The following is a 1153433-nucleotide window of genomic DNA, read 5'->3' on the forward strand; positions in this document are numbered from 1 at the left end:
TTACAAATATTTCTATTAGGGATCCCTGGGTGGCTCGGCGGTTTGGCGCCTGCCTTTGGCCCAGGGCGCGATCCTGGAGTCCCGGGATTGAGTCCCACATCAGGCTCCTGGCATGGAGCCTGCTTCTCCCTCTGCCTGTGTCTCTGCCTCTCTCTCTATCATAAATAAATAAAATCTTAAAAAAAAGATTAAAAAAATAAATATTTCTATTAAAAGGTAAGCTGGGTAGTATAATACTAGAGGCAGAGAATAGGCAATGTAGAGAGAAGGTACCTCTTATTTTGTGGCTTACTTCCAAAGAGCACAGAGTATATACAAGACATGACAATCGTCCTTATTAATCTCCCTGTTGCAAGTCTTTAAAAAACTGGACCAACTACTGTATAGTTCTTACTGGGCATCCAGATTGAATCTTTAAAAAATACTGGTTTAGGTGTAGCTCTTTCTTGAATTTACCAGCTTTTTAATATTCTTTGCCAAAGTAGATCAGGAAAAATGCTGCCTCCTACAGATTTAACTTCATCCCTTTTATTCTATTTAGCTTATACCTTAAATTCTTAATTCAAGTTTGCATTCTCAAAACACAAAACCCAACGAGTTTCAGAAGTATAGTGATTATTTAAAAGAAGCAAGCTTGGAATTTACAGGTAACCATAACCCTTAGTCTTCAGTGGAAGCCAAGTTTCTGATGTATCCCAGTAAGTTTGGACTTAAAAAAAAGTCAAGATGCCTAAAAAATTAAATGTTTTGCTTTACTTACACAGGACAATGAAGATGGGACTCAAATCCCTTACCTTTAAAGCTTTATAAAGTATTCAGCAAAACTGAAACCATTCTAAGTACAACCAAGTAATAAAAACAAACTACTAATTTGAAAAATTAGTGACAGCCTTTTTGAAAAAGGAAGTCTGCAGCAATATTTTTGTAATAATGCTCCTCTTAAGGTCTTTTTAAATATACTTTATTAATCAATTTTAAAAAATATTTGACCATTACAAGGAATTAAATCTTTATACCCCTATCTTATGATTACAAGTCCACTACTAATTCAGACCAGAATTGTGTACTTGCTGCTCTACTTGGACAGTTTTTCATTAGAAAAATACTTTTCATTGCTTTACTGTGATGCTGACATTGCTTTTGTGGTGCTGGACATTGAGTACTAATTCCTCTCCCATTTCCACCTGGATGGGATTATCTAAAACAACTGCAGCTTGTTTCCAGTGGGAGGCTTCACTTGAAGTATCCAACCTAATCTCGTCATCAAGGTACATATGATACCAAAAGGGAATGGCAGTCACTTGTCCAGATTTACAAATGTGCACCTATGAAAATTAAGAAATCATGAAAATTTCATCAGAGTAAATAGCCTTGGATAAGTAAGTCTGTCTTTTTTGTCAATTTAAGCTGCAAATTTTATAAAGATTTAATCACCCAATTCAAATTAATACCAATCTTTGTATTCATTAGTATTTGCCCAAGCTCATTTTTGGATATTGTTTAGAAAAAAACATAACATTTAAATCGTCAAAGAAAGTGGCCAATACAATTTTGTGTAAAGTACTTAGCTTAAGATAATTCTGCATATGATAACAATAATCATTTTGCATTACCTTTACTTCTCTGTTAGAGGTGTTCAAATACGGAGTCATTAAATCTAGTCTTAAGAGTTCCACTGGCTTGCTTAAAGGTACACAGGACAATGAGGATAGATCCAAAAATACACGTATAGGTACCTAGAGAAAGTACAAATTTTTCACTTTTACTCCATTCTTTTTATGGCCCACTGCCATCAAGTGCTTACTTCCGTACTTGCATCAGTATGATACAATACTTTTTATATCTAATACCTCAACTTAATTCCCATGTCAACCTTAAGACATAAGGACTTTCATGATTCCAGTTTTATAAGAAGGATGAACAAACTAAGGTTTAGGTAGGTTAAATAATTTGCTATGATTTCAATTATCTACAAATTCTTTTCTTGGATGAACACAGATTAAATTTTTACTTAAGCCTAAAAGCTTCAAAAAGTTTAAATTCAGGATATGCTTACAGGTGGGTGAAAGATGAACTAATAAGCAAATAGTACAATATTAATTATTGTTCTGTTTTGAGAAAATATGCCAAATTCAACCAAATAATACTGAATTTCATCTGGAAACTGAAGTTCATTTCTAGAGAGCAATGGTTCTCAATTTTGGCTGCAAGTTAAAATCACCTGGAGAGCTTTTTGAAAACCCCAACGGCTCAGGCCCCACCTCAGATCAATCTGGAGTTGGGAGCCTAGTATCAGTAGTTCTGAAAGTCTGGTCAAGTTTGAGAACCACCACTATAATGTGTTCCATCAATTTTAGTAGCAATGGAACCTACCTACTAGTTAACTTTTAGCCTTTTAATGTGACATAAAAAGGAAACTTGTTTTTTTTTTTTTTTTTTTTTTTTTTTATTTATGATAGTCACACACACAGAGAGAGAGAGGCAGAGACACAGGCAGAGGGAGAAGCAGGCTCCATGCACCGGGAGCCCGACGTGGGACTCGATCCCGGGTCTCCAGGATCGTGCCCTGGGCCAAAGGCAGGCACTAAACCGCTGCGCCACCCAGGGATCCCAGGAAACTTGTTTTTAAAGTGCCCTCCTTCCTTTGAGTAAAATATTAGAGCAAATATGGTGAGAGTGGACACAGACCTATCAACCTCTCCCTAGGCATCCTTAAAGACATCCAACCTTCCTTGCCATAAAAACAGCAGTTCCAGGGCACCTGGATGGCTCAGTGGTTGAGCATCTGCCTTTGGCTCAAGTCGTGATCTTAGGGTTTTGGGATCAAGTCACATGTCAGGCTCTTCGCAGAAGCCTACTTCTCTCTCTGCCTGTGTCTCTGCCTCTCTCTGTGTCTCTCATGAATAAATAAATAAAAATCTTAAAAGCAAAAAAAAAAAACCCAGCAGTTCCATGACATCTCCAGGACTCATTATGCCCTTTATCCTCATTTATATCAGTTACCAGAAGCCCTAGCTTCCGGTCACCTCTCACTACATGCCCTCTAATCCCTCATAGACTGTCTTCACTCCTGTTTTTCAACCCAGCCTTCTGGCTACTCCTGACATCTGTGCTAATTCTTCTTACATTTCCCATCTAGAGCTCATTATTTCATGAGTTCTCTAGAGTTCAATTCTTTCTCTATACCTTCAAGGTGATTTCACACAAAGCTTTAGATATCATCCACCAAATCTGAGTTCCAAATTTTATCTCTAGCCTCAATCTTTCTCTGGATTCTTATCCAACTGTTCAATGATCCCCCAAACACAAAGACAACCTGATCCTCCTGCTATTTTCCCCATTTCAGTAGATAACTTTCCTTCCAGGTGCTCTAGTACCCCACATCCAATCTATCACAGCCTACCTGCAAATGTTATCTACAATCAGAGCACTCTGCACCACCTCCACACTGCTACCATTCACTCAGAGTCTAAGTTGCTACCCTCCTCACCTGAGTTACTGCAATACACCTTTGCCTGCTCTCACAAGTGGTTTACTAACACAGCAACATTGTAACCCTTTCAAAACAAGATACACCAAGTCATTTCTCTGTTCAACATCTTCCAGGTGTTTTCTACTCCTTTCATAGTAAAAGTCTTCATATAACCAAAAGGCTCTACAAGATCCGGCTCCTAATACTTTCCAGACTGCATCTTTCATCTCTCATGGTTTCTTCCTCCTGTTTCTAAACACTCCAATCATGCTCTTGCCTCAGGCCACTGTACTTTATGATCCTTTCACTTGTTTATGGTTTGCTTCCTTATTTCTTCAGTTCCCTGCTTAAAGATCACTTACCCATGAGTCCTTTCCTTATTAGTCATCACCTATATGAAATAGTATATCACATACCCCCAGTTCCCTATATCTTAACCTGCTTTATGTCCACAGACTTCTAACCATCATCATTCTAATCTTTTTACTTATTATCTATCTCGTTTGTCAATTTGAATGTAGCTCCATGAGCGCAGGAACTTATCTCTTAGTTTCACAGCTATATTCCCAAAACCTAAAGTAGCATATATATATGTGGTAGACATTTGTTGAATGAATAAATTTCTGTTGTTTTCTGTACAGTAGTCCTGTGATTTCACTTTCCATGGTTTCAGTTACCAGCAGTCAACCAAAGTCAGGAAGCAGAAGATCCTCCTCCTGATAAACTGTCAGATCAACAGTAACCTAATGCCTATAGCATTCCATCCACATAATCCCATTATGTAGGCATTTTATCATCTCATGTATTCACAAGATGGGTGAATATGGTACAATAAGTTATTTTGAAAGAGAGACCATATCCACATAAATTTTATTATAGTACATTATAATTATTCTTAGTTCTCTTACTCTACCTTATTTATAAATTAAGCTTTATCATAGGTATATTTAGATAAAAACAGTACATAGAGATTAGAGATTCAGTACTATTGGTGTTTTTCCGCTGCAAGTCTTAGAAAGTATCCCCCATAGATATGGGAGGATTCTTGTATAGTTTTGCTTTTTTACAACCTCTCATTTTGATTCATTGGTTCATTCAGTTGTCTAACAGATAATTATCATATTAGAAGAGGGGAGACAATATCATCTAAGAAAATGGCTAAGTGGACCAGGAAATGTAAAAGCTACCAGGCAAGTTGCCTCTTAAGATGAATAGTCACAAGCTGAAGTGAGACCAAAGTCTGCATATGCAGCTGTAGGAGTACTGGTGTAGAGAAGGAAGAGAGCTGGATTTAACCATGCTGGGATTTTCCAGGACCAGTAGAAAGACTGAAGAGAAGGGATATATGAAAAGTATACAGAGGCACCTGGGTGGCTCAGTCAGTTAAACATCTGCCTTGGGCTCAGGTCATGGTCCTGGGGTCCTGGGATGGAGCCCCCACTGGACTCCCTGCTCACTGGAGAGTCTGCTCTTCCCTCTGCCCTGTGCTCCACTACCCCAGCTCATGGTTGCTCTGTTCAATAAATAAATAAAATCTTTTTTAAAAAGAAAAGTATATGGACCATGGAATACAAACTATTTTAAGATTTTATTTATTCATTCATGAGAGACACAGAGAGAGAGGCAGAGACACAGACAGAGGGAGAAGCAGGACTCGATCCCAGGACTCCAGGATCACACCCTGAGCCAAAGGCAGATGCTCAACCGCTGAGTCACCCAGGCATACCTGGAATACAAACTATTAAGGAGGGAAGGATAGAAAATGGGAAATACAGTGAAAAGATAGCAGGATCAAAATATCATAAATTCTGATGGAATCAAAGAATTGCTGATGCCAAGATCAAGAGGGAAAAAACTAAAAAGAAGATGGTGGTATTTTTGAACCAAACAACTGAAACTTGTTCTTTTTTTTTAAGTTTATTTATTTTTTAGTAATCTCTACACCCAACATGCAGACTCTGAGATTAAGAGTCACACACTCCTCTGACTGACACAGCCAGGTGCCCTTAAAATTCTTTCTTCTGATGTGTATTCTCCTTATTAAACTCTCCAAAAATCTGAGATTAAACAGACCACAATCTCAGCCAGCCCCAAATTTATATTTGTTGAGCAAGTACTGTTCACAGATCTAACTGGATATTCAAGAGCTTACTATGCATGGCCTTTAGATAAAAGTTTTAGCTATCACTTCTTTAATTCTGTACCCAAATCCTACTTCCCAAAATTCTGCTTTGGCTTACACATCAGTACCCCACCTACTTCCTACCTCTGTCTTCAACCCCAAACCTCTTCCTTTAGACATTCCATCCACTCACAGAATTTTAAACTCACAAATTTGTATTATGCTGCTAATGCCTTTGCCAACAGTAAATCTTGAGTCCTTGTTTCCCAAATAGCAACATTATAACCTCTTTGCCTTGATCTCCAGTTTCCTAGGCTCCTGCATTCCTGCTCACAGCAATCTGTCTAGACATTAACTGCTATCACCTGCCAGTCTGAGGTTTCAATGTAATTTAAGGGTTCAAGTTTAGAACATAGGTCTTTTTCTGGATGCTTTTGTTTTAGACAAAACACTAAAGCTAGGACCCTATTTTTCACTTGTAACAATAGTTCAGAGGAATATCTATAGACTTTTGTCAGCAGGAACAGAATTCCTTGGCTATTCTAATCCCTAGATTGATTTTCATGCATAATTCCTTTGCTCTAGGAAACTGATTACCATCCTAATCAAGCTAAACACAGTGATAAAACTACAGAGAAAGATAAGGTAGATGGTGGGTAACAGCCACCTAGCTGAACTTGTAAACACTTACCTGAAACTGATTAATAAAAGGTGCTATATTTAATCCAAGAGTGCGCTCTGTTCCTTGAACAGCACTCTCTTCTACCAGTGTCTGTGATTCCACAAGCAACCCAAACATCAGCACATACTGAGGAAAGATCTTGCCTCCAGATTGTAGCAAACACCTAGAGAAGGAAAAATGTTTCATTTTTTTTTTAGTATTTTTTATTTTTTGGAGATTATGCTGTGCTCTTTATTGCCAAAAATAAAAAATTTTAAAAACACAACTCCTGTTAATAAATATCCCTTCCTTTCTGTACCCGATCTCTGGTTTGCTCCTGGCTTCCTCCAACAGACTAATTAACTGCTTTAGGCTAAGGAGTCAAGGCCAGACCTTCAGTAAGGGCCTTGTTCCTCAGCCCTCAAACTTAAATCATTAGGCCACTGGCAGTGAAGTTCCTAACTGATGGGTAGAGAATGAAATACAGGGTTTATCTGGGGTGGGGGGCAGCCAGAGTCTAACGCTATTCTTTAAGGGTAAACGAGGGATACTCAGGGGTCTGAACAATGTATCAGTATGCTGGCTCTGGGCAAAGACTGGAAGGATTTGTAGGGAACCACTAGGTTCTATGACTCAATCCTAACACCAGAAGCCCAACACACAAATGTGAAAACTCCCAACATTTGGACAGAAAGGGTTTAAAGACCCCTAATGACCAAAAGAGGAGTCTAGCTCTGTGGTTCTCAGCAGAAGACTGCCCCATTAGGGCACATTAGGAAATGTGCTGGAAGGAATGTCTGGAGTGCTACTGGCAATTAGTGGGCAGAACCAGGGAAGCTAGATGTCTAGTAAAACCTGTACTGCCTCAGATACCAGTGGCACCCCTGGCCATCTGTGCAAAGGCTGGGAGAGGACTCCTTTTCCCCTTGGCTACCTTTCTAGTGGGTACCGATGGCTTGCCAAGCAGCCTGAGCAACAGCTGTCCAGACTCCAGAAGCTAGGAGAATCTCTGGAGAGACCAGAGAACCAGCTACTGGCTTAGATCCCCCCTTTTTGCAGAAACAGGTGAGCTGCTGCTAGTTTATGGTTAGTACATCACTCTGGATCTCGTGGTTTAACTCGGCCTGTAGATCATCACTTAGTTTTTTCTTTAATCCAAAGAGGGCTGAGAAGACAACTGTTTTAGGACGCAGAGAGCCACAGAACTCCAGGTTGTAATAAAACCTTTCTGGCTTGCGGTTGGGGTCGTAGGGAGCCTGTGACTCATCTTCATCCAGCTCCGAGTATTCATTCTTGGGCCATTCCTCAGGCTTGGGGGTACAAGGCATTGTCAGGATCATATTCAAAAGCTACCCCTGCAGGAGGGTTCCACTTGGCATGCTCCTTGCCAAAGCTCTTTTTGGCATAGGCTCGAAGTCTTAGCTCTTGACCTTCCTCATCTTGACAATGAGGATGTCGTCCTGCTCCACATAGTCACTGGGGTCATTATCTCAGTTCCGGACGTCACCGGAATGACCCGCGGGCTGTTGGAGATGAGGTCTCAAGATGTGACACGCCAAGTCTGGTCTTCATTGCACCACACGTCAAGGGTGAACTCCACCGAGTACTTGGGGCAGAACTCCTCACACGTACAGTCCTGGGAATACTGCAGTTTATCCACAATGTCATCACTAGTGAGGGGGATTTAGTCCAAGTCTGTGAGCAATGAACTCATCATGAAGGACTGAGGAACTGGCATCAATTTGGACCCAGTCAATGGCTATTATGGGCACCTCAGTGATGAAGATCCTCTGTATAGAGTTGGCCACTGCCAGGTCTGTGTTCTCAATGATGAACCTGACATTCTCATCGGTAACTTCCGTGATCCACACAGTGGGCTGGTTGGCATACAGCATTGCACCCCACAGCCCACCATCTCCTGGGATTCAGCTCCGTGGTGCCACCGCCACCACCCAGGAAAAATGTTTTAAAAAGCATCTTGATTCCTTATGTTTTATAAATACCAATAACTAAATCATTATGCATTGGTGAGCTACAGATTGTACATAATCTAATAGACTTTATGTTATTGGCTGGTAGTTGAGAGTGGTAAACCCTGGAAATAATTTCCCAACAAATTAAAGTGGCCGCTGATCCATGAAAGAGAAAAATAAACAGTTGGCTTGGATGGATATGAGTCTTTAGATTTAGGAAGAATCATCAATGGATATTAAAACTAGTGGGTGAAAGTTCTATTAAGAAAAAGATATTTACACAGTCTCAAAATATTGATCCCACAAATGACTAACTCATTACAAAGGGAAACATAGCAATTTATTGTGGAAAAACCTGGTGGATACAATTTAAGCCAAATGATCTAAATTAACATCAACAAGAATGGGATACAGCAAAACTATGTGCTTCCTAATGTGACAAAACTTCGGTGAAGATTCCTCTCGAAAATGGGCGATCCAAATCTAATAAAAAAAAAAAATAAGGAACATTCTACAAAATAAATGGCCTATACTCACCAAAACTATTAATGTCATGAAAGACTTAGGAACTATTCCAGAATAAAGGAGACTAAAAAGAAGGGATAATTAAATGCAATGTGTGACCCTCAATTGGATTCCAAACCAGGAATAAAAAAGCTATAAAGGATATTATTGCAGGGCAGCCTGGGTGGCTCAGCAGTTTAGCCCAGCCTTCAGCCCAGGGCGTGATCCTGGAGACCCAGGATCAAATCCCACATCAGGCTCCCTGCATGGAGCCTGCTTCTCCCTCTGCCTGTGTCTCTGCCTCTCTCTCTCTCACTCTCTCTGTGTGTTCTCATGAACAAATAAATAAAATCTTTAAAAAAAAAAAAAAAGGATATTATTTCAACAAATGGTGAGATCTGAGTAAGGCTGTACACTACATATAGGTATTGTAACCATCCTTCCTGATTTTGACAGCTCTATGACGGTTATATAAATGAATATCCTTGTTCTTAAATATATGAAAGTATTTAAGGGTAAAAGAACAAAGTAACTGGAACTTACTCTAAATGGTACAGAGATAATAATAAAGCAAATGTAGCAAAATATTAACAATTTGTGTATCTGGGTATAAGGTATATGTTAAAAGTTCTTTTTTTGTTGTTGTTAAAAGTTCTTTGTACTAGGGGCACCCGGATGGCTCAGTGGTTGAGCATCTCTGCCTTTGGCTCAGGTCCTGATCCCGGGGTCCTGGAATCAAGTCCCACATCAGGCTCCCCTCAAGCAGCCTGCTTCTTCTTCTGCCTATGTCTCTGCCTCTCTTTGTGTGTGTCTCATGAATAAATAAAATCCAAAAAAAAAAAAAAATTCTTTGTACTATTTAACTTCTATTTAAGACTGAAATTATTTCAAAATAAAAGTTACAGACACCTGGGTGGCTCAGTGGTTGAGCATCTGCCTTGGGCTCAGGGCATGTTCCCTGAGTCTATGAGGAGCCTGCTTCTCTCTCTGCCTATGTCTCTGCCTCTCTCTCTGTGTCTCTCATGAATGAATGAATGAATGAATGAATGAATGAATGAATAAATAAATAAATAAATAAATAAATAAATAAATAAAGACTTAAACACTGAAAGAAAAAATGTAATTAAAAATCCAATGTTCTAGTAAAGAATGTGAGGAAGAGTATATAAAGGGAACAAAACCTATTCTCCTCTTAAAACTGATCTTGGGGGAATGTCTGGGTGGCTCAGTGGTTGAGTATCTGTCTTTGGCTCAGGGCATAATCCTGGAGTCCCAGGATGGAGTCTCGACATCCAGCTCCCTGCAGGGAGCCTGCTTCTCCCGCTGCCTGTGTCTCTGCCTCTCTCTGTGTGTCTCTCATGAATAAATAAAATCTTAAGAAAAAAAAAATGATCTTGGGTTCACCTTTTGTTTTTCTGGAAATCCCGTAAAGGTGGAATGTCAGCTATCTTAGTGTGATCAGCAACACTGTTTAGGATGAACATTTTTTTTAAACTGCTTCTTAATAGGAAAAGTGCATCCAGACTGATGGAATTAGGAACAAACTATAAGCACTGGGAAACTATATCATCTTGGGCTTCCCTGAGTGTGGTGTCTCGTAACCAAGTGTTCCTGTTGCTACACCAATGGGAGATATTAGTTCCTATGTGAAATTTAGATCTTAAGCCAAGGCAACTCCCATGCCCACCACTACAGTCTTATTTCCTCACACCTCAGCTATGAGAATCATGAGGGGGTGAGTGGGTCATCTATTGCCATCACATGAAGCAGAATTGGAGAATATTTTAAGATACTTTAAACCAAGTCATTATTTTCATTTGCCGCATTTACAATCACACATTAAATCCCTTAATTTTACTTGAATATTCTAGGCTGGATTCCATCTGAACTAGGACAGGCTATTTATAGACAATGGAGTTCATATTGTATCTTTCTTTTTTTTTTTTAAAGATTTTATTTATTTATTCATGAGAGACAGGGAGAGAGAGAGAGAGAGAGAGAGAGGCAGAGACACAGGCAGAGGGAGAAGCAGGCTCCATGCAGGGATCCTGATGTGGGACTCAATCCCGGTCTCCAGGATCACACCCTGGGCTGAAGGCGGCGCTAAACCGCTGAGCCACCAGGGCTGCTCAAATTACACAACTCTTAACAAAACTCCTATGTCTTTACCAAACCAGATAATTTATCTTCTAAAAAAAAACTGAAGAAATCTACCTTTTTCCTCAAATGGATCAGGTTTAATTCTGAAAATTTATGTTATTAAATTTTTCTGAACAAATGAATTTATCTGTTAATTGTGATCCATTTAAGTGGAATCAGATCTAATTTTCCTTAAGATCTCAAGCGACAGATTAGCCACAGAGCTTTATGCTACTTGACTAATTCCCTCCACCTCAATAACCACAAGAGGGTACTGTTCTATGAAATTTACAAGCTGAAAAAGCACATAAGTTAAAAGTCTTCCTTCTAACCATAAAAATCTATGGGAAAGAGGAAGAGAAGGCAATATATCCAATCATTTCAGAAAGTCAGACTAAACAAAATATCAAAATTTTATCTGCTGAACCTTAAGTCAGAAAAGGCTGAATCAAATACAAACAACCATGCCAGAGATAAATACTACACAAAGGCAGTATATGAAAATTGTTTTAAAAGGCCATGGTCATACTATTTTAATCTAAAATCTTTACAAATCCTTAATTCAATATTATTGTCACTAACAGGAATGCTTCTTAGTCATGTTTAGATAAAACAGTGATTGCCTTGAAACTTTGCTTAGCTTTACTGACATTGTTTTGTTGTCACTTATACCACTGGAGCTGCCAGACGACTCAATGGAATCCTCTGCAAAGCCAAATAATACTTCTGAACCATCTGTGCCTTCAGCAGTGAAAAAATACATTCCAACTCAAAAGTCTAACCATAAATGGCAAAAATTCTGATGAGAAGAAATTCTTCAGTTTCCTTGTGACCCAACACAAGATGTTTTTAAATGGGTTTAAATTTTTCAAAAAGTAACAAGCTTTTAAACTTTCTCCTTTATTTCAATTTAGTATAACTGAATAAAAGCCTAAGAATGAACATTTTAAAACAACTACAAAAGTAACTAGAAACGAAATATTTAAGTCTGTGAAATGACTCATTTTCCCACATTTGGGGGGGGGTGGTTCTGGGAGGAGTTCCACTGAGATAGAAGCCTTTATCCCAGATATAATCTATTCTCCCAATCACTAATTTCACCCTCTTTCACCAATCATGAGACCTCCCTTCTTTAGAGGCTAAAGATAGTAACAGGAGGCCTATGTGAGAGTATTTACATACCTCTGTCCCCAGAATCATGAGATACCTACCCATCCAGGCAAACAGATTGTACAATAGCTTGGGCTAAACGAAAGAACCACTGGTTCCCCATAGTAACTCAGGAGGTATTTGGAGAAGAAAGAATACTGGTTAAACACTAGTTACAGGCACTATTAGCATTTAGTGCCTAGAGATACCAAACATCCTGCAATCCATAGGACAATCCTATGTAAGAACTGTAAACAAACAAAAACAAAAAACAACAACAAAAAACTATCCCACTCAAACTGCCAATAGGACTCCTCCCCCTAAGAAACACAGGGAAGAAGAGTTGTAGCTTTACACAAGTTGTTTCTCACCAACTAACCCTTCATACAGAACACGTTTTCTGCTAAATTGTTTTTATAACCAAAAATGCTTTTTAAAAAATCCTTTATAGGTTCTATTTAAATAAAATGTGACTAAAAACTTCTCTACTAAAATTAGGAACAAGACAAGGACACCCATTTTCACTACCTCCATTAGACAGTCAGTGGAAATCCTACGTGAAGCAATCAGGAAAGAAAAATAAAGGGCATCGAAACTGGGAATGAAGTAAAAGTGCCTCTGTCCACAGAATAACATCATTATATATGTAGAAGCCCCTAAAGATTCCACATAAAAATGTTACAACTAATAAATTCAGCAAAGTTGCAGGATATAGAATCAATACACACAAATTAGCTGTATTTAAATAACATGAACAATCCAAAAAGAAAATAAGAAAACAATTCCACTTAACAATAGTATCAAAAATAATAAAATACTTAGGAATAAACTTAGCAGATGAAAAACTTGTAAACTGAAAACTACAAACATTGCTGAAAGAAATTTAAAAAGACACAAACTAAAAGACATCTGACATGCATGGACTAAAAGAAAAGGCTACTAAAATGTAAATGCTACCCAAAGTAAGCTATACACATTTAATGCAATCCCTATCAAATCCCAACAGCATTTTTTACCAAAATAGAAAAATCCATCCTAAAACTCATATGGAATTTCAAGGGATCCAGAATAGCCAAGACAATCTTTAAAAAAAAACAAAGCTGGAAGTCACACTTCTCAATTTCAAAACTTATTACAAAGTACGGGGAAAATGACCATCCAAGCAAAACGGTGGATGAGGAAGCCTCAAACTCACCTCTCCCCACAGAGACACATACTAAACTGTTTCTGTGAGATACTCGGAAACCAGGTAAGAAGTTCCTATACCCCAGGCCAATGCATGGCCAGAAAGAACTGCATGGAAAATGGTAGGCACAGGCACAACACAGCACAGATCAAAAAAGAACTTCCAATTCCCAGCTTCTTGTTGGAGATAAAAAGAGAAGAATGGTACATTTAACTTTCTGGCTTTTGAGGGTGCTGCCCAAAGGACTGGTTTCTGCCTTGCATGAGCCTAAGCAGTGACAGACCTCTCTGATAAAGGATGTGGTTGGTTAAGGACCAGAGTGTGCAGTACCACAGACAGACATTAGAGAGAGCTCTAGTACCATGACTTACCATAGCACCAAGGAAGCTGCAGCACTTGAGACAGAATTACCACAGGGCTCAGTAACTGCACCTCTGGATATATATCAAAAGAACTGAAAGCAGAATCTCAGAGTGACATATGCATACTCATGTTCACTGCAGCATTACTCACAGTAGCTAAAAGGCAGAATAACTAAAATGTCCATCAACAGATGAATAGCAAATGAAACCAGCATATTTACACAGCGGAATATTATGCAATTTAAAAAAGAAGGAAATCCTGCTACATGCTACAACATGGATGAACTTCAAGGACATTATGGCAAGTGAAATTTATCAGTCACATAAGACAAATACCACATGATTCCATGTATAAAGTAGCTAAAGTACTCAAAATAATAGAAACAAATTGGAAAGGTGGTTGCCAAGGGCTCCGGGCAATGGGAATTATTTTGTGGCTATAGTTTCAGTTCTGCAAGATGAAAGTTCTAGAGATCTATTGTGCAACAATGTGAATACACCTTAATATTACTAAACCGTATACTTAAAAATGGTTAAGATGAGGGGCACCTGGGTGACTCAGGTCATGATCTCAGGGTCCTGAGATGGAGCCCCACGTCTGGATCCCTGCTCGGCCAGATAGCCTACTTCTCCCTTTCCCTCCCCTCACTCCCCCACAACCTCCCCCCACTTCTGTTCTCTCTCTGTTGAATAAAATCTTTATTTAAAAAATGGTTAAGGTGGTAAATTTAATATTGTTTACCATAACAAAAAAAAAAGTAGTTGTTTAAAAATACTTAGGAAACTAGTAATCAAAATAGGATGGCAATGGCATAAAGACAGACATGTAGGTTAACAAAATAGAACTAAAGAGCTCAGAAATAAACTTTGACATATATGGTGAAATGATTTTTGCCAAGGGTGTCAAGACCATTCAATGTGGAATGGACAATCTTTTCTACTAACAGTTGGGAAAACTGGATATCCACATTCAGAAGACTGAAGCTGGGCCCTACCTGTATGCCATATACAAAAATTAAATCAAAATGGATCAAAGACCTAAATATATGATCTAAAATTATAAACACTCTTAAAAGAAAACATAAGAAAATAGCGTTAGGCCATAGAATCTGATAATGAGGAACGCCTGGGTGGCTCAGTGGTTGAGCATCTGCCTTTGGCTCAGGGCATGATCCTGCAGTCCTGGGATCAAGTTCCACATTGGGCTTCCTGCATGGAGCCTGCTTCTCCCTCTGCCTGTGTCTCTGCCTCTTTCTCTGTGTCTCTCATGAATAAATAAATAAAATCTTAAAAAAAAAAATAAACTGACAATGATTTATTGGATAGGACACCAAAAGCACAGACAACAAAAGTAAAAACAAATAAAGTGGACTGTATCAAAAATTTAAATTTCTGCACATCAAAAGATACTATCAATAAAGTAAAAAGGTAACCAATGCACAGAATGAAAGAATATATTTATCAATTATCTAATAAAGAATTAATATCCAGATACATAGAGAATTCCTAAAACTCATTTAAAAAAACAATCTAACTCAAAAATTGGCAAAGAACTTGAAAAGACATTTTTCCAAAGAGGATATACAAATGGCCAGCAGGCACTTATTTTAAAAAGCTCAACAACACTAATTAATAGGGAAATGCAAATCAAAACCTTGAGATACGATCTCACACCAAGTAGGATAGCTATTACCAAAAAAAAACACAGAAAAACCATCCCAGGGGCGCCCAAGTGGCTAAGGCAGTTAAGGAGCCCACTCTTGATTTTTGATTCAGGTCAAGATCTCAGGTTCACAGCATCAGGCTCCACACTCAGGATGGAATCTATTTCTCTCCTTCTCCCTCTGCCTCTTCCTCTCCCCATCGTGCTCTCTCTCTAAAAAAAATAAATAAATCCTAAACAAAAACACAAAAACCAGAAAATAACAAGTGTTGGTGAGGATTTAGAGACCCTAGGATTCTTGTGTACTGCTAATGGGAATATAAAATGGTACAGCAACTGTGGAAAACAGGATGGTGGTTTCTCAAAAAATTAAAACTAAATTGCCATATGATCTAGCAATTCTACTTCTGGGCATATACTTAAAAGAACTGCAAGCAGGGTCTGAAAGAGATATTTGCATTCCCATGTTCATTATTAGTAGTATTCACAATAGCTAAAAGGTGGAAAGAACCCAAGTATCCATCAAGAAATGAATAATAAGATATGTAATATACATACAATGGAATATTATTCAACCTTAAAAAGAAGAGAAATTCTGAAATATGCCAAAATATGGAGGAACCTAGAGAACATTATGCCAAGCAAAATAGAGACAGTAACATATAACAAATATTGTATGATTCTGGTCATATGAGATACTTAGAGTAGTCAAATTCATATAAGCAGAGACCAGAACAGTGGTTGTTAGCAGCTAGGGACAGGATGGAGTGGGGACTTATTGTTTAATGGGTATAAGGTTTCGGTTTTACAAGATAAAAAGAATTATAGGGATAGTTGAAGGTGTTGGTTGTGTAACATCATGAAATATTTAATACCACCAAACTGTACATTTAAAGATGGTTAAAGATGGTAAATTTTGTAATGTGCATTTTACCACAATAAAAAAATAAATAAATAAAAATAAAAAAAATAAAAAAAAAATAAAAAAAAAATGAAAAAATCATTAAAACTAAAACTAAAACAAATCAATAGGTAAAAGTGTCTTTCCAAAGTGATTCTACCAAGTAAGTCAAACTTCATTTGTGTTAAAATTCATAGAGCTGAAATGCCTTCAAAGGCATTTAATGCAGTATCCCTCATTCACCGATAAGGAAAACGGAGGATGACAGATATTATGTGACTTACAGAAAATTTCACTACCTCAGGAATTCACTGACAAATCTAAGACTAGCTCTGAACCATTTACACTCCACTTCTACACTCTATCAAGTACATCTGCTTAAAATTTTATGTGTATGTATGTTTCTACTTACGTCACATCTCTGTGTCTCCATAATTTATGATATGTAAAGATTGTTTAAAAGAAAAAAAAAAACTAGTGGTGATTTCTATTTGTTACCCCTTAAGAAGAGTTCAGTTAACAAAGGAAAATGTATATAAAACCTAAAATGAGGATGCCTGGGTGGCTCATGGGACGCCTGGGTGGCTCAGTGGTTGAGCACCTGTCTTTGGCCCAAGGCATGATCCTGGAGTCCTGGGATCAAGTCCCACATCGGGCTCCCTGCATGGAGCCTGCTTCTCCCTCTGCCTGTGTCTCTACCTCTCTCTGTGTGTGGGTCTCTCATGAATAAATAAAATCTTTAAAAAAATAAAGTTGATTATAAAGAAGGGAAGGAAAGGAAAGGAAAGGAAAGGAAAGGAAAGGAAAGGAAAGGAAAGGAAAGGAAAGGAAAGGAAAGGAAGAAAAAGAAAGAAAGAAAGAAACTAAAATGTCATCAACCATATAATCCAACACTTTTCCTGGTTTTGTAAAACTTTTTTCCTTCAATAGATAAAGTGCCTTTGCTGTTGCAATCTGGTCTGCATTCCCACCACTGTTCCTATGCTACAAAACAACCTGTTTGTATACCACAATATTCAAAATCTGTAACATTCACTTTACCCAAATATAGGTCCCCAAATGTTAAACACTGCCATCTTTTCAGATCTAAGCAGCACAACTCAAGGACTTTGAAGCTTAATCAAACTTACTTTCAATATTAAATACTAGGGTCAAGTCTGCCTCCAGCAACTAACACTGAGGAGAAAATACCTCAGGGAGAGAACTATGTTATAAAATAAAGATTTTAAGACCTAAAGGACTGGGACTTGTTTATAAGAAGTACTCTGCTCTCTCAATATACCATCAAATATGTACTATATGTTTCTTAAAGATATTTCTTATATCATAAAAATGAGATTTGATTTTTTCCTTATTTACCCTGAATATCTTATCTGTTCTTACAGACCTCTACTTAAGTCTCTCTATTATATATAGGCAGTCCAATTCCAAAGCAAGCTTTCTTCTTCACACCTTACAGAGCAGGGGTTCTTTTAGATGAAAAAAAATGAGTAATGACATGCACACCAAGAGAAAGAGATAAAGTCACATGTCCTGAAAAGCAATGTTTAAGGAACATACATGATCATGATTCATTTATACAGTTTTATCATTAAAGAATTAAGAGTTTACATTAATTTAAGCTTAAAAATCAAGAGTTGTATTTTGCATTTTACCTGGATATTGCTGCTTTTTCCATTATTTCCTGCTGAATGAGTCCAGATGGCTCAATGACATCCAATATAATTATACTCCACAACTTGTCTGATTTTGGCCTTTGCAACACAGCAGATTCATCTTCCACATGTCTCAACCAAAATTCAAGTGTTTCTTTAGGAAAGTGATTGGCTTCAGATATGAGGTCCAGAGTGATACGATGCTGGTCTTTCTCCACAGAACTATAAGGTTTAACCTGCCCAAGTGTGCCAGCAATTATGGGCAGAATAGAGAAGCCTTCAGACACATCTAACACATAGAAAGGTTCAGGGATGCTCTCTTCAGAAACATTCTCTCTACTTCCACAGCTCATCTCATTATTCTGACAGTGAGTATCCATGGCCTGACACAGTTTCTCTGGTGCCAATGAAGACAACACTTTTCTCATTGCCATTTTAAAGCCTTCATGATAGAGGTTGTTATTAAGCAAAGCAATTTCTGTGGATTCCAATATACATGTCTGCTCCACAGCATCTGGTTTACTGGTCTGAAGGTTAGCCAGGGCACTACAGAGTTCAGCCTCACTTCCTAAAGAGAGCAAGTCTTTATCCTTGGTAAAATTTTTTCCAGCATCAACTTCACACTCTGAACCAAAAACACTGATATTTTGGATTCTTAAGTAACAATCTTGACAAGACACTTCCATCATCACATGGTCCCCAGGTTTTATCCAGTAGTCTCCATAAAACAGTAAGAAAGAAAAACATTGTAATTGGTGAATGTGTCTGAGGATCATACAAACACCTTGACCATTTTGAAATCATTACAGTAAAGATTACACCTATTAATTGAATTAAGTAAATTAATTTATTCATTTCCATAAAAAACTGGGAAAGATTCAATTAACTCATGGCATAATAGAGTGACTGAAGAGCTCCATTACTGGACCCCAACTGTTCATATTATAGTGCTTCTAGTGTACTCACTAGGTATCAACCTCACTTAGGGAGTGAGGGAAGGGCTACAGGGGAATTTCAATCTTCTTCAGTAATGAAGCCAACAATAACAAAGATAAATGAAAGTTAGGAATCAATACCAAAGTTCACCTTAACTTAAAGGGACATTTTTTTTTTCTCTAAGAGAAATTTCCAAAAGAATAAGGCAGCATTCAATAGAATTTTACCAGTAATATTTCTAACTGTAAGTATTTAGACACTCTTGCATGTTTAGGAATTTGACAATGTAAGGAAAGATTAAGACCTACAATAAAGATTATATCATGCTCTTATCCATGAGCTTTCAAACTCCAAAAAACTTTAAAATGTAATGTATAATTACAATTCCTTATTAGCTTTAGAAGCAGTTAAAAAAAAACAGGTTATTCTTGTGTTTACATATTTAAAATGTCCTTTCTCTAAGAAGGATTAAAAAAAAACCCATCTAACTATAAGAAAGTTAGAATAAACAAAATAACACATGAAAAGATATTCAACATCACTAATCATCAGGGAAAAGCAAATCAAACCACAGTGAGATATAATCACACATCTGTCAAAATGGCTAAAATCAAAAACACAAGAAACAACAAGTGTTGGCTACAATGTGGAAAAAAACGAACCCCTGTGCACTATTGGTAGTAATACTGTGGAAAATAGTATGGAGATCTTCAATAAATTAAAAATAGAACTACCACATGATCCAGTAATTCCACGATTGGGTATTTACCCAAAGAATATGAAAACACGAATTCAAAAGAATACATGTACCCCTATGCTTATAGCGTCATTATTTACAATAGGCAAGGTAAAGAAGCAGCCCAAATGTCCATTGATAGATGAATGAATAAAGATGTAGTACAGAAGGGAGGGATGAGTTAAACAGGTGATGGGGATTGAAGAGTACACTTGTGATAAACAACAGGTGATGTACAGAAGTGCTGAATCACTATACTGTACACCTGAAACTAATATTATACTATATGTTAACTAACTAGAACTTAAATAAAAAAAATTAAAGGGACGCCTGGGTGGTTCAGGCAGTTAAGTATCTGCCTTTGGCTCAGGTCATGATCCCAGGGTCCTGGGATGAAGCCTCATGTCAGGCTCCTGGCTCAGTGGGAAGCCTGCTTCTCCCTCTCCCTCTCTCTGCCCCTTCCTCTGCTTGTGTTCATGCTCTCTCAAATAAATATATAAAATCTTTTAAAAAGTCTTTTTAAAGATGCAGCATATAGATACAACAATAAAATACTACTTAATCATAAAAAAGAATGAAATCTTGGCAAGTACAACAGTATGGATGGATCTAGAGAGAGTACAATGCTAAGTGAAATAAGTCAGAGACTGACAAATAGCATATGATTTCATTCATATTTGGAATTTACAAACAAAATGAAAAGAGACTTAACTACAGACAACTGGTGGTTACTAGAGGGGAAGGGAGTAGACAGATGGGTAAAACAGGAGAAGGGGATTAAAAGTATATTTATGAGGAGCATTGAGTAATATAGAGAATTACTACAAGAATTATCTGAAACACTATGTTACCTATACTGTAATTAAAATATTAAAAATAAAATAAATAAACTGAATTAAAAATGCCACTTACTGAGTGCAAGTTGCTAGGATAGGCATTTTACATCCATTATCTCTTAAAATCCCTACAATCCTGCAAGGTAGGCAGCATCATCCCATTTTTGTACATCACATAATAAAAGCTCTGAGACAGCAAGACCAGCCAGGGAGTCAGTAAGTAGCAGTGCCAAGACCTGAACCCAAATCTACCTGACTGACTCTAAAAACATCACACTAGCCACAACACTACACTCATACCATGACTTAATGACCTTGCCAAATTAGATCCTTGTCTAGGAAACTACACAGAGATAGAAAACTTAAGTCCCTGTTTAAAAAGGTAGAATTTTTCTGTGTAATACAACTTATGTGAACTACACTGAAACCCATCAAATTGCTGGTAAAAAAAAAATTCTATATAAAAAAAAATCTTTAATATAGAACTTACCTAGGGAAGTCCATGAATTTATAAGCCCTCTAAAACTGCAAACTTTTGTTTTATATGTGTGTGTGCATTTCTATGACCTAGGGCTCCACAGATACCATCAGACTCTGTAAGAAGTAAGAACTCTTGTACTAGTGCTTTTCCACTATGTTCTATAAAAAAAAAAATGGACTAGCATGTCTCTTATTACTGATAATTAATCAGAGCTGAAAAAATTATATTTTTCAAACGTATTTATTTTAAAGAAAGAAAGAGAGCAAGCAAGCACAAACAGGGGAAGAGGAGAGAATCCCAAGCAGACTCCTCAATGAATACAGAGCCCAACTCAGGGCTCAATCTCATGACCTCAAGACCATGACCCAAGCAGAAATTAAGAATAGGACACTCAACCAACTGAGCCACCCAGGCACCCCAATGATAGGTATTTTTGAGTGGATGTAGCAATTATGTTTTACTTTCTTAACTACATATATTAATTATTTAAGACTACTTTTTTTTTCTAAAGATTTTATTTATTTACTCATGAGAGACAGAGAGAGAGAGAGGCAGAGACACAGGCAGAGGGATAAGCAAGGTCTTTACAGGGAGCCCCATGTGGGACTTGATCCTAGGACCCTGGGATCACGACCTGAGCCAAAGGCAGACGCTCAACCACTGAGCCATCCAGGCGCCCCTTAAAACGACTTTTTAAACAACAAAGTTCTGAAAAATTTAACCAATTTTCCTTGACTAGAAACTTCATATTCAAAGTAAATTTTTTACACTAATTCAAATGTTTAAAGAACTAAAGCAACAAGAATAAAAAAACAAATAACAAAAATTAGACAAGATATACCTGCAAGGTCATGTACCGGGTAGATGGCCTGTTCCCAGCATGTTTCCTCACTAGGACTTGTGGATAAACTGTGTTCATCATCAAGCTGGAGTACAAACCAAACCACAACAGCATCTAGTATGCCTTCTTTAACAACAGGAATACCAATTTTATCGGGTTTTTTCTTTGCAAGACTTTTTAATTCCTGACAAAATGTAAAAGAAAGCATATTATGTATTTAATATATACACGCCCTAATATCACATCACTTTCCATTTTTTCCATTTCTGTAAGTTCTCAGATCTGCCCAGCATCTTGGGAAAATCAGTAACTTGACACACCTATAGCCATTTAAGGCATACTGGATGAGAAGCTTCCATTTATCTTAGTGAATCCCTGGGTGGCGCAGCGGTTTGGCGCCTGCCTTTGGCCCAGGGCGCGATCCTGGAGACCCGGGATCGAATCCCACATCAGGCTCCCGGTGCATGGAGCCTGCTTCTCCCTCGGCCTATGTCTCTGCCTCTCTCTCTCTCTCTCTCTCTCTGTGACTATCATAAATAAATAAAAATTTAAAAAAAAAACAACATAAAAACAAACAAAAACACATAAAACTATTGAAAACATTAAAAAAAAAAACAACAACGAGACAGATACATAATAGTGATGTAGAAAGAAGTCCATGATAATATTGTTGGATGAAGGCTGCGAGTGGCTAACAAATAGGGATTTTATTTTTTAAAAAGTGTGTGTGTGTGTGTACAGAACAGAAAAGCAAGTCTGAAAAGATATACTTCAAACTGATGATCTGGGGAAAGTAGGACCTAGGTTTTAAAAAGGAAGATATAGGGCAGCCCGGGTGGCTCAGCGGTTTAGTGCTGCCTTCGGCCGTGATCCTGGAAACCCAGGATGGAGTCCCACTTTGGGCTCCCTGCATGAAGCCTGCTTCTCCCTCTGCCTGTGCCCCCCCCCCCCGCCCTGTCTCTCTCATGAATAAATAAGTAGAATCTTTAAAAAATAATAAATAAATAAATAAATAAATAAATAAATAAATAAATAAAGGAATATAATTTTTCTTTTCCATTATTACTTGAAAGTGTTAAGCAAGCAGATACTACTTCCAAATTAAAGCCTTATGATGGTGGGTTTTATTTTTAACTGTGGCAAAGATAAATTTACATAAGAAAAGCTCAAAATAAGAAAAGGACAGCTTTGGGGTTTTTAGCAACTATAACTGTGTTGTTCCTATGGCACTGTAATATCAGAAATGAATGTTCTTGAAACTCAGCCCTGGCAAGTAATGTCAAATGTAGTTCTAAACCACCTCAAAAAAATCCTAGTAACAATTAATAGGGGATTAAATTAAATTTATTACACTATAAAGAACTTAGGCTAAAATGACTCTCACAAAGTCTTCTGTCCGCAGGCACATCTCATCTAACCTTAAAGATCTTCAGAGCAGGACTCTATATAACCTTTCTCAATTTCCTTGGGCACTTTCTTTGTGCAGTACATTCCCCCACCACCCACCAATACACATACAGTTAGATACATAGGGTCATCAACTTGTCCTGGTTTGTTCAAGACTGTCCTAATTTAATATGAAAGTCCCATGTCCTGGGAGTCTCTCATTTCTGGGCAGACTCTAATACAGATACAATCTAGAGATCTGGATTACTGTTCATTTCAAAGAATACTGTTAACTTGAAATGGCAGCATGACATTGAGAAAGTCAGAAAGCTCTAGGTTATAACTCTCGCATTCATGTCTGCATAATTTGGGAAAAATTAAAGCAACAGTTCCCTCATCTATATAGCACAAAGATAATTATAATTGCAACACTGTTGTAAAAGCAATCTAAGAATACATGTGAGAGTACCTGGCACATTATACATTCCCAACAAAACTGAGGGTTTTTTTTTTTCTTATGTATTTAAAGTAAGTATATAATTTAAGAAAATACTGGTTACTATTTTTTTTTTTTTTTACCATCTGGTTACTATTTAATCATTTTCCTTACATATAGTGAGTACTGTCCTATGCAAATCCATAAGATAAGACTATGTATTACTTTAAACAATGCTTGAAATTTAATGCTCAAAAATTGTAATTGAATTTTTTTTTTTCTTTTTTACCTGAAGATTGTTGAAATCCACTGTCATAATTTCAAAGCACTCTGTCAAAGCCAAATATCCCCCAGGAACTCGACTCATCTTTTCAGTTGTATATGGTTCAACTGTCTCTTCAGTATCTACAGAAGAACAAGCTGGACTCTGAAATTTCACATTTGCTGGTAAACAGATGCCAGCAACATCCTTAGTACCCACCCTGGTAGGAGGGAAAATGAGAAGGGAGAAAGACGCAGTTATTTTTTTTTTATCTTTATTGTTTTAAAGAATCAAGTAACACCATCTAATATTGAGTCCAGAAAAAATAAACATAAAAATGAAATAAAACTTCACTGACAAAGGTTTAAACACAATTACATACACAATCACTAACTATAAAGGAGAACAAATGACAAATAGGTCTACATTAAAATTAAAAACTCTTGGGTGTCTGGGTAGCTCAGTTAAGCATCTGCCTTCCACTCAGGTCATGATCTTGGGGTCCTGGGATCAAGCCCTGCATCCGGCTCCCTGCTCAGCAGGAATCTGCTTCTTCCTCTGCCTCTCTCCCCAGGTTATGCTCTCTCTCAAATAAATAAAATCTTAAAAAAAAATTTTAAAACTCTCTTCATCAAAAGATACTCAGGTTTAAGAAAGTAACAAAGCACAATGAGAATTTATAATACAACTATTCAAAAAAGGGCTCATATCCAATATGTATTTTTAAATTTCTATGAAGAAAAAAATGGGCAAAAGACACAGACATTTCACAAAAGAGCATATCCAGATGGTCAATAAGCATACAAAAAGTTGCTCAGCTTCATTAGCCACCAGAGAAATGAAGTTAACATCTACACAACCACCAGAACTGGGAAAATGAAACAGTCAATAGAAGTGTTAGTGAAGACACAGTCTCATACACCATTAGCAGGAATATAAAATAAGACTACTTTAGAAGACTTTTCGTAGTACCTACTCAAAAGCTGAACATACCCATTCTAGATTCACTCTTAATATGGGAACCTCAAAGTATTTGGCTTTTCTACTTCTGGGAATATACCCAACAGAAATTCATATACACAATCACCAAAAGAATGCTCAAGAATCTTTATAGTTGTACTATTTCCCATAAACAAAGAGCTGGATATAACAAATATCCATCATCAATAACATTGGTGAATGTATTGGTATATCTGTACACTGGCATACTATATATCAATCAGAATGAATAAACTACACACCAGTGAATGTGGATGTTGAAAAAAAGAAGCCAGGCACAAAAAAACTTTCAGTAATACCATTTTATGAAAAAGAAATACTCCAATCTTAATCATCTCAGAGGTATTCACTTATTAGTCTATCTGTCCTTATAGTGTTTTAGAAGTTGGAAGGGTCTACTTCTAGAAATTATTTTATTATACTCTCAAAAAATGAATCAACAAATGATCTTCATAACTGAAAAGTGGCAAGTTACAGAAACAAAGAGGATATGACAAGTTCCTTTTAATTTCTTATAAAATATACAAATATAAACTTATCAAAACTCCAAACTAGTAAAAAGTAAAAGTCCCTTTCACAGTGTACCTTATCTCCATTTCTCCACTGTTAAGTCTGATCCTTTCATATCTTTTTCTTTATGTAATAATATGTATGTACACTGTTCGGATATATTATACATATTTTCCTCTGCTCTTTTTATTTTGAAAATGATTACAAATTTGTAGAAAAGTTTCTGGACAGTCTCAAGAACTCCACACATCCTTTATCCAGATTCATCAAACTTTTAAATACTATGCCACATTTGCTTTATCATATTCTACCTCTCTCCACATCTATCATTTAAGAGTAGGTTGCATTTATCATGCCTATTTAACCCTTAATAGATACTTTAGTGCATATTACAAATGAGGATAATTTCTTAACCACCATACAGTGACCAATTTCACTATTAACTAATTTTCAGTTCATATTCTGTATTTGTCAACTGAATCAATAAATCAAAGATGTCCTGTAGTCTTTCTCCCTGATACAACATCATGACTCAATTGACCTTTTTTTAATCTCCTTTAATCTACAACAGTTCCTCACCCTTTTTGCTTTGTCTCTCATGACACTGACACTTTTGAAGAAGGCAGGCTAGTTATTTCATAGAGTGGCTCCCAATGCATTTGTCTGACGCTTTTTCATAATAACATACACATTGTATACATTTTGGGTGTAATTTATGTAAGTGAGAGATTCCCCAAAGTATCATATTTGGAGGGATTTTACAATGCCATGTGGTTTCTTCCCTATACAATTAACATTTTTCCTTTTGTAATAAGTAATTTGTGAGAAGATACTTTTAAACTTACAAATACCTTGACCTTCATTAAATTTTTATTTAATCTATTCATTTGATTTGATCTATTCATAATTTTTGCTTACATCTTTATATGGGGATTGCAAACAATAATTCTGCAACATTTGTTTTATGTTATTAGTCAACATTCTAGTGCTGGAAAGAACTGTCTTTTTATCCCCATTTATGAACTTATTTATTTATTATAAGTAGGAACTCATGGATTCTTATTTTATTCAATGGATTTTAATCTATAACTCCCTTTAGTTATGTATTTGGTGCTTAAATGATCTCAAATTTGGCCAGTGGGAGACCCTTCCATGCATGCTTCTATGTTCTTTTAACAGTCTGTATTTTTTGAGCACTTCCTTAATTTCTGATGCAAAAGGTTTCAGAGATGGGGGATGGGGGTGACTGGGTGACAGGCACTGAGGGGGGCACTTGATGGGATGAACACTGGGTGTTATTCTATATGTTGGCAAATTGAACACTAATAAAAACTAAATTTATATTTAAAAAATGTTTTATGTACTTTTAAAAAAAAAATGTTTCAGAATTATCTTGAATCTGTCTATCCCAGTCCTGTTCTCCAAGTAGCTATAGTTCCTTTTGTTGAGGAATAGAATTTAGAAACCCAGACCTGAGTGCTAGATATGCTCATTGCTACTAAGATTATACTTTGTCTTTTTCACCTAATAGCGTATCATGAAATTCTTTCCATGTCAGGACACTTGCACATTACTGCACAGAGACGTTCTATCAAAAATTATTTTCTTATTAATAAACCGTCACGCAGTTTGTTTTTCCAATTATAGTATTATAGCAAACACCCCTGTACATAGATCACTGCACACGTTTGTGTACATTTATCAGAAAACATTACGAAAAGTGGAAATACCAGGTCAAGAACTATATACATCTTTAGTTTTATTAGATAATGCCAAATTGAGCTATAAAATGTTGTACCAACATAACAGTGTATAAATTTCCCCTACACCTATGAGAAGACAGAATATTATCAGTCATTTTTAATGCTTGCTAATATAAATATTCAAAAAATGTTATCCCATGGACTTAATTTCTATTTCTCTGATTAATAAACAATTGCAAGTATGTTAATGCTTTGCTGTAAAGGTTGCTAATTTTTATCTCAGTCTGCCAACTGTCCTTTAACTTTTTTATACCATCTCTCACGAGATATATTAAAATTTTTTCAATGTGGTCAAATTTGTCATTTTTTTTTTTAAGATTTTATTTAAATAAATAATAAATAATTCATAAGAGACACAGAGAGAGAGAGAGGCAGAGACACAGGCAAACGGAGAAGCAGGCTCCACGCAAGGAGCCCAACGTGGGACTCAATCCCAGGTCTCCAGGATCACGCTCTGGGCTAAAGGTGGCGTTAAACCACTGAGCCACTGGGGCTGCCCAAATTTGTCTTTTTATAGCTTCTACACTCTACCCTGTGTTTTCCTTTGGCAAAATGGATCTTCTACACTTAGATATTTAATTCATCTTGAATTAAAATTAAATTAAAGTAAGAATCTAATGTTTTTCCCCAAATGAAAAATATCATCTCCATCACCATTCATCCTTTCTCTGATATGAAATACCATACTTGTATCATATGTTAAATCCAAAGTCTGTATCTAGATTCTTTATTGTGTTCCACTGATCTACTTTCCTATTTATGCATCAATGTTTATTTCTAGAGTTTTATATCTATTATTAGATAGAATATTATTTAATAGAATATACCTATTATTAGAAAAGTTTCTCACTTTTTTTTAGCTATTCTTAAAACATCTGCTTGGTCATATAAACATAAGATTCAACTAATTAGGCTCCAAACAGTAATTTTTATAATAATAGTTAAAATTGTTTCTACCAGGGTGCCTAGGCAGCTTAATCAATTGAACATCCAACTCTTGGTTTCAGCTCAGGTCATGGTCTCAGGATTGTGGGATGGAGCCCCACTCTGGGCTCCATACTCAGAGTAAAGTCATCTTGAGATTCTCTCTCCCTCTTCTTCTATCCCTACCACCAGGCTCACGATTGTCTAGTTCTCTCTCTCAAATGAATAAATAAAATCTTTTAAAAAAATTGTTTGTCCCAGATAAAACAGTAGCACTCATCTCTATATTTTTCAGCACCTTTCTTCATGGTTCTCAACCCACAACTGCAGCTTCATAAAAAATAAATACCAGGCCTCACTCATTCAGATCTACTCAAACAAAACATGTCATTTTTAATTTTATAAAAGCTGCCCCGATGTTTCTATTGTATAGTTAGACCTTTATTTGCTATATAAATCAATGATGAAGGAATCCTTTCGATATGGTAGATACTGGGCCACCTGGATGGTTCAGTCAACTAAGCGTCCATCTTCAGCTCATGACATGATCCCAGGGTCCTGGGATTGAGTCTCCCCCAAGTCAGGCTCCCTGCTCAGCGGGGAGCCTCCTTCTCCCTCTTCCCCTACCCTCTGCTCGTGATCTCTCTCTCTCATTTTCTCTCTCTCAAATAAATAGAAGCTTAAAAAAAAAAAAAAAGAAAATCAATGTTCTATTCTGAGTAGTGACTGATGACACAGAAGTTTGAAAAAAACAAGAACAAAAACAAAAATGGTTAAGATACCAATTTCTATTTTGTTTAGGCAAACAATTTAGTGATTTTCCTATAAAATATAAGAGAAACTACTAATGGCAAAGAATCTAGAATCGTGTTAGAGCAAGAAATCTCAGCAAGACACAACCCAGCTTTTCTGGTTGGCAATTCAGCAATATGTCTCCATAAACTGAAAAATGTACATACCTTTTAACTCAATTCTTTTTTAAAAGAATTCTATTTAATGCAATTCTTTATTAAGAAATTTATCCCAAGAAATAATAAAGACAAGTCCACACAGACCTAAGTACAAAGATATTTATCCTTGTTCCTAAAAGCAAAACAGTAGAAGCAAACTAAAAATTTTAAACACTGAGAACTATAAGAAATTGGTTTTAAAAAATCATGAAGCATATCTATTAACATGAAAAAGCTCACAAAGAAAAAGCAAATATATTTACCAATACTTTTGAAATACAATTCAATTTATACACACATTTACTTATATAGAGCTGACACTCAACCAGCATACTAATTCAGACAATCTATTAATTAAGGCCACTGTTTGGTTGGTGTCCTATGCCCTACCAATTACTAAATATTTTACTTATCACCCTGTAACATGCATAGAATATACAACAAAGATCAACAGTAGCTACCTAATGGTGAGGAGTTTAGGATAATTTTTATATTCTTCTTTTACTCTTCACTACTTCTTAAAATATTTATATGTTACATTTACTACTATTAAGTTATTGAAGGGGGTCTCTTTATCACACACCAAAAAAATGCTAGGCTGTATCAAAATTAATTTTCCACTAAAAAACTTGAAGCTGGTTTTAATTCTAGAGTCCCACTTTATTAATTATTAAAAATTTTTTTATTTATTTATTTGAGAGAGAGTACAAGCAGGGGAGGGGCAGAGAGAGAGAGAGAGAAGCAGGCTCCTGGCTGAGTAGGGAGCTGGGCACAGGACTTGATCCCAGGACCCTGGGATCATGACATACACTTAACCACCTGAGCCACCCAGGTGCCCCTAGAGTTTCACTTTAAAAGAAAGTAAAAAAAAGGTGAAAAGGGAATTAAGACTGAAATAAGCATCACGAACTTAAAAAGTCACAAAAACTACAAATTCTCATCCAAATAAATATTCATTAAATAACCTTTCAAGAACAGTCTAATCTTTAAAATTATTGTTTTCCAATATTTACTATTTAAATAATCACTTACCTATGATGTCTTCTTATCTCTGCACATTCTACTGCCATCCCAAATATAACAGCACTTGCTGGTATAACTTTCCCATACTTTTCACAATTACCATTTTCACCTCTGGTCTAAAATATAACAATAAAAATTATATTTAGTTTCATGTATGCAAAAATATGTGTGCATGATTACAAGAAAAAAAAAGTTTAATGGCAATAGGTAAGGACAAACAAATTAAGGTGTTTTTTTTTAAGTTTTTTTTTTGGGGGGGGGGAGGGCGGCACCTGGGTGGTTCAGTGAGTTAAGCATCTGACTCTTGGATCTCAGCTCAGGTCGTGATCTCAGGGTCATCAGATCAAGCCCGGTATCTGGCTCCAAATGATTACCTCCTTCTCCTTCTGCCTCTCCCTCCTACACACACATGCTATCTCTCTGACTCTCAAATAAGTAAACAAAATATTTAAAAAGTTTCTTTGGGGGCACACTTCCGTAGCTCAGTTAAGTGTCCGACTCTTGGTTTTGGTTTAGGTCATGATCTCAGGGTCATGAGATCGAGCCTTCCATTGGGCTCCATGCTGAGCATTAAGTCTGCTTAAAATTCTCTCTCCTCAAAAAAAAAAAAAATTCTCTCTCCTCCCTCTGCCACTCCCCCCACACTTACTTCCCCCCTCCTCTCTAAAATAAAATAAATAAGATCTTGTTAAAAAAAATTTAAATAAAAAGTTTCTTTGTAGGGGCCTGACTGGCTCAGTTTAGTAAAGCATTCAACTCTTGATCTCAGGGTTGCTAAGTTCAAGCCCCATATTGGATGTAGAGATTGCTTAAAAATGAAATCTTTAAAAATATGCGATTGCTTAAAAATGAAATCTTTAAAAATATGCAATTGAGAAGTTTCTTTTGTTAACTAGACTTATTGTGGTTATCATTTCACAATATATACAAATTTTGAATCATTACATGCTTTGCCTGAAACTAACATAATGTTATATGGCAATCATACCTCAATAAAAAAATCTGAATATTACTCTGCCATAAAAGAGAATGAAATCTTGCCATTAACAACACCATGGATGGATCTAGGGTATCGTGCTAAGTGAAATAAGTCTGAAAAGATAAATACCATATGATTTCACTCATATGTGGAATTTAAGAAACAAATGAACAACAATAAAAAAGAGATAAACAAAAGACACTCTTAAATACAGAGAACAAACTGGTGATTGTGGGGGGATGGGTGTAATAGGTGATGGAGATTAAGAGTACACTTATCATGATGAACAGTGAGTAATGTACATTTATGTTATACACATGAAACTAATATACACTGTATGTTCATTATACTTGAATAAAAACATAATAAAAAATGAAAAAACAATGAATGTGATGCCATGTTAATACTAATTTTATTTTTTTTAAAGTTTATTTCACTTTCATTGCTCTATATGCATGTGTGTATATACATATTTTTTTTCAACAGTACAAACAGGAAGAGGAGGGTAGCTATAAGTCTGTATGCAACAAAAAACTGTTGGGTAAGACTCAACTGAGAAGCCAAAATCACTATTACCTACTTGAAAAACAAACTGCTCTTCTTTTCAGCCTTTAATTATGTATTTTAAGTTCAAGTATTTTCTGTAAATAGTAAGTTCTCATGACATATTAAAAGACTTTCAAAAAAAATCAAAAAAATTAAAAAAGGCTTTCATTCACATCACATATTAAAAAAAACTAAACCCATAGTTCATGAGCCATATTAGAGGACTTCATTACAAAACACAATCTGGCAATTTTAAGAGTTAGCTCTGTCCAATCAATCAGTACCTTAAAACCATACCAAGCCAGTTATCACTACACTCCTTTTTTGATAGTTTACCAAAAATCCAAGCAGTAAGGGCTACTGAGGCTCAAATTCCTTTCTCAACCCTACTCAAGAATTCCACAATATCCATCCCACAATGTAACCTCACTTACTATAAATTCCTTCCTGGAGTTATTTGGTCTCTATACCCCATAGATGAACACAAGTATACATATTACATGATTAAATGGTGTTTTGCATGTATTTCTTTCCAACTACACAGTATGTATACCCTGTCAGGAGGATGTATTTCATACTGCTTTGCAAATACACGAGGGGATCAATAAATACCTGCTGAAATAATGAATTCTTAATCAAATTTAAGTGTTTTCATGCTGCTTACCTTTGGCTGCAAAAGTAAATGCTCCCATGCATGAATTAAACTCTCCACAATTCCTTCTCCAAATAAACCTGCATCGACAGTTTCTGTTACAACTAGGGATACTCTATAGAATGATTTTTTAAAGATATATGTGAGTACGATATCATGCTATTTAATAAAGATGTTAAAGCTGAGAGAATAAAGGAAGAGTATATTATAGAAACATATAAAATTTTCTAAAACATTTCATTTTTTAAATATCTACCCTCAAATCTTAAGGAATTTGACTCTACTGTTCCACAGGCTCCTCTGTTCTCCACTGGCACCCTGTGGGGTAGGGAGACACAAAAACTTCACTTGACCCTGCTGCTTCTTCAGGCCATTCTTTCATTACCTAAATCCTTAAGAGTGCTTCATTCATAGCCATTACCTTTACCAGTCCCCTCCTTAATGCTGAGTAAATGAATTTCTGTCCCCAATGCTCTATAAAAATATTCTCTATCATAAATAACTCCCCTACTTATCAAGATCAATAATTGTTCTTAGTTCTCATTTTCTTTAACCTACAAATAACATATAATGGACTGGAGAAGGCCTCCCTCTCAAAATCCTTTCTTCTCCTTTCATTATCCAGGTTTACCTCTTACACATTCATCGTAGTTCTCTTGTTGCTCCTTACTTTACCTACTACCTGTGAGTTTTCACAAAAGCTTGGTCCACAGAGCTGTGATCTGCTGAGCATTCTTTCTAGAAAATTTCATTCAAAGACCTACCAAAACAATTTCTCCCTTCTCTGAACTTCTTCAGCACTTATTACCAGTATCATTAATTTATGTAGTTAGAAGATAAAGTTTCAAAAAAAAAAAAAAGATAAAGTTCAATGAATACTCCTTATCTTCCTCTCTAGATTGCAGGTGCCTTGAAGACAGAAACAACTTTGATATGCTCCACAAGCAACCCAACACTATATAAATACACAAAATTTTCAGTATTTACGATTGTATACATTTAGAATGTATCATCTAGTCCAACATCTTGTAGTCTCTAGATTTGCTTAAGGTCAAAATAAATTAAAACAGTTAGTATGGAATCCTTATCTACTAATTCAAAATCCATAGGTCCTTCCTACAATACTATCTGTGAAAGAAATGAAGGTTAAGTTAAGGTAACTGATTCATGCCATGGACTGAATTTTGTACCACCAAAATTCATAAGTAGAAGCCCTAACTCCCAAAGTGACATTTGGAAGTAGGGTCTTTAGGAAGTAATTAAAGTTAAACGAGGTCACAAGGGAAGGGCAAGGCCTTAATCTGACCGGGCTGGTATCCTTATAAAAGTGGAAGAGACACAGGTGATCTCTCTTTCTCTTCACATGCACAAAAGAAAGGGAAGGAATTCAGCTATCTGTAAGTTAGGAAAAGAGCTCTCACCAGAAACCAAATTTGCCAGCACCCTCAGATCATGCACTTACAGCCTCCAGAACTGTGAGAAAATAAATGTCTGTTTTTTAAGCCACCTAGTCTGCGCTATTTTGTCATGACAGCCTGAGCAGATTAAGATAATTCAGGACACTGTTTATTTCTATAAAATGTGTCTATCTGCCTCAACAATCTAATAAGACTTCTTTCACAAAAATCAATGTAGAGCCTACTGAAAAGCATAAGTATTATGTAAACATATATATCATTATACATATGGAAGAAAACTAAAAAATCACAGTCCAAATGACAAGAATATAAAAGTCCTCTTTCAATATAAACTGAATTTAAATAAGATGAGAAAAAAAACAGCCAAGTAGTGAAATAAGTGTGCTACATAAAGAAAGCTGTCTATAAAATGACCGTGTTGGACCAGATGATTCGTAAACCCATTCTAGCTCTAAAATGCCATCACCTTTGTGATACAGATTAAAGCCAGATGATATACTGAAAAGCCAACATTTATGAGATAATATTCAAAACATCTGAAGAACTCGGCCCAAAATACTTTGACAGCTGACATTTCCAAAGCTTTCATGCTAAGGATAACACAAAATATGACAAGTCCATTAAGCCTAATCTACTAATGTATTATTTCTTACTACAATTTTTAAATAGTTAGTGACCACACAGGAGGTAGTATTTATTTTCAATCCAGAATACTGAAAATAACAAAAGTAAAGTAACTTGCTAAAGGTCAAATTTATTTATTGAATCTCTTAGCACGAGTTTTTCTCAAGATCCTTAAATATTTATCAAGAATATGACCTTATTATGAAAATCCATCTTATGCTAAATGATCCTATATTCCTATCTTTACAGTATAAGGGTTGTGGCATTTTTATTTGGGCTAGAAGCTCTAAACATGAGTATCTTAATTTTAAAAAACTAGTGGATTATTAAAAACTAAAATTATAATTTATATATACATGTATATATACATTATATAGTACCTTTCAGGAATGTGTTTTGGAATTTCTATGTCAAATGACTTCATGTGTAAGAGTTTGATTCCTGCTTCCATCTTGTTTGCTGCCACTACATCACAGGCAAGTTCATACATGGTCTTGGATAACTCACAAGCATATACTGAGTGTGCTCCAGCTTTCTTAGCAAACATGCTGCAAGGTGAAAAAGCGATCCATCAAGAAAAAATAATCCACTGTAGTTATTCAAATTTTAGTGGAATTATGATGCTTAAACATGGGGTTTTTCCTTTTATTCTTTAACACAAACATTATTCATTCCACATAAAAAAGTGAACCAATATTCTTATTAAGAAACAAATCATACAATAAATCATGACATTCATGTCTTTAAGAAGACACAACTGGAATGAAAAATGTTGATAAGCTTTCACTTGGACAACTAGATTCAACCAGAATGTTAATATAAAAAGTACTCTTAAAAGGCATTATTCAAAATTTCAAGAGTAACCCCAAATTCTTAGTAATGTCCAGTTCTTGATAATGCTACAGTAAAAAATACAATAATAGTGGTTATATGAATAATCATAAGACTATGAGAAATAAACTTTATTTTTGAATCCCACTTAAATTTTCTATATTTGGTAAAAGCTTTAATTTACCTTAGTGTGTGTGTGTGTGTGTGTGTGTATATATATATATACACACACACACACATATATATAATTAAAGCACAATTACAACAAACCTTAGTATTCCAGTTCCTGCTCCAATGTCCAAAACGCTCTTGGATCCCAAACAAACTGCATTTTGGATTGCTGCATTGTAAATCGTATTCCTTTTAGTATCATTAAGCATGATAAAGTGCCAGCGTTCCACCAACCAGTTTGCAACACGATAAAAATTCTCCTTTGCATCATTGAAATCAGGGTTTAGTTTCACTGCTTTATGAAAATATCCAGCTGCTTCATCTCTAAAGCCCATTCTATAGTAAAAAATGACAGACAAAATATTCAATTATTACGTTATCAATTACTATGCCTTTGTTCATGCCACTCATCAGGCCTGAGAATCCCTCTCCAGCACCCAAATTCTCAACCCAAGCACCATCACCTTTGAAAAGCCTTTTGTGAGGATTACAATCTTTTATCATTTTTTCCCTTTCTGAACCCTTACTGTATTTATGCATTCTAGGAAACTGACTATAAATTACTATTGTACGAAAGTATAGTAGAAGCTCTCAGAGTCATCCTCCATTTAACCAACCCACTAGAACACCAGTGCTTTCTAAAAACCATTCCCTGTATATAACATACTAATGTCTAAGACTACTAGGCTTCTCTGTAGTATGCCTGTATACCTTTTCTTTCAGCCTTTGAGTGAATTATCCAGAGTCAATTGTGTTTGCTGCCAGACCAGCTTATAAAAGTTATACTTGTCATTATAATTACATATTTTAATTAATGTTATAGAAATTAAATAGGAGCACTTGGGTGGCTCACTCAGTTAAGTGTCTGCCTTTGGCTCAGGTCATGATCCACAATCCTGGGATCAAGTACCACATCAGGCTCCCTGCTCAGTGGGGAGCCTGCTTCTCCCTCTCCTCCTGTCCCTCCCTGCCCCCACCCCACTCACGCACATGTGCACACGCTCTCTCTCGCAAATAAATATTTTTGAAAAGAAAAAAATAAACTAAATAAATATAACTGCAAAAAGAGAGTCATTATTTCTGAGGACACTAAGCTAAATGCTTTGGAAAAAATCAAAGGCAAGTCACCCAAAAAATTGCTACTGAATAAGATGTGAGCAAATCAACAATAAAAGGGGGAAACTATCAAACTATCTAGAACAGTGCTTCTTGAAATTTCTGTGATGAAGAACTCATCTCCCCTTGTTAAAATATTTGTAGACCAATACAATTGTCACTAACTGATAATAAGTGGACTTGTACCAGGGTATGCTCCACAAATTAAAAAGAAGTAAGCTAGTAAAACCCTTTTACACTCCTACTTCTTCACAAGGACCTTTAAGCATTCTGTCAATTAAAAAAAAAAAAAAAAATCAGACTATTCATTCTAGGTATGGTTAAAAAAAAAAAAAAAAAAAAAAAGACATTTTGGAATGCCAAACAAGGAACTACACTCGTTAACAAAAGGTGTTGGCCCTATCTCAAATGATAGGCACTCATGTTTAAGATTTGTATCCGTTATTTTTAAATATCTTGAAGACAGGGTTATCTTTTCTTACTCTGCAACTGACACTGCACACAATACAAAATACATTTTATGTAATCATTACTTGATGAAACAAACCTAGCAACAGCTATTTTAAAATTTTTAACTATCAACAGTCTGCTGAATCAAAACCAAGCCTGTCCCTAATAATTTCCTGCAGTTTGTGCTTCCCTTAAGTTTGAATCTTATTATTCAGTTTTCTTAAACCGTAACTGAAAGATGTATGGTCCACTCAATTAAAGTACAATTCATATTGATAGACTCAACATGTGTGTCAGTATCAATAAACTATAAAACCACCTTTTTTCTTTTAACTAGAAAAAAAAATTACCTTCCCAATTAGTAACTTAAAAAATATGTTTTGTTTAAGTCTGATACTATTGGACAAGATTGAGAAGTTAAGGCTTTCCAGACACAAATTATATTTCATAAATAAAAGGAAGGAAGAAGCTGAGTGAAGTCAATCGGAGAAGGACAAACATTATATGTTCTCATTCATTTGGGGAATATAAATAATAGTGAAAGGGAATATAAGGGAAGGGAGAAGAAATGTGTGGGAAATATCAGAAAGGGAGACAACGTAAAGACTACTAACTCTGGGAAACGAACTAGGGGTGGTAGAAGGGGAGGAGGGCGGGGGGTGGGAGTGAATGGGTGACGGGCACTGGGGTTTATTCTGTATGTTAGTAAATTGAACACCAATAAAAAATAAATTAAAAAAAAAATCTTTACCTAAAAAAATAAAATTAAATAAAAATTAAAAAAAAAAAAAAAGGAAGGAAGAAGGGGAAGCTATGGTTTACTCCGGAAACCTTTTTCTCCTGGAGCAGTGATTCTTTTAGTGGGAACTGAGTGACCCACTCTCTTTGATGAGGAAAGTAGAGGACAATAACTAAGAAACACTGTTGTAGAGAACAAAGACAAACTGTATAGCAAAAGTTACATTCACCCTATCACAAGTTCTGAATTCTCTTTGTCTAAAATAGAAATTTTGCATAATTAGAGCAGCCTGGGTGGCTCAGCAGTTAAGCGCCGCCTTTAGCCCAGGGCACGATCCTAGGAGCCCCGGATGGAGTCCCATGTCGGGCTCCCCGCATGGAGCCTGCTTTTCCCTCTACTTGTGTTCTGCCTCTCTCTTCTACGTCTCTCATGAATAAATAAAATCTTAAAAAAAAAAAAATTTTTTTTGCATAATTATATCTCCTTAAGCAAACAAGCATTTTTTTGTCTCAATAAATGGTAACTGCTCAAACTAATATCCTACAATAGGTCACCAAGTTACAATCCATCAAAAGTATGTAGAGCTCCAATTTTCTGTTAAATTGAGTATATCCTTAAACGTAAGTTTCAGAATGATATGATCGTTACATGCATATTATTTGGAAATATAATTGAATGCTATAGACTAAGTCCCCTTATGTGGACTGAAGAACTAAAGAAAACTTTGAAATTTAAATGTAGATTTTTAACTAATGTGACAAGTTATTTAAAAATCTTTTAAATCTAAATTTCCCTTTAAGGGAAAGTGGTTGCTGATTAGTAGGGATGGAATCTGTGTATCAGGATCAGGTTAGCTGCCAGGGTGAACAAGCAAGCCTTGGTTGACAATCTGCCTCATTTTCCTGTTTATTATCATACTCTACAATTAGAAATTATCAAATATTTGTCTCAAGGGAGTACTCACTGCACTCCCCAGGCCATGCTGATTAAGACTATTAAACTATATAGTGGGATCCCTGGGTGGCTCAGCGGTTTAGCCCCTGCCTTTGGCCCAGGGCATGATCCTGGAGACCCGGGATCAAGTCCCACATCGTGCTCCCTGCATGGAGCCTGCTTCTCCCTCTGCCTGTGTCTCTGCCTCTCTCCCTGTGTCTCTCATGAATAAATAAATAAAAATCTTTAAAAAAAAAAAAAAAAAGACTATTAAACCGTATAGTAGCTCCATCACTGAAACTAATACATTTTGATAAAGGTATTTCTTATATAGAATTTTTCATTGAATAAAACTTAGTATGACTGGATGAACAAAGCAATAATACTCAAGGGCAACTGCTGGAACAGGTAAAAGGATCTCACTATATAGAACAGGACATTATCACAGTGTTTCCTAAACAAGAAGGCTCCTTCTCCTTTGTACAAAGAAGTGAAACCAGATATAGTAAAACAAGTTTAAAACAAAAATTTGGGGTTTTCATGTTTTCCTAATTATATAGTTTCTGTGGAGAATAGACAGAAATTAATTTCCAATGGCAGGTTTCCAGCCAGATCCAGAGAAGAGATTTACAAATCCCTGGCAAGAACCACAGTGACTTACTTCACTGCCATCCTGCAATCCCACACCTATGTCCTCTCCAACAAGGTCTGGATCTTAGCCCAGTGAAGGGAACCCTTCCTTAGATGCTCTATCTCAGCTCTCGGGGCAGTGGCTATTACATAGTATACAATATAATACTAAAATTGATCTGTTATTACATATTATATCTATTTTTATATTCTTTGGGTTCTTTTTTACTTCTTACTAGCCAATCCTTCACAGTTCCCCTTCACAGTTAATAATTCTTTATATTAAACTTGTCCTTTCAAATTACTGTGTGATTGATCCCTGATCAAGACTGATACAGAATAATTCTTAACAAGTAATACTGAAATCACTACAAACCTGAAGAGATGCTCCCCCATACTATTGCAAATTACTTCATCATCAGGAAACAGTTCCAAAGCTTGCTCATAACAACCAAGTAAGTCTTGTGTTCGACTGAGAGCATCAAGCTCTTCAGCCCATCTGAACAGTGTATACTGAAAAGTTTCCTGTGTGAAAGAGAAAACAGTAATTTAGTCAATAACATAAATGAAGAACATACAACAATGGTCGATGAATCCACAAAGAACAGAAGCTATTATTAACTGATCACCTTAGTAATTAGTGTGCAAAGAACTGGAGCTAAAACACAGCAATGAACAACATAAATCCTGTTCCTATCCTCACAGAAGACTTGTTGGGAGAAATTTAACATACAATTTTGAAAAATTTCAAAATGATCTAAAGTGAACCTATTACATTTCTCTCACACAGGATATAAGGTTAAGGTACCACTCAACCTCAAACCACTAAAGTCATTTTACTTTTTTTTAATTTTATTTATTTATTCAAGATAAACACAGAGAGAAAGAGAGAGACAGGCAGAGGGAGAAGCAGGCTCCATGTTGGGAGCCCCACGTGGGACTTGATCCCAGGACTCCAGGATCATGCCCTGGGCCAAAGGCAGGCGCCAAACTGTTGAGCCACCTGGGGATCCCCACTAAGTCATTTTATAATGCTACCTTAACTCCAATACAATTAGTTTATAACCCAGCCAATTCTGTGTCAGTATCTTTAAATCTGTCACTTCTTCATCCCCACTGTTACAACATAGTCTGGCCCTTGTAATACTTGCTGGACCATAATAACAGCATTCCCACTGTCACCCTAGCTCCAATCTCACTTCCCTGTAGCCAATCTCCAGACCACAGCACCATAGGAAGAGGGAAGGCTTTAGTCATTCCAGTCTCATCCTGAACACATTTTACATCATCTTCACAGATTTATACAGAGGAATTGATACTTGTAACTGAATCTTGATGGAGTTTACTACAGAGAAAAGAATACAGGGCAGCCCAGGGGGGCTCAGCGGTTTAGCACCGCCTTCAGCCCAGGGCCTGATCCTGGGGACCCGGGATCGAGTCCCACGTCGGGCTTCCTGCATGGAGCCTGCTTTTCCCTCTGCCTGTGTCTCTGCCTCGCTCTTTCTCTATCTTTCTGTGTGTCTCTCGTGAATAAATAAAATCTTAAAAAATAAAAAGAATACAGAAGAAGATTCTACAATATTGGGGGGTAGGGGGAGGAAACACATATGATATGAAATAGGCCAGGAAATCTATAGGTAACCAGCTTGGTGTGGCTGAAGTGTGGGCATGGGGAACAGAGTAGCAGGAAATAAGACTAAAGAGATCGTTTGCTAAGGTCCACACAAAGATATATGGGCTTTGGATCCGCAGGAACCCTATTGAACAAGAGGAACAAAGAATTAAAGAAACCACACTTGGGTTGAACCATTATTCTGCGGCTGACTCCCTTTAAGAGCTAACTGTATCTCAACATAGCACCATCTCTTCCTTGAGGCCAGCTGCTCCCGAAATTTACACTGAATTTATATTAACTACAAACATCTATATGTTACACCTAGCAGGTAGAGACCGACAATGCTGCTAAACATTCCACAATGAGAAGAATCATCCCATCCAAAAAGTCAACAGCGCTAATGTTGAGAAATGCTGGGTGAAATAAAGCAAGTTGCTTAAGGATGAAAACTGAATGCAAAAAAAAAAAAAGAAAAGAAAAGAAAAGAAAAAAAAACTGAATGCAAAATTAAGTGAAATCATTTTTTTTTAAATTTGGATTCTAAAATAACTTGAAAAAATTTAGAGCACTTAAATAGAATAACCATCACAGTCCAGTCACTGAAGCTTAAAGAACGCATCATTAAATGATTACTTTAGGCTAAATCCAAACTTTATTCAAATGCAGACACCCATAACATTCCTTCTGCATGTAAGTGGGACAAGTGCAAAGGTCCTGAGGCAGGGATATGCTAGAATTAGATATGGTGAAGAGAGAGAGAATCACCTGTGGCCTCATTTGCAATACAGCCTTTATAGGAAGATGTAAGTTTTGGAAAAAGAGAAGTGACATCGTTTCCCTTGTTATGAAACGCTCACGCAGGCGGCGGCGAGACAGGCTACAGGAGAAAGCCTAGTTAGGAGCCTACTGCAACAGCTAACAGATGCCTGAGGCTTTAACCAGGGTCGTAAAGGGCAAGGTGGCGAGGAGTGGTAAAATTGTGGATGTATTTCAAAGATGGAGCCGAAAGGATTTTCTGACGGGCTGACTGTGGGTGCGGACAAAAGCGAAGTCAAGAACGCGCGGTCAATATCAACAGCAACCGCCAGCCACTCCTCTTGACCCCCGTCTGCCCCAGGTATTCCTTCGACGCGAAGAACACAGGATCTGCCGGCAAGTGAACGAAGGGACGTCCTCCTCACCTTCACGTCGTCCTTCAGCTCCGGTGCCAGGCTGAGGACGAGGAGGTAGTGCGCGTAGGCGGTGCCGAAGTCCTGGGCGCTCAGGCAGTGCTCGGCGCTCCGCAGGGACCGCGACACCAGCTCGTCCCGCCCGGCGGCCCCCGCGCCGCTCCGGGCGCCCCGACGGGGCCTGGGCCGCGAGTTCGGCATGACAGAGCCACCGCCCTGACACCCCGTCCGTGGGACCAGAGGGAAGATGTCTGACTCAGAGGAACGACAAGACCGTCGCGCTGGCCACACTTCGGAGAGCCGGTACACGGAAGTCAGCCCTCCGCGGCGCGTGTGCGCGCGCACCCCCGCCAGGCGGAAGCCCCGCCCCTCCCTGCGAGCGGGCTCCGCGCGGCGCGACCCCCAGCCCCGCGGCTACCGACTCTGGCCGGCGGCGCACGCCGAGCGAGCGAGCGAGCGAGCGTCAGGGCGCCCGACGTGGGCACGTCGCGGCCCGCCCCGTCGCGTGGGGAGGGAGGTGCAGGGCGTCCCGTGCGCGTGCGCGTGCGCGTGCGCGGTGGGCGGCTTTGCCGCTGGTCTCTCCTAGTGTCGCCTGCGTCTCGGCGGTGCTCTCCGCCCTGAAACAGCTTTTCTGTCCGCCTGTCCTGGCCGTCAGGAGTGTGTGACTTCCACTGCGGCCCGCACGGTGCAGACCCCCTCAGCGCGAAGCTCCACCCGGCCGTGAGGGGCTGAGTGGCTGTGAGGAGAGGGCGGGTGCCTGTGGTGATGCTGAAGACTTGGATCGTGATTCACTAGAGCTCAAAATGGCGACACGGGAAAGAAGTCGGAGGTGACGAACGTACCTCAGATGTGGTAGAGCAGATGCTTTCACAGGCGTTGTTTCAAGTCACCCTCGCAAAACCCCGGGAGGCGGGCCTTTAAATCACCATCCTAAAGACGGAAAAGACACCCTGACAAGAGGCTTGCCCAATATCACACAGCCGGTTGATGGAAGAGGCGTGACTCGAACCCAAGTTCCCTGTTCTTTTTTTAAAACGAGTTTAGGGTTTAGGGTTTATTTCTCTGATGGGTCACTACTATAGAGGAACCATGTTAATACGTAGGAAAAGCTTTTCTGCCTTCAAGAGTGGCCCCTGAAAAGATGGATTGAAAACTTTAAAAGTGGAGAGGGAAAGCATTTTTGTCCTCATTTTCAAACATGTCCATGGTGAATATTTAACTTAACAAATAAGAGCATTTGTATATCAAGCTAACAAACATTGAGGCCTCCTCCACTTCTCTGCCTACTCTGTTGACCCGATCATCTGGACCACCCTTACTCTTGAGCATCTACCAATGTAAGTCCTTCGGAGGCCGAATCACTAGATTGCTGACCTGCTTCCCTAGTCAGAAAGTTCTTCAAAGGCAGTGACTCTTCGTAACCATTTTTGTGACTTTGCCTCTAGCAGAGTCTAGCTCAAAGTAAGGACTCAAATTTTTAACGGAACGTACATTCCCCACTAGCAGGCTCTGCTTGTAGATTTTCCCAACCAATGAGGTCCTTCTGTCTCTCCCCTTCTGCATTGCTACTTTTTGTAGTAGACAATTTGAGATAGGACTATATGGTATTTCCCTACCAAGACTGCATTGCTAGGCCTAGTAGGATGTAGTAAAACATGAAAAGGCCACTGAACTTTAAAAAAAAAAAAAAAAAAAAATGCATTCTGGCCCAAACTCGACCTTTTCTGCATGTCCAATTACCTATCTTTAAGAAGCATTATTTATAAAAAGGCTTAACAAAGCTACATTTCCTACTTTGGACAGAAGATTGATATAACCATCAAGTGAGACAATGAGATGTATAAAAGCATTTTATATGTAAAATAAATTTAATGGTAGGCATGTATGTTACTATTATCTAGAGTTATTTAAAACTAATCTGGATGATTAAAAATTAGGTCCCTAACACCTTCAAGCACTTGATCAGAAACAATGCAACTCACATCATAGAAGAGCCTAAAGTAATTGGCTGGAATCTCCCTTCAGAAAGCAAAGGGAGACCTCCCAAGCTTTCTCTGCAGAGATTCAGGTTAATGGAGAATCGTTCTAGTCACTTCTGTGAGTCCCTGCTTCAGCTGAATTAACTTCACAGATTACGTAATAGTCCAGGACATCCTTTCCTATTCCACATGGGCAAGATTTCTTTTTTTTTTTTTTTTTTAAGATTTTGTTTATTTATTCATGAGAGACACAGAGAGACAGAGGGAGAAGCAGTCTCCCTGCAGGGATCCTGATGTGGGACTTGATCCCGGAACTGGGATCACTGGGATCACGCCCTGAGCCTAAGGCAGGCCCTCGACCACTGAGCTACCCAGGCATCCCACACAGGCAAGATTTCTTTTGTCTTGTTTTATTTTATTTTGTTATTTTTATCTGTTGGTTTATTGACGTAACCTACATCCTTCAACCCAAACACCTAGACCATACAAAGCTTAATTTGGGTGTATATTACCAGTATAGGCTAAGTGATAAAGGAGGGACTTGGCAGATAGTGGAGGGTAGGCAGAGAAGAAAGGAAAGGAGCCAACTTGCCTTGTTTCACCATCTACAGTCTCATCCTGTAGGCAGTGACTACTGCTAAAAAAGTGCAAGGGATGCCTCCTGCCATTTGTGAAATACATCAGGTACCATTGTGAGCTACCAAGTGTCACTGAATTAAAATGTGATTAGTCTTCATAGAGAAAGGGTAAGTTACCTGCATTTCTTTATAGCTTAGACACTACATAGAGTAAGCCATTTGGAAAAAAAAAAAAAAAAAAAAACTGATACAAATAACATGGAACATCTGGTTACCTTAACAAAATGGAATAAAAATATATTTTGACTATTTTCCTTTATTACCTCATTCCAAATTAAGACTTAGAATTACTCAGATTGTTCATATTTATTGAAGGCTAACTGCATTTATTATAGTTCTCTTTCAGAACTTTTGAAAGAGTATTCCATTGCAAAGAACCCAAAAGCATGTTGCAAAACAAATGCAGAATGTAGGTTTTACTTCTTGATCCTTAATCAAAGTTTTCTTTAAAAACATCGAAAGCATCACTGCTTTATTCAGTCACCCTCCCACTCTACAACCAAAACTATAATTTTTAATTTCTTTGAGATGCTATTTGATTCCTTCACTTATGTGTTCTAGTTCACCGTCTTTTAGGGTTCCAAGAAAAACCACACTGATTAGAAAACCACTGCTGACTCAGAGGCAGGTTTAACTGTGGCTGTATTTTACCAGGTTCTGGGCAGCTTGTCAACAAACCACACATGTCAAACAAGGAAGCAAAGCCAACTGAAAGGCTCTGAATCAATCAACTTTCCAATGTGCAAAAGTTGAGGGTTAACAGTAAAGAAAAAAAAAAAAGCTTAACATGAAGTTAGCAAGGGATAAATAGCTTGCTGGGCACAAGTATCTTGTGTTTATATTTCTGTGGAGATTCATACCTTTTTGTGTGATCTCTTTTGTTTTCTTTTGTGGTTTGGAGCCTTGTTCTGAACTCTGCATTTTAGGGTCATCTGGGAAGTTTTTAAGCGATATCAATGTCAGTCCTTATAGCTGGAGATACTGATTTAATTGGCTTGGATCAGGGGAAGGTCTAGACATGAATACTTTTAAAAAGCTCTTTGAGTTTAAAATGTGTGGAGGGGTGGGAAATATGATGCAGGCTTCTATTATATCTGATATATTTGAAGTATTTAGGGTATTGTAGTATAAAGTGTAAGGGCAATGTAGGGAGTAGAAACATAATTTGCTTATGGCTTAACAAAAATTGTGAAGATTGTCTGAACTAAATTCTTTAGAAGTGATTCGTATATGATAAAGAGTAGAATGTTCATCATATTATTTGTTGGAGAAAAAAATGATAACTGAATCAACAAAACCACCACCACCATGGACCAACTGCTTGGGCACTGAAATTTGCATTGATACATTCCCAATGCAAAGCATTTAATTTTCCCAGTTTCTTCAATATTTTTTATTTTACTACAGTTAGGATTATTTTTGTTGTTTTTTAATAGCCCTTTCTGATGTTCTGTGTGCATTTCAAAATCTGGAACTCAACGTTAAATACAAAATAATAGACCAGTGCTAAGTTCAGGATCTGTGTGTATAAAGGGCCTGTAATAATGTGACAATAGTTTCTGAGTTTCAGAGACCATATAAGAGGAGATTCATTTGTTGAGTACTACTGTGCACTAAGCACCATACTTGGTTCTGGAGAACCTGCCTGAATCCCCTGCTAGAGATGCATACCAAGGTGCTGGTGCTGGGACAGACTCCAAGTAGTCTGAACAGAGCATGTCCTAACAAAGCATTCAGGAAAATGCTAAAATCCATTAGGAAGCAAAAGAATCTAAACCCAGGAGTCACTTAAATTCTCTGACTAGTCAGGTCTCTGCAAGAAAAAGATTCAAAGGGCTTAACTGAAGAGAGTTTAACCAAAAGACATTTTATAGAGGTGAAGGAAGTTAAGGGATTAAATGTGGTTTGTGAGGTACCCAGAGAACAGCAATAGCTGGAAGGTATTACCATCACCTGTCCCTAGGAAGCAAAATAAGAGCCCCGTATTACTAGAACCCAGAAGGAACTGTAGCTATGGAAGAGGGGCCACTGAAATGAAGATGTACTGTAAGCAGAGGAGAGAATTCCTTGACCTTTTTATCCCACTGCTCTCCAGCCCTCAGTAAGATACCATCCATTAAGGGAGCTTGGATGATACGGCCCATAGAATCACGCCCTCCAGAGCACAGAACAAAGAAAAGAAAGGTCAAAAATGATTCAGTAGATCAAAGGGAAAGTAAGCATCATAATTCACCAAGTTTTACCTCTTTTACTCAGTAAAGTTTTTCCTAATCTGCCCTCTCCTCTCAATGCTTATTACCGTTCTCTGTGTCCATGTTATTTTCATCTTTCACCTCCTCTGTTATAAAGGCCTTTTCATCATCCAGCCTTCAGTTATACACTCCTTAAATTCATCTTTTGTGCTGTAACTAGAATGATCTAAAATGCAAATTTCCCATTCAGTGGCTCCCCAAAACCTATAGCTATGTTTTACAAACTGTTTTCTTAGTTTTTATCAAAAAATCCCTAAATCCGAATTAAAAATATAACAGTCTTTCCTTAGGAAAGGGCCATTGTTGAATTGTAGGTTTACACCCTGAGATGATTTGGCTTAGAATGTATTACTTGAGTAAATCAATTAAAGATCATCTGGTGTTCCTTAAAGACTAAAAGCCATAAGAATGTTTAGTTATATTGTCCTCCCGGGGCAAAATAAAATAGTTGAGCCACTTAGAATTGAGCCTTAGAGGTAAATGAACTCATAAGGACACAGCCAACTTCTTTTGTAGCAATCTTGGAGGAACTGGACCATCAAGGTGCAAGGCTTTCCTATCAAAGGTAGAAATAAAACAAATTGACTTTAAAAAAATCTAAGCCCTGGTATAGGCTACGCTTTTTGGGATTAGCCTTTTACATCCTCTGCCTTAAAAGAAGGACTCTCCTTAAGACCCACCTAAAAATACACTATAGCTCAGTGATTGTGAGATCAAATACTGAAGCCAGACTGTCTGGTTTTAAATTCTAGCCCTGCCACATACCATCTAGGTATTGTGAATAAGTTAAATTCCTTAATTTCTGTACCTCAACTTCCTCATACATAAAATGAGGATCACACAGTACCTGTATCTTAGCTTTATTGTAAGGATCAAGTAAGTTAACACATTTAAAGTGCCTGAAACATAGGAAGCCCTCAGTTAAGTATTATTAATTGTTGCTGTTATTACTCCAGCTTTCACTGGAGAACTCTAGTTGTTCTCAGAGGAGCCAGGTTTCCACTCAAGAGGAGCCAGTAACTATCTCTGGCCAGTCATGTAAGTCTTTACACAATGCTGGGATTTTGAGAACTTTAATGAGGGTAAGAAGACAAGTTCTTCCTCTTCTTCCTACTGCCTCTCAAATAAACTGATACATGTCTCAGAACTGAACAATAAGTACTTAATTTGATTTTTTTTCTCACAGTTAAGGAAAGGGAGCAAAAAGAGTGCTTTTCATGGTAAAATAGACCTTAAAGGATAGATCGTAAGCTGTGATCACAAGTCCTTTGAAGGTTCTTTGAACTTGATGGAAAGCAAGTGTTCACAGTAGATTCCTATGACCTATTTTTTTGTGCACAGTACCAATCAGATGTGAACCATGAAAAGGCCATAAAAAACAATACAGAAATAATAACAATGTCTTATCTTGTGCTTTCTCTTCAGAGCAAGTTCTTAAACTGTTCAGTCCTCATGCTTTCCAAAGCCAAAGATATCTTCTCTAACCTCTATTTGTGTGGTTTTGATAAGCAAACAATACCCATAGGTAAGGGAAGTATTTGCAAATGATGGTGTGAAAGTTAGCTGAGCTGCTCTAATTAAAAGTAGGTATCAGAATCAAAGCCATGAGGGGAAGCTGGCCTGCTCCTCCCTCCCCCAACCATTCACTGAATTCCGAGGGGCTTTGTTTATCCCAGTTTGAAACTGCTATCTTCTAAGATTGAGTCTAAGTTCCTTAATTAAGTCCAGCAAAATGATTCGGTTTCCACTTAACCTTTCTAGCTTCAATCTTTAACATTTCCTACATTACTACCACCATTCACACCTTTGCTAAGGCAGTTTTTTCTCCCTAAATGTTTTCCACCTTAGTTTTCTCTGTTACTCTATATCACCCTTACTCAGTTCAAGATTCTCCCTTCTAGAAATTGCTAGTTTAAGGAGCATTCTTTCTTTGATTTCTCATGGTCCTCTATATATAGCTCTATCTCAGCATTTATCCAATTATGTAAGTGAAATGATGTTTATCTTCCTGACTAGAAAGTGAGTTCTAAGCCTTAGGAGGTGTACCTTTATTCATTTCTTATCTCCAGCATCCAGACTAGTGACTGGAACTTAAAAAGTAATGAAATGTGTGGTGACCTATGCTAAAGGCTGTGGCAGGAAGATCAGATAAAGGAAGATTTGGAAGATGCATAGAGAACAGAATCTACAAGACTTGAAAGAATTACATTATAGGAGTACCAGGGACATAAGCAAAGGGGAAAAAGTTAAGGTGATGACAAAACTTAGCTCTAGCAACTAGGTACATGGTAGTGCTGCTAACCAAGAGAGACAATTCAGGCAACAACAAAGATTTGAAAAGAAAGACAATGAGTTAAACAACGATGTTTGAGATATCAATGGGATTTCAAGTAAAGATGTCCAGTGAGAAGGTAAGAAAGTGTGCCTAGAGCTAACAAGCAAGATTTGGTCAAGAAATATATTTGGAAGTTTTCATTGTGTTGGTAGGTTGAGGTTGTGTAAATTGTTATTATCCTCCAGGGAAAGTATGCAGAGAGTGGAAATGCTCAAACAAAATGTAGAATGAGGGGGATCCCTGGGTGGCTCGGCGGGTTAAGGGCCTGCCTTCTGCCCGGGGCGTGATGCTGGAGACCTGGGATCAAGTCCCACGTCGGGCACACGGCTTGGAGCCTGCTTCTCTCTCTGCCTCTCTCTCTCTCTCTGTGTCTCTCGTGAATAAACAAATAAAACCTTAAAAGAAAATGTAGAATGAGGAGAGAACAACAAAGCCTCTGACTGGGAGAATCCTCTGAAATTAATAGTGGAGGAAAGTAAAATCCTGAATTAGATGGATCATTTTGTAGAAATGCACTATTCTAAGGAATGAATTGCCAGTTGGACCAGGGTCTTTCCCAAATCCAAACAGGGTAGAATAGAATAGATAGACTAGAATAGATAACTATAAGGAATATAAATGTTATCTTTTTCTCAATATACAAGTATAAATGCCTCTTCAAATTTCTTTTGGTGGGACGCCTGGGTGGCTCAGCAATTGAGCACCTGCCTTCGACCCAGAGTAGGTCTCCTGGAGACCTGGGACTGAGTACCGCATCAGGCTCCCCTCTGGGAGCCTGCTTCTCTCTCTGCCTGTGTCTCTGTCTCTCTCTCTCTCTCTGTCTCTCATGAATAAGTAAATAAAGTCTTTTTTAAAAAATTTCTTTTCGTTAGTGAAAACAGGTATTAATGTAGGGCTTTTGTAAAAGCAAAGTAATGGAAAATGGAGGATACTCTTCAGTTTATGCCATTTCAGCTTACAAAGGTTTCATAGGAACATTCTACTTTCAGAGAGGAGGAGGAAGCTATCTTATAACTCATCTTTATGAGGATTTTTTTTTTGTGGCTTACTAAAAGTGACAGTTGGAAAGTTGGAGTTTATTGATATTTCTCCAGGGAAGTCTGTATTTTTTTAAAGATTATTTATTTATTTATTTATGATAGAGAGAGAGAGAAAGAGCGAGAGAGAGGCAGAGGCAGAGACACAGGCAGAGGAAGAGCAGGCTCCGTGCCGGGAGCCTGACGTGGGACTCAATCCCGGGACTCCAGGATTGCGCCCTGGGCCAAAGGCAGGCGATAAACCGCTGAGCCACCCAGGGATCCCCCAGGGAAGTCTATATTGAATGCATTAAGTATCTTAATGTTTAAGTAATTTAATATTTCACCAGCCAGCATCTCCCCTCTCTTTCTGAGAACTGCTTACACTTGTCAACTTTCACTGGGCTATGCTACATAACGAACAACTCTGAGAGTTCAGTGGCTTACAAAACAAAGTACTTTCTTGCTTATGTTACATATATACTTCACGTAGCCTACAATGGTGCTTCAGGCTTTGAGAAGGCTCTGCTGTGCACCGTGTCTTGTCTCATCCTGGATTCCAGATTTGAGAGGCAGGTCCTAATGTGAGACATGCCTTTCTCATGGTGGGGATGGGGTAAAACTGTTAGAAAAAAAATCATGATGTCCTTTTTATTTTTTTCTAAGCTAGCTAGCTTGCTTGCTTGCTTTTTTTCATCTCTACATCCAAGGTAGGACTCAACTTACAACCCCAAGGTCAAGAGTCATATATCCTTCTGACTGAGCCAGCCAAGTACCCCAAAAATCATGACATGTCTTAAAGCTTCTACAAAAGGGTATTGTATGTCATGGCCTTTCACTCCATTGGCTAAAACATGTCATATAACTAAGCTCAACCTTGATGGGCAGAGGATATATACTCTTCACAAGGAAAGGGACACTTCAAATCACATATACATGGAAAGGATGGAATAAGTTAATAATACAACTTAACACAGTATTCCTCTGTCAGCTCCATCGCTCTTGTGGGACAATTCCCATGTTCTTAAGTGTTCCCAATTTTTTGGCCACAATTGATTTCTTCAGGGTTGAGCACATAACTCAAACAGACCTCTTGTATTTTCTAACAGGAATTGAAAGAGAGAGAAAAAAAAAAAAAAAGGACTCTCCAGTAGCCAAATTGAAAAATGTAGTGCCTGGGAGTTATCAGTGACCACATTCCTCAACATATAGAGGAACCAGGCTGTAGTGGTAGAGAACAGAACTGACACACAGAGTAAAGTCAAACAAGGACAGGAAGTTATGGCATTTCTGGTTTTTTATGGTTTGGTATTCAGCCATTCCTTGGATTCTGTGAATAATGAAGCTTTAATTTTTGTCTAAGCCAAAGTTGTATTGGTTTTTGTCTTTTGTGATGATATCAAGGTAATAGACGTGTAATTTCATTTAATCATAACACAAATACTTTTAGGCAGTCACTGTAATTGACGTTTCACAAATGAGGATTAGAACTAGAGATAGAAGTTCTCTCTGATATTCTGGCTAGAAGAAATATTTTACGAGAACACCCAGCTACATTATCTTCACTATACTCACCAGTGATTCTTTGTACTGATCCTTCCCAGGGCACTAACAAACTGGGAAACAGTGACCCCAAAAAATGGACTGATGTTGGTTTTCTTGCCAGAAATAGTTTGCATTATGAAATAACTAATTGATATTATGATTTATAAATTAGTTTTTTAGGGAGTTGGGTTAGTGTGAATCATTTCTGAGAATTTGAGTTAATTTAGAATATAAGAACCTGTAACTTGAGGATCATATTAGACGTAAAACCTATCCAGGGCTAACCTTGCATCAAGCACATGCACTACCTAATTTTGGGCATCTGCTTAGCTGAACAACTGTCATATACTTGGATTTTTCAAGATATAAATATTTTATTATTCATGAGGGACAGAGAGAGGCAGAGAGAGAAGCAGGCTCCCTGTAGGGAGCCCTATGCAGGACTTGATCCCTGACCAGGGATCATGACCTGATCTAAAGGCAGACGCTCAACCACTGAGCCCCCCAGGCATCCCGGAAGATAGAATTTCTATAAAGAGCTGACTTCTGGGATCCCTGGGTGGCGCAGCGGTTTAGTGCCTGCCTTTGGCCCGGGCGCGATCCTGGAGACCCGGGATCGAATCCCACGTCGGGCTCCCGGTGCATGGAGCCTGCTTCTCCCTCTGCCTATGTCTCTGCCTCTCTCTCTCTGTGTGTGTGTGTGTGTGTGACTATCATAAATAAATAAAAATTAAAAAAAAAAAAAAAGGAACTGACTTCTGCAGTCAAATGCTCTACCACTGAGCTATACCCCCAAGAACTGACTTCTGGACACAAAATTCAACATCCTGATCATTTATATCTCACAAAGATCTAAAAGATATATTAGTTACCTAGTGTTTTTAGCTCTAGACTAGCCAATATCAATGTTAAAAACAACCTAAGGTGATATCAGTGAAAATAGCAGAATAAAGTACTCCAAATTTCATCCCCCCTATAAAAGCAAATGAAAAATGGGTAAATGAAAAATTATCAGAATCAACTTTTTGTGACTTTGGAAACTAGTCAAAGGCCTGTAGCAAACCATCAAATAATTATTCAGGGGAAAGGGGCTGATTTTTAAAACAAACAGTAAAATGTGTGGTGTTTTAACGTACGCCAGCCCCATCCTCTGCTCCTCAGATCAATGGTGGTTGTAAAAATAACCTGCATTCCTTGTACCAAAGGGAGCAAAACATACTTCATAAGCAAAGAATTGTAATTAGTTGCAGTTGACCCTTAAATAGTATGGGTTGGAACTGCATGGGTCCACTTACAGATTTTTTTCAATAAATACAGTACTATAAATGTATTTTTGTTATGATTGTCTTGGTATTTTCTTTTCATTGTAAGAATACAGTATATAATACATATACAAAGTATGGGTTAATTGATTATGTTATTTGTAAGGCTTCTGATCAACAGTAGGTTATTAGTGTTTAAGTTTCTGGGAAACCAAAAGTTATAACTGGATTTTCAGCTGTATCAGGGGATAATGAGGGAGCTCACTACTCAAATCCCCTTGTTGGTCAAGGGTCAACTATATTTGTTCTAACTATGTCTAGTGGCTCCCTGGAATCTTGGGTCAAAGGTTTGTCTTTATTTTGCCTAACTCCAAACTAGCCTAGTGCTAAAGCTTCTTCCCACAGGGCATTTGTTGAAAACACTTAAAATATAACGTCTTGGGTTGCTGCTGCCTGCTATGATAGATAACAGCTGGAATAAACAATAGGCTAATTAGAAAGGCTGGGCTATAAGTGTCTTGTAAGGGTTTACAAAGCTCCTAACAATCTAGGCCAGATGCATGCTCAGGAAAGACCCAGGCAAGCCCTAAATTCTCACCCCCTGCTGACTTTGAGGCTCTAAAAAAAAAAAGGAAGTGAAGGAATATGGCAGAGTTGTAAAGTACCTGGTGAATGTGGAAAGGATGCCATAACGAACACCTAGGCTCTTTGCAAACACTGGAACATTTTTTTGGTTCCAAGTATTTAAGGAAATCTCTGACCAATCATTAGCTAATCACTATGCCACTGTAGCAGATACTTCAAGAGCTACATACAACAGAGAATAGACTGCAGAATTAGTTCAAGGAAGGTCATGAAACGGGCGCCTGGCTGGCTTAGTCAGTAAAGCATGCAACTCTTGATCTCAGGGTTGTGGATTTGAGCTCCCTGTTGGGTGTAGAGATTACTTAAAAATAAAATCTTTTCAAAAAGTCACTAAACAGGGCAGCCCAGGTGGCTCAGCGGTTTAGTGCTGCCTTCATCCCAGGGCGTGATCCTGGAGACCTGGGATCGAGTCCCACATCGGGCTCCCTGCATGGAGCCTGCTTCTCCCTCTGCCTGTGTCTCTGCCTCTCTCTCTTTCTCTCTGTGTCTCTCATGAATGGATGAATAAAGTCTTTAAAAAAAAAAGTCACTAAACAGTAAAAACTACAGTAAGCAGTTAACATCAATAATTCCTAGGGAATGGAGAGTTAATATAATCTTATCACCCAAAGTCTATATTTACATTAAGGTCCACTCCTAGTGTACATTCTATGACTTTTGACAAAAGTATAATGACATGTAGCTTCTATTATAATATCATACAGAATAGCTCCACTGCCCTAAAAATTTTCCGTGCTCAAAAAAAAAAAAAAATTTTCTGTGCTCTGTCTATTCATCTCTTCTTCCCCCTCTAACCTATGATAACCACTCTTCTTTTTAATGTATCTGTAGTTTTGCCTTTTCCAGAATGTCATGTATGTGGAATCATATAGTATGTAGCCATTTCAGATTAACTTCTTCCACTTACAAATATGTATCAAAAGTTCCCCTATATCTTTTCATGGATTAATAACTCATTTCTTTTTAGCACTAAATAATATTCCATTTTCTGGATGTACCACAGTTTATTTATTCACCTCCTAAAGGAAATCTTGGTTGCTTCCAATTTTTGGCAATTATGAATAAAGCTGATATAAACATTTCTATGCAAATTCTTGTGTGAACATAGCTTTCCTTTTTCCTTTTTTAAAAGATTTATTTATTTTAGAGAGAGAGAAAATTGGGGAGGAGGGGCAGAGAGAGAGGGAAAAAGAGAATCCCAAGCAGATTCCCCACTGTGGAGGGAGCCCAATGCAAGGCTTGATTCCATGAACCTGAGATCATGACCTGAGCTAAAATCAAGAGTCCAACACTTAAATGACTGAGACAGCCAGGTGCCCCAACACAGGCTTTCGACTCATTTGGATAAAACCAAAGAGCATAATTGCTAGATTGTATGTTAAGACTGCATTGTGGGGGCAGCTGGGTGGCTCAGTTGGTTAAGCAGCTGACTCTTGGTTTCAGCTCAGGTCATGATCTCAGGGTCCTGGGATTGAGCCCCACATTGGAGTCTTTGGAGCTCTCTAAACTGTTCCATTGATCTATTTGTTATTTTGCCAATACCACCCTGTGTTGATTACTACAGTTTTATAGCAAGTCTTTATGTCAGACAATGTCAGTCTTTTGACTTTTTCTCCTCAATATTGTATTGGCTATTCTGAGTCACTTAACTCTCCATATGAACTTTACAATCAGTTCATTGATACTTACTCTCAAAATACCTCAGTAGGATTTTTATTGGGATTGCATTGCATCGATGCATCAAATTGTGAAGAACTGACATCTTGATAATATTGAGCCTTTCTATCCATAAATATGTAATATCTGTCCATTTATTTCATTTTTAAATTTCTTTCACCTGAGATTAGTTTTCTTCAAATAGGTCTTGTACATATTATGTTGGATTTATGCCTAATTATTTCATTTGGGGGGATGCTGATGTAAATGGTAATGCATTTAATTTCAAATTGTACTTGTACATTATTGTTATATAAGAAGGTGATTTACTTTTGTATATTAATGTTGTATTCCATAGCTTTGCTATAATTGCTTTTTCATTCCAGAAGGTGTTTTTGTCTGTTCTTTCTAATTTTCTACATAAGTAATCACATAGTCTGTGAACAAAGACAGTTTTATTTCTTTAATCTGTATACCTTTTACTTCCTTTTCTTGTCTTAATGCATTAGGTAGGCCTTTCATTATGAGGTTGAAAAGGAGTAGTGAGAAAGAATATCTTTACCTTGTTCATGATCTTAGCAGGAAAGCTTCTAGTTTTTCACCATTAAATATGACATTAGCTTAGGTGTTCTGTAGATTTCTTAACCAAGTTGAAGGTGTTCCCCTTTATTCTTAGTTTGCTGAGAGTTTTTGTCATGAATGGATGTTGTATTTTGTCAAATGCTGTATCTATGATATGATCGTATGATTTTTCCTCTTAGCCTATTGACATGATAGATTACATTAATTGGTTTTCAAAGGTGAGTCAATCAGCCTTGCATATCTGGAGTAGATTTCACTTTAGTTGTGGCATATCATTTTTTGATGCATTGTTGAATTTGATTTGCTAATATCTTATTGAAAATTTTTATATCTATGCTCATGAGATATTTTAGCCTGTAATTTTCTTTTCTTGTGATATCTTTGTCTGGTTTTGGTATTAGAGTAGTTCTGACCTCATAGAAGGATATAAGTATTCTCTCTGATTCTGTACTTTGAAAGAGATTGTAGAGAATTGGTATAACTTTTTTTCTTAGGTGTTAGGATTCACTACAAAGTCCATCTGGGCATGGGCAGGTAATGGTTTTTCAAAGATTATACCAAAAGCAAAATAATGAAAAAATAGACAAATTGGACTATTTTGTGTCAAAGGACACTATCAAGAATGAGATAAAATATTTATAAATCATATATTGGATAAGTATCTAATATGCAGAATATATAAAGGACTCTTATAACTCAGCTAAGAAAGATAAATAACCCAATTTTTTAAAAAGGCAAAAGATCTAAGTAGACATCTATCCAAAGAAGATATAAACAAATGACCAACAAGCAGGGAACCTGGGTGGCTCAGTGGTTGAGCATCTGCCTTTGGCTCAGGTCATGATCCTGGGGTCCTGGGATCGAGTCCCACATCAGGCTCCCCACAAGGAGTCTGCTTCTCCCTCTGCCTATGTCTCTGCCTCTCTCTGAGTGTCTCTCATGAATAAATAAATAAAATCTTTAAAAACATGACCAACAAGCATAAGAAAATTTGCTCAGCATCATTATTCATCAGGGAAATGCAAATCAAAACTATAATGAGATACTACTTTGTACCCACTAGGACAGCTATAAAAAAAAGTAACAAACTCAAAATTAAGAATGAAACTACCCTATGATCCAGAAAATGCACTCCTGAGTATTTACCTAAAGAATACCAGAACAGTCATTCAAAGGGATATATACACCCCTATATTTATTCCATATTATTTATAATAACCAGACTATGGAAGCAGCCCAAATATCCATCGACAGATAAATGGATAAAGAAGATGTGGTGTGTATATATGCAATGGAATATTATTCAGCTATAAAAAGAACAAATTCTTGCCATTTGTAACAACATGGCAGGATCTAGAGAGCAGAATTTTTTTTTAAGATTGATTGATTGATTGATTGATTTATGATAGAGAGAGACAGAGACACAGGAGGAGGGAGAGGCAGGTTCTATGCCGGGAGCCCGACTCAGGACTCCAGGATCCCGCTCTGGGCCAAAGGCAGGCGCTAAACTGCTCCCTGATCCTCTAGGGATCCCCTAGAGAGCTGAATGTTAAGCAAATTAAGGCAGAGAAAGACAATTACCCTATGATTTCACTCATGTGGAATTTAAGAAACAAAACAAATGAACAAAGGAAAAAAACAAATCAAAAAACAGATCCTTAAATATAGTGAACAGATGATTTTCAGAAGGGTAGGTGTGGGGGGGATGGGTAAAATTGGAGGGGATTGACTACACTTACCGTAATGAACACTGATAACTATATGGAACTGTTCTGTCAATGTTTGGAACCTGAAACTAATATAACACTGTATGTTAACTACACTAGAATTAAAATTAAAAATTAAAAAGACACTTTAACAAGTGTTGGTGAGGATATGGAGAAATTGGATATGTCATACATAGTTGGAATGCAAAATTGTGGTGCCTCTTTGAAAAACCATTTAGCAGTTCTTCAAAATGTTAAACAGAGACAATTACCATATGACCCAACAATTCCACACCTAGTATGTATCTGAGGGAACTGAAATGTTCACAGTAAAATTTGTACATGAATTTTCACAATGGCACTATTAATAATAGCCAAAAAATGGAAACAAACCATATGTACTTTAGCTGATGAATCAATAAGATGCAGTATAGCCATACAATGGAATATTATTCAGCCAAAAAAGGAATGAAGTACTACATACATGCTACTACTTGAATGAGCTTTGAAAACATATACTGAGTGAAGGAAGCCAGTAATGAAATTCCTCATATCGTATGATTCTATTTACATGAAATGTCCAGAATAGACAATAGAGAAAAAAGGAGATGAGTAGTTTCCTAATAATGGGGTAACTGTTAATGGGAATAGGGTTTCTTTTTGGGATGATGAAAATGTTCAGAAATGAGATTGTGATGATGGTCCCACAACATAGTGAAAATACTAAAAACCATGAAAATGTATACTTTAAAAAGGTAAATTTGGGATGCCTGGGTAGCTTAGTCAGTTAAGCATCTGACTCTTGCTTTTTGGCTCAGGTCATGATCTCATGAGTTGTGGGATCAAGCCATGAATCAGGCTCCATGCTCAGTGGGGAGTCTGCTTAAAGATTCACTCCCTCTGTCTCTCCCCACCACTTTTTCTCTAAACTAAATAAATTTTAGGGCACTTGGATGGCAGAGTTGGTTAAGCATCGAACTCTTTGTTTTAGTTCTGCTCATGATCTCAGGGTCATGAGATTGAGCCCTGCATCAGGCTCTGCACTTGGAAGAGTCTGCTTAAGACGTTTCTCCCTCTCCCTCTGCCCCTCCTGATTGTGCTCTCTCTCTCTAAAAATAAATAAATCTTTAAAAATAAAATAAATAAATCTTTGAAAAAATCAAATAAAATGATGAATTTTATGTCACATGAAGTATATCTCAATTTTTTAAGTGTTGTAAGGGAGAAAAATAGCCTGGCAGGGGTTACAATTTCTGGAGAAGAAGCTAACATATGAAAAATTAGAAAGTATAAGCCTCTATTCAATTCTTGTTGTTTTCTTTAATATTTTGAAAACTTTGTAGTTGTTTCAGATATACAACATAGTGATTTGACATTTATATACATTACAGTGTCTTCACATGATTAGTTGTATTATCTGTCACCATAAAAAGTTATTACAATTTTATTGACTTTATTTCCTATGCTGTACTTCTTATTTCCATGATTTACTTATTTTATAATTGGAATTTTATAGATTTCATAACTGTAAATTTTGAAATTTTATAACTGGAATCCTCATCACCTATTTCACCCATCCTCCTCTATTATCTTCCCCTTTGGCAACCACCAGTTTGTTCTCTATGTTTATGAGTCTGCTTCTGTTTTTTTTGTTGTTGTTGTTTCTTTATTCATTTGTTTGTTTTGTTTTTAGATTCCCTACATAATTGAAATCACACAGTATTGGTCTTTCTCTGACTTACTTCACTTAGCAGAATACTCTCTATGTCTTTCCATGTTGTTGTGAATGGCAACATTTCACTGTTTTTCATGGCTGAGTAATTCCACTGCATGTGTTTTGTGTGTGTGTGTGTGTGTGTGTGTGTGTGTGTGTGTGTGTGCATGCTCTAGGCTTTCTATTGTTTCTGTTGATCTCTCTGTCCGTTTTTGTGCCAGTACCATAGTGCTTTATTATAGTTTTGTAGTGTATCTTGAAATCTGGGATTATGATAACCCCAGCTTTGTTCTCTCTCAAGATTGCTTTGGCTTTTCAGGGTCTTTTGTGGTTCCATACAAATTGTAGGATTCTTTGCCTTGTTCTATGAAAAATGCTATTGGTATTTAATTAAGGACTCCACTGAATCTGTAGATTGCTTGTGGTAGTATGGACATTTTAACAATATTAGTTATTGCAATCCATGGCATGTATATCTTTCTATTTGTTTTTATTGCCTTCAATTTTTTTTATCATTGTCTTCTAGTTTTCAGAGTACAGATCTTTTACCTCTTTGTTTAAATTTATTGCTAGGTATTTAATTCTTTTTGATGTAATTGCAAGTGTAAATAGTTTTTAATTTCTTTTTCTGCTGCTTTGTTAGTGTATACAGAAACATAACTAATTTCTGTATATTAATTTTGTGTCCTACAATTTTATTGAATTCATTTATTACTTCTAATAGTTTTTTGGTGGGGTGTTTAGGATTTTCTACACCAATAACACAAATCTTATTGTGCATGATGTTGCCCCAAAGGTCCCTTAACCCACCCTACTTTAAAATATATATGACATATGTAAATATAAATATAAATATATATTTAAGAAAGAGAGAGAACATCAGCACAAGCAGGGGGAGGCAGAGGGAGAAGCAGACTCCCCACTGAGTAGGAAGCCCAATGTGGGGTTCTATCCGAGGATCCTGGAATCATGACCTGAACTGAAGGCAGATGCCTAACTGACTAAGCCACCCAGGTGCCCCAACCTACCCTACATTTTAAATTCTTTTTAAATTTTTTTACTCCTTAGCTTGAGTGTTTCCACTTCTGTGTTGTCCAGATCGTATTCTTTTGCATCCTCTAATCTGCTATTGATTTTCTGTAGTGTATTTTTCATTTCAGTTATTGTATTATTCATCTCTGAATGTTTCTTTTTAATGTTTTCTATCTCTGTTGAACTTCTCACTGAGCTCATCTACTCTCAAATCCAGTGAGCATTTTTATGACCATTACTTTGAACTCTTTATCAAATAAATTGCTTATCTCCATTTTATTTAGTTGTTTTTCAGAGTCTTTTCTTGTTCTTTCATTTGGAACATATTCCTTCAATTCCTCATTTTCTCTGACTCTCTGTGATTTTTCTGTGTATTAAGTTGGTCAGCAATGTTTACTGGTTTTGAAAGTGGTGGCCTTCTGTAGAAGGCATTCTGTTGTGCCCAGTAGCTCAATCCCCCAGGTCACCAGAACCCAGGATTCCATGGGTATCCCCTCTGTGGGCTATGTGCACCCTCCTGTTGTGACTGGGCCATGAATACTGTGAGCACAGTGGTGGGCAGGGCTGCCCCAGCCCAGTTGACTGCAATGACCACTTGTGACTACTGTGGGTGCACTGGTGAGCAGGGCTGGCTCCTGGCATGGCTGGCTGAGAAGCCTGGCTGTAGCTGTTGCATTTGTGCTGGTGGGTAGGTCTGCTTCTCCAGCCCAGGGCGAGTAGTGCTTTGGATGACCATTGGTCCTGGCCGGGGCTGTTTGCTAGGTATGGCAGGGGGGTAATTGCTTTTGGTGGACACCAGTTCTGACCAAAGCTGTCTGCCATGTGTAGTATGGTAGGAGCTGCTTTGGAGGGGAGGCTGCCAGGTTTGGATGTGACTAGTTCACAGGGAAACACCCAGGACAGGGTGAGTGGTGTTCTCAAGGTAAATGGAGAATGTCAGAACTGACCAGCTAGCTGAAGAAGAGTAGTAAAAATGGTGCCTACCAGCACTTCTTTCCTGGAAAGTTTGCACAGATTTCTGCCCCTTCACCACAAGCCTTAAAATTAGTCCATAAATCTCCTTCACATAAAACCCCAGTATTTTTTTTTTAATGTATTTATTTATTTATTTATTTTTTAATTATGATAGTCACAGAGAGAGAAAGAGGGAGAGGCAGAGACATAGGCAGAAGGAGAAGCAGGCTCCATGCACCGAGAGCCCGATGTGGGATTCGATCCCGGGTCTCCAGGATCGCGCCCTGGGCCAAAGGCAGGCGCCAAACCGCTGCGCCACCCAGGGATCCCGAAAAACCCCAGTATTTTTAAAAGGATTTTATTTATTTATTTGAGAGAGAGAATGAGAGAAAGCACAAGTGTGGGAAAGGATAAAGGGAGAGAGAACCAGACTGCCTGCTGAGCAGGGAGTCCAATGTGGGGCTCAACCCCAGGACCCTGGGATCATGAAACCCAGGCAGTTTTCAAACTGCTGCCTTTGTGCTAGATCTCAGACCAAGCAATATAGTGTATTGGCCCTTTAATAAGAATAGAGTCTCAGCTTTCTGTAGCTCCCCAGGTCTCCTGGACATATGCCCTACTGATTTTCAAAGCCAGATACTGTGGGACCTTGTCTTCCCAGTGCAGATTCCCCAGGATGGGGAGGTGCCCAATTTGGGGTTTGATCCCCTGGCTCCTCTTGGAGGACCTCTGTATCTATGATATCCCTCTCATTTGGGGGTCACTGGACTTCCAGGAGGTGTGGGTCCTGACCCCATCTCCACCCCTGCTACCTTTCTTGATGTGGCTTTTTCTTTATTTTTAGCTGTAAAAGAGCTGTTCTACCAATCTTAAGGTTGTTTTCAGAGTGAATTGCATTTTATGTAGTTGTAGCATCAATGTTTCTGTGGGAGGATATAAGCTCAGGATCCTCGTACTCTGCCATCTTCCTCATCCTCTGATTTCTATTCTTAATTGTGGTTTCCTCTAAAAATTGCATTTTAAGTTCATTTAAATGGCTACAATGAATGGGTAGATATTCAGAAGGTGATAAGACTTGAGCCAGGTCTTGAAGAATGGGTAGTATTTGGGATGTGCTGAGATAAGGGGAATGGTATTTTTCCAGGAAAAGACACTAGCAAAGCAGATGAAGCAAGTTGAGAATGGATGCTGGAGACAGTGAAGAAAGCTGTCTCTACAGAAAACTACTAATTATTTGAGTAGCAGTGACAAAATCAAGAGTATAGAATGGGTCTAAATCATGGGAAACTGGAGAATAAGAGGGAAACTCTCTTGAGTCTGAAAGTAATAGAAAGTGTGTGTATTTATTTTCTAAAGAAAAAGACAGGTGTACCTGAGTAGAACAATTAATTAAGCCACTGACTCTTAGTTTTGGCTCAGGTCCTGGTCTTGGGGTCTTGAGATCAGTGCAGAGTCTACTTGAGATTCTCTCTCCCTCTCCTGCCCCTCCCATTCTCTCTTTCGTAAGTAAATAAATCTTTTAAAAAAACAAAAAAACAATTCATATTTCTGGAACACTGGAAAATTAGTCTGACATCAGTTACAAGATAAATTTAAAAAGAATTCAGGCATGAGATAATTCAAGCCTGAACTAGAAAAACAGTCATAGGAATAGGAATAGGGAGATGTAAAAGCTTTTTGTTTCCAAGATAGAAAGAAAGAATATTTGGAAATAAATTGTTAGTGATGAAGAAAAGAACCAAGTGAAAATGAATCATCAGACAATTAGGTACATTGAGAGAAAAATGGAAATTGAAAAAAATGGCAACTTACAGACATAGGATGATATTGAGATAACCACAGTTAGTAAATAAAATTCCAGTTGGATAGTAGAGCTAGAGAAGCATAATCAGGAGATCTTCAGTTTAAAATTCTTCAGTACTGGGTGCCTGGGTGTCTCCTTAGGTTAAGTATCTGCCTTCAGATCAGATCATGATCCCACAGTCCTGGGATAGAGCCACGCCCACATAGAGCCTGAGCTGAACCCCCCCATGTGGCTCACTGCCCGGTAGGGAGCCTGCTTCTCCCTCTCCCTCTGCCACTCCCCCTGCTTGTGCTCTCTCACTTTCTCTCTCATAAGTAAATAAATAAACAAACAAATATATATATATTTTTAAAGTCTTCAGTATTATTGGAGCAATGATTTTTTTTTTCCCCAAAATGAACATATAATGCTATCAAAGGACTTTCATTAACCTGGGGACATTCTCCAATGTAAGAAAAGGAGGAATAGGGCAGCCCCGGTGCCTCAGCAGTTTAGCGCCACCTTCAGCCCAGGGCGTGATCCTGGAGACCTGGAATGGAGTCCCACGTCGGGCTCCCTGCATGGAGTCTGCTTCTCCCTCTGCCTGTGTCTCTGCCTCTCTCTCTCTCTCTCTCTCTCTCTCTTTCTAATAAATAAATAAAATATTTTTTAAAAAAGAAAGAAAGAAAAGGAGGAATAAATATGGTCTTTGGGAAAATTTGTCAATCTCTTCATGCTTCACTTTCTCATTTTATAAAATGGGGATAATAAAAGGGCTGATATAATAACAGCGCAATAGCTATTGATTTGGGGTGGGGAGGTTAAAGAACAAGTTTATTTTCTCACAGTTGTGGAGGCTAGCAGTCCAAAATCAAGGCATCATCTCATTTAATTTCTGGTGAAGGGTCTCTTTCTGGCTTGCAGGTGGCTACCTTGTGGCTATGTTTTCATATGTGCACATAGAGAGTTCTTTGTCACCTCATTCTGTCTCTCTTTTTTCCAAATATTTTTATTGTGTTAAAATACACACAACATAGGGTTGCCTGGGTGGCTCAGCAGTTGAGTAGATGTCTGCCTTTGGCTCAGGTCGTGATCCTGGAGTCCCAGCACGGAGTCCTGCACCAGGCTCCCTGAATGAATCCTGCTTCTCCCTCTGCTTATGTCTCTGCCTCTCTCTGTGTGTCTTTCATGAATAAATAAATAAAATCTTTAAAAATAATACACATAACATTAAATTTACCATCTTAACCATCTTTTAAGTTTACAGCTCAGCAATATTAAATACTTTTATAGTGTCACACAACCATCACTTCCATCTAACCCCATGATTCTTTTCATCTTATAAAACTGAAACTCTATGCACATTGTCTAGTAACTCCTCATTCCATCTTCTCCCCCTAGCTGCTGGCAACCACCATTCTACTTTGTTCTACTCTGCTGTTCTACTGTTTGTGTGTGCGTGTGTGTGTGTGTGACTGTCTTATTTTACTTAGTGTAATACCCTCCATGCTCATCCATGTGGTAGCATATGCCAGAATTTCCTTCCTGTTTAAGACTGAATAATATTCCACTGTATATATGTATCACATTTTGTTTATCCATTCATCTGTCATTAAACACAAGTTGCTTCCACATTTTGGCTGTTTTGAGTAATGCTACTATGAACATGGGTATGCAAATATCTGCTTGAGAACCTGTTTGCAATTATTTTGGGTATACACCTAGAAATGGAATTACTGGATCATATGATAATTCTAGTTTAATTTTTTGAGAAACCATCATACTGTTTTGCACAGTAGCTGTACTATTTTACATTTTTGCCAACAATGCCCACGGGTCCCAGTTTCTCTAAATCTTTACCAGCACTTGTTTTCTCTCTTTCTCTTTTTTTATAGTAGCTGTCTTACTAGGTAGGAGGTGATATCTCATTGTCGTTTTGATTTGCATTTCCCTAAGGATTAGTGATGTTGAGCATCTTTTGATATGCTTATGACCATTGGTATATCTTCTTTGAAGAAATGTCTGTTCAAGTTCTTTGCTAATTTTTTTAATTTTTATTTATTCATGAGAGACACAGAGAGTCAGAGACACAGGCAGAGGGAGAAGCAGGCTCCCCACGGGAAGCCTGAGGCAGGACTTGATCCCAGGATCCTGGATCATGACCTGAGCTGAAAGCAGATGATCAACCACTGAGCCACCCAGGCGTCCCTCTGCCAATTTTTGAGCCAAGTACTTTTGGGTTTTTGTTATTGAGTTTTAGGAGTTTTCTACATACTCTGGATATTAATTCCTTATCAAATATATAACTTGCAAATATTTCCTCCCATTCTGCGAGGTGCCTTTTTTGTTGAAAATGTCTTTTGATGTGGAGTTTTTAATTTTGAATATAGTCCAATTTCTATTTTTTCACATTTGTTGCCTTTGCTTTTGGTGTCATATCCAAGAAATCATGTGAAATCCTATGTCATAAAGCTTTTCTCCTGTGTTTGTTATATCATTATAACAAACTCTCTTTACAACCTTCTTTAGTGAACTATGATAATCAAGCATTCATTCAATATTTGCACAAGTCACAAAATATTTCACTAATTATTAGTAGTTACCCTTAGTAGTGGCTTTATCACAGATGTTATGTCAATGATCATACAAAGGCACATTAGGCTTAAGAGCTTTTCCTAGAACAGTAATTCTCAACTTTTTGGCCTCTGGATCCCTTTACACTCCCCCAAATTATTGAGGGCACCAAAGGGCTTTTGTTATGTGGATCATAGCTATCTTATTTACCTTATTAGAAGTTAAAACGTGTTTTTAAAATGCTTGTTTGGGGGCAGCTCAGGTGGCTCAGTGGTTTAGTGCCACCTTCAGCCCAGGGCCTGATCCTGGGGACCTGGGATCGATTGCCACATTGGGCTCCCTGCATGGAGCTTGCTTCTCCCTCTGCCTGTGTCTTTGCCCCCCCACCCCTCTCTCTCTCTCTCTCCTCTCTCTCTCTCTCTCTCTCTCTCTCTCGTTTGTTTGGGATGCCTGGGTGACTCAGCGGTTGGGCATCTGCCTTCAGCTCAGGGAGTGATCCTGGGGTCCTGGGATCAAGTCCCACATCAGGCTCTCTCTGTGGAGCCTACTTATCCCTCTGCCTATGTCTCTGCCATTCTCTCTCTGTGTCTTTCATGAATAAATAAATAAAATCTCTTAAAAAATAAAATAAAATGTTTATTTAAAACAACAGTGATACATTCATTACATATTACCATACATAACATTTTATTAAAAATATTATATTTTCCAAAACACAAAAATGTAGTGAGAAGAGGGGCATTGTTTTATATTTTCAAGTCTCTTTAATATCTAACTTAATAAAAGATAGCTGGATCCCCATATCTGTTTCCCATTCTATCAGTGCAATATGTTGTTTAAGCTGAAGTTTATAAAGAAAATCCAGCCTGACATAGATATGTTGTTGTAAAAGTGAAGAGCATTTTAATAACATTTTGGGATAATTGAGGATATTTTTCTTTGTTACAATACTCAACAGTAATAGTTTTTTTTAAGGATTTTATTTATTTATTTATTTACTTATTTGAGAGAGAGAGAGAGAGAGAGAGAGAGAGTGTCTAGGGGCAGGGGAGGAGCACAGGAAGAGGGAAAAGCAGACTCCATGCCAAGTGTGCTCCATGTGGAGCTTAATTCCAAGATCCTGAGATCATAACCTGAGCTGAAATCAAGAGTCAGATGCTTAACTGACTGAGCCACCCAGGTGCCCAATAAGTGATAGTTTCTTAAAAGCTAGTTACAATATGGTATATATTTAGTGGTTTATCTTACCCTTTAATAGATCTTTAACCCAGGCATGATTTTGTAACATTATGCTTTAGGCATTTGGAAAGTAGTTCATTGAGTTATGTAGATCTTCCTAATGTTGGCACATTTCATCACACTTTATTTAAAATATCATATTTGTTAACATACCACCAATCTCATCAGAAATTCTCTATGTTTTGGGAAGCTTGCAGTCTGACAATGGTGGCTACAAATTTCCCAAAATTCTAATTTTTGTCTGAAAGTTGAATTTTATCATTGGTAACAAATACTGTAAATTATTTTCTTAGAAGTTGCAGGCTTACTTTACATTTTCAGAAAAATGTCTGCCAAATTTTCAAGTCTAAAAAACCATAGTTTGTTTTTAACTTGTTCTTTCAATGCAAGATGAGGTTTCATTTTTAAAAGTGGCTAGTTCACGGGCACCTGAGTGGCTCATTCATTTAGGCGTCTTTCTTAGGCTCAGGTCATGATACCAGGGTCCTGGGATCAAGCCCTGCATCAGGCTCCCTGCTTGCTGAGGAACCTGCTTCTCCCTTTCCCTCTGCCACTCCCACTGCTTGTACACGCGCATGCTCTCTCTCTCAAACAAAAATTTTTTTAAAAAGTGGCTTCTTCAGCATACAATTCTTTTTTTTAAGATTTTATTTACTTATTCATGAGATACACACACACACAGAGAGAGAGAGAGAGGGAGAGAGAGAGAGAGGGAGAGACACAGGCAGAGGGAGAAGCAGGCTCCATGCAGGGAACCCAATGCAGGACTTGATCCTAAGGTCTTCAGGATCGTGCTCTGGGCTGAAAGCGGCGCTAAACTGCTGAGCCACCCAGGCTGACCTCAGCATACAATTCAAACAATCACATATGCTTTTCCTCAATACAACCATTATAGTTCTGTATGCAGAAGTGCTTTATGTATATTTCCTATTTTTGTCACACAAAACATTAAAAATATGTGTATTCAAGGGATGAAATTTAATATAAAAGTTAATTTTTACTGTTTCATTAAAGACTTTTTAAAAAAGATTTTATTTATTTATTCATGAGAGACACACAGAGAGAGAGAGAGAGAGGCAGAGACACAGGCAGAGGGAGAAGCAGGCTCCATGCAGGGAGCTGGATGTGGGACTCATCCCAGGTCTCCAGGATCACACCCTGGGCTGAAGGTGGCGCTAAACCACTGAGCCATCTGGGCTGCCCTCATCAAAGACTTCTTAAATAAAACTTTTTTTTTTTTCCTGCAAATGTGTGGTGGTGGAGGATATAGTAACTACTAGCAATTTGGTACAACGGCCTTGATTCATGCTAAAGCACTTACAATTTAGCCCATCATTGATTTTGTATGATCAGTGCAAATGTGAACATACTGGGAAAGTCAGATAAGGCTATAATATTATTAAGAGAATGTTTTTGACTTCCTGGACCCTCTGAGGTATTTTGGGTGGATCTGAGGACCACACTTTGAGAACTGATGATCTAGAATGTGAGCAGTATAAAAGCAGTGTTTCTTTTGTTTACTCTTATATTTTCAACACTGTTCTATCTAGAACAGTGCCTAGCACACAGTAGGTAATTAACAAATATTTCCTAAATGGATTAATAAAACAAAAATAAATGGGAAATGCTTTATAGAAAGCAGAATAATAATTTAGGATGTATTGCTAACATGTGCCACAAAATAGTATAAAAATCTAGTTTCATTATTACCATTTTCTTTCATAAAGAGCCCATTGACTACTAAATTATGAGCAAAAAGACTAAAGGATGTATGTGAAGGAAGAGGTGTGAAATGTACCAGAATCAGAATAAATGCAAATTTTTTCCCTCAGAAACCCAGAGCCTTCCGAGATCTTCTAGCCTAATTCCTTCATTTTTGCAATGAGAAAACATAGCAGCCTGGGAGGCTCAATGACTAGCCCAAAGTCTTAGAGTTAGCGACAGGACTAAAATACAGGACTTTTACTTTTTTTCTTATGTATAGAAATGCTGGCCAAAATAATAGCTTCTGGTGGAGTACCTTGCTCCTCCTCCAAACAGCTCAGGCTGGAGACAGGCAAAGACTGCCTGGGGAGTCAGGCTAACCCCAGGTAACTGTGAAGAGGAAAAGATTCAGGCTCTGAGAAGTAAGCCAGGGGAGCCTGATCCCTAAACGGAGGGCCTTGGAGCCATACTGGATAGTAACATGGGTTGGGCCAGAGACTGAAAAGGCCCCAACAGAGAAGAATGGCTTTGGTATTTTCCAGCAGGGAGCTATTGGCGTTTTCTATGAACTGTCCTGCACTTTTCAAGCTGTTTACCATCCCTGCCCTCCACCCACCAAATGCCAGTGAATTCCAACTCACTGTGACAACTGAAAATGCCCTGCTCATTTTCAAATGCCCACTAGAGGGCTTGTATCACCCCTGATTACCCTGACTATCATTTATCACATATGTACTAATAAACACTTCCAGATGGATATGATGGGACACAGTTTAGAGATGTTTCTCTTCCTCACAGGCTTTTTGGTTCTCCTCCCCCACCACCAGTCCTCCCCCCTACACCCACTGAATCAATAGCATTCATGCCTCCAGGACGAAGGTAAACAGCTAAGAACAAACAAGACAACTAAATTTCTGAATGGGGATTTTTGTTGTTGTTTAGTTTTCAAAGTGAGTGACTTTTATTTTTCTCTGACATTATACAATCAGTTTCTACAAAATTTTAAGATCTCCAGAGAAAATTGGAATGGAATTTTAAAATCAAAGCTGAAACAGTAGGCTTTTTATTATAACAGAGGTTTCTTAAAGGAGGAAACATAGGATTTTTTTTTTTTTTTTAAGTTTTAAATCAGTTTGAGGTTGGAGAACTCAGGGGAGATTGTTTACACCATAAGCCGATGAGTTAGGAGGTATGACGTTGTCCATGAGAAGAAAACAAAAGTTCAATCTGCTGGACGGAGCAGAGAATGTGAAGGTATGAGGCAGACGGTGCCTCAGAAAGGATCGTACCTCCCATTTGTTCTGAGTCAGCTGAGAGGACAGGAAATTTCCTAGAGGGAGACAGGAAGGACTTCAAAGCAGAGAGGATCTTCACCTTGCTTCCAGCAGGCCTCACCGAGAGGGCCCCTGCTCACCATCCAGCTGAGGCAGAGTGACCGAGGCACTCTATCCACCCTCCAGGATGCTGAGCATCCAACAGTTGTCTCCTGTTGGAGATACAGCACATGAGCAGCACATAAGTGGCAGGATGGGAGGGGCCTTGAGGCCAGGAAGGGGATGCAGACATGGGGTAGGGGAGAAAGGAGCTGACAACCAAAGACTAGAGGCCACTGCTTATCCTGGCAGATCCTGGTCCAGGTGACTCTGAGGTCAGTACAACAAACAAATTTCCAGAAAAGGAGAAAAGGAAGAGAGAGGGGCAAATTCCTGGACTGACCAAGTTTAAAAGTAAAAATTGCAAAGTTTATGGAAAAAGGTCAAGTTCTGGGCTCCTAAGTGAAAGAGGGCTTAGGAACTAAGTACAGTAATAAAGACTTCAAGATTGCAGGAAATTCATCCTTAATGCAATAGTGAATACTTACACCTTCTTTGCTTAAGCCCTTTAAATTTGCAGAAGGCACTTAGATGCCAAATATCAGCTATTTGTTTAGGGTTTGTTGTTTGTGTGGCTTTGATGACTTGGCAAACAAGTGCTCATTTTATTCTCTGTGATTGGAAATACCACTGAGGTAGCTCCTAACTATATAAAAGAGGCTGAAGATTGGTTAATTTTGTTGTTATCAATGGATGAGATATTTCAGCTGGAATCTGTCCTTTTTAAAAATCAGTGGAATATTTGCCCTCTTATACAAACTAGTTTTAAAATCAGCTGTCACTCAAAATAGACTTTAAAACAAAGACTAACAAGAGACAGAAAGGCATTACATAATGATAAAGGGATCAATTCAACACAAGTACAAGATACAGGGGCGCCTGGGTGTATCAGTGGGTTAAGCCTCTACCTAAATGTGTGATCTGAAGACATACAGCATCTAGAAGAAAACATATGTAGTAATCTCTTTGACATTAGCCTTAGCAACATTCTTCTAAAGATGTCTCTTTAGGCAAGGGAAACAAAAGCAAAAACAACAATAATAACAACAACAAACTATGGGGACTACACCAAAATAAAAAGCTTTAGCAGAGTAAGGAAACCATCAGAAAAATGAAAAGGTAACCTACTAAATGACAGAAGATACTCACAAATGAAATCTTTGATAAGGGGTTTATATACAAAGTATTTAAAGAACTTATATAGCTCAACACCAAAACAAAATAACCCCAAAATCAATCTAAAAAAATGGGCAAACGAGGGCACCTGAGCGGCTCAGTCTATTAAGTGACTGCCTTCAGCTCAGGTCATGATCTCAGAGTCCAGGGATCCAGCCTCGTGTTCAGCTCCCTGCTCAACAGAGTTTGTTTTCCTTTCTTCCTCCCCACCCCACCTTCCTCCCCTGCTTGTGCATACTCTCTCTCTCTCAAATAAATAAAATATTTTTTTAAATGGCAGAGGACCTGAATAGACTTTTCCCAAAGAAGACATATAGATGGTTACCAGGTACATAAAAAGATGCTCAATATCAGTAATCGTTAGGTAAATGCAGGGGAAAAAATGTGAGATATCACCTTACACCTGTCAGAATGGCTAGTATCAAAAAGAGAAAAAATAACAGTTTTGATGAGGATGTGGAAAAAAGAGAACTCTCATGCATTGTTGATGGGAATGTAAATACAGTGGTTTCACTGTAGAAAACAGTATGGAGGTTGCTTGATATAAAAAATAGAAATACCGGGCAGCCCCGGTGGCACAGCAGTTTAGCGCCGCCTGCAGCCCAGGGCGTCATCCTGGAGACCCTGGATCGAGTCCCACGTCAGGCTCTCTGCCTGGAGCCTGCTTCTCCCTCTGCCTGTGTCTCTGCCTCTCTCTCTCTCTCTCTCTCTCTCTCTGTGTGTCTCTATGAATAAATAAATAAAATCTTTAAAAAAATAGAAATACCATATGATCCAGTAATTCCACTACTGGCCACCTATCCAAAGAAACAAACACTAATTTGAGAAGATATATACATCCTTATGTTTATTGCAGCATTATTTACAATGGCCAAGATATGGAAGCAACCCAAGTGTCCAACAGTAGTTGAATGGATAAAGAAGAGGTGGTATATACACGCAATGGAATATTACTCAGTCATTAAAAAAAAAGAGTGAAATCTTGGGGCACCTGGGTGGTGTAGTTAGTTGAGCATCTGACTCTTGGTTTCAGGTCAGATCGTGATCTCAGGGTTATGAGATCAAGCCCTAAATCAGGCTCTGACTCAGCGTGGAGTCCCCTTGAGTTTCTCTGCCTCTCTCCCTCACAAGTGCATGTGCTCTCTCTCAAATAAATCTAAAAAAAGAGTGAAATCTTCCCATTCACAACAACATGAATGGGTCTAGAGGGTATGATGTTAAGTAAAGTAAATCAGTTAGAGAAAGACAAATACCACAAGATTTCATTATATGTGGAATCTAAAACACAAAACAAATGAATAAGCAAAGCAGAAAAGACCCATAAATGCAGAGATAAATTGGTTATTGCCAGAGGCGAGAAGGGTAGGAGGATAGGCAAAATCCTAGGTGAGGGGGATTTGGCAAAATCCTAGGTGAAGGGGATTTGGAAGTACAGGTTTCCAGTTATGGAGTAAATAAGTCACGGGAATGAAAAGTACAGCATAGAGAATATAGTCTCAATGGTATTGTAATAGTACTGTATGGTGACAGAGGGTAGTTGCCCTCGTAAGCATAGCAAATAGGGTTGTAGAATCAATATGTTGTACACCTGAAACTTATGTAATACTATATGTCAACAATACTTCAATAAAAAATAGAATTTAAAAATAAGAAAAATAAATATTAACTATCACTAAGAAAACAAGGTTTCACACCTTGTAGAGGTTTTTACATTTAGATGTCATTAACATTCAGATGTTAAATTTGGTATACATATCCAGTGTACAGACTCAGCTTGCCTGTGGAGATGACCAAAATGGGCATTTTAAAAAAAATTATTTATTTATTTATTTATTTATTTATTTATTTATTTATTTATTTATTTATTTATGATAGTCACAGAGAGAGAGAGAGAGAAGCAGAGACATAGGCAGAGGGAGAAGCAGGCTCCATGCACCAGGAGCCCGATGTGGGATTCGATCCCGGGTCTCCAGGATCGCGCCCTAGGCCAAAGGTAGGCGCCAAACCACTGCACCACCCAGGGATCCCCAAAATGGGCATTTTTATCTTACTGCATGCACTCATTCCAAGTAAACCTCAAGTTGATTTCCTTGTTTTGATACTGGTAAGAAGCTTATGTTTTACATTAGTAAATTTTGCCTTTCTCTCTTTCTCTCTCCAGAAAAGAAGAGAATTTCAGCTTGTTCTCAAAGAATACCAAAATAGTCTAAGAAAGAAAAAAAAAAAGTCTTAAGCTCTCATAAGCACATAATCAGATCTTACCATCTTTCATGGGGCCTATTGTTTGGTAAGTTGTATTTTATGTTCCAAAAGAGCAAAGTGGCAGTATTCTAATACACTTCAAGTTTTGCAACAAAGTCCTGTAAAATTTCATGTTCTCATCATTAAATACGTGGTTTTTTTAAGTGCAGCCTTATGTCTAAGTGATAAAACAAAGAAATGTGCTGAAGTTAGTCTATTTTATTACATACCTGACACCTTTTGTGGTTGAATTTGATTACTTGATTCATGAAAAAAATTTGCAAGCTTGGCTTTCTGGTCATTTTTGATAGCCTGTGGTTCATTCTGTTGCTTAGGAGCTTTGCATTCTGCTTTTTGTTTGTTGATTTGTTTTACTTTTCAATGAAAAGAAGTTGGTATCTCTAATGCTATCTATGCTTTAGTTAAGCAAAGAATCAAGAGAACATTTCTTAGTCTTCTTAATCATATTAATGTTCTCTCTGGTGAAGATGACTGAGGCCTGAATGGAGAGAGAGTTGTGAATTTAGAATTTCTTTTCCTCTTTTGATCACTCCGTTCTGTAAGTAACATATGAAACATAAAAACAAAATTCTGAGAACTAACTTCTAAAGCTCAACCTTTAGAAACCAAGAAAAAACATGACTTAAAAACTGAATATTAGTCACTGAGCATGCCAAGCAACGTATTTCTTACTCTTGTAACTACTTTTTCAAACAGGTTAAAAACTGATAAGGAGCTCTTGGGAAACTCTCATCAGTCATTGCAAAAAATAGGTTAACCCATACTAATCTGGCAAAGACTTAAAAGGCCTAAATTCCTAAAAGCATTAGGGGATATATATATATTTTTCTATTTGCTAGTATTCTGAGTAAGAGTCATTTTTGTTACAACAAATTCAGAGTTAAAATATCTTTTTATTCATGTGATATGTTCTGTGAGCATATTTGCAGCCTATAAAAGAGAAGGTTACTTAAGCTGACACTGCAGAACATTGCAGGAAGTGTTGATTAGAATTTGCACATTTGTTCTGAGTTTGTGAATTCCAAACAGGTTTGCTAAGAGAGAAGCAGTGGCTTTTTCACAACTGCTCAGCTCTAGATTATGGCTACCTTTGTGTGTTTCCTATGTAGTGAGAGCTGAAATATTTCACATAAGCTTTTTCTGCATAGGCTTTATCCATCATGTCTCAAAAATCTTAGTAGTTATACATTCCAGTTATACTTTAATGAATCAGCATGACTAATCTGTTCAAAGGTGCTTTTCTTTTCAGCTGACAACACATTCTAGAAAAAAATATTGAGGGGGTGCCTGGATGGCTCAGTCAGTTGTGCACGGGCTCTTGGTTCCGGCTCAGGTCATGATCTCAGGGTCATGATTTCAGGAGTGAGATCAAGTCCCAGGCCTGGGTCCACACTCAGTGGGGATTCCGAAGATTCTCTTCTTTTTGCCCCTGCTCACACATGCTTTCTCTCCTTCTCTCTCTCCAAATAAACAAATCTTTAAAAAAAAAAAAAAAAGAAAAGAAAAAGAATATTGAGGAGAGACTGAAAGAGGAAGACAGTTTATTTTAAAAAAGGAGATGGGGGGAGAAAAAAAGGAGATAGGGGATCCCTGGGTGGCTCAGTGGTTCAGCGCCTGCCTTCGGCCCAGGGCCTGATCCTGGAGTCCCAGGATTGAGTCCCACATCAGGCTCCCTGCTTCTCCCTCTGCCTGTGTTTCTGCTTCTGTCTCTGTGTCTCTTATTAATAAATAAATAAAATCTTTTTAAAAAATAAAATAAAATAATTAAAAAGGAGATAAAGAGCGCCATTTATAGGGTTCAGTGTTTCTTAAAGACCTTGAGTTTATTTGCTTTCATGAGTCTCTTCCTTAAGAACTGTGTATTCTTGGGCTTAGTGATTTAGTGTCGCCTTCAGCCCAGAGCATGATCCTGGAGACCCAGGATCGAGTCCCACATCAGGCTCCCTGCATGGGGCCTGCTTCTCCCTCTGTGTGTGTGTGTGTGTGTGTGTGTGTGTGTGTGTGTCTAATTTAAAAAAAAAAGAACTGTGTATTCTTTAGTTATATTTAAGGATGGGAGAGGCAAGTTAATAAAGGGAAATTGTCATCACTCCTACCAACTCACTCTATACCATATTCAGAATATCTCAGTGGGATGGTTTCTAAGGCTATACCTCACCTTTAACAGAAATATGCATAAGACAGGGAAAGACAAAAATCACTATGGTGGCTTAATCATTACAGAAGGCTTCCAGAAATAATATTTCAAATTGTCCCCTTGGTACCCTTGAGATTTTACATCTTGGGACAAGGTTGCAGATGACCCTTCCTTGAGAGAAGGGTCACTGTGAAAGGGGAGGTGGGTAGGAGAACTTGCAAAATGTTTTTTTGGATAGACCAGTTTTAGGAAAAAGGACAAATGAAAGTTGAGGATCTGGAAATAAAATTTCCCCTGACAACAGTGCTCCTTGGAAAGTATTCACATACTTGTGAGTGTTTCTATAACTCAGATTAAAGACTATTATCTTTTTTTTTTTTTTTTAGATTTTATTTATTTGAGAGTGAGAGAGAGCACGAGCAGGGGAGGGGCAGAGAGAGAAGGAGAAGCAGGCACCTCTCTGAGCAGGGAGCCTGATGTGGGACTCTATCCCAGGACCCTAGGATCATGACCTGAGCCGATGGCTGATGCTTAACCAATTGAACCACCCAGGCACCCAAAGACTACTGTCCTAAATAATCCCAGTAGGGAAGAAAAAGGTATTTTAAAACACCAAGAGTGACTGCAGAGGCACTCCCTTACAGAGCCCAAAATATGAAATGATGGATAGATGTGTACATTTACATAAATACTAGAGAGCAGCATGACCCTTGAATAATAAAACTGGGAAAAGCAGAATCCATGATGAACTTAGAAATGTGAAAAATACTTTTAAAAAGAGGAGGGTGGGTGATGATGGAGGGCCCTTGTAAGGTCATGTTCATAGCAAGAACAAAACCATAAAGCCTGAGGAAAGATGATGTAATGTTAAAAGATAATAGAGAAAGCAGAACTAACCAATGTCTCTTTTTCTCCATTCTTCTCTCAGTAATTATCTTCATATGAAAAGGGTAAAAAAGTAATGGTAGGAGGGACCATAAATGCAACGAAGGTAAGAAACAGTTAAGTTAATTGAATTATTTTAATGAGTTTGTTTTTATGCCCAGATAAATTGTGTCCTGAGATATTTAGAGAACTTGTAGTTGTAATCATGTAACCACAGTTAACAATATTAGAAAATAATTTTAGAAATAGAAAGTCAGCATAGATTCACTAAGAATCAATGCTGTCAGGGACGCCTGGGTGGCTTAGTGGTTGTGCATCTGCCTTTGGCTGAGGACGTGATTCCAGAGTCCCAGGATTCAGTCTCACTTTGGGCTTCTCCTTCTGCCTGTGTCTCTGCCTCTCTCTCTCTCTGTGTCTCTCACGAATAAATAAATTGTAAAAAAAAATCAATACTGTCAAACAAATCTTACATCTAAGAACTTATTACTCAACTTAAGACCTAGTCTTTGTATCTTTTTCATTTAACATTATATTTGAGCATTTCTTTAAAATTTCTTATTAAATATTCTTCTATACTATAATTTTAGATAGCTACATACGTAGCTCAATTGTTTGAATATATCCTAAATTGCTTAACCAGCCCACCATGGTCAAGTTTTGACTATTTCACATTTTTGGCTTTTAAAACCCATGCTAGAATTAAGATCATTTAACATAAAGCTTTATAAATTACTATTTTTAAATTTTTAGGTAAAATTCCCAGAAGGGAAATAAATGAATCAATGGTATCATATATCTTTTTTTTATATAAAATGGCATTATATTTCAAAGGCCATTTAATAAGTATCACCAAAATTGCTTCCAGAAAGAAGTACCTATTTATATTATCAACAACAATATATGAATAACTATTTTTCCAACCCTTATAATTACTGGGAGATTTTGGTAGAAAAACTTCATATTGGTGATTTTTTTTTATTGTGGTAAAATATACACACCATATAATTTACTATCTTAATCACTTTTTAAAAAAGATTTTATTTATTTATTCATGATAGACATAGAGAGAAAGAGAGAGAAAGAGGCAGAGACACAGGCACAGGGAGAAGCAGGCTCCATCCCTGGAGCCTGACGTGGGACTTAATCCCGGGACTCCAGGATCACGTCCTGGGCCAAAGGCAGGTGCTAAACCTCTGAGCCACCCAGGGATCCCCCCTTAATCACTTTTAAGTATATAATTCAGTAGCATTGAGTATATTCATAATATACAACCGATACCACTACTTCCGGAACTCTTTCATCATCCCAGACAGAAACTCAGTATCCATTAAACAAAGAAAAATTTAAAAGTAATATTAAAAAATATTGCCATTATCTTGCTCTGTTATTCAATCCCATCAGCAATACTCTTCCCCCTTCCTAATATCTTAGAATTCTTCTGTATTAGAATAGGACAGGCTGTACCATGGTAGCAAATCCAAAATCCTGTGGCTTACACAACAAGAATTTATTCTTCACTCAAGTTACATATTTGATGCCAGTCAGCAAGTATACCTGCTTCTCAGTCTTTCAGAGGTTCAGGCTAATGGAGACCCGATCATGTAATTGCTTAATAGTTTGCATGATTGCTGAGGCAGGGCAAGAAAGTGTGAGCTTTGAGGCAGCAGTCAAATGCTTAATGGCACATGCCACTTAATAAGAACTTGGTTACGACTAATAACACAGTGGAGGGTGACAATACATTCCTCCCATGCTACCTAAAAGAAAATTATGTATGGGTGACCACTAGAAGTTCTACATCTTTCTTTGTACCCTTATTGATATATTTAAATTTTTGCACTTATTATCCCATAAGTGAAGCCCGCACATTGATGTTTCATCTTTTTTTTTTTTTTTTTTTTTTTTTTTTTTTTTTTTTTTTTTAATTTTTATTTATTTATGATAGTTACACACACACAGAGAGAGAGAGAGGCGCAGAGACACAGGCAGAGGGAGAAGCAGGCTCCATGCACCGGGAGCCCGACGTGGGATTCGATCCCGGGTCTCCAGGATCGCGCCCTGGGCCAAAGGCAGGCGCCAAACCGCTGCGCCACCCAGGGATCCCTGATGTTTCATCTTATGTAATGCCATAAGAAATCCTAGAATAAGTAGGGACTCCTGGGTACCTCAGCGGTTGAGCATCTGCCTTTGGCTCAGGGTGTGATCCCAGAGTCCTGGGACTGAGTTCCACACATGGCTTCCTGCAGGGAGCCTGCTTCTCCCTCTGCCTGTGTCTCTGCCTCTCTCTCTGTGTCTCTCATGAATAAATAAATAAAATCTTTTAAAAATATCCTAGAATAAGTGAAACAATTAATTTAGAAGAATAGTAATTTGGTCTAAGGGAAAAGTCCATGTCATGGAGTAATATTTAAATGCTCTGCTATGGCTAACATATTAAATTACCATCTTTGGGCCCAGGTTTCTTCATAAATTCTAACTTTTGAAGTAGATGCTAAACTTTTTAGTGGCATTGGGCCCTCTGGTTTTCATGTGGTTAGGCATGTCACTGTGCATACCCCTTGGAAGATAAGAAATACTGACAAACATTTGACAAGTTCATTAGCAACGTTTTTGAGAAATGGGAAATCAGAATTTAATGTTTCACTAGACATGCACTCTTTTAGCTCATTTCTGCCAATTTTTTTTTATACAAAAAAATAGTTAGCAAACAGTAGAGTATTAGGTTATGTAACTATAGCCATAGAGTTCAGACCACTGTCTATATGCTCTAGGGCAGCTCTAGTAAATCCTCATTTCCTTATTTATTTATTTATTTAAAGATTTTATTTGTTCATTCATGAGAGACACAGAGAGAGGCAGAGACACAAGCAGAGGGAGAAGCAGGCTCCACAAAGGGAGCCCAGTGTGGGATCTGCAGGGCTTGATCCTGGGACTCTAGAATAATGCCCAGGCCGAAGGCAGATGCCAAACCACTGAACCATCCAGGAATCTCCCCTCATTTCCTTTTATATATTATATTTAACCTGAAGTTTTCATGCATCATGTTGACCCTGATGACCTGGCAACTTCATTTATCTTGTAGGTTCCCGCATTGGTCATTCTAAAATTGGCTGATACATCAAACAGCAAGAGTAGCAGTGTAAACTACTCTGATGGCCACTGGAAAGAGTAACTGTCCCTACCTGATCATATCCCAGGGAGCTTCATTGTCCTGATAAGTGCCCTTCTTGAAAGTGTGTTGGTTACATTGCTTCTGCAAAGGTCAAAGAGAGATAGGTTATCCTTGGTCACCTTTCAGATTTTCTACTTGTCAAAGTAAGAACTCTGTTCACTGTACGTGTGTCTCATGCACTTCTAGGTGAGACTATGGCAGGAGATCACATGCAGGGTAGATCCAGGAACTCATGTTGGCTTAATTTGAAAAAAAATCTTTTCAGTTGTTAGGGTGCCTGAGTGGCTCATTTGGTTGAGCATCTGACTCTTGACTTCAGTTCAGGTCTTGATCTAGGGTTGTGTGAGTTCAAGCCCTCCACTGGGTTCTGTGCTGGGTGTGGAGCCTACAAAAACAAACAAACAAAAACTTTTGAATGCAATTATTTATCGTAAAATTCTATTTAAAAAGTGACACATCCAGGAGAAAATTGTGAAAGGACAACAGCTTGCATGCCAGCCTTGGAACAAGAAGCTGGATAGCCTGCCAGGCAGCAGGTCTCTTTTGACACTCTTGGCTGGAACAGATGAACTCTGTTTCTTCTGTCAGTGCTTTGCTATGCTTTAGAGTCAAAGTCCTGGGAAAAAGAGTCTGGTTAGCTGAGCTTAGGGCATGTGCCCTGCCCTTGGCAGTGGCAGATCTGAGAGGAAGGATTAGCAGAAGGAATCTCCAGGGATCTCTTTGGATTCCCTAGTGTGAGGCAGGCACATGAATTTTACCAAGACTTTGTGCTATGTGGGAAAATAATTACCCAGGTGAAAATCAGGGTGCTTTTGGGAAGTGGGAATGAAGGCCAAGCATCCAAAAATGCCATTATCTACCACTAAGAGCAAAAAAAGTGATCATGGGATGCCTGAGTGGCTCAGTGGTTGAGCATCTGACTTTGGCTCAGGGCATGATCCCAGGGTCCAGGATCGAGTCCCACATCAGGCTTCCTGGAAGGAGCCCACTTCTCCCTCTGCTGTGTCTCTGCCTCCCTCTCTGTGTCTCTCATGAATAAATAAATAAATAAAATATTTTAAAAAGTGATCATTTTAATGGCATTAAAACCCATGTACTCATGAATCTGTTGAGTTGATATGTACTGATTTATTTTACGATTTTCCAGTTGTTAGATTGCTTCCTTTTGTTTTCTATCCTTCAATAAATAGTCCTAAGCACATACATTAAAAACAAATATTTTCTTAGGACAAATTACCAGGTCTGGAATTATTGGGTCAAAAGATAACATGAGTATTTAAACTTTTTCATTTTCTATTTTACTGAAGTGCTGATGGACTCAGAAAGTGTAGCTCTGATCATTGTAGATTGGCTTTCCAGTGACTGGATAATTGCCCAGTTGAGGTTCACCCTGTGAAACTTCTCTCTGGGTAGTAGCAGGGGCATTTGCAGTCCTGGGAAAAATACATTCTTTAGAGATCTCCTTTTTCCTTCTACTAACACTTTTAAAAAAATATTCATTGCTATCTGGATCAAATGAAGTACAAGGTCTCTACTTTGGTCAATTGATTCACATGTTATAGAAAGGAGGGCAGTGTTTGTCTGAGAGATCTGTGGGCAGTGGGGAGTGCCTACTGATATACGTCAGCATATAAAACATAATTATATATATTATAATTATAATGTTATTATATAATATATAATATACCTAGCTCCCTCTTCTCCATGCCAAGTCTCTCCGAATCTAGGGGCAGGAAAAGCAGTGGATTTCGCTGACAGGGCATTCTACCCAAGGAAGGTACTGGTTTTGTGTCTTGACCCACATCTTTTTGAGCCAGGTTCTTCTAACTCCAAAGCTAGAAGAGTCCTAGATTTCTTCAGAAGATTTTAACTTATATGTAAGGGAATTGGAAAAATCCCTCCTATAGCCCCCCTGCCATATTCATTTCCCATTTCTCCACCCTGACTTTCCTGGGGATGTCCACTTTTTAGCCAGGCTCCCAGGGTGCCCGGACCAGGCAGCAATGTGTTTTGTTTATAATTCTCCCTATGCCACTTATTCTCCATGGCTAGTGTACACCAGATTGTAGAGGCCTGGAGACTAGGAATGGTCTCACCTTGGTATTTCTTGCAGCACTTTCCACAGTGTCTTGCTCATTCCAGGTACTTAATATTTGCTCTTTTTTTTTTTTTAGATTTTATTTATTTATATGAGAGAGAGAGAGCAAGTCAGCATGGGAGGGGCAGAGCGAGAGCAAGAGTGAGAGGGAGAGAGAGAGCGAGAGGGAGAGGGAGAGGGAGAAACAGATTCCCCGCTGAGGAGGGAGCCCAACACAAGGCAGGATCCCAGGACCCTGAGATCATGACCTGAGCCTAAGTCAGATGCTTTAAGTGAATGAGCCACCCAGGCATCCCAATATTTGTTGTCTTAAGTGGAATAGTTCTGGTACTTTCTTGAGGTCTAAATTCTTCCAAGTTGTGTCTCAAGGTGCTAGAAAAGGTGAACATCCCCTAAAAACAATCAGGAAATCCTAGAGGGTTTCTGAACCCCATGCTGAGTGTTCTGGAAGAAAAGAGCTAAGCCTGGTGCAGTTGCAGATGGATGGGTACTTATTCCCTTTTCAGGGGTCAGCCCATGATGCTTGAGCCAGACAGCCTTTTTCAATTTCTTTCTCTTTCTTCTCTTTCTTCTCTTTCTTTTCTTTCTTTCTTTCTTTCTTTCTTTCTTTCTTTCTTTCTTTCTTTCTTTCTTTCTTTCTTTTTCTTCTTCTTCTTTCTTTCTTTCTTTCTTTCTTTCTTTCTTTCTCTCTCTCTCTCTCTCTTTCTCTCTCTCTCTCTCTTTCTTTCTTTCTTTCTCTTTCTTTCTTTAAAGATTTTATTTATTGGGGCACCTGGATGGCTCAGTGGATGGGTGTCTGCCTTTGGCTTGGGTTGTGATCCCAGGATCCTGGGATTGAGTTCTGCATGGAGCTCCCCGCAGGGAGCCTGCTTCTCCCCCTGCCTATGTCTCTGCCTCTCTCATGAATAAAATAAAATATTTTTAAAAAGATTTTATTTATTTACTCATAAGAAACACAGAGACATCCCAGCCTTTTTCAGTTTCTTGTACTCGGTCTCTGACCAAAGTTTCACTGGGCATGTTTCTCCCTTCTCTAGATCATATCCTCTTCACCTGTACCCATTAACTCCTCATCCATCAGCTGTCACTCAGCTCTATGGTTAATTCCTCACTTACATCTCAGAAAAGGCCAAATTCATTTTGTATATAGTATCATGTACAGCTCTTTCCTAACACTTATCAGTGATTTTGTTTAATATTTATATTTGTAATTATTTGATATGTTCTCTCTCTCTGACTGGAGAATATTAATCCATGAGGGCATGAATTATTTCCTTCACAAAAGTGCTTGTTTTGTTTACTGTTGTCTTCTTAGTTCTAGGGTCCTCCCTGGCATATAGTGGGTACTCTCAATATTAGAGGCATGAGTAATAGTTTCCCCACAGCACACACATGTATCCACAGCACCCCTGGAAAATACAGAGTATATTCAGGGTTGTCCAGAAAAACAGAACCAACCAATGGAATACATAAATATATATGTTTTTATTGTGGTATAAATATATGTATTATTTCTGTTGTAGTATATCACACATAATGTAAAGTCTACCATTTTAGCCATTCTAAGCGTACAGGTAAGTGGGATTAAGTATATTTACATTGTTGTACAACTTTTACCATTATATTTTATAGATCATTAGTTTGCATACTTATTGTATAGCATCTTCATATCTTGGATATGAAGCTTGAAGGATATATATACACAATACTGAGAAGTCCCACAGTCTTCTTCTTCTTGCAAGCTGAAGAACCAGGAAAGCTGGTGGTATAATCCCAGGCCATGTCTGAAGCAGGAGAACCAGGAGCACCAATATCTGAGGGTAGGAGAGGATGGACATGTCAACTCAAAAAGAAAGAAGGCATTTGCTCTTTCTCTGCCTTTTTCTTTATTTTGGCCCTCAATGGATTGTAAGATGCCTACCTGCATTGGTCACCCCCACTCAAAGGGTGGCCCACAACCTGGGCTACTTGGCATTTCCCCCACCTCTGCCTTAGTTGATCATTTGAGGGAGAAGCCTCTAGGTTTAACCGGGATAGAGCATGGCAGTCTCTTAAACTGGTTTGATGCCCAGATTGAAGTAGATGTGATAGGGGAGCATCTTTTAGTGCAGGAAGTGACATTGTTTATAGATAAATCTGGAAATGGTGAAGCCATTCAATTCTCACAAAGGAAGCTTCCAAGAAGCTAAAGTCAATACTTGGCTGATGCAGAGCTGAGAAAAATCACAGAAAAATGAAGTCGTAATAAGTCTACAGAAGACTGTCCTCTCTCTTCAGGGAGGATTTTAGTGATATGACCAATAATTTCTTGTTTACATTATTTTGGCATTTCCCCCCTTAATACTTGTGAGGAAAAGCAGCCTGATACAGTCTGAAAGACACCCAAAGATTTATCTTTGCTTTTCTTCTCTCTCTTTTTTTTTTTTTTTTGCTTTTCTTCTCTTTATATCATTTACATTTTGCCATAGCTGTAACTTATATACCTCACTCATAAGGTGTCAGCCTGCAGCAGAGATTGCTAAGTTCCTGCTCAAAATCTATATTGTCCTTTTTCTCTTTGTAAGAAAATTCAAGTTTCATTTAGGTGGCAGTGTCCTTGGATAAAATACCACATTTTCCATTTTCCCTTGCAGTGAAGTATGGCCATGTGACTAAGTTCTGGCTAATGAGATGAAAAGCAGAAATGTCTAAGACCTGCAGGAAGGCGAACAAAATGCTGACTCAGCTGGTGGGGGGCGGGGGAACAATGCACACTTTTATCCTTTCCGGTCCTCCTTCACAGAGGAAGCTCTGGGAGCCACCATGTATTATGAGGTGAAACTGAGGATGGAGCCCAGTGCTTCCCTGGCAACTGTAGAATCATATCAGACTATTTACTTCTGGACTTTTACATGAGAGAGTAATTTAAACTATGTTATTTTGGATTTTCTGTTACAGTGTGTCTGAACCTAATTCTAACTGACTCAGCCTGAAACATATCCAAAGATTGAGTAGAACCCACATTTGACTTTATAGGTGGGAACATTGTTACTCATCAGGGAAGACAACATTGTACATAGCAGAACCAACATAAAGAGGTTCATCTGTATTAACCTCTACTTTACCTAGACTGGAACCTGACCAATTTGCATTGTTTCAAATACTTAACTAATCCAAGCACTCAGCAAAGCATGACAATGCTTACCTGACATACATACTTGAATGTCTCCCAGGCACCTAAAACTTAATGAGTCTGAAACTGCAACTCATCTTGTCCATCCCAGTCAACATCAATTAGCACCACCACATCGACTTCTTATCCCATGTTTTCCTTTCCATTCCTTTGCTGAATGTTTAGTAAAGTTCATATCCACCCACATTACTTATCATGATAATAGCCTGGGGGGCCATCTTTGACACCTTCATCATTTCTAATATCCAGGCCATTGTCAACTCCCAGAATCTCCCTCTACAATATATTTTGATCTGTTTCTGTCTCCATTGCTGCTTAGAGGGTAAAGCTATACCATTTCTTGCCCAGATGACTCCAAAAGTTGTCCCTCTAGACTCCCATTCTCCACACACCAGCTAGAGAGAAAACACAAACCAGATCACATCACCATCATGCTGAATATTCTTCAAAGGCTCCCAATAGCATTACAATACAATCCAAAATCCTAAATATGGTCTATGAGGCTCTGTGCCATCTGGCCCCTGCCTGCCCTCTTACCACCCTGTGCTGCCTTGAGCCAGTTTCTCTCACCTAGGTATGCTTCAGTCACCTGACCTCTCTCTCCAACCCCCCCTTTTTTTAAAAAAATATTTATTTATTTGTGAGACATGCAGAGAGGCAGAGATATAGGCAGAGGGAGAAGCAGGCTCCCTGTGCAGAGCCTGATGTGGGACTCAATTCTAGGACCCCAGGATGGCGACCTAAGCCAAAGGCAGATGCTCAACCCCTGAGCCACCCAGGTGCCCCACCCACCTGACCTCTTTTGTCTCTCGAATATACCAGACTCTCTCCCATTCCAGAGGCTTGCACAGGCTGCTTCTCTGCCTGGACTACTCTGCTCTCAAAGCCCCCTATGTAATGATTAATTCTTACTGATTCTTCTGGTCACTGATTAAATGACACTTCTCATTAAATCTTCCTGACTCTGCTCTAGATTTACATCAGGTCCTCAATTATAATTTCTCATGCACTCTTTAACTGTATGGCAATTTCACTTTAAATTAGATATATATTTGTGTGTATGTGTTTTTTTCCTTTTTGTTATTGTTGTTGTTTGCTTGTTTTTTGGGGGGGGAGGGGGGAGGGGTACTGTGTCAATTTCCCTCCAGAGAACAAAAGCACAGTAAGGATAGATACTGTTTGTTTAGTGTCTTGCTGTATCACCAACCTAGCATAGTACATAGTTCATATAGAAACTTTACAAATATTTGTGGGAAGAATGAATGAACAAAAATGAGACCTAGGAACTCAGTAGTATCTGCTTTTGTAATCATTTTCCTTGAATTCTGTCTTATGTGATTTTAGTAGAGTAGACCCCCCCTGCCTCCCCATCCCCCACTTTTCCAGTACTGATGGAATGTAATCTTCATCTCCTCTTCCTCCTCTCTCTTTTCAGCCTACCCTCCCAACCCCCTCCTTCTCCTGATCATCAGTATTACAACTTTCAGCAGTGACTTTACAAAAACAATTTTATTAAATCTTCTCAACCAACTTGCAGTTGCAAAGTCATCATCTATCTCCATGCTATGGATGGCAAGCCTGAGATTTAGAGAAAATTTACCTTTGCTAAGCTGGTACAACTACTAAGTAGTGAAGGTGACTAGGAGTCCCTAAATTTCTAACTTTCCATTTTACCATAAGGTTTCCCTTCACTTGGCCATACTTCTAATGCATTTCACAGTTACTGATAATCTCTACCAAGCATAGTACAAGATGTAATTGAATAAACTAAACTAGGCCCTTCCACGTTTGGTGATCACAGTAGACCTTTGAGTATTGAATTAAGCCTACTTCTCCCTCTGCGTGTGTCTCTGCCTCTCTCTCTCTGTGTCTCTATGAATAAACAAAATCTTTAAAAAAAATTAAAATTCATATTCACTGGCTCTTTAACACCGTGTGTGTGTATAAAGACAGAAATAACAATGTTTTTGTGATGTTGTAAAATTATTTTAAACAACTCATTTTGCTCCAAATATCTAAATATCTTCAGAACTGGCCACAGTGAATGAACCAGAGGTTTTTTTTTTAATTTTTTAAGACTTTATTTATTTATTCATGAGAGATAGAGAGAGAGAGAGGCAAAGACACAGGCAGAGAGAGAAGCAGGCTCCACACAGGGAGCCCGATGTGGGACTCCATCCCAGGTCTCCAGGATCACACCCTGGGCTGAAGACGGTGCTAAACCACTGAGCCACCTGGGCTGCCCTGAACCAGAGTTTTTGTGGCTGGGTGTAGAAAGTGGAAAGAGAGGCACTTCTGGAGCAGCCCCGCCCCCTTTTAAAATCTTTGTCATTGAGACGTTTCACATATCAAAAGAAAATCACCCATTTAAAGTGAACAGCTTCATAATTTTCAGTATAGAGTTGTGCAATCATTACCAAAATCTAAGTTTAAATTACTTTCACCATCCCCAAAGGAAACCCTTACTCTATCTCCCACACCAACCATCCAGCCTCTGGCAACAACTAATTACTTTCTGTCTCTATAGAGACAGATTTCTGGCCATCTGACATGAATTGAATAATATATGTGGTCTTTTGTGACTGTCTTCTTTCACTCAGCACAGTGTTTTCAAGGTTCCTTGTGTTGTAGGATGCATCAGTATTCAATTTTTTTCTATTAATATTCCATTAGTAGATTAATATTCTGCTGTATGGATACAGACATTGTCTTTAGCCACTCCTCACCACTTGATTGACATTAGGGTTGATTCCACTTTTTGGCTATTATGAACATTTGTGCATACCTATGATTTCCTTTGTCTTGGGGTACACCTAGGGAGTGGAGTTGCTGGCTCACATGTTAACTTTATGATTAACACATTTAGGTGTGTCAGCAGCCCCTCTTTAGGAGGATAACTTCAGGGTTTTGTCCAGAGGATTGCCTGTCGGTCTGTTTGTTTTGACAGGTCCTTACTGTTTGTTAACATCCCTTCTATTCTTGTGTCTTTCCGTCTTTATTTGCCTCTTCTGTTCTCTTCTCTGTAGAATCCAGCCCCCTGCTGATTTTAGCAGGAACACAAAGCCTCAAACTTTAGCCTCAAAGTTATCTGTAAAACATTTTGAACTGTCTGGCAGATGGACATTAAAGCAATAATGTTTATCTGTTTTTCTGTGGGTCCCCTGCACGCGGTGCTATTTTGTAACAAAAGAAGTCATTGAGTAGGAGGCTTATTTAACTTGTTCCTGAGGGTTACACTCCTACAACATGCTGTCCAAACAGACCTGTAATTACCCAGAGCTGAGTCTGAACGTTTTAAAGAGTCTGTTTGAAGTTTCTTGGTGTATATTAACATCTTTAGTAAACCTGTATATATAAACATACGTTGTGGGCTTGTAAAAAAAAATGCATGTAGAGTTCCTGGTGTGTGCCTGCCACATAAGAATTGCTTACTAAATTGTTAGTTGCCATTATAAAAAGTTACTGCAGTGAACTGATTTCTTTTAGGTATAAATTCAGTTACTTAAAAAGTCTTAACTTTTCTGGAGACCTATCTGAGTTCTGTTTCAGAACACACAGAATGCTTTTCCATGTGTGCTGACATAAATTCTCCTCTGATCGTCACCCCCACCTCGTGAAACCTGGCATTTGTTTTCCAGGGGTTATTTTGAGAACAGTAAGGATCCTCTCCACCTACCCAAGCAAATTTAATCTGAATACAACAGAGACAACTTTTTCAGTAGTTTATCCACCGTGTCCCTCCGTCCAAATTGATCGATGTGGATGCGCAGAAGTGTAATAAGAGCTCTCGGCCCCCAAACTCTTCCTGCCCGTGCAAAGCTTTCGATGAAAGCAGAGATTTAGCCCGCATTTTCCTTGACACGGGGAACCGGAATGGGGAAAAGCGAGCCCGGCGTGCGGAACGTTCGCAGCTCCCAGGATAAAGGAGATCAAGGAGTCAGTCGTTTCCCCGGGCAAGTCAGACCGGTGAGTTGCCGTCTCCCGGGGGCTACAGGGCGGCCCTTCCCGGTCCGGGTCGAGCTCCCGGCCTCGCGGAGCCGACCCCGAGTCACCCCAGGAGGGGAGCAGGGGGGCGCGCACCCCGGGGGTGGGGAGAGCCGCGGGACGGAGTTCTAGCCCGAGTCTGGCGCGAAAGGAAGAGGAGGGGCATCTGCGCCCGGGGGAGAGAAGGGAGGGAGGGAGGGAGGGAGGGAGGGAGAAGGAAGGCGGGGTGCGGGGGGGCGAGCGGGGGCCGCGGCGCGGGCGGGGCGGGGCGGGGCGGGGCGGCTCGCGCCTCGGGGAGGGTCTGCGGCGCGGGGGCGGGGCGGGGCGGGGCGGGGCGGGGCCGCGGGCGCCCGGGAGCGGCGGGGAGCGGCGGGGAGCGGCGGGGGCTGCCGGGATCGGGGCGCCGCCGTGCACGCTCGCTCGGGCTCCCTCGGACACGTCCGCGCCGCGCGCCTCCCCGGGTCTCCCTGCGCGCGCCCCGCACCTGCCCGCGGCCGCGGAGCCCGGCTCCGGCTGTGGCGCGCGGCGGGGGCGGCGGCGGAGCGCGGCCGTCATGGGGCTGCAGCCTCTGGAGTTCAGCGACTGCTACCTCGACAGCCCGTGGTTCAGGGAGAGGATCCGCGCCCACGAAGCGGAGCTGGAGAGGACCAACAAGTTCATAAAAGAGCTCATCAAGGACGGGAAGAACCTCATCGCCGCGACCAAAAGTAAGCGGGGACCCGGCGCGGGCAGCCTGCGGCGCGGCGAGGCCGCGAGGGACACGGGCGGGCGCGTGGCCGGGTCAGCCGCCCGCGGAGCCGGGGAGGCAGGACCGGAGCCCGGCCCCCCCCCAGCCCCGGCGGGGCCCCCTGCGCGACCCGCCCGCTCACGGCGGATTGCGCCCTAGAGCTGTTTCCCGGGTTCCCCGCCCCCCGCCCCCTTGGGAGCTCTCCCGAGGACTTTCCTGGGCATTCTTTGAAAACCTGCTGGGTGCTGAGTTAGTCAGAAGTCCCTTCGGCTGCACCCTTACCGTGTCACTTGCTGGTGATTTCGGATACCGCCGTCCCGGGCCCTTCCCGGTACCAGAGCCGAGGGTCCCCCGGCGCTGTGCTGCTTTCCCGCCCGGCTGCGGAGGGTTCAGAGACTGGGGCTTGGCAGCCCGGGCAGCCGCCTGCCTTCTGGCCGGAGCCGGCGTGGCCTGCACCTGGGGAATGCCACCCGGGCAGGCTCGGCGCCTTCCTCCCCGTTGGAAGTGGCCGCCGCAGAAAGAGGTCTGTCTAGACCTTTCTGCGTCCGAGGAGGGTCTCCGGGAGGCAAGGGCTAAAATACGGGCCGAACCACCGAGTCGGGGATGCTGTTGGGTACGGGAGGCCGTAGCTCCCGCGAGGGGCCGCGCTGCCCAGCGCACCTGTGGCCCCACCGCCCCTCAGAGGGCCCCTGTGAGTGTCCTGTTTTCTTCTCAAGAACACAGCAGGCAGGGGACAGGGCAGTCTCCAGCCTCTCGAGTCTGTGTTGTTTGCGTTTTTATCTTTTCTTGACTTTCTCAATTCAGTAATTCCCAGCTTTGGGAGTTAGTCCCTTGTACACTTGTCTGTAGACACCACCTCTGGGAAAAAATACCCCCGTCACTCTCCCCCACTACCACCATTTTGCATTGAGGGAGAGTAAAACATACTGAACAAACCGTCTCAGGAACCCAGCACAGTGCCTGGAACAATAAATATTCATTTAATGAATGAGTTGAAATAAGTTTTAGAGGGGAGAATTTCGTGAGCCATCCCCTGCAATTTTGGAAGCAAGTCACTCAACTTCTCTGGGGGATGTCCGAGGTTCCTTTTGGTTCTGTGATCTTGTTGGTGTTGCAAGATGAGGATTGGGAATCACTTTGGGATCTGGGACTAATGGGCTCATTTGGTTGACGGCTGTCCAGTGCCTTGGCATTAGGTATGTGTGTTGCGTGGGAATTAGGGAGGGATTATCCACATATGTAGGCAGAAGTGAGGAGAAGGCGGGAGAGAGAATGTGTGTGTGTGTGTGTGTGTGTGTGTGTGTAAGAGAGAGAGAACTTGAGGGAGAGGACTCCTTCCTTCTGCAGCTTGGTATTAACCAGTGTCACTGGCTGAGGGAGTGTACCTCCTCTCTCACTGATTGTAGCAGCTCCCTCTGGAGCTAGGATGATGAGGAGGGAGGCTTTGGTATGGGGAGAGGCAGATGGCAAAGCTAGTTTGGCCACTGGTAGAAAGCTATTTATGTGACTGCATGTTAGCTCTTCTGCCAACAGGACACATGCCTGGTGTCCCAGCAGCAGCTGGTACATCTGGGGGGCCAGCTGTCAGCTTTCCTCTCCAGAATGCAGACTTTCTTGAATTTGTGAACTGTTGTCTTATTCCTTTTGATTCTTGTCCTTTACCATAAGAAACATAATTTATGATCATGATTAAGAGACCAAGCAGAAAGTATCTTTTTACTTACTATGTTTGATGAACTTAACGTCTTTCCCACAAGGCAGCAAAAACACTTTAGCTTACATGCTTTAGGAAAGTTAAGGAGACCCTGTGTTTGCCCAGCTTGCCCCTTGAAGTTTTTAGCTCTAGTTCCTATCAAAAGACTATGAGCACCTAACTTAAAGTCAGGGCGCCTGCATTTAATTTGCCCTTCCTGTTAGGGCCCATCCACACTACAGTTGGGTAGGTCACTTAATTCTTTTGTGTTAAATTTCTCTTGTCCTACTTCTTAGAGGCACTGGAACGATCCTGCCGTGTTTGGAAATTGCAGTGTAGGTCAGTTGTTCAGTTGTTCGCCCAACCAGTTGAGCCTTTCTTTTTTTTTTTTTTTTTAATTTATTTATGATAGTCACACAGAGAGAGAGGAAGAGACACAGGCAGAGGGAGAAGCAGGCTCCATGCACCGGGAGCCCGACGTGGGATTCGATCCTGGGTCTCCAGGATCGCGCCCTGGACCAAAGGCAGGCGCCAAACCGCTGCGCCACCCAGGGATCCCCAGTTGAGCCTTTCTATATGACATCTGCGAGTTAAGAAGTCAGAGAAGGACGTGAGGTGGGGGGAGGAGCTGCAGAAAGACTAGCAATCAACTAGGTCAGACTGCTTATATTTTCAGATGTTTGACACTTCATTGTGCAAAAATGGCACTTGGTGCACTTTCAGAATTGTGAGTTTAAGTGAGTTCTGTTTTTAATTGCCCTGTAAGATGCCCTCTTGCATGTACTACATACTTGTTGGACTTACGTAGTTTTGATGTCTTATGCTTTGAATATTCATAAATATTTAAAGAAGTTGGAGGCAGCTCTGTGGGACTTAAAGGCTTATTGCTAAGTTCAGTGATGCAGCAATCAGAAATGTTTAGCATCTATGACTCATTAAATATTGGGATTGAGATACAAAGAGGTAATAAGGCAGGGGTCCTTCTCCTGATTTTATTGTCCTGTAGTTGAATGTGGTCCAATCTAGGGAATGTGTTTGAAGAAACACATTGTGCTAAATTCTTGAAGAAACGAAGGAGACACAGACACATGCATATTAAAAGGTTAAGGGGCCCCTGGGTGGCTCAGTCAGTTAAGTGACTGACTCTTGGTTTTGACTCAGGTCATGGTCTCAGGATCCTGGGATCTAGCCCAGAGTTGGGCTCTGCTCTCAGTGCAGAGTTTCCTGGGGATTCTCTCCCTCTCCTCCCCAATCCCTGCATGTGTGTGCATTCACTCACTCTCTCTCTCTTTCAAATACATAAATTTAAAAAAAAATAAGTAAAAGTTAAAAAATTTAGTGATTCCCTCTCTGTGTCTCTCATGAATAAATAAATAAAATCTTAAAAAAAATAAAATAGAAAAAAAATTAGTGACAAGCAAGTATTTTAACTTTACCAGAAATGAGTTTGTCGTAGGTTAGAATGAGAACATGTGACTGGAAGTTCTGGAAATTGTTGTTTTAAGTAAGGAATAGAACCTTGTAGAACTTGTCAGATTGAAAACAGCTGAGAAGAAACCAGAACACCACAGTGTCTGAGAACCATGAGGAGACTAGTTAGGAATGGGATGAAGGGAGAGGTCAGTTTCAGATTATGGAGGGTCATAAAAGCGAGGTTAGGAATGTGGACTTTATCCTGTGGAGAATCAGTGAGGGTTTGTCAGCAGAAGGCTGACATAATGGGAAAGAGTTAGTTTTGAGACAGGATTTGACATCTGTGTGTAGGGTGGATTTGGACAGAGCAGTGGGGGTAGGCGGGAGCTCCAGAGAGAAGCCTGGGATCATTGACTTATGTGGTACATTTGGAGATCATTCACTCAATTCAATGGAGTCTTTGTTTAAATGGATTTTTTCGTCCTTTTTCTTTTTCATGTCTTTCTTTTCCTAGAATAACCAGTGTCCTCTTTTAATACAGTCTCTCCTTTTGTGAGCCTTTCATGTGCTGTCTGTATAGTTTCAGAAGCTTATGATTCATAGAAATGTTTAGCATATTTGCCAGAAACAGAAATAAGCCATATATGCTTTTCTCACAAATTTTACATTAGGCAATCTTGAGAGAATTTGTTCTGTTTTAGAAGAAAAAAAATTTTTTTAAACAAATTATTCTTAAAGTTACTAAGCACTTACACAGTTACATAATGCTCTTTAGTAAGCTTAGATTGTCTAGCTTTCTTGGTGTGTGTTAAGCTGGATAGCCCCTCATAAGAGAGCCTGCTCTTATCACGGACCTGAAGAAGGATGTTAGTGGCAGCCAGGACTAGAATTGGAGTCTTCCAAGTCTTGGAATTAGTACTTTTTTTTTTTTAGGTCTTGCTATTTTAATATTTGCTTTGCTTTTTCCTTTAATATTTCCTTGATTTTTGCTTTGTTTTCTTCAGGACAACATAAATGTTCCTTTTTGCTTTCTTTATTTAATGTTTCAGAGAAATGGTTCATGTGATAATTCCTTTTGGGGAAATTCCCCAAATTCCAATTGCATTGAAATATACAGAAGTCTGGAAGACTTAAAAGAATTTCACATTGTAAACTTGAGCCTCAGTTTCCTCATTTGTAAAATGGGCTGTTGCCAAAAGCCCAGTCTGGGGATTGAATAAAATGGGGTGAAAGTGTTTTTGCAAACATACAGGTACAGTGTATGGACTCTACTGTTTGCTGAGCTAACTTTATTTTTCTCTGATTCTCCAAATTTTGTTCAAGTGTCTATACTTTTTCCCAGGAGATTCGGGACAGGTGATTAGGGAGTAATTCTGATTAGTTTATTTTTATTTATTTATTTATTCATGATAGACAGAGAGAGAGAGAGAGGCGCAGAGACACAGGCAGAGGGAGAAGCAGGCTCCATGTCGGGAGCCCGACGCGGGACTCGATCCAGGGTCTCCAGGATCACGCCCTGGGCTGAAGGCAGGCGCTGAACTGCTGAGCCACCCAGGGATTCCCTATTTCTGATTAGTTTAACTTGGTTTTTCAAGCCTGGCTGACCTTTAGAATTACTTGGACAGTTAGAAAAAACATGAAGTCAGGGTCAAGAGTCCCAGAACTTGAACTCAGTTCTGGTGAACTTGTTTTCTGAGAACTGGTTCAAAAATGAGGATGTATCTCAGTTCTGGCCTGTGAGACATGATAGGAACACTGCTGGAGACTTTGGAAAAGATTTCCTTTTGTTTGAGGAGACTCAAAAAGGGTGTAGTCAGTTGAGTGTCCGACTCTTGGTTTCAGCTCAGGTCATTATCTTTGGGTTGTGGAATCGAGCCTCAAGTTGGACTCCGTGCTTAGCCCAGAGCCTGCTTTGGATTCTCTCTCCCTCTCCCATGGTCCCTCCCACTCGTGCTCTTTCAAATGAATGAATGAATGAATGAATGAATGAATGTTTTACTCTTCTGTGATATTTGATTATACTGCCTGGAGCTGCAGCCACCATCTTGAGACCGTTGAGTGGATAAGGACTGTGGAGCAGAGAGGGGACTGTATCTGGGTTTCTAGTATCGTTGTGGGAGCCACAGATTGTTCTATGCCAAAAGCCCAGCTCTGGGTAAATTGGTAAATAACCTAAGCCAGTTTGGGTTGTGTTTTCTGCCATTTCACACCCCTGTGTTGATGGAATAGTGTAATTGTAAATTTCATACTGATGCTATTATTTTATTTATTTATTTATTTATTTATTTATTTATTTATTTATTTATTTATTATAGTCACAGAGAGAGAGAGAGAGAGAGAGATGCAGAGACATAGACAGAGGGAGAAGCAGGCTCCATGCACCGGGAGCCTGACGTGGGATTTGATCCCGGGTCTCCAGGATCGCGCCCTGGGCCAAAGGCAGGCGCTAAACCGCTGCGCCACCCAAGGATCCCTGATGCTGTTATTGAGTAGAATTTAGGGAGGTATAGAAATAAAATGTTACTTAAAAAGTTGATAAATTAAAAAAATATAATTTTTTCCCTGAATGGAAGGAACACTCATATGTATTTTTTTTGTCCCAAAGGAATCACCATGGACCACCAACAATTCAGGGCATTGCCTGGGATAAGTCTTTTTTTTTTTTTTTTGCCTGGGATAAGTCTTAAACTCTCACTTTGGGGTTTTACTGCAGTGGGCTGGTCTCCAGTGTGAATGTAGACTTGCTGTAAAAATAACTACTATCAGACTGGAGCGAGGGTATAGACCCAGACAGGTTTTAAAACCTTGAAGTGCTTTACTAACTGCAGGTGGTCCTTGACTCCATATAGAATAGTTTCTGTTTAGAGCTCTCCACTGGCCAACCATGTTCATTTAGAATGTTTTATGAGTCAGTCATCTGGTATTCTCCGTTTCTTGCTGACACATTGCCTTTTCCCTGTCCTCCATCAGTTGGGGCCCTTTGACCACTTCCTTTCTACTTAATTTATTTGGTGGGGTCTAGGGAGCTTTGTTGACTTTTGGAAGAGAAGACGACAGGAGGATATTTTTGTGTTTTAATTTTTTTTAAGATTTTATTTCTTTAGTCATGAGAGAGACAGAGAGAGAGAGAGAGAGAGAGAGAGAAGAGAGGCAGAGACACAGGCAGAGGTAGAAGTAGGCTCCATGCAGGGAGCCTGACGTGGGACTCGATCCCGGGACTCCAGGATCACGCCCCAGGCCAAAGGCAGGCGCCAAACCACTGAGCCATCCAGGCATCCCATTTGTGTTAATTTTTAAAGTAGTTGATGATACAGTACAGTGTAGAAGATTAAGAGCACAGGTTGAGGGTACTGGTCTGTCTGGGTCCATATCCTAGCTCAACCACTCATTGGACCCCTGGTCAAGTTGCTTAGCTTTTCTCTGTGTTGTCATCTATACAATGGAGATTATAATACTATCCATGGGTAGGGTTGCTAGTTGGATTAAATGAGTTAATACTTGTAAAACGTTTAGAATAAGCATTCAGTTGTGAAGTATTAACACTTATGATGTATTACCTAAATTGCAGGTACATGTTTTAATATCAGGGTCCTTTTCTTGTCTGAAAAATGGCTGCTCTGGCTCAGTGACTAATACGTAATCTTTTGGTGCTTATTACCCTTAAGAATAGCAGTGACCAAGAAGAGAGACAAATTTGACAATCTGGGAAGGCTTCCAAAGTTTGAATGTAGTACAGGATGCTGAAAAATCTTGAAAATCTTGAAAGTAAGTTGATGAATCAAAGCTATATGGCGTCTTGGGAAAATATTCTCCAGAATTTATTGCTGGTTCACAAAGACTTGAAAATGAAGTAGAAGGTGTCAATAAGGCTGCTGTAAATCTAGCAAGCTCCCTGCAGCTGGGGCTCAAGCAGTCCACAGCAGGCCTCTGTCTAGAGGACCAATAAGGAGGGGTTGCAGGTGAGAGAGCTGTGTTCAGGGTACTGAGATAACATCAGTGACTGGAGCCTTCAGATACTTAAAAATTATAGTGATACTTTTATTTATTTATTTTATTTTTTAAAGATTTTGTATTCCTGAGAGACACGCACAGAGAGGCAGAGACACAGGCAGTGGGAGAAGCAGGCTCCTCATGGGGAACCCCATGCAAGACTCGATCCCAGGACTCCGGGATCACGCCCTGAGCCAAAGGCAGATGCTCAACCGCTGAGCCACCCAGACATCCCTATAGTGATATTTTTAGAGGATACTAATATTAGTGTATAATCTGCAGGAAACCCTAACTAAATGGGTGATGCTTGTGTCTGCTCTGGGAAATTCACAATGAGAAAAGGCAGCCAGAGACATCTCTAAGAGGGCTGTATCTAAGAGCTGGTAGGTAATCCTCCTCTCTATGAAAGAGTCCTCAAGAGTTCCCTTGACAAATTCCCAAAGAAGCCATTTTGAGTCTGTGACTCCAGTAGCTGTTTATCACCTTATTTTGTTTTTGGGGTCATAAGAGAAGCAAGATGAAGGATGTAAAAATGGTGGGTAGTCTGCTAGGTTACAATAAATCATGCTCTAAGTGATTGCTGACTGCATGGGGCATTGAATAGGTACAGTGTGAAAGCTTGCCCAAATCACACAATTTGTCAGTGGAGGAGCTGGAATGTGAACCCACTTTAGTCTGACTCTGAAATCCTTAACCGCAATCATTAGCTGTCTCCATACAGGGGTGTAACTGCGGTCTTGTGTTAAGGGAAATTATTCTGATAAATCTTGGTTATTTGGGATGTGTGTACACTTCATGATCTAGTTGGGAGACTGTTTTTATTAGCTCAGCACAATGACCAAGATTTAAAATGTAAGGTCCTCCAGGATGATTATTGTAAATACAACTGGCTGCTAGTTTGTATAAGTATAGACATTCAGAGATTGGTTGACTTGAAATCAATTAGATTCAGATCTCTACTTAAAACATTATCATTTCCTTCCCCTTAGTGTCTGTCTTTTAATCTCCATCTCCCCATCCTTCCTTTGCTTCCTATTCCTTGTCCCACCCATTAGTAGAATAATTTTTCATTTTGTTCTCCTATTTTGGCATTAGGCTTTTTGCTTACCAAAATTATGAGATAGTTTAGAAATATAAACGATACAGAGAATCTCATAATAACTACAGGTGTATATTGTGTCCTTCAGCTAACATCTTGTTTCATTAAGATGCAAGTTTTGGTAAACATATGTGTAGAAGCATATAGGAATAACTGTGTCCTTAACTCACTGAAAGCACATTGCATATAAATCGTCTTTCAAGTAACATCTTCTTTCATTAAGATATAAGTGGTTGTAAATGTTAGTGGAGAAGCATATGGCAATAACCCTGTTAACTCATTAAAACTATACTGTGTGTGTGTGTGTATGTCTATATATAAAGAATCTCATAATAAACATTTCTGTATTTGCATCTCACTTTAGAAAAAAGCTTGCTGTCTGCCTCTCCCCGGTAGCAACTTCTTCTTCTCCCCAAGCAGTAGCAACTACCTCAAGTCTGGTGTTTATTATTTCTAGACATTTTAATATATCTGTACACATTCCTAGATAATAGCATGTTTTTAGACCTTATATAATGGTTCTCATACTATATGTGCAACTTCTTTTTTTCCCTCAATTTCCAATTCATGAAATTTATCCATATGGATACATGTAGTGGCTCTATTTCATTTAGTTCAACCTCTTTTTTCCCACAAGTGGTGTTTAAAAAGACTTTAATTGATGTTTTGTAGATGTTCTATAAAAACATAAGATGTTCTATGATGTATCATACATTCATTTATTCTTTTGATTGCCAAACAATTCCCTAGAGAATTTTTGCAGCATGAAAGCCTTATTGTAATTAATTTTATAAACTTTAGAACAGTAGCTTTGACAATAATCTGTAAATAATGTACCCATGAGTTTTGAAGTTCTTTAGTAAAAAAAAAATTTTTTTTAAAGAGTTTATTTAGTCATGAGAGACAGAGAGGCAGAGACATTCGCAAAGGGAGAAGCAGGCTCCTCCAGGTTGCCTTCAAGGAGCCTGATGTGGGACACGATCCCAGGACCCCAGGATCATGACCTGGTCCAAAGACAGACTCTCAACCACTGAGCCACTCAAGTGCCCCAGTAAAATTTCTTTTTGATAAATTATCAGCTCATTGTGGATAATCAGAGCAAACTAGTTTAAGTTTCAGTCACTGGTCTGAATCACAGGATTTAAAGCCTTATCACTTCATTGAATTTAGACTTCCGATGCTAGTATCTAGAGAAAAAAATGATACTTTTATTCATAAACACAGCATGCATTAAGAACTCTGGTAGCTGTCAATCTAGTTAGGTCAGATGAACATGATTTTTAGGCAGGGACTGGTTGGTATTTTGTGATAGGCCCCAAAGCAAACAGGAACCACAGCCTGCTTTATTTGATTATCCTAATATAGGAACATAATTTATAGACTTGCCAAGGGGATGCCTTTGTAATTAGGAAGCCTTGACATCCTTCTCTTTTAAACAAACACACACACACACTGAAAAACCCCTGACACTTTACATTCTAAGGGTAGGTATCTTTAGACCCAAGCTCCACAAATATCACACCCTTGTGGCTGCTGCTGGAGGCCTGCCTCCCTGGTTGAACTAGAATTTCCTCCCTGTGCTTCCTGAGGAAGATGTTAATCCTGTGCCACTTAATATTTCAATGGTGAGTGTGATTTCTCCTTCCTTGTTGACTTGCTCCCCCGTGGGCACTGTCTGCCATTGGATGTCAAGGTATGCGTTGTTCTATCACTATCTGGTAGCGAGCCATGGGGTGAGGTGTGTGGCTGGAGGAAATAAATTTGGCCAGAGTAATGTCACTTCAGGTCTGAGTACAGGATGTTTAATACTCACTAAAAAGGTGAATTTTTTTTTTTTTTTTAAATCTCTGACTATAAAGTTGGCTCTCCTACTTATTAGCAGTGTAGACTGCTAAGCTTTGGGCAAATGAAATTTTGGGCAAATTACTTAAACCTTCCGTGTCTCACTTTCTGTTTATTAGTAAAATGGAGATAATAAGAACTGTATCTAATGGGATGGTTTTGTTTAATCGTAATGTTATATAGTAAAGGATCTCAGAACTATGCCTGGCCCCTGGTAGGTATGTTCATCATTACTATCATCAAAAGAGCACCATTCTGACTTCCTTTGGTTGAAGTTGGACACAGTTGTGACCAGTAGAGAGAGTAGAAATATTCTATGAATACATGTTGTTTTCTCTTTCAGGCTAACAGTATTTGGAAGCATAGGGCTGAATATAGGCCTTGCATTTATTAGAGAGAAGAAACCAGCTGTAATAGCATGTTGAAGTCCAGTGTATTACTGAAGGTCTTTGCTTGAAAGTTTCGGGGACAAAGCCAAAGAAGTACAAGGGAGTTGAGTGTCATTGACATGAACTTGCTTTTATTGCAGAATCTTGCAGATAGTACTTCTGTCACTGTGGCAGGTAGTTTTGTTTTTGTTTTGTGAAATGCAGGTCAAAGGCAGCACAGCAAAAATATTGAAGAGCATGGTCTTTGATGTCAGATTTACTTTTTTAAAAAATATTTTATTTATTTATTCAGGAGAGACACACAGAGAGAGAAAGAGGCAGAGACGCAGGCAGAGGGAGAAGCAGGCTCCATGCAGGGAGCCCGACGTGGGACTTGATCCGGGGTCTCCAGGATCAGGCCCTGGGCTGAAGGTGGTGCTAAACCGCTGAGCCACCCAGGTTGCCCTCATGTCAGATTCATTATGTGAACTTGGGCAACTTGTTTAATTCCTCTGTTCCGTGATTTTGTCTCCTGTAGAATGTGGATAGTAGTTTTGTCTCCTTAAATGTTGCTGGAATTAAACGAGTGAATCATTTCCAAAGCACTTAGAAAACTGACTCATAGTGACCCTTGAATGTCACTTTTTTTTGCTAAGCATAGAAAAAAATTAAAAATCTGTTTACAGTCATCACTATCATAACCCCATATATGACAGTGAAGACAAAGTGTTATCCCAAGTCATGAAACTCTACCTATTGTGGGCAAGTTGCTAGAGGTTTAACAGTGAACAGAGACTCTGTTTCTGTGCAGAAGTCAGAGTTCTAGTGAGGGAGATGGAAGATTAATGAAATGTTGTCATTCACTTTGTTGAGTAAGATTGGGATGCTATGGCCCTAGGTAGCAGGATTAACCAGGGAGTCAATGAAGAATTCAAGAAATAGTGACTTCTAAGCTGAGGCCACAGGGAAGGCTGGGAGGAGCTTCCACGCTGAGGGTGGGGAAGAAGGATTCTCCAAGCATGGGCAATTGCACACAAGAGGAATGGAGGTCAGAGAAAGTGTATGCTACATGGCTGGAGGAACAGCTCTGGTGGGCTGGGAGTGAGGCAGGAGCTCTCGCAGAGTGAGAACAGTGGGGTTGAAGAGTGAACAGGTGTGGGGTGGGGAAGGGCCTGGTGAAGCAGGGTCAGGACTTCAGACTTCATCTGAAGCACAGTAGGAAGTGATGGAAACATTTCTAGCAGGGGACTGGTATCATCGGAATTACATTTTTAGGGCAGTTTCTCGGGCAGTTGTTGTGCGAATAAATTTGTGCAAGGGGGACCTGGAGGCTGGGAGGTCACTCATCTGGCCAGAGACTTTGGCAGCAGAAGAGGAGGATGCTTGAGGAGGAGTCTGGAGACAGAGACTGTGGTGGATGATGGGGTTTGGGGGTTGAGGAAAGAGGTATCCGGGATGATTCCTCAGTTCTTGCCCTGGGCAGTTGGGTGCTTTTCACCGAGGTATCCCAGCTAGAGGCACAGGTTTTGTGGGAGAGAGGACATGTTTTGGGAGTAGGTATGTTGAGGCTGAGGTGCTTCTGAGCTACCTAGGGGACACATTCAGTAGTTTGCTTCTTTTATAAGTCTGTATGTCAGGAACACAGAATAATGCTAGAGGTAAAGATTCTGGAGACACAGCATATATATAGGGAATGACACCATGTAACTGAGTAGCAAATCTGCCAGGAGGAGGAATGTAAAGGGAGAAGGCAGGGAGGCTGAGCAAATCCTGAGGAAGACAACTTTTAAAGGGTGGGTAGAAGAAGAGTTTGAGAAGGAGATTTGAAGTAACCATGGGAATTGGAGGTGGGGGCAAAGGGAGGGAGGAGATGGAAGATCTGGTGAGGGTTGCACATGTCAAGGAGAAAATAAGAGGGAGGAGACAAGTTCATGTTACAAAGAGCACCAGTACCAGCAGTACAGGTGACATTGCATTAAGGCAGTCATTGGTCAAACAAAAGGACTCTTAATTATAGGGAACAAATTGATGGTCACTAGAGGGGAGGTTGATGGTGGGGGGAAGGGGGAAATAGGTGATGGGGATGGAGAGTACATTTGTCCTTGAAAGGCAGTAATGTGTGGAAGTGGTGAGTCACTATATTGTACACCTGAACTAATATGACACTGTATGTTATACTGGAGGTGTGGGGGAGAAAGAAGACAGAGAAAAACTGGTAAAAGCTGGGAAATTAGTTTATGGTACAACAGGGATGAGGCCCTGACTGCAGAGGGTTGCAAGGGAGGGTATAAGGGAAATAAATGAGCCTGTGATATAGATAGCTCTCCAGTACTATTGGTTAATGGGTGAGATTTGAACATGTTGATGATGATCTCTAACAGAGAGAAGGAGACTGAAGATTCCGGGAATATTCCAGAGTACAAAGTACTTCTGAGTATAGGAGATGGGATTCAGAGTCCAGGTGAAGGGGGGCGACACCTTCATCTACTTCAATACTAGAAGGGATGCAACAGATGGGTGCACACTCAGATCAATTTGTTGGTTTGAGTCAGAACTTTGAGGAAATTACCAGTAGATTTATTTTCTCTGTGAGGTAGATGGCAAGATAGTTTTTAGTAATTAATTGTGTTTTAATTTCTCCCCCACCACATTCTTTTTCTGGTTAATAAATAATACAGGACTTGTAAGACTTCCATTTCAGAGCTTGTTTGAAATGGGGGTGGTGGTGGATGGAATCTGGATGTTAAACTGGGAATAGGTAATAGGAAGTGGGTGGGGAGAAAAGGTAGGAATAAAATATCTGGATAACCAATCATTAAGACATTGACACAATTCCAGAGTTTATTCTGCTGGCACTTAAAGTTGAATATTTATTCAAAGAGTCTTTAAACTTTTTTTTTTTTTAAAGTGTTAAATGAAAGAACCTTTTTCTTTTTCACAAGTGATGTTGCTGGTTTTTCTGTTTTATCTCTGTGGAATTATGCTGGTTCTCTTTGGATGCCTACAGAGCAGAAAATACCTCTGGTAATGTCTGGGAAGAGACTCTAGGACAGTAGATTTTTGCCTTTTTGTCCAAGAGAGGAGGAGGAATAGAACCTGTAAGAGTTTAAAATGTAGTAGTTATCAGCGATCTAAAAAGATCTTTTCTTTATCTTTTTTGCTAATTACTTAGGTTCTAATAAATTTAAGTACTGATTTCTAGAAGAAAGAAATCTTTATGATGACTGTAACTCTCCAGATAGAGTGAAGGCGGCAACCCTCTTTCCTTTAGCCCTGGGTGCACTGACTGTAGACATACCAAGCACTTAGATGATGGGTACGGAAGCTTTCAGGCTCTTCAAAAGGAAGGACTCTAGGACTTCAGTGGAGAAATTCATTGCTTGTGTCCCTAGAACTAGAGTGCGTGGCCTCTTTTTGTGGAAAGCTTAGGATAGAGTTCAGAATTAATCTGAATCCTTTTTCTTTTTTCTTTTTTAACATTTTATTTATTTGAGAGAGAGAGTGTGTGTGTGCACATGAGCTGAGGGGAGAGGGAGAGGGACAACCAGACTCCCCACTGAGTACAGCGCCCAACTTGGGACTCTATCAGAGGACCCTGAGATCATGACCTGAGCTGAAGTCAGATGCTTAACTGACTGAGCCACCCATGTGCCCCACGAGCCCTTTTTCTCTCTTGACAGCTCAAATTTTTGACATAAAACATGATGGATATCCTCATTTGTTTTCTTCAGTTGCAAGCAAGAGATACCCAACTGAAACTAGTGGAAGCAAAAAAAAGGTTTCTTGGCTCACATGAGTGGAGTCCGAGGAGTTGGGCTTGCTTTAGGTACACCTGAATCCAAGGGTTCCAACAATGTCATCAGGTCACTGTATCTTGGGTCCTTTCCCCTCAGCTTGACCCTGATTGGCACTCTTGCATGGTAGTGACAGCTTAAAGCTTGCATCTTCCTTATTGCTCTGGGAATTCCAGAGAACAGTGACTCCTTTGCCTTAGAGGACTCATTCTCAAATGGATTAATTTGACCCCCTTGGAGACATGTTTGATTGTCATAATTGGGAGGTGCTACTGACATCTAGTGGGTGGGGGCCGATGATGTTGTGGTGCTGAATGTCCTGCAGTGCTCAAGGTAGCCCTCCTGCAAAGAATGATCCAGCTTAAATAAGTTAATTGTTCTGGGGCAGAGATATCCTGCCTGAGAGGTAAGGAGACCATATGGTCTATATCAAGATACTTCTGAGAGTAAAATTATGCCAAAAAAATAAAAATAAAAATAAAATAAAGTAAAATAAAATTATGCCAGACAACAGATAAACTGAGATCGTCCTGGGTAAACCTGGACATGTGGTTGCCTTCCCTAAAGGCCGTATCAGTTCTGTGTCACTTGCCTAGCCTGGACCAGTCGCTGTGTATGGCAGATGGTATACTTGGGCCAACTGAATCGTGTGCCCCTCACTTCAGTGAAGAAGTGGCAGTGAGTAATTGTGTGCTTTACCAGAGTGCTAAGGTTCACAGCAAAGGAATTTTGTAGAGTGTAGAAAAAGGAGTAGACAGCTAATATGTAAGAGAACTTACATTTTTGGAAGTGCCGTTTAGGCCTGTTTTGATCTGGGCCTAGGGGCTTCATGTGGCAAATGAAGACTGTGTGAAGATGGTAAGTCAGAATGAGGGCATCCTCAGGGCCCACTAAGGGTGGCTTAGTTGGTTAGGCATTCGACTCTTGGTTTCTTTCTTTCTTTCTTTTCTTTCTTTCCTTTCTTTCCTTTCTTTTTCCTTAAAGCTTTTATTTATTTACTCATGAGAGATACAGGCAGAGGGAGAACCAAGCTCCCTGTGGGGAACCTGATGCAGGACTCCATCCCAGGATCCCAGGATCACAGCCTGAGCTGAAGGCAGATGATCAATCACTGAGCCACCCAGGCATGGCATGATTTCTGTTTTCCATTTAGGTCATGATCTCAGGGTCCTGGGATCGAGTCCTACCTCAGGCTCTGCATTCAGGAATGGGATTGTCTCCATCTTCCTCTGCCCCAACCCCTGCTCTCTCTCTCTCTCTGTCTCAAAAAAAAAAAAACTTTGCCCTTGATTTTCCCCATTGCTTGGTTGATTCCTTTTAACCAAAATTGAGAAGGGCTGGAGAGATGAGATGGTAGAAAGGAAATGTAACTTGCCTAGATACAAGATTAAGGTTGTTGATACAGTGAAGTAATAAGTGTCTGTGCCTTCCTAACCTCTAAAGTACTGAGTCACTGTGACACTTTTTCTGTTCATAGTGGAAAAAGCTTAGATTAACATAGCTAACTTTTCTAATATTTTAGCTTGTGATAGTCCAAGAGAGTATTTTAAAAATTAAATAGTGATTTGCTGGCTTAATTTAAATGTCTGATACTGATATAGCGCTTCTGTTTAGTTTTGGAGAAATAAGGTATCGTTAAGAAAAACTGATGTTTGTGAGTATAATTCATCTCAATGAGTGGATTGAGTGATTTTGCATTTATTTTTCCTTTTAAGGAAAGACATTTTTTCTTTGAACAGAAATTAGAGCAGGTCATTTTTCTTTCTGTTTTTATGTGTTCCTGCCTTAATTTTAAATTTTAAATCGATTGAGATGATCCTGTAGGCATCTGGAAAATTTGCCCAAATAAGTTTATCTTCTTCTGAATTGTATGATAGTCTCTGGAAGTATTTCCCTTGTCTCCATTTTATTGTGAATGCTGGATAGTATTTAAAACAAAGATTTGAAAGTAGGTAAGTGATCTATTTGGACAATTTTCTTTTCATTGCTAGTCTAGGAGAATTGTGATGGTTAAATTAAACATTTATGGTGTGAACTCTGAAATCTTTGAGAAATGACTGCTATGTCTTAATTGATATTGTCTAAAAGGCTTATATGGCTATGCAAAATTGTTGATGAACAGTCCTACATCCAGAAACCGGATGTATCACTTAACCACAGTTAACAGTTTTTTGTTTGCTGTAAGATGGTTCACTGCCTTTTGGCAGCGTCTACCAGAGTGTCTGCAGTACTGATTTATCTTGACAATCATGGAACAAAAGGGTTTAAAAAGTGCTTCTTTGTCCAGAGAACAAAGAGACAACTTTGTAGAGACCTTTAAGTTTTGGGACTTTGAGGTTTTCATTTTAAAAGCTTTAAAGCTGAATGTGTAGTTTTGAGTAAAGATACTTCCTCAGTTTAACATATGCAGCAAGAACAAAATAGAAAGGAACAGAGAAGGAGTAGGTCCATGGCGGAAGCCAGTGCACCAGTGAGCATCTAACCTCTGGAAGGTGTTGGAGGGCACCTTAGAATGGTGTGTGACAGATTGTGATGTGTTTAATGAATGTGTACCAAAACTCAGAATTTACATTAGGAGGAAATTTGGAAAGGAATGGAATTAATACGTAATCAGTTCTGTGGGCTTCCATTATGTGTGTGTATATAATCTAATCATAGTTTAGATGTCACTAAACCATGTTTATTATTTAGGAAGGATCGATGATGATTCCTTTAAAATGAATAGTCACCTCCCAACCTATTTTTGGTATGTGTATGTGAATATCCATTTTTATCTGTTGGGTTTGTTTAAATGAAGGTGCATATAAAATATCTTCAATTTAATACAGCAGTGAGTAGATTACTGTTGTTTTAAGTTGGAGAAACTAGATTTTGTTTTAATTTGCCTCATATTTTAAGTTGAGCTGTTAGAAAAACAATATCTGAAAAAAAATAAAAAAAAATATCTGAGATGTACTAAAACATATAAGTTTACTAAGAGTAATTATAATGATGGTGGTTGTGGTAGTAGCAGATAATAGGTATGTATTTTTAGTACTTACTGTGTAAGTATGTAAGCCTTTCACATGAATTATTATATACTTTTCATTATTATTTGGTGCCCATTCTTATAGTGAATACCATTTTGCAACTTAGGAACCTGGGTTTAGATGGGTTGAGTTACTCACCCAAGGGCATTTACCCAGAAAGCTGTGAGGCCCCTGCCAATTACACAGTGTTTCTGAAGCCCTTAGTTTTCAGAACATGCATTATTGCCACTGATACAGGATTTCGCAAGTCTGATTTATAGTATCTTGTATATAGGCATGGCGGGGGAGGGGGGCGGCGGGGCAGTTATGTCTGCAAAGCACACTTTAGGAAATTTAAAAGACTTCCATGAAAGTGATAGAAACTTCCTTTAAGCTATTAAAAGACAGGAAAGGAGATCATTTTCAGATGCTCTGGAATAGTGGCTGTACTATTCTACTTGTATTACAAAAAATGAAAGAGCTTGCTGTTGTTTGCTTTTTAACCAAAGCAGAATTGAAAAAGTAATGTTATGGTTAATGATCCAAAGGGTGTGTGGGTTTGATGTATACTGACAGCGTGATGCTGTTGACATTTTTATGTTCCCTGTCTTATCATGATAGGCCTGTAGGATTTCTTCCCTTAGAGGGAAAGAACTACTTTGTTTTGTGAAATGGATGCTTTACTGTTAATACTAGTCTAGACCCATGCTTAAAGTTTTTGCTATTTCATGCCCCAAATTGTATTGGCATCTTATTTTTTTCACAAGTAATGGCCATTTCTTTTCTTTCTGGATGTAGTTTCATTCTTTTTGGTGATGTACTTTGAATGTATTTACCCTGAAATAGGTTTCTCCTGGTTCATCTGTGAGGAACTTGCTACCTAAATGTTTAAGAATTTTGTCCAGAGTCATAGACAGTAATAAGAAGAAATTGTAGTTAATTTAAAAATATTTTGGAACTTTTTAATAAATCTTGAGTTTAGTATATTTCAATTTCCATATAGAAAACTAGAATTAAAGTCTTGGTCTTCTAGTACCTGCCACAGAGCTGGAAGGAATGCTTAACCCTTGTACTCTATAGAGGTGAAAACATGTTCTGAGTGGCCCCTTAGATATCTGCTTTGTCCATCTATTGGTTCCTTGAAGTTCACTTATAGTGTTGAGCTTTCATGGTAGTCATTTTTTATTTGCAGTATTAATGAATAAGTAAATGTGGAAATTATATTTAAAGGGTAATTTTTTCCCTTTTGAAACTATTTTCATGATGCTTACATCATATTCATGGATGTTGAAAATTTAGCTGTGGATGAGAGTGAGCAAATTCTGAGGCTTAACAATTTAATTTACATGAGTGAAAGCCCTTCCTCCTGATGCTTCATTTAAAATTGAAGTGGAGAAATTAATGAATTGAATAAAGATGATGTGACATTGTTTTGTGGCTGGGGTTTCCACTTATCTGCTACCGTTGGTCCTTATAAAGGCTGAACATTCCTAAAAACTTTGCCCCTCACCTTGCTCACATTCTAGATTCTAGTAGACTCTCAGCCTCTTGTGGGTGGTATCTCCTTTTGGTCCTTGACTAGTGCCTAGAACAGTGCCTGGTTCTTAGGTTTTGGATAAATACTTGCTTGAGTAAATATCTGTCTGGCTCCTGCCATGTTGGAAGTCTTGGAAGTCTGGAAAGGTTTGGTGGCACCAGTGAAGACACAGATAAGGATGTGAGAATCCAGGGCCTCTCATTCCTGTCTTGTTCCTGAACCACTGATGTGAGGCAGAAGTACATTTTTTAGCTGTGTTCTATATTGCTATCCCAGCTCCTTTACAAATTCCCATTGAGTACTTTGCATCTTAGGAGAACAGTAAAATCATAATGCTCAGGAGTGAAAGCTGTTACATTCTGGTTAGAAAATTGTTTTGGCTTTCAGTTGATAAATGTTTGAAGCATAAAGATGGACCTAGGAGGAGTTAGGGCACAGTTGGGATAGCATTCAAATCCTTCTGAGGGCCCAAACTGCTTCCAGATGCTGAGAAAGCTCAGGGTGGTTATTGCCAGAAGTGTATTTCTTTTGGTTGACTTTTCTCTTGTCACTTCTTAGCAATTGCTTCTATTTAATATGTTGAAAGTTGTCTACAATTTTTTTGTTGCTATTTTAGTCTGTTTCTATATATAGATATATAGTATGGGTGAATTTTCATTGTTATATGTGAGGGTATTAGTGTTTCATATAATGAAAAGTTACAGGAAAGAAACAATAGCAATTTTGCTGCACTGTAAAGTTTTCATCCTTTTATTAGATTTATAATAGACCCAGATTCCTGAAGAAATATTAAAATCCTTTCAAAATGATAGCTTTATGAAATTGCCAGGAAGTCCCACAATTATGTAGTCAATCAATCTTTGACCAAGCAGAAAAGAATATCCAATGGGAGGGATGTCTGGGTGGTTCAGTTGGTTGAGCATCTGACTCTTGATTTCAGCTCAGGTCATGATATTAGGGTTGTGAGATCAAGTCCCCCCATCAGGCTCTGTGCTCATTGTGGAGTCTGCTTGTCCCTTTCTTCTTGGCTCCTCTCCCTACTCATGCTCTCTCTCAAATAAATCTTAAAAAAAAAAAAAAAAGAAAGAAAGAATATCCAATGGGAAAAGACAATCTCTTCAGCAAATGGTGTTGGGAAAACTGACTGGACAGCCACATGCAGAAGAGTGAAATTGGACCAATTTCTTACCGTACACAAAAGTAAAATCAAAATGGATTAAAGACCTAAATGTGAGACCTGAAACCATAAAAACTCTAGAAGAGAGCACAGACAGTAATATCTCTGATATCAGTTGTAGCAACTTTTTTTTTTCCTAGCTATGTCCCCTGATGCAAGGGAAATAAAACCAAAAATAAACTACTGGGACTATATCAAAATAAAACGTTTCTGCACTGCAAAGGAAACAATCCACAATCCACAAAAGTAAAAGGCAACCTGCTGAGTGAGAGAAGATATTTGCAAATAACATATCTGACAAAAGTATCCAAAATATATAAAGAACTTCTAAAACTCAACACCCCAGGGATCCCTGGGTGGCTCAGCGGTTTAGTGCCTGCCTTTGGCCCAAGGCCTGATCCTGGTGTCCTGGGATCGAGTCCCACATCAGGCTCCCTGCATGGAGCCTGCTTCTCCCTCTGCCTGTGTCTCTGCCTCTCTCTCTCTCTCTCTCTGTCTCTCATGAATAAATAAATAAAATCTTAAAAAAATAAAAATAAAACTCAACACCCCAAGCCAATCCAATTTAAAGAATTTGCAGAAGAAATGAAGAGATTTCTCCAAAGAAGATACCCAGATGGCCAACAGACACACAAAAAGATGTTCAGCATCACTGCTCATTAGGGAAATGCAAATCAAAACCACAATGAGATATCACCTCATACCTGTCAGAATGGCTAAAATAAAAAACACAAGAAACAACAAGTGTTGCAAGGCTGTGGAGAAAAAGGCACCTTAGTGCACTGTTGGTGGGAATGCAAACTGGTTGCAACGGGCCTGGAAAACTGTGGAGTTTCCTCAAAAAGTTAAAAATAGAGCTACCATACCACCGAGCAATCACACCACTTGGTATTTACCCAAAGAATACGAAAACACTCATTCAGTGGGATGCATGTTCCCTGATGTTCATAGCAGCATTATTTACAGTGGCCAAATTACGGAAGCAGCCCACGTGTCCATGATAGATGGGTAAAGAAGGTGTGTGTGTGTGTGTGTGTGTGTGTATATATATACAGACACACAATGTATATATTGTATATATCTATATTGTATAGATGTGGTGTATGTATATACATTGTATATACATTGTGTATGTATGTGTATGTGTGTATATATATATATACACACACACACACAATGGAATATTAATCAGCCACAAAAAAGAATGAAATCTTGCCATTTGCAACGACATGGCTGGAGTGAGAAAGTATTATGCTAAGTGAAGTAAGTCAGAAAGACAAATACCATATGATTTGACTCACATGTGGAATTTAAGAAACAAAACAAATAAAGGGAAAAGAAAGAGGCAAACCAAAAAACAGACTCTTAATTATAGAGAACACACTGATGGGTACCAGAGGGGGAGGTGAAGAAGGGGGATGGGTGAAGTAGGTGATGGAGATTAAGGAGTGCACTTGTGATGAGTACTAAGCGATTAAAAGAAAATCTTAAAAAATTCCCAAACAGTAATAATAAAATGCAAGCAAACATATTAAGCAAAACCCAAACTGTGATATTAGAAGTACTTGTTATTTTAAGAAGAACAGACTGTCACATTTTTCCTAGTTAAAATATTTTCTTACATAACCAGTTCTTGTGAAACTTAGTCTGGACATTCTGTGTTCACAGTTATCACTTCTCATATAATTTCTTCTAGCGAATTGTAAGGCATTCTATACCATTTGACTGTAAACAAGAAGGGGCCCTGGCTCTAGGGAGATCACTGCCATGTTATCAAGAAAGAAGGAGATGGCTCTTTTTGAAGACATTAACAACATTGACCTTTTCTTTGGCAAGCTGCTGATAAGATACTTGAAGGAGTAGCTTTACTTTTGGTCTTATAAATACAGTAAATAGAAACTGTCCTCTTGGCCTTCTCTTGCCCTTATATAGTGTGGGTGATACTTTTCTGTTTGTTTCTTTTAGAAGCTAGACTATCACTAAAGAAGGTAGGGATGTGTGTGTAGTGCATTGTGAGTCAGCCTCTGTGGCTGTTTGCTGTGGATTTTTGTCTTTGGCTTATTTGACTGTATTTATTCTGCTTGTGTCTTGAGGAGCAATACATTAGTAACAACTGGTTGCATGTAACAGTAGGCAGACCTTGACCAAATTGGTGATTATTTTCCTCACATAGTAAGTCAATAGTAGGTGGTTGCTGGCTGATTGTCAAGGCTGAGGGCTCTATAGATTTCTTGACCTTTCCCTCATGGTTTTAATAGGGCGCAGCCATTACTCTTTCCTTCCTTCCTTCCTTCCTTCCTTCCTTCCTTCCTTCCTTCCTTCCTTCCTTCCTTCCTCCCTCCCTCCCTCCCTCCCTCCCTCCCTCCCTCCCTCCCTTCCCTCCTTCCCTTTCCTCCCTCCCTTTCCTCCCTCCCTTCCCTCCCTCTCTTCTTCCCTCCCTCCCTCCCAGACTGAGAGAGAGGCAGAGACACAGGCAGAGGGAGAAGTGCGGGGACTCCATCCCGGATCCTGGGATCACGACCTGAGCTGAAGGTAGGCGCCCAACTGCTGAGCCACCCAGGCGTCCCCATTACACTACACCCTCCTTCTAGGCGAACAGGAAGAGGAAAGAGTAGTAAGGAGGAAGTCTGTATCAAAGGCTTTTCCAGGAGTCTTCCATCAGCTTCTGCTTGTATCCCATTTGCCACAGTTTTCATGTGGCTTCCCCTCGCCGCAGGAGGTCTGGGAAAGAGTTGCTTATGGCCCAGCCATAAGAGGGACCTTCGTGGGTATGTGGTATGATTAAAAATGCTCCACAGAGAAGGTAGATTTGGCTGTGGATGGGTTGATGGGAGGGATAGGAATTTCTGGAAGGGTGAAAAGCTTGAGTACCCAAGGTTATTTAGGATATAGAGGAAAATATTAGGGCCTATAGGAAGGATGAGTGTGGAAATAAGTTCTGCCTTAAAATAGAACTGGGAAGTCGCTGTGGTTTGGGAATAGGAAATAGGAGATATGCTGTTTCAAGGGAAAATAATCAGGTACTCTTGTGGAGCAGGGTCAGCCTGAGGCCAGAGAAGCCTGTGGAGGGCTGTCCTGCTTACTTTGAGGACAGGGGCTGTAGTCCAGGTTGGTGGCAGAGCAATTGGAGGGAGAGAGAGAGCCAAAGGGAAATGAGTGATGCCTGAGGAAAGTTAGCAGGACTCCGTGGCTTCTTAGATATGCTGACAAAGCTAAATCAAAGATCAGGTTTTCAGCTTGGAACACGAGGAGAAAATCAGAGACCAGAACCATAAAGTCTGCTGGGAGCACAGGGCAGTCCAGTTTGAGCTAAAGGCTCTGTGACCCCACTGGTCTCTGCAGTCGAGGCTGCTCTGCCTCCCTTTACCAGCCTTCATGAGTGGAGCACCCACAGCTTTTGTGTCCTCATAGTTCCTGCTTCCTTCCAATTTTGGCCTACCCGTGGGCTGCTTCTCTGTGTTCAGCAGCCTTGCCGTCCTCGGCTATGCCTCTGGCTAATTTCCATATTCTTAAGTCAGCTTCCTAAGAGAAGCTGGTTGGCCCAGTTAATTACCACTGCCCTCATTTGGGGGGAGGTTTTCTGGCTCAGCTCTTGGGAGGTCACTGACCCACCTGTCGGTTGTCTGCTCTTGGATCTGGTGCCATCCCTGTCCAGGCAGCTGTAACCTGTGGCACAGGACAGGTTTGCCCAAGATTGCCGACCTCACCAGGGCCTGGAAGAGAAGGGGTGATTGAGGGGTAGCTGAGATTATTTAGTTACCTGTATGACTAGTACACGTGCTGCAGCTTGCTTTGTGTTTTATAATCATTTCTTTATGGACAGGAGCTATTTTCTGTTTCACTCTATAAAGGATGTGGTTGGAGTTACATATTCATAAACCTTTGGCTAATACTTTTTATTTAGTATTTTGTAGCCACTTTATTGAGATCTAATCTATATACCATGTGAGTCACGTATTTAAAGTGCACAATTCAGTGGCTTTTAAAATGTTCACATATAGGTGTAACCAACCTATCAGTTTTAGAACATTTCATCACCCCCAGAAAGAAGCCCTGGACCCCACAGGCTATGGTATTTTGTGGCTGATAATGTGTAACATGCCGGCACTTTAGAAGGTGAGACCTTTCTGACCATCTTTCATCCAGTACCACTTCCTCCTCCTTTCTCCTCCTTACCTATTACCTACCACTGCCCTTATCACCTGATGTTTTATATTTTTGTATCTCTGTCTTAAAGTCTGCTTTTTGCAGAATGTAAGTTTTGCAGCCCTGTCTTTTGTCTGACTTAAAATATCTAGGATGTAGTAGGTATTTAGATATTGGCTGAATGAATTTGTTAGGCTTCCAGATACCAGTGTGGTAGTATCAGCTCCTTAGTTTCACAAGAACCCGAGGAGGTGGGCAGCCCCGATGGTCCAGCGGTTTGGCACTGCCTTCAGTCCGGGGTATGATACTGGAGTCCCAGGATCGAGTCCCACGTCAGGCTCCCTGCATGGAGTGTGTGTCTGCCTCTCTCTCGCTCTGTGTGTCTGTCTTGAAAAAATAAATAAAATCTTAAAAAAAAAAGAACCTGAGGAGGTAATTATATATAATTCCTTGTATCTGTCCAGTTGGCACACAGAAGGTTTACAGACGATGGTATGGAGAGCTGGAGAGCCTGATAAACGTGTCCAAATTCACAGGCTTTCTACTTGGTAGGCTCAGGGGTAGAATCCAGCTCACTTGAGGGTCAGGCTAGTCCTTGAGCATAAAGGGTTTGTTTGTTTAGCTTCCTGGTCCATCTTTGGCCTTCTGAGGGACTCAGTGTGTCAGAGAAACCCAGAGGTTCTTTGTTGCTGATCTCAGTCTTGGCTCATTTTGACTCCTCCCACGATCCTCTTGTTTTGCGTGACTGGCCCTCCTTCCCTACCCTAATTCATTTGTATTCTCTCTCTCACTCTTTTTTTTTCCCCCAGGCTGGGTTCTTTTTGAGACTTTCTTATTTTCCCTAAGTTCTCCCCTGGAAGTTCCTTGTTCTGTCCCTTTCATGAAAAAGGCCTTCAGAAGGCAAACAAATAATGTAAGAAAAAGATCTATTAATTTGCTGACTTGGTTAGATGGGGGCCAGTTAATTAATTGGTGGCACAGAACTAGGTGAAGAAAGATATTCTCATTCATGACTGGTTTCCCGAGGTCCCAGTTGAAGGGGGGCTGTGTTAGTCTCTTCCTAGGGTGATAGGAGCGCCCGCCCCACTGCTGTGCAAGTGGTGGGTAGGACTCAGGGCTGGGAGTTGGGACCCTTGGATACAAACCGTGGATAGAAACAAAAGCGTGGGCATAAAGTTGAGGACCTTCTCTGAGAACCGGAAAGGAGCTGTTAGTGGGCAATGATTTTTGAGAGGCAGTTTATTTGGTAAGGTTACCCTCTTTACAGGGGCCTGGGGTTAAAATTGTTTGAAACTGGCGAAGCCTTCTCTAGGGCTTCCACCTTGCCATAGTAATTTTTTCCCCCTGGCCACAAGTACGTCTCTTGTGTGTTTTGCATTTGTGGGTGGCTTCTTTGGAACTTTTTAGTTGGGTGTGGCAACAGCATTCAATTCAAACCACATGAGTCTGTCGCAATACCTAGTGGTTCCTCACTGATTAAAAACTTGGTGTTGGGATTTGTTCCCTCTCTTCCCAGAGGAATAGCAGCACATCTTTCATGAATGGATGGGAGGCTTTTATTGGGGACCTAGCCATTACATGAGGCCTTTACATTTATCTGCTGTAAAATGTCATGGATTCTGCCACCAAATAAGAGCAAACAGTATGAACTGGAAGATCCATCCATTCATAATATTTGGGCTAGTTAATCTTGCATGGTACTGGACTCTTTAAGGTTTTGTGCTGACTGGTACCAAGCAACTTTCAAGGTGATTTTTAAGAAAGCTTTGCTAGGACAAAAGAAAAAAAGGCTAAATGGATTGAATTATGAGTGACCCTTGGCTTTAGCTGTTTTGAGCAGCAGCAGTATGTTGTGCTCTTTCTCTTGACCCTGGTTTTCATGCTCACACCTAGATCAGAAACAGATTCTCCACCATCAGAAACATTTCTTTTGAAATATGGATATGATACTAATCAATATGTTGTTATCTCCTAACAGATTACAGTCTTTAACATTGGTATTTTTTCTTTCGGCATAATTGACAAAATTGTAAGATACTTTATATATATATAAAGATTTTATTATTTATTCATGAGAAACAGAGAGAGAGAGAGAGAGAGAGAGAGAGAGAGGTAGAGACACAGGCAGAGGGAGAAGCAGGCTCCATGCAGGGACCCTGACGCGGGACTCGATCTCAGGTCTCCAGGATCATGCCCTGGGCCAAAGGCGGTGCTAAACTGCTGAGCCACCCAGACTGCCCCAATTGTAAGATATTTAAAGTGTACAGTGTGATTGGATATATGTGTACATTATTCCCCCCAGCGCTGATGTTCTTTATAAGGACTAGTTGAAGCAGATACAGGATGGTAGTCTGGTAGGGACATGGGAAAGGGAAATGAGTATTGATGGGGTTAGTGAGATAGCCAAACAAATGATTTATTTTTTCATGACCAAGTGGACTGGGGTAGGGCAGATTGTTACTAATCAAAGATTAGTTGTTGCTACTTACTCTCTGCCCTGTTTGCTGGGAATTATGAATATTAACAACAAATTTTAACAATTGAGACAAGACATAAACTGTGACTGTTCATTGGGAGTAATTAAAAAATATATTTTCAGTGACGGAAACCTTTGAATATCTAGTACAAGCAAGAGTTGTCTTTCCACAAAAATGTACAGATACATATAATCTTGCTTATAATTTAGGGCTTTTAAATGCTGTGAAGTCAGTTTATAACCCCTGGAGGTATTTACAGACTCCAAGTTAACATTTAGAATAGATTGGAATAACTTTGTCAAGTACATTTAGAGGGAGTGGGGAAATACAGGTGTTCATGAGGTTTTCTGTTCAAGGTTTCAAGTGTTTGCCATTAACACTTCATGATGTGTGAGTAATTCAGCATCTGTCTAGTAAATAGTTTTTTTTTTTTTTAATTTTTTTTAAATTTTTATTTGTTTATGATAGTCACAGAGAGAGAGAGAGAGGCAGAGACACAGGCAGAGGGAGAAGCAGGCTCCATGCACCGGGAGCCCGACGTGGGATTCGATCCCGGGTCTCCAGGATCGTGCCCCGGGCCAAAGGCAGGCGCCAAACTGCTGCGCCACCCAGGGATCCCTAGTAAATAGTTTTTGAATGAAATTTACCTGAATTATTACAGGTACAACCAAAGTATTCCCATATCTTAATACTATAAGTACACTTTGGTACGGGGGTTTGTGTATATGTGTGCGTGCATTTCAGTGTGCCACTTGCATTTGCACTTCTGACAGGCTGCAGAGTACTGGATATGTGTATTGTTGTTAGGTCTTCTGAAATAAAACACAAGATAGGATTTAATCCAGCAGTCCCCAGTGTGTTTTTTTGGGGAATGCTATTTCTGATAGAAAGAAGCTCCATGAAAACGGTCTCAAAAGACAAAGTCCTTCTGTAACGCATGACATGTTCTAGCCTGTCTTGGAGATATACTATACATGTGATTATATTAAAGGAAGTCTGGCATTAAAGGAACCTGTTTAGCTTTGCTTAAACCCATTGATTCTTAGGTTTATTTAGCCAGGAATTTTCTTCTCAAAACACTCTTTAACTTCTCAAAGAGAAGTATTGTGAAATTTTTTTTTTTTTAGTATTGTGAAATATTAATTTGATTTAACTATCATCAGAGTTGGCTGTGTGAAATATAAGCAAAGCCTTAATGTGTGGGAACTGCAGAATTTGCTTTTTTAGAAAACCCACGTGGAAAGAATTATGTCAGCACTCTGAGAATTCAGTCTTCCTGGAGATTTGGGGTCAGAATTTTTTTTGTAAGCTTTAATTTATTTACTCATGAGAGACACAGAGGGAGAGACAGAGACACAGGCAGAGGGAGAAGCAGGCTCCATGCAGGGAGCCCGACGTGGGACTTGATCCCAGGACTCCAGGATCAGGACCTTAAACCAAAGGGAGATGCTCAATTGCTGAGCCACCCAAGGATCCTGGGGTCAGAATTTTGAAAGGCATTCTGCCTAGACAGTACTTTTAAAAATGGCCGTGTTTGCTTGGGTGATTTAGCTGGTTAGGTGTTTGCCTCTTGATTTCGGCTCAGGTCATGATGTCAGGGTTGTAAGATCAAGCTCTGTGTCAGGCTCCACACTCAGTGGGGAGTCTGCTTGAGATTCTTTCTCCCTCTCCCACTTCTCCTGCTTGTGTACACATGGTCTCTCTCTCAATAAATAAGATCTTTAAACAAAAAGAATGGTCATATTTATTCTTGTAAAAAGACAGAATTTATGAAGAGATAATTGAGAATCATGCTGAAAAGAAAACAGAAAACTTTTACAGTTTTCCTCCTAACCCATGCCTTTTGCTCAACTGAAGTCCTTTCCACAGTATAAATTGCAAATTTGAAAATAATAACTGATAGGGGTAGAGAATCAGGGAATACTGTATTTGAATGATCAGGGGAACAGTTATTAAATAACAGGGCAGGTAAATTAGAGTGTTTTATGTATGAAGGAGCAAAGATAAAAGATAATAGAATCCTGAAGGATATTATGTATGAGTATACTGGGGAGTAACCACCCCCACAAGCCCCTGGCTTAAGTCTTAAGGCATGAAAATTATAGTGTATTTAATGGATTGCTCCTTCTTCATGGTTTATTGATGAACTATTTTAGGATGATTTTCAAATATTTAATTGATTTAGATCATGTATCAAACACTAAATAAACAGCTGTAATTGACTAGCCAGTATCCTAGCTGTCAAATATTCAGGAATGATAAGGATATGGCTCCTGCCCTTAAGAAGCTCATAATTTTGGTGGGTATTGCTTACTCACCAATGTATTTTTCCTCTGGGTACCATCTTTTTTTTCTCTGGGCTTTCTCTCCTTTCCTCCCCCATTATTGCTACCTACTATTGCTAGTCTAATCTCAGGCTGAATGAATCACAGAACTGAGCATGGTAGTGCTTATGTTGCTTTATCATATTGTGAAACACTTCCTGATAAGAACATATAAGTGGTTTTGAGTGCCTGAAAACATTGTAAATCTACTGCCAAATAATCCTAAAGAATCCACTATTAATGTCAGTGCAAAGATTTGTTAGTGACTTATTTGCCAATTCCTTATTCCTATCGCAGCTGTCTCCTTAGTTAAGAAAAAGTCATCGAAGTTTTGGATTTAGTGAATTTTATTTAATTTTCTCAGGAATAAGAGACTGTAGCATATTCTTATAATATTACTCATTCTAAGACTCTTCTCTGCCAAAATTTTTCTCTTCTTTTCAAAACACATATTTGCCAACTACTAAGTAGAAACAAATGATAGAAACGTAGAAATTGTGAGAGTTTGATACCACCTTTGCTATTTTTGAAAGTTTTGATTTAAATACTTAGCTACCTAAAAATTGGGGAGGAGATGAATTACAAAGTGGTGATAGCCATATCTGTTTCTTCAGGTAGCACCAATCTGTTTCACTCATGAGGTGTTTTACCATGTATAGTAGAGTAGTTCTGGTCTTTAGGGAATATTTACTCAGTAAATATTCTTGAGGAAGGAGGGAAAAATGAAAGTTATCCATTCTGGCCATAATTTTAAACTTAAGATAAACCTCTAATTAGAAATAAGTGTAAATTTCATAGGCATTTAGGTTATACGTCCCTGTTCTGTATTATTTTCTTCATAATATGGACATTAAAAATAATGCATCAAAACTTTATTTCAAATAGGCGTCACAGTGCTTTTCTTTATGTACATCGCAAATTGTTTATCAGCCAACATTCTGCTACCTTGGAATTTCCATATATTAAGAGGTTCTTTCTATAGTGATGATTAGTACTTGTAATGATTACCCTGAGGATCCACAAAATTCTCTTGAGTCATCAAAAATTATATTCAGTATAACTTTAATATCATATACTTATTGTCTTCTAATTGTTTGAAAATTGAGAATCTATTTGTGATTCCCCCCCCTGCCCTGGTTGAATGTCCCATTTTATGATCATTTCACATAAGAAACTGTAGTATACTATCATGGAACCTGTTTTCTTTGCTACCCTTGTTTGAAAACCAGTGGCTGGAATTAAGAAATGTGTTGTGGAATTTTAGAGAAGAGCTTGAAGTGACTTCTACTTTCCCAAACTATGGAATATGGAATATAGCTTTGGGGTAAGAATAAATAAAAAGAGGGGTATTGAAGAGTCATCCTACCATTTATGCACGTTTTCCAGATAACAACAAAAGGGCCCAGGAAAGCAGGGGCAAAAGAGTGTTATGAACCCATACCCTTTGATCACAGAGAGGTAGGGTGCATTCATAGACCAGCTGCTCCTTCTTATCCTTGTTACCACTTCCTTGGTCCAGTCATTAGCAGGTATCACCTGTGTTACTTCATCAGTCATATAATTGGGGCATTTACCTCAATTCTGAACGTAACTCCTATCCACTGAATCGCTGATGTAGTAGTGTTTGTCTGTTATGGCACTTAGGAATTAACAGTCCTCATCATATTATATTACGGCTGTATCTGTGGATCCTGTATTCCAGTTAATAGTCACTTGGTGTAACTAAAGAGTAGTCAGTATGTATTGAGCACTTACTTTGTGCCAGTCTACGTATTCAACTTGTAGAAGGTAGTTTGTTTTGGCCTAGATTCAACATCTAACTATGCTACATGCTAACTGTGTGCCCTCAATCAAGTTAGCCTCTCTAGGCTTCAGTGTCTTTTTCTGCTATAGCAGTTATATTGATTTGCTAGGGTTGCTGCAGCAAAATATCATGGATTGGGTGGCTGAGACAACATAAGTTTATTTTCTCACCAGTCTGGAGGTAAGAAGTCTGAGATCAAGGTATCTGCATGTTTTCCTCTGATGCTGCCTTCTCCCTGTGTCTTCATGTGGTCCTCTTTTGTGAATGTCTGTCTGTCCTAATCTTCTAAGGACACCAGTCAAATTGGATTAGGGCCCACCCTAGGGACCTCATTTTAACCCAGTTACTTTTTAAAAGACCTTATCTCCAACCAAATACACATTCTGAAATACTGGGAAATAAGACATCAATGTACGAATTTTGGGGGACACGATTCAGCCTGTAATAGCAGTGAACATAATATGTGCTCAAATATTGTCATATTTCATATTGAAATGAAATAATATATACAAAGGCCTGGCATGAGCACGAGCTTAGTGCATGCTCAGTGTTAATTAACCTACTCTGTGCTAGAGGTGGGATAGAATCTTGTTTTATGTTCCTGCCAAGTGTGAAAGTAAACATTGGCGGAACTGTGCTTTGAACATCTGGGTGTCTCTTTTTGTAGGCTTCTTATCTTCTTTACCCCCCATTCATGCAACCAAGTGAGTGATTTGTGTTCTCCTCTGGGAAGTTCTCTCTGCTTCTACTCCCTGTCCATCAGGGCATCATCTCTGCTTTTAAAGTCAGTAGGACTTTTCCTTCCAGTTGGCAGGAATGTCAGGCTACTCTTGAGAACAGCAGTGCACTTTTGGCTTCCTTTCTCCCTTGATTCTTTCAGTGTTTCCACCCAGCAATACTGTGTTTCTGCCATTTGACACTAAAAATGTCATGGTTTATGTTAATTTAGACCTGCTCTTCCTCATCCTATCCCCTTCCCTTAGCAGTACCCCCTCCCCGCCGCAACCACATTTCAACACACAGACCAGAGGTTTAAGGTGGGGTGGGATAGGTAAATGAGGAAGCAGTGTGGAAGGAAGATGAGCACAGGCTTGGAATGACTTACTGTTTTTGTTCAGATTGGTACCATGTGGCCTGTGCCTCATGGTCAATGAGCGGTAATTCCTCTGAGAACGTTCTCTTGAAGGATCATGTTTGACAAGCATTAGCCAGCGTTTATCATCCAGAGAATTCCAAATAAACAGGAGTTTAAAATCCTAGGGTGTAATTGATCACAAAATCATTTCGCTTGTTAATTTGCAGGAGAAACTCACTTGTTAGGTGTTATTTAAAAATCTTTTACAGGCCTTGTCATTATGAACTATGGAGAAGTTTCCTCACAGCATTCTCTCAAGTTGAGAAGGTTTACTCAGTGTCATTTTCCAACTGGAGCTTGGTTTCCTGAAAGCTATTCTTGGTGTGGTGGATGAGTGCAGCTGTTCATATCTTAATATTTCAGTTTGAGTCACTGGGTGGGCGGAACTGATTAGAATTCCAAATGCAGTCCATACAGGCGGTTAGGTGCAACTCTTTTGGAATTTACTAGGAGAGGTTTTGACAGAAGTCCTACATTCTGGAGTTAAGTGGTAAAAAGAACACTTTAAGTACAAAGTATCTGAATAAATGTCTTCTACATTTCGTTTTAGTTTTCTTTTTTTGGTTGGTGGAAGGGACATTTTTCTTCATATTAAGAAACAGTTAAAATACGTTGTCAACACAAGATTGTTGAAATATTAAAAATATTAATTTTTTAATTAATAACTTTGAAATATTAAAAATAATGTGCTTCCCTTCCGAAGAGATGCTTATTTACTGTGGGTTAGCATGACCTTATTTTCATGGGTGTTCATTTATGTGTTCAAGACATCATTTTTTTCATTTAAACACTTTATGAATCTTTATCATAATTCCACTCAGTTTACCATAAGTTTGAATTTTGCTGTATCCCATACACCACTTGGGAAGAGAAATTACATTTATTGAATGGAAAGTGACTTTTGGGCTGGCTAATATAAACATCCCTTGGAATGTAACAAAGAGAGGCAGTGGAAAGCTTCATATTTTAGGATTCCAGCTGCCCAGTGACAGCTTGGGAAGTAGTGTTGATGGTTTAGAGTTTGTGTTAGGAATCAGCCCCAGTCCATATGTAGGCTTGAATGTTACATTCTGAGTTATGACATAAACTGACATTGTAATGTTTTCTAGGATATGATTTTCAGTGTTGTCATGATGTCATAAGTAAGGCTTGAAAAACAATGATTCATGGGTGAAGCTTAAAAGAGTGTATTAAAAATCATGTGCTCTATGTAAAACAAGCCATAAATCAAAGTGGAACGACAGGGAATCCCTACGGGGTAGAGAGGGAAAGAGGGTTCTTGGTTCTCCACCTCAGGTCTTCAGAATGTGAATCAACACAAGTAAGAAAGTGGACAGCTTTGAAGCGTAGGCACCTTTAAAGGGCCCTGGAGCCCATTTAAAGGGTTATTTCCTTTTTTTTAGCCATTGAGTCCTTGATCTATTCCAGAGTATAGCCTGAAATGTTTATTGAAGCTGCCTGTGAAGCAGAATATCAGGTGAGGTGCAGAGACATGAGAACCTGACTGCCTGGGTGGTGTACACCTCCTCCTGCCATTCAGGTTGTGTGATCTCGGGCGAGTTACATACCTCTCTGAGCCCGTTTCCTCGACTGTAGTATTCATAGGGTTGTTGTGAGAATGAAATGCATTACCATGTGTAAGGCCTTTAGGCTAGTGCCTGGCACCGAGCCAGCCATGTCTAAGCGTTGACTGCTGTGGTTAGCTTAGCGCATATTTAAAGCCTGTACATGACCCTGAGCACACCAGGTTGATACCTAGCGGCATTATTGTCACTTCCTGACCTAATTTGTCCTAAGTTCTCCAGCTAACCTCTACAATACCCAAGCTAGATAAGTACCAACTCTCATTCTTAGTGGAGTGTTCATGAAAGAATTTGTTTCTGCAGGTATTTGATGTTGCTTGACAGGTTTGGTTTGTGTGTAGGAGTGTAGGTGGTGCACATGATCTGGACTTGTGTCTGTAGGGTTTAAAGAATATCTTTAGGTGAGAGTTAGAAGGGCAGTTTTGAGATCAGAGTTTTCCTTATCTTTTTCTCTCGTTAGTGTTCTCCATTCTGTGACATATTTCATTTTTTTAAAGCCTTAAATCCTCTTTATTTCACGTGACTTTATTTTGTGGAACGGTGACCGCCCAGGAGTTCAAGAGTGTGTTGCTCGTATGTGTTGTGGGAGATTGTATAACATTGACATAATGCTTTTACTCAGGCGCCTGTGTGTGTTTTATTTTTTTTTCCTTGGGCTTGAAGAGGCAGAGATAAGATAAACATTTTGGTGTTTACTGAGTGCTGTGGGACTCAGAGTTGATGTAAGCAGCATTTGCTCTTTGTCTTCTCCATGCTAATACTTTGCTGGAGCTCTTTCCCTCTTGATGGTCCTTACCTGCTCTCCACATCCTCACCTGTGGAGTCTAGGTGTAAAGCTTGCATCCCACCTGCTGGCCAGTCTGGAGCCCTATAGAAATAAAGGGGGCTTTAGGTGGGCTCATGCTGTTTGCTGCTTCACCTTTGTCTCAGGTGGATGGAGGAGGCCTCTCTGCAAGGGCTGAGCTGTGGAGATAGGAGGCTGCTGGAGGAAGGCAGTGCCTGTTGTCCCAGGGGCTGGCCAGAAGGCCAAGTGATGGTGAAGGGTTTTTCTCCGAGTTGCATCAGGGTCCTGGTCTAAACCTCGTTCTCACATGCAGTTGTGGCCAACTGGTATATTGTAATAAGGCCTGGTCAGACAGAAATTGGTGATTATTGCTAGTACCCTTGGCTTTTGTCTTTTTTGGGTTTACTCAGAAGGCAGTGGGGATATGGAAAGAGCATAGACTTTGCAGTCAGGCTGGCCTGGGTTTGAGTTCTGCTCTATTGCTCACTGTGTTATTACAAATAAATAGCTCACACTGAACTTCAGTTTCCTCCTCTGGAGCATGGAGGTTCTCCTTCTTGCTTAGGGATATGGAGTAAAAAAAAAAAACAAAGTGCAGCCCACCAGGATAATGGCAGACAATGATGGTATTTGTTAACGTTGGTTGAGTGCTTGCTGTGCACCAGGTATTGTCCTAAGATGTGACAAATAATAAGTCCCTCAATCCTCACCATGGCAGGGTCTCCATTTTGTGTGCTAGGAAACTGAGGCACAGAAAGGCTAAGTATGTTGAACATGTGGTATTGAAATTTAGATTTGAATCTGGGAACTCAAAAGTTTGTTTCCACAGTTAATCCCGATGTATGACTTCCTGATAATTTCTAAGATTTGATATTACAAAATATAGTTCCTCCTAAATTTGTAGTCTCTGCATAGCAGTTTGTTGGCTGGTACTTATACTTTCTGTAGACCTACCAGTGGGCAACAGATACAACCTACTAAATGAGAAAATTATCGTTTTGTAGATGTTATGAAGTTAGAGTGGTTGTTCTGGTTCAGTGTGAAGCATATTTCTCCCCTCAGACACCACCTGTGGTACCAGCACAGACAGCAAGCAGGCTAGGTGGGTGTTATTGTTCTAGAACTTTTGATACATTTGTGAAAAGGAAGTCTCCCATCCCTAATTGCTTCCTTGTGCGTTGTTGCTTATGCCAGGTTGATGGGGAGTTATGCTGCTATTGAGGTAAGGTTTGATAGGGAGCAGCTGCCCTGGTCATTGGGTAGCAACAAAAGCTCATGCATTGGGACTTGGAGTGGAGCATAGACTGTCCCCTTAGCTGCTGTGAGGCTCAGATGACATAATGTGGCTCATTCTGATCCTGTTAGAGTTTTGGGGACTTTTGCCAGGGTATGATGAAAGCTTTAGGATAGGTCCTCTGCTATGGGAGAGCACGTCTGCTGTCTTCCCTAGTGGCCTGCAGTCACATGGAGGCTTTGGGGGTAGATGTTTGGCTATATTCGTCACTGACTAGTCCAGAAAAACTCTGGCTGGGCTTGACCTGGCAGTGGAAAGTATTGTGATGTGCTGGTAGCTGTCACGATCAGTTTTCTTCATTTGCACTTGAGTATATATTAATGTTAAGCTGTTTTAAGATGGATGTGCCAGATTGGAGTTTCCACTGCATATCTGTGGTCTGTTTACCATTAAGAGATTTGGTCTTCTTGCTTTGCCAACTGAATGATGGTCTGTGTGGCCGGATAGAATTGTCTGCTTAGGGTGTGTTTTTCGAACTTGGCCTCCTGTTGAACCTAAGTCTTGAAGATATAACCATTCTGTTAGGCAGATCTGTGAATCACACTGGGCTTCAAGGGTGATTCACGTGTGTGTCATTTCTGACTGTGTCTTTAGTATACCTCTGGTGGGGACACAATGTGTCTCTAAATAGTAACATGCAACACCGGAGTTTACCTTGCTTTTTATTACCTTGGGTAACACCCTTGAGATTATACATCTGGGCTCTGATTGTACTGTAAATGTTGTGTTTTTAATGATTTAAGTTTCTAAAAACTAGATTCTGTGTCCTATACATGGGGAGACATCTTGAGCAATTGGAGCCTTAAAACTAGAAAGGAGTTTGTAGGTCCCACCAGTGTGTGGTCACCTTTCATTATAACCTATGTGTGGCACTAAACTACATAGAGTAGGAATCAAAATAAGCCCTGCTTCCTGTTCTTAAGTTGCTTGCTGCTTAGGTGGAGATATAAGCGAGATTTAACGCTACATAGGTTTGCAAAAGGGAAGATCCTGTTAGAAATGTCTGTTCAGGGACACCTGGGTGGCTCAGTGGTTGAGCGGCTGCCTTTGGCTCAGGTCGTGACCCTGGGGTCCTGGGATCAAGTCCCACATAGGGTTCCCTGCATGGAGCCTGCTTCCTCCTCTGCCTGTGTCTGCCTCTCTCTGTGTCCCTCGTGAATAAATTAATAAAATCTTAAAAAAAAAAAGAAAAAGAAATGTCTGTTCATATTGGCACCGAGGAGAACAAAATGATTTGAAATTGATGGATCCCTATTCTCTGGGTCTGGTTTAGATGTGATTTTTTTTTTTTTTTTTGGTGAATTTCTTAATTAGAGATAGAGAAAAGTTGGTGTTGTCTGTCATATGGCAGATATTACCATTCTTTTTTTTTTAAGCTTTTATTTATTCATGAGAGATATACAGAGAGAGGCAGAGACACAGGCAGAGGAAGAAGAGGCGCCATGCAGGGAGCCCGATGTGGGACTTGATCCCAGGACCCCAGGATCATGCTCTGAGCCAAAGGCAGATGCTCAACTGCTGAGCCACCCAGGCATCCCAGATATTACCATTATTTTTTTTAAGATTTTATTTATTTATTTATACATGAGGGAGAGAGAGAGGCAGAGACAGAGGCAGAGGGAGAAGCAGGCTCCATGCAGGGAGCCTGACTGGGACTAAATCCCAGGTCTCCAGGACCACGCCCTGGGCAGAAGATGGCGCTAAACCACTGAGCCACTGGGGCTGCCCAGATATTACCATTCTTGACAGGAGGTGGGTCCTTTTGTCTCTCGTGTCATCCACTATAGTGTAACTGTGGAATTCTGGAAAAACGTGAGATACACATTGTGTTTTAACCTGGGGCGTAGCACACTGCGGCCTGCCCTGCCCTGAGCAGCTCTCTCAGACATGTTGGAGACCTGCCTGCAGGTAAGATGGTGCTCAGAAAGTCATGCTTCCTGGGGTTTGTTTTGTCTATGGGACTTTGAGAGCCTTTTCCTTCTATTTCCTTTTGGGTTAAAACCCTAGAGCAGGAAAGAGACATTTATGGCAAGTGTGCTATGGCACTGTCCCCACTCTCCCAAGGAAACTGCTCAGAAGGGATATTGCTAATTGAAGTGCCCTTTTTTGGAACACCTGGTTGGCTCAGTTGGTTAAGCATCTTCCTTCAGCTCCCGTCATGATCCTGGGGTCCTGGGATCCTGGGATCAAGCCCTGAGTCGGGCTCCCTGCTCAGTGGGGGGTTGGTTTCTTCCTCTCCCTTTGCCCCATCTCAAGCTTGTGCTCCCACTCTTGCACTCTATCTCAAACAAACAAATAAATAAATAAAATCTTTTTAAAACATGAGATTTTCTTTTCCTACCTGGGTAAAGCTGTAGAATCTTTCTTCACCACATGGTTCCTGGCTGTCACTACTGTTTGCTCAAAGTTGGCACAGTTTATAAAGCTTGTAATTCCTGCCCAAAAACCCTGAGGTATTGTCATCATTCTCTGTTGCATTTTAATAGGAATTCAGTGAGTGGTAGAGACAGTAAGTTCTGTTGGCCTTCAAAAGGCAAGAACGCACTAGAGTAGTGATCTGTAAAGATTTTAGGGTAGAAGAAGGACTGGATCTGTGCTTTGAAGGGTGGCCAGGATTTAGATGGATGGAAGCTATCCTGTGAATAAGGGGCAGGAGGGGAGAGTACAAACATACCCTGGGGCTGGTGGCTTTGGAGGTTTCAGCGGGGCAATGGTTCTCAATTTTACTTTATCAGTCACCTGTTGGGCCCCATCCCTGAGTTCCTGGTTTAGTTGGTCTGCCATAGGTCCCTATAATTTGCATTTCTAACAAGTTCCCTGGGGATGTTGATGCTCCTGGGCTGCCCTTGAGAACACTGGCTGTAGGGGAATGGGTACAGTGCTGCTGATGGAGGTCTAGGAAAGTGGAGGTGATAGCTAGGGCACCCCTGTGTGCTCTTTTCTGAGGTGGTGCAGAGCAACAGTCCTGCTAGGCCTGTAGCGCCAGCCTGAGGAGCTGGCGCTTTATCGTGTCTGCCGAGAAGCCATGGGGGAATTTTATCAGGATAGTATTATTGGCATCTTCCTTCACAGTTGATTGGGTAGCAGAGAGAGAAGTGGCCAGAGATGCTGAGACAAGTGTGAGGGTAGTGCAGTGTCCAGGGGATGGATTATTTTAGGAGTGGATTTTAGAGAAAGATCTGGAAGGAAAGAGGAAGAATACAAAAGTGACCCAACATTTCCTTCAGCTTGGGAGCCTGGGGAGTAGTGGTCACATTGTCATAAAGGGGAAATCAGAGCGGTGGCTGCTTTGGGGAAACTTCTCAGTTATTCTTAAACAGAGTTTAAATTGTTTATCTCTTCTTCCAAGAATATTATTGTCTGTCCTGTTTTCACTTTTTTTTTTTTTACAGATTTTATTTATTTTTTAATGAGAGACACACAGAGAGAGAGGCAGGCAGAGACACAGGCAGAGGGAGAAGCAGGCTCCATGCAGGGAGCCTGATGTGGGACTCGATCCCGGGACTCCAGGATCACACCCTGGGCTGAAGGCAGGTGCTAAACCACTGAGCCACCCAGGGATCCCTTCTGTCCTGTTTTCAAAGTGAAGAGTCTATGTAATTTTCCATGCCTCCCCATTGTAATTTTTTCTTTAATGTCTAAGCTTTTTGTGAGTCTAAACACGTGGTCACCCGTCTCTCAAAATTTCTTCTTATCCTCAAGTTTAAATGGAAAAATCTTATTTGAAATTCTCTTAGCCATCTCACTGTAATTTTCTCTAGACTCTTCCATCCTTATGGTCCTAAGTGAAATGGCATCGTTATCAGTCACTTGTGTTTTTTAGCAATATAACATTAATAATATTGGGTTGTGGTATATCTCTAATTTTTCTGTTACTTTTTTTTTTTAATTTTTTACTTACTTATGATAGTCACAGAGAGAGAGAGAGAGAGGCAGAGACATAGGCAGAGGGAGAAGCAGGCTCCATGCACCGGAGCCTGATGTGGGATTCAGTCCCGGGTCTCCAGGATCGCGCCCTGGGCCAAAGGCAGGCGCCAAACCGCTGCGCCACCCAGGGATCCCTCTGTTACTTTTTATAGTCATTTGGTCATTATGAATACCCACAAATTGGTTTCTATTTCATTTCCCTCCCCCTCAATTTTTAAAGAAATACATTCTCATTATAGGAAATTTGGAAAAGGACCACCTGGCTAGCTCATTTGGTAGAACACATGACTCTTGATTTTGGGGTTGTGAGTTTGAGCCCCACATTGGGTGTAGAGATTACTTAAAAGTAAAAAATGAAGAATATAAGAAGTAGGACTCAGCTGTGAACTACTCACAAATTAGGTCCTTAACATTGCCATTTATTTTTTTTATTTTTACTTAGTTTTTCTTTTTTTTTTTTAAGATTTTATTTGTTTATTCATGAGAGACACAGAGAGATAGGCAGAGACATAGGCAGAGGGAGAAGCAGGTTCCCTGTGGGGAGCCTGATGTGTGACTCCATCCCAGGACCCTGGGATCACACCCTGAGCCGAAGGCAGATGCACAACCACTGAGCAGTTGCCCCAACACTGTCATTTATTTCACTCCGTCTTTGCATGACTGCATGTGTATTAAGCAGTAGAGTTGGGCCTATCTGGGTCAGAGCTGAGGCTCAGTATGCCACTGTGTGGAGCTGAATGACAGATTTTCTCCTATCTCCCCTCTGCTTTAGTATTTGGTACACCCCCCAACCCCCGCCCCGGCCCGCCACATATTTTGGAAGTCAGATTACTGGGAGTGACAGCAGCTCCCCTGAGAATGAAACAAAATGCCAACATCGATGAAGGAGTCCGGCAAGCAGAGTCTGAGGTGAAGAGGGCAATGCTTGTATCTCTGATGAGATGATATTGTGCTCATCTCAGTTTCTTTTGGATCTGTTCTCCTGAGGCTTTGGGGGCCTTGGGAAGGAGACTGGGAACAACAGACTGAATTAACTATGTCACAGCAGGGACCACACAGCTCTGTTGTGGGATTTCCCTCGCCTCATCCTCAGAGAGGGACTGGAGAAGGGGAGTTCCTTGCTTATCATGCAGAGAGAGAAGGAAACGTTTGAGGTCAGTGATGGGTCAGCCTCATCCTGTGGGTGACCCAAGCAGGACAGTGACCACAGAGTGGGGGCAGTGCAGGTGACAACGAATGCAGGTAGTGACAGAATGTAAGGAACAGCCGGGCGAGGAGATGCCTCAGGGTGTGTGGCTAGAGTGTAATCCTCTGAGCTGATGTCGGTCCAGTGACCATGGAATGGGCTAAGGGAAAAAGTACCTGGAGCCTAGAAAGGCAGAGGCACAGAGAGGCACCCGACTTTTGTGTGGGGGTTCGGCCCTTTCTCCTCCACCTCTCACCTTTGGGAACTCCAGAGAGAGGAGGAACGAAGAGAATGGGCTCAAGTCTGGACCTTGGCAGCTGGAGCCACTGATCCTGCAGACTTAGGAAGTGACTGTTAGTGACCTTACCTGGGACCTGGAAACCATGGGGGTGTAGGTGTGGTGCCATTTGGCTTGTTTACCAAACTGGATACTTGTTAATATTTGCATTGGGCCCGGACCTGGCAAACCTGGAGGTAGGGTCACCCTAGATAATGGAGATATGCAAGTTATATATATACATATTAAAAAATAAAATCTGGGAACTGCTTTTTATATCTTAAGTAGCTCCAGCCAAGGCTCTAAACTTTAGCATATTTTGACATTTTTATTCCTTAAAAAAAAAAAAAGATAACAGTCCCTTTAGTATTAGGAATATGTTGGTATACTAAATATTGTACTGAAAATATTGCTAATGCATAGTTGTGTTTCATCTCATAAATGCACCACAATTTCATTAATTGCATAATGTTCCTAACGTAGGTTCCTTTCCAGCTATTTACTGACACAAATGATAGCAAAATAAACAAATCTCTGTGTATGTCTCAGTACTTTCATGAAAGTCAAATTCTTAGAAATAGCTGGACCAGACTGTATAGTTCCTAATATGTATTACCAAATTGTAGGCATTTGTTTTATTTAAAAAAAATTTTTTTTAAAGATTTCATTTATTTATTCATGAGTAAGAGACAGAGAGAGGCAGAGACACAGGCAGAGGGAGAAGCAGGCTCCATGCAGGGAGCCCAACGTGGGACTCCATCCCCGGTCTCCAGGATCACGCCCTGGGCTGCAGGCAGCGCTAAACTACTGCGCCACTGGGGCTGCCCTAGGCATTTGTTTTAAATCTGAATTTCTACATTGAAAAACTCTGATAATCGAGTTGGTCTGTTTTGGAAGCACTGTGAAATAAATGATTTTTTTTAAAGGCATTAAGTAGTTTTTACCACTATTTCTCTTCTGGCCTTGGACGACAAAATGCAATACAGTGAAGTAACACTTGAATAGAGAAACTACGTTTACTGCCAATGCAGTATGTTTCATGTTGCTGTAGAGGGAATGTCTTGTAGAGACTGGGTTTACTGAATTTAACTGTGGTGGGTGTGTGGGGTGTGGGCATAGAAATATTTGACCATGGGGATCCCTGGGTGGCGCAGCGGTTTGGCGCCTGCCTTTGGCCCAGGGCGCGATCCTGGAGACCCGGGATCGAGTCCCGCGTCGGGCTCCCGGTGCATGGAGCCTGCTTCTCTCTCTGCCTGTGTCTCTGCCTCTCTCTCTCTCTCTCTCTGTGTGACTATCATAAATAAATAAAAAAAAACATTAAAAAAATATTTGACCATGAAAATCCTTAATGTATGTATGTATGTATGTATTTATTTATTTATTTATTTATTTATTTTTAAAAAGATTTTATTTGTTTATTCATGAGAGACACAGAGAGAGAGGCAGAGACACAGGCAGAGGGAGAAGCGGGCTCCCCTCGGGGAGTCCTGTCCCAGGACCCCAGGATCATGCCCTGAGCCAAAGGCAGATGCTCAACCACTGAGCCACCTATATGTCCCCTTAATGTTTTTATTGATAGTTCACATTGTATGGTTGAAAGATCAAATATTGGACATGTTTAGCTATTTGTAGTTTTCATGAGGAGCATGATTATGTTTGCGATGACAGTTGTGGGACATAATGCAGTGCCCATGGCATTTTTCACGTGGCTCATGCATTTTATCACCAGCATGAAACTAGCACATTTTCAGGAGTGGGTTCTTCTAGTGTGAGTCAGCTCTGCAGCTGACCAGTCAGCTACTAGTTATAGAATGCTACTTTGTTGAATGGTCGTCAGCAAAAAAGAAAAAGAAAATAGTCTTCCTTACCTCAGCAAGAATTAGAGCTGAGAAATCAGCTTTGAGAGAACTGCATGTGTACATCAGTGGGTCAAATGAAGTGAAGGTGTTTTGTTGTAAAGCCCGGGTGGTAATTGGCTCAGTCACTGCCAGTGTCTGAGATGCTGATTACTGGTTATGTTACAACTTGCTCAGAGGGGCCAGACCAGTTTGCAAACAGGAAAGAAGAAACTTCTGGAAAGTTAACATATAAGGACTTCCTGGTCAGAGAGCATTTCTCAATTGTTTCCAGTTCAACTTGTCTTTAAAGATTCAGAAGGCCTGGGAAGGATTTCCTGATATTTTAAATATGATAGACTACAGTCAATGCTGAAGTATATGAGTGATTGATTATGTTCTAACAGGAGAATAAAAATGTTATTATGACTGCTCAGATAATAACACCTAAACTAAAAGGCAAGAGTAATTTTGGATATTGACTTGTTTGTTTATGCTTCAGACTTAACGATTGAGGCATGAGAGTTTATGCATTTGGGAGTATCATGAAACCTCACAATAAAATCACAGTGCTGGAGTTCTGCTTTCTGAGATTTCCCAGTTTTCTAATGATGGCTTGTGGTGTTTCGTATCTTTTCCTGTGTCTGTAATGCAGTGCCCTATTTTGCTTTTCTCCATTTTCTGGCCCCAGGTTTAATATTCATTGAGTCAGGTTCTCAGTTGTTTTTGAAAGATGACTTGACAGTGCTAGGCATAAGTGGAAACGGTTACGACCTTCACACTAATAACCTGTAAGTTTTAGAATGTGGGTATTGCAGAGATAGGGCTTTTGATATCTTAAGCACCTCCTTGAATTCCTTGGACGTCCCTGAAATCGATGTATGTGCGTGATATCCAGGACACACATAACATGCCGTTTATGCTTTAGAAAAAGTCACCCAGGAAGTCTCCCTTCCTCCTGCCACATTGTCGTATCGAAGCTCTTTATTGTTAAAATGCAATACTGAATCTGTTGAAGATAGTTACTAGGAATGTTTTCCCTCTGTCATCGTTAGCCATGACTCTGGCCAGTTCTTGTGGATTTTCAGCATTTCATTTAAGGAAGGTTATCCTCTATGAGATTTTATTATTATAGTGGGTTTAAAAATAACTATAAAGGCTTGGCTCATAGATGACTCTTAAATGACACTCATTTTCTTAATCCTTTAGGTATGCAGACCACTCCCTCTTTTCATAATTTATCACTGAGTACATGTTACTTATATCCCAAGTTAGTAATGAAAGACTGAACCCATGAATGCCTTTTACAGGATAAACTTGTTTCTGTTTTTAGGAAAATTCAGATTGGTGTGTTCCTGTTTATGGACAAGAATTTTTCTGAGGTGGATCATTTATAAGCTCTTGGTTTCTTAGCTTTCCATGGGCAAGGTTGCTTTTTTGGCTAAAGATAGATGGAGATCCTAGGCTAAGGAGCTGTGAATGTTTTAAATGGAACCTGCAAGTCGGTTGCTCAGTGGAGCTGCTCTGCGACAAGGCAGCTGAAGAGCCTGCAAGCCTCTCTTAAGCAGCTGCATCATATCAAATAACTGATTTGCATTAACATTACAAGTCGTGTCACTGAATGTATTTGTTTTGTGGATCTGGCAATACCAGCATTCTAGTTGTGTGACCCCCTGAGTAATTCCCTGGGAATGGGGAGTGTATGACCATATAGAGGGATCTATTGTAATGAAGCCCAGTTCCTACCAATGTCAGGGAAAAGTAGTGACTTAAAATGTGTAGGAAGTACTTTCTTCTTCTTTCCCATTCATTCATTCCCTTAACCTAGATACTTTCCTATCTGTAGGAGCAAAAGAGGCAAAAAAAAAAAAAAAAAAAAAAATCCATACAACATTTGATTTGCAGTGTGCAAGGAGAAAAGTTGTCATATGTCAAAGGATAACTGAGGATAAAATGGCAACTTAAAGTAATTATCGGTAGATAGAATGCAGGTCATGTATACTGAATGGCACAACTTGGTTTTTGTGTTTGATTTAATTTATTCGACAATAACAATTGCTATCTTGGACACATAAGACCTGTTAGTTATTTGGGGATATGGATGGAGGAAGAGTGGGTACAAACAGGAATCTGTGTTCAGTCTCCATTTCCTTATTTTCCACTCTTTCATGACTCAAATCATTGTCTTTTCTGTCTAGTGACAGCTGTTCTCACCAGGTTCACACTTCTATTCCCTTTCTATTCATTGTAGTGGATGCATTTTTTTTTTTTAATGTCCTAACTCCTTGGCAGCGTGTGACCATTGTAAGTCACTCCTTTGTTCTTGAAGCACTACCTTCCCCATCCTGAAGGGGCCTGCAATGCTCAGTTCTTAGGCTGAAGAAAGTTGGTCTCTTCTTCACTACTTTTATCTCCTCAGCAAATAACTAAGATGGAGGCTAGAAGATCTGGGTTGTAACACATGTAAGGTGCTGTGGGCCTCTAGAAGACAGGAGGGACACTGGGCGGTTGGGTGTGATTTCCTGGTAGACAGTGGTACCGAATTTTTTCTTTTGTTAAGTGGCATTTGAGATGCACTTGGCACAGTGGGGGCTCAGCGTTCGAATGAGTAAAGGCAGGTTTTAAGCAGAATTGAGGGGGGATGAATAGGTTTATTTATTTATTTTTATTATTATTACTATTTTTTTGGATGAATAGGTTTAATTTAGAAATCAGTACAGGCAAAACGTCAGCAGAGGGGGAAGGTGGAGCTCATGAAGGTAAAAATGAATCACTCTCTTGGCTGCAGTGGATTGATGGCAGGAGGTGGGGCAGGAGGACACCAAGCGTGTGTTCTTGCCAGACTCTGGAAGTCTGCGAATATCAGCCAAGGAATTTGGGGTTGTGTTTGTTAGGCAGTGAGTGGACTGAAAGGATTCTGAGCAGAAGCTTTTGGAATTGGGAAGACTGATTTCAGCAGCAGTTTGTCAGATGGGATTAGACTGAGAAACATTTCATTCTGGTCTCACTTCTGGACTCCTTGCAGCCATTTCACCCCCACCCCCCCGCTGGAGGGGCCAGTTACTAGCCTTCATGCTGCAATGGCTCATTCCTTGTGACCATTGCCCTAAAGTCCTTTGGTCACTTTACTTGAGCCACTTGGTCCCATGACCAGTGACCACTGAATTCCTATCAATTTGTGTGCACAGTGTATCAAGTAACAGCCGTAACTTTGGTCTCCTGATACGGTAACCTTAGCAGAAGTCATGGTACACGTGGACGCACAGCAGCAGTGTGGTCGGAGTTCATGTGAAGCACCAGGTCTGTAGGGGTGAGAAGGCTTGAAATTTAGAACATGAGTGAGGAGGGCATGGAGGGTGTGAAGTGAGTGCCTTGGATAAGTTCAGGAGTAAGGGCTTAGGGCAAAATCAGGGCTTAACTATTTGTCATAAAATCTAAATAGTTTCCAGATTAAAAAAATATCATGAGAATTAATTTCAAAGTTAATTTTAAAGTTAATCAAACTCTTCTTGTCTAGGCTTCCTTTTTCCCCCATATCCACAAACCAAACACTCCCAGGGCCCCATATTGACACGATAATAGCTTTCTCCCCCCCCCCCTTTTTTTTTCTTTAAGAGTAAGTACTTCTGAAGTCAAGTGAAAGTATGAGGGGAAAATTCTGAAAGGGCTTCTCTTTGTATCTCTGTAAGCTTGGGGGTGAGGCCCAGGGTGGAGGGGCATTAGCACACTGGGCAGGGAAGGGTAGCACCCTCCATGTCACCTCTGCCAACCTACATACTTGGGAATGTTCTAAGAGTATGATTTGAGCAGTAGTAGTAGTCTGCATTATCACTAAGTGATTTCTTTTTTTTTTTTTTAATTTTTATTTATTTATGATAGTCACAGAGAGAGAGAGAGAGAGGCAGAGACACAGGCAGAGGGAGAAGCAGGCTCCATGCACTGGGAGCCCGACGTGGGATTCGATCCCAGGTCTCCAGGATCGCGCCCTGGGCCAAAGGCAGGCGCCAAACCGCTGCGCCACCCAGGGATCCCCACTAAGTGATTTCTATGCTAGGTCTTTCTTGTTGGTAAAAATGGGGAAAATAGTATTATGAAATATTTGTAGAGAATTCTAATTCTAAGGGCTTTGGTAGACTCCTGTGAAAGCTAGATAGTTTTGTATGCTTGAGAGCATATTCATGCTTCACTATTTATAAGCTGAAAACATCTATAAAGTCACTGAAATGGAATAAAAGGTCTAAGTTAGAATGTCAGTGATATTTATTAAATAATCATAAATGTGATGCTGGTGCCGTAAATCCATTCGGTTTTTGCCACAGCAAAATAAAAAGTGGCAGCTTCCTCAGCCAGTGCTATTTTCTCTGGACCGAGGATGTCACTGAAAACTGATGGCAAGGTGGTGGCTGCTTATTTGGAAAGTGGCCTCCCTTCTTAGCTGTTCCAACCACCTTTGGGAGGGAGAGCGGGAAAGAGGCTCTTACAAGCATTATTTGCTTTCCTTTCAATCTTGTGGAAGTCAGGTTTCAATCTTGTGGAAGTCAGTTTAACTATAATCTTAAATTCAGCTGGGCATGATCTGAGCAATATTTTGTCAAGGTATAATTCTGTGGAAGTGGGCTGAATCCATTGGGACTCAGTGTCCAGGGACTTTAAGTGAGAGGTGCAGAAATGGCCTAAGTAGTGTGATACTGAATTCTTTTTTTTAAAGATTTTATTTTTTTTATGACAGACACACACACACAGAGGCAGAGACACAGGCAGAGGGAGAAGCAGGCTCCATGCAGGGATGCCTAACATGGGACTTGATCCTGGGACTCCAGGATCACACCCCGGGCTGAAGGCAGCACTAAACCGCTGAGCCACCGGGGCTGCCCCTGATACCGAATTCTGAAGCTTAAGGGCCTTTGGTCCCCTGGAGCAGTCTCATGTTTTAGATAAGATTGTCCACTGACTAGAGATTAACTGGCCTGCCAGTGTCACACAGGTGTGTCAGACCTCAGACATTTTTAGTTAGGGCTTTCCTCAATAAACTACGGCTGTTCTGTGTAAAACAATGATGGAAGTCATTTAAAATCAGGGGAGTCTGCTTCTCCCTCTGCCTGTCACTCTGCCTACTTCAGCTTGTGCTCTCTCTCTGTCAAATGAATGAATGAATGAATGCTCTTAATTAGCAGAAATATTTTTTGTTTTGTTTTTAATTCTAGTGTCTTAGCTTGGGTTGCTGACAAAATACCACAGACTGAGTGCCTTAAACAACAGACACTTATTTCCCACAGTTCTGGAGGCTGAGAACTCAGTCCACGATCAAGGTGCCATCAGGTTCATTCCTGGTATGAGCCCTCTTCCTGGTGTGCACACCTTCTCGCTGTGTCCTGACATAGGGTAGGGAGGGGAGCTCTGGTCTTCCCCATCTTATAAGGGCACTGATCCCATCATGGGTCCTACCCTCACAAACATATCTGCCTCCCAAACACCATTACACTGGGGAGGGGGGGTAGAGCTTCAGCATATGAATTTTAGGGGGACGTAAATATTCAGTCCATAACACATAGTGATGCTGGGGTTTTTTTGTTGTTGTTGTTTCTTTTTTTAATAGGCTATTTGGTAGAAAGTATGTTTTCAATTTAAGAGATATTCCAGTGTATCAGTAGTTATTATTCATGTCACAAATACTCAGAGATGTGGTTAAATGTTTTTGAAAATATCCAGAGTTGGCTAGATTAATAATTTGACTTTTTTCCACCTACTTGTCCAGTTTATTCTGCAAATGCTTATTTGAGCACCTCTTATGAGTTGGGTGGGCCCTGTGCTGGTTTCTAGGCCAAAGGAATAATAAGATAAAGCTATTTATCTTTTTTTTTTTTTAAGATTTTATTTATTTATTCATGAGACACACACAGAGAGAGGCAGAAACATAGGCAGAGGGAGAAGACAGCCTCCCTGCAGGGAGCCTGAAGTGGGACTCTATCCCAGGACGTGCTCGGGATCACACCCTGAGCCAAAGGCAGAGGCTCAACCACTGAGCCATCCAGGCGCCCCAAGGTTATTTATCTTATTTGAGCTATTTGGTAGCCAGTATTAAGGTATACAGTTATTTTCCTCCAGTCTTCTTTCAAATACATTTTATCAAGTTTTAGTCTTGTGCTGTTTACCTTTTACGTGAAATACTGTAAAAATACTTAATATATAAATAATATGAATTTTTTTTAATAATATGAATATTTAAGTACTCCTACCTGGCTTTATCAAATCTTAGTATTTGAAAGAAACACATCAAAATATTTTTTAGTATAAGAAGTAAACATCACATGGGAATGAAAGGTTCCTATATGCCCCTCCCTGTCCTGTGTCTCTCTCTCCGTTTCTAGAAGTAAATATTGTCTTGAATTTGAGGCAGATCATTGGCCATTGCATGTTTTTATATTTTATTATGTGTGTATGAGTTTATGAGCAATAGAGTAGATACCATTTTTAAAACTCTATGAAAAAAATAGCAAACTTTATGTTCTCCTGTATCTTGAGAGAAAAAAACAGCCATGTTATTTGAGATTTATTCCCCTTGATACATAGCTCTAGTTCTTTTTAAAAATCTGATGTATATAGTATTCTATTGCATGATTATTCTACATTATTAGTCTATTCTCTTGTCAGATAGTTTTGGAATGTTTCCAGATTTTCATTATTGTAAATAGCACTGCTGTGGACATTCCTGTACCTGTCTCTTGCATGTATGTGAATTTCTTTGGGGACATAGATAAGTGTGTAATTGCTGGGTCATAGGATTTGAGTGTCTTCAAGCCCAGGCTTATCTCCAGCTTTATTAGATAGTGCCCTGTTATTCTGCACAGTAGACGTTTTGCATTCCCCCTACAATATATCCGTGATCTCATTGATCTACATCTTTTACACTTGGTATATCAAACGTTTGAGGTTTTGTCCATCTGTTGGGTGTAAACTGATATGTTATTGTTTCTAGCTTTAATGCTGCATTTCCCTGATTACAGTGAGGTTGAATATCTTCTCACACATCTCTTGGCCTTTTGGGCTGTTTCTTCTGTGAATTGCCTGTTTGTCATGTAGTCCCACTTCTTTACTGGTGGTGGCAGTGGGACTCCTGTGCAGAGAAGTAGATCAGTCATAATCCTTAATGCATTTAATGCATGACACACTATCATCATTTGGTTGTGTATGACCCTTTTCTTTTTTTTTTAAATTTTTTTTTAAAATTTTTATTTATTTATGATAGTCACAGAGAGAGAGAGAGGCGCAGAGACACAGGCAGAGGGAGAAGCAGGCTCCATGCACCGGGAGCCCGACGTGGGACTCGATCCCGGGTCTCCAGGATCGCGCCCTGGGCCAAAGGCAGGCGCCAAACCGCTGCGCCACCCAGGGATCCCGACCCTTTTCTTTATTCATATTTTTAATGTAATGTATACTGAGAACTCATAAGGGTCTGAAACACTGCCAACAGCTCACATCTGCCCATGCTTCTCTTTCTTCCATCCCTCTGCCTCTTGCCCCCATAATACTATCCTGAACTTCAACATTCCTTGTCATCTGGTTCTACATGTAGTCTTCCTTCTGGGCCTCGCTTTTCTCAGTTCCCCATTACTAGCCTGATTTTTATCCCAGTTGTTGCATTGGCTTTAGTCTGTTAATTTTCATTGATGTGTGACGTTCTCCCATGTTATTATTTTTCTACTATTTCACCTTTGAATAGGCATTTGGATTGTTTTCAGTTTTTTGTAATTATGAATCATTCTTTTAGAAGCATTCGTATACATGAATCTTGCTGGCCATGGTCAAGATGGTCTCTTGAGTTTTACATGGGATTGAAAATGCTCAATTAGGTATTCTGATGTTTAAGTTCATTAGCTAATGCCATTTATATTCCCACACACAGTGAGTCTGGTTGCTCTAGAGCTTCTGCACAATTTGTGGTTCTTTTTGTGTCTGTGATTCTCATCAGTAAGCAGTTGTTGGTTTGGTGGAATTGGGTAGGAAAGTCTGATTTCCTTGTAATATGCCTGTTGGTTTGAAAGGAGTGCAAGAGGAACACATAAGCCTGCGCTGCCAGCTGTTGGAGGCTCTCAGCGCTTATGAGAACCCGACATTTGCTGGATCACTAAGTGGGTCAGTTTGCGACATTTCTCTTTTATGCCTATAATAATTTTAAATTTATAGTGTATCTCATAGGTCTGTTATTTAAAATTCATAGTGGATTTAATCCCTGCTCTTCTGTAGTGTCTACTCTGTTTTGTCCATAGTTTCCCCCTCACACCCCATGTGCTTTTTAGTTTTGGATTGTGTGCTCCTTTTCAATTGAGTATTATTTGTGGGAGTCCTGGTATATTAAAAAATACAGAGTAGGAGCTTCAGTTTACCAAATACTTAGCAGTGTTGGGTAAAATACAACAAATATCCTTTAAATGGAAAACTGTGATTATAAAAAGAAAGTATAGAAACTCCCCAGAGTTGGACAATGAAGAGTAGATGTAATTCCTGAGCAGTGCACTAGGAGTTGAGCGTTCTGCAGGGTCAGAAACGAGGGTCTTAACACCAAGGTAGGGAGAGAGAATGAAGCCTTGAACAAAAAGTTGGACCCAGGATTTTCCCTCATATCTAGTTAGCTAGAACCCTCCAAAGGCTGTACTCTTGGTGAAGGAGGAGATCAGAAAAAGTCTGCCCACCAGCACAGAAATACAAAGCTGGGCTCTGGGTAGAGGATAAAAGTTTTCTGATCACATCTTAAAATTAGAAAGCACAGGTGTTCCCTTACTTCTTAGGGTTTAAATATATACTACCCAAATTTTCCAGGAGTCACCAAGTCAAGAAATGAGCTTAAAAACCAGTATAGAGTTAATGATACTTTTCTGCTGAGGATGTATGCTTTATAGAAACAAATCTGTGCTATTTGTCTTCTGTATTAGTAGTGAGCTTCTTGGAACATAGCAGTGTAGGTGATCTTATGCACCTTTGCATGTCAATGTATTTTTGGAATGAATGAACAAATAACAAGTAGAAACACCTGGGCATTTTTAATGGAATATAAAGTTCATCTACAAGATAGGTTTTCAACATGTTAAAAAATAAAGCTTAGAAGAGATATTATTTTGCAATTAATTTTTTCCACAATTTTCTTTTTTTTAAAAATTTTTTTAAATTTTTATTTATTTATGATAGTCAGAGAGAGAGAGAGAGAGAGAGAGAGGCAGAGACATAGGCAGAGGGAGAAGCAGGCTCCATGCACCGGGAGCCCGACGTGGGATTCGATCCTGGGTCTCCAGGATCGCGCCCTGTGCCAAAGGCAGGCGCTAAACCGCTGCGCCATCCAGGGATCCCTCCACAATTTTCAAATTGTTCTTCCGTTAGCACTTTCTGCAAATTACAGAATGAGCAGATATTTATTGAGCATCTTTGCTGTTCCATATGTTGTGAAGGATACAAAGACTACCATGTGCTTTGTTCTTAGGGAATTGTAAGTGTAGGGGAGTGCCTGGCTTAAACACAAATAGTTATGGGTGAAAAGTGCACAGTAAGTGCTTTAGTAAATTTTCAAGGTAGTTTCGGGATTGTAGAGGTTGGCACTGATTCATTTTACCTGAGGAATTTATTCATTCAGTGAACTTTTAATAGAGCTTCTCATGTGGTCAGTATTGGGAAGATTACAAGAGAACCTAATATTTATTGTATGATCGCCCATGTATTAAGTGGCAAACATTTTATGTGCGGTTAATCTCTACAACATAATTTTAATTCTCGCATCATCCCTATGAAGAGGATCCTATAATTATCCTCATTCTTTAAACTATTTATTGGAATTTAGTATATATATAGAGAAGTATACTTTAGTATGTGTACAACTGGATGGACTTTCATGAATTGTACACACCTTTGTAACCAGCACCCAGAGCAAGGATAGACTGAACATTACAGGCATTCTGAAAGTCCCTCTTTTGCCCCCTTGACTTCCAGAAACAATGTTTCTTTTCCTGTTTCTATATTTTCTAGAAACAGAATCACATAATATGTGTATAGTTGTGGATTGCTTATTCTGGTTCTTGTCTAGTATTCCATTATCCCCATTTTACGGATGAAGCAGCTGAGACTGACTGTTCAGAGTAACCCAACATCATGCAACTAGTAATGAACATAATACAATGCCACTAAGTGTTTTTGAAAAACATTATTTTTAATATTCTTATGTCATGTTCTGTCATGTACATATAGCACAGTTAATTTAACCAATCCTCTTCTTTTTATTTTATTTTTTATTTTTTAAAAATATTTTATTTATTTATTCATGAGAGACACACAGAGAGAGAGGCAGACACACAGGCAGAGGGAGAAGTAGGCTCCATGCAGGGAGCCTGATGTGGGATTCAATCCCAGGACCCCAGGATCACGGCCCAAGCTGAAGGCAGATGCTCAACCGCTGAGCCACCCAGGTGCTCCTAACTAATCCCCTTCTGATGGATATTTGAGTTGTTTACAACAAGTAATAATTTATACTTTACCATAAAATAAAAACGTCACTTTTCAATATTTAAAGTGTGTTTCTAAGTTTCCAGCTACTTTGCCATTGACTATAATCAGTTCCATATAAGTATAGCAGCTCATGAACGTTAATTTCCCCTGTGGCAAAGATAGTGGCTGCTGGTCAAGGGTGACTTTTGTAGTTTCTATGTAGTCTACTTGCCTTTTGAAAGTACCTTGGAAGAGTGCAGTGTCCTTGCTGTTTTCCTCTTCCCGTGTGTATCCCTTCTTCCTCCTCCTTTTTTCCCCTTGAAAACTCTTTGTTGGATTATCCTTTGTTCTGCTGTAGTCTGGAATTGCATCCCTTTACCTGAGGGACAGCTCTCCCTCTGGCCTGCTCTTGAATTCTGCAGCAAGTTTTGTGTGATCAGTCCTTCAGAGGACTTCATGAAACGTTCTTCTCTAGTGCAGCGATTCACAAAGGGAACCTCCGGAGTGTGAACCTCTGGAAGGTAGGAGCTGTGTGTCCTTCACCATGTTACCTGACAGGTAGTTGGTACTCACTAAATGTGAGGTGGCCAAGTGAAGATCTGCTAAAGCCTCAGATTGTCTTCTTTTGTTTTTTTTTTTTTTTTTTTAAATTTTTATTTATTTATGATAGAGAGAGAGGCAGAGACACAGGCAGAGGGAGAAGCAGGCTCCATGCACCGGGAGCCCGATGTGAGACTCGATCCCGGGTCTCCAGGATCGCGCCCTGGGCCAAAGGCAGGCGCCAAACAGCTGCGCCACCCAGGGATCCCAGATTGTCTTCTTTTGATTGACCTATTATAATGTTATGATTTATGCTTTTGGGGATTATGGATTAATTTTCTTAGGCTCTTTAAACAGAACTAGGATACTTAGAGTTGTTTGTTTAAACTTTTTTCCCCTTGTTCTGATAGTAGAAGAAGAGTGATTTAGGAATGCAATAGAAAATAAGTTTGTGATGATTTTGTTACAGCATAAAGTTTCTTATATTTTCTCCATTTATTGAACATTTGTTAAAACCCTACTGAGTGTCATGCAGTAGAGATACAAGGATGAATATAATAATCCTTACCCTTGAGGAATCTAGTGGGAGAGATACATACATTTTGCCACAATGCATTATACTTAGACATGTATCTACATGGCTATGAGCTATTTTTTGTTTGTTGGTTTGTTTTGAACACAATGGAGAGGCTGCCAGGAGGGTCCTCTGGGAAGATCTGACACCAGCACTGAATCTTAAGGTGGGTGCATAAATCTCTACTCAATCTTCCATCCAAATACTGCTTCACTTCTCTTTCTCCTCATTTCTAGAATGGGAGTGCTGCCTATAGTTACACCATTTTACCCTATTCTAAAAACCCCACTCTTGTCTTTTTCAGAACACGACACAGCTGTTTTCTCAGAGTCCTGTTGATTCTAGCTCTGAAATTTCTCTGTTTCCTCTTCATTTCCATCCTCATGTTGATAACCTCCTTGATTTGAGAGAACAGGCATAGAAATCATTCATCTTTCTGTTTTAAACATCTGACCCATGACACATAATAGGTTCAGATTTTTGTTGAATCAAAGTGAACTGAGTGATCTGTAACTGGCCTTCCTTCCTCTAATCCCTTTTAGTTTCCTTTGATTCTATATAGGGTTTTACTCCTCTGGTTAAAATTCTTCCATAATTGATTATTACTTTCAAGATGGAAATACAGCTTCTTAGCTCAGGTCCTTATCATTGACTTCAGTCTGCCTCAAGTGCTTCTCATCCATCCACTGCCCCCATGCTACTGTGTGTCAGAGTACATCTGGAGTTCTTTATGTCATTCTCACGGCCTTGTGTACCTTCCCCTTTGTTGATGTGCCACCTCTGTCTCATGTGTTAAGATCCACCGGCAGCTGTCACCAACCCTGTGAAACCTTCCCTACCTTTCCCAAGAAGAATTAGTGGTACCCTTCACGGGTTCCCTGAAGTCTGTCCATTTCATTCTCTGGTTGCATTTCTACATTCAGTTACAATCCTCTTTTCTTTTGCATTTCTCCCATTAAACTGAGGGCTAGAATTGTGTCTGATTCTCTTTGTCCCCTGGTCAGATGCTTGTTACCTGTCAGATGAATAGGTCCTATTTGCATGGTCCCTTAAATACACCTTCTGTTTTCACATCTTTTCAGTTTTGCTTGCATGATTTTCATAATGGACATGCCCTTTCAGCAGCTCTGTTTAAATGAGTGCATTCATTATTCAAGGGCCAATGCATGTCATGCCTTATTTATGACATTGTCTTTGATCATGGCAGCCCAAAATATTGGTACCTATCTCTAAACCATTTTTGTTAGCCCTTGGCTGTGGCACTTGCACAATATTTGCTATTATTATTTGTATTTTTGTTGTGTATGTATCATCTCTCCCTAGTTAGATTATAAACTCTGAAGTTAGAGGTTTCTCATAGACAATTGTGAATCTTCTCTGTTGAAATATATAATTCCTTACTTAATAGTCATCTGTGATTTAAAGGTAGGTCTGTTAGTGACATATTCTTTCAGTTCCCTTTGTTTGAGGATGCCTATTTGCCATTCATTCCTGAAGGGTACTTTTGCTGGGTATAGAATTTGCAGTTGACAGTTCTTTCAGCACCTGAAGAATCTATTTCCTTTAGTCTCCATGGTTTCAGATGAGGAATACACTATCATTTTTCTCTTGCTGATATCAAGTTGTTGTTGTTGTTGTTTTTTTTTGGTTTTCAAATGTTTAGTTATGTTTTGTTCCTTTACCATTGACCCCAGCCTTGGCATGCTTTTCTTTGAATTTATTCTGAGACCGGAATTTGCTCAGCTTCTTAAATCTGTTCGTGACCAAATTTAGGAAGTTTTCAGCCATTGTTCCTTTGAATACACTTCTAGCCTTACTCTATTTCTTCCCTCCCTCTCGGATTCTGAGGGTACAAATGTTGGATCTTTTGTTCTTAGGTCCTTGAAGCTCTGTTCACTTTTTCAGCCTGTTTTCTCTCTGTTGTTCTGATTGAGTGAATTCTCTTGTTCTTTCCTCAAGTTCACTGATTCTGTTCTCTGGCCTCTCCAGTCTATTATTGAGCCCATCAAGTGAGTTTCACTTTCTATTACTATACTTTTCAGTTGTAGAATTTTTATGTGGTTCTTTTTTGTAACTTCTATTAATCTGCTAAGAATTTCTGTTTTTTTTCCTTTGTTCAGAATTTATACTTGATTATTGAAGTACTTCTCTTTTATGCTTTAAAGTCTTTTCTAAAAAAATTTATTTATTTATTTATTTATTTATTTATTTATTTATTTATTTATTTATTTATGATAGTCACAGAGAGAGAGAGAGAGAGGCAGAGACACAGGCAGAGGGAGAAGCAGGCTCCATGCGCTGGGAGCCCGACGTGGGATTTGATCCCGGGTCTCCAGGATCGCGCCCTGGGCCAAAGGCAGGCGCCAAACCGCTGCGCCACCCAGGGATCCCTGCTTTAAAGTCTTTATCAGGGGGTGCCTGGGTGGCTCAGTGGTTAAGCCTTTGGCTCAGGGTGTGATCCTGGAGTCCTGGGATCTAGTGCCACTTCGGGCTCCCAGCATGGAGCCTACCTTCTCCCTCTACCTATGTCTCTGCCTCTCTCTCATGAATAAATAAATAAAATATTTTTTTTTTAAAAAGTCTTTATCCAGTAATTCCAGTATTTATGTCAGGGTTAGCATCAATTGATTGACTTTTCTTGTTCAAGCTGTAGTTTTCCTGGTTCTTGGTATGATGGATGCTTTTTTTTTTTAAGATTTCTTTTAGAATTAGAGTGTGAGCAAAGGGAGGGGCAAAGGGAGAGGGAAAGAATCTCAAACAGACTCTCCACTGAGCACAGAGCTGTTTTGAGGGTTGACCTCATAACCCTGAAATCATGACCTAAGCCAAAATCAAGAGTTGGACACTTAACTGAATGAGCCACCCCAGTGCCCCTGATGGATGATTTTTGATTATATCTGTTTTGCCTAGTCCTGTTAGGATATTCAGGGTCCCATTTAAATATTTTATTTTAGCAGTCAGCCAGTTTTAGTTTTAGCATTCAAGACCTGGCCTACATTTTTGGGGTCAGATTCTGATGGCATTTAATTTTTAGAGCCTCTGTGGTGGTATTTTATTTTTTTTTAAAGATTTTATTTATTTATTCATGAGAGACACAGAGAGAGAGAGAGAGTGGCAGAAACAGAGAGAGAAGCAGAGAAAGAAGCAGGCTCCATGCAGGGAGCCTGATGTGGGATTCAATCCTGGGTCTTCAGGATCACGTCCTGAGCCAAAGGCAGACGCTCAACCGCTGAGCCACCCAGGTCACCCTGTGGTAGTGTTTTAATTTGCTTGATTGACCAGATGTTGTTAGAGTTACCATAGCCCCCTGCTCACACTGGCTATGGGGGCACAGGTTTTCCTGGGCTGGGGCACTATGTGTCCTGGGAGGGGGGTAGGTAGATGCAGTCTCCTGGGGACTTGGAGCTTCCCTGACTGTGGTAGAATTCCTGCTGCCTGTATGGGACAGAGGGTCACCTTGATCCTGTCACTTGTTGAAGTGAGATCTTTTTACTGGTGTCCCATGGATTTCCCAAGGTTTTCTGGACAAGGGAAAGGAAGAAGTCTCAGGCTTGTGGGACCAAAGAGATTTCTTGGACCATGAGTAACTGGGTTCTGTTGGGTTGGCTTATCTTTGGGCTTATGTCTTGGTTCCCTTAGTTGCTTATTGTTGATTGGGCTTAAGATAGGTCTTTCTTTTGGGTGGTGTAGGGCTTGCCTTGTTTCCAGAGGGACTCTCCTTCCATTTGGGTAAGAATAGTCCACATGGTCTACCTGCTGTTGTTAGGACAGGGGCTGGAAATGGTGGGTCTTAGTGGCTGCCTTTTTTTGTGTGGCAGGAATGTGTGCTTTCTCAAGGTCTTCTGGACAAGGGAAAGGAGGGATTCCTTTCCTGTGCTGTGCTGCTTCTCTAGGCTTGTAGTCACAGACTAGTTTGTTTCTTTCTTACCAGCTTTCAGAGGTTTTTGGTTGTCTCATTATTATAGCAATGAGTGGAAAGGGTTTATAGTGCTTAGTCGAAAGGAGCAGGGAGAAACAAGTCTATGCTATCTTGTCTCTTGTCATTCATTCTTAAATGTTGGGTTTTTAAAAACAATTGAAAATGTTAAGAATTTCAGCATTTATTTTCTACCTTTAGCAAATCATGTCATTGACCTCTCTTACTTTATAAGTAAGGAAACTTGAAACTCAGTCAGGTTCAGTGACTGGTCTAGGGCTCCCACTAGTAGTTAACTGCAGAATTCAAACTAGAACTAGGCTCCTGGTGAGGAATCCAGTATTTGTATTATTGTAGAAAACTAAGTCAGTTAACTAGAAGAGAAAACAAGAGAACCTTGCATTTCAGTAGTGTTTTGGCTTTTATAACATTAGCATACTGAAGAATTAATACCCCGAATGGAAAACTTACCAGAATATGAGAGTAAAACAATCCAGTTTTAAATTATATTGACTGAAATTGAATGACATGCTATTTGTCCCCATTTTAATACTAAACATTTTTTATAAAGTCTAAAATAACATACCTTCTGTTCTTGCTATAAAATATCGAAGTGATCTTATAAAATGGTCCTCCTTAAAAAAAAATAAAAAAATAAAATGGTCCTCCTTAGAAAAAAATTCTATCACTGATCATCATCACCATTCATGTTCTACTTCAAAGAGTGTAAAAAAAGTAATTAAGATTGGTGGTACTACCCAAACAAATTAATGTCATAGCTTAGCATTCCCTGTGGCTTTTTATCAGATACTCCATAGACTGTAGATGTTTCTCACAGTATTTCCCCATGAAGCTTTTTCCTGTATCTCAGAATTAGAGAAATGGAGAAACCCAGATGTTAACTATTTGGTTGTTTATAATTTTTTTGAAGTCTCCAGGGTTTTACAGAAAATAAAGTCAGAACTGAACTATTGCCAAAACTCTTTGGAGATCTGAGTTGGGAAGCATTTACTTCTTCCCCTGGGACCTTCCCTCAGGCACAGCAAGAACTAGGTACAATGAGGAGGACTAAACACTGTCTCTTTCAAATGTCATTTGAGTACTGATGACTGACCAAAGGGGCCTGGGGAGGTGTCACTGCCTCCCTTCCCCCTTTGTGTACTAGTTCCTCTCTTTCTGCTTTGTTTTTTTCTCCTCTTTCCTACTTATGTAGTCTTTCTGGAAAGTAGAGTCTCTGTACTGAAGAGATGGATTTACCATTAGGCTTTGGATTACTTTTCCTGTCATCTGTGATAAAACTCTAGCATAGGGAATTCCTATGCTAAAATCAGCTCTTTAGAATATGGTGTCAAGTTTCATAAAAATCCTGTCCAGTATGGTGGTTAAATTTTCAAACCTGTCTTATATAATCCATTATTTCTGTACTTGCACCAAGTGCTATAAAGGTAAGAAAGTATTAGTGCCAGTAATTCACCAGCTATTGGTGGGCAGGACCTTTGTGGACTATTGCTCTGAGGTCCCACCCTCAGCAGGGTGTCCCTAGCATACAAGTAGGGGGGATGTCTCATGATTGCCTGTCCAGTGAGACTGCCCATTGTATTACAGTTAGCAAGTTATGCTTTACTTTAAACCGAATTTGTTCCCTTTAGCGTCTACCTATATTGGCTTTTGGATGAGTCTGTTAAGACCATATGGGGTGAATCTAAGAACTGGTCTAATTAATGTCCCTCAAAATTCAGAAACCTTCCCAAAATTCTGTCTTCCTTGGTAGGGTTTTGGGAATCCTCACTATCCTGATGACTTTTCTTAGATGTTTGGTTTTGTCAGTATCCCTTTATAACGTAGTCCAAACTAAACACCGTGCCCCCAAGCTTTCTTATTCATGCTGGAAATGTCATTTTTTATTTCTTAAAAGATTTTATCTATTTATTCTTGGCACACAGAGAGAGACAGAGACATAGAAGGGAGAAGCAGGCTCCTTGCAGGGAGCCCAATGTGGGGCTTGACCTGGGGATCACACCCTGAGCCAAAGGCAGATGCTAACCACTGAGCTACCCAGGAGTCCCTGGAAATTGTATTTCTTAAAAAAAAAAAAAAAAAAAAAAAAAAAGCCTAAAAAATAAAAACATAAAAGAAAGCTTGTAAAAAAAATAACTATTTCGTATGCTCCATATAATATCATACATGGAAAGGGGACATTTCTGAACTTGAATCTTCACTTACCCTTGCTGTGTCTGTTCCCTCACTTGTAGAGTAGAAAGCGCAACAACTGTCTTATGGAGCCGTTACTGTGGTAGAGCCCATGTGTGTCAGCGATCCAAAGTTGGATGCCTGGAGGAGCATGGAAGGTCAATCTATGGCCAGCTTGCTATAGGAAATGGAAGCTCCTAAATCACTGTACTATGTATCCATTTCCCTATTAACTCTGGGTATCTGTTTTTCCTTCTCAGGGATGTCTCTGATTGCCTAGATTCTATAGTTTGGGGCTTCTCCTTTGCTGTATGGAGACATGAATGTGATGAAGTTGGGTATCTCTAAACTCCATTTATCAACTTCTCTTCATTTTTATGAAAACCTAGTTCTTAGGGAATGCTTGGGTGGCTCATTTGGTTGGGCATCTGACTTGATTTTGGCTTGAGTCATGATCTTGAGGTTGTGGGATCAGGCTCTGCACTGGGCATGGAGCCTACTTGACACTTTCTCTCCCTCTCCTTGCTGCCCCTCCCTCTGCTCATCTCTCTCTCGCTCTTAAAAAAAAAAAAGGCTAGTTCTTAAGAAACCAAAGAAAAGAGTAATCTGGAAGCTAGAATTAATGATCTTACTTATATGGTATTGCTTATAGAGTGGATAATAAGGCTGGTAAATCTTATGCTAATACAAAGTACCTATCTAAGAGTTATCCCAGTCCAGCTCAGTATGCTTAAAAATATGTACTTTTGTACATATACAATATTTTCCACTCAATGAGCTCTTATTATAATAAAATGTATATTTGCTTATTTTTTAAAGATTTTATTTATTCATGCGAGACAGAGACAGAGAGAGAGAGAGAGAGACAGAGACACGGGCAGAGGGAGAAGCAGGCTTTTCCCTCCTCTGTCCATGCAGGGAGCCCGACGTGGGATTCGATCCTGGGTCTCCAGATCATGCCCTGGGCTGAAGGCGGCACTGAACCACTGAGCCACCCGGGCTGCCCTGTATATTCACTTATAAAGTTGTACTTCCACCCAGTGAGCTTTTTATTTATATTTATCTCACAAGAGTTACCGTTTTGTTTAAAACAAAGATTCAGATTACAGTACCTGGTACAAATGCCTGTCTTCAACTCTTATACCAGAGGACTCTCTTTTCTTTTTCTATTATTAAAAAAAAATGCTGGTGTAGCTCAATGTACTGATTATATCACCCACTAAATCACAGATGGCTCACTGAAGAATGCTGCTCTGAGGACTTTGTAAAAGGTTGCTGTAGGTCAGTGCTACTCAAAGTGAAGGCTGTGGACCTGTGTCAGACTCTGCAGACTGCTGGTTACGTTAAGTTGACTTCCTTTATCAAGAAGTCTTGCTGTAAAATAGTGTCAGCCAAACTAAACGGGTACTCAGTTAATTTACATCTTGTACAAATTCCTTGTCTTTCAGGGACCCTGTTACCAATCGTTCAGGGGCTGGCATCCTAAGTAGCATTGCCTGCAGGCACCACATACCTTCCTTTGCCACCTAGTTCTTAGCCGAGTGGCTCTCAGGTTTCCAAGCTTCTGGTAGATTTGAAAGGTGAGGCAATGCTACACTAATTTGGTATGTCAGTTAAACCCCCATTACCCAGTACTACTTAGTGTGTGAGCAAGTCATTCTACCAGAGTTGAGAAATGAACAGACCACAAGTTGGGAATCACAGTGACCTGGGCTTACTTCTGGTGTTACTCTGTAATCCATTTTACTTGTCTGTTTCCCCACCCGCCTCTGTCTATAAAATGAAGACAAATATATTTACCTTTGTAATATGATTCTAAGGATTAGGGGTAAAGTTTATATAACACACCGCACACAATAACAGATGCTTATTGCTTTTGGAGCTAATTCTGAAATGATAGATAAAGTTCTGAAAAAGAAGAATAATAGGGATGATTGATTGTATTAAGTAAAAAGTGTGGCATGAAGACCATTGTTTGATATGTGGTACAAAAAGAGAGACAAAGGAGCAGAGAACTCAGAATTAAGTTTTTTAAAAAAGAAGTTTAGGGCAGTTGGGAATATTCAGTTTAATTTTCTTCTAAAATGTTCAGGGTTGTAAAATGGTGGGTGCTTTTTAAGCATGCAAATGATGGAAGGGGAAAAATTTGACTACCTAAGAGGATACAAAATTCAAAATCATAATCCAAAAAAAAAAAGGTCACACAAGTAAAAGGGGAAGAATATTTAAAACAAAATTATGTGTCAAATTCATTGGAGTAAAGAAAATACAGTTCATTAATGGCAATTTACACCATAGAAATACTTGCAGTCAAGGAAGTAAAGATTAAAATTAGAAAGTACAAAAAAATTAACTTTGAAAAAAGTTGGGCAAATGGAATGATGAACCCATGTACCTGCAACCTTCTTCCAGAAATTATGAAGTCATGGTCCAGTGCTGAGGTACAATTTAGGCTTGATTGGAAGATATCTATCAGTCAGTTTATAACTTAGAGATTTGATTCTTGGGTTTCTAGGTTGTTTGAATTTTTTTAGTTATATTATGTCTTTGCTTTATCAGTTTGTGGAAAATAAAATCCAATATTTCCTTTTAGAAGCTTTCCATTTCTTTTTTTTAATTATTATTATTTTTAAAATTTTTATTTATTTTATGATAGTCACACAGAGAGAGAGAGAGAGAGAGAGAGGCAGAGACATAGGCAGAGGGAGAAGCAAGCTCCACGCACCGGGAGCCCGACGTGGGATTCGATCCGGGGTCTGCAGGATTGCACCCTGGGCCAAAGGCAGGCGCTAAACCACTGCGCCACCCAGGGATCCCGAAGCTTTCCATTTCTAATTCCAACTTTTTCTTTGTGCTAACTATCCCTGTGACAAATTTACATTCTGTGATATAGCTTGGGAATAAAGGATGTTAGCTGATCTTCTGCTAAGAGTCCTTTGAACTGGAGCCTGGATGCCTGGATGTTATTAATGGACCAGAAGGGTTCATGAAGGTCTTTAGCCCTCTTTTGCTTGTATGTGTGTGTAGTTTTGATTGGGGAAGGGTGAATCAATAATGTAACTAAATTTAGAGTGATAACAATAAAAAACTTACCTGGAAGATATGCTTTAAGGGCCTGTGGATCTTTGATCAATAGGTAGCTGATTATTTCCCATACATTTTATTTTTTTTAAATTTCTTACACATTTTAGTGTTTCCTTTTCAGTTATCTCCTGATAAAAACCATTTGAAATCAGAAGCTGTGGGTTACATATACTACAACTACATGCATCTAGTGTATATAGTTTGTCTGATAGCTGTGGAGCCTGGTTAGAAGATCAGGCAAATGTGGGCCCACTGGAGCTTTGGAGGAGTCCTGGGGGGGCGTGCGGGTGGCTTTGAATGTAGGTTGTACTTGAGTTTTGGAGGAAGTGGGAGAAGAGCATTCCAGATAGAAAGAAGGCAAGGCATGTTCAAAGACCCCCAGGAAGGAGAGAGCTGAGCAGAGACCAAATCACTCAGGGTATTTCATTTCATTTCATTTCATTTCATTTCATTTCATTTCATTTCATTTCATTTCATTTCATTTATTTCATTTCTTTATTGGTTGGTTGATTGATTGTATATTCTTTTACTGGAGTTCAATTTGCCAACATATAGCATAGCACCCAGTGCTCATCCCGTCAAGTGGCCCCTTAGTGCCCATCACCCAGTCACCCCAACCCCCTCCTACCTCCCCTTCCACTACCCCTTGTTCTTTTCCCAGAGTTAGGAGTTTCTCATGTTCTGTCACCCTCACTGGTATTTCCCACTCTTTTTCTCTCCTTTCCCCTTTATTCCCTTTCACTATTTTTTGTATTCCCCAAATGAATGAGACCATATAATGTTTGTCCTTCTCCAATTGACTTACTTCACTCAGCATAATACCCTCCAGTTCCATCTACATAGAAGCAAATGGTGGGTATTTGTTGTTTCTAATCATTGAGTAATATTCCATTGTATACATAGACCACAGCTTCTTTATCCATTCACCTTTCAATGGATGCCGAGGCTCCTTCCACAGTTTGGCTATTGTGGACATTGCTGCTAGAAACATCGGGGTGCAGGTGTCTCGGTGTTTCACTGTATGTTTCTTTGGGGCAAATCCCCAGCAGTGCAATTGCTGGGTCGTAGGGTAGCTCTATTTTTAACTCTTTGAGGAACCTCCACACAGTTTTCCAGAGTGGCTGCACCAGTTCACATTCCCACCAACAGTGCAAGAGGGTTCCCCTTTCTCCACATTCTCTCCAACATTTGTTGCTTCCTGTCTTGTTAATTTTCCCCATTCTCACTGGTGTGAGGTGGTATCTCATTGTAGTTTGATTTGTATTTCCTTGATGGCAAGGGATGCGGAACATTTTCTCATGTGCTTGTTGGCCATGTCTATGTCTTCCTCTGTGAAATTTCTGTTCATGTCTTTGCCCATTTCATGATTGGATTGTTTGTTTCTTGGGTGTTGAGTTTGAGAAGTTCTTTATAGATCTTAGAAACTAGCCCTTTATATGATAGGTCATTTGCAAATATCTTCTCCCATTCTGTAGGTTGTCTTTTAGTTTTGCTGACTGTTTCTTTTACTGTGCAGAAGCTTTTTATCTTGATAAAGTCTCAATAATTCATTTTTGCTTTTGTTTCCCTTGCCTTCATAGATGTATCTTGCAAGAAGTTGCTGTGGCCAGGTTCACAAAGGGTGTTGCCTGTGTTCTCCTCTAGGATTTTGATGGATTCTTGTCTCACATTTAGATCTTTCATCCATTTTGAGTTTATGTTTGTGTCTGGTATAAGAGAATGGTCTAGTTTCATTCTTCTGCACGTGGCTGTCCAATTTTCCCAGCACCATTTATTGAAGAGACTGTTCTTTTTCCAATGGATAGTCTTTCTTGCTTTGTCAAATATTAGTTGACCATAGAGTTGAGGGCCCATTTCTGGGTTCTCTATTCTGTTCCATTGATCTATGTGTTTGTTTTTGTGTCAGTACCACACTGTCTTGATGACCACAGCTTTGTAGTACAACCTAAAATCTGGCATTGTGATGCCCCCAGCTTTGGTTTTCTTTTTCAATATTCCCCTGGCTATTCAGGGTCTTTTCTGATTCCACACAAATCTTAAGATGATTTGTTCCAACTCTCTGAAGAAAGTCCATGGTATTTTGATAGGGATTGCATTAAATGTGTAAATTGCCCTGGGTAACATTGACATTTTCACAGTATTAATTCTTCCAATCCATGAGCATGGAGTATTTTTCCATCTCTTTATGTCTTCCTCAATTTCTTTCAGAAGTGTTCTCTAGTTTTTAGGGTATAGATTCTTACCTCTTTGGTTAGGTTTATTCATAGTTATATTATGCTTTTGGGTGCAATTGTAAATGGGATTGACTCCTTAATTTCTCTTTCTTCAGTTTCAGTGTTAGAGTATAGAAATGCCACTGATATCTGTGCTTTGATTTTGTGTCCTGCCACATCGCTGAATTGCTGTATGAGTTCTAGCAATCTTGGGGTGGAGTTTTTTCGGTTTTCTATGTACAGTATCATGTCATCTGCGAAGAAGGAGAGTTTGACTTCTTCTTTGCCAATTTGAATGCCTTTTATTTCTTTTGTTGCCTGATTGCTGAGGCTAAGACTTCTAGTACTATGTTGAATAGCAGTGGTGAGAGTGGACATCCCTGTCATGTTCCTGATCTTAGGGGAAAGGCTCCCAGTGTTTTGCCATTGAGAATGATATTTGCTGTGGGCTTTTGGTAGATGGCTTTTAAGATGCTGAGGAATGTTCCTTCTATCCCTACACTCTGAATGAGTTTTGATCGAGAATGGATGCTGTATTTTGTCAAATGCTTTCTCTGCATCTATTGAGAGGATCATATGGTTCTTGTTTTTTCTCTTGTTGGTATGATCTATCACATCGATTGCTTTACAAGTGCTGAACTAGCCTTGCATCCTGGCTAGGATGACCCACTTGGTCATGGTGAATAATCTTCTTAATGTACTGTTGGATCCTATTGGCTAGTATCTTGTTGAGAATTTTTGCATCTGTGTTCATCAGGGATATTGGTCTGTAATTCTCCTTTTTAGTGGGGTCTTTGTCTGGTTTTGGAATTAAGGTGATGCTGGCCTCATAGAACAAGTTTGGAAGTATTCCATCCCTTTCTATCTTTTGGAACAGCTTTAGTAGAATAGGTATTGTTTCTTCTTTAAACGTTTGATAGAATTCCCCTGGAAAGCCATCTGACCCTGGACTTTTGTGTTTTGGGAGGTTTTTGATGACTGCTTCAATGTCCTCCCTGGTTATTGGCCTGTTCAGGTTTTGTATTTCTTCCTGTTGCAGTTTTGGTAGTTTGTGTTTTTCCAGAAATGCGTCCATTTCTTCTAGATTGCTTAATTTATTGACGTATAGCTGCTCATAATGTTTATTTTTCGTAATATGTCTTTTTTTCTTTTTCATAATATGTTTTTAAAATCGTTTGTATTTCCTTGGTATTGGTTGTGATCTCTCCTTTTTCATTTGTGATTTTATTAATTAGAGACTTTTTTGTTTTTAATCAGGCTAACAAATGGTTTATCTGATTAATTCTTTCAAAGAACCAACTCCTGGTTTTGTTATGTGTTCTACAGTTTTCTGGTCTGTATTTCATTGAGTTCTTGAATCTTTATTAACTCTCTTCTTCTGCTTGGTGTAGATTTTATTTGCTGTTCTTTCTCCAGTTCCTTTATGTGCAAGGTTAGCTTGTGTATTTGAGTTTTTTCCAAATTTTGAGGGATGCTTGTATTGCGATGTATTTCCCTCTTAGGACTGCTTTTGCTATATCCCAAATATTTTGAACAGTTGTATCTTCATTCTCATTAGTTTCCATGACTCTTTTTAATTCTTCTCTAATTTCCTGGTTGACCCTTTCATCTTTTAGCAGGATGTTCTTTAACCTCCACGTGTTTGAGTTTCTTCCAAATTTCTTCTTGTGATTGAGTTCAAGTTTCAAAGTATTATGGTCTGAAAATATGCAAGGGACAATCCCAGTCTTTTGGTATCGCTTAAGACCTGATTTGTGACCCAGTATGTGGTCTGTTTTGGAGAAAGTTCCATGTGCACTTGAGAAGAATGTGTATTCAGTTGCGTTTGGATGTAAAGTTTTGTAAATATATGTGAAATCCATCTGGTCCAGTGTAACATTTAAAGCTCTTGTTTCTTTGGAGATGTTGTGCTTAGAAGATCTGTCATTTTGCAGAAAGTGCCGTGTTGAAGTCTCCCAGTATTAGTGTATTATTATCTAAGTATGTCTTAACTTTGGTTATTAATTGATTGATATACTTGGCAGCTCCCACATTAGGGGCATAAATATTCATGATTGTTAGATCCTCTTGTTGGATAGTTCCTTTAAGTATAATATAGTGTCCCTCTTCATCTCTTAGTACAGTTTTTGGGATAAACTTTAATTTATCTGATATGAGGATTGCTACCCCTGCTTTCTTTTGAAGACCATTTGAATGGTAAATGGTTCTCCAGCCTTTCATTTTCAGGCTGTAGGTGTCCTTAGGTCTAAAATGAGTGTCCTGTAGACAGCAAATAGATGGGTCTTGCTTTTTTATCTAGTCTGAAACCCTGCATCTTTTGATGGGATCATTAAGCCTGTTCATGTTCAGAGTTACTATTGAAAGATAGTGGATTTAGTGTCATCATAATACCTATTCAGTCCCTGTTTTTGTGGCTTATTTCTTTGGGCGTCCTCTTTCTTTTACAGAGTCCCCCTTAGTATTTCTTGTAGAGCTGGTTTGGTGGTCACATATTCTTTCAGTTTCTGCCTATCTTGGAAGATCTTTATTTCTCTTTCTATTCTGAATGAGAGCCTTGCTGGATAGAGTAATCTTGGCTGCATGTTCTTCTCATTTAGGACCCACTCAAGGTATTTTAGACCTTTGGTGAGGAGTTTGGGTTTTATCCTAAATACAACAGAATGCTACTGAAGATTTAAGCTGGGGAGTAAAGAAATCCACTCATATTTTCACGTGGCTTTTGCTGCTGTGTAGGGATTGGGCTGAAGGAGAGTGAGTGGCAGCAGAGTGACCAGTGAGCATTTTGTTAACAGGATTAAATGTGTTAACATTGGAGACACAGACATGAGCAGATCCCGGGATATTTTGAATGTGAGTTGGATATGTAGTAGGTTAAGGGAAAGGGAGAAATCAGGATGATTTGTCGAAGAACTGCTTCTGGCCAAATCCCCAGCCTTGCAAAACATTTGGCACTTTCTGAGCATCCTCAGTTTTGTGTCTTCTCTGATTCTGCACACCCCTCGTACCTCATTTTGGCTCTATCTTTACTCTGTCTTGTCTTTTTCTGCCTCCCCCTGCTCCATTGTGAGTATCCTTCATGTTTTGCCTCTGTATTTTCAGCTCTACATTTTCTCTACTTTTTCCTTCTAACAAGGAAAATTCACTTCAATTACTTTTCTGCACGTAATTGACAGTTGGGATCTCTGGGCTTGACCTTTGTCTTCAGCTGCTTGCAGAATTTCTATGTAGTTCATCTGCTACTTCATGAAATATCTGAAATGCAGTTGTTTCCTTACCTTACTTGGCTTCCTCTCTTGACTTCCCCTGAAAAAACAACAACAACAACAACAACAACAAAACAAAACCGGTGCCACCATTCTGTCACCCAGACAGGACAACTTAGTAATCTTTTGATTCATTATTTTCCTTTACAACAATTTGTTATATAAAACCCTGTATTATTCCCAAGTTGTTGGAGCTTGGAAGGGCTGCCACCTGCTCAGGGCCACCCAGCTGGTCACCAGAGACGCTAGTGTGTGAGCCCCAGTGTGTCTGACGTGGTCAATCACTATGCTCTGTTACAGGCCAGGGAGCTTTGTGATGAGGCTTTTCTGAGGGACAACGAACCTTACTTTGTAAAGTAAGTCAAATATTCAGAGATTGGGACCTCAGTTATTAACAGTAGTTGTGCTCGCTATCTGAGTGTTTTCTCTGGAAATCTTGCACCTATATTGTCCATTTTTAGAGATAAAAAGGAAATTGGTTGGCTGCCATGGCAGGTTGTTTGCATTCTTCCCTCTTTTGAGGGTGAGGAGGAGTAACAATGAACAGTGGTTGCAGATTCTTTATTTTTTTCTCCCTTACTGATACATGAAAGGGCTTATTTACCCATATGCTTGCAAATACTGAATTTCCTTAAAATAGTATTGCCCATCAGGTGAAAAACTACTTAAATTTTCTATAATTATTAGTGAATTTGAATTCTTTTTCAAGATTTTATTTATTTATTCGTGAGGGACATGCAGGGAGGCAGAGACATAGGCAGAGGGAGAAGCAGACTCCCTGTAAGGAGCCTGATGCGGGACTCGATCCCAGGTTCACACCCTGAGCTAAAGGGAGATGCTCAACCACTGAGTCACTCAGGCATCCTGAGTTTGAATTTTTTATGTTTATTAGTGGTTGGATGATGTCAGTTAACATTGGGAGAGCCATCTGCTTTGCTCAGTCTCCCAATTGAAATGCTAGTGTCTTCTGGAAACACCTCCCAGACACAGTTAGAAGTCATATTTGATATGACATCCAGGCATCCTGTGGCTCAGTCAAGTTCATACACAAAATTTACCGTTACAGCCACATTGTCCTATACCCTGCCAGTCTATCCTGATGATCACGTATCATCCATTCTTCTGTTTTGTTTTGGCTTTATTTTTCCCCCTGATTCTAAAAGTAATTTATGCTAAATGGGGAACATTTTGAAAATACAGAAAAATGAAACATAAAAACATTGGTTAAGATTGGGAGGGGGGTGCTTAGCTTTCAAACTGTTTTATGTGCACTTCTATGCTTTTCTCATGCTTTTAGTGAATTTATAAGTTGACCATGTGTCTTATTTATTTAAATAACACCTCTTTCCTCTTTGAACATGGCTAGTTTTCAGGAGGCCCATATTTGTGTCTGGCTGGCCGAAGAGGCTTGGATTGTGTTGATCTGCTGTCTGGGACCCTGGTGTTTGTTGACCTTGCCCTTAAGGAAGCATGAAACCAAGAAGCAGACCTCACAGTTCTCATCGCCCAGCTGGCGCTTGTTTTCTAGGAGCGGCTTTTCCAATTGCTCTTTCCTTCTTCCTGTTGGCTGTGAGTTCCCCTGCATAGCTTTCTTATCCTGCCCTCCTTCTTGGGCTACTTTCCTTTCCTAGGGGCTGTTCACAAAACTTTTGTTTTCCCCAGAACTAAAAAAAAGACAGAACTTTGGGAAATCCTAAAAATGATGTCATCACGATGGCAAAATTTCACAGTAATCATTGCACAGAGTGTGGGGACCAAATCCCGGGTCCCAACAAGCTCTGAAGGCTGCCTATCTGGGGAGAGGCATGAGGGGGTGGTGTTCTGGGTGGGCCAGACACAGGTAGTGGCTATGCCCCTGTGATAAGCCCTGCTGGGTGCCCTGGTCCCAGGGCAGCCTCCAGCTACCACCACAGGACTGCAGTGGTGGACTCCCAGGGACTGGGAAGGATCGCCTTATCTTCAGGGTCCCTCCGTGTGGGAGCCTCTCCAGCTGCCTGTGCCCCACATTGCCAGCTTGCAGTGGTGTGGGTAGAAATTCTATAGTCAGAGCAGCTCCATTTCTAGCCCTGCTTGCAGGACAATGTCCAGGAGCTCCCAATTCTTGCCTCCCCACTCGTCACAGAGCTCCTCAGCGTTCAGGCCTCTGATGTGGTCAGAGTCTGACCTGTCAATCCCAGAGAGGTCAAAGTGGTTCACCTGCATGTAACCCTGCAGGTCCCCTGGGAGCTCCCGCAGTCTAGACTCCTGACTGCAGGCGCAAAGGCCAGCTCGGCCGTCACACAGTGCTTGCGGATGCCCACAAACCGTTTTAAAAAAAATTCGTGACCCCTCCTCCAACACTCCAGCAAAATCAAGACATTTGGATGATTTACATATGTCTCATAAGGGCATTGTAAGGAAAGGATCTTGTAGTTTTCCCTATGGGGAGGCAGCATATTGTGACTGTTTAGATGGAAAGCTGTCTCCAGTGTTCAAATTCTTGCTCTACCATCTAAGCCAGCGTGACCCCTTTGTGTCTGCTGGTGCTGGTCTCTAAAATACAGTGCAAGAAAAGCTTACCTAACTGGGCGTAGTGAGGATGAAATGAACTCTAATGTATGCAAAGTACTTCCCTGGAGCGACCAGCACATAGGAGGTGCTACATAACTGTTAGAAGGTTGTTGCACACATTTAAGCTGTTTGGAAGCACTGGATTTGAACCCATTTTCTAGTCCATTAGGAGTGTTAAAACTGCTTTATATCGAACATAATTCCTTATGTTAAAATGGCCTATCTCAGGCTCCCACCCTGCTACTGCAGTTTTTCAGATGGACTGGTTTCTGCCTCTAGGGGCATTTTGTGGAATTTTATGGTTAACATAGTAAAGTCTTCAGAAGTAAGTTTGGCCTTTAAAGGATGTATTTTGTCTTCTTTGGCTTTGTATCCACATTGTCACTCTTGGCATTTGCTAACTACTTCACAGCTCCTATAGGGAAAAAATAGCTTTGCTCACAGCCGCTGGTGAGGACAAAGGTCCCTGAGGACTGTGTGACCTCCCTCCTTGTCCCTAAGCTGCTGACTTGGTTGGTGTGGGACACTACTTCTGTCATGGCCTTCTGTGGGGGAAAAATGAGCCAGACCTGTTTGATTCTCTTGAGAATTTTAGTTTGGGAAATAAGGGAAAAGCGGTTAAGAGTTCTAGTTCAAAGAATGCCATCTGCTAACGCAAAGGCAGTGAAGGCCCCCCCACCCCCACCCCTCCCCAGTCAGGGACATGGCAGCAGCAAACCTGAGGACGCAGCAGTTTCGACAGCAAGAATTGATATGAAATAAAAGAAAACAGAGCCACTGAAAGTGAGAGAGAGAACAGGTAAAACACTCAGAAGCCACATGGTGTTGATGGCAGCAGCCCCGAGAGGAGATCCCACGGCAGGCTGTGCTGCAAGTGCCGTCGGGATGTGTTGTTTACTTTTTTCCCTAGGTTCTTTTCTATTGTATTCTCATTATTTGAGTGTATTTCTTGTATTCAGAAGGCCCTAATGTACATAGGTTGTGCAGTCTAGATCCCCTTTCTCGTCCCCTTCTGAAGGAGTCCCCTCATTTTTTCCTACTCAAACGTCTCCTCTGTGGTTCACAGCGATATAATTTTTTTTTTTTACAGTGATATAAATTTAACCCACTTTCTTGGACCCTGTTCAAGCTGCCCATTCCATGCTGTGTTTTCCTGATGACTTTCACATTTTTTCAAGTGTGTTTTCCATTGAACTCTTGTAGGGTGTGTGACCTGGACTCCTCAGTGTCAGTGTGGTATGTGATGTCATGGCAGTCTCTCCCTGATGGAGGTCATGGACTCCCTAGGGCAACTATCACATCTTCTCGAAGTTTGTATGACATCTTGGGCTGTGCCAAGTGACTGCTGCAAGTCATGGGGCATTTCTTGTGGCATTCCTTTTAGATTTTGTGATCCTGGTTCATCCTGGGACACAATGGAAGAGATTTTAGCTGTCCCCCCTTATATTGAGTCATATTTTACGTAAATATTATTTTAAAGCAAATAACTGGCTAAAGCATTTGAGAGAAATGAGAGTTACGTAGTAACACTGGGCTTTGGTTGGCAACTGAGTTTCTCTTTCGTGCTGTGACATGGTGATGCTCCAATGGCAGAAGGGCGGGAAAGCTCACGTTCATCAACCAGATCAACACCCAACACGTCGGTCCCTGCTAGTATTTACTTTGGGCCTTACTGTGGTTAACACGGTAGCGTGTCTTGACATTATCCCCATATGTGGTTTTGTTTTTCTTTTTGTCTCCCCTTTCTTAGGACATTTTGGAAGTCACTTTGTTTGCTGAGTTACTGTATTCAGTACCAGAATGTTTGAGTAATATTGTCTGTCACAGAGCTTAAGTCCCTGGTCTATAAAACAATACTTGCCAGTGATGTTCTTATGTCTATATTACTTTTAACCTCCAGGTTACCTTATTTTTCTAAAAAGAGAAAAAAATAATCTTGATGTATTAGTTTGCTAGGGCTGCCATAGCAAAGTACCCCCGACTGGGTGGCTGACATAACCAAAATTTCTTGTCTCACTGCCCTGAAGTCTGGAAGTCCCCAGCTGAGGCGTCAGCAGAGCTGGTTCTTTCTGAGGCCTGTGAGGGAAGCTTCTGATCCAGGCCACTCTCTTTAGCTTATAGATGGCCATCTTCCTTTGTCTCTCCACCTTGTCTTCCCTCTATGTGTGTTTCTGTGACCACATTTCCCCTTTTTATAAGGACACTAGTCCTTTTGGATGAGAGCCTACCCCAATGATCCCACTTCAACTTGATTATACCTAAGAACCTCTCCCCAAATAAGGTCACATTCGGAGATGCTGAGGGTTAGGACTCTATTACGGGAATGGGTGCAAGGGGCACAATTGAACCCATTATACAGGGGAACAAGAACATTTTACTAATTTTAAGCATTTAGAAAGCAGGCTATCTTGGCTTTGAAGCCAAGAGGTTTCAAAGATGATTGCTATCCTTGGGGAAGTTTTTGCTTGTAAACCCCTCAACTCATTAGGTTGAGATTCCAGAATCTTACCAGTTGTTGGCAGTTTCCAGAAATTCTTTAAAGAGGTACTGTCCTCTCTGGCCTGGATCAGGACAGTAGCCTCCTAACTTGTTTTCCTGCTGTGCGCCTCTTGTTCTCAGCACAGCAACCAGAGTGATGCTGCTAATTGTTCGATCCTACCCCTCTTCCCTAACTCAGAACCTTCCAGAAGCTCCCCATCTTATAATAGAAGTTCAAGTCCTTTCTGAACTGGCTTCAATTGTCTTTCTCCTTCTTGCCTGTTGCATTCTTTGTCCCTCCCTCCATCGGCTTCAGCCACACCAGCCTTTTGCTGTCCTACAGCAGATCTCTGTGTGGAAAGTGATCTGTGTGGCTTGCTCCTTGCATCATTCAAGTCTTTGCTTTGGTACTATCTTTTCTATACCATCCACTGAGATCTGCCCAGCCTCCCTCCCCAAGCATTCCCATTTCCTTAACCATTCTTCAGTTTTCTCCATGGCACTTATCTGCTCCCAGTAATTTATGTTTTATTATCTGTCTTCTCTACTCCCTTTCTACTCCCCCATCTCACCTTGGCCTGTACCCACTCTCACCCGGGTTGGTGTGATTTATTTGTTGCAGTAACCTCTGTGTCTAGAATACTGCCTGGCAAATATTTGGATAAATAAACAACACGAGTAGAATGTGGATGCGTAGAATAAGGAATGAGATGCTGAGAAAAGAACACTGGAATTCTGGCTGCTTGGGTTCCTGCAAGTATAGGAATAAGATGAGGGCAGATGGGACAAAGGAGAACAAAATGGTTCATTGATTCAGGGATGTGTGTGGGTGTACTTGTTTCTTTCATTTTAATACATTATGATCATTGTATTCTTTTCTGCTAATTGTTTTATGAATATGTATTACAAAAGTTGCAAGGATAGACTAATGAGCATCCTACGTGTCCTTTCATCTTTCGTAGACTGACCAATTGTTTAATACTTTGTGGCTTGTACTTCATTTCTTTCTTTCTGTATATACACATTCCATGTGTCTGTGTCTCTGGCTGACCTATGGGGGTTGCTCTTGGGTCACCTCTCTGTCCCTATTAATTTAGCCCTGAAAAAGTTTGGGTTGGGTCACGTGCTACAACACCTGCCAGTGTAGGAAGCGAAGGCTCTGGCTCAAGCATATTGCTCTAGAAGGGAAAGTGAGAGGTCACGTGTTAGTTAGATGTGACATTCTGGGTATTTACAGTTTATAGACAGGAAGTCTGATACATACTACGTGTCTTGCCCAGAGCCACACCGGGGGTACGGCAGAGCTAATATTTCAAGCCAGGCCTGCTTGTCTCCTTTTCATAAACCACACGGCCTCTAGCGTATTGTGCCTTTAGTTCCTCATCTGTAAAATAGGATCATTAGTCTAGATTGTCTCTAAAATTATGTTCCCTGCTGATGTTCTTTAATTTAGGCCAGGACTTGAAATCCCAATGGCTCCAGGGGCCAGGAAGATATTTTTTTATGTATGTGAGGCAAATGTAGGCAGTCGTGGGACCAATTATAACTGCAGGATTTGAGAGATTCGAATTAAAATTGTAACGAAAGGGGTGGCCAAATAAATAAGTTCATGGGGCCATTGGTTTCTGATGCTCAGATTTATGTACTTACCTAAAAATGTTAAGCTATCCAAACAGTAGCATGCAGCCCTGTCATTATGATGTTTGTCAGCCCATCAGCCGTTCTTATTTTCTATGAATTGTAATTAGAGAAGGTGGAGCTTGGGAGTGTGTTGGTCTTAGTATTCTTTTTCATACTTAAAAAGTATGAAAGTATCAAGGGGATCACCTTGATCCCCTTCCCCATGTATGCATGCATGCACTCCGCTTTGCAGCCTTTCTCAGTGGGCATACTGTCCAACTGCTGGACCATGTATTCCTCCCTAACAGGTGTGCCTACAGGTTATGCTAAAACTAGATTCTGTACTAACAGGTGTGCCTACAGGTTATGCTAAAACTAGATTCTGTACTAAAACTTGGATTCTAGTTAGTGTTCTCCTTGAACTAGGTGTGTGACATTGAGCTAGTTGTTTAGAGTCATGCTTTCATTTCCTGACAGTATAGTGAAGGTGAGAGACTCTGTCAGTGATTTTCACATTGGGTTTTCTGCAGGGTGCACTCTCACTGGACAGCACGCTGTGGGAGAGGGGGACCAGCTGAAAGGGATCTTCATCCTACCTTTACCTGAGCAGCTTTGATTATCTCTTGGTTCAACTACTTACCAGTTGTATAATCTTGGGCAAGTTGCTTAACCTCTCTGTGACTTAGTTTTCTCTTCTGCAAAGTGGCATGATAATAGTACCTGTCTCTCAGAGTGGTTGGGATACTTAAAGGAATCAATAAATGTAAAGTGGTTAGGAAAGTACCTGATATTATAAGGTATGGTAGGTAGAGTAATGGCCCTTTCTATTCCTGGAATCTGCGACTATGTTATTTAACTTGGCAAAGGGGCTTTGCAGATGGGATTAAGTTAAAGGGCTAGAGGTAGGGGGATTATTTTGGGTTTGGATTGTGAGCCCACTGTAATCACAGTAGTCATTAAAAGAGTCAGAGATGTATGACAGAGGTGGAGGTGATGTGACAGGGGGCTGAGGGCTCTGAGCCAAGGAATTTGGACATCCTCCAGAACCTGGAGAAGGCAAAGAAATGGATTTTCCCCTAGAGCCTCCAGAAGGAATGCATTCCAGTAACACCAGTCTTGGCCTTCTGACCTACAGGATTAGAAGAATCAATCTGTGTTGCTGTAAGCCACTAAATTTGTGGTGATTCGTTACAGCAGCAGTAGAAAACTAATACGTGAAGTGTAGGCTAATTTTTCTTTTCTCTCTGTAAATAAGATTTTCTTTGAATAGCTCAATCTGTGGCCAAAGACAGTTTGAAAGCTGGTAGGCTAGGTGATTGCCAGCATGTCCTGCTCATCTTATAGCCTGTAGTGACAGGTATTTTCTCTGTACACAGAACCTAGCCTGCGTAGACTCTTTGCATTGAGTGAATGTGTGCGGAACAGTTGAAGCTTGGAATAAGGCATAGCAAAAGTAAGGTAATGGTTTCCAGTGTGGACCTGCCTATAGGATTCTCTGTAGTGTTCAGATCACTCCCTTCTTAAGCGTTGTTCCTAATTATTTTGGTTAACAGAATCTGGTTGTCTGTTATGTGCCCTATTACATCTTGGGACTTGTACTCCAGGTTTATGCATTTGTTCTGAGGCATTGCATCTTTGTGGACTCGTCTTATTTTCTTCTACCCCGTTGATTTGTCAATTCAGGGCTAGAATACTCTAGGGCCTTTAGAAGCTGCTTTCTTCTATGATGAAGATGACCTTACTATAACAGACACTCCAGTTGGGGTGGAATTGGAGAGCTAGGGCCAGGAATGCCTTTAATGCAAGAGTTCCAGAGATGGGGCTGGCCCTAGAGCTATTCCTAGAACTGCCTGTGATTTGGCTTTCAGGCCTCAATTAGTCCAGTAATGCATTTTGGGCTCATAAGATGTTTGCATCGTTTAAACAATCTATAAAGTGAGTTATTTACTTTCTTCTTTAACTCGTACAGAGAGGCCATACTGCTGTTCTTGTATATAGTGCTGCTGCCAGTTTTGTGAATCTGGAAAACATGAAGGAAAATCTGAAGCCAGTTTATAGGCCGAGAGGAATTTTGTTTCATTTCCAAGTTAAGTTGGATTAACTTCAGCATTATTTCCTTGGCATGAATCTGGCATGAAAGATATTAAGTTCTTAGAATCTGTACCCTGTTCCCCTCTAAATAAAACACTGAAGAATTTTGCTACATGTTTTGATGTGCAGAATGGGTGGCAGAGCTTCCCTTGGCAGAACTTTTGCATACTTGATGAACTAGTTACTTGGGTCTCTACATGCAAAGGAATGTGAACACCTAGGTGCAATTTGCCTCTTTGAAAAAAGGTTTTAGAAGTCCATATGGTTTGTGCAGAGTCTTGTATTTCAAATTTAACAAGTAAGAAAGACACATTTATTTGTGATTTCATTTTTCTTCTCAAGCCCAGAATTATAGAACATGCCACATTTCCTCAAGCAGCCCCATTCGCGCTTTGATTGATGGTGCGAGGAGTTGCTGCAGACAGTAGTTGAACCTTGTTACCAGAGCCAGGCTTGAAACTTGAGCAGCTCCACTGCATGCAGAGGGCTGCCTTGAGGCACAGTCAGACTACAGCCACCCTAGCAGAGAGGCTTCCCATTCACTCCTTCCGAGTGCCTATATGTGATTCAGAGTTCATGGTCAGAACTGAAAACTCTTAATAGGTGGATATTCTGCAAACAATAATTTCCTCATCTGTGAAATCAGCAAGCGTGAGTTTGTCAATTTGGGCCCGTGTCTGGAGGCTCTCTGAACCTGGATTTAAACTGTGGTTACATCTCTCCACATGCTGCCCTACATCTTGAACTCACCAGGTCTCAAATAGAACTACTCTCTCACACTGCTCTTAACCCTGGGAAGGGTTATGTTGCCTGTGCTTTCTCCCATTTGTCTGCGGATTGAAGACCTGCAAATTCTAGTCTGGGTGACTCTGGAAGTGGCAAGTTCATTTGAAAGGATGCAAATCACATTAATTCTTTTAGGTTAGTTGTGCTTTCTTTGTGTACCTTGAAGGTACTTCATTCACGGTGGTCAGGAATTAGTCAGGAGGAGAAGGTGGGGGCATGGAGCCACATATATGTGATTTTTCTGTTTAGTTAGAAATCTTCATTAGAGGGAATCCCTGGGTGGCTCACCGGTTTTACGCCTGCCTTTGGCCCAGGGCATGATCCTGGAGTCTTGGGATTAAGTCCCACGTCGGGCTCCTTGCATGGAGCCTGCTTCTCTCTCTGTGTCTCTGCCTCTCTCTCTGTCTCTCACATGAATAAATAAATAAAATCTTTGAAAAAAAAATCTTCATTAGAGCCATTCGGATAACTGGGTGAGATCCTGGCAAGGGAAGAATGTTGTCTTCTGAAAGTTGGAATGCTGTAGTGGAAAGGACATTGACAGAAGCTTAAAAGACCAGAGAGTTGATATTTGCCTCTAGGACTTATTACCAGTACTCTGAAGAGGTCTGTGACTTTGATCAAGTCACTAATCTATCTCTGAACTTAACCCATTTGTAAAATAAGGTGACACCAAAGGAGTAAATGAAGTAGTATTTGTCAGTCAGCATAGAGTAGGTGCTCAATAAAGGTATTCCCATCCAGCGGCCACTCTTCCCTCCAGTAGAGGAATGTTGCCAGCTTTTGTAACTTGAGAACTAAAGACTGCTTGAGGTTCATATGTGGTAATATTGGAAAGAGAAAACATTATCCTTTCCACAGAGCATCTTTGTGCTTGATTGATGAACTGTATGAAATGTGGTGAACTGTCTTATGGGTTTTATGTTATGTTTGAAAAGGCAGAAGATAGCTATGAAAGTATAAACTACATGGGAGAAAAAAATTGAAATATACTAAATGATGGAAACATGATAAATTTGTGATTTTTTTTTTTTACAGATTTTATTTATTTGACAGAGAGAGAAAGGAAGAGCACAAGCAGGTGGAACAGTAGACAGAGGGAGAGGGAGAAGAAGACTCCAGGGAGCCCGATGTGGGGCTCCATCCCAGGGACCTGGGATCATGACCTGAGCCAAAGGCAGACACTTAACCAACTGAGCTACCTAGGTGCCTCAACTTTGTGATTCCTAAAAGGAATGGGGTTTGGTGTGGCCAAATTTTTAAACAACAAAAATTTTGCATAATGAACTCCAGTAACACCAGAAGAAAGTCAATAGAAAGGAAGAATGATTTATTTTAAAGTGAAGTATTAATGTGACCATAATATTTGGTACTTAAGAGAGAAAAGGCTGAGTGAAGTAAGTCAGTCAGAGAAGGACAAACATTATATGTTCTCATTCATTTGGGGAATATAAATAATAGTGAAAGGGAAAAGAAGGGAAGGGGGAAGAAATGTGTGGGAAATATCAGAAAGGGAGACAGAACGTAAAGACTGCTAACTCTGGGAAACGAACTAGGGGTGGTAGAAGGGGAGGAGGGCGGGGGGTGGGAGTGAATGGGTGACGGGCACTGGGTGTTATTCTGTATGTTAGTAAATTGAATACCAATAAAAAAATAAAAAATAAAAAAAAAAAAGAGAGAAAAGCATGCTATTTACATAGGGAGAAATATATTAGCTGTGCAAATAAACCCAAGTTTAATCTGCATTAAAAACATTTTAAACTGGGGTGCCTGGGTGGCTCAGTGGTTAAGCATCTGTGTTTAGCTCAGGTCATGATTCCGGAGTCCCAGGATCAAGTCCCTTGTCAGGCTCCCTCTGTGGAGCCTGCTTCTCCATCCGCCTATATCTCTGCCTCTCTCTCTGTGTCTCTCATGAATAAATAAATAAAATCTTTAACAGAAAAATAAGGAAACTATTAAATTTTAACTTTCTAGAGAGCATCCTGCCCAGCCATATGAAATATGGACTTTTTTCCCTTTTTTAAAAAAATTTTATCTATTTATTTATTTATTTATTTATTTATTTATTTATTTATTTATTTATTTTACTTTTTTTTTTTAATATTTTATTTTTTATTCATGAGAGACACAGAGAGAGGCAGAGACATAGGTAGAGAGAGAAGCAGGCTCTCCGTGGGGAGCCCGATGCGAAACTCGATCCCAGGACCCCAGGATCATGCCCTGAGCCAAAGGCAGATGCTCAACCACTGAGTTACCCAGGCGTCCCAAAATATGGACTTTAAAGTATACTTCAATCTGGTGATTTGGATAAAATACTGCAGGAAATAGCTCCCGAGGGGAAAAGTATAATCTATGTCAGTGTTTATATATTATGTAAATATTATATATAAAATGTGTATAATATATATATAAGTAAATATACATATGTAAGCACATATGTACACATAAATGGAACCAATGTACCTGCCTCTCTTGAGAACCGAAAAGCAAACATTAGCAAAATGGAATAATATAAGTTACTAAAAATGATAAGCCCACACACTATTAATACCTTGAAATAGGTGCATGAAATGCAAAAGAAAAATCTTATTGTGGTCCCTGTTTTAGGGATATAATAAAGTACAAGACTATCAGTTGTTGCCTCAGGGACATGACATGATATTGTAGAGCGGGGAAAATAGATGACTCTGAGTAAGTTTTGGCTAAATAAGGTAGTTTCAGATAGTGCTATGAAGATAAATAAAGTGGCAAAGGCTAGAGAGAGACTTAGGGCTGCAGGGGACCTTGCTTTGGAGGGGATGGTAGGGAGGAGGACTGTATGGGCTAAGCCATCAGGATTAAGAAGGAGCAGCCCGGTGTGGGTGGGGAAAGAGTGTTTTAGGTGGAGGGAGCAGCAGGTTTAAGGGTGTGACATTGGAATGAGTGTGGCATTTGTGACCAAGAGCACACCAGTGTGGCTAAACCTTAAAGAATAATTATAAGTTTGCTTGGATTACAATAGAAACTAAGTTGCTTTGGAATTGTCTAAATAGCCAGGTTTTTACTCTTCTATGGTTTAAAAAATTTTATTTTTTGATTGTGAAATTATGGCAAAAAGTACAGAAGCATACACAACGAATGTACATTTTATTTTATAAAGTTTATCTATTTTTAAAGATTTTATTTACTTAATAGAGAGAGAGAACACACGGGAGAGCATGGGAGTGGGACAGAAGGGGAGGGGTAGAGGGAGAAGCAGACTTCTCGCTGAGCAAGGACCCTGATGCAGGATTCAATCCCCGAACCCTGTGATCATGGCCTGAGCTGAAGGCAGACACTTAAGTGATTAAGCCACCCAGGCACACAACAAATGTATATTTTAAACAACCATAAAGGAAATATTTACAGCCTCACCACTAGCTTACAAACTAAAATACTTTTAATCCCTTTGTCACCTTCTGTTTACTTTCCTCAGCCCCCAGCATTGTGTGGCCTTTGAGGTAATGATTCACTTGCTTTTCTATAATTTCATGACCTATATATGCAACCCCAAATATAGTGTAGCTTGGTTTGAACTTTATATGGGAGAACGATACAGTGTATTTTTTGTATGTGACTTGCTTCTTTCTGTCCAACTTGTGAAACTCATCTGTGTTGACATGTGAATTTATAGTTATTTTCACTCTACAGTGTATGAATGTATTGTAATTTTCAGTTCTCTTGTTGATTGGTATTTGTTTTTTTCCAGTGTTTGGCTATTATTGTGATTGTTCTGTTATGGGTTTTCTAGTATATGTTCTACAAGTGCACATGTGTAAGAGTTTATCTTGGGAATTTACTTAGAAGGTTGTAGGATGTCACCTAATTTATTAGAAAATACCAAAGTACATAAGTAAGTATACCAATTTTTACTCTTACCCGACAGTGTATGAAGATTTCTGTTGCTCCTCGTAAGGAATTATACTAACACCTGGGCTTGCCAGACTAATTTTTGCCAGTCTGGTGAGCATATTGATGTATGTTAAGATTTTGCATTTTCACTAATTACCACTAATGAGTTTGAGCATCTTTTTCATGTGGTTCTAGGCCATTTAGATTTCCTTTAGTTCCTTTTGTGAAGGGCCTATTCAAGTGTTTTGTTTGATTTTTAATTGGAATTTATGCCTCACTAATTTATAGCTGTTATTTATACCTCCCAGGTGTGTGCTTATCTTCACGTTTTTATGTCTTAAAATTTTTTTAAAATTTAACACAAATTCTGTTCATCTTTCTATTAATTTATCTATTGCTTTGTAACAAATCATCCTAAAACCTAACAGCTTGAACAGCAGCCATTTATTTATTTCAGTCTGGACTTCGCTTGTCTGGGTGAGCTTCTGCATAGAGGGCAGGAAAGCTCTGCTTCTGCCGGTGGCTATCTGACCAGTGGGGTGTGAGTTGGGGGACCGGGCCACAAGTCTTTGACCAACCAAGGGGTAGTTTGGGCTTGTACACATGGAAGCCAGAGAGTTCCAAGAGAGTTGAACAGAGGTGTACAAAGTTTCAGGAGATGGAGGCTCTTAATTAACACAGTGTCACTTTCACTACATCATGTGGCCATAAGACCTAGATTCAGGGGTTGGAAGAGAGACTCCACCAATTACTAGAGGAGCTACAGAGTCGCATGAAAAAGAGAGGCACCTATAAGAAGGGATGGAGAATTGTCACTGTGCTTGTAGTCCATCACATTTTACATTATGGCATGTAGTTTTGTTCTGTACGCCAAGGGTAAGAAATTACGATCCTCTGAAAGTCTTAATGATTTAGCTTTTCACATTTACATCTTTCAATTTTTTTTTAAAGATTTATTTATTTATTCATGAGAGACATACGCAGAGAGAGGCAGAGACACAGGCAGAGAGAGAAACAGGCTTCTCGCAGGGAGCCCGATATGGGACTCAATCCCAGACCCTGGGATCACACCCTGAGCCAAAGGCAGACGCTCAACCCCTGAGCCATTCAGAAGTCCCAATCTTTTCTTTATTTTAAAGAGAAAGAGGATTTGAGAAGAACAAGCTAAACATGAATTAGATAGAGGAAGAATGAAGTTTCAAAAACCATGATAGCAAGGGATGTTGATAATAGGGGGAGGTTATGCTGTGTGGGGGCAGGGGAATCTTTGTGCCTTCTGCCCTATTTTACTGGGAACTTAAAATTGTTCTAAAAATAGGGCAGCCGGGGTGGCTCAGTGGTTTAGCGCCGCCTTCCGCCCAGAGCCTGATCCTGGAGATCCGGGATCGAGTCCCACGTCAGGCTCCCTGCATGGAGCCTGCTTCTCTCCCTGCCTGTGTCTCTGCCTCTCTCTCTCTCTCTCTCTCTCTCTCTCTCTCCCCCTTCCTCTCTCTGTCTCTCATGAATAAATAAATAAAATCTTTAAAAAAAAAAGTTGTTCTAAAAATATAGTCTGTTAAGAAAAAAATTTAAGAGAGAAAACCAAGCCATGACAGTAGCTGAAAGAGCTGGTGAGCATTATTAGAGAGTTTGAGAAGTGAGAGAAAGCTTGTCCAGGAAGTCACTGGGGAGCCTTTGTACTTAATGATCTGAGGTAAAAAATTGGCAAAAGTAAAAAATAAATAAATAAAAAAAATCAGGTAGCGTTTTCTAATGTAAAAGTAAGAATCTTTTGCTTTTATTCCTTGTTTAGTCAATGACTAAAATAAAAAAGAGAGGTACCTGGGTTGTTCAGTGGTTGAATGTCTACCTTTGGCTCAGGTCATGATCCTGGGGTCTTGGGATGGAGTCCCACATTAGGCTCCCTGCAGGGAGCCTGCTTCTCCTTCTGCGTATGTCTCTGCCTCTCTCTCCATCTCTCATGAATAAATAAATAAGATCTTTAAAAAGTAAAAAAGAGAAAATTTCTTCTACTATCACATTAATAACAGCCCTCATTTTTTACATTGTTAGCCTCCCTTTCTTGTCCATATTTCTTTTTTGCATGAGTACTCTGACCAGCAGTTATGATTGCATTTTATTTTTTTCAACTTTTCAGTGTGCTTGACGTGGAACTTCAACACGGTCTGCCAGTATTCATGGTACTGAGACAAGTAGTGTGGGGAGTACAGGAGTCAGTGAGCAGCTTCTTAGAAAGTGCTTTAGACCAGTGGTAGGATTATATCTGGGCTGGGGCATGTCTTTGTGCAAATAGCATTGGAATAGAATCAAGCCTTTGCTGTTGTAGTAACTGTGCTACTATGTATAAATTATTTAACATCTCTGAGCTTTAGCACCCCATTGTAAAATGAAGATAATCTTTATTTATTGTATATATGAGTATTGAATGAGATAAACAAGAATCACCTAGCATGGTCTATGGCCCATAAGATAAATGTTGCCCTATTTTAGAAGTAGGGTTTTCCATTATTATTTTTTTCTTTCTATCTTTGTATATACTTCTCTTTAAATTTTTATTGAGGAATAATTGTATTAGTATCAACATAGTGATTCAATATTTATATACACTATGATATGATTGCCATGCCACAATAAGTCTAGTTACCATCTGTCACCAAAGTGATTACAATATTACTGACTATATTCCTTATGCTATACATTCCTGTGTCTATTTATTTTATAATTGGAAGATTGCATCTCTCAATTCCTTTCACCTATTTCATCCATCCTCCCTATCCCCTTACCCTCAGGCAACCATCAGTGGTTCTCTGTATCTGTGAGTCATTTTGTTTTGTTTTTTTGTTTGATTTCTTTTTAGATTCCACATATAAATAATATCATGTGGTGTTTGTCTTTCTCTGACTTACTTCACTTAACGTAATGCCCTCTAAGTCCCTCTCTTGCAAATGGCAAGATTTCATTTTTTTATGGCTGAGTAATATTCTTTTTTTTAAAAATTAATCAATTAATTAATTTTTTTGGCTGAGTAATATTCTATTGTACATATAAATCACATCTTTATTCACTCAGCTATCTATGTATCTATGTACATTAAGGCTGCTTCCATGTCTTGGCTATGGTAAATGAAACTATAATGTAGTTTTCTGCTATTTTCTATTAATCTGCAGTAAAAAAAAAAACGAGAACCTATAAGTCTTTTGCAGAATGAATTCTTTCTACCATTTAAGCTTGTCTTTTAGTTACCTCCATGCTGCTGTTTTCTATGAAAACTCTTTGATCCTTCTGGGTTTCTCTGGCTGGAGTTTGCCAGTCAGTTAAGGGCATCTGATTGGCTGACTTTGAGCTTTGATACTTTTATATTTGAAACCTTGGCATCTAGCCAGTTCTCATCCAGTCCTGGGAGATAACATCATGTGTGTGTGTTTCCTAATCATAGTGTGAACTTTTGAATTGGGCAAGTTCTGACCTGAGTGAGCAGAGAAAGGGAAAGATCTTTGGGGAATGGGAACAATGTGAGGTAGTCACATCTCTGAGGAAGATGGTGGGGGAGGGAGTAAACATTTCTTCAGCACCTGTTCTGTGCCAGAGTATAGAAGCGAAGACAGAAGCATCCCAGAGAGGGCCAAGTTGAGGGCAGTGGACCCCTTGGCAAAGGAGTTGGGTTGTGCTTTCTCATAAATTGAGTGGGGAGCACTACAGCTCTAGCAACCTTAGGAGGAATACATTTCTTCTAAGCCTGGACTTAAAGCATCAGGTAATCATTAAATCATTCTTTCTAGGTCTTTCAGCAGCCCAGAGGAAGTTTGCACATTCACTCAGAGATTTTAAATTTGAGTTTATCGGTGATGCAGAGACAGATGACGAACGCTGCATAGGTATGTAAAGGTGACGTTTTGATTTGCCTTCCTTCGCTTTGGCTACTAAGTAATCATACCTTTCTCTTTGTAGATGCTTCCTTACGTGAATTTTCTAATTTTTTGAAGAATCTGGAAGAACAGAGAGAAATTATGGTGAGTTGTGGAATGTAAATTAGTAAGTTCAACTTTAAGCAGGGAAAATCTGTGTTTTGAAGATGGTTTTGGTAGAGTTTTTTCTTTTTTAAAGATTTTATATATATATATATATATATATATATATATTTTTTTTTTTTTTTTTTTTTTTTTTTTTGAGAGAGTAGTGGGGAGGGGCAAAGGGAGAAACAGAACTCCCTGCTGAGTGTGGAGCCTGATGTGGGGGCTCAATCCCAGGGCCCTGAGATTATGACCAGAGCTGAAGTCAAGTCAGATGCTTAATCGACTGAGCCACTCAGGCACCCCTCTGGTAGAAGTTTTGATGCATTTATCTGCAGATGAAGTAATGCTTAGTAGTGGATAAGGTTTCAGGAATCTAGGTGTCTAGTTCCACAGTGGTGCTGACTACGGTAAGATCTTGGACAAGTTGCTGGACCTCTGGACCAAGGCCCTGTTTCTTTTTTCTCCTTCTCCTTCTGTGTTTTTTTTTTTTTTTTTTTAAACATTTTAGTCATTTATTCATGAGAGACACACAGAGAGAGAGAGGCAGAGACACAGGCAGAGGGAGAAGCAGGCTCCTCGCAAGGAGCCTGATTGATGTAGGACTCAATCCCGGATCCCAGGATCACACCCTGAGCCAAAGGCAGATGCTCAACCACTGAGCCACCCAGGTGTCCCAAGGCCCTGTTTCTTTCACACAATAGTGGGTTGAACTATAGCAGTGCTTTCTAGATTTTTGTTAGCAGTAGAGCATTTTCGTTTAAATTGAGTCTCAGAACATTAATGTACCGAAGATAAAGGCAGAAAAGCTAATGTAGTGGTAGAGGGACAACAGAGCAATGTGAGAGCCTGACTCATACTTCTGAAGGTTTTGAGGTTGTGAAGGGGAGACTTTGGGCCTTGGAAGCCTTTAGAATCTCACTTTGCCTTGAGATTTGTGATCACAACAGTAATGGTAATGGCTGCTTTCCACATGCCTCATGCTATGCTGGGTGTATTGAGGGGATGATTTTATTTAACAAATACTCAGCAATGGATTTTGAGTGAATTGAGTAATATTTTCTCACCTTTCTTAAAAGCTTCCCTCTTAATGTCTGTTATTCATTCATTCAACAAAGATTTACAGTAGAATTGCCCCCAGGTTATTATATACTATCTATTCTCAGCAGTTTTTACAGGCTTTACAAAACTGACAAAACTATTTTTTCTATGTCCTTGAGAATGAGTACCACCTAGAATTATGCTAAAGTCTAAGTGTACAAGTAGGTTCAGATGTTGTTATACCAGTAATAATAATAATAATAATAATAATAATAACAATAATAATAATAATAGATCATGATAGCTAAGGTAGGTGTCACTCTGTGACTGGTACTATTTTAAGTTGTTAGTCTAATATTTCATCTAATTCTCGAGTCAACCGATATAGATTCTGTTACTGGCTCCCATTTTACAATTGAAACTGAGGGATAGTTCCTTGCCCAAGATCACATAGCAGTTGAGAGGTAGAGCCAGAACCGGGCACTCTGAAGCTCCAACCATTTTGGCCAGCTTCCTGGATGTTACTGTAATCTCTTGGGTGGTGGCAGTGGTGGGATTTCTGTTTCGTGGAGTTGCAGTAGAGGAAGAAGTAGTGGGAGAGCCCTGATTTTTATTTAAAAGTGCACTGTAACTTATTTCGTGAGATAATTTGTATATATTGTTAATATCGTAGCAGGCAGGTGAAGGTACTGTGGTCCCATTAGATTTTACTGGCATAGATGACACGTTCAATGATTATTTGTGTGATCCAAGTCACTGATTTTTCAGCAGTTTAGGAATGTCTAAATGTGATAAAAAATAGTGCTGTGACACTACCTTTCTACTATACAAAGTGGGTCTGAATGCTTTCTTAGTTTATGTTTATAGAATCAACTTTTTTGTTCTCAGACCTCTTTGATATTTAGTTGTGCTTCTGGGATCCTGAGCATTCAGCAAATACACATTTGATCTTATTGTGTGTTCTAGGTACTGTTTAGAATCTGAGCACACAGAGGCAAACCAAGCAAGGTCCCTCATGGAAGTTGTGTTCTAGGAAGGGGAGATGATAAATAAACATATGATATAGGTCAGGCAGTGATAGGTCCTACAAAATAAAATAAGGTATGTTTAGTAGCCAGAGTCAGAGAGTAGCGAAGGGTGCTATTGAGATGGTGAGTAGAGGTCTTTACTGCTGAGAACTATGTGAGACATCTTGGCATTTTGAGGAAGAGGGTTCTGGGCAGACTGGTGCTGGATTTTAGCTCCACTGAAATACTGTGTGACTACTTACTATCTTGATGTTCTGTTTGCATTCCATGTTCCTTGAGATGAACTGACTAGGTAAAAAAATGAACATGGTCTTAGCTCCAGGCTATCTGATGATAGAGATAGTGTGGTTCTCAGAGCTATTAGTAGCTGGCATCTTGACTTAATCTTCAGGGTCTTTTACCCTGAGGGTGGTGCTGAGTTTGGTGGGGCTGAGTTTCCAGTACAGGGTAGAAGTAGGAATAGGATGTTGTCTGTATAAGGTCATGAACCTCAGGGAGGAATGGGACAGTATGTTACAACCCATTTGTGGGAATAGCAACTCCTGCTGCATAGCAGGAAACTGTCCAAAGACAGAAAGCAGTTTGGGGTCGAAGTGGGAGGGAGTGGCTATGACCAACCATAGAATTAAAGGGATATCTAATGCTATTTTGTTTCTTAAACTTTTTAGTTTGAAAAATTTTGAGTGTGTATGAAGAGTAGAGAGAAAAATAATTAAACTATGTGTACTCAGTATCCAGCTTTAATTGGTTGCCACACAGCCAATCTTGTTTCTCTGTACTTCTCACTCCCTACTCCAATTAGTTTGACAGCCCATTCTCGTATTGTTTTATCTATAAATACCCTACTACAGAGCTGTAAAAGGTAACTCTCTTTTTGATCTGTAGCATCCTTGACATACTTAAAGACAAGCAATTAGTAATTTCTTTCTTTTAAAAGATTTTATTTATTTATTCATGAGAGAGGCAGAGGCATATAGACAAAGGCAGAGACACAGGCAGAGGGAAAAGGAAGCTCCCCACAAGGAGCCGGATGTGGGACTTGATCCTAGGACCCTCAGATCATGACCTAAGCCAAAGGCAGATACTCAACCACTGAGCCACTCAGGTGTCCCAAGTAGTACTGTTTCTTAATATTACAAAGAATTAGGCTATATTCAAAATAATCTGATACTCATTTAAACAGTTCTTTATTTGAATCTGTATCCAAACATGTTGCATTCAATTCTTTTTTAAAAGATTTTATTTATTGATTGATTTGAGAGAGAGAGACCATGTGTGAGTAGGGGGGGGAAGGGCAGAGGGAGAGGGGCTCGATTCCAGGACCCTCAGCTCATGACCTGAGCCAAAGGCAGATGCTTAACCACCCAGGTACCCCTTGATTGGTAAATTTCTAAGTCCTTTTTAACCTGTAGGTTTTTCTTTTTCCTTTTTTCCATCAATAAGAATTCCTGATACTTTCCTATTTGCTTTAAAGGACCTTTAAAATAGTACTTCTTGGTATGCTTGGGTGGCTCAGTGGTTGAGCATCTGCCTTTGGCCTGGGGCATGATCCTGGAGTCCTGGGATCAAGTCTCACATCGAGCTCCCTGTATGGAGCCTGCTTCTCCCTCTGCCTGTGTCTCTGCCTCTCTCTATGTGTCTCTCATGAATAAATAAATAAAATATTTTTTAAAAAATAGTACTTCTTCCTGAGTTATGAGTTATAATAATAAAATAACAAAATAATAGAAGTGAAAATGTTTGGTATTTAACCCATATTAATGTTTTTTCAGTGTTTCTGTCTAATCTTGATCAGGGGTTACTTATTTTAACTACGAAAATTGCATAGAATAATGGCTACCTTTGTTTTGTTTTAAATAGTTTAGAATACTTAATAAAGAAAACTTTGATGCTTTATTAGGCACTAACCTTAAACTTTTGAAGAAGAAAAGATACCTCTCTTAGGAAGTGCTCAGTATGGCCCTGGAGAATAAGTGGTAAAAAAGTGAATTAAAATGTATTCTGCTAAGGGGCACCTGGGTGATTCAGCAGGTTAAGCATCTGAGGACTCTTGGTTTCTGCTTAGGTTGTGGCCTCAGGGTCCTGAGATTGAGCCCTGCATCAGGTTCTGCTTTCAATGCGAAATCTGCTTAAGACTTTCTCTCCCTCCCTCTGTCCCTCTTTCCCATGCTTGCTCGCTCTCTCTCTCTTTCTAAAATAAATGCATCCTTAAAAATATATATATTCTACTAAGTGTAATAACACAGGTATAGGTGGAGTTGCATGAAGTGCGAAGCAGCTAAATCTTTACTTGTTAGGAAGGACTTTGTGGAAGGAGTTGTATTTGAGCTGGAGTTTGTGGAGCAGAGACACAGAGGAGGGCCTTTTATATGGCTTAACAAGTTCATACATCCCTAACACGTGACAAAGAGATGAAGGAGGTTTTAAGTAGCTAAAATGGGAGCCAGTGCATTCTGGGAACTTTTAAAAACTCTTGTTTTACTTGAAATTATTACACATTGGGGTGCCTGGGTGGCTCATTTGGTTAGGTGTCAGACCCTTGATATCAGCTCAGGTCTTAATCTCTGGGATCGTGAGTTTAAGCCCCATGTTAGGCTCCATGCTGGGTGTGGAGGCTACTTAAAAAAAATAAGAGTACTATGGTTATCAGTATTATCATTAAAGTAACCCCTTATCATCTTTATGTAACATAATGAAAAACATACATTGCAGAGCCACATACTAAAAAGGGAATGCAAAACGACAATTATAAAATAGAGGTAGAAATATTCTAAAGTTGGTTCCAGGAATTTAACAAAATCTTAGGAGTCGCTTAATCTTTAAAAGGTGTTATACTCAACTGATAAATTATTGAACACTATATCTGAAACTAAGTATGTACTATTGGCTAATTGAATTTAAATAAAAAAAAAAAAGCAATTGGGGCACCTGGATGGCTCAATTGGTTAAGTGTCTGACTCTTGATCTCAGCTCAGGTCTTGGTTTCAGGGTAGTGAGTTCAGGCCCCACATTGGGTTCCATGCTAGACATGGAGCCTACTTTAAAAACAAAACCAAAAACAATTAGTGTTTTCTGAAGTCCTAAATTAAATTATGTTGCGTCATATAGATATTCATCATTAAGACTCAGTCATTAAACTGTGAAAAAAATTTTAATCTGTTTCAGAAGGCAAAGACCAATGTCAAAAAACTTAAAAAGCTAAAAAAAAAAAAAAAAACTTAAAAAGCTTTCCCTCCCTCCCTCCTCCCTTCCCTTCCCTTCCCTTCCCTTCCCTTCCCTTCCCTTCCCTTCCCTTCCCTTCCCTTCCTTTCCTTTCCTTTCCTTTCCTTTCCTTTCCTTTCCTTTCCTTTCCTTTCCTTTCCTTTCCTTTCCTTTCCTTTCCTTCCTTTCCTTTCTTTTCCTTTCCTTTTTCCTTTCCTTTCCTTTCCTTTCCTTTCCTTTCCTTTCCTTTCCTTTCCTTTCCTTTCCTTTCTTTCCTTCCTTTTTCCTTTCCTTTTTCCTTTCCTTTCCTTTCCTTTCCTTTCCTTTCCTTTCCTTTCCTTTCCTTTCCTTTCCTTTCTTTCCTTCCTTTTTTCCTTTCCTTTCCTTTCCTTTCCTTTCCTTTCCTTTCCTTTCCTTTCCTTTCCTTTCCTTTCCTTTCCTTTCCTTTCGATTTTATTTATTTACTTGAGAAAGAGAACAAGCTGGAGGCAGATCCTTAACTGACTGAGCCACTCAGGCACCCTGAAAGCTTTCCATTTCTTAAATGAATGTTAAAATAGGAAACTGGGCTTTAAGAATGTCTTCAGACTGGAAGCTCAACAATAAGGAACAAGTTCTTCTTTGGTTTTGAGCTCCAGGTGTATATATACACACACATGACTGATCTGTGTACTTCAACAGGCTTAGATATAAATAGTTCAGCAAATGCTGTGTGTGTGTCTATTACATGCCAAACACTATGCCAGGTGCTTTAAAGACAAAGGCATAGTTCCTGCCTTTGCATAATTAGCCGTCCATTGGGAGAAATTGCCCAAAGCATGCTTTGTGGTAACAGAGTTCTTAGGGAATTCAGGGAGGGCATGTTGAAATGATGTTGGAGACATCATTTCAGACCTGAGTTGACAGATGAATCAGAGTTATCCAAGTAAGGAAAGATAGAAGTGAAGCACTAGTTTCTTCCCTATGAGGAAAAATGATAGAATTTTGGAAAGAGGGAGGGATCTGTTTGCATATTTCCCATCAGTGTCTGTCTCAGTAGCTCTTAAAGCCAATTGTTGGGGAGGGAACTGGAAAGAAGGCTAGTCAGGAAGTCTCAAAGTGTTTCCCCCCCAACACCTGCACTGGAGTCCAATTTCTGTGCATGGATGTATCATGCCCTTTGAAAGGCCAATATTGACTTTTTCAGGGTAGTTCTCTTTTCTTTTTTCTTTTCTTCTCTTCTTTTTAAAAGATTTTATTTATTCATGAGAGACAGAGAGAGAGGCAGAGACATAGGCAGAGGGAGAAGCAGGCCCCCCGCAGAGAGCCCCATGTGGTACCATATCCCAGGACCCTGGGATCACGACCTGAGCCAAAGGCTAATACTTAACCACTGAGCCACCCAGGTGCCTCCAGGGGGTAGTTGTTTTCAAGTGAGCAGTTCTTACTGATTATTTTGCCAGCCTTGACTGTGAAAGTAAGTCGTGTTGGGGAGCTGGGTGCTGTTTGTGGCCAGAATTGCTGAGCTCACTTCTGTGTATCTTCTCCCAGGCAAGTACTATGTGATATTTCACTGCCAGAATTCTGGAGATGCTCTCTCTGGCATGGCAGGACATGGTGTTCTTCTCTGAGGTGGGCAGCTGTCCAAGAATTTAAGGACTTTTGAAATACTGCTGTTGCGTTTATAATGTTCTTTTAAAAGCCCTTCATATTGTATTTACTTGTCTACATGTGTTGTTTTATCGTAACTTTATGTTTCTGTACTTTTCCTAAATGTTACTGCTCAGTTTCTAGGGATTATAGGAAATCAGGACAGTTGTGTAAGGCCCAGGGGCTGAGGAAATCTTCAGGGAAGAGGGAATGTCTGGAGAGAGAAGGTAGAGCTTGCCAGATGGTACATAGTAGGCACTTGCCTCTCATGCCAAGGTGCTGGGGGCCCACTGGACTGCCGAGCAGGGCGAGATGCCAACAGCATCTTATCTACCAGCCACATCCCTTTCCCTGCTTGAGCAAGATGACCCTGTTCTGCTGTTAGGAATTCCAGTGTTTCTTAATTTGTGTTTAGCATTATTTATGAGTTCTTGAAATGTGATAAGTATCCAAGGCATTACATGCCATTGGGAAGATTGTGCCTTTAGTTTCATCTTACTGTAATAACATTTTTATGGTATATCAAATATATTTTAATCAGTTTTTTTTTTAACATACTCTTTAGGCTTTTGAGATCTTCTTTTTTTTTTATCTTCCATAGATTTTACTCTTGTGAAAACACTGGGGTAGGGAACACTTTCTGGGTGATTTCCCTTGAGCTCATGCCCCAAGAAAGAAGATACTGGGCTTTTCAGTACCAAAGGCTTTTTGTTAACAGTTTAGATGGTTCTGGGCCAGATAGGATGGGTGTTTTCTTAACACTTGCCTATTTGTTTCACTCCTTTCTCGTTATTTTTTCATTGTTTCAAGTATCTTACAGAATCATGTAGTTATTTATCTTTTGGGGTTTTTGATACTGATTTTTACTCCAAACTTCCTTTTTTTTTTCAAAAGTATTTCATAATGTTAAGATGATGTATGTTGCTTAAAATGAACTAAATATCCTTTATGTTTTGGGAGAAATTTTCTTGCAGTTCTTTCTTTAGTACACTCTAGGGCAGTGGTTCTCAAGGCTTGGTCTTTGGTCTGGTAGCATCAGCATCACCTGGGAACATGCTAGAAATGCTCTCTTGGGCTCTACCCTAGAGCTACTGAATCAGAAATTCTGGGGGTGCAGCCCATCAGTGTGTATTTTAATAAACCCTCCAGGTTATTGTGAAGCATGCTTAAATTGGAATCCTGGCCTAGGGTGCCAGTGAAACCTCCAGGTCCTAACCTTGGACCTAGAGATGTCTGAAAGTTGGAAACGCTGTAAATTGATTTTTAAGGACTTTATTTACCAGGAGGTTAAAATGGACTTTAAAAACTAAGCTTTCATCTGTCATTTCCAAAGGATTTTGAACTATACCTAGTTTATTTTCATAGAATGGGTTTCTGCTGTTAGGAATTTTAGTGTTACTTAATTTGTGCTTAGCATTACTGATGAGTTCTTGTAATGTGATAAGTACCTAAGGGATCACATGCCATTAGAAAGATTGTGCCTTTAGTTTCATCTTATTATAAATATTATATTATTATAATATAATATAATTATAATATTATAATATTATAAATATTATATTTTAGGGCAGCCTGGCTGGTTCAGCGGTTTAGCACCACCTTCGGCCCACAGTGTGATCCTAGAGAGTGGGGATTGAGTCCCACATCGGGCTCCCTACATGGAGCCTGCTTCTCCCTCTGCCTTTGTCTCTGTCTCTCTCTCTGTGTCTCTCATGAATAAATAAATAGAATCTTTAAAAAAATTATATTTTTATATATATGAAGCCTGTTTTAATCAGTTCTTTTACAATAAAGTGACATTATTTTGTGTGAAGTTCTCTTGGAAAGTGCATTCAGATGGGGAAAGACCCATCTTGAACTTATTTGTGAAAACAGTTTCTCAGTTTAGTTTAAAAGTTGTCAGTGACCTAACTTTATGAAGAATTTTCCTCCTTGGAACTGACTCTTACAATTTGACAACATCATTTTTTTCATATAAATCCCTTTTCCCCCTTGTAAACTCACTATAAGTCAGTCAGATGCAGAAGTCACTGTGAAACCTGTTTGCTAGGAGAGTATCTTTTGCAAGTTGGATTTTTACTGACCTAGAATCCAATAGAGGTTACAGTCTGGACTAACTCAAATCAGAATTCTAAAATGAGTGAGGGGCAGCCCTGGTGGCTCAGTGGTTTAGCGCCGCCTTCAGCCCAGGGTGTGATCCTGGAGACCCCAGATCGAGTCCCACGTCAGGCTCCTTGCATGGAGCCTGCTTGTCCCTCTGCCTGTGTCTCTGCCTCTCTCTCTCTGTGTGTCTCTCATGAATAAATTAAAAAAAAAAAAAAGTGAGTTGAGGATATTTTAGGCGAGAGAATTGGGCTCCTTGGTGGGCCCTTCTGTGGAAGGCTTGCTCATGACTCAGTGTCCTCCCTTGGTGACTCATAGTCATCTGTGGTCTTGAAGACTTGTCATCATCAGATTCTACTTCCCTGCTGAAACTGATGTTTCCTATATTTCATGTCCTTGGGCTTGTTCTCTGTTTCTGAGGAATCGACTCTTCTGATAAACCAGTTATTACTGTCATGAAAGAGCGGACAGACGGACTCCCTTTCACATCACCTCCAGAGGTGTGGTTCCATTAGTGGGAATTAAGTTTAGCTGAATCTACAGTTTCATGAGAAAAATATTTTTGTCTGATCCAGTCACGAAGTATTCAAAGATATGCCCTTGGCTCCTAAAACAAAGAACTGAGAGAGAACTTAGGGAAACTTTTAACAATTACTGAAACCAAAAAAAGAGGGGAAACTGGAACTCAGTGAGATGGAGTGATTTTGATCCACATCGCTTCACCAAGTAAGTTGGTGGTAGTAATGAAAAGACAATCTTCTGGGTAGCCCTGGTGGCTCAGTGGTTTAGTGCTGCCTTCAGCCCAGGGTGTGATCCTGGAGACCTGGGATTGAGTCCCATGTTGGGCTCCCTGCGTGGAGCCTGCTTCTCCCTCTGCCTGTGTCTCTGCCTCTCTTTCTCTCTCTGTGTCTCTCATGAATAAGTAAATAAAATCTCAAAAAAAAAAAAAAAAAAAAAAAGACAATCTTCTATCTCCTGGTAGCCTAAGGACATTATTCTTTGCCTTTAGCTCCTTGTAAGATTTTATCAACCTTTCTTCCACCTTTGAACATGGGTTAAATGGAAATGTATCCTTATAGCTGTCATCTACAAGGTGGCAGTCTTGAAGAAATGTGAATTTTTTTATTTCTCCGGGCCTGATTGGACATGTGTAGTCCCCCAACATTTCAGTCAACAAACCATTTACCCACCTAAGGAATGATATTCATATAATTCACTATATGAATACTGCTGGATGTTTGAAAACCTGTCTTTGAGGCCTTCTAGTAGATCCAAGAAGTGCCAGCATCAATAAATACCTAAAGAGTGGGTGTATCACCTTGGAAGAAGATCCTAGGTAACAAAGTGGAGCACCCCCTTTTAAAAAATATTTTATTTATTTATTCATGAAAGACACAGGTAGAGAGAGAGGCAGAGACACAGGCAGAGCGAGAAGCAGGCTCCATGCAGGGAGCCCAATGTGGGACTTGATCCCAATCCCGGGTCTCCAGGATCACGCCCTGGGCTGAAGGCAGCGCTAAACCGCTGAGCCACCTGGGCTGCCCAGTGGAGCACCCCTTAAATATTGGTACATCTCCAATATTCTTGATGACACAGAGGAGGAAAAAAATATGTGGACAAAACTAGATACTGGTGGCTGAGATGAAAAGTGATTGATAAGAGCTGGACTCTGAAGAAGTTTTAGAAATATTTTCAATGTTATTTATGTATGCACAGGAGGGATACATAATAAAAATCTGTCAAAGAGCTTTTTAATAAGTGTGAAAGTTCTAAGTATTAAGTTTAAATCAAGATTTTATTAGCAATATATAAAAGAGTGAAATGTGTCTTCTTCTTGTTCTTGTTCGTTCTTGTTCTTGTTCTTGTTCTTGTTCTTGTTCTTGTTCTTGTTCTTCTTGTTCTTCTTCGAGAAAGTGTATGTGAGTGGGGGGAGGTGCAGAGGGACAAGAAAAGAGAGAATCTTAAGCAGACTCCATGCCCAATGTAGAGCCCAACATGGGGCTCAATTTCACAACCCTGAGATCATGACCTCAGCCAAAATCAAGAGTTGGACACTTAACCAGCTAGGTGCCAACTAGATGCCCCTGGAGTGTCTTATTATTAGTGGCATGTTAGATTGAATGAAATACAGAACTTTAGTGGTGGTGGGGATTACTAGAGGTCCAGAGGTATACCAGTGGCCATGATAGTAGTGGAAAGAATATGGACTTTGCTAGCAGTGGCAGTCAGGCACCTCTCAGATCTCCCACTGCAGGGAGTAGAATGGACCATTGGGCCCGGCTGCTATATGGTTCTATCACTGCATTAGAGTGAAGGCCATGCCTCCTACAGGCTGCCCCCAGCCAGTGACTGAGACAGCAGGGGTGCTAAAGCAGCTCATTCCTGGGGACTCTAGAGTCCTCTGACAGGCAGCCTTGGCTCACAGAGTCCCCGATGTCCTTGCTGAACTTTTCCTAGAACTGCCTTGTAGTCAAACGCGTGTCTACTCAACCTTCTCACCTTCCTTTCCTCCCTATCTCCTTCCCCGGGGGTTAGACCTGCATTGCTGTCTTACAGCTCTTCTAGCCTCCCCGGCTCCCTCTCCATGTCCTCATGGGCATTTTTCCTAATAAATTTCTGGCATTTCTGATCTTGTCATGGTGTCTGCTTCTTAGAGGACCCAGTATAATACAGAAAGAGACTGTTTTGAATGAAGATGATGTGTACAGGAGACTTCTCATAGGCATTCATGGTTACTATTACCACTATCAGCAGGGAATGTTGAATTTATATAGAAATTATATTTTTTACATTAGCTAACTTTGTAGGAGAATCCTACCTCATTCATAAAATAAGTATTTTTGAATGCCTGTTAGTTGCTGGGCAGTTTCTAGCACCTGAGGATGCAGTAAGGTCTTAGGCCCTTGTCAGGATGAGGTCCTCAAGCTGCTGGCTGTGTAGTCGAGAATGAGAGCCTTTCTGTCCCACACCCTCCTTTTCTCTCTCAGCCACTCAGATAAGCCAAGGCACAGAAGGGCTGGAGATTAGTGTCTTTGCCATCAACCAAAGGTATAGATGTTCTTTTCTGACCAGGTCTCTCCACCCCCCTCTCTCTGTCTCATATTTTCTTGATCAACCACTTATTGCCTGATTGATGAGGTTCCATTAGTAGCTATGCTACTGACTCACACCATTCACTTCAGAAATTAAAATTTTCAAAAAAAAATTAAAATTTTCTCTTATTTAAAGGTAAAAAGTAAAATTTCAGATTTTCTTGTGATACTTTTGCAGCTTTCTCTCAGGCTCCTCTTTCACCTTTGTGGAGTTTTATTCCTTCTCGTAATGTTTTGCCTGGGTGTTTACTTTAAAAAAAGTAGGAGCTAGATCCTTATTGTCCCTCATGCACAGAGGGAAAGAAGATCAAGGTTAAACCTCTTACTTAATATCCTTATTAGGTTAATTTATTCCTACTATATCCAATCTTTGTTTGAAGATTCTTTTTCCAGTTTTTCCAAAGAATAACTAAAAAAAATCTTTATTCGTAGAGTCTGATTTAAAAAATTGGAGTAAAATTACTACCTTTAACCAATGGCCTTCAAAATTGATGCAAGCTTCTTTTTTTCCCCCTTCAAATAAATGCTAAGATATCTGTTTGTAGAAAATAGACATTAAAGGAAGCTTAAACTTTTGTGAGTCAGGGACTTTTTAAAATTTTTTTTTTGAGAGCCAGTTTATGACCTAATATTTAGGGAATTAAACTAGAGAGAAGAAATTGTCAGAACTTCAGCTCAAATCCTCTTGTTTTGTTAGGCTCTGTTGAGAGTTCAGGAATGAAAGTTGACAAAAACTCCTCACTGGGGACGTTTTATTCTTGGACTTTCAGAAGAAAGCAAAAGTGTGGTGGCTATCTGGTGAAATTAGGATGTATATTTTACTAATTATAATTTCTAGCCTGTTAAATGGGACTGCTGTGTTCTGAAAGAATCAGATATTCAAGAAACTGTTTCATATCAATTGGCTCTTAATTTTCAGGTTTAAACTCTATAGAATTAACAACACCTCTGTATCTATGTCCCAGTTAGACCTTTGTATATGAATTCATTAAGATTCTCACCAGTTTTTAGCTGGAAAGTTTGAGCTATTACTGCTCTAAAATTTAATTTTGTTTTTACAATAATTTTTTCTACCAGAAGGATTAGCTTAGCTTGAGCTGTGCTGACAAATAAAATAATATCCAGGGATTTATTTGGAAGTTAAAATTACTTCTAGTATGGCATTCCCTTCCTTTTTTTTTATTTGATTTGTGTTGAGTAGGTAGAGAGAGCAAGCATTATTCCTTTTTTTTTTTTTTAAGATTTAATTTATTTGAGAGAGAAAGGATAACAAGCAGTGGGAGTGGCAGAGGGAGAGGGAGAGGCAGCCTTCCCGCTGAGCAGAGTCCAGTGTGCTTATCATGACCTGAGCCAAAGGCAGACACTTAACCGACTGAGCCACCCAGGCGCCCCACATTATTCCTTTTTTAAGGTTGAAAATACTCAGATAACAAAAAATAATTGTTTTTTCTATAGTCTAAAAACAGAACTGGTTAGGGCTGAACGCAAAAGAGATAGTGTTGGCTTCTTACTTATCACTGTGGCAGGATGCTTTTAACATAACCAGTTAAATGTTTTCATGTATTCTCAGCATCAGTCTTTTGACTTCTTTCTCTCATTATTTTAGCTATTAAAAATGGGAGGACTTTAATTTTAAAATGGGTGCATTTTAATTTTCCTGTTAGGACCTGAGTCTAGGTTGATGGGGGAAGGGCACAGTCCAGGGAGAGTGGCTAGATTGGGGAAAAAGAGAGATTGTAAAGGATGAGTGTAGATGAGGAGTAATCTAATTAATCAAAAACCGATTTGATTTAATCAGGAGAAAAAAAAACTTGTTTAGGAATTGAGATGGATAGTACTGAAAGCATTTTGACAAGACTGTTTAAAGTTTTTTTTTTTTAAAGATTTTATTTTTTATTCATGACACACACACACACACACACAGAGGCAGAGACATAGGCAGAGGGAGAAGCAGGCTCCCTGCAGGGAGCCCAGTGCAGGACTCGATCCCAGGACTCTGGGATCAGGACCTGAGCCAAAGGCAGACAGACGCTCAACCACTGAGCCACCAAAGTGCCCCTAAAGTTCTGCAGTTTAAACAAAACTAGGAAGATATTTTAAAGTGTGTATCCCAAAGGGCAGATATGCTCTACCTGTAATGTTTATGCCTGATTGTATGGCAACACTGTTTTCGTATGAGAAAATTAAGCAAAGATATTTTGGGATGGCTTGAATGTACACACCTGTAGGTATGTGTGGGTATGTCTACTAGATAATCACATGCCTACTTTCATCTAGTTGATTAAATATGTGGCTGTATTGTAAAATCAAATTATTGATGTATACTTTAGAAATCCCCCCTCCACTTATTTCATAAAAAGTTATTCTAAGTCTTGACCCCTTTTATGTTAGTATATTTATCTCTGACACACTCTGAATTTTTCAGCACAGCTTTCCAGAGTATTTCATGGCCGCATCTGTCTGAGTTCTTTGAGATATGGCTCCTTTTAAAAATCTCTTTCTGATGCTTTCCTTGGATATCTTATCTTGAAGTACTGTATTCATTTGCAAACATTTGGACAGCCTCATACAAATTTTATAATACAGATACATTTTCATCACTTAATCAGTTACCTTGTTTCTTTCAAAGTGATATTTATAAAAGCACCAAACACAATTTGAGGTTTTCTCCAATTTCTTAGCTTCCTCTTGCTTTTGTAACCTAGACTTCTTTGTGATCTGCAGCATCTGAAACAAGTTGCGATTTGGGCCATTTCAGGCTAAGATGCCTCAAACAGTTCTATGTTGATCAAAATAATGGAAAGCACACTCCTTAAGGAGACTGTGAGAATTCTTACGTAGGATTAAGTCTTTTTTTTCCTGAGAGATAGTTTTGGGAAAAATATTTATGTTCGGATATATATAATAGTTCCTTTCTTGAGGTTCTGTTTCAAGAAAAAAAATAAGAAACATGTCTTTGATGCATGATTTCTTTGCTGTTATTCGTGATATTGAAGTTGAAAAGTAGAGTTTTCCCTTTAGTCTAATGAAATGGGAATTATCCAGAAGGTCATGGGAGAAAATAGTGGAAATTCTCCTTTGCTCTCAGATTATGCATTCCTCTGGGGTCAAGAACACTTGGAATCCAGGCTTAAAATAACAAGGGCCATGGGGAACAGACATAATTCCTTCTGTTTCATTAGGCTCAGTCTATCCTTGTTAGTACTGAGTGATTAGAAAGGCATGGTTTAGTACTCACATGTACTTATTCACTGTTTTATCTAGATTGAGACTTTAAAGAATAGTTATTAAAGATCTTAGAGGGTGTAGTTTTGGCTTTTACCTGAATATGGATTTCTAGCGCCATGCCAAATTCTGTTTAGATTTAGAACATCAGAACTTAGCCTTTGATCTAAATGGGGAAACTTAAAGTGGCAGCAGAGATTCGTCTCCAGAGTAGAGTCTGATTCTCTGCTGGTTAGCTGTTGTCAACAGATTTCTCAGTTACTGCTTGAGCTGCGGAGACAGGCAGAGATACCACCCTACTGGGTCTTTTCTTTGTAGACATTTAAGTTTTCACATCCAGGTATCTAACAAAAGGGATTTCAGACTTGCCCAGTTGGAATACTTTTAATCCCCCAGGCTGTTATAAAATAATCTTGTTCTTTAACCTTGAATTGTGAAGTTTAAATGGATTTTGTGATTTGCCATTTCAGCATTGAAATGTAGCCTACAGCGACACCTGGGTGGCTCAGCGGTTTAGCGTCTGCCTTCGGCCCAGGGCGTGATCCTGGAGTCCCGGGATCGAGTCCCACATCCGGCTCCTTGCATGGAACCTGCTTCCCTCTGCCTGTGTCTCTGCTTCTCTTCCTCTGTGTCTCTCATGAACAAATAAAAAAAATTAAAAAAAAAAAAAGAAATGTAGCCTATATTTCTGCTTCTCTCAACTCATGTAGAATCCTAGAGTTGGATAGGACTCCAGAGGTCTCCTGGGCCAGCTGTCTCTCAGTGCAGGCCTCTGGTAGAGTATCCCTAGATGTCAGTCATTTAGATTGTACTTGATGTGAAAAGTTAGAGGTCCTACTCCCTGGTCCATGCCTGGTCCATGCAGGTCTTCTTCTTCTTTTTTTTTTTTTTATATCAATCTTCTTTTTTAAAGATTTATTTATTCATGAGAGACACACAGAGAGAGAGGCAGAGACACAGGCAGAGGGAGAAGCAGGCTCCATGCAGGGAGCCTGATATGGGACTCAATCCTGGATCCTGGGATCACGCCCTGATCTGAAGGCAGATGCTCTACGGCTGAGCCACCCAGGCGTCCCAGTCCACGCGGGTCTTTTTTTTTTTTAATATTATATTATTATATTATATTATATTATATTATATTATATTATATTATATTATATTTATTTATTTATTTATTTATTTATTGGCAGAGACACAGGCAGAGGGAGAAGCAGACTCTATGCAGGGAGCCTGACATGGGACTTGATCCTGGGTCTCCTGGATCACACCCCGGGCTGCAGGCGGCGCTAAACCTCTGCGCCCCTGGAGCTGCACCCGTGCAGGTCTTATTGAGCTTTTCTTGATAGCGAACTCAGAATCTGCTCTTCAGCTTCTCACCATTAGACCTGGGTTTTCTCTTTTCTAAGCAAATCAGAATGATTTCTTCTTTCATGTAGCATCTATTTAAATATTTATGGACACCTTTCATGTTCCCTTTAAATGTTCTTTTCCTCTTCAATTCCATTGAATACCTCTGATTTTCTTACTCTTCCTAAACTGTTTTAGCATTCTGGGCATATTCCTGCTTTGCTCCAGTTAGAAAATGTCTCTCTTAAAGCTCAGTATCCATACTACTTAGATAGGTTCTGATCTTATAGGACACAGTTGAATGATTGTTTGGTTTGACCATAGCCAATATATGTGTTCATTCTTGTTTAGGGTATTCTTGTTCAGTGTTTATTGTTCACTCATGCCGAACCTTCATTTAACTCATTTTTAGAGACTAAAGCCCTTATTAAAGCATGCTATTAAATTCACGTAAATTGTCGTCAAGATAGTTTTATACTTGAACAATTGCCTTTCAGTGTTGAAACCTGAGTGATTGCTTATCCCAGCCAAATTCTACAGCATCACTTTTGAATCCCTCTTTTCAGCTGGACAGCTACATGAACTGTTTCTCTCATTCAGCATTCAACTTCTCATCCCAAACTTTGGTCTTCTGAAAATATGGTAAACAAATATTAAAAAATATATACAGTTGGTTAAGAGTAAGTAGAACGTCTTTGGCCATGATACTTGAGATTATCCTCTCAGGGTTCAGCCAGCTGTGGCCCAAGCCTACCTTGCCTCCTGTATTTGTAAATAAGATTTTATTGGAATCTAGCTATGCTTATTCACTTATCTACCATTTATGACTGCTTTTGTGCAAATGGCAGAGATGAGTAGTTGCCACCCAGCCTTTTATAGAAAAAGTTAGCTGACTCTTGCCCTACAGTGAAAGCAACTAGTAAATTAACACATTTTACGTTCATGTAGATGCATCCTGTTTCTAAGCAAGACTATCCAAAATCCTTTCCAAGGCTCATTAGTCATGGCTTTTTATGACTTCTTTTTGTGGCTGTTCAAGTGTTTTATGGGGAAAAATATGGTTATGCAATCTTATATGTGTATTCTAAAATCACATTCTATATTTGCTTTTTCTCTTTAAATTACCTGATTGATTTCTAATGTACTAGTATTTGAAAGCTTTTATCCGTATTATTACTTCAGCTGTCTCTTTCAAATTGAGGGACTGTTATCACCAGAAATTTACTTCAGGGTTTTAGGGGCAGTCCTTGATTTGATACTCATTTGTTACTGGAGAAGAAGAATCCTGTTTTGGCACTAGAACATTTTAGTAATACTTATTACTAACAAGTATTATATAATACTAATGTGAAATTTATAAAAGGAACTGAGAGATTCCATGGAGTCTCCAGTCTATTTTGAGAAAAAGAGGAAAACAATCCTCTTTGCTCAACCAACAATTGCCTTACTGAAGCATTTTGTAGCCACTCTGTTACTTTGTTTTAAATGCTTAAGGTTCAGTTCAGAAGTTACAAAACAGATTTTTTTAAAGAAAAAGATAATTTTAAATTAAAAAAAATTTTAATCAAAAAATTTTCTGAAAAAATTGGATGTAGTGGCATCATAACTACTCCTTTTCTCATTCTGGAAATTTGCTTGTTAACCTACAAACAGTAGGACAGAAATCCATTATATTCTTTTCTTATACTAGTGCTAGATCTTGGGAGTCAGAAAGATATTGCATCAGATTGGTTCTCCAAGTGAAGAACACTCTTAATAATGACCTAAAATTGTTCGTGTGTAATCTCTGTGGACTGGTCCTTTTGTAAAGAACAATGTTTACTCCACAGTGTGGTGTTTCAGGGCTCGCATTCTAAAGGCTTTCATATGTCTGTGTTATGAATGCCTATATATTTAGCATTTATGGAGCATTTCCTAGGTCCCACTCTGGTGGCTAATGGAGCCCATTGGATCTCTTCAGCATCTTCTGCTTATTTTTGTTGTCTTCAGCTGTGTTAGTGACACTGAATTGCTTTTGTAGTTCTGTGCCTTGAAATTGCACCCCTCCCCACCCACCACTCCCTTACTCTTATTCTTTGCCTGAGGAGCTCTGATGCCCTGTTTCGGGCCAGGTCTATTTTATCCCCTTCCAGAAGTCTCCTCTTACCCATTCAGCTTCCTCTTCTGAGCAGAGAGCCTGATGTGGGTCTCCATCCAAGGACTCCGGGATCATGACCTGAGCCAAAGGCAGATGGTTACCTGACTGAGTGCCCCTCACCCCCACCCATGGCCAAACTCTCTCATAAGTAACCTTGCCTTGTACTTCACAGAAAAAATAACCATCAGGTAGCAAGTCCCCGTGGCCTCTCTTCATGAAAGCTGCACACCCTTTTGTACTGATCCTTGTGTTCTTACTTCCTGTTACAAGGGAGGAAAGGATGACTACTTCTGTGACAGGTCCAAACCCATGCATGGGCAGCAGATCATCTCCTCCCACATTAGAGATTTTGAACCATCTTTTATGGATACTTCATGTGGGCATTTAGATGTTTTACTATCTTCTGGGTGTCTTCTACAATCTCCGATTTAACACAGCCCCTTAGTGCTTGCTTCCAGCTGCTTTTCCTCAAAATTGTCCTACTTCAGTAAATAATATTCTTACGTATACATTTGCTCATGCCAGAAATCTGGGAGTGATCCTAGAAATGCCCCCTTTTCCCACATTCAGTCTCTCACCAGGTACTTTGAGTCTACCTGACAATATCTCTGAAAATGGTCCTCTTTCTATTTTTTGTTATCATGACCTTATTCCAACCTCCCCATCCTCTCTTGCATATGCCATTCTAGAAGCCTCCTAGCGAGTCTTTCTCTTTCCAATTTTCCTCACCTCTAATCTCTTTTTCTCAGAGAGGCCAGGGAAATCTTTAAAAGATATAAATAATCATTGTATTAGTGCCCTGCTTAAAACCCTCCTGTGGCTTTCATCATGCCCCAAATAAAAGAACTCTCCCTAGGTGCACAGGGCCTTGACTGTTCTGCTGGTTTTTACTCCTCCCTTTCCATTCACTTCTTTGTTCTTTATGCCCCCAGCCACATTGGACTTTTGCTAGTTACTGTCAAACACAAATTCCTTACCTTAGGCCTTTTCCTCTGCTGATTTCAGGCTGGAAACCATTTCCCTTGCTCTCTGCACCCCTGTTTTCTTCATAACTTTCAGATCTGAGCTTAAATGTCATTTCTTTGATGGAGGTCTCCCTAGAAGTTTTTTTCCTTATAAATCCTCCAATAAATTCTTCACCTTAGCCCTACTTTTCTCCACTTGATGGGATTACTAGAATTTGCAGTTACACATTTACTTACGTGTTCATGTGAGTATCCTATATCTCCCATGCTAGACAGTAGGTTCCAGGAGGGCAGGGACTGTACTAATTTTGTTCGTAATTATGTCTCCAGCCCCTGGTGCTGAATACTCAGCAAATATTTGTCTCGTGAAATAGAAGTTTATTGAGATGGCTGCTTGGAATGGGGAAGTCCCTGTTTGGTACATTTATTGCAGTGTTGTGTGTTGGTTAAAGTTGGGCTCATGCATAATTGTGAATCTCTGCTCTTGTCTTTTGTGAACAGTTATTAGCCTCTGTGTTCTCAGCATGTCATCCTGGGTTAACTTTTTGTCTTGAGTGGACCAGCCACTCAAGACAACATGGAGGGTGTGTGTGTGTGTGTATGTGTATTTATATGTAGGTGTATTCAGGACAGTAAGCAGGCTAATCCAGATGTGGAAGCCTGGGCAGTGACACTGATGCTAATAGAAGTATGCCTTAAATTATTTTGAGATGTTGTGTTGGGAGTTGGGATCACTTTAAAAATGTATGGTGGAACCCCTCCTATCTGCTGGAGGCATTCCAAATTGTTCTGAGTGATTGGGCTTCCTGGAATGTGCTTTGTCCTGGCTCTGTTCTTTAGCACAAAAAATTTTCTGGTTTGCCATTTTGGTAGGTCACATGGTCAACAATGTAGAGAGGATAAAATTAACACATTTTGAAAATGATCCCTTTCCCTTGACTAGTTGTTGCTCTTAATTCTTTTAGTTCCCTGTTGCCCCAGCATCTTGAAACTTAAGTGACAAATTGTCAGGGTGAGAGTGACTAAAACCTAGTTTCTGGTCCAGGGAGCAGAGTTCAACCTTTAGGCATCTCAAGTAGGTATAGTCACTTTTCTGAGGATTCCCTACCTCTCAGTATGAATGGTCTCTTTGTAAGAGACCATTGCAAAGGGGCCTTTGGTTAAATTCAGAATCCTTTCTTTTCCTTTTATTTTTTTTTAGAAATTTTTTAAAAGATTTTATTTGTTTGAGAGAGCTCTTTCCTCCTTTTTTCAAGAATTTTTAAAAAAGATTTTATTTATTTACTTATATGAAAGAGAGCAAGAGAGCATGAGGGAGATGAGGGGCAGAGGGAGAGGGAGAAGCAGATGCCCTGAGCCAGACTCAGGAGGACCCTGAGATCTTGACCTGGGCTGAAGGCAGATGCTTAACCAACTGAGCCACCCAGGTGCCCCAGAGTCCTTTCCTTTTTTTTTTTTTTTTTTTAATTTAAAAAAAATTGTTTTTATTTATTTATGATAGTCACAGAGAGAGAGAGAGAGAGAGGCAGAGATATAGGCAGAGGGAGAAGCAGGCTCCATGCACCAGGAGCCTGATGTGGGATTCGATCCCGGGTCTCCAGGATCGCGCCCTGGGCCAAAGGCAGGCGCCAAACCGCTACGCCACCCAGGGATCCCTCCTTTCCTTTTTTAAGTCACTTACTTTCTATAACTTAAAGCGGAATGACACATTGTTGTAAGGTATTTTGAAGTTTCCTTTTCCATTCTGGATATTTCTGATCTCCTGGAAATAAACAGTGAGAAAACCATACTCACCTGCATATTAGTAAGTGCATTTTCCTTGGGTAATTGTTCCCTTTTGTTTGTATTTTCTTTTTTAAAGATTTTATATACTTATTCATGAGTGACACAGAGAAAGAGAGGCAGAGACACAGGCAGAGGGAGAAGCAGGCTCCATGCAGGGAGCCCGATGTGGGACTCCACCGATCCTGGTACTCCGGGATCATGCCCTGAGCCAAAGGCAGACTCTCAACCACTGAGCCACCCAGGCGTCCCTTGTTTGTATTTTCAACATTGTTTGTTGTATATTCTGTCTTAAAACGAAAAGCCCCAAATCAGCCGTTATAAGAATGAGTGCAGTTGTGGTTGAAGTCTGTGTGTGGCTCCTGTCCTGTTGACCTTCCCCATCTGTACTGTTTGCCAGCATGCCCAGTATTTACTTTCTTGTGAGCTCCAGTGACTCTGCTGATAGACCTTAAATCCTCACAAGGAATTTTCAGTAAGATTGAATGTATTTAAACTCGCAGCCACAAACCTAGCTCTTTGCATAATGTAGTCTGATAACTAATAAAGGAATGTAATTGACTTGTAAATTTCTGAGGAGGGGGAGGGAAAAAAATCTCAAACAGAAGTGTTCTGTTAATGAATATGATAGGACCGCTTTGTTGTTTAAAGACAACCCGCATGCTATTTCCCTGAAGAAAGAGCTGCACATTTCACTGGCAGTTTGCCCCACCTCCTCTTCCCTGAAAATATTTATGGAGATGTAGTGTGTTAATAAATTTAGAAGTGATTTAATGGTTGCATTGGCAGGGTGAGATAAGGTAGTTAAAATATGTTGTTTATTTTATTTCTGGGTGGGGTGGAAGAGGGAAATGAAATACTGGTTTTTTTTTTTCCTTTTGGGAAACCTAATACCGTGTTCTTTTGTTATCATTCTTGATCTCTAGGCATTAAGTGTAACTGAAACCCTGATTAAACCCTTGGAAAAATTCAGAAAAGAACAACTTGGAGCCGTAAAGGTTTGTGCCTAATTTGCATGTCCTTGTAAATGGAAGATGGAGGTGCCTCTGCTACTTCAGTGTATACTGTGTTCACATTTGGCAGCTCTGTAGGAGATGCTGGAGTAAACCATCTGTTGTTTTATGTTTTAAATGTGCTTTTTTCCCCTTTTGGGCACTACGAAATTGTAAACAAAACAAAAAACACCTGGGCAGGTAGTAAAAGCTTTAGTAATCTTTGGCTATACCTTCCCACATAGAGTCTTGAAAATCTCCTTAACCAAACAGCCCATTCCCTCAAAAAAGACGAAAAAGGCACAGCTTACCTCTGTAGGGAGTACAGTTATGTCATTGTATGCCTCAATTTTGTGGAGGAGGGTAGTGTTATGTGAAGGGTTAAGATTAGAAACACTGCTACACCATGATGCCATTGAAACTAAGAAGAGAATATTGTGAGGTTTTTGGGACGAAATTTCCTTCAATTGAACACAAATTTATTGAGCTGCTGTCATGTGCCAGTATTGTTATAGGTGTTGAGGCGTCAAAGATGAGTGACCCACAACCTGCACTCAACGATCTGGGATATGGGAGTTAGCCAGGATTTCTGGGAATAATGTGGTGACTTGACCACAGGGAGCCTGGGATATATTTAACAACTTCTAAAGTTTGTGAATGGAGCTTTGAAATTATCCCAGAGAAATAATTTCCACCAACCTTTCCTGAATTTTGTGCATTCTCTTTAGGGACAAAAAGTAACATTCATGTGTTGACTATTTTTGGGTTGGCCCAGAAGAGAATAACAACAATTTTAGGTAGAGAAGAGAGTTTTTATATTTGTATTTTTCCCCCAACGTGGCTTGGGGAGATAATTTTTTTTTCCTTATCTTCCTAAACAAAATACTAAAATCCTTTTGTACAAATAAATATTGTGGCTTAAATGGCTATAGCTATACCGATGGACTCAAGGAATGCCAGCTTTTTAGTTGCTATTTATAGAATCATTTCTCCTTTAAGTGACTTGTTAAAATACTAGATGCTTCCTTTTGGCATAGTATTTTACCATTTTTAATGAAGGGCTGTGTTTTGAGATGGGTTACGGGGAGGGGGTAAACTCCAGGTCCTCTTCCTGGGATTGTTTGCTGACTGCATGAAGCTGACTGTGTCTTCTGGGTTTGCAGCAGGGCACTGAAGGTCTGCTTTCACACCTGTGACCCTGGGCAAGTAATTGGCTTTAGTTCCTTATCCGTAAAATGAGAGATTTGGGGATCTGGCTGCTTGACTTTGTAGTTTATGATTCTGTTTTAAATCTTGAACATCTTGCTTGGTTCTTTCTTTTTTTTTTTATACTTCATTGGCAGGTATGGAATTTAAACAGTGTCCATTACTTATTTTTCTTATTTTGATTGGATAAAGGTGTTGGGGGGGGCCGTGAGGATATATTATGGGAATGAAAAATGAATAAGAATTCATATATTGTATTTTTATTTGCCATCTGCCTTTTTTGTTTTTGTTTATTTATTTATTTACTTAAGTGGGCTCCATGCCCAACGTGGGGCTTGAATTCCAGACCCTTCAAGATTTTGCTCTACCAGTTGAGTAAGCCAGGAGGCCCCCTACTGGGTTTTTAAAAAATTTCTGACCTCGAATTTTCTATTGATTGACTCCTCCCTCTGAAACTTAATTTCTTTCTTTTTAAAGATTTTATTTATTTATTCATGAGAGACACAGAAAGAGAGAGGCAGAGACAGAGGCAGAGGGAGAACCAGGCTCCCTGAGAGGAGCCCCATGCGGAACTCGATCCGGGGCCCCGGGATCACACCCTGAGCCAAAGGCAGACGCTCAACCACTGAGCCACCCAGGCGTCCCTTTACTGACAGTTTTATGTATTCTGATAAAGAGTAGAGAAAGGTAATTTTCCAGGTGATCTAGTGCTACATAAGCACCTGTCTCTTTCATTAGATAATTCAGTGTTTCAGAGACAAGGCTGTGCTTTTCTTTATTTTTTGCTAGCCTCTACACTGTGTTAATATATAAGGGTATCTAATAAATAACCTATTCTACTGATAATTCTAGAAGAACCTAGGGAGGGTTTGTAACCTGGATACTTGATTTTCTATATCTGTGTTTCCTAAGTATGTAATAACGTTTTGACAAACATATTTTTGTTTCACTGGTTAACTGGGATACTTAAGAAGAAGTTTATTCTCTTAGGTTAAAGGTCTTTTAAAAAGAAAAAAAAAGAAGACAAAACCAGAATAAAATAGTTTTCATGTGGGGATTTTAAAAACAAATGCCCTTGAAAGTTGACCAAAGCAGACTGTTTAATACATCCTTGTCAGAATGTCGATCTTTTCTTTCTCTTGTTTTTCCCCACCTGGCAGGTCCTGCTGTCTACCTTTCCACTAGACCTCTTTCCGTTCTTTTCAGTTTTGGTTTCTCCGGTTTCCAGAATCCCAGCAACACATTTAAGTTGTTGTTTTCATGTGATCTGAACTGCGAGGTGGTTTTTGCAAGTTGGGCTTTTTAAAAGCCCTGAGGTATTCTTTTCTACTGTTTGCCTCTGGATTTGTTCTCCTTCCATCCTTATTTGTCTGGTTTGGGCTTATTCCTCTGTTCTTGGAGGTTCTGCTGATTTTTTCCATGCTTGCCAGCTTCTCCTCTGTATTGGAAAAATTCCATTTCCTGTGGCAGGACACCGATCCTTCTGTGCTGTGTCACATGAGGTGGCTACTCAGAGTTCCCTTCAGGGCCTAGCTCAGCTGTTACTTCCTCTGCACTCTTTCTCCTACCCTGGGGCTTGTCACTTATTCCCAGAGTGTGCACAACACTTTATCCATAGCCACTGCCCATTACATGTCGAAATAGCCACAGGAGACTAGTACAGGTCCCAAACAAAGTAGGAACTTAGTCTGTTGCATAAAATCTCCAAGAAATGCCACAACTTGCTAAGATGTACAGCAGGAGAATTTAAAATTGCCCTTTTAGATATATTTGAGCAATCCAGTAATGAAAATGTGGCTTCAAGCAGGTGGCAGCCTGCAGATACAAATAGAGGCAACTACACTATATTGATAATAGAGTCTATTCAAATGCTAGTTTAGAAAGAGCCAATTACCATTTTATTCCACAGAATAAAAAATTGAACCAGAAGGGTTGAAAAAGATGTTAGTTTCATGTATTACAATTTCGTGCCTCAGCCATTCGCTCAACCTCATGCCAAACATCTTTTATATTTCTAAGACTGTATCTGATGACTAAATATTTAATAAAACCTGATTTCCCAGGAATCCATAAATGACTACAAAATGTGGATAAAAAGCAAATCTTTTAAAATAATTTCTCAAATTATGTTTGATAAAGTAGAAAAAAATTATATTTCCTTCATTTTAGCTATAAAACATTTACTAGTGCCTGTCATATGGCAAGAGGTGCAACTGTGAATTAAAACACTGGCTGGTGGGCCTTCGAGAAGTCTGCAACTCTGGAGGAGGGGAGGATGTCAAGTAAAAAAAGCCATAAAAATACACTAGAAAGTGTATAATTGGGGGTAGGCTTAGGTGCTCTGGAACATTCCCTATTATCTCAATTCTGGACTATCAGGCAAGTCTTTCTGGAAGAACTGATTCTTTCTGGTTTGAATCCCAATTCTGCCCCTCAGCTAGCTCCGTGATTCAGGGCAAGTTACTTATGGCCTCTAGCTCTCAATTTCTTGGTCTTTAAAGTGAGACGAATGACCCCTGCCTCAGAAGGTTTTTGGGAGGAGTCAATGAGCTTGATGGTGTGTTTCCCATGTCTAGAGTAGGGCCCAACATACCTAGTTGCAATTTATTTTATTATCCCATTTATGGCTTGTGCTGCATCAACTTGCCAAATGAAAATTGTTCAGATTTTGGTCCACTCTCTGAATGTAAGCTTCAGAGATAATGTGCCACAGTACTGTGGCTTATGACCCTTCTGGCCAAGTAGTGCTGAGGCAGTAATGGATAGGTGACTCTGAATGAAGCAAGTGCACAGGACCCCAGGGTGCCTGTCACCTTTGTCCTTGTTGGTGGCATTGCAACCGTGGGCTTCTCCTTTCTCTCATCCTCTGATGGATGTCTCTTGGGTGTGGTGTCTGTTGCTAGATTCTGAGGGGAGAAAGCTGAATTCTCATGTCTTTGGATAAGCAGAAGGGACTTTATGGAAAGGGAGACAGTGGAGTTGAATAAGGCAAATGAATTGTCGGGCAGGGATAGGTGACACTTGGTGTGAGAATTAAGAGAGGGTGCTGCTTTTATGCCACCGAGTGGTAGGGGGTACTTCATGGAAGAGGTGGTGTTTCACCTGGACTTGTAGGATGTGTTGGTAGACAGGGGAGGGTAAGAACAGGGCTCTCAAAACCCTGATTGGCTTGGACAACAGGATTGCATTTGCTAGCAGGTGTCCTGCTAGCATTTTACACGTGTAGGCATCTTGTTTCTTGAATGTGTGAGATTACACTCTTCTTATTATTTAAATAAAGGAGGAAGATTTGGAATCTCCAAGAAAGTATCTAGTTCTCCAGACTTGTCATGCCTGTTATTTAATGTTTATAGTTGTAAAAGAAGCCTTTTCATTTCCTCATCCCAGGAGATTTGTAAAATAACCAAAACATTAAAAAAAATCATCTGGGAACTTTAAAAACTACTCCCCCAACTTCTTCCAAAACAAAACAAAAAAATTCTAGTATCCTAAAGAAATGTGGACAATTCACAGTAATGTTCAAGTTTTTGTGAATTCTGTATATGTTCCTTATCATTTTTAACAGAAATACTAATATGTCATTTTTAGCAAAAAAAAAATTGCTTAATCTTAAGAATGTTTTACGCATTAGGAATATTTCCTTTTTTCTTATACATTAACTCTATGTTCTCCCTGCTTTGTTTTTGGCCTTTTTGCTTATTTATTTATTTATTTATTTATTTATTTATTTATTTGATATCTAGATGTTCTTATGGTTTCTCTTGTTTCTTTTTTGCTCAAAAAGCATGCCTCTGTTCTGAGATCTGATGAAACTTTTTTTTTCTTAATGGCTTCATTTTTTACTGGTGACTTGTCAAATCCATCTCGAATTAATTTTGATATGAGCAATGGGTCTCTGTTTCCAAGTAGTTAACTAATTATATCAACACCATTGGCTGAATAATATTTTTTAACCCAGTGATTTATGGTAAGACCTTAAAAAATATATATGTATTATATGTAGAATATATATATTACTATATATTCTATATATGTTAGAATATATACATATATATACACACACATATATATATATATATACACACACATATTCTAATGTATTCAAAAGACCTCATTACTTAAGTTTTGTTTCTTAGGTTTCTGAACTTCCTTTATCATTTATATAGCATACATCTTATTTGGTTACAATATTTTATTTCATTTCATTTCTTTTATTTCTTTATTTATTTATTTTATTTTATTTCTTTTATTTAATTTTATTTATTTTATTTTTTATTTTAAAGATTTTATTTATTTACTTATGCATGAAAGACAGAGAGAGAGAGAGAGAGAAGAGAGAGAGGCAGAGACACAGGCAGAGGGAGAAGCAGGCTCCAGGCAGGAAGCCCGACGTGGGACTCGATCCCTGGGCTCCAGGATCATGCCCTGAACTGTAGGTGGCGCTAAACTGCTGAGCTACCGGTGCTGCCCTACACTATTTTAAATAGTAGCTATTCTTTACCTTTTTTGGGGGTGGGGTATGGGTGGTTTTGTAACAGATTAGGAGCTGACTTTCAGTGAATCATATGTAACCTATAAACATAGTTTTGTTTGGCTTCCATATAAAAATCATTGGATTTTTCAGCTGTTCTAGAAAAATCAGAGGACATGGCTTGTATACTGGCCTATATTACCACATAGTAAAAATCTGCGGGAGCCATGATGTGGCCACCTTACCCTCTAGAATAGATGGACTGTCTGGTTTACCATTGCCCCTATCTCTACTTAATGAGTTCTACTTCTCTCTTGCTTATTCATTATATTACTATCTGGCTCAGACTTATGTGAATTTGTACTGCTGTTTAATAAAAGAACTTTTCATTGTATTTAATTTGATGTTTCTTAGAACCTTTTGTTATAAGTCACTCAATTTGTGTGTGTGTGTGGATATATATATATGTATATATATGTATGTGTGTGTGTGTGTATATATATATATATATATATATATATATATATATATATATCCGATAGACCAGTGTTGGAGAAAAACCACTGTTCTTTATCGGATGCTACTTGAACACAGTCCGTTTTAAAATTCACATTATTTCTGCAAAAAAGCCATATGAGCACAAAGAAACAGAATTATATTCTATAATGGCATTGAGAACAAATGCAAGAAGAAATAATAATTTAAGTCTTCAGGTTTAAAAACAAAACAGCATTTGTATAATGCCATACCATGTGTAAACTAATGCATTTCCACTCTGTTGGTGGGTGGAATGTTGTTTCTTGGCTGAATTCCTTCTTCACAGAACCTTTTGGTACCCTGCTTTCTTTCATTCTCAACTTTACCCACATGTTAACTTACAAATCTCATGGAACTGCTGAGTGTGCTGGGTGTTTTGACTGCTGATTTTAGCATCACTGCTTCCTTTGTCCCATTCTGTGATTCAGATGAAATCAAATGAGTAAAAATATATTCAGTATTCCTGGTAAGTACGAATCTGCAAGGATAGGGAATGTTTTTTTACTATATTATCCTGCTTTGTGGTCTTGTGGTGAATGCAGCGGTGGGACTTCTCTTCCTGTATTGTTTGAACCCGAGATGCAGATGCTCAGAAAACCCTGTGATGCTGGTGCAGAGTCACAGTAGAAAGAAAGTGTGGCAGGGACCAAAACCTGTCTTCTCACACCTAACCCAGTATGCATGCCACCATACTGACTTTTTAAAATAGTGGAGATTCTGAAATGGTGGCTATATGTTTGTTTTATGTTATTTTTTTGTTAGCCACCAAAATAGTTGATGAAGAATGTAGTAGTAAAAACGGAAGAGAGAGTAATCACATATAAATGCCTTAAACTTTTTTTTTTAATAGTTGTAAATTAAGAGCATAAAGAAAAAGTGCTTCTGTTTCAACAAAAATGTGCCTGTTGTCACACGTAGGTGAACCATAGGATCATAGAATTTTAGGACTGGATCAAAGAAGGATCTAGTACAAAAAAAATCCCTGATCTTTTCTGTAATTGAACATACTTAGGTTGTGTTGTTAAATTTTTGTTTTTTTCTAAGTTGTGCAGCTAGTTTGTAATTAAACTTGGAATAGAAATGGGAAGAAATGTCCATTCCTGAGACTGCCTATCCTCCCTCACTGTGGGATGATTTCAGGGTCTTTAGAAGAGTCGATGAAGGCTCTGTCCTAGATTCCCATAAAGCAGCGGTTTATAGTCCCATGTTGTGAAAAAACTAATGATAAATGTGAAGAAAAGATTTTACATGCTCTGTTCAGTCTCTTTGCCTAATAGGAAAAAGATTGTATCAGAAAAGATTATTTTTGCTTTAGAAGGTAGAAGTTGAAAAATAGGGAAGAGAATGTTCCTTTCTAGGAGCCCTTGGAGAGTTAGGGAGAATTTGAAGTAAATGGAAACATTTTGACAGTATGAGGACATAGTGTGCTCTCATTGGTGCTCAGAAATGTTTATTAAAAATCCACTTAAATTGGCAGGCAGTGTTAGGGGAGATAGTCTGTCTTTTCTGTATTTAACAGTTAGGATACTTGTTTTCTCAAAAAGCTTCTATAGCAAAAGAAAAGCAAATGCTAGTGCTAGGCAGTACCTGAGAAATAAATGTTTGTAATGCTCACCAAAGAGTTTCAGTACAAAGATGTCAGTGGCTTTAGGCCCTGTTGACCTATTGAGAACTTATTTTCAATAGCATTACAGAAATCATGGTGAAGGTTTGGGAAAGGAGATGATGTTTCTGATCAGAGGGTCTTATTGTTAAATTCCCACTGGACAATTAAGGAAGATCATTCTCATTGTTTCTCCCGCCCTCCCAGTTGTGATGATGATGGTGATGATGATGATTTTTTTTTTATCTAGACCAAAATTTACTCAGTTTTAAAAGAATCCCGTTTCTTTGCCAAAATCTGCACAAGTTTGCTGTTTTAAGCCTGTGTTCTTTTTATTATTTCTTTCAATGAGGGACAAGTGACATGGCATTCCTTCTAAATACTAAGTGTAAGTATTGACAAATACTGTGCTTCATAAAAAGCCCATGAAAGGAAAAAAAGAAATATGACCTTTCTGTCCTGTTTTGATGATTAATACGCAGTGGCCTGGGTACAGATAGATTTTTCAGATAACTTTATTACACTTAGTAGTACTTTATTTTTACATATTAATCCTCTTTTGAGCTTCCCAGTAGATAAACTGTATAAATGCATCTTCCCCCTGTTTAATCATAGTTTTCTGTGTTTTTTTTTGTCTTGTAGGAAGAAAAAAAGAAGTTTGACAAAGAGACAGAAAAGAACTATAGTCTAATTGATAAACACTTGAATTTATCAGCCAAAAAGAAAGACTCCCATTTACAAGAGGTATTTTTACTTTTCTGTTTGTTTCTAAAATTCAATAAACAGTGCATGCGTTTTCTTTTTAAAATGTGCTTTCCTATTGTGAACTTTTCATCTAAGATTATTAGGGATGAAAAAAATGAACAGTATCATAATGAACAAGACACGAAATAATGAATTCATCTTATGGTGATTAATTCAGTATAGATTCATAGCATTAACATTTTTGGTTCTGAGTATATTTTCACAGGAACAGTTTTATCCAGTATTATCAAAGAACAGATATATTATTTTCAGGAAAAGATTCATTAATTGGCTTTCAAGATTTTTTTGAAGAAATGAATTGAATTTAATAAGCTCATCTACGATTTTGCTTTTATGTGAAGACAGCATTAATCTTATTTAACACTGAAGATTCAGGAGGTTCAGATTCATTGGAAAGAGATCTATTTTACTTGTGTTAATAGACTCATTTTTTTTTTTTTCTTTTTGAGGGAGCAGTGTGTTAGGAGAAAGGAATTTATATCTTATCTCTCATTTTGTCTTTTCTTTTCTAAATTCCCTAGTACTTGTGTTTTCTCACTCACACACTTGAGTGGAAATTCAGTGATTTCCAATTTGGAACATATGTTTTCATTAAAAACAATGCTGTTTTGCAGCTGTTGACTTGTTCCACAAAGTGTGATGTTTTTCTCATTTGTTTATCTTTAAACTGATAAAGGATCTGAGTGTAATATACCACTATAATATACATATACTAAAGTATCATCAAAATGACACTAACAACTTTGGCTCCAATATATTTAAATGCCGGATATGTAGTTGCACGCCCTGTTGTGTGTGGGGTCATTTTGACATTCCTCCCATGTCACATTTGCTTTTTCCTCTTTACAAAGTTTGACTGACATTTGGAAGGCATTTGACAGTTTATAAAAGAGAAGGGAGCTTTTATACCACTTAATCTTCAAGACAATACAGTAGGGGTCCCCTTTCTTCTTGTTCCATATTATGTAGAAAACCATCATTGTTCCATATTATGTAGAAAACCATCGTTGTTCCACATGCTCCCCATCTCCTCCCCTCTCTCCATTTTGAAATGACAGCTGTTGTTTTTACTCTTTCTTTATGCCAGCGGCTTTCTACCTGTCTTCTCCCCTTATCTCCCTTTTCAGGTATTCTGAAAAGAGTTTTCATGCTGCAAGTAAATTTCCATCTCCACTTGACTATCTAATTATGTTTTTTGTTCGAGCTGTTACTCAGGCAAAATCTTCACGGCCATCCTTGGCCCTTTTCCTGCCCCACACCTAGTTTGTCTGCATGTCTTCCTTAGCTTCAGAATATTCTCATGGTATCGCAACTTCTGACCCCCACCACCATCACCCTGGCCCATGCTGTGGGCCACTGTCAGACTGATTGCCATTAAGGACTCTTAATTGGTTTCCCTGCTCCCACCAATGTATTCCTGGTTTGTTTATTTATGTATTTATGTATTTATGTATGTATGTATGTATGTATGTATGTATTTATTTATTTATTTAGTATTCCTGGTTTATATTCTGTACAGCAAGCAGAAGGAGCCTTTATGTTGCTTCTCTTCCCCAGACCCTCCCTAATAGCTGCATCCAGAGGCTCAGGGCCCACCCTCCTGTCCTCACACCCACACGGGCTGCTGCTGTGCTCTAACTGGCCTGGGACAGGCATACTCTGCTCTGAGCCTTTGCTTTTGTTGTCCTTCCTGCCTGGTACTTTTCCAGCCCAGACCCACATGCCTCACTCCTCCAAGTACCTCAGATACTCTCCACTCAGAGTTTACCTTACCATCTTATTTAAAGTGTCCCCCTTATGCTGCTTTGATTTTTTCATACTCTTACGAACATTTGACATACTATATATTTGGTTGTTACATGGCTTCTTGCACTAGCATGTGAGCTCCTTGAAGGCAACAACGTTATTTTATTCAGTATTCAGTCTTTTTTTACATCTAGAACAGAGCTAGTCAGGGAGTAGGCCCTTAATAACTGTTTACTGAATGAAGACGTGTGAAGATGCTTGCACAGTGAGCTAGGGCTTCATTAATTCATCATTCCCAGAGATAATCAAACTTTAGATCAAGGAATTTGAAGAGACCCTCGAGATGAATGATTTTAGTTTCATTTAAATTGTATATTCTGTCCTTCCTTGCTGTTTGCTCTTTACAAACATACACACTCCTGCTCGAAACCTCTTTCTTTTTTTAAAAAAATATTTTAGGGGATCCCTGGGTGGCTCAGCGGTTTGGTGCCTGCCTTCGGCCCAGGGCACGATCTGGGAGTCCCGGGATTGAGTCCCGCGTCGGGCTCCTGGCATGGAGCCTGCTTCTCCCTCCACCTGTGTCTCTGCCTCTCTCTTTCGCTCTGTGTCTATCATAAATAAAAATAAATAAATCTTTAAAAAATATTTTATTTATTCACAAGAGACACAGAGCGAGAGAGAGAGGCAGAGACACAGGCAGAGGGAGAAGCAGGCTCCATGCAGGGAGCCCGACGTGGGACTCGATCCCAGGTCTCCAGGATCACGACTTGGGCCGAAGGCAGGTGCTCAACCCTGAGCCACCCGGGCGTCCCTTGAAACAGTTCTCTATTACAAGTGTGACGGCCTTCACTGGGGGGGGGGGGGGGGGGGGGGGACACTCTAAAAGGAAAACGTTAGGTTTAGATCTTCATTGATGTTGGCATTGGCTTATGTATTTCTCATCTTCAGTAAACTGAATTGAAGTATTTAAGAGGTTTATAAAGGTTGCTGAGAAGGTGCTGAACAAAGGCATAGAAACTTGTATCATTCCTTTTCCTTGTTTCTAATGAAAATAGCAAGAAACGACTGTGGCAGACAACCAAGTTGGCTATTTGGTACTTCTGGTAGGACCATTAGATACAGCTCTACATTTATTGGGCACAATAGCTTCTACTTCCATCCACATCCCTAAGTTCTAATTAATATTTTCACTAGAACAAGTATTAGACCTTTGAGAAAAATCTATTTCTTTAATTTTTAAAGTATATTTTTGCTTTTTGAGTAATCGAATGATTATATTTTAGTACCTATGACTAGAGAAGTAGATTGTTTGAATAACTTTGCCTGAGAATTGTCTATTCTTATTTTACGTGTTTATAGCAAGAATGGCCAGAAATCAGATGATGATCAAATAGAAATTTGTTAAAAAAAAAAAGTCACTTTGTGGGCAGCCCAGATGGCTCAGTGGTTTAGCGCCACCTTCAGCCCAGGGCCTGATCCTGGAGGCCCGGGATCGAGTCCCACATCAGGCTCCCTGCATGGAGCCTGCTTCTCCCTCTGCCTGTGTCTCTGCCTCTCTCTCTGTGTCTCTCATGAATAAATAAATAAAATCTTTAAAAAACAAAAGAAGTCACTTTGGTATAGTATAAAAATACAGTCTTAATGTTATTTCACAGAACTGTGATAAAACATTTAGTTGTGTTTACTAATTTATCATAAAGAATAATATAAAAGATACAGATGAGTAGCCACATAGGGTGGGGTCTGGAAGGGTCCCAAGCACAGAAACTTCATCCCTGTGTCATTCTCTGGGCACTGGCATGTGGTCACCCATGTGGAAGTTCAAGAGTTTTTACAGAGCTTAGTTTGAAATGCCCCTCCCTCTACCCACTGCCAGAGGTCAGTGGGCAGTACAGAAAGTTCCAGCCCTCTAATCACTTGGGCTTTATGGTGCTATCTGGAGGCCCCACCCTAAATCCCTCAGTAACATAAACTCCAGTTTGCTCCAGGGGGGCTCTTTATGTAGATAAGAAAGATACTCCCCGTCACTCAGGAAATTCTGAGGGATTTAGAAACGTTGCACTTTATTCCATGTATCATACATTCACACTGTTGTGCAACCACCATGACATTTGGCATTCCATACCTAGACCTCTTTTCATTTCCAAATACTGAAACTCTGTATCCATTGAATACTCCTTCCCCAGCTCCCTACCCCCAGCTCGTGATAAACCCCACTTCTGCTTTATGTTTCTATGAATTTATTCTGGGAACCTTATAAAAGTGGAATCATACAGTATTTGTCCTTTTGTGACTTACTTATTTCCATTGAGTGTAATGTTCTCAGGGTTCATCCATGTTATAGCATGTGTTTGAATTTCCTTCCTTTTTGAGGCTATGTAATATTATTTATATATATCACATTTTGTTTATCCATTTATCTGTTAGTAGGCACTTTGGTTGCTGCTGTCTTTTAGCTGTTATAAATAATACGGCTATGAACATAGTTATATAAATCTTTTTGAGTCCCTGTTTTTAATTTTTAGGTGTATATATCCAGAAATGGAATTATTGTATCGTGATAATTCTGTTTTTAATTTTTTTGGAGAACTGCCATGCTGTTTCCCCTAGCAGCTGCATCATTTTGCATTCCCACCAACATTGCACAGGGTTCCAATTTCTTCACATCCTCAGCAACACTTATTTTCTGTTTTTTAAATAGTTTTGTTGTAATTTATTTATTTTTGATAGGTGCGAGATGGTATCTTGTATTTGTTTTTCCATAATGATTAGTGATTTTGAGCAGCTTTTCAGGTGCTTATTACCATTTATATATACTCTTTGGAGAAATGTCTGGATAAATACTTTTAAAAGTAAAATTGGCCGAGTTAAGAAATATGTGATGCCTTGTAAGAATGGTTTCTAGGATGACAGTTCTTTTTCTACCGTACCTCTTTGGAACCCTGCTTCTTCCCTAGTTCCCGTCTAGTTAGACAAGATAAACTGGAACCTATTTTTTTTGGAACAGTCTCCTGACCATCTGGTGCCTGTTTACTCTCAGCAGATGAGACATTTTCAGGGCTTAAGAGCATGATTACCTATAGATGGGCTTCAAGCCCTGGACCACCTTTTGAGAATCAGGTTCTTTTCTTCTCTTTTTTCTTTAATTGAAATATAGTTAACACACAGTGTTACATTACTTTCAAGTACAACATAGTGATTTGACAACTCTACACATTATGCTGTGCTCACCACAGGTGTAGTAGCTACCATCTGTTACTATACAACACTGTTATAATACTATCAACTATATTCCCTAGGCTGACCTTTCATCCCCATGGCTTATTCATTCCATAACCAGAAGCATACACCTCCTCTCCCCTTCACCCACTTTGCCCATCCCCCCACTCCAGCCCCTCTGGCAACCATCAGTTCTCTGTTTCAGTGGGTCTGTTTCTGCTTTTTTGTTTGTTTTGTTTTTTTTTTAGATTCTACATATATGTGAAATCATGTGGTATTTGTCTTTTACTTCACCTAGCAATAACAGCCTCTAAGTCCATCCATGTTGTTGCCAATGAACCCCCCCAAAAAAAATAATCTGATCTTTTTTATGGCTGAGTAATAATCCAATGTATGTATATGTACCACATCTTCTTTATCCATTGATCTATCAGTGGACACTTGGGGTGTTTCCAGACCCTGGCTACTGTAAATAATGCTGCAGTAGCATAGGGGTACATATGTCTTCGCAAAGCAGTGTTTTTTATTTCCTTTGGGTTAATACCCAGAAGTGGAATTACTGGATCATATGGTATTTGAGAGCCAAATTCTTGGGGTGGTACCATAACTGCCACTTCCTCACCTGCTGCTGTCAGTCATGAGTCCTGAGGTGACTAGATTTCCCAGGCCAGCTGCATTCTTAGAGGATTTGTCAATGGAAATAATATTTATGTGATTTTGATTCTATGTGTATGGTTCAACCTTGGGTGTCTGTTGTGGTTGGGGTGAGTTTTTCATGAAGAGCCATACAGTTTAATGCTCAAACCTCAGGGTCAAGGGTCAATCTCATCATAAAGTGCAGGGGTTGGCAGACTTTTTCTGCAGAGTCAAATAGTAAAACTTATGTTTTTATAGACTGTAAGGTCCCTAAACTAAGTTTGGCTGCTGTAGCAGGAAAGTGGCACAGAAGACACATAAACCAGTAGCCATGACTATGTTCCAGTACAACTTTATGTAGAGACAGGCTGGGGGCCATATATGGCATAGAGCTTGTAGTGTTGCCAACCTACGATCAAGAGTTTTTCTCCTCACCATATCTGATTTAACCAGCCTTTATTACTTTAACATAGGCAGATATCCAAGTGGAGCAAAACCGGCAGCACTTTTATGAACTGTCTCTTGAATATGTATGTAAGCTTCAGGAAATCCAGGAAAGAAAGAAGTTTGAATTTGTGGAACCTGTAAGTATCCTAGAAGGTCATTCTGCTATGAGATTTTTGTGGTGTAATAGAAATGCTTTTCCTTCTAGATCGAATTTACTATTGATGGGGGGCCATGGTGCATATATGTGAAACACAAGACATCATAAATTGTAAAGGGTGGACACATCACCACGAAGTCAAGGAATCACCTACAAATTAGTGGTTCTCAGCCTTCCTTGCACAGCAACATGTAGTGAATAGTATTTTTCAAGCACTCCACAATCACGTGCAATTTCTGCCACCCTATTGTAGGCCCACTCTTTAAGGAAAACCCCTGTGAAAGAAATGTTAGGATGGGAGAGACAGTGGTACTGTTGATAGATAATCTTACCTCTACTCGAGTTTGTTCTGCAGCAAGTATACCAATCCAAATTTTGATACTTTGAACAATTATTTGTAACAAATTATTTCTAACGCAACTCAGTGCTTATGACCACCAAAGTTAAGAACCAGCATGTGGAGCATTTGAAACTATTTTGTGAGTTACTCTGGCAGTTCTTTAAACTTATTTTAGAGACCTGTGATTTGTGTTGGTGTTTGTATAGATGTATTCTAACAGTTTTAGTTCTTTATATATTTTATATAAAGATATTATATATTATTATATATATAATATATTATATATTATATATAAATATATAAATATAAAAAATATTATATATACATAAATACACACACACATATATATGTGCATATATATATAACATATACAGACACGTGAATATATGTAAAGGTAATTTATACTGTGGGTTTCAGTGAAAAAAAACAAGAAATACTGGAATTCATGATTCTCAAGATTAATTTTGATGTAGGTGTTTTTGCATGTGCTTTCTTAAGAAAACAGTTTTACTGAGATAGAATTTACATCCCATACCATTATCCATTCTATGTGTGATTGAGAAACAAAAAAAATACCCAAGTAATGATTAAATTAAAATCGGCATTCATAGAAGCAATGGTCTACTTAGAGTGATAGAATTAACCTAATTTAAACAATTAGAGAAAAATTCATCTCCATAAAGCTTTCTTTTATGTGAAATACTCATAATGACCTGCATTTACTGAGTATTTACAATGCTCATTGTTCAAGTCATTGTTTTAATATTTCACCATGCTCATGTGTTTATTCCACACACTAACTCCATAAGGAGATATTTTCAGTATCCCACTAAGCAAATAAGGAAATAGAAATACAGAAAGTTTCAGTAATTTGTCCAAGGTCTCGTAACATAGCTGAAGTTGGGGATTGACCCCTGCTGGCCACTTGATGTTAGAATCCCAGATTCCTAACCATTAAGCTGTGTTGACATAAAGAAAATGAATTTCAGGATTTCCATAATTCCTACCCCAAATCACTTTTACTCACTTTAAATTTATTCACATGTTGGGCAGAAGTAGGTGCCCTGTAATCAAGAGGGGCATGTTGAGATAGGCAGAGGGAGAAGCAGGCTTCTTGTGGGGAGCCCGATGTGGGATTCAGTCGGGACTCCACCCTGGGCTGAAAGCAGGTGCTCAATTGCTGAGCCACCCAAGAGTCCCAAGAATTCAGAGCTAATTTTCACCCTGTCTCAGCCCATCTCTGCCCCAGTCACTGAACATCTGTAGACAAAAGAGAGAAATTGTACTGTGTTGGGCGCCATTGGAGAGAGCTATTAGCTCTTTGATTCTGTGATTTCACTTTCATTATAGATTCTGTTGACCTATGGTGGTAAGATTTCAATAATAAATGAATATAGAGATTCTCTTGACTATAAAAAGAACAAATAGGTGATGTAGAATTCTATTTCTCCAGTGTAGTGTACTTTAAAACCTATTTAATGGCTCTGATATTTAAGGAAAAAATCACAAACCTTTCATCTTGTAAAAGGACAAATTAATAAATAATATGTAGTTAGATTTAGTTAAATTCTGATGACTTTTAATTATTTTACTTCAGTAGAATCACAGTGGGATGGGATGGGATGGGATGGGGGGGAATACATAGCTGTTTTTATTCTTTTTTTTCCTCCTACTTTTTTTTTTTTTTTTTTTTGTGTGTGTGTATGCTAATGTCATTTTTTCCCCCTTTGTCTTAGATGCTGTCGTTTTTTCAGGGAATGTTTACTTTCTATCATCAGGGCCATGAACTTGCCAAAGACTTCAATCACTACAAAATGGAACTACAGATCAACATTCAGAATGTAAGGAAATGAAAGCTTTCTGATATAAGAAGATGTTTGAGATGTGTATTTTCATTTTGTTATATAAAAAGCCTTAAACCGGGGGGGTGCCTGGGTGGCTCAGTTGGTTAAGCATCTGCCTTCAGCTCAGGTCATGATCTCAGGGTCCTGGGATGGAGCCCCAGGTTGGGCTCCCTGCTCAGCGGGGAATCTGTTCCTCCCTCTGCCCCTCTGCCCCTCTCCATCCTCCTCCTTAAAAAAAAGAAAAAAGAATAAAAGAAAAGGCTTAAACTGAGCTGTGGCTGAGCTGTTGGTGTTGAGAAACTGAGGCTACGTTGCCACCTTCTGGTCGGTTCTCAGTGTAACAAACTGCTCTTCAATTAGGTGAGGCTCAGGAACTCTGCCACCTGGTGGCTCTTTTTTTTGGATGACGAATATGTTTTAAGAACTTATTTTTCTTTCAGAAAAGTCACTAGGTATATGTTTCTAATCAAGAGTCACATGATTTATTTTTATTATTTTTTCCAGTTTTATTGAGATTTAATTGATACGCAGTCCTGTAGGAGTTTGAGCTGTACGGCGTATTGACTTGACACACATAGTGCAAAATGATTACTGCAGTGAGTTTAGTTAATGTCTGTCACTGCATATAGTTACAGAAAATGTTTTTTCTCACGATGAGAACTTTTAGGATATACTCTTAGTAACTTTTATATGTCCTATAGCAGTGTTAATTGGGACATATGCTGCACTTGTAGGGATGGTTGTGAGGAGAGACTTTGTCACATGACTTTCAGTTTTCATGTAGAGAACGAACAAAAGAACACTCTGCTTTAGATTTAAGCCATTTTGATTTTAACCTCAATTTCTTTTACATTTTACCTAAAAGTCTTACTTGATTTTTAATCCCAGCTAGGCTTATGGTTCAAGAGGAGTTTCTTCCCTGTGTTTATGCATACTTATTAATGTATTAATTTCACAGTTGCTGTGGGTCTATATTATTTTCCTGGAAAATTATGCTTTCAAAGAGGTCTTGGATAAAGAGATTTAGGAGAGCTTTATTAAATAGTGTAATGTAGATGATTTTGATCAGAAGGTGATGGATGTTTTTCCTCTCAACCCTTAAGTTGACTTTGGAAGTATACTCATTGAAACTCTTTTTATGTTTAGTATAATCTTAGGCCTTATTAGAAAAAGAGTGAGTGAGTTTTGAGACAAATGCATTCTAGCTCATACTGCAAGAAGTACAAAGGATGGGACTCTGTGCTGTTGGCTGCCTGACTTTCAATTTGATATCATCTTAGAGGTTGAGGAGAAATGGTTTTTGTGTAGATTTTATTTCTCCGTTTGTTGTATAGTTCCCTACATTTGGAAATGTAGGTAATGAAATCTCTCTCTCTCTCTCTCTCTCTCTCAGTGATTCAAGTGTCAATTTGTATTTGTAGGTTATTTGGATGTTGAGCTGGTTTAAATAACTAAAAGAGTAACTATCCCCACTCACACATCCTACTACCAGTGACTATAATGTAACAATTTTTAAAAAATATTAATGTTTGTATATGTATAGATTTGTTCTAATTTAAAAAATGTCTCTGTAGGTAGTACAATAGTCTAATGTTGCTATGATTTTTCAGAATACTTTTGCAGATGGCAGAACAGGTTTGTAAAAAGAACACTATATAGTTAGTTTAGAAGATTAATTATACTCTTGATTTTTTCCTCTACCAACTGGCTGTATAACTTGTGGAAATTTACTTCTGTCTGGATATCATCTGTCAACTGCAGAGCTGGCCTGGATGAGAACTTTCAGGCAGAACTGGTTCCATAATTTGTGGGGCCAGTGTAAGATGGAGAGGCAGGGCCCTTATTTAAATATGAAGAATTTCAAGACCATGACAGTAGATCATTAAACCAAGTGCATGACCTTTTGAGCACAAGGTCCTTTGTGGTTGTGCAGGCTACGTGCCTGTGAAGCTGGCTGTGCCTCGGTGTTTGGGGTGAGGGTAGGGATTCATCAGAGTCTTCTGGGAGCTTAAGCGAAGCAATCCCTGCGTAGCTTGCTTGTGGATGGAAGTGCTTTTGTAACACACCTGTGTGATAAAAGGGATATAGTTACCGTATATACACCCAAATGATTCCGAGAGATTGAATATTTCAATGTAAATGAGCAGTGCTCAGTCATGAAATATTATAAGCAAAACCTAAAAACAAGCTATCGCTTAAAATGGTCCATAAAGTAACTTGGTTAATATCCTTACTGCATTCAGAAGTTAACCTATGCTTTTGCTAATAAGAGTCATTTCCCATAGAAAAATGGGCAAAGAACAGTTGGTGGAAAATTTTTCTGTATCCTATGGAACTCAAGGATTGTCACCAGTAAACTGCCCTAAAATCTCTTCTCTAAATATTCATCTCTTCATTTTGTTGTTTCTGAGGTTGCTCCAGAACCTCCTCTTTCCACCCATCTGCAGTTTTGAGAACGCCTGATCAAGGTGTCTTTGCTATTCCTTTTTGCTCTTAGCTAATTCTTTTCCCTTCAAAAAATGCCAGCACCTTTGAAACACATGCCACTCACTCTGTGGTACCTGCTGTACTTGAGTGTTGCTGTACTTTGCTCATTTCTTGGCCATTTCTCTAATTCCCTGATATCAGCTTTTATAAGGGAAAATGCTGGCTATGTAAAACTACAAATTACAAAAATCCCAGTTATGTGTTATTTTTATGTGATGTATATTTATATATTTAAGGAAACAGACCCAAATATTAAAACCAAATCTTAGCGTTAACTATCTGTGTACTATAATGCTATGGATAATTTTGGTCAGCTTTTAAGTATTTGTAGTAAAAATCCCAGCAAGATCATTTTGTAATCAGAAAAAAGGTAAAAGTTATTTAAAAATAAAAACAACCTATTTTTCTCCATCTGGTTTCACCTTTTTTGTTGTAAAAATGGTAACACCTCTTTTCTTTTTTTGAAAGCAATTTATTCCTCATCTACTTTCCATAATCCAGAGTAATGCATGGAAAGCAAAACAGAGCAAGATGGCTTTTAGAAAATAGATTTTCAAGAAAAATATAAATTGCTTCAAAATTGAAGGATATTTTAAAAAACTAAATTTAAACTTTTGTTATCTTTATCCCCAGAGAAATGTGGGGAAAGAGAGACTAGAATAGAATTCTTCCTAGAAGGAAATATAATGTGAGAAATCTTAGAATTCATGAAGAATCCCCGAAAATCTTAAGAATAGTTAAAATTTTTTTTTTTAAATTTTTTTTCTTTTTTTTTTTAATTTATGATAGTCATACAGAGAGAGAGAGAGAGGCAGAGACACAGGCAGAGAGAGAAGCAGGCTCCATGCACCGGGAGCCTGACGTGGGATTCGATCCCGGGTCTCCAGGATCACGCCCTGGGCCAAAGGCAGGCGCCAAACCGCTGCGCCACCCAGGGATCCCGAATAGTTAAAATTTTAAGAATATGCCCAAATATTTTTGTTACAGTGTTGTGAGAAAAGTAGAACACTAAAACAATAAACTATGTTTTTTTTAAGGGATTGGAAGTGATTGTGTAAAAATGCATAAGTCCTTATTTATGAGGTATAGATTTAATGTCACTTTTCATCACTTTTAAACCTTTTCCTGGGACGCCTGGGTGGCTAAGCGGTTGAGCGTCTGCCTTCAGCTCAGGGCATGATCCCGTGGTCCCGGGATCGAGTTCCACGTTGGGCTCCCTGCATGGAGCCTGCTTCTCCTTCTGCCTATGTCTCTGCCAATCTCTCTCTGTGTCTCTCATAAGTAAATAAATAAAATCTTAAAAAAAAATAAACCTTTTCCTTCTGCCCCCAAAACAAGACTGTACTTTTCCCCCTTTCTGTTTTATAATGTTGTGGGTTAGTTTTTATATTCTGAAAAAAAAATTAAAAATATACTTTCTCTTCCAATCAGATTTAAGACAATGAGCTATTAGTTTGGTATTGAAGACTTTCCTTTATCCTTTGATACGGAATGACTGTGACTTTTCAGTGACTTAATTGTCATAGTAGTTGTAGTGGTAATGTCACCTAAATTTATTTTCTTATCATTTGTCAGGGATTACTTGTGTGCTTTATTTGGATTATGCACATGTAGTTTTCATAAGTCCTATGATGTAGATTTTTTATTCCTGTTTTACAGATGAGGTCAATGAGGAGAGTAACTTCTTTTTGTCATACTGCTTTAAGATCAGGGCCAGGATGGGAACTTGGGCAGACTCCCTCCAAAGGACCATGGTGTTGGTTTCAGATTCTGTGCTGGGATATAAGTGGGTCATCTACGGTGTGTCTGGGGTCAGTAAATATAGCAGCTGGAGAACATCTTGATAGGGCCATCTGCTTGCCTAGACCTTAGCTACATGTGGGTGACATGGGAGTCTCTTTAATGGTAAGAACTCAGATTGAGACCTTCAGTTCACCTCCACCTCTCAACAGTTCTAAATTGAGTTTCCCTCATCCCCATGGAAAGTACCTGATACAGGATTTAGACTTACCATCTATTCACCTGGGGTCCGTTGCCTACCATTCCTTTTCCTGCCACCTTGCTCTGTGTGGGGCACTTGAAGGGCAATATAGGGATTATAGTGAGGGTGTGTGTGTGTGCGTGTGTGTGTCTAGGGCCTTACCCCTTTTCTGTTACATTATTTTTGCAAGGTTACTAAAGCAGGGCTGCATGGGGCCCACCCTGATGTTTTACAGCTGTTTTATAAAACCTTTTTCATATTTTTGATTATACTTTGCCTGTCTTTTCTCTCTGAATGACGTCATGGGGCCAGGATGGGAGAACTTAGAATGGCTATCTGTACTTGGAATCAGCCTTTGCCCTCTGCCTTTAAGGCTTTATTTCTGGCTATGACATTGTGAAAAGCTCCTTCTCTCTCTCTTCTTCCTTTTTCCCTTAATATGGGAGTGAGCCTGTGCTAATAATCCTGACCCACCGGTTTCCAGACAAAGTCAAATGTGTCTGAATTCCGGCTAAGTCCCCGAATTGAATCCTCCTTCTCCCAAATAGGTGATACAATAAAATATTTAATTTGTAAGGCTTAATTTAAAATTGGTTTATTTGGAAATTTATTTAGGAAAGCATGCAACTAAAGGAATTTCCTTTTCTTTCCTTTTTTTTTTTTTTTTTTAAACTGGTAATGGATGGCACTATACTATCTCAGAGGTTATTTTGAGGATTAAAGCACCAAAAATGTTTTCAGTAGTGCCAGCCACAGTGTAAACACTCTAATGGTCACTTATTGTAGCATTTACAGTCTAACATTATTATTAGTTGATGGTATCTTAATATACACCTGGAATTTAGAATTAGAGATTGCTAGGCTCTAGCCATTCTATTATTTATGTTCAAATTTAAAAATATGTGATTTTCACTTGTATTCATAATTTACCTAAAATGATAAAATCTTCCCCCTCCCTTCCAGGTTCAGAGTTAGACACATCTGAGGAAGTTAGACAGTGAGGGCAGGTGGTACTCCATGGAGGTGGTTGGTATTCCATGGAGGGGTCTGCAGCAGAAAAAGTAGGGGTGGGGGTGGGGGTGGGGAGGGTATAAAAGTAGCCTGCAGAAGAGGTGGCTGAGTATTTGGAAGGTTGGTTACATTGAGCAGATGCATTAATTTGAAGGAATAAGTAAATTGAGAATAACAGGAGCTATATTTCTCACTATATGGAAAGAAATGTACGATATTGGGAAAGGAGGAGTGCCCGGGGGGCTCATTTGGTTAGGTGACTGACTCCTGATTTTAGCTTAGGCCATGGTTTCAGGGTTGTGAGATTGAACACTGTGTCAGGCTCCCTGCTGAGTGAGGAGTCTACATGAAATCTCTCTCTTCCTCTCCTTCTACCCCTCCTCCTGTTTGTGCTCTCTTGCTCTCTGTCTCTCTTAAATAAATCAATAAATCTTCAAAATCAGTAAGAAAGAAACTGAAAGTATAGAAAGAAACTGAAAGTATTGGATTGGGAATAGATTTACTGGTATGAACATGTGGATTTTTCAATATGGAGAGATATAGAAGTGTATATGTATGTGTGTTCAAAAATATGAATGTGAACATATACATACATCCATGTGGTTTTTCTGTCTCCCAAGAACACTCAAGAATATGCCCAAATATTTTTGTATGCTTCTGTATGTCAGAAGCAGTGGCATCCCTTTAACTGTGACACATTGTGTTCAGGTTTTGGTTTCTAAATACTACACTCCACTAGAAGGAATAAGGGCTTCTTAAGGGAGAATGGTTGATTCTAGTACTGGGACAGAGAAAGTATAAGATGAACCCAGGACTCCTTTTTATATCAGAAAGTAAGGGATTACTCAATTAGGGGGCATGTCAAAAGATACCAGATTCAGCCAGAAGGGGCCCCTGCTGCTCAAATAGGACAGTTTGAGCATTAATATAAATAATGAGAGTATTGAGTACAAGGCATCAGATTAACAGGAATATATTTGTGTGTGCAGGCATGTGTTCCTGTGCGTTGCTGGCATCTCTACATACAGGGCATGCACATATATATATATATATGTGTGTGTGTGTGTGTGTGTATATGTACACATATACCTCGCTCTATTGTGCTTTGCTTTTTTGAGCTTTATGGATACTGTGTTTTTTACAAATTGAAGGTTTATGGCAATCTATGTCACAGAAGTCTCTTGGTATTATTTTTAGAATAGCAGTTACTTACTTTATGTCCCTGTCTCACATTTTGGTAATTCTTGTGATATTTCAAACTTTTTCTTATTGTTACATTTGCAATTGTGATCAGTGATCTTTGATGTTATATCATAATTGTTTCGGCGTGCCACAAACTGTGCCCATATGTGATAGTGAACTTAATCGGTAAATGTGTGTGTTCTGACTGCTTCACTGACCAGCTATCCCACACCCCCATCTTTGTCCCTCTCCTTGGGCCTCCCTAGTCTCTGAGACACAGCGGTACTGAGATTAGGGCAGTGAATAGCCCTATCATGGCCTTTAAGTGGTCATGTGAGAATAATAAGAGTCACACAGTAAATCAAAAGCTAGAAATGAATAAGCTTAATGAGGAAGACATACCAAAATCCAGATAGGCTGAAACCTAGGCCTTTTGCACAACAGTTGTGAGTGCAAAGAAAAAGTTCTTGAAGGAGATGAGAAGTGCTACTCCAGTGAATACACGAATTATAAGAAAGCAAAACAGCCTTATTGGTAATATGAGCAGAGTTTGAGTGATCTGCATAGAAGATCACACCAGCCACAACATTCCCTTAAGCCAAAGCCTAATCTAGAGCAAGGCCCTAGGTCTCTTCAGTTCTGTGAAGGCTGAGAGAGGTGAAAAAGCTCCAGAAGAAGAGTTGGCAGCTGGTAGAGGTTGGTTTATGAGGTTTTAAGGAAGAATCTGTCTCCGTAAAAGAAGAGTGTAAGATAAAGTAGCACATGCTGATGGAGAAGCTGCAGCAAGTTCTCCAGAAGGCCCAGCTAAGATAATTCATGAAGGTGGCCTCAGTACAGAGCAGATTTCCAATGTGGATAATGTCTGGTTTCAAAGGACAGGCTGACTCTCTTGTTAGGGGCTAACACAGGAAGTGACTTGAAGTTGCAGCTAGTGCTCATCTACCATTCTAAAAATCTTAGGACCCTTAAGAATTAGGCTAAATCTACTTTACCTGTGCTCTGTAAATAGAACAACAAAGCCTGGATGGCAGCATATCTATATACAGCATGGTTTACTGAATATTTTAGGCCTGTTGAGACCTAGATGCCACTGAGAACATTTGTGATTCATGGGAAGAGGTGAAAATATCAACCTAAGCAGGAGATCAGAAGGAGCTGATTCTGCTCTCAAGGATGACTTTGAAGAGGTTCAAGACTTCAGTGGAGGAAATAATTGGAGATGGGGTGGAGATAGCGAAAGAACCAGAATTAGACATGGAGACTAAAGCTGGGCCTGAATTGCTGCAATCTCATGATAAAATTTGAATAGATGAGTTGCTTTTTATGCATGAGCAAAGAAAGTGGTTTCTTCAGAGAGAAACTACTCCTAGTGAAGATGCTGTGAAGATTGGTGAAAATGTCAACAAAGAAGTTAGAATATTCCATAAATTTATTTTTTTTTAATATTTTTTTAAATTTTTATTTATTTATGATAGTCACAGAGAGAGAGAGAGAGACGCAGAGACACAGGCAGAGGGAGAAGCAGGCTCCATGCACCGGGAGCCCGACGTGGGATTCGATCCCGGGTCTCCAGGATCGCGCCCTGGGCCAAAGGCAGGCACCAAACCTCTGCGCCATCCAGGGATCCCATTATTCCATAAATTTAATTGATAAAACAGCAGCAGGGTTTGGGAAGATTGAGTCCAGTTTGAAAATAAGTGCTATTGTAAGTAAAATGCTACCAGATATCATTGTTGTCTTATTTCAAGTCGCTGCCGCAGCCACCTTGAGCAGTCAGCAGCTACTAGCATCAAATCAAGACCCTCTACCAGAAAGTGATTATGACTGGAAGCTCAGATGATGTTAGGATTTTTTTTTAGCAATATAATATTTCTTGAAGTATGTACATTTTTAAGACATAATTCTATTGTGCCTTTAATAGACCACAGTATAGTGTAGATGTAACTTTTTTAAAAAAGATTTTATTTATTTATTCATGAGAGACAGACGGGGTGGGTGCAGAGACACAGGCAGAGGGAGAAGCAGGCTCCATGTAGCCTGCTTGTGGGACTGATGCGGGACTCGATCCCAGGACTCCAGGATCATGCCCTGGGCTGAAGGCAGGCACTCAACCACTGAGCCACCCAGGGATCCCAGACATAACTTTTATGTACACTAGGAAGCCCAAAAATTCGCTTGACTTGCTTAATTGCAATATTTATTTTATTGCAGTGGCCTGGAACTGAACCCACACTCTCTCTGAAGTATTTGTAAAACTATTATACAGACACACACAGACACACATTCAGAAAGACGTGAGGGTTGGGAGGAATCTAAGCAAAGTGACAAAGGTGAATAAATAAAATCAGTATAATCAGTATTAAAATGGGGACAAGAAATCCTGGAGGCATGAGAAACAGGCAGGCAAAAGGGAACTGGCTATTAACAAATGAGTTCCATCCTCCTTGCAATCCTGCATTTTGTTCTAGTACATAAATTTTTTAACTCTCAGCTTGTGCTTAAAATACGCTTCTGCAGTTAAGTTTTCCCCTTTGCAATCCACATTTATCAGACTCTCGTTCCCCTAAAAAATGTATACATTCTACCATTTTTCTGTTCTAGACCCTTGGTAACCCCTTTCATTGTAGGGAGGAGAGGAGAGGGATTTCAATAAAATTTTTTTTTATCTCCGCTTCTGCACAGTTTCACATCAGCAGTTTTTTGGTGTTAATACAATTATTTTAGAGTGTGGATAAGAGAAATGTCCAGAAGCTGGGTGGTGCTGACTCATCATGTTGGCCTTGGTAATTTCGTCACTTTACCTTACATATATGTTTCCAGGGTAGCCGTTTGACAGAGATACTGGCATGCTAAGTCTCCTGGGTTTCAGAAATGTGATTTGTTTCTTCAGTATCAAAGATATTATTTGTACATGAGATTCTTATTCCTCTCTTTATCTGAGAAGAAATGTCATTCCAAGTGCAATTGCCATGACCTGCACAAAATGACCTCATATTACTAGTTGGCAGAGAAGAATTAAGTTTTTCGGGTTCTGAGTACTTAATACTGCTGGTATAATAATACTGAGTCAGGTTTGTGCAAAAGAAAGACTTCCCAGATATTTTATGACCTACTTTTTTTTAAAATCTAAGATTTAGTATTATTGTGAGACGAGGTAGGAGTTCTTATGTTGATTAACACAAGCATTCTTGGTGTTCAAAAGCTTTGAGAGTAAATAATCTCCAGTTATCTAAGCTTAGACTCTTCTGTTAGCTATTTTACCACTATTTTTTTTCTTTGAACGGGAATCTTAAAGAGACAAACTGGAAAGGAGGGTATATTTCAAGAAGTTTATAGAAAAATGCTACAAATTTAATTATAGTTATCCAGAAACTTACAAATGGACATGAAAAAACTCATATGAGAACTTAAAACTTAGATGTGTTTATAATCTATTTCAGACACGAAATCGTTTTGAAGGAACGAGGTCAGAAGTGGAAGAGCTTATGAACAAAATCAGACAGAACCCCAAGGACCACAAACGAGCAAGTCAGTTCACGGCAGAAGGCTACCTGTATGTACAGGAAAAAAGTAAGAGGATCTCCAGCAGTGATGAATGACTAATGAAACGTCATTTTAAAACTCGTACTGTAATTACTCTATTTTCAGAATAATTATTTCTACCACTTCTTTTGCCCCCTCCTGTCCTAGAAGGTCAGTTTTGTATTGTGGGGGAAAACACATTCCTGCTCTAGGGAGGGGCCAGTGAAATTAGGAACTCAGGGAGCACCCTACTTTTCAGATGTACCTCGGAATTCTGCATCACACTTTGCTAAAACTTGTTTATGAGGATGCCAGAACTTGGTGTAAGGCTGAAAGTGAGGCAAAGTATTTTTCCTCCTTTCCCTTCATCCCTCCCATCCTTATCACCTACACACACACATATGCACATTCATATACATATGCACACCCTCCCCCTCCCACCGCCCTCCTTCCCATGTTAACGTCAGGAGGGCACATACTCCTCCTATTCCTTCATATCATTTCTTTCCACACCAATCTGAGATCATTTGTTCTTGCTAAAATTATCAGGGTGATTGCAGATGGCTATAAAAAATATTCCTAGGTGGCATTCTAACTTCTCTCAGAATTTTTAGTATTGCACTCAGTGAATACGTGGTGTATAGAGTGTCCTGGTTTTGAAAATTAAGGTACCTAAAGATTCTTTAAAACTTTTGACAATTTGTTATTATATTAACTGTTCAACTCTTAAACTTTAGTTCGTCAACTGTAGAACCTGAGTTACTATTTAGTAGAAAGGAGAATGTGAAAATGTTTATGTGTTTACTGTTTTCCTGCCTTGCCACCCTTGACTGTAGTCAGAGCACTTCACAATTTTTATTAGTGTGGCTGACTTACAGGATTTTCAAACTGACTACTTTAGTTGGAGAGAGTACTTGTGGAATAGCTGTGGGATATCTGTGCTTCAGAATGAAGTTAATGCATATACAGTTGGCAGAATGGTGGTTCTATTTCCATTTGCCATTATTCAGTCTGGGCTACCATAGTCTTCATGTCTCATGAAGAGGAATTACATGGCAAGCGGAACTCTGAATTTTTCCGATGCTTTAGCTTTTTTATCTCAGTTTGTTCATTGAACTTGAAAGAACTGAATTAACATGTAGGGTAGAGACATAGGAAGGATAGAATTTTTGTATTATATGCCCAGTGAAAATCAAAGGAAACTTTAATTTGTAGATTCATAACGTTTCTCAACTTACTGTCTTTGAAAGGAATTGGGCTGAAAGTAGTTGGAAAAATAGAATGAAAACAGTAGTGGCAAAATTCTCCTCTTGTTAACTGTATGCCAGACACTGTGCTAAGCTTTTTATACACCTTGCCTCATTTAATCCTTTAAAAAACTTTCTGAAGTGTATAGTACTATTATTACCCCATTTACCATTGAGAAAATGGAAGCACCATTGAGAAAATGGGGAGAAATAATGTCCTCTAGATCACGCAGGTCCTGAATGCTGAGATTGTCCATCTATGTCATGCTCTCTAGGCTATTATCTGGAGCATGGATGGCTGTGAAAAGCCTATGTATTTGGGTCAGGTGGGATCTGGGAAATGATGGTGGCTTAATGAGTGGGAAGACTTTGATATTTGGAACCAGAAACTCAAACTTGAGGTTAGGCTTTGTCATTTCTTGGGCATTTGGTCTAAGCTTAAGTTTTCTTAAACTGAAGAGATGGTAATGCACCATCCCCCCACCTCAAAGTTTTTTCTTAGTGTTGAATGAAATATCTGCACAATACGTTTTGAACCATAGAATAGGATACAAGTGCTAGCTATTCATAACACACACACCAGTGGTCCCTGAATTCTGGTCTTCGCACTCCTGGTGGCCTGAGCTGAGATTTACTGTGGTCTAGTAACACCTTTCATCTCCCACTGGCCCCAAGACAATGTGCGAAGCTTTTCTTAAAGCTCGGTGGATCCTTTTGAATGAGCCCTTTTCTCCCTCCTAAGCTTGTCCTTCTTGAATTTTAGGTATAGAAGGTTTGTTTGTTTACAGGTAAAATGATGGTGATAAAAGATGCTAGTTGCTTTCTTCTTCTTCTTCTTCTTCTTCTTCTTCTTCTTCTTCTTCTTCTTCTTCTTCTTCTTCTTCTTCTTTTTAAGTCTTGGTAAAAGACAACATTGTCAGCCTCTGTTGGGAGTAACTTTTGTTATGATTGGATTTTACTGGCATATGAAACTAGATTGCTAGGTACTCCTGACATGGACCATTCTCTTCTAAGAGCTCTGGTGCTGACAATACTGACTTTATATGAAGTAAAAAGAAGTTCTTCTTCTTCTTTTTTTAAAGATTTATTTATTTATTTATTCATGATAGACATAGAGAGAGAGAGAGGCAAAGACACAGAAGAAGCAGGCTCCATGCTGGGAGCCTGACGCAGGACTCGATTCCGGGACTCCAGGATCATGCCCTGGGCTAAAGGCAGACGCTAAACCACTGAGCCACCCAGGAATCCCCCCGTAAAAAGAAGTTCTGAGAATGTTCTGGTCACTGTGAATAGCTCACCTCTCTATTCTTCATCTTGCATTTTAAAGTTCAGCTTTACCATCATTAGTAAGGGCAGCTGCCTACCAAAGTGCTATAGTGGACTTAATGCTCTCTTAGATGCTAGACTAGATGCTTTTTCTCAGCATTGTGATTCTATGATTGTATTGTTTTTGAGAGGCCAGAACTGAATCCAAAACCAACATATACATTGAATGGAATTCTTGAAACCCTTGTGAGCTCTTACTACCTGGAAATAAAAAATATAGCTCATAATTAAGAGATTTTTTTTAGGTGTGAGATAGCAGTCCAGCAAACCATTTGAAAAGTATGTCTTCAGCTCTTTGCTTTGCTGCTGAAAAGTATTGAATCTTCTCTGAAATGATCTCTCTGAGCCTACTTATTTTTTTTTTTAAATTGGAATCAACAATGCTGGTCGTTTGTTTCCTTGAGCAGTATTAGTTGCTGTTTATTGGGCTTTTCCTCTTTAGTAATATATTTGAAACTCTGCATATCTGCTTATTTATGAGGAAAAACATAAAGTTCTATTTCTTGTTCAAGGGCCCGCTCCGTTTGGTTCCAGTTGGGTCAAACACTACTGCATGTATCGGAAAGCAGCCAAGAAGTTCAACATAATCCCATTTGAGCATAGATCTGGGGGAAAACTTGTAAGTATTTGATTATATATTATGTATTCTATGTGAGGCAGTTTTTGAGGCTGACATCTTAATGGTGTTTTTATTCACTAATGATAAACACATTATATTTTGGTTTTAGGATTAAGGTCTTTGTTTTCTTTTATTTCTAAATAAAATAGGCCACTAAACAACAATGTTTGTGGTTTTTGAATTGTATGTATGGATTTTAATGGTCAGGACTAGAATCCTTTTATTTCACCATTATTGGAGGATAAAGTGAACCCCTACAATGAGCTCACAACTCAGTGTTCAGTCAGATCGATATTTGCGTGGATCTGATGTGCACACATGTGTTCACAGTCTGAAAACATGATACATGACAATCTGTAATGAATTTTACTGTTTTCCATTTAGACTTACAAAGTTCTCACTTAGGCAGTTGCTAGTTAGTTAACTACTCCTCCCACAGAAATAAATAGCAAAACAACACGATAGCAAGAAGATTTCAGGAATTGGCTGTGTAGGAAAAATGATCGCTCTTTGGGTTTTAAATAGAAACTGTAGCTCATAGCAATAATCAGTAGTCTGGAGGAGGCAAAACTCTTCCACCAATATTGAACATAATGGGTAACACATTAAAAAAAAGCGGAAGTCATTGCTTGCTGGGTGGATGGGCATGATTTTGCCTAGGTGAGTACAGAATTAACTCAAGTTCACTTCTATTTATATATACTTTGCATCTTCCTGAAAAATATTTAAAGCAACTTATAATACAAACATAGATTTATAATGATGAAAATAGACATGGAAAATCAAGGCCATGGAAAAGAGGAGTAAGTGAGGAGGATATCAATCTTAAAGGCTGTTGGGGATAAGATTGAGCATGAGATTTGCATGTGAGATTCCTGTCAGGACTAACTCAAATGCTAAGACGTGTCTGCTTAGTGATGTCTCTCTATTTAACCACCGCATAATAAAAACATTTCAGAATATAATGACTGTGACATTTTGAATATTGGCATGTTTGAATGTTTGTTTAGTATTACTTGGAGATTCTCCTGTTTTAGTAAATATAAGAATGTTCTAAAAGTAGGTACTCAAAGTTCTTATAGTTCTTTACTCAGAACTATAACTATAACTATAACTATATTGCATCTATTTCCATTGGATGGTTTAGTGAGGTAAAATAGTACTGTATTAAAACAAATAAAGTAAATATAAATTCAGGGTGATCCACTCCAGAAACAAAATCCACATTGATTGACTGGTTCTAACTTTCGATGATCACAATAGCTACTCTAGGGCCTTATGATATACCTTTTAGGTAGATTCATATGGAATTAAAGTTTTTATAGGTAAAGAAGGTCACATATTGCCTTTTACATATGGTTTAACAATATGAATTAAACAAAACTATTCGTTCAAAAAGAGCGCAATAAGAGAATAACATGTTCTGGCATGTGGAAACTATATTGTTAATCTACCTTTTAAAATTAGTGCTTATGAGGTCTGGTTTAATGTTACTGTAATCAAAGCAAGATCCAGAAAACCTTAAGGAAAAGAGCATGACAAAAATGATTAAGATTATAAATAGGGGTGCCTGGGTGCCTCAGTCAGTTAAGCATCGGCCTTTGGCTCAGGTCTTGATCTCAGGGTCCTGGGATGGTGCTCTGCATCAGGCTCCCTGATTAGTGAGGAGTCTGCTTCTCCTTTTGCCCCTCATCCTGCTCCTGCTTTCTCTTTCTTTCTCTCAAACAAATAAATAAAATCTTTTTTTTTTTAAAGATTTTATTTATTTATTCATGAAAGACACAAAGAGAGAGAGAGGTGGAGACACAGGCAGAGGAAGAAGCAGGCTCCATGCAGGGAGCCTGATGTGGGACTCGATCCCAGATCTCCAGGATCACGCCCTGGGCCGAAGGCGGTGCTAAACCACTGAGCCACCAGGGCTGCTGTAAATAAAATCTTTTAAAAAAAGATTGTAAGTAGTGTTTAAACAAACTTGTTTGAAAGAGAATAAAATAAGGGGACTTAAAATCTTGAACCTTGGCCCCACCCTCCCCAATATAGGGTTCTTTGGTGTGTCTATGCTTATATTGTAGTTTTTGAGAATATTTAAAATGATTGTTTGCAGGGGGATGGAGAGGTGTTCTTTTTGAAAGAATGTACCAAGAGGCATACTGACTCCATTGACAGAAGGTTCTGTTTTGATGTAGAAGCTGCTGACCGGTAAGTTATTAGAATTATTGCGCTTAATGAAAGAGTCTTATAAAAATTATTTTAAAAAGTGGAAGTTAATTGAAACTTGAAAAAGAGATTTCCTTGGCCTGAAAGAATGTTATCTTGTTACATTTCCAGGCTTTGTATTCACTTTGACCGGTTTAGGCTTTGTCTCTGTGTTTAGCTATAGAGTAATAGCTTGATCTTGGCTGGAGTTTGGAGTCCTTCTAATGAGTAATTAAAAAATTACCTTGGAGCATTTCATTGTTGACATAGGCCTAATTGTGGCATTGAAAGAATAATGAGTGAAAATGAGGAAGTAGGTGACAAAGCTGACAAGAGCTGGTGGGTTGTTAATACAGAACAATATTCGTTTTCATGTGTGGGAATTTTCTGTGTGTATTCTGTGTATGATGGAGGGCTATAGGCAAACTGTTTACTCAAAGACTGCTTATCTTTTGCCTTGTTGTATGACTTTCAGTAATTATAAAAGACTCTTTGCCAGAGAGGAGGAAGTTAAAAACAGAAAAAAGTTCGTCTGATAATACTACTACTTCTCTGGCATTTATTTCTAGGTCCTTCTGTCACACTAAGGAAAATCTTGGTACTCGTAGAATATTTCTTTTGTACTGTCTGACAGTATGGTGGTTCCTTGCCAGTTCTGGTTTTGGCAATATTGGTCTTTAGATAAGGCTGTTTCATAGTTATATAACAGAAGTTTACAGTATGAGATTTTTGTAACAGAAGTTCATTTCAGGTCAGGACCAACAAATACACATGAGTCTTTTTTTTAAATTTTTATTTATTTATGATAGTCACATCAGAGAGAGAGAGAGAGAGGCAGAGACACAGGCAGAGGGAGAAGCAGGCAGGCTCCATGCACCGGGAGCCCGACGTGGGATTCGATCCTGGGTCTCCAGGATCGCGCCCTGGGCCAAAGGCAGGCGCCAAACCGCTGCGCCACCCAGGGATCCCGGACCCACAAATACAAAAATAATTAATGCTTCCTCTTCCCTCAGATGATATAACCAAGGCTATGGGATGGATGCTGAGAGGGAAAAACTATGCTTTACTTTACAATAAATGAATTGAAGACCACATACCTAGAAGTGTGCCATTAGGCATCACGATAAATTTGGCACTACCATGAGAAAATTAGTTTAATGAGCATATTGCCAGGACTGGAAAAAAGTGACAGAGAATGTCATTGTAGAAGAGGCTAACTTTTAGGCCAGTGAGAACTGGTTCAGATACCTCAAGAAGAGATTCAGTCTGTGTAGTACAACTTGAGTATTTGTATGTGTCTACCTATAGTGGGTATCTACTGAATCCTAAGTGTCAGACAGTGCTAAGTGCTCTAAATTTTTCTGTGCTTTATCTTATTTAATCCTGTGAGGCAGGTATTATCCTTTCCATTTTATGATGGGAATCTGGGCCATAAATAGTTTAAGTGATTTTTCCAAGGGAATATAGCTGAGATTTAAACTCCTGCATTTTGCCTCTAGAGCCTATTCTGCCTCTTGGCCACTACATCATAAGTCTGAGTATTACTGTGTAGTTGTGACATTCCCTAAATAATTGACAAAGGTGAGCCAGCAGTGATGTATACCAGATAGTGTGCTTAATGTGGTTAATATGGTTTGCTAGACTTGATCATGCCAAATGCACTTGGTCAATGATGATCTTTATTATGATTGTAACCACTGTCCACCCCTCACAAAGATTGACCAGGGATTACCGTGGAATTATTTTCACCTATATAGAGTAACATTTTATAAATAGACTCTGAGGATGGGGAAAAACTTTAGAGGTGATCTATTCTAGTGGTTTTTAAATTGCTTTATAGGGAAACCCTCTTCTCAAATAAAATTTTACATTTATGCATATATGAAACAATAAAAAAGAGAGTTCCCATATTAAAGTAGGGTAAGGGGCCTGCATCCCTACTTTTTCAGTTTCCTTCTTCTTATAGACATCTTTAATCTACGTCTGCTGACACCAGAGCTGCTTTCTGGGAAATCATGACAGGGGGACCACTCATCTAGTCTAGATGGATGGTTGAAGAAAGGCATATGGAGGATTTGACATCTCGTTGATGATTGATGGGTTATTTGGAGTCAGCTGGGATTGAGACTCCTATTCCAGGTAGAGAAAATGGTATGTGTGAAGGCCTGGAGTCAAGGAGGATGTGGCCCATTTGAGGTCCCTAGAGATACCAGCAACTTTAGAGCAGTCAAGAAGAGGAGGAGAAAGGCTTGAGAAGGGGAGCAAGGGCCTGACATTGAGGTTTCTCAGCTTAATCCATTACATGGCTTTAAGTTAAGTAGTAGGTAATACAGTTATATTTTTCAAAACTCACTCTGGCAGAGTAGAGAAAGGTCTGCAGATGGCAAGAGTAGATGAAAAGGGTCCTGGATTAGTGTTGGTAGCAGTGGGAGTGGAAGCTAAGGGATCCATTTGAGGGAGATGTTTAGAACTAAATTTAGAGACCAATTGGATCTTGGAATATAGAATGAAGGAGGGGATTGTTTCTGGCTTAAGCAACTAGATAGTGCCATTTACTGAGAGGGACAGCCAAGGAGGCTCAAGGATGGAGGATGATGAATATAGCCATGGTCATGTTGAGTTAGATTGCTGTGGATCATTCAGTAAAAAACCCAGTGTGTGTGTGTGTGTGGGGGGTGGTGGTGGTGGAACAATAACAACAAAAAAACCAGTGGGAATTTGGATGCAGCACTTGGCAGCTTTGGCAGCATCCATCACTGAATCATGCTTGTTGCCACAAGATTTCTTGGACTTCTCTATTTTCAGCCATTGCTTTTTTAAATTTAATTTAATTTATTTTTTCATGAGAGAGACACACACACAGAGAGAGAGAGAGAGAGAGAGAGAGAGAGGCAGAGACACAGGCAGAGGGAGAAGCAGGCTCCATGCAGGGAGCCCAACGTGGGACTTGATCCCAGGTCTCCAGGATCAGGCCCTGGGCTGAAGGTGGTGCTAAACCACTGAGCCACCGGGGCTGCCCTCAGCCATTGCTTTTTAAATGTCATTTCCTGTGGCTATCTTTTCTTTCTTTCTTTGTCCATTCACATGATTTCATCGCTCTGCAGTCTGTATTTTTCTTTTTTTCTGTGTTTTGAGCTGCTTTTAGAGTCTTTCCAATTCTAATGCTCCTATAATTTTTGGTGATTTCCATACTGCTTAAGATGAACCTTTTTAGCACCTTGCTTCCTGACTCCTTGAACTTCTCTCTTTTGGTCTTCTTGTTCTTTACTCTGCCTCAGCCATCCACTCTCACAGTTGTTGCTTAGATCTTGTCATTACAGGGACTGACAACTGCTCTAGAATCTCCACTGCAAGCCTTTCTCTTTCTGACATCACCTTCTATCCTTCTCTGCTTTTTTCCTGGTAAGTAACCTTAGATTCTCTCTAATCAGTTGAGCCTATTGTTACTCAATTTCTTACATCCTCGCTTCCTTCCTGATCTAGTTTAATTTCAATCATAATAGTCATTATTTTAAATATGCTCTTTTGTGTTTCTCTTCCTTTATTAGACTTGCTGGTACAACCTCAACTTAAGTAAGGTTCACCTCTGCCTCCTTTCTTTCTAGAGAGACATAGTTAGGCATGTTCACCAGGATCACTTCAGGTTCATGAGCACTAGCCTCAAGTAAGCCATTAATTCTAGCCACTAATTGTGTTGCATTTTCTAATTCTTTCATTCTCCTAATGATGAATATTTCATATTTTTCTCCTTATAAGCCTTTTTCCTAATAATTCTGTGTCCTGTTTTGCTATGAAAGTAGAAGCAATGAGAAGAGATCATCCACTGCCATAAACACCCACTCCATCCTGGTACCCAGACACCTTGCTCTTCCTCCGTCTCTGTGTGAGCTGTGTTCCTGAGCCTCTCTGTTCACTTGTCTCTCATCCTGTCCGTGTTACTCTACAATATCACTTTCTTGTTAACATGAGGGTTGCCCTTTCTACTGGATTATTCTCATCAGCACACAAAATACTCTTTTTCCTCCATTTTGAAAAAAAAAATGCCACCAGTGTCACCAGTGAAACACCCGTGTCTTGACCAGCCTTCCCTTTTGTCTGCTGCCCATTTCTCTCCTCTAATAAACAACAAAACTTCTTCAAAAGCTGTTATATTAAGATCTCAAATGTTCTTCCTCTCATTCTCTTTTGAGCCTTCTCCTGTCTGGCCTTTGTCTCTCCTCTGCACTGAGGTTGTGTTTGTCAAGCTATCATGATCTCCATGTGCTACATCAAGTTGTCAACTCTCCTGTCCTTCCTCCTCTTTGCTGGCAGCAGCATCTGATATGGCCAGTCACACTCCCCTCCATGACATACTTGCTTTACTTCTAAAACAATACACCTGCCTGTTTGTTTTCTGATACCCCATTGACTTTTCGATTTCTAGACTCATTTACAACTTCTCATTTCCCAGACCTTTTGATGTTGAAGTCCTCTGATGTTCATCTTTGAGCTCTTCTCATCCTAACCCTCAAGAGCTTGTCCAGCCTCATGGCTTTAAGTGCCATCCTTACATTGGTAACTCTGAGACTTATTATCTCTACCTGGATCTTTTCCCTGAGCTTCAGGTTCTTACCCAGCTGCCTACTCAGTATTGCTTCTGTGATGCATTTTGAACAGTGCAGAGGTGGGAGATAGTTTGTTTTTTGTAAATTTCCCCAGAATTCTTGGAACAAAAATGATCCCTTTATAGGATTTAACATTTTATGTAAGTATATTCAATCTTATGTAAATACTAATATCACAGAAATAGTTTTTCAAAAGTGATACATGTTTATTGTGAGTCTTTTTCTAAAGGTTTTTGGTTAACTTGGAAAATAACTTTATGTTATGTGTCTTCTTGAGTCTTTAGGGTTATGTTACTTTTGCATTATTGATTCCTCTTATTTTGCTTATTTCTTCATTTCTAATCAGGGAAACATCTATTCAGGTTTGATATTACTGAAGGATAGTGTTTGTGGGGCTGTTAGATTCCTGCTACCAACCCCGTCGTCATTGTGTTTCCCACTTTTGGAGCAAAATCTGGAGGGAGCGTGAGTGTACTCTGAGGTACTTCTGGCATTTCAGAAAGCTTATTTAGTGGAGAGATTGAATGAGGTAGGTTCTTCTCTTGTCTATTTCTCCGATTCCTGGCCAAATGGATGACTGGGAATTGTAAGTAATTTGTTCCTTGTCTATTAGATTATGAATTCCACGAGGGTAGAAACCCTGGTTTAGGATTACTTGGTACTGCGATACTAAACGCAAGACTTTCTATATGGTGGGCATTCACCAAATTTGTATTGAATTAAATGAAATTGAATTGTTGCTTAGAAGTGACAGAACTGGGATTAGATTCAATCAAGCAACTGTCAGTTAGCTATCCTTTTCTTCTGTACCACACAGCAGTGCTGTGAACTCCAGTGGTTTTTTTGTTTTTTGTTATTTTGCTTAAAGAAAATAAACTTAACCCATTATGGAGCAGATGGGTATTGTAAGTGGGTTTCTGATGGAATTTGTAGAGCATTCCTATCGGTACCTTCATATAGTAATTTCACAGTTGATTGAATGTGCTTAACATATAAACATATTTTGTCTTCTTTTCTGGTATCAGTTTTTGCTATTTTTTTTATTCCTTGGGTTGGAAAAGCAGTCAGATAACATTGTGACAACAGGCAAAATACTTCATAAACAGCAGCATGGAGCCTGGGCTAGCATTTGATTTATGTAGATATAAATCAAGAGCTTTCACTTAATTGTTGCATGAGTTTAGGTCAGGTTTGATTGCATGTAACAGAAAAACTCAAAATAAGATTGCTTAAATAATGCAAAGTTTCTTTTTTTTCTCTGATTTGGGAGAGCCTAGAGGAGATCAGACCAGGGTGAGTATAAGTAGCATGCTTCTTGGTGCCAGGTCTTATTCCCCCTTGTGCATGGCTTACTTTCCCAATCACCTTAAGTGCACCATGCCCCATCCCACTTAAATAGCACTGTCTCTTGTTGTAGGCACACTTTCCAGAAGTTGAACATAACACTTCTGATCCCATAATGATGTGAATGGAATTATATGGTTATAACCAGCTGCAAGGGAGGCTGGGAAATGCCAAGGCAGGGCAGTTGCTGTCTTTTGTTTCAAGACATCCCTGTGCTATTCTGATTCTTCTGGAATCTGTCACTGATAATGAAAGAGAGAATGGTTGAGGGTAGGGGCCCAACTAGCCGTTACTACTTCGATTATCAATGTTAAATGGACCTGTGCTTCATTTTCCTCCTCTCAGTTCACCAGAAGTATACTTTGACTATTTCAGCTAAGAACATTTAGGAACACATGTGCTGAGAATACCATCCAAAAAGTGAAAGGACAGCCCACAGAATGGGAGAAAATACTTGCAAATGGTATATCTGTTAAGGGACTTGTATCCAGGATACATAAATGACTCTTATAACTCAATAATAAAAAGACAAATAATCCAATTAAAAATGGGTAGAAGATTTGAATTAGACATTTTTTTTCAATGAAAATATGCAAGTGGCTAGTAAGTACATCAAAAGATGTTTAACAACATTAGCCATTAGGGAAATCAAAACCACAATGAGGGACTCCTGGCTGGCTCCCTCAGTAGAGCATGTGACTCCTGATCTTGGGGTCATGAGTTCAAGCCCCACAGCCCCACATTGGGCAAGGAACCTACTCAAAAAATTAAATAGGTTTTTAATTAAAAAATTAGATAAACAAACAAACAAACATATTTAAAATGAACCCACAATGTGATACCACTTCGTACTCACTAGGATGGCTGTAATTAAAAAATCATAATAACTAGTATTGGTGAGGATGTGGAGAAATTGGAACTTTCTCATATACTGATGATAGAAATTTAAAAAGGTATAACTGTTTTGGGAAGCAGTTTGGCAGTTCTTCAAAAACTTAAGCACAAAGGCATCTGGCTGGCTCATTTGGTAGGGCACGCAACTCTTCATCTCAGGGTTTTGAGTTTGAGCCCCATGTTGGGTGTAGACATTACTTAAAAATAAAATCTTTAAACAAAAAAAGTTAAGCATCAAGTTATCATGTGACCCAGAAATTCTGCTTCTAGTTATATATGCAAGAGAAATGAAAACCTACATCAGCATAAAAAGCTTGCACACGCCTGATCCCAGATTTCTGGGATCGAGTCCCACATCCAGCTCCTTGCATGGAGCCTGCTTCTCCCTCTGCCTGTGTCTCTGCCTCTCTCTCTCTGTGTGTCTCTCATGAATAAATAAATAAAATCTTTAAAAAAAAATCTTGCACACGTATGTCCACAGCAACATTATTCATAATGGCCAAAATGTAGAAACTACTGAAATGTCTGTCAGCTGATGAATGGATGGATAAAATGTGCTACATTCATACAAGGAAGTGTGACTTGGCAGTATAAAGGAATGAAGAGCTAATGTGTGCTATAATGTGGATGAATCTTGGAAACTGCATGCTTAGTGAAATAAGCGAGTCACAAGAGACTATGTATATGATTATATGACACATCCAGAGCAGGCAAATTGTTATAGGCAGAAAGGAGATTAGTGGCTGCCTAGGGCTGGGAGTTTCAAGGGAAATGGACACTAACTGCTAATTGATATGGAGTATTTTGGGGAGGTGATGAAAATGTTCTAAAATTGATTTTGGTTATGGTTCTACAACTCTTTGAATATATTAAAAGCTGTTGAATTATATACTCTGAGTAAATTTTATAGTGTGAATTTCAATAAAGCTTTAAAAAAATGCAGCTGCAAATAAGGAGCATAATTAAAATGACGTAAACATTCAGTACTTCATGCCAGCCACACACTGATACTGTGGGCTATGAAATGATCCTGTCACTCATTTCAAGTGGGGGAAGAGGATTTTGTGTGGTTAGTTGCTCCTTGGCAAGCTGTAGTATGTCAGAAGATGCAGCGTTATTCTCCAAAGGATTAAACATCATCTCCTTCCTCCTGTCCCAACCATTTTGTTATATAATGTGCTTTTAGCTTCCTTCGTATGCTTATCACATGCCACATTGTGCTGTGACCCCCACACATTTGCTTGATAAATAATTACCATTGTGTGAGGTTCTCCCACACATCACATTCAGGCACTGCTTAAAGAAAATGCTTCCCATTTTGCTCTCATTAATCTGACATTTCAGATGTTCTGTTTGGTTTGATTTTTGCCTGATTCCTGGTATATTAGTCTTGAAGGATGGCAAGATACTTCTTACTTTCATAATTCCCTCATTTATATTTTCACGATGACAGTGGGTGGAGGCAGTTGACTAGGTATCTGGAGCAGTAAACATTTTCAAGTACTGCGACACCAAAGACTTTATTTAGCAGCTATGTGCATGCTACTTTCTTGTTTGTCACTTGAAAAGTAAGTTAAGAACATGTTGCTTCCAGAAGCCCATGCAGTTAGGCTGAATAATAATGTTTCTGTAGCACATTAACTACGGTATATTTGTAAGTATCTTACAGAGCATGCCATTCAGGCACTTAAACAGTCATGGACTGTGTTTGGCACTAAGGATGCAAGAATGAGAAGCTAAAAGGTCTGGCTTTGAGGGGACTCACAGACTAAGAGTGTTTTCAGAGGTCTGAGGTGCTTTAGGAGCTGTGAAGCAATGAGTGGGGCTGGCTGGGAAAGCTCGCTAGAAAAATTGTTAAATTGGATCTTGAAGATTTGGTAACGGTTTGGAAACTCAGAGGCAGGGTTGCCTAAGGCAGAAAGAATGATAGGAAGTCTTGAGAAAACATATTGAGATAATCTTTTAAGTCTTGTTCTCAACTGTGAGTGATTGTGTCTGGAGACACTGTGATTGTCATACTAACCCGGCGTGGATGGAGACCAGCCCTGATGCTAAATATCCAGCACAAGACAGTCCTCTGCAACGAAGCATCATCTGGTTTAGTATAACAGCTTAATTGGTTATAGTTCAGGGGATGAATAAAACCAGAATGTGAAGGGATCTGTAAGGGCTGATGCATCATTCAAGAATTCTTAGATTCCAGAGTGGAGAGACTAGGAAAAAAATCATTTTAAAAGAGTTTAGGTGGAACTGGTAGAAAATGGATTACGCAGAATTAGAGACAGCATTTCTTGCATATAAGCTTCTGTGTTTTTCATAATATGTAAGATTTTGCCCTAAAGATGGTAGTTGATAGAGGCATACTGAAAGACACATTTTATTTTTTAAATTTTATTTAAAATTAAATTAACATATAGTATATTATTAGTTTCAAAGGTAGAGTTCAGTGAGTGACTCATCAGTCTTCTATAACACCCAATTCTCATTACACACATGCCCTCCTTAATGCCCATCACCCACATGCCCCATCCCTGCATCCCCATCCCCTCCAGCAACCCTCAGTTTGTTTCCTATATTAAGAGTTTCTTTGATTTGTCTCCTTCTCTGACTTTGTCTTGTTTTATTTTTCCTCCTTCCTCTACCCTACTGTTTTGTTTCTTAAATTCCACATATGAGTGAAATCATATAATTGTTGAAAGACACATTTTATATGGTTCCATTATTTAAATGGAAATCTAAATTGGCATTAATATGAATTTATTCTTAAAATGCATGTTGAAGGACATTGTAATGTGGATCATAGAACCATTCTTAGCTTTTGTGAATAAAGTTGTAATGAACAATTGTATAGAAGGGTTTTTGTGGACACATACTTTCATTTCTCTTGGATAAATACCTTGAGTGGGATTGCTGGTGTGTGCATGTGTGTGTGTGTGTGTGTATATATATATATATATATATATACACACACACACATATGTTTTTATATATATGTTTATGTATATTTGGCTTTTTATGAAATTGACAGTTTTCCAGAGTAGTTTTAATCCTCCTACCAGCAATATATGGGAGTTCCAGTTGCTCTACCCTCTTACCGATCTTTGATCATGGCAGTCTTTTTCTTTTTAGCCACTTATGGTTAGTGATGTTGAATAATTTTTCATGTGCTTTTTAGCCATTTATATTTCTTCTGTTGTGAAGTGTTTATTCAAATCCTTTGCTCATTTAAAAAAGTATGTTTTTTTTTGTTGTTGTTGTTGTTATTGGATTGTAGGAATTATTCTAAGTATTCTGGTTACAAATCTTTCATCCAATATATTAGTTGTAAATATTTAATTTGTGGCTTGGCTACTCATTTTTTTTTTAAGATTTTATTTATTTATTCATGAGAGAGACGGGGAGCGGGGGCAGAGACACAGGCAGAGAGAGAAGCAGGCTCCATGCAGGGAGCCTGACATGGGACTCGATCCCGGGTCTCCAGAATCAGGCCCTGGGCTGAAGGCAGCGCTAAACTGCTGAGCTACCCGGGCTGCCCGGCTACTCATTTTCTTAACAGTGTTTTTGATGAGAAGAACATCCTAATTTTGATAAAGTTGTATTTATCAATTATTTTTAAAGATTTAATTTATTTATTTGAGAGAGAGAGTGAGTGAGTGCATGCCACATGCAAGTTGAAGGTAGGAACAGATGGGGAAAGAGAGGGAGAATCTGAAGCAGACTCCTTGCTGAACAGGGAGCCTGTCTCTGGGCTCGATCTCACCTCTGCAAGATCATGACCTGAGCTGAAACCAAGAGTCGGAGACTGAACTGACTGAGCCACTCAGGCACCCCTCAATTTATCAGTTTTTAAAAATTTTATTGCTAGAGCTCTTTGCTTTAAGAAATCTTTATCCCAGTTTTGTTAAGATATTTTCCCATATTTTCTTATAAAAGTTTTATAATTGGTTTGTGACCTGAGAAGATTTTGGAGGATGAGGTGGGAGGGTATATGGTATGATGTGTAGAGATTGTTGTTTTTTTCTTATGTAGGTATCCAGTATTTCTAGCACCATTCATTGAAAAGAACTTTCCTGCTATTGAATTGTTTTGGCAAATTTGTTGTAAATTATTTGACTGTGTGTGTAGGTCTCTTTCTAGATTTCCTATTCTATTCCATTAATCTATTTGTCCTTTTGCCAGTTTTATACCACCATTATTGCTATAGCTGTATAGTAAGTCTTGAAGCCAGACGTGATTTCTCTGTTCTTTTTCAAAATTAGTTGTTTATTGTAGATCCTTTGCATTTTACTGCAAAGGATCTACAATAACCAACCAGTTTATTTCTACAAAAAACCTGCAGTCTAATATCGTCAATACAGAACTTTAATAATTCTTGAGTAATTACCATTTATTTAGTCTTTAATTTCTCTCAGTAATGTTTTATAGTGTTCAATATAGTGGTTATGGATAGCTTTCATTAAATTTCTCTAAGTATTTTACATTTCTAAATGTTATTTTTTTACATTTCATTTTCCAATAAACTGTTAATATACAGAAATGCACTTGGTTTTTGTGTCCTACAATATTGCTGAGTTGACTTCTTAAAATTTCCTTATGATTTTTTTATGTACATAATGGTATCATGTGTGAATATAAACAGATTTCTTTGAGTTTGAATATATAGGTCTTTTATTTCTTTTACCTGTCTTATTGCGGTGCCAAGACCTCTAATAAAATATTAAATAGAAGTGGGGATATTGGAAATCTTACCTTATTCCCGATCTCAGGGGAAAAGAATTTATTATTTCACTGTAAAGTATGATGATAGCTGAAGATTATAGATGCCTTTGACATGTTGAGGAAGCTTTTATCTATTCCCAGTTTTTTTTTTTTTTAAAGATTTTATTTATTTTTTCATGAGAGACACACAGAGGCAGGACACAGGCAGAGGGAGAAGCAGGCTCCCTGCAGGGAGCCTCATGTGGGACTTAATCCCTGGATCATGCCCTGAGCTTAACCACTGAGCCTTCCAGGAGTCCCTCTATTCCCAGTTTTAATGATGAAAGATACTGACTTTAACATAGTGTTATTATCTATCAAAATGGTCTTTAAATATTTTTATTAGATCTTTTATGGGTAAATTGTATTGAATTTTCTAAGTTAAACTAATATTACATTCCCGAGTTAATAACTCTACCTGGTCATGGTTTATTAACCTCTCTATCTGTTGTTATATTCATTTTGCTAATATTTGATTAAGGATACTTATATTTATGTTCATGAGAGAAATTGTGAGTTATCTTCTTTTTTTGTAACGTCTGTCTGATTTTGATATCAGGGTTATGGTGGCTTTAGGAAAGTTAGGAGGTTTTCCATTCTCCTCTGCTTTTTGAAAATGTCTGCATAATACTGGTATTATTTCTCCCTTAAGTGTTTCAGAGAATTCACCTTTGAAGTCCTCTTGGTCTGGTATTTTCTTGGTGGGGAATTTAAAATTATAGATTTAGTGAGTAATTTAGTGAGTAAAGAGAAATTCAGATTTTCTCTTTTTCTTGTTAGTTTTTATAAATTGAGTTTTCAAAGCATTTGTTTCCTTTAAACTGTTGTCTCTGTTAGCATACCTTTCTTCATAATATCCATTTCTTACTACTTCATGTCTGTAGGATCTGTAGTGATACTTCATTTTTTATTCCTGCTGTGGGAATTGTTGTTTCATTTTTTTGTGATATCTTGCCTAGAGCTTTATCAGTTAATTTTTTTTCAGATAACCCATATTGTTCATTTTATATTTTATTGGTTTCTGCTTTTATTTTTATTATTTCATTTTACTTACTTTGGATTTAATCTGTTTTTCTTTTAATTGCTTCTTAAGCAAGAAGTGTTGATTTTTCATTTTACTTTTGAATGTAGACTTTTTTTTTTGAGAGAGAGAGTGCATGTAGGGGGGATGGGTAGAGGAAGAGGGAGAGAATCTTAAGCATGCTTCATGCCTAGCATGGAGCCCAAAGTGGGGCTTGATCTCATGACCCTGAGATCATGACCTAAGCCAAAATCAAGAATTGGACACTTAACTGACTGAGCTGCCCAGGTTCCTCTGAATATAGACATTTAAATATATAATTTTCCTTAAAAGGACTACTTTAGTTTGTATCCTACAATTTTGTTTCCATCCTACAAATTTTTATGTATAATGTTTTCATTGTAATTCACTTCCAAATATCTTTATTTTTCATATGTGATTGGGACAAAAGTGTTGAATAATACTCAGGTATTATTTAGAAATATGTTTTGAAAGTTCCAAATGTGTTGGGGGTTTTTCTATGTGTATTATTATTATTTGTCTATTTTCTATTTTGTTTTTCTCTTTTCTAATTATTACCTTTTGCCCTCTGTGCCCCATTATATATTTAATTCTATGTACACTATGAACCCAATATACATTACTACTTTTATTTTATAAAATCAATAATTACTAATCTTTTAAAGAAATTTTGCTTTATTTATGTGATTTTCCTGTCTTTTAAAAATATCAATATGTTTATCCATTTTGGTTTTCTTCATTTTTTTTCTGCAGAACTGAATTTTTGTCTTGTGCCATTTCCCTTAAGTTCCTTTAGGCTAATTTAATCTTAGCATTTCATGTAATGCAGATATGCTGGAGAAGAATTCTTTCATGTTTCATCTGTCTGAAGATGTCTTTATTTTGCCTTCATTTTTGATAGATGTAGATTTCTATATTAATAGTTTTTCCCCCAAGGACTTCAAAGAAGTCATTCTATTTTCTATAGGCCTCCCATTTTTTTATAATGATAATAAGTCATCCATCTTTCTTATTATTACCCTGTATGTCATCTTTTTCTTTTGCTACTCTTCAGATTTTCTTTTCTTTTCTTTTTTTTTTTGATGTGTATAGGTGTGGCTTTCTTTGTTTTATCTTGCTTTGGGTTCATTGAAGTTCTTGGATATGTAAGTTGATATTTCATAGCAGGTTTAGAAAATCGAAGTCATTATTTCTTCAAATACTTCTTCTGCCCCATTTTCTCTTTCTTCACTTTCTGGGATTCCAGTTATGTTATGTCCGACCATTTGGTATTTGTTTTTGTTGTTCCTGGATTTTAATTTTAAGGATTTTAATTTATGGAAGTGACTGAGTGATGACATGGACAGACTAATGGGACTGGAAGACCATTTTATTAATTATAGTTTCCAAGAGAAGAGGGCATGCCATGCCACATAGGACCACATGTGGAATGCCAGGTTTTGGTCAAGAGTCAGGAAAGAGTGAGAGAAAATCCTAGACCAGTCTTTATTGGGGTTTCTGTAAAAAGAAAAAAAGGCAAGGCAGAGAAGGGAAGCAATTTAGGATTGGCTAGTTTGAATAGTTTTGGTGGTCTTTTTTTTGGTGGTCTATTTTTCCAAATAGATTTGGAAAAATCCTGTAGGGGTGGTTGTCCTGGGGTGCTTTAGGGCAGATGAAATACACCTTCCTAAGTGATGAGAGGTAGATAAAGGGGATGGTTGCCTGATACAGACTCCTGATTGGTTGGTTTGCATATAAAATGTGCTCTCCTCAATTCTTCATCATTGTTCTTTTATCTTTCATTTCTTGAATATCCATTTGTCTCTTTTTAAATAGTTTTTCATCTCTTTGCTGAAATTCCCATCAGTTTACACATATTGGCTACCTTTTGTACTGGATCCTTTCACATATGTATAGTTGTTCATAAGTGCTGTCTGATTTTTTTCCTCCTCTACTATCTGGCCTATTTCTGAGTCTGGTTCTCCTAACTGCTTTGTCTCTGTATGTTGAGTGATATTTTCTTGCTTCTTTGCATACTTCATAATCTTTTGGTTGAAAGCCAAATATTGTGAGAGAGCAGTAGAAAGAAAGTAATATTTTTTTGCCTGGGAAAGGGCATGCCCTGTCTTCCACGAGGCTGCTAATATGTAGGGCTGTCACTTTAGTTGGCAGTTGAGCTGAGGTTCTGTGTTGTTGCTACTTTATTTAGATTCTATCAAGGGTCTATGTGATTTTGAGAACACCATCAGAACCTCTGGAGGTTCTCTTGCTTTGCCTCTCATACTTGGCACACACACCTTGATGGGGGGGCCCATGGATGGAGGGGTCTCAGCCCTGCTCTCACATTTCCTTTTGAGCACTTGGTGAGGTCCCAGGGGAAGGAGTTAGAGAATTGATTCAGACTCCCTTTGTGTCTTCATTTTTAGGGATTTGTACCCCCTCCCCCCAATACTATGCCTTTAAAAGTTCAATTCTACTGTTGTCCTCCTCTTTGTCCTGTTGCTTCTCAAGGTGAAAGTAGCTGTGTGTGCATGTGTTATTTGCTCTTTAAGAAAGGGCTTCTTTTCGTCTACATTTTAGTTCATTAGGGTTTTTGTTTGTTTTCTTGTTTTGCTTTTTGCATCTTCAGTTCTCCAGTTGTTATTTAAACAATGATTTTATAGGTTTTCCATCCTGTTGTGGTTAGGGTTGAACTCTGTTCTCTTAAAACTTTCTACATTCTAAAGTAGCAGTTCTCTAATGATTAATGGTTTGAATTCACTTTTATTAGGGGAAATAATCATACTTTGACTATATCAATGCTTACTTGCTCTATTTTATTTTATTTTGTTGTTGTTTAACAGAAGAAAGAAGTTATTATAAAGTCTTTATCCTTTACCCCTAGTAAAATCATGCACCTTGCTTTTGATCATTTCTGGAAAAATGTTAGATTCATAGATTTGTACTTAAAACTTTTTTCCAGCAATTCTTATGTGAATCTGATTATGACAACTACATTTATATAACTTTACAAAGTGTTTGGTTTGGCTTTGGCACTTTCCCCTTCTTATAGTAAAATTTAGTGCAGGACTTTACAACATGCTGGTTTGGTTTTTTCCTTTTTCCTTTTTCCTTTTCAACATCCCTCTTAGAAAAACATTAGAATATTCCTGATTGTTTGCATTGTAAGTTTTGATGGCTGGTTCTTAGTTTTCTTTTCTCTTAACTCTCTATTTATAAAATCTCATTAATTGGCATCTCACAAATGTGAATGTTTCTGTTTTTATATTTTCTTAATTTACAGGCTCATTGAACTATCGTGTAGGATATAAGGAAGACACAGGTCTTCCACATGCTTTGATCGAACTGTAAAATATGCAGTTGAAAGAGAATTAATAGATATGGGGTCAAATGTAGAGCACAGATAATAGCTCTCTAGACTGCTGCTCATGTGCAGGCCTTTGTGGTGCTTCATAATACGTATTTTCTTAATGAGTGAGTGAAAAAAGGTGAATTGCTGATTTAAGAACAAGAGCTTGCTTAACCCAAGTGTTTTTCTTCAGATTTCAATTCTCTACCTTTTGCTCTACAGTCAACAGTTATGGTTTTAACAAAAGAAAGATAGACTATCCGGGCAAATTGCTCTTTTCCCTTGTCCATTTTTTTCTTTAGGAAGTTCATACTGTCGCATTTGTATTTGCTAAGAATTAGTTTTACTTACTGTGTGTGGGAAATTAATCCGAGCTTAGCACGATGCCTGGCACGTATTAGGTACTTAGATGTTAGTTTGGTTGAAATGAATTATCAAAAAAAAAATCAATTATCAGATGGAGAAAAGGATGTTGTGTCCTCAGTGGACGAGTATAGTACCTGGCAGCGGTATTGGCTTCAAGTACCAAAAATTAGAACTTTGTCAACCTAGTTCCAGTTCCAGTGGAGTGACTGATGTTACTGTAGCTTCTTCATGAAATGAAGATGTGATTGTGAATAATCTAGCACACTGTTAAATCTTTTGTTTTTTTGCTATCCATATATTTACTCAGTCATTCTTTTTTTAAAAAATGTTATTTATTTATTCATGAGAGAAACAGAGATTGAGAGAGAGAGAGAGAGGCAGAGACACAGGCAGAGGGTGAAGCAGGCTCCATGCAGAGTCTGCTGTGGGACTCCATCCTGGGTCTCCAGGATCACACCCTGGGCTGAAGGCGGGGCTAAACCGCTGAGCCACCCGGGCTGCCCCTACTGAGTCATTCTGTATATCTTTTAAATTTCATGAGTAAAATGGCTTTGTTTCAAAAACTAAAGACTTTTTATGGTTTGGTTTAACAGTGAGATGCTGTTAATACTATAGTTTAAATTGTATCCACTGCTTCCTGAAGTCTCATATTTGCAAAATGATTTCCTAGCAATTTATTAAAAAAAGGAACTTGAGAAATTGAAAATACTTAAAACATGTTTTAATGCACAGTTTTTTTTACTTTTCCTGTACTAATGTTTTGGAAATGGGGGCTAAGCAAATGGGGGATGAATGTGAGCCATCTGTGTGATAGGATGGGAACTCAGCTTTATGTAATATTAGTGACTGACCCCTGTGTGTAATAAGTGTGAATTGTTCTGAAAATGTGTACCATGATGAATTAATTCTCAAAGGGGGAATTGTTTTGAGTCTCATGATATTATTCGTCAAAATGCAAACAAATAGAATCCTTTCCTTGTAGGTGATATATTTCTACTTAATCTCTCATCTTTCGATCAGTTTGTTTTTTCTCTGCTGTACTCCATAAAGGGCTATAGGTGGCTCAAATCTGAGTCATTGTGCTTGGAGACAAGGCATATAGTAATTCTTTAGTTTTTATGCCACATTGGAGTATTATCCAAGTGTGCTCTATTTCGTTGGAAGCCGGACAATTGTTTTTTTTCCCCCTACTGTGCTATCTTAATTCTAGTTCATAACTCTTTAGACTCTTCATTATTCAACACTTTTTTTCTTGTGTTTCAAGTTATCAGGACCAGTCATTGTTTCTCTTATCCACCATCTGTTTGCCACTCTATGTGAATATCCACCTATCTATAAGTAGTAAATATTATTTCCCCTCACATATCAGTGGAGAACCTTAGGGGAAAGCAAAAAAAAAAAAAAAAAAAAAAAACCACTAGAAAGCGCAGGAATCTCATCAGGCTCAGTGGCTGACTTTTTGAATGTAAGCCTATTAAGTCCTTATTTACTGCAATCATTTTTGGCTTTCATGGAATCCCTTTACTAGTTATTGATGAAGCATTGTAATTGACCTTTCCTTTCCTTTTGATTCTTGGAGTGGCTACTTTCTTACTTATTGTTTTGTTGCCTATGGCACCAAGAAGCAAACTCCTATTTCCAAGTTCCTGCATTTTTTCCCCTTCATTTGGCCCTTTGATCTCATCCTCTCAGTCTGCTAACAAGTCTCTGCAGCCAGCTCTTGCCTGTCTCCAGTCCATTTCCACCCAGCAGCCAGGGTTCATGTACACCTTTAGTCATGTTATTCCCTTACTAAAAACCTAAAAACCTTCAGTGACGTTTAGGATAAATCAGTCTTCACACAGCCAAGGATCCCTTTCTGGCTGGATCCCTAGGCTGCCTCTGTAGCTTTCCATTGTATTGCTCTCTGGCTGGCTGGGAGGATGGTTGATGAGGTTGAGCCAGCCCCTCCTTTCTCTTCTGTGAGCCTTCTCGGTTTAGGGGGTAATCTCTGGCCCTGATGCTCTGACGTGGCTCCTGTATCCTGAAGGCCTTAGGTTAAATTTCCTTTCCCAAGGAAACCTAATTTCCTTGACTAGGTGAGATCTTTCTCTTTCTTACACCCCCTCCCGCGCCCCCCCCCCCCCCCCCCACGTAGCACCTTGAATGTTGAAATGTCTTCTGAGACTGGCAGCTGAATTAGCCACAGACAAGTCTTCCTGACAACAATTTAACATATTTGAAGTTGAATGCTTTTGTATTTAGCCATACATCTTCTGATGTCTTTATTATGCTTTCTCTCTTTGGTAGCTGACTTTTTGCAGGACTCTGTACGATTATAATTAATAGATTGTGTGATTTTTGTTTTTGTTTTTGTTCTTTACCTTCTTGTTTGATAGACAATAAGCCCTTTGTGGGTGGGATGCCTAGCTCAGTGCCTAGGACATGGTAGTAAAGTATTCGATAAATAATTCCTGGCCCTCTGGCACAAAATCTAAAGGAGAGTAAGCAATCACTCAATGTTTATTGAACTGAATGTTTGTAAACTCTGTTTGTCTTCTTGTGATAGAAGTTGCCGTGTTTGGCCTCCAGTCCCATTTTCTCTGCTAGTTTTTCCATTCCTGGATGAGAGAAGCTGTCAACTTTCTATTATGTATTTGCTACCACATCTTCTTTTACATTTTATACTTTTGTTCACTTAATTGCATACTAAATGTTTGAATAAATAGATGTCTAACTTAGGTATCCAGATATTTTTTTCTTCTCGACAAGAACGGAGCATTTTTGCAGACGTGAGACCCCCATATGTAAATATTGTTTTATCACTTAAAGAATGTAAAGAAAAACATTTGTGCCATCTGAAGTTTTCCCTCACAATTTTAATTAACTCCCTTGAGCCCAGTGTGGGTTACTAAGAATAAGGGCCAAAATCTTCACGTCCCAGTAAAGGAACTTCTTAAAACAGACTGGTTGTCTGGGCATCTTGCCTTGATTCTTGCTCCAAAAAGATGCTGTGTGTAGTAGAGCGGGAGGAGGTGGGACCTTGGGTCTGTACTGTGTAGTGCCAAGGTGATGCAACAGTGGAGCTAATACCCCCCCCCCCCCAAAAAAAAGTAGGGTAGACAATAGAGAACCATTTTGCTATTTAAGGATGAGGGTTGGGGATTATTGGTGATTTATTCCACCCCTACAAGTTTCGTTCTGGAGAAAATGGTTGTAGGCTAGAGCCCATCAATTGTAACTATAGTTACTTTGTAGTGAACCTTAAACAACTTGTGCTTTATAACTATCATGTGGGGAGAAGACATAATGCCTGTAGGAGTGACTGTTCAGAGCACTACTTATTCACGTTTGGCTCTTGCTTTTGGAGGACTTTTTACTTTATAGTACTTTATTAAAATTGCAGTTATTATTGAATTATAGTTGAATATTACTGAGAAAGATTATCCATTAGTAAAAATGAGATGAAATACTACCACAGGAGTGATAACTTTAAAAAGTATGTTACTATTGAATAGGAATTAATATTTACTTTTCGTTACAGCCATCTACTTTCATTTCTAGTTTTCTGTGTTTTGCCTTTTAATTCCTTGCCAGAAAAGTTCTTTTTGAATGCTAATTTATAATATTTGGATCAAATGTTCAAAATTTGTTTCATTTGAGAAACTGCCCTCAGGTTAGAGGCATTATTAATGGCTTTTCTATCTAGTGTTCCTTCCTGGTGTAAAGAGTTTTCTGGCTGAATCTCTGAATATCTGAATAAACTGAACTGAGAAAGATTGTTTGGCCCAGAGGACCGACATAGGGCTCTAAGAAAATAAGAAGGAAACACCAAATGGTTAACAGTCTGCCTTCTTGAACACAGAATTGGGAACAGCTGGAAAATGATTTTCTGGTTTTACTCTGTCCATGCCTGGGTGATAATAAGCATGTATCTCTTTTATAAATAAAAATTTAATCATCACTAGCACCTTACACCCATTAAGATGGCTACTTTAATAAAAAAAAGAGAGACTAATATAACAAGTTTTGGTGAGGATAAATTGGAACCCCTTTGCACTGTTGGTGGGAATACACAGCAGCTGCTGTGGGGAAGGTGTGGCAATTTCTCAAAAAATTAAAAATAGAATTACTATTGCCCCAGTGTGACACAGAACGACTTTTCCCTACTCACACAGTACTTCTGCACTCCAAGTGTATGGGTTTTTCCATACCCAGCAGGTCTCTAAATCTCTGCAGAGACTGAGTATCCTACAATTTAACCAAATTTTGACACTAACTAAAGTTAGTGGGGATGTTTCAGATTAACGGCTCACTCCCACGAGACTGCCCTCCACCACTTCAGATGCCAGTCACAAGTCCAGATTGTCACCTGTGCTATAAATTGGGGGTTCCTATGATCCTTTCCTTGGTTTGGTAATTTGCCAGAATAGCTCATAGAACTCAGGAAGCCTGTTTACCTACCATTGCCAATTTATGACAAAGGATATTTTGATGGAAATAAATGAACAGCCAGATGAAGAGATATCTAGGGCAGTGTACAGGGAAAGGGGCTTGGAGCTTGCATGTCCTCTCTGCTACCCTCCATGTTTTCACTAACCTGGAAGCTTTCTGATACCTAGGGTATTTTATAGAATCTTCATTGTGTAGGAATGACTGATTTCTCATTGGCCATTGGTGATTCAACTCCATCGCCCTTCCCCCTTCTGGAAGTGGTGTGAGGGGGTGGGAATGAAAGTTCCAATCTCTTCGTCACACATTTTCCCTGGCAACCAGCCCCATCTGGAGGCTATCCTGCAGTTCCCAGCCCTGTTATCTCATTAGTATATAAAATGACATTTCTTTCGGAGATTCCAAGGGTAATAGGAGCTTTGTGCCAGGAAACAGGGTCAGACACTGAATGCATTATTTCTTATTATGCCACATCCAGTATTTCCACTTCTGGCTATATACTTAAAATAATTGAAAGCCGCTGTTGAGATATTTGTACACCTATGTTAATAACAGCATTATTTAGAATAGCCAAAAGGTAGAAGCAACCCAGGTGTCCATTGATAAATAGATAAGCAAAATGTAGTGCATAGACACAGTGGAATATCATTCAGCCTTAAAGAGGAAGGGAATTCTGACACATGGTACAACATGGATGAAAATGGAGGATATTCTGGTAAGTGAAATAAGCAAGTTACAAAAAGAAAAAAAATACTATATGATTCCACTTATAAGAGTTACCAAGGAGTAATTAAATTCATAGGGATAGAAAGTAGAAGGGAGATTGTCAGGGGCTGGGCAGGAAGGGATGGGGAGTTGTTTATAGGTACAGAGTTTTAGTTTTACAAGGTGAAGAGTTCTGGAGATTGCTTGCCTGAAAATGTGAACATATTCAACAGAGCTGAACTGTACAGTTAAAAATGGTTAAGATGGTAAATTTTATATTACATGTCTTTTGTCACAATTGAAAATTTAAAAACCCAATTTCAGCACCACACTATAACATTAGAAAGTAGAAAAGCAGGTTTGTCTTACCAGCCAAAGGATCACTTTATCCATTCCTGGTGTCTTTCAGGCCTGGCGTTGCCCTGACCATGCAGGCGTTCTCTGAAGAGGAAAGGAAGCAGTGGTTGGAAGCTCTGGGTGGAAAAGAAGCTGTAAGAATAATCACTGGTTTAGTTATATTTCAAGTCCTTTAGTGTTGACTTGTATTCCTTTTTATGTTATTTCAGCCACACATATAAGACTGGTGTCTCATTAGTTTTTATTCTTGATTTTTCTTGACTTTGCCACTCAAATTTGCTTTGCTTAAGGAAGTCATCTAAATTCTCAATTTTTTCTTTCCTACCTGACAGTTCTTTGGGTGATGAACACAATAAATGCTTGCAATTCATTTTGATCTCAGTGGAGATGGGACAGTATATATGAGGCAGTACAGGCAATATTATAAGCGACTGCTGTAGTTAGTTTGCTTGATTTAACAATTTATGATTTAGACTAATGGTTTATGGTACGCAGTATCAGGGAGCTGTAGTGAATGGGCCTCTGTATGATTGGTTTGAGGAATAAATTAAAGGTAGTGGTATAGATCCAGAGACACACGAACTCAGTCTGTTTGCTACTTTATTCAAGCACAGCTTTCATTTCAGTGGACTGGTGGCCTTTGGGAATTGAGAATTTTGCAGATCGTGTATTGAGCTAGGGACTTAGGATAATTATAGAAAACACCATAGAACCAATTTAAATAAACTCCGCTGAAAGTATCATGACTCTAAATAAACTGCCTGTGCAGCTACCAGGTGGGCTTAACTGGAAAGTATTTGTCATTTTAATAGGGTTTAAAAAAAGGGAAAGAGAGTGGTTTGCAAAGTGAAAGAGTGGTCATATATAGTAAAAGAGGTATCAGAATAGAGTTGTGAAACTAGCAAAAGGTAATGTTATCTTATGGTAGCATAGAAGACTAGAATATGAGAGCTGGGGAGCTGGGGCATAGTGTGCTTGGCAGTCTTGGTTCAGTGTTTGAAAAATGAAATCCTGAAGTATGTATGTTAAAAATAGATGCTTTGGAGGGGAATATATCCCACTTGGGGGAAAAAAAAAAGAGTAGTAATCAGATTTGTGTATTATTTTATTGTATTTGACCTACATTGAGCCTCCATAGTTTTTATTTCTGTCTGTTCTTAATTTGTCCTTGAAATTTTTAGCTGGGAATCAGGAGTATTTACAGCATTTATGGTTACTGAGATCCAAAACATATACTAATCCTCTCTAGCAGAGGCAATGCAGTGACTAGGACTTCTCTTCCCAGGGATTCAAGAAGTGCTCTGGAAAGTGAGGTGGCGGAGTAAAAAAAAAAAAAAAAAAAATCACATGACTAAGTCTTTGAGGAATAAATCTGTTGTCAAAGGCAATGTAACCTTGCAGACACATATAACCTCTCCTTTAGAACAAAGAGCCAAGTAATTAATTTGAGGTACATAGACAAAGGCAAATCTGCACAAAGAAAATATTTAGCTGTATATTTACATGAAGACATTTAAGGTTGTGTATTTTTTTATTCAGGTGCTGTATATACCTTGCAAATAATGGGTCAGAGCTGAAGTTCTTAGAGGCAGCCAGGAATGATCATCTAGCTATTTCAGATGTCGTTATTTAAATTATGAGCAGGAGTCATCTCTTTCTTAAGTAAATACAAGATTTTAGAAACAGGTGAAAAAAAATGAGCTTCATCTTATTGCCTAGAATGCAGCAATTTCTTTGTCATTCTGTACTTACAAGGCTGAACATTGCATATTTACATAAACTTCCAGTGAGTTCCTAAAGAATCATAGCTCCTTCATCTTATTTTTGTTATACTGCAGCAGACCTCTCTTTAAGAGACAAAGTAGACTCAGAGATGCCCCTTATTGTTATTTTAGTATTTGAGCACGTTAGTATATAATAAACCAGTATCGATGTATTTTTTTTTTGCATAGTGCTAGGTATGCCTACTTGAGTCCTTTATTAAAAACATTGAGTGTATATATATATATATATTGAGTTATTGAGTCCTGTATTAAAAACATTGTTTTCCCTTTTTCTCTTTTACAGCTGCTACATAGTTTTAATAGAGCCATCATCCCAAGACCAGAAGGAAGTAAGTGTTAATTTCATAAAAAGGACTATTTCCCCCCGTTTTTCATGAGTTAGTTTAATTTCATTACTGATGTCAAATTGTTGCTGGGTGATCTGCACCCTCCTTAAGCTAGTCTTCCAAATAATGTATGTATTCTGTTTTATCTACTGGGGACCAACTCAGATTTTCCTGGACTACTGTAATCCTCATTCATCTTTTCCATCTCTGAGCTTTTTGTTTGTTTGTTTTTCTCTATAATTACTTTCTCTACAAATCCCAGAATGCTTCCTTTACAACTTATTTTGGTATTTATTCTTATAGCCTTAAATAAACACATAAGAGTTTAAGGATTGCATTTTTCAGCTTCCTAAATTGTAAGCTTCTGTGGGTATGAACTGTTTATCACTTTCCCTGTTTGCAACTCCCTCACCCCCACCCTTGATATTTTTTTATCCTTAAAGTCTGAGTATGGACTGTATAAGTAGTAAATCATTGCACGTTAGAAAATAAAAACGATCAAATGTATTTGGATATTCTAGGACATTGATCTTCATGTGCATTGTATGCACTTGAGGAACATATAGCCTAGCTCTGTAATCTTGATTTTTACTGAGATAAAACAAAAATATGATCAGAGTTGCTAGATTCTGTGTAAATTTACTTTTGATATCTTTGGAGAAATCACGGCTATATTTATCAAATGTGTACAATTTGGAAACTTTATGTTCCCTAACATATGATTTCAAAATTATCATTATGTGTGTTTACCTTGAGCCAGTGCTTGAGTAAAAGACATTGCTACCTTCCCATTGAAAATTAGGAGTTGTTGGGACGCCTGGGTGGCTCAGCGGTTTGGTGCCTGCCTTCCGCCCAGGGCATGATCCTAGAGACCTGGGATCGAGTCCCATGTCAGGCTACCTGCATGGAGCCTGCTTCTGTCTCTCTGCCTCTCTCTCTGCCTGTGTCTCTGCCTCTCTCTCTATCTCTCATGATTAAATAAATAAAATCTTAAAAAAAAAAAGAGAAAATTATGGGTTGTAAACCTGCTTGAAGCACCTTCTTAGCCTCTTCTTGTCTCTCCTTCCTCCTTCTTCCCTTCCTTTCTCTTTTTATTTTAAAATTTTTATTATTTTTAAAATTTTATGTCTTTATTCATGAGAGACACACAGAGAGAGGCAGAGACATAGGCAGAGGGAGAAGCAGGCTCCATGCAGGAAGCCCAATGTGGAACTCGATCCCGGGAATCCAGGATCACAACCTGAGCCAGGGGCAGATGCTCAACCACTGAGCCACCCAGGCATCCCTCTCTTATTATTTTTATAGAGAAATAAAAACATGCCACTTTTTTGACAAACAGTTCTGCTCAACATTTTATAAGATGTTGTGAATAGTGGATCCTTAAACAGTAAACCTCCACCCGATTTTCTTCCTTAAAGTTCTCTTCAAGCTTAGCACTAAACCCACATGGTTTATATTCATGGATTGTCCATGCTGTCCCTTCTGAAGGACAAGTGTTAATATTAGTTTTCCCTCATTCTAAATACAAACTGAAGTATCCACTTCCCTGATTTCATTTTTGAAACAAGAATCATCTTTTAAGGTACTCAAATGTGCCAGCCTAATTGTAGGCAAGCATCTATATTAGGGGGAAAAAAAGAAAAATTTTGAAATAATCTTTTCTGCTACTTGAATCATCTGTCTTAAATTCATTATGAAAATACTAAAAAATTAAATACTTAGAGTATGGTATGAAATGTGAAATTCTTTTTCAAGCTCATGGCCCAAATAATGACACCCCCCCCCCCCCCCAACAATACTTTTAGAAATGTTTTAAAAACATTTTTCTATAGGTCATAAAAAAAGAAAAAAAAAGGTATGTGTTATTTCTCCAACTGTCAAATAATTTACTTCATTCATATACATAACTAAAAAAAATACCTGAGATGTTGTTAGAATTTTGGCAAAATGTATCTTAACTATTTTTAGATAGATTCCCCTAAAGATTTATATCACTTTCTTTTCCACTGTTTAAAATAAGTGACATTTATTAATATAAAAATTATATTTATAAATTATAAATTTATAAATTATTGGTAATAGATGTCCTAATATTCTAGTAAGTACTTTTCTAAATATATGAAATTCTCACTTATGTTATTTAAACAGGGAATACAGGGCCTTTAGCTTTCTTTTAATAGTGAAATAGAAACTAAATTGGATTTTAAGTAATTTTTTCTATTTTTGTAAAGAAGAGAAATGTAAATAATTCATTGTGCCCTTAATATTTTATAACTGTATTTCTTTTAGGTGCACAGTTGGATAAGATGGGATTCACAATTCTCAGAAAATGCATCAGTGCTGTTGAAACACGAGGTAACATGATTGAATCATTTTATTCATGAAAGACTATAGGTATGTAAAATCTAAGAGTCATTTAAAATACCTGTTGCATGGTTAAGTGTTGTAGAATGGAATATGTCAATGCAAAATGTACATTCTGGGTGTCAGAGATTGAGTTGTTCATTTATGATCACACGGTGGAATTTTCATTTCTGTTTACATTTATATTCCTCCCCCACCCTGCCCCACATTGAGACTTGAAGTAAGACCTGAAATGAGAAGGATTTGAAAAATCAGCAGTGTTGGACAGCCAATCTGAATCACTTTTTGTTCACTATTAAGATCTTCTCACCTTCTATTGTCTTGTTGGCCTTCCTTTAAAAAGTCCGTTTCATCGAGGTATCATTTACATACAAAGAATTCACTGACTTTGTAGAAATTGATGAGTTTTGACAAATGTGTACTGTTGTGTGACTGCCATAACAGAAGTAACAATCATGGAAGCTTTCTGGCTTTTCTCACCCCATTCCTTTTGAAGTCATCCCCTACTCCGTCTGGCCCTTGGCAACTACTTGAGCTGCTTTCTTTCACGTTGTTTCTTTCCTTCTAAAAAAGCATTTTATATAAGTGGAACCAGTGCATTATAGTCTTTTGAGTCTGGCTTCTTTTTTTTTTTTTTTCTTTTAAAGATTTTATTTATTTATTCATGAGAGACAGACAGAGAGGGGTGGGGGGCAGAGACACAGGCAGAGGGAGAAGAAGCTCCATGCAAGGAGCCTGCTGTGGGACTCCATCCCGGGACTCCCGGATCACGCTCTGGCCGACTGTAGGCTCTAAACCACTGAACCACCTGGGCTGCCCTTGAGTCTGGCTTCTTGATGTATCATAATGCTTTTGAAATTGATCTCATTGGGTATAGCCCTAGCTCATTTCTTTTTAATGCTAGGCACTATTTCATTACATGGATAGATAAACCATAGTTTGTTTATTCATTCACCTATTCTTAAGTATTTGTGTTGTTTCCATTTTAAATTTAAGGAAAGCTAATCCCTCCCCTGACTGAAAGTTTTTCTTTATAGTCCCTAAAACAGACAAGGCCCTTGCACTTTGCAGCCATGCCCACAGACTCTGGAGAAACAAAATATTGAACGTTACAATATGGGCTCCTTGTGGAGGTCGAGATTCTCTTTGTTTAGAGACCCTAGTGGAGTATAGATACATGGATATTTAATTCACTCTCACATATTGCGGATCCTGGTCTCGCTTTGGATGACTTTGTGGATGAAGCGTTGCATTCATACTTTTCATCAAAATGAGGTCTTTTTTTTGTGGAGCCGGGTGCCTGCTGTGTCTGAAGTGAGAGTGTCAGATATCAGAGGAATACCGGCGTTTTGTCATTTGGGGATTTGCCCACTGACAGTAAAAACCCAAGCCACAGAAAGCCTTTTCTCCTGCACTCTCTTATAGTGGCAACCTGGGCTGTAACAGATTTTCCGTCGTTTCAGCCTGCCCTCAGTTGAGCTGACAAATTTCTTCATTTTCCTAGTGCTTCACACATTTCCAAAATTTCGAAAAAATACTGTGATTTTCATATCTCTCACTTCATCATTCATGTTTCTGTTTCTCATGAGCTCCGGAAGTGAAGTGCCTGAATTGTATCACTTGTGTGCTTATTATTTTGATAAATTATGTTCTTTCCCCAAAGGGTATGTTTTATACATAAATTTGCTTCTGCCTGAACAGATTAAAATCTATCTATAACATTTTCTGATTGGTATGTGTAGTTTTATGGAGTGTTATATACATTGAATGGAATATATATATACTAGAGTCTGCATGTATTGAATGTGTTTTTATTATAAATATATAATTATTGGATATTTTTAACAGAAGAATAAATCTACACAATTTTTAAAAAATATTTTATTTATTTGAGGGGGGGGGCACTTCAGCGCACAGTGAGGGGGAACAGGCAGAGAAGCCTGATTAGACTCGGGGCTGGATCCCAGGATCCTGAGATATGACCTGAGCCAAAGTCAGATGCTTAACCAACTGAGCCACCCAGGTTCCCCGAGTCTACACAGTTTAAGTTAGATTTTCTCATTTAAAAATAACAAAAAGCATGTTTTTCTTTTTCAAATCTTTTGTTCTTAAAGGTCTTCCATTACTGAATGGAGCCTTTTACTTTTGATGGAATAATAGACTAATAACAGTGTTAAAAGAATCAATGGTCATATTATATTTTTAAAAATGATGAGAAACATTATAGAATCTCTGAGGCTTTTATTCTAAATTTGTAAATTCCTTCAAGGAATATTACTCTTAATGGTTTCCTCTAAATCAGCTATCATGGCTCTTGATTTTTTTTTGTGTGTGTGTGTGTGCTATAGGTATGGTTGCCTTACTTTTTTATCCATCAGGATAAAGCAGCTGTCTCTGTCCTGTAATAAAAAATGCACAAGTCCCTGTGGCTTAAAACAACAAGACTTATTTCTCACTCAGGCACTGATAGGAGGGCTTTGCTTATTACCAGTACTTAGGCTTACAGGTTCCTTGTTGCCTTTGCAAACTAAATTAAAGGTTTCTGGTTGCCTTGTCAGAGGGAAACAGTTCTGGAGGGCTTTGGACCAGCAAGTAGAATGGTCTGGCCTTGAAGTGAGTTAACATTTGCTTACAACAAAATAGTCAATAGAAGCCTCATGGCCCATCTCGACCCCAAAGAGTATGGATTGAACAACATTTCCAGGAGACTGGAAAACACACAGAGAGCTGGAAATATTTGATGAAGAGCATTAGTGACTACTGTGTATTTTGTGGATCTATATGCCTAAAGACTAGGGGCATTTAATGACATCTGATTGAAAAATTATTTCTAATCACTACTTTTATTGTTTTAAACATGATTATCATTGTCTGAAAAACTATGATTCATGTCATGTGCTTGGATTAAAATCATTAGTATGCCTTGTCCCCTAGTATGTTCTTCTAAAAATGACTTATGGCATTTTTTATTATTATCAACCTTATTTATGACATCACTGGAATATTGGATAGCATCAGACAAATGTCTAAAATTTACTGTGGTCCTCAGTATCCTAAGAAAAGGTAACATATTTTTAGTGTACTAACATGTCTTTGACAGCATATATAATATATATTACATTAAGATAATATATATGATGTGAATATATGATACTAATATAGGATAGCAATATACTATATGACACTAATAAAATATATAATCTATGTTAACACATACAATGTATGTTGACATAGACAGACACTAACATCTTGACCTGAGTGGGACTATTTAGCAGTTACTCTACTTTTGAGATAAGAAATCTGTTTCACTATAATATCGGCATCAGTTAACAAATCATACTCATCATTTCCACAGAGTTGTTTGCTCTTGAAGTTAAAGGGTGTGTGGGAGTTAGATCAACTGATCTTTCAACCATTTACCAAATATTCATAAGTGCTATAGAGTGGCTCTTAATGGATTCAGGTCAACTGACTACCACTAGGAAATTATTGCTTATGTATACTGTATACAAAATATTGTTGAAGGCCTTCCCAAAGCCATTATTCTCAAATATTGCTGCACATTGGAATCATCTGGGATCTTCAAAAAAATATGACCCAGCCCCAACCCCCGCCCCACCAGTCAGTTTTTCATTGCTATTTGGTGTGAAATGGGAAGTGGGATTAAAAAAATAAATGTTCTCTAGGTGATTTTACTATGTAGCAAAGTTTGGGAACCACAGTCCTGATGGAAGGATTGCTTGTGTGTTGGAGAAATAGGGTGCACCAATTATTATCTTTATGATTATGGTATCCTATGTAGGGAGCTTTTCTTTTAACTTCTTTTAAAAAATAACCCAACCTAAACCCAAATAAACAAAACAAAACAGAGAAGTTCTGAAAAAATAGTGCAGTGTTTGTTCTTTTCCTTCCCTCAGTAACAGGTGACTTATCACAATGAAATCCTAATTCTAAGGTGAAGCCAGTCAGCTAGCCAGTATTTATTTATTGAGCAACCATAGTGTGTACGTAGTAGCTTTGTTCTAGTCCTTTGGGACACATATTAAAGCTTAGTTAACATATAATGCTGGATACATTAATAGCATATATAGAGATCTGTCATGTAAATATACCACATGATAAAATAAAAGTGTTATAAGTTTGAAAAATTAAGAGAATTTGAATGCATGTTGATAGATTGCAGTGTATGCGATGTTAATTGAAGATTATGTTTAGGAATAGGCTACTTTAGAGTTAAAGGATAGGAAGATAAATTTTGGCATTGAGAGACACCTCTGCAGATGTGGAGATAGATAGAGTGTGATAGAGGCAAATTTGAAAGAAAGTGTGAAGAAACAGCGTAAAAGCAGGTACTCGGGCAATTACATTTAATTGTGAAGGGACTGGCTAAGTACTAGAGGGTGGTGGAAAGCAGCCTGGGAGGCTTAGGAAGATAAATATGAAAACTAGTGTTGGTAGCCATGTGTGGCATGACTGAGTGCAAAAGAGCCCCATAATTCTGCCTAGGTTGGAGGATTTGGTGGGGAGGTAGGGATGGGAGATTTGGCAGTGGGGTCAGATAGTATGGATGCATCCAAGTGGTTGAGCAGATGAAGCAGTAGTCACGTTTAGCAGTTGGTAGTACATGGAGGATCAGAGTCCTGCAAGGAATTTCACCTTCAGATTTTAGTTTGGAAAACAAAGGTATAAAGGAAAGTTAAGGGTCTGTGGCAGACTTGTTGATATATCAGGATCACAGAGTGTGCTTCTTGTAAATGCAGATTACTGGGCTCGATCAGTTCTGTTAAACCAGAATCATTGGTAGCTGGGCCTCTGCTGTAGACAATGTGAGTTCCAATTAAGAATAGTCGGTGGAGACAGGAATTTTCTCATCTACTGCTTTTAGAGGGTAGAAGAAGCCATGATGGTTTCCTGAGAGTAAAGTTTAAGAGGGTCCTGGGTCATGGATCCATGTAGCTTTTGGGATTATAAATTCAGTGAATGTAGCAGATGTAGGATAGAACCTTTATTCTAAAAAGTACAGTTGAGAGAAGAAATAAGAAAATGGCTTAAAGTGGCCAGGTCTTAGAAGCCAAGGGCATTTCAGATTTCAGACACCTTGTAGATGGATCCAGGGCAAATTCTGAAGTGTTTATGGCACCTGTTATCCAATGGATCCTGTGCTTCACTTCCAGCCCCACTACCTGGTATTTCATATGACGCCTAGTTTCTGGTGCCCTGTAGTAGTTTGTTCCTTTGTGGGAAAACACCTGACTATTCTTAAGCAGTTTTACACAATCTTTCCTCCATTGCCTAGGCTGAAAACCATGCAGCTACCATGTCTCTCATTGTCTTATGATGGTGGATATGATGGGCTCGTTCTTCTCCTTTGTCTCTCCCAGGTCTCTTGAGTCACCACTGACTCAGAGCTTTCCTGAGGACCTGACATGCAAGCTATGTTCTGAAGGACAAGGAAGAATTGGCCAGGTGCACAAGTGTAGGTGTCAGGAATGATTTTGACAAAGGAAGGGATGCGATCAAAGAGTAGATGTTTGAGTGAGCATAATGCATCTGGGAGCTGGGAGTCACTGGTGAGGCTGGAAGAATAGAGGCCCTGGGATTACTCTACAGAAGGTACACCTCTCTGTTGGCTGATAGGAGTTGTCAGGTTTACACTCCGAAATGATTCACTAAGGTAGACATTTTGGAAAGATTCTTAATTCCTCGGAACCTTAGTTTCTAAAAGAATGTGACTAGGAGGTGCATTCATGCTGTCTACCTGCACCCATGTTTGTGAGGATTAGAGCTAATTTTTGTATATAGTAGATATTTGTTAAATGTGTGTGGTTTTTTTAAAGATTTTATTTATTAGAGAAAGTGAGAGAGCACAGGTAGGGGGAGGGGCAAAGGGAGAGGGAGAAGCAGACTCCCCCCTGAGCATGGAGCTCGGCATTGGGTTTGATGCCAGGATCTTGGGATCATGACCTGAGCTGAAAGCAGATGCTTTGAGCCACTCAGGTGCCACTCATTAAATGTATTTTTAAATCATTTTATTTATGATGTCACAGAGAGAGAGAGAGAGAGGCAGAGACATAGGCAGAGGGAGAAGCAGGCTCCATGCACCGGGAGCCTGATGTGGGATTTGATCCCGGGTCTCCAGGATCGTGCCCTGGGCCAAAGGCAGGCGCCAAACCACTGCGCCACCCAGGGATCCCTAAATGTATTTTTAAACTTCCTCTTTCCATCCTCCCTTGAAGTGCTTTCCTTGTGAAAAGGAAGTTCCTCATTTGGCAGTTATATTGTCTGATACTGTTAATTATATTTGATATATTTATTTTGTTTCTGGAACTTTATGGTTTCCTTGGAGTGAAGAAAATGTCTTATTTGTCCTCTGCTTGCCTCCTCTCATCTCTACATATAGTCTATGGTGTACGTACATAGAACTCAGTAAGCAATTGTGTTTTCTTGTGTATTCAGAGACTTGACTATGTAAGATTGGCTTCATTCATTTATGAATTATGTCAGCATCTTCTGGAATTATGGGTAATAGTTTAGACATAAAAAGATACATCATGTTACATGTTGAAGCATTTTATGGTTTCAGAGCTTGGAGAGTAATTACACGATTTCCTTAAGTAAATTACTCCCATCCCTATAAAGGGACCGACTTCTATGACCAGTATGTTGATTTTCTCTGGAAGTGCGTGACATCTAGTTTTTCAGGTGCATGGACTATGAAATACACACAAACAAAGTAAGACCCTTGCTTAAAAACTTCTTCTGGTTGCTGTTTTTTAAATAGTCATCATGATTTAAGACTAAATTTGCAAGCCACTTTTGTTTATGAAGTTTCTTTTAAAAAATCTTCCATATGTGAATAATTTGAATATTCACTTTAATTTCTAGAGTGTGGCATTAAAATGTCGGTCTAGGCAAGCTGTCAGTTATCCAGTTCAGCACTCTAACAAGCTGTGAATTCATGGGATAGAAGTAGGAAGCCACATCTAAGATGTGTCAGTCTTTGATTTGTTGTATGTAAAAGTGAATTTCTCTTTCTTTGGAAAGCAGAGCTTTAAATTTTGGGGGAATTTTTTTGAAGTTGGCTTGAGGATTTTTCCACTTCTGGAGCACCTCTGGAATTGTATGGGGTCTCGAGATGGGCCTGGTGGAAGATGGTACTGTATAGCTTCAGTATTAGTCTTTGTGGGAGGGAAGATGCCCAAAGTGAACTTGCAACATATTTTACCATGATTGCACATTAATCTTAAATTGCCAAGGGCAAATTATATGCAAAATGAAGAAAATAAAGAACAGCTGTCCCCAGAAAATTTACAGCAAGTAAACTTGAGTTTCTCGCTCACTGTCTCTTTTTTAATCATAATGGGTGTGAGATGGGAGTGGGTGGATAACAGAGGACAGTCTTATGTGGGAGGGAATCAGAGTCTTGTGGTGTCTGCAGAAATGCAAATGCAAAACTGAAATACTAAATTCAGGCGAGTCAGGATTATTCATTTTCTTAATTAGTAATCTTATTTGTCTTAAGAACAAATAAGCATCCAAAGCTATTAGTTTCCAAATGAGTAGTTGAATAAAGTTAATAGGGAAAAATGGTAAGCTGTCTTGCTACAGAGTAGGTGGGCTAGGTTCTGTGTGTCTTGTTCAGATTCTGATGAGATCCGTGGCGTTTTGTTGTAAGGCTCTGTCGACACTTTTAGCGTAGTGGTGAAGTTCATGAGCTCAAAGGTCAGTCTTGATTGGAATCTCTTTTATCACTTATTAGCTCTGCAATTTTATCATGTGTTGTGTAGGATGATGGTGGCATCTCCTTTGTAGCAGGGTGTGAGAATGAAAAGAGAAGGCTTGGGATGTTGGCACATGTGGAGTGCTCAATAAATGTGAATCAGTCACTTAGAGATACATCTGTTAATTGAGGACAATCACGGTTAAGTAGTTCTGTTATTGATTCGAGGCTCTGGGAGCACTGAGAAACTTAGTTTAGTTTTTTTTTAAATAGTAATTCACATAGGGAAATAAATCCCTTGAGTTCACTTTAGTAATTTAATGTGGTGCTTGTAACAAGCTGCAATAGTAACTGCTTTGGCTTTCAATCTTCTGTTCCTCAGTGTCTTGTGGGCGCTTGAGCAGGAATGTGGCTGGCAGGTGGTGAAGAAAGGAAAGAGCCTTAGGAAGAAGACCATGGCTTTTAGATAACTTCAAGCTACCCCCACCCCTCTCGCCCCCCTCAAAAAAAAACAGAGATTGCCTAGAGTTGCCCAGAATTGGTTTAGTCTCTGATGCTGCAGCTGCTCTGAGGTAGAGAGGCAGGTGGCAGCAGTGAGACACCTTTAGGCCTTTCCTGATGTTCTGATCTCTGCAGAGAAGGGAGGAAAAGGAGTCTTACAAAAAACAGCAGCCAACTTCTACCTTGAGTTTGAGTCTCTTTTCTGATTTATGTAAGTAAAATTTTGTGACTAAAGCTTGAGCTGCATGGGTGAGTTTGAAAATGAAGTGTACTTTTATTTAAACTGTCCCATCCATTCCAGCTTATTTAATACCTACATATTCCTGGGCATGTACATGTTAGAAGGGCTTTAGTCAATTCTTTTTGAGTGTTTCCTACAGGAAAGATATTGGAGAAAAAAATGGTGGAGATATGGTTCCTTTTCTTGAAGATTAGCTTCAACCTAGTTTCAAGGCCTTCTGGTGAAGGGCCTGATTTTATGCTTTCATGTGACCGAGTTATTTTGTAGTTTCATAGATTCTAGTAGAAGACTTAAGGCTCCTGGATCAGAGATGAAGGACAGTTTATTACTCTCAGTAGCCAGAGTATTAGATTTTGTGTTGATCACTCATCCCTGTTTCCCAAGGGCACTGCAGAGAGGGTCAGGTGATATCTGCACACATAGTGGGCTATATTATAAGAGGAAAAACTCTGAACTTAGGAAACTTGAGTCTTTATTATGGCCAGCAAGCATGCCTACCTTTTTTTTTTTCTAGATGAAGATACTCTCTCTATATTCTAAGGCTGCAAGTAAACCTGTTCTTTGCTCCAGAGGGAGATACTGGAACAGATCTTGCCCTTGGGGTATTGCTCGCAGAGGGGGTGGGCATGTGACAAGATGCTCTGTGAGCAGTCGAGGCCCAGGTGTGGCCGATCCCAGGCACTGAGCTGCATGCACATTTGCTTCAGTTCAATAGGTAGTGGTGACATGTGGACAGATTTGAGCAGAAGTGTGTTCACATTTTTTAATGGGAGGAAGTAAATTTAATGGGATCAGGTGGGATGGGGGGATGGCAGGCAGGATGGCTGGTTAGATTTTAGAAATAATTCACTTAAGAGCCGATAGAGGTTTAAACTAGGGCATCGGCAATGGAAAGAAGGAGTTGATACGATGAGAAACTTGGCAGAAAACCAGAATCTGATGACATGTTGGATGTAGAAGGTGGGGAAAAGGGAAGGTAAACTGTAAGCTTTCCAGCCAAGGTAGATGAAGAAGACATCTTTAGTTAAGACAGAGAATGAAGGATGAACAGTAGGTTTGGGAGGAATATAGGCATTGGGATTGGTTTTTGATATGAATTCAAGGTGCCTATGACATTTCTGTCAGAAATAAAATGAAGGCAACATCCCTGTCTTGTTCCTGATCTTAGGGGAAAGGCTCCCAGTGCTTCCCCATTGAGAATGATATTTGCTGTGGGCTTTTCGTAGATGGCTTTTAAGATGTTGAGGAATGTTCCCTCTATCCCTACACTCTGAAGAGTTTTGATCAGGAATGGATGCTGTATTTTGTCAAATGCTTTCTCTGCATCTATTGAGAGGATCATATCGTTCTTGGTTTTTCTCTTGCTGATATGATGAATCACATTGATTGTTTTACGAGTGTTGAACCAGCCTTGTGTCCCGGGAATAAATCCTACTTGATCATGGTGAGTAATTTTCTTAATGTATTGTTGGATCCTATTGGCTAGTATCTTGTTGATAATTTTTGCATCCATGTTCATCAGGGATATTGGTCTTTCTTCAGTGAGTTAGAACAAATTATTTTAAGATTTGTGTGGAATCAGAAAAGACCCCAAATAGCCAGGGGAATTTAAAAAAAGAAAACCATAGCTGGGGGCATCACAATGCCAGATTTCAGATTGTACTACAAAGCTGTGGTCATCAAGACAGTGTGGTACTGGCACAAAAACAGACACATAGATCATTGGAACAGAATAGAGAACCCAGAAGTGGACCCTCAACTTTATGGTCAACTAATATTTGATAAAGGAGGAAAGACTATCCACTGGAAGAAAGACAATCTCTTCAATAAATGGTGCTGGGAAAATTGGACATCCACATGCAGAAGAATGAAACTAGACCACTCTCTTTCACCATACACAAAGATAAACTCAAAATGAATGAAAGATCTAAATGTGAGACAAGATTCCATCAAAATCCTAGAGGAGAACACAGGCAACACCCTTTTTGAACTTGGCCACATTAACTTCTTGCAAGATACATCCACGAAGGCAAAAGAAACAAAAGCAAAAATGAACTATTGAGACTTCATCAAGATAAGAAGCTTTTGCACAGCAAAGGATACAGTCAACAAAACTAAAAGACAACCTACAGAATGGGAGAAGATATTTGCAAATGACGTATCAGATTAAGGGCTAGTTTCCAAGATCTATAAAGAACTTATTAAACTCAACACCAAAGAAACAAACAATCCAATCATGAAATGGGCAAAAGACATGAAGAGAAATCTCACAGAGGAAGACATAGACATGGCCAACACGCACATGAGAAAATGCTCTGCATCACTTACCATCAGGGAAATACAAATCAAAACCACAATGAGATACCACCTCACACCAGTGAGAATGGGGAAAATTAACAAGGCAGGAAACCACAAATGTTGGAGAGGATGCAGAGGAAAGGGAACCCTCCTGCACTGTCGGTGGGAATGTGAACTGGTGCAGCCACTCTGGAAATCTGTGTGGAGGTTCCTCAAAAAGTTAAAAATAGACCTGCCCTACGACCTAGCAATTGCACTGTTGGGGATTTACCCCAAAGATACAGATGCAATGAAATGCTGGGACACCTGCACCCCGATGTTTCTAGCAGCAATGTCCACAATAGCCAAACTGTGGAAGTAGCCTCGGTGTCCATCGAAAGATGAATGGATAAAGAAGATGTGGTTTATGTATACAATGGAATATTACTCAGCTATTAGAAATGACAAATACCCACCATTTGCTTCAACGTGGATGGAACTGGAGGGTATTATGCTGAGTGAAGTAAGTCAATCGGAGAAGGACAAACATTATGTCTGTCCATTATGTTCTCATTCATTTGGGGAATATAAATAATAGTGAAAGGGAATAGAAGGGAAGGGAGAAGAAATGGGTAGGAAATATCAGAAAGGGAGACAGAACATAAAAACTCCATATCTGGGAAACAACTAGGGGTGGTGAAAGGGGAGGAGGGTGGGGGGTGGGAGTGAATGGGTGATGAGCACTGAAGGGGGCACTTGACGGGATGAGCACTGGGTGTTATTCTGTATGTTGGCAAATTGAACACCAATAAAAAATAAATTTATTATTAAAAAAATAAAATGAAGGTAACAGAAGAGATGGTGAGCATGATTTTTGGAGAGGCGAAGTTTTGAGTATCAGAAAGTCATGCCAGGTGGATGGTGAGGCAAGAATATAATGGGCAAAGGGCAGAATCTTCGGGGATCTTTGGGCTTAGAGAATATGAGGAAAAAGAATAATTAAAGAGACATAGCATAGTCATGGGGTTAGAGGAGAACCCAAGAGAATGTGGTATAAAGGAATCCAGAGGAGATGTGATTCCAAAGAGGAGAAAGTCATACCTGTGACAACTGCTCTAGCAAGTTCAGGCAGGAGGAGGACCAAGTAAAAAAGCATTGGGTTAAGAGTGGAAGCAAGAAGCTAGAGAATAGTCAGGCTGTACAGGTTGTACTTCTTCAAGAACCCTATGAGACAATATTTCTTCATTTTACATGAGCAACTGGAAGCCAAGAGACATGATTTGACATGTGTAAGTCCCAGCTAGAAAGCATTGGACTACAACACAAATTCAAGGCTAAGTTTTTAATGCTGGTGTTCTCAGCATCAGTGAACATGAAGAGATGGACACTCTGTAGGTTGATTTCCATTTTTTTTAAGATTTTATTTATTTATTTGAGAGAGAGCCAGAGAGAACATGAGTAGAGGGGAGGGGCCAAGGAAGGGGGAGAAGCAGACTCTCCACTGAACATGGAGCCTGATGAGGGGCTGTATCTCAGGACCTGGGATCATGACCTGAGCCAAAGGCAGACTCTTAACACATTGAGCTACCCAGGTGTCACCTGTAGGCTGATTTCCTAAGGATGCTGGAGATAAATGAAAGGATATAGACAAATTTTTATTTTTGATTTTATTGATTTTTAAAAAAGATTTTATTTATTTGACAGAGAGAGCACAAGCAGGGGGAGTGGCAGGCAGAGGGAGGGGGAGAAGCTGGCTCCCTACTAAGGAGGGAGCCTAATGTGGAGCTCAATCCCAGGACTCTGGGATCATGACCTGAGCTGAAGGCAGATGCTTAACCAACTGAGCCACCCAGACACCCCAGGACAAATTTTTAAAGAATAGAGGAAGTTTGAAACTCTAGACAGTAGAAAAGGGAAGCAAGGAGGGAAGATTTAAGTGTCACTCTCTGAAGTGCTCATCCAGATTTGAGATGAAACCATTCTAAAGTCATACCTTCTTTTCTTACAAGCTCCGTCATGGACTTCTGAAGGGGCACCATCAGCCCCAAAAAGATTTATTCTCCTTGTTGAGAATCTCTGCAACACCTTGGAAAGTCTCTTAGTGGAAGATATAGTATCATTATGGAATCTGCATCTGAAAATATTTAAAACCCTAATAATAAATGGCATATGATTTTTATTGTTTTTTATTATTTTTGTTATTTTTTATTTCCAAATATTTTATGTACTTTAGCTCACTCAGTCCCTACAGAACTCAGTACATGGTTGAGGAGATTGATCTTGTTTATTAGGCTTAGGTACATATGAGGATCTGAGGCTTGGAACGAGTTAAGGGTAAACTTGCAACAGTTCACACAACTGGAAAGTGGCAGAGCTGGGATTTGGATCCTCATTTCCTTACTTGAGGGCAGAATTATCCCATGGCAGTAGAGTAAGGTGAGAGGAAGTGTTGGTTGACAACTCAGCTTAGTGGTAATAGGGGAGCTGAATTCTACTGGGAGCCCAGGGACTGTGAGATGCTTCTTTCCCCAGGGTATTTACACTATGAGGAGAAATAGAAGGGCCTGTTGAATGAGTTGTACCTAGATCTGTCAGATTTGGGACAGCAGGATATCAGACCTCTCTGGAGTTTGAGACCTCAAGTATTACTAGTGAGAGAGGAAACTTCTTGTTAGTTTGTAGTTTCTCACCAGCCCTGCTGGAGGCGCCCTGCCCACTGACTGGGTGTTTGTGCACAGAGTAGCCCCAAGTCTAGGGGTTGTCTGGTTGAAGCAAAAATGCTTTTTCTCCTGTGGGCGGGCTAGAAACTGGAAATGAGGACAGCCACATGGAATGAATGCTAGGAATATAGATTCTGTGCTGACCCTAATACCAAGGTAGCAGCTAATAAACCCTTTGTATTTGAGACTTGGATTTGAGAGGATGAGTCTTAGAGTCAAGCCTAGATGTGTCTGCGGAGTCCTGAAGTAATCAGTGCTTTCAAAAATAATTGGCTTAGACCTGAATTAGATATTTCCCTTGTGCTTTGTCCACATTGTTACACTGGGGTAGGATGCAGTAACAGAAGTGGATGTGACAGCCAGACTCAGTGGGCACAGCTGCCCTCGTGCACCAAGTTGTCGGGTTTCTGAGCTTAGACTCTGGTTTGTTTGGGCGTGGAAAGACCATGTAAATGGAGTCATGAGACCTTTCCTCAAAGTCCCTGCTTGTGGGGAGGCTATTCATCATAGTACAGAGCCTGCGGAGGCCAACTGAAAGTGAAACCAAGACTCATAGGAAGGAAAAGTGCCGAGTAGTTCCTGGCAGATAGTAGCTGTCTATAATGGTTTTCTGTCTGCTTCCCAAATAATCCTCATTTAGGGAGGAATTCCAAATGTGATTGGTGAATAGGAATTTCATATTTTCCATGAGCCATTCATATTGAATAAACTTTGACTCTCTTCTTAACATGTGCTTTATGGTATAAAGGTAGGCTGTAGACTACACACCTCATTTAGGGCAACTTGTGTATGTGTTGTGTATTGTACCTAGCTGTTTTGATACTGATTTTGAATTTTGTGCTCAACTAAAGCTTGTAATGAATGCTTGGTATGTAAGGCTGCTCATGCACATGCTTTTCACATGTTGTCTCCTTTAATTTTTGTGACAACCCCATGCCATCATTAACCTCATTTTTCAGGTAAAGAAGCTGAGACACACACACACACACACACAAAACAAAAAGAAAAAAAAAAAAGAAGCTGAGACACAGAGAGATTGAGCAGCTTGCCAAGCTGTACACTGGGTGGTGGTAGAGTTGGAAGTTTCTAGGGTATCAGTAACCTTAATTCATAATAATTTTTATCTCACAAGCTTAAACTTAACAAACTTGTGTTTCCTGATTATACTTTTTTTTTTTTTAACTGAGACTAAGATCTAGAAAGATTAAAATATTGCCATCAGCTGTAGCTGTAGTTAATCTTCTGTTTCAGGACTGAAGATTTGTTTCTTACCTTTTTGGTAGTATTGAATTCATTGTAAGGGTTGAAAACAATGCATTCTTCTTCCAAAGTTTTAGAATTCTATATGTCTATAAACCTAGTATCTTAAATTTGTGATGTTGAATGTTGTGTCCCCTTGATGGACTAGAGCAAATGATTCTTGGTTCTGCCTACTTATACTTAAAAATAATTTAGTATAAATGTGTGTTTTTGACAGAAACCTTAAAGTATTATGAATTGTCCAGTATCTGGGAAGGGTGTCTTTGTGTATGAACCTGTTTATTTTTAAAATGTGACTCAGCTCAATGAATAGCCTGGAAAGTGCTTATTGTATTTTCATAGACATGTAAATTGTGTGTTTATTGGGGATTAGTTATAAATAGATGTAAGGGACACATTATCAAATTTTTGTAATTTACTGATGACCTGAAGCAATATTCATGAGCCTCATCGTTGCTATTTTTGGAGTCACCTTTATAGCGTCATCCTTAGCCTTCTTGCTGGGTCATTTCTTCACAAGTTTTTTCTAATCATTTTACCTGTAGTGCTTTTTCCCTTTTATTTTCTAGACTCCTTCAAGTTTAGTTAATATTTATAATATATATATATAATTATAAAACATACTTTCAACAATGATTAATATTTATAGGTGCATAAAATTGTATGTTCATCACATGGCCAAAGGGAGAATTCATCTTTGCAGTGCTGGTGGAATATGTAAACCTGATTTGTTTTTGTGCATGTGTGTGTGTGTGTGCGTGAGTGTGTGTGTGTATGCCTTATTAATGATGACATGCAGCAGACTTTTGATGTAAATCTGTGAATGTGAACCTGAATACTAATGACCTTTCACCCCTGTTGTCAGCTTGCCCAAGTGCAAATAAATGATTCCATCCTTCCACACGTACTGATCAGTTACCTTATTCCATGCCAAGCACTCTGCTGGTTACAAGATGAGAAGTGAATGAATGGTAGTTGATGGTCCATAGCATATGGTCATTTATTTCTGTAGAATCATACACCTGGAAAATTCTTTTTAATAATTTTGTGCCTGTTATTATCAAAAACATTTACGTTCCTCTTTGAGTCTTACTCTTTTATATTGTTATATCTGTCTTTTCTACTAATAAATAATGCTTTCGTCTCTTTTTATTTTCTGTCCGTATCTCTATTAATCAGTCATCAACTTATTCATCATTTATTCAGTTTATCCATTAAATCATCCATTTCATTTGTTAAATGTATACCATGTACTGAGAATCATGCAAATTATTAAGAATCCTGAGTTATCAGGTATGAAATCTGCTCCTGAAGCCAGAAAGGAGAGAAAAGACAAGATTTTATGGCTGGGTTGGTCCCACGTTCTCTCTTTTAATTTTAATTCTCTTTAAAATTTTACCTTATCTTCACTATATTCTACTTCAGTGCTTAAAATATAGTAAGTACACAATATTTTATGAAGTTAATAGGAATTTAAATGTCATATAATTCCTAGTCCATAATCTTTTCATTTATTTCCAATTTCTCCTTCCTTTTATTCTGTTCTTTGTTGATCTTTCCTCTGTGTGCATATGTGTTTTCATTACCTGTCTTCTCTCTTCTGCTTCCTTTACTCTCAATGCCACTTCCTGTTTTCTTCTTACTCAACCCATTAATGTGCCCATTGTAGACACTCCAGCCTTTGCCCCCACCTCCGTTGTTTAACTGAAATTATCCACCCTTTTTTGACTTTCTTTTCCTTTTGCATCGGATTCTTCTTTGTCCCAGAGCATCTTATTTTCCCCTTTGCTTCTCCGGCCCACCTCTGAGGGCCTCTGAGGGTCTGCTGGTGTTCGTTACTTCTGTGCAAGTGTTTATGAAGTGGAAGAGACTCTGGTTGTGACACATCATCTGGGTTCTGAGAAGGAAGCAGAGATGGGCAGAGATGATGATGAAACTTGACTCATTCCCACTTTTTGACTTTCTCCTCAAGAAAGATGTGGCTAGTGCTCCATGACAGGACTGTGTGAGATTGGAGGAGACAAGTGGTAGGAAGTAAGACACATTTGATTTCACCTTGTTCACTTTGCCCAGGGACAGCTGTCAGCAGCTGCTCATCACGATAATGGAGAGCACTTACCTTTACCTTACTACTTAACAGAAACAATCTTATTTATTAAAAGAGAAAAAAATCTATAGCACTTTGATCAGATGACAAATTTTTGTTAAAAGTTAGAAAGTCTTATAATAACCTCAGGGAATGTTGATAACCTGAAAGAATTGTAATAACTTGGATATGTTAAGTTTTTAGTTCCTAATTGTAATGTTTGTTTTGGACCAGGTCCAATCTGTGTCTGTGGTTCCAAGTTCATTTCAAGTCAAATCACCCTGGCCATGCCTTCTGTACTTAACTATTCTACGCAAGGTACCATGAAAGCTATTAAAAACAGAAACCAAGATTGACCTAGTAATCTTTCCGTGTCTCTATGTATTTGGGGAGAGAAGGTAGGACACAGGTCTGAAAATCATGAGATTGGATGTGTTTTGGAAAGGTAAAATATACAATATAGGTTGTGTGTGGAAATTACTTTTAACATGGTTAATTAGGAATATTCACACTGGGGAAACATACAGACATAGATAATCTGATGTCAGGTCAAGCATTCAGCTTTTGATTTTGGGAATTGTGAATAAAAGACTCTTGGCTTGTTTTAAAATGTAGTCAAGTGTTAAGAGGAAATAATTATGAGTCACATTCAGAGAAAGGGAATGTCACTGTGGGCTGGTGGTAGAAAAGGTGGGATTTTATCTGGTTTTGTAGTCTGGATGAACTTCATTTTGCTCACTGTTGAATCTTGGGCAGCTAGAACAGTACCTGACACATGTTTGATGAATAAATATTTGACAGATGAGTAATTTGTGAGGAGAAAAGGAGGAATATTTCTGTCAGATGAGACCTCTGCCTCAGAATGAATTTGGTTACTTGCAGATGATAGTCTGGCGTCTGTTCTGATGCAAGTGAATACTCCACAATTAATGTGGGGAAGTGAGGTAGGGCTTACTGTGGATATTTAGGTATTTATGCCTTACCTACTTGTTCTGGAATCTAGACTTGATCTGATGGCTTATTCTTAAATGGGGATGGAAGAGAATTTAGATAATCCAAGTGATTTGGAAAATAAAAGGAACAAGTGATGATGTTCAGAATGATTTATGGTTGTGTGTGCTTCCCTGGAGGGATGCCTTAATAAATGTGAGTGTATAAAATTCAAGACTGTGTTGAAGGACAAGAGATTAGTCTGAAGTTTGAAGAAGCTATGCACATTGACCTATTGAATTTGGGAAATGACAGAGAGGAGGTCAAAGAAAATTTCAAAATTCTAATACTTGGCAATTAGAAACAGTGACTCCTTTGGCTGAAAGGGGAAAATGTGGAAGAGAAGCCAGAGAGACTGTGATAAGCCCACTCATGTGACTTGGCATATTGATTGGTTTATATTCTTCAAATGTATTTATTTGTTGTCCTTTATAGGACATGTGTGTGTTCATAAAGTATGTTCTAGTTTTCTTAATTCAGAGCTTTTAAGGACATTGTAACAAGAAACAAAATCCTACATGACGTGTGTGTGTGTGTGTGTGTGTGTGTGTGTATTACATGCTGTTTCCAACCTGCTTTTCTATGAGGTTTATTTAAATTTTATCTTGAAAAAGTAGAACCTGCATTGAGTAGCATCCATTCCCCCCTTGCACCTTCCATTATGCATTAGCAATTAACTCAGCTTCTCTCAGGTTGATGAATTTGAACTTGATCAATTATCTGATAGTAATTACCAGCACAGAGTGATTATTATTGCTGAAGTAACATTCTTATTTCATTTCTCTATGTATTTCAGGCCCTCCTCAAAGATGCACATTTGTTTGACTGCAGAATATGACTTGCTTTTTTGGCTTCTGGCACCGAGGTCAAACTATTTTAGATTTCTTAAATAGAGGAGTATTGAGAAAAAAATCCTCTGGTATTTTAAACTCTCCGTAAACTCTCCGGACATGGCCTTCTGGCCTTTAGGAGAAGGAAGAAATGGGGCCCAGTCTTTTCTCCTTGTAACAGGCTCAAACTCTGATTTTTGTGTTTCTTGACAATTTTCTTTTTATCAAGTCCTGGCAGGGCTGACCTGAATTTTTTTTCTCTCTCTTGGAGTCTGTGAGCTTCCCCATCAGGAAGGTGCCTCTCTGCTGCTTTGATTCTTTAGCATTCATAGAATGGTCTTTAGAACAGACGCGTGTAGACTGAAGGGCTAGCCTTTGCTCTTCTGGTTCTTTGAGCTCTTTGGAGGTAATTGAGAGAGAAGGTATGTGTTTGCTTGGACTGCAATAGTAAAATACCATAGACTGAGTGGATTAAACAATAGAAATTTGTTTTCTCAGAATTCTTGGGGTCAGAAATCTGAGGTCCATGTATCAGCAGGTTTCGTTTCTTCTGAGGGCCCCTCTCCTTGGTTTGTGGGTGATTGTCTTCTCTCTGTGCCTCTACATCATCTTCTCTGTGTGTGTGTCCCAACTTTTTATAAGAATATTAGTCGTATTGGCTTAGGGTCTACACTGATGACCTAATTTTAACTCAGTTACCTCTTTTAAAGACCTTATTTCTAAAGACAGTCAAATTCTGAGATAGGGTTATGGATTTTGGGGGGACACAATTTAGCATCTAATAGACAAATAGGACATTTGAAAAGCTTAAAAAATGATTAGGGAGAACCAAATGAAAGGCAAAATAGAGAAGAGGAAAGTAAATATTTATTTTTGCAAGGAAAAACAGGAGCTTTTATGTGTGCGGTGTGTTAGAATTGACAGTACATATGTTAATTTCATCTCCATGTCCTCCCACTGTAACACAAGGTGCAAGGTACTGTCCTTGATCTCAGATACCTCATCAAGGCTCAGAGAAGTCTCCTGTCCTGCCCAAGGTCTCAGAGCTCAAGAGTGACTGAGCCTGGACCTGAATCCAGCCCTTCTCAATCTGTCTGGTATTCTTTTCATCGCCCACACAGGGAGCAAAAAGACCGTAAACCCCCTTGGGCAAATTTCATAGCCTTTTTGGTGGTGTTTTGTTTTGGAAACTTTTGGGGTTTAGAGGCATCATCTTCCTTTCAGCCAGTTGTGTTCTTAATAGCTTTAACATTGGTAGTGCAGAAAAGAAGCATGGGCAGCAAGCTATAACTCTTTTGAGAAATAAAGATAAGCATGTTTTTTCAAAGGTCATCATTTTATTATAGAAGATTTCAAGCATGAAAAGAGTAGAGAGTGTGGTATTGTGAACTCTTGTATTCTTATTGCTCAGGCTCAACAATTATGAAGATGTTACTAAAATTGCTCCATCTATCCCTTCTTTGCTCTTAAAGCAAATCTCAGATAGGTTCCTTTCACTCTTTTCAGTATGTACCTTAAAAAAATAGAGACATTTTCTGACCTAATCTTAATGTCACTCAGAGTTTCCTGATTGCCTCAAAAATGCCCTTGTGCAGTTTGTTTATTCAAATCAGAATCCAAACTTGCCATGTATTCAATATGCTGGATTATATTCGACTATATTTTCTTGCCTTTTTTCTTGTCTGTTGTGCTCAGAGGTATTTTGTTTCCCCAGCTCTGCAGAGAGGGAATGCTATGATTTGGTTCATTTTGATGTATACTTTGTAGTAATGTTCCTTGGAAGTTTCAGAGCTCCTCACTGGACAGAGCATATAACAGCTTTTAAAAACAGAAACAAAAACAGTTCTGCCTTAGTTTTGAATGTATTTCTGTGGTCTTAAAGAATCATCCAAATAATGATTTCTTTCTGTGTACTAATTAACACCACGTTATTTTTTAAGAGGCTAAAACTTTTCAAGAAAAGCGTCAAGAATAAGTAAACATAACAAACATGAAAAAGTTATAATGCATCTCTACAGAATACATTGGTATACATGAGTACTACTTAAGGAACTTATTTCATTAACATTGACTCATTACATTTTGTCCACATGGAACATTGTTTTTATAGATTATTTTCCAACCATAACTCATGAATACCAAGCTGCTAAAACAAGTTGGTAAACACTTGCTTTTGTCGAACGTTATTTTTAAAGTCAACAGGAATGCTGCTAATGTGAGTTAGCAAAGATTCTGAATGCAATTGTTTGTTGCCAGCTTTTAAATATGACAGTCTTGTATTTTGCTAACTCTTTGTCTCTTCCAATAGGTATAAATGATCAAGGACTGTACAGAGTTGTGGGGGTGAGTTCAAAGGTCCAGAGACTTCTGAGTATGTTGCTGGGTATGCCTCTTTTCTAATCATTTTCCGTGCATTATTTGTTTATGTTCATTGACTTTACAACTTAATATTTCATAGTAATGTACAGCCTACTTGTAAATCCATTCTGTTCATCTACTGCCTAGATGAGCTTTCTCCTAACAGAGATAGTTGATGCAGAGAAGTAGATTAGTGTTTGCCTTAGCACAGATTATCCACTCCCTCTTTACTTAATAAGAAATGAGGGGAGACAAAAAAGAATGTGCAGGCTCATGGGCGAATGTCTTCTTGCGCTTGCTTCTCACAGGAAAGTAGCAGCCAGGCCTCTGTGATTTGCATGGCTTCCAAATTGCCTGTCCAGAGTCTTGACAGTACATTTGGTTGGACAAGACCACTGGGACTCACTCATTTTTATGTTGCTTCCAAAACTGTCACTTGACAGCAAGGATCTGATTCTCCAGGATTCATTGGTATTCACAGTGGCTTGTTTGTAGTTTGCACCAGGCTCTTCTCCAGAACCATGCATGCTCCATCTGTGCTGATAACACAGTGTTCTTTGGCATCGCAGACTGGAGGAAGTCAGAAAGTGAATTCATTTCATTACCCCAGACATTACATGAATGACAAAGCGCTTTTACATTACACACTGCTCTCAGGTTAGTGCCACCTGTAAGGCACCTCACTTCTCTCCCCACCCCAAAGCAGGCTGCCTCTTGAGGAGTGATGATAACTCATCAGGCTTGCAGGCCTATATGTCAAACCAATCTGTCATTTTGACCTTGCTAAATATTAATTAACTTGATATCTCACTTTAATTAATCAATATTAACAATGCCCTCAGGTATGCTGTTAATGCATTTAAACCTGCCTACATGTTAAAGTGTGGTGGGAAGAACTCATTTTTAGGAAGCATAAACCAAGATGAATAAAATCAACTGACGTGTTGCAGGTAGGATTGCTTGTTTGGCTGTATTTGAATTAAGGATTTAATAAGCAGTAACCTTTTTTTAGAGATTAACCGCAGGAAAATTTGCCCGTCATCAGTTGGAGAGCTGTCTTAGAATACATTCACTTTCATGAGATGTTTTCATTTTCAGCCTCTCTGGTTTAACTTGGGTGTGCAATTTTGGCAGTCAGATTTTCCTTTTTACCATTAGTGGTCTCCAAATTAAATAGACTCAGGTTGCCAGTGGTTCAGTAGCAGCTGGAAGAGTTTAATGGGACTACAGCATCTGCTTTTAGTTAATTTTAAAATTAGAAACACTTCTCTCATTTCCAAGATGGTGTAATAATGATTAGAATTGGAAGACGCTATTGGTATCAAAAGAGGATATTTTGGCTGAAAGGCACACTTTGGCAGTAAATTGGTCATAAGGATCTTAGCATTATTTTTATTATCTTCTTGTTCATGTTCAAGGGAAGTTCAAAAAAGGGTGTCTCTGGCCACACTGAAGTGTTAAGCTGTCTCAAAAGTTGTTTTTAATCTCATAAAATCCCACTTGATCTGCATCCCTGAACTAAAATGGTAGTTTCCTCTGCTCATGGGAAATGTCTCAAGATAATCTGAACTGGCAAGGTGTTTTAAAATACCCAAGCCCTCAAAAATTCATGACTTAGAAGATGGTTTTCACTTTCCATGAGACTCCGAGCAGAGAAGTTGGGGATACGAGTATGACAAAACCTGATTTCAGTTGTTGCCAAAAGAAATGCTGTGTTTTCCCAAGAAGTATTTCTTCAGGAAGTTGAAGAATTGATGAAAGGGAAATATACTGGTTTGTTATTTCCTTATTAAGGGGGTGGGTGCTATACAGTAGAAATGATTTTACTTAATCCACAATAATTCCTAGGATGAATTTAAGATTGCTAATCACAAACTTTGGGGTTTTTTTGGATTAATACCACTTTCTTGTTACTTTGTTACTCAGACTCTTAACAAAATAGATTTGTTCACTGTATCCTAATTTAAAATTCCCTTAATATACCTCTTTCCATCAAAGAAAAAGATATCTCATTCCATCTATCCTGATTCATGAAGCATTCAAAACAATTTATACCTCTTCCAAAAAAAGGATTTTAGAGTTTCTGTGTATTTGTATATACCCTCTCCCCTGGACATTTTTGTTTCCATTTTTTCTCACTTCCCTATGTTGTTGTTCCAGGGTTCTGTATCTTTATTTACTCATGAGAGACACAGAGACATAGGTAGAGGGAGAAGCAGGCTCCCTGTAAGGAGCCTGATGCGGGACTTGATCCCAGGACTCCTGAGCCCAAGGCAGACGCTCAACCACTGAGCCATCTGAGCATCCCTAGAGTTCTATATCTTAAAGGGAAAAAAAAAATTGGATGAATCTGCTGGATTTTTAGCTTTGTTCTTTTATTTTTTAAGGATTTTATTTATTTACTTGAGAGAGAGAGATAGCAAGAGAGAGAACATGAGCAGTGGGGAGAGGGAGAAGCAGGCTCCCCACTGAGCCCAGAGCCCAATGTGGGACTGGATCCCAGGACCCTGAGATCATGACCTGAGCTGAGGGCAGATGGTTAACCAACTGAACCACCCAGGTGCCCTAGCTTTACTCTTTTAAACCAATCCATGTTTTCTCCCCTCTAGAGGAGTGAGTTCTGATGATTTTGCCCATTGTACTAGGCAGTTATTTTTTTTAAGTTACCATTTCTTTAGGTAATGTTTATTTCAAATTTCAATTCTTCAAAGTACAATTTGTGTGTAATGCTTTTTTTCTTTATAGAGATGAGAAATAATCTAAGCATTTAATATCTGAAGGAAAATTCCAAGGCATTTAATATTTTTTGACCAGAACTTCCATTTACTTGATTTCTTTAGTTCTTGAGGGTTGTTTACTTGGATGTTTTTCTATTATTGCCATTTTTATGTAACATATTTGTATATTGTTCGTTTGAAATGTCTTAAGTATTTGAGTACACTGTGTAAATGTGATAATTTCTAAAGAAAAGATGCATGCTTAGTATCTTGCATGTCTTTTTCTTCCCCCATCTCATTTTTTGGTGTGTTTTCACCCCTCGTATTTAAGATTAAAATAAAAATACTTCTTTCCATTCTTCCCCCCTTCCATCTTCTCCCTTTTCCTCTGCCAACAAGAAATACTAATGCCAGTTGACCAAAGAAAGTTCTCTAAATAGACGTGTCATCCCTACTCCTCCAGGTCAGGTCATGGTGATGGGAGTTGTCTTCTTAGTTGTCTTCCATCCTGGATGCAGAAGGTAGAGGTCTGCTAGCTTTTCCTGGACCGAGCTTCTTAAGTTTTTTTTTTTTTTTTAAAGCCCAAGTGAGCAATTGTCTTCGTTCTCTTTTCAGGTGTTTTTCTTTCCTTCCCCTTTTGCTCTAACAGAGGGCATGCATTGACACATAGTTTTGTAAAAGTTGTTTATTTGTTTAAATAGAGACTTGGAGCACTTGGGGAAGGAAGGGAGAAATATCAGATGAGGTGTCTTTGGGTGAGTCATGGATTTTTAGTAAGTGGGGTGAGAATGTAACAGATTAATGACAACAATTATTGGTAGGTTAGAACTAAAATGAGTTAGACTTGTCGGTATTCTTCTTCTCCCTCCCCACCAAGAATGAAAACATCAGAGCAGGGAGGGGGAATTGTGAGAAAATGTGGTAGTAGCTTCTGTGTGTTGGTGAATTTGGTAGTTATTTCCAAATTTAACTTGTAAAACAGGCTGGGTGATTTTATTTTTAGACAGAAACATAGAAAACAAGAAATAAAACTGAGTTAGCAGTTTAACTTTAAAAAATAATTACCTTGTTTATTTGCAGGACAGCTTTTTAAATATAGATGGGGGGAAAAGTAATGTAGGTGAAAAAATTCTGATTTTGGATTATAAAGCATATTCTCAAAATGCATTCAATCAGTGTTCTCTGGCAAGTATTTTTAGTCAATATTCAGAAGGGTGTCAGCACTTTGTGTTTAGGTGGGGCTGAAAATGTCCAGTTTCAAAAAAAAGAACACTGGTTACATAATTATGAAACATTAACCCAAATAAAAAGTCAGCTGTTTGTATCTGTGCTTGTTAGAGTGTTAACTAATCTGTAAGGGTGTTATCCCTTGGTCAGAAAGGAAGCAAAATTCCTTCCTCATTTACAGTAGAACCTATATTCTGATTGAACTCAGATATGTTTTTAAGTTTGAATCCCAAATAAGTTATTAGCAAATTTACCTGGTCCCAGTACATCCACTGATTGTAAAGAACTGCTAGGGATGATTGAGTTATTTGAAAACAGTGAAAAATTTAATAGAGGATTAGTACCATAGGCGCTATGTAGTCATTAGCTTCTGATATGACAGCTACTTTTTATTTCATGAATTCAAAGGATGGCTTATTTTTTTCCATAGAACGAATATTATTCTCAAAATATAGACTGATTATTTGGTAGAAAGATGAAAATAAAAGATTTCCTTCAGAAGCCTCCTGATTTTAAAATGCTGATTTGCCAGTAGCAAGTTGATTGAAAATGTTATCTGACTTGTATGTTAAAATGAGATTTAAATAATTGATTTAATGAGAGGGAGAATATTCAGTTACTGAAGTAATTGGTTGGCAAAGCCTTTAGAACAGAATTATTTAGTCCTAGTTATAAAGGATTGCACCTTTAATCAGGGTGCTTAATTTGATTTCTTGAATGTATCTGTGGCTTGTCTGACAAGCTCAGTAACAAATGAGTTCTGAATTGTAGGAACTGATCAAAATGTAATCAGTGTCAATTGCCATTGTTGTAGTTTATTGCATGTTGCTGTCAGTTGCTGTAATCAAGAACTGTTGAAGTGCTTTAAAAAGTCTCCAGACTTTTGAGTAATTGACTTCATATGTATGATGTTATGGCTGTGGAACATCACTTCCTGTTTTTCCTTTATTTTCAGAAAGTTTGAGAATAACATTGAGTTGCCATCTCTCCTTCCTCATGCCCAAGCCCAAAGCTTTTTAAGTGGCGTGCCTGACTGCATGCAGTGGTCGTGTGTTGACAGGCTTTTCTTTTTAGTGCCTTTCAAGAGAAAATACTAACAAGATGTTTCCTCCCCTGTATAGACAAATACAGTGTAAGGGAGGGGAAAAGTCTGAAATGAGTAGTTGTCTTGGGTCTTAGTTGAAACATCATTCTGGAGTGAGGAAGAAATAAGATCTCTTCCAGGGATGTCCGAATTTTTTTTTTCCCCCCTTTGGATGATGAGAGTACAGAAAACCAGGCAGGCTTCTATTGATTGTTTAATATCCTTCATCATAACCCATTTGCTACCTTTAAGTAGGAACCACGTCTGCACACTTATACTTTTAGTGACTGAGCAGTGGTAATTACCTACTCATTTAAACAACTTATGGGAATCTGAACACATTCCTGATTTGCTTTGATGCTCTTCAGGGTTCTGTGAGAGCCTCTACATGATCTTTATTGTACAGGTGAAAACCTGAAGTTCAGACAGATTTGGGATGGACTTGTTTTGGGTGGTGTAGCTGCTCAGGGTGGTGGTGGAAATCTAAGCCCAGGTTTGTGATAACACGCTGCCCTCCTCCTGGGTGCTGGTGCTGAGCCACAGTTGGCTACAGTAGCCCTGCCTTAGAAAGATTAAAGGTGCCACCATACCCAGAGTGCTTGACTTTTCCTTTCCCATCATCCTTTACTTTGGTTTCAACCAACACTCACTTTTCCCTTCTCAGAATTTGCTACCTCCCTTCTTCTCCAGTTTGTTTAACCACACATATTTTTCTTTCTTTTTTTAAAAAAGATTTTGTTTATTTATTTATTGAAGAGAGAGTGAGAGCATGAGCAGAAGAAGCAGAGAGAGAGGGACAAGCAGACTCCCCGCTTAGTGCAAAGCCCTACATGGGCTGGATGTGGGGCTTGATCTCATGACCCTGAGATCATGACCTGAGCCAACATCAAGAGTTGGGCACTCAACTGACTGAGCCACCCAGGCACCCCATATGTATTTTTCTGTAAAGCTTATTAGCTATCTGAAAGGACATTTGGAAGAAACACATCAGTAATACTTCCAGGACAAAGAAAACTAGTTTTATTTAGAAAGAATGTCAGAAGTGTTGCACAGAGGCTTCCAATAAATATTTATTAGATGAGTGTATAAATTGTGATGTTGATGTGAAAGTTGAATTTAAATTTATGTATCACCATATTATATTTTGGTTGATAATGCATTAATCTTCAGAAATATAATATGTTGAGTAGAGATCTTGGAAGTGTGGAAACATTTATCGTCCTTTCTTCCTACTGACTTGTTGCCATTTTGCCATTAACAGTGTTGACTATTTCCCTTGTCATAATGCAATGTGATGACAGTAATGCCACCTGAGACATGGCAAAATATGTAGGCACTGCAAATGCCATATGCTCCAGGCCATAGCTCCTGAGTAGTGTCTTTAATAATAGTAATAAGTATCAGCATTATAGTCATCATGGCTGTATGTGCTCTGAGTTGTGAATATTGAAATGCTCTATTATGTCCAGAGCTTCCCTCCTCCCAGCCCCATCTTATCCTCTTCCTTTGATCTCTACTACAGATCTTCTGAAGTTGCTTAGGCATGTCTAATAATAGAAAACAGCTTATACTAGAAGAAACGGTGTATGTTTTTATAAGAAATCCCAGAATTAATTATTTGTGGTTTGGCCATTTAAAAATGGAAGCTTTGTGAGCCAGTCAAGAGGGACGTTGAGTGTTCTGGGTTTTAATCACTGTTTTCTTGCTTGCTTGCTCACTAGATGTAAAAACATGCAATGAGGTGGACCTGGAGAATTCCATAGAGTGGGAAGTGAAGACAATAACAAGTGCCCTGAAACAGTACTTGAGGTAAGCTCCTCTCAGTGATAGGAAGGAAGCATGGGCTCTTGGGCATCTAAGAAGTGAACACCAACTCTGCCCAGAGATCTCAATCATTGAGTTAAACCTTATGAAAAAGGGGACTTTTTACTTATTTTATGTTTTTTAAAGATATTTATTTATTCATGAGAGACACACAGAGAGAGGCAGAGACATAGGCAGGGGGAGAAGCAAGCTCCCTGTGGGGACCCTGATGGGGCACTCGATCCTAGGACCCTGGGATCACGACCTGAGCCGATGGCAGACCCTCAATTACTGAGCTACCCAGACGCCCCCAAAAGGTGGACGTTTATGAGGGATCTGAGTCTTCAAAAGTGTGGCAAGTAGTAGTTAAATGTGATTTGTTTGGTAAATTGCAAGGAATAGACTTGGTTTTTGAAATAGATGTCTATTGTTGATGTGAGTTTTAGGAATTAAGTGTTATGAAGCAGTGAGGAAGAAGGCTATTTGTTGACTTCATTGAATCTTGTTTATGTTTTGGGCTAAAATGAAGATTTTTGTTTTAGTTTAAATTTAAACCATTGAACCTAGCAGCTTATGATGATAACACATAAATACAAAGCTATTTGAAAAGAAGTTTACTTGATATTTTAAGATAAACTTAAGTTTTGCATTTATTATAGAAGATATTTAGGACCAGAGTTAGAATAGGGATCAGCATCTCTATGGGTCATTACCCTTTTTATAAAAAATAAAGGAGTTTAATGATAAAAAGCTTGAGGCTAGATGAAGAACAATAGAGAGTGAAAAAAGGAAAAAAAAAAAGGAAAAAAATCATGACTGTAATTCTTATGCTGTGGTGCTCTGGAGGACTTTTGATTTTTGTATGGCAGACAAATGGCATTTGCTTCCCAGGATCGATTCTTTTTAACCAACACATAGGATTGTGTTTCAGGTATATATTATTTGGGTTTGAATGAGCACATAAAATGAACTGCTATTATATATTTTATATTTTAAGCAGTTCATCTCTTTGAAAAATTCCAAGTCTGTAAAACCAGAGAGCTTAGTATACTGACTCCTCTGGCCCCATTATCCTATTTCTACAGTCATCAACATTCTACTCTTCTTATTTCTTCAGTCCCCCTACCTGCTACTTGTCTTGGATAATATTTGAAAGATTTTCTAAAACATCATATTGCTGTACCCATAAATATTTAAGCATATGTTACAAAAAGGACTTTAAAAAAAGACAATATAGAAAGATGAAAAGAATATAATTATCATACCCAACAAAATTAATATGATCCAGGACTCAGTCTATGTTTTATTTTTTACTGATTTTTTTTCAAAAGGTTTTTCATATTTATTTAAATTCCTACAGGGTTTGAATAATGTCAACACATTTCATTTGATTGATATGTTTTAAGACACTTTTAATCTGCACAGTACCCTGCCTCTGCAAAGCTTTCCTTTCCCTCGGCATTTTTATTTGTTTGTTTATGAACCTGAGTCATTTATATTTATTTTTTATTTTTTAAAGATTTATTTATTTATGAGAGCGAGAGAGAGAGAGAGAGAGGAGGGAGGCAGAGGGAGAGGGAGAAAGAATCTTTTAAGCAGATTCTGCATTGAGCATGGAGCTCAGTGAGGGGCTTTGGCTTGATCTCATGACTCTGAGATCATGACCAGAGCCAAAACCAAGAGTTGGACACTCAACCAACTGTGCCACCCACGTGCTCCAACCTGGGTCATTCTTACATAGAAATTTCTGTGTTTTAGATGTGGCAGATTGTGTCATGGTGTCGTTTAACATGTTTCTCTAGCCATCATATTTCCTTTAAACTAGCAGTTAAATCTGTAGACTTTATTATATTCAGGTTAGGTTTTTTTTTTTTTTTAATTGATTTATTTGAAGAATACATTGTTGTGGTGTTATATTCTTTCTGTATTATGTAAGGAGGCCTGTGTTACCTGGTAGTCTCACTTTTTCATTTCTTTGTTTTTAAAGATTTATTTTAGAGAGTGTGTGCAAGTTGGGGGAGGGGCAGAGGGAGAAGGGGAATCTCAAACAGATTCCTTGCTGAATGTGAGCCCCACATGGGACTCAACCTCAACCCAGAGATCATGACCTGAGCTGAACTTCAGAGTCAGAAGCCTAACCAACTGAAGCACCCCAGTGCCCCTGGTTGTCCCACTTTTTTAATGAGATTAAAATTTATCAGTGAGTTTAGATGTGTATTACCTATTTTTGAGTATTTAAACAAGATAATTTTAATAAGTATTGAATATTTTATTTAAACAAACAATTTTAACCATTGTTTACATTTTTTATTGAACTACGAAGTGCATTATTGTTGTCCCTAGTTGATAAGGGGATAAAATTAATGCTAAAGCTATATGTTAATGTCTATCTCCTTATCTGCCACTAATAGTGACTAATAGTGAATTATGGACAAAATGAATCTCCTTAGCTCGCACTTGGGGATTAGAATCTAAGCTTCCTGAAGATAGGTATCTTAAATGTCTTGTTCACTGTAGTATCTCTAACATTTAGAACTGTATGTCACTCAGATACAGGGAAATTTTGCATCCCCCAGGTGATATTTGGCAACATTTGGAAATATTGTTGGTTATCACAGTTGCTGGAAAGGAGGTGCTACTGGCATGTGATGAGTGGAGGCCAGTGATGGGCTGCTGAACATCCTACAGTGCAGGAGGCAACCTACCATTGCCCCCAAATGAATGGAATGTCAGTAGTGTTGAGATTGGGAAATCCTGTAATAGTGGATGAAGGAAAGAATGGCAGAGAGATGTAAAAAATATAATGACTTGCATATATTAACTTGATGAACAAGGGGTGCTGCCACTCCAGGAGGTAGCTTTAAACCCATTTTACTGTTTGGTAAACTCATGGCTAGTACAATTAAAGGGATTGATCAAGGTGGGAAACTAAAGGCAAAAATCCAATTCTTTTGTAACAGTCGCGGGTTTTTTTCCCCACCCTGTTCTACATAGTCCTTTTTTTCCTGATGGGGTAAATAGTTTAATAAACTTAGAGGATCTTTTTATTGACTACCATACATAAAATTTCTTTTTGGTTCTTGATACTTTTTGAAGCTAGTTCCTTATCACTACTGGTCTTGTGTGCTTTTTCTGCCTTTTTCTCTCATTACGTTGCTTTATCTTTTGAATTCTGCTTTTAAGCAAACATTGCCTACAGAACAACATTATGAGATGCTATTATTATATAACTTCACTCCTAACAATATACACAGTCTGCCTAAATGTGATAAAGTGATTATCATAAAATGGCAGATGCCTTGGGAGATTTTGAAAGTTAGGTTGCTGTTCTCTCCGCTGTGTTATTTTTAGCAACAAAAATTCAGTAATTAGGGTTTTAAGTAATACTTTTTCTGGTGATGCACCAAATGAGAGAAAACTGAATTTTTATTTTGGCTATCTGGTTATGGCCTGAGCATGTGCATTTCTCTCAGTACAAGAAGTAATATGGTGTGATGGTCAAGAGCATGATTGGAGGAAGCCTGTGTGGGTTGGAATCCTAGCTTTGTCACTTAGGGTACCATAGCACAAAGTTGAATATAGTTTTTCTCACCCAAAAAGCTGTTGCTCCTGAATTCTTCTCACTGCAAATAATCCAGCCATCTTACTGGTTGGGAGGTTGGAGGTGTAAGAAGGGAAATAGCCAAATCCCTAAAACATTAAGAGAAAGATAAAGAAAAGATGAGCATCAAATACATGTATGGCCTCTTCCTTTTTTTTCTACTAACTTGAGGCAAAGATTCTTTACTTTAGTGTTTTAGAGGGCTGGATACCAACTCTCTGATTGATTGCCTATCGATTCAGACCATAATTTTGATTTCCAGCGATGTGTTCATTACGATGGTTTCCCATCATGAGGGGGCAAATGAGCTATTTTTGAGGTTTTTAGTAAACTGATTTTACCTAGAGGAAACTTTAAAGCCTGCAAATTGGAATGGAACTTTTCAGGAGGAAAATGCTAGCTTAGATAAATATTAGGATTTATATTCATAGACAGATCCCAAGGGGTGGCACAGAGAGGTAGCTCGAAACATGTTGGATGGCAAGTTAAGAGTCACAGTGACTCAGTATAATACATTTTGTGTGGGGAACTTGTCATGTTTATTACTGCTTCCCTATCATCAACAATATTTAATACTTATTATTTATGCTGTTTTGAGTAGCCGACATATGGCAATGGTAGAAGTAGCTTGTAGAAGGTATTTCGATGCAAATTCATTTTTACTAGAAAAGAAATGCTCTCTATGGCTTTTCTAGGTTGTTCTCTTCCACACACACACCCCCGCCTACCCCCCACCTTTTTTTCAGTACTGCTTAGTTTTCCTTCTGTGCTAAGTCCTCATTTTCCTTCCTTGCCATTTTCCATTTATCCATATTTTGAAACAAAAAACCCCGAAAGTTTACTTCTTTTTATTTAGGCTGTGGTATAATTGATTTTATTTTTCTTCTTTAAATGAGAGCGTAGGAGATGGAGGGGAGGGAGAGAGGAAATAAGGAACAGCTTTTCTTCACTAGGGCTTTAAGTTTTAGTTGATGTGTCTACGGTTGTCTTTGTGTCTGTGTGTGTGTGTTCTGTAGTATCCTAAGTTGTATGTACAGAATATGACCTGTAAATATATTTTTCCATCTGTTTTATTTTTTAAACAGCTTTATTGAAGTGAAATGGACCTGTAATAAACAACATATTTTTATAGTGTACATTGTGATAAGATTGACTTGTGCATACACACCTGTAAAGCAGTTACTGTAATCAAGATAGTGAACCTAACCACTACCCCCCAAAGTGTCCTCATACCCCTTGGGAATCCCTCTCTCCTACCCTTTTCTTCCCACTCTCTTATTCCTAGGCAACCACTGGTCTGCTTTCTGTCCCTGTACATTGATTTTTGTTTCTTATAATTTCATATAAATGGAAGGAAAATTTTTTTTAAAATTAAAAAAAAACTGGGTGCTTTCATTTAGCATAATTAGAGGCTCGTTTGTTTTGTAGCATGTACAGTAGTTCACTCCTTGTTGCTAACCAGTGTTCCATTGTATGGATACACCACAGACTTTTTTTTTAAAGATTTATTTATGTGAGAGAGAGAGTACATGTAGTGGGGGGTGGGGGGACAAGAAAAGAGGGAGAGAATCTCAAGCTGACTCCCCACTGAACACTGAGCCTGATGTAGAGCTTGATCTCACGACTCTGAGATCATGACCTGAGCCCAAATCAAGAGTTGGATGCTTAACTGAGTCAGTCACCCAAGTGCCTCTACACTACAGATTTTTTAAAATATCTGTTCAGCTCTTGATGGATATTTGGGTTGTTTGTAGCTTCTGGCTATTACAGATAAAGCTACCAAAAATTCTTTGAGTGAACAAGCTCATATTTCTCTTGAGTCAAGCCCTAAGAGTGGAATGTCTGTCGAGATTGTATATTGGATATATGTTTAACATTTTGGGAAACTGATGAACTGTTTTTTTTTTTTTAAAGATTTTATTTATTTATTCATAGAGACAGAGCAGAGACACAGGCAGAGGGAGAAGCAGGCACCATACAGAGAGCCTGTCGTGGGACTCGATCCCGGGTCTCCAGGATCACGCCCTTGGCTGCAGGCAGCGCTAAACCGCTGCACCACCAGGGCTGCCCACGAAATGTTTTTTTTTTTTCCCCAGAGTGGTTATATTTTTTTACATTCTCCCCAGGAATGTGCAAGAGTTTTTGTGAACTCTTGATATGGTCAGTTGTCTTCATCTTAGCCATTCAGACAGGTGTGTAGTGGTATCTCGTGCTTTTAATTTTCACTTCCATAAATACTGATAATCTTAAACATTTTATGTGCATATTTGCTATCTGTGTGTCTTCTTGGGTGAAATGTCTGTGTCTTTCATGCAATTAAAAAAAATAACTATTTGTTTCCTTATTATATTTTGATAATTTTAAAATGTATTTTGGATACATCCTTTCTCAGATACGTGTTTTGCAAATGTTTTATTCAGTCTGTGGCTTGTCTTTTCCTTCTTTTACTAGTATCTTTTAAATAGCATCAATTTTGATGAAGTCCCAGTTTATCATTCTTTCTTTTTTTTAACTGTACTTTTGGTGATGTACCAAAAATCTTTGCCTAACCCAAAGTCACAAAGGTTTTCTTTTATATTTTCTTCTAGAAGTTTTATGGTTTTAGGTTATACTTTTAGATCTGTGATCTGTTTTGAATTCATTTTTATGTAAGATATGAGATTAGGATCCAAGTTTGCTTTGGAATATGAATGCCTAATTATTCGAGTACCACTTGTAGGAAAAAGGAAAAGCTCTCTTTTCTCCTCTAAATTGTCTATTGAGTGGACTATACAGTTTTTCTATTTTAGTTTTCTAGTGTGGCAAATTACATTGATTTTGTTTTAATATTAAGGCAGTACCACATTTCTGTGATAAACCCAGCTAGGGCATGATGTATTATTTGTTTATTTATCTTGTTGAATTTGAATCTTGTTGATTTTATTTCTGTTCCCTTGCTTATTTGGGGTTTAATTTATTCTTTTTTTCTCTGACTCTTCAATATAGAAAGTGAAGTCTTTGGTTTAAGGCCTGTCTTTTTATATAGGTGTTGAATGATACAAATTTACCACTGAATACTACTTTACTAGTAACATCCCTTAAAGTCTGTTGTGTTTTCCTTTTCATTTGGTTCAAAATACTTTCTAGTTTCTCTTTCTTTGGGGTTTTCCAGATATCTTTCTGTTATTGATTTTTACTTCAGTTTCTTTTAAAACATTTTATTTATTTATTCGTGAGAAATAAAGGGAGAGAAAGAGGCAGAGACACAGGAAGAGGGAGAAGCAGGCTCCATGCAGGGAGCCTGATGTGGGACTTGATCCCAAGACTCCAGGATCATGCCCTGGGCCGAAGGCAGGCACTAAACTGCTGAGCCACCCAGAGATTCCCCCTTCAGTTTTTATTGTAATAAGAGAAATAGCTGGTATACATTAAACCCTTTTAAATTGAGATTTGTTCAATGGCCTAAAATATGGCTTATCTTGATAAATGTTCCATATGCACTGGGAAAGAATATGTTTTCTATTCCTGTTGGATGGAGTGTCATTTAGGTGAGGGACATATCAATTAGGTAAAATTAGTTGATAGCTTTATTCAGATCCTCTGTATCCTGATTTTTTTGTTTACTTGTTCCATCAGTTACTCCAACAGAGAAGTATTTAAATCTCCAGCCATGGTTGTGGATTTGTCTGTTTCTTCTTATAGTTCCATCAATATTTGCTTCATGTATTTTGAAACTCCTGTTATTATTAAATACATTAACATTTAGGATTATTATGTCTTGTTGATTAATTGTCCTCTTTATGAATAGGAAATAAACTCCTTTATCCCCACATTTCTTCTTGGCTTTTATATATGCCTTAATTTTTTTGTGTCTTTGATTTTTTTTTTCTTAAGCATTTGAAGAGGAATTCTGGGTTACACAATATAAACCTCTTAACAATTTTTAATATCTTGCCAGATTGCCCTCCAGAAAGACTGTGCAGATTGATACTTGTCTAAGTGTTCTTTAAGTGTTTTTACAGAGATTGGAGATCTGGTCTTTTAAAATTTAAGATACGTATAAAGATTGACTGAAATGTAGTATTCTGTTGACCACAGGATAAAATACACTACCATTTGTGTAATCTGCTTGGTAGAAGATTAAAATTATGTGGATATTTTTTACATTATTATCAATTTTATTTCATATCTCTTTTAATGTTTCATAGGCATAAACCAAAAATGGATATCATATTTCTATAGTAGAGATATGTAAGCAGAGAGGATATTTGTTTAAAGTTTTTAATTTTTTTGTAGCATCTTCAATTAATATACTAGAGATGATTTTCAAAACTATATACTTATGTTTGGTTAGATAGAATGTTTGACTTTAAATAAGTTAGTATAGAAGGAAGTTTTATATATAAAATCAGATGTTTGTAAAGGTACTTTCCAAGATTATGAAATATGTGATTAGATCTGATAGGGATTTGTGGCTGCTTAAGCTTTGGTAGTGCCTGGTACAGATAGTAAAGTAATCCATTTGATTTATAGATCTTTTTGATATGTAAAAGATTTCCTAGGGAAAGTTTTACACATCAGCCTAGAATTGCACATTATATTTATAATCTCTTATAAAAATTGAGCGCAAAGAGCAGTGATGTGTTTGGTAATTCTGAACTGTCCTTTTCATACAGGAGTCTTCCAGAACCTCTTATGACCTATGAGTTACATGGAGATTTCATTGTTCCAGCCAGTAAGTATTATGTAGAGGCACAGAGACAGTTGGGTCATTGACAGTGTGTTTACACTAAAATTTCCTCTTGAAAAATCTAACTTAATGCTCTTGTAATCTGTGTTAAAGATAGAAGTCACTTTAGAAGATGTTTGATTTCTTTCCTCTTTTAGAGACTATTAATATATTCATTCATTCATTCACATTTTTTATTGCCTACTGTCTGCTAGTCACTGGTAGATTACTGGGTACATGGAGCTGTGAGGGATTTCTGCCCTCTGGAGTCCATTTTTCAGAAAGTATTGGGGCTCATACACCTCCCATTATCCCATAAAACATATAATAATGGCATGAGCAAGATGCTTTGGGAACACAGAAGTATTTAACTTGCCGAAGGTTGGGACGATTCACAGATTTGGAGAGATTAACAGGTTGGAAATGGCTTCACATAGATATTTAGTTGGAAATTACAGGCAGAAGGATGATATTGAGATAATGCCAGAAGCCCACACAGTATCTGATAGTGAATTATATGTGATAAAATATTAAATAAAAAAGGCTTAAAAACAAAAGGCCTATAGTTGGTAGAATTTTAATTTGTGATTAAATTTTTCGTGAGTCCTACTCATTTGAAGCTGTCTGTTTTCTCTCTATTATTCATACACCTCAGTTTCTGTGTTTGACACATGGTGTTTGATCATCAGTCTTCTGAAATACATGGGTGTGAGGTATTTAATAGTTAAGGATATGAAAGTTGAGACATGTTAAGTAACTTGCCAGGTTATAGGGATCTTTATTTAAAATTCAAAACCCTAGCTCCACTGGCTAAAACCTGAGGGATTGGTTTTCACAGGTGCACTGACAGTAGCTATAATTGTATTTTCATTTCCTTTTTTTTTTTTTTTTTAATTCTTCCCCCTTGGATGTATTCCATAGTTTAATCTCCTGAAAAATTTAGAGCAATCCCTTTGGGTCCTATGGTACTGCTGCCCGAACATTGCTTTAAATGTTATCTTCTTGTGAGGTCTTTGCTGCAGCCAGTGTGTTACAGAGAAAAGCAATGTGTAGGCCCAACTAGACTGTACCTATAAAATAGGCTTTTGGAAAAGGCAAAAAATATGGTTCTACTCACTCCTGTTTTTGTGTGGAAGAGGATTTTTTTTTTTTTTTTGAGAGTTTATGTGATCAAGGAAGTGGGGGAAAATTTTCTTGGCAAAAACTCAAGCAAAGGCTTAGTTGTTTTGATTCCTTCCCTGTGGCATTTTTGGCAAACTAGGGAAAGAGAAATTGAACTCTCTTTGGAGGACAGTTGTTTCATGTTGTTCGCCTTAGAGACTGGAAAAAGCAGAAGAATGCCAGTTTTAATCTAGAATCATTTGAGAGTTGGAGAAAGATAAAGTGATTATGGAGTGAGGTTTTAAGTGATCACAAGTTCGTGTCATTATGATTATCACGCCTTACAATGGAAGTCCTTGTGTTTGAAATTCTAACGTCAATGTTTTTTACCAGATAAAGTCTTTGTAAGAGGTAGGAACTTATTAATGAAGTCTGTGGTGGTAGGAAGTGAGTTTAAAGAGTTTGTTGTGGCTGTCCTTGCAATGTAGTAGAAGAGATTGCGTAAATATAAACAGTATCATCACCTGCTAGACTGGGGCCTTTTGTGTTTTGCCTCCCAGCTTTCTGGGGATGTTGTAATAGAGTCTCCAACAATGATTTGAATAACAGGCCTGTTCCAAAGAAATACTATAGCTACTGTAATCATTGGCATGTATTTGCACCCAAGTGGAGCTGCTGTTAGAACGGGACCTGTAGTTACCTTATTTAATGAGAAAAAGTACATCTGTTAAGCTGGTGTATCCAGTATTCCCAATGTGGACTTTAATTTTTTATTTGAATCTCTGTGAGCACCCCTCTCGGTACTCACTGTGCCTCTCTTAGGAAAGAGTGTAGAAGCAAATTCTCTAATCTCTTGCACATGTACTTGCAAGTATTGCATAAAAACAGTTACAGAAGTCAGGTGGCCAAAATTAGTCTTCCCTTTTCAATATTGTTGGGAAATTGGAATTGTGGTCAGGCTATCATTTTCCATTAACAGCGGCATAGATGGCCTTGTTGTGCGAAAATGTCTGTTAGCAGAACTGCCTGCTAAAATTATCAAGCATCGCCAATCTTTGTTACTGCCTCTCATATGAGCATGGATAAGAATTTTTGATTCCTTTTGGTCATGTTGCGAAGGTTTCCATCTGTTCTGGGCTGTTGAGATGGTCTCTTTTGCTCCCCCTGCTGAGAGTTCTGAAGGTTACTCCTGGGTCCCTTTATTTTCTCTCCTTGGTTTCTTCTCCAGTGGCTTCTGTTGAGAACCCATGGGTTAATTTCCGGACTGCCTAATATAAATATGAATTTTATTTTTTTGATACCACAAAAGACAAATATTTTTTGCTCTTAATTCTTAAAAAATACTGACTATTCAGTGTTAAATGCATTGGGAAATTATTATTATTATAATTTTTTTTGAAAATTAAGAGAGTTAACTTAAACCCTCTCAGCTGAGAGAGTTAACTAAAATTGCTGAAGGGAAGTAGAGTCCATCTGTCTAGGAAAACCATTCCTTTGTTTCTCCTTTACTCTCACACACAATACTTGATTTCTGACACCTTTGGTCACCAGCTGTGTGGGTTTTTCCCCCCACACTAACCAATTCTGCGACGCCAGCCAGGTGTCATACAATTCAATTCAGTTCTGATTCTACCTGCGTGAAGTTAGCATCAGGTCCCGCAGGGCAAAAGCTCAGTCCTACAAGATGGCCCTCACTCCAGACACCAGTTGTGGGGTCCAGGTTGTCTTCAGGACTTCTGCCTAACCCACTAGAAATCAGTTTCACAACTCCCACCTTAGGTATGATAAATGGCTCACAGAACTCAGGGAAACACAAAGTTGTATTTCCCAGCTTATTCTATGATGAAGGATGTGATAGAGGATACAGATGAAGAGCCAGATAGAGAGATACATACATTAGGTGAGATCCAGAAGTGTCTTGAGTATAGAAGCTTCTGTCCCTGTGGAGTTGGGTGCCACCACCTTGGCATGTAGATGTGTTCACCCTCTTTGAAGTTCACCGGACTCTACTATTTTTATGGAGGTGTCATTATGAAGGCATGATGGATTATGAATTCTCTCTCCCTCTCTAGAGAATGGGAGGTGGGGCTGAAAATTCTGAACTTCTAATTATGGCTTGGTCTGTCTGGTGATCAGCCCCATTTAGGAGTCCACCAGAAATCACCTCATTAGAACAAAAGATGTTCAAGAAATTATCACCCAGGAAATTCCAAAGGACTTAGGAGATCAGTGTCAGACACTCTGACCACTCACAAAATTATGGAGGTTGTTGGAGCTTTGTGTCAGGATCTAGGATCAAAGACTAAATATTAGAATAGAAGATTCTCTGGTACTCCTATGGCTCTAAAGGCTTTTAGGTTCTCTCTGCCAAGAACCAGAAGCAGAGACCAATATATGTTTCTTATTACTTCACACCATCCATCTTGTGAGAAAATAAAATGAGCTTTTATTTAATTTTTAAAGACATTTTATTTATTTGAGAGAGCAAGAGTGCACAAGTGGGGGGGGGGCAGAGGGAGAGGGAAAAGCAAACTCCCCACTGAGCAGGGAGCTGGACATGGGGCTCGATCCAAGAACTCTGGGATCATGACCTGAGCTGAAGGCAGATGCTTAGCCCACTGAACCACCTATGTAACCCTATAATGATCTTTTAGTATAAAAATTCCTAAGATGAAAACACGGTTTACTTGGCCTGTGCAGGAATGCAAAAGATTGTGCCCATCTGGAGAAGGCTATTAGGTGTCTACCTGGATGTGTTTTTCTATGGCATTTATTACCTCTGAGAATGTTGCAGTTCAAGGTCAGAGCCCTTGATAGATCATATTGATAAAAATTGGACCCATTCAGGATTGGACTCCCATTAAGCTTAGTTTGAGAATGACTGCCAAAGCCTGGATGCCTCTTATGGCATCTTAAAAAATATTTTTCTTCTGAACAAGGACACTTGCTTGCTATGTTCTGTATGTTTCTTTCTGTAGTCAAGTTACCTGGGAAGCAAAATCATAATCACGACGTTCTTAAGTCATGATGAAAAATAAAACTATCAGGGGATACAGGGCACAGCTGGATATATTCATTTCCCATTGGGTAGGATCTCCCACAGAAGAACTTGAACTTGTGCTCCCGCAGAAGCACCTGAGTGGCTCAGTCAGTTAAGCGTCTGCCTTTAGCTGGGGTCAAGATCTCAGGATCCTGGGATTGAGTCCCACATCAGGCTCCCTGCTCTTTGGGGAGCCTACCTCTCCCTCTGCCTCTGCCGTCCTCTCTCTTTTCCTCTCATGAATAAATAAATAAAAAAAGAAGAAGAACTCGAATATTTAATGTCTGTTGGGTGAAGCACCTTGGGAAGTGTTTGGGTATTTATTGCTAATGCTTTTCTAAAATTAGAGTACTAATGGCTTATGACATTTAAATATTGAAATAATTTAATATTTATCTGTACAAGTATCTCTGATAAGCTCCAGTAAGCCACAATCATATCTTTTTCAGTCTCCGTTAGTTGGCGCAGCATCATAAGCACATACATTAAGCGTTGTGGTTGCTGATTTCTAGTTTCACAATAAAAAATGCTTTTTCTCTTTTATGGTAAACTCCTAATTCCCTAGTGTATGTTAGGAACTTGGCATCATGATTAATTCAGCATCCTAGATTTTAAGTTATGCTTTTAATTATATAATTTATATAAATTAAAACAATGAAATGCATATAGCAGAAGCAACTGAAGATAATTTATCTCATTATGTAATTTATCATTTAGAAAGTTTTTTTTTGAGTAACTTAAAGTTACTATTATGTTGCAGCTACATGGAAATGACTATTTAGTAGAGATTTATGATTAATGTCAAAACAAAATGGAGAAAAAAGTAGCTTTACTTTAAAAGCCTTACTTCCAGGGGTGCCTGGGTTGCTCATTGGTTACATGCCCGACTCTTGATTTGGGCTCAGATCATGATCTCAGGGTCCTGGGATCAAGCCCTGAGTCTGACTCTGTGCTAGGTGGGGAGCCTACTGGAGATTTTCTCTCTCTCCCTCCCTCTGACCATCTGCCCCTGCTCTCTCTCTTTCTCAAATAAATAAATAAATAAATCTTAAAAAAGAAAAAAAATCTTATTTCCAAATATTCTTCTTTTTGAAAGAGGGAAGAAGCAGGCTTCAAAAAAATGCCTGTGTGATTTCAAATGAAGATAGGTGTCGTAGGGGCACTCAGAGAAGGAAGTGGAAGGCTTTGACTCTGTTTTTCAAAACTGATTCTACTATTTTTAGAAATGAAGAACTTTAACCTTAGAGGGTGGGAAATGATTTCTCTGGCTTGTGTTTCTGAAAAATTAATAAATCCCCAAATATTAAAATTAGGTTTTCTTTGGAGAAAGATCCTACTAATGACAAGATAGATAACATGAGTTAGAACTAGCTTTTTAGTGCAAAGTTTTAGAAAATTTTCAGTTTTTGAATGTATGTAATTCTTATCATAGGCAGTTATCCTTTTATTCCTTTGGAATTTTTCAGAGTCCTGACTTTAATTTTTTCCTCTAATTTTATTTTTAAAATTAAAGCTGTGAATTGAAAATGTTAGTTTTTAAAAATTACTTTCATTTTTCTCCAGCTTTGATATAATGAGGTATTATCTTGGTTTTAACTCCAGATAAAAAACTTGATTACAATTTATCACCTAATTTGTGAGACTTTTTGAAGTATTGTATTTGAAGTATTGACACACAATGTTACATTAGTTTCAAATTTACAACATAGTGATTTGACAAGTCTATTTGTTATGCTATATTCATCACAAGTGTAGCCACCGTCTATCACCATATAGTGTTATTATGATATCATGGCCTATATTCCTTATGCTGTGCCTTTCATCCCTGTGACTTACTCATTCTATAACGGAAAGCTTGTACCTTCCACACCCCTTCACCCACTAAACCCTACCCTCACCCTTCCCTCTATAACCACCTGCTTTTTTTCTGTATTTATGAGTCTGAGTTTTTTGTTTGTTTGTTTTTGTTTTTTAGATTACACATTTAAGTGAAATCATACAGTATTTGTTTTTTTCTGACTTCTTTCACCCCTCTAGGTCCATCTGTGTTCTTGCAAATGGCGGGATCTCATCTATTTTATGGCTGAGTGATATTCCTCACCTAACTCTTTAGATAGTTGTACTTTTGTTTTCAGTGACAAAATTAGTCTGTATCTAAGAGTTTTTTTTAAAAAAGATTTTGTTAGAGAGAGAGAACAAGCACGAGTTGGGGGAGAGGCAGAGAGGGAGAGGGAGAAGCAGGCTTCCTGCTGAGCAGGGAGTGCACTGTGGGGCTCAATCCCAGGACCTTGGGATCATGACCTGAGCTGAAAGCAGATGCTTAACCAACTGAGCCACCCAGGTGCCCCCAATCTAAGAATTTTTATTATGTAATATGATTTGATTATTTATATTCTGCTTTATCAGGTTCCTTTTCATTTCTTAGCCTTTTTGCTTTCTTTTTTCTTTAGCAACAGCTGTGTCCTGTGTTGTAAGATCTCATTCCTCACTCTAAAACATTACTATTGGAAGTGTAAACTGGAACAGATTTATCTGTACAGTCACTGAAAGCAACTTAAATGTTCATAGAATCGATGCTGTGGTGTTCCTTTTAATGACATGGAGAGATATCCATAGTATATTAAATGAGATAGTCTTGTTTGCACATTTCATTATGAAAAAAGGAAGCAAAATTCTGAAAAGATTAAATCTAAAATTTACTAGCCTCAGGGTGAGATTTATTATAGGTAACTTAATGTAAGTGAACTTTTTGTTGAAACATAATAGAAATGTGCACCAATAATAAGCATACAGCTTTATGAATATTCACAACTTAAAGATAACCTTGGAATCAAAAAATGTCAGATGTATCTTCCCCAAATTTAACTCTGTTCATATCTCTTCCCAGCCTTTTTTTACCATGACTGATTTCAAAGCCAACAGTAAGGACAGATTCTTCCATTTAGCTCTTACAAACTAGAGTTTGGCCTCGGACTTCCCATATGCTTGAGGTGTTCTCTCTGCCTAGGCCGTGCATTTTCTCCTACTGTTTGCAGAATCTGGAGTGTGCCCCTTCCTCCCCAGTTCTCCCTTTCTTCTTTGAATTATCTGTTCTTCAAGACCCAACTCAAATGCCCTCCCTTACATGAAACTCATCTTCAGCTTCTCCTTCCAGCTCTCCATGAGCCTCCAAGCAGTCTCTACCGTTCCTTCCACTGCCTTAACTGATCACAGGATTCTCATTAGTCGCTTCTTTGACACTACTGAAAACTTTAATGGAATTCTCAATAGCAAGCATTTTATTGATGTGTTTGATATTTTCTGTCGAGAACATGAGAAAGGGAATTTGGGCACATCGTTTGTTAATAAGAGCCATGGAGAATTTATTCCAGAGTCTAAGGGGGAAAGTGAATGTATTCATTCCCTAGGGTGGCTGGATGGCTTTCATCAATTAATCAATCTACCAATCAGTCAATAAATAAATAAGTAAATAAATTAGTAAATTCATTCCTTCATTTACTCACTCACAGTTCTAGAGAATGGAAGTCCAAAATCAAGGTGTAGGTTGGCAGGGCCGACCTCTAAGTTCCAGGGAAGGCTTTTCCATACTCCTTCCAGCATATGGTGGTTCCCGGCAGTCCTTGGCATTTCCTGGTTTGTAAACACACCACTCCGATCTCTGCCTCCATTGTCACATGATATATTCTCCTGTGTCTATATTCACATTCACATGGCCATTTTCTCTTTGTGTCTTTGTTTTCTTATAAGGGCACCAGACATACTAGATTAAGGGACCACCCTACTCCAGTATGATCTCATCTTAACTGATGGCTTCAGCAATGACCTTATTCCCAAGTAAGGTCATTATGTTAAGCATGGCTTTTTATTCTGATGTTTTGACATCTGGAGCCTTACTGACCCTGGGGAGACTGCCCTTCCTGGGGTTAACCAAGTCCTTGAGGTAGTAAACTGAATATACTTTCCATGTGCCAACCAATCCAGAGCCCATTTTCTCACTTTTACTCTGTCTTTTGGGCTCTTCCACTCCATGTCAATATTCATTCTTCTGCCCTGATCACCTCAGGGCCAGGTACCTGATGCCTGACACAGCCCCTGTGCCCCAGAGCCTGCTAAAATAATTCAAACCAACCAATCCTAAGCCGGCTTACTCTGCCTCGCCTGTTTTTTCACATGGAAGGCACAATAAAGCCTCTTGCCCACATTTTTCTCCTCTTTTCTCTGCCTCTTGACTGACCCTGGCATACCATGCCTCCTGTTTCTAAGGACTGTGAGTATAAACCTCTTCCTTCCACTCAGTCATTTCCATGTCTGCGTGTCTTACCATACCTGATTCAAACAAATCCTAGGTACATTTTAAAACAGTCATGTTCTGAGACACTCAGGGATTAGAACTTCAGTGTGTCCTTTTGGGGGAATAAAACTCAACCCTAAGAGGGAAGAACCTATTTGCCCATATTTTATTTGCATTCCATCATAGGGCAGTGACAGTGATGCGACTCTGCAAATGATGAGCAGACTTGAACTGTAGTGTGCAGGAAGGAGAAGCTGTAGTAGCCCTCTGTTGTTAAATATCATCCTAGGGGAAGGCACTTGTTGCATTCACACTGAAAGTATCTCATAGGAGAGGTACAGAGGACTAAGGAATACAGCAAAAGATAGGTCCCCCACCTTTTTTTTTTGAAAAGTGACAAAATACATTTAAATTCTCTGTTTAAAGATATTGAACAGATGAACTGTTGTAATGGTTGATTTTTAGGACTGTATTTGATTCTGAGTAATCTATTTTTTTTCTTTTTTCTTTAAAGAAAGTGGAAGCCCAGAATCTCGTGTTAATGCTATCCATTTCTTGGTACACAAACTGCCAGAGAAAAATAAAGAAATGTTGGATATTTTGGTGAAACATTTAACAAAGTAAGCCTCTTTCTCTCCTACTTTCTTTGCTTCGCTCTGGGTGCCATGCAGGGTTCTTGGATTTGTAACGGTTGGAAGTGGGGCTCTCTACACAATACCAGGACCACGCCTGGAAAGCCAGGCTGGACAGTTGACTCACTGTGTATGTTTTGGACAAGAGCATTGAAATATGATGCTTTCGTGAAGTAGTATAATTATTTGCTTAACATCACTGCCAGCAACTTGGGGTTTGATTGGAAGTAAAAGAAGAGAATATTATCCACTTCCCTGTACACAGATTCTGGAAATGTGATTATAAGTCTGTTAGTGAATTTAGTCTAGTTTCACACCTACCTAACTCTAAATTTGAACATGGCCTTTAAATTAGTTTAATCCAGTAATAGGTAGTTATTTCATAGGATCCATTCTAGTCTTTTTACTCCTTTAAAAAGCAAGCAAAATGTAATCATTTCATGGAGAAATTAGCCCCCTCTTCAAATATAAATGACTCTTAAATCACTGTAATTGCAGAATTTTAGAGGTAAGAGGAAGCTGAGGAATGCTGTTTTAGAATGCTTTAAATTCAGTTATATTATTTATTATGTTTTTGTTTTACATAAAAAGAAACGGAAAGTCAGACGATATTACATCCTCCAAAATGTCCTACTGCTAGTGTAGCCATTCATTCATTTAGCCAACACATATTTACAGAATGCCTTTTTTAGGTGCTAGTGGATACATAGTCAAACAAGATAGATGAATTCCTTACTTTCATGAAGTCCCTTCTTTCTAAGAGAGAAAAGATCATAAACAGATTACAAATAAAAATACAAAATACTTTCAGGTAATAAGTGGTTAAAAAAAACAAGCTACAATGAGGGGTTAGAGAATGTATATCGGCTATGGGACTACGAAGAGGGTTATTATGGAAGGTATCTTAAGGGTGAGACCTTTGAACTGAGACCTGAATTAAGTGTCAGGGCTTCTGAGAACAGTTGTATAGGTTGATCACTGCACAGTGAATTGGGCCAAAGAGGTGAATATGGGTGCTCTGACCAAGTTCTATGTAGCTAATTCTAACAGAGGTACCATACAGTCTGGTCATTACTGGAAGCCAGGGATATAATAGTCTAGGGAAAAAGAGGATACTAAAAATAGAGGGAAATGGTAAAAGAAGATCTTCGAGGGGCACAAACCTAGCATAAACATGGAATTATTAAGGAAGCCATTGTGGTTACAGCCAAGCATCAAGAACAGAGGAATAGTAGGAAGGTAGGCAGGGGCTTCATCACTTCCTAGGGTCTTGTCAGATCCTATTATTTCAGAAGCAGACATTGAGGACAGTTGAATATCTTGACTCCTTGTTTTTAAGGAAATAAAGAGTTAGCAGAAGATTGTATATTCCCCAGCTATTGGCTCTCTTTTGACTGGAGACTTTCTCTCCCCACCTCTTCCATATCAGTGTTTCAAATCACTCCAAGCAGAACCTCATGACTGTGGCAAATCTAGGAGTGGTGTTTGGACCAACTCTGATGAGGCCACAGGAAGAAACTGTCGCTGCCATCATGGATTTGAAGTTTCAGAACATCGTGGTGGAAATCTTAATTGAAAACCATGAAAAGGTAAACTTCCTTTGTTTTTCCTTTCCCGTTTTTTGGCTTTATCTCCATACGAAACTATAAGATTCCCCACTACCTTTAAATGGTTTTGTTATTATTATAATAAAGAGTTTGGTTCTGAGATGTTCCCATTGAGCTTCAGTCTTCCACTGGATTTCCGTAAATCTGAAGTTTACCTGGTCGTCTGTTATCTCATTGGTTTAAGCATTTACCCAGATGCAAATGATTATCTACAATATAATATTGGACTGTTTAGATTCTTTGCAACCTTCAGTCCTATCCTTGGATTTCTCAAATTCTATTTTTGTAACACAGGGAAAATATTTTTGCCAATCTGTGTCACACTCTCCCTAGAAAAACACACTTGTAACTCCCCCTTATGTCCCATATGGTGCTAACAGTTTCCGGGGAGTCACATGCATCCCTGAATCTGGGAACCCCAGGTTAAGAATTTTGGTTTATAATGAATAATCTCTTTAGTGACACAGCTTTTTACTTGTTTCTCTATGATCTGGGGACTATAAGAGTCTTCAAAATACAATAGATTCTTTCAAGAACTTTTATGTAGTTTTTTTCTCATTATCATTATAGTTCAGGACCTTGCTTATAATTTTACTCACTTCTTTTAAGATAGGAAATTTGAGAACTGTTAAAATGCTTGGTTACTCATTTGTTTATTAGAGGTTTGTTTGTTTGTTTGTTTGCTTGTTTTCAACTGAGATTGCACTATATGCCAAGCGTGTATGAGGTACTAGGCTGCGAAGATGAACAATACAGTCCCCGATGGAAAGCAGCTCACAGTCTGGGAGGTGGAGCCCTATTTTGGGAGTTGCATCCCATAGTATTTGTCCCTGTCTAGCATGCTATATAACTTATTTATTGTCATAGTTATCTATTTTTCCCTGCCAGATACTTGAGGACAGAGATAGTTTTTTATACTTAGAATAATACCTGGTACATATTAAGCATTGAGTTAATGTTTATTGGATGAATTGATGAACTCAGTAAATTTTAAGGAGGGTCAGAGGAGTGGGAAAGAAAGAAACAACAGAGGTATAGTCTCTATGAGCAAGGCAGAGCAAGAGCCTTGTTGCATTTGCTGTTTGCTAGAGCAATTCTAGCTTGTGTGAAGAGTGGTTCCCACTGAAGAGTTCAGTATGAGATCTGGTCAGAGATTTTCTTGTCCATTATAGTGAAAGTAGCTTGCTCATTGTTATAAGAAGGTTTTTTTTTTTTTTTTTTGCTTGTTTTTAGATAGGAAGTGGTGCCCTAAGCTATCCAGATAATTTTAAGGAAAGATGGCTAATAAACATTTTTAGATGAAGAAATAATTAGGGGCACCTGGGTGGCACAGCTGGTTAAGTGTCCAACCTTTGGTGTTGGCTCAGGTCATGATCTCAGGATCATGGGATCTAGCCCCACATTGTGCTCTGTGCTCAGTGTGGAGTCTGCTTCAGATTCTCTCTCCCTTTGCCCCCCACCCTCAACCTGCTCACTTGCTTTCTCTCTCTCTCTTTCTCCAATAAATAAAGAAATCTTTAAGAAGAAAAAAGTAAATAGACCCACAAGCTTTGGAACAATGTTTAGTGGTATGGCTATCATTAGATTAAATCCCAATTAGGGAACTTCTATGCAGTTTATTTGTGAAAATACTAGCTCTGGGTCTTGCTCTTGGATGAAAGGATTGCCATCAAATGCTGCAGCTTTCTGTTTTCTTATTTGAAGCTGAGAAGATAAGTCCATGATTTTTCTACTCGGGACGTAGATAGTGCTGCTTTCACCTTGTTAACAAATCCTATAGGAATTTCCAAGTGGCATTGCTGAGGCAATTATAATAGTGATGGCAGATGAAACCAAACCCTCTCTCACAGATGAAGCTTTATAGAGCTAAGGAGAGGGCTTTCTGTTTTCCCCTCTGCCTTTCTGTGACTATGCTAGATAATGCTGTGAATGCATAGCCAATGTGAATTAAAGCACTGACTTTCCTATCAAGGAGGAGGCAAGTGAGATATTGAGTTTCAGATTCTTCATTAAGTGCGTGGGTTTAGATTTGGAAGCACAGGGTTGCTGGGGGTGGGGAGCTGTTAGCTTGGATTAGTTCATATTTCTGAGAACTTAATTTCCCCATTTCCTCTTCTTTTCTCTCCAATTTCATCCTTGTCTACTTTCACTCCCAGCTCTTTATTCCTGCTCAGCTGGACTCCACTTCAGAGTCCAGGCTCTGCTATGAGGAAGGATATTTCTGCTGATGAGAGTGGTTGGGCAGAGAAACTTCACATGGATGCATGTACCCATAGGAGCCTCAAGTTTCCTTGGCAACTGATCCATGTTTACCACCCAAAGATCTCGTGTTTGACTTGAATGTGGTGAGGGAGGGATATGGTTCCTCTTAGGAAATGTTTGAGAACAAAATGAGAAAGAGAGGAAGGAGGATAGAAGGGCTAAAAAGAAGAGTCTTCTGGGGGAAGAAAGAATTATAAGAGATAGGGGAGCAAAAAGCAGGGGCAGTGAGAGAGGGAATGAAGAGGCCTAGATAGTATCTACAAAGGAGAGCTGACGGAAGGGAGAGTGACAATAGAAGGAAGGCCTTTTCTTTCCCTCAGTTACTTATTTTTTCATCCTAGGAATGTGAAAAATGTTGACTCTGACCAGGAAAGTCACTAAAGCAGAAGAGGAAACTTTCAGCATATAATTAAAGCAAGAAAGCTCTAGATTAATTTTAGAGTTAGAAAAAGACCCAAGTTAATCTGCCTTGGAGATCACATTTTATCCTAGCCTCTTTGCTGTTTACGTAAGACCCGTATGTACTCTATAGGAAACTTAATCCACATGTTTTGGCCTCATTCCCACACAATACATTAAGATGTTGTTTTAAAAGAAGTGTTCATGGGCCAAAAATATTATCAAGGTCTTTCTTCCCGTGCAAACCAGAAAATTGCATTTCCCAGGTGGAAAAGGGTGCTGAGAAATTCCCATGGATTTTCAAATTGGGATTGTACCTTAGAATTTATGTATGAATTTTTCATAAGTTTGTTCTTTTTTGCTTTTTAAAAAAGATTTTATTTATTTATTTGAGAGAGAGCACAAGTGAGCACGAGCTGCGGGGGAGGAGTTTAGGGAGATGGAGAAGCAGACTCCCCATTGAGCAGGGAGCCTAGTGCAGGGCTCAGTCCCACAACCCTGGGATCATGACCTGAGCGGAAGGCAGACGCTTAACCAACTGAGCTACCCAGGAGCCCCCATATGTTTTGTTCTTGACAAAATATACTTCTTATGGATTGATGCACTACATTTGTGATGAGCACCTGCATGGAGTCAGATGTGGTGTGAGATTTGAGGGAAGTGAAGGCAATGAGTGCAGCAGGGAAAAGATCTGTCCGGCAGTAACTGCAGGATGTCATGGAGAATAAGCTCTCTCAGATGCAGATAAAACTGCCAAGACTTTAGAGGAGAATTTATGTCTGACTGTGAGGAATCTGGAACGTTTCCTGACTATGTGGTTTGCATAGGTTTTAATGGAGTTTGAACAGGTGGAAATGTTTTAAGAGGACATTTCAGGTATGGGGAAATCATGTAATCAGAGAAGCACAGAGAGTAGGTGTGTGTTCTGGGAATGCAGCTTCGGTTGGAACACGGGCAAGTGACATGAGATGTGATTGGAAAGAGATTTGGGCCAGGTGTGGGGAAGTTGGGAATGTCACCATAGGACTTGTGGATATCATTTTATGGGTACCAGGGCCTCTCATGGTTTTTAGGTAAACTGCTTCAGGAAGGTTAATCTGGCAGCAGGTTAGCAAGTAGAAAGTAGAGGGATAACAGACCAGGTGAGAGGTCACACAGCACATAGTTGAGGATATGGTAGTGAGAATGGGAGTTCAAGGGGAGCAGGAGTCATCTCCTGAGGTACAGTGGACACAGTCCAGGGATTGGATCTGTGGGCCATCTCAGAGGGTTATGTTATAAATGATGGTCAGTAGGTCATGACTGAGGACCCAATCCTGGGAGAATCTTGGTGTCATTAATAAAAAGAAGGAAAAATGGGTTTCGGACAAGAGTTCAGTTTATAAAATGCTGAATTGAATTGTTTGGATGTGTAACAAACAGTTGGAGATGTGGGACTCAAATTTGTGAGAGAATTTAGTGGTAGAAAGTATAAGATAGAAAGGCATGAGATTGGCATAGATAAGTATGCTCATTGTTTTATTATGCACTTTTGGTCTACTACATGGGGCACTTGTCTCCTGTAACTCTGGTGTCTACATCTGTGAATGTAAAATAGGTATTAGATATTTAAAATAGATATTATAGATATAATTAGGTACTTAAAATAGACATAAAGTAAAATATACATTGCATGCATATGGAATAGTATCCCTGTATATATACAGAACTCTTAGTACATATACTATCCCTTTATATCATGTGAGAAAACTGAAGGGTGAGAAATTAGCTTGTTTATGGGCACACTGCTGGTGAGTGGCAGGCAACACTTGGGTTGAACTAAGTAAGGATTGTTTGACTCCCATACTTTTGCTTCTCATAACTAGGAGAAGGTTAAGAGCAATATCCTTGAGAAACACCAAGATTTTTTGGTTAGTGGTAAAACAGGAGCCAGAAGAAACGCAGCCAAGTTTCAGTGTTGGGTTGTGAAGGGGCATTGTCAGTGATGCCGGACACTGTCACTTTGGGTGAGTATGAGTACTTACTCCAAGGGTAGATGTCTCTTGGAAACAAGAGCTGAAGACTTAAATGAGTGAGTGTTCAGCCATGGGTAGTAGCAGATATGCTCTACCTTGTATTTTTCCTGCACAACAGAATACACAGGTGGAAAAAGTCAGCACAGACAGGACAGGGAAGGGAAGGAGGAGGGTAGGACTGCTAGCACCTGAATTATATACAGTTTGCTATTCAGTTTCAATTCTAATGTTCTGTTAGCTAATTTCTGGGGTTGGGGGCTCATTAGGGGAACTGTGAAAGGTATGTTAAAGAACCCTCTTGGGACTTAATAGAGTTTATTGAAATGGAGCTCATTCTGCTATTGTACACATTTTTAGTGTTATAAGAGAAATTTGTGTTTATAATGTGACCCTTGCCTAGTCTCTCCCCTAGTCCCTGAGGGGCCCTAGTCGATTATGAAGAGCCTTTGAGAATCATCAAAGAAAACATTAATATCAATGTGGTTTTCTTTTATTATCTGTCTTATTTCATGTTAATACTTATATTGGCAATTCATATGAAGTAAGATATGCAATGTGACTCTCAACTAAATCACTTTACACAATTTATATAATTTTAATCCAGGTTATAGGCATGCCTTATTTTATTGCTTTTCACTTTACTGCCCTTTACAGATATTGAGTTCTCTACAGATCAGAAGTTTGTGGCAACCCTGCAGGGAGCAACCATCTATCAGTGCCATTTCACTTTGTGTCTCTGTCACATTTCACTTTTTGGTCATTCTTGGAATATTTCAATCTTTTTCATTATTATATTTGTCATGGTGATCAGTGATTACAACTTGCCGAAAGCTCAGATAGTGGTTAGCATTTTTTAGCAATAAAGTATTTTTTATTGAATGTGCATTGTTTTAAAATTTTTTTTAGACACAATGCAACTACACACTTCATACCCTACAGTACAGTGTAAACATAGCACTGGGAAACCAGAAAATTCATTTGACTCGCTTTATTACAATATTCGCTTCATTGCAGTGGTTTGGAACCAAACCCGCAATATCTTTGAGGTATGCCCATATATTTATCTTGTTAAGGATTATAATTGAATCTTCAGTGTGATATGCCAGATGTGGTGCTCTAGTTGCCTTTAGCTTTGTGTGGTGCTTCAGGTTGCCGTGGTGTTCACGGATTCTGTGATACGCAGTAGGTCATGAAGGTTTTTTCTAGTGTCAGCCTTTATATACTTCAGTTTCTGTGGACCACAGGGTACCGAGAGATAATCACATTTACATAAGAATTTTCCTTGATAAGAATTCTTAAAACTTAAAAAAAATAAACAATGTAGTCTTTGAAACGGTATGCTGGCAGCCTTTGTCTCATTTTTTCCTGGTGAGAAAATGGAGGGCCATTTGTGGCTCATGCTTTGTGGAAAAGGCTGATGTTCTGTTCTTGTTCTGAGGTATCTTCAGTAACCCTGCCTGTAACGTATGTTACAAAATCCTTGCGAAGGGCCAGTGTACCTCCAGTCACAGAGGAGTCAAGATGAGAAGGGCATACATGTTTCCTATCAGGCATGCACCACAGTCAGAATATTAAATTACATGCACACGTGAAGTACACCAAATGGCATGTTGCATTCCTCTTGTTAACCTTGGGACCAACTTTCTGACCTACATCCTTGTCTTTGCCAAAAGCTAGAAGATCATGTCCTAAGTTCAGTGGTGGGATGGGTTCCCTAGTCGATCTCAACCTGCAGTCCAGCAACAGCCGCATGTAGACTGGTTTTGGTTTGGGGCATCCCACGCCTTGGCTCCTGTGGCTGCAAAGGCGAGGCACATCTAACTTTCCTCTGTTGAAGATGTGCCTCGCGTACTACTTGCATACTACTCACTTGGTCTCTGTCATCCTTGACTATGAAAGAGGCCCAAGTGAGTAGTATGCAAACCATTTTCCTTGAGGTGCAAGGAACCTTTTTAGTCTTAGAGTGTGCCTGTCATTCAGGGGAAAAAGAAATCTCTTTTTTAAAAAAATGCAGCCTAAAATGCTTCTTGATTTAGCTTTGCTGGCACTGGGTTGCTAGGCAGCACCAGTTTTCATGTGAGAGAAAAATAAATATCTTAAACAACAGCAATGGTAATAAAACTCCAAAGCTTCTAAAAGCTTTGTTTGCCTGAGTAGTGATGGTTCAGTTTAGAAGTCAAAATCCCGTGGCAAGAAGAGTTGACAAATTGCAGGAGGGGTGGTTTTTTCCCCTTCTCCCAATTTTTTGAATGTTGGCATCTTGACATAGCCATGGACACTTACTTTACTGTTAGTTTTTTTTTTTTTTTCCCCTCAGTAGGGCCTTGCATTCTCTGGATTGTTTAAGAAGCAGCTTTAAAACCACAGAAAACTTTCTCTGTGCCTTTCTCCTTCCTCAAAGGAGAGTCAGAAGATAATAATGACATTGTCTTCTCAGTTCTGCTCTCTGTTTAGCTATGCTGCAGGAAGTCCCTTCTCTGAGCCTAGGTGTGGATAGGAGGGGATAGGTAGTGTTTTCCCATGGTACTAGCATCGTGTGATAAGAGAAAATTTGGGAGACAAGGTTCTTTCATTCTGCAGCATTTTAGTGTCCAGTATAGACAAAGCACTGGGGCTGTCTCAAAAAAATCAAAGAGCTGCATATCAGAAGGTGAGGGGATAGATTTATTTTCTGTTATCTAAGAAAGCATAGTCAGTACAGGCGAGCGGAACTTGCTAGGAGGTGAATTTTTGATTCAATAGAAGGAAGGACTCTTAATATTTTTAATAATGAGAATGTGTTCATGTTAGAGATGAAGATTGAGAAGCTGGAGAAAGAAAGCATGCCTAGGAGAGCTGGCCCACTCAGAAATTCTCTGCCAAGGTCCTTGGAGACACAGAGCTGCAAAGACAGGTCGTTAGAGCCTAGCTCTGGGCTTGGAACTTGGTACTCAGTCAGTATTTGTAGAATTAAGGATGATGAGGAACAAGATTCTTTTGTTCATCTCTCTTTTTTGAACAACACCAAGAGTTCTTGGAAAGGAAAATAAGAAATCAGGAGTGAGGGATTGGTAGAGGATGGGTAGGTGAGCAATGGTGAAGGTACCATCAGATGCCTTTCCTTAGGGGACAGTGTGGGGTTGGGGTGCTTATGGGCTTGACCATTTGCATGGATGTGCCCACTTTTATTTTCTTTTATAAAACAAAAACCCCAGCTTTCAGAGCTGTCTCTTTCACTTCTCTCAATGTAAAATTAAGAACAATAATAATTATAATAGCCAATATTGGCAGAGGGATGACTGTGTGCTGGGCACTAGGCTTAGCTTTTTCTATGACATTTTATTGAAATACTCTATATAGGATCACATAATGTAGCACAGTGAGCTCTAAAGTGAGATTCCTTGGGTTGACAGCTCCACCAGGTATGTGACTTCTGTGTGATTTGGTCACCCTGTTGATTCTCACTGTCAGTTTCCTCCTCTGTGAAATAGAAATAACAAAAGTACCTCTTCAACAGAGCTGTTGCAGAGATGAGGTGAGCTGATCCACACGAGGTAGTCATCTCACTGCTGTTGCACAAGTGAGGAAGATGAGGCTCAGGGAGGCTTAATCACTTGCTCAAGGCCATCATCCTAGAAAGTGACCAAGCTGGGATTTGAGCCCAGTCTGTCTCCAAAGCCTATCCCTTAACCTTACACTGTCACTGTCTGATAATGTGTGTATAAATATACACATTTTTTATATTAAACAACTTTAATGACTTATGTGTATCTTTTAAAAGACTTCATGTTTATTGCTGTTTTTTTTTTTTATAGCAGTGTTAGTTTACAACAAAATTGAGAAGGAATTGCAGAGGTGTCCCTTATATCCCCTGCTCTTCCTTCCCCGCCCACAGAGCCTCCCCATTCTCGGTATCCCGCACCAGAGTGTTATATTTGGTGCAGTTGATGAAACTATACTGACATATCATTATTGTCCCAAGTCCAGAGTTTCTTTGGTTCCCTCTTGGTGTTGTACATTCCATGGGTTTGGCCAAAGGTGTTAATATGTATTTATCACTAATGATGTTTCAGGCCTCCCCAGTTACCTTTGCCAACTCTAGCGAAGAAACTCTGCTTATCATCTCTTTCCTTGTGTTCATCAGCATAAGGATAATTAACAGATAATAAGAAAGCTTAATATTTATTAAGTGCTCATACTGTAAAGAATTTTACATTGGGGCACCTGGCTGGCTCAGCGGTTGAGCATCTGCCTTCAGCTCAGGTTGTGATCCTAGGGTCCTGGCATCAAGTCCTGCATCTGGCTCCTGATGGGAGCCTGCTTCTCCCTCTGCCTATGTCTCTGTCAATCTCTGTGTCTCTCATGAGTAAATAAATAAAATCTTAAAAAAAAAAGAATTCTACATCATAAATTCATTTAATACCCTGCTCAACAGCTCTGTGCGGTAGATATCCTCCTCATCTTACAAATGAAGAAACGGGCTTAGGGTAAGAATTTCCCCAAGTTCACACAGCTGGTAAATGGTGTGCTGGGATTTAAACCCAGGACTGTCTGGCTCTGGAGGTGGGACCATTAAACCCTAGACTATACTGCTGCTCTGTCCGTTCTAAGTGGCTGTAAATAGAAGGCTTTATTTATGTGATCACTGTCCAATAGACGGGACAGCTATGTTCTGATCCTTAGAAATAGCAGATCTAGAGTATATGTAGATTGAACTAAATCACTAAAAATAGAATGTTTCAAGGTCTCAATAAATTTTCAGAAATCCAAAAGTACACCAAATAGTGTCAGTGGGAAAATATAAAGTATCACTTCAATAATACATAAAGAACTGATTTTTCAAAACTTCAAATAAGGGAATTGAGAATAGGCTATATGTTTTTAGCAAAAACTTTGGGATGAACAGAAGTTTATATTAATAAAGTATGTATACTGTTGAAGCCTATGCAATGACAATATGGTCACTTGCATCAGATTAGGATGCTTGCAGAGGAAATGTTTTTATTTTCTTTCTTTCTTTTTCTGGAAAGATGTCCTGCTACTATCTAGATAACCAGGGCAAGGAGAAGAGTATTTTTCTAGACTCTGAACTCTGTCTCATCCTCTTTTACCTCTCTCTGATCCCCCTCATCTGTACCGACCCCCAGCCACTTAGTACAAATATGTCCTGGCAGACAGCCCAGTGCCTCTGAGAGCTGCTTGCTGTGGAGCTCATCCCTCCTATAGGTTTATAAGACATGGTACCTCTCTAACCTAGATCTGCTGGTGAGAGCTGGCTAGATGTTCAAGAGGAGTTTCATTGGAGTCTGGGCTGAGTCAGGTTCTCTCCTCCAGAGATCTGGAATTGGGATGTGGAAACTCAGCCAGTTACTGTGAGATTACCCCTGGGCTCGAGGCTCAAGAGACCCTAGTGGTGGGTCAGGTGCCCAGGAGAAAAAGGCAGAGAGGGCTGGGAAGGATGGGAAATCTCATTAGAAGAGGGTGCAGAGCTGAGAAATGGAAAGTTGTTGGTTGACTCTTGATGGCCTCAGGTACTGATTCAGAGCAGTCTTGAGTTCCAGCTCTTTCCACTTCCTGCTGATTCCTTTTAATAAATCCCTCCTTACTTCTGTCAGTTTAGTACTGTTTTGGTTGCAATTAAATCATCTTTGGACAGTGTGAGAAAGTTTACAACACAATGTACTTGCAGTTTGATAAATTTATGGATACATGAATTATTCATCAACTTTGATTTAATTCAACTTAAATTTTGGTGCCATCAGGTAGCTCCAGCATGTCCTTAAAACCGGCTGCTAATTAGGCCTAGTCCTTAGGGAAACAGATCAAGTGAGTCTGGTCAACAGAGTTTTTGGTAGAAAGTGGCATTTTGAGGTCACCCAAATCTGAATTTGTTGTTCTGTTCCCATGATTTTGGCTAGAGCTTCTTTAACTTTCTTCTTAAGTGTTCTCAGACCAGTATTTAGACTATTTTCTCAACTCTAACATAATTTATTTTTTTTTCTAGGTAATTGTGTTCCCAGCTGTTGGTCTCCAACCTGATATCCCCATTCCATCCCCGACTGTGCTCTTACCCATTTCCTGGTGGGGTGGGCCTCTGGTCTGCCACTTAGTTATTTAGCATTTTAAATTCTACTTGGCACCTGACATACTCTTCCTCGGTCTAGAGCAATAGTTTTGATGTTTTATTATATTAGGACCCAGTCTAAAAATTTAATGGAAGCTTGGGGCCCTCTTCCCAGAGGATCCCAAAATGGCTAAATTAAGGGTTGACAGTTTTAGCTCACGCACAGTGGGGCATGGCTGTTCTGTTTCTGCTAGGCTTCTATGAATTCGCCAATTTCCTTTTCTCAAATAATGCTATTAGATATACACAGAAGAGGGCAGTCCGGGTAGCTCAGCGGTTTAGTGCCACCTTCAGCCCAGGGCCTGATCCTGGAGACCCGGGATCAAGTCCCATGTCAGGCTCCCTGCACGGAGCCTGCTTTTCCCTCTGCCTGTGTCTCTGCCTCTCTCTCTCTCTCTGTGTGTTTCATGAATAAATAAATAAAATCTTTAAAAAAAAGATATACACAGAAGAAATGTAGGTGCAATTTTAAGAATTTCTGGTCAAGAACCTAGAACCATAGGGAAACCAAGAGCTGCCATACATTCATGAGAAGTTAGGGTCTAGACCATGTCTTCAGGCTTAGCCTTTCTTGTTTTGCTGTTGACTTATTTTCCCTGTTTCTTCTCAGGGGGGAATAGATAAGGATATCACTCATCTCAGATTCCAACTTTATTTCATCAGTGACACTTCATTGTTTCTGTTGCCTACTTGGGGCCAGCCACCAAGGAAACCCTTTATTAAAATACTGATTGCTCAGTTTGGCCATGGAAAGAATGAGCCCACATTGAAAGGCATGGCCCTTAAACAATGAAAGGCAGCCATTTCCCATTTTTTTGAGATGTGTTAATATTCAGACTTCTGCCTGGGTGAGAAGCAGAAAGAAATTGACTTGAGGCAGACTGAAGAAGGCACCTCTGTCCTGGCCAGGTTTTCATGGTGCACTTTTGTTGTCTCATCTGAATTCTTCTGAATTTGCCTGAAATTAAAGCCATTGGGAAACACCATTGCTGCACTTAGTGATAACAGAGCTGACCATGTGCTAGTATTTTGGTTCCTGCATCCTTAGCATGGCAAACACTAGTGTCCTACCTAACTAAATGTTTTGACTAATGAATGGTAGCTGGAAAATGGCTAAATTAAGGGTTGGCAGTTTTAGCTCATACACAGTGGGGCATGGCAGTTCTATTTCTGTTAGGCTTCTACGAATTCTCCAATTTCCACTGTAGCTAAAAGAGTAGATTAAATGTTTACTTGATGAAGCAGGCCACTACATAGTATCCTCCAAATAGAAGTCTTCCCAGTAAGTGTAGTCTTGGGTCCTCAAGACCACTGCCATATTTGGGGATGTGCTGGGAGGGGCTTAGCCTATACTTGTACTCCTAGCTAGATTCATCACAGCAATGAAGTAAAGGCACACAGAGAGAAGGCAACCTGAGTAGAATGTGGAGGAATCCACATGTAGTTTTGCTCATGCTCTTCCTTCCCAGGAGAGGTCACACAGAGCGGACTTCCCACAGCACTGAAAATACAATAACATATGTTTGATACTTCTGTTCAGGAAAGCCCATTGGAGACCAGTGCCTATTGGAAGGTACTCACAGGGGCATCTTTTGCCCACCATATACCAGACTTCCAGACTCCCAGATGGAAAGCAGGTGTTCCACATAACCCCCAAATATGCATATTTATGTACAAACAGTTTAAGCATGGCGGGCCATCCTAACCTTAGAGGGGATGATTTATAACAGTTTAAAGAACTGTTTGCCAGCCTGGTTCCCGGACACCAACTGAGGGCCAGCTTTGCAAGCAGGCCTTCCTGCCAGGATGTTCTCTGTCTTTCGGATGTTTAACCTTTTCTCTTTTGCTTTGGAAGTGTCTTCTCCATTCTGTTGGGGAAGTTGGTGTTGCCAGCCCTATTAGGAAGTACAGGATTAACTTCACTGAGGAGCATGGGAATCTACATGAATGTGGTCAGTGCAGGTCAAGTGAGTTTCAAGCCATGCAGCCTTATGTTGCTGGACTAATTTGGCACAGGATGAAAAGTCCCTTAAAAGCCCTCCTTGTTTTAACTTTCCAGTTGGTTGATTTCTCCTTGAGAATGACCCCAGAGGGCAGGAATCAGTTTTGCCAGCTTTATTTCTGTTCTTCAGCTTTACCGAGTACTGTCACTGGGATCCCACATTTTCTCAAGGATCAAGGTGGTGCCATGTCTATCCCGCTCTCCCTTTTTGGCGTCTGGTCAAATCCCCCCTTTTCTTCTTGGCCTAAGCTTTGTAGTGTCTGGCTGACACTGACCCTCCTCAGACTGGCATCCTCCTCTGTTTAATCTTCTGGATTTTTCTCTAAAAAATATTTTTGTTAAAAAGGTAAAAAAGCTAAAAAACAAAACAAAACAAAAAAAAAACAAAACAACAACAACAACAAAAAAACCCTCCAGCCTTCAATGAGGATTTGTTAGGTGAATTAATACTGTCTTCCTCCTCCCAAGCCATTATTTTTTCTCATGCAGATATTTGTAGAATTGTTGTGTCTCTCTTTTTTTTCTTTTTACCACCAGTACCATCTCATCCATAGTGATTTGGGGGAAAGGTTTGGTTTCCTTTTATTTGTGTCCCCGCTCTTCTCTTGACCAAATGATGATGACTTCTATTGATCTGTATGTAGTATTGTGTGTTTCTTGTTACTATAGAGATACAAATATCTAGAATTTTAGAGTAAAATCTCATTACTTAAAGGTTCTTAAACCTGTACTAAGTCTTGAAACTGCTTCAGAATAATTGAAGAATATCAATGAATTAAGCTGGCCACCAGTTAGTGATTGATGTAGTTAGATGATATGCACATAGGAGTTTATTATATCATTTTTTACTTGTATATATATCTCAGATTATTCATGATAGAAATCAAATGATCTGATATTTGATGTTGGCATCATTTCTTTTATGCACTTATTAATTCATTCACCAAACATCTATTAAGCTGCTTCTTCATGCCTTATATTCTATGGACAGGCACAAAAGATTAAGAAAAAGAAAAAAAAAAAAGCAGATCTTGCCTTCTGGAAGTCCAGTGTGTAACAAACTGACACAATGGAGATCTAGTGACCTGGCCTGAGGATTGTGTGAGTTTGGATCTACAGGAAGCTGGTAGCTTTCTTTATCCAAAGCCAGGTTAAGATCATTTCTATACTTTGAAGACTTAGTGTACTAGGCATTCTTTTGTGAATCAACTCAGTTGTGTCTTCAGAAGGTATTTACCCATTCCACTCACAGCAGTGAGCTAGGCCTGCAGGAGATCTAGCAGACGTGATTATAAAATTCAGAATTCCTTTTCCTAAGCATTTTAGTCCACCTAGGGAAGAGGGTCGACATGAAGGGCTTCTTGAGTGCTAGGTGTTCCAGCCACCGGCTAGCTCTCATTTATATGACTCAAAAATCAACTAGCCAACCCAAGATGGTAGGCAGTATTGGTTGTGTGTCTTGTTTTTTTGTTTTCTTTTAGGTGATACTGTTTTCTTTGTAGTTGACAGACTAATGCAAGAAATGGAAGTTTGGAGAGTTGAAATTAACTTACCCAAGGTCACACAGCTCTGGTTTATTCATTTACAATCTGCCTTGTTCCAAAAAGGGTTTCAGGCAGTTAAACCACACAGTTAGAAAATTCCTTGTGGTCTTTCTACTGTCCCAAAAAAAACAAGACCATATTTTTTTTCTTTTTCAGCTTAAATGATGCATAGTGTTTCAGTTGATATTACCACTCAGATCGCTCCAAGTTTAAATTGTACAAAAGTGCTTACGTATGTCTCTGTTGGAATGTGTAGGAGTAAGAAAGGAAATCTCTGTATTTGATTTCATAAAGTCATGAGCTTTCTATAGTTACTTGGGCCACACATGCCAGTACTTGGTTCTATGCACAAGACAGTTCTTATAAATCATTGTACAGCTGGTGGGTTGTTTGTCATCATTATTACTTATTCTTAATTACCAAAAGTGCACATGAGCTGCAGACTGTAGATTGTGCCAAACCAAACCTCTAAAGTGGTTGGACTAATAGGTTTTGAGGAAGATTTGTAATCCTTTGTAAATGATAGCAGTGCCGTCTATATTCATATAAAGAAACAGTGTACATCAGAAACTCACACAAAATCAGGATCATAATCTCAAGTATATGATTCTGAGGATCTGCCTCCTGTTTTCTTATTTGTTGCTGAATCAATTTTGCTTGTTTTGTATATTGAGAATAGAACTTATTTATAGGCTGTGCCTTTTTTAAGGTAATTGTTTCTCTTTCCCTAACTCAGCAATAAGTAGAAGTGGAGACATTCTTTCTCTAGGAAAGCCTTTAGACCCTTGATTTCTCTAGAATGTCATTTCTGTTTAGATGGAAATGTGGGACATGTCCACTAAGAGGATTAGTCAGCCTTTTCAAAATTTAATGAAGGTATTAGGTCATTTGTGCTTAATGTGCTAATAAGCTCAGAGTAAGCTGTCCTTACTGATGGATTGATGTGGAAGGATCCTCAGAATGGTGATTGTTTAGTGTGTATACTCCTTTTATTCCATCTTTTCTGTTGGACTGTGTTACCTGCAATGCTCAGGGTCACAAACACCCATGGTTCAACTTTTTTGGAAGTCCTCTCAGCTTTTTCCAAATTCCATGTAATTTAAAAGAAAACTCTTTCACTTGACTTTATTATTCGAATGAATCCAAACTCTTGTAAATGGTTTCTAATTCTCCATTGTTCTCCATTCTTGGCAGCTTTCCTGCTCATTACTGTAGCCAGTTTTTATGTTTCATACCTCTTTGAGAATTTGATGAAAAATAACAGTCTCATTTTCAAAAGAAAAAATACAAATGCATATATACCATTTACGTACAATTTGAGGGTATACACTACTACTGAAGTCTATAAGAGACCTCAGGAACCCCTGCTTTGGTGAAATAAACTTAGGTGATATTAATACAAACAATGTGGCCCATTTATAGAGTGTGGCAGTGAAGGAAGTAGTGAAGTATAACAAATTTCCTTACTTATGTCTTTACCAATAGTATTTATTATCCATTTATTATCTAAAATAGATATCCCAAACACATGCTTTAAGATGGTAGGTAAACTCAGATCTCAAAATCTTAAAATATTAACCAAAGATAGGTTAAATGGAAAAAAATAACACCATAGTTTCAGTCAATTGGAGGAAAAGGCTAGAGATTAGCCAATGACATTTAAAAAAAATTGGCATGGGCCCTATCTGTTTTACTCCTAACTCAACCTTCCACAGATGTGATATGGAACAGATGCATATGTAATCCTCAAAATTCCTTTTTGGATGAAGATATAGAGATGGTTTGGGCAGCCTTGGGTAAGACTTAAAACTTCCACAAAGGTAGAGACTCCTCCAGACCACCCTGTTCTCCTACCAGGGAGAGTGGGTAGGATGTGATGTACCATGGACTCTCTCTCAGACATTCCAGAGGCAGTGATCTCCAGCAATAAACAAAGTCAGAAAGAAAACCTCAGAATCAAAACTAAGTAAAAAAAAAAAAAAAAAGAACTTTGGTAAGAGAAGAAGATGGGAAAAATGAACCCCAAGAGCAGAGAGGGGAATGCCATTTCCTAGCCTGATAACTTGTAACATGAATGTCTAGAAGTCATGTCTCTTACCTGGTCCATCTTCTGCCTGGATAATGATAGGAAATGGGGATAAACCAGCCACCAGGTCAGAGACTGCTGGGCAGGGGGTGAAGGGCCAGGGCCTCTGCTGGAATTGTGTACAGCCCAGGCAGGAGGAGTGAATGCAGACACAGGCATTTTGGCAAAAACCGCAGAGATGATGTGAAAGACCAGGTTGCTGCATCCTTGTCCTCCTCATCCCCATTAGTTATGGACTGATTGTGTCCTCTCAAAATGTTGAAGCCCTAACACCAATAGCATGGCCCTGATTGGAGATGGGGTCTCCACAAAAGGGAATTTAGATTAAAAGAGGTCATAAGGATGTGGTCTTCCAACAGGACTGCTGTCCTTATAAGAAGGGGAATAGACACCAGGGATATGCATGCACAGAGGAAAGGCCGTGTGAGGGCACAGCAAGAAGGCAGCCATCTGCAAGCCCAAGAGAGAGGCCTCAGGAGCAGCAACCCCTGCAACCCCTGCTGGCACCTTGATCTTAGATTCCCAGTCTCTAGAACTGTGAGAAAATTAGATTTTTGTTATATGAGCCATCCAGTTTGTGGTGTTTTGTTGTGGCAGCCCAAGCAGATGAACACACCATTCTCCAGCTACAGAACACTGGGCAGGCAAAACTGTAGTGTATAGAAGAAGAAAACAGACCTTCACAACATGGGAAGAGATTCAAGGACATGTCACCCATGGTGTAGTGATATGACTAAAGTGTTCACAAAGCTGCCCATTTAAAACACAAGTATAGTTGAAATCAACCAACCAAAAATATTCAGTGTGCAGTCTATGTGACTGTATTGCAGGAGGAGAGGAGAAAATGTACACTGTAGTAGAAGAATCTGTTTTGGAAGAAATACCAATCCAAGGAAGAGAAGAAATGAACTTACTAAAATTTATCTCTGTAGAAGAATATTTAATGAAATGGGAGTTGAAAATAAAATGATTAAGGAGGATTTCTTTAAAGGTACTGTCTGAGCTAAGGAAACAGACTGACGTGTATAAATTTAAAAAAATCAAAATACGTAGAATCAAAAATTAAATTATCCTCACTGATGACACTATCACAGTCAGTGGAAGGAGAGACAGATAAGAGAAGTCATAGAAACAGACATAGAGCAAAAATGGCCCATCACAAGTCACCACGGCAGTACAGAATGAAATGCATGGAACAGAAATAATTTTAATGATAAAATAGATGAAAGCATTTTTCTGAATCAAGGTGAGACCCTAATCTGATGAAAACATTCACTGAATTTCAGGAAGCCTCAATTTTGAATTTTAAGTCCTTCAGAATTATCCGTTATAGGTATGAAACTATGATTCAGTAATTAGATTTTTTTATTTTTATTTTTTTTAGATTTTGAAGAAAAAAATCCACTAGGAGAATACATCTGGTTGTCTCATATTTTCCTACAGCAACTCAGAAGACAATAAAGCAGTGTTTATAGGTTTTGAGTATTTATTTTTGGCCACAAACAAAAATTCCAAATTTCAAAAGACAGAAATAGTACAGATCATTTTTTTCCTGATCTGTAATACTCTAAATCTAGAAATTAAAAGCAAAAAAGAAAAAAAAAGTCCCTGGTCATCTGGAAGTTTAAAAACTTCCATGATTCATGGATTAAAATAGAAATTAAAAAATTTTATAATACCTAGAAAAATATTATGAAAACAAGAGTATCAATACTTAAAGAATCATGCAAAAATTATGTTCTGAGGAAAATGTATATATAATCAACCTAGAAAGAATGAAATAAGTTACACTTCCACCCACCTCCCCCCAGGTTTGAAGAAATTAAGAATTATGAAAGATGAAATTAATTAATTTAGGAAAGAAAAAAAGTGTTTTTTATAAAACCTCTTGCATTTTTGGTGGAGTGGGGAGCATAAAATAAAACAGATTTTCTTGGCTAAGCTCGTCAAGAAAAACGAGTGGGAGAGAAGGCTCACAAATATAAATAGAAACAAATGTAGAAATAACCATAGATACACGGTACACAGAATTTTGAAAATCTGAATAAAATTAGCGAACTAATAAAGAAACCAAAAACTTTAAAAGAGCTGTCATCTCCCCAAAAAGCACCAGGCACAGATATTTTCACAGGTGAATTTTAAACTGGGAAGAAGTCATTTAATCTGTTAATGTTTAAACTAGTCCACACCATAATACAGGAGAGTTTCAAATTCCTTTTATGATGCTGGTAGGGTACCAATGCCAAAGTCTGTCAAAGATAAAGTTGTAGATCAATTTTACTTAAGCATATTGTGCAGAGACCTTAAATAATACATCAGCAAATAATAGCGGTACTTTAACAGTATAATATTTCAAGCTAAGTTGATTTTATCCCTGAAATACAAGGGTGGCTCAATATTAGGAAATACATTAATATAATACACCATATTATTAAGTCAGAGGAGAAAAGCTTAAGCAGATGCCTAAAAGCATGTGATAAACTCTCCATAATTCCTAGTGAAATATTTTAATAAAGCAGAAATTGTGGATACTTAAAGATCATTTAAAATGTGTATTTTAACCCATAAGTTAATATTCTTTTTAATTATTGAAATGCTTAGAATATTGAAATTGTGACTTGGCTCACTGTTACTAAGTAACTGTTGTCCTAGAATTATTAGACAAGAAAATCAAGAAAGCAATAAGAGGTCGTTTGAAAACTGGAAGGGAGAAAGTTCGCATTATTTACGAGTGTGATTTAGCCCCAGAGCTCTTACATACACTAAAATGATTCACTGGGATTAAGGATTAAAAGTAATTACCACAATCGATAGCTTCCTTATAGACTGCAAGGCATCAAAAAATACAGTGGGAGAGTAAGCCCTATTATCAGTGTTTTCCAGAAAGATGAATTGCCTGCGTGTAAGCCCAAATCAAGAAGAGATAAATCACTGGTGTGTAAGCTTAAATGAAGAGATGAAGAACACCTATTTGAAGAAAGCTGTAAAGTTCCACTGAGAGTGGAGGAAAGTCTCCAGGAGGAAAGGAGTGTGTGTGAGCTGAAACAGACTCTCTGTGATGGTTTGCAGTATCCAGCAAGGCTTAGAAGGCCCCTCCTGCTTTGAAGCCATCTCTCTGTTACAAAGTACTCACAGATAACTGTCAAGATTTTGCAAAAATGTAGAGCATATGCCTTGCTACTGCAAGTCTACTGTATCTCAGAGCAAAAATCAGACACAGCCTTCAGTGGCAGGGAAGTGGGTTAAATAAATTATGTGGTGGCCATAAGAGAAAATACTTGGCAGCCTGTTAACAAAAATGAAGTAGACTTGTAAGCACTGGAACCAGGCGTGGTAGACATATGCTAAGGTGGCCCAGTGGTGTAAGCCCTTGGATGCCTGATGCCTGTGGGACCTGTGGCTTGATTCTCACCAGTAGAATCTAAGGTGATGGGATGTTTTACCCATGATGGTTTTGTTATACAAGGCTCCATGGGAGCAGACTGGAGACAGAGGTTTTCGTGGGCCTGGAAGAAGCAGATAGCCATGTTGTGAACTGCCTTCAGAGAGCACCACGTGGCAGGGAACTGGGGGAGGGGGGCTCCTGCCCATGCCAGTCAAAAAGTCAGAATCCTCAGTCCTGTGACTGCAAGGAAATGAATTCTGCCAACAACCCAGATGAACTGGAAAGCAGTTCAGCCTCTGTAATGCTGGCTGGCTGATACTTTGACTATGGCCTCATGAGCCAAGGACCCTAGCAGAGGGACCCAGTTAAGATGTGCCTGGACTCCTGATACTTGGAAACTATGAAATAAACAATAGCTTTCTTTTAAAAAAAAAATATTCATGAGAGACAGAGACAGAGAGAGAGAGAGGCAGAGACACAGGCAGATGGAGAAGCAGGCTTCATGCAGGGAGCCTGATGTGGGACTCAATCCCAGGACCCCAGGATCTCGCCCTGGACTGAAGGCAGGTGCTAAACCGCTGAGCCACCAAGGCGCCCCAAACAATAGCTGTTTTATATACAGCAAGAATCAGAAAGCATAGTAAATGTGTTGTTTTTAGGCTTTGAGTTTGTGGTAATTTGCTACACAGTGATAGTAAATGAACACACTGAAACTGAATGAGATCTAAAGCACACCAGTGCTTTCCATTCTAAGCACTGGTGTGCTTTAGATCTCATGCTACTTACTGACTCAACTTTTCTTTCATACCCTCATGACTGCAGTTCTCCTGGCCTCCTTGGCATTCCTGGAACATGCAAGGCACATTTCCTTCTCAGGGCCTTTGCACTTATTTACTTCCAGTGTCCAGAACGGTGCATGTTCCATAAAGGAACATTCAGTTAATAGTTGAATAATTAAAAATCGAGGCTTGGATCCTTTGTATGTGCCTAGAAATTATGTGTGTGTGTGTGTGTGTGTGTGTGGTGTGTGTGTGTGTGTGTGTGTATGCAGGCATTGGCAACTTTTAAAATTTTCTTAGAAGGAATCAAAGGAGCTATTGTCAGTGATGACCTTGGGGGGTAGAGGAGGGGACTTAGTATATTTCTGGTATTCCATGTGTCAGTACCCTCATCAACAGTGGTATTAAGATAGGGAGATTATGACTCATTTATAGTTTCCTTCTTTGACTTAAAGCCAACTACCACATGCTGAAATTTACATTACAGAATAAACAAATACTCTGCTTCTGTATCTCAGAGCGTAAAAATATCTGTCCATTGGACTCATCTATTGGATGAAACTGGGAATTGCTGGAGAGATCAGGCTTCAGTTTGAAGAAACTTAACAATGAGTCTGATTCTCTTTTGAGTTTGAGTTCCTTACATTCTTCTACGTCCTTCCTTTCTGATGAATGAGCCCTTGTATGGCCGTCTTGTCCTCAGATGACAAAAACTTGAAGCAGTGGTGAGAGAAGGATTGTGTGATCTGTTGAGCATATTTACTGTGAAGTGCTTACATTTTGAAGTCACTTTGGTACGATTACTTTGTTCATATCCAAACCATCATCTGGTTGTACGGATGGCAGATGAAGACATGGAATAAATGTGTCTCTTGGTGGCAGACTACATAAAGATGGTCACAGATTCTTTCACACTCCTTCTGTAGAGATAAGAGGATCTCTCTCCTTCCCTTAGATTTGGTGGACCAGATGGGCTTGCTTTGGTCTTTAGATTGTGGCAGAAGTCACTCTGAACTATGGTTTAAAGAGCTGACCATTTCCATCCCCTTCTTCTTGGAGTTCTCCTTTTGGGGGAAGTTGGCCGCTATGGAGAGGTCCAGCTACCCAGAGAATGCCAAGCTGTGAGGAAGCCTGTGCTTGCCGTGTAGGGAGGTTGTGGGGGAGAGAGGACAAGACATGCACAGCTAGTCTCAGTTCTCCCAGTCTCTCATCCCAGGCATCAGATATTGGTCGTCCATCTGACCAACCAAAGCAGGTTGGTCGTCCCAGACTCTAGTGGGCAAAACTGAGGAATCCATCTGACAGCCAAAAGTGGGATATCACTGTCCCTAGTGCCTGTCTCAGCCATCTCCAGCCATCTGAGTTGACTTTGGCTGAGGCTGATCATTCCTGCTTGCCATGCCCAAATACCTGAGCCAGAAAATTATGAGCGAAATAGAATGGTGGTGGTTTGAGATTACAATGCTTTGGAGACGTCTGTTGCAGCAGTCACCAGAAGGAACATTCCACCATTTCACTGAAAATGAATTTTGGTTTAGTGGAATCAGTGTTTCTTTGACTTCCAGAAGAATGTTCTTTTAGGTAGAAAAGGAAATATTTTTAAAGTTTACACATTTAAAGAGCAACATGTTATCTGCATATTTTCGTATAATAATAATTCATAAAATGAAAATACAGTGCAGGATTTGCAGGTAATGAGTTAATTTCTCATCTTATCCTCCCCAAGTTGATAGCAGTTTGAGAGATTAAGCAAGTTTTAGCCAGCTGCCTAAGATTTCCACCTACTGTGCCTTCCCCCTCCTCGGCCCCCATGTTTCTTCCCCAGCACACAGACTTTACTTATCAGTGGGACTCTCTGGTGTCTTTTGGAGCAGGGCTCAGTGTTACTACTACAGTACCTGTATAGTTTTTTTGTTCTGTTTTGTTTACATATTTTGACATAGTAGCATAAAGGAAAATAAGGCTAAAATGCATATAGGTGCTGTGACTCTTAGGAAACTCCAAGGGGCTTATTTGCTATACTCTTTGATGAACACTTCTCCATCCATGGCTGTGGGACTCTAAGATCACTATTTCAGGAGCCATATAAGGATGACTTTTATCTATAATGAACATATTTATGAAATGGCAACAGTTCACAAAGCTTTTTCGTATACTAATATCTGACATGTTCTTCCACTGGAATGGGAAAACCAGAATAGAAGGAATGGTAAGATGAGATTATTCTGTAACAGGGCCACCCCTGTGTCATGTTAACCGTGCATCTGTGAGGTAAGGAGAACTCAGAGCATGGCCAACTTGCAGCAGGAAATGAGGGAGCTCAGGCCTCAGCATGGTACAGTGTGTATTTATCAGGGGTTGGGGGAAGGCTACCTTGTCTTGCAGGAAAGGGTGACAGGTCAGCTTGACAGGCTTGTTTCTATATTGAGGTGTCGGTCACTTGGCTCAAATAGCTTGGCGAGTGAGACTGTCTTTGGGGAGGGGCAGATGTTTTCTCATTCTTAGATTTATAGGCCAACTATTCAAGCCCTGCCTACATGTAGTGTTGGAGCCTCTTTTGGAATGCTCCTTGCCTTACCTTTTTAAGACTTTGTGAAACTTTGGTGACATAGAACTCATGGTCTCCCAAATTAACTGCTCAAGAGTTGTGTAACTTCACTTGTTCAGAAGGTTTTTTTCCCTGTATCTTCAGTTGACATATGCCTTCTTATATTTTTAACCCATTAGCCCTGGTTTTAATCTCTGGGCCAAATACAAGGTGAACCCCTCTTTTACATGATAGTGTTTTTAGAATCAGATAATAGGTAAGTTGCATGACTTTGCTTTGAATTTCCCACCTTCCTGGTCACATTGTGCTGTGGTTTATAGTGAGAAATATATATTTGGTCTTTGTCCATAGTTCCTGGCCCCATTTCCCAGAAACCTTGGGATTTCCTTAGCCATAAGAGTGATGGGAGTATCTTTGTTGTATTTGGTCTCTTGTCCTTCCTGAATTGCTTTGGGTGAAATGGAAGTCTTATTATTCATGAAAAGGTTTCTCTACTACAACTGGGCTTATGTAAGTGAAGTGATTTCTGGAAAGTACCTAAGGATGGGGGCTGGTTGCCAGAGGAACCAACAGTGAATAGAGGATTGAAACTTACAGTCCTTCCCCCTGCTTTAGGGGGAGAAGGGAGAGATTGGAGGTTGAATCAGTCACTAGTGGCTGCTAGTGGTCTAATCAAGGATACCCATGTCATGAAGCCTTCATAATGAACCCAAAAGCAGTGGTTTCAGAGAGCCGGTTTGGGGAACCAGAAAGATTGCCAGTCATGATGTGGTGGCCTCACGCTGGCCTTACTGTCCACATTGACTACTTGCTGTGGCTGAGGCATATGTTCTCATACTGTACTTGTGTGGTTCCTTTTTACACAGGTTCAAGTACTGCCCCAATTGTTTTTTCTTTTGAATCCTGTATTGCTAGTCTGCCTGTTTCCAACCTGCTAAAAGCTGCTTGAGCGCACTTCTTACTCAGGAAATTGTTCAATCTCTCTCCAATTTTGTATCCTCTGTCTACGAAGACCAAGTCGTTGCTAACAAATATTGAGCTCTGAGGCGTAACACTAGAAATATTTCTCTAGATTTATAGTGGTGAATCTCAGTCCCCAGGGACATTTGATAATCATAACTCTATGATAATGTATAACAACCAGTTTTGGTTGTTAGAACTGAGTGAGGTTGCTCTAGGTCTCTAGTGAGTAGAGGCCAGAGATGCTGCTAACCATGCACAGGATGGTGCCTCCAACCAGAATGATCAGACCCAAAATGTCAAGGGTGCTGAGGTTGAGAAGTCCTTGTCCATATTAATTTAGTTCTCCTAAACAGTGTCTGGTAAATATGATTTTTAAATTTTGTTAATCAGGTTTATTAGCACCCAAGACAGGGATTCTCAAAGTGTAAACGGAGGTCCCCTGAGACCGTTTTAGGTGTCTCCAAGGTCATAGCTGTTTTTATGATAATTACCTTTCCCACACTTTTTTTTTTTTTTTATAATTGTAGAGTGCAACTTTCCAGAGGTGATGTGATATCTAATATGGAAACACATTGAATGCAGAAGCAGATATGAGAATCCAGCTGCCTTCTTTTAAATCTGACATTAAAGAGATTTTCAAAATGGAAAACAATGCCATTTTTCTCATAAAATTATTTTTGTTTTAGAAAACCATTATTTTTTCATAACACATGTTAATATATAATTAATTTATCATTTTCAATAAACTAATAGTGCATTTAAACATTTTTTTTTTAATTTTGGGTTTTATTTCTGTCACTAAGAATGTCAGTAGACATAAGCCACACAAACATCCATGTTGTTCTTTGGGATCCAAATAATTTTTACTAGTATAAAAGATCCTGAGATGAATTTTAAGAACTTCTGACTAGGCTACATTTCTTCATTTTATATGCAAGGATATCATATCATGATTGACAATTTTAAAGGCCTTGTTAGAATCTGGCTATAGATTGTTGGTATTTTCCTGCTTGAAAGGAAATTGATTGGCAGGTTCCTAATTGACCTGCGGTAGCTTCTGGTTATCCTTTTCTGCTCTTCAAGTGATCGTGATTCTGTTAGTAATAAATCTGAGTGCAATTTGGGATCTCCCATTTGTTGGAAGGATTTCCTTTGCTTCAATTTCTTTCCTTCATTCACAGGTACCTTTTATTATTGTTGTTTCAGAGTTAAGATTAAATTTTTGAAAATGTCTTTGGCACATTGAGAAGGCTTTCTTTTCAGGACCTCAAACGATGTAAGTGTACATTGCTTTATGCAGAACATTTTGAAGTCTGCTTTCATGAAACCTTCGTCTGGTATCCAGATAAAGGACAGTGCTATTCCTTGGAGAGAATATGTGGCCTAACTCCTGAACTTTTTTAATTTTTGAAATTACATTTCATATGGTTAACCAATTCAAAACATTATAGATGTTCGTGATTGAGTGTTGGTCATATGGATACGTTATTTAAGTATGTTTGCTCTTTCATTCTGTCATGAAAATAGAAAATAAATATCTGTCCAGATGAAGTGTGTGAAAGATACAGTGATTGCAGAGTACATTGACTTATGGGAAGAGCATGGTGTTTGAGATGCTAGACATCATCTAGGTCTGAAGCAACCCTTCCAGCTGGGTCAGGAAACTGAGGCCTAGCCAGGCTGTTACTTTCCCAGGGTCACAGCATATTTAATAGCAAGGAACATTATTACTTTATGATCTTGTGGCCCTTTACTAGTAATATGATTGTGCACAAGTTATTTGGTCTCTTCAGGCATCTGTTTCCTCATCTGTATCAGCGAAATAAAAATAACAGTCTTGTAAGGTTGTTGATATTAATTTACATAATACCCTTTCCATTGAAAAATTTCAGATCCACAGAAAGATTGCAACATAATACAATAAATATTTGTATTTCCTGTACCCTATAAGTTACATTATTATAATTTTTGTTGAATCATTTGAGATGAAGTTCCATTTCTTCATGACCCACTTCATTTCTAAATACTGCAGCATGTGTCTTCTAAAACTAAGGACAAATTCAGGAAGCTTGACATTGACACTGTGTTGTTATTTAGTGTATTGCAACACTAAGTGTGACCCCTGGTCCAACACATTGACACTAAACTGGGAATTTGTTAGAATTGAGAAATTGGGGCCCCACTCCAGGCCTGCTGAATCAGAATCTGCATTATAACAAACCCCTGATTTGTATCTATATGGATATTTGAGAAGCTCTGGACTGAGTAGTCCATTTTCGTATTTCATTAGTTACGTGATACCTTTTTTAAAAAGTAATTTCTGTGTCCAGTGTGGGTCTTGAACTCATGATCTTGTGATCAAGAATCACATGCTCCATTGAATGAGCCAGCCAGGCACCCCACATGACATATTTTATAGAAAAATTTCCCCCATGCAGGATCCAGTTCAGTGTAATGAATTGTGTCTAATAATTGCATGTCTTTTTGATTTCCTTTAATTTAGAGTAGTTCTCTGTCTTTGTCTTTCATGACACTGATACTTTTGAAGACTACAGACCAGTTGTTTTTAAAATTTTAAAATTTCAATTCTAGAATAGTTAACTTCCAGTGTTATATTAGTTTTAGGTATACAAAATAGTGATCCAACAATCCTATACATTACTCAGTGCTCATCATGGTAAGTGTACTCTTTAATCCCCATCACCTATTTTACCCATCCCCTATCCACTTGCCCTCTGGCAACCACCACTTTGCTCTCTATAGTTAAAAATCTAATTTTTGGTTTGTCTCTATTGTTTTTTTTGTTCATTTGTTTGGTTTCTTAAATTCCACATGAGTGAAATCATATAATATTTGTCTTCCTCTGACTTATTTTGCTTAGCATTATACCTTCTAGATCCAGATGTTCTTTTTTATGGCTGATTAGTATTTCATTTTGTATATATAAACCACTGCTTTCTTATCCATTCATCTATTGATGGACACTTGGGTGGCTTCCATAATTTGGCTATTGTAAGTAATGCTGCAGTAAACATAGGGGTGTGTGTGTGTTTATGTTTGTATTTATTTATTTAATTTTAAAGATTTTATTTATTTATTTGAAAGAGTGAGAGAGAGTGAGCATGAGTGTGGGGCAGAGGGTAGCAGACTCTTTGCTGAGCAAGAAGCCTAATGCAGGGCTTGATGCCGTGACCCCAAGATCATGACCTAAGCCAAAGGCAGACGCCACCAAAGGCTGACTGAGCCACCAAGGCACACCAGGGGTGCATATATTTTTTTCAAATTAATGTTTTCTTGTTCTTTGGGTAAATACCGAGTAATGAAATTATTGGCTCATATGATAGCTCTATTTTTAATCTTTTGATGAAACCTCCTTACTGTTTTCCACAGTAGCCCCACCAAATTGCATTCCCACCAGCAGTACACTAAGGTTCCTCACCATCACTTGTTATTTTTTGTTTTTTGATTTTAGCTCTTCTGACAGGTATGAAGTGATAGCTCATTGCAATTTCGGTTGACATTTCCCTGATAATTAGTGATGTTGAGCATCATTTCATGTGCCTGTTGGCTATCAGGATGTCTTTGGAGAAATGTCTGTTCATGTTTTCTGCACATTTTTAATTGGAATATTTTAATGTTTGTATGTATTGAGTTGTATACATTAATTTTTTTTCTTTTTCTTTTTTTCTTTTTCTTCTTTTCTGTATATATTTATTTTTTATTGGTGTTCAATTTGCCAACATATAGAATAACACCCAGTGCTCATCCCATCAAGTGCCCCCCTGAGGGCCCGTCACCCAGTCACCCCCCCCCCCGCCCACCTACCTTTCTACCACCCCTAGTTCGTTTCCCAGAGTTAGGAGTCTCTCATGTTCTGTCTCCCTTTCTGATATTTCCCACTCATTTTTTCTCCTTTCCCCTTTATTCCCTTTCACTATCTTTTATATTCCCCAAATGAATGAGACTGTATAATGTTTGTCCTTCTCCGATTGACTTATTGTATACATTCTTTATATATTTTGGATACTAACCCTTTATGATATATGTCATTTGCAAATATCTTCTCTCATTCAGTAGGTTTTCTTTTAGTTTTGTGGATTATTTCCTTTACTGTGCAGAAGCTTTTTATTTTGACATTCCAATAGTTAATTTTTTGCTTTTGTTTCTCTTGCCTTAGGATACATTTTTAGAAAAATATTGCTATGGGTGGTGTCAGAGAAATTCCTGCCTGTGCTCTCTTCTAGGATTTTTATATTTTCACGTCTCACATTTAGATATTCAATTTATTTTGAGTTTGTTTTTGTGTATGGTGTAAGAAAGTGGTCCATTTTCATTATTTTGCATGCAATTTTCCAGTTTTCCCAACATTATATGTTGAGGGGACTTTTAACCATTGCATATTCTTGCCTCTTTTGTCATATATTAATTGACCATATAAGTGTGAGTTTATTTCTGGGCTCTCTATCTGTTCCATTGATCTATGTGCCTAGCTTTGTAGTATATCTTGATATCTGGAATTGCCATATTTCCAGTTTTGTTCTCCTTTTTCAAGATTGCTTTGGCTACTTGGGGTCTTTTGTAGTTCCATACAAATTTTAGGATTACTTATCATAGTTCTGTGAAAAGTGCTGTTGGTATTTTAATATGGATTGTATTAAATGTGTAGTTTGCTTTGGGTGGTATAGACATTTTAACAATATTTGTCCTCCCAATCTGTAAGGATGGATATCTTTCCATTAGTATCATTTTCGTTTTCTTTCAACAGTGTTTTATAGTTTTCAGAGTACAGGTCTTTCACCTCCTTGGTGGAGTTTATTCCTAGATATTTTATTATTTTTGGAGCAATTATAAATGGAATTGTTCTCTTAATTTCTCTTTTTGTGGCTTCATTATCAGTGTATAGAAATGCAGTGAATTTCTGTGTATTGATTTTGTATCCCATGACTATACTGAATTCATTTATCAGTTCTAGTATCTTTTTGGTGGAATCTTTTGGGTTTTTTACATATAGTATCACATCATCTGCAAATAGTGAAAATTTTGCTTCTTCCTTACCATTTTGGATGCCTTTTATTTCTTTTTCTTCTCTGATTGCTATGGCTAGGACTTCCAATACTGTGTTGAATTAAAGAAGTGAGGATAGACATCCTTGTCTTGTTCTGATCTTAGGGGAAAAGCTCTCAGTTTTTCATCACTGAGGATGATGTTAACTGTGAGTTTTTCATATATGGTATATTCCCTCTAAACCTGCTTTTTGAGGGTCTTTATCAGGGAGGGATATTGTGCTTGTCAAATGCTTTTTTTTGTATCTTTTTTTTTTTTGTATCTATGGAAATGATGATATGGTTTTTATCCTTTCTCTTGTTGATGTGATGTATCACGTTGATTGATTTGTGATTATTGAACCACTCTAGCATCCTAGACATAAATCCTACTTGATCATGACAAATGACTTTTATTTTTTTGTGAATGATTTTTTCAATGTATTGTTGGATCAATTTACTAATATTTTGTTGAGGCTTTTTGCATCTGTATTCACCAGAGATACTATATAGTTCTCTTTTTTTAGTAATGTCTTTATTTGGTTTTGGTATCATGGTAATGCTGGCCTCAGAAAGAATTTGGAAGCTCTCCTTCATCGTCTATTGTTTGGAATAGTTTGAGAACAGTAAGTATTAACTTTTCTTTAAACGTGTGGTAGCATTCACCTGTGAAACTGTCATGTTCTGGACTTGTTTGTTGGAAGTTTTTTGATTACTGATTCAGTTTCATAGCTGCTAATCAGTCTGTTCAAATTTTCTTCTTCCTGATTCAGTTTTGAGAGGTTATTTGTTTCTAGGAATTTATCCACTTCTAGGTTATCCAATTTGTCGGCATATAATTTTTCATAATATTCTCTTGTAATCCTTTGTATTTTTGTGGCATCAGTAATTATTTCTTCTCTTTCATTTCTGATTTAATTTATTTTAATCTCCCCTCTCTCTCTCTCCGAATCTGGCTAAAGCTTGATAAGTTTTGCTGATTTTTTTCAAGAATCAGCTCCTGGTTTCATTGATCTGTTCTATTGTTTTTTCAGTTTCTGTTTTGCTTATTTTTGCTTTAGTATTTATTACTTCTTTCCTACTACTGGTTTTGGGTTTTGTTTGTTCTTTTTCTAGCTCCCTTAGGTGTAATGCTAGGTTTTTTTTTTTTTATATTTGAGATTTTTCTTGCTTCTTGAGGTAGGCCTGTATTGCTATAAACTTCCCTCTTGAAGAGATTTTGTTGCATCCCAAAGATTTTGGCCTGCTGTTTTCATTTTCATTTGTCTCCTTGTGTTTTTTGATTTCCTCTTTGATTTCTTGGTTGATTTATTCATTGTTTAGTGGCATGTTATTTAACTTCCATATATTTGCTTTTTTCCCAGTTTTTTTCTTATTAATTTCTAGTTTCATAGCATTGTGGTCAGACAAAAAAAAATGCATAGTGTGACTTTAGTCTTTGTGAATTTGTTAAGACTTGTTTTGTGGCCTAATATATGGTCTGTTCTGTAGAATGTTCTGTGTGCATTTGAAAAGAATGTGTATTCTGCTGTTTTAGGATGGGATGTTCTGAATATATCTGTTAGATCCATATGGCCCAACGTGTCATCTGAAGCTACTGTTTCCTTGTTGATTTTCTATCTGGATGATCAGTCTTTCCATTGAAATAAGTGGGGTGTTAAAGTCCCCTATGACTACTAATTACTATGGATTATTTCCTTTATGATTGTCATTAGGTGCTTTATGTATTTGGGTGCTCCCATTGTTATATTTGGATTGTTCACTTTATGATTATATAATGTCCTTTTTTCTCTCTTATTATACTCTTTGTTTTAAAGCCTATTTTGTCTGATACAAGTATTGCTACCCTGGCTTTCTTTTCACTTCCATTTGCATAACAACTGCTTTTCCATTCCTTAATTTTCAACCAACATGTGTTTTTAGGTCTGAAGTGAGTCTGTTGTAGACAGTATGGGTCTTGCTTTTTTTTTTTTTTTTTTTAAAGATTTTATTTATTTATTCATGATAGTCACAGAGAGAGAGAGAGAGAGAGAGAGAGAGAGAGAGAGAGGCAGAGACACAGGCAGAGGGAGAAGAGGGAGAAGCGGGCTCCATGCAGGGAGCCCGATGTGGGATTCGATCCCGGGTCTCCAGGATCGCGCCCTAGGCCAAAGGCAGGCGCCAAACCGCTGCGCCACCCAGGGATCCCGGTCTTGCTTTTTTATTTATTCTATCAGTCTGTGTCTTTTGATTGGTACATTTAGTCCATTTACATTTAAAGTAATTATTGATAGGTATTTATTTATTGCCATTATGTTACTTGTTTTATGGTTGTTTTTGTAGTTCTTCTCTGTTACTTGGTTCTCTTGCTCTCTTCTCTCAGAGTTTGTTGGGTTTTTTAGTGATATACTTGGATTTCTTTGTCTTTGTTTTTTGCATATCACTGGTTTTTGATTTGTGGTTACCATTAGGTTTGTGTATAACCACTTCTGCATATAGTAGTCTTTTTTAAGTTCATGGTTGCTGGGATACCAGGGTGGCTCAGCAGTTGAGCGTCTGCCTTCAGCTCAGGGCATGATCCCAAGGTCTGTGATCAAGTCCCACATTGGGCTCCTTGCATGGAGCCTACTTCTCCCTCTGCCTGTGTCTCTGCCTCTCTCTCTCTGTGTCTCTCATGAATAAATAAATAAAATCTTAAAAAAAAATGTTCATGGTTGCTAAGTTTGAACCCATTCTTTACTCTTCTTCCCCCATGCTTTAGGTGCATGATCATTCTTTACATTTTCTTGTTTTGAGAATCCCATGACTAATTTTTATTTTATTTTTTTCTAAAGATTCATTTATTTGAGAGAGAGAGAGCATAAGCACATACTAGAGGGGAGGGGCAGAGGGAGAGAAGCAGACTTGCCATTGAGCATGGAGCCCAATGTGTGGCTCATTCCCATGACCCTGAGATCATCACTTGAGCTGAAATCAATAGTCAGATGCTCAACTGAATGAGCCACCCAAGTTCCCCAGCCTTGACTAATTTTTATAAATATATTTAATTTTACTGCTTTTGTGTATCCTACTTTTCTTACTCCTACTTATGGTGTTTCCTTTCCACTCAGAGAGTCCCCTAAAGGGGACATTTCTTGAAGAGCCTGGTTTAGTGGCCATAAATTCCTTTAACTTTTGTTTGGGAAACTTTCTCTCTCCTTCTATCTTTTTTTTTTTTTTTTAGATTTTTTAAAAATTTATTTATTCATGAGAGAGAGAGAGAGAGAGAGAGAGAGAGAGAGAGGGGCAGAGACACAGGCAGAGAGAGAAGCAGGCTTCATGCAGGGAGCCTGATGTGGGACTCAATCCCGGGTCTCCAGGACCAGGCCCTGGGCTGAAGGCGGCTCTAAACCGCTGAGCCACCTGGGCTACCCTCTCTCCTTCTATTCTGAATGATAACCTAGTTGGATAGAATATTCTTGGTTGCAGGTTTTTTCCTTTTAGTACTTTGAATATATTATGCCACTACCATTTGACCTGCAGAGTTTCTGCTGAAAAATCAACTAACAGCCAGTGTACATAACTAATTACTATATGTATTGGTGTAGATCTCCTTGGGCTGATTTTGTTGGGTGCTCTCTGTGTCTCCTGGATCTAGATTTCTATTTCCTTCCCCAGATTTGGGAAGTTTTCAGCTGTTATTTCTTCAAAAAAATTTTCTGTCCCCTTTTCCCTTTCTTTTTTTCTAGGATCCCTATTATATGAATGCTATTACCTTTGATGGTATTGCTGAGTTCCCTTGTCTATTTTCATTTTTATTATTTTTTCTCTCTGCTGTTCACCTGGATTGCTTTCTATTACCCTGTCCCCCAGGTTGCTGATCCATTCTTCTGCTTACTCTAGTTTACCATTTATTCTCTCTAGTGTGTTTTTAATTTCAGCTGTTGAGTTCTTCATCTCTGATTGATTCTTATATGTTTTCCGTCTCTTTGTTGATGATTTCACTGATATCCTCTACTATTTTTTCAAGTACTACGAGTATCTTTATTACCATTATTTTAATTTCTTAGGCATATTATCTCCATTTTGCTTAGGTCTCTTGCTGTGATTTTCCTGTTCATTCATTTGGGACATATTCCCTTGTCTCCTCATTTTTTCTAGCTCTCTATGTTAGTTTCTATGTGTTGGGCAATTCAGTTATATCTCTTGGTCTTAAAAATAGTGGCTTATGAATGAGAGGTCCTGTAGTGCCCTGCAGTGCAATGTCTCCTGTTCACTAGGACCTGGCATTTCATGGGTATCTTCTATGTGTTACTTACATGCTACTGTTGTTGCTGATCTGGCTTTGTTCAATCCAGTCATGTGCCATGGCTCTCTTTGCCTGTTGTTGGCCAGGTTTGGTCCCTGTGTTGTTAGGGAGCCAGTCTGGGGCCATTTTAGGCTTGAATTGAGTCAGAGCATGTATTTGCCAGAGAAACAGTAGCACAGAACTGTAGAGTGCTTTTTCTGAGTTGTCCCCTGTAAAGCTTTTTTGGGTGGGTATCTTCTGCAGTTAGACCTAATGTCTGCCCCTCAACCACTACTGGGGCTGCAGTTAGAATGATGTATCTGGTTATCCTCCCCTCTCCCTGGGGCAGGAGTCACTTTGGAGTGGTGCTGGCCACTGTTGGGGCTGTTTGCACAGTGTCAAAATCTTGGATGGGCTGTGGCCAATGATTTATTGGAGAGGGTAGGGGCCTGATGACAGCAAGGTCCACACTGGTGTGCTATGGGGGAGGATCTACAGCAGTTTGGGAAAATTCCTGCTGAGGCTGGCTGGGTTGTGGGGGAACGTATCCACAGAAGTGTGGTGAGACAGGGGTGCTTTTAGCAAGCTAGGTAGAGAATGTTTGCCCTGCGCTGGTTCCTGCAGGTGTCTGTATAGCTAGGTTGGGAAGCAGGTTGGGTAAATGGTGCCATAAGCTCTTTTTTTTCTTGGAGATATCTTCCTAAGGATCCCTGCCCCCTCCAGCCTGTGCTCTGAGATTAGTAAATAAGTCACCTTCCTGTATACCCCAGGTGTTTTTCAGACTGCTGTTTCTATGCTGTATCTCAGCAGGGCTGTTTGTTGTGCTGTTTAATGATGGGAATTCGGTTTCTTCTCCCTCTTTAGCTCCCCAAGCCAAGCCCACTGATTTTTAAAGTGCCAGATGCTAAGCCCCATCAGGAACTTGTGAAGAAGCCCAGCCCTCTTCAAAGCCAAATGTTATAGAGAGTCCGCTTCCCAGTGTGTGTTTCCCATGCCTGAGGTGTCTGGTGTGGGGTCTGGTTCTCTCCCTTCTCTGTGCCCACTGTGTCTCTTCCTGCAGACAGTCCTACGGGTCCATTTGCTCTTCGTTCCCTCTTTTTTTTTTTTTTTTGGTGTAGCATCTTCTGTGCATTTAATTGTGGGGAGTCTACTCTGCCAGTCTTTTGAGAATTTTCTGGGTTATTTGCACTGATGGTGGGTGCTATTGAGTTGTAACCATGAGATGAAGTGAATTGATCCTATTACACCATCTTCCCTGGAAATTGAGACCAGTTGTTTTATAAAATTATCTTTATTTTAAATCTTTATTCATGATTAGATTCAGGTTATGTATCTTTGGGAGGTAAATGATGTTGATAATTGTAAGCAAATCAGCTGGGAAGTTTGAATGGCTGGGGGCTGGAATCCTCTGGAGGCTTCCATATTCACATCTGGTGCCTAGGCTGGGGTGATTCAGAGGCAGGGCTCCTCTGGGACTACTGAAGCATAGTTTCCTGCAGCACAGGGTTCATCACCTAGCTTGTGTTTTCTCACAGAGCATGGCAGCCTAAGGGAGTGTCCTAGCCACCAAGAAAGGGACTGTAGAGCCTTTCATAATCTAGCATCCACAATCCTATTACATCATTAATGCATATGCTATTGGTTGGCATGCTCAGGAACCTGCCCAGATTCAAGGGGAAGGGATATTGATGCCACTCTTGATAGAAGAGTGTCAACAAATTTATGATCATGTTTTATTTTATTTTTATTTTTATTTTTTTTATGATCATGTTTTAAAACTGTAGGGGTGACATCTGTCAGATTTTTAAATCATAAAAACAGCTTTATTCCCTTTGTAATTAATGGTTATCCATTAGGAAATAGCCCAAGAATATTTAGAATCCTATTCCACAGTAGACTTTTATCCTTTAGTGATAGCATGTATTGATCGCTCTTCAACATTTATGATTTGGGATTTATTTATTTATTTCGCAAAGTTTATTGAGCCATAGTTATAGAGCAATAGTACAAAGCATCTGAAGAGGGAGGGGATCTGAGAGGTTTGCCTTCTGATATGGGATTTAAATTACATAAAAATCTTAAACATAATATGCTCATCTCCCAGTAAATAAACATATAATGATGATAGACCCTGTTGGATTCTTGAATAATTCCTGTAACAAAGATAAGCATGACCCAATTTGATGGGTACTAAACAATTTGTACAGATATAAGTTACAAGCACTCACTTATTAGAATGTCAACAGAAATACAGATGAAGAAGTTCTGCTGTGTGTGGTTCTGTGGCTATTTTATCCTGATTGTTCTTTCCTTTCACTTAAAGGAATGCGCTTAAGGCACAACTCATCATTCATCATATTTGGAAATATTTGTGTCAAAGCTGGTCCTAGGAGAAGTGAAATCAGTTGAGGGAGAGTCCTTTTGCACTTCAGACAGAGCTATAATAACTGACATGTAATCCAAGAATATAAGCATTAACCTTTTGAGCCTTATATTCAAAGGTGCAGGAACTAGGTAAAGATTATGCTTTCATCATATTTAAGTCTTATTAAAATGAATTGTGCAGTATATACTGAAGAAGACAGTAACAGGTGCCAGTATGTGTGACTTCCACAGAGACTTGAGTTGGCAGGGTGAAGGTCTAAACACAGGGCTTCTTGGAATATTCTTAAAATTATGCAGGAGTATTTTCTAAATTCCTAATTAGAAACATTTCAAGGAGGTGAAATCTAGCTATATCCTAATGTGTTTAGAAATCAAATGTCGCCCAAGGCTTATTCCTAACAAACGTGAATGGCAGAGGTCACCCCTCACATGTAATTAAGGACTGAATACTGAAAAATTTTAGAAGACTGAGATTTATACATTTTTGTAGTCATGTATTGATTTCTTTAGAATGAGACAAATGTTACATGGGAGAAAATATCTCTGAAGAATTGTCATTAAAATTTTAACGGAAATGTTTCTGTGTTTGAGATGATAGGTGGGTTTTATCTTCTTTAAAGAGTTGTTTCTTTTTAATTTTGCAGAATTTCTATAAGGAATATGTGTGTTATCACTTTTGTAACATGAATAAATTGTACAGTTGACATTTGAGCAATAGGAGTTTGAACTGTACAGGTCCACTTACAGATTTTTTTTAAGCTAAATACAGTACTATAAATGTATTTTCTCAAAATTTTCTTTAGCTTACTTTATTGTAAGAATACAGTGTATAACATGTACAACACACTAAATATGTGCTAATCAACTGTTTATGTTAGTAAAGACTCATGGTCAACAGTAGGCTATTAGCACTTAAGGATTTGGAAAGTCAAAAGTTTTATGTGGATTTTTGATTGCATGGGGAAGGGGAGGCCAAGCTTAAGGGTTGGCCTCCCCAGGGTGCCTCCCTAACCCTCAAATTATTCAAGGGCCAACTCTAATTTAAATAAAAAAATTACCAATAAATGAAACCAAACTATTCTTATAAATTTAAAAACTGATGATTTAATATGAAGGCTAGTAAACATCCCCTGACCATACCCTGCAGCTTCTCATAAAGGACCCCATTGGCCACCTTCAAAACATGGTTTTGTTTTAGGCATTTAATTTTTATGAAAGTTAAAGTGGAGGGAAAATAAAAAGTCTGTTGCACTATTTCCTAAATATGTAGGCCATGCCTGGGGGCATACATACTTGAAAAAGGTTTCAGATGATTCTGATAAATATAGTCATATATATGTGCCTTCAGGAGATATTTTCTTCACTGTGATTAAAATTCACACATTTCCTTTTAGGGAACAAATAGATCTATGGCTTATTTTCTCTTTCTAGGGAATGGTCATTGTGGCCTACTCAAGTGACTATGGGTCATGGCTTGTATTCCAAAAAAAGTTTCATTCACCTTGAAAATATCATAAAATGATGAGGCAGTCCATTCTGAATGTGTTTACTTGTATTCAGTTTAAAGTGTCATAACTATCATTGAAGGAGGGTCCTGCTTTTCATCATGGCTAGAGCTAGTGCTGGGTTAGGGAGGCCTCTTCTTGTGGATTCCCAGAATGACCTTTGGGGACTGCAAGTGGTATACTTCCTGTGTTCTGATCCTCTGTGCTGCTGTTCAGATCAAGTGATTTCTACGGGAGCATTGAGTCCTACAAAGGTAAGGGGTAAAAAGGAACAAAAAAATTGGGGGCGAAGTGGTACACCAGAATTGGAGGAGGAGGAGAAAGAGAAAAAAGAAAGGAATATCCTGTATAAAGTATGCTTCATTGTTGATGTGGAGTATCTCTATTTCTTTAATGTTATTCTAGGCTTTTATTGCTGAAATGAAAACTTTTTTATTTGTATATGAGCAAAGGATACATTGATTGCAAAAAATAAAATTCTAGGTAGGCATCGGGTTTTTATTTAGTGAAGAACATTTGTTGACGGGTTTTGAAAGTCAAAGTTACAGCTGTGTTTGGGAAAGTGTATTCTTCTGACTTGGGAAGGTGTATGCTTACGTCTCCCAGATGTTTGCAGGTGCAAATTGATAAAACTGCACCTGGAGTGTTTTTAAAGGTTTGCAAACCAGAAAACAACATTTTATAACTGGGAATATATGTTCACACCGTAAGTGTAAGAGTAGTGTAGCTTTGGCTTAGCCAGGAAAAGTTTACCTTATGAATTGATAGGGGAGATAGTTATTTAGTGAACCTATGAACATTTTCTTAATGCCATTTAGTTCCCAATATATCAGAGTTGTTATTTTTCCCCCCAGAGTTATCTCTGTCAGTTCTTGTTGAATGCTCAAAAAACCAGGGCACTGATGTTGCTTCACAGTTAATACCACTAAAAATACCCATGGTGTAGGATAGGTAGTTCTGGGGTATGTGGGTATGTTTCATGATATAAAGTCTGGTAAATAAAAGTTGTCATTTACTGAAATCTTTTTTTTTTTTCTTCTCATTTACTGAAATCTTGAAGTTAAAAAACCAGTCAGTTATGTATTACTGTAGTGCATGGAGTGCTACCGACATCAATGAGGTATTCTCCATTAGGACTTGGGAAGGGGTCTGAAAATGTCTCTAGAATCTAAAGCTAAAAGCTTAGAAAGAATGAAACACAGCAACTCTAGCAATTTGAAAAATTCCAAAAAGTACACTCTTTTTCTTCTTTCTTTCTTTCTTTCTTTCTTTCTTTCTTTCTTTCTTTCTTTCCTTCCTTCCTTCCTTCCTTCCTTCCTTCCTTCCTTCCTTCCTTCCTTCCTTCCTTCATTGATTTAGAGTTTTAAATTTATTTTTTTTGAGAGAGAGAGGGAGAAAGAATCTGAAGTGGACTCCACAGTGAGCACAGAGCCCGACTCCGGGCTTAATCCCACAACCACGAGACCATGACCTGAGCCGAAACCAAGAGTCAGATGCTTAACCGACTGAGCCATCCAGATGCCCCAGTCTTTTTTTTTTCTTTTTTGGGAGTGGGTGGGTGTTGTAAACCAAAATTGAAGTTGTTTTTCAAAAAGCTCATGGTAAGTCAGAGCCACAGTGAAAGCCTAGGGCTGCAGTGAAAGCTGGAGCCTATAGGATGAATGGACTGGGACTGGGAATGTCTCCTAACCCCCGCCCCCTCTTACCCTCTCATTCTTCCTGGCTGCCTTTCCCTCTCTCCTCTGAGACATAGTAGAAGGGGCCTCATGCTGACAGGTAGCTGTGGGACTGTAAACAAAATCGTACAACATGGTCCAATGTCAGCCTCACACATCTTCCTGTTGAGGCTTGCATCAGATAATGCATGTGAAAGCACTTGGAGGAACTGTGGCTATTATGGAAAATCTCCCCTGATGAGGAAGCACATGCATAAAGAGCAGTCTGTTGGAAAGAAAGGATAAGAGCCAGCAAGATGGCATTGCGGTCTTGGTCTGGGAATAAAGCTTGAGTTTACCACTAACTAGTGGTATAAATATGAGCAAATCTTTAACCACAGGGGCCTCAGTTTTTTCAACTGTGAGATAAAGGTCTTTGGCTAAGTGATAAGTAGGATACTTTTCAGCTCTGAAATTCTGGGTGTTATTGAACCAGAACAAATGTGAAGCCTTAGAATATTTCCAGCATCAAATCTAAACCCAACTGGTATTTCACTGTCAAGTCTCTATTGTCAATTCTAGTTACATTTTCTGTAAAAGACCTGTATTTAGTCATGGGGTCAAGCTGATTCAAGGACAGACTGCTGGAAAATTTTCAGAGTTCTCTGTGTATCGCTCACAGTAGCTAAATTCTGAAGTTATGTTGTAGACAAAAGATTTATGCTACCTTGGTGCCAACTTAGAGTCATACAACCTTAAGGTGATGAATGTTTGTCTCAACACACTATGGACTCTGAAGCTGAAAGCAATAGTTGGCCATTCTGTAGTTAAATATTGTGGAAAGAAGATTGGAAGTTTTATTTCTGTCCCTCTTTGTATGTTAAATGTTGACCAAGGGGAGTAGGCACTGATTTCCAACCTCCTTCTGGCTGTACCTCTCTGTTTATGAGTAGTATAGTTAGGTGAGATATGCCATCATCAAAGGGGACATAGTGTGAATGGGGCTTAATGTGATTGGCTAATACTGGAGACTGGGCAGCAGAGTGACTGACACATTCACACTGGAGTCAGGAAATCTGGGTTCAAATCATTGTAGGTCAGGCACTTATGTCAGACATATTTCAACTACCCAATCATTGCAACTATTATTATTCAAGATAATAGGAATATGCACACATATGGGTAATCTTCCTATTGCAGTTAAAGAATAGTGAATTCTTCTTTAGAAACATGTAAAAAAAAATGGTCTCATCCCCCTTAATTTCCTTTAACCATATTACTAATTAATTTAGTTGAATCAAATGCTTTGGGTTCAAGTTGGGTATTAAAGAAAAATTTTCAGAGACCATTTTGGTTTCCTGTTATCTTCAAAGCATTTCTAGCAGACATAGTCCGATCATTTCCATGTGTGGCCCCTGGTAGCAGAGCAGGAAGGACTTGGGGAGGTATTTATCTGTACGGCTAAGTCCCATGGGCATAAACACGCAGTTTGTTGAGTCTGAGGAATCTGTGGCTGAAAGATGGTGCTAGACTTGTGTTTGTGCTGACACCCAGGAGACCTGAATACTCACTTACTTACCTGACACACTTACGTGCAGAGTTTTGTTTTTTGTCGTTGGATTGTCTGGTTTGAGTTTTTCTGTGTTGTAAAATACGTAGGTGCAGTGAAGAAACTTTCTACCCTGAAAAACTTTTGAGTAAACTTGATCTTTTAGTATTGTCTCAGATGACTTCACCTGCCCTACAGTGAAGGTAGCCTGATGCCAGGGAAGTTAGAAGCATCCAAAGATTTTGGAAAGAGACCCAGGCAGTAAAGGAATTTGCCTCCATGCTGTGGTTCTAAATTGGGAAGTCAGTGTTACAGTTAAAGATGACACACAACTTGGCCACATAGAACAAGATAAGCAGAATTGTAACTTCTCAAAACAGATGGCCAGAAAACAGGTCAAAACTTTCAAAGTAAACAGTTTACTGTTTCTTCTTCTCCTAAGTTTAAAAAAGAATATTTTAAAAAAGTTGTTTCTGGTGTTTCAGAGAGAACCATGAAAGCATAGCTTTGTAGTTTAAAAAACAAAAAAACTTTGAGTACTTGAGGCTAGTGCCTTGGCAAACAAGATAGATACACATGAAAGGTAATGTGTTCTTGTAACATCTTGGAGGATGTAGCACTATGATAGTGAGTCTTAGGTAGATAACCTCTTATATAGGTAATCTGAGATTATACAATATCCTGTTTTACTCTTTTTAAACAGATATAGAACAGTATAGTTGGTGATTCCCCCCCCCCCAAATTAAATTTTGTTTGTTTTTTAAACTGATGACAGGGTCTTTGGAATCAGAGCTGAGAGGGGAGATACCAACTCTACCAGTTTCAAACTTGAGACTTGGATTAATTATTTAATCTTTGAGTGTTTATCATTTTAAAATGTGGGGAACAATGCTTCCCTCAAAAGTTGTGAGAATATTAAAGAGAAAGCCTACTACCTAGTAGGTGTTTTTTAAATGTGAAATGTATTCAATGAAAAAGGAAGTAATTTAAATCCCAGATTTTAGTGCTGAAGTGCACAAATAATTATGTGATTCTAGCTGACTTGGAAATTTTAATAATGGGCTCTATTTGTTTCTTCTGCCCATTGCTTGACGAGATTTTTCCATAAATATTTTAGAATCCTAGTGTTTAAGAATAACTAAACAGTGAATTTGAGGAATATTCAAGACCTGAAGAAATTAGTGCCATCTCAAAATGGTGGTTGAGCCCGGTAGTGAGGGTCTCAATCTATTTTTATTGTCATTACTTACTATATGTGATCGTATTACAAATATCATCAGCTCTCATTTATTTCTGATTACTATGGGCCAACTGCTGTAGTAAATGCTTATAAACATCTTCTCATTTAATCCCTGTAATGACATGAGATCTAGTTGTTATAGCCCTTATACAGATGAGAAAGTGAGGTACCTTGTTTTAAGGAATAGCTCTAAACTTCCACAGCTGAGAAGACTTAAAAGCTAGGGTAATGTCTTTGCAAGTTAGCAAATGTGCTTTGGTACTCCCTAATTCAGATAGTAGGTTAATTCTTTGAATTGTTAATAATACAACATGGAGTTTATTGAGGGAGTGGATTGTATTTAGAATCTTTGAGATATTTTACTCTAATTAGGATTTGGGCAGGTCCAAGGAAATGATTGTATATGTTCAGTGCCAGTTTTTCTGAAATAATTTTTCTGGTATTTTTGTTTTGACTTGGTTTATCCAACAAAATTATAGAGTGCTGTATAATGATTGTCCGAACGGGCATTTTTCAGCCTTGGCTACACAGAAGAATCACCTGGAACCTTTAAAATGAATATCACGGCAGCCCAGGTGGTTCAGTGGTTTAGTTTAGTGTTGCCTTCGCCTTCAGCCCAGGGCATGATCCTGGAGACCCAGGATCAAGTCCCACGTCAGGCTCCCTGCATGGAGCCTGTATCTCTGCCTCTCTTTCTTTCTGTATCTCTCATGAATAAATAAATAAAATCTTAAAAAAATAAAATGCAAATCAAAGAAAAACAAAACAAACCTGAAGCCCAGTCCCCAGTCCCAGATGTAATTTCTCCCCAGTTTTATTCAGATTTAACTGGCATACACTATTTATATTAGTTTAAGGTATATAGTATAATAATTTGGTATATATATATGCATAGAAATGATTACCACGGTAAGCTTGGTTAACACCCATCACCTCCCATACTTAAAATTTTTTTGTTTCTTGTGATGAGAACTTTTAAGGATTACTCTCTTAATAGCTTTCAAATATGCAGTACAGTGTTGTTAACTATAGTTACTGTGCTGTACATTATATCCCCCGAACTTTATTTATCTTATACCTGGAAGAAATTTGTACCTTTTGATCACTTTCATCCATTTTCTCTCTATCCCCATCCCCCTGTCTCTGGCAACCACCAATCTGTTCTATTTCTAGGAGTTAGGTTTTTGTTTTTTTGTTTTTTTGTTTTGATTCCTCATATAAATGAGATCATAAAGTATTTGTGTTCTCTGTCAGATTTCACTTAGCATAAAGCCTTCAGTGTCTATCCATGTTGCCACATGTGGCAAGATATCCTTGCCTTTTTATGGCTGAATAATATTCTCTCAGGTATTCTGATGTAAACTAAACATTGTCATAAATTATTCTGGAGCCTTCTGGAGGCTCAGCCCTGGGATGTCTCAGCTCATTCCCCCGAGAGCATTGGAGTCACACTCCCAGGTCCCATCTTGCTTGGTGGTTGGGCTTTGTAGACTCCTGGCTGCTCCCACAACTCACCATCCCCCACACACCTACCCATCCTCTTACCCTGAGGTGTGTGGAGGGAACAACAGTGTGGCTCTCTTTTTTTTTTTTTTTTAATGTGGCTCTTAAAGAAAAATCTGTTCAGAAGGTTATCAGCTGTCCAGCATCAGTTCTGGGTATGTAACTTTACCATTGTTTATTTAGGCTTTGGAATATATTGGCCCTGTGTATTGTTTGGTTTCCTATTTCAGTACCGTCCCAGAGGCATTTCCTATATTTGTAAAGATCAAACATAGGTAAATCAAGAGGCTATTCCAAAAGTTGGTCACACACGTGTGCTCTTTTTTTTCAGTGGGAGAAAGTTTTCCATCTTTTCTTCTCTCCTTCACATTGCATTACTCTTCTCAGCCTAACTTCTCTCATGTTCCCACTGCCCCACAACCTTCTTTCATTTGTACAGCGACAGATGGTAATAAATCCAGCTGTGGACAGTAGTTTAGGCAGCAGAGGATTTTTTTTTTTTTTTGAGGCAGATAAGCAGTTTGCTATTTGCCAGAGTGTACTGTTTGGAACACAGAGTCTATGGAAATATGGTATTAGCAGGTTACCAGTTGGAGCACTAAATTAAATTTTCCCCAGCAAATATTTGTCCAGAGTAATTTAAATCATTTTGTATTCCATTTACACATGAGGGGGCAGTATGATACTATAAAGCAAAGGCTCTGTTGAAATTGTCTATTTTTATTGGTATATAATAGTTTTTTAGGTGACAACTTTTAGACTCTGTGATGATAACTCTGACATGGTTGTTAGTTGTTAATGTGATACGTGTATGTGATACCCTCACTCGTATACTCAGGTCACACGCCTGGTTTTATTTAAATGCGTAAATAGTCATTTCCTTGTGGCAGTGGGGCTTTCCCACAGTGCCTTTTACTGTGAATTGTATATTCATGTTTTGTTTAATGCTAGCTAGCTTTCTTCTTGTTTTCCTGCTTTTACTTGGGGCACATCAGCCCTCTTGGAGATGCAGTGTTTATTAGGTGGATGTGTCTAAATATTTTATTTTATGACCTCATCGAAGACTGAAGTGTCTGCTTCTGAACTCAGGCCTTGGCAGCTGTGGAAGGTCTATTTTAAATCACCTCTGCATGACATGCTTCCCTTTATGGCATAGATTACTTTTCTCAAAAGAAAAAATTGCTAAGCAAAGAAGCAGCACATTTTAATTAATGTTATTATTGTTGATGTATGAGCGACATGGTAGGTAATCAAGGTGCTAGTATTCTATGTCTCCTAAATGGAAGGGAAGGGAAATTATTAAAAGAAGTTGGAGGGTATTAATAGATAAAATCTATAAAGCAGATTTATGGAAAACGTACATGGGAATCTGAAAGGTAATTTCATAAGCATAAGCTATTTTTAAATGTGTAAAGAATATTTGCAGTCATATGTTTCTGTTTATGTAGCTTGAAAAAAATTGAGACCAGCATTTGGCATAAATATAACCCTGTACAAAATTTAATGGGATATTTACTTTTAATGTTTTATCCTGGCTACTTTCTTTGTGGAGGAATAGCTGTGGCATTGTTTACACCTGGTAAAGATAATTATATGTATTTAGTTTGGAAATGAATTTATTTTGAAATGTAATGATTGGATGTTGCTTTTACTTAATTTTAATGGGAAATTTTATTTTGAAATCTTCTGTTAAAAAAATAAATGAAAGGCTTATGACCTGTACCCAAAATTTGAAGGAATGGATTTTTGGCTCCAGCCTGTTTTGGATGAACTCCAAATCAAATGTTGTTTGATACTGGTTCACTATTGCAACACACAGGTTTCTGTTCATGGGAAATGATTAATGTCCTTTATGCTTTGATGGCAGATTTTTAGGACCCTGCCTGATGCCACATTCCCGGAGCCAATCCCCCTATCAACATCACCCCCAAATGCTCCACCAAGGCAATCGAAGAGACAAGGCCAGAGGACTAAGAGACCCGTGGCTGTATATAATCTTTGTCTTGAGCTAGAGGATGGTAAGATGTTAATTATGTTTTTCTGCTTCACAGCATGCCGAGAGTATGGTATATCATATGTCCGCAAGGGAGGGCCATGGTTTTCCTTTCCTTTGTGTTTCGATTTTTTTAAAGATGATAACTCTTAAAATTAACAAGGAGGGTAAAGCTTTCTTGTCAGAGAGAGAATGCAAGTTTCAGGTTTGTGTTTGTATCTGTTATGCATGTTTCTTTTTTTATTTTTAAAAGACAGCTTAAATTTCTTTTTTTGGGAGACTTGTGTGACCTCCTGTGAGGTTATATAACTCTGAGACAAATGGAAGGGGAACTAAAATTAAAGCAGATCTTTTGAGAGGAGCTGATAGTCTAATGTTAAATGCACCTAGATTAGAGGCATGGTTTTCTGTTGCACTAGAGTTTAGAGCTCCTGCATTTCACTTGGCCCATTTTTCTGACTTCTTTGTGAGGTCAGCATCACCTCATACAGCAGGGGTGGCAAAGCGGACCTGCCATTTTGGTGAGGGGCAGGCCACAGTGGAACTCTGGCAAATGGAAGATCTCCTCTCCCATGCTGGCTGCCATGTTCCAGTTACTTGTTGTCTTGCGGCCACATTGTCTCCATATTGCCAGATTGCCTCGTTTTTTAAAGAGAGCTTGGAAATTTGAAATTTAAACACTGATCTCTACAAAACAAGACTGTGCCTGTAGAAGTCACTGGTTGTCAGTTTGTAATCACATACTTATTGGTGTGAAGAGTAAGATGATCCTGGTGTCAGAATCTCCCTTTTTAGTAGGCATGTCTGAAATTTTGACTCTCTCACTGTTAGACTCATACTTGTTGAGGACATTTCCTGAATTTGAAATTCATCTTCATTCTTCTTATCCTTCCCCTGCTCCTTCTTTTTTTTTTTTTTTTTTTTTTTTTTTGTATCTTCCCTCTATTATCCTTTCAGACTACCAAAGTTATTTTGGTTTGAACTATGAGGCAATTGTCAGAGGGAGGAAGGGAATGCAGATAGAAACAAATATAGTACCTTCATCATAAGGAGCTATATAGTCAAATGTTCAGCTAGTTAATATCCAGAGATCCATTTAAGTGAGTGACAACTGACTTGGGAGTCTCTACAAGAAGACTCAGAATGCTTCCTGTAATAACATGGGGGTCTAAGGTGTGCTGGTATTCTTTTACATTGTTTAAGACATGCATCATATGACACAACTATTAGTTTTACAGTCAGATCCTTATTTTCCAGAGGAAGAGCATGAATCATTAAAATCAACATAATTTCAGAGCTTCCTTTTAGACATCAGTTTCAACTTTTGATCCCACCTAACTTTTTTGTTCTCTTTTTTTCTCACCTTCACTCTCTCAACAGAGTTGCTAATAAGGAGTAAAACTGACTGGTTTGAATTGCACCTTTTCTTGTATCTCACTTGTCCTCTGGTGGAAGTGTTAATAAATAGTGAAAGAGGCTAATGTTGGGAAGTAGGAAGAGAAAAAGAAGTCAGGGAGATACAGAATAATATCTACATTGGATCATTGGCCCTTGACAAAACTGAATTGGCTATATTTCATAAAGGAAATGACCAAAGAGGGACTGTTTGTCTCAGAATCACATCTACTTTTTTGGTATTTTTAAGGAATTAAATCATAATATCCAATCTATATACATGGCATACTGATCTTTTGATCATTGGGTTACTAAGTGATTATTAATGGGTAAGAAGTTGCTGAAGTGGTGTTTGGCACATCTTTTATGGGAATGCTCAAGATGATACATAATCATGGCTTTCCTCGTTTTTAGGTCATATAATAATTCTTAATTATTTGATTATAAGGGAAAACATTGTGAAATATTCAATTCCTTTAGTCTGTTTTTATATTCATTATTTATATGAGGTTTTATTCTACCTTTTGTATTTTATAACTTTACATTAATCTTTCTTGATTGCAGCCTTGGAATTTGTTGTTGGTGTTGCAAGTTGTCAGAATCAGGAAAGTCCATGATTTTGTTGCAGAGTGATTTTATTTTATCTTAGAGGTCATAAGATAAAACAATTGAAAACTATTATTTATCCCTCCACCCCCCATTATTTGTAGCTAAGCTTTAGTGAAACTCAAGTCATGTTAAAAAGAATTATTTCAGAGAGAACAAAATTGGGTCTACGTACTGCATTTTCCCAAAAAAAATGTAAGTAGGAGATAAATAAAGAGAACATCTTTTGAAAGGAAGCATATAGGGAAGGGTTACTGAAAAACTGTGTTATTGACCATCACTTAGCATATTGAAAACTCTGCCCTCTTCCAGGAAAAAAAGTCTATTCTTGCCATTAAGACTTAAATGTTATTTTTTTTTTCAGTAGCCTGAGTTCTGTAATTTTCAACTCAAGGATTTTTAAAAGTTTAGTCTTTTTTTTTTTTTTTTTTTGTATTTTTCTTATCAATGTTAGTCGTCACCTGCTATGTTTCTCTAGGTTTAGTTAAGGTATGCATTACAGCCAACTTTGGTGGATTATTTTTCCCCATATTGTAGCTTATATGAATCTGATAGAAAATTTAAATGCAAAAACACTCTCTCTCCCATTTATGCACTGTAGTATATATTAATTTTGACTTAATGAAACCCAGGGCAGATAGTTTTTGTTTAAATTTAGGTGTATTATCTGCCAAGATTCAAGGAACTAGATTGGATAACGAGATTTTCTTCAGACCTATGATTTGGTCACAGATTTGGTGTTTGAGTTAAGTCATTTGTAGTATGTTATTTCTTCTTCTGCATTGAGTAGGGTATGAAACTGTGTGATATACCAAATAGCCAACCCTGGAAAATGGCCAGAATTGGCTTCAATTTAACATCAGGCAGATCAAAAGGTCATTATTAACCAAGAGTCAGCAAGCCTGTTACATGAGCTGAAGTAGGATAGGTCTGGAAGCAGAGAATCCAAGCTGGCATAAAATGAGAGCGAAACCCTCTGCTATTAGACATGATTTTTATTATGGTATGTTCAACCCCACCCCCATCCCAATTGAGAGATGACCAGTTTAATTAAAGACGCCTAGTATCTTTGTTAAAGACTTTAATTGGCTTTGGCACATTTAGCCATACTGTATACACAATGCTCATTATTTTTCTTTGTAATATATGATTAAATGATATTAAACTTACTATTTGCAAAAGACTTTAAAATTCCAGCTAGTTGCTTAAGAATCTTTGTTGTTGGTTAATATGAACTGAAATGCATATAGTTTCTGGCTAGATTTCTTTAAATAGAGCAGCTATTAAATCTTTACTAGAATTCTTATCTTTATTTTGTAGAAACCATATTGTTCATTTTCATATAGCATTTAATAATCTCACAAACTTCAAAGTTGAGTAGATTTGGCTAAGTCTGTTGTGAAATAGCAAAATATGAGGTAGGCTGGAAAGTGCTAAAAGGAAAACTAAAAATCAGAGATCTGCGTTCATTCTCCAATTATCTGTGTGTTTTTATTTTCTTAGAATTAGTAATAAGGTAACTCCATACAAGTTCAGTATATAATGTATGTTCCTTTTCTCTTGCCAGCTCTGTATTTATGTTCTTACTTCCTCTTATATAAAGAGAGACTGTTGTCTTTTTTCTTTCTTTTCTTTTTCTTCTTCTTTTTCTTTCCTTTTTTTTTTTTTTTTTTTGGTGAGAGAGAGAGAGAGAGAGAGAATCCCAGGCAGACTCCCCTCTGAGTGCTGAGCCTGATGTGATGTGAGGCTTGATCTCACGACCCTGAGATCACTGCCTGAGCAGAAATCAGTAGTCAGACTTTCAACCAACTGAGCTACTGTTGTTTTTGTTGGAATTCTCCCCAATACAAGGAAGGTTCATGAAGCTATATGAGATATATTCTTTGTTATTTTTACTCAAGGCAAAAGACAAATTTTAAAGGTTTGGGGAGTGGGAGAGAAGATGATTGTCATTTAATTTTGACTAATCTCTCTCTTTATGTTACTTGTAAACAGAACTAGGCATTCACAGGACAAGTTTTTATTTGTATCTTCTTGGGTAGTTAGGTATGCTGTGCCCATCTTCTTTTGTATATGATATAGCAGTTGACTTGTTTAGGCAACTTAAAAAATACAATTTATAGCAAGTTGAAAACAGAATCATCTTGCAAGCCAGTTGGTAAGATTTAATATTATAGAGTAGGTCTTACTTGAGTATCGTTGGGTTGGCACTTTCACACTTGGATCCCGGATGTGCTAAGTGCAGCACATTTTGTTGAACATGTGTTATTGTAGTCCTACAGTGTGACAAGGATGCAGAGCCTTCTAAGCAAAAAGTGAAAATGTAACTGTTGAAAGGGAGAAAGATAAACAGTGAAGCATGAATATTTCCCTTCTGTTCTAAGGAGGAACATACTGTGACATGGATCAGTCTCTAAAATCGGAGTAGACAAATATGTCATATATAGATGTCCTTTCAGCCTAAATGATACCAAGTTAGATTTTTAAATGATTACCTGACATTTAAATGTCCCCTATCAGAGTAATGCTGATGAGATAAATTAGCCACCTTAGTTAGGTATGTCAAAAAAATCTTATTGAATAATGGAGCAGAAGCAAGAGAATAGAACTAAAAAGTAGGCTAGTGTAGGGTCTTTTGAAATGTAGATTTTTAGACCTAAAATATGGAATGCTTCTGGCAGTTTGGAGTTTTTCTGCCTCTATCATTTATTTATTAGTGATTTTTCTCTTACTGGATACCAAAATCAGAATTATACTGCATATTTATTTTTTTAAGATTTTATTTATTTATTTGAGAGAGAGAGAGAGAGAGAGAGAGAGAGCGAGAGCACAAGAGTGTGCATGCATGAGTGGAGAGGAAAGGCAGAGAGTTTGGGAGAAGCAGGCTCCCCTGCTCATGATGTGGGGCTTGATCCCCTGGGATCATGACCTGAGCTAAAGACAGGTGCTTAACCAACTGAGTCACCCATGTGCCCCTATACTTTATATCTATTGAAGAGCTTTTATAGACTCCTCATGTCACACATGGTTTTTATTTCAAGGAGTTGATATTCTACTCTCCTTCTGTCACTAGTGAAATAATGAAACAGCATGTCAGAAAGTATCCATTGTTGGGCTGTTGGCTGTGCGGGCTCTGGGGATGGCAACTCCAGGGCTGCAGGAGGTGGGGAGGGTTTGTTGGTTTCCTTGAATGGAGCCATTTTGGCAGTTGGATGGGGAATGTTTTCAGGTGAGGGGAATGGCTTGAATGAAGGCATGGCAGCAAAACTGAGCAAAATCAAGGCAGGAGGTAAGGAGGAGGCTATCTTGATCAGAAGAGGGCACGAATGAGGGGCAGTGATAGGTGGCCCTGATGAGATGCTGCCAACCCTGGCAAAGTCAGCCTAAGGAATGAACAGGTAGTTAGAAGTCTGGGCTGAGGAATTTGTATTCTGACTCCACTCGTGGGCAAATAGCTTACCCTCTCTAAATCTGTTTTATTAACTACAAAATAGGAGTTATAATGTCTACTACTGAGGATGGTTGAGAAGGTTTAGGTGGTTAATATACTTAATATAGTGTCTGGCATATGGTAAACACTCAAATATTAGCTTCTGCTGTTCAGTGTTATTATTAAAGGCAGAGAAAGGTGCCTTATATTTAGAATGATAAGAGAAATTACTGTTTTTTCAGCAAGGGAGAAGAGTTGTAACATGGAAAATAATATTAAAAGAGGTTTAACATGACTTAATCTGTCTATAGGAATCAGGAAGGCCGTGGCAAAGGCTGGTTAAGTAGTTTAGGCTTAGGTTGATGTGGTCTTGAACCAGCACTAGGAATGAAGATAGATCTGGGAGAGATGTTCAAGCACCTTGTAGGAACTTCTTAACAGACTCCATGTGGAGAATGAAGGCAGATAATCAAAATGAGGTCTTCAGCCACATTTTAGGCTCATAGATAAATGTATCATTGCATTTATGTCTTAGTTTTTGCCTTGAGGGTCTTTTTATTTTTAATATTTAGGCCACCATTCCATCATGAGGAAGGAAATATCTCATTTTGTTAGCGTCTTCAGTACACATTGCTGTATGTAACTGCTTTGGGAAGTAGGTTTGGTAAAAATAGTGTAAAATGTATTAGTATAAATAGTGTATATGTTAAATCAGTTTCCATATTGACTATGGAAAGTCATTATGAAGAAAATATTAAAATTTTCTTAAGATTTTCAGAAAAAATATATTTTAAAGATTTTATTTATTTGAGAGACAAAGCGAGCAAGAGAGCACAAGCAGGGGGAACAGCAGAGGGAGAGGGAGAAGCAGACTCTCCACCGAGCAGGGAGCTGGATATAGGGCTCCATCCCAGGACCTTGGGATCATGACCTGAGCCGAAGGCAGATGCTCAATCGACTGAGCCATCTAGGCACCCCAAGAAAAAATACTAAATAATACTCAGTATGATGTCTTCTTAGAGAAAGAATAATCTTTAATTGTGAATGATAGTTCATTTTCTCCCTACTTTACCTCACAGACAAATATCCCCATTCATTCATAGGCTCGGAGGGTAAAGAATGGGAGGCAACCACTCTACTAAAAGACACTCGTTTCAGTAGATGTCAAGGGGAGATAGCTGACAGTCATGGCAGCTATGTACTCTCTAATCTCAGTTCCTAAGGAACTGAGAAATTCCTTTATGAAAATCTTTAGAAATTGCGTTCATGAAAACATGCTTTTGTGATTTATAACTGCTCTGTCCTCCCCAAAATGTTAAGAAGAACCACTGTAAAACCATTGTTGATGTGAATTTTCAGTGACATTCTACAGCTATTGACGTTTTCTTGCAGAGTATCTGATCCGCTTGACACAGAATTATAACCAACCTTAGTAACTGAGCACAAACAGATCTTTGGCTCAAGCTTGGCAATCTTCTCCTGATTCTTATCATCTTTTGGGCATGACATTTCATGGATAGATTCTGGATAATAACTTCCTGAGTGCCAGGGCCTCTTGCCATCTCTCCAGAGCAATGTTATGATTCCCTGACATGGAATTACTATATTGTGAAGTTAAATCTAAGACCAGGCTCGAATCAGTGACAGTATATGTAGACAGATTATTTCTTAACTCACTTTTACAATGATGAGATCAATGGGTTGGAAAAGGGAGCCAGAAATTTCAGGGCTGTAATTGAGTTGTGGTGTGCCCATAAATCATGCAAGCTGCCTCCCCTGCATTGGCGTCTCCCCAGAAACCTCCCAGAAGCTCAGCCCCCCTAATGTTAGTGACAAAGCACACGGCAACTTCTTATATGACTTCCTATATAATCTTAACTATGCTTGTGTGTGGGATGAACATTTCCCCTTTTCTCTGGAGGGAAAAAGCTTATTTAATGCCTTCAAAAAATACATAGCCGCTTCTGTGGTGAAAATAAGTTCATGGCAGGTAACTAGAATTTATAGAAGGGAGAAAAATTCTTTAAAACTGTCTCCCCGTGGTGTGGGGTTTTTTTTTTCCACTTCTAATAGCTTTTATTTTAATTTCTAGTTCTGAATTCAAGCAGCTGTCATTCTCTTTATAGCCCTTTTTGAAACTCCTACAGCGTAGGAGGTAGCCGGGCTGTCTAAGAAACATCTTTTCAAACCAACCAAAGTATTGTTTATCCTGAATGAAATAGAATTTTTAAGGCTGTCAAGAGTGAGTGATTTGAAACGTTTTCTTTGATAGCCAGGAAGATGAGCATAAATCTTGAAGGGGGGAAGGTATTATCTCAATGTGGCCAATTCCAAGTAACTTCTCTTACTCAGAAAACTCTTTTGGACCATGATAAAAATTACCACCAAGTAAGGGCATTGTGTACAATTAATATAACAAAACAAACCTGTGACAGCTCAGTTTTACCTACTGAATCCTTACCAGCTATTGAGGAAAGAAAAAGAATGTGAGATTGAGTCAACAGTGGAGAATATTTCTATAACTAATCATCTCTAGTTGCCTTTCTGAACTTTGAGTTGCAGCTCTGCAGTGTTGTTTCCTCTGAGGGCTCATTCTGCTTTCCATGGCATTGCTGTGTACTTTCTGTGCAATATCTGGAAGGAGTCCAGTGTCACCCTTGGGTGAAAAAAAAATCTTCAAACCTATTAAAATGAATTCTTGGGCTGACATTTTGCATATACTAATATTCGCTTTCTAAAATCAGCAGCATGACTTTTTGAGCTTCGAATGTGATTATGGTCATGATTTTATTTTTCTTTTCAGGTTAGAAGAGAATAGTGTTTATTTAAGTCCTTGTTTATTATCTTAGTTATTTTTAAGGTATGCTCTTTTTCTTAAAAATTTTAATAGCTAATTCAAGGACAAGAAACAGAATTTGGAGGATGATAATGGTGAAGTTACATAAACCATATTATATCCCAGACACTGTTTTTTGCGATGTTTCTTAGATAATAGATAACCCTCAGAACCATCTGAGGGGTAAGATTATTGTCCCTATTTTAAGGTCCAAGAAACTGAGGCCCAGAGGTTAGTAAGTCAACCAAGACTTACAGCTGGCCAGTGCAAACCCAGGACTGAAGCAGTGAGATCCCAGTCTGGCCCCTTCGCATCCTGCTGGCATGCTGAACACAAGTGCCCAGGGCGAGCTTCTCTTCCCCTGAGTCAACACACATGGTCTTTTCCCCTTTGAGTCTTTTTAGAGATACTCTGTGCATTTCAAACAGTCAATTTATACTTTTTTTAATTTTAGGAATGATTCTTAGTTTTTCCATTAAAAAAAAAGTGCGTAGTTTTCTTGTACTGGATTTAGAGTAAAGGTCTTGATGAAGGAGATAAAGGAGAAGAAAGATCCAGAGATGTGTATGGTTTTATTTATTTATTTATTTATTTATTTATTTATTTATTTATTTTTTATTTATGATTTTATTTATGAGAGAGAGAGAGAGAGAGAGAGAGAGAGAGGCAGAGACACAGGCAGAGGGAGAAGCAGGCTCCATGCAGGGAGCCCAATGTGGGACTCGATCTTGGTCTCCAGGATCATACCCTGGGCTGAAGGTGGCGCTAAACCACTGAGCCACCCAGGCTGCCCATGTGTATGGTTTTAAATCTTGCACAATGCACTGTGGCAGAAATGGGCTTTCCAAAAATTAAATGAAATAAAATGAAATGAAAGAGAGAAAAAGGTTGAGGAGGGGGACACCTAGGTGGTTCAGTTGGTTATGCATCTACTCTTGATTTCGGCTCAGGGTTGTGAGATCAGGCCCTGTGTTGGGCTCTGCACTGGGTGTGGAGTCTACTTAAGATTTTCTGTCTCCCTCTGCCCCCTACCGCCAGCTTGCTTACTTGCTCACTCACTCTCTCCAAAAATAGGGGAAAGAATTAGGCTCTTGAAAGGAAAGGCGATGTTCTTTTTTTTTTTTATGGGAAAGAGGGAGGGAGAAACACTTATTTTATTTCAGTGATATATTTGTTTTATTGTGGCTTATGCAACCATTTATGTAAATGGACAAACACCTGATCTTATGTTAGCTGTAATGCGGATATCTCAGGTACCCTATGCTTCAGCAGGTTGTCAGAGATGTGGAAAGGGAGTGTAATCAGCAATGTGATGTTGCCTGAATATACTGGATTTTGCTGGTATTTTTTTTCCTTCCTTTTATTAAAAAAAATAAAAAATAAATAGATAATATGTTCCTTAGTTGGAAACATGAAAAAGTCTACAGTGATGTAGTGAGAAACCTCCATTCCGCCCTATCAGCTCGGTTCCCATACCCTGTAGCTTCTGCACAGTTGACCTGTAATCACTGATGGTAATGGCTTGAGTCATATGAAAGTGCCATCTTTTGGTTTCAAAGTTATCTAATATCAGCAATTTCAAAATAATTTTTTTCATTTAGTAGGTCAAAAATATGAAAGCCATCAGAAATTTCATGTAGTTCAACCTAGAGTTCTTAAATCATTTCAGAGTGAGATCCAAATTGGATTGCTAACCACTATTGTTAGAATGAGCCATACCATTTGAAACTGGTGTTTGTGTGCATCAAAAATGATCGAAGAGGGACACCTGGGTGGCTCAGCGGTTGAGCATCTGCCTTAGTCTCAGGGCGTGATCCCAGTCCAGGGATCAAGTCCCGTGTCGGGCTCCCTGCGAGAAGCCTGCTTCTCTCTCTGCCTGTGTCTCTGCCTCTCTCTGTGTGTCTCTCATGAATAAATAAATAAGTAAAATCTTAAAAAAAATGATCGAGGAATAGCAGTTTCCAATAGTTTAACCTGTGGTTTCTCATTTATCTTTCCAGAATTCTTTATGTATTTATAAACAAATATGAATATAGATTCTTTCTTACCTCCTTAGGCACCCAACAGCCAGTTGTGCCTAATTAAAAACAAATTTGTAATATACTCACTGTTGCTGCAGAGAGCTGTCCTTCCCTGTTTTTCACTGCTGTGTAGTATTCTTTGTGTTCTCTTGTAGGCATGTACTCCTAAGAGGGCCTTGTGTTCTACAGCCCAACCGAAGTGAATAGTGCAAGCCCCTTACTAACCACACACAGGCTTCTAGCCTTCCCATGACAATAAAAATGTTTCCACAGAAATAATATATATGATATCCTTTTGAGTGAATAAAGCAAGCTATAAACAGAATTTTCAGAATAATCTCACTTCTAAAGGAAAAACTGTATAAAGAAATGTATAAGGTGAGAAATAAATCTGGAAGGATATTTATCAGTCTGACACTGGTTATAGTTTTTCCTATATTGTTAAATACACACACATTATTTATTATACACAAGCATCATTTGTTAAATACGTATGTACATATTATTCTCATACACAGTATTGTTACATGGACACGTACTTACTTATGAACACAAATGAATACACGTACGTCACATGAATATCTGTGTATTTAAGTTACAAAAGTTTCAGCTTAACACAGATGCAAGCTGTGCTTGGTGTTTGGTGTGTTGAGTGTAAATTTAAGATTCAACATGGGAAGAATGAAGCAGATCCCTACCTAGCAAGAAGCGTCTTCAGCCCCTCGGGTGTGAGTTGGCTTGGACAGACTTCACTGGTGCCTTATTGAGAGTGGTTAGTGGTTTCCTGTTTGATTTAACATATCTTTCACCTTCTACCTGGGCTGGTCTCTCAGAGCCACGCTGTGAGCCAAGCATTTTGGGGATCACCATCACTGGGAAGACTTAGGTAGTGAAGAGTTTTATTGACTGGTGGAATTGTTTGTGGTCAAGTTTGGATTTAAAGTGATCTGAATTTTAAGCCTTGTGCTTTTCCTTTTATGATCATGGCAAGTTCTCCTCTAAGCCTAGAGTTTGGGGCAGTAAAATTTGATGATAAAATTTACCAAGAACAAATGAGTGAATAGTTGTAAATCACCCAATATTTTGTAAACACTCAACAGTTTTAGCTTATTTTTTTTTTGAGGGTCTGATGTATGAAGTAGAGGGCTTCAAATATATTTTCATATAAGGCATACTTTCAAAGAAAGCGTAACTCAGTCTTTTATTTCTGTCAAGCTTAATACCTAGGCATATTGGTTTCTAGTATCTTAATCCGGCATTTGATGATAATTAACATTCCTTAGGTGAGAATGGCAGGGGAGGAGGACAGGTAAATAGCTAGGAGTCCAGAAGCCCTCATTGTCTCAGCTGGACTGGAGTTTGTGTTCTGAGCAGTGATCTAAATCTCCTGAGCTGTCAAAGTGTCAGCCTTCCTCAGAAGTTTATGGAAGACAGTTTGATTCAGTTTCTGATTACTTTTTGGTTCTAAGGATAATAGTACACGGTTGTTATATTTTTTATTTGTTTATGCAGGCAGAAAACTGAGTCTGTAAATAATACTTCAGGACTGTGATGATGGTGTAAAAATGCTCTTTGTTTTACAGAGTAAAGCAATTTGCTTTGACTTCTATTGACATTGCAACTGAACCGGTCTTACTCACTTTATAATTGAATTGCTACAGACTTCCATCGACCTTTGCAAGTAGTAGAGGTGGTTCCCGGAGTTGTAACCTAATGCCTATTAGCTGTGCTATAATGTTATAATGGGGTTTTATGTTTTATGTCGTGTGATATTAACACCACGGATTCCTTCATCAACTTCTCCTGGCATACACATCTAGGTACATCTAGGCTGTGTAGTAGGTTTTGGGGCAAGCATCATCCTTAAGTTTTTAAATCTTGAGGCAATAGAAAATAAAATTTGCTTAATAATTTTATGGCAACTTCATTACATCTTCTTGTGCCTAAATGTGATGCTTTAATTGGTAGTTGGGGAATTGCCTTTTTCCCTCTTATACAAGTGTTTTGGCAGATGCATATCTATATGTACTTTTGTTTTGTTGTGCTTTTGGGATTGGGAGTAGGAGGCTATTCTATTGAGATAACCTTTCGTAGACAGGATTTCAGATAAAGAAATTGTAATACCCAAGTGGATTATTCTCATTTAGCCACTGACTGTCATTAATCTGCATGTTATTTAGCTTCATTAAGGTTCCCATTATCGTTTGTCTTGTTAGATGAGGGCAAAATGAAATAGAGGAACTGGGACATCTTGCCCCCTACCCAGCATGACGTTGCTTTAACTTGTAGCAGAACTGAGAATTGAGTAAGTGGGACTTTAGGAACCTTTCCTTCCACTTGGTAATTATAACCTGTCTCACTGTACCTCCCACCGCTGAGAAACACAATTAGCTTTCTTTCCTTAATGGGCATTTGGCAGGGTTAATTTCTTATGCCTCCTTCCCTTTTTTTCCCTAATGTAAGACTAGGGAAGATTTTCTGATCAAAGAATCTAGACTGTTTTCCAACAGTAATCATTTACCACCTACTACTCTATGGACAGTTAAGAAGAAATCCCTTTGAGTGGTAGGGTTGGATTTGCTTTTTTAAAAAAAGATATCCAATTACCTTAGGAATTTTACAAGTTCAATTTGAAAGTCAAACTTTGAGTTTTCCTAGCCTATCTTGATTATTCTAATTTTTTAAAAAAGGAACTCTGTGTGTGTGTGTGTTTCTGTGTGTCTACTTTTCCAGTTAAGGAAAGCTAATGTATAAGATGGTATGATGTAATTATCCTGTCTGATGTTTCGAGGAGAGGATAAGAATAAATATCTGGCCTGAAAAAGATTATCAACTTTAATTTTTGTCTCGCTTAGTGCTTTTTCTTTCTGTAGCTCTTGCCTATTTAATGCCACTATTGATAGTGCTTCATAAAGCAAATTGTCTCAGTTCTTTGGCTGTTTTGGGTGCAGGAGACTGGCATATGGGAAGATGTGAAGGGAGTGCCAGGTTTTCTTTGGCTTGTTAGTTGTTAATTGGGTGTTGAATCTGACCATGACCCTTCCCAGCCATGCTTCTCACGGACTGCTCTGCTTTGCGTCAGTCCTGTTTGTATACCACAGCTTCCAGTTAGAGAAGGTCATAGAAATCCTTGAAGTTCTGGCCCAGCCAGGCATCTGAGTAGGTTGTGAAGAAACAAGGCTGTTCACTTTTCTTTGGCAACCAAAGTGTGGGCTACTTGGATGAAACCACCGTTAGGCAATCCACCTAGGCAAGACTGGCTGTTCTCTGTTGTTTGAGTGAATGGCCTTTTTCCATTTTCTTCATTCTCATGGTAAATTTGGCTGTCTGGCCATTGTCACGTCAGTAAGTCAATAATTATGGGAATGCTAGTGCTGAGGATAAGAAATGCAAAAACGAAACACTGGATGAAACTGTAATCCTGCCTTTGGAAAAGTCACGAGTAGTCAGCTGTTCTGGAAGTCATGCTCCTTACTCAGAGGTGGAACTCTTGAGTATTTCACTGTCTGCAGTAATCTCACCCTATAGTCTGAAAGCAAATAGGCATTATGATGTACATCTAAGAATTGGAAAGTGTTAGGCCATGGACAACTGCGTTGTCCTTGGATGTCCTTGTGAAAAGTAGAATTCTATCCTAGATGGGTTATTGTTGTGATCCAGCATGATAATTCTAGGATGTCTCCTTTTCTCATGAGTTAAGTAGCAGAGTTTAAACCTGTATTAAACACATTTCCGGGAATAGCCCTGCTTAATGCACGTTACTATTCCTGTGCACTGGATCCTTAATGAATTCTTTGATCTCTGTTTGCCTTCAAATTCCATTGTTGGTCCCCTTCTCATCTTTATGGAAATCAGTGGAAAAATATTTTCTTCCTACTGTTTCATATATCTGAAGTTTGTCACCAGTTCCTGAACATATTTAGCTTTATTTAAACCAGTCACTTCCATATTTGTTGTCTGGTTTTTGATGTGGTAAAATATAGTGACTCAGACTTGACTTTCACGAAGTAGAAGTTATGTCAGAAACTATAGGAAATGAATTTGAGAGTACTGTATTTGATATGGGGCACCCCTCTCCTTTTCAGTACACTTGACGTCTTGGGTAACATGAGGAAAAATGGCTATGGCTCAGAAGAGATTTTATTGATGTCATAATATCTGCCACATGGTGGAAACTAGGGCAGCATGAGTATTTCCTGCTTTGTTCAAAGGTTGTGTTTTGAACAGGCTTATATAAGTTAGCAAAACAAACAAATGAAACTCTCTTCCTACTGCAGCATTTCATTATTTGCTCCGACTTGCAGTCTCACCCCATCTTCATTCCCAGAGCTCTCATCTGTCTGCTACTGTGACAGATGTTGATTCTTGAGGATAACCTTTCTCTCTTTCCCACCTGCCCAGCCCTCTGTGGCTTTAGTCAGGTCATTAAAGCCTCAGTGTTTGGTGCACAAGTCTTTCTTGGGTACAGTGTCATTAGAGAAGACACACCAGTTGGGCAAAGAAGTCAAAATACTCTCAGCAAGACTATAGTGGTGATTATTGGGTAGCCCTATTATAAAAGATGGAGAACACAGAAAGGCAGGAGGATGGACCCAGGGTAATCCTACAGCTTTGTTCACTCCCTGCTGCTGAAAGAATCCACCTAGTTTTCGTTGAAATCACCCTTTAAAAGTATAATAGATCATGTTTAGTCTTGAGACCTTTTTCCTCTGTACTTAGGGTGAGATTTTATTTGTCAAATCACATTTTCTCATGAGTTTCTACTGTGATTTCGGAGATCCCCCCGCCACCCTGACACACTTAATGCCAATAAATATTAATAATAATAGTTATGAATATTAACATTTTACTTTATGATGTAGTTTGTGTTTACTAATTATAATATACAAGCAGTTCCCCTTGAGTCATGTACCAAAATAAAAAAAATACATCAAATATATTTCAGTAAATTCTAGTTTTATTGAGAGTTTACCCTAACTAAATTTAATTTGATCATTTAAACAGTCATGGTGACTATTGTTTGACTATCAGTATTTTGGATAATTGTCTATTTAAATATGGCATAAAAATATTCATAACCTTTTTTGTTTTCCAATAAATATTTTAGAGCTGTAAAGTTCTCTTTGGTATTGTCTTGCTGAGTTTCACAAATTTTGACATGAAATATTTTTATTAATCTTTTGAAATTTCCATTATGATTTTCTTTTTAACCATATTTAGTGTGCCAGCATATGGAAATTGTAAAATCTGTACTTTTTAAATGAAGTTATAGTTTGTGATTTTGCTCTTAGTAGACAGTATGTATTCTTTGATATTCAAGATTTTAATCTTCCTTCAAGAATATTGTGTTCTTTTTTTTTTATTGAAGTGTCATTGACACACAATATTACATTAGTTTCAGATGTATAACTTAGTAATTCCACAGGTCTCTACATTATGCTACTTACCACAAGTGTAGCTCCCATTTGTCACCATACAATGTTATCACAATATCATGGACTATATTCCCTATGCTGTGCCTTTCATCCTTGTGACTTATTCATTCCATAACCAGAAGCCTGAGCCCCCAACTCCCCTTCACTCATTTTGTCCTCTTACCCTTCTCTCTTCTGGCAACCATCAGTTTGTTCTCTGTATTCATGGGTCTGTTTCTGCCTTGTTGTTATTGTTTTTATTCTATGTGTTCTTTTTTTTTTTATTCTATGTGTTCTTGAAAAATATGTATCTTATTGCAAAATTTGTGTGTGTGTGTGTGTGTGTGAGAGAGAGAGAGAGAGGGAGAGAGAGAGATCACCTTTGTATTGTTGACGATAGATATCTGTGTGTGTGTATGTGTGTTTTGGCCTGCCTGATAGTATCTGAGAGGAGTGTGTTTAAGTCTCCAATTACAGATGTTGATTTTTCTATTTTTTCCTTAACAGTTCTACTTGTTGCTTGAGGCTGTATCATTAGGTGCTTATCTTCTCATTAGATCATCTTTATCAGTATAAAATGACCGTCTCTCAGTTTGTTAAGATCATAATCTTAATTATCTGCTGATTTTCTTTTACCTTCAGCCTTTTTTAAAGCTTTTTTGGTAGTAAACATATTGTTGGATTTAAGAAATACATATGGAAAGTCACTGCCTTTTGACTGTTGAGTTTAAGACATTTATAATATTGTATTTATCATTATGTTAGGACATCTGTCATTTTATATTTTTTATTTAATAAACTTTGGTAGGTTTTGTTCTTGCTTTTTCTTCAAAAATCAAATGTTCTTGTGTTTCCAATATTCCATTTTTGTTCCTAAGGTGATTACTCTTATATTGGAATGTATAATCTTATTTATTTCTTGATTTCTTAAACTTAATTATATGTTTCTCTCCCCCCTTTAATAAGACAAATAATTTAATGCACTCTCCTCTGCCTCTGGGCTACCTTCCCCCACCATGTTGATATTTCCCAGAATTTTGGTTCTGGATCATTTTCATTATGTTTTTACCTTTCCTTTTGTTCTAGAGTTTTTAGAAGATAACAATAGACATTATAAAGTTTGTTGAACATTCCATGTTCTTTTATTTAAACACTTGATTATTTTCTTTGAGAGTGTTATCATTGTAGTTCTTTGTATGGCAAACCGCATGTATTTTTACGTCTAATAATATTAATATGGTTTCACATTTGAATGGCAGTTTGGAATTTTGAATATATAATTCTTTGCTCAAAATTCTTTAATACTTTAAAATATTACTTCATTATTATGCATTCAGAGTTGCTGTTGAGAACTCTGATGTCAGTCTAGTTTTTTTTTTTTTTTTTTTTGTATGGTCTGCTCTATCAGGAGGCTTTTTGTTTTTCTCTTTATATTGGATATTCTCAAATTTTGCATAATGTATTTTATATGCAATATTTTTTCTTTCTTTCTTACTATTTTTAAGTTCTTATTTTAATTCCAGTTAACATGCAGTGTTATATTAGTTTCAGGTGTACAGTACAGTGATTCAGGAATTCCATACATCACCAGGTGCTTATCATAGGTGCCCTCCTTAATCCCCATCACTTATTTCACCCATACCCCCATCTCCCACCTGGTAATTATCAGTTTGTTTGCTATAGTTAAGAGTCCATTTCTTGGTTTGTCCCTCCACCCCACCCCCCAGTGTAACCACTGTACACACACACACACACACACACACACACACCTCTTTATCCATTCATCAGTCCGTGGACCCTTGGACTGCTTCCATATCTTGCCTATTGTAAATACTGTTACTATGAATATAGGAATATACATGTATCCCTTTAAATTAGTGTTTTTGTGTTCTTTGGGTAACTACAGAGTAGTGTGATTGGTGGATCATGGGGTAGTTCAGTTTTTAACTTTTTGAGGAATCTCCATACTATTTTCCACAGCTACCCCAGTTTACATTCATACCAGCAGTTCAGGAGTATTCCCCCTTTCTTCACATCCTCACCAACACCTGTTGTTTTTTGTCTTGTTGAGTTTAGCCATTCTGACAAGTATGAGGTGATATCTTATTGTAGCTTTGATTTGCATCTCCCTGATGAGTAGTGATGATGAACATCTATTCATGTATCTGTTGGCCATCTGGGTATCTTCTTTGGAGAAATGTCTGTTTAATGTTCTCTGCTCATTTTAAAATATATTATTTGTTTTTTGGGTGTTGAATTTTAAAAGTTCTTTATATATTTTAGATACTAAGCCTTTACTGGATATGTCATTTGCAAATATCTTCTCCCATTCTGTAGGGTGCCTTTTAGTTTTGTTGATTATTTCCTTCACTGTGCAGAAACTTTTTATTTTTATGTAGTCCCAATAGTTTATTTTTGCTTTTGTTTCCCTTGCCTCAGGAGACATAATTAGAAAAAAGTTGCTCTGACCAATGTCAAAAAAGTTACTGCCTGTGTTTTCTTCTAGGATTTTTATGTTTTCAGGTCTCACATTTAGGTCTTTAATCCATTTTGAATTTATTTTTGTGTATGGTGTAAGAAAGTGGTCTAGTTTCTTTCTTTTGCATGTTGCTGTCCAGGGTTCCAGCACCATTTGTTGAAGAGATTGTCTTTTACCCTTTGGATATTCTTTCCTGCTTTGTCAAAGATTAATTGACTATATAATTGTGGGCTTATTTCTGGCTTTTCTATATCATTGTATTGATCTATGTGCCTATTTCTGTGCCAGTACCGTACTTTTTGGTTATTACAGTTTTGTAATGTAACTTAAAGTCTGGAATTGTGATGCCTCCAGCTTTTTATTTTCCTTTTCAAGACTGCTTTGTCTATTTGGGATCTTTTATGGTTCCATACAAATTTTAGGATTGTTATAGTTCTGTGGTATTTTTTTAAAAAGATTTTATTTATTTATGAGGGGGGTGGTGGGGCAGAGATGCAGAGGGAGAAGCAGGCTCCATGCAGGAAGCCCGATGTGGGACTCAATCCTGGGACTTGATCCCGGGACTCCAGGATCACTCCCTGAGCTGAAGGCAGGCGCATAACCGCTAAGCCACCCAGGCATCCCAGTTTTGTGGTATTTTGATAGGGATTGCATTGAATCTATAGATTGGTTTGGTTAAGTATAGACATTTTAACAATATTTGTTCTTCCAATCCGTAAGCATGTCTTTCCATTGTAGAATATTTCTTTATTCCCTTGTTTGGCACTCTGAGTTCTTTGGATTGAGGTCTCTGAAGTTCTTTAATTTTAAGAAGCTAGCTGTTATTTCTTTAAATTTTTCTCAGTTTATTTCTTCTTTTGGGACTTGGATATTGGCAATTTCACTTTCATTCTATCTTAAAAATCTCTAAATATATGAATTTTTTATTTGTTGAGTTTGCTATCTTAGTTTTCTTTGTGTTTAGAAATTGTTTAATTCTATCATGAAGGAGGGTTTTATGTGTGTACTCATGGCTATGGTGAGTTGGAACCTCCTCTCTCTACCTTTTTTCTACTGCCTCTTTGGCTCTTGCCTCAACCTAAGTGCTTTAGTTCAGACCCAGGTCTTATTATTCCGGCTCATAAATCACATACTGGGGATAGGAGGAGTAGGCATGTCAAATCTAGTTTCCCAGGCAATTGGGGAACTCAGTCATAGACTTTTAGCTTTCATTTCATGTGGAGAGCATCTCCCAACCCCCAGTTCCACATGGAGAGCCTAGCTCTAGCCCCCTGCTCTCCGCCTGGTATATTATAGATATGTTGTACTTGAGATACCACAGTATTTAAATGTCTGTCTGGTTCTGCTGATTTCTATAGGTCCTGGAGTTGGTAGTCCTTTGGCTTATGCTCCCACTGAGCTCTGAAACTATGTTCCCTTTCTGTTTCACAGATAGGTTTAACAAAATTTTGAGTGCAGCTGTATCTTTTTATTTTTAAAATGTCATTTTATCATTTTGTTGGTGGTACTGGTGGCAGCATATGTGGGATGGGACAGGTTTCCACTTAAAATTTCATTCCCCACTTAATTGGAAATCTTTGTCTGGCCTTTATTGTAAAAGTGTTACTATGGTGTTTTAAGTGTAGTTACATTATTGTCAGTAAATGCTTCTTTGATTCTATTGATGAACTGTTTGATATTTAGGAGTACCTATGATTATGCTGACCTGTGCCATAGGAGCTGCACTAGTGGTCTGCAGTTGCCTTCCAGTGAACCCAAATGAGCAACTGTGAGGCTCACTAGAATGAAGTTCAGTTAGTACAATGGATCTTTTAAAGAAGAGCATTCTTTATATGCTCTTTTCTTTCCTTTTTTTGCCTCCTTTTCCTTTTCTTCTTTACTTCTGCTAATACATAAACCAGGATGTTTAAGAAAGAAAAACATGGAATCTTCTTGCTGCTGTAGAGACAGTTCATTTCTGAAGAATAACCGAAAACTTCTGTGGTTCCCTAATTGAATGCAAACATTTTAGGCTAATGTGGAAAACAGCAGGTAAGAAATTTAGAGGGGACTATCCCTGATATCTTAACAATTAGGAAGTATATTCAATAGGAAGATGAGAGGAAATGAATGAAAGGGAAGGGCAAACTCAACGCCTGTTCCCTCCAACAATTAAGAAGCACTACTACTTATGTGAAATGACCAGAGATGAATAGAGTCATTTGTCATCATCAGAACAAGAAAGTTCAACTATTAGTGTAAAAGCCTATCTGTCTGTTAAAATTAAGGAGACGAACATCTTCAGATTATCAGATATGGTAGACCTATCAAGTTCTTGTTTCCTCTTCTTGCCCTAATTTTCTGCCAGCCTTTGAAGTTTTAGTCTATCATGAAAATAAAACACTTGTTCAGGTACTCAGTCATAAAAAAAAAAAGCATCAATCTAAATAGTGAATGTAGTAGTCATCATTGAAAGGCATGTCCTCCTGCATGGTATTTGCCCAATTTTTTTATGAAAATATGTGCCTTTGTGGGAATCCTAAATATTTGCAAAATTTACTTTTTCATATTTATCGTTAGTAACAAGAGCAACAATCCCCGCCCCCACCACCAAGAATCTTGCCTTAAGTAGAAGCCTGCTCCTTACATCTGAGGTTCCTCCAAGGTTCTTTTACATTTCTCTATCTTTTCCTTTGTTTTCTCCATCCAGTGCAATGATTTCTACCTACATGACTGTCAAACCAAAAAAAACTGTTCCTGACTTCTTTCCTGAGCTCAGGGTTTGTATAACCAGCTCTCCTCTGGGTATTTTCACCAGACTTTCTTGACACCTGTAGCCTAAGATGTCTACCCTTGGTCTTATTATCTCCCATGCTCGATTTGTTCCTTGCTTTTTATTCCCTATTTCAATTAATAATTCTACCATTTGCCTAGTTGCCTGAGCCAAGAACTTAAGGGTCATCTTAGGTTCCTCTCTCACCGTTCATCTTTATTCACGGAGTTCTAGTGACTGTGTTAATGAATATCTCTTGAATTCATTCTCTGGATCATGTCACTTTAGTGCTTCATCCCTGCAATAATGTCCCAATGCCTGTCGAACAAAGTCAGATACCATAATGTTTTATATATCACCCCACTTTGTACTCTTATTTCCCACCTTATTTTCTAGCCACATCCAGCTACCCATGGCTCTGGAAACTGCCACATTCTCTCTTGTTTCTGTGTTTTCAACCATCATATTTACTCTATTGGGGTGCAAGTTTGACAATAATTTCTTCCTTTTCCTGTTGACTGACTCCCACATCTTTCTCCCTCCACCAGTGGCAGGTTTGAAAACTTCCTTCTCTGGGTCTCAAAGCTGCTTTATACTATCGTGGTATGGCTGACAGCACCTTCTGCTGTGTTTGTCTTTATCTTCCTTATCCTCTGTGCTGTCCTGTGAGCACCTTCGAGTTAGGGACTAATTCTTCATCTTTAGAACTCAGCAGCTGTGATGTGCCTTGTTCATAAATAGAGTCTTAGTAAATCTTTGTTGATTGAATAAAGAGGGTGAAAGATACTTGTGGCTCGAAAGGGGAGAGGATGATAATCGGAAACTGCATGCAGATTTTGTAACAATACTTTTGAGGTTTGTAGATTTTTTTCCTCTGCCTTAGTTCCTAGAGGCAGTGGCTTTCCATATTCATATTTCACGTGGCAGTTAGTCCACAGTACTTCTTGAAGATTCCTTGTTTGCCTGGCTCTGCATTATGTTCTCCAAGGATTACCAAGACGGAGGCCTGGTCTCCGCCCTCAAAAAATGCATAATGGAAACGAGGAAATTCAAACCAGGTCATGAAACCATTAGATGATAGTGAATACAATCTTGCTTGCTGCTTCTCGTTGTGGGAGAAAAGAGGAAGAACAGACAGCTGGCAGGTACTTTGTGGAGAAGGTGGGAAATTAAGCTGGATGCTGTGAAGAAATCATTTTCTCTTCTAGGTGGTGGTAGTTCTATTTCTAGTGAGTTTCTTCTCTGGGAGTCTGTTCATAATGAAAGTCCTTCAGCACCATTTCTGCTCTCTTACCGGAACAGCCTTGTTACTCACAGGTGATCTTCTGTAGGTGCCTGTGAAAGGGTAGCGCCTACGGGGAGGTTGTGTGACGCTCTAAAGAAATGGAAGGTGAGAAATGGTGAGAGTATCCGACTTTAATTCTCAGGCACAAATCAGTTTCATAGGATTTAAAATCTTATGTCCAGAAATCACTGGACATAGAGTTTTTTTGGAAAAAGTTTTATTATTTTCATACTAGTTAAAACGTTTGATTTGGGGGAACTAACATTTCAGAAATGGTCATAAGTATTTAATGTTTATGTGCCTGAGATGTTCTGTGCCGGTTTCCTCGAATTCAGTGATTCTCAAGTAGATAAGCTCATTCCGGAACAGGGAAAGAGAAAGGAAATCTGTGTGCACAGAAAGTAGGGTGAGGTATCTCTTCATTTGATCAGTTTGTGTAAACTTGTTCCCTTCTGCCAATATTCTTTTCTCTTTTCACTTGAGGGTTCACATCGCTACTGTTTGGCAGGAGAGGAGAGAGTTGTTCTCGTAATAGAATGTGATTTAATATGCTGAATGACCGTTTGTGCTGTGTCAGTCTGCTTGGGAAAAGGATTTGAGGCAATGTGGATGAGCTAGTGTATCTGGTGGTAAAAACATTTCAAGCATCTTTTGGAAGTAACATTAGACCTTTGCTTTCCACTTCCCCAAAGTTGCTTCTCATTGAAAGGTTTCTCCTTGTAGGAATGAGTCAGGGAATAACTGGTCCCAGACTCTCATTTGCTGTTTTTGCTATGTCATGCCCTGCCCTAGAGACAGGGCATGAGGCCCAGAGAGCAGAGGGCTGGGATCCAGCCTCCTGAAGCCAGGAAGCTGCTTGCGTCTGACTCACTGTTGAGGTTCTGCTTCAGAGCTGATCATATTTTGCTACTTCTAGCCAAGCCCCAATTTGACAGCTGTTATACAGGTACATGTTCAGGAGTTCCTGGGGAAGCTGGAGCTCCAGCCTCCTATTCTTGAGCATATTTACAGAACAGAACTGGATGTATCTGAATTATCCAGACACAGGAGGAGAAGTAGCCTCAGTTTCAAAGTGGACTGTGTCCCGGATGAAAACAAATCAAAAGGAAATCATAGTGGTCTATCAATGGTTTATGGTTTATTTGTCTGAAACCTGGCCCAGGTATTTGAGGCTGAGTTACTCCAATTAGCTAAACACTTTTGTGGTGAAGGGCTGTGGAAAAAGTGACTTCACCAAAAGAGGAATCATACAGTATTCTAGATTGCACATTTGCAAATGGGCACCAAGCAGGGCTTTACAGGGACACTTAGATCAGCCCACAGAAGTTGCATTCATCTCTTGTTCCAACTTATCTCTCACCTTCCCCAACGACACACTTAAGGAAAGAAAAAGCTCAGAAAACTCTCCTCTACCAGAATCTTCTGCCCACGATCATCCTGGTAGTTCCTCCTAACTATCCCCATAAAGAATTCCTTTTTCCAGCCATCACCACCATCTGTAACTCCTACTTTCCTGAATTGAACTTCTCTAGATCTCCATTTCTAAGATTCTCTCTTTTAGCCTGAATTGTAAGCTGGGTCAGAGTTAAATAAGAATTGTCTCATACAATCAATTTTCAAGGTTAGCATCTTGGGATCTAGCTTAATCAGAGCCCAGAATTCCTCTTGTGCTTCATTATTAGTAGAATTGAAATCCATCTCATATGGTTTTCTGAGAGCAAGTTTCTTGCTATTCCTGGCGTTCATGCATATCTTTTTCTAGGACCTTGGACTCAGAAAAAAATGAAGGTTTCATCAGCTAGAAGCTGTTTGTGGCTGGGGTATAGGGAAGTTTCTCTATGTCTGGGATTTTAATAAATTGGGCTATTATGTTATAATCCAAGACACTGGTTCAGAAGACAAGGTCCCTTTAGAGTTGTTGAATTTATTACGCACTAAGTGGTGACTGGCAATGTCTTAAAGAAGTGAGATGTTGATCACTTAGGGGGCTGGTGTACTGCTCTGAATTGTTCTTGGAGTTATCACTGATTTATAGCTGCACTCCTTAGAGATTAGGAAGTCATTGTGGCTGCCATTAAGGTTCTTATCTTCCATCAGATCTGATTTGGATTATTGTGTTTTCTTGTGGGGAAAACCACCCCTCACTGTGTATTATCTATTATTTAGTTTAAGCATCTTTGGTTCAAAACAAAAACAAAAGCTTTGGAGAGAAGACTCCCAAATAATCTCAGGGTGAATTATAAAGGTAATTTTGGATTTAATTTGATTTGAGTGATCAAATGATGCCATATAATTATTAGTGAAGTTGTTTTCACTCTTTTGAGTATGTGCTTGGAAGTTCATGCTGTTTTTTCCTCCCTAGGTGACAGTCCTAACCTTACTAAGGAGGACACCCCTACCAGTAATCTAGATTCACTTTCCTCCCCATCACCCATGACTGCAGCTGTCCACAGGCCTCCTGGACCAGACAAAAACCACCTTCTCGCAGATGGGGGCAGTTTTGGCGACTGGGCATCCCCTGGGTAAGTAGCTGTGCTTCTGTTTGGTGCTGTGGAAAGGAGGGCCGTGGCCTTCATTTTGAAGTTCACATGGCGAGTGGCTACTAAAATGTGAGGTCTAAGGACGTCTGTTCCCTAATCAGTGGGATAGCTTCAGGGAGGATGGTCCGTAAGAAAGGTCTTTCTTGAAAGTGTCTCTTTGTTCCCAATGTGGCGATGTGGATGGGTGCTACTGTAAATCTGTTTTAAGTTTAATTTGTGGCAATTTTGTGTTGCACAAAGGAAATGCATTATTTTCCTACTCGGATACTCAGAGTGTTTTCTCACTGTAATGCAAACTTTTAGACATAGGAGAAGGCATGCGTTGTGATCCATGTGACTCTTGAAACTAGCTGTAGAATGAGATTTTAGTTGTTTGAATTTTCAAGAGCTTTATGCTAGTATTCTCTATCTTCTCCATAGCACCCTGCATACTTGACAACTGATGGACGAAATATCTGATTTTTATCTTCTCAGTTTGGTTTAGTGACAGGCGTGTGTGGATCAGCTCAGGTATATCAGGACAAATAATCCTAATATAAACAATATCATGGATCTGGTCTGACTACATGGTTTGGCTTTCTGGGCTGACCAAGCTGTGGAATAAATGCAGATTGGTGGTGGTTTGGGACATCAAAAGAGCTCAAATTTCAAACAAATGCTCAGAAAACCAAAAAAAAAACAACAACAACAAAAAACCCCTACTAATAATTACATGCCATTACTTGATTAGTCAATCAAATTATATCCAAAAATACATTTATAATTCAGCCTGCGAGTATTTGGGCGTCTTGTCTTCAAAGTTAAAAATATATAATTTTTAAATGAAAGTTGCCTAAAATAAGTCATAGATAATGATGTCATCTGACCCTAGCCGGGCATTCTTGGGACTTTAAATGGAATTGGAAAGTGTTCCTCACATTACTTGGCTTTTTATAGTTACTGCTGGATTCACATGAAATCATTATGAACTTATTAAGTATTAAAAGAGGCTGAGAGAAATTTGGTATTCTAAAATTTGGGGGTGACCTAAAGACTCTGAAAATCTAACTGAAACTCTAAATGAAACTGAAAATATGGAAACATTCTCCAGATGAGATTTTTCCCCCCAAGATTGTCATATATGTATATTTCTATGCTGAAGACTGTGTATTATGGACTTAAATTGCATATTACTCAAACATGCTTGTCATTTTTACTGTTCTTTTTACAGAATAGAAATTCTCTTTTCACTTTAGTACTCCAAGCACCCGTGACAGTGGTCACATAGGAACCTAGAATCTAATCCTGTGCACTCTGGGGGTAAAATTTGCATGGGTGTGTGTGGGCACGTGTGCATGTGTTTAAGCAAAAACCAGATTTCTAATTATTTCTTTCAGTAAGCATGTATCAGAGTGGAGAGCAGCTTAGTTAGTCCTACTTCTTTTAGAGTGGTTCTGTAGGAAAGTGACATTATAGGCCATGATATAGCCACTGCTCAATTCATAGCACGTTCATGCCTGAAACATGAAGAGCTTGATATTTTTGGTCATAAATCAAATGAGGAGTGAATTCCCCAGTTTCCTATTCATACAAAATTTAAAATGTCATGAAGGCACTCCAACACTGAGAGGCCAAAAAGGGAGGGGAAAAAATAAGTAGTTGAAGCAAGTCTGGAAAGGAGATTTGTGTCATAATGTAGACTTTCTCCTACTTCAAGAATTTGTTTTTTTTCTTTGTGCAATGGGTAAAATGCATGTATATTTCTCTTAATTATATATAGAATGTTTCTTGAGTATTCTTTGAAGGATTTCCTTGTAAGCATATTTCTGTCCAGGTTTATCATGTGAGTATATCTCAAGCTTGAGCATAGACCAAGATTGCTTGGTATATGATGGGCTTATGATGCCCCCCACTGCAGGGCCCTATCCTAGAGTGACCCTGAGGCTTGAGGAGCGGCCTCCAAGTACACATTTCTAACAGAAGGCTACTGATACAGACAAATGACCCTCTCATCCCCTGGTTCCAGGCATGTGTGGATGGATTGTAAACAGCTTCCCTGAGGAGTGTAATTAGAATAGATGATATCTCTTCTTGCTTTTTTTTTTTTTTAAACTCTTCTGAAATGCTATATTTGCTGTCTCGAAGTCCCCCTGTGTGACTCTTCTATACTTCGATTTACTCTGCCTGAAATTCTTCCCTCTTTCTTTGCTCAAGGCAATCTGACCTATCTTTAGGGTCTAATTTAGTTTCCACTTTCAGGAAGTTTTCTCTGGTGCTGTTGTCTGCAGGAAAATTCTAAATGTCTCTCTGTCTGTACCCAATGCTGGACATAGGGGAAATATTGCCTTCTACTATTAGGTAATATTTACCTTTTAGTGTTAGCTGATATTAAAGTGATATATGTGTATGTATATCTATCTGCCTGTCTGCCTATCTGTGTATTTTAGTCCATTCAGGCTGTGATAACAGAAATACTTTGAGTGGCATTTAAATGACAGAAATTTATTTCCTACAGTTCTGGAGGTTAGATATGCAAGACCAAGGTGTCCTCATGCTGGGTTCTGGAGAGAGCCTGCTTCTGATATGTGGAGTGCTGACTTTGTGAGTCTTATAAGGACACCTAATTCCATTCATGAGGATTCTACTCTCATGACATCATTGAATCCTAATTACTTTCCAAAGGCCCCACTTCCTAATAGCATCACATGGGAGGAGGTAGGGTTTCAACTATAAATTTTGGAGGGACACAGACATTCAGTCCATAACACTATTTTTCCCTCTAAGATATATTATAAAATTATTAATGATAGAAATTGAGTTTTATAACTCTGAACTTTTTAGTGATCTTGGCATAGTTACTAAAATGGGAAATATTTGGCAGCTCCCACATTCGGGGCATATATATTGAGGATTGTTAAGTCCTCTTGTTGGATAGATCCTTTAAGTATGATATGGAATATTACTCAGCCATTAGAAATGACAAATACCCACCATTTGCTTCAACGTGGATGGAACTGGAGGGTATTATGCTGAGTGAAATAAGTCAATCGGAGAAGGACAAACATTATATGGTCTCATTTATTTGGGGAATATAAATAATAGTGAAAGGGAATAGAAGGGAAGGGAGAAGAAATGGGTAGGAAATATCAGAAAGGGAGACAGAACATAAAGACTCCTAACTCTGGGAAACGAACTAGGGGTGGTGGAAGGGGAGGAGGGCGGGGGGTGGGGTTGAATAGGTGACAGGCACTGAGGGGGGCACTTGATGGGATGAGCACTGGGTGTTACTCTGTATGTTGGCAAATTGAACACCAATAAAAAATAAATTTATTATTAAAAAAATGGGAAATAAAATATGTATTTATAAAAATGCTTTTCTTTTGGAAATCTCATTTATTTCTGTATGTCATTGAATGTCTGTTAAGCAACTGTGTTTTGTTTCTGGTCCATCTTAATCCTTATAAAGATTAACGACTCTTCCTCCAGGAATTTTACAGAATTAATCTCACCATTTTCTCTTTATAACATTTTTCTTTGTTTCCTTAACATTTGTAAATGTAGTTTTCATTGTGTGGTGTTTTTGTTTCTTTTTTTAACCCATGATCTCTGCTCACAAGCTGTACGGTATTATTGTATGCTTTGCATAAAAACTGATTAAGATTTCTTTTAATGAAACCAAAATTGCTGTGGAGTCATTTAAACTCTACCTAGGGCTTTAAAAAAGTGCCTGGGCTGTCCTAATCTAGGGTAGTGATTCTTCATTTCAAAAGTTACACTTGCCTTATTTCATGTCCTGAAACATGGGTGAATGTGTGCGGATCACCTAGGACCCCAGTGCTCTGCTGTACAGAAATGCCATGCCCAAGCCACTAGAAAGCAAATTTGCAGAAGAAACTATAGCAGCCGAGATTCTGATTCTGATATAGGCAGTGTGTAAATACAGCTGTAGTCTCTGACAGGTAGAAAACAATACAGCAGATTGGATTTCTTGGGTTTCTGCTGATGTTTATGACTTGTGAGTATTATTCATTGCAGTCAATCAATCTGGAGCTATTACTTACCTGTACACTCAGTAAGGTGATGGGTGACTTCATTGCCAGTGGAGAATTGCTAGCTCAATCTCCTTGGAGGACATTACATCATAGGTCAAGGTATTTCAGATGTTCCAAAGTCATTTTTTTTTTCAATAAAGTAGTTTTCTCTAAACAGATTTCTTCAATTGTAAATGATGGAGCAGGTTCTTGACAAGTAATCCTTTTAGGTTCCCTGCCACAAAAGGAAATATCTTTTAAGAAATATCTGCCATTGCTATCTGCTTCCCCTGTAGATTTCAAATGAAAAGAAACACCTCCTTTTCAGCCAGCACATTCCCACCTTCAAGGTGGCAGCATCATAGAATAGCTCTTCATAGTTGGGAATGTTGGTATCCCAAGGTACGACTCACTCTGCTCTGGCAGGCCAGGAGGGCAGTCAGCCTTGTGTCCCATCTGATGAGAAGCTTGGCTTAATTTATCCTGAATATTGAGAAAATCCTAACCTGTATCTTTCCCAGTTGCTGCCCAGAGCTGCTTTTGTGGAATAGATTGCTGCCTATCCAGACTTGATGCTAATTGCTTGAAATCGTTAGACAGTAGACTCGCACTCTCATTTACAGCCTTGTGCTGCATATAATCCATAGATGTTGTGTACACTCACTGGTAAACATGTGTATTCTCACCAATGAAAGAAATTGCTTCCTTTAAATTGTGTGAACAATTTGAGGTTTCCCATAGACAACTACTTGGCGTTTTAAATTACTCGACTGTTGATTCCATGATTGCTTTTTAGGAAGTTGATGAAAACATTTTGCTGGGGGTTATCACAGTACCCTTTAAGTTTGATTTGTGGCTTCGTATACCACAACAAACCATGAGTGATTTGTGTGAAGTTCAGAAAATTAATCATCTTAAAAATTTTAACAAATCTCTGTGAAATTTGGCACACACCTAGAAATTACAGGATAGCAGCCATAGGGAAGCTTTGTCTTCACCTCCTCCTTCATCTCATTTTCTTTACTTTTTGCCTCTTCACCACCACCCCTTCAGGGAGGGCTTCCTCAACCCTATCACTTCTTGATTTTACTGTTCCCATCTCTTCTTGGGCCATGGGCAATCAGTTCACCCTAGAAATTGGTATCTTACATCTCTTGTTATGATTGTTGTTTAAAAAGAAAAGGGAATTTATCTTTTAAAAGTTCTTTTTCCCCCCACACCTGTTTTTTTTTGGCTAACTTGACTAAAACCAACACCTCATGCCTTTGTAGCAAGGGGAGGAAAGCTACATAAATTTAAAAAGAGATCCCATCATAGGGATTTTCAGCATCTTTAGTGGCTTGTGGGGAGATTGTATCCTAACAAGTGTAGCACTTTTCTCTGCTTACCTGTAGGCTGGCCATGGTTACAGAATGTGGTGGATTTCATGGATTGAGGTCTCTAGTTGAGTTAGTGCCTTCATATGGAAGGATGTCCTTTCTGGTGATGGCTTCTATGAAGAGTGAGTTGGAAGCCATTCCTTGCCCTCCATCCCCACTACCAAGGTGAGCAGCAAAGTCCCCGGGTGGATTCAGAAAATTAAAGTCTAAGCCCAAGGGAAGGAAGAATAGGGCCAGTGACCAGGAAGAGCATGTTGCCTTGCTGTGAGCCCATAGCAGCCTTTTAAATCATGCTCAGAGGATGGCTCCTTTCTGGACCTTCTTTTGGAAGATTGGGGACTTATAAGGAATAGAACCTTTTGCTTTATCAGTGGCTGGTTTATTGGGGGCCACCAGGCTGTGTTTTAGCTGCTTTATAAATGCTATTTCTTCTTAATCCTTACAGGAACCCAGTGGGTAGCTATATCATGTAAGTAGTTATAGCTTCATTTTTAAAGATCAGGAAACCAAAGCACACAGAGGGTAGGAAAATTGCCCCAAACCTCAAGACTAATAAGGGACAGAGGTAGAGTTTGTCCCTGATCCGTCTGTTCCAGTGATCATGGGCCCTTAGAGGTACTGTACTTAGAAGGATTGACATTATCTAGCTGCATATGAGAACATTGTTTGAAGTGCACGTTTCCCTCAAATCTGAAACCCAGTGAGATAACAGTGGCTGTCAGCCACTCATTGCCCTAGTTCTGAAGAGGGAGCACTGCCCTTACCGTAGGTCATGTGGCTTGGGTTTATAATTATCTGTGTGGGTAAACACTTGAATCTGGTTGGTGTGTAGTCATCATCCAACACCTTTGGCTGAGATTTGAGGAGGAGGGCAACAACAGAGCCTCCCCAACAACACAGCTGAGAGACTTGGAAATTTGAAATTTTGCAACAGAGCAGCATACATAATTTTTTTAATGAGTAACATGATATCCGATCATCTCTCTGTAACTTTAGTAAAGCACTTGAAGCTAATCATAGGGCCCACAGACTTGGCCATTGACCATAAATGTCTACTCACATCCTTTTTTGGGGTACGGTTTTGGGTCCTGGCTGTTTCCTTGAATCTTTTCTCCAACTCCATATAGAAATTATGCTGTACTAGCTGCCTAGCATCCTCACAGCCTTGCGTACATGTCCCATGTGTCTTGCTAGGGCATTTTTGGTATTTGTATTGTGTACTCAGATTTGCATGTGGCCTGATTCATATCTTCCTTTGTGCTGTAACTATAAGTTCTGAAATTTGAAGGTTTTATTTTCAGTTCAGAATGTTGATTGCCCATGTAACTTTAAGTCCCATAATGAAAAGTTGACTTTCTAAAATAAAGACACAAGTCAGAATTTTGTTGTAGCTTTTCTACTGCTTAATTCAAAGAACCAATTACATCTTCTCATCTTTATTATGTTTCATTTGTTTTTGTTGTTGTAATTTATCATTTTCTATGGATGGAATGGTTGGCAGTGTCTTGATATCGAAACGATGGCAAGGACCTCCTGAGTTCTTTGTAAAGTGGGAGATAGTTTAGACTGGTAAAGCATTGATTTTAGAGTCAGACAGACTCGGCTTTGTATTCACATTCTGCTTCTTAAAACCTTGGAGACCTTATATAAATTATTTAAACAAACTAAGGCTTAGTAAGATTATCTGTAAAAGGGAAATAACATCTGACCTCTGGATTGGGAGGTTTCAAGGTAACACATATGATTAAACCCAGTTGCTGCTCTCCTGGTTGGTCTAGGAGGACTCAGCTGGAGCTCCTCCTTGCCTGTCTGTGTAGGAACCTCCTTTGTAGAATCCTCTGAGAATTGGGCCTTTGGATATTACATGACCAAGGCATTGGGTACCCACTGGGACCCAGCCACTCTCTAAATTGTTCTGAGCAGCATGGAGAGCTTACCTATTAGAACTGGTAACCCCAAAAATGAGCTTGGTAAGTAACTGGAGGATTTTTCTTAGAGTAATATTGTACCCTTTTTGAGCTGTGCTTGGTAGCCCTTGTTTTATATATTCAGGCCTTACATCAGGTGGCAGCTGTTTTCCACATAAGAATTGAGCTGGTAGAAACATTTCTTACAGTTATCCCACAGGACCTCAATGCTGACACCTCCAGTGCCCCATAATTTTCTGAAATGAAGCTTTAGTTCATTTTCTGTTCCACTAGCAAGCTAAAGTTCAACCCTCTTACCTGATTCCAGTGATCATCTGGAAGGAAGAAAAATGGGATTCACTCTTTGAGTGAAAGATGGGTCAGAGACATAATTCTAAGATAGTTCTTTTATAGCAAAACACAGGAAAATAATCACCCTTGGAGTGAATGAATCTTGTAAGCTGTAGGATGACTAGGCGGTGGCATCCTTTCTCCTTAAGGAAGGCATGCCCAGGAGCCTCAAGGAGTGGGAGGGGAGAACCAAGTGTTGTTCACTGTGGCTGGGCCCCACTTGGAAAGGCTTTTTGTCTTAACTGTGCTTGAGTGGTTTCCTATAGGGCTCTTTCTGGCCACAACCCTAGACCCCTACACCCCTCTTGCAAAAGACTTTTTCCAAGAGTGACTGAGTTACTGCTTTTATGTTCTGGCTTGATAGATTCTTGTCTCCCTTGTACATGGAGGTGCTCCTAAGCAGCTGATGAGGAGTGCTTCTGCTGCAGACAGGCCCTAGGCATTTGCAGATGGGCTTCTGGCACATGGTGGGAGCCCCATGTCACAAACCCAGTGCAGATGTGGCGGGGTGGTGGTGGTGGTAGCAGGGACTTCTCAGACCCAGGGGAATTTGCCATTATTATCATCTCCCCCAGCTCTCCACTCTGAAATGGATTCTCATCTGGTCCCTCTGATGCAGGGTTAGCACACTGTGGCCCACCTCTGCCTATTGTCATACATAAAGTTTTATTGGAACACGGCTACCCAGTCATTCACATTCTGCCTGTGACTGCTCTTATGTAGCACTGATGGCACAGTGGAGTGGCTCTGTGGCTTGCAGACACTGAAGTATTTACTGTCTGGCCCTTTACAGACAAGGTTTGCTGGCCTCGGTCTAATCCATAAATAAAACAAATCTTTTTGGAAAAGGCAGCTTTCTTAAAACTCAGTTTCAATAAGGTTAGTTGCCTTAAGAGAGGCAATGTAGATGATTTTGAAATGTAGCCTTTATGAATCTTCTTGTCATTGAACCAGGCAAAAGGCTTCCTTGGGGCTTTTGGATGTCTCCAAGTGGTGTGATCCTAATTTCAAAAGGTCTTTAGTGTTTGAGTGAATAAATAGTTTATATGCAGCTGTTTTGTTTTTTTAATAAAGTTTTTATTTGAAATAGTTGAAGATTCACAGGAAAGCTACAAAGACACTACAAAGGGTTCCTCTAGACCCTTCATCCGGTTTTTCCTGCTATTAGCATCTTACACAGAACCATGGTAGTTTTGTTAAAAATAAGAAATTCACATTGGTACAATACTGTTAATTATAGACTTGATTTGGATTTTACTAGTTCTTCCACTCATGCCTTTTTCTTCCAGGACCATTCCAGGATACCATATGGCATTCAGCAACTTTTTTTTTAAGGATGACATCCACTTAATTTCTGGAGTTATTCTTCTTTGATATAGTTTATATGTTGTCTTTGGGTAAAGAAAATGATTTGGGGGCTCCTGGGTGGCTCAGCAGTTGAGTGTCTGCTTTCAGCTCAGTTTGTGATCCCGGGGTCCTGGGATTAAGTCCCACACGGGCTCCCTGCAGGGAGCCTGCTTCTCCCTCTGCCTATGTCTCTGCCTCTCTCTCTTTGTGTCTCTCATGAATAAATAAATACAATCTTTAAAAAAAAATATTTCTTCGTGATGATGTAACCCTTGAAAACAGAGATGATTTCTGGCTCCAGAGCACATACTGCTCATAACTGGGGCTTTGTTTATCGAGTGTTGAGTGTGCCCCGTCACTGCGAGGTGCCTCACACCTGGCACCCAACTGACATCGTACAGCCACTTTACCTGTTCATGATTCCTGTCATTTTCCTTAAGGAAACTGAGGGAGTTTGATACTCACGCAGGTGTCAGTTGTGGATGACCCTCAGCCAAGGCTAACCGGCATGGTGCACCAGCCTCCAGCGGGCTCTCTGAAGTCATTCTCTTACTCCTTACCCGGTCTCTAGCTAGTGAGAAGTGTCCTCTCTTTATAAAAAGGGCAAAAACAGGGAGGTTAGCTGTAGCTGGCTTTGGAGCTCACTCCTCAGAATGCGGAGCTTGTACTTGGTGTGGTCACAGTCCTTCAGTAGCCACCCGGCCCTCAGCACATGGCCCTGCCCCCTGGGTGGGTCCCACTGCCACCCCTCTCGGTTCCCCTCTGCGTGTTCTGCTCCAGCCACCCAGAGGGACGTGAGGCCGTGAGCTCCCGCATGGCCTTCAGTAGATCCCAGCTTTCTGAGACGCTCTTGTCATATGTCCTGTGAAATGGCAGCACAGCTGGCAGCCAGTGAATCGGCATCTGTGGGTTGTGTGTGGCCCGGTTGTGCCTAGCGGGAGCCAGGGTGTGGAGGCCTCATCTCCCAACCCTGGGTTGTGGCGACTCTCTTGTCACAGGCATTTGCCCTCTGCTGCTGCTGTCCTCCTCAGGATGTGCATTTGCAACCAACAGTGTGTTGGCTGTGGAATTCTCCCTCTCTGGCACTTAAGGAGTAACTGTGGCATTTATTTGAACAGAGATTTCCCATAATATACAGATCTACAATATTTCCTTCTGTCTTTATTAACATTTTCAAACACTTTAGCCCAGGACAGCTGTTCGAGACTTATGCTGTACGTTTCCCAGGCTGGAATGAAAGATCATTTCACTAATGTGTTAGCTTCTGCTCGGAGACCTTGCAAATGAGGTTTTAAAATCTTTCATTCCAACGCAAACTTCTGATGTGCTTCTGACATCATATAATCATAGTCAAATATCTTGGTAGTGGGGGGATTTAATCACTTCATATAAGCAGTCGTTTCTTTTCTTGGTATGTATCCTCCCTATGCTATGTCCTTTGAATTTTAAATTAAGCTCCTTGCTCCAAGAGCCCAGAATTGGGCACTTGGGTCGCCAGCACTGCCCAGAGCCTGACCCATCTATGTTATGCAAGAAATGTTCACTAGATGCAGAGGTTCTCTGGTGACTGGTGCAGCTGTTGTCGAATTTTAACAGTTAAGGCCCTAACTCCCCTCCCCCATCGCTGAAATGCTTGTGCTCTTCTGCTGCCAAAAAGTTTTTAATATGCATGGAGCGTAGAGTCTGGTATTGGAAAAGATTGGGTCACAGTTTGAATCAGAAGCAGCATATACTGCTGATTTGTTACATTTTATAAATATAAACTGTAAAATATATACATACACAGCTACTGTCACAGTTTTATGTGTCTGAGGGTTTATTCCTCCTCACCAGGAAAGCTACAGTCTTCCCTAAAATACAGACTCCAATGCAAGAGTGTGGATTTTTTTATTATTATTATTATTTATAGAATCTCTCAGCACTTTCAAAAATGCACATTCTATTCCCTGCTTCTGTATTCCCAACCCTCCATCTGCCCCGCTGGAGCACAGGAGACTTCTCTGTTGCCGTAGGAATAGCCAGATAGACTTTCAGTGTAAGTATTTTCGAGAATGAGTTTCTGAGTTAACAGTATAAAATCTTTATGTGTTTTTAGTGAAACCCTCTTGTTGCCATTCATTCCTTTTCTTTGAGAAGGAAACATTCCTCCTCAGAGGAAGGCAGTGATACTGGCTCTTGTGCACTGAAAATGGAGAGGGGTCCATTCAAAAGAAGGTTCTTTCAGTTTAGTGTGTAAAACTGGGAAGATAGCAAACAAACAGATATTAGTACTTCTCTTTCATTTATTTCTGTTTTGGTAAATGTGGTTTCTGAGCTTTTCAGGAAGAGTGGACTTCTGCCTCCATTTTTGCAAACCACAAGTTGGCTTTCAGGAAATATGTGGCACTTGGGTACTTTGTTGTAATGGGTTGCAGCTCATCATTAAATAAAATTGGTGGTTTGTGATCATGCCAGTTCGACTCATCAAAAATTTGTAAAGGGGCAGCAGGAAGAAGGATATGATTTTTTTTTTTAATACTTAAATTTGGGAAGTGGTAGGAGAGGACACTCAAAATATTTCATTATGTTTTAGCAGGTAGTAAGCTTCTTATTCTTAGATTACCCATCATTTATGGTTTCCAAAGACTTTTTTTTTAAAACTAGGATTCTCCTCTGAACCACAGACCAAAAAAAAAAAAAAAAAAAAAAAAAAAAAGAAAGAAAAGAAAGAAAGAAAGAAAGAAAGAAAGAAAGAAAGAAAGAAAGAAAGAAATGGCCTGAGTATTTTACCAAAGATGATCATGTCAAGAACTTTGAAGTCTGAAATCTTTCTCTACTTACAAGCTACCAAATTTGTCTGTTGTAGTTTCATGGGTACTGGTAGAAGATGCGGGAGTCCTGGTCAAAAGACTCCTAATCATAGCAGTAGTAGTCAGAGTATCAGTTCCCTGACACCTGGTTCCTACACGGTAATGCCCCATGGGCCAGACGATGCATGCATGTGAAGTGTTACAAGAGAGGAACCTGGAGTTTAGGAAACCCAGATCTTTTTTTAAAAAAATTATATATATACACACACACACACACACACACATATATATGATATGTGTTATATATATAATATATGATATGTAAATGATATATATGATATATAAAATATATGATATATAAAAATAAAAGATTTTATTTATTTATTCATGAGAGACACAGAGAGAGGCAGAGACGCAGGCAGAGGGAGAAGCAGGCTCCATGCAGGGAGCCAGACATGGTACTAGATCCCGGGACTCCAGGATCACACCCTGAGCCGAAGGAGGATACTCAACCGCTGAGCCACCCAGGCATCCCAGGAAACCCAAATCTTGCATGATGGGCAGTAAAGCTTGCTTTTTTTCTCCAGGGGGAGACTCAGTCTCTATCTTCCCAAGGCTGTTTGCTTTACAGACATCCTTGGAAAGATAGTTTAGGACAAAGGCCTCTCTGCTCATTAGAAATGCGGAACCTGAGAAACCCATCACGAATTGTCTCCCACCACATAGATAGCTGCAACTATTGTAGATATATAGGCAAGATGTTAATTTTATGTACCTGGTTGCCTTAGGACTTACTTCTCCCCCAGGGCTCAGGCTAAGAAAACCTGAGATCTTTGCTGGGGGCTGCCATTTCCAAAATTCTCAGTGTTTTGAATCAAAGAAGAGAGAGAGACTATTAGAAATAATATTTTCCTTTGCTATTTTTTGGGGAAAATATAAGTAATATATTTGAAGCAGGGGCAGCCCAGGTGGCTCAGCGGTTTAGTACTGCCTTCAGCCTGGGGTGTGATCCTGGAGACCGGGATCGAGTCCCACATTGGGCTCCCTGCACGGAGCCTGCTCCTCCCTCTGCCTGTGTCTCTGCATCTCTCTCTCTCTCTCTCTCTCTCTCTGTGTCCCTGATGAATAAGTAAATAAAATCTTAAAAAAATTTTATATATATATATATATATATATATATATATATATATATATATTTGAAGCAATAAATACAGTGGACCCTCAAACACTCAGGTTTGAACTGCAGAGGTCCACTTAGCTGTGGATTTTATCTATACAGTAGTGAAAGCGTGCTTTCTCTTCATTATGATTTTCTTAGAAACATCTTTTCTTTAGCTTACTTTATTGTTAAGGATACAGTATGTAAGAAGTAACCACTTCTTACATAATGTAAATGTAATATACAAAATATAGGTGAATTGACAGTTATAGATAAGGGTTCCAAAGATCAACAGTAGGAAATCAGCGAGGGCTAAATTTTTTTGGGGGGGAATCAGAGTTGTATGTGGATTTTTTACTGCATGGGGGACAGTGACCCTAATCTGTGCATTGTTCAAGGGTCGGCTGTGGTTAAAAAAATTTCTGATCTTCATTACAAAAACAAAACAAAACAAAAACAAAAATAAAGAACCCTGCCAAATTCTGTAAAGGAGGAGGTGGTTTATGTAAAGAAGCTCATGCTTTCAATTTGTTGTCTTCAAAAAAAAAAAAAAAATACGAGCAGTTTGCTTGTGGGAGACACCTATGAAACGTGTCATTACCTGACCTCTGTTGGTGGAGGTGAGAACTCATTTTGGGACTTTGTATTTCCTTAACCACTTCTTGCCTCACCCTCACTCCTTCCCAGTGGAGAAGCCTGTGAAAAGTTTCTAATATCCAACCAAGCAGCTGTTCTGTTAGTTCCCCAGACTTTGTTTTGCTATGAAGGTCTCTTCTTTCATAGGACTTTCGATTCTGCATGTGACTTCTGATGCCTCCTCTCCACAAAGACTGTTTCCAGACTTGTGTTTTGCTACCTCTTCTGAATATTCCACCTCACAAAGTTTGTGCCAGTGTGGGATTCTGAAACCAAGGAGAAGTAACTGGCTCAGGCTTCTGAGATACTATGGGGAAAACTCAGGAAACTGAATACAGAAATTGACATCTCAGGGGGAAGTCTGAATGGTTATTTTGGTGAACTGGTGAGTGCTAGATCACACAGCACATCTATCCATTGAAGGACATCAAAAAGGTCACAGAAAACAAACGAAAACGGCTAATGTTGAGAACTTGATCCTGGACAAGGATTGCTGATTCTGAGTCTGTGTTTTGGGACAGGATGGAGAAGGCCAAGCTAAGGGATAGGCCTATACCTATAGCACCTATTATTCCAACAGTTCTTTCACTTTCTGAAAGGAGTGTTTTTCTTTTACAAAAAAAGCAAACCACTTAAAAAGATGTGAGGATTAAGTAGATAATAGCTATAAAATTTATGGTCTTTATTTTTAAAGAGCCTTATAAACATAGTCATTGTTACTTTATCTTCATCCTGTAGCTGTCCTCCCTCTCTGCAGATGGATGGCCATCATCTAATCACTAGGCTATTTATGACCTGAAAGAGTTGAGGGGGGTGTGGTAAAACATCTCATCTGCCACCACCACCACCCTCTAAACACCTTGAATAATTGCTGGGAGATGAAATGGCAATTGTTTGACTAAGTGCAGTCTTAAATTCTCTGTCAGAGCTTCACTCACCCCTTCCTCTCCCGTCCTGATTAGACACCACGGTAAGGTTCATTTTCTGATAAGGCATTGAGTGACTTTTGCTGCTGGAAATACAGATCATTTAAGATTTATAGGTTTCTTTGCTTGGTGTGAAATAGGTTTTATGACTTCCAAATGAATTGGCTGGATAGAGAGATTGTAAATAAATTGTTCAAAAATAATGTTTTTTAAATGTGAGCCCCTCTCTCCTTTTCTGGTCAAAGGATAGGAAACCTTCTAGTGTACTAAATATCTATTAAGTCAGTAATGCAGTATTTCATGTATTCTATTAGTAAAAACCAATTTTCACTGTAGAATGGTTGTTCAGAAGCTCGTGCAAGACTTCACATGCCTTAGCACTGTGCCTGGCTCTGTGAGGTCTACAGAAAGAGTTCAAGACCTGATTATACCCTAAAGGCAAGAGGAATATCTAAAACCATCACAGAACAACTCCTGCCAACCTGCCCTCTGTTTCTTACTGGGATGGGCCTTCAGAGATCTGTGACTTAGACCAAAGGAGGAGCATTTGGGGAGGCAGGCCTGGAGCTGAGCCTAGGCAGGGAAGATTGGGGTGGGCAGAGGGGTTGGGGAGCCTGAGAGGTGAGGAGAGACCTGAGGCAGAGGGCAGGACCGTCAGGGAAACAGGCCCTGGTGACGCAGGTCGGCGGGGAGCACACTTGTTCTTGGGGAGGCACATGGGGCAGACTGGGTCTCAGGTGGCTGAGGGTGGCTGGTGGAGCCAGCTGAGTCAGAGGAATTGGACTGGGGGCTGAGCCAGGAGACCAGAGTGGTGACACAGGCATAAGCAACATGATGAGAAGGTAGAGGAGGGAATAGCGTGGGAGCTATTGGAAGTAAAAATGGACAGAATTTGATGTTTGTTCTGCTACAGAAGAAAGAACCAAAGGTAATGCTCAGGAATGTGGAAAGAGAACAAAGCTGCTAATGGAAACTGGTTTTAGCTGAAGAGGGTGAATTTGAGGCAAAGAGCATCTGGGCATCGCGGGCGTTGAATGTATGTGTGTTGAAAATGTAATTGAAACGAACAACTTTCATCACTGTGCTTTTAAAGTAAGAATCATATACTATAGTCACAGGCCTCCAGTTTTGAGATAACTGACGAATAATTTAGTTCAGATCAACATATATTTATTGCATGTTTTTTCATGTTTAGAGGCTCCTCTGTGAGTCTGTTCACTGAACTTTTTATGCTAGGTTTTTTTTTTTAATCTGCAAATATTAGGGAGTGTTAAGGTCACCAAAGATATTTGCTGTTCATAGGTTTCTTTGTTTGTTTGTTTTAAAGATTTAATTTATTTACTCATGAGAGATACAGAGAGAAGGGCAGAGACACAGGCAGAAAGAGAAGCAGGCTCCATGCAGGGAGCCTGATGTGGGACTCTATCCTAGGATCACCGGGATCACGACCTGAGCCAAAGGAAGATGTTCAACCACTGAGCCACCCAGGTGCCCCCGTTCATGGGTTTCTCTCCTAAATGCTGTGTTTAGTTTGCTCTAGAGGAATCTTGATTGCTAACTACATTTTTTTTTTTTCTGAGTTGCCCCATGTATATGTCCAGATGAAAGGGCTTTAAACATTAAAAGGCCATGTGTTGAGTGTTTGGAGCTATTGAGCATGAGTTTGACTATAGATCTGACACTTTCCTTATAAGCAGAAAACACGAACATCTCAAAAGTCCAAGCAGCTGGTCATGGAAGTTGGCTTCTGGTGTCCTAATTAGTGAACTGATGTGGTGCTAGTTTGGACAAGACTTGATCTTCTCCACAAATCTGGAGAACTACAAGGCATCTCTCCTTTGGATTGTGGCTCTTGGGGCTACAGACCAGGGAGGATGCAGCAGGAACTCGGTCTTTCTCTCATCATCGGGAGAGATAAGGAAGCTGTCGTTTTAGCCACTTAAGAATGGGGTGTCATGCATTTGGTGTCCTGTGGCCTTTAGACTATTAATCCTGTCCTTCAAACTTCCACCCGCAGCCCCTGCCAGATGCGATCACCCATGGTCCAGTGGCTTAACATGCAGTCCCCAGCCAGCCCGAGCTGCAGCCCAGCTGTTACACCACCTTCACCCAAGCCACCGCCTTCTCCTCTCTCTCTATCTGCCACCGTAGTGGACAAGCCACCAGAAAGGTATGGGGGTGTGGAAAATGATGTCGAAGCTAGGGATTGCTCAACCTGAGGAGCATTTCCACCCTTGTCTTAGTATGTGTCTTAGCTCAAGAGCAAGTGCATTCTCAGGAGGAATTTGCCTTAGGTGAGAGCTGCTTGAACCTATCACCCTACTGTGTCTTTTTGGTGCCTGTTGTGCATTCCTGAAACTACTTCTATCAAAAGAACTTCTTACACATGAATATATAGCGCATACTTTTTTATTTTTTTGAAAAGATTTTATTTATTTATTCATGAGAAACAGAGAAAGGCAGAGGGAGAAACAGGCTCCTTGTAGGAAGCCCGATGCAAGACTCGATCCCAGGACCTAGGGATCATGACCTGAGCCGAAGGCTAACGCTCAACCCCTGAGCCTCCCAACTGGCCCACATGTTTGTTTGTTTGTTTATTTTTTTTGTAAAGGAAAGTGAACTGGAATTAACACGGGCATTTAATGAGCCCGTTGTTCAGAAGCTGGAGGTGCTGGCTAGCACAGCCTTGGTCCTGGGCAGTGGGCTGGAGTTCCTGTGGTCACTGGCTTCCCCCCTCCAGTGAGGTGGGACCCTTCCTTCTGCTTCCATCTGTCTGTCTGGCTGACAGCGTGGTTTCCATCATCCCCCAGCACACTCGTTCCCTAGAATAAGGCAGAGGGCGCTTTGACAAGTGATGAGAAGCTGAGCCTGAAATGCCTTTTGGAGGCAGGAGTGAGGGGATCAACTAGAGAAGACCCAACTCAGGGCACCAGACTCCTTCCAGAGAGGTGTGGGGAGCGGCTGGCAGTGAGGACAGGTGGATGTCCACCACGCCGCCCAAGTCACTGTGCGCGCCCCTGCCCTCACCGCCTTGCCTTCCATCTCATGACACTGGTGCTTTTCCTAGCAGATGAACACAGCACTTAGGAGTAAACATACCCTGTGGCTCCGATAAAGCTGAACGATGGGAAAGGGCATCCCACCAGGCAGAGAGGACAATTAGGTGATGAGGTTCAGTGGAAGCTCCCCCAAGAAGCTCCCTGAAGAAAGATTTAAATTTGAAACCCATCGTTTACTTGAGAATCAAGTACTGTAGATGTGCCTGATGTTCACTCCTCTGCTACTTGGCATGTGTGTGTTTTTTTGTTTTTTGTTTCTGTTTTTGTTTTGAAAGAGTTGTCCCACTGGTGATCTACAAATGAGATTTGGGAGGGGATCAGGGTCAGGGGGAGGTGAGGCCCCCCCTCTCCGTGTCTCATGTTTTAATCTGTGTCTTTCTCGTTCCCTTCTCAGCATTGTCAATCGGAAGGCTCGAGCAGTGTATCCATGTGAAGCAGAACACAGCTCAGAATTATCTTTTGAAATAGGAGCGATTTTTGAGGATGGTAAGTGTTAGTGGGAGCTTTGTGGTAGCATATATTCTGTCCCCCTCTGGATGTCTACAGTCAGCAGTCTCTGGTTGTGGGGTTGTCAGGAGCACACGTCCGTCCCTTAACACTTTGGACAGGAGAGAGTGGCCCCATTGGCTGCCAGGCACTAAACACCAGGGGGCTATGGAATTCCACCTCTGCTTTCAAAGTGATTATTCTCCAAACCTATTAACTCTTATGAATCTTCGTTCAGGACGTCTCTCTGCTGACGTAAAGAGAAGCTAGTGCGACTTGGAATTAAGAAATACTTCTGATTTGCATCCTTTGTTTTTCTCTCCCCGAGTCCCCAGCCAAGCCTCCTAAATGTGTCAGTTTTGCCAAATCTGAGTTACAGAAGAGTACTCTTGTCAAGGAATTTTGCTTTCTAGTTCCCTTACCATGCCTAGGCTTTACATGATTTTTGCTTATCTGAATAGTGTGTGAATCTCTAGACCTGGGCATTGACTTTGCATATTGAAACAAGGGTGTGTATTTTATCTGAGTCTTTAATATTCACACACAGGCATCTAGGAGCTCTGCTTGGCTTAATATTTCGCAGATTTCTCCTATGGTTCATTGCTTATCTCTTTTCCCCCTCTCCTGATTTCTTCCTTAACAGTCTTGTTCATTATGAAATTCACTGGTTGCTATGGAAATGGTGATGCGTGTGGGTGGAGCTGCCCAAAAGAGTTCTGGGAAGGCCCTGAGGATCTTAGATGCCTGGAATGGAATGGTCAGTTAGCCCAGAATGTTTGGAATATATGGAGTATGTCAACACAACACCTAGTGGTATATTGTCAGTAATGCAGTGCTTGTTGTGTTTGTTTTTTAGAAAGTAAGTTGCCTGTTTATTTTTTTATCTATTTATTTGGAGGGGAGGGGTAGAGAGAGAGGGAGAATCTTAAGCAGGCTCTATGCCCAGTGCAGACCCTGAGGTGGGGCTTGATCTCACAACCCTGAGATCATGACCTGAGCCAAAAATCAAGAACTAAATTAAGCATCAGACACTTAACTGATTAAAAAAAAAAAAAAAAGACACTTAACTGATTGAGCCACCTGGATGCCCTGCAATTTGCATCATTTAGAATAGATTTATATGTGTGTGATATGTACTGTCGAGAGCCAAGGACTCCTCATAGTGTCGGAAAACAAATAACACTCCCACCAAAACCCCCACATCTGAGACAATTGTACTTTATGGAGCAACTTTGTTCTTGGAGTAGAGGCAAGATCATTCCTTGTCACCGTAACATACATACATGTGATTTTTGCCAGGTGAGCATGGAAATTGCTGCCCTGCTCCAGGCCTGTCACATACTGGCCCACCACATGGCATGAGGGAACACTGAGACAGTAGTGTTGAAACCCACTCATTTGAGAAATGATGGTGAATTTTTGCATCATGTGATTAGATCTGATTGGGAGCCTCTGAAATCCCTTAGGCTGTGTTGTTTGTGAATTATTTACCTTGGTGGAAGGCTTCTCTATTAGAATGCCTTTGGCTGCAAGTAACAGAAACTGATACAGCTGGCTATCAATCATGAAAATGGATTAGCTCTTGCAATGATTAAGTCTGGAAGGGTTGGTTAATTCACATTCTCAGAGATAGTAGTAGATCCATCCCTGCTGAACTGTTTACAGCGGGCACAGTGGAATGCATTCAGAACCTCCACCCCGAGACTCGCTGTGTCTTAGGGCTAGGTCTTAAAGAGTACAGAAAATCAAAGACCCTTAAATAGGATTTATTCTTTTTCCTTTGCACCTTCATGTCTGTGCACAATTGATCTCTTAGCCGAAAATTTCATTAAAACTGTGCTTGCTTAGGAACCATCTAGTGAAGCTCTTCCTTGAATGGTTTAGGGTCTTGCCTGCTGAAGACTGACACAGAGTAGGACACACAGGTGGCTCGTCCGGCCTCCGCTTGTGCGAAGCCAGGCAGAGCTCTAGGTGGCCACCGTTACAGCACAGCCCTCAGGAATGTGACCAGGACCACATTCTTTTTGCACACCAGCAATATTTCGGCCTCTAAAGCATCCAGGACCTTTTTCCTGTGTTCACTTGTCCACTGGAGTCTTAGCAGCTATCATAAATGCTCTTGCAGTATAATCCCCTTTTGTACCACATATGGGCAGCAAAGGAAATTGGTTTATGGCATTCAGTGGCCTTTGGTAAAGACAAAATCCAGGTCAAAGAGGCCCCTGGGCCGCATTGTCAGTAGTTACATGTGGTTTGTAATATATACAACAGCGAGAAACCCTAAACCAGACTGTGGAAGAGATAGGGATCTTTAGTAATGAAGTAGCTTGATAGCTGTTCCTTGCTCGTTAGCTCTTACTGTGTGGACCTGGACTGAAGTTATGAGTTTACATCCCAGGCTGAAGATTGATCTGCATCGTAGACACATGACTGCTTAAACATCGTTCATGGGAAATGCCTCCCATAGCTCCCAGGGAGGGCAATGTATGTAAAGTCTCAGGGCGGCCTATATTCTTGTGACTGCCATATGGACCTTACCTTCTCTCTGGGCCTGGGGAATCCCAGAAACACATTTGTCTGGTGACCAGTCAGTCCTGATCTCTTACCAGATGGGCGGCTCTTCAGCTGGCAGACTTCCAGTCCAAGTGGAGAGTGTATAGACACTAATCCTTGCAACAGTTTAGCATTATCTTGATAGGTTGGATGTGTACAGACCCCACAACCCAACAGTTGTACTCCTGGGTATATTCCTGACCTTTGGGAATCCTGACATCGTTGAGTTAAAAAGAAAAAGTGAGTGCCAGAAGACTCTATATAACATGGTTCTGGCTAAGCTCTGAAAGAAGCAAACTAAGTAGCATATTATTTGGAGACGTGTACATGTGCGATGAAACTGTGTTTTAACCACAGCTGGAGTAAGAGAATGAGAAATACAACATTCAAGCCTTGGGGTCGGGGTAGGGATCTAGGGGAGGGGCTGGCAGAGGAACAAACCCACGATGAGGCCTTCGTATCAGTCCCGCGTTGCATGGGTTGTTGGTGTTCACTGTGTTACGATGATGCTTCAGTGACTTAAATATTTGTCATATATATTGTTTTTATTATGCTAAAAAAAAATAACAAACTGCCACACCAGAACTGAGTCCATATTCTGTTCTGGAGAAAGTTTCTTGCAAATGATCCTTGTCACCAGCTCCAGTGTCCCTGTTGTTACGGGATGGTAAATGAGGACATGGAACAGCCACAGTGAGATTTCACCTCAGACCCATTAGGATGACTGTTATCAAAAACACAGAACATAACAAGCATCGGCAAGGATATGGAGAAACCAGAACCCTTGTGCGTTGCTGGTAGGAATGTAAGATGGTGCATGTAGTAGCTGCTAGAAAACAGTATGGAAGTTCCTTTAAAAAAATGAATCATAATTACCATCCAGTCCAACAATTCCACTTTTGGATATATACACACAAGAATTGAAAGCAGGGCCTCAAACAGGTGTTTGTACACTCATGTCCACAGCTGCATTTTCACAGTAGCCCAAAGGGGGAAATACCCAAATGTTCCTTCACGGATGAGTGGATAAACATATCATGGAATATTTAGCCATAAAACGAATGAAATTCTGAGACATGCTCCAACATGGGTGAACCTTGAAGATAGTATGTTAAGGGAAATGAGCCAGTCACAAAAGGACAAACTGTCTATAATTCCACTAATATGCAGTATCTATAATAGGCAAATTCATAGGGACAGTGGCATCGAGGTTTCCAGGAGCCCAGGGAGGGGGATGGGGAGTTAGTGTTTAACGGACACAGAGCTTCAGTTTGGGAAGGTGTAAAAGTTCTGGGAATGGATGGTGCTGGTGTTTATACAGCATTGTGACTGTTCTTAATACCACTGAATTGCATACTTCAAAATTATTACAATGGTAAATTTTAGGTTATATATATTTTATAACAATGAAAAATCTGTGCTAGGGAGCAGCATCAGTATAATTGTCATCACATACTGATAGGGTTCTTAAGGATGTGTGCCTCGCCCAGGGCCATGTAGCTCATGAATAGCAGGATGGGGTGTGCAACTTAGGCCCTTTCAAGGCAACTGGCACATGGTTAGCGTCCCCCAGTGCTCGGTGACTGCCATGATGTCTACCTCTGGGTCGTGGGAGTCTTTAAGGAGCAGCTGCCTCTCCACAGCCTCTTGGGTGAATAGCGGAGCTATTGACCTGTCCCCCCAGTGGGAGATTATGGCTGATGGCAGCCCAATGTCAGGGAATTTGGAAGAACTATCTTTAGTCCACGTCCCCCATTCCATGCCCATGCCCACTTTCTTTGGGAGCAGTCTGAGGAAGGTATTTACTGCTCTTTAGTGCTAGCTGGGGTCCCTGGCCTCATACCCGTTGTCTTTGTTCAGGCTACTGTAACAGACACCATAGACTCGGTGGCTTAAGCAGCAAAAATTTATTTCCCACGGTTTTGGAGGCTGGGGATTCCAAGAGGGCATCCACAGGGTCAGGCCCTGGTGGGAGCTCTCTCCCTGGTTTCCTCACATGGTGGGAGGAGTGGTAAGTGGGTTGGGAGGAGAGGAAGTAATCACTCTCCAGTCCTTTCTCACAAGGATGCTAATCCTATCATGGGACCCCACCCTCATGACCTTATCTAACTTTCATTACCTCCCAAAGGCCCCACCTCCTACTACCATCCCCCTGGGAGTCAGGGTTTCAATGTATAGTTTGTGGGAGGACACAAATGTGCAGTTCATAACACCTGCCTTGCTGCATGCCCTGGCCTTCTCCCAGCGTGAGGCTGGCCAGGGTCCCATGGCTGAAGGAGGGCAAGGCTCTGGGCTGAGACTGACAGGCAGGGTACAGTCCACAGGGATGGAGACCTGTACACAGTTGCTTCCCTGCATCAGACAAGGTGTGGACATGGTGTGTGCCTGGCATCACACTTGATGTAAATGGTCTTACTTTAATCTTTCCAGCAACTTCAGGTGAGTTATTGCTTCCTCTCTTTTAGAAATGAGGAGCATGGAGGTCAGGGGAGATGAAGTCAATCATCCAGGGTCACCCAGTCATTAGGGAGTCAGAGTTCCAGCCAAGATCTCATTTCTCTTATACTCACTGCCTCTTGGAGTCCAAGTCTTCTCCCAAATGAGGCTCCTATTTCTGAAACTGCCTGTAGTTGGGTTCTCCAGAGACACAGAACACATAGAGCATGAGTGTGTCTGTGAATGTGTGAATTGCTTTCGATAGATAGGTGTTGACTCATGTAGTTGTGGAGAGGGTAGGCTAGAAGGCTGAGAACCAGGAGATGGATGCAGTCTGTGTCCAAACTCTGAGGGCGGGGTCCTCTCTTCTTGGAGGGAGGCCAGTCTTTGTTCCATTAAGGCCTTCAGCTTATTAGGTGAGGCCCACTTGTATTATTTTAGGTGATCTGCTTTACTCACAGTCTACTGATTTCCCTGTTCATCACATCTCAACTTCTAGAATAACATGTAGGTACCCTGGCCTCTCCAAGTTGATAGGTGAAACCATCACACTGACATTGGAGGAAGTGGTTTGATCAACCAAGTATAGCAAGGAGCCCAGGATGGGTATTTTGGGATTTGATGTTCCCAGGAGAGGCTAGGTCTTCCTTCAAAGAGATGGTGAGACTCTCACAGGCCTCATCTGTAACCTCTGAGTCCCTTTCCCCATGACTGGGGAAGCAAGAACTCCTGCATCCCATTCCCAGGCCTTGGCCGTGTCCAAGCTCTTGGGTACTGCAGGGTCTTCTCAGTCCCCTAAGTTGGTGACATTTCTCTCCTGCCCTCTGGGGAGATGAGGGCTGCAGAGGAAGCTGATGAGGTGTGGATAAGCTGCCCAGTCTGTGGTAGGATTGGTGTGGGATTCCCGACCTAGCCTGGTTTCCCACATTCAGGCCTCCTTCACCCCCAGCTTTATGGGAAATTACCTTTCTTTCTCTCCTGTTCAGCCTGAGTCTATTAATTCCTTCTCTGGGTGAGATTGGGCGTTTGCGGTGTATAGGAGAAGAAACGATGAGCACGTCCAAGGCGTTCTTCCATAAACTATTTTCCAGACTCCTTGGAGCAGTCCTACAGGCTAAGTGCTGCTAAGCCCCGTCTTGCAGGTGAGGGGGCTGAGGGGTGCCTGAGGATTGAGTAGTTGCCCGGGTGCACCTGGCTGGCACTGTCAGCTGCGGGTCTCCCCTGCAGGCTCTGTCCTGAGCCCGCAGCCCTTTCCACTGAGCGCCCCCCCCCCACGTTGCACGACCCCTGGGGGCCTTTCCCATGGAGCTTAGTCCCCTCCCCTGACAGAGACTGTTCTGGGGGTATTGCCAGCTGGGGGGAGGGGTTGGAATAAGTGAGAGCCATTTTTTTTTTAAGATTTTATGTATTTATTCCTGAGAGACACAGGCAGAGGGAGAAGCAGGCTCCCTGCGGGGGGCTCGACGCGGGACTCGATCCCGGGACCCCGGGATCCTGCCCTGAGCTGAGGGCAGCCGCTCAGCCGCTGAGCCCCCTGGGCATCCCGAGTGAGAACCTTTAAAATCTGTGCCCTGAGGAACAGCTTCAGGCTGGAATCTGTGCGGGAGCCAAGGAGGTGGCTGGCTGCCGGGCCCCGGAAAGCCCGTACCCGTACCCAGTTCATTGGTTGTTGGTTCTTTAAACAAACCCTCGGCTCCGGGCAGGGAGCTGGGGATGCTGTCGCCGCCCCCGTCGGGGAGTCGCAGGCGGGGAGCGAGGCCAGTGTGTCCCGGCGCTGCCCGGCCTGGAGTGCGCCAGCCGGGGGGGTCCACTGCGGGGCAGGTGGGGGGCGTTAGACGCTCTGTATTGGACTCCCAAGCCCCAGTGACAAGAGCTTGGACCCTGTGCATGTGCTGCCCAGCCAGCAGTCACTCTCTCAGGCATCTGGCCGGGTATTTGTGCCCAGGGGTGTGCGGCCTAGGCCCTGCCCTCAGGAGCACCCATCCTGTGGTAGACAGGAGCCCATATGACGCCCGAGGCCTGAGAATGCTGAGAATTCATGGAAGAGGGAGCCTCCCCCGAGGACAGGGCATTTAGAGGCCCCTGAAGGGGAGGGGTCACCCCGTGAAGGGTTTGGGGAGGCACTGGAGGGGAGCATGAGGGGAGCCAGGAGGCCTGGGCAGGACCAGGTGCCTGGCACCAGACAGCGGAAGCCTGGGTCTGTTCCTGTACCTCGCTGCCTTTAAGCAGGGGAAAGTGATCAGCTCCATGTTCTAGAGAGTTCAGTGAGCTCCTTTGTGCACAGCAGATTGGAAGGAACCAGACTGGAAGCCGGGGGTTCGGTCAGGAGGCTGCTCAGGGCCGCAGTGGCCGACGGGCAGATCCTGTAAAGAACCCAGATCTGCAACCTCACATCCCAGATGGGGGCCCCTTGGCTCCTGGTTGAGCTTTCAACACACACGGCCGTGCAGTGAGTTCCGCAGGAAGCAAGAACTTGGGGGCGTTCGGGTAGAAAGTGATTCCTCTTTCTTTTCAGTGCAAACCTCGAGGGAACCTGGCTGGCTGGAAGGGACCCTGAATGGCAAGAGGGGGCTGATTCCACAGAACTACGTCAAGCTGCTGTAGTGCCTGGCCGGGGAGGCCCCACGTAGACCTTGGCATCTGGGAACCTGCCTTCATCCTCCAGGGCGGAACCCACAGCCTCCGGACGTGGGAACTGCAGATCACGGCTTGGCACTCCAGGGGCAGGTGGGGGGACAGGACGGACCCCACAGAGCTGCCTAGGTCTGTGGAGCAGGAGGAGAGTAGCAGGATTAACGGGACGGACCTTTCATTTGTCAGGCCTCTGGACTGAGAGTTAATAATGCAGTCAGGCCTCCCCGCTGGTGATCACTCCTCCAGGCGCCTCCCTGCACACCTGCTGCTGAGATTTTAAAGGGAACTGTCCTCACTCGTGGTGGTGTCCACAGGATGTGCTCTTGGCCTCGGTTGATGTGTGGAGAGGGCTGCTGCGGGCGGGGCGGGGGGGGGGGTTCCGTCCAAACCCAGAGAGATGGCAGCACAGAGATGCTCCTTCCTAGATGGCCACCCCGGGACCCACATTCACTCCACTTAGAGCACACTGGCGTATTTATAACAGGCTTCTCGTTGGTGCTTCTCACCTGTGTGCTGTTTCCCAAACACCACCTTTTGGCCCCAAGTTCTCTGTAAATGAAATAAAATGTAATTTACTATTTGATTTGTGTGTCATAATGTGGGGAAGAGATCGTGGAATTCGTTCCCTTTGTGATGTTTCATGATTTGGCACCCAGGGCATAGAAATGCATCTTCCTCTGAGGTTGGTGCACGCTCCGAGGTAGGATTTATTAACAAGGAGCCTTGCTTATTCACAGCATGGCATGTTCCTGGGGACAGCAGCCTTCTCTGATGTCTGACATCCTGGAGGGCCACCCCCAGCCACCTGAACAGGCTGTCCCGGTGGTCTGTGTGACTCCTGAGGGGGGTGGGGCTGGGGTGGTGCCCCCGAGCAGTGTGTGCATGAGCAACGTCAGCGCTGTGGGGCCCCACTCCCTCCCCTGACTAACTTCACTGGACTACTCTGTCCCCACCCCACCCCCATATTCCCTCTGTTTTCCAGGAGGAGCCTCGTCTGTGACCCTGCACATCACGGCACCCTAGCTGTGGGCCGGCCCCACTGTGATGCTTCCTCATTCTTCCTGGGCACAGACTAAACCAACCTCTCCTTTGTCCCCTGAGCTGGAGTCCTTGAAGTATGGAGCTCGTTTTTAGGAGCCTCATGATTCTGAAGCCAGCCCCACACAGGGCCTGCTCCGGAGGCCTGGCGTGTCTCCTTCCCCACGGGATGGAGGCTCCTCAGGCCTGTCAGACTTTGCTCCTAAGAATTTGTCATAGGAAAGATGTGTCTGCTGCCTCTTCCCCAGATGAGTCGGTTCAAGAGCTTGCTGGTTATCAAGTTTGAAGTCACCTATGTGGACCATGTAGGGTGTCAAGTTTGTGGGTATACGGGGGAATGGGCCTGTTGGAAAGGATCTTTGTTTTACTGACAAATACAGCCTGAGTGCAAATCCTGCCCTGTGGGCGCAGCAGAGAGACCGGGACTGCGGGTGGCCCGGCGGCCTGTGTTCTGAGTTACCACTTCTGCTCATGCCCACTGCTTAAGGACGTGGAAGGGGAACTTGGTTTATGAGAGTAACTGATGTTTCCCACTTTAAGCCCTCTGCGGGGAAAATGCATATGTATGGGCCCCTCGGGTGGGCTCACGATAGCCCGGGGAGTGATCTCCTGGCAGTCATCCTAATAGGTGTATGCCCATGGGGCGTTTCAAGGAAGCCCTGCTGCACCAAGACCTGACTTATTTGCTTGCTTATGGAAGCCTGCCATCATCCACAGTGAGGTGCGCCTACCTGCTGGTCCCCGCCAAAGTGCTGAAACTCCCGAAGCGTGTTTACCGCCACTTACTCGGTCAAGGAAATTGCTCCTGTGTCTGACTACCTGTGTGATTAGGGCTAAATTAAATTGACTCAGTGATGCCGTTTCTGCCTCCTAAAAAGAAAATGATAGCCAGAGGTTTGGACTGAAATGATGTAATACAAGTGGCATGCCCAGAATGTAGTATAGGGTTAGATAATGCGGCCTGCTGTTCCCTGTATTCTTACCACTAAGAAAGCCACTGGCACCTTCGTCATCAGGGCCATCTGTGTTCTGTAGGACAGGACGACGATGTGGTGGGCGCAAAGCCTCAGAACACGTGGGGCGCGAGGACTCCAACAGCCTCCAGCCCCGCAGGCCACTCCTGTGGCTGGCTGGGGAGGAGTGCCAGAGGGGACCCAGGGGGTGTTTGCCTCTGCGAACAGGACCTGTGTGGCCAGGCTTGCCAAGGCCTCTGGGGAGGGAGCGTCCCTCGGTCTGCCCCACAGTATACTTAGGATCGTGAGACATTCTCTTATGTTGGTAGATCATCTTCATTTCCCCAGCTGCGAAATAGGGTCTATTTGTTTCTGCTGCGTGGGTGTGGCCATCCCCTGAGCATCTGCCGGCCGCTGGCCTCTCAGCCCACTTCATTCTGCACCAGTTGCAGCTGGGCTCAGACCAGGGCTCCAGCCTGTGTTCATTCAAAGTCACCAAGGGCGTTTTGGCAAAAGCAGACACTCGGATTCTGTTTCTGCTTGCTATGGGGCTGGCTGTGGGGCTTGCATCTGATTGCATCACCCGAGGGTCTGCTCTGGAGACCTCCGTGCCTATAAAGAAGATACCACGTGAGATTAGAACCAGAGAGTTTGCGGGGCTTTCCTCCCCTCTTCTTTGTAGTAGCAGAAACATCTGCAGTTGGGGGTGGGGAGTGGAGGGTGGGGGTGGGGAAAGCAGTGGGTTGTCTGCCAGAGATAGATGTTTAACTCCTTCTTTCCACAGAGTGACTGAATGAGCCAGGAGAATTTATCCCATTTTATAGGTGGGCAGATGGAGGCCCTCAAGGACCAAGAGCCTCACTCAGGTTCAGTCCTCTACTCTATGTTCTTTCTGCCGTACCATCTTGCCTCTGGGGGCCAGTAGGGGATGTTGGCTGTTTTGGGTTGATTTGAGCTCCTCCCAAATTCATATGCTGAAACCCTATGGCCCATTATCTCAGAATGTGACCTCATTTGGAAATAGGATTGTTACAGGTGTATGTAGTTAAGATGAGGTCAGTACCATGGGGCCCTAATCCGATAGGACTGGTGTCCTTATAAAAGGGAAATTTGAAAAAAATAAAAAATAAAAGGGAAATTTGGAGACAGAGACAGATGCACATAGAGGGAAGACAATGTGAAGAGACACAGGGAGAAGACAGCCATCCGTGATGAGGCAAAAAGGGAAGTCTGGAAGAGATCCCTCCCTCACGGCCTCAGAAGGAACCAGCTCTGCCAAGACCTCGATCTCAGACTTCCAGCCAACTGGTGGTAGGTTGTTACAGCTGTCCTAGGGAACGAATACAGTGGCTACAGGATGAGTTAAAAACAACATATTTGGAGTCTTTTTTCACGATTTTATACCTTGGTGACCTTGGGCAAGTGAACTTGACCTCTTTATACTTCTGTGGAGAGAGCACTGCCAACCTCACTGGGATGTTGTGACCAATGGTAGCATTGAGGGCCTGACGGGTGCGTGGTGGGAAGCACAGTTTGATAAGTGGAGATGGGAGAAGGCAGCTGGCAGGGTGCCCCGGTGGTGGGGATCCGTCTCTGTCCCCCTCCTCATCTCCCGGCCAGCCGTTGCTTTTCTCCAGGTCCTTCTCCAAAGGCCACTTCTTGGTCTTTCCCTCTACATTGGCCTTTCCCCGCCTTCCCCGAGGGCATACTCGGCCTCTGTAATCCTGGCCTCGTCTTTGTTCCCTGTTCAGCTCGGTGCTGGGCCCCTTCTCACCTTCTTATGTGCTCCCCTCCAATATGTCCAAGCCAGGGTGGTGACTTCTTTTCTCAGCCAGATGTTTTCTGTGACTTTTTGAGTCGCCTTGAGCCACGCAACTTCCCTTCCTCCCTCTTGTCCAAAGATGTTTTCCCAAGAGCGTGTCCTCTACTGGCTTTCCCGTGCTTAGCACTGGGCTGTCTTCTCAGAAGCTCGTCAGCACTCCTCCTTCACTGGCCTGGGCACTAATTCATCGGTACCCGACCTGGGTAGCCTGGCGTAATCTCCTAATGTTCACGTCTGCAAAAAAGCTTCTCAAGCTACTGGTTAGAGGAATGAATACCTTGGAGAATTCTTTGCTATCAGAAGATCGACGTGATCGGAGAGCAGACCTCTGCATTTCGTCCAACGAGAGACCTGCGCTCTGGACTTTGGCAGTTAATGCACCAGATTCATGTAGGCGGCTCAGTGCCGTGTGCTGGCGTCTCGATTTCTCCCTCCTTGGGGGATTCAGCAAATGAGGAAACACTGCAGACGAATAACTCAAAGAGTAGGAGGAACGTGATCCAACACAGCTCAGGAAGTCTTTATAGGACCTGTGACCCTATCTGGGCCAGGCTGGCCCAGAGCGTGAAGAGCCGAAGAAATGGGTTTTTCAGACTACGGATAAGCCTGAGAACTGCTGTCCTGGCCACAGGAATCCAATGAAAGAGCATCAGAGTCATTGCTAGTGATAGATTGATTTAATGATCCTAAATTTCACTGCTCTCTGAATCCATGTCTTTTCTGTGGCGCCTTCCTGTGCTGCCTTGAGGCTAGACCTTGTAACCGGTTTTGGCCGATGGAACAGGAGCAAGCTTGAGGCAGTCAGAGGCTTGGAAAGGGTTACAGCTTTTCACTGTCCTTATTAGAGCCTAGCCTTGCCTTCACCATGAAAATGTGCCTGGGCTAGCCTGCTGGAGGGTGGGAGCCACACGAAGCAAAACCATCCGAGACCACTGGACCGCTGGCTGGCTGGCCTGACTCTGCCCAGCCGGGTCTGGCTCAGCAGGACCTCCCAGCTGATTCATAAACTCATGAGAAATAATAAAAGGTGGTGGATTTAAACCGCTACATTTTGGGGTGCTTTGCACCTAACTGCCTGCTACTCTGCCCCATAGTTCCCTTGGTTTTGGGTATAGTCTTGGATATAGTCTCGGTCGGTGCTGACCATTCAGATCACATTCTAATCTTCTTGAATGTTCCACGGGAAGCCACCATTTGATTTCCAAGAAAGCTGCTGCACTAACAATTGGATGACTTGAAATTAAAGTGCCAGAGATACTCGTAATCAAGTCATTTTAGTCTGTGTACACTTACAGTTTATAAAAAGTATGTTAGAGCTGACTTTAACATAAAGGGACAATGTTTTCTATTTGCTTGAGGGGCATTCAACATACAGAAGCAAACAAACCCCTAATTATATATGCATCACCATGCATAATTTCTACTGCTCTGCCGTACAGTGGCTGGCTGTCTCAGTGGCAGAGACTTCGTTCTTAGCTAATGATTCCTAAATGTGCAGCTGGATTCTTTGGGTCTGAGAGCACTTTTAGAAATTCTTAGAAATAGAGTCACCCTTGTCCCAAGAATGAGTCTGCTCTGATCAGAAAGGACACCCACTTTAATTAAGGGTGCACATCGGTGTGGCCTCCTGCTAGCCTCACATAGCTCACAGCCTGAGATGGCTTTTATTTAAAGTTAGGGGCTTATCGGTGAAAAGCCTTGGCCCTTAGTAGGTCAAATTCCATAAACTTTAAGAGAAAAAATTAACCACAGTTATGGATGTTTTATAAGCAAATTTGTGCACGTGATTCCAATGTTTGAAACGTTTTTTTTTTTTTTCCTGTACTGTGTTTAATGGCCATGTTGTGTTCTAGAAATCTATAATGTTAAAGAGAAGTTGAATTTGTTTAATGCTCAGATAGTCGTCTCTTTCTGGAAGCAAATAGTTTGAATGATCATCAGTTAAATGACATGTTAAAAATGTACTTGAGTTTATCTTTACATGTCTTCTAGTTTTAAGATGAGCTGATAATTGCTTCCTGCTCTTCTGTGGTCCATATTAATGAGTGAGATCAAGGGGACCAGCCTATAGGGAGCATGAGAAGCATTACAGCCAATGGGGAGCTGAGTCTCTCATCGGCCCAAGAGGACAGGGTGGAGGAGCAAGAGAACACTGCATGGAGGGAGAATGCTAGAGTCAGATGGGGCGTCTGGTCTACCCAGGTCAGTCTCAAAGCCTGAAAACTGATCAAGCTTTTCTGTGGCCGTGGAGAGAAAGGGGGCAATGCGCACAGACGGTCTGGCAGCTACATGGCAGGCAGTTCTTGTTGTGAAACTGTTACAGGTTGTTTTAGTGACCCACATATTAGCAGGAAGAAACAAGGCATCGAATTGGTCCCAGAAGAGTATAATTAACATGTAGCTAAGGGGGCGGGAGGTGGAGTTTTAACATAGGAGGAAAATGTTATTCTAACTCAGATGTAGGCAGAAGTGCAGGTTCTCAAGATGTAGAGGGACACAAAATCCAGGTGTTCCCACAGACATTCAAATGAAATGTTTCCAAAACAACAGGTGATTAAAGTAAAGGATTTATTGTAATCTGCTTACAGTCCTTTGCAAAGACAGACATATGTTTTTGCATAAAGATATAAATTGCTTCATTTTAAACTAATTTAGTGTTTTTTAATTATATGAAGAAGTTTTGGTGAAATATGAATTGTACCAAACCAAGATTTTTAAGAGCAATATGGTACAAAAATAAGAGCAGACAGACAATTTGGACTGGGACAGGCATTCAACAGTGAATTTAGAATATGGCTTTGCTGTTTAATCAAGCAAAGTTACCTGGAGACACATAAAGAGCCAGTAACTTTGTTAATACAAAAAAGCTGATGCAGACTGTCTCCATCCCAAACCTGGTTACACTGAAATTCCAATTTCAAAAAACGTAAGTCTGAGCTAAAAGCTGCTCTTGTAAGCCATTTCTTTTCTAGAAGCTCCCAGTCTGCATGCTGTGTATTTATCACCTTCCTAGTGTGGCTTTCATATTGCTGTGCATGTAAGTTGACTGTATTTAAAGATCTGCCTATAAATTAAATTACTGAAATTGCAAATTATGTAAGAAAAACTCCTCCCTCTGAATGCAGCTTTCACAGGTTCGCCCTTGCATAAGGCAGGTGTCTTCTGAGAGACAAGGTAATGTTGCCTGCATGGTGAACCCTGGAGAAAAGTGTGGATCCCAACGCTGCCTTCTCTTGGCCTTGGGCTTCTCCAGCTACAGCTTTTAGGTTCTGGAAAATAATATGATTTCACTGAGTACCTGATGATTATCATCACTTTTAAAAGATTAATTTGGCCTCTATTCAAAGTAGTTTATTTAGTGCAATCATATCGTTAAGTTTCCCCAAAGATATATAGGTTTGTGATCTGGGGCAAGAGAAAAGCCATAAATTGCATCAGTGCCAAACAGATTAATGAATTAAAAATTTTAGTGCCACTGTCTTGCTTATATGATCTGTAGTTTTTTTTTTCTCCAAAACTGTTTATGTATAAAATTTTTAAAACCTACCTTTTAAAAATCTAAAAACCCTCTAATTATCGTGCGGTCTCCACGCCCTTCTGACCGAACAGTGCCACAAGGCATCTTCCCAGTGCGTCCTGCAATGGCCTACGTGTCCCCACGACCGGTTACAGGAGTGCACAACTCTTTCCCAGACCAGCCTCTTACAGGTGTAGAAAGTGCACGGAGTTTCTTTCCCAAAGGAGGAAATGTGATTTTTCTAAGAAGGGAGGAGACTATGCTCTCTGGCCCATCGCATTCCAGCCTTGCGCTCCGGGAGCGGATTCTCTGCTCCGGGAGGAAAGGGCGGGGGGGCAGCTTTCCTAAAGCCGCAGCACTCCTGGGACACTGTCTCACATGCGTGTTGTCACGTGACACCTGCGAGATGCTGCAGACACCACAGCATGTCGATCCCGACGACGGAAGCAGGATGGAGCAGGAGCCGGAGGCGGGCCCTCGTCCCACGAACACCCCGGCGGGAGACCAAAGACAAAACAGAAGTACAGAAAAAGTAGAAAGGCTTAGAGACAACCAAAGAGGTTTAAGTGTGGTTATTTACAACAGAGACTGTAAAATGGTAAATCAGATATGAAGCTAAAAAAGGCACAGCTTTCCCTTTCTTAAATACACTGTAAACGGTTCATTATGCATGCAGAACATTTCACTTTACAAAAAAAAGTTTTACCTTGTTTAGACAAAGATAGTACTTAAATAGTCTCCAGCAAAATAGAATTCTTTCAAAAATACTTTCCCCTTCATCCTATCAACCATTAAAGTTTTTTTTTTTTGTTTTGTTTTGTTTTTTTTTTGTTTTTGTGTCTCATTTACAAAAGTTCCTTACACCTATGTCAGGTCCTTCACAATTTATACATACAGTAATGTACAGCACAGCAAAAGACTGCAAAAAATTATTGGTAAAGCCAACACAATAGATACTAGAAATTGGAACCAAGGCATTTTGTTTAACATCTTACCCATTCTAGTTAAATAATAAACGGATGCTAAGGGCGTGTCTACCGGTGATGCAGCAGCACGTGGGCGGCGGGGGCGGGGCCTCGGAGGGCGGGGCCTCGGGGCGGGGCCGGGGAGGGGCGGGGCGGGGCGGGGGGGCGGGGCTACTCCGCGCCACGGGCTCTGTTATTACACAACAGGAATCTAGGTTTTTTTCTTTTTGTGTGTTTTTTTTTAAATAAGAAAAGAATATTAATGCCCCATATTGATTATACGTTTTATGTGCAACCAAGGGTAAGCTCTAAAAAGTCCGTTAGTCCTTGAACCCTTTTAAAACAAGCTAACGATACCAGAAACTACATGGCGTAGGTAAAACTTCCATCTGTTAAAATATCAAAATCAGAGTTATTGACTAGATATGGCTTTTCATCCAGAGGAACAGGAACGCGTTTCCAAGCGCGGGGATCGGAGGGGGAGACGCCTTCCGACTGCTCGGCTCTCGCCAAACCCACGTCGCGCTGCTTTCCCGGCTCCAAACCCTTGACGTGATTTCTAAACTCGAGAAACTGCTCGGGTGGGAATCAACCAGCACGTGCTAAAAACCGGATTGCTCGGGTCCTTCGTGGGGTGTGGACGAGCAGGGGAAACTTAAGGCAAAGCTCTCCGGGCCGTGGCCCGTCACTTCCTGTGGAAGTACAGGGGCTTGGCGTTGCCGGACTCCACCTTCGGCAGCTGGTCGCTGATGATCTCCACCAGCATGGCGGGGAACTCCACCTTCAGGGCCTGCGACTCCCGGAAGGTGTAGAAGCAGAACTCCAGCAGGTCGCTCACCAGCTGCAACACAGAGCCCGCACGTGAGCCGCCGCCCCGCGCCCCGCCCACACCCCGCTGGCCCCGCCCACACCACAACCCACTGGCCCCGCCCCGACCACACCCAGATGGCCACGCCCACACCAGGCCCCGCCCTCCCGCTGGCCCCGCCCCGCCCACCCCCGCTAGCCACGCCCCGACCACACCCCCTGCTGGCCACGCCCCATACCAGGCCCCGCCCCGCGCCCCGCCCACCCCGCTAGCCACGCCCCGACCACACCCCCTGCTGGCCACGCCCCATACCAGGCCCCGCCCCGCGCCCCGCCCACCCCGCTAGCCACGCCCGACCACACCCCTGCTGCCACGCCCCATACCAGGCCCCGCCCTCCGCTGGCCGCGCCCGTGCCCCAGCTACACCCCCATTGGCCCCGCCCCATGCCCCGGCCACACCCCCGCTGGCCCCGCCCCACGCCCCGGCCGCACCCATTGGCCCCGCCCCTGGCCCCGCCCCACGCCCTGGCCACACCCCCGCTGGCCCCGCCCCACGTCCCGGCCACACCCCATTGGCCCCGCCCCACGCCCCGGCCACACACCCGCCTCCCCACCCCCCACCCCGCGCCCCGGCCACACCCCCGCTGGCCCCGCCCCACGCCCCGGCCGCACCCATTGGCCCCGCCCCACGCCCTGGCCACACCCCCGCTGGCCCCGCCCCACGCCCCGGCCACACACACCCGCCTCCCCACCCCCCACCCCGCGCCCCGGCCACACCCCCGCTGGCCCCGCCCCGGGAGGTCGGGGACCCGGCCCCGCAGGGTCACGGAGCGCCCTGTCCCCGCAAGAGCCAGAGCGCGACCGGGCGGCGGCAGCGTGGGTTCGGCGGGGCAGCTGCTGGCCCCGCGTGCAGGGCGCGCCCCGGACAGGCAGGGGTCCAGCCCCGCAGCCGCTGCGCCGCGGGCTCCCCTCCGCCCTCAGGGGACTCTCCAGGGCCCGCCCGGAGCTCTACTACCCTGAAGGGTCCGCAGCCGGGTGTGCGGTTAAGGTGTGCCCAGTCGGTGGATTTGGTAACGTCCGCAGGGCCCGGCGACTAACATCCTCCCGTGTCACAGCGTTCCTCGGCAGCTTCCATCGCCCGGCCGTGGCCGTGATCACTGCCCCGCCTTCCCCACCCGCTCCGCAGGGCCGGAGCTCTGTGCCCCTCCATCAGCATCTCCTAACGTCCCTGTCTCCTCTCCCCTGGTGACCACCGTTCTACTGTTTCTGTGAGTCTGGGCTTCTTTTTTTTGTTTTAAGGCTTATGAAATGCACAGTGTTATAGTCTTTCTCTGACTTCACGTAGCAAAACACCGGCAAGTCCCAGCCGTGTTACTGCAAACAGCGGGACTTCCACCCTTCTCGTGGCTGACTGCTGTCCCAGCCCGCTGTGTGTTTCTTACCCATTCTCAAGCACTTTCTATTTCAGGCTGACGGTGAGAGTGTGTGCAGGCAGCAGGGACAACCTCCAGGTCTACTTGCCTGTCCGGTCACTTCCCCTACTCGGTGGCCCACGGACCTGACCCACTCCCCATTCTGTAAGTGAGAAAACCAACCCTCCACCAAGCACTATACCCATTAATTCCACACCCCGTTGTGGGAAAAATGAGTCTTGGCCATTCCCCACTGTATTAAAGCAGGCAATATGACATGCTATAAAATCACCGTAGTCTTAATAAAATGATTCTGATGAAAATACATCGGTGACTTTCCCTCAAGGTCGTTTTCTTTTTTAAACTTAATTAAGCAACCCTAAGGACAGTAAATAACTGCATGGTAAAGGTCTTTAATGCAAACCAGAAGTCAAAAAGTGTCACCAGGAAAAATACCGAGTGCTTCTGCGTGTGCCTGTGTGTGCCCTCCGTCTGAAGAGGGACAATGCCCTGTGCGTTCCCAGGACTACGAGAACTTTGGTAAGTGGTTTTCGCTCAGGGAAGGTTGGGGCCGCCCAAGCGACTGTCCACTCTGGGCACGCTCACACCTCTGTGCGTGCTTTGTGAATGCAGAGTCTCGGCTTCCACATCTGTACAACGGGGTACCTGCCTCACAGGGCTCTCTAAGAGGACTCAGCGAGTGAGCTGGCACACAGGCTGCCAGTTCTTAATCAGGACTGAGAGGTATTGCTGGTAAAACCTTCTGATTCTGTCCTCCCAAGTGGTCCCAAACTCCTTCAAACATAAAACATCATTTTCCTCTGTGGAACACAGTTTGCAAAATCTGCTCTGGGTTGTCCTTGTGTCATTTGGTGTTCTTGGGTCCCCTTCTATAAATTGAGAGACAGGAGAATTCTTGTGTTTCACCTTTCCAGGAGTGAGATTCTTAGAACTGGGGCAGCAAATATCTTAATTTCTTTTTTAGGAGGTGTGCTAGCGGCTATGAAAGCTAAAAGCCATGCTGGGCCCCACTCTCCAGATGTGGTGCCACAAAAGAGTTGGCAGTTTCAATTACAGGGCACATCTTTCAGTGGGCAACCGCAGAGCTCTGTGTACCAGCCGTGAGCACAAAGAACCAAGTTTAAGTTCACTCCAATCTCCCCCTCTCTGTCCCCAAGGTCCCTCTCTGCGAGGTGTCTGCAGGGCTGTGGAGGAGGTTGGTCTCCCCTTAAAAAATGTTAACCTCAGGATGCCTGGGGGGCTCAGTAGGTGAGTGTCTGCCTTCAGCTCAGGGTGTGATCCTAGGGTCCTGGGATCGAGTCCTGCATCGGGTTCCCCGCAGGGATCCTGCATCTCCCTCTGCCTGTGTTTCTGCCTGTCTCTTGGTGTGTCTCATGAATAAATAAAATATTTAAAAAAAAGAGCAGCCTGGGTGGCTCAGCAGTTTAGCGCCGGCCTTCAGCCCAGGGCATGATCCTGGAGACCCGGGATTGAGTCCCACATGGGGCTCCCTGCATGGAGCCTGCTTCTCCCTCTGCCTGTGTCTCTGCCTCTCTCTCTCTCTCTCTCTCTGTGTGTCTCTGTCTCTCACAAATAAATAAATAAAATCTTAAAAAATATTTAAAAAAATTTTAACCTCTATTTAAAATTGGACCAAAAAAATAAAGTACCTAGAGATCAAGTTAACCAAGGAGGCAAAAGACCTATACTGTGAAAACTATACAACACTGATGAAAAAAAGTAAAAATGACACAAACAAATGGAAAGATATTCCCTGCTCATGGACTGGAATAACAAATACTGTCAAAATGTCTATACCACACAAAGCGATCTACAGAGTTAATGCAATCCCTATCAAAATACCATCAGCATTTTCCGCAGAACTATAATAATCCCAGAATTCTATGGAACCACAAAAGACACCAAGTAGCCAAGCAATCTTGAAAAAGAACAAAGCTGGAGGCATAAACAATTCTGAATTTTAAGATATCCTACAAAGCTGTAACAATCCAAACAGTATGCTACTGGCACAAAAATAGACACACACCTCAATGTAATAGAATAAAGAGCCAATAAACCACGTTTCTATGGTCAATTAACCTGTAATGAAGGAGGCAAAAATATACAGCAGGGAAAGAGTCTGCTTAGTAAGTAGTGCTGGGAAAACTGGACCCTTCTTATACTATACAGAAAAATGAACTCCAAATGGATTTAAGACTTAAAGGTAAGACCTGAAAACCTAAAACTCCTAGAAGAAAACAGTAGTTACTTTGTCACTGGCCTTCACAACATTTTCCTACATATGTCTCCCAAGGCAAGGAAAATAAAAGCAAAAATAAACTCTTGGGACATCAAAATAAAAAGCTTTTGGACACAGAAGAAAACAATCAACAAAACTGAAAGTCAACCTATAATTTGCAATGATAGATTGGATAATGGGTTAATATCCAAAATATATAAAGAACTCCTACAACCCCCTCCCTAAACCAAATAACTCAATTTAAAAGGGGGCACCAAACCTGAATAAACATTTCTCCAAAGAAGACCTACAGATGGCCAACAGACATGAGAAGATGCTCAACGACACTCATCATCCGGGAGATACAAATCAAAACCACAGTGAGAGATTGATCACCTTACACCTGTCAGAATGGCTAGAATCAAGAAGACAAGAAATAACAAGTGTTGCGGAGGATGTAGAAAAAGAGGAACCCTCTTGCACTATCGGTGGGAAGCAAACTGGTACAGCCACTGTGGAAAACCATGTGGAGTTTCCTCAAAAACAATTTAAAGATAAGAATGCCATAAGATCCAGTAGTTCCATTTCTTGGTATTCATCTTCCCCGAATGAAAACACTAATTTGAAAAGATATGTGCACCCCTGTGTTTACTGCAGCGTTATTTACAGTAGCCAGGATATGGAAGCAGCCCAAGTGTCCACGGACTGATGAGTGGATGAAGATGGGATGTGTGTGTGAACACACACACACACACACACACACACACACTCACACACATGAATATTAGCCATAGAGGATAAGATCTGGCCTTTTGCAACAACACGGATGGACCTAGAGGGTCTTATGCCGAGGGAAATACCAGTCAGCGGAAGACAAATACCATATGATTTCACTCATATGTGGATTCTAAAAAACAAAACAAATGAATAAGCAAAGAGCAGAAACAGAACCATAAATACGGGGAACTAACGACTGCCGGCGGGGAGAGGGGCAACACGCGGGGGGGGGGGGGGGGGAGCTACAGGCACCCCGGGAAGGCGGGCGACGGAAGCGAAGAGCGGAGCGAAGGCAGCAGTGGCGCGGTCACCAGCGCGGGCGCTCGGCCTTGCTGACTCACCTGCTGCACCCCCGAGACCGCAGCTACCACTGTGGCAACGACCTCAATACAGTTCTAAGCTGGGGGGGTCTCCCCTCGGCTCAGTTTCTAGGCGATGTCAACCGCGAGGCCAACTCTTCGTGGCTGCCCCGTCTTTTACTTCTCTGGGGTCGGCCCAGTTCATGTCCAGAGACGAAGGCTCCCTGTCCTTGGGCCACAGGCTGCTGGGGGAGGGCAGAGGTCCTCATGCGCAATCGTCCTCCGCGCCCACCCATCCAGGTCCCGGAGCACTTGCTCTGAGCCAGGAACTGGGACACGGTGACAAACACGACAAGGCCTGCTCTCAGGGCATCCACATTCTGCTCTGCCGAGAGGACACGAACGTGGTCAGGGGCTGACAGAGCGAGGAGGGACAGAGGAGGTGCTGTCTTCGTGACAAGGTGGCTCCCGGCTTTGACCCGCCGGAGATGCAGGGCAGCTGTTCAGCTGTCAGGGCGGGTGTGGGGTCACTCAGAGGGTTCAGAGCGGCACGGAGCTCGGGAAGGGGCCCCTGTTAACCGACCAGCCGACGTCTGAAACAAGTTACCTGGCAGGGCCAGGGCCACTTAGGGTTCACGTGTTGTGTGTGATAAGAGGTAAGGAGCAGAGTAAGTCAGCTCTTGAGCATGAGGCGGCCTACACAGGAGCACCCCGTGAGCCTGGTGATGGGGACGGGTCCAGGCCTTCTCACGGCTCTGCGCCTACCTGTAACACCTCCATGAGCATCACCTAGGAGATGCTCAGGAGACAGACCAGAGCCAAGGGCTCAGCTGTTTTCCCTGGCAGGTTGGCTGAGGACAGGTGTCCTCAGACTCTACTCACTCATGCATATTAACCTGCGGTTGGCGTTTCACACCAGCCTCTGTTCCATGTCCCACAGACTGAGAAAGCAGTTCCTTTCAGGTCACGAGCAGACACCCGGGGCTTCTGTTGACAGTAAATACCCTGGCCGGCTGCAGAGGCACCAGGGCTTTCCCGGGGCATGTACCTAGGGAGGCCTGGCAGCTTGGGACTGGACACGTGACCCTGCAAACACCTGGGGGTTAGGGCACTCCATCCCCAGCAACCACACTCAGGAAAGGGCTCGCCCCTGGGAGGTGGCTGGGACGCCAATAGTCTGGGAGCCCAAAGGGCCTCAGCAGCTACCAGAAAGTGCTGGCAGCTTCGGGAGTGTGCCTGGCCCATGCTTCCCTGGGACAAGGCTGTGAAAACCTCCCCAGGCCCTAACCCAGCAGGACCTGAGCCAGTGACTGTGGCTGGTGAGGTGAAGGATCATTTGAGAGAATCGAACCAGGTGCCCCTGGCCACTGGGCAGGGAGAACATGGGCCACTTGGGTCCGGGCTGCAGGTTCTGCTTGCCCAGAGCCCTTGCACCACCCTCATCGGCCTTGGCTTGCTGCAACCAGTGGGTCGGGGCTCCAGGACAGGACCCTCGCATCCCTGGCTCTTGGTGGACGTCTGGGAGGGGCTGCTGCAGGACCAGGGCGCCCAAGGCGCGGGAAGGGCAGAGCTGCAGGTGCTCAGAGCCTGAGGAGCAGGGACCAGGCTTTGGCAGCTTAGCCAGAGTCACGTATCGAAAAACCAGGTGGGCAGGGGTTCCGACCGGTCAGAACAGACACCAGCTCACGAGCCAAACTGCTGCGTCATGGCAAAGCGTGTGCTGTCATGCCGCTCACCTGCACAGCATCTCGTAGGTGTCGCCCTGGTGCGCCGCAGGGTGCACACCTGAGGAGCACAGCAGGCTGGGCCCCTGCCTAGGCCTAGAGGACGCAGGAAACAAGGGTACAGACAAGTACACTGCACATGCCCTCCCCAGGCACCGTCCACTGTCCCAGGTAGGGGACAGGCCACAGTCATTCTTTACAAAACCTATCTGTTGGGGTCACAGAGGTTTAGCGAGATGACCGGCATGATTTATCAGCCTGAGGAGCTACAGCCAGAGCGGCGGCAGATGGGCCTGGTGAGGTCTTCAGCCTGATGGCACTTGAACCCAACATGAAGCCATCAGGGTCCGTGAGTGCCCTCCTCCCACTGAGTCATCACCAGTGGCATGGCCGCTCCGACCACGAGCAACAGAACGGTCTCCCGGGCACCATGTGGGGAGGGTCTGGGGAGGGCCTGGCACCTCTGTTCTAAGATTACACAGTCACTAAGTGGTGACAGAGCACTTGAGTGAAAAAAGCCTCTCAGAAACTGGGTCCCACATATTTTCAACAGCATGTTCATTTCCTGTAAGTTATCTGCTGACTCCAGAACTTTCCCCGGTTAGGATCAAAATTTTATCCTGAAATGAGCACTGGGCGAGGGTGGCAGGGGTAGGCTTAAAGGGTTATTTTCAAAGATCGGAATTTTAGCCAGCTATGTTACTAGGGTTAGAGGCCGAGGATACATGGCTTCAACTCTAAATACCGTGACACTAATAGAAATGGCCAGCAACCATTTACTTCAGGTGTTCCTGCCGCAGCTTCGTGAATACTGGAAAATGTTGCTCAGTGATTGTATAAGGAGTGTGGCTTTCAAAGCCCCAGGCTCCACCCAGCACAAGCCAGGGTGGACAATGGGTGCACGTATGCAGCTGGGCACCCTATGGCCATGCAGGGCTAGTGATGCCTCAGTGAAATACGATGGTAACATGGTACAAGAGTAACAACAGCCACCCAATTTTGGGAGCATTGGCTTCTATACCCAGAAGACAATTTTAGCAACACAGACCACTATTTACTCATAGATTTCCTTAGAAAACCCAAGCCCCACAGTGCCACTGCTTGGTTGAGTGCTCCTGGCAGGTCTGCCGTCAGGATACATTTCAAGAAGATACCATGAGGGAGTGATGTTAGCACCACGGTGGTGAAAGGCATTCCTCCTTTTTGTCCCTCTTTTTCAATGAAGCATTAGTCATCTGTCCATGAACAAAAGCGTCTTTGTGGGAGCTGCAGGATCTGGCACCATATGCCAGGAACCTGAGAGGAGTGTTGCTCACTTGTGCATCTGGTTATGGGCCTGCCCCAACCTCTCTTGCCATAGTAAGAAAAAACCTAAAGGGTGCTGAGCTGGGCTAATGCCCATGGACAACAGACAAATTGCCTAAGCCTAGGCACAAGGCGAGATTCCAGCATGCAAATGGAGCAACAAGTCTGGACACAGCAGGGATGATAAAAAGAACTTTATCAGTGTTGTCCTCACCACCACCAAGTCAATACTGCACTGGGCTGAACTATCAAGTGGCAGTGATCTCTCTCACAGAGGAAAAGAAGAGCAGCAGTGAGCGTCCAGCTACCTCAGTGGTGTGGAATGCTGCTGGAGAAACCCGTTTCTCTCCACCAGCACCTCCAGTACTTAGGCAGGATCTACATGACTGGGAGGAAAGAGGAGATAAGAATGCCAAAGGGAATTAAAGAGACTCGGGGGCCTACTGACTGCACTCAGCAGGAAGTCCAATCATGAGCCGCTGGGAGTACTACCCTTGAGGATCTCCCTATGGGGCCTCTGGGCAACTCTAACGCCCCAAGGGCTAAATCTATACCTCCTCCCTCCACTCTGTGGATGGCTCCTTGTGCACACTCCTGAGTGTGGTGGCAAGTGCAAGCTCCTTGAGAGTGTGCTCAAAAAAACAGGCCAGGGTCTGTGGGCAAGGGAGAAACCACAATCTTGAGCTGTCTTCTGGAAAACAAAAGAAAGGTTTCCAATAGCCAGCCTGGTGAGTTTTAAGAACCAAAGATGTAAAAGCTTAAGAATTTTGCCACAAGAGGGAGCAAGAACAGTGGAACAGGTACCCATACAAAGACAGAGAAAATCCTAGATGGTAAAGGCATTAATGAACCAAATACCCAACCTGAAGGCAACAAGCCAAGATTTAAGGAGGTGGCTGCTAGTTCAAGGGTGAAAACAGCAATGCAAAACTACAAACAAACAAACATGAAAAATCAAAGAAACCTGTCATTACCCAAAAATGATAATTCTTCAATAACAGAGCTGGGAGGCATGGGATTTTGGATAAAGAATTCAAAAATCAGTACTGAAGAAACTCAATGAGCTACCAAAAAACACTAACAACAGGTTTAGACCTGTCTTTTCACACACACACACACACACACACACACACACACACATGTTCAAGATGAGATAATTACCAAGGAAATGGAAATCATAAAAAGGAAACCAGCAGACATTCTGGAGCTGAAGAACTCAAATAAATGAAATGTAGAGCAAATAGAAGATGGTATAAGTGAATTAGAAGATAGGAATTTTGGAGTAACCAAGTTAGGGGAAAACAAAGACAAAAGAATGAAAAACTGTGAAGAAAGCCTACATGATGTATGGGGTTTCATCAAAAGAACATATATAAAAATAATCAGGACTCCAAAAAGAAAACAGAGGAGAAAGGGACAGAAATTTTACTTAAAGAAATAATAGCTGAGAAATTCCCAAACATGCAGAGAGAACTGGACATCCAAGTTCACAGAGCTATGGAAGGCCAACCTATTATCTCAATGCAAAAAGACCTTCTGTAAGACATGGTATAATGTAACTAAAAAAAATAAAGATTAAAGAATTTAAAAAGTGTCCAGGGAAAAATAATGTAACTTACAAAGGAACCACCATTTAGCTGTCAGCAGATTTCTCAATAGAAATGCAACAGGCTAGGTGAGAGTGGAATGACATATTCAAAGTATTGAAAGAAAAGAAAATTGTCAGCCAACAGTACTATGTCCAGCACAGTTATCCTTCAGGTATGAAGGAGAAGTAAAGACTTTCCTAGACAAACAAAAGCTGAAGGAGTTCTTTACCACTAAACTTGTTTTGTAAGAAATGCTGAAAGTTCTTCAGGCTAAAATAAACTGATACTAATCAGTAATATGAAAATACACAAAAGTATCCAACACACTGGTAAAGGTAAATAGACTTCGGATGGTATGTTAATCACTTAACTATAGTATAAATGTCAAAGGAAAAAAATATTAAAAATAATTATAGCTACTATCATTTAACAATATAAAAAGAGGTAAGAAATGACATCAGAAATATATAAGGGAGGGGGTAAAGGGTGAAGCATTTATAGACAACTGAAGTTAAGTTGCTGTCAGTTTAACATGGCCCGTTTTATCTATGAGATGGCTTATGTAAGCCTCATGGTAATCACAAAGCAAAAACTTAGAGTAGATGCACAAAAGATAGAAAAGGGGGAAACAGAGCATACTACCACAGAAAATCATGAATTTACAAAGGTAGGCAGAAATAGAAGGAGACAATGCAAAAACAAAATAATCAGAAAACAGTGAGATGGTACTCTAAGATCTTACACAGCAATAACAACTCTAAATGTAAATGGATTGAATGAACCAATCAGAAGGTATAGTGGCTGGATGAATAAAAAATGACACAACTATCTGCTACCCATAAGAGATGCATTTCAGTTATCAAGGACACACATAGGCTCAGAGTAAAGAGACAGAAAAAGATATTCCATGACAGTGAACATCAAAGGAAACTGACGTTAGCTATCTTACATTGGACAAAACAGTCTTGAAGCCAAAACGGTAACAAGAGACAGAGGTCAATATACAATGATAAAGGGGTCAATCCATCATGAAGATATAACAATCATACATACATACACACCCAATATTGGAACACCTAAATATATTAAGCAAATATTAATAGATCTGAAGGAAGAAACAGACAATAATACGGCACTTCCAATACTCTAATTTCAGCAATAGATAGATCATCCAGACAGAAAACCAACAAGTAAACATTGAGCTTGAGCCACACATTAGGCCAAATGTAGAACATTCCATCCAACAGAAGAATACACATTCTTTTCATGTGCACTTGGAACATTTTCCAGGATAGGCCACATGACAGAACACAAGTCAAGTCTTTTGAATTTAAGATGACTAAAATCATACCAAATATTCTTTCTGACTACAATGGTATAAAGTCATAATAACAAGATGAAAGCTAAACTATGTGAAAAGAAGCTACAACTACCTGAAAATTAAATAACACACTCTTGAAAAACCAATGGGTCAAAGAAGGAATCAAAAGGAAATAAAATATCTCAAAACAAATGAAAATGAAACACAATATACCAAAACCTATGGGATGCTGCCAAAGCAATTCTGAGAGGGAAGTTTATAGTAATAAATGCATACATTAAAATAAATTTTAAACAACCTCACTTTATATCAAGTCAGCAAAAGGAAATAAATAACAAAGATTAGAATGGAAATAAATAAAATAGAGACCAGAAAAATAATAGGAAAAATATCAGTGAAACCAAGAGCTGGTTTTTCAAAAGATAAAATTGACAAACCTCTAGCTGGTTTGTCAGAAAGAAAAAAAGAAGACTCAAAAAAAAAATCAGGAATGGAAGAGGTGACATTACAAATGATACTACAGAAATACAAAGGATCATAAACTATGAACAGACAATATGCTAGCAAATTGGATAATCTGGAAGAAATAATAAATTCTTGGAAACCTACAATCTGCCAAGAATGAATGAGGAAGAAATAGAAAATATGAACAGACCAATAATACACAAAGTGATTTAATCAGTAATTAAAAAGCTCTAAACACTGGAAACTCTAGGACCCAATGTCTTTACTGGAGAATTTCGCCCAACATTTAAAGAAGATTTAATGTCAACCTGTCTCAAACCTTCTCAAACTCTTCTCAAATTGAAGAAGGAACACTTCTAAACTCATTTTATGAGAGCATTACCCTGATAAATATAGATACAAAATTCTCAACAAAATAAAAGCAAGCCAAATTCAGCAATGCAGTAAGAGGACTGCACACCATGACCAAGTGAGATTTATTCTAGGAATGCAAGGATGGTTCAGAAATACATAAATCAATAAATGTGATATGCTACATTAATAGAATGAAAGATGAACATCATAATCACTTAAATAGCTCCAGAATAAACATTTGACAAAACACAACATACTTTCATGATAAAAAGCCCTTAACAAATTGGTTATACAAAGAATACACCTCAACATAATGAAGTCCACATATGACAAATTCACAGCTAACCTACTTAGTAGGAAAAACTTGAAAGCTTTTTCTCTAAGATAAGAAATAAGACAAGGGTGCTCTCTTTTATTCAAGACAGTACTGGAGGTCCTAGCTATAGAAATAAAGAAATAAAAGGCATCCAAACATAGAGGAAGAAGTAAAATTGTTATTTGCAGATGATATGATCTTATACAGAGAAAACCCCAAAGACTCACATCCAAACCGAATCAATGGATTTAGCAAAGTTGCAGGAGATAAAATCAACATATAGAAGTTAGTTGCATATCTATATACTAAACAACAAAACATTTGAAAAAAATAAAACTATCCCATTCACAATAGCATTCCAACAATAGAATAATTAAGACTAAATTTAACCAAAGAAATGAGAGATCTGTACAATGAAAACTATAAGACATTGATGAAAATAACTGAAGAAAATACAAACAAATGGAAAGATGTCCTGTGTTCATGGATTGGAAGATTTAACATTATTAAAATGTCCTTGCTACTCAAAGCCATTTTTTAGATTCAACACAACTCCTATAAAAATTTTAACAGCGTTTTTCACAGAAATTTAAAAAAACCCTAAAATTTGTATGAAACCATAAAAGACGCAGACTACCCAAAGCAATCATGAGAAAAAAAGAAATCTGGAAGCATTATGCTTCCTGATTTCAAACTATACAATAGAGCTACATAGTATTTTAAATACATGGTTGTTATAAAAACAGACACACAGAGCAATGGAACAAGGAAGCGCAGAAGTAAACCCCAACAGTAAACTAGTATTTGACAAGAGGGCCAAAGACACTCAATAGGGAAAGGATGGTCTCTATAATAGATGGTGTTGAGAAAATGGAACCGCTATCTTACACCATACACAAAAGTTAACTTGAAATGGGCTGAGGACTTAAACATACAACCTGATACCATAAAACTCCAAAAACAGGAAAAAAAAAAAAACAGGAAAGAACCTCCATTGCAGATGGGAAAAGGGACCAGGTCCTCTAGCCAGCCCACTGCCTCAGTAAGCCCTGAACCTGCCAGCCCACACCAGCTCCAGCTACTCCATCAAGTAACATGGCACACACTGGGAAACCTGTGGCCTATCTCTGCTTCAGCTCCAACCATCCCACCAGGGCAGCTCTGGCACCCTGGAGATGACTCCCTGTGCAAAATGCCCTGGTCCATGCCCACCCCAGCTGAAGCCATCCACCAGGGTGACCCTGGCATGGAGCAACCTGGGACCTCCTGGTCCATGTCCTCTTCATCCACATCCCAGTTGTCCAGTGCCAGCTCTGGCATGAAGTACTCACTTCATCTCCAGCTATCCCTCCAGTGTGCCCTCTGTGCAGAGCACCCTGGCCCACACTCACTTCAGCTCCAGCCATTCTGCTCACATGGCTCTGGTGTGGATCATCCCAGGATCCCCTGGCCTGCACTGACTATAGCTCCAGCTGTCTCACCAAGGTAGCCCAGGCACAAAGCAGCCTGGGACACCCCCTGTACAGAGTGCCTTGGTCTGTGTCCACCCCAGCTCAAACCATCAAAGCAGGGTGGCTCCAGCATGGAGCACCCTTGGACTTACCAGCCTGTGCCTGCTTCAGCTACAGTCTAAGCCACCAGGATACATCCCCCTATGTGGATAGGGGACATCCCTATACAAGGCCAGTCCATCAAGACTGGGAGAGATAGCTGTTTCACCTAATAAACACAGAAAGTCACAAAAAAAAAAAAAAAAAAAAGAGGAGACAGAGGAATATGCTCCAAACAGAAGAATAAGACAAAACTTCAAAAAAAGAACGAAATGAAATAGAGATAAACAATCTACCTAATGAACAGATCAAAGTAATGGTCATAAAGATGCTCATCGGACTTGAGATAAGAGTGGATGAATTTAGTGAGAACTTCAATCGAGATAGAAAAAAAACAACAACAAGCAGAGTTGAATAATACAATTAACTTTTAAAAAAGATTTTATTTATTTATTTATGAGAGATACACACAGAGAGAGAGAGAGAGGCAGAGACACACAGGCAGAGGGAGAAGCAGGCTCCATGCAGGGATCCCAATGTGGGACTCAATCCCAGATCCCGGGATTACTCCCTGAGCCAAAGGCAGATGCTCAACCAGTGAGCCACCCAGGCATCCCAAAGAATACAATAACTGAAGTGAAAAATACATCAGAGGGAATCAACAGCAAATTAGCTGATGTAGAAGATTAGCATGTGGAAGAAAGGGTAATGGAGAGCACCCAAGTCAAACAGCAAAAAGAAAAAAAAAGTGAGGATAGGTTATGGGACCTCTAAAACAACATCAAGCATACTAACATTTGCATTATAGGGATCCCAGAAGGAAGAAAGAGAGAGAAAGGGGTAGAAAACATATTTGAAGAAATAATAGCTGAGACCCTTCTTAATCTGGAGAAGGAAATAGATATCCAGGTCTAGGAAGCACAGAGAGCACCGAACAAGATGAACCCAAAGAGGTCAATACCAAGATATAGAATTAAAATAGCAAAAACTTGGGGCACTTGGGTGGCTCAGTTAGTTGAATGCCTGACTCCTGATTTCAGCTCAGAAGTGGTCTTAAGGTCCTTAGGATCAAGCCTGTGTTGAGCTCTGCACTCAGTGAAGTCTGCTTGAGGATTCTCTCTCTTCCTCTCCCTCTACCCCTCCCCCTGCTTGCATGCTCTCTCTAAAATAAATAAATAAATCTTTTAAAAGGTAAAATAGCAAAAATTAAAGAGGGAATCTTAAAAGGAACAAGAGATAAGCACTAGTTACATACTAGGGAAACCCCAAAAGCCATCAGTGGATTTACTAGCAGAAACTTGACAGGTCAGAAGAGAGTGGCCTTGAAGTGCTGGAGTGTATTTGAAGTGCTGAAAGGAAAAAGCCAAAAATTCTCTACCCAGCAAGATTATCCTTCAGAGTTGATGGAGAGAAAAAGAGTTTCTCGAAAAAAACACAGGTTAAAGGAGTTCTTCACCACTAACTGATGTTAAAAGGACTTCTTAAAGCAGAAAAGGAAAGCATGTAAGTAGAAGAAAATTATGGAAGGAAAATATTTCCCTGGTAAAAGCAAATATGTTAAAAGTAGTAGATCAATCACTTACAAAGCTAGTATGAAGGTATAAAAAATAGTAAATCAATTATATTTAAAAATTCAGTGAAGGGATTCACAAGAAAAAGATGTAAGATATGACATACATAAAACATGGAGGGCAGGAGTGAAAATGTAGTGCTCAACTGTGTTCAAATTAAAGCAACCCTCAACTTAACACAGACTGCTTTATAACTGGGAGGTTATATATGAACCTCATGGCAACCACAAACCTATAATAGATACACAAAAATAAAGAGAAAGGAATATAAGCTTAACATTAAGGGAAGTCATCAATCACAAGGGAAGGGAGCAAGAGAAGAAAAAAGGAGCAGAGAACTATAAAAACAAAACCACAAGAAAAGCCCAACTCATAAAACCAGAGCCTAGAATGGTTACCAGGGGGTGGGAGAGTTGAGATGTTTGAGGGCGCCAAATTGCAACCCGTAAATAAGTCCTAGAGATCCAATGCATGGGATCCATGTGTGTCCCTGAAGCAGGAGACGAGGCTCATGGGGCTGTTTACTCTCATGTGAGCTCTGCCTGCAAATTCTAGGTAACAGACAACACCACCCCCCCTCGCCTCCCAGAGGGTGGCCAAAGCCAGGGCTCCGGGCTCCGCCTCTAGGGAGGTCTGGCTGCCTCAAGAAGTGGGGGAGGAAGTGGCCTCACAGAGATAGTTCCAGAGTCTAGGCTCCTGCAGGCTTGGGCATTCTGGGCCAGACCAAGTACCCAGGAGGGATGGGCTGGCTTCTGGGGTGGGAAGCAGAAGCTGCTCCACATCTTATGAAAAATGAAGAGCATTTCTGAAACTCTATTATTAGAGGCTACTTTTTAATTTGTCTTCATTACCATTTTTATATTAAATTCAGTAGTAGTCCTTGATCTCTGGTCAGTGATGAATATTAAATCTTCCAAGTATGTTGTTTGGATGCTGTGGTAAGCAAGATGGGTTCAATTTCCTTTCCTTCCTTTTTTTTTTTTTTTTTTTTTGTACTTAGATTTATTTAATTTCCACCCTGTTTAAGTTTCCTTGTGTTACAAGCCTCGTTCTGGATCGCAGCTCCGCCTTCTCGTGAATAAGGTCTATTGTACATGTGAAAAACACAAAGAAAAATGACACAATGGAAAGAGAAAGTAGAGCTTAACGATAAAGGGGTAATTAGAACATTGCCGAACAAAGGGAATCTAAAGGGAAGGGTTGTGTTTGAAACGCACTGGCATGTTACTGTATATAGAAGTATGAACTTCTCTTAATTTTGTCTGCAATATTTCCTAGATTCTTCTTGCCAGTGTACCCTGTTCTGAGCAATGTAAAATCCTAAACCGATTCATGCTGGTAAGTTACCAACTTTAATATCATGTTAACTCAAGATAGAAGCTGTTAAAATCCTTGTATTATTTCTGAAGGAAAAGGAACACTGTTCAAAGCAGCAAGGGCCAGACCCCATTGGTCAGGGGCAGCCTCTTTTGATCCAACTAAGGACACTTGAGACCAAGGGTCTATTCCTTTGTTTCTATTATGCCACTGAATGGATCAGGGGTTGGCAAACTATGGCCTGCAGGCCAAATCTGGCCTTATAAGTGTTTTCACATGTTTTTGTTTTTGTTTTTTTCCTTTTCATTTGGTTTTTTATACTTTTAAAAGATTGGACAAAAAAATCAAAAGAAGAGTATTTTCTGTCTTACGAAAATTATATAAATAGCAACTTCACTATTTTTACTAGAACACAGCCGGGCTTATTCGTTTATGTAATATCTATGGCTACTCTCCTGTTACAGTGGCAGAGCCAGGTAGTTATAGCAGGACTCTGGGGCCTGCAGAGCCTACAGTATTTACTATCTGGCCCTTTATGGAAAAAGTCTCCCGGCCCTGGACTGGAAGGCATGCTAGGGATTTAGTAACAGTTTATGGGAGAACAGGTTTTGGTCGGTTGTTAAAATATATAAATCAAGTATAAGATGTCTCCTGATTTCAGAAATACTAAAATGTGAAAAAAAAAAAAAAAAGTCTGTGCACCAAGCAATCTGGTTGGTAGCTAGAGCTGGCTTTCCAAACATTATACAGATTCTCTGAGCCTTTAGGAAATGCTTTCCAAAGAGTCCTTGAACATCATCATCCAGCTTAAGGGCTCCGGAATTTGTCATTCGAATGGAGAACCACTGTCACCCTTGTCTTCCATTTCTGGCTGTTCTTTCAGGAGTTATTTCCCTTTGGGCCTATAGTCCCTGTAGGTTACATACATTTACAGTTGTCATTGTTCATGGTAGTTACATCCTATTGTGTCATGGAGAACAGGATTAGCAAATACTGCACCCTTGTTCTGGGGTAAAATACACCGTTCGGTTTCCATGAACTGCTGGTCACACTGTCAGCAATCAATACACAACCTTGTTTTATGTGTTTCTGTTTCAAGACGCCTTATTTAATGTATATTGTTGACTCTTTAACATTGAACTCAGCCAACAGCACTATAACTCATGCCTGCATGAGGTTGACTGAACTCAATTATTTTCTCCATAAGGCACATCACAGCCTTTTTTCCGCCTGGGAACATGAGATAGTGTGTGAGCACATTTGGGGACCATTTTAAACAGAAGAATCACCAACAAAAATGCAAAGAACTGAGTCACTAAACAGATCATGAAAAGGACACTTATTTACTACACGAGAGCTGAAACAAGAAAGCAGAATGGCACCCAGTTTGACCTTAGCTGGGAACCTGCACATTTTTACTGCTTGTACATGTCTGTGAATGGCTGCAAAAGGGCAACATTGATTCTGGGGTTACAAATACATTTTAACCAATGCGAGAATTTGTAAAAACAGAATCTGCAAATAATGAGAATCAACTGTGTGTGAAACCATATTCACTTTCCAGTTCCTTTAACCATGACCTTGATAAACACAATTGATCAACCGGCATCTTCTGGGTCTCTGCATTCACAGTCATTTAAAATGATCTTCTCGAGTCTAAAACGGCCCTGATAATAACATTCCTCTCTTCTGCTTTGCGGCATCTCTCTCCCTTATGAAATTTCTTCACTCGTTCTTCTCATGTCAAGTTAGGCCTTAGTTTTCAAGGCTCCTTTCCAGTGTAGTGATGAGTCTCTTATTTCCTTCAATTCTCCTACCCTGCTTGACTTAGCTTTCTGCCTTTCATAACCTCCACTGCGCCCTTTTTTCTTTCTTTTTTTTTTTTTTTTAAGATTTTATTTATTTATTCATAAGAGACACAGGCAGAGGGAGAAGCAGGCTCCATGCTGGGAGCCCCATGTGGGACTCAATCTCGGGACTCCAGGATCACACCCTGGGCCAAAGGTGGGCACCAAACTGCTGAGCCACCCAGGGTTCCCCCACTTCGCTGCACCCCTTCAAACACGCATGTGCCCGGTGCCCTGCAAGCTGCAAAGTGCTCCCCACACTCATCATCTCTGACCAACACCATCTTAGATGGGTAATATTGAGCCCAGGACAGGTGGCATTAGTTGTGCGGCTTCTTGTTCAATGTTTGCTACAGACTTCAAGATGGTGAGAGCAAAATATGAAGCCAAGAGTGGGACCCTCCTATGTGTGGGGTCCAGAGGGGACCCCCAACCTACCAGAGGCAACAGAATTTAACCGGGTACAGGGATGGCTCTGCATTGATGTGTCTCACAGGTGCTTCCTTCCCTGTGCCCTTGCCTTCTGGTCCTGCCTCACTTAGGAACCTGGGAAAGTGTACTTAATCAGTCTCAGCTTTAATTTTTTTTCTCTGTAAAAAGGTAAAAAAAAAAAAAAAAAAAAAAAAAAAGTAAATATTACTTTTATTCCCTTTCTATAGAGAAAGGAATCAAGATGAGGTGATTAAATGTAAACAGTAGTATTTACTTATCCTTGCCTCACGGAGTTATTAGAAGGATTTAATGACAGGACTTAAGGAAGAAAGGCAGTAGGTAAATCCCAGGTATTATATAGTTATTTTACATTATAAGAAGAGGGATTTAGGCTGCATAAGAGGGGGTTTTTATTGACACAGGTGTTAGACAATGAGATAGTTTTCCAAAATCTTCCCTAGATATATTTTCGATTAAGTAAAGATTCCTACGTGTCTGGTTAGATCCTAATGTGATTTTCTCTGAGCATGGCTTCAGGACCCTCAGTGGTTCTTTCTACCTGATATTTTGTTTCTGTTTTTTTTTTTTTTAATTTTTTTTTCCCAGAAAGCCCATCCTATAGCATCATAACTCTTGAAGAGTCGGGTGGGAATGGAATGCATAATTCTTTTATACCTCCCCCACAAAGGCAAGGTCCAAGTTTCCCCGAAGCATCCTTTCAAAACGAGCTGTGAACAATGGTGTGTATTCTGTGGGTATGCAATGTTTAAAATGCTAATGAAGCCAAAGAAGTAGTTATTACAAGAAAATATGCCTTTGCCTTTTTCTTTAAATAAATTAGGATCAGATACAACTTTTAATTTTTCCAGTTAAGGATTAAAAGAAACAAGCTACTGTCCATTATCATTATAAGTTCAGAAAGGAAAGATTCTGACACCAAGACAAATAAACAAAACCCATGGAATAAGAGAAAATACTTGCAAGTCATGTATCTGATAGGGGGCTATTATACAGAATGTATAAAGAACTTGTACAACCCAACGACTAGAACAAAACAACTGGTTAAAAAATGGGCAAAAGGAGGCGCCCGGGTGGCTCAGTCGGTGAAGCATTTGACTTGATTTTGGCTCAGGTCATGATCTCAGGGTTGAGCCCCGTGTCGGGGCTCTGCACTCATCAGGGAGTCTGCTTGCATTCTCTCTGTTCCTCTCCTTCTCCCTCTGCCCCTTCCCTCTCTTTCTCTCTAAAATAAATAGATAAATCTTTTAAAAAAATGGGCAAAGGACTTGAATAGATAATTCTCCAAGGAAGAAATACAAATGACCAATAAACGTATGAAAGATGCTCAGCATCACTGATTATTAGGGAAATGCAAATCAAGTATACTACCGTCACACCAGTTAGAAGGGCCACTGTCCAAGTCAAACTAAACCAAACCAAACAAAAACTCAGTAACAGCAAATAGCAAGTGTTGGTGAGGATGCAGAAAAACTGGAACCCTGGTGCTCTGTGGGTGGGAATGTAAAAAACTGTGAAAAATAGTGTGGTGGTTCCTCAATAAATTAAACATAGAATTATCACATGATCTAGCAATTCTACTTCTAGGAACATACCCAAAGAATTGAAAGTAGGGTCCTGAAGAGAGGTCTGCACACTCATGTCCATAGTAGCCTTATCTACAATAGCAACTCAAGTGTCCATCCGCAGATGGAGAGATACAGAAAACGTGGTATACACATACAATGGGATATTACCCAGCCTCAAAATGCCAGGACATTCTGACACATGCTACAACATGGATAAACCTGGAGGATAATGTGCTGAGTGAAATGCATCAGTCACGAAAAGACAAATACGGTGAGTCCATATATTTGAGGTACTTAGAGAAGTCAAATTCAGAGACAGAAAGAAGAATGGTGGTTGCCAGGGCTGGGGAAGAGGTAATGAGTTGTTTAATAGCATATACAGAGTTTTGGTTTTATAAGCTGAAGAGTTCTGAAGATTGTATGACAATGTGAATATACTTAACACAAGTGAGCTTGTACAGTTAAAAATGGAGGAAGTGGCAACTTTCATGTTTGTATATGTCATTGCAATTAAAATAAGGGAATGACAAACTCCTATATCGAAGTTTCTTCCTCATTTCTCAGAATATGACCTAGGTACCGACCAGCAGTTGGTAAGCACTGTCACAGTCTACACATTAGCCACTGAAAATATCCAATGCTTTAAATTAATCTTTTGCGAAGAGGTAAGGAAGTAACCCAGATTTGGCATCAAGTCACCCACAGAAAACCATGACCAGCCTCAAAAGACTGAAGTAGATAAAGTTCTGGGCTGCATGTGGAAATTAACTGTTAACTGTCAGGGTTTCATATGAACCTGATGGGTGAGAAAGAACTCAGGACCAGTTTTATCGATAAAATCGTGACTTGAAATGTGCGATCAGCCCTGATACACCCCAGCTTGCCTTCTGCACCCGCCTTCTGTCTCTGTCTAGATTGACAGATGCATGCATGTGTATACATGTATTTAGTATATGGAACACACAGATATGTATAGAGCATATAATAAAGCTTTCACTAATTCAAAATTACTCATACGTGACTGGACTGAGGTCTGTAATAGTTTGTTTTGGGGTTATTCACAAAGACAGAGTTTGCTAAGCCACTGTGATTTCTCAGCTGTACTCAAACACAAAAACTGCAGGTATTTTCATCCACGTATAAAATACTCATTTATATACATGCCCTCACTTGACAGAAAGATTCATACTTCTATTTATTAAAGCAATTTTTTCAAGGAGCTTTACTGGAAAACACCTCAATGTTTTTTGTTTGTTTGTTTGTTTGTTTTTTTAAAAAACCTCTTTACCCAGTTTGCTTTGTGGCTTCTGATACAGTTATTGGAAACTACTGAACATTCACACAATTTGAATCAGTCAGTGATTTTTCACAATAACCTTTTCCGTTGCTATGGCTGTAGAAGTTTTCAGACTGTTTGCTGATTGACCTTTCTGCAGCTTCTGTCCCTCTGACCCCTCATTTGCACAGTGGGAGACACTCTCTTTTCTAGCTTGTCCCCTATGTCCCTGCTTTTTTTTTTTTTTTTTTTTTTTTTTAAAGCTCAGCAGCAGCTCCTTTGTAGCCTCCTAGGAATCTTCCTGTTTGGGATCCACTGGCCGTTTCTCCCTCTGGGTTTGGTTTTAGGCCCTCTGCTCCACACCAATGCCTGGGCAGTTCCATCTGACAGGCTTCATGACCACCATGTGCCACCACCTCCCCTATTGGCATCAGCACTTCATGCTTCTCACCTTCTTCTCCACAGAGCCTCATGCCTGCCTGACATTTCTCCTGGGATGTCCCAAGGGCTCCTTAGATCAGTACATCCAAAACCTGCTCATCATATCCCCTCCCAAAGCTCCTCCCCTCAGCCCCCTTGTCAGTGCTGGTTCCACCCCATCCAGCCATTTAAGTCCAAATCCCAGGGGTCATCTTTGACCTCTTCCCTCCTCCCTCCTCCCTCAATCTCCATGCTCTATTCATCACACCAAGAGACATCCATTCTACTACATGAGTGTCTCCTCAGTTCTGCCTTTCCCTACCTGTGACTTAGTCTCCCATCTCTTACCTGGATCATCATGCCAGCACCCCAACTGGCCCTCTGTTTCTCATGCCCCTCCCCTAAAAGGTCCTCTAGATCAGCACTCTCCAATAACAGACAATTGTCAGACTTTCTGCATTGCCCCAAATGGTGACAACTAATTACATGTGGCCACTGAGCACTTGAAATGTGGCTACTATGATTGAAGAACTCAACTTAAAACTTTACTAAATTTTAATTAACTTCCATGTGAATAGCTGCATGTGGCTAATGGTTACTGTACTGCACAGAGCAAGTCTAGATTCTCCACAGATGTGCTCAAAATCCCTTAATAGCTCCCTTGAGGTGGTTCACAGATTCCTTCATTGTCTCCATTCTCATTTCTCTCAGTTCCTCCCCGACACCCTTGGATGCAATGAAATTCTCCATTTCTCAAAATCACCATGTTTTCTCTCTCTCTTGGGATATTAACTCCTTTGGCTTGGAACAGCTTCCCTCCATCTGTCTGGCAAACTCCAACTTTGCCTTTGGGGCTCAGCTTAGCTTTTGCTTCCCCACCTCATGCCATGGGCCATCTCTACCCCATCTCTTTCTCTTCCAGATACACTACCCATGGGCCTTACAGCCGATAATGAGCACCTGTCACACTGGATTTTAATCCCTGGTTTGCTTGTCTATATGCCTGATCAGACTTCACTGTGAGGTCAAGGACCGAGTCTCCTTTGCTGCTGCTGTATCCTCAGTACCAGCACGGTACCCAGCCTGGTGAAGGTGTGCCTATCCTGCCAGGAGCTCGGGTCCCAGCAGCAGAGTCCCTCAGCAGCACTTCCTCTGCACACCCCTGGTTAACAGAAAGTGTAACTGACATAGGGGTGTCTCATCCTACACGCCCTAAAACAATGAGGCACAGAAAGGTATCTTCTCTTATGTAGTATCCTGGTTACTCAGATCCTCTTTCCAACAGGTTTAGGAAGGCAGTAATTCAGCTCTTCTCCTGCCTCTCACAGTATGAACTGATTACAAACCCTAGGGGAGCTTGGAGACTAACAATCTCGACCACTGCCTGACACTGCCCTTAAATTCACATGGGAACAAAGAAGGAACAACAGGTAAGGATGTCCTTTATGACTGTGGGGAGTTACATCTACCTGGGTTTCATGGCCAAACCTTGAACAGCCCAGACCTCTCCAAAAACCACACCCAAGGTCATGAATTCCCTATTTATCCACAATATCAAAATACTAGAACATTCTTATTTCTCTCCATTTCCCCGATCCTATTTTTTTTAAATCTGACGCATCTTTTTCAGCTATACAAAGATAAAAATATTTTGAATGGAAATAAACACTCATTGGCACAATTTACCCAGGGCAATGCATTCAGAACTATTCTATACCCTTGGGATGAGAAATCTGTAAGGGCAAATGTCAGTGCTTAGGTATTATACAGAAATGCTGTGAACCATAGTAACTGTTCCACTGGTTTCATCAACTAGACAAAAAATAAAAATCTGCCATGTCAATTGTTAATGTAATTTAATGAATTTTAGTTAATTTAATTTTCAAAAGGAGAGGGTCTTTTGTGTAATTTGTGTCCTCCCCTCCACTGGGTCCCTGGAAGATAAGGCTCTGCTCCCTTAGCTAACTCTGGAACAAACAACTCTTCCTTTATTTAGAATGGTTCTAGCCATGGTCTTGTCAAAGAAGAAGGCAGTATAATGCTGCTAATAACTATACTGAATAGTTGCTTTGCTCAGTGAAGTAGAACGTAGCTTTGAACTTGATCACTCTTAAACGCACACACACACACACACTCACATACACACACACAGGTGTGCTACTGCCGGTGCTGTATTACAAATAGAGAATCAAATAGTGTCACTTCCTTGTCACTTGAGCAACGAGACGAGAGGGAGATTTCTCTCCTCGTGCTGAAGCAGCATGGCCAGCCTTTTCATTGTTAGCAATGATCTGATAACACCTGGGGCAAGGGTTTATGGTTCGCCAGCATCAGTCCTCCTGATGGTCACCTCATGGCAATCTGCCATCATTGCATCATCAATCACCTTTAATCCAGCAAATTAGAAAGTGGCTCAAGCACACCCCAACATGTTTGTAACAACACCGATCTCCCCTGGTAAATATGTTCAGCTGACTTGGTGTGCACTGGGACCTGAAGCATCATGGAAATGCTTTAGGATTGATTTAATTCTGGTGACTCACTCCCAGACAACGTATTATGCTTCCTGCCTTACTCTGTGGAATGGTCCTTACAGCCTTTTTTTTTTTTTTTTTTTGAAACTTTCTTCATGTATATTTGAAGAAATTTTCAAGGAAGTGCTTATACATATCTCATTAAAAATCTTAAAAATAAAAATAACATTCTCCAATAAACATAATAAAAAGGAAAATATAAAGCATTTTTAATTAAGGTAAAATTAAAACCCTTTAAATATCAGTGAACTCATCCAATCAGTTTTAAATTCATTCTCACACACACACATGCACATACACACACACCATGCATCACTGGCTAATAAAATTCTAACAGTGAAATGAAGGGTTGATTTCACATTAGAAAATACATTAATGTAAGGTAGCATGTTATTAAAGGAGGAAACTATATGAGCACATGAATAAACATCTGTATATTTGAAGCAAAATGGCTATCAAGGCTGAGTGAAGTAAGTCAGTCGGAGAAGGACAAACATTGTATATTGTATGTTCTCATTCATTTGGGGAATATAAATAATAGTGAAAGGGAATATAAGGGAAGGGAGAAGAAATGTGTGGGAAATATCAGAAAGGGAGACAGAACGTAAAGACTGCTAACTCTGGGAAACGAACTAGGGGTGGTAGAAGGGGAGGAGGGCGGGGGTGGGAGTGAATGGGTGACGGGCACTGGGGGTTATTCTGTATGTTGGTAAATTGAACATCAATTAAAAAAATTAAAATAAATAAATAAATAAATAAATAAATAAATAAATAAATAAATAAAAAAAATGGCTATCAAGGATATATTTGACTTATTCCCAAGCTTGGAGGTAAACTTTTCAATTCTTCAGAGCTATTTGTTGGCCCTTACAGCCTATCTTGTCAAATGTAGACTGTTGTTTCCTTGAAGGTCCATGCTATGCCTCAAGGGTTTGGGGGTCTCTGTATTTATTTATTATTATCTTTAAAAATATTTATTTATTTACGTATTTATTTATTTATATATTTATATTTATATTTATATTTATTTATTTATTTATTTGACTGAGCGAACATGAGCAGGGAGGAAAGGCAGAAGCAGGCTCCCCACTAAGCAGAGAACATGATGGGTGGCTCAATCCCAGGCCCCTGGGATGGTGACCTGAGCCGAAGGCAGATGCCTAACTGACTGAGCCACCCAGGTGCCCCTTGGGGGTCTCTGTATTTAAAAGCAAATTAAAACTGCTTGATAGGAGTTTTTTGGTGGTATGGAGATACAGTTTTGGGGAAACTCTAACATGGTCTGGGAAAAGGGGATGTAGAGAAGTGAGTATCTGTTCTGTGCTCTGTGGCAGAGGCCTCACTCAGGACTCATGTTATTTCATTCGCTCCTAAAAATTCCCTAAGATGGACATTATTCCCATTCTATAGGTGAAGAGACTGAGAGTGGAAAATTTAAGTGAAATGCCCAAGTTTACTGGGACAAATGGTGGTACAGCACCGCAGGCCATTCTCTGGGGTAACGTTTCTGCAGTGGGCTCCTATTTTGGTCTCACAATGTTTTCTAAGGAGAAGCTGACTGGGAAGACATAAACCAGAATCAAATGTGAAAGAAAGCGGGCTGCCCAAACAGTGGACGGAGCCAAACTTGTGGTTTGCATTCTTCAGTGTGTGGTGAGAAATGCTGAAAATAGGTTTGCATCGATCTCAAAGCCACCGATAGTGTAACCACGATGGAAATTACACTACCACGGCCCAGATGCAAAAGCACCCACTGATTAAATGATCAATAAGAATCTCAAAATAATTTGCTAATAGTCTCGACTGCTTGCAGCAATACCTCTTTTGTTGGTGATCGTGTCACTGAAACTTAACGCCCTCTTCACGCAGAGAATGAAATCTCCCGAGTGTGCACGTGGAGCACTTACTGTCCCAGCAGATGTTCTGCTCCCCCCTGCCCCAGCTCATGGAAGGAAGACCTTGGCTCTGAGAGAAGAGCCACTTCAGTTGTGAACATTCCCTCTGGAACCACAGAAAGCAATTCTTCAGCAACATGACCCTTAGAGTGTTTCCTTTTGTCACGCAGAGAACAGCATACAAGCAACACACCAGTGCCTGCCCAGGCAACACGTAGGTTCTTACCTGGGTTTAATGATCAGATGCAAAGACAAAAGCCTCTGCACCAAAGCCTGCTCAGTTTATGCTGAGGGAGACCTAACATTTTGTTTTGGGAACTTCCCAACGTGTATGACATTTTACTATAACGCCAGGTTCGTTGCCTTCAAGATGTAACCCCGTGCCTCACAAAAACAATGCATTCCAGAAGATGCCAGGGAAGATCTAAACGAGTCTGGAGAGCTGGAGAGCAGCGCAGCTGTTTTTAATGTTCCTAGATGCTAGTTTTCTGATCTGCAAAGATGCAGACCAGCCTAAAACTGAACAGCTGCTATTTGCCTGAAGCTCTCCTCATCGTGACAGTGGTTCAGGAGCACTAGACAGCGAGTCAAGAGGGTTCAGCTGCCATTGGCTACACATGGACCCTGCAAAATCACTCTCTGGGCCTCTGTCTCTTTTCCTATTAAATAAAGATTCTCTGAAACCCTCCTGGAAGCCTTCCAGGACCCCTGCCCAGCACAGCTGGCTCCTATGCCTTTTCAATCAGGCTTTCTATCAATTCAGAATAAACATCAGTGAGCCCGCAACTCATGGCATGCTCACCTGGTCAGAACTCCCAAGCCCCCTGCCTGTACAGTGGTGTGTGTGGGGGGGGGCCTGAGCAGACTACAAGCTTCTGGAGGCCAGGCTTTGGGTTTCTCCTCCCCCAGACACTGCCTTGCGCCTTCAGACATTAAAGCATCTGCTAAATGAGATGAACATCTTCCTCCAACAGACAAGCAGGATCCCCTAAGGACAGGTATTCTATTCACACTTGCACCTTTGGTCCAGAACATGGTGGGGGCATGTTGGCACGAGAAAGAATGAGACCCATGTGCTCTCAAACGTTCTACTGCCCCAGTAGCCACCCGATTCTCTTCTGCTGTGCGTTGTTCTCCAGCCACCTATCTAGAATTCAAGCTATTTGAGGACTGGGTTGGTGTCATACACTTATTTTGTATCCTATGTAGCCTTGTCAATAGTGCTATGCACGAGGCACATTTCTTGCTAGAGTGTATGAAATAAAGATGATTATAAAAGTATGACCTTGAAACCAATTAATAGAAAAAGGGCAATTTTTCTCTAAAAAGTATTATTAATATCATTTAATATTTACTAACAGTTCTACACAGTGATCATAACATAATCCTTGATCTCTATGAATGAACAGAAGTTACCAATAATTTCATTAGAAATGTGCTTTTTACATGTGGAAAATTAGTTGCCTGCCTTAGCAATAGCTAGAGAATGACTATTAAATTATCAATTTTCTTTAGAAGAATAAGAACTCTATCTGCTCTGCATATAATACTCAAACATTTACAATGCAAAAATACATCTATTCCTAGCAGCCTGACCACAGCTGCTTTCTTTGAAACATTCTTTGGGGGAAAGATTGATGTTCAGGGGGATTATGATTCATTAAAGTTGCTGACCGATTCAAATACTTAACTGGCCAATCTATTTTTTCAGAGAATGTTCCTTTCACACACCTTGGCAGCATTCTGCCAACACATGTGTGCACCATGTGGGAGAAATCCACATGTCCTGAGATCTATGGACATGTGTCCCGAGGGGTGGCATACTACGAATGCTATTTAAGCAGAACTTTGATTTGACTCATAGGGTTCGTATTTGTGTGAACCTTAGGAACAAATGCTCTTTTTCCACAAGGTGACCAAACTAGGCTTGAGGATAGAGCCAGCCATTGTGGAGTTCTTTGTTCCCTGGAAGAAAATTCCACAAATGTTGATTCACTAATTTACTCTAATGAAAAAGCTGTAAGCAGTCTTGAGTCTGAGTAAGTGCGGATGTTAGAAAGGTCCCTCTAGACTTACGATGCATTTTTCAATATTCTGTCTACAATAGAAATATAAATAGAGCATTCAAGATGCTTCTGTTAGGCTACTTCGAAGCACAAACATTTTTGATAATTTAAAACAAGGGTTTCAGAATTAAAATGACTTTAGTGATTCCCCCAAAGAATGTTCTCCTTCTAGCCTTCTACTCTGGTGAAGTAAGGCGGATTGGATTTACCCTCCCATAAGGAAAAACCAAAAATGCCCTAAAAAAAAACCAATAACAAAACAACGCATAGAAAGTGTTTTTCAATATACTCCATAGCGGTCAATGAAGGACAGTGATCTCTAGAAGAAAAGAGGACAAAAGATTTGTGACATTGGCTTCAGCAAGGATTTCTTAGATACAACTCTAAAAACAGGATTCATAAAAGGAAAAAACAATTGGATTTTATAAAATAATAAAAACTATTGCTTTTCAAAAGACATTGTTAAGAAAATGAAGATAATCCACAGACTGGGAGGAAATACTTGCAAATCATAAATCTGATAGAGGCTCTGTATCTAGAATATCTGAAGAACTTTTAAAATTCAACAATCAGAAAATCAAACTTTTAAGAATGAAATAGTTGAATAGACACTTCATAGAAGATGACATAAAGATAGCAAATAAGCACACAAAAAGATTAGGGAAATGTAAATGAAAACCACTATGAGACACCAGAACATAGCTGTTAGAATGGCTAAAACTAGAAAGACTAGCCATAACCAAGAGCTAGCAAGGATGTGGAGCAATCTGAACTCATACACGCTTCTCAAGGGAAGGTACAACTGGACAACCACTTTGGACAAGAGTTTGGCAATATCACAAAAAATGAAAACACACCTACCATGTGACCCAGGCATGCCACTACTGGCTAGCTATGCACCCAAGGAAAAGAAAGTGATGTCCATACGAAGACTGGTATACAAACTTTAGTGCAGCTTTATCTGTATTAGTCCCTACTCTGGAAACAACCCAACTGTCCATTAGCATGTGTGTGGACTACCAAGTTGTGGAATATCCACATGTGTAGGATTCTACTCAGCAAAGGGCAGGGATGAACCAGTGATCCATGCAGTAGCATGGATAAATCTCAAAATAATTATGCTAAGTGAAGAAAGCTGGACAAAAGTACTACATACTGCATGATTCCATGTATATGAGACACTGGGATATATTAACAAAACTCTATTGCTAGAAAGTAACTGGGGAGCAGGAGGTAGCAGGAAAGGTTAAAAAAGGGGGACAAGGAAACATTTTGGGTCATAAATATGTCTGTCATCTCAATGGTGATGATAGTTTCACAGGTATATATGTGTGTCAAACTTCCTAAAGGTACGCTTAAGGAATGTTCAATTTACTGTGTGTCAATTATACTTGGATTACAAAAAATACTAAAAAGACTGATTTGCCTGGGGGAATTTTGCAGAACATCACCACCTATGATCTAGCCATATGGGTCAATGACTCAGTGAGTCCCAATCTTGTGCTAAGTATGGCACTAAAAAACAGGCTGGCTGAGGACAGAGACATTGACCACTGGCGTGGACTCCGAGTGTTTCCCAGCTTAAGGCACCAAGATTCTGAGAGGCTGTGGAAAAACAAGTCTTCACTTCTGCTGCCAGTCTCATTACACACAAATTGCCTCAAAGTGTTATCATCTATTATCACATGTTGCAGTGATGACAATCACATACTAATTCTGACATTGCACTTAAGCCTGTCCAGATCTTTGAACCAATAAGAAAACCCATCAAGAAAGAAACCAAGAGTCTGTTCTGAGTCCACAATAAAGGGTTTTCAACAAAGTTGACAGAAGAAAGTACATCTACTACCTGTTCTCCTATAGGTGGCCTATGCTCCAGGCTCTGGTTTCTTTTGTTCTCTGTGTGAGTTGTGCAAAACAGAGTTGCGGTCTCTCTACAGCTGCATTTGCCATCATCTTAGTCCTAAGATTTTCCATTAAATCATACTCTTTAGGCCACTAATAATTAGCAAAATTATCAATGAATTCACCTTGTGGGAATATGACTTAACAATGTATGAAAAGTTGAGAGAAAGCAAAATCAATGTGGTATGCTCAGAGTCCTCAGTGTAAAACACTGGAAAGTGACGTTCTTTATCAATCAGACCACAGAGACATCATATCATTTCACTGGCATAAACAAAATTTTAAAGGATGAGTCATGATTTCAATAGGAGTACTATTATAATACTAGCCATGGAGCCTGGCAACATTTTTCTGAAAAGCAGGAAAGTATTTGAGAAAGAATTTCTTAAACAAATCATATGGGCTGAAACTGGTGCAGCCACTCTGGAAAACTGTGTGGAGGCTCCTCAAAGAGTTAAAAATAGACCTGCCCTACGACCCAGCAATTGCACTGCTGGGGATTTACCCCAAAGATACAGATGCAGTGAAACGTCGGGACACCTGCACCCCAATGTTTCTAGCAGCAATGTCCACAATAGCCAAACTGTGGAAGGAGCCTTGGTGTCCATCGAAAGATGAATGGATAAAGAAGATGTGGTCTATGTACACAATGGAATATTCCTCAGCCATTAGAAACGACAAATACCCACTATTTGCTTTGATGTGGAGGGACTTGGAGGGTATTATGCTGAGTGAAATAAGTCAATCGGGAAGGACAAACATTATATGGTCTCATTCATTTGGGGAATATAAAAATTAGTGAAAGGGAATAAAATAAAGGGAAAGGAGAGAAAATGAGTGAAAATATCAGTGAGGGTGACAAAACATGAGAGACACCTAACTCTGGGAAATGAACAAGGGGTAGTGGAAGGGGAAGTGGGCAGGGGGTTGGGGTGACTGGGTGATGGGCAATGAGGGGGGCACTTGGCAGGATGAGCACTGGGTGTTATGCTATATGTTGGCAAATTGAACTCCAATTAAAAAATTTTTTAAATAAAAAAAACAAAAAATCCAAATTATATGGCAATAAATTTTCCAAAAGAAAGTATGAAAACCTCACAAACATAAGAAACTAAAGCAGCATGATTGCGTACAACTTTTTTTTTTGAGCCAGAACTACAGAAAACTGCTTGCAAAGTGAAAAAAGCATATTTCAAATAACATAACAAAGCAAATTAACCAAATCAATATTTTGTAGAAACTAACAAACACCTAGACTACATCTAAAATTGATTAATTTAGAAACAAGCTCAAAATTTACTTTCTATATTTACAGAAGGCAAGAAAGGTGTCTCCTGTGAAGAATGAATATAGGATTCAAAATTTGGCAAAGACTGAGATGATCCAAGTTGGCCCTGGACCACTAATAATATTTTGGAAAGATTGTGTTATTAGATTAACAGTTGTAGAAGATGAACACTATTTATGCAATGTTAAAGCAAACATTTTTAGTAACCAAACATCTCCTAAATTGTAAGCAGAAATGTGAAACTTGATCTGACACCTGTAGCAAATATGAGGGCCTTCCCTGGCCCAGGACCCTGGGGTTTAGCCATTATGGTACCCGGCACCTCTCATCCTGCTCAGAATGGAAGAGAGTCACACCCTTTACTCCACATGAGGTGATCTGAAGAAAATCTCCTTCCTAATCAATTCTCAAGTCTTGCTGCCTCCTACTGGATAATCTGTCCCTATTTTTCTTGAATCCCTTAGAACTCTCTCTCACCTCTCCAGTTTTGTTGGGTCAATACGGTGTGACTGTTGATCCTTCATTTAACAGGCATGAAGGCTCTACTTACATCATGCATGGAGTCCAGAAGCTTGGTCAGTTGGTAGAACCTTTGCCAGCTCTGCCCAGAGTTGCTGGGACACTTAGTTACCATCTTCCTCAGTTCTTTGATGTAATTTGTCCTCATTTCTTCAAATGCAGCCTGGCTTTTGAGGCCGTCCTTTGGAACTGTGTTTAAGGAATACAGACATGTAAGTCCCCAGAATGGAAAACAGCAGCATTGCAGCAGTTAAATGGTGTAGAATATTTTGAGGTTTTTAGGCTCACACTTTTAGATTGATACTGAATCTCAATTAGTTACATTTGTGAACAAATATGGCAGTTATCTATTGGTAAATTCTTGTGCCCATCCATATACAAAAGAACAATAACTGCTATTTATTGGGTGTATATTAACCTTGCATATAGTAACTTGATCTTTACCTCAGTTTTATGACATAATCGTTATGGTATCCTCATTTTACAGATGACAAAAGTGAAGACTGGAGGTTTAATCCTGCCCAAAGACACAATAAATGTGTGGCAGAGAAGGGGGTAGAAACCTAGGTCTATTTCCAAAGCCTGTCTCTCAGTCACAATGCTACAATGCCTTGTGGCCTGCCATTGAAGTGTTTTATGATCCTAACTTGCCAATACTTCAGAGGTAAGAAAATATACTTTGATTTTCCAGGACAACTAGAAGAGCCACAGATGATCTAAACTGGGGCTAGAATTAGCAAGCGACATCTCTATATTCAAAGTCAGATATCAAAGACACTTGGGGAGACTGGCCATCTACCAGGGGGGAAGGAAGGCATGCTGAGAAGCACTTTGCATTTTCTTTGGGCCCGGATCACATGATCAGTGGGGTTGCTGTCATGTGGCCTCCCAGGAGACCAAGGGGTGGGTGTGCACACTGGTTTGTGTGTGCAAAGGAGTAACATCACAGTGGCTGTGCATGTAAGGCAAAATCTATAACTTTCAAAGAGAATAAACCATGTTCCTCCTTTTCTTTGAGAAAGTAAAAAATCAAGGATCATGTTTTCTTTTATGTAGTGGTTGGCTTTTAATTTTAAATAAGAAAAAGTCTCACTTAGAAACAGTATTTTGGAATTTAGAGCTTGGAAACATATCAAGTGTTTCTGTGACCTGCTGAAAGGAGATGCTTTTTCCCAGGATACATGTGAAAGCAGTTATGGACAGAAGGTGCTCCTGTGCTGGGAATCGTTCTGGAAAGAAGTATAGGGCAGAGTGTAAACTAAGGTATCCCCTCAGAAAATCTACCTTACATGTTTGCTTTTATCTACTAGAGCTAATAAATAGTTATGTGATAGTTATGTGCATGCTTTAACTTTGAAAAATAAAATCACTTAAGAACTTTATTTTTAGGAGATGAAGACCTCAAGAAAATTCATCTTGTGAAATTAATGTTCAGAGTTTGAAACTGCTTTTACTTTCACTTCTTAATTATACAGCATGTTGCTAATTTGTCATAGGTGGGATAGATAATAATTTACTTGGGTTGTCAGCCTTTTAGAATGGCTAAGTACATTTTTGACTATTATGAGAATCCTGGAAGCTGAGAATACCACTGTTTCCAAATTAAACCCTGTTGTCTTGTATAAAAATATGGATTATCTAAGGACTATATTACAAATTAAATTCACATATTATGGTAATAGTCTCCTTGAATTTAATTGTTGAGGCTTTTGATTTGTGGTTTATCTAAGTCTATTTCTGTGGGGAAAAAATAAACCCCTAATAGCAACTGCACGCATTCCTGAGGCTGCCACAATATTAGCTGTGGTTTCAAATATTTGACATTCACATTAAAAGTTAAATGCCATCCATTATATAACAAATAGTTTGTTTTCTTTAAAAATAAAGCCATGTTTTTAAAGTATAAAAAATATGAAGGATGGTAATAACCAGGATGTTAATAGTAAAACTATAGCTCTACCTTCTACCAAGATTTTAATGTTAACTTAAAACTTTCTGAAAGAAACTGCAAGTTTGCAAATACTTTGCAAATAGTGTCTACACACAGGTTAATATTTATTTCTGTTAAGTTATAAAATATCATGGAGTACATCTTTTGGTTTTCAATATGGATATTTAGGGATATCATCCTATACATTAAAAAATTACCTAAAATTAGACTGGGGTGAATAAATTTCACTACTATAGTTCACTACTATTTGATATATCTACTAAGAATAATCAAAGATCTTCATATGGATAGTTCTGTATCAGAAATTCTCAAGATTACAAACAATTTGTGTCAAATATTACTTATATATTATTGCTGTAACTGAAAATATATTATACCAATTTCCAAGCCAGATTTTTTAGAAGTTGAAACAAACCCACAAATAAAGAGAATTTAAGCAAAACCTCAAATTCTGGAGGTTTGCCCAGATTTTCTGAATTTACTTATTAAATGCAGCAGGGCTGCTGGAAACTATCCAAAATCTATCGGCTGGAGAAGAGCAAAGAGACAACTAGGGTAGAGGTTTGTCTGTTTTCCTCCATAAGCATTAAGAACATGAGATTCTCTCAGTGTCATTGCTAAAAACTTTCTTGATACACTGGAATCAGATGTGCCATTTAACATCCTAAAGAAAAATCTTAACACATTCTCTCATAGATCAGCAAAATAAGCTTACTAAAGCCTGCAGCTCTATAACTCATACAATTCTTATGTTTTCCTGCCTTTTTATTTTGCTTTTCCTGCATTTACAAAAATCAGAATTGAAAATACCGAGCTATTTGGAAGCTAATAAATTAAATCGGGTAGCTTCAAAACGGTATCAGGATTGATTACAGGCTGATTAAATGGCATAAAAGGATAAGACACCAATTAAGATTGAGTAGTCAAAATGTATAGAGAATCAGTATCACACGCATTTTTCATTTCAATTCTATCACCCATCTGATCTATCTACGTCTAGATCTATACTTTACACATTTTTCAAGGCAGTGATGGGTAATGACATAGCTTGGACAGGGGAATAAAATCACTGTCACCGAATTTAAAGATTCTATTTCCAAGGTTATATTCCACAAAGGACAAATCAGGAGCATCAGAGACCCTGAGGAAGAGCTGAGTAGGGAGAAAGAGCCTGGCTCCGGGCCTGTAGATGAGGGGCTGCGAACACAACCCTACCGGACCTCGGACCTCGGCTGAGTGTGATTAGTGAGGAATGGCAGGGCCTGTGGCAAACTGGAGAGAACATGCCCTGCCTTGGGCAGTCGAAGTCAATGAAAATAAAACAAGACAAAAGGCCAAAAGCAACCTAAAATACCTGTGCTGGCCAAACAAAACACAGCTGCGAGTGGGCCGCACCTGGCCCAGGCTGCCCGCTGCCCCCTGCTGGCCTCCTGCGGGGGGAGCCGGGACCACGCTGGCGGGAAGGGTCCGAGTTCGAACTCACACAGGCCACTCTAGTAGGCTTCTTTCTGCGCTCTCAACTTTTCCTCGGGAAGCTCTGCTGTTGGTCATGCCCCTTTTGGAAAACAGCCCTTGGCTCCCAGTTTCCCTGCCTCTCTGGAGTCCCATCTCTGCCTCTTCAGCCCTGCCATCCTCCACTCATGTACTCGACTGGACCGTTCCTTGTCTTTCTGTGCCCTGGCAACCCCACTCACCATTTTAGTTTTGATGACAGTTTGCCATAGGCATAATTTCATGATTATTTCTCAATACTCAGATCTGTCTTCTGAGTGCCAGTCCCAAATTCTCCCCATCTTCTGGCCTATCAGGATGCATCTGAAAATTAACCCATCTAAAATGGAACTCATTCTGTAAAACTCCCACCAAATCTTCTCCAAGTCGCAACATTAACATATTCCTTTTAATGGTAACACTGCCATCCTAGTCATTTCTCTGTGCTCAAAAACCTATTACCTCTGACCCCAACCCGTTTTCTCATCAGTTGCCAGTCTTGGCATGTTCCTTGAATGCATTTGTTCCTGTCCATCATACCACTGACCACCATCATTATGGCCATTATTTCAAAAGCCTCATAGCAGTTCTCTGGGCTTCTAATCCAGCTAAATTCTCCATCTTTGCCTCTCTGCCTCTCCCTCTCTTTCCCATATAATCCAGTCTACTACCAGGTACATTTTCATAGAGGCACAAAACACAGCTTCGGTCATGTCACCCCACTGCTCAAAGCCTGCCGTGCTGCAATCCTCTGCCCACCCAGTGAAGGTCAAGTGTTTTAACAGACATTGAATATCCTGGCCCACCCAACCTCCATCCCAACCTTATTCCCCACTCCTCTCCAACCCAACATCACCTTGTGCACCTTGAAAAATTAAATGAATACATACATAAGAAAAAAAAATTAAAGGGCAAAACACTTCTCCCAGAAACAAATTCTAATGTCTGGATATGCTTTCCCGCACTCCCTCACATCGCCGCGTCCCTTGATAGGAATGCCATCTCAGACCTCATATCCCATCTATAACCCTTGCAAAGCTCCCCCAAGATTCAGCTTCACTGTGAATCCCTTCCTGACTCCCAGAACCAAACATGCTCTTCCCTTTTTTGAGCCACCAGGACACTCTTTATCTTCTATCATGACTGGATAATCCCTTTCAACAACATATTAAAAGTATCTTTGAATTTATCTTATAGTGAAACTCCATGAGGGCAGAACCTGCACCTCATTCACCCTTGTAGTAGATGAATTGCCTAATCCTACCGTATGTATAAGATGCTTAACAAATATTTAGTGGTCAGATGGATGAAGAAATAAAGGAATATGCCCTTTCTTTGCCCAAAGCCTCATGTTCTCCAAGTAACTTAGTTCACCAAAGACCAAAGCCTCTCTCCCATCTCCTGAATTTTTTTTAAAAGATTTTATTTATTTACTCATGAGAGACATAGAGAGAGAGAGGCAGAGACATAGGCAGAGGGAGAAGCAGGCTCCCTGCAGGAAGCCCGATGTGAGACTCGATCCCAGAATTGAAACTAGTGAGCTACTAGGATCATACCCTGAGCCACCCAAGCATCCTATCTCCTCAATTTTTTTTTATACCAACAACCCAACACTGTAAATAGGCTAATCTCCTAAGAGGTAAGATTATCTGACAATAAAAAGTACCCAAGTGGACATCATCTTACTTGTGCTTAGCAGCAGCAGAACTTTCATTATAGTGTACTCTTCAAAGGTGAGCTGCAGTCGAACGAACTGAAGGCTGATTTGGTGCATCCCCTGGCATAGTTCATACATGGCAGACTGATGCATCTTCTCTCTGCAAAGGAAATGAAAAAAAAAATCTGAGAATACAGGGCTCATTATCAAACCCAGACTGGTGGCCCAAGGCACCTTAATAAGGGATCTGAGTCAGAGTTTCCCTTTTGCTTCAACATGGAGCAAATAGGTATCCAAAGACAAATTAAATGCCTTTTACACTGACTGGTAAATTGCTTCTAGACCAACACTGCCATGCTATTTCCTAGTACCCTGCAACACTGTGTCAGAAGCACAGAAACCAAACTTTTTCAAAGGGTGCCATTATTTCATTTTATGTCAAGAGTAATGATGTCTGATCTTGTTGTGTTATATAGTGAGATCATTCACGGAGCAGAGAGGCTGCCATGATGTGGGGGAAGCCCGCAAACGTCTATTCCTTTTCCGCTAGAGATACCAAGCCTTTACTATTCTTTTTTTTTCTAAGATTTTATTTACTTATTCATGAGAAACAGAGAGAGAGAGAGAGAGGCAGAGACACAGGCAGAGGGAGAAGCAGGCTCCTTGTGGGAAGCCTAATGTGGGACTCGATCCTGGAACCCCGGGATCACGCCCAGAGCCAAAGGCAGACACTCAACCACTGAGCCATCCCAGGTGTCCCCAAGCCCTTAGTATTCTGACAAACTGTACTAGATGCTGTGAACACAGGATAGTGATGCCACTTTTATTTCCATAGGGACCCCCCTTAGAGAGGTCATAAAACATGAACAACTATTTGCAGCAGCACATTTAAAAAGGAAATTGAACAAAATTTTGCAATTGGAGAACCTTGAATAGAATATTTCTGATAAAGGGAAAAAGCAGTGTGGGAAACAAAGGCAAAAGAAAAAATTAAATTTCCTTATTACCTACAGCCCACTGACAAGTCCTTGAAACAGGCAAAGTGACATTCCTCTAGGGAGTCAACTGCCTCGATGTTAATACTTTGTTAAGGGCAAAAGGCAATCTTAGCTTAACATTATCCTGAAGCCCCAGGATCCTGTAAGTCTATTTTAATATAAAAAATTCCTTTGGAAACTTCCTTTATCTCTACCCACCCCAAGATACATGTTGGCAATCATCCCCCAAGCACATGGCCCACTGATATACATCTGAAGGATCTCACAATGAAGGTTTTACTAGACGGTAATAAATGACATTTTCCCAACAATAGTTAGCCCCCTCAAGGTTCTGGAAACCTCCCCTCCAAAATTCCTTAGAGACTTATGCTATGCCTAACCCCCTCCCAACTTGAAAGTATGTAACGGGCCACTCCTCATGACCACGGTGCAACTCTTTCTGCCCACAGATCCTGTCCCTATGCTTTAATAAAACCACCTTTTTGTACTGAAGATGTCTCAAGGATTCCTTCTTGGCTCTCAGCTTTGAACCCCAACATTTCCACTGTCAGGAGTTTGGGGCAATATAAGCATGTTTCCACTTGGACAATCAACTAATCCTTTCCTCCCACCAAATCCAAATTTGGTTTCTTTTTCTTTTGTTTTTAAAGATTTATTTATTTGAGAGAGAGAGAGAGTGCAAACGAGCATGCATATTAGTGGGGGATAGGGGTCAGAGGGAGAGAATCTTCCAGCAGACCCCCCCACTGAGCACAAAGCCCAACCCAGGGCTCGATCCCACAACCCATGAGCTCATGACCTGTGCCAAAACCAAGATTCAGACGCTCAACCGATTGAGCCACCCAGGTGCCCCCAAATGTTTCCATAAAAACTACATTATATAACAGAAGTCATCGTCTCTTTCCATGAGAAGTAAGCAAAACATCAGTCAGTTTTTAAGATTTTCTTTCTCAAAGTAATAAATCTTTTGGGAGGTCTTGGGTAACTACTGCTTTATGATGGCCAGAATTTAGTAAGTGAAATGGACTTTGGACTTGATAAAGGCCAAAGAAACAGAAAAAGAAGTCATGACGGTTGATATATTTCCAAGGGTGACTGATAGCAGGTGGGAGTCTGTAGGACAGCAGTACTGGGCCTCTCTCAGGATGCATTTTCGGGTTCCCCTCATTGTCAGAAATCCCTTTCATCTCAGCTCTGAAAGCCACCTGTATAAAGCCCATTAACAGAACACGGAACATTTTCTCTGCATTATTATTGTATGTCTTTTGTCTTCCATAACTGAGAAGATACTTTTAATTATGTAAATGTTTTAAACACATATACACACAGAATAATAGCAGGAGTGTCTGCATCTGAAATGTAAATAAATGCCTAGTATTTTTGTTATATTTATTTCAGATCTTCAAAAATTAAACATGGCAGAGATACGCTCTGCTCTCTCTTCCTCCCGGTTCCCATCCATCTTCATTCAAGAAGGGAACCGCCCACTTTGGGGAAACTACCATTTCCTCTCAGGTGTATGTATTTTACTACCACATCTATGTATCTATAAAACCAGCATATAGTACCTGCTTTATGTAAATTTAAAATAAGATATGCACATCCTCCTGCAATTTACTTTTATTCAATGTTGTAATTCTGAGATGTAACCATTTTAGTACAAGTAACTGTAAATTAATTCATTTTCACTGATGCAAGTTTCATTTGTTTGAATATATCACCACCTACTTATCCATCCCACTACCGATGGCCACTTGGATTGTTTTCTCTTATCGTTATTACGAATGATGCCCAAGGAACATCCTAGTGCATTAATCTAGGATACAGAATGAGAGCGGAATTGCTGAGTCACCGATCAGTGCACATCTGCTGCTTTCATTCCAACCAGTAAGAAATAAGAATTTCCTTTTTATTCCACACCCCTACCAGTACTTGTCATTATCCAATTTAAAATTTGTTGCCAGCTGATGGGGGTTGAAAGGATAGCTCCACTGGTGCTTTTATTTGCATTTCCATTCACACCAGTAGGCTGAACATTTTTCAAATGTTTTAGGACCATTTGGGTTTCTTCTTTGGTGATTTGTCTCTTCATATCTTTACAACCAATTTACTGTAAGCCTTCCATCACTAAGTTAACACCATCTTTAATCCTAGTATTTTTTTGCCTTCAAAATTTTGTCTGATATTAATTTTTTCTTCCTTTCTTCCTTCCTGTCTTACTTTCTTCTGCTCTTTCCTTAGAATTTGCCTGGTATGCCTTTTTTTAAAAAAATCCTTTATTTTCAAATTTCCCAAATAATTATATTTCACACATCTCTTATAAGCAGCAAAAAATTGGATTTAAAAAATAGGAGTCTGTGTATTTTAAAAACTGTTTAATCTGTTTTCCTTGATCATGATTACTGAGGGTAATGAATTTTTCTACCATTTTAACTTTCTTTCTTTCTTTCTTTTCTCTTTCTTTCTTTCTTCTTTCTTTCTTTCTTTCTTTCTTTCTTCTTTCTTCTTCTTCTTCCTTTCCTTCCTTCCTTCCTTCCTTCCTTCCTTCCTTCCTTCCTTCCTTTCCTTCCTTCCTTCCTTTTCTTTCTTTCCAGCTTCCTTCCTTTTACTGGCTTAATTCAGCTTTTAAAAAATCCCCTTCTTTGCTCCAGTTCTGGATTACATTTTTACTCTTTAAATAATTATCAAGTTGTAAATTTGCATATTTAAAAGTCAAAAGTTAATCAAAAGCTTTTCCATGAGAAACAAGCAAACAAAAAAATAGAATGTCTTTGGTCTACTGCTTCTAGTTCTCCTTGTTAGAACTCTTTAGAATTTAAATATCTGTTTTCACATCTTCCCTGAAATCAGCCCTTCTCTCTTCATACCCATACATCTCATCTGTCACAGTATCCATGTGTTTCTTCAGTCCCCATTGTTTCTTGTATTTTACTCCATACTTCTGGGTTCGATGTCTTACATATTAAAGAATATGTTTACATAATTCTTTCAACAGTGGTCAGTCATTGAAAGCTCAAGTCTTTCAGTCTTGATTTGTCTGAAAATCTTTTTACCTTCATTCTTTACAAAGTTATCGATTTGCAGCTTGATAGATAATTGCCTTCAGTACTTTGAAGAGACTGTTCCAGTACAGTGGGCCTTCATAGCTGCTTATGGAAAAGTTCTTGTTAGTCTAGTTGTCATTCTTTTACAGGTAACCCGCAGTTTTCTCTTCGGTAGCTTACCCCAAATTCCCTGTTTATTTGATGTCTGCAGTTTCATTCTGAAGTACCTGAGTGCAGAATAATCTTTTTCTCCTGCTCAGGACCTAATATCCCTATTTGATTTGAAGGCACAGGTATTTGTTCGGTTCTGAAATGTCCTTACACATTGTTTCTTCAAGTATCACCCCCATCCCATCCCTGTTATTCTTTCTTTTTGAACTCCTGTCAGCAGCACATTGTACCTTCTTGCTAGGTCTTTCACATCAACCTTCCTTTCAAAGTTCTATCATTTATCTCTCTGGACTATATTCTAGGTGATTTTCTCAGATCTCTAACTATATATATATATATATATATATATTTCTGTGTCTAATATGTTTAATGTCTACAGTGTTTTAATGACAATATTTTTCATGTCTAGGTGCCTAGAAATACTCTATTTAGTTTTATTCTCAGATACCTCTTATTTTCCATAAGGTATTCCTTACTTTCTAGCTATTGTATCTTTGTTTTCTAAATTATGTCTTTACTTATTATATCTCTAAGTACTTTTAACATGTTTATTTCCAAGTTTCTTTCAGATTCTTTTGTTTGTTTAACTTTTTGGGATGCTAATCTGCATGCCTAACATGTACTGTTTGGCCTGGCTGAGTCCCAGGGGCACTGCCCTATGGAAGGGACTCTATAGGAAGTTTCAGCATTCATAACTGTCAGGGGTATAAGCACTTCACTTGTTTCGGACCAGTTTTTATGCTAATTTCTAAGCTTAAATGCTTTTTGCAAGACTTGTGTAGTTTAAATTTAGACTCCACATTTGATGTGATATAGGCTTGTTTCTTATTTCTTTCAGCTTCCCTGTCATGTCCCTGGGCTGGCTGGCACGTTGAGTTTTACTGTCCGTGTTAGGAGAAAATGAAATCATTGCAGAGCCATGGTTTTATGCAAGAGGCTCCATTTCAGGCCCAGCCTTGCTGGAGTTACGTTCTTGGTTCTTATCTCTTGTTGCCATTTGTGTTCTAATATCCATCCCTAAGGTATTTACCTACATTCACTAGTCAATGGGCCAACTATATAGCTTTAGCTCCAAGTTAAACCACTCTGGCTGTGAATTCCCTCTTCTTGCACCTGTTTTTTTATTTTATTTATTTATTTTTTTGTTTTTCGTTTTTTTTTTTCCCTCCTTTTAGGCTTCCCTATATATTTAAGCCTTTCTTTTTTAAATGCAGAATTTCTATGTGCTTAGAGGGGAAAAAAGGGCTCAGTTCATTTTTACCTCTCTGATTGCTAACTATACACTTCTTAAGGATAGGATCCATGTCTGGGTAACTTTTTTGAATGGTCAAATAGAATATGATAGCCAAGAATCATGTGTCAATCTTTGCTCAATAAATATTTCATGAATGAATGAGAAGAAAAAAGTGAAGACAACAAAATGAAGGTTTGCATATGATGATGATAATGATTAGAGCAAGAGAATATTGTAAAGTTATGTAAGATCAAATGTCTAATAAAATAGATATGGCATTTGTTAATTTCTTCAAAACTTATCAAAAAAAGGAGAGATTTAGGTTGTAAAGTGGGGTGGGGCAGATTACAAATCAGAGTATATCGTGGCATATATCACAACATGCATTTCACACTAGACAAGTTAAAAAGTGGACTCCTATGCCTTTGATTCCTTAGATCACTTGGTGCTGGAGCAGCATATGCACACTTGGCTTCACCCCAGCACGGTCTGGAGATGCACAGGGTGCTGGCTTTGTGAGTCTGTTGATCGTGCTGCTTCTGAGACCCAGACTTCCTGCATGTAAAAGTGGTATACTAATAATAATTCCAACCTTGCAGAAATGTAGGAACCAATTCTATAGAAATCTTAAATTATAAAGTACTATTATCTTTTTGGGTTAAATACTTGGTATTTACTTTGGGTAAAATACTTCTTGTGAGACCATTAATCATTTTGGTTAAAACAAAGCAAGGAATAATCAAATTCTGAAGATGACTTGTAGGAAAACAGTATTATATTATCACTATTATTTCTATACGTCAGCTGATAAGGCAGGAGAAAAACCAGAGACAGCATGGATTTTCAGTGGAAGGAACTTGCCTGGAGTAGAACATAAATAAGGACTAAGCATCTCTGTGTCAAAGTGTTTCTGTTCTCAGATGTGTTGACAAAACATCCACACACAGATTAAAAGGTGACTTAAAGAAGAGACCTCAGATTCTACTTGAAGACAAATGAGCATGATAGTGTGTGACAACACGCCCAAAGGAAGCATGTTTTACCCCTTCAGTATGAACAGCATCTCTTGACCTCTTTCTTGAGGTATTATTACCTGAGTAACCTCCATGGTCTTCAGAGTTATCACTTACGGGATGCCTACCATCCACCAACGCTAAATTTAGTCTTGCTAATAAAAATGCTTTGTGAAGTATTATCCTCATGGTCACAGTAAGGAAATGAGGGTGCATTTCCTTCAGCTGGGAGCAGACCTCAGGTTCTCCACTTTGTACCTCATGCTGTTTCCTCTCTCCATGCCTGCCAGTGGCCCAGCACTTTCTACCTGTTTTCTCCAGAGTATCTCTTTACAACTATGAAGAGATGTTTGGTATCTCATATGTTTTGTTATTATATTCACTCATTTGTTTATCCTTTGCTCCCCATTACGTGGTAAGATTTTATGTTTTCAAGTTCTACTCTTGTTTCTACTGCAGGAAAGTGAGTTCCCCAAATGAAGAATACTGGATACTTAATATAGCTTGAGTTCTCAAGAAAATAGGCCATCTTAAAAACACATTTTACATCACATCATTTTTGCACAATTGGATTAAATGCACGGAAATGTACATCCATAGAAGTTGAAACAAGGACAATCTTTTTGGCATGATACTGGTATTAATTTTGTAATATTACTTCACAGAAATACTCTTTGCTACATGCTTTTATTCATTTTATAATTCTTACCTCATTTTCAGTAGAATAATGTAAAATCAGTAGAATAATGTAAAAATACATGAACAATTTTAGGGAAAAAGACGAAATTTGTATAATGCTTCTAAAAAAAAAAAGTAAATGCAGAAGTCATCCTTGAATGCTAAACTAATATAAAGGCAGTAGGAGATTACTGAAGTAGGAAATACCCCCTCTATTAAAGTGAACAGCAGACCTGAAGAACTGATGGCCTTCTGAACAGTGGGCACATGTCATCCATTTGTAAACATCTCGTTTGCAAGAACAGAATGAACTCTATTTTTGGATAAGTGCAACAATCAAAATGGGCATAGAGACCCAGTTCTAATTCCAAAGGCCTTGGGATAAAATCTACAAGAATGATAGTTCTAAATTTTTTTTTTAAAGAAAAAAATAAATGTTTCAATAGTTTTGTAAACTTGTCATTTTTCCACACTAAGAAACAAATTTTATTCATAGCTATAAAACTTCATCTGTTTCTCTCTTAGAACACCTATTATACTAAACTACAATCATATGGTCATTTGGAAATAGTTTTAAAATATTAAAATAATCTAATGTCTCCAGGCCTGATTAACTTGGAACAAAAGTGAATAATTGAAGAGTTGGAAAATATATTTTTCCTGGCTTTTGAGAGAATTTGGGGTTGAAAATGGAATTCACTTTCATGACAACTGTGGGAATTAGAAAAAGCCCCTTCATAATCAGAGTAGGAAGGATGTTCAGTTTAATTTCTACTTTTTTTAAAAAGATTTTATTTATTAGAGAGAGAGAGATAGAACGCACATGCACAGGGGAAGGGGAAGAGGCAGAGGGAAAGAGAATCTCAAGTAGATTCCCTGCTGAATGTGGGGCTCCATCTCACAAGCCTGAGATCATGACCGGAGCCGAAATCAAGAAATGAAAATATTTGACTGAGCCATCCAAGAGCTTTAGGAGGTTCACAATTTAAATGACTTGTATACTAACTGCTTGCTTTTAATTTATCTAAATAGCTGAACAACTTTTGTATCTGTAAGGCCCATGTCATCTTGCCTTTATTACATTAACAGTGTTGCCCTACTTTACATTTGGAGGACAGTCCTTTGAACCTATGAGTCAATGGCTGTCAGAAGGAACACTTCTGTTTTGGCATTCAAATACTAGCTTACCAAGACACTACTAAAAAGTATTTGAAAAGCTTAATCATTCAGTTATCTGGAGGTTCATCTCGAAGCAGCTGATTTGGGAAATTACCCAAACTAAATGCAATCCAGGAATATTTATGTTCTATTCTGTTAGAAGTAAATATTCGATAAGCCCAAACAATAAAACATTCCAACTATGGGTAGCTGCCGAACTCAAGAGCTCTAAGTATTGGTATTAGTATCATATGAACCTTGATGATAGTCTGTCAAGTAAATAAACCAGTCACAAAAAGCCAAATATTACATGATTCCACTTCTCTGAGGTGCGTGGTCCTCAATTCCTGCTGACAGAAAGTAGAGCTGCTACCCCTGGGGGCTGGGGAAGGGGAGGAATGAGCACTTATCTACATAACACTGTGAATGCACTTAGCATTATTGAACTGCATGGTTAAAAATGGTCAAGTTGGTAAATTTTATGTTATGGGTATTTTATCACAATTGAAAAATAAATTAATTAGAAATAAAGAAGAATCTCTGTAACTCATGATCATACCTGCTATACTTTGATAGAGATTAGGAGACTAGGATTTATGTTTAATTAAGTAACTTCTCTTAAGAGTTCAGGCTTTCTATTCATTCTTCTTCTTTTATAATATATAAACTATTTCTTTTCTGTTTTTACTACTAGCTTTTTGCCTTTTTGTGTCTTGATGCATTTTTAGTCTTCACTGTATGTACTTTTACTGCAGGCTGTGCTAAATGCCTTTTAAAAGCAGGAAGAGTAAAAATTCTTTAATAACTATAATTTCAAAAAGGCAGTCAGAAACACTTCCTCAAAGGCTTGTCTGTTGTAGTTCTGGTACCCTAAAGGAGAAGGGAAAATAGAACTACCTTTATCACTCTTTTCTCTAAGAATTCACATTTAAGAAACATAATCCTTTCACATTGGCTGATTTTATAAATGCCAAAGCACAAAAGGTTCCTGGCTCTTCCACTTATGGAAGCCCATGAAAGGTACCGTGACATTTTTTTTTCAACTGAGGATATTTTAGCCATATTGCACTAAACTGTACCTTGGTCACCTACACACCTTTTAGAAGTGGAAGACATCACTTTACTTAGGAAGAACTACAAAAATAAACTTTTGAAACATTTCTCATTAACTCATGGATTAAACAATAGGCAACTCCCATACTTTGAAGGTCTGTGTCCGCCTTCTGGAGAATCATCTGTGGTTGATTTTTTTGTGTGCAGAGGTCCCAAATTAGACTAGTACTAAATAAATATCTGGTAGCCACTGAGAACGGGTAAATCCAGTGGATTTCAAAGACGCTGAGTTGCTCTGAAAAAATATATATTTATAGAGAGAGGCACCTGGATGGTTGAGTTGGTGGAGCATGTGATTTTTGATTTCGGGGTTGTGAGTTTAAGTCCCACATTGGTTGTAGAGATTACTTTAAAATACAATCTTCAAATAGTAATAATAAAAGAACATATAAACAAAACACAGCAAAACTCATTCAGGGCTGGAATCCTTGAAGTCCCTGTCATCTGAGGAAGACCCTTCAAAAACACATTTGCTAACATGCCACTACTTTCATAAATCACCCTAGGAATGTGCATGTGTATTACATTGTTGGAATGCATACAGCAGTAGTATCAATCTTACAACAGAGAAAATAACTTGAGTGGTATGGTGCACACGCAATCACAGCTGATCTCCAAGACCAAACCTTACCTCTGATGCTGCAAACCACATCATTATGTCCGAATAAATGTAACATCTTGTTAAGTGGTCAGTAGTATAACAGATGGTCCCTGTCTTAGGCTTGTTATTTTTCTAAAAAATAATATGCAGAAACAGTTTTTTTTTCCTAAACCTTATTTAGAATAAAAATGACCTCAGTGTGAACATTCAAATTATTCCAGTGTATGGTATACATTTTTTCTCATAATCTTACCAGATTTTTCCTTATCTGACAAGCAAAATCTCTCTGTAGTTGGGCCATTATGCTAGCTATAGTTTTGATTTTGTTATAGCATTTACATCCTTTTTTTATAGCCAGAGCAGAACTCAGCCACTTTGGTCTAGGAATTGCTGGACAACGTTTGTGGTTGCTTTACTGGACTACCATACCAGAGGGTTGTATCCCAATGGTCTCTATGACATTCCTCAATTCCCTGTTAATTTTACATGGTCAGCTTTAGTAAGAGTTAAACGCTAATTCAGTGTTTTGTCACCTTAATTGATGTTCCAAAAGGGATGTGTTTTTGTAGAAGTGCCTTTGAACCTAAGCATCACAGTTGCCACTGACTTTAGAAGATGTTACACATATCAAAATGCTATCTGATAATTTAAAAATGTAGAAGGAGCTTGACTACCTGGCAGCCATAATGTGCCACTGACAGTCCTAAGAAGTTATGAAAAAAAATTCTTTTAACCATATATTTTATATATAGTTTTTTGTGAAACATTCTTTCATACCTTAGATTTTTAAATATTTATTACAGTTAGCATAATTTCTCTTGGATATAAGGACAGATGTTTCTGGTAGAGGGGAGAAAACATGAAGTCATAATCCACTGTGAAAATTTCATCTTAACTGCTATACTAAGGTTAAAATACACATCAGCATGCTTAGAACTTCATGAGCACTTAATAAAATGCAAGCCATGTTAAGACTTAACACCTGAATTGCTCTACACATAGAAAGGATACAAAAAACCAACATCCTCTGGTGAAAGAATTTAAAAAAAAATCAAAGCCTCATTTTTGTAGGATGGAGACTTTACTACTAAATTTCTGCAGATTTAATGGTATGCAGACCACAGATGTTTCAATAGGAGACAGAAAACCTTCAGTGAGCTATTATCACTTCAAATGGGGACTTTTTGGGTATATACTTAAAGACATTGCTTAATTTCAATAAATGACCACAGTTTCCTCACTTGTAAAAAAGCAGCCATATAAAGGTAAGATTCCTACTTGATAACTACTGAATTTCAGGAGTGCAAAGGTAATCACTGAATTCAGGAGTGTGGCTAGACTACTGTGTGGGTAAAGGGTGACAGCAAATCACTTTTCCTAGTACAATAAAAGATTTGTATTAGATTGCAATTTATGGAGTCATAGTCTTGAAGCAAAAGTCACATTAGCCTAGCAACAGACCTGACACAGGTTATAAAGGACATTTATTCTGATAAAGCCCAGGTGTACAGTTATGCTTCTAAGGCAACAGCAGAGCATGGCTGACCCTTGCAGAGGTGCCTTTACCAGTGTGTGCACAGGTTCAGGTGGGGATGTGGAAGTAGAAAGCAGGCAAGTTTACTTTACATGGTCACCGACTTCTACCTGCAACATCTTGCTTTGGAAGAAGAAAACAGCGAAACCCCTAGAGACTATTATCACAGACACTATTTCATTCATTAATCGGACTCGGTCCTAGACAACATTTTCAGGTGCCATAGTTTTGGATGAAAGCTAGTTTATTTTGTTTGTTTGAATCATTCTAAAAGCTGATAAATCATCTGCCTAAATAATAAGATGATGTTCAACTCAATTAATTTATTAGAGATTAGCCACATGTCCTTTCTTATTATTCTGAACATCTGTCACAAAGCAGATTTTGTTCAGGACATTATGAACAACTGCATCATTCATGACTAGATGAAGCAAGTATAATACTACCAGGTCACTACACTTGTAGTGACATCTGTTTCCCGTAAAACAGCAGCACTGAAACACATACTCCACATGCACATGGACATGAACACATTCCTTATTACTTCTCACCTTCTTTATCCACTTGTAGAAAATCGCTAGTCAATAGTGCTGAGGAGTTTAGCTGATGCTCCTAACCTTCTCTTCTACTTGGAAATGCTGTGAGCTTCTGAACGTTCTTAATCAGAACAGAATGGCCATGTGATCTTTAATGACAAACAAATGATTCCTTCAGTTTTTGTTTCATCCACTAGAAGCAATGCACAGTTGGAAGGCCAATGCTTCAAAAGAATTAGCTCCCCGGCGCCTGGGTGGCTCAGTCGGTTAAGTGCCCGACTCTTGATTTCAGCTCAGGTCATGATCTAGGGCTTGTGGGATGGAGCCCTGCATCTGTCTGGCTCTGTGCTAGGCGTAGTCTGCTTGTCCTTCTCCCTCTGCTCGTCCTCTCACTTGCACTCTCACTCAGAATAGAATAGAATAGAATAGAATAGAATAGAATAGAATAGAATAGAATAGAATAGAACAAATAAAATATTGAAAAAAAAGTGTCAGCTCCCTGCACTTTCTCAAGCATACAAGACCCCAGGCCCAGCCAGACACTGGGTCTGGGACCCTGGTAAGAGAATGTGATTTGAGCTGCTCCCTCATGGTGTTGCTTAGCACTAAGAACTGGGGAGTGGGTTGGGCAGCCAGATGATAGCAGTGCTTTTCTGCAACAAGTACAAAGAACAGCAGTCAGGAAAGATAGAAAATATAATAAAGAGCAAAGAAGCAAAATCCCTCCTCTGAGTAGCTTCTGGAACAGAATCTCAGTAATTGTAAGACTAAGAGCAAGATGGGTGGGCTGTGAGTGAAAAGGTTTCCCACTTCGGATTGCTGTGAGTGAAAAGGTTTCCCACTTCGGATTGCCACCTCAAAGAAAAGAGTACAATCGGTCATACTACAGTGAAATAGCAACTTTGTGTTTTCTGTTTTTCTTCCCCCTGCAAAGGTATATGACAGCCCTAACACAATTTCAAAACTAAGACAATATGTACAGCATGGTGACGGTGGTTAATAACACTGTATTTCCTATTTGGAAGTTGCTCAGATTTTAAAAACTCTCATCATGAGAAAAGATCTCGTAACTATGATGATAGATGTTAACTACGCTTACCATGGCAATCATTCTGCAATATGTGCAAATATCTGAATCAGCAGGCTGTACCCCTGAAACTCATACAACGTTATAGGACAATTCTGTCTCAATTTACAAGCTCAGCTGATAATGGGATGTAACATTTTTGTTTGATAAATGAGAGATGGTGAAGGCCTGTGGATCATCCACAGAGGGAAGAGGATGGAGGAGAAAAAAAGGGAAAAGAGAAACTCAGAAAATGGAGGGAAGGAGAAAGGGTCAAGCAGAAGTGGAGGGATGAGACAAGAAAGAAAAAAAAAAGTCAGTTGTGGAGAGAAGGAGGTTAGGGAAAGGAGAACTAGTGAGAGGAAAAGGAGGGTAGGAAAGAAACAGTCACTTCCATTCTGAGGTTTGAGCCCACAGTTTTTCATGTTTCACGTACAGTTGGGTAACTTCAACTCTGAATTTCAGAGACTCATCCCTTTGCCTGCTCAGGTACAATTCCGCATGCCTGGACCATACAGCATCGTGTTCACTGTGCCCATCCAAATTCTAACCCTCCTTTGGAGGCTAACACAATTTTCTTTCTTCTTTCTTTTCTTTTCTTTTCTTTTCTTTTCTTTTCTTTTCTTTTCTTTTCTTTTCTTTCTTTCTTTCTTTCTTTCTTTCTTTCTTTCTTTCTTTCTTTCTTTCTTTCTTTCTTTCTTTCTTCTTTCTTTCTCCTTCCTTCCTTCCTTCCTTCCTTCCTTCCTTCCTTCCTTCCTTCCTTCCTTCCTTCCTTCCTTCCTTTCTTTCTTTCTTTCTTTCTTTCTTTCTTTCTTTCTTTCTTTCTTTCTTTCTTTCTTTCTTTTTTTAACACAAGTTTTCAAGCTAGATAATTCCTTCCAAGCAGTTTTCTTTGATCACTTCAGCCCAGGGGAATCACCTTCTCTTTAAACTTCTGAAAGACTCATCTTAAATAAAACTTATTCGTCACACTGGTCATGTGGACTTTATCCTGTTGGGTCACCACTCTTGGGTCTAGGTCTTAATTTACCAAGCACATGATAGAATTCTGGAGGATGGAAATTGTGTCTACACAACTTTGGGTTCCTTACAACAGCCACCATGTAAATGTTCTCAATATTTATTAATGATCAGTGAAATGCTAGTCATTGTTTACAGTTTTTCTATCTAATTAATAAAGGATTTAAATTTCACTTTAGGTGGTGCCTAGATGGCTCAGTGGTTGAGTGTCTGCCTTTGGCTTGGATCATGATCCCAGGGTTCTTGGATTCGAGTCTCGCATTGGGATCCCCGCAGGGAGCCTACTTATCCCTCTGTCTATGTCTCTGCTTCTCTCCCTGTGTCTCTCATGAATAAATAAATGGGATCTTTGAAAAAAAAATTTCATGTTAGGGGAAGTGATTAGGATATTTAGTTATGATACTGTCCTCCCTTTTAATTGGCCTCATTTTAGTCACAGATTCTCATAGCTATAAGAATTAGTCAACTTGTTGGTTAAATAAAATCATAAATTATAGATGGTTGGAAGGGACCTGAAGACCCTTCCATTTCCATTGATTTGTAGATGCATGGAGACATATGATATAATGAGAACACCATAAGCTCCAGGGAAATCCTGGACTCAACCTGAGATCCACCTCTCAACAGCTACGCCAGCTTGAATAACCCTCTTGAACTTCTCTGTCTGAGGCAACCAAATCATTTATAAAGTAGTGCCTGAAAACATGACTGTCTATAAACAAGACAGTTCATATAAAAGCAGCAACTTTAGAAAATGGCACAGAGTAGGCTCCATTACGTGTTCTGCTACTAGACTGAGAAGCCTTTAAATACGGGGACCACATTGTATTTAGGTGTGATTCTCTGATATCTTAAATAGAGACTAAGTCTTTCCTGAATGAGGAAACAGAGATCTGGATCACAAGTGAGGCTTCCCCAAAGCCTTGCAGAATGACAAGTCTGGGTTGGGTTTTATTGATCATCTCATCTAGTGTTTCTCAAAGTGTGGTCTGGGGACTCTGGAATATCCCCAAGACCCTTTCCTGGAGTCTGTGAAGTACTCCTTTTTCCAACTACCTGGATGAAACTGATTTTTTTTCATATACTTCAACTGAAACAACCTATCACCACAGACTGAATATAAGAAGCAGACAAGGGAATCGAACTGTCTTTATTTAAGTCACATTGAAAGGATTTACAATAAAAGTAAAAGAGTAGCACTCTTTTAATACTTTTCTTTTGTTAAAAAAGTTTTTTTCATAAAATATTTATGCTATGCTGTTTATGTTTTTATATACCATGTAATTGCTATTTTAAAGCAAATGATAAATCCATATTTTAAAAATTTGTTTTAATTTCTAAAATGGGCAAATACCAATGGATACAACTTAGATAACCAACAGCTCTAAAAGCTCATCATCCTTTAAATTCCTCCTCTAAACCACTTGATTGTATCCTATTATCCAAGTAAATGGAGATACTACAGACTGAATGTGTGTCCCCCAAAAGTCATATGTTGAAGCCCTAACTCCCAAGGTGATAACAGCAGGAAGTGAGGCTTTTGGAAGTAAATAGGTTTAGATGAGCACAACCTCCATGATGGGCTTAAAGAAAAAAGAAGTAGAGACACCAGAGTTTTTTCTCTTCCCCATAGGAGGGTAGAGTGAGAAGGCAGCTGCTTGCAAGCCAGATGAGGGCCCTTACTGAACATGGCCATACGGACACGGACCTCAGACTTTCAGCCCCCAGAACTGTGAGAAATGAATGTTGCTGTTTAAGCCACTCAGCCTGTGGTATTTTATTATAGCAGCCCAAGGTGACTAAGAGAGTGAGCATACCTCTAGCAAAAGGGAAATTAGGAGTATATAAACTAGCAATTCCATTGAGGCAATGGTTATTTCAAGGTGGAGGAGCACAGACAAAGGGTCATTAGACAAAGGTTGTCACATCGGTGAATATGGACCCTGGCTGGGGCAGTACTCATACTGTAGATATACAGATAAGCTTTTTTTTTTTTAAGATAAAGAGAGCGCACAACGGGTAGTGGGGAAGATGGAATCTTAAGAAGACTTTGCGTGGAGTGTAGAGCCCGATGTCGGGCTTAATCCCAAGGATCCTGAGATCATGACCTAAGAGTGGATGCTTAACCAACGGAGCTACTCAGGCGCCCACAGATGAGCTTTAATAAGTAGGCTGAAGGTCACTTTTTTCCTTCTCCTTCTCTACTTATTTCTTTCAGAAAAATATTAATACCAGAACCCCCATTCAAAAATTAACCTGTACAGAGCTCTCCAGATATACAACTCTATTAATTTAAGTTTCATGGCTGGAAGTGAGGGATTAAAATCCAAATAATCTCTCACGTATGATACAAAAAAATGTGTAACAATGTGGTTTTGGTTCTAGCAATGTTTAGAGATGCAAGTTCACTGAATACTTTATATATCAAGACATATAAAGTGTGTTCTCTTCCTTCAATCTATAGGAGCATGACCAAAGACATCATCTATGTGTCTGATGATGACCTGTGTCAAGGGAGGAAGCCTAGCACTTTCCTTAGTTCTGTAACTGACTAATCCATTCCTCAACCACCTGCCCCAATTTTGCAATATAATCACTGCACCAAAATTAATTTGTCTGTTTATAAATTTTTCAAAAAAACATTAATTCCAGTAATTTTATTTTGTATTGAAAAAAAGAGTATTTTTAGCTCAAGAGACCAAAGTCTCTGGGCATGCTAATTGAAATAAAAAGCAACATGCTAATATTAGCCACACTAAGGCTTTTAGAGGTAACATGTGACCTTAAACAGGTTTTGACTTCTATTCAAAATAAAAAATAGCTCCCTCTAGTTATTCAGAGTAGAGCTTGGACCTATTTCTTGGATCATTATGACTTGATACAATCTTCGGGCACCTGGGTGGCTCACTCTGTTAAGTATCTGACTTTTAGTTTTGGCTCAGGTCATGATCTCTGGGTCATGAGATAGAGCCCTGGGTGGGGCTCCGCACTCAGTGGGGAGTCTGCCTAAGGATTCTCTCTCCCTTTGCTCCTTCCCCCACTCAAGTTCTCTCTCTCTCTCTCTCAAATATATAAATCAGTCTTAAAAAAAAAAAAAAAAGAATGCCAGTGTCTTCAACAGAGGACTGGTTATAAAAAAACAAAACAAAAACAACAGCAATAACAACAACAACAACAACAAAAAACTCAAAAAACCTCCCAAGACCCACCCCTCCCCAAAACTGTGCAATCTCTATATAGTTCTATATAGCTAAAACAGTGCATTTCATTTGCAGTCTTCTATTTGTTTTAATTTCATACTATACTGGCAATTATCCAGCTTCATTAACTACTTAGGAAATTTCTCAAGTATGCTACAAGAAGCAATATGTAAGAAATATTAACATATAGCAATGTTCCTGAACTAAAATTTAAAAGAACCCTACAAAAAATGAATCCTTTTCATTAAGGTCACATGCCATACCCTAAAAGCACTTTGAGCAAACTCATAGCAGGAATCTTGCATCTGACCCTTGTACTAGAAAGAGCACTCATCAACAGACCAAAAACAGCCACTGAGTACCAATTATGTAAAAAGCATTTTGCTAAACATTAAGGAAAATTTTTTCAGGTATATTTTCTGTGCTCTAAAGTTTACTGTATATCTGGAGTGAAAACATATATAAAACACAAAAAGCAGCAAATAATTGATATAGAAAAAAGAGTTTTGGGGGCAAAAAATTCCTCTTGATTTTGAAGGTAATGGGAGTCACCAGAGAGGAGGCATCTTTTGGTTTGGGTGAGGGAGAGAAAAGGAAAATGTTAGGAGCAAAGGCACAGCAGTGGAAAGATAGGGCTAAGGGAAGAGAAAGGTTAATTTGACTTGCACAAAGTTTATGCAGAGAAGCAGCAGGAAATAATGCCTAAAATAGCATTTTAAAATTAATTAGTTCATCAAGCACTTACTAATGCCAGACAGTATTCTAGGTTCTGGGTATGCAAAGATAAAACAAGCCAGGTTTTTGCCCTCTCTGAGACTATGTTATGACAGCAAGAGACCCACCGCAAAGAAAATAAACGTGATATAATGAGGAGGGACTGAACAGAGTGGTCTCTCTAGATCTGGTGGTCAGGCTTCTAAATAAGGATTAGTTTCAACTGAGACAAGGGGGTGAGAAAGGACCATCTCCTGCACAAAGCAAATAGCAGGTATAAAATGTCTGAGAAAAGGATGAGCTTAGATCCTTCAAAGCACCACGAGGACGTCAATGTGGTTAATCAAGGGCGCTAGTAAATCCCCTGAGAGGATCCACACTGCACCTTATTATTTTATTTTTTAAATATTTTATTTATTTATTCATGAGAGACACACACAGAGAGGCAGAGACACAGGCAGAGGGAGAAGTAGGCTCTATGCAGGGAGCCCGATGTGGGACTTGATCCTGGGACCCCAGGATCACGCCCTGAGCCGAAAGCAGATGCTCAACTGCAGAGCCACCCAGGCATCCCTGCACCTTATCATGTTAAATACCACTTTTTCATGGCTGTACACAAGGATGATGTTATGTTCCCTGTGCCAGAGTCCTTGGAGACACAGGAGGTGGGATTTCTTCACCACCTGCCTCCACCTTTCCTGCTCTCCTGTTCTCATGCCGCTGGAGTGTGAACTCCATTTTTCCCCTGTTGTATTCCCAGGTCCTAGAACAGTGCCAGGTATATTGAACAGTGTTCAATATTTTGTTGAATGAGTGGACTGAATAAATACCACTTATCTCCTTCTTCCAAGAACAGTTCAAAATGAGAAGGCAGGGTTTGGTGAACAAGAAGACAAGTGGAGGAATGAGTTAGAAAGTCGACCTACAATTCTAGTCTTAATACTACTCTCTTCAGGGTTCTCACCTTTCTCAGGTCCAAGGGCAGCCCCCGACCCTAACATGATCATTTCAAGAACTTTCCTTAATGTGAGCAGTAACCCAGAAGCATCCTCCACAGCCAAGTTACTCATTTATTTTAGAACTTCTCTCAACTATTTTGCTGGAAATGTCTAGAAGTAACTTTTTGCTCTGACTCTACTTATCACTATGCTAGCTGGTTAAGGGGAAGAACAATGTTTTCAAAGAATAGGAGGAAAAAGAAGGGAAGAAATACTTTTTGTGTTGAGTTCTGTACCTATCTTTCCTCTGCCCCTATATGTGATGGAGTGATTAGTTCTCATTTGTAGCTTATAAAAATCCCCTCAGGTTTCACTGCGCCTACCCTGCAACTCCCTCCACCTCATCTCCCTCAGGGGGCAAGGTGTCTTCCACACCCCATCTCTATGCAAAAGAAAGGTAATTCCATTCTGCAATGTTTCTGCTACTTTCAGGCAAGGACTGACCATTTTCTACCCTGTGACATTGTTTTCCTTTATTCGGGAGTGTCAAACTCCACAGTCTGGGGGCATAAGGGGTAGAAGAGGGCCAGGTGCAAACAGCAGGCAGCGGTGGGAACCATGGGGAGCAGGGCAGCAGATGCACCATCTAAAGGGCGAGCTGTGGCTCCTGTCCAATGCACAGAATGGCCACACCATTCTGCTGCAGCCTGTGGCCCTCCAGCTGGTAGAACAGGGCCTGGGTTTCCATAGGGTCTCATGGAAAGATAAGGCACAAACGGGCGATTTTTTTTTGTTGTTGTTCTTTCTTATCTCTTCATACTGACCCAGAAGAAAAAAACACAGAAGAAATCTCAGAAGGCTGCTGGTTTTCAGACAGGAGGTAGGTGTAGGTGTGTGTGTGTGTGTAAGACACAGAGACCGAAAGGGACGGAGATGGAGAGGGAGGAAGGAAGGAGGGGGAGCAGAAGGAGGAGGAGGGAAAGGAGGAAAGGGTGGAGGCCAGATACTTGAAACTACACAGAACAGTGTCCCAGTGAGCAGAGGGGAAGTAAGAAACCCTGTTTGAGTGCTGCAGAGAGCGAACTGAGGAGGAGAGAGCAGTTGGGGACAAAGAAGAAAAAGTAAATGAAGCCAGTGAAGGGGAAGCTGACCCAGGCTCAGCCTACTTCCTTGGCTCCTCTCCTCAGAACTCCTGCTGCCCATCCATCACTGGCTCTTACCCTGCTGCAGCGAGGGTCCAGGCACAGAAGGCACCTCTAGTGGCTCAGGAATAGCAAGCACGCGGCCTTGGGAAGGGAGGTTGAGGCATGCCAGGTTCTGACTCCATCCCCTCCTGGCCTTCATGGGGACACCCTGATTCTGGCCAGAACAACAGTGACACGGCCTTGGGACACACAGCCTGAGGATGAGCCAGGCCTACTAGAGCTTGAGGCCCTTAGGTGTAGAGGGTCCTTACGGGCACTGCCCTATTTGCAGAGTGGCCGAGGGAGGGCCCCCCACTAAGACAAGTGGCCTCTGGCAGCAGTGATCCCCCACTGGGGACACAGCAGGGACAGGTAGCACTCCATGAAATAGGAAATGACCAATAACTGTGTAGACTTCTCTCCTGGTGCTGCCATCACACAGCCAATGGTGGCAGGGCAGGCACGGGGTGGGGCAGGGGGAGGGCTAACCTTCCACCATGAGGAGTGGAGCCTAACGAGTCTGGGTCAGACACACTCACAGCGCTCACCCAGAGGGGCTCAGAAAGTGACACCAAGACTTAAACTCTTGCTCCTACCGTCTCTGAACCAAAATCAATCAATCAATCAGTCAAAGGTTCAGAACTACAAAGACCATGAAAGGTCATTCAAAAAACATTTTTTGTTGGGTTACCACCTGAGACAACATAAGCATGCTTTAAAATACAGAAGAGAATTAAAATAGTTTTAATTCTAAAATACTGGCCAAGACTTAAAAAGAGAGTGTTAACACTGAACCTGCCTTTCAGAAATTAAAAAAAAAAAAAAAATGGAAGAAATTTCATTACAGGCTTAAATGGGAGTTTTAATATGTGTACTGAATTGATAAGAAATTTGAATACTTGCAGCGATCTGTAGCAATATACGATAAGCTGTTTCAAGGTACAATTGAATAATTAATCATTTAATATATATTTGAAAAGTTTCACATTTATAATAAGAAAAGTTCTATGCTAATTTAAAGTATTAACTCATATCTTCACCCCAATGTTTAATAAAAAAAGATTGGAAAGAATGTTTTCCTTACTTATTACCTGCTCCCCACCTTTCCTCCAACTCCAATAAAGCCAGTACACAGTGGAAGGATAAGATCTTTGGAAACTTCCAGATCTGTTTCACAGGAGAAGGCAAACCCAAAGGATCAACTATGGAAGTTTTGGTCACGGTTTTAAATATAGCAAAGGTTCAGTGCATGAAAATTGCATCCTCTATCACACTTCTTTATCAGAAATGTCATCCTCATAATTAGCAGTGATCACTTAGAAAGCATCTTTTAGACTAGTTAATAGATTGGTTCCTTTGTTCAACAATTCGTATATTTGGCAAATATTTATAGAGTTCCTACTTTGCCTTGGATACCATGCCAGGTGCTGGAAATTAAAAACTGATGAAGACAGAACTCATGATTTCAATGAGGAGGTGTCGGGGAAACAAAGGAGGGCTACAGACATGGGAGAAAGAGCTGGGTGCAGGTGAGAGGGCCTGAGCCAGGGGAGGGTTAGTGGGAGATCCAGGGGGGAACCCATGAGAGCTGATCTACCTCTAGCTGGATGGCATGTGCTATTCCCTTGCACAAAATGCCAACCCTTCCTTGACCTGGTAGAAGGGTATGGAGGTTCAGGCACTGGCCGAAGGAAAGTACAGGGACATGGTCAACAGATAAGAATGTGCAAGGTGTTGGCAGGCTGGTGGTGAGGCGTGCTTCCGGTTTTCCAGTTCACTGCTCACTGGGATCCCATGGTGTTTAATGTCGGTACTGTATTTTCTTTCTGGAAGCCCTCTTTTTCCTTGGGACCTGTGATGTAGCACTCTCCTGTCTTGTGTCCTTTACCACCTCCAAAATCAGTCCAAAATTTATATCTTCACTAGGACCTCTCTTTAAGCTTCAGATGTGTATAACTGCTTATTTAATTATCTTTCCTTGAATGATATTTGAAAGGCAATTCAATCTTATGTTTAAAACTGGCCTCACACTCTCCCTTCCTCTTCCCTTTCAAACTCTGGTCCTCTACCCTCGTTCCCTCATCCCAAGTCCTACCTGGCATTTAAGGCAGAGGCCTGGAAGTCATCTGAGGCACCCACTTTCCCTCTGCTCTATTCTCTACCTGAATCTGACCACAATAATTCCTGCCGATTTTGCCTTTTGACACCTTTGCACTTCTCTCCGTGTCCCATCACTGTACAGTTCTGCATGGAGTTCCTTCCTTGTCACTGGGTTTGCACATGCTGGGCCCTCAGCCTAGATCAACTTCCCTCCTCCTGTACTCCTTCCACCTGGTTGACACTAGTTTTATCAATACCAGGGAAGCTTTCCTGACTAGATTAGTCCCTCCCATTAACTGCCCCCAAAGTACTTTTCCCGTTCAATACTTAGAATAAAAATTTTAGGATTCTCTGATCAATATTTGTCTCCCTGATTATATGTTCCATGAAACAGGTACTATATATACATTTTCCCCCGTTCCAAAAGCACTGTTCAGAACACTGACAATAGTTAGTAAATATTCCTTGAATAAATGCAGGATGAATCACGCATAGGAGTTCAGAGTCTAGTTGCAGGCCATCCTCCCTAACTTAGTAGTTTCCCTAAAAAGTACAGAGTCTATGATAGCATCCTGTGATAGAGCTACTACTGGTCAAGCTCTCCTCATTGGTGTGATGTCATCAAAAGGCTTTATGTTATTTCCAAATGTTTTCTGGAAGTAGGTTCTCCCATTTCTCAACTTTGAAAAATAAAGCTCTGCCCTATTCTTTCTAGTTGAGAGAAACCTACACAATTATAGGATGGGGCTAAGGTCAATGTTTTAAGAAGAGAGACAAAATTTTCATTCTAATAATTATATAATATCATAACATTGAACTATATTTATAATATTAGAAAGCAATTTTTGTGTTTGCATTTTATCTCTATTAGTATTTTTTACAACAGGCAAATGCACATGAAGTATATACAGCCTTTTCTATTTTTGGTTTCTTATTTATTTCTCAAACCTTTCAATTACATTAATTTAGACTTCAAATATAAGCTGCTTTCCCCCAAATCTCATTTTTAAAAGGATTCTTAAAATTTTGTCTTTTTCAGAAAGTGTATAGATATGTGTATACCATTAAAAATTAATAGAGTACACCAAAAGCACAGGCAACACAAGAAAAAAATAGATAAACAGCACTTCATTAAAATTATAAGCTAATTTTAAATGCCTCCCGGGATACTATCAAGAGTGAATAGAAAACCCGCAAAATGGGAAAAATATACAAATCACATCTCTGATAAGGTTTAATATCCAGAGTATATAAAGAACTCCTATAACTCACGAACATAAAGACAAACCATCAAATTAAAAATGATCAAAGGACTTGAACAGATACTTCTCTGAAGAAGATCTACAAAATGACCAATAAACTTACGAACAGAGGCCCAACATCATTAGTCATTAGAATAATGCAAATCAAAACCACAATGAGATAGGACTTCACAACTGCTAAAAGATAAGTCAGACAGAGAAACACAAATGCTGTAAGATATCACTTATAGGTGGAATCTAAAAAAAGGCTGACTTGTAAAAGCTCAGCACAATAGTGGTTACTAGGGGGTGGAAGAAGGGGGATAGAAGAGATGTTGTTTTAAGGATACAAACTAGCAACTAGTAGACAAGGTTCTGCAGATTTAATGTACAGTATAGTAAATGTATAAAATACAGTATCATCAACCTTGCTAATGGACTAGATCTTAATTACTCTTACCAAAACAAAGAAATGACAATATATATAAATGACATTATTTAATTATATCAAATATATTTCAAATCCCAGACCTCCTCAAAAAAATCCCATCCCCAAACATTCTATATACCGCTAGTTACCTGGGTGGCTCAGTTGGTTAAGCGTCCAACTCTTGATTTCAGTTCAGGTCAAGATCTCAGGGTGCTAGGATCGAGCTCATGGCAAGCTCTGTACCCAGCAGGGAGTCTGCTTGAGATTGTCTCTCTCCCCCTCCCTCTATCCCTCCCCTCATTCTTGTTCTCTCTCTCTCTCTCTCTCTCTCTCTCTCTCAAATAAATAGAAATAAATCTTAAAAAAAAAAAAAAAGCCCCAAACAGAAAATAAGTGTTAGCAAGGATGTGGTGAAATTGGAACTCTTGTAACTATCCTTACTTTTTTAGATTCCTGGGATCAGGTCCCTTACTTTGCTGGTGGGAACATAATATGGTACAACTATGTGTGGAAAACAGTATGGTGGTTTCTCAAAAGTTTAACACAGAATTACAATATGTTCCAGAGATTCCACTCCTAGATACATATCAAAAAGAAATGAAAGCAGGGACTCAAGCAGACACTAATGTACAAATGCTTTTCACTTGGTAAAATAAATAAGGCAGTTATATTTTATAAAGTTGCAGCAAATACTGAATCAGTGAATACTGATTTCCTAAGGGAAATACAGGGTTAGGTTCTGGAGAGCCATTGGTCACTTCCACCAACTGATCTATACATAAACCTATTTTACGTGTATTTCTGTTTAAGGGCACCTTATTAATAGATATGTAGCTGATTCTGTAACGTTGAACTTACAGCCAACAATACTTAACTCATGCCCAAAAGAAGCTTATCTAAGACCTGTATTTTTTTCCCCTAAGGAACATCAGAATTCTTGCTTTAGGAACATCAGAAAGCACTCAGAACCACGCTTAGAGGTCATTTTAAATGGTGAAATCCCCCAGAAAAAGCACAAAAATGCAAAAAACATGGTACTAAATAGGCCATGAAAAGGCCACTTGTTCACAGTATGAGAGCTGAAACAAAAAAGCAGAGTCTCAGCTGAAATGTACACACTGGGCGATGCAAATATATTGCTGCTCTGGGTACATCTGTGAAGAACTGTGGAAGTGCTGTGAGTATTGACTCTGGGGTTAGAGATAGATGCAGCCAGAAGGTCAATTCACAAAATAGAATCTGCAAACAATGAGGATCGATCCTATGTACATACATTAGAATATCACTCAGCCATAAAATGAAATCCTGATACAGGGTACAATAAGGATGAGCCTTGAAAACATTATGCTTAAGTGAAATAAGCCAAACACAAAAGGATTCATATTGCATGATTCTACTTGTATGAATTACCTAGAATAGGCAAAGTCATAGACTAGGGGGTATCAGACGTTTGCAGGAGGAGTCTGTAGAGTTATTAAGGAGTTCAAAGTTTCTGTCTGGAATGATGAAAAAGTCCCGAAGATGGACGGTGGTGATGGTTGCACAGCAATGTGAATGCAATTAACGCCACTGAATTGTACACTTACAAACGGCCAAAAAGGGAAATTTTTATGTTATATGTATTTTATGGGGAAAAGTTAATAGATGTACTAAACAAGATTGAACTTATCTTTTAAATCTCCTGTTAAAATCAGATGGAGGGGGGATCCCTGGGTGGCTTAGCAGTTTAGTGTCTGCCTTTGGCCCAGGGCATGATCCCAGAGTCCTGGGAGCTCCCTGCATGGAGCCTGCTTCTCCCTCTGCCTGTGTCTCTGCCTTTCTCTCTCTCTCTCTGTGTGTGTCTCTCATGAATAAATAAATAAAATCTTTAAAAAAATATCAAATCAAATCAAATGGAGACATGCTAGATGGCACGGAGTAGAGATTTTTATTTACCCACACTTGTAAAACACGGAATGTTTTTTCTTTTGGTTTATAGACCAGGTTTGAAAACAGGCTTACTACTTAATAACATCAGCGATTAATGAGGAAAATAAGTAAATGAAAGTGGGCATGTCAGTTGTTTGGCCTCATTGAGTGCTTTTGGTGAAAAATTATGCAGTAGAATTATTCTTTCTGACTACTAGCCAAAAGAAGGGTCACCTTGAGAACCAACATCTGATGTTCCTAATTTATATTGGAATAAAGTGGCCTTTGTGGCACACCATTTTGGGGTGACCCGGCTGTGTAGGTAAACTGCTATGGTACCATATAGGTATCTTGGCACTATGGATCCACTTTTAACCTTCTGCACTGCTTTTCTTTCTTTTATCACCAATCTATTTCTTATCTGCTTCCTTCCTTACTTGAAAACCCCTATTTTCATATCTAGGGAGAGCCATCTGTTAGAATATGGCTGTGGTTACTATCATAATTCAAATGTTCCTTTTTTATTTTAGGTATTTCTTGACCCCACAATTACAAAGAAGCCCTGCTGGAAATAAACATAAATGAAATGTGCTAATGTGGAATGCAAATGGTACTGAAATGTAAACTTAACATAGGAAGGAATTCATGGCCAACGAAACATCTCTTACAATTCTTTTGATCTTTTAAAATGCATCATAAAACCAAAGTTGTTTCACTACAGAGAAAGATTTTGGCTTTTTTTTTTTATGATTGCAAAGAAGGGTAATTATGAGTGTCATGAAAACACATTGAGCAGCTGTATACTGTTAACAATAGAACCACTATATGAAAGCGTGCAAAAACTGGCACTTCATGCATTCGCATTTCCTAGAAATTAGTCTTCTCAACCGGAGTAGATACCAAACGAGACTGTTTTCTATTAATCGTGGCTTTGTACCAGTCAAGTTTTTAGAGCCAACTGGATCATCTTTCTGTTGGGACAATTCCCACATACTATTCTGTGAGATCCATATATACTGATTTATATATACTCAGACATGTGCATTATAAATCTGTAGAAAGTAATTTTTAAATTCTTAAATGATAGGATTTTTTTACTCTTAAAATGCTAGTGTCAGTGGATTCTTTCACAAATATACATATGATTTATGTTTAGAAATGCTAAAAAAGCTTAACAAATAACTCTGCAGTTTATTTTATGAAGGCTAATTAATAGGTACTTACTCATTAAAGACTAGGTCTGGCGCAAAATAGAGAAATTGGCTGTTTGTATGTTTGTACGATCTCCAGCTCAAGGCAAATGATGATAGACACATCCAAGAATACTGGATTAGGGTAATTTGGTCCTCAAGAGGCAAGTTTCGAAATCCTGAGGAACAGAACAATTAATCACAGAAATACACTTAGCATTTAAGTACATTCCAGGAAGAAGCTTCTTAAGGCAACCCCAAACAGTCACCTGTCTCTAAGAGACTCAAATTAATTCAACAGTCATTTAAGGAGCACCCACTGTGGGCATGGCCCCGTTCAACTTACCCTTTTAAATTCACCCTAAATTTTCAATGAGGGTGAACTGCCAGGACAAATAAAAGCAGGGAGTTCGGGCAGTTTCATCGTGGATTTTACTTTTTGTGTTATAAAGTGTCATTCTTGTCTTATACAATACTTATTTGTCCTGAATCCAACTTGTCTGAAATTAAGGTCAAACTCCTGGTTTTTTTTTTTTTATTATTATTATTTCTTTATGTTTGTGTGTGTGTGGATGGGGCATTAATTATTCAGCTAAGACTTTGATTTTCTCTTTTGTTATCAACCATTCTGAATCTTTTTAACATATCTGTCTAGAGTATAAAGTTTTTAGAGTATCTACAGTTTACAACCCTTGGTTAGACTGAAATAATTCATTATCAACCTATAAAACTTGCTTCATCCTACTCACGATAACGTTAAAGAAAGAATATTTTAATAACTCATTGCCAACTCCTGCACATCTGCAATAATGTGGAAGGTCTTAATTTTCATGAATTCGTGGTGGTTGAAAAAGTATTATTCCTTGTTTCCTTTCTTCTGGGCTAATACTGGACTCCAACAAAATTGTGAAGCCGAATAAGCGTCCTTGGCACCCGTCCTCCCCTCTCCCGCAGTCTTCCTGTCTGGGCCCAAGTTAGCCCTTCTTTTGTTCCTCTTCTCATCCCCTGTGTCCCCAGGGGCACCACCACGGTGTTCTTCGCTTGTAGGGTTCACCTGGGCAAGCTCGTCTTCAAAGAAGCCAGCAAAGGAGCCTTCCCCAGTGTTCTGTCTTAGGGCCCCGGCTGACCGCAATCCAAGACAGTGCTCTGATTAATGGACTGGGACATTGGGCTGCCCATCCCTAGTGAGGTTTCTGTAGATTAACAGGGGCCTTGTTAATAAAATTCTATAGCATAAAAAAAATGACTAAAGTAGGAACTTCCAGGGACAGCTTAAAGGGTGCTGGAGGTAACGACGCTGTTTTCAGAAAGAACAGGCTTTCAGGGTCTCCTGCAACTTACTTGCTAGGTCGTGGTGGCCTTGGCGCTTCCACCGGCCCCGGTTTGCAGGCCGCTGCCACCCGGGCTCGTGTTCTGGCAAACAGGGCAGTTCGCCTTACTAGTATTTTGGGTCTGAGATGTCCCCTCTCAATCCGCAGCACAAGAAGGGGGTATTCACATGGAACCCTCGGCCCTAGCATCCGCGGGGACATGAGCTTCCCTGCACCGCGCCCTTCCTGGGGTACCGCCGGGAGGACGCGGGGCGGGGCGGGGCGGGGCGGGGCGTCCTACCTGGAAGTACCTTCGCCCACTTCACCACTTGGATCATCTGCTTGCCCGCCAGGCGGTTCAGCGTGGAGAGGAGGTTTTCGGCCGTGTCGGGCTTGGAGCTGTCGTAGCCCGCGTACACGACCTCGGGCTCGATGCTCTCCAGGATGGTGACCGGGGAGGGCGCGAGCGCGCGGGACACGGCGGCGAGCTGCGGCACCAGCGCGGCGGGCACGGGCGGCTCCTGCGCGGGCGCGAGGTACGGCGCCCCCTCCTCGGGGCTCTGCGGCGGCGCGGGCGGCGGCTCCTCGTGCGCGCCCTTGAGCTTGCCCAGCTTCTTGGACTTGCGGGCTGTGAAGAGGCACAGACGGGAGGGTTGGGCGGGGGGGCGGGCGGGCGGCCGGGGCCACGCGCCTGCCACCAGGGGACCACGCCGACGACCTCGCGAGCAGGTGCCCCGAAGGCCCCACTGTGTGACGAGGCGGCGGGCCGGAGCGGCCACGAGCCTGTGGCAGGAGAGAGGGGAGTTCGGAGGCCAGCGGGTGGCGGACGCGGCGGGGACATCCCCAAGGAGCCGGGGATGCCCCCCCCCCCCTGCCCCGGGCACCGCTCACAGGTGCGCACGGCCCGGCTGCTGGTGCATCCGCAGCATCCGCGGCCACGAGACCGACCCGAGACCCGGCTGCTCCTCACTTGCAGCCCCCGCGGCGCCTCGGTCAGTGCGATGCCTGGACAAACTGACGTGTGGATTTCCGCCGCGTTATGGGGAGAGCGATCGACCCCAGAGCAAAGGCAACAAAAGGGAATAAATTAAATATCTAGGGGATTTCAAACTGCAGAGCTAAGTACTACATGTACAGGAATCAACGCTACAAAAAAATCAGGCGCAAGTTCCACCAGGACACACATATGAAATCTTTAAACATCTGCCTCGCTCTCTGTTTTTAATATGAACGAACAATACACGTATCATATAATCTAGAGCTAAAAATGTACTGATGCTATATCAGAATCCCACCCTAGATTTTTAGGACAACATACCCTGTACGAGTGACCCGATGTTCTCACTTACCCAGAACAGTCCTGGTTTATGCCGGTTTTCCCAGGATGATCACCAATAAGGCCCTGTTTACTCTTAGAAGTGCCACATTTTCGATAATAAACATAATACAGTCATTTAAGTGAAAACCAAAGGGTCAGTATTAAGGTTGATAGCAACTGTTTTTCTTTCTCATTTCTCTCAAGGGCTCTTGAAATAGAAAATGAGAAATCAAAGACTGGGGAGGTAGAAGAGAGACCGGAAGGTGGATAGGAGGACTGGGTGGGGGTGGGAAGCACATGCATGGGGTGGACAAGTAGACAGACAGATAACTGGGAGGATGGATGGATGGATGGATGGATGGATGGGTGGATGGATGGATGGATGGATGGAAGGACGACTGAATGGATAAAAAGGAAAGAAAGCTTAGAAATGCCAAACTGAGCTTCGAGCTATGATAATAACTTCCTTAGCAAATGCAAGGTTTTCAATTTTACTGAAGATTTTATTTTAAAATCTTGAAGGACCTTCTCCTTAGTTCTAACATGTAAGGGACTTCTAGAACACAAATTTCACGTCAAGTCAAAATATGCCACACCAATAAACTTGATTTTTAAAAACAACCATTCATGATTACAATTATGGGCATCAATATTTACCACATTCATCACAGAAACACCAATTCAGATACAAGGCAAGCCACTAGCCAACAATAGATCTATCTGCCACACATCCCTTAAATATTGGAATTGGGCTTAAAAGATATAAGTTCTGTCTTTCAGGAGTTTGACCTTAGCAGAAAAATTTTAAAAGTCATTTCAAATCATTTCATTTCTTTATAGGCTACCTCCTTCAAGAAAAGATTTGTGGCAGAAAAACCTGATTTCTGGGGTTGTTTCAATGAAAAGCAAATGTATCATATTCATATATGCTAACAGGAAGCTGAGAACAAATCCTGGCCAGGAGTGCTGAGCTTACAGTAGAGAACTAAGGTGTTTCTGATGAATTGGATGAGTGAGCAAACCACCAAGGAGAAAAAAAATCAGCAAAGTGCCTCACAAATAGCATCTACTGATTATTTGGGGAATCAGATACTTGGAACTGCCTGTGTCACATAAACTTTTCTCTAAGCCTCAAATGATTTGTCTGAAAAATGGAGATGACAGGGCTTCCCTCTCCTATCTCACAGTGGGCTAACTGGGTAAGAAAGATAAAAACATTTTGAAAATCATTAGTAACATCTGAAATAATATTTCAGTAAGTGCTACTGAAAGTGCTACCAGTCTTTCCATAATTTTGCAAATATTTAAAATATTCCAGTTCATTAAAATGTCCCTATTCATTGTAAGACTACATCTGATGATAACCATAATTTGATTGACTAGAAGTAGCCAAGGGTTATATTTTCAAATTTTATTAAAAGTGGTATTTGCTTGCAAATTAATTATAAAATTCATATTTGTTTTAGGCCTTAGGTCTATAATGCTGTGTTTATTCTCATGGCTGATTTAAGGTCAATGCTATGAAATATCTTGAAGAAGAAAGCTTAACGTTTTCTCTAGCACTTATCCACAAGGCTACGGCCTGTAGCATAGCCTATTGAGCAGCTTATCAACATTATGTTTAGTGTTTCAGTTACATTTAACTTTACCCTGTGATTTTGTGAATATATGTGGGACACACTTGGAATTGAGTAATAATCTGTATTTATTTAAATAGCTCAAGGTAATATTTTCAGTGTGCAGATTCTGCAGCCATGTGTATTCACCCAGTATCTTTTCTAAAAGCACAGGGAGTTACATAATTAATTTACTTTTATTACTCAAAGTAGCCTTTCTAAACCGCTTGAAAATTTTATGCCGCTCTTCTAATACATGCTGTATTATAAAATGAAAGCTCCTAGAAGTTGGTAATAGTGTCTTATGTGTTCCTATAACATCCTTTCCATGAGGCTTATGGGTACTCAATAAGTGTTGAATTTATTTCAAATTCCAATTTTAATAAACTTTAATAAATTATCATACTCTATTAATGAAGTTATACTATGGGGCTTCCCTTCTAATCTTTTTGTCTTTATCTAATTTGTATCATTTTTTATACTTTAACTCAAGCTTCAAATCCAGGTGTGTAATTAAGATGCTTGCTAATTACACAGGAAAATCTTTGGCCAAAGATCCTTAATAAGCATGATTCCACTATCCAAAGCATCAGTTAACATATATTTGGGGTCTTATCGCTGCCTACTCACCACCTTACTAAATAAACATGGAGTTAATAGGCATTGGGCTTGGGAACTCATGCTCCCAGATGGCCAGAGCCACACTTCATTTCTTAAGTGCCAACAACACCTGTGTGTGCACACGCACGGTTGGGGGTGTGTGTGTGTACATTAATGTTACTGGAAACATGTCCCAGTCCCACTCAAACCTAAAGGAGTTTCACTTGTTCTATCTGGATGTTATGGTTAACTAGTACGTGCTTCCTGGCTGCCCTCAGCTGCCAAATCCTTAATTACTAGCAGCATCTTGGCAGCCACTTTTTCCTGGCACCACTAGGAGATAGAACTCTATAGATTCTCCAAGAATTGTTTCCCCCCAGGAGCTGTGCAACGGGGAGACCCTGCTTCCCATCCTGACCAATATGCAGAAGCAAGCAGGGAGCATCAGGTTGGACCTTAGGGAAAGTGTGAAAAATTCTCAGTGAGCTCTCACGATTTGCAAAGGCCTTGAACGTAGCATGGCAAGACTTCCCTTTTTGGTTTACTCCTTCTTCTGAGGTGGATAGTCCTTTCTGACAAACTACTGGTGGGCAAGAACGATGGCTGGCTAGGCCTTACATCACTCTTGCATCTTGCAGTAAAACGATGGGATAAACAAGATTCTCATAGTACTTTCATCGTGATCTTTCTCAAGTATGTCCAATGAAAGATATTTTAGCTCTAGAAATGGGTAATTAGGACAGCTTTTTTTTTCTTCTTCTCCTGGAGTAGAAGAAAAGGCTGGTATGGATTCTTTTTCAATCATGATGTCTCACTGTAAAGTGAGAATTCTTTCATTTCATTTCAGAGATGTCTCATACCATGTCTTGAAATGTTAAGTGTGGGCAGGATATATTCAGGTCATGCGAAAACATGTATTTTCTGTTCACAGGCCAAATATAATTTCTGGCTTGAATCCACCGGATAAGAACAGTACCCACCCCACCATCCTTATTCTAACAGACCATTTTTTTTTTTTTTTTGCCACCCTCGACTTGCTTATGTTTTCCTAGCCTCCTCATCCTCGTCATTTGCATGACTGCTCTTTGTCTTTCTACTGCCCAGAGAAGACACACTCAGAGAGCTGGGGGCGGGGGGGGGGGGGGGGGGGAGGACAGCCACGTATTTTTGTGTCGTAAAACCAAAAGAAGAAATGTCATCTTTCTACAGGTTTAATTGGTTTTGTAGCGAAACTTCTCTCTTTGGTACTAATATGTAAAAGAGCATCTGTAGTTCCCAAGGCAATACACACCCCTGGAACTGGGGTGAGCATCCCTTGGCACACTGCTTTATGAATAAATGATTAGCTTCTCAAATGATAATTAAAAGTGGCATTTCAATTGTTTATAAATACTCCTTGAGTGGTTACAGAACTTGAAAACAGGGTATTTTAAAAAATATCCCTAAACATTCTCACATTAATGTACATAATTTAATAAATTAATAGGCATTATTGATGTTAGTAGTACAGAAAATATGCTAAGGCAAACTCAAACTCAACTTCTGACTACTTTAAAAGACATTACAGGGATCCCTGGGTGGCGCAGCGGTTTGGCGCCTGCCTTTGGCCCAGGGCTGCGATCCTGGAGACCCGGGATCGAATCCCACATCGGGCTCCCGGTGCATGGAGCCTGCTTCTCCCTCTGCCTGTGTCTCTGCCCCTCTCTCTCTCTGTAACTATCATAAATAAATAAAAAAATTAAAAAAAAAAGACATTACACACACACACACACACACACACAATGGTAACTGTATGGGGTGATGAATATATTAGCTTGTGGTAATAATTACACAGGTATATTTATATCACAATACCACACAGTACATGTTAAATATACATAATCTTTTATTTTTTAATCATAACCTCAGTAAACCTGGGGGGAAAAGACATTCCAAATTAGTGAATCACCATATATTAAATTTTAATGTGTATACAAATATGTCCATAGACATCATCACATCTATAATAAATATAATTTTGTTGCTATTGCGGAATACGTTTCTTCACGACTTAACCAATAACCAATATCTACCCCTGTGTAGAAGGTGTCCTGTGCAATGTTGAATAACAAGATCTGAGCCTGAACGAGAGATTACAATCTTGGGAAAATTGGATAAAAAAATAAGAGAGTGATTAGGTTTGTAAAGCAGGCTACGGTAAGTGTGGGATCAGTGGTACTGACAAATATGTAGAGAGTCAGACAATGGGAGGGAGACGTTGAGAGGTCACATTTTCCTGTATCCCTCTGCATTATTCCCACCATGCTCTGGGATTTGCTTCTGGTGTGATTCAGATTACACTGAAGACCCACATGGACCAGGCCACCTTCCTATGTGGGGATCCACCCAAAGTTAAGCACCACTGACCCCTCTAACAGGAGACCAGAAGCCAAATCTCATCAGACCAGATGCCAAATCTCATCAGAGATACTCAAGGGAATCTGAGGCAGTCAGAATAGAAGTCTTCTAATTTCGTGGAGATAATAACAAGGTTCTGGAAGATAACCCCCTGATGACATTCTGATGCTTTTGCTGCTAGGGATAGGGCAGAAAGGTGCAGAGTGAGCATCTACCTACAAGGTATTTCTGAGGCTAGACAGATGATTAATATGGTGGTTCTTTTTTATAGCATTTATATTTTTTGTAGTCACATATATTATTTTTTCCTCTAATACTTTGCAACACTTTTTTCCTCTCTTTTTTCTTTTAATGCCAGTCAGACTCAGGAATGTGTGTACAATGAGGATGTGTGTGGAGAGGGTTCCATCTTGGGCCAGAGTTTTGAAGGTGAAGCAGCAGGTCTAGGTCTGGCCAGGCTGGGACTGCCTTAAACTAATTTTATTAGTGGGGAAACAGTGGTAGTAAAGAGCTGCCATTCATTGAGAATCTGTATGTTAAGTGCTAGGACAGTGTCCTGGAAAAATATCCCATTTAATCCTCATAAGCACCTTGTGAGGTAGGTATACCTTGTCATCACCATCATATAGACCGGTGCAGTGATTTGCACAGGGTCACAAGGATGGCACTGATGACGGGGGCAGAGTGATTAGGTGCTGAGCTATTGAATGACAATGGAAAAACAGAAGACAGAAGCCTCATTACATGTACAGATGACATCAAATCAGGAGGTCAAAGGGAGGTGAGAAGGGCCTAGCCCTCCAGTGACTTTCTACATGGTCACTAAGGTTACCATTAGGTCGCTTTGATTGCAGATATTGGTCTTTTCAGTAGGAGGCATATTATGACCTGTACCGGCACACAAGATATTTCCTCTCCCCATTCCTTGGGCAGAATGGTCACTTTCTGTGTATTCAGGGGCTGCTGCTGCTACAGCAGGTATCCCAGGCTTTATGCTTTTTTGCTCATATGAGAATACCTTCATTCTGATGGAAGGAGATATCAAAAGATGCAAATTCAAACTAGTCTGTATAAAAAATAGTATTCAATGGGGGGGGGGGGAGAACTACTTCTGAGCAAAATAAAGTTCCTAAGATCTGTTGCAATTGAGACTTGAGTTCTTTGGACAAATCGATCTTTGAAATCAGATGAAAATTCTTGATAAAATACATATTATTTATTAGCTTTTATAAATTTGTATTCTTTAGGAACAGCTATGCTACACTCAAGATCGATATATCTGTGTACACAAAACAAAATACAAACAAAGGAAAAAAGGAGAGAAAACTTCCATCCAGCTTTATAATGCACTTCAAATAAGAAAACCAGTGCCACAATAGCTGTGGCTGCCAAGCGAGAGGCCCCTCCCTCAGTTAAAAAGTTAATTCTTTAACAGCTGCAAGGGTTGCCTTCTTGGCATATGTTTGAGTACAGAATTTATTACACGAAGCCTGATCTCATTGGGCATGCAAGGTAAATAGTCTCATTAAGAATGTTTTATGAAGAAACATTACTGTTCTAACAAGGTCAAAGGGTGAACAAGGTATAAGAAAGAGGCAGAAGGCAGTGACCTGGAAACAGACTACAGTGCCCAGCTTAATTTACTGTGCCTTCCTGCACCCTAGCATGATCCTCCATTGGCTCAGGCCAAAAAGAAATAGTCACATGCTAGAACACATGTCGGGGAGAAAACCCACAGAAAGGGCCCCACGCATACCTTCTCAAACCAGCAAGTCTGCTCAGTGGGATCTACCTCAAGCAATATTATACACACAGATGCAAAAATGTTTACTTATTTATATTTATAAATATATAAACAAAAGTTTACCCATAGATATATTAGAGGTTATTTACCTTAGGTTAATGGCATTTTTCTTTTATAACATTTTCAGCAAAAGACTCTGTAAATAAGCCCTAAGAGAATGTATAAAATATAATGCTTTAACATTTGTCTGCACATCACTTTTTAGGCATGGTTCAATTATTCTGTTTTTCCCTCTTAGCATTTGTTCCTACTTTGCTGCAATGGCTTCTTCATCCTGGTCCCTTAGATTGTACCCAGTGACCTTACAACTTGCAAGTATTCAAGAATTCTAATGCCATGAGGAAAGTTGCCTAAATTCACTTTCAGATTTTTTTTTTAAGACTACTATTTATGTACCTAAGAAACAAAAACTATGGAGAACAGAAAAATATGCAAACTAGAATAGTTTTATCTCCAATATCAGTTTCCTTCAAAATATTTTATCCTGAGCTCAATATTCTTTCTGTCAAATAATTACTTAGAGCCACATCATTATAGTTTTAATGATCTTTTAAGAAATATTACTTAACAGCATATTTAATATAAAATCATCTCATTTTTGATCAAATTATAAGTAATAACTTATACATTACTTACATGAAAAATAAACTGACTAGGTTTTAGTTGAGACTACCAATGTTGAAATTATAATTGAATGATTAAAAATTATTAGAATTCTTAGCAAGAAAAAGAATTGGTGATCTAGATAACCAAACAGAATAATAACCCAATGAAATGATATAAATGTGTATTTTTCAAAATTGGCATAATACAGAAAACAATTCTGCACTTCTGAGTACTATCACTCTAGTATTTCAACATTTAAAAAATGCAAGACAGAGAAGCCGAGCAGGATTTTAAAAAATCTTCACATTAGAAGCTAACACTAATATAAAAAAAAAAGAATGAGTATAGTAAGTACATGTTAATGGGTTAACAGGACGCCACTCAAGTTGGGGGAGGGGAGAAATTAAATAGGCCTGAGGAAAGAGAAAACAAATGTCAATGTTTGTAGCTTTTATACATTTTAAATAAATATTACTCTACATTTTATTCCACTGACATTATCAGAATAAGTCTAAATTAAGAATTAATAGTAGCCAATGATGCATGTACTTGAAAAAAAATTATTTTTCTAGGCTGGGATCTCTTCAGGATACAGGCTGAATTGGTCTGGAAACTCCCAGATAAAGCTGAGCCAAACCAAATGGTCTTTTCTGAATAAGTGATTCTCTTGAATTTGCTTCTCATGTTTTCCTTCCAGCTTTTTCTCTGAAACACAGGGTTAGCACTAAAACATTCTGAGGCCCTCTGATGATGTCTTGTGTTGGCAGGTCTCAGGTCACTGCTGAGGTGGAGTCTTCTCAGCTGCCTGGTGGTGAGCAGAGCTGTGCCAGGGGTGGGGGTGGGGGTGCGGACACACACGCCTGACCTCTCTGCTCTGTTTAGAAGACGAACAGCTATTTTTTTTCATCTGGTATACTGCCACAGTGTAAATTCCAGAGCTTTGGTGGCTCTCTCAGAACCTAATTCGGCACAGCAGGCTGGGCGAAAGCATCTTTAAAAGAATATGCTTTCCATTTAAGTTTCAAAAGTATTCTTCAAATTTAGCTACTTTAAAAAAAAAAAAAGGTCTAAGAAAGAATTTATGAATTTTTTTTTTTCGGTGCAAAAAAGGTGGTTTTATTAAAGCACAGGGACAAGACCCGTGGGCAGAAAGAACTCAAGAAAGTTCTTAATAAATGCGATGCTAACCCATAAAAAGAAACTTTTAGGAGAAGTAGACATTAAATCCCTTTTTATATTCAGTGATTCCTTATAATCTATTTTTCCTTCACATAGGAGATTGAACCATAGATTTAGATAAAAACAAGTCAGCCCTTCTCCATCAAAGCTGGAAGATGAGCTGCCCTGAGGAGGTCTTCTGGAGACTCTTTAAGTAGTTCAGGAAGGATAATTGGGCCATTCGGAAAGTTTTTCTTTCAGGCTGTAATTCAGATTTATGTCACTGTTAGTAATTTTAAAAGTAATGTCACATTTATAATAAGGAGATTAAACAAAAACAGTTATGGTTTCTTATCACAAATTGCCTACCATTTTCCTGTTAGATTCTGCTTATATTCCAAAGATAGGGTTCCCTTCATTTAAAACATAGTCTGCTAGCATATTCTAATTTTTAACAGCCCTCTACATAGCTCTGAAGAATGGATGGTACTTTTGATGATAAATATCACTGATGGCTTTGCTAGTGTTAGAACGAGCCTCTTCTAAGTGTCACAGGGTGGCCCATGGCTGTCATACCAGGGCAGGGGTCTTGGCTAGGAGTCAGTTCTTTGTTGCTGATTTGGGTTAGGGCCAATTGCGTGCTATAATTTTCAAATGGACAATGTGGTTCTAAGTCACATACCACGGAAAACACCATTTTTAGCACCCATAATAGTTTTTAACTTCCATAATTGAATTGGGGATGCTACAAGCCTTCTCTAAAGGTTTTCCTATTAGAGAATTTGTATGCTTTCATGGGAATTTCCTTGGGCTCAGAGTTAGGATTTGAAATGTTTTTTTAGATTCAACTATTCTCCCTTTACAGATATGATCATAGAGAATAATGATCACAAGACATGCCCAATATACAGATGTACTCAATATTCATTTATTGGATTTCTGTATTCTAATACTTAGAACTTATTGGAGCATTTTATTGCACAGCACACAGTAGGCGTTAAATAAGTACTTACTGAACAAAGAGGAAAAAAGTACAAATAAATGAGTGAATGTTTTGGTGACATCCTACAACTGGTCGCATTTCTTAATGTGATGACTAGTCACCATTCTGTAACAAAGCTGTTGAGGAAAATAGGAAGTATGTTAAGTCTCACCCCAAACCCCAATGAGCTAGGCCAGTCTATCCAGAAAACAGCTCCAGCCAAGGCTCAAGTTAGCCTTAGTGTGATAATAAGGACAGGTCAGGTGTCCTCCAGAAAGAAGCCAAGTATAGTAGTAGAGGGCAGGCAGCCCTACCATTTCTGTGAGAGAGTCTAATGAGAGAAGAAAAGGGAAAAGCCAAAAATAAGTTTTTTTTCTTTTCTTTTTTTTTTCTTTTACCTCTTTAACCTCATAGAAGAACTTATTCTATCTAGAGATAGAAACCAGGAAAGAGGTACTCTACATCCCTAATCTTAGGGCCCACTTAGTATCAGTGAGTTAGCAGCATGGATTCCTTTTTTGTGGGTGCAGTGATAGGAAACGGTTCTGCCCTTAACACTGACCCATTGTTGGGGTAGAGGCGGAGATACAGAGAAAAGCTATGATCTTCTCCTGCCCAAATGGCCCTCATTAATTCAGTATCTGATATCCAAACTGTGAGCACTCTAACAGAATCATAACCTTCTAGAACTAGAAGGGGCATCACAAAACAGCCAGTTTAATATCTGCATTTTAAATCAGAGGAAATAAAGTGCCTTAAGGATGAATTTGCTGAGATTCCAGCTGGTTAAGGTGACATATACACTCAGCCTCATCATTTCAAGTTCAGTGGCCTGTTAGCAGTGTTGGCATCAGAATTTTTATAGAGGAGGGGCTTAGACAAAACTGTGAAAACCCATTTGCTCAGTGAGACATTATCTGTATTTATTTATAGTAGGTGGGAAGACATTTGATGAAAATTATGAGGGAGTATCTAAAGACCTCTCCCCAGGCCATCTGATAACTACTTCAATATCTGCTAATTTGGCATGAACACAAAGCCATCCAAACAGAATTCTGGCTTTCTTAAAAATAGTTTCTTCATGATTACCATGAGAAAGTGACCAAAGTTGGATCACAAAGTTACTCCTAACTCTGGTGGAAAGCTGGTTAGTAGACCAACACTGTTTGCATGATTGTAAGCTGTCTTATCTGTGTAGAAGGACATCTGTTTTGGTAATGACATCCCAGAGGATATGCCTTATTAATGACCCAATAATTGCCATATATAATTCTAATGATAAATTTCAAGACACTGAATAATTGCTGTGGACCTATCAAAGCCCTGTGATTTGAACTGAACTGTTATAATACGCAGAATGCCAAACATGAGTTGAAGCTCCGGAAGGCAGGTGCCTAAATAAGCCTGCAGCTTTCCTAAGTGTCAGGCAGCATTGGGAGAAATAGCTCTTATGTAGTTATTGCTGCCCTCACCTTTTTGCTTCCATGGAACAAGTGCATGGCATAAACTACAATCCTCAGGGGGTCAATTTTTTGTAACATTTCATATGCATCAGTTTGGTTAAGGAATCACTTACATGGATTATTCCCAATATTTTCAGCTGTTACAGTACATGCTTTTTTTTTTTTTTTTTTTTGATTGGTTCATACATTTAAAAGACAAGTTTTAAATCTTGTATTTTCAGGGACCCTCTATCAACCAGTGAGAAGACATACAGTATATTACCAAAAAAAAAAAAAAAAAAAAAAAAAAAAAAGTAGGGACAAGAGACCAGAAATTTTGGGAAGAAACTCTGTAAGATGTATTATCCAGCTACTTGGTTGATGTGCCCATAAATACATTTATTTCCCAAAGTATAAATAATTATTAAAAGCTATGTATATTTTAAAGGCTTAATCAAGATAACAACATAATTGATTAGTTCAACTAATAAAGGATCTAAACAAATGAAGAAAAGCAAACGTTATGAAAACAAAGATTATCCTACCACTCTAACTGCGGTCTATGCATGGTCTTCCTCAGGATCACCTGGAGCCCTTTCAAGATGTAATCTTGGGCCACTCCAGATCTATGGGTCAGAATACCTACAAGGGCAGGCTGAGAGTCTTCATTTTTCAAGAACTCCTGTGTGATTTTTTTCCCTGTATTTTGAAATTAAGAACCACCAACCTAAAGGTTCTAAGTGAGATGACAGAGAGGAGAAACAGAGGGGACCTAGGAAAAGAGTCTAAAGACAGGAAGGAAGGGAAGGGATATACAGGAAGAAAAATAGATTCTATAACAGGGTTTCTCAATCTTATCACTATTGATATTTTAGGCCAGGTAATTCTTATTGTTGGGTTCTGTCCTATGCAATGTAAAGTATTTAGCAGCATTCCTGGCCCTCTACTCCCTAAAAGCCAGTAGTATCCTCCTACTCCAAGTTGTAACAACCAAAAATATTTCCAGATTTTGCCAAAAATCCCCCTGGGGATTATTTATTATATTATATTAATTATATTATATTATATTATATTATATTATATTATATTATATTATATCCCCCCTGGGGATATAAGTACCCCTGACTGAGAACCACTGCTTTACACCACAGAAATTGATAAAAACAGCAATAAAAAAAAAGCCAGAAAGATAATTAATTTCTTAGACTATATAAAAAACAATCAAATGAGAACTGAAATAAGCAGCATACTAATTTATTATGATCCTAAAATTAGTTTCCTTGATCGTAGAAGTCATAAATTGGAAGTGAGCTTAAGTAATATTTAAAACTTTCATTTTCAGAATTTGGCATATTTCACAAAAAATTTTATAATTCTGGTATCTCAAAAAGAAATCTTAAATTCTGGCAAGATCTGCCTATTTTCCCCCGTGGCAACAAATGCCTGGAGCTGAGAGCTGGCCATTCCCCTCCAATGGAGCACTGAAGGTATTCCCTTGTGCTTTATAGAGAGGTGAATTCTATACAAAATATCCTGTATGCATCACTTGTGCTGTAAAAGATTAGAACCCACCCGTATTTTAAAAATTTACATTTAGTCTTCAAACTAAATCCAAATCTTATTATCTGTGCCACACTACAAACAATTTACAAGCACACTAGAGAATTACACACTAGTGTAATCACAGCAGTCAGGTTTACAGTTCAAAAGCCATGGCCAAGGACCTACCATGCCCAAAGGGTGTGTGTACTGAGTGACAAGTGCATATCCTGTATGTCATTACACTCATAAAGAAAAATGAGTAATGACTGGCTGACTTCGACATTTTCACATTAAAATTCAAGCTGGGCTTGATAAAATAGGCTTCCTTACTAACCGTCCATTAAAAGAGTATTTGTTCCTGCAATGAAACAAAACATAATCTTCCTTCAGTTGTGTTGCTGGCACTGCTCCCCATGGTCAACTTCCTGCTGACACCACCTGGAGGTAAAAAGGTCCACACCCCTAGGTTTATAGGTTTCTCATCTTCGGAAGTTGTGCCTTTCCCCCATTCTATGAATGGCACCCCTGCATGCAGCCGAATTAAGTGTACAATTAAACGTGACGACAACGTTAAGGAATTTCCGACTATGAGCTGCACAGAGTTGCTTCAATCACGAGTCTAGTTTCACGCTGTTCATGTAGGTAGGCACGTTTTTCTTGTGGCTGAAGGCCTTATAGATCCTCCCTGATAACATTCTCCTCCTTTAGCTGGCAGGCTTCTCTATTTCCCAGAAATAGGACTAGAAGACTGTCTTCATGTTCATGGTCACGGACACAGCACTGCTTATTTCTGCTTCACTCATCTGGCCACCCAAACACGTGCTGGGCGCTTCTGTCAATCTTGGTGAAGTTCTTGGGAAGACAGGTTCTTCCCTCACTTGAAATCAGCACACACACCTGACTTTGACCTTGACTTACAACTGTTCTGGAGACCATAGATTCCACTGATTTACTTAACGATCCTTGGGATTGGGATCCAACTAAGCTGCTCCACCAACCCTTCCATCCTAAGCTACTCATCTGATTTACTTAATGATCCTTGGGATTGGGATCCAACTAAGCTGCTCCACCAACCCTTCATCCTAACCTACTCATGCCTCACTCCTGTATTTTCTTTCCTTTCCATTACTTCCTCCCCTGTCTTTTTGCACTTATTTTGGAGGCTCCTTTCTCCAGCACTTTCACTCTAGGCCAACTCACACTAGCCTTGCTTGAACTTGAACTTAAAGCTTCACTACCAATCATCAGACCAGGGCTAAATGACAGCTACCCCAAAATGCCATTCTCCCATGCTGGTGACAAAAAATGCAGTTACATAAGCATAATTAAGACGTTCAAACATCACATAAAATTCCTCATTGACGAACAAAGAAATACATAAAAGCTTTTTTGCAATATGTTATCATTTAAGAAGTTGCCAAATTATACTATATAAGTCAACATTATGATCAAGACTTATCATATGTTTTTTGGAAACTGCACCTTCCTGGTAAAAGGATGGAAACAATAATATTTATAGTAGAACTTTCTTAAAATATCATCCTTGGAATCTTTGTTATGGGACTGGTTTCAAAATGAGAATACTGTGCCTTAAATAACTGTATAACCAAACTCATAGTTTTTTGCTAAGGTCAGCTTAGTTATATTTGTGCAAGGTTTAACTGCATGTTCACTCACTCATTCATTCACTCATTCATTCATTCATTCATTCATTTATTCCATAAGCATTTATTAAACACTGACTCAGTTCTAAGTGCTCTAAATATAAAGACAAAGAGACAACTCTGTTCCTGAGAAATTCAAAGACTATTTGGCAAGAAATACCTATAAACAAATAATTGTAATAAAATCTGGTAAGTGTTCCAACAGAGGCTTTGGAAGTACAGAGGAGGTACTAATTAACTTCATCTAAGGAAGTCATAAAAGCTTTCTGCAAGAAGTCTTAATAAATTATATACATACATAACATCCTGGAACTGTCTAAAAAGGAATGAAAGTTCTCCCCACTGGGTAAAAGACTGATCTGTGAGGGGTGCACTTAATGTGGAGGTGATGAGTTTTTTGAAGGAGGTTTGGAGTGGGTAAGAGAGACTTATTAGCATAGGGGAGGAATATGTAAGCCTTTTAAGAACTGTGTGTACAAAGGCACGACCAGAAGCCTGTGAACAAGAAATCAAGGTGGCTTTAGGAAAAGAAGGGGTGGTGCCAGAAGGTAAGGAGACAGGGGGATGAGCTGGGCGAGTGTGTAGAAGGCCAAAATCAGGAAGCCATCTGGAAACCCCACAGTGGCAACTGTGTTTTATCAGATATAGGTTGTTAATAGTGTGATGGCAAAATAATGGTTCCCCAAAGAGTTCTACCTCCCAATCCCCAGAACCTGTGGAGGCGTTACCTTACAGGGCAAAAGGTACTCTGCAGATTTAATTACATTAAGGTAGGGAAGATGCATTCAATTTGGGTCTGAAGATGGAAGGAGGTCATGAGCCAAGGAATGCAGGCAGCCTCCAGAAGCTAGAAAAGGCAAGGAAATGAATTGTCTCCTTGAGCCTCTATGAAGGAACACAGTCTGTGGACACGCTGATTGTATTTTAGGTTGGTGAGACCCCTCTGGGATTTCTGACCTCTAGAACTATAAGATGACAAATCTGTGTTGTTCTAATCTTGTGGGACTTTGTTACAGCACCAACAGAAGCTCCTAGGCCTGGGAATACAGGGGGCTCCCTTGGCCTACCTACCTCTGTTGCCAGTGAGAGGCTTTTGCTGTGTCTGACAAGGGGCCCTGTCACTCAGACCAGTGAGGCTGACGTGGCCGGAACTTTCCCACAGCCGTGGGCAGGGGACAGCCCTGATTGTGTGGAGGGCACGCAGGAGCGCTGGCAGGACTAGTTACACCACCTGCGCCTAGGGGTGGAGCAGAACTGTCCCGGGGGCAGGGTGAGCAGGTGAAGGTGAAGGGCTGCGTGTGTGAACACAAACCAGCACTGTGTTCACTGCTTTATGTTCAGTCACAGGATCCCATTTATTTCAGATAACCTAAGGGGAGGCTTCAGATTTTGTTTCTTAAGGAAGAAAATGAATCAAATATTTTGGAAAAAAAACCCCAACCTGTCGGATAGGAAAGCCTGCTGGGAACAGGGCAGTTAGTGGACCTTAGGGTAAATAAATCAAATAGAGCTAAGTCTTTTAAGTTTTATTTTGAATCTGTTTTTGACTCCAGAGTATTTTAATCAAATCTCTTATATAATATTTAAAGTCTGATAAGGGTTTTTGTTTAACCATGAAACAACTGGAAAGCCAGCAATAAATATGTCATCACCATTATCTGAAAAAAGTTTAATGATGTGACCCAAACCATCTCTCTTGGGCAAGGGTGGAGAAGTAGGGCAGGAGGTCCTTTACGCTAAAGAAAAAACAGTCCGGAGAATAGACTCACTTGAGGGCTTGGAGACAGTGCTCATATGGACACCTTCGGACCCAGTGATGACCAGCTGGAAGGAGGGCCGCCGTGGAGGGGCCTGGGGCACTGTGAGTGCGGGGGTCCCGGAACTCTGCTCCCTCTGCTCTCCTCGGGGTTGCAAATGTCTACACATGTCCAGGGTATGAGGTGGGAGCAAAGGAACAAAAGTGACCCGAAACCATTTCTAAATCTGCTTCCTCTCTTACAACAGATCACAATCCTTTCCACCATCTCCTCTTTCCCCACTCAACTTTTCTTCCTGAGATCATTCTCTGCCTTCTCCTCTCTTTCTCCACCCATGGCTCCTCAGAAGAGAACTGTAGGGCCATTCTTTCAGACTTGTCCTCTCTTAGGATAAGAAACCGACCTTCATTTTTGCATTTTGAACACTCTCCCTCAATATTTGTAGCATTTAAATGTATAATTTATAAAGTTAGTGCTTTGAAAAGCACAAATCAGTAAAGTCAGTGGACTAAAGGCTAACAGGGCCCTTAATAAGGCTATGTGGAGGGTTAACAAGGAAAATACAAATACATTAACTTAAAATATCATTTTTAGGGGACTTCTGATAAAGAAATATTTTCCAAATGCTTAATGATTTCCTTGTGGAAAAAAAAAGTAACACTATATAGAAAAAAAATGAAAACTACTGTGCTTTAAACAAATAATAAAAGGGTTTTATCCTAAGAAAATTGCTACCAAAGTTCTAGTAATCCCTAGAACAGTTGTTCTCAGCTCTATGAACTGATGCAGAATGCATAGTTTTGTTTTTAAAGTAAAAACGCCCATGCTTGGGACACCTTCAGCTCAGGGTATGATCCCAGGTCCTGGGATCGAGTTCTGCATTGGGTTCCCTGCGGGGAGCCTGCTTCTCCTTCTCCCTGTGTCTCTGCCTCTCTGTCTCTCTCATGAATAAATAAAATCTTAAAAAAAAAAAAAAAGATGCTCATGCTTCTCTAGATGTATTCCATGAGGGCCTCTGGGAGCAGGGAGTGGGTAAGTGTGCTTAAAAGATCTGATGGCTGAATCTGATATGCAGGCAGAACCAAGAATGAGTGTCCTAAAGTATTACTTAATTGAGTGTCCTCCTGGGTTCCTTTCTTTTGCATGATCTTTTGAATTTTATTTTATTATCTAAAAATATGAACATATACAGCATGGAAAGATGTTTTTATTCTACAGGATTTAAGTTTCTGATTTAAAACAAACAAACAAACAAAAAACAACCTGGGGCACCTGGGTGGCTTAGGTGGTTAAGTGTCTGATTTTTGGCTCAGGTCATGATCTCAGGGTTGTGAGATTCAGCCCTGCACTGGGCTCCATGGCGGGTATGAAGCCTGCTTAAGATTCTCTCTCCTGGGATGCCTGAGTGGCTCAGCACTTGAGCATCTGCCTTCGGCTCAGGGCGTGATTCTGGGGTCCCGAGATCGAGTTCTGTGTCGGGCTCCCTGCATGGAGCCTGCTTCTCCCTCTGCATGTGTCTCTGCCTCTCTCTCTCTCTCTCTGTTTCTCTCGTGAATAAATAAATAAAATCTTAAAAAAAAAAAAAAAGATTTTCTTTCCCTCTGGCCCCCTCACCCCTCCCTTAAGAAACAAGTGAGCTAATTAACATATGTAAATGTTTTAAACTAATTATCATGAGCTGCCAAATAAACATGAAGCTGAATTTTCACTAGTGAACTACTCTAATTTCAGAATCAAGAGTGGCTAGGGGCACCTGGGTAGCTCAATCAGTTAAGTGGCCTACTCTTGGTTTCTGCTCAGGTCACGATGTAGAGGATCTTGGGGTTGTGGGATCTAGCCCCATGTCAGGCTCTGCGCTCTGCAGAGTCTCCTTCAGATTCTCTTGCCCTCTTTCTCCAGCTCATGCTCTCTCCTCCTCTCAAATAAATAAAATCTTTAAAAAGAGGAATGATTTGGTTTGACTATTTCCAGATTAAGAAAACTGTGTGTGGAAAGACATCTTCGAGAATTAAAAACATTAAAAAAAACTCTTCATAAAAGTTTGTTTCCTGGCTTCTCTGGCAGTTGTTGAAGGTGAGTTCTGAAGTTTCTGGGGGAATCAGTAACATGCTGGGGTGGTTCAAGACCTGAAGGGAGCGGAAAGTCGGTGGCTAGGAAGTGGCTCCCAAAGTTCCAGCCTTTCTTTACAGATGTTTCCTCTTATCCATTACAAGAGCTACAAGACAGACGTGGCATGTGTGCCCAGGAGACTAATCAGAGATGCCTCAGTTGTCCTCAGACTAGAAATGACTTAAAAACTTCTGAGATGGCTAGAAGTCTTCATAGGAAAGTTAGTTTATTTTTATTTTTGGCAAGAATGTGAAGAGCCTAGTCCCATTTCAGGGAGCAACACCAAGTGAAGATAGATGCTGAAGTTTGAACTGGGGTGGTCTGTGGTTGGGAAGGAGCTGGGTCTGTCTTTACGACTTCACGATGCAGAGCTGCACCTTTCCAGACAATGTTTCACACAAGTATGGGAAGATGCTATACGGCTATTTGGTTGGGATTGATGCACAAAGGAAGCAACCAGGATGAACGAACCAAATATCAAGGGACAGAGTCAAGGGAAGCCATCCTGAGGTGCCACCACCTTGATCAATAAATACAAATCAAGATGTTATGGATACCACTCTAAGACAAAGACAAAGAAGTCTAGGGATTTGAGCCACCATCAACACTAATGGTGCTCTTAAGTGCTCTGCTGCAATTTTTAATGCTTATCTGGTCCATAATAAATTTCTTCATTCTTAAAGATTAGGTCTTTGAAAGCAAGGCCAGTGCCTGCCTTCTCATGCTATCCTGGCAACATCGCATGGGATATACAGAATTTTAGAGGCATGTGATACTTATTTGCTGAACAAATCAATGAATAGATTCAGCAGAGATGCATTTTTTAAATAGTATGATCCCCTCCTATATAAACTAATCTTAATATAAAAAATTATATTGTAACAGAACAGAGTAGTAACCGCTTATCTTTACCACTGTTTAAACATATTTCACATTATTATCCTCTCAAAACAAATACTGTACAAAACACTGAGGGAGAAATATAGAACAATTACATTTTGGAGTGTCTTATTTTTATGACAGATCTTCTTTTCAAAATAAAGAAGCAGCACATTCTGAAGAAACCATTTTTATTAGCTCTGCTAGTTCAGCTTTTAAGAGCCTCTCTGTCAAAATGTAAATCATTATTTTTTAATCAGTAAATAAAGTGCTCGGCAAACAACTTGACTTTTCTTCCATCTTTATTCTCTCAATATATTACAGAGAATTATTACTTTCCCTTATTAATCACTATAGTGAGTATGTATTTTATAATTCCATAAATCAATAAAAATATTTTAAAAATCTGTTAAAATTGGGTTAGCCTTTAAAAGGTATATTATCTGCCCCCAAAAATCATCTTAAGAGATACTAATGATATCAAATATCATACTATTTACTAGCAAAGGCTGAAAAACTGTTAGCAAGTTAGCTGGATGGTTTTTTGTACATTCTAGAAGTGAGGACAGAAGACTTTATTGTAACATAAAAAGCTTCCTCTCCCCATCTTCCCAATCACAACATTTTCCTGTGAAAATGGGGAGAAGGTGTTTATGCAGAAAGCCAATGAGCAGATGATCATTAGTCTCTAGGTTTTCAAATGAAAAAAAGATTAAGTTATATGCCTTTAGTGGACATACTGGTTAATTGAAAGTAAATGAATTCAATAATTTTTAACTTTGTGAAATCAGAATTTGAGGTAGATGGAAAAATGAATCCCAGAGAACAGGCAGGGACTTTATCTAGAAACACTGATCACCCCTTTCTAAGTTGACTAAGTATGGTAAACCTATGATGCTTGGTTTTAAAAGCAGTTTGATCCTCTCTAATATTTCTTTAGTCCTCATTCCCTACCTCCCCTAACCCCAGAGCTCATTCTCTCTCCTAGAACCTGGCATTTAGGATGAGAGAACATTTTGAGTACAGAGAGATGTTTTACAAGAGAATGTCCACCTTACACATTGGTTTTTTAAAATTAAAATTTGCTTTATTTATGTTTGTGTGTGTGATTTTTGGTCTGTTTTCAAAGTAGCTATATCAAAAAGTCTTGAATTCCAAAATAAAGCCTTAGCAGTTCTGCTCCAAGAAGCATGAAAAGTTACTTTCCTTTGTTAATTTGTTTACTGAAAACAAATGATTTTTAATTCTAAATATATGGATAACTTATATAACGTGAACAAAAATCTGGGTGTTGAAAAATTACTATGATTTAAGGGATGCTCTACAATTAACAGATGATTGTAATTGTTACGAGTCTGTATTGAATCTATTACACTCTGATTGCTATCTATACTTACAGTTCCTTTCTGAAAAATGAGATCAAAATGTTTCTTGTCAGAGATTATCAAGCTTTGTGCCCCAGGGATCTATAACCTGCCACACCAGCCTGGGTAAGGAAGGGGCAGTAGAGGCAAGGGCAGCCATTTGTCTATATCCTCTGGAGGACTCCAACCAACCAGAAGCTCCATTCTGATAGTCAACCCAGGCCCTCTCTTGGTAAGTTTGAGTACAGGATACTCAGCTGATGATGAGCCTAAGAGACCGAGAAGGCAATGCATAGAGACAAGTGTACTGAAAACCATGAGTAAGCAAAACACCAAGGGAGGGAAGGGAGAGATTGTTGCTTGAAAAGAAATAAAATCAAAGAGAAAGTCCTAGAAATTGAAAACCTGATGTGTCCCAAATAACATTCCAGTATTTTCCAGAGACTAAAAGTGAAATTATCAATTTTCTTAAAATTAAACTCTATCTATCGCCATGAGGTAACTTCAAAGAATATAACAATATGAAGCACCATAAACAAAACAATCTCCCCCCTCCCAAAAAAAAACCCTCCCCATAGTGTACCCAAGAGTTAGAAAACAATTGTGTATTACAGAAAACATCACTGAGTGTGTGGAACTGGAAGGCTGCTGTGGTCCACCCAAAGGAGAAACTGTATCTGTGAGGTGCTTCTCAGAAAGACAAAGGGCGGCTCTGATGCCAGGTCTCTGGAGATCACCAGGGCCCATGACAAGCTATCCTGGCCGCAAAGGTCAGAAAGGCTAAGCTCTCCAGCCCCTTAAATAAAGAAGGGATGACAGTCTACCAGGACAGACTGCAAATGAAAAAGTTAAAGGAAACATGGAAGTAATGGGCCTCTGCATACCAAGCAGAATTTTTCCAACACCTCTGGGTTATATATCTAAAAAGACCCAAGGGGGATGCCTGGATGGCTCAGCGGTTAAGCGCCTGCCTTCAGATCAAGGCATGATCCTGGAGACCTGGGATGGAGTCCCACATCAGGCTGCCTGCATGGAGCCTGCTTGTCCCTCTGCCTGTGTCTTTGCCTCTCTCTCTCTCTCTCTGTGCCTCTTATGAGAGACATGAATAAATAAATAAAATCTTAAAAAAAAAAGAGTTTAAAAAGACCCAAGGGAAGCATCATAGTTTAGTAAGCTCACCAAGGCCTGAGTATGTGCCTAGAAATGTGTCTATTTTTGGGATGGACTGAACCTTTGAATTGAATGCTTCCACTGCTTCCGTTCTGTCATCAGTCAAAAGTAAGACCCCAAAAAGAGTTTTAGAGGAAACCAATACAATTACATGTATATACTAATCGCAAATTATATAATCATAATAGCTAAAATTTGAAAGAAAAAAATGCCTTGGGATTGAGGAAATATAGTAAACCTTTAAATTCTGTTGGCTTTGGGACCAATGCTGAACTTTCCTCTATGAAATTTTGCAGGATAAAAATACCAGTTGTTTAATTCAAGTTATGTTCCTAGGCAATTAATATGGCTTAACTTATACGTGAAGATTGAAAAAAAAAACCCATACTTTCACTGATTCATAAAAATGTGTTATTTCCCCCTTCACTTTACTGTTCAACAGTCCTACTGAAATTCTTATTGTCTAAAAGCAAGAGGAATTAGACAGAAAAAAAATCCAAGGAATGGTATTTCTTCATAAAACTCAGTACACAAGGGCTTTCTAAACTTCTACAGACTACTGCATATCCTCCCTCAGGGGACCCTTAAAGATATAAAAATTGTTTTTCTTATTGGATTTCAGATATTAAACCTACTCTTCACTGGCATTGATCCTGTAATTTCTCTCACCGGACCTTTGCTGCATGGGAGTTATGCAGGTGACCATGCCAACTTGTTGCAGTAAGTTGCTGGCAGGTACAGCCAATTTTCCTCAAGTAAGGAGATCCCTCTCCTTGGGCTTGGTGTGTCAGTTATGATTCTATCATTCTCTGATCTTTGGGTCTTTTGTTTTTCACTCACTTCTCTGTTTTGGTTTTTAAAACATTTCACAGCAGGAGATTGGTTTACTGAGGTCTCTAACCTCCTCTTTTGTCCTCCGTCCTGTCAAGCAAAAACTCCTTTGGTTATATCTGTAGGTCTCGTTCTTTACCTCTTCTGCTCAACAGCAGTATTATTTTTAGGTTTCCCTTCTTAGTTCAAGACCACGAACTCTATTTTCTTTAAGTTTTATTATAAAACATGTTCATATTACTAAAAAAAACTAGAAAAGGTAAAAGAAAAACTTTGTCTATATCCCTACCCTCACTGACACAGCCATTTGGGGTATTATAAAACTTCCTCCTTGTCTGACTCCTGCAAGTCTTGTCCCATATAGCTGTAATCATAGAATAAGTAACCTAAATAATTTTGCATACTAATTTTTCATTATTCCTTTTTTTAGAAAGTTTCTATGTTGCTATGAATTTTCATCGCCATAATGTTATTGGCTGATTAATACTGCATTATGTGGATGAATTTTAATTTACAGATTTTCCTCTCTGGTTCCATTCTCATCAGTAACGTACAAGAGTATCTGTTTCTTTGAACACTGCTAGCTTAGTGTTGTGTTTCATTCCTTTTCCACCGACCTGCCTTTCTGTCTCCAGAAAGCAACCATGATGTCTACTGTTGCTGCTGCTTCCTGTGTCTGACATCCTTCTCTCTCATCATATGACATGTTCTATTCCAAGAAGAGAAGATAGACCTGCCTGGTATGGCCACTGGTTAAAGAAGGCTCCTGCTAAACTGAGTGAAAGTGACTGCTGGCATTAAGGAAAGCTGCAGATACGCAGTGGAAGTAAATTGGAACCCAAATTAGGAATATCCTGTGGTTTGTAAAGTCTACATTTCTAAAGCTACAGGAAGCAAGTTTTAATATTTTAGAGTCCTCATTAAAGGAATGTGAAAGTGGACTAAGCCTATATAATGAAAAATGAAATGGGGGGGGTGTGCTTTGTCAAAGAAGAAAGACAACGGAATTAGAATCCTTACGTTGCATTTTTTAAGTCTCTAATGATATGATCTTGGATTCCAAGTTCCTCATCTGTAAACGGGAGGACTGGAATAGAAAAATCTTGATGATCCCCTCTATCTTCTATGGCCAGAGCACAGTCAATAGGAAATACACCCCCCCACCAAACTCATTCTTGGTCTGAGGGCAACTTGGCTTTAATGCTATGTTTTATATATTTTAGGAGAAGCTCTAAAAGGCATGTATAGATCATCCTCTTCAGAACACTGGCATGTAAAAGTGATTAATTCCTCTGGAGAAAGCTATGCAAAGCAGTAAATTCTCATGCATATGGAACCACGACTTTTTTAGATCTACTGATAGGGGCTAGAGCAAGAGTGGCAGGCCCAGCTTGGGGCCAGGAAAGCTGTTATTTTCCTTTCAATTTCTCTGTTGACATTCTCACATCTTCTGCTATATTTTCCTTTGCATGCAGCCTAAAGCTCAGCAGGATTTTAAAGAAAAGGAATAGTACTTGTGGTAGGAAGGAGGGAGTGGGTCTAGAGAAAAGGAAAGAGGCACATTTTACGGCTCTAATTTTTAAGAAGTAAAAATCTACTTGCTCTTCTCTCTCCCTCCACTTTCTAAGGTAGAGGCTAGCATGGGGACAACAGTTAGAATGACATGCTGGCCAGCTGATAAGATAGGAAAAAAATTATTCTGAAGTATTTTGGATTCCTGAAGTCTTTAGAATGGGAAGGCTAATTTTGTTCCCAGAGTCATGATCACTCATCAACAGAAAATGCCTTCCAAATATTACATTGGGTTGGCAGCTGCCTTATCCCCCAAGAGAGGCAGCAGGGAAGAGAAGTGGATCAAAAGAAACTGGACAGCCCTGCTCTGTTAAGAAAATTTGGGGGGTGATCGCAACATGTATAGATAGGCTTTAATATGACTCGTTGTAAAACTGCTTCACACTAAAAGGTTAAAATTCATGTTATCATTTTTGAATATAATAGAACTGCTTGCGTTTCTTATTGCCCAAACTGAAACTAAAAGCGAGGCTTCGGGGCAGTCCCAGTGGCTCAGTGGTTTAGCGCTGCCTTCGGCCCAGGGCGTGATCCTGGAGACCCGGGATCTCTCCTTCTCCCTCTGCCTGTGTCTCTGCTCCTCTCTCTCCTCTCTGTGCTTCTCATGAATAAATAAATAAAATCTTAAAAAAAAAAAAAAAGCGAGGCTTCAAAATAAATTACAAAAGAAAAAGAAAAACTTACAAAGTACATGGCTGCAACTGGATAATTAGTAAAAGTTAAGGATTTATTTTATTTTATTTTTTAAAGATTTTATTTATTTATTTATTCGAGAGAGAGAGAGAGAGAGAGAGAGACAGGGAGGGAGAGGCAGAGACACAGGCAGAGGGAGAAGCAGGCTCCACGCAGGGAGCCCGACATGGGACTCGATTCTGGGACTCCAGGATCACGCCCTAGGCCGAAGGCAGGTGCTAAAAACCACTGAGCCACCCAAGGATCCCCAAAACTTAAGGATTTAATAATCTATGAGCCAGAAGTGGTTAAATTATAACTTGTGCCTGAAGAAAATAGTATTTTCATAAATATTATTTTCCACTCTGCCTGTTTTTGACTCAGTGCTTCAAAACTCACAGCATGCCTTCGCTCTAGGTAAAATGTTTCACCCAAACCCACAGGACCTGTGTTGCATATGCAGAAACCAATGACAGACTATGTGAACTGTATTGGGTCCTGTGCCAAATCTCACTTACAGGTCATTATAGACACAAATGAAAAAGCAGGCTGTCGTGGCTGCCATTAATGGACAGTCTGGATTATTTTAAAAACGCCAATCTACAAATAGCAGACCTATGTCATACTGCAGAGTGACGTTGGACACAGGGTCTAGTGCCAGGGCCAAGGTCTGAGTTTTGGCTCCGCCGTCCCTTGGCTCTGTGGCCTTAGGCTACTTCTTTAACCTCTCTGCATCTCCGTGAACTCACTTCCAAGATCGACAGATTTAACAGTATGTATCGCATATTGTTACATGAGGTTTGCCAAGGATGACACATCTAAAGGCCTAGCAAAATGCTTAGAATGCAGAAGCCCTCAAAAATGCCAGTTAGTCATTCATTCATCCAACGAATAGCTACTGAACACCTACTTTGTGCCAGCCACTGTTCTAGTCACTGGGGAAAAAAAGCAATGAACAAAACAGACAAAAATTCTTACCCTGATGGAATTTATATCGTAGCAGAAAATATCTCACTGAAAAGTGCTTATAATGATTTAGTATTATAGCTAAGCCAGTGGGTTTGATGCCACCCAGGGTCCATTTAGCAGAGCCTGGGAACATCTTTAGTTGTCACAACCTGGGGAGAAGGGCTTGCTATCAGCATTTTAAGTAGAGACCAGGGATGCTGATACACAAACTACACTGCATGCAATGGTCCCCTGGAACAAAGAACTATCTGGCCCAAAATGTCAACAATGCAAATGTTAAGAAATCCCATTTTAAGGGTTATGTAAGGGCTTGGGTACTCCTTAACAAAACCCAATGAGGTAGGAATTATACGTATGGTTACTTTGTTATTTTATAATAACCAATAGTACTTATATTTATAGAATATAATAATGTAACATTTATAGTAATATTTATGTATTCAAATTTTACAGTATTTGTAAAGTTAAATAAAATTTACATATAGACGCTTTAAAAGGTACCTCCAGTAGTGTGTATGTATACTTAAATTCAGGTTTTGGATTTTACAAAACTGATTTAGGGTTTATTTCACAATCAATGGCAGTACCCTTGTGCCATCTAGATTTTAAATGATTTCTCCTGACCCTCCCTCACATATTTAAGAAGATGATCTTTGTGCCACATTTGCACTGATTCAGATAACAGAACAAGAGAACAGTGTGCTATACTAGAAACACCAGACCAAGAGTCTTGAGCCCTAACACCTAGCATTGTTATTTCGCTGGCTGTGGCATCTCTGGGCAAGTCAGCCTCTCTAGGCTGAGGTTCACCATCATCAAAACATAGAGCAATAATGTCTTTCAGATCGCGTGTGAAAGGGCTATGGAAATCACAGTGAGCATTGCAACCACCCACCAAACCACTGACATGTACTGAGTGATCACTTTCTTCTCACTGCACAGGGACTCATTCAATCCTCATCCCAGCCCCTGTGGTAAGCATCTGATTACTGCAAGCTGAAGGTAAGGGAATGCGGCACGGAAAGGTGGTAACTTGCTTGAGGTTACAGGGTCAGGAAGTGCAGGAACAAGGGTTCCCACCTGGGCAGTCTGGCTCTGGAGTCCATCCTCTTAACCAGCACCAGCCTCTCTGGCTGAGCTATAATGTGACATCTTCCGGCCACACTCTGACAAGAGCAGGCTCAGCTGGCGACAGCCCACTCCTGATTTCATGCAGATGCTCTGCTCTGCATGCTGCCTTGTTTACCTCCTCATCCTGACTAGCCAGCCAGTTGGTACATTTATCAAAGCAAAGAAGGATGAAGTCTCATTTCTTTTTCAAATTACTTTATTTCTTTTAAATATTAGGTAACATGTATACACAATACATGCACTAAACACAATACAAAATTCAAAGGCATGGCAGAGAACACAGTGACAATAATTCTCCTGCCTGTCCTTGTCTCCCAGCCACCTCAGTCCTTTCTACTGAGACAACCAACATTACTAGTTCCTTGTAAACTATTCCAGAAATGTTCTATACAATATAAATTCTTTTCCTAAAACAGGTCACTTGTAGGAGACAAAACACCCTATTTTGCAACCTGCTTTTTTTTTTCACTAAATAATATTTTGAAGATCGGTCCATATACAGCTTCCCTTATTGTCTGAAAATTATCTGTAATTTATTGAACCAATCCTGAACATATGAATACTGAATGTATTTCTGATAGTCAACAATGTTATAATGACTATCTTATTATTGTATCATTTCTTACATTGCAAAAATAGACTTAGGATAAATTCTTAGAAGTGGAATCATTGAGTCAAAGGGTATGTGCCCCTTACCATTTTACTGAAATAGCTACATTGCTCTCTATAGGGCAACTAAATCACCTTATCCTTTCACCTAAAATGCACGAGATCACCATTGACTTTTACTTTACTTCTATATAATCAAACAATATATCATAAAAATGTTTTATTTTTGCCATTTGTAAAAAATATATATCATATTTTTAATTTGCATTTCTCTTATGATTAGATTGAAAATCTTTTCATGTGTTTCAAGAACCAACTGTATCTCTTTTGTCTATAAAAGTTCTGTTCAATTTTTTTTGGGGGCGGGGGAGAGAGAGAGAGAGAGAGAGAGAGAGAGAGAGAGAGAGAGAATTTTAAGCAGGCTCCATGCCTAGTGTGGAGCCTTATGGAGGGCTCAATCTCACTACCCTGAGATCATGACCTGAGCCGAAATCAAGAGCTGGATGCTTAACCAACTGAGCCACCCAGGTGCCCCTCAATCTCATTTTTATAGTAAGCTGGTTTCTTTTTCTATGGAATTACAGGAGCTTTTTATGGAAGAAATAAACCCGTTGTCTATAAGTGGCAAGTACTTTTCCCCAGTTTCTTATTTGCCTTTGCAGTATTATTTGATTTGTAAATACTGTTAATTTCCTCAGTTCTTTTCTTTCAAAGCTTCTGAGTTTTATACCTAAAAAGGTCTTCTCCACTTGGAGAGTGTTAAAAAAATCCATGTTTTCTTTTAGTGCGTCTGTGGTTTTATTTCCAAGTTTAAAACTTTGAAAGACTACAATTTATTTGGGTGGATAGTATGAATTTGGATTCAATTTTTGTGTTTTCCAGATGGCTTCCCAGTTGTCACAACAATTTCTGTTGAATAATCTATCCTTTTACTACTGATCTGGAATGAAAACTTTATCACATAAAAAATTCTCATATTATTTTTATTTATTTCTTTAATTTCTGTTGGTCTCACAATCAATAAACAAACAGATCTGTAAATTTACTGTAGTTGTATTATATGTTTTGCTATCTGGTAGAGCTAGTTGCCCTCATTATTTGTCTTTTCCAGAAGTTTGCTGGCTGCTCTTTAGGAACTTTGAATCACCCACTGGTATTTTTTTTTTCTTTTAGATTTTATTTATTTATTCATGACAGAGAGAGATAGAGAGAGAGAGAGAAAAAGAAAGAGAGAGAGAGAGAGAGAGAGAGAGGGGCAGGCAGAGGGAGAAGCAGGCTCCATGCAGAGAGCCAGAGATGGGACACGATCCTAAGTCTCCAGGATCACACCCTGGGCTGAAGGTGGTGCTAAACTGCTGAGCCACCGGGCTGCCCTCCATTGGTAATTTTGTAGGATTGTGTTATATTTATAAATTAATTCAGGGAAAACTAATACTTTTAGTATGCTGAATCCTCCCATCCATAGATATTGTATACTTCTGTGTTTGGTTCAATGCTTCTAACCACCACTCACCTCCACCCCACCTTCCCTCACAACCCCTTGTCTTTTGGTGGGCTCCTATGACATTTTTAAGTGTTTTTCATATAGGTCTTCCTTTAGTACATTTATTCCTAGAGTTAGGAATGTATTCCTATCTGGTTAATGTTATCACATGTAGGGCTTATTTCTAAACAGACATTACAATAAAAACTGTTAGTTACAGCTTTATATAAAAAGTCATTCATTTTTATTTTGGTTTTGGATATGTTCCCAGTTCTCAAAACCTTAGCAAACTCAAGGTTGAAAAATTTTCCTAGGACCATAGTCACGTAACATACTTCTTTTAAACTCCTGCTAAGAAAGAAATACTGAAATGTTTTAGAACAAGTATAGAACTTATGAGATTTTCAGAAATCTGCTCCATGTTAGCTTCATCTTAAATTTTGGGAGTATAGAGAACTTAGTGGTGTTATGTGACATATTAACAATTTTTATTGAACTAAAAACCCAAAACTTACCTCCTAAATTCATTCCAGCTTGAAGACATTTCTGAAGTCTGCAGGCAGGACAATTCTTCCGTCGAATCTTATCAATGATGCAATCATTTCTTCCAGCACATAAATAGTTATGTTGCCCTGAATAATAATTTAAAAAAAACTGTTAAAGACTATTACAATAATATAAAGTATTAATAAGTATAATCAGATTATGAGACTTCATCTTTCCTGCCCTGAAATTTCTTCTACAAAAAAATAGAAGACAAAAAAGATTTACCAATAACATAGGCACAGGAATAGTCAGTTTAACGTATGTGGGATTTTAGATTACAGATAAGATTAATACTGCATATATTGACTTTCTTATACATAGAGCCACATTCCTCTAAACTGAAAGTTTTGGTAGCTACCCAAGCCCTCTCAGGCAATGGCCCAACATTCATTTAGACATCACAGCAGCAACAAAGTGGATTGTTCAAAGGCTTTCCTGCAGTTGTTTAAGCTGCTATGCCTGTTCACCATCTATACACGTGATTTTAGTGGGAAGACTTTCAATTATACAAATGTTAATGTTTAACTATTTCACATTGTAGACCAAACTGTAACTTAAAATATTCAGATGTGGGAATATGCTTAGAGAGAGGCATCTACTGGCAAAATGTGAAATTGTAGCCTAGCTCTATTATTCATTTATTTAAAAAATTTACAGAACATCCACTAGGTACCAGGCACTGTGGATATAGCAATGAATGAGATAGTCAAAAGTCCAGGCTATCATTAATTTTCATTCAATTGGGAGGAAACAGTTAACAGACAAGGTAATTAGGTAAAATATACAAATGCTGGACAGTAGTAAGTGCTAGGGAAGGAGCATATAACATGGTGAAGGTGTGGGAGGATGTTGACATTTTAAAAAGAGTACAGAAGATGCTTACTCAAAGATACTTTAACTAATGGTCTGAAGGAAATGAAGGCACTGTGTTGATATCTTGGGGAGAAAATACACTACATAGAAGGAAAAGCAAATGAGATAGGGACAGGGTTGGGGAGGTTACTTGGCAGGTTTAAGGAATAGCCAAGTATGAAAGAACAGAAAGAATGAGTAGAAAATAGGAGATAATGAAAAAGAGTTAATATGAGTCAGATCATACTGGGCCTTAGTAAAGATTGTATTTAAGACTTGGACTTTAAGTGCGATGGAAAGCTTTGAGAAGAGAAATGACTTGATGTGATTTACATTTAGCGAGATCACCCTGGCTGCTATGTTGACAACCGACTCAACAGACTAAGACAGATGCAGGGAGGCCAGGTCACTGTGGCAGCAAGTGGCAGTGGTGAGAAGTGGTCAGAGTCTAGATGCATTTTAAAGGTAGAACTGCTAGCATTTGCTGATAGATCAAAGAGAAAGGGGAGTTAGAGGCATTAAAATTCTTGGGTTGAACCCTTAAGAAAAATGGAACTGCCATAAATTGAAATGACAAAGACAGTAGGAGCATGTGGTTTATGGAAAACTACCCCAGTTCAGTTTTGGACATGTTAAGTTTGAGATGCCTGAGAAGCATCTAAGGCATTAGATACACAGGTCTGGAGTCAGGGAGAGGTCTGGGCTGGAGATGTAATCAGCTTGTAGTCATTATTTTAAGCCATGAGACTGGATGAGATCATACGGAGTGAACAGAGACTGGAATGAGAAGAGGTCTGAGGACTGGGTCATGGGTCACTGAAAACATGTAGACAAAGGAGAGAGGGAGTTTCATCGATTACTGTAAAGCAGTGAACAGGCTCTAAAGCACTCCCTTCAGCTTAGGACTATCATGCTCCCTTGGTTGAGGCTTACTAAGTAAATTACAGTAAATACTCAATAAAAATAATGTGTTGCTTAATGTAATTAAAATAATTTAATCTAGAGCACATTCTCAGGAACATTATGGTAAATCTTAGTAATAATAACAATAAACAGTACTAGAATAGGGAAATCTATCAAAGTAAAGAAATGAAAACCCATCATTATAATAATCTAATGATTTTTTTAAAAAAAATTGGAGCTCTTAGTGAATATAAGTAGGTACAGATAATTACACAAAGGCAATCAATACCCTTGGTAAAGACTGTAACCGATTCATATAACATTTCATGATGCTGCATGGTATCTTAAATAGTTGGTTATCACTTTTAAAATAAAAATTTAAGGCCCTACTACAGAACTATCTTATTTAAGCCTTATTAACAGCCCTATGATATAGAAGGCAATTATTGTTATTATTGTTATTAGCTTACAAGAAAAACCTCATGCTAGCACTGGTAAAATGGGTTCCCAAAATGGTGGAATTGGAAGAATTCAGGAAGGCTGACAGTATCCGTGTGCCTTAAGGCCAGAGTCTTTCAAACATCAATTTGCAATATAATTTACTGGTGGTCCAACAGGATGCTAAAAGTGCTCTTTGGAACCAATAAGCAAAGGAACATTATTTGAATGAGGAACATTCTACTTTAACAGCCAGTATTTCCATTGGCAACCAGCATTCTGTGCCTTTTGCATGGTGTGAAACTGAACACAAAACTATAGATTTATCTATAACTCACACTGAATTGAACATACTTGAAAGTCCAACAAGAAAACTAAATGTAATTTTAATTGGTTTTAATTCAGCAAGTATTCATTGGGAACCTACTATGTGTACAAGGCTGCCAAACAATTGCATAAGGAGTTGGGGTAATCTAAGGTTCTTTCCACTTCTGTGAATGTGCAGTAAAATGTGACTAAGTCTCTTAGATTGCAGGCATACGGGAATGCATAAGAAATGACCACTGCCTTACATACACACTAGAGGATTTTCTTCTTTGGGTGTTCAAAAACAGAAACTTCCAAAGGCTGGGATATTTCCATATGGATTTTAAAAAATGAACACATCTTAAAAATCCATGTTACTGTAATAGCTACAGGATAACTTCCTTCCTACAGCAATATTTGAAATTGTGTACCTGATTTCTACCAACCAGTGTGGTCGCTGCCCCCAATTCATCTTCCAAAAATAGGATGGGAGCATTGTAAAAGACTGCTGCAGGAATGGCCTTAAGAGTTTTCAGATAGTTCCTCATCATTTATATTTTTAATTGTGCAAACATTAAAGATTTTAAATTGTACGTACAAAAATATATAATGTGTGTCCCATTCCTCAATCTATATTAAAACATCAAAGTAACAACAACAAACCCACAATGAAAACAGGAGAATGGGGATCCCTGGGTGGCGCAGCGGTTTAGCGCCTGCCTTTGGCCCAGGGCGCGATCCTGGAGACCCGGGATCGAATCCCACGTCGGGCTCCCGGTGCATGGAGCCTGCTTCTCCCTCTGCCTGTGTCTCTACCTCTCTCTTTCTCTCTCTGTGACTATCATAAATTTAAAAAAAAATTAGAAAACAGGAGAATGCATCTAAAAGATCTAAAAACTTTAATCATGTCTTATTTAAACTCTGTGTTGTCCTAGTATTAAGACTGCTAATCCTGAGTAAGTCACATCCCAGGCATTTTTAGGTAAATGATTTTCTATGATGCTAACTTAGGGAAGACAACCAGAATGTTGGGGACCAGATAGTGGAAGCTTTGGATGATAAGCTAAGGAACTCAGATTTTATTCAGCAGGTGATGGGGTGTCACTGAAGATTCTATTTTACATTATGTTGAGTACAGAGCTATGTTTTAGAAACATTAATCTGAAGGTGATACTAAGTAGATAGAAAGGAAGTAGGACTCCATTAATAGTCCTCTTGAAATTTCTCAAAAATGATCTCTGGGCAAATTAGTAGCTATATATTTGTCAGACTATATAGCAATAGGAATAATCCCATGGTTAAAAAAAAATCTTGGTGATAAAGGAACAAAGATTTCTCATTTAAATTATATGTCCATTATGGGGAGAATTCCAGTTCTGGTAGTGGCAGAGCAGCTGGATTCAGATAGATCTCTCACAGATAACAATGATAAACTGTCCACAAAAGGAGTGAAAGATTTGAAGGCACTGGGGAGCAATCAAAAGCAGCCAGAAACTGGAAGAAAATGGACTCTTGAAAAAAGAAAAAAATCACCCTAGACAAGATTCACCTTTGAACAGCTCTTTCCTTGAGGGCCTTGTACACCACTCAGTGTAGGATAAATAGAAACCAAGTAAAATTCTCAGTCTCATTAGTTTCAGAAGCAGAGAACAGACTTGGGGGCTGCCGGAGTAGCTAGGACTTGAAGAAGGATATTCTGGAAAGGGTGTCATGGGGGATGGAGGTAGATAAAATGTACATATTAAAACCCCCTCAACTTTTTGGCTGAGCCCTAAACTGAATATGAAACTCCATAGAGTCCAGGGGTGAAACAATTTAATGTTGAAAGGGCTGAGCAGATTATTTCAGCTGCTGGCCATCACAAAAAGTTTGAATCCCACTTAATCAGAAGGACTCATTAAATATCTCTAGCTTTCCATTGTAATACTAGAAGGTCCCTGCCTAGGAGGAAATATGGTATTCTGGAACTGAGACATTTACTCTAGGGTTAAAGGCACAATCGAAATAGACCTATCCTAAAAAAGTTTGAAGCAAAGGCTCGACAAGTTCACGGTGATTTGTCAGATGATTTTAATGCACTACGAAAACAAAACTCAATACTCTTTGGAAAAATGTAACAGGATCTGGATTCTCCAGAGTTTAGAATACAATAATGATCAATAGAAATATTTAAAAACAGAAAAATATAAACCAAAGACAATTGAAAAATTTATCAGTAGTAATAGACCCAGAAGTTGGAATTAACAGATAAGGGTTTAAAAATTGATATGTTAGGTTGTATAACAAAATATGATTAATAGGAATTAAGAACTACCAAAAGAGGTTTAGAAACTATAAAAACAAACAAAACCAAATGGATATCCAAGAACTGAAAAATATAGTATCTAAAATAAAATATTTATTGGTTAGAATTAACAATATATTGGGCACTAAACAAAAATGGATTATTGAAATTAAATAAATATAAGTAGAAATCATCCAAACTGAAGCACAGAGAAAATAAATCATAGTACAAATGAACAAGGCACTAATAGTCTGTAGTACGGCATTAAGTAATTTAATATGTGTGCAGTTGGAATTCCAGAAGCAGAGAGAAAATAGGGCAGAAAACTATGAAAATTTTAAAATTTGATTAAAGCAACAACTTGAAAATCTAGAAAGCTTAGCAAATGCCCCCTTTAAAAGATAAATTCAAAGAAAAGCACTATAGCACAATATAGTAAGGTTGCTGAAAAACAAATATAAAAATAATTTATAAGCAGCCAGAGCCAAAAAATTACACTACATTAAAGAGAACAAGGAAAAGAATATCTGATTTCATATCAAAGCAATTGTGGCCAGAAGACAACATGCAATATCTTTAAAGGTCAAAAATCCAGAATAACCAATGAAAATATTTCTCAAAATGAAGGTGAAATAAAGAAATTTTTGGATAAACTAAAGCTAAGGCAATTTGTTGCTTGTAGAATCACATTATAAGATATGAAAAAGGAAGTTCTCTTTGCTGAAAGAAAATGATACCAGATAAAAATCTGGATGTACTGAGAGAAAGGCAAGGACTGGAAATGATAGATGGTAAAATGTAAAAAAAAAATTTTCTTTCCCTCTAAAAATTCTTTAAAAGTCAAATGATTGTTTAAAGAAAGAAAAGAATAAAAATGTATTATGGGATTTATTAAATATGTACGAATGAAACACCCAAGAACATAGCACAGAGAAGAAGGGATATAAATGAAATTCTACTGCTGTAAGTTTCTTACATTAACTTAAAATGGTATACTTGGAATTAATTCAAGGTAGACAGTGAGAAATTAAGAGTACATCCTAAAATCCCTAGAGCAATAGTTCTCAAAGTATGGTCCTTGGACAAGCAACATCAACATAATGTAAGAATTAATCAGAAATTTAAATTCACAGGTCCACTCCAGACCTACTAACTCAGGAACTCTAGGGTGAGACCTAGAAATCCGTGTTTTATATAATCCTGCAGGTGATTCTGATGCACATTAACGTTTGAGAGACTGCCATGAAGCAGCCACTAGAATAGTAACACTATGAAGCATAGCTCAAGAGACAATAGAGGTATAAAAATGGCATACTAAAAAGTACTTAACCCAAAAAAATAGAAAAAGGAAAAACAAGTGAACAATTAAGAGGGAACAAAAGGAAAATAAACACCAAGATAACAGATAAAAATCTAATATAGCAATAATTACATTAAATGTAAATGGTCTAAACACTTTGATTAGAAGTCAAAGATGGTAGACTAGATAAAAAGAAGACCGATGTATGGGTTAAGGTGCATTTTAAATATAAGACACAGACAGGCTGAAGATTAAAAGATGGGAAAATATACACAATGTAAAATGTAACACAAGAAAGCTGGTGCAGCTATATTAAAATCAGACAAAGTAGACTTCAAGACAAAGAGTATCACCAAAGAAACAATGTCATTTCATGATGATTAAATTGACATATAATAATCCTAAATATAAGATGCATCTAATAGGACTTCAAAATTCATCAAGCAAAAATTGACAGAACTAAAAGGAAAAAAAAAGATAAATCCAAAATCACAGTTGGAGATTTAAGAACCCTTCTCTCCATAACAATTTCTCAGAACAATCATTATCTATCTAGAGAGACACTAAAGATATAGAAGGTTTGAACAGTAGTAGCAAACACTTTGACTCAATTAACACGTAGGTCATGCAATTACACAATATACATGTTCAAGTGCTCGTGGAATGTTCACTGAAATAGAGCATATCCTGAGCTATGAAACAAGTGTCAAACTCTAAAAGGCTTAAATTAATGCACAGTATAGTTTCTCACCACAAAGGAACTAAATTAGAAATCAATAACAAAATATCTAAAAAAAAACACATATATGTGAAAATTAAGCAACATCCATCTAAATAATTTATGGATCAAAAAAGATCAAAATGGAAACACTGAATATTTCAAACTGAATAATGAAAATTCAACATATCAAAATTTGTTGGATACAGCTAAAGCAGTACTCCCAAAAGAACTTTTGGCTTTATATACTTATATTAGAAAAAAAACGGTTTAAAATTGATGATCTAGGATTCTAATTTAAGATGCTAGAAAAAAGTAGAAACTAAACCCAAAGCAAATAGAAGGAATGAAATATGGTGCAGAAATCAACGACAAAGAAAAATACAAGCAATAAAGAAAAATCAACAAAGCCAAAAGGTAGTTCTTTGTAAAGCCTAATTAATCAGGCAACAGCAGATAGGCTGGGAATTCTGCCCACATCTTCTCACTTTGGGCCCCAGGCTGATGCAGTGAATACTTCAGTCTCATGGCACAGGGGCTGGTGAATCTACTTAGGAAATCTAAAACTCCAGCCCAGAAAGGACAATTCACTATTCATTGCTCAGATCTAGCCCAATGATCCCACTCAAGCACAAGGAAGGCAGGAATTGGAATCCTACCTTGTGCCCAGAAGGCAAAGATCTAGAAATATATGGAGAACCTCACTGAAGACTATCTCCATGAAGGGGAAAGGAGAACATAAAATTCGGCCTCTATATTAGTTCTTCCTGAAGTATTAGAAGACTTACATTATTGCTTTTTTTTTGGAAAAATGAATTTTAATAGATACTGTTGAGACCTCTCTTTCCATAAATAGCCGAACTTTTAGAAATGTTAGTAAGAAGCTACTGATGTGTAACACATTTCCTTTTAAATGAAAATAAGCCTCTATGGACTGTTTTAATAAAGAACGTAATTCAGTGACCACCCCCAAGTCCCCAAACCCCCAGCTATTTTATCAATGGTGGTACACTAATATACACATGTATTCAAGAATTTGTACTGAAAGAAAAAAGAAACTAAATTAAAAGCTTATAGGGGAAATGCAAATGTCCCACAACTTTCAAAGAGATTATAATTATTTTTCCTCATAAAAATTTAGAGAAAGTTCCATCTGGCTAGTTGGTAGCAAGCATGGTAATAGATACTCCAAAGGAAAAAAAAAAGTACAGTTCCACAACATGAAAGGAAATAAAAGCTTAAAGTAAATAGGATATGCTTTGGAGATTCCAAAAGATTTCTTTAGATGAAAACTTTTGTACAAAATTGCTGAACATCCATCCATTAGGCACTATGAAAAACAACACAGCACAAACAGCATACTTTCCGGCCCACGGTTGCTACTGAATAGAAGAATGAAGAAATGAATGTAAGCATAGTGATACATTCAATCATATACAACATACAGAACTTAAATGTTCATACAGTACGCTGTATATAGACAAACCGACAGGAACGGATGTTCACAGAAGGCCTTCTGACTCCCAGGTAATTGACTTACAAAAGATCCATGCATACAAATCTTTTCTGCTCATCTCCAGCATTGTACCTTTCAGACTCTCCTACACACACTGACACATACACACAACAATGGAAAAGAAGAGCTCTCCGAATTGGCTAGTTCCTTGAGAGGCAAAGCTTAAACCAGGGTCAGAATCCCACGGGGGATGAGTGTACCTTCCTAAGTAATTCTAAGTAATTCCCTGATGCAGCCCACATCATGCTCCACTGAAGTGGGTTAGGTAGCCATTCCAGAGTCACTTGCATTTAAAAGCATCTTGTTTTAAGAATGAAAATCTGTTCAGTAGAGCTCAGGGAACTTTAGTCACTCATCCATCTGTGTGTACTAGTTCAATGTACCTCCCGCCTGAGGAAGTGGCAGCTTTTGGGAGAAAAGGCAGTAATTCTAGAAAACAGAAAGCCACCACGGTTAGAGTAAATCTGGATGGGATACCAGGAAACTTAGTTAGTACATGTGTAATATAAATTCACCGGCTTGCGGACAAACCAGAAGTACTTCAATCAAAGAGAAAATGTCCATGGACTTTAAAAAACTTTAAAACTGAGTTCAAAAATTTAAAAAACAAATCAACAATATCATTTTTTCCTTACTGTTCTCAACTATATATAGCATTGCTTTTTAACTGTAGAATAATTCAGAGAATGACTAAAAATTAACATCATTGTTTTAAAAGTTACTGAACTAAAAAAATGCCTTTTAAAATTTTCAATTACTTTGAAATCAAGAACCAAGTTTTTGTTGTACTTGGGCTGGTCCCAAATGAGAAAATACAGATTGGATGACATATGGGTCTTGCCTTAAAGCATCAATAATGCTAGAACGGAAAGAGTGGAAACATGGAAGGCAGCGGGGAGGAGATACAGTGGGAAGGGCACAGCTTTGTCACCAGAACCGCACCTGGGTCCCAACTCTACCTCAGTCAATAGGGAGCTGTGAGATTCTTGGCCAATTTGCTTAACTTGTTCTGAGCCTCAGCTTTCTGATCTATAAAACGGACACAGTAATGCCTGCTTTGTAGGTTGTCAGATGGATTCAAATTAATATATATAAAGCAAGAAGCACAAAGCCAGGCCGGAGGAAAGAACTAAAAAAAAAAAAAAAATGATGATAGTGATGTTACCCATCTTTTTCTTTTTTTTATTACTAGCTCGGTCTGAAAAAAAAAAAAAAGTAAAATGAGAAAATCCAAGGAACAAACATAGCCAAACTCTTAATGAAATATGTCAGTGAGGAACTTCCTGTGGGAAGAGACTATCACCACTGAGTGAGCAACACCCACTTGAGATGATACAAATACCATTCAGCTCCGATCTCATCTTCAAACCTTAACTTCTTCAACAAGATGGCAAGGGTGTAAGAGTGGAAAGCGATATCCTTGGGGTAAACACAGGACAAATTGCCAGGATTTGGATCTGTCTTTAGTTCACCTAAGAATCCTAGACAAGGACCCAGGATCCTGAGTGGTAGGACTCTGGAAAGTTAAACCTTCCTGGTCCTGTTGCTCCTCATACATTTTATCTGTTTTCTAGTGTTACTTAACATCGAAATTCTTAAAAGTAAGTAGGCACATGTTTTAAAGGCAAAACATGGTCCAATCCCTCCACAACCTTTCTAGAGGGTGGACGAGGCTGGGGAAATGACTAACATAATAACATGTTAAATGACTAACATAAATCATGTGGGATTGAAGTTGTATGACTTTAAAGGAAGTGATTATATTGGGAAGAGAGGGAAGAGGAAGGCTTTGTGCAGAAAGCAAGCATCTGAAGTAAGCCTCAAAAAATGCTGTGGATTTGAGACAGGGAGAAGATAGGCACACAGGCATCCCAGGCAAAGGATGGGGGCAGGGAACAGCAGAGACATAGTTAGATGGGGTGGTGAGCAACTGGTCTGGTCAGTTGAGGGCCAAGGAAGACACAAGCACAGAGCAGGAACATGTTACATCTATACATCCTGCTGGCCAGAGGACCTCCAGGGAGCTGTTAACACTGGGGTGGCTGCTGAGCCCTCTCTTTCATGTTGTAGACGCACTCATCCACCTAACTCAGTGGACATCCCCACCTGAAGGTCTCTGACATGTCAAATCCTCCACGTTTACAAATCAGGCATAATGTGCCCACCCCACAGACAACCCTCTTCCAGGTGCTTACATTCCCCTACCCTTAAAGCTATAAGCAGTTATTGGAACTAGAAGCTTCAGCCTTACTCTTGATTTACACCTCACCTATCTCCCTGCAAACTCCTGCAATTGTCAATATTTAACTGGCCATCAGGTCCTGATGATTCTCTGCCCCGAGTTTCTCTTGAATCCTACCTATGTCCGCCAGTGTTTTCTCCCGATTTCAGACTCTGTTGGTTACATTTCTGAATTACAGTGTTTGAATCCCTGCTCACTATCTGTGTGACCTGAGACAAGTACACTGGTTTCCTCATTTGTTAAATAGGAATTATCAAAGTGCCTAGCTCATGAGTTACTGGGAAGACGAATATGCCATATAAAGTACTCAGAATACTCCCGGGCATCTGGAAAGGACCCTGTGAATGGTAGCTGTTATTATGGTATCATTGCTATTAGCATGCATTATTGCATATTATTATTATCGTAACTAGTTGACCTTGCCTCTACCATGTCCTCACTTCTAAATCAGATGATCCTTAAACTTTAATTTGAAAGCTTAGTCTAAAAGAAATGAACTCTAACCTAGACTTCACTATCTTAGAACACAAAGAGAAGAGCTCCTCTGGTTGAAATGGCCCAGAGGGCCCTCCCTAGTGTTGCTCCCCATTCGGCACCTGCCAGTGACCCGGAGGCTGCGAACCCAGCACTCCCGTGAGCACACACGCAGAGCCATGAGCCTCCGTCTTCCGGACAGCTGTGCAGTGATCCTGCAGAATCACACATCTGATCGTTTCATCCTTCCGATTAAAGGCCTTCTCGGGTCTTTCACTACCTAAACTTCCAAGTCCAAACTCTTCTGCATCTTATTCAAAGTGACATGGAGCCACTGGGGCACAGAGAGAGGAGGCGGGCTGGCTGGCAGAGCTCAAAGACCTGCTCAGTGCAACTTACTGCTATTTCAGGAAAAGTAAGCAAAGCTGGGGTCAGAGGCATCTGATACTGTAACACTGGACTGTTATTTCTACTGGTGTTTTAGTTCTGGTGTTTTTTTTTTTTATTGTCATTTGATTGATATTATGATCGGTATGAAAGGCATTGTATCTGGTGGCTTATTTTAAGAAAATGGGAAAATGCAGAGGATTGGTCACCTTGTAGATTTCCTCTCTCTTCACAGGTACAGGCATGTAGGTCAGTCTGGAATTACAAACCATCCTTAAGAGACATCCTAAAAAACTGCAGATGGGTAGCTTGGGGTGCAGCAAGCATCCTCTGCCTGTCTGCCCCTGGCTGTGTCCAGCCCTAGGCTGTGGCCACACCTGTGGTACATCTTCCCCTTTACCTCTTTGTTTTGACCTTAGGAAGGAGTGCTTTTTCTGCTTCTCTCTGGCTCGACTACCTTCATATTCAGTGATATCTAAGGACAAATAAAAATACTTATTTTTCCAGATGTAGTTAGAGGAGAACAAGAACTCCTCTCTTGTTCCACCTGGAAGGTAGGCCATAAGCATGACTGATACCGAATCAAACACCAAAGTTCTCAGGTAAAATTAGACATAGAAAGAATCGGGTTCTAGAAGCCCCAGTAACATGCTGAACATCTACAAATACTTATCTGAATTTTTTTTAAAAGGATGCACAAAGGAGAAGAGGTAGTTGAACTCAATCTGATGAGCAGGCATTTAATGTGACGGGATTAAAGTGATTCTAGACTGAACAGAATACCCCAAGTTCTGCATTTTGAAAAACTGACTTATCCTAACACTTTGGGAGCACGTCCCTTTACAAATGGGGGACAGACTGAAGAAAGTAAGGACACACCAAACAGGACATTTGCCCCTGCCCAGGCATCTAGATCTTTCCACCTCCCTAAAGAAGCTGTGCCTAGGGCCTCAGGTTGGGCCTTCCAGACAAGAACACTTCGCCCACCCCCTAGCTCCTCCATTACTATTTTCCCCTGGGGGAGACAGCTCCATGGATGCCACACTTCAGGTCTATATTGCCTTTACTTACTCCGCCTTGATTAGGAAGTCTGACAAGAATAAAGCTGACTTGTTTGGCTAAGCATCTTCCTCTTGGGGGGAAAGTGCAGCCTCCAGTATCAGGAGGCCTGTCCTGCTCGAGCACTGCCTGTACCTGTACATCTAATTCTGGGGCTCAGGTGGCAGCACCCCCTTTTTGCTCTTACCGCTCAGCCACATCTAACAACTTATTTAACCCCTCCCTCCAAAAGCTGATATTTCATCTACCACCAGCTACTGCTTTATTTCTTAATTTGTTCACCACCCAGGTGGGGAAATGTGGTGCTAGTTCACAGGTTTTTTAGAGATAAAGGGAGAACCCAACACCAGAGTCCCTGAGACTCAGACCTCAACAACAGAGACTCAGTACCTAGTGGGTTTCCCCTACGTGAATTCTGCGACTAGGTCCTATGGTCCTTCTCCATCTTCTTCCATGGAATCCTGCTCCCTGATTCCTGACTCCTCAGATCTGCAGCATGGTACAAGGCAGGATGCCCAGAGCATATGGACACGTGAGAATCCAAATGTTGGGGTGCAAACCTCTTGATGACAGTTAAGACATATTTTATATCCTTTTCTTTTATTGTTTTCATTTTCCTTTTAAAAAACAACCTGTCAAAGAGATTTCACCAAAGGATTTCATTTTCCTTTAAAATTTTATTTCACACTTACCATGCTACGTGAAATGCAATTTTCTTTTTCATGCCTTGAAACTACAAATTTTAACTAAAAGGGGGCAGAAACAAATGACAGTTTAATATTTATCACTATTTGAAACATATTTCTTAATAATTTGCTATATGCCCAAAACCATGAACAAATCTAATGGTTTTGTTGTTGTTGCTGTTATTAAAACCTGGGAATTCTGTGCTTCAGCAGAAAACCAAACTTTCTGAGTCCTCTTTATGTACCTACCCCTGATGGGTAGTCTAGAGTATCTAGACTTCATGTATAATGCAGTTTCCCTTTTTCTGAAAAAGGCATTCATTTTCAGAAAGATAATTTCACTTTTTAGAATTAACTTTTTACTTAAATTTCCTTCTCATTTTTAAAGGTCCATTTGTTATCCTGCTAGAGGATTTTTTTTTTAAAGGCAGTTGACAACTGCCCAGCAACAGCAGCCTGTGTTTGCAGTCACTATTTTGGGCTACATCACATGTCACTTACATAACCTTGTTTAACTGCTCTTGAACTGGTTTGAACAACCTGGGAAACAGATTAGGGCAGTCCCTGCAAATTCCCTCGTTGCAGATCCTGATGGGTGATTTCCCATCCCCCTGCCCCCATCTTATAATGCTGCACAGTGAATAAGACGGTGTCCTACAAGAACTGGTTATTCATTGTTAGAGCCAGCTAAAACATTTGATAATTAACTTCCTCTGCTCAGTTTAAACCAGTCTGGTCTGCCCATAATAAACCAATGAACAATGATCCCCTGCTGCTGGCATTTATGAGTGAGCCTGGATTAACATGCTTTAAAATGCCAGGGTTGGGGGGGGGGGACTCACTTGAGAAGTAAGTATAGGTTGCCTCTGCCACCTTTAAACACAAATCTTTTGAAGTTATATTTTGAGGATTTTAATATTTTAGTTTAGAAGTCAGATTGGACTTATTTTTTTTTCCCTGAAGTGTTTCAAGAGTTCTTCCCATGTGGGTAAGCATGAAATTCCCAGATAAACATTCTTCTTGGTGTGAAAGGTGTTAGTTTTTCACTTAAACAAATATAACTTCTAATTATCATGACTTACATTTTAAGGCACTCTGTATATTTTGGTGAAAGATAATCAAAGAAAATACATGACAAAAGCCAAGTGCAATAAGCTTTTAACCTTGAGAAACATTTATTACGATGTGCAATAAGAAAAGACAAGTACATTATTGACAAGGAACAAGGAACATTTCTTTTAGGAGTGACTTACATCCTATACACATTCAGCAGTAGGAATTTAACATAGTTGTACTTCACTATGCAAAAACATCTGTTATCTACATAAACTTTCTTTTAAATAAGTTATTCAGGGCACTGGGCAGGGAATTAACATCTGTTGAATTCCTATTATGTGACAGGTGCTTTACCAATCATATAATTTAATCCTTGATTTAAAAATGCTATGGGATTTGGGAATGAATCCTATGAGATTTTCTCCACTTTGTCAATGAAGCCACACAAGGAGGTTAAATCACGCACTGGCTTAGCTGGGCTTTTCTACTTGGTGCTCTTTCATGACAGCATTTACTCTTTCTATGGCTCCATACATATTAGAAGTATCCATAAGATATTTGCACCTAGGGGGTAAAATGGAACAGAAAGAATCTTTGCACCAAAAGACATTTGGGCTACCATATAAAGGATAACTTGGATACTAAAATATTAACTACTCTGACACCTGGGAAGGGAAATGGCATGAATTCAGGAATATCTACAAGCCTAAGCCTCAAGTGATATTATATAGGGTGGCAAACTTACATACTGTCCAATCCACCATTTTTTCCTAGTCCAAATGTATCTGTAAACCCCCAGATCCTTAGGCCAACATGTTCACAGTTGTGCAGAATTGAATCCTGTATGCTGGGTTCTTAATGATCAGATTTCATTCACTTTTGCCCAAACAGCAAATTCCCTAAGATCTTAAAAGTAGAAATGAGGTCTGGCAGAAAGAAGGGGTCTTGTTCAGCCACCCTGGCCTCAAACTATTTGTTAAGATTTGAAGGTCTCAACACAGCTCAGTGGGTCCTTATTTGCCATCTGAGGCATAGCCTGGTTTCTAAACACCCTTCCAGCTCTAAAACCAAATGAAATGCAGATGAGAACTGTCTTGGTAACAGAGAACAACTGGATCATAAACTTATACTGACTGTCTAAAGGTTTGCTTAAAAAGAAATTATGAAACTATTTGATAAGAAGTGTTTTTGCTCACACACATTAGACTAATTTGTGTATATAGTGATGTAATGGCATGTGCGTGGTACAGAATTCAAGCAACATCATGGATCATATGATGTAAGGTTCCGTCACCACTATCCTCTGGCCACCCAGTTCCCTTCCCCAGAGGCAATCACTATTATCAATGCCTTTGTAGCATTCCAAAGGCTCTCTAGGACATGTGTTTTTTAAGCACAGTGAGCATGTTCTGTTTGTTAAGCACTATTAATTCAATATGTCTGCTTGTTATTTTACTAATTGACACAACAAAATAGTTATTGGATGGCTATTATATGCCAGTTATTATGATGAGCACAGGGGCTGAGACATAAATAAGGCAAGGCCCCTGTCCTCAAGGGACTCATACATGGTCCAGTGTGCGAGACAGGGTGCTGAGCAAATCAAACTCCGGAACAAGACTAGCATGTGGGCAGAGTGCTATAGGGACATGGAAGAAGAATGGCTGTGGTTTCAGAAGTCAGAGAGGGCTTCCAAAAAAAACACCACCAGGCCAACTTCCTGAGGAATATTCCTTGGATGGAAAGAGAGAGTTTTCTAACAGAGAAACAACATATTTCAAAGTGAACGCTGTCAAAGGGTATCAGGTATCATATATAGGGGTGGTTAAGCTTGGTGTGGCTGGAGCACAGAGAGTGTGTGTGGAGGTGGTAAAAAATAAGACTGTGAGGATGTGCCATGCCATGTTATGTTATCTGGATATGGATCTTTAGGCAATGGGGAAGCCAGTCCAGGTCTAATTTGTGTTTTAGGAAGTTCACAGGACAGCTCAGCGGGAAATATCCAGAGTAATGGCAAAGGGATTGGCTAAGCTCAGAATTCACATGACTTTTTAAGAGGGTCGTCAGGGGGTATAATTTCCAATTAGTCATCCTCATCTCTGTTACTCCCTAGCTCCAAATGTGTTTTTCTTTATCTTAATTGCTTCAACATCCACTCAATATCCAGTGAGAACAGTTGAAACCATCCTAAATTATTTCTTCCTGGTCCTCCATGCAAATATTCCACACCTTTCTGATTTTATAACCCAAAGTCATTGACTTCTGCCTCCTGGGTCTCATCATTGTCTCAAAGCAGCAGATAATGTGTATGCTTGAGATAAAAAAGGTAGCCTATGAGTTATCTTCTTACCTTGCCAAAGCAGAGTAGATATTTTCTTTTTTAGCATTCTAAATTGGGAAGTCCTCCTTTATCCAATTATTCCCAATAGAAATTACTCACAAATTTTAGGATGTTTGAAGCAAAATTTTTGTGCTTATGAGGAAAAAGTGGTACGGGATGTAGATCTGCATACACTAGGACTTTATGTAAGATTGTTTTTACTACTCGGAGCTGAAGATTAGAATTAGAGGAGAGAGGGCAGAGGAACTGCGGGAAACTGTCCTGTGAAATAAGACAAGCTGTTCGCTGAGAAAGAGAAGGGCAAGGACGAATGAGAGAGCAGACTGTAAGTACGTGGAACCGTCATGAGAATACGACAGACAGCATGAGCTGGGAATGCAGAGGACTAATGTTTGGTGAGTAGCTACTAGGCTCTCAGCTACCAGGCTGGAAAAGTTATATTCTCATCATCTTCAATGTTCATAGGTAATATGATCCTTATGTCCTGGACAAGAAACATAAGTTAAGCAGCTGTCCATGGTGCTTCTCATGGCCAGTGGTGATGTGAGGATTTGAACCTAGATCTGATAAAGCCCATGCTTGCCTGGTGAGTCACTCACAAGCAGTCCTGAAATCTTAATACGCACGACAATATCTCATTCTTGCTTTGTACTCACACATTTTAACCTTGCACATTTGATCATTTGACTAAACTGCTTAAAATCAAAGGGCTTCCCTTTTAGAAAATAGCTTAGCTCTTATTCGCAGCTGAAACTCAGGACAAGAAAAGTTGCTAATGTGGTTCATAATGTAGTGATGGGTTTTGGATCAGACACGTGTGGGTGATATCCAGACTCTTATCACTTCTCAGCTATGTAATACCAAGCAAAACTTACATTATATTCTCTTGTCCATAGAGTAACCAAACTTATCTCATAGGGGATTATAAAGAATAAATGCAATAGTATGCTTAAAATTCCTAGCTCCATGACTGGAACACATGGATGCTCCATTAACCTTCTCCCCGCAAGGTCATACCATTGGGGTTCGGATCAGGGAGTGGAACACTGTTCCTGGACCAAATGCCTGTCTCCCACCATGTTTCACCAAGCCCCGACTGTGACAGTTAGTTACTTGGCCTCATGAAGCCTTCATAGCTCCATCTGTAAAATGGGGAGAGTAATAGTACCTCTCCCTCAGGGCAGCCCTGTCCAGCCCAATCCTGACTTTGAGCAGGAAGGAATGAGATTCTCTATTCTAAACCTGGAATCTCTGCATTAAGACTAATATAATCTCTAATTATGCTTGTATTCTGGGTTCACTTTCTGTTCACTGGGCTTGTGCCCCATTGTCTATTCTGCAGCTTGTATAGCACCCCTAATTCTCAGAGGACAAAGTTCCTAACACCCTGGTTCCCTCTGAAGTCCAGCTCCAAGATGGTTTGACACTTGTTTCTTGAGAGCCCACCTGGCTCCTCTTGCACTCAAAGACTCTCCTGATGCCCTGTGCAGACCACAGGGGTTTCAGGGATCTGCCTTCTGAACTCTTTTTTCCTTCAGCACAAATGTCCATGCTCCAGTTATTGTCCCATTTTGGTGAGCAGGTCTGGTTTCATACACCAGGCCTTTCTAGCTTATCCCATCATTATTTATTCTACAAAGGTAAGTTTTCTTTCCCTAATTCTTGTCACCATTTCTTTTACACAGAAGAGATAAGACACATAGAGAAATAAACATTTAGCTTGTTGTGAACTGTATTGTACTTTTTATCCTCTCTCGAAAAAAAAAGTCTGTCATGAGGAACATATAAAACTTATGTTACTGGATTATTAAGTACACAGGTTTACAGATTGATTGCCTAATGATTATTGTGGTCACTTTTAAATCAGAGATAACACATTTACGTTAGTGGCCTATGGAACTGGAAAACGGCCAGTTGATTTTTAGCTCATCTGGAAATCTACTTAGACCTGGGATGGTTGTTCCTAGCCCTTAGAGATCTGGGCCCTTCCTGCTCTTCCAAGTCTCCCATCTTAAGGCCCCATCTAGCCATAGGTCCGGGGTTGATACTGCTTCAGGCTAGCTGTTCACAGAACATTCCAGCCCTTCTCTACTCCTGCTCTCCTTCATGATGCTGGCCTCTCACGTTTGCTCAGAGCTGCACTGCTGCATAATGTTCTCTCACTGGGTAAGAGCTTCCCAGGCCTAAATTTCCCTACTGGACCCCAGGTCACAAGTCACAAGAACTTCTGTGCAGTGTCCTCTTCTCCTTGAAGGGTCAGCTTCTAGAGGATGACTCCTTTTTGGTAACAGAAAATGAAAGTGGACAGAGGCCTGTTTTAGTGTGATACTTGACTGAGCTTCTAATATCCTCTCTTGTGGGGTCTAGACCAAGCCCACTGCACTATTGCAAGGCAGGTCGCTTCCCTACTTTCCAGTGTTCCTTACGCACACTCCTCAAGAGAGAAAAAAACCTGGGATTCGAGGCATGGTTGGGCCTTGGTCTTGGCCTCCCTTCTAAGTCGCTTCACCAGGCACCTGTCAGACATTGCTGGTGTGCCCTTACCCGTCCCCATCCTTTGTCCTTATACTCTACCACATGGTTTAAACTCCACGAACCACGGGTAAAACTCTGACATGCCAACTGTCTACCTGGATTCTTATTCTCATGCCCCATCATCTGCTACATGATCCTGGAGACCCCATACCAACCATATGCCCGGACTGTGGCTGGGAATGGCTGTGCCCCTTCAACTGTAGGCACAGTACCATGCTATGAGGATGAAGAATTCCTGAGACATAGCACAAGCAAACAATCATAATGTGGTTTTTAAGTCTCATGTAGCCACAAGTGCCAATAAATTACTTAATTTTAAAAAAATATATTTTATTTATTTATTCATGAGACACACACAGAGAGAGGGGCAGAGACATAGGCAGAGGAAGAAGCAGGCTCCATACAGGGAGCTCGATGTAGGACTTGATCCTGGGACTCTGGAATCACGCCCTGAGCGAGAGGCAGATGCTCAACTGCTGAGTCACCCGGCATCCAAAATTATTACTTTAATAAGTTAAACAATTTTATATAGAAGTACCTCAGTAATGTTTAAAAATCCCTAATTGGCTGGTCATCCTGGTCAAGTCATAGCCTTTCTAAATCCTTTCTCTTATCTACAAAATGTAGAGATGGGGCTAGGTTGTCTCCCCTATCTCTGTGGCTCTATCTCTTTGCTTCTATGGTCCTGAAAAGGAGAATGATTGAGGGAAAGTTACAAAGTCATCATTAGAATGAGCAGGCAGTAAATAGGGCAATGTAGCCTTACCCTGTGGCCTATGTAAATACACAGTGTAATTGGCAAAGCCAAACTAAGAGCAAATTGTTAAAGACAGGAGAGGGAGCTGTAATCAATGTCCTTATCCCACACAAGAGTCTTAGAATTGCAAATTAGTTAAAAGAATTTAAAAGTAGTCACTATGGCCTTTGATGAGAAAGGAAAAGATAACGGAAATTACTTTTTTGAAATATTTCTAAAGAAAGTGCTCCAGGATAGAAAAAACAAAATCATAAGACTGTATATATGTGTATAGATACCTATCCATACAGACATTTTTTTTAATTTTTATTTATTTATGATAGTCACACACACACACACACAGAGAGAGAGAGAGAGAGGCAGAGACACAGGCAGAGGGAGAAGCAGGCTCCATGCACTGGGAGCCCGACGTGGGATTCGATCCCGGGTCTCCAGGATCGCGCCCTGGGCCAAAGGCAGGCGCCAAACCGCTGCGCCACCCAGGGATCCCCATACAGACATTTTAAAGAACCGTAACGCTGATGAAAGTTAAAAAGCAATCACATTACAATCTTGAAGCTACGGTAAAAAAAAAAAAATCTAGATTTTTTTGCTGGTATTCCAAGATTAAAAAATGCAGAAACCTAAGGTTCGATCCTCCCCTCCCCATTTTCCATGCTCACTCCTACAAGTTTCTAAGGAGGCTACTTGTTTATATATTTACCTTTATGTTGCAATTATAAAATTGGGAAAAATCTAGAAGTAATATTGTAGTCAAAGAAAAATCAGAGATTATTATAATTGAGAAGCTGTGGCTTCCCTGGAAGAGTATTAAAGAAAGAGGTACTCTGTGGTTAACACCTAAGACCAAGTAATGTGAGATAATATGCCTGTATGAAGCAGGATGGTGATAAACAAAATACAGCTTGTAGGCCAAAAATAGCCTAGTTTTTCCCAGCTCTGAATTCCATCTGTCAGAATAAGGTGGATGGCATTCATCAGATACCAGCATTGCATATATAGCTGGACTGATTTAATCCTCTGGGGGACTTAAATTTTATTACCCATAAAAATAATCAACCATCAATTAATAGAATTTGTGTAAATTCTTATGTAATGGAGGCTTTGGACATTATCCATTATCATCAGCCCATTCTTTCTCCTTTTTTTTTTTACCCTTTTTATTTTTATTTTTTTATTTTTTATTTTTTCTTTCTCCCTTTTTAGAGACTAAGGTCAGAACACGTTCAAGTCCTTTCTATACTGGTCCAACTAAGGTCTTGACTAAACCTCAAAGTTCTCTGCAAACTTAACTGATTTTGGACACACACATCTCTCTAACACCCTCACACTTCATTTGAACCTCAGGGATCTAGCTTAAGAACTATTATGAGCTGTGCCCCATAGTGCTGCATTATTTTAATTAAGATTTGTAAGAATAGCATACACTATTAAAATTACTCCCATTTCATGTTGTTCTTATTGCTCTGGCAAATTCTCCTTGGCAATTACTCCTTTCTTCCCTGTGTGAAGGGTGGGTGTTTGTGAGCCATTTTTTTTTCATATCTGTATCAGAACACCTTCAAGTGAGGGAGCATGTCTTACATATCAATAGAACCCCATGGCACATATCACATGGTAAGTGTGAGATATGCATTTATACCATTCTCAGAAGCAAAGAGCACAGTCTTCTTGTTTAGCACCAGGCTACTGCCTGGGGCAGGGAGGCTTTGTCTTCTCAGCTGGTGCACCAGCCTTATGCTAATGGCAGTTTCCTCCCAAACTTCTCAATGCCATGGCTGGCAGAGTCATAGGAGTTAACATTTAAAGTCTTGTACCAGAGGAGTCAATAGCTATGGTATCATCATATCATAAAACAAATATACACGGGGGGCAAGCAAGAAAATATCTGAAAGTCAATGAGTTCATTTGAATGAAATGAAAATGTAAACCAAAAGTACGTTTTGGAGATTTTGAGTGGTCAGCAACAAGATTTTGAAAAATAGATTCTTGTTTAGTCAAACTTTAATCTTATGATACAAAATGATTTGTGATAAAATGAAAGTATTTTCTGATTATATGGTTTCAATCTCTGTCCCTTTATAATCACTTACTGTGTGACAGGCCTTGTGTTTATTGACATGATGAGTGTAAGAAAAGAAGCTTACAAAGTTCTTCACAGAGCTACACAGAAAACTACATACAGGTATAAAAAGTGTTACAAGCCACTATGGAAAACAGTTCTACAAGAGATTAAATAAAACTACTATGTGATCTAAAAATAAAAAATAAAAAATAAATAAAAAAAAAACTACTATGTGATCTAGCAATCCTATTTCTGACTATATATCCAAGGGAAGTAAGATCAGTAACTCAAAGAGTTATCTATACTTCCATGTTCACTACAGCATTATTCACAAACCAAGGTACAGACACAATCTAAGTGCCTGCTGATGGGTGAATGGATAAAGGTAGCACACACACACACACACACACTGTTAATATTATTCATCTTTAAAAAAAAGTCTCTTTCAACAACATGGATGAAACTGTTGGGCATTATGCTAAGTAAAACAAGCCAGAGAGAGAAAGACAAATACTGCATGGTATCACTTAGATGTAGAATCTTAAAAAAAAAAGAAAAGAAAAAAGTCAGACTCACAGAAAGAAAGTAGAATGGTTGTTGGCAGAGGCTAGGAAGTGGGAAAATAGGGAGCAACTGATAAAAGGGCACAACCTTCCAGTTACAAAGATTAATCAGGTCTGAAGATCTAATACATAATATGGTGACCGTAGTTGATAATATTGTATTGGACAGAAGAAATTTGCTAAGAGAGTAAAACTTAAGTGTTCTCACCAAAAAGAAAAAAAAATTTTAAAGATAAATATATGAGGTAGTGTATTTGTTAATTCGACAATGGGTATTCTTTCATGAGATATACACACATCAAATCATCTTTAGAATATTATAAGTTTATCTGTCAGTTATACCTCAATAAATCGGAGGGGGAGGGGGAAGTATTACAAAATCATACAAAAAAAAAAAGAAGATTAATGAAGGAAGGGGGACAGATAGTCAGTGGTGATTAGTGAGGCTTGATGAAGAGGTCATCTTGATCTGGATCTCAAAAGAAAAATGCAATTTCTCCAAGCTGAGTTGGAAGGTGGAAGGATGCTGATACTTTCTTTCAGACAAAACCACACCTGCCCATGTGGGGCCAACAGCTGCCATAACATGGTCCCACAGCACACTCAGTGCCTTCCACACAGGACTCAAGGGAGCGGTTGAATCGCTGTATGGTAAAATTCAATGAAGTAACAGAATTAATTTTAAAATCAGTATAATAAAGATAGTAAAAAAATTAATAAAGACAATCATATTGCCAAACTCAAGGAAAAACAGAAATCAACAGCCATGATTCTAAAACCCATGAAATGCCAGATAAGAGGTGAGAAACTGCCCCCCAAAACTGACGGAATGCTAATGCAGGTTTGGAGTTACACGATAACTTACTAAATCAGTTTTCTGACATGATAACTTACTAAAGAATCAGTTTTCTGCGTTAATATTTATAGCATTCTGAACTGAGTATGTTCATCTTGTATGAAATTAAAGCTGAGTATTATTAGGCAGCATTTCCAAAGGATATGGTCTTCCACATGTACTCAACCCTTAAGTCAATATGATCTGATTGCTTAAGAAACAGAGACATTACATCTCAGACAGTCTTTCTGCCTAAAAACACTCTAAATTATTTAAATTGAATTCTGATTAAAGTTAAAATAAAATCTTCTTCAATAGGGCATGCAAGGTTCTTAGAACTTTTGTAAATGAGATCTTTGTAATCTGATTCTGTTTCATCCAGTAAAACCATATAATGAAAATGCCATGGAACTGCAGTCACTGTGGCTGTCTACAGAGTACTTTTCAACTTACACAGCCCTCTCGTTCTGCTTGAGCTCTAAAAAGGCAGGGGGACGCGGTACGAATGCTCCTCCTGAAGTCTGAACACGAGGCACTACCTCCGGTGACTGAGTTGAGAATTTTCTTCTAGAGGACAGTAGTCTTTTGTTTGTTTTAGAAAATTATATAATTTTAGAGCTGGAGGGAAAGAGTTCATTCCCACCCAGGGGTTAACCAAGGTCACAGAGATAATAGAGAGACGCCAGACTTTAACTCAGAAGAGACGGGCTTGAAATCAAACACTTTTAGTCACTAGCTGTGGGGCAGGTTACTTTACTTCCTAGGGGTCAGTTTCTTCATCTGTACACCTGTAAAAACATAACCTGCCCTGCTAGATGGTTGTACAGGATGGGGGAGGGGCGGATCCTGAAGGTGTGAAGTATAGTGCTTAGCAGAATCAGTGCGTAACCAGCTTAGTTTCTAATATGGATTACAAAGTTGAGCCCTGCATGCAGACAGGTCTCCTGGTTGCCAGTCCACCATACCCTCTGGGCTGTTTGTATTTTGCTCTGCTTTAAACACACACACACACACACACACACACAGAGAAAACTACAGAGCAATATAATAACCATGTACCCACTTTCTATAATTTGAGTTGTTTTTCAACCATGAAACAAAATAAGACAAAACAGAAAGATCTCCCAAATCACAGGCTAGGTCAAAAAATGAATGCATTTGGTTTTGTGACCACTTAGCGTTTTGGGTGGACAACTGGAAATCGCCTGTAACTCAGGAAGCAGGAAGAGTGGACGGTACCCCGCAGAACTACCTGAGCCACGCCGAGGATGAGGGGGCCGGCGGGGGCCTGAGGCTGAGGCGAGACCCTGCACTGCGGGCGGCAGCGGGAGGCAGCAGGCCCGGCTCAAGGCGAGAGCAGCTGCTACAGCTGCTACAGCTGCTTCGCGGGGCTTGCCAAACGCTGGCATGTGGGAGCGCAGGGGCTGCCGTGCCAGATCTTCCCCTGCTTCAAGGGAAGCTGGGCATCCAGATTTTATGTGAAACCTCCTGATTCCTAAATGCTGGCAACTAATGCACAAATTCAAAAAGAAAAATTGCACAGGCCAAATACAACCCTTCAGCAGCAAGCTGGATTCCAATCTTGGGCAACGAGTGGAAGACCCTTAGGAGCACAGGAGCACCCAGGTGTGGGGGCTGTGGTTGCACGCGGCCTTCTATAACCTGCTGGGGCTTGGAGTGGGGAGCACATGGAGCGCTGCTAGGGAGGAACCTGGCCTTCCACATTTGAATTTTTATGTTGATGTCTAAGAATTCACAACAAATCCTGGAAACATCAGAACAGATAATATCAACCCGATTCAGGGCAGGAGAAGGAAAACAGGGTATCTAGAATAAGAGGCATGCCCCTGAATTTCGTTACCCTTATTGTCCTTGGGATTCACTGCTATATGCCTCTGGTGTTTCACAGAGTATTGGGAAAAACATTCACATCGACTCGCAGTTCTCTGGAAAACCATTCCAGTTCACTAAGCTGCAAATGTTATTAAATGCCCTTGAGGCGTTTATCCACGAACTGCTGTATGCTGGTGGAGACTGTGCTCAGCAAGCTTACAGAAGCTGATCCAGGCCTTCCTTGTGAGGAAGCAAATGCTGTGGATAAACAATATGGAGAAAGTGGAGGTCATTTATTAACTCAAATTACAGTAAGGCCACACATGACCAAAGATATGCATTTGTAGCATCAGGATTAAAACAGCTATTAAGTTTATTTATGCTTCCTTCGAATACCCTGGGAGGTCATACTGGGCATCAGGAACAAGAATATCAAGGCAAAAAGGTTTCCTCATTCTATATCCCATTGGAGAAAAGGTATGATTATCCTGCCAAGCTCTGAGTACTGCAAGGATCCATCTAGAGCAGGGGTAAACAAATTTTCTGTAAATGGGCTGAACTGTAAGTATTTTAGGCTTTGTGAGACATATAGTTTCTGTCCCAACTATGCCATTGTAGTGTGACTGCAACCACAGAAGATATGTAAATGAATGAGTATGGCTAGTATTCCAATAAAATTTTATTTGTGAACACCGATGTGTAAATTTCTTATATTTTTAATGTACCATAGATTTTTATTATCCTTTTGATTTTTTTCTCATCCATTCTTAGCTCAAAGACCATACAAAACCAGTCAGTGGGCTAGATCTGTCCCCTGATCCAGACAAATAGTCAAACAAGAGGAAACAGTATTTCCTAATCAATTACCATAATCCATTTAAACTGGGACAACAACCCTATGAAATATTTTTATCTCCATTTTAAATATGAAGATGCTAAGGCTTGCCTAAGTATATACAGGCAGGCAGTGAGAAGCCAAGATTTGAACCCAAGCATACAGACTGTGAGCTCCATGCTGGGGGCCACATATACACATAGTGGTTCTCAACCCTGACTATGCATCAGGACCTTATAGGAGAGTTTTCAAAACTATAGATACCTAGATCCGCCCCCCACTTCAGTTGACCACATCCGAATCACTGGACATAGGACCCAGGCATCTGGAGGTAAAAAACAAAACAAAACAAAACACCCCCCAAACTACACACACACAGTTTCCCACTAGCTCTGGAGTATAATGGGGACCTACTTACTATATACATAGACCCATTGCAGAAACAAAGCCTATCAGACATGGTTCTCCTAATAAAGGGCCTACATATCCTGAACGTAAACCACTCTGCTATTTGGACTTGTTACTTAGCTCATAATCATAGGCAAATTCTTTAAAAGCATCAAATTACAGATGAGGCTTAAAAGAAGCTAAGTCCCAGTTGGTGCCCAGAGTCTTATTACCAAAGCCATATTTGCTCAAAAGTACTGCCACACACTGGGGATGAGCCAAAGTTGAACTGAAACTGCATGCCTAAATCATATCAAGAGCAAAAAGTGGCAAGACTGCTAGAAAAGGCAATACGAGTCACATAAGAACTTTACATTTAAACAGCATAAGCATCAGTAAGTCAATCTGATTTGGGGCAAACCATTTACTTGCTGATTGCAATGGGTTCCCAGGGGTCAGACTTCTCCCTTAGAGCTCTGAGAAGTCAGTCAGTCTCTGCCTTAGTGAAAAACAGCCTAGGAAGCTCCTGTGATCTCCCCTGCTAGATTTAACCCAATGGCAAATATGCAAGGCGGCAACCTGCCCAGGGAATGTGCTTCTACTTTAGGACAAAAATTATGGAATGCTCCTAGGACATGCGCAGGACAAATTCTCATGGTGCTCCGGGTTCAACCTTTACGCCTCGAAGATTTTCAACCTGGGGACAGGGCCAGTCATGTCTTCCTGAATTTCCTCTTGTCAGAGGTCATCAGTGCAACAGATTATATGGAACTCGCTTGAATGATGTGACTGTCCCTACTAATGTCATCTTGGGTAGTTTCATTCTCCTCCTATGACTTTGCCCTTGCAATAGGGTTTCTCCCTCCTTCCATCTTTTCTTTTTGATGACCCATGCTGATACACTTGCCACTATATCCTGACACTAGCCATCTTCTTTTATCTACTTGCCTGTGACACCAAAAGTGGGTCAGGGTCCTGGAATCCAGGCTACTCTATAGGTTTTCCCTCGTTCACTGGGATTGAGTGCTTGCTGCTTATCAAGCACTCACGAAGCTTAGAGCTATAAACAGAGAAGACAGAGAAAGAGAAGAACTGTATTATCTAAAGGGGCACACAGAATGTGTATGTAATGAACGGTAGCCCTTGTAACAATGTCTGTTGCCACTGGCAGGAAACTTCAACAATGCCACCTTTGAATATAAAGGACAATGAAAACCTCTTAAAACCTGGGCAAATCTACTGCAGCTACATGCCTTTTACTTGCTGAGAGGTTTACTCAATCAAATGAATAGTTTTGTTGTCTTGTTTTAATTTTTTTACGGGGTATGCTATAACTTCAGCAGAGAAGTACAAAAGAAAAAGTTACCAACATTTGATCTTAATGTTTTAGGACACGTGAAGCCAGTGTCTGGAGTATGTTAAGACTTAGGAATTTGCTATAAGCTTAAGCTGTGTTTCTCATGAATGAATAAAATAGAATCTTAAAAAAAAAAAAAGGCTTTAGTAATAAGAATGCAGGGATACCATTGAAAATATATCTAAAAAATAGAATGGCAAAAACAGAGTAATACTTTGAGAGGGGGCCCCAGAGAGAGACTTAGGCAAAAAAATTATGTCACAGTTGAGTAGTCCTCATACAAATGAGGCAGGATTCTGCAGAATCCTAGGGAAGTGCTATGTTCTGCTCACGCTCTCATAGGTAACAAGACTTCAATATTAGTCTCGTGGTTTTGTTTTGTTTTGGTTGATATTTTGATGTATTTCCCTTATTTTTCAGGTATACAATCTTTAAAATACAAAAATATATATTTTTCTCACCCATTTTAAGTGTACAACTCAGCGATTATTAGTTGTTTTATAGACTTGTGTGACTGTCATCACAGTCCAGTGTTAGGGCATTCCCACCACCCCAAATCCATCTGCATTAAGCTCCAGGTGCAGATACTTCTCATCTTCACCCTGATCAACCATTCATCTAGTTTCTGTCTCTTTTGATTTGTCTTACTGGACATTTTATATAAACGGAAAAATGACATGAGAATTTGCTTCTGGTGTATTCCAGCCAGCACAATGCTTTTGAGGCTCATCCATGTCGTGGCATATACTTGGTATATCAAGTATATCAGTTCTTGTTTATTGCTGAAGAATGCTCCATTAGGTGGATATACCACATTGTTTATTCCTTCACCAAAGGATTGGCATTGGATGCTTTCTCTATTTTTGTTATACTGAATAATATTCACGTGGACATTTGTATATAAATCTTTGGGTGGGCATATATTTTCATTTTTCCTGGGTGGATACCTAGGAGTGGAATTCCTGGATCTTAAGGTAAATTTATTTTTATTTTTTTTAAGATTTTATTTATTTATTCATGAGAGACAGAGATAGATAGATAGATAGAGAGAGAGAGAGAGAGAGAGAGAGAGGCAGAGACACAGGCAGAGGGAGAAGCAGGCTCCATGCAGGGAGCCCGACGTGGGACTTGATCCCAGGTCTCCAGGATCATGCCCTGGGCTAAAGGCAGCACTAAACCACTGAGCCACCCGGGCTGCCCAGTAAATTTCTTTTTAAAAGATTTATTTATTTAAGACAGATTGAGCGAGCATGTGGTGAGGAGAGAGGGGCAAAGGGAGAGGGAATCTTAAGCAGACTCCCCAGTGAGCTCAGAATCCGACTTGAGGTTCAATGCCATGACCCTGAGGATCATGACCTGAGCCAAAATCAAGGGTCAGACACTTGGCCGACTGAGCCACTCAGGAACCCCTGAGTTCTTCCACATCCTAACACTTAATATTATCTCTTTTATTTTATGTTTTCAATAAAGCCATTATAGTGAGTTTGAGGTGGAATCTCTCTACGGCTTCAACTTTCATTTCCTTAATGATTAATGGTGTGAAACATATTTTCATGTAATTATTAGCTATTCATATATCTTTTTTGGTGAATGTCTACTCACATTTTTTGTTCATTTTTCAAAGAGTTGTCATCGTATTATTGGGTCCTATAGGTTCTTTATATATTCTGGATACAAGTGCCCAACTAGTCTTTAACTTTGCATGGAACTCTAAACTTTCATTTGATGAGCTAGAACAGGGGATCTCAAATTGTAGACCAGGATTTCTAGAACTGTTTTAGAGATTCCAAGAGGTCAAAATTATCACCATAATTATACCAAGACAATTTTGCTTTTTTCATTCTCATTGTTTCATGAGTATACAATGAGTCTTCCAGAGACTAGAACTATACACAATTATCTGAGAAGGCTCCTAAAATGCTCTTCCCCCTTTTCAATTATTTATCTATGAAAAGCCAGATTTTCTTCACACACCTCAAACAAAACATGAGAATCTAGCTGTTTTCCATTAAACCAGATATTAAAGAGATTTGCAAAAAATATACACCAGTGCCATTCTTGTTTAATTCAGAAAACAGTTATTTTTCTAAAAGTATGTAATTTAGGTTAATATGTAATCAGTTTGTTATTCTTAATGAAATAAATTGAAATGTCTATTCTAATTTCTAACATGAAAAATAGAGATATAACACATAAACAAAAGGTTTGAGAGATCTTTAATATTTTTAAGTGTATCAAGGAATCCTGCAACAAAGTCTTGAAACCACTGAGATAGAGAAACCATAAATTAAGAAAATACTGGAGTGACTTGTGATTATAGAGGTCACTAGAAAGCATCTTCATATGCCAGAGTCCAGCAAACAAAAATCTATAATTAAAAGAAAACTTCCTCATGGAAACCAGCTCAAGGTGCAACAAACAAGAAAGTGGTTGAGTGGGCTCCTGGGTGGGGTCTGGTGGCAGGATCTCTGCTCCTCATTAGAACTGGGGTAGAAGGAACTGAGAGCATGGGGAGAGAGCATGGTGTTGATGTAAAAGAATATACAGAGTGAACTCTGATTAATCCCAGGTTTTTAACATCTGCTTATTCACTTCAGATCCAACAAACATTTCTGAAGGCTTTGAGGCCTTTGCCATCATGTGCTGAAAGCAAAATAAAGATGCTAGCAAATAAGAAAATGTGTGCAAAGAATATCTGAAGGTGAGACCAAATTTCTGATGAGATTATTGCTGAAACCTGCTAAACTCTATGCATTATCTGAGTCTAAAACAGATGGCCTCTGGGATGATATTAATGCAATGGTAAACTGACCATCTACCTCCTGGGATACTTGTGAGAAGAGAGTGGCTGAGAGTTTGCAAGGTAAATCCTAAATCCTTATTATGTAAACCTACCAATCATTTTCATTGGAATATATATGCTAAATCTCAAACAAGATTTCCAGAGTCGTCACACTAAAAAGTCAAATGAAGAAGATGTTCAATTCATGGAATAATTTTTTCTTGATCACTGTATTTCTTTCAGACATCCTGCAGTATGAAGGGGGGCTATTGGTTTAATTACTAGTCATAATATGTCATGAAATGCTACAAACGAAAAAGAAGATGGATGAAAAAAATTAGAAGAGAGAATAATCAAGTTAGATAAGCTTCTTCAAAACAAATCAAAATTTGCTTATGTTTTTCCTATTTTATTGAGACTAGACATGAATGAAACCTTCAATAACTGGAAGATTTAAATCAAAAGTAAAACATATCTTTATTACATTTCAAAGTCAGTTTAGAAATAGCACTATGATCTTAATATTTTAGTATGGAATAATTATAAAAATGTAACAGATTTATGTGTATGTGTGTGTATTAAATGAATTAATATAATCTATAAAGAGCTAAAACTGTGTCTATCAATCACTCAGCTTATTTGCTTACTTGATCACTAGTTGAGAAAGCAATCAGTAAGGGTTAGCTATTATTATGATCGTTACTGATGCAAAAGAACACTCACTGGTACCAAAAAGGACTTCTGTCTATTTAATCCATGGAACATCATCATTATATTATCTTGGGACTAATTGAAATATCCTTGGAATGAGAACATACCTTAGGAAAAGTCATAATACATCATCTAAAATGGTGAGTTTCCCATTATTTGCAATTACAGGAATAAGGAGGCATAACAATTAAAATTCCTCAATGGATTCTGATTTCTTAGGGGTCAGGTGCTAAGTACACAAAAGCTTGCTGATCTAGTAGATGAGCCCAAAGCCCATTTTATCCTACAATGTTTGCCTGAAAGAAATTCCTCTTGGTTACCCAATACTACTCAGGAAAAGCTGGATGAATTCATATATATTTTACAACACCAATTCTGCCACTCGACAACTGAAAATTTTCAGTATACTTTGTTACAAATGGTAGCATCTAGGAAATTAATGAAATATAATAAAAATGACATAATTTAAAATACAGGTTATATACTGTTTAAGATTCCTTAATTAATTCAGCTAAATTTTATAGTTTGTCATGTGAAATGTTCACTAGGAAGAGCAGAGATACATAAAAAAAAAAAGGAAGAGCAGAGAATATAGAAGTTTGCCATTTATTTTACTGCAATTCAGTAAGAGGAGTTTTTATTGGTCATATACTATGCACCCACTAGCTTCTTAGATGCTAGGGGAAAACAAAGACATTTCAGGTAACATTTTTTGTCCTTGGGACTTCACGACATAGATGGAATGTGATGGGATCTAATACATAGATGTGTGGGAGAGGAAGGAGAAAGTATCAAGGGTAAAAATGTGTAGAAAAGATAAATGTAGGCAATTGGGTAAAGGAAATTGTGAACTATAATTCTTTAGAAATACTTCAGGAAGAATATTAAATAGAAGCTAGAAATTGAGTAGCTAGAGAAGTAAAAGGTATTTTGGTTCCCTCCCCACTTTTCAACCTCATCCATCCACTCTGCCCTACACTGGCACTCCCTTTCAGCAATATTTATTTTTATTTTTTTTTTAAATGATTTTACTTATTTGAGAGAGAGAGAGTGGGTGAGAGGCAAAGGGGGAAGGAGAGGAACAAGCAGACTCCCTACCAAGCAGGGAGCCCAACACAAAGCTCATTCTCACAACTCTGAGATCATGACCTGGGCCGAAATCAAGAGTTCAATTCTTAACCCACTGAGCCACCCAAGCTATATTTTTGAACTATGCATTAAGCTCCAAATATTCCCTATGTCTCCTTCAAATCTCCACTTATTCCTTCTCCCCAGTCTCAAATGTATTCCTACTCCCTGACTCTGTAACTCTTGGTATTCTCCAAGATTCAGCTTAAGACCCATAAGGAAGCACTCATTTGGTCCTCATTAAGCATTACCATGTATTGTTAGTGTTGTTTTCACACATATGCTTTAATTTTCTAACTAGACCATAAACTGCTTGAGCACATGGACTGTGTGTTATACAAATCTGCATATTCTCCACAGTGCCTGGCAGGCTTTCAATAAATATTTGGTAGTTGATTAAGGTAGAATCTGATTTAAGAACAAAGTCAGACTGTTATTGAGTTATGATAAGCTCTTATTAAAGAAAGGCACAAAAAATAAGCACCAGAGAAATACCAGCTGAGCAGTAGTATGGTTAGTTTAGGGAAAGGAAAGAGCCCACTGACAGAAAATCAAGAGAGGACTGAAGAGGAGAGAAAGCATAGATACTTTGAAGAAAGAGTTAATAAGAATTAGAGACTGATTTTACAAAAGGAAGAAAGACAAGAAATAAATCTAAATGACTTTAGGGTTATAAACAGTGCCTGAAATAATAATGGTGTCATCATTAATAGTAATGCAGACGTTAGAAAGAACTGCCAAGTTTGCAGGAGGCTGGGAAGTTAAAGTTTCATCTTGTTATGTCTTAGGTGTCTACAAAATCTATGCATAGAAAGATCCTATAGGCAAATGAACAGATAGAACATGACTAAGAAAGCTGAATTTGGGAGTTGTTCACAAAGGTATGTTGATTGAATATATCAAAGGGATTAAGCCAAGAAAGGAAAAGACCAGAGAGTCAAGGACCTCAAGTGACATAGGAAGAATACAAATGAAAGAAAGGACAAAAAAAACAAAACAAAACAAAACAAAAAACAAATGGAGGAACTGCCTAATCTTAGGAAGAAGTAGATTATCTTGCAATAAATTTAATGAGCTGGATAGTCAAGAATTTCTGATTAAGGGACACACTGAATTTTAGTCTAAGGATTTTATTTTTATTTTTATTTATTTATTTATTTTTATTTATGATAGGCACACAGTGAGAGAGAGAGGCAGAGACACAGGCAGAGGGAGAAGCAGGCTCCATGCACCGGGAGCCCAACGTGGGATTCGATCCCGGGTCTCCAGGATCGCGCCCTGGGCCAAAGGCAGGTGCTAAACCGCTGCGCCACCCAGGGATCCCTAAGGATTTTATAAAAGACTATACACACACATAGACACACACAAGTCAAAATGGAATGTATTAGCATGACATTCAAAGCACAATGATTTTATCTCTCACCTCCTCAGCCCTCACAGTACATACAGCTCAAAGCAAACAGTGAAAAAATGCTTGTCATATAAACGTCTAACTTAAAAACTGTGAGGTAGCATTACGTTGTGGATTACAAAGGCAATGGAAAATGAGATTCAACCCTATGGTGAGTCTTGTAAACAGTGAGTCCATTCCGTAGCTGGCAATTATTCCAAAGTTTTATGCTTTTTATGGATTTCAACAGATTCTAAATTTCAAGAGATTATGTGACATGTGGGACAATGTTTGGGCTTTGGAGGTGAACAAAATGGGTTAGAATCCCAACTTGGCCACTTATTTTAAAACTCTGAAGCTTCTCGAAGTAAGAACTTCCATGTGCTTCTTAAAAACGCTAGTGAGGATATCTAATACAATGGTTATGAGGTGTAAGGGATACATTGAGAGTTCATTTTCCCTCTTATTTCGGGGGAACTACCTTCAGAAAAAAGCTCTTACTGTTAAGTTTCCAGGACCTTGTTTCCATTTTTTTTTTCTTTTTTTCCCCTTGTTTCCATTTTAATCAAGCCTTTGCTCTTTTTGCTGAATCAAGGCAAAACTGATAAACAGAGGGACATCTTACTAGGAATTAAGCATTAAAAACTCTAACTTAAGTAAGGGCATTGTCTAGAAAACTGGAAACTTAAATCTTCATTGGGCTGACTAGAAGCCATAAAAATGTACACTGCTGATGAAACACTGATGATTTTTCTCTTCTAACTGGACTCTCCTCAAGCCCCACCCCAGCTGACACAAGATTCTAGAGAATCCTGTCACCAAATCCAGAGAGTTCTGGCGAGGCTTGAAACCTGACAGAAATCTTCTGCTGAAGATCAGTAAAACTAGAGTCTAAAAACTGCTCTGTGAGCTTCTAGAAAAGTTTACCTGCCCATGTATCAGAAAACATGAGTTGTTTGCCAGAACAATTCATTATGAAACAACATAAAATAATGCCTCAAAAAGACAGACATAAAAACATAAATTCCCTTATCTCTAGAACTTTGTTTTCAAAAGTTTATACATAATAATTTTATGAATTCTGTAGTTTAGTTTTTTCTTTGCTGAAACGGACACAAATACTCATTTAGAAATTGTTCATTACCAACATTTCCTAATGAATTACATATAATTTGTGAATACTAAAGCTTGACTAATTTTGAAATAAATTAGAGGACTTTTGAAAAGAATATTTCAGTATAATTTCTATACCCCTAACAGATTACTCAGCTCCAAAAAAAAGTCACTAAAACAAAAAATGAGAAACATTTTTATTAACAAAAACCAGTGTTCTGAGGAAATAAATGCAAGGTATTTAATAGTCGACTAATCCAGAAGACTATAATCCTAATATTTTTACACTCTGACTTAAGCTGCACTCAAACATCTGGCATTTTCTAACTCTATTACTCATTGGGTAATTTTCTCCCTTTCAAAAAGGATGTTTATGGCTTACTAATAAATGTCCTAGCTTTATACAGAAGTTTACCAAAGTAAGAGTAGATATTTTCAGGTGTTTGTAAGCCACAGTATAAAATATATTAATTAAATTTAGATAAAATATAAATATGCTTTCCTAAGATACATCTAGTGAAATATAATACATTGAAAAAATATATTATAAAAATTTCCTTAAGGCACCTACCACAGACTGTTACTGAAAGCTTTATATACATAAATATTAACCTAAGGTTCCAGTTTTACACATGCCATTATTGGTTAAGCTATAAATCCTTCAAAATTTTACTCAGAGCTTATTCAATGCCAGGCAGTCTGCTCCCTTCTGGGCCTTGTGTTTAAAATGAGACAAAGTCTACTGTCTAATTTGATATGTTCGGATAAATATACTCACCCATCAAATCCAGATACAGATACTATTTCTATCACCCGCCTTCCAGCCAATCCCCACATGCCACTGGGCAATCACTACTCTGATTTCAATTTCTATAGCTTGGTTTTTGCTCTTCATGAAGTTCATACAAGTGGAATGGCACAGGCAGTTCTCTTTTGTATCTAACTTCTTCTGTTCAACATTGATTTTTAAGGTTCACCCATGTTGCATATATCAGTAGTTCATTCTTTTTCTCATTGCTCAGTACTGTCCTAGTGTATGAATACACATAGTTTGTATTATGAATTCAGATCCTATTAATATTCATGTGCACATTTTTGTGTGGATATATGTTTTTATCTTTATGGATAAATAACCAGGAAATAGAATTTCTGGGTTGGAGGGTAAATATATATTAGGTAGACATAAGGCATATACAAACATCATAGGAAACTGAAATTGTTTTTCAAGGTGGCTGTACCATTTTGTACTTCCACCAGTAAATTATTAGAGTACCAGCTAATACACATACTTGCTATTTGGTGATGTCCATCTGTTTTTCTTAATATTTTATTTATTTATTTATTTATTTATTTATTTATTCATTCATTCATTCATTCATTCATTCATTCATTCATGAGAGACCCACACAGAGAGAGGCAGAGACATGGGCAGAGGGAGAAACAGGCTCCCTGCAAGGAGCCCATTGAGGGACTTGATCCTGGATCTCGGGATCAAGCCCTAGGCCGAAGTCAGATAGATGCTCAACTGCTGAGCCACCCAGGCGTCCTGGTGATGTCCATCTTTATCATCAAATTTTGTAGGTGTAAAATAGTCTCACTGCAGTTTTAATTTGCAATTTGTATTCTTTCTGATTACTGGTGTTCTTAACATCTTTTCATATGCTTATTGGTCAGCATCTTTTGTGAAATGTGTGTTCAAGTCTTTCTGCTAACATTTTTAACTTTTAATTTTGAAATAATTTCAGAATTAGGAAAAGCTGAAAAAAAGTCCCAAGAATTCCTATACATCCTTCACTTAGCTTCTTCAAATGTTGCCATCTCACATAACCCTAGTACAATGACCAACTAAATTATGCTATGGTGGTGGTATTAACTAATATCAATAGACCTTATTTCTACTTCACTATTTCCATCCCACTAATGTCCTTTTCTTTGGGATCCCATCCAGGGTTTCACATTGCATTTAATTGTCATGTCCACTCAGTTTCCTTCTTCCAATCTGAGATAGCCACTCAGTTTTTGTCTTCATGGCCTTGACACTTTTGAAGAGTACTGGTCAGTTATTTCATAGAATGTCTCAGTCTGAGCTGTCTGATACTGCCTTATGTTTAAACTCATGTTACGCATTTTTGGCAAGGGAATAAAAAATAGCAATGTTGTACCCTTCTCAGGGCATCACTCCAGGTGGTATATAATGTTGATATTTCTCTCTATTGGGTATATTAACTTTGACCTCTTGGTTTCTCATAGGTTTCTCCACTATACTGCTATTATTTTTTCTTTGTTATTAATAAATCTCTTATGAAGAGATACTTTGATACAAAGCAAATATCCAGATTCTTATATTTTCGCTCACTAATTTAGCATCCATTAATCATTCTTACTTGTAACAATTAGTACTATGGTGTTGGCCAAGTAGTGGTTTCTATTTCCCTCATTTCTTCTACATTCATTAATGGAATTGTACTATAAGGAAGAATTATTCCTTTTACCCTCACTTGTATATTTATTGTATATGTAATTATGGATGTTTAATTTATAATATGGGTTATAAACCATTACTATTATTCATTTATTTTGTTGTTTAAGCTGTCCCAGATTTGCTATTGGGAGCTCCTCAGCATGGCTCTTGTGCTCTTGTGACAACCTCGCATCATTTATTTTTTGAAGACTACATTATTTTCTGGTACCATAAGATGTTCCAGGATCATTGTATATGTTCCTTGTCCCAGAAGAGAATGGAACCATTCTCTGACCTTTTCTTTGGATAATGGTATTACTAGAAATCAAGATCTAGATGTTAGTTGTGCTTACATCTACTGGATAACACTGTTTTTGGGCATTCTCAGGAAACAGAAGAAGAAATGTATGTACACACACACACACACACACATATAAACAAACATATAAATCTATTTTGTATCTATATATCTGTACACCTAATAATAACCATGAGTTGATACCACTATTTCCCTATGCCAATGCAATATAAGAGTTCATTCCTTATTTATAATCAATCTCATTGGTTTCTGGTTTATTCTTCCTGAAGAAATAAACAAAAATATGCATATATATATGTATATTAGATCTTGTATTTTCATCTGTCTCAAATTACCATTATATAGACACATTTTTGTAGTCTGCTTTTTCCACATAATAAAATGTCCTCCATATCAATTCTGAGACCTTTCTCATGCTTTCATAAAGCTGAGTTGTCCTCCATTTCATAGATATACCCATGGTTGATTTAATCACTTTCCTATATATGGATATTTAGGTTGTTTCCAAAATTCTGTAATAACAACAACAACAACAAAAAGATACAGCTAATTTTTGTATTTTTTATTGGGTGGTCTGTGTTTTTAAAAAGCTATCTATGTGTATTATATGTATTCATTCTATATTATATAATTAAGCCATTTGTCAGGTATATATGATCCATCTTATAAATATTTTCTTCATTCTATACTTTCCTTCTGCATTTTCTTCATGGTATCATCTGATGAACAGAGTTTAAAATGTTGATGAAATTCAAACTTTTGATGAAAAGATAGTAAGGTAAAAAAGGGTTTTTAAAAGTCTTAAGAGTAACTGAAATTTGAATACTTACTTTTTAAAAATAGGTCACATAAGCAAACTGTAAATATGCAGCTTAGGCAACCTTGTATTCAAGCCTATATAATAACGGCATCAGAGAAACAGAAAGTATCTATTCACTGCAGCCAGACTGCTGGCAGGAGAGAAGGGCAAGGACCTAGTCCAAACTTCTGTATCATGTGGAGCTGAGAGGTATGAAGAGATTAACAATTATGGTGAAACATGGAAGGACTAAGAGAAACACTTAGTCCTGATGGCACGAGAAAGACTACTGAACAAAGAGACCAGGTATAAGCTGAGAGGCTCTCTCAGCTTTTTTGCTGAAAGCAGACCAAAGCAAGTAAGACCAGTGTAACATGGCCAATTCTGGAACTGGAAAGGATCTCAAGGGCCTGACTAAAGAAACCAATGCTATCTGGCTGTGGTTTTCCTGGCAGAAAGAGACGAGACATGGCTGCAGTGTAATGACGTCCGCAGCTCACAGATGCGTGTCACAACAGGTCACAGGAACTCCTGTGACACTTGGGTCCTCCAGTTCTAAGATGTGCCACAGCAAAGAAAAGAGATACCAAAATGGAACTCACTAGGGCAAACGTTGGCCCAAGATGCCAATTTAAAGTCAGAAGAAAGTTTACTTTTTCATGAGCTGCTTAAAATTAAAGAGACTTCGTAGTGGTCTTATTGGTGGGTCTTACCATAGCTTAGCTGCCACCCATTTCCTTCCTCCTTCTCCCTTTCCCAAAGAATTCGAAATGCGCCCCTTTTCCACCTCTTCCCACACAGCTGATCTACTTCAAGAGAGCTACTCCAATTTAGGCCCAAGGGAAGTTCTTAATCCTACAGAGTAACACCATTCCCCATCAACAACTGCTCACAAGTGGCCACGTAACTCTTAAGGCCAAAGGTTTGTTAAGGACATGTAGAAAAACAAAGCTCTCTTATTTATTTTTTTAATGAGAATTCTCTCTCTTTCCCTGTGCATAAATGAGAAAACATAGCTCTAGTCACTTCTGGAAGCCAGCCTTGGAGTAAAATAGGCACTTAGAGGAGAGATCAGAGAGAAGAAAACAACCTGGATCTTGAGATTGTTATTCTCCTGTATTAGCTAATCTTGAAACCTGTCTTCCCTCTGGATTTGTGATATGTAAGCCAGTAATATTTTTTATTATTGAAGTCCATTTGCATTGGATTTCTGAAAGTTAATTACAGCCAAAAGCATCTGAAGTGATGGAATATCTTACTTAACATCCAATAACTTTGCCTTGGCTAACTAATTTCTTCCTACATTGCATTTAAGCTTGATGTTCAGTTATAATCATGTAGTAGGAAGAAGTAATAGTAAGCATGGTTAAAGTTCCACATGAAAGATGGGAGAATGTAATTATGCTTTAAGCCTCAATCCTGAATTCAGCAGACCGTTTGGTTTCCTAGTATCACACCGAAGTTTAGCAATAGCCAAAGAATGAGAAAGATGTGCTCAGCAAATTTTCAAAATTTAAATAACAGTTGCTGAAAATAAGCTCTTGTAATATAAACTCAAAATGAATTCTAAGAGGTGCCTAGGTAGCTCAGTCCATTAAGCATCTGCCTTCAACTCAGGTCATGATCCCAGGGTCCTGGGATGGAGCCCCACAATGGGCTCCTTGCTCAGTGGGGAATCTGCTTCTCCCTTTCCCTCTGCCTGCCATCCCCCCTGCTTGTGCTCTCTGTCAAAAAAATAAATAAAATCTTTTAAAAAATGAATTCTAAGATGTGAAATTCATAAATGTGCATAGTAGTCACACAGCCTAACAAGTAAGATGGATTTTTATTCTTAGTACCATCTAAAGGATGTCTTAGATCCTATTTGTCAAGGTAATTTTCACCCCTTAGTGAGTATTCCAATTCCCATGACAAATTAATCATCTCAAATAGTATTCGGTTAAAAGCATAGTGCTCTAATGTGACAACTGGAAGTACCATGTTCTAGAAGACATAATTCTCTACTGTGAGTAAAGAGCTAGATTCTAGGTCCAGATAAACAATTAATGATTTTGCACAACCAACTGAAACTTTAAAAATTCAGCTCTTTTGCTCTAAAAAGCAAAATGTAAACAAGACTTGCCACAACTACCAACAAATACTCATATATTCATTGTAAAGACAAAAATAACCTACCTATAAATCACTTGAAATAAATGGCTCATACTTACTGAATAATTATGATGCTGACCGTCACCCACATATAATCTTCAAAAAGTAATCTCTATATGCAAGTTTGGTTTCTGCCATGTTCAGTCAAGGTCTTTAAAGTATTCTGCTACTGAATATGCTGTACCAAAGCATACAACTTTCCACCTTAGATTTTGGGAAGGTGACATGATCATCAATGACTTTTAAAACAAACTAGAAAGATTTTCTCTGCATAAAAATATTTTCACAGGATATTTGGGCTAAAGCACATCTGCTGTTTTAGGATATCATGAAAATATTTATAAGACCTTTGGTATGGTTAATAAATCACATTTAAAATTACAATTCCAAGCCCCCAAGATCCTAGTTATATGCTATTTAAGAACACTAAGCTCTGCAGAGCTTGCTTGGTTCCTAATTTGAACAATTTTAAAAAGATATTTATAATATCAATGAAAATGTCAATGATTATTCTTTTTTAATATGCTAATGATTATTTTAGTAATAATTATATTTAATAGTTTGAAGTGGCAATTTCAGTTACTTTTTTTTTAAACAGACCTATCTCTTAAAGATATATGTTAAAGAATTTATGGATGCCAGACATACTTGAAAATAACCAGTAAGGCAGAAAAGGGGATATACTGATATTTGTTGAGCCTGGGTGATGAATACATGAGGGTTCATTACACAATTTTATGGTTTTTTTTTTTTTTTGGTAAAATTCTCCATAATAAAGTTAAAAGTATTTATTTTAAAATATAAGGAATTTAAAGTAGAGTGATTCAGCTCGTTTTCTTTTTTAGTTTAAGGATAAAACAAAACCATTCTGAAATAAGATTTTATTTTTTTTAAACTTCAGCTGCTTTCCTGAAATATAATTTATACCCATAAAATTCACCCACTGTGAATACACAGTATATTGATTTTTAGTTAGTTTATTCCATTGCACAACCATCAGAACAATGATTTAATTTTAAGCCAGGGGAATATTTTTTTTTCAGGTCAGAGTATTTTTAATTTTTTGTTGTGAGGGCAGCCCCAGTGGCGCAGCGGTTTAGCGCCGCCTGCAGCCCGGGGTGTGATCCTAGAGACCCGGGATCGAGTCCCATGTCGGGCTCCCTGCGTGGTGCCTGCTTCTCCCTCTGCCTGTGTCTCTGCCTCTCTCTCTCTAGCTGTGTCTCTATGAATAAATAAATAAAAAATCTTTAAAAAAAATATGTCTAATTTTTTGTTGTGAAACAAAGTTCTACTTAAACAGTGGTTATCATAACAGCTTAGTTACGCTTTAGAAATATGCCTATTTTTCACTTATCAGTAATCCTAAAACAAAAACTAGTATTTATCAGCAACTAGATTTTGAGACTAAAGCCATCTTTTTTCCCCTCTATCTTTATTGACATATTTTCTCCTTGCCAAGTTATGAGGAAGAAACACACCCCCCCCCTTTTCCATATAACTTCTCCATTGGCAGCCTGCCACATGAGCGGCAGCAGGCAAACACAAGATCTGAATCGGCTCTTCTGTGTTTTTATGGCTAACTCAGGGCAGCCCCAGGGAGGGTCCCCACCCCCATTCCTGGTCCCCTCGGGAGGTGAAGAATATAATTTATCTTTCCCACTTCTCAGGAAATGAAAAAAAAAGTTGAATACACTAAAGTAAGCCTGCACAGAACTATACTATCAGGTAAACCAATTTTGTTGCTACTCCACCATCATCTTTAGCCAGGCCTTAGAGGTTTGAGGTAAGTTACCATCCAGCTAACAATGGCTCCCGATATTTGTTTCTATAAAAATCTTCTATGTAACTTCAGTGGCAGACCTAAAAGTTGGCATGAGTGGCTTAATTTTAAAATTTCCAGTCTCAACTGAAAAATAATTTTTTTCCCTAATGAAATCCTATAAGGCTTTTTATATGGGCGAAAAACAATGTTAGAATAATTCATTTTGGACATTCGCCATTAATATATACAATTTCCAAGTGAATACCCTTTATGCTAAAAAAGGAAAGCTTAGAAAATTTTTGTTTGAAGGTTTATAGATATCGTAAAAAATATATGATTTTACAATCAGTCATAACACTCAAATTTCACTGTTTTGAATATTTAGAAAAGAATCAATGCTTCTGGGGAAAGTGTTGCATATACCTGGGCACTTATGGTCACAATTAATCATCCAAACACTTATGGGTGTGAAAGGAGGTGCTATTAAAGATTGCACAGGGAAAAACAGGCATAAACCAAAACTATCCCAGGCAAACTGGGTCACATGATCGCTCTAGTTATAAGTCAATGTAAAAACATTAAAGACCAATGGGACTTGGCTATAATTCCCAATTCTTTGGGGCCTATAGTGAATTCTCTACAATAGTTATTCTCAAACTTCTACCTTTGGAAAGCTGCAGCCACCAGTAGGGGAGAAGCTAAAAGGCATCTCTTTTTAAGTCTCATCCTTGACTGTGATATTTTACCTTTATACCATTAACATCTTTACCTTTACATTTATAATATATGTCAATGAACTATGGCACTTGAAAGAACAATACTGAGAACAGTAAAACAGATTATAATTTATCAAATGAGAATTATGAAAATCGCCCAAAAGCACCCAAGAATTTTTTTTCACCCACTTGTAAAATTATGAAAACTATACCCAATTCTAGGGAAGACACTTTCATTTCCCAATTAGATCATTTAATTGTTTAAGAAATATATATTGCCAAAAACCACTAGCACTATAAAATATCAATGACAATTTTGAGACCTACAGTGTGCACTTAAATTAGAAATCCAAAATAGAAAATGAATGACCCTGGTGGTGCTCCCCGCAACTATTTATATCATTCGGACAGTCCTAGAATTTGAATAGCTTTTCACTTTCTTTTAATGTCCCTTCTCACAAAAAATGCCATAATTAACATTCTCAACAGCATTTATGTCCCTGAACGTTAAAACCCAAATCAAACTAAAAAAATTAAAAACAGCTGGAATTTATAAACCAAAAGGATTTTCTCCTCTGGTAAAGAGATTATAATGAAGTGTGGCACAATTTTATGAACTTATTAGTCCGACTAAATTAATTTACATTCTGCAGCACTTCAATAACTTTAGAAGTTGGAGCACTGCCCAAAAACAAAATGCGGATTTTTTTTCCTGTTGCTTTTTATGCAGAAGTCAAAATGATTTACATTTAAAAATTAAACTACAGAATAAAATACATGGCATTAAGAAATCAAGTCAAGAATACTAATGAATAAAGTTGAAATATGATATAGGGTTAATAGCGTGATATCCTTCTTTTGTGAAGCTAAAATGGTTATAATGGGTGAGTAATAACAATGTGGGTTTCCCCCTCAAGAAACAGGCAAAGTACGTGCTAAAACTATTTCTCAGTGAACTTCCCAAACCATTAGTATCATTTATTTAAACACCCTGATATTAAGATGATACCAGCTTCAGTATGGGTTCTGACAGCTTATTCTATTTATACAAGATATCACAGGGAGAATTCAGACACATTCTGATGATATCAAATGGGAAACCAGACACATTCTGATAATACCAAATGGGAAACCTCAGTAAAATTTTTCTAATATTTATTTATTTAAGATTTATTTATTTATTTGAGGGAGAGGGAGAGATGCGAGCACACAAGCAGGGAGAGGGGCAGAGAGAGAGAGGATCTCAAGCAGACTCCTTACTGAGTGTGGAGCCTGATGTAAGGCTCCATTCCAGGACCCCGAGATCATGACCTGAGCTGAAATCACGTGTCAATGGCTCAACCAACTGAGCCAACCAGGCGTCACTCTACTAGCATTTAGAGCAAACCATCCGAGGACAGCATCTGAGGACATCTGAGGACACCATCAAATATGCTTCCCTTTCCCTAACCAATCACTACAATATCTGCTTGTGCTATTTTGCATTTTTATTTAAAATTACAAACTGCTATTTGCAAAAGTATCTATTTTCAGGCATGGCCACTTGGCATGTTCAGTATATGAATCTAGAGGCAAGAGGAGGTAACATATAGCCACTTGAGAAGTGCCTCAACAGGAAAGACTATGCAGTTACACATGGAAATAAAGGACATTCAAATTTATCTTTGATATCTGTTTCCCAAGGCCAAAATGATGTTTTCCCTCAGCTGAATTTTACTATTGTATGTCAAAAATGACTTGAGTTTCTTAATGTCATCTGTAAGAATGTGAGAAATTTGAACAAATCACTCACTATGACTAACACCCGTAACAAAGAAAGTCATTTTAGCAAAGGAGAGGTCAGAGAAACCAATACAGAAATGGAGCTGAAGCAAGCTATCAAAAGAGGGAGAACAATTTAAAAATAGTAATAGATTATAAATTGCATCAAAAGACCATCATTAAGTGTTGAATTACAGTGCACTGCAGAAACCCAATTCAAAAGATAATAATCTTCCATCTTTCTCCTCTAGTTAAAATTTTAAATATTGTATTTTCCAACATGTGATACAAGACAGACATGCAACAGCTACCTGCTACAGGTAGCATTGTTCATTCATTCATTTCCCTACCATTTACTAGGTACCACGTTACTTATAGGAATAAAAGACTAAACAAGGTACTGTCTCTGTTCCTAGCAGTCCCGAGGGAAGACATAAAGAATTCATTTTAAACAGAGCTTGTTAAGACATGCGGTGGCATGAGCTCAGGGGCCACAGGACATGCAGGAGTCAAGGAAGCTTCCCAGAGGCAGCTACCTCTAAACTGAGAACTGGAGCTCTAGAGGGAGCTGGCCTGCACAGCTCAGAGGGGAGGATGGGAGGGCGATCAAACGGGGAACTGCAATATGCAAAGCCATGGCTGGGATGGGCAGCCAGACAGACACCTGGGAGGGATTCACCATTTCATCCTCGCGGTGCAGCTGGAGAATGGATTGTGAGGCATGAGTGGAAAGCGATAAAGCTAGAGAGGTAGGCAAGTTCCAGAGCTCATACATGATGCTGAGGAACCTTGAAAAGCAAAGCCAAGGAGAACGAATGCCGGGTGGCTCACTTGCCCTCCATCATGTGCTCTGCTGCCGCCCTTGCCACCCAGGGATTCAGGGCGGTGCCTCAGCAACATCATTACATGGGGCGCATCTTTGGATGGAGGCCAGGCTTGCAGATGGCAAGATGAGTTTTGTCGGCATGGTTCATGATGTGGTACCTGCAGACCTTATGGGAGGCGGAGGCACGGGGTCTTCAGTTCAGCCCTGGGTCCCATCCTTCCCTTTCCCTGGCTACCCTCTCTGGACCCCCTGAAGGAATCCGGAGTCTGCCTCTGGCAGAAATGACAGAGAGTGATGCCACAGTGAAGGCGGAATGCGGAGTGTCTTCCACGCTTTCCAGTTTCCCCATGTGACAGGTACTAAGACAACTACAAAGATGCAGAGGACGTGCATCTGGCTAGTTGTCACAAGCACCGGAAGTTCTTAACACCTGCTAGTAAGTCTAACAGACCTGGCTGTAAAAAGCTGCACAGGGCCTATAGTTTATCTAAAGACATTTTACCAGCTTTTACATACACACACACACACACACACACACACTGGGAAGCAAAAAAGGTAAAAACTCAGGTATAAGAAGAGCCTCTCCACTGTTTGGGAGAATGTGAGACCTTTCAAAGTTCTGTGGGCAGACTTTCAAGGTTGTTTGTTTTCTATTTCCTCTGTGGTTAAATCCCAAGAAGTTCCAGAGATACCTTATGTGAGCTGTGGTGCTGTCCCCCTCTTCTCTCACTAGGATCATGTTTAGTTCATACGCACGGGGCAGTCTGATGGTAGGAGCGCTGCATGACGTCCCTCGTGCGTGTGCGCGTGTATGAGGGGGGAGGAGGAGGCAAGTAACGGTTTGAAGAGAAGGGCACTGAGGTAAATATTTGAAATGCCCTGGTAGCCATATTAAAAAAGTAAAAATAAGCAGGTGAAATTAATTTTAGTACTTTTTTTTTTTTTTTTTTTTTTTTTTAAATTTTTATTTATTTATGATAGTCACACAGAGAGAGAGAGAGAGAGAGGCAGAGACACAGGCAGAGGGAGAAGCAGGCTCCATGCACCGGGAGCCCGACGTGGGATCCGATCCCGGGTCTCCAGGATCGCGCCCTGGGCCAAAGGCAGGCGCCAAACAGCTGCGCCACCCAGGGATCCCTAATTTTAGTACTTTTATTTAATCCAATTTCACCAAAATATTGATTCAACATACAGTCAGTATAAAAACTGTGAAAGGTATTTCGTATCCTTTTCATACTAAGTTTTCAAAATCCAGTATGTATTTTATATTTACAACACCATCTCAATTAGGACCAGCCGTGTTTCGAGTGTTCGAAAACCACACGTGGCTGGTGTCTACCATATCGGACAGCGCGGGTTCAGAGTATTTTACTAAACATTTCACCTGCCACAAACGATAAGGCCAACAGAATACAGAGACATTTTTCTCATGGTAGAAGTAGCTAGTCTAGGAGTAGGGGGAGGCGCTCACTGCCTGGAGATGGTAGTTCACTGGGCTCATGCCAAAATGCCCAGGGGCAGTGGAGGACAAAGCACGGTGACAGAGGCTGCCTTAGGGGTGCAGTGAGTGGGCACAGGTGGCAGACCTGAAGAAGTAAAATCTACAACTCCCTCTTACAGCAACAGAGCTATTCCGGATGTAGATCTGTTAAGCTCTCTTTTCCAAAACACCTCTTCCATTCACTTCTATTATTTATGACTAAATAATAGTCATATAGCTCGGTACAGCTTTTTACATGTCGACTGGGTCTTAAAATGGTTTTTAAAGATGAATGGTCTGGGAGCAAAGGAATGTGGCTCTTTGCTGCAGGGAGACACTGGGAAACAAGTCTTAGGCTTTCTTTAGCTTACCTATAAAATAGGAAAAAATGCAAAAATAATAAAATGAAGTAGGAAAGAATTCTAGATGCTAAGTGTTATGACAGAGTGAGTCTTTTATAATTTCTCTCACCTTCTCCTGGACTTACTGTTAAGAACAAAACGATGGACTTCTCTGGAACTATGAAGGGTGATAACCATTTCATATCTTGCTTCCAATTCCTTTACAAAAATAAAATCCAACTTCCTAACAATGGTCTTTGAGGTCCTACATGATCTCATCTCACCTCTGTGCCCTCATTCAAGCACTCCTCTCATTTCATTTCCTTCTTGCCCACCTTCCAGCCACATGGGCCACTGTATACTCTTCTATCATTCCAGTCTCCCTCCTGCTTTGGGGCCTTTGCACCATGCCAAGGGCACATTTAGGGCTCCGATTTCCACTTCGAACTCTAAGACCCATTTACCTCTCCAGGGAGCTTTCAGAGACCACACTATCTAACATAACCATTCCCCTGCATCCCAGATACTCTATCTTAGAATTCTTTACCCTCCTTTTATTTTATTCATTTGTTTATTTGCAAATTGCCAATCTTTCCCATTAAACCATATTGCCTATGAGGGCAGTGGTGTTGCTCTGCCCCTCATATCTAGAATAGCATCTGGCACCCAAAAGATGCTCAAATTCTTCATAACTACAGGAATAAATGAATGTCATTCAAATACAGACTTCTATCAGTAACTACTAGGGCAAAGCCTTTCTTTCTTTTTTTTTTATGATAGTCACAGAGAGAGAAAGAGAGAGAGGCAGAGACATAGGCAGAGGGAGAAGCAGGCTCCATGTACCGGGAGCCCGAAGTGGGATTCGATCCCGGGTCTCCAGGATCGCGCCCGGGGCCAAAGGCAGGCGCCAAACCGCTGCGCCACCCAGGGATCCTGGGCAAAGCCTTTCTTGGGGAGTTCTCTTTCATCATAAAAAATGTCTTCTCATTGACATGATGTTGAGTGACAAAAAGCCAGTCACAAAAAGACAAATACCATCAAGACAGAAAGTAGAGGCTACTAAGGGCAAGAGAGGGGGGCAAAGGGGAGTCATTACTTAATGAACACTGAGTTTTGGCTGAGGAATGAATGGAGGAAGACAGTGGTGATGGCAACATGACAATGTGAATGCACTTAATGTCACTGAACTGTACCCAGCAGTGGTTAAGGTGGTATACTGTATGTTAGGTGTATTTTCCCACAGCTTTTAAAAGGTCACAATGATACAGATACCTATCAAACTAGCATCAAGTAAAAAGTGTGGTAGTATCTGTTGCAGGTGAGGCTGGTAATATGCTACCGGTCAAAATGTAAATTACTGCAATCTTTGGAAAGCAACCTGGCAACACTTCTTAAAATCAAAAATCCTCATGTGATTCAGAAATTTTAGTCTGTAAACCTATAAGGTGTAATAAATATAAGGACACATACAGGAAAAATCTTGGAAGCATTCTCTCTCTATGTGGGAAGAACCCATGGCACATATATTTTTGTATTCCTGTGGGCTCTGCATTTACTGGACGAGTAAAGTAAACATCACAACACCAACTGGCTCTCATATAATTCTCTGCTATGCTCAAAGGACAGATATTTATTCTTTCTTCATTCTTTTCTAAAATTTCACAGAAAAATATTTTCGTGTATAAGCAGGGGAAAAGACTACTTTTAAAAAGCTGGTCAACTGATGCAATTTTATCATCAAATCAACTATCCCCTGGGATTAGAAGTTTAAAAGTCGATTACAAAGTAAAGAGAACTGGTTCTTATGTAGAAGAAGCTGAGGCATATGAATGAATCACATTATGCCTTTAATATTTAATTTCCCAAAACATACTGCAAATCAAAAATTTTACATCTCCTCAGTGAGACAAAGTTAAGGCATAAAGGAAACACTGTCACAATGATTCTAACAGAAGTAGGAACACTAATTGGTTGTAAGAACGTTACCATTTTAGGTAGAAGGATTTCTTCAGATCTTTTTTCCCATTTTAAATAAGATGGGTATTGGCTATAAAGGCATGGTCCCATGATAAACAGGGACTAATCTGATTACTGTTATGAAAAACAACTCAGAGAAAAAAAGCTAATTTTCTTTCATTTAACTGCCCCAATGATTCATTTTAAAAAGGATTTTCAATATCCCCCAAGTTTCCTTTCTGAGTTCTGTTTAACACCAGACCTGCTTTTCTGGATTTCAGAGGGTTCCATGGCACCTCCTGATACACGAGTAAGATATAACATGGGAAGATTCATTTTTATTTTCATTTCAACAAATACAGACTTCCATACAGTGGGCCTCCTTTAAATGTGGTACACTTGAACAACTCTCAACAGTGCTCATGACTAGCTCCCTGCGCCCTAAATATGTCAAAGAGAATCTAAATGACATATTCGCAGATCGAAAACATGAAGCCATTCCAATGTCTTACGAAGGTGTAGAGCATTTGGAAGTCTTGGAAAGCAAATCATCTGTTGACTTTAACTATGTGCCAAGTTTGACTTTGGGATCAGTTTTATTGAAGAAAAGTGCTGTATGATTACTGCTGTAATTTCTGTGACAGACAAGTTTCCTGTAGTTAGATCATTTACAATTGGCACTGTGCAAAGTTATTAAACTGGGTAGGCTTAAGGGACAGTCATTTATGTAAGAGAATGAGTTTATATTATAGTAAGTTCTGGCTATTATGTACCAACAAGGTCAGCCACATGTATAGGTGGAACTGGCAGTTAACTACTGACAAAAATGCCAGCTTGACAGATGGAGCCTGTAGTCCTAGCCTGTGACATTTATTGATTCCCTTGGTTTAAAAGACCAGTGACACAACAGCCATCCTCAGGAAACAGTATTCTCTTAATCTAATCTATGTACTTGCTTCTATAGGTTTTGGGATGAGAGAGGTGGAGATCCCAGGTATTTCCAGGGAAAATCACTAGAAGTTAAAATATATATATATTTGGACACTGGAAATCAGCTCCACATTAAAATTTTTAACCAAGGGCACGCCTTCTCTCCAATTTTCTCCAAAAGGTTTCCTCCAAGGGTTAGCTTCTTTGTCAGGACAGTGCACAGCTTGAGTCAGGTTCAGACTGAGTCTAGGCTTTGACACTTACCAGCTGTATAAGCCTGCCTAAGTCACTCAACTGCGAGTGTTTACTAGTATGAAGACACATGCAAACATAAACTGTTAACGATCACAACTGCACATGAAGATATGGAAGTGAGATTTGCTTTGTATTTCTTCTTAGGAGTGAGCCCACAGCATCTTAACTTAAGCTGTCAGCGTATTTTGGTTTCTGTAGAATTGGTCTTGAAGGGAGAGAAACTGCCTGATAATTACATTTTTTTTAAAAATCAATTATTGCGTCCCCTGCTCTCATCTAAAAGTTTTTATTTTTTAAAAGATTTTATTTATTTATTTATTTATTTATTTATTTATTTATTTATTTATTTATTTATTTATTTGAGGGGGCGGGGGCAGAGACACAGGCAGAGGGAAAAGCAGGCTCCATGCAGGGAGCCCGACTCGGGACTCGATCCCAGGACTCCAGTATCACACCCTGGGTTGAAGGCGGCGCTAAACCGCTGAGCCACCTGGGCTGCCCATCATCTAAACATTTTTAAAAGAGTACTTTCACATTAGGACTATGTGGGCAAAATTTTAATAAAATTTTGTTTCAAGGTAGAATTTAAATTATTCCTTCTAGAAAAATTACAGTTTAGGACTTTTGACCTGAACCCATACTCAATATCATGCAGTGAATCTCTTCTACAAAATAGTACTAAATAGTATTATAGTCTTTAATGTCATCCATCACCCTAGTTGATAATAAAACACAACTATTTTAACAACCGAGAAAGCTGCTTATCCTAGGCCTACATCTGAGTTCAACGGTATTTATTCTCACCAGTATTCAAAGAAGTCCTTTACTGGTTTCAAATACACATTTTATATTTAATACGTGTGTGTGTGTGGGGGGGGTTAGAATCTGATATACAGAATTACCGTTCCCCTGACATTTTATATACTATCCCATCAGGTGACAATTTAAAGAGCTTTGCATAATCTGTGGAGTATGTCCAGTCTGACAAGTAATAGGAGCTCTGTGAACAGCTATCATTTATTTAACATCTACAACATGCCAGCTAATTGGCATACATCATCTCCAATTGCCAAAACACGACGCTAAACTACGTATTACCTGATCTTCATTGTACAGGTAGGAATCAGGGAGAGGCTAATAATATGCCCCAGTAGTGCAGCATGGTAAAACCAAAGTGAGCTTGGTATGAGAGAGAGAGAGAGAAAGAGAGAGACAGGTCTACCATAGGCAACATAATGCATCACAGGTATACACCTCTCTCCATGATGATGTTTCCTCTAAATATTGTTTTTCCCAAAACAAATCACCCATAATGCATAGTAGAATGATGTTATAATGCAATCATTACAGGAAAAACTACACAGTGAAAGAGATTTGCTAATGTTTCAACTTAAATCTTTTAACATATTCTTTTTTTTTTATGATAGTCACACACACACACACACACACACACACACACACACACACAGAGGCAGAGACACAGGCAGAGGGAGAAGCAGGCTCCATGCACCGGGAGCCCGACGTGGGATTCGATCTCGGGTCTCCAGGATCGCGCCCTGGGCCAAAGGCAGGTGCTAAACCGCTGCGCCACCCAGGGATTCCTCAACTTAAATCTTAAACATATTTCAGTAACTGAAAAAATATTTCATACGGGGTTGATTTAGAAAAAACTTCTTTACACACAATGAGATGAGCATTGGGTGTTACGCTTTATGTTGGCAAATTGAATTTAAATAAAATTTAAAAAAATTCTTTATTGAAAGTACCAAAGTCATAACTATCTGAAATGATATTCTTGCAGTCTAGTCAACAATTGGGGTTCTTCAAAAAACTATAATCGGATATGTTGAGTACATTTAATTTAAAAACTTTAAAGGGAAAGTTACAGTAATTTTATATCTAAAATCACTTAATAATGGTATTTCTATAATTATCCTCTTTAAAAACAGTGATTCTTATTAATGCCTTTTAAAATTATTATTCCTTTTGTAAATTATAAAATCAAGTCATATTAGATAGTAAAAAAAAGAAAAAGCACAGTTATTACTTATGTAATGGTAAGTTATGGTAAAGACAAAACAGGAAAGCCTACTCCATTTTTCTACCTAATTGAAAACCCATATCTTATGTTATACTTCTTCTGACTTGCTCCCCTGACTATAAGGGAGATAATGTGCTTGATTTTTTAAATAATTTAAAAATTGCTTTAATTTTGTTTGTTTTTACACAAGTGTTAATGACTCAGGAGAGGTTAATTTTTGATACAAAGATATTTTTTTTTTGTTCTCATCCCTTCCCCGTGGGTCACCATCATAAATGACAACTTACTCGGTCTCATAAATGGCTACTAGGACTTGAAAACTGCAATTTTTTGTTTGGTAAAGGGAGTTCAACAGTGAGAATCTTCATTCAAAAAAAAAAGTGGGGGAATCTTTTCTGGTTCCATTTGATTTTTACACAATTTGTACTGCTTCATTTGAACACTGGAAAAGACAAAGTTAATTCCTAAGGCTCGATATTATTATTTTGCTTTATAGGTAATTTTCAAAATGCACTAGATGGCAAAAAAAAAAAACCCCACAAAAAAACAAAAAAACAGAAACAAAAATAAAAACAAAAACAAAACAAAATACCACTGCTTAGAATGAAGTCAGGGGTCATGTCTGCAATTCTTGTGCCTTTTCCTTAATGGGAATGGGTTAGAGCACACTCCCAGGGCCCAGTGTGTACTAAGCATTCAGCAATATTCACTGAAATGAATGAGTGTGCCTGGGTTGCTATGTGGTTCTACACCGTAGCACACGTGGGGCATTTTCCTTTCCATGTTCAATGACAGCTTTATCCCTAACCGGCCCTGGCCCTGTTGTGTCCCTGCTTCTTTACTTGTCCTCTCATCTCTGGCTTTCCAGGTTCTGGACTTGGCTTAGCATGTTTCAATGAGATCTGCTCCTTAGTCACTCACTATTACAGCTCTGTTCTTTGAGATGTTGGTTAAATGAATTAGGGAAAGGTCAGCTATTTCAGTATTTGGGAGATGTCATACAAATATTTTGAATTTTAAGTATCACCAATTAGAGGAACTAAAGCTCTTCAAATAAATATAAATCCTAATCAGATGTGTCAGAAGCATATTTAATTTTAAAAACTGAAAGAGGGGATGCCTGGGTGGGTCAGTGGTTGAGCATCTGCCTTCGGCTCAGGGCGTGACCCCATCCAGGGATGGAGTCCTGCATCAGGCTCCCCGTGAGGAGCCTGCTTCTCCCTCTGTCTACCTCTCAGGCTCTCTGTGTCTCTCATGAATAAATATATAAATAAAATCTTTTTAAAAAAAAGCTGGAAGAGAAGGTTGTCTGAAGGAATTTTTTTGTCTAGTATTATTTACTAATAGCATTTCTGTAACAACTTCATCTATTCTTCTTTAAAAAAAAACAGTAATTTTTAAAAGATTTCTAATTAATGGCTACCAGTACTCCACTCTGATTCTTTTTTTGAATGTCACCCTAGTTCATATTAGATAGCAAAAAACAAAACAAAGCAAAAACAATTAGTACTTATGTAATGCTAGCAATATCAAATTGCTGAGCCTGGTCCAACTGGGAAAATGCTATGGTGTAGCCAGATGAAAAATAATCAACTTAAACTAATTCTGCACTCAGTTTTCCAATTAAGTCGTTCAACAAGAGTGGGAGGATAAGAGAATGCAGTATGTTTTAGAAATCTTGGTAGAGTTAATTTAAAAAAAAGGATGGTAAAAAGTAATTGTGATCTTGCAAATAATAAGATGTTGAAAGTGTGAAAAATGGTCTTTGTTCTTTGTCTGATTCTCTATTTAGGTGGATTAAATTTAAATCCTGACCTTAAATGCAAAGGTTTCCCCACCGTGGCCCTTTGGCCCAATACTCAAGAACAATACAGATCTGCCTAAACTAGTGACAAAGAAGCCAAAACTCCAAGTTTTGCTTAAAGTAACAGATGCTTTAAGTTTTACTAGTTTTTCCTTCAAACTAAATATTTAACATGTATATAAAATAGCTTCAGTTTAAATGTTCCACATTTTATTGAGAACTAAGGTATACCGATTAAATTACTTCCCAAGAAGGGGAAAGTTCTTTTTTAAATGCAATGTTTGCAAAGAAAATCATTATTGTTTCTAAAGCAGTTTAAACATATATGTACTAGTTTTTATCTTCCTAACTCTGAGGGATGGGTAGGGCTGATATTTCAAGATTTAATTTCTCTTGTTTCTAGAAGAGGAAACAGATGTTCCATTATTTGCTCAAAGTATCGGAGTCAGTAGCACTATGGACTGAAGTCCATGTTGTCTGACCCAAGGCCAATTCTCTTTTTACTCTACTATCATTCCACATAAAAAGGACTTTATATTATTTTTTAAAGATTTATTTATTTGAGAGAGAGCACCGGGGAGAGAGAGAAGCAGACTCCCTGCCGAGCAGGGAGCCCCAACATGGGGCTCAATCCCAAGACCTTGGGATCATGAGCTGAGCTAAGCTGAGCTGAGCTGAAGGCAGACACTTAACTGACTGAGCCACCCACGTGCCCCTAAAAAGGATTTAAAAGCTCATTTTGGAAATGTTTTATTATATGGCTTCTTACTGGAAGACTCTCACAGTAAGTGTGCAAACTGCTGGATAATTTCCAAGTAGCATTTCACTAAAAATATTAGTAAGTGATCAGTATGGCTTATAAGAGTGTGGTTGAATCTATAAACTTAAGCCCTGGTTCTTCCTCCCAAATTGGAGAATAAAATAAAAAAGGGATTGGGGGGGGGGAGAAGAAGGAGGTATCTTCCTTTTAGTTTTCAAATTATATAGTTTTGATTCCATTGAAATAAAATATAATTTAATGAGCCTGAGCTATACTATAGTGATATATGTAATTTGAAATGTATGTTAAACTTCCTAAAAACCTCACCCTGTCTACTCCTCCACTAATTTTCTATAAGTGATTCTACACAGTTCTTGTTGACAATTATGATGCCCTTCTAGATTTAGATCCTTTATTCTGTTGTTTTATTTCGTTTGCTTTTTTTCATGTGCTAACATTAGAAAAGTAAACAAACACTTTTGTAACGATATATTAGGCTGTCAAATGCCAGCAATTTAATGGAGCCTTTGGTCTCCTACCTGTAAAGAGAAAATATATTTCTCACTCTTCCTTAGGGATTGTTCTTTGCTCTGTTGAGGTATAAAAGTTCACCGTTAATTAGCAACACAGCACATACAGGAAGGTGCTGCTTTCGTAAATGCAACGTTATAGTTAACAAATTCCAAGAGCTAGCATTTATTAAAGAGCTCCAAATAGGGACAACCTGAGGGCAAAATGGAAACAATCTATGTTGCTTATGAGAGTTGTGAGCTTCATTCCTTGCTGTTGATCTGTTCTGCTCTGGATGTGGATTTGGTCTATGATGTTGGAGGGAGGTGTGTGAATGTGAGAGAATGGGCACATGTGCACAGAGGGTTTTATACAGTAACTGTCTTGCCGACGACTTTCGAGCTTCTCCTCACTCCTTAGCTCCAGAGCAGCCATCCCTGGGTGGTCGAGCGAGGTGGGGCAAAGCTCTGGAAGTGTGTGTGTGCTACACGTATCTGCCTATCTCTTAAAACATTATTACCAGCCTCTCTGTTTCCTATCTAAAAAGTCAGGATGGGTAGTGAACACAGATACCAAGAAATAAGGTTAAAAGGGGAAAAAAAAAAATCACTACGCTAGTTATGTCTGTCCTTAAAAACCAAAAAATTACAGGAAAAATTTTAGGGACTTGAAACACTGGCATCTTTTTATTTGCTACAGAATTTTTCTGCCTTCTCAACTATAAATAGCTTCATGTTGTGGCTCCCTACGGGGTTATAAGCTGCTGAAATCATCATTTAGACCCTCTAATATGAGAAGTAACAACAGCACAAGTCCCCCCAATGATAACTACAGCCAGCAGGCCTGTTCCATCGGTGCTGTGGGCCCAACTCCTTCAGCAGGCTTTCAATCTCATTGTGTGGCTTCCCGCACACGGCACCAAACAGCCAAAACAGCCACTCGTATCTATTGCCTAAAGCTCAGCCAATCTGCCAAATGCTGAATACTTAACTGTGCAGTTTATTTTAAAGTTTTCAAGAAACTATTTCTAGGTAGAAAGTGAACTTTTTTCAGAATTTTGTCTCTGCTTTTCCTTTCCTATTTACCTGGGCTGCTTTATCCCTTTTGGAGAACAGATTGCCACAGACTCACTGGTTCCAACCCTCCACTTTTCCATCATCTCTATTCTTAGCATGTTTCCTTCCCCGGTCTCTGTCAGAGACCTCCTTCTCCCAAATGAATCCACCATCGGGTCCTGCCAATTCCTCTCTCTCACCACTCAAATCAGGCCTTCCACTCAACAGCACCAATGCCATCCCAAGTTAGGTCCTTTCTACTCTCTGTCATCCACAATCCCATCTCAGTTGTCATCTCCTCCTCTAGGTGGCACCTGCCATGAGCCACTCACTGCTGCACACTAGAGACAGAATTGTCTAAGCCACTATGTTGACTTTTTCCACTGTAAAGAGTTTTATAAAAAGACTGGATATATTTAAGAGAATGGCTGTGATTTCTCATTCCAATATGAGGGCTTTACATAATCCAGCCCTAGTGTCTTTGTTCCGTTGCCAGCTCCACATCTGAGCATGGGCCTACTCTGGCCAGGCTGCCGCTGAACTGGGCCTGCTCAAGCCAGTGGGCTCAGGTTCAGGCTCCTTCTTTCCACTCCTCCTCCTACCGTTCCTCCTCAATGCCTAAATGCCTCCGCATCCTCTCTGCCCTTCCAGGACCCTATTTTGGCATTTGACTGCAGTCAATTTAGCAATTTTCATTTTCAGTGTCAAAGTATCAAATCATGTAAGTTGTATGATCCTGATAACACCATGAGTGCAAGTTCTGTGAGAGCAGCTTTGTGCCCTCTGGCTCTCAGGTCCCTTTCTGAGCCACAAGGCATAAAGCAGACAACAAAGAGCTGAGGAGTTAGCAGCTTCCAGGTTTGTATGAGGTAGGCCATTCTCACAGTGGTTCTCTGAACCTGATAGGTTATATCGAATTTGTATCACACACAGGAAATGAAACGCAGGAAGATAAAAAGTTTTAAATAAAGCTTTAGATTAATACCAAAGATGTTAAATAGGTACTTCAGGATGGTAATGGTAATTTTTTTAAAATATGGAGATCATTCCTTAAGAAAAAATAGACTACCCAATTCTCTCCCATTAGGGCAACAGAAATTCACATTAGAATTTCAACTTGGAATGGCTAAGAGTTAATTATTTAGCGTATAGAGAGATAACTGTTAAATTATAATGTGCTCTTCATAAGTGTTCTGAAGCTAGAGAGGTTGCCCTACTTTTTAGCGGGTAAAAATAGTTGGGATCTTTGTAACTCTGTGAGAGGCAGTGTTAAGTACACAGAGTCAGAATGCCTGGGCTTCCTGAGTTCAAATCCCACGTCCTTCAGTCTCAGTGATCTTGAACTACTTGCCTCTCACATGCCTCAAATGACAGATCTCTAACAAGAGGACAGATAATAATCATACCTACTTCACAGGATTATTATGAGGATTAAAATGAGAATATACAATAAAGTTCTTAGCATCATGAGCATGAAATAAGTACTTAGATATTTACTATTATTGCTATTAAATTCAAGAGTTGAAGGATCATAGCATAAAGGCTCGTTAAAACACAGGCAACGTTTTCCTTGTTCCGAGAGTTTAGATTTAAAGATACTACCTTTGAAAGATCACAAAACTTTCAGATTTAAGAAGGCTGTTGTGAGGAGTAAGTGAAAACATGGAGGACTGGACACAGTGTCTGGCATCTAGTAACTGTTTGATAATGGCAGCTACTATTATAGGAGCAGGTGGTTGACAAAATAAAGCATTTTTTAAAGCACTGCTCCTAAAAAAAAATAAAAATAAAAAAATAAAGCACTGCTCCTTATTATAAACCAAACTATTCCATTAACAGCAAAAAAAAGTGTTATTTTTTAAATTTCCAATTACGGTTCGCGTAAAAGGAACAGATACATTAAAACCAATGCTCATGAAAATTTTCTTACCAACAGGCAATCCTTTACACTAGTTTTTAAGAACATCATAGGTTAGGTGACTCACTCTTGTCTTTGGGTTGGCTACTAGAAAGACGAGAGCCAGATGAGTGAGTGGCCAGTCTCTACAAAAGTCTCAGGGCATATATTCTCTATGTCACCCCCAGTCCTGGCTCTATTCTTCTCTATTTTGCTTTCATCTTCCCTTTGTCCCATTTTTCATTTCACTAATTTTAAATTTCATGTTAACTTACATAAAGTTGTTTCTTTGGATGTTCTTCTGGAATGAGATGGGTGCCAAACAAATACATGTAAACATTTGAAAATCACTGGGCTTCTAATTTATATTTTACAAATTTGTGAAGTGAAGTGCACCTTAACTTAAAATTTTAACTTACAAAAAGCTCTCCTTGGATAATGTTAATTTACTTTTGACCCACCTGTCCCTTCTTCAAATTATTTTCTAGTAAGCCACTTCAATGTATTTTTTATTTCAGAGAAACAATGACAGAAACAAGAGTGACTTCCATATATAAATAATTATCGAACAATCAAGCAACAATGTTGCTTGAGCACCTGCTATGTGTTTGGCATTATCTCTGCATTGGTCAGCAAATCAAATCTTTATATCATGTTTAGTTGTGGGCCCTGGATTAAGGATTTAATAATAATCAAGGCTTAATGATGAATAAAAACAAAAACTGGGATAGAAAATTCCACATATACAATAACGTCCGAAGTCTAGCTAACCTTAAAATAACCATAGACCAAGTTAATTAGGACTTTCTGTGTACAACTTGGAGAAGAGAGAAGAGAGAAAAATCATTCACAGATGCCTAACACACACACACACACACACACACACACACTCTTACGCACGATGTCCCAGATTTATGTTCTCTAAGGTTCTAACAATGGCACATTCTTTGTCTAAGTACCCATTTCCTGGGCAAATCCATCTGTTTTCATGGATGATAATTCCAAAATCTTTGTTTTCAATCTTGCCTTAGTCCCCAAGCTTCAGAATCTCACATCCAACTTTCTGTTAAGCACACCTGAATGTCCTATAGACATTTCAAACTCATTGCACTAAATCAAACCTCATTCCTGAGGTTATTCATCCTGACAATGGCCCCCCTTTTTTCATATGCTACATAAATTACTCCTTATTATGTCTACTGTCTCTACCACCCCTTACTAGAATGTACACTCTCCACCAGGGCAGGGATCTTTGTGTATCTGATCTTAATGTAAGATATCCCTAGGTATACTTAGAATGGTGACTGGCATTTAGTATATATTAAATAAATGTTTGCTGAATGAATGAACCTTTTTTCTCATGTCCCCAAAGATGTTTCCTCTCCAATGCTCCTAACTAATATCAGCAGATGAGCCTGGAGAATCATCTTTCTTTACCTCTAATATAGAACTACCAATGTTCCTCCCCAGATAGTCTCCTTAACTACCCCTCCTCTCAACACTGATGATCTAGTTCTTTCCCCGGACATCTCTTACCAAAATGATTTAAAACAGACACCAGAATTGTCCCTGTTTAAACAAGCATACCTCTGTGAAGCCAGATATTAAATGTAAAACTGAGCTTGCCATTCTGCTACATAAAGACATTCAGACCTTCTGTTTCGCCCAAGGGTAAGTTCAGGCCCCTACTTATGGACCAAGACCCGGACCCAATCTGCACATTCAGCTTCATCTTCTATTACCTCACACCTCAAATTTTCAAAGTGCTTAATGTGAAATTGCTTCTGGTGTCCTGGGCAGTCTATCCTTTTCTTTCTTCACCACTGCCAATTCTAATCTTTCAAGATTCAGTTTGGGGGTCAATTCTTCAAGAAGCCTTCCCTTACCTTCCGGGTTGGCCTAAATGTCATGGCTTTGCATGTTTCCATAGCAACAAACTGAAGGGATATAAAAAATCTAGGCAAATATTTGCAATTAGCACTAAGGCCTTATGTTTATATAAGGAAGAAAGGAGTGTTCGTAAAAACCATAGATATGATCTACTGGGTAGGTATTTATTTAAGCTCTTAAAATAAGTAATTAGAAAAAATCAGGTTACTTGGTTCCCAATATCAGGTGAAGGAAAGAAATAATCTTTAAAGAATTTTATGAGAAAACTGTAAGCCAGAACAGTCGTTGGCTTCCTATCAGCAGTTCTGGAAGACTCATAATGGATTTTAATGCTTTTTAGCTTCCTATACATGCCTCATGGGGACACTGAAGGCTATATCATATCATATCATGAACTGAAGACAACTAATAAGTATAAATTATTTCCTTGCATTATCATTTCTTTAATTTTGTATTGCCAGTTAAAAAAGAATGGCTATATTTCAATTATTATATAATACCATCCTAATTAGTTTGTGTCTACTAAATTCAAGTTCTCTATTTTGGGGCACAATGGTATTGTGCCCATCCCCTATTCCCCTACACCTCCCACTTGCTCATATAGCATTGATAAGGCAAATGTGGGTTTGACATAGCAAGACACGCTTTCCTCTGGACCTATTCAGTTTAATCATTAATTTCAGAAAAGGAAAGGAAATTAACTGTTAACCAACCATCACATTTAAGAATAGTTTCCCGCAAAGAATAATCTATAAATGTAAAGATTCTATAATCTATATGCTGCGAACTACATTTGGAAGGACTGAGGTACATATTCACAGGCCTGGTTGCCTTAAAATTCTGTGTATTTGAAGAATCCTTTGATTAATCTATAACCATATCTCCTAAAGTGATTATCATTTCAGGAAATAAATTTGTAAGTCTCTTACTTGAACGGAAATGTTTGAGTATGGAAACTGACATCATACGATTTGGCTGACCTTTACCAAGATATGGACTCTTTAGCCTAACAGGTCTGCTTACAAAAATATAAATCCAGTTGACTTTACATAATAATGAACTCTCTCTCTTCCTTTTTACAGCCTTGTAACTCTTCAGTGGTTTGTGGTAGTTGTGTCTACCAGACTTTGCTTGTATACTGAATATCCAAAAAAGAAATTGGGTTATAAAATAGTATACAGAATGTAGTTGGCTCTGTTCATTGAGGAATCACAAAATAAAATACACATGAGATGAAACTCAGGGTAATTTATAGTTGGAAAAAGACTGAGATAGTAAAAACTCAGACTAGAATTAGGGCTGCAGATTAGAAGGCCAGAGGCCTGCATGTGAACTCTTTGGCTGGTTTTATTGCTAATTTACTGATTTGGCGGGAAGTCATTTAACCTCAGTTGCTCTGATGCCACATGTATACACTCACATGTACCTTCAAACATTTATTTGGTGGTGACTAAATATCTAGAGTCTTGCTGAATAGACTCTGGCAAGACTCTGTCCTGCCCTAAAGATACCTAACAGAGAAGCTGAAAGTCCAGTTGATGTTCTTAATATTTTCTCTACTATGCAACTTCCAAAGGTGAGACTGCCAGAGGGTCATTATGAGGGGAAATCTCAACAGTCCAGGCCACAATGGAATGTGTGGGACAGCCTCTACAGAAAATTTTGGCAGACCCTCTGTTATCCCCACTTCCCCCACATGCCTTTTGAGAACTTTTGAGAACTGCTAGTCTAGAAGGATCTTACAGCTTCCAAGGGCAGCACTATAAAGAAAATACTGTATTATAGAAAAAATGAAGATCTAATGAAGAAACCTAACAGCACCACATTATTCTATATGTCTCTCTGTAAAGACATTAGAGAACTGTAGCATTTGATCCTAAGGAATCTAATATTAAAATAAATATCTAATATTTTGATGTACTTTGATTTATAAAATCTGCAAAAACATTTTGTTTTCATTTAATTTTTCTTAGAAGTACATAGGGCAATACTACTTTTCCTATTGAGATATAAAGAAACTGAAACCCAGGCAAATTAAATAACTCACCTAATGAGTGGCAGAGCCAGAAATTAAAACTAAATCTTCTGACCCTAAAATCAGTCCAGTATCCACCCAAGGGCAAACCCTACTTAAAAAATATAAATACATAAATGCTTATTCTTTTTAAGATAGAAAGGTCCTAACAAATCTTCAAGGCAAATAAGCAACTCAAATTTAAAAAAAATATATAAACTTCCATTTTTAAGGTACAATGATATGACTCTTAACAGACATTATTGGAAAATAAGGTGTTCTGAATGAAACTTCTAAGGATTTTTATATTAAATGTTTAAGATGAAAAAATAAACACATATATACATCACATTAAACAGAACACAAAGATTATAATTTACACTTTAAAAAAACAATTTTCAGTCTCCCTACAGTTATTATACCACTATACCAATCTTTAGAGTAAAGTGCTCTGGGGCATAAAGCCTTAAACCTGGAAACTCAGAGCTCAAATTGCTATGTTTTTCCTCCTGTCTCCACTCTAGCAGACACTTCCAGTTCTGTCTTTGGTGTGGTTAGCTCTTTTCAGCTTAACTGGCTCCCTTCATCCCAGCTCCTTCTCCTTCTATCCACTTCCACTTGGAATTCTCTGCTTTTGTGATCTAAGGAGAAGTTTACAGTTATCAGGGAAAGCTAGAAAACAAACTTGGTAAGTATTCAAATTTAAAAACACATGCGTGTTTGCATACGTGTATGTACAACCATAGTCACACATAAGTATGCACACATACTAACAGTGCCAAATTATGTCTTCTCAGTGCTTACATCACTCCCTTTGTTATCACCAAGTAGGCATGAGCGAATGACATATAGGGTCGAATGTCCATAAACTTGAAAATTAAGAAAAATGAAAGAAATAGATCGTGGGATTTGGGGCCATGAGGTGTTAGGCTGGGTCTGTGTGGAGTCCTAAAGACTTTAATACAGGTCTGAGTTTTTGGCTTCATGATTTTGAATAGACTAGTTAGTAGACTGGGTCTAATCCTAATTGTCTTCATCTGTAAAAGGGGAATAAAAAAGAATCTACACACCATAATTTTATAACCACCACCTCAAACTATATAAAGTATTAGAAAAATAATTTATTAAATCAGAAAGTTCTGATACAAAGACAAATTTCTCATATATTCTATCACACAATAAAACAATAAAGAAGTAACAAATACAAAATAAAAACAAGTCCTGACTCTCATGAAGTTTATATTCAAAATTTATAGTCTTGTTTCATGCAGGTGAACTCTAAAATCATAATTCCCCTCCAAAATAGGGACTAAGGTATATTAATAGAAGTTTTAAAAAGTGTTAATCAAGTTTCACTGTTTCACTGTTATTGATCAGCTCTTCAATGAAGATTATAGATATCAAAGCTTTCCTTATTTATTTATACCTTAAGTCTACAAAAATAATTATTTCCTCAGTTACTTTCATAGAACCTACTTAAAACAGGGAAAACTATGCAAAAACATTGGGAAAACCTTTTGCTTCTGAAGCAGAGAAGTGCAGGTTCTATAGAGTTGAAACTTGGGTCCTGATAAGAAGGCTGACCCACCTGCGGGGCAACACAGAGGGTCCTGCTCCAAATGCCCTTCTCCACACTGCTTTATTTTTATATATCACCTTACTTTGTTCACTAATTAGTGAGCCTGGAGCGAGCAGGAGGTGGGGGGTGGGGGGAGTCTTTATATTGGAAGATACAAAGTGGCATTAGGAAGGTACCAGAGGCAATTTTACCTATTTATCTACTACTGAGACAATCATATAGTTAAGAAAAGAGAGAAGGGGGTGACAGGGGAGGAAAGTCTGAAAAAAATAAATTGACTTCACTATCATACAAATTTATTTTCCAAGACTCAGTCTCCTGGTAACAGGATCCATTTTTTTTTCCTGTAGGAAATGCTATTCCCCACTGTTGGTCTAGGTAGCATAGGTTAGCAGACTCCAGCCAGAAGTAGCCTGTCAAATCCCTGCATTCCCAGGTCACTGTGATTGGTTCAGAGGGGAATATGGGGGCCAAGTGTAGTCTTAGATTTAACTGGGGACTTATAAGAACTGTTGGCAACAGAGAACCTCTTTTTCACGAGGTCCTGGTGGCTGTCTAATCACCATGAGACAATATGGACAAGAACAGAGCCAGAGCAAAGTCAAGGGGGGCAGGTCATGGAACTGAGCTCTAACCACCTGGCTTAAGACCATGACTTATGGGAAGCCAAGCCTATACCAGGGCTTTAGAGTTACGTGAGCCAATGAATTTCCATTGGTGCTTAAGCCAGTTTGTGTTCAATTTTCTGTCACCTATAACCAAGAGCCCATATTCTGCGAAAGAAATACAGAATGCCTATTACTGATTCAGTGCTGGGTTTGGGGACTATTAAATAATTAATGGTGTAAATAATGTAAAATCATGTAATATTAACTAAATAATGTGAAATCAAACCCAGAAGCACAGAAGTGACTACTTGGTCAGCTTTTTCATCTGGAACTGAAGACATTTACTCATGGTTACCAGCAAAACAAAGATTAATCATTCAAGTCCCTTACCCTTAGGTCTCTGAAACATCCCAGAAAACTGCCCTGAGAAATAAACCTATGGGCGTTTTCATGTCCCGCTCCTTTTTGAAATCAACGTCAATTATGCCGGTGACACTGCTAACTAATAGCAAAACTTCTACACTTCAACCAGTCATGTAGTCAACATTTAATAAAACCATTTGGACTAAGTCTGATGTTAATTAATTGCTTATAAGTGAGGATGGAGGGAGGCAAAAAAGAAACTAAAAGATAGTACTTCTCCTTAGGAAGTACAATTACTCGGACAGAAGCAAAAGCTAGCCTAAATACACCTAGAGAATTGCAGTCAGATGTTTAACATCCTGATTTGTAAACCTTCAGTTAGAACAAAGGTAAGACTTTAGCTGGGACCTGGAATCCGAAGCAGCTGCTCAATGGAGTCATTCTGTATGGAACGCAATTTAAATTACAGACATGACTCTGATATTAATGTTTTAATTTGCCACACATATATTTGCACAGAAACACAGAAAAGACATGATGCATCCTATGTGGGCCTAGTAAAAATGCTCCTGCACTCATGCAAATTAAATTTACGTAGAATTATCTTTCTAAGGTTCACTGAAAAACCAAGACCAACAAAAACAAAAAGTTATTTTTCGCTGATCTCAGTTCCCAATGTTAAATTTTGCCCATTAAATAGTGCTCAGTGGAAAATCACCAGGTGGTTTTAGGTAAAGACATCATTACTATTTATCACTGACAGATTGCATCAGAAATGTTTTTGAATTATTTCCCAATAATGACTTAGAGTCAACTATACCAGTAAACTACACACTAGGAAAGAAAAGGTGTAAAAGGAACACCCACATGAACATTTACCTTCCACTGCTCTTTTGAAGAACACTTTGCAGCTGCCACAGGTTACTACCCCATAATGACATCCTGAAGCCTCATCCCCACACACCAAACATATTTTGGAAGGTCTTGAAGATCCAGTAGAAACACTTCGTAAGGTAGAGCTGAGGAAAGAAATCAAGATTTAAATAAATACACTGTAGTAGCACATTTGATATGCTGTATAGTTTAGCTCAAAATCTGTCAATACTCGTGGTTGCCTAAATGAATTCAGTATTTATGGGTCACGAGTGTGACTTAGAAAATGAAAACTCTATCAGTGGAGGAATGCTATCCAGAATTCTGTATAGCAAAGCACAGCCTTTTTCAAAAGCACCAAAAAATAATATTCACATATTTACTTTTCTCCATATTTTTGAGAAAGTTGACCAGAAAATCTTATTTGCATTCTAGGTGGGTAGGGAGGAGAAGAATCTTGAGTCAAGTCATCAGGGAAATATTTTTGGTATCAAAGAACTATTACAATACTTCTCCACTCTCTTTACTCAGATTATAAATCTCAAATTATGCTAGATAAACTCCCATTTCCAACACAATCCACTAACTAAAATGCAAAACTTCTTCCTTTACTGTCAGCAATTTTAACCCTCCAAGCTTCTACATTTTTTTCCTCTTACCTTACTTAGATAGGTATGTTCAAATCACTTCAATTTGCTTAATAATTTGAGGGGACATAGTCAATACTTAAAAAAAAAAAAAGCTATGTACAGTAAATATTTCAGTATCTTTTTGGTAAGAAACTGAAGGGTTCTGGGCATTGGTTTTTAGGGACAAATTTAACCCTTTAAGCAAAAATCTATATGAATACTTTTATTTCATTTTTTAAAGAAAAAATTTAGTTATTTATTCACGAGAGACAGAGACAGAGAGAAAGCACGCATGCGAGAGAGGCATATGCAGAGGGAGAAGCAGGCTCCCCGCGGGGAGCCTAATGCAGGACTCGATCCCAAGACCCCAAGATCATACACTGAGCCGAAGGCAGATGCTCAATGAATGAGCCACCCAGGTGCCCTTATATGAATACTTTTAAAGGGGCATCTTTGCATATATATTGTGGTATATTATATATTCCACTGCTAGTTAATGGCACAGTTTAAACAAAACTGTTTTAAATTCTAATAAGGACTCATAGTTTAGTGACAGATGTGTTTTGAGCAGGCAAAGAAGGTGATGTTATTCATTCTTCGTCCTCATGCATTTATTATCTATATGCAGGTCCTGTGCAAGGTACTGAGGAAATAAATACCCAAACCTAGTATCTGTCCTCCAGTTAGTGGGAACATGAATTATTACGGTGAGTGCTACGCTGCAGGGCCGTATGGTGCACATACTGGGACAGCTGGGGCGATGTCACTCAAGAAGCACTTCTCAAAAGGTGACCACTGAACTGAATTTGGAAACACAACTGGATGAGAGTTGGGCCAAGAAAAGGGGCAGGGGAAGCAGAAAGTACAGTGGCTCAGGGAAATGCCAGCTAGACATATTCAGAAACTTTGAGTAGGTTTATTGTATGTCACCACCATCACCTTGCTGTCACGACATCGGTCTCCATGTGAAATAGCAAGAATGTGGGGAAAAGACTCAAAGAAAACACAGTAAAAGGTTAGAATGGTTAGATTACAGGGATGCTTTCTTTTTCTGTCTTCCCAATTAGCTAAAATGTAATAATAATTCTGTCCTGGTAATTTTTTTTTAAAGATTTGAACTATTTTACCTATGCTCTCACCAGAAGAAGAAGAAGGGTCAAAATATTTAGCTGCTGGAGCACTGCAGCATGACCGACTTTCGAGAAAATGACTTCTTAAATCAAGGACTGAAACAATGTTCTCCAAAGTTGTTTCTCCTTCTGAGAAAAGTGCTCTTTATTATTTTTATTTGTGTCCTTTGACTTCTTTATGGCATTCAAAACATTCCATTTCAGCACCAGTAACTTCTTCAGCATATCAGCCAGGGGAACTCAATCCATGCTCTGTCCGACTGGCTTAGGCTTCACAGGGAAATACCTCGACTTCGTAAACAGAATGTAACTTATGATCTTCATCAACATGTAACTGCTTTTCCACAACCACTAGCCTGCATGAGACTTGTATTTCACATTTTTGAGAGCCCCAGGCTTGGTCCCCAAACTTAATAATCTCGTAACCTCTGTCTTCGCAACTCTCTTCTATCCAAACTCACTTCCTCTGTGATCTCGCCTAGTTTCTTGGCTTTGAATATCATCAATATGCCCCGGACTTCCAAATGTTCACCTGCGGCCCATACACCTCTCTGGAATTTCTGCCCCATTCATCTGACGGCCTGACGTGTCCAGTTGAATGTCTGAGTGTTGAATGTATGTTTGCGGATCATCCTCCTGCTCCTCCAACAGACTTTGTCATCTCAGTTAATGGTAACTGTTTGGGCTCAACTGTGTTCTCTCCAAAATTTGTGTGTTGAAGTCCTAGCCCTGAGGAAGTCAGCTTGGGCCTTTCCTTGGGAGTGGGCTTGAAGCCCATATGATCAGTTAAGACGAGCGCGTCCTGGCGTGGGGTGGGCCCCTTCCCCAGCTTGGCTGGCATGCTTACTCAAAAGTGGGGATTAGGGGACACACACACACACACACACACACACACACAAATGCCGTGTGAAACACACACACACACACAAATGCCGTGTGAAGGTAAAGGTGGTGGTGCTTTTACGAGCCAAATAACACTGAGGATTGCCAGGAGACTACCAGGAGCTAGGAGTCAGGCAGGATCAGGTTCTCCCTCACAGCCTTCAAAAGGAACCAACCCTGCTGTCACCTTAATCGCAGACATCAGGTCTTCAGACCCCGGGGACAACATATTTCTGCTGTTTCAGCCACCCAGATTGGGATGCTTTGTGGCCGCAGGCCTGGAAAACTAAAACAGCAAATTGGACTCATCCCTGACTCTACTCACACCACACACACAATCTGTTAAAGTCTACTCACTTTGTCTTCAGAATACATCCAGATTCTGCTCACCTCCCACTGTTCCTGTGGTACCACTAGCCCAAGCCATCAACATTTCTTCCCTGGAATCTGCAAAAGCCTTGTAGCTGATCTTCCAGTTTCTCCCTGCGCCCCTCCTTCCCCTGTAGTCAGAATGATTCTGACTCACTCCTCTGCTCAAAGACCATCCAGGGGCTTTCTTTTACACTCAGAGGAAAAGTCACTGTTACCCATGTAACCATAGGGCCATAATCTGGCTTCCCAGACTTCTCTAACCTCTTTGACTTGCCTACACCGCTTCAGCAACACTGGCCTCCCCACTAGCCCCTGAACCCACCAGGCGCGCTCTGACCTCAGGGCCTTTGCACTTGCTATCCCCTCTTCACCTAGGTATCTAGAGAGTCCTCTCTCCTTCACCTCCTTCATCCAAATGTCACCTTCTCAGTCAACCCTTCTCTGACTATGCTACTGAAAATGCTCCCATCCTCAGGATCCTCTTTCTTCTTCTGGCTTTATTTTTCTTCCTAGAATATATCAGCATCTAAAACACCATCCACTTTACTTCTGTACTCTGTTTATTGTCTTCCTCATCCCCGCAAGAAAGTAAATTTAACAGGAACGGGGGTTTCTTCTGCTATTTACCACGGTGTCCCCAGAGACAGGTCCCTACTCAGTACTTGAGTAAATGAGTGATTTCAAATAACTGGCACTGTCACAACAGATAACGTAAAACCTACTGCATCAACAACTTTCAAGTGCTACTACACTCCTTATATAAAGGAATGAGATTTGTTTTTAACCATCTAGAGAGTGAAAAGTATGCAGTGGAACCAAATTAAGAGAATTCGAAGAGAGAGTCTAAGTATGAAAAAGACACACGGTGAAGTCCAAATTAAAACAATTTTCTTTAATTATAAAATTAAAGCAAACATGAATGATGTTTCCCTCTTGTTCACTGCCATCTTTCAATGACACAGAGCAAATCTGCCTCATGTGCAGCCCTCTGCCTCCTGGGTTTCCGTTACCCTGTATTGAGCTCGTTCTTCTTACCACGCCTCCTCTATTTTTCAGACTCCTCATTTTCTAGATCATCAATGTAGCTTTTCTTCAGAGCTCGACCCATGACCATCTTTTTTCTTATTTCTGTACTTTATCCCTTCATGATCTCATTCCCTGTCCCAGCTCCAACAGCTCTCTTGGTGAATGACTTCCCAAATCTTCATATCTGGCTCCAACCACTCCCCCATGTCCAACTGCCTGTTTTCACTTCCTTTACATAACATCTCTGCCTCTGCATTCTATGAGCTTCTAGAAGGGTCCGGCTATCTGCGAGCTTCCCAGGGTCAAACCCTGGACTCTCCCCCTAACTGCCAAATCTAACAGTTATTGCTGCTATGAACACGGTACCAGGCCCTCGTCACTCACTTTCGAAAGGTTCCTCCCTGACACCAGCCTCTCCTCCCTTCCAGCATCTCTTCCAGGAGCTGAGAAATGAATTTTCCTGTTTAAGAGCTCTGCCTGAATGATCTCCATCACCCCCCACCCTGTCACGAACGATGACCTCAGTAGGACAGCTAAGTGCTCTCCCCCCACAACCTCCCTTCAGGTCCTCCTGTGTGCCCAGCCTTGCGCACCCTCCCTGCAGGGCACACCTGCACTTGCACAACCCAGCTTCCCCTGCTCCCACTCCTGGCAATGCATCCATCCTTGCAGGGGCCGCATCCATCCTTGCATGGGGCCCCATGTTCTCCTGCCCTCCTCCTGATTCACCCCAGTGCTCGGCTCCCCCCCTTTCAGCAGTCCTCTCTCAGGGCCTTATGGGCCTTACATTAGAGACCCGCGTACTCATCCTAGTCCCTTCAGGGCAAAACCCTGTCCTGTGCAGCTCTGTGCTCTCTGATGCCATTAGTGTGGGGTTGCTACTATTTATTGGATGAACGAAATCTCACTCCTAATCTCATTACAGTAGAACATAAATTTCCAAAAGGCGATTGGACAGAAGGTAAATTAACGAGGCCAAGGTTATCGGCTCAATTCCCATACGGTTCGTTTAGCTTTTCACAGAGGAAACGGGCGGGGGGAGGGGGGAACCCATCCGGGGACATAGACTGCTCTCCAAAGCCCAGCCAGCAGTCTCACAAACACATGCATTAGGAACCCAGAAGACAGGCCACAAAGAATGGATGGGTCGGGAAGCACCAGTCCCTACTGACACTTACTCATGTGGTTACCTTTGAAACTGAAATATGGGACGTGTTGGGAAATTATATGTTCAGTCTTAAGCAACACATCAGTCCATTTTAGAAGAGAGTGGGTAGAGAGAAGGGAGAGTAGAAGGGAAGCAGGAAGAGAATGACAGGGTGCCAGATGTTGGACTCACTTCTTAGGCACCGAGTGCTATCAAAGCACAAAGCTTATTCAGTGATTCTGTATGTCAGAATTCAACTCTATAGCATGGTCTATTTACTAGGCATCTGCAGACAATGTGAGGGCTAGACTGCAGGGTCAGCTATGCAGGGGCAAAAGCAGGAAGAGAGGTTCAGGCTCCAGTTCTAGCTCAGCTATTTCCTGGTGAGACCTCAGCAAAACCACCTCTCCTCTTTGGACCATAATTCTCATTATAACAAGGTTAAATGGGAAATCTCCAAGATTCTTTTCAAGATGTCCTTTTAAGACAAAGATGGATACAAAAGATAAATGGGGCAGCCTGTGCTGATCAAGTTTTATACAAACCAAACCATCAAGCTCAAATTAAAGACAATGAATCTACACCACAAATAACCATCATTTGATCTAGAACAGGCGTAAGAACATCTAAATGTAAAATCATATTCTTTCAACAACATCTAATCGTGTAGCACTTAAGACTCTATTACATCTACTTGATTGCATCTATGTTGATTTTGGTTAAAATTTCTTAATAAACGTATGCATTAAAAGGGTACTCTACCCCCTAAAAACCATTTTTATATTGGGAAAAACTATCCAAACTGATGATTTTTGGTCTTGGTTATCAAAGAAACATTGCTCACTAAAAGAAGTTTGTAACCTATAGAAAAGGAAGTTAGTTCATAGGGTTTCATACAAATGTTAAAATACTATGAAGCAAAAGTCTGTGAACATTGTATTTCTGCTTATAAAGACAGTATTTGTTAGGAAAAAACAAGAAAGATGCAGCTATTTTTAGTGCTAAATATAACAATTCTAATGACCCAGTGAGAAGACTGAAGACATTAATCAAGGTTCTAGGTGCATGCTGATTTTGGTGACATTTGGAAAGGGATACACTAGCCAATCACTAAAAACATCCCTGAAGGGACGCTTGGTGACTCAGTGGTTGAGTGTCTGACTTCAGCTCAGAGCGTGATCCCAGGTCCCGGGATCAAGTCCCATGTCGGGCTCTCTGCATGGAGCCTGCTTCTCCGTCTGCCTATGTCTCTGCCTCTCTGTGTATGTCTCTCATGAATAAATATATAAAATCTTTGGGAAAAAAAAATCTCTGAAATGGCAGGATGTTTAGGAAGAAGCAGTAAGAAGCTATATGAGAAAAAAAATGGTTTTTAGTGATCAAAACATGACTGGAAAACAAAACAAAACGAAACGAAACATGACTGGAGAAACCAGCTCACCGAGAAACTGTAATGTGCCATGTTGTTCCAGGAGAGACCATATGAAAAACTATCTTTCCACATCATTATAACAATTACAGAATAACACAGTAGTGACTGACGCGCTATTCAGTGAGCTGAAATTCTTCATATGAAAATACTGTCTCATTTCTTAAACTCACTCAACGTGAATTAAATGAACCTATCTTTTGTACTATCACTTAATCAGATATATGCTTCTACCATCTCCACCAGCTGCTAAAAAGGATCTTTTCCCCATGTAATCAACTCCAGTGTTCAGTCAGCTATCTAGAGCAGGGTGAGAATTCTGAGGAATATACAACAATACTTCAATAAGCATCATTGTCTCTGAGCACATGGGTGTGTTTTAAATCATTTGTTAATTAAGCAATTCATGGAAGGCCTATTATAGGCACCACTGTGACGAATAAGAGAGAAAGTCCCTATTCCTGTGGAGTTTCTACCGTAGTAAGAGAGATAGACAATACAGAAGTAAGCGAACAATTTCAGCTAGTGAGAAGTGCTATCGTATTTTACAATCTCAGTTGTACAAATGAGATTACAAGGCTACCCACCACTGAAAATTCAAAAATATAACTAGCATGGAAATTGAAAATTTAAAGCACAGCTATAGCTGATCAGTCTTTTCCAATTGACTTTTTTGTTTGTTTTCACGATAGTTTATATCATAAATAATGTTAGACTGGCTTTGTTTATCCTGCCCTGGGTGGCTCAGCAGTTAAGCACATCTGCTTTGGCTCAGGGTGTGATCTTGGAGTACTGGGTCCGAGTCCCACATCAGGTTCCCTGCATGGAGCCTGCTTCCCCCTCTGCCTATGTCTCTGTCTCTCTCTTTCTGTGTCCCTCATGAATAAATAAATAAAATCTTAAAAAAAAAAAAAAAAGAGAAAGAAAGAAAACAACAGACTGAGACTGGATGGGGTGGTGGAGCACAGGACTCTTTAGAAAGGTAGCCTGAGAAAACATCTCTGGGGAAACTGAAATAACAAAGTAGCCAGCTATGTGAAGATGCCAAAACAAGGGACAAATAAGGACAAAGTCTCTGAGATAGGAATGAATGTGACATGTTTCCGAGACAGAAAGGAGGGCATTGAGGCCAAGCTGCAGGCAACAAGGTAGAAGGGGAGACAGGAGATAGGACTTAAGGCCCAAAAAGAGGGTAGAGATGGACTGCATGGGCCTCCAAGGCTATGGTAAGGAGTAGGAATACTATTTTTTTTTTGAGATTTTATTTATTTATTTGAGAGAGAGAAAGAACGTGCTAGCACAAGCAGGGGGAGGGGCAGAGGAAGAGAGAAAGGGAGAAGCAGACTCCCCGCTGAGCAGGGAGCCCAATATGGGACTTGATCCCAGTACCCTGGGATCATGACCCAAGCTAAAGGCTGATACTTAACTGACTGAGCCACCCAAGTGCCCCAGAATACTATTCTAAGTGCCATCAGGAGTGATGTGAATACTGATATGTTTTAAGCAAGAGGGTAATATGATCTGATGGACACTTAAAACACCTTACCGAGGCTGTTGTGCGGAGAATGGACTGGAGGCATGGGCGGTGTTGGAGTGAGGGCGAACAGCAAAGGAGAATTCAGTAATGTCCTAGCCAGGATGGGATAATGGCTTCTACAGGTTAAGCTTACAGTAGTAAAGACAGTGAGAAGTGACTGTTTTTTTTCTTTAGATAGTACCAACAGGATTTGCAAAACTGGATGGCAGTGCTATTAATATATAAAATTGAGATGAAGAGCTGGTGGGCAGGGTAGGAGAGTGTGTTTTGGATCCAACAGTGGTAGGACAGTATTGATACATTGTGTTCTATCTTTGTAAATAATGTAATAACAATTAATTATATGATAGTTTATCCATTGGGAAAATGGGGAGTGATTTATATTAGGTTTACATAACCTTTCTGGACCAGTTTCCTCAACCATAAAGTAGTGATAACAAAGCTCCGACCTTATATTACTCAATATATGTAAGAGCTCTAAGAACAGTGACATATCTTCCATGTTATTTAAATTCTGGTGATAATTAATCAGTGTTACTATAAGATCTATAATCCTTAACAGTGACTGCCACAGTAGTAAAACTACAGATAATTCCACTTTATTATTTTTTATGTTATTGCTTTTAATTTATATAAACAGGTATAAGATGGGTAAGCAGCAAAAGAAAACGTTTTTAAATATACTATAAAATACTAGTACTACCATATTAGCCATATTGTGTATTTACTGCACTGGCAGTGTTTTGTGTGCATATGGATTTAAGTATTTTATTTATTTATTTATTTATTTATTTATTTATTTATTTATTTATTTATTTATTTATTATTTTTGGATTTAAGTATTTCTTGTAAGTATTCTAGTTCCTCTCATGTCTAGGATGTGCAAGGTGGGAACAGCCACATTACATCATTAGGATAAACAATCAGATTCAAATATATTTTTATATAAAGAACACTGAATCTAAGAAACATAAGAATCTCGAGAACACTAAAAAAAAAGCCTTTCAAGAACATAAATCAACCTTTAAGAATTGGTTTACTAAAATCCTATTTTCACCCACACATAAAACATGCCAAAAAATAAAAAGAACAAAAGCCAATACCACAAAACTTTTTTTGCTATTTCCCTTTGTTTTGATAAGCACATATTGTGAAGCACAATATTTAATGTGAGGTATCTTATTCTAGTTTCCTCATTATATTTTGGAGTGATTTTTATGGTATATTTTCTTTTATGGTGTCATCTTTGATGATAAATGAATCATTAATGTTTGGGGGTATAATTCATCACCAAATAGGGTTCATCCTCTTAAGTCACAATTCATGATGTGCCACAGACAGAAATTTAAAAAATTTAAAAAATTTAAAATTTTAAAAATTTAAAAATTGGTATCGTATTTTACAATCTCAGTTGTACAAATGAGATTACAAGGCTACCCACCGCTGAAAATTCAAAAATATAACTAGCATGGAAATTGAAAATTTAAAGCACAGCTATAGCTGATCAGTCTTTTCCAATTGACTTTTTTGTTTGTTTTCACGATAGTTTATATCATAAATAATGTTAGACTGGCTTTGTTTAATAAGATATGTATTTTCCTACACTCTGAATTTCATTTAAATGAAGGAAATTTGCCCATAAAAGACTTAAAATCATAATCAAGAAAGCACAGCCTCAGTATAATAGAAAAATATCTCGATGTAGATCTAAAAGAAAAAAAGGTAGAAATATTTTGGATCACAACAAACTAAAGTCCACACTACTATGTACAGAATTTCATTTTAAAAATAAGGATCTATGTTAGGAGTGCATTTGAGTAACTTTTCCTCCTTAAACTATAGCTAGACAAATTAGCATTTGATCAAAATATGCAAAACCTATTTTTAGAAAATAGGCAAAAATATTTAAATCTAGATTAAAACATATTTTCTAACAAAACAAAGAAAACAGTCAAATGTAATTATAGGTGACTGAATTATTAATGAATTATTTTAATCAAATTATTTTTACTAAATACAAGCTTTGTGAAAGTCCTGAGAATACAGAGATAATAAATGGCTTCTATTCTCAATAAGTTTAAAATTGAGTAGGGTAGATAAGACCTGGAGTCTGGTAAATATTAAAATCACTGCATGATAAGAGTTATCCATGGCTTAAAAATAAATGAAAATTAAAAAATGAGCTACACCAAAAAAAAAAAAATCCAGAAAATGGCAAAATGTACTAGAACCCAAATTCAAGGAACACATTCTAGAGATAAACGTGAAAAGTGGCCCAAATCATGGAGGGTCTCTAACACTAGATTAAGTAGTCAGATGACTGTGGAACATTGAGTTAAAACATCTGGTAGACAACTGAAAATGTAGCATGGAAAATGAATGGGAACAAAAATCTACCAAGTCATAATAAAAGTGACTTGATTATGATTTTTTAATGCATACAATACAGACAATGAGAGCAAAAAAGATCTGATGAACTGGAAGAAAAATAAGAGCCACTAGATAGTACAAGCACAAAAATTGCATTCAACAAAAGCAAGGGTAGAACATAACTTAAAAGATAGGTAATTCTTAGAGAGCAAGGACTCTACATTTTATCCACAGAAAAATGAATGAATGCACCCAGAGAGAAATTGAAATGAGGAGAAAAGGTCACAAATGGAAATCAATAGAAAACAAACATTTCTGGTTAGACAGGAAAAAGGAACAAACAAATCTAAGGGGGCTAAAAAACCCAGAGGCAAGATAATGCAGTCTTAGACTCAAAGGGAGGGGCACATCAATGGAAGATCAACAGTGTCAAATGCCACCAAGAGAACAAGACTTAAGGTTGGCCATTGGGAAATTGTCATGGTGGACACACCATTGACCTTCGGGATGGTTACTTTTATGCATATATAAAATGCATATATAAGCCACATTTAAGTGAGAAGCATTCTACATCTTTCTATTAAGGAGTTGCCATATTCAGAGATGTCCTTGACATAAAACCATACCTGGTAGTATAATACACTTGAGCATATGCAGAGTCTCTAAGAAGATCTAACATCAAATCATCTCCAGAAGTATTTATTAAGCATGTGTATATTAATCACTGGTTGCTAAGACAATGACCAAATATATGTGCTAAAAAAAATGCCTCCATATTTTATTTTGCCTCTGAAATCACTGGCATATGTGTATTTATATACATCATAAATTATTAATCTAAAATCCTCTAGATATGAATCATAAACTTATCATCTGTGGGTCAGTACTTTAAAAGTATGTTTTAAGGAGATTACCTCTAAATGCTTGCTTGAGTGTATAAAGTGTGTTTTAAGGAGATTACTACAAAATGCTTGCTTGAGTGTTTTTAATTACAGTAACTTTGCTTTTGAAATATACTATATATAGTACACAGGATTTAACTTTTTCCCCTGAATGTTAACTATCCTTATGTTAAGATGCAGACTTAGATGCTGATACAGATGGCATGAGACACTGAGCACTAATGGGTACTGAACCTAGCTGTGGACTTTGAACCCGAGTTATTTGGAAATTACTGATCAAAGTGTAGATCTGTTTACCACATTTTCAAAAAGTTGATGTAAAACATGCTTCATCATGGCCTTTCTGTGCAGCAGAATATGGCTTCTTTCTATAAATTTAATTAATGAGTCAAAGTGCCAAATTGCTTTTTCCCTGAGTGGTTTCTCTTACATTCTAAAAATGATCATTTTCCTTGTCGCCGGTATTACCCTCTGATTCACCAACTCAATTCCACTAGCACTGCTGCTATGCAAGACTCGTTCATGAGCTTACAGGGGCTTTTGTCTGCACTCTCATCCTCCTGTTCTACCTGCCTTAATACTAAGTTTTTTCACGTAGGATAAAGGGATATCCTTCACTATTTCATAAATGTACATGTGATAGGTTTAGAGCAGCTCACTCAAAAATCTATAAATTACTGACAGTGTGACAGTACTTTCGCTGACACGACATTCTGTCATAGTTACTTCAAACCTATTCAATACCTGACTTTGAGTAGAGTTAGCGCCCCTCAAAAGACTAAAATAAGCACCTAATATGACATCAAAAGTCCTAAAGAATTGTTTTAATTAATGGGATTAAATAAATTCATTAACATTTCAGTTTTCAAAGTTATCACTTGAGAGTTAGAAAAAAACTAGAAACAAAGTTCTCAAGTAACAAACTTATTTTCTAAGGGTTCATTCTATAATTTGAAAATGGCATTACTGTTTCCAGGTCAGCTTAATACTCTGAGATGATCTTTCAGTAAAGATATAAGGACTCTATCAGGAAAAAAAATATCTTTCTTATTCACACATTAGCTTCTAACATGTAAAAAAAAAAATGTATCCCTTTCCAAAACATGAATGATTTTTTTCTAGTCGTCAGGGGTTTTCTTTATGGAAGCCTACAAGCATAACCACACACACAAAAAGAGCAACCTTGTCCTTATTGTCACTTGTACCTGGATCCTGTTGGCAGGCATCACCAAGATGAATGATTTGGTCAGCACCACAAAATGCTACTCGGGGGACAGACCCCCTCACTGGTAAGCTCTGAAAATAAGGTGTGCACACACACACCAAAGAGGAGACCCATATACACACGCACACAAAAATCTTCTGCAGTGTCACGATGTGCTGCCCTTCAGGTATTTTTCATTAAGAATTTTCTGGGAAGAAAACAGCAGAGGCTTTCAATGGGAGCAACAACAGGGCACTAGTCAGTAGGTTGAGATGACTGAGTCTGCAGAGTGATGCAGAGGCATCTCTTCTCCCTCATACCCACACCCTTCAGGATTGACAAGTCAGTGCTGTTCTCGTCCATCAGTTGGTCCATGGTTATCCTCAAGTTTCCCTTAACACTAACTCCCTTTTAAAATTCTCCTGCTCAAGCACAATTTGTAGGACTCAACCATATGAAATAGCTATTTTTAGCTGTTTTTGACCTGAAAAATTAGAAATTTGTTATGGCTCCACGTAACTCATATCTGGCCTCTGGCTTTATTATTATTTTTTTAAGATTTTATTTATTTATTCATGAGAGACACAGAGAGAGGCAGAGACAGAGGCAGAAGGAGAAGCAGGCTCCATATGGGGAGCCCGACGTGGGACTCAATCCCGGGACCATGTGTTCATGCCCTGAGCCGAAGGCGGATGCTCAACCACTGAGCCACCCAGGGGCCCCTGGCCTCTGGCTTTAATGATAAAACCATAATTCCAACTCAATAAAGTGATCATTTCCTATTATGTGGGAATGAGTCCTTTCCTAGGTATGGTGGTCCTGGGCCTTCAAAGTAACACACTGATGTTCCAGGGTGAAGTTAAAAATTGGTTATCCTCAGCCCCAGACCAAGTTCCCTTCTATTACCACACTTCCCATTCCACCAATTCTCCCTAAGAATTAAAAATCTGTTATCTGTTTTTAATTTTTTCTGATCAATTTCATTACTTTTACTTTTAAGTGAAATGGTGTTTGTTGTCTTTTTGTTTTGGGGTTTTTTTTTAATAATTTTAATAAACCAAACTGTATGCTCATTTCCTAACTTGGTGTGAACAGAACAATGATAGAATCCTGAGTACTTTCTCCGGGTCTTTGTTTTTCTTAGGGTTTGAAGTTTGGAGCTGTTTGATTTCCTCTCTCTAAAAATATGTGAGGCCTAAGGTTGCAGGAAGGCTGGTCTTTGGTTAGCTAAGATCGTTTGTGCATATATGTGCTAACACACAGTCATTGAATTAGTGCCATTCTATGTAGCTAACAACAGGGTACATAAAAATGCTGTATTTATACCATTAGCTACCATCTTTCCCAGGTATCTTGCACCCTACCCTACACTTAAGGTAAAATCAAGGGAAAAAATCCCCCCAATACTCTGCTTCTGTCTCCTTTTCTCTACTTCTTTCTCTTCCCATCTGTCCCCCTTCCTCTTGCCCCAACTCTACTCATATATATTTTGTTTTTGAGAAAAAAGCTACCACTAAAATCAGAGATGTGGGTATATTTGGTTCTCATTAGAGCAGACATTAAAATTATTTAAATATCTAATTTAAATTTAGGGCCATTTAGGTATGTGCCAGTAGTTGGGAGTGGAAGAAGGAAGAACTAGTTAGAGCCCACTGTTCTAGCTAGGCTCACTTATACCTCCTTCCTCACTCTACTTCTGATGTTATTCTGGTGCTAAGGAATAGGGATGGTTACCTCCAAGCATCTCTCCAAGGCTATGGTTGTGTGGTAAGAACAACGGTCTTGCCTGTCTTTTCATTTATTCAACACCATTACTGATTACCTAGCATATGCCAGATCCTGTTCTGCCTTTGACACATATCAGCAAACAAAATATACTAAAATCTCTGCTACTTGGAGGTGATATTCTAATGTCAGAATGGAGATGAAGTAGGCCCAGTGGTACAGACAAATCTCTACTGGAAAATAAATATAAATATATATACTAACTTCCGAAATGCTTTCATACTATTTTCCTCTTAAAACATATCAAGTCTGCTTAAAACAACCCCTTCTAAGGCAAGAAAAACTAAATGACAGTTCTAGATCTAGTCAACTCAATGTGACTTCTGTTTCTTATAAATGAGATAGGAATCACAGAGATTCAAGAAAGTACTCCTAAGATTACTGAAGCACAACCAGGACTAGATACAGACTTGTATTGCTCAGTCCAGGGCGTGTGTGTGTAAATAGTCACAGCATTATTTAAGTAAACATGCCAGTCTCTCCTTGCTCCCAGTGAGATATGGCAGTCCTTCAAATGAAAAGGTACTCATATTTACCACTGGCTTTATGCTCGATTTCATGATCTTCCAAGGTTGTAAAAATCTGTCCTTATTAAAGACAGCTGTTAACATCAAAATTTCCCTGATGGTCTTAGAAGCAATTACAGAAGCTTTTCTCAAAAGTTTTATAAGTTAGGCTTTTTCCTTTTGGAAACGATCTGAGAAGAGATGAAAAAGGTTTTTAAAACAAGGCAAATGGCATTGGTATCAAAGCAAATAGGACATTGTTTCGTAGTTAGAAGTAGTTCCAGTGGAGTTTGTGGGGGAAAAAAAAAAGATTACAGTGTACCCATATATAGTGATGAAAGATGAAGAAGTGGAGGAAGGAAGGGCATTCCTTCAGTGGTAACTGCACAAGGCAAGAGTGCTTTAGAAGCTACTTAGATCTACCTTGCTTCAAAAATGTGTTCCTGCCTTATGCTGCTGCCAGATGAGGACAGTCAACTGATATCAACCTGATAGCCTACCACTAAAGATATGAAGGAGATCAGCCTTTCTCTGTTTTGTTATATGCAAAGATGTATTAAACTCCCTATATTTAATTTCAGTGTCTCAGAAGCAAGACCATTAGATATCCTGACTTGATTTCAAGGACACTGTGTATGTCCTCTTATTAAGATTGTACCATCAACACCTGCTTGCAATATATATATTTAAAAAGATTCTATTTGAGAGAGAGAGAGAGAAAGAGAGAGAGAGAGAGAGAGAGAGAGAGAGAGAGAGAGAACGCACGCAGGGGCAGAAGGAAAAGTAGACTCCTGCTGAGCAGGGAGCCCAATGCTCGACCCCAGAACCCTGAGATCATGACCTGAGCTGAAGGCAGACACTTAACTGACTGAGCCACCCAAGGGTCACTACAATATAAATTTTGAAATCTATACCAATATTCTCTATTGTTTGAAACAAATGCATATACTATATGCATTCTCTGGGAGAGAGAGATTAATATAAAATATTTCCCCACACAGGAAACATAATACAAATGTGTGTACACACACGTACTTCTCTCTAGGCAAATTTTCACCATGCTTTAAAGAATATGGTAAGCAGTGTCATTTTTTTAAATATAGAAAAATAATGCTCAGGAATCAGATGGCATCTTGGCCTTTCCCCTTGCCCCTTAATTTAGTAAAACTTATCCAAACTGATAATTTTTAAAGACCCAGAAAAGAAAAATAGTTGGCTTCAGAGGCCCTGTGATCCCAAAACACTGAGCAACAGGGCAAGGAGGCAACTTACAGGAACCAACGTGGCCACCTGAAAAGAGACATGAAGCTGAAGCTGGGAGGTGGTCAGGAAGCCACAGGAGAAGAATGAGAGGCAGGGAAGGCACACTGGGAAATGCTGGGCAGCCAGCTAGGCCAGTAAGGGCAGGGATGCCCAAAGGTTCCAGATCGGAGAAGCCCTTGGAAACCAGGTAAAAGAATCCCGGCCGTCCAGGCAGAGGCACAGGGTTGAGCTCCAAAGCAAGACACAGGTGTTCGGCATAGGCTGCGTAGGGTTGAGGGGGAGACAAGGTAACAGAGTTGGGGGCAGGTAAACCTGGGCATCTCTCCGGCTGGCCCAGGGGCATGACACGGCACGCTGGGCTTTGGGTGTTGCGCAGCCTAGACCACGTCACATGCAAAGAAGCACCAGCCAGCATGTTCAATATAGATAACAGAGAGCCAGTCGTGGGAAAAAAGTAAAGTTAATGCAGGTGAGAAAGGAAAGGGAGAAAAATAAACCTTTCAAAAAAAAAAAAAAAAAAAACTAGGTAGCTGGAAGCTGCATAAACTTTCCGAATATGGTAAGTGTTTTAAGGGAACTGCTGCTGGGAACAGATGGTGTTCAAGGAGACAAACGGCAATTTATTGGAGTCCTAGAAAGGTGGGTATATACAAGCTTAGTCAGAAAAGTTGTCTAAAAATGGCAGGCATTTCCAAGAAAGAATCAGGAAAATAATGGTAGATATAAATTTGCGACAGAGGGAATATAATTCTGAAGTACATGCATCTAGGTTCACGGTTTGTCTCCTGAGCAGAGAAGACTATTTATTAGTTGAAATAATTGCAGTCATGCTAAATGAAAAGATCATTAGAAAATGGTTAAGTGTAAGCAATGAAAGGTAGGGAAAGGATTTGTTAGGATAGGAGAAGGAATTTTTTACTGTACACTTGCAGGGTTGGAAAATAATTTGTTGAGGTCTAAAATTAAACTAGGAAGTTTTGCTTATTTTTATTTTCAAAATTTATATAAAATAGAGGAGTTGACATTCTATTTTTTAATAAAGTAAAGCTAATGTTTTTAAAGCCATATAAAAATATGAACTATAGTGAAAATAATGGCTACTGCCATATACCATTCACACAACTAAGAGGAAGGAAATCCGGAGTTTCCAAGAGTCAACAGATACCAAACAACTCCGGACAAATTTCTAACTCAATCTGTAATTCATGAGTAGGGAAAAATATTTCAATATAGGCTTATTTAAAATGAGCATATTAAGTATGATTAAAATGTGACTGCAATAAAAATGGGATAATTTGTTTTATGAAATTTTATGATACTACTTGAATATTACTCACAAATCCCCTTTCTTCCTTAAAACTAGCATTAAAATCATTCTAAAATATACAGAATAAGGTGAATCTAATGGAAGATTTTCACTCCAGAGCTTTAGATTCGTCGCTGTGAACATTTTATGGAAGCCTTAATATGTTTGACCTAAGAATATCTCTCTTGAGTAGGGGGCAACATGCACTGGGCAGGGGCATCACAGGAGTGAGGTGCTATTTTGCTGACAACTCCCTATTGACTACTTGAATTCTGCACACAAATTGGTAAGTGCAGGTTCTGATTAATTTCGATATATTTAACTGTGGGTTTTTGTAGTGTTTTTTAGATAGAAGTTTGATGTAGTGGGTCTTGGGTGTATTTTATAGATCTTGAAGTAGACCCATAGTCATGAAAGACCAAAGACAGACGAGTTTACTCTTATTAATCAGTTGCACAAAGTTAAAAGACCGGGCACCTGGGTGGCTCAGTGGTTGAGCGTCTGCCTTCGGCTCAGGGCGTGATCCTGGAGTCCCAGGATCAAGTCCCACATCGGGCTCCCTGCAGGGAGCCTGCTTCTCCCTCTGTCTGTGTCTCTGCTTCTCTGTGTCTCTCATGAATAAATAAATCTTTTTTAAAAAAGTTAAAAGACCATGTGTAGGAGTTAAATTAATAATAGCATTACTGGGGCAGGGATTTCTTCTTCCTAACGATAGGCAGAGTCCCAGCAGCCTTACCCAAAACTACACAAAGGATCCCAGTCTGGTAACAATGGTTCCGTTAAGGTGTATGTTTCTCAAGCAGAGCTGAATGAAAACAGATGAGTATGGACACCCTCCCTTTCCTACAATTGGTAATAGTAATAGGCTGTTCCTGAGAAACACATTTCAATCATTCAGTAGTGTACCACAATTTCCTGCTGTTTGTTCAAGAGAAACTTAGGGTAATACTTCACAGTGTTAGGGAAGGCAATAGTTTTACAATTTCTCTTTTATACTATTGAAACAATTTATAACACTAATATCATAACAAAGTGATAAATTTCTCTTTTATATAAACAGTTTCAAGAGTATTGACAGTGGTCTTTTACTTTAGTTAAAATAACTGATTACATTTGTTGGCATACTGTTTCCAGCATGGTTGAGACTCAACCTACTGTGTGTTCAGTGACTTGATAATACCCTTTAATAGTGTTTCTCTCACTTGATCTTTGGAAGCAAAGTTTCATTTATAAAAGGAATCAAAATATTATAAATGATATCTTCTGTAATATACATTAAAAGTCAAACACTTTAGGGGAATCAAATATATAGTAGCAACTTTAAGATCAACATCATGTAATTTTTTGATAAATATTAGCATAAAATCCTACAAAATAGGATATTCTAATAAAAGATTAATTTCAGCTCTAAAAAATTTCAATTCTGTTACTTTGTAACATTAAGCAAGATAATGAGTATCCAAAGAGGACATTTAAGGATTATTAAAACAATATGAATCACCACTGTATAGAAAATAATATGCCTTGGAATCCTCATGGCTATGGGTCATCCTCACAAGCATATAAAGTACTACATGATTTTAAATATTATAATAAAGTATCCAAATCTCTAAAAAATTAATCTACATCAAAATTATATGTGTTCTTTTATTTGTGCTGTGAAGTTCAAGTGAATAACAGGAAATAAGTTTTACAAATGGTGCCCGAATTTAAAATAACCCACACCTCCGGAAGGCTGTTCCCATTACCTCTACCCCACCCCAGCACTCATGCCAGAAATCCTGCTAGCTTTGTGGCAGCAGCTACACTAGGCTTCGGCACTGAAGGCCAACCGTCAAGGCCAGGACTTGGCCAGGCAGGAGACAGACAGTTCTACACCTATAGGACCAAGGAAAACCCATAGTTTTGGTCTCTGTATGAATTACCTTCCTGGGAGCCAGAGTATGTTTTCTAAAAGGAAATAAAGACAGATTCCTAGCATTCAGAAGATGCAACCCTGCTATGAATAACATTATTTAGCTAAGAAACTATCTTTCAGGAAATGTTTCAAAGAAGTTACAGAATCAAGTTCTGAAATCTTATTGAGGACAGCTTGCATTCAGATTTGCTAAAGGATGTGTAAGACTTTCAGAGGACCCTAGTTTGATTAAAAAATATGCTGTTATATTTATGGTTATCTGTTCATATTTAGTTTTCCCAAGTTATCTGTAAAGTTTTGTATAATGCCTGCTTCTCCCTACCTACACCCCAAATCTTTTACCTCTCAAAAAAGCTCAACTTGGGCAGCCCGGGTGGCTCAGTGGTTTAGCACTGCCTTCAGCCCAGGGCGTGGTCCTGGAGTTCCGGGATCGAGTCCCACGTCAGGCTCACTGCATGGAGCCTGCTTCTGTCTCTGCCTCCCTCTCTCTCTCTCTCTCTCTCTCTCTCTGTCTCTCATGAATAAATAAATGAAATCTTAAAAAAAAAAAAAAAAAAAAAGCTCAACTTTTCCTATGACTTTGTCAGGGAAATAACTCCTTAAGAAAATTTATCTGGTGGGACACCTGGGTGGCTCAGTGGTTGAGTATCTGCCTTCGGCCCAGGGCATGATCTCAGAGTCCCAGGATTGAGTCCCACATTGGGCTCCCTTCAGGGAGCCTGCTTCTCCCTCTGCCTCTGTCTGTCTGTCTCTCTGTGTGTCTCTCATGAATAAATAAATAAAATCTTAAAAAAAGAAACTTTATCTAGTAAGAAATGCACTGAATTTTTAAATTTAAAATACATGTATACACTAGTACATAACATAGGGAGACTACTATATCTCACCTCACACTGCTACTTAAAGAGGCAAAGTATATATTCTTTAAAATAAGAGCTATTCTTTTTTTTTTTTTTTAACATTCTGGTTTAAGGGATCCCTGGGTGGCGCAGCGGTTCGGCGCCTGCCTTTGGCCCAGGGAGCGATCCTGGAGACCCGGGATCGAATCCCACGTCGGGCTCCCGGTGCATGGAGCCTGCTTCTCCCTCTGCCTGTGTCTCTGCCTCTCTCTCTCTCTCTCTCTGTGTGTGACTATCATAAATAAATAAAAATTAAAAAAAAAAAAACATTCTGGTTTAAGAAACCAATCTTGAATTTTGAACCCAAGAACTGTCAAAGGGAAAATAAAATTCAAGACTGATTTCTTGCCTTGTGAAATAGCTAGATCTCACCCTAATATATTGGAGAAACTTTTCAGAAATGGTTATTCTAAAGCAAAGTAAGTGATAAATTAGACCAATTTGATGGAGAGCAAAACATTAATTGAGCATACTATTTAATTCCTTTTCTTCCTGTTATTAAAGTACTGTATAAAATATGCATTTTATGCAAGATTTATGTAAAGAGGAAATATACTCTAAAAATTCATGACTAACAATTCAAAAATAAAATATGAGCAAAGCTAAGCTCTAAGTCTTCCAGCTCTTTAACCAGAAAGGTTCAGAGTCTTTTCAGAAAAGCAATGCATATGTTGACAAATTTGTATATAATATGTACCTGTTATCCTTAATGTAGGACTAAGATTTTAACTTGAATCAAATCAAATATTGCATTCATTCTTTACCACACTTTGTAAAGGAGTAATGTTAGCTGGCTTCAAGCTGATAAAAATATCTTATTTTTATCTTAAAATAATCTGTTTACATTAGGGAAAATAAAAACTTAATAACAGTAGATACACTTATCCTTTAACAGAATTCCACTGAGTTCCTGTGGGAGAATAAATCTAGTTTTCAACAACTGTTCAAAGAAATTTTAAAGCATAATATAGCCTCACAATTTTTCTGAATGCACTTTTTGCTAACTACTATCAGGGTTAACATGATCCTAGTCCCTGGAGAAATAAAAACAACTTGTTCCGCAATTTTTCGGTTTATAAATACAGTCACCTGGTTCACTTAGAAGAGTTAACATGGAAAGAAAGTTATGAGTAAGACCAAAAAGGATGTCAATTATAGCAAAGAAAACTCGAATGTACTTAGAAATACAGGCATACCTTGTTTTAGTGCACTCTGTTGTATTGCACTTTGCAGATATTGCATTTCTTACAAATTGAAGGTTCAAGATTTCAGATGTGGTGGGAATAGCAAGAGAACTAGAATTAGAAGTGAAGCCTGAAGCTGTGACTGAATTTCTGCAATCTCATGATAAAACTAAGAGATGAAGAGTTGCTTCTGATGGATGAGCAATGAAAATGGTTTTTTGAGATGAAATCTGCTATGAAGATTATTGAAATGACAACAAAGGATTTAGAATATTCCATAAACTTAGTTGATAAAGCAGCAGTAGGATTTGAGAGGATGGACTCCAATTTTGAATGAGGTTCTACTGTGAGTAAAATGACATCAAACAACACTGCATGCTACCAAGAAATCATTTGTGAAAGGAAGAGCCAATGAATGCGGCAAATTTCACGCCTTATTTTAAGAAACTGTCACAGCCACCCCAACCTTCAGCAGCTACCACCCTGATCAGTCAACAGGCATCAATGTGGAGGCAAGACCTTCCACCAGCAAAAAGATTACGACTCCCTGAAAGCTCGGATGATGGTTAGCATTTTTTTTCCTACCAAGAAAGCATTTTTAAATTAAGGTATGTATTTTTTTTCTAAGACATATTGCTATTGAACACTTAATAGACTGAAGTATAGTGTAAACATAACTTTTATATGCACTGGGAAACCAAAAATCCATTTGACTTGCTTTATGGCAATATTCGCTTTATTGCAGTGGTCTGGAAATAAACCAGCACAGTACTGATGTGCTATGCCTGTAACAAACGTGGGACAAGGCTTTCAGATATACTAGGTTGAAAAGCCTCATATACCAAGTCATAGAATTAATTGTGTTTTAGAGCATGAATATATATTTAATATTTCCTTTGGTAAACTCATATTAAGGTAAGAGAAACAGATTCATATTTGCATTAGTTCCCCCTTTTATGTTAATCTCTGATTGTTTAAATGTGTTTGAGAGAAGGGATGAAGGCTAGTTGGAAAAAACAATGAGCAAAAGGAGAAACTGAGTTCCAGGCCACCTGAGCTCCCTGGGTCAGAGCTGCAGGTACCTGCTTGAACCATTCTCTTGAGAATTCTACTATGAGTCTGTCACTCCCTTCATCTCCCACTGACACTTCATTCTTTCTTGTTCCCCAGATCTCTAAAATCAAGCTGTTGTGGCTTTGACCTCACCTCTGTTTTTTCTTTTATCCCCTGTTTAATTACAATCCCAAAATGAAAAGAAACAGTCTGTGACACTAGCCAGTTAGCCCCATGAGAAAAAAGCATATGAAAGATGAAAGAAGGTTTTTTTAAATTTTCCTCTGTAAAACTAGTGCCTGTGGTTATATGCAAATGCAGGAATAACTATTTGAACTGTAGTAAATTATATTTAATTGAAACAAAAGTTTCAATTCATTCAAACATAATTAAGCACATTCTATGGTTTTACATATTATTTTAATTACTCTGTGCCCTTTCTTAATTAAAAATAATGAGTACTTTATGTACACTTGCACCCTTTCAGTCATTACCAAATATTTTTATTTACATTTTCTCTTTCACAGTTATGAAAATTCAACTGCAAAACATTCAAATGCTCATTACTTATTTTAAGGCTTTAAAAATCACTGTTTTCTGAGATATGTCCTATATCTTGTACTTTCTCACTTTAAGCTCCAATCTTTGCCCTAGGTTTTACTGTTTCTTATGCCTTATGAAGAGATGTGTTCAGTATCAACATTCTTGGAATTTTCATTTTTTATAGTCTTTCCACCTCTCAATTCAGTATAATAAACATTGAACAAGTATCTGTGCTACATGGGGCATCACGCTAAATGCTTTGGGAAATGTAAAGATGATTCCTGTCCTTTCAGGGAACTAATAGGGAAGCACGAATATATGTAGACACAGCCATATATAATACCTATTAATGCAGTAACATAGAAAAATAGTAACATGAATATAAAATAGGAAGAGATTAATTTATTTTAGAGGCAGTAATACTCAAGGTGGCCTTAAAGTATGGATAACATCTTAACACCTAAAAGTTTTCATTAACTTTTCTGAATATACCTTTTAGATTATCTTTTTTTTTTTTTTTTTTAAGAGAGACAGAGCAAGCATGGGAGCTGCAGGGGAGGGGAGGGTACAGAGGGAGAGGGAGACATAGAATCTTAAACAGGCTCTAGGCCCAGTGCAGAGCCTGACGCAGGGCTCGATCTCACAGCTCTGAGATCATGACTTGAGCCAAAATCAAGCATCAGACACTTAACCGACCGAGTCACCCAGGTGCGCCACAGATTATTTCTTTACAATATGATAGGCTTGGACAACAGTTAAAAATAGAACCATTTTATATAATAGCACAATTAAAAGGAAATTTGCTGAAAATAAATACTGCAGGCAAGCCTAATGTATGCTACAGTGTAAGAGTATGTTCAGTAGGGACAGAAGTAAAATAAGTCGAGTAGGTTATTTCTCCCACAAAGGTTCACTGTGCAAGTCAGGAGAATGCAGAGAGGAGGGTGACAAAGTCCTTGCTGGGTAGGAGACAGGAAACAAAGAAGAAAGCCCCCGATTAAACCCACTATGTTCCTGTGTGGGTATAGATATCCAAAGGGAGGAAATACCAGGAAACTGCCTAAAACTCATTTGGCAAGAGCCATCTAAAGAATTCAAGGGTGGTAATGAGGGAGGGAAGATAAAAGTCAAGGAAAGATGGGTAGGTAAAAAGAAAAGCAAGAGAGGGATACAAGATGGACACAGGTGGAACATGGCACCTAAGAAGAGGACAGAGGAGAGAAACAAAGGGGATGGCCTGGAAGGGCAAGAGCTGAGGGACTTTATAGGGGAGATGAGGAAAAGGAAAAGGAAGGAGACACATAGTTGAGGGGAAAAACCACCATACCTAGCAAACCATAAGGAAAAATTATTGTTTTTTAAAGATTTTATTTATTTATGATAGACACACAGAGAGAGGCAGAGACATAGGCAGAGGGAGAAGCGGCTCCCTGTGAAGAGCCTGATGTGGGACTCGATCCCAGAACCCTAAGATCAAGACCTGAGCCAAAGGCAGACAGATGATCAACCAATGAGCCACCCAGGTGCCCCAAGAAAAATTATTTTAAATGTCCTATGATCTACGAGTAAAAACATCTAGCACTTGAAAGAAGTAAACAGTAAGAAGAATAATTGGATCATTTTAAAGATAAAAAGCAGCATGTGAAGGACGAAGATAACTGTTAGCAATTAAAAATTAAATAACTTTGCTTAAAACTATGATCAGGTAAGCCAGTTTTAGTCATTACACACACAACTGAAAGGATCAGAAAAACAAAAGCACCATGGGTGACAGTCTTACTTACAAAGAAACTATAACATTGCAAAATTGATGTATTTTTTTCAGAAGAATATTAAATGTTTAAATAAATGATACCAGGCATATAACACTTAGAGTTTATAAATAGCATTTCCTTCATGCCAAGGGATATTTTCGTAGAGAACCCATTGATAAGAGAAATCCAAGAGTGACACTGACTACAAGAATTCTCTGTGTTTTTCCCATTGTGATTGCTTCTGACGAGTGTCTGAAAAATCTTAAAGACTATCAAGAAATTTAAGCATTAACTACCTCAAATTCAGATGATTGCTGCTTTTCAGTCGAATTGCATTTACAGTTTTATATTCAGTTCCTACCTACCTCTTTCCAAAGGCAGTTGGTAAAAGACACTTAAAATGTTTTGCTCCATTTTCAGAATACAGCAAGAAAATGCTAAAAATTATGCAATCTATACAATCAAAACAACTTAGAATTCAGTTCTTGGTTAATTCATAACTGCTGCTTAGACAACAAATAACTTAGTTCATTAATTCATATTTGATTAAATCAGTTTCTGGTAAATCATTATTCAATCTTTAACATAGTAAGGATAGAAATTCAAAAGGACATGAACCCTTTTGTGTCACACACAAGACACTGGAGGATGAGGATAGTTACCAGCCCATCTCTACCCACGGGAGTAATTACTACTTCCAAGGTGTTCCCATATCAATTAAATTCACTTTAGGAAATATTTCATTGACCTTCTACCATGTGAGAGAGGAGCCTGTAAAGAAGCCATGCGATACTGCAGTAATGAAGAGCCAGGGCACTTAAGGAGCACCAAGAAGATCTCTTGTGGATGTACGTCTACTAGCATTTACTCCTCTAGGCTACTCTTTGTATACATATGTATTGCCCATAAGCCTACTGACTCCCGAGAGCAGACATTGGCCTTCTAAGTTTTGGGTCCCCAGCAAAAGATGGGACATGAGTTAATACTCAATACATATCTGCAGACATAAATACATGAATAAATGATCCAAAGGACAGAGGAAGGTGTCTGAGTTTTCATAGATAGCTCAAGGCAGAATCCAATCTAGGTATGGATCAGTGATCTTTACTTCTATCTGGTGGAAAAACAGAGTTGTTTCCTTATGCAACAAATCAGGTGAGTGAATACATACATTCAAGTTGTTTACTATAAGGATTGCTGCTAGTCTATCTTATGGTCAAGAATATTTACTGGTACAGTCTTCTGACCAGCAAGGAAGGTGAAAGGATCCGTGACTTTCTACCTTGTGAGCCAAGATTTTATACTAACATGCAGGGCTTCAATTAGTAGTGCTTTCTGCCATCAGATGGCACACTGGCCCATAGCACTGTAATCCCAGGCCACAGTCCAAACCTTCTGACCTTCAAGGGCAGGAAGAAGGAAATTTAATATGTGCTGAACCCAAAAGTAGTGAGGGGCCACTTTACATGCATTCTATTATCTAATTCAACAGACAAGTCCTCCTGCTATCAGTTATTGTTCTCATTTCATAGTTGAGAAGCTCAGGCCCAGGAAAAGTGAAATACAACTACCCTCTGGTTACAGAGCAGGGACCTGGCAGAGGCAGACATGAACTTGGGTTAGTAAGACTCAGAAGCCAATTCTCTTTCTAGCTCTCAGGATTATACAACATGTGGTTCATTTCCAGAGCCCATCTTCCATGATGTGAGCTGCAGCAGCTCCGAGAGTCCTACTCTAGAATTGTCATTTTTTGTCATGCCAAAAAATGAACTGAGGATGTCAGAAGAGATCAAGGCCCCGAAAGTCTTCTGCCTCAAGAAAGAAGTGATTTCCCCTTTGTTGCAGCCTTTATCATGGAATGAATGCATTAAGAAATGCTCAGGGCCTTCTAATCTGTAACTTGTATTATGGAAGACAAAGAAAAACCAACTCTTCTGAAGAATGAGGATGAAGCTGTGCAGAGTCTAGTGGTACCAACAACAGAAACAAAAAGGCAAGAAGGAAGTATATTTCATCTTTTGAAATTAAAACCCTCCTCCCTCCACGCACAAATACTGCAGCTGCTTTTCTGTCCCTCACATGCGGAGACCGGACAAGTCAACCTTAAAAAGTCTGGTGGTTTCTTGTATAATTCCTATCAATCTACTTAAAACACAGTATGTTACAAAATATATTTATCTTTCACAGAATTTATTCTGGATGAAATTATTAACATGTTATTTTTATTCAAAGAATGATTTCACAATGTGTGTTTAAAAGGTGATTAAAAACAAAAGATATTTTATACATTATTTGTTTTATAATTAACATGTGACTAGGAGAGTTGGGAAGCAATGTGTTAAATAAGAATAATTGGAGAAATTTTGCTTCATCTAAAAAGTGACACTCGGGATCCCTGGGTGGCTCAGCGGTTTAGCGCCTGCCTTTGGCCCAGGGCGTGATCCTGGAGTCCTGGGATCGAGTCCCACGTCAGGCTCCTGGCATGGAGCCTGCTTCTCCCTCCTCCTGTGTTCTCTGCCTCTCTCTCGCTCTCTCTATGTCTATCATAAATAAATAAATAAATCTTTAAAATAAATAAATAAATAAATAAATAAATAAATAAATAAATAAAAAGTGACACTGCAGGACAAGCAAGCCTACATGTGTGGCACAAAGAATTCTGTTGAATTTCTGCCAGCAGTTCAAAATCTATAAACGACCACAATGAACAGAAATAAAAAAAAAAATTTTTTTTTTGGGGGGGAGATGCTGAACTGTGAAGATTATAGTATTTTAAAGCCAGTTGATAATAGTAACAGAGTAAACCAGCAATCACTTTAAAAGACTCAGCTACTATGAATGGCTTTTAAGTGTCTCTGTTGTCTTCTGGGGTATTTTCATTCAACTGCTCTTGAATGTATAGGTCAGTAAAAATCAGGTTGCACAGAGCTGAGGGAAAATAATCTGATTATATGAATCAACTATTTGGATTCTAGAGCAACAGAAATTCTCTGTGATTCACTTCTACAAATAATGGCATGGATCTTCACAATGACCATATGGTTACTGAAAAAGGAAAGTCAAATTTGTAATTTCATAAAATGAAATAATAGCCTGAATAGTCATTCTTGGCTCATCCAATGGAATGTGGATGAAGGAAGGATGAACCTCATTCCTGAATAAATCCAAGAAACGACCACAGATTGTTCAAGATAAGGAAACCATGCAACTGTCCAGTGCAAAGATGTTTTCTCAAGTGTTGTGCGCAGCCTTTTGTAGGCATGTAATGGAATATAGGGTTAAAGAAATCTATGTCTAGGTGCAGATCCATTTTAAGAAATTCAGCTCATTTAACAGACAGCAACACAAATACACCCACTGAACTCAGTTATAGCAAAAATCTCCTAACATAACTTCTGCCCATTATTACTTTACAATCATGTACAAAGGGAATCATGATTCTTCTCTGAATGGGGAAGTGGTTAGGGAGTCAAGTGCTCTAAACTCTCCTGCCCACACTACATTCTTATTCTGCATCTGTATTTCCTGCTTGCTTGTGGCAGAATGCTAATTTCAACTAATTTAAATGAAAGCCTCACATAATGCGGCACTCTCATTCTATTTAAACAAAAACTAGCGATAAGGAGCAAGTAAGGGATGGCCCACCAGGCTGCTCAACCCAGCTTTCCATTATTTAACAGAGAATTATTAGCTATGCATGGTAACCATTTTTTTCCTCTGATGTTTCTGAATTCTGATCAGAGCCATTACTACTGTTTCTAACTTTGTACCCTCTTTTGCAAGCTTTCACAAGCCCCTTATTAAAGCGCTGGGAAGGCTTCCTATCTGATGCACTGCCAGGCACTGTCCTTTTGGACACAATGCATTCAGGTTATTAGCTTGATGTGCATCATTCAGCAAGCTGTCTTACAATTTCACTGATCATCATCTAGTAAGACTGAATTGCTGCCTTGCCTATGGCTTTTAGATTTATATAATTAACCAAAATTAGCTTGATGTTTAAAACACAATGCCAGCCTACTCATTTATTTTTGGAAGAACACTTTAGTGAACACAATGAGTGGGCTGATTTGGAATTGCCAACTTAAACTGTCAAAGTTTTCCTATAAAATTACTATGCTTAAAAAATTCAAATTCTATTAAGGCCAGTACCATTAAAAACTATGTGATAAAATAATCAGGTATCATATTATTTTCATTTAGGTTCACTATTATAGTCAACTAAGTTCTAGTATAAAATATTCCACATAGTTCCTTGGGTGTGTATTGTAAATATTAATTATACATAGAACCTTCTGGAAAAGTACAAAATAGTTTTAGTTATAAAGCCCTACAAATACACAGCATGCACAAAATGACATATACAAACTATCATTCAGAAGTTATTAATGTCAGACAGAAAATTAAAAATAGCCAATCACATGCTAAACATTATAGTAGATAGTAGGTAAAACCTTTGGGTATTGAGTTTGAGCCTAAGGTTTTCCCAATACACTTTTGCTTCCTTACGTCAAATTTACCTTCATAAGTGACCCATGAAAACATATTTAATTACTAACAATTTTCATACAGGGGATTGAAGAACAGAAAAACCAAAATGATTTCCATAAAATGAAGCAGTACGGTCTGTAAATAGCACGTACAAAAACTGAAATTAAAATTCAGCTCTCATGGCTATTTCTAGTTCCACTAAAGCCAGTAATATGTATTTTAGAGTTTGCTGGACCTTGGTTTGAATAATTTTAGGCAAATTCAAACTTCTCTGTAGCTCAGTGTCTTTGTAAGATGGTGTCAGTAATAACATACCTCATAAGGATCTACTAGTACATGAATATTTACACATTATATGAACTGCACAAAACATAACACATAAAATAGAAAATAATAGTCCATTCATTATCCATTCATACCTAACTGTATTCAGCCAATATTAATTGAGCATGTAAGTGCCAGGCATAGTCCTAGGCCATGGACCATGGAACTATCATTCCAGTAGGAATAATCAGGAAGAGGTTGGCTTGTGGCATAAATGCCAATGAATAGCCCCTCAGCCAACTTTTCCTCACCCCCTCCCTTCAGCACATGGTTCCTGGATACCAGCCAGTTGCTCTGTCATACAAAAGGTTTTAAGATTTGAATCCTGCCCAGCTACTTCACTTTTTCTCTCTTACTCATTCTGCTGATCCTTTATCTTCTTTCTACTCTTTCAGTCCCAACCATCTACAATTTAAAACAGTAGCACCGAATTGTGCCAAACACAGTTCAGCCAGGAAGGTGACTGGGAGCTGGGAGAGGCGTGGTTTGGGGAGACAGGTCTCTCAGCCCTGTCGAAATCTGAACAGATGTCTCTATTTTATCTGTTTAATGCCTCCTACATAACACACTAGGCTTTCAGAACAAGGTTCTGATGCAAATAAATAACTTAAGTGCTAAAGGAATGTTGCAGGAAAAGAAAAAGCACCAATTTAAGATATATTACATTTCTTAACATTTGTTAACAAGCTGATACACAGGAAAAAGAAATAGGGTGGAGTACGGAAATCTAGTATAGTAAAAGAAACTTATAAGACATAAAAATCAAGTGGGATATATGATTCTTGATAGGATCTTGGGTTGAACAAGTCAACTATAAACAGGCATTTTTGAGACAACCAAGGGAAATTTAAATATGAACTGGGTATACAATAGTTGATTTTTATTATATATTACTATGACAGTATGTTATGTGGCAAAATATACCTTTTAAAGAAAAGAGTAATGAGATAGTTAGGGATTAAAAACCATGATGTCTATAATTACACTTTAAATACTTACAGCCACAAAAAAAGATGATATAAATATGACAGTCAACAACTGTTAAACTTTAGTGAGGAATGTGCATTATACACTTCTCTTGACTTTCAATACTTTGGATATTCTTCATTAAAAAGTTTTTATTTTTTTATTTTTTAATAATAAATTTATTTTTATTGGTGTTCAATTTGCCAACACACAGAATAACACCCAGTGCTCATCCCATCAAGTGCCCCCCTCAGTGCCCGAAATCCAGTCACCCCCATCCCCCGCCCTCCTCCCCTTCCACCACCCCTAGTTCATTTCCCAGAGTTCAGAGTCTTCCATGTTCTGTCTCCCTTTCTGATATTTCCTACCCATTTCTTCTCCCTTCCTCTATTCCCTTTCACTATTATTTATATTCCCCAAATGAATGAGACCATATAATGTCTGTCCTTCTCCGATTGACTTATTTCACTCAGCATAATACTCTCCAGTTCCATCCACGTCGAAGCAAATGGTGGGTATTTGTCATTTCTAATGGCTGAGTAATATTCCATTGTATACATAAACCACATCTTCTTGGTGTCCTCGGTGTCCATAGAAAGATGAATGGATAAAGAAGATGTGGTTTAAAAAGTTTTTAAATGCTAAATGCCTATTGGCATTTATTGGCCTTAATATACCTCAAACTTCTTTTAGCTGCACAAATTAAAACTGTATACAGGTTGTTTGTTTTGTACTTTAAAAGTTACATAGTTCTATTACAGCATTTAAAACATATCAAAATTACTCACTAACCACCATAAAGAAAAGAGATGGTTTACAAATTACATGTAATCATTACTGCATGAGGAGCCTCTACCCATGCTCTGGTATTTTTGTTATACAGATAACCTTCACACCAAGCATATACTTACAAAGCTTTTAAGATGACCCCCAATAAGCCCCACTTCCTGGAATTCAACCCTTATTTAATCTTCTCCCTTTGAGCACTAGGCTGGATCTAGAGACTCAGTTCTAACAATGGAATGCAGCAAAAGTGATGAGCGGTCACTTTGGAGGTTAGCTTGTACACATACGACCGAGACTTCCAGACCTGCTTCCTCCTTTCAGTCTCTTCTTTCTTGATTGCTTGCTCTGATGAAGTGAGCTGCCATGTTACAAGCACACTGCTCTATGGAGAGCCCTACATGGCCTCAGAAGAGCAGTGAATGGAGGAACTGAGGCCTCCAGTTCAAAAGCCAGCAAAGCATTGAATCCTGCCAACAACCACCTGAGTGTGCTTGGACCAAATCCTTCCCTAGTTGAACCTTAGATGTCTATGGCCTATGAGACCCTGTATTACCTTGCTATGGCTGCCATTACAAAATACCACAGATGGGATGGCTTGAACAACAGAGATTTATTTTCTCACAATTTCTGGAGGCTAGAAATCTGCTATCAAGATGTGGCCAGGTTTGGTTTCTTCTAAGCCTCTTTCCTTGGCTTGCAAATGGCTACCTTATCTCCGCCTTTTCACATGGTCTTTCCTCAGTCCACATACATTGTATGTGTGCAAATTATCTCTTCTTAAAAGGACATCAGTCACATTGTATTAGGACCCACCCTCACTGCTTCATTTCATTTTAATTATCTCTTTAAAAGTTTCATCTTCAAATATAGTCACATTTTAAGGTATGGAGTTAGGGCTTCCACATATGAATGTAGAGCAGGATACAATTCAGCTTATAGCAAACTCTAAATCCCAGTTACTACTGGATTCCTGATCTACAAAAAAAATGTGAGATAATAAGTGCTGCTTCAAGCCACTAAGTTTGAGATAATTTATTATGCAGCAACAGATAATATACCAGATCAAATAGTTATACCATTGACCATCTGTGCCTAGTGAAAAACAATTTTATTTTTCTTTAGTTTGTTTATTTACTGATTTGAGAGAGAGAGCACGCAAGCATGACCAGAGGGGAGGAGCAGAGGGAGAGGCAGAAGCAGTCTCCCTGCAGAGCAGGGGGCCTGATGCGGGACTTGATCCCAGAACCCTCAGATCATGACCCGAGCCCAAGACAGACACCTAACTGACTGAGCCACTCAAGTACCCTAAAAAACAACTTTATTAAAACTTTTTATATGAACTTGAACATAATATAAACCCAAATTTTTATTTCATATTTTCCTGGTTTTAAAGGTATATTCCTGAAATGGTCAATGTCCTTTTAAGGCGAATAATTGCTCAGCTATTGTCATTCATTCATTCATTTATTTATTTTTAAGATTTATTTATTTACGTATGATAGACATAGAGAGAGAGAGAGAGAGAGAGGCAGAGACACAGGAGGAGGGAGAAGCAGGCTCCATGCTGGGAGCCCGACGTGGGACTCGATCCCGGGACACCAGGATGGCGCCCTGGGCCAAAGGCAGGCGCTAAACCGCTGAGCCACCCAGGGATCCCCAGCTATTGTCATTTATGAATTTGGAACATACCCTGTAAACATCGATTCCTGATTTCAAATCTCTTTGACAAGTTCTAGTTTATCTTTCTTGCACTTATACTGTCAAAGCACAATATTTTGAAAACTTGAGGTCTGTCAGGTTCAAGACAGGATAGGATGGTCATCTTTTCTGCCCTATATATGCACAATATTTTCATTTTTGATTTATAATAACCCATTAGAATGAGCAGTACAATGACTTTTTCACCTCTATATTATTTCCTTTCCTTCAACCTTGTATACAAGCTTCCCTTTAGCATTTTTCTACTTACAAACCATATCAAGTAAATCAGCATTTAACTGCAAGGTTGGTACATATAACAAATCAGTTTTTTAGATTGGCTTCTATTTATTCTATTTTTTAATGAATTTCAATGATCATATTATATAAAGACAAAAAACATCATGATCTCCTCGATTTTGGTTTTATTTCTCCCCTACTAATTATACACCTATAACTAGATTATGACTTCAAAAAAAATTTTTTTAGCAACTGTAAGCAAGATTTACCACTAAGTCTTTATGTCAGGAATTTCTATTTCGCCCTATAGGAAAAAAATATAGACAATATCTTGAGTTCAGCCTTATGACATACTATTTTCCAAATATGTCTCTGTGCATATGTTTTAGGAGATGAAATCTATCTTAGATTTAGCAGAGGACTGTTCTGTATTCTATTTTTTGTATGTATTATTGATCTTACTTTGGGGGTTTGACAAAGCTTTTGTATCTTTTCCTGTTACTATCAATATTTCAGTGTGCTACTGAACACTAGTCAATGAAACCCAATTCTTATCTACAAACATTACCTTTTATTCAGTTCTTAACTGTATTTACATATAAAGTGATTGTGCTCACTTTTTTGACCTTTGACCTTCATTATCAATGATGTTTAGTTACTTTTTCTTTTGTTTCTTAACATTTTTCAAAACATCAAGTTTCCCACTGAAAAAACACTACAGTTGCTTAGCTATAGTATTTATTCCTAGTAACATATTTTTGTTCGGAGTAACTGAAGTCGGTCTTCTTTAGGTCCTTTTTACACTCTATTACCACTCTCTAGATGTCATTTATAGCATACAAAGGGTAAACCACTTTATGCATGTAATACCAGCAGTCATCCTGATATTCTCTGTAAGAAACTATTATTCTGGTCCTAGATTAACCTCTCATGGTTTCTTAACTGAAATGCTATCTGGCATGTAGAATGCCCTGTAAATATTTGCTGCTTTTATGTAATCATACTTTAAGAAGACAAAATACCATGGTAATATTGCTAAAACCCTTATGATACACATTTTTAAAAGATCTAAAAGTAAAAATTCAAATATTTTAGACATTTTGCTATGCCGACTTATAAAGTTGGAAAGTAAAGAGCTACATATAAAAAACATACTTAGTTCCCTGTCCAACCACCATGAGAGTCCATAGTAACCCATTCCAGGTTGGTGGCCAAGGTATACGGTTTCTCTCAGATTGTGGTTTGAATAAGGCTAAAGTATCAGAATATAGAGAATTTTGGTAAGGCCTTTTAAAAAGTCAAACAATTGAGTTCTTGACTGTTCCCTAAATATAGCTCTCCAAGGTCTCTGGACTACTCAGGGCTATTGCCAGACACTAATCATAATACCCATAGGACAGGTTAAAGACTATAGAAAAACACAATTTGATAGCCTTTTAGAATGTATTTATTTTATATACTCTTTTAAATATGCAATTCAAAGTATATTCACTGGCTTCTAGGCATCTGGGCTAGAAGTTAACAATTAACTTCATGGTTAGAAAACCTTGAAAAATCTCAAAATAAGAGCACTTGAACTCACGGAGAGCATATTTTTCTCTGTTTTTTATAACAGAATTATAATGAGTAAAAATTTAAATCCTTGTTCAATAAATACAATATATATTATTCATATGTAATATCAATAGTATTAGAACGTTGAGCATGGAGAAGATCAAACTAGATAAAAACACTTCTCAAAAAAAAAAAAAAGCTGAGTCAATTTATAATCATTCATTTAGAAGATCAAATTTCCTCACTAGAAAAATAATTTTGTTATGGTAGTCCTTAGCCCAATCTCTGCATCAGAATTTAATGAATAAAACGGCATTTTCATCAGATCATGATGTGAACATTTTGGAAATCAAGAGACAGATACTGCTTAGGAACTCTGTCTCTGCTGTCCCTTGGGTAGGTTTACAGAGTGTGGGTGTGTGGTTCCCCCCTCCAATTCATTACTGACCAGAAATGCCTTAATGACAGCATATTTACCTAAAGTGCTGACATTTAAGTTACTTTCTTATAATCACAATTGATACTATTCTTCATTCTGAGACACTGGTGTTCCACATGAGAGTTTTCTGTCTGTCATAAACTAGTCTGAGTCTAGCCTATGCACTCAATCCATTTCAGAAGCAAGGAGAAAAGGAAGACGTCATGCTCTCTTACTGCCTCTAACGGGTGTAAGAGGTCAGTTTGGTGATCTACTTGTTAGAGATCATCATTTCAGAGTTTTCAGAGGTAATCATGATAAAAGCCCTCCTACTAACGTTATGACCCTGGCTTGCTGTGCCCCTAACTTGGTCTCTGTGTCAGAGCACAACCCTCTCTAGGCAACAGGGGCCATCTTCCATGCCAGGTCATGAAGGCAGCCTTTAGTACTCAAAGCCCCTCTTCTCCATGTACCCTTCCCCCAAATGGAGGGTTTTGTTGTCTTGGGTGTTCTAGGAACCTGCAGATTCCTTCAAAAACTAATCCAGTGAAATTACTGGTGGTTACAAGCACCAGCTCTGTGGGCAAACAGAGCTTGGATCAAACCATAGTGCCTTACTAAGTCATGAGTGATTCTGAATTAAATATGTATTGCCTTGAGTCACTGTTTCCTCACCTATAATATGGGGATGGTAACTGCTTTGTAGTTCTAGGGTTAATGGAGACAGATACTTAGCACAGTACTAGGGACCTGGTCAGCACTCAGTATTAATCTTCATGCCATAAATGTGGTTAAATCCTGAGCAGTGGTCCCAAGTGATTTCAGCTATATTATATATACAACCACTTCGTGATTTCCATATACAGACAACTTGTGCATTGCTGTTTCGGACAATACAGTATTTAAAATGTCTGAAAACATTTTAAGCACATCATCACCCACTCCCTCACAGAATAGCCCTTTATCCTGTGTTCTATTGCAATTTAATCTAAGTACCTTAACTGGTGATAATCTAAATTATAACCTATACCTTCATTCTAGGTCAAGAATTCCTTTCAGAGTTCCTCATTGAAAAAAAAATGTCATTTTGTAATACTGTTAATCAAATGACTATGAAATAAGCATTCTCATATTATTTAAATACTGACAAAACTATGAAACATTTTAAAATCTATTTAGATATATTAATATAGATATAAAATAAATAGAAATATTCATAAAAATAAAAATTAATATAAAACAGAGGAAGATGATCACTGAATTATACCTGGTTTTAGATATTCCACAAAAATGGAAGTTTCCCTTTAAGATACAATGTAAGAGCATCTTCTCTGCAACCCAATTTGTATTTAAGATATAGTGGTATAATAAGAGAAGAAAAACTTCGAAGAAAAATTCTGTAGAAAAACTAAGAAAACTGAATGTACTGACGAGTACATTTAAGTATGAAAATAAGCACTGTCCCCCGCCAAAGTCCAAGTCTTAGCTCTGACTGAGACCATCACAATAAGACTCCAGCTATAGCACCTAATTCCCCTCTATCCCCATGCTAATTCCCTGTATGTACCTTCTACTCTGGAGACTAAACATATGGACATTTGTGGTCTATGACCCATTATCTATGTCATCCCCTCCATCTAGAATGCCTACTCTTACATCTTTGTTCACCACAAATCCTGATGACCTTCTAAGGCCATGCCCAAATGGCAGCCCCCCAATGCACCAAGATAGAAGGGCTCTCTCTTATAGCCTTACTGTTGGAACTAACATTGAATTCACCTGACACATGTCTACCCTCCTCTATTAGAACCTAAGCTCAATAAGGACAAGAAATAGTCCCATTTACTAATTCATCTTCACTACACCACATCTCCCAGCAGAGGCATGTGTATAAAGCACTGACAGATGCATCCTGATGGGGATTTAACAGTGGCAGTAGCTGCTGTCCTGCCTTCTCAACTCCATAGAACTCAGGACACACATAAACTACAGCATGAAAGGAGCTAGAAAAGTTGCATTTTTACTTAAGAATCAACCCATTTTGGGCAGCCCCAGTGGCCCAGTGGTTTAGTACCGCCTTCAGCCTGGGGTGTGATCCTGGAGACCAGGATCGAGTCCCACGTCAGGCTACCTGCATGGAGCCTGCTTCTCCCTCTGCCTGTGTCTCTGCCTCTGCCTTTCCCTCTCCCTCCCCCCCCCCCCCTCTCTCTCTCTCTCTCTGTGTATGTGTGTCTGTCATGAATAAATAAATAAAATCTTAAAAAAAAAAGAACCCATTTCATCCAGAAATACAGCAAACACAGAAAACATAGAGGATAATTTTGCTCCAGTTAATATTTTGCTTGAAACAGAAGCTCTTAATATGAGCTAAGAGAGGGGGTAAAAGAGAAGAAGACTGTAGTTGGGTCATCAGACCATACCAGACAGATCTAGAATGAACTTGGGGAGGTCACAAAATCTCTCATTGGACTTGCATCCTTTATCAAAATCAATGATTCAAACACCTATTTACTTAACATTGATTATTTTATAAGATTATTTTGAAGGACAACAGTAATATTTTAATGTCAATTTACTTAACTGTGCTCCACATCACTTACAATGTTACCACATTTCTGGGAATTGACCCAAAAAAAGCAGTATTCACAGTTATTCCTTAAGAATGCCTTGTATTCCTATAAAAGATTCTAGACTGGAAAAAAACAGAAACAAGTAATATTTTATTTCCTCCCATTATGTTCAGTAGTAAAATAGAATGCTGCCTAATTGGAATCTTTTATTTGTTTTCTTTCTTCTCACCAAGACATTATACCTTTCATAATCACATAATCATTGAAACCAAATGACTTTATTCTTAAGAAAACTGGATTGTTTTTAATGATTCATTGTCTTTATGACTTCAATCTGCTCAGTAACAATCTAACCAATTAAAAAAGCACATGTGTCTATAACATAAATGGAACAGATGAGGAAGTTTCTAGCGCCATAAATGGAAGGTGGTCTGAATCAGCTGCCTGTTTCATTTTGTGCATAGAAATAAGTGACCAGGGATCTCTGGGTGGTTTAGTGGTTTAGCGCCTGCCTTCAGCTCCAGGTGTGATCCTGGAGTCCCAGGATTGAGTCCCACATCGGGCTCCCTCCAGGGAGCCTGCTTCTCTCTCTGTGTGTGTCTCTGCCTGCCCCTCTCTCTCTCTCTCTTAAATCTTTAAAAAAAAAAAAAAAAGAAACTGACCAGTATAATGACTTTATTAACTCTAAATCTAAGCATTAGACCAAATATACAGAAAAATATAACTTCACATCCTGAGAATTTTGTATCTGTGTCTATATCAATGTTCTGGTTATGATATTATACTACAGTTTTACAAAATGTTGCCAATGGGGAAACTGGGTAAAGGGCCACAAGATCTTTATTAAGTCTTATCACTGCATACATATCTAAAATTATCTCAAAAACTTCAACTAAAAGGTAATAAAAATATGAAATAAAATTCCAAATATCAAAAATTTAAGTGAATTAAAGGCAATGATTATAGTCAGACTTGCACTTTCTAGTATGTAAAGGAGACAGACATTTTCGTTATTTTGCAGTATAAATACAAGACCAGACAACACCTGAATATATTTATCTGTCCATTCACTCTCCAATACAGTGACTACTAGCCATAATTAAGATAAAATATAAAAATCCATTGCTGAGTAGCACTAGCCACATTTCAAGTGCTCAACAGCCATATGTTGTAGTGGCTAGTCATACAAAATAGCACAGATTGACCATGTCTATCAACACAGAAAATTCTACTGGATAGCACTTAGACAATTCCAATAAAAAGGTGTGGGTGAATTAGTGAATCAATGAATAAATGACCTTAGCTAGTGAACAAACCAACCTATTAAAAACATAAATTTTCACATTAGATGTGATGAATGCTCATAATTACCTGGTTAGCTTTCATTATCTTTTACCTTATCCTCAATCATTAGCTATTATCTTTAATTGTTAAATTTCTCAATTCAAACCAATTGACAAAAATATCTGTGGATTCTGAAAAAGAGTTCATATTTTCTAATTAAAATATGTAGGCATAACTTAGAATAATTCATAGCATTTAAATTAACCTTAGAATTCTGAAAATTTGCCTATATATTAAAAAGTTACACGATATACATCCATCAGAATAGATAAAGTTAAAAACACGGATAACAAAAAGCAGTGGTGAGGAGGTAAAGGAAAAAATCTTCACATATTGTTGGAAGTAGATAATGCTTAACTAATGTAGAAAAGTGTCTGGCAGCTTATTGGAAGTTAAACACATCTCCTCTGTGGCCCAATTCCCTTCCTAAATATGTTCCCCCCAAAATAAAACATGTCTGTGGAAAGACTTGTAGTAGAACATGCATAGAAGCTTTATTCTTAATAGCCAAAAACTAGAAAAAGGCCTAGGTGTCTATCAGAAGAGATAAACTAGCATATTCTGACAATGGCATATTATGTAGCAATTAGAAAAAGTTTATAACACCACGAATAAATCTCAAAAACATAAAGTGGATGAAGAATGTGCTACATGATTCCATTTATGTGAAGTTCTAGAACACACAAAACTAACCTATGGTGAAACAAAACCCAGAACAGTGATTGTCTCTGGGAGAGAGCAAGAACAGATGAATGGTGGGGGTGATGGAATGCGGTATATCTTGACCGCTACTTTCAGAATGTATAGATTTTGTTTTTTAACTGAAATAAGGAGCTAGAAGCAAAGTAGAATAAATTATTGGCTAACTTCGTTTCCTCTTTACTAGCAAAGGCACAACTATTTTAAAAATCAGAGATGACAAACTGGGGCACTGATATAGGACATGCTGATCAAATGACTTAGATGGAGGTCTTAGAAAAGATAGCAAATTTGAGGAGTTATTTTCTGCAGAACTCCGATTCCCTGTTAGTCTCTTATCCACTGCTGGTCAACACAGGCTGATCAGAGTTCAACAAGCACAGAAATTCTGGCTATGCTGTTGCAGGGAAATTACAAATGCCATTGCATATGTGCTATGTCTCCCATAACCCACGGCTTTCATATTGAAAATTTATCCTTAATGAATAAACAATATATATTTAGTTTTACATATAATTTACCATTTATTGCAGCTCTTGAGTGGTCAATGAAATAAAATATAAAAATTTCCTCATTTACAAAATAATGAACAAAGTGTGAAGTATTTTTGGTGTCATTGGAATACTTTAAAAATCTGTTGTATACACTGAAAGGCGGAGTATAAAACTGTTCCTTTTCCATCTAATTAATTTGGATTCTTGCTTAATTTCTTTTCTCAAGTTTTGTTCTACAGTCTTCATTTAGGGCTGTGCACATGAAAGCTTATCTGAGCAAAGCAGCGCTTTGTACAGGAGTAAAAATGTATGACTTAGAGCTAGAAAAAAGTTGGGGCTTGCAGACAGATAACTCAGTTTGGGGATGTGGAATTAAAGAAATGTTACTAATATTAAAACAGGTGAACATTCTCTTAGGAGTATGAATTTTATAAAAATTCAGAGAATTTATATACTCAATATGTGTCCTGGGCTATTCCAGTTGCTTTTATTTTGCATACCAAGCCAAATAAGCAGCTGCTCCTAGAGTTCTCAGAAAGGAAAGACTTGCAGGAGATAGAGTGCCATGGAAGGGATTCTGAGGACAGACTGATGAAAGGACAAGAGCTGATTCTACTTTAAAATGAAACCATCAACGACAGCCACCTGCCCAACATTATGCATCGTACCATAGCCTTGTATTTTCTGCATAGCATGTTACAGTTTAAGGCATATTTTCACAAACTGAACAATCCTTCTGCTGCATATCATGCTCTATTGTATGCCATCTTTCCTACATTTTCTTAAAAAGGAAAAAAAAATAACTATCCAAGAAGCAAGAGGTAGAATCTAAGAGGTTTAGACGTGGAGACTTTTTCTGGATTGAAATAAAATATCTTTTCTTCTGTCACACATCTCTGAAGTTACTCTTGGTGGCATGCTGGGACCTTGCAAAAAATGATGACCTCTTTTGTTGAAAATAAGATGGACACCCAGCGCACTTCTACTTTTTTCTGCCAAGAGTTGTAATTGAGGGTACAAGATGTCACGGGTATTAGAAAGCCTAGATCACAAAGAAATGTGTGGGAATCATAAACAACTCATATTTCGTCTTTGCTCTCCCCAACGTTTTACTTTGGAGATATTCACAACTACAGAAAAGCTGAATAATGTGTAAACATGGGTATACCCTTTACCTAGATTAACCAATTGCTAAAATTTTCCCACATTTATATACATACATAGGATAGAAATAGTATGCTAGTTGATTTTATTGTCAACTTGACAGGGCCATGGTCCCCAGATATTTGATCAAATATTATTCCAGAAATTTCTGTGAGGGTGTTTTTCAATAAAATTTAAATTGGGGGACTTTGAGTAAAGTCAATTGCCCTTTATAATGTGGATGCTCCTTACCCAGTCATTTGAAAGCTCAAATATAATGAGACTAACCTCCTCCAAGCAAGAGGGAATTGTGACAGCCAAAGGCCTCCAGACTTAAATTATAACATCAGGTCCTCCCTGAGCCTCCAGCCTGGTGGTCCACCCTGCTAATTTTGGACTTGACAACTTTCATAATTTTAAGAGCCAATTCCTTAAAATAAATCTTTCAACAGATAGAGATAAATATAAATACAGATATAGATTCACCCTATTGGTTCTATTTCTTTGGAAAGCCCTAACATATATATTTTTCTTTCTATTGCAACATGTGAAAATACATGTAGACATCACACAATCTTGCACCATCTATCATCAATATATATCCCCTAACAGTAAGACAATATTCTCCTACATAAACTTAATTCCATTATCACATCTAAGAAAGCTAGCATTCATTCAATAGTATCTATCATATAGACAACATTAAAATTTTCCCAGCTGACCCAAAAATGTGTTTTATATCTTGTTTTCATAAGGATCCAATCAAGGTCTACTCATTGCATTTGGAAAAATCTTTTTTTTTTTAAGAATCAGACATTTTAAATGAGGTCTACATTCTAAATTTGTCTTATTTTCTCATATTTAGACCTACAATAAACTGTTTTAGCAAGAATACTACATAGATGATACTGTTTATTTTTTACTATGTCATATCAGGAGACACATCAGAGTATCCATCCCATCACTGATGATATGCATTAGCAATTTGAAACAAAAAATTTGGGATCCCTGGGTGGCGCAGCGGTTTGGCGCCTGCCTTTGGCCCAGGGTGCGATCCTGGAGACCCGGGATCAAATCCCACTTCGGGCTCCCCGTGCATGGAGCCTGCTTCTCCCTCTGCCTGTGTCTCTGCCTCTCTCTCTCTCTCTCTCTGTGACTATCATAAGTAAATAAAAAATTAAAAACAATTAAAAAAATTATGATAAAGTGTATACCCCTTGCTTTCTAGTCCAGATTCTGCTACAATTATTCACTAAATACTTTTAAGTAGATTGCATTAAAATCTACACCATACAGAAGCACAGGGCCATGACTCCATGCTTAAGGTCTGCAGGTTTTAAGTAAAAACTTGCAAATGACAAAATTGGCTTTAATGAAATAAACAGCAAGGTAATTTCTCAAAGGACTTATTTATACAAATAATTGCTGTGGAAGGACCAGCAATGATGTTAGCCTGTCAACCTCCTACTCACTGTATGAGGATCAAATCCTGGTTGCTTCCCTTCTTTAGTTTTCTGTATATTCCTTACTTTTTTTGTGGGGTTTTGTTGTTGTTGTTTAGCTTTTCTTTCTCTCTTTATTCTAAAGAACATGTTTATATTTCCTAATCCATGGAGAACCACAATTCTGAGATGAAGCCTGCTTAAAAAGAGAATTCTTCTAAACTCTCTTGTGGAACCTAAAACCCAACCACCTCTTTCTTAAGATGTTCAGGTTTTGTGGTTGTTTGACAACTTGGCTGTTTTATGCTACAGTGCAAGCAAAATGAAATTCTGTAATTTACCTTCCTTTCTCTACTAATAAATCATACTTGAAAATTCAGGAGAAATACAGGATGGATACTACTCAAAGAGGAAATGGAGTGACTGCTGAATGGAAACATCTGGGATATAGGATTCCTGATTTTAGTGAGCTCAGGAAAATACATTTCACTTTAAACTATATGCTGAAGATCTGTTGACCCAGGTGTATTTTATCACTTTCTTCGTAGCATCTCGAAATAAGCATTTCGCTTACAAAAATGTAAATACGAATTTGAAAAAACAGTGCCAACACAGATTTGGAATCCACAGTTCTCTTTGTGTCTATCTTTCGTTCTTTTGTTGACTCTATTAGAGAAGGCAGAGGCAGCATTGCCAGTTCTTGCACCAGGACAGCCTCTTCACCTTTCACAGGAAGGCAATGAGATATTTGCACCTGAAGCAACACTTCTACAACTTGGAAGGAAGGGTTTAATACCTGTTTTTAAAAGGTAAAATGTCTTAGATAATAAGAAAGAAAAACTGAGAAGAGAGAGAACAAACGGGATAATGCTCTTTCATTTGTAAAGGGATAAAAGAGAGAAATAAAAGAACTTTCTTAAGGCGGTTACCTATAAATTGATTATGTGAAACAAAATGTGATCAATTTGTACAAACCTCTTGCAGACTCGTCATATCCCTTGATTATGAATTATTATGCATATTTCACTACTCTGTTAAGCTTCCTTGAAATCTGAGACTCGTGTATTCATTTTCAAATCCATCGCAGACGTCACCTTCTCCAACTGCCCAAGTAAAATTTCAGATAAATAGACTTGTCATTCCTATACGAGAGGATAAGTCTATTATGAATATTCCTTGAACATACCCCAAAGTTGAAAATACTACTAACTGGACACACTTTACAATTCTAAAACATGACAGAATAAAGCAGTAAAGTTTGGATCTCCCTGAGGGAACAAATAAGACTTTTTTCAATAATGCTTCTCATTCTTTAAAGCTGTGAACTAGGAAGGATAATATTAAATATTTAGGTTCCCCAAATAAGGGAGCACATTAATGAAGAAAGGTTCTATTTTCCAGTAGGTTCTAACAGATGGTTTCCAAACACATACCATAGATTTAAATGCATAATTTCACCCTATAAATATGCTGCAAAACATTAAAAATAGATTATAGCACATATGCCTTATGGGGCAAATGAAATGATAAAAGGAATTTTGTAGTGGATAAGCTCATAATTAAGAGATCATGCTAGCTTACAACTGTGTCCCTTTTAATAGAATTAATGGATTAAATGGAACAGCTTTATAAATAACACTTATGATTATTTCCTTAATTTACATCTTAATATCCTAACAGTATAAGAGGAAAGGTCTTCCCTTTAACATAAATATTTTTTTTTGACAGATTAGGGTTTTGGGATTTAATTTTTTTCTATTTCTACCTCACTAATAATAAACCAAGCTACATTCAAATACTAAGATGGTTATTATACTACATCACACTAGGTAAAAAATGCAAGAAGATAAAACTGGGCAGAGAGAAAGAGCAACCACCTTTGAGGGAGTTTTCCTAGTTAAGATAGTTTTCTCTGTTGAATTCTCTCTCAGAGGAATCAGTTTTGATGATTTCAGATGTAACTTAATGCTGCAATTAAAATGCGTTGTGTACTAGAAGGTGAAAATAAAAGGGCGAGCTAAGGAATTAATCAGTTATTCTGAACTACATTTCTTTTGCACTTTAGAATTTCCAACATAATTGCCTGAAATATTAACTTACATATTCACATAAGGATGAAATGAGACTGGTAGACAACATTTGACAAGTGAAGACACATCTTAGAAAACATGAGTTGTGTGCATGACACAGCGTGACTACTAAAACATCCTTCATAGCACAATCACCACGGACCTCTACCTTGCAAATGCCCTTCTAGACAAAGCACAAACCCAGACATGGCTGAATCTTTACTTAAGGAGCTCATATTTATACTTAATTAATGTGGATAAGGATCTGGGGACGGTACCAGTGCTGCTTTGGCGGGGAGGCCCAGCTTGGCTGTGAAACACTTAGAACAAGCCTCTTCCCCAAAGAGAAGAATAAGTGACAAAAGATGACAACAAACATGCTTTCTACGTACAGTGGGTCCTACTGAATGAAAGAAAGCTGTTTGTTTTAATAAGCTTCTGTAGGGGAGAAGAGCTAGTGTAAAGCTAAATTCTGCATCAGAGAGGGAAAGGGCATTGGGAGATACTTTAAAAGAAAAAAAAAATCTAGCATGTGAGAATACTGTTGTTATTTTATTTTCCTAAAGAAAGAGAAACACTTTGACTCCAATTCTCAGACAGCTCTCCCCAGCTTCTCTATCCTTTGCAGCAAAACTATGGAGAGAATGCCCCATGCTCCCTGTCTCCAACTGTCTCTCCCCCTTACACCCGTGAACCCAGGCTCTGGACATAGCCAGTCCCAGCAGCAGCACACTCACCGCGGTCAAAAAGGACCTTCATGTTCTAAGTCCAAAGGACGACTCTCAGTTCTCACCTTATCTTACCTATAACCTGCAACATCTGACATATTGGATCACTCTCTCCTTGAAACATGCACTTCATTTGTTTTCCAGACACCATGTGCTTTTCATTTCCCTCCTAACACCCAGGCCATCATGCTTGGGCTCATTCACCAGCTCATCCTTGTCCTCCCGCTGGGTTGGATAACTCTTGGCCTTTTCTCTTCTCCACCCTCTTGGTGACCTCACCCACCTCTATTGTGATGACTCTCCAGTTTATATTTCCAACCCAAACCCCTCCCAGATTCCTAAACCCGACTGCCCATCCAGTATGTCTACGTCATGTCTATGTCACAGTCACCTCGAACGTAGCATATTACGCAAACAATGATACTTCTCCCCCCGAGTCTGCAGTGGCCTCCCCCATCTCAGTTTATGATAACTCTGTATCTCCAGCTGCTCAGGCCCAAGCCTTGGAGTCACCCTCCTCTCCCATGCCTCATGCTACAGGACCCCATCAGCATTACTAGTAACTTAGAAGCAGCATTTGGTCATATCTCACTACCTCCAGCACTACCGCCAGGTCCAAGTGACCATCAAATGCATGACTGCGGTAGTGTCCTGACAGGTTTCCATACCTCAGACCTCATCCCCTAAGGTCATACAGCAGCCAGAGTCATCCCATGGCATCTGAAGCAGAGATTACTGATGTGTTCAAAAGTTCCGAATGGCTTCCTACCTCGTGCAAAGAACTGCTTAGCTCCCAGCCATGGTCTACAAGGGCCTACACAATAAGACTCCAGTAGACACCGTCACCACCACCCCCCCACCCCCTGCCATGCCACCCTCTTCCTTAGTTTGTACCAGCCTCCCTGAGAATTCTGGAAATGTGTCACATTACTCCTGCCTGGGGCTTTTGCATCTGCTAGTCACTTTGCCTGAAATGCCCTTCCCTGGAGGTTTCTTTTCTTTCTTTTTTAGGTTTATTTATTTGAGGAAGAGAGAAAGAGCGAGAGTGAGCACACATGTGAATAGGGGAAGGGATAAAGGGGGGAGAGGGAGAGTGGGGGGTGGGGAAGACATGTGCACCATCCATGTCTATATCTGGAACCACCAGTCCCCATTGAGCATGGAACCTGATGGGGGGGTCTCCACCCTGTGACCCCGAGATCATGACACAAGGTTTAATCAAGAGTCAGACCCTTAATTCCCTTAATTGACTGAGCCACCAGGTACCCCTCCTCCCGCAAGTGGTTTCATGACTGTCTCCTTTACATTCTTCAGGAGGTTTCTCAAATGTCAACTTCTCAACGAGGCCTCTAGTGACCAGGCTTTCTAAAACAGCATAGGTGCACGCATGTGTACACACACACAGCAATTCCTCGGTCCCAGTTTTGCTTTAGTTTTTGGCCACTTAATCATCTTTTAACACATCATGTTTTACTTTTAAATTTTGTTTATCCCTTAGCACTGCACTGGAAATAGCTTGAATCGGCTCATGAAAGCCAAAGCTTAAATTTTCAGGAATTCTGCAAATTGGTCATTAAGCTACAGCTAATTATTAAAAATTACTTTCTATAAACTTATAATTAATTACATTAAAAGGGTAATAAGTACTCAAAATTTATTGTTTCCTTTTTACTCCATGTTCTTTAGGTATTTAGTATTTATATTTACTCTATCAGCAGGAAATACTGTTACTGTGTACTACTTAGCACCTTTTACCAACTTCTCATTCAGTAACATCACATTTGTAGATTGAAATCAGTAGTGGTAAGAGCATTTATACTACAAAAAGCAGCAAACACTAAAAGTCAAGGTCTTTCCTCCCAGACGGAGGCCAGTCATTAAACCTTTACCATTACCAGCACAGCACTGATTGTCTGACTCTGCTGTGATGTAGCCGTGCACCTTGTACAGTGCCTGGCATATGGGTAACACTAAAATATTGAAGGGATGAGAGAATAAATTTCTCCGTAAGTCACTTGCAAAAGTATAATGAGAAGAAAGAAACTGCAATATTATAATGTATTCTCATTTGACAAGTCATATACAGTTTTATATGGTACTCTATTAAATACTGTCACATTAATTCAAATAAACGTCTCATAAAATGATGATTCAACTTAGCTACATGCAGCTGGCATTTTTCCAAACAAATAATCATAACTTTAAAATTAATACAGTCTTGCCTCAGAGTTTCATTTAGTATTGCATTTCAGCAAATTTATAAAAGTTTGTTTTTTTTTTTGAAAAAGCGTTATGTCTTTAAAGATCTGTAATGCAATGAATTGTTACTTTTTTCTTTCTTTCTTTTTTTTTTTTTTTAACTGTTGGAATGATTCACCTTTGAACTACTAGAAGCTGTAAGGATAGACAATAAATGCATCATTAACCCACAACAAATAAAATTAACACTTTTCAAAGGCAAGAAATAGTAAATGGTCCTCTTAATTACTTGTTTAAATGACCCAGGACTCTCTTTTATTACCAACTGCAAGGAATAAGCCATACCAAAGTAAGATAAAACATGATGGATAATTTACCAGAGAAAGGAAACGTTACAGTCTTTAGAAAGTCCTTGGGCTGTAGTCCAGTAACGTTTATCTTGTGGGTAGTAAGCAGATTTATTACAATCCATTAAAAAAAACAACAACCATAAAACATGATCACTTAACATACTTAGTCCTGAAAAACTTCAAATTTGTAACAAGTCCCTTTCACTCACTGCAAATTTTGATGTATAAATATTTTTAAGTCACCAAATTTGCCATATTTAGAGAAAACTTGGCTGATGGATGACATAATACACTTTGGTAGGGCTCCTACTAGATTTTATATTGACTGAAGAATCTTTGAATTTACATTTTGTAAACTAAAAAGAACAAGTAAAACATTGTTATCATAAATTTAGCAAAATGCTAAAATCCCTTTAAATCCGAGGACAAAATCATGAGGTACACAGCACTGTCCCATTTAAAAGTGACAGAAAACTGAACTTCAGTGGCTTACCCTGTCCTCCACAGTCGGTCAGGTGGGAAAATGAGCTCCACGTTTTGGTTCTGAATTCTCTGTTCTTTCCATCACACTATGCAGTGTTTTCAAATGTTCTTCATTTGAAAGTTTTTAAATTTTGTTTGCTTTCACCCTGTGTCCTGCAGCCTGACTTGCCCTTCCTGCATGTATCCTGTCTTGCAAAGGTGGCAAAAGCAGCCCCATGTGAGGTAATTTTCTTGCTAAGCTCAACAGTAAAAATTAGGATCCTCAAATCCTGTGGCCTTGCTTGCTAGCACACACTTGCAGGCTTTATGAAAATGGCTAATATACCTGTTCCTTCTACTTTTTCCAGGAGGAAAACAGGTAATGGAAGGGTCTCATTTACAGAGGCTGCAAATATTCCAACTTCTGTCTGAAAGAGGTGTATTTTATTGTAAGAACAAGTGCATGCCCCTGCAGTTCCAAACCTCATCAAGGAATCACAAACTCTAGTAAGAGCTACTAAACATGAATTCCATGAAAAGACACAACAAAAGGATATGGAGGGGTGGCAGGGATTTTCAAAGGAGGTGACATGATCACATAGTTTGAGGTGGAAATGAAAAGGAAGAGTGAGTGGGACATGAGGGAGATGAAGCATCCACCTTTCCACACTTCTCCAGAAACCAACACTGTGGGATGGAAGTATGCTATTTTTAGCATAGTATTAAACTTGGCCATTTTTTAGTTCTGTGAAAAAAATTATCATTCTTTTGGATCTATAACCATGTTTAAAATATGAGGTCTTATGTGTAAGAGCTTTATTTCATCTCAGTCATGGAAAATATGCTGCGAGTTTACTATGCACACAGTTTTATAGATATTTCCTCCATTAATGTTCTGATTCATATAAAATTACATTTTATGTTTATATTTACAATTTACACAGTAATGAAAATTGAGTACCTAAAGGGCCTTCATTCAATACAGTATTTTAATGAAACACCATAAAACTACCTGCATGTCCATATTTTAAACATGATCTAAGGTTACTCATAATGATTTACAAATCATTAGGAGTTTTATAATTTCCTAAAAAGGATAATTCATTGTGAAAGTTATCTTAATGTCTATTTCAGTTCTAAAGTGAAAAATAATTAAATCCAGAGGATTTTCAAAGAAAAGTTAAAATCTAAAGCCTTCCTTTACAACTTATTTGTAAAAACAATGAGCAAATGCTATGCTATTGCTTTCATTTTTTGTTTCCCAAGTTTTTATTTAAACACTAGTTAACATACTAGTTGTAGTCTTGGTTTCCGGAATAAACTATTTCTGATATCAAAATAAATTACCATAATGTTCTCATAACTACGAATACAGCCAATAATTACATAGGATCTTTAATTAACGTTGTAAACAATTTGAGTGTTTTGTACAATGAAAATGATGTAAAAATCTCTACTATGCAAAATTCTAACACTGAAAACAGCATTCTGCAAACATCATACAATAAATGACAATTATGTACTTTTAACGTTGAAAACTCTTGATTATCTATAATTCAGGCAAACAGAAGTTTTAAATAACTAATGTTTTGACAGTATCAAAGTTGCTATGAGAATTTATTTTTAAAAAACAGCTTTTGCTATATGTCATGGGACGAGAATAGTTAGGGCCAGCACTTGACTGCCTCCTACATCACAGCTCCCTGTTCAGTCACTTTGATCTGCCAGTTATTTCCAAAGTCCAATAGGGTCTTCCAGGGTGGGCTGTCCCCAGCTTTCATTTCATGGCAAACCACAAGCACTTTTGGTGCTTTGAAGCTGCCACTGTGCCTGAGCTCACCGTCATGCAAATAAAAGATCAGCAGTGTCACCTCCAAGCTACCATGTTTGTTATCCCCAACTATCCAATACCTAAATACAAATCGAGCAAGTAAAAATAAACTCTTCTGGGGAAGCCTAGGTGGCTCAGCAGTTGGGTGGCTGCCTTCAGCTCAGGTCATGATCCCGGGATCCGGGATCCAGGATCGAGTCCCACATCGGGTTCCTGCAAAGAACCTGCTTCTCCTCCTTCTGCCTGTGTCTCTGCCTCTCTCTCTCTCTCTCTCTCTCTCTCTCTCTCTTTCTGTCTCTCATGAATAAATAAATAAATCTTTAAAAACAAAGAAATAAACTCTTCTGGAAAACTCTGAACCCCTTACTGTCTATCCAACCAATAGGTAACGCTGCTTTACAATGATGCTTTCAGACCATATATATATATATATGTGTGTGAGTGTATCCCAGGTATCCAGGTATCCCATGATACCTTCTGAAAAATTTTTTTGATGTAGCTTTTAAGGATATTTTGCTTTCATAGAACTGAAAAATTAATGCTGATAGTAATTTTTACTACATTTAGAAACAGTTATATGACCTAAACTTTTAAAAATTCTTACTCTTAAAAATAAATAAGTAAGTAAATAAATAAATAAATATTCTTACTCTTTGATTATATAATCCTCCTTTTAGGAATTCATCTTAAAGTGTCAGAATTTAAATGAACATTTAAGTACAAATATGCACATTACAGGATTTATGAGAAAAAACTCAACATAAACTTGAATGGGTCAAAAAAAGAAAACATAAACATAAGATATGTGATACAGGCTATAAGTTTTTCAAGCACTAAAAGTATTTTCCATGCTAAAAATGGTTATTATATGCTAAATGAAAAACAGCAAAAAAACACTTGGCAGACTTGATCTCATTTGCACTCAATATATGTGAAATAGCACACACAAAAAACAGAACAGATTAGGAGGGAATATATAAAATATTCATAGTGATTATCTTTGGTGTGATTAGGAATATTAATTTTACTATTTAGTGTTATATAGTTAGCATAATAATTTTAAATAAAATCTCTTTATGTTTTTTATAGTAAACACATTATTTTTAAGCCCTCTTTTAAGGGGGAAAATTAGATTATTTACTTTCTGGGATGCCACAACCTTACTATGTAAATGTAGTTTTAATTTGCTGTACACAAATTTCTGTAAGGCACTGACTTAATATAAGCACCAATTTTCATGAACATTAGGGGCAAATATTACCTTATGCATTTCTACAAAAAGGAGGGGATAAAGAAATTGGTATAATTTAACATGTAAAGTGTCACTTAGAATTATAAGAAATAATCAATAGGTATTTGTGAAATTGTCTCTTTTAATTTGCTTAAAGAAGGAAATTTTTATAATCAGCCAAAATTATGTTTAGTTATATAGATTTTTGACTTATGGATGACTTCAATTAGATACTATGTATTTGTGTTTCACGTTATTTTAGGAAAACATGCAATTGGGTTCCAATATTCCATTTAAAAATTAAGTGTTCTTTGTTAGTATTTTTAAAGGGAAATCATAGTCCTAACAATGATTAGGAATTTATTGACTTAAGACACTAGAAATTCAGTATTTATATTTAAAAGAGTTTCATAAAAGATAGTTATTTGAGTAGCAAAAAGAGTATTTTAAAATTTTCCAGTTATATAAATGAAGACATTATCATTTTATCAGTTTCTTCATAACTGCCATTACCTAGTGAAATATAACTAAACCAGGTTGCTTTGTACCTATTTTGAACAGTCATAAAAAGATTAGAAGCTTCATAAAAGAAAACACAACTGACATGGTTATAATGAAGATGTAGAGAGGAAGTATGGGGACTGGATGATGCCAAAAACTGATCTCAAAGAGAAAGATATTTCATTTTAATTTTCCTTGAGAGATGCATCTTAAACCATTTAGTCATTATTTTACATATATGTAAAAATGAAGGAGAGGAATTATGGTAAAAAATAAAAACCTGATGGATCTGTAGGAAAAACAAAAATTACATCTATCTCATTTTTTAAAGTCTTCCATCTCAAGGTTCTTCTAAACCTTATAAAATTCAAAATGTCTGAATTTGTTTCCATTCTACAAGTTACTCACTTCCAAAGACTACACAGCTCTGACAAGAACAAATCTAAATCTCAGTGCAAAAAGACAACCAGCTGGTGAGACCAGCATCTACTACCAGTCATTATCTTCCTATATACACCAGTACTAGCCAGAGAAAACAGCATAAACTCTGAGAAAGATTAGCTAATCTTTAATTGGATAAAGAATCATCCTACCTGCCTTAACAACTACTGTGCAAGTCTTTTGTTATTTTGTAATAGCCACAGGCCAGCAATGAAAGATAAGTAGATTATTAGAAGCCAAAGACAGAAGCCAAATGTTACTTCAAATACTACATGCACATGAGAAATAAAATCAGTAGCACATTGCAAGGCCATCTCCAGATTACAGAACCATTAATTTAAGCACAAATTTACCAAGATAATTCTCTAAGCATCACAAGGTCTGCTGTTGTGCCTAAGCAAAGAGTACAGAAGTGTGTATGCATATATGGGGGGGGGGGATACAGTCATGCACACAAGATTTCATCCTGCAAAAAAACGACTCAGCTCTTCTACCAAATAGCTTTGTAACCTTGAGCAAGACATCTTGGGTCTTGCTATCTTTATCCATAAAACGATGTCTTCCCTATATACTACAATTCACTACAATTACAGGTGAGAGGAGAAAAATAAGCAAACTAAGTAACAAAAGTTGCAAAGCAACCTCTGTGTAGATGCCTTATTTAACTTCTTTTTTATCTCTAGTATATTGTGCCTATTGTTTGCCTCCTCTCTAACAACAGAGGTGTTACAACAAATAGGTGTGCTACAGATCAATGAGAAAGAGAGTGGACTTAGAACAAGCAGGAAGTCGTGACATGTGAAGTACAGTAACTCTACATGAAATCTAGGTATTCTCTCATGATAGCAGATATGGATTTTTCACACATGTGATTGTCATCTATCAAGTGTGCTAAACATGAAAAGGGTAAGATCAAAACAGATTTAAACAAGGGATAATTAATTCACCAGGGAGAGACAACCCAGACTTGCACTACTGCTGTTAAGTAAGCAAGCTGCTAGCAAATGGTAAAGGAAGTTTTTCCTCAATGGCTGTGTCAACAAAACCAAACACTTCCCCCTCCCTATAATAATTAGAGCAAATGATTGATTATCCTGTAATATATTCAAAGATGAAGCCTAACAGTAATAGAGGATATCTAAAATCTTGTTTCATTTTGTATGTAACTAGGAGATGCATATATACATGCATGTACTTACTAGTTTAGCTGCATTTTATCAAGATTCTGTTTCAGTTTTAAAATTTAAGATTCAAGATTTTAGTTTTGTTTTATTTTGTTCAGTGAATCATACCACTGTTAACAAGTTTGTGGGCAAGTAAGTTTGATCCTCAAAAATATACTAGCTTTCTACCTTGTAACTCACTCTAGATGTGAACTTCAACTAGCAAGAGGTATGATCACTGGACCCAGCCTGTCATCAGAACTAGATGTTTTGTTTTTAAAATATATCTTTTTCAAAGTACCTTTGAAAGCTTCACGTTTTCCAACATTACAAACCAAGATGAGAGACTAAAGAAGAGAAGGTTACACACAGCTAGAGTTGGAAAGGGCTTTATTACTACCCATTAGGTCTACCATCCGAGTATACAAGCATCAATCTTTCAAAGACTTTTTAGATTCTCCAGGTTTTTTTGTTTTTCTTCAGGGCTTTAAGGATTTTGACCCCAACTGCTTATGGAACAGATTTAAACAGTGCATTTAGAACAAGGTCTGACAAAAAGTTTAACCTCCATGACAATGAAGCTGCACCACTACTAACAACATTCACTTTTCAAGAAGGGCATCTGAGCCAGTGCTGAGAAATCCCATTGGCTAATGCTTAAACTAAATAGAAATATTTTAAATCTTTAAATATTCTAAAAGAACATCTGCTTTATAAATTAATACAAGAGCAAAAATGACTGGAAGAAGGAAAAACTCAGTAATAAAATACCACTAAAAACGTTATATTCCTAAAGTTATCACTTAAATGGATCTAAAACACTACTTTACTTCCTTACAGATACAATAAGTCCATTGTTGAGTAAGAATTATTTTCGTCTGGTAATTCAGTTCTATGTTTTCAGGTCTGCATAAGAAGCAACTACATTAATGAGAAGAAATTAAAATTAAACTAGAAGATGTCAGTTGGGTGAGGGCATTAATCTTCCACCTGTGTCTTTTAAGTACATCCTAGTATTTTTGTCTCCTCTCCCACAATCAGTGCAGTTAAACAGGATTATAAATAAAAATACCTGATTTCCACAATTCTTAGTCATGACTGATGGTTTATGATGAACACTGATTGATGCAGAAAGAAGTCTATATTATATACTCTTACTGATTGAAAAAAACATCTCAATTTCTGGATGTTCAAAAAGTAGAAGAGAGAGATGAAGTACATTTAAAATTAAGGATATGGAGCTAACCTAGTTGAAAATATGTGAATCTTTATATTGAAATTTAACCTTGTACAGCCCCAATCTAAAAGCAAAAATAAAAACAAAAAAACAGAAAACACCCAAATCACAGACATTCCCACGCACCCATCAAACTCACTACAGTGATCCCTTAGAGTACTGAGGGATCCTGGGGGCCATTATTGTGGCAAAAATGTGTCTACAGTCTGGGGCACCTCCAAACATACTGTACTGATGGTTTCCAGAGCTCCTGTTCTTCCCCACAGTCTGTAATTAGCTGATAATTCTGGGGCACTGGAGCTCCCAAAGTCTGTTATATGACATCCTCCTGATGCTGATTTCACCAAAAGGAATAGAAAAGGTAAGGCACAGGATTGTATCCGCCTGCACAAGGGGCAGCGTGGGTGTGCTGTGTTACAGTTCAAGTATTTATGTATCAGTCTTGTCAAAATGGTCTTATTCCCAGCACAGACAACGGGCTAGACCTCACTCTCTTCTCTCCATTTCCTTTACATTTTTCTCTCCAATATATGCTCTCACCTGCATGCAGAGCTATGCAGAAGCATGTGAACCAAATATTAATGGCCAAGTGTTTTCCCAGCTCCAGCCCCTAAAGCCTCTTCCTTCTTGTGAGGGGATTTTGGTCTTTGCAGGTTTTCCTTTCTTGCTTTAATATTATGCCCCAGCTTGTCCTTTGCCAGAGGCAACAGTGGGCCCCAACAGCTATGGGTATTTATTTCAATGCTGGCTTCCTGCCAGGGCTCTGCCACTTGTAGCCAGGGCTGCATTTGCTATAGAAGAGACTGCATGATGGGGAAAGAGGTGGCAGCTGTGGGAGGAGAGCACTGTTATACTTCCCCTTCTGCCTATAGCAACCTAAGCCTGCACAGGGCCAGTGGCTTTGAAGGGCTACACATGGAGTATTCTACTTCCCGCTGTAGACAGAGGAGAGAAGTTGAAGGCAGAAGAATCACCACAGGGAGGAAGATACACTTAAGAGCAAGAGAGGCATTCATTCTTGGGGCACAAGACAGACCTGCTCACCACCTGAATGCTCTACAAATTCTATTTCTTGCAAGGCAGACATGTACTACCCTCCCAAGGAAGAAAAGACCTGTGTCTTTTAAGTACATCCTAGTATTTTTGTCTCCTCTGCCAAAGAAACAGAAATGACAACTTTGGACAGTGTAAAGGGAATAGGAGCACCCCCATCTCCTCAGTACTAGCAACCAAGCTACCTGTCCCAGGTTTTCAGGAATTATTTACCCAGCCAATCCAGATTTTTAAATTTATATCCATTAGTTTGAAGAGTAGAAAGGACATCATTAATACAAAACTCTAATTCTCAATTAACAGAGGGAAGAAGCTAACAACTGGTTAACCACCACCAATGACACAGGCACTGTGCTGGCTCAAAGAATTTATCCGAGGCCTCACAGCCAATAAATGGTGGAGCACGAATTATAACCCTGGGTTTTCTAACACCAAAAGAATTATATTTCAAATGTAACATTCACACACAGTCTCAACCAATCACCAACCGCAGTTCAACAGACTGCTTGATGATACAATTAGTTTTTATGTTCTCCCCTTTCATTCTCTATTCCTGAGGAAATGTAAAAACTTTAAATTTATAAGAGATTAGAAAATAAGATAATGTGATGAAGGTCTATCAGGAGTCAAATATGCAAACATCTTCAGGGGGGCCTGGTAACCAGGCACAAAAATAGGGAATTGAGAGACTGTACTTACTGGAAGAGCCCCAGCCCTAGGTCCCACCCAACATGCATGGATTAAAATCGCTTTCATCCTAAGGACCTATTAGGATTTCCTTCACTTATACTGCTTACAGATTCTACACTTTCGGTTCCTTCTTCTACCACTTCATGTCCCTTCCTTCCACAATACTAATTTGGCATCACAAGAGATTTCTTCGTAAGATGGTAATCTTCTAAGTATAATAAAAAGAAGGAGGTAGAAAGACAACCTCTGCTGAACACCAACCATGTACTAAGTAGCACATGAGCAGATTTACAGACACCAATGTCAATCAACTACTAGAAAAATTATAAAAACTTCTATATTTTACAAGCAAAGAAGCTGAGGTTGAAAAAGTTTAAGTAACTTGTCCAAGGTGGAGAAGACTGGATTTGAATTCTGACCAATTCTAAAGTCAGCAACTCATGCAACTGACAAAGAGAAGAGTAATATTAACTTAAATTTTAAAGATTACATTTAAAATACCTAGTGATTCTTTGTGAATTTTAATCTGATAATTGGCTTTAATCTTAGGTTTTATTTAACTCAGTCTAACCTGATACGGAAGTCACTAGGTGGTGCTTAATGGCTTTTCATTCTGTAATCACCTCCTACTTTTACATGCTTGGTCACTGATCATCTCTTATCTATTTCTGACTAGCCAGGGAGTCCATGTTTCAACAATGCAAACATTTCTGCAATTCTAATTTGAGGGCATGTTTTAAAAATAAAATGGATGATTGAGTTGAAAACTGAACTTTGAATTTCTAAGGTTAATCTCTCATTATCTAAAAAATACTTTGGCATTAAGTGGAAAAACTTAATATGCCTCCAAGCACCTATATGTGCTTTTTATCTTCATAAAACTCGGCAAGTATTAGCTAATTAATCCTAGTGAAAGCCCCACAATACGCATAAGATCCAATTCATTCTCAATAGGCATTTATAAACTAGACAGTTATGGTTTCAAAATTTATGAGTCTTCAGCTCACAAACATTATGAAATACAGCCTAGATTCACAACTGGCCCATCTAAAGTTCCAATGAAATAACAAGCTCTCCCTCATCAATTTATAATCCAGTGTTTCACAGAGGTTCCTTTGGACTCTTCCACCACCTCTAATCTCATGGCATCACAGAAAACAATGCCCTTCATGTCACAGGCAGAGGCAACCCAACTTAGCCACTAAACCATAATTTTTTATTGCATATGAAATTTTTACATATTGTTAATAATATTTTTCTTCCTCTGATTTTGGCAAATAAGGACTGAAAAAAAAAGAAAGCTACCAGCCTTTAAAAAAATAAAATCTTCAAGTTTTAGGAATAGGTACATATTCATGAAAAATACTAACACTTCTCCTATTTCACTTTATATTCAAGAGTTCACTAGTGGCATATAAACGAGGTACATATATTCTCCAAAATTGGCCAATAGAAAGTAGATCTAAGTAATCCTAATCTTTGTCATCATTAGGTTTCTCAATAGGAGCAGGAGAAGAAAAAGATCATTTTGCTACTTGCAAAAAGTTATATCCAGCAGTCTTTAGAATTTACTTATGACAAAAAAGATGAGTTAAGAGAAAAACTAAAATGACTGTGCCGAAAGATTGCCCCAAACATGAAAAGAATTGCTAGAATCAGGGTTTGGGAAAGTCCTCTCAGGGGACCACACACAATCAACATAAGGGGCAGCAGCACAGAGGTGATAATCTTTCAGGTGGAAATACTACATTTAAGGGCCAAGGAAACTCTCCTAATTCAAAAAAATAAATACATGACAATTAGAAAGCTTTTACATATTAAAGACATTCCCAAGATGAAAGTCATATAATGACATATCTACAAGGTTTCTAAGTAACAACTTAAACCAAAGTTTTTCTTCCACACTTACATAAAACTTCCATAAATCCTACGAAAAACTGCCTTTTTCATAAATATATAAAGATAGCCCCTTTGACTTTAAGAACAAAAGAAGATAGGTAGCTTCCTAGTACAAGAACAGCAGTGGTGCTACAAAGACAGAGAACAATGTGGATGTGCTCTGATATTCTGCATCCAGGTGAACAAAGGGTGTGAGAAAATGAAACACGACATCTTGCAGAGGACATCCAACCTTGTCACATATAAAATACCATCTTTGCTGACCCTGTTGGATAGAAAACACATTTTTTATTTCTAAATAGTAAGTGCAACTGTCAACTCTCACCTTGGGGCTCATTCATTCTTCCTTAGAGCTCTACTTCATGAGACTGGAGAACTGGGTAGGAATATCGGCTTTGCATGTTACTTGGCAAAGATAAACCTGAAAGCTTGATGGTTTATAAGAATGTCAGAAGAAATTTAGGACAACTGTCCTATGAACGTTGGGTTGGAAAGAACTTCCCAAGTCTGTCACTAAAACCAGAAATCATAAAGGCTGATTGCTATCACTACTTTAGAAAAAAGCACTTAAAAATATTGACAATTTACAAACATGAAAATGGCATAAATGTGACAAATTATGATGACTAAATTCCAAGTTCCTTCAAATCAGATTGAACAAGAAATCCAAAATTAAAAAAAAAAGAAACACAAAACTACAAGAAATGTGCTAGTGATCACTATACACGTTGGTGAACACATAGAAAATTACTGAACTACAGCCCTTAAATGGGGAAATTGTATGGTATGTGAATTATCTTTCAAACTCTACAGAGAAAAAGAAAAAAAAAAGAAAGAGGAAAGAGAACAAAGGAAAAAGGGAAGGAAAGAATGAATGTCTTTAAAAAGTCTATGTAAGTCAATAATCATGGCAAGAAAAAACTGCAAATAAAAATAACCTTTTTGCCCAAGATTACAATACTTAACCCCTTGCCACTGATCCTGCTATAAATAAATGAGAGGGTATGATTCAATCTTTTAGGAAGCCATGTAAAAAATGTTTTAATATTTAAACCATTATAACCTTTGAGGCAAAATTTCACTGGAATATCTTTTCCTTAACACTTAGGTGATACCTCTATGAATATACATACCCTCTCATTTATCAAATATGGAAGACTATACATCAAAATTGGTTAGCAGTGGTTAACTGTGACACGTGGCTTGTTTTGATTTGTATTAAAATACCCTGTTTTAAAATATCTATCAAACTGTTCTTAGAATGGTAATACCTATGGCAAAATATCAAAGTCAAAACATCACATATCTATAGCAGGACCAGGGCAATGCTGCCATGTGACCTGAAAGCCTTTCTTCGCACACTAGGAACTGCGTCCCAAAGGGCACGCAGTACAGTATGTTAGACAGCCATGGGATATGGAGATACATCTTCATGGAATACTAATTTTATTCAATTTTGGAAACAGTTTTAGTTCTTTTCCAAAGAACTGCTTTTGTGTGTGGATTTTTTGTTTGTTCTGTCTTGTTTTGGACATAACAGTACAAGTAAAATCTACAGAAATGTACTTTTCCAAATGTACTTATTTTGTGTATATTTCATTTTAAAAAAACCTTCAGAGTTAAAAAATATATATATATATATGGTGAGAACAGGAATAAAAATTGGCCTTTCTGTATCATCAGTGGATAATAGTAAAATAAGTCTGATTTTAAAAAAATATATATATATATATTTATGTATTCATGAGAGACACACACAGAGAGAGAAGCAGAGACACAGGCAGAGGGAGAAGCAGGCTCCATGCAGGGAGCCCAATGTGGGACTCGATCCTGGGACTCCAGGATCATGCCCTGAGCGGAAGGCAGATGCTCAACCGCTGAACCACCCTGGTGTCCCAAATAACTGATCTGATCTTAAACTGTGCACACTACTCCCTACCCAAAAGACACTTCCAAATCTCTTTTGCTGCTGGATGCAACCATGTGACCAAATTGTAGTCAACGAGACATGAGAGGAACTATTGCTGGGTAATTCCAGAAAGTCTCCTTAAAATCTCCCTAATGATAGGAGAATGAAAAGTTGGTAGGACCCAGAATTTCCACAGGAGTCTCTGAACCTAAGAGCCACTGTTAGCCCCAGCCACTTCCTAGGCTCTTTTACATGAAAGGGAAATCTTATTTAAGCCACTATATTTTGTGTATATATGTAGCTAACCCTAAACCCAGAGGGATGCTGGAGGGGAGGTGGGCAGGGGCATGGGCCAAATGGGTGATGGGGATTAAGGAAGGCACTTGCTGTGATGAACATTAGGTGTTATAAGTAACTGATGAATCACTAAATTCTACTCCTGAAACCAGTATTACATTATATGTTCACTAACTAAAATTTAAATTTATAAAAAGCCACCCAGTTGATATAAATAAAATTGAGAAAAGCAAGTCAGTATTAGTGTGAAGGTTATTTCAAAGTGAAACAGACATGTCTTTGTGGCAAGAACAGACTATGCCCAGCACCCAGGTCCCTGCCCCAGTGGACCAGTCCTAGCCCAAAGGAATCCGAAAGCTAGAATTAATGATTTCAGGGGCAGTCCCCTAAGATGCTCACACATAGCTAACTTTCTTTGAAACTAATTTACAAAAACTTGAAAAAAAAACATTGTTTTGCTTCTGTTTTTGATTGTATGCTTCAAAAATCAAAATGATTTTAAATTTATTTTCTACTGAGAATGTGCCTTGATCATGAGAAAACAGAAATGTGAAATTGAAACAAGGGAGAACACACAAAACAACAAGGTGGGTTTGCAACAACAGAAGTCATCACTGCTCTGATCACAAAGGTCATACATGCTATCAGGAAAATTATGAAGAATACTAGAAACATCTCTGGCTAAAATAAGAGGTTTTTTGATTTAGAGAAAGCATAAAGCACATAAAAAATTGCATTAGGCAACTTTCAAAGATAGTAACAGAATGAACATAAATGGGGAATAGCACATAGCAGTAACTTTGGCATTGGCATGACCATAATTTGTTCTAAATGACAAAGAAAGAGAGCAACCAAACTAAAAGGCGGGAACACCCACAGTTATCAAATAGATTATTGTAAAAGTTTCTTGACCTGATGTATTAGTTTGCTGGAAATGCCATAACAAAGTACCATGAACTGGTGACTTAAGGGATCCCTGGTGACTTAAAAAACAGAAATGTATTGCCTCATAGTTGAGGAGACCAGAAGTCCAAGACCAGAAGTCCAAGACCAAGGTTGTCATCAAGGCTGGCTCCTCTGAGTGTTGAGAAAGAGAGAGGGCTCCAGGTCTCTGGCCTAACCTCTGGTGGCTTACCGGCAACCCTTGGCAATCCTTGGCTTCTGCTCTATCACTCTGATCTGCTTCCACGTCCACACGGCATTCTCTTCATGCACATGTGTCTGTGTCCCAATTTTCCCATTTTTAAGGACGCCAGTCTTAGTGGATTAGGGACCTACCCTACTCCAACAGGAATTCACATTAACTAATTACATCTGTGATGACTATTTCTAAATACAGTCACATCTGAGGTATTGAGGGGTTCAGGCTTCAACATATCAATTTTCGGCAGGGTGCAACTCAACAGGTTAACAACTGGTGAGGGGCTAAGGTCGTTCTGATTTTTCCCCATTACAGCTGGTTGAAAGTAAGAGGATGTTAACAACTGTGCCATTTAATATTGATTTTATTTGTATTTATTTATACATGTCCATGAAACATGTTAATTTACAAAGTATTTGATCACAAATAACTAATAATGTCAAGCCAGCTAAGAGCTTTTGGTGGTAATGATTAGAGAAAAATGTGCAGAGATGTGCACAAATGGGGTCACATCTAAAACAGGCAAAACCAAAGGACTGATTGCCCACAGAACGGCTACTATTCAGCCCAAACACAACAGCAGCCACTGAATCATCCACTGAACACACACCGGCTCCTCTCAAGTATCTTTCACTGTGCTCATGGAGATTGGCAAAAATAAAAAAAAAAAATTTATTAAAAGCATTAGGAATGCTCCAGTACTCACCATTTTAGAAAAACTTGAAACGAAAAGAGGAATGACTCTGAAAACCGGCTCTACTCACTACATGGCTGTACCCCTCAGAATGCTCTTCCTCAGTTTTCATTTTCAGTGCTGACAAGCATTTTGGCTATATAGTATAAGTCATTAAAAATAACAACAACAAACCTTTTATAACCAATAATGCTACTTTGGAGAATTTCCCCCTAAGGAAATCATACACAGAGAAAAAAATTCATGGATAAAAATATTCACTGCAGTGTTACTTATAACACTGAAAAAGGAATGAACAACTGTGGGAGAAAGGGAGACGGTTAGCCAGCTACCGCGTAACCAGGGTAATACTATGCAACTGGGGCTGAATAACATACGACGTTATGGATTTGTTTTCTGTCCCTTCCCTACCTGCTTTCCTGGAGTGGCCAGGCACTGTATGCCCCTTGGCTGCCTCCAGTAATGGTGTCTCAGAGGGCCGGAGGCAGATAATCCTCACAGACAATCTGATTTCCTCACATTTCTGGAAGCCTGAGCTCCTAAATGGGATTAGACCAAGAGTTCCTATGGGTGGGAATGGAAGAGAGAAGCATGCCTTTGAGACTGAGAGATGCTGGTAGCATAAGGGAGACCTATCCTAGCCAGGGCTAAGGCAGGCCTATGGGAGTGGGTGGCATGCTAGGATAAAAGGGTTATTTGGTGGATCTATGCTGAGATCCAAAGGCCACAGACCTGAGAGGATCCCCATGCTCCACAACACAGTGAGAGAGAGATCCATCAAACACTGCAGGATCGTGGTGGTTTGATAACAAGCTATTAGTGGTGAAGACACAAGAACACATAACTGGGGGCAGTCCCGGTGGCTCAGAGGTTTAGCGCCACCTTCAGCCCAGGGCGTGATCCTGGGGACCCGGGATTGAGTCTCACATCAGGCTCCCTGCATGGAACCTGCTTCTCCCTCTGCCTGTGTCTCTGCCTCTCTCTCTCTCTCCTCTCTGTGTATTTAAATAAATAATTTTAAAAATCTTTTTAAAAATTTTAAAAAAAGAACACATAACTGGGGGACCTCTATAGTGCTATGTAAACCATCCCCCTCCCAACACTCACACACTACAGGATCCTTACCAGGCCTTGGAAAGAGAAAGCTACAGGTGGGAAACTGAATAATGTCCCTTTCCCTAGCCTGTCAGAGCAGTCTCTTACATTTAGAAGGAAAAAAAGTACAAGTCTCTTGCATACCCTAGGTTGTAGATTAAGAATTATATGCATTACTTAGCCACCAGAATGGTATAAAAACATTAGAATTATGCCAAGAAATCTGTAAGGTTATGGGAAAAAAAAAGCAGAGTACAAAAATATATAAAAGTCTGATGGCACATATATGTTGTTGTCGTTTTAAAGCATGGAGGAAAAACACCTGTAAGGAAGTGTATATCAAAATGCCAGTAGCTGTTGCTTCCTCTTTTTCAGGGGGATGGGAGGAGGGGATATTGTTTTTCTTTTTCCTATAATACGGTTTTAGTACCATTAAAATGGAAAAATATGGGGAGCCTGGGTGGCTCAATCGGTTAAGCTTCTGCCTTCAGCTCAAGGTCATGATCCCAGGGTCTTGGGATGGATGGAGCCTCACATTGGGCTCTCTGCTTAGTGGGGAGTCTGCTTCCCCTTCTTCCTCTGCAGGTCCCCCTGCTTGTGCTCGCACTCTGTCAAATCAAATCAAATCAAATCAAATCAAATACCAATGGATGGATGGATGGGAAAACAATTCAAAGTAAACACATGAAACTAAAACATTCTTTCCTTTCAGTATATGTGCTGCTGAAGTGAGCACATCATTCATTTCAAATCTACATTTAGTCAATTTGGGGTTCATGTAGCCTTCTGCTGATTATTTTTATGACTGTTGACTTTCACAATAATTCTTGTTGATGCAGAAGTTATAGTGGTGGCCTTACTGGATTTTAAGCACCACAAAGTAGAAACTTTAGGAAGAAAAGGTCTTTTTTATTAATATTATTTGAATCTTCAAGTATATTTAAGAATTAAGATTTGCTACTGCTAACAGGTCAAAACATAATTTACCTGTTTTTATAAAAGATTTAATTTGGTCTAGAAACATTGATTTCAGTATTGGGTAAATATTCAGACTTGACAGTCTTTTAACAACTGAAAAGAAAATCAATGTTTAAAATGCCCCTTCAGGGTGGCCCTGGTGGCTCAGCGGTTTAGCATCGCCTTCAGCCCAGGGTGTGATCCTGGAGACCCTGGATCGAGTCCCACCGTCGGGCTCCCTGCATGGAGCCTGCTTCTCCCTCTGCCTGTGTCTCTGCCTCTCTCTCTCTCTGATGAATAAATAAATAAAATCTTTTAAAAAGGTAAAACAAAATGCCCCTTCAGAAAAGCAGAAATATATGGTATATTACCCAAATTAAGCTAACATTTCAGGCAAAAATAATCAGTATTTTCATTAACACACTTAAAAATACAATGATTTCAATATGCAAAATGGGAATTCATTTTCTATTCTTTGTTTTTTTGAGGAAAGGATGTTTTCCCTTTTAATTTTGGGAAATAGCATGGTGGTTAGTGCTTATGAAGATAGAAAACCTGGATTTGTATCTTGTATTTCTCACCAGATTTGTGACCAGCTCTATATTTTCTAAACTTTACATACCTCATTCCCCCCCACCCCCATCTGTAGCATGGGGATAATATAAGAACTGGCCTCACTGAGATACTGTGAGGATTAAATATTATATGTAAAGTATGCAAGTACAAAATGAACACCAATATACGACTCTACTATGATTATTACTTTTAGGAACAAAACTTTGTCTCAAAAAGGAAGGCTTCCCTTCATTAAGGGGAACAGCAAAACTATTAAAAAAACAAACAAACAATTAACTCACAAAAGTCACTGTCCCTTTGGAAATTCCAGTTGTTTCTTACAGTATTAATAACTACCTTAGAAGAAAATATACTCAGTTTTAAACCTGTTTTTCTTTACTGGACTACATATTTAATATCCATTTAACTAAGAAAGAAATGTTAGATACAAATGAAGCAGATCCAATGCTCCATAAATTAAGGCATCAGACAATGCATGCATAGACTAATATTCAAAACCAGGGTATCTAAGTGCTAAATGTGATTGTAATGTGATTTTTAAAACAGTATGTCTTTTTTAAGAGGCAAAATCAAAATGTTTTTCTTTTTAAGGAGTAGAGATGAAGGAATCTTATCAGTACATTTTACTTTGCTTGTGGTTAGGGCTGATTTATTTATGTAGAAGTCAGGGGTCAAAATTCAAATGGTTTACAGGAGTTAAGGAGGTAAAATAAAGGAGCAAAGTTGCCAGGGTGGGGATGGTAAGTCTGATGTTAAAGGGCAACCAACCAATGCTGGGTCTTAGCCTGAGGGAGCAACAGGGAACGGTGGCAAGTCCTGTGACCCAGGGATGTGTCCCATTGAAGGAAGGCAGCTGTTCTGGCCAAGGGAGAACTCAAATCCAGTAGGGCCAGTTTGGTCTCTCCCTTCCCCCAATAAAGAACCAGAAATAACTCTATTTTAAAAGTTAGGGACTAATTTAATAAAAAACAAAAACAAAATGTAGAGGCCAAACAAAGCACATCACAGGGCCAAATCTGGCATAGACGCCAGTCTGTGACCCATGATGTAAGTGTTCCCAATCACCTAAAATGTTTTCGTGTTTTTTTGATTTAAGAATTGCATCACATTGTCCAAATCTATTTTGATACAGCTACTTATTTTTTAAGTTTAAAAAATACCTGAAAACTGGAGTCAAACTCACATATCTGTAATCAGGATACCCCTAAATGCTGTCCACCCACATACAGTCAAAAGCCTACCCACAAGCAAAACAGCTTCTGAGCAGAAAACACTGTTGTCACAAATTCACGCACTGGATTTGCATGAAAATCTCTGGTGCCCCCATCTAACTTTCTTACTCTTGTTTTATAATCAGTCTGCCAGAGGGAGGAGTATTGCTGAGGACAGTCCCATGGATAACAACAGATTTCAGGGTGCAAATGGAGATAACTGGGAACCTCAAATCAGAGGCTGACAGCTACAAGCAGTCAAATGTCGGAGCCTAAAATCTTTGGGGAAGGGTCATTTTGCCCAATGGAGCAGCATTACATTTCAGAAAGACCACCTGTCTAATTCGACAAACATTTATAGGAAATGTATTATGTGCAGGGCCCTGAGCTACTGCAAATACTTGATAAGAATTATTTTAAGGGCTGATATTTCCTTGTAGGTTAGTCTCCATCCCCAAAGTGCCTTACAATTCTAAAACCAGTCCATGCCTTTTCTGTAAAGGGTTAAACACTCAAGCTATGGAGAAAATCAGATTTGAACATTGAAGAGTTCCTAATGGTAGAGATAAGAGTTTAGTTTGGTTTTGCTTTAAATCAGAACTGTGACCACAGATAACAAGTTACAAAAGACCAAACTCTGATGTTTAAGGACTTCAGCTATCAAAGAACTGATCAAAAATAAGCTTGCTTCAATAAACAATCACTCAAATAAAGCTCGGCCAGTAACTGATCAAAACATTTGTGCAGATGGGGTAGATTTTAATACAGACTCTGCCATTGCTGACAGCACATTCTGATGAAAATAGAAGATGCTCTCCTCTCCCTCTTTAGCTAAGTGTCTAGGAAGTAAGAAGCGGCAATTAACCTTCAACTCAATGCACACAAAGTATTGTAGCAATCAGATTTGCCTAGTTTTTGTTCTGTTATACTTGTCAGCATTTAAGAACTGATGCTGTACATTTTTGCTGTTATTAAGTTGTGGTTGTTTATTTCTCTAAGATATACAATCCCTAAGACTGGAGAAAACAAATCTACTGAAAATTTTACGTTAAAAAAAAACACTTGTAGGTGACTTTTTACATAAGTTATTTCTACATCTCCACTGACTCAATTTTATACAGAGTTCTGCTTCATTTTAAAATTTTTGGTGTTTTTACTTTACTTCAAAGATTTAGATTTCAAAGAGATTAAACATTAAGGTGAGGAAAGCTGCACTTAGAATGATTCTAGGTTTGGCTTTGAGAAGAAGCACAAGGACAAGACTATAGTACACACCAAATAAAACTCTTCCCAGAGTCAACCTCTGTAACATGTGCAAGGAGTCATCAATAGCAATCAAGAGTACAGGTCAAATCAAGACAGACCAGAACTGTCAATGAAACAGAGAAAACACAGCTGAAAAAATGAGGAAATCCATCACATCATTTCTCTAATGTCATGGCTACCTCTCAAAGCATCAACTAGCAAGATACTGAACACAGAAAAGTCCTGCAGAAAGTTCTCTGTTAGGGTGCTCCATACAACCATTGTGATAGGTATCAATGGCACAAAATAAAACAACTCTGAGAAAACACCTGTATTTCACATCTGATGAGGCCCTGGTTTGCTGATCCATAATAAGCCCCTTATGAGCTAAGCTGTGCTTTCTCTATAATCCTTTCCCACATATCTGAACCTGCTGTGGGATTTTTTTAAACTGCTATTAGCAGTGACTAAAACTTCTAATCCCCTGCTATGCCTTTATTATTAACACATACAATTATCATGCTGTAGCATTAAAGAACTGTGAAAAACCTTATCTTATTTCTAAATCTCACTATTTCTAAGAGAATAACAGTAGGATTTTCACAGAAATACTATTTCAGTCATTTTGTCTGTATTTTTACTGTAAATTACTTCAGCTATAAGGTTAATTGGCATCTCTTATAGGCTATGAGAAACTTCAAAGTACCTGGAATGAATCCATTACTAATGCAGCTACTTCAGATATAAAGTAATCTTTCTTTAGTTTACTAAAGACAAGGGCAGATTTTCGGGCCATTCCTGGAAAGAAAAACAGAAACCATTTTTGGAGATTAATATGGTAGTCGGACTCAGAAAGGAGTTCCTGACTCCATGGTAATTATTAAATCAAACACCACAGCTCTTTCCTTAGTCAAACTTAGGAAAGACCATGAAGCAGCCCAAATTCTGGAGGCTGCAAAGCAAAGACATATATCCACTACCCCAGAACTTACAGGGCTCTGAGGCAAAACTGGTATCACTATACCCTTACTGCCATAGGTAACTTATCCCCAGCCCCCTTTCTTCCATTCCTTCAGTCCTGATTATTTTATCATGGGGTCAATTATTTTGCTTTTATCAGTTTCTGTGTCACTGAACAAGAACTGCTATGCCATAAGGAAGTTTGAACCCTTTGGCCCAAATTCAGGGTCTCTGTGGCTCACTGAGTCAAGCACAGAGGCAGCAGGGGTACATCCCTATTTTTTGACCTACTGGACCTTCAATGTTAGGGAGGGAGGAGTACTGGCTGCCTTCTCCCCACTGACACCTGCCCTGCTGGGCATGCTTTTGGTCCCCAGAATTTCACTAGGTTTATTATCTGTAATCCTCAGGGTTTGGGGTGGAGTTGGATGGTATGAAGCCCTGTTTCCTCAGTGTGTTTGCAGACAATTCCAACCTAAGCTTTTAGAAACCAGGACTAAAACTTCCTATAAATGAGGAGTAAAATTCTCCCAACAAAACACTTCAAAGGTATATGATGAGAGTGACAGTTGGGACAAAAGTCACTGAATGACAAACCCATGAACGTATACACACATGGGCCAACATAATAGCGAAGGAAAAAAGAAAATGCAAAAAAAAAAACAAGGACTAGTCTAGTCTTCTTCTGAGGTTGGGACATTCAAATTTGAGGGTTAAATCTGAGCAGGATGCAGAGTGGAACCTGGTTCAGCTATAAAAATTACAAGGCCAGTTGCATTCCTGTTTGCTGAGCCGCAGGAATGATAAACAGGACTAAAGTTGTGAACAATTCTTGAGAGAGCTTTAAATTAATTGCTGAATGCCAACTAAGCCATAAGCTCCATCTAGGGAAAGGATGACAGACCATGTTTTCTTGAAAACTTCACAAAGAACAGTTTTAAAACTCTTAATCTTTCCTATAGGATTGACTTTCACTCTAACAGGTAGAGAAACATCCATTCAACTCTTCTCTGAAAGTAACACAAAGGGCTACTTGCAGGTTTGCATCTTTACAAGTACTAATAACTAGAGCTTTTAAACTTCCTAAAAATACTCAAATGACTTTCTTATATTCAATTTGATCAAAATATTGTTTAAATTATATGTAATATAGTGCAACAGTGGAATTTTAAGTAACATCAAAGATAGTAACTCAAGAAACCTAAACAACACAGAGGTAGTATGGCTGGAAAAGGCCTTAAGCTTTGAAGCCAGATATCAGGATTGGAGTTCAAACTTCAGTGGGAGCTATGTAGACTTGGCAAGTTACTCAACTCTGTAACTTATAAAATGGAAATACCACTATATTCTCAATAACAGAACAAACCTAAGGCACCTAGCACTAGCACTGGGCTTAAGGCTTTGTCAGCACTCAGTATGTGCTAGCTGCTCTCAGCAGGAGCTGGACAACAGAACATGGCCAGCCAGGATTTGAGTCCATCTCTGTCTACCTCCAAAACCCAAGTTTTTTTTCACTCCTTCTCTGGTATTAGTCTGAGGTCAATGCTGCTACTATTGCTCAACATGCTTAATATAATTAAGAGGTTTAGAAATTCTAAAACAGATGATGAAATCTGAATTCTCTTGAGGAAGAAGTGGGATAATACACAGGATCAAGATTTGCTTCCCTGCCGGACAGGAATCGGACTCTAAGAGTGGAAAGAATACTTAACCCATTAAAGGATCTGGCTCCTTTTAACATCATTCCAAGGCCATATAAGATTAGCAATTCTGGCAGTTTACTTTCCGCTGATTAGCAAAGGATTAAAGACAAACAAATTCAAGTTGGTTTTCAGATGCACAAAATTAAAGATTGAGAAAACTTGGTATTTTCAAAGCATACACCAGTGAAGGATTTCTTTTAATTTTAATTGTTCTTTCCAAAACTTTTAAAGATTCAGTGAAATAATCTCAATTTGCTCTGCTTTGTTCTTTGCTTTCAAATACTGTAAATGGCTGGATTCCAGATAGAGTAGTTATCCTCAAATGCCTTCCAATGAGGCCTGCCAGATTCTGTGGTTCAGAAGTAATTTAAAAGCAGAAATGTGTAACAAATGAGACCTAATGGAAAACACTGGATGCTTTATAGTTAGAAAGATCACTTCTTTTTTTCTAGTGAGAAACAGACAATACATATACACACATGTGCATATACATATACATGTACAGATTCATGTAAACAAGACAGAAAATGAATTGACGTGTTTTCTCTCTTCATTGTGGACACTAATTCGCAAGACTAAAAAAATACATATATACTATTGTTTTTGAAAAGAAAATGAAATCATGATGCCACTATTAACCAAACTCAACAGTAACACTAAATCAAAACAATATTTGGGATAATACAACCTTTATCTTATGGGTTTTTTGGGGAGAGTGGGAAAGCATATTGCTTGAAAAATCACAAACCATTTCTTACGTAAGACAAATTCTTCCTCCATATAATGAAACAGTTTTTTTTTTTTAATAATAACTTGTTCACAAGAAGAAATGCCCATCTAGTTAGTGTTACTTCTTCTTTTTTTAAAGATTTTATTTATTTATTCATGAGAAACAGAGAAACAGAGAGGTAGAGACACAGGCAGAGGGAGAAGTAGGCTCCATGTAGGGAGCCCAATGTGGGACTCGATCCTGGGTCTCCAGGATCATGCCCTGGGCCGAAGGTGGTGCTAAACCACTGAACCACCCAGGCTGCCCCGATAGTGTGACTTCCTAGTGAGATCACTAGTATTCAAGCAGAAATTGGGATGTTCCAAAGGTAATTCATGTACTAGGATAAGGGTTAATTAAACTTGGGGACCACTCCACTGTGTTCTCCTGGATTTGTTCATTTGTTCATCTTTCCTAATATTCATGAAATACTCACCAAATGTCAGGTACCTGACTAGATATTGCATGTATAGCAGAGCATAGGGCAGACCCAGTTCCTGCCTTCCTGGATCTTAAGAGTCCACTAGGAAAGATGAACTACAAAGATTTACAAATATGATGAATGCCATGGGGAAGGTCAGGAGAGAAAGCTAGGCTGGAGGCAGTGAGAGACTTCTCTACTAAAACCACCCGAGGGACGAACTGAAGTTAGCTGCATGAGAGGAGACAGTAGAAATGCTCCAAGCCAGGCAAAGTGTGAGTGAGAAGTGAAGGAAAGCCAAGATGGCTGAATCAGAGGAAGAGAAGGGTGAAGCCGGCAAAAGAAGACAAGGAAATAACCTTAACGAACGCAATTAGGCATGAGTGGATTTTATCATGAGAGCAATGGAGAAACTACTGAAAGATCTTAAACTGTGGAGTGACACTTAAAATGGCTCAGGAAATGTGGGTAACACTGTAATGGCAAGAATGGAGGCAGGAAGACCAGATGGGAAGCTAATACCCATAGCCCATAGAGGAAAGGATGGTAATATGGCCCAAGGAAATGGCAACGATGATGGCGATTCAAAGATATCTGGTTGTTACATATGCTAATACTGGATGTGAGGGTGAGCAGTATCAAAGGAAATGTACAGGATTCTGGAACAGACAACTTGTTGGGTGAAGGTGTCTTCATGGGATGTGAATACTGGAGGCAGAGCAGATTGGCGGTAGGAAGGGAAGATGTGATGCTTTGTTTTATACAGGTTAAGTCCTAAGGTGCCTCCTAGGCAAATGGATAATGGCTCTAGAGCCCTGAGAAAGTTGAGGGCTAAAGAGGAGGATCTGGTCTTTGTGACCATACAGACCTTCAGGGACCAATACAAGAGCCACTAGCCACGTGTGTCTACGAAGCACCTGGGATGTTGCTAGATCAAATCCAGTGTGCTATATTAAAAAGAGAAATACATCCTAGATTTCAAATAAATCTGTATGAAGATAAAACGTAGGATCTCATTGATAACTTTTATATTTATTATATGCTGAATCGATATTATTTTTGATTTATCAGTCGAAATAATATTAAAATGATTCTTTTTTTTTTAAACATAGTCATATGCAGGCTTTTTTAAAAATTTTTATTTATTTACGATAGTCACACACAGAGAGAGAGAGAGAGAGAAACAGAGACACAGGCAGAGGGAGAAGCAGGCTCCATGCATCGGGAGCCTGACATGGAATTCGATCCCGGGTCTCCAGGATCGCGCCCTGGGCCAAAGGCAGGTGCCAAACCACTGCGCCACCCAGGGATCCCAATGATTCTTTTTTTGAAGTATAGTTGACATACAATATTATATTAGTTTCAGGTATATTAGTTTCAACATAGTGAGTCAACATTTATGTACATTATAAAATGATCACTATCTTTTGTTTCTTTTTACTTTTATAATGGGGTTCTACTAAACAATTTAAAGTTACATGGGAGTTTTGCATTATGACTCACATTCTATTTCTATGAGTGGCACTGATATAAACAGTAACTGAAGTTTAGAAGAGTAAAGAAGACCCATTAATGAAAGCTTGGTCTCTAATGAAGCTGCAGGATTCAACACAGGTAGGAGGATAGTGAAGGGGAAAGGGGGCTAAAAAAAAATGATATAAGCTGATAAATCTGGATAACGTGATACAACAGAAGAAAGACAAGCACAGGCTCTGACCAGCAGAGAGTGGACAACAGGGTTAAAATCTGCTATGTAGTCAAGGACTGATTAGCACATTTAAACTAAAACACCGAAGAATAAACAGGGTTCCTAAAATATTAATTTATTTTAAAAAACCGTAATTGTATTACTAGAATTCAATTTTCCTGAATTAATGTATATTTTACTACAGAGTTCCAAATTTTTATTGTACTGACTTCCAAATGGCATATTATTTTCAAAGTTTTGCACCTTTTATTAACCCATACTTCTCAGCACTACTGCCAAAATACTTCTTCAGTATGATCTGACAATCCCTGATATGACTAAAAACAAATCAAAGAACAGAAGAGAAAAAAACCTCCACTGTTTTCAAACTGTATCTCCCTTTGCCCCATGATTCACATAATCCCTCTACTGAGTCATTCTTACTCACCACTATATAATCACTGATAATCTCCAAAATTTTTCAAATTCTAAAATTATACGTATCTATTGTTAATATCCAAAAAATTCTTCATTCCATTCTTAATAAAACTGGTGTTGTTATAAGATATGGTGACCTCACTAAAAGCACCCATTGTGAAAAAGTAGACATCTGCACATTTTTTTGCTATTTAATTTTCCCAAAAGCATTTATTCAACACATATTTCTTGTTGCCTACTATGTGCCTCCAGTGGCACAGAAATAAATATCACTGTTTCATAGCAATAATAACAAATAACAACCATCATAGCAGCAGCGGTTTATATGATTTACAACCTCCGGAAATTGCATCATCCTACCCTTTACACCTATTACCTAGATGTGTTCACAATAACACGTGTTAGGTCACTCCTTAGGCCTATTTTACAGATAAAAAGACTCAAGACCCAACAGTCAGTCCCTCAAGCCACACTCTGCCTACGTAAATCTAACTGTCTGGTTAGGCTTTAACTGACATTCCTCTGCCAGCTGTATCAAGCCATAAACTTGATGTTTATGGGCAATAAGCTCTGTCTTCCTAGAGCAGCACCTACCATGGTGGTAACTTACACTATATGATTTATGTTTGAGTCATCTAATGTTCTATACACTCCATGAAGGCAGGGATCGCATGTTTTTAGGTCCTAAGCACCTAGAGAAATACCTGCAACATATGAGGTACTCATAAAATATTAATTAGTTAAATGAATGAAAGTAAACTTTCTGAATCTAAGAAATTTATTCATGTTCAGGCCTAAACTTTTATCTTTACCATTCAAAGAAAAATCTTTTTATCCTTGTCTGCCTTCTTATATAGGGTGGAATAAACGTAACAGTAACTTCCCAGGGTCATCATTGTAAACTCTCATCTTTGTACATGGTTGTAAATGCAGTGATGCCATAGGGGAGAGCTAATGAGTTTATAGGGTCGTTTGCCTAAATAACAGATAGCTCCCTAATTGCTGTGCTAAGTGTCTGTATGGGTTTTAATGTCCTACCCTACCACTTTCAATATGTTTGTTCTTATCCTCTAATTTGCTGGTAATATATGATAACCCAAGAAACCCGATACTTGTTTACTGACCTTATCAAAAGGGCATGGATTTTAGCACAGAGATTTTGTTATATCTATTTTAAGGACTAGAATGTCTTTTCTGCTTTCTTCCTTCTGACTTTTCAACCGTTTTCAAGCCTGAGGATTAACTTGCCACTCTATTTTTGCTGCATTAAAAGGAATAATACCAAGCACAAGGAAAATAACTAGAAAGAGAATGAAATAGCTGAACATATACTAAATTAATTTATCCAACTGTTAGAACACAGAAGTGCAAACAGCTTCCAAAAGCCTGGAGGGGACATTACCTTACTATTAACTGCTATTAACAAGGAACCTGACATGGATAAAACAATGGTTTCAGAATGTGTCACCTTTTGATATAGAAAGTTCCACTACATACTACGCAAAATTATCCTTCATAACTCTGGTATTAAAATATTCTCCCTCACAAGGGTCCTTCCTTTTTGTTGCTCACCATTTTATTTGGCTTTCTCTACACTTTTTTTTTTTTTCTGGTTTCATTATGTCTCTCTTGTACTATAACTTGAATCTGAAATACAGCAACTTTCTGGGGACCACTCATGATTTTGCTTGGTGGAAATGTTAAGGTCAGCCTAGAATACAAGCTTAAAATAACAAATTATACTCAGAGAAGGAAGATTGTATAATGAATGTTGGTCATCTTCTTTAGTGTAGCCCCATAGGGTTCGTGAAAAAAGGGATCACAAGTGCCTACAGAGATGCGCCCTGGTCTAGGGCTGACCAAACCTGTTTAATGAGAAACACCTCCCATCTCTGAAGGCTCTGTCGGTTGCTTGGGAAAGGAGTTCATAATGACCACTTTCCTTAGTGTTTACAACATATTTGATTTTTTTTTTGTTGTCGATGTTAATGTATGACAAGCAAATTCTAGTTAATTTCATGGCTTCCATTTCCCATTAGACAATTTTCCATTATTTGCTAAATTTCTTTGAGTCCCCAGAAAAGTGTAAAAGAAACGTTTATGGTATATATTGTTGGTATCAACTAACACTACAGTATACTGCTCCCAATGTAATGTTATGAGGCGGAGGGAAAATATCTGGAAGAAGAAGAACAGATATATAAACATAAAATTGACGAAATCTGCAAACAAGGGTCCCATTATAAAAGTGGCAAAATAAACCAAGAAGCCCCAAATTACAATATTTTCTTTCCTGAAAGACGAGTACCTTATTATATATAAAAACAAGAAACATTTACTTATTGTTTAGAATGTGAGCTAATATTGTGCTAGTTGTGTTATGTTCATCATTTCCTTGATCCTCAACTAACTCTATAGGCCAGTAAATTGGGCATAATGCCCATTTTACAAGTTAGTATATTGAGGCTGAGAGAGATTAAATTGTCCGTGAATTACAAAGTAAAGAAGGTGATCTGTTTGACTCCAAAGTTAGTCCCTTTGCATGCTGACCCTTTTTAAACCGTCTGTTCTCTGACCTCCCATAACTGAATATGAGAATTTCCAAATTTCAGATGGTAGGATAGAAACCCTAGGTTTATATCATAACATATGAGTAAGACTTCATCTGGCTGGGCCACACAGAAAAAAAAACTAACTCATACTCTAACTTTTCAAATAACTGGTCCTAATATATTAAGGAAAGAAACTCAAAGGTTTAGGAATATCTCAAAAAGGCTGTTTTTTAAATTCTTAAACACAATTTTCCACATTATACTCTCATTCAAGTTATGCCATTTTCTCTGATAGAGAAAATGGATTACTCTCCTAACTGATCCCCCTCAAATATTTCTTTTACATAGCTACCACAGTAAGAGATCTAAAACAATTTTAAAACTGCCTCTCCTCTGCTTAAAAGCCTTCAAGATCCCCATCATCTACAGAAACACTCTAATCTCCTTGGCATAGAGTGCAGGGAGTTCAGGGGCTGGTGCTCATTGCTCACCTGTCTTAAAATGGCTTTGAACTCAAGAGCAAGAAACTACAAAGTTTATGAGCTCAATAAGTGTTTACTGAGATGAATTAATAGCCATAAGCTTGGTACAAAATATTGTTCTATCCTTCTATTGTTCTTTTCCTTTTTTTTATTCCTTTTTCTCCATCCTGAAAGAAACTATCTCTGATGTGTCAAAGTATCTGGTGTGCTACAGTAGGTATTCAATAAAAAAATTATAAAAATAAAATCCTTACCAGGCTCATGTTTTTATGTTAGTATTCTCAGGTAACACTTAAAAGGTATTGTATAAGAGATCTGAGTCTTCTGTTTTAACATCCATTTCATGTTCCAGGCTAACTTGTCTTTTCTAATATGTAAATTTGCCTCTCTCTTCTTCCTGGTCAGGAACATCTAGTACCTCATATTCAGGAAACACCCTACCCTTCCGCCTTTCTCATCAAAGGCATCATGGCCAGAGCCCTGCAGTGGACTCCTTTTCTAATGACAACCTTGGGAGGCCATCAACCACATGAGGGCAGGGACAGCTTCTTGGTCACTATGTATCCCCAGTATCTTCCCTAAGCAGTTGGCAGGTGATCAGCAAGTGCCTGTTGACTAAATGAGTGAATAAAAGAGTAAATAAACTGACTCACAATGACCAAATGAGTATAGATCTCCTCACTCATAAAAAAGTAATAACTGTTTACTGAAAAAGTGACATAGATATTGCAGGTAATATTACTGCCTCAGAGGAGGCATTCGCAAAATTGTCTCCATTCTTTCTTTTCTTTTTCCTTTTTTTGGATATCATTGCCAAATACACTGTATTAGTTTTAAGTGTACACCGTAATGATTTGATATATGTATAGATTGCAAAATGACTACCAGAGTAAGTTTAATTATATTCTCACTTCACACAATTACATTTTTTTTCTCATGATGAAAACTCTTAAGATCTACTCCCTTAGCAACTTTGAAATATATGATAAGGGATCAACTACAGTCATCATGTTCTACATTCCATCCCTGGGACTTATTAATCTTTAACTGGACATTTGTGCCTTTTGACCACCTTCAACCATTTTGCCCACTGCCCACGTTCACCTCTCCCGCACCTCTGGTAACCACCAAGGTGTTGTCTCTATCTATTTCAGGCTCCATTCTCTTTTTAAAGCTTTGGCTAACACCAGGTACAGAAACTCAGGCCACTGAAATGGTGGATAATCTGTGGTTAACAAAGAAATGAGTTTTGGAATTCTTAAATAACCAATGGAAATACGGGTTACTCAAGCTTCCCGACTTGCCGGAGGAAGGATGGCTGATAAATCAGAACTGCTTCTTTGGAAGCTTCCTTAAACCATGAGGATGGATTTTACAACATTAGTTCTAGAAGAATACTGTCGTACTCATTTTCCAGCTAAGAGATACTTGAAAATATTTTTCTGGATTTCTCCCTCAGTTTTCAGAAGTCATTCTGAGAAAAAGTAACCGGTGTAATGATACTTATGGTACTTTATACTTTGAGGTCACTCAAGAGTATTTGTTTTCCAAAAAAAAAGAAAAAAGAGTATTTGTTTTCTCTTTTCTGTGCTAATTAAAATAATAAATCCTATCTCTACATAGAACTATGACAGTATATATCCTTGTTCATCTAGCCAAAATGCTGCTTGGCATCTTCTGAGATTCTCTTCAGCCAGAGGTGCAAACTACACAGTGACTCACTACAGGCTGCTGCTCAGATGGAATTGAAAGGTTCTTCCTCCTAATATCGTATCATATATTTTCTCCTACTGGCATAAGCAGGTCATTAGAAAAGGAGGAGAAATTGTGGTCACTGATCTCTATTAATCTTGGTCCTAAAATCATTCAGCAACAAGCCTCTTCCACAATGAAATCCAGTAAAAGCAAATTATCGAGTCTTCGTATTTTTAAAATGGTATCTTACTAAAAGTTTTGGAAATGCTAAAGAACTAGATTGTTTTTATTTTTTGAAGTACAGATATGTAAATAGTAGGAATGCTAATTCACACAGAAAAACCCTTGAAAAATAAAGATTGTTAGATAACATGGTTGAAAAATGTAGGGTAGCTAACAAGTTACTTAGCACATTTTCTGAAATAATGTATAACAAAATTCAAATACTGAATGAATAAACATTAATGGGAAAACAAGTGGTAACAAAGCAGGTCTTGACACTTTTAAAAAATGCCTCAAAACAGTTTGCGTAGATTATAGATGACAAAAAAGTGAAATACTCACTTTAGGACAATGTAGCAGTTTCTATAAAACTAGAAAGATCTTATATTTTTGACTAAATAGGTAGACTCAATCTCAACATGCTCCTAAGATATGATTAATCCAGATACCATATTATAAATTTATCTATATTCTGCTTTATTCTAAAAAAAAAAAAAATAAGGCAGCTTACAGTAAAAACACTAAATTCCAAAACCCTGATAAATATACAATTGAAGCACCAATATATTTTCATTAATGCAAATCTATTTTAATTTTTGAATTATAAAAACCCAAAAGAGTCAAAGCTAAATTTGTGGTTTGTCAAAACCACAATAAGAAATAGTTGTCTAATAATAGAGAATTGCTTATATACACTAACAAAAATTATATATAAATTTTCTATATATCTCCTTAAATATTCATTATATATAACAACACCGGAAAGTTTTCATGAGCTATGAAAGTGCAAGTAGTTGCAAAAAGAAAGCTTACACAAAATTGTATTACCAGGCAAAGAAGAGTGGAAATAAAACATGGATTTCCAAGTTTTCTACAAAATGAATGTGTTTTAAAAAGTAGAAAATTATACTTTTTAGAAAAATGCATTATGTTTCTATGATTATTTCCCTATATGAAAAGACCATCACTGCTATTCAAAACAACTCCCTGTAAGAGGAGGAGAGGATCTATGCTCACTCTTCTTACTGACTTCACATGTTTTATCAAGGTTTTATTGTTTTACAGGACAGTTTCACCCTAACTCAACCCATGCAGTGTAAATAAGGAACCACATCCTAATGATGTTTCAACTGTATATGAAATGGGTTGTACCTAATGGTATTCTTCATTCACTACTCCTTAAAAATAGCTTAAAAATTATTACATCACAAGTCCTAAGCTATAATATCTAGACATGAAAAAATGATTTTAAACCTACACAACCTTGCAAATACCCACTTAATCAACAAAGAAAAATAATTGAATACAAGAAAAAGCAAAATACATTTTCTGAAGAAGTATATTATAAAATAAATTACATTACTCTGTAGGATAAACAGCTATAAAGGCATTTTTTAAGCTTGTGCAAGGTATCTTAAAAGATCCTACTACAAAACAATGATGTAATATAAACAATAATACTGAAACACAGATTTTTTTTTCTATGTTACTGGTGCATAAAGTATCTCCAAAAGGACACAGTTCATAAATTTATTTTTATGAAAAATATCATAAAACTGTACCACACCCAGTTATTAATTATATAGATTCATCCTGTATCTAGGAAAAACATGAAATGAGAACAAAAATCTTAGACTCTGAATTAACAATGGAAATTAAGAAATTTGATTATTTTTTTGCCAAGATTCTGTTATTTTTGTAAGTAAAAACCTGTATTTTATAATATCACTAAATTATTTCAATGAAGGGAAGAGTAAAATAGTTTTTAATGGAATTGTGCAAAATTAAACCACCACTTATTTAAACAATGAAAAGTTTAAGATGAGCTCTTCTGACGGTCAGAAATTGCCTTAGATGTAAATGTTCTACACATATTAAAGATTCTTCTTGCTCCTCCCACTCCCTTCACAATTTATCAGTAAGATATCAATACCAAACTTCTCAAAGTGAAGTCCACATACCTCCTGGGGGAAGTGGGGTATGCCAGAGATTAGAAATCCTAACAAAACTATAGCATGTCACCTTAAGTTTTTTACTTTATGAGTAGAATGCTTGGAAGAAAAGTATCTTAGACAAAAGCAGCAGCATGCTTACACGTTTCTTTCTCCTGGTCTTTGCAATTTCTATCTTTTCCTCCAAACACCCTACTCTACTCCCTCCCCAATTCTTTTCCAGATTAATCACTAACTTCAGTGTTGGTGTAACAGCCAGAAGAAAGCTGTCCTGAATTTTCAAGGAGGGCAGGGATGCTCCCTCAGTTGTTTACTGTTAGCACCTCACTGGGAAACAACAGATGGACAAGCTGACCTAAAGCTTGGAGGTCCACCATGATCACTGGAAGATCCTGGTAAGCTACCTGCTAATAAAGCTCAACGCAAAGTTAAGAATAACACTTGGAATAAAAAGGTTTCTTGTCTGAAATCTGTAAAGGAAAGATAAAGTTTAGGTTTTGGAGATCCAATTCTTGTCCTGCCACCTGAGCCTAGTCAAATTAAACTTTCTGTATTTCTTTGTTTTAGAATGGGGGCAAGACTAAAACCACAGTAGGTTAGAGTGTGCATTAAATAAGCCATGTGCATAACATTCCTAGCAATAGGACCCAACAAATACCTAGTGTTTTCTGAGTGTTGCTATGCATCAAGATCTTGAAAGTGAAAACTACGTAATGTTCACGTGTATACCTCAGATACACAGAATTATCATTATTCAATTCAAAGAAAAGGGGCCTATTAAAAACATTTTATAGGTTATACTTATTAAACAAAAGCTATTGTTACTGTAATAATGAAAGCATGTTCTCCATATATCTGAGAAAATCTTTTATAGTACTTAAAATATTGATGAAAATGAAAATCTGTAAATGTACAAATGATTTTGCTAATTCCATTAAAATGTGTATACTTACGTATATATGTACACTATAGAATTTTGAAGAAAATGATATGAATATGTAGAAACAGTAAATTCTCATTTAAAGAAAAACATCTATAAAACACACATTCAGAATAAAAAGGAATATTTTTTCATAGTTGACCCCATAAAGGCTGTATATCTAGGCTGTAGCTTACTGAGCCATAATTTTGTACATGTGAATTACTGGAGCTTAACATAAAGCTATGCTGTAACTTGAAATTTGCTAAAGGGATACTTAAGATCCGTATATTACTATGACATTATTTCACAAACAAAAAGACAACTTCTTGGGGATCCCTGGGTGGCTCAGCGGTTGGTTTAGCGCCTGCCCTTGGCCCAGGGCGCGATCCTGGAGTCCCGGGATTGAGTCCCATGTCAGGCTCCCGGCATGGAGCCTGCTTCTCCCTCCTCCTGTGTCTCTGCCTCTTTCTCTCTCTCTCTCTCTCTCTCTCTCTCTCTCTCATGAATAAATAAATAAATAAATCTTAAAAAAAAAAGACAACTTCTTAAAGTAACCTTATGGCACATATCCGAGAGCAAACGCATTTACAAAAACACTGTCACCAGAACATAAGTATTTGTATGTAAAAATAAAGTCTTGTTACCAGAATAAAAGTTTCACTTTCCTATAGCTCTCTGGTCATAATTTTATAACTCTGTTCAAGTCTTTTTTTTTTTTATTACAGTTGGCAATGTTATATTAGCTTCAGGTGTACAGCACATGATTCAACAATTCTATACATTACTCAAGGCTCACCAAGATAAGTGTAATCACCATCTGTCATCATACAAAGTTATTACATTATTATTGACTATAACCCCTATGCTGTACTTTTCATCTCATGACTTATTTACTTCATAACTGAAGTTTAAACCCCTGAATCCCCTTTTTCTATTTCCCCCACTCCCCTGCTACCTCCCCTCTGGCAATCACCAGTTTGTTCCCTGTATTTATGAATCTGTTTCTGTTTGTTCATTTGTTTTTTAGATTCATATATAAGTAAAATCATATGGTATTTGTCTTTCTCTGACTTATTTCACTTAGCAAAACACCCTTTAGGTTCATCTTATTGTTGCAAATGGCAAGATCTCATTCTTTGTTACGGTTGAGTAATATTTCATTCTATATACATACCATAATTTCTTTATCCATTCACCTACTGATGGACATTTAGGTTGCTTCTGTATCTTGGCTATTGTAAATAATGCTGCAAATAAACACAGGAGTGTACATATCTTTTCAAATTGATGTTTTCATTTTGGGGGAAGGTTAATACCCAGCAGTGGAATTACTGGATCTACGGTATTTCTAATTTTAGTTTTTTGAGGAACCTCCATACTATTTTCCATAGTGGCTCCACATCCTTGCAGTACTTGTTTTTTTCTTGTCTCTTTGATACTAGCCATTTTGACTGGTGTGACATGTTATCTCTGGTTTCGATCTGCATTTCCCTAATGATTAATGATTCTGAGCATCTTTTCATGTGTCTGTTGGCCATCTGTATTGTCTTCTATGAAAAATTATAAATTCAATAAAGTTGCAGCACACAAAATTAATAGACAGCAATATATTGCATTTCCATAAACTAATAATGAAGTAGGAGATACAGAAGTTAACAAAACAATTACATTTATAATTGCATCAAAAAGATTAAAATACCTAAGAATAAATTTTGCCAAGGAGGTAAAAGACTTGTACTCTAAAAACTAAAGGATCCTGATGAAGAAAACTGAAAATGATACAAACAAGTAGAAAGATAATCCATGCTTGAGGGCTGGAAAAATTAATATTGTCATAATGTCCATACTAAAGCAATCTACAGATTAAATGCAATCACTATCAAAATACCAATAGTTTTTTTCACAGAAATAGAAAAATAATCCTCAAAGTTGTATAGAATCACAGAAGACCCTGAATAGTCAGAGCAATACTGAGAAGGAAGTGAGACACCTGGGTGGCTCAGCGGTTAAGCATCTGCCTTCGGCTCAGGGCGAAGTCCCACATCGGGCTTCCTGTGAGGAGCCTGCTTTTCCCTCTGTGTAAGTCTGCCCCCACCTCTGTCTCTCATGAATAAATAAAATCTTAAAAAAAATACTGAGAAGAAAGAACAAAACTGGAGTTATCACAATCCCAGATTTCAAGAAATGCAACAAAGCTATATAATTAAAACAGACACATAGATCAATGAAACAGAATAGAGAGTCCAGAAGTAAACCCATGTATGGTCAATCTAGGACAATGGAGGCAAGAACATACAATGGGAAAAGATAAATCTTTTCAGTTAAATGGTGTTGGAAAAACTGGACAGCCACATGAGAAAGAATGAATCTAGACCACTTTCTTATGACGTACCAAAAAACAAAATGAAAACAAAAAACAATCACCACCTCAAAATGGATTAAAGATCTAAATGCAAGATCTGAAGCCATAAAACTCCTTAAAAGAAAACAGAGGCAGTAATCTCTTGGACATTGGTCTTAGCAACATTTTCCTGGGCAGATCTCCTCACACCAGAAAAACAAAAGCAAAAGCAGACAATTGGGACTACATCAAATGAAAAAGCTTCTTCTGCACAGGGAAAGAAACCACCAACAAAATTAAAAGACAACCTACTGAATGGAAGAAGATATTTGCAAATGATATATCCAATGAGATTATCCAAAATATGTTAAGAAAACTCATACAACTCAACATCAAAGAAAAAAATAATCTGGCCTAATCTTCACTTGTAAAACTGGGATCCATTCATTTCTGTTATTTCTGTTATTGAAAGCATGAAAGACAAGCCCATTTATCTATCAAAACAAGACCTATGCTTTTAAATGTCAAAAATATCATCATCCTCTGTAGTGAGAGCATTCATATACTTTTAAATGACTAGACTTTAAGTATCTTTTTACCGGGTAGCTCTAACATGGAAGTCTCCCAAATCATAACTTTATCAAGGTAAAGCAAATATAATGCACACACATATTGCTCCAAAGATAAAACAGTTCTGTGGGCAAATATTAGCATATTAACATGTATTAACATATTAACACAAGCTTTGGTGTTAAATACAAAGAAATTCATTCATCTTTCGATGGACACCGAGGCTCCTTCCACAGTTTGGCTACTGTGGATGAATGGATAAAGAAGATGTGGTCTATGTATACAGTGGAATATTACTCAGCCATTAGAAACGACAAATACCCACCATTTGCTTCAACGTGGATGGAACTGGAGGGTATTATGCTGAGTGAAGTAAGTCAATCGGAGAAGGACAAACAGTGTATGTTCTCATTCATTTGGGGAATATAAATAATAGTGAAAGCGAATATAAGGGAAGGGAGAAGAAATGTGTGGGAAATATCAGAAAGGGAGACAGAACATGAAGACTCCTAACTTTGGGAAACGAACTAGGGGTGGTGGAAGGGGAGGAGGGCAGAGGGTGGGGGTGAATGGGTGACGGGCACTGAGGGGGACACTTGACGGGATGAGCACTGGGTATTATTCTGTATGTTGGTAAATTGAACACCAATGAAAAGTTAACTTATTTAAAAAAATACAAAGAAATTTCCATCAAAGGCTCGTTATTTATTTAGCATTAATGATTTCTGCTAAATTGTACCATATTATATTGCTTTTTCTCTGTTTATCAATCTCCATTATATCTTCTTTCCAATCATCATTTAAAAAACGTAAGAGAAGTGTAAGCCACCTTAGTTCCTGGCATGTTAAAATTAAAAGTATGACACAGACTACAAAGATGAGGCACAGGTAAAGAAAAAAAGGGGGGGGGGGTAAACACACTGAGATCAGAAATTTTTACATCTCAATTTATATAGTACTATTATACAAGAAAACCACAAATATCTTTAAATTATAAAAATGCACTAAAAGTGTCCTCTTTCCAAAGGGCTGTATTTATTCAACTACGTGTTCCCAATACAAGGTAAACCCCTTATTAAAATGCCATGCCTTAGTTCTTTGTTTGCTAAATTTAAATTATATGAAACTGCTTAATCCCTGAGGTTCTAAAAGCAGTAGGTCTTAGAATCTCAAGAAAAAAATAAAGATTCCATTTTCAAGACACTCATATCTTTGATCATAATGACCCATTGGAGTACTTGGCTAAGAAGTTGATCTTTAATTGGCAATTTCCTTAAATCACAGTAATAGCATATCAATAATAGTATTTCCATAAGACAAATTTGATCTTGAAAAAGAGAAAGCACCTACAAAAATATGAATATGATAATATAAATTAAGCTAAACTACAATTCACAAAAACAACAAAGTGCCAAAAAATATTCCAAAATGCTACATACCTAATTTACTTGCTAGGTCATAAAAGATACCTAATTTTTCAAGCATTGCTTTCTTTGGATCACCATGGCACAAGAGAGCTGTTTAAAGGAAAATTCATGCTAGAATTGATAAGTGAATTATGTTTGCTAATCTGTAATTTTGGTCCAACTTCCTTTTATAGTTCTATTAATTTTTCTTTTCTGGATCATTCACCTTGAATATTATACCAAAAATTCATAGGCAGTTTTGATCAAATGTGTTTAGTTTTCTCTGCCCTGCATTCACAATAGCTATTTTTCAAAAAGTAATACTTTGAACATCTTATAACCTGAATAAAATTTTTAGAATTTACTGCACCACAGGGTTCCTACAGTTTCCCAACAGAAGTTACTTCTCACATCCACTTGGGTTATATGTAGGATCTGTAGCTTCACCAAACAAAGGGATTCCAGTTACCTCTGGTTTCACCACTACCACTGGCAGATCTAGCTATATATAAAACTTATAGGAGAAACAAATGATTATCAATAAATTTTGCACATGCCAAAATAAAGTAGCCACCACTCTATTTTTCACTTCTGTTTACAAATCAGAATTAAGCTAAAAAAAGAGGGCGGGAGGAGATATGGTAATGGTAATGGTGGAAATCTAAGAGTCAGCTCCCATTTTCTCCATTTTTGGTGTCCCAACCCCCTTTGAAAAACAGCTATGTGCCCACAGCTTTTCTATATGTATGTGTATACACACCAATTTTAGGTATAACTTCAAGCAGCCCAGAGAAGCTCCCAAATTAAGGCTTTATAAACCTTAAAAATGCCAATATTGTGTATGGGGGAGCTCTATCTTTACACACAAACAATGATTAGATGATCTTGTGTAACTGATTATGTGGGCTAGAGACAGTGAGTGTTCAAGATGAGACAATGAGGCAAGTGGGTATGAATGAGGAACTTATGGCCAGTGCTATGGAACAGTCCCCCTGGATGTGCTCTGTTCACTTTTAAGAAGGAAGCAAAGGTAGAGAAATAAAAGAGAAGTTCTTGGTGATAATAGCCCACAAGAAATGGAGTTTTCAAAGTAGCCTGTTCAAACACAAAATACAGAAGAGAAGAGATACCATAAGTTGTTGAGTAAAATCTTGGCAAAACAGAGGCATGTTTTCATCTCACCTTGCTTCACACTTGGTTATCATTTGGCTTATTTAACATCAAGCACTGTAGAGAACTTTATAAAAATAAAAATTATATAATTAACACTATTAATTTATACATACATACACATAAGTATACTGTATATATGTTCTTTCTCCACTTAATAATGTGTGTTTTCCTCTGGAAACAAAACCAAAAACAAGTTTCAACTGAAACTGGATCTTGGCCTATGGTAATAGAGGCCAAGATCCATACACTATGTAACTGCAGTAAGTATGCTCCTTAATTTCTTCTCTGTGCTATGGGTATTAAAGGGTCTCACTATGAAGCTAAGTTACTCATAGAAAAGGCAACAAAGTCAGCCAAAAGCATTACAAAACTGTATTATAATTAGAATTACATTTTATTCAGTAACAAATCCACTTTACCCTAAAAAAAATTTTAAAAAAACTTTTCAAAAAAAAAACTTAAAGCACCTGACATATTAACTAAAGATTAATCATTTCTATTTAGATTTAGGAGGTATTTGGGTTATAAACAGAATCATGCTATTGCAATTGCTGCTAGAAACATGATTTCTCACATTCTGGAATATTCTAAGTCACGTAGTAATGGACTAGGTTCATAAAAAAGACTCTTCACATGCTATGTGCCAGGTATTTTAATAGAAGATTTCATGTAAGTTTTAACCTTAATTATATAATGCTGAAATCTTTTATAACACAATCCTAAATACGGATTGGCAAGAAACAGTAATGTTCAATTATATATCTGACTCATGAAGTCTGGGTTTCCAAGTCTGGAGTGTATGACTGCAGCCACAAGTTATACATCAAGGGATCAATTTATACATGAGAACTCTCAATAACAAAATTAAAGTGTTAAACCTTTAATCGCTTTGAATAAAAATCTTTAGACTACGATATTCTTTTCTCTCTTAAATGTAATATAACTTACATTCTTCCAATGACACAGTAATTACTGTGAACACCAGTTATTATAGAGAACTTTGCAGGTAGCCGTAAGTGCTGATGGCATAAACCAAAGAACAAGAGAACCACCTTGAAACCTGCCCCAGCAGTGGCCCTGCAAGTGGATGCCCTGAGATGCTTCTGACATCGTCCTTTCCCACCCTCTTCAAACATGATGCAATTAATGGAAAATTATGACGTCTGGTTTCAATCTTAGCTTTGACATCTTATCATCTGAATCTTGGGCAAGTTAAATTTCTCTCATTTACCATGTTTTCAGCTGCTGATTTGGTGTTAACACCACTTACAGAAGATTATTATAGAGGTAGAATAAACACCCACCACCTTCATGGCCTTTCCTTCCCCTTCTTACAAGGCATTATCTTACCTTTAATGGTTACTGACCATAAAGGTGACCATATTTTCAGAACCAAAAATTGACAGACATAACCACATAACTAGATTGATATTTAAAAATATATATTTCCTGGAAAGTTCAGGATACACAGCATTCCCCAAGATTGTAAGCTGTCTGCACTATATCCCCTTATTAAAAGTTCCTTGGAGTCTTTATTGGTCATTATTTCCATCCATGTATAGGACAGTATATAACCATTCCTGCTTTCACCTGCTCAAAAGCTACAGAGTACCAGCCATTAGGAGCCGAGACTCAAGCAGGGAAGAGATGGGCAGAGTTCCCATTGCAATGGAACCTACAATCTGGAGGCTTAAGGAAGCAACAGCCATTTAACAAAACAAACCTTATGCAAATAAATAATCAACCATTGTGATAACTGCTGTGGAACACAAGAGAGTGAATCCTACCCTGGGAAAACCAGATTTGGCAGAGAACTGGGTAGGCTGTGAGGGAGGCTGGGCAGGGACTCTGAGGAATGTACATTTAAGCACAGCACTGATGGCTCTCACAGTTTTCTACTTTTTTTTTTTTTGCAGCTTTTCATTTTCTCCCCAAAAAGGTGCCCCAACACTGAATCCGAAACTCTAGCTCTGATTCTCATCTGTAAAGGTGATGGTTACATCATCTCCCCAGGCTCAACCTGTAAGAGGGAGGACATTGGCCCAGGTACCTCAGAGTCCCTGTAAATGAGGACTCTATGTCAAGTGAAAGACATCGTGACTACAGAACTACTTAAGAGTGCAAACTTCTTTTTCTCATTCCATTTTTCTTTTTTTCTCATCATTTCTGTTTTCTTACATTTAATGACCTCTTTACTGCTGTTAGTGCTCTCTGAAAAGAATGGACATTCTAGATATCCCAAATCAACCTTCTGTTTCCTTCTAGTCAGAATTTGGCCTACCAAAACATGCCTTCCTTGTGTTTTTCAGTCACTCATTCACTTAACAGACCTTCAGAATGTGTTTGTTATGTATCCAAGTCACAGGCATTAAGGGATAGGATTTTAAAAATGAAAATATGCCACTACTCATAACAACTAAAATGGGCTTTCCATGTATCACTATACCAAGTCTCACTTATGATTTTGAAGGGGTAAAAATACTCTCCTGCCCAAACCATATATTTGAATCTCAAGCATCAACGAAAACATGAATGATGCATTAGAGATAAAAACTCTAAAAAGAGATTTCACATTTCAAAATTAATTCCTAATTGATTTTGCTCAGTAATTATATTTTAATTCAATCATATGGCTTTACAATGAGTCTCAAATATGAATCCAAGTTTTATAACTTCTGAGTAATGTGGCCATTTCATAAATTGATACCTATTTCAATTTACTCATCTGTTAAATTGCATAATATTTATGAGCTACAGAAGGCTGTCATAAAAACAATACTCCTTTAAAAATCCAACACAATACTTAATATCTTCGTTTTGCCCTCTTCCTATTTATTTCTTGATTAATTATACTAGATAGAGAGGCTTCACCATGCTGTTACACTTTGGTTTGCTGGAAATGAACCATGTGGTTTTTCCCCATGTTTTGCCTGACTGACATATTGCTTTGGGGAGCATTGAAGCCCATCAGTTTGGATTAGAGGACTGGAGAATACAGGAATCAATTTTAAAAGAAATATTTATGGGAAAGTAATCCTCTTTTCTTCCATGAATGGTAATGTTTTGGAGCCATACTGAAATTGGCATGTTCCCGTAGCAGTTCATTGTGAAGTGTAATGACACTGAGCCACAGTGAAACTGGAGAATGAAAGCACAATTTATATTAGATCTAGATGCCCTGCTTATACTCTTAAAACTTATTAACATATGCCGTGTTCTTAGGAAGGCAAAAATACTTTTAGTAACATCTTCTGTAGGCACAATACTAAAATTTTTCAAAACTATTTCCATTGTTTTATCTCTACAATTAATTTCCCAAGTCAATGGGTGGCATCATTATATGGCACACATGTGCCAGATGGCCTAACTACCCGAGGTCACACAGTGAGGTACTGGTAAAACCAGCTCCAGAGTATCCATCTGCTTAGGTCCCCTGCCTAGGGACCCTTTTTTATGTCACGGATACTTTTGGCAGTCTGGTGAAGTCTACGGACCCGTTCTCAGAATGATGTTTTCTTAAGTGTGTTATTAGATTACATAGAAAATCATCAGATTGACAGTTATCAAAATATTTAAAATGTGATATAATAATGTACCGCTTTACTAACGTATTGAATAACAAATTCTAACTGTGGGTCTAATAACTGGTGTAATTTTAAAGTAGTGATGAGCTTCAATATTTTGAGTTATCTGTAACAACTATAATATAAGATGAGAATATCTGTGATTTCTATCAGTGGTAAGGTCACAGGCTGCCAATACTCCTAGGGTTGATTGCCTGCATTCATAAATAAGAGACAGGCCAAATTTCAGTTAGATACTGATGAAAATAAAAAGAGTAATTTTTTTCTCCATCCAGGCTCACGAACTCCTGGAAATTCTGGCCACTGATCCCAGGTGGGTCCCCTGACAATTCTCACAACAAAGTTCACCAACTTTAAGATAGCCACAGGAATGCTAAAGTTTCAATATATGACAAAAAGTTATCCTTAATATCAATGTCAAAATCTAAAAATCAAACCAAAAAAATGCCAGAAAATTCTGTTTCAGAAAGTCAAAGCTATTATTTCCCAACCTTCACCAATGTTAATATTCCAAGTCTTAAGATAAGTCTCTAAAAAGATTTCAGGAAATATGGAATTCTTAAAAACCTGACCTGCTGAGAACATATATGTTAGATAAATACTTTGGCTTCCAAATCAAAGGAAACAAAAACACAGCAGGTATAACCATGCACAAGGATGTTAAAAATCAAGAGTAGGGACCATTTGCTTCCACCTCTTTTTGAAAGCCCCCCCCACCCACCCACCCACCCACACACACACCAAGTGCTCTTCCCCACTGTGCCTTTCCCGGAGAGTTTAGTGTACCTGTTGCCTGCTCCCTGACTTCAGTCATATGTAGAGCTCTACCTATTACCAAAGTACTCCATGTAGGAAGACCTCAAAGTAGCCCCAAGTTTAGTGTTTGTAGATCTAAAGACCACAGTTTCTGAAGAACCCCAGACATGGTTTGACTAGTGTGTTTGTGGAAACTAGACAAAATACTTGATATCAGAAGGTTCCTGGAAAACCAATAAAGAATAACTTAAGGAACATTTAGGGAAGTTCTTTCTCCTCCTAAAGACAGGTTGACTTTCCTGTACTATAACTGGCACACATGTCTACTCTACACACTTCAAGCCAAAGGAGATTTAGGAAGACTTTGGCAATTACAAGACTGAGTGTTTAGGAATTTTTGAAGTGATTTCAGCTGCTTTCTTAGACACTTTTTTTAAAATAGCAATATTCTAGAAGATATAAGAGAACAAGTTACTGGTTCTTGAATTCAGTTATACATTTCAAGACACAGGTAATAATTTAGAGAAATCTAAAATAACAAACTCACAACAAATCAATGTCTGTTCACAAGCCTTCTCACATATGAAGCAAAGACCATATTAAATCATCATAAAAATTCTGATTTCCCCTTCCTCCCACATATTTAAATCTTGAGTGATTACATTCCATTCTGAATATCAAAAGCTAAAATTACAAAAAAGAAAAAAACCTCTATAAGAACTATAATAGAAAGGAATTTTCCAGAATAGCAAATCATCAAACAGTGAAAAATGACCTTCAATTAGCTACGTTTAGATTTTATTAACAATAGCTAGATGTACAATTACACTGGCAATGTGATTTCAATAACACCAATTTATAAGAAAAATACTTCACCCTTAGGTTTTATGTATGGTGATTTATTTTCTATGGAGACATGCTAACACTTTACAATCTATTCATAAGTAAAAAAACAGCCCTTATAAAGTTCAGAATGAAGCATGTTACACTCTATGAAATCAGTCTTGAATTTTGTCATCTCAAAAGTTACACATTTTAAAAAGAGTTCACATTACTTAAAAATGCAAAAAGGTTCCAATATCTCCATATTTGAGACTCAGTGTTCAAAAATATATATATAATAAAACGGAACTAAAAAAATTTAAAAAATAAAAATAAAATGGAACTGTCATGAGATTGTGTGCTTCACTTCATTTGAGAAGTTGCTGAAAAATTAGAAGGCAGTTTCAATGAATGCAAATGCTGGAGCAACTCAATATTAGACGTAAACGTTCAATATAGACATACCTCAGCAATACCGTGGATCTGGTTTCAGACTGTCATAATAAGAAGATATCACAATAAAACAAGTCATATGAATCTTTTATTTCCCATGGAGTATAAAAGTTATGTTCATACTCTATTAAATGTGCAATAGCATGTCTAAAAAGAGGGCACATATCTTAATTTTAAAAAATATTGCATTGCTAAAAATAATGCTAACCATATCTGAGCTTTCAGTGAGTCATAATCTTTTTGTTGGTGGAAGGTTCTTGCCACCATGCTGATGGTTGGTGACTGAACAGGGTGAAGGCCACTGAAGATTGGGGTGGCTGTGATGATTTCTTAAAATAAGACAACAAGGAAGTCTACCAGGTAGACTGACTCTTCCTCTCACAAATGATTTCTCAGGAGCATGTGATGCTGTTTGATAGCATTTTACCCACAGGAGAACTTCTTTCAAAATTGGAACCAATCCTCTCAAACTCTGCTGCTGTTCTATCAACCAAGTTTATGGAATATTCTAAACCACTTGTTGTCATTTCAATAATCTTCACAGCGGTAGATTTTATCTCAAAAAGCCATTTTCCTTGCACATCCATCAGATGCAATTCCTCATTGGTTTTATGAGATCACAGTAATTCAGTTCCACCTTCAGGCTCTATTTCTAAATCTAGTTCTCTTGCTCTTCCCACCACATCTGTAGTTACTTCCTCACTGAAGTCTTGGATCCCTCAAGGTCGTCCATGGGAGTTGGAATCAACTTCTTCCAAACTCCTATTAATCCCAGGAACCATGAATGTTCATAATGGCATCTAGAACAGTGAATACTTTCCAGAAAAAATTTAATTTATGTTGCCCAGATCCATCAGAGGAATTGCTACCTATGGCAGCTGCAGCCTTGCAAAATGTATTTCCTAAATAATAAGACTTGAAAGACAAAATGACTCCTTGATCCACAGGTCACAGAATGGATGCTGTGTTAGCAGGCCTGACAACACCACTCATCCTGCTATCCATCTCCATCGAGGCTCTTAGGTGACCAGGTACACTATCAAAGAGCAGTCGTATTTTGAAAGAAATATTTTTTTCTGAGCAGTAGATCTCCACAGTGGGCTTAAAATATTCAGTAAACCAGGCTGCAAACAGATGTGCTATACTCTAGGCTTTGTTGTTATATTTATAGAGCACAGGCAAAGTAAGTTTAGCGTAATTCCAAAGGCACTAGGATTTCTGGAATGGTGGATGAACATGGGCTTCAGCTGAAAATCACCAGCTGCACTGGCCCCCAACAAGAGAGTCAGCGCCTGCTCTTTGAAGCCCTGGAGCCAGCACTGACTTCTCTGCAGCTGGGAAAGTCTGAGACAGCATCTTCTTCCAAACGAAGGCTAATTCACCTACATGGAAAATCTGTTAGTGTGGCCACACCTTCATGAATTATCCTCGCTAAGTCTTCTGGAGAACTTGCTGCAGCTTCTCCATCAGCACCGGCTGCTTCACCTCATAACTTTATGTTATGGAAATGGCTTCTCTCTTTAAACCTCATGCACCAGCTGCTGACTTTTCTTCTGGAGCTTCCTCACCTCTCTCAGCCTTCACAGAACTGAAGAGACTTAGGGCCTTGCTCTGGATTAGACTTTGGCTTAGGGGAATGTTGTGGCTGGTGTGATCTTCTATCCAGACCACTCAGACTCTCCATATCAGCAATAAGGTTGTTTCACTTTCTTATCATTTGCGTGTTCAGTGGAGCAGCACTTTTCACCGTCTTCAGGAACTTTTCCTGTGCACTCACGACTTGGCTGTGTGGTGCAAGAGGTCTAGGTTTCAGCCTATCTGGACTTTCAACATGTCTTCCTCACCAAGCTTAATCATTTCCAGTTTTTGATTCAAAGTGAGAGATGTGCAATCTTTCCTTTCACTTGAACACTTAGAGGCCATTGTAGGGTTATTAATTTCAATAACACTGTGTCTCAGGGAGTATGGAGGCCCGAGGTGGGGGAGAGATTGGGGAACAGCCAGTCGGTAGGGCAATCAGAACAAACACAATGTGTATCATTCAAGTTAACTGTCTTATATGGGTACAGGTCATGGCACCCCAATACAATTATAATAGTTACATCAAAGATCACTGATCACAGTCACCGTAACAAATATAATAATGAAAAAGTTTAAATTATTGCAAGAATTACCACAATGTGACATCAAGAAAATGAAATGAACAAATGCTATTGGAAAAAATGGTGCCAATCGACTTGTTCAATGCAGGGTTGCCACAAACCTTCAATTTGTAAATATAAAACAAAATGAAACAACAAACCCTATAGAACTCATCTGTGAAGCACAATAAAGTGTAATAAAAGAAAGGCATGCCTATATAGTATAATTGTTTTTTTTGGTCTGTATCATATTACATAAATATTATCATAATGTTAAATCAGCAAGGCCAACATTTAAATGGAAGGTATCAAATACTAAAAAGTTTAAAGATACTCTCAAATAAACTGAAAAAATGTCGATTAAAATTCAGCTTGGGTTTAATATGAAAAATGTTAACGTACCAAAAAAATTTTAGCTAAGCAATCATGTATAAACATAGATATTAGCCTGAAATTCAAGACAAGCTGCTGGATTGAATGATGAGACCATCAACTTGAGTTCTTCAGTTCATTAGCTTAACCACAATCCCAACCTAATATCCATAAAGTCACAAAGGCAAATGTAATATACCTCCTAAGTTTAAAGAACCACACAAATTTTTCATTATTCATATCATGAAGGATTTATGTTCAGCATTACTTTAGTGACAGTAGAGAGAGAACTAGAACAGTCCTTGAGGAAGAACTTTTTAAAAAGCACTAAAACCTGTTTTTCTTAAGTTCCATACCAACATACTGAAAAGCAGAAATACATCTCTTAAAAAACAAAACCAAGAAACTCTGCAAATTACTCAGTATGCTTCCACTCAGAGATACACCAAAGCAATACTCAATCTTCCTCCACAGATCTGCCCTCCTGCTCTATTTCCTCTATCTTCTACCTAGATGCCCAAACCGGGTCCCTGGCATCATCTTGAACTCTCCCTCCTCCCCAAATCCTCACTCAACAATCACTCACCATTGATTCCCCCTACATGTCCATCTCTCTCCTTCTCCCCAACTCAGATCAGGATCCTGATCCCCTTGCTGGGGTAGTAGGGTCCTCCTCTCCCCATATGCCAGTTACCTGTCCTCCTCTCCTTCACTTCCTCAGACATCATGCACCTGCTGAAACTCTTGCAGAGTTGTGGCCTCTGAGACCTGTACTTCTGATTTCACCTACAAGTCACTTCCTGCGGGAGGAGGAAGAGCTCTCACAATAGGTACTCACTTCTCTGGATTTGTTCTAAAACAAAAGAATGTGTTTCAGTTGAGTCAGTACCTCCTCAAAGAAGAGAACCAAGAGAACAGAATTCTTTGCTGTGCAGTGGCACTTTAAGTGTCAGGGTTGATTTCTCGCTCCCCACTAAAGCCCTCACTTCTAGCCTCTGCTACTGTTAGTATTATTTCATTACTATGAATAAATAGCCAATATTGGTATTTTGTTATTAATAAAATGACAGGGTACTTTAACATACACAATTATGTATTTGATCCTTCTCTGGTCCTAGCTACATGGAGTGTGAGAGGCGTCCTACACATTTTATCAGTACATAATGATTCAATGATTTCTAAATGTGGCTAAGAAAGGAAGCAGCAGAAAGGGATCTAAAGACTGGATCCGTATATAAAGTAGCACTGGAAGGGAGAGAGTGAGTGAAAGAGATAGGGCAATATAAAAGGCACAAACGGATATTCTGGAAATATCCACAGAGAGACCCCAGAAAGTGGGGTTCAATTCATATGAAATCGCAATTCCTAAGTCTGCTCCACTTTGTCCAGCATGATTTCCCCAAAGACGCAGCCCTGTGGAGATAGAGCTTGTTTACACCATACGGGGCATATTTTCTCTGGTACGCACTAACTTTCCTTCTTGGCCTTTTCTAAACTTGCCTTTAGCTCTTTTCTGTTTCTACCCTTGTACAGCTTGTTGCCATTAACTACCTTCTGTAAAAATGCAGTCTGCACTTCAGAATTCTTTGCGAGCAGTGGGGCGGGTCATACTTGGCAATTACCTGTTAGCGAAGGAAAAACATCATTTCCCTTAATAGACTTTATGCAAAAATGATCCAGAATGGATTACAAGGGCAAGTGTCTAAATTGTGATTTCATACATAGCATGGCATTAGTAATTTTATGTGGTTTGAAATGTTTGCTATCGATGAATAAAATGAAGAGCTCTTTAGAAATTTTCATTTAAGATGCCCATAACATGGATTAAGAATATATCAGAATACAATTCCAAGTGATGTATATAAGCCACCTTCTCATTTGCACTTTTCCCACACTGTAGCGTTGCCCTAGAAGTTTAAAGGCCCCAAATGGCAGCATTAGCAGAGACATATACTTCACTTGAAATAGAAAAAATTTAGTTGGATTAAAAAAAATAACTGACAGAACTTAAATGATCACAGATCTGAAAACCGACATTTAAATACTTCTTCAATGGGGGGGTGAGGGGGGCGGGAAATCCCTGGGTGGCTCAGTGGTTTAGCGCCTGCCTTCAGCCCAGGGCATGATCCAGGAGTCCCCGGATCAAGTCCCACATCGGGCTCCCTGCATGGAGCCTACTTCTCCCTCTGCCTATGTCTCTGCCTCTCTCTTTCCCTGTGTCTCTCATGAATAAATAAATAAAATCTTTAAAAATAAATAAATACATAACATACATACACACACACATACATACTTCTTCGGTACTTTGTGTATAATCTTCATGCTCAGTGTTTCTCTTAAATACTTCACGGTTTCTCTGAATTTTTTTTTCGGTTTCTCTAAATTTTAAAGCATAATCTACTGTTTCTGTATGGCAAAAGGATTTAGCCCACTCTGACGTCATTATATAAATCCTTATCCAGTGATACCTACTCCCTTGATAGGTTCTTAATGAGGACAACAAGACAAAACAAACACAATAATTTTGTATAACAAAAAGCAGGAGAGATGAGCTACACCACAAAAAGCAAGAAGACTTGCCTCTGAGCTCATGGTTAGCTGTCCTGGCTGCCTCAGCCTCACCATACACCACACAGAATCTCACAAAATTAGACATCACTAATGGGCACCAAGGAGTTAGAACCAGAGACTTACCTTTCTCAGAAGCAGTAACTTTTAAAATTAATCGCAATATACTTTCTTGTATACCAAGATGATGCAGCCAGCCCATCTACTGGGAGGCATGCATTTTGAAGTATTTTTCCAGCAGGGGTGATGGATGTAAGATTTGTCCTGTGGGGATAGATGGCTGGTGATAGGTGCAAGACAACTGGCCAGAGTCAACCATGTGATTTAACTACAGAACTAAGCAGACTTCCTGCTTCTTCTGGAAGGAAACCTTCACCTTGGGCCCCATGAACCCCATGACTGACCTGGTTGGATAGGCTAAAGCACAAAAACCAATACAAGAGTTTGGAGGGCAATTTTTCCACCTAATGAATGCCTATCTTCCTATGGCTCAGCATTGGAAGAACCTCACTACAGACCTGTTAAAATAATTCAACAGTTAAAAAAACAAAACACTCTACTAGGCAATGAAAACATTGCTATTCAATTCATTTTGCTAAAGTCTTTCTCGTGAATGTAATCATGAAAGTGGAATGGTTAGAAGAATCATATAATTAGCCTTCCTAACTTTTTCTTTCAATACTGTATTTGTGTGTCAGTATGTCTGCACATAAAAGAAACATGTTTATTATTCTGGATAAAATCACATGGAATGCTGTCAAAATCAAGAGGTTTAAATAGGAGTTTCCCTAACTATGCACTTTTTTAAAAGATTTTATTTATTTGAGAGAGAGTGAGAGAGAGAGAGAGAGAGAATACAAGCAGGGACAGGCAGGGGGAGAGGGAGACGCAGACCCCCTGCTGAGCAGACACAAGGCTTGATCATGAACTCCAATCCAGGATTCGAGGATCATGATCTGAGCTGAAGGCAGACACTTAACTGACTGAGCCACCTAGGCGCCCCGCTAACTATGCAATTTATATGAAATTTTCAGACAGATGAACGGAAGAGGGTGCTGAAATTTAAGTATCTGGAAAAAGAAAGCACTCTCTCTGTCTGGTTTAAAAGTAAATCAGAAGACTCATTCTTACCAATAGGCATTTATTCAGAGGAGAAGTTATGAACATTAAGTTCCCTTCATTACTTTTAATTCTTATAATCATAGGTTAAGACCAGATAGTTGGTAAAAATGTCTCTGGATCTGTCTGCAGAGGAAACTAGATAAATGCCCAAGGACCCCTTTGCCCGATGATTTTACAATTTTACAGTTCTGTAAATGTTCAGAGACAAAAGAGGCTCCCAGAGACAATACTACACCACAGAAATAAACAGGCATACTCCCCTTATAGAAAGTAAACACAATTTATACCTAATAACTTTGTGTATAAGCAGTCCCTTTCAAAATAGTTTCTAATTCTTTGGCGGGCGCGGGGCGGGGGGGAGATGAAGTAAAAGACATTCAAAAGCACCAAGAATTTAGGAGGGATACTTAACAAATTTACCCTAAACACTTCCTGGAAAATCTTGCTAATACAAAAACATTATCAATGCTCATTAATCTGAGATAGGTACTACTTACTGTGTAGAGATTTTGAAATGGAGGATCTAAAGATTAGATGCACTAAATGAGGTCACTGCTTATGATTATAAGCTACTAAGCACCCAAAGCACAAGATTAAAAGGACAAGGTGGAGAAACTCAACTTTTCAACTTCTTCCCAAAGAAATGATTATTTCTAGGTCCTTAATTTTTCATTTATTCATTCTGCAAACATCTGTTACGACCTTATACCAACTCCTCTTGGCCCTGTAGTCAGAAAAGAAATAACATCGGATGGATATTGCTCATATATAAAAAGCTCATGGTCATAATTTTAGTAGACTAGACCTAAAAGTAGAAGTAAAATTTATTTACATGTTTTAGTGAATAAAGACTATTTAAATTAAGATATATTTTCTGATAAAACATAACATTAAATACCATAACTCCACCTTAAAATGTGTCCAATGGGTAAATAAACAAAAGCAGAAAGCTATCTCACTTCCTGCAAACCTCCTACTGAACTAATGACAATGGCAGAAATAGAATTCTAGATACTATACCATGATCTCCTGTTTTAAAAATATGCTATATTCCATCTCATTTATATTGTGCTACTAATATTTTCTGCAAACAAAAGCCCTACTATTGACCACTACTCATTATTTTGTTTATCTCCCTGAAGGTGATGTGACTGATGATCTCGGTGTACCCAAAAGCTGAACAGATACCAAACACTAAAGAAGCTTTCTTAACATGGAAGAATATACTTGGCTCAAGGTTTGAGAAAAACATTTCCTATTGGCAATCAGAAATACAAGGTGCCTACAAGCAATCTTATTCACTGTAGATTATTTTAAATAATCTATCATGAAACAGTATTTCAAACTTTATGTTGCCTAATGAAAGGTATATGAAAGGAAAAAGCCAATAGCTTCTTTATTTTTCCAAGTTATTAACACTTAAACTCAGATATTTACTGGAACAATTCCAGAGAAAAGGTATTCAGTTGTAGCATGATTTTAAGGGATAATAACTAAAATTAAATATGCCAATCCTTCCACTGATTTATGAATACACTTCAGACAGTTTAATCTCTTTAGAGAATCTCTGCTCTTAAGTTGTTCAAAAATTCAAAACTAGAATACAACACTCTTCTACTAAAGCAATTTATATGTCACTTGTAATGGAAAGATTTTTCAGCAGCATCTGATTTTATACACACACACACACACACACACACACACACACACACACACACATACCTACTAGGTATGTGATCTAGAAAAAGCCTGTAAAGAAGGTAGATGTCTCTGATAAGACATTAGGGTAAACCAGCACTTTAATGTGAGTTTCCAATATGTTTTCAGGTGAGACATTATTTCTTACTATAAAAAACGATGCTATACTTCAATTGCCTTCTAAAGTCACTTCTATTTTTCTTTCCAAGAGAAACCAAGTTCCATTAATGCATCAAGTCCTCCAACCCTGATGGCTCTCTTTGTCCTGACTGGAAGCCCCTCCCGGTTATCTCCCTTCTCCCAGTGGTGAAATCCTACCCCCACCTTTCAGGCCCAGCTCTAATCTATCTTCTTATATAGTCTTACAAATATTACCAGTTGAAATTCATTGCTCCATCTATATTATTACATTCTCATTCACTTTTTTACAACTAACTTTCCATTATGCCTTCCATTCTTGTTATCCAGGTATGTACACACTCTCCCCGAGCACAATACTTTAGATATCCAACAAAAGGTCTCCCAACTTGAACTGAAAAATGATGTTTTAAAATGCTAAAATTGAAATTAAGAATAGATCTGTAAAAGCGACACACATTATCCTCATTTTAGAAATAAGGAAACAGAATCAGAGCATTTTAATGAATTGTATCAGGGATCAAAACTTTTGGGTAATATAACCAAGATTGAAACCCAGGGTCTGAGACTCAAAGTCTTTCAGCATGGTGCCTGGCAGCTGCCTCTCAAGATAGGAAATGGAATTCTCTCCCTAGAAGGTTTTATCTTCACTGGAACCACTTAAAATCACAAATGCCCTAATTTGTAAGCCATTTTTACTCACAATCTCCCTATGAATATCAGATTATAATAGCCTATTATAAATAAAAGAAAAAGGAACCAAGTGAGAATTAAGAAGGTAAAAATTTCTTCAAATTATACAACATTACAAAATTAAACACCTACCTACATTCTATCAATGTAAATGAAATACGCTCTATGTTACCTTATCCTGTTCTCATTATTCATTAAATTTTAGTCTATAAAAAAGACAAAATAATCCTAGAATTTTGTCTAAACTCTTCAAGCTGAAAGGATCTCATTCTACTCACTATTTTACAGATGAGGAGACTGGGCCGAGAATGAGTAACAGCCTTAGAAGCTGGCCTTCTAATGCTCAGCCTAACTGCTTTTCCACTATACTGGAGGAATTATATACTATATTTCTAGAGAAATACTGAAAGTAAGAACTATTAATTACAAATGTGCCTAAAACAACCTCATAGATACTTAGGCTTTAGTTTAACAGCCTAAATTTTATGAGGAAACGGAGGCAAAAGGAGCCGATATATTTCGCCCAACTTTTTTTTTTTCTTTTAAAATATTTATTTATTTAAGAGAAAGAGAGAGAGAGAGAGAGAGAGCCTGCACATGCCCATATGTGAGCAGAGGCAAGGGCAGACAGAGAGGGAGAGAGAGAATCTCAAGCAGACTCCCTGCTGAGCACAGAGCCCAGGCCTGGGCTCCATCTCACAACTTGGAGATGACTACACAAGCCCAAATCAAGTCACTTAACCAACTATGCTACCCAGGCGCTCCAATTTTGCCCACCTTTTAAAATTATTTTCAATCAGTTCAATGAAAATTCCCCCTCAAAAAATTAAACATATATGAGGTATAAAGAAAATTCATCACAGTAACTGACAGGGCATCTCTGTCGAAGCAGACTCCCTTTCTTTTGCTAATCATCTATGCTTAGATTCTCCACATATCCTTAAAAGACTGTCATAAAACCTATCTGATTATAAATATAATATCCTCCACCTTTAACTGTATCTGAAAACAAGACAAATATGCCCTAATTACATCCTAGTGAAGTCGTCTTTTTATAAGAAACAGAGATTAATGAGCCAAATGAAAAAGTAAGTATGTTGACACGTGTCTATTATATAAATTAATTTTAATGTCAGTGAAGTAGGGAAGAACAGTACGTTCAATCTTAGCTGGGTTTTCTCACAAATACAATACACGTTTAATTTCTACTCGGGTCTAGAAGTTCCCATGTGCAGGATTAATCAATAAAACAGCAAAACTTAAAAATTTTGACGAGGTGTTTCCAACGAGAAAATATCTACTCCTTTCTGTCATCTCTATTTTACTAACATGAGCAAATAATTCTTTCAAAAAATATAACATTTCCAAGGCTTTTCTTGCTTTAAAAAGTTTCAAAAGGGACACACCCTGTAGTTGAAAGGCAGACCTCCACACCCTTCATTTCCCTCTACCTCTTTTCAATTTAGCGGCAGCCACACAGATTCCAACACAAGGGGAGGGCAACTTGGTAATGTCAGAAAGTAAAGCAGGCGCATTAAAACTAGAATCTGAAACCAAAAATATTCTAGGACAACAGGAAGTAAAAATCATGATAACAAAGAAAAGTAGGAAAACACCAACACAGAATTAATTTTTTAAAGTAACATGGCATTAAGTGTTCTGAATGCAACTCTGTTCACACTTCTCTACTCGAGTTCTTTTCCTCACCATGAGAGGACATTGTCCTCTTAAAAATCATAAGTAATAAAGTTATCCTGCTTAGTTCAGCAGAAACCTACCCAGGCCGAGGAGGAAGGCAGAAAAGAATGGACTGTTGGGGCACTTTCTCCCCAGACCACAACAACTGTTTTTCTATCTTGAGAGAGAGGAAACCTTCAGTATGGAGGGAGAAAGCAAATAAAAGGAAGAACTGTAATTCTTGAGCCTGTGCCAGTTTACAGTATTTAAAAAAAAGAATGTGCGCCACAGCTTGGCGGGCGGCCATATTTACAGTAAGCTATCTCGAGCTCTGCCCGACAGGAAGAACAAAGGGCTCAGTGTGGTGCTGCTGGTTCTGTGCGCCTCAAATATTGGACAGAGCAGGAATGCAGCCCCACACGCAACAGACTCTTTGCTTTCTGCAGCTCTCTCTCCTCAAGGACTCTCGAAATATGGTCAGAGTCTATAAAAGGGCAAGAGAACGCTTACTGCCCTCAGAGTCTCAGCTTAAACTTTAAATAACCATTTCTTTTGCTTTAAAAAAAAAAAATGCAACTCATCTATTAATTTGGCTTGAACTTTAAAATTGCCGAAGTTTAAAAGCTCATGATGTTTAACGACATAGGTAATTCTATCTTCCAAGAATAGCTAAACCTGAAAAAGAGCCCGAACTACAATTTTCTTGGTGAGATTTAATATATGTTCCTTCCATTATACTATTAGAAGTATTTAGCAAATAAGTGGAGTAACACCAGGACAATTATGTTAGGGACTCAATTGCTGTTTTAATATAATACATTTCTAGTCTATTTCCAGAAATAAATAAAATTTGAAGGTACAGTTTTGTGACCACAGCATTAAAATCAACAAAACTCTTTTCCCTCGAAGTTTACTTCTTTTGAAACTTTGCCCAAATATAGAGTAAATTCAAATTTAAGTTTGTTGAGATCTTTTTTAATATTTTATTTATTTATTCATGAGAGACACAGAGTGAGGCAGAGACACAGGCAGAGGGAGAAGCAGGCTCCATGCAGGGAGCCCGACGCAGGATTCGATCCTGGATCTCCAGGATCACACCCTGGGCTGAAGGCGGTGCTAAACCACTGAGCCACCCAGGCTGCCCAAAGTTTGTTGAAATTTCTATTTCATTACGTATACCTGGGTTTACATATTTGCCACGGTCAAAACTTTTTTTTATCCTAAACCAATGCAAAGGACAATACATCTGTGATTTTTTAGTTTTTCTGACATTTTGTTCTAGTGGGGAAGAAAGAGAAAAAAAGAGGTACACAAGTTCAATACACAGACTATCAGAGAGTGAAATCTGCTAAAAAGAGAAACTAAAGAAGGCATGAGGGGATAAAAGTTGGTGGGTCAGGAAGAAGACTATAAAATTGGGGGTAAGAAGTCAGGGAAGCTCTTTGGAAAACTGAATTTGGAGCCCATACCTGCACTGGAGAAGGATAACCAGCCCGTGAATATCATACAGAGCATTTTGGCCACTGTGACCAGCAAATGATGGAGTTTCTGAAGGAATAAGGATTCTCAACTACTGTGAAGCTCTTCTCAAAGGTGGGGGGACAATGAAGACAGTTTCATTTAAACATAGATACTATCCACAAAATGAGAAAAGGAGCTAGCTCTGGGTCAGAAGATATAGCAGCAGCTAGAAAGAATTTAAAAGGAGAAAAAGGAAAGAGCAGATGAATAGGGGAGAAGCAAAGCAAGAGACAGATGAGAATGATGTTGAGAGAAAAAGTCGAACCCTAAATATTAGTAATCATTTTAATAGGTGGACATTCAACACTTAATAAAGAGTTTGTAAAGCTGCTGCCACCTGGAAAAGGTTTCTAATGAGAGTCTGGGTAGTAAAGCAGAAGAATCACCAAGACAATGCCAGACGCTTCTACAGCAGGGTAGTTTACTGAGATTTTATTTTTGTGGTTTCCATTATTTTGTTTTGTTTCCTTCCTTGTGGAGAAAAATGGAGGAGAGAACTTCTCTGGGCTATAGGCTATAGAGCCACCCAGTGCCCAGGAGACAGCAGCAAGGAGGAATGGGTACACGGTGCAAATACAGACCACGTAGGTGTGGCACGGCATCTAATGCCACTTCATAGCGCTACAGGACTTGGCGGCGGCTAAGACACAACAGCTGTATGGGGGAAAGTATAGACTGACAACTAGAGGAACTCCTCAAATGTTCTGCTGTGTGTATAACTGCTGGGTCCTTCCCATTGGTCACGGAGGTAGTCAGAAGAAAAATCATGAGTGTGAGCTAGAAAGACACAATTTCCCTCCAATCTGGGTACTTGGGGGCTCTTTTGAAAAAAAAAAAAAAGTAATTGAAAGACATCAGTAAGAAACCACTCATACCTATTAGAGCAGCAAAAAGTTTTAACTCATGAATACAGTGTTGGCAAGAATGTGAAACAAGGGCTCACAGACTCTTGGTAGGACTGTAAATTGCAGAAGAACTCGCAAATAACCAGAAAAAAATAAAGATATGCATACTCCACGCCCTGTCAATTTCATTTACAGGAATATACTCAGAAAAATTGTTGTGCCATCGTACTTTTGCACAAGGAAACACCTAAAAGTATTCAGGGTGCTATGCTCTGAAGTAAAGAAAAATTACAAAGAATTTTCATCCAAAGGAAACAAATTACATTCATTATAATAGAATATTATGTAGCAATGAAAATAAATTCAGGGAATCAACCTGTATCATCAAAAACTACAAAAAAGATGAAAAGAAAGCTACAAAAGAATTCACAGTACATTACATGAAAATTAAAAGCTAGAAAACAATACTAGACAGATTAAGCAGCTAATAAGATAAATGAAAAAAGGATTAAATTCTCTCAATTTAACCATGTATCTAAATTTAACTCTATAGAAAATCTAGATACCTCTTTCAGAGCATGCGAGTTATTTTAAAATAATTCTTACTTAAAATTTCAATTTAAGGAGGTAAGCCAAGTATTCTTTATGACAAATTCTCAAATAGGAGAGGCTGGGAATTCATCAGTGAATCTAGGCAGGGATCTACCTACTCCCCACCTCCCTTGAGGAAGAGACCAAAGGATTGGAAAGGTGGTATGCAAGTGTCAGAGCAGAAGCACGGAGCAGCAGCAACATGCGCAGCAAGCTCACCCTCCCTCCGGAAGTTGCACAGCTGACAGGCCAGGCTGTCTCTGCTTTGAGAGAGGAGATCTGGGACAGGCACCAAGAAGGTGCCAGGAGAGCTGCTAAGTGGGATTTTTTCAGAGTCTGAGAAACCATCACTTTATAAGAACTAGTCAAGTTTCTATTTAGAAACAAGAGTTGGTAGGAGATACCAGGACGATTTTGAAATAAAAATTTTATAGCATTCTCCCATAGCATTTACTAAATAAGCAACTTTGATTTTCTAATGACGTCAGTGATAGAAAGAAGAAGCAGGATGACCTCAAATCTGGTCTGTGTACTTATTCTCCCTCATGGTTGCTGACTTATTAAGTCCATATTTCAGTATGAATATTCTTTGATACCAACTAATACTCTATTTTCACCTAATTTAGAAAACTAAAATTAAGAATTACTTGAAAAAGTTCACAAAAATAGATTTAAATGACGTTTTATGTTATTCAAAAAGGCATACCGGAAAGGTAGATGTAGTGATTTAGGGTAAATATGCCAGTGGCACTATACATCCACCGTCTTTTTTTCAAGATTTTATTTATTTACTTAACAGAGAGAGAACACACAAGCAGGGAGAGCAGCAGGCAGAGGGAGAGGGAGAGGGAGAAGCAAGCCTCTCACCAACCAGAGAGCCTAACACAGGGCTTGATCCCAGGACCCCAGGATCATGATCTGAGCCAAAGGCAGATGCTTAACTGACTGAGCCACTCAGGTGCCCCTTCTTTTTTTTAATTGAAATATAATTCATATACCATGCAATGTATATTTTTAAAATACGTGCTTCAGTGATTTTTAATACACTAAAATGTGCAACCGTCACTTCTAATTCCAAAGTATTTCTATTCCCCTCAAAAGAAGCTGTACCCATTAGCAGCCATGTCCCATTCTTCCCCACCCCCTCATCTCCAGCCCCTAACAACCACTAATCTCAGTTCTATGTCTGTAAATTTGCCTATACCGGACCCTTCAAATAAATGGAATCAGACAGACAGTATGTGACCTTTGTTGTCTAGCCTCTTTCATTTGGCATAATGTTTTCAAGCTTCATATATGTTGTAGCATGTGTCAGCTCATTTCTTTTTTGGCTCAATAGTATTCCACCAGATAGCTATAGCACATTTTGATTACCCACTCATCAGTTGACGGTCATTTAGGTTGACTTCTTTGGCTATTATAAATTAATGCTTCCGTGAACCTTCACATACAAGTTTTTGTGTGAACCTATTTTTTCAGTTCTCTTGGAATTTCTGGTCATATGATAATTCTGTTTAAGCTTTTGAGAAACTGCCAGAGTACTTTCCAGAGCAGCTATATTATTTTACATTCTTACCAGCAACGCATGAGAGTTCCAATTTTACCACATCCTCACCAACACTTGGTATTGTCTGTCTGATTATAGCCATCTTGGTAGGCAAAAGGGGTACCTCACTTTGTCCTGATTTGCATTTCCCTCACTAATAATGATACTGAACATCTTTTCAGCACACAGACTTTCATAATAATAGTTTTCCATATAGTTTAGATTGATGTAACAAATGCTTTAACAATAACAATGACTAATGTTTAAGTTCTTATATAATTTTTCTATTAGACTTCACTAAGGAGACTTACATACAACCAGTGAATGTTCACTCTATGAATGAAAAAACTATTAAAAGATAATAAAAAGTAAATCTTTAAAGATTACATACGCTGACATAAGATTTTATACATTAATATACTCATAATATACACACTTTGTCCTTATTTAGCAAGAATAGTTGATCAAAGTAAAGTTAGGGTAAGAATGAAGTTTGTAAAAAGCAGCTCAGTATCTTCTAGCAAAGCAGTAAGTGGTGGTAGATGAGCTAGCCCAGTTGTTCAAATGTCATTTATTATTTCTCTAGAAAAATGTAATGATTCTAAATAATCACAGCTGCCAAGTTTCATCACTTACATCAGGTTAAAGTTTCTAAATTACTTTAAAGTTTACTTCTGTGACCTTTCCATTTGCAAGACCAAAATAAAATAGTAACTTCAATTATATTCAGAAACATTTTATTACTAAGTGCTCATACTCATGACATATAAGACCACTGTACGATAAAAGCAGGGAAACTGATGTTTGAAACACGGAAAATTCAATCAAGATGTTCCTATTTTTAAAAACATAAAAGAAGGAACCAAGAGCTCAAAGTACAGCTGATAGCAACAGTTAACTCACTCCGGTTACAATCACTTTTTAACTCATTCACGAAATGCCCACATTATCACTTAGTAAATGACACCATAATGTTTTCTGTCGAAAGTACTGAACCCAATGACCTCCGTGAATATTTTGTACGTGTGTTTTAAATGTGCTGGTCTAACCACTATGCCCCCTGCCACTATGCTTTCCACTTCTAGCCTCTGTTAATGCAAGCCCCCTCTCTGGCATCGTCCCCTCTCCAGTCTTCTTTCCCTCACCCCTGCAATCTACTCCAACCCACTACGTGCCCTGTATGTGATAAAATGCTATTCCTGACTATTCCTTCCACTGAGCAGCTACTTCAACTATTGGGGGGTGGGGGTAGATCCACAGGTAGATAAAAGAAGCTTAATTCTGAAGGATCAAAGATGGCTCCCAGGTTTCTAATTAGGCTGTGTAGACGGTCATATCCCATCACATAAGCTTTTATGAAGGTATGAGTCAAGTCAATGAGAACAATCTTCAAATTACAAGGCACAAAAGTAGTTGCAACCCTTTCTAGGACATCTAAATGAGTTGGGTGATTACCTATTCTACCTCTTCCTAACTGGACTCTGACCTACGTGCTAAGGATAAAAAATAAGATGAACTTAATAAATGCCTAATACTCATCAAGCACTTATAATGTAATAGTTGTTCCACTTCTACATCATTACTTGTAATCTTCACCAAAGACCCTACTATTGTGCCCACTTTATAGACTTGGGACTTAAGTGGTTTCCTCAAGCTCACTAACCAACCGATACATAGGCCAAGATCCAAAGATAGATATATCCAACCTCAAAGCCACCCAGCCTCAATGCCTCAAGCAGCTCAGTGAGGAGTATATGAAAGGTACAAAATATGTATTATACAGATGCAATCATTATGCATTTATAGCACATAAAATAATGTCTATAGTTTCCAGAGCATTACACATTAAATAAGCTAATCTGGTTGTCTTATTTCTAAATTGTAATATCATCTTTTATAAATATGCTATGAATGGCACTCATCAACTTAGTAGAGTTTTTACAACATAACCCATTTACAGGTAACTAACTTCCTACTGCCAACCAAGAGATCTACCATGGAAAAAAGAGTAAAAGTCACTCTAGGTAATATTAAAAGAACCAAAAACCCCTGCTCCTTACTCATATTCTTTAAAAAATGTAAATGGTTAAAGTCTCAATTTACTCAGAGACAGTATTTTCAAATCCAGTTTGTAACCACAAGTTCATTTACCCAAACTGTAAATAGGACAACCTATAAATTAGACAGTAAGTAAACATACCCAGAATATTCCAAAATATAAGCTGTAACAAGGGTTAAAATATTCACAATCTGATTATTTTAATATATAATAATTTATAGGGTAGCATGAAATATTATCAGGCTGCATGATTTCATTATATTGTATAAAAGTGGCCATTATAATAAGAACTAAAGCAGTAATTCTGAATGATTTTCTAGAATTTCTTTTCTGAGCTGAGAAAAACCAAGCCTTAGGCAATAAGGCTGGAGATAAATCAACTATAGTAAAAGGCATGTTAACTTCATGTAAATCAAGACAATTTAGTTATAATTTTCTTATACTTCAGTTTGTAGTGGCCTAGAAATTGCAGCAGATCTTTGTTTCTTTTAGACTCATTTCACACCTTTGCCTTTGGTTAACAATTATGGGTTTTCTGTATTTTGAATGTACCTGAAATTAAACATGACAGCTTTGCCACAATTTTATGAAGTTTTATAAATGTTAAACAACAGCTGTTTGACTAGGGATTTACCATACCAAAATGTAAACTAACATCGCCAGTGCAAAGGGCCTAAGTTTACAACTTTAACACCATAAGCCAAGGACAGTTTGCCTTCAAAAGGTCTATAAATAAGCACCTTTTAAAGCTGAATGACACCAATAAGGAAATAGATGCTCAGTAAAATGATAGGAGTTTTTGTTGGTTTTTCATGAACCAATATTCACTGACAATTTCTGGAAAGGAAAAACAATTTACTTTTTATTTTCTTCTGAAAGGAAAAAATTTTATGTAGACAACACTTGGTATCTACTGTTGTACCACATTCAAAAGAGAATTCAAATGATCACGTATGATAATTCAGCTTTTCTATTACCAAAAATATTTTTTATTACCAAAAATATTAAAAATGTAAAAACAAGTATCTTCCACATGTAATAATGGAAACTAAGACTTCTTACATCAATATGTGAATACTTGGTAGTACTTTTATTTCTTATTCTTACACGTAAGTTTCACATATAGTGTAAATATTTATATTTATTTAAAAGCATACTTGGGGAACCTGGGTGGCTTATTCAGTTGAGCGTCCTACTCTTGATTTTGGCTCAGGTCATGAGATTGAGCCCAGCATCAGGTTCCATGATCAGCAGAGTGCTCAGATTCAGTCCCTCTGCCCCTCCTCCCCCACTGCTGCTCACACTCTTTTCTCTAAAATAAATAAATAAACAAACAAACACACACTGGATTTTCTTTGTGAGAAAAGATAAGAATTGCAGTACTAACATATTTTTTTTCTAAATGTTACTGACAAAGAAAAAAGGCATACCATATGGTTAAATTAACTGATTTTTTAAATTCAAATTGTATACACAGAATCTACTAATATTATGCACATCCATACCATGTGGTTTCGAACTTATTACTCAAGTCCAAAATTCAGTACACACTCTAAAGAAGCAACAGTATCTGCTGAATTCCCCAATCGGGCAGAACAAGTTTTCCTATTTGGTGAAAACTACAGATTTTTCCTATGCTTTTACCAATTCTGTAGCCATAATGTTCTATTATCCGTTCTTCATAAGATATAATGTAAATGGAGAACTGCAAATTAACTTAATGAAACATTTCATTGCCTTTTATGGTTTCTTTTTGAAATCTGTCATAAAAACACCAGTAATGAGGCATATTGGTAACCAGTCTGCAATTACAAGTCCTATAATAACTATGAGGAAAGACCAAATAGTGACAAAAGCCATGTGGGTAAATTCTGTATAACTTTATTCAGGAAGCTTCATTTCCCTGGATACCATTTTCCTGAGGGCAGAAGGGAGAGCCTAGATCTTCCCATGTTCATTTCATCGGGGCACAGTCCCCTGGTATTCATTTCAAACGGAGGCACATTCCCCTGGTGTCCGTGGGCCTTCAGAGGTTAGCCAACACCTAAGTATGAATATGGCATGGATTCAGGGGCCTGAATAATAACCCCAGAGATCCTTCTACGGGACAGCAACACTGAGGTTGCCAAAGGCAGGAGCTGAGAAATAAGCTACCACCTAAATGAAGAACAAATTCCCGGGAAAACAGACTTATCACATCACCATTATATAATAGGAAGAAACTCTTATGCATCATGCGGCTTGTGCTAAAATGCTTAGTGATCTCATTCTTACCATAACAAATTATCTGCCAGAAAAGAACTTCAAGGTCAACCCTGGCAACAATTAAAAAATAATGAAAAGCATTCATCCCTAAGGCAGAGTTAGAATGTTTTAGTTTGAAGCAATGTGCTGTATATTTTATTAGCTATAACTTGTTTAATTATTCATTGCAACTCTTCTTATATTCCATACAGAAACCTCAGGTTGCTCAGATTTCTATCTGAAATCCTTCTTTTTTCCCCTTATACAAGGGCAAATGCCTTAAGAACCCAAATTTCCATCCACTATTTTCAACTAACACAAAGATATATTTGTTTAGAATAAAGTACTAAATTAAAGCCAGAAAGATACGGGGGAGGGGGGGAGGAAGGGGCAGAGAGAAAGAGAAAAGAGAGATACAGACACACTATTTCATCATTCTGAATCACATAAACCTCAGACAAGCCTTTCCACAGGGATCCTCCTTCTGCACTTTGGCTGCACATACCCCCCCACACACACAACACACACACACACAAAAAAAAAAATTCCACCTGAGTTCTACATACTCCTGTGGCATTCTTGGTGGACAACCAAAAGGAGGGCCAAACAGAAGGTAGAAAGATCCTCAGATCTGATGACGTTGTAAAGCTACCCATCTACCTGGCTGCTCTCCTCAGAGGAAAAAAAAGACCGGTTTGACTAAGCCACTGTGGCTTGAGTTTTCTGTTATATGCAGCTGAAATTATTGCTGATTCATGTATCAGGGGTCAATGGACGTTACCATGAACAAGAAAAAGAAAACCACAATTGTATATTTTTAATTGTATGCTTCAATTTTTAAAATTACAGTAGCATGTTTAGTCCAACCACTGACAGCTAATTTATTTGGAGTAACATGTGACAGCACTGCTGGGGCTGGTGGGGGGGGTGGGGCGGGGAGATGGCTCTTTGAAGACGTATCAATATGTCTCACTGTCAAAAAACATACTCATCTGATGTGTTAAGTGTTAAAAATGGTTGTATCCTGAGAAAAGTTGGTGTAAATTGTATCAGTAACTTGTGGTAAGGTCTACAAATTTAACAGTGACAGCAACATCTCCTATATGAATTCCTCATCCTCAGAAGAATGTTTTTATTCTAAATAGCTGATATCTCAATGTCTTAATTCTAAAATTTAGAGCAAGCCGTATTTTACAGGTGGTACAAAGAACATCTAGGTAACTGGTTACCCATTTCCTATCAAATACTTCACAGCCAGAAACAGTCAGCATATGAACACTCTTCTGAAAATCCTGCCACGTCCACTGCATTTCTGATAAGTCATGTTACTTTCTATGTCCAGATTAATTCCTGAGACCACCCAAGAATTCTGAACTGCTACTACCTCTGCCTCTGCCAGACACACTCATTTTTATTCCTGTCTCATTTGCAAATTCTAATAAGCTGAAATGAGAAAATGGCTTCAGAAAATAATTTATATGCTACAGTTTTCTTTACTTTTTCTCTAAATATTAGGCAAGTAAATAAAATGTCCAATATATTAGAACAAAACAAAGCATTGTGAGGCTGCATCAACCTCTCCTAAATTTTAAATTCACCAATTTTACTGTTCAAAAGTATATCACATCACAACTACACATAAAACCCTATCAACCATCAACACCAATTTCAACGTATAAAAACAGACAGAAAATGACAAAATGCTTAGATATAAATATGAAAACATGAAACAGTCACTTATTTAGAACCAAATAAACCCATTTAAAAAAAAAGATTTATTTATTTATTTATTTGAGAGGGAGTGAGCAAGCCACAAATGGGGAGAGGCGCAGAGGGAGAAGGATAAGCAAACTCTGCACTGAGTCTGGAGTCTTACAAGGGGCTCCATCTCATAACCTCAAGATCATGACCTGAGCCAAAATCAAGAGTCATCTGCTTAATGACTGGGCCACCCAGGTGCCCCTAAAGAAATCCCCTTTCTTAAAAATGCTTATCATTTAGCCTCCATCTTGCCCAAATACTAAAAAAGGTGTAATAAGTGGAAGAACCAGGAGGGATAGTTGTGAACTGAAAGGTACTCTTCAGTCACAGGGCTACAGAAGACCCAGACAAGAAAGAGAAGTTTCTCTGACTCCCCCGCGGATCAGCCAACATCAGTCAGGGAACCTGGGTGGCACACATCTGTGGCAACCAGGTTGGAAAGAGGCACGTGCAGTCATAGACACTGCATCTGTAGCCCACCCTACAACATGCTGGTTTACAAGAGAGGGCTTTGCCTGGCTGCTAGATCATAATTAAGTTGAGCTACATGCCAAGATTTTAAAGACCTATGTTATACTTCAACTGATTCAACATTCAACATCAAGGTCTTTCATCTAAGATTTCCACCTTCATTTACCAAAGCATTATACGAGGCTCTTCCTAAGACCTGAGAAAGGCCTGTCTCGGCCACACCTCCAGGTCTCTGAAGCATTTCAATCTGCAGTCAACAGCAATAGGGGCCTGGCCACATCTTGCAGAAAAAGCAAAGCACCAGGTAAAAAAAAAAAAGAGCTCACTGCAGAGAGATTTTGGTCTACATGAATATGAAGATCATGCTCCACCATGATCCTATAGTGCACAGATAAAAGGTGGTTCAGCTGCAGGACTTAACAGATAAGTTTCAAATGTAAATGCACTATTGACTAATTTGGTAAATGTCCCCATCTCTCCTCTTTACAGTATATTTTAAAAATAAATAGCTTTGTAGTTTTAGAAGTCTTCTTGTCCCATGCTCTTTTCTTTCGTCATTTGTGTTCTAGTATTACTTTTGTAAAATAGGAGACTTTGCTCTCTTTATAATTACAGGAAAAACCCCACATTTAGAGAGGGTGCCAGTGTAGCTTTTAATAAGATAGTCTTTGTAGAGAAGAATTAAAAAAACTAAACTGCACAAAAATACTTTCTTTGGACTGACAGATATATCTTGCATCTTCAATGCATTTCATAATGACTGTACTGAGATAATCAAGTCTTGCATGCATATTATCTCATTTAAATATACGGAAGCATTCTGTTGGTTATTAACTATAACAAAACATTGAGGACAAAAATACTAAAGGATAAAGGATATTGCTGAGGCAAAAAGCCTAGATTCACAAGCTACTTCATATTAAAAATGAATTAAGAAATTAAATTGTAAAGAATATATTATTACTGAAAAAGTTTCACCTGCATATCTTATGCCATCAGTAAAATGCAAGTTAAAACGTCAAGATACCACAACATACATATTAGAATGGCCAAAATCCAGAACACTGACAACACTAAATGCTGGTGAGAACACAGAGAAACGAACTTTCATTCACTGCTGATGGGAATGCAAAATGGTGCAGCCACTTTGGAAGACAGTTTGGCAGTTCCTTACAAAACTAAACACACTCTCAGCATGTAATCGTGCTCTTTAAGATTTACTCAAATGAACTTAAAACTTGTATACACACACACACAAAAAAAAAACCTTGTATCCACACAAAAACCTGCACACAGATGTTTATAAGCAGATTTATTCATAACTGCCAAAACTTGGAATGGACCAAGATGTCCTTCAGTAGGTGGACAAACTGGTATTCTCGGACAGCAGATTATTCTCTGCCAGAAGAAATGAGCTATCAAGCCATGAAAAGACATGGAGGAATCTTAAATGCACATTAATAAGAGAGGGAAGACAATCTTGAAAAGGCTATGTACTGTATAACTGTAACTCTATGACACTCTGGAAAAGGCAAAACTACAGAGACAGTGAAAGGATCAGTGGTTGCTAGGGGCTGATAGAAGTGACGAAGGGATGAATAAGCAGAGCAGAGCAAATGTTGGTGGCAGTGAAAATGCTCTGAATGCCTCTATAATGACAGATGCATGTTATTATACATTTGTCCAATCTCAAAGAATGTATAACACCAAGAGTGAACTCTGATGCAGACTATGGACTCTAGAAATAATGTGTGTCAATGCAGGTTCATCCCTGCTAACATATGTACCATTCTGATGAATGATGTCGATAATAGGTAAGATTATGCATGTACAGGGCAGGGGGCATATGAGAAATCTCTGTACCTTCCCTTTAATTTTGCTGTGAACCTAAAACTATTCTAAAAAAAAGTCCTCAAAAAATTCACTTGTGCCTTCACACTATGCCTCAATTTTGAAAAATCATTATCTTTTACATATGCAAATTTAAGAATATATAATGCAATATATATTTGCATTGTTTATTGGTAAGTTCAATTATTTTCTAGTCTTTTCTATATGAAAAAAAAATCTTGGGGGATCCCTGGGTGGCGCAGCGGTTTAGCGCCTGCCTTTGGCCCAGGGCGCGATCCTGGAGACCCGGGATCGAATCCCACGTCAGGCTCCCGGTGCATGGAGCCTGCTTCTCCCTCTGCCTGTGTCTCTGCCTCTCTCTCTCTCTCTCTCTCTCTCTCTCTCTGTGCCTATCATAAATAAATAAAAATTAAAAAAAAAAAAAAAAGGAAAAAAAAATCTTGGGGTGGAATTACAACATTCTCACATAAAAACATGACCAAATGGGATGTGGGGTTAGGTAAGAAGAGTTAGGCTGTAGTAAGAATTGGAGAGAGCGCAGGAAGTGTACACAGAAGGGTCAAAGACTAGCTCCAGAATCACCTGAAAAGAGGACAAGGTAGGATTGTCTGGGGAGACAGTACACTGTAGGCACTGTGTGAATGGAAAACACAACAAGGTCTTATTCAAGTAGATACTGTTTACTTTGTGATGTGTGACCCCAGAATTCAGTGCTGTATCGATCAGCTTACTATGAACCAAATAAAAAAGATGCTTGATTTGTTACATAAAACAAAACCTTAAATACAGAGGAAACCACTAAAATAATGTTAGGAACAACAATCTTGAACTAAGATTTTGGCAGCACACATACACAAATTGTTATGAAATACGTGCTTACCTATGAAAGTAAAAAATTATGTCTGCTCATAATATGACTTTTAAGAGTGAAATCAGGAATTTATTTTATCTGGTACACCACAGTAATTTGCTATAAAGCTTTATGAAACAGCTAAAATAATGTTACAGCTAGAAACCAATTGTTGCTAAAATGCATTCAGTTAAAATGGAAAATATAGGGAAATAAAACACTGTAATTGTCTCTCAACCCACATTATATATTATGTTGCTAAATTATATACTATTATATTCTCTACATTTTAATATGCTTTCCCATGGAGGAATTGATAACATAAGGAAATGATTCTCTGCTTTTATTTCTGAAGACCTAAAAAATATCTCACACATATTTATAAACCAAACAGGGCCTCAGCCTCTTATTAGATCCCAAGGCTTATAAAATCTTTTTCACAAAACCACAACATGAAACAATGTATGAAATAGCTAACACAAATGGTTTTCTGTTCTACTTCTTACTCTGATTCACAACTGGGGAGTTATATATTTAAAGTGAACTATTACATAAGAAAAAAAATCAAGGTTTTCTTAATTTTAGAAAATCTTTTAATACTATATTGTATAATTTGTACAAATATTGTCTTTGGCCTTGATGATATTTATTTTAACCTTGTCCATCCACTGAATTGTTGGTGTAATAAGTAAAGCAGAGATTTCTACCCAAAGGGATGAAAGAATTCCATAGGCCTGGTCCAAATGTAGCAGGATGCTGACAAACCATACACTAGTGAGGAATAGGAATATTACTTAAACAAAAGAGCAAAGGTCTCCTTTACTAGAGACCATGTGAGAATTTATGTAATAAACCATCACAATTAATACAATAGTAGAAGTATAAGAAGCATACATACCTCAAGAAAGTGAGTAATTTTCCAAATAAGATGCATTTACCACATATGAACAGACAGACTTGACTCAAAAGAGGCAGACCTTGGCAGAAGTTTTAAAAAAACCACTTCATAACTCCTTCTAGGTTATGTTATCAATTCAGATTTTCTATGAATACCTTAAGGTCTGAAATAGGAAAGACAATAATGTGCATACCCCTCTATCAAGGTTCAGCCCTTACTGAATTCATTCTGAGGAACTACTGTGTTTCTGAAATGTTTGCCCAAAACAAGATTTAATCTATGTGTTTCTTGCAGACTTCCAGAGTAGCCGGCAGGAACACTCTCTTCCCCACTTGGCCTTGTGCTCACTGAGGGCAGGCCTGACGGGCATCCCCCAGATCAAGCCCAGCCCCTGCTTCTGACTCCTTGAATCTGTGCTTTACAGAGAAGATAGGGCTAACAAAATTGAGAAGCCAGCTCAAGGAAAACAAAGGTTGACCTTAAAACATGGTTTTGGTTTTTAAAAAAACAATCTCAAATACGCATTGACCATACCTAAAAAACGATGACTTTATTATTGTAAAGTCGAAGTGTTTTGCTAACATAAAATACTATAAAAGAAGCTGCTTTCTGAGACACAGAGATGAGGAAAATACATTTTGTGGGCTTTTAAGTCCCTTTAATAATTTAAGGTTTTACCCTAATTTCAAGGAAAATGGTACCATCTCTGTGGTAGCTTCTACAGGTAATCAGAGCCATTAATGTTCACAATCCTCTCCCATCTTAATAAAAGACATCTTTCAATAGGTAGAGTTTCAAGTGCTAATAAAAGGATCGCTACTAAAATATATTCCTTCTATTTGAGTTTCCTAGAAGTAGAATATCCCTAAAGCTGTAATAAATGCTGACTTCTTTTCAAATATGGAGAAGGGAGAGTTTTGGGAGCCAAAATTAAATTCCCCAACAGTTCAAAAATTAATTTCCCTATCTTATTTCATCACGTATTCTCTTCATGGAGAACCTAGGAGGAAAAATTAAATAAATGTGAAAGCATAGGACAATTTTTAAGGTAGAGAAATAAGTAAAGTCAAAGTACAGTCATTTCTCAATTATTCAATATTATTCAATTATCTGGGAACCTTATCTTGAGTCAGTGGTTCTTAAAGATGGGAGTATAGAACCACCTCTGGAGCTATGGGATGATGCACATGCCCAGGCTCTGCCTCCCAGCGAATCCCATTTAACGGGTGTTAGGTAGTGCTCTGGACCTTCCTGTTCTAAAAGCTTCACAGGTGTTCTGAGACACAGCCCTGGTTGACCATGAGCTGCCACAGGTTCCAAATGCCTTGGGAGCTGCACAGGTAATCTGAACTAGTGAATGGGCAGTGGTGGGACCGCAACAAACCAGAAAAAAACACCCCTGACCTAAAGGGACAGTCTACTTAGCTCCAGCTCTGTGGGCAGTTGTGGATGCAAGTCTCATATACCAAGGCTTCTGAAAGAGAAAAAGAAATTCAGATTTAGTTTATTGTCAAATCTCTTCAGTTTTAAATGTTTAAACATGCTGATGATCACATGGAGGCCTCAGCCATCAGTTCTGATCCTTGGTTTATGAGATCAACGGTACTGAATAATTGTTGCTTCATAACTGGAATACTCTGAAGGGCATACAATACTGAGGTGGCTGTTTGAAAAAACACAGCGACAGTATTTTGCAGCCCTTTCCATCAAGCGGCGGGGCCTATTTCCCCACCTCTTGAGTCTAGCTGGCCTTGTGACTTATTTTCAGCAACACAGGAGTGATACTGTGTGTTCCATAGCCAGGGCTTCAAGGGGCTTTGCAGCTTTCACCCTCTTTGGAGATCCCTGCTGCCATGTAAGCAGGTGTGAGGTAAGTCACTGAACAATAAGAGACTACATGGAGTGAAGGGCCTGCCCAGCACATAGCACCAAGGCCCCAGTGCAGGAGTGAAGAGAACACTTTAAACTCTCCAGTCCCCATTGGTCAAGCCATCAAATGACCACAGCCGCCTGAGCAGACCTATCTCAGCCCACCCAAAATGCAGAATCATGTTCAAATAAAGAGTTACTGTTTTTGACTCTAAGACTGGGCAGGTGGAGTAAGCAGAAATGGAGAACTGCTACAGAAATACTGAAAGTAAAGTGCTGCCACCATAAAAATAATAAAAACCCGAACCATGTGGCATCAGTTTTGGGAGTGGATGTAGACAGAAGCAGGGAAAATTATAAAGTAGTAATTAAAGACTGGAGGAACAGCAGCCTGTTGGGGTGAAATAACAAATCATATTTTTGCCCGTGATAATTTGAGAAATAGAAAATGTACCTAATGAACTTGCTGATGTGTCTAAGAAGATCCTAGAAAGAAGGCTGAAAATATAATTTGATTTCCTTAAGCTGCCTATGATAAAGGCACAGGGAGACAGGGTGGGGAGCTAAAAAAGAAACTTTCCAGTTTGCAAGCAGAATGTAGGGGAAAAGAGAGTCCAGAATTTGGTGGGTTGGAAGTAAAACTGTCTCATGCTCAAAGTTATAGATAACCAATGTGACTGTTGGGGGTAGGGAGTGGGGAGAGGGGAAGAGAGGTAATACTTGAGAAGAAACAATATAAACTTAAACAGAATATATACTTCAACAGACATGCATGTGTGTATAGACATACTATTTTTCTATTAGTTATTCAAAATATTGTTATACATTAAAATAAATATAAATATACTACAGATAGATTTTAAATTGGCATTAATTTTTCAATGTAAGACTTCAAAGAAATTGTATTCTTTGTGGTTGAGGATATATCCCTAAATCATCTGGGATAGGCATTTATTCCTTTCCACCACATCAGGGTAACTTGGTGGAAAAGCTGAAGCTGCAGTGAGACAAGTCACCAGGTGAGCCTGACTTCATAAGGTTTGGAAACCAGGCATCCAATTAAAGTCCCAACGGGGTGGGGAGCAGGGCAACAATGAGTTGTGGATCACAACTGTACCATAAGGATTATCCCAACTCCCACAGATCCAAATATCAAAAGAAAAGAACTGAACCAAATGGCAGAAAAATTAAGAAACACAGACCCCTGTAATTAAAACAGATGACCCAGAATCCATGTGCCAAAAGCGCTCCTGTATAGTTATAGGCAGTCAGGCTCTTACTTAAAGCTTATTTGCTCTCACTGTACATAATATTGAACCATACTCAATTAAATTTTCCAGACTCATGACAAAGGGAATAAGGTATTTAGGATGAGCTCTACAAGCTAGACAAGATTATAGCCCCAAAGCAGGAAGCAGCGACAGCAGTCTGAGGTCATTTATTTTGATGGCAAAGGACACTAAAAATATCAGTTGGCAGAATGGTTCATTGATTCAACTAAAATAATTGACCATGTGCCCAGTTAGGTACCAGGGGTTAAAAATGTGAATCTTGCCCTGGTTGGAGTTTCAGGAAGGTAGAAGTGGTAGTCATATGAGGGCAGGGATAGGGAATTCTACTACGCTTACAAAAGCCACTAAGCTCCGAAGGAGCTTAAAATAAACCATAGTTTGATCATTCATCAAGGAAAGGTTTTTGCTCAGTACAATCTATTTAAGACAGGAAAACGGGCAATTTATTTTAGACAGACTTCTATTCCAAATGTCTAAAACAAAACAGTCTTGAATTTTAAGCAAACTCTCAGCTCTGGAACAATCCCAACGCCAAAGTTGTACTGAACATATCATATGCAATATTTCACGATACATCCTATAAATATAAAGCAGAACATAAAATAAATTACATATATAAACAGAGACTAAAAATTCATATGTTAGTACTTATGAGTAATAAGACTTGAAATAGTTATATTTCCCCAGGGGCAAAGTTTCTTCATTTTATCCATTAAAAGTTCAAGGCAATTTGAGAAAAATTTATATCCAACCATTCTGTATACATCTAAATTACCTCAATGTTGTATAACTGAAGCACTTCTAACGAAGACTAGAGAAATAAGACTAACTTGAATTTTTTTAATTGCAAAAAAAAAAAATTATTTTCCTTCCATCATTAACAGAATAAGTTGGTAGAAAGTCTCATTAAACTATAAAAAAGCAAAACTCCCATACCATGAATTTGACATTTTTTCAACCTAAATGATAAAATGAGGACAAAAATGTGTAAGTCCCTGGAAACAGGTTCCCATAAAACTGCCTTAGAAAACATTACAGGCACATTTCTAATTCACTTAGAAATCATACAATAGTTCATTTGAATGTACTCCATAAAGTAAAATTTACTCTTGATTAGCTGAAAACTTAATATACTCTAATAAACTTTGAATAATTTTAAAGCAGTTTTTAATCTTTTCATTAAGTTTCTCAACTTTTTCTTACAACATTACATTACAAAAGAGAACATGGTTTTCTCCAATCCCTACAATTCAATTTACAGAAGTTGGTGTGTTCATTTCTACCCTGTTAGAAATCTAAGAACCCTTCTTTTTGAAGAATTCAAAGGTTTTAATAAACATTCAGTATAAACTACCATTTACAAATGTTCTCTACAAGTCCCAGTATCAAAATTTGCCACATGAACCTCACTGAGATTTATAGTTTGAATAGCTACTTTGGCATATTACTTCATCGATCACATACCAAGTTACAAAGCAGCTGCTTTCACTGAACATCCCTCCAGGGTCCTATAGTGGAAAATTCCAGTGAGGACCAGCTTCCTCCTTTTCCCACTATTCCTGACTGGCTACCTGACCACCAGCCTGGGCCCTGCAGTCCTTCTCCTGAGCCTGGGGAGCCATGGACTTTCATTATGATCCCATTTCTGACAGCTCTGGGCAGTGAAAATAGGAAAGCTTTTGGAGTCATAGACCTAGAGTCTAATCCTGGCTTATAGCCTAAGAACTATAGAGCCTGGATCAGTTAGATAATCACTCTACAGGTGATATATAGTGACCAATCTATATGCTACCAAAATGTATTGTTACATTCTTAACTACATTATGTAATCTGAGGCAAGAACGTAAGCTATAAGTATTCCAAACTCATGAATGAGAAAAACAGACTAAAAAAGTTAAAGAATTTGCAGACAAGACTCTAAATCGCCTCTTGATCATCTCTCCTGGCTTGTTGCTTGTCACTGTACCCAGCTCAAACTCTATGCTTTGTCATCCATTCAGAAACATTTTCAGTCCTTAAAACCTGCCTGCCCACTCTTGCCCCTTACCTTCGTGTAAATGTCTTGGTATACCTTCTTGCACTCAGAATACATAGAAGACTATTCTGCTTTTAAATTACAGTGCACATTCTCCATACTCTTACGAGCTTCATGATGATGTTAAAATGGCAACATAATATTCCACCAAATGTCATACCATAATTTATCACCTTATTGTTCACTTACTTTAAGATTTATTTATTTATTTATTTATTTATTTATTTATTTATTTATTTGAGAGAGTGAGAGGGAGCAGAGCGAGTAAGAACATGAGTAGGCAGAGAAGAAGCAGGCTCCCCGATGAGCCAGGAGCCTGATGAGGGGCTCTATCCCAGGACCCTGAGATCATGACCTGAGCCGAAGACAGACACTTAGCCGACCAAGCCACCCAGGCACCCCATTATTCACTTATTTTAACACCTAACACAGTATTTTTCAAGCATGGAAGTTCCAGACTATAGGTTCCAAAATGCAACACTGGTGTCAGGCTATGTGCAGGTTTTTAATCTTAACCCAGGGGAGTGGTCAGTAATACGTATGAACAGTAATATATATATGTACAGTAATAAGCCTCGTGAAGTGTAGACAGACACAGCAATTACCTTCTGGGCTTTGAATTCTTAAAAACAAATTGCCAGACTAAATTATATTTCAGTAATTATTCTGAACTAGGAATAATGGGAGACAGGAGGAGGAGGAGCTAATCAAGATGAAGCTCTTAATACCAAAGGCATCCAATATTTAATAAAGAAACATCATCAGAAACCATATATGCATTGTAGCAGATGATCTCTGAACATGAAATATCTGGCCAAGATACTGTTTGTCATATTCAAATCAATAAGCTGGTATTTACTGAGTTTCAGGTTTTGTGGGAAACATAAAATTCACATGATGTATCTGAGAGCAGAGCATCTCAGAGATGGATGTAAAGACCCTGCAGTTACTGGACTCCTCTTTAGTAAGACTTGCTAAATTTGCAGTTAGAAAGTATCTTTGATGTTTATATTATTTTTTGTGTACAGAAACAATAAAAATCACTATATAAGTGCTTGAGGTCAGGAGCTCCCTCTTCATTTCAATATTCCCCTGTGGTAAATGATAGCAATTCAATAAATGCTTATTTTATGAAAAAAAAATAAACACCTCAAGTTTCTTTAAAAGTTTTAAGATTAAAACATATCCATGAAAAAAATTAAATAAATAAAATAAAACATATCCATGCCATGGAAAACAGGCTTAAAAAGCCTTTCTGACTGACATGGAAATAAGTCCAAAATGTACTGTTAAATTAAAAATGGCAAGTTGAAAACAATGAGTAGCTTGTAAATATATTAAAGAAAACCTCTAAAAGGACATACATCAAATAGTGGCTTCTTTGGCTTTGATGGTGGGTTTTTGGTCTTGTGGTGGTAAGCAACAGGGAACCTTTTGCTCTATATAATTCTGTATTTTCTCACATATACGTATTTGTATTTTTATATGTATATAACACATACTTTTACAGAAGCATGCATACTTTTAAAACATTCTGTAAAAAAAAAAGTTAAAATGATTTTTCAAAATATCTGAGTAATCTAAATGAAAAGTATTATCCAAATAGTTTCATTCACAAAACTGAAATTACAAAAATATAAAAAAAGTTTGGTATGAAATGCACATATTTCCCTTCTCATATTCCAATAAAGCTTCAATTGTATATTTCAATACATCACTAGTTGAGATCCCAATCATATACTGGATGCTGAAAAGGAAGAGTTTTCTCTATTCCACCAGAGCTTAATTTTTATACTTTGTTACAGTCTGCTTTCCATTTACTGGTAACAATATCTTTACTACAGAGGAAATACCCCTGGCTTCAAGAGAAAGTCTTCCATTAGAAAGTAGTTGAGTGCTGAAAGAAGGAGATCAAGCCCAAAGGAAAACAGAAATTTAGGAAGAGGTTCTGTTTTATAATGACTGATTGGAAGGAAAACATCTACTTTTAGCAGATTTCAATGCCTGCCCTCTCTATTTAATCTCACCCAATCTTATTTCAGAATATTTTTTACAAATTATCTCATGCTTCAGAAAAAATATTTTTATATAGAGCCAGATAATGACTGAAAAATGAAGCTATAAAAATTAAGACAAACTTTTTACTACACAAGATTTGATCACAGTAATTTGCAAATTTAAGCATTCTAAATAATACAGCGTAGGAAATAAGGATCAGTGTAGTAGTTCAAGATTCTAACAATCATGAGCACTTTTTATACTCCCTCCCGATAACTGGTTTATGTTTTAAATGAAGGTATATTTTCTGAAATCTTTTCAAATGCCAAAAAACTTCATGTTCTGTTTTATATACTATTTTATTTTTTTAATTTAATTTTTGAAGATTTATTTTAATATTTTAAATAAATTTTTAATAAATATTTATTTATTTATTAGAGACAGAGAAAAAGAGAGACAGAGAGGCAGAGACACAGGCAGAGGATAGAAGCAGGCTCCATGCAGGGAGCCAGACTCAGGACTCCTCCAGGACCAGCCCTGGGCTGAAGGCAGCGTTAAACTGCTGAGCCACCTGGGCTGCCCTATACTTTCTATTTTAAATGTACCTGGGGAACTGTTTACTGAGAGGAGGCCAATGATAATTTCTTGAATATATAAAGTTTCATATTCCACTACAAACTTTACCTGTCTACTCTTTTTGGTATCATTTCCATTTCTTGTATAGGAAACCAAGAGTGAAAACAGTTACATCTTTTCTCAGACTCAGAGAGCTACGTCAAATTTTAAACTTAAAATTGGATTTCAAAAATCTGTGCTTCTGATGCTTTCTACTTGGAACTATTTTGTACAGTATACATTCATGTCCAATTCATCTTCATTTCATTTTATAGATCATGCTTAAAGTCAGGTACACCTGCACAGAATAATTGAAAGCTCTAGTTTATAAAAGTTTACATTTCAAGGCAGAAATGATTGATTACTTACATTAAATATTTTTCATTTGAATAAGACTCATTTAAAATTAAAGTTCTTCTGAGTAAGCTTCAAATATGACATATGAAACTTAAATTCACAAAAAAGGAATAAGAACACATTTATTAAATGAAGTATACTAATATTTAACAGTCAAAACTTTGGTTTTGGCCAAAGACCATTTCATGGTTCTCAGAGCTTTTGTTTTATTTTTGTTTGATGGCTGGGAGACAAGTATCTGCATGCAAAAATGCAAACAGAAAATATTTTGAATCTCCTGCTATAAGCATAAGTATGATGCTAGTATAATGTTCTGTTAATTTCAAGGAATCATTTTTGAACACTTATGATCTACCATCTCATCTAGAAATTCAAATTCAAAGTAATATACATGGATCTTGATGAATTTTTTGGAAGGAAAATGATAAAATGACTTTAAAACATAATATCAAAGCATAAGAAAACATAATAAAAATGGAGGAAATGTACTTAGGGGGCATACTTTCAGAAATGATGAAAGTCTATGTAATGTTTTTCATTTACATTCACGATTTATTTGTAATATTTGCTTCTCAGAATGTTACCTGAAGGAAAAAATCATAATCAAATTTAACTGACTTAAAATAACCAGAAATAAAAGCATATATTTAGCAGAATTTCCTAAGCCTATAAACTAAAATGCATGTAAGGAATTAAATGGCTCCAAATTCATATACTGGATTTTTTAGCAAACTATTTAAGCATACAAGCAGTGGACTGTTAAATTTCAAATATTTTACATTCTTGAAGATTAATTTCTAATAAGACATCAGTGTTTTAGAAATGTCTTCTGCTCGTATAATATTCAAAATCCAGAATGGACTTATTTTGCTTAAAGAAATTTAGTAGATGGAAATTACAAATCATGGCAATGATAATTTGATATACAACATGTCTCTATACAGAAAGATACATTATTCTCACCAAAAGTCTGTATGGAAAGAAAAAAAAGTCTGTATGAAACATTATATTTAGCTATCATCTTTCTCCAACTCTCAAGAGCAAAAACATCTTGCAAATCTTCACCAACATACATGTGCAGGGCATGTGTGTGCATGTGCCCACATGTGCACACACACACACACACACACACCCCTTCTGGGTCCCAGTTTCTCAAGATGGCACTAGGAAAGGGGGGATAGGTTCAAGCTAATACCTGTCAACCCCCAGAACCACATCACCTCTTTTTACAGGTAACATTCATAGCACAGGTGCAAAGACTTCATTTACTTCTCCCAGGGAAAGAATTTTACTTTTGGGAGTTACTAAATTAAGCAAAATTCCATCACAACAAAATACTGACTGGTTCCTGAACTGGTCATAACTGGGCTTCACCTAGAACAAGAGGAATTAGCCGCTTTCTAGCAAAGTTTGAATGATCTATATTGATCAAAATTGAGAGATCCTTAGATTTATAAAGCACTTCACAAATGCAAGATCTCTACTGGGAAGTTAGAGGTCTCTAAAGGGAAGTTCCTGCTAGATACTCAAAGGGCAGGAAGCGGGACACCTGTGTGCACACTTGCACACAAAACAGCTAACAGAAGCTGAGGCTCCCCAGCAGCTCTCGCTGGCCTTGACACTATTTGCCAACTCTGGGGCTTTCCAACTTTCAAATGTTAACCTCTGTAAAAATAGTGAGCAAGAGAGACACAGTCCTGTCCTAATGGGGCATGCATTCTAGAAGGGAAGAATTTAAGGGAGAACTTAAGGTCACAGAGTTTGGAATGCCTTCCTGACCAAGAAATGTTTAAGCTCAGCCCTGCAGTACTAACAAGCAGGACACACATGTGGGACACAGCAGTTGAGGTGGTTGCAGAGGTATGCAAAGAGAACTGCCCTGGGTATAGAAAACTACCCACAGATGAGAGTATATACTGTTGGAAAACTTGGAAGAAATTCAGCACAGTAAATACTAAGCTGATCCTTAGTTCAAGGTTTGATAAGCTCCTAAATAATGAATGACATTTAGGACTTTTCAAATACTAAACTTTTAGAATTTTAAACTAGGACAATTCATTATCATGCAAAATATTGTTGAGAAAAGACTTTTTTTCCGATTCCTTGAACACCAGGCTGTGTCATCTACAAAACACAAAATAATGTTAGAATCTGACAGTTGACTGTCTCAGGGAGATGTGAATTTAAGTTGCAAGTTTTAACTAAGAAAATGTAATACCAAGCAGTTTTATACATACATATACATATATATACACACACACAGTATACATTTTTATATAAATATAGAAAATTAAGATACATGTATATTATATATGTGTGTGTGTGTGTGTGTGTATTAATTAAACAATGGCAACCATTGGCCTAAAGTTAACATTTATGTAAGTACCAACCAAGTATTATGGGAAGGGCTTTGTGTGTATTCTTGGGTCCTCACAAATTCCCAATGAGTTAAATAGATTATCACAGATGGAGAAACTGAGGTTTACAGAAAGGAATGACTTTCCTGAAGGCACAACAGAAACAGCAGAACCAGAATACAAATGCAAGTCAATGCAATTTGAATTCCTGCCACTACGCAGTAATCAGTCATAGATATGTTAGGAAGATGATATCGTTAACACTAGACAAATACGGCCTATGAACAACAAAAACTCTATTATATGTAGAATTCACTTGATTGTATTTTCTTCAACTAAAGAAAGTCTTAAAATCAGAGTCTATAGCTATAAACTGCATGGTCCTAAAAATGTATCTCTTTTGAGATAATTTCCCATGTTAAAATGATTTTATCATGACTCTCAAACATATAATTAGTTTTGATTGAATGGTTTACTTTTGTGAAATTGTATTGATCCATTCATTTAACAGCTTATTCTTCAAAGAAAACAGTGTTAAAGTCTGCATAAATTACTACTGATAGACAGGATTTCACTAGACTTCCAAGTATGCCAATACCTTTTTTCATAGTTCTAGAATATGATTTGCAAGCATATGCACATAATGAGTCTAAATGAATGTAAATCATTCAAATCTATCAGAGGTCCCACTTCATTAGGAATACATTCTTCTAAAAAAATTAGTTCACCATCCCATTTTTACATTAGTTGGCAGCTTTAACTACTTTAGTATTACTGTAGTATTATAAAATGGCACACTTATTTTTATAAAACATCAGTATTTGCCCTATTTACTATTTGCTACTAGAATAGTGTTCAAACTAAAATGTGAACACAAATACTAAAGAGTATTTCCTTCTAAATAATTCATATTAGCAAACTGATGTAATGAGAATACCAACAACCTGGTGACAGGCCCTGAGTAATACCTTTCTGGAAATTAAAAAGCAACAATTTTTAGATTAAAAAAAAAAAAAAAACTTGAGAATCCTCCCTCCCACCGCCCTCCTTCTGCTATTATGTGGTAGCAGGAGTCAACCCAACATGTGGCCAAATTAATATCCTTAGCTAAAAAATTAAAAGGTTCCTTTACTACCTGTCACATATGAAGTACCAGGGACCCAACACCTGCAAGTAAATGTTTTCTTAAGTTTTAATCTAAATGTGGAAAAGGTAGGGGGCAAGGAGTGACATAGCACAGATGGGCCAAACCAAACCTTAATGATTTAAAGTAATCAAAATCATTAATTCTGTTAATCACTGCCAGTTACCTGGTAGCTATAAGGACATAAACTAGATTTCCATCCTCCATTATAATATACCTGTAGAGATAAGTTTCTGAAACCTCAGAGAATGTATTTGTAGGACTTACTGGAGTTTTATTTTGCCTCTCCCATTAAGTTTTATACTTCTGGAAAGCAGAAATCATACCATATATATTTTTTAAGAGTTTATTTATTGCAGAGAGAGAGAGAGAGCTTGTGCAATGAGCAGGTAGGAAGGAGAGGGAAAGGGAGAAGTAGGCTCCCTGCTGAGCAAGGATCCTGACAGAGGGGTGAATCCCAAAACCCCAAGATCATGACCTGAGCCAAAGCAGACACTTGACTGACTGAGCAGTCCAAGTGCCCTATACCTTATTTCTTTATACTCCACAATATCAAACTCAACAATTATACTCAGTTGAAATATTCAAATTACCAATAAAAACAATTCAAAAGAGGATAACTTTTTTTAAAATGCTAGGTGGTATCTGCTTATAAAAGGGCAGCTGCTTTAACTATTTAATTTTCTGCTTATAATAGCAATAGACTAATTTTAGGAAACAGAATAAAAAGTGTTAAGAAAAATGAAATCAGCCATAGTATCAGACTATCACCCAGAGAAACAAATTAGCATATTTCATCTATGAAACTATTTCATCTGTATGTCTAAGAAAGTATATTTTTGCATATATGGATATATGAAAAGATCATGCTGAATATGTTTTTGTACACTGCTTTTTCAGTCAGTATTTTCCTATGTCTTGCAAGTTAGAAAATACTTAAAATATTTACAGCTATAAAGGTCCCCCAAATAGGACTATACCAAACCTTGTTGCACAATTCACCTATTAGCAGTTGTTTTCTAGGTCCTGCTAACACTGTGATGAATCTTTGTAAATGTCCACATTTCTCATTATTCCCTTAGGCTAGCTTCCTAGAAGTAGAGATAGCTGGTCAAAGGATAAAGGAAGGTTCTCACATAGAGCGCAACTGTCCTCCAGAAAAGACCCCCACCAATCTGTGCTCTTGATAGAAGCACACATGCATCTCTCATTTAAAAAATGTACTTTAAAATTTTTGTCAATATGGAAAGCAAGCAATAGATCCTTTCTTTTTAAGTTAGGGGCCATTTTTTATAATTTTTTAAAAGATTTTATTTATTTATTCATGAGAGACACACAGAGAGAGGCAGAGACACAGGCAGGGGGACAGCAGGTTCCATGCAGAGAGCCCTACATGGGACTCGATCCCAGGACTCCAGCATCACTCCCCAAGCTGAAGGCAGGCGCTAAACCACTGAGCCACCCAGGCATCCCAGCAATAAATTCTTATTGTCTTAATTTATATTGCTTTGATACTAAGTGAGGTAAAACATCCTTTTATATGAGTATTAGCCATTTATATTTTCTCTTCTTTCTATACAAAAATTCTTTGTGTTTGTCCTTATCATGAGTCATGAACTATTCAGAACCAGATTTCAGAAACCCATGAGTTGCCATCTTGAGGGAGGGTTGTACACTCTCCCAAGTGTTTACCCACTAGACTTAGGCCATAACTTTATTAATATAATATTGTCTTTGTCAATACTTATAAACCTAGACTTCATCATTTTTTTTTTAGATTTTATTTATGTATTCAGTAGAGACACACAGAGAGAGGCAGAGAGACTTAGGCAGAGGGAGAAGCAGGGTCTCCGCAGCCCTGAGCCAAAGGCAGACGCTCAACCACTGAGCCACCCATGCATCCCAAAGACTTCATCATTCTGAGGGAACTTTTCTCTAGTTAAAATAAGTATAATTTTTTCTTTATTTATTATTTTCTTTATTACCTATGAAATTATCCTTAATTAAGGCAAGAAGTCACTTTCCAGGTTAGCATTTTGTAAACTGAGAATATTTAATAAGATGTTGAAAATTGAAAATATTAAAATTGAAATCTTTGCATGTAAACACCATGTAAAAATATTTGATTATCTAGGTAGTCTTCTTAACTATCATATCTTACACATAAATTCATGGTATAATGTACCAAGGAAAGTAATTTATATAGTCTTAAATGCTGGGTTGTTTGTTTTAAGATTTTATTTATTGATATTAGAGAAAGAGAGTGAGTGTGGGTGTGGAGGAGAATGAGAGGCACAGAGGAGGAGGGAAAGGGAAAGAATCCCAAGCAGAGTCCCCACTGAGCAGAGTCTGATCTGGGGCTCCATCTCTTGACCCTGAGGATCATGACCTGAGCCAAAACCAATAGCCAGACACTTAACCAACTAAGCCTCCCAGGCTTCCCCTAAATGCTGTTTATTTAATTGAAGTATAATTGACATACATCATATTTGTTTCAGGTATACAACATAACAATTCGATATTTGTATACATTGTGAAATGATCATTGCAGTAAGTCTAGTTGGCCATCACCTTACATAGTTATAAAATTGTTCCTGTAATGAGAACTTTTAAGATCTACTCTCTTAGCAACTTTCAAATATGCAATACAGTATCATTAACTATAGTCACTATGCTGTACATTCCATCCCCATGACTGATTTATTTGAAAACAGGAATTTTGTATCTTTTGACCCTTTGCTCCCACTCTCACACTCCCTAAATTCTGTTTTAACCAGTGCTTTCCCTCAGGACTCTAGAGGAAACAAACTTTCTCTTGACTAAAACATCTCCCTATATATAATGGAAGGCTTAAGAATGTCCCTATCATCATATGAGAAAGATATTATGAGGCTAAATGTCAAATGTTTCTAAAGTCCTTTAAACCATCTTATATTTAAAAAAACTTCTACATTAATTCCAAAAACTACCATTACACAGAGTGCTTTCTTAAAAAAAAAAAAAAAAAGCCATTATGTAATAGTCACATCAAAATTCAGGTACTTATATATATATTATAAATATATATAAATATATATTTTAAAGATTTTATTTGACACCGAGAGAGCAAGCACACAAGTAGGCAGAGGGGCAGGCAGAGAGAGAGAGAGAGAGAGAAGCAGACTCCCTGTTCAGCAGGGCTCCACCCAGGTGTCCCAGAAATTTAGGTACTTTTAAAGGGCTATCTCATTTTTAACACAGAAGAAAGCTCTTTAAAGAACAACTGATAGTCATTCATTTCTCACTTTATATATAGACTGTCATTCAAAACTGTCTCAAGTTTTAGAAAGTATGCTAATAATTTTATGTATGTGTGAATATCTCATTATTATGAAACCGTAAGTAGTAACTAAATGGCTTTCTGAACTAAGCTCATCTCAAACCAGCTGCTGCTTTTTGCCCATACTAATCCAAATGGGGTCATCTGTACTTCCAATAAATGAAACAGTGCTTAAGTTATTAATAAAGTTTTTTTATATTAATAAAGTTTTAAAGAAAAATCCATTCTTAAAATGAACCAATAGACAGAAAAGACTCCAAAAACCAGACCATCCTCCAAAAGATAACAAATCAGCTTCTTTCAAATCCTCAGTTCATAGCATATTCCCCTTTAATTGAGCAATAACAGGAGTTTATGGGCTTCAAATTTATAGAGACTTAATTCAGGGAACTGTTAACACCACATTTTAGTTTAATTGCAAAAGCTTAAATCAAAGTTTAAGATACAGAAATAAAATTAAAATACAAGTTAGCGTCTTGTGATCCACCAAACGTGGGACCTTTCACTATATTTCAAAGAAGCAGGGTCTCTCAAAGAAATTATTTTTCTTACCTGTCTGTTAGTTTCCTTAAACATCCTGGCCTATAAGGAGAAAAAAGCATCTCCAAGCAGTGAGTACTTGTAGACTGGCCATTCATATTTCTCTTTTATCTACAATAACTGAGGTTGCACTTCTATCATTCATGTGCCCACAGAGCACAATAGAGTCACACACCATTTGGCCAGAAGTGACAAGGCATGCTTTATAGATGGATGTGAATTCACAGATAGACAGAACACATACAGCCACCAAAGATACAAACCAAACCCAAGCATGCAAAGAAGCCTCAGAGAATCCAACTTTCAATTCAGTGTTACTTTACACAGTTTGGAGGTCCTAACACTGCAGTTTCTTGCTATATCCCAACAACATATTTTTATTTTTAGCAAGAAGAGCTTAATGGCAAGAAAAGCTCCTATTGGCTGGTTGCACCAGGCTTCTTCTCTTTTCAGTGGCCCAAACAAAGAATTAAACTATTTAGTTCTAGGTTCCAAAATATTTTTGTTTGGAAGCACAGTAATTAGCAGCTAATCCTCCTGGCTTATGACCACTTTCTGTTGTGGTGGCTAGTTGAATGGAAAAAAAAAAAAGTCAAATACAGAAAACTGGAAGCAGGTTTGGTTGATATCTTTGTTCCATATTTTTATACTTCCATTATACACACATAAACAATAAATGGGCATACTCTATGTGGTTTTAAATTTTTATATGAATGGCACTACATGATACATATTGTTCTACAATCTGCTTTTTTTTCCCTTTTTTCCTTTGTAACCCAACATAGTGCTAATAAGACCCATCCTCAAATATTCCAGACAGTGTGGCCCCACTTTATGTTGTCTTCAGACAATGTCACATCACAAGACATTTACGCAGGGTACCATCTGCATATAGATCCAGGACAAGCTCTAAGATTAACCACTAGGCAAGCAAACTTTAGCCTTCAGTGTTGCTAAAATAAATATTCTCTTCTCCCTCATCTTACCTCCTCTGCAAGTTCAGAGCAAGACAGAGGAGCTCCACAACACTTCTTCTCGAGAATGTAAAGATCCACTTGTGCCAAGGCACAAAGTCATACAATTATAAAACCACTGTCATTTTAATTAAGATGACAATATTGATAAGAAAAGGGTTCTCAGAGTCTATCATAGCTGGGCTGTAAGCCCAGTTCTAGCATTTACTAACCCTGAGATCTAGAACAACTTACTCAGCCAGTTAAAAGCATCCGTTTCCTCATCAGCAAAGCAGGGGTTAGCACACCTGTCTCCTATAGTTGCCAAAAAACCTGATGCTTGGAAAGCACAGGGCCTCTACGACTGGCATATGGTTGCACTGAAGCCAGGATTGACCACTGCTGCAAACAGCTGCCTGTATATCCAATGGGCTACCTTCTTTGCAGGGAGGGGTAGGAGCAGTGATGCCTTGCTTATGGTTAAGAAAGCAGCGAATCCTTTATACCTAATAACTTATTTTCTAGGGACTAACATTCCTAAAAGTATAGTTTAAATTAGTTAAATTTCAGAAGATTGAAATTGTGCTAGAATACGTAAGTGAAATAAAAAAAGATCAAGCTGGAATTGTAACTCGTTTCTTGGCTAAGTAGTCACAGTTTTGGGATTCAGATTTAGCCTTTCAATGATAAAATGCAGGCAGCTTCTATTGGTAATTTAAATTGAAGAGAGAGGCAGAAGAGAGAGAAGTAGGGAAAGGGTAAAAAATGTTCCTTCCTTTCTTAGGAAGAAAAAATAGGGTTTGTCTGAGAGCCTTATAATGGCAACACCAACTGTAGCTTCAAAAACTCAACTGCCAGCACTTTCCAGTCTTATGAGCATTCTTTTTTCTTACTTACAGTTTCTAAAAATGTGCAATTTTTATCTTTTAATCTGTGACGGAGCCTCCCTCTCTGCCCCAGACCACACCACTGTGAATATCAATGTGCTATCCAGGGATCATCCCCAAAGGACCACTGAGTGCTTCTATCACACTTCAGACGACAAATTCTGTTGAGAGTACAGAGCAAAAAATTCATGTCATTTGAGCTTTTCCCAGTCTGTGTGGCCTTATATTTATTTCCAAAGAAGTTTAAGATAATAATCTAAATCTACACTGAATAACTGGGATCATCAAAATGAGACGTTTCCTCTCTTTTATCTTCTCAAATCAGCATATTATTTTCACAAATATTTGAACCTCCAAATCAAATAAGAAATAAACAACCCTGACTACTATGTTTTATCTTGTTTTTACTGAAAGCTTCTGAATAGCTGAATAGCAGTCACTTTTGGTAAGTCAACGTATAACTGGTTTTGATTCTTTGCTCCTTAAATATCATAAGAAATTGTCCCTATTGCTGTGAAGATCACTTCTGAGGATAATAATGACAGTGCATCATTTCCTAGGGTAACCTCATTTCTGAAAACTAAATTCTTTTATCAACGACTACATGAAAGTGTTCAGACTTAAAGAAAAGCGAATCCTATGAAAGTACATATTGGAAAATATCTTTGTGAATATAAGGTAGGGAAGGATTTCATGGGTAAATCATATAAAGAACAAACCTAATGAAAGATAAATTGAAATTTTACATCAAAATTTGAATCATTAAAAAAATACCATAACAAGGTATTTCCCATAGATTGGGAAATCATATTTTCAACTCACACAACCAAAGGCTTAACGTATGGATTTTTTTTTTATAAATCAATAAATAGAACACAAGCCAAAAGAAATCATAAATAGGATATGAATAGCAATTTACAGAAAGAGGAACTCAGTCTGATATACCTATGAAAATATGTCCAACTTCACTGGTAAAGAGGAGATTCACATTTAAACTACAAACCAACCGCTATTTCCTACTCAATACAAAATGTCAGCAAGTACATGAAGACACCAGTAACTTACACATGCTTTTGACAATATAAATCAGTACAAATACACTGCCCTGCACCATGCAAAACTTGTAAAATTTGAGATACACATTCTCAAATACCCAGAAATCCTATTTCCAATTATATATCCTAGAGAAATCTCTGCTTGTGTGTATAAGGAGACATTTATAAAATTGGTCTTTGCAGCACTATTTTTATTAGTAATAAAATTGGAAACAATCTCAATGCCCACTAGCAGGGAACCAGACAAGCAACAAAATTCTATAAAGTAATTAAAGTAGCATAAACTAGATCTAAATGCATCACACATAGAGCTCAAAATTCCTTGAAGTTTTGCAAGGGTAAATTTTCATTTATGTAAAATTGTTAAATATGTGCATATACATATATACGTATAGGATAAAAACATAGGCAGAGGATACACATGACATTCTTGACTTTGCCTCTGTAAAGACAGAGGAAGAAAAAGGCCAAGAAGGGATTCAAACAGGACTTGAAATTCATCTGTAATATTTTGTCTCAAGTTTAAATAAAGATCTGAAACAAATGATGAATTAACATGTGTTAACTCTGGGTGACAAAATATGGATATTATTATCACCTTTGGCAACTTGATTTTAAAAATAATAACGAGGGGATCCCTGGGTGGCTCAGCAGTTTAGCGCCTGCCTTTGGCCCAGGGCACGATCCTGGAGTCCCGGGATCGAGTCCCACGTCGGGCTACCGGCATGGAGCCTGCTTCTCCCTCCTCCTGTGTCTCTGCCTCTCTCTCTCTCTATCATAAATAAATAAATAAATAAATAAATAAATAAATAAATAAATAAATAAATAAATCTTAAAAAAATAAAAATAAAAATAAAAAAAATAAAAATAAAAATAAAAATAAAAATAAAAATAAAAATGAAAGGGGGCAGCCCCGGTGGCTCAGCTGTTTAGAGCCACCTTCAGCCCAGGGCGTGATCCTGGAGACCTGGGATCGAGTCCAATGTCAGGCTCCCTGCATGGAGCCTGCTTCTCCCTCTGTGTCTCTGTGTCTCTGCCTCTCTCTCTCTCTCTCTCTCATGAATAAATAAAATCTTTAAATAATAATAATAAAAAAATTTAAAAAAATTTAAAAAAATAATAATAACAATGAAAGGGACAAATAAGGCATCAAGTGAAAATACCTAACCCCTGTTTAGAGATTCAACTTCCTGAAAAATAGTGGTAATCTACCTTGATTGTTATCTACCTTAAGTAATTCTTTTTTGAGCTTCATACCACTTTCGAAAAATACATCCAATAAAATTATTAGCAATAGGTCAAACTTATATACATGAATGTCTTTGGGGAGATAATTTGTCATATATACTGGTGTTAAACATAAGAACTTCTGAAAAAAATACGTTTAAACTATTTTCCTTAATTTGCTTAATGAAAATTTTTTTACTACGAAGAAGTATTACTTAGCAAAAACAACAGAATATTATAAATATAAATCTAGACAAGACACAATATCCATGGTCATCACATTCTCAGTGAATATGATGTCTAGTCAGCAGACCAATTCCAAACCATAGCACTATTAACAATATTAGGGTTGTTTTTTTAAATAATAAGAATTTTATATTGCACATAAAAGCCAGTCTAAAATATCTGGCAACTGATTAGCTCCCCCACACACAAAAATCTATTAGGCTTACAAAGTTTCCAGTGATTCACCTAATATCAAATAATAAAACTCTTCCTGTTTATTCACATTTAACTTCTCTTCATATCACTGAGCTAACGTATCATTATGTGAGAACACAGCACATCTTAAAAAGTTTAAAAAAAAAAAAAAGGATTGTCAATATAAGTACCTGAAAGAACCATTCTTACACAATCACAGAAAAAGTCAGATTTTAGGCCTGATAAAACAGGGCCCCCATAACGGAACAGGAGGAAAGATCATTAAGGTAGAGGAGAAATAAATGTGAGGATAATGGATTTTTTTATGCAGTATTTTTATTCTGCCCAAATAGCTCCTAAGTTCCTTTATTAGCTTAGGAAATAAACTAAATTATAAAAACTTTGCTTTATTCATCATGCTTGCTTATTTAATTATAAACATAACAATTTAATTTACTCTCAAGTAGTTTTAATAGATATTAGAACAAATGGTCCTACAACCTAAGGAATCTGGAAACAGCAGAACCTGCTGGAGGCAAAGTAACATTCTGAGAGGCAAGGGCAAGGTCTACACAGTCCTCCCTCCTCACCTATCTAGATCTTCTAGAACTGGTCTGGAGAGCAAGGCAAACAAAACCTTCAAGCACAGATCCTAAGGAAGCAAAATGCCTATTAGCCCAGAATTCTTTACTTCTCTTTGAAAATGGTAGTGCCACCTGGAGGCAAAGATGATCTTGTTCTTCTATGTGAGATTTACTATACTTTCAAATGAGATCATTATGGATACTCTTTTAATAATTTATTGTAGACATGACACATTCTCATTGTAAAAACTTTGATAAATACGAGAAAGAAAAATTAACAAAGCAGTAATCCTATTACTTGGAGATAACCACTAATGATTTTAAGGCAATTTCCATTCCATTGAGAATGAAATACACACATTCATTTCCACTGAGAACAAAACACTCACACACATAAATATGTCCACATAAATTCTGTAAATACAGTTGCATATATAATGTTAAAGGGAAAATATTAGATTTTAATGATTTCCCGTGCTATTAAATTTTCTCTATAGAAATGACTGCACATTTTACATAGTAATATTAAAAATAAATTTATCAATCCATTGGGGGAAAAACTATTTAAAATGTTACAACTCATGCTAAAACAAATGCCATTATATACAAATCTTTGTCCATATGTATAAAAATTCCCTTATGATACAGTCCTAGAAACTGGACCTTTTGAAGTACATACAGGAAATGATAATAACAATAAAGGAAATATACTTATGTAGAGATTATCCTAGGCCAAGAACTTCTCTAAGCAGTTCATATATACTGACTCAATGTGCCCTTTTAAGAGTTTGTAAATTCTATCACTGTATTCATTTTACAGAGGCAGAGAGAGGTTAAGTAACATGCCCAAGGTCACACAGCCAGTAAATGGTAAAGCTCAGATCCATCTGGCTGGGGAGTTCATGCTCCAGAATTAAATTACATTAGTTCTGATGGTATGTGCTGTCAAATCACTTGTCTCTATTTAGACTCTCCACTGACATCTTTCCACAGTGGCATGCATCCATCCATCCATCCATTCTCCTCTCTGAGAATCTGATAGATGAAAAATGCTATCTAACTGTCGCTTATATTCGTCTCTATTTACTAGCATGACTAAACAGTTTATAAGTTCATACACCCCATATGTACTAGCTTTCCAATGAGCTGTCTATCCATGTTCTTTGCCTATTTTTTTTCCCAACCTTACTTCAGATTTCGTGGTTTTCTCATTAATTTGTATCATTTCTTAATATAGGTAACCTAGTCACCATTTCCCATCTTTGTCTTAATTTTCTTTGGCATATAGCCATCTAGAATTTTTACAGTCAAAATTTTTGGTTTATGTATGTACTTTCTTCCTCTGCTCTAGTCTTACAAAGCATTTGTCTATTCTAGAGTCAGATACACATTCAACTAAATGTTTTCCTTGACTGAGGTTCTCTTTAATCCACCTGGAAATTATCTGGTGTATGGTGTTGGCATTAAATTTTAAGCAGAATGGAATTGTAAAGATATGATACTATAGATGGTTTTACATAACATGTTTTTTATCCTTATGTAGTTTTTAAGCCAGACAGCAACATATGCTGACTTATTACAACAGAATTACTCAATCTGAGGAAAAGCCATAATCTAAGACATTTCTATTCTGGTTATAGCCACATCAAAAACATCTCAAACATGAAAATCATTCTCACCTTTAAAAACCCACAGAGTGAAAGCTGTCACGGGCCTTCCCTGAACATTAATTCTAGCCCAATGTTCAATATAAAGTCAGCAGATTTTTCATAGCTGATCTAAATCCCTAACAGGGCTTCTTCTTATTTTATTCTGTAGTCCAAAGGAAAGAACAACTAAATATTTGGTATCATCATCTTAACAGTTCTTATATTTGAACAGCAGTGTTATACTCAGAGATTTTTAACTGTGAAGGAGGAGGAAGGGTCTGGACATTTTTACTTATGTCTCAGGCTCTATTCTAAATGAGTACTATATAAAAGGGCATGATCAGTTGTGACCTATGTGCCAAATAATTTGTTAATAATAATGATACTGATGTTGGTAAATTACTTCCAAAACAGAAACACAAACCAGGTTCATGATTCTTCCCATGATAAAGCCAACTTACTTCTCTGCATTCTCATGTCTTCACAAGGAGAAGAGGTGGAAATTAAAACCATTACTGTATATTACCATGCAGCCCACATTACCTATTCAACAGCCCATAATAAGCAATTCTTAGTGAAAAATACTTTTATGCCGAGTATTGATTTTTTATGAATACCACAAAAACAAAAAGCTCATGGTGCTATTTGCTTTACTACCCACACACACATACCCACACAAGGCTTTTAAATCAAATCTGCCATTGAGTATGTGATATATGCGAATATTAATTCTTCATTTGTATTGCTCTAAAACAGAATTGAGAATTCCTAGTCTAAACTATCTTCATAATCATCTCTATTTTTGGAATTCAGAAAAGAATACAGTTCTCAATTAAGGATCTCATAAGAGCACAAAGAATTGGAAGGATTTCCTCTCTCAAAAATAATGTTAGTTTTGTGGTTGAATCTATTAAATCTACATTGCTAATTCTTCTCACAATGGAATCTCTTAGGTCATACTTTCTTATGAGCAATTATCTACCCATGTAACTCCTATGTGTTCTTATTCCTCTATTTCAATTCTAATCGAAACTAATAATAAAAATCAATAATAAGAAGAACTAAGATTTTATTTTCACTGAGCAGTCACTATTATTAGCAGTCACTATTGCTAGCACTTTATAAGGATTAGCTCAGATAAATTTCCCTTCCCCATAAGGGAAGGACTATTATTGTCACTATTTTACAGATGTGGAAACTCACTATTAGAGAGGTTAGATAACTTGCCCAAAGACATACAATAAGCAAGTAGAAGTGTAATCTTAACATGGGCCTTATTATCTGCCACCATTCTCCTACATCTTCTTTTCTTAACGTTTTTTCCAACTTACCAGGACCACTATGACTTCTGATTATACCCTTCCTCAATGATGTTATCTGTATCTGCAATATCTGCAAGCTTATTGATCCTTATATTTTTCAACTTATTAAATATCAACTAATCAGATTAATTTATATCAATTTATATGGGCCTCTCAGCACTCCCTATTTAATAGAATTCTTTTGCCCAAATAGCCATCTTACATAAATATTCACCACATGTTAGATGTTATAACTGACCATACAACCCAGTACTACTGTCAAACAATTCAAATTGCATTTTCAAAGATAAATATTCTCTTGGTAGTTGATCACCATGGTCCTCTTTCTACTATTGTATAATATTTTAACAATGACCAAGGGGTAACCTGGAGCCTAGAGGCTCATGAACTGGTCTGTGGACCTTCTGAGCCATTTGCAAAATTATGTGTGTAAATATACACGTATTTGAACTTAGGTATAAGTTAATTTTGTTAATAATCCTTCCAAACTACGAAAACATCATTTGCACCAAGAATGGCAGAGACTCTCAATCAACAGGCCAAAGAAAATAACATTTAATATAGACATTTTTTTTTTTAAGATTTTTTATTTACTTAATCATGATAGAGAGAGAGAGAGGAAGGTAGAAGGAGAAGCAGGCTCCATGCAAGAAGCCTGATGCAGGACTCGATCCTGGGTCTCCAGGATCACGCCCTGGGCCAAAGGCAGGTGCTGAACCGCTGAGCCACCCAGGGATCCCAATATAGACACTTCTTAAGTAGCAATGATAACTAGTTCTAGATGGCCTAGGGCCATATTTACAAATGGGGTGAATTCAATAAGCCTTTTAGAGTTCTATTAATACTGATTTTCCCTATATAGCAGAGATAAGACTGAGTCTTGAGCCTACTGCTCTTGGAACACATTCTGGTTACTACTAAATTTTCTCATCATTAAGGCATCTGTAAATGTACTCCACAAAAGAGACTATCAGATCTCTCCCTCTAAAAAAAAAAAATAATAATAATAAGCCACATTGGCCTTTTTAATCATCAATTTTCTGTCCTCTACAAGTTCTCAATACTACTATTTACTTCAATAACAGTAAAATCTTATTAATGAAAGTACTTAGAGTCAAGCATTGTGGTTAACACTTCTAATTAAAGGCTAATAAACAGTGGGTATGTGTGTGTGGATAGTATGATCAGTTATGAAACTATTAACATAGAGTACAGTTTTTGTTTGCCCAGACCACTAGGGAACCATCTTCTGTGTTCTTAGCCCACTGGGCTGGGTGCAGCCAAGCACCACTACTCACATGCATACATGCACGCACCCATCTATCTCTACTCGAGGCCAGTTGTGAGACCCAAGCTAGGCCAACAGAATCCATCAAGGAAAGGGCTGATCCTTTGACCAGGATCAAAAACTAATGAAAATGCAAGCCCAGAGGGATGCTGGCCATAGCCTCCCAAAAAAAAAAGTTGAATGAAAAGAGAAAAGCTGCAATAGATGGAGAAACAAACTTATGACACCACTACTTGAAGCCTGGAATCTAGCCAAGCCTGAGGTGTACCCTTTGAACTTCTCCCATTTTGTGAGCCAAGAGATTCTGTTTTATTTAGACTAGGAGGAGATGGTTTCCTGTGCTGTTCGCAAACCAAAAGTCCTGACCAATTACATTAAATTCACTTATGACTGTCATATAATTTTATTAATTAAGTTAATATTTAACTTCTAAATATTCTCTCCCTGTGTTCTCCAAAGATTATTTGGTACCTCCAAAGAAACATCTACCACAGTCTACTTTGTAATGGGATCTTGGATGTATTTTGACTGCGTGTCCTAAAGGATGAAGAATCTCTCATTTTTGCTCTGACCACACACCCAGGATTATGCTTTGACAGAATCAAGAGCTTAATAAATGTTTGTTAAATGAAAATCAGTACAGAACAGTACACATATGACACTGTACCTACTAAACAGTGCAGAAGAGACAAAGCTAAGAATGACCTGATCTCTGCTTACTTAGTCTCTGCTCTCATGGGCTCACACAGTGGACTTCCAGTATACCTCAGTATCTTTCACCAACACAGGGCACCCCCATTTTTGTCAAGACAAAGTGCTATTTTCTTTGTTATAAATTTATACATACATAAAATTTACTATTTTCACCATTTTTAAGTATAGAGTTCAGGGCATTAAGCACATTCCCACTGTTGAGCAACCACCACCATCATCCATCTCCAAAACTTTTTTGGGTTAAGTGCCTTTAATGTGCATTGTTGTTTGTTATAGACCCCAGAGAGTTCAGTAAACAAATTGGTATCAGTTATTTATAGGTGGCAGTGCATTCCTCTTTGAAAAATCTCCCTGTCTTGTAATAGTCTCTCTTTCTTCCCTCACTTGCATTAACAACCAGAGAAGAACATCCCCCTTTTAAAGCCAAGCAACTGAAAATAGTATGACAAACTTTGATCATTCTTCATTGATTAAAGGCCTTGAATAACTCAGGTTAGGATGCACAGTATCAGTTACATGTGTGGAAGAGACAGACTGTATACAGACTCTGACACATTGATAGAAATTTAGTCCCTTTCCCCATTAAAACAACATTCATTTTTTAAAACTTGCTTTGGGTCAATTCTCCTTAAAACCTTCATAATACCAGATCTGATTATTTCTACCACAGTAAATTGGCAAGAGCTAATTTTTTTTAAAAAAAGCATATTTCATCAGTGTTATGAAATCATTGAGGCTAAGCCATGTTCACAGTTAAGATTTTTGGTCTTTATTTCTTTCATTCTCTGGCAACAAATTCATCCTTCAACAAATGCACAGTTCACAAAAAGCCAAAATCTTTGGCTTTTTAAAATGAACATTAGCTTAAAATTAAAGAGTACCTGCTAATAGACACCTAAGACCCTCTCATGGAGTAGTTTCAAAAGTTACATAAGAGCTCTCAGGTCTAGATTTTCACTATGAAAGGTTACTGTGCTTATACCTCTCTTTCCCCACTCTACCCATCTGTCAGTCTCTTCAGTTTGTTTAAAAAACAGTACTTACGAGGTGGGGAAAGTGCTGTTTTCACCTGAATCATAGCAACCAAGTCCAAAATACAGGGTATATGTCAACAAAATTATCATATTTCTACCACATACAGAAAACTCAAATGCTTCCAGAAGTCTCAAAGTCTCATATGTACATTTACCTCAGTTGGGTCTGAAAATGATGGAGAAATAGAGAAAAAAAAAATACTTTGTACTGTGTGACCATATATTCTTTCACAATACCTTAGTTTCAAGAACAAAAGCTGCTCTGGACCTAATTTCCATTTCAGAAATACAGGCAGACTCTAAATTGGAGTAAATTAAAGAATATCTGCTCCCATTTAAACCCCTACACTCCCAAACTTTGCACTTGGAATCTCTTCTCAAACTTATCAGAAAAATATTTATTAAGTAAATACAAACTCTACCATGTGATGGAAGAAAATGAGCACATTTCCAGTTGTGGAAAGAGCACTATTAATTCAAACACCAGTTACTTGAGGACACAAGAATGGATTTCCAAACAAGCTAGGACTGTGCCTATTTATATATGTGTGCGTGTGTATGTCTGAATTCCATACATCAACATTTCTGATTCATATATATCATCTTTTGCTTTTCAACTCTGTAAAGCCAGGAGCAGCTCTTCCTGTTTCCATTCCCACAGGTATTTTTCCCCCTAGTTTAATAAAAAGTACTCTATTTTGGTATCAAAATTATCAGGTTTTACCTTCATCCAAATAAAATCATTTCACTCCTTTTCTCTTAGAGTCATAATTATGTTCAAATTTTCTCCTTATTACTATTTTTATTCCTTATACCCTGTGGCAATCTACTTTTCATGGGGCTGTTAGCACATATGGCTTAGTGGTATAGTGGAAAGGAACAGGCTTTGGGTCAGATAATCTGGCATTCAATTATTTCTTCCTTCAAATTCTAACTTCTCTCCCTTGCCCACCATTCTGACCACTAAAGCACTTACCCTCTCAGGTTGAATTACCAATAGGATAGCCTTTCAACTGTCTGTTTCTTTTCTTTTCTTTTTTTAATTTCAGTCACTATTTCTTATCTCCCCTACCATATTTACCTTTCTACTGTTTTATGTCATTTCAGGTTAAGAGAATGTTTAATAATGCTATATTTAAAATGCCAAACACTTCTTTTAGGCATTCAAAGATTTCTATAATCTAGTTTTCTCTAAAAAACATTAAGCCAAACTACCCAGGCTTCATTTGTCCTCTGTCCCAACACCTGGCCTGTGCTGTTGCTTATTCCTTTAATACATCTCCCCACCAAATACCACCAAACTTCCAATGTCAACTGTAATTCACCTCCTTTATGAAGCTTTCCTTGGCTATTCCAGGCCACATAGAACTCTTTCTTTTCTAGTCTTTGGAAACAGTTCTTATCTGCATCATACAATCAAACACATAATTACAGAACCACCAAAAAAAAAAAAAAAACTGTATAAATTCATATGAGTCATCTCCCCTACTAGAGGGGAATACAGTGAAGGCATGTGGTTTGTTCACCCACATTTGGAATAAGGTGGGCACTAAATAATTTGAAAATTGTCTATTATTTTTCCCAGAAAATCCAGAAATTTAAATCGCTACTTTTCTCTTAGTTCTAGGTCTTCTTTCAAAAAGTTGACTTCAATATCCACAGATAACAGAACTCAAGAAGAAAGCAACTCAATAAAAATGAGCAATAGAGTTAACAAGCATGAGAAGGAGACATATGGGTGGCAAGGAAGCACATGAAAAAATGTTCAGTATCAGGGATCAGAGAAATGCCAACTTAAATGACAATGAGTCACCACTACACACCTATCATAATGTCTAAAATTAAAAAGATGAACTCTCTCAAGTGCTGGCAAGGATGTAATGGAACCAGAGCTCTCACACACTGCTGGGGGGAATGTAAAATGGTACAGCCACATTTGGAAAACAGCTGGATAGTTTCTTAAAAATTAAACCTACACCCACCATATGATCTAGCCATCGTACCTGCAGGTATTTACTAAAGAAAAAAATCAAGCATATGTCCATACAGAGATTCGTATGTGAATATTTATAGCAGCTTTATTTGTAACAGCAAAAACTGGAAACAACCCAACAGGTGAATGGATGCACAAATGGTGGCATAGCCACAAATGGAATACTACTGGGCACTAAAAAGAAACTAATAATATGCACACGACAACATGGAGGAATGTCAAGGGTGTTATACTAAATAAAAGAAGCCAGAATCAGAAGGCTATAAAAAGTATAATTCCATTTAGATGACAACCTAGAAAAAACAAATCTACAACGATGGAGAACATATGAATGGTCGCTAGGGTTTGGGAATGAAGAGTTGGGTTGACTGAGAAAGGACAATACAAGAGAATTTTAGTGGGTGACAACTATTCTTATCTTGAATGGGTGGTGGTTACAGGACTAGACACTTGGCAAAATTTCTAGAATTGCACACCAAAAGGAGTTAATTTTACTGTTTGCAAATTAAAAATAAATGACCTCAAAAACTCAGAATATGTCGCCATATAGCTTGTAATACATCATTACTGACTACTTTATTATGTTGAGATTAGAAAAAACAAGAACAGAAACTGTTAATTTTGTGAAAATCTTTAAAAATATGCTGATAGAGGTCACAACATTTTTTTTGCTAATCTCCACAGAACTCGGTTATTTGACAATAAGGGTATTAGTTTTCCACAACCACCAACACATACCAGTCATCCTCAAGTTCCTCTGCTAACCAATCCATTCAATCAGGATTTATTGAACATCAACAATACACCTGGCACTGTTTGAGGTCTGGCCAAATGTACTTGTAAACAGGACAGCCAAGGTCCCTGCTCTCAGGAAATTTACATTCTAATTGGAGGAAGCCAAGTAAACAAATTTCTGATAGGTATGTGCTATAAGTCCACAAAAGTAGGTGATGTGTTTTTAGAAGGTCGGGGGGGGGGGGCACCACTTTAAATAGGATGTCTGGGAAGGCCTCTTTAAGAGGGTGACATTTGAGCTAATGCCAAGTGACAAGAAGGGGCAGATGACCAAAATCTGGAAGCAGAGCCTTCTTGGCAGGGAGAACAGTCAGTATAGAACTATACCGCACCCCCGAGGGAAGGGGGCTTGGTTGGTCTGAGCCACAGAAAGGTCAGCGTGGGGACTGAGCAAGGAAGAAAACCAGATACTAAATAAAATAGAGGTCTTATATTTTTGTGTTTTTCAGGCCCTTGATGAGTTTACTTTATGCTGCTTGCAATGAGAAGTAGCCAGAGGGGCTTTACATCAGCCACATAATTTAATTTAATTTTTAAAAGATCCATGTGTCTATTGTTGTTGTTAGGACATTCAGTTTTCTTCTTCTCTGTCTCAAGTATTTGTTTCCTCATTTACCTTAGCTATGTGCCTTTGGCAAATCACATATACCTTCTGGGCCTCAGTTTCTATATCTATAAAAACTGCAACATTAGCTGCCAGTAACCGCTTACATAGACTGATTCAATGGGGCAGTGAAACATCTGACCCTGTGGCTAACTCAAGTCTCCCTTTCATTCTCAGCATCTCAGGACACTGACCCATCAAAAATCTGCCCTCCTTACACCCTGCAGCTCAGGCATGGCACAGTCTCCTCCACCACCCTCTTCACAGCTTACGTGTCCGTCACAATCTTGACTCTGATCTTACAGTTCACAGCTCCTCTGTGCTACGATCTCCTCTCTCACCCTTTCTTTTTACCACTGAACGATGCCTCCGGTGAATAAACACTGTGCAGGCATCCCTCAAGTCTTTCCTCTTCCTTGCTAACTTAATCCTTAGCCAATCACAGTCTGATTCCCATTCCCACCACGAAACAGAATTCCTTCTGGAAAAATCACCAGCACCAACTATTCAGTCCAATTTCTGGTCCACTTCACCCCATCATCAGGTTTTAAACCACCATCTCCTGCTGAAGAAAAGGATAATAGACAAAAGGGCAGGATCTAACCTCCAGCTCTGTTACCAACTACTTTGTATGATCCCAGAAAAGGCATGTAATCTCTCTGGACCTTAGTGTCAGGGCTGGATTTATAGATAGCCTTAGGGCCCTTCTAATTTGAAAATCTAAGACTACGTGATTCTTCCCTTTGGCATCCATGACTCGGCACTATCTTGATTCTCTAAACAACTCCCTGTCTCCTTTATTAGGATGCGTTGCTCATCTCCTAAATGGGGTTCTGTTCCTCAAATTCCTAACAGAATGCACTTTAAACTACACTTGGGTCATACATACATTCTCTCCATGGGCAACAGCACCCACACGGACACTGTCTACCACCACTTCTATGAAGAGGCCTCCTAGACCTCCAGATCAACATTTCCACCTACAGAGAGAACTCTCTTAGTCTAAAGTAGTCCACAACTTAATCTTCTTCTCCCAGCCTATTCTTCTTGATCTCTCCATTATCCACGACAGTCAAACTTACATGTTGAGATTCCACTGATTTTCCACACACCTGACCCTCCTTCCATTTTCATATGAGTATCAAGTGCTCTCCTTTCTCTTCCTTCACAGTAGTAGGATGTGGATAGCTGTGATGGTCCACAGTGGGGCACCAAGCCAAGGGCAGTTCTGATGCCCAATGCAAGGTGGGGAGGAGTACCCATGTTGTCCATGTGTTCTCATGGTCTAGTGCAGAGAATCAGAACCCAAGACAGACTAGCAGGGGGAAATCAGTGCTGGAATGTAGTAAGGAGGGCACTTTCTGGGGAAGTGTGGCCCTGTGACCCAGAACTAGAGCTATACCCCAATCACAGGCAGGAGACTATCTGTGGGAATGGAAGCAGTCCTTGGAAAAATAGCTGACCCCAGAACTGGGGCAGAAAAGTACAAGATGGGTCTAAAGCAAGTAACTTAATGTTAATTTCTTGATTTTGATGGCTATACTGTGGCTATGTGAGAGAATGTCCTTCTTTAGAGTTCTCTGTGATGGACTTAATTTTTTTTAGGTTTGTGATTATTTTAAAATAAAAAAATTATACAAAAATCAACTCCTACAAGGGCATCTTCTGTAATATCTCACATCTGTCCCCTTTTTTCCATTACTCTGGACAGAGAGTCAAGTTCCCAACCCCTTGTGCTGTTGCAATAACTTAACAAGGCTCCACCCTACAACCACTGCCTAATTAAGGTTTTTCCAAAGTGCACTTTAGCTCATGCTACTTTCTTGCTCCAACATTTCAATAGTTCCTCATTACCTACCAAATTAAGTACAAATTTCTTAGTGTGACTTTCAAGTTCCATTGCCTTCTACTTCCAACTAACTAACCTCTTCCAGGCTTTCTTCCCCGCAATTTCCTGTGTCACAGTCAGCCATACAACCTGACCACATTCAGTGTTTTCTGCCGATCATCCATGTTTTGCTCATGTAACTCCCTCCATCATGAAATGACCACTCCTACTTTCTGCAAAAGGATAAATATCAACTCTGACCAGCACCACCCCATTTCCCCATTTTCCAAAACTTGCCTATATAATTTTATACTGTCAGAAAATCCAAAGTTGACTTTGCCCATTATAAACCTTATTCCACTTTATTTTTAGACTATAATTTTTGTTAATATGTCTCAACAACTCCTAATCTACCTATAAGGTGAGGACACATACCAGTGAAAGAGTCATAATTAATAAAAGTGCAGCCACAGTTAGGAATTCAGATAATCAGTTATTAGCTCACTCTCTCTCCCTAGGGAATTAGCTTTTTAGGTATTCAAATTACTCTGTGTATGTCCTCTTTCCTTCCTTATACTAGAGTTTTCTATTTCTTGCATAAATACAAGGAATTTTTACCTCATTTCTACAAAGAAATTTCAGCCTTGGCCTGAACACTGACAATCATAAATGCAGAGGCTTCCAGGCATCAATTAAGTAACAGGTGCTTACATGTAATTACATTTTAACTTCATCATTACTTTACTATATAAAGAATGAAAATAAAACTCTTAAAACAAAATAAAGCCTACACTTTACAAGTTTAAAACTAGAAGTTCTAAAGTTTAAGATGAAGACCTATACATTTAACATACTTATATTTCCTAGGTTTTCACCAATAAACTTTGGAATACAGTCCAAAAACACACAATTTAAGGGCTATATTTAAATTTTATAATGAAGCAAATATTTTTCTCTTGATTTGAATTTAATAAATGAAAGAAAATGATACATTATTTGGCAGGAGAGGTGAAATTTTATCAGTAGATGAGGAGTATGAAACTGAAGCAACAGTTGAAAGCCTGGAAAAAAATATTATTTTGGAGGGAAAAAAAAAAGTTAGTAACATCAAAGCATTAAGGGAAGTGAAGTATTACTCCTAAATTACTTGTGATCAACATAACATCGGGGGCAGCCCTGGTGGCACAGCGGTTTAGTGCTGCCTTCAGCCCGGGGTGTGATCCTGGAGACCCAGGATCGAGTCCCATGTCAGGCTCCCTGCATGGAGCCTGCTTCTCCCTCTGCCTGTCTCTCTCTGCCTCTCTCTCTCTCTCTCTCTGTCTGTCGTGAATAAATAAAAAGTCTTAAAAAAAAATAACATTGGGCATTACTCTAACATTACAAGTATAGAAAAGCTCAGACACACCCAGAATTTCAATAGTGCTAAAGGCATCAAATCCATAAATGCCACACCTCCAGGTCCTAGTTTTAGCACAACACTGCTGTGCATGCAAACAGCCTGAAGTTGAATAATTTGAGTTTATTTAACTGAAACCAAGGCTTTTATCTCCATTTTTTAAAGTATGACGTAAACAGTTCTAAGTATACTAATACTTTAGATGTTAAAAGGTGGACATACTGACATATAAACCTAGGACACTTGTGATGTTAAAAGCAAAATGTATCAAAGTGCACTGTACATAGTGATTTATTTGTTAAAAAGTACTAAGGGTTTTTTTTCAATAAAATTATCACTACTCTCACCAGAAATACCATAAATGAATGGAAGTGAATGAATCATCAGGAGAAGCAAGTCTCATTGTGAAATCATTTCTAAAAATATTATTTAGAATACTGAGTGGGGAAAATTCTAGGTACACTAACAATTTCAAAATGAAAATATTGTGAGACAAATAATAAGAAAAAGAAAGTCCCATGTTTTCACTTGTAAATGACCGCAGTAATTCTTAATGGATTTATTATAGTAAGCACAAATAATCAATCTGATTCCACCCTCTCCTAAAATCATCATTCTTTCATACTTTGCATTATACAAGGATATTTAAATCCCAATGATTTACTCAGAAAGTTTATTAAGAAACAGGGCAACTTTGGTAACTCCTTGAATTCTGAACCTTTTGCTTTATTACAGAAGATAAGTTTTAAAAGATTCTAGGGACAATTGAAAAAAAAAACTGTAGTTTTTTTACTAAATTGTTTCATTCTATCATAGAAAAAGAATGCAGCACAGATTAAGATAAACACCTGATTATCTGTCTTGAAGCCTACTAGAATATGCCCTTTGAAACAGTGAACTTTATATTCAAAGGTCTAAGTCAATGTTAGTGCTGTTATGATGCTATCAAAGTGACTATGACCATCGCCATAAACATCGATGTTGTATCAACACAGAAACACTGTTTTCAAAGGAATAGTGTAAATTAAAAGGAAGAGAAATTCGTTGTATCAAATTTTATAAAAGATCTGATAAAAAAAAAAAAACCTCTGCTTTTCAAAGTAAAATAAATAAGTTTCCCATACTCACTTTTAAATGGTAAATGGCAATGACATTTTTCTATCCAGAACACCCTGGAAACAAAAGAGCTACACCTGTGATTAAAATATACTTGAAACCAGATAAACAAATATGTTAAAGGATACTCAATTTTGATTTTTAACATACAACTCCAAGGAAACGTCACAGCCACTTAATGGTTTTGCAGGCTGACCTTGGAGAGCACCGAGTTCAACACGTTCACCTTAAAGGAAGAAACTGAGGCCCAGAGAAGCTGTGACTCACCGAGGTCACAGTTTTGTTTGTGTCCTGGCTGACAGGGAAACTCCAATCTACATGACACAACCAGGTCCAGTGTCCATCCTCAAAGCTTTACATTCTGCCTCTGTCATAATTTACTTTACACTTTGGTGGTCAGGCAATCCACTCACCAGCAATGATTAACAGACAGATGGCTTTCGTCACCGCTCTCACAGGATGCCCCCAGACGGAGATGAGGACAACACACACTTCGCAGCCATTACTCACTTCTATCGGCTTAAAAAATTAACTAGACAAGAATCATTTTTCTTATTTGAAGAGGGCACTCCTTCCTCAGCATAATATTCAGTAAGGCTAACAAAATAAAGTAATACCCTCTTTTTTCATTAACCGCCAAAGGGTGTCCAGAATAAAAGAGACCGGCAATTCTCAGTTTTGGGGTCTTCAGACATCCTTCCACCCTCAAAATGTACTGAGGACACCAAAAAACTTTTGTTTATGGAAATTAGATCTACTGGCATTTGCTGCATTAGAATTAAAACTAATATTCATTTTAAATCATTTAAAACTAAGAAGTCACTGTGTTAACATAAGCATATGTTCATGAAAAAATAACTATGTTTCCCAAAACAAAAACTTGAGTGAGGAGATTGGCACTGTTTTACATTTTCGCAAGTCTATTGTCTCAACAGAAGACAGCTGGATTTTCGTATCTACTTCTGCATTCAGTGGGTAGTGATAGGTTTCGGTTCAGGTATATGAATAAGATCTGGGTTCACATGGATAGGTTGGTGGAAAAAGGACAAGCATTTTATTTTTTTTTTAAGATTTTATTTATTTACTCACAGACACAGAGAGAGAGAGGCAGAGACACAGGCAGAGGGAGAAGCAGGCTCCATGCAGGGAGCCCGACGCGGGACTCGATCTCGGGTCTCCAGGATCACACCCCAGGCTGCAGGCGGCGCCAAACCGCTGCGCCACCGGGGCTGCCCAGGACAAGCATTTTAATGGTCATTAGCAATAACTGCACATGTGATTCTTTGACACTATGTTGAAAACTGCCAGTCAGTAGTATCTTAAAGGTTAGTAGCAATGTGGAATCTGAAATCACATTAGTGAACTTTCCATACACAATTACATTAAAAACCATGGTCCACCCTCCCTTTTGAATGGATCTTTTACTGACGCATGATCTTTCACTCCACAAACCTCCTTGAAAGGGTCTCAAGAATCCCAAACAACAATTTAGAGTTCAATCAAAAGATGGAGGTTATCATGAAACCTCGTAACAGACACACACTGCCTTGATCCTCCACAACCTATAATTCTTTCATTTATTCCACATCCCCCTGAATGGGGTATCCTCATCCCACATTAAGATATAGACAAAAAGGCTGGATTTTGATCCAAAGGACACTAAAATACGAGACCAGTGATGAAGCATGGACGAGGTTAAATGAAATATTATAACATGTGGATTGAAATCTAGAAAAAAGATGTAAATATCTCCTGCTCCTTGAGCCTTTATTCTGAGAATGATCAAAATAAATAGGTTTGGACAATACTCACCAGAAAAAGCTGTCAATAATCGGTAAGCTACAAGAGACTTCATAACACAAAAGCTTTTATTAGTAAAGTTTTGGGAAAACTTATACTAACTAGCACAATACAACATGTATGTAAACAAAATGAACCCCCTTTGACTATATTAACACGTATGTGAGGAATTTTGGAATACTCCAGAGGAGACACTGAACAACCCCCTGGGGCCCACAAATGCAGAGGAGACTCAAGGTCACTGATTCACATTAATATGTTTGAGGCGATGCATCACTAGAACATTGGGAGGGACTTCAGGAGTTGAGTGTAAAACCTACAATTAAAATGGGAGAAATAGGATGCAGAACAAAACAAAGCAGAGAACTAATGATTTCATCTACTATGGCTACCAGAAATATCATTACCCAAAGTAATAGCCTTCAAATCCATAAAAGCAAATAAATATGTTGTGGCAAATGTATGATGCCTAATCATGAAAAATAATAGAGTAGAATTTAATAAGAATTATCAACAAATATTTCTTCCAACTATGCATAAAATATTTCTTTAAACTATTTTGTGTAATTTCATATAATGAAAACAGAAAACTACAGATTGTGTAAACTAATCAAATGTTAACAGTAATAGCTAAAATGTATACAATACCTATCGCATACCAGATAATGTGCAAAGTGCTTCTCATAAACTAACTCAATTATCTTAACTCCTTTTGAGACAGGTACTATTGAATTCTTTTTTTCTTTTTTCTTTTTCCTCCAGATGAGAAAACTAAAAGCCCAGAGGTGAAGTGTTATACGCAAGGACACAAAGCAATTAAGTGGCAGATCAGGGATTTCAATCAGGACAGCAGTGCTCATAACTACCAGGCCATACCCCCTCATACTAACTCACTAAAAAGTCACTTACAAAAATATTGACATCATGTGCAAAATTTCCTTCTCTAAAAGTAAAACACAGCAGTAGCAGGAGACCACATGCTATGTTTGTTTCTAACGAAAGCCATGCTAAAATGCACTATCTTGCGTTACGGTTTAGAATAGAAGAGATAGAGGGGGTATCAGAATATGATCATTCATGCTATCAAGAGCTGTAATAACCTATCCTTCAATGGAATGTTTGCTTCCATAAAGGCAAGAGGAGCAAAGTTTGAATCAATGATAAGGAAAAAGAACGTATGAACTAAAGTTTTAGCCTTTGGCTCATAACAAAACAGAAGGAGAAAAAGAAATACATGTAAACGTAATTGTTTACATAACTGGTAATGGAATGAACATAAGTTTTTAAGGAAAACATCCACATATTCCCAAATGCTGAAGGTATGAACCATATCTAGGACATCTATTCTATGTTCAATAAAGGGATCATTTATCACAACCATATAATAAAAACAGTACTGAAACAAAGTCCAATGCAAGTATTCATTGTATAATTTAGAACCACCCTTTACAGTCATATCAAAAACCTCTTCCTTGTTTTTTCTAAATATATAGAATATGCTATCTGCAAAAAGGAAAGTCAAGAGATATTTTACAGTTAGTAAAGTATGTCTTCTTGTAGATCTTAAAAGTTAAAAATATACCAACTCAAAACTGCAGTGACATATTTCACTTCCAATATGAGTAAGAAAGCAAGACTGTCCACTTAGTAATTTTAGATGTGCTGAGTCTTTAAAAGCCCTCAACAGTTAAGGAAATGATTTATTTGTATGGAAAACCATGACTTATATACAAATTAAGCTACCCAGAAAAGGACGAAGAGGGTGTAGAGCTTGTGGGTAACCGATTTGGGGTTCAACTTCATACTTCACAACCAATGAAGTGGTTAATAAAAAAAAAAAAAAAAAAAAAAAGCTAAGAAAAAAGACAAAGACCACAAAGAAACAAACTTAAAACAATTCTAGTGAACCAGTGTACCACTAAAGAAAAAAATAATCTAGCACTAGTCCGCTAAAACATATATAGTCCCAGACAGTAGAAAACGGACTTTTCCCGAACACCTACAACAGGCAACATGCTATAAGGGAGAGGGAATATCCATACGTATTCCTTCAAAATCAACACAAGTATTTTCTTAATTTTAAGAACTTTTTGTTTCCTATTTCAAAACACCAGTATACCAAAATGGAAAGAGGGGACACTAAGTGACCATCCTGAAAATAAAAATAAAATGAACTGTGAACTGAACAGTTCATTTCAGTGAACTGAAATGTGTTTAAATTTATCAACTGTAAATACTAGTTTTTTTTTCAACATTTTATAAAGCCGCGATTTTCAGAAAAGAAGAAAAAAAACAACTTACCTTGTTACGTTTTCTGGAATGTATTCTAGAACTGGATATCCATCATTTCTTCTAGATGACAGGTCACCATGTGATTTCCATGACTCCACTAAAGTATTAACAGGAGGAAAGGAACTCAGGTGTTGGAAAGATTGGTCTCTAGCTGATCGTGATAAAGATATTGTACCTTGAGCACCAATCCTGTAGTGAAAGGACTGTCCACCCGAATTCACACCAACAATAGCAGATGACGGGATGCTGGCCTCTGGGTAATAGCTCCCATCATCTGGTTCCTGTTTAATACCCATTGGGAATCCGCTGCCTTCACAGTTACCATCAAAGCCGGGCACAGGTGGTCCTAAAATTCCTGATAGAGAATAATAGTCTTTATCATCCATAAAGGAAAAATATGAGCCATCCATAAATGGAAATGGATTTACTGTTGGATTCCCTTTAAAAGAGGTGCCTGAACATGAATGCTTGGTTGATTCTTGTTTTATTGGTACTGAGAATGGGGAATCAGAATTTATTTTGTTATTTCCTCCTAGACATGAGCTACTAAAAGCTCCATCTGGCTCCGGTTTTATGTACTGGACAATGTTAAGCTGGCCAGTCACACCATTGGAGATGGCATTCTCCACTTCCTCACTCTTAGGAAAGGGGACCTCTTGAGCACCTTTCTCCTGTGTGTCTGGACTAGGAACCACATCCCGGGCCACACTGGATCCAGCAGGAGTGCCAGAAGCAGTGTAGCTGAAGGCATTGTTTACAGGGCTACAGATAGATCCCACAGTACTAGCAGTTGGACTGGAAAGCGTGGATCTGTTATTTGTGTTGGAAGGGCTGGAAACGGAGCACCTTGAGTTGTTGATGTTTGCAGGGCTAGACACAGAGGATCGCAGAGTGACATTGTTAGGACTGGAGACTGGAGATTTTACACTGCAGTGACTCGGAGGGCTGGATATTGGGGATTTCATGCTACTTAATGGACTTGAGAGAGGAGAGCCCACGTGTGCTGGGCTGTGCGATCTGGAGCCTCGATTCTCAACGTTAGGGGAGCATGTCAAAGGAGTCCCCTGGGTGATAGGGCTGTGCACTGTGAAACTGCCAAAGCTGGCAGAGGTGGAGGACACAGAGCTGATTCCAGCAGGGCTGCAAACTGAAGATGTCATGTTCAGAGGGCTGCAAACAGATGGGCTCTTCTCATGACACATGATAGGGCTTTTAACAATGGCACGCATGACCCCACCGTTCACAGAGCTCCCAGAGTCAGACATGAAGGATCTCAAGGGCCTGTTCACACCACCTAGAGTGGAAGGATGATGGCCATTTTCTTTGTAAAATTTCACCAGCTGTTCAACATTTTGATAAATCTTTGCTGGACTCATGCTTCCTTGTTGGTTCTGCTGGTCATAGGTATAGTCAGCATCTCTTACAGAATCCATGTATAAACCCATGGACTCAGCCACAGTCGCCGAAAGTTCCTTAGACTCCAGCTCAGTTTTAATATCAGATGTTAAAATCCCAGACCGATTATTGTCTTGCTGAAGGCAAGGGAGTAGTTCGTGTTTTTCTTTGCTGCTTCCTTGAGTACTGTTGTTTGGAATAGCACCGGAAACACAGCTTACGTTGACAATCTCCATGTAGTTATTCTCATCGGTCCTCTCTGTAGGTCCCAGGGAAGAATGTTCCACAGCCTGAGAAACTTGACCCCACCGTCTTTCCATATCTAGACCTTCAGGGAGACTGTGGTAGCCTTTGGTCTCCATAGCTAACGAATAAATTTATATTAAAAAATTGAATTAGAGTCATTTATAGCAATATTACTCTAGAAGACATTCTAAAATTGTACTTGCTGAGCTATACATACATATCCTACTTATTATAAGCAATATTTCTACTTATATTAAAATTGTTGCCTTTTTTATGTGCTGTTATAACAGAGTACTGACTATAACTTGTCCAGAAGCTAGACTATAAGCAGCAATCATATAAAATTATTTTGCATCTAAATAAAAGTAACATGTTTGCTATAATACAGTCTTTAGATTTGCAAAGAATATCTACAAATGTTAACTTATTTAATATTCAGAGTAATCACGGGGACTGATGAAGCAGGCAAGGATGAAACGAAGGGCTTACTGATGTGGGTGACTTGTCCAAGGTCAAAGGCGTGATAAGTGACAAGTTGGGTTTAAAACTAAATCTTCTAACTCTAAAACCTTTGGTGTCTCTCAAGCATACGGAAGCTGCTTTCCATATTGAATACGAGGCTTTATTAAAACAATACAGTAATGCAACCAATGTTACCATTTATTAATATGAAATTAAAGTTATCAAGTGGATTATCACAGGAAAACTAACTTATAAGAATGATTTTTTTTTAAAAAATAAGGTTTTCTTAAAATGGATTACTTATGAGGATACTGTAATGTCAATTCCAAAAAGTAAAGATTCATGTATCCTGATTACTTCAGGCAGTCCATATAGCTCCATAGAGAGGCAGTATGACAACTCGGGAATGTCAGCACTAGATTCTCCGTATTTCAATGCTGGCAGGGACTTTGACACGCATCCCTACTTAGTGGTACCTCTGCTATAAAGACTTCTAGCAGAAACAGTTTTATTTTCAACGGTAAATGGAGGAAGTTGAGATGAGTCTTGACAATTTATGTGTTCATTCATTGAACAAATATTTACCAAGTGCGTGCTACATCCTGGGCCTACAACCAGTCACTGAATCTATAGTGACAGACAAAACAGGCACAGTTCTCATCCAAGGAGCCCACAGGTTTTTTTCATCTACACAATCACATCCATTGACTCTCTATAAAATTATTTCATAGACAATATAATTATAATAGGTTATATTTACATAATCTTATAATTATACAATTCAATGCAACAGTATACGCCTCTTATTTACCCTAATAACCGTATAAGATTAGTAAAAGTATTATCTAAATGATATATTGGGGAAACTGAGGCACAGGCTATACAGCTATGTGGCAGAGCTGGAATTTGACCCCAGGTCTCTCTCTAAACCAAGGCATCTCAACCTTGGCATTACTAACATTTCGGGCCTGATAATTCTTTGTGGTGAAGGTCTGTCCTATGCATTGTAATATGTTTAGCAATAACCCTGACACCTACCCACTAGATTCAACTAGCACTCCCCATATTCAGCTGTGACAAAGACATCTCCAGACATTGCCAAATGCCCCCTGCTTTGATATGTTTCTATAGAAACATATCTTAAAGGAAATTAACTCATTCTTTGTAAAACTTTCATTTATATATTCTAATATACAAAACTGCTAAAATCATTACATATTCATTTGTATTGTATTATGTATGCATTTTTTCAAATCCTTTCAGGTGTGTAGATAATCCATGCCCCAAATAAAAGTCTGATGTAGTCTCTGCAGTTCTGTACACCAATATTACCTTAGGCCTCTCATTCTTTTTTTATTTTTTAAGATTTTATTTATTTATTCATGAGAGACACAGAGAGAGAGAGACAGAGACAGAGACAGAGAGAGGCAGAGACATCTGCAGAGGGAGAAGCAGGCTCCATGCAGGAAGAAGCCCGATGTGGGACTCCATCCCAGGGAGCCAGGATCAGGACCTGAGCGGGAATCAGATGTTTAACTGCTGAGCCACCCAGGCATCCCAAGCCTCTCATTCTTTTCCTCCTTCAGCCACTCACTACTCCCATCTCCCTTAGCTTCCCCTCATGAAATGAGACTAGGAAGTCCTTCTGCTACATAACTTATATTAACTTACACAGGAAAATAATAGAATGGCTCTACTAAATAAACTGGCAATAGATTATCACAAGGCTCTCTAAGGACATTTAATGCCTAAATTGTCTAAGTATTGTAATTATCTCTTCACTCTATTCTATACTAGATTTTAAGTCCCCAAGAGGCAGAAATTTTATCAATTTCACTACTGCATCCCAAGCAGATAGCCTAGTACAAATAAAAAATGTTAACTCTTATAATCAATACTCAATTTGTGAACATTAAAATCTAGCCTATAACCTTTTACTTAAAGAACATTATTCTATGAATTCCTAATCACAAGTCAATCACAAAGCAGGGAAAATAAATCAAATTACAACAATTTAGGTGTTTATCTGATAATTCTACCCAAAAAATTGAGTGTGGATAAAAGACAAGTTGAAATAAATATACGGTGAAATGGGACTTAAACTGCTAATACTGACCTTTTCTTCTTTACTGAAAAACCAGTTAGCTGTAACCATAGGTTGAAAAATAGGAGTATTCTATGCTTCTACTTCTATCTAAGAATATTCGATCCTCCCCATAACAAAGCTGAACAGATGCATATCTAAGGTATAGATGTTTCAGGTCCAAATTCATCAAACACCACAAGAAACATGTCTATTCATGCTCAAAACTGAACATCTTCTGTGTTCCATTCCCCCCCTCCAAACCTGTCTGTAAACCCACATTCCCTGCCTTGGTGAACTGCACCCCTCTCTCCCCTAATGCCTGCAAATCACCCTTGCCTAGGAACTCTTGCCAAAGGCCTCCAAAGGCTCCAGCTTCCCCACCTTCCAACTACAGCTCCATTCCTCATCTCCACTCTCCCCCCCTCAACCCAAGCAGAGTCTAAAAAGAGAATCTACCCCAAGCAGAGTCTAAAAAGAGAATCCCATCTCCAGATCCCTCCCCAAAAATCCATCCTCCAAACGTCCTTTTGGGAAGGATGATCACTTACTGCTTTTTTGAAGTTTCACAGTGTAAATCTGCATGCTAAACTCCTGAGAAGTTTTACAGTGCGGAAACCGGTTTCCTTTTTATTCCAGTGTCCTCTACATAATTTGGCCACGGCCCCCTTTTTCCACAACACCTACTAATATTCTAAGGGATGACTTTCATCACTCTGCCTTAAAGCAGGAGCCAAATCTCAAACCTGTGAGACTATATGACGATTCTAGGAGAATCTACATGGGAAATAGCAGACAAGTATAATATTAAAGCACTCTACAAGGAAGCACCTTTATCAGCTAACATCACACAGCTGATCACAACTTTCCAAGTCCTGTTTGGCTAGCCTTGAATTCTTAACAATAGCATAAAACAGCCTGCATTTCACCACATTATTGACAGGGCTATCATTAAAGAATTTGCAAAAGGCTTTGCTGAAATCTAAATTAGTTCTGTGTAAGGTACTGTCTTCATCTACCAACTTAATGCACCTCTCAACAAAGAAAATAAAGGTTGGCAACAGTCAGGCACAAAAGAATAGATATCTAGCGTCTTCATGGCTTCCACTGCCAACATTTTTTAAGATCGTTTTTAAAAACTTAGGAGTATTAAATTTTATGCTGAATGCCCCCCTATTACTTTCATCAGTCTTCTCTGTAAACAAATAGATTATGTTAGGCATTTATTTCCTAAATAGTCCAGGAAACTCAGATTGTCTTTTTGGAAGTGGCATAGCCATGGCTTGAGCAGAATTTCAGTTAGCCTGAACTTACTAATAAATACTGAAAATATTAGTTGATGAATATACTCCTTATAGAACTTAACACCCCCATAGTAAAGGAAAAGTTGTTACTAAAGTATAAGATGAAGCAGACACCGGTATACATATCCAGCTTATATAAAATCAGATTTGTCTCCCTTACAGCAGAAATGTTAACAGAGGCTCTCTAGGGACAGGGACAAAAACCATTATGACCCTTTAATTTTCATGCAAATGGCCTCCCCCAAAACATAAAGGAAATTTCCAAAAGTAAGGAAGAGCTATTCATATGCTCTTAAAAACTTTTTGCAAAGGAAAAACCTGACTTTAAAATTTTAGGTTTTATAGTCAGTGTTAAACTGCGCTCTTCCATAAGGAAATAGGTTTGCTTTTTTTTTTTTTTAGGAATATTAACAAAGATTCTTGTGAAATGACATTTGGTCTGAAAACACTTTCACTTTTAAGCCCCCCCCCCACAGTCTCATTTAAAACATACCATTTTCTATAGTTATTTCACTTTAATATGGCATCTTAAAGACAGAACCTTAAGAATTTCACAATTTTCACTAGTTGCACGGCCGTCAAAGTTTGCCGTACGTAACTATTTTTCTGTCATCCTCACTACGGAACTATTATTATGTCCTCTTCTTTTATACATGGGGTAAATGATAGAAACCTGCCCAAGGTCACCTAAGAGAGCGGGAGAACCAGTTAGAACTGAGCACACCTGATTTCTATTCACTCACCTAATTCACTGAGCCACCTGATCTTTCCAAAATCCCCAAGCCAAACTATGTCCCTCTTAAAGGAAAAAGCTCCCCTTTATCTTTTTTTGTAACTTCTATCCTCAGGCATTTCAATGATAGTGTGCCTTGAACCCAAACATACAATTAAAACTTCACAGAACTTCACAGATGGGCATGCTGTTATCATTATTATGTAAATATCATCAATAACAGCACCTAGAGAAATGGTGATACAAATGTTAAAAAGCAATTTAAGTGCATTAGGAATTCAGCGCTCCCAAAAACTTGTCTGGTATCAAACAAAAGTTTTGCTGACTTCTAGGTCATAATAAATAGTCAAAACTGATGGTGCCATAAACCATTTTGATTTAAGCCTGGTCTTTTAAAATTTAGTAGGGAAAAACCATGCACTTAAGTTCAATAGTAGGGTACTGATGACACCAAAAGAAGCTTCATCCTTTCTCCCCTGCCTTTGGAATTACAACTGATGCCACAGAAAGCATTAGCCTCTCTCAAGAGTTTTTATAAATACTAGGGAACGGGAAATGCACGAATTTCCAGAGCCCCCTTCAGACAGGCTACATCAGGATCTGTATCTCCTTCAACTGCCCTTATCCGCTACACCTCTAGCTAAGATTTGGGTGCTTCCGCAATTGATAGAGGAAACAAATATTATTCAAACGCCCCTTAAAAATCGTATAAGGAAGAGACGATCCGAAACTCATCCTTGGGGAAAGGGAAGGGTGGTAGACCTCCCACTGCCAAAGGCGGTTGAAAGCTGCTCGTTAGAGGGCATTTATCCAAAGTGGCCAAACTTTCCCAAAATAGTCCTCTGGCGGCCAAAGGGGGTAAAAAGTGGAAAACCAAAACAAAACAACAAGCACACAGCACCATACTGACTGTGCCTCCGGATTACGCAGCCACTTCTCCCTGCAAAGTGCACGCTCCCGCGCCGCGGCCGCCAGCCGAGTCCGGCGAGCGGCGCCCCGCGGCGCACCCCTACACACCTGCCTCGGCCGGGGTCCGTCTCTCGGCGTCTACCTGTTGCAGCGCTCGCCAACGCCACGACACCCCTGCTGCGGAGCCCCCCTAAATCCAACCACATCCAGGCCAGCGAGTGCCGCTCTCCCTGCAGCGAGAGAGCCCGAGGCTGCAACGCTCCTGCACCCAGGTGACTGCACGGGCTTCCTCCGAGCAGCCTGAAGTTGGCTCGCGTCTCCCCAGTCCAATGACACCCCGGGCGCGGAGGGGCGGAGAGGCGGGGGCAGGGCCAGGGCCAGGGCCAGGGCCAGGGCGGGCGAAGTGGGAAGGGAGAGAGGGAGAGAGGGCGGGCGAAAGCCCGGAGGGGGAGTGGGCCAGCTCCAGGGCCGGGGTGGTCACATGTCCAGATAAAGTTCAGGTTGCTATCCCGCCCCCCTGAGCCCTTCCTATTGGCCCGGAGGGAAGCAAGGCTCCACGCTGCACAGGCCAGGCGGGCTTCTCATTGGACAACCCCGGCTGTCAGTCACCGGGAGGGCGACATGACTGATACAAAGTTGCTGCGACACAGCCTAGACTCGGCAGCTCCCTTAAAGCCGCAGCCACGGCGGGCGCCTGGGGTGCCGGGCAGCAGCTGCGACGCCGAGCGCCGGGCACCCTCCACGCGCCGCCCCCCGCCCCTCTCGCTCGACTGCTCCAAACTTGCTCGCTCCCACCTGACTCTCCTCCTGGCTGACCTCGGGCTAACTGGAAAGACGTGAAAAGTGTGGTGACGCGGAAGAAGTCGGTTTTTCCGAGATCCAGCCAAGGTGTCGTTCCCTCATGCTGTCCACCTGCAGCGCCAGGTGAGCGGCAGCCCTGGCCCAGGCACCGCCCACGGCGTCCGCGCGCAGGGGAGGGCTCCGAGTGGGCTCTCCCCGACCCCCGGGGCTCCTCTCCCCGCCCCTTCCCTCGGTCCTGCGAGTTACCTCTCGGCAGAGCGGCCGCAGCGTCGCTGCCCGCGAGCAAGAGGATCACGTTCCCACTCGATTTGAATTTCCTTGTTTTAACCGTGCAGGAAAAGCGGGTGATTTCAGCGCAGCCAAAGCCCTTTAAACGCAGCCTCATTCCCACCCCCACCAAAAAAAAAAAAAAAAAAAAAAAAGAAGAAGAAGAAAGAAAAAAGAAAAAAAAAAGTGCCAGGGTCAAGAGCTACTGCTGTCCTTCTTTATGATTTTGTCGGTTCATTTATTAGTTTAGTACTGGATTTTTCCACTAGCTCAATTTGAAAGCCATCGAGGATATTCACTTCTTTATAATTGGGGGGGGGGTGCACACAATTGGGAGAAACACACAGGGGGGAAAAGGAACCAAAGTGTTTTCTGAAGATCGAGTGCCTGCAATAAATTTGTTTCCCTGCAGCCGCCCCCACCTCGACTTTCCTCTCGCCCACCCAAACGCTGTAGCTACTAGGCAAAAGGAAGGGCTTCTTAACTTTGATTTCTAAAGACTTTGAGGCTCCGCGTCCGAGGCTCCGTTTTAGGCTCCCGGCTGGCCCAGAGTCAGCACCAGTGACGTACACACCTAAATCCGGGCCCCCGGCCCTCGGCGACCCGCAGCCCGGTGGTGGCAGCTGTGCAGCCGGCCTCCCGCCTCACCCCTGCCTCGCCCCCGCCAAAGTCGGAGGGCCAGGGGGAGGGGGTCACTCCGTCTGTGCCCAAAGCCCCCCGCCCCCCCCCCCCCGTCCTCTCTTTACTGTAATCAAGCTTCGGGATTCCAGACCCCGAACCCTGGAAGACTCGAACTCTCCGCCGCTCCAGGTAGGGAACTCCCTGGCGGCGGGGCGACTCCGGTGCTCAGCAGTCCCCTGTGCGCAGCGGCCCCCGGGACCCCGCAGCCGGGAGTCCCCGCCAAGTGTCCCAACTTTCCCGCGGGGCCCGCCGTCACGCGCGCTCTCCGGGCCAGGCGAGCAGTCTGGCATCGATCGCACCCGGGCCGAGCGCGGGCGGCGGGCGGGAGCGAGGGGAGTCCCGGACCTAGCGCCGGGGCAGGCGAGGGGGGCGGCGGCTCAGCCTGCGCCGGCAAATTTATTATTAAAGGAACGGACGTGTCTCTTTTACTAAGTTTTTACCTCCTTTTCGGAGGGCCGGTCTTGCCCTGGATCGCAGCTGCTTACAGAATCTAGGTTAGATTTTGCAGGGACAGCCGCCGCGACCGCTCGCCTGCCGCCCGGCACCCCTGCCCCGCGGCGGCCCGGCGGGCACCTGGTCTGCTGCCCGCAGCCCACCTCGGCTCGCCCACCCGCGCCCTCTACGCGGCCCCTGCCCTCCCCCGGGCCGCCTCTGCGCTCCCCGGGCCCCCTCCCGCCGCTGTCAGCGCGAAGTGACTGTCGCCGCACTCACCTTTTCTAGGACATGGTGGGGAAGCTGGGGCGCGGGGCGGGGGGGTGGGGCGGGGGTGAGGGCGGCGAGACTCCCGCCGCCGCCGCCGCGGGCAAGTCCAGTATAGCGAGCAGATCGGCGGCAAGGATGGAGAGGACGAGAATCCCGGCGGTCGCGCTACTGACGGTGGGTAGAGCAGCGGACCAGTAGTGTTGTTACCCCGCAGGGGGCGGCGAGGCGGCGGCGCCAAATCGCGCAGAAGGGGACGCGAGCGCCCGCCCGCCCCCAGCAGCGGCGGCCCGGCCCCGAGCGGGCCCCTCTCCCGGGGCTGCGGGTCTCCCGGGCGGTGCCGGCGGCCGCCCTGGAGGCCGGGAAGCGCGGCGGCTGGTTCCGCGCCCGAGCCCCGCGGCGCGGCTCTCCGCGCCCCCTCTCCGGGCCTGGGGTGGCCGGTGACAGCTCAGGCGGCGGAGCGTGTGTGCCTGTGCGTTGGCGAGGGGGCGGCCGCAGGGGGAGCCCGCGGCGCCGCGGCCCCCTCCCCGGGTCACACCCTCCGCCGCGGGAGGAGGCTGCAGGGCGGCCGGGCCCCGGCTGGTGGGCAGTGGGGCGGGGGCGCCCGTGGCTGCGCGCCCTCTCGCCCCGGCCCCCGGCAGCCGGAGGCCCCGGGAAGACGCGCGGAACCCTCCCGCCGCCACTTCGCGCGTCCCCCAAAGTCTGGGCCCGAGCCCGCGCCCCGGCCTCAGGTGCACTTCCCACCCGCGGGGGGCGGCGCGGGCTGGGGACCGCGCGGGGGGCGGGAGTGAAAAGTTTCTTTTCCTGCTCGCCCGCCGCCCACCCGGGAGGCCGCTGCTCTGCCCTCTCCCGAGCTCGCGGCGCCGTCGCCCCACCCCCACCCCCACCGTGGGGGGGACGCCGAGGAAGGACCGGGGTCTGCGCGCGGGGGCGCGGGGGCAGGTCGCTGAGGAGCGGCGGCCGCGACCGGCCCCCGGGCTGTGCCTGTGACAGCGGCCGACGAGCGGCGGGCGGTGCCTGCGCGGGGCGAGCCGAGGCAGGGGCTCCGCGCCGGGCCCCCTCCCCCTCCCCCTCCCCCTCCCCTCCGTCTCCCTCTCCCTCTCCCCCTCCCCCTCCGCGCGCCCCCGCGCCGCCCCGCGCGCCCCGCGCCCCGCGCCCCGCGCCCCCGCGCCCGCCGGGGCAGCACCTACGCAGACGCGAAAGTGAAAGGGGGGGCGGGCGCACGGCGGGGGGCAGAGGACCGAGCCGGGACCCGCGAGCCCGGGGCTCTCCCGCTGCCGCTGCCCTGCGGAGCCGTCGGCCGCCTGCGGGCTCCGGAGCCTCCCCGGAGTCCCACGTCCGTCACTCTCTGCCACGCAGATCACCCTTATCAGGGGATGTGTGTGCCTGTGTGTGCGCGCGCGTGTTCACGTGCACTCGCGTGTGTGAGATGTACGTTCAGCCCGACTCTTCCACTGCACCGTTACACTTAGCCTTGGTGGAAATTTTTTTTTGGGGGGGGGGAATGGGGGCGCATCGTAAATGTCACCATCACTCACAGGCTTCCGTGCCTGTTGTCCTTTATGATATAGAGTTTAAAAAACCCCGCGAACTGACCCCCCCCATACACACACACACACACACACACACACACACACACACACCCCTTTGCCGGCTTAGCACTTCTTTTCCTACAGGATCTGTTGACCACCACCCTAAACCACCACCAGCACCCCGCCCTTTGCAGGATTCTTTCCCATTTTGTTCCCAAATAGCTGTGAAAGTTGCTAATCTCTTCCCACACAAAACCGTGTTCAACACGGAGCTGCCCTGTTAAAACAATCGCTGCCTTTCTTCCACCGCATTCCCACTGTCCCAATACCGAGCTCCCCTTTGCGTCCATCACCTACATGTACAGTATTGGCACTGCTCAGTTCTCAGATGGCTGAAGGGGGCATTTTGGCCTCTAGGAAAACGACCTTTTGCCTCAGTTCCCTTCTTTGTAGGGGATGTAGAGTTCTTAAAGTATTAGGTTTTAAGCGAAAGCAAGGAAATAATAATACATTTTCAAATGAACGTATCAACAATTAATTACAAGGGTCTACTGCAAAAACTGACTCTTGAAATGCATAAAAGAGTAAGATGGATTGACATTGGTGCCTTGCTAAGGTGTACAGAGGGACGGGTGGATATATGGTGAAGCATGTATATATTGAAGTAACATTAATGGTGGAATCTAGTGGTGGGTATACAGGTGTCTGCTGTAAACTTCTAACTTTTTTGTATGCTTGAAATTTTTCATAATGAAATGCTAGAGAAAACTCTTATTAGAGAAAACTCTTATTTAAGGTAACCTATATAATGTAAATTCTGTTTACAAAATTTGCAAATTAGGTATTGATTATTCCTTCCCACTTTAAAAAATGATTTACCGTAAACATTCTTTACTTAGATACCCTACCATGATTCTAATCAATAATTTCCATTACAGACAACTTGTCAAGGGATCAGACTATGGCATAAAGTAGGTTATTATAAGTGCAACATCTTGGAAATTTAGATTTTTACGTGCCTTTTCTTGCCCATTCTCAAATTTGTATCTTCCCTGCCTTAAAAACCATTTGGTATTATACAACTAAGATTGAGTTTTAAGCATATGTAAATATTCTTTGAAATTTTTTCACACCAAAATAGCTAGGAGTGGGGGGCATATGCCCATATATATAGCAGCTTCTCTTGTTCTTTGGGAGGGATGTTAGGGGATCTAGCAATTATTAATAGGCAAATCTTTGGGAGATATCTGGGTATTTAAATTAATTTGCCAAACATTTGAACAATTAAGTTTCCCTCTTCGCTTTATTTTGTTGTGCTGTCCATAAGACAAGAGGTGGTCCTGTGCCATGAAGGGAGAACAGCTCCAGGATAAGATCTGTGGGTCCCTCATCTGAAAAGAAGGAGACATTTATTTTGGTTGGAATCACCCCACAAGTGGTATCTCTGAGACACTCCATCAAAGATGGGGGTGCAGGGTTTTCTGTTTGGAATATTCTTTGTGCCAATGCTTGTTAATAAGGAGCCCTATCACCTTAAAAAAGTGTATGCCTAGAAATGTCATTACTTGCTTGTTTTTTAAGCTGTCTCAACAAAGATTGTTCTTTTCAGCCTTTTGGATAAGCATATTTTTCTCTCTGCAAAAGGATGAAATGTGTTTTTTTAAATAAAAATTAAGAAAGGAAAAGAACAGAAAAGGAATTTAACTTTATCTCCAAATAGAGACAATTTACAGCTGCCAAAGAGTTTTAAATCCTGAAGCAGCAACAATAGTTATCTCCCTTTTGACAATAGATCACCCTCAGTCCACAGTCGCTGTGTCTTAAGACACCACCCTCCCTCATCCCATTAATGTCAAACTCTCTGAGGTTTGCCACCATAAAATGCAAGACTCAGCGTTTGCAATTTACATGTGTGACATCACATCCTCTATTATATAACTTCAGATACAAAGCCTAATATCATCTAACTTTGTGTTGGAAAAAATTCTCCTTTGCTCTTTATTTTAGCTTTAGCAGAGCAACCCCTTAGTTCCCTGATGCTAATCCCATTTCTTCAAACAGCTGACTGAGGGAAGAAAAAAAGAGCATGGAGTTGTTTAAACCATGAAATCATTACCCACCCCCCAAAGAATCTTTTCAAATTTATTTTGAAACGTATTAAATACCTCTCCTTTATATCTTTACTTACTAACAAGAAAGTGAAAACCATTAGGTATCATATAATTTAATTGTATTCAATAATTTTTAAAAGTTAAAGGCTAAGCGTTTGGTCATAGTTAACTTCATTAATAAAGCCTAGCCATGCTGGCGGGTTTTTTTTTTTTTTCTTTCTAAAAAGCTAGGCTTTCTTCACACACACACACACACACACACACACACACCCATCTCTTACCAGCTGTTGGAAAGAGTTGAGAAAGACAGAATGGGGGGGGGGGGATATTGGGGAGAGAAGATAAATAGGGGAATAATATAAGATAGAACTTTTTCTTTGTTTATTGCAAAACACACATGTTACAGTTTATAAACATTGCAAGCAAATAAGAAATTGTGGACCAGAAGATAAATACAAAACATATCAGGGTTTTTGTAATATCCAAAATAGACCAAACTCAATTTTCTAGACTACTTGGAATATTTTTATTAGCCTTGGTTATTCACTCATTTCTATATTTGTTTTCCCAAGTATTTATTCATCTATCTACCTTAATTTCATTTGTAGTCATTTTAAATAAAAGTACATAAACCTAATACATTTCTATGGCCAGATTTTGAGACGACAGAGCACCCAACAGCACATGCATCACAATTAGTATGCCATATTATTAGAAGCAAATCAGATTTCACTGTGCCTACACTGAAGTTCTAAATTTAGAAATAATGTACAGTAGTTGAAAAGGGGGAGAGGAACTTAGAGCAGTATATTTTAATAAAAATAAAGATATTTTCAATTTCTTGTCTTCTCTTTTTCTTGGTTTAGTACAGGAAATTCATCACCTTTAAATAACTGTGCTAATCTTGCATAAATAAATTCATGGTTTGTTTGCACATTAGGACTATGCATTGGGGCTGTTTCTTTGATATTATGTGCTATAACAACCACAGAAAAGTGAAACAATCCAGTGGGTCAGGTGTGAGAAACATGAGTCTCTGTTGAACTTGATGAAAAACTCATTTAGAATTTCTCATTAGGACTTCACAGGAGCAGTTAGCTTTTCAGTAGTTGGCATTATATTTTTAGCAGCATTTTAACAGCTGTCAGTAACAACTAAGACAACATTTTGATCAACACTATTTTTTTTATTCCAACAAAGATGATTGCAAAGAAACAAAATGCTTCAGGATTTCAATGTTTAACTATGAAAATCACAATAAAAATATTTTTTGTAATATAAAATGTTGATAATACCTCGAGGGCAGGCAATAAGGTATCCACATAAAATGAGGCCAAGTAGATTTTTAAATTTTAATTTTCTGATGCCTAGGTACACATGATAAAGATAATTTTATTCTTAAAAGGTGTGTTCAATGTCAGAAATAGAAACGTCAGAATAAGAGAATGTTCAGTGTATCCTGTCATATATTTGCAAGTAGGTCAAGAATAGCCATATGGGCACCCAAAATGAATAAAATCTCTTCCCTAACATTACAGTTTATAATGGGAGGTTATCATATGTCAGATACATGACACTGGAAATAGCAGACAGAAAAATGTAAGAAGCTTCATGGTGGATGTCATCTTTATTCCTGAAGATGGAGGTAAATTTGCTATGGGTAATGCATTACAAAGCAAATGAAAACTAAATGTCTGCAAGTGTCAAATGTGCCTTTCACCCATAGTCTCCCAAAATTGAGTAATTTCTGTTCCAAGGCAAGTAGGAGTAATGGTATATTATTAAAGCAGCCTACTGAATCATCTTATTCAGAGGTCATCTACTCATTTGGAGGATCTAATCCAAGTTTTGAGTTTGTCCCAACAAAGGCAGCTGAGTATTTCCCACTTCAATCTAGTTACCACAGTGAGGGAATTAGTGCATTCTTATGTCAAATGATATTTTTATTATATTGCATTTTTTTTCTAACCTTTTCGGGGCACTTATCTATCAACTCTTTCAATATGAAGCATTTTTAACTGCTTGGTAGGACTTTCTTTCAACAGATCTATGCATCTTTAGTAAAAACTGTGATTAGATATCCTTTCCTCTTTCCCAGCACCAACTCCTGCCAGATGCAAATCTTTTGGTGTTGACAGTTTCTCACGGAGCATTATATAGTATTCTTGATACATGAATTTTGGACATTAAATGTCCATGTATAAAAATGAAACACATATAAACACTTTCTCTGTGGAAAGTATATGCCATATCAATTATTAATATTTAAACAATAATCTATTTTGAAGTGCTTAGTGCTAATTATAGCTAGACCTTAATATTTTATCAAAACAAGTAGACATGTTTCTATTTAAACTAGTTCATTACTTTAAAAAAAAAAAAAAGCTTTTTAATGGCCTCTCCCATGAATGTAGTAGAACCATGTCCTCTAAGTAGAAGTTAAGTAGACTTACAGTGCCTCTGTACAATGACAGTAGAGATTGCTTTCTTGTGTAAGGACCAAATGAGCACCTAAAGTCTTGAGACTTTTCTAATACATTTATAAATTTGACTTTTAATCTGTTGTTTAATATAATACAAAAGCATATATTATAATTGTGTATAATAATTGTATATCTCAAAAAAGAAAAAATTCCAAGAAAATTATTATTTTAACTACAGCACTTCAATATATACTACTGCCCCATTCATTTATAAATTACTCCTTTTATTTCCAATTTGTGTATCACATGAACTGAAATTTTGTTTGAAATATAATTAGTTTTTAGATTATCTTTATTTGTGAAAATATATATATTATTGTTATAATTCAGTAAAAACTTCCCAGAAATAAAATGCAATATCATATGTACATATCTTTATATTCACTAGTAAGTTATTTCCATGGCACTGTGAGATTACAATACTAAAATACAACTACTAGTACATTAACAAACTATGGACCCAGTACCTAAATCAAGAATATTAATCATAGTGAGTGAACTCACTGAGAAATTTAAACAAACACTAACTTTTGCAGATAATTAAAAAACCCAAGGTATAAGAGAGAGCCAAGGTTCAATCTTCTTAAATGAAAAAACCAAGCAAAAATTTTTAGCCTAGAGCTATATTTCACTACCCCTTTTCATAGAACCAGCAAATCAAGCTGTACTGTAGAGTAGAGCCAGCTTACATGGCTTAGAATTCTGGCTTCAACACCTACTAACCTTATAACCCAGTGCAAATTACTTAATCTTTCTAAATTTAGGTTTCCTTACTTGTAAAATGAGATTATTGATACCATAACAGGATATGTACTTAACATTACAGTACTTGGATCTAGTAAATGCTCTCAAAAATGCTAAATATCTACCTCTGGAGGTTTATTAGAGAAAATCAAAAGTGATTCTTTGGAGGATTAAAGATCTTGCTTCCAATTCAAAGAATTTTCAAGATCCATTGAGAATCAGTGATTTACCTGAGGTCCTCAAGCAGTTTCATGCTTCTAAGAATTCTCTTTCCTAAAACTGAGATTCTCAAATTTAGCATGCATCAGAATTACCTGGAAAGCACGTTAAAAGAGATTACTAGGCCCCACCCCTAGAGTTTCTCATTTAGTAGGTATGGGTTGGAGCCTAATAATTTGCATTTCTAATAAGTTTCCAGGTTGCTGTTGCTGATGATGATCTGGAAATTACTCTTTGAGAATCACTGCCCTAGATACAGTGGATGAAACAAATGGCCCCAGGCTGCTCATTTTGAGGAACTTAAGTTATTGTGGGCAGCTGCTGCTGGGGTGGGGATGAGAAACAGGAAGTAGGGGAAAGAAGAAAGGAAGTGTTAGATAGTGATAAAAAGGAGTAAGGGTAGGAGGTGGCCTTCATAATCACATAATTATTGAAATAATAAGACTGGCTAGTTGCTGTTGAGGACCTTCTCTTTCAATACACATCCCTTGGACTTTATGTTGATTTTTTAGACCTGGATTCCTCCTCTCGATTAGTATTTGGGAAGTATTTTTATCATTTTCCATCTCTTAAAATATCTATTAGTTTATTGTTGTATTATCTTAAGGCACTAACTTTGGTTTATTTGGGGGAGGTAAGAATTGATAACCCAATTCCTTTAATTATCCTGGCACACAGTTTACTGTAGTTAAGTCTAGATCACTTTATCTGTCTTGAGTGTATCATAAAGATAGGTCCATTACTCTTGAGTAAGATTTTAATTGATTTCTTTTTCAGCTTTCATCCTATCAGAAAGGAACATAGATCTATTGGCTGTAATGAGATTTTGACAAATCCATAGTGGTCATTCCTAGTTTTTAACGAATTATCATAAGAACAAATTTCTAATTTTTTCCTCTGGAACTCAGGCCTACTGTTTACACCTATAGTAACTTCATGACTTTGTTAAGAAATGATCTTACCATCGTGGGATTTTCCTTCCTTAAGAAGTTAAAAAATAAAATTCAGTCAAGATAGATGAAATTCCTGGAGATGAAGCTAAAGAACAATCAAGTAAAGCCAAAAGAAATAAAATAATGCTACATTCCTAGTGTTATTTAAATCAAACTTGACCTGGATTGAGCCAGATAAAAAGGGGAGAGCAGAATATGTACTTTGAGGAGACTTGTTATAGTTAGCAGTAGATTCCAACTGAAGCATTATGTCATTCATAAGTTGTGGAAACAATTCAGAAAGAAAACCCAATGTTCTTAGCAGTTTTTAAAAGCAAGATATACATGAAAAAATTAAAGTGATTAGATTTCCGTAACCAAGTAGATAGTGACATCATATAAAACTATTCATAAGAAATTAGGTAAACCACTGAGTTCATTTTATTTTTTGCTACTATAAAAATCACTTAGAGTTTTGACAGCTTCTTTTTAATGTTGCTATATTAATATTTAATTATAATATTATAAAGCATAACATATTTCACAAGTTTATAAATGTTTCATAAAATGTTTCAAGCATACCAAAAAAGTAATCACAGGCTCCAAAGTAGTCACCACCTTTATATTATGAGGTGGGAACATTTTGTCATATTTGCTGCAGAAGTATAAAAACCTGCATGGGAGTGATATATTACTATTTCCTGATGGGGTTACTGTTGGAGAGGGAGAGAGCCAAAAAGTATATGGGATAGACTTTCATCACCAGGGGGTTTCACTCCAACTGTTACAAACCCTGGGTATTGCACTCTCTGCCCAAGAGTTTAAGAGGGAATTAGTTCTTAATATATGCAAATAACACTCAAAGTGGGACTGGTGGATAATCCCAGCTCATGGTTTCAGTTGAGGGAAGGGATTTAAAAGTCAAACTATTCTCTCTGAGACCCTCAGGAATGAAGATGACTTCAAGGCAATGAGAACTGCCCACCTAGGAGACTACCGATTCTTGCAACAGAGCAATTAAAAATCAGTTCATTTCAATGGTACTGCTTATTGGGTCACTTTCTAATCATCATTTTCTTACCCAATTAATTCCAATCACCTTTTTCTTAATGAAATACAGGACTCCTATACACCATTGCATGTTGATTTAAGTCCTTACTAGAACTATTCTGATTCATTGGCCTATGTTGTATGATTTGCTAAATATTTTGACTCTAATCCTAGAGAAAAGTGTTCAAATTGGACAGGTAAGTATCTTAGTTTGTTTGGGCTTCTATAACAAAATATCACAGACTGTGTAATTTAAAAACAGCAGAAAAAAAATAAAAATAAAAACAGCAGAAATTTATATCTCACAGTTCTGGAGGCTGAAAAATCCAAGATCAGGATGCTAAAATGGTCAAGTGTGGACATTCTTTTCGGTCACAGCCTTCTTGTTTTATCTTCACATGCTGGAATATGTCAGAACACCTCTTTTATAAGGGAACTAATCCCATTCATGAGGTTCTCAGCCCATATAACCTAATCACTTCCCAAAGGTCCACTTCCTATACCAACACCTTAGGGATTAGGGTTTCAACATATACATTTTGGAGAGGCACAAACATTCAGACCACAGCAAAGGGCTTAGGAAGTCAGTGAGTTTAACCACTTTCAGCTCATTTTGTTTGGCAATATTTTGCCCTTTAGGTTAGAAATAATCTTCAGTCAGTTCTTTCATATTCTGATTTATTAGTTAGGTACAGATGAAGTTCCTATACAAAGATAAAAGGGTGGCTCAAATAGGAAAGAAGTTTAATTCTATCTCACATAAAGGCAAGTAAAATGGGCTTTGTTCAGAGTAGATAGGTAGATTTGCTACATGAGGTCTTCAGGAACCCCTGTAGGGTAGCAAATTTTACTACCCCAAAATATGCCTCTTTAGCATATTGATTATTTTAAGCTGGTTATTTTTAAGAAACTGTGGATATAAAGAAGCTCTGAAAACCAAATAGAAGTTATCCTTTTATAGGAGATATTTACATGCATAAGGGAAATCTCCATTTGTAAAAGTGTTTTCTTGGCTATACCAAGATCACTCTAAAATCTCTAAAAACTGTTATCGATAGAGAAGGCATGGACTTAAGTCCAGGTAACAACATTACCCTTCTCTACTATGCTTTTCCTGGTAACCTCCCTTAATTAACTCTCCACCCCCAACATCTTTTGTCTTTAGCTGGAGCTATTTACAGTGATGGCTTTGGCCATTTTGGAGATTTAGTTTTCATAGGTCTTTCCCATATAAATAGGAGGTATATCTTTTATTGAGGTTTTGTTTGATTTTTCTCCCGTTTATCTGTCTCATGTCAATTTAACTCTTAGACTATCCAGGAGACATTTGAAAGATAAAGAAAATATTTTTCTCCCCAACAGCCCCATTCCATACAGTGTTGTCCTCATCTGTATGGTGAACTGTGTCACCAGCATCATATCCACAGTTCTCTATTAAAAAACAAAAGTTTGGGATCCCTGGATGGCACAGCAGTTTAGCGTCTGTCTTTGGCCCAGGGCGCGATCCTGGAGACCCACATCGGGCTCCCGGTGCATGGAGCCTGCTCCTCCCTCTGCCTGTGTCTCTGCCTCTCTCTCTCTCTCTCTCTCTCTCTCTCTCTCTCTGTGACTATCATAAATAAATAAAAATTAAAAAAAAAAGTTTTGCCCAAGTAATTTGTACTTATCACTTCTGCTTACATCCCATTAGCCAGAGCAATTTTCATGAGGTTTATTGGCCATGTGCCCTACCAACGCTGTAATTCTACTGCTAAAAGGAAGAAGGAGAGAATTAAGTACAGGGGACAATCAATGGCCTTTATCACATGATGATCAACTCCCCTGAGCAGAGAAAAAATGAGACAGACAAACTGTGACACAGAAATCTAAAGTTATAACTGAGGGTATAAGTAATGATGGGTAGAAGGGTGGGTGAGGTCAGGGGCCAGGATGTAGATGCTGGGATCAGGATTTATACTTTCATAATCAAAGGAGCCATCTTTTACAATATACTTGGGTAGTGGAAACATTGGTAACTAAATATTCTAGCGAAGATGAGCTAATTTTTCACTAAGCCACATGGAAAGTTTACAGAACAAGCCAGATTTGATTAATGATTTTTTTAATGAGAAGAAGCATATCCAATACAAACCAATCTCAAATGAAATCATTGAATATAACAAGAATATCAGCTATTTGAGATAAATCAGCAGAGTTTGAAATACAAGTAATACTATCCCATAGAAAGCCAAAAAAGCTCAGATTTTAACCTGTACCTGACACAGAGACAGCTAGTATGACCCTCAGTGTGCATGTTACCACTGCAGGAATATGCAGGAGATTACAATTTTCTTTAGCATGTCTGCCAGAACCACCACAGGACAAGGTTAAGAGCAGCCTGATGTCCAGTTGGTTAGTACTAGGACAACTGGACTTCTTGCTTACAGCCTGTGGCCCTCCTGATTGGCTGATATGCATGCCTGATTGACCAGTACCACCATATAGGTCATTAAATATTAGCAACATTACCACTACTTTCAGGGTCTATTCAAAATTTCCTTGAGAGATGATCAGACCCCAATGGGCCAAGGAAGAAGATTCTTAAGGAAAAAGTAGTAATTTCTTCTCCTCCAATCTGCAAAACACTGCACATAGGATAGATAGAATGCAGAAAAAAAGAAACAACACTCGGGTTGATTGATCAATCCATCTTTGAGACAGCAGTGTAGAGGGTCTGTGGAAAGCATATATTTTGCTAGTGTTGACTTATATGCTATTCAGAATTTACTGGCCTTCCTGGAATTTTTATGAAGAATTCCGGATTTCCCATGCATTCCAGATGCCATATATTTACTCTATTTGCAGAGTATGAATGTTGAGACAGATTACAAAGGAAGTTGTGAACTTCCTACTCCAGAGAAATTTAGAAGTAGCATTTCCTCTGATCTGAAATGGCAAAGGCAGGGGTCTGTAAGCAGGGTGATGGATAAGGCATCTATCAGTTTGTTTAGCCTTTTAAATAATTACTTTGCAAAGAGGAAATGAGATCAGGAAGAAAGGCCCAATATAGTCTGATGAATCAGTGGGTGAGAAAGTACATTGGAACTTTGACATCCAGCCTTTTACATTTTCTTTTGAAAAGCTGCCTCTATGTCATAAACTAAGTATCACTTAAAAGAGGAAATCCAGCAGGGTTTGTCTTTTAACGTGGCAATAAAGTATAAAGGTTAAAGCATAGACTTGAGCCAGATTTAGCTTGGGTTTATATCCTTTGCCTCTTAGTAGCTGTATGGTTCTGGGCCTTAGTTTCATCATCTATAAAATGAGATACTACAACTTACCTCATAAGGTTGTTATGGGGATTAACAACCTGTAAACTGACTTACATACAATAAACACTAACTATGATATTTTTTATACCGTTAATCCTAAACCATTTGCTCCTACCCATTTCTCTACCCATATTCTTTCCTGCTCTCTATGCACTTGACATCTATTCTTCTTGGATCACTTCTCCCTTTTTTTGTATTTTCCTTACCTGGGTCATTTGATATTCAGGGCTGTCTGCCTGGCTTACTCCAACTAACATTCCTCCTATTACCATAACAGGTAGACTTTCTTCTGATATCTCAAGCCTCCTGTCACGAAACAGGCAATTCTTCTGGCACAGTTTCACTCCTTCTGTGTAACCTCGTGTTCCGTGGCATAAACTGGATCTCGACCTTTACATAATATTCATAGGGTCTTTTTGCTATATGAAGAAGTAAATCTCCTTAAATAGTATAAAAGAGATAATGCTAAGGGCTCTCCAGATTTGATCTCTTATTCCCTCTCTCCCTCTCTCTTTCTTTCTTTTCTTCTGAGCACACAGAAAGGCTACATATCTCAGCATCTCTTGCATTTAGCCTGGGTCCATATGACTGATAGATTGGTAGAAGTGATGTGCTCCACTGGTGGTAAGATCCCTACAGTGATTGTCTGACCTCTCTCTTCCCTTACTGTGAATGCCTGAAAGGGCTGAAGTTTAGGATGGCAGTATCATAGTATAGAAGGAGATTGGATCTCTGGGTCACCACTTGGAGGAAAGCTACCAAGGAGAGTTGCCTGAATTGCATTGGACTGTGATGAGAATGACAAATCTTTATTGTATGCATTCCATGAAATCCGGGTGCATTGCCCTGATTAATTTAAATAGGACAGTATATAAATCTATTGTGAGTTTTATAGTGAGGCTTGAATGTATTTATACTAGGATGTTTCCTCTATTCAGTATTACTGAATTCATTATGGAGTTTAGGTAGCAGAATATTGTAGAGAAAAGGATACAGATTGCAGAACCCCTAGAACCAGATTTGAATTTTGTCTCAAACATTTATAACTTTGACTTTAATGTGTTCTTTCTCTGGAATCCAAATAATACTTCTTTTCTAATGGTGTTATTTGGTAAGTCAACTAAAACCTATTAGGTAATAATCTTCCATTCCTATACCCTTTCCAGTATTCCAGTATTTCCAATTGAGTATTTAATTTCTGTAATTCTCTCCTCTAAACTGTTTTTCATAAATTGTACTTTATAGCAGCACTGGACTAAAATCTTGACAATAAAAGGTAATAATTTGGTCTGGAGATAGTATCCATATCTTTAATTTATGCCAAAATAGAAGAAAATCATTACAAAATTTTATGTGTTGAAAATAGTACTTAGTAGAGAACAATTTTCCCTTTATTTAGGGCATTATTCAGGAAGTTCCCAACTTAGAAAGCCTATGCCATGCATCATAGCACAATTTTGAAAATATTGTATTTAATTAAAATGGGAATTTCTGAAATGATTGCTATAGAGTTTATCTTTCCAAACCTCACATAAAATTTTTGACCCATGCAATATTTATGAGTTAATTTTCCTTTTCCCCATCTCATCTTAACAATCAGAAGAATAGCCTCCATTTCAAATTGCCAAGGATGGCCCATTGGCAGAATGTGCACCAGCAAAGACAGAGATAAGTAGTGACCACCTATTTTTCAACTTCACTGTTTACACACCCCAAAAGCCATTTGCACACCTAATATAAATACAGACTTCAAAGACACACCTGCAAGAGCTGCCTTGTTACTTGTTTATTATTTAAACAAACTTTAGAATTTATGACATCTACTTGCTGGCTTTTTAAATTAAAAAGCAAGCTAACACATAACTTATTAAATTGCATGACAAATATGATAAAATTGTACATTAAGCATACAAGAAAAGAGAGTTAACAATTCAATAGGCATTACATTAGTTTACAGACCGTGATCCTACATTGCACAGTAATGTCTTTAAAAGATCAATATTGCGGGATCCCTGGGTGGCGCAGCGGTTTGGCGCCTGCCTTTGGCCCAGGGCGCGATCCTGGAGACCCAGGATCGAATCCCACATCAGGCTCCCGGTGCATGGAGCCTGCTTCTCCCTCTGCCTGTGTCTCTGCCTCTCTCTCTCTCTCTCTGTGACTATCATAAATAAATAAAAATTAAAAAAAAAATTTAAAAAAAAAAAAAAAAATAAATAAAAAAAAAAAAAAAAAAAAAAAAAAAAAAAAAAAAGATCAATATTGCAACAAACTAAGCTCTCTGTGGCAAAGCTTCTCTTTTATAACATCTGTAAACTTCCTTTCAATTATCAAATAGATGTGCCTGAAAATTGATAGAGTAGCTATGTGCTCTCTCCATCTTCTTTGCCTTTCTGATCTTCATTCATTCACCATCTCTTCTTTTCTTTTCTCTTTTTTCACCATCCCAAACTCTAATCTCGCCCCCGAGCTCTCACCCAAGACCTCCAACTTCCCATCACCTCTCCTCAAATGTGGAATTGCATTTTATGTAGAGTTTGGTTCTTAAGTCAGTAAGCAAGGTGAAAAATCATATCAAGTAAAAAATACCCTTTGGGAAAAAAATCCCTTAAAGCATCATTTACATGGCCATTTTTGTGCATGTTTGAGGCTGATATAGCATCCAACTCAGCCAGTTTTTCCTCCAGCATTGGAACAGATTGCTGTTTTTCTCAGCTAAACACCTGATGAAGTAGTTGGCTTGCATTTAGGGGCCATGTTCTACAAAAAATTTTAAAAAAATTAAAAAAAAAAACCCACACCACACACACACACACAAAATCACGTATCTTAAAACACTTGAATCACACTCAGCATGGTAAGATGCTCATTCTATGAGAGCAATTCAGGAACTGAGACCAACCGAAGGAACATCAGATTCGCATCTCCCATCCTGCGCTCCTCAGGGCATATGCTCTAGTGGAACGTGGAACAGAATCACCCACACTATTTACATTCCTCTCTTTCTCTCTTTCTCTTTCTGGCAGAGTAAGTCGAGTTGAGTATGGATAAGAACTTTATTCTCTACATATTAAGAAAAGATTATATTCAAAACCACACGTTTCTCTAAGAAGGACAGCTTGTGTTAGAGGACATTTCAGGGTCTCTGTTGCTCTTGTGTGCCATAACAGGCCCCTTCAGTTTAGTGGAGTGAACCACCTGATGGGTTATGGACGACATAGGATCGAAAGACATGGAGTCTGAGAGTATGGAGACTGGAGAGAACAGACTCTATGCCACATTCTCTCAACCTTGGCTCTACTGACATTTTGGATTGACTAGTTCTTTGTTGTGGCAGGCTGTCCTGTGAATGTAGGTGCTTAACAGCATCTCCAGCCTCATCACACTAGGTGCCTATAGTAAACATGCCCTCAAGTTGTGAAAACCAAAAATGTCTCCAGACATTGCCAAATCACACCAAGGGATCAAATCACCCTTGATTGAGAAACTCTGCTCTGTATAATACAGTAGAAAGGGTTTGAAAATCTTGGTAAATTCTGAATGGAAGAAGTAAAATTGAAATAGGGAGTGGGAGAGAAGGAACTTTCTAGATAGTGCAAGGCTGAGCACAATAAGAGGGGAAGTGGCTTCTGAAAAATCCTTAGTCATAGGATGGTGGGAGGCTTTTAAAAGACAGATATATCAAAAATCCCATTCGAAGCTATTTTTTTGCTATGTGAACCCCCTTCCATTTCTCCAAATCCTCAAAAAGTCTATTGTCAACAACATTACGTGAGAGCAGCTAGTTTGTGGCCACCAAGAAAGGGAATGAGTTCCCTAGCTGGGCTGACATGGAATGGGGATAGCCAATGAGGAAAGGTCACTTAATTCGGAGGAAATGGCACCTTAAAAGAGAAGTAAACATTCACAACATGAATTATGCAAAAATCTTTGGATTTCCACAAGGACTGGATTGTGGGTTTGAACCACTGTTTTCTGGATCTTAGGGGGCAAGGACTTCCCAGTGGTGCCATTAATTAGTGGCACTCTGAGGTTTTACAACATGTAGGTACCATAGGCCACAAAGAGGCACCACCAACTCTGGCAAGCATTAATGTGGAAGACAAAGAGACTCATCTACATGTCTCTCAGTGGGTTAGGAATCTGGGGCCTCCTGAAATGGGAGGGGATTTCTTATTGTGAGGATGGTCCTTATTAGGTACATAAATCTGTCTAGGATACTGCATATTCCCTGATTCTATCATCCTCAAAATCTGTCTCTTCCTCTTCTCCTTCTCAGCTGCTTCTCTACTACCCTGTCACAAAGTTCCATACATTTTGCTATATACAAAATTCTTTCTGTCACCTTTCCAAAGCTACTTTGCATTGAGTACAGATTTGGAAGGGCTCCACTTTTGGTGGCCCACCCCCCTTTTAGGATCAGGTCCATCCTGTCAGATATAAACAATTTACTCAATATTTTACTCTTTATTACTTCCATGCCATTCTGGTCTCAAGCCATTCCTCTCCATAGAGCCTTTCATTGCCATATCTTCGGGTCTCAATTTGATCTATTCTAATTAAAAACATTGGCTCAATAATACTATTTCTTATGTAGGATAAACTCTGAACTCAGAATTTATCCATTCTTTTTAGTGGTCTTTATCATTTTCTATCCACTGTAAAAATTATTTGCATCCATGATATATTTACTTTTAGACTAAGAGCTCCTTGAAAACAGGAACTATGTCTTAACATAATAATTGGTTCAGAACAGCTGTTAAGCGGTTGATTTTATTACTTTTTTTCCTATTTTTCCCCAAAAGAATTTAAGATGCCTTAGAAGGACACAAAATAGTGGCCTAAGAATAGTAGGTTATCAGTAAATGCTTGCTGAAAAATAAATTTATTTTCCTTTTGTAAATATTGGCAGTAGGTCCAATCATAGACACAAGCTGCATTTGCTTCCTCACTCACAACTATTTCATGATGATGACATCTATATGTCATCCCTCTTCTTTACTCCCTATTTTTTCCCTCTCTCAAATCTGGCCATGCTGTATTATGTGGTCCATTAGAAACTACCCTCTTCTTCCACAACCTTTACCTTCCAGACTGCAATGCTCATTCTCGGCTTAGGCACTTGATTTAAGCCAAGCCAAATAGAATCCTTCTCTTGGGTTTTTGGAGCTGGAGCAAGAGGTAAGAGTCTTTTCTCCATGGATGGTAAGCCAGGAATCTGCTGAATCACTATACTCCCTGGGTAGAGAAAACTGATTTTCAGGAGAAAAAATGGAAGCCAACCTACAGAAAGAAGCAGAAATCAGAAACAAAGAGAGAATTCTGGTGGCATTTGTACCCCTGGTTCTTATTTTTGAGGACCTACTCCCAACCCCCACTCCAGAGCTTCACTTATCCCTTGCCTTTCAAAGCATGTCTGTTAGAGCTTCTTTTGATTTTTATTGGATTAAGTCCAAGCCCTTGAGTCTGACAATCCAACATTTCCAGCACCCAGTCAGCCTTATCTTGCTTCTAAATTCTCAGTTGAGAGCTGCCGTCTCACAGATGCCAGGCTCATTCTTTCCTCTGTGGTTTTCTTAGTTATTTCCTTACCTTGAATGACCTCTTGCCTCCTCTCTCTGCAATACTAATTCTAGCCTTTCTTCAAGGTCCAATTCAAGATCTATTTCCTCCATTAAAACCCTTCTTGATTGATCTTTTCCTTCTCTGAACTATGGTACCCCTTATTTCCCTAGTTTTTACCATGCTGTCTGAAACACATTTATTTTTCTGACTTAGATTGTTCTACGTGTTTTGTGTGTAAGAGAATGTTTTGGTTTATTACAAACTTAACTACCTTTAAGAAATGGTTTCTCCCCTTTTGTTTGTTGGCACTTTAATTTCTTTGGACATGTGAGTTTGGGGTGAAGATTCAGGGAGCACTACACTGGTCTACCTTAGAAACAGAGATAAGAATATGAGGCTCTTGCAAGCAATTCAGAAAAGGAGAAATGAGGAGCAGAGGGGGAGACTAAGAGGGAGGGGAAAGTAAAACAGTGAAGCAGGAGAAAGTTGTACATAACCCAATAAGATCATTTCCCACGATCCTCAATTGCTCATGAAATTAAAATAAACTCAAATGCTTGGAGAGCATGCATATTTTATGGAAATTGGTGAAGGGATAGAGTTTCGGGTGAAGGCTATCAAGGGGGATAACAGAAGCAATACACATGAATTCAGGTGCTATAGACACAGTGACCCCGAAAGATATGAGCCCTGAGCATTTGCAGAAAGCATGAAAAATTTTTTGAAATGTAATCAGGTGTGGATTTGGGGGTTGAGAGGTAAAGGGCAAGAGGTTACATCTAGGGCAAACAACTGAGTTATAAGTGTTTATTAGTTTAGTGATAGACACATTAGCCTTGCCTTCCCAAGTTGATTGTAAGTTTCATGATATAGGGACCATCCTGTCTTCTGTTTCAGAGCCTCTCATACTGTGTCAAGCTCAAGATAACAGTTTCCACATTTTGTGGAATATTATTAATATTATTAATATTAATAATATAAATATTATTTTTCCATATTTTATCTCTTCACTTTCCAATGCTTCCTGCATATCAATGTGGGCGAATAAATCTTATAATTTTGCTTTTATCACATCAGTTCTCTGCTGTATGGAAAAAAGAGGGGAAGAGAAGGAGGAAAGGGTCGGAGGATAGTCTGTAATTGGCCTCTGCAGCCATGTTATACTCCACTACTGGTGGTCAAACTCCTTTGCTATCTAGCCTCATCTGATTTATCCAAACCCACCTCTTCTTACCCAGCGTGAATCCCTTTTCTAGGAAGGCTGAGTTCCTCTCTGTCTACTCACATGGCACAAAGAGTTTCATCTCAGTGTCTTTTTTATGCAATTGTCTTCATCTAAAGCACTCCCAGTTTCGCTCTACCTATCAAATCCTATCTATCCTCAAATTCCAGCACAAAACACAGTTTCGCCAGGAAACCTATTATGTCTCTCAACCAATCTCTAAATATCTTTCTGCTCAGAACTTTAATTGCATTTGTAGTTTGGACCATGCAACATAGCACTGATTATTGCTCTAGTGATTTGGATGGTTAATCTTCTTATAAGCACCTTGAGGACTGAAAGAATGATTTATATTTTTTATACAGTCAGTGCTCACTACCTTTGAGTATTTAAGAAGTCCCTCCCCTAAGTGGAATCACAAAAATCAGGAGCTTTACTTGTTTTTCTATTCTTTCCCCGGTACCAGAACATTGCCTGGAAAATAGTGGTTACTCAATGAATATTTGTTTGATGAATGAATGAATTAATTAATTAATAATTATTGGTCTGCCAACCTTTATGACTCCCAGTAGTAGGAAAGACCAATCTTTTTACTTTTCCACTATGAGTATAAGACCTTCACATAACTCTCTTGACTCTTATACTGTACTTCTGTTGTCAGATTTCTCAGCCTTTCAAACGGTGCTATGCAGCTCCTTCACTAAGGGCATCTGTCATTCTTTTAAAAAAAATTTTATTTAAATTCAATTATTTAATATATAATGTATTATTGGTTTCAGAGGTAGAGGCAATAATTCATCAGTCTTATATAATACCCAGTGCTCATTGCATCATGTTCCCTCCTTAATGCCCATCCCCCAGTTACCCTCTCCCGCAACTTCTCCCCTCCAGCAATCCTCAATTTGTTTCCTATGATTAAGAGTCTCTTATGATTTGTTTCCTTCTCTGATTTCATCATGTTTTATTTTTTTCTTCTTACTCTATGATCCTCTGTTTTGTTTCTCAAATCCCACATATGAGTGAGATCATATGATACTTGTCTTTCTCTGATTGACTTATTTTGATTAGGATAATGTCCTTTAGTTCCATACATGCCATTGCAAATGGCAAGATTTCATTCTTTTTGATAGCTGAGTAGTATTCCATTGTGTATGTGTGTGTGTGTGTGTGTGTGTGTGTGTGTATACCATTTCTTCTTTATCCATTCATCTGTCAATGGACATTTGGGCTCTTTCCATAGTTTGGTTTAGTGGACATTGCTGCTATAAACACTGGAGTGCAGGTGGCCCTTCAGATCACTACATTTGCATTTTGGGGGTAAATCTCTAGTAGTGCAATTGCTGGGTCATAGAGTAGATCTATTTTTAACTTCTTGAGGAACCTCTATACTTTTTCCAGGTGGCTGCACCAGCTTGTATTCCCATCAACAGTGTAAAAGAGTTCCCCTTTTTCTGCATCCTCACCAATATCTGTCATTTCCTGACTTGTTAATTTTAGCAATTCTGACTGGTGTGTGGTGGCATCCCATTGTGGTTTGATGCATCTGTCATTCTTAAAGTGCTGCACTTATTTCAAATCACATTTGTGACAAATTTAATCTATTTATACTGAAAGAGAAAACAGGAAAGCAGCATATGCATAGCCTGCTTTCACTTCCATGCTTCCTTGGGTACATCACAATATTGAAAAAATGGGACTTGAGCATGTATATAGTAAAAAAGAATCTCTTTATAGATATATCATTTTCATAAATGGAAATGTCCAGTGTCATAAATATACCAATTATTTCCAAATTAATATATAAAAATATGATGCAATTCCAATCAAATGCCAACAGAGAATTTCATTTGGTGAAAGTTAACATATACATTCTAAAACTAACTTGGAATAAAAAATTGAGAATGGCCAAGGTAATTTTAAAGAAAAATGAAAGGGACTTGACTTTTCAGACACCAAAAGTTATCGTAAGGCTATGGTAATTAAATTAGAATGATGTTAGGGCAGAAATAGACAAAAAGACTAATTAAACAGGACAGAGGGCCCAACACACATGTGCACATATGTGCATACATATATATGGAAGTGGCATTACAAATTAGGGATATCAGGCTGGAAAAAATAATAGTGGGACAATTGATTAACCATATGAAAAAGAAGTATATCTCTACATCATATACAAAAATAAAATAAATTCCAGTTGGATTAACAGCTCAAACGTGGAAGCAAAAATCATAATACCTTCAAGAAAAATACAGAATATTTTTGAAGCCTTGGAGTAGGGAAGTTTTTTGTACATAATCAAAATGCATAGGCCATAAAGGAAAAAAAGATGAATAAATTTGGCTGCATTAAAATTTGAGGCTTACTTATAAAAAAAAAGACATCATAAAGAAAGCTAAACAGGCAAGACACAGAGTTGAAAAAATATTTCAAACCATATATCTGACAAAGAATGGTATGCATATTTAAAGCTCAGTTTAAAAAAATCAAGAATCCAACAGAAAAAAATGGGCAAGGAGATGAATAGGAAATTCCCAGAAAAAAAATAATTGGCCATTTATTCAGGGAAATAGAATATCTACTAAAATTGAGACTGTACATATCCTATTTATTGCAATTTTTATTTTAGGTATATATATATATTTTAGGTATATAATATATATTAGAAATTTATATATACATATATTGTAATCTATGTTATATTTTTACATAATGGTATATGTAAATCATCAGATATGTACAAAGAATCTCAGCAAAATTATAATTGTAAAACTATAGGTAAAACCTAAATTCTCATTAATAGGGGAATAAGTTGTGCTATTTTCAAAAAATCAGTTAAAATAAATGAATTAGAACTGCATGAATCAACATGAATAAACTTAAAAAAACATAATTTGGAGGAAAAGGCAAACTGTAGCATATGTATTACACAATAGAGTTTACATAAAGCTTAAAAACATACAAAACAATATTTCATGCTATTACTATAGTTCAGTAGACTGGGATCCCCACAAAACAGTTTCTGAGATAGAGATTACCAAGAAGAAGTTTCTTTAGGGGGTGCTTTTGGGAACAACATCTTGCGGAAAGGACAGGAAGGAAGCAGGACAGGGCTGAGGGAGCGTTTGAGTCATGACACAGTTTAACAATGCCCTCAGTCAACCCCTCTAAAACCTGTGAAACTATGATTGCCCTTCAGAATTGTCCTGGGTTGAGATGAGGACTCTAGCCTTTACATGCCTGCAATCCCACTGGATATGGGAAGATACATGATCTTGGGGGAGACAGCTCTCCTCAGATTTTGGGTAGGCATTAGGAACCTTCATATAAATATTCTGACTTCTTGTAGGCATATGATAACATTATATTTCCCTGTGTCCTTTGAGTTAGGTATGGACATGTAACATGTTTTGGCCAAATGGAATGGAAGCATAAGTCGTACAGGTCACTTCTAGGTAGAAACTTTAAAAAATATATATATTTTATTTATTTTAGAGAAAGCAAAAGAGAGAGAGAGAATGAGAGAGAGAGAGAGAGCACACTTGAGTGTTGGACAGAAGGGCAGAGGGAAAGAATCTTGAAAGCCAACTCTGTGCTGAGTGCAGAGCTCACTTGGGGCTTGATCTTACAACTCCGAGCTCATGACCTGATCTGAAATCAAGAGTTGGTCTCCTAACCAATCGAGCCACCCAGACACCCCTATGTAGAAACTTCTTACAGTCCATATGTGATCCTCCATATTCCCTTTCCAATGCCATGATGATCTGTGACTTTGTAGATCCATGGAAGTTCTTCCACCTGCATGTCTGAATGAAGACAATGTAGAGAGCAGTGCACTCAGCCAAACAGTGATCAACATTAGGTGTGAACAAGAAATAAACACTATTTGTTTTAAATCACTAATATATTGTTGTTTTGTATTGTTTTGCTTTGATTTTGGTCACTGCCGCATAATAACCTAGGTATCCTAACTGATACCACTTCTTGATTCCAAAGATCATTTTTGCCATTTTGACCTCTTTTTCTTGCCATATATATTTACTTAATAATATTTTTGTCTTGTTTCCTGGATCAGGGTCTCACAAAATGTGTCTGCAGAAACCTAGTCATGTGAGCTGCTCTCCAATATCATAGTTTTTATGGTCAACTAGGTAAGAAACTCATATTTTATCACTATTTCAGGGATTAGAATTGTTCATTAGCATATTAAATTTCCAGAGCAGTATTTTTCATAAAGAAACCTGCTTAACCAATTTTAATCTTCCATTTCACAAACTCATTTGACTATGGAACCCTATAAATAACGTCTATTAACATCTGACAGAGGAACACGTTTTTGGAAACTATGCCCTAAGCAATCTTCCTCTTTCCATTCCAAATTAAACACATCCAGCAGGTTTACTTGGAAGTGAAAAGAATGGAACTGAGACTTATTTATGATGGGTTCAAGAACTAAAAGCCTTTTAATAAATATAAAATTTCAGTAGAATTGACTTGTAAAAAAAAAAGCAAAACATTAAATCAGTAGCAAGATCAATCAACACACACATAGGACATACAGACTAGAAACATGTATTGGATGTACAGTCCTTAATCACCGAAGGGTGGCAACATGTTTGCAATATAATATGTAGGCACATAGAAAGCAAAACAATTAAAGTCCATAATCATTGTCAAATGCTGTAGACAGAACCTTGAGGATATTTAAGATCACACAATGAGTGAGGGCAAGAGTGGTGTCGAGATTCCATGTATTGGATTAGAGACTCAAGGATTCACTGAATCACAGAACACTCACTCTTTGAAACTATCCTGAATCTCTTACCAGAAGTATGATGCACAAGAACTGAAATCTTAAGCATAAACAATGAGGGTGATTAGCATTTCTGTATATTTCTGTCATGGCATCAGAAAACAAAAAAATAACTTGCCAGTTTTCCAGTCTGGCAGTCAAGAAAAGCCTGCTTACGTACCTTATCAATGTAGCAAATTATAGCACTGCTTGTTGGCTGAAAAAAATGGCCCACTGCAAATGAGGAGGCAGGGCAGATGGCTGCCTGTACGTTTATAATTTTTCTCCCTTACAGAATTTAGAGTTAAGGAATTATGTTGTTTTGGATGAAAACTCCATTTTTTAATAAATTACATGGTCGACAACCTGGAATGGATGGAGCAAAATGTTTTATATAATTTCTAACCTCCGCCTTTTCTTTTTGTGTGTTATGAATGAAGGGGGAACTATTGTAGATGACAGGAAGAAAAAACAAAACTTTAAAAGAAATACAAAACTACCAAAGTCTTGCTTATGCCTACATACATAGGAGTTTGAAATAGAAATAAAATTCACAGTGTAATGTATTAGAGACTCAGAATCCAGATATTTTAAGAGTAGATGGCTCAGCAAAAACACAAATTACTTTTAGACCCAATCTATTATTTATTATTTCAATTTATAAAAAATGCACCCAATGCATCTTTGGGATGAAGAGTTCAAAGTCATTGTGATTGTTTAGTTGGCTTATCTCTGGCATTCAGAAATCTGCATATTTTATGTTGACTTGAAGTTGTATTCCGTATGAATTGTCTTGCCATCAAAAAGCTAGTTTTAAAGAATAAAATTCACAATGTTATCATACATGCATTAATTACTTTAAGGTTACATATCACATAATATCCTGCCAATAAGAGGTTGTAATTAGATTATGAGAAATGGATGCTGAGATGTTGAGTGGGGCATTATTTTTATCACTATAGTTAATCAGTCCTATTGCCTTAAAGCCAGAATAAAAAGTCCTCAGAATTAAAAGTGTGAACTTCATTATGTGTGAATTGAAGTAATTAGTTTCTTTAGTTAGATTATCAATGCTTACATTAAATCACCATTTCTAACACCCTCCTTCTTTCTACCTCCAATGCTTCACCGAGCCTTCCAACTTCCAGAAGAAGTTTCTGGTCCACTTAGTAGACTCAGGTTTCCAATTTGAAAAAGAGGAAGTGATTAAGCTGAACTCAAAAATTTCCCTTGTCATTTAAGTTTGAGATTAGTAACAATATTTAGAAGGTTCTAATTTGGATTCTGAGACTCTTCATAAAAAAATAATGATGAAAATATTTCTTATATTAAAATTAATTTTAAGTGGAACATTTAACTGAGAAAACATTACTTTGAAATCAATTCCTTGCTTTTTTCTTAAAATATACCATATGTAAGCAGATAAGAAATATTAAACTGCCTTATAAGAAACATTAAATTGTCCTTTAAAAGCTGTATTGTATATATTTCCATACATAAATATTCAATTCTTGAGTGTAGGTTCTGTTTTCTACTTGATTTTCCAGTCTTTCTTTCTTGTGTAATATTACATACCTGATGTGTATGTGCAGCCACTTTCAAGAAAATAGTGCAACTATTTTCAAATACAGTAAAAGTAGTCAACGTTTAGCTATATATAATAAGTATAGTTTATTACTCTCTTCATTAAAGATGAAAGACTGTAATACATTCATAAATTCACAAATAAGTAGCCAGTTTGGCAAACTTCTTATATTAAATTAGATGGCACTTAATTATTAAGACAAGTAGGCAATGAATGTGATGCTAATTTTAATTAGCCCTAGCAAAACAGCCTACTCTCCATTCCTGATTTCTAATTCCGTGTCCATCAAAAAATCAAAGGCCACCATATCTACACGAATATCTAGAAATCTGGCTGTTGAGTCCAGCATCATTAGATATAAATCTGAATTTGAAAAAACAAGCATGTAAAACAATCATCCAAACAAATAAGGTAAAAAAAAAAAACTCCATAGCGTTAGATTTCAAAAATGACAAGGCTATATATAAGACAAGCTACTTAGAAAAGTACATTTTGCATTTTTGTGTGAAAAGTGAGAGCAATCCATCATTTTCAAGCAGCAGGTAAATAGACATTTGTGTTGTTGCATCACAAGCTCAACATCTCCGTAATAGGCTGAATGAAACTGCATGGTATGGAAATAGATTGTTAAAAATTGAGTTCAAGTTTTATCTTGTTCATCATATGAATGTGAATGAAAATAATTCAGAAGCTTAATTTGAACAGACTACTTATCATAGTGCTTTTAATGAGACACTTGTTTCAAACAGCATTTAGGATATAAACCATAACATGAGGAATCAGAGATCCCATTCCCTGGTACAATGAAGTGTTTTTGAAGCTATTTTAATTCTTCCAACCTCCAGTTGACAAGATGATTAGAGGCATCTTATAGGAGGAGGCTGGGTGAGTCCTTCTGAGGAGGTCTACCTAGGAGTTTCTAGGGACAAACTCAGATCACATTAAAAGCTTTTGCTGCTTTCTCTGCACTGCCTTCAGAAGAGCACAAAACAACCCACATGCTATTAGGAAATGCCCAATTACCCAAAGACCAAGGAAATGGGAAATGTACATTTTCTCTAGGATTTCAACTCTGTGTTTATAAAATAGATTTAATAGGAATGAAGAATTTACTTAGTTTGGTTCACCTGATTAATTATGGTAACCCTAGGGTGGTAGGGTCATTTACATTTTTTGGATTCATTAGCTAGTCAAACACTATTTTTTAGTGAAGCTAAGCACTTTGTAGGGCATTTACAGAAGCCTACCTGTAACATTGTCTCCCCCGCCCCACTCCCTATCCACTGTGTCTATGCTCTTAGCCAAGTTATTTCACAGATCTGTTCACCAAGAGGCGATGTCCATAACCCTGCTCTCTTGGGACCTCTTCCTTTGTGATGTAATCAAACCCTGGCTGTATAGCTTGGGGATGAGAGACCACTGGGACCAGAATTATGTTAGCTCAGTTGTCCTAACAGAGGTCCCAGAAATGCGAGGGAACCCAGCCAAGACCAAGACCTGACCTGATGCTTTAGATCTGACCTGATGCTTTTGATCTACAGCTGATTGAGGAATGAAGGAGCCCAGCTGTGATCAGAACAACTGCCCAGCTGAACTCAGCCTAAATAAATAGATAGCTGATAAAAATGTATTGTAAACTGATGATAACCCCATTGTCCTCAATTAGTGATGTGACACCTAAGAACTGAATCGATAAATTCAGAATCTAAGGACAAAACCATTCTGTCACATTTCTGTATGGATTATCATTTTTAAACTATCTGTTGACATAGTTTACTTTGCAAGGCAGTACATAGATGGATAGTCACTGCCTGTCGGTAACTTAAACAATTATTTACCATATAAATCACATATTCCTTACATTGTGTAGAACTATCCAAAGAATAGTGTATTCATGCTGATTAATTGGATTTATATAATTTTATAATTTAATATAAATGTAATATTAATATATTAATATTTAATATAAATTTATAATTTAATATAAAATTTATATAATTTTATAATTATATATAATAATATATTTCATATATTAAATAATTTAACACTTAAAAAAGAGGGCACCTGAGTGGCTCAGGGGTTGAGTGTCTGCCTTTGACTCAGGTCATGATCCCAGGGTCCTGGGTTTGAGTCCTACTTCAGGCTCCCTGGGGGAGCCTGCTTCTCCCTCTGTCTATGTCTCTGCTTCTCTCTCTGTATCTCTCATGAATAAATAAATAAAATCTTAAAAAAAAAGAAAAAAGAAAACCAAAAAGAGTTGAACCTAAGAAGCCCCACATAGCTACTCAAAAACATTCAATAAAGTATTTTTATGTGGTTAACAATGTGTATGTACATGTATATGATATTATGAAAGCTCATCAATTCTCCCCTGTTTCTGGGCATTTCACATCAGTCAAGGACCATTGTATCATGAACTCCCTCTTCCCCATCCCAAACCTTTCACATTATTATGATCATATTTAGGCTATTATAGCTCAATCCCCAAATTCGTCATGAACCACAGAGGAGGCTAGTGATAGAATTTTAAAGTTAAAAGGAACTTCAGAGATCACTGAATGTACTGGTGAAAAAAAGCAACAGTATATACAGAATCCAATTTTATTCCTACTTGTCACACATACCTTTTTTAGTGGGTAGGTTTTTTTAAATTTTTTTTAAAGATTTTATTTATTCATGAGACACACACACACACAGAGAGAGAGAGAGAGGCAGGCAGAGAGGCAGAGACACAGGCAGAGGGAGAAGCCGACTCCATGCAGGGAGCCCGATGCGGGACTCGATCCCGGGTCTCCAGGATCAGGTCCTGGGCTGAAGGCGGCGCTAAACCGCTAAGCCACCCGGTCTGCCCTTTAGTGGATAGTTTTGATCCATCTGATAGTAAAATGAGTTTTGGTACTTAAGACTTCTGTGTGTGAGAGAGCAACTAAAAAGATTAATTCCTCTCCGTGTTCTAAAAGATGGTCAAGAAATGCTGAATTGCTGTGGACAATAGAGAGGGTTTTCAAGAGGCCAAGAGAGGAAAAAGAGAGAAAGACAGGAGGTGTCACCAGACAAAATAAGTCTAATGGATGAATTTGAGGATGTTTCTTTCACATGGTATGTGAGTTTCCCCATACACCCTGCCTATACTTTTGGAGTTGGAATATTGGAGCAGGTTGGGGAGGCAGGGGAAACAGACTGAGGAATGTAGCTAAGCACACCTGGGGACCCTGCCATGGGATAGTAGTGAGAAAAGAAGCTGCCCCCAAAAGCCCAGTCGTACTTGAGTTACATAAGATTCCTTGCATGTCTAAAAATCTCTGGCTGTGAAGGCTGCCTATGCAGCATCTATACTAAATAACAGTTCTCTATATTCTAAATTCCCTAACTCAGAATTTTTGATGAGCCATTTGGGACCTGGCTGATGTATATCTCTCTGCTATATATAAAGAAAGGATTTGTCAAGGAAATAAATGGCACAAACAAGACCATAAAAATGACACTCAAAATGCTTGAAAGAGCAATTTTCAAACATCCTAAATACTTTAGGGTCATGATTTAATCAATTGTCCTCCATGAAATACATTAAAATTATGACCGATGATCAAAAAGGATGTATATATATGTTTTCTCTAATGCTGCAGAAGGATAATCGGAAGACATTGCCTTCTTAATGTGTGAATTATAACAAGATTTACAGAAATTGGCTAATAATATGGCAGGCTGATGAGATGAATTAGTAAATTAACCCAAGCTGTTACTGTACATACGGAACTCCTCTGAGATGGGAATTTTTAATTGATTCCTCAAGGGTGCTTGTTAAAGTGGCAAGATGGCTGCTTGACTGTTCATGTCAATTAAAAAAAAAACAAACAGTCAGTTAACTAGTAGCAATGGACTTCATACAGACACCACAACCACTGAATGTCAAAGTTGCAGTTGAAACTCAAGTCTTAGTTGTAACTCAATAGTTAGTTTTATTCTCCCACCTTTCAACTTCCTACATCCCCAGTGCCATTGATCAGTAATGGCGGGCCTCTCTTGCCAGCTACCCTTGCTCATACTCTGATCTCCTCTAGCTCATTTTTTCTCATTTTTGCCTCTGTCATCTACTCATTTTTTGTGCATTATCCCAATGTTTTATATTCTCATTTCCCCTATAAAACCCTGGTTTAATGTAATGAAGTGGAGTGGAAAGGGAATGAGATTTTATCTGAGTTGGGTTCAAATCCCAACTACTCTGTTTAATAACTGTGCAGTCTTGGGAAAGTTACTTAACCACATTCCCTGTTTCCTCACCTGTGATCTGAAGGGAATAATAGTCACCTTGCATGGCTGCTATGGACATTTGAGATAATATAGATAAAGCTCCCAGAACTTAGCACATAATTAGTAGCTAAATGATTTTCTCTTCCTGTTTCTTTTTCCTGAAACTCAGACTTATTCCTAGTGACACTGCTTCCCCCTCAACACTCTAGGTGTTGCTCCTATATTTTAGCTTCTGGAAGAGGACTCGGCATTATCCTGGCTCCCTGCAACTTCTGGCAATTTTCTGTAGCTTTCAGTTAGCAATCTATCTTCCTTAGAAGGACATGGTGGCTCTTTGTATCGCTTACTTCCCAATAAGAACATGTATAATTACTTTTTATTTGATCCTAATAAGAAGGTTGGCTGATATGGAGAGCCAACACTGGCCTGATGAAATATATAAGTTCTTGTTCCTGTTATCTCTGGGTCATTTTTTTTCTTAATCTTCAGGGACTTTGGAAGTTGGCTCACACATCTGCTATCATCTTAAGTGACTTCTCACAGTCTGCTCCTACTCTGACATTCACCTCCATTCCACTTACCAATCCCATGTACAGAAGCACACTTTGGATCTTTTACTCACTTGGAACTGCTCCTTGAAAATTGGAATTTTGAAACAACTCTCTCTGCCCACAACTTTGTAGTCTTTTCCCAAACTCTCTCCCACAAAACCTGTTCTTCAGCCTCATCACATGCTGCTGCTTCTCCAATACTTCCTAGTCTCTCAGTTTATGAACATCCTTCTGCTTCACCTCCCACATGACCACCCTGAATTCCAAGTATGAGCTCCTTCATACGTTCATTCATTCCATATCTCTCGAGCACCTTCTGTATATCAGACCCTGTGGTAGAAATCATGATAGGCCATTACCTCAGTCCTGAAGCAGCTCAGGATGGACTTGGTCTTTTTCTTCATGTACCCATCAACACTTGGATTCTCCATCCCCTTTTCTTTCCTTTGTTTCCACCAAGGAAAATGTCGGTTTTAGTTAATTATTTTCCCCGTTTAGACCTGACTCTAATCACTGCTAGAGAACATCCTATCTCCTTATGATTCCTTACCTGAGCTGGGTCTTCAGTGCAAATCTCATTTCTCAGAAACCCCAGACAGAGCTCTCTTTCTGTACAGCTGTCGTTCCAAAACTTTTGACTCTTTTCTCAAGCCCTTACCTGCTCTCTCACTGAGTGACCCAGCCTGGCTTCAGAAAGAAAATAAAGGCTGTCAGTTATGAAATATCTCAATATCTCTCACCATTCATCCACACTATCCATATTTTTCTTCTTTTTTTTAAAGAGCAAGGACAAGATCAAGCAAGACAAGACATAATTTGCATAGCTAGCTTCTCTATAGGTACTTTAGTTCATCTCCCCTGACTTCCTCCTTAATTCCTTAAATTATGTGCTCTTTTAATCTTCCACTTCTTCTCTAATAGATTCTTACCTTCAGTATCACAAACGCCCTCAAGAAGCTCTCTCTTAACTCGACCACTAAACTTCCATCACACAATTCCATTTAACATCAGCAATCTTGAGAAAGATATCTTCACTCGCTGCCTTCACTCATGAACCTCTCCTTCATTCCAGTGCAATATGGCATCTACCTCCAAAACTAACAACATTGCTTCAGCACTTAATTGCAAATTTCCAGAGATCCTTCAGGCCTCTTATTACTGGAAATGAATGACTATCTCTTGTGTTTAACCATATCCAGTCTACATCTGGCCAGAACTTGACAAGGAGCTCTGGCAAAATTCCTGGACCTTTTCGCCATTTTGCAGTCTCATTCCTCTATCTCTCTAGTTGTGCATTTACTTGGTGCTTTACCTCTTGCTCCATCTCTGATTTCCAGCCAGCATTTATCACTTGTCTTTAATGACAGATTGGCATTCTTTGGCAAATCTTTGGAACATGCCCACAGTGTCTGATGTAAGTCCAGAATCTATAATCCTACTCTATGACTAGTTATCATATTGGTTTCCCTGCTGGGTTTGGTCTGAGCTCTTCTGCGTGGGTGGGACTCTTAAAGTCTGTCCTTCCTTGGTTTTCATGATACTCTTCTCTCCTGATGCTTTTTATACTCCTCTAACCATTCTTTCAAGTATCCTGTGAAATCTCTTCTTCCTTCGCTTCTCACTCTATACACTTTTCTTGGCAGATTTCATCCACTCCCATGGCTTAACCATCATCTCTATGTTGCCAACTCCCAAATTTATAATTCCAATCTTGAATTTTTTTTTCTGAGTTCTATATATGTAACGCAAACTGCACACTGGATAGTTCCTCTAATTTGGACTCCAAATTCAACATATTTAAAAACAAATTCATCATCTTTTTCTTCTAACCTGTACCTTCTCTTGTGTTCTCTACCTCAGTTAATGTTACTTTAACTTATTCCTAACAGCTGCTTGAACATTAAGCTTTTGGAATGCCTTCTCCAAATGGTCTCTTATATCTGTTTCTTTTATCAGTTTCTTCTGATGTAGCCTAAATTAGCCTCTGCATTGTTTCTTGCCTAGATTTTTCCAGTTGTTCTGGTAACTTGTGTCTCTCTCATATTTGCTTCCTTTTTCAGGCTGTTTTTCACACTGCATCCGACTTTACTTTCTAATGGAAGATTTTGCTTATATCACTCCACAGCTTTAAAACGTTTTAATGTACCTGGATCTACATTAGACAACTTGCTGTTCCTGCAACTTAACCCGAGATTTTCACATCTGAAACTTCCTCCTCTATCCAAGGTGAATTACATTTCTTTTCTTCCAATTTAAACCTTACTTCAATGTTCATCTCTCATACAACAACTTCTGAGAGCCTTTCCTAAGACTTTCTGATGTGTTCCCATCCATAGCACTTATTTCTTTCCTCCAAATGGTGACTCCAGGACGCAGGCTCTTATTTTGTGGCTCTTTTGTCTCCTGGGACTCAAAGTACTCCACTAGTTCCACTGCATATCATTGGAAGATAAGAAAAATAAATGGAGGATCACATGTGGGAGGGTTCTATGGCATATGCAACTGGGGTTGACAACCCAGTGGCCAGAACTCACTCACATGGCTGCTGCTAATTGCAATGGTGGCTGAGAATCGTAGTCTTGCTTTGTCCAGGAGGAAAAGGCATATCCTTTGGTGAAAAACTAGTCAATGTCTTCTACACTGAAACATGGGAGGTGGTTAGTATATATGTTTGAAAAGTGAGAATGAATTACCTTATAGAAAGAGCATTACTGAGGTAATTCTATATCAGTGTTCTTCCCTTTCAAATTCCTTATTGCTTCTAACATTGTAATTTAAGAAAAATAAACACTATATCATATAGTCTTATAAGTAGCTATACTATTGGTCAGGAATTTGATTTTATTGCTTAGCCAAATACTTTTATTAATAATATTTATAATGTATAACACTTACTGGCATAATTTTCAGAGATAGACCCCTATCCAAACAACACTCAAAGTGTAATGAAAATAATTTAATCTATATTCCCCATAATAATTTACAACTTGCTCAAAATTACTTTGCAATATTGCCATGCTTCAAGGCCATTAATTTCAGAATCCATCCATTAACTGTTTGGGAATGGCAGACCTTGTGCACATTGCCATCTGACTGTGTATAGGAGAAAGCATGCTGGAGATTCAAATTCTCACTGCACTGCTTCCTGGCTGGATATGACTGACAAGACAATGTAGCCAAAATATCTTCGCCTTTAAAATGAATACTTTTTATTTTTTTTAAAGATTTTTTTTTTTATTCAGGAGAGACAGAGATAGAGAGAGAGAGAGAGAGAGAGAGAGGCAGAGATAGGAGAAACAGGCTCCATGCAAGGTGCCTGATGTGGAACTCAATTCCACGCCCTGATCACGCCCTGAGCCAAAGGCAGACACTGAACCGCTGAGCTACCCAGGCATCCCTAAAATGAAGGTTTTTAATGTATGAGCTCTCAGTCCTCTTAGAAAGTAAACACTCACTTCTAAAATTTGTTTGAAAGTGCCAGTTAATCGCGGCTAGAATGGCAGTCAATAGAGAGTTTACCATTTCTAAGTGAGTTAAGTTAAATCAAGTTGTGTTTAGTATTGATGTCCTCTAGTGATCCTTAAAAGCCAGGGGAAAGTACTATCTAAAATTAGGTAAGGTCCTCCTTATTGCTATGTTTATAATCAGACCAAAGCAGTGCAATTATAGGGTCCATTTGCAAAGGCTGCGTCCCTCTCCAGTGCTCATGCGATAGCACATACCTGTCGCACTACTAAATCGTCTACTGCTGAGACTAGTCAGGAGTTTTTGTTATCTTAATAGCATCATCTCTCAAGATGATATTATTGTAGCAGAAATAACTATTTGCTTATTCACAAAGAGTAGTTTGGAGTTGTTCGCAAAGGGTTTATTCAGGGACCGTGTAAGATTGACACCCAAGAAATGTGCATCAGTTCTCAGTGTGGTATAGACTGCTCTGTCTACACCACAGATGAGAAATGTTCTTATCATCCTATCTAATACTAGTAAATTGACCTGCTTTAATTTTATTTTGTTTTGCCCCAGAAAACACAAAATTGTGAGAGAAAATCCCAGATCTCACACTATTTTAGAAATTAATGCCACTGAAGTTAATAGTGTTGATCAAGTTGAAGTTAATAGTGTTGATCAAGTTAGCACAATGTCTCTATAGTGGTCTTGAAAATCTAGCAGGACTTGAAATTTAGACCTGTGATCCAAAGCTGAGCTACCACTGATTTAGATGTGCTGTGTTGGCCAAATCTTATGAGCCTGCTGTTCCTGGCTCATTATTTACAAAATGGAACTAATGCATTCATTCATTTATTTACTGAGCGTCTACTATGTGGGAGGCATTGTTTTAAGACTGGGGAAATAGTAATAAACAAAATTAATTCCCACTCACATGGAGCTTACATTCAAGTACAGAAAGACAAAGACTACATTTTGTCGGATGGCAAAAGTGCTATTGGAGAGGGAGATACTATTGTGTTTGGGTAGTCAAGGAAGGGTTCTGAATAGGTAACGTTTATGTGAAACTCAAGAGAAGTGAGAGTGAAAGCCATGTGTATATCAGGGCAAAGTATGTTTCAGGAAGAAGGGAGAGCACATGTAAAAAGCCTGAGAAAAGTAATCTCCTTTTTCACCTTCATTATGAAATTGCTGTGAGGATCAGATGAAATAATATATGTGACTTGTATATTGTTGAATATTTTTTTTATATTGTTGAATATTATGCTAATTTTCACTGCTGTTGTAGTCCATGTTTTTGCATAAAGCTTATTTTTGCAAGATAACTATTTTATGTTTTATTAAAAGGGAACAATTCTTAGAGGACATGCAGCAAATACCATAATCTTGAAGTTCACTGGTGAAAATACACTTCATTTCTATATTCAAAGAATTTATAAACTACTAGATGAAATCTGTATGAAAAAAGCAGAGTGTAAAAAATATTGCAAGACAAGTGTCAGGCTGATGCAGCAGTCTGCTGAACAACGTCTGAGATTCAAGAATTCAGATTCTATGACATAAGAGATAGATTTCGCTATTTAGGAACTCTCTTCTCTACATCATGTTTCCCTTTTCCCCTCTCCTTCGCTCTCTCTCTCTCTCTCTCTGTTTTTATTTCTTTCCTTCCTTGTTTTCCTGCCTTTTGCACACAGATCTTGAGGTGGCTTACAAGAAGAACACAAACAATAAATAGTGGTTAAGAAAGAGGAACTTACAACATTCACATGAATATAACTATGAACACATTTCTTAATGTTAAATTTAAACACTGTTAAATATTCCCATGACAAGCTAAGCAGCAGGGAAATTTTATAATTTCCTCAGATAAACAGGAGAAAAGATCACTCCTTGCTTCTGGTCCTCTGATATTGGAGGGGAACAGTTGGCTTGGGTATGGAAATACTCTTGACAAATATTTGTATTTGTTTCTATATACACACAGAACAAATATCCAAAAATTTTTGTGACATGAGGCAGGTTATATACAAACATGTAAACAACTAATTTTGAAAACGGAAAAACAGAATTCAAAGAATGTGCATAAAAGTGCACAATGAGATAGAATTCCATTGAGGGGCTGTTTAACTTTAGTTGAAATGCCCATTTCCAGAGTAAGTCACATAATATTTAGTCATGCATGTTTATAGATAGAGCAATTATTTATTTTAAATATCATTGAAAATTTTAAATATATTTCCCAGCTTCGACACCAACCCCTATCATGATGTGAAAGTCAGAAGCTTTTTTATAATGAGCTGTAGACAAAAGGTTCCATATTCTTTCATTTCTTCATTTATTTAGCCACCTTAAGCTCAAGATTTGCCATGCTTGAGCATCTGCTACATAGCTTTGGGGTCATTGCTTCATAGAGCCTGGGAAAAGAAGCAGGTTCTAGAGGTACAGAACACTGGGGCTTTAATTACTTTCGTTGGCAAAGAGAAAAGGATTTCTGCCTGAGTTCTCCCAGATTGCTTTTCTCAAGTTTACACCAAGTGCTACTTCCCATCCCCCCCAACCCACCAAATCTTTCCCAGGAGAATCATGATTGTTAAACGTGAACGTCTTAATAAGGCACACCTGGAGTGTTGCTACAAATCTAGAGATCCCAATTCAGGATGTCTGGGGAGCAGCCCAGAATCTGTATTTTCAATAAGGACCCAGGTGCTTCTAATGCAGATGGTCTGTGGACCACACTGTGAGAAACACTGTTTAGACAAATTTACTCAAAGGTAAGGAAATCTTTAAAGAAGCTGAATGTTATAATGAGAGACAAACGGTTGGCAGGTGGTTCTTCTTGAGCAGGAGGCTGGGGGCCCTGTAAAATTGGTGGGGGCAGGGAGAAATTATTTCAGCAGATAATTTAAAAATTCACTTTTAAATTTTTTTCCATCATAATAAATGTACATTTTAATTCCCATCACCTGTTTCACCCATCCTCTCTCACCCACCTCACCTCTGGTAACCATCAGTTTATTCTCTATAGTTAAGAGTCTGTTTCTTGGTTTGGCTCTCTCTTTTTTCTTTGCTCATTTGTTTTGTTTCTTAATTTCCACATAAGGGGGAAATCATATGGTATTTGTCTTTCTCTGACTGACTTATTTCACTTAGTGTTATGCTCTAGCTCCATCCATGTTGTTGCAAATGGCAAGATTTCACTCATTTTTATGGCTGAATAACATTCCACTGTATACATATACCACATCTTCTTTATCCATTCATCTATTTATGAACAACTGAACTGCTTGAGTTTGGCTATAGTAAATAATGCTGCAATAAACATAGGGGTGCACGTAGCCCTTTGAATTAATGTTTTTGTATTTTTCAGATAAATACCCAGTAGTATGATTCCTGGATTGTAGTATAGTTCTATTTTTAATTTTTTGATGAACCTCCATGCTGTCCTCCCTAGTGGCTGCACCAATTTGCATTCCCACCAACAGTGCAAGAGGATTTTTCTCCATGTCCTCACCAAAAGTTGTTATTCTTATGTTTTTGATTTTAGTCTTTCTGACAGGTGTGAGGTGATAGCTCATTGCAGTTTGGACTTGCATTTTCCTGATGATGAGTGAAGTTGAGCATCTTTTCATGTGTCTGTTGGCCATCTGGATGTCTTCTTCAGAGAAAAATGTCTGTTCATATCTTGTGCCCATTTTTAAAGCTGTATTTTTTGTGGGTTTTTTGGTGTTGACTTTTATACAGTTCTTTAAATGTTTTGGTTACTAACACTTTATCAGACATGTCATTTGCAAATATCTTCTTCCATTCCACAGGTTGCTTTTTTTGTTTTATTGATTATTTCCTTTGCTGTGTAGAAATCTTTTATTTTGATGTAGTCCCAATAGTTTATTTTTGCTTTTATTTCTTTTGCTTCAGGAGACATATTCAGAAAAATGTTGCTATGATCAGAGAACTTATTGCTTATATTCTCTTGTAGGGTTTTTATGGTTTCAGGTCTCACATTTAGGTTTCTAATCCACTTTGAGCTTGTCTTTGTGTTTGGTGTAAGAAAGTGGTCCAGTTTCATTCTTTTGCATGTAGCTGTCTGGTTTTCCCAACACTTTGTTGAAAAGACTATCTTTTCCCCTAAAGTCAGGAACAAGACAAGGATGGCCACTCTCACCACTTTTATTCAATTTAACACTGGAAATCCTAGTTACAGCAATCAGACAACATCATGAAATAAAAGGCATCCAAATTGGTAAGGAAGAAGTCAAACTTTCACTATTTGTAGATGACATGATACTGTATACAGAAAACCCCAAAACACTCCATCAGAAAGCTACTAGAACTGAGAAGTGCATTCAGTAAAGTCACAGGATACAAAAACCAATGTACAGAAATATGTTGTATTCTTTACACTAATAATGAAGTGGCAGAAACTGAAATTAAGGAAAAATCCCATTTACAGCACCCAAAACAATAGCATATCTATGAATAAACTTAACCAAAGAGGGGAAAGACCTGTACTCCAAAAACTGTAAAACACTGATGAAAGAAATGAAAGATGATGCAAAGAAAGACATTCCATGCTCATGGGTTGGAAGAAGAAATACTGTTAAAATGTCTATGCTACCCAAAACAATCTACTGATTTAATGCAATTTCCATCAAAAATACTAACAGCATTTTTTGCAGAACTAGAACAAACAGTCCTAAAATTTTTTTGGGAACCACGGAAGATCTTGAAGAGCCAAAGCAATCTTGAAAAACAAAAACAAAACCAGAAGTATCACAGTTTCAGATATCAAGTTATATTACAGAGTGGTATTAATTAAAACAATATGGACTGGCATAAAATTAGACACATAGATCAAAGGGATAGAACAGAAAACTCAGAAATAAACCCACGATTATATGGTCAATTAATCTTCAACAAAGGAAGAATGAATATTCAATGGGAAAAAGTCTTTTTAACAGATATTTTTAATAAAATCTTAAAGAATTATGAGTTGACTTAGTTAGCAGAAGCTACATGGGTATCAGAAAAAAAGGGTATTGATTGATCAGAATTAGAAGAGACTTGAAGGCAAGAGGGAGATTTTTTTTCCCAGGCAGATATGGGGTCCAGAGAAGGGACAATTACTAAGGAGGTTGTTCCAGTTACTATAGTTATAATACAACAACTATCTCAAAATTTAGTTTTTTTTAAAAAACAGCATCCATTTTATTGTGATCATGGATTAGGAATTTGGATAGGGTGCATGGGGACTAGCTTGTCTCTGTTTCAGGATGCCTGGGAGTTCAACTGGCAAGACTCAAAGGGTTAACTCAGCGGTTCGGTCTGGAATCATTGGCCGGGTCCTTCACTCCTGTGTGGCACTTGGTTTGCACCAATTTTAGGACTAAGACCACTAACCAGAATTCCCACATGTGGCTTTTCCTTGTAGCTGGGCTTCCTTTCAATATGGTGATCTCAGGGTATTTGGACTTCTTACATGGTGGTTCAGAGCTCCAAGTATGAATGCTCTAGTAAATAGGGTGGAAGTTGCATCATCATAAGGCTGTGAGCCAGTCTCAGAAGTCACACAGTGTCACTTCCACCATACTCCATTAGTTGAAGCAGTCAGAAACCCACGTTGATTCAAGAAGAGAATTAAACTTCATTTCCTCATGAGTTAGTGACAAAGAAATACAGTAAAAGAGCACATGGTATGAGGAATATCATACTATCTTTGGAGAATAAAATCTGGCAGGACCTAGGGAACTGGGTAGCTGGAAGAATGGGAACAAAAATGGATAGATTAATAGTAGTAAGTTTATTCAGTGCAATACCAAATAGTAAAAATGAGTGAACCACAACTACACATATTAACACGGATGAAGCTTAGAAATACCGTGTGTTATTGAAAGTGCAAGTTGCAGTATACTTAATGGTATGCTACCATTTTTATAAAGTTCAAAATAGTTAAAGATAAGCAAGACATTTTTTATTATTTTAGGTTTACCTACATATGTGATATGACCCTAAAGAAAAAGCGAACCGATGAGAAAAGGGAAAATTTGGTGATAGTGGTGACTCTGAGGGTGATAGCTGGCAAGATAAAGGAATGGAACAGAATATACAGGCGGGGGATGCCTGGGTGGCTCAGCTGCTGAGTGTCTGCCTTCGGCCCAGGGCATGATCCTGGAGTCCCGGGATTGAGTCCCACATCAGGCTCCTGCATGGAGCCTGCTTCTCCTTCTGCCTGTGCCTGTGCCTTGTTCTCTCTCTCTCTGTCTCTGTCTCTCTTTCTCTCTCTCTCTGTCTCTCATGAATAATAAAATCTTTAAAAAGCCCCCAAAAGAATATACAGGCGGTTTCTAGGTCCTAATACTGCTCTACTTTTGAGATAGGGAGTGGTTTTGGGTGTTTGGCCCACCTTTTATTAATTTACTGTTAGTTTGTCCATGTTGGCTAGGTGGTTAATTTACATATTCATTCAAGAAATACATATTAAGAGCCTAATATGTGCCTGACATGTGTTAAACTATGAGAATAGAATGATAAAGAAGACAGTCATGCATGGTCCCTACATTTTCAGCAGGGGCTTGTGGTGAAAAAATACATAGTAGGGGAAGAAAGTAAACAGGACATGACTTACAGTAAAATAAGTCATCTCACGGGAGGACAGCAGCCGTGAGGGGCATATGAGTCAGGATAAATCTCTGTAAGGAAAGAACCATCTTCATGCAGACCTGAAAGATAAATAGACAGAAGCAAGAGCATGTGCAAGGAAGGGTTCAGCAGGGACAAGGACCTAACAAGTTTGTGGTATTGAATGAACATTAAGGATGAAGCAGGAAATAGGCAGAGATGAGCTTGGACAGTTAAGTAGGGCCTAGATCATGGAAGGTCTTGCAAACCATTCGCATTCTAAAAGACTCTTGGTTGCAGGGGCCTGGAGCATACCTTGACCAACTCAAATGGGAAGGTGATTTTTATCATAAATATGTCATACCATCTATGGAGCCCAAGGATAAGGGTGGGACCAGTTTACAGGGACATCTCAGACCAGGAACTGGAATGCACTCAAGGCATCAACACTCTCTTGTCTTAGTGCATCTTTTTGTATCTAACTTCTCTCTGCTGACACCTCTGATTCTAAGGGTCACGTAACAAAAAACATGACCACTGACTTTCTCAGTTCCAAGTCTTAAAACCCAGACAAAGAGACCTAGTAACTATGGCTAGTGTAATAATAATGCAGCTCTCATGGAAGCCATATAGACAGATGGGAGCAATTACTTGAGAAAGGATCCTCCAATGTCCTTAACCTCTGTTAAAAACTGATAATTTTCCTAAAGGTAAAAGCCATTTTAATAGGATGGCAATATAACATGATTTGCATATTAGGGAGATGAATTTGTCCAAAATTTGGAGAACTGTTTTGGATGGTGGTGATAAGGTCAAAGAGAGAATAATGAGTTGGTAGCTTGCCTCAGGTGAGAAAGAACGTGGTGTGGGTGGTGGCAGTGGGATTTTGAACATGTGGTGAATTTCTGTATACTTTATACTAGGCTTGAGAGTTTCAAACTGTCATTACAGCACTCTTCCAGAAAGTCTAGCACCCAAAGAGGGGTGGTAAATGTTTTAATGGCCAATAAAAGAATCTTCTCAAGGAGGGGAGTAAGTTCTTTTTCTCTTTGTGATTCCTACAGAATGGATATGATTCACTGAAGCTCACTGTTTTGAGCCCCCTTAATGTCTGCATCTATCCTTTTTGTTTTATTCTCATTGCCATAATGAGGGGATAGATCTAGGTTTAGGAAGTCCCATTTTGGAAAAAAAAATCAAACATTATACATACAAAATTAGACCAGGAAGTTAATTTGTATTTAGACTGGTAAAAGGAATCATAACTGATAAACACCACAAGCATTACAAAATCCATAAAAGTAACAGAACATTTTTATTAATTCACTACTTCCATACCTCCCCACAATTTTTTCCTCGTATATATATATTTTTTTGGCTACACACTTGCTGATCACCTCTTTAAAAGCTAAGGATTGTGTAATAATTTTTTAGAGAGACTAGAAAGACAATTCAGTCTTTTTCCAGCTTAGTGGATTGAAATTTTAAAAATTAATAATAGTTTAGTAAAGTTTCTGTCAGCATCACAGATCATTATTATAATGCCATGTAAATTGCTCTCAACTATAAACTAGTCTCAAACTTAATTGTTTTTAAATGAGTTGCTTTAGACTCTCTGTGAAGTGAGGCTACAAGTATATATGTGTTTTATAAACCTAAATGCTCTAAAAAATTTTACTTTGTACAATTCCATTTTATAAAGAAAAAAGTATAGAGTGTTTATAACACAGTTAAACAGTTATAATGCATATATTGCATTGTCGAATATATTCCCACAGGAGAAGACATCCCTTTTGATTAGTCATCAATAACCAAATCTTCCATGTCCAACTTTACATATCTGATAGTTGGTAGAATTTTCCACAGACTTGGCTTCTGGCTCCATACATTTCAAAATGTGTTTCTCCTCTACCACCCACACCTTTGGGGCGTAAGGTCTGAGGGCATATTATGTTGCAATACAAACTGTGGCCCTGCACCTTCATGTCAAGACTCTAGGTAAGATGGCACTGGGGCACAGGAGCATTTCTGAAACCATATCTGGGCAGGGAAAGATAGTAGTACACGGAAGTGAATGAAAACCACATAAATATACCTTATTAAACCCGAACTAAATCTCTCTCCAACTAAAATTCTTCTTAGTCCATTCCCATAATGCCCCATAGCCTCTCTAGAGCACAAGGAAAGGAAAGTGATATGGAAGGAAAGTAGAGGTGTGCTCTAGACTGAATGTTGGTAGCCCTGCCAATACATGCATGGGGGCCTGAAACTCTGATGGAATGGTATTAGGAGGGAGGGTCCTTGAGAGGTGATCAGCGTTAGTTGAGGTCATGAAGATAGTGATCTCATAATGAGGTCCTTATAAGTGTCTTTATAAGAAGAGGAAGAGACCTCTCTCTCCTCCCATGAGGACAAAGAAAGGCTATGTGTGTATAGAGCACCTCACATGGCTATGGGCAAACCAGGAAGAGGGCTCTCATTAAATTTGACCATGCTGGCACCCTGATCTCAGACTTCCAGCCTCCAGAACGGAGAAAAAAAAAATGCTTGTTATTTAAGCCACCTTGTCTGTAGTGTTTTCTTATAGCAGCCCATGGTGACTAAGGGTGGAAAGAGACAGTGATCTTAACCAATTAATATCTCATTTTTGCAAAGTTCACAAAACCATCTGACTGTGTGAGGTATTGTTAGGGTCTTTTCTGAGGCCTTAGATGAGGCTCAAGCAAGTGTGGTACCAAAAATTGAGCTTCATTAGCTTCAGGTAAATTCATCTTTGGCCACAATCCTAATTCTAGCCCTTAACACTTCATGCTCAGATCATCACATTAACCTTCCAATGAATTTCTCTGGATCAAGTCTCACCTGCTCCTCAAGCAGGTTCCATAACTACTGCAGTAATCTCTCCCAAATACCTTCTCTGCTTAAAGGCATCAGACATTCATGGAATAAAGACATTCATGGAATAAAGTCTAAATCCCTTAGACTGATAGTTGAGGTCTCTACAATAGGATTGCAATTTTTGTTTACAAATTTTTATCCTGTGGCTTTCTACACACACACACAGGCAATTATTAGGGGGTCTACTTAACAATAGGCATTTCCCCAAATGTCAATATTATATAAATGTTTATAACAACCCTGCACAATGTGTAAATGAAAGAACAGACCTCAGAGACAACAGCTGGAGTTGGAAGATAGCTCGGACTGACTCAGTTCTCCTGCTCTTTCTACTGTACTATGCGCCTCTAACTCAGTCCTTGACTCTCTGGGTGAATTTGGATATGATTAAACCTCCATTTAATCCATTCTCTCAGAAAACCTTTTCCAATTTACTCCCTCAAGGGCCCTTTCCTACTTTGAACCGCTACAGTATTTGGAATCTATATTATTCAGTGGGCATGTACACTCTATATGGCCTTGCATTTTTAACTTAATCCCCCTATATGTCCCAACTGCAGCTTGGCTGTAAGATCTTTGAAGGAGGAGAGAATAGTTGATGCTTTTGTGTATCCCTTGCAACACATGGCAAGACTCCCTACACCATTTAATAGATAATTCTAGAATGAATATATTTGTTCATCAGTGGGACCCACAAAATTAAGGTAAAAAAAGGGGAACAGCCAGCCATTGCCTCTCACTATTAATATCTCTACCCCATTATTAGATTATTAGGGGAAGGACAGTTGCCACTGGTGCTCAGTTTTAAACTCTTCTCAGGAGTACAGCTGCTGATTGACAAGACCTCAGAGAATATTAAAACAGCACAAGCACCAGTTGGCACTAGCTGACATAGCGATGCTATTCCCCAAAGCACTACTCTCAGAGGTGACTGGCACACCCATCAGCTTTCACAATGATGACAGAAAATAAAAGGGTTTGGTTCCCTAGGGATCTGAACACTTTAACTGGAGAAAAAGTTGACATTTCCTGAATCACCCTGACGCTTGTCTACTGTTCTCCAGTATAGTTATATTTACCTTTCTATCATATTTATTGTTGGTCTTTATTTTTTGTAAGAACTACAACATTTGATTTTTAAGTTTTACTTACTATTTTCAACTTTGTGTCATAGAACATTTAAAATATATATGGGGGTACCAGGTGGTTCAGTAGGTTGAGCCTCCAGTTCCTGGTTTTGGCTCAGGTTGTGATCTCAAGGTTGTGAGGTTAAGCCTTATGTCAGGCTCTGTGCTCAGCAAGGAGTCTGCTTGAGTTTCTTTCTCTCTCTACCTCTGCCCCTCCCCTGCTAAAATAAATAAATAAACCTCTAAAAAATAAAATATATACAAAAGTAGACAAAATAATTGGACTGATCCCCATATAAGCATCACAAAGCTCCTAAAATTAACATTCCAGGGCCAACCTTGTTTCATTTCTCCTTCAACTCAGGATTTTTTTTGAAGCACATCCCAGAAATCATATTATTTCATCCTTTACTCTTTTTAAAAATATGACAAAGTAAGTGTCTTGACAAAAGAAGCTCAATATGGGAAAATTTAGTGATAACACTTTTAACATGACAAATTTTTAGAATCAGGATATTTGATTTATATTTTATTTAATTTTACAAAAAATGCTTATGTAAAATATCTCTTTATTTAAAAAATCCTGAATATAGAAATCCCGAGTAATAGCAAAAAGATAAAAATTAATCTTGTTCATCTTGTTCAAATTTTGGGAGCTAGCTAGCAGGAATAAGTAAAATGTCCAACCAGTATAAATGTTAATCTGTTGTTTCAGCTGGAAAATGTTTTGAACCTGTTTACCTCATTCATATATTTCTTTCATGAGAAAGAAATTCATGAGAGAGAGAGAGAGAGAGAGAGGCAGAGACACAGGCAGAGGGAGAAGCAGGCTCCATGCAGGGAGACTGACGTGGGACTCAATCCCGGGTCTCCAGGAGCACGACCCGGGCTGAAGGCAGGTGCTCAACCACTGAGCCACCCAGGGATCCCCCTCATTCATATATTTCTATTCTGCCAATCCAATTCCTTAACAAAACATCTATAAAATTTGTTTGACTTCTGAGTGGTCACTGAGTCATTGAGGCTTCCTCAGGGGGGCGTTTTGCAGCACTGATTGGAAACAATAGTCATACAAAATGGGGAAGAGTGTGTTGGTGGCAAAAGTCCCATCTCTTCCCTCTTCAGCTCTCTTGATGTTAGTTTTCCTCTTGCCATGAAAGAGAGTGGAGGCTTGTTTGGACACTCCCAATAAAGTTAGAATGCAGGGCAGGTGAAAAAAGTAAAACAGACAATTTAAAAGACATTTAAAGAGCCTATAATGAAATTCATTCAACTTCTTAATCTTTTTAGTTTCTGATGTCTCTCATTGTCTCTTAGAAAGGATTCATGCTCTCCTCCTGGTTGCTATGATGAGACACATGTGGAACTTTTCATTTTCCTGGATTGTGTAGACTTTAGCTGTCATCTTTACTGAATAAGCCAGCCTACAAGACAGCTAAGTTCAGGCCTTTTGTTATTTTTATTTTTTGTAATAGTAAGAAAAAAAATGACTGATGTAAAAAGAGGAATGCATTTCTAAACTCTGCTGAGGGGAGAGTCTCTGTAGAAGGGGTAAATGATGAGGGAACTAGAAATGCTAGTCTGGGGGAAGGTGTAGAGGTCTCTAAATCTGAGAAGGGGGACAAATGGATAGTTTAGAGGCTTAAAGGTAGTAGAAATCTCTGCACTGTTCCCTTTCTGTCATTACTCTTAAGAGGCAGGACCCCAGGTGTCAGGCTTTCAATCTCAGCAAATCCCTACCCTGCATCTCAGCGCTGGAGCCACTGTGTGATTTGGACAATAAACAGAGACAATGACCAGTGTGGGCTGAAAAAGAGTGCATTTCTCAACCACCTAAGACCTTCAGAATTTACACTGAATCTGGACAAAGGGGGGTAATAGTGCCCAAATAGTAGCCCAAATCAATTTTCCTATAGCCTGTTGATTAAACATTATTTACAAAAATAACAAATGTGCCATTTCTTAAACGTGAGATGTGAAGTAAAATTCATGACAGCTGTGTTTTATATTTTGCCTAATTTTGTTTTAAATTTGTATTTATTTATGATAGTCACAGAGAGAGAGAGAGGCAGAGACAAAGGCAGAGGGAGAAGCAGGCTCCATGCACCGGGAGCCCTACGTGGGATTCGATCCCAGGTCTCCAGGATCGCGCCCTGGGCCAAAGGCAGGCGCTAAACCGCTACGCCACCCAGGGATCCCTATATTTTGTCTAATTTACTTTCTCAGAGGACTTGAAAGAATCCTCAGAAAAATTTTGGGAAGTTTCTTTTAATGGGATTATTATATTTATGATTTTGAAGTTTTTCTTTCATGTTATAGACTGAACTGTGTCCTGTCTCCCACCCACACTCAAATCCATATGTTGAAGCTCCAGAGTCCCAATGTGATTGTACTTGGAGACAGAACCTTTAAAGAGAAAATTAAAGGTAAGTGAGGTCATAAGGGTGAGGTCCTATTTCAGTAGGACTGATGTCTTTATGAGAAGAGAGAAAGACACCAGGACTATGCACAGAGAAAAGGCCATATGAGGACACAGCATGAAGGCAGCCATCTACAAGCCAAGGAAAGAGGCCTCAGGAGAACCAACCCTGCTGACACTTTGGTCTTGGACTTCAGCCACCAGAATTATGAGACAATACATTTCTGTTATTTAAGCCAATTTTAAGTTTGTGGTATTTTGTTACAGCAGCCCATAGTTAATAGTTTCATATATAGGTCCTTATTCTCAGAGAAAATCTATGATATTTTACCCTAGTAGAAATCCTACTGTCAGGTGGCATTGGTTTACACTCTACTGGAAAAAATGCTTCACTTTCTGAAAAAAGTGCTGCAAGGGGCTACAGAACATACTGTATTTTCCATTGAGCAAATACACAGAAAGTGAATGCTCCCCACACAGTGACTAAAACAAGAAGACAATATGTGCAGGTGCCAAGGAAGGTACCACTATGTTAAATTTCACTATAAATACTTGCCTCAGATACTGTGGTAATGCTAACAGCACGTTAACCTTTGTCAGGGTGAAGTTGTTGAATACATGTTAGTTAACTGATGAGATGATATTAACTGATAAAAATTACTTTCTTACTCCCATATTTGCCTGTACACCACCATTACAATTCCTCTTAAAATCTTTAAAGATTGAGAGTCAATCTACTTATGATTTTATAGGCCTATAAAATTGCTAGTTAAATTTCATATGTACTATCCAAAAAGAGAGGGAACAGGAAAAATACAAGGATAAGGAATACCTATTGCTAAACTACCATAAGTTTCTAGAAGTCAAGGATATATCATTGTAACCTTGAGATCCTCAAACATGCCATTTTACATATGGCTGGCATTTATTACCGGTTTAGTGCATGTGACTTTGAGAGAAAAGCGTACAACTAATATGGCTGTAGAATAAAGAATAAATCTTGCATATAACATGCAAAATTCTCTTCCTTACTTTACAATTATATACTGCATGCACGTGAAAATATGCAAGTAGGTTTTAACTGGGTCAATAAACTGACACAAATGTAGGTATTCCTGAATTTTTAGATATTTCCAAATACCTATGGTATTAAGTATTATTAAAAACAAACAAATAGACTGTCTTAACTGGTCACTTTTTATTTGGTTGGCTTCTCCCTCCATCACTTTCTTGAGGTATAACTGACAAATAAAATTGCAGGATATTTAGTGTACATGAAGATTTGATATACACATACACTGTGAAAGGATTTCCACAATTGTGTTAATTATCACATCCCATCACCTCACATATTTACTTTTTTGGGGGGGGGGTTTCTTTTTTGTAAAAAAATAAAAACATTTTTCTAAAGGGAAACTTTCTTACACTGTTGGTGGGAAATGCGAACTGATGCAGGCACCTTGGAAGATAGTATGGAAGGTCCTCAAAAAAGTTAAAAATAGAGCTACCCTACAACCCAGGAATTGCACTAGTAGGTATTTATCCAAAGGATACAAACATAGTGTTTCGAAGGGGTACCTTGCACCCCAATGTTAGAGCAGCAATGTCCACCTTAGCCAAAATATAGAAAGAGCCCGGATGTCCATCAACAGATGAAGATGTGGTATGTATATACAAAAGAATATTAGTCAGCCATCAGAAAGAATGAAATCTTGCCATGTTCAGTGGCATGGATGGAACTAGAGGTTATTATGCTAAGTGAAGTCAGTCAGAGAAAGACAAATATCATATTATTTCATTCATCTGTGGCATTTAAGAAACAAAACAAATAAACACAGTGGAAGAGAAGAAAAAATAAAATAAGATGAATATCGAGAGGGAGGCAAACCATAAAAGATGCTAGACTGTAGAAAACAAACTGAGGGTTGCTGGAGGGGAGATGAGTGGCAGGATGGGGTAATTGGGTGATGGGCATTAAGGAAGGCACTTGATGTAATGAATCACTAAATTCTACCTCTGAAATTAATACAAAAAAGTAAAGAAAAAACTTCCCCCCTTATTTAAGAACAAATACTAGCAAAGATAAATAGTGTCTAAATTCTCTAAATATATCAACTCAGTAATATGACCATTTGATTTGCAATTTGTCATACATTAGTATGTATCATTACATTAGTAGCACATATCATATATTAAAACAACAAGGAAACCATTATTTCTAGATCCCAGGTAAACCCAGGATTCTCCCAGGAGTCAGTGGGAGAAGTACAAAAGTACAAAATCAGGTACAAAAGTACCTGATTCTATGTCTGCAAAACCAAATGCAGGATAAAGTTCCCTTCGTTGATCTATCACTTCACCTCTAAGTATTCCCTGTGACAATTAGAAGACAGGAGAGGGAGAGAAGGACCTGAGTGACCAGGGATGTGGGAGTGACCTACCTGTGCTGCTACATGCATAAGCCCAGTGTGACTGTGTTGGCTGCAGTTTAGCTGCCCTCTCTGCAGGCCCTGCAGCCTAATCATAACAATAGCAGTGACATCAGAAAGCATTTACTCAGTGTAGACAAAACATATAAGTTTGTGCTAGGTGGTTCCATTTGTTATGTTTAATCTTACCAAAAACTCATGGCAAAAACAAAGTTTAACTTGGTTTCTACTCACAGGGAGAAGTCTAATGTCACAAGCAGTGCTAGAATAGAACTGTGCCCATGCTATGGATCAATTTAACCAGTATCTAAAAAGGCTTTCTTGAGGTGGTTCTTTGGAACTGGACATTAAATGATGGATCTAAATTTGCCAGGAGAAGAAGGTGCTGGGCGCTCAAGACAGAGAGAACCAACCTTGAAAAGCATTTGGACATGATACAGCATGACACATTTGGGGAACACTTCAAACAAACCTCAGAGTTTACCAGAACCCCAGAACATTTCTCTTTCTCTTTGAAAAGAGAAAACAAAAGTAAACAAACACCCCAGTGGCATAGTGGTTGTTTTTTATTGAGCCTTTTCTGTTGGCTATTTGACTTGGTATTATCTTTGCAAGAGCCCTACTAGACCTTCTATTTTATAGAACTGTTGGTGGGTGTAATTTTCATATTCTACCCTAGAAAATCTCAATTAAGGTTTTTATAAACTTGGAGGCCTTATTCAAAAGGCTATTGTATTTTATATTTTCAAAATAAATATTTATACTTGAAACTAAATTAGAGATGTTTTTATATTTACATAAAGCTATTTTATTTTCATTTTGTAATTTGCTTAAGCTCTAAAGGATAGTGAACATTGGTCTCTAATCAACTTTCTCATTTTTAAGACAACATGCAAAATGAGGCAATAATTTGAGTTTGGACAATGAAAGGAAAATTTGCCATAGATGTAGTCATGAATTACTGGTTTTCTTTTCTACATTTAACAGAGATAGCAGCATCCAGCTTTAAACTTCTAAATAATATTAGGACACCCTAAGTAATGAATTGCATTTAAGAGAGAATGTGACCTATGACTCATAAATGAAATCAATAATTTTACTATTGTTTATTAGAAAAAAGTCCACCTTCCTCTTAACTTTCAACATGAAGAAGACAAGTCTGAAAATTTTTATGTGAAGCCTTAATGTCCCAAACAAAGGTATAGGCTGGCAATGGACTAAACAGAGAAGTAGTAGAGAATTTTGGTTTCTTCTGCATGCAATGTGAGCATATTTACTTGTCTTAGACTGAAGCAATGTGGTGCATTTTTTTCTGAAATAGCTGGTGTTGGGGGGCACATGTCCCCTTAAGAGGTTGCAGTTTTAATTAATTGCATGGATGATATTTTGCCCACAGGATGCTGCATTTTTGAATCTTTCTCTCTGTCCCTTAGTGTATTTCTCATCCCTGGAAGACTGCCTGCAAAGAAGGGCATCATAGGAACTACAGCAGCCTATACTTCCACAGTTCTGTTTCATGAAAAGGGTCAAGGTCAGTTTCTGGCTATAAAATGTAGAAGCTCACCTCTAAACCAAGAGGAAATACCAGCTTTATAATTTGTCAAGGAATTCTAATCTTAATATTTCAGAGATGTACATGCTCGATAAACTATTAAACATCAACTAGGTCATCCTAGGTAACCACTTTGCATATTTCTACAGTGCAATGTACTTTAGAAGTTTTGGAATCAATGGAAAGAAAAGATTAGAATCAAGTAGAATTTCATATTGCATCTCAGAACTCAAAATTCATGTTGTTCAGTAGTAGGTAAACTTGGCACATATCTTCTAGTTTAATAAAGGCTTAAAAATGTAGCAAGACTATTAGTTTAAATAAACTTTTACATAAATACGGTTACCTAGGAATGCTCAAAAGATCAATGTTTAATTTTCTTGGCTCCCTCAGTGTCTGCCTTTGCACAGTTTATTTGCTCCTCCAACTATACAAGTTGCAGAATGTATAAATCATGCTATGGCTTTTTTTTTCTGGGGAAACTAAGTCATTTCCAGGCTCACAACATGAGTTGAATTATATAGATTCTCTGGTTTCAAGCACCAGAATACTCTCCCTGTTATATGTGGTCACGTGATTCATTATTACAGAGCTTCCCAAACACTTTTGGTCATGACACACCAAAAATTGTCTTAGTCACATGGCAAACTGGAGTAAATGGAAGAGGGTACTCCCAGTGATGGGGCCAGGGGTTCCAGCTTCCCCTGTCTCCTCTCCACAAGCCTGAGAGAGAAGTGTCTTAACATCTTGGTACACTTACAATCTATTCACAGGCACACAAATCAATTTATTTAGAGCTATTTTAATAGCTCATCTAAGAAGTCCAAATACTCATCACCGTCGATTATCACATTTTAGATTTGAATGGGGCCTAAGAAAATTTTTAGACTGACCATTCAACTCACATAGAAGACAACCACAGAGGAAAGCAATAGCATGATAGAGTCAGGGAAGAAGGGATTTTAGAAAGAGAACTAGGTCTGAATCTTAGAGGGGCTACTGTTGAGTATGTTTGTAATCTTAGGCATGCTACTAAGCCACTCAGAGTCTCCATGTCTTCATCTGCAAAGTAAGGATAATTTTAATTACCTTGCTATAATATTTTAAGATTAGAAATAGCGTATGTGAATTACATACCTAACATGGTACGTGACACATAATTAATTGCTAATTTCCTAAGTGACTTTTCTAGTTTATGGGGCAAGATATAGAGCCTGAATTGAAATTCCATACCTCACTTCCAGCTTGGTGCATTGTTCATACATTGTGGTGTCCCAGATATTTCAAAATATTTTGACCCCTTATGGTAAGGACTGGAGGTGTGCCCCCCAAATTCACATGTTGAAACCTTAACCCCCAATGTGATGGTATTAGGAGGCAGGGCTTTTAGGAAGCAATTAAGTTAGGTAAGGTCACAAGGGTAGAGCCCACATAGTAGGATTAGTGTCCTGACAAGAAGAGCTCTCTCTTCATGTGCAAAGATGCAGCAAGGAAGTGGCCAACTGCAAACCGGGAAGGGGGCTCTCACCAGACAGCAGATCTGCTTGTACCCTGATCTTGGACTTCATAGCCTCCAGAACTGTGAGAAATAAATGTTTGCTGTTCAAGTTGCCCAGTGTATGATATTTTGCTCTAGCAGCCCAAACCGATTAAAATACTTTACTTTCATTACTTGGGCTCACTAATGTAGCTCATCAGTTTGGTGTTACCAACCCCCACTTTATCCTACAAAGTAAGCCTGGGGGGAAAGAGATCCTTTGGTAATAATCCTAAAAGCAACCAATATTTGGGGAGCATTTACAGTTTTCAGTGCTTTTTTCAGACTTGGAGCTTCTGAATAACCTTGGGAAACTGTAACAGTCCATGTTTTCACTACCCTTGATGTACAGATGAGGCAACCTCAGTCAAAGAAACTAAATATGGTTGAGGCCTATCACCCCCGCATGACAGGACATGAACAGAGTCTGTCCTGGACCATTGTATTTCCACTGCTTTGCTTCACTGCTGGATTTGTAGCAAACTGCAGATGAATGTGTTGATGGTTCAGACCCCTAACCACATAACAGTGGATCAGTACATAGTGATGAGAGAGGGGGGAATAAGATATGCACTGGGGGTGGAGAAGGCAGGTCTGAAGGAGGAAGGGGACACAAGAGGACACTTCTAGCTTTGCTAGAAGCTAAGAAGTGGGTGAGGCTAAGGCTTCTCCAGATGTCTTCAAGCCATTAGGATAATTTCAATTTGCTAAAAGAGTACATTATTTGAGGCCTCTGTACAGTGGCAAGATGCCACCTAATGGTACCACACCTTGCCTTAGGCACAGACTGAGTTTTTCTGGTATTCTGATAAGATGAGGGAGTATTTTACCAAGCATTATTTTACTCTTTTAAAAAAGATTTATTTATTTAGGAGAGGGAGAGAGAGAGAGCCAAGTGAGTGGAGGGGACTAGCAAAGAGAGAGGGAAGGATCTCAAGCAGACTCCCTGCTGAGCATGAAGTTCACAGACCCTGAGATCATGACCTAAGCCAAAATCAACAGTCAGATGCTTAACCAGCTCAGCCTCCCAGATGCTCCTATTTTACTCTTAATTAAACTTTAAAAAATTGAAGCGATACATCAAAAACAAATTGAAATAATTTAATTCAACCAATATTCATGACAATATAAATTGGTATATACTGCAGTCACTTGGAGAACTGATTCATCATGCACAATTTCTAAGTTTATTTACCTGGTTTCAAAGACAGAGAAGGTATAAAAATATAAGAAGTTAAGATTAATATTAAGAGATAGTAACTTATCCATATATATTTAACTTTGTGGGGAATAGAAAAAGATATGCTGAATTGTGCCAAATGTATGTGCAGTTAAAAATAGAGGACAGATCCAGTGAAATCTGATCTTAAATCCTTCAGCAGGAATTGGTACAGATCCTCATTTCTCTGAAGAGCACTAATTTTTGACTCTTCAGCAAACCACTTGCTCTTTCTAGACTAATTTTTCTCATTTATGAGAGGTTGCACTAGGCATTGGCTAAGCTTTTCATTTTAAACTTACTTTAATAGATGATCTGGGTATTAAATAGTAAAGATAACTTCAATTTATGGAACATATAATAAATATCAGATATTCTGCTGGACTTTGTGCATGTGTGTGTGTGTGTGTGTGTGCAATATCTGTAATCTGTACTACAGTCAAGCAAAGTGAGCATAAGTCTCATTTTATATAAAGGGAAACTGAGGCTCATTTCATTTGGTGATTAGCTTAAATTAGAATCCAACCTTGTTTACCTATAAAGCCTACACTCCTTCTTCACCATATACATTCTGAAGATGTGTAGAGATGTTTGATATTCAAGAAGCCGGTTTGAATATACAGTCTAATCACTCACTTGTTCTACAAATCTTTATTGGACTTTTATTATGTTCCAGGTACTCTGATAAGAGCTGAGTCTACATTGATGAATACAACCAATAAGGGACCCCTACCCATGAGGAGTTTCACTGTCTTATAGAAGAGTCTGTTACTTAACTATTCCAGCAAGGAGAAAAACATAAATGGTTGTTATTGGTAGGTGCTATTTTAAGTCTCCAAATGCTTTAAGAAAAAGAAAAATAATAATTATAAAAAGAATATAATGCAGCCATTTTGATTCTTGCATTTTGTCTCTAAGGTAACAAAGGTTTTTTTTGTGTGTTTTTAAATTTTATGCATTTACATATTAATTTTTGTTTTAGGTTTTTTATTTAAATTTTATTTAGTTAACATGTAGTCTCACCTTAGTTTCAGGAGTAGAGTTTAGTGATTCATCACTAACAGAAAATAACCAGTGCTTATCACAAGTGCCCTCCTCAATACCCATCACCCACTTAACCCATCCTTCAGCCCACCTTCCCTCCAGCAATGTTCAGTGTATTCTCTATGGATAAGAGTTTGTTTTATGGTTTGCTTCTCTCCCCCACCCCGTTCATCCTTTTGTTTCTTTTTCTTTTTTTTTTTTAATTTTTATTTATTTATGATAGTCACAGAGAGAGAGAGAGAGAGAGAGAGAGGCAGAGGGAGAAGCAGGCTCCATGCACCAGGAGCCCGACGTGGGATTCGATCCCGGGTCTCCAGGATCGCGCCCTGGGCCAAAGGCAGGCGCCAAACTGCTGCACCACCCAGGGATCCCTTGTTTCTTAAATTCCACATTTGAGTGAAATCATATGGTATTTGTATTTCCATAATTGATTTATTTTGCTTAGCATTATACTCTCTAGCTCCATCCATGTTGTTGCAAATGGCAAGATTTAATTCTTTTTTATGGCTGAGTAATATTCCACCACACACACACACATGCACACACAAATACGTATATATATATCATAACTTCTTTATCCACATATCAGTCAATGTACATTTGGACTCTTTCCATAATTTGGCTATTGATAATGCTATCATAAATATCAGGGTGCATGTGTCCTTTCGAATCAGTATTTTTGTATCCTTTGGGTAAATAAATACCTAGTAGTGCTCAACTCTTTTGAAAGACAGTGATAAAGTCATCCCTCCTTAGGCAAATATATACACTAAATTTTTCTGAAGGCTCATCATAGGTAGTCTCTCTAACTCCACTTCTTAAGAAACAGAGTCTCTGACTACATCTAGAGTTAAAAATAATTAAGAGTATTTCCACTTGTGCAAGAAGCCATTTAAAACATACAGATAGCATGAAAGGCACATGCACACTATTTCTAGAAATTGACTTTTTTCTTAACATTTCTAACGTTAATATTAATTAGCAGAGAATTAAACATAATCTCTGAGTGTTTATTAGCTTTGGGAAATACAAACTAATTAAGAGTAACTAATGTATATCTAATTAATTAAAACTTACGGTCCCTTCTCAATGTGTTTTCTTTTGTTTCAAAATGTAACAGAATCTACTGTTCATTGTATTAGGTATGGACTAATGAGATTTGTGGTATTTAATCTATTCTTGATTTCATCTCCCTGTCAACCTCTCTGCCTTACTCCTGCTAAATTTGGTTGTATATTGAATCTAATAGTCTCTGCACTTTCTCCCCATTCATTACTAACCCCAATCTGGCTTCAATGCACCTGTTCCTATTATAAGTGAATCTCAAAGTGAAAGATAATCATATTCAATTTCCACTCTTCCTGAGAGTGAAAATCTTTCAGTCAAGTGGAGAGAACTTCATTGTGGAATTTTTGGTATCCTTTAAATGGGGCTTAGTGTAACTAGACTTGCCCAGATGTGCCTGAGAAAGAGTGTCAAAAGGAAAAGATCAAAATAAAGGCACTAATGAAGCCAAGAATAGTTGTCTATTGTTCTTGACTCAGATCATTTTTTAAAAATGAAATGCTTGACTGACACAGATTCAAATGCTTGCCTTTCTTGACAAAGGCTAACTCAATGTGTTGACATAATTGTGCAAAAGTGCCTCACTAAAGTGCCAAATAAAACAAGACATAAGCTCCAATAGATGTTGCATTGACAAATACAATTAAATATTTCTTAAGATTTTGCAGATAATACAAATTATTCCTAAGAGATTTAGAAATTCAAACACCCAAGAGAAATCTTGCCTTCACTTCTTTTGATATTTTCCAGTTTTAACTGTCTTTGGATATCATCTATTGTGGTATTATCAATGTTTTTATTATTTACTCAATTCTTATTGACATCTTTATTCCTGCAACACCCTGTTTTCCTTATACCCTGAGGCCTGCAGGAATGGAAGGAAGCTTTGTTATGTTCAGACTTTGTTAAAGGGAAAGGTCATTTAAATAAAACTTTCAATAGCCCAAGTTCCTGACTTGTAAGTTGGGGGTTATTCTGCCAACTTTCTCCGAGTATATAAAGTAACTTCAGGGCATAGAGACTATTGTCGTTACATTAAAATAGATGACTCATGCTGTGTGTATTTCCAGGATGAAGAGTTAGTTCCTCCTGCATTTCTTTCCATGTGGCCAGAGCAGAGGGTCCTCCTCCCAATCCTCCCAGACTTCAAAGGAAATATTATATTCCTGTTTCCTTCTAGTGTTGATATAGGGATGGAATTAGAGAGTTTAGGCAGACAACATCTCTCCTTTCTAGAAATATCTATATGTAAGTAGTATATACAGAAATTTATCTAGATGTCTGTGCATAGAAACATATGGAGAAATTTATCTCGAAATATATATATTTTGAAAAAAATACAGCAGTGATCCAGTTTAGTTTACACTGTAGAGGAAAGAATGCTGAACTCTGAGTTAGAAAATCTGCATAGTTACTAGTCATGGGCCCTTAAGCAACACATGAAACATCTCTAGATCCAGATTAGTTTACTCAATGGTACACAAATGATAACTCTTGCCCTATTTCCTAGGCTATTGTGAGTGTGAAATAAAGTCATGTATGTGAAAGTGACTTAAAACCTGTGAAGCTCTATGCAACTACAGAGGGCTGTTATTGCATGACACCTTCTACTTACCTGTAGTGGTCTACACCAACTTAGCTTGTGTGTCTGTGGACCTCATCTGTAAAATTTATATTGGAAGCCAAAGGAAAATGGTTTGATCTATACAAATATTGGTTTTACCTATGACATTTACATCTTAAGGGGCAAAAAGTGCATTTGTGTGAATAATTGTGCACAAAAGAATGTTAATAAATGAAGTAGAAGGAAGGGTTAGCATTGTGCCCTAGTCAAGGGAGTAATTATACATTTCAGGGTGAAAAGTGCAAGTTGCAGGAGCTGCCTGTTCGCTGGTGCCAAGACAGCTGTGTGTTTAATCTCAGTAGCCCAGCCAACTGGTATCAGCTCTGTTATCGCTCATCACCTGCTCCTACCTCTGCTGTTGTGTGAGAACCAGTGAGACTCATGGCTTGTACTACAGCAAACTTTAGTTTGGATTTTTTTCCTGTCAATATGTTGAATTGGCAATCTGAAATGACCTCAATTAAACTGAACACTCGGGTAGAGTAACTTATCTGAACTGATTTGCTTTCACCTCCTAAACATGAGGATTAGTATCTATTTTCATGCCTGTGTTAGCACATGCCATCCTCGATGCACTAGTAGACATACAGAGGCTCTATCCTCTCAAATAACCAGTGTTCTTTCAGTGTGTTCGGCTTTGGTCTGAGATTCAACTTAGTTTTCTTTCTTTCCCTTCTTTGGCCAAAGACACTCAGGTATGTTTTTTGGCACATCTACATTTCTATAATTAGTTTGTGCAAGTATGCATAACCCGCAGGCTACACTCTTACCCCTGATGTTTTGCAGATGCACCCAAACACCTACAAAAGTGAGTTACATGCTCTTCCTCAAAGCCCAGTTCAGAATGGCCAGGTGCCACCGTGCCTCTTAGTTTCTCCTATGCAAGCATGGGTGCTGGTTGGCTCTACGGTTACATGCTGGCATGAGTTTGCTAAACCACTGCCCTTATGGAGGTTGTGTTTTCTCAACCATGACTTCTGAGTCTTATAATACGTGTACGTTTAGGGCTTGGAGTAGAGAAAAATTGTAGCTGTTTTTATAGATTTGAACTACTTCCTCCCAAATCCAGCTGCATGTTAATATTATTGTCACCATGGATCCTAGCTGGTGGCACTCTTTTTTTCTAAATATTTTGGTATCTTTTTTTTGAAAGGAGATAGTTAAACATTTCTGCAATAGCTAAGTGTGCACAGACCACAGGAATACATTTGTGACATTTTCCTGCCAAACAAGTACCAAGATGTGGAATATTAAAAGTTTGATTCAGATTAAATGAAGTCATTTTAAAATTAGCAGAACAGCAAGAAGTAATAAAATTATGGTAGCATTTTGGCACATGTTCTGGCATTCATATATTCACAAGTCCACCTTTCACTTGCTGAAATAGCAAATGGTTACTATATCTGTGATATATTAATCATGTTTCTGTTTCCTAGATCACAAATCCAGGTTCAATTAAGCTTGGTTAAGTCTAACATCTCTCAGATAAATAATTGATATTTTCAAAAATTCCCAGGTCAGATATTCTGCATAACTTTAAAAAATGAATCTCTCTCTATTTCATCTGTGACTAAAATGCAGTGGAGATTTTCAGAAAGGTTACATTTCACCTTAATGTTCATAGGTAGAATTCCTGGAATGCTGCTACATACCTTAAGAAGCATTTTTTACAAACATCTTTAACATGTATATGTTTATAAGCATTAAGCTTAGTAGCAGCATTAGATATTAAGAGAAAAAATATTCATAGCTGTTGACAAAGCTACTTTTATACAGTATTTGCATTCTTGAAGATTTGCATGTCCGTATTTCTAGAAATGTGGTATTTTACATTGACTTAATAGCAATTGCAGAAATATGTTTTCATAGACTTATCTTTCAAACGCCATGCAAATAATTTTTCAGAGTATGATAAATCTCTTTTCTTCTTTGTGCATTTTCCTTGCAAAAGTCTTCAGTTAATATGAATTGCTTTTATTGTGAGAAAACATATTTATTTAAAAATTTTATAAATTTCAAACAATATCCAACACAAGATTAGCTAAACTTGTGTTATCTTCACACAGTGAATTAATTTCTATTCACTAAAACTCATATTATAAAAGAATACTTGTGATATGAGAAAATAAATAATATATCACATAAAAAGCCTATTATAAAATAGTAAATATTAAGTTTTGGTAAGAAAACTGTAAGTGTATACATGGATAGAGAAAAGTACAGTTTGGCATATTAACTGTGGTTGTCTCTCAGTGGTAAGAATGTAGATGCTTTTGTTCTTCTTAAAACTTTTTTACATTTTTCAAATTACTCTGAGAATTGTATACTACTTCATAAGCAGGAAATACATATATATAAAAATAATAGTGTATATAGTGCTTATATTCATCTTTTAAAATTCTATATTTAGCAGGCATGTTAAGGAGAGTACAGGAAATCTGGATTGAGAGACCAGAACAACAAAATTCACAGAAGTGTAATAGGACACTACATTTGGTGAATGGCAAGTAGACCTACAGAGCTGAAAAGGTAGAGAGGGTTAGATTATTTAAGAGCTCAGAAATTTAGATTCTATAAAAGATGACCATACATACTGGTTTACCTGAGAGGGTCCACTTTAGTCCTATTGTAGCAGCATAATTATTAATAGCATCCTCCATTATTAGCAAAATTATCTAGTTTAGATGATATATCATGTGGTCAACTTATATAAATACTAGGAAACCACTGAAACTTGTTACTAGGAACTTAACCAGATTTACATTTTGGAAGGAGGTCCTTGGATGCATTGTGCAAAAATGAATTTTGGTGGGGAGAGGATGTGCAGGAACATGGGCAGGGAGATCAACTGGGAGACTATTGTAAAGTTTATGAGAATGATGTCAGTAGCAATAGGGTTATTGTAGACGATACAGAAAGGACATTTATATAGAAGAGCAGGTTTAAACATTCATATAGGAGGCATTGAGATATTTTAATGTAGAAATGGGGGTATCTTGATACCATTTGTGAAAAGTTCTTAATTTAAATTTGAATTTGAATAGCTTCATATATCAGGGCTTCTGTACTGGACAGAGAAACTCGAGATTTTGGTCTGTGAGCTGTGAGAGAGACATCTGGCCTGTAGATGTAGCTTTGTGAGGGATCAGTTAGGTGCTGGCTGAGTAAATGCATTTGGTCAGCAGAGCTTGTATACTGAGGAGAGGGGAGGGTACCATATTTAAGAGATTAGCAGAGGAAGAGGAGTCTGCAAAGAAGGGTAAAGATTAGTCAGAGGGTTGGGGAAGTCCCAGGAAACGGAGTTGGTTTTGTAGTCAAAGAAATTGAGAGTATCAAGAGGGGAGCGATTAATGGTAATCAAAAGCCTTATGCTGGGGATCCCTGGGTGGCTCAGTGGTTTAGTGCCTGCCTTCGGCCCAGGGCATGATCCTGGAGTCCCGGGATTGAGTCCCACATTGGGCTCCCTGCATGGAGTCTGCTTCTCCATCTGCCTGTGTCTCTGCCTCTCTCTCTCTCTCTGTCTCTGTGTCTCTCATGAATAAATAAATAAAATCTTTTTTTTTTAAAGCCTATGCTGTAAGACATCCAAATAAAATGGACACATTTTGGAAGGATTGAGGCTAGAAGATTATAGAGGTAGAGAACCATTTGGAGTAGAAGAGTCTAGGTCTCAAAAGAGTTGAACTGCTGTTGAAACTCCACTCTCAAAGGGAGTGATAAGGGAGAGAGTTCAGGAATAAAAGCAATGGAATTTGATGACTGATTCAGTGTTCTAGGAGTTGTGAGGGTGGGATTCAGAGTTGACCAACAGAAATCAGTATTTGTGAAAGGCAACAGTGAGAATGAAGGATGAAATACAAAACCTCACTATGCCCCAAGTCTTAAGGAATTATAGTACAGATTTCTTGATGTAGCTACTTTCGTAAGCAATGATGGCTGTGCCAACCAGGAAGGAAACCTGTTTCATAAGTGCAAGGAACTGCTTTTTTCCCCCTTCTTTGATGATATCAGACAAGAACCTGGAGCTTTGTTTACCGTTTCAGCAGGGCAATGGCAGCAAAGGCCCACAGATGAAAGAAAGGTGGAATCCAAGAAAGGAAGACAGAATCAAAACATCCTTTCAATAAAAAGAATGATCACTGAAGAAAAGCTCAAAATTTTAGGAACATTAGGATGGGAAACATGCAAATAGTTGTATTCATCTGTAAGCTGCTTTTGGGAAGGCAACGTGGTATAGTGGAATAAACAATTGAACTGGTAGACCATACAGTAGATTTAGGTTCTAATATTGGTTCCATTGTTAATTAACTATGATCTTGGGACAAATGTGATTTAACTCTTCTGGGTATCAGCTACTCATATGTAAGAAGATTATTGTTAAAGTTTATGTTTTTTAACTTTAAAGTTCTATTAGTATAAAGGCCAACATAAAATTACATCTAGTGTGCTATGATAAATCTGAGTCCATGAAACTATGCTAAATTTTGTTGACTTGTGTCACAAAATTTCACTCACTGATATTTAGTGGCTGCGTTGGCCATAGAAAACTAATGCTAAAACAGATAATACGGGAATAAGCCAAGTTTTGCAAAGTTAAAAAATCATAAAATACGTAAAGAGTTATTTTCCAAGTTACAAAGAAAAACGAAAGAAAACAAAACAAATAATGAGGTTGTGTCTAACCTGAGAACCTGTAGGACAAGTTTCAGTTCAAAGAAACTGTTGAAGGCCTCTTAATGGTGCCTGGAGGGGTAGACAGTGTGGTGGGTTAGAGAATAGAATACTTTTAATCTTTGGTTTCAATACTTACTCAATTCAAAAAAAGAAAGAAGGAATGAAAGAAGGAAGAAAGGGGAAGGAAGAAGGGAAGGAGGAAGGAAGGTAAGAAAAAAAAGAAAGGAGAGAAAGAGAGAAAAGGAGGGAGGATGGGAAAAAAAAAGAGAAAATGCTATCTGTTGTTTATTGTTGTAAGAAAAGTTTAGTGTGGTAGAGCATAACTATAGTTTCAATCCTTAATCTTCCAGTAAGTGTGTTGCCTTGGGCAAGTAATTACCCATTTCTGGGTCTCCATTTCTTCATCAGTAAAATGAGAGGTTTGGGCCAGATCATTTTGAAAGTTCCTTCTTACTCTATGGTGTTACAACATTGACAATGTAACTCACATGGCCCAGGATTGTGGGTTTGTGTTGCTCAGAAAGGAGTAAAGCATAGTGTTGGGGAAAAGTTATCTATTCATTATTTCACTTTAATGCATATATTGAGTTTTAGGAAATCGTTTTCAGCAGACCAAAGTAAGAAAATAAAAAGCAGTCTTACCAATTAATGAGCCCTACTATTTCAGCTGTGATAGAGGGGGTGCCTGGAATCACTAAATCTGCCCTTCAATGGAGTCCGGAGGATTCACCTCTTCTGTTCTCTCTGCCATCCTTCTTCCAATGTTAGTCCTAGGAAGATGTGCTTGTCTCTCCTGCAGAAGAAAAAGGCAAGCTTCTGTCCTAGAGAAGGAATGTGGAGGAGAGCTATAAAATATCCTTAGCTACTCGAACTATGGAAATTCATGTATTTTATGCAACTAATAAGTATTTAGCAAAGATGGTTTATAAATTGTTAGCTTTTCTGCACTCATGTACTTTGATTACTCCTTTGAATTGCTGAAGTTACTCTGCAAAAACATGAGAAATATCTTTGTTGAAGAGATGGCTTGCCCTGTTTTTTCATGTGCCAAGCTCCCTCCTTGTACAAAAACAAAAGAAGATTTTCTTTGAAGATACTGCAAGTTTCCAAGAGGCAGAATTGTCCCCCACATTCTCCCCGAAAGTAAGGGTCTTCTTTTAAAAATCGTTTTTTTTTTTTTTTTTGGAGCAGGGTTGGGCAATACTTTCATTGTCAGATTCTTTACACTTAATGGAAGTGCTAGCTGAAATTCTGGAATTAGGCGGGTCCTACATGTTTAAGATTTCCAGAAAGCACTTGAGTTTGGACTGTCCTTAAAGCCGGGTAAGGGTAAAAGAGTTCACTCTGTTTAGATTCCCAGGGTGCACCGGACTTCCCTGCTTCATGTAAACAGCTAAAATGACAGTGTGATGACTTCTCTCAGGATTGCTGTATTTTTTTCTTTTATTATAGAGATTGGTAAAACACTTTACCTGATACAAAGGGACAGAAGAAAGCAGTGCTTTTTAAAAAATATTAAACTTTGTGGGACTTTAAATACCAGGTTTTGGGAAAAAAAGGGTTGTTCTTTTGGTTATAATATTCTTGATCTTAGGGAGTTAGGCCTGGCTCACTATCAACTGTTTTTTATCCTTTTTGCATCTCAACTTGTGAGGCTATGGTATAGAACTCCGCGCCCCCCCCCCCTCCTTTTTTTTCACATGGAAACATTTTAAAATCTTAACTACCAGGCACCATAGCTCTTCAGTAGGGGCATTTGTTAGAAATCCGAGAAATGATGCATTATCCATATTTCTAATTACTAATATTTACTACTTTACTATTTTCTCAAATGTCATTCAAAAGCAAAGGACCTTAGTCCTTATTCTCTAATATCGGGCTTGGCTAACCAATTCTTTGCTCTTGAAATTCTCCTTCTTTGACATGTCCACCACCACCACTCTGGTTCTTCTCCTTACTTTTCACCTTTCCTAATTAATTTTTGTTGTAAGTTTCCTTCCACTTTACTTCTTCTTCAAACCTGGCACTTTTCTCTCTCCAAACTTTTCTGGAATATGAGCTCTTTCTTATGGCTTCATCTAGTATTTCTAATTGTTAACTCAAAATCTAAATCTCTTGCTTTGATTTGGTATCAGAGTTGCACTCTTGAGTCTCCAGGTGCTTCTTATATGTTTATAACTTGTGTAATTAGTGCTAGGTGAGGTAAAAGTTAATTGTGTTTCCTGTGAGTAAACTGCATTGAAAAATTATTAGTACCTTTATCTGTGGAAGCAGACATTCACTATGTACAGATCTTTGCTTTCTTAAGTTACACAAATATAGGGCTTTCTGTTTAAGAAGATAAAAGTATTCTCTTGCATCAATTTGGGTACTACAGATAAAAGTTCATGACAATACATTTGACAATTCAGAATAAATATGCACCTTTAAAACTATAACTTATTGGGGCACCTGGGTGGCTCAGTTAATTGTCTCCCTTCAGCTCAGGTCCCCAGGGTTGTAGGATTGAGCCCCATGTCCAGTTCCCCACTCAGTGGGGAGTCTGCTCCTCCTTCTGCCCTCCCCCTTCTTGTGCTTTCACTCTCAAATAAATAAAATCTTAAAAAAGCAAAAAAAAGATAACTTATTAAAACTGATGCAAATGCTCCGGATATTTAAAAAAAGAAGTATTGACAATGACAAATTACCAGGTGATTACAAAAAGAGGATCAAGAGGTCAATGTCACTTATAAACATAAAAACAAAAATCTCAAACATAATATTAGCAGAGAGAATCCCACAGTATGTTAAAGGGATGGTCTTTCACTAGTGTTGCTGATGTGGCCTCTGGGAGGGTTAGTGTTATCTTCCAATATACTCATTTCTTGTCTGAAGGCTTTCTCTGTAACATATGCATGGAGGTCACAGATACCAGAGAATTAACACTTTCCAGAAACAGTGATTGATTGGCAGGAAGGAGTTGGGTTATAAATATTCCAATTCCCTTATGTCTCAGGTGGGATAGCTCTGAGACATGTGCCTATACCATTCCCCAGTGTTTCTTGGTAGGCTTAAGCTCCAGTCACTGACCATGGCCACTGGCTTGATAATTCATCCTTTCTTGTCTTCCTTTTCTCCCTTGTCTCACTTCTCCACTCCCTTATCAGAGTTTTCTCCTCAATAAACTACTTGCAATGAAATCTTTTTCTCTGGGCTAGCTATGTATGTGTGTGGCAGGGGGGTGGGGGAAGAGGGAGGACCCAAGCTAAGAAAATAACCAAGTTGGAAGCTGGATTATTCCAGAAATGGAAAATGCTTTTAGCTTTAAAAAATCAGTGAATTTCATCCATCACATTTACTGAATAAAGGAGGAAAAAGATACCATAGGATTATCTCAATAGATGCAGTAAAAGTATTGTTTTAAAAGTCAATACTTATGGTAAAAATTCCTACCATAAAAGGGAATTCCTCAGTCTGAAAAATAGTAGGTATAGAAAAAGGAATTGCTCAATATGAAAATTCTGTATATGTACAGAAAAATCCTACAGGAAACATAATAGTTATGAAATATTTAAATTTATGTCTTTAAGATAGGAAACAAAATATTTGCTATCACTACTTCTATTCAACATTGCACCAGAGGTCCTAGACAGAGAAACAAGGCAAGAAAAAAGCATACACTTTGTAAAAAAAGAAACAAACTGCCATCATTCATAGACAAAATAATCATTGGTATAGAAAATTCAAAAGAAGGTACCTACAAATTATTGGAACTGATAAGTGAATTTAGTGAAGTAACTGGACATAATAGGGTTGATATAAAAATAAATTTTATTTCTATATACTATCAAATAATAATTAGAAAATGAAATTCAGGGGTGCCTGGCTGGCACAGTCAGGAGAGCATGTGGCTCTTGATCTCTGGGTCATGAGTTCAAGCCACATGTTGGGGATAGAGATTGCTTAAATAAAGTTTTTTTAAAAAGAAAAGACAGGCACTGGGTGACTTAGTCTGGTAAGCGTCTGCCTTTAGCTCAGGTCATGATCCCAGGGTCCTGAGATTGAGCCTTGCAATCCCCTGTGGCGGGGAGTCTGCTTCTCCCTCTCTCTCTGCCCCTCCTCCCACTCATGTGCATGATTTTTCTCTCTGTCAAAGAAATACATAAAATCGTTTAAAAAATTAAAACAACAACAACAACAACAATGGATAATAGCATCAAACACAACAAATAGCCAAGAATAAATCTAACCAAAGATGAAAATAAGTCTCCATATGACACAATAAAACATCATTAAGATGAGCTAAAGAACTAAATAAATGGAGAGATTTGGTAAATTTTCATTAATTGGAAGGCTCAGTATTATAAAGATGTCATTTCTTTCCAAGTTTGTCTGTATCAGATATTATGCAAGTACAATGTACTTTCAATCAAAAAGTTAATTTTTTTTGTTTATTTGCCCTAGAAACTCTGACAAGGTGATTTTCTATTTATGTGGAAGTGTAAGAGGCCAAGAATAGCCAGGATAATCTGAAAAGAACTATGGAGGACTTACATGAGGTTTCAAGACTCACTATAAAGCCACAGTAATTAAAATAGTGAGATATTGATGCTAGGATACATACAAGGTGAAGAATAGATTTAAGAGTACAAAACTTACCACAAATATATGATAATTTATATTAAAGGTGCTCCTGGGGCAGCAGGAGAGGCAGAAATGGAAAGAAAAGCCTTTTTAGCATATGGTACAAGATGTATTGGTTATCCAAATGAAAAAAAGGTAAACATTTATTTTTACTTACTATTGACACAAGAAAAGGAAGAGTGAATAGTTCTAGTCAAGAAATAGAATCTCTAATTTAAGACCTTCTTGGAAAGAAATATCCAGGCCAACTGAATGCTCCAGATATTTAAGGAAGAAATATTACCAATAGCCAATTATTAGGCCATTGCAAGATATCAACAGGCTACTCTCACTATGAACATAAAGGCAAAAGTCCTAAAAACAATATTAGCCATGAAAATGCCACAATATGTTAACCATAGAAAGCACACTATATAAAAAATAAATTCCAAATAACTGTAGACCTAAATGAGAAAGGTAACCCAATATTCTAGAAAATAACATGGAGCGTATTTTAATGACTAAGATATTCTTAAATAGGCAAAGATTCCCCCTTCAGCTTTATTGAGATATAATTGGCATATAATATGTATAAGTTTAGGGTATTGATTTGATATACTTCTATATTGCTACATGATTACCGGTGTAGTGTTAGCTAACACCTCTATCACTTCACATGCTTATCATTTCTTTTTTTTTTTGTGGTAAGACTATTGGAAGATTCGCTCTTAGTAACTTTCAATTATATAATACAGTATTATTAACTATAACCACCATGCTGTACATTCCACTGGGATGAACTTATTCATCTCAAAACTGCAATTTTGTACCCTTTGGCCAACATCTTCCCATTTTCACCTCTACACCCAGCCTCTGGTAATCACCATTCTACTTTCTATTCTATAAATTTTTATTTATGGATAGCTTATATAATTGTTTTTATTTGTAGGGAGAACAGGGGCCAGAATTTTCTATGTTGACATTTTGACAAAGATTTCTTAAATAGGATGTAAAAATTCCTAAACATAAAAGAAAAGCTTGATAAATCAAATTATATTAAAATTAAGATTTTTATTCACTGAAATATATCCTTAAGAGAGTGAAGAATTGTTGTTAAACTATGGACTTTTACATAAAAATCATAAAGAATGCTATAGAAAACATTCATGACCTCATGACCCAGCTTAAGAATAAGCTTTTATTTATTTATTTTTTATTTATTTTTTTTTTTTAAGAATAAGCTTTTATATGATATACATTACACATATAGTTGCTATTTTTATTTCTCCTGATCACCAAACCTCAATGTAATTACTTTCCCTCTCTTCCCATCCCCTGGGGTTAACCACTTTCTGGAATGTTGTGTTTCTCCTTTCCCTGCAGGTCTTTATAGTTCTATAGGAGATGTACCCCCAAATAATATATATTACTTTATTAGTCAGGGTCCCAGCAGAAAAATGATAGTACAATCCATTGGGTAAATGAAAGAAAGTTTGTAAAGAGTCTTTTTGCAAAGGTGTGATAAACTTCAGGAAACTGAAGTAGTATCTTGAGACTAGTGGCTTTGGAGTTCCACTCCTATCTCTGAATTTCAAGAGCTAAGGAAAACTATCAAAGAAAGGATGTGGGGAGAATAAGGCTGCCTGAACAGAACCCAGCCCTTTGGTCAAAGTAGGCTTCAGTCCATGAAACCTTGCATAGAGGGAGCCAGGAGGATGGACTTCTCTGATCTCACACTCCTGCCTCATGATGCTCCTCAGTGAACCCAACTGAAATCCAGAAAGTATGTGTGTTGTGTGTGTGTGTGTGGGAGGGCAATGATGCAGAGGACAAAAGTCAGGGCACAAAGAAGTGTAGAGAAAGGAGAAGAGTGCAGCCAGGCACAGGGGAATGTACCTCCCTGTCAAATATGCATTAGCACCTTCAGCATATTACACTATTATAGTAAATTTATTGTGTTCTCTGTGTATCCTTTTGCCACTTGCTTTCCTCTCTAGCTTTCTAAAACTTGATCTGAACTTAGTGTGTATATATATATATATATATATATATGCATATATATTATATACATTATATATATAATGTTATTTCTAGACAGATATTGATTCAAGAAGCAAGCATATTGTGCTTTCACCAGTTTGGTCTTTGTTAAAGTTTGTAGTTGCAAACAACAAAATCCACCTATATTATTTCAAGCAGAATAATAATTTTTTTTTTTTTTTTTTTACAAAAGGATGTTTTACATCATGGAGTCTCTGCAATGGCCGGAGAGTCAAGCTTGATGGCCTTGTATTCCTAAATAATCTTCAAACTGCAATGCTGTACCACTCCACTGGGGCAACTTGCTGTGGGCTTTGAATGTTGCAGGGGACACTAGGAAGTAGGACTATTGCTACCACAGCATCTGAAGGCTGGCTGTCTTTACCCCTTTGCCAGCAACGATTTAATACTGTATTTTTTCATTCACTCCATTCTCTTCCAAACTCCTATTTCATCTGAGGTGCACTGGAGAGGCACAGGTCATGAGCTCATACTCTAGCTTTGAGGGAAATTGGGAAAGCAATTTTCTAGGCTCTGCTTTGGGGAGGTGAAGACTTTCTTGTCTTTATCCTTTAGTGCTAATTAGTGGCATTATTCAAAATAACTATTGACTGCCTTTTTAATGATATTTGTGATTTTTCTAAAATAGTATGAAATGCCATTTTATTGTTGGTGATGTATCTCATTATTTGGTTTTCTTTCTTCATTAAAATTTTAGGGATCCTTGGGGGAGGATAATAATCTTTAACTTTTCACAGGAACTAGCATATTACTATGAACATAGGAAGTGTAAAAGAAATGCTTGTTTTATGATTGTTCCATGGTTTGAGTGTTGAGGGACTAGAGACCATGGTCAAGTAATAAAAAGAAAACATATTTATGTGCATTCTACTGTCCAGATCATGATACAAGGCAATTCACACAATCCCTATTGCTAGTTATCCAGGAGTATACTTGTCATTTATTAACATGCTTTTGATTTTTCTTTCCCTATCACTCCAACTTTTAGATTAAAAAGAGGGCAAAGGCTGGGAAATAACATGGTATTTATAAAAGTCCAAAGGGAGATGAAACTTGGATAATAAAATAAAATAATCAACAAGACTGTTTTGGGGGAGAATTTTTACGAAGAAATAGGAAGTTGATTAGAGGTTGGATTTGTCAAACAACTTTTATAGTAGGAGTATGTCAGTAGCCCTTTGGGGGCTTCCTAAAACATGTCTTGGGCATAAATAACCAACTGGCCAATAAACTTCTAAAATGCTTGAGACCATAGGGCACAGAAAGAAGTTAAGTGAATGCTAGACTTGTGTTTGTGTTTACTACTCACTTATTATATGTCTTATCTCCATCTGATGTGGGTGTGCTGATGAATATTGGAGTTTGAAAAACATGGAGGAGAGATGAGGCAATGTGTTAATCCCCATACATGAATGAATCCATGGTTGAATGGATGAATCCATGATGAATCTATGTCATAAGCCCATACTTGCCCACCTAGGATACAGTTGAGGCACTCAGGAAAAATGCTAATAAAATATATGGAAATCTTGGCAGAATAAATATAGGACCACAGACTTAGTATAAATCTGGGAAGATCAAAATCATGTTCCAGTTTAAAGAGAGAGAACAGTGGTAGCCAATTATTTATTTTGATTAGCAAAGGATATCTAAAAGCCATCATAGTTTTTGTTACCTAGGCAGTATGGAGATCCATGAGATCCAGGAAGCAGGAGTGAAAAGTGGAATCAATCCAAGGTCCAGTGTTCTCTGACGTTTACTGGCAGATAAGGTGTGTGTTTGTGTTCTCTGTGTGTATGTGTGTATTCATATGCTAGCATAGAATAAGGTTTTCTGACCTGTCTTATCAGCACATATTAAGCACTTACTAGGTGTAAAAGAGTTGTCTAAGTGATACTAAAGAAGAGAGGGTGCTCTCTGCTCTGTGGTGGGAAGAGCAACGTGCATCACTGTGATAGAAGCTCCATTGTGGAAATGGGCTCTGTTTATTGCTGTATTCTTAGCACTCAAAACAGCCTGGTGCTTCAATAAAGAAGCACTAAGTAAATTAATAAATTATTTCTTGAATAGATTCATCAGTTCCTCTGATGTGAGTGATGTTTAACTTTAAGTAGGCAAGTCAGATAGCGAAGACCTAAACTTAGATAGTGTATGTAATTCTCACGGAAGCATGAGGCTCTGAGACTGGGCAGGTGTGAAGAATGTATGACAATAGGAGACGCACATAGATGCTGTTTGCCAAGCTGGAGGGTGGCAAGCAAAAACAGAGCGAGCAGAAGAAAAACTGTAAAGATCCCACAAAGTAAAACCTCATATGACTCGGTGTAATTCTGGAATTCCAAGTGATAAGAGGCAGAGCATCTTTACTTGCGCCAGTTAGAAGTATAGCTATATATGAATAATGGTAATGGGTAGAGTAAGATTTTAAATTGTGAAGTCAGAAATAGCTGTGGGCTCTGCAAATAGGGCTACAGCTGCCAACCATAGAATAGCCTTTATGTACAGTGTGGAAAGAACAGTTGGTCAGGCAAAGGTTTTTTCAGCCACACCTGTTCACTCAGATAGCAATTGCCAGCACTGGTATCTCTTTATAAAGATAAATATATATTTTATATAACTATGTCTATGGTTATATACACATCTTATAAAGTTACATTGGTTAATTATGCTCTTTTAAATGAAGAATACAATCTGTTATGGCACTGGGTCAAAATTGGTATATCTAATGTCATGTAGAGGGATCTCTTAGTTGAGATGATTCTTTCAGAGTTATTAGTGTGGTTTCATTTATGAGTACAATACCAGTAGAACCTTGTTATGAATAACTCATTAATTATACCAAGCCAGGTATATCATGGGTCAAATCACTTCTCCTGAAGTATAACAACCACATATAATAAAGCCTGAAACATAAATAAATTAAAAAAATAAAAAAAAAAAATGTTTTAAAAAATAAATAAATTAAAAAAATAAAAAAAAAAATGTTTTAAAAAAAATTGGGATCCCTGGGTGGCGCAGCGGTTTGGCGCCTGCCTTTGACCCAGGGCGTGATCCTGGAGACCCGGGATCGAATCCCACATCGGGCTCCCGGTGCATGGAGCCTGCTTCTCCCTCTGCCTGTGTCTCTGCCTCTCTCTCTCTCACTGTGTGCCTATCATAAATAAATTAAAAAAATAAAAAAAAAAAAATGTTTTAAAGCCTGAAACAGTGCAATTGGCCTATTCGCCTTTCATTCGCTCACTTCACAAATGCATATCAAGTAACCTCCTAAACTGGAGGGATTATGGGTGATAAATTCATAAACTTTGTCCATAATTATCGTAAGGAAACTAGGTTTACCTTGTGAGGTGGGCACTTTAAAAGAATTCTTTCAATGTTCTGTGGCAATATTAATATCTGTTATGAAAACTTTTCATCCTAGATTTTTTGAGAAATGTCCATAGCATCTTTCTCAAAGTGGTTTTTTAGAACATCTATTGAATTTTAAACAAAAATAAAATAAAAGGTAAGTAGTAAGTGCTATTTGAAAAACCTGATTGTGTGTCATTACAATTATGAAGTTTAAAAACATAGCTACAGGGTAAAAACTTGTTGGAGCTGCTTGTCCCTCAACTCAGACTTAATCCATGCTATTAACTATGATTAAAATTCAAGATACTTAATTGTCATGATTTAGAATAAGTCTATGCACCCTACAACATGTTTACGTGGAGTATGTTTTTCTGGTTAAAGTCATAGAGGAGGAATTATTTGCCTGTTATGAGATTCTCTTCCTATATCAGAGATTATAATTTACAAATTGTTTAAAAGAAGTTAAATGATTTCTTATTTATCTATGGAAGGTGGTAATGTCAGGTATCCATTGCTACATGACAGATCATGCCAAAACTTTGTGACTGAAAATAATAATCATTTTATTTGCTCCCAATTTTCCAGGTCAGCTGGGAGACTCTTCAATTCTGAACCAGCTTTGTTCATCTCTATGGGCAACAGGCAGCTCATCTGAAGCTGGGTGGTCTGGGATCATTTCAATTGCCTATCTGTCAGCTGGAAGGTCAGATCATCTAAAGCCCTTCAGCTGGTCTCTCATTTTCCAGTTAACCTGGGTGTCTTCATATGGTGGTGGAAAGTTTTCCAGATGCAAGAGAGGGCAAGTTCCAAGGTACAAGTCCTTTTCAAGTTTCTGCTTACATTCATGTTTGGCTTTTTGACCAAACCAGGTGAAAAACCCCAAGCCCCCAAGCAACTGAAGATTCAAGTAGTAAAGATTCTCCCCTTTGTTGGGAAGAACAAAAAAGTAACATTGTATGGCAGGAATTTTCTTATAGAAATGGCAGGAATTTCTAATAATTCATTTGTAATCTACCATTGTGTATTCTACAGTAAATTTTACTCTTCTTGGTCAATGAATGTCAATGAGCATAATATTATGTAAATGCTAGTTTATTTGTAGGTTGATTCAGGTTCTTGAATTTTAAAAAAAGTCAATATTAATTCAGAAGCTGTTTTTGGAAAGTAGCATTTACTTATAAGTAGAGATTAGGAAACATACTTTATCAAGAAAAAAGCCAAACATTTAAGAATTATTTGAGTACAATAATCAAAGCAAGTTGGTTAGGATAAAGAAAGGCTGACCTCAAAAAAAAAAAAATAAATAAAATAAAATAAAATAAAAAAAAAGAAAGGCTGACATCTGCTTTGACTCTAAGGTGAAGCCTTTTCAGCTCCACTAGTAGGATACTCAGTCTTTTAGTTGGTATAATGTGTATAGGTCTCTATGGTTTTTTCTTTGCTTTTCTCTGTTCCACTCTCAATGGCCTATACTTTCATCCACACATCATCACCTATATTATAATGACTCCCAGTCCATATCTTCAGCTTTGACCTGTCTTTTGAGTGACAGACCTATTTAATTAATTGACTCCTTGATTATCTCTGGAAGGCTTTGCCCATAGGTAGTCCAACCTAGGCATGTCTAAATCTGAACTCATTGCTATCTGCCCAAACTTTTCTCTCCTACTGCAATCTCTAACTTAGTGAGCGGTAATGCCAAAATCTATTTCATGTCCAAACTGGTGACTGTAGAATTAGCTGAGGCTCTTTCCTCCTATTATTGCCTCCTTTTTGCCCCTTTAATATTTCTGGGTTTTAGCTCCTCCAGTTCCACTGCATCTATCCCAATCAGACTCCTCAGCTCATCTCTCTGCTTTCAAGTTTTCCCCAAATGCTTGCAATCCCTTGAATTCCTAGAGCTTTCAAACTAATTTTAATATTTGCCTAAATGAGGTAAATTAAGAATGCAAATTTAATGTAAATAATTATGTTTTCAAAACTCAATTTCTAGAAAAAGTGTTTTAAGATGTGAATTTCATCATGTCATTCCAAAGCTTCCATCAAGAAACTCCTGAAATCTCCAAGATATGATCCACTTCTTATCCTGGAAAACAAATCTCTCTAGGATCTGACCTCTGGGTTCCATCAGGGGAAACTGCCAAGATGCTTTATGATATCTCTTGCTTCCTTGTCCAAGCTGATCCCTTGCCTTTATTATCCTTCTTGATCTCTTTCCTTCTCCACATGATTAACTCTTGCTCATTCTTTAAGAAATCTAAGGCCGTCTTCCTTGGGAAGTGCTCATAAGTTAACAACCAGACCTAGGTGGATGGTCCACTGCTTTCCCTTATATGGTATACAGCCATCATAAATCACATCCCATAGTTTTTAACTGGTAATTTACTTAGGTCTTCTCTGTTGTTGATCTGTGTGATCTTAGCAGTTAACACAGTCCCTGACACAGAGCAAGTTCTCAGTACTTGTATTACTGAGATTGAATGAATTGATCGAATGAACGAGTGAATGGATGAAGGATGTGAGGAGAGTATGATTAGATTGGAGCTGTCCATGTGCCCTGGCTAGATCTCCACCATACATGCATGGTGGGACTACTTATTATTCAGAGGTAATTTATATAAGCCTGGGTGTTGGAAGGAATGCAAGTAGAGTTTAAGTTAAAATTCAACTGAGGGTATGAGTGGGATCAGGTTGAGAATGGGAACAGCTCTGCTTCTGAAAATTTAGAAGTCATTTATAAGTTATTTTATCATTGAAAAAGGAGGTCTGTTAGACATTTCTCTCAATACAATTGGGGGGATTCATTTTCTTTATTATTTGTTGCTAACTCTTAGTCTCTGCTGGGATTCTCTCTAAACTCTAATATTCTTCTAACCCTGATATCACTGAGTGTTTTCCTAGAGAATTTAAACTAATTTTAATACTTGCCTAAGAGGCAAATTGGGAATGTAAACTTAATGTAAATAATTGTGTTTTTCAAAACCCAATTTAAATAGTTTTGGAATATCTGCTGTTTTAGATTATTCAGATCAATGCTTCTAGCATCTAACCATGGATAATGGAGTTGTAGATGATTAGTAAATTGAACCTGATTTTCTGTATTTATAAGTAAGTTTGGTGGTAACAATAGATTTTCCTGCTCTTTCATTTTGGTGTATTCTGCTTTGAAAGAGAGATTATCTTCTATAAATGGAGTTCTTTTGATTTGCATCTTTATAATACATCAGGAGTGGTGTTAAGAAGACATTTCTATCATTGGTATAAATATCTATCTACTCAGTGAAAAGAAGAGTTTTATCACTAACTTTTTGTCCCACTATCTTTCTTTCCCAGGTACAGTGGGTTCTTAGTCAATATCTTTATTTTTCCCAGCAGTGCATTTCTCGACCATTTACCTGCAACCACTGACTGCTCCATTTTTTTTTGTTTTGTTTTGTTTTTTTGCTTATGCTCTGGCTATTATTTTCCCTTCTATTTTTTGAGAAAAGAAAGCTATCAGATAAAACACTTTTTAACTGCCTGCCATGAAACTTGGTAGGAATTATACCCTTTCTTGTCTTTCCTCTTTCTCTCACAAAGTAGGAGGACTCATTCTCTAAGGCTTGACCTGGCATCTTTGCCTAGAATCCATCTTTCTCCAGACCTCAGTGTTTCCCCATTAATATTTGAACACCCTCAAGACTCTCCCATCTTGTAACTTCACATTCCAGTCCAGGGTTTGCATTAACTCTCTTTTGTTTTAGAGCCAAATATCTTGAAAGGGTTGTATATTTCACTTGTCCCCTTTTCCTTCCTCTTGACTTACTTCCTACTTAGTCTACACCTCATTTTATTCTGAATTCTGATCCGTCTCTTCATTTAAACTTGTCAAGTTTATCATTGTTCTTGTCTCTAAATGCAATAGGTATCTTGAAGTTTTTATTTTATTGTCTTGAACATTCAATACTAACTGTCCCCTGTCAACAGAATAAGATTATCCAACAAGTAGACTAAACATATGCTTGAGGCTCTTGCAGAATCAAAGAAAAATTGAAGAAAATTAGCTTCAGTAAATTTACCTAAATTCTTCCATCAGAAGTTTAGAAAGAAACTATTTGGGATCCCTGGGTGGCGCAGCGGTTTGGTGCCTGGCTTTGGCCCAGGGCGCGATCCTGGAGACCCGGAATCGAATCCCACATCAGGCTCCCGGTGCATGGAGCCTGCTTCTCCCTCTGCCTATGTCCCTGCCTCTCTCTCTCTCTCTCTCTGTGACTATCATAAATAAATAAATAATAAATAAAAAATAAATAAAAAAAAGAAACTATTTTAATTTCAGCATATTTGTTGGTTTCATGCTTCATGAATGGACAGATATATAATATATGATAGTTTTAATATACATATATAAAATCTATACTTAGGTTTTAAATTCCTATGTCAGAATATTACAATCTTCTAATGTCTTTAAAAGCTTTAAACTAGCTCCTACTTTCTGGAACTCTCTTCCATTACTTTTGTGCTACTATCAATTCCTGGTTTCTCATGAACATCTCTTACTGCTGTTACTTCCTCTGCAGGATCTTTAAATGTTGATGTTCTTTGGGGTTTTGTCCTGACCTGTCTCCTTTTCTCACTCTAACCAAAGTCACTGGATGAGCTCATCTACATCCAAGCTTCAGTTTTTTTCTCTGTGATGATACCTGCCCAAACTACATCTGTGTGTTAGACCTCCTTTCTGAGTTCTTCATTAATATACCAAATACTGGACATTGCCCCTCACATACATATATTGGAGATGATTCAAGTTTACCATGCTCCCAAATGATTTCAATGTGTTTCTCCATAAGTTTCTCCTTTCTCCTCAGTGTTCATCACTTCGATGAATGATACTACAGTCCAAACCAGAAACCTGAGATTTTTACATAAGTCCTCCCAGTCCTTTGTCATTATAACCAATCAATCACCAAGTCCTAGGATTCTGCTCCCTGTTATGCCTTGATTATGCTTACTTCTTTCCCGAGCCACTAACACAATATTATAGGCCACCATCATTTCTTTTTTTAATTACTATGATAATCTTCTAATGGATACTTTCCAGTCTATTCTCCAATTTAGAACCCAAGTGATTAAAAAAATAATAAACAATGTCATCTTGTTTCTCTCCTGTATAAAGTCAGTACTTTTAAGATAACTTAAAAATCTTTCTGGGGTACATCCAGACAATGGAACACCATTCAGCACTCAAAAGAAATATGCTATTAAGCCATGAAAAGATATGGAAGAAACTTACCTTTTTAGCATAATACTAAGTGAAAGAAGGCAATCTGAAAAAGCTATATACTGTATGATTCCAACCGTGTAACATTCTGAAAGAGGCAAAATGATGGACAGGGAAAAAAAAAAAGATAGGTGGTTTCCAGGGGTGAAGGGAGAGGGAAGAATAAATAGGCAGAGCACAGAGGATTTTTTGGGTAGTGAAAGATTCTGTTTGATACCAAAATGGTGGGTACATGGTGTTATACATATGTTAAAATCCATAGAATGTAACACAAAGAGTGAACTGTGGACTTGGGGTGATGTGTCAATATATGTGGACTATTTTGGACTATGTGTCAATATATGTTCATCCATTAATAAATCTACCACTTTGGTGCAGGGTGTTGATAGTGGCAGAGGCTGTGCATGTATAAGGACAGGGGTATATGGGGACTCTCTGGTGCTCAGTCTTATTGTGAACCTAAAATTGCTTTAAAAAATAAAATATTAAAAAAAAACCCCACAACGCTCCATGGTGTGGCTTCTTTATTTCTCTTTAAAAGAATCTCTTCTCTACTCTGCCCTTGCTGTATTTGTTTTCATAGGGAACTTCTTTGTTTCCTATTGAGCTAGCCATTGTCTTACTCATCCCTGAGCCTTTGCCCATTTCATCTTACTTTTCCTCTTTGCTTGCTGTCTGCTTGTCATCCTTGATCATTTATCATACTACTTTGTTACTGTGTTTTCACTTTTCTGTCTTCTTTTGCCAGACTTTACATTCTGAGTCCATTTTGTTCACTATAGTATCCCTAGAACTGAGCATGCAAAACATTGAATAAATGAATAGGTGGCATAGGGTTTGAAGAATTTACTCCCATTCTTATCTAGAACTACCCTGCTTTTGTTTTCAACTGCTCTGAGCTTTTGGTAAGAAAGCACTCTAAGAAAAATTACCAGCCTAGGTTGCCAGATTTAATAAGAACAACAAAAATTACAGGACACGCAGATAAATTTGATTTTCAAGCAGACAATGGACAGTATATTACTATAAGTATGTCCCCTGATATGTAATCTTTGTATAATATTTAATTTAATATTTATATAATATTTGGGATCATTTATACTAAAAAATCTATTCATTGTCTGGAATTCAAATTTAACTGAGCTTCCTATATTTTATCTGGCAACATTACTCAGGCCCCAAGATCTGTTTCCTGGCTACTGGAATCATTTGGTTAAACACAGATAACAGAATTGAGTAACTGCCTCCATCTTAAGCTCTCTGTAGTCAATTTCTGTTGAGGACTCCCCTTTCCTTTGCAAATTTTCATTTTTTAGTGCTTGCAGCAGGGCATTTCCATTTCCATGGAGAGAGATTTTGCCATTTACTAGGAGGAAAAAGTTTTGACTTTGAGCTATTGTGTTATTTATATATAATTCACACACCATACAACTCACCCATTTAAGGTGTACAGTGCACAATTCAGTATATGCAGAGTTGTGCAACTGTCATCACAATCTAATTTTAGAACATTTTCATCACTCCAAAAAGGAATCCAGTACCTATGAACAGTCACTCCCTATCTGTCACCTAACCCCAGCCCTAGGCAACCACTAACCTACTCTCTGTCTCTATGGATTTGGACATTTAATTTAAATGGGATCATATAATATGTTTTTTTTTTTTTTTTTTTTTTTTTTGTGACTGGCTTCTTTCCCTTAACAAAATATTTTCAGGGTTCAATTATGTTGTAGCGTGTATTCTACTTCATTTCTTTTTTTTTTCTTTGCTGAATATTATTGCACTGCAGGAATACCATATTATGTTTATCCATCAGTTGATGGACATTTGGGCTGTTTCCACTGTCTTTTGTAAAGGAAATATTCTAAAATAGATTTTGTATTTTGTATTTGTTGTCTATGGTCAAGCTTTAGAGGAAAGTAAAAACACTATACTTGTTTTAATAGTTAAAGGATTTTATTCTGCTTTTGAAATTTCTTTGGATTCATTGACCTATCCCTGCTTTTATCCAAATCTTTTCTTTCACATAAGAATTGTTTAATACAAGAGGTATATTGGTTGTTGTGATAAGCAATGAAGATTTTTGTCAGACTTTATCATTCTGAGACCTCAGAAAGTTTAAATTTGAGAATCTGTGGTATTACAGGTCTGTCCAGTGTGGTATTTTCCATGACTACAGAGAATATTATAGACTAGAGCATCTGGAATTGATTGTTGTCTTTGGCACAAATGTGTGAAATTGTGGTGTGAGGCTGGAGTTTTTATGTTATATGTTTTTACATAATGTATTCTGGTGTGATCTGTGGATAACTGCACCTAAGATGGCAAGTCAAAATATAAAACCAAACCACATCAAGGTAATAAGGATTTTTGAGACTTCACAGATGTAGAAATGTCATTTTAAGAACAAGTAATTTCTTAGAGAATATGAGTACATGAGAGTCAACACTGACCATTGCACTATACAAGAATATTAATTAGAGCCCCATGGGGGCTCACTAGGCAATGTTTACATTAACCCACAGTAATGGAAGATTTGTAAAATTAAATATCTACTTACTGTGCTTACATTATCAATGTATGACTTCCTTTCTTCCCTCTCCAATCCCTCCTTCTTTTTCTTTCACCCTTCCTGTCTTCTTTCCTTCCTTCCTTCCTTCCTTCCTTCCTCTCTCTCTCTCTCTCTTCTCTTCCTTTTATGATTTCCCTCAAATCATCCAGGTAGAATAAATAGTCAGAAATTGCTTAAAGGAATCATAATACTTTGGGCATTTTAACATAAATATTGATGAATAAGGGGTAGAGATTTTTAAACTCAGGTTTTGTGATGACCTACGGAATATAGTTATTTCAAGCAGTATGAGCAAATCTCAAAATAATATGAATATATGTATTCACTTTAGTTTTTATAAGTATCTATCTTATTTAAAAATAAAAACATGTGAAACAAAAAAAAACTCCTAGGATGTAATTCTTTATAAAACTTGAATGAAGTCTTAATCTATTGGAGGTTGTGCATTAAGCAGTTTAAAGTGCACTCTGTTTTACAAATGTACCTTATTAAAAATTGTCTTTTTCAATATTCCTAAAATTGATGCTCAGAGACTAAATATTCAAGAAATAAAACAGATCACTCTGATCCATTAAACTGCATATTTGGTGTTTGACTTTCAATCAGGATTTATCGAGTGTTCATCGTCTGGAATTTTATGTTAACATTGTAGTGAATCTGGATTCATCAAACATCTACCACCAAGAAAGAAGAAAGAGACTAATGAATTTCAATGAATTGTAAGCAATATCCTGATTTCAGAGATGTAAAAATGAAAAAAAATATATTGTACAATTAATAAAAAGTACTAGCACTATTGAAAGTATACAAATATACTCAAAAGGCAACTGCACTCTAAAATATATAAGTCATTGGTCAATTTCATTCAGTTACAAATTAATTAAGCACTCTAAATATGTTTAGCTCTAGCCTCAATCCTAGTCCATAATTGGGCTGGAACTATTTAATTATCTAGAAGTTTCTGTTTTTTAATCATCTTCTCTGTGTACCACATTATACCATTGGAATGGGTGGAGTAGGTAGCTGCCCATGAAGTGTGGGTTAAAGTTCTCTGGGAAAGTCTTTATCCCTACTATTCCTTTACTGATGCCAGAAAATTTCCTGTAAGCATTTTCTTCCTTTGACCTTCTGTCCTTTGAACATACGAATATTTCTGGAAGGATGCATTGAATATTTTAATCATTAACTCTCCAATGTGGAATCATTGGTTACATTTTCCCAATGGGATAGCAACTAGGACTTTTCTTTTTTTTTTCTTTTAAAAGCACGCTATCATAGCTGATGAGGAATCAGAGCTTCAGAGACCCTGTGTAACTTGTCCAAGACTGTGCAGCATGTAGGTGATTGAATTGGGCTTTCAGCTCTGCTCTTTACTGGGTCAGACTGTCTTTCATGAACATCTCAAATACACAGAACCAAAGCCTCCAATCTAGCTGACCTGCTGGAAGAGAAGAGCATAAAGAGAGAAGTAGAGAACTTGGGGTATTGACTGAAAGGATCAACACTAAGTGGAGAAAGATAGGGGGGTTGTTGGCTTTGCAGTGAGAAGGCAAAGTTTCTGAAGGGGAAAATGGAAAGATGCTAGAAGTGGACTGGTTGCTTCACAATTTCCGCTGTACTTGCATCAGAATTACTGATTCCCAGAATGGAGCTCGTGTCACCTTTTATGTTAGGTTTACTTCAATTCAATATTTTACTGTCGTTCCTCAGAAAGACTTCAGGACTCACTTGGGAACCCTGGCAAAATTTTATCTTGATTCTACAGCTGAAATTATTGGATTTTTAACCCACATGGAATGCAAATTTTTCTGACCAGTATTTAAGACATTGGTGCTTCCTTTTCTGCATTTTTTCTATGATTGCGACAGAAAGACAGCTGAAAAACTGCACTAAATATTAGTGTACAAACGTTTGAACACACCCACAGCCCTATCTGTATGTGAATCTTAATGGCAGTGTATAAGGCTCATCGAAAGATAAGAGATATTAGTATCATTTTTTTCTTAACAAGGGTAGTTAATATTGTCTGTCCTTTAATAGCAATGAAAAGTAAGCTATAGATTTTGATATGAAAACGAGGATATCATGTACCATTATTTGTGCAGGAGATGTGTGACCTGCATGAATGATGCTGCTGCAAACTCTCAAGTCTAATCATCCCATTGAACTAACCAGAGTTCCTCGTTGGAAGCTGGAAAGCAGAAATAATGAACGAATTTATTCATTCATTCCACAAATACTTATCGAGCTCCTACTATATATATATCACCATGTATGTACTTTTCTGGGAGGTGGATATATAGCAGTGCACTAGTCAGACAAATCTGCCTTGACTCTAGTGGAGGGATACAGGAGTACAGTGAGGACAATTAGGTGCTTACGGTCATTAATAGATACAGTGATTTTCACACTTGCTATTCTCTTTGCTTCACAAACTTCTCACCCAGACTTTCATTAATCCCTATTTACCCTTTAGGTTTCTATTTAGATGGCTCTTCCTCTGGAAGCCTTTTCTGACCCCTGAGTTCAGGATCCCTGCCCTTCCCATCAACTCTCACGAAACTTTGCATTCTTCATTTCTCAGCTCTTACACTGTATTGCTTTATTTGTGTGTTTTCTCTACCAGATTATAAATGTCGAGACAGTAAGAACCATGATTTTTTTTGGTCTATATTTGTACCATCAGCAACTTGCTTTGTGTTTGGCACAGAATGGGAACTACTGTTTACTTAGTGAATAAGTGATCTAATGAAATGACTTCTCACACATTAGTCCCAGAGTAGAGTTCAAATTCATATCTTCCCTTATTACAGATCATTACATGGTTGTTTTGGTAGAATCTTCCAAGGGTGTGAGATCCCAGTTTACAAAGCATTCAGTCACTGAATTCCTAGTCCATCAGGGTGGCAGAGTGACTAACAAGATTTTAAAATGTTCTTATCTAGGCGGCATTTGAGTGGCTTAGTTGGTTAAGCATCTGCTTTTGGCTCAGGTCATGACTCCAGGGTTCTGGATCGAGCCCTGCATCGGGCTCGCTGCTTATCAGGGAGCCTGCTTCTCCCTCTCCTCCCCGCTTGTGCTCTCTCTTTCAATATCTCTGTCACTGTCTTGTCTCTCCCAAGTAAATAAAATATTTTAAAAAATAAATAAAGCCATTTATGCCATATAATTGTTGCCTAATAAATATTCCTTAAAAAAAGTGTTCTTATCTAGGATGTACGGTGTGTGTATATGTGTGTGTGTGTGTGTGTGTGTGTGTGTGTGTGTGTTTGAAGATGTTAACTTTGATTTGTCCCATCTTGGTACATGAATCCTAAAGTATACTTCATATCTCAATTCCTGCAAATATATAGTATAAGACCATCAAGGGCTCTGGCGAGCAAGATGGCGGAAGAGTAGGGTCCCCAAATCACCTGTCTCCACCAAACTACCTAGAAAACCTTCAAATTATCCTGAAAATCTATGAATTCGGCCTGAGATTTAAAGAGAGACCAGCTGGAATGCAACAGTGAGAAGAGTTCGCGCTTCTATCAAGGTAGGAAGACGGGGAAAAAGAAGTAAAGAAACAAAGGCCTCCAAGGGGGAGGGGCCCGCGAGGAGCCGGGCTGAGGCCGGGGCGAGTGTCCCCAGGACAGGAGAGCCCCGTCCCGGAGGAGCAGGAGCTGCACCGACCTTCCCGGGGGAAAGGGGCTCGCAGGGAGTTGGAGCAGGACCCAGGAGGGCGGGGATGCCCTCGGGCTCCCTGGGACAGTAACAGAGCAACTGCGCGCCCAGGAGAGTGCGCCGAGCTCCCTAAGGGCTGCAGCGCGCACGGCGGGACCCGGCGGGACCGGAGCAGCTCGGAGGGGCTCGGGCGGCGGCTCCGCGGAGGGGGCTGCGCGGCCCCGGGAGCAGCTCGGAGGGGCTCGGGCAGAGGAAGAGGCTCCGTGCGGAGGGGGCTGCGCGGTTCCAGGAGCAGCTCGGAGGGGCTCGGGCGGCGGCTCCGCGGAGGGGGCTGCGCGGCCCCGGGAGCAGCTCGGAGGGGCTCGGGCAGAGGAAGAGGCTCCGTGCGGAGGGGGCTGCGCGGTTCCAGGAGCAGCTCGGAGGGGCTTGGGCGGCGGCTCCGCGGAGCGCGAATCCACCAGCGCAGGCTCCGGAGCACAGGGCGCCGGGACACAGCCCAGGATCCGGCCTCCTCCGGGACAGGCAGAGACCGGGAGGGCCCAGGACAGCAAGGACGCTCCTGCCCCGAGCTGAGCAGATCAGCGGCCCCGCCCCGGAGCCTCCAGGCCCTGCAGACGGAGAGCTCCGGAGCTGAATCCAGGTTTCCAGAGCTGCCCCGCCACTGGGGCTGTTCCTCCTGCGGCCTCACGGGGTAAACAACCCCCACCGAGCCCTGCACCAGGCAGGGGCACAGCAGCTCCCCCAACTGCTAACACCTGAAAATCAGCACAACAGGCCCCTCCCCCAGAAGATCAGCTAGACTGACAACTTCCAGGAGAAGCCAAGGGACTTAAAGAACACAGAATCAGAAGATACTCCCCTGTGGTTCTTTTTTTTTTTTTTTTTTTTTTTTTTTTGTTTTTGTTTTTGTTTTTGTTTTGTTTTGCTTTTTGATTTGTTTCCTTCCCCCACCCCCTTTTTTTCTCCTTTCTTTTTCTTTCTCTTTTCTTCTTTTTTTTTTCTCGTTTTTTTTTCTTTTCTTCCCTTTTTTTTTTCTCTTTCTCTTTTCTTTCCTTCTTTCTCTCCTCTCTTTTTCTCTTTTTCCCAATACAATTTGCTTTTGGCCACTCTGCACTGAGCAAAATGACTAGAAGGAAAACCTCACCTCAAAAGAAAGAATCAGAAACAGTCCTCTCTCCCACAGAGTTACAAAATCTGGATTACAATTCAATGTCAGAAAGCCAATTCAGAAGCACTATTATACAGCTACTGGTGGCTCTAGAAAAAAGTATAAAAGACTCAAGAGACTTCATGACTGCAGAATTTAGAGCTAATCAGGCAGAAATTAAAAATCAATTGAATGAGATGCAATCCAAACTAGAAGTCCTAACGACGAGGGTTAACGAGGTGGAAGAACGAGTGAGTGACATAGAAGACAAGTTGATAGCAAAGAGGGAAACTGAGGAAAAAAGAGACAAACAATTAAAAGACCATGAAGATAGATTAAGGGAAATAAACGACAGCCTGAGGAAGAAAAACCTACGTTTAATTGGGGTTCCCGAGGGCGCCGAAAGGGACAGAGGGCCAGAATATGTATTTGAACAAATTCTAGCTGAAAACTTTCCTAATCTGGGAAGGGAAACAGGCATTCAGATCCAGGAAATAGAGAGATCCCCCCCTAAAATCAATAAAAACCGTTCAACACCTCGACATTTAATTGTGAAGCTTGCAAATTCCAAAGATAAGGAGAAGATCCTTAAAGCAGCAAGAGACAAGAAATCCCTGACTTTTATGGGGAGGAGTATTAGGGTAACAGCAGACCTCTCCACAGAGACCTGGCAGGCCAGAAAGGGATGGCAGGATATATTCAGGGTCCTAAATGAGAAGAACATGCAACCAAGAATACTTTATCCAGCAAGGCTCTCATTCAAAATGGAAGGAGAGATAAAGAGCTTCCAAGACAGGCAGCAACTAAAAGAATATGTGACCTCCAAACCAGCTCTGCAAGAAATTTTAAGGGGGCCTCTTAAAATTCCCCTTTAAGAAGAAGTTCAGTGGAACAGTCCACAAAAACAAAGACTGAATAGATATCATGATGACACTAAACTCATATCTCTCAATAGTAACTCTGAATGTGAACGGGCTTAATGACCCCATCAAAAGGCGCAGGGTTTCAGACTGGATAAAAAAGCAGGACCCATCTATTTGCTGTCTACAAGAGACTCATTTTAGACAGAAGGACACCTACAGCCTGAAAATAAAAGGTTGGAGAACCATTTACCATTCGAATGGTCCTCAAAAGAAAGCAGGGGTAGCCATCCTTATATCAGATAAACTAAAATTTACCCCAAAGACTGTAGTGAGAGATGAAGAGGGACACTATATCATACTTAAAGGATCTATTCAACAAGAGGACTTAACAATCCTCAATATATATGCTCCGAATGTGGGAGCTGCCAAATATATAAATCAATTATTAACCAAAGTGAAGAAATACTTAGATAATAATACACTTATACTTGGTGACTTCAATCTAGCTCTTTCTATACTCGATAGGTCTTCTAAGCAAAACATCTCCAAAGAAACGAGAGCTTTAAATGATACACTGGACCAGATGGATTTCACAGATATCTACAGAACTTTACATCCAAACTCAACCGAATACACATTCTTCTCAAGCGCACATGGAACTTTCTCCAAAATAGACCACATATTGGGTCACAAATCGGGTCTGAACCGATACCAAAAGATTGGGATTGTCCCCTGCATATTCTCGGACCATAATGCCTTGAAATTAGAACTAAATCACAACAAGAAGTTTGGAAGGACCTCAAACACATGGAGGTTAAGGACCATCCTGCTAAAAGATAAAAGGGTCAACCAGGAAATTAAGGAAGAATTAAAAAGATTCATGGAAACTAATGAGAATGAAGATACAACCGTTCAAAATCTTTGGGATGCAGCAAAAGCAGTCCTAAGGGGGAAATACATCGCAATACAAGCATCCATTCAAAAACTGGAAAGAACTCAAATACAAAAGCTAACCTTACACATAAAGGAGCTAGAGAAAAAACAGCAAATAGATCCTACACCCAAGAGAAGAAGGGAGTTAATAAAGATTCGAACAGAACTCAACGAAATCGAGACCAGAAGAACTGTGGAACAGATCAACAGAACCAGGAGTTGGTTCTTTGAAAGAATTAATAAGATAGATAAACCATTAGCCAGCCTTATTAAAAAGAAGAGAGAGAAGACTCAAATTAATAAAATCATGAATGAGAAAGGAGAGATCACTACCAACACCAAGGAAATACAAACGATTTTAAAAACATATTATGAACAGCTATACGCCAATAAATTAAGCAATCTAGAAGAAATGGACGCATTCCTGGAAAGCCACAAACTACCAAAACTGGAACAGGAAGAAATAGAAAACCTGAACAGGCCAATAACCAGGGAGGAAATTGAAGCAGTCATCAAAAACCTCCCAAGACATAAGAGTCCAGGGCCAGATGGCTTCCCAGGAGAATTTTATCAAACGTTTAAAGAAGAAATCATACCTATTCTCCTAAAGCTGTTTGGAAAGATAGAAAGAGATGGAGTACTTCCAAATTCGTTCTATGAAGCCAGCATCACCTTAATTCCAAAGCCAGACAAAGACCCCGCCAAAAAGGAGAATTACAGACCAATATCCCTGATGAACATGGATGCAAAAATTCTCAACAAGATACTGGCCAATAGGATCCAACAGTACATTAAGAAAATTATTCACCATGACCAAGTAGGATTTATCCCTGGGACACAAGGCTGGTTCAACACCCGTAAAACAATCAATGTGATTCATCATATCAGCAAGAGAAAAACCAAGAACCATATGATCCTCTCATTGGATGCAGAGAAAGCATTTGACAAAATACAGCATCCATTCCTGATCAAAACTCTTCAGAGTGTAGGGATAGAGGGAACATTCCTCGACATCTTAAAAGCCATCTACGAAAAGCCCACAGCAAATATCATTCTCAATGGGGAAGCACTGGGAGCCTTTCCCCTAAGATCAGGAACAAGACAGGGATGTCCACTCTCACCACTGCTATTCAACATAGTACTGGAAGTCCTAGCCTCAGCAATCAGACAACAAAAAGACATTAAAGGCATTCAAATTGGCAAAGAAGAAGTCAAACTCTCCCTCTTCGCCGATGACATGATACTGTACATAGAAAACCCAAAAGTCTCCACCCCAAGATTGCTAGAACTCATACAGCAATTCGGTAGCGTGGCAGGATACAAAATCAATGCCCAGAAGTCAGTGGCATTTCTATACACTAACAATGAGACTGAAGAAAGAGAAATTAAGGAGTCAATCCCATTTACAATTGCACCCAAAAGCATAAGATACCTAGGAATAAACCTAACCAAAAATGTAAAGGATCTATACCCTCAAAACTATAGAACACTTCTGAAAGAAATTGAGGAAGACACAAAGAGATGGAAAAATATTCCATGCTCATGGATTGGCAGAATTAATATTGTGAAAATGTCAATGTTACCGAGGGCAATATACACGTTTAATGCAATCCCTATCAAAATACCATGGACTTTCTTCAGAGAGTTAGAACAAATTATTTTAAGATTTGTGTGGAATCAGAAAAGACCCCGAATAGCCAGGGGAATTTTAAAAAAGAAAACCATATCTGGGGGCATCACAATGCCAGATTTCAGGTTGTACTACAAAGCTGTGGTCATCAAGACAGTGTGGTACTGGCACAAAAACAGACACATAGATCAGTGGAACAGAATAGAGAATCCAGAAGTGGACCCTGAACTTTATGGGCAACTAATATTCGATAAAGGAGGAAAGACTATCCATTGGAAGAAAGACAGTCTCTTCAATAAATGGTGCTGGGAAAATTGGACATCCACATGCAGAAGAATGAAACTAGACCACTCTCTTTCACCATACACAAAGATAAACTCAAAATGGATGAAAGATCTAAATGTGAGACAACATTCCATCAAAATCCTAGAGAAGAACACAGGCAACACCCTTTTTGAACTCGGCCATAGTAACTTCTTGCAAGATACATCCACGAAGGCAAAAGAAACAAAAGCAAAAATGAACTATTGGGACTTCATCAAGATAAGAAGCTTTTGCACAGCAAAGGATACAGTCAACAAAACTCAAAGACAACCTACAGAATGGGAGAAGATATTTGCAAATGACATATCAGATAAAGGGCTAGTTTCCAAGATCTATAAAGAACTTATTAAACTCAACACCAAAGAAACAAACAATCCAATCATGAAATGGGCAAAAGACATGAACAGAAATCTCACAGAGGAAGACATAGACATGGCCAACATGCATATGAGAAAATGCTCTGCATCACTTGCCATCAGGGAAATACAAATGAAAACTACAATGAGATACCACCTCACACCAGTGAGAATGGGGAAAATTATCAAGGCAGGAAACAACAAATGTTGGAGAGGATGCGGAGAAAAGGGAACCCTCTTACACTGTTGGTGGGAATGTGAACTGGTGCAGCCACTCTGGAAAACTGTGTGGAGGTTCCTCAAACAGTTAAAAATATACCTGCCCTACGACCCAGCAATTGCACTGTTGGGGATTTACCCCAAAGATACAAATGCAATGAAACGCCGGGACACCTGCACCCCGATGTTTCTAGCAGCAATGGCCACGATAGCCAAACTGTGGAAGGAGCCTCGGTGTCCATCGAAAGATGAATGGATAAAGAAGATGTGGTTTATGTATACAATGGAATATTACTCAGCTATTAGAAATGACAAATACCCACCATTTGCTTCAACGTGGATGGAACTGGAGGGTATTATGCTGAGTGAAGTAAGTCAGTCGGAGAAGGACAAACATTATATGTTCTCATTCATTTGGGGAATATAAATAATAGTGAAAGGGAATAGAAGGGAAGGGAGAAGAAATGTGTGGGAAATGTCAGAAAGGGAGACAGAACATAAAGACTGCTAACTCTGGGAAACGAACTAGGGGTGGTAGAAGGGGAGGAGGATGGGGGGTGGGAGTGAATGGGTGACGGGCACTGGGGGTTATTCTGTATGTTAGTAAATTGAACACCAATAAAAAAATAAATTAAAAAAAAAAAAAAAACAAAAAAAAAAAAAAAAAAAAAAAGACCATCAAGGGATGACATAGCATAAAGGAGTGATACAGGAAGATAGTAGTCGTAGTGATAGCACTATACACTTATTTAGTCTAACTCTGTGCCAGGCAATGTTATAAGCACCTCATCCATGCTTATTTAAATATACCCATAACTCTGTGAGGAAACTGAGGCCTGGGAGGCAGGGCAGTAAATAACTTGATTGCATAGTGAAATAGGTGGACTCCAAAACTAGGCTCTAGAGTTCATATTTTTCTATATTCTACTCCTTCCATTTGAATACAAAATAAAACAAAACTATTTCTCTGAAAAAGCTAAAGAAAACCTAAAGTAAAAGAATAAAACAGCTCAAGAAATGCCATTTGAATTGGACCTAAACATTCTCTTAATATATTAAAAACTGATATATTAAAAGCTACCACTGATGCTTTTTTTTTTTTTTTTTTGCCAAGGGAATTAATTGCTTATTAGACAGATGGAAAAGTTCAGTTGAGGGGGAAAGCGCTAAAGTATGTAGCCAACGTGAGAGAAAGGGCAAGCTTGGCACACAGTGATATGCCAAAAATACTTGCAAAAATATGTCAGAAAGATAGCAGGCAGGTGACTAGCATCCCAAAGTCCACATGACTGAGGCCAACACGGGAAACAAAGAGAAAGCAATGAAAAGAAAGATGACAGGCGAACAAAAACCTTTTATCTTTTGAAAGAAATCTTGTGCAATGAAACAGAAGAGATGAGTCACAGTGCTGTAATTAGATAGGTAGAACATTGTACCTCACAGATTATTGGTAGAGTAAAAAATCTTAATGACTTAACCGATTAACATCAAATAATATTTTTGAGAAACATAATTTTTGACAATCCTCATTTTGATGAGGACTTTACAGCACCAAGGTAGATTTATTAATAACTTACCTATCAATGTTGAAGGTTTTTCCACAGTCCAGGGCTGGATCAGGTTGTGAGAAAAAGGAATGGAAATTTGGAAGGGCCTTTGAGAGATCTTACAAACAAATAGGCATGATGAATTAAAACTTGAACATAGGTAATATGGGTTTTAGGGTAGGGATGAGATACTTCATTGAGAAATTCTAAAACGGAATACAGACTTCTATTCTATAGTACAATACACACTTTTCTGAAAAGTCTCAAGTTTGGCAAAACCATCTCTAAAAGATAACAAAGCTCAGTGGAAAAATAGAATTGGAGTAGGTCATTCCAAACCTGTATAATTTGTAACCTGTGCCTGGCAAAAAAAAAATAACAATCCTAATTACTAACTCTAATTCAGTTAAAAAGACACGCAATACTCTTTAAAAAATAACACATTTTTTTGTGTTTCACCCTTGGGGGAAAAGCAACGGAGTTGAGGTGAATGTAAGAGAGGGTGAATGTAAGAGAGAAACATCTGAATTCTGGAAATGACGGAAGGATGTGTGCAGGTTGAGGAACAGTTTCAGGTTTTGCCCAAAAGTAGAGGAAAGCCTCCCACTGAGCGCCTCCAAGACAGTGCTCATTGCACTGGGTTTCGTGCTGTGTCTGTTTGCAGCCTGCTCCAGTTAGCTGTGTTACTGTGTTGTGTTCAGCTGCTGTTACTCAGTGATACAAAGCATTAGGGGCTGGGAAAGTTTACGTATGAACCAAGATGGCTTTTGTGTAGAGAATCTATGAATTTAACTATGTTTCCATCCATCCATCCATCTGTCCGTCCATCCATCCCTCTGTCTGTCCACTCACCCATTTATCATCTACCTACCTATCTACCTACCTACCTATCTGTGTACTTAGTTAGCATGAGGGACTGAGGATGTTCTTAAAATGAGTCGCCCCCTCTCAATGCCCAGAAAACTGTGATTCCTTTTGTCACCATAGCACCTTAGAACTCCTTAGAACTCCCATTTGGATCTTTCACTGCTTGAAGCTGTTTCTCAAGTCTGTGACTCTTTGCCTTCTACTGTTGACTTTGGAGCTCAGCAATTATATTGATATATTTTTTGATTCAAATAAATTCAAAATTGAAATTCTTGATTCAGAAATTTTAAAATCTCCAAATATTTTTGATTATAATAAAGTTGGTCTCTAAAATCCCCCAAATTCCTTAAGAAAATATGACAAATCTGAATTATATATTTATCCTATGAAATTAAAGTAAACACCGGCAATTTTCTCCTTTGTATTGAACTAAATTGCTGTTAATGCTTTCCTAGTTCTATTTTTGTACTGAATGACTAGGTTATATGAATTTTTATTGCATGCTGCTTCCTTTGCATTGGTAAAAAATCATTTTGAGTGAAGAATTACTTCTCTCAATATAGTTTAATTATTTCTGAGGAGTTGGCAGATGAAAAAATGACAGGAATATTATTGCTTGTGTTTAGCTTTTAGCATATTTAACATGTGTAGCTAAGATAATTAGAATTAAAAGAATGCTCTTTTTATTTAATGAATTAATGGAATGGGCATCCAGAAGTTGCACTGTGAAAGTTCAACCGAAGCTGCTTAAACCTTCTTCCATAAATCAACTGAGTTGGTTCAGTAATTTCATAGCCAATAAGATAATAGTCTCTTCCTTTGCCTTACTTTTATCTTCTGCATTCAAGTTACATGCACACACTCGTTTGATATACAACTTTACTTTTAAGTTTATATGAAAGATGCAACATAATTTTATTCTAAATATGAACTTGACAATATGGATTCAAATTTGATTCACTGATGTGCAACCTTGCGTGTGATATCTGAGACCAGAAATTGTCAAATGATATATCAAAAAGGTAAATTAGCATTTTCTCAGTGCAACCTGACATGACAGATGGGTAGGAGGAGTGCTGTTATCTCTGCGAAGAGACTAAATATATTATAATTTGGATGTATACACAGACTGGATAAAGACTTTCATAAAAGAATTTTCAATGCAAAATCTATTTTCCACACTCATAATAATTAGTTAAACCCCCTCCATCACTCACTGCTTTCTATGCTTCTATGGATTGCTTTGCAAAGCATCCGTGCATAAAAATTACTTCATGGGATTTATGTTTATTGAACACATATTAATTTCAAGACACTATGCTAGACTCTAGAATACACTGGTAAGTCATTTCCATGTCAATAATATTAGTGGTAGTAATAATAAGAATACTCGTACTGATAATTGCTAGTAGTGATTGAATACTTACCGTTTGGCAGGAACCACTCTAAGCCCTTTACATGTATTCTGACTTTCACACACAGATATACACGCCACATAGTCAACTAACAATAAATGACAGGTGAGTGATGTGGGCAATATTTTTTTAAAAAATCAGAAGGGGTGTAACACCTGAAGGGTCACGTAGAGAAGGTGAAATCAGAAATGAGCCAGGGTTGGGTAGATAGCATGAAGAGATAAGGCATTTCTGGGCAAAGGGATGGAGAGAAGCTCTGTGGGCACAAACTTAGTGGTGGGAAAGTGCAGTCTGAAGGAACAAAATTTATATTAGGAAGGATGTTATGGCAGAGAAAGGGGGACCAATGTTAAGAATAAGGCTTGTGAGTGCAAAGCTGAGGGTTTTAGATTGATTACTGCATAAATCATGAGGATCCACTGATGTTTTTGGGTAAGGGGAGTGATTTGAAAGCAATACATTTGGAAGATGTAAATGGTGGGAGTGCAAGTTGTGTTGAAGGTGGAGTTAGAGCCTAATGAGAAGGCTATGTTTGTCTAAGAACTGACACAAAGTGGTGATGATAGGAAGCTTTACCTGCTATTTATCATAAATGAGGAAAGATGAATCGAGGATGACTGATTTTCTTGGTCAGATGATTGTCGGGATGAGGACCTGTTTATGGGAGGGATGTGATGAGTTGAGTTCTAGAATTGGTGTAGCACCGAGGTCTCTATGCACAGAAGGGTGCAGAACATACTCTGAAATTTGCAAGAGGGTCTCAGTGTTGGGAATCATCAGCTGGTAGCTGAGAGCCAGTCTGGAGACGAGGACAAATTCTGTTCTGCTGAGATAGAGAGTGAGAAGTGTGGGAGGCTAAGGAGAAAACCCCTGACAGTCGGTGGAGGCAGAAGAAAACCCAAACAGACTAGGACTGAAACAAAGATAACATGGCCATGGGAAGGTAGGGGAGGAGATGGTCCAAGACTGAGGGTGTCTTCCATACTATCTGATGTCACAAGGGTTCATGGAGAAAAGGGGCTGCATGCACACGAGTGTACTGCCGTTGCAAAGTCACTTGGCACCTGAAAGTACAGCGTTAGTGAATTGGACAGATTAAGACTTTAATTTAGATTGGATATTATTTTTATTGATCACAACAAGCTGCTTGATGTTATCAGTTGCCTGCATTCTAATAGTTCCCGGGCAGGCTAGGTTGTCTAGAAAAAATACCATTTATGTTTAGGTTTTCAACAATGATATGGGCCATAGATAAAGAAACACTGTTGGAGATTCCTGATATCACCAAATTAGAGGAACAAAATAACATGAGAGTTATTTAGAGTTATTTAATCGTCTGCTTTAAACTATTCTTCCTAAGGGAGGCAGAGAGTAGGTGAAGGTTGCTATCAAACCTTTAGTTTTTGAGGAAAGTCTGCTTGTTCAAGAGGCCTTTAGCTTTTGTTTATGCTTTTAAAACTTTTTTTTTTAATTATTATTTATTTTAGAGAGAGAGCGCGTGCACACCTGAGAGCTCTCTCAGGTAGGGTTTAGAGGGAGAGGGAGAAAGAGGATACCCAAGCAGACTCCCGGTTGAGTGTGGAGTTGGATGTGGGGCTCCATCTCAGGACCCTGAGATCATAACCTGAGCCAAAGTCAAGAGTTGGACACTCAACTGACTGAGCCACCCAGCTGCTCCTGTTCTCAAAATGTTTGATTTTTAAAAATATTTTTATTTATTTATTCATGAGACACACAGAGAGAGGGAGAGACACAGGCAGAGGAGAAACAGGCTCCCTGCAGAGAGCCCGATGTGGGACTCAATCCCAGGACTCTGGCATCACATCCTGAGCCGAAGGCAGATGCTCAGCCGCTGAGCCACCCAGGCGCCCCACTCTCAAAATGTTTTAAAAAGATAGATGGCTTGCTGATGACTCTTGGAATGTTGATAGATTTAAAAGCATGAAAGTTTTTCTATATAATAATAATTACACTCAGTGGGATTAAAATTCAAATGCCAGCATTCCCCAGAAAAATCATATTCTGCTAACCCCAACCAAATAACAAAAGAAAAAAAAACAACAAAAAATAATTCTCTTAGGAGTTAGAAGTTTAATTTCTGTGATAATTGGTGGTGAATGATAGGCCTGTTCAATACTGTATTCCAGAGTGGCCAAATGTGGCTATTAAATTAAACTTAATTAAAGTTAAATAAAGTTATACATCCAGTGCCTCAGTTTCACTAGCCACAGTTTAAATGCTCAATGGCTAGTGCAGATGAAGAAACTCTCTGCCACTGCTGTGGGTTCTGGTATAAGCTATAAAAACCACAAGCACAGCCTGGTATCACAACCAGATGTGGAGTGCCATATATAGATAACAATTTCATTTTAAAAGATACAACAATATTTCAAGACTGCTTTTGTCTTTGTTAAATCTCGTTACAATGGGGGTTATTTGCTACACTGCCTTGGGTTAAAATTTCTTTCATTAAGTAGCGTTTGCACATGGTAACAAGCTGTTTTCCAAATAACTATGAATGGGAGTTTGAGGTAGAGGAAACAACAGAAGATGTTTGGAGAACCTCGAAGCATTGATTTCTTGGGATGGGGCAGGGTGTCTCTCTATCTGTGTTTATTTTCCCAGTCGTTTCTGTTTGAGTTCTCCCAAGTTCAGATCTGTATGGGTAGTGAAATTTCCTTGAGTGCTGAAGCTAAGTCTGTGTCTGGAGGAGCCCATTTTACGAAGTAGCTCAATCATGCAATGGTGTCGTGAATGGGGAGGAGCTAGACATGGGAGGAGAGGAAGTGGGGGTCAGAGATGCAAGAACTGAAGCACCCCTCCTTTCTGAGCAGGGATTTTCTGTTGGGTGACAAAGGGTGGAGGAGCCCAAAGGTAAAGAGAACTGTGACGGGAAGCCACAGGCAGCATCTGTAGGTTCTACACTCAACAGCTGGGGAAGATGGCAGAGTGGGATAGCATGGTTACACGTTACAAATCACAGCATAAATAGCACTTGTTGAGGATACAATCAGGTTGGGAGCATGAGGAATGGCCATTTCATTAAGTCATTGCATCAGATGATTGAAGAATGCAGCCTTCTGGGGACAGCATGTGTGTCACTTTGGGATCTCTTGAAAGCAGAAGCTGAAGTGGGCAGTGGGAGAGACAGTTGACTTGAAAGGTGGTCTCAGGAGGCTGGAGAGAGGGAGTAACAAGTATGAGATGGGGAAGAGGAAGACAATATGCCGATACTGTATTATGGTCACTGTTGGGTGACCATAATATATGGGTGGGCAAGGGGCCTCTGTTCTGCTAGAACCTCCACGGTTCTGCTGAAAGACAAGAAACTGCTATCTGCTCTTGGTCGAGGGTTGTTTTGGGGGCCTGAACTCCCCTACATTCCTGGGCTGCACTTTCAGCTGGCCCAGCGGTGTTCCCAGGGGCTGGGACAAAATGCAGAAAGATCCGAAGCATCTTCCTGGTATGGAAGGCTGTTGGTGCATCATGAGCCAGGGGTACACAAATCTGTCCACCTCGTCTGTAGCTGTAATCAGAGGGTGGCCGGGGGGTATGATGCTGAGCACCAGAGGTGTCCTCTACAGCTACCATTTCCTCAGAATAATCATTATGTGTCAAACACTGCGCTGAGACATAGCATGTACATTTTCTCATTTAGCCATACAGCTCCCCATGAAGCGATGTCATGAGCCTGCATTTCATAGCAGATATGGAGCAAATAATGTGCTCAAGAAACAATATGCCCAAAGCCCAGGATTACATACGGCTGACAGGATTCTTACCCTGGCTTTTGTGGCCTGTGTACCTAGTTCTATTATTCTTCATGCTCCCTCAGTGGCTCTAAACTTGGCCTTCCATCTTGCTGTTTCTTGGAATACCTCACCTCACCCCCCCCCCCCCCGCCCTTTGCTCTTTGTACTGCAGCATGTCTGCAAGTTTTGGCAAATATATACATCCTTGTAACTCCCATCAACACCATGATCAATATATAGAATAATTCTATCATCCTCAAAACTCCCCTTTTGCAGTAAACCCTTTCCCCATTTCTAGCTTCTGGCAATCACTAATTTCTTTTGTTTCCCTGTAGTTCGGACTTGGCAAGGATGTCATGTAAGTGGGAACATACCATTTATAGCCTTTTAAGTCTGGTTTCTTTCGTTTAACATGATGCATTTGAGAATCAGTCCATTGTGGTGTCGGTAGCTCATTCCCATTACTGAGTAGTATTCCATTGTTTGGCTATACCATAGTTTGTTTCTCCATCCTTAGTTGAGGGAAATTTGAGTTATTTCCAGTGTTTGGTGATTACAGAGAAGCTGCTATAAGCATTTGCATAGAGGTATTTGTATGAACAAAGGGTTTTCATTTCACTTGGGTAAATATCTAGCAGTCAGATCACTGACTCTTATTTTAAGTGTATGTTTAACTTTTTAAGAAGTTGCCAAACTATTTTAAATACTGACTTTACTTCTTTGCATTCTCACTGTTAATCGCTCCATATTCTCACTAGTACTTGATATTAAAAGTATTTTTTAGCCATCCTAATAGGTTTTTAGTGTTATATCACTGTAGTTTTTAATGCATTTCCCTAGTTACAAATGATGCTGAACATCTTTTCATGTTTTTACTTGTATCTATATATCTTCCTTGGTGAAATGTCTGTTCAAGTCTTTTGCCCATATGTTTTATTGGGTTATTTGCTTTCTTCTTATTGAATTTTGAGAGATCTTTCTATATTATGTATGTTTTCTATATTATGTATTTTTTAAAAAAAATCAGTTGTGTGTATTGCAAATATTTTCTTATAATATATGGCTAGTCTTTTCATTCTCTTAATAGTTTGAAATACTTTGTAAAGTAGTTCTTAATATTTCTGGAGTCCAATTTGTCATTTTTAAATTCTTAAAAATTTTTATTTTTAATTTAAATTCCATTTTATTAACATATAGTGTATTATTAGTTTCAGAAGTAGAATTTAGTGATTTGTGTGTTGCATATAATGGTGCTCATCACATCATGTGTCCTCCTTAATGCTCATCACCCAGTTACCCCATTTCCCACCTACTTCCTCTCCAGCAGCCATCAGTTTGTTTCCTAGCATTAAGAGCTTCTAATGGTTTGTCTCCCTCTGTTTTCATAGGCAACCTACTGATTGGGAGAAGATATTTGCAAATGACTTATCAGATAAAGAGCTAGTGTCCAAAATCTATAAAGAACTTATCAAACTCAACACCCAAAGAACAAAAAATCCAGTCATGCAATGGGCAGAAGACATGAATAGACATTTCTCCAAAGAAGACATACAAATGGCCAATAGACACATGAAAAAATGTTCAACATCAGTTGGCATCAAGGAGATACAAATCAAAATCACAATGAGATATCACCTCACACCAACAGGATGACTAAAAATAACAAGTCAAGAAACAACAGATGTTGTCATGGATGTGGAGAAGGGGGAGCCCTCTTACACTGTTGGTGGGAATGCAAACTAGTGCAGCCATTCTGGAAAACCGTGTGGAGTTTCTTCAAAAAGTTGAAAATTGAGCTACCCTATGACCCAGTAATTGTACTACTAGGGATTTATCTGAAGGATACAAACATAGTGATTCATAGGGGCACATGAACCACAGTGTTTATAGTTGCGATGTCCACAATAGCCAAACTGTGGAAGGAGCCACGATGTCTATTGACAGATGAATGGATGAAGAAGATGTGGTATACAGATTCAATGGAATATTACTCAAACATGAAAAGGAATACAATCTTGCCATTTGCAATGATGTAGATGGAACTAGAGGGTATTATGCTAAGTGAAATAAGTCAGAGAAAGATAAATACCATATGATTTCAATCACATATATAATTTAAGAAACAAAACAGATGAACACAGGGAAAGGGAAGGGAAATAAAATAAGACAATTTGTCATTTTTAAAAATTGTTTGTCCTCTTGCTGTCATGCCTAAAAGTCTTTGGTTATTCCCGGTCAGAAAGATTTTCTCCTCATTTCGTCTGTAAGTTTTGTGATTTTAGGTTTTATTGGAGGTATATGATCCATTTGAGTTAATTTTTATGAGGTACAAGGTGTAGATCAAGATACTTTAAAAAAAAAAAAAAAAAGGATAGCTCAGTGTTCCAGCTCATCTGTTGAAAAGATTATCCTTTCCTTTCACTATTGAATAGCTTTAATACCTTTATTGAAAATCAATTGACCGTGTCAGTGTGAGTCTGTTTCATGCATTCTACTGTATTCCCTTGATTTACATGCTTATTATTTCTCCAATACATTGTCTTAATTACTATAGCTTTATAAAAAAAATCTGGAAATAATGTAGTGCTATTCCTCCAACTTTTCTTTTTTAAAGATTATTTTTGCTATTATAATGCTATTTTATTTTGCCTTTTCTTTCTTTTTTTTTTTTTAAAAGATTTTATCCATTTATTCATGAGACACAGAGAGAGGCAGAGACACACGCAGAGGGAGAAGCAGGCTCCTTGCAGGGAGCCCAATGTGGGACTTGATCCCAGAACCCCGGGGTCACACCCTGAGCCGACGGCAGACTTTCAACCACTGAGCCACAAGCCACCCCTTATCTTGGTTTTTCATATACGTCTTAGAATCAGCTTAATTATTTCCAAAACAACAACAACAACAACCCAATTCTGCTGGACTTTGATTTAAATTCTAGTGAATCTATAGGACATTTTTTTGGGAAAACCGACATCTTAACAATTTTCCCCTTATTTTATTACTTATTGGTCATTACATAGAGGTACTGAACAAAAGCAACATAGTGAAAGGAAGACATGTTTATATAAGTGTGACTGCTAGATTGTTAGAAAATTGTGAACACTTCTATTTTCCAGGTTTACATATAACATAAGTATCCACAAAATAATTCAACCTTGTGTTGCTGGCTAGGAGAAGGAAATAGTGTCTGTTGCTCAGGAGAAAACGATTATATTTGAGTTTTGCTATTGCCCCCTCTAACTTTGCTAGTTTCCCCTCCAGTGTGACTGAGATATCCGTATCTGCCGAATATAAGTTCTATATTGTCTGTAAGTCTTTATGGAAACCAGTGAGTGGTTAAAAAAACCATTACTTCTTAAAATATGTTTTCAAAGTGAAACATTCCCTACTGCTAAAACCACAAATTGGGACACTTATAGGAAGCAAATGTAGTTTATTGTTAATTCAGAAAAGGTACAACAGGCAAATAGAGAGACGATCTTTAATGTAGGTCTCTGGCATTGAATATTTCAGAATTACTTAAATCTTTGTGTTTTTCAGTGGTAATTCTAATTTTGGAAATTTTCTAAATGTCTGTGCATAGTGTTTAATTGATAACTGAAAAAAGTCTAGATGTTTCTGATACAGGAGGAGAGGCTCTCTTCAACATGGGTAACTTAGATTCTGTTACCTTCACCTCTGGGTGTTAGGCCTCCTTCCTGTTGTTCATGCCCCAAATTCAACTTTCAAACATTGCTGCTTGCCTCCTCAGTGTTTTAATCTTCCCCAGCCTATTGCTGGCTTCTTGGCAGAATGTCAGCCCTGTCCAGGCAGGACGTCAGACCAGTCCAGATTCAACTAGCTTGATCGAAGAAACAAGCCAGTGCAAAACAGCAAGATCCTCGTTAATCTTAATTAACAGTTCCAAACAGAGTTGCACAACAAGGTCATTTTCCCTAAATGAATTATTAGAGATAATATAAGAAGTAGGCTTCTCCAAGCAGTATTTTTCAACCCCAGGAGTTGGCAAAAACTATCCCAGAGAATTTCTCTCTTTCTGAGAATGGTTCACTCTTAAAAAGTTGAGGTGAATATTCCCTTGAAAACATTGCAGTCATGGTCTGTACCTGTTCCTCCTCTCTTTTCCCTAAGATTCAAGTGGCAAAGTTCAAAGCTTTTCAAAGAACACTATACAGTGATATTTCCTCACCTGGGAAAAAATGGTTAGAAAAATCCATACCAGAAAACCATATCTCCTTATAAATTGAGAATACCAATGTCTTCCAAAGAACTCTAAAAAAACTTCTCTAGATGTCCACTTGCTGTTCCATTTTATTGACTCCTTTGCTTATTAAAAATTAATTGGACACATTTTTCATAAATTAGAGCCTGTATTTTCTTTCATTTATTTTGTCTTTTGCTTGCTCATATGTGATTATCTTATTATCTCCAAAAGCAAACAATATTGTTTCCATGAAAAGACTTTAATTTATGATGAAATGTATAGAGAATGGTGTTTTTCTAAGCATCTGAGATCCTACCTTTATCAAGTTGTTATCTAAACACCCAAATAATATTATTGATTAAAATATGCTAAAAAGTTTAACTTGGACGCATAAATATAAATGTCAGAGTACACTGACAGTTTTTCAAACTTCTCGACAAACTCTTGAAGTATTTGTAAGTAAATATAAGCATGCATGTAAGTATTTGTAAGTAAATACAAATATGCATGAACATTGTCAGTTTCCTTGGCAAGTCTTACATCCTAGTGTCTTACATCCTAGTGAAGAGATAAAAGCACTTAGCTTTAAAGTTTATCTAAGAAACTCAGTTAGATTCAAAGTTACTGTAACAATTCTTGTGAAAAATCAAAACACTGCCAAAAGCAGCTGAAGCCGCTGACCTGGCAGCCTGAATCTGAATGAGGCATGCACTAAAAGCTGTAGGGGTTGAACTAAACATATGGTATCGGATTACTATTAATCTGGAGAAACAGACCATCAGCAAATTGAGAAAAGAATCTCTTATTGCAGTGATTTGTCAAGGCTTTGAGTTTTCATCCTCATTCTTCCTTTCTGATTTGTCTTTTGGAGCTTGGTGTATTGTCATGTAGGGGTAATGGTTTTCATAATGAATAGATTTCCCCTGCAATACTTGTACACATGTCCTCACCAATAAACTGTCGATTTCAAATCGACACTGACATATATGCACATTCATGTATACATATTTGTATTGGTAGATGCTACTCTAGCTATATATTTACAATATTATATATATAAAATATATGTATGTATGTGTGATGTATTGAAGACATTATGTATTTAAAACCAAGTATTCTTTCTAAATTTTTAAGTTCATGTGTAACTTATTAAATAATTTGCTCAAGGTGACACAATATGCAAACAATAAGATAGTGTGTAGGCTTAGACATAGTTTGGTGATAATGGTTGTTTCATTGTGCAGATCGCTTCACCAATCAATGCATGAGTAGAACAAGTTGATTGTTTTGTCTTTGGCCTTTCAGAGACATTAGTTGCAACTATTTGAATAAGTTTTTGAGATATATGAATATATAAAGATATGAGGAGAAAAATAACAGTTTCTTATCCTGATTTTGGCATAAGATGTCTTAGAAAAGGAGAAAAGTGGCTACATTTTGTTAGGAACAAAATAATCTGATAGCTAATGACATAAAAAAAAAAAACAAACCAAACTAAACCAGCAAATAAATTTGTCTCAACACATTCAAAGATTAATTCAACCAAAGTGAGTTCAATTAGTAGCTCTACAGAAATAGTTTTATTTACATGTGCTATATTAACTTGATAATATGTGTGCATTCACTAAGCTGTCAAAGTGCCCAATATTTAAATATTATATACCTTGTCATGTTATGTTGACACACATCGTCTTGTGCATGTATTCTTCATTAGTTCCTTAAGAGTGGGAAAAGTCTGTTCTCTCCCATCATACTAGTGATTAGCTCAGTGCTCAGCAAATTATAGGACGATCTTGCAGAAGTGGCTGGTGAGCAAGATGGCAAGTAGAACAAACAGTGAGCTGTTGGAAGTGACTGAGATAAGACATGTTTCAGAAACCAGAAGCTGCAACCCTTGAAAAATTTGGTGATGTGAAACCCTGCTCTTCCAGAATGGCATCATTGAAATGAAGTTATTTGCTATAATCTATGTCTCTAGTTCCCTCTCCTGTTCCTCTAGATTTATGAATCTCTGAACCTACTTAATAAATTTACTGTGAATATAATTTCTCCTTTATTTTAAAATTTCTTCTGCCTTAAACTATGGTCTTTAAAAATGTAAAAGCTCTAAGCAGGGAACCATATACATTCTATCAGTCTTCTATTTTGTTATAAGACACTACTTAGCAAGAATAGATTCTTCTCTGTGGGATGAGCAATTAGAAAAACCATCAGACTTATGAAAAATCATTGAAGATGAAAGAGAGAGAGAGAATATGAAATATAGATGTAGGGGCTATTATGGAAAAATAAAACAAACAACCTATATTCTGGAAATATTGCATATATATGGGAAATTTAATTGTAATGAATAGATAAAATGAAATTAGTAGAAGCAAAATGATGAAAGTTGAATTGAAGTAAAAAATAAGTTAAATGTAATAACACATAATTAAGAACTTAAAAGGAGAAAAATGAAACATAGAAGACCCATCAAAAGGTCAACTTATATAAAATAGAATTCAATACAACCAGACAATCTGATTAAAAATAACCAGAGGACCCAAAAAGAAATTTTTCCAAAGGAGATATACAAATGGCTGACAGACACATAAAAAGATGCTCAACATCACTAATTCTCAGGGAGTTGCAAATAAAAACCACAATGAGATCACCTTACACTACTTTTAATGGCATTTTCAAAAAGACAAGAAATAACAAGTGTTGGGTCAAAGATGTGGAGAAAAGGGGATTCCCTTTTATCCACAGTGTGGGTGGAATGTTGGTGTAACTACTGTGGGAAACAGTATGGAGGTTCCTCAAAAACTTAAAAATAGAACTGTCGTATGGTCCAGCAATCCCACTACTGGGTATTTACCCAAAGGAAAAGAAAACACTAATCTGAAAACGTATGCATACCCATGTGTAATATAGCAATTTTTATAATAGCAAAAGCATGGAAGCAACCTAAGTGTTCACCAGTGGATGAATGGATAAAGAAAATGTGGTATATATATACAATGAAATATTATTCACCATAAAAAAGAAGGAAATCCTGCTATTTGTGACAACATAGATGGATTTTGAGGGCATTGTGCTAAGTGAAATAAGTAAAACAGAAAAACAAACACCATATGATCTCACTTATTTGTGGAATCTTAAAAAAATGAAATAGATACAAAGAACAGATTGGTAGTTGCCAGGGGTAGATGAAATAGGTAAGGTGATCAAAATGAACAAACTTGCTGTTATAAAATAAATAAGTCATGGGGATGTAACATATAGCACCGTGACTATAGTTAATAGTACTATATTATGTGTCTGAAATCAGAAGAAAGCAGTAGTAGTATTACATGAGGGAGAGTTTATTTTTTTATTTTTTTAAAAAAGATTTTATTTATTTATTCATGAGAGACACAGATAGAGAGAGAGGCAGAGACACAGGCAGAGGAGAAGCAGGCTCCGTGCAGGAAGCCTGATGTGGGACTGGATCCCAGGTCTCCAGGATCATGCCCTGGGCAGAAGGCAGGTGCCAAACCCCTGAGCCACCCAGGCAGGGATCCTCCCATAAGGTAGAATTTAAAGCAAAAACATTAAATGCTATAAAGACATTCATTTTAATCAAGAGATGGTAAAATTAGTAATAAAGATAAAAACATTAAAAAATCCTCATGGATGGAAAGGTATCACTAATAGTGAAGGTAAAACCTTTTAGAAATTCACAGTAGTTTTAATACAATTTTATTATTGTGAGAGATTTTCACTACCCTGATAGATCAATTAGAAAATAAATTGAGAACATTAATAGTATTAATGTATTAATCTCAACATCATTAGAAACAAAATAAAATAAAATGGGAAACCTTTTTCTAGCTATCAATGAGCAAATATTTTTTGAAAATGTAACAGCCAATGTTAACAAGTGTTTGTTGAAATGGACCCTCTCGTGGCTGGTGGATGTGTAAATACATACCAACTGATGAGAGAAACAGCTTGGTCATATCTTTCAACAGCCTTAAAAAAGCTCATATTCTCTGTCAGAGTATTTTCACCTCTTGGAGACAGATTGCACAAAGATTTATATTTGTGCATGTTAATTTTACAAAAATCTTTGATAGAAAGATACTGTAAATAAATATCCAGTAGTGGAAAAATGGCTAGGGAAATTGTGTCATACATTAAAAATATACTCAAATTGGACAGAGACATACAGAAGAATGAAACTGGACTATTTCCTTACACCATACACAAAAATAGACTCAAAAATGGATGACACGTGAGACAGGAATCCATCAAAATCCAAGAGAAGAACACAGGCAGCAACTTCTTACTAGACACATCTCCAAAAGCAAGGGAAATAAAGGCAAAAATGGGCTATTGAGACTTAATCAAGATACAAAGCTTCTGCACAGCAAAGGAAACAGTTGACAAAACCAAAAGACAACCAACAGAATGGGATAAGATATTTGCAAATGGCACATCAGATAAAGGGTTAGTATCCAAAGTCTATAAAGAACTTATCAAATTCAACATCCAAAGAACAATCCAATCAATAAATGGACATAAGACATGAACAGACATTTATCCAAAGAAGACACGCAAATGGCCAACAGACACATGGAAAAATGCTTAACATCACTAGGAATCAGGGAAATACAAATCAAAGCCACAATGAGATACCACCTCACACCAATCAAAATGGCTAAAATTAACCACTCAGGAAATGATAGGTTTTGGTGAGGATGTGAAGAAAGGAGAACGCTTTGACACTGTTGGAAGGAACACAAGCTGGAGCAGCCACTCTGGAAAACAGTATGGAGTTTCCTCAAAAAGCTGAAAATAGAGTTACCCTATGACCCAGCAATTGTACTACTAGGTATATACCTCGAAGATACAAATGTAGTGACCTGAAGGGGCACCTGCACCCCATTATACCAGCAATGTCCACAATAGCCAAACTATTGGAAGACCCCAGATTTCCATCAACAGATGAATGGATAAAGAAGATGTAATATATATATATATAATATTATATATTATTATATATAATATGTTATATATGTAATATAATATATTACATTAATATATTATATATACACATATATTGTTACATTATACATTATTATATATTATATACATATATATAATGGATAGTGGTCTACTACTTAGCCATCAAAAAAATGAAATCTTGCCATTTGCAACAATGTGGATGGAATTAGAAAGTATCAGGCTGAGTGAAATAAGTCAATCAGAGAAAGACAATTATCACATGATCTCACTCATATGTGGAACTTAAGAAACAAAACAGAGGATCATAGGGGAAGAGAGGAAAAAATAAAACAAGGATGAAATCAGAGAGGGAGACAAACCATGAGAGACTCTTAATCATAGGAAACAAACTGAGGGCTGTTGGAGGAGAGAGGGGTGGAGGGACAGGGTATGATGAGCATTAAGGTGATGAGCATTAAGGAAGGCACGTGATGTAATGAGCACTGGGTATTATATGAGACTGATGAATCTCTGACCTCTACCTCTGAAACTAATAATATATGTCAATTAATTGAATTTAAATAAAAAATACACTTGAGATTCTCTATTCTCAAAAATAGTATTTTTGAAGAATATTGTTTGGCACAAGAAAAGGAAGAATAATTCTATTACTATTGTAAATAAAACTTATTACACAAGATTCAATAAGAGGGAGAGAGAGTGAGCAATCAGAGGGAGAAGCAGAGAGAGAGAGACAAGCAGACTCCAAACTGGGCACAGAGCCAAATATGGGGCTTGATACCACAACCTTGAGAGTCGAAACCAAGAGTCAGATGCCCAACCGACTGCGTCACTCAGGCACCCCCCCTTAAGTTTTTATTAGAATTATGTTTTTCTTATTTATTAGGATACACATGATAGTGCTATCATGTAGACCCACTTAATAAAGATGAAGAGACATTTTATTCCTAGAAGTGATATTCTATAAAAAAGTTAATGATACAAAAAAAAGAAAGTTAATGATACAAACTTTCTTGGTTACCAAGAAAAATTCATATTCATTTTGTTTTACTTTTCATTTGGTAACCAGTTTTGAGGCACATAGAATCAACCTACAGTTGTCGATTATACCTGTTTTTTTTAAAGATGATTTTTTTAATGGAAGTTTTAGATTCACAGAAAAATTGTAAAATAGGTAATACCCCCGTTATCTCGATATCTCTGCACATGCTGCAAGTCACATTCGATTGTGTGCACTTTTGTGACTGAATCTAATGCCACATTTATTAGGGACTTTGGTCTACATGTAAAGCTCAGCCAGGGATTAATGGAAGAGCCACTGGGTATTGAAAGTGAGTATATTCAGCATTTTGTCTGGGCTAGAAGTCAATCAGAATGCAATCATTCATTAAGGCTCCTGCAAGCAATAGCTACTGCGCTGTGCCAACATTCATCAAGTTAAGGGCCAGGAAATGTGAGTGCCAGGGCAGATCTCACAGAAACAGCACAAAAGTCAGCTCGTCTCAATTACAACGCAGCCATGGCTGCCTTCCTCAGAACTATACTCTCGGAAGGGCATCTGGGAGGCAATTCAGTCCTTTTCCACTGGGTTCATTCCCAGCAGGGATCCTCTATAAGATTCTAAACAACCTAGGATACTTCTTTTCCTGTTCTCGATTTTCACAAGAATGGTTGGAATACAGTGCCTGTGTCTTGCTGACTCAAGAAATCGAAGGAGGAAGAATATAGAGGAGCAGTGAATATTTGGTGTCATGTTGAGGGAGAATATTGAAGTGGGAACACTCAACAGCCTTTTAGGAAGACAGTTAAAATCTTAGCTCTACGTCTTGCTGACCATGCATCCCTAGGCAAATTCTGTAATTCTTCTGGATTTTAGTATTCTTACCTATAAACTATCTGATCCATAGGAATGCTATAATAAATATATAAAATATTGTGAACAAAGCACCTGAAAAAAGCGCACAGTATGTGGTGGCTATTATGGTGAAGGCAAAATATCACCAAGATTAGAAAATTCTCTTTCTTTAGAAATTTGGATGTGGATAGCTATGTTTTTGATAGTTAGATAAAGAGTTAAACTTTGGAAGCAAATGATAGTGATCAGGGACGTAAAATAAGTCCTAAGAATTCCTTAGAGAATCTTCAACTCCCAGGGGTCTCTTTATGAAATAAGATCCACGTATGCTTTTCACCTACACCTAAAAAGATGTTTGAAGTTCACCTGTCAGCATGGAGACCTCCACAACCTTTACTGAAAACAAATAGAGCTTTTATAAGTCCAAGGTGTTTTGACAGTGGAGGAAATGACTAGAAGCAGGCTTCCCTCTTGGTGACACTCACTCATCTTCAGTTTCTTTGTGTCCCTGTGAATGGGTATGTGTGTTTTTTGAGGAGGTTGAATTATAAAAACTCAACAGTTCAACGTTCTTCAGAATTAAACGTAAATATGATGTAGTGTCCTATATCAAAATGATATAAATATAATGATTTAAATGCGACTGTCAACATGGTAGTGTGCTCTGTCCTGTTCTCACTGCGATTTACCACGTAGCAGTAGGCCCTGCATGGTTCCTGCGACAGCCATGTAGCCATGAGAATTCTGCTTGTGCTCATGGTCAGTCTCTACTACTGTATGTGAGGAAAGCCCATGGTCCAATTCGCAATCAGAGTTTCCTCTTTCACTCAGAAGCCTATGGCATGCAAGCCTGTAATTCTGGTATGCATGACTCCATGGACGAGGAATTGGAGTCCTGCTTCAAGGGCTGGGCTCGATGTTACTGTACGGCACAAGGCCACAGAGTTGCCCGGCAACGGGATTTGTTTTCCTGCTGCTGGGATTCCCACTTCTGCTTTCATAGACGCGTGCTGCATAGTTTATCTGTGTGGTGTGTTCTAATTCTGTGCAAGGAGGGTGGCTGCCAGCAACCCAGGCTTGGCAAGGGGTGGGGGGGGGGGGACTCTGGTTATATAACATCTGTCTCTTTTGCTATAAGGTTAAGGAACAATAAGAATCTTCCATTATAAAGATGGGCTGTACTGTCACACTCTGGCAGGCCACACCACCTGTTCAAAAATCTCCAACCACTGGCCCCTGTCCCACTCTTCTGTTGGTGTACCAAGTTTTAATTTCTGAGGAGCCCATGTAAAAGTAGCTGAGGATGGATAAAGGAAAGACGTATGTGGCAGCAAGGATGGAGTTCACGGAACCATATTTCAAACTAGCCTGACAGAGGAAGTCGCTCACTGGTTTGACACGGATGCGACCAGGTTCTTTAGAATATTGATCACCTTAGCCAAAAATACACAAATCTAGAACTACTTTCATAGCCATCCTGAGAGAGAACTGGAGCTATTTCTACTGGATGGGATTAGCATTAGTTGCAGTTGGAGAAAAAAAATAATGAAAACTTTATACCAGCTAAGAAAAGCAGTATCATATAAACATAAAATTTTAAAATGATCTCCTTCTGCTGCTACTTTGCAAATATTAGAGATGCTTTGTTCTACTCTCAGATTTCTATACTTCTACGGCAACATTGCAGGAGATACCTTTCTACTTCGCTTCAACTTCTACTCTTCCCCAACATTCTTTTTAGTGTTTTAAAACTTTTTTTATGGATACATTTTAGTGTGCTGGGAGTAATACCATTTTGATTTGATTTGATGGATTATAAGTGAAGAATATAACAAATTTAAAATCATTGAGGACAACCAGATTCCAATAAAACAAAATAATGTAAAGCAGAATTTTCTGCGTCCTATAACATGTTGAGTCTGCTAGCATGGTATGCTGAAAACTGCACAGCTTTGGGGGTAGGTGGAGTCTTGATTTGTATTATTTGCTAATTTTCATGGTGTAAATATTCTCACTATAGCCAATTTCATGCTATCAACTCAATGTCACTGAAGGAAGAGCTGGGAAGAGAGGAGCACAACTGGATCTCCATACAAGATGGCTCCAACACACAGTGGCTGCTAGATGTTAATAGGAATCTGGGGAAGAAAGCATTCATAGTTTTTTTTTTTTTTTTTTTTTTTTAATGGGAAATACTGAGTAAAACTAAATATGTGGGAAGTCTTGTAACATTTAAAATACTAATTTCTTTTTGAAATTCTAAGATATTCTTTATACTTTCTTAGACTACTGAACATTTTAGTTTGAAGACCTATTAACATCAGGTAGGATACTAGCATTCTAGGAAACACAATTTAGAAAATGCGTAAGTTAGAGTTGTAGCTTTTATATTTTTAATCTTTAAATCTTTTAATTAAGATTATAATTATAATTCTTTTAAATTATGAAAGTGACATCCAAGGCAAATTAATAAATAAGCAATAGAAATTTAAAGATGTTAAATTATCTGTTTTAATTCCATTTCCCTGCATTAATCAATGCTAAGAATTTGATGTATGTTCTTTCGTATTCTTATCATATCAACATATAAAACTTGTAACTACATATATAGCAGAAGTTCCCCCCTTGAATTTCTAAAAAACACTTTACAATTAAAAAAAAAATCTTTCAACCTTCCTACTGTAAAATAAGATGTACAATCAGCAAACTACACAGAAAAATGTAGGACTCAGTGCAATGATTCTCAAACGTTAGCATGCATCTGAAAACCTGGAAAGACCTTCAAAAAACAGATTGGTTTTACCTCAAGTGTTTCTGATTCCGTAGGCCTGGGCAGGGTCTGTAAATGCGCATTTCTAACAAGTTTCCAGGTGAAGCTGATAATGTATATCTGGCACCAAACTTGGAGAACCTCAAGATTAGTGAACTATTTATAAGATGAATATTTTATAAACCCAAGACAGGTGAGAGAATAGAACTTTACTGCCACTGAAAAGACTCTCTGTATAATCCATTCTAACAAGAGTTCTTCTCTCCCTTTCAAAGTAACCACTATTCTGACTCTTAATCACTTTCTTGCACTGCTTTGTTGTTTGTTGTTGTTGATCTTTACTTATGATGAACATATTTTATTAAACAAATTAGGATCATCCTGGACACAGTGTTTGTACATGCCACCACATAGTATGTTTCCATGTCAATAAAATGGTAATATATGTTATTTGTTAAATTAATAAACGTAATTTTTAGAGAAGTTTTCAATTTATGTCAAAATTGAGTGGAAGTTCAAGGGAATTGTCATATAACCCCTGTTCCTGCCTCCCTCTTCACCCCTAAAACTCACTCATTACTAACATCCTGTACTGCAGTAATACATTAGTTATACCTGACATCCAAAGTTTACATTTGGGCTCCCTCTTGCTGTTGTACCTTCTATGGGTTTGGAGGAATGTATAATGATATGTATCCACCATTATAGTATATATAGAGTATTTTCTCTGTGCCCTAAAAATCCTCTGTACTCTGTCTATTCATTCCCCTCTGGCTCGTTATTCCTGGCAACCACCCATCTTTTTACTGTCTCTCTGGTCCTTTTCCAGGATATCATATAGTTGGAATCATACAGTATATAGTCCTTTCAGATTGGCTTCTTTCACATAGTAATAGGTTAAAAATGTGAAAATCCTCATGTCTTTTCATGACCACAAAGCCCATTTCTCTTTAGTGCTGAATAATATTCTATTGTCTGGGTATAGTACAGTTTAGTTATCCATTCACCTGCTGGAGGACATCTTGGTTACCTCCAAGTTTTGGCAATTATAAATAAAGCTGCTACAAATATCTATGTGCAGGTTTTTGTGTGGACATAAGTTTTCAATTCACTTGGCTAATTGCCAAGGAGAACAATTTCTGCATTGTGCATGCTAAGAAATGTTGAGTTTTTAAGAAACAGCAAACTTGTTTTCCAAAATGGCTCTACCATTATGTATTTCATACCAGCAATGAATGAGAGTTCCCACTACTCTACATACTCACCAGCATTTGGTGTTGTTAGTGTTTAGTGTTTTGGATTTTGGTCGTTCTAATAGGTGTGTAATGGAATTTCATTCTGATTTGTAATTCCTTAATGACATAGGATGTTGAACATTTTTTAATATGTTTATTGAACATCTGTGTGTCTTCTGTGGTGAGATATTTTGTCTGTTTTTAAATTGGATTGTTCATTTTCTTACTGTTGAATTTAGAGTTCTTTGTATATTTTAGACAGTAGTCCTTCACTGATGTGTCTTGTCCAAATATGTTTTCCTAGTTTGTGGCTTGTCTCTGCATTCTCTTAACATTGTTTTTTACGGAGCAGAAGTATTATATTTTAATCAAGTGCGACTTATCAATTATTTCTTTCATGCATTTGTTGTTGTATTTTAAAAAGTGTCTCTATACCCAAGGCCGCATGGGTTTTTTTCTCTATTATTTTGTAGGAGTTCTGTAGTTCTGCCTTTTACATTTAGATCTATGATGTATTTTGAGTTAAGTTTTGTGAAGGTTGTAAGGTCTGTGTTTGGATTCTTTTATCTTTTTCTTTTCCTTTCTTTTCTTTTCTTTTTTTCTCTTCTCTTCTTTTCTTTTCTTTTCTTTTCTTTTCTTTTCTTTTCTTTTCTTTTCTTTTCTTTCTCTTCTCTTCTCTTCTCTTCTCTTCTCTTCTCTTCTTTCTCCTTCTCCTTCTCCTTCTCCTTCTCCTTCTCCTTCTCCTTCTCCTTCTCCTTCTCCTTCTCCTTCTCCTTCTCTTCTTCTTCTTCTTCTTCTTCTTCTTCTTCTTCTTCTTCTCCTTTCCTTTTTTTGCATGGGGATGTTCCACTCATTCCAGCATTTGTTGAAAAGACTATCTTTGCTTCATTCTATTGCCTCTGCTCCTTTTTCAAAAATTAGTTGACTATATTTATGTGGGTCTATTTCTAGGCTTTCTATCTTGTTCCATTGATCCATTTGTCTATTTTCAAAATGAAGCCATAATTCAGTCTAAAGCACCTTCACTTATTCCTTCTTCAATTCTCTTACTTTCTTTATGTAGATCCAAGTTTCTGACTTATATAATTTTCCTTGTCTTGGAAGAGATTCACTTTAACATTTTTTGCAAGGCAGATTTATTGGCAACTAATTCAATTTTTATTTGAGAAAGTCTTTATTTCTCTTATTTTTGAAGGACGATTTCACAGGGTACAGAGTTCTAGGTTAGTGTTTTTTATTCTCTCAACACTAATTCACTTCACTCTCTACCTCTTTTCTCTCTCTTCTTTCTTTCTTTCTTTCTTTCTTTCTTTCTTTCTTTCTTTCTTTCTTTCTTTTCTTTCGCTTTCATGGTTTCTGAGAAGTCAAGTGTAATTCTTATCTTTGCTTCTCTGTAAAGAAGATTTTTTTCCTCTGACTTCCTTCAAAATTTTTTCTTGATCATTGATTTTCTGTGTATTACGATATGACTAAGTGTAGGTTTTTGTTGTTGTTGTTGTTGGGTTTTGTTTTGTTTTGCTTTGGAATTTATCCTGCTTAGTATCTCCCAGCTTCCTGGATTTGTGGTTTAGTGTCTGAGATTCATTTGGAGAAATTCTCAGTTATTGCCATTTTATTTTTATTTTTGCTTTAATATTTTATTTATTTATTCATGAGAAACACACACAGAGAGAGGCAGAGACATAGGCAGAGGGGGAAGCAGGATCCATGCAGGAAGCTCGATGTGGGACTTGATCCTGGGACTATGGGATCATGCCCTGAGCCAAAGGTGGACACTCAGCCACCTTAGTCTTCACCGACTTCCAGCTAGAAGAAGGGTATGATTTCTTAGAGATCAGTGGGACAGAAGCCCCATCCATATGGATTCATCCTCCTGGTACATGATGCAAGCCTGATGAGCCCTCTTAACGAGGCTCACTTCCCATCTTTTGACTTTAATAAGTTAAAGCACCCAAGTTCATGTGAAAAAAAAAAAAAAAAAAGCTCACCTGCTGCTGAGTCACCCAGGCATCCCAGTCATTACCATTTTAAATATTGTTTCTTTCCTTCTTTTCTTCTGGGATCCCCATTTTGCATTTGCTACACATTTTGTAGCTATCCCACAGTTCTTGGAAACTCTGTGTTCTTTTTTCAGCCTTTTTTTCTCTTTGCTTTTTAGTTTATGAAGTTTATATTGTCATATCCTCAAGTTCAGAGATTCTTTCCTTAGTCCTATTCAGTCTACTAATAAGCCCACTTAAAGGTATTATTCATTTATGTTATTCTTTATTTTTTTAATTCTAGCATTTTTTAGGGGTCTTTTGTAGGATTTCCATCTCTCTCTTTACATTATCTGTTATTGCATGTTGTCTAATTCTCCCATTAAAATCCTTATCATATTAGTGATGTTTTTAAAAAATTAATGGTCTGGAAATCTCACCATTCCTGGCTTATCTGATTTTGGCTCTCTTGCTTATTCAGTCTCTTAAACTGTGCTTCTTGCTTTTTAGTATGTCCTGTAATTTTTTTGTTGTTGTTGAAAATGAATGTGATGTACTGAGTAAAAAGAACTATATAATAGGCCTTTACAATGTAGTATTAAGTTATGGGGGAAAGGAAAACATTCTATAGTCTTGTGATTAAGTCTCAGCCTTTTGATGAGTAGGCCTCTGGAATGTGAACTTCACCAGTGATCTTTAGTTCTTTTTCTCCCCTCAAGACAGGATGGCTAGAGGGAGCTAGAATTGGGTACTTCCTTTCTTCCAGGTTGGTTAAGTTCTGTTCAATTCTAGCAGGTTGTGCTTTAGTAGTAGTTTTTCCGGAGAGTAGACCTTGTTAAAAGGAAAAGAACGCTCTGTGTATTTCAAGATGGCTACCTTTCCCCTCTTCATAATGGAACCATAGAGCAGATTCTTCTATGATATTAACTGTGAGGACCTTACAGAACTCTTGGAGGTGAAACTCAGCAAAGTGTGAAGGCCGACTTGTGACTGGGTCCCCTTGGAGTTTTTAACTCTCAGACTTGTCCACACTAAGCCTCCAGTGATTTGTCATTTACAGTCTAAATTTTCTTGCCTTAGTACTGGTTCCCCTGGATGTTTCTGCTCATGGGTTTCTGCTCCAGTAACTTGTGATTCTCTGTATTTCCTAGTCTTTTTCTCCAATTTTGGGGGCAACAGTTTGCTCTGTGACCTCACTTCTCTGACAGATATAAGATGAATTGCTTATTTTCTATTTGGTACAGCTTTTTACTTGCTGTTATGATGGAGTGGTGATTTCTAAGCTTCTTACATGCTGGGCCGGATTCTAGGACACTGTATTGTGTTTTTATTACCTAAGTGTGAATCTCTATACACTATTGACCAAGCTTGCCTCCTTCCACCCGTTTGATATGCCTTAAGTCTATAAAAAGTGTCTCTCAAAGAATCCTGGCCATTTGACCTGTAGAGTTTTCATAATCTGGATCTTGTTGTATTTATAATGTTGATACTATTTAACAGTCATTTGTCTTTTATATTTCTTTCAAATTAACAGGTGGATTCAGAGGCTTACTCAGATCAATATCCAAGAACTTTGGCAAATGTGTAAGTGGTTTGAATTTCTTTGGCAAGAGAAGTCTGCCTTTTCCTCTATTTTTAAATCAGTTGTATTGTGGTGTAATTTATATACAATAAAATTTACCAATTTTATTTTATTTTATTTTATTTTTTTAAAGATTTTATGTATTTATTCATTATAGACACAGAGAAAGAGAGGCAGAGACATAGGCAGAGAGAGAAACAGACTCCTTACAGGGAGCCTGATGTAGGACTTGATCCCTGCACTGGGATCATGCCCTGAGCCAAAGGCAGACGTCCAACCACTAAGCCACACAGGCATTCCAAATTCACCAATTTTAAATGTGATATTTGCGGAGTTTGATAAATAGGGATAGTCAAGAAACTGTAATAATGATGATACTGAATATTTCCGTCACCTTTAAAAGTTCTCTTATCCATCAAACTCTTTTGCTTATCCACTATCTCCAGAGCCACTAATCTTTCTATCTTATAATATTTGCCTTCTCTATAAATTTATTTTATTTTCTTTAAAAGATTTTATTTATTTATTTATGAGAGACTTAGAGAGAGAGGCAGAGACACAGACAGACGGAGAAGCAGGCTCCATGCAGGGAGCCCGATGTGGGACTCGATTCCGGGAATCATGCCCCGGGCGGAAGGCAGGCACTCAACCATTGAGCCACCCAGGCATCCCTTTTGCATGTGCCTTATCTCAAATTGCATAATGCTTTTGAGATTCACCTCTGCTTCTATGTGGGATTATTAGTTATAATTATTATTATACAATAGTAATTCCATCATTATTTTATTATTACACAATAGTATTATTTTAGTATTTATTATTATTAAATATTATTATTTTATTATTTTTATTACACGATAGTATTCCATTGTGTGGATTTAACAATTTGTTAATCTGTTTACCATTTGATGGACATTTGAGTTTTTTCTTGCTTTTGGCTTTTAAGAATAAAACTGTGCTGAACCCAGTACATATAACTCTTCTCCTTTGAGCATGGTCTCCTCACCAGGATATGTCAGTTTTTGTTCACTCAGCAGTACTTTCAAGTAGCCTGCTTTCTGTATTTTTATGTTATGTATCTGTATTATAGTTGATTTTGATCCATTAGGAAAAGAGTTTGCCATTACTCAAAGTATTTATTCTCAAAATGATGATATTCTTATCCTATGATTTCATGTTCATTTATTGTTTTATTTGTTTAAAATATAATATTTACCAAAGAGTCAATGCCCACATCTACTATTTAATTATCTATGGATATAGTTTATATTGGTACAACAGGAATAATTCTGTCTTTTCATTTACCCAGTTTTCAAGATAATGGGGAGTCTAGTCATACTCAGAATATGACTAATTAGTTTCAAAAAATATAACTATGATAAATAACTAATGACTTTCAAAAACAGAAAGTACCAGGTCCAAATAGGTTCACAGACATGTAGGAAAGATATTATACCAATTCTCTGCAATCTCTTCTAACCTATTGAAGCAGAGGAATACTTCCTAACACTATATGAGGCTAGCATTGCCCAAACACAAAAACTAAGGGCAATAGAAGAAAAAAAAAAAAACTGCAGACGAATGACTCTCATGAACACACATGCAAAATCCTCAACAAAATATTAGCAAATTGCATTCAGCTATGTATAAAAAGAATTTGTATCATGACCAACTGGAATTTATCCCAGGGATGCAAGGCTGGATCAATATTTGAAAATTGATTAATGTAATCCATCAATGAAGAAAAATCACGTGACATATTAATAGGTGATGAAAAAGCATTTGACAAAATCCAATACTTATTCATGATAAAAACTCTCAGCAAACCTAAGAATAGAGACAAATTTCCTCAACTTGTTAAGGAGTATCTACAAAAAACCCCTAGAGCAACTTGAAGGTTTCTCACCAAGATCAGGAGCAAGGCATGGAGGATGTTCCCTTTCACCATACCTTTTAAACACCTAGCTAATGAAAACCAGAAATGGAAAATGTTGTTATGAAATCACATATTTAAGTATATTTGTTGAGTTTTAATACAGTACAATTCTACTCTACTGAAGTTCAAATTTTCTATCTTTGGATAGTGGACTCTTCTTAAGATGGTTCCTATAGATATATAATAATCCTAATTGTTTTTAGTAGTTCCATGCTATCTGGTATACTAAGATATTACATGCTTTTTTTGTTTATCTCCTCTTCTGGTCCAGAATCAGTTATGTTTCCAGGAAGTACCACCCCTCCCTGCTTTTAAATGGGAAGTAGCATTTCAAGGCCACGTTTCTGAGGCCCTATTGATGCTTCTTGCTGTTGGATTGATCATTGTTTTCTAGACTTTTTTCAGAATGGATAGGACACACACACACACACATACACACACACATACTCTAAAAATACCTCATATGTTTTTAATATTTCTAGTTAAAATTCAGAGCGACCTTGTTTTTACTTAAACTGGTCTGTATTACACTGCTCTATATTTTTTCTTACATTCTGAGAATCCTGCAGAGTCATAGGAAATGTTACAATTAAAATAATTCCATAATTATTCATTTGTTTTACTCTACACGTATGAGTTTTAACAAAATACTCCTACTATTAATTATGATTATTGGAAATAGTTAAAACTTTTTTTTTTAGTTAAAACTTTTTAAATATGCCATCTTACTCTTTTTCTTTTTATAGTTATAATGCATCTACATGTGAGATTTTATAATGTTTTAATCCTTATTTAGAATTACTTCTGTATGTATTTATATGTTTACTCCACACCATCAGTCTTTGGGTAAATGATGTCTCTTTGGTCATTTTGGTTGGTTTAAGTTACTTTTTAAAATAGATATCTAAAGAAGGTCTCATGGGGACAATAGTCCTTAACATCTTGGCTATTGATAACAATTAGTGCCTTTTAATTTTAAAGATCCATTTCACTGGGTAGAAATTACTTGGCTCACATTTACTTCCTTGGATACATTAAATATATTACTTTATTTCCTTTTGGCATAAAGATAAGATGACAAAAAGTCTGATAATATACTTTTATACTTTTTATAAGTCATGTGCTTTTCACTCTTGAACACCATAGGTTTTCAATTTTCTATTATAAGCCTAATAATTTCACTAGACTGTCTTGGTTTGGTTGCTCTGATTCTATATACTCAAGTACACATTGTGCTCTTTCAATATATAGTTGCAAAATTTTTTATTATTGTTTTAGGGAAGTTTTTATGATCTTTTAGTTATGTTGATTTTCCCAGTTAGGATTCCTCTTATCCATATACTGGATCTTTTTTTGCCTATCTTTAAACATGTTACTATCTGAAATCCTTTCTTACTCCCTTTTGATTTGAAAAATCCTTTCTCTTTTCCATCATTTATATTTAAAGATAATTTTGGGGTGCCTGTGTGGCTCAGTTGGTTAAATAGCTGACTCCTGATTTTGGTTTAGGTCATAATCTCATGGTTCTGGGATCAAGCCCTACATCAGGGCTCAGCTGGGAGTCTGCTTGAGGATTCTCTCTCTCCCTGTCCTTTGCCCTTTCCCCCACTTGTATGCTCTTTCTCTAAAATAAATAAATAAATCTTTAAAAAAGAATAAAGATAATTTTTGTTGTGTTAATCCACTCCTGTTTCATTCTAGGTTAGTCTTCATTTCTAAAATGATTTTGCATCTCCTTTCCAATTCATGTATTCTCTCATCTCAATTTTATATTTTCATAATATTGAATTATACTGTTTTTTCATATTTTGTACATTTTTTAATGTCTTTCAGCTTGTTTTGAAATAGTACTTTGCAATTTTTTACTGTCTTTTGAATACATCTTTCTGGCAAGTTTTTATTGCTTATAGAGATGTCATTCTGGTTCTTATTCTTTTTTATGTAGTATTTTGAATGGGATTTGATTTCAATAATTTATATTGCTCATTTTAATATTAATAATTCCACTTCTTCTGAATTTTTATAAGGAGTCTGGCTCATATAGCTTTCTGCCTTCACAAAATTTCCTTTTCTACTTTTGTTTAGTGTTAAAAATATGACATAATGCTTTCTAAGATTTCCTGGCTTTTTCATTTTGCTGAATTTTTTTTGACTCTTCTCTTTTCTTTGTCCCTCTTATCCCAGTGGGATCAGTTTTCATTTTGTTCTCATCCATTTTCCCTCAGTTTATGGCCCTGTACTACAAAGGAGCCCTGCAAACTCAGTTTCAAGAATTCACAGAGGCTAGACTGATCCAAACTCTTTAGTCCTTACCATGGCTCTTTGCATTTATACACTATTATAGGGTGCAAAACCCTTCCTAGATGCAGTGACTCTTCTTGAATTGGCCTCCAAGTGTTTAAGGTGAGTATTCTGTGTTATACATATTATTCTTAGGTCAGTCAGGCACACCCTTGTTTCCCTCTGCTTTCTTTCATACAAATGTCAATAACATTTATATCTTTAGTTATTGGTGGTTTGTATTTTGGGGTTCACGTGTTACTGAGTTTGTTGTAAATATTTTGTTTTTGCTCACTAGGTACTTTGACTATTTTTACTTAAGAGCTAAGAAATATCCAAAAGCTGTGCTACTGCCACAATTCTCTCAGAATGTACATTTTTTCCTTCTTAAAAGACATGACCATTTTCCAGGTCAATGCATATAGATCTAATACATCCTTTTTAATAGTTGAGTAACATTTAGTTTTTAAAACACAATTTATTCAGCCATTTTCTCTTGTTATAAGCTTTGTCATATATATTGCAAGTATATTTTCCTAGTCTATCTTTGAATTTTGACAGAAAGTTTCTATTTTATGTACTCAAATCTATTGATAATTTTCTTTATGGCTTCTGAGCTTTACAATATTCTTAAGTCACCTTCCATTTCAAAGTTACACAAATGTGATTTTAAATGTTCTACTACTATACTTATTTTTTTAACATTTAAATTTCATGTGTGATTTAGTTTCACATGGTATCTAATAGAGTATAATTTTATTTTCCTAGATGGATTGTCATTGAAAAAAGTGCATTTTATCCAATATATTGTAAAACCATTTTTATTATATGTAAAATTCACATATATTGGGATACTTTTATAGACTCTGCATTCTCCTATTTGACTATTCCTGTGCCAACATATTCTATTAAGATTATGGCACCTTGAGACAATGCATTGTGTTTAGGACAAGCATCTCTTTACTATTTTATTTTTAATTTTTAGTTACTAGCAATTTTTTATAATTGGTTTTGTGCATGAAATTACAAATATAATTTCTACATCACAAAAATCCCTTATTGTAATTTATTTGGAAATGTGTTACATTTATATATTTGTTTGGGGGAAGACTGACATTTGCATGATATTGTATCTAGGAATATGCTACTTTTCCAAAGTTATTCAGGTCTCAATTTTATTTTATTAATTAATTAATTTATTTTAAAGATTTTATTTATTTATTCATGAGAGACACACAGAGAGAAGCAGAGACATAGGCAGAGAGAGAAGCAGGCTCCATGCAGGAGCCCGATGTGGGACTCAGTCCTGGGACTCCAGGATCACGCCCTGGGCTGAAGGCAGACGTTCAACCGCTGAGCCACTCAGGTGTCTCAGGTCTCAATTTTATGAACACGTACGTATAAACAAACATAGATTTTACATTTTTTTCTTTTATGTCCTTAGAATATTTTAAATAGTTGTTCATGTACTTGGTCACAAAAAGATTTATCTTCTGAAATGTAGACATTTTCAGAGTATATTCTCTGAATATAATCAAAAAAATAAAGATAGAAAGCAATAATACAAAGTTGTCTAGGATAATTTTCACATCCTTCTGGTGATGGTATAAACTGGTTTAACAACTCTGAAAACCATTTGATGGATTATAGCTTAACACTGAATATACACATACCCAACAATTTCACAAATAAGTATAAACCCTGTGGAGAGTTGTGTACCAAAATGTGAATGTACATAGTATTACTATTTGTAATAGCCCCAAACTGGAAACAGCCCAAATATCCTTCAATAGTAGACTTCACAAATAAATTTTGGTATCTACAAACAATGGAATACTATATAGTAGCAATGAGAAAGAACAAAGAATTGTTGCATAGAAAAACATCAATGATTTTCATAAAGAAAATGTACATAAAGGAATCAATAAAGAGTACATACTGTATAATATCATTTTTATAATGTTCCAAAGTAGACAAAACTTATTTTGGATAGGAGTGCCCTCGGGGACATAATGATTGGGAAGGAATAGGATAATCATGGCAGAACTGATGATATTGTCTGCTGATCCCTTTGTGAAAAGTTATTATGCTGTATGTTTATGATTTATGAATCTTTTATACATGTGTTACACTCTAGCAACAAATATACTTAAGAATGTGTTCAGGATATATTGTTAATTGTACTTATTTTCTAAACAAGTAAGTGAAAAGCCACTCCCAAACCACACAACCAAATAAACACATACATCAATTTCAGTACACAAATAAACATTTTTTTTTTCAGATGGAACAGACGGTTTTTGTTGCTGTTCATCAATTACTTTTTTACCTCGTTTTTTACCAAAAGAGGTTTTGACAAATGACTCTGGAAGAATTACAATGTTGAGAAAAGATGAAAAAGATGAATTTTAATGCAGAAGAAGAAAGTATCTGGCCCTACCTGCTTCTTTTAAAGTTATCAGGCTGACCCAATGCTATCTAAACAGTATTCATAAAAACAGAATTTCCAATGACCGTATCTCATTTAAGGTTTTAAACCTGAAATTTTTCCCGAATCCATTTCAAATCTTGCTTCCCAATTTCCGGCAAATCTGAGTGGCTTCTGACTCTATGATTCTTCTCACATTCAGGGCTTTACACATCTCTTGTACTTCTCTTTTCTGACCATGAGTATACCCTCCTAATCAACTGCCATGGTCACTCTGAGTAGATAGGTGCTCACTTTTCAATATTCTGCTCTCCGTTTAGCCTCTCTTTCCCTTTTGCAGTGTCTCTACATTATTCTTAGCCCTGAAAAAGGGTTCTAGAACAAGTACAGGTTTAAAAAAATTTTTTTTTTAAATTTATTCATGAGAGACAGAGGTGGGGGGCGGGGAGCAGAGGCAGAGAGAGAAGCAGGCTCCATGCAGGGAGCCTGATGTGGGACTTGATCCTGAGACTCCGGGATCACACCCTGAGCCGAAGGCAGATGCTCAACCACTGAACCCCCCAGGTGTCCCAGGGTTGTTGTTTTTTTAAACATCATTTAAAAATTCAGACTTAAACAGAAAAGTTGCAAAAAAAATAATAGAAAAAAATTCCTGTTTAGTCTTCCTTCAGATTCTGCAAATTAACATTTTACCACTTTTGCTTTATCATTCACTCTCATTTCTGTTCTTTCTCTATTGTTATTATTCGTGGTAGGTTTGTTCTATAAAGTCACAGCAAACCCTGAATTAGCAAATACTGAGCTCCTGGGGGAAATACAGGATTAAATTCCCATGAGCCTCTGCTCACATTTCCCTCAACTGATCAATACAAAATCTTGTTTAATGTGTGTTTCTACTTAAGACACTTTTAAAAACATGTACTGTTGATTCATTAACATTGAACTCAAGGCCAACAACACTATCACCCATGCCTGAAGGGAGCTTATCTTAACACGGTCTTTTCTCTATAAGGCACATAGCAGACTTCCTGCACTTACGAACACTCAACAGCAGCTCAGTGCTATGTTGGGGGCCATTTTAAACAGTAAAGAACCAACAGAAAACAAAAATGCAGAAAAGCATGGCACTAAATTAATTGTGAAAAGGACACTTGTTTACAGTATGTGAGTTGAAACAAGAAAGCAGAACATCACTTGTTTGACATCAGCTGAGAAGGGCACGTTGTGTGGCTTGCAGTGCATGTAGGTGAATGACTGCAAAAGTGGTTACAAATAAATTTTAGTGAGTAAATAAATTTGCAAATATGGAACCCATGAATAATGAGAATTGACTATGTGTAGGCGTATGCATTTACACATATTACTGAAACATTTGAGAGTAAGTTGCACATATAATACTTTTTTAGTCTTAAATATTTTAGTATGCATTTACTAAAAACAAGAACATTATCCTATATAACTACATTATAATGATCACACCAAGAAATTAACCTTGATGAAGTACTATTACAGCTACAGATTTAATTTTATTTCACCAAATATTTCACTATTATCTATTATATTTCAGTATGCAATCCAGAATCACATGTTGCGTTTAACTGTCAAGTCTCTTTAGGTTCCTTTAATTCATAATGGTTTCTTAGTCTTTATTTGCCTTTCATTGATGCTATCTTTTTAGCGGTATTGGGGCTTGGAAATAACAAGGAGAAAATTATAAAAGATATAAATGAAGGGAGGGGATGAGAGAATATTATTTATTAAACATTGTTTGAGTCTCATGATGATAATACAGAAATATAGCAATGGAAAGCAGGAACTAACATTGTGCCACCTACGACACTATTTTCACTTTATTCTTTCTGAATTAATTGCCTGTGATTCCATCTTTATGCAAATGAGGACACTGAAGATCAGAGAAGGTAAGCCTTTGTGGAAGGTCACTTAGCTAGTACTGGTGGGATTAGAATTCAAACCAGGTTAATAAGATATTAAAAAGCAGTGCTCTTCAAAATACGCATTCTAGAGTTACTAGGATGGCACCCAATGAAATATCAAGTAATCTCTGGTGCAACATAATTGCTATACTGCCCTGATATTTTTTATTTCCTATCTTCATTACAAAAACAAAAAACAAAACAAAACAAAAAAAAACCAACACAAAAACAATATAAGAGAGACAGAAAAGGCTTTAACAAAACAATTGTAAATCCAAACAGAACCATTAAAAACTTTCCATCGGAGGTGGCCTAGAGGCAATCTCATTATCATTTTTCCCATCAGCATCTCCCAAGAGTTTGCATTTAATTTTATTGTTAAACCTGACTTTTAAGATTTGTATAAAGCAGTATTTACAAAGTTGTTAGCAAAGTCTCCCTTAAGGTAGGAGATATATGGATTTGATTAGTCTGTGTTCTCAGGCATGTTGGAGAGGGATACATCCTGGGAGTTAAGTTTGAATTTAGGGACTGTAATTCCAATCCAGGAAGTCTGCCTTTTTAACTAGAATACTTGTTCTTGTCCCAGTGGTCTAGTAAATACACTACATGGTCAAATTGCTCTGTATAAACTGAAACCAACAGTATGTAAGAGCACTATGGTGTAGATGGGATGTATGGTGGTGGCATTCGAATATCTACATAAGAGCCAAGAGTTAATTGTTTCCCTGATTCTTGAGTCTTTCTTTGGAATCATAGAATCAGAAACAGAATTTAGGGGATTGAAGAAATCATCTTGACTAACCCTCTAATTTGCGGGATTTTTTCCTATTAAAATAGATTTCTGTAAACCAACCAACCAACCAACCAACAAATCTCTCTGACATTCAATGAGCCCTTATGATGTGCTAGCTATTGCGTGTTTCATTACTTAATTTTCACAATTTTCGGAGGTAGGTATTACTATTCGCAGTTTGCAAATGGTGAAACAAAAGCTCAATAGCTTGTCCTAGGTTACACAGTTAACAAGAGATAGATTGAAGTCTGGAGTCAGAGCTTCAACAAGTGTGTGCTCATTTCATCACATCACTGATTTCCTGGATGTAATATTTCCATCTCTCTGAGGGACTTGTTATACGAATAGTTATTGATAACTACCAATAGTCTAAAAAAACCCGTGAATTAGGTGAAATCTTTTTCGGTATTTTCCTAGTCATCATCTTAAACAATGTATTCATAAGTCTGGCTCATATGTCTTGGCCTGTGTCTCTAAAGATTTATTTTCATTACCTATCACTCTGATTTTCTTAGATCCAAAGGTGTTACCGAGATAGATAAATTATACCTATAAATGTGAAAATGGGAAATAATTATATGAGTAACTTTTGGAGAAAATATGCACTTTTTTCCCTTAACACTGACTTAATATTGGTGTTTAATTCATTGAGATGAAGTTTTTCAGGTCAATCCATAGAAAGTTATATGGGATTCAGTCTGCTAATGAAGTAAAGAGAAGCACATCTGTGAAAATGTATTATTAGTGCTCAGCTCTTCCATGTTATCTGTTTCGTAACTCCTGACAGGTTAACAAAATAGGCAGAGGAAATAAAATGGTACATCAGGGAGGTAAAAGAAACTTGAGTTCTGAGTTCAAACAAGCAGATTATTATTATGAAGTTAGCCATAGAATTAAGTATGCTTTGCTAAAAGGTTTTCATTATCTTTCAGCACTGATATTTGTAAAGAATATAAAATACAGTAACAGAAATATCATAGTCTGAATAAAGTAGTAATGAAAGCTTCAACTGTATGTTGAAATCAACTAGCAACCTCTAAACCCACAGCATTTCACTCATTTCATTGTGCATAAGAGCTTCAAATGACTGGGGAGTTTTATAATGCCCTTACTTTATGAAATGGAAACATGAAAAAGTTTTTGTTACAATCATAATATCTGAAGATTATTACATGTCAAAGGAAAATTCACATCTGAACGCCATGTGTTTAACATCTGCAGAAGAAGGGAAAAGAAAAGGAAGACTTGACCAATTTATTACAAAGCTCTAGATACAATCAGCCTACCCATGTGTAGAAGCATGGAAACTTAGGAAATAAAATGGGAAATCAGTTACCAAATACAGTTGATCCTTGCACAAAATGGGTTTGAAACTGCATGGGTTCACTTATATGTTAATGGTTTTCAATAAACATATTGGAAATATTTTGGAGATTTGTGACAATTTGAAAAAACTCACAGATGAACTGCATGGTCTAGAAATATCAAAAAAATAAGAAAAAGTTATGTATGTCATGAATGCATAAATATATGTGGATATTAGTCTATTTTCTCACTTTCATAAAATACACATAAATCTGTTACAAAAAAAGTTAAAATTTTTCAAAACTTATGCACATAAATACTTGCAGACCATACATTACACCATTCTCAGTTGAAAAAAAAGTAAAGAAATGTGAAGATACCCTATCAGAACTGCATAGAATTAGCTATTATACATGCTATGGTCCTCTAATAATTTCCTGGGCACCTCCTGTTGCTATTGTGGTGAGCCCAGGTGTTGCAGGTATCTGCTTAGAATGCCGAGTGATGCCAACTGTCTTCACATCAACAGTTTATCTCAAGTAAATTGTGTATTGCAGTAAAAAGTGACCTCACATTTCTCACATATTTTTCATCATGTTCAGTATGATACTGTAAACTTTGAATGCACCATGGGACCTATACAAAATGACACTAGTGTTGCTTGAAGTTCTCCCAAGAGGCAGAGAAAAGGCATAACATTATAAGAAAAAGTTGAATTGCTTGATATGTATGATAAATTGAGGTCTGTAACTGTGACTGCCCACTATTTCAAGATAAATGAATCCATTGTAAGGAGCATTGTAAGAAAGGAGAAGAAAATTCACGAAGCCGTCACTGTAGCTATGCCAACAGGCATGAATTTCTTGCACTTTTTGTGAAATACTTTTTTTTTTTCTAAATCTCATATTGAAAATGCAGCCTTTATGTGGGTATGGGGTTGCTTTAAGAAAGGCCTACTTATATACTATAATGTAATTTGACAAAAAGCAAAGTCATTATATATCAACTTAAAGCAAAAAGAAGATGAAGGATCTAAAGCTGGAGAATTTAATGTCAGCAAAGGATGGTTTGATACTTTTAGAAAGAGGTTTGGCTTAAAAAATGTCAAAATAACAGGAGAAGCATCTTCTGCCAACCAAGAGGCAGCAGATGATTCCCAGGTACTATTAAGAAAGTCATTTAGAAGGAAAAATATCTGCCTGAATAGATTTTTCATGCATACAAAAGTACCCCATTCTGAAAAAAAAAAAAGAGCTATATAGGATATTTATTAGTAAGAAAGAGCAGTAAGCACCAGGATTTAAGGCAGGAGGGGATAGGCTAACTCTACTATTTTGTGCAAATGCCTTGGGTTTATAATCAGGATTGCCTTACTTATAAAGATGCTAAACTCTGAGTCCTGAAGGGGACAGATAAGCATTAACTGCCAGTCTTTTGGTTGTACAACAAGAAGTCCTGAACAATAATACCTCTTTTTCTGGACTTGGTTCCATTGAAGCTTTTTCTCTGAAGTCAAGAAGCACCTTGCCAGTAAGGAACTACCTTTTAAAGTTCCTGTTGATATTGGACAATGCCCCTAGCCACCCAGAACCCCATGAGTACAGCACCAAAGGTATTGAAGTGGTCTACTTGCCCCCAAACACAACATCTCTAATTCAGCCTACAGATCAGGTGCATCATAAGTACTTTTAATTCTCATTGCACATGGTACTCTATGGAAAGGATTGCCAATGCTATGGAAGAGAACCTTCATAGAATATTATGAAAGCCTGGCAGGACTATACCATTAAAGATGCCATCATTGTTATAGAAAAAAGCTGTGAAAACCATCAAATCTAAAACAACAAATTCCTGCTGGAGAAAACTGTGTCCAGATGTTGTGCATGACTTCATAGGATTTATGACAGAGTCAATCAAGGAAATCATGAAAGAGATTGTGAATATGGTAAAAGAGGTGCGGTGTGAAGGGTTTCAAGATATGGATCTTCTAGAAATTCAAGAGCTAATAGACACCACACCAGAGTAATTAACAGAAGACGACATGATGGAGATGAGTGCCACATAATGAAGAGGAAGACATAAAAGAAACAGTGCCAGAAAACAAATTAACATTAGATAATCTGACAGAAAGGTTCTGATTATTTCAAACTGCTATTCACTTCTTTTAGGACATGGATCCTTCTATGATATGGGCACTGGAAATACAGTAAATGGTGGAGGAAGGATTCGTACTGTATAGAAACATCTTTAGAGAAATGAAAAAGCAAAAAAGTAAGACAGAAATTATGATGTACTTCTATAAAATTTATACAGAGTGTGTTTGCCTCTCCTGCCTCCCCTATCACCTCCTCTACATCTGCCACTCTTGAGACAGCAAGACCAACCCCTTCTCTTTGTCCTCCTTGTCACTCTTCAATGTGAGGATAACATGAAGACCTTTATAATGATCATTTTTCACTTAATGAGTAGTAAATCATCATCATAGTTAATAAACTTACATGTTGTTTGTGTGTGTGTGTCTTCATATGAAAATCTGATAACTATATGGCAAGAGCTATATGAAGCATTTTTGTGTCATTATCATCATCATCACCTAAGTATTCATCCTATAGAACACTGGGTACTAGACTGGTATGGAAGTGAATAGTCTTATCTTTACATAGGCATAAAGTGAGTGGCACTTAATATAAAATTAGTAATGTGTTAGTTTTCTTACTGTTCTATAATTTTGCTTTCAAAGAATTACATTACCACACAGTATGTGTCTCTCATAATTGGAGAAACTGTGTATCAGCCTATCACCACAGGTAAGTATTTTTTTTAAAGGTAACAATTTTTCCAATATTGTATTATAAATATGACTGCAGTACTGAATATCATAAAAATTTTACAATGATTCATTCATTAATGTATAGGTTAGACTACAATAAAGCAATCTTATTACTGTTTCTTTATTATCAACGGATGAATCCTCATGCCTACAAACAAATATTAATTTTTCACATTGTATTTTCATTTCTGATGTCTAGTTTAGTAATATATATTACATCTACAGTGTTTTGTATCATATAGGACAATATTTAAATAGATACTGACAGATAATTCATCTTATAAACAGATGATGTAAACTAATGGCATCAAGAAATACAGTAAAGTAATGTAATTTTTTCTTTTTTTATGATTTTCTTAATAACATTTCTTTCCTCTAGCTTACTTTATTGTAAGAATCCAGTGTATAATACATATAACATACAAAATATGTGTTAGTCAACTCTATGTTATTGGTGAGGCTTCCAGTAAACAGTAGGTTATTAGTAGTTAAGTTTTTGGGGAGTCAAAAGTCCACATGTCTTTTGACTAATAGGGGGCTGGTGCCCCAATCTTGCATTATTCAAGGATCAACTGTATATTTCCTAGTCAGTAGTATCAAAGAAAAAAAACCATACACACACACTATATATATATATATATATTTTTTTTCCTATTATTTCATGCCAAATTGAGTGATAAACTATGGTGAGGAGTGCTAAGAGTTAACTAGCTCCATGGCAGGACAGTGAAAGTAAACTGCTGTCCTTGCAAAGAAAAGGTAAACAGCATCTAATCCTTTATAGTTATGGAAATTTTATTTCATAAATAAATTCCAGAAGTTGCACTGATCTGCTCCAGTAAAGAGATTATATTGTACATAGTAACTGTGACTTTGTTAAGTTTACAGAGGTTCATCTTCATCTGCCATGATCCATTCTGTGTTTATGAAGGCATAGATAAATTGATAGAAATTTGATACATCACCACTGCATCCTTCAGTTCTTTGACTGTGGTAGATATCTCTGCAATTCGTTATGACATCTGGCATTTCTTCTGATTTGTTTACTTTGATTACTTCTGATTATTTACCTTAGCTGGGATGTAAATCTCAGGAACTTCCTTCCATAATGTTTCTCACCCCAACTTAATGTGAGCTGCTACATATATCTGCATCAATTATATATTTAGAACCTGAGGAAAATACTAAAGAGTAGGCTCAAGGACTTGCTGGACCCACTATCAGATGATCCAGAGCTATAATTGCATTGGTTACCTGGCTTCCATAAGCTCTCACTCAACTGAAGGATTGTGATAGTATTTTGCATCTCCTCAGAAGGTCTGGGTATTACTTGTTCCCTAGTGGCCATTCTCCTGGCATATGACTCCAGGTTTCTATAAAGCAAGAAAGAAGGTATATTATAGTTATTATAATATACAACCTGTGGCAGCATTGCAGGGCCATTCTTCAAAGGGATCTATCCTTCCCTTCAAATGAAGTTGATAAATATAGATCTGAAGACTGGGTAGAAGCGATGACTTTCCATTACAGCACTGACATCAATCTTCTCCCTATCAGATCTCAATTTTTTTTCATACAAAAATCAAACAGTACCTTGGCCAACTTTTCTTATATTTCAACTCTACAGATATCATGATCTATTCAACTATCATCAGAGATCCCCATGTATCAGGCACACTCAATACTTCTCTGGTCTTGATGTCATGATGTTAATGACACTCACCTTGTTTCTGATGCTTAGGTGTGTCCACCAGAATTTTGCCCAGTTCAAAGATAGATGGTCCCTTTGCTTCTCAAGAATTCAAGTGTTCCCCAACAATAAAGCATTGATCTCTGAGGTTAATTTGGGGATGAACAATTGGCAAGATCCCAGAAGTAGATGTATTTGGATAAAACAGAAATAGATACATATTGGAGGATATGGTATAAATTGGTAGAAAGTCACTGAGGAAAGGATTTAATAAATGGTACTTTAAAGGCTGATTTGCCTTAAGAAGAAAATAATTATATCCCTAGATTATAACTCTATCTTACATCATTCTAAAATAAATTCCAGCTGAATGTGTCTTGAATGGGAATAGCAAAACTGAAAACATTTTTATAAGAAAATATAGGACAATAACTTCATGATTTCAAGGTAGGAAAAGACTTCTTAACCAAGAACACAAGAATACAAGAACAAACAGCATCTACTATAAGTGAAATATTGATAAATTTGACAACATAGAAAACTATAATCTAAAAGATGGCAGAGAGATTCAGAGAAGATATTCACAGGATATTCACAATATTTTAGCACTGGATTCATATCCTAAATAATTCGAAGGCCATCTACCAATAGGTAAGAAAAACTCTTGTGATATAAATAATATGAATAATCAATTCATAGAAGAGGTCATCTGAATGTCAAGTAATAATTAAAAGTAAAGACACAATGAGTAATAATTAAAAGTAAAGACAAGGTATCCCTGGGTGGCTCAGTGGTTAGGCGCCTGCCTTTGGCCCAGGGCGCGATCCTGGAGTCCCAGATGGAGTCCCACGTCAGGCTCCCGGCATGGAGCCTGCTTCTCCCTCCTCCTGTGTCTCTGCCTCTTTCTCTCTCTCTCTGTGTCTATCATAAATAAAAATAAATAAATAAATCTTTAAAAAAAATAAAAGTAAAGACACAATGAATTACAGTTTTACACCATCAGACTTCCACAACCCTAAAAATCTTGCAATCCCAAGTGTTGGAGAAGTTGTGGAGTAACAACAGTTTTATACACTACTACTGGTAAAATATTTAGTAAAACTGAATATATTCATATCTTACAATGTAGCAATTCCATTTTTAGGATGATTATAGTTGGAATCACACAGAAAAAGTTTTCTTCCCAGCTTGTCATTATATTTAAAAGTCCTACAGATACATGCTTTTAGATTAAGTTACTGTTTATAAAAGGTCATAATTGAAATGCAGATAGATGTCATTGGATGAAATTAAACAGCAACATGGATTATTTCACAAATTTAGCTTTTCTCTCTTGGACAAGAGTACTGAGGAAGGACACATGGGAAGGACAAATAGAAATGTCTTAAAAGTGAAAGTTACTGTTGAGAGGGTATTCAAGAAAATGGCAATAGGCACAGTGTCATCTCTTCTTCCTTATACAATTTTGATTTAATTGCATATTCTCAGTTAAAAGCCTAGTGAGGCCTAGAGTCTTCTGGGTTCAGTGAAGCCTTTGGTTTGTGGGAACATTAGTAAAGAACACTAATGAAGGTTTTTTTTTGTTTTTTTTTTTTCCCTCAGTGAGCTCAATGAGGAATCTGCATAGGGACACTGGGATAAAGATCACAAAGTAAGCAACCCTGGAAATAGCTTGTTTACAGGCACTGGCCTCCAGTTGAGAAGTGACTAAGTCATCCCAGTCCTGTGCTTGAGAGAGTGAGGAAAATGGAGGCTTTCTCTAGGTTTCTTAGCAGGATTCTAGAGGCCATAGTAAGAGGTACTATTTAACTCTATCATTTTGGGGAATGCTACCTCTCAGAGGTACTTGAGAACTAGATCATGTGCCCAATGAATTAGAACTACTGAAATAGACAGATGACAACATGAATATAAAACTAATAAGCATGCTTAAAAAAATTAAAGGTGAGCAACATATATTTGAGTCCTGACTAGCCAAACTGGAGTATCTTGAATTCTCAGGGCATCCCAGGGCATCCATATACTACCATGACCTAGTATAAGAACAAATCTAACTCCAGCAAAAAGACTACCCTAGGTTTGCCTTAAGCATGTTTAAAAACAATCTTTGGGGAACCAATTATGCTAATAATTTCACTAAGTGCAAGTCCAGAACAAAGTCCAACACTCTTTGAAGAAAGAAAAACACAATCAAGTATTTAATAGTGTGAATTTTATAATATTCAGTATCCAATAAAATTACTAGATATGATGAGGAAGGACAATGTAATAACAAGGAAAGAATAAATCAGTAGAAATAGATTTGAAAATAACAGGGATGGTGGAAACACCAGAAACAGTCTTTAGAAGAGCTATAGAATTTAAGGAGAAATGTGAATATAATGAGAAGAGAAATAGAAGATATAAAAACAACAAATGATACTTCTAAAAGTGAAAAATACAATATCTGAAATGTAAAATATAATGGATAGGATTAATAGCAGTGTAAATTCTGTAGAAGAAAGATCAATGTATTAGAAGACATGGTAATAGAAACAATTCCAACAGTGGAGAGAAAAAAGAGGTTGAAAAAATTAATAGAGCAGAAATTAAATAGAAAATGAACAAACGATAAATAAATAACTGAAACCAACAGCTAGATCTTTGAAAAGATCAGCAAAATCAATAAACTGTAGCTAGATAGATCAAGTGAAAAAGAAAAAAGACACCAAATACTAACATCTTGATTATAAGCAGGAAAATTACTACAGATTCTCCAGACAAAGAATAATAAAGGATTATTATGATGAACTGCAGTTTAAACAAAATAGAGAAACTGAATTCATCTATTAAACAAATTGAAATCACCCTGTAATTGAATCACATGTACTTTGTTTCCCACTCATTCCCTCCTTACCTCAGATCCAGATATAGGAGATTTCAATGATTAATTTGATCAAATTTCTAAGGAAGAAAGAATATCAATACTCTTCAAACTTTCAGAAAACAAAGAGGAGGGAATACTTCTTATTTTGAGTCTAGCATTATCCTGATACCAAAGTAGATGAGACATGACAAGAAAATAAAAAAGCTACAGATCAATATTCCTCATGAACATAGATGCAAAAATCCTTTTAAATATATTAGCAAATAAAGTCATGAATACAGAAAAAGGATACTATATCATCGTCAAATGTGTTTATTCCCAAGAATAAAGTAAAAATGCTCTCACGCAAAGAAAGCTGAGAATATTTATTGACAGCACACATTAAGATATAGTAAGTGAAGTAATTTGAGTTGAATAAAAATAATCCTGCGTAGAAGCAAAGAAATGCAAAGCAGAATGAAGAGTAATAGAATGGTGAATGTGTAGATAGATATAAAAGAATATTGATTGTTTAACACAAACATTACAATAGTGTCTTGTGGGGTTTTTAGCACATCTAAAATATAATAATAGCATGAAGGATGGGAGGAGGTAACTTGTTAAATTTCTTCAATGTTCATACACTAGTTGGGAAATTCTAAAAATATTAATTTGACTATAATAAGTTAAGCATCCATATTTTAATCTCTAGGATAACCACTGGCCAAAAAAAAAAAAATACAGACTATTATAACTATACTGCTAGTGAATTAGGTAAAGTAGAATTTTTTAAAGTACTTGATTAATTTAAAATAATGCAGAAAAAAATATAAAAGAATGCAGGAAAGAAGAAATAAAAGAAAGAAGAACAGGTAGGATAAATAGAAAATAAATAATGAAATAATACCCCGAATTACATGAATTATAAATTTTCTGAAAACTAATGAAAAGACAAAATTATTAGACTATATCTGAGAAAAACAAGACTCAATTGTATTCTATTTACAGGAGACTAAATATAAGCACATAGGTAGTTGGAAGATTAAAGGATAAAAAAGTATATAACCTAAAACACTAAGCTGGGGCCACTGTCAGTATCAGACAAAATAGACTTTAAGGCAAGAAGCATATTTCATACTGAAAGGTGTTGTGCCCAAGATTGCGAATCCGAGAAACCACCAAGGAGCTGACACCGATCCAATCACACGAGGGTTTATTTACAAGCTCGAGCTTGGGTCCAAGTATACCCGACACAGCGGAGCAGGGACTTGGATCCCGAGGTGGGTTTCAGCTTATTTTAAGGGCTGGTCTGGGGGACCTCCAGAAGGGGTGGAGCAATTCCTCAAGTTCTGTTTACATTTTGATATGGGGCCTTCAAGGGCATTGAGCTCTGTTCTTATTCTAATAGGGGCTTCCTGCCCTTGGCTTGGGCTCTGTTTTTATTCTAATATGGGGCTTTCTATCTACAATATCTTCTCCCATTTCTAAGCTGTAAGCTGTTTTCTTCCTGTAACTGAAGTAAGGTAAAGTTCAGCTCTTATTCACAGGGGCCTGGGATGGCTGTACTTGTGCTAATGCTGAACTTAAAGTGGAATGGCCTTAATTTTCTCGGACTCCACAAAAAGAAGAAAAACATAGTTCTAAAATTGTTTGAAGATAGTAACATAGTTTCAACTTGTATTAACAAAAACTTGGCAGAAATGGAAGAAAAAATAAACATATCCATAATTAGAGTTTGAGGTAAGACAAGCAGAGAAAAAAAATAATGGAGATATATTAAATTTGAGCAGCATAATTAACGAATTTGACTTAATTGACATAATAAAGAATACACAAACTTTTCATGTGACCATGGTACACTGAACAAAAGAGAGCCTATGCTGAGCCAGAAAAAAATCTTAAGAAATATCAAAGGATTGAACGTATACAGAGAATGTTCTCCTGCCTGATTGGAAGTAGGCTAGAGATTAATAGAGAGACACAGCTAGAAAATCTGCAAAAAATTTGAATTTCAATTTTCAAAGCAGTATCTTTCAAAATAGCTCATTGAGTCAAATAGAAAAGCCTGATTGAAATTATGAAATATTTTGAACTGAATAATAATACAAATATGACATATTGACATTTACAGGATGTAGATAAAGTAGTGCTTAAAGGGAAAATTTAAACTTTAAGCACACACATTAGAGAAGAAGGAAGGTTGAGAAGCTATGATTAAAGCCTTTATCCCAAGAGGCTGGAAAAGGAACTACAAATTAAACACAAAGAAAGTGAGGAGAAGGACATGTTTATATAAAAACAAAAATAAGTAAAGTAGAAAGCAAAGGGGTCCTAAGAATATTGACAAAGCCGAAAGTTGTGTGATGACTAATGTGTCAACTTGATTGGCCATGGGTGCCAGTCATTTGGTTTAACATTATCTGGGTGTGTTTGTGAGGGTTTTTTGGATGAGATTAACATTTGAATCGGTAGACTGAATAAAGTAGGTGCTCTTCCCAAAGGAGGTGGGCCTTTCATGAATTCAAGGCCTGAACAGAACAGAAAGGCTGAGTAAAGGGAGCATTCTTTTCTCTCTGATTGACTGTCCTCAAGCTGAGACATCCTGCCTCAGAACTGGAGGCGGTCAGGAAATTACTCCTCCATCAGCTCTCTGTTGGGCTGGCTGAGAGACAGGGGCACCCAAGATGGCGGACATCTCAAATTGGGTCAAAATGGCTGATCTTCCCGCCAAAGCAGCCATGACCACCACATCATCTCCAGTAAATGGAAGCCTAGATGGAAACCGAAACTTTCCATCCAGGACTTTCCAGCCAGGGACCACCCCCCATCTGCTGTACTATCCCCAACCCAGCCAGTCACCTAGGGACACGGTGTTCCCTTGCCTAATTTGGCAAGAGACCCACCCGGATCCGACCCGGAACCGGAACCAATAAGGCTTAAAAACCCCCACACTCCCCAATCCCAGCGCGACTTCCCTGACTCGGGCCACCTCTCTGACCAGGAGCCCTCCCCATTAAAGCACTCTCGAACCTACTACCTGGCTCTGCCGGGGTTTTTTTGTTTTGTTTTGTTTTTTTAATTTTATTTCTCCGCCCTTCATTTTGGAAAAAACCTAACACTCTCCTGCTTCTTAGGCCTTCAGACTCAGAGAGGAACTACTCCATCAATTCTCCTTGGTCTCCAGACTGTTGCCTGCAGATATTGGGACTTCTTAGCCTCAACAATCATGGAAATCAATCCCTATCGGTTCTTTTTCTCTGGAGAACCCAAACTGGATTTTAGTACCAAAAGTGGTTCTTCTTGGATTTTCTCAGCTTCCATAATCATATAAGCCAATTCCTTATGTTAAATCTCTTTATATATAGTAGTTCCATTATCTGCTGCTTCACTTTCCATGATTTCAGTTACCTGTGGGTAACTGCAGCCTGAAAACAGATGCTCCTCCTTCTGACATATCTTCAATAGCCTTATACTATGTCACAATGACTGTCTTCTCACTTTACCTCAGCATGTAGATGTTTTATCATCTTACACCATTATAAGAAGAGTAAGATATTTTGAGGAAAGGATGAGACCACATTCATAGCTTTTATTACAGTATATTCTTACAATTATTCTATATTTTATTACTAGTTATTATTATTAATCTCTTACTGTGTCCAATGTAACTTTATCATCAGTAAATACATTTGTAAGAAAAAACAGTATATATATATATATTGGTCAGTACTATCCATGGTTTCAGGCATCCACTGGGGGTCTTAGAACATATTCCCCACGGATGAGAGGGAACTATTTTATTTCTTTTTGGATCTGTTTCTCTGGAGAAATCTAATACCAGTAGCATCTTTGAATATTTTAATAAAATTTTATCAATACTTAGCAAGACTGATCCAGAAACAAAAGAAAAAGAAAACAATTACTATTAGGGATGAAAAGTTTTTATCATTGTACATCTAGGAGGTATGAAATTAAATTGAAAATATAATAAAGCATATTTTGTACAATTCTATGACAATAAATTTAACATTGGAAATGAAATGGAAAATATCTTAAAAACAACTTATCAAAAGTGACATGAGAAGTGATTGAAAAATCTCAATAGTTTTTATCTGTTAAAGAAATTAAATATTTAGGTAAAAATCTTCCCACAAAGGAAACTCCAGGAAGGAATGGCCTCCCTAGCTAATTTTCCCAAGCATTTGGAGAAGAAAATATATCAATCTAACATAAACTCTGAAAGGTGAACACTTCTTGTTTTACTGGACCAACACCAAATCCAACACCCAAATCAGAAAATAACATTAGAAGAAGGGAAAATCAGAGGCTAATCTCTTATAACAATGGATGTGAATTTTTATTTTTTAAAGGTTTTATTTTATTTTTTATTTTTTTAATTTTTATTTATTTATGATAGTCACAGAGAGAAAGAGGCAGAGACACAGGCAGAGGGAGAAGCAGGCTCCATGCACCGGGAGCCTGACGTGGGATTCGATCCCGGGTCTCCAGGATCGCGCCCTGGGCCAAAGGCAGGCGCCAAACTGCTGCGCCACCCAGGGATCCCCTGGATGTGAATTTTTAAATATAAGGTTAGCAAATTTAACCTGGTAAAATGCAAAAAGGATAATAAATCATAACTGAATGAAATTTATCTAAGGAATGCAAGGTCGTCTTAACATTATGCTTATATTAACCATTAAGTCAACCAATAAATACATCAATCTAGTTCATCAGATTTAACCATTAAGTCAACCAATAAATACATCAATCTAGTTCATCACATTAACAGAATAAGTGATAAAAAATTTTGTGTTCATCTCAATCCATATTCATGATAAGAACTCTCAGAAAACTGAGAGTACAATAGAGCATCCTTAACCTGATAAAGAATATGTATAAAAAGTATAGTTTCATAACTAGTATTAAATATTGAATGTTTCCCCCTCCATTCCGAGTTTAGAAAGATCAGAAGTCCACTATCACTATTTCTACTCAATATTATCCTGGAGATCATATCCAGGACAAAAAAAAAAAAAAAAAAAGGCAAGAGAAAGAAACTGAAATGTAAATACCAGAAAGAAAGAAATGAAATTATTTTTTTTTTCAGTAGAAATGATTATATATGCAAAAAATCCAAAAGAATCTATAAACAGTTATATTACATGAGTTTAGCGAGGTCTTTGGATGTAATGTCAATATAAAGTTATTTGTACGTCTAATGCATTTTTAGTAATAAATAATTAACACTCACAATAGCACCAAAATCATTAAAATTTCTAGTGATAAGTTAACAACATGAAATATGTATAAGAGATCTACAAAATACAAATATCATTATGAAAAATTAAGGAAGATCTAAATAAGTGGAATGATATACCATTTTCAAGGAATAGAGGACTCAGTGTTTTTAAGATGTCAATTGTCCCCATATTGGTCTTCATCACTTTCATTGGTTCATCACTTTCCCAATCAAAATCACCACAGGGTGTGTGTGTGTGTGTGTGTGTGTGTATGCACACATATGAGTATGTGTAACTTGTATGTTATATGGAATAGTCAAGGCGTTTTAAATAAACAAAACAGAGTTTAAGAACTTATACTCTACCAGATGTTAAGATTTACTAAAAGACTATAATAATTAAGACAGTGTGGTATTAACCTAAGGATAGAACCTTGCCAATTGAAAAGAATAGAAAATTGAGAAATAATCCTACTTGTATCTGATCGCCTGATTTACTACAAGAGTGCCTCTGTATCCAGGGGGGAAACGGTGGTCTTTTCAGCAAATTATAGTGGAATAATTGGATATCTCTATGGGAAAAATAAACTCTGACCCCTTTCAAAAATTTTATTCAAGGTAGATCAAAAGTCTAAATATAAATGTCAAAATAATAAAACTTCTAGAAGAAAACAATATTATCTTCATTATCTTGAGGCATGTAATTTTGTTAAATAGGATAAAAAACACTAACTATAAAATAAAAGACTGACAAGTTGAACTTCATTAAAATTAAGAGCTTCTGTTTTTCTAAAGATGCCATTGAAGGAGTGGAAAGGGAAGACAAACTGGGAGAAGAGATTTGTAACACATATATCCAACAAAGCCTTGAATCCAGAACATATAAGAGCCTTCAAAATCATTAATTAAAATACAAATAACCTGATTACAAGTGGATAAAAGATTTGGATAGGCACTTCATAAAATTGGCTTCATAAAAACCAAAAAGAGCATGAAGAAAAGCTCAACATCATTACTCATCAAGGAAATGCCAGCTAAAAGCAAGTAAGATCCCATTTCACACCAGAATGGCCAAATTTAAAAGACTGCCAATCAATACCACATGTGAACTAGGATATGGGGCAATTGGAACTTACATGTATTCTTTATGAGAATACAAGTTAGTACAAAGTCTTTGAAAAACTATTTTGCAGTATCTAAACATATACCTACCCTATGAGCCAGTAGTTCTTGTCATAGGTATATACCCAAGAGAAATGGTTGTACATATCTGCTAAAAGATACATAAAATAATACTTTCAGTAGTCCTTTTCCTAATAGCCTCAAAGTAAGAAGATCCAAATTTTTAGTATGTAGAAAATGCATAAATAAAAAGCAAAAAAAGACTGAAATACTTCCAGGCTCTACAATATGATTGAATCTCATACATGTTATACTGAGTAACAAAAGTTGATGATAATTAGCTCACTATATGAACGATTTATATGAAATTCAGGACCAATCAAAGTTAATCTGAGGAGACAGAAGTCAGAGCAGTGATTCCCTTTGAAGATGGACTGACATAACAGTATATAAGAGTTTATAAAGGGGTACTACCAAGACTTCTGGGATGTTAATATTTCGTATCTTGATCTGGGAGATATATGCTTATGCAAAAATTCATCCAGCTGTACACATAAGATTTATACACCTTAATATATATATATATATATATATATATATATATATATATATATATATGTTATTCCTCAGTTTAAGGTAAAAATAAAAAGTAAACTGGAAACTCTTAGAAAAACCAATCCAAATGGCCAACAAAGGAAAATATACTTAAATTTACAATAAACAAATGCAAGTTAATGTAACTGTGAAACAGCACTTTACACATATGAGGCTGCCCAAGAACTAAAAAGCAGGTAACTCATTGCTGGTAGAAATGTGAATTATTATAATAGCTTGGAATGCAATCTGGCGGATCTATTAAAACACATAATACTTTTGTCCAAAGATATCAGATCTGATAATCTCTCTGAAAAACAAAAGTTTTGGTACTTAATTGGTATTTATAAAAGTTGTTCACTGAAGCCTTGTTTGTAGGGGAAAAATAGAAACAATGTACAAGTAAAATTACTGATTTCAAAGTGTTTGATACATATACATTATTCCATAGCAAACAACAACTAAACAGGGTGAATTAGAGCTATATAAATTGACTTGGTAATATATAAGTGAGAAATGGAAGATATAGAGACATGGATATATTTTTATTATAGTTTGGTTAAAAAATGAGAAAAAGGAGGAGGAAGCAAGATGGCGGAAGAGTAAGGTCTCCAAATCACCTGTCTCCACCAAATTACCTAGAAAACCTTCCAATCATCCTGAAAATCTATGAATTCGGCCTGAGAATTAAAGAGAGAACACCTGGAATGCAACAGTGAGAAGAGTTCGCGCTTCTATCAAGGTAGGAAGACGGGAAAAAAGAAATAAAGAAACAAAAGGCCTCCAAGGGGGAGGGGCCCCGCGAGGAGCCGGGCTGAGCCCGGGGCGAGTGTCCCCAGGACAGGAGAGCCCCGTCCCGGAGGAGCAGGAGCTGCACCGACCTTCCCGGGCGGAAAGGGGCTCGCGGGGAGTTGGAGCAGGACCCAGGAGGGCGGGGATGCCCTCGGGCCCCCTGGGACAGTAACAGACACCTGCGCGCCCAGGAGAGTGCGCCGAGCTCCCTAAGGGCTGCAGCGTGCACGGTGGGACCCGGAGCAGCTCGAGGGGCTCGGGGGCGGCTCCGCGGAGGGGGCTGCGGGGCGGGAGCAGCTCGGGGGGGCTCGGGCAGAGGAAGAGGCTCCGTGCGGAGGGGGCTGCGTGGTTCCAGGAGCAGCTCGGGGGGGCTCGGGCGGCAGCTCCGCGGAGGGGGTTGCGCGGCCCGGGAGCGCGAATCCACCAGCACAGGCTCCGGAGCACAGGGCGCCGGGACACAACCCAGGATCCGGCCTCCCCCGGGACAGGCAGAGGCCGGGAGGGCCCAGGACAGCGAGGACGCTCCTGCCCCAGCTGAGCAGATCAGCGGCCCCGCCCGGAGCCTCCAGGCCCTGCAGACGGAGAGCTCTGGAGTTCCTGCGGGGGCTGAATCCAGGTTTCCAGAGCTGCCCCGCCACTGGGGCTGTTCCTCCTGCGGCCTCACGGGGTGAACAACCCCCACTGAGCCCTGCACCAGGCAGGGGCACAGCAGCTCCCCCAAGTGCTAACACCTGAAAATCAGCACAGCAGGCCCCTCCCCCAGAACACCAGCTAGACTGACAACTTCCAGGAGAAGCCAAGGGACTTAAAGTATACAGAATCAGAAGATACTCCTCCGTGGTTCTTTTTTTTGTTTGTTTGTTTTGTTTTGTTTTGCTTTTTGATTTGTTTCCATCCCCCACCCCCTTTTTTTCTCCTTTCTTTTTCTTTCTCTTTTTCTTCTTTTTTTTTTTTTCGTTTTTTTTCTTCCTTTTTTTCTCTTTTCTTTCCTTCTTTCTCTCCTCTCTTTTTCTCCTTTTCCCAATACAACTTGCTTTTGGCCACTCTGCACTGAGCAAAATGACTAGAAGGAAAACCTCACCTCAAAAGAAAGAATCAGAAACAGTCCTCTCTCCCACAGAGTTACAAAATCTGGATTACAATTCAATGTCAGAAAGCCAATTCAGAAGCACTATTATACAGCTACTGGTGGCTCTAGAAAAAAGCATAAATGACTCAAGAGACTTCATGACTGCAGAATTTAGAGCTAATCAGGCAGAAATTAAAAATCAATTGAATGAGATGCAATCCAAACTAGAAGTCCTAACGGCGAGGGTTAACGAGGTGGAAGAACGAGTGAGTGACATAGAAGACAAGTTGATAGCAAAGAGGGAAACTGAGGAAAAAAGAGACAAACAACTAAAAGACCATGAAGATAGATTAAGGGAAATAAACGACAGCCTGAGGAAGAAAAACCTACGTTTAATTGGTGTTCCCGAGGGCGCCGAAAGGGACAGAGGGCCAGAATATGTATTGAACAAATTCTAGCTGAAAACTTTCCTAATCTGGGAAGGGAAACAGGCATTCAGATCCAGGAAATAGAGAGATCCCCCCCTAAAATCAATAAAAACCGTTCAACACCTCGACATTTAATAGTGAAGCTTGCAAATTCCAAAGACAAAGAGAAGATCCTTAAAGCAGCAAGAGACAAGAAATCCCTGACTTTTATGGGGAGAGTATTAGGGTAACAGCAGACCTCTCCACAGAGACCTGGCAGGCCAGAAAGGGCTGGCAGGATATATTCAGGGTCCTAAATGAGAAGAACATGCAACCAAGAATACTTTATCCAGCAAGGCTCTCATTCAAAATGGAAGGAGAGATAAAGAGCTTCCAAGACAGGCATCAACTAAAAGAATATGTGACCTCCAAACCAGCTCTGCAAGAAATTTTAAGGGGGACTCTTAAAATTCCCCTTTAAGAAGAAGTTCAGTGGAACAGTCCACAAAAACAAGGACTGAATAGATATCATGATGACACTAAACTCATATCTCTCAATAACTGAATATGAACGGGCTTAATGACCCCATCAAAAGGCACAGGGTTTCAGACTGGATAAAAAAGCAGGACCCATCTATTTGCTGTCTACAAGAGACTCATTTTAGACAGAAGGACACCTACAGCCTGAAAATAAAAGGTTGGAGAACCATTTACCATTCAAATGGTCCTCAAAAGAAAGCGGGGGTAGCCATCCTTATATCAGATAAACTAAAATTTACCCCAAAGACTGTAGTGAGAGATGAAGAGGGACACTATATCATACTTAAAGGATCTATTCAACAAGAGGACTTAACAATCCTGAATATATATGCCCCGAATGTGGGAGCTGCCAAATATATAAATCAATTATTAACCAAAGTGAAGAAATACTAAGATAATAATACACTTATACTTGGTGACTTCAATCTAGCTCTTTCTATACTCAATAGGTCTTCTAAGCACAACATCTCCAAAGAAACGAGAGCTTTAAATGATACACTGGACCAGATGGATTTCACAGATATCTACAGAACTTTACATCCAAACTCAACTGAATACACATTCTTCTCAAGTGCACATGGAACTTTCTCCAGAATAGACCACATATTGGGTCACAAATCGGGTCTGAACCGATACCAAAAGATTGGGATTGTTCCCTGCATATTCTCAGACCATAATGCCTTGAAATTAGAACTAAATCACAACAATAAGTTTGGAAGGACCTCAAACACGTGGAGGTTAAGGACCATCCTGCTAAAAGATGAAAGGGTCAACCAGGAAATTAAGGAAGAATTAAAAAGATTCATGGAAACTAATGAGAATGAAGATACAACCGTTCAAAATCTTTGGGATGCAGCAAAAGCAGTCCTAAGGGGGAAATACATTGCAATACAAGCATCCATTCAAAAACTGGAAAGAACTCAAATACAAAAGCTAACCTTACACATAAAGGAGCTAGAGAAAAAACAGCAAATAGATCCTACACCCAAGAGAAGAAGGGAGTTAATAAAGATTCGAGCAGAACTCAACGAAATCGAGACCAGAAGAACTGTGGAACAGATCAACAGAACCAGGAGTTGGTTCTTTGAAAGAATTAATAAGATGGATAAACCATTAGCCAGCCTTATTAAAAAGAAGAGAGAGAAGACTCAAATTAATAAAATCATGAATGAGAAAGGAGAGATCACTACCAACACCAAGGAAATACAAACGATTTTAAAAACATATTATGAACAGCTATACGCCAATAAATTAGGCAATCTAGGAGAAATGGACGCATTCCTGGAAAGCCACAAACTACCAAAACTGGAACAGGAAGAAATAGAAAACCTGAACAGGCCAATAACCAGGGAGGAAATTGAAGCAGTCATCAAAAACCTCCCAAGACACAAGAGTCCAGGGCCAGATGGCTTCCCAGGGGAATTTTATCAAACGTTTAAAGAAGAAACCATACCTATTCTCCTAAAGCTGTTTGGAAAGATAGAAAGAGATGGAGTACTTCCAAATTCGTTCTATGAGGCCAGCATCACCTTAATTCCAAAACCAGACAAAGATCCCACCAAAAAGGAGAATTACAGACCAATATCCCTGATGAACATGGATGCAAAAATTCTCAACAAGATACTAGCCAATAGGATCCAACAGTACATTAAGAAAATTATTCACCATGACCAAGTAGGATTTATCCCTGGGACACAAGGCTGGTTCAACACCCGTAAAACAATCAATGTGATTCATCATATCAGCAAGAGAAAAACCAAGAACCATATGATCCTCTCATTAGATGCAGAGAAAGCATTTGACAAAATACAGCATCCATTTCTGATCAAAACTCTTCAGAGTGTAGGGATAGAGGGAACATTCCTCGACATCTTAAAAGCCATCTATGAAAAGCCCACAGCAAATATCATTCTCAATGGGGAAGCACTGGGAGCCTTTCCCCTAAGATCAGGAACAAGACAGGGATGTCCACTCTCACCACTGCTCTTCAACATAGTACTGGAAGTCCTAGCCTCAGCAATCAGACAACAAAAAGACATTAAAGGCATTCAAATTGGCAAAGAAGAAGTCAAACTCTCCCTCTTCGCCGGTGACATGATTCTCTACATAGAAAACCCAAAAGCCTCCACCCCAAGATTGCTAGAACTCATACAGCAATTCGGTAGCGTGGCAGGATACAAAATCAATGCCCAGAAATCAGTGGCATTTCTATACACTAACAATGAGACTGAAGAAAGAGAAATTAAGGAGTCAATCCCATTTACAATTGCACCCAAAAGCATAAGATACCTAGGAATAAACCTAACCAAAGAGGTAAAGGATCTATACCTTAAAAACTATAGAACACTTCTGAAAGAAATTGAGGAAGACACAAAGAGATGGAAAAATATTCCATGCTCATGGATTGGCAGAATTAATATTGTGAAAATGTCAATGTTACCCAGGGCAATATACACGTTTATTTATTTATTTTTTTTTTAATATACACGTTTAATGCAATCCCTATCAAAATACCATGGACTTTCTTCAGAGAGTTAGAACAAATTATTTTAAGATTTGTGTGGAATCAGAAAAGACCCCGAATAGCCAGGGGAATTTTAAAAAAGAAAACCATATCTGGGGGCATCACAATGCCAGATTTCAGGTTGCACTACAAAGCTGTGGTCATCAAGACAGTGTGGTACTGGCACAAAAACAGACACATAGATCAGTGGAACAGAATAGAGAATCCAGAAGTGGACCCTGAACTTTATGGTGAACTAATATTCGATAAAGGAGGAAAGACTATCCATTGGAAGAAAGACAGTCTCTTCAATAAATGGTGCTGGGAAAATTGGACATCCACATGCAGAAGAATGAAACTAGACCACTCCCTTTCACCATACACAAAGATAAACTCAAAATGGATGAAAGATCTAAATGTGAGACAAGATTCCATCAAAATCCTAGAGAAGAACACAGGCAACACCCTTTTTGAACTCGGCCATAGTAACTTCTTGCAAGATACATCCACGAAGGCAAAAGAAACAAAAGCAAAAACGAACTATTGGGACTTCATCAAGATAAGAAGCTTTTGCACAGCAAAGGATACAGTCAACAAAACTAAAAGACAACCTACAGAATGGGAGAAGATATTTGCAAATGACATATCAGATAAAGGGCTAGTTTCCAAGATCTATAAAGAACTTATTAAACTCAACACCAAAGAAACAAACAATCCAATCATGAAATGGGCAAAAGACATGAACAGAAATCTCACAGAGGAAGACATAGACATGGCCAACACGCATATGAGAAAATGCTCTGCATCACTTGCCATCAGGGAAATACAAATCAAAACTACAATGAGATACCACCTCACACTGGTGAGAATGGGACAAATTAACAAGGCAGGAAACAACAAATGTTGGAGGGGATGCGGAGAAAAGGGAACCCTCTTGCACTGTTGGTGGGAATGTGAACTGGTGCAGCCACTCTGGAAAACTGTGTGGAGGTTCCTCAAAGAGTTAAAAATAGATCTGCCCTACGACCCAGCAATTGCACTGTTGGGGATTTACCCCAAAGATACAGATGCAGTGAAACGCCGGGACACCTGCACCCCGATGTTTATAGCAGCAATGGCCACGATAGCCAAACTGTGGAAGGAGCCTCGGTGTCCAACGAAAGATGAATGGATAAAGAAGATGTGGTTTATGTATACAATGGAATATTACTCAGCTATTAGAAATGACAAATACCCACCATTTGCTTCAACGTGGATGGAACTGGAGGGTATTATGCTGAGTGAAGTAAGTCAGTCGGAGAAGGACAAACATTATATGTTCTCATTCATTTGGGGAATATAAATAATAGTGAAAGGGAATAGAAGGGAAGGGAGAAGAAATGTGTGGGAAATGTCAGAAAGGGAGACAGAACATAAAGACTGCTAACTCTGGGAAACGAACTAGGGGTGGTAGAAGGGGAGGAGGATGGGGGGTGGGAGTGAATGGGTGACGGGCACTGGGGGTTATTCTGTATGTTAGTAAATTGAACACCAATAAAAAATAAATTAAAAAAAAAGAAAAATTCTATATGCATATATATTTGTTTTTTTTTTAAATATTTTACTTATTCATGAGAGATACAGAGAAAGAGAGAGAGAGAGAGAGAGAGAGGCAGAGACACAGGCAGAGGGAGAAGCAGCTTCCACATAGGGAGCCTGATGCAGGACTCAATCCTGGGTCTCCAGGATCACGCCCGGGCTGAAGGCAGCTCTAAACTGCTGAGCCACCGGGGCTGCCCATAAACATATATATTTGTATAAAATTATCTGTATATTATTCTACATGTCTCTGTGTGTTATAAGGATATAGGAAAAAATAAGGAATAATATACTAAAATTTTAAATATGATACATGGTGGAATGGATGCTAAGGTTTGAAGGATAGAGACATTGATTAGGGGAGCTAAGTAAAACAGGAAAACTAAGAGTGCTCAAAAATTTCCATTGTATAGGTAGGACATAAGTTAGGCATTTAATTCAGATTATGTATATATGTATATGTAAACAGGAATTTAAAACAGGCATTTATTTATAAAAATTACCAAAAATTAAGCATAATTATTATTTTTATTTATTTAGCAAATCTCTTGCCATCCTTAAGTTATATAATTATATATTTTCCTCTCAATTTCATTTGTAGATACTCTTTTTGTATCTCTATGACCTTCATGTTCCTACATTTAAGTGGCTTCAGATTTCCTTCTAGATAATATTTCATAATTTACTCATTTTCTGGATGCTGAATCATTTTATTTTTAAAATCAGAATTATATTAACATCCCTGCCATAATCAATTTTGCTTATAAAACATTCTTCCCTTTGTTTTATAAAAATCATTTCATTAATTTAAATTCCTGGGAATGTGGTTATTGGGTCAAAAGTCATGAATATTTTTATGACTCTTGCAATGTATTGCCAGATTTTTATCCCAAAAGAAAGAAACAATGCATACTAATATCAGAAATGCATGTCCCTGATTCTTCAAATTTTACCTGTTTTTATTTTTGCTAATTAAATAGATGTGAAAGGCATATATTTTTTTTTTGCTTTAAAGACTGATTTTTCTTTAATTTTGAGGCAATCACTGTCATTTTATTTTTAAAAAAATATTTATTTTTTAGAGAGATGGACAGAGAAAAAGAGAGAGAGAGAGAGAGAAAGTAGGGGAAGGGCAGAGGGACAAGGAGAGAACCCTAAGCAGATTCCACAATGAACATGGAACCCGACCTGGGGCCCAATCTCAGGACCCCAAATTCATGACCCCAGTCGAAACCAAGAGTTGGAGACTCAACCAACTGAGCCACCAGGGCACCCTTGTCATTTCATTTTTGTTGATGCTTTCAAACGACATTTCCCCTTGGGCTTTGGTATTGCTCTTTATAAACTGCTCTTTGTTTGTTTGTTTTTAGAGAGGGGGGAAAGGCAGAGGGAGGAAGAGAGAGGAAAAAAAGAGAGAATCTTAAGCAGGGTTCTCTGCCCAGCATGGAGCCCAGTGCTGAGATCATGATCTGAGTCAAAATCAGGAGTCAGATGCATAACCAACTGAGCCACCCAGACACCCCTATAAATTAATATTTAAAATGCATTTTGTATATTTACTGTCTTGAAAGCATACGGGAATTTTATGAGAAACAATGGTGTACTGCAAATGTAGTATTGCCTGGACATTCACAGTTGGGGACATAACAGGGACACAGGGCAAATTAGGGGACAAAGGAAATCTGCAAGAGAAATGAAGTATGTGCTAGTTGAGTAGCTGTTTTTGAAGATGATTATTATACAATGCATTATCCTTGGACTATCTAGTGCTTATTCATCCTGTCTCAGTTTTGAAGTTACTCCCTCATCAAGGCTGCCTTGATACTTAAACTTCCATGATAACATAGCATCTAGAAGAGTCCCTGCTATTTTTATTTAACACCCTGTTTTATAATATTTTGGTTACTTGTTTATCTCCCCATTGAACTTGAGAGGTGTAAAGACTTAAAACATCACCCAGTAGAGTACCTAGCACATAGTAGGCTGTCAATAAATAATGAATGAAACAATGTATCTTAAGCAGGAAATAAGTGTCTTATTTAGTATTGTTGATAATTAAGGTCATTATAATCATGATTAAAACTCTTAGGAGGAATGAACACGCTTATTCTTTTATCATTTAAGAAAGCTACAAATTTGGGAGGAATCTCAAGTTAAACATCTACATAGACAAATAATTGTATATAAGTGTTCAGTGAAGGGGTATCCTAAACTTGTTATGATAGTTCATTCCATTGTCTAACCAGTAAAAAATTATGAGTACTTCCTAAAAAGGTCTGTTATAGTTGACTATGTGATTCCATGGGAAAATTACATAGAATAAGAAATATTCCATAAAGTGATATATGCCACTAGTTTGTTCTCCATGTTTTTATGGCTTTCAGACTTATATTTACTATGGCAATATGTCTGATATCCTGGGCCTTGAAAAGGTTATGAATAGAATATTATAACTAAGAGATAGCACCTAGAATGAATTGACTCTATCATTGCAGAAGATTTAAAGATTAAATACGGACTGTTCACATATAGAACATGTAACAGAGATAGGAGTAATAACTAACACTTTTATTGTGTATACACAGTGTATGCTAGGCATTGTCTAAATGCTTTATTTTTAAACGCATTTAATTTTCACAAGAACGCTATGAGATATTATAATTACGTATTGGCACTCCGAGATACTCTCATGTTAACTTCATTCAGTGAGGACATTGCCACAGAGAGCTTAAGTGATTACATCACATAGCAGTGTGATCAGTAGGCCAATGCTTGGCCACAGATTTCCTGAGTAGGATTCTTCAGATCTACTTTCCCTCCATTAGTCATTTCTGGAAGTTTGGATATCATTTATGTTTGTTATTTTTTATGTTTATTTTTAAACAAAGAAGAAAGTGCTAGCATAATGTTGCAAACTTTTTTCTTATTTGAAGTTAAGTTATTGAAAAGTAATATTTTTAGTTAGAAAACAGCAACAGTAATTAAAAACAAAATCAAGAAGAATTAATGAATAGTAACAATAATAATGATCATACTTAACATTTTTTTAATAATTTGCCATTAGCCAGGCACTATGTCAACTTTTACAAGGATTATCCTGCTTAATCCTCATACAATCCCTTAGAGTACTATTATTTCAATTTTGTCATTATCATTTCACAGTAAGTATATTTTATTGAAAAAATAAGTAGAAAGGACATAACTTTAGAATAATAGTTAGTCTTTTAAATTGAATAAAACTTAGTTTTTTGAAACACAATTTTGTATGTGTAGATTTTTGGTTATCTTGTTTGATTTTCTATAAACTATAAACCTAATCCATGGTACAATGCCATAATGGTGAGTACATGTCATTATACCTTGTCTAAACCCACAGAATGTACAAAACTGAGAATGAACCTTAATGTACACTAGGGATTTCGGATAAAAATGATATGTCAGTGTAGATTCATTAGTCCTAACAAATATACCCTTTCTGGTAGAGGGTGTTGATAGTGGAGGAGGCTATCCATATGTGGGTGCAGGAAATCTCTGTCCTTTCCACTCAACTTTGCTGTGAAGGTAATGCTGCTTTAAAAAAAGTCTTAAAATACAAAAAAAAAAAAAAAAAAACCAGCCCAAAAACAAAAACCCAAAACCCTCACAAAACCTCTTAACCATGGACAAGTATTTGCTAATGCTGACACCATATTTCTTTCTTACCAAAAGACAGAAAAAGTTGAGCAGCTGTTTGGAAAACTGAAGCCGGGGACTGCAGGTTCCAGAAGAAATGTTAACTTGACATCCTGAAATATAATGTAAAGCTTTGCTATATAGTTAAGATATTCTGGGTATAGCAGCAGCCAAAAGACCCACTTGGCAGTGAGCAAACCTATGTAGCTCTTTTAGAGCAAAGACATCAGTAACCCATTGAGCAAAGAGACAGAGTCATAAGAAATAATGTGTTCTAAAATGGTCTCTAGAGCTACAAAAATAGGACAGTCCTCCTATGCATCTGCCCATGTGGCAAGACTGTTAGTCTCCCTCTGAGATTTTTAACCTTATCCATACATACGGCAAACAACTCCATTAGTAGTGTTATCTGTGAATGCAAACTACAACAATACATTATATATGTGCACTAGCATATTTGCTGAATTTTAAAGTATGCAGCAATGTGAGAGTTGGAGTGAGGCTGTTGTTTATAATGTATATCATGAAATGAAGAACAGATGATCTAAGAATGAACATTTGTTGGAATGATCTCTCTGGGCTTAAATATTTATTTTACTTCCTCCATGCCCCCCTCCCTTTTTGACAAAGTACTATGTTTTCCAAAATCTACAATATGAAACCACGGAAAGTTTATGACAAAATCACCTCAAATTGCTACCATAAATTATTACCTCCCACATAGTCTTTTTTTCTGCTATGTGCAATTAATCAAGGAAACAACTTATTCTTTCTCATTAAGGAATTGGTTCTAACAGTTTTATTTTATGGATAGAAGGAGTATTGAATTCTGGGAAAAAAATACCGATTGTCCTATAAAACACTGTGCTTTCATTTCTGTCTTCAGGGTTTTGTGAATGATCCCAAGGAGAGGATATCCCTTGTCCTATTTCCTCAGAGAAAACGGGAAACTGTAGCTGTAAAAGGTCAAGCTTTGGAAGATAGTTTTGAAGGAAACAGTATCTCAATAGGTAGTTCACATGGCTGATTTTGGGGAGCAAAACTGAAAACAGTGTTGAGGACCAAGATGTAGAGCTCATTAGAGACAAGAAGATTTATTTTCTCTTTGAGCTCCTGCGACGCGTGATGAGAGTCTCATTGCCTGTTTTATAGGGTTCTTAGATTTTCTACTTGTTCCTAGATTTTTTACCTGTTCTGATAAATTATTTCACCTAAAGCTCATTTATCCCTGAGGTATAATGATTTATCTATTTATTCATCCACCTATCCATTCATCCAATCATCTTCTAACCAACCAACCAATAAATATTTATTGAGCACCTGCCAAATGTATATGGTGTAAGGTCCAAAAAAAATGAATGAGAGATGATCTCTGCCTTTGAAAAACTCACAGATCAATACAGTCATCCAAAAGAACGTTTGCTTCACTCCTTGAATTATTCTAAAACGGGATCATGCCAAGACTCTTCAAAGGAGTCTGCATATCTATCAGAATAGAACCAGTATGCAATCTGAGGTCTGAATTCATCCTCAGTTACTCTTCTGTGGCCTCGCAGTGCATCACAGTCTTTCTCAAGGCTTCCATTTTGGCCAGTTGTTTGCTTTCTGCTCCTTATATATTTGATTCTTGTATTTTCCTGACTTTTTGGCTTTTTTCATGTTGTTCTATCTGTTCTTTATAGCCTTTTTCCAATTCTAGGCCCAGCTCAAATTCTTCCTATTTTTTTACAATCCAACATTATGTTGTATCTTTCCTGAGGGGCTCTAGCCTCACTCATCTACAACCAATTTTCAGAATGATGTCTAAAGCACTAACTGGATTGTGTTAACCTCTCTGTTTAAAACCAGTTCATGACTTTCTGTAGCCCCTTTAAGATAAAGTTCCAGTTCTTCAGCATGGCGACCAAGATCCTTTATGATCTACCTCCTGCTCACCCCTCTAGTGATGTCTCGCTGCTCTCTTGCCCCTGCCGTACAGAATCATGTAATGTTCTTTGAGCCCAACATGGTCTTCTGTGTGTACAATCCTTTGCACAAGCTATTTTCTTTGGCCAAAATGTACCTGTTTCTTTTTTCTACCTGATAATTTCCTGATCTTCTTTCAGGTCTCAATTTTGATGTTGCTTCCTCTAGAAAACCTTCCTAATCCCTGAAGATTGAGTTAACCATCTCCTATGTGTTCCCACAACGTCTTGTATGTCCCCTAGCAAAGCAAAGCACAGCAGGTATCTTGTCATGTTCACATGCAATAGGTACTAGCAATGGGTATTCAGTGAATGTTTAATTATGAATTTTGAATTGAACCACTATAATTTCCCTCAGGAAATGTATAAGCTGGTTATTTATGGTAATGGTTTGCCACGTGGCCAAGTAGCATGTGGGAACTACAGGGAAGCCAGTGAGCCTAAATAGTTCCACCCCAATATATGCAGACTAAAGTCTCTTATGCAACTTGATTTGAAGTTTAGTGTTTTCCTGGGATAAGAATAACAATACTCTGTCCAGAAATAAAGATTCAAAGAGCCAAATCACTAAGAGTTATAAAGCCAATTAATGTTTGAGACCCAAGCAGTTCTTTTTTGATTTCATTTGTCCTTGGGGGAAGGCAACCACTAAACTCTAGGTTAATCGACAGAACTCTTCCATAGTAACCATGCAAACAGTGAACATGGCTTTGGGGATAGAGCCATTTCTATAGTGTATTGAGGTTCTAGCAGTTACTGTTAAAGGAATCCAAGAGAACCAAGTTCAGCAGGTCAGTCTCTCTGGAACTCACCAGTTGTGGAGATCTGCACAGAATGTGTCTGATTCACAAACCAGCATAAACCAACCTGGAAATCCTTTATAATTTGTGTATGTGTATGGGGCTTGGAGATACTATTACTATCCTGTGGATGGGGAGATTAGGGTCACTGTACATTGAATTTTAAAGGTAACACAATCCATTTGTGTAATCGCAGTTTGGGGACAATTGGAGACTGTTGAATTGTATATCATTAATTAATCCAAGTCAAATTTTCCCTTTTCAAATACTCCATAGTTTGTACATTTAAAAAGCAAGAGAATATAAAACAATGGAGCATAGGGTGTTATTGAAATACAATTTACTTTCTCTGTCTCCAAGGAGGTCTTCACTGAAGGAGTTGTTCACTTGACTCTTGAAAATCTTCAAAGAGGAAGATTCAGTAACTTCTTCAGATAACTAGTTCTTTTGGCTTCCTTGAAATAATTTAGTTTACTTCTGTAATAGTTCCTCCTGTAGTAATTTAAAATCTTGTTTTCTTTCTGTGGTCTGTGGTCTTGACTTAAAATGACAGCATTGCCTAGTGTGCTATGATAAATGAAGAAAACTTTCAATTATCTACGCTAATGGGTAAGCAAGGAAGAGCATGAATAAAGAACATCTAACATATTCTCTAAACCTCAGCTTAGCTATTAGTTTTGACTTTTTCTCCAACAAAACTTTCTAAGGGTCTACTAAAAAGCAACATACTGATTTGAATTTCATGCCTTCACTTTTTCACTTGCATATTCTCTGGTGGAGGTGATAATGATCATTGAGATCCTCAAAGAAGAGGGAGAGAGTGGAAGATGGAGAGGTCTGGGATGCACATAAATTGGAGACTACATTCATGCATTTATAAAAGCTTTAGATTTCTGGCTTACCAATCTGCTTTCTCCAATTGCTCTATAACTTCATTTAGCATTGTAAGTTGTGAAATCATTGTGCATGCATGTCATTTTGGATGTGCAAAATGTACACTCTTTTAAACAGTATTCTGCATTGAGCAATGGTAATGTAGCTAGTCTGAGCTCAAAATCCATGAACTACATGACAATTAGGTGCTACAAAGGAAACGGAACATGCTATTTTGTAAAAATGGGACAGTAAAATAATAATTGCTCCTTACTAATTAAAAATGCAGCCAATTAAAGGCATGCAAATTTACATAAATGGAAGAACCTTAAATTTTGCATTTCCTGACTGATAGGATTAAACTTCCAAAGAAAGTGTGAATTAATGCAAATGTTAACATGGCATCTCCTAAATCCTTTTCTACTTTTACCACCAAGAACAGAATATAGAGTAGTGAAAATTCATAATGAGAGGCCAGTCTCCACTTGTTTTGTCATTTGCCCAAAAAATACTGAACATCCTTAGAAACCATGGAGAACTCAGTGAGATTTCAGGTAGCAAACATCTATGCAGACCTATCTACATATCTGTATCTATATGACAGAGACCTGATTTCATGTGACATAATCATGGATTTCAAACTCCCTAATAGGAAATGTCTGACTTTCTTTTTCAAAGGCTGTCATATTTGGTGGTCCCATTTGTTTAATGAGAACTTCTTATTCCTTATCTTTCTAAGATGACTACCTGGTTCCCCACTCTCTAGCAAAAGGATTCTTTCTTTCCTTCTTTTTCTCTCTGCTTGTTTCCTTTCCAGTGGGATCAAGGTTCTGTGATGGCAGTCCATCTTCAATCCTACATCTCTTCTTTCCAAATGGACTCCCAAACTGATTGCCCTGGGTTGGAGAGGTGCAGGTCTCTACAGGGCTGCCTTTGTGTACCTGTCATCCTGTAAGGTCTCAAGTGTTCTAAAAAAAAGTCATCCCAATTGGACCATGAGCCCCACAATGCTAGGTTTATGGTTACAACTATGGTTATGTTGACTGTAAACTGCTTAGGACATTTGGACATTTGGATTCTTGGATTGATTTACCAGACTTTCTTTGGAGATGTGTAAAGGAACAACATTCCAGAGGGTCTCTACTTTCTCTGCTTTGCATGTTTGACACTGCTTAATAAACATTCATATATATATAGTTCTTCTCAATTTTACCTGCTCATTTATTGAATATCTCACTGACATTAAATATTTTCTAACCGACAAATGCAAAAGCTTATGCTTATTTTATGAAGATTCATTTAAGATACAATTTTCAGAAGTGTTCTGCATTGTAAAAGCTGGAGTTATCTGTCAAAAATAAATGCCTGCTAAACCAAAGATATAGAAAAATACAGTGTTTAAGAAATGAGTTTCCATAAGAACACAAGTTATAATGACCCATAAAACATTGTTCTTTGCACACCACCATGTGCAAAGTCTTCATTCAGTTTCAAATAACTTTTAAATAGTTTCTGCAGCTCACCCTCTCCTGACAATAAGTATATTTAAGTTTTATTTCTTACAGATGAAAATCACTTCTGAAATTTAAACGTTTATGGTTTTAGTACTTTGAGGTGACTCATTGCTAAAAATAGTCATGGTTAATGGCCTATTGGTTCATAGTTTCACTCGCCAGTAAGGCACTTCAGTGTGTGAAGGGTGTGTCCCTAGGCTGTGACCCTCCTTAACTTGAATTCCCACCAGAGTTTCTGAGCCTACCACCAATCAAAGCAAGGACCTCTGGTTGTACTCTCTCCTTTTAGAATGTGGATTTGTCATCAGAGATGTCTCAGTCTGGGTGGAGGAAGGTAAAGAAGGGCAGCCCAGAACTTCAGGGTGCTGGGATTCTCAATTCCTTCCTACTGGACCACTCCTATCTTTCTTTTTCACTGACGCAATACTACATTATTTTGTTTTTACATCTCACAATTCACTTCAGAGGAAGTCTTTTGTTGGTGTCCAGAAGGTTTTTAGAGTTGTAACAATTATATCAATTTTATTTTTTAATTTGAACAAGTGAACTTCAATGTCTCAGGAGCATTTTCAACTTGCTACTTTAGCACAGTTCTTTATGCTTTAAGCTGGAGCCCATGTCCACTGTCTTTCTCCCTTGGCACTCTTCTCAAAGGGTTTTGGGGGCTCCACAAACCCCTTCTGGGTATACCCTACATGGAGTCCTAGGGAAATGTATTTGTTTCCACCAAATGCCTTTTCTTAAGTTCTATCTTGTCTCAGGTTGGGTTCTCCAGAAGCAGATGCGGAGTCAGAGAATGGAGTGAAGGATACATTGAGTGAAGTATATCCTGGGTCAACACCTTTGGCAGGAAATGGCACTGGGTAGAGGGAAACATTGAACTATATCCTGGCCAGACATCCTGTTGGAGCTCTGGAATTTATCTATCCTATCAGAATTGTCCCATGGGATGTTGAAATGGCCAAGCCTTTATATGCTTGCTGTAATCCGTCATCGAATGTAGACCATCCTAGAAGGGCATTGCTTTGCTGAGGAGGATCTACAGCTGAGGCAAACCTTGAAAAGCTAGCAACTAGAGGCCCTTTGGTGACTATATTCTCAGTAGCTGGGACAACAGTTTCTTCCTTAAGGGGGATTTGGACATCAAATCTCCATGTTTACTGCAAAGTATTTTTATGAATGTGGGTCTTAGGGTGTGCTCTAGATAACCCACACTTACCTTAGGTAGATATATCAATGGAAAAAAAAGTCGCCCAATAATTCTTTTTTGAGATAGGGGCAGAAGGGGGCTACCCTGTACATTGGAGGGTATTTAGCAGCACTCTTGGTCCCCACTCACCAGATGCCAGTAGCAGTCCTCCCCCTTCCCCCAAGTTGTAACAACCCAAAATAACTTCAGACATTGCCAAATGTCTCTTGGGAGACAAAATTGTCTCTGGTTGACAACCACTCTGTGACCTGGACAAAAAGCAAAAGCATGATTTTGCTTTCATTTATTAAATTAGCTGATATGTTTTCGTAGAAAGAAAAAATATCCTTGATAATATGAAGAAATATTTGTTCATAATTATTATGCCAAAAGAATGATTGCTAAAGTAGTTAGAGAAAAAGGAATTCTGTGCTTCCGGGTGGAGATTACCAGGCATTAAATAATTTTGCATATGAATAGAACACTACATTTTCTTTTTTCCCAAGTATTCTATAAATTTGTCTGGGTACTCTTTTCTTCTCTTTCTCCCTTTTGCTCTAATATACTAGATTGCAGATTTCATCTTTCCCCTTGCTTTTCCAATCTGGCTTTGGTATATAATTCTCACCTGGGTAAATTTTGTTCTGGGTGAGGATATTAGGTGGAGGTGGCTTCTAACAAATAGTGTGGTTATGACTGAAGTAAAAAAGAAAGAGAAAGCAAGCAAACAAGCTCAAGAAATTGAAATAAGACATTTTTATTTCTCCCTTTTTCTCACCTTCAGATGTGGATGACTTCAATTTATGACTAGGCATCATTTAAAGAACTGATCTAAAACTAATGTTGATTTCTTATATATTTTTCCAAGGTTGCGCTGGGAGAGCAGTTGATGCTTTCTCCTTGTCAAATGTAGAAGAATGAAGTAGAAGAAGATAGGAACTTAGGTAAATCTAAATGCTGGACATGAAGTTTTTGTGAATGTTTCTTTCATGACTGCTGAGGAACTGGTGACTAACATGACAGAATGTTTTAGGTATGTTTCAAATAATGGCATAAACTGGATGCTGAGATATTCTCCCAAAAAGGAAGGACAAGATTTTGTCTGAATGGAAAAATTCACATTTGAAATGTCTATGTGAAATCTAGAATCTACAATATTTTCATATATAAAATAACTACAAAGAACTCTTATATAGTAGAGAATAATAGATTTTAATTTTTATTTTTTTCTATATTTTTTTATTGGAGTTCGATTTGCCAACATATAGTGTAACACCCAGTGCTTATCCCGTCAAGTGCCCCCTCAGTGCCCGTCACCCAGTCACCCCATCCCCCCGCCCACCTCCCCTTCCACTACCCCTTGTTAATTTCCCAGAGTTCGTTTCTCCTAACTCCCAGAGTTAGGAGTCTCTCATGTTCTGTCTCCCTCTCTGATATTTCCCACTCATTTTTTCTCCTTTCCCCTGTAATCCCTTTCAGTGTTTTTTTATTCACCGTATGAATGAAACCATATAATGATTGTCCTTCTCCGATTGACTTAATGCACTCAGCATAAGATTTTAATTTTAGAAAACAAACACATAAGGTGAATTTTGAAGTCTTATGTATCTATAAATGTTTAAAATTGCTTTTCAGTATGTGTCCCTCTATAATTGTTGGCAGATATTTCTCTCCATTAGTGATTCTTTCTTGGAATTATCAAATCCTATTAAATCGACAGGTATTATGAAATATGTTTAGTGCCAATGGATATAAGACTAATACATAACACCTGCTCAAATTCTTGAGCTTAAAGTACTGCCAGAGTAGTGATTGTTCAAGTGATTTGAAGTTTATAACAAATCTCTTTGAAGACTTCTCTGAGAATGCACAAAAAAGATCATTCTGTACCTTTTGATTCCTTTCACCAATTTTGCCCAGCCCCACACTCCCTATCTCTGGCAACCATCAATCTGTTCTCTGTATTGATGGGCTTGTTTTGCTTTATCTTAGATTCCACATACAATTGAGATCATATGGTATTTCTTTCTCTGTCTGACTTATTTCATTTAGCATAATGCCCTCAAGATCCACCCATATTTTTGCAGATGGTAAGATATTATTCTTTTTTATGGCTGAATAATATTCATATATATCCACAATTTCTTTCATTTATTCATCCATCATTGGACACTTAAATTGTTTCCATATCTTAGCTGTTAATAATGCTCTAAGATTTGAACATGGGCATGCATATATCTTTTTGAGTTCATGGATTTTTTTTTGTGAAATTTTATGTATTAATGAAGATTTGACCCATCTGAATCTATTTATTATGAGTATCAGTATATTTGGAATTACTTCTGTTGTGTCATTTTTGTTTTTATTTACCATTCTTTGCTTCTTTTTTGAGTGTTTCAATGAAGTGACTTATTCATCATTTTCTTTTTATCAGTTTTTTAAAAAGTTGACTTAGAGCTGACACACAGTGTTACATTAGTTTCAGGTGTATAACAAAGTGATTCAACAAGTTTATATGTTATGCTATGCTAACCCCAAGCGTAGCTACCATCGGTCACCATACAATGAATGCTATTACAATACCATTGACTATATTCCCTGTGCTGTGCCTTTTATTCCTGTGACTTATTCATTCCACAACTGGAAGCCTGTATCTTCCCCCTTCACCCATTTTGCCCACCTCCTACCCACCTCCTCTCTGGCAACCACCAGTTTCTCTATTTATGGGTCTCTTTCTTCTTTTGTATGTTTACTCATTTGTTTTTTAGATTTCATATATAAGTGAAATCATATAGTATTTTGCCTTTCTCTGTCAGACTCATTATTTCACTTAACATAATACCATCTAGGCCCATCCATATTGTTGCAAATGACAATCTCTCATTCTTTTTTATGACTGAGTAATGTTCCATTATGTATGTGGATGTATGTGTGTGTGTATTACATCCTTTTTATCCATTCATCTGTCGATGGACATTTGCCTTGTTTCAATACCTTGGCTATTGTAAATAATGCTACAATAAACATAAGGGTGTATAAAGCTTTTTGGATTAGTGTCTTCATCTTCTTTGGGTAAATGCCCAGCCATATAATTACCAGGTTGCATGGTATTTCTATTTTTATTTTTTTGAGGATACTCCTTACTGTCTTCCATAGTGACTACATCAGTTTACATCCTCATCAACAGTACACCAGGGTTCTTTCTTTTGTACATCCTTGCCAACATTTGTCTTTTTGGTAATAGCCATTCTAACAAGACTGAGGTGATATGTACAACATGATGACTATAGTTAATACTGTACTTGAAAGTTACTAAGAATGTCTTAAAAGTTCTCATTAGAAGAAAAATTCTGTAACTAGGTGTGGTGATAGATATTAACTAGACTTACCGTGGTGATTATTTCTCAATATATGTAAACATTGCATCATTATGTTATACAACCAAAACTAATATGTTTTACGTCAATTATACCTTAATTTAAAAAATAAACACTGTATGCCTAGGTGGCTCGGTAGTTGAGTATTTGTCTTTGGCTCAGGGCATGATCCTGAGGTCCCACATCAGGGTCCCCTCAGGGAGCCTGCTTCTCCCTCTGCCTATGTCTCTGCCTCTCTCTGTGTCTCTCACGAGTAAATAAATAAAATCTTTAAAAAAACCCCACTGTTACAGAAATAACACTTTGTTCCTTGCATCAATACAACCCACTTTTTCTTTAAAAAAAAAAAAGATTTTATTTATTGGCAGTGGCAATAAGTACAATTTTTTGCTCCGTGTCAGATGCTCAACCACTGAGCCACCCAGGTGCCCCAACCCTGTTTATTGTAGTTAACACACAGGAGTTGCATACATTATTATTCATGGATAAAGCAGGCAATGGTCCACAGAGTCTGGTTGGATTGGCCTAGAGAAAAGGATCCCTGTGAGGGGGCATGTTCCAGTGCTAGACAATGTTTTGCTAGAAGTACTTTTGTGGAAGTATTAGTTTGTGCCCTAGCCTGGGGGCCACAACCGGTTGTGAGGTTATTGCAAATACTGTTTGCATAGTTACTATTATATGAGAGTTGGATAAATATTTTTAGATTAGCAAGGGTCTTCATACTGAAAAAAGGTTAGGACTCCACAGAGATTTATGTAAAATTGGAACATTATTAATTTAGAGCAATACACCTAAAGTCCTTCTCTCTCTGTAGCTGACTTGTTATAGGAATCTGAACAAGAACAAGAATTCGTTGGATAATCCAATTAACCAGTGATTTCCAACTATGATGCCTGATTCAACAATACTTGCCCTCTTCTAAGGACACTGCTAGAGATATTCTTTAGCTCCTTTGTTACAATTATCTTGCAGATTATAACTTTGAAAAGCCAATGTTGGCCTGGGGGGAATCTTCAAAAGATGATTCCTAGCAAGGGAAAATATATTTTGTAAAATATTTGTAAAAATACTACAAGAGATTTGTATTGATAATATTGGCAGATGTCATTCTATTTTTGGGGGGAATAACTTTTCTTAAAATATCCAGGCTATGTTGATTACGTTTTGCACTCTCCTGAAAATCTTCAATCTCTTGCACTGCGACATTTTCTTGATATGTTACACACATAGAAAAATATATAAATGTAAGTGTATAGCTCAGTGGGTTTTCACAAACTGAACACACTCACGGAAATAATCTTTAACTGTTAAAGATAAACACTATTGTGACTTCTGCAGTCTAGAATAGCTTTGTTGAAGCAAGGATAGTTTGCATTATCAGAATTTTGTTTCCAGACAGTTGTGCCGATTTCGACCTTGCTGTTGCCCCATACCCTGTATGTAGCCAGGACACTGCCTGAGGATGGTCCAAAGTGTGTATGTCCTCTAGGCAATCAGGATATAAGTAGAAGAATGGAGTATGGCAGGAGTAGGCATCATGGGAAGAGGGCTTAGACAAAGTGAGATGGGCAAAGGCCAACCAAAGAAAAAGTTTCCCTGTTTACATACTTCTACTTAGGAAACTCTGGGGAGCAGAGTTCTCATTTCTTTTTGCAATTTTCCTCTTGAGACCTCTGTATGGTTCTTACTGTTGACTTTGCCATATGTGGTTGTAGAGGAAGATCAAGTGTTGGTTTCGGTACAAAATAACTTGGTGAGTATTAAAGACATAAATACTAAGATTTATAAGAACATTGTGTGTACATGAGTATTTTTATTTTAGTGCATTTCCAGGGAATGTCTCTTTCAGGGCTGAATAGGACCCATATTTTTAATTCATCAACAGAGCATTAGTCACTAACAAGAGGTACAAAGATCAGTCAAAGCATAGGATTATATCTTAATGAGAAGGTGGAGGGTTAGAAGAAACCGATGGCCTCAGGTGTGGATTCCTACTGGCCAGAAGAACTGCTGAGAAAAACCACTCATATTTTACAGGAACACCCACCAGCTCTCACTTGCCAAGGGCTGAGGTAATTCTTTAATGTATTTTTCTTTCTCTCTTTGAGAAACATAGGCCTAGAAAGCCTCTTACTAGAGAATGGAGTAGTCAGTAGCAGTATGACATCTAATTTAAGCCTAGGCTGAGTGCAGCACCTTCTTTTCTTACTCACAGCATAATTCTTGGAAGGTCCACTTCATAGAAGAGCATGACTCCAGGAAACTTAATAGCCCTGAATGCTTCCTCTCTTTTATTTGAGGCAGACCCCACCCTCCTGAATGCAACAATGGTTTCATGCACTTAGAACATGTGACTTATTAAAACAACTTATGGGAGTTGTTTCTTCTATCAGGTCCACATTTACATGGTCTCTTGTATGCTTCCCAGCAGAGCTAGGGCTTTAGACTAGAGCCAGGGGAGATGGAGAGGTACACAAAGCTGGAGACCCACTGCACTGCTCAGTTCCTCCACATGTGCAGGAAAATGGCTATACCTGCCAGCTGGAAGTAGGTTTGCATATCCTGTCTTGATATTCCCTAGGCTGGGAATAGAAGACGCTTTAAGTGCTAGGTCTGGATTTTCCTTTCAGGTTCATTCTGAGCCCTTCAAATCACACTGAGACTCACATAAGAAGAATGTTCTGGAATGCATCCATATTTATGTCTTGCTATATGTCATGTTTTCTATTCTTGAGTCTCAGTTCTCTTTGCTTTCTCAATTTTGATCTCTTTTTTCCCCCTATTTTTGTCCCTATTCAAATTTCTCTAACTGTACTAATGGCTAGTACATTTTTTTTTTGCTTCTGATTTTATTCATCTAGCAGTCAATTTAGCTCCCACTTCATGAAGTTGGATCTACCAAGGCAAAACTTCGGTGGATGAATCCCAGTTTCTTCTATATCCTAGTTTTTCCCAAGGATAGTTAAAGCTGTGGTTTAGCACTGGGCTCTCTCCCTTCTCCACGCTTCCTCATCTCTTTCTTTATCCACCAGTGCCAATTTATTAATTTAAAATGAGAAATACAAATGTCAAGTTATTATTTATTTTGTTAGCCTGTTTTTTTCCCTTATACATAAAAGAAAACTTGCTTAGTGAACATGGGAAAAGACATATGGTAGTAAATTATTATTAGATTGTTTAAGCCTACATCTCTGAATAGGAAAGTACTTTCTACCTGGGTCATATGCTTGAGCTTAGAAATCCTTCTGCCATGTTGGATGGTACTGGTGCTATGTATGTTCTATGGAGCTCAAGGACCCTTCTTTTTCATGTACAAATGTAAGCAGCTTATACGGCTAAAACTGGTTTTCTTCCACCTTCTCCAAGTCTCCTTATTTCTCTGCTTTCTTTTTCTGCTGCTTTAATGATGCATTTCTGCACTTCTCTCCTTTTCCCTCATCTTTCTATATCTTATTTCTTTTCTGGAAACACTCTTGCTGCACATCATATGTCTTTCTGTATACTCTTAGCACTGTACTTCCATCTCTGTCTTCCTGTCCTTGGTTTTCTTTTTTTCCTCTAGTGAAGGGACAATTTACCACAGTAAACAAGATCATCATTGGTGTCTAAAGACAGATATCCTGCAGAATCTGTGTTTATTTAGCATTTCCTAGGAATAGGGAAGTGCAATCACCATTACTTCTTAATTTCCCTAGCTTACTGATATGGTAGAGACTAAGGTCCAGCAAAGCTTTTGGACAACCTTACTTGTTTGACAGCCATGGTAGTAGCCCATAAGAATGCCAGCTTGGAACTTATAAGGAATTATTATTTGTATTGAGTTTTATACAATAACATCTGTCTTTTAAAAATCTTATCTGCTTATCTTACCAAGGGTGGGAGTAGAGGGCGGGGGAAGCATATTTTAGGATCTGTTCTTAATTAATCTCTTCAGGACTTGTTCTCAGCAGCATTTTTTTCCATGTGTGTGTGTGTGTGTGTGTGTGTGTGTATGTGTGTGTGTGTGTGCTGTCTGAGTAACTGAGGAAGTAAGTAAATGGGGGAGATCTCATGATGGGAAAGTGAATCCATGAAGAATTAAAGATGGATAATGATATTATTTTGTTTAGATTTTAGTTGGTTAATTTACTAAAATGAAGGCACTATAAATGAATGAAACTAGAATGAAAAATTGGCAAGGTAAAGTATTTTTAAAGAAATCATTATTTTTTGTTTTTTAACAATGTGAATTAACTCCAATTAGCTGTTTACGATATGTTGCCAAGTAGAACTCCTACCTCAAATCTTTTAATGAACAACAAAGGTTCATTTGTAAGTAATCATTTATTCCCCCAAGGATATTGTGAAAGTGTGTTTTTGGTTTATTTATCATTCCCCCTGCAACCTGGCTTATATTGATTTTCTCAGATCCTTGCAACTCGAAGTATGTTGTGCCCTCCTAGCATAAGCATCAACAGAGAACTTGCTAGAACTGCAGAATCTCAGGTTCCCATCCAAAGCTACTGCATCAGAACCCGCATTTAACATCTCCAAGTGATTCCTATGAACATTGAAGTTTGAAAACCACTGACCTAGAAGATCTTTCACCCCAAATTATCAAAAAAGGTAAGCTTTAGTCTATTCTTCATGAAATTATCTCAGATTCTGAACTAGTAGAGAACTAATCAGCTTTTATTAAATTTCATTCATAATGTAGATTAAATTTCACTGTTTTGATTTTATTATCTACTAACTTATTTCATAGACTTGAGTTCTCTACTTCAGAGAAAAATATCTATTAAAAATTGGAATCATACACCAATCCTATTTCAATCTCCTCAGCATAGCTGGGCTGTGTCCATAAGATTCTATTTCAGGGAGGTTTTGACATTGTGACATTTCCTTTTCCCTGGAGTATTGTATTCTTTCCTTTAATTGTGTGTTGGATAATTTCCTCTAGTCTCAGTAGAAACTATGTATAATGTTTTTATTTCCTGAATTAAGAATTCCCAATAGATTTAGAGAAGTCTTTTTTATATATGTTCAACTGGCAATATTTGGAACCTATTTGATGAGGTTAAGATACTTTATGTATTGCAAAAACACATTCAAAGACAAGTTTCATCTTTTGGTTCAAATAGGAGTGAATTTGTAAAGCACCAAGAATCTGCTTCTCATGATATACACCTTATGTCTCTTACATCCACTTTACCTTTTATCTTTGTACTTCAAACAATAGCTTTAAGTGGTTTGAACATGTATAAGCCAAAAATTATAAGGCAAAATAAAAATAGTACAAGTCACATTTGCCTGACATCTTTTTAAAAGGAAAATGTATTGATCAATCTGAGAATCCATATTTTCTCTTTAAAGATGCATAATATTGTAACTATCTGGATGGCATCCTTAATCCTACTTGTATATAAATAGTTCTTGCAGTAAAATGATATAAAAAGAAACTTCTTGGATATTAATTTATTTGCATATGAATCTCAAATTATTGTAAAACTGGAATATAAACTCTCTGAAGGTCAACATATTTGTCTTTTTTTCATTGTTGTGCCCTCCACCACCTGAGGCCATGCCACATACACAGTGTATGATAAACACGTGCTGACAGAATGAATAAAAAATGAAATTACAAATGTAAGTACTCTTCCAAATTAAACAGTTGAGATTCATTTCTTATTGGTTTCATTTTGCTAAAAGTGTCTTTAGGTAATAAGATCCTCCCTGGACACAAGATCTTATCTAAACAATTAATAACAGAAGCCAAAGATAATTGTGATTCTTGAAGGTATTATGGAGGAATGGCCACAACAATATGCCTAATTTACTTATTACTCTTCTATTTCATGGGTTTTGTCTATAATGATGTCACAGCTGAAATGCTTTTCTTTTGAAGTCCCTGCTTCTTCCTGTTCCTTGATCTAACCCCATCACATAGATTTCTGGTAACAAAAATATTCAGAGGTATTTCCCACCTATCAGTTTCCTGGCCCTAAGGTAGATGGAGCCTATTTTCCCTTTCAACTGTTGAGTCTGATGCCTATCTATTTGGTTGGCTGATAGCATGACTCTTCAGTAGATTTATCTAATAGACTCATGACTCCTTTTCCTTCTGGAAGAACATACTCTCTGCAGATGGTGATGAAGGTGATGTAGTATTGGCAATCTGAAGATGCATGGACACATTTTTTTATAAGCTAAGGATCTACTGGTTATAGTTGTTGCTTGCTAAAAACAGAGGCTGCTAAATTAAAACTGCAATGAGATATCACTCTACACTGGTCAGAATGGCAAAAAAACAAAACAAAACAAAACAAAACACAAGAAACAAGAAGCATTGTTGAGGATATAGAGAGAAAGGAACCCTTGTGCATTATTGCTGGGAATACAAACTGGTGCAGCCACTGTGGAAAACGGTATGGAAGTCCCTCAAAAAATTAAAAATAGAATTACCATATGATCCAGTAATCCCATTACTGGATATTTAAAGAAAATGAAAATACTAACTCAAAAAGATATATGCATTCCTACATTTATTGCAGCATTATTTATAATAGTCAAGATGGGAAAGCATCCCAAGTGTCTATTGATAAATGAATAAAGAAGATATGATACACACACTACACACACACATATACACACACTAGAATACTACTCAGCCATAAATAATGAAATCTTGACATTTACAACACATGGATGGATCTAGAGAGTATAATGCTAAGTGAAGCCAGTAAGAAAAAGACAGATACCATATGATTTCACTCATGTGTGGATTTTAAAAAACAAAACAAAGAAAAAAGAGATTAACAAAGAAATAGACTCAAAACAGAAAACAAACTAGTGGTTGCCAGAAGGGAGGTGAGTAAGGGGAAAGCTGAAGTAGATAAAGCTGTTTAGGAGTACAGTAATCTTGATGAACACTCAAAAATGTATAAAATTGTTGAATCTTTATATTGTACACCTGAAACTAATATAACACTCTGTTAATTATACTTTAATAAAAGAAAAAAGTAAGCATCTAATATCATTATTATTTTGCAAATAAACAAAAGTTAAATAGTCCATGGCTTGTGGCTATAGTACATCAGCGGTGGATCAAGTATTACAATTCAAGCATTTTTGTTCATTGTAGAGGCAGACTCCTATGAAAACAGCAAGAGCGTCAGAGCACAGAATGAGTTGAGACATAATTCAGGCAAACATTGCTTTCAGAGCCAGGCCTAGAAATAATAGGGTGCAATCAAAAGAAAGAACCACACTGGCTATTTTAATAGTGAGAATTTAACATATAGAATTGTTAATTACTGAAGAACTGAAAAGGGCTAAAAGGGAACCCAAAGGTATCTCCCAGGAAAATAACTGCAGGGAGCAGCTCTCATCCCTGGAACTGGGAGTGACTGAGAGAATAGCGGAGCAGGGTGGAGTTATTAAAACTCCAAAGCTTGGTGGAGGGGGCTGATGGGGCTTAAACTCAGACCTCTGAGAAGGGGAAGGGCTGCTGCCTGACTGGTGCTGGTGTTCCAGTGGATGGTCGAGGAGGGACCCCATGGACCTGGGACCCAGATTCCTGAGGAGAGGGTACTGGCTGTGGCTGGCCGGTGTCTCTGAGAGGGTACAATAAAGTTGGGAAAAACTGCAAACTGGACTTGACAGCTGTTTTGATATTAAACACCACGGCCAGGGTAAAGATGAGGCACTTCTGATTGGTGCTGTTAGGAACAGAAAGCCCACAGAAAGTGAACGGGAAGAAACAGTCACTTTCCCCCTCTGGCCCCATAGTCCACCTCTGGCAGTCCTATTCAGAGTCTAACGGAGTCAGCCAGCAGGGCTGGAGCGCAGTTTGTGGAGCTCTGATCTCAGCAACACAGAGCAGAGGCTGGATTTGAAGCTGAGTGACCATAGGATAATATCTTGATGCATATGTGCTATATGGTGGTGGTTGCGGGGGGGAGGACAACGCAGAATCAGTGTTCCATGAGATCTGTCTGTCCTCGGGCAAGTGGGATCAAGGTGCTGCCTCACAGACAGAGCCGCTAGGCGACTACCCAGGGCAACTACCTCGTCAGGGAAGCATGAACCATGGCAGTTACAGGATTCAGAAGAAGTCTTAAAGGCATGTCATTTGAACTTTATGTTCTGGCTGCCAGCTTTATGAGTGCCAGAGCCTGCTAAGTGTTAGGCTGAAGATGTTGTAATTATTGTTGTTCCTGTAAAAAATGACCCAGAAATTAAGGGGGGTTTGAGGCTTTGAGGGTCAGCCAAATTTGTGAACCATGTGCTATGAGAATCCTGTGTCCCAAGTAATCTATTTTTCAATTCAATTTAATTCTATTTAAGATTTTAGATATTTACTAGAATACTCGGCATGATGCTTGGTGCAGGAGATATAAATATTTTTGTCTCATGATTCAATAGAAGAGACCAAGACATACATATATAATTTAACCTGGCAAGTGTTAGATTATGAATACTTAGATATTTAGAAGGGAGGTAATTGATTCTACCTGACTGTCTCTGGGGAGAAAACATGGGAAAACCTTAATAGAACAAATGAAAATGTGCATCTAAAGTGCCTAGATTAAGTTGATTCTTGGAAGGTGAATAGGATTTTAACACAGAGCCTAATGCTTGAAAGGACATGATATGTTTGGTCGTGATGAATAGTTTATATGACTAGAAAATTAGTGGAACTGGAGGAAAGGCTAGAGATGAGAAAGAACAAGAAACTGAGAACCACAGTGTAAAGAGTTTCAAATCCAACATTAATTGAACTTCCATGAGAATCTAAGCACATGGCTATGTTTTGATGGTACAAAAATGAATAAAAGTCAGTATCTATTTTTGGGATGTTCTCAGTTATATGTATGAGTCAGATATGAAGTAGTGTAGGGAAGAGTTGTAGGTACAGAGAACTACACAGATAAAAACAGAGGCCTGATGATGTCTGTAATTTCAGGAAACCATACTAGCCCAGCACTGCTGGATGTGTGATAAGGATGGGTGGAGATAAATCTTAAAAAGAAGATTGAGAGGAGATTGGAAGCTCATTGTGTATTGTAATTAGAGGTTTGGATTTTATGCTATTATTAACAAGCAGGTGTAAGATTTTTAAAGTGAAGATTAATATGGTTTTTTATCTGATTTATAACATAATTTTGGTGGCAGTACATGAATTATAACTTGACAGAAGGTGGGAAGAGAGATTGGAGACCAAAAGGCCAGGTAAAGAATATTAAAGTGGTCCAGGCAACAGGTTTTCTGATCTAAGGAAGGTAGGTTTTGTCATAAATAATACAGTATTTTATGGGGCTTGGGAAGACAAGGGAAAGATAATTTTCCTTTGCTTGTATTTTTTGGTGAGAGGAAGAAGGCAACCTTAAGTTTGAGGTATCTGGGTTGTCCAAGTGAAGCAGTGAGGTGGATGGTTGAAAATATGCAACCAGAGTATAGATTAGTCTAGATTAGAAATGTCTACCTGGTGCCAGCAGCTTGCAGGGGATAGATGAAGCCCAGTAAACAGCCAGAGATTAACTCACTCTTGGGGAAAATCAATAATTTGGTGTTGAACAAAAGAAAGGTACAGGACACTAGAAAAACCAGAGGAAATCAGAAGGGATTTTAGAGGTTCAGATTCTCTCTATATTTTAGAGAGAAGATAATTTTAAGGGGAATATATTGGTCAACAGTGTGAACCACTGCAAAGTCAAGGAGAATAAAGAACTGAGAAGAAACACTTCTAGACTAAGTTCCATGGGGCAGGAACCACATATGTGTCTGACATACATTAGGCGCTCAGTCAGTATTTGTGGAATGAATGGATGGATGTACCTTCTCAATTTACCTTAAGGGACACATGTGCTTCTTTTCTCTGGTTTACTCTTGCCTATACACAGGACCATTTACATTTCAATGCATAATCCATATTAGATGTGAATATTTCTCTGGTTTTCAAAACCTGGAGTCAAAATTAATCTAAAAGGAACATGATCATATTTTTCTAGTTAAGGCACTATTCTGCAAGAAAAGGTTTTCTCCCTCATCATTTTCAAATAAACGAAATATTATGCATTAAACAATGGAAGATGAAATAGCACACATTTAATTTCCTATGTCATCAGAAGTATGTTCCTTTTGACCTTTACAAGTTAAATTCAAAAGTTAATTCAATTTTCCCACTAAAGTCTATTAAGGCTCTGAGGCAAGGGTTTCGGCTGGATTCAGAAAGATTTTAATGAGTTGGAAGTCAGTCAAAAACCATTTACTACTTATTTTAAAAAATGCTCCTGAGTTATCATGACTTTCTCCCCAACATTTTCATAGTTTATCCTCTAACAAAATTAAGTCCTATTAGCTGTATTAATTTGAAAGTGGCAAATTTCTTTCAAGGGCCTAAATAACTTACAAGCATTTAAAAATATATATCACTTGAAAGGAATTTGACAAGTTTTTTTTTTTTTTTTTTTAGTAAAAGATCTTCAAAACTGCTATAAATCTAAATATGATTTTTAAATCTCTGCTAATTTGCACTCTTCTAATTTTCAATGTGATATCCATGTTCAACAGTACGGTGTTTCTTGTGTTCTCTTTAAAGGAGAGGCTTATGCAGGTAATTAGCAGACTATGGAATTCTAATTGATTAATATAAACTAATTCAGAGAAAATTCTGTTTTTGAATATTACATATACACACACAGTACTAATTACAGATGAATATGAAATGGAGACGCTGTTGTTTAGTTAGTGGTTTGAGCTACTGTCTTGGGTTAATTTCTCCAGAACCAGGCTCAGAGAGGATTTGTAGCCAACTGATTTTTTTAAGGTGGTACTTTTTGGGAGAATCTGGCAAGGGAGTGGGAAGCTGAGCAAGCCATGCAAACGTAGGATTTCAAAGTGATGTCGTTCTTGGCCTCAGTTTGAGCCCAAGACGCTTGCTCTGGAGTATTAGGTACACCTCCTGAGTTTCTTACCATCAGCAAAACCCAGACTGTCTTGTTCACTATCAGCTAGTCATTCGCTAAGGGCCGTGGAGAGTGAGTGAAAAGAGGAATATGTTTCTGGAACTTCCTTCTAATTATATAGATAAAGCAGGCCTCTGAGGAGAGTTTGACCTTGGCCATGAGACTCCAAAGAAGTAGGTGTACAGTGTGAGGGTGGGGTGATAGAAATAGTAGAAGGGATCTGAAGAGATCTGAGTGGAGCAATATATGTGTGTATATATATATATGTTCTATATTGTCAAAACCTAATTTCCCTGAAAATATAACAATTTACAAATTTGTCTAATTTGTCTAATTTCAGTTGCTGTTCCAAAAGCCCACACAAACAAGGTTTTATGTAACTAGTTATAGTATATTTGTTACTTGGTTGCAAAGTTAAAAATGTCCTCTTTTCTCTATAGACAAAACCAGGTAAGAAATGCATTTAGAGACACACTAAGTGGCTAGAAGGAAATGTTCTTTAGTGCTCCATTTTTATTTAGAGAGGTTCCCTTCCAATCCTAGCACAAACTATTCCACATAATGTGTTTCGGTAGTAGAAATAGGTATGTGATTCACCAAATAACTTCCATATCACATTGACAAGTGCCTATTTTTCTCATTCAAGAGTTTTTCCAGATACACTCAAAGTTTGTTTTGCTTGTGTTATGGGCAGTTCCTTTTCTTTCTTTCTTTCTTTCTTTCTTTCTTTCTTTCTTTCTTTCTTTCTTTCTTTCTTTCTTTCCTTTCTTTCTTCTTTCTTTCTTCTTTCTTTTAAATCTCTGCCTTGCTATTTGTTGGTACAGGGAAAAACAAACCATGTAAATGCATATGGTGACATTCTGTCTCAAAAGGTGACATTCTGTCTCAAAAGTACTTCATAGAAATATCTAAGTCATTAGTTTCTTTTTATTAAATGGGTGTGAAGCTAGTTAATGCAAAAGTCACTTCATTATTTGGAGTAACTGCTTGAAAGATTAAGAGAAGTTGTTTAAAAGATGTGTTAGCTTTGTTTTTTTGAAAAGAGTGATATCTGAGCTCCATTTTCTCTATGAAAAGAAATTCAAATTTTGATACAAGAAAATGTCTTGACAGAGATCTTACAATAAAAGCTAATATTTATTGCTATTATTTACAGCCAATATGTTGCTCCAGCTGAGGGCACTTGGTTTTAAATATTTCACTTCTACATTGATAAACTACAGTCAACAGGGAGACCGTAGCGGGGATTGACACTTCCATCACAGAAAGGCATGGTCATCTTCTCCTGCCTTTCATTAAAACACAACAAACCTAAAATCAGGACTGATTTACCTTTCAGGTCAATTGCACAATCTATCTGGCATTCTTCACTTCCCTCACCCTCCCTCCTTCTTATACTTATCCAGTGTGAGGAGAAATAAAGGAAAGGAGGTCAAATGGTTTCACATCTGGAAACATGACCTTATCTTAGCTTTCTAAGATGATTTTTTTGTTTGTTCTATGAAGGTAGTTCAATCACTTACTTGCAGCAATAAAGTTATCTTTTTGTTTGTGTTGACTATAATTATATTCCCTTGCCCTCAAATGTTAGCAAAAATGACTTTAAAAAGCACCCAAACCCATACCCTTCTTATTGCCAAAAATGTAGTAGGTACACAAAGTAAGATATGTAAGGGTAGAGCAGATTGGAGACAATTGTAAAGAAGCAGAGGAAGTAGAGGGAAAATGCTTCCAGATATTTGATATGGGTGGTTTACTACACCTGGACAATTCACTTAACTTCAAACTTCTTGTCATTTAAGGTGAAAGAAAACATATTTTGGTTTCTTGACTCATTTGTCATCAATGATCAGATCATTTTGACACAGAGAAATGGTCCACAAGCTGGAAGGAAGTTGGCCCAGTTTATCCCCATCAATCTGTCTTTCTTTCCAAATTCTAGACAGATATCACAAATTTTAGAGGAAGTCTTTCATGTGAAATAAATATCATCTAAATGGTGAAAAACAAGATCCAGAAGTCATGTGGCTGCTAAAGAATGTGTGGGATAATAGAAATGGACTTAGATATCACCCCCACCCAGATCTTGGACCACTGTATTTATCAACATTTCACTTTCACAGTGGAGTGAAAATTATGTTAGGAACGACAGTGGCTACTCTGTACTCTGAAACTATGGGTGGAAGGACTATGATGGCAGAGTGGTGGGAAGCCAGGCTGAGGTTACTATCCCTTTCCTCCTCTGTTCTGTCTCACTTTTTGTTCCTTTTGATCTAAGCATCTTATGTTTCATTTCCTTGTGGTGAGTTTTATAATATCTGCTTCTGTGGTCAAATTATAGTTTGACAGAAGACAAATCATTGTCCTTCTTTAATATCTGTTTTCATCCCTATAAAGCAAAGAGGCTAGTTCTTGTCTTCTTGCTCCCTCATAAGAGTTTAAGAAGGAAGGAGAAAGAGTGCACAGAATGTTTTAGATATCCAGGGAAAAGGCGCTGCATACCAAAGGTTATCTACCTATCTCATGGGGCTCTTATGAACTGAGATAGTATGTGAAATATTTTGAGTTCCATGAAACATATGGATTTGAGCCCTTATGATTAATGTTCTGTGAAGTTATAGCAACATTTTACTTAATATGTTTATTCACTACTTTCATTCATTCTATGGCAGATTCCACATGGGTAGTGATTCAATAGTGGAAAAATGAGACTGTGTTTCAAAAATATTCCAAAGGAAATATACAGTTGTCCAATAAATATTGTATCCCTTGTCTGCACATCACCACCAGGCTGTCTACTGTGATTTATATTTTCCTTCCAATGAGGAGGTGGGTGGGAGAGGTGATAATGAAAGGAGAGAGTGAAGAAAGATCAGTGTCAGAGAGGTTTATATTCAAGTGATTCCAGGTCTCACAACACTCAGCAGGCTGAAAGTGCCTCTAAACATTAAAACCTAAAACGTCTCTTTTGGAATGACTCATCAGTGGAATGGATTTGAATTTCTCTGTTTGCTACAGAATGACAAGCTTTAAAAAAAATTTTCTGGAAATCTATTTTAAGGAACATGGGCCATACAGAACCCCCTTCATGGCCCATTCAATTCCAGAGCATCATGAAAATGTTTATTAAATGTTTAAAATTTATTGCAATTAACATATTACTTTTAGACAAGCTAACAGAAAACAACACAGACTAATTTTGTCAACAAAAATATTTTGGGGGAAGCTGAGCAGCCCACACAATTTAAGAAAGAGCTGAACCAGCAGCCTTTGAGAAAGACCAGAACATCTGCTTCTGCCATCTGAAGAGCAGGAATTCAAGGTTCTCTCTTCTTTGGGTGGACCATCACCCAATTAGTCCCTGTGCTCTGCTTAAGATACAACTTCTTCGGAGAAGGTACAGTTGGATTAGTTTGGATAAAGTACTCATCTTGGTGTTGATGATTATGAAGGGGTTCCAGGGATTGACAACCCACCAGAAACACATGGAGCAGGGGAGGTACAAATCTCCAAAGGAAAATAGATTGGCAGAAAAACCCAAGACATCTACTATCTCAAAATGATATTCTATGCTATAGTTAAGTTGATTTCTTAAAGTATGTAGTAAGTAAATTTTATAGTATATTGGGCAACTGACAACTTTTTTTTTTTTTTAATTTTTATTTATTTATGATAGTCACACAGGGAGAGAGAGAGAGAGGCAGAGACACAGGCAGAGGGAGAAGCAGGCTCCATGCACCGGGAGCCCGACGTGGGATTCCATCCCGGGTCTCCAGGATCGCGCCCTGGGCCAAAGGCAGGCACCAAACCGCTGCGCCACCCAGGGATCCCGCAACTGACAACTTTTATGCTCTGGTTATACATATTGCTTAAAACTTATATAAAGGATGCAATGAGGTGAAGTGGTCTATATATCTGGGTTTGCCTTGGAATGGCCATTAATTAGCTGTAAGACATGGGCAGGAACCTTAATCTCTCAGGGTTTCAGTTTGCAGAGTTGAAAAATGAAGGGATTTTTAGACTTATCTTCTTTTCATTTGTCTTTTGTTATTGATATGAGATACAGAACTGAGTAACGATACAATTTACTGTATGGTACACCATCACATTCTTCTATGCAAGATGCTTCTTTTGTTTTACTTAATTTTCTAACTTTATCCTCAATCTCCATTCTTTTTACTCCATGGACAACCAATCTAATATTTTCAATATATGTTCTTATATATGTAGAATGGATATTATTTTTGTCATATGGTTGTGAATACATACTATATATATATATATATATATACATATATATATATTACTAGTCTCATACAATTTTTAAAAATTGTTTCCATGCAACATTTTACTTTTTAAGGACTATCCACATTGGCTCCTATATATCTAGTACATTATTTCTAATTCTTTATAGCATTCCATTATATGTACCCACTATTACTGTATTTATCTATCTTTCTAGTGATACATAAAGCAGCACCAACTTGCTTGCTTGTAGGTGTTTGTTTTTTTGTCTGTTTATAGGACTTGCAAGGGTTTCTTTGGGATATTCCTAATTTAGTAAGGTTGAAATACCTATACCATACTGCTTCAAATTACTTTAGCGTGTACCATACCTTAATATATGAGAGATTAAGTCCCTGCTCTTTTTCTTTTTTCAAAATTGGCCTACTGGCCAACTAGTGATTCACGTGGAAAGAAAAAAAAATATACCATTTTATAAAAAAATAAGTTCCAGATGAATAAGAGCATAGGAATAATTAAAAAATAAATCTTTGAAAATCTATGAGAAGTAAATGCAAACATATGCATTACTGAGATCTTCCTAGCAAAACTGGAAATCTAGAAGCTATAAAATAGGAGATAGAAATTACTGACTATATAAAAATTTAAAGCCTTTGTATTGCAAAACATTCCGTTAAAGATCAATAGGCAATAATGAAACGAGAAAACATATTTGTAACTCAAAGTATTAATTTCTGTATTATTCAGAGATGAACAAGTCAGTTAAAAATGGATATAAGATATAAATAGGTAATTCAGAAAAGGACAAATTTAAATAGCTTATTAGATGCCGAAATTTAAAAATAAATTCACATTAAAGAAACATTGAAATATAACTTTATAGTCATTGGACAGAGAGAAAAGAGTAATGTGATGCACATTAGTGGCAGGGAAGTTAAAATATATAGCATTTTGGGAAGAGAATATGGCAATATCTATGGATATTAAAAATACATATTCTTCTCTATTCAATACTTCTATTCCCAGAAATCTCTCAATTGCAGAAATGTAAGAATAAGTCTTGCCCATAAAAATTAAAGTACAAGTTTACGAATATTTGACTCACAAGGACCTTTATTACAGCATTCTATATATTTGCCAAAAATGGGAAGTAAAGATGTACTAATGAGATGAGTATAACTGAATTATGGTTCAAACACTATGTAATATTCTACAGTCCTGAGAATGAATTAGAACACATGTATGTATATGTACAGAATATATGATTATGGAGAAAAGCAAAATGTTAGCATGGCTACATGGAATTAGGGATGAAAGTAGAGAAAAGATATCCGTGAGAGAGAATGTATCTTATCTCTATAAAATTATACATATATGTTTTATATGTATGAATGAGGAAGGCAACAATAGATAGTTAGAATGTTAAATGTGATTATTATAGGGTAGTGAAATTCCATGTGATTTCATTATGTTTTTATATATTGTTATGACTTTTTAGCGAACATGTTTTATTTAGTCATTTTCATTGTGTGAAAAAATTTATAAAAATAGAAAAACAAACATATAAAACTAAAATTGATGATTATTTATGAACCTTTATTCTGTGTAGGATTAGAAAGTTTGTAAAGTGTACAAAAGAATTCTACTGGTATCTTTATTAGCATTGCATTGAATTCAAGAAAAATTCATTGCAGATTTGATATCTTTATAATGTCACATGTATTTTATATTTATTTAGTTCTGCTCATTTTTTTATCCCTAAAAGGGTTTAAACATTTTCTCTCTAAAGGTCTTTTTCATGCCATATTAGGATAATTCTTAAATATGTTGTTTTCTTGTTATTTATTAAAAGGTTTTCTTATTTTCTTATTTTATTGTGTGGCTTGTTTTGAGGGATAGAACCTTTTTCACATTTATAAGTTGATCATTATCTTGTAATTGTGCTGAATTATTAGTTCATGTGGTATTTTATTAGTTTATATTTATTTTATAATTAAAAAATTATTGTGGTAAAATATAACATAAAATTCACTATCAACCATTTTTTTTTTTTTTTTTTTACTATCAACCATTTTTAAGCGCACAGCTCAGTGTTGTTAAATATGTTCACGTTATCGTTTAATGATCACCACCATTTGAATACTTCCATCTTGTAAAATTGAAACTCTGTACTCCATGAAATAGTAACTCCCCTTCTCCCCGCTTCTCCCCCCTGGCAACCAGCATTCTATTTTCTGTCTCTATTAATTTGATTGTTCTGGGTATCTCATATAAATGGAATCATACAGTGCTCATTCTTTTGTGACTGATTTATTTACTTAGCATAGTGTCCTCGTTATCTGTGTTAACATTCCATTATATATCTCACGTTTTTTATTCATTTAAGAATAATGTTGTTATGAACATGAGTATAAAAGTCTCTTTAAGACTCTATTTTCAATTCTTTTGGGTATATACCCAGAAGTAGAATTGCTGGATCATATACTAATACTATTTTTAATTTTTTGAGACACTGCCATACTGTTTTCCATAGGAGCTGTACCATCTTACATTCCCAACAACAGTGTACAAGGGTTCTAATACCTCCACATCTTGGCCAACGTGTGTGTGTGTGTGTGTGTGTGTGTGTGTGTGTGTGTGTTTTATAATAGCCATTTTAAAGGGTGTGAGGTAGTGTCTCATTATCCTTTTGGTGATCAAGGCTCTCATCTAAGATTTGGTCACCATGTCCCCTTAAGCTCCTCTTGGTTGTGACAGTTTCTTAGGTTTTTCTTATTTTTGATGACCTTGACAGTTTTGATGATTACTGGTTATATATTACACAGAGTGCTCCTCAGTTGGGATTCATCTGATGTTTTGAAAGATTAGACTTGAGTAATGTCTTTTTGAGTGGAAGACACAAAGGTGCCATTCTTATCACATTATATCAAGGGTACATACTATCAATATAATTTATCAGTATTGATTTTATCCTTCATCACCTGGCTGGAAGTAGTGGTTTTCAAGTTTCTCCACTGTAAAGTTCCTCTTTTTCTCTTTTCCTTTCCATACCATAATCTTTGGAAGAAAGTTGTCATGCACAACCTACATTTAAGGAGTAGAGAGTTATGCTCTACTTCCTTCAGTGTGGAGTATCAACATAAATTTGGGGTTCTTCTGTGTGTAAGGCTTATCTATTGTCCCCATTTATTTCTTCAATTATTTACTTATAATAATAGAGTATCCTTGAGTGTGAACTTGAGGATATTCATGCTGTGGATTATAATCCAATATTACTTTATGTTGTTACTAAAATTGGTCTAACTTTGACTATTGTACCCTTTCAGTCAGTTCCTGTATATCTTAGACATATCTTTTCATTGAAGGTAAGGTTTCTTTTTTTTTTTTTTTTTTAAGCATTTTCTTACTTCCTAGTGCTATAAGATACTTCAGGCTCATCTTGTCTATTTTGTGCTATAGTCCTAGAATCAGTTATTTCTCCAAGAAACTCTAGTTTCTTTTATTGGAGAATGATATAGAAACCAAAGTTTTGGTGCTAGACATTCTTATTTGTAATAAGAATTTGCACTTTCAGGGGACAGAACAAGGAAGTATATGTGTGTATACTAACCACGTACACATATATCTATAAATGTTCCATTTATATGTTATTATCTGTATCTTTTTTTTTAAATTGAGGTATAATTGACATGAAACATTATATTAGTTTTAGGTGTACAATGTAATGATTTGACATCTGTATATATTGTGAAATAATCACCACTATAAGTAGTTAACATCTGCCATCATACATAGTTACAATATTTTTTCTTGTTCTTTCTTACAATATTTTTTCTAAGATCTACTCTCTTAGCAACTTCCAAAAAAGAAAGCATCATTCTTTTTAATTGTGGTTTCATTATAATAAAGATATTATTGATAGGTTGGAAATATCTGCTAACTTTGTCAGTTGTAATACATTTACCTTTGAAATAAAGTATGCTTTCTAGTGTTATATTGCAGAAGAGCTATATAAAGTGATTAAAAGTATATTAAGAAAATATATGTAAGATAAAATAAAGATAAAATACTTTTTATTTTATTTTTTTTAATGTTTATTTATTTATGATAGTCACAGAGAGAGAAAGAGAGAGGCAGAGACATAGGCAGAGGGAGAAGCAGGCTCCATGCACCGGAAGCCCGATGTGGGATTCGATCCCGGGTCTCCAGGATCGCGCCCTGGGCCAAAGGCAGGCGCCAAACCGCTGCGCCACCCAAGGATCCCGATAAAATACTTTTTAATATTTCATATAACCATTTAGACTCTTGAATTTTAGTTTATGTACTAAAAAATGAAAAAAATGTTAACAGAGAAAGATGATGTGAGTAAAGGAATAGGGCATCACATTAGTATTTTTTTTAAATATTTAAATTAATTAACATACAGTGTATTATTGACATGAGAGGTAGAGGTCAGTGATTCATCAGTCTTATATAATATGCATTGCTCATGACATCACATACCCTCCTTAAAGTTCATCACCCAGTTACCCTGTCCCTCTACTCTCCTCCCCTCTAGCAACCTTGTTTGTTTCCCATGATTAAGAATCTCTTATGGTTTGTTTCCCTCTATGATTTTGTCTTGTTCTATTTTTTCCTCTCTTCCCTTATGACCCTCTGTTTTGTTTCTTAAATGTCTTTCTTAATTGTCTTTCTCTGATTGACTTACTTTGCTTTACATAATATCCTCTAATTCCATCCATGTTGTTGCAAATGGCAAGATTTCATTTTTCTGATGCCTGAGTAGTAGTTCACTGTATATATACATGTATATATATACACATGTATATGGTATATATATACGTGTGTGTGTGTGTGTGTGTGTGTGTGTATATATATATATATATATACACATACCATATCTTCATTATCCATTCATTGATGGACTTCTGGTCTCTTCCAATAGTTTGGCTATTGTGGACATTGCTGCTATAAACATTGAGGTGCAGGTGCCCCTTCAGATCACTACATTTGTATCTTTGGGGTAAATACCCAGTAGTGCAATTGCTGGGTCGTAGGGTAGCTCTATTTTCAACTCTTTTTGAGGAACCTCCATACTGTTTTCCAGAGTGGCTGCACCAGCTTGTGTTCCTTCTAACAGAGTAAGGGGTTCCCTTTCTCTGCACCCTTGCCAACATCTGTTGTTTCCTGACTTGGTCATCTGACCCATTCTGACCAATGTGAGGTGGTATCTCATTGTCGTTTTGATTTGTATTTCCCTGATGTTGAATGATGTTGAGCATTTTTTAATGTGTCTGTTGGCCATTTGTATGTCTTCTTTGGAGAAATGTCTGTTCATGTCTTACGCCCATTTTTTTGATTGGTTATTTGTTCTTTGGGTGTTGAGTTTGATAAGTCCTTTATAGACTTTGGATACTAGCCCTTTATCTGATGTGCCATTTGCAAATATCTTCTTCCATTCTGTCAGTTGCCTTATTTGTTTTGTTGACTGTTTCCTTTGCTGTACAAAAGTTTTTTCTCTTGATGAAGTCCCAATAGCTCATTTTTGCCTTTGTTTCCCTTGCCTTTGGAGACATGTCTAGCAAAGGGTTGCTGTGGCTGAGGTCAAAGAGGTTGTGTTCTGCCTGTGTTCTCCCCTCTAAGATTTTGATGGATTTCTGTCCCATTTAGGTCTTTCATCCATTTTGAGTCTATTTTTGTGTATGGTGTGAGGAAATGGTCCAGTTTCCTGGTGTGAGAAAATGGTCCATTTTCTGCATGTGGCTGTCCAATTTTCTCAACACCATTTGTTGAAGAGACTGTCTTTTCTCATTGGATATTCTTTCCCACTTTGTCAAAGAGTAGCTGACCATAGAGCTGCGGGTCCATTTCTGGGTTCTCTATTCTGTTCCATTGATCTCTGTGTCTGTTTTTGTGACAGTACTATACTGTCTTGATGATCACAGCTTTGTAATAGAGCTTGAAGTCTGGAGTTGTTATGCCACCAGCTTTGGTTTTCTTTTTCAACAATCCTTTGGCTATTTGGGGTCTTTTCTGGTTCCATACAAATTTTAGGACTATTTGTTCCAACTCTGTGAAAGAAGTTGATGGTATTTTGATAGGGATTGCATTGAATGTATAGATTGCTCCAGGTAGCATAGACATTTTAACAATATTTATTCTTCCAATCCATGAGCATGTAATGTTTTCCCATTTCTTTGTGTCTTCATTAATATCATGACTATTCTATAATCTTTTGAGTACAGATCTTTTGCCTCTTGGGTTAGGTTTATTCCTAGGTATCTTAGTTACCACCTATATCTCTATTTAGCTAAATATGAGAGCCATTGATGTCTTCAATTCTAATGCATTACCAGATGATGAATCTAGAATCCTCCCATGCTTATTTGTAGCCTCTCACTTTCACAGTGAGAAACCTGGTTCTCACCATTTGCCAGTCTTTGTCTTGCCTTGTAAACTTTAGAATTCGTTTGTATATTTTTTAGAAAATAGCTTATGAGGGGATCCCTGGGTGGCTCAGTGGTTTGGCACCTGCCTTTGGCCTGGGGCGCGATCCTGGAGTCCCCCTGGAGTCCCTGCATGGAGCCTGCTTCTCGTCTCTGCCTCTCTCTCTTTCTCTCTCTCTGTCTATCACGAATAAATAAATAAATCTTTTTAAAAAAAGAAAATAGCTTATGAGATTTTGGTGAGCATTTTATTTTATTTTATTTTATTTTATTTTATTTTATTTTATTTTATTTTATTTTTTTTTATGATAGGCACACAGTGAGAGAGAGAGGCAGAGACACAGGCAGAGGGAGAAGCAGGCTCCATGCACCGGGAGCCCGATGTGGGATTCGATCCCGGGTCTCCAGGATCGCGCCCTGGGCCAAAGGCAGGCGCCAAACCGCTGCGCCACCCAGGGATCCCCTTGGTGAGCATTTTAATTGGGATTGTACTAAATCAAGTTGTGAAGATTTGACATCTTAATAATGAGTCTTCAAATCCATGAACACAGAATATATCGTCCTTTAAAAAGTCTTATTTGATTACTTTTTATTGGCAGTTTTTTATTTTCTAGTCTTCCACATTTTCCATACATAATTCCTACACATGTTAGATTTATACCTAAGTATTTCAATTTGTTGAGTGCTATTGTAAAATAATATATTTAAAAAATCCCAAATCCCGGGTGTTCATTGATAGTATATAGGAAAACAGTTGACTTTTATGTATTAATCATGTATCCTGTGACTTTGCTATACTCTCTTATTTATTTCAGGAGATTTTTCTTCTTGGAATTTTCTATATAGACAATCACATCATCTATGAATAGAGACAGTTTTATTTCTTCCATTTACGATTAAATAATGGCTCCCCACCCCTTTATTTTGTCATTTTAGATTCCTTGTTTCTTTTTTTTTAAGATTTTATTTATTTATTTATTTATTTATTTATTTATTTATTTATTTGAGAAACAGAAAGAGAGAGGCAGAGACATCGGTAGAGGGAGAAGCAGGCTTCCCCCAGAGAACCTCCCCAACCCCAGGATCACACCCTGAGCTGAAAGCACAGTCAACCCGTGAGCCATCCAGGTATCTCTAATGCCTTGTTTCTTATTTCAGTAAGAAAGGATTCTGTTTCCCATTATCATGTATAATGTTAGCTGTAAGTGTTTTAGAGATTATCCTTATCAAATTGAGGAAATTTTCTTCTATTCTCACTTTGCCCAAAAATTTTTGTCATGGTATAGTTGTTGGATTTCTGATATGATCATATACCGGTTTTTCTTTAATCTGTTGATGTAGCAGATTACATTGATTGATTTTTAATGTGGAAATAGCCTTACATGCCAGGAATAAATACTATTTGTTTGTGGTGTGTACGGTTTTGTATATATTGTTCGGTTCAGTTTGGTAATATTTTGTTAAGGATTTTTGAATCCATATTTACAAAAGATATTGGTCTGTTGTTTGCCTTTCTTTTAATATATACATCTGTTTTTGGTAGGGTAATGCTGGTCTCATAAAATGAATTAAAAACTATTCCCTCTGCTTCTATCTTCTGGAAAAGACTGTGGAGAAATGATATCACTTCTTCCTTAAATGTTTAATTAAATTTACCAGTGGAATCACCTGGGCCAAGTATTTTATTCTTTGGAAGATTATTAAATATCAATTAAACATATTTAATGTGTATGGGGTTATTCAGGCTATTTTTCCTTTTGTGGGTTTTGGTTATTTGTGTCTTTGCAGAAATTGGTCCATTTCATGTAAATCATCAAATTGGTGGTCATGGAATAATATTAATAATAATATTCCCTATTATCCTTTCCATGATGATGGGATCAGTAATGATGATCCTTCTTTCATTTTGGGTATTGGTAATTTATATCTTCTCTCTTTTCTTCGTTAGCCTGGCCAAAGAATCAGTTTTTGAATTCATTTATTTTCTCCATTGTTTTCTTGTTTTCAATTTTATAGAATTTTGCTCCAGTTTTTGTAATTTCTTTTCTTCTGTTTGCTTTAGACTTAGATGTTCTTTCTCTATTTTCCTATGATGAAAGCTTAGGTTAATGATTTTAAATTTTTCGTTATTAAAAAATTTCTTCAATGCTATACATTTCTTTAAGCACTACCCTTATTGCATTCCACGTATTTTTTATAAAAGTTGTGTTTTCATTTTCATTTAGTTTGAAATATTTAAAACTTTCTCATGAGATGTTTGTTTTTTACCCGAGTGCTATTTTGAAGTATGCTGTTTAATTTCCATGTATTTGGGGCTCCTCCGGTTATCTTTCCTTGATTTTTAGTTTAATTCCATCGTGCACTGACAATGTATCCTATATGATTTCTATTCTTTAAATTTGTTAAAGTGTATTTTATGACCAGAATGTGGTTTATCTTGGTGAGTGTTTCACGGAAACTTGAGAGGAATGTGTAATCTGCTGATGTTGGTTGGAGTGAACTATAAATGTCAGTTAGATCAACTTGATTGATAGTGCTGTTCAAGTCAACTATATCTTTATTGATTTTCTGCCTGCTTGATCAATTATTGAAAGGGAGGTGTTGACCTCTCCAACTATAATTGTGCACTGTCTATTTTTCCTTTCAGTTCCATCAATTTTTATCTCACATATTTTGACATTTTGTGTTTAGATGCATGCATGTTTTGGATTATTATGTCTTTCTGGAGTATTAATTTTTTTATTATGTAGTTCTGTTCTCTATCTCTAATAAGTCTCCTTGTTTTGAAGTCTGCCTTGTCTGAAATTGATATAGATACTCCAGCTTTCTTTTGATTGGTTTTCCTTCTCTCTTTGCTATTAATTTACTTGTACATTTAAAGTGGGCTTTTTTGTAAACAATATAGTTGGGTCTTATTTTTTTTACCCACTCTGATAGTCTCTGTCATTTAATTGGTAACTAATAATTAGACCATGCATATTTAAAGTGATTAGTGATAATATTTAATATAAACTGTTTGTCAGACTTTTATATTTGTTGTCAGAGTTTTTCTTTTCTAGTTTTAATTGAGCATTTTATACGGTTCCATTTTATCTTCTTTCAGCTTAAATATTATACTTAAAAGTTGTATTTAGTGGTTGCCTAGCATTTATAACATACATTTTTAACTAATGTAAATCTACCTTCAAATAAAATTATTTTGTTCCACATGTAACACAAGTGTCTCAGAATATTTCTATACCTCTTGTTGTCCTGTGACATTGCAATTCACTTTTATATATGTTGTATCACTCAACATATTCATGTTATTATTACTTTAAACAGTTACTTTCAGATTAATAGGAAAAATAAAAAAATATATTATTGTTTATTTCTTCCCTGATGATCTTTATTTTTATAAATCTAGGCTTTCTTCAGCTTGAAAAAATCTTTGAACATTTCTTGCAGGACAGCTATGCTGGCAATGAAGCCCCTCAATCTTTGAAAAAATTTTTAATTCTCCTTAGCTTCTGAAGCACAAATTTACTGACTATACACTCCTAGGTTGGTGGATATATCTTTTTCAACACTTTAAATGCTTTGCTCCAACCTCTTCTTACTTGCATGATTTCAGCAAAAAGTATGTTGTAATTCTTATCCTTATTGCTCCATAAACAATGTGTTTTTTTTTTTTTTCAATCTGGCTTCTTTCAAGTTTTTTTTTCTGTCTTCGTTTTTCTGTAATTGAATATGCTTTGTATAGGTATGTAATTTTTATTTTTTGGTCTTATTTTACTTTGTGTTTTCTGCACATCTTAGGTATACAGTTTGATGTCTGTCATCAATTTTAGAAAGTTCTCAACCATTAATCCTTCAAATATTTCTTATACTCTGTTCTTTTTCTCATAATGCAATTTCTATCAAACAATTCCCAAAGTTCTTGGATATATTATTTGTTTTTTAAAAAATATAGTTTTTGTATTTCAGTTTGTTGAGTTTCTATTGGTATATATTTAAGCTCACTGATTCTCACCTTAGCTGTTTCCAGTCTATTGATGGGTCCGTTAAAGGCATTCTTCATTTCTTTTATATAAAGTTTTCAACCTCCAGCATTTACTTCTGATGTTTTTCTGAGAGTTTTCATCTCTCTACTTGTATTATCCATCTGCTTTTGTACATTGTTTACTTTTTCCATTAGGGCCCTTTACATATTAAATATAGATATTTTAAATGCTCTTCAGATAATTCTAAAATCTGTGTCATATTTCAGTGTTGTTCTAAAAATTGTTGTCTCTTTACTCTTTTTGTTTTGTTTGGTATGCCTTGTAATTTTATTTTATTTTATTTATTTTATTTTATTTTTGTTGGAAACTAGATGTATTGTAAGCAGTTACAGAAACTGGAGAAAATAGGCCTCCAGTTTAAGAATTTATGCTCATTTGGCTAAGAGTTGGGCTTTGTTTAATGTTTTCTGTATCTATAGGTGTCAGAGGCTTCAAGTCCCTTTAGTATCTTGTTGTTTTTTGTTTTTTTTTTTTGGTCTCCTTTCTTTCCTTTCTTTAATTTGGGCTTACCTGAGTATTCTCCCTCAGAAAGAGTCTGTTTTTTGGGACAGTCTATTTTTATATTGGGACCAGATTGGTATGAAATTATTTTCATGGGTGTGAGAGAGTGTTTTATAATATTCCCACTAAGTTTTAGTTTTAGTCTTTTGGTAAGCCAGTGTCTTTTATTTGTGACCTTCACAGCATGTCTTCTTGTATAGCTCTGCAACCCTCTCTTTAAGTGAGACAGAAAGACTTAGAGGGGATTGGAATGAGAGAGACATTCTTCAGAGAGACATCCTTCTCCCCACAACTATTGAATAAGCTCTGGTAAAGTATTTCTTTCTAAAGAGTAGGCTTTTGTTTTAAATAGAGAAGTTCTGTGCATATTTACTAAGGATTACTCTTCTCCTCTTCCAGCTAGAGCCACGAGGGGATCTTTCTTGGGTCTTTATCTTAAGAAACTGTCAGGGTTCCTGGAGATAAAGACCATGTGGTCCTAATATTTTTTTATTCTTAAGCTAGCATACACAGAGCCTCCAGCAATTCATAAAAATCACCATGTATGTGTCTAGCTAATTTGAGGTCTCAGCAACTTCTATCCCAGGTTAGTGGATCTTGGTTTTGACTCTCTGGGTTTACCTATCTCTCTAGATTTTGAGAACAATTTGCCCTGCAAATTCAGATCTCTGATTTGTTCAAGAAAAATAATTCATTTTCTGTTTGTTCAACTTTTTGTTTTTGTGAGGACAGAACTTTGCATGTTGGAGCTGAAACAAAGTCTAGCTTATATCTTGCATTTTTATTTTATGTATTCCTTACCTCCATAACCATTCTATTATTTTCAACCTTTTCAAATTCCCCCTGCTGAGTATGCCTCCTATATTGGGTGTATTACTGGATCTTATTTTTTTAGTCAAACCTAAAAGTCTTTCTTTTGATCTATGAAAATAAACAATTTGTATTTATTATAGTTACTGCTAAAATATAAATTCCTCCATATTACTTTGTATTATTTATGTTTGCTTCTTTTTTAACTTCCTTTCTTCTATCTATTGCATTTTTTTTTTACTTTAAGGTTATACTTTTTATTCTTAGGAGATGACTCCTACTAGGGCTCATCCCTAAATTTTTATTCATTTTTTAAGTTTCTGTATCCCATCTCTTCCTGAACTTAATGACTACTTGAATACCTATAACTACTGTTTTATCATTACCAACTGTCTATGCTCCACCCCATTCATATGGTATGTTGGTATCTCTCTAGGTTTAAGTTCAGATGGGAGAGCCATCAACCATGCTACTTGCCATCTTATCAGCTAAGGAAAATCTTTACTCTAGCATTCAGTTTATAAAAACTCTAATTTGTACCTCATGTGTCACTTGTTAGGGACAGCAACAATGAAACCAGTCTATTTGGAATTAGAATACAATTTTGTGCAGAAAGTGATCTTAGAGATCATGTAGTAAAGTAGTCCTTATTTAATAGACCATTTTTCATTTTCTTGTGGTTCTCCAGGCAGGTTGCTCCTACAATGTCCATGTTATAGAAAATGAATACAGTTAATTAAAAATCTTAGCTACTCTACATAATATATGTAATGTCACCTCCATCTCAGAATAAGCTTCCAGAAAAATTCAGAAAAAAAAGACAAGTATCACTCTAATGTCCAAAAGCACAAATGATTTAGTTTAGTAACATGTTTTTCTAAGAAATAAGCATAGAACTAGGTGGATTAAGTAACTATGGTCTAGGTCATGTAGCATGTTAGAAGCAGAGCCAAGCCTGAATCCTTGGTTGTGACTCCTGTTCCTGTGCTCAGTCCCTGGAACCATAATGGCTCCTATTTAGAGTCTATTTTGTGTAGGAGTATATGAGGAAATAGCTGCATTTGAGTACATAAGAATTCCATATTACAATACAATGCTGTGTAAGAAGGAGAAAGTAATTTTCATTATAAGCCATTCCTTTCAGTTGTTCAAAGCCTTCTGAAATAATCTCTTTTAGACTTAAATTATCCATGCTTGAATAAAGCATGGTTGAAGACCAGAGGTAATTTTATTTTAAAAAATTTGGGAAGACTCTTTTTGAGATTCATTAGATTAGTAGAAATTAAAGAAGGAAAAAATAGTAAAAACTCACGAACTTTTTAGCTTTTATTTAACTCTCAGCTTGCTGAATTCGTAACTTTATTTAAGTTAAATTCTTCATTTTATCGGAATAAAATCATAAAATAGTTGAATAATTTAAAAATATTAGGCCATTTAATTTTTAATGTATTAAACTACCAGTAAACATTATTGCTCCAATTTTCTCATTTCAGCTAGTACCATTTTTTTCTTTTAAAAACATCACAAATACATACAATAACAGAACCACACAAGCAACCTTATATTTGGGTGGATCATTTGAACACTGTAAAGTCAGAAATTTTCAAATTAGAATTTTTTTCTGAAACAAAACACAAATTCAATATTTTCTATTTCCTTTTTCTCACTGAATATTTAGTTAGGCATTTTTGCTTTGATTGAGAGGAACAGAGAACTGCTCTAACAACCCAAGCAATGGAGGCTTATTGGAAGAACACATGTGGTCTGGAACCAGAAGAGGAAACTCATTGAGTACTGAACTGCTCCTTCTTGATCTTACTCATAGAGTCTTAGCTTCTTTCTGGGTGTCTGTTTTGGCTTCTTTCTTCCTTCTAACATATTCTTTTATTTAGGTAAAGCCTCTGCTCCTTCCTGACTTCAATGTGTACTAGATTATTTCAATCTCTTGACCTTGCTGTGTACATCATGACTATTCATCTCCACCTTATCCATGGGGAACAGAACATCACTGCAGTGATGTCCACTTTGATGCACCTGGTTTTAGGTAGGTGCCAGGGAGGACATGTAATACCAGCTATGGCTACCTAGGTTTTAAGAGCTGATAGAGGACATGCAGAATTTGTTATGTCTCTAGCACAAATATTTACTATGTGCATACTTAACCAGGAATGACAAATAGATACATATACATTACCATGTCCAACTTGTCATCATAAATTACAGTTTTTGGTGACCTCACTGGAATTCTCCATAGTGTTAAAAGTGACAATATATATAGGTACAACTGTCTAAAATACTTTCCAAATGTATTTATTATGAATCTTTTAGGTGGATATTATTACAGTATTTTTATGTAATCCAGACATATGGCATGAATCTCAACACATACAGTTGCTATGCATGACGACATCTAAGGAATTTCTCCTTACAGTTTCATTGGGGTTGGGGTAGGGTAGACAATGCATGCTTTTTTCCTTTTTAAGGAAAAAGAAATTCAAAATGTCAAAGGCTTGTTCTATTTGATCAATGCATATATACAAAGATAGAAATATTTGGTAGGGCTTATCAGATGATACTTGAAGCCAAAGTTTCCTCCATTCACTGACTACTAGCAGATATTTCCCTGGGACCTCCTCCTCCTCGCTAACTATTTTCAATTGCCTAGATTTGAAGCCCTAGGAAGCAGTAGCTTGAATGCTGTACTTGTCCCTGGTGTAATTGTGACTGTGCAACTGGAACTCATGGATCATGTTGTTCCAAACAGACTGTAGGAAATTAATACAGGAGATTAAGAAGAAAAGGTCCCGCACCATCCACTTTGTGCTTTCAAAGACTTAGAGTGTCAAGAGAAGCAAGACATGTGGAGAGATACAGAAGGCCAAGCTCTTTCTGGAATAGGGGGCTTCCATCAGTGGAGCAGTGGAGATCAAGTCTCTAGTTTACCTGCTTTCTAGTTCCTATAGTCTCCTTGATTAACCAAGTGGTTCATGTAGAAACCATAATATTGTAGTTTGAGAAAAGCTCCATTGAACTGCTAATTTTGTGTTTATATGAATGAATCTGGTATTTGTAAATCTTCTTCTGCAATAGCAGTGGCTCTGACCCTTGAACATTTCTATAGCAGGAAGATTCACTGTGGTATAATGGAAAAATCCCTGGAACAGGCATTAAATGTCAGAACCTAGTTTTGTCCTGACAAGCTGTTTGACCTTGGGCCTTTGTGGGCCTGGATTCTTCATCTGAAAAATACAGGTGCTTTTTTTTTTTTTTTTTTTTAAACAGTGGAACACTCATTCCATTTTCCTTCAAATGAAATTGTAAATAGAATCCTATTACATATAAGACTTAAGGCAGAGTTGGAATACTCATTAAGCTTTCTCTTCACTCCTACAGCAATCTCTGAACTGTCTCTGCAGAATTCTAGGACTGAGAAAACTTTTTTCATTTTTTTTTTTTTTTTTACTGAAGTTCGATTTGCCAACATATAGTATAACACCCAGTGCTCATCTCGTCAAGTGCCCTCCTCAGTGTCCGTCACCCAGTTACTCCAACCCTCTCACCCACCTCCCTTTCTGTAACCCTGTTGTTTGTTTCCCAGAGTTAGGAGTCTCTCATGGTTTGTCTCCCTCTCTAATTTTTCCCACTCAGTTCCCCTTCTTTCCCTTATAGTCCCTTTCACTATCTGAGAAAAACATTTTGAAAATGATTAGATTATCAGAGTGGTTCCTGGGATCTGCTCCTAGAAATTCTGATTCAGAAGTATTGGGGACAGTGCCTAGGAATCTGAATTTAATTCTCTTCCCTTAAGTAATTCTGAGTAGACATTGATTATATATTCATTTCTGAAAGTCTCTCTAAGTTACATTAGCTTTGTGAAGCTCCAGTTTGTTCATCTGCAAATATGAAGATTAAAATATCATCCTACTTCAAAGATTCTTTTTGTGTATTTAGGGATCAGATGAGATAATGTATATAAAATTACGACTTTTAAAATGACATCTGTTGAAAGATGACTTAAATACCTGACAGACTATAGAATACTATGCTATTCTAAAAATAGTGTTACGTAAAAATGCAATCCAAATAGTATAAAAAAGAGTTCAACTCCAAAACTTCTATATTAAGATCTTCTAGAAAGAAAATTCTAATTGGGTGTTTTTCTTCTGTTAGGAAAAAGAAAGTGATAAATGTATAATCTGATTGATTAAAGTAATATAGTTTTTAAAAGAATAGGACTTACTTTTTCAAGTGTCTCTAGAACTCTATTCCCTCATCTATAAAATGAGCATATAGATGATCTCTAGGTCTGCCAACTTAAGTATAAGCTCCTAAATTTATAAACAGAACTCTAGAGGGGATAAGTTACCTTGAAACATCCACATAGTCAGGAAAAGAATGAGGCTATTGTTTGACTCATAGTCATGTTAAACTTTATTTTTGTAGCAGCTGATATTTTCTGATGATTCTATATAATTTCCTGATTTAACAGGGCTGCTATTAATTAGCCCACAGCCAGAAGGTACTCTGGGCCAGTAGTCCCTAACCAGGCTCCTCTCAGACCTATTGAGTATAATTCTGATCACTCACATTTGGAAACCATTGCACAAGAGAGCCACTTATTGAAAACAGGATTTCTCCTGATGTGTCTCAATTAATTCTAGTCAATCAAATTCAAACAGCTGTGGATGGTGAACTTTTCAATAGTTGTGCTGAATGTACTGTGTGCCTGTGCATGACCTGTTAATGGTGCATCTACTGTTTTAAATATAAATAGTTCTAGTAACTATCAACATGGGTGTTTACAAGTAAAATACAATATATCTTGCTGCAATGTATATGTAGTATGCCATTTTATGGTTATGGGGAATATTAAATAGAAGTATATGAATAAGTAGGGTCATATTCTATTCCCAAAAGAAGCAAAATGAAAACCCTTTTGGGACTTTAGTAAATATGCCTAAATTTCTGGAGCATATACTTCTTTATGCATATGGATATTTGTGTAAACTCTCTATTGGCACCACATGACAAGTGCTGAGGGCTTGGTTACTCTACCTTGACTCTAGAATTTCTTTGTAGATAAAGGGTAGGGGTGCCTGGGTGGCTCAGTCAGTTAGAATTTCTTTGTAGATAAAGGAGAAAAAGATTATAAGAAGAGTAAAATAAAAAAAATGTGGAGAAGAAAAGCTCCTGTTGAATTCACTATAAATTAGTAATATTAGTATATATTAAACATATTTATAATTATTATAAATAGCTCTCATTAAGCCCTGGTATATTGGAGAAAAACTATATAATGTAGGGCTTCTTAGATTTTTTTAAATTGTCCTTGAATATCTCCTACTTTTCTTCCTTCAGCTTGGACATCTTCCTTGCACCTGTGTTTTCTCTTATAACTGGCTTAGAGGAGGTTTTTTTTTTGGTTGTGAGACAGCTCATAACCTTAACTTTTACCTCATTATGTTCTTCTGAGCTCATTGTTTTGATTGCATCCAATGTCCAAGCTCCATTATTCTGTATCCAGTACAAATACGTACCATGGGCACTCTGAGAGTTTCTTTGGGTGTATTCAATACTAAATCATAATAAAATGTTCTTTTCATGTATTTCATATATGTTATCACAGGAATCCTAAAGGAAATACTTCAATCTGAAAGTTTGAAATACCACTTTTATAGCTGATGATCTGAGGGCTGGTTTGTGTTAGCAAAAGTGGACACCCATTCAAGCTAGCATGAATGAAGGGGTGCATCTCATGATCTTTCGCTGGAAGCCAGAAAGTCAGAAATCTCATGTCCCTTCTCCTTATTGTAGATCTAAGGTCTTCAGCTTGTCTCTCTGGTTGCCATTTCCCAGGAAAGAGAATCTGGTTGGCTCAGGTGTCATGTAATAAAGTTATTCTTCCTAGGGCAGGGGTTGGTGGGGAGCAGATAATACAAGAAACATCATGGGAACTGGGCAGAAGTGATGGTCTTTCAAGTAAATGACTATTGCTAGTTTTAAAATTTTGGTCATAATATCTATTTTATGTCTATCTTCTTCTTATAATGTGCTTTCAAGGTTAATGTATTTTAAAAACAAAGTTAATTCACTTCACTAGCAACTTTATTATGATTATCAAAATTATTATTTTTTCTTTTCTGATGGTATGCTGGTTTTGGGCCAGAGTGCTCCAGACCTCTTCCTTCTTCCCTCTGGCCTGTTACAGGGCAGCAGACCCTGCTATCCCATTGCTCACCTCCCATGATAGTTTAGTTGACTAATAAACAGCACTCATAAGAGACTTTCATGAGTGGAAGGGAGAAACGTGGTCTTCCTTCCTCAGGTATCATTTATGTCAGTGTCAGTGTCTTCTCTGGCACCTCAGGTCCCATGAGCCATTGGGGTCCAGCTTTTTCTATGCCCCAGCCTCTGGCTGTCATAACATGTCTTGTTCCCTTTGCCTTTTCAGCTTAGGGGTAGGAGCTGCTTCTTGCTATTGCAAATCACTGAGCTACCCCTACATCCTCTTTGGTGTTTTATCTCATACCTCACCAATGTAACCAATAGGTGATTGATAGATTGCTAACAGTTTAAAGTAGTGTTTGGACAAAGTGTGATATAGCAGAAAACTTATTCTGCTTGTCTTTTTTTTTTTAATATACCTTATTTTTTAGAGCAGTTTTAGGTTTACAGAAAAATTAAGCAGAGAGTTTTTATGTATCCTGTCTACCCTCACAGTTTCCTCTATTATTGACATTTTATATTAATGTGATAAAGTTATGAGCGAATAGTGACACATTATTAACTAAAGTCCATAGCTTCCATTAGAGTTCACTCTGTGTTCCACATTTTATGTATTTTGACAAATATATACTACCGTGTATACACCATTGTAGTATCATAGAGAACTGTCTTACTGTTTTAAAAATTCATTCCCCCCCCAAAAAAAAAATTCATTCCCATGTCCCACCTATTTATCCTTCCCTCCTCCTGGCAACTCCTGGTCTTTTAGTGTCTTCATAGTTTGCCTTATCAGAGTGCCATATAGTTGGAATCATACAAACTTTTCAGATTAGCTTCTTTTACTTAATAATGTACATTTAAGTTTACTCCATATTTTTTTTGTGGCTTAAAGTCAATTTTTCAAATTGCTGAATAATATTCCCTTGTATAGATATACCACAGCTTGTCTATTCATTTACACATTGAAGGACTCCTTGGTTTCTTTCAAGTTTTGGCACTTAAGAATAAAGCTGCTGTAAACATTTGTGTGGACATACAATTTTTAATCATTTGCATAAATACCAAGGAATGCAATTGTTGGATGATATGATAAGAGTCTGTTGTTTTGAAGAAACTGTCAGACTGTCTTCCAAAGTTGCTGTGCCATTTTGCATTCTCACTAGCAATAGAGGAGAGTTCCCGTTGCTTCACATCCTCATCAGCATTTCAATGTGTTGGATTTTAGCCATTCTAATAGCATTTTCCCACTACTGATAATAACCAGTCTTTTCTGGTGGTGAAGAGATTATGTCAGTGACTATATTACAACTATCTGTAAGCATGTTTTATTAATTGTTACTATTTCTTAAGGACTTACTGTTTTGAAAAACTTGTTATACATGTGCTTCTTTTGGCTCCCATTGTTTGTCTGTCTGTCTTTTGGTCTGTTGTTCTTGTATTTCTTAATTGGCAGTAAAACCAGAATTAAGAGTGTGTGTGTGTGTGTGTGTGTGTGTGTGTGTACATACTATGTGTGCAGTGTGTATCTAAGTATCCATACACAAGGAAAGTGAATAAAAGGTTTCCTGTATTGGCTACAAGCATTATCCCTATCCATGTTTTCTTTGTTAGATACACAGACTAGTAAGTTTAAATTATTATTTACTATGGTGGCCTGTAATTTAGGAAGAAGGAACAAGATTGTGCCCTTTCATGATCATTCTGGAAAATGTTCGAGGACTTAATCTGTTTCTGCAATGTCTTTTCTGTCCATTCCCAAAGCTACAACCTCAATTCCAGCCTTCCTGTCTCAGTTGATTTATTGCAACAATCTGCTGAATGGTGTTCTTGACTGCATACTCTCATTCATTTACTCCATGGATAAAATGTCATGAAGAATCTATTGTGTGTCAATATTGTGCGGACAGGGATATACAGACAAGTGAGATATGATCTCTGCCATCAACATGTTACATTATAATATTATGTTACAGTATAATTATTTCAATATCATAGTAGAGAAAATTAGGCAGTGACATGCTCAGAACAGAGTTTTGTAGGTCAAACAATAGATAGCATACAATAATCATGTTTCTTCATGAATACTTCTAGGGTCATTAGTTTTGGGTGGGAGACTATGCTATGTACTATGGCTATAGCATGATCTCAATAAATATGTGTTGAATCTGTGAAAGGATGGATTCTCCCTCTCTGAATGTCAGCCAGGTTTTCTTATTTGCAATTTGAGGATGTATAATTCTTAGGAAAGCATAAATCTCACTATTCTTCCCACCCAAAGGCCCAGATTTACCTGAACAATAATAAAACATACTTTCTCTGTTTCTACAGAAAGCAGCAAGTCACTGTTTAGAATATCACTTGTTCTTCCCTTGAGTTTTGATTCAGGCATATATAATACTCTATAAATATCCTACAATCTTGACCTACCATTTAGCTACAGTTGTTTTCTACTCTGGCTCAGGGTAGCCTGTGTCTAGAGATTTTTGTACTGTGTAGAAGTCAGAAGTCTTCCCTGCAAAGAGAGCTCCTTCTTGGGACCTCTGTGGGAAGGAAGTGGTAAACATATGGAGTTACCACATGAAAATGGCAAAAACTGACCCACACACATGTATGATAATTCAACTGACAAAACTTCACCTTGTAGTCTCTAACAATCAAGCTGGCTTGATACATGAGTTGTTATTGGCCACTTTTTATGTGGCTAATCAGGTGCGAGGCACTATTACATGTGTTATTACCCTTGGAATAAACATGCTACTGAATTTGTCAGCAAGGAGATGGTGTGATGAGAATAGCTTTGGGGAGGTGGCTGAGTACACAGAAGTGGCCTCTGCAGAGAAGCTTGTATTTGAGTTATAAGGTAATAGGGAAACCTTGTTGTGGGAACAAAACCTAATAAAAGCAGTGCTTCAGGAAGACTTCCATGACATTGCTCCCCCCAAGCCCAGGGAGGATGACATGTGAGGTAGACCTTGGCAAAAAAGGCCTGTACTTGAGATGAGCTCAAAAGTTCTCTTTTGATCCCAGCACCTTGTTCCCTGGAGCATCTTATAACCCTTGCTGTGTCTGGCTCTTGTGTGCTCTGCCCTTCTAGTTTGGAAGTACACTCAGCTCCAAAGGGAGAGATGAGAGGGTCAGCAGCACAGATGTGGCAGTTGACCCATGAAAGGGAATAAGGTCAAGCCAAGAGAGTCAGGACTCAAACCTGGGGAGGGTGGGGCGGGGGGAGAAGAGTCAGTGGAAAAACCAGAGGGCTTTGCAGCAAGAGCGAGACATAAACAATGAATCAGGCTACGGAAATATCAGCAAAAGCAAGTTTTAGAAGGAAGGAGTGCTTTTTGGTATGAAGGGCAGTAGTGTCTGTTAAGAACCTAGGAAGTCTATACCACAATCCCAGTTAAAATGGATTACTCCTTCCTCTCTCATCACTTCATACAGCTATAACTTTTTAAAAGATCAAATATCAGCCTCATGACCTTTTTTTTAAAAAAGATTTTATTTATTTATTCATAAGACACACACACACACACAGAGAGAGAGAGAGAGAGAGAGAGAGGCAGAGACACAGGCAGAGGGAGAAACAGGCTCCATGCAGGAAGCCTGACATGGGACTTGATCCCAGGACTCCAGGATCACACCCTGGGCTAAAGGCAGTGCTATACTGCTGAGCCACCCATGCTGCCCAGCCTCATGACTTTTTTTTTTTTTTTACACATATCATCTCAGTCATTATAGCAAGTTTATTAGGTAGCTATCATCAACATCATCATTTATTTATTACAGATGGAAGAACACTAACTCAGAGACATTAAATGCCTTGCCCAGGTTTGCACAGCTAGGAAAGCTGGAATTACAAGTCAGGTTTGTCTGTTTCCCAAGTCTCAGGTTTTAGTATCAGCATTATTTTATGGCACTTGAGATTTTATATGTGTGTCCTCCTCCTCCTCAAAAAAAAAGTTAAATCCCCTTTCTATTGCTTTTTTCCCTACACCACCTTACACTAATAGTAGGAACACAACACAGAGTAACTGAAAGGCTGAGAGAAGTGGACTGATAAAGAACAGACTATAATAGATTAGGTGATAGAGAAGTACTTGCTACCTCTTGAAACCAGATTGCAAAGGAGTTACCGCCTTTGGTTTGGTATTCTAAGTTTGGTTTACTAGTCTCTCTCTTAGGTAGTATGTAGGCATCTTCAGATTTGCATTTCAATTTATCTGACTGGTCTAAGAATTATCTGGGAAGCCTGTGTGTCTCAACTGGTTAGGCATCCAACTCTTGGTTTCAGCTCAGGTCATGATCACAGACTTGTGAGACTGAGCCCCCATCATGCTCCACACTCAGCAAGGAGTCTGCATGAAAGTCTCTCCCTCTGCCTCTCCTCCTCCTTTCTCTCTCTCTCTCTCAAAATAAATAATTTTTTTAAAAAAAGAATTATGGCCCCATGGCAATAACTGTTACAGGTAACATTCTAAATCTAGAATAATTTTTGACTCACTGTTCCTTCCCATCTCCTGAACATGCTGTCTATCCAACAGAGCTCCTATTTGCATAGTTTTCTACAGTTTTCTAAATGCTATTCAGGCTGATCTTGGCAAAAGAAGACTCAAGGAGTGTTGAGTGAAATGGAATTATTTTGCTCATTCTGAATATAATATTTGATTTGTCCCTCCTCGTCATCTGAAAGGGAGACTACCTACAGACTAAAGATAAATAGAGTGCAGAGGGCTGCAGATCCTTGAATAAATATGATATGCTAAAGGCCTGAATAGTTAACTCCACTTACAGACACTCCTGTGCAAATTAGATAGTTGGATTTTCCCCTAGGTAAGTGAATGTTGGAGGATATTTAAAATCAGGATGGTAGATGGCCTTTTTATTAAAATTTTTAAAAAGGAGTGTGTGCAATAGAAGTTTGCATTTGAATGAACCAAATGGATCATTGGATTCACACTGGCTCTCACAGATAAAGAAATTGAGATGAGCTAATTGGCCTTAAACATCACAAAATTAAGAAGGTGGGGAGTTCACCAGACTCTGTCTTGGCCTGTTCTCTGGTTACCATGGGTATCTGCCACCCGACCGCGTTGCAAATCCTCCCTCAACTCCCCTGAAATAAAATAATGACTTTTTAAGTGTTCTCAATCTTAAGTTATAAAATTTGTTTTGGGATATTATACCAAGGTTCATTTCTTGATGCATATATAATAAAATAATTGGAGGTATACAGAACATGGTTCTAGAGCTAGTTTGATTCACTGACTTAAGAAATGTTTACTGAACTCCTGCTCTATGCCAGGTACTGTACTAGACATGCTAGACCAAAGGGGTGCAATGGCAAGGAAGACTGGGCCCTAAATAAACTCTAGTTACTTCAAGGATAGTGAAACTGGCTTCTTGTTCTGCCACTTAGGAGCTTAATACTGGGTTAGTTACCTGACCTCTTGGAGTCTCAATTGCCTCATTTATATAATGGGATAAAAATAGCTCATAGAGTTACTGTATAAAGAAAAGCATACACAAAAGTGCTAATATACAAGAGCTTACTAAATGGAGCTATTATTACCAGCTTTTACAAGCAAGGAAACCAGAGTCCAGAAAGGCTGAGCAAAATGCTGAAGGTCACACAGTAGTAGGCCATCTGATTCATCCACAGGTCCAGATTTCTGGCTTGGGGAATCTCTGAACATGCTCAAGGATGCCCCCTTCACTTAAATTTTGATGACTTTATCGTGTGTCATAGTTGCTTTCTGTAGTATATTTTATACTGCAATCTCTTGGAATGTAGAAGCAGATGATCCAATATCAAGGGCGATTTAGTAGGTGTTAAGGGGAAAAACCTCTGATGTTCCCGAATTGAATTCTTCATTTCTCATAATGAAAGAAACTTCACAGTCCATTTAATACACTCTCCCTGTTTGGTCTTTCAAATTAAGTCCTGTACTACTGGCTCTCTTAAAAGCTAGCTAGTGTTAATTTTAAAGGATGCTTGAGTATCAGATAAACATCATATGAAAGCACACTCATGGTTACAGAGCTCTCCTGTTCAAACAGTATGTTCTTTTCACACCAATGTGGTGGGTTTGCTACTGTGTAAGGGGAGGTGAAGACATAACTGGAGCTCATTCAGTAAAACTCAAATTACTTTCAGAAAGATTTAAATTTAAAGGTGAATGAAATTTGAATAAGTATGAGTATTTTCTGTTATCCTATACCAAACTTCATTTTAGAGAAAAAAAATCTGTTACCTCTTTCAGGACTCAGTTTTAGTGCACTCACTCTGGAGAAAGGTGAGGAAGAGGTCCTCATCATCGGCTCCACCTCTCTGCTCCTTCGTCCTCATCAGCCATTTCTTCCCCAGGGCTTCTCCTGCCTTGGGATCACTGGGAGCTTGTTACAAAGGTGGATTCCTAGTGTTCATCAGACCAACTGAATCTGGTCTTCTGGGGGTGGTGTGGAGTGGGTTTGAGAGAATCTACAATTTAAACAAGCTCTCCAGGTGACATTTTCCCCATAATAAAATTTGAGAACAACTGCAGGTGTGTCTGTTTATTGTTTCACTCTGGTCCTTGCTTTTAACCAGTGGTTCTCAAACCTGGTTGCATGTGAGAACCACCTGGCAAGTTCTGAAAAAATACTGATGCCAGAACCCCACCCACAGTGATCCTGAAATAACTGGTCTGGGATTGAGCTAGCCACCAGTATTTTCTCCAAGTGATCTTCATTTGAAGCCAGAGTTGAGAGCCACAACAATGCTTCTGAGATCCCCACCTGATGCTTTCACATATCCACCCTCTTATCTCTGTGTTCTGCCCCCTTTCTATTACTTTCCAATTTGCTGCTTCTCTTCCTTGCTTTGTACATCCCTAACTCCTGACAGATGGAATTCACAGACCATTTGGCATATGAAAAGGGATACTGTAAAGCACAAAAAGCAGGAAGTCACTCGGTATTTAACGTCTGTATTGCTGGCTTTTAATATCCAGGAAGGTTGTGTTCCAGTCATCGTCCTATAATTTAAATGCTGCCCTTTGCTCCTGGCTCTGTGATTCTGATTATGGAGGTGACACACCTTAAAAATCAAGCAAAAGAAAAAGAGTGATTGGTCCTATTGCTGCTGATGTTTCAATTTACTATTAGAGATGGGGGAGGATGGTGGGACACACTGAACCAAATGGTATATATTTTGTGATCTTAGGAGACTCAGGTTGAAGACTTGGGTCAGTCCATTTCCTTCATTACACAACATGGAGAGATTTATTTCATCTCTTGGATTTTTGTGACTACTGTTTCATTCATTATCTTCATTTAATAAATATTTATTGGGCACTATTGTAATGAGAATGAATGATCTATAATCATATGTAACACTGTGGGTGAATCTTACTAATATAATGTTGAACAAAAGAATCCACACACAGAAGTAATGTACTGTATAATTTACATAAAGTAAAAGCAAATGCAAAATTAATCTACGCTATTATAAACCAGGATTGTGATTACCCATAGGGATGTATGGACTGGAAGGGGAGAGTTGGGGACTTCTGGTGAGCATGCAATGTTCTTTCTTAATCTGGGTGCTGCATGAAGAATATGTTCAATTTGTGAAACTTTACCGAGGTTTTTACGTATGATTTGGACATGTTTTGTAACTATTTTATATTTTCATAGAAGTTAAAACTACATAAAGAAAAAAAAATTCATGGGCACTGCAAGACCCTAGGGTTTCAGAAGTGAATAAGTCAAACGTGTACCTGCCCTCACAGTAAATGCAGTCAGGTGGGGAACATAGGCAAGTGCCAGCACATACACTTTGACAAGGTTTCCCAGGGAAAAAGACAGCTAAGAGATTTAAAGTGTAAATAGATTAGTATAAGTGATGAGGAAGGGGAGAGTGCTCATAGTTGCAAGAACTTCATGGACCAAGATCTGAAAGATGAAGGCATGGTGGGACAGAAAGGAATGCCCTTACAAAGTTGTGTTTTCTTTCGGTGCCTGCAATCCTCCCTAACAACAAGGGCTATTTTCCAAGGGCTATTTGCCAAACAACCGCAATAACGGTGAACTGAAAAGAAGCGATTAGGTCCATTCATTGGGAAGTTTGAGGCATGTCTCTCAACCACTAGGTTTCTCAGTTTCTTTTTCTGTAAAATGATGACAAGTAAGAAGCCCCACCTCTCCACAGGGAAGTAAAGAAGATAAGATGGAATCCCAATTGGAAACATGCTCCCTAAATTCAAGGAGCTACTATTACTATTCCATCATATTTAGTCTTGGAGAGGATTTCCCTGTACTTTCTTTTGCACCTGATGTTAGATGATATAAAATGTCTGTTCCCTCTAACGTTACATTCATAGGAGAGGCATTTCTGATATCTAGAAAAAGGACTAGAATCAGACCATCCTTCACTGTCATCTTTGGGATGGGGTCTTTCTGTGTCTATCTTTGCCATTTTAGTTCATTCTATGTGTCCCAAAAGTTCCTCTCGAAGGGTACGCTTCTCTTGGAGTTGCTCTCAGCATGTTTTAGTTAGAGAACTGGTACCACCATCCACAGATTGTGTACACAGCTTTGGTCTGCAGCCAGGAAGTTAGTCTGGAACCTCGACTTCCTACGTGGAAAGACCCAATGACTACCCACAGACTCTCTCTCCTGCTCACTAATGAAGAAAATCACAGATGTCACTTTATGATTACTCCCCAGTTTTATTAGTTGTCCTAAGAAGATAAATGAAAATCCTTCCTTTAGCACGTGTGTGTTTGAAAATTGCTCTAGTAGGAAAGGCCAGGTTTATGTGTAATCGTTATTTAACTATTAATGAAACTATAAAACTATAATCACAGTTTAAACCATAAATCACAAAGTTAGAGATGACTTGTATGGCTGCCTAAAATTTCTGTATTATGTTGAGTGTATGGTATTTTGAGGGGTGACTCTGCCTCAACCATGAACCCTCCCTTGACTCTGAAATAATTTCTGTAATCATTATATATAACTATGGTAGGTATTACTTTTAATATTAGGCAAATTATGGAGAACTGTCTCATAGAAAATGCCATGAGAATCATTCAAATAGTTCTGTCCAAGATAAAATAACTTGGTAGCTGCTGAATATATAGTAGCACATAGTGTTAGGAACAGTGTGACTGAGGAATTTATTACGTATTTATTTGCTTTCAGTATCTTGGGTATCCAAGTGCCTTCTATGTATTGAATTTGTGCCATGGTCTTTGAGTTCAGGGATCCTGGGTATGAGTTAGGCCATTCTCTTTCTCATATCTACCCTGTAATTCTTTCCTTGCCTGTGCCCAGACTGTTCTTAAATCCATCCGCTAAGATTTTTTTTGCACTGATTACACATATTACACTGATGTTTAGCTGCCTTTAAATCTGCTTTCCTTATATTTGCTTTAGAGATTATATACTTTCCTTTGTTTCTTTTAACATTTAAAATGATCTCGGGTTGCTTTTTACCGCAACTATAGTTATGCTCTTTGTTGCATCAGCAGATTCTTCTGTGATGGTTTGTTCCCTTCTGCTTATAAATTTTGACCCTGACCTCCTTTTCCATTCACACTCTCCCACATGCCCTGGCTGAGGGACTCAACATTCAGTGAGACTCAGTCTCCTAAGACAGACCCTCTCTTGTACCTTCCTTGTACCTTCTCTTGTACCTTTCTATATATGCTTCACTATTTTCAGAACTGCCTTCACCTCTACTTCAGAAATAATGGGTAACACTGATTTCTGAGCCACTGTGCTATGGAACTATACTCTTCTATTTTAATTTTATCCATATATAAGAGCCACATTTGAAAGGCTCCACTGAGAATGTTTCAAAACCTACTATAAAGCACATTAAATATGACCAATGGGTGGTTAATTGCTTTACTGTTCATATATTAATAAAGCATACAAATATTGATCACATACTATGCGTCAGGCCCCTTCTGGTCACTGGACACCCAAAGCTGAGCAGAGCATATCTAGCTGAGGAGATTGACAAGTGAACAATTATGTGATCTGATAAACAGTATTATTGAATTATGACAGAGTTCTGAAAAATCAGGTGATATTATCACAGCAGTGTATGGATATTTACTTTGTGTCAGGCACTGTGTCAAAGTTTTGATTTTAGTAATAACCTTAAGAGGCAGCTGACACTGAAAAACATATGTTAATATTCTCATTTTACAAATGAGAAAACAGGGGTCATCCCATGAGCAGGAGTTATATCCCTAATAAGTAGCAACACTGGCTTTTTCAAGCATCTCTCTCCTACTCTAAACCATTTCTTATAGGTACAAACTGGTGTGTGTGGGGGCACTTCATGGAGGGGATGGCAGCTGAACTGGGACTTGGCTGAGTGGATATTAGCCAGTCAGGGTTGCTCTTGGAAGAGAGCAGTCACATAAGCATGGGGAGGATCTAGGAATGGGAGCAGTCTACTGTGACAGGCACAAGGAACACTGGCCATGCAAGAGAGCCTAGAAAGGGAGAAGGGACTGGATCCTGAAGACTTCACAGCCACCATCTTCTCTCATATGAGCCAGCTCTAGCACATCACTGGGATTGGGGAGAAAAGTAAAGGGGTTGAGAGTCAGATTGAGAGCTGGGATAAGTATATTATTGACATGTATTAAAACAAGGAAAATATAAAGTTAAGATATTAGCAGTTGTGTGTGAATTCTCTGCTCCATTTGCCTCACGTATAATGGTACCACAGAGCTACCGTCAAATGAGCAGGTAGGGTGTACCTACCATCCCAATGCGGTGTTTACCCTGTAAACAGTTACTGCTTCACTGCACCCTCCTTCCCTCACTGCACAGCATCTGTTTCAGTTGATTACTGGACTCCACCTCAAAGGTTTCAACCAGCAACTTCTTAAAAAAAAAATGATTTGCGGTGGCTGAACTTTGTGAGGAAGAAAATCACTTCCCCCTCCCCGCAAGCTCCCTGTGTTCCAGGGAGTATGTGTTCTATTTAATGAATTCAGTCAACTAAGCTAAATAATAATAGTAATAATAATAATAATAATAATAATAATAATTTGTGATAACATTTAGAGGAATGCCAATGATCTTTGATGTTTTGCCCTTTGGCTGACATAGGCACATTTGATTATCACCTAGGTAGAAATATCTTCCTATAATGTACATCACTCAGGTGGTGTGCTGCATAGTGGTTTTTTTTCCTTTCTTTTTTCCTTTTATTTTTCAATGCAACAGTGACAGATTTTCAATTTGTATGACAAATAATGTTTTGAGGCATTTTTCTACATTCACAAAGAGATTCCTATGTTTACTAGTGTGTATTTTAGAGGAAATGAAGTCATAAAAAATTGCTACTTGCTGTGGCCCTTTGTTGAAACAGATATTTTCCTCTCAGGTACATGTGTACAGGGATTAAACACAGGCCATCTGAGCATATTATTTCACTTGAAATCACGATTAAAGTGTCTCATAACTATTACAAGTTTAGTTGAACTTGTGTTCTTGGATTGTGTTCACTGTCAGCCACTCTTTTTATCTCAGTGCTGGATAATCACTAAATTCTTGTATTTATTTCCATTTCCCCAATTAGCTTAAGTTGTTAGTGCAAATTTATATGTCCTGGTTCTTCTAAGTTCTTGCCAATTACTTTGCAACATTGAACACTTTAACTGTGCTTGCTCTGGGGTACTCGCAATGAAATAGTAATTAACTGAGATACTTGCCTTGTTTCCTTGAAAGTTAAGAGAATAGGATTATACTCCAATAAACAGGCTTAAAGCAAAATCATGACAACTCTTTTGATAACAAATTTTTAATCATAATGTACATGTAATTCATTTTTTTACATGCATAAAACTACAGAAATGAAAACAAACCAAATTAGGTTTTGTCAGATATAATGAAATGCTAACAGATCAAGTCTGGCTTGGCTCAGAGGTACTCTGCAATGTACGTGACGTTTTAAATGAATTGTAAAATGTTAATAAAGTAGAAATCTTGACCAAATCTAAGTAATCTGATGAGTTCTGCTATAGATATAAAGCAAATATAATTTTCTCCTTACTGAGTTTGTATCTTTTAAAAATTCACTTATGGTTATTGAAGAACAGACTTAGAAATAATTTTTAAAATATTCTAAAATTATTCTCTTCTGAATACCTTCAGTATTTTGGTTATTCTCCTGTAGAGAAAAGTGATATGGGGATTAATTATCCCAAATGTCTCAATAGTTAAATTGAATTTCAGACACACTTAGGGGCAATCTTTATTTTAGCAACATTTCCTGAGTTTCTAATAATGCGTCTGGATAAAGATACTAAGGAACCAAAAAGATACTAGGGAATAAATCTCTGTGTGTGTATATATACAGTTGATCCTTAAACAACATGAGTCTGAACTGCATGGGTTCACTTACACACAGATTTTTTTCAGTAAATACAATACTGTGCTATAAATGTATTTTCTCTTAAGATTTTCTTTTTTTTTTGAGATTTTCTTAATAGCATTTTCTTTTCTCTAGCTTACTTTATTATAAGAATACAGTATAATACATATACAAAATATGTTTGACTTGACTATTCTTGTTATCAGTAAGGCTTCTGATCAACAGTAGGCTATTAGTAGTTAACTTTGGGGGAAGTCAAAAGTTATATTTAGATTTGTGACTGTGCAGGAGTCCATGCTCCTAATTCCTGTGTTGTTCAAGGATCAACTGCATATATACATGGAATATATGTATATATATATAAAATATATATTATATATATATAAAAATGTGTGTATGCATGTGTGTGTGTGTGTGTGTGTGTGTGTGTGTGTATACTTTCCAATCCATTCTGATTTTATAAGCTGTTTTATTGAGCACTCTAGAAGCCTAAAATCTAGAGATCTTGTGAGAGGATTTTTTGTGTTGTGGGACTGTCAGATACTCGGTTTGGGATAGACTGAGATGGAGATGAGGGACATCTGAGTTGGGAAGTTCTGCAGGGGACACCAGAGGAAGAGAGTCTGTCGCTGTATGAAGGCATAGTGTCTTCAGTAGAAGCAGCAACACTTACTCCTTTGCTTCTTTAAAGTCTTCAACTTCAGCTTACTGGGAGATCATTTCTTTTTTAATGTCAATATGTCAATCCAGTATTCCTAAACTTCCTACCCTGCCCTGTTTTTATCCATTTGGATTTATCATGATCTAGCATTCCCCTATATATTGTATTTATAAGTTATTGCTCATCTCCTCTTCCTATGTTCCATGAGGGAAGAGACTGTCGTCTATTCTCTTTGTTTTTGTTTCCCAAAAGTGCCTAGAATTTAAGAAATATTGAGTAAATAAGTGTTGTCTAAATCGTTGGGTAACCTAGTTTAATATCTTGGTTAGTTCCATATATTTTATGGTTATGTTATTCTCCTTCTCTTGCAAGTAGAGCTACAAAGCCAGATATTTAAATCAGCATAGTCTTCCTTCCTTTCTCTATGATTTAGGAGCAAGTCATTGGCCTGAAAGGGAAAAAAGAACATAAACTGACACGGGGCTGATCTGGGACCTGGAAAAACTAAAGCACCATGAAGAGGCCTTTATGCTCTAGTCTATACTAATTCAAAGAGGCCCAGAATTTGCCTCAGTGTCTCAAGCTTATAGATAGGAAACATTGATTTTTATTCTTTTTTGTCACTAATTTACTATGTGACATCGAGCAAATCACTGTCCTGGTTTCATTGTTTATAACATGGGGATAATAGTTTTAAATGTGTAAGATGCTGTGCATTTGTGAACACGTTATTCTTTTTATTGCTTTTTTAAAGGTATTTTCATAAGACACTATATCTTTAGGTGTAGAATAAGATGTTGAGGCATAATGAATACTTTCTTTAGGTGGTATATTTGCTTAATGTGCATGTGAAATGTTTCCTGGTTTAGAATATCAATGATTTCTGTAAAGTAGGACTTTGAGGGCTATCTTTTTAATTCAAATACGAATATCAGTTACTCTGTCGGCAAGCAGAAAACGCAGTTTGGGTATCTGTGATCAGTGCTTTTGGCTGCGAGGATACTGGATCTGAAGTGAGATCCTGCGTGGCGGTTGCATGGAGGGCCCGTGGGGAAGGCTTGGGCAGGTAATGGGCACTGACGAGGAATGAGCTTGTCATGAACCAGCCCATCAGGTACAAGGGCCATAAAATGAGGCCGTGAGGGACATGGTGTTCCTGATGGCAGTAGTAAATCCGCTTCAAATAAAGTGAACTGTTTGCTTAAACTTTCCTATGTACTGTCAGACCTTTGGCTCTGAGAACCAACTCCATATAGAAATGAGCTCACCCAGAGGCTGTAGGACACAAAGACTCAAAGTACAATTTGCCACATCAAAATTATGTTTAATAACACAAAGCTCTCCTGAAATATTTGGCATGTTGCTTTTTAGAACTTTCTAGCTTGGACAGAATTGTCCCTTCTTGTCTTATTTTTCTTTTAGCAGAACAGTGAAACTAAGTTCTCACCTGATAAAATACATATATATCCAGCTCTCTGACAAATCTACAGGTTTTAATTTTAATTTCATATTAAAATCATACAAGGAAAATTATTTAGCATCTCAAGTAAGCATTGACTGCACTTATTCTCATGGACATTTCATGTTTTATTTTTATTTTTACATGGACATTTTTCTACTTCCTTTTCTCCAGTGAAGATTGTTTCAAATAAAGCTGTCTGATATAGAAAGACATGGTTGCTAGGGAGCCAGAGTCACAACGGCTGATGTTACTAAGGAGGATACAGAGGTGAGTCCCTGATTATAGAAGAGAACCATTTTTCATTCTCCTTGAAAGTGAGTCTTTATATACAGATGACAGGTTCACTAACTCGGTTAGGAATAAGACTTCAGAAAGAAATATGAAATTTTAATATGTTTCCTCGGAGTGATATAAATCTAAATATATTTCTCCCAGATGAATGAATGGGGTTTATGCCCACTTCTAGCTTACTATATGGTGAAAATGCTTTTAGAAAATCCCACAAGCTGCAAATCCTTTGGTTTATAAAACTGGGCAAGCTCTCTTAGACTTTGGGCTCATCACCTAGGTGGGATGATAAATCTCCGCCTAGTATTTCTTTCTTCTTCGCATTCGGTTAAGTCAATAAACATTCACTGAGATCTACTATGTGCTAGGCATTTTACTAAGGGCTTTTCATACATTTCTCACTTAATTTTATAATCCTGATGCAAGGTATTATCATTTTAATAAACACTAGCAAATATTCGAGCCAGTGGAGAAGGCAGGAGTTGATTCCCATTTAGTATCACAAACTTATATCTATTAAAACATTTTCTAAAGATAAATAGAATAAATCCATAAACACATCAATTTCATATAAACCACACCACCAGTTCTTTTTCTGCTAGTTTTATTAATGCTTCTGAAAAATCCATAAATGGTAAATTTAGTGAAATACTTTCAGGAGATTATTCTGGCTTTTGAAAACAGAATGTGTTGCTTAGTTTTACCATTACATAGTTTAATTTTAAGGTGTCTTATTGTTTGGGTTCCCTGTAGGATGTTATTAATGCCGACAATTAAATTTAATTAAAACTTACTGAGTAGATATCTTGTATACAATATTGTGCTAGAATAGGTAAGACAGTCATTGTGAAGCTTTCTACACAACGTGGTGGGGATATTGCCAGATGGTAAAAGGAACGCATTTTGAGTAGAAATCTTTTTTTTAAAATAATCTCTATGCCCAATGTGGGGCTCAAACAACCCCGAGATCAAGAGTCACATGCTACACTGACTCAGCCAGCCAGGCACCTTCTGAGTAGAAATATTTTTTTAAGGTTTATATATTTATTTGAGAGAAACAGAGCATGATGGGGGAGGGAAAGAGAGAGAGAGAGAGAGAGAGAAGAGAGAGAGAGAGAGAGAGACTCTCCAGCAGACTCTCTGCTAAGCATGGAGCCCAGCATGGGGCTTGATCCCAGGACCCTGAGATCATGACCTGAGCAGAAAATCAAGAGTTGGACATTTAACTGATTGAGCCACCTAGGTGCCCTGAGCAGACATCTCAAATGTCTCTTCAGTATTTGAAATTGGCAAATAGTAAACTTTATCTTCTTCAAATTTAGATAACTTCAGTCACCTGTAACCTAGAACACTTTACTGGAGTTCCAAGGTCAAAGCCAAAGAGTAACTACCCACAACTTCTGAGATTATGGCGTTTTCATCGTTGCCAGCATGCACTCACAGAATGTGAATAAGAGCAGATGGAATCGACTAATATCCTTTAAGAAAAGGTTGTGAATGTTGGGGTTCACATGTGAAGAAGACATGAACCATACTGAAGAATATTGGCACCCTATTAACCTGAGAAACCACATCCTGCAGCTCAGAATATCTTTTAGAAAGCAAAAGTGGATTAGAAGAGAGAGAGAATTGTTCTTGGAGAGCAAACGATATGACTTGAGTGAGATTTATTGAGGCAATTATTGTGTCTGGGTTTTCAAAAGTGCTGGAAAATCTTATGATCACCACTAGGCACTTGTAGTCTGGTCAGTGGAGATATAAGAGAAAGATTATATAATGCTTCTGAATATAGATTTATTGGCCATGGGAATTAGGATTGAGTCTTCTCCATGTAGTACTTTTTCCCATGTTTTTTTTTTTTTTTTTAAAGAAAGTTTGATCTCTTCCTCTGAAATACTTGTTTGTTGATTAATGTTGGGGCAGGACATTTGATTAGGCAGATTGGATTAAATATAGCAAATGCCACCCAGCTTTAATAGAGGTTGGTTAGAAATGTGGGGTTTTGGGATTACTACCTTAACGGTTATCTGTGAACCTGACACCGTCAGTCTCTTATCTCAGAGGGTGTGGGCAAACCTTTACATGACTCCAGTTTTAGAGATGGTGGCACTGTGCATTAGACATCAGCCTTTGCAGCAGACCTGAGCCTTGAACACAAACCGGGATAAGAGATTTATGGGAAAGACAAGACATGTTGCTCAAACCACTGGCTGCTCATAAAACATGATGATTAGACAGGGCTGCATGATTTTAGACATAGCAAGAAAGTGTAGGTATTTTTCCACATGCTTGGTGACTTTATCTGAAAGCAAACTTTCTAAGAGAAATCTTATAAATAGTTGCAGTAAGATACAAGTTGTTAAGGGAAATGGCAATATTAAAATCATCTGTAAAGCTGCATTGTTTATAAATGAGCCAGTTTGTTTGGAAGGGTTTGATTCATCTCGTGAGTCAAACAGCTGAAGTATTTGTATAAATTACCTATGCTGATAAGGCCTAGGGGTTATTAATTGTACAATTATATGTTCAATTTACAAAGCATCCAGAAACTGGTAGGAAGCTTTGGACATGGTTTATGTTTATTTTTTTAAGAATTTATTTATTTATTTATTTCTGAGACAGAGAGAGAGGGAGATAGTAAGAGAGAGTACAAGCTATGAGGAGAGGGATAAGCAGGCTCCCCACTGAGCAGGGAGCCTGACACAGGGCTTGATCCCAGGGATCATGACCCAAGTGGAAGGCAGATGCTTAACTGACTGAGCCACTCAGGCATCCCTGTAGGCATGGTTTAATGTGGGCCCCCAACAGTTTGAAAAGGAAACACTCAATTCTTCCAAAGATATCTACTGAGCCCCTATTTTATGTCAGGCATTGCAAAAGTTACTATGGATCAGACATAGGGAAATACAATCCTAACATTAAAAAAAGAATATTTACTGAACACAACATTGCTATTGAGACAGATTGTGTGAAACAAAAGAGTATTGTTTGACCTTGAGTGCCAAATCAGGTATCATTGCCTATTCTGGAAGATATGGGTCCATCATAGCAAAGACCCGAGGGACCTTCATGTTTTTAGATTATAACCACACGAAATCAAAAAACTGTTTCACAAACATTTAAAGTCCTCTTTATTCTCCAGATACATATAAATAGTTGCTGCTATGTTTTTTTCTTTTTGTTTTTTCTCATTTAACAGGCAGTGGCTACAATTGATTCAGCGCTACTTTACCAGAATAAGTTAAAGGTCTATTTGCCTTGCGTGATATTAAATTAAATCTGTCTGAGAGATAAACAACTTAAATTTTAATGCTTCACATTCAAGAGTGCATCTGTGCTAATATTTAAATAATACAATTCATCTATCTTTCAGACTCTGATTTAATGTTTTGGTCTTCTTTGGTTTTAGGCTTTTGTAGAAAGCTCTAAATTTATTTAATCTCCTATTTTTCCAGAAAAGGTGAGGGTATTGCTCTAAACCTTGCTTGACTAAAAAGAAAAAAAAATGCAAATCTTACTTCAGATTCATCACTGAGTTATTTATTTTACCAGTTTACATCAGAGCTTAGTCATAAAAGCAAATGATATAAAGCAGTGTTACCCGTAATATTCTTTTACTATATGACAGAAATATAGAATGACCACATTATCAAATATATGCCTATAAAGAAATTTGTTTTATGTTTTTCCTCACCAATTTGAGTTACTTTATTCCCCAAATCACTGAAGGCAAAGCAATCTTTCGAGGATTTCTATATGAATATAGGTATTTCTTTTTCACTTTTCATCTGTAAGACAACCCAGTGGAGTGTAAATATATTTTCAACTTTTTTCCTCCTTTATATAGGTATATATTGTAGCTGAACTACCTCATTTATGGAGAGAGTTTGTAATATACACACACTCACTTTGTCTCATGAAGCAAGACAGCATAAGAAAAAATTTCAGGACCCTAACACTATTCCTTCCATTAACTTGGATAGGGTGCTAAACCTTGAAGGACTTCAGTTTCCTTATTTGCAAAATGCAGTCAATCATATCTACCTTTTTTGGGTGTTATGAAAATTAAATTAAGATGCAAAACAAATACATTTTGATAAATTGTGGGCAATAAAAAAGTGTCAGCCCTTTTCTCCTTATCGCTAATTGTTGAATATATTAGCGGGACAAAGCAAGCCATTCTTTACTTTTTCTTCCCACTAAGATCCAGGACAAATGGCAAGACTTTATTTTACTTTTCATATTGTATAAGTTTGTCGTTCAGAAGACACAAAGTTCAGTACGAGGAGATAATCATGGCATGGTTTCATGCGTTTTCTTAGAAGTAACTAAAATATACTCATTTGAAATTTTATTAACCATAGAAACTATTCTATAGTTTGGCAAATTATTTAAATAAATTGAGTTGGCTTGAAATTTTGTGTTTTATTGGAAAGCTGTGTAGAGCTGAAACACATCGTTTTTACCTTGCAAATATTTAGTTTACAATTATGTCTGAAGGACTTCTTAATGAGTTTTAATACAATATAACTCCCAGATGAAGCAGTTCACATCTAACCTTTTGAAAATTATGTCTTAGGCATTTGTGTTGGATAGTCTCTGTGATGACCACCACCAGGTTTCTCCTTCTCTGCACCTGAGCACTGGTGCCTCATATCAAGGGATGGAATCTAATTTCCATCTCCTTGAATCTGGGCTAGCCTGTGTGAGCAATAAAATGGAGCAGGAGTGATGCTCTGTAGCATCAAGCAACCAAGACTAGGTTATAAGAGGTTTCGTATCTTCTTTGTTGATCTTTTAGGATGTTTCCTCTCAGAGTCAATTTGCCTTATTGTGAGAACTCCCAGGCATATGGAGAAGCCATGTATAGGTGCTCTGGTTCACAGTTCCAGCTGAGCTCCAGTTGGTGGCCATTATCCACAGTCAGCCATGAGAATGAGCCACCTTGGATGTCCAGCCCAGTTAAGGCCTCAAATGACTACTTAAGATGTCCTGAGTTTGTATGAGTCAACCTACAGAGCCATGAGGGAAAATGAGAAACTATTGTTTTAAGCCTCTAAGTTCTGTGCAGTTTATTATGTAACAGAATTTGGATAACAGGAATGGCATTTATAAGCAAACTGCATGTCCACATAAGTATGTGGTATTTGTTGTGTTAAACCTCAAAGTATTAAGCACTTTGTGTCCTTAATAGGCCCAAATCCTGTTTTTTATTTCATTGTGATCAGATTTTAAAAAAAATATAGTGGATGTATGGTGTTAGCTTTGAGAGGGAGAATTAAAATATAGAATTTTGGAACTCGGAGCTTCATATGCATCCATCCATTCATTTAAATATTGATTATGTACATATGCAAAGCAATATGCCAGGTGCTGTGGGGGATAAAGGGATGAGTCAGAAAGCTGTACCAATATTAGCATTTTGGAAGACCCTCCCTCTTCCCTCAGAAGACAATAAGACACAGTGTTCATGTTCCCTGCTGGGTTTTCATTTGGTGTTCTCTTCAGTTTTCTTTCTTCCATTCTTTTGATCTTTTTAAAAAAATTTTTTTAGGTTGTTTTTCTTTTAGTGCTTGGGAAATGTAAAAAAGAAAAAAAAAACTAGTGTGAAGGAAAAACAGTCACATGCATAATGACCTAATAATTTAAAAAAATCACACAAACTAGTAATGCTAGTAAGCCATCTAAAATTTTGGTGAAGATTTTTATTCTTTTACCAGTTTATTTTTTGACACCATAATATTGTCTTTCAGTGAGATTTATGTTCATGATCTGATATAAAAGACAAGATAGATAATACAATTTTTCTATAGCCCAGATGCTTCAAGTGCGATAAATCAACTACTAATTACTTTCAAATACTGTGACTTTCTTAAGAACATAAACTTTGAAGGGAGAGAAGCTGGACCATATTTATGATTGACATTTACTATTTTTTTTTGCCGTAGATGATTTTCAAAATACTCTTAGCCTAAGTTTATTATCTATGAAGTGAATATAAAAATGGTACCAATACCCAAAGACTATTATGAGTACTGGTTGCAAGCACGCATATAAAAAACTTGCAAGGGCTCTAGAGCATCATAAGAGAATTGACATTTTTCAGATATCATGGTCGTGGGGGATTACATTTTTGAGAGTCTTAAACAATGTTGGTGCTGAGGGTTTAATGCAATGTTATTTAGATTCCACAGTCAGTGGGGCAATTAAAAAATGACCTGGACCTATTTACTTTTTACAAGTGGTTTTAAAATTTAAAAAACTCATTTAAAAGGCAGTGCAAGCTTTCGTTAAATGAAATCCCATAAAAATGGGCCATTTGTCTGGTTGGAATGGGAGTAAGGATGTATCTCACTTTCTGCAGTGGTCCTTTAGGAAAGTGGGTCCACTTTCCTAAGTGGTCTTAGAATGGAAACCTAATGGCTTATGAAAGTCCAGGTTCAAAATGATGGCATTAGGGTGGCTTAGTTGGTTAAATGTCCGGCTCTTGGATTCAGCTCAGATCCTGGTCTCATGGTTCCTGGGATGGAGTTCTGCATGGAGTTCTTCTGTGGGAGGTTGCTTAGATATTCTCTCCCTCTGCCCCTCCCCCGACACGCCGCTCAAATAAATAAATAAATCTTTTAAAAAAATGATGGTAGTAGGCTATTATTTCTATGTTTGTGGCTCTATTTCTTTCTAGTTCTGATGGCCATGTGTTGGAAGCCTTTGAAACTACATATTACCCTAAATGTCCTTCTTTTGTCCTCTCTTGCCTCCCTACCAGAGTAGAGTTCCTGCTCCTTACTCTGCTTGCAGAATCCTAACCTGTGCTTTTGCCTTTTAGAGATCAATTGTTCCAGCGTGGAGGTAAAAGTAGGTAAGGGAAATATGTTTTAACGGGAAAAAACTTGAAATGCATTAAATTTACTATTGGAAACATTTAATCCCGATTACAAATGAAATCAAACATGTTTCACCTGAATTGCTAAAGCAGCTTGAGCTACATTTTCATTCTATAGTTTAAATTTTATAATTTGGGATTTCTCCAAATACATTCTAGGGAAGTTGGTGAAGATACTACCAGCTGGTGAGCACAGATGTTATTTCATTAACATATTTAGCCAAACCTTGATGAATCCTAATATATATTTCCTTAAATCAAGACATTTCTTTCCTTGAGTTCCTTTTCTCAAAGACTTCCAAAAATTTCCAGGGATGTCAACACATATTCATGAGATTTGTCTGGTTGTAGGTCTTACTTCAGTGAGTTCACTCCAAACTCCACAGACCTTAGACCTGCTCTCTAATTCTGTGCACCTCAAGGCTTTGCCACTGCTGTCATTCATGAAGTTGGGTGTGGTGTACATCTGGCAAAGGGGGTCTTAGAGCTTACTCCTTCACTTAAAAAGCATGAATGAGAGCATCCCTTTTGACTCCTAACTCTGGGAAACGAACAAGGGGTGATAGAAAGGGAGGTGGGCAGGGGGTGGGGGTGACTGGGTGACGGGCACTGAGGGGGGGCACTTGATGGGATGAGCACTGGGTATTATTCTATATGTTGGCAAATTGAACACCAATAAAAAATAAATAAAAAAAAGGAGAGAGCATCTCTTGCTCTTTGTTAGAGGAAAGAGCTAAAAGTCTCCTGGAAAAAGTAAGTCCTAGAGTAGTTAGTGACAGCTCTTTCAATTAAACAAAAATAAAACTTTAAGAATAAAATACACTTATTTTAAAATTTGAAGTAGTATAAATGCATATAGGTAAATAGAGGAGTCCTCTATTTTTGTCCATTTTGTTCAAATCTTCTATATATTTCTTTTTGTTTCTCTATCATTTACATATACTTATACTTTATACTTTATACTTATACTTATACTTATACTTATACTTATACTTATACTTACTTATACATATATATGTACTTTTAAACCAGAGCTTTTAGGACAAAGGAGAAAGACAAAGAGGCAGATGCAATATTTAGGAAAATAATAGATAAAAATGTACCAACTTTGCTCTGATTAGTATTTTTGAAACATTTTTACCCATGCTTTCATTTTTAACTTTTCTGTTTTTTCCATGTTTTTATATGTCTTATAGTTAATATGCAAATTATAATTAAAAAATGTAGCCTAAATTTTTTTGCCCTTTAACTGGAACCTATGGTACATTCAGATTTAATGTAATTACTAACATTGCAAATTGTCATGTCTTTTTCCTTGTTTCTTGCCTTTTTAGGGTTGATTATTTTTTATTATTCCAGTATTCCCTTCTACTACTTTGGAAATTGTATATTATATTTTTTCTTTTAGTTGTTTCCTTAGAAATTATAATGTGAATATTTAACACATCATATAATGTCATATAATACCTTTACCTTTCTCCTAGACAGTAGAAATCTTAAAGAATTTTGATGTCATTTATTCTTTTGATATTTATTATTTTGTTAGATATTTTAATTCTATTACACAATATATTGTTACTAATTTTTATTTACTGTTGTCAAAATTCATTTAGATTTAATCAAATATTAATTTCTTTGCACTATATTCTTTCTTGTATCTCAAACTTTCCATTTGGGATCACTTTCCTTATAATTGAAGAATATCCCTTAGGATTTTATTAATGAAAATCTCTTAGTGGAAAACTTTCTCAATTTTTGCTTATAAGAAAAATGTCATTATTTTCCCTTTTAAAAGTTATATTTTCCCCGGATATAGAAATCTAGTATGACAGTCACTTCTGTCATTCTACTATCTTTTGGTTTCATCGAAGCTGTTGAAAAGTCAGATGACAGTCTGTTGTTCCATTAAGAGAAATCTGTTTTCTGGCTTCTTTTAACATCATCTCTTTGTCTTTGGTGGTGTACTGCTTTACTGTAATGTGACATTTCTTCTGTGGGAGATGTATTTTTTTTAAAGATTTTATTTATTTATTCATGAGAAACGCAGAGACATATGCGGAGGGAGAAAGCAGGCTCCCTGTGGGGAGCCCCTTATGCAGGACTCGATTTCTGGACTCTGGGATCACGCCCTGAGCCAAAGGCAGGTGCTCAACCACTGAGCCACCCAGGCGTCCCCTATGGGGGATGTATTAAGCTTCTGCAATCTAGGGATTGATGTTTCTTATCATTTCAAGAATATTTTCTGCCACTGTCTTTCCAAATATTTTTCTTGCCTTATTCTCTTTCTCTTCTCCATCTAGGCTTTGATAAAAATATGTGAGGTGTGTTAACTCTATTCTCAATCTTTTCACCCCATTTCTTTATTTCTTCATATTGCAGTGTAGGTAGTCTTTTCTGATCAATCTTTCAGTTAGTTTTCTTTTCAGCTGTTTTTGATCTGCTCACAGTCACATCATTGAGTTCTTAAATTTGAATTTATTTGTTTATTTCTAGAGTATCTCTTTTATTCTTTCTCATATCTACTGGATCACTTTTTATGGTGTCCACAGATATGTTATATGTTAATTCTTCTCATGTAATAGGCATCTTAAAATTTAGAACTCATGAATCAAATATCTGAAATCTCTGTTTTGGCTTTTTGTTATTGTTTTTGTTGTTCTAATAATACCTTCATTTGATGTGTACATTGTAAATATTAACTCTTAGTTGCTTATTTTCTTTGAGGTATTATTTGTGGGAATTGTTGAGTCTCTGGATGAAGATAAATTCCGCTAAAAATCTGGAGAGTATTTTTATTTGTTTCTGCTGTGTACTTAAGGGAACTATGTCTGGGACCATCTTAAACTAAAATTATAGTCTGAGGTCTTTTGGACCACACAAGTGATATGAATATGAGCTACAAATATATTTTTTAAATATTTAATTTATTTATTCATGAGAGACAGAGAGAGGCAGAGACACAGGCAGAGGGAGAAGCAGTCTCCTCAGAGGGAGCCTGATGCAGGATTCAATCTCAGGACCCTGGGATCATAACCCGAACCAAAGGCAGACATTCAACCTCTGAGCCACCCAGGTCTTGGAGCTATAAATCTATAGAAAGGCTGGATTACAACTTCTCAGTGAAGATTTATCCTTTTTGCTTTCTTTAATACCAAAGTATACTTCCTTGTAGCCTCCTGGAGGTGGAGAAAGGGGGATGGGCTCACTTCTGATTCATTCTCATTAAACTTGTGGCCACCTGGAGTCCCACATTATTGGTTGGGAAGTGTCTCTTGTCAATTTCGTAACTTGGGTTAACCTGGTCCTTTTTTATTTTAAAATTTTAAAAATTTACTTGAGAGACAGAGACAGAGACAGAGAGGAAGGGTCGGAGGGAGAAGCAGATTCCTTGCAGAGCAGGGAGTCCAACTCAAGACTGTAGGATCATGACCTGAGCTGAAGGCAGACGCTTAATGGACTGAGCCACCCAGGCACACATCCTGATACTTTACTTTTAATCCCCAATTTTCCATGAAAATGATATTCAAGTTTCTAGATTTAGAAAATGCCCTCATGTAAAAGCTACATTAATCCTCTCCTTACTATTTGAATTCATTTTTTTCATTATGTTTTCGAGTGGCAATAAGTTACTATTTTGTCACATCACAGCTGCTTTTAATATGACATTTTTATGTTTAATTTTGTACTTTTAGTTGTTTTCAGAAAGATAATCAGTCCCTCTAAATTCCTAGCCACCATAATATCTAAAGCAGAAGTCCCCATTCTTGCCTATACCATTAGCATATTACTTAATCTTATGGAGACCTGTCACATGTCTTTGTTATGAATAATTATTAGGTTGTGTAACATTTTATTGTATGTGTTGGTTTCTAATTCTATTATAAATACCTAAAACAACTTTGATGTAACAGACATGGTTCCTAAACAGTATCATATTACTGGTGCCCAGAATATAGTGGCTGGTTGAAAGACTAGGGTTCAATTTCTCCATTCAGACAATATTCTGTTTTTTATCTATCAGTATAGCACCACTGACCCACTGGCGGTAAGTCATGCTCTTTAGGTTGTTTTCTCCATCAGCACTGATTAATTTGTACTGATCTATCTTTTCTCTTTGGGCAGAACCATTCATTACCAGGGGCTTGCATTTTTAAGAGAGAGGAGATCAGGAAATGCAAGAGCAGACTACTTGGGTATGTGAAATGGTAATAGCAGAAGTGGTTGGTTTTCTCCTAATATCTGCTCTCCTTTTCTCCTATTACAATAAGATTTTCAACTAGATACATGCCTTCCTAGAACAATAAAGTAAACTGGCTAGTTGCCTTCGTAATGAGGTATGAAATATAACTATATTCAATGGGATCTAAGTGGAAATGCCTTCTGACAGCTTCCAGGACCCTTCAATATGAGACAAATGGCATGTACCTATTGAGCGCACTTAACTCCTTCCACTAACTTGTTGCTTAGAGTATATGTAATGGCTGCAATTCCACCTCAGACCATGATGGCACAGTGGAAAGTTAGAAAGAGTCAGAGTCCCTGAAGACATTTTGGAGTAGGGCTGTATATTGTGTCTCTGTAATATTTAGTTCTGAAATCTTGAGAGACAAACTTCTGACTTAAGCCATTGTCATTTTATGTTTCTGTTATTCACATCTGAACATTATTCTAACTAATCTAATGAGTAAAGAGTTAATTTCAGAAATTACACAGCCAGGATTTTTTTTTATAAATATCTGGGATCTAAGACATAACATTTAATCACCTCTGATTAATGATTTTTTGTCACTCCTTACATGGAATTTGATAGTAAATAGCATTAAGTAACTAATATCTGTTTTATGTGCTTAAATGCAGAGTAAACATTACAATTTCCAGTATACGTTTTGTTTTGAGTTCCATTATTCTACAATTTATTTTGTTATCTTTTAAAAATCTCCAGGTTAAATACCTTCCCTGTATATTGTTGATAATTATATGAATTGGATAAAACCCCATCGAAAATGTTGTCAAGGTTGTGCTTCATGTCATAATGTACTGGGCGGCCCTGGAAGCATGAGACATTTTTGTAAACATAACATCACTGGGTGTTTGTGCTTTACATTGATGTATATAAATTTCCCCACTGAAAACAAAATAAATTGATGAGAGCAATTTCTACGACATTGATTTTTTGTTGTTGTTGTTGCACCACTGAAGTAATAATATGATTCTCATTTCTGCAACTGGTTAATTTTATGGAAATAAGAAAGGAAATGTAAAAGTTTACCAAATCTTTCAGGAACAGATAATTACTATGTAAGATATGCATTTCATGGCTTAGGATCAGTTAGCTTTTGAACTAATTCTGTAAAAGAGCAAAAATACTGCTATTTATTCCAGAAAAAGATCAATAAAAAATGATAACTAAAGAAGTTTCATCTATGGGTATAGATGCAAAAGTCTCAAATAAAATAACAGCAAATTGAAACAGCAGTGTATAAATCACCATACATCCTGACCAAATACATTTGCAAGTAGGGGTCAACATTAGGAAAGATACTAGCGTGACTCATTTTACCAATAAATTATAAGCAGAGGGGAAGATCCCTCAATAGATACTGAAAAATTCCTTTTTTTTAAATCAGAGATTCCAATAAAATCTCTTAGAAAGATAGAAATAAAGAGAAAATCCCTTAACTAAACATAATGTATTTATAGAAGACCTTAAGGACAGATCTTACTTAATGGAAAAAATATTAGAAATGTTCATGGTATAGACAAGCACAAGACAAAAATTTCCACTACAACTGGTAGTACCCCATTTTGGATGAAAAATCCTGTTCAGTGTAATAAAATTAAAAAAAATTATATATATACCATATATAAAGTGCATAAGGTTTATCTTTTATAATATTATTTATATTATATAATATATAATACAATTTATACATGATTATATAAATAATATACAAATATCTTTCTATATTTTATATATAAAGTACCACTGATGCAAAAAGAGGTGAATAGACTAATGGGACTCTAATAAAGTCTTGAAATAGATTCATGTATATATAAGAATTTAATATATAATAAAGGCACCATTCTCATTTGCTTGAGGAATACCATCCTAAAAGAGGCAGAAAATCTAGAATATAAGAAGGAAGAAAGATCAAGATATTTGATTATTATAAACCAATAAAACAAAAATAAGAAAACCCCAAGTATATTAGAAGATAAATTTAAAAGGCAAGCAGTAGGTTTACTTAGGATTCTGGAACAAAGCCTTATCTTTGTGGCAGAGAACAATTCCTTATTTGGAAAAATAGTGTGATGCTGGTAACAAATAAAAATTTAGTCCTTATCATGGAACACAAGTGACTGTGAAAAAAAGCTGATCATCATGAGCTATTATCAGACCTACCAAGTCACAAGGCCAGGTGGGTATCAGAGCAGTACATTACATAATGGAAGGGATACATTCAGGATTGGACTGAAGTCAGTCTAGAACACCTGAGTAAATTACATAAAGATGGCCTAGGCTCATTTGTCTTCTCTGTAGGACCTTTCCTACAATCCACATCTATGGCATCACTGGGGACTCCGGACAGAGAAAAAGAACTTGGGCCTGGTTCACAAAAAAGTTTCCTAGAGTATGTTGGTGCAAGCCACAAGGAAACTGCAGGAGTTAAGAGCAATACATTTGATTATCCATTCCATGTTGATAAAGAAGTGGCCTGAGGAGAGGATATATACCAACTCTTGAGCAGCGGGAAATAATATGATCAAATAGTCAGTACTTAGAAGGAACATGCAAAGACAAAGGATGTCTAGCAGAAATGTATATACACAGACTAAGGAGAGCAGACATGATACATGCGGATCTTTCATTACATATCAATACCTACCAGAGAATAGCAATCTCATACGAAGCTCTTAACAACCAAGCGGGCAATGAATTTCAGTTAGTTTCTTACTGAGTCATCCCACTGCTTATACGATGGGGCTATGAAGGCATGGTGGCAAGGATGGAAAGTAAGCATGGATCAAAAAGCATATATGTTCCTTTTCACTAAGGCTGACCTTATTATTCCCACAGTCTTAGTCTTTGCTGGATTAGAGATCCTAGCTCCCAGAATGGGAACTCTTCTGTCATAGATCCTAATTAAGGGGGGGCGGGGGAGGGCAACAACTATCACCTTGCCACTTTGGGTTCCTATACAAGTGAACAAAACCAAAATAAAACAAAAACAACACACAAAAAGGCAAGAAGTTGACTAGAGGGACGCCTGGATGGGTCAGCGGTTTAGCACCTGCCTTCGGGCCCAGGGCGTGATCCTGGAGTCCCAAGATCAAGTCCCATATCGGGATCCCTACGTGGAGCCTGCTTCTCACTCTGTGTCTCTGCCTCTCTCTCTCCTCTCTCTCTCTGTGTCTCTCATGAATAAATAAATAAAATCTTAAAAAAAGAATAGAGTAAAAAGATGTATATATGTATAAAAATTATCCTTTTAACAAAAATATGTATATGTGTGTGTGTAACAAAGAATATACAAAAGCCATCTACAAGTCAATAAGAAATGAATCATTCAATAAGGAGAAGGGAAAAGCATATGAAATACAAATAAATGCATAAAGTTTTGAAATGATACTAAGTCTGCTGTGAAAGTCAGGGAAATAAAATGAAGGCAATTGTAATTGTGAGACAGATAATTTAGAAAAAAAGCAAAAAGACTGATGATTGATAATATCCCGTTTTGGTGAATTTGTGGGGAAATGGTAACTCTGAATATACTCTTTGTGAGAAAAGAAATTTGTTAAGCTTCTTTGGTGGGCCCTTGGAAATCTTTATCAAATTTTTAAAATGAGCTTAACACTTTTTTTTTTAAACAATTTATTTTATTTTTATTTTTTTTATTTTATTTTTTTTAATTTTTATTTATTTATGATAGTCACAGAGAGAGAGAGAGGCAGAGACACAGGCAGAGGGAGAAGCAGGCTCCATGCACCAGGAGCCCGATGTGGGATTCGATCCCGGGTCTCCAGGATCGCGCCCTGGGCCAAAGGCAGGCGCCAAACCGCTGCGCCACCCAGGGATCCCAAAAAATGAGCTTAACACTTGAGCCAAATTTCAACTTCTATGTATAGGGATATTGAGATGTTCACTGAAGCAGATTTTGTAATCAAGAATAATTGAGATAACCCTAAATATAATCAATAATTAAATGGTTAAATACCACCTATATATAAATATTCTGCCACAGTTTTAAAAAGTAGGAAATACCCAGAAGACATGTTTGACATATTTTAAGTAAAAAAGATTTTTTAAAGATAATGTGCACGGTGTGATTTTATTTATAAATTAAAATATATATTTGTCATTCACCTATGTATTTTGTGTATAAATGCACACACTAAGCATGGAAAAAATTTACATTGATGTCGTTTCAGGAAGAGTCTATTGGAGAGTCATTGGGAAGATGCAGAAGGAAACATGCTTTGTAACCTACATACTTTTGTATTACTTGAGTGTATTTAAAAATTATAGTGTATTTAAAAATTATAGCCTATGCAATTTTAAAATGGTTACAAAGACCCAAGATTCTTTATTTCTAGTTCAGAGCTATTCCTGCCCAAATGTTGTTGTCTCTATTCTTGTATTGCGAATAAGTCATACAGCACTCAACTTATCCATTTTCAAGGAAAGCCTAACTGATCATTAGGAATTAAGTATATATGTGACATAATTTTTCAGGATAAAAGCAATATAAAATGATAGCTATTGCTACAATAAGTGTATATTTATATTATGTGTACAGTGGTTTCACTCATTATAGATACACAGGTTCTCACAAAGCCATTTCTTTAGGTGTGGATACAGTTCTCTCAGATGGTGAGGTTAGAGAATAGGAGTGTGAATTTCTATTTCATTTGAGGTAATATTAAGGAGCTTGAAAATTAGAGGAGAAAAAACAGGTAAAGATGAATGCAGGAGCCTTTTCTAGAATGTTTCATATTCTGCTAGCTCTAAAGATCCTCTTTAAGGGACAAATGCTCTTCACTTATTATGTTTTGATCAGGTTATGTTTTCATCAGGTTAGGAATAAGAAACTTCAATAATCCCTTCTCAAGGAATCTGCAATTTACTTGTAGCCATTGAAATTACTCTTATGCTTTTACTACTTGGTGGAAACAAATGTTTGTCATGTGAATAGGAATGCTGGCTTTCATTTTTGAACACCATTAATGTCCCAGAAAGTCAAGGTTTTCATCTGAGAGAAAATGCAAACTTAAATTGGGGAATAATAATGCCCTGTAAAACTGTCTAATTTACATTGAAAGAGAGGTAAAGGAATTTTAATATGATATCTCTTGAAGGAAAAGGTGACATGATATTACAGAAGGTCAAAACATTTCTTCTTTCATGTTTGAAGAAAACAAACTGATGAAACATGTGTACCAATTACATTTTTACTAGTCACTGATGAAAGATTGAACTTCATATTGATTCTATTTATGAAACCTGGCCTGATATCCTCTTTTGTGACCCAATGAAGAGCTCTTCCAGTGTGCAGTGGGTCTAACAATGTGTTGGGGGCACAGTTGAGTATACGGAATGAAGACAATGACCAGAGGGAAAAGTCTACTGACTCAAGAAGACCTAAATTTTCTGTCTTTTTTTTTTTAAGATTTTATTTATTTATGAAAGTGGGAGAGAGAGAGAGAGAGAGAAGCAGAGACATAGGCAGAAGGAGGAGCAGGCTCCATACCGGAGCCCGATGGGACTCAATCCTGGATCCTGGGATCATGCCCTGAGCCAAAGGTAGACACTCAACCACTGAGCCACCCATGTGTCCCAGGAAGACCTAAATTTTCAACTGGCTATGGAAATTACAGCATCTGTGGAAATTAGAGCCAGAAAGGCAGCACTGAATTTTACTGCAAAAGCCTTAAAAAGAAGGGGGTTCAACCAAGGAAGGGCCTCAATGAAATGGAGGCAATTGAAAGCTTAGCAAGTAGAAATGCATGTCTGGGTAATTCTCCTAGTACAGGATTTCAAGGGAGTAGTGTGTGAAAGAATGAAACAGGACTCAGATAAAGAAACTGAGAATAAGGGAGGTCAAACATTTAGCTCTTGTTTCATTTCTGATATATCAAGGGCAACTTCCTGACTCTCAGTCTATAGCTCTTCTACTACATTTTCCCCCCTTTTCCCCTTAAAGAGAAAGCCTTTTCTCAGAAGCAACACAAAGCAGGTCAATGAGAGAATCTCTATGGACAGAACATGAAGGGTGTGAATATGGTAATTAAATATGTTGACTATCACAAGAGTGATCAAAGTAAATTTGGGGATGGAAAGTGGTTAGCAAGCTTTTTTTTCTCCTGGAACTGAATGAGTTAGAACTTTAAAAGTCAAATCAGCCAATATCTGAATAAAGTGGGAATATTAAATAAATTGAGATGAAAATATTTATGATGAAGATTCTATATTTGCAAAAACAATTTTTCTTATTGAGAATGATGGCTGTTTAAATAATTATCCGTGCTTCTGTACAGATAGTTTAACCATTAGGAAGCATTTAAAATACTTCTGGCCTGTGTTAAATGTACTGTTTAGATTCAGATTATATTTGGCATCTTTTTTTTTTTTTTGACAGTCTTTGTCAAAAACACTTCTACTTTCAGTCTAGTAAACTTTAGTAGAACAGTACAATGCCCCCTAATCAGAATTTTTTAGATAACCTTTTATTCTGTATATAAAATTCATACATAGTATTAATGTAAAATACAGGAAAAGACAAGCATGGACAGGATGATGAAGAATGGTATCTCTCATTCCTATCTCTTGGAGAGAATCATTTTTAAAGTTTTGACATATTGCTTTCAAATTACTATTTTGAAGGTATGGAGATCTATGTGTCAATGCCTGTATACCTTTACCTGTTTTTCTTTTTTTTTTTTTTAATTTTTATTTATTTACTTATGATAGTCACAGAGAGAGAGAGAGAGAGGCAGAGACACAGGCAGAGGGAGAAGCAGGCTCCATGCATCGGGAGCCTGATATGGGATTCGATCCCGGGTCTCCAGGATCGCGCCCTGGGCCAAAGGCAGGCGCCAAACCGCTGCGCCACCCAGGGATCCCTTTACCTGTTTTTCTATTTGTCATCTATCCATCTATCTATTCCTCAATACACATACACATGTGTACACACACACACACACATATACACACACCTCATTTTGTTAAAAAATTAAAATAATGCAAAGAGTATTTTTGCTAGACCGTGTATTTATGTAGAGTTTTAATTATCATAATGTATTTCTGTTTGGAAACTAAGATTCACTTTCAGATATTACTAAAAGGCTAGTAATATCTAAATCAAAACTTTAAGTTTCTGGGGCACCTGGTGGCTCAGTCTGTTAAGCAGTTGACTCTTGGTTTTGGCTCAGGTCATTATCTCAGGGTTTGAGATTGAGCCCCAAAGTGGGCTCTACAGGCTGCGCTGAATGCATGAGATTTTTTTCCCCTTCCCTCCCCCTCTTCCTCCCGTTTACGCATGTGCACTCTCTCTCAAATAAACAAATAAAATCTTAAAAACAAAATGAAAAAATTTAATTTCTCATCTAAATCAAAGTTTCTCCCTTCTACTCAGCATTATTTCTGACCCATTGTGGCTGAAGGACCTGCAATGAAGAAGGTGAGCATGATATTATCAATCCTCACCCTGCTGTTGGACCCTAGTGTTCAAACAAGGAAAGGAAAATTAGAGGAAAAGAAAACTCTTAGATGACGAGTACTATTTTAGTTCTCTATTGAATAATACTCTTTGTTAGCCATGTCCTCTGTTTTGGAAAGTGTCCAAATATTTACACAAAATTTCTAGTTCTTTAGGGTCAGTTTGCACGTGCAAATGCACATACACACACTCAGAGTTTTGTGCTATGCTACTCCCTCATATAGACATTTCTCTGACCTTTAACATGTTTTTCAACTGTCTCCTAGTTTTCCTTTTGGGTCAATTCCATCGTACCACTTAGTTCTCAGGAATGTTAGGCATCCTCACCTTGCTATGGGGTTGAAGGACAAGTTGCTCCTTATGACTATCTTTTGTCCTTATTTTGCTAACTCAAATGAATCCATCTTACTGCCTGCTTTTAGATTGAGAAGCAATTTCCAGGGTCCTAAAATTCCAAGAGACACACATCAGGCTCTATCAAAATTCTCACTTTACTTCAGTCTTTTGCAGCAACAGGGTTACAGCTAATGAATGATGCCAGTCTTTCTTTCTTGTAGATACCCTACCCCTCCATGGATGTTTCTTTTTAGAACATTTGAGGCAGGGCTTGAAGGGAAGAGAAAATACTGTGCACTCCCTGTAAGTTTGACTGCTCTTCTCTCTTAAGGGTGCTCTTGAATCCATTTTTGAACTTTAGACTTCACTTAAATAGGTTAGAGGTGGTAGTAAGGGTTGAGAGTTGCCAGACCAGTTCTTTTCTCTTCACTGAATCCTCCATGGATGTGTCTAGCATCTCTCTTTAGAATGTACAGCTATTTATAACTCATTGTTCTCAGTGTTGGGCTTCAGCCAAAATTCTTAGACAACAGGAAGAGTCCTATTCAAATTCATGTTTTAAATATATACACACACACACACACACACACACACACACACACACAGATACAGAGTTGATTTCATATTCCCTATGTTGTGCTTTTTAACTTTTTTTTTTAAATTGACAATTATATCATGTGTATTTATCATGTCATTACATTTCTTTGGAAATGAAATACTGATAATTAATATCATTGCATCTTATGAAATGTCATGATTTATTTCCCTTTTTAATTGTTTAAAATGTTAGTATTTTTTTCTATTTGATTGTAACAATAATGTATACTCATTAAAGAATTTTGGAAAATACAGAGAAGTTCCAGGAAGATGACATTATCATTTGCAATCCCATGAGTAACTACCTACTTTTTGGTATGTTTCCTGCTAGGTTTTCTCCAACTGAATAGTTATCGGTAGGTATATGGATATAGAGATAGTTATGTCAATGTATGTGTGCATATATGCATATATGCATATGCAGGCATATTTAATCTTATTAATACTTTGTATTACCATACATCTGTATTTAAAAATGAATGGGATCCCTACTGTATACCATTTTGTACCCTATTTTCACTTTCTATTATATTTTGATCTTTCTTCATATCTGAAGAAGTGTTTTAAAAACCTGTTTTTTATTACTAGCAAACATGTTAACTGTAGAAAAGTTAGAAGAGACAGATTAGCAAAAAGAAAGTCAAAATAATATTAACTTTTTGGTATTTATCCAGTCTGAGCCTACCAAACAGCCTTTAGATAGAAATGAAGTCATAATAATATGAATATGCAAATCTCACTAGCTATAGAACACATCAGTCTTCTGCTGCAAAGTTCTGTCTTCTATGCCCACCCTCTCCAGTTATTTATGGGCATTCCTCACATTAGAATGCTAATTGTTTCACTTCTGCTGCTCACTCATCTACTGGTAGCAGCTGTATTGGGACAGGAGGACCCGAGAGGCCATAGCCCTCTAGAGAACCTGGTGGGTAGATGCAGTGAAAGCTGCCATGCTCTAGTACCTAGAACCACTACTTTTTGTCCTCTGGGAGCCAGCTCAGTTTGCTTTACTGAGCTCCTTTTCTTCCTTAGTATTCTTTCTAAGGACCCTCTAGCTCCTGCCTGAAATCTGTCCTTCCTACCATCCTCTCTCCATCTCCCATAGTCTGAGAGTTATGGCTGTCTATGTGTGCAACTCAATTGTAGAGACAGTTAAAAAAAATACCCCTTCCCTGGAGGGTGTTTGAGCCTTGTTGTAATTCGTTAGACGTTGTCAGGCAGGAAGTTAGCACTGGAAGTCCTTGTGCGCACACACACACACACACACACATACATACACACATAATTACGGACTGATTTTTAGAATATACGTGATATTATATGATATTTTATACTGTGTAATTTTCTGGGTGTATTTATTATGAAACATTTTATGTATTTAAGTATTTACATCTGTATGTGCATGTGTACATGGTGGTTTTAGAGAAGTATCTATAGATTCTTTGACTCTCCTCCACTAAGAAGCAGCTTAATTAACCTTCCTTTGAATGTGAGCTGGACTTGGTGACTTGCTTCTAGTGATAAAACATCACTTTTAATGTTAGATTGTAAAAGACTAAGGCATTGGACTAAGACTATTACCAAAGTAATAGACCCAAAATCAAAAGTAAACAACAACAACAAAAAACCTTGAAAACCCCCAAAAAGAGGCTATGAGGAAATGGAAAAATAGCATACTATATAGCTCTTTGGAGTCTAAACAGCTGCAGAAAACATCCAAATAATATTTTAGAAACGGTCCCATGAAGAAATGAAGCCATCTCAAAACCTTAAATGCTGAGGGCTCACTGGTCCTGCTGGCACTGCTGCCCCAAGTGCCCTGCAAACTAAACTCTTCTTGTTTCATGACTTCCATGGAAGATTCTCAATCTCTGCTGCTCTCTGATCCTGCCTCTTAGTCTGGAATTAGTGAATATGAGTGATGGAACCTTTGTTGTAGGCATATACTCTCCAAATGGAAGGGACAACTCAGAATTTGGCCATTTTAGTTTCTACCTTGGAAAATAGGCTGGGTCTTTCACTGGGAACAGTGCAACTAACTTAATGCAACTAACAACCTTCACACGTCCAAAATGCATCCACACAAAGGGGAACAACACAAAGTTTCATTCATTACTGCATCCTGAAAAATCCATTTTTCATCTAGTTGCTTTACCATTTGGCTCCAATCCTAACAGCCAAACTGAAAAGTTGTTTAATACCAACATATCCTATACAAAATGGTGGAAGGAAAGATAAATGAGAAAAGAGAAGTGAAATATATAAGCCTGAGAAATTAAAGCACAAGAAGTTGCTATGTTCTCTCTTTGTAATTGGTCATGAAGCTAGTGTTAGTAATTATGACTCTTCTACTACTTATTTTATGTATCTTTTTAAAAAATGTAGCCAATGTCTCAAGTGTCAAGGTGTCTTACCTAATGTAGTGTCCCAAACGGTCATTCTTGAGGAATCTAAGGCTTTGGTTATCTTTCCTGCATGAATGCTGTGGCCTCCCAATGAGCTTTATCAATGGATAAGTCAGAACCAGGAAGCACCCCAGGACCTTCTTTTAGAACCTTCAATATTTCTTACTTTCCTAATTGTGTAGCAGCAATTCTAATTCCCCTTGACAGAATCAATCTCGAAAGTCAACACCATAATCCCCTTTATTGGCTATTCATTTAGTGCCCTGAAGAGCCTGATTTGTTCAGGTAGTATTGCCAATTTACCAATGAATGATTCCATTGTTTTATATTCTGATATAATCACTACTGCTTTGGTTACTGAGACAACCAAATCAACAGCACCCAGAATTTCATGAGCGGAAAGTTGCATTTTGAGAATGATGACATTTTGTGTAGGGTCTTCTGAAATCTAGGATTTCCCACTCCACCCTCTTTCAGGCCATTGATCATTGGCAGCTTTGCATGGTACTTTAGACAAGAGTAGAGGAAGGGATAAAGGTGTAGCACCCAAACTCACTCGAACTTTATCAGATCCTGTTCTGTATATCCAATCCTACTTGATGTTGGAGCACATTGGTGTACACCTGATGTTATAGACAAGTGGGTTAAGATGTCAAATTTATAATGTGAAATTTCAGGTCTCATGGTCACATGTGTTATTGTAAATAGATACTAGAGACAAACCAGGATCTATTATTCGAAACAAGAAAGACAGTTTAGAAAAGGGTAATGGCTTTAACCACAAATCTTAAGAATCTCTTCTGTGATTCTTCTAGGGACTAGCCAAAAACTTAACCATTGGATTTCATGAGTAAAGTAGTGAAGCTCCTTCCAGTAGAGTCTGGTCAGCTGAAAAGCCTTCTTTTCCCCTGAGACATTCCTTGAAATTATCACCTTTTAATGTACCCCATAAAGGCTCAGATGGCATATTTAAAAGCAGTCATATTTTCTCTCCCAAAACTAAAATGGTTCAAATATAATTCCCTTTTGCAGTGGACACAGATTACTGAATCTTATCATTCACTTTGTTTGAGAGAGCCCATATTGCCCTGGAAACATATTTTAGAGAAGTTAATATTTGGGTTCTGTGTTTTTGTATTTTTATCTCCTATTATTTGGAAAATGTATATTTTATGTTTGGCTCCCCATTTCCCATGAACTAGGATAATGTAGGATGGTGAGACAATCCACTTCTCTAAAGGGAATCAGGCTTATCTCTATTCTAGACTCATAAGATGTGGACTTTTTGAGATGTAGGAGTCTCAGGAGAATGACTAATGTCTAATATTATAATGAATGATTCCTGTTAGGTCTGAACTTGCAGGCAAGAAGATTAACAACTCAAACTACTTACTGATTTGAATGAGGCTGAGCAATATGAATGCATTTGACAACCAGGTTCTTAAAAAAGAAGACCATTAAGTGCATAATTCAAATACAAAACCGAGTGTACTTCTCCTAGTCACTTTTACCATACCTTGACCCTGTGGACAAGATATATTTCAAAAATTTTAGTTTGTGTTGTTTTGACGTGGAAAATGTGTGTTTTTTTTTTCTTGGATAGATTCAAACTTTCTGAACAACACTACGTTCCCATAGTTATTTGTCATGTGGGAGATATGGATAAATGGCTTTAGACCAGGGCAAGAGACACTCACTACATTGAACCTATCATGATTCTCGCTAATTATTAATGGCAGAGAAAAGGGACAGTTCTAATATGCAGAGGTGGAGAAATACTACCAGATTTGTTGCTTTGTCTATTCTTTATTAAAAACTCTCTGCCTACTTTTTCTTGTTTACTTAGCAAATCCTCCATCTTTTTTCTTTGCCAAACCCAGGTATTTGAAGTTTCTTTGTCTCTCTTCATGTGCATACCCCTGAAGACATTTCAAGGGTGCTTTCATAAGCATAGCTTTTAATGGCTAACAAATAACATGTGTGGAATGCCATATTTAAGACATTTATAATTCCAGCTTAAGCGAATATTGCTACAGCGCACAGGTATTTGAAGTTGCAAGGAATATCTGATGGGTAAGTGTTAGATCATTTTATATTTTGCTTATATAACTTTCACACATCTATGAGTATTTTAGGATTACTTCTTATGGTAAAATTTCTGGATCAAAGGGGTATATGTTTATAAGGTACAGGGAGCAAACTTGGCCCCAGAAAAGATAAATTAATTTATAATTCTACCAGTAGTGTACAAAGAGTTTATTTCTTCACAACTTTGTTAATTTGAGATGTTATAAATAAACACAATCTTTACAATCTGTTAGGTAAAAGGTATTATCTTATTTTTTAAATGTACAAATGACATATTTTAATAGGTTACTTATGTTTTTTCCATTTTTCCATTGCTGTTTTTGTCTTATTGATTTCTAAGAACTTTTTATATATAAAGAATATTTAACATTTACTTATCACTTATGTTTAAAATATTTTCTCCAATTTTTAATATGGATTTAATTAAAAGAAATAAATATTTTAAATATATATGTGATAAATATATCAATATTTTCCTTAATTTTTTTTTAACTGGATGCATTGATCGCATGCCTAGAAAGCTTTATCTGCACTAAATCTGTGTAAATATTCCCCTAGAGTTTTTTTTTTAAGACTTTATTTATTTATTTGACAGAGAGTAAGAGAACACAAGCAGGGGGAGCAGCAGAGGGAGAGGGAGAAGTAAGCTCTCCGCTCAGACAGCCAAACTCGGGGCTTGATCCTAAGACCCAGGGATCAGGACCTGAGCCAAAGGAGACACTTCACTGAGCCACCCAAGCACTCCTCCCCTAGAGATTTTTATAAAACATTTTGCTTCATTACTTCAATATAAGTCTTTATTCAATCTGTAATGCGTTCTAGGGTATATCTTGGGGGAAGTGATCCATTTTTTCCCCAAATGATAAATTCCCTGCTTTATTTATTAAATAAATTGTTCTTCCTCTCCTGATTTAAAGCACTATCTTATCCCAAACTGAATTCTTAAGTTTGCTAGCACTTAACCTATTTGTGGGCATTTTTTCCCCTATTTCCTTTGTTTGGTTTGATTCTGTGACTCTACACTGTTTTGATTATTACAGATTTTTAAACATTTTAAACATGATATTTAGTTCTTAATTTGACTCTGGTTGGTGAGAACATATTGTTTTTGAACAACATTATTTTCCAAATGACTCAATTTGTCGAAACTATTTAATCTGGGTTTTATTACTAGAATACTTCTATAATGTTGTTTTGAATTGGCATTATATTCTTATTTTAAATATTTATGGCATTTGTATTCATCTCCATAGCTATATTAGCGACAGTTATTTAGTTTTAACAATGTTCAACGGGTTTCAAGACACTATCTTGCCCTAGTAGATAACATACTCTATATTCTAGAGTTCTCTTTTGAATATTCTCTTGGTTGGATTAAAATTAGACTTGAAATAATATTTTGTTTTGCAAGAGTCCATGAGTAATATTCTTTATTAGCTCTTACACAGATGCATAAATGAACATAAACACAAATACATATATATATATATATATATATATATATATATATATATATATGTAAAGCTCTCTTTTTGTTTTTTGTATACAAGCTTGCATCTTAGCTTGGGTTAGCTCTTCAGGGAGATATAAATTGTTTTCCTTAAAAATATCTATAGATGTTAATTTTCAGTATAACTCTTAATTTTGACTTCTTATTCAGATGCCTCTAGAATACTGCTTATCTTATCCTGATGAATCACACTTTGGTATTAGACCTATTGGGTATCTTAGATTGTCATTTTATTATTCTTATGTAAAACAACTATTTTGATGCATATACATCTATTAATTACTCCATTGTTTTTGACATTTTGTGTCCCTAAGAATATATCTGAGACTTTCTTATTTTTTTTTTATTTTAGGTAGCATACTTTTTTCTACCTATATATTGTTTTTCATTTTGGTTATGCAAAATTTTCAAGAGAGCTTAGGTAATTTATACCTTTTCAGTAAAATTTCCTGCAGCATGTAGAGCAACAGCAATCCCACCTACTATGGGTTTGCACTGCAGTTTCAAAAGGTTTTCTACAAGTATGTTCTTGACTTTTCCTTGTGTTTTAATGTGCTCTTTTTCCCTTGGAGTTTTTGTTTTGAATTCACTGCATTGTAGCTCATCTTTTCAGGTTATACACCATATCACTGATTTGGTTTTTCTGTATTCTGTACTCTATACTGATTGTACTATAAATTTTAATTCAATTGAAATTCTATTGTCGCATTATTACCTTATTTCATACTACTCAAGGCTTAGTTAGCCTTGGACTTCCTCTTTATTTTAATTTTTTTAAAAATATTTTACTTATTTACTTATGAGAGAGAGAGAGAGAGAGAGGCAGAGACACAGGCAGAGGGAGAAGCAGGCTCCATGCAGGGAGCCTGATGTGGGACTCGATCCCAGGACTCCAAGATCATGCTCTGGGCTGAAGGCAGGCACTAAACTGCTGAGCCGCACAGGGATCCCCTGGACTTCTTGTTTATTATGCATTTTAGTCATGCTCAGTTTTATTTCAATTTCACATCATTATCTCACTTGTTTCTTTAAATTTAATAGAGTGCAAGATTGTAGGAGATTTCTGAATCTTCTAACTAATTCTTCTGCACTTGGAATATGTCTTTTCTTCTAGCGTATGCATCTAGCTTATGTACCCACTCTAAGGGTGCCTGGGTGTCCATTTGGTTAAATGGTCACCTCTTGATCTCAGCTCAGGTCTTGATCTTAGGCTTGTGAGTTCAAGCCCTGCTTTGGGCTCCATGCTGGGTGTGGAGCCTACTTTATAACTAACTAAATATTAGTTAATTTATAGTTACCCATTCTTGAATAAAAGATTAATTTAAGCCCAGTGTTTGTCATTAAACCATTTAGCTCATTGTGTTTAGGTGTCTCTTGTTAGATCTTAAGCTAGCATTCAAATGATGTGCACACTATGAAAATGATTTTGGAGTATTGTGCTAATTCAGGTAGCATCAACTCTACTGGAATATAGAAGAATCTCCTCCCACTTTTGCCAGGCTTCTGGATGATTATTTTTTCCTGAATAACTTGAGACATTATGTATATATATATACATGATATATATAAATACATATATATCCTTCTTTTGGATACACTGTGTCTAAAACTTAGATCCTCCCCCCTTTTTAAAATATTTTATTTATTTATTCATGAGAGGCACAGAGAGAGAGAGAGAGGCAGAGACATAGGCAGAGGAAGAAGCAGGCTCCCCTCAGGGAGATCCCTGAACTCCAGGATCACATCCTGAGCCGAAAGCAGTTTACCTGCTGAACCAACCAGGGGTCCCTAAAACTTCAATTCCTTAATTGCCCTTAGAGTTTGTATTAACTCTGTCCCTCCTAGTTCTGACCTCATATCGCAGTGTGACATTGCCTGTTCACTTTTAATCTGAAAACTGTTATACATTACTGAAATTGTTCATTAGTAGAAAAAAAGTAGGAAGGACCAGTGTAACAGAGAGGTGAGCAGAACAGGGGATTCTCTTAAATACTAGTGAAAAAACCTGATAAGAGCATTGATTAATATTCAAACTATTACTGTTGCAATGACACATTTTTTTCCTGTGTTGAGGGTGAGGACTGTGTTTTCAGAACAGAGAACATGTGTGTAGGTCAATAGACAAGAGACCCTGTGAATGGTAACAGGTTGTATAATGGACGGTGTAGAGAAAAGGGTGGGAGAAGATGAGGCTAAGGAGGTCAGAGTACATCACTACATATACCTGCCTGTGGGATTTAACTTTATCCTGAAGAAGGTGTTGAAATTTTCAAAGCTGGTGTGTAATAGTGGGACAGAAAGATCCCTTTGGCAATAATTTGATTGGAGCAGGAGGAGGATCTTGATGAGAAGAGCACATAGGAAGCCATGGCAATCACCCAGGCAAGAAAAAGGTAACATCCTGGAGGGAAAATGAAAGATTTTTTGATTGGAATAGAGGGCAAGAGAATGGAAGGAATCCAGGGTGACTCTCATGCATTTGGCTAATGTTACAGAGTCAATGAGTGTGACATTCACTGGAATAAGCTGGCTTGTTGAGACTGTGGTATTGAGTGATAATGAGTTCAGTTTTGGAATTTTATTAGTGATCTCATACATACAGTTTTTCTACATTTCTAAAGCAATGATCACTTTAACTTTAGTGGAACAACAGGAACAAAATGTTTCCAAGGATAATATATGGTGAATGTTTAGTATGCATATATTGCCTAAACTAGTTGGATTGTGGTATGTTGTTGCTAAGGCCAAGAAAGGGAGAGAAATTAACCAGCAAGATCAGTATTTAAATCAGAGTTGCATTGGCAGCATAAGGGAGTGAGAAAGAGCTTAGCTTTGGAAGGCAGGAAATTAATATCCTTGAACGGATTTTACTCATTAACAGTAGGATTTGGGGCAAGGCACTTAGTCACTTAGTCATAGGCTCATAGATAGTATCATCTTTCAAATTATTTCAGAGTCTTAAGATTTGAACTAGATAGTTGATATGAAATTGCTTCCATATGCCGGTTTCATATCTAGAATGAGGAGAAACAAAATATTAGATATTTATTGGAAACTGCATTGGGGCAGAAGTGTTCTGGTGCACTACCTTAAGATATAAATAAGACTAGCCTTTTGTGCATTTTAATGATACCTTTGATAAAAGAACATATTTAATTCAATTTTTTAAACATAATAGTTTGGAGACTAGAACATTGCAAATGTAAATTCTGACACATTACAAATAAAATAAAGCTAAATGGCAGTACTTAGTGCCAGAGAAGATTTTTTTTGCTATCAATTTTTTAATTAGCATTTTCCTTTATTAAAAATACAAGAAGAGAGGAAAAAAAAAGAGTTTTGCATTCAGTATTAATATAGTTTTCAACTCCTGGCTATGATTACATCATAAATATCATAGCCAAACTTCTTACAGAACTAAATACAGAGCATTTCATATTCTTTCAAACAAGTTCACATAATTAAGAAAGTGTTTTTCAAATGAAATAGAATTATCTCGTTTACTCTGCTGTATTTACATATGTCTTTCATGAAGAGCTATTTGGCAGTAAATCTAGCTGTTCTTTAAATAAGCATACTAAAATACTTCTTCAGAGTCTAAAGTTCTACTAAGAGGAAAAAAAAATCCACACCAATTTTGCCTCCGAAAAGATATTATCACTGCTCTTTTTGTTGGTCTAGAGACAAAATATTGGAGAAAATGGAATTTTACCAAAAGCAAGTTATGAATTCTCTTTCATAGAATCTTATCCTACAGTTTTTTAAATAAACCAATAAAAATTAATGGATTAGAAAAAAAAAAAACCCTACTTATTTCCCTCAAAGTATTTTGGAATAAAGAAACTGATAATTATTTACCCAGAGGCAATCCTAGGTAAGCTCCCCTGAGGCAGAAGTCCAAATGAAAAACTTAAACACTGCAAATTGTGTTCGTCACATGAAGTCCTACACATTTAAAACTGAAAACAAGCCAGCCCCACGTCTGATTGGTAGATATTATTAACTAGTGTCCATTCAGCACCTCAGTTTGAATGGGTTTCATTGCCAAGTTTAAATTTTAGGTGTGTTAATATCTGACAGAGATTCCATTTTAACTCTGTTGGTTGAAAAAGCATATATTTTAACAGTTGAATGGGTTTGAGAATAACAACTTCTCAGCTTGTGCCTGAGTGTCAGATCATTCTTATTGATACCAGGGGATTAGACTAGTGGTTCAGAGGCACTCTTTGCGGTCAGGCTGCTTGAGTTTGAATCCTGGCTTGGCTGTCTACTTAGTAACCATGTGACTTGAAACATATTACTGTCCTTCTTTGTCCTCAGTTTCCCTAATTGTAAAATGGGGAAAATAAGAGTACCTCTTTCATGGTTGTTGAGAGCATTATATGAGTAAATATATAAAGCAGTTAGAACAGTTCCTGACACACTAAGTGTTCAGTACTTGTAAGCTCTTGTTACTATTATCAGCTCAGAGAATAGTTAACACTATATAAAGCTGATAAGCAATGAGAAAGAAGAGTAGACTCTGTGATGGTGTCCTAGACATTGCAGGGATTTGGGGGAAGGAATGCATCATTCATGGGGACTCTACCAGTCCCCAATAGAAGCCAATAGGCCTCTTCTTCTTATTCCTTGGGATCAATCTTGAAAAACCAAAAGGAAGAGTATATCACTATATTCATCATTGAATGCTGGCGACCTAATCAGAACCTTCAGTTATTTTTTTGCTGGTAACATTCATTCCCAAACGAATCCCTCCTCTCCCCCTCCCTATCCCCGCAAACTTGCAAAACCCACATGCCTCACTTGAGAAATACATGTGCCAAGTTTGAAATTTTAAAATTCAAACTCCTTTAATTTTTTGCATACACATAAATTCTGGCAAATTTCGATGCTGGTTAAAAAAAAAAAAAAAAAAAAAAAAACACGTTTTGCTTGTTGGAATGCTATTATCGCTCCAAACGAATGAACAGATTTCTTCAGCCTTTCTAAATGTAATTCATTTCTGAGAAGACAATAAGGATGAAGAATTTCTTCTTTAAGGGTCATGCTGAAGGAGGCATAGAAAGTACTGAGTTTGTGCACACAATGTGCAAAATAAGTTTGCTCTCACCTATAACCGGATTATTTTATAAAGTTTCTTTGCAAAACTCCTGATGAGAAAACATAGCCTTGACAAAATGAAGAAGGAGTTTTAACTGGAACCTATACTCCTCATGTAACTCATTACAATGGATAGCTTTATGTGTCAAATTGGGTAAGCTATATTACCCACATTTTCAGTCACATACTTATCTAGGTACTTCTGTGAAGTTATTTTGTGAAAGTGGTTAACATATGAAACCAGTTCACTTTAGGTAAAGAGGACTAGCCTAGATAATGTGTATAGGCTTCATCCAATTGTTAGAAAGGTCTATGCGCAAAACAGAAATTTCTTCCTTACGTGTGAGGTCTACAGTCCCAGCTTCTACTTGAGAATTCCAGCCTGTAGGCTTGCTCTACAAATTTTGAACTCTGACCAACCAAACCCCACAATTTCATGAGACAACTCCTTGATATAAATCTCTCATATATATATATATATCATATATATATATATGATATATATCATATATATATATCATATATATATCTCACTGATTCTGTCTCTTTGGTAGAACTCTGATAGACATTTTGTCTTAACTGTGATATAAAATGCGAAGTGCAAGTTTCAGTGGCATAAGACTTTTTACTTAAACTGCAACAACACTACTGATTTTCAGAATTTAAGCATCTATAGTTGGTTTTTAATTTTTTATTGAAACATTGCACACACACACATACACACAGAGGGATAACACATATCAAATTGAATAAACCTGTAGAATCAATACCCAAATCAAAAAACATAATATAATCTGTATGCCAGAAGTCACCTTGGTGCTCCTTGTCATCATGTCTCCCCTTCTCCCAGGGTAACCAGTGTCTTGGCCTCTAAATGCATAGATTAGTAAGCAGACAAGACTTTCAGTGTTGATAAGTAAATGTGATTTGAGAATAGATATCATTATCTTTAGACCTGGGTTGAGGTGTTGAAGCAAAGAGTGTCTCATTACTCAGAGGTTGTTATAAACCCACTAAGATTTAGAGCAAATGATGAGTTTTTCTTACTATTGTAAAGTCTTAGTCACTAGAGAGATTTTCTTAAGTGTATATTATAAACTCTATTCCAATTAATAAGGAAAGCTAAGTCCATAGAGTAGGGAATTTAGTAGGCAGATTTCTGCCCTCACGTTATTTAATAATTAATTGCAAAAAATAATTAATTCTGTAAAATGGAAATTTGTTTCTTTCCAAACTTCAAGCCGGTGGTACTGTAGTGGTCTTCCTGAGTATTCCAGATTTTTAAAAAAGATTTTACTTAAATATTTGAGAGAGAGAGCAAGTGCACAAACCAGAGGCAGTGGTGGTGGTTATGGTGGTGTAGGGGCCAAAGGGAGAAGCGGACTCTCGACTGAGCAGGGGAACCTGACTCTGGGTTCAATCTGATCCCAGGATTCCAGGATCATGATCTGAGCCAAAAGCAGATGCCTGATCAACTTTGCACAGATGCACCCTCCAGCTTTTTCATAAGGATACATAGACCAGCTTCTTTGCTGAAAAGAGACTTTCTGTGTACGATATATACCATGTGAAAACATCCCTTTTGTTGGTATTTATAAGATCTCTCACTGATAGCACTTTACTGACTTTGTGAAGCTCTCTAGCCATCTGCAGCTATTTCCTGGTATCACATATGCAATCAGTCCATAATTCCTTACAGGAAAGTTAAGTCAGTAATATCCAACTTGATGTACATTTTAAAATTAAATAAATATCAGAAGATTATTGGTGTAAGTAGCACCACTTCAGAACTTGCATTATAAAAACTCTACTTCGGTGGTGGAAAATAGGACTTCTGCACCCAGAAAGGTTTATGGAAAGATGGATGGTTGGGAAATGAAACCAGGAACGGACTTCAAAATTCCTGTGTACACTCAAGTTCTGTCTCCTCTGGCCAGTAACCTCCCAGGTACCTTTTACAACATTGACCAATGTTGGTCATTGTGAGCCCTCTATTTTCATCCACGTGAGCCCTCTCTCTTGGTCAATGTGAGCCCTCAATCCTATTCCTTGGGAAGGCATTACTCAGATCTGAATATACACCACTCCCCAAATCCCTTAGGTTATAAAAAATTTCAGGGCATTTGATTTATTGGGGTGAAAACAGGAAAAAAGAGACCTGGGGAATGGAAAGCCCTGTTAAATAGCTTGGCCATTCTAGCTCTCATTGTGGTAATGAGAACAAAACCAGATTAACATGGCTGTTGGGGATTTCCATGTTGACAAAGTTTTTGTATTTATATCATAGTCATATAGGTGCATGTCTTATCTTCACTAATATACCATAGACTTTTTAAGGAAAAGATATCTTCCCAATAAAGCTTTGTGTTGCCTCCATAGTGTCTAAAAAATCAGTATTTGTCATATAGATTAAAAAAATAACCATCATTTAGTTTTTAATATTAACCCATCAAAATTAGGAAAAAATTATGCAATTTTGGGGATGAAGGTTATTTATGCTCCAAAAGAGATTTAGATGATCTAACCATTGCCTAATCTTTTAAAGGAAGAATAAGCAGAACGAATCTAAATAAAGCCTTAATGTATCAACACTTGGGATGCTGCACATTATTCTGGTTATTTCATCTTGAGGGACAGAAGAGCAACAGAAATAATAGGAAAAGAATAAGGAGACCATGAAAGAACTGTGACAAGGACATGAGCAAATCCTATTAAATTATTGATCTTATTGTGTCCTTTAGTTACAAACATTTACAGCAAAACTTCTTGAAAGCTTATCCATTCACTTGGATCTGATTTCTCTACTCCAATCTCCCTCAAGTCCTCCCTAACCCACCTTTCAACACCAAATCCACTCTACCAACACTGACTCCAGGGACACACATTCCAGGCCTTCCTTATAGGGCTTGACTTCCCATTTGACAAAAGTGACCACTCTCTCCTTTTTTGAAGTTCGTGGCTTAGCTTCTAGGATGTGCTCTTCAGGATGTCCCTCTCCCTGCCTCTTCGCGGGGGTCTGTGCCAATCCCCTCCTCGTCAGATGCCTTCATGTTGGAGTGCTGGGAGCTCCCTTGCGTCTTTCTCTGGTACATTCACCCTGTTGGTCATGAGCTCAGTCTCATTGAGAGTTACCCTCTGTATGGAGATGCCTCTCAAATGTATCATCTCGGGCTCACTTCTCCGAAGATGCCCGGTTCCAGCTGCCCACTCAACATCCTGATGGATACCCAGTAGGGTATCTAATGGGTCCAATCTGACTTCTGTTTTCTAGCAAACTCCTCCCAATCTTACACTGAAAACCCGTTGCTCAGATAATCTTCCTCATCTCAGACTCCGGCCAAAATCTCATCTTCACCCCTTCATCTCATTCAAGCCATTCAGTAAATCCTGGTGGCTCCATCTGAAAAATGCTCTCAGAACTTCACCATGTCTCACCAGTTCCCCTGCTGCCATCATCTTTCACTTGGATCATTGCGATTGTTTCTTGATGATAGCCTCTCTGCTTCATTCTTGCCTTCCCATGGTCTGTTCTCAAAATAGCAGCCAGAGTGATAGCAGTTAAAAAGTAAGTTGGATCACCTTACTTCCTCTGCTGAAAACTGTCTGTTGGCTCTCCAACATACTTTTTAAAAAAATATTTTATTTATTTATTCATGACAGACAGAGAGAGAGAGAGAGGCAGAGACACAGGCAGAGGGAGAAGCAAGCTCCATGCAGGGAGCCCGATGTGGGGACTTGATTCCGGGACCCTGGGAGCATGACCCGAGCCAAAGGCAGATGCTCAACCACTGAGCCACCCAGGCATCCCTCTCCAACATATTTAAGCAAAATCCAAAGTCCTTGTATTGGCCTGCAAGAGCCAACATGATCTGGCAACCTCATTTTTTACTACTCTTTTTCTCCCTCTAGTCATACTGGCCTTCTTGCTGCATGCTCATGGTTTCTGCACTCCCTGTTTCCTCTGCCTGGCCCACTTTTTCCCCAGTCATCACTTCGTCACTTCCATCAAATGAGCTCCTCAGATAGACGTTCTTTATCATGTCTGAAATCACAACCACCTCCACATTCCCTAGCTTACTTTCCTGTGTTTAATTTTTCTCCAAAGCAGAACATACTTTTTCTCCAAGTTATGAACATACTACATATTTTGCTTATATAGAGACAGAATGAAAGCTCCCAGGAGGCAGGGAATGTTTTATTTTCCTCTGATAAATATTCCATCACCTAGAATTTTAAGGCTCAATTATATGTTGCATGTATGTGCCTCTTCCCTTCTCATTCCCTTCCCCTCCTTTCTTCTTTTCCTGTCTTCTCCATTCCCTTCCTTTATCTTGTCTTCTCTACTTATATTTATTCCTTTGATGATCTCCTTGCCAATATGGCTTTAATTATCACAAAAAAGTGAAATCCCAGGTGTGCCTGGGTGATTCAATCAGTTAAGACTCTGACTCTTGATTTCAGCTCAGGTCATGACCTCCAGATCCTGAGATGGAGACCCGGGTCCACACTTAGGGGAGAGTCTGCTTGGGATTCTCTTTCTCTGCTCCTCACCCCTCTCACGCATATACACTCGTTCTTTCTCTCTCTCAAAATAAATCTTAATAAAAAGAAGGTAATACCAAACTTGTTTAATAAATACTGTAATATAAAATATATTTAGAGACACCTATTCCTTTTGAGAAAAGGAGCTAGGCAATATAGAAATAAGATGCTTTTTTAAATAATTGGTAATTACCATGTGAGATATATTTCTCCTACTAACAGTTTCATTCAGTCTCTCATGATTTTTCCTTGGATTCTTAGAATAATATCTCCATTGTTATTTGTAACTTGTATGCAACTATCTCTGATCTTTTCTTCACATAGTTGCCAAAGTAATCATATCACACATGTGAATATATTTCATTGGTTTTCTATAAATGAGGAGGAGGGTGAAAATGATAATGATGATAAAGGTGTAGAATCAAGTATTTTGAAGCTGGAATGATACATGTTCTTTTCCTCAAAGTCAAATACATGTTTTCTATATGAGTTAAGCATATCAAGGAGAAATTCTGGAGAATGCCTGTATTATACATGTATATATTTTCACTGCAAGAAAAATACTTCTTAGATGAATTAAAGGCCTATATTGCCAATAGAACTTTTAAACACTTCATGCTTTTAAATAAAGTAGAAATAAAATTGAAACCATCTTGAGGATCATGATGTATTTCTATAACTGTGTGGACCGTTGCTTGTCATTAGGCTCAAGTTTTAGCTTGGTCAGCATTTTCTTTGCTAAGGTCATCCATGAAACCCATTTTAGATTGATTCATTTCTTTGTTAAGTTACATGGTATTTTAGTGGTGCATAACAGGATAGATTCTCTTGCAGGAAACACAAAAGTAGAAGTGTTTTCCAAATCTTTCTATACTTGAGTGACATTCTTCACTGGCCCAAACTTCTTTGGCTAATTGATTCTCTAAACAAGACCTCAGCCAACCTTCAGAGCAGCTGTTTCTGGAAAAACGGAGACTGGCAAGTGAGGGAATACCTGTGGCTTTAACAGGCAGGCATTTGCTTTCCACCACATTCTAAATTGCCCTCTCTGAAAGGGTTGCTTTTGATGACCAAATGTATCTTGTTTTCTCTTGGTTAAAAAAAAAAAAGAAAGAAAATACAGTCCTATTTTTTAGACCATGATAACACAAAGCAGTCACTGGAAAAATTGGCAAGAGTGAGTAAAGTTCCTAATAGGCTGGCCACTGTGACTTGGGATATTTTTCTGAGAAACCCAGTAATGCCTATTTCATTTTGGAATAGATTCCTTTCCCCCAGTGGCACTCCAGAAGCCTTGCTGTCTGTTTCAATTATAAATCCCCAGTCTTCTCATCACAGACTCAGGGCTATAACTGACTTCTGGCAATTTATGATCAGACCTAAAGCATTTAGCTAGTGAATTGTACCATTTGTTGAGCATGTAAAAATTTCTGACACTCGGAGCCAAAATTAAAATGTCATTTGGTAAATGAGTGTGTTAATAGCTAGGGAATCTTAACAAGAGAGATAACCAATGCCTTACTTAAAATCCTAGAATTTTAGAGCTGGAAGGGAACTTAGTGATCATTTACACTCTAACCCTTGATTTTACACATAAGGAGACTGCGGTCAAGGGAGATTATATACCTGGCTCAAAGACACACCTGGCTTACAAAGACCAGTCACCTCATTCCCTCCAAGATCCTGTTTTGTGTCCCGTGATTCTCTTTTCATTCTAATATGCTTTTGTGAAAGAGCAAAATCAGAAGCCAAACCTAAGATATTAGGCGTTTACTTTCCCTTACTAGTAGTTCTCTTTTCCCTAGTGGGATCGGGCAGGGTGGGTAGGTGGAGGAAGACTGCACAAGTCGAGAAGCCCCTGAGGTAAAATTTCATGGCTTCTATGTATTTAGGAATGTTAGTGTTGTAGGCCGAGTAAAAAAGGAGGGGGATAAAACTATCTCTCTTGGAAACAACTACCAAAGATAAGAAACTTTTGGTGTCTATTTAATAGTAGAAGGCATGAGGCCATCTTTGATAACTTTTCAGTCAGTGTGTTTGTATACATTGGGTTGGTGTCAACAGGTCCTGAGTGTGTCATGATTTCCTGGATTTTCCATTACTTTAGCTTGTAGGACAACTACTATCAAATAAAGCATACATTTGAAAAACAAACTTAGAAGAAACTTTGGAAAGACCACAGAGACTGAATTTTTGGAATTAAGAGCCATTTAACATTTATGGTTGTGACACTGGAGTTTTGTAGATGAACTTGATAAGAAATTAGGAGAAGATTATTTTTGTAGTCTTATATCTTCAGAGTTGTTAGAGGTAGAATCAATCTATTAAAATGATGTTCCATAGTACTGTTGCAGAATGATGTCGAGAGTCTTAGGGACCCTAGAAATGTATCAGGGTTTGAGTTTTCCAACAGTTGACAGTGAATGGCTCTTCATTTGGACTGAGGTTGCCTTTCTGATAAATCTTTTTCCCCTGTAAGGAATCCTGAACATTCACATTTGATGGTGTTATAGCCAGGTCTTAATTATTAGGATATCAGAGAATGTCTGCTGCATGGTAGATACTTACATCTTTTTGAAGAAAATGTAAAAGGTTTATAAATTTGGATTTATTTCAGAGAGGGACAGAGACTGAAGGAAAGGCTTAAGTATTGGATGTGGCCATGTTCAGAGCCAGACAACCTCTTCTAGCCCATTGGATCTTATCACCTGGAGGTTTGGGGGAGGGGGAGATCACTTGTCATTACATTTTCTTCTATCCACTTTGGAACAAAAAGAATAGATAACCCATCAAGCTACAGCATAATAGCCAACAATTTTCTGTGGTGGCCTGAGACTAATGTTTTGATGTATGAAAATGAAAAAGGAATATTTTAAAAAGATAAAATTGTTATGGATATCCAAACCCCAATTTCTAATAATTCATCTACTAGGTTAATAAATTCAGTTTTTCTCAGCCAGCATTTAATGATATTCTATTTGTGAAATATTTGGCTTGTATAGAAATGGAAGACCCAGATAGTCCATGTGAGAAAGTCCAAGTTAGAATTTCCATTAAATTTTATTTTAACCATGAGATTTATTTGAAATAAGACAAGAGAATCTGAGTTCTTGGTACTCTTATAAACTGTATATAGAATAGCAAATTGATTCCCTTTTTACTACTTCCAGCAGTACTTCTGATGTGACTAATTATACTAATTATTTGGAAATACTCTGGCTTCAGTATGTTAGTTTTGGTGATTATAAAGGATTTCATATATCTACATGTAAATGTAGGAGACAATATTCATAATTTATGTCACATCATGTAAGTGAATTCAGCACTTGAGGTTGATTTGTTGAAACATCTGATCTCACTGGAAGGAAGTGCTGATAAAGGCTGAAAGATTTTCAAAGCAGAGAGGTATCAAGTTCAGTAACACCTCATTAGGTGCAAGTGCTTTGTCTGCAGGGAAGAAAAATTAATGATATCTCCATATTTTGTAACATTTGTCTTCATACTTTAGCAGTGCAAAGACCCTGTTTCTATATTAAAGTTCTCTGTAAAGCTATCTTTTTCCTGGGCCATGGTCTTTGACCTTCTTACAGTGGGACTCATTTTAAAAGTTCAAAATTGGTGAGGAGTCACATGGAAAAATAATGACTATTATTTCCCTAGAAATAAAGCAAGCTATAAAACTACAGATAGAAAGGGTACAGGGAATACTAAATGGGATAGAAGAGAGAGAAAGAAAAAAAGCCCTACATACTTTATTGATCTTTTATACCAGAAAATGTAAAGAAAAATTTCTAAAAATTTCTGGAGAAACACGGAAGATTATTTATAAAGTAATAAGAATCATTGATATTAGACTTCTCAACAGGAATATTGGAAACAGGTAAACAATAGAGCAATATTTTGAAGGAAAAATATTTTAAATATTAGACTTCTATAGCTAAATAAGCTATTGTTTAAATATTAAGATGAAATAAACAAATAAACATATCCTTAGACATATAAGGATGTCACCTAGTTCACCTCATAGGGATATTTTTTGAAAGAACACCTAGAAAGTGTACCCTAAAATGAAGTAAAATGAATCTGGAATTGATAAGATATGGAAAATAAGGACAAGTTCATTGCTATAAAAATAACATTAAAATGTATAGCCACAATGATCTAAAAATAAAGGTCTAGATAGCATCAATGACAGCAGGGAAGTAAGTATGATATGAAGGATAGGTCACAGGGAGGTGTGAACTTATAGAAATTTTTACCCTGTTCATAGATAAGACACAGATATTTATAAACTTTAGAACTAGAGGAACTAAAACTTCATGAGTTTTATGTAATCTGTGCTTGCCAAAAGTATAAAACTTGGATATAACTATTAAACTAGCAGAAGAAAATTTTATTTAGCCAATGGAAAGAGGTAAAATAGAAAAAAAAATGAAGTAAAATTATTGTAAAATAAGATATAAACTAAGATGGCACAAATAAGATCTAATATAACAATAATTACAATAAGTATACATGGGTTAAAATCACTACAAAAATAAAAGCAATAACTAAGGGAAGCAATCAGTAAAATGAAAACAGCAAAAACAATAACAAAAGCTATTAAAAGGAAACACAATTCTTTAAAAAGATTGATCAAATATGTTGTGAAAACCAGTCAAGAGAAATGGGGATAACTTCTAAATTTTAAAAAATGAAAAATAACTAGTAGAAACAGAAATTAAAATTGAGAAATAGTGTTCAGAACAACTATATTCTAATAATTCCAAAAGCCTAGATAAAATATATAAAATATATATGAATTTGTTATGACTTCCACATGTAATTTAAGCTTTTTAATACCTTTTGTTTGAATTTGGAGGAAGTTTACATTGGTTGGACATGCCAAAGAAATCTTTCACTTTGATTTAAGACCATGGTAATTTGCCAAGCCTGCTTGGGAACCTTGTAGTCATATCACTAATCTCCTAGGGTTTACAAGAGAAGACAGATGGCCTTAGTATGTGAAAACTAAGATGAAAACATCTCCCAGTAAAATACTGTGTCCAGAGAATGCTAACCAACGCTGGTAAATGAGAAAGTGAATTGTATAATTATGGAACAAAACACAAACAAAAGCCCCCATTATCTTTAGGGCCAAGAACTCATCATCAATGCTAATTTAGAGTAACCCAATTAGATATGCTTATCTCTTGCTTGGGGGGCTCTAGGTGTTTTATTTTTTACTAATTGGACAGTAGAACAAGACCAGGCACTTTGAGCTTGAAAAGGGTTCTCTGATTTTCTGTGGAATTCAATGAACCACACTCCCCTGGATCCATCTTAGCTTTTGGGTAAGCTGTTTATGCATTTGTTTCAAGCTCTCAAATTTGATACTCAGAAAGAGTTCTGAGTGACTTTCTGCTGCTGTTAGTAACTTGGATTGACTACTAAAGGATTCAATTTCTCTGTGAAGGCAGAAAAATTTATAATTTTGGGGGTACTTTTTTATACTTCAGAGATCTGAAGGGGCTATCTTACCAGAAAAGTGGTAACATTTTTAAGAAAGACTGGAAAATAATACTTAAAAATAATTGGGGCCCGTAGACAGAATTCCTAAGGGAGGAAAAAAGGTATCTGTTCTCTTCAAAAGCTTAAGTGAGAATATCTACCTTTCACTTAATAGGGTGTTTGCCAGGACTGTATCATTATTTTACATTTAGATAATATGACCTCAGGCACATCATAAAGCTAGCCACAAAATCAACAAAAATAAGACCATTTGTATCTGAATACGCAAAAGTAGCTAGAGATGATAAAGGAAGTTCTCATGATAACTAGCTTTTTTAGCTGACTGGTACTGGCTTCAAAACAGCATGTTACTCCCAAGAAGGAGATTCTTTTGATTCTGATCTGGTTGTCTTCTGGGTTGATTCTAGTCCAGATTCAGTATTTCTAGAGGGCAGTTATGAATATCATGCTCATTTGGCTTCAGGCTTTAGTACGGCTGTTAGAAAAAAGCTAGATGATAAATGAGTTCAGAGTTTGAGTGGCCAGTTATCTTTAAGTCATAACTGTATTTGTTAAATCCTGATTTATGTACAAGGAATGAAGGAGAGTCCGTTTTATGTCATACCCTGAACTTCATCTTCCAAAACATATGCCTTGGAATTTGAAACCTAAAGAATTTGTTAATTTTCTTCCCAAACTTGGTAGCTTATGTAGTGCTCCTCTATTTCATATTTTACTATTACAGAACCTCTGGCAGAGTCATTTTATTTTAGATTAATGGACCTGGCTATTAGATTGATGAAAATATGGAGTACTTTTCTGTTAGATAAAGACATGTATTTTTCACCTCTCATGCTGGGAATGAATATTGTCTTTTTATAGTACAGGAAAACAAATAGAAAACAATTTTTTAAAAATGGGGAAAAGGATATCTAGAAATTATTAAGGCTTAAAAACCATCATATAAAACAATAGTTTGTACAGTGTTTTAAAGTTTACAGTGATTTCCATATATTTTCTCATTCATTTATTCTTCATTTAATACACAGCACCAATAATATCAGCAACACTGGATTGCCTTATAATCTCTCAAATAATTCTGTGAATTGGGTGTTGTCCATATTTGAAAGATACTGTGTATGCTTCTATGTGAATCCCTTGCATCATTTTGTGATGGGGTTGATCTTATTGATATTTCTGTTTATTCGGTCTTTCTTAGGGTTTCTATGAATTATGATGCCCATGAGGCCAAAAGCTTTAAACAATGCCAAAGCTTTCATGGATAACTGCACACTCTCCAGGTACCCACTATGTCCAGGGCAATCAATGTTTCACTGGATTTAGCAGATGTCTGCTAAAAGTTGGCCTAGAAACACTTTGTGCACCAGACAACTATGAATGCCATATACACTAAAACTTATATGAGGAAATAAAAGAGGTGGGATCCCTGGGTGGCGCAGTGGTTTGGCGCCTGTCTTTGGCCCAGGGCGCGATCCTGGAGACCCGGGATCGAGTCCCATGTCGGGCTCCGGGTGCATGGAGCCTGTGTCTCTGCCTCTCTCTCTCTCTCTCTCTCTGTGACTATCATAAATAAATAAAAATTAAAAAAAAATTCCTTAAAAAAAAAAAAAAAGAGGTAACTAGAAAAGATCACTTCAACATATTTAAGAACTAATAAACTTTCCTCTGTGCTCTATTTAAAATTAAGTGCTTATGCTAGGCACTCTAGTACAAACTCAAGTTGTAGCGAATATCATTTGCTTATTACTTAGCTTTCCATCATACCAAAAGTCCCACTGACTGGTAATAACTGGGTTTATTTTACCATCTCTTTCTCTAAACTGAGCTCCTTAGAGCATTTGTGATTTTTCATTTGCTCCTTTCCATCACTAAGCACAGTACTTGACACCTAATAGGCATTCAATGTCAGTTTTTTTCTAATGGATGAATGGCTAAGTCATAGATCCAAAAACTTAAAATTCTCAAACATTATTTTTCTGCTGGTGGGCAGTGCCATTAAGAAGTCATTATCTAATAGGGTACATTTTGATACCTACACTGAGAAAACCTCTATTCACCTAATTGAACTTTAGTGGAGAACATGAATTGACTTTTTTCAGTATTTACATCGTACTGAAATAAGACAAATTCTACTTATACCAATAAGTTGTCACAAAAACTTAGTGAAGAATATGCAACTCCAAACAAAATACGGCTGTGATAAGTGCACCATCTGACTACTAAGTCGGTGCTCACCATCTCCTTTTTTTTCCCCCATAAGAACATTTAAGATTTAGTCTATTGGCTGATTTCAATTATATAATATAATTATATTTCAAATTTCAAATATATGACATAGTTATATAGCATAATATATAATTGTACCTCATTTTTTGGTAAATTTTAGAAATTTATGCCAAATGACCAAATTTAGACAGCCTGTGACATTTCATTCTGAAACAGTTTTTTATAAAAAGACTTTATTTTGGTGTGATTGAGTGGAATAAGAGTGGAGTAGCCAGAAAGAGAAAGACTTGTTGAAAAGTACCATTCCTCCTCACTCCCCCAAAAGCTCAATGTCACAGATGCATAAGTGTAAGATTATCTCACCTTGATAGAATGCAAAGGAAGCAGCATTTTGATGTTTCAAAGACTGAACCAAAAGAAGGTCTAAAATAATGTACAAATAATACAAGTAATAGTATCATACAAATGTATAAATAATATTCTCTTTTATCCTTCAGTTAGATGGGTGCACTTGCTTGGGCAAGCAAGGATATTGTCTATTGCTAAATGCAATATGCTTCTACAAAAATATTTCAAATCTGATATTAATCACAAACTTTTTTTGATGCTTGGGTTGAGGTTGAAGACTTGTAATATAAAGAGTGGGTCAGTTGTGAATCTTGTCAACATTGTGCTAGTGACAGACTTTGTTACATGTAAAAAGAAAAATCAGCTTCAGAACATTTCAAATGTGTTGGCTGAACAGATATAAACAAAAAAAGATTGGCATCCTCATAGCTATATTTTATGTATTCAAAAGCCCCTTTCCATTCATGGGGAAAAAACCCAGAGTTCATTATGTATTTATGAAAAACAAAATTACCTATTCATAAAAATCAAAAGCAATATGTTTTGCTTATATCAACGGGTAAAATTAATACAACTTTTCCTATAATAGCTCATTTGCTCTGACATGATTTTGAATATCAGAACAAAATGTCAAGAAGAGTTATAAATTGGAATAAGAGATAAAATTCTTCAAGTAAATTGTTTTCTCTATAGAGTCATAGGAATCAATTATTTATTATTCATGGAAATGTTAGCACTTCTAATTTATACACGGGCTTTCATTTTTACTTATTGATTCACCTACAGGGCATGCCCCTACTGTAAACATAAAGGTACATTATTATTATTGCTGGCACTACCTATTAATAACTTGATATTGGAGCTGTGCTTCCAGTGACATGTTTAATCTGCTTTTGATTAAAACAAGCATTCAGTTATTCTTGGATACTATTTCCTTGAATCATAGTTTTAAATATTAGGAGCAACAACCTGATTCTTCTTTCTCTTATATGCTTTTGTATTTGTCCCTGTCATAAAAATAACTGGAGGCGTATTAACTTCATGGTGGTCAGTCTTCCAGGTATCAGTCCTCCCTTGCTAGAACAGCAAAAGGATGGGAAAGGTAACTTCCTACCAATGAGATAGCCCTTGATAGGATTATTCAATTTCTGAACTTGCTGCTGCTACCAAGGCTGTTAATTAGTACCAACTATGACAGCTTGTGGCATGATTGGACTCTTGTTCAACACAAATAATCATTAGCTGCTAATGACTTTAAATCATTGTGAACAAGGCAGAGACTGACCTTATAACCTAAATGTTCCAAGGGATGCTTAAAAGTTATGAGGTCTCTGGGATCCTTGGGTGGCTCAGTGGTTTAGCGCCTGCCTTCGGCCCAGGGCGTGATCCTGGAGTCCCAGAATCGAGTCCCACGTTGAGCTCCCTAGATGAAGCCTGCTTCTCCTTCTGCCTGTGTCTCTGTCTCTCTCTCTGTCTGTGCCTCTCATGAATAAATTCATAAAAATCTTAAAAAAAAAAAAGTTATGAGGTCTCTTGTAACGGGTGGAGCTAGGTGTCTGTACTGGAGAGCTGGGATTTTTTTCTTAGCCACAGAAATGATTTCTTTGAACAAATATATAAGATATTGGAGTCTCGATTTACTCAATTTAAAAATAAATGTTTTACCTGATGTAGGATATTTTGTGTACAGAATTGGTGCCATACAAAAAAGCCAAGTAGGAAATGCATGAAGTATTTCCTATGGATTCTGTGTGCACCTTTGTGAGTTTTTGGAAATGTTACTTTTATTTTTCTTTCCATACAGAGTAGCATGGTTAGTTCTTTCCCATTATCTGTAGATAACGAGTGACTTAAGACTAGTTTGGCTGAAAGTTGAATGAATCAGGGGAAAATGAAAAATGCCTCCTTCAAAGCATTATGGAAATTATTTATTTACTCATTTATTTATTTGAAAATTTTTAAGAAGAATGATTTGGAGATGTAGTTCTTTATATATTTTACATGTATTTAATATTTTATATAACAGTTATTGAATCTATATACATCGCAATATCCAGAGACAGACCTATAAGAATGACTCTAAAACACACCAGAATTAAAAAGAGCAGAGATTTGATTTATCAAGACAAAATTTCCAAGGTAGCATAAGGAATAAAAAAAATAATAATGTAAGAAATATAAAAATATACAATAAATAAAATATCCGAGGCTTCTAAATGGCATTGCTAAATAACCTTATTATAGCATTGCTAGATGCTTTAGTTGTTAAATTCTTAGGGCATATAACTCATGCTGAGCCAGGAATAAGAGTCTTAGGTTCCATTTTTATATATATAAAATGGATATAATACAAATATAAAAATATACAATAAATAAAATATCCCAGGCCTCTCGATGGCATTGCTAAATAACCTTATTATAGCATTACTAGATGCTTTAGTTGTTAAATTCTTAGAGCATATGACTCAGCATGGGCCAGGAATAAGACTCCTAGGTTTCATTTTTATTGTATTTGCCACTTGCTTGTTGCTTACAGTATTGCAAATAGTTGCTGCCCAGAACCTCTCAAAGATGGGTGATTATTGCCATTATACCAATGGTGACACCAGAGACACAGTGTTGTCCCTGACATGTCAGTAGCCAATGGATGGTATATACATCACTGAACAATACACATGTATCTTCCCAAATGCAATTTTGTTTCCAGGCAAGCATAATTGCTACTCTGGCTTTGCTAAGATTCCTTATAAATTTGTACTTAGCGAGAAATTATAATTTATGGGATTAATTTAGCAATTATTAGTTTCAACTGGAAGATAACATGGGACAAATAAAAGTGGAATAATTTGGAAATTTGCCTAGCTTCTTTTGGAATGACAGCTTAGGAAGAGTTAGAGATGGGAAATGAGTCCTAGGTTTTTCAGAATTGGAGTCAATGATTTTGATATTTTTGAATGAAAGTCAGGCTTAGGATTTTGGTAACATCAAATGTGTGTTCTCAGCTTCGAGTGTGTCATCCTAATTGGCTCAACTGAGCTGTAGCTTTTCTTTACTGGGTAAATTCTGCTTATGACAAGAAGATGCATAATATAGTAGTAAAAACTTATATTTATTGGGTGTCTTCCATGTCCCGAGAATTTGGCTAGGTATTTTCACATATATTATCTCATTTTCACAAAAACACAGTTCGCATTGGAGAAATTAAAAGCAAAATGTCAATGTGTCTCAAATCTCATGAAGCATGGGGCTGATCTTTGGCAAAACTGTCACTGTTGATTTTTGGTCTTCCTGGGCTCCCTTTTTCTGGATCTTTTCCTAAATTCTTGCCCCATGAATACCAGTTCTAAAGCAAGTATATGGTACTGGCCATTTGCATGCTATGAATATATAAACAATATCAAAAAAGAAAAATCCGAGAAGTTTTAATGTTAATGTATAAATAAGAGCAATATCTTATTTTAGGATAAAGCCCTGAGTGCTCCCAAATGCACAAGGATCTGGAATTCTCTGAGATATTGAGACGGAGAATCACGGGGACTGACAAAAACTGCAGGTTATTATTGGGCCTGGGGTAAAAAATGCAGTTTCCTTGGTTATGGGTAAAATGATGGAATCACAGTCCCAGAAATATTCTGTAGAGTTACTTTATTATTGTTACAATCCCCAGGATGAAAGTTATAATAGTGGACGTCTAAATTAGTGGCAAATCAAAGAGCAAAAACATTTTTTGCATTTCTTCTTCTTTCATGAAGCAACCCTAATATATATGTTCTTGTGTGTGTGAATGTGTGTCCCCATGTCTGTATGCCTGTGTCCGTGAGCTTTTATCTGTACACCGGTGTGCATGTGTGAGTTAGAAAGCAAAAGTACAAATAATACAGAAGATCACGATGGTTGTCACTGAGTGATAATTCTCCAGTAAAAGAGAAATTTTATTATGCTTCCACCTGCCTGCGGATAAATCCACATCAAGTAGGATTCGTAGAAGAAAAACAAAGCAGTCAAATGAAGTTATGGGTGTGAAAGACAGGGAAGGAAAATGAAGAAAAAAAATCATCCTGAAACTGTCAGTTTCAGGCCAGGGAAATGTGATCAGAGTCATAAAAAAGTTGAAGATGTAACCAAGCCACAGGTCTAACGTGATAACTGGATGCTTGATAAATCTAGCTGGAGCCTATTTCTATCTGTGAATTGAGGATAATCTTTGAGGAGAAAGATGGGCCTTCTGACTGCTTAGATTCTTCTTCTAGGATCGGCACTATAATCCAGGTCAATTAAAGGAAATTGGCAGAGCTTCCCTGGTGAAAACAAAAGCAGGTTTTCATGCAACAATGTGCTGTAGGTTAAGTAATGGACTCTTGGTTCCTTGGGACAGGATGTACTACTGGATACGTGCTAGGGTCATTACAGAGAGAGCTTGAAGCATCCACCAGGGTTATAGGCAACAGTTATTAAATCCATTTCCTAGGTTAGGTTCTCCAAGGTTCATCACAGGCCTCCTTCCTGAGGTGACCTGATTCTTCTGCCGTGAATGTATGGTGTGACTTGCAAAGCCTCTCGGTATAACAGTACACTCTTTTCACTATTGTCTTTTTCTCTGGTGCTGGGCATTTTTCCCAGCTGGCTCTTATTTGGCTCTTGAGAAATCAAATCCTGTCCTGGCTTTGTGTGTATCAACTCTACTGCTTTAGTGTTTTATTATTATTATTTAATATTTATGGATGTGACATCATAGTCATCGTGTGTCCATTGCCAACTTCCTTAACTTCATTTTGACAGTCTCTACCCACAGGGCTACGTCTACTCTGAGAAAAAAAGGTGCAGCTTTCAGAGAGCATTTCCGCGAGATATCCTTAGTAGGTTGCTAATTAGCATGTTTTCTCTGCATCATTTTGGATGGTCTCAGCTTGTTTTCAGCTTTTCTGCAGCATGCATTATTTTTGCCTCTCTTAAAACATACCATTAAATTTCACTTCATGTAACTACATCTGGAAAGAAAATATCAATCATTTCCCAGTAATTAAATGTGGCTACTTCACTGCTGATTTACTATCTGATAAAATCTCAGAATTTCCTTGAGCATTATTCTAGAATCTAGCCGGTGAGAAGTGTTATCACAGATACTCAAAAGTTTTGTGGTAAATCTAATGAGATCTCATGATAATTTTGGTGATACCTTATTAAAACTCCCTGTAGTATAATTAGGCCCCACTATCCCACATTTAATTGAGGGGAGGAAATTCTGAACTGTAACGTCAACAGCTGCAACCACTTTATGAAAATGTTAAGACAGTTAGTAAAGCCAAAACAGATACAGATTACTATTATGTAAATCATAAATTTACATACAGCCCCACATACACATACATATACACAGACATATACACATCTGCAGCAGATCAGTTTGCCTTCAAACAGAGATGTGGCTGGGTGACACCTCCATCTACCTTACCATCAAGTCTCACATATATATCAACATTTTCTCCCCTCCCATGTCCTCTGTTGTACTGGTCTGTGGAGAGCTGACCCATCCCCAGCATTCTCACCTCAGATTGACTTGTCTGTCCATTATGATTTTCTTCATTGGAAAGTTCTGTCCTGTTCCCACCATAACTCCTAGAATGACTTTCCCCTACATTTGAAGTCACAAGGCTATAAAACTTGCTCCAGAGAGTGCTAGGGGCAGCAGAAACCTCACCTATTCTGAAGTCCAAACCACTAGGCACGGAACCAGCTTCTGAAAGCCAATTTACTCTCCACCCTTGCGCAAGAAATATATATTCCATGACACCTGGCAATCATAGAATTCACTGGGATGCACTGAAGACTGAGCGCATCCCAGTGAATTGTGTATAGAGTTTTTCACCTGTTGATGAAATAAGGAAAATGCTAAAAATCTCTGATATTAATTTTTAAAGATTTATTTATTTATTTTAAAGAGCATGAGTGCAGGGAGGGGCAGAGGGAGAGGGAGGGAGGGAGGGAGGGAGGGAGGGAGGGAGGGAGGGAGGGAGGAATGGAAAGGGGGAGAGAGAGAAAGAAGCAGACTCCCACTGAGTGTGGAGACCAATGCAAGCCTTGATCCCATAACACTGAGATCATGCCCTGAGCTGAAACCAAGAGTCCAATGCGTGACTGACTGAACCACCAGGTGCCCCTCTAGATATCATTTTCAACTGAAAATTTTATGGAGATAAATTATAAATGCAATTGGAAGAAATAATACAGAGAGATCTTTTGCACACTTTGCCCAACTTCCTCCAGGGTTGACATTTTGTAAAACTTAAAGTATAATATCACAATCGAGATTCTAATATTGATTCGATCCACTCAATCTTATTCAGATTTCCTTTTATTTGCATTTGTGTGTATGTAAGTTCTATACAGTTTTATCACCTGTGTAAGTTTGTGTATAAACCACTACAGTCAAGATACCGACTCTTGCTGCTTTAATTAGTGTATCCACCTCCCACTTTCTTCTTCATGCCCCATCCCTAACTCTTGGGAACCATTAATCTATCCTCCACTTTTAAATTTCTGTTATTTCCAAAAATGTTATAGAAATGAAATAAGACCTTTTGGGATTTGTTTTTTTTTTTTTTTCCACTCAGTATAATTCCCTGGAGAGCCATCTCAATTGTTATATATCAAAAATTCATTCCTTTTCTTTTCTAAGTAGATTCCATAGTATATTATGCAAAAAAGCTTGGTTAGCCATTCACTTATTGAAGAATGTCTGGGCTGATGCTAGTTTTGGCTATGATCAAATAAAGCTGCTATGATCATTTACATACAGGGCTTTTGTGAACATAAGTTTACATTTTCTCTGATTAATTAATTAATTAATTATGAGTTGAATTTATTATTAATGTCTGAGTTGAGAGCTGAAGGGTAGAATAAAAACCTGGTAGTTCAATTACTGTGTTATATGGTAAGATGCACGTTCAGTTTTTATAGAAACTGCCAAAGTGTTTTCCAGAATGACCATATCATTTTTACACTCCCTCCAGCCATGTATGAATGATCCCATGTCTCCAGTTTCTCCATATCCTTGCCAACATTTAGTTTTGTTAACTATTTATTTTAGCTATTTTTGTAAGTGTATGGTGATACCTTGTGGCATTAATTTGCATTTCCCTAGTGGCTCATGATATTGAACATCTTTACTTTTGCTTATTTGCCATCTGTGTACCATTTTCAGGGAAATATCTGTTCATGTTTTTTGTCCACTTTCTAACTGATTTTTTTTACTGTTGAATTCTGAGACACTTTGTATATTCTAGATATAGTCCTTTGTCAGATTTGTTGTTTGTAAATATTTTATCCCAGTCTGTAGCTTGCCATTTCATCCTCTTCACAAGCACTTTCTCAGAGCAACAGTTTTGATTTCTGGATGTCATTTTAACAATGTTGTGAGTGAGGCCAGAAGGAAAACATTAGTGTCTATTATTTAAAGATGATCATCAAGATATGGGTTAAAATGCAAAGTCTACAGAAATCATAGTCCTATATCTAGTTTAGTTTACAGATAATAACAGTAGTTGGAAAATAAGGTATGTGAGGGTATGTTGTAATACATAGTTATCTATGAATTCATTATTCATCCAATGAATAATTACTGAGTGAGAATTATGTGTCAGGGCCTATGATGGTGATGCAATAGGATTTAAATCATAAGAATGTATAATTAAAACTTAGATAAGAACTCTGAAGTAATGGAATATTGTACAGTAAGAACATTTAACAGAGAAACTAAAATTCCTCTTAGGAAATAATGCCTGAGTTGAGAGCTGAAGGATGAGTAAGGGCCAACTGGATAAGGAGTAGGGGAGGATGATAGAAGTGGAGGTGACAGATGGGGAGATATGCTGTTCTCAAAGGAGGTGCCACAGTGCAGAGACCCTACAGTAGGGGGGAACATGGGCAGCAGCGGAATGAAAAAAATGGCAGCCATAAGGTACGTAGTTGATGGCCAAATGATGCAAGAATGGGTTGGAACTTGATCTTTATTCTGACAACTATTCTAAGACTTGGTAAGTTTTATGAGGAAGAAGCGAATTAAGTGATCAAACTTGCATTCTGAAAAACATACTCTAACTGCTACATAGAATGAGGAATGGAAGCAGCGGGAGAGGCATGGGCTCACAGCTAAGAAGCTTCTGTGGTTGTACAGGTAAATGTTAGTGGTGATTTGAACTGAGATGCTTATGATATGTTCTTCATAAGGTTTTTAAAGGGCTGATAGTCAACCTCAGACAAAGAAATTAAAGATAAAGTTTGGGCTGCATTTTGTAGAATTGAGTGTTTATAGAATTGGGTGGACCTCCCTCTAGATACATACCTAATGGAAAGACTACTGTAGGAGCAGTTTCTTCTCTGGAAAGGGACAAGGACAACTATTTATCTGCCTTTAGGGCTGAATCTAGAAGCTCCTGTACTTTGTCTTGCTACTTAGAGCTGTGTGGCACTCTATTCCAATAAGTTTTATGAAGCTTATTTTCCCCCTCCTACCTAAACCATTTGTAGATCTAGGACCCAAAACCAAAATGGCCTGAGTATTTCTTTTAAGACCTAAGTCATAAGAAAGGAAGTATGTTAAAAAAAAAATAAAAGATGAGAAGAGAAAAGGTAAGAAAATCTAAGGGAGTAAGAGACAAAAAAGGGAGAGAGGGGAATATAATCAAAGTTTGTGAGAAATAAGAATGAAGAAAAAAGGTTGCATATGGCAGGGCGTGCCATCCATTATTAGTTGGTGTTTCCTTACTGACAGAGTTTCCCATGTGAGTATAGCTCCCTTTCTCTAGCCATAATTGGTAGCAAGGCTACTATTTGTGTGGAGGAAGAGTGTAGCAACCCAAATTGCAAAATTGGAGCCAACTACCAGGGAGCCTTGGAAGCTAGAAAGGGTCCATGATAAAAAAAACAGCAATTATGTTTTAAAAGCCAATGGACGGATGGGGCATGGGTGGATGAAAGCACACCTTTAACATGAACCAAGAAGGAAATTTTACTCTAAATTCACAGAGTCATATTTCCAAGTGTACTCAAAACATTTGGTGCCTGTGCTTGTTTGTACTTGGAATATCATATTTTTTTGTTTGTATGTTTTAATAAAGAGCTTGAAGAGAAAAGAATCACCTCTAAAGCTTTGGGATGGCAAATAGATCTTATAAAACATTCTTCAATAATCTAAATATAAATGATATCCAAAAGCACATAGATCAAATTTTTCAAACTATCAAGTAAAATAAAAATGAAACAAATATGTAATGAACAGGAATATGTTATTCTTATTAAATATTTCAAAATTTCTCTCAATATACAGAAAGTCCCCAACCCCAGTTGTGTTTGTTGTGTTTACCTGTCTGTCTCAAGGTTAAAAGGAAATAAAAGGACTGCTCCATGGATCTAAGTGACAAATTAAATCTGATTTGTTTTGGATATATATTAATAAATATGTATCCAAGAGGTCAATTTAGCTCTAGTGGCTTAGGCTGCTAAGTGTAGTCACTTTGCTCACAGAGAAACTATCTAGTTTACTTGGCAAGTTCAGAACGATTCATTTTTTATATTGTTGGCTTTTAGAAAATTTTGGTCACCATACTCACATTCTAATTCTAGCTATGGGAGAGATTGGCAGTGCTTTAGGGCAGTAGGGGCAGCTGGCATCAAGAGAAAACATGCTGAAATGCTCAGGATGGCATTTAAGGAGTAATTGCAGTTATGAATGGCTCTCGCAGGTAGTGTCAATGCAGATTTGCCTCTATGAATATGACCACTTTTTTATGCTTGGAAAATTCAGGAAGATGTTTTCATCTCAGATAAACACATTTTGCATGATTCCTTTTTATATTCTATTGCGGCAGATTCTTTTGGAAATTGTACCCTAAAAGATACCCACAGACTGGCATTGATCAAGTGGTTGCACATATTAGCTATTCCCTCTACAAAGTGTTATAGGACCAGATTCTCTCTCTTATACTATTAAATGGAAGAAAGAGGAAAACGTCTGAAGAGAGGAAAATCACAGAAAGAAAAGTATAAACTAATTATATTTTTTCTCCTTCATCTCATCCATCTCTTTGAGATGGTATTAGATTTATAAATGATGAATCCTTTGCTCACAATACTATTTTACCTTGAAAATTCTACTCTATTTTATAAACAGTTATCTAATTTTGGGGAATTTTCTGATAGCACAGTGTCCTGTTTCTTGGTTGCTCCCCAATTTTCTAAAATGTAACCAGTTTGTTTTCCAAGGACAGGTGAAAAATTGTCCAAGGAAGAATTTATCAATATGGGAAACTCTCCCAAGATAAAGGACCCTGAGAGTTGATGCCATCATACAGTTGGAAGTTGCTGTTAAAAGCTTGAGGAAAATGATGGTTCACATTAAGTGAAGTGGAATGCCAAATGCTGTGTGACAGACAACGAAGAAGGGATCAAAGGCTGATGAAGTAGATGTACTACATAAGGCTAGAAAGCCCACCTGATGACTACATTCTAAAGGAAGTCCCAGACTTAAAAAATAAATAAATAAAGTTGCTTGGCTGGCTCAGTTAGTAAAGCATGACTCTTGAGTTGTGAGTTCGAGTCCCAGGTTGGGAATAGAAATTACCTAAAAATAAAATCTTCAGAGGCACCTGGGTGACTCAGTCAAGTGTCCAACTCTCAATTTTGGCTTCAGTCATGATCTCAGGGTCATGAGAGTGAGCCCTGCGTGCAGGCTCTGTCCTGGGTGAGGAGCCTGCTTAAGATTCTCTCTTTCTTCCTCCCTCTGCCCCTCCCCCACCGCCTTTGCAATCTCTGTCTCTTTCACTTAAAAAAAAAGTCCCAGGGGACACTGCATTTATTAAAGCAGCTTTGGCAGGAAGCAGCAACATTATAGAAAAGCTTCATGGTGGTTGTGCTTCATAGACCAGAGTTGATGGTAGAAGTTGCCTTAAGCACCAGGGATTGATAGGATCCCAAAATAACAAAGGCTAATTATTAAGTGCCAAATGCTAGTTGGGCCTACTTACTGTAAAGAGCAGCAGGGCTAGGGTGGTAGCTGGGAGACCTAAGATGCAGAGGGCTCTGGAGATTTTAAATAGAACATGGCATCTCTAGGGACAAGATAGATAGGAATCTAGCAGAAGTGTTGCTCAATCTACACAATTAAAATAAAGAGTAGATTGTTAATATGCTAGGCAAGTTCCCAGTTTACCAATCCATAATCCATTTACTATAGGAGAGACCAGATCCTCAGAAGGAAGGACACTACAAAATCATGGCAAGTGAATATGGTAATAATTCCCCCAGCACTTCTGCAAGGGAACCTATGGGCACTTACTTAACTATATTTTGAGAGAGGGAAAGATCCAAACATTTTGAGGAACATTGAACACAGAGGTTATGGCTCAGGTTCGACTCCAGAAGTCCAGAGTCCCACCCACTGATTATTTACCCAGTCTCACAAAATAAAATTGAATGTAGCAAGAAGAAACTCCACATTGGGACTGAAGCCTATGCCTGTGGGTAAGAGCAATCATAATGAGGAATGCCAAATAAAGTCTCAGAAATAGTTTCCTTCCCATCTTCCCTTCCTCAATTTATTTCTCCAGTTTCTGGAAGTATAGAAATATAAAACTTGAAGCATATGAACTTTAACTTACAAAACTAAGTTACCATTTCCTCAATAATTGGGTCGTACTTTCTTCCCAGGGAAGTTTGAATCTAATGGTTAATGTGAAAGATACAAAGGTTGGCTCCTTTGCCTGATTTCCTTCAAGTTGGTTGTGCAAATTCCTAGCTTCAGAGCTCCTCCTGAGATTGGCTAAGGACATTGTGGGGCTTACCTTTTCTCTACCCAGTGGTACTTCTTTTACCATCCCATAGGTGGTAATGCCAATGACACTCTCCAGTAAACTTTGTGCATGCAAACCTCAGTCCTCTGAATCTGCTTCACAGGGACCTGATCCGCAGCAGCAGCCTTTCATTTATCAAGATAAGATAGTTGTGGGACTTGCCCAGCAAAATGAACTAAATGGCTAAAATTTATTTAGCCAACTCTTCCAAAGTGTTAGATATACTAAGGGATCATTTATCTGTGACTTTCTTAATATGAAAATTATGTTGGTTTGATGAAAGGTAACTTGGGAAATAAATCAATGAGTTGATTCTGTTATTTGAACTCAGCCCAGCATTCCCATAAGCATTTCATATTAAAAAATTCAAGGAGATATTTGGGGAGATCTTTGGGGAGAAATCTGCCTTCCATTGTTGGGGAATTCAGACCTACCTTGAGCTACACCACCAAATAAAAAGGAGCCCCCTTATTCTATCTGGTCATTATACGCAAAATGGTGGGATCCTTTGTTAAAATCCTCCAAACCTGAAATGAATGTGCTTCCCCCCCTTCTCTACCCTCATTTAATTATTATTATTTTTTAATTATTGTTTTTATAGTAATAAATATGGGACAATTTCACCTCCCTTTTTGATATTTTGAAATTAACTTCTATTTTAAATCTTGGGTGTAGACTGGCTTTTATTTATTGCTTTTAGAAGACTTTCAACCTTTACAATCTAAAAGGTATAAAACCTCAGAGAAATGGGGAAAGGTACTACTACTATTTACTGAGTATCTGTTGTGTGCCTGCCATTTTGCTTGGCTTATTCATATGCATTATTTCATTCAATCTTCACAATCATCATGTATTATAATTATTATTCCCATTATGTAAAAAGTTGAGAGGTAAAATAGCTTGATTAAAAAGTCAGACAGCTCATAAACTGAAAATGCGAAGTTAGAACCCAAGTCCTAGTCCCAGAATCCAAGTTCGAAGCTCTTTCCACAGCTAATTTGACTGTGTAACTAAAATCCATATCCTCTTCATGGCAGTTTTTAAAGGTATTAAAAAGTTATATCTTACCTGAAATATTGTGATTTCATAGGTAATTAAACTCCATTGAAATTTTAATTCCTTTTTCAAAAATCACAGGGAAATTTGTGCTATTAACAAGAGAAATTTTTTGGTCCTTGAAAATAGAGTATATTATCCTACTTTTGAGTTCTTTGCTTTGAACTTGGAAATTTTCACTTGTACAAAATGGGAATTTAGTAGTTAAAATATAGTTAATTGTGGCTAGTGTGTGTATTAAATATATTGTACATGTGAGTTTGTGTTTGTGTATGTGTTTAATTTATATGACACATTATTGCCTAGTAGAAGTGAGTTAATAGGCCATTAAAGTGGTTTAAAAATATTTAATGTATTTGGGATATGATTCTCTACCTACCTCACCACTGGTTTTAGAAGATACCAGGGTAATGAGGTGAAACAATGGTTTCCGTAAATGGATTTGAAACAAGTGACAATGGATCTTCCAGATAATGACTGCACAGAAGGAAGGGCAGCACCCTTCTTCTTTCTGTTTTCTCCATATCTTATTCATGATTGATATCTACCGCTGACTGAGTGGTAAACAAAGGAATAATTTTAGGAAGTAAGTCTTTCCATATCATCATTTTAGTTATAGAAACCCTCTGAAAGAGTGAGCTGAGTATAATAGTCTAGCAGAATCTAGATAGGGGTGCTCCTTTTAGTAAAATAAATAGCTGGAAGGAGATAAATAAATGATTGCAGACAGTATTAAGAAGTAATTGCTTGTGTATCCTAAGTCAGAAGTAGAATTTTATGATCAACATACATCTATTCTGGAGAAGAAAACCAGAGAGTGCAACATATTCATGTCAGTACATCTAGAGCAACTCTCTCTCATTGCTTCCAGGTTTGGAGCAGGGATTCAAGGTTCCATTGGACTGTTGTTTATCAGAGAGTGTTTTATGCTTGTTGCTACTAATGCTTCATTTTAGTATCTTGGACTCAATGTGTCTCCGTGTGGGAAAACTTTAGGCTACTCAAGAAAGCCTATTTGACACTGACTCAAGAGGGTTATACAAGAATCCAATTCAGTGCTTTAACAAATAATTAATAGTATGTAACAATGAAGTTTTGTAAGTGCAAAACCTTAGGTTTAGTTACTAAAGCAAACACTGCATATTATATCTAAAGAAAGCTCCGATGTCTTGCATCTATTGGAGTGATAAGAATTCATTCTTGTATGTTTACTTTATACTTTCTAGAGTGTTCTGTTTCATTCCATGTCTTGAATGTTTAATATGACTAATTGCTTCTTGCTCTGGAAATGAGCATATTCTTTGATAAATTGTTCAAGTGTTTAGACATATAAATTGAAAAAATTTAGATACTTGACACTGTGTATAGCATACAAGTTGATGAAGGGAACCTCAATACCACATGCCAAACAGGTTCTTCAACATTATGTATTTACAAAGAGATTGATGAAAAATAACATAGGCTTTTGAAAGTTAGCTTCCTTTCATTTCAAGATTTTATTTTATTTGTTTGATATTTTAAGCTAGAAACAATTGAGTCATCATTGAACAGGTGAAAAAAATCATACAGGTTTACTTTACATACAGCACACACACAGAGTCACTAAATAATATGTATTTTCTGAAACATTTGTGAAGGCTAAGGGAAGACATTGAAATAAATATAGATGGGGGGGGCAGATAGAGCAATAATGCCACCAATTACCTTTATCAGCCATAACATTCCATTATACAATTCATAGAGACACGTAGATATATCTTTATAGATTGGTTTTGGCTTATCTATCAAGACAGATGTTATCATTTGAGTTGAACCCAGTACATCATACATTCATAAAAGCCAGATGGATGACACTGCTTATAGGAAGTTTAGTGCCTGTCCATAAAGGCCAGATGGGTGCCGCTTCACAAAAAGTTTTATATTGGCCAGCTGTGACTGCACTCTAGAGCGTAATGAAATATTTTCAATTCTCCAAAGAATTTCTCTACTCTTTGTTTTCCATTGTAATCATCTGTAGAACCTTTCAGAATGGAGACATACCATTTGTATAATCATATACAACCTATATCTAAAGACAGTTGTTCTTTGGTAGTATATAAAAAATATAAGACACTCAGTAGCCATTTCAGCCAAAGAAAACAAATGAGTCAGATTGTGAGATGATTTTATGCTGGCTATTTCTTTCACTTGTAAATGGTTCTGAGTCCTATAAATATATCTAAAAATATGTCAAAATGTACAAGAGAATTCTTTGATGGAAAACACCCAAAATCTATTCTCTTCACCTGTATTAACACACAAGATTCCAAAACCTTGTGGTGAGTGAAAATCAAGCCAATGCTGAATGAAGGCTAAATTGATATTCCATCTCTATGTGGTTTCCTCATAAAATATTTATTTTTGTGACTTATTCTCTTTGCTGACTTGGTGACTGAATTGGTTATGCTTGGTTTCTTAAATTTTCAGTCGCATAAATAGTTTGCTTGTAATTTAATATTATGATTACTTAAAAATCCTAAATTTACAACAGACTATAAATTCAAGATAGAGCCATCTTAAGGCTTTGTAAATATTCAAATTTATGAATATCACAATTACAAATTATTTTCCCCATGAAACTTTTTACATCCTAAGACTATTACTTTCTTAGAGTTTCACATTTCGTTCATTTGATCAGTAGCAATTCCCTCTTGTTTAAGAACTATTTTTTCATGAAAGATTTATATTATCTCATGAGTTTTACTGTGTACATGGCAAAAGTAAAGAATAACCTATCTTAGTTAGCTGTGAATAAGAAGTTAGTAAGCCTCTAGCATGTTTGATTCAAATTCTTCAAGGTTAGTCACTGTTGGTGAAATCATGGATGTTAAATGTGTGAATGCTGACAATTTACCATGTTTCTAACCTAATACACGTATCATGATAAATCTCTTAAGGCTTTGGAGTATTTAGTGTTTAATATGCCTAAGCAAAGAAAAAAGCATCTTTTTAAGATTTTATTTATTTATTTGTGTGTGTGAGAGAGAGAGAGAGAGAAAGAGAGAGAGAGAACACAAGAAAAGTGTCAGACAGAGGGAGAGGGAGAAGCAAGCTCCCCACAGAGCAGAGAGCCTAATGTGGGACTCGATTCCAGGACCCTAGGATCATGACCTGAGCCAAAGGCAGATGCTTAACAGACTTAGCCACCCAAGTACCCTAAAAGAAGCATTTCAGTGAAGAAGAGGGAGAGCATGAATCTCTCCCCATCACTAGGGTCTTTGTCTGCCTTCTTCAGATATTTCAATATAGCTTCTTTCTACACAGAGTTTGAGAAACTCTGAACTAAACAACCAATGAGAGATTCCTTTAGATTTTAGGTATCTGGATCAAGAGTTCAAATTGGACACCACTTGGATTATTTGGTGATAAAGTTTAAAGAAAAAAAGAGCAGCAATGCATACTCATGAGCCAGCAACTCAAAAACATGGTTAGTCAAATATGCCAACCACACTTGACTTTCTAATTTTCAAAGTAGAAGGGTTCCTTCACAGATTGCAGAACAATATCATGTTATGGTTGAGAGTGAATGTGGTTCCACTGCTGTTCTCCAGCAAGAAGGAAGCAGAATCTATGTCCTGAGCAGAAACACTTTAGTAGTTTAGACCTTTGAAATAGGGTTTAAGGAGTGAAGCACTTGGGCTCCAGCATTACCATGTTGACAAGACACAGCTTATCCTCATGTACAGGGTAGAATAATAGCATGGGACCAGATCTCTGTGATTCTGGGAATCCGATCTCCTTAAAGAGCTCTCACACTTGAAATAAAGCATGGTATAATACTAGAAATTGCCACAGATGGCAGAGTAGGGAGATACTGAGCTTACCTTTTCCTACAGAGAATCTACATCTACATATATAATATCTCTGAGAACAAACTAAAGACTAGCAAAACAGATCATACACAACTAAGGATACAAAGAAAAAGGCATATTGAGATGGGGAGAAGAGGCAGAGATGTGGTTTGATCAGGATTCACAGCCAGAAGGATATAACCATACAAACCATCCCTGAAGAATGAAGGCTTGAGCCCCATATTAGGCTCTATAGCCTGTGGGACCTGTACTAGGAAAAGGAGCCCCCCAGTGTCTGGCTTTAAAAACTGGAGGAGCTTATGTCTAGGAGAGCAGAAAAGTGGTAGGAAACCAAGATTCTGCTCTTAAAAATCATGTATACAATCTCCCTTGCTCAGAGTCTCAGTGCAGAGGCAGGCATAATTAACTAATTTAGTCAATGTATCCTGGAGGGGCAGGGGTCTGTTGGAATCTTCTCTGGAGACAAAAAAGCACTGGCGGGCACCATTTCTTTGCCACCTCCCTTCTACCTAGCTGGTCTGGTGTTGGTGGGTGCCATTTTTGACACTCTCTTTCCAGCTACTATGCTAGCACCACTTGTCCATCATGACTTTCTCCTATGGATTTGCCCACTGAACTCATCTGCCCCATAGCTTTCCTAGCTCTGCCATTTTTAATGGGCACACTTGGCTGGCACTGAAACTTCTCCCAAATGGCCCTGCCTTGTGGCCAGGCCCCCATATTAGAATGTCCATAATAGTGATATCTGGACCTCACAACAAGCCACGCTGGAGGCCTGCCCTGCCCACCAGTAAGCCAGGTTCTGTAGCCAGCTGTGCTGGGGGCCAACCTTTACACCAGTGCCCCCAACAGTCATGTCCAGCTCTCTCCCTCAGACAGGCCATAGACCAGTCCTGCTCACCAGCATAACCATAAAATTCATGGCCCAACTTCACAGACAACCATACAGGAGATAGCCCTTCACATCAGCAAGTCTACACCAATCATGACTCAGACACGACAGGAGGATACATGCAGCCCATACAAGAGTCACTCCTAGGGTAAGTGGCTCAAGTGACCAGGAAGAGTTTGCAGTACAAAGCTCCACAGAACACCTTTTTCATAAAGTCATTACGTCAAGACTAGGAGCTATAATTGATCCAAATGGAGATTAGCAATCTACCAGATAAAGAGCATCATAAAGATGCTCATCAAATTCAGAATAATGGATGAACAGAGTGGGAACTTCAACAAAGAGAAAATACAAAAATAAAAAACAAAGCAATTAGAGATGTTAAAAAATACGGTAGGAGGAATCAAGCAGATTAGAGGAAGCAGAACAGATCTGCAATTTGGAGGACAGAGTAGTACAAATCATCCAAATGAACAGGAAAAAGAATAAAAAATGAAGGTAGGTTAAGGAACCTGTGGGACAACATCAAGTGTATTAAAAATCACATTATAGTGGTCCGACGAGAGAGAGAGATAGAGAGAGAAGAAAAAATTATTTGAATAAATAATACCTGAAAACTTCCCTCACCTGGGGAAAAAAAAGGGACATCCAGGTCCAGGAGGCATAGTGGACACCAAGAAACTTGAACTCAAAGAGGTCCACACAAAGACACATAATAATTAAAATATCAAACACTAAAGAGGCAATTTTAAAACACTAAGAAAAATACAAATTGTTATGAACAAGAACAACTACCTAAGGCTATCAGCAGATTCCTCACCAGAAACTTTGCTGGCCAGGAGGGAGTGGAAGGATATATTCAAAGTGCTGAAAGGGGAAAACAAAAACAAAAACCCGTGAATACTCTACCTGGCAAGGTTATTATTCAGAATTGAAGAATAGATAGAATTTTCTGGACAAAAGTTAAAGGACTTCATCACCATTAAACCAGCATTACCAGGAGCATTAAAGGGACTTATTTAAGCAGAAAAGACTATAACTAGAAATAAGTAAATTATGAAAAAAACCCACCAATAGCAAAACTAAAGTAAAGGTAGTTAATTAATCACATATAAAACTAGTATGAAAGTTAAAAGAGGAAAGTAGTAAGGTCAACTATATCTAAAATTAATTTAGGGATACACAAAATAAAAAAGATGAAAAATACAACATCAAATACATAAAATGTGGAGGGGGTAGAACAAAATTGTTGTGCTTTAGAATGTGTGCAAACTTATGTGACCATTAACTTCAAATTGACTGCTCTATATATAGAGTATTATATATGAACACCATAGTCATCACAAACAAAAAATAGTATCTATTATGTTAATTGATACACACAAAATAAACAGAAAGGGATACAAACAACACTAAGGAGAGCAACCAAATCATAAAGGAAGGGTATAAGAGAAGAAGAAAGGAACAGAGAATAAATACAAAAACAACCAGAAAACAACCATTAAAATGGCAATAATTCCTTTAAATGTGAATGGACTAAATGTTCTAATCAGAAGACATAGGCAGCTTGAATGTGTTGAACAAAACAAAACATATATGTGCTGCCTACAAGAGACCGACTCCAGATTTAGACACACACAGACTTGAAGGTTGGAAAAAGTTATTCCATACAAATAGAAAAAAAAGAAAACAGGAATGACAATACATCACACAAATTAATCTTTAAAACAAAAACTATAACAAGAGAAAAAGAAGTGATTTACATAATGATAAAGGGATCAATCCAACAAGAGGATATAATTCTTTTAAATATCTATGCACACAACATGAGGCACCTAAGTACATAAATCAAATATTAGCAGACATAGGGGAGAAAATGACAGTGATACAATAATAGTAGGGGACTTTAACACCCCACTTACATATAGGTCACCTGGATAGAAAACATTGACCTTAAATGATACATTGAACTAGATGGACTTAATAGATATATACAAAGCATTTCATTGAAATGCAGTAGAATTTGCATTCTTTTCAAGCGCACGTGGAACATTCTTTAGTATTGATACCATGTTAGGCCACAAAAGAAGCCTCAATCAATTTAAGAAAACTGAAATTATATTAAGTATCTTTTCAACCACAAAAGTTTGAAACTACAAATTAATTACAAGAAAAAAAAAACCCTAAAAAATACCACAAATACATAGAGGCTAAAAACATGCTACTAAATAACCATGGGGTCAAAGAAGAACTCACAGAAGAAAAAAAACAAAAAAACAAAAAAAACAAAAACCTGAGACAAATGAAAATAGAAACACAATGTCCCCAAATCTATGAGATGCAGAAAAAATAGTTCCAAGAGGGAAGTTTTTTAACAATACAGGCCTACCTCAGGAAACAAGAAAAATCTCAAATAAACAATCTAACCTTATACTTACAGGAATGAGAAAAAGAACAAAGTCCAAAGTTAGTAGAAAGAAGGAAATAATAAATTGAGTAGAAACTCAAACAAAACTGGAAAGATCAATGAAACTAAAATTATTTATTTCAAAAAAGAAACAAAATTAAATTAATAAACTTTTAGCCAGACTCATCAAGAAAAAAAAGAGAAAGCGTCCAAATAAATAAAATCAGAAATGAAAGAAGAGAAGTTATAATGGATACCACAGAATACAAAAGATACTAAGAATCTAACAAACAATTGGGACACCATGGAAGAAACAGATAAACTCCTAGAAATACAATCTTCCAAGAAAAGTCAGGAAAAATCAATTATGAAGTGAATCAGAAATTTAAAAACTCCTGAAGTACCCTGGTGGCTCAGTTAGTTAAGCATCTGATTCTTAATTTTGGCTCTGGTTATGATCTTCCAAGTCATGAGATTGAGCCCTGCATTGGCTCCATACTCAGTGGGAGTTCTGCTTGGGATTCTCACCCTCTGCCCTTCCCCTATTCATGCTCGCTCTCTCTCTCTCTAAAATAAATAAATAAATCGTTTAAAAAATAAGAAAATTTTAAAAATCTCAACAAACAAATATGCAGAACCAGGCAGCTTCATTTGTGAATTCCAACAAACATTTAAATAAGAGTTCATACCTATCTTTCTCAAACTGTTCCAAAAAATTGAACAGAAAAGAAATCCTTTAAACTCATTCTATGATACCATAATTACATAATACCCAAACCAAAGACACCACACACACAATAATTACTAGCCAATATCCCTGATAAACCTTGATGCAAAAATGCTCAATAAAATATTAACAAACAAATTTAACAATACATTAAAAATACATGGTGTACATATCATACACCATGATAGAGTGGGATTTAATCAGGAGATACAAGAATGGTTGAATATCTACAAATCAATCATGTAATATACACCACATTGTGATATATACCACAATAACAAAAAGAAAGGTAATAACCATAAGAGCATTTTAATAGATGTAGAAAAAGCATTTGACAAAATTCACAATTAATCATGATAAAAACGCTTGACAAAGTGGATATTGAGGGAATATACCTCAACCTAATAAAGGCCATATATGAAAACCCACATGTAACATCATACTCAAAGGTGAAAAGCTAAAAGTTTCCTTTAAGATCAATAACAAGACAAGCATGCCCACTTTCATCACTTTTATTCAACACAGTATTGGATACTCTAGCCAGAGCAATCAGGCAAGGAAAAGAAATAAAAATTATTCAAGTTGAAAAGAAGAAGTAAAACTGTCGCTATTTGAAGACGGCATAGTACTATGATAGATAACCCTAAACACTCCACCAAAAAAACTACTAGAAATAATAAGGAATTCAATAAAGTTTCAGGACACATAAATCTATTGCATTTCTATACACTAATAATGAACTATCAGAGAGAGAAATTAGGAAAATAATTCCATTCACAATTGCATTAAAAATAAAATACCTAGGAATAAATTTAATCCAGGAGATGACAGACCTATTCTCTGAAAACTATATAGCACTGAGGAAAGAAACTGAAGGATACATTGTGCTCCTGGATTTGAAGAATATTGTTAACATGTCCATACTCTTCAAAACAATCCATGAATTCAAAGTATCCCTATCAAAATATCAATGGCATTTTTCACATAATTAGAGAAATCTTAAAATTTATATGGAATTACAAGGCCCTGAAAAACTAAAGCAATATAGAGAATGAAGAACACAGCAGGAGGTATAGTACTCCCTGACTTCAAACTGTACTATAAAGCTATAATAATCAAAACAGTATGGTACTGTCACCAACATAGATACATAGATCAATGAAACAGAATAGAAAGTTCAGAAGTAACCCCATCAATCAACCTCAACAAAAAGGCAAGAATATACAATAGGGCAAAATCTGTTTCTTCAGTAAAAGGTGTTGGGAAAACTGGACAACTACATGCAAAAAATGAAACTGGATCACTTTCTTACACCATATACAAAAAAAATTCAAAATGTATTGAGGACTAAATGTAGACAGGAAACCATAAAACTCCTAGAATATAACAGGTGGTAAGCTCTTGGACATTGGTCTGAACAATAGTTTTTGTTTTTGTTTTTGTTTTTTATTTGTCTCCTGGGACAAGAGCAACAAAAGCAAAATGAATAAATGGGACTACATCAAACTAAAAACAATATCTGCACAGCGAATAAAACCATCAACAAAAAGAAAAGGCAACCTACTGAGTGGGAGAAGATTTTTGCAAATGATATAACCAATAAGAGGTTAATAAACAAAATATACATGGAACCTCCACAACTCAATATAAAATAAAACCCAACAATACAATTTTAAAAATGGGCAGATTGGGACACCTGTGTGGATCAGTTGGTTGAGTATCTCCCTTCGGCTCAGGTCATGATTCTGGGATCCTGGAATCAGGCTCCCTGCTCAGCTGGAGTCTGCTTTTCCTTCTCCTTCTGTGCTCTCTCTCTCTCTCTCAAAAAATAAGTAAGTCCTTAAAAAATGGGCAGAGAATGTGAAAAGACATTTCTCCAAAGAAAATATATAGATGACCAACAGGAACACAAAAAGATGCTCAACATCACTAATCATCAGAAAAATGTGTATCAGAACCACAGTGAGATATCTCCTTACATCTGTCAGAATGGCTATTTATCAAAAAGACAAGAAATAACAGGCACTAGGGAGGATGGGAGAAAACAGGAACCCTTGTGCACTATTGGTGGGAATGCAAAATGGTGCAGCTGCTGTGGAAAACAATGTGGAGGTTCCTCAAAAAAACTAAAAACAGAGCTGAAACTAATATAATATTGTATGTCAGCTATACTTCATTAAAAAAAAAAAGGATCCTGTGGCCCAATAATATGGATATTGTTTTTTCCAAATAAAAAGAGTTAGCATTACACATAAAACAATGTCTTTTAAGACACTGTCTTTTATAGAGTGTCCTTTCTAATTGCATAAGTATCTGTAGCTATTACAATCCAGTTGCTTTGGGAAATTTGAAAATTAATAATAAGTTCTTAATTGGAATAAAATTTTCCCTGATACATTTAATACTTATTTTAGTGAGGGTACTATTTATAAAACTTACAACACATTTGGATACACTGGAAAGGGTTTAGAGTCATGTAAATAAGTGGGTTTATGATGAAGTCCAGGAGGATTTTGTAACTAGGGTTTTTGTTTATTTGTTTTAGTTTCGTATGTTTGTTTTAGCTTGAAGAAGATAGCTATAATTATGTTAATATTTATTGAAATATTTTGATAAAAATAATTCTGTTTGGAAACCATAAGAATATAAGAATATTTTGTCTGTAATAGCCTGGGTACTCATGTCCTAAAGTAGACTTCTAAAGTTGAAGAACCAAAAAGGTAGGTAAATTTTACAATAGTAGAATTAAAATAAGCATCAGATTTTTCTTGCTTGATCTGTATGAGTGTTTATTTCTTTAGATTTTACACAAACATGAAGAAAGTAAATTGTAAATATTATATATGTATATTTTGGAAAATCTTATTTGATCTTTACTAGATTTTAATTACAGGGAACAAAGCTAATGGAATTTTAAGGGCTTACATTTGGTTCCAAATGCATCATACATTTAGACTTTTTTAATGTTTTAAATAATCATTGCTAGTTTGCTTTTGTAACTGAAGCAGATGTATAGCATTGATAGCAATACCAAAGGAAAGTTTTAATTTATTAACTAAAATGTTATAGCTCCTATAAGGTTAGTACTTTCATGTAAGCAAAAGCAGTGATCTGTGAATTAGCTTCTCTTCTCAGAAGTAGAGTTGCTATGGATATTTAAATAGGATTTAACTGAAAGAGAGAGTTCTGTGGCTAAATCAAAGCATTAAAACATTTCAGTGAAGTTTAGATTTCATTTCACTTTCCCAACTTGCAAATGACTTTCCCTAAGCATGAAAGGCAGAAGTTGAGAAGGCTGGGAAGAATGTGGTTTCTGTAAAGCAAAGCACAGTCCCCGATTTCTGTTTAACTACCACCATTCCATTTCAGTGTTGATTTCCAAAGTCTGATCATGATTCCTTCTGGGGTCATCTACAGCTTAAAATGTTGAACTGATAACAAAGTGGCATAGCTTTTGAGTTGTTCTCCCAACGTTGGATGGCAGACCATTCATTTGGCTTAAGACTTTGGAAGAGAACCTCAGGAAGGAACCGAGGCAATTCCCTCTCCACAACTGTGTTTCAAGATGATCTCTCAAGATCAGACTTCACTGAGAAAGGTCCAGACAACATTGGCACTCTGCAAGGGGGACTCAGCAAATGGTTCTTGACAGAGTCAGTCACTATTCCCTGACTAGATCTGGTCTAGATCATCTTAACCAGAGATGCAGAGAGGGGCTGACAGAAGAGGTAGGCTAAATCTCTGGTATACATATGGCATTGATCTCTTTCATCTTTGGTTTTAAGAAGACTGACAGCTCTGATCAAATTCAAATTTATGTTATTTTTCATACTATTCCTTCTTTAAGGGATGCTCCTTAGTAAGCAGGGGAAACACGGTGCCAGCTACCGTATGCATTTTTGAAGGCTTCTTGACCCTATACCTGCTGTAACATGTGTTTCATTTCATATCAGTCTCAGTATCTAATGCTTTTCTTTAGGCTTAAAATAAGTGTTGTCTTTATGGTTTAATAGGACTCAAGTTAAATCTTTACAATTGGCTGAAAAAATATAACTGTTAAAGGTAGAATAGCTTACTGTAGAGGGTAAATTTAGTTACTGGGAATCAAATACAAAGGGGAAATGAGGACATTAAGCCATGACAGATGCAGGTTGCTGTCCATTATACTTATTAAATGTGACCTTAGAAAACACTAATGATTCTTAATCGAGTACTGCCAACTAAAATGACACTATAGTCAAGAGGAATCCTGGGGGCACCTGGTGGTCAGTCGATTAAGCATCTGACTCTTGGTTTCCACTCAGGTCATGATCTCATGGGTCATGAGATCAAGCCTACCTCAGGCTCCACACTCAGTGGAGAGTTTGCTTGAAGATTCTTTCCCTTTCCCCCTCCCGTGACTCTCTCTCTCTCTCTCTTTGGAATAAATAAATCTTAAAGAAAAAGAGGAATACTAGATTGCAAAACCACACTTAAAGATACACATTATGAGTAAAATTGGTTTAAAGTTTCAGTATATCCTCACCAGAGGTCTTACAAATATAATGGCTTTGTAAAACTACTTCAAACTAACATAGAAGAACAGAAGTTGATTATATTCTCTTTGATGGATTCCCTCAGTTTATGAGGGAATCAGTACATCTAAGAAGAACAAAATTTATGAATTTTGTCTTAGGTATGTACCTCTCTTTACCATTGGTTATTTAGCAAATGGAGTCTGTGACCAAGCTCACTTGCTCAGATTTTATTGACAGGTGGAATCTCAGAGCAGCAGGTCTGAGGCAAGGAAAGTGAGGCAGGGAAAGAGGGAGTAAGCATTCAAAAGGATATATAACCAAGCTGGCCATTGCTTTACAAGAAATACAGAGGATTGCCTGTTTCTGCATACTAAGCAGGCTCTGCCTCAGAATTGCTCCTTTAGTGCAGGGGTCCACAGAATTTATCTGTAAAAGGCCAAACAGTAAATATTTAACTACACATGGCATATAGCCTTGTTCACAATTATCCACTTCCATTGTTAGAGCATGAAAGTTGTCATAGACAATAAGTAAATAAATGAGCATGTCTATGCTTCAATAAAACTTTCCCAAAATAGGAAGGAGGTCAGAATGGCCCTTTGTCTGACAAACCCCATCTTAGAGGGGAAAGGGGAAGGGATTTACATGCCCTTTCTTTCCTGTCTCCCCTCTCTCATTGGTCAAAGTTCATGCCATGGGGCGTTAATACTTGTGGACTTTGTCCCACCCCTCCCTATAATCACCGAGTAAACTGTTTCTACATACCAAAGCATGGTGCATGATTTGAACTTGGAAATGTTGGAGGAGTCATAACCTTCATAGGTCCACTCAGGTTAAACCTGATCCCAAGAACCACTGTGGCTACCACCATGGTAGCAGGGATGAGATGCTGGGATGAAGCAACAATGGTGGTGACTGGGCTGTCTACATGGACTGTAGCCTGGGACACTCACGGGGCCAATCCAATCTGGGGAAATACTGAAGCTGAGTCTGATAATGTTGCATACTCAAATAAGGATTCAAACTTTCCATTAAGAAAATAAAATGAGAAGGGCTGATGGACACATATATGACCTATGTTCTTTGCTCTAAAGTTTGTTAAATTACCACCACTGTAAAACAGCTAATGGAATGGAATTTTGCTGAAGCTATTTCTTTATTAATACCTGAGCCTTAAACGTCTACATAGAACATTGGGATAAAAGCAGCATTTGAAGATAATATCCAAGAAGATGCAGTTGTCCTCTGAAATGTCTCTGGAGCTGCTATCATAGGTGGAATAGTTGATTAGATGGCCATCAGAGATCTTGTCCTATTTTTTATATAGCCAACCCAGGCATTGGTGTCAGAGAGTCTGGGTTGAAATCCTAGCTTTGTTTCATGGAACAGTGTGACTGTGGGCAAATTTAACCTTCACTGAGCCCATTTCCCTGATTATAGAGTAAGAAAATGATACCTATTGCTGTGAAGATTAAATAGGATAGTAAGTAAACTGAGAAACACAGTGCCTGATACACTGGGCATTCAATAAATGGAAATTATTAGCTACTTTGTATGTATGCTTGATAAAGCTACTCTCACACTCATGGAGTCTCTTGAGAGAAAGATATTTGTGGATTACAAAGCTGGTCTCCATTCTCACCTTTATTATGTACTATTGTTGTAAACTAAATATGCATCATGGGTGACTCATTTTTGTGGGCCTCAGTTTTTTCATCTGTCAAATGAGCATATTTAACACCTACCTATAAGATATTATTGGGAGCATACATGATTTAATATGTGTATAAAGTACCTAGTACTTTCTAGAAATTAACTCAATGGAAGCTACTATAATTATATAATTATTATAATTCATAATTAATCTCATATAGAAGTATAATCTAACAAATAAAGTCAATCACTAGGGTGCATCTTTCTCAACTGCCTTTTCCTATTAAGATATAATGGATCATGAACAAAATAGCTCAATCTGTGAATTTGTGATTTTTCTATTTCAATCCTTATGAGAATTGTCTGATAACATCAGTACTCTCATTAGCACTGTACTGTGTAGTGAGCTAAAGAGCAAACTGAAACAACACAAGGTTGACCTCTAGTAGCTTTTGCACGAAAATGCTGTGATGGTGGGAAAGAAGATGAAACTCCCCTATTTTGAATACAAACTATCCACAAACACTATTATTTTCCTTTAAATATAATTAACCACCACAAAGATCTTATGAGTAGGCACTCTTATTTTCAGTGTACTGATGCTTGAAAAGTTTATGTAACTTCCCCAAAGCTGTAGAGTTATATTATGATCCAGCTAAAACCCTGCATTGTCTGGCACCAAAGCCCTTACCTTTCAACTATTCCACACTAAGTCCCTGTGTGAGAATAGAAGTCACAGAATTTCTAATTCTACCTGGGCCATACACTTGGTTTATGACCTTGAACAAAATGTATCAATTTCTAGGCCTCAGTTTGCTAATCTCTAGACTGAGATGATTGTGTTATCTTGACTTGGTTCACTTCAAATCTGTGATTCTGTGCACACTTATTAGAAGAAACAATAATAATAAGTGCATCTATGGCTGGGAAGGGGTAGTGATCAAGATGTTTCTGGAGAGGGGGGATAGACAAGGTATGCTTTGTAGTTGTCTTTTCCATATAGTTGAAGGTACACATGCCCTCAGCCAGCTGACAGGCTGATGCTTTTCAAACATTACATCACCCCAATATCTTTCCATTTTACTCCAATGGTTTATCTGACCCTACTTGATTCTCCTGTCACCCCATCACCTGTCTAACGTCATCTCCTACTCTGGTTCTTGCTCACTCCACCATGTTGACCTCCTTAGTGGTCCTGGAATACATCAGGCACACTCCTGGCTCAAACCACCCCACTTGTTATTCCCTTGCTTGATATTCTCAAGAAAACAGAGACACTCAAACCCAGCACAGCCCATATCCACTTCAGCTCCAGCTATCCTATCACAACCTAAAATAAAGAACAAGACAAAAGCCTCAGAAAAAGAACTACATGAAACAAAGATAATCAATATGGCTGATAAATAATTTTAAGATCATCATAAGGATGCTTACTAAGCTGGAGAGAAGAATGAAAGAACTCAGTACAACTTTCAATAAAAAGATAGAAAATATAAAAAAGAACCTAGCAGAGTTGAAAACTTTAATAACTGAAATGAAAAATACACCAGAGGGAATTAACAGATTAGTGGATATAGAAAAATATATCAGTGATCTGGGAGACAAAGTAATAGAAGACATCTAAGCTGAACAGCAAAAGAGAAAAGAGTAAAAACAATTGGAGGATAGATTAAGCGATCTCTTGGATGACATCAAGAAAATAAACATTTATATTATAGGGATCCTAGAAAAAGAAGAAGAAAAAGTGGCAGAAAACTTATTTTAAGAAACAATAGCTGAAAACTTTCTGAACCTAGGAAAGGAAATAGACATCTAGTTTCAAGAAGCACACAGTGTTTAAAACAGGATCAACCCTAGTGGCTCCACATCACAACACATAATAATTAAAATGTCAAGTGTTAAAGAGAATTTTAAAAGCATCAAGAGAGAAGCAAAAAGTTATGTACAAGGAAAACACTATAAGGCTATCAGCTGATTTTTTCAACAGAAACTGCAGGCCAGAAGAAAGCAGCATGAAATATTCAAAGTGCAGAAAGGAAAAAAAAAAACAACTACAACCCAAAATACTCTACCTAGCAAGGTTTTCTTTCAGGATTGAAGGAGAGATAAAGAATTTCCTAGATAAATAAAAGCTAAAAGTGTTAATCATCACTAAAGCCTTATGAGAAATGTTAAAGAGAAAGGGAATGAAAGGCCATAATTAGACATAAGAAAATTATTAATAAAAAATGTAAAATATGACAGCATTTACATATAAGGTGGAGGAGGGAGATTAAAGAAATGGAGTTTTTTAAGAATGTGTTTGAACTTAAATGACCACTAACTTAATATAGACTTTTATGTACTTAGGATGTTATATACAAACCTCATGATTTATAGCCCAAACTCAAAATCTATAATAGATACATAAAAAATAAAGACAATGAAATCTAATACAGAAACACATCAATCATGTTGAAAGAGAGCTATATCCTGCCCACAAAAAGACTTACTTCACATCTAAGGATATCTACAATCCTAAAGTGAAGGGATGGAAAAACATTCACCATGCAAATGGAAGTGAAAAAAACAGCCAGGGTAGCAATACTTATATCAGACAAAATAGACTTAAAGCAAAGACTGTAACAAGAGACAAAGAAAGGCATTACATAATGATAAAAAGATCAATCCAACAAGAGTATATAAGAATATAAATAACTACACATCCAACATTTGAGCACCTAAATACATAAAATAAATATTAAAGGACATAAAGGCGGAAATTTACAGTGATTCAATAGTTATAGGAGACTTTAACATTCCACTTACAACAATGGATAGATAATCCAGACAGAAAATCAATAAGGAAACTGTCTTTGAATGACACATTAGACCAGATGGATATAACAGATATATACAGAACATTCCATTCAAAAACAACAGAATACATATTCTTTCCAAGTGCACTTGGAACATTCTTCAGAATAGATCATGTGTTAGGCCACAAAACAAGTCTCAAGAAATTTAAGTATATTAAAATTATATCATGTACCTTTCCGACCAAAATGGTGTGAAACTAGAAATTAATCACAATGAAAAAAAAAATTGGAAAAAACACAAGCATGTAGATACTAAACAACATGATACTAACAAACAATGAAGATATCAGAGAAGAAATAAAAATTACATGGAGACAATTGAAAATGAAAATACAGTGGTACAAAATCTTTGGGACAGAGCAAAAGCAGTTCTAAGAGGGAAATATATAGCAATATAGACTTACCTCAAGAAACAAGAAAAACTCAAATAAGCAATGTAACTTTACAGCTAGGGGGAACTAGAAAGAGAAGAACAAATAAAGCTTAAGGTGAGTACAAGAAAGGAAATAAAAAGGATCAGACTAGAAATAAATGACATAGAGACTAAAAAAACAATAGAAGGTCAGTGAATCAAAGAGCTGATTCTTTGAAAAAAATAAAATTCATAAACCTTTAGCTGGACTCATCAAGGAAAAAAGAGGGAAAATAAGAGAAAGGAGGCAAATGAATAAAATCAGATATGAGAGAGAAGTAACAACTGACACCACCTAAATACAAAAGATTAAAAGATAATAAAGTGAAAAACTTTATGCCAACAGATTGGACAACTTAGAAGAGATGGATAAATTCCTAGAAACATAAAATCTTCTAAAACTATACAGGAATAAGTAGAAAATCTGAAGAGACCCATACTAGTAATGAATATGAATTAGTAATGAAAGAAACTACCCCAAAGTAAAAAGTCCAGGACCAAAAGGATTCACAGGTGGATTCAGTCAAACACTAAAAGAAGACTTAATACCTATTCTCTTCAAACTATACCAAAAAATAGAATAGGAAAGTAAGCTTTCAAATATATTCTATAATACCAGCATTACCCTATGATCAAAACCAAAGACACGACAAGAAAAGAAAACTACAAGCCAATATTCTTGATGAACATAGATGAAAAAAATTCCTCAAAAAATATGAGCAAATCATAGTCAGCAATATATTAAAATGATCATTCACCATGATCAAGTGTGATTTGTTTTGGGAATGCAAGGATGGTTCAATATTAGCAGATTAGTCAATGTGATATACCACACCAACAAAACAAAAGATAAAAACCATATAATAATATTAATATTTGACAAAAATTTAATATTCATTCACAATTAAAATACTCAAGAAAGTGGGTTTAGAGGGAACATACATAAACATAATAAAGATCATATATGAAAACCCACAGCTAACTTCATACTCAATGATGGAAAACTGAGAGTTTTTCCTCTAAGATCAGGAATAAGACAAAGATGCCTACTCTAACTGCTTTTATTCAACACTATATTGAAAGTCCTAGCCATAGCAATAAGACAACAAAAAGGAAAAAATGGAATCCATACTGGCAAAGAAGTTAAACTATCACTATTTGCAGATGACATGATCCTATACATAGAAAACTCTAACAACTCCACCAAAAATCTACAAAAATTGATAGTGAATTCAGTAAAGTTGTAGGATAAAAAATTTATTCCTAGAAATATATAGCATTCTATACACTAATAACAAAATAGTAGAAAGGAAAATTAAGAAACAATTCAATTTCCTATTGCACCAGAAAGAATAAAATACTTAGGAATACATATAACCAAGGAGGTAAAAGACTGACTGTGGAATCTATGAAACACTGATGAAAGAAACTGAAGATGACACTAACAAATGGAGAAATATTCCATGTCATGGATTAAAAGAATTAATATTATTAAGTGTCCATATTACCTCAAGCAATCTATGGATTGAATGCAACACTTATCAAAACAGCAACAGCTTTTTTTTTTCAGAACTAGAACAAAGAATCTTAAAATTTATATGGAACCACAAAGCACTTCGAATAGTCAAAGCAATTCTGAGAACAAAACTGGGGTATCACAATTCTGGATTTCAAGCTATCCTACAAACCTATAGTAATTAAAACAGTATGGTACTGGCACAAAAATAGACACATAAATCAATGGAACAGAATAGAGAGCTCAGAAATATGGGCTATTATATGGTCAGTTAATATATGACAAAGGATGCAATAATATACAATGAGGAAAAGATAGTCTCTTCAACAAATGGCACTGGGAAAACTGGACAGCTACATGCAAAAGAATGAAACAGGACCACTTTGTAATACAATACACAAAAATAAACTCAAAGTGGGTTAAAGGCACAAGTGGGAAACCTGAAACCATAAAATCCTAAAAGAGAACAAAGGCGGTAATTTCTCTGACTTTGGCCATAGCAACATTTTTTTAGATACATCTCCTAAGGCAAGGGAAACAAAAGCAAAAACAAACTATTGGGACTACACCAAAATAAAAAGCTTTTGCCCAAGGAAGGAAACTATCAACAAAACAAAAAGGCAACCTATGGAACTAGAGAAGATGTTTGCAAATGAAGTATCTGATAGGGGGTTAGGACCCAAAATATATAAAGAACTTACATGATTCAACATCAAAGGAAGCAAACAATCCAATTAAAAAATGAGCAGAGGACCTGAATAGACATTTCATTGAAGAAGACATATAGATGGCCAAAAGACACCTGAAAAGATGCTCAACATCACTAATTTTAAGGGAAATGCAAATCAAAACCACAATGAGAAATCATCTTACATCTGTAAGAATGGCTGGAATTAGAAAGACAAGAACTAACAACTGTTGGCAAGGATGTGGAAAAAAGGAACCCTGATGTTCTGTTGGTGGAAATGTAAATAGGTACAGCCACAGTGGAAAACAGTATGAAGGTTCCTTAAATAGTTAAAAAAAAATTTAGAAATACCATATGATCCAATAATTCAACTACTGAGTATTGATTAAAAAAATGAAAACACTAATTTGAAAAAAAGTATATGCACCCCCGTGTTTACTGCAGCAATATTAACAATAGTGAAGATATGGAGGCAACCTAAGTGTTCACTGATAGATGAATAGATAAAAAAGATGTAGTTGATATATAGAATAGAATATTGTAAATATTAATAGCCATAAAAAAGGATGAGATTGTGCCATTTGTGACTATAATGGATGGACCTAGAGGATCTTATGCTAAATGAAATAAGTCAGACTGAGATAGACAATGATATGAAATCATATGACTTCAGTCATGTATGGAATCTAAAAAATAAAACAAATGAATAAAGAAAAAGCAGAATCATACCTATAAATACAGAGAACAAGCTGATGGTTGCCAGAGTGAAGGGGTTCAGGAAATGGGCAAAATGGGTTAAGAGCAGTGGGAGATACAGGCTTCCAGTTATAGAACGAATAAATCATGGGAACAAAAGGCACAGAATAGAGAATATAGTCAATGGTATTTTAATAGCATTATATGGTGACAGATGGTAGTCACACTTGGGGTGAGCATAGCATAATGTATAGAGATGTTGCTTTTGCTCAGCATGGCTCATTGAACCTAATGGTTCACATACACGCTCAGTTTTATAGGTGGAGTGTCCTGTAGTGCAGCCGTATTTCTGTAAGATAAACATCTACTATTGGTCTCCTTCCTGGAAGGAGTTCTGTTTGAAATGGGCATACCAAAACTTCTGGTGGTTACTGACAGCACCCAGAAACCTATTTCTGGTTTGGATAGACAGGACTCTGAATTGACAGGGAAATATGAGAGGATAGCAGGGTAAGATTTATCTTTCTGTGCCCTGGAAACTCCATTGCTAGCAGTGGAGAATGAAAGGGATAATCAATTAACCTAACCCTAACCCTAATCCTAACCCCTAAGCCTAAGCCTAAACCTAAACCTAAGCCTAACCCTAACGCTAACCCTGCTACTCTGCAACTTGTGAAAAGAAGAGGGTTTTAATGTAGTGGGAACATTTTACTTGGAATATTTGGATCTTGCCTTCCTCCTGACTACTGGGACATGCTTTTGAGCCATTCAAAAGCATGTACCAGATCAAACCATTAGGGTAAAGAGAGAGGTTAGATATAATCCCTCTACCTGCTTCTAGGTTGGGTGGTACCAAAATCGTCCTGAATTCACTCAATTGAGGAGTCTTTGAGTCCTCCCTTCTCCATTCCCAGAGAAGGAAGGGTAGTGGTCTCCATTTTTTAGCGTTAACTATATGCTATTCAAAACCTGGGGATAGAAGAACTTCAGGCTTTCTCTTCTCTCCTGTCATGAAACCTAAGCTTTTTATTGTTGTTGTTGTTTTGGAGAGGAAGGGCAGAGGGAGGAGAGAGAATCTTAAGCAGGCTCCCTGTCCAGCATGGAGCCCCACAAAGGGCTCAATCTCATGACCCTGAGATCACCCCCCGAGCCAAAAATCAAGAGTCAGATGCTTAACCAACTGAATCACTCCGGTGCCAAGATCTTAATTTTTTTCTACTCCTATAAGCAACGTAATAAATGAAGACAAATCAGTTCCTCTTTATTTTTATATGTAACACACATGTGATATTATATTATTTTCTTCAGTAGAAGCAATTACAAGTCAGTGTTAAACATTGCACAATTTGGTATATTTCTTCAAGTAGTTTTATTACAGTCATAACAAATAAGCCAATATTGCCTTTGTTCTCATGCTTTTCCTCCCAAGTACGTAGGATTTCTATTTGTAAAAAACAAAAACAAAAAACAAAAAACAAAAAACAGGATTAGAGGTGATATTTGATTTTGATACACTAAGTTATGGTACTTCTTTCCTACAGAAATTTTCTTTTGAATTTGGTCTCATGATCACCCTCATCATCATCACAGCTAACACTTACATAGCACTTATGATGTACTAGGCATTGAAAGGATTTTTCATTTATTAACTCATTTAAGCTGTAAGACCTCCCTGCAATAGTTAACTTGCTAGAGCTGGGTTTGAACCAGGCAACCTAACACCTTATAGCTCTTATCCTCTGAGATATAACTTTTGCCAGCAACTAAAACAAATACATGCACTTCAACTGCTATTTTCCATTAAACCACTTGTTTTCTTTTTGGAAATTTCATTATGTGAAATTTCATTATGTGAAATTCTATGATTAAGTGATAATTAAGGGATTTTTCAGACACAGCAATGGCCCTGTCTGTTTGATAAAACTCTGGTGTTTATGTTGTCTTAGATCTTCACCCTAATTCTTATTTTTTTTATGTCTCAGGGAAAACAATTATGTTTCTTACTTGCTGATAGATACCATGACTAAATGAAAAATCCAGTAATTTTAAAGACAACCATAGAAAATGTATTCAGGTATGCTTCAGCATTTGAAAATAGCCAAATAATTAAAAAATCAGTAAGATGTGAATTGAAGACCATATATTTTAGGAAGGAATATGTGTATCAGAAATACTATTTCCCTTTTACAGGTGGCAATGAGCACGGAAGCCTCGTGTGACACAGGAATATGTTTGCTTAATGACTTACCAGATCCAGCGCCAGTTCTGGTTTATGAGAATGGCCGTGTCTGTTGCTATGTAGATGAGGAATTGTAATAAATGTGTTCAAGGACATTAGATAACATTAGCAGAAACACTCAGAGAATATCTACCATACAGTGTAAAAGAAAGTTGCAAACATTTCTAGTTAATAAAAAGATATTTTTTGTGGAGCTCTTTCTTCATCTTTTTGCCTTTTAATCTTTATTTGAAAACTAGACAATTCTTTTGTTATTAGGTTAGCTTTCAAATCTATCAAAATACATCTTAGTATATAAGTGGCTACAGTTTAGATGATAGCTGTATTTGATTTCACTTCATTGCCTTTGCTTTCAATTCATATTCATCAAGCAGCATATTTTTTAAAAGATTTTATTTATCTATTCAGGAGAGACAGAGAGAGAGAGAGAGAGAGGCAGAGACGTAGGCAGAGGGAGAAGCAGGCTCCCTGTGGAGAGTCTGATGCAGGACTCAATCCCATGACCCCAGGATCAGGCCCTTAGCCAAAGGCAGACGCTCAACCGCTGAGCCACCCAGGTGCCCCAAGCAGCATATTGAATGAATGCATTTTACCAAACAGTAGCTGCTGAATGCTGTATGTGTGTGTGTGTGTGTTTGCATGTGTGAAACACATCTAGGAACAAACTTGTATTTCAGGGTGGAAACTTGGCATTCCAAGTTTCAGTCAGAATTATTTTTTTATGACTTAGTCACAGACCCACAAAAACATGGCTTTATAATGTAAATGCTGACATAACCTTTACATATACTCAGCAGTAAATCAAGGTGCTATAAAATATCACATTTAAAAAGTCAAACTAGGTAAAAATACTGACTTAATGTTTGTTGAGAGAAAGAGAAGTTAACACTTCCAGTTTCAGTTTTGAATGAAATACAGACTCTTTTGTGTATCTTCCGTAACAAAATAAAATGCAAAGTGACCATCATGCATGAGTGAAATTAATGCAAAAATACTCTCTATGAGAAATAAAAGATATTTCAATCAGGGGTTTACTATTTTCTAATCCAAAAGCAAATTTATGAATGCCACTGGGAGTTACTTCCTTAAGGGATTAAATTTCAGTCACGTATATTCTGCTGGACATTGAAAAGATACTCAGTTCTCACTGAGTGCTGCGGAAGACTAAGGAGTTTGTGGAGTCAAATGGAATATCATGCCAACAGATTTCTCACTGAACACTTGATGTCATGCATCATCTGACACTGGCTTTTCCATCAGGTCATTTCAGGATAAGGTACTACTGAAAAAGCATAACCAACTTAGCTAGTGAAGTGCTGACAAGTTTCAGGGGCTTGGCTGGCGTTCCAAAGTTTATTTGAATTAATTTTCATTCTCACTGGCCTGCAAAGCTCAGTGAAAACTGCGTTTTCAGGGAACACTTTCATTACTTCCTGATTGTACTGGTATCAGAAACACCACAATAAAAGTACTTGAGAGATGGGTTTTTATAGGAATAATTTTCTCAGGTAAGGAAGAACTTTCTGTTAGAAGGTACAAAGAGTCTCTGGTTTGTGTTTGTTTGTAACACATGGCAACTGCAGGCAGCAGTATTTACCAAAGCGAGTGTAATTGGTGTGCTGATGGCTTGTTCCTGGATATTATTTGGAATTTACACATTCTACAGTAGGTTCCAAAGAATTCCCATTGATTGGTTAAATAGGGAGAAGGCACCAACAGATAAAATCAATTCAACAACAGCACTGTGAATCTGCAGAAATTCTAGTTGTGTTTTTAAATTTAATAGATGATGATTGAACTGAGAGGGTGTTTGGGCTAAGTAGAAAATTACACATTTTACTGACTCGTAGGACCCTAGGGCTAAAGGACATTATAAATGATATAATGATTCTCAAATTTCCACATATTCTATCTCATGATTTGCAATGAAAAAGCCTACATTATCTTCTGAGGATAAAATGTATATACTTAAAAGATTTTGTTTCTGCTTTAGTAATAGTTATGGAAAACTCCTGTTCTGCTTAGATCAATGATAGTAGTGTACCATTGTACCTGTGAGTTTGGTTGGGTTTTAGGGGGAGAGTTTGATAGTACACATAAAAATAATAGCTAAGTGGAAAAGAACCAACTTGGTTAATGGCTGGGCAAACAGAAACATCCCTATTATTGGATTTTGTCAAAAGATTTGAGAACACGCTTTAATTCTGGAAACCTAGATGAGGTCTCTGACTGTTAAGGAAATTTTAAATCCCAAGGATCTTCTCCCTGTAATGTGACAGAGGCCAATCTGTTGCACTTACCTGCACTAGGAGAAAAGTGGAAAGATAGTGAGAGTCCCCTATCCACTGATGGCTCATTTCAAGCTGGCCTAGGCTGTTTACCACTCTGGTAGGCCTGTGCCAAGAGAAGAAGGGGACCAATGTCCTTTGACATATAAAGCAAAAATTTATAGAGCAAGTGGGAAAGACTTGCTTTCAGGGGATACAGGAAGTGAAAGAAGGAAGTGAGACATGCCCATTCCTTCTCAAGACACAATAATACTACACTCTGTTAAATGTGGTGCCAAAGATGATAACTTTTGTCCAATCAAATTGGAATGTACTCCTTCCACAGGGCAGTGGGAGGGGCTAAAGCCCAGAGAGACATTCCCTTCTCTAAGGGCAGAGTTAGAAATGCAGCAAGAGAGAGAGAAATGCTCTTCTCCTTCAATGCCACACTTCCTTCTGCCCATGGAATCCTCTGCATAATTTTTACACTGAGTGACTATCCAGAACTTGCTTGAATATCTGCAGAGGCTGGACATTACTCCTGGTGGTTCAGTGCAATTTAGGTTACTGATAGCAAGTTCTTATATGGAAGCCAACTAGCCCCATGATTTCTGTCATGTATATTGGTGCTGTCTTTGGAGCAGCAAAGAGTTGGTCTAATTATGTAACTCATTTCTAGATATTTGAGACAGTTATCTCTTTCACATAGCCCTCTCGACTTTCAAACACCATGATATCCAAGAGAGAAGTAGAAAGAATTTTTATAAATATAAGGATACTTAAAATCAGTTTCCTCTTAAAAGCACTTTCCCTTCAATCATGTCATGGAGGGGAAGTCCAGCTTAGAGACCCTGGGAGAAGCAGCATTGATTGGCAGGGTCCCCTGGGGCACTGTGGGGAATGTGTAGTGCATTTTCTTTCCTCTCATTACATGGCAGTGAAGGCTCCTGTCCCTTTCCATGTGTCTTCTTTTGCCTCTGCTCTTAAAAGTGAAATTCTGCATAGTTGGGAGGACTGGTGCAGAGTTAAGACTCGTAGAGCCAAGAAAATAAAGAGTCAGATGTCCCAGCAGCTTTCATTGCGTCCTGATTCTCACCACCCCCAGAGCAACCATGAAAGTAGGAGGGACCAGATGAAGACATTTAAAAATTGGTTCTGCTCCACAGTGATCCAGAGCAAGCTGGGGCTCGGCTGCTTTGAGGTGGTTTGAGAAGCTTCTCTCTGGGGTTGGGACATTAATATGGCAGTTCTGTTCCCCCTTTGAAACCTCCCTGACTCACTCCAAAAAATAAAACTTTCTATTTTTTAAGAAACATATTTAACTTAACACACAATCTAATGAAACCAAATTCCATGGAAATCCAACAGAAGTATATATTCAGCATAGCCATGGCCAACTTCTGGTCTTTAGCGCAGATCTGTAACGAGGGAAGTGTGTGGGTGTTTGTGTCGGATCTGTGCCATTCATTGGGTCTACAGTAAGATCTGTGTGAGTTAAGAATTCCATTTATCCCATACGTTACAAGGGGAGAAAGGAAGTTCACTTATGTGCAGTGTTAAGAAACAAACAAAACAAAACAAAACCCCCTACAATGTAAAGGCCCACATTTTAAAAACTGTGTACCAGCTGCTGGAGAGTGGATTATATAAACTTGGGATCTGAGGTGGATCTGAGATGACATATACATTGCTACAATGGTCACTTACTTAAGAACCATTGTGGTGGAGAATTACCTACTGAAGGCTTTGCATAACTATTAAAGAAACATCTATAGAAAATTCCAAGTGTGACATAAAATACAGATAAAGTAAACTTACTCTATAGTCACCTGCATATGACTTGGCAAAGTGTGAACCCCTGTAATCACCAGGTAGGAATCTAAGATCTTCCACGTTCTTTAGCAACCTTGCAGATTCATGAAGACTGTCAGGGTCTGTCACGAGGTAAGCATTGAGTGGATAAGGTTGAAAGAGCAGTAGATTAAACTTCCTTTATTTTTTTCTCATTACATCACACAAATATCTGTGTTCTTGGCCAAATATATTATGAAAAAAAATAAAAGAGGAAACTCTAAATAATGATTGATAAAATGCCAAGCAACTTCAGAACTTTGTTGACATTTGCTTCTTGAAGCAATTATATCCTAATTATAACTCTAAAGTAACGTAACCTAAAAAAAAAAAAAAAAAAAAAAAACACAAAAAAAACCACCTCAAAACATACCAGAACAATATGCGTTATTTCCTTTGGAGCAAGAATGGTAGTAATTAATGGAATGATGGCACTTAACCCAGTAATTCCAAAATTATTCAAAACCATTGCTATACTGCCTCTTTGCAAGTGTCTACAGTTACACACACATTGCTTCGAATGTCAGTGTGTCTGGGTCTTACAATCTGGCATATACATCTTCTCTAGCATCCTCATTATAGAGAAACTTGATCTAGAAAGTTCAAGTGATTTGTCCAAAGTCACAGAAAGCTAAGACCAGAACCAAGATCTGTTTTCCAGGATAATAATTTTGCCACAACATCCTTCTGCCTCTTTCTTTCGTGGGTGGACTTAATTTTGAAAAAAAAAAACAAAAAAAAACAAAGCATGAGTTATTCAGAGACAAGTCTAGTGAATAAGATGGATGATCAGCTCAGTGCAATGTGGCAAACATTCATTGGGCACCGACTATATACAAGGCATTCTGACAAGTGCTGCACAGGCTACAAGAGATTTTACAGCATGGGGCAGGACCTCAAATTAACTCTAATAGATGGATCCGAAGAATGAGCTGTGATTACAGTATAATTGAGAGCCGTTTCCTTGAGTTCCCAATTCTGTATTATATCCTTTCAATCAATAGGTTTGAATTTATAAAACCAACAGAGAAAGCACCTACTTTTGTTAAGTACCTGTTTGTTGTGCCCTTCTTTCAAATTCACCATGACAGGATTGGAATGAACAAAATTATTAGCTTATGAAAAGCATTATGAGTCTTCAAAATGAAAATGGGTCCCAACATTTTAGGTAAGAGTACAATTATTATTTTCTGTAAAAACTGTTAGAATTTTTAGAATATTTATGTACTGCCAAGTTGCTATGTGGATACCTTTGGGGAAATGAAATCAACACATCCAATCTGTGGTGACAGACCTTTACTCAATTCTGTGCTATTCTAGAGTCTTTCAAATATGGTTAGCTCCTAAACTCACTGCTTTTTAAAATCCTGAAATAAAGATAATAAATACTCTGTTAATCTAATCTGTTTCAATTAATTTATATTATGGTAACTGGCCTAGAAAAACAAAGTTCATTGTCTACACCTTTTCCTGTGGTTTATGTAACAAAACTCTATCATCAATAGAGTTTTGAGTTAGTTTTCTAGTAAAAATGTTCACTTGGGAGATTAACAGTTGTTGAACATATATTAGATGTCTGGTGCATTTTATAAACTATTAATTGTATCATTTATACATTTAATCCTCATAATAACTTCCTGAAGTGTTATTAAGTAAGGAGTAAGGACACTGAGGCTCAGAGAGGCTAATAGATTACCTAAATTCACAGAATGAGAAAGTAGGTATGCTGAGATTCAAGCTCAGATCGGTGGGTTGCTAAGCTATGTTCTTCTCGCTGAATTATCTGTACATACTTCTTGAAATCAAAGTGCTATGCAACCTTTCCCTTTGATAATCAAGGGTGTACATGCATGATGCCTGGCCTTCGGGGAGGAGACAGTTAAGCATAAGTGGTGGAGAAACAGTAATTAGGTGGTCTAGGACTTCCAAAGCCATCCTTGCCTCCCACACTGCCCTGAAAGAACGCTGAGGGATATGTATGCATAGAAGAACATGTCCAGCAAACAGGAATACTTTATTAACGTGTCTTTCACCACACAGTTTTGCGCATTTTCTCAGGGATCTAAGCTGGGCCTTACTAGAAACCTCCAAACTCTTGCTGAGGCCAGAAGCCATCCAAATTTTCTCCTCTTTTCTTCTGCCTCTTTCTGGTTCCCACTTGGCTTCTGGGGGAAATGGAGTAGAGAAGAGGGCACTTATTCTACATGGAGGACAGGGCCCAAGATTCTATTTTACCATGCAGGGAGGAAGCAATCTGGAGACAAGTGTTTGTGTTCTTTCCAAAAGAGCAAATCCTAGAGCCCTGTACTCCTCAGCCCTTGACTTCTGGCAGACTCAAATTTTGACTCCTATCCAACCTTGTGAAAATTTTTAGCCCAGGAACCAAAAAATGTTGTTGTCTCTCAAAACATCCATAGCAGATGGATTAAGGATAGTAGAAATAGAAATAGGCTAGTACAGAGGCTATTAGTTTCTCTTAGCTATTAAGAAACAGTATGCATTGATTTGAAGGATATCCAGCTCATGATGCTGTCTTTATTTATGCAGTGTCCTAATCTTCTGAGTTAATCAGCCTAGATCTATCTTAAGGTTAGGTGAAATCATTTTAGTAAAGAGAAGGATGTGCACCTCTGGCCATATACTTTATGTGATTGGTAGAAATACTTGACATGAAACTTGAGAGCAAATATCTTCAAAGAGAATTGCTCACAAAATGCCTGAAACAAATATTTTCTAAATCTGTAGCTAATGAATACAATAATAATAGTAGTTCTCTTTTTTCTCAAACCTATTACTACTTTATGCCAAACTTCCAAACACATATCAAATCAAACTGATTAGCCCATAAGGATAGTTTCCAACTATATTGTATCAACAGGGCTTTATATGCATGTGGTTCTATGAAGCTAGGCCCATCTTTTCCAGGTATAAGGATGAAGCTTCACTTGTTGTCCTAGTCAGAATAAACAAATAAGCATGAGTAAAGAGTTTGAAAGATGTCTGGAGCACCTGGGTGGCTCAGTGATTGAGCGTCTGCGTTTGGCTCAGATTGTGATCCTGCGGTCCTGGGATCGAGTCCTGCATCAAGCTCTCTGCAGGGAGCCTGCTTCTCACTCTGCCTATGTCTGTGCTTCTTATGAATAAATAAAATCTTTAAAAAAAAAAGATGTCTTGATGACTTGAGGTAATTCTGGAATAAAACACCTTTTTGAGCCCTAACAAATAAATATAACTATTTTATCACCACCAAAAGCCAGTTTACCTTGCTCCTTATATTTTACTTCTATATTTTCCAAGAAGGTGCTTAATATTTTTTATTTTGTCAAATCTAAGCATGGCAAATACTATTACTTTGCTGTTCAAAAGCTATAGTTTCTTCCTGGCTAACCAAATTCCAAGTTTGTTTAGCTAGGCTAAGTACCAGCTCCAGGAAATGAATCATAATTAGATCAATTTGGACAATTCTTTCTGCTTTATCAGATACTTGCTCTTCTGGGCTTCCTTTCAGTGAGGGATGCCACAGGACAAGTTCTGGCCAATGAGGCTTAACAGGAGTTCTAAGGGGGCATTGATTTCCCTCTTCTCTAATTAAAAAAAAAAAATAGTAGCCTCCTTTTACCTGATGCCTTCTTCCTCCGTGCTTGACACTGAAATAAGGATGTGATTCATGATTTCTCAAAGTACAGCAATTATCATGCTATCATAGAGTATGAAGCCTGAGGATGAAGGTCTACGCATGGTGGCAGTGCAGAAGCACAGCTGGGCTGCTACACTCAAAATAAAACCATGAGTTTCCAAAGTAAGAGATGGTCCTAGTAGTTAGATTATAGATGTAGACAATAGCAATGCATTTATGCATGTCATGTAGAGGAAGTTTATGGGGCTAGGATAGTATGAATGAGGAATAACCATGTCAGGATTCCAAAATATGGTGTAGGCAGATCCAGTGTTATCCAGACCAAGTTAGGTGGAAAAATCCTCTAAGGAAAGGAATCCAAGCAGAGATACTAGTGTATGCAAAGGCAAGGTGATGAGCAAGAGCATTGCTGAATGTCTGGTCTGTTGTTTAGGAGTGTTAAGTGTCAAGGGGTCTTAAGACCCAGAGATCATGATGTGAGCCGAAACCAAGAGTCAGAAGCTCAACCTACTGAGCCACCCAGGCACCCCAGCTATGCTTATTCAAAGCTAGTGAGGTCCTAGGAAATGATCCTTCTAGTATCAATGGGAAATTTTCACGCATAAAGCCTAGGGGATCATTTCTCTGGGTATGAAATCCATGAAGCAGAATCTTAAACTAGAGCAGCCTTAGGAGCTGCAAGCACCAGGCATTTCTGAGGAATGACACTTCCCCAGGCAAGCTTTCAGGCATCGAACAAAGAGGCTTTTCCGGGTCCATTTGGATGCTGATTATGTGTTCTCAAGGGCCATTGATAAGTAGAAACAGTAAAACCACAAGAATACCTTTCGATAACAGTAGAGTAGGCTGTTGCATTCCTGAGCCAAAGCTGATGTTCCCTCATCCACTGCAAAGCTATAGAAAGAGACCAATTATTCAAACCTAGTCTTACCTATTTGGGCTGGCCGCTTTCAGGAAATGAGCAGCAGCGTGTGTGTGTGTGTGTGTGTGTGTGTGTGTGTGTGTGTGTGATTGATAGATCGATAGATCGATGGATCGATCGAACATATCAGAGTTTAGGCCCAGATCCTGGCCATGTCTGTGGTGCTGCAGTGCCTGGTTTCCCTATTCTAGAGGCTGGGGGTCAGGGTAGGGTGCCACTTGACTGGTCCATCGCCCCAGTGTCAGAGGTGGAGCCTGCCCCTGCCAGAAGCCTGCCTTTGCCTTTTGGTACTTTGGCTCTAGCAGCCGGAGAGAGCAAAGGCCAAGCTGCTCACCATGCCTCTGCCCACCACTCCACCCTCCTTCCTGCCAATTCTCGAAAACCAAACTACTAATGATGAGCACAGATGTGCTTTGCACATGCTGTCCACTTTTCCTGGGATCTCCTGCCTTCCTTATCTGCTTGGCGGAATCCTACTCATCCTTCAAACCAGCTCGTGAGTCACGTTGTAGGAAGGAGACTCTCTTTCTTCCTGATACCATGGCTGAAAAATTGCTGTGCCTCCTTCAGGTTCGTTTTGTCCCTTAAACAGTTTCCCTTAATCCCCTATATGCGTGTGTATAAATTTATATATATGTGTATATATATATATATTAATTATGGCAAATAATGCATAATGAAATTTACCGTCTTAACCATTTAAAAATATGCAGTCTAGTAGTGTTACGTACTGTCATGTTATTGGACAACAAATCTTCAGACATTTTCATCTCACAAGTCTGATATTTTGTACCCATCAATCAATGCTCATTTCCTCCTCCTCCCTGGCCTCACGACCACCATTCTTCTTTTTGTTTCGAATGCATTCGACTACTTTTAATGCATCACATGAGTGGAGTCATATAGTTCTTTTGTGTGTGACTGGCTTATGCTACTGAGCATAATGTCTCCAAGGCTCATGGATGACATAGCATATGGCAGGATCTCCTTCTTTTTCAAGGCTGAATAATATACTGTTGTATGTATATATCACATTTTATTTATCCGTTCACTCATGGCTTAACACTTGGGTTGCTTCTACCTCTTGGCTATTGTGAAAAATGCTACTGTGATCATGGGTAGAGAAATACCTTTTTGAGTTCTTGCTTTCAATTTTTTTGGACATATATCCAGAAATGAATTGCTAAATCATATGGTAATTCTTTTTTTAATATATTGCTTTCCATAGAGGTTGCACCTTTTTACATTCCTACCAACAGTGCACAATTTTTCTGATTTCACCACATCCTCACCAACACTTGTTATTTTCGGGTTTTCTTTTTAATTGTAGCCATTCTAATGACTGTGAGTGATGTCATTTTTGTTGCTTTGATTTGTATTTCTCTGATAGTTATGTTGGGCACATTCTTAAGCTTGTTGTCCATTTTTATATCATCTTTGGGTACATATCTATTCAAATCCTTTTTTCATTTTTGAATCAGGTTTTTTGTTGTTAACTTGTAAAAGTTCTTTATATAATCTGAATAATAACTCATTATCAGATTTATGATTTGCAAATATTTTCTCCCATTCAATAGATTGCCTACTCTTATTATTGATTGTATCCTCTGGTCCACGGAAGTTTTAATTTAGATGTAGTTCCATTTGTCTACTATTTGTTGTCTGTGCTTCTGGTAAAACGTCCAAGAGATGACTTGCCAAATACAATGTTATGAAGCTTTTCCTCTATGTTTTCTTTTAGGGATTTTTATAGTATTAGGTCTTAAGTTGAGGTCCTTAATTCATTGTGAGTTATTTTTTGTATATGGAGTAAGGTAAGGGTCCAACTTCATTCTTTGGCATATGGATATGCAGTTTTCCTAAAAAGAAAATGTATTTGTTGAAGATACTGTCCTTTCCCATTGAGTTGCCTTGGCATCTTTGTCAAAGATCATTTGATCATATATATGATGGTTCTCCCCCCTGAGATTTATATTCTATTCCGTTGGTTTATATGTCTATCTTTATGCCAGTACTACTTTGATTATTGTAGCTTTGTATTATGTTTTGAAATAAAAAAACTGTGAAATCTAAAACTGTTTTTTTTTAACAATGTTTGGCTATTTGGGGATTGCATATGAGATTGCATATGAATTTTAAGATGGATTTTTCTATTTCTGCAAGAAATACCAGTGGGATTTAGTTAGGATTGCATTGAATGTGTAAATCACTTTGGATAGTATAATGGACTGAAGCATGTCTCCCCAAAATTCATATACAGAAGCTCTACTACATTTAAAGAGGTAATTACGAGTAAATGAGGTCATAAGAGTGGAGCCCTATTCCGTGTGACTACTGTCCCTGTAAGAAGAAGAGACCCCAGGAATGCATGCACATAAAAGAAAGGTCATTTGAGGACACAGCAAAAAGGTGACCATCTACAAGCCAAGGAGAGAGGCCTCAGGAGAAACCAAACCTGCCCACACCTTGATCTTGGACTTCCAGTCCCCAGAACTATAACAAAATTAGTTTTTATTGCCTTAGTCACTCAGTCTGCGGTATTTTATTATGGTAGCCATACCAGACTGATACAGGAAGGTACTGATATCTTGACAGTATTAAGTCTTCTAGTCTATGAACAAGGTATATCTTTCCATTTATGTGTGTCTTCTTTAATTTTTTCAGCAATTCTTTGTAGTTTTCAGTGTAAAGTCTTTTGCCTCCTTGGTTAAGTTTAATCCAGAATATTTTTGATACTGTTATAAAAGGAATTATTTTATTACTTTCCTATTGGGGTTGTTCTTTGTAAGTATAAAGAATACAAATGAATTTTGAGTGTTCATTTTGTATTCTGCAAATTTTCTGAATTGGTTTACTATTTCTAACATTTTGTGTAGAATCTTTAAGGTTTTTAAGATCATGTCATCTGTGAACGGAGATAATTTCAACTTCTTCCTTTCCAATATGGATATCTTTTATTTCTTTTGTTTTTCCAAATTGCTCTGGCAAAGACTTCCTGTACTGTGAATAGAAGTTGTAAGAGCAGGCATTATTTGTGGTTTTATATTCCAATCCATGGTTCAAAATACCTGATGATTGTTCCTCTCAAAAATGTCAAGATCATCAAAATCAATGAAAATCCAAGAAACTATCATAGCCAAAGAGTCTAAAGAGACATATGAACAGAATATAATGAGATCCTGGAATAGAAAAAGGATACTGGGAAAAACAGAAAATCTGAATGAAGTATGGACTTTGTGTATTAATATTGATTCACTAATTGTAATAAATGTGCCATATAAATATACGATATTGATAGGGAAACTGGGTGTGGGACACATGGGAACTCTACCATCTTCACAAATTTGCTGTAGATCTTATTCTAAAAAGATAATCTCTTTAGAGGGTATACCTCATGTTGTGTTCTTACCCCAATAAATTTTAATAATCTCTTTAGAGGGTATACCTCATGTTGTGTTCTTACCCCAATAAATTTTTTAAAAGGGGGAGTTAGGTATTGACATGAGCTATTGGAACACAAGATAAGAAAAAAATGAATATATAAGATTCTGAATATAAATATATTGGAAAAATGGATTTCAACCATTATTCTCACAGGTTCCCACCCATATTCATACCTCTCTTCCTCTTTCCCCTCCCTCTCTTCCCTCATATACACAGACGTACACATACGTACCCAGCGCAGAAACTGAGTGCTCATATTTGTCTATACAAATGCATGTGGAAGAAGGGAATACCAATGACATACAAGGACAAATGACAACCAAACCAAACCAAACCAAACAAAAACAATTGAGAAAGGGTAAAGAACAGTATGAGAGATGAGGTCAGCTAAATCGATTGTGAAGGTACCAACTCATCTTTCCTCCAGCAGGAATGAAAGGGAATATTTATATTAGGTATTAGCTTGATTTAATCTACTTTTTAGAAATTCAAAAGGACACATATTTATTTTTATAAGATATTTTAGAATGGCACAGGGCAACGGACATATCTTTGGCCTGGTTGATTCCACTGTAATACAAGCATGATGAAATAGCCTATCTTTCTTGTCTACTGCTGTATCCCTACTACTTGGGACAATCATGACATATAATAGGTACTCAAAAAATCTTTTCTCCTGAATGAATATACAACAAACATCTGTGTGGCACTGTGTTTATGGCAAGGAGTTCAATGTACATTGTCATACTCATTCCTCTTGAGAATTCTCAGGATCATAGATATAGTAATGGGCAGGACCAGAGCTTCAACCCAGCTCTGAGTGCAAATTTCATGTTCTTTCAGGGATGATCTGCTGTTTTAATCCTTTTTGTGTCCTTAGTGCTTTATAAGAAAAATAAGTATTCTATAAGTATTTGTTAAAATGAATACCTTCTTTGCATAAATGTTATTTCTGAGCATTTAGTAGATAATTTGTTCTAGACTTTGTCAATCCAGAACAGCAAGTGTTTGTAGCTGCTATATTCTTAAGCATTTGCTCATAACCATAGATGCTGGCCTTACTCAGTTACTTGGTTAAAGGCAACCGTGAGCCTAATTAACAATTTTGGCCATGAGTATATTTTTATCTGAAGCTACTCATTTTAAAGTTACCATACTCAGTCACTGCTCTGTTATATATAGGACTTAGCATAAATAATGTGAGCCTATATATAATATATATGCCTAAGGTATATATGCGCATGTGTACCCATACATGTATTTATATATATGCATATGTAGTTTACACACACACACACACACACACATACACATACACATCAACTGGCCATTTGTGTCTGTCTTTGAAGGACTGGTGGGCTGGGATCCCTTTAGGAGATACTGTAAGAATATAGTCCTACTTCAGTCTCTATGATTAGAAATGAGTAGGAGACACTTGCCAAAGGCTCTGGTACTCCAAAGACTGTGACTCTGGAAACCAGGCATATTCTTGGCATGGATCTTGCAGTTTCTGTAGACAGCATCAAGAACAGCCTATGTCAAGGTACCTGAAGGAAAGAGTGGGAACACAAGAACAGGAGCAAACATATTCCTGGGTATTCAGGAGAAATCATCATAAGATGCCTAGAAATATCTGGAAGGTAAGTTCAGTGAGTGCTACAGTCCAACAGTTATGAAAATGGGAGCAAAGAGCTGCTGTAGTTTGGACAGAAACGTTACTAAGACTTCACATGGGAAGGAGGCCTGGAAGTATTCAGGTTACAGAGATATCTCTTAAGCAGTGATTAGCATATACAAACTTGGACATTAAAATAATTACCACCAGCAAATGCCTCATAGGAAAAAACAAGTTTCTTTGACACAGGGAAAATCACTTGTGGATTAGCAAATGAGTAATAGTCCTGGATGGTTTGGGTTTACTGAAAGTTAAAGGGATTGATGTGAATGTCATCACTTAATTTTCTTGATAAGAAGTTGATAAGCTCTATTAGCAAGAAAGTTGTACAATAGTAAAATTCAGCTTTAAAAATAGCCGCCAGTCCTTTACACATAATTATTTAAAAATAGTGATGGTTTCTCATGGTTAGGAGTTCAATAAATCTTAGCTGGCTCTAATTGTTTCCCTGAAATCTCTCTCTTCTGTTCAGGTGGTCATGGGACAAAATTATCCTGAATCTGTTTTCTTCCAAGACCTTACAAACCAGGCAACCAGGATTGGCTGGTTGTCAGTTACAGACTGGGACAAGAAATTTGAAAAAAGAAATTTTAGTTGGAGGCAGGAGGCCAAAAGAAAATTAAATAAAAAACAAAACCACACATTAGGTACATTTAAGAAATTATTTCTCATCGTTTTCAAATCCTCTCTGAATTAAAATGATCGATGAGTAGAGCTTTAGGAAATGAAGTAGTTTTCAAATTATACCTTTACGGAGCTTCAAATTCTGCAATGAAAATCTTAGACAATTGAAATCAAATTCATTCAATTACCACTAAGCTAGAAGTAGCAACTTATATAATTTTCTCATTAAAAGGGTTATTTCCAAAGTCTTTGTTTTGATAAAATATTTCTTTCATAGTTCTCGTTGGCTTTTCTTCTTCTAGACTGAAAGGTTTTGAAATTGAGATTTTTATGTCATCATTATAGGTTTCTCATTGCTTTATCCATAGTAGAAACTTGGGGTACCCCTCTGCAAGTCTTTCCATCTCACATGGTTTTGCACATGGTAGGAGCACCATAAGTAACTGAAGGCTGAGAAAGTGGCAATGCTTGCCTTGTAGATGGAGAAATGTTGTTGTCATTTCCTTTCCTCTTCCCAGTGTTTGATATCTGTATAGTTTTGAAATACATTAATTGAATTTTATCTATGGAAATACCAGGATGCAATGAGCCAACTTTGGAATTGCTGAAGTTTAGTTTAATTAATGAGTCACAAATAATTGCCTTAAGAATCAAGACTATTTTTGCTCTAACTCTTCTAAGATAGGGTAGAGCTGCCTCCGTAAGATTTTTTTTTTTGTTATTATTCCAGGTATGTAAAGAGGCTAAAACAGGGAGAAGAAGCAATAAATCTGGAGCACATCCATTATTACTTAACCAAGGAAAGTTGGACAGCTCTGAAAAAACTTGCATCAAAAGCTTAAAAAAAAAAAAAGGTATGCACTGACATTGTTTTATGGTCCTCCACTGGTTATTTCAGCTCTCTTGTACACAGCACATTGCTGAGGATATGTTTTTCCAAATTTTTATTTCATTCTCAAGATAGTCCTAGAAAAAATTTAATCATTATTTTTGGAAGAAATTAAAATTAATATTACTCTTGAGGATCGGGAGAGAGCAGGTGAAACCCGGAAAGCATATTGTGCTTCTTATGGTTGGGAATTGAGTACCAAACTAATCATGTTGTGGCATCTGAAACTAAATCTTATTGTTCCTATTTGTAATAGTGTTTCCTCTCCTATACTGCCTCTGTGCCTTGAATAAGTGAGGGTGTTCACAGCTGAACTGATTGCTATGGTTACAGGCAATCTGTGTTACATCTCAAGGAAGTGAAAAAAAGGGTAGTTTGAGGTAAACATTACCCCTCTTTTACAGAAGACAGTTCTCTCACAACTGCGCTCCTGACTCAGGGTTCTGTTGAAAATATAGGAGGAACGCACTGAGGCTCGAGTTCCCACGCACCCTCCTTGCCCCACTCACAAAAGCATACCTTTGATGCCCAATCTTATTATCATCTCCAGAGGACGAGCTAACTTGGTTTCTGCAGTTTAGGGGTTTGGGGCAGGTGTAGAGTTGCAGACACAAAGAAATCTGTGAGACCTGTAAAGTTATATTTATTAGTATAACCTATTTGGTAAGCACTGGTATTGTTATTGGCACCAGCCAACTGAGCCCTAATACTTCCGATGTTGCAAGAGCTAGCTCTGACAGCTCTGGTCCTAAAAGAGGTGTGTGCGTTTCCTCTGCTGTGGCTCTGATCCCAGTGCTGGATGGGGACTGGACTGTTAGATTCTATGGTTAAAAGGCTGGTGTCCATGTCTGTTCACCTCCCAAGCACGTATTGAGAGCCTACTCTTGAGCAGGTGCTCTCCTATGTTCTGGAAATGGGAAACTGAATAGGTCTTTTCCTTCTTGGAGAGTTGTCAGATAGTCAGTATCTTCCCAAGGATGAAGAGTGGGCTATGAAACAGGGTTTTGTTGTTGTTGTTGTTGTTGTTGTTTTTAGATTTTCCAAAGAGCTTAACTGTGGCTGAGAGATGTTTTCTGTTAAGAGAAAGGTTTCAGGTGTGAGACCATGACAGACACTAATGTTTCAAAGATCCCACCGGCTCAGGCTAGAATCCTATTTCTTACTTGATACATTTTTCTACATATTAGCCCATATTTCATTTCCCTGTGTCTCTGCTTTTAGTTTATTTTTTCCTTTGTTCTCTTTTTGCCCTCTTGATACTATATTTATGGATGATTTTAAGCCCCCTTTTCTCTCTTAGTTTAGATAATTTCTTAGTAATTGTAGCTCTGTTGAAATTGGAATTGAAATAGGGAAGTTAATGTTGTAATTCATTACTAATGAGTTCATACTTTTTTGTTTTTTGCATAAGAAAGATATTAATGGCATGAAATAAGCTGACTGGCTTTGCTCTCTGGAAGGAAGAGGTTTTATTTCTTGGTTACAAATCCAGCTTTGGGCAAGGGTTTCTGTTTTGTACCAAGCATATTTTAAGCCTGATTCTGTTGTTGTACAGGAGGTGATCCAAGGAAAACTCAGTGTTTGAGGTAAATTGGTCAGTACCAGATCTTGATGGAAATGTATTCATTCTCTTTCTGTTGGTTGAGAGTGGTCTGGTCTGTCCTCTAGCAAAACGTCAGTATTCAAATTCGAATATGAGCAGAGCATCTTCCTGTTCTGACAGTGAAAGAAGAGAAGCCATCAAGAACTGGACACATATTCCAGCAATTTAGCTTCTGTATCAGAAACCAAAGCTTTTTAAAGAGCTATCTAAGAGAATTTTAATATTGATTTAACAATTTCAGCACATTTAACATTCATGCTAGTTACTTTCCTCTGCCAAAGTGTTTTAACTTCTTCTTCTTCTTCTTCTTCTCCTTTTTCTTTTTTCTTTTTTTTCCTGGCCTGAAATAGCACATTGTTTAGCATTTAGGGTGTTTAGATAAATTTATCTTTTAAATTTCAGAAAGGTATTAATCAAGTTTCAGAAATGGAAATATTTGGAAACCGAGTAAGCCTCTCACGGTTTTATGCAGCAGTGAGTTGTGCTTTAGAGGCCCTACCTTCTCTCTCTTTCTCTCTCACCCTCTCTCTGTCTCACACACACATACACACACACACACACACACACAGAAAATCAAGCATCTTAGAAGGAAACCTGATATGAAATTTACTCTTGACAGTTCAAATGAACAGAAAATAATTGGCAAGGATTCACCTCCAAGGAAGCTTTATAGAGATGTTTGGCTTTTGGGGACAGAATTTTCAGGGAGGCCTGTGGAAATGATCGAAGATTAGGCATAATGGTTTGGTGGGTATTGAAGTAATTATGAGAAAACATTTCATATAAAATGAATAAAATGTAGCATTTAACAGGCCCCAGACATCAACACAAGAGTAATATATCTTAAGATCCTGGAGTTAAACATTACAGCTTCCCAAAATGAGTTCTTGAGATGTGCCCTAGCTATATTTTAAAATTAAAACAGAAATAGTTCATCTCTTCTTCGTTATTTCATTGCTTAGGCCAGGAGGACTTAGATGCCTTCCTTGAATATGGAATTCTTTCCAACACTCCAACAAACAAATTGAAGGAGATTATGGGTTTGCTGTGCATGCTGGTCAACCAGCCGCATCCTCTACAGGTTCTTTTAAATATTTTGTTTTTCTCTGGAGATTTTATTTCTGACTCTAAGTTTGTAATGTGGACATTGGCTAGGTATTCCAAAATTGAGAGTAGGTAGCTAAAATATTCCCAAACAGGCAAACAAAAAAAGAAGCCTGAGCTGTTTTGTTTGTTGATTGGAAAGGGGATTGTTTTATGTTTTCCACCAAACACTTTACATTTACTCCCTGTTTTCCACACCCCCTGAGTCACCATAAAGGGTGACTTTCTCTTTATAGATTTAAATGCTTGTCTTAATACTTAATAAAATGTCCATGCAAACTAGGATTTTTCTTCCTGGTTTTATGTTTGTACTATTTCTTTATTCTTTACTTTTTTGGTTTCACTTGCCTCTATGATCACATATAAAAACAGAATCCCAATCAATTTTTGATGGTGTCATCTTGACAAAAGGACAGAGCTCTACTTTTCAGGTAGCTATTCTTAAGAGCTATGTCTTCAAGTAATCACATTCATAGAAGAAACATGATTATGTTAAAATGGTACTGAGAGACTATTTGATAGATACAAATTTTAGAAGTGAAACTTCCATTAGATGTCAGACAAGATGGTAAAATTTCTAGGTCTCTGTTTCCTCATACTGACAAATGAGAATGTTGTGCTAGATGTTTTCCCATTTTTTTTGACCCTATTCTATGGTTTGGATATTTATAACCCCCAGATGGTAATTAAAGTAATTAAAATTCTCTATTCCTACCCAAAGTACTATCATTAGATTAACTAAGATGTTAGAAGTATACCTCTATAAAAGGAATATTCATAAGTCAGTTAAACTAAGGCTTCCAAGAATTCCAATTTAATAGTTCAAATTGAAAAAAGCCATTCACTTCAAACTAAAAGAAAACTTTTTCTAACAGGGCTGTGGTGAGTAGTATTTGGAATTTGTGGACATCTGGAATGAATCCTCTTCCACCTTTTCATTGCTCTTCTTCTCACCCCAGGAATCCCAAAGCCAGCAGTGCTCTCAAACATCTTATTTCTGGATTGTAAATACATAGGTAATGGAGTTAGAGTATTCACTAAACTCCCCTGGTCACAAGAGTCTTAAAGTAGTGTTTATAACAATAATAAAAACCCATCTCTATCAAAAAATAATATTTTAAAAGAGCACTAGAATTTTTAAATGGATATCTTAAATCAGAAATCATTGCTAAAGGGACTCTAAAAGGCTGATAGTAAAAGACATTTTCTATATTTGCCAGAACAAAATTTCTTAAGTTATTATAATATTTGGAAAATAATTGATTTATTTCATATTCAAAAAGTGTTAATTTGGAACCTACCGTGGTCCAGGCACTTTGGCAGATGCTTGATTTTCATCTGGTTTAATCCTCACAAGTCTACTGTATAAAATATAGTATTATATATTTTTTCAGATTATGAAAGTGAGCATCAGTAAATGTAGTTGTCCAAGGATTTAAACTGAGTCTTTTGTCTCTAATTATCACAAACAACCATCATCTGAATTATTTTTTCCCCAAGAAATTAAATTATTCAAATTCCCACAATTACTAATGGTGTGCTAACCAACTGTTATCTAAAGGAAGCTTTACACTGAAAAGACAAATGATTTGGAAGTAATATATCAAAACAGCCAGCTGATCTGTTGCAATTATAGAAGTTGTATATAAATGGATTCACTTAGGTAATCACTCTCCTTATGGGTTTGCCTATGCTGCTCTAATTTGCTTAGCTAGCTCTTTTTTCAAAAGATAGTGTAAAGATAAACATCAACCCATATCTCAGCAATTACTGGATTAATTAAATCCATATCAGTCTGGATTTATCTTTATGCCAATATGGAAAATACCACAATTATTATACAGCTGACCCTTGCACAATGTGCTTACCCCCATGCAGTAAAAAAATCTGTGTATAACTTTTGACACCCCCCAAATTTAACTACTAATATATTGATAACATAAATAGTTGGTTAACACATATTTTGTATGTGATACGTATTATAAACTATATCCTTATAATAAAGTAAGCTATAGAAAAGAAAATGTTATTAAGAAAATCACGATGATGAGAAAATAAATTTACAGTACTATACTGTATTTATTGGAAAACAGTCTGGTTTTATTATTATTATTATTATTATTTTTTGGACCAGCACAGTTCGCATCCATGTTGTTCAAAGGGTCAGCTGCAGTTATGTACTAAGAGATCAATTTGCCTTGGATGTTGAAGGTTGTACGATATTAAATTTATGTCTTGGAACATGGTGAAGTTGTCATAGAAAACACGTTTGTCCACTTTTGAAAGTTCAAAATAAGGAAGCATTTTTCTGATTTATATGAAAAAGCTAATAAATCTTTACCATTTTAAAATATCTTTTAACACTCAGAGAACTCAAAAATCAGTGCCAAAGTTCCTATTTTAACATCCACAAATGTCCAAAAAAAGTAGGTGCTAGATTGATTTGCTTCTTTTTAAGCCTGTCTGATTGATTAATGAAACATTTTCAAAGAGAGAAATGTCTTGCTGCGTGGCTTTTCCGGGCCCTGCCTGGAGGAAGTAAACCTTGGAGGGAGCGGTTTATCAGGAAGAAGAATGAAGCTTTTCACTAGCATTGTGTCTACTATTCAGCACCTTCTTGATTTCTGGAACTGAGGTGCTGGGAAGACCCAGATACTCTGATGTGGACATGCAAGGTCATATGCTCACTGTCCAGTCAGAAGGGAATAGTCCTTTTTCCTTTATCCCCATGCAGAAATGCATGGACCAACAGTGTGATGAGAAATACTAATTTACAACTTAAAAAGCAAAACAAAAAAAGATACCTTAATTACATGTGATTTAATAGAAACAAATTCATATTCATCAGCACACCATAATTGTAGTTTCTTTTCCTGTCAGCAAGAAAAGTGATCTTAAGCAAAGTCTACCCATTGAAGAAGACTGGGTGTGCTTTTATTCTGGACTGACTCTGCAGCCTGGATTGAGATGAAGCATATTCATTAAAAAACTCAGCTAAAAGGGTTATCTTTCCATCTTTTCAAAGATCTGTCTGATGCTTCACGGAGTGACTTCATAAAAGTTTGATCCTCTACATACACATTTCTCTCTCCCAAAGGACTGTAGGAAACAAGAATGAACCAAGATATCTCTTACTTTCATTGAAAGCTGAATAGGAAAGATTTGAAGGAATACCATTCTTTCTGAGTCTCTTCAGTGAATAAAAGAAAGAATAAACAAAAACAAAAACAAAAACACATACTTCTAGATTCAGTCATCCTCCTGTTTAAATCTCAGAATGCCCTCACTGATTTATCTTATTCCCCAGGGAACACCTGCCTCTCCAGTGGGCCCTTTGTTGGTTAACAACAGTGTGTCAAGGGGAAATAGCACTTCTTCTGTGTTACATATTTCTTTTTTAGAGCTGTGTCACATTAAGCCATTTTTCTTTCCTTTTTTGATGGAGGAAAAATGAGGATGATGAGAAAGCACTGATTGACATCATCAGATTACCTTTGAGTTATAAAGCCATTCTAGTTGGATCACTAAGGCTTGAATATGCCTTAGGCTCAGAGACTTAATTGGAGTTTTCTCTTACAGTTCCATTTCCTTCTTGAAGGTTTACAGAATTAGAGTTAATAGAGAAGGGATATTCCAGAATATTACATTTAATTTGGCAAGATTGTCCATTTTGTAATATTCATGTCTCTTCATCCCCTTCACATGCACTTCTTCTGTTGATGCTTCAATTGCCTTTTTTTGGGGGGAGGTGGTGCATATATTTCCATTATCAAATTTACTCTCCTCTGCAATGACTTTTCCATTTCAGAGTTGTAGGGGATTGTGCTCATTTTTGTTTTTAAACTCCATAATCATTGGCTTTTGGGTAATAATGCTTACAAGGATTTTTTAGTATGGTAAAACTTTGATAGTATATCCCAAAAACTTCTGGAGAACTGTGACTGAAGATTTACACCCAATAGGTACCCTTTCATGCCTTTATTTCCAGTGACATTTGACGCTCTCTTGCTTATAGTTAATAATCAGATTGCTGATGGGTTTTCCTTTCAACTGCTCTCTCTCTATTAGGGAGTCTGTGGTCATCTTTATTCCATACCCAGGAAACAGGAATTTTTTGTGATGTGAAGCAGTAACTTGAAGAAGTTCTGAGGGGGTTGAAAAATACAAAGGGGGTATTAATGTATTAATGTATCTAGGGTGACACAGTATAATGAATAGTTTGTGGTTATTGTAATGAGGCAAAATTAAATAACTTGCCTCTAAATAAATTGGGGAAAAATGACAAAAGAGTAAAATACAGAATTCATGAGTTGGCCTGGAAAACACAAAGACAGATCAATATAAATAACAGACCTGATCCTTGTCCTCATGGAACTTTCAAATAATTGCAAAAAAAACCCCATTATTTATCTATAAACATGATAAGTGTTACAAAGGAAATCATGAATTAAAAATGGTTTTTATATTTTTAAATGACTGAGAAAAATCAAAGAAGAATGTTCTGTGACATATAAAAATTATATAATTTTTCAAATGTCAGTGTCCATAATTATAGTTTAATTTAAAGGCAGTCAAGCTACTACCTTATGATCTAGCAATTGCGGTACTAAATATTTACCCAAAGGATATGCAAATACAGATTTGAAGGGATACATTCACCCTGATGTTTGTAACAGCATCATCAACAATAGCCAAATTATGGGAAGACCCCAAATATCCATTGATAAATGGATAAAATTGTGGTACAAATACATGCATGCATGCATGCGTGCACACACACACAAACACACACACAGGAATATTACTCAGCCATCAAAAAGAATGAAATCTTGCCATTTGCAGTGACACAGATGGAGTTAGAGTGTATTATGCTAAGTGAAATAAGTCAGAAAGACAAATATTGTATGATTATACTCATATGTGGAATTTAAGAAACAAAACAGATGAACATATAGTAAGGGATAAAAAAGAGAGAGTCAGGGAAACAAACCATAAGAGACTCTTAATGATAGAGGACTGAAGATTGAGGTGGGAGGTTAGCAGGAGATGGGCTAGATAGTTGATGGGTATTAAGGAGGACACTTGTTATGATGAGTACTGCATGTTATATATAAGTGATGAATCACTAAATTCTACTCCTGAAGTCAATATTATACTATATGTTAACTACTAGAATTTAAATAAAAATTTGAAAAAAATACATCCAGTCCTGCTCATTTGCTTATGTACTGTCTATGGCTCCTTTTGCACTATAGTGGCAGAGTTAAGTAGCTGTGACAAAGACCAAATGGTTCACAATGTCTAAGATATTTATTATCTGGTCTCTTACAGAGAAAGTTTATAGACCCCTATTCTGAGGGAATGAATTTAAAAGTTGGTTTTGTTCCCTTGGTAAAGGAAAACATTGGTTGCTCTGCTTATAAGTTCCCTAGAGGTCATAGACCTTACTTTTATAGAAATTGCAAGTACTACTAGAATGGAATAAATGGAAAAAGAAGAAAATTGAGAGTTTTTTTGGGGAAAGCTGATTTGAACAGCAGAGAAACCTAGGCTATATATTTGTATTATTTTAATAAATGTTCACTGTTTTTCCTCCTAAACCATTTATCTCTCTATAAACATATATATAAGCATATATATATAAATTTGACTCCATATATATAATGAAGTCTAATTTTGATTTTTATTTCTCAGTTATCAGGTTCAACCTATAATAAATAAAATTGGTTGGCAACTGTTAGATATTACCAGTCTCATTGAATCATTATTTTATTTAAATACAATTGTATTTATGTCATATGTTGTTTTAACCTTAGTGGAAGGAAACTATGACAAGTTAGAGAAAGTGATGTAGCCATAGATTTTGGAATCCTGGGTCTAAATAACCTTGAGCAAGTTACTTAACCTCTTTTAGCTTTTGTTTCTTTACTCTAAAATCAGTATATCATTACCTATTTTGTATTGTTATGAAGATTAGATTCAATAACACATTTACACTGTGTAGCATAGTGCCTATTACCTAGACATGCACCTTAAATGTATTAGTTTTATTATCATTATCATCACCTTTATTCTAAGTTCCTTGAAGTTGAGAACATGTTTCATTTGTCTTTAAATTCCCATTGCTTATCATATAGTAGGGACTCAAATTTGGTTGGTAAATGGATAAGATGTTTTTATCTTTTACATTTCAAAACTTCTGTAAGACGAAATATTTCTTTAGAATTCGAATAAGAGTATTTTAAAATAAAAGAACAAAAGCAGTATTTATATTTTGGCAACGTTTGCAGAGAAATAATACATTAAATAAGTCATTAGAACATAACAACTGAATTAAAATCCACTGGAGTCTAGTAAATGGAGAATTGATGCTGAGGAAATCAAACCAGTGAGATGCAGAGAAAATTGTGAGAAGTTCCCCCAGTGCATATTTTTATGCAAAGAAATCACAATGATGAGATCAAAATAATAAATAAGAAAGCCAACCTTCAGCTAATGGATAATACCTGGAGGAGAGAACAAAACAATTGGGAATGAAACAGTTATCAAAGATATACTGGAAGAAAAATGTTCTGAGTTGAAGAAGTACTCATATAGTGGACTTTTTTCTATTCTCGAGTTCTTCCTGTAGCCATAAGATCTTACCACCTTGCTTATCTCACTTGTATAATCACATTAAAGTCTCTGAGATTTCATAGATTATTGGTTATGCAAGAAGAGTACAGCTTTCATAATTTTGGAAGAATTGGGATGCTTTTAAACTTCATTTGTGTAAAAACCAATCGACGTTTAAACACAAATGACTAAAATTTAAGTTGATTTATAAATTTGAGTTAAATTTGAATTAAATTTGAATTATATCAATAGATAAAGAATTGATTTCTTAAACATGGATAGTAGTGATCAAAGTATGTGTCCCATTTAGGAGTCCAAAATATTAGCCATGAAAGTTATTAGTTAAGTTTGATAACACATAGGAGTTTAATAACATATATGTTTAACAATAGTCTTTCTAGCTTGGGACAAGATAGTCTATAAAGGTCAGTAACACAAAATTCTTGCCATCAAAGAAATGATGAACTGATTGGAAAGAAAAATGTGTGCAGGAACAATAAAGAAATGAACAAAGAAAGAATTATTAAAGTGTAAACATGGTTTGAAAAAGAAATCAAGAAGATGCAAAATCGCATACTAGATTGTTGGTTATATGAAAGGGGCCATTTTAAAGCATGTGTCAGGATTATGATTGATTTGAAAAAAATTCTCCAAGCTCTGGAGACCTGAAATGATTTTAATAGGGAGAGCTGTTTTAAACCTTGTCACAGTGGCAATGTTGTTTTTGGATCATTATTATCTATCTTGGCATGAAACCATTTGATCTGTTTCTCCTCTCATTCTACATCTTCTGGATTCCCTCTTTCTTTTCATCATCATCACAATAACTATCATTTATTAGATTGTTTTAAAGTAGCAGCTAATATTTGTATAGTCTCTACTCTGTGTTGGGCACTATTTCAAGTGTATAATTTAATAATCAACATGGATTATTCAATAATCCTCACAACAGCCGATTGAGGTGGGTACTCTGTGTTACCATTTTTCAGGTGAGGAAACTGAAGCAAAGAGAATTCGAGGTTACAACTTAATAGTGGCATGGCTGGGATTTGAACCCTGGGCAGTCTGTTTCTAGACTTTGTGATCTTAATTGTTATGCTGCACTGCCTGTGACCAAGCTGTGCATTTGATATTAGAGTAATCTTAAGAACCTGCCAAATAGGGATCCCTGGGTGGCGCAGCGGTTTGGTGCCTGCCTTTGGCCCAGGGCACGATCCTGGATACCTGGGATCGAATCCCACGTCGGGCTCCCGGTTCATGGAGCCTACTTCTCCCTCTGCCTGTGTCTCTGTCTCTCTCTCTCTGTGTGTGACTATCATAAATAAATAAAAATTAAAAAAAAAAGAACCTGCCAAATAGAGATTATTATCTTTATTTTCATAAGATAAAACAGAAGATTAATTGAATCTCTTAAAGTCATAGCATTAGTAAATGACAAGATGGGACTCAAACCCAGGTTTGGATAAATCCAGTGCCTATTTTCATTATTTAGTATTATCTTTTATTGAATTTTAAATAAGGTATCCTTTAAGCAAGAATTTCAATCTAGGGCACCTGGATGGCTCCGTGGTTGAGCATCTGCCTTTGGCTGAGGTCATGATCCCAGGGTTTGGGGGTTGAGTCCGCATCAGGCTCCCTATAGGGAACCTACTTCTTGCTCTGCCTATGTCTCTGCCTCTCTCTGTGTATCTCATGAATAAATAGATAAAAATCCTTAAAAAAAGAATTTCAAACTAAAAATTCAATAATATGAATATGTAATGTAGATAGGTGATTTTAGGTAGATGATTTTCTTTTAGGAGATCTATTTTTAGACAGATTTTCAAAAACAGATTTTTTTTTTATAGAAATACTTAGCAGTTGATAGCAAAGACTTGTTTATAAATACAGGATTGAAAATGGTACAGGTTTTTTACCTTTGCCCAGAGAGGACTATTAAGGACAACAACAATAAAATTCATCATAGTGTTTTAAACCACACTCATCTTAAGCTACACTAATTTTAGAGCAAATGAACCATTAGATTTGTTATTATACTATGTTATCTAATATTAGAAAACTATCTTGTGTAAGTGACATATACAAATAAAGGAAATTAGCATTTAAAATACCATATGAAGTCTAACAAAGTCTGTATATATTAGTAAGACGGTTTCCATGAAGAATAGAGTTTTGGATCCGAAAGGTAATTGGACCAGTGTTTCTGAATCTTGTGTAGATGATATTGAGAAGAAACCTTCATGTAGACTTGAAGCTAATGACCTAGTAATATGTGTGCTTTGAGTTTTTCCAGAGAAAATGAAGGGGTTTGTAAGCTGTCATTATTTTCACATGAAGGCTACTGGTGTCATGGGCTACCCATTTGTATGACAGCTACCTGACATTAAGTTATCTGCGGTGGAGTAGATGAAACCAATTGGTCTGCCATATGGAGTGATATTCTAGTTTCACATTTTGGTCTTCATTTTTCTGACGGATCTATTTAATTAATCTCCCAATTTGGCTTATTCACCTTGGCTATTTCGTGATATTATAAATTTTTCAATTGCAAACTTTCTTTACATAAAGAAAGCAACATACTATTTTTGCTTAATTTGTGTCTTTGAATAGTAATTTGAATTAACACTTTCTTTGAAGTGTCAGGAAAAAGTGTTACAAAAAAACAATTTTTTTAAAGAAACCACAGTTTGTTCAAGTTTGAGCCAATTTAAGATCTTTGGGTAAAAGCCAACTCAAAATAGATCTCCAGTTCCTGACATGAAAGCAACATAGAAAAGCAGGAAATTTAAGACCACCTAGTGATTGTTAATATCACAGGGAAAAGTTTCGTTGATTTTTGGTATCTTTTTTCCTTTAGAAAAATAGATTTAAAATGCTAATAAAGCCCAGTCCAGTCTTCCTTTGAAAATGAAAAAGGAAATGGGGGCACGATACTCATTTAATGATGGGTATATGAAAATGACAGCATCCTAGAGAGCAAGAGCAATGATGTAAATCTTTTAAAATGAGGATATTAAAGACTTTTTCTTGACATGTTAATGGCAATGTGTACAGGGAATAATTATAATGCCTACAGGAAGGTAAAAAGCTAAATTGGTTTGGTGGAATAAGTATTATCTTCTTTTTTTCTGATGGGACTCAAATAAATGATTAAATATATGTGAAATATTGATTTTGAAAAAATATATACATTTTTATTTATCAGATGGTTCTTTTTTTGAAGAGAATATGTGCCTACTGTTCTTGGAAAATTTTGTCTTATCCTATGTTTTCCTTCCTAGTTTCACAACTATGCTATTGGTTTATTCTTACTCTTTAGCCATCTTACATGTTCCCAGTACAGAGAATACAGAGTATTGTGATGCCTCTCATTAAATACAACACACAGATATCTAGATTGGAGGTTCAGTTGTTCTTAATTCCTTTTTTATAGCATTATGGATTTTGCTAAATCATCTTTTGCGTGGGGTCTCTGAGATCTGTGCTTGTCTGAGCTTATGGGCAATCTGTCATGATCCGAAAGACGTTAAAACAAGAAATGATTTGAATTCAATTTCATCTGTCTATAAGTAAATGCCTTCCATGTCCTTAACTTCTATCTGAAAATTTTTCCTTTTAAAACTTGCCTTTAATTTCATAGGACCTAAAAATTCCCTTAAGACCAACTGGCAGTTGTAGAATTTAAAAAAATAATAACACAATAACAACATAATCACTCTTTTAAAAAAAGCAGAGGTTATTGAAAATATTTGGTGTACTCTCTACGCAAGACTGTAGTCTCACTTTGTCCTATAATATGTGCCACATCTATCATTGGGTTTGCATATTCAGTTTCAGATGGTGAATAACACCGACATGTGAAGAGGTAACATTGATGAATGAGCTTGAAATCACACTCCAAAATTAGACGAAGTGTTCTATAAAACCATTTATGCTGGAGGAAACAGCGAATGAGGAGAAACTGCACCAGGGGCAGTGCCAACTACATATTCTTGTGTGCATTGACAATTTGTGAGTGGTGGAGTGGCCAGATCAGGAGAGGGCTGTCAACTGATCTTCCATCCTCCGCTCACAGCAGGTTATTTTGTAGGTTTGACCTTGGATTATATCAAAGCTTCACTGATTGTTAATTCTACTTGAATAAACCTCTGCTTAACCCAGCTGTAAGCACATTAGAGCAGAAATGTGGCAGGGTGTAAGAGAAGAACATCACTCTTTTAATTTGTGTGGGTGTAATAATTACACACTTTGGGGGGAGAATTGGGAGGAATATTATTATATTCCTTTGTGAGTGCTTCTCAATTTTCTTAGCTCTATAATATGTATACTCTTTTACCTTTGGAAAATTCAGCATGCCATCGCTTTCTATCCTTAGATTTCCTTTGGGATGCAATTATTGGCAATTGAGAAAACTTTCACATCAGACTCCAAGTTGAAGAAAGTCATTTAAGTAAGCTTAAGCAATGTAAGTACTCATTTTCACTAAATATTTTAAAAATTAGTTATTTCGATAAAAAGGCCTGTGTTTAGAATATTATCAATGAATGGTCATACATTAGCAGGAGCGATTCTTCCTGGCATGAGTCCAGGCTTGTCTTTACAAGTGAAAAGAGAACATTTTGTGTTCTACCTGCCAGGTGAGAATCTGAGTCATACCTCCCAAACCGGTGTTTTTGAAGGCAGAGAGCCAAAGAGAAATTTAAAATGTAGCAGTTCCTACTTCTTAATATAATGCATAAAATATTGACAGAGTGTATAATATGGATGGTTTTTAATTTCAAGTTCTGGTTATAAAGTTTTAATAAACGATTGAGGTGAACACTAGCTAATTTAGAACATAATTCTTGGAGGAGTGTGTTATGCCCCAGGGCTTTGGCTTTGGAGAGACCTTTGATGATATTTAGCATTTTCTGCATTGAGAATCTTGAGTAGCACAATCTGGGTAGTTTGGTGTTAGGATATTTCATTTCGTTAAAACATTCCTTATTAGTATTCCCAAGCTTTTCTAGTGGTTATAGGATGTGACTGGATTAATAAAACGTTTTCTAGGAGATTGCTTAATTCATTAATAGATTTTTATCATCAAAATTAGTATTTAAAATATATTTTGAAACAATTTAATGTAATGAATGAGAATGAATTAGTGTATGTATTTTTAAACTAACATTTTGGTTATTGGTTTTGAAATTTGATACTTTGCTTTTTTGAAGTAATAATGCAATTGGTGATTTTGTTGCTTAAATTATTTCTTATCCTTATCCATTCTATAATCAAACTTTAGCAGTTAAAAATATTATCATCATTATTATGGGAATCTCAAATTCTGTAACTGTATAAATACCCAATTCTTCCTGTTTTCATTGTGGTGCTGCAAATCTGACTCTAGTCATAATGTGTGTGTTTTTTTTTCCAATAACATCAAGCAACTAACTGAATTCTGACACTGTCTACTTGGAGATGGCATCAGATCCCACAGGTTAAGAGTCCCATAAGATGCGCAGTCCCATAAGATGCTCCAGCCCCCCATGTTCAGACACAATTGTAAGTTCTGGTAGTCACGTGTGCTCTTGAACAACTGGCTATAGGTCGGAATTTCAACAACCCCCTCCTTGCGTTCGGCTAGTTTGCTAGAGGGGTTTGCGAAACTCAAACATCTTACGCAGTAGATTGTAATTACTGGTTTATTATAAAAGGATGTAACTCAGGAATAGCTAGATGGAAGAGATGCATAGGCCAAGGTGTAGGGAAAGGGTGGGGTTTCTATGCTTTCCTAGCACACTGCTCTCTCAACACCTCTGTGAGTCACAAACTTGGAAGCCTTCTCAACTCTGTCCTTTTGGGTTTTTATGGAAGCATCAATACATAGGCATGATTGATTAAATCACTGGCCACTGGTGATTGGACCTTTCTTCTAAGGGAAGGGTTGGGTAGGGCTGAAAGTTTTAACCCTCTAATCACAAGGTTGGTTTCACTGGCAACAAACCTCCATTCTTGGATGCTTCCTAAAAGTCACCTCATTAATACAACAGAAGACACTTTTATCATTCTCATCTCAGGAAATTCCTAGTTTTAGGAGCCATGTGCCAGGAACTGGACAAAGACAAAATATATATATTTTTACAAACTACAATATCACAGATACTTTGGCCCACAATTATTTACTCTTCGTTAGAAACCTTATTTCAGCTCAAACATCATAGTTCAGTAAGGAAGCAAGTTTTGCTTTCCACTGCCTACATCAATGACAGACAATTCTTCTTAGGTTCTCTTCTGTATTTCTTGCCTTCCTTAAATTATAGACTCCTATGCCTATAGCTTTAGACGAAGAATTAGTCTGCCTTTCAAAGTCTTCTATTACATGATCCTACTCTACGGTTCCAAACTTAACTCTCAACATACCTTCAACAAAGCAAGCTATTCATTGCCTTTAGAGTACCATACGTACATCTGTACATGTGTACTTCTGTTCTACATTTCTCCCAGTCTTCATCAATCCTTCCTTTCCTTTTACATATTCTCATCACCTTATTAAATTCAATTCAAAAACTACTTTTCCCCTTACATATTTCTTTTTTTTTCCCTTACATATTTCTACATGAATTCTGCTCATAGCAATCCTGCTCCTCACTTTGGAATTCAGTAGCATTCACTGTTTACCCAATAACATTCACTAGGCAAATAAATGAAACTTTAAATGTATCTTTTCTGGGGCACTTGGGTGGCTCAGTTGGTTAACCATCTGCCTTTGGCTTAGGTCATGATCCAGGTCCTACTCAGTGGTGGGCTTTCTTCTCCCTCCTGCTCTGCCTCTCCTTCCTGCTCATTCTCTCTCTCTCTCTCTCAAATAAATAAAATCTTTGAAAAAAATTAAAAGTATTTTTGCTTTTCTTGGAGTATAATAAGCTTCTTAGGGGAAAACTCTGTCTTACCTGTCTTAATCACATACCACAAAAAATATCTGCTCCATAAAAATCATTCATGGTTTGCTGAAAAAGGGGGTGGAAGGAAAGAAAGGGAGGAAGGGTGAGAGGGAGGGGAAAGATGATAGATAAATATATATTGACTTATCTCTCGTATTATCAGCAGAAACATAAGTTTTTGAAAGATAAGGGCTATACCTTTGTGTAAAAAGAAACCCTATGACTCAGCAATTACACTACTGTTTATCCTAAAGATACTGATGTAGTACACGCCAGGACACCTGCACCCCAATCTTCATAGCAGCAATGTCCACAATAGCCAAACTGGAAGGAGCTGAGATGTCCTTCTACAGACGAATGGATAAAGAAAATGTGGCCTATATATACAATGGAATATTACTCTGCTATCAGAAAGGATGAATCCCCACTTTTTGCTTTGACGTGGATGGAACTGGAGGGTATCATGTTGAGTGAAAGAAGTCAATTGGAGGACAATCATCATATGGTTTTCACTCACACATGGAATATAAGAAATAGTGAAAGAGATTATAAGGGAAAGGAGGGAAAATGAGTGAGAAAAATTAGAGAGGGAGACAAAACATGAGAGACTCCTAACTCTGGGAAACAAACAAAGGATTGTGGAAGGGGAGGTGGCTGGGGTGATAGGGTACTTGGATGATGGGCACTGAGGAGGGCACTTGATGGGATGAGCACCGGGTGTTTTACTATATGTTGGCAAATTGAACTTAAATAAATACATAAATAAAAAGAAACCATAAATATACATCATAGTACTGTGGGTGCTCAAATATTCATTCATTCAATAATTATCTATTAAGTTACTCCTTTTCTGTCTCCATGACAGAATTTTCGCTTCTGTAATCATGGAAGGCACATCCCTGCTTTTAGCCTTTTTACCTCAATGTTTTAGAAAATAATATAGTTCCATCTCACCAGTTTTTGGAAATACCTGTTAGCTATGTTGTCCATGTCTTTATTTGTATAAAAAAGAATGCTTCCCCTCATTTAATATTCCCATGATTAAATAATTTTAATTAAGATTTCAAATTAGAATTTCCAAACATCTGCTAAAGATTAAGTATGCATTGCATAGCTAGATAGATTATGATTATGGATGAGTCGTAGTTACAATAAGAACATGGATAAGCAAAGACTCAAAAATACCCTTTATCTTTCTGTGATAATAAATACTCATTCTTCCAGTGCCAGACAACAGCAATCTAGAGCTATACCGAAGCATATTTACAAGGGATGTATATTCTTCTCTTAGTGGGCTGGTTGCCTGTGTGTTTACATTCTATATATTTTTTTCTTCCTCCATGGCCAATGCACAAGGAAAATGGAGCATAGATTCATTTTTTTGTTTAATGTCATCTATTACCAGGGAGGTGATGAATTTCCTAGTCAATTCTACCTGTAAAAAATGGTCAGAGATCAGGTATATTGCTGAAATCTTTTCTACCAAATCTGTATACCATATCATATCAGTTGGAATACACTCAACAGAATGTAACAAAAAACTCAAATACAAGTAAGTGGTTTAAACATTATGGTAGCCAGGTTGATTAGTTTAGCAGCTCAGTAATGGTTCTTCCCATTTTTCTGCATTGCTATCCTAGCTAGCTATTGGCTAGCTCCTCTTCATATTGCTAAAGCTCTAAGCATCACATTCTATTCATCAATGTCAGAGAAAGTTAAAGAACAATTTATTCCCTTGGCTTTAAAAATATATATTAAAAGTGAAGGATCTTTTCCCCAAAACATTTTTTATTAATTTTGTCTCTTCTCTAAATAAAACTTGGGACCTGTGTAGGCTTTCTGCTTTGTTCATTGCTATTTCCCTGAGATCTAGTGTCTGCCATGTAGTGGGTAAATATTTGTGGAGTGAATGGATGAATGTATTCAGGTCTTATTGGCCCAAACGAGATTGCATGCCCTTTACCCAAACCAATCATTGCCAAGGAAGATGAAACTCTATAATTGACCATGGGCCCTTCACAGTTTATCTGAGTTAAATGGGGAAGGATAGATCCCAGGGCAATTTGGGTACCAACAGCATTAAAATGGGGGATATGGCTATTAGGTTGACATGCACACTGTCTGCTCCAAACATCATAGCTAGCAATTTTGTGTGAGAGCAGAAGTCAGTATTTGCAGTAGGTTTTCCATAAAGTAGGTTAATGAAGAAAGAAGAAACTATGAGCTAAAAAGTATAGAAGACTTTTTTCTATCCTAGAAAGAAATGAAATATTGGATGCAGGGAGGTGACTGAGTCATGCAGCTTGAGATTGCCCAACTGTTCTGTATCTTTATGTACTATCTACCTAAGACTTAATACATGCCCAAAGTAGTGTTAGCTATTTAATTAAATTTCATGGTAGAACTTTGCTTTGTTTGTCCTGTTTTTCAGGTATCAGAAATGCTCAATCATGTCATTAGGAGGTATTATCCAAAATTACTTGGGAAATAAACTGTCTCAGATATTTGCTTTTATTATCTATATTGAATTTTATCTTTCTAGATTTGGGCCAGGACATCCTGCTTAAATTGTTTAAATCCTGAATCTTCTATCTACTTCTACCTACTGTATTCGCTATGACTTATTATTAGAAATTTAATTTTGGACATATTTGGAAACTTAACCAACAATCTTTGGTTTACTGGTTGAAATGATTAGACTTTAATGATATACCTCCATCATGAAAGCTTTTACTAAAGACTTTTCTGCTAAATGGTAGGGATTTCAGCAATATCCAGGTAAATTGGTCCATCACAAACAAACACATACAGAAAAAAAAAAGAAACAGAATTTTCCCCTTTTAAATCTGTAGATCTGTCTAGAGATTTTTGCTTCATCTTCATGTGAGAAATGCTTTTGATAATCAGCCCTGGAATTCTGCTCATTTTTGCTAAATACACCTAGATAGAAATTTTCAAAATCCACCTTCTCCTCTTTGAATATCAAATCTTTGTCTGTTTTCTATTATCATGTATTTATTTCATTCTTTATGATTTCTCAAAGGTTTCAAATTTGACTCAATAGTCGTATTCGGTATTCCTTTAAAACTTTTGGAAAGACCTCAAACACATTTTGAAGGGTTAATTCTTCTCTTTACTTTGGACTTTCAGGCCTCTACTGACAATCTGAGAATTAGTTTCCCTGACGACTAAGAAAAAGGCCAGTGGAAGTGCAGTAGTTCTACTCTCATTGCCATATATATTAACAGGGTTCTATCACTCCTATCTGAAGATTTCTTCCTTGAACATTCAGAAAAAAATAGATGATATTCTGTAGTGATTAGACACAGGGGCTTTATAGTGTGTCCACTTGGATTGAAGCCCTGGTTCTGCAACTTATTAGCACTGATTTCTTTGAGTCTGCATAATGAGACTAATAATTGCATTGATTTCATGGTACTGTGAAGGTTCAATGAGATAATGTCTGACAGATACTTAGCATAGTATTGGACACATTACAGTTGCTCAAAATTATATCTGAACTGTCATGTTAAAGAAGAGATATGGGGTTGGAGAGAGGAGAAACAAAGTTTGGTGGGATGTTTCCAACATAGGTCAGAAATGCAGTGAGGCTAGGAGATTGAGTTTTCTGCCTGTGATCAAAATGTTACTTGCCTGGGACATTTCACATGGCTACTTTGTTTTTTTTTTTTTTTTTTCATTTTTTTGTTTAAGTTTTATTTATTTATGATAGTCACAGAGAGAGAAAGAGAGAGAGGCAGAGACATAGGCAGAGGATGAAGCAGGCTCCATGCACCGGGAGCCCGACGTGGGATTCGATCCCGGGTCTCCAGGATCGCACCCTGGGCCAAAGGCAGGCGCCAAACTGCTGCGCCACCCAGGGATCCCCACATGGCTACTTTTGTATATGGCACTAACTATTAGAGTCTGTTGCAGTAGTTGAATACTCATGACAAGGGATGACTACAGCAATTTTGAGGGTGTGTAACCCCTAAGAAGCCCATATACTTAATATGAGCTTTGACCTTTGCTTCCTGTAAGTACTTGGCAAGTGTCAGAGTTTGTTTTCTTTTCCTTTAATTTTTTTTCCCCCTGAATCTTACCTCAGATGCCCTTTGGAGTGTTTGATATTTCAGGCATTACCCTTTGAGTTCTTCATTTTTCTCCTCCCATTTATTCCCTTCCTTTATAAACATGAACTGTGGATCCCAGCCTGTATCTAAATGGGTTCTTTCCTTGTTGAGAGCATATTAAGATCCATTGATCTTCAAGGTCTTCAAATCATCTGTAGCTCACTGTATTAAGGTGCAAGCTGTGTGCTTTGTTCCTCTGTAGGATGTTGCCCAACTGTGTACTCTGCAGTTCAAACTTGGAAATAGACACTGAAGTGTTTGTTTAGTTTGAGATTGTGGGTTTGTCAGATTTTTTAGGGGGAATGGTAAAAATAAACATGTCATAATAATTTATGTACAAGGATGTTTATTGCAACATTATTTGTAATGGTGAAAAATTGAAAACAGACTAAATGTTTATCAACCAGAGAATGGTTAAATAAATTATGGCACATCTATAAGATGGAATACTAGCTAGACATTGAAATAAATAAGGCAGATTTATATGTAGTTGTATAAAAAGTTTCCAGTACTGTTGAGTGGATAAAAGCAAAATGAAAAATATTATGTATAGGATCCTCTTTCTGTATAGGATCCTTTTTCTGTGTGTATATGTGTGTGTGTGCGCATAAAGCCAAAAATGCCTAGAAGTGTAGCAATTATACTGTTAATAGTGGTACCCTTGAGCAGTGGGGGTTAGGGGCATATAAGGAGAGGAAACTTTTGCTTTTCTTTAATATACTTCTATTATGTTTGGATGATTCACAGTGAGCATGAAATCCCATGATAATTTAAAAAATAAAACTATTTAAATAAAAGCTGATTTTTACTTCACCTGTATTAATTAGCAGTGTCTTATTGATTAAAATTAAAGAGAAAATATTTTACATTTTTCCACCTCCCACCCATAACCCTGGATCTGAGGATGAAAATTAATATAATATTCCTAGAATCATCTATTCAATTTGATAATAACTTACACTTTATGATACAAAATTAAAATAGTAACTTATCAATTTATATTAAAGAAAAAAAATTTTAAAGGAAAAATAGGGGAAAATATTTTCTTACACTATTTGTGTATTTAAGTTTTAAAGGGATTTGTTTGAAGGGAAATAGGTCAGAGACCAATTGTATAAAACAAAAGACTCTGTGTACAAGAAGTAAATTGAATATTGGGATAGGATATGGGAAAACCTAGTGCCTAGCATATCACTAGCATATTAGGCTTACAACTTTTTTCTATTATTTTTATAAACTTAATCATGGATTGCCTAAGGACAAAGACCCAGGGTATTTTAACTCTGTGTGTGTGTGTGCGTGTGTGTGTGTGTGTGTATGAGATAAGGGAAAGAGGAAGGCAAGGAAGACTTAGAGGGAGAAGGATAAGAGAGTGGGAGAAAGAGAATGAGAGAGGAAAGACAACTAGCGAGAGACATATCGAGAGTAAACTTTCCTTACCTTTCAGAGTTGACCCTATATTCTGTTGTAAGGTTAGGGATGGTGAGCTCTGAGGAAATCTTGAACACAAACAATTATAAAAATTATCAAAAATTAAAATTCTGAGACTTCAGTTTCTGGTGCAGCATATGAAAAGCTTGGAAATTGCCACTCTGTCCTAACAATAAGTAAAAAGTTGAACAAACTGAAAAATCAGCATTCCTTCCTAGATCCATAAGAGAAGTGAGAACACAGGGCAAACTGCTGCTCCCCAAAATTGGTGTGACTAATAGGAAAATACAAAGAATTACAATTTACTAGAGCAGAAACTCATGAGCTAAAACCTCTCAAGAACCAGTTCCAGGGTAGAGAGATCTGTACTGTGTTGATGAATTGTTAAATGTTCAGTGTGAACCCTGAATATTAGAAACCCCAGGGGGACATAGTCATGGTGGTAGGGAGAGGTCTGTCCACTCTTGAGTTCTACCTCCTAGGTATCCCTGCCAGGTTCTCAGAATAAATACTGGAGATAAATCTCTTGTGCTTCTGGTAGGGTGTGGAGAAAGGAGCGATTTTGAAGTATGCCAGAGAATTGTATTCTTCTTAAGAAGGTCTGCCCCAGGAGAAACTAGCTAATGAGAACCTAACCTGATGGAGTTTTATCAGAGCCTGATTAACCTGGCTAAAGGGGCACTTGGCGGGATGAGCACTGGGTGTTATGCTAAATGTTGGCAAATTGAACTCCAATAATAATAATAATAATAAAAAAACCTGGGGAAAGGGACATATTCAATTCCTGCTGACTTTAGTTTCTTGTCAAGAAAAGGAATTACTCTAGCCCTCTCTACCCTTCTATGTGGGAGAAGGGAAATATCCAACTCCCATCTAAGGGGAATGAGAAGATGGGGGGGACAAAGAAACATGCGAACTTCACACTATGGAAGCACTGGCTCACTAAAAGACTGACACCTAGTCATAAGAGTAGAAAACACTTCCCTTTCACTCATACCTTACCACTACATTACTAAAGAACTGTTTATATCAGTTCTTTTATCCAATACATCATGCCCAGTTATCAAGAAAGAAAATTACAAGATGCAAGGCAAAAAACACAGTTGAGAGACAAAGAGCAAACATCAGAATTGGACTCAGATGTGGCAAAGATGTTGGAATTACCATGAATTCTGCAATATAAGCAGAGATGTAACATCTCTTCCATTTCTGATTTTATTTGAGTTCCCTCTTTTTTTTTCTTGTTAAGTCTAGCTAAAAACTTGTCAATTTCATTTATCTTTTCAAGAATCAGTTCTTAGTTTTATTGATCTGTAGTCTTTTTAGTCTCTGTTAAATTTATTTCTGCTGTAATCTGTTACTTTTTCTTCTACATTTTGTGGGCCTTATTTGTTCTTCTTTTTCAAATCCTTGAGGTGTAAAGTTAGATTGTTTGAGACTTTTCTCATTTTCTGAGGTAGGCATTTATTGCTACGAACCTCCCTCCTAGAACTGCTTTTGCTGTATTCCACAAATTTTGGTGCACTATATTTCCATTTAGTCATTTATTTTAATTGGAGAGAAGATAATGGAAAAGTATCTTTAATTATATAGCCTTAAAGAATTAGAGAGATGGAAGGAAGCTTTCAGGTCTTCAAATCCAAACTTCCTTCCCTTAAAAAAATGCTTTTATATAATCATCACATTTCTATTTAAGTGTTTTCTATAGCAGGGAATTCATTCCTTTATTTTTATTATTTTTATTCCTTTATTTTTAGACAGAATGTTCCAGAACATAGACTTGTCTTAGAGAGAGAGAGAAAAAAAAAAAAGGTATCTGCTCAAATCTCTGACCTCAACTAGCAGAATGAATTCTAGCAAGTCATTTAAACTCTCCAGGCCTTTTTTCTTCATTCATAAGATAAGGTAGTTAGGCTCAGGGGCCAATAGAGTCTCATGTATCTTTAAAGGGCTATTTGAACTTCTGTGATTTTTCTGTGATTTTTGTTTGGGGTAGAAATATGTAATAGCAGAAATAGCATGGGCTTTGGAGTGAGGGAAACAGGGTATGAATATTGACTGACATTTTCTGGGTGGGTGACCTTGGGCAGATCGCCTGATCTCTCAGTCTGACTTCCCATATCCTTCAACAAGAGTTCACAAAACCTACTTTGGAGAGTTGTTCTGACTATTGATTGAAATGATGCTTTCAAAGCTCTTCGCATTATACTGAGTGTGCAATAGGTGTTCAACAAATGTTAATTCATTCTTCCTTTCTCTGCATTTAAAACAGGAAATCTATGGATTAACATGAGAGACCAAAGTGAATACTTATTACAGAAAAAATAATTTTTTAAAGATATAGATATAATAACTGGCATTAATTTGGTAAAATCCATTTGATGTTGTTTGGATTATTCTGCTTGGATCCAGAAAGACTAGATTATATTGGAAATTTATTTCTCCTCTCTAATTTACCATTATTTCAATACAGAACATTAAAAAATAACATAGTGATACAAAAACATATTTAACACTGTTGAAATGCTTCCTATGCCCAAGATGGAGCCATTCCTGCCTGGGGGTGTCACATGAGCAAACTAAAACTTAGATAACTTTTCTGTCCCCAGAAATGTTACTCTTGATCAGAACTGCAGTTAAGTAGTCAGCCAATCTCCCCAAACACTAAGCCAACTCTAGACCTTCTCACCCCAAACAAGGTTGACTTGTGGGCCTGCCCAATCAGATATTGTCTACTTTTTCTCGTTCCTTATTCTTAATCTTGTAAAAGCTTTCTTGCCTTCCACCCCATTTTGCAGTTCTCTGAATGGAGACTGTCTGTTTTATGAAATAGTAAATGAATTTTGTATCACCTAAACTGTCTTCTTTAATCATTTTTGACAATAATTACTAGTAAAGAGATACTTGTAATGTAAAGCCTTTTCTGTGTTCTCTTGAAACTATTCTTCTATATAAGCTTGTCTTTCAAAATGGTCCCTGAGAAAGGAGTCCTAATTCATCTTTCTTCCCCCACCATGCATCATGGTGCGAGCCATGTGGTAGGGATCATTAAATATTTGTTATTCTACACTAGTAAGTACTCAATACAAATTACACCTTCAAATAGCTTAGAAGAAATAACTAATTAATTACTCCATACTGAACCAGTTGATAGGATATATAGTTTATTATTTCAAATCAAGAATCTGAGGTCCAAAAAGATTACTAAACTAGATTACTAAAGTTCAAAAATTGCCTTCCTAACAAAATGGAAATTTGGTGACTCAGCAACCAATTAACCAATTGGACCATTCAGCTTTTCCTCTCCTTTCGAGGTCCTCATGATTCAATAGAGAACACTAAAACCAACACAAAGAAAATAAAGGAACTCAAATGTAAGCCACAGAGGGAAATAATATAGCTCTATGTGTACTATTAATAAAAGAGAATAAAAAGACCAAACAAACAAATAAAACAAAAATGCTCAGATATAGCAGGAGAGGAATGGAAGAAAGAAAAGAATTTGAGATTAATTAATATTTTGCCAACTAAACTATAAAAAAAACCAGAGTTGACTAAAAGAATAAAGAACCAACACTTAAGAAGACATAAAAGGAGAAAAAATATAGAAAGAATTGGGAGTAAAGGACTCCTACTGCTTTCTACAAAGCAAAGAAGTATTACAGAATAAAATGTCAAAGCTATATTCATATTCTATGTAACTTACTGGAAATTCTCCTCCAAAGTTATGTGCACTATGGTGAGCATGGCATTCACCCAAAGATTCCAGACCTCTGAGATATACTTTTGTACCCATGTCACATTTGTACATTGCTTGTCAAAATTCTTCCATAGGGTAGTGATGAATGAGAATGCAGAGCTAAATATAAACAACTATGTAATACTACTCACTACAGTAAAAAGTCATTTCAGTTCAACATACAAAGCTAAAGGAAACTGTGTTGGCAAATTAAAAAAAAAAGAGAAAAGAACATCTGTAAAATTAGGAAATTTGGCTGCCTTGAAGAAAAATGGCAAAAATTAATTTTCTATGAATTTTCGTGGGATGAGGCTGAGAACTGTGTCCTTTGTGGGGACACATCACAAAATTAATTCCTTCATAATTAATCTTTAAATCCACAGTGAGAAAGAAAGACATTTCTAATCATTGAAAAAAGAGGAAATAAATGTGGGAAGTACTAAGTTTGGGGGTAATTACAACTCTTTCATATTAAAAGATTTCAAGATTATCCAGATGTTTGCACAGTTCCCCAGAGAAAATTGAAGGCCATTTCCTGCCAGGATGGAATGAATTATATAATGTATATGTAACAGTTATTCTGTCATTAAAAAAAAATCCCACAAATTTATTCAATAACAATGAAACGTTGTTAATTCTTGGAAGATAGGAGAAGCCACCTGGGGGCCTTTTATAGTTAATTTATTTCACACAGAAGACTCTATTCACAGTTTACCCGATTCTCTGTAATGCCCTTTTGTGCTCCTCAGGGCAACTTTATCTTGATGGGACTTCAGTTTACCTAATCCAACCAGTCTGCACAGACTGAGTGGAGGGTTGGATTCAGATGAAACCGGAGCCTTTGGTAAAATCAGAAGGAAAATATAATTACATACAAGGAATGAAACTCAAATTTTACTCCAAGAAGCCCTCCCTATTCTTTAAAGAAGTTTAGAAAATAACTATATTGAAGTCCATCTTCATATTAGTTTTAAAACACTGTTTCCACAGTATATATGGAATAGATTTGGAAGCTAATACATGACCTTTTTTTCCCTTTTCACCTCATTTGACTTTAATGAGGTGAGAAAAGGAGGGAAAGCTTGTCCTACATTTTGAGGCAGAGTCAGTTCTTCAAAAGCCCCGTACAGAGTAAGAATTGGAATTTGAATAGAAGGGTGCAATTAAAGAATCATGGACTGCATATTCCTCTAGAAAGGATAAAATTCTCCCAGATTTATCACAGTTGAGATTCATTTTTACGTTTATGCCAAACACTTCATAGCTTACTTATTATAGCTTGAAAATCTATTCTCATAATGTATGTAGTCTGATTTATGTAATTATTAGATGAAATAGTCAGAAAAGATAATGTTAAAACAAAGATGGTGTTAACATCCATGTAAATATGTGGAGTCAGTCTCAGGAAATGAAGACTTGCTGACATTCAGCTAGCATGTGGTCTGAGAGTTGGCAGAGGTAGGCTTACTCTTGATTATTTAGAGAAAGTTTCCATACATAGCTGAGTTTCCTGAAGTTCTCTAAATGATGCCTTGTACATCATAGTATTTGACCCAATATATGTTGAAGGAGCAATGCAAAGGAGACTTGTAAGGGAAGAGAACTTTCGTGAGGGAAAGCAGATAGCTCAGGTGGGGTGAGAGGACGGGTCGGGGTGTGGGTGAGACTAATGGCCATGGACCAATTGACAACTGCATCTTTGAAGTTCTTACTATGAATGCAGACTGGGTTTGTTTGTTTCTGTTTTGATGTTCAGCTATGATATTTAGTGCATTTAGTGCTTATAAGAGTGCTGTGAAAGAAGTATATATATTTTTAAAGATTTATTTTAGAGAGGAGGGAAGGGGCAGAGGGAGAGGGAGAGAGAGTCTTAAGAAGATGTCACCCCAAATGCCAGCCCAACCCAGGGCTCAATTTGAAGACCCTGAGATCATGAACTGGGCTAAAACCAAGAGTCTGATGCTTAACTGTGCCACTCAGGCTCCCCATATTACTACATTTGTTGTAAAGATGAGGAAAAAGGTCAATGGGTGGCTCTGAGTCTCTGGGGTAATCTCTTCAGTGGGAAAACCTAGGCTTTTCATCCTGAGCCTCAAAGAGATTTGCTTCAGCAGAGTAAAAGAAAGGACATGGGAAACTAGAGAGAGAGAAATTACTGGACATGCCCATATGCCCAATGTATCCACTTTCCATTAGCATAATTTCTACCTCTAAGCTAATAGCATGTTTACCCTCCTGTATTCCACTTTGAAGTTTAATGGGAGTGCAAAAGGTGCAAGAAAGATAAGAATAGAAGAGTGTCCAATTCACTAATGGGAATTAGAGAGAAAAGGAAGAAACCTGAAAATGACTGAAGACTTTCCCCATGTTAGTGACAGAGTAGAGGGATGGAAGGAAAGATTCCTGGTCTCTTTGGCTGCCACTGGCTCACTTGACAGCAGTGAATACTTCACCTCAGTTTCTGTCACCTTTAAAACAATGGAAACAATATCCTTTACATCTACAAATAATATCAACCAGGTGTGACATTAGACAAATTATATTAGTGACATTTTAAGAAATAATATTTCATAATTATGTAAAGTAAGCTCAGTGCCTTCAGCTATGTAAATGTCCATATGTGAACTTGAAAAAAAATGGAGTAAATGGTGTGTAGAGCCAACAAAAGTTATGGATGTATGAAAAGTTTTAATCTATTTTTGTGCTCTCCTATAAATTTTGGGAGGAGGTTTGCTTGAAGAAAACAAAAAAAGCAAACCAAAATACTCAGGGGTTTGCCTGATATTGACCTACTTCACAAAATGGTAGCCTCTAAATATAGTACATTGAAGTTAAACATTTTTCAGATCAAATAAAATTATAGAATGTTTCCACCAGCATTTAAACCCATAAATCTTAATTTCCCGTGAAGTTTGCTTTCCATACTTCCAATTTCTCTTATATTACCTCTGGACGCCCCCAGCCCCTCCTCTGATTCAGGAGGAATCATATCATTGTGCAGTGGAGGCAAATTGGGACCAAAATTCAGGGAATCCAACCCAATATGAATAAAGTATGATGCCATCATATCAGCACAAACCCAGTTACAATATCATTGAAATGTGAAGATACTTTTTGCATATTTATGGAATCAAGCAATACACAGCATCGTGCTAGTTTTGTTTTTTATTTCTTTTTTTGCTAGTTCTATTTTTATTACTTATTTTTGAGTCCCATGATCTGAAGCCATCAATGCAAATATTAATTTATATGCTTACTCTAAAACAGACCTGGAGAATATACTTATAGATTTTAAAATTATTTTCTAGAAAAGCATTCAATCATAGGAAGAGGGAATAATATTTTGTTCACTATTTCAGTGTCTTTTCTCATAGAAATGCATGGTAAATTTGGTACTCAATGTTTGCTATGTAGATTACAAGACCAAATGGTATTTTTAACCAAATATAACTTTGGAATAACACTATAGTACTACACGATCACATATTACATCAATGAATTTTAGTTACTAATTCTTTGTTTCCCTAAAATTGAAAGATAGGTATGAATGATTGAAGATATATAAAAACATTCTATCTTTAATTTAATCTTAAGTCATTTAAAAATAAATACTTTATAGGACCTAAATCGATATTGTCACTACACTATTTGGTATGTAAAACTACTTATTCTACTATCTACTATCTATGATGTCATAAAATCCTTGTGATATTACTCATATTACTCATTGGAAGTTGATTTCATGCAACTGAATACTTTATAGGGTGGAAATTCATACATAGTTTCCTCGGTAGCCATTCTAATAGATTTAATAATGGTGACTCATTTTGGCACTGTGTGGCTATAACAAGCAATTCCATGGAATTCTAATATAATTCAGTAATAATTAAAGTCCACTAAGCAGAAAAACATTCTGGCAACATCAGAATACAGAGTTTGCTTGTCCATCATGGGTTTAAAAAAATGTGAGGTAAAAATGTAGAGAAAGCATGTGCGTAGAAGACTTTGCAATAAGGACACAGGGAACAGGTTTATCTTAAATCTCCTTTGAGAACTTTAATTAGCAATTTCCACACTGATAATAATAGTGATAACAGCTACCATTTATTGGCCAGTTATGTGTCTAGGTGTTTTATATAATCATCTTACTGAATTTTGGGAGCAACTATGAGACAAAAGTATTATAGTGTTCATTTTACAAAGAGGAAAATGATGCTTGGAGAGGTTAATCAATCTGCCCATGATCCCACTCAATTAGAAGGAAGTACTAGGAAGTCATGGTCATCAGTGGAAGTATAGCTGCTGAGACCTAGGAAGATTTCGGATTCAGAAAAGCTAGTTTTGAATGTCAATTCTGCTTCTCACCAAGGAGAATCATGATGCTGTGGGGATTGGGAGAGGTGGGATCAGTTCTTTAGGCCTGATTTATTACTTGTGAATCATTTGAAGGTAGGATCTATGTTTTAGTCTTATCTCTCCAGCTTTTAACCCAGGGCCGGGCACATTGCTTTGGTCCCATTATTAGTTGCTAGGTTGAATAAGGGAGATTTTCATGTGTTTATTTTTTTATTTAATTTTTTTTTTTTTAAATCAGAGTAGATTTGGGAAGAGAAAGAAAAAGAATCTGAAAATCCTGAGTGCCTAGGTGAGGGGTAAGAATCACCTGGCAGGATTCTCAGAATTAGAGGAGAATAAAGAGACTAGAAGTGTAGGATACAAGTAACAGTATAATATAATAATAGGACAATTCAGAGCAAAGATTTTAGAGTCAGACAGAATCCTGGCCTCCCTCCAATAATCATAAGGCCTGAAAATTATTTAATGTAGGTCTCAGTTTCTCATCTCTAAGTGGGAACTGATAATTCCATCCATCCATCCATCCATCCAATTATTTAGGGTGTAGTTGTAGACAATGAATGTGATAATACATGTAAAATAATTAGTATCCTACCTGAAACATATAGTAAGCATTTCACAAATAATCAATATTTTTTCACATTTTTGAAAATCTCTTCAATGTCTCTCTACATAGATAGGTTTCTATACCTATCAAAATAGCCAGTATTTCCTATATATGTCTTTTTTATTTTTAAAATTTTTTCCCATTTCCTTAATCTCACTTTAAAAAATATTATTTATATATTTATTTTTAAATTTAAATTTAATTAATTAACATATAATGCATTTTTGGTTTCAGTCTTATATAATACCCAGTGCTCATTACATCACATGCCTTCCTTAATGCCCATCACCCAGTTACCCTGTTCCCCAATCCCCCTCCCCTCCAGCATCCCTCAGTTTGTTTCCTATGATTAAGAGTCTCTTATGGTTTGTCTTCTTCTCTGATTTCTTTTTGTTTTATTTTTTCCTCTCTTCCCTATGATCCTCTGTTTTGTTTCTTAAATTCCACATATGAATGAGATATAATTGTCTTTCTCTGACTTATTTTCGCTCAGCGTAATACCCTCTAGTTCCATCCACACCAATGCAAATGGCAGGATTTCATTTTTTTGATGGCTTATTAGTATTCCATTCCATATATATATATATATATAAACCATTTCTTCTTTATCCATTCATCTGTTGATGGACATCTGGGGATCTTTCCATAGTTTGGCTATTGTGTGGATGGATACTGCTGCTATAAACATTGAGATGCAGGTGCCCCTTCAAGTCACTACATTTGTATCTTTGGGATAAATACTCAGATTGCAATTGCTAGGTTATAGGGTAGCTCAATTCTCAACTTTTTGAGGAACCTCCATACTGTTTTCCAGAATGGCTATACCAACTTGCATTCCCCCCAACAGTCTAAGAGGATTTCCCTTTCTCTGCATCCTCCAACATCTGTCATTTTCTGACTTGTTAATTTTAGCCATTCTGACTGGTGTGAGGTGGTATCTCATTGTGATTTTGATTTGTATTTCCCTGATGCCAAGTGATGTGGAACATTTTTTCATGTGTCCATTGGCCATTTGTATGTTTCTTTGGAGAAATGTCTGTTCATGTCTTCTGCCCTTTTCTTGATTGGATTATTTCTTCTTTGAGTGTTGAGTTTGGTAAGTTCTTTATATATTTTGAATACTAGCCCTTTATCTGGGTCAGAATAGAGAACCGAGAAATGGACCCTCATGTCTATACTCAACTAACCTTTGACAAAGCAGGAAAGAATATCCAATGGAAAAAGATAGTCATCAACAAATGGTGTTGGGAAATTGGACAGCCACATGCAGAAGAATGAAACTGCATCATTTCCTTATACTGTACACAAAAATAGACTAAAAATGGACGAAAAACCTAAGTTTGAGACAGAAATCCATCAAAATCCTAGAGGAGAACACAGACAGCAACCTCTGTGACCTCAGCTGCAGCAACTTCTTGCTAGATATGTCTCCAAAAGTAAGGGATACAAAAGCAAAAATAAACTATTGGAACTTCAAGATAAAAAACTTCTGCACAACAAAGTAAACAGTTGACAAAACCAAAAGACAATCGACAGCATGGGAGAATATATTTGCAAATGACATTAAATAAAGGGCTAATAACCATTTTTAAAATCTTAATCTTCATCTCATGTCTATGATGTGGGTATTATTCTTTCCACTAAACAAACTAATGCTCAGAGAGAATGACTAACCTTCCCAAGGTCACATAACCAACACATAATTTTTCTTCCCCCCCCGGGCTCTTAACTAACATACTATATTGATTATTTGAAAAAGACAAACTTCAAAGACCTCGCAAAGGGAAAAGCCTGGCTTTGTAGTCTACTGCGCTATGGGTTATCATACCTATATTACATCCTATTCATTTAGGTTTATTTGGTAGAAGTTACAATAAATTTCAAATTTAGAAATAATACTTGTACTCAGGCTTCTGTTTTCTGATTTTATGTGTTATGATGACATGGCTGTAAATGTCCCCTTGGATTTCCTTAGCACATGCCAGGCAGACAGAAGCTTAGGCATTGGAAGGAAGCTGTGTCATTACCAGTCTCATGTTATACAAATTTCTCTCCTTCCTCACAAAGGCATTGGTTGCTCTTTTGCTTTATCTGAGGCAGTTTAGTTTAAATTTTCATTATGACATTTTTTGTCTTTGCTTCCTTATTTAGAGAATGGTTCTCAAAAAGTTTTCATTCTGTAATCCCTTTGAGGGTTTTCACAACCCTCAAACATATCTTGAACCACTTTGCTATCAAAATAAAAGCATGGAGGAATAATTCAGCTGTTGGGAGGGGAAACAGGTTACTGTCTATACTTTTCTTGACACTGAAGAAGGGGAGGAAAGAGCTCAGAAGAAGGTGGGAAAGGCACCAAATGTAGGATGGATAGGAAATCAGCTTTATGGTTTCAGTAAAAGAGAAGAAGGGGGTTATACAAAAGAAGATGTTGCAAATCTAAAACTCTCCTTCTTAACAGATGTTAGGGAGTTTGCAGCTTTGGTCCTGGGCCTCCCTTAGAATATCCCTGGGGAAATGACATCCTCTTTGAGAAGTAGTGATTTGAAACAAGCAGCTTTTTCTCCTTTTGTTCCCATTCCTTGCCTTTCTTCTCAAAATCCCCTCCCTTTCCTTGCTTTCTCTCCTTCCCTTCCAAGTCTGGCCTCCCTCCTCTTCCTCAGTCACCTACTCCTATTTGGAGAAATGCAGGGATTCTATCTATTTTCCTTGCATTTTTCAACCGATCTCACACTTATGACCCCATTGACTCCTAGAGCTAACTTTGCCCTCTGACACAGAAAGCCTCAATTCCTATGGGGATCCCTGGGTGGCTCAGCAGTTTGGCGCCTGCCTTCATCCCAGGGTAGGATCCTGGAGTCCTAGAGTTGAGTCCCGCATCCGGCTCTCTGCATGGAGCCTGCTTCTCCCTCTGCCTGTGTCTCTGCCTCTCTTTCTCTCTGCATCTCTCATGAATAAATAAATACAATCTTAAAAAAAAGTATTAAAAAGAAAGCCTCAATTCCCAATTCAGCTTTTGTCTTTCATACCAAATATAGATGAGTATTACTGGGATTTCTGTTTGTGTGTGTGTGTGTGTGTGTGTGTGTGAGCGCGCGCGCGTAAAATTTAGCTTGCAGCACATCTGAGCTGGCTTTCTCTTTCACTGGCTCTCTACTCATACCTACTTTTCTTGAATTGATCAAGTTGCAGCTGTTTTTCTCTCTAACTTCCCCTTCAGTTCCAGCAAAAATAAACTACTTCCTGACTTCAGTGCCTGGCCATAGAGTGATGTTATCCTGAGTGGGTAGCTTAACTATAGAGTTGGAGGAAATGAACTCTCAGCATTGTTTGCCTATTGGGTAACATTTGTTTTTTCCTTTGGTACAAAGAACTTAATCGACTTTTGAGGGCATCAGGCTTATGTTATGCCCCCATGGAAAGATCGTGTGTGGTCACTGAAGGTTCAAAATGCCACCCAGACTATACATGTTTGCGCTGGCCCTCCGCCACTTGTTAGTTCCAGCATCCTCTCTGATGTCTGGTTCTCATCTGGTCCTTCCTAAGGCCATTTGCTTTGTGATAAATCACTGTGATTTCTGTCATCACTTGCAATGTGATTCCCTATTCTAGCTGCAGCCACCACCTCATGCTCAGTGACAAATCTACATGACATCAGCGTTACTGCCTTTCTATGTCTTTATACAATTTGAAACTGTTCTCCTTGCTTATTTCAAAACTGTGGACCAGCCACACCTTCAGCTTCTGTCTAGTTAAATTGACCTGACCTCTTAAATATTCTGATTTTCTGTACCTTCTTTTTCCTCTCCTTGTACAGCTCAAGCTGACTGTGCCTCTTGGTCTATCATGCAGGCCGTCTGGCCTCCTTTTCCCTCCTGGGAACAAGACTCAAGGTATTTCCTCTTTACCTATACCTTTGATCTTTCTGGGATAAAGGGAATGTGTAATGGAGAAACTTCTTATTCCTTGCTCCACAGGTAATCTCTTTTTCATTCCTCTTCCTTTCTCATGTATCCTTTTGTCCCTTCTTCCTTCAAAAGAATTCTGTCTGGCCATCTCTGTCCTTCTGTGTACACATTACTCTTACAATGCAATCTAAGGGGCAGCCCGGGGGGCTCAGCGGTTTAGCACCGCCTTCAGCCCAGGGCGTGATCCTGGAGACCTGGAATGGAGTCCCACATTGGGCTCCCTGCATGGGACCTGCTTCTCCCTCTGCCTGTGTCTCTGCCTCTCTCTCTCTCTCTCTCTCTCTCTGTGTGTGTGTGTGTCTATCATGAATAAATAAATAAAACCTAAAAAAAAAAAAAACAATGTAATCTAACACCCAAATGTGGTTCATCTTATGTCATCATATTCAATTTTAAAGTCTAATATTTTAGCAACAGGTATCAAGTGTCCAAATACAAAACTCTAAATCAGCCTTAAAAAATAAGAACACATTTTACCATCTTACAAATTATTTCCACTCATTTTCCACTCACTGGGTTATCCTTAAAAATGATCAATATGCCAAGATTCTAGCTGACTTGTTTGGCATAAACCATTACCTGGGTGGATGGATGATATTTTCTCTCAAATACCAAACCAATCCATTATCAAGTGTACCTGGATGTTCTTTTACAGATTGGCTTAGATATAGAATGTACAAATCACTCATTTCCCTTTTTATTCCTGAGATAAAAGGAATAAAGGGCTTCTGCCCTTGGAAGATGACCTTGAGTGTGACACTTACTATGTCACCACACAGCATTTTCCTGACAAGGGTAGTTTATGGGGACTTACTGGTGTCCCCACAACATTTGGACTGATAGCAGAAACAGAGGAGATTGAACAAGCCAATAAACATTTTTGGATTAATACTGTTTGCATTTCCCCATGATAGTTGGCTATAAAATATACAAAAAGATAAGCTCTAAGCTTCTGCAGGGTTTATCAACCCCCCTAACATGTTTTTTCTCTTTTGTTCTGAATTCACTTTTTTGTGGCCTTAATCACTTCTCAAAGCAATAATCACCTCTGGGGAAGAAGCACAAAAAAATGGAAAAGAGCTGGTGTTTTAAAGTCAGGTTGAAGGGACAAAACCTTATCTCTGTCTGCAGGAGTGACTTCACCTCTCTGGCATCATTTTCTTTTAAGCAAAATGGGGATAACAATTAGTAACTTTCCATCAGGGTTATGGGATTGAAGGTACTATGTGAAAGCACTGAACACTGCCTGAGAAATAAAAGTTATGAACCAAATGTTACATTATTTTTATTGAGTTATACTATCTGCTTTATTCATGAACTGATACCTACATCAATGTTACAGGCTTAAGTACAGGCAGATAGAGTACCACATTCTTGATATGATTTCTGGAATGCTGGAAAGCTCCAGATAATGTTCAGAAATCACTTCCTGACATACTGGCCTAATGTTCCTATTCCCACCCTCACTGTATTCTTTACCTTAAAGTTCATTGTTGAAATGTAAACATCATTAGGAAGATAAATCAATGGCTACCTTTTGATGTGAGTGGATTTATCAGAGACCTTTTCAGTGAGATTTGATTAGAAAAAATGTAAAGACAAAGAGAAGTTTAAGGCACTGGGATTCAAGACTTGGCAGGTTAGAGAAGAGTATGTGGAGGAGGATTAAAACAGCTATGTCTTGAAGGATATACAGGTGAAAGTGCTTGGAGGTGTCTCTTTCTCTATCTGGCCACTGAACTGGGGCACCAACCCCGTTGCCTATCAGAATCATTGGAATATCTTACAAAATACTTACACCTAGGCCCCATACCTCAGAGATTAGGATTTAAACATTTGGGGGGAAGGCATCTTTGGTGCTTAAGAACTCAGATAATTCAAATGCTTAGTTGAATTGAAAACCACGGGGTTGGAACAAATAGAGGCACAGGGAAGTACTTTTATCTAGTCCTCCTTAACCTAGCCATAGGTTCTGACTGAATTAACTACTTAAAAACCAACCTCTTAAAAAAGGATTTATTTGTTATTGGTTTAATTATTGTTAAGACCAGCTGTTTTTTTTTTTTTTAGATTTTATTTATTTTTTCATGAAAGACACAGAGAGAGAGGCAGATACATAGGTAGAGGGAAAATCAGGCTCCACATGGAGAGCCTGATGTAGGACTGAATCCCAGGACCCCGGGATAAATGCTCTGAGCCAAAGGCAGATGGGCAATGCCTGAGCTACCCAGGCACCCCAAGACTGTTTTAAAAACAAAATGTGAAGCCGTAATATCAGAAATCAGATCTCCAGGCTGTGAGACCTGTGTCAGATTCCTTGCTCAGTGCAAGTCTGCTTGGGATTCTCTCTCTTCCTCTTTCCCTTCCCTCTCCAAAATAACTAAGATTCTAGGATCAATTCAGCAATCATCAGTGCAAGGTAGAGAATTTTGCATTGTTATTTTCCTTATAGTTCTTGAATTTAGTGCGCAAGCTTCCTGCTCTCACTTCATTTTTTAAAGGAAGAGAATCATGATAGAATCTTCAAGAAATTCCCAAAATTCAATTAACTAACTGTTGTTTGTTGCTTTATAATGTATAATGTGACTGTTAATGTATCACAGTGATCGGGTAGATATTATTATTATTGTTATTATCATTTTTCCTACTTGCAGAAGAGTAAACAAAGGCTTAGAGATTCTGATTTGCCCAGTTACATGCAGATTTAAATGCAGAGGTAGAAATTGACTCTGGTTTTGATGTTAAAATTTGCATCTTTTCCACAAGTTCATTATCTTGAATTTCATTCTGCGTTTCTAGATGTTTAGCAGTATCTTGTTAATTTTTTTGGCTTCAAAGATTTTTTTCTGTAATTAGGATTGTGAGGATTTATGGCATAGAAATCTCAGAGCTGTAGGGTTAGGTTTTTTTCTCTGTCTCTTTCATTTTAGAATCTCAGAAATCAGAATGTACTAACAAAAGGGTGACCCTAAATCCTGACTCAGCTTGGAATGGTCTTTGTTTATGCTTTTGTCCTAGAGTAATTACTAATCATGCCCCCTTCACTCTCCAAAGGTCTCAATTAGGATGATAAATTATATAGTCACCCTACCAAATAGGCATGTATCAAGCTTCCTGTCTTTATTTTGCTGAAATAAGTTATTTATTTGGTTGGGTTTTCTTTCAACACAATAGTCAAGTTTTCATAGTGCCTTAATGGTCCCCCAACCCCTGCCACATTTTACTTAGAACTTCACTGAGATTTGACTGTGTAGTACATATACTATAATGGTGGTGATAATAATAACAGTAATTTGCATTACCAATCATTGATTTATCTAAGCACCGAATTCTATGTGCATTATCTCATTATCTCATTTAATATTTACAAAACTTGGTTAGGTAGGTACTAATGTTGTCCTCATTTAACAGATGAGCAAACTGAAGTATAGAGATGCTAAGTAACTTACCCTGGGCTCAGGGCTGATTGACAATCAAGACTTTAAACCCATATGTGACTTCAAAGTCTAAACTCTAAATCAATGGCCCTCTTATCCATTCTACAAGACTACAGGAACCATCTTCCTCAATAGCCACAGAGCAAAATTTCTTATCCCTGATTATTTGCCAGATGAAATAAGAAATAAAGGAGTGTAAGAAAAGGAAAGTGTTACATTCAATATGCTATTGGAAACCTTAAATCTCCACATATAGTTGTGTCTATAGCCACAGGAATATCTGTAAAGAATATTAATTTTTTTTGCTTAAATTGTCGATCTTTTTTTTCTAGTATAAACTAAATATGTCCTAATTTTCATCCATATGTGTTAAAGTAGCCTGAACATTTTAAAGTCAGTAACTTGGCCACAGCAGTTTTATAAGTTACAATGTTTTGAGTTGAGACTATACCTACCTTTGATTATTCAAATGAACTAACTATAAGAAAGGAACAAAAGGACTGAGTCTAAACATAATAGGCAGCATGGATAGCCAAAGATTTGTCACAGGTGGAAATATTGTAGGTATGCAAATATACAGCAGAGAGATGGAATTTTCACCAAGCTATTTGCTACTGAGCAGAAGTGCTAGAAAATGGTAGAATATTGAATTATGGAAATGGTGTGTGTGTGTGGGGGAAATCTCTGAAATTCTCTCAATAGTACTCCTATATGAAAAAGAAAATCAAAACAGTATGACCAAATTCATATTGTAAATACAAGTAGTTATTTAGGACTCAGGATGATAGACCCTTATTAGATATTACCAATTTAAGAATTACTACGTGTGAACCTTGCCCTTGGAGAGACCAGAGTAGTAGTGAATAGGAAAGACAAAATCAAATAAATGTATTATTGATGATTTTGAAAAGTTTGAGGCCATATTTTGGGGGGAAGGAGTTGAGTTATCTTTCTGAATGTGTAGGACTAAATAGCAATTACAGAGATGAAGGGTATTTGCTTTGCAGATTGAAGGAATGTGGCCATATTACAAAGTGATAAAGGGTTATTAATGTGTCAGTGGCCAAAAGAAGCCAGTGTTTGGATTTGTGCAGGAGACTAGCCTAATGACAGTGTAGTGATTGGAGAGCACACATAGGCAGTCTCAATAGTAAAATTATTTCAGACCAGCACTGAAGACTAAGTAATACAGCAGGAAATGGTGGTGACAAGATCCATATGGTGAATGTGAAATGTTCCTGTTGTAGATATTGAAGACTCTGGAGGGATTGAAAGACAATCTGAAGGTATAATTTGAACAGATCTAGATCAAGAAATTTTATAGAGGGTGCTACAGAGGGAGAATGTAGAAGAAAGGTGAATATGGAAGTGCCTAAGATTAGGAACAAAGCGGATGTACAGCCTTTATGTAGGTTAGCACAAATCTAACTCTTCTTTTTACAGAGGTGAAATAGAAAGCAGATTTTCTTTTATTCAGCCAAGCTAAACACTAATAAAATTGGCCAGCATGAATGCAGAAATAAATCATCCCAAACATGATTAATGTGCACATGTTACACAGTTTCTGAAAGCAGGTACAAAGTATATTTTTTCCACCATCACATAAACTTTATAACATTTCCATAATTTGAGGTTTCAAGAATAAGAAAAAAAAAAGCTCTAAATGTTGAATTCTCTAAAGAGCAGTCATTATAAACATATTTGGCAAGAAAAAAAATTTGAAAAGATTAATTGAAAGTGAAAAAAGTAAGTTTTGAAATTTATTTTTCTTTTAAAAAATTATAATTACAGCTTTACTTTTTGAGCAGTTTTAGGTTTACAGCAAAATTAAGAGGAAAGTACAGAATTTCCCATATACATTTTGCCCCCATGCATGCATAGCCTCCTTCATTATCAACAGTCCCTACCAGAGTGGTACATTTGCTACAAGTGATGAACCTACAGTGACACATCACAATCACCCAAATTCATAGATTACAGTAAGATTCACTCTTGGTGTTATGCATTTTATGGGTTTGGGCAACTGTATATACAAGTGCATGTATCCACCACTATAATATCATACAGAGTAGTTCCACTACTTCAAAAATCCTTTTCTCCATCTATTCATCCTTCTTCCCCTCTCCCAACCAATGATTTTTTTTAAAGATTTTATTTACTTATTCATGAGAGACACACACAGAAAGAGATGCAGAGAGAGAGGCAGAGGGAGAAGCAGGCTCCATACAGGGACCCCTATATGGGACTCGATTCTGGGACCATGGAATCACACCCTGAGCTGAAGGCAGATGCTCAACCACTGAGCCACCCAGGCACCCCCCAACCAATGATCTTTTTACTGTCTCCATAGTTTTTGGGTTTCCAGATTGGAAATATAGCTGACATTTTATAGAATGTAGCCTTTTTGGTTTGCTTTTTTCACCTGGCAATATGCAGGTGTTTGTCTTTTCATGGTTTAACTCATTTTTTTTAGCACTAAATAATATTCCATTGTCTAGATGTACCACAGTTGTTTTTTTGAAAGAGATTTTATTTATTTGTTTGAGAGACAGCACACAAGTATGCAGAGCAGTAGGCAGAGGGAGAGGGAGAAGCAGGTTCCCTGCTGAGCACAGAGCCTCATGCAGGACTCCATCCCAGGACCCTAGGATTATGACCTGAGCTGAAGGCAGAAGCTTAACCAACTGAGCCACCTAAGCAACCCTGGATATACCATGGTTTATTAATCCATTCACCTACTGAAGGATATCTTGGTTGCTTTCAAGTTTTGTGGATTATGAGTAAAGCTGCTATGAACATCTATGTGCAAGTTTTTGTGTGGATATTAATTTTCAACTTCTCTGAGTAAATTCCAAGGAGCATGATTGCTGGATCACATGATAAGAGTATATTTAGTTTATAGAAAACTGCCAAACTGTCTTCAAAGTGGCTGTGCATTTTGCATTGCCACCAGTAATGAATGGGAGTTCCTATTGCTCCACACCCTCACCAGCATTTGTTGTCAGTGTTCTGGGTTTTGGCTATTCCAATAGGTACCTCGTTGTTTTAATTTGCATTTCCCCAATGACATACCATGTGGAGTATCTTTTCATGTGCTTGTTTGCCATCTGCATATCTTCATTGGTGAGGGTCTATTAAAGCCTTTGGCCTGTTTTTTTTAAGTGTTGTTTACCTTTTTATTGGTGTTTTTAAAAAGATTTTGTATATTTTGGACAACAATCTGTTATCAGATGTGTCTTGCAAATAATTTCTCTTAGACTGTGCCTTTTCTCATTCTTTTACATAAGAACAGAATATTTTAATTTTTTAGAGATTTATTTACTTATTGGTGTGTGTGAGAAAGAGAGTGAGCATGGGTGGAGGGGCAGAGGGAGAAGGAGAGGGAGAATTGTAAGCAGACTTCCCACTGAGCACAAAGCCTGATGTAGGGCTCTATCCCAGAAACCTGAGATCATGACCTGAGCCAAAATCAAGAGTTGGATGCTTAACTGGTTCCCATCCAGATGCCCCTAGAAGTGTTTAATTAAAAAAAATTTATTTATTTATTTATTTATTTATTTATTTATTTATTTATTTATTTAACAGAGTGAGAGACAGAGTGAGAGAGAGCATGATGGGGTGGGATGGACAGAGGTAGAGGGACAAGCAGACTCCCTGCTGAACAGGGAGCTCAACTTGGGGCTTAATCTCAAGACCCCAGGATCATGACCTTAGCAGAAGGCAGAAGCTTAACTGACTGAGTCACCCAGGTGCCCCACAAGTTTTTAATTTTAATGAAATCCAACTTATCAATTATTTCTCTAATGGATTGTTTCTTTGGTGTTTTAACTAGAAAGTCACCATCATACCCAAGATCATCTAAATTTTCTCAATGTTATCTTCTAGAATTTTTATAATTTTGCATTTTATATTAAGGTCTGTGATCCATTTTGAGTTAATTTTTCTGAAGGGTATACAGACTGTGTTTGGATTCACTCTTTTGCCTATGGATGCCCAGTTGTTCTACTGTCATTTGTTGAAAAGAGTAACTTTGCTCCATTGTATTGTCTTTACTCCTTTGCCAAAACCAGGTAACTATATTTATGTGGGTCTATCTCTGGACTCTCTCTTCTGTGATTTTTCTTTACCATTAGAATTTAGTAGGCTTATAAAATTTTAAAATGTGCCTTTATTAAAATAAAACCTACAGTGTTTCTTCTGTATATAAAAGGCCAGATTAGTAGTTACAATGATAATAAAAAGCCCATGGGTGTGAATAGTAACTCTCCTTGGAAGGTTGCTAAGATATTAGAAAATCTATCCACTGACAGAGAACCACAGAAGACTTAGTCACATTGTGGTGTTCTCTGAACTCATATGCTCTTTCTTCTGTTGCTTCCACTCCCACCTTTGTTCCCTTCCCAACGTAAGAATGGTCCTTAGGACCCTTGCCTAAACGTCCTTAAGCCTTGCTTAAGCTATGACTGACTTCCTGTTTCTTCTTCCTGCTTTCAACAGAAATTCCTAGCTCATTTCCCTTTCCCTAGGGCCTTATGTTCTTTCTGGCAGAGATAGTGGATGAACAGTCTCAATGTGTGTGCAGATAATATTGGTACTCTGTCCAGGTCCCCTTCAATCCTTTATTCCTATTTTGGGGGCCCTCTGGCCTGTGTGTTTAACTTTGAATAACCAGTGTCCGTTACTTTGGGAACCACTTTACCCACAAGAACCTAGGGATTTAATCCTTCTGGAGTATGCTTTAAAGAAAGCTGAGGAGTATAGGATTGTGAAAGTCCGAATTTGTCACTTTGAATCAGAGACAATACTGTGGCAAGCCTATTTTCCAGGGTTTCCCTGTTGAATCAGGCTAGAGCATTTTTAGCTTCCTCCCTGTACTGATATCCCCTGGAAATATATACAACTCTTCCACATGAATCCTCATCAGAGTCTGCTTCTGGCATATTTGACCTGAGATACTATGTTACCTACTTTAGAATTATTTATATTTTAGCGATGATCATTAAGACATGATGCTTCAGCTCAAAGGACTTACTTTCTAATGATGGAATAGCATGACCATGTAAGGCAGAGAGTGTGTGAGCATGTGCCTGTAAATTGTGACCTTAAAGTCTGTAGGTGACCACCTGTTTGTCTAGGCATAAGGCAAGATTTAGCTATAGGTATAGACTAAATTGTATCTTTAAATCCAAGTTCCTGCTTTTCTCACCTATAAAGTGGGAAAAATCTAATAACTTCTTCATGGAATTGTTATGAAATCACAATAAGATAGTGAAATTACTTAGAGCTTAGGCTGGGCTTAACATATAGTAATCGTTCATTAACATTTGCTAATCTTTTGTGAAGTAAATTGTATATGGGCTAAAATTAAAAACTTTAAATTAAATCATACTGAAATGTATTTAAATTATAGCTTACCACTTTATTAAAGTATGATTTTGAGTAAGTACTTTACCTTCTCTAAATATTTAGTTACCATTGTCTATAGAGTGAAAATCCTCAAATCAGGGAAATTCAGCTTGATATAGACCAATGAGTAGAATTGTAAGTATAAATATATAAGATTTGTAATAAAATATAAATTAATTTTGTTTAAAGATAGAGGTCTTAAAATTAATGATTCATAAACTATAGTAATTGTTGGTAAATCACAATGTGTATTTTATGGTACTGCTTGTAAAGTCAAGATCTACTAGTTAGATATTGTTAAGTGTTGAGTTTACCTTTCATTGGATTTCCTAGGACAACTGGTTATCTTTATTAATAAGGACATTAATGAGACTAAGTTTATTCATTTGATCTCAGTGGGAGCCAGTGAGCTTTGTTCTCTTCATGATCACAGACTGACTCTTAATCCTTAACAGTCATTGTGGATTTGTAATGCTCAAAATGAAAACACTAATGAATCTGGTCAGTATGAACACATGGGTACAAATCCCTAAGGGCCATTTCTATATGTGTATATGTATATATGTACATATATACTATAGCACGTCAGATTAGATTCAAAGAATCCGAAGAGGATTAGGTAAGGCTGAGGGTGTTAATATAGCTATTAATTTCACCATAAACTCACTGTAAAGTCATAACAATGACTAAGGAAGATACTCAAAGTGCATATAGAGCTTTAAATGAGAAGATTAATTTTCTGAAAGGAAGGATGGCATGATTTTTATTTGATATCCTTGGGGTTTCGTTCTACTTTTATAAAATAGAGTAATAAAACCTTTTCCTCATATATTAAATTCTATCATTTGTTTAAAGAGAAATGGGGAGGAAATCCTCTGGGTTCTTAGGAACCCAGCTAAGTGATTCTATTAATTTCATAACTTTCTTCAGAAAACTCTTAAATATACATTAATTGTAAGAATAGGGAGAGCACATTTTGCTTAGAGATAGCAAATCATAGAGATAATCAAAGTTGACTTGAAAGTTACCAAACATGGCTGAAAAAGAGCCATATAACTCCTTGGTGCCTAAGTAGGTTGAGACTCGAGGAACTCAAAGGACTATTCTAGTGCCACAATTCACTATTCTATGATCCACACAAGGAGTGCCATGTCTCAAGTGGCTTCTTTTGTAAATGATTATTTTTTCTACCTACCTCCTAATTAAACTAACTCTTGATCTTAAAAAAATTAAAAATAATCCATAAATTAACAAACAAACTAGTTCTTTATCTCTATTTTTGGCCCCTTCTATATGTTCTTTCATATAGAATGACTTCTATATCCTGAAACCTTATCAAACCAAAATGGTCCACTTGCTAGTAACTATGAGATTATAATTATTTTTAGAAAATATTCCACCATCAGATTTACCTGGTATATTTCTTCAGTGTGCAACTTTACTTGCCAGGGGGTACTGATACTATGCCCAGTTAGAAATTTTATTATCCTAAATGCAGTTGATAAGGACAAGATCATAAACAGAGAACAACTTTATTGGTCTTTGAACTTTCAAAATTATGGACCCAAGAAACTGGAAAAAATCAAACACTAGTTGATGTTGCTCTTGGCCAGGCCAAGAAGCCAAAAATGGAGCAAATATGTCAGATGAAGTAAGAGACTGATAGTTTACACGCTGCAGAAATCCTCTTGCACTTTTCTTCCTCATCTAAGTAAATGACACTTGGTCTTATGGAATGGCTAGGTCTTATGGGAGAATTTTCAGGTGAATCTGACCTCAAGATAGCTGTCACTTTCAGATAGTTGATCTTATGTTGGCCATGGTCACAGCCCTGAGAGAGATCATTTTGAAAGAGAATCTGATAGCTTTCTCCATTGCTTGCTTCTTTCTAAAATCAAGTATAGCATCTGAGTAGAAATAAGTTAGCCCATGAAACATTGCCAGTACTCTAGATAGTATTGTGAACAATGAAAAACTTCAGCAGAATATAGAAAGAAAAAAAAAGTTTTGGATTTTTAATTTCTATTATCTTTGTTTCTGGGTTAAAGGGGGGGCTTTTTGCTTTTTGTGTTTTTGTTTTTGTTTGTTTGTTTGTTTGTTTTTCGAATTTTAATTTAGAGATAGAAACATACTTTCTTAGTTTAGCGGTGTTTCACTGGACACAGCAGCAACCACAATTGCCAAGTGGCTGGAAGAAATGGCTTCTCAAATAGAAGGGAATGTTATTAATTCCCAAGATAGAAGTGTGGTAAATTCAATGGAATTAGTTTGTAAATTTGACTTGGTAATGAACCACTAAGGGAAAAAAAACATGCCAGAAATTTTCCCTAAATCAATAGTTAACATTGGATACTTGAAATGCCATGACACTTTCACAAAACATCTTAAGTAGATGGTGGAAATAATAGTCAATTGTATCATAGGACTTGACAAAGAGAACTACAACTATTGGGTCTTGAAAATATAGACTTAGAATATAAATTCAGGGAGAAGTCCTTATAAAGTTTGGGAAATAAAGACCTTTTGTGTTTTGCCTGGAGAGCTTAGATTTTACAGAGGAAAAACCACGAGTTCCCAGTGTATAGCCCATACTTTCCCAGTCCAAATCTTATTTCTCATCTGGTTACCCAGTAACCAGAAAAGGACAATTTCATTTTCCAAATAAGAAAGAAAAACGAAATAGAAAATAGAAAACAGAAGTGAGTTTAGAACAGGATAAGAACCAATAGAGAAAGAAAAAAAGCATAAAAGGTATTTGTCACATTACATCAACAGGGCTGCATAGAGAAGAGAACTACAAGAGTGGGGAAAATATCCACCAATGCCTATTTGGGAATACTTAGTACTTGAACTTACACAATAAAATAATGATCAAGATAATTTTTAAAGAAATAAAAATATTAAATTACAAACTTACTTATAAAATACACTTAAAATGTAATTGAGGTTTTATGGGATGAAATTAAACAAGACTATAAGTTATTATAGTTGAAAAGCTATGACCTATGTACATATATATGTATTATTATATGCATATTATGTATCACCTCTCCCATTTTTAAAGGTTTTTTACTTATTTTAGAGAAAGAGAGAGAGACAGAAAGTGAGTGTAACAAGGAGGGGCAGAGGGATAGAGAGTCTTAGGCAGACTCACCACTGATCACAGACCCCGACTGACACCTCCATCTCATGATCCTAAGATCACGACCTGAGCCAAAACCAAGAGTTGGATGCCTAACACACTGCACCACCTACACCACCCCAGTGGTATCCCACTTCTCCCATTTTTAATAAATATAAAATATATCCAATTCCCCCCCCTCTCCATCTACTTTTCCTTTCTAATTCCAATTACTAAATGAAATATAACATTACCATCTGGTGTCAAGGGTTCTTTGGTGCTGTAATACCTTCTTTGTAGAGTTGGGAGAAAAATGTAGCCTCTGTCCTCATGGTAGACAAACAAATATACAATAGTAATTTCTCCTGTGGGTCATCTTTTTGGTGATGACAGGTAAAAGTTCCTGCCTTTGTTAGCTTGTTTGAAATATGTATGTCATTGCCATTCAATTATATAAGGAGAGTTGTAGAGGAAATGAAATTGAAGCTGCACTTTGCAGCTGGAAGGGAAGCTGGGTGGGAAGCACTGTGTACTCCGAAATCATGGCTAAGGTAGAAGTATAAACCTAGGAATGGAAGCAGCGCCAGTGATATACGTAGACCTGGAAGACAAAGTGAAGAGGGAGTGCTCTCAGGCGATGCATAGATCACTGCCAATTTATACACTTAAAGCGTTTTAATACAAGGGAACATTTGATTTCAAAGGCTCAGAGAACACTTCCACTTTGGTCCCTTGCCCATTTAGCAGTTTAGGATTACCATTTGTGTACTAGATAGATTGTGAAGTTGAAAGTTCCTATTATATTTGACTGTTTTATATGTGGTTGCTAAGGTAAATGTTTAATAAGCAATCACAGGTCAGTTATGGGTACTTTTTTTTTATACTCGTGGTTGTGAGCTGCTCTGTGAGAAAAATAAAACATATGTAAGAGGTTTCAAAATGAGTTTCATTGCTTCATTAAAGTTTTTATAGGATTGTCCTCCAATGCTACTCACTGAATGAAATAAAAGGAGAAGCTGCCATCAAAAAAGGATATAGTCACTTCCTTTCCCCACATCTTTGTCTAATTCCTGCTATCCATATTCTCTTCAAAAGATAAAGCCTCTTCTCTTGTATATGTATTGCTTGGAATCTGTCAGCTGAACTACATTAAATTAAGAGGTGACTTTGCCCTGGATTAAAACAAAATAAAATAAAACAAACAAAACAAAAGAACAAGTGAGGTTTTGGGATTTTTCTATGCCCATTCCCAACCCCTTTTTCTTTTTTCTTTTTTTAAGGTTTTATTTATTTATTTATGAGAGGCAGAGGGAGAAGCAGGCTCCATGCAGGGAGCCCGATGGGGGGCTCCATCTAGAGGCCAGGATCATGCCCTGAGCCAAAGGCTCAATCACTGAGCCACCCAGACGTCCCCCAATCCCTTTTCCTAATAACAAAGGATGACATCTTCTCTTGAACATGTTTGTGTATTTTTCATTAAGCTTTTTCTCCTTCTTTCCAACAATTAACCACTTTGGTTGGACCTTATTTACTGTGATCAGTTACTGAGTGATTTAGATATTATCTTTACATCTTTCTGCTAATGGAGTCTCTTTATTTCTGTTTTTATTGAAGTATAATTGACATACAATATCCTATTAGTTTTAGGCATATATCATAGTGAGTTGATATTTTTATACATTTAGAATGATCTCCGTGATAAGTCTAGTTACCATCTGTCCCCATACAAAGTTAATACAATATTATTGACTATATTCCCTACATTACATTACAACCTCATGACTTATTTACTTTATAACTGAAGTTTGTGCCTCTTAATCTCCTTCACTCATTTTGCCTTTCCCTCCCTCCTTTCCCACTTTGGTAACCAACAGTTTGTTTCTGATATCTATGAGTCTGTTCTTGTTTTTTTGTTTGTTTGTTTGTTTATTTGTTTTTTAAATTCCCCATATAAATACAATTATGTGATATTTGTCTTTCTCTGTAGGACTTATTTCACTTAGCAATAATACCATTTAGGTCCATCCATGTTGTTGCAAATAACAAGATTTCATTTTTTTTTTGGCTGAGTAATATTTTAGAGTATGTGTGTGTACACCATTTTTTCTTATCCATGCATCTATCAGTGAACAGTTAGGTGGTTCTATATCTTAGCTATTATAAATAATGCTGCAATGAACATAGGGGTTCTTATATATCTTCAGTTTAGTGTTTTTATTTTCTTCAAATAAATACTGAGAAGTGGAGTTGTTTTATAGTACAGTAGTTTTAACTTTTTGAGGAAATCTCATAACTTTCTATAGTGGCTGCACCAATTTACATTCCCACCAACAGTTTTCTTCACATCATCAACACTTGTTCTTTTTTTTCTTTTCATTAATAGCCAATCTGACCAGTGTGAGGTGATATCCCATTGTGGTTTTAATTTGCATTTCCCTGATGATTAGTGATGTTGATTGTTTTTTCATGTGCCTGTTGGTCATCTGTATGTACTCTTTGGAAAGATGTATATTCAAGTCCTCTGTCCATTTTTAAATTGGGTGTTTGAGTTTTCTTTTATATTAAGTTATATAAGTTCCTTGAGATGATCATAGGATTTTTATCCTGTTTTTTTTTTTTTTATCCTTTGTTTTGTTAATGTGGTGTATCGCACTGACTGATTTGTGGATGTTGAGCCATCGTTGCATTCCTGGAATAAATCCCACTTGATCATGGTGTATAATACTTATACTGTATTGTTGAATTTAATTTGCTGATTTTTTTTGAGGGTTTTGCATCTATGTCCATCAGGGATATTGGCCTGTAGTTTTCTTTTTTTGTGGTGCCTTTGTGCGGTTTTGGTATCAGGGAGATGGTGGCCCATAAAAAGAGTATGGAGTTCCTTCTTCAAGTTCTTGGAATAATTTGAGAAGAATAGGTCCTAAATCTTCTTTAAATGATAGACAAAATTAATCTGTGAAGCCATATGGTCCTGAACGTTCAGTTTTTGGGTGTTTCTAAATTACTGATTCAATTTCATTGCTTTTGTTTAGCTGATTCAGATTTTCTATTTCATCATGTTTCAATATTAGAGGATTGTGTTTTTATTTGTTTGGATTCTATATTTTTAGGAATTTATCCATTTTTTCTATACTTTCCAATTTGTTGTCATATAATTGTTCATAATATTCTTTTATGATATTTTGTATTTCTGTAGTGTCAGTTGTAATTTCTCTTTCATATCTGATTTTATTTATTTGAGTCCGTTTTCTCTTGTTTCTTGATGAGTCTGCCTATGGGTCTATTGATTATATTTATCTTTTCAAAGAATGAACATTTAGCTTTATCGATCTCTCCTAAAATTTTTAGTCTGTATTTTATTTGTTTCTGCCTTGATTTTTATTATTTTCATCATTCTACTAACTTTGGGTTTTGTTCTTTTTCTAGTTCATTTAGGCATAAAGTTAGACTGTTAAGACTTTTCTTGCTTCTTGAGTTAAGTCTGTATTGCCATAAACTTCCCTCATAGACCTGCTTTTGCTGCATCCCACAGATTTTGGAATGTTGTGTTTCCATTTTCATATGTCTCTATATATTTTTAAATTTTTCTCTTTGTCTTTTTAAATAAAACTTTGGTTGTTTAGTAATATGTTGTTTAGTCTCTATGTGTATTTTTTTCCATTTTTAATCTTGTAATTGATTTCTAGTTTCATACCATTGTGGTCAGAAAAAGTGAATGGTATGATTTCAATCTTCTTAGGTTTATTGAACTTGTTTTGTGGTCTAACACATGATCTATATTGTGCACTTGAATCCTACTGGCTTTGGATGAAATATTCTGTATATATCTGTTATGTCTGTCTGATGTAATATGTCACTTAAAGGCACTATTTCCTTACTAGTTTTCCATCTGAATGATCTATTCATTGACATAAGTCAGGTGTTAAGGTCCCCTACTATTACTGTAATACTGTCAATTTCTCCCTTTAAGTCTACTAATATTTGCTTTATATATTTAGGTGCCATCATGTTATGTGCATAAATATTTACAATTTTGTATTTTCTTGGTGGATCAATCCCTTTATCATTATGTAAATCCCTCAATTTTCTCTTTGTTTAAAAGTCTGTTTTCTCTAATATAAATATTGCTACCCTAGATTTTTTTTAATCTTCAATTTGTGTGAATATCCTTTTCTATCCCTTCACTTTTAGCTTATATGTATTTTTAGGTCTGAAGTAAGTATTCTATAGGTAGCATTTAGATTGGTCTTTTATTTTAATCCATTCAGTCACCCTATGTCTTGATTGAAGTATTTAGACCATTTACATTTAAAGTAATTTGAGATATATATATATATATATATATATATATATATATATATAATTTGATATATATATATACTGATTGACATTTTGTTCATTATTTTCTGGTTGCTTTTGTAGTTCTTCTCTATTTTTCTTCTTCTTTTTAAGTATTTTTGTTTATTTATTCGTGAGAGACACAGAGAGAGAGAGAGGCAGAGACACAGGCAGAGGAAGAGCAGGCTCCATGCAGGAAGCCCACTGTGGGACTTGATCCTGGGACTCCAGGGCTGAAGGCGGTGCTAAACAGCTGAGCCACCCAGGCCACCCTCTATTTTTTCTTCTTATCTTGCTCTCTTCTCTTGTGATTGATGATTTTTTTCAGGGTTATGCTTGGGTTTCTTTCTTTTTATACTTTGTGTATCTATTATAGGTTTTGGTTTGGTTTATCATTGCCATGAGGTTAAAATAGAACATTCTGTGTATCTATATTAAGTTGATGGTCACTTAAGTTTGAATATATTCTAAAAGCACTATGTTTTTTCTTAGCCTCCTTTATATTTTATGTATATGATATCATATATACATTCTTTTATTTTGTGTATCCTAATTTCTGAAATATAATTGATTTACTATTTTTGTCTTTTAACCTTCGTACTAATTTCTTTAAAACAAAGATTTATTTATTTATTTTAGAGAGAATGAGAGAGAGCATGTGAGTGGGAGGGAGAAACAGAGGGAAGGAAAGAATCTCAAGCAGACTCTGCTGAGCACAGATCTGACACCAGGCTTGATCTCATGACCCTGAGATCATGACCTGATCCAAAATCAACAGGCAGATGCTCAACTGACTGAGCAACCCAACCTTCATACTAGCTTTGCAAGTGATTGATCTATTACTTTCACTATAGATTTGCTTTTATCAGTGAAATTCTTTCCTTTCATAATTTTCTTACTTTAGTTATAGTCTATTCTTGTTTTTATTTTTATTTATTTATTATTTATTTAGCTATTTAGTTATCATTATTTTTTTAATTTTTATTTATTTATTTATGATAGTCACACAGAGAGAGAGAGAGAGGCAGAGACACAGGCAGAGGGAGAAGCAGGCTCCATGCACCGGGAGCCCGACGTGGGATTCGATCCCGGGTCTCCAGGATCGCGCCCTGGGCCAAAGGTAGGCGCTAAACCCCTGCACCACCCCAGGATCCCCTCTATTCTTTTTTTTAAAAGAAATCCCTTTAACATTTCTTAAAAGGCTGCTTTAGTGATGATGAACTCCTTTAACTTTTGTTCCTCTAGGAAAATTTATTTAACCTTCAGTTCTGAATGATCTTGCCAGATAGAGTATTCTTGTTTGTTGGTTTTTTCTTTCAGCACTTTGAATATATCATGCCACTTGCTCTGATCTGCAAAATTTCTGTGGTAAAATCAGTTGAGAGTCTTTTGGGTTTTCCCTAGTATGTAACTAGTTGCTTTTATCTTGCTTCTTTTAAGGTTCTCCCTTTATCTTTAATTTTTGACATTTTAATTGTTATGTTTCTTAGTGTGGACCTCTTTGAATTCATCTTGTTTGGAACTCTCTGTGATTCCTGTACATAGATATGTTTCCTTCTCCAGTTGAGGAAAATTTTTGGCTGTTACTTTTCAAATAAGTTTTCTGCCCCCTTCTCTTCTTCTGGCATCACTATATGCAAATATTAGTATGCTCAATGTTAGCTTTCAGATCCCTTAACCTATCCTCACATTTTAGGTTTTTTTTTTCTTTACACTATTCAGCTTGGATACTTTCCATTAGTCTGTATTCCAGATCACTGATCTTTTATTCTGCATCCACTAATTGGCTGTTGATTTCCTCCAGTGTATTTTTTCATTTCAGTTATTATATTCTTAAGTTCTGATTGGTTCTTTTTTATATATCCTATCTCTTTGTTGAGGTTTTTACTGAGTTCATCCACTCTTCTCTCAAATTCAGTGAGACTAGTTATGACTATTACTTTGAACTTTCTCAGTTAGCTCTTTTTTTAAAGTTTTGTGATATTTCATTTGGATCACATTCCTCTTTCTCCTCGTTTTGTCTGACTTCCAGTGTTTGTTTCTATGAATTACACAAATCATCTATCTCTTCCAGTCTTGAAGGAATGGTCTTACATAGGAAGTCCCCCGTGTAGACTAGTATGTCTGGAAGCTTTGGCTAGCTGGCTGGAGTCGGAGTAGTTGTAGGCCAAGGGTCCCTGAGCACTCTGCTACATCCTGATGGGATGGATGGAGCTAGAATATGGAGTAGGTGATACTGAGGTGCTCTGCAGTGGGGCCACCCAGATTGGATGAACAGTGCTGAGGCAGGCATGCTCCAGGGTATTCCATGCATGGGGCACTCTGGTGGGATGGCTAGAGATGGATTTGGGATGGTCTGGGGTGTACTGGGGTACTTTACACCTGGAACACCTTATCAAAATAGCTGAAGCTGTACTGGGTGGAGGCTGTGTGTGTTTTGGTGTGTGCCATGCCAGGAGAGCCATGGAGGGACAGCTAGAGCTGAGACAGTCACAGGTGTGGGGTATACTGGGAGGCTGGCTAAAGCCAGTATGGGCTAGGGACTCTGCTCCTGTCTGTGCTATCAAGGTGGAGGGGAAATGTAAATGATGGCATTCTACAGCACCTATGACCTTGTAGAGAGTTTCAGCTGTTCCCTCACTGTTAAGTGGATGCTCTAGGATTAATAAATGGGTTTTGTTTATTTATGGTCTAGTTTGCCTTTAAACTGCTAGGTTATTTTGTTTGTTTGTTTCTGCTGTGTTCTAGGTCAGGTAAATATGTATGTGGGCCTCTCGGGGCTATCTCTTCCTACTGCAGTTTGTAGAGTCAGAGGTGGGCTTCCAATTGTTATTATGTCTCCATCTCTTTTGTTGTTCTCTATGTAGTCCCTCTATCCTTGGTGTTCAAAAGCTGTTCATTTGACCTTCAATTCTTCTTCAGGAATATTTACTCTATATGAAGATTGAGTATGTCTGTGGGAGGAGGTGAGTTCAAGGCTTTTTTATGCTGCCATTTTGGACCTACCTTCAAAACTCAAGTTTCTTGAGTTAAGGAATGACTAGCCTGTGCTTTGTGTCAGTGGTGGGCTAGGATTTTAAGTTTTTTTCAGGTAGAGCTAGATCTTTTCAGGACCTTCACCAAGTCTGCCATGCCTTTTGGTGATAGTTTCCAGGGTGCTAGGCATGGACTGTGCACTTTAAATATATTGGTTCATTTAATCTTTAAAATACACTTGAGATAGATTCTGTAATTATCCCTTTTTTTTCAGATGAGAAAGCCAGGGCATAGAGAGAATAAATAACTACCTCAAAGTCACTGAGGAAGTAAATAGCAGAGGTAGCTTTTGAAGTCAGGCATTCTGACTGCAGGTATTGTGCCCTTAACTACTTTGAGAGATGAAGCATATGAGGGGCAGGATGATTCTGGGAAATTTCTTCTCTGGACATTTAAAAATAGTTGTCTAGAATAAGAATGGGCTTCCAAAGTGACTTTGTGAAGTCTTGAGGACATCCCATGGATAAGTGTTGAGGCTGCTCCAACACATTAAATGTAGTATATTAGCCTAAGGAGTTAATTTGTTCCTGGGTCACTGGATATATACCAAGTGATTTAAGGGACTAGTGCATGACCATGGAAAACTTTGAGCAGAATACTTTTCCCAAGTGTGCATAGCTTCTCTGAGTACAGATAGTCATGGTTAAAAATTGAGATGAGATTTTTGAGGATAGTAGCACAATCTTACTTCAGGGAGACTGTATCCATGTTGTCATGTGTTTAATGTGTTACTAGCTTTTGGAAAGTTGTATAATATATTTCGTGGGACAAAAACAGACTGATATTTTGAGGGAATAATTGCACATGTACAAATATGTATAAATATGAATAATTACTGTATTATGATTTATTCAAAAGGAAAATACTAAGAGAAGTGAGATAATACCACACTTCTGCAAGTGAATTTTACATTGTCTCACTTAATCTTGTTTACAGACAAGGAAGCTAAACCTTACAGATATTAAGTAACTTTCTCAAGGTCACAGATATGATAAAGACGGAACTAGATTTGAAATCAAGTTTGTCTGATACCAAAGTCCGTGATCTTTACACATCACTCTGTGTGTGTGTGTGTGTGTGTGTGTTTGAGAGGTAGAAAGAGTATGCTGAGTAGAATATAATGAAATGGTTTCCTTTTGTAGTTCTAGTAAAAGCTGAGTGGTGCCACTTCTATACCTACATTATAGAAGTCATTTAGTTAAGAAATTATATTGAGAATATGTGTTATTGAGATTATATAAAAGATTCTGCTAAAAACATTACAGGATATAAAGAGCCAATGGTCAGTTCTACCTTTTGTCACTTGTGGTTGGAAATGTCTGACTGTATCTTCATGTTACCTATTGATATCATATTCAATGTTCTTCCTGCTTTTTCTTTCTTTTTTAAAAATATTTTATTTATTTATTCATGAGAGATATATATAGAGAGAGACGCAGAGACACAGGCAGAGGGAGAAGCAGGGTCCATGCAGGGAGCCCGATGTGGGATTCGATCCCAGGACTTCAGAGCCACTCCCTCAGCCAAAGACAGGCGCTAAACTGCTGAGCCACCCAGGGATGCCCTGTTCCTACTTTTTCTTTGAATATCAGCTCATTCAATTACATTAAGGCCATTTTCTTCTTCCAAGTTCAAATGATAGTAGGCCTACACCAAAAAGCTCTCAGTGGGAACTAAATGTTAGAGGAAATTGTAAGAAACATTTAAAAAATAGCAAAATAGCAAAAAGGCATATTTACTGATGATATGGGACTGGCAGGAGTGAGGGGTGTATGAGTGGTGCAATATTTTTGAAAAAAAGAAAGCCTCCTTATTCCCAGGCCCCTTTGTGTCTGGGTGACTACAATGATGCCGAGTCATTGTTTAGGAGACAGATATTAATCTTATATACAATGCACTAGGAAAATGCTGCTGTTATTAGGACTAATAGTCAAAGTAATGATTACATCTTTGGCCAAACTGTCTTAACATAAGAAGAAGAGATTATTAGGCCTCCAGTAAGATCATTGGTATAAAATATTTTTCTAGGGAAGGTGGAATTTCTGTTGATTTTTATTATGATATGGCTAGGAGGCTCAAGACTTACCCTGTGGCCATAGAGTATAACCCACTCAGCTATAGGTCAACATAGGATTTGAATTCCAAAATTCTGCTTTATTACTTGGTGCATCCATCAGAAGAGTCACATATTCACATATTACTGAATGCCTTTCTTGGAAAAGGAAGTGCTAACTTTCCCTACTCCTCTCCATACATGCACCACAACCTTATTTAGTTCAAGAGTGCTTAATTAGGGAATAACTAAATTGAGAGCATGGTAGTCCCCCCTCATCTGCAGTTTCACTTTCCATAGTTTCAGTTACGTGGAGTCAGTTGTGTTTCAGAAGCAGATGATCCTCCTTTGGACATATTATCAGACAGTCTGTAGTAGCCTAATGCCATGTCACTATGCCTGCATCATTTACCTCAGTCTCATCACATAGTTATTTTATCATTTCACATCATCACAAAAAGGTGAATGCAGTACAATAAGATATTTTGTGAGAGAGGCCACATTCACATAACTTTTCTTACAGCATATTTTTATAATTGTTACATTTTATTATTATTGTTAATTTCTTGTGTGCCTAATTTATAAATTAAGCTTTATCATAGATATGCATGTGTAGGAAAAACATAGTATGTATAGGGTTTGGCACTATCCTCCATATCAAACACTTACTGGGGGTCTTGGAACATGTTCCCCAGGGAAAAGGGAGGACTATTGTAATAAGTCATTATCAATGTGATAGGGTAGTAATGAGTAAACACTGAGTGTTCAATAAATCTTAATAGCCAGTCAATAAAAATAGGAGGGACAGTAATTAAAATGGATCTCCACTTGGAAGAGATAATCAGAGATAGAAGAAAAAGTGATAAAGAGTTATGCTGCCCCCAGGAGTCAGCAAAGCCCTCATATTCCTTGGAACTCCTCATGAAATGTGGGCCTCCCTTCATAAGAAAGACTATGACATTAAGCAAATCCATATCTCAGGTATGACAAATTGTGATGATTGCCCAGACTACCAGCGAAAGATTTGAGTGGCTAAAAGACAAAGAAACTGTGGCAATGCTGCTGGAAAAGCTTTAAAATTTTTGAGAAGGTAACATAATGAATGAATAAAGAATGAATGAAGAAATGAAGACTGAGAATTAAAAGGCTTGTGTCTTTTTCAGTGGAGTTTGGGCTCCACATCTAACTTTAGTTACCTTGTCTGTAAGAGATGAGGGGTCAGCTACAGTAGTGCCAAGATTCCTGTCTTAAAGTCCCATAGTCCTAAGCTTGAGTTATTTCAGAATCTAAACAGAATTGACACATTACCCTTGTATCCCAGTGAAATGTTAGGTTGCTTGCCTGACCACAATATCTCCCATCCGCTCTACAACTTCTCAAGGAGCATAGTGCAGTCTGGCAGTATCATTTCTTTTTAAGGATGTTCTTTGGGGGTAACTTAGAATTTTGATATAATTTCAAGCATATGGAAAGGATCTACAATGACATTTTCCCCAAATTCACCAATTATTTACTTTTTGTTTCACTTAGTTATTCTCTGCATGGGCATATCATGCAGAGAATAACTAGGTATTATATATTATATATTATATATATAACTAGGTATTATATATTATATTAACGTAGGTATCATATATTATATATACTTAAGGGCAGAGTGCCATTTGAGAGTAAATTTTAAACACTGTCACCTTGATCCTCAGTTTATTACATATTTCCTAAAAACACAGGCATTTTCCTACACAACCATAATCCAACAAAACCAGAAAAGTTAGCATTGATGTATGTTATCATCTAATACACGGTCCATATTAATTTCAATTAATTTTATCAATTATGTCCTTTATAGATATTTTTCCTTGTCCAGAATCCAATCCAGAACCACTTATTGCATTTACTCGTAATGTTTCTTTGAATATAGAATGGCTTCTCAGCCTTTCTTTACCTTTCTTGATCTTAAAATTTTTGAAGAGTAGATGTGACTTGTGTAATAGAATGTCTTTCACCTTCACCTTGTGTAATGTTTCCTTATAATTAGATTCAGATTATGCAGTTTGGGGGGATAGTTGTATCATTGAAGTTGTAGTGTATCCTTCTCAGAATATCATTTCAGTTGGCACATGACCCAATATTGATAATGCTGACACTGATCATTTGATTAAGCTTCTAGCTTTCTTTACTATAATATTATGTTTTTCCTTTTATAATTAGTAAAATTTTAGTTCACATTATAGGATTCAAGTCACACATGCTTTAACCTATTAAATATTGCTACTTCATTGTTTCACTTTTTTGTGCTAAATATCTAGATGATTTCTGTTGACCTGCTGTCAAGTTTATTTATTCTTTTCACTGATATTTCCAGTCTGTGGATAAGCCAATGTACGAATTTTTCATCTCAGATATTATATATTTCATTTCTAGCAATTTCATTTGGCTCTTCTTTTGTAATATTTTATATTTATTTGTTAAAATTACCGATCTGTTTACTTCTGTTATGTACCTTTTCCAATATATTCTTTTAATAAAGAGTATAACCTCTGAGCCATCTCTGAGACTGCTTGCATTTCCCTTACAGTTTTTTTCTTTGGGTGTTTTATAATTTTTGGTGTGTGCAAACATTGTGTGTACTAAAACAAACAATAGCAACAACAACACCCCAGACCAAACAAGCAAACAAGACACAGTAGAGACTGAAGTAAATAATATTCCTGCTCAGGAAAGGGAACACCCTTTTTTTCTGATGGAAGTCCATCTAAGCCATAGTTGAGCTGACAGTGGAATTTACTGTTTTAATTAGATTTAATATATCTTTAGGTTAATGATTCAGGGGTGAGTCAGTACTTCACCTTTGGCAGAGCAAGCACTCTTCGTACAAACAAACTTCAGCTTTCTAAACCAATTGGACTCTCATCCTGCTTTATAAATTGGTTTCCATCTTTTTATGTTGTGAAGGGATTCCCTTTGTCATCATGTGTTTCCTCCTGGCTTTCTGTGTTTGAAGTGATCTCTTTCTGCTCTGCTGTCTTGCCTTTATCTTTAGAATGCTGAGAAGTGCAGTCAGTGAATGCTCAGAGTACCTGTAAGAGATTTAGTGTAGTGTGTCTGACAGACAGGGAAGAAGAGCTGAAAGAGACTCTCGGGTTCTAGGCACCTACTCCTCAGTGATGTCTCTCTTAGCAACCCTGTTCTTCCTCCAGCTGTGGAAAGCCTCTGAGAAGTATGTAATAAGAGTCTGCAGTGCTTTGGAAGGTCTTTCTCAGTTCTTCTCTCCTACTCCCAGCATTCAGCAAGTGCTTGTATTTTAGGGTTCTATCTTAACTCTCTTGCTCTACTCAGAATCTTTTGAGGGCCTATGGGAAAGATCGAATGAACTTTATGCATAACACTAATCTGAACATCACAACTGTCATTTAGTCTTTAAAATTCTTACAAAGTTCAGTTAGTTTCTTCTGAAACCTATTAATGGTGGCTTCTTATTCCCACTTTCCTATGAAAGATGATAGAGGCTATAGGACATTTTTTTAATTTTTTTTTTTTTTTAATTTTTATTTATTTATGATAGTCACAGAGAGAGAGAGAGAGAGGCAGAGACACAGGCAGAGGGAGAAGCAGGCTCCATGCACCGGGAGCCTGATGTGGGATTTGATCCTGGGTCTCCAGGATCGCGCCCTGGGCCAAAGGCAGGCGCCAAACCGCTGCGCCACCCAGGGATCCCCTATAGGACATTTTTAAACAAGGAGTTTGTCACTTTTTAGATTTTACTTCATTTTGGTTTATTTAATCCTCAGCTATCTGATAAGTTTACAAAAAAAAAAAACCCTATGACTTTGTAGGTTATTTGGCTTATTTTTAATATAAGAGTGAAATTAGAAGCAGAAATTAAAATTTGGTGTCCTTTCAACACATTCCCATCATTCTATGACTGCTTTCTGGATTTTTGTATAAGATGTTCCAAGATCATATTATACTTTCCCTGCTCCGGCTCTGTAATCAACCTTTTCTCATGGATCCCCGGCCCTTTTTAGCGGAGATGTCACTATCAATTAGAAGCCAAGTATAAGTACAGATATGCTCATTGCTACTGGTGTCATTGGTCCTAGTTCCTTTTAAGTAGACAGAGTTGAAAAATTATCTATCTATCTATCTATCTATCTATCTATCTATCTATCTATCTATCTATCATCTATCTAGACTTCTATTTATCATCACTATTTGTTCATTCAGTATGACTGAGGTCATACTGATATCTCCTATTCCAATCTAACAACATAGTATACAGTATAATCTTCATTTTTTCATGTTTGTAATTTTCTTCTACAACAATGTTAAACTTGAACCTCATTATCCTTAATACATTTACTTCTATCTTCAAGATTAGAATACGTAGAATTTAGTTTAAGAATTGCTAACCCTGGGACACCTGGGTGGCTCAGCAGTTGAGCATCTATCTGCCTTTGGCTAAGTAAGGTTGTGATCCTGGGGTCTGGGAGCCTGCTTCTCCTTCTGCCTGTGTTTCTGTCTCTCTCTGTGTGTCTCTCATGAATAAATAAAATCTTTAAAGAAATGTGCTAGCCCAAACCATGGGGTGTGTGTGTGTGCAAAACAAATCTACTAACTAAACTTCAATATTTATTTACCATTTTAAGGTAAAATTTGCTTAAAGTAAAGAAATATTAACTATACAATTCAATGAATTTTGATAAATGCATATCTAGTATAATCCACACCCTTTTAAAGATACTGAATATTTCCATCATCCCAGAAAAGATCCCCTTCCTAATCAATTCTCTCTCTCCCTTGAGCAAATGCAGTTCTAATTTTTTTCATTATATATTAGTTTTGCCTGTTCTACATATTCACAGAATGAATAACACAGTATGTAGTCTTTTGTGTTGGGCTTATTTTGTTCAGCATAATGTCTGTGAGATTCCTATGTGCTGCATGTATCAATAGTTCATATTTTTTGAGAATTATACTATATATATTTCATAATTTGTTTATCCATTTTCATATTGATGCACATTTGGGATTTTCCAGCTTTTTCTATTATGAATAAAGCTGCTGTGAACATTCTCGTACAAGTCTTTGTGTGAACATATACTTTCATTTCTCTTGGATATGCAAGAATGAAACTGCTGTGGCATGGTGGGTATATATATAACTTTATAAGAAATTGCTAAACTTTTGGCCCAAATGCTTGTATTGCAAGTCTGTTTTTTTTTTTTTAATTTAATTTTGATACCTTTCTTTTGGAACTAGTATGGGGCTTTATAGCCCCTTCCCCACACTATATGTTTTTCCCCTCCATAGAAAAAATTCTAGTGCTGTATTGGTTTAAAGGCACACAGGGAGCTCTGAATTGCCTGGAGTAGACAGGCTAGTTAAGCTTCTAGTTGGGCTTCAATGATCTAGCAACAAACCTACATTCTCATTCAAAGAGTTCCTGGTCTTCCCCCAATTTCCCTCCCTTTCCTCAACCATGCAGCTAGCTATTCAATTCTCAACATCTAGTAGAGTTATCATAGTTCAACTATAGCTAGATTTACAAGATTCCCTGAGACTGTAATTTGGGAGCTTACTTTATCCTCTACAAACCATGAGATGTTGTGGGGCTGAGGAGAGGGTTGGTGGGCAGGGCCTCTGTTTTGGCTGACTTGACCCCTTTGCTCTTCTAGTCATCTTGTGACAGAGTAATTGGAGCCTACTTCATGGCTGAACTTGGCCCTAGTCTTTGTGATGTTTGGACTCCATGAGCTCTGTGTTTAGCTAAGAATTGTCAGAAACAAAATGACTAAGGTGTTTGAAACTCTGCAGTGTTCTGAATTACAGTAAAGCATCTATACTCCAAAATAGCACTCATACAACACTAAGAGTGTGCATTCCTTCTCTCTCTCTCTGGACACTGTTGTTGCATTTTCTTTACCCATACCAGTTCATCCTATTACCTCAGCTCTTCCTTTAGGTATGTGCTACAGTTTTCTTATCAGATTCGGACACTTCTTCTTCCTAGCAAACTCTTTTACTTTAGATTCATTCCTATTCTTCCTTTTCACGTTTATTGGTGTCAAAGGGCACTATTACATATTATTGCCTGGCTGCGTCTACTTAAGTGGAGGAGACACGAAACCCTGGTAATTACAGTGCTAGCCTTTTGAAGGAGTTTTGTGATTAAAATGTTTTATCATCAGTGGTTGTTGTGCATGATTTTTTAAATCTGTCTGCTGTCATGAACATTTATACTGTAAACAGAGCTGTGATACTCAGCTAAAAAGAGCAGTAAAAATACATTTCCTGGTGAGTCAGTTCATTTTAGGTAACAAACCAGACCCTGGGTTATAGTGTATGTAGCAGAGATGGCAGATTCAGAGAATACATGTCAGAAGAAAACTTCTGTTGATGATGAGAGCAGCCAGGCACTTTTCCTTTGGGCAATGGAGAATGTGTCAGGAGCCCTGGTTCTCTTCAAATAGATAAACTGTTTCCACTACTAATTTGGACTCCACCTTTTACTTCCTGAAATAGGACCATCATTTTCAGGGAAATCTGGAGTCCTGTGTTGGTTCCTACAGCTTTACCCAACATATTCTTTATCCCTTCTTGCCTTAGGAGTGATTTCTTAAGTGAACTTTCTTGGAAATCCAACTAGGAACAAGTTTAAAGGGCATTTTGAATCACAACATACCTTCCTGTTCACTCATCTAGCCTTCATTCATCCTTCTACCATGCACTTATTGAACAACCAAGGATTAATATGCTCAATAAACATATTAATCACAGTGGACAATTAAATATGATTAAGATAAGATATCCTTGTCCCCCAAGATATTATAATTTAAAAGAAAATGGGGATCCAAAAGTGCCTACTTATAAGTGGCTATAATGAAAGGAAGAAAGCAATGAATTCCACAAAAGAGGTAGGAGCAGTGCTGTTAGCTCAGAAAAGTGGTCCCCACAATTTTTCATTTCATGCGGTCTATTTATAAAATTTTTGCATGCCTATATATGATATATATTTTTAGGTAAATAATCTATATACATTTAGTACATACATTTTACATATAGTCATATATAAAACTGGAAATTAAAGAGGAAATCAATGTAAAGATGAAACAGGCAATATTCTACTTTTTTAAATATACTATACATAATTTTTTGGTGACAGTAATGTGATTATATGTCAGATCTGACTCAACAGTAATTGTTTTTGCATCTAGAGTGTTTGATGTAATGCTCATATTTGGGAGAAGGGAAAATTATACTTGTTATTTAATTATTGTTTGTTGGTGCTTACATTATAATATTATTTTGAATTTGTGAGTTCTTTTAGAAAAATTATTAAGCAGGTTGTGAGACTTATTTCAATTAAAAAATAGATAAGAAAAAATACCTACACAAATTGCATTATGTCATAATGTGCTAAAAAAAAACATGATAGATATGTGCCATAGTAACTACTTCCTTATTGTGGAATTCCAGACATTTCAAAGACTACTTTGCATGGTATCCAAATCTGATGTATAGAACCAGTGTGGGTTCCAGTGTCAATTTGTATATTAAGTAACAGTTACTCAAATTCTTATTTATTTCTTAAACTAACTAAAAATATATTTTAAATATTTTCTTTCTGTAGTCCAATAGATCATTTACTCTTCCTTTATGTGTATACTAGTTTAGAGACCTATTGGTTAGAGGATGGATTGGATATGAATCCCTCATATCTCAACACATTGGGGAAAACTCCACATAAATACTTAACTTTGAATGATGAGTAGAAACTGGAAAGTATGCATCAGGGGAGAGTGAGTGGCATGAGTATTGCCATGGAAGCACGGGGTACATGACAGGAATAACGAAATGTCCATTATTTTCAAGCATCAAAGAAGATTTGTAGGTAAATTAGAGCCAGAATATGAAAGGCATGGAATACCTTACCTAGGGTAAAAATTTGAACTTGATTCAGTAGGTGCTGAAAGGCATTTTACATATATATATTCTTTGAACTGGGAGGTATTTAAGGAAAGCGACTTTTCGTTTAAGATCTCTCTTAATTTCTAAGAAACTGGCCATTTTCATATCTACATCCCCTTCGCTACACAATTTGTTATTGGAAATGTCATTCTAGAGTAGATAGGGTCTGGGATGCATTGGTGGTGGTGGTGGTGGTGGTGGTGGTGGTGAGGGAGGAAGTCAACAAATGAAGATGCTTGTTACATGAGTAGTGACTGGTTTAAGTCAGAGGCAATAAAGCCTTAAAAAAAGCTGGTGGTGACAGAAATGAAGGCAAAAATAAAAGATTGTTTAGTGAAGGAAGAGAAGAATCATGTTCCTATGATAAAGTTTCCAGTCTGAGTAAGTGGGAGAGTGAAGATCAGGAGAAATGGAGATATCTGGAGGATTAGATTTGAACGAAGTCATAATTATTGGAGGCAATATTTACCTAGAGCTGTCCCAAATAAAGCTGAAAGCATGAGTATGTAAAGATAGGACTGGAAATAATCTATACAAGGGAGCATTAAAATAATTAATATGATTCACGAGGGGAACTAGTTAAAAGGAGAAGGTGATCAAAGACAATATTGGGAAGATATTCCTCATATTTTAACCTGGCAGTACCAGTTGAAGCTGATACTGGAGAATCTGGGCTTAGTTGTTTAATTCAATTATTCATGTCTTTGGTGATTGTAGCTAGTTCACAAATTCTTTTCTATCAGTGAAATATAATTAAAATCAGACTTCAATAATCTTAGGGAGTTAGTTTGAAGGAAAGTCTCTACACTAAGAGGGCTTAAAGAGAAAAGCAATCCAAAAGAAATAAGCATACTTTGAGAAAATAACATAAAACATAATGAAAGGTGAAAAAATATAAGTTTATGAACACAGAACTACATTTGAAATGGAAATATTTTTGAATACTATCAAAGGTATATTTAAGGCATCTGCCTTAAATGATACAGACACACTGATGATATAGACCAATCAATTCCACTAAGCGTGAAGTTTTTTTTTTTTCCTCAATGAGTTGCTCGGCTTGACTCATTTGATAAACTGCTTTGCTGTCTAAAAAAAGCAACACCAAAAGGATGTTTAAAAGAAATATAGAGGGGATGCCTGGGTGGCTCAGTGGTTGAGCATCTGCCTTAGGCTGAGGTCGTGATCCCTGGGTCCTGGGATCAAGTCCCACATTGGGCTCCCCACAAGGAGCCTGCTTTTCCCTCTGCCTATTTCTCTGCCTCTCTCTGTGTGTCTCTCATGAATAAATAAATAAAATCTAAAAAATATAGAGAATTAGCGAAACCATTAGGACAACAAAAAAATCTTAGGCCGGGAAGTAATTTAGGGGAGAAAAAAGTAGAGCATAGCAAAGAACTATTTCTGGCAAATTATAATATTATACCTAGTAGAAGAAGGAAGACTGTTAAGGATAAGTATGTATTTTGTTATTAGCTAAACTATGTTGCTCCAAAATTCATATGTCAAAGTCTTAACAGTATCTTAGAATGTAACTGGATTTGAAGAGGGTCTTCGAAGAGATTATTAAGATTAGATAAGGTCATTGGGGTTGGACCTAATTTCATATGACTTGTGTCCTCATAAGACTTGAGAACACAGATTTGCATAGATGGATGACCATGTAAATACACAGGGAAATGAGGATTATCTACAAGCTAAAGAGAGAGGCCTCAGAAGAAATCTACCCTGCCAACACCTTGATCTTGAACTCCTGCCTTCCAGAACTATGAGAAAATAAATTTCTGTTTAAACCATCCGGTATGTGGTACTTTGTTAGGACAGCTCTAGCAGACTAATATGATTTTTAAAGTTATAAGAGGCTGACTTAATTAAAGATTAAAAAGAGAACTTGAACAGATTATTGAGTACTTCAAAAAACAAATTTTGTTTTGTTCTTGTCAGACTCATTCATTACAACCTAGAGATGTGGGTCCGAGAAAGATTTGATGCAGTCTATTTTGACCTTACATGTTTAAAATTATATTCTATAGGAAACACACATCATTTTATTAGGGAATCAGATTACAACCAACCTATGGAGTCTCACTGGACAGGGAACCGAACTCAAGAGCATGGTTATGAAGATACATACCAGCTTGGAATGGGGTGGTCAGGACAAAGTGGCCAGTAATCTAGGAAGAAAAAAAAAAAGATACGTTAAAATTTGCTGCTAAAATAGTGTCAGTCTTGGAGGACAGGACCAGTATTATTGACGTAGATTCCTTACTAATGTGGACAAATGGTAAGAGATTCACAGAGAATTCTGACTGACAGTGTAAGAATGTAAAGTACTTGGGGCAGAATGACAATTACCAAAAGGGAATCCTTGATCTGTAATCTTCCTTAGTCTAGCTGATGACTATTTCAGGGATGATCATCAAGCAATGGAACAAAAAAGTAGCCCTATAAGAGGTGGAGTCACCATAATGAGAGTCAGGAATAGAAGTGCAGAAATCAGGAACCATGATGTCATCTTCCAACTATGCCTATCACTAGCCAGACAGTCCCGGGCCCCATTTTTAAGCTCTAGATTTTGCACAAAAGAATGTAGAGGTCTTAGAGAAAGTTTAGTAGTGAAGATAAAAATAATTAGAAAGTAAGATCTATGAGTATAGCTTAAAATTACTATGGATTATTAAAATGAACAAGATAGGCCTCAGTTATTTAATAGTACTTTTATTTTTTTTAAGGAATGTTTAGTCATAATTGATGATAATCAACCATTACCCATTTACACAGCAGAGGTCAAAACAAGAGGAAATGGGACCCAACTGCAATGTGTGGGATTTAGATTAAAAATAGGGAAGAGCTGGCTTAGTGGGATGAATTACTATGGAAGGATATGGAATTTCCTATGTGAGAGATCTTTAAAAATAGTTTCTCAAGTGTCAAGGCTAATTTAAAAATTAAATCCTGTCTGAATAATGGGGCTGGAGATTTGGTGAACTGGAAGGTGAAAGAAAAAAACATAAACACTGAAGAGACCTTCTAATCTTAAAATGTAATGATTATCTTGAAAATAATACTAGTTATGAAGTAGGATATTAGAAAATAAGTGAGTGCTAATATATGTGTTGTAATTTATTCTTATTACTTTATCTTTCTTCCTCCATTAATCTGGACAGCAGTTTGGGCATTTGCCAAGGAGGTTATAATTATCTATTGTTGAGATTTAAATCTCTTGATTATGCAAAAAGCACCCAGAAAGACCAGATAGAGGGGTTGGGAAATTTTTGCTTTAAGGAATAGCAATAACAACAGATTCCACTGTTACTAAAGCTTGTCAATTTACCAGTTTTTATTTATTTATTTATTTTTTTTTTAAGTTTTTTTTTTCTAATTTCTTTTTTTTTAATTTATTTTTTATTGGTGTTCAATTTACTAACATACAGAATAACCCCCAGTGCCCGTCACCCATTCACTCCCACCCCCCGCCCTCCTCCCCTTCTACCACCCCTAGTTCGTTTCCCAGAGTTAGCAGTCTTTACGTTCTGTCTCCCTTTCTGATATTTCTCAGTTATTAGAAATGACAAATACCCACCATTTGCTTCAACGTGGATGGAACTGTAGGGTATTATGCTGAGTGAAGTAAGTCAGTCGGAGAAGGACAAACATTATATGTTCTCATTCATTTGGGGAATATAAATAATAGTGAAAGGGAATATAAGGGAAGGGAGAAGAAATGTGTGGGAAATTTACCAGTTTTTATTCTAGAGTAAGTTTTCTTCTATGAGTAACTTCTAGATGCTCAATAACTGAATTAAATGCTGCGGAAACATAGAAGGGGGATAGGACATGCCTTTAAATGTGTGTGTGTGTGTGTGCGCGTGTGTGTGTGTCTGTGATCTATATGCGGAGATTAAATAAATACATGTGAAGAATTAGTGCACGATATCAGGTAGGAGGATTGAATTATATGATATGAACTATTTGTGCTGGAAGAGTGGGACAGTGGGGCTTATAGGCTGGAAATGTCACAGAGTAGATTTTAAAGGATGGGAAAGAATTTTTAAAAAGCAGGGGTACATAAAAGACATTTCGGATAGCAATGTAAACAAAGGGATAGAAGTGAGAAAGTATGTACTTGAGTTATACTTTTGAGACCCCGAAGAACTTTGCATAATTATAGCCTTTGGGATAAGTCTTAGTCGTTCATATGTCACACAAAGCCTTTATGATTTGCTATTGCTAACATCTGTGACCTTAACTCATCCTATCTTTTGGTTCACCCTCACTCACCCTCACTCCCTTTTCATTGCCACCACCTTGAGTCTGTTTGAGTTCAAATGTAAGTTCTGCCACTTTGTAACTCTGTGACCTTGAATCTTCGTTGTGTCATGTATAAAACAGGGATAATAATAGGACCTACCTCAAAGGGTTGTTGTACGGATTAAATAAATTAATAGATGTAAGAGGTTTAGAATAGCACCTGGCATATTATCGGTGTTGTTATTATTAATCCTGTAAACCATTAAATCTAGGTGTTATCTCTTCCTAGAAGCTTGTCCTTTTCTAGCAGCCTGCATTAACATCATGCATGTGCTTGCCATTCCCTACTCTCATCTCGCTCACAGCACAGTACTCTGTGCTTTAATGCTAGGCTCGCATGTCTGTATCATCCTGGATTGTGGGGTCTGGAGGCCATCATGTCTTGTTTATTTCTGTATTTCAGAGTCTATGGGCAGTCAGTCAATGTGTACTGAATAATTAGGTAAATCAATGAATAAATAATTCATTGAAATATAAACATCTACAAATTTACACATTATACACTCCACCCACCTCCACTATACTTGCTCATTCCATCTTGTTTAGTTATTAATACTAAAAAGTTATATGAAGATCAACAAAAAACAAACAAATAAGACTGTGAAATATGTAATGAAGGTGTATGGATCAAAATTTAATGATTTGTTACAGTTGATCTCACTCAAGGAAGCTTTACAAAATGGATTCATATTCATCTTTCAATACTTAAAAGGCTACCACTGTTATGTAATCTTAACAACCATACTGTACTTTGAAGAGTTGTCCAAAGCAATCAAGACATGAGATATTTCCATTATATAACTAAATATAAAATGTACTTTCTATTTTTAAAGTCGTTCATTGTAAATTCTTAGACTTCAGAGGTGGAGAGATCCAGTGGTAGGAATCAAGAGATACGGCAATAAACTTCTCTGGGTTTCAGATCCTCACCTTTGAGGGTTTGAACTAAATAGTCTCAAAAATATTTTCCCCTTGACTATAGATTCTCTGAATTTGGTGAATCTATGATGTGGCTGTGGTTATAATCTGGGTTTCTTGAATGTAGACTACTGTTCCTTCCATTAAAGTCATATAGTTTTGTTAGTCACACAATTAGTCACTTTTTTAAATTATTTTATTTGCACAGAATCTCTAATAGATAGAATTATGGCCATGGAGAATTATTAATGTCTTAATAAAAATAAAATGGTAAAACTAGAAAATTTCATCTAAAACAACAAGTCCTACAAACTATTAGTTAATAATAACCAATAATACTTGTAAGTTATCAGCATGACAATTCAAAGGGCTCCAGTGTACAAAGTAATCACTTTTAAAAGCAATTTGTTGTATTGTTACACATCTTTCATACTTAGAGATAAAAGATAAAGAACATATTTATTCAGCTACAGAATCTATTATTAAAAAATGTATCTATTTAAAAAATTAGACAGGCAGTTATACCTGCTTTCATCCCAGGGCTGATTCTTTCTGAGAAAGAGGCATTCAAATGTCATAATTATATTATTGAAGTAGCTGGAACATCACACACAGTATTCTAGGCATCTTAAAAACCAAGTGGGTCAGGTGCATGATGGATCAGATCAATTACTAAAAAGTCAACAGGCAGGGATGAAATTAGCCATGGCACATTCAGGCTGCTTCTTACTCTCATCTATTAATTGGATTGTTTAGTGACTGAACTGACCCACCGTTTAGCATTTGGAGTTAATTAACATAGCCAGCCTGACTACATTATGTTCTGGTTAACTGAGACATAGATAGAGTTCCTGCTTTCTTGGTTCATGAGATGATGAAGGCACTCATCTAGTTAGATTATCAAATTCCCAAATATCCATTTCAGTTTTGCCATCAATACTCTAAGGAAAAATATTCTAGTCTCAATCTTTTCTATAGTCACTTTTACTTAACTAATTAATTTCAAGATTTTATTTTTAAGTATACTCAATATGGGGCTTGAACTCAGAACCCTGAAATCAAGAGTCATACGCTCTACCAATGGAGCCAGCCAGGCACCCCTTTACAGTCATTTTAAGGTTAGAATTATTTATTCTAGAAGTCTATAAAACATACTTTTCCCCATCTTTTACAATAATATTTTGCTTTCTGTTGATGAGGCAGGACAAAATACTGCCCATATTCTATGGGTATAATATAGTGGCCAAAAGCTTCGGAGTTACATGGACCTTGACTGATGTCCCTTCTCTCACAACAGAAGGTACAATATCCACTTTCTAAGGTAGTAGGGATGAAAGGTTCATAATAAACATGAAGCCTTAGCACGTGATGAGTGATACATAGTAAATAATTAATTAATGTTATCTCTTGTTTCTGAGTGGTGACACGAGAAATCAATAACCATTTTTTCCTCCCATCATCATTTGATGGAAATTTTTACTTAACTTTTATGGGATTCACTATTGCCTGAACTGGAAAATGATATCCCTAGATAAGAGACAACCTGGAAAATGGGGATGTACAGTATTATTTGGAATAAACTTATTTTTCCTCTTTCATTTTGTAATTATCGGTGCTATTAGTAAAAGCAAAAACAGCCAGAATAATAGGTAGTGGAATAAAGCACTGGTCATACATTTTCTATGTGTCATTACTTAAAAGCTTGTTTATTTAAAAACATGAATTAAATCATGAATTAAATCGTTCTAAACTTTGACATCCTCCCTCATTGTACAGTAGAGAGTGGTAAGTAGAAGGTAAAATCTACTTGAAAGATTTCACCCAGCTCTGGCTCCTACAGAGGGAGTAAAGACCCCATGTGGAAGGTTCAGAGAGAAGGTACAAAGATGCCAAGATGCTGGAGAGTGAAGACTAGGGAGAAATGTTAATGGGGTTGGGATTATAAAGGAGGTAAGCGTGATAATCCTGAAGTTATAAAAAGTGTGAGACACAGCAATGCAGCACGGTTATCTGTGCAGAGGCTAGGACAGACTAAGGAGAGGTGAGCCATGAAAACCCTCCCTTCCCTTTAGGTCTTTAATTCTGCTCCCCTGAAGGGACTTCCTCCCTTCCTCATAAATCCATCTTTCCCTTTCTTTCATTTCTGTCTTACTCTTTCTCCTCCCTTGCTGCTTCTTCTCTTTAGCGTGTCTTGGTGAAAATAATAATCCGATTTGAAGCTAAAAAGCTCTGATTGTGAGGTTTCAACAGGTAATTACTAGATGTATGAGGTTGAGCCATTTCTGAGTTTCATTTTAGAAACAAAAAAGAACACATGTTTCCTTACTTGTAAAAGGAAGATAATTTCTGCCTCATAGGGTTGCTGAGAGAAGAAAAAAAATTACAGGCACAAAAGTTACTTTGTAATATGTAGAGTAATATGGATGTGGGGTTTTAGTATTACCAATGTATTTCTTCAGTCTACATCTTTCCTCTCCTCCCCCTTTAAATTCCAAGTAACAGGAAATAGAGAGAGAGAGAGAAAATTGTCTTCTTACTCTTCCTTATAAGGTAGCTTCTTCTTTTTAAGAAAAGGTTTAGTGATAGAGGGATGGATCTTAGGCTCTATTAGGCTTTATTCCAGTCTCATGATTTCATGACAAACCTTCATATATTTCCTCTGTGGGGTTGCTTATTGCATTTTTTCAAGGCCCAGAGCAATCACTATCATCTTCTAAATCTATACTTTGAGACCCTGGACATTTTTAAAAGAGAAAACTGAGGAAAGGAACAATTTCAGAGGCATGATTATATTGGTATGGATTGTGCAGTGAGCTTTTCCTGGTTTACCACCACCAAACTTGTTCAACGCACCCCGCAGACAGTGTGGATTTAATCCTGCAGTGTTTTGCCTTGCGGAAGGAGACCAAAGACAGACCTAACCCCTCTACTTTGGCCATGGCTGCGTTTCCATGGTGATCCCAACAGAGGCCAGACCTCTGCTTCCTGCTGTTTGCACTGTGCTACCTAAGAGACCCAGGGCAGAGTCCTAATAACACTCTCATTTCTGTCGCTTCTCTGAAATCACAGTGAACACTGCTTTTGCTGAAACAGTGCAACATGCTGGCCTGCCCTGGACCACATTCCTTTATAGCAAGACCTGGGATCTGCTGAGCAGAGGGGTCAAGTTTCTGTAGTTTCCTCATAGTCAAATTCAGAGTTTCACAGGAAGGCGAGAATCACATTTATCTTGTCCTTCATCTATTTCTGTCATTAGGGACCATGTTAGTTTGTTTGGGCTGCCATAACGAAGTACCACAACTAGATAGCTTGAACAACAGAACTTTATTGTCTCACGGTTCTGAAGGCCAGAATTCTGAGATCGAAGTGTCCCAGGGTTGGTTCCCTCTGAAAGATATGAGAGAGAATCTGTTTCAGGTCTCTTTTCTAGCTTCTGTGGTTTGCTAGCAAGTTTTGGTGTTTCTTTAGCTTCCACTGCATCACCCCAAACCCTGTCTTCATTTTCATGTGGTGTTCTCTCTGTGTGCATATCTGTATTTTAATTTTCCCTTTTTATAAAGACATCAGCCATCTTGGATTAAGGGCTTGTCTTACTCCAGTATGATCTCATCTTAACTATTTGCCTCTGCAAAAACTCTTTTCCAAATAAAATTATATCCTGAGATACTGAGGATTAGGGTTTCAACATATACAATTTTAGGGACACAATTTAACCCATAACAATGAAAAGCTCTTAAATATATTTTGATTAAAATTTTTGTTGAGTGCTCATACGTGTAAAACATTATCTGGGTAGTGTAGACATTGTTTAAATGTATAAATTATGAATGATCCCTGCCTACTAAGAACATACCTTTTAGTTAGAAGTCAACCCTGTAGCTGGGAAAAGTTAAATAAATATATGGAAATAATCTGACCAAAATTAATTTCCAACTTTTTTTTTAAGCCGGAGAAAAAGCTTTGAGGCTGGGAATCAAAAGTAAATATTAGAAAAAAACATATTTTCTCTGATTCAAATAAGCATTTAGAATTCCTGCTACCCATTTTTTTTTTTCATAGCAGCCATTGAGGCTTCATGAAAGAAATACAACTGAATTAGAACTCCAAAGATTAGTTTGATCTAGAAAGGCAGAAGTGAAGAGAGGGAGTATTCTAGAATAAAATACATAGCATATGAGTAAAAGTTTGGAGATAGGTATATGGAAGGAGTCTTAAGAAATTAGAGATTTGAGTTTCAGAGTTTCAATGGAAGCAAGTATAGAAAAGTAGATTGGCTTCAGAAGGTGGAGGATCCCATTGTGGCTTGACTGACTTCAGATTTTTGAAAGAAACTCCAGAGAATTGGAAGCTTTGCTGTCTCCCAGTGACCTCCATATACCTAAATCATCTTATTTGCATGCCTGTACCTTATCCTTATTTTGATGGTTCCTAATCTCTAGATTACCTTTTTTTTCTTAGAAAAACACCATTGAAACAATTTGGGAATTGCGTTTTATGGATTTGTTTCTTTACTTTTGTGCTAGATACAGCATAATTTTAAAAATATTTACTATCCATTTCATATATGTAATGGATTTATAGCTTTGACTAGAATCATATGACAAAATTATGAAATGAAAAGAACTATTTATTAGGTACTGTCCTAGGAACTTAGGTACAATGTTGTATTTCATCTTTACAGAATTCTAAGAAAGATTTAACTATTTCTAATTTACAGATGAACTATTTGAAGTAAAGTATTTTTCCCAGTTTCACAGTGAGTAAGTGTAAAAGTTGGAATCTGAACATAGATCTGCTTGACTATGAAGTCTATGATTTTTGTTTCCCCTAAAATTTTATCCTGGAGAGCAGGAAATACTGAAATGTAAAGGTATCAACACAAAGTCAAAGCCTGTAGTCAAATCCTAGATCAGAAATAACAAAAGAATGAGATCTGGGAAGGCCTGAATCCAGACTTTTCAGTATTGATTGGACTTTCTTTAAAGACCAAGGCACAATTACATCTTTACTTAAAGATGTAAACTCAGTCTCCCATGTTCATTTTGAGTCAATGGAAGAATTTTCCTACTCTGAAATGCACATGGAGTAAGTAAGAGTCACTTCCATGTTGTCTCCATCCTATGATATGGATGGTCTTCATGTGCTTCCATCTCTGTTTGCCTACACATTGTCTCATTCATGTCCTTGTGTGCTTCCATCCCTGCTCCTCCCTATATGTTGTCTCATTCATGCTAACCTTCATTAAATATATTGTATTTTCTTTCAGTTTTGTGCACATTATTTTTGTATGTGCATATATAATCTACACTTTATATAGGAGAAAATAATTTAATAGAAATACAGGTCAGGGGATCCCTGGGTGGCGCAGCGGTTTGGCGCCTGCCTTTGGCCCAGGGCGCGATTCTGGAGACCCGGGATCGAATCCCACATCGGGCTCCCGGTGCATGGAGCCTGCTTCTCCCTCTGCCTGTGTCTCTGCCTCTCTCTCTCTCTCTCTGACTATCATAAATAAATAAATAAAATTAAAAAAAAAAAAAAAGAAATACAGGTCAACTGTTGCCTCTAGGATAATGCCCAGTGATGTCAGGAGGAAGTGAGGAAGTAGGTCATGGAGTTATGCAATGGACTTCAAAGAAGAGCTGGCTTTTACTTCCAAAGGGAGTTTAAAATGACCTGCCATTGTCAAAACTTGCCAAATACTGACCTAACAAGGAGAATGGAGCCACTATATAAAAACTAAACAGAAAAAGTCAGGCATGAGAGAGCCACAATATCACATGCTATTTATGTGAAATATTAAGACAGGACACTAGCATTTTACAAGGCATGTTGGAAAAGTCTGTCATAGAACTAAGTCAATACATTCCCCCCCCACTCACTGGTTTCAGCAAATCCACCAGCAAAGAATAGACAGACACTCAGGGAAAATATAGAGTTATAAAGAAAAGTAACTATAGACAGAACTCAAAAAAAAAAAAAAGAAAAAGAAAAAAGAAAAAATAGAGAACTTGTTTCTAGAACAGCCGGAACTGCTATATATTCTCATTCAGACAGGCTCTATCTTATAGACTTAAGCAAAATACTAAACTTGCAAAGTTCTGAACCTAGTATATCTGACTATTAAAGGGAAATTGAGTTGTGGATACATTTAGTTTGGGTTTAGTGGAATATATTTATGTAATTCTCTGTAATTTCCATGAATATTTATGTTACTGCTAGCTGTCCTAGTATGGGTCTATCAGAAATTCAATGACCATCTTTTGTGTTGACCCACCCAGCACCATGACACAGAGCAGCAAGTGTATCAGGATATTAATGTCTTCTCCAGTGGTGGGTATGTACAATCAATAGTGGAGCAAAGTTTGCAAGTGTGTGGAGCTAGGAGACTGAGCTATGGAAATTTCTTCAATATCTTATAGTTTATATAAAAAAATTAACTTGTTAGAATTTTTCCCATGTTTGATAACAACGTAAAAATGTACATGGTAATAACTTGTAAGCTGAATGAAACCTTCTAAAACATCATTAAGTAAACAAATTTTGATCAGTCGATATTAGAGAAAATACTGAATTATTTTTCCATACTCAATAATAATTATACTATAAAATTGTCCTTAAAGTAGTGATTAAAAAGTGTGCAGTCAAAAGTGTTTGGTAAAAAAAAAAAACTTATATAATTATGTTGCTCAATTAATAAAAATACCATTCTTCTTCTGAGTTTTGTGATGTTTGTGTTGTCAGACTTTTAAAACTTTTAAATTTTATATTGTTATTCCCCACTTTAAATAATTAATCATTTAGTACTTAATTTCATATTCATGATTTAGAAGAAGACTCTCTTAAAGAGTCTTCCTTGTACATCAGTCTCAAGCCCCCCAAAACCTGAATTCTCTCCTGAATCTGAACAATAAATATAATGGTTGATAATAGCCAAGATATCTAAAAAGAAATGAATAGACCCTTAAATGTGGTCCTTGTAAATCTTAACTCAATGTCATCAAAAGAACCTCAAAAAAAGAATTCTCTGAATTTCCAATTTAAGCCTCACTTTTTCAGAAGCTTATCTTACATTCTAAGAATGCATCAATTTGTGTCAAAGTATTTTCCAGGCTTCTTTGGATTACTTCCTGATGCAGTTTCTCTTAGCCTACATATGGAAAAGTGGAAAATCACACAACAATACTAAAAAGTAGATGTAAATTCCAATCTATGGCCATAATTTGTGAAAAATTTCCACAAGTTATGAAGCCATTAGAATCCCCACTCTGGATGAGTAGTCTATACACTGTTTACTTTTTCTTTTTTTTTTTTTTTGTTTACTTTTTCTAATAGAGCTCATCTAAGGGTCCCCAGGAATATGAAATTATTTCAGTCTTATGAATGTCAAACTCTTGGCTCCGAGTCCCTGGGCTCTGTTCTAGATGTTAAAATTGGCAGCTGTCACCTACACAGGTATTTTCTTAGAAGTTTGCTGAGGCATCAACCCATCTTACTCCCACCATCAATAGCTCTTTTTATACATATTTTAGAACTAAAAAGCAAAGTGATAAAAGAGCACAAGATAGGGAGGTATAAAAAGAAAATAAGACTGGCTTATTATGTCACAGAGGCAAAAGTTATAAATGGAGGAAGATCAGGAAAAGCCCTGATAGGAGGACAGACTGCAAATTAGTTATTCCTTATATTCCAATTACTCTAAGTGATATAGGATTAGGGAGAAGATGAAGACATTCATACTGCATAATGGCTAGGAATTGAGCTAGAAGTGGTATATATAATCTTGTTCTTCAGATGGACATATTAACCTGAGAGTCTACTCAACCAAAAATGGATAAGAAACAGGGCTGGAGAAATTTTGATAATGAGGGACTCATTAGGGCATTTTTTTTTTAAAGTAAGACAGTATATAGAAGTGAAATACCATCTTGAAGATCTGTTATTAAAAGAACATGATGCAGAAAGTGATTTATAGCAGGGAACAGAAGAAAATTTAATATAAATTTAATAAAAAACACCCTGTCTGAATACTTTCATTTTACTGGGTAAACATCCAGTTTACAAGAAGATAAAATTCTTATGAAACAAGAGCCAAAATCATCTAGAAAAGTAGTGTTATGAAAATAAATATTGGGGGTAGGATTGATTAAAAAAAACAGCAAATAATAATGAATAACAGAATAAAAGTATGCTGGTAAAGGGAAGAATTGGTGTTGCAGAAAACCAAATGGGTAATGTCGAGGGCAAATGTATCAGGTGTGCCTCAGCATGCAGAAGCATGGGACAAAGAAATGATGGGGGATCCCTGGGTGGCGCAGCGGTTTACCGCCTGCCTTTGGCCCAGGGCCCAATCCTGGAGACCCGGGATCGAATCCCACGTCAGGCTCCCAGTGCATGGAGCCTACTTCTCCCTCTGCCTGTGTCTCTGCCTCTCTCTCTCTCTGTGTGACTATCATAAATAAATTAAAAACAAAAACAAAAACAAAAACAAAAAAAAACAAAGAAATGATGGCCATCAGAGAGAAAATGGCCTTTAGAAAAGATAGAGGGCGAGGATCCAACCTAATAATTACATGTGACTTAAGGAAAATGCCAGTTGGGATGGATACAATAAACATAGGCAAATTGAACTAGAATGTCTGGTCTGAAAAAAAACAAATGAACAAGTCCCCCTTAGACTTAGTTAGACTAATTGCAAAGGGGTGGATGAGATGTAGGAGAACTAAAAGAGAGAAGGTAGGAATCCAGAGCTAGTAACAGCAGACTGTTCTACTCGTAGGCCTGAGGGGAAAAGATGGTGAGAGGTTATCAAATCAAAAATGTAAGTATATTATGTAGAGAGGCCACCTTAAGATAATCAGTGGCTTTCCATTAAGGAGCAAATCAACTTAAAGCCACCTCACAAAGAGAAATGATACACTAATCTCTCTCCTTTTACTTCCAAACTTTTGGCCCCGTAGGCCAACAGAAAACCACTGGGCAGGTATCCTAATGCTGTAAATTATTCAGGCTAATCCTTCAGGACAGAGAACAGGAGGGAGAAGGACATGAAGCATAGATGGAAAATACATGACACAGCACATAGAAAAAAGTCCTTCCACATTTGATAATGGAGGGAATAAAGTGAATAAATAAGAAAGGAATGTTAGACTTAATAAATATTTACATATATTTATGATTGTTATTAATGTATTTGAAAACAAAATGCATGATTCTTAATAAACAATATATATTATTAAATAATTTGAATTATGATAATAGCTCATGTCTCAAAACAGATTAGAGTAAGATAGGATGAGTAAATTGATTAATTTCTGATCTCATAAAGTATATGGAAAAGATAAAAGGCATTAGTTCATTTTTCACCCTGCTATTTAGATAAAAGCTATATGCGTGTGTTTGAAAAACTTAAAGGTTGGGATACCTGGATGGCTCAGCAGTTGAGCATCTGCCTTTGGCTCAGGGCCTGATCCTGGGATCCGGGATCAAGTCTCACATAGGGCTCCTCACAGAGATCCTGCTTCTCCCTCTGCCTATGTCTCCACCTCTTTCTCTCTGTGTCTCTCATGAATAAATAAATAAAATCTTAAAAAAAAAAAAAAAACTTAAGGGTTCATTCAAATAGGCCCAAAGTATTCTTTTAAATGACTGGAGAAAGTTAAAATTGCACATAGCAAAAGATAGTGTTTGAAAAAGGTAAAATAAAAAGACTGTATTGAGTAGTTAAAAAATACTTTTAATAAATTTAACTTTAATAAAGGCTGAAGATATTCAGGCTAATCTAAAAAAATCTAATAACATGCAGCTTTATTTAGCAAAATACAATAAACAAAATGAAAAGAGAAAAATTATTTTATCATGACCTTATAATAATGGTTCTCAAACTTTTTGATCTCAGGATCTCTTTACCCTCAAAAAAATTACTGAGGATCCAAAAAAATTTATTGAGGATCCAAAGAACTTTTATTTACGTGGATTATATCATACCTATCATTATAGCTTGTAATACAAATTAACACTGAAAATTTTTTTAAGTCAAGTAGATTGCTGTATACATAGTAAAATTCATTACACTTTTCATATGCAATTCTATGAGTTTTGACAAATCTCTACAGTTGTATAACCACCATCACAATCAAGATACAGGATATTTCCATGTTCTTTTGAGGTCAAATGCTTCTTTCCACTCCCAGTCCTGGAATGATCTATTTTCTGGACCTATATTTTTACTTTTACAAATATCAGGCAAATTGAATCATTCTTTATGTAGCCTATTTGCTTGGCATAATGCTTTTGAGATTCATCCATGTTGTTAAATGTATTCATAGTTTAGTCCTTTTTGTTATTGAATACTATTCCCTTGTATAGCTACACCATTTTTTTTTTTGTTGTTGTTGTTGTTTTTATCCATTAAGCAGTCAATAGATGTTTGAGGTTTTCTAGTTTGGGGCTATTACAAATAGAGATGCTATGAACAGTTGTGTATGGAGTTTTGTGTGGGTATATATATTTCTCTGAGTAAAGACCCAGGAGTGAGATTGTTGTATTGTATGGTAAGTGTATATGCTTAACTCTATAAGAAACAATAACTTAATAAAAACAATTCCAAATGGTTGAATAGTTTTGCATTTCCACGAATAAGATATGGAGAGTTCTATTTACTCAATACTCTCACCAGGACTTGATCTTGTTAATTAAAATATTATTTTAATAGATCTGTAGTATTATGTGACTGTATTTTTAATTTCCATTTCTCTAATGGATAATGATGTGCAGCATGTTTTCAGTGCTTATTTGCTATCTGTGACTCTTTAATAACATCTATTCAAATCTTCTGCCCATTGGGTTGTTTTCTTATTATTGAATATTAAAAGGTGTTTTTATATCTTGTGGATACTAGTTTTTTATCTGTTATGTTTTGCAAATATTTTCTACTTTGTGGCTTCTCTTTTCCTTTTCCTTTAAGTGTCTTTCAAAGAGCCGAAGTTTTAAATTTTGATGAACTCCAATTTATCAATTTTTCATTTAAGGTTCATGCTTCTGTATTCTATCTAAGAAATCTTTGCCTAACCCAAGGTCAAGGACTTTTCCCCATGTTTCCTTGTAGTAGTTTCATAAAACTGAGAAATTTTTATAACAGAAAAATACACAAGCACACAAACTATTACCTATCAGAGTGTTGATGTATGTCTGTATCAGAGCCATACATCACATAGACTGGAAGCCATTTTAGAGAACAGGAAGAGATGGTGTAATTTTGTAAAACTAGCTAAAAATTTATGCCAAATACTGAACAAAAGAAAACTCTACCCTTTTCAAAATGTTAAATGAAACTACTGTACACTCCTAAGAGAATGCGAGTGAAGAAGGCAAATAGTATCTTAGAATTATTCTGAAAATATTGACCACATAAACTTCCTGCTTTCCTTTTAGATTGAGAATGGTCAATCTAAAATGTAAAGGCAAACACAAATTATGAATGGCAATATTGAATTTTAGATGGAGTAAAGTTCAGGCAATACTTTAAAGAAGACAAAGGGTATTTTCATATATTAACAAACCCTTTTTTATCCAATGACATTATAAGAGCTCTAAGTTTTATATATCAAATAACACAGCTTTAGAATTTATGTTAGAAGTCTAGAAAATAAGGATACATTAAAATCATTGCAATTGTACTTGTTTTAAAAAGATTTTTATTCATTTATTCATGAGAGACAGAAAGAGACAGGCAGAGACATGGGCAGAGGGAGAAGTGGGAGCCCAATGTGGGACTCGATCCCGGGACTTCAGGATCACACACTGAGCCCAAGGCAGGCGTTTAACCGCTGAGCCACCCAGAGGTCCCTGCAATTGTACTTGAAGAACTTTTACCTCTTTATTTAGAAGATAAAAGATATCAATAATACATATATAAAAATTTTAAAGAGATGTATACTGTATGGTATATAGAACAGTTGTTGGGAGAATAGATCCTAAGAGTTCTTATCATAGGGGAATTTTGTTTCTTTTTATTTTATTGATATGATATAATGAATGCTAACTAAACTTACTGCAGTAATCATTACACTCTATAGTAAGTCAAACCATCGTGCTGTACCCCTCAACTCATATAGTGATGCATGCTAATTGCATCTCAGTAGAATAGGAAGAAAAGCACTTTGGAAAATCTGATGAAGAAAGCAGGAGAGAAAATGAAATAAAATATTGTAAATAAAAGTGAATATAGTGAGAAATGACAAAGGTTTTTAAAAATATTAAGGATGTAGGGACGCCTGGGTGGCTCAGTGGTTGAGTGTCTGCCTTCAGCTCAGGGCAGGATCCCGGGTCTGGGATCGAGTCCCACATTGGGCTCCCTGCATGGAGCCTGCTTCTCCCTCTCCCTGTGTCTCTGCCCCTCTGTGTGTGTGTCTCTCATGAATAAATAAATACAGTCTTTAAAAAATAATAAAAAATATTAAGGATGTAAATAAAAATGTTCTATTACTTTGAAAATATTAGTTATATAGATAATGTTTTGAAAAAAAGTATTTCCAAAAGTTCCTGTGAAGAATGTAAAACCAAAACATATCAATGACCATAAAAAGAATTGAAAAATAAATAAAATGATCGTCAACAAAAATCACCAGGACTAGTTAATTTCATAGGAGCATTCTTTCAGACTTTCAAGGAATAAATTATATGTTTTCCTTTTAAGCCATTTTAGAGAACAGGAAGAGATGGTTTAATTTTGTAAAACTAGCTAAAAATTTATGCCAAATACTGAACGAAAGAAAACTATACCCTTTTCAAAATGTTAAATGAAACACTTGAATGTCCTGTCAGAAGTTAATAGTTATACCATACAGAAAGCATTTCATGTATTTAGTCAAATAAATTTAATAAACCATGGATAAAACAGATCTTAACAGAGTTCTTTAGTACAGGGCATCCTGTACAGAGATCCTAAGATCTCAAATATACGAAAATGCATGGTAAACCTTTATAATTTATTTAACTATAAGGAACCCCTACCCTTACTCTTTCTTCATTGCCCAATATGCCTAATACTGGTTTACAATGTTTAGCCCCCAAGTGTTCCGGGCACTGGTGTGTGCTAGCATTCTCAGTTACTGGACAGACTGTCAAAGATCAATCTCCCCGATTAACATAGGTGTTGAAATCCTAAATCACCAGTATCAAACTGACACTGGCAGGGTATTCACAGAATCATTCATCATCTTGTAGATTTTATCCCAAGAATGAATGCAAGATTGATTTACTATTGTGAAACACATTAATACAAACACTTTATTTATTTTTTAATACAAACACTTTAAAAGGTTAGATTTCCAAATATGATCGTTTAAACCAATGGCAACACAGGCTATAATATAACAAGAGAGAGGAATACATTCCATTATAAAATTGGCAACGATGGAGAAAGCTTGGTTACAAAGCTGGCGAGATTGCTGGGAGGTGTCCTGCTGGTGGGAGCGTCACTGGGACAATCTTTCGGGGGGACAGTTTGGTGACCTGGGTTCAATATGTAGTAAATTCTTTAGAAATTAAAACTTCTTAGAAGCCTTAGATTTGAAAGAGAACTGATGAGAGAAATAGAGAGATTGACTGACAGTGTTGTCAATAGCGTCTTTATTTTTATAAATTTGCTCCTGTCCTTTGGAACCAGCCATCATCCTCTGTCCTCCTTTCCTGACTTTCACCCCCATAGCCAGGAGGCTTTTGTGTTAAGGGAGATGAAAGTAAGTGTCCAAACTGATCCCCAAGTAAGTGACAGGTAAATGGTTATCTGCATTCGTGGATGAAAATATTACTGGTTCTTCAGCTGTATCAGGAAGACAATCTTTGGCCTGGCCAGCTGGGCTGCATACAGTAGCCAGGATTTCCCCAAACAGTAATAACTTGAATTGCTCTATCACCCAGGTTCCTGAGAACTGAAAGTGCTCACAGGAGAGGTCAGTTTACCTGCTGCTTCCTCCAAAATCCACAGACACAAGTGAAAGGGACAACTGTGGTTCTCCAGTCAGAACTTTGTTCCTTTGGGATTCTTAACGCTAATGCAATTTTGGAAGTTTAAAAACATATTTTGTTACCTCTTGGATACCTGACTGCAGAATGCCAGTCAAAGCTTTAATGCTATAATATCCAGCAGGTGAGTTTTTGGCTCCCCTGTCGTCGGATAGCCACAGTGTCATGCTAATGCATCTCCTGCACTATCACACAGAACTCATAATGCTGGCAGTGGAGGGGCCTGGATGTCTTTGACACCTATTTGTTACCTTCAAGGTCAGCAAGGACACACCTGGAAAACACAGATGCTGTAACCTAAATCCCACCTACTCACCAAGACTTGTCTCTGATTAGGTTATTTGAATAAAACATTATTTGGAATCTCACATTATGTATTCACACATGCTTACTTTAAAATTCTGGGTTTTGTGGAATATGCTGTATTTTAAAAGATTCACAATGCTTTACCAGTTACATGTTTTACTTCGCTTTTTACAGACTTCTGATAGCAGCAGCAATAACTACTGAGTAGTAGCATTTCATTTGTATTGAATACAAGCATGTGGATAAATGTATTAGTACATAGAATACTGAGTTGTGAGTGCCTGTGTGTGTGCAAACACATGTGTATGTGTTTTAACTATGTATGTATTTCCATGGCAATAACTGGAGATGAAATAAAGCAATTAGCAAGATTTGACAAATTATTTTAACCAACTCTTTGCCATTTTGAAAGTTACAGGATATGTGCTTACTTAGATTCCTCCTATACCTACTACACTTTTAGGACTTGACACTTATAACAAAGGATAGTCAATTATATTTTAAAAAACATTCTAAAGCTACTGTGTCACTGCTATAGCAATTGTGATTACTTTTTTCACTTGGCCCTCACTTAAGAGGCTAGAGCAAAATTTTTGTTGCTATTGTCTTGTGAGAAAGAATAAGTGAATCATGGAAGATATTTCTACTGCAAAAACTTTATTAAAATAAAACATTCTGAAACACATGATTTAAAGAATGTAATTTTATGCTGCCAGTACAATTTAGTAATGTCATTTATACTAATCTTGATAGAATGGCAGCATCCGAATAGTGGCACACACTAGAAAGTCATTAAGCTAAATATTAAAAATGTTGTTTTATACTTTCAGATCTTTTGATAATTTATAGTACATAACTCACAATCTGGATGAGAGGCAGGGAATGGCTATGAAAAATCTCTGGCCAGTGCAGATGTAGGGTCTGACTCCTGTTAACATATAGTCCTGGAGTTCACTTGTGGCACATTGAAGCAAAAAATGCTAAAGGAGTAAAAAAATGTAATTTCTAATTGAAGGGTCACTAAATATCACTTGGTACATCAGTTTCATAATCTATAAAATGAGCTCATTTGGACAATGGAATGAGAAGAGTGATGCAAAGATGCTTTGAGAGCATTGCTATCATAATATTAGGAGAAACAAGGGTGGTGAAGTGAACCATGACCAGGTGAACCATATAGCCTTACATCAATGTTATGAGTGTAAAGATGTGGGATATATCTTTTAAAAATAAAATTGTATTGTAAATAAGGTCTTAGAGGAGTACGCTATGTCGCATATCTGTTCTGCATAGCTTAATGACTTTCTAAATTAAATCCAAATTTTAATATCTACCTCTTATGTAATCTCCAGCAACTTTTTCTATTCATGTATTCATTCATCCACCAGATGCAAAAATGAGTGTTTATCATGTGCCCACAGTTATATGAGATGCTAAAGCAGTGATGAACAAAACAGGTGAACTCATGTCTTCTTGATGTCACATCTGGAGACTACTGTCCACTTGTATTTTAAATATGAATATTTCTCATTTTTTCAGATTGGAGAGATATATAATTAAGTAGTTTAACTCTTTTACCCAAATTTAATGGGTTATTGTGAAAACTAAACACTTTATAAAGTGCTTAGTATAAGTGTTTAATACATTATAAATATTCATAGTAAGTGGCATTTATTATTTCCACAGTGTCTTCTAAAATGTTTAGTATGGGATTATAATGTTACTGGTAATAAAAAATTGGTATTAAAATATAATTAACTGAAATTTTTATGTTGCTTAAGTCAGAGTGATAAGTATAGTAAGTTGTGTGATACAATCTGTGTCGTATATAAGAAGAATAATTTTTTTCCCAGATGACTATATATGCCGTAATTCTTTTTTGGAAGCCATTGGGGAAAAAAATCTATAAATAAATAATATTAATTGCTTTAGAAAGGGCTTTATAGAAAAAATAGGCTTTTATGAGCATTTAAATAAGGAGAGGGAGAGCAGTGGATGAGTTTAGACAGGGGGGGATGTGCTGAGTTTAGTGCTGCTTGGAAGAAGGTTTGGCTGTGGGTGGGAGACGAATGCAAATAGGAAGAAGGCTGTTTGCACATGTGCTCACAGAAGCAGGGAAGCTCCACAGAGAAATAAAGGAATCTAAAGGGAATGGAGGATAAAGGAGCAGTGATTAAATAGATTAATTCTAATCCAAAGTGTAATCAATGACTCCAAAATGAAATAGTGTGCTCCATTGTTAAAATGAGGAGCATAAGTGGATTGAAGAAGACCTCTGAAGTCAGATGGTACCTTGCTGGACTATGAGAGGAGTTCACTTCTTCAAGGTTAGAGGGAAGACTAAAATGGGATGTTGCAAATGATAGGAAGTATCAGTTCTTGGGAATGCTGTCTGGGATGACAGCAATCTATTTGCTTTTTCTAAACTCTTGGAAGAATTATAACTGATCAAAGAAGAAACCTTGGCAATGGCAATAAGTATAAATTTTCTTCCTGAAATAAGGGGGTATCAGATCTCAACCTGGGCAGTAGAAATTGCAGGGCAGAGGAAAATATGAAGTGGCGGAAGGATGGAGGGAAAACAGGCTGAGACAAGGAACAGGTAATGTGGATCAAGCTTGGGATGTATGTAGACTCAAATATAACCAGAGGCCAAGGGAAATGGGAATCTTTTACAGTGTGACCTACATTGAATACTGGATCTACAGAGTGAGGAGGAACTCCCAATGGGGCCAGTCTAGTTTGGACTTTGATATTGAACCGAGAATCTGAACAGCATATCTTTAAAATAGGTCATGTAAAAGACAATCTGCATTTTTACCAGGGCAGAGACTAAGAAGTCCTAAGGAAGAGTGCTACAGAAGAGGGGACCAGGTAATGTGGGAAATGCAACAACTGTCTTGGAATATTAGGAAAGAGCAATTACCTTTAGAAACATCTGAGAATTGAGGCACTTGGGTGGCTCAGTCAGTTAAATGTCTGATTCTTGGTTTTGGCTCAGGTCACGATCTCAGGGTCATGAGATAGAGCCCCACGTCAGGCTCCACACTTAACATGGAGCCTGATTGAGATTCTCTCTCATCCTCTTTCTCTCTGCCCTTCCCCCACATCTAAAAAAAAAAAAAAGACAGTGTGCGGGAAGAAAACGGAAAGGGTGGTCTGGATGGATGATCATGCATCCCAAAGGGTTCACTGGAAGACTTTTAAGTAGGAAGTGACACCATATAATTTCAGAGGTATAAGAAAAAGTCCTACAATTTGATCTTCTACAATTAGAAATGTGTTTCTCTCCTTTCTTTCTTGCTTCCTTCCTTGACTTATCAAACACTGACTGAGAATCTATCACTCATTCATCACTTTGCTGGGTACCAGTAATCCAAACAAGATTTCCAACCCTAGGGATCTTCTAGTTTTATGATGGAAATGACACGTTTACTAGCACTGGTAGAAGTTTGAACCAGCAGAATTTCTTTTAGGGGGAAAAATCCATGTTTAGGAAAATGCTAGGATGGGCTGATTTTGATTATAAAACAAAAGATCTCAAGGCAGTATGATGGGAGACATTTGGAAAGAAGAGAAAAGTGATCCAGATAATAAAATGTCAGAATTTGCGGGTTGCATGTTGGTTGCCAGCACTGGAATAAAGTGGAAAAAAAAAGGAAAGGACTTCAGGGGTAGAGAGGCCCAACATGGCAGCAGGCAGACAGCTGGTTGAGGTCTTCAGAGAGAGGGCCAGGGAACATTTCCTGTGATTGGAGAAATTTCAAGGAACATGGGATGTGGAGTTCTTTCTTACCTTGGGATGCAATTATCCCTCATTATTTATGACATTATTCTGAAAAGTCTGTTACGTACAACCGCCTTCTAATCCTGGTTAAGTTGGTTTCTTCCGGTTGCAGAAGAAAAGTGCATATCTTTTGTGGGGGTGAAATGCTCAAAAAAGAAAGAGGTAGCTCTCAGATGTAGGATGGTAAATGGGGGCAGGAAATCAGAATGAATGGTGGTAGGAACATAAGCCCCTCAGAAATGCAAGCAAATAAGGGGAGACTGCCTGCAGCTTTCCAGCTAAGCCATCTTAATTAGGTATTACAGGAAAAGCTGATGATCCAGAGGGATTGAGGACTTGGGGACTTTCTGGAGTAGCAAATATTTGTGTTACATAGAAAGTTATAGTAGAGAATAATAAATACAAGGATTTTGTGCTGACATCTGTGATAGAGATGGTTAGTTTCCCAAGGAGGGTGATGGGAGTTACTGTAAGCTAAGGATGGGGTGAGGAAGGAGGCTTCTCACACCAAGAAAAGTGCAAAAGCCCACTGCAGTTCAGGCAATTCCAAGTGAATTTCTAGCATCTGAGATGTAGGACTGAAAGTGGTGGGACTAAAAGGTTAGTGAGTATCAAATCCTAAAACACTTTCTAGGCTGTACTCTGGGACCTATCTTGCAGGCAGTTGGACAAGAAGGGGGTCCCTGAAGGATTTTATCAGGAAATGACACACTTTTATTTTTCATTTATTTTTTATTTTTTAAGATTTTTAATTTATTTATTAATGAGAGACACACACACACAGAGAGGCAGAGACACAGGCAGAGGGAGAACCAGGCTCCACACAGGGAGCCCGATGTGGGACTCGATACCGGGACTTCAGGATCACGCCCTGGGCTGAAGGCAGGCACTAAACCACTGAGCCACCCAGGGATCCCCAATGACACACTTTTAAGCTGCATTTCTGCAAAGAATGGCTTCCAGCTGATTTAGGGTTGATTCTGAAATGAGTGCACACTTCTTTGGAGGCTCTTCTCACCTCTCCTTCCTTCTATTGTAACTGCTAATCATCCCAGACTCCCAGACTCTCACAGGCTGCATCCTGGGGCTGGGAGCCTTCCTTTCCCTGAGGACATCACATGACTATGGTCTGGTCTTCCTCTTCTTTTCCTCATCGAAGATCACTGGTCTTATTTCTCATAGTCTTGAGTCCCTGTTCTCTGCCAAAGCAGAGCTGATAAAGCACATGTACCTTCTGATGATGGCTGAGGGAAAATGAGCTTACACGTGCTGGGTACCTTCCTCAGGCACTGTCACTGCTTCATGTCCAGTGCCTGGCACAGTGCCTGGGGTGCAGTATTAGACCAACAACAACAACAAAAATTAATCATTGCAACCAACTCTTTTTCTTATTTAGAGATGAGTAAATTAAAATTCAGACAGATTATTATGCTTATCCAAGGTCACATAGCTGCTGAGTGGACCTTTGAGGATTTAAACCAAAGTTTTTGGCCTCCAAAGCTCATCCTTTTGTCATTCTATCATGATGCGCCACTTACAGAGACATAATTAATATGAGCTTCAGAAAAGGAGCTACTAGTGTGTGTTATTTCCATATTCTTGTAGAATGATGCAGAAATATGCCACGGAGCTGTGATAATTAAATTGATACGTAACTAGTTGAACAACCATACATAAAGGTACTGATGAATTGATCGATGTGGGCTTGTAGTAAGGTGTTTCCTGGCTACCCCAATGTTAAGTCCTCAATAACGTCTTCCTCAGCAAGTTTGTTTATGGCTGGAATGAAGATATATTGGTAATATTTATTTAATTTTTAAAGACACAAACACTGGGAGGATGCTAAGAATAACAGATTCGTAATTCAAAATGATCTTAACAAACTAAAATTTTGTGTTGAATTTTCTCCAAGTTTTTAATAAGAAAAATTACAAACATAAAAATAGTTGAACAAATACGGTATGAATATGCACATATTGGGCCCTTGGGTGGCTCAATGGTTAGGCATCTGCCTTTGGCTCAGGCCATGATAGCAGGGCGCTGGGATAGAGCCCCACATTGGGCTCCCTACTCAACAGGGAGTCTGCTTCTCCCTCTCCCTCTTCTCCAATTGTGCTCTCTCTTGTGTACTCTCTCTCTCTCAAATAAATAAATAAACAAAACCTTTAAAAAATGAATACTTATGTATTGAGTACTTAGGTTAAGTAGCTGTTGATATTTTATTAGTTTTCTTTATCTATCAGAATGCCTACTTTTTTAATCACTAGAAAGCAGGTTGCAGGCCTCATAAAATTTGACTACTCTCTATTTCCTAAAAATACATTCTTCTACATTACTCTGCTTCTATTGATCACATATAAGAAAATTAGCAGTAAATCTCTAACATCATAATATCCAGTCCATATTTAAATTTTCTCGATTTTTTAAATATGGTACAATATTTATAATATAAATAGAATTATCCTTTTCACCATTTTAAGTGCAAAGTTCAGTGGTTTTATGCACATTCCCATTATTGTACAACCATTACTATCATCCATTTCCAGAATGTTTTCATCATCACCCTTAATTTTTGATTCACTGAATTTTATATGAAACTTTGTAGGGATGGTACATAATCTTACACTTGGATCTAAAAACCAACTTCATAAGCACAGGTCTGAGGAGGAGGAAACATATTTTTAGCATTAACAGAAAACAATTAGTAACTTCAGCTAACAATAAATTCAATTGTGAGTGTCAAAAAGTGAGTGCATGGGCAGCCTGGGTGGCTCAGTGGTTTAGCGCTGCCTTCAGCCCAGGGCCTCATCCTGGAGACCAAGGATCAAATCCCATGTTGGGTTCTCAGCATAGAGCCTCCTTCTCCCTCGGCCTGTGTCTCTGCCTCTCTCATTCTCTCTCTCTCTCTCTCTCTCTCTCTCTCTGTCTCTCATGAATAAGTAAATAAAATCTTGAAAAATAAAGTGAGTGCAGGCTTAGGCTAAAGTGTAGTCCTGGAATCTGGAAGAGAGTCTGCAGTTTTTGGTACTGTTCACACCCTACTTGGAGTGGGGCATCCTGTGCTAGTCTCCACACCATTGGATAGTCAGAAAAATGATACCAGGAAAATAAAAAGATTTTAAAAAGGCAACATCTGAGAAAGAGAGGAAGAAATTGGCTATTTGGGGCTTTTGAAAAAACAAAAGCTAACATTTTGAGAAAGAGATGTTACTTTAACTGTCTCAGAATATTTAAAGAACTGCCATTTGGAAGGTAAATTTGATCTAAGGGGTAGTTTATGGGCTAATAAGAGGAAAGTGCCATGGGAAAGGCTTTAATTCAGTGTAATAATTTAATAATAATAATGGCCAGAATTGATTGAAAATGTTGCCTTAGGAAGTAGCTAGTACCCTGTCACAAATGGCATTTACTGTAATATTTGGCAGAGGAAATTAGATGCATTGAGTGGCTTTTTTGACTAGATGACTTTAAAGTCTCTTCTGACTGTGTTTTGTTTAGGATTCCTTTGATTGCAAGTAATGGACCCAGACAGTGTCTTTGTAGGTAAATGAGGAATTTAGTGAGAGAATGCTTGAGGTATTGCATACAATCAATGTAAGTGTTGAACACTGAAACTCAAGCAGAGCACACTTTTCTCTCTCTACCTCTCTCCGCTACCATCCTCCTCACCCCCAACACCCTTGCTATAACTCTGTCTGACATTTGCTCCATCCTCTCTTTAGTTCTGGCCTCATTTTCTCTCATTGATTCAGATATAACCTGGCCAGAAAATAAGGCTGCTGACTGTTTCTGAATCTTAAGATGGTTGGTTGAAAAATTCTGAAGAAAGGCTTTGTGTTACTTAGCAGTTAACTCTGGCCAGGAAAAAATAATGATGAACAGATTCACTTGAGATGTTAAATTGTGAACTGTCTCAGGTAACAAAGGACTCTAATGATGGGATATTCAAATGCATGAAGAACAAGGGTGAGTGTTAAGACCCTACAATACCTTGAATGACATGAATGTCCAGTCCTGAAGGAAAATAACCATCTGCAGAGTTCTTCATGGCAACCTCAAGCCACCCTGAAAGAGAAAATGATTGAAGGTCATGTGGAAGTGCCACATTAAATGTTGCAGCATAGTTGGGAGCTAATGGGAAATCCCTGCTACCCACAGACTGGCCAGGAATGCAGCAAATAAAGTAAGGCTTTTCTTTTCTGAGAAAGCATGGGAAAGCCATGAGACAAGGGCAGTGGTACATACCAGTTTAGGCTCTGCAAACATTTCTGGGGTGGCTGAAAGCCAAGGGTGAGGCCCAGGACCTATGGAAGTATAGATGAGATCCTAGCATTTTAGCAAAAAGTCCATTCTTCCTTTTCATGCAGGAAAACTGAAAGTCCTCAAGGTGAAATAACAATTCAGTGTTCGAAATGATCTTCCTTAATATGAGAGTTCCTTGTCTCTTGATATTTCTTCTTTCCTATATACCACCCTGTCTCTGAGAAATGACTTTATGTCTACAGAGGACCAGTATGACTTCCTACACATTCATGTTCTGAAAAGGACCAGGCTTAGCTCTCAGAAGGTGGACAAATGTCCCCAAGGACCAGTTTATGATGTCATTGCAAGGATATCAACTGAGAAACTTTTTTTTTTTTTTAAAGATTTTATTTATTTTTTCATGAGAGACACACACAGAGAGAGAGAGGCAGAGACACAGGCAGAGGGAGAATCAGGCTCCATGCAGGGAGCCCAACATGGGACTTGATACCGGGTATCCAGGATAACACCCTGGGCCAAAGGCGGTGCTAAACCACTGAGCCACCCGGGGTTGCCCAACTGAGAAACTTTTAATTTTAATTTTTGCACTAGCTATTTTTATATTTGCTGAATATCATGTGCATGTACACTAATTTTGCTTTTAAATTATTTATTTCTGGGGAAATTCTATGAATTGTAGCAGCAAATTAGAACAGCGACTATGAACACGTTACATTACAAGCTCCTGTGGGCTTACTCCCCTCCCTGGCCTCAGGGGTCAAGGTCCACCTCTCACCTCCTGACTTTCTGAGTTCTGTCTCCCCTCCTCCATCTGAGGCTGACTAGGACTGGGACAGTTCCAGGAGTGAATGAGGCAGAGTTCAGAACGAATGGCTTTAGTACAGCCCATCTGGCTTTTGTACAATCCTCGGTGGAAGTGGAGGTAGAAAATGATGATGATGATGATGATGCCGATGATGACAATGATGAAAATAGGTTGCTCCTGCCAACCAGCAAGTGCAGGTGGATTTGCTTTGCTATTCTCAGAACGTTGTCGAGTGCTGAGGTAAGTAATGAAATGAAAGCTGAAGCGTGTGCATGCTGTTGCTTCCCTGAAAACCCATAAGGAGAATGTCAAATGTTTGAATGTTTCATTATATTTTATATTTCATAAGATGCTGCAGGGTACAGAAAGAATAAAAAGTAATGGTTAAAAAATGGAGGAGCAGGAGTGATGAGCCCTAGATTTGAAAATAATCATCACTCTTGGTTACTGAGAGTAAATAATACAGTGTAAAAACCTCAGGAGGAAAAGAGGAGGACTGAAAAAAGTAGCCTGGACATGGATCTAAATAGGTCTACAAAACACACACATGCACACACCTAATTAGGACAAAAGAGAGACAACCTACTTTCTCTTTCCAAACACTCATGCCAGAAAAAAGAAAAGGGGACCACTTGGGAGAATGTGCTACACAATGTAACAGTGGCAGCAGCGACAACAAAAACGTCCTGGCCTCACAATGAGTTATGGATGAAACCTATGTCTGTGACAAATGTGCCTCCTGTGAAAGCTACAGCACTTTAAAATATATGGAGTTTTTTTTTTTCTCCCTGCGTCTTTTGATATGGAACACATAATCTATTGGAGACATATGCACGTTCATGCACGGAATAAATTAAGAGTGAGGCCAGCAGCCTTGGGACATGGAACATGGGCCCACTGCTTTGCTACAGCAATCCAGTAGCCTCCAAAAGTTCCACATCAGTCTGTGAATATCTTCTCTCCAGGGTAGGCTTCTAGAGGGGGGCAGCATGACTTTTAATTTGATCAGCAATATAACCTTTAGATGACTACTTGAATGTTGGAACAGGGTCAAGATATGGGAAGATATCGCAATCCCCCGACCCCCATGAAATATATTTTTTAAGCATGAAAGGACAGTTGTTGGACAAACTGAACACATTTCTATGAAGAGTATTGCCACAGGTACTTCAGGGAGGATGACATGGTCAGCATGCAACTTAAGGCAATGCCTTTCACATTTTTTGACTCTGACCTACACTTAACACATTTTTACACTGGGACGCATCATACACACACACACACACACACACTCTGAAACAAAGATTTCATGAAATAATAATTACCCTAGCTATATGCAATGCTCAGAAATTTCTCAATTTTTATTCTATCCATGCTCTTTTCCTTCCTTCCTCCCTTCCTTCCTTCCTTCCTTCCTTCCTTCCTTCCTTCCTTCCTTCCATCAATGTATTAATTGGTTGTGGATTACTATTTGAATAGTTTTGAATTAGAGGACATAAAGAGATAACAGCAGAACATCTGTGCTCCATCCAACAGGCTGGCTGTAAGCCCTGGGAGGGTAGAGGTGTCCCAAACACTTAGCAGAGGGTACAGCACATTACAGGTACTAAATAAATATTAGTTATTATCAACACCATCTACTAACTATTTGACCCTGGACAAGTCATTTACTACTCTTTGCCTCTATTTTCTCATCTGTAAAAAGATACCAATAATATTTACCTCTCGGCACTGTTGTGGGGATGAAAGGATCTACAACAGTGCTTGACACATAGTCAGCCATCATTTTTATTGGTAATGTTAAAATTAAAGACTCAGTTGCAAATGCTATCAAGTGTAGTCAATTTACTTGGCCCATTCTCTCATTCATTCGTTTCTGTAGTCCCTCCTCAGTGCTAAGCATTTTATACTCATTGTTATCTTCTCAACAACTCTGTAAGGCAGGGACTATTAGTCTCATTTTATAGATGAGGCTTAGAAAGATGAGCTACTTGCCTAACATACCATATCTAATCCTTGACACCAGGTCTATATGACTGTAAAGGCTGAGCCATCATCCCTAAGGAAATGGAGTCGAGTAGAGATATTTCAGGCAGATAGATTGGCAATTGCAGTTTAGGTGCAGGATCCTAATACTTTATTTAATATATGTTGTTCTCCCTCTCATCTGTGTAAATACTCTGGATTAAGTGTAAGGAGGGTAGACAAAACACACACCACTCGTGACTTAAGAAAGAAATAAGGGCAGTGTGGTTTGTTTCTTCTTGAGTTCGCGTGTAACTACTTTCTTTCAGAACCTGCTTCTCCTCAGTGCTGTGGTGGGTGGGTTGGAGTCTTTTGGAGGGATTCGAGCTCCAAATTTGATAGGGGTCAAGGAAATGCATCAAGGTATAGGTTACCTGAAAATCTGGAACAAGAGACAGCCAAGATCAAATCAAACCTCAGACAACTGAGAACCAAATAAACATGAACATATACACGGAGACGATTCTGGAACTCGTGTCAGGGAGTGCAGGCAAATGGCTCATCTCCCAGAGTAGTTTTTATCAGTCCAGTTGCCACTTTTGAAGGGCTGAAACTGTCCTATTTTTGCCTAAGGCTTCATTTATGGAACCCAGCTTTGATAAAGGTGGCCATTACCACCACCAAGTGCAGGAGCTGGGGGCTCTTGCTTCATGCAAAATCCCACTCCTTTTTATAACTTACCTGCTGCTTTAAAATTTCTTTTCAGGGCATCTTGGTGGCTCAGTGGTTGAGTGTCTGCCTTTGGCTCAGATTGTGATACCAGGGTCCTGGGATTGAGTCCTGCATTGGGCTCCCCACAGGGGCCTGCTGCTCCCTCTGCCTATGTCTCTGCCTCTCTGTCTGTGTCTCTCATGAGTATATAAATAAAATCTTAAAAAAAAACAAAACAAAATTTCTTTTCCAATTTATATCCTCAGTGGAATGAAGCATATTTTCATCTTTTAATATGAAATATTTCACATTTATTGAGCCTCCTGTCTGGTTCTCCAAGATGAGATTAGGAAACAATTCATTCCTATTTGTCTTGGAGGAGACCAAATGCTATCTACTGTTGATATTGTAGTTTGGTATCAAAGGCGAAGCACTTGCACATAGTGCCACATAGCCTGTTTCTGAAAGTAATGGTTGAGGTGTTCTTAATTTACTAACTGGACCACTTGTAAAGTGAGAAACCCTGTCTTGTGAAAACCTAAAGGGAATTTCCTTTATAGGAATAGTCTTATTACAGGCTTTGCACCCTACTCAGCTTATAGTGTAAAGTTTGCCTATTTTTCAGCCTATTGTGTAAAGTTTGCCCATTTCTGTCCTAAGGCACCTATGGCCCAACCTAAATTATGCCTGTCCTTACTTGGAAGCCTAAGATTAAAGTCCTTTTGACGTGACTGACTCTCTGATCTGGTGCCTTCTATATACCAGAAAGCTCAGAAACTACTGAGCCCCTCTCTTCATTTCCTAGACTGCCTCCAGGCAGCCTCTCACCATTCTTATTAAACTACTGAATATCCACACACACATGTGTGCGCACACACTGACAATATTTAATCTGCTACAGCATAGACCATGGGCACTGGTCTTAACAAACCATTTTGCATTGACTAAACAATAACTCAGCTCACTAATGCTTCATATTAACATTCCAAATCATATACATCTGGGAAAAGAGGGTATTTCTTATATAAGTGAACTCTTCCATATTGGTAGGAATGGGAGGTTTGGAACTGGAGTCCTAGATTGTAGTTTGAATTGCTTGCTTGGTCCTAACACTTTCTTTCCTGCTGGGGCCACCTCTCATTCAGCTGGGAACTCCTAGACTACCATTTTCTTTGTAAAGCTCTTCTTTCTCCGCTGCTCACTGATTCTTTTGGCAATCTTTTATCAGTTTCCCTGAGCTGATGATTCTACCTGGGAAATGTCCTTGCCTCCTTGACTGTCCCTTTTCCTGCCAACCTCTCATATAGCACCAAGCAAAGTTATATGGAATATGTACGTCTAATTATAATAGGCTTGGAAAACCATGGCAATGACTTAGGAAGAGTATGTGCAACTGTCTTTTAAACATGACATTTATCATAACCCCATCCATTTTATAAGGGGAAACACTAGTAGTTTAACTCTTCAGAAAGAGTTCAGTCTAGCAAGGTTTCTCAACATCAGCACTACCAACATTTTGGGCCAGATATTCCTTTGTAGTGGGGGCCACCTTGCGCATTGTAGGATGGGTAGCAGCATTCCATGGCCTATACCCACTAGATATTAATAGGACTTTCCTGGTTACAAGAAAGAAAGTGTCTTCAGACATTGTCAGATATCCTCCCACGACATCTGGGAGTCCGTATCACCTCTGGTTGAGAACCACTGCCCTCTAGAGACTTAGTCTTCAAAATGTGTTCTGCCAATTAGCATCAACATCACCTGGGAGCTTGTTGGAAATGCAGACTCTCTGGCTGTGCCCCAGGTGTACTTAAACACAATCTGCATTTTGACAAGATCCTTTTATATGCACCTTAAAGATTTTGAAGCTCCACCTCAGAGAATGCCTCCATTTGTTACCTTTTCTCCTCTTATCAGATCCATCTTTCTCTCCCAGCTCCTTCTAATCCTTCCTGGATAAATTTTCATCTTTGGGGAAATTCGTTAAGCTACTCACAGATATTTGTTGACTCAAGTGCCATAGCATTTCTTCTTCCGTCCAGCAGTTCCTTTCCTCAATTCTGAGTTATTTCAGGCTATACTAATGCTCCACAGACTCTAGAATAATATTCCATAAGATGAGCCTGGGCTAGGAAGGGGAGGGAGAATTTAGATCTTCAAGTCTGGAATAATAGTTCAGATAAGTACTGACATTTCGTGTCTATCTACTCTGATCTTTCCTTGCTTGAGGGATTTGAAGTTACACCCAAGCTGGTTCTGTAGTTAAGGCTATCACACTTCATCAATTGATACCATATTTGATAATCTATGAGGTTCAGAATCTATGAACTGGTGTTAGGAATGTCTATCGATCTTTTGCCAATGACTCTTCTCATTTTCAGTCGTCTTTAGGAATTAGAGTCCGATATTGTTGCTTAACACCCCTTCCCAATGAATTAACACTTGAATACTGTACCAGCAGTGCTAATATATTTGACTTATTTTGACACCTAATGTCCAATTTCCTTTTAAAATTGTTGTTTGGTTATCTGCATTAACGTTATTGAAATTTAGAACTGGGGCATAACTTCTACACACTTTCGTATACTTACACTCTTTGTATCTCAATTCATAAGCAGTCATTTAGTGGTTAACGCAACCAATGGGGTCCATACACACAAGTACCAGTTGCTGGGAGACAATGTGCAAACTGGCGGTCATATAATTGTAGATCTAACAGGGCTGGGCACAGGGTGAGCAAGACAGTTACCTAGGGCACAATTACTCTCCCAGGTTCATTCAACTCCGGATTCTATCTCTCCCAGAGACCAAGTACCTTAATATTCTGTGGCATGTCTTTTTCCAGAGTCATTTCTCTATCACCGAAGTCATGGATAACAATGATTCTCTCTGCTGTTTCAAGATTTGTGCTGCACTTTTCCCCCCTACACTGTTTTCCCAGTCTCATTGCCTTGTCTTTCTATTTCATGAAATTGGCTCATCCTGGACACCTGTCTCTAATGGAGATATATTCAATAATTTGAAGATTAGAGAAATTATGATTCAGAAGATTAGACTCAGAATTTTGTTTCCCAGATCCATTATTCCCACATCAATTTGTTGATTTCTCAATCCAAACCCACTCTCCTTTGTACTGCTTTTTGATGCTGAGTCTGGATCCTCTTTTGCCAACTAGCTCCATGTTAAGCTTTCAGCAGAGCATGCTAGGGGAACTGAGCATGTACTCCTAGCTTTGTTGCTTTCCTTCTTTCTCTTGTAGTGCAGTGCTCACAGCTACTTTCCCGTGGGAGACCAAGTGATGCACATTTTTCAGCAAGTCTCACTGGCACTCCAGCCAGCATCTTCCCTGTGAGTTTGCAGGCACTCCAGCTAGTTGTTTCCCGCTTGCCAATTCCCACCTGAAGGAGGGAACTTCAGCATTCTCTGCAAGTCTGCAGTCATACACTCTCCAACAAGGTCTATATCCCAATCTTGGTGGGAGGAGGATAGTGACTTCCAAGTTTGGTTCTTCCTTAAATATTCTCCTTCATTCCTAGAAGTAGTCGTTATTCCTTTCATCTGCTATTTCAAGAATCTCTAGAATTCTCTTTACTCCTTTTAGTATTATTTCTCTTTCTATATGTTAAATTACAGGTGTTTCTGTGTCCTGCTTGAATCCTGACTGATTCACCCTACAGTCAAAAAGAGGATATCTACAAAAACCCTGAGTCTATTCCGTTTTAGAAGGCATCTGTGGGAGATACAGGGCCCTTGTAGGGATCCTCATCTATTTTCTTTGGATAGATTAGAAACCGCCTTCCCTGAGTGGGACCTATCAGAAGTAAGGAACAACTCATTAAAGGGTGACACTCAGCAATAAGTCTATGTTGCTTCAGCTTGTGGTTCTGGGTCCTTGCCTTGTTAACGTCTCCTATTCTCTAGTTCTCAGTGTAGGAGAGCTACTACCAATCTGTTTGGGCACTATTTGGTTATTTAGTATTTCCTTGCATATATATAATATTATTAACATATAAAATATTGATTAATATATCAATAATATTAATATAATATTATGTCTTTATAATTAATCATACATAATATTTATACCAAAAATGTAAAATATGTAATATTATATGTAAATTTGAAATATATATTATATTGTATTTTATTTAGATATGTGTATGTATATATGAAATCAGGATGTAATATGTAATATCAGGATCTCCCTGGAAGAGATTATGTTTTCCAACTTTATTGTTTTCTATTCTATTTTGTTTTTGAAAATAGCAAGTCACTGGGATTGCTTGGATCCATGGTTTTCTATTTTCAGTATAGAGTCTTTCTGAATAACTGCTTGCTTATATCCAGCATGATGCTTTCAGGACTAACTATTTTGAGATTGATAGCAACCATATTGCTTTTGAAGATTAATGGGAAAATATACGATTTTGATAAGATTTTTCCAGCTATAGTTTTCCTAACAACTAGGTCAAGGGGCCATCTAAGGAATTATGATTAAACTCATTGGCTTGAAAATATACATTGTTTTTACCATGTCTTTAATTCTAATTTGAATGCAGCTAAGATTGGAGACAGTAATACCTTTTAGTTTGCATACTTAGAAATAGGTCTCTTATACTCCCTATGCACATTTATGAAAAGTAAGCTATACATTAGCATTTGAGGTGGTGATGTTAGCCCAAATTATAGCAGTAAAATACTACAATACTGATTTCTGGTTAATAACCTTCATAAATGGACCTCATGCTTCCCAATGTGTTCTTAGCAAGCATACCTTATTATTTTATTTTCCTGTCAATAAAATTGGCATAGAATTATGTTTTAGGGTCCATGTATTGGCCATATGTATATTAAATACAAAATATTGTTATTTATAATAGGTACAGTGAGGTCTGAGGGTTGATAACTATCTAAACTCACATATTAACTAACACAGCTGATCAGGGAAGTGTTTGGTTTAACAGAGCGACTTTCACAATCTGCAATGTTTCTTATTCTAAACTTTTCCATGACTGTTTTCATTTGCACCTTGAGGGCTCTGTATCTATCTCAGGGTCTTAAACTATCCTACGTTACCTATCACTATTACATTACCCCTGAAAAAGATAAATGTCCCCTGTAGATTTATTTGCTACAGATATCCTACTGGAATATTTTTTTAAGACACTGTCATTTCTAGATTATAAAGGATTCAAAATAGTCACAGAATTTACTTTTTTCCATCTCTGTGGTCAGTAGCTTCATTTACTGGTTTTACATCTTAGTTATACTTTAGTGTGAACAACCATGAAAAGCTCCATGTCTATAAAAACAGCCTGAAAAATGATGCCTTCGTGCTTATGGCATTACTGCTATTATGAACACAATTCCTGTGTTTTGAAAAACAATAGAGTTTGTTATGTAATTGAGTTTCCCCCAGAGAGTGCCACATGACCAGAGTCTATTAATTATACAGTTTTATTATTATCTTTTGTTCAGAACAATAGTGCTCCTGAGGTCCTGTGAAACTTTTCTCCCATGCGATTATGTCGAGTTTTGATTAAGCTTCATTATATACAGTTCATTAACAATGTATCTTAAAATGAGTTTTTGATTGAACATTTTTATTGGTCATTTACTATAATTGATGGATTCTGTTGAAATTTTACATAGAAAATTTGCCAGGATAGTTACGGTATCTTTCATTATGTATCATTATGCTTTTTTTCCCTAAAAGAACCCAAGTTTCTTTAAAACATTAACTTTCAAAAATTAGATATTGATCTATTGCCAAAGCAGTTGGTCCCTTCCATAGTTCAATTAGGAGAGAAACAGAAACTGGTAATATTGAATAGGGATAAGAAAAAATTGGAGAAATTAAATAATCCTATTAACATGATCCTTTTCCCCCTAGTGCTCAAATCGTCTTTTAGGAAAGTAAATGAACTCTTGCTGTTTGAAAAGGGTTCTTTTTAATGAACTACAAAACTTGATCTGTTTCATTACATTCTCTAATATTGTAATATTAATCATAACATTTTACCACTCTTGTTCTTACTTTAATCAAAGGGGTAAAACTGATTTGGCAATAAGTTAACAGTTCTTTTTATAATGCCTTTATTTTTTTAATTTTTTTTATTTTTTATTTATTTATGATAGAGAGAGAGAGAGAGAGAGAGGCAGAGACACAGGCAGAGGGAGAAGCAGGCTCCATGCACCGGGAGCCCGATGTGGGATTCGATCCCGGGTCTCCAGGATCGCGCCCTGGGCCAAAGGCAGGCGCCAAACCGCTGCACCACCCAGGGATCCCCTATAATGCCTTTATATTTAAAGAAAAGTTAAAAATTTCTTAGAAATTATTTAATGTGTTAGTAAATACTACCCTGGAATCTTTAGATAGTGAACTTATTTTCACTGAAGGTACTCAAGCAAATGTTTGATAACTGCTCATTGGGACAGAAAAAATGGTAAAATAGGTAACCTTTAATATTTCTTCCAACTCTAACCTTTTACAAATTACCAGTGGAATATAGCATAAGAAAGAGGACAAAGGTAGAAAAAGAACTGGAAGAGGAGTTTAAAAACATACTATTTGGGGGATCCCTGGGTGGTGCAGCGGTTTGGTGCCTGCCTTTGGCCCAGGGCATGATCCTGGAGACCCGGGATCGAATCCCACATCGGGCTCCCGGTGCATGGAGCTGCTTCTCCCTCTGCCTGGGTCTCTGCCTCTCTCTCTCTCTCTGTATCTGTCATAAATAAATAAAAAAAATAAATAAATAAAATAAAAACATACTATTTGGCTTCAGGCAAGTTATTTAACTTCTATGGGTTTCAGTTACTTGTGATAATAAAGAAATTGGATTAAATGATGTTAAAGTCTCCTTCCTACTGGAGCCTTTTCATGATTTTCTATTTCCCTGATGGCTAAGGGTTAAATGAAAGTTCTCCAAAAATCTATGTTTTATTCAGAAAATACCAGACACTTGGGACAATAGAGTCCACTGACAAATGCTGGCAAATTTATAATTCCAAATGAACTTACAGTTTTGGCATATGTTATATTAACTTATATATTCCTACCTCATCTAACTTTTATATAGCTTTCCTCCTACTAAAAAATGTGAATGAGAAAAAAAAATAAGGAAAAACATATTCACTTTGAAATGTTCCATTTTTTTCTTTGAAATAGCAATTACTGCCGTCACTGGAGGTTTCTATGCTTTATTGTTGTCATCACAGAGAAAGGGTCAAGTTAAAGTTTTCGTTGCTGAGCGTGGGTTATTTTTCAGGAAAGGCAGAGCTAGTCATTGCTTACTTTTCTAAATCTCATAGATTGATTATCATTATCATTCCCCTCATATTTATTTACCTCTTTTTTTCCCTGAGTGGAATATAAAGGCTGTTAGCTCACAAGTATAATTCTAACTCTGGTGAAATCACATAGATTGAGCAGTTTGAATTTAGCCAACCACCCAGATATTTTGGGGCGTCCAAAGTGCTCAGTCTTCTGAAACTTGACAGAAAGGAAACCCTAAATGTTCACATTTTATCTACCACCAAACTCTCTTCCTCCTCTTTCTATTTCTCTCTCAATATCCTACCCCTACTGCAAGGCACTACATATGGAAAGAAAGTGTGCCAGGAATTTGCTAGATTATAATTAATTTGGCCACTATTTTACTCCATAACATTGAGTGGATCACACTTTCTTATTAGCTTAGATCTCAGAATTTATTGATTCTGTGACACCCGAAGTGGTGGCCAATTAGGTACTTTCCCTCCCTACCACATCTACTTTCCTTGATTCTCTTGCAATTGAAGTGGGAAAAAAAAATCATGAAAAAAAATAGTGTGAAGAAACTTAATCCATTGTAATATCAGACCATTGTAATGATATTACAAAATATGATTTTTTTTTTTCTTGGAAGACAACTATTTATTTGTTGCAAAAATTATATATATAGTGTCCCATTTTCCACCACCTCCCTCCCTGTTTATGATTGGCAGTCATTCTGCAAATACACTGGTCCTTCTTCAAGCTGGCTCCAGGTATAAACAGTATATGCATATGATAGACCAGAAAAGGGCCTGTATTATCATCATTCACAGAAGCCACTCAGTGTAATCTGTATACATCCTCTTGCTCTTCACTGCTTTTGGATCTGAGCTCTTGAACTTTAACCTATCCACCAACTCTATCATAGCCGCCTTCAGTCCACCAGAGTCTTTGCTTCTTAGTTCCTGGAAGGCTTCATCCAGGGTGGACAGCTGGTGGCCCTGGTGGGTCTCGATGATGGGGTACAGGACGCAGAAGAGCTGCTTATCCTCCTGGTTCATGGGTCAAGTATTTGAAGTTCATCCACATATTTTGATTTATTTCCCATTTGTGAGGTGAATGAGCAAAGTAGCTTTGTGAGCATTTAATATTTTAACCATATGGAGGAGAATCATCTTTTTCTGCTTAAATGTAAAACGAGGAGATAAGATACATTTAATTGCCCGTTTTATTACAGATTGAGGTCTACTGAAATAATAAGAATTTCCTATCCCATCTTGTAGCTCCACATATTTGGGCAAAAGAAAAATGTTCCAGAGTCAAGATGCCAGTTTGAATAACTAACCATTCTATTAATTGATGTTCTTGGTCAGAAGGGGAAACAATAGGCAAGTATGACTTTGTGCATCATCTATTTTCAATATTGGAAAACAGACCCCCCCCAAAAAAATTCTGTAGTTTGTTGTTTAGTATTATAATCTCTAAATAGAGAAAATAGAATATGAAAACAGAGTTCAGTGATCCAGCCTGGGAATCGAATAGGAAGACCAAATTGTCTTACCTTTACACCAGCAATCAGACATTCTGGGAAAAACATAGAATTTGGTGGTTAATAATCCTAGCCTCCAGCCTGCAGTCTGTCTTGACTACTTGTGTGACCTAGGCAAGTTAATCCATGTCTATCAGATTTCCTTTTTCAGTGTACAAAGAAAGGAGACATCCCTAGAAACCTCTGACACAGTGCCTAGCATACAGCAAGCTCACGTGAAGTGTCACGGGTACTGAATCTTTGTTTCCTCATCCATGACGTGACTGGGTTGATCTGTACTGCAATAATTTTCAAATCTTTTTATTTTTTTTTTAAGGGAGTAGAACCCTTTGAACAACAGCAACAGATTTTTACATGGAATCCCAACACATTAGACAGACAAAAGCTAAACTGTCTAAAGTGAAAGTAGAAAGCTCAGACTACCTTCGCTATTTATTTGTGTTTATTATGGCAAAGGTATGACATTCATTCAAGCTTTTGGTTAGTACATGTTCACAGACACTCAGAATCACAAACCTCTTCAGTACCGTTCATTAACTATTTCTTGGTCCAGCACATACTCCATGTGAGTTTCACACGACAGTGGTTTCTAGAGTTTACTTCCTATTTCCTCACGTAATCTCCTTGACAATTCAATGCTAAAGGGGGTTGATATTGGTGTGGTGAATGATAATGATCCTGTGAAATTGTGTTGGAGATCATCCTTTTAAATGAAGGGTAGCACACTAAACTGCAGGCAAACCTGACCCAAGTAGAATGCTATAATGAATGTCATTTATCTGTTCTGCTGACTGTGGGTGCTGGAATTTTTACTGAAATCACTTGGGGACCACCCAGTGCAGATATCTATTTTTAATAATACACAAAAACTTTTTTTTTTTTGATTCAAGACTATACAAAGTCAAAAGAAATGTTTGGTTTAGTATAAATCAGAGCATTGTAATAACTGTGTATATTTTATTAAATATTTAACTTATTTAAATGATAACTATACTTAGCAGCATGGGCATGGTTGGGAGGGGCTTCAGAATCAGACTCAACTAATTTTAAATCCCAGCTCTTCCACTTATTAGCTCTGTGACCTTGAGTAATTATTTTATCCTTGCTAAGCCACAATTTCCTCATTAGTGAAATGGAAATGAAAATGCATTCCTCATTTGGTTTGCTGTGAGATTCAAAAGAGAAAAACCTATTCTGGAGCTTACCATTGGACCCCGCATATAGTAGATGCCTGGTAACTTAATTTATTTTGTCTGAAATGTGGTGTGGCTCTGATGTCACTTATAGTCCCTTCTCAGCAAAAAAACAGGGAAACTTGAGAACCCAGTTTGGCTAAGGAGCTGCAATGGTACAACTTGGTTCTTTACCTTATTTTTCTTTTCTTTTTCTACCTCTGCATCATTTACTGATCATCTCTAGAGTCTTGAGCTGACTTGGACTTTTATGCTAATGACCAGAGATACTCAGATTCTCTTATGTTAGTTGTTAAATGTTTACACAAAGTGAAGAATTAAATGTCTGCATTAACTGTATACCTGAAATCCTATCCGCTACTAATAGTCACTGCACAGATTTACACAAAGTTAGAAAAAGAGGAAAGCTTCCTTTCAAAATGCATTCTGCAAACTACCTGCTATTGTCATAAGTTCAACTAAGAATGTGCCCCTTCTCTTTCCTCCCATTAGATGTTTTCCAGGTAGTAAGCACTCCAATTTATATACCACATAAACACTTTTGCTATTCTGTGCAGACAACACTAGCTATAGAATTAAATTCTCACAAATTTAATGTGCAGACAAAACACTTGGGGATCTTGTTAAAATGCAGATTCTGATTCAGTAGGTCTGGTGAAGAGCCCGAGTTTCTGTGTTTCTAACAACCTCCCTGATGGTGCTTGTGCTGTTGATCTGCAAACTACAGTTTGGGTAGCAAGCATCCAGGCAAGCCTCTGGGTCACCTTGCCAACCATCCATTATTGCCCCTCCACCATCCCTCCCGCCCATCCTGTTAGAGTAAGCGGATTTGATGTTTTGTTTTGTTTATTTTATTTTTTATTTGTGTATTCCATGCCAGCCATGTTTGAAATACAAACAGACCCCCAAAAATCCTCTATTGCCAACTTGGAAATTTTTAGCCGTTTATCTCCAAAAAGTTATCTTCTAAAGAAAAAAAAAAAAAAAGAAAACAAAACAAAACCAAACACAACTTCATGTCAAGTTAAAATGATGACCTAGGTTTCTATGACTCCCCCCCCTTTTTTTTTCAATTTTTAATCTCTTTTTGACCATCTTGCAGGTTGAATTTTTTTGCCCACAAAGAAAGTAAAAATTCCTCATGGAAAAAACCTACTCTTATGACTTTGAAAACTATTAATATAACATTGGCATGTGACTGAGGCTGGCCCCCTGCAGACCCAGCGTTGACAATAATATGAACTCTTCCTTCCCCACTTCACTCAACAGTGAGACGTCTGTGAGCCTTGTCCAATTAATGAAAATGATGCCTATGTAAAATGAATCTCTGTGAACTTATTAATTCATCAGTAACCACATTAAAGGCATATCAGGTGATGTGTTGGGTTCCCCACCCCTCAAATCCCAAGACTTGAGGATATTCAGAAATGCCATAAACTCTATTATTTTAAGAGCTGTTTCTTAAGAAAACTCTGGGCCAAGCATTTAGAATATATTATCACTTTAAACACAGATTTTCATTGACAACATTCTGTGGGCATCCATTTAATATTAATATTAAGCCAAAGAAATAATGGTCCTTGTTTCTTTCCTTTAAAACGACAGGAATAGTGGGTACTTGTTCCTTCTGAAAAACAGGAAATATCCAAGCCAGCAGTATTCACACTGGTGTCATTACTTGCATTACTTCAGTTATCGATTGAACCTTGCCAAATTCTCCATGATGCATCTGCCTACCAGTGAGGGAGAGGCTTCTATGAGAGATTGACTTATAAAGGTTATCTCAGGATCAAATGATATGCAGCTCTCTGCCTTTTAAAAAGTGTTAAAAGGCTGGGAAACCAGATACTCACTGAGGCATAGAAAATGAGGCGTCTGGCTATAATTTTCTAAAATTAGTAACATAATATTTTAATGTAATTGGTACAAAATTTGACTTAAGTTTTCAGAGGGGATGCCCAAACCAAATAAGCACTCATCAGTACTGTTCTCTGTCACCTTGAAATGACTGAAGTCTAAAGATCTTCCAGGTTTAAAACCTAGGGTTTTCTGGGAGTTTTCCAGAATCCTTGAAGTTCTGCCTACCAGGTAATTTACAAGGTGGGGGGTTGGGTGTGGGAGGGCATAGGAGCAAGGACCAGAGGTCTTAGAGGGTGAGTTTATCCCCAAATCTCAGGGAGACTTCTTGGTAGGTCTTTTGCCAACATTTGAGAATGTTTATTTATTTTGTCTCTTCTGTTGACTTTAGATTGATAATATCCTCAAAACTCTTGCCCTAGGGTCTGAACATTTATAAACACAAGAAAAGAAACTGCTGAGGCCTCAGTTTGTTCTATTGATTTGGAGAGTGCTGCAGGGAGTCCCGAGATCAATAAAGTACTGGCTTCCTTTCTTTCACCTCTTCTTGCCAGTTTTCCTGTGCCAAGTTTGCCTCTTTCTTTTCCTTGTCTTGCTTTTGGGGATCTGTGCCATAAGCATCGGATCTCTCCCTTCATCCCTCTGGGGAGAAAATATCCTAAATTCTGAGTGATTATATCAGGATTTTATCAGCAGTATATCTCAAGGTGGATGGCCCTAGTACCAAACTCGTATGACTACCTCTACATCCTCCTTTCTTGTGTCTACCTTTAACTGTAAAACGGTATAAAGGTGCAGAGCTTTAGGTTTCATTCAGAGAAGTTTGGCTGTTATTTTACTGGTCTTGGCAGAGGTTTGAGTACGTATTAGTCTATGTGATAATTTGAATACCCAGTATATTCTTTTCTGTGTTCCTGCTCCCCATTCTCGTTTGCAAATGTTTATGCACAGATATGTAAGCAAACATACACACATCCAGGATAGTATCTGTATGAGAAAGAGGAGAATATTTTTAAAAGAAGTCAAAATAGCGATGATAAAATTCACATGAGGATAAAATAGAAATCCAGCCTCAGAACAGCATAGTGATATTTTGACATTTGAGTTCTAATCTACCCAAGATCCTCGTTTTTCTCTCTGATAAACCACCTTATTTTTGATAAACCTTCCTTCAGATCAACCTCTAGACAACCAGTAGGTGCCAGAGAAACTTCCTGAACAAAGAAGATATTCTGAAGAAACTGCCTTCATCTCCCTAAGACCAGGAATGAGATTCATTCATCCATCCATCCATCCATCCTGCTGCAAAAGAAAACCCAAAGCAAGAATAAAGTTTCTCAGATGCAGTTGTATAATCCCATTTAAGAAGATGTCCTTAGACTTCCCTGAATCTTTCTCTTTCCCTGATCCCCAGAATCAATACAAAAAAAGCAAGAAAGTGAGAAATATATGAGCATAATAAAAGGAGATTTGAATAAAGCCTTTCCTAGGTAAAAGAAATAAAAGTCTTATTCCTTCCACCACTAAAAACTACTTATGCCACTCAAGAGTAGATCACGACTGCTGGGAGTCAGCTATAGTTTCCCTGATTCCACAATTTCACAATTCTACAAAACAGCTCTGAGAACTGTGGGACTCAGAGGGACCCTCTCCTTTGCAACTCTGTGCTTCCTTCCTAGATTCTGGTCTCACCTCAAGGGAATGTCTGAATGTTTCTTCTAATTAGAAAGAAATGCAGTCAGTCTTGGTTCCTGAAAACAGAGTGGGCTTTTTCGTTAGAAACAATGTTTCTTCCATGACCAATGGCCTCTCCAAACTAGATTGGCCCAGAAGAGAGGCCCAATGAATAGGGTAGTTTCTACCTGGTTGTTCTTCTATTTTTGTTTTTAAAGAAAATTCAGCAGTCTTTCAGGTGAGTCTAGGAACTCCCTGAAAATGAATAGATTGGGAGTTGCTCCATTTTAACTTCTGATATTGGACCCACATAGGGAGTACTCTTGATTCACAGTCCACACTCCAGCCTCATGTTCAGCCCTCCCTTCCATGACTGACAGTCTCTACCCTGTTCTGAGGAACCATCTGTCTCCACAGCTCGCCCACACAAGAATGGAGTTGTCATTGATGCGGCAGCCAGGACTGCAGCAACAGGCACTGATGCCAGACGACACAGGTGGTCCGGAGCATTGAGAGTCACCACGGAGACGCAGAGAGGACCAGCCCTTCCATTATTGGGGTGGGATGTGTCTGAAGGCATCACACTTATGTCCCAAATTAAGGAAATCTAGCCAAATGAGGGACACTGCCTCCTAAAATGTGTCCATGACATTCATAGAGATGTTAACAAATGTAATAAGTCAGCATTCACTGAATATTATACTATGTTTTCACCGTAAGTCGCCAGACTTCAGTGCTTCTTTTGACTTGTGAAGCTAAGACAGGATGAAGAATGTGGTCAATGCCTCTAACTCCAGAGTTCACAGTATAATTTTTTTAAATGTACAGAAATATTCCAAATATTTTCTCCCAAGAGGACCCATTAAGATCATTGGATGACCATTCTGATGCCAAGAAACCATCTTGCCGGTGCTATGATATTGTGTGTTATACTGAAATATCTTAGGCAATTGAACCTACTCGGTACTTCTTGTTTCAAAGAAAAAAAGAGAGATAACATCCTTTATTGATCTAAGAGAAGTTAAGCAACATATGATTATAATGAAGTTATACAACAGAAACTTGGTTCTTTATCTTCCCTTCCCAATGACCACTCAAACTTTAATGAGAAAACTCAACATAATCTTTCTCCTTCATTTTCTTCTTCAGTCTAATATGCAATACATCCTCGGTGGAGTCCTGCTGACTCTTTGAATCTTTCTCCTCTTCATTCTATTTCTTCATGATTTAAGTGCTGCGTCCAGAACAGGTCTGGCACATACTTAGGTGCTCAGTAACTGCATTAGAATGTTTGAAACCCCCACTTAGCAATCTACCTTGCCTTTCCGTTTCTTCCAGGATGAAGTACAAACACTTTGACATTAGATTTAAGACACTTTGCATGTTGGCCTCAACCTGACTTTCCTCCTCACTTCCTTGCATCTCCTCTGCACAAACCTTCTGCTCAAGGAACCCACAGAGCTTGTGATCCCTTAAGCTTGCCATGTTTTTTCCTGAATCAAGCATTTGTAAATGCTATTCCTATTATCTTAAGACTGCCTAAATGACAGCAGGTGCTGATGATTATCTTTTCAGTCATTCTATCAAACCATTCATTCATTCATTACCTGACCAACATCTATATATCCTTGAAGACCCAGGCAAAATTTTGCCCTTCCTATGGAGCCTTCTAAGACTCTGTGGGAGTGTCACATTTTCTCAGTGCTTTCGTAAGTTCTTTGTATATAACTCTATCTTGCTGCCTACCACATTGAGTTATAATTTAACTTATTTGCTTCCTTTGTCCTCCTCTTGACTATGAGATGCTACAGAGTAAGCAATGGGTCATTTGTAACCTTGTCTCCAGTATATTTTACAGCACCTGGTACATAATAAGTACTCAATAAATGCATAATGAATAAATGCATAGCTAAGCTATCTGGAATAGATACATGTTTTAGAAAGAAGGGATCATTGCTCTGGATTGAGGATTCAGCAGATGAACTTCATAGCTTTTTATCCAGTTATTTGAAAAATCTCAAGGAGTCTCTAGCAGTTATATAAAATGTATATTTAAATTTTATTAAAATGATAAATTATGTGAAATTCATAGAATAGCAACGAAATAACTTAAAGATCTTGGAGCTGTGGACCAAGTAATATGATAATGAGTCATATATACTGAGCAAAGAATAATGCAGCCCACAGAAAAATGGTTAGGCCTCCCTAGTCTCAATTATCTGTACGTAATTCTCTATGAAGTCAATGAGAATGATGAATGACTAAGTAGAGCAACATTTGGTTTCTAGAGCAGAGAAGTTAACTATTTCTAAACAAAGAAATGTTACATAAATGTGTTGATTGTCCTCATGTTTCTTTTGAAAGTGATGAATGTGCCCCAAAGTGACTTATTTAAATTTAAATGTAAATTGATTTTTAAAGTAGACACTTTCATGTTTCTTAAATGCCAAAGGAGAAAAGCTGCCTAGCCATTTTGGTTTCCAGTCTCTCATTCACGTCTCATACCTTCTTCTGGCAATGACTTTGTTTGTTTGTTTTCCCACCTGAAGCTGCCCACAGTGAAAACAAAATAAAATGTTTGAAGGACATTGAAAATGGACAAGCGGGCGGGCTTTCCCTAAGAAAGGGTACTTCTTAAATGAACTGACAGTTTTCTTTGTTGATACAAATGAAAAGCTAACATAAAGATATCCCCTAAGCTTCACTTTTAGTGTTTTATAAGAATGGAGACCAGCTTTGACATATTTCTATGTGCCTATCTTAATCCTTCAGAACTGAGGATTCTGAGCAAACTGCTGAACCTGCAGTGTTTGCCTATTTATCTGTCTTCCATCTGCACATAATATAGACCTCACATTGTTCATTTGGGAGTCCTTGTTATTGTCCAAATGCCTGTCACAAAACAGGGTGTCTTAGTCCTCTGGGGTAACTGGCCATGGTACCAACAGACACAGATGGTGAATGAATGCATTAATATGCTCTGTTCATGGTGGAAATTGCACAGAAATAATACATTAACTTTAAAGGATTGCTTTCCATCTTTGTTACAGAGTTTTTGAGGCCATATCTGCATGCACGAAATGAAGTAGAGATTTAAGGCAATTATGTGGGTAATATTTCAGGGAAAAATTACAGTTACCTGTTAATAAAGAATTGTGATTAATTTTAATCTGAATTTGTTCAACCAGCAAACTTTCCTATTGGATTTCACCCTATAAGTCCACTAATCCACCCTGCCATGTTTCACGTGTAGTTAAAATCATAGCATACTTAGGTGCTTGTAACGCAAAGCTGTGGAAGGGGGGGAAATGGCACTATTTCACCGTAACTCAATTATTATTTACAGGTCGTTAAATAAAAGGCTTGCATCTCATTTGTAAAACAGGAAGCACCGTACCGATCTCCCTCTCCACCATAGGAACAGAGCTGTAATGAAAGCAGTTTGTAATTGTGAAGTCCTTTACAAATATAATGCTGTCAGGTATATTTACAGATGGGACAAAGAGTGATGATAGAAGATTAAAAAATTGATATGAAATTTATTTGAAATTTTCAACAGGAAAGGAATCCAATCCTTTATGAAATCAAATGCACTCTGGAGATCATTTGGACATATTATACAAGTGCTAAGTACATACGTAGAAGGACAAGGATCTCTGCTCAGTGTCCTTTTACCTGAGTGTTCGCTGAACCTGTGTGGGAAGTGCTATGCACGTGAGGGCCAATGTGAGCTTCTGTCTACACTCTTTGAATCCAACTTCATGCTTTTCCCTACTTTGCTGTCCCTCTGATGACTTCTCGTGTAATTTTCTTGTTTTCTTTTACCAAATTTCCCTTTAAAAGTAACAGCAATCCATGCTTCCTGCAATCAATGAAAAGATGCAAAAATACATAAAGAAAAATAATTAGGAATCTTCCTCCATGCTCTCTCTCTCCACCCCTGTTCTTGATGGCCACAATCCATCAACTTATAGTAAATTGAGATTGTAATTACATGAGCGCATCTTTGCATACTTCTCTTCATGCTACACATCTAAATGTACAGGAAAATGTACCTGCGCATTAACATTTTGGCTGACTTTTGTTTTTATGAAACATATATTAAACTCATCATTCTGCAATTTACTTTTTTCACTTAAAATATCATTATGGACAGTCTTCCTGGCCAATAATGTATCATTTTAATAGCTGCATTTTCTCTGTAATAAAATTCTGCTATTTGTTTGACCTATGGTGTTCTTTTGGCCTCCTTAAGCTTGTTTTTACCACTAGAAAATTATGCTGCAATTGACACACTTGTTCATATGTATTAATGTACTATATTTTTGTTCATATATATGTTACTTTAGAAAAAAATGGCATAGGTAGGTCAAAGAAATTGTATTTTTATTTTTAATGTATTTCATTTGTATTTTTACTTTTAATACATATTACTAGAAAAGTTTCCAAAATGGCTTATACCAATTCACATTCTCTCCAAATTGAAAAAGTGTGGCACATCCTTTATCAGCACTGAATTTATCTCTTTTTAAAGTTATTTCACCAATTTGTTACGTTAAAAATGTTATCTCATTACACTTTGCATATCTCTGTATTTTGTGAGGTTGCACATATTTTTACACATTCATTGGCCATTTGCCTCTTCTACTTTGCTATTGTTCATATCCTTTTTATGAAGCGTCAAAGCTGTGAGCATAGGGCCTCAATAAATACTGGTTGAACAAATGAATAAAAATATCTAAAAAAATTAGCATTTTCACCATGAATTTGTAGTAGCCCTTTGTATACTAGAGTGTTGCCTCTTTTTTACACTATCTGTATTTTTTCAGTTTGTTTGTCTCTTGACATTGTTACACCATAAATAAAGTTACAAAAGATCTCTTGGATCTTTTGCACAATGTAAGTAAAAAGCTGATACCGGCTATAAAACATTCCATAACTCCAGCTGTCTAGTAACCATGTTGCTGCCCCATCCTGTCATGTATATAGGACATCTAGCACATCTTTCATGTCAGATGAAAGACTCTAGAACCAGGTCTTTTACATCAGCTGTGAGGCTTCCTTAACAAATCAGAAAGCAGGGCACAGGCAACACAATAACCTTTTCAGACCTAGAGAGTAGAAATAGATCTGAAAGAGATTGTTTACCTAAATGAGGGGAAGGTACATCTTGTAGGATATTTAAAATGAATAGTAATGGAAAGTAATAATAATAAAAATAATAAAAAATCAAAAATGTGTGTGGTTTCCCTGTATAATAGAGTAGTTATTTTTTTAATGATAATTTAATCTCATTTATGTTGTGTTCGGTTCTGAAGACAACTTTAAAAAAGAAGGTAAACTCAAATATTTACATTTAAGATTGCTACCAGCCGAATTGCCTTTAGAATTCTGAGTCACTTTGAGTTGAGTTTTAAAAAGCAACAGTGCTCTCTGCACATAGGCCCTCAGTAAATACTGGTGGAATAAATAAAGACAAGTATCTCAAAATATTTAGAATTTTAGAAATGAGAGGAAACTTTATGCAATTTGATTCCCTCACTTTATAGATACAACGATTGAGGTCAGGGGAAGCAAGTGACTTGGTGGGGTCAGCCAATGAGTATGTGGCAGTGTCAGGATAAAGGGAGACCCTCTACTTTTGGAGTCTGTCCAGCAGCCCTCAGTTAATTCAAAAATGTAATAAAATTTGGGCATTTGACTCTAGCTGAGCATTGGACAAACAGTGAGGTGAAGCATGGTTTGACTGTTTGCATAATGGGAAGAACACACCATTGCTGTGTGATTGATTCTCTTATTTAAGAGTAAGCTTCTTTTACTTAATGTTCCCAGAAGCTCTATTTAACACAAGAGGAAAGCTTGCCGAGGAGGGCTGTTAGGCACTCAGGGGCTGAGTTGGAATTGAATGTCCACTGTGATTCTTCATGCTGCCCGTAGAAGAGAGCAACAGAATGAAGAGGTTACTTAAGAAAGATTTGGCATCTCTATTATTGTTTTTATTTTGCAGTATAATAGTTAATTATTATGTTTCATGAGTTACATAGACCTCCACCATGGATATGACTAGGATTGTCAACAATTTTCACCTCAGACTACATAGTCAAATGTCTTACCAGGTATGAAACTTAGTGATGGCCTATGTCCAACTTGAACATTGATCTGAAACTATTTCTGGGCCAATAAAGTTGTTATCCATCTTATAAAATATATGTGTTTCTCTTTTGCTGGCACCACTCCCAGCATGTCTTGGATGCCTCATCCAGCCTGTGATCTT

The 1153433-nt window shown here is 38.0% G+C and overlaps 4 protein-coding genes, 4 long non-coding RNA genes and 1 pseudogene across 25 annotated transcripts; 5 read left to right on the plus strand and 4 right to left on the minus strand.

Moving 5' to 3' along the window:
* Positions 1 to 945: 945 nt before the first annotated feature.
* On the minus strand, positions 946 to 42099 carry PRMT9 (protein arginine methyltransferase 9). Of its 3 annotated transcripts, XM_025438797.3 has the most exons (12): positions 41756 to 42094; positions 39336 to 39484; positions 35191 to 35427; positions 34470 to 34637; positions 32060 to 32162; positions 29880 to 29986; positions 23729 to 23921; positions 21618 to 21801; positions 17788 to 18505; positions 6286 to 6439; positions 1614 to 1736; positions 946 to 1325 (listed from the first exon to the last, which is right to left on the minus strand). In XM_025438797.3, the coding sequence occupies exons 1-12, from the start codon at positions 41942 to 41944 to the stop codon at positions 1110 to 1112; spliced, it is 2541 nt and encodes an 846-aa protein (XP_025294582.1). In that variant the 5' UTR covers positions 41945 to 42094; the 3' UTR covers positions 946 to 1109. The 3 variants fall into 3 exon arrangements, with proteins under 3 accessions (XP_025294582.1, XP_025294584.1, XP_048950128.1); XM_049094171.1 differs by lacking the exons at positions 946 to 1325; positions 1614 to 1736; positions 6286 to 6439 and adding an exon at positions 8490 to 8711 and having other exon boundaries at positions 41756 to 42099; XM_025438799.3 differs by lacking the exons at positions 32060 to 32162; positions 35191 to 35427; positions 39336 to 39484; positions 41756 to 42094 and having other exon boundaries at positions 34470 to 34609.
* LOC118350832 (DNA-directed RNA polymerase II subunit RPB3-like) lies at positions 6455 to 8294 on the minus strand (annotated as a pseudogene).
* A 159-nt stretch (positions 42100 to 42258) lies between the features above and the next one.
* LOC118350833 (uncharacterized) lies at positions 42259 to 80451 on the plus strand. The gene is made up of 4 exons (XR_004805361.2): positions 42259 to 43204; positions 73070 to 73195; positions 76236 to 76298; positions 79275 to 80451. It is a non-coding gene; the product is annotated as an uncharacterized LOC118350833 (long non-coding RNA).
* Positions 80452 to 83227: 2776 nt separating this feature from the next.
* ARHGAP10 (Rho GTPase activating protein 10) lies at positions 83228 to 400088 on the plus strand. Of its 10 annotated transcripts, none has more exons than XM_049094179.1 (25): positions 88276 to 88600; positions 89216 to 89325; positions 175460 to 175555; positions 175629 to 175690; positions 198167 to 198238; positions 206692 to 206793; positions 212889 to 212999; positions 215096 to 215200; positions 225305 to 225434; positions 228472 to 228578; positions 230683 to 230777; positions 252656 to 252737; positions 254671 to 254716; positions 257003 to 257068; positions 278011 to 278085; positions 284810 to 284897; positions 293148 to 293206; positions 302147 to 302252; positions 303694 to 303853; positions 348950 to 349100; positions 373656 to 373815; positions 390355 to 390507; positions 391791 to 391882; positions 397963 to 398013; positions 399387 to 400088. In XM_049094179.1, the coding sequence occupies exons 4-25, from the start codon at positions 175688 to 175690 to the stop codon at positions 399473 to 399475; spliced, it is 2103 nt and encodes a 700-aa protein (XP_048950136.1). In that variant the 5' UTR covers positions 88276 to 88600; positions 89216 to 89325; positions 175460 to 175555; positions 175629 to 175687; the 3' UTR covers positions 399476 to 400088. The 10 variants fall into 10 exon arrangements, 9 of the variants coding, with proteins under 9 accessions (XP_025294587.1, XP_048950136.1, XP_048950132.1 ...); XM_049094175.1 differs by lacking the exon at positions 88276 to 88600 and adding an exon at positions 168849 to 169016 and having other exon boundaries at positions 89024 to 89325; XM_025438802.2 differs by lacking the exons at positions 88276 to 88600; positions 89216 to 89325 and adding an exon at positions 83228 to 83282.
* Positions 400089 to 401394: 1306 nt separating this feature from the next.
* On the minus strand, positions 401395 to 407888 carry LOC112654356 (uncharacterized). The gene is made up of 2 exons (XM_025438806.3): positions 407831 to 407888; positions 401395 to 402108 (listed from the first exon to the last, which is right to left on the minus strand). The coding sequence occupies exons 1-2, from the start codon at positions 407832 to 407834 to the stop codon at positions 401414 to 401416; spliced, it is 699 nt and encodes a 232-aa protein (XP_025294591.1). The 5' UTR covers positions 407835 to 407888; the 3' UTR covers positions 401395 to 401413.
* NR3C2 (nuclear receptor subfamily 3 group C member 2) lies at positions 405870 to 736504 on the minus strand. 4 transcript variants are annotated; one of them, XM_049094172.1, is made up of 9 exons: positions 736334 to 736504; positions 726751 to 728500; positions 570324 to 570463; positions 504283 to 504399; positions 474397 to 474723; positions 472820 to 472964; positions 445744 to 445874; positions 440647 to 440804; positions 405870 to 408641 (listed from the first exon to the last, which is right to left on the minus strand). In XM_049094172.1, the coding sequence occupies exons 2-9, from the start codon at positions 728496 to 728498 to the stop codon at positions 408486 to 408488; spliced, it is 2922 nt and encodes a 973-aa protein (XP_048950129.1). In that variant the 5' UTR covers positions 728499 to 728500; positions 736334 to 736504; the 3' UTR covers positions 405870 to 408485. The 4 variants fall into 4 exon arrangements, with proteins under 4 accessions (XP_048950129.1, XP_048950130.1, XP_035555229.2 ...); XM_049094173.1 differs by lacking the exon at positions 736334 to 736504 and adding an exon at positions 735516 to 735599; XM_035699336.2 differs by lacking the exon at positions 736334 to 736504 and adding an exon at positions 734669 to 735123.
* LOC112654359 (uncharacterized) lies at positions 409550 to 411436 on the plus strand. The gene is made up of 4 exons (XR_004805362.2): positions 409550 to 409876; positions 410077 to 410560; positions 410654 to 410764; positions 411006 to 411436. It is a non-coding gene; the product is annotated as an uncharacterized LOC112654359 (long non-coding RNA).
* Positions 735122 to 839127, plus strand: LOC112654358 (uncharacterized). Of its 3 annotated transcripts, XR_003132936.3 has the most exons (6): positions 736363 to 736498; positions 783076 to 783182; positions 787038 to 787135; positions 790589 to 790727; positions 808919 to 809144; positions 834267 to 839127. It is a non-coding gene; the product is annotated as an uncharacterized LOC112654358 (long non-coding RNA). The 3 variants fall into 3 exon arrangements; XR_007402326.1 differs by lacking the exons at positions 736363 to 736498; positions 834267 to 839127 and adding an exon at positions 735122 to 735751 and having other exon boundaries at positions 808919 to 814094; XR_003132935.3 differs by lacking the exon at positions 834267 to 839127 and having other exon boundaries at positions 808919 to 814094.
* A 125956-nt stretch (positions 839128 to 965083) lies between these two features.
* Positions 965084 to 998611, plus strand: LOC112654789 (uncharacterized). 2 transcript variants are annotated; one of them, XR_003133369.3, is made up of 3 exons: positions 965084 to 965233; positions 968594 to 968786; positions 998299 to 998611. It is a non-coding gene; the product is annotated as an uncharacterized LOC112654789 (long non-coding RNA). The 2 variants fall into 2 exon arrangements; XR_003133368.3 differs by having other exon boundaries at positions 998304 to 998610.
* The last annotated feature ends 154822 nt before the right edge of the window (positions 998612 to 1153433 follow it).

Source organism: Canis lupus, chromosome 15, assembly GCF_003254725.2.
Source record: "Canis lupus dingo isolate Sandy chromosome 15, ASM325472v2, whole genome shotgun sequence".
Lineage (NCBI taxonomy): Eukaryota > Metazoa > Chordata > Mammalia > Carnivora > Canidae > Canis > Canis lupus.

Coding starts and splice junctions, on each gene's coding strand:
- ARHGAP10 (XM_049094175.1), top strand. CDS start 89,172: ATGGGGCTGCAGCCTCTGGAGTTCAGCGACTGCTACCTCGACAGCCCG. Junction 252,738..254,670: donor CTCTGGGTGGAAAAGAAGCT/GTAAGAATAATC, acceptor TCTCTTTTACAG/CTGCTACATAGTTTTAATAG. Junction 349,101..373,655: donor TTGTCTTGAGCTAGAGGATG/GTAAGATGTTAA, acceptor TTTCCTCCCTAG/GTGACAGTCCTAACCTTACT.
- NR3C2 (XM_035699336.2), bottom strand. CDS start 735,059: ATGAGGCTGCGTTTAAAGGGCTTTGGCTGCGCTGAAATCACCCGCTTT. Junction 474,724..504,282: donor AGCTGGAATGAATTTAGGAG/GTAAGTTTTGGG, acceptor GCCTCTTCACAG/CCCGCAAGTCCAAGAAGCTG. Junction 440,805..445,743: donor TCTGCTGCTGCTAAGCACAA/GTAAGATGATGT, acceptor CCTTAAACACAG/TTCCAAAGGACGGCCTCAAA.
- PRMT9 (XM_025438797.3), bottom strand. CDS start 41,944: ATGCCGAACTCGCGGCCCAGGCCCCGTCGGGGCGCCCGGAGCGGCGCG. Junction 34,638..35,190: donor GCAGGAACTGGAATACTAAG/GTTTGTTGTAAT, acceptor TTCACCTTGCAG/CATGTTTGCTAAGAAAGCTG. Junction 6,440..17,787: donor GAAAAAGCAGCAATATCCAG/GTAAAATGCAAA, acceptor TTCCTTCTCTAG/GTGTTTGCTACAATCTGGAG.